The 992,941-nt window shown below is 38.7% G+C and overlaps 3 protein-coding genes, 1 long non-coding RNA gene and 1 pseudogene across 19 annotated transcripts; 3 read left to right on the top strand and 2 right to left on the bottom strand.

Annotated features, from left to right (window-relative positions):
• Positions 1-6,995: 6,995 nt before the first annotated feature.
• Positions 6,996-26,038, bottom strand: LOC108348564 (uncharacterized). Of its 3 annotated transcripts, none has more exons than XR_015641700.1 (5): positions 25,856-26,038; positions 19,703-19,774; positions 11,083-11,178; positions 9,538-9,621; positions 6,996-7,258 (listed from the first exon to the last, which is right to left on the bottom strand). XR_015641700.1 is itself a non-coding variant. In XM_087591862.1 (3 exons), exons 1-3 carry the CDS (start codon positions 12,765-12,767, stop codon positions 7,166-7,168), a joined length of 333 nt encoding a protein of 110 aa, XP_087447988.1. In that variant the 5' UTR covers positions 12,768-12,804; the 3' UTR covers positions 6,996-7,165. The 3 variants fall into 3 exon arrangements, 1 of the variants encoding a protein (XP_087447988.1); XR_015641701.1 differs by lacking the exon at positions 25,856-26,038 and adding an exon at positions 17,149-17,327; XM_087591862.1 differs by lacking the exons at positions 11,083-11,178; positions 19,703-19,774; positions 25,856-26,038 and adding an exon at positions 12,612-12,804.
• Positions 75,635-76,048, top strand: LOC120097885 (uncharacterized; annotated as a pseudogene).
• On the bottom strand, positions 91,551-958,407 carry Sugct (succinylCoA:glutarate-CoA transferase). 13 transcript variants are annotated; one of them, XM_087591067.1, is made up of 15 exons: positions 958,292-958,407; positions 952,772-952,902; positions 920,269-920,320; positions 919,418-919,491; positions 892,165-892,250; positions 891,645-891,695; positions 866,667-866,787; positions 806,142-806,233; positions 771,517-771,660; positions 698,928-699,023; positions 573,232-573,303; positions 550,278-550,375; positions 480,653-480,755; positions 197,238-197,301; positions 91,551-92,102 (listed from the first exon to the last, which is right to left on the bottom strand). In XM_087591067.1, exons 3-15 carry the CDS (start codon positions 920,307-920,309, stop codon positions 91,939-91,941), a joined length of 1,206 nt encoding a protein of 401 aa, XP_087447193.1. In that variant the 5' UTR covers positions 920,310-920,320; positions 952,772-952,902; positions 958,292-958,407; the 3' UTR covers positions 91,551-91,938.
• On the top strand, positions 958,407-961,067 carry Mplkip (M-phase specific PLK1 interacting protein). Of its 2 annotated transcripts, NM_001444229.1 has the most exons (3): positions 958,407-958,900; positions 959,036-959,535; positions 960,574-961,067. In NM_001444229.1, exons 2-3 carry the CDS (start codon positions 959,200-959,202, stop codon positions 960,772-960,774), a joined length of 537 nt encoding a protein of 178 aa, NP_001431158.1. In that variant the 5' UTR covers positions 958,407-958,900; positions 959,036-959,199; the 3' UTR covers positions 960,775-961,067. The 2 variants fall into 2 exon arrangements, with proteins under 2 accessions (NP_001431158.1, NP_001102922.1); NM_001109452.2 differs by having other exon boundaries at positions 958,746-959,535.
• A 2,957-nt stretch (positions 961,068-964,024) lies between these two features.
• Positions 964,025-971,024, top strand: LOC148000194 (uncharacterized). Its single transcript, XR_015641698.1, has 2 exons — positions 964,025-964,111; positions 968,994-971,024. It is a non-coding gene; the product is annotated as an uncharacterized LOC148000194 (long non-coding RNA).
• The last annotated feature ends 21,917 nt before the right edge of the window (positions 971,025-992,941 follow it).

Genomic DNA, 992,941 nt, shown 5'->3' with positions numbered 1-992,941 from the left:
CCACCATACCCAGTTTCCCAGTTTATATTATATTCCTCGTTGTAACACCATAGCAAACATGAGATTCAATTAAAGATACAATTAATTTTTAAAAAAAAATTTATTTTAATTTAATAAAACAAGTCATAAAAGAATACACTGGCTAGCAAAATTTTGCTACTCCTGCCCCACTACTGTTCTCCATAGAAAGAGCTTTATCTGGTCTGGCACTACTGGTATTTCCTAAATTAGAGAAGGAATCATTGTTTGGAAGAAGTGATAGAGGGGAGTAAAAGGAGAAGCATCCTCTGTGCTTTGCTTTTACCATTTTCCAGAGCCAGCTAGTTGAGGGATTTACTCTGCTCTTTCAAGCACTCAGTTGGTCTGTCATATGAATATGAAGCTTACGTCAAACACCTAACCTCTGATGTTGCCTCCATTTTAAGGTGCGTAGAACCCAGAAGAAAAAAAAAATCCCAGCACAGGCATGTTACTCTCATAACTCCAGTGAAATGGGTATTTTTTAAAAGTTGGAAGAGAAATGTTAAATTTTAAGTTGCAGTCACAAAGAATAAGGAATCTTTTAATTGCTTCATGATCATTACTCTTACTTCAGGAATGCTAAGAAAATGCTGTAAATTGGCAGAAACCAAACACACCTGCAATCAATAAGGCTGCCTATGTCAGGCGCCACTCTAACCTAAGTGTTGCCCATGGACTAGATTCCTGCAGGCCGTATCTTTGGGCTTTTCTAAGTCAAAGGTGAAGTTGCAAATGTCATTTCAGCACATGCCAGCATGGTACTGCCCTCTGAGCCTCACTCCACAGACCCATACACATAGCATATGATGTTGGTGTATACAGCAAAGCTTAAAAACAACTGTTACAGATCTGTAAGGAAAATGTCTAATTCTCTCTTCCTAACACATTTCTCTCCTTGTGATTCCCTGAGGGGAAGAGTCACTTGAATCTGTTCTCAAGGAAGATTGCCTCAACATTTGTCAGTTCCTCTGTGACTAATGTAGAATGAAAAATATTTGAGTGGCTGTGAAGCTGGGCCCATAGGTTCATGGAGTCTAGTGGAGGGAAGCTCCTCGCAGACCAATCTGTTAGTGTTCAGGAGAGGAGGCATATACAAAAGCCCACTGTTAGACTGTACCTGGACCATTCCAATGAGAAACTTGACCCACATATTCAGCCAGTCCTCAGAACCACTACACACGTAGTAACAAGTGGGCACTAGGACTACTAGAATTTCTACCTGGAAGGATGGGACATTGGAACCTTAGAAATGCTGCAACATTTGGGTCCTTATCACACAGGTAACCTATGTCTCTCTCTGTCTTCACTCTGTAACACTTTTAAACATTCAATAGTGATCATATAGTTAATTTAACACATCTATCTTCAGTCATTCTGGAATTAAATGTCCTTTGAAAAGGCTTCTCAAAGCTACAGGAAAACCACTGAGTGACTTCAGAACTAGAAGCACCAGGAATGGACTTCAGGACCTTGAGAAACCCATTACATTTACTTGCTAGCATTGGAGGGTTTTTTTTTAAACCATGACATCAGGGGTAGTAGTAGTTCCCAGATAACCAACCCTAAGAATAACACTTATGGGAAAGTTAATTATTTTACATAAAAAAACCCAAGACTTTATAAACAGTAACTATGCAGATACTGCTGACCTGAAACCTGAGGAGGAGATATTAGCCAATCATTCCAAAGTTACCTAGGAAATTTCGAACAGATAGGGGCACCTGCTTTGTGATGAATGTCTTTGTGAAAGAGAAACCATTAAGATTTCTAGGAGGGAAGACTGTACCCCCATTTTGAGAAGCTAATGTTATCTAGGTGAAGCAAGTAAGAAATGTCTGGAAAGAAGACAAACCAAGAACATGAAACAAGGTCATGTTTTGTTATGAGAGGGCAGTAGTATTGCGTGGAGCATAATCTGTCTAATATGATAAAGAAAAATTTACACGATGAGCCCAGAAAGAACAAGGTCAGATGTATTCGGGAATATTGCTGAGTGAATGAGGGCAAAAGGTTGAGAATAGAGCTGGGTGGAGAACTTTATTGAGGGGAGCCTGCAGAGGGACTCAGGGGAACGGCAGGATGCATGTGTACACATGAAGCAAGAAGTCAAATTTGTGTGATTTCAGGGATGATACACATATGACAGGCATGTGAAGGATAGGAAGTGCGAAATGGTTAGTTCTTGCATGATGGTTTTTCTTAAGACATGGAATTTGAAATGGGTGGTGACAAACATTTTCAAACAAAGGCCACTGACCACATGAGGGCCTGAGGTGCCAGCTTTTAATGGAGTGCTAGCTGTGTGGCTCAGAGCTGCCTTGGCCTTGACTTGCTAAGCTCTTCTAGTGTATGCAGAAAACAAAATGGAAAGGACCTCGCCTGCCTCCTGTGTTTCCCTCCCTATCTGACTCATCACGCTGACAATTGGGATTAGTACTTTTCTAATGCAATTGTTTCGGTAAATCCCCACTCATCTAGTGATTGATTACAGGTGTCTATAAACCAGACGTGACAAAGAATAGTTTTCCATCCCTTTGCTGTTCCCCTCAGTAAACCAGAGGCCTGTAAAATGCTGGGGCTTCCTTGGGGAACCATAATGCACTTCAGATTAGAAGTGGAAGGAAGGCGAAGCATTTAAATTAATCGCCAGTGGAAACCCCAACCCGCTTGTTATGGTCATCTGCAGCTTACAAACTCTCTCTCATGTTGGCTGAAACCAAGAAACATAAAGATGCTAAAAACACAGGACAGAAAATTGGACTGAACCTTGTGGCATTCACCTCTGTCCCCACTAATTCCCCACCTAGGAATTCTGTCTAGACTTGGCTCCCAGGCACATTCCTCTGGCTTTCAGTAGGCAGAGGTATCCCACTCTTGCAGTGTGCACACGATTTTAAAAGCACTAAGAACAGGCTTGCAATAAGCCACTGCCTTCTAAGGGTCAAATCTCACTGCTCCAACTGTGACCAGGAAACACAAATATATTCCAGATCACTCAGCCCACAGGTGCTGAATCTGAGAGCTGCAAATCCCATGTGCAGACTGGCAGACCTCTTTCTCCAAGTCTCCAGATGTACAGGAGATGTTTTATGTACAGGAAGACAGAGGCTACACAGTGACAGCTGGGCTTCAGAGAAAAAAGTATGGACACATGCTTAGCTCTACCACAAATACCCCAAACTCAAGCCACCAACATAGGAGGGAGAAGGGGAGAAGCCTGAGGGATTTTGTCTATGCAAGCCTTCCAAAACCATGAGTGTTTCTTAGACGTCAGACTTTTTTTCTAAGGATAACTCCCCTACTTAAGGCAAAATTACGTACATTGAAGAAGCACATTTTCCTCTACTAAGAAGTCAGGAGGTGGCGCAATGATTGAGAGGACCTTTATACCACTTGTCCCTGATGTATGAAAAGCAACTTATGACTTACATTGTCATATTCATCTCATTCAGACCATTTGCAAAAGTAAGCTGGAGAGAAATATATCCTGGGAAGTGGGTTTCACAATGGAAGCAACTTTACCAAAGGAATTTATAGAATGTGCAGCTTAGCCCTTCCTGGTCTTTGAGGACCTGAGCGAATATATCATGAAGATGTCCCCATTTGTAGAAATGCAAACAATGTTATATGAAGATTATGGTGAGGGTATATGATCATGAGGAAACAATGGACTTGGTGATACACTGAATATAGGTGAAGGATTCTGGAAAAAGCAGAAGAATCAAGGATAATGAAGTGAAGGGAAAATTCAGGAATCCTGAACAAGATATGACATTAGACATCCTTCACTCAGAAATACTATTGAGTCTTTAGCCATACTATTACTGAGCAGGATCTCATCTGACATCAAAATCTAGGCAGGATCAGGCCTGGTTAGAACTTAGATGGAAAACTTATTTATTGAGCATATATTATCCCCAGTCCATGCAATGTGCACTGTCATAAACAATTGACATCACTGTTTTCTTACATCTTTCTGTATAGTGGTAGAAGAGATACCAAATCTAAAATTAAAAATATGTCAGATCTTAAGAAAACCAGAGAGGACACATAAATGTGAATTTTCTGAATGTGGGTATTAGTTTGTGTAAAGGGTATCAGAGCAAATTATAATGAGAAAATGGCACCAAATACATGGCTCAGTAAAGAGTCATTAGGCAATCATCCACGGAGCTGAGCTGTTTATTTCAGAGGCTAAAGGAGCTTCCGTCTCTTTTGACCCTCATCTCTGGTTCAATTACATTTTAAGATACAGAATCCTGGGCCTGGATTCTGACCCTTTGAGCAACACTTGCCAAAGAGATATTCTTCACATTCGTACCTACCTGCTACCATGGAGTCATTTTCTTATAGAGGAAACCACAAATGAATCTGTTTCCTGTGTTGTAAGACATGAAGTCCAGTAATGGGAGGACTGGTAACAGTAAAAGCTGTTCAACTCCTACCTTCCTGCCAGAAAAATAACCCAACTTGGGCTTTGACCAGGTTTCTCCCCAATGCTTCCTGACTTGTGAGCTCAGCTCTATTTGTAAAGGACATGTAGGCTAAATCTTATTGATAAGCAGAAGTGACAGGGGCATCCACTGTGCCTCTTGGAATTACACTCTTTTCCACTGTGTAGTTAGAAATATGGGGCATAGAACACTGGATCCATCTGGGGTTGTTCTGAAAAGCTTGCCATTTAAAAGGTAACAAGCCAGGCTTTAAGGCACCAAATCAATGATGATGAGGCTTGTCTCCACATGTGGTCTCCATTATGGCTACCTTACAGTCAAAAGTCCAAAGATAGGAATTACTGGGAGGTGGAGCAAACTTTAAACTGAAAATTGGGCTCATTAAAAAAATTATAATCAGAATCTTCATTTTAATAATACTCTTAGGTAATTGATAAGTACACCCAGCCTTTAGAAGCTGATGCCTGAGTTGATTTCCCCTAAGTCTGCATAGAACTATGTGTACCCTACTTCCTTCTTCCTTCTTACATTCACATCTTACCATGGGTCTGTCTGCCAGTCTCACAGCACTCAGTTCTTATATTGTCTTACATTCCCTTGTACTTGAATCAGGCTTGAATTCTCACAATTTGTAAAGATGATTATTGTTTTTCCTCTACTGTACAGGAAATTGTTGCTAAGCATAAATATGTCAAGGTTCAAAGCCAGGCTGGGGTCACTCAAAAACCAAAATATCTTCCCAATACAGATGAACTGTTCCACACAACCTTCAATGGTTCCTGGATTGAAAACATTTCTATGGATATAACTGAACACCATGAACAAAGCACCTTAAAGAAAGAAGAATTTACTGTGGCAGACTGAGTCCACCATGGTGGGGAAGCACAGCAGCTAAGTGTCCATGCCTAGCTGAGAACAGACTGGAAATAGAAGGCATTTTACCAACAAACAAAAAATTACAGGGTATGCCTACCTCCCCCCCCAAAATCATAATTTTGTAATTTCTGTTCCATATACTGTACTCTTTGGGGACAAAAGTATAAAAGTTTCACAAATGAGCTACCTAGTAAAGAAGGCTTCACGCTATTCCACTTACTCCTGTTTAATTCATGATAGGGGATGGGCAATTGTGGGCTGTGTCAATCAATCTCTCAGTTTATAGAACTGTTTCTTTATGGGCCCCAGATTAACAACAGATTTTATTTCTATTGGATTCTCAATGGGGATCATAAAACGGCTGTTCCTTTCCTAAGAAATGTATTGTTTTTAGTGGAAATGTCTAACAGATACCTAGAGTTCATGCAAGAACACCAAGAAAGACGTGTAAGAGTGTTCCAGGTCACATTTCTAGCAACCATTTGGCTTATGGTGGGTGGCCTGTATCTCCTTTATTTCCTCCTCAAATATTTAATTCTAAAGTCAAACTGTAATGGTATTTCCTCTATGAAGTTCTTCTCACTCCTTTCTGCAAAGTTATAAAGCTGTTTTTCTTCTGAATCACTTGCATATAAAATGTTTCTGTGGAAATCAGTTCAAAGTTCTGTGTGGAGACTATCTATCTTTGCAAAGCAAGCAATGGTGTGTGAACAGTAACAACTTTTCTCCACTGGGACTTCAAAAAAACTGGAACAAATAATGTCTTTTTACAATGTCTCTAATAAGTGCCAATGATATTACTTATTAAAAAAATGTATATGTCACAGTGGAAGGTACCCTATTCAAATCTGCAACTTGTTTTATTCCAAAAGTCCAGTTTGAACAACCAGTGCTTCAGGACCATCCATCTTTAAACTACTCCCACATTCTACTCTTCTAAAACTCCAATGGCATGGAGTCCATATGTCTCCTATGTCCACACATCAATGTCTACCAGTAGTGGTCCCCTTGGGTGGTAGAGAGCTGCAGACCCCTCAGATACCAATGACTATTTATTGAACCTATTAATGTATCATATCTTAATGAGTTATTTAACTATTGTATTAATTTTTCCTGTGAAATTATAAACAAACATCTCTTTATCCCAGATACTACACTAATGACAGACCAAATAATTAATCAATTTAAGATATAGAACCTCGTGAACCAATGGAATTAATTGGGTTTATTTTCAGAAAGAGGAATAAGGGATTGTCTACATGAGAATGAGAAATTTATGGGCAGCTATACCACCAAAATGTCACACAATAACAGCTTCAACGATAGGCCTTGTCACCTTCTGAGGCACCTCAAGAGCAGTCTCAGTTGCTGTCTTTCGACCTTCCCCTTAGTCTCCATAAAGGAATGTTACTGGATCCAATCTCTTGGTGATTTCATGTGGGAAATCTCAGCAATTCTGATTTCAAGTCTCCGACAGGCCAAACTGCAGCATTCCACACCTGTAGCCTTGTGAGGAAGAAACTGCAGCTTCTTTATTTATCTACCCTTTACTCCAGACACCACGATCATAGGACTTTACAATACATGTCCCTAACTCCAGATATCATGACCATGAAACATGAAACAATGAGTAACCTTATCATCTTTCTTTGAGTCTGTAAAAAATGTTTAATTAAAAAGAGAACAGAATGAACTGATAGGTGAAGTTCAAATAATATAAAAGTATTAACATTTTTGGTCAAAAGGATTGACATAGTAAGGGATTCCTGAAGGAGGGGACCTTTCCAATTTTTCTGGGCTGGGAGGAACCCAATTTAGCAAAGAAGAAAATGAAGGCAGCCTGGTCGGCAGAATTGCTTCATTAACTCAGTCCTCGATGATGAGACATGAGGGTGTTGATAGACTTCCTGTGAGCAGAAAACAGATGAGCAAGAAAGTTTAATTCTGGGAATTTTGTGTTTTCCATCGCAAGGATTACTCTTCAGTGATTAGTGCTTCTGCGGATGAAGGTACTTGCTAAAAATAGGTCACGAGTGTTTTCCTTAGAATTGCAGCACACGTCAGAGGAGACTAATGACCAAAAGCTGCACTATTTTCTTTTCATTTCAGTCACCCTCAAACAAATAAACCTGATAAATATTATCAGAGTCGCATATACTCATTAAGGATTAGAGTCAGTGGCTTTGTTTGCTTTGCTCTGTAATAAATGATGAAGCCGTGGTGTTGAGTGGCATGAGCTGGGAAGACTCTTGTATTTTCCCATCTCAGCAGTGAAGAGTTGCTCATTGTGTTTTCACTGGCTTTCAGAGCAGATTACTAAAACACTCATTTTGATGTGACTTCTTAGCACAGTCCACATTCATTTGCACATCTCAGCTAGCCGTGATCCATGCTGCAAGTCATTATTGAATACAACAGTGAACCAAAAATAAGCACTATGGATGGCTTGAGAAAATGTGAAGACTTTCCAGTAAGAATAGTTCTGTTGTTACTAAGCTCCTAGCACACCTGTACCACATCTGCCCTCCAGGACTAGCTATGTTCTGCTCCAGTAAACTGAGCTCCCTAAATGCTAACCTGTCTGTACCTGCCCCAATTTCCAAACCTAGCCCTGGTTGCACGTGTTTTGGGCCAACCATATCTGTGAGTCCTGCCTGGGCAGCTCTCCACCTCTAGGGTTGGCCCTTGTCACAAATTCTATGCTCCAGGCAAGTCTGGTGGGTTGGCCTGATCTCAGCTGTTTCATATACAACTTCCAGGCCTAGCCTGGGATGAACACTTGTATGCAGGCCCAGCCTAATGAGTTCCTGGAATCTTCACTGTGCTTGACCCTCGAGCCTAGCTTTGGTCTCACAATCTGTGTGCCAGCCCAATATGGAAAGTGTCCAAGACTCAGGCCCACACATGCTATCCTTCTGCCTCCAGACATTGTTCCAGACCACCTAATTTCTTACAATCATACTACAAGGCTTAACATCATAGATTAATTCTAACTCACTAACAGTGAATGGTTTCAACTCCACTTTCCCCCATAAACAAGTCATCTGGACAACCCCCAAAAAAAACCCCAACAAAATAATGCAACAAAATCCAGAAGAACATTGTAATTAAACAACCCATACATCAAATGGTCCTAACAGATATCCCCAAATACCAAATAGTACACTTTCTACTCAGCAACCAATTTTAGCTTCTCTAAAAAGAAATCACACCCTATTACTTAAAACAAATCTTACAAATAAAAGGCAGGTAGCTACCACCCCTCACCAAAGTAGCCTCTCTTTATTGCGAATGGAGGCCATCACAGAAAACAGGACACAATGCAGAGATCAACAGATTGTGGGGAGCCCACCCTCAACAGATACATCTACATCATAGCTCCTGCATTTAGCACCCAAGGAACATTGCAGAAAAGGGGACATAAAGCTTCTAATAAAATACCAGGAAGTTTGGGGACCTGTGAAGTAGAAAGAATATATTTATTTGTATATAATAAGGACATAGATTCGAGTGTCTACCTTCAGTTTTATATGTTAAACATGTATCCCTCAATGTAATATCATCTGCAGATTAGGGTTTTGGGAGCTAGTTGGGGTTAAATTAAGTCCTGAAGGTAGGGCTGAGCTTCTCTCACTGTCTTAGGTGACGACACAGTAAAAGATAAGCTATCTGTGAGGCAGGAAGAAGCTCTGACTGGAGAAGCAAACTGGACAGCACCTTGACTTGGCTTCTCAGTGAAATAAGTTTCTGTTGTTGAAATGAGTTGTGAAATTTGTTATGAGAAATAGAGTTTCTGTGGTTGAAGCCACTCTCCATATGACATTTTGTGATGGCACAAACTATAGCTGAGGATTTCTTTGTACAACACTACACACTTTTTTTTTCTGTTCTAGAGGAAGTTAATGTCTGCTCCTTAGGTATATGTTACTTTCCAAATTCCCTTTATAGCAATGATTTGACCAAAATTTATGTTTTCTTCTTAAAATGTTACTGAATAGTGTGGTAGAAATTCCCAACTGCTCCTTTCATGAAATTACATAGATATACTATAAAGGAGTGGAGCAACTAAATCTCTCATTTCTATATGACCTGGCCATGTAACCAGCATGTGTGTGGGAATAGAGTTTCACCAGATGAACTATGCCCCACAAGGATGGTTTCACCAAGAGTCTCCTGGAAAACCTACCAATGATGATGGATACACACCAGCCAGCTCATCATGGTGGCCATCAGACCACTGAACTTCAAAGGACTGGTAAAAGCCAGAGACCTGGGAGAAAAAAACATTTAATATTTATACTTTGGTAAACATTTTGAATCAGCATTTCTTGTCTTTAAATTAGTGATCACAATATGTCAAGGTTAGTTTGGGTTAAGTTTGAGTCTTGGATAAGAGTAGACTGAAAGACCCATTTTTTTCAGATGTCTGGGAAAAGGGTCTCAAGAGTATTTTCAAGTGGCTGTTCCAGTTCTTGCAAAGTCCAAAATCCCAAAGGAAAGCCAAGTCAAGAAAGGTCCTCTCACAGGTGTGGGAGTCAACATTTTGTTGGGGACACATGGAAAGCAAATGCCTACAAATGGCAGAGGGTGTCAACTTTGCACTGCACTTACTAAGCAGATGGCACCCCTTGGGACCCCCCCTATCCTGGCACTTCAAGTCAGTGCATGACTAGGCTAGCCACTCCTTCTCCCACTGAGGCCAGACAAAGCAGCCCAGCTTGTAGAACATATCCCAAGTCTAGGCAACAGCTTTGGGGCTAGCCCTCATTCCAGTTATTCAGGACCTGCATGAAGGCCAAGCTACACATCTGCTACATATGAGAAGGGAGGTCCAGCACATGCATGTTCTTTAGTTGGCAGTTCAGACTCTGAGAGCCCCCAAGGGTCTAGGTTAGTTTACTCTTTTGGTCTTCCTGTAGAATTCCTATACTTTTAATCCTTCCTCCTATTCTTCCATAAGAGTCCCTAAACTCCATTCACTGTTTGGCTGTGGGTGTCTGTATCTGTCTGCACAAGCTGCTGGGTGGAATCCTTCAGAGGACAGCATGAGCAGCACTATTGAAGCATCTAGCCCTGTCAAGCTAAGTGAGCCTTACAGATCTCAAGCAAAAAATATGGTATTACTTCGCTTAATGCATCCCAATGCTATCTTCTGCATACAGAACAGCACCAAAAATCAACAGTGCACAATACAAGGACTTGTTTTGTGCTCATTTTGGCAACCTCATCCTGGGCATTCTCTTTTCTTACACCACTCCACACGAAATTCTTTCTTCTGTCTCTATAGAGCATCTTTCCCTTTGTGCCCCATGGCCTTGGCATATCCTGGTTTTATTCCACAGATCAGAATATACATATTTCTGATATTGGCTTCCTCTCTTTCTTTGGGTTTTATCACAATTACCCTATTGCAAACTCTATTTCCTGCTTCAGCGTTCTTTTCTTTTACAGAACCCTGGCCATGACTTCTTTAGCACTGATAACTTGTCTGTTGACATAATTTTATATCTTTCAAAGTTGGAAGCATGTCTGTCATGATGTCTTGTCATTATATGCATATATGAATATGATGTCCAAGCAACTCATGTTTGCTTGACACCTGAGAGGTATCAAATTAGTATTTGAATGGATGAATGAATAAATAAATAAATAAATGAGTGAAACGAATGAATTAGATATTAATTAGTTATTAATATCTAATTATTAGGCAACAAGAGTTAAACTGCCCAACCTGTTCTGGTTCCCTACAGTCACTTGACTCAGGTGTCAAAGGAGTTCAGAAAAGAAGTACATTGTTCTGACAGCCAAATTCTCGGGGAACATTTATCTAGAGGCACAGAAAGATAAATTTCACCATCAGTTCAGCTGTCTTAGTCTATTTTCTGTTGATAATAACACAATAACATAGGCTGGATAAGTTATAAAGAAAGGTTTGTTTTGGCTCATCACTCTGGCTCAGAGCAGAGGGGATCTGGTGATATCCTTCTTACTAACAGCATTTTAAAGTAGTACAGGACATCACACGGCAAGAAAGCAGGAGGGACCAAGACAAAAGGATTTTTGTAACAGATTCACCTATAAGACCATCTAGTAAACATTGATCCATTAATCACATGACTAGATTAATCCTGTTATTGGGAGAGAACATTATTTCTTTAATGTTTTTCTTCGCTATACTTAAATTATCATAGTTAGCATTAAACTTAATTTAGCATTAAATTTAATTAATTAAAATTTTGATTTGAATTTATGAGGAGACAATCCACTGTCAAAACATAACACAGGCCCAACAGCAAGAGCCCACGTACTAAGTGATAAGTGTAAGTGTGAGCCTACGATCAGCCTATGCTACACTAGTCAGCAGGGTATCTTGGTTCAAGCCATTTTAATCGACATGTAAATGCTCACTTAGTCTGCCAAGGGCAACAAGTTTTTGATAATTCACACAAGGAAAAGATATCTGGAATCCTACTAAAGGCAAGAGAAGAACATCTCAGCCAGCCAATAGTGACCAGAAAAAGAAATCAAGGCTTGGATCTCAGACATGGCAAGTTTAAAAGACAAGCACCATCAGGCCACATCGAAGAGTCGCCAATCACAGCTCCACCACACATTCAGTCTTGGCAAATACATAATGGGGATTTCTTTGTTGAGTGAAAGGCAAGAGTACGACATGGCAGTATTTCCATAAATTCTGCCAAGTAGAAATTGACTTGATCACTCTAAATGTAGCTTGGTCCTAATTAATTTGGAGAGAAAGCAAAGATCAGACAAACCAATTTGTCAAAACCAAGAACAATCTTGTCCTGTTTCTGTATATCTTCTCACTGTTTCATAAAGGTCATTATCAGAATAGCATCACCATGGGATGGAGTTAGTGGCTGCTAGGTAAGCTTGGGTTACCTTCTTCCCTAGAAGGCCACATAACCTGCTACGCTAGAATATTTCGATAAATACTGAAATCCTAATTCTTTCATGCGTCTTCTGCATGGGACACAAAGAGGACCTAGATTAAGTGGTAGAGCATTGCAACTTGCCTTATTAATTTACAGAGAGTCAGGACAGTTTAAATAATGAATCCTGTAGGGAAAATGAGAAAGACAAAGACATTCAAACTGGTGTTCCTAATTGTTCTTACAAGAGAAACACTGCTCCCTGCCTTTAACCTTGTAGTCTCCTCTCTTAGTAAGGTTTCTGTTGCTGTGATAAACCACCACAACCAAGACAACTTGAGAGTAAAGGTATTAACTCATCTCATACTTGCAAGTAACAGTCCACCAACAAGGCAAAACATGGCAGGAACTTAGGCAGGAACCTGGAGGCTGGAACTGAAGCAGAGGCCATGCTTGCTCTCCGTGGCTTGCTCAGCTTGTTCTCGTTAACCAGCCAGGACAATCTGCTCCTGGATGCCATCATCCCCAGTTGTCTACCACATCAAACATTAACCAAGTAAATGTTGTATAAACTCACCAACAGGCCAATCTGATGGAGGAAGCATTCTTTTTCTAGTTGACCCAAGGTAGTGTCAAGTAACAAAACAAAACAAAAGCAGAAACACAAACCAAACAAACACAAAAAACAACACCACCTAACCAGATTATCAACATACGCTGGAAGTCAAATGACAGTTTTCTTTTTCAGATGGTCTGTTGTATTTGCTATTATTATTAACATTGCATCCTGTTCTTTTTTGCTCTTTTGTAAAGCAGCAACCAGGGTGTCAGCCAAGCACTGGTGGCCGATTAGAGGCTAATTTTCTTTAGTTGTGTGTATTCAGCTCTCCACCTCACACTCGATCTTGCCAAATACATAATGGGAAAATATTGGGAGACAAGTTTTTTTTTTCCTGTGGGCAAAAAGTCAACTTGTTTCTGAAAGATTTTTTACTGACTTGCAAAGTAGGGGAAGGCCTCTGTTCAAACCAAAACCTGTCATTCAGAGTTCATTTAGTATGCTCATCATTTATTTATAATGTGTTCACCACCTACAAGGAGATGGAGTTACTTGTGGTTCTATTACCTCATTTCGAGTAGTACAGTCAAGTGACTGTCTCTCTACATAGCCCATTAGAGACTTTGGTATGTAGCTCATTTGAATGCTGGTTTAACTCTTTGGGTTTGAAAGAAGGTGGAATCTTTACTATTTGTATTCATTTCAAATCAGTGTTTTGACGTAGTTTCTGGTCACAGAGGACATACTTCTTCCTTTCTCCTCCCAACCATTCCTGAAACAAAACATGGCTGGCAAAAAGCACAGAAAGCTTGGAAAATCAAAAAAGGGGCTATCCTGATCTGATCAATTTTAGTGGCACCAGCCTCAGGTGGCCAGTAAAGGCCTAGAACAAAAGTAACCCAGATTCTTCTATTTACATCAGCGTGTAGGCCTGTGAGGGCATGCTTTACCCCACATGATCATTTTAAACCACAAGTATTTACATTTTACTCTGGAGATGGGGAAGTGGAGATATAAGAGATGGTTTGTTTCCCATTTTAACCCAGGGGAAAGGTTCTTGCCTGTCTTAAGATTCTCAAAGCTGAGTACTCTGGCAAGGTCTCTTAAGCCACATCTGAATGTTAATTAGGGCAGAAGTACACAGTATTAAAAGTCTCCGTTCTCTCTTCTCCTACCTTCTTGGAGTTAGGTAACCTTACCTCAAGGTTCTGAGGCTAACAATGACTCCCTTTCTTTTAAAATTTTGATTTTTTTTGTTTTTTATTAGTTTTCTTTTTGTTGTTTCTGTTTAGTTGTTTTTCAAGACAGGGCTTCTCTGTGTATCCCTGGCTGGCTTGGTAGTTGTTTTGTAGACCAGGCTGTCCTTAGAGATCTGCCTCCTCTAAAATTTTGATTGCTATGTTGGCATTGCTACCCCATTGGTGAACTACCAAACATTGACATTCAACTAGCACACCTTCTGCCCACCACTGATCTGCAAACCAGTAGACAGACCATAGATCCTGATGCATTCATTCAAATTTAAATTGATATCACATATTAGGCCTCCATAGATCTTAAGGCTGTGTAAAGAAAACTTTCCACAAGGCTCCCCAAGCTCCATCTAATATTTGGCTGTAGGTCTCTGCATCTGTTTCCATTAGCTATTGAGTGGAGCATCTCAGAGAACAGTTATGCTAGGAGCCAGTTTGCAAACAGAGTATCATTAATAGTGTCAGGGATTGGTTCTTGCCCATGGCATGGGTCTCAACTTGGGCCAGTCATTGGGTGGCCATTCCCTCCATCTCTGCTCTATCTTTGTCCCTGCACATATTGTAAGGCAGCACACATTTTGGGTGGAAAATTTTGTGGGTGGGTTGTTGTTCTTATCTCTCTACTGGAAGTCTTGACTGGCTACAGGAAGTGCCCACTTCAGGATCCATATTCCCCAACTGCCAGGAGTTTCAGCTAGAGTCAATCACATAGACAACTGCCCATAGCTTCTAGGGCCCCCACTTCTAATGATTTCTGTTCTCTCTCTCTTCCCTACTATTCACATACATGGTGATCTTGCCCATACACCCAGCTCTCCTCCATCTCCTCCTCTTCAATCCAGTTCCCTTCCTCCATCCTCCTCCAATTCCTATTTTATGTCCCCTTCTGAGACAGATTCAACTATCCTCACTTGAACCCTCATTGTTATTTGGATGGAGCTCAAAGAGGTCATTTTTTGTTTTTTTGTTTTTGTTTTTGTTTTTGTTTTTGAAAGAGTTGGGAGAAGGTGAGGGACCTGAAGAGGATAGGGACTCCACAGAAAGACCAACAGAGTCAAATAACCTGGACCCTCGGGGGCTTCCAGAGACTGAACTGCCAACCATAAGCATAGGGTAAACCTAGCCAACCCCCCTTATATGTAGCAGACATGTAGCTTGATCTTATATAGGTCCTCCAAAAACTAGAGAGAGGAGGCTGTCTCTGAATCTGTTGCCTAACTACAGGGATTCTTTTCCTCTAATTGGGTCCAAATTGTCTGGGCTGAGTGAGAGAGGATGAGTCCAGAGCTGTAGTGTGTGTGTGTGTGTGTGTGTGTGTGTGTGTGTGTGTGTGTGTGTGTGTTTATGTGATACCCAGGGGGATCAGCCTTTTCAGAGGAGAAGGAGGGGGCAGCTATGAGATGAGGGTGCCTGGGAGAAGATATTGAAATGTAAAGTGAATAAATAAATTAATTAATGAAAAATAAACTATACTACCAAGGTCACCAAAAATAGAAAGAAAAATTAAAGAAAGAAAGATAAAAGAATATAAAAGGAGAGCCTTCAAAAATCTTAGTGAATTCCAGAAGCCATGTTTTTTGTCAAGTAGCTTTGACTTTCTCTGAAATCATAACATAAGTTCTCTTTTACCTTCCTATCTCACTCGCTTTCCAAGATGGCTTTCTAGTGTAACTTTGGCAGAGAAACTACAAGAAAGGGTCAGGTGTAACTTTCAAAGTAAAAAGCAGCGATTTACATTTATCAATTTTTTTTGACAGGAAAGTGGATGTTTCATCTGAGGGGAAAATATAATCTGAAGAGCACTTGTAGTACTCTTTTTAGAAGCCCATGGATCATGGATAGGGCATCATTCATCATGCAACAACCATTTGTTTGCAACTTCTTCTGCTAGGTGCACAGATGCCATGGGAAACAAAATGCATAGATATTTTAGTGTTGTTAATAACAGTCTCAGGGCAGATTATTCAGCAAATACTTCCATGAAGTTTAAGGGATATATGTATGGTTGAGAGAAATCTGATGTAAGTTTCAGAAAAATAAAAAATAATTTTCCCCTTAATTATCTCATGTTTGTATAATGTTATTTCCTCTAAGAAAATATGAGAAGAATAGTTTAGAATGAAGACAGGAGAAATGCTGCTACTCTCAAGTTCTTTCCACAGTCCACCATTCAAAGGTGAGTGTATTCATTTCTGACCACAAGTGGCTGTTTGTGAAGGGAGGAAGGGAGGAAAATGTAAGTGTATATCCATGTTATTTAGATCAGGCTTCTATACGAAAATATGACAGAGTATTGTTTCCACAGTTGAGTTCTGAGAGCTAGAATTTCTAGGTGATTTGGCAGGATTTTAGTTAAAGGCCTTTTCCCAGCTTGCAGACAGCTCTCTTTTTAGTGTGTATTTATGTTATAGGGTAAGAGACAATTCCAGTGTTTCTCCTTTAAAGCAGAGCACCAGCCACATCAGTTCATGCCTCATCCTGTAGTCTGAACTTTATCTTTATGACTTCTTTATAATCTCTTTGCTCAAATAGAGTCATATTGTGAGATGATGCTTCAACTCATGAATTTAGGACGTAGCACATCCATTCTACAATTGTGGATGCTTTTCCTGTTTATATGATAGAATGGATGTCTGTCACCTGGAACACATTGCCACAAGACTAGGAATTCTTTTCCTTCGAAGGCATCTCTTTAGTTACAAAGACTTCCTCCTCCAGTCTCCTTAGTACATAGACAAAGCTAAACCATCTTTATGATGGGTGGTTATATTTTCCTTTTGTTTTCATTCACTTCAAGGAAATATCATGTCTGGCTAATACATAAGCCATTCCCCCAAGTTGTGCTGATTCCAAGAAATGCTAAGACAATAGAGAAAAGATGGTAAGGAGAAGGATACCAGTGGAGAGAGATAGAGAAACACAGCACTAGCTAAAAATGTGTAGCTGAATCACTCATATATTTTTAATGACTACAAGAGAATACCTTCTATTGAGTTGGGGTGAAACATTTGCAGTCTTGGTGAACAGAATAAAATGAAAACAACTGAACGTGCCCAAGCCATGGGAGCTCTCTGTGACAAAAGCAGTCTCACCTACAAACCATGGCTCCAGCCACTGATGTGTTGAAGCTCTAGCAAATGGCAGGCTGGCTCAAGTACAAAGCTTTCCTGATTAATTAGCAGTGTGATGGTTGAATCTTTCTGGTAACAGGTTTAGTTAAAGCTCAGAGTTCCTTGCCACAAAGTTTTCCGGTATATTAAAGGCAACACACCTGGAAAAAAAAAGGATGCTGAAACTTTCTACTTCAGATTTCAGGTTGGCATGAGTCAAAAGGACCCCAGGGAAGGATATTTAAAATTGTAAGAATTGCATATTCCACATCTGTTTTCAATAAGACTTATGTCAAATAATTTTATTATTTGACAAAAGCAATCCATGAAATTACTTGGATTTTTATATAGAATGCCTTGAAATACCATTAAAATTCACCTATGACCACATACACATAACACCTGTTCAGAGTGTTAGATCAAATGAGAAAACAGGACCAAGGGCTCTTGAGTAGAAAGAAATTTGTCATACAGCAAGAGGGAGATGCAATGCTAACGCTTATCTCAGCATTCCTGTTTCCAACAGCCAGGAGAGAAGCCGTCTGCTTCCCTCTTTACACGAAGCAGGAAACCAGTCTGCTAAAATACCCTTCCTGTTAATACAAGTTAAACACATCCCCAGAAAATCAGAAATTCAAAAACAAAAGCACTGGTGTGCTCAGATGAGAGCCATCCACAGAGTAGTAAGGAATAGTAGCAAAGGGCACAGCTAAGAAAGCAAAATTTCAGACAAAACAGGCACTAAAGCAGTGTAAATTTTTGGTCTGTTTCACTCCTTTCAAATCATTAAAGATACAGTTTTTAAAATATTCAGGTCAGGATGTGTATTATTTGGAGATAGTCCTACTTGGATATCCAGTTTTCTGGACAGCTCGCTAGGTCTGTTAAGTATAACATAAATTACCTCTCGTTTATAATGACCATTTTCCAGGGTTATACTTAAAGTGAGCAGCTATGAAGAACAAGTTTGTTACTGTCTAGACAGCCGTCCTACATGCCCCCTGAGGATCTTCCCGTTGTGCTGCAAGTTCTCTCCCTATGTGCACAAAATCTATATAGGTTCCTAGAACCTCTTTCTTGAGACTCATGAGGAACAGAGATGGTGAGTATGTGGCTGTTCATATTTCCTGTTTGGTATAAAAATATACAAAAGGAAGGAAGGGAGGGACAGAAGGAGGGAGAGAGAAGGAATGAATGAAGGAAGGAAGGAAGGAAGGAAGGAAGGAAGGAAGGAAGGAAAAGAAAGAAAATATATAGCAATCATCCTACACAAAATTAGATCCAACTGTATCAAAGGTCTCAATTTGAATATTGAAATGCAAAACTGATTGAAAGAAAATATTGACTGTACCCTACAAGATTTAGGTGTAGGAAACTAATTTCTAAACAGGACTCCATTTTCCAGGAATTAAGGCAAACAATTGACAACTAGAATCTCATTAACAAAATCATTATGAAGAAACAATCAGTGTAGTGAAGAGGGAACCCATAGAGTGGAAGAGAATTTTTCCATATATTCATCTGACAGAGGATTAAAATCCAGAATATAAGAAACAAAAAAAAACAAAACAAAAAACAAAACAAAACAAAAAAACAAAACAAAAAAAAAGAGAGAGAGTCAAGGTAACAAATGACTCAATTAAAACAAATGGTGTGGGTCAAAATGGAGAGTTTTTTTTCAGTAGAAGAAATAAAATTATTAAGGAATACCTCAAAAGTGTTCATCATCTTAGCAATTAGGGAAATGCAAATGACAACAACATCTTTTTTTTCTTTTCTTTTTTTTTAGGAGCTGGGGACCGAACCCAGGGCCTTGCGCTTGCTAGGCAAGCACTCTACCACTGAGCTAAATCCCCAACCCCAACAACATCTAATTTTATCTTTCCTCAGTAATAATGGCTAGGATCAACAAAACAACTGACAGCAAATGCTGGCAAAATGATGGAGAAAGAGGAACACAGACATAGGATACCTCTTTCCTTAAAATCTCTCAGTGCTTCCTAGTACTTATAAAAGGGTCATATATATAAATCCTGCACACTGGCCCCACTTAAGTTTGTGTCTAGATGTCCTCCTTGAGTTTCTTTCCAGACTCATTTCCTACTGTTTCTTTATGGCATAAATTCATCTCAACTCTTCAAGCAAATGTTTCCTTTAAGAATCATATTCTGTAGGATATATATGCATAACTGCTTCTTTAAGTTTAATTTCTTTCTTGGAGTCTATATTAGACCATAGACATATCATCAGAACATGTGATACTTAAAATGTTTTATAGCTTTTCTGTTTGATTGAGAATACTCCAAAGACATAAACCATATTACTTACATTCATATTATCAACAGCAAAACCTATAGCCACACACAGAGAAACTACAGTTTACACATGAGCAACAATACTAAATACAATTCAAAAATTACAAACTCTGTGTTTGGAACATTTCCAAGTTCAAAGCATCTCACGATAGATTCTGAGTTATCATTAACATTTGTTATTCAAAAGGAAAATAAAACTAGGGGTAGTGATTTCTACTTGCAAAGAATGAAGCTTTAGAAGTGCTCCTCTTCATATCAGTTCAGAGTCCCTCTCTTGCACCTATGAGAAAACACTGTGGGAAAGTCAGTATAACTGGGATACAAGTCAACAGGATAATTTCATACTTCTTCAACATAATATTTACCATAAGCATATACTGTGATGCTGTGCATACTAAGAGTTGCTACAAACCTTTTCTAAATCTAAATAAAAATGTATGAGGACTTCTGGATGAGCCTTCATTCTGGAAGCCATGTTGGAAGGAGTGACTGATTAGTTAGGGAAACAAAGGGAACAGAAGCATTACCTCACTCCATTAGCTGTTCCAGTTGCCAGAGTCCACATGCTCAATACCCCAACACACTTCTTTTACCATTTGTATTAATGACTTTTCTATTGCTGTGATAAAAACATCATGTGAGACTTACAGGTTCAGATCGCTAAAGTCCATATTGACAGAGTAGGGTACGATGGCAAGGACAGCTAAGTGATCATAGGTGAAACACAAATAGGGAAATAAAGAGTTCACTGCCGATGCTGGGAGGCTTTTGAAGCCTCAAAGCTGGCCACTGTGACTGCTCTTCCTTCAGAAAGAGCATACCTCCTAATCCCATTCCCTCAAATATCCACCAACTGCAGCCCAAATATTCCAACAAGGGAATTTGTTGAGGCCATTCTCATTTAAACCACCACACTGTCTAACTCAGACATGTTGCTGTGTCTATGTCCAATGCAGATGGCTACATTAGCTGAAGAATTCAGAAGACCTTGGCAGTCAGCTTCAAGTGACATTAAAAGACTTCTAGGGTATCTGTCAAAACTGTGCTGGTAAGGATTCTAGAGAAGAGGTCTACAGTGACTGCCACCATGACCATTATCATCACCCCAAAGGGAATGATGCAACTGTGTGAATCATTTGGGCACCCATGCTGCCTGTCCTCTGGGTTCACAGCAACTGCAGCTGGGCAGAGTGTTCCTGAGTATAATCAGTACACAGCATGCCGTCAAGCACTGCCACAAGGAAACCTCACACAGAAGTAGAAGTTGAAAATCCAAAAGAGAACAAAACTGGTTAAAAAAAATCAGCAGGATACTGCAGTGGATAGCAACAGGAGACCAAAACAGTATTCAGGCTACTATCTTCACTATTGTGTATCTCCACTTAGAACTTATTTTCCTGCTGACTGCTAAATCTTCGTGCTAGAATACTATGGGTAGCATCTTGCCCTCTCTTTTACTCTCTTTTACTGGGCACATATTTTATCTTCTCTTCTTTTCTCTCTCTCTCTCTCTCTCTCTCTCTCTCTCTCTCTCTCATTCTGTCTTTATTTTTACTGTTTTTCTCTCCTTTTTTACTCTTTCCACACCCTTTTCTCTTACATTTATGTGCTACAAGACCACTTCTTTATCCTCCTCCTTAAAAAAAATCATTAGCTAAAACTCTTACTCACCTCCATCTTTCTTTTGCCACTTGTTTATACCCACTTTTTTGGGGTCCCATCTAGTAACCTAATACTAATCACGATTCGTGATGTGCTTGTTTATCTCTGACTTTCCTTTTCTTTCAACTCATATGCATAATTGTGTAAATAAAATACATAAGAACTTTTGGACATTATACAGAGGAAAAATGTAACATGAATTATAGTCAGAAAAGAAAAAATAAATTAGTGTTAAATCTGTATAAATCTCTCTAATAAAGACAAAAGAAATATTTCTAAATATCAGCAAAGAGATGTTCTTAAAGATAAAAGAGCTATTGCCAAAAAATCATGGAAGGGCCAGGAAATAAACACATCATACTATATAATTACTAAGAAAAACTAAACATACAGAACAAAAAATATGATGAATACATCAAGAGATAAAAGTTATGTAAAATTTAAGGTAAGATCCTCAGAATAACTATTGTTCCTTCAATCAAAATCATCAAATCAAATTCCCTGCCTGCCCAGTCTACCTGGGGTATAACCAGCAGAGATGAGCAGAAGTATGTTGTTTCCTGAGATCTTTTGCCTGCCTCCATGAGATGTCCTGCTGGCATCAGGAACATCCAGATGGCTAAAGGACAGTGTAAGAACACAATCAACAAGAGACAGGGCAATATGAGGCACCAGAGCACAGCTATCCTGCTACAGCCACCCTTGGATATCCTAACAAAGCAGAAGCACAAGAAGACAAGCTTAATCCAATCTTACAAAGATGATAGAGGCCTTTAAAGAGGAAATGAATGAAGAACTGCAGGAAAACACAATCAAACAGGTGAAGGAAAGGAAGAAAACTGTTCAAGAACTGAAAATGGAAATAAAAACAATAATGAAAACACAAACTGAGGACATACTGGAGACTGAAAACCTAGAGAAGAGAACAGGAACTGCAGACGCAAGCATCATGAACAGAAGACAAGAGATGGAAGAGAGAGTCTCAGGCATAGAAGTTACAATTGAAGAAATTGATATAACAAAGAAAATCCTAAATTTAAACAGTTCACAGCACAAGACACCCAAGAAATCTGGGACACTGTAAAAAGACCAACTCTATGAACAATAAGAATAGAAGAACTAGAAGAGTCCCAGCTACAAGCCCCAGACTCAAGAAAATCATAGAAGAAAATTTTCCCAACCTAAGAAAGACAAACACACAAGTTTACAGAACATCAGAAAGATTGGACATGAAAAGAAATTCTTCCAGCCATATAATAATATAAGTACCAAATGTACAGAATAAAGAAAAAAATATTAAAGGGTTCAGGGAAAAAGACCAAGTAGCACATAAATGCAGACCTATCAGAATTACATTCAACTTCTCAGCAGAGTCTCTGAGAGTCAGAAGGGCCAGGACAGATGCCTTGTAGACTCTAAGAGACCACAAATTTCAGCTCAGACTACCATACCTAGCAAATTTGAATCACAATAGTTGGAGAAAACCAGATATACCATGACAAAACCAAATTTAAACAATATCTACTCATAAATTCTACCCTATAGAAAATACTAAAAGGAAACTCCAAGGCAAGCAGGCTACTTTTTGTTTCTGTTTTTGTTTTGTTTTGTTTTGTTTTGTTTGAAAAAATCAACAAGGTAGACAAAACATAATCCAACCAAAATAAAAGGTAGAGAGACAGTATTCAAATAAACAAAACCAGAAATAAAAAGGGAGACACAAAAGAAACTGAGGAAATTTAAAAATGATTAGATCTTACTTCCAAAGCCTGTACTCCACAAAATTAGAAATTTTAAATGAAATAGATGATTTTCTTGATAGATATCACTTACAAAATGTTAACTCAAGATCAGATAGACAATTTAAATAGATTTATAACTCCTAGGGAAATAGAAGCAGTCATTTAGAATCTCCCAACATCAGTAACAAAAAGCCCAGGGCCAGATAGTTTTAATGCAGAATTCTTTCAGACTTTCTTTTTTTATTGGATTTTTATATTTACATTTCAAATGTTATCCCCTTTCTTGGTTTCCCCTCCATAATCCCCCTATCCTATCCCCCTCCCCCTGCTTCTATGAGGGTGTTCCCTCACCCACCCATTCCTTCTTGCCTCACTGCCTTGGTCATCATTTAGAATCTCTCAACAACAGCAACAAAAAGCCCAGGGCCAGATAGCTTTAGTGCAGAATTCTTTCAGACTTGCAAAGAAGAGCTAATAACATGACTCCTAAAATTTCCCACAAAATAGAAACAGAAGTAATATTGCCAAATCATAAGGCCCCCAACACCATGATACATAAACTACACTCAATACTCAGCAAGAAAATAAAATTTCAGACCAATTTCTCTTGAGAGCATTGATACAAAAATTCTCAGCAAAATACTGGCAAACTGAATCCAAGAAGATACACTTTATCATGATCAAGTAGGCTTCTTCCTAGGGATTCGGGATGGTTCAATATACCAAAACACATCAATGTAATCCAACATGTAAATTAAATGAAAAAAATTACATGGTCATCTTATTAGATGCTGAAATATTCTTTGCCAAAATCCAGCATCTTTATGTTAAAAGTCTTAGAGCAATCAGGGATATATAGTGCATACTTAAAGATAACAGAGGCAATATACAGCAAGACAACATCCAACATGAAATTAAATGGGGAGAAAGATAAAGCAACTCCTCTAAAATTAGGAAAAAGACAAGGCTTACCACTTTCTCAGTATCTATCCAACATACTACTTGAATTTCCAGCTAGAGCAATAAGACAATGAAAGGAAACCAAAAGGATACAAGTTAGAAGGGAAGAAGTCAAAGTATCACTATTTTCAGATTATGTTGTAGTATACATCATATAATAGGTGGAAGTACAAATTTATACAATCTCTTTCTAAATGAATTTGGTGGTTTTTCGAATAATTGGGAATACTTATACCCAAGATCAAGCTATAACACTTCTGGACGCCAAAAATTCTACTAGCAAACTCCTACAGCTGATAAACACCTTCAGAAAGTTGGCTGGCTATAAAATTAACTTTCAAAATTCAGTAACCCTTCTTTACACAAATGATATGTAGGCTGAAAAAGAAATTAGTGAAACAACATCCTTCACAATATATACAAATAACATAAAATATCTTGGTGTGACTCTAACCAAGCAAGTGAAAGATCTATATAAAAACTTCCAATCTCTAAAGAAATAAATTAAAGAAGATGGAGAGATCTCCCATGTTCAAGGATCCATAGGATTAACATAGTAAAACTGGTCATCTTACCAAAACAATCTGCAGATTCAATGTACTTTTCATCAAAATTTTAACAATGTTTTACAAACCTTAAAAGTATAATTCTCAACTTCATATGGAAAAACAAAAAACCTGGGATAGCTAAAACAATCCTAAAAGATCCTGAAAATAAAAAGGGACTTCTGGAGGAATCACCACTGATTTTAAGCTGTACTACAGAGTAATAGTAATAAAAACCACATGGTATTGGGATAAAATAAAACAGGTTGTTCAATGGAGTAGAATCGAAGACTCGGAAATAAACCCACCCATCTACAGATACTTGATTTTTGACAAAGAAAACAAAACCATAAGGTGGAGAAAAAGAAAGCATATTCAGCAAGTGGTGCTAGTCTAATTGTATTGAAATAGATTCATATTAATCACCGTGCACAAAACTCAAGGAAAGTGGACAACAGGCCTTAACATAAAGCAGGATACACTACATCTAATAGAAGAGAATTTTGGTCACTGCCTTGAACAAATTGGCACAGGAGTTAACTTCCTGAACAGATCAACAGTTAATAAACGAAACTGGAAAGCTTCTGTAAGGCCAAGAGCACCATCAATAGGACAAAACAGCAGTCCACAGAATGGACTGTTTACCAACTCTGCATCCAACAGAGGCTAATATCCAGAAAGATAATGAACTAAGAAATTAAACACCAAGAACCTAAGTAACTCAATTAAAAAGTGGGATATAGAGCTAAACAGAGAATTCTTAACCAAGGAATTTCTAATGTCCCAAAAGCAATTAACAAAATATCCAAGATCCTTAATCATCAGGGAAATACATATTAAAATGACTGAAATTCCATGTTATATGAATCAGATAAAAAATTCAAGTGTCAGCACATGCTGGTGAGCGTGTGTAGGAAGGGGGAACATTCCTCTATTGCACGTAGAAGTACAAACTTATACAACCTCTTTGGGACTCAAGTTTGTAGTTTCTCAGAAAATTGGGAATACTTCTGCCTCAGGACCCAGCTATATAATACTTCTGGACACATAACCAAAAGATATTTCATCATACCACAAGGACACTTGCCCAGCTGTGTTCATAACAACTTTATTCATAATAGCCAGAAACTAGAAAAATTTAGCTATCCTTCAACCAAAGAATAGAGAATAAACATAGTGCTCTCTAGTCTATCTGACAATATTGAATGAAGCTAGAAATTAACAAGAGAAATTGTAGAAAATAAAGGCAGTCATTGAGATTAAATCACATACTGTTGAATGATGACTGAATCAGTGAAAAAAGATTTAAAAAGTTAAAAATTCCTAGAGTGAAATGGAAATGAAAATGACATACTCAAGCATACAATGGCAGCATTCATTCTTAAGAGGGAAGATTGTCGCTCCAAGTGTCTAGTTTTTAAAAAATAAACAAATAAATAAGATCTTAAAAGGCCTGATGACTCACCATAACTCATTGGTGACAAAAAAATGAGTATCAAAAGCTAGAGACAAGAAGAAGTAACACAGATAACAGGAGAAGTTAATGAAACACAAGCTAAAATAAACAGAAAAACAATTAAAACTAAATCAATGAAAGCAAAAGATCTTTCACTGAAAAGAGATGCCATTGACCAAATTAATAAAAAAAAAAAAAAAAAGTTGCTCACGAGAATTCCTGGAAGCCTTTAACATTCTGAGCTATTGTTACTGCATTTGGTTGTCTATCAGAACCCGATGGTAGGACCCCATTTCTGAAGATAACACAGACTTTGGTCATGAGGAATAGAAACTGTCAAGCTGATACTGACTACAAGTTTCCTCCCTGCCGGCTACAATTCATGTATCTGAAAGTGTTGTCTTTGTAGGTTGCTTCAGAGAGAAAAGTCAACAGCCTTATCCAGGTCTAAATCCTGCAAGCATTAATAACTATTGATCTGGCAAAATAAGGCTTAATAGTAGCGTAATGTTATGTGGATAACTATTTCGTGATTGGATTTAAGGTCCACTCCAAGGAAGGGATTTCATACCTGGTTCTATAAACTTGACAACAATCTCGTAGGTGAAATTATCAGCATTATATGAGAAATTTCTAGCATTACTTTGCTAAGTGGACATGGACTCAAATTGCTTTCTAAATACTTTGCTTTATACTTATTAAAGTTTAATCCAGCTCGCAGCTCTTTTTGAAGAAGCCCTCTCCCCATGGCCACATTAATGCATAGAGAGAGCCACAACTAGTTAACAAGCAAAGAGTAAATGAGTCTGAGGTGCTCAGCCCTAACACAGGGCATATACTCATCCAGAAAGCTAAGAGAATAGCACAAAGATTCTGGGGAACATGGGGTTAAGAGAAATGCTTCAGAGACTTCTGTGACACTATTTTATGGGCACCAACACAGATTGTATCCCTCATAAGACCTGCACAGGATCAAACCAATCAATACCCCAGTATAGGGGTGGGCTGGGGCCTCACAAGGCACAGCCATAACTGAGACATTATTTATAACATTTCCTTCCTAGGGGAAGAAGAGTCATTTTTCTTCAAGAGTGTAGCCCCCAGTACAGTGTTGCCCATGCTACACAGACAGCACTAGTTGCACAGGTTATTTAAAATAAAGTAAGTCAAAAAATTGGTAGGTGGATGTAGATTTGGTCAATCTGGGAAGAACTGGAGGAGAATAAGGGGTTGATTTCTCAAACTACATTGTATATCTGTATGTATTGCATATGTATTACATATCAAAGAGTAAATAGAAAATAATTTAAAGAAAAGTGAATTAGGCCAACTGAACCCATTCAGGTGAAGAAAATACAAAATTTTAATTCAGATACAAGTATTGACCCAAAAGGATATGACTTAAAACTGCACATCAGGTTTTAACTTTTATTTCAACCATGTTGGAACAGATCTATAAAGTATAGCCCATGTAAATGTTGGAAATTGTCTTTATTTCTTTGAAATGGTTGTTTTGTTTTGTTTTGTTTTGTTTTGTTTTCTTTATGTACCACATGACTTACACTTAGCCTGGTCAAAAAGTCCAGGTGACATATTAGCATTTGAAGATCAGAAAGACAGGAACAAGACAATTCGTAGAGCTACCTTGGAAATCAGGAACAATCTTGTCATTAAAGTCCTTTTATCTCTGTGGAAGTGTACTGACACCCACAGAAGCCTGAGCTGCGCTCACTTGGCCAGGTAAGGGAGGAGTTGGGAGAAAATCATACTGTACTTGAACATCTCCTTGGAAGTGCTGCTGGTGTCTGGAGGCTGCTTGGATCACCATGGCTGTAGCAACTGTAGCAATGAATAGCCTAGTAAGAGCACCAGTGGAAAGGGAAGCCTTGGTCCTGCCAAGACTGAACCTCCAGTGAAAGTGATTGTTGCGGGGAGGGCGGTAATGGGAGGAGGCTGGGGAGGGGAACACCCGTAGAGAAGGGGAGGGGGAGGGTTAGGGGGATGTTGACCTGGAAACCGGGAAAGGGAATAACAATCGAAATGTAAATAAGAAATACTCAAGTTAATAAAGGAAAAAAAATTTATTATTTAAGGGATAATGGGAAGATATGTAAGTTTTTTCTGGTCTGTCATGTCTGGGAAACTCTTGAAGTAAGGGTCAGCTGTTTCCTACAAGTATACCATGGCTCTTTATGAGTGGGACCTGTTGCTTGAGGCTTTACTGCCAGGAACCCATCTGCTGCTCCTCTGTGCTAAACATTGTCCTGCCCTCATCCTTATATGTGTTTACCCAAAGCAGTAACCAGTTGACCAGTAGCACTTCCTTCCTGTAGGCCACGGGGAATTCTCTGTTCAGTTTCAATGTCTTTTCCGTCTTTGAAGGTGACTCTCAATGCCTAGAGGACATATAAAGGTTTTCTCTAAAGATGTATGAACTCCACAGTGCACTTTCTCAGATGCCAGAAGCTAGGAAAAGCCACTAATTTATAGACAGAAAGTCTATAAATTGCATCTACTTTTCAGATATTATAGTGATCATGTCAACTTCAAGTTTATTTGACAACAAAATGAAGCTGAGATTAAGTTTCCCAGTTGACTTGGTATGAAAGGTCCAGTCAGCTTAGCCCAGTGGGCATAAGCAGCAGTCTAGCCAGTTTATAGGCTATTCCATATGAGTTGTAGATTTTTAAAAGGTGGGAATTTTTCTATAAACGTTTCAGGTATAGCAAGATTGTCTCATCACATTTCATTGTTTCTATTCACACAGAATTTTGTGCATCCTGCTCTTTGAAGCTGTGGGTTTCCTAGTCACAGATCCACCCTGATTCGGATCACAGGCCTTGTAGTTTTACCTTACACTGGTTGCTTCCATGATGAAAGTGCATAGGCTTCCCTTCCTTGCCATTATTCCTTCTATAATACATAGCAAAAATTATGTGTATCCTATTTCCATTTTGTAGGTAATTTAGAAACGCCTTACAGCATATGGGAGATCTGGGCATCTTTAAATATTGACCTGTTGAGTCAAACTCCTGTAGATACTGACCTAACTCTGTAAAACCTCAAAGATACAGACAAAAAAAGAACATATCCCAATCTTCATTAAGTCAATTATTTCATTTAGAAATTTTCTTAGGTTCCTAAAGCAAACAAACTAAACAATTGAGTATGGTAGATTGCATGCAAATTCACTAAATATAAATTATTAAAAGTATGCTTTCTTCTTACAATTTCTCTGTGCTTGCTTATTTACCTCATAGACTCCACATTAGAGAAGAAGGAATTGGGGTGCAAGCTTTGTATTTCTTATGTTCCTATGTTTCTTATGTTTTATTTCCCTGATTTATCACAATAGGAAGAGGACAGAGCCAAGGCTTATAAGATGGCTCAGCGGCACGATTGCCCACGGTCAAGCCTGATGATCACTTGAATTTGAACAAATTCAAATTTCTAACAGAACCATATGGTAGAGAAAGAGAACTGACTTCCACACATTGTCTGACATTCATACATACACATAGTCATATGTGTGTACATACACAAACAGATACACATACAATTAATAAAGGTAATACATTCTCTAAAAACTACATAGCCTTAATTTATCCCAGTGCTTCTTCAGCTTTAGATTTGATTAAGGGTGGGATAGCCAAGATGGGGAAGCAGGGCGGATGCTTTATTTAACTGTGAGGACATTTGGTTATCAGTTTCCTAGGAAATGCATTGTGTTCGGAGGAATTAGCAGCCTGTCCTTTTCGTCATTAAGTAGAGATTCTGTGGTTCCCTCATTACTTAACACATGAATTTAGTGAGCTGTAATAACACCCCATGATCCAATCTCAACTTTCCTTTATCCAGCTATGAAAGGATAACATCCCCACCTTGGGATCTTGGCAGCACCCTTTGTACATGAGTAAGAGTCATTCCTTACCTTTGCATAAAATGGCTATCAGGCAGCGAAAGATTCTACAGTCATGGAAGAATAACAGGGAAGTCTTTTCTCACCTACTTGGACAACTGATAAATCACGCAAGTCACACCCAAGTTGTGCTTTATGGATCTCGAACTCAGAAAAGGCTGTGATGGGAAATGTTCAAGATCTTATTATGCAAAGCATCATATCCTACGAAATATGGTAAAATGAAAAAGATACGTTCTGGCAGAACCAGAAGCCTTATTGTCTGAGAATAGACAGAGTTCAGGATTTCTTGGCAGGTTGGAACAACACTTGGAACAATCACAAACTCCTCTCCAGGTTCCTTTCAGAATCTTTGCAAGCAAACCATGAAGCTTTGTGCAAACTGTATAGGTAATTCTGTTGAGCCAGGATTTTAGTCACCCATTTATAGCCATTAGCTTCTAAAGAAGCAAAGGGATAAAATGTTACCAGAATGGTAAAATTGCTGTTTTATCCAGAGAATGATGCAAACATAGTTTAGTCAGTTCATTTGCCAGACACAGTCCATCCTCCAAATCCTTTCCTGGTCTTTCTAAATAGTGTTATGTTGGAAAAAGAAGAAATTTACTAGGTTGTATTATTCCAAATGTACTCAGAGTCCTCGAAACAAAGATAATTTTTCCTTTGAAAGTAAAGGCACTTATTGGAACACAATGCAGTTTAGGTAATTTGTAAGGCCACATATGAAGCTTTCTGTCTGTTTAGCATGATTGGAGATATGATAGGAGTTTAGATGAGTCTGTTGTTAAGGCTGATCTAATATTGCCTTAACAGTGGGGACATGGAAGGCTAATGAGATACTTCAAGTCAGATCCATTGGCCTATACCATATTATTTCAAATGTGAATGAGGGAACAAAAATATTACCCTCTTTCCATTTCTTAGTGGGAGGGCCCTGAGAGGGAATGCAGACACAACTCATCAGAAGAAATATCAGCCTATTTAAAAAATTACCTGTACAGCTTAGATCCTGTGGTAGAGTGGTGACTTGAAATCACAGAGAATGAGATTAGCAGAACAGGGTAAACAAAGCATTCTCACTGAGTGCTACATAAAACATCCTGTTTCACAATGTTATTGTTTTTTATTAAGTTCTAGCCATAAGGTTTAGTTCATGAATCTATGATATCTGATGCACTAACGTGCTGCTGTAAAAGTATTTAAAAAAGCTGACTTTTACCCCACCCTAGATTAGGCACCACAGTGCCCCAAGATATCTGGTAGATACCTTCATCTCAGTCAGCAAAGTGTCTCAGCCACTTTGCTCTAGCCCATATCACCCTGTCAGGGCTACTCTCTGAGTCTGGCAACAATCTCTCTACCTGTCTAATTCCCAAGGCAGGTCACCACCATGCCAGACATATGCATCCCAATTTCATGGCAGAACAACATGTCTAGCCACCACACACTCTCTTGAACCTAAGTTAAAAGAACAAACAACACGATAACCTCTGATCCAACTGATAATACATAGTTTGCTCATCTAGACATACAAAGGCCTGGACACATCAATCCCTTAAGAATATTCATAACAACCTGTAAATGTGCAGAGAGGAATCTTAACATCTATCTCCATGTTCTCTGTGCTTCTCTCTCTCCTTGTTCCAGTCTCCTCCTCTCTCTAAAACTTTTCTCCAGCCCATTTTTCCTTCTCGTCCAATGACAGGCCTCATTCTATCTTGTACCTGCCTTCACCTGCATAATGACATTATCCTACATTTCACCTATTTTTTTTTTTTACCAAAATCCCCTTTAGAAGCCAAGACTGAGAGCCTACCTTCTTTTTTTTTTCTTTTCTTTTTTTCGAGCTGGGGACCGAACCCAGGGCCTTGCGCTTGCTAGGCAAGCACTCTACCACTGAGCTAAATCCCCAACCCGAGAGCCTACCTTCTTATTGATAGTCAACCTGTTAAGCAAGTGAAGATTACATCACCTGATTTTAAGATGGACATAAACATTTTATAAGGTTAAGTGATGGGGATATAGCTGTGTAGAGTACTTGCCCAGCATAAGTAAGGATCTCGGTTGATTTTTCAGCACTGAGAAAAGCTAAGTATACATTTTTGCAAGTTCTCTTATGCGTAATAAGGCTTTTTTTCTATTCAGGAAAAAAAAAACTTCCAAGCAAAAAGTAGATATAAATGTATTCAGAAATAGCAATACAAATGTGTTTTGATCTATAAATGGCTTATTGTCAGGAAATGGATATCAACGTCTTCAGAAGAGATAGTAAGATGCTTCAGTATCTCCATAACAACCAAAATCACTCTCTAGTATATGGAAGGCTTTCTGCAGCATGCTGTGCCATTTGTTCAATATGGCATCTGGTGACTCCAGAAGGATCACCTCTAGGGTTACAGTGAAGGACAGAGAATCACATGACTAAGATATCTATTCTGAGGAATGACCCTATCAAGACTGACGTCAGCCTCTTGCAAATGACCAGAATAAACTGGTATTTGACATCTTTTCAAAGGGTCAAATACAACAGTAGATACCACAGACTGCATCACCCAGAAGGCAAGGCTAGGATACTGATACTCCATATGTGGGAATTCTACTTTTACTTACTCATCTCACAGAATGCCACTTCACGTGACTAAAATTTGTTGGCAAATTAATTTGTGTAGTATTATTCTGTTTCATTTAACTCAGCATTCCTCAGAGAAATGTGAAAACAGCCTTGCAGTAGAAACTGGCTGCAGGTAAGTCATAGAAGCATACATCCCTGTTTACGTGACAGAGAACATTAGTCCCATCCTAAAAGCAGAGAATAAACAGATTGGTGAAAGACAAATTAAATTCTAATATCCAAGAAGGCAATGCATTAGTTGGATTACAAAATGTCAAAATTGAGCAAAATAAATAAATAAATAAATAAATAAATAAATAAATAAATAAATCATGAAGAATACCGATCTCAATCTCATAAAGTTAAATAACACATAGTTTTGGTGATTGGGTCAAAGAGCTTATCGACAATCCCCAGGCAGCCAACAATATTTTTACACGACCCAAAATGTCTTTTATTCTTAGGCACAAAAACAAAATTCTTGTAAACAAAATGAGCCAGTATGTACATGTAAAAATAACTTAATAGCTATGTAAATTTGAACTGGGTATAACACACAAGAGAGAGTTTATAAAATCACCAGACTAACACAGGGTAATTGTGCTTCTGTGACATGTCAAATTTCCAGAAAACCTATAGCTGATACATCAGTGCAACGCCTCTGATTTGTCTGCTTCTTCTTGGCCACTACTATAAGGAAGGGAACTAGAAATAAACTGCCCTCCAGATGATCCTCCTGGAAACCTGCCTGAAACAGTGGCATGTGGATGTGAAAAGAAACATACCGTCCAGATAGGGCAGAACAGTTTCCAGGAGCTGACCTGTGACACACCTATCTAATAAGAACACAGATTTCAGTCAGACTCCTTATCAAACGTCAACCTGGAGCCATTGTGTGATCATCCCAGGAAAGGCCAAATCATCCACCCTTTTCCCATTGGATCGCATACTGTTTTTATGACATTGATTGCTTTATTTTTCTGCCTAGAACTTCCCAGTGGCAATGCAAGTGTACTGTCTTTTCAGGTAGAGCTCACTATGTTTGTACATTACTGCTATGTGGAAAGAGAGGGTAGGGGAGTTCTTTGAGGGAATCTATGGGAAGCAGCTGTGATTATCAATGAACAAGACCTGTTGATCTAGCAATTATTAGATGTAAAGGTTCTAGAGACACCAAGTATCCACTTGAAGTCCAGAGAGTAGCAAGCACCTTATGTCCCTTCTATTTTGGGCCTTGAGTGTACTTGGTAAGTTGAGTTTTCATGACCCTCTTTGGTAATATAATGTATTTATATTCTAATGGATACCACATAATGGGTTATTGACTTCAAAAATGAAAACAAGAAAGAGATGACAGCTCTGAAAGATGCACCAGGTTAAGCAAAGGCCTACATCTCACCTTTGGTAAATAAAATGTGACCTGCTCTTGAGCCATGCTCTCCCTGCCTGTTTGTATGCCTTCCCTGCTTGGCCTATTGCCACTCTTTCTTGGCTGTGATAGATTCCAGATCCCTGGAACTGTGAGCCTGAGCAAACCCTTTTTTCCTGATGTTTTTTTTTTCTGTTAGTGTGTTCTATCACAGCAAAAGAGACTTAACTAATACATTAAACTCTCATTGTAACATACTGAGAGTGGGTAAGGGTGGGTCACCAAGCAGAATTCAAAGCCAAATCGTAGTAAAAATACAATAATGATTAAAAACCAAATAAGTGAAGTAGATAATATAAAAAATAATAACAGATAAGAACCCAACCAAAGCATAAGTTGGCTCTTTGAGAAGTTAGGTTCTTTTGACTAACAAGTTTAATAGAAATTTAACTAATAAGTCAACCAGTTAAGAGTCTACATGGTCTAATCCTTGGCCCCTCCTACATATGAAGAGGAGGACTGCTTTGTCTGACCTCTGTGGGAGGGTCCTGTGAAGGCTTGATGTCTAAGAGAAAGGGGATGCTAGAGTTTTTAAAAGAAAACTCAAATTACTCAATTTGGAGGTAAAAGTGGGTATATTCTTACTTATATTAGATAGAAGACCACTGTTCACAATCAAATTATGTAACTTGGTAGTTTGAATAAGAATGGCCCCCATAGCATCATAGATCTGAATGCCTAGTCACCAGGGAGTGGCTCTATTTGGGAATGTGGCCGTGTAGGAGGGAGTGTGTCACTGAAGGTGGGCTTTGAGGTTTTCAATACTCTAATCAGGTCCAATGTCCCTGTCTCTCCCCACTGCCTTTGAATCTGGATGTAAATTCTCAATTACCTCTTCAGCACCATATCTGCCTGTGTGCTGCCTTGTTTCCCATAATGATGGCAATGGACCAAACCTCTGAACTGTAAGTCAGCCACAATTTACAGGTGTCCTTTATAAGAGTTGCGGTAGTCATGGTGTCTCTTCACAGCATAGGACACTGACTAAGACGGCAGCCATAATGGAAAAAACCCCAAGAAAATTCAAACTTAAAACAACCGAGAAGAAATAGAAAATACTTATATATCTATAAATTCTAAAAATACTAATAGGTAATTTAATTGGATATATTTATAACAATCTAGGCTGGGGAAATGCCATGCAAGGAAGAGAACTTAAATTCAGTTCCCATGTAAACACACACACAGTAGTGTATCTGTAATCCTAGTATACTTATATTAAAACAAAAGGGGAAGGTCAGAGACTGGAAGCTACAGGACAGCTTGTCTAGCATATGCAGCAGTAAATGACCAGAGAACATGTCGCAAACAAGGTGGAGGATAAGGATGAACATCACAGATTGCCCTTTGACCTCCTCTCCTCCTTTCCTCCCCATCCTACTCTTTCTCTTTTTTGAGAGAGAGAGGGAGAGAGTGAGAGAGAGAGAGAGAGAGAGAGAGAGAGAGAGAGAGAGAGAGACATACCACCACCACCACCACACACCTACACACAAAGATAGGACAAAATCCATAGATAAGCCCTAGACACAAAGGGATAGAGGGATTAGAGGGATCAATTCTACTAAACATTAAACAAGGGCGATGATTTACAGTAATTTAGAAAATATACTATATCTGTAATGTTAGCAATTCCTTTAGGCTCCACCCAACAGCTACCTGCAACAGCTTGCTTGTTTCTCTGCCTGCCAGGTACTAACCAGAACCAGGTTTATAAGAAGACTGCTCCCCTCCCCTCCCCTCCCCTCCCCTCCCCTCCCCTCCCCTCCCCTCCCCTCCCCTCCCCTTCCTTCCCCTCCCTTTTCCTCCCTTCTCCTTCCCTCCTCTGCCCTCCCCTCTCCCTCTCTCTTCCCCACATGTCCAAGCTTTCTGTTTCTTCTATTTTTCCCATCATTCCTCTGCCTCTACCACTTTCCCACGTTTTCTTCCTTTTCCCAATAAACTTTTTTTTCTTTTTTTAAAATTAATTATTTTATTTATTTACATTTCAAAAGCTGTCTCCCTGTCTGATACCCCTCCACAAGGCCCCCCACCCCATCCCCCTCCCTTTGCCTCTTCCCACCTACCCACCCACACACCTCACCCCTCTAGCATCCCCCTTCTCTGGGGCATCCAGCTTCCACAAGACCAAGCATATCCCCTCCCACTGAGGCCAGACAAAGCAGTCCTCTGCTACATAGGTAGCAGGGGTGGGATTGGGTGTGGGGGACACAGGACAGACCAGCCCATGCATTCCCTGTTGTTGGTGGCTTAGTCCCTGGTAGTTTTGAGTGGGTCTGGGTTAGTTGATACTGTTGTTCTACCTACGGTGTTGCAATCCCCTTCAGCTCCTTCAGTCCTTCCCCTAACTCTTCCATGGGGTCCTCGGGCTCTGTCTAATGGTTGGCTGTGAGTATCTGCATCTGTCTCAGTTAGGTGGTGGTAGAGCGTCTCAGAGGACAGCCATGCCAGGCTTCTGTCTGCAAGCATATCATGGCATCAGCAATAGTGTCGGGTTTTGGCGCCTGCTTATGAGATGGATCCCAAGTTGGGACAGTCTCTGGATGGCCTTTCCTTCAGTCTCTGCTTCATTTTTGGCCCTACCAACAATTCTGAGTCAAAAATTTTGAGCTGCATGGGTGGCTCCATCCCTCAACTGGGATCCATGTCTATTTACTGGAGGTAGTCTCTTCAGCTTCCTTTTCTAGTAGACCTGTTGCATAGTAGTATAATATGGCTGAGATACTCCCTCACACTACATTATACCACCACTTTATAAAACAAGACATGTAATGTGTAAATACCCTTTAAAACTTAAAAATAAAAAGATCCTTAAAATAAAAGATCAAATAGCATAATTTGAAACCTCGAAAAAGATTTGAGTAGTAATTTCTCCAAAAGACCCACATATGGCTAATATACAAATGAAAAATGGCTAATATACAAATGAAAGATGGCTAATATACAAATGAAAGTTGCTTGTCACATTTATTAGTCATTGATAAAATAAAAAGAATCACAAAAGATTCCGCTTAGTTTCACAAAGATGTCTCTACTCAAGGAAACTGCAAATGTGTGTAACGTTCTCCAAACAGTGCACCCAACATACACTGCTGAGGGGCATATAGATGATTTTGGAACTTTGGAAATAGTTTCACAGTTCAAAATGGTAAGCAGAGAGTTACCATGCAGCATAGCAATTCAACTTCCTGTAAGCACATGTATTTCTCAGTTTTGCTGGGTCCTTTTTGTTCTTCCCCGTTAGTAAGGCATAAGGAGCTGTCATCCCATAAACCCCACTAGATTCCTGAGGCATGAGCTCTGGGATAGGTTGAATGAACTACAAAATGGAGAAAGAAAGTGTTTTGTTGTTTTGCATTGCTTTCTACTGGACAGAAGCAAAGGGTTAAAGAATTGCCTGAGATTCAAGCTGAGATGCTGGTGCCTCCACCTCCAAACACAGCAGGTGAGATGTCATCCCCTGTACCCACCCTGGCCAATTCTTTACCAACTGCTGGACATGGGGCAACATCTCATTAATGTCAAAAGCCAAAAAGATACATAATCTGATTGAGAGAATACTAACATCAGACACCCAAGAGACCCTTACTCTTCTAATCCCTCCTGTAAAGTTCAAGTGCCTCCCTTATAGATATATTTATAAATAACAATCTACATGGTGACAAGAGTGCAAAGTTTTTTTGCATTTAGTTGTTGTTTGTTTGTTTGTTTGTTTTAATAAACACATTCTTGGTTAATGCAGGATGTCTTAGGTCTCTTTTAAACTTGGAGCACTTAACTGACCCTATTATAATGGATTTCAGAAGCATGAGTCTGTCTGGTTTTTTTGCAAGATGTAGTAAAAACACAAGTAATGTTGACTTTTAATATCGCAGGGAAATGAATGCAGCTACAACAACCTCCTTGTTATGGGATAACATTTTATCTAGTCTAGAGCTTCCTTTTGCTATATTCCACTCAACCTACCCATAATTCCACCTGGAACATTTGAGATAAAACCAATACCCTGAGAAGTTTGTAGCTTTGAAACCAGACCTCAGCCTTGCAGCAAGCAACAGTAGAAGACTGAGAGCTCCCTGCATATGGAGACTGCATCTATTCATCCCATGTCCCTGCATGTGGTGACTGCATCTCTTCTACTGGACAAACACTTACATCCCCTTTCTTGGCATTGCAAGTGCTGGAGAAGAACACATCCTGATCATGCTGGGCTTAGTCTCAGCCTGCTGATTCTCCACTCATTGATTAGTCAGAGTCTCTTCCTTTGCATCAGAACTAGTGCTCAAAGTCACCCCCGACTCTCTCCGATGCCATGGAGATGCTATCTCAGAGACTTTGTAGTTCCCTTCTGTGAGGATCTTTGCATTTTCAGAGACAATAGCAGCCATAAGCCCTGAAAACACAGAGTTCGTAAGACTAAATACATCCGTTTTTAGGATACCTATAATCTGTGTATAAGATGACATAGCATTTTAGTGGATTCTCTTTTGGAGAAAATGAAAGTTAGAAATCAAAATTTTCCCCTGCTAGGATTGCTGGAGTGATTCATATACCAATATGGGGGATTTGGAGTTTTTATTTGTTTGATTGTTTTGTTTTTGTTTATTTGTTTTACATTTATGTTAATAAATTTCTGTTGTTGTTGTTTTTATGTTAACAAATCATTATCTACATTCCTGAAGTGCTGCCAAAGGCAGAAATATACCAAGAATGATTATCCTGTAATGGGAGATATCCTCTATGATAATGGTCAAATGTCAGTCATCCCATTTCTTCCATTGGAAAGTATGGAGACATCTTGAAACCAAAGAGACTCACAAATCAATAAACCATGTTAATAAATTTGAAGCCAATATGTCTTTTTTTTTGTGGTCAGGCAATGAAAAATAGAAGGGGAGGAAAAAATAAAACAGTCTTCGAACCACCAACAAAAGCAGAGCTGGATTGTGTGAGGATCTGACCCTCATATCAGTACAGGACTGAGTTAGATGGCCTGGCTTAAGGTAAGCCGAGTCAGAGGCCATCCTTCAAACCTTCCTTGAAAGCCCCACCTTCTTCTTTGGCTCTTTCAGCCATCAATACCTTCATGTAGAGCTCAAGTGATAGACTCTGGTGAGCTTCCCAAGACTTCTGGTGGTATTCCGCTTAGCTTCACTCACATTTACCATTTTGCCCGATTAAAGGACTAAATATTTGTCACTGGCATCATATATAGTCAGCTAGACACTTTGGATTCAACAGGAACTAAGACTTCTGAGAACACAAGTCTAGCCGGTGACCTAGACATGCAGATAATCTCAATACCACATAAACAGGTGAGTTAATAATATACAGGTGAGTATGGAAACACATAAGGATCCTTAGCAGGGAATACACCAAAAAGAATGGATTACCCTTCTCTGGCCTTATATAGCAAGATAATACCAATTCAAATTACTAAGAAGGTGATAACAGAAGGCGCGCGCGCGCGCGCACACACACACACACACACACACACACACACACACACACACACACACACAAATTCTTGGAGATGATGCTTCCAGACTGAGCAAGAGTGAGGCAGGACTATGAGGAAATCTTAGAGGTAGTATGAAGCATGAGCAAAACTTTGCCTTAACAAGTCAGTTGAGGAACCCAAGTTGACACTAAAAGAGAGTTGCTGAAGTGTGGGTTATTTAAACAAGGAAGAGGAGAAGGAGCAGGAGGAAGAAAAAGAGCAGGAAGAGAAGGAGCAGAAGCAGGGAGAGGAGCAGGAAGAGGAGGAGCAGGTGGCACAAGATCAGGAGGAGGAGCAGAAGGAATAGGAGGAGCAGGAGGAGCAGGAGAAGCAGGAGAAGGAGCAGGAAGAGCAGAAGTAGACATACAGGCTGTAGGAGCGAGAATCTACCTTGGAAAAACTTTGCTTTGTTTGTCATCCAGTGATTACTTAAGGGTTTTACCTGGGGAGTCAGATGGTCTGGTTGACTCTTCCTTTGTATCTAGAAAAACATTAATATAGACAGCAGAGGAAAGAGCAAATGAAAACAAGGAAACTTGTCAATCAGTTCAATTTCAATAAATAATATTGAAGAGTCAATATTATTTATCACCAAAGAGTCATGAAATTATATTTTGTACCTCTAGATATAAGGTTATTTAGAAGATTAGTAGGACTTTCTTGGTATTTCAATGGAAAGAGAGAAGGGAGTTCAAAGGGAAATCACAGGTGGCTGGCTTGGCTGATGTGGATTGGAGCATTAAGAGAACAACCTCAGGATGGAAAATCTCAGAAGAAGCTGAATTTGTAGGAAAGATAGAGAAAATATTAGGTGGGCTCTGTTTGAGGTAGTACGAAATATTCAGATAGAGATGACCGACAGGCATAACACAGACATGAAACACAAAAGAACATCAAACTGATGAAATTATTGTGTGTTATCTACACTAAATGGCTAGGGAAGAATGTTTAGTGAGCCCAATCAGAGAGAGCCTTCTTGTGAGAAGCAGGGGTTGGGGGAAGAGCAGTGTGTAGAGACCTCGTCATGACTCTGACCCAAACCAAAGCATCTGGGTAGCTTCTCTCTCATTGCTAATTCTTAAAGGATTAAAAAAATCTTTTCATGGCCTTTCAGACAATAGTCTTTCAGGAAAATCACATAAAATAAATGTACTTGCATCATGCATAATCTAGTCCTTCAAAATCAAAGTTTAAGGTATTCTGGCAATTTGGGTGTTATCATCAAGCAGATCCGACAACATACACAGTGAGGATGGGTAGCAAATGCATCCACTCCCATCTGCTTGGGTTGTCCTGAAGTTTAATTGTATCCTTCCAGACTCTCACTCTCATTCACTGGCCTCTGTTTTCCCCAGGAAAAAAACAGACAGATAAAAGCAAATATCAATAAAACAGAAAACAATATTCTTGAACTTATTGGAATCTTTTTTAAAAGAAATCATAGCCCAATGTTCTAATAAACTAATAGTCTCTCTTTTCTGTCCACCATAAGAAGACCCTTCACAGTAGCTACAGCGACTACTGAACACTGCATTTCCCCTCTCATTTTTATTCTGTCTCTAACTGAAAAAGAGAAGATAAAACCTATGCAGCCACCCAAATTCACATTTCTTTTTACAATTTGGTGTACTCTCATCAGTTGAAAAGGTCTTGTATTTCTGTATGATGATCTTCAGTGAAGGGGACAGATATTAGCAGAATAATATTTGTCTAGCCAAAACTCATGCAGTGAAATCCTGGGTTTCAACTTAATGGTATTAAGGGATGGGTGGGGGCTGAGATTAATGACATATCTTGAACATGAGTCTCTCTTAGTATGAAGAAATATGAGGAAGAAAGAAATGTAAGAGGTTCATCTTCCTCCCACTAGAGGATATATCATGAAGGTAGCCATCTGCAATAAGGATGATGCCCTTTTAACCTCTGGTACTATCTGAAATGCATATTTTTTATTATCTTGCATCCCACAATGAAGTTTTATTAAAGTACTTGATCTGATCAAGGTGACAGATTTCTTCTTTCCAGTGCCATGTAATCTGGGTAGCAGTGTAACTCAGACAACTATGCAGATGACAGCAAAGACCTATAGAATGACAAGCTCATAATGTTAAAGGAATTTTGGTGGCTGCTTGGATAACCACCACTTCTCATTTGGTATTTTTAACTTTTCTTAATCTTTGAACTTCTAAATTTGTGCAGAATAACTTTGTAAGGACAACCAGTGGGTTGCAAGGGAAATGTAGAAAATATTGGAGAGTTTTCTTAGAGGGCTATTTTTATAGTAATTGTCAGATTGAATAATGTGAAGGAAGTGTATAGTATAATTAACAACAATGGTTTCCCAACTAGTGTTCACCAAATTTGTATTGTATTACTGAGGAACTACTAATGTTGCATATTGGATCTTTTGTTGTGCTGGGAATGAAACCTGAGGGCAGGCATTTGAATTCTAAATAATGCTGTTGCACTGTGTTACAGCCCAGCACTCTCTCTGTCTCTCTCTGTCTCTCTCTGTCTCTCTCTGTCTCTGTCTCTCTGTCTGTCTGTCTCTCTGTCTCTGTCTTTGTCTCTGTCTCTCTGTCTCTGTCTCTGTCTCTCTGTCTCTGTCTCTGTCTCTGTCTCTCTCTGTCTCTCTCTGTCTCTCTGTCTCTCTGTCTCTCTGTCTCTCTGTCTCTCTGTCTTTCTCTCTCTCTCTCTCTCTCTCTCTCTCTCTCTCTCTCTCTCTCTCTCTCTCTCTCTCTCAGGCAGGGATATTCTATGTTGCCCAGATTGGCCTTGATCTCATTATCTTCCTATCATCATGTGAGAAGATTACAGGAGTATATTAACATGCCTGAGTCATCAATTCATCTGAATTCTGAATAGTAGGTTATTATTGTGTTGGATATCTCTAGGCTACTTTCCCAGTGTAGAAGATTACTTAACAAATTCAATCTCCTTTTAAATTTTCTTATGACTTCATATTTATTTCAACCAACTGTCTCTGCATTTTTAAAATCTTAATTGCGGTCAATTAATCATATGCCTTAAGTTCTATAACTATTTTGGGGCTCCTTATGGATGTTGTAACTTTATATAAGGATATTGTAAAGAGAGTAATATCTGTGTGATATAAAGAAATAAATGAGCAGAGTGTGGCAGTGTATGCAATTAATCCAAGCACTCAGGAGGCAAAGTGAAGCATGATGGAAAACTTCTGTGAGTTCCAGGCCAACCAGGGGTACATCGTGAGACCTTCTCTCAAAAACTAAAAGAAAAGCACTGGGTAAAAACATTAAAACAGCTGTATTTCAGCACTCAGAAATGTGCTGGTAACATTTCTTCATCCTATCTGTGTATATAGAGACAAACACGCATACATGTAAAGTTGAATTATTTCCCTTCATATGTGTGAGTATGTGTGTGTGAGTATGTGTGTGTGAGTGTGTATGTGTATGTGTATGTGTATGTGTGTGTGTTTGTGCATTTACATGTGCACAGATTCCCACCGAAGTCAGAAGTAGACATCAGATGCCTTGGAGCTAGAATTATGAGCAATTGTTAATTGTTCACTCTGTATGCTGGATCAAGACTCAAGTCCTCATAATGGAGAGGCAAATACTCTTCACTACTCAGTCATCTCTGTGTTATTAAAACAACAAATACTAGAATACAATAAAAATGTCAACTTATTGATGCACAAACTCAATAGTTTAAGGATCAACTTCACCAAAAACTTCTGGTAGGCAACCCAGGGCAATGACAACAGGCTGTGTTGGTATTGGGGTCTTCAAGGCAGACCTGACAAGAAAGGTGTGACACAAGTGCCCCTGGAATCTTTAGATATTTTATGTATTTACATTTCAAATGTTATCCCTTTCCTGGTTCCCCCTCTTCCATTCTCCTTCCCCTGCTTCTATGAGGATGCTCCCCCTCCCACCCACTGACTTCCACCTCAACACATTGGTATTCCCCTTCACTGGGAAGGCAAGACTTCACAGGACCAAGGGCTTCTCCTCTTATTGATGCCAGACAGTGCTATCCTCTGCTACATATGTGGCTTGATCTGGAAGTTTTATTGTTGAGACTAGTTTTAGCTATCCTGTTTTTGTTTTTGGAGTTTTTTTGTTATACAAAATGAATTTGTAAACTGCTCTTTCTATCTCTATGAAGTTGGGATTTTGATAGGGATTGCATTGAACCTATAGATTGCTTTCTGCAAAATGAAACAAAAAGAACTATGCAAAGAATCAACAAAACCAGGAGTTGGTTCTTTGAGAAAATCAACAAGATAGATAAATCCTTAGCCAAACTAACCAGAGGGCACAGAGACAGTATCCAAATTAACAAAATCGGAAATGATAAGGAAGACATGACAACAAAAACTGAAGAAATTAAAAGAATGATCAGATCCTACTACAAAAATCTATACTCAACAAAACTGGAAAATCTGAATGAAATGGACAGTTTTCTAGACAGATACCAAGGAGTGAAGATAAATCAGGATTAGATAAGCCATCTTAAGAGTCCCATAACAACTAAAGAAATAGAAGCAGTCATTAAAAGTCTCTCAACCAAAAATAGCCCAGAACCAGTTTGATTTAATGCAGAATTCTATCAGAATTTCAAAGAAGACCTAATACCAATACTTTTCAAACTCTTCCTCAAAATAGAAACAGAAGGAACACCACCCTATTCGTTCTTTGAAGCTACAATTATGCTTATACCTAAACCACATGAAGACCCTACAAAGAAAGAGAACTTCAGACCAATTTCCCTTATGTATATCGATGCAACAATACCCAAATTCACAAACTGAATCCAAAAACACATCAAAATGATCATTCACCATGATCAAGTAGGCTTCATCCCAGGGGTGAAGGAATGGTTCAGTATATAGAACTCCATCAGCAGCACATGAATATTTCATTAGATGCTGAGAAAGCACTTGACAAAATTCCATACCTCTTCGTGATAAAAGTCTTGGAAATGTCAGGAATTCAAGGCCCATGCCCAGGGATTTTTATTTACCAATGTATTAGCTACCAAGAGGATTATTGCCCATTGTAGGTAAACTCCAATTAAACTCTTTTATATGCATGTTACGACGAATCTTAAATGGATATTCATGGAGCCGATAACCTAATCAGTTTCCATATGACTTCTCAAACATCCTTAGTACTAACTCCTCCTTCCACTCTCTCTGCCCAATTTTACCATCACTATCCTTTTCAAATGCTATATTTTGTGACACTTGGAATTATTGTTCAGCAAATATTATTTATTCCCCTTTCTTGTGCAAGAACAGTTTGTCTATTTGACCATTGTTACTAGATTTAGCCATATGATTTTTTTCACCTATGCAGCATCATATTAGTATGCTTCCTAAATGCAATAGAATGTCAGTGGATATGACAGTGACAGGTCTCAAATGAGCATGTGAGTTTGACTTGGCTCTTTGGCTCTGGTTATCTGCTGTGAAGAGGCCTATAAGCAGATGTCTCTTTTTCAGCCTAGGCTCCTAACTCAATGTGTATCAAACCTGAGTCTAGCCCAAGGGCAAAAACCAGGCCAGAAAAGTGAGCCCACTGTAGCATTGTTGAACTCCAAGTGAGTCTGCAGAATTATAAAAGAAAATATGAACAATTCTTTTGTTTTTCTCCATCTTTATTAAATTGGGTATTTCTTATTTACATTTCAAATGCTATTCCCTTTCCTGGTTTCCAGGCCAACATCCCCCTAACCTCTCCACCTCCCCTTCTATGTGGGTGTTCCCCTCCCCATCCTCCTCCCATTACCGCCCTCCCCCCAACAGTCCTGTTCACTGGGGGGCCCAGACTTGGCCAGGCCAAGTGCTTCCCATTCCATTGCTGTCCCTACTAGGCTATTCATTGCTACCTATGAATTTGGAGCCCAGAGTCAGTCCATGTAAAGTCTTTGGGTAGTGGCTTAGTCCCTGGAAGCTCTGGTTGTTGGCATTGTGGTTCATATGGTGTCTCAATCCCCTTCAACTCTTTCAGTCCTTTCTCTGATTTCTTCAACAGGAGTCATGTTCATAGTTCAGTGGTTTGCTGCTGGCATTCGCCTATGCATTTGCCATATTCTGGCTGTATCTCTCAGGAGAGATAAACATCTGGTTCCTGTCAGCTTGCACCTCTTTGCTTCATCCACCTTATCTAGTTTGGTGGCTGTACATGTATGGGCCACATGTGGGGCAGGCTCTGAATAGGTGTTCCTTCAGTCTCTGCTCTAAATTTTGCCTCCCTATCCCATCCAAAGGGTATTTAAAAGGTGTTCCCCTTTTATAGAAGGAGTGAAGCATTTGCATTTTGGTCATCCTTCTTGAGTTTCATGTGTTCTGTGTATCTTGGGTAATTCGAGCATTTTGGCTAATATCCACTTATCAATGAGTGCATACCATGTGTGTTTTTCTGTGATTGGGTTACCTCACTCAGGATGATATTTTGTAGTTCCCTCCATTTGCCTATGAATTTCATAAAGTCATTGTTTTTGATAGCTGAGTAATATTCCATTGTGCAGATGTACCACATTTTCTGTATCCATTTCTCTGTTGAAGGGCATCTGGGTTCTTTCCAGCTTCTGGCTATTATAAATAAGGCTGCTATGAACATAGTGGAGCATGTATCTTTGTTGTATGTTCAGGCATCTTTTGGGTATATGACCAAGAGAGGTATAGCTGGGTCCTCAGATAGTGTAATGTCCAATTTTCTGAGGAACCTCCAGACTGATTTCCAGAATGGTTGTACCAGTCTGCAATCCCACCAACAATGGAGGAGTGTTCTATATATGTTAATGAACGTTGAAACCTTTGCCATTGTGAGACATATGCCATTATGGCATTTTGTCATAGATTCTCTGGAATTCCCTTCTTAATACAAAACTATGATTATAATAATGGAAAATGGAGATTATCTTGGAGTTATATTTAAATAGCAAGTATACAATTCTAATTTAGATATTTTTTCACTTTGGGTGTACTAATGGAAGTTTGGAGGATGATACAATAGTGTTAGTTTTTAAAGGTATACTTTGTTCCATTTTACTATTTCTGAAAACAAAACATTTTATAAAAATCAATGTAGTATACATGATGTATAGCAGCAACTTTGTCTCCAGGTGCTCAACCCCTAACTTGATTGCTCCAAGTCCCAGTAACTGTGAAGTAAGGAGAGAGGTAGAAATTGACAAGGTTGGAACAGTGATATAAAGAGTATGTTCCCTGACAAGTGTGACAAATATCTAAGCAGTATAATTAGATACTTAGAGGACAAATTATTGGAAATCACAATAGCATTCTGTTGTAAAACTAAATAGGAACTCCTGTACTGCATTATGATAAAGCCAGATGTTTGGATAGACTTAGTGTCTGAATGTGTAGTCCTCAAGAACAAAGGTTAGTGTATTCTGCCATAACAAAGTAATTATTTTTAATTGGGATGTTGTTCAGAACAGTTTTTACAATTGAGCATCATGATTTTGAAAAAGCTATAAGATGACCCCATCCAGCATGGGTACAAGTAGACAATTAATCAAGGCTAGATGGCTTTACTTAGAACTTTCCTTGCAAACACTGGAAGATGTCAACCACAGCAGAATTCAGTTATAATGTATCTGCTATTGGGCTGCAACTATCACACTAGTCAACACTTTCAGCTGCTACAGCTTTCCCATGAAATCATGTTATAATTGGTGAGATAATTGTAAGTTGTGTTCCTGACCAAGGACTCAGCAGCATATAAATCACAGATATAACCAACACTATGTCACACAAGCAAGATACAACAACCATAACCTTCTAGGAACCATTTCAATTAGTATAATTATCATTCTTATACTATAAAATGACCAAAGATTTATAAACAGCACCTAAAACACAGGCCAAATGTGTCATAAATTTGGCTTATTTAAAACTAATAGAAAGCTAGATATTGAGCATTAAGTTCAGACTTTTCTAGAATAATGTACAAGGCCTAGGTCATCAAGCAAAACACAGCAAGCTAGGAGAGAGCATTTTATCCAATACATTCTTTTTTGCTTATAAAGTCTATTGCTGCAAATTTATCAAATAAAAGCCAATATGATTTCTTGAAATTCAAGACTTTGGGAAAGAGTACTCAAGACATGACATCAGCATTTAGCCCATCTACCTGCATTCACACCTAGCCTACAGCTGCATGTGTATGCTCACACAGATCTTATTTCCTTGTCTTAATCCTGCAGAAGTGCACTGCTAGGATAATTCCACCATAAGTTACATGGAGATAAACCTGTCTTCCTTTGATACCATACATCCTAAAAGGAACAGGGGTTTGCATATCCTTTGGTAATGTCTGGTGACATTTGTGTTGCCTCATCTGGGAAGTGAGTGCTGCTAAAGTCTAGTAGAAAGAGGCCAGATAAGCCTTGAAAACTTCTACCATCTACTCCTTTGCACTGTCCCCGACATAGTATCCTAGTTGTGAATAGTGCCAATGGTACATTTTTCACAAAGTCTATATTGAAAATGATATAGATTCAGCAATCCAGTTTGATAATTCTTGGTAAGTTGGTCTTTTGGGTTTTTTTTGTTGTTTTGTTTTGTTTTTCTTAACAAAAAGTATCATTCTAACCTTAGCTGTGTGCCTGGCACATTAAGAGATGGGTTAGGAAATATTTATTAAATAAATGAATAGAAATGAAGAGGGAAGTATGAGGGAATAAACGGACTGAATTGTGCTAGGCTCAGAGTTTGCTGTTTTCATTATTAATTGTCCTTGTCTACTTGAGTTAGTAGCAATTAAAGAACTTGCTGGAATAATAACCACTGCTGCCCAGTTGCTTGTCTGAAGGAGGTCATATATAGAATACATTAAAATAATGTAATCAAATTTCAACTACACTCAAAGCTTAGTTATTTCATAAAATCAATTAAATAATCTAAGTCAGCCGGATGCCACTTAACTTCTGGATGGGTTGTTTGGTTTATGTACTTGTTTATTTGTTGATTTGTCTTCTCATTTCTTTTGTTCTTCTGATCTTTTCAAACTGCTAAGAAACATCCAGGTGCAAAGAACCACTTATTGTGGAGGCAAAATACTTAGCAGAAGTGAAAGGATTATATTTAGTGGACAATGGTGAAACAGAAGGATGTGTAGACTAGGGAGGGAATTGGGTATAATTTTAAGACATACTGTAGCCTGTGTTGTGGGTTCTTTTTCCTTCTACCCTTCTCTACCCCCTTTCCACCCTTTCAACCTACTAACACATGATAGGAAAGAAAAAAGGATAGAGGTGAAGTGGGGGTGACGTTACTATTAGACTCCTTCCAACTAATTAGGGGTATTGAGTTCTTGGGGCAAGTTTGTTCTTCCCTGTCAGGATATCTAATTTCTTGTCCTTGTTTTTTTCTATTTTGTACAGGACCATGTCACAAACCATAGTCATTCAACAACAACCAGTAACAAGCAACGAACCCACCAACAGCCTCCCCAACTCTAAGAGTTCTGTCACTTAAATACCCTCTGAAAAGTCCCCAGAATTCCAAACATTACACTATTGCAGAACATATCTGAAGCTATCAAAATCATGTCCCTCTTAGAGCATGAGGTAAATCATAATTAGGTGCTGTGTACAATCTGAAGAAGTCTAATATCTACACACCTGGAATTAGAATGCAAACACCTTCTTATTTCTGTGCTTTCTTTTTTAAAGAAACAAAAATTCTCACTATAGCCAACAATTACTTTTAGTACTTAGTATCAAGATGTTAGTCTTCAAGTGTCTGGCTCAATCCTTAAGGAACAATATAATAATATTTAATATCACAATCAAATACTAAACATAAATATACATTCTTGCCATCATGGTCCCTTCAAGCATCATCATATTTGTATTCCAACATACTTCCCAAACTTAATCAATATTCAACTTTCTCTCGTGTTACAACATAAATACACATATATTAGGATTGTTAATAACATAGTATATCCTAATATACATGCATATTGATGCAAACACCTTAATATCTCTTAAATATAGTTTACAATAAGTTAACTGTTTCCTCTAGATAGCAAATACCAACCTAGACTTATGATTCTTGATATCACATAGAAAGTGAATCTTCTCAGATTGGTCATTTTGCTCTTATTCCGTCTCTAACCCAGTACCTGTTATCCTTGTTCATAATCTCCCAGAACCAAGTTGATACTGCTTTCTGTTTAAGTTTTTGATTGCCTCCCATCTCAATCTCATCATATGTATCCAATGAACCTTTTAAAGATTTGTGGGCTGGCAGGTCTCGGGAAAACATTTTCATCTTGAAAATGAAACGGAGGGGAGTGGGTGGCAAATTCACATCCAGGTTCATGTAGTAACAGCTGGACTGAATTTCAGTTCTCCATTTCTGGATGTCATCCTTGCTTTAGCACTGGTTCCAGGAAGGAAAATGAAAAGCGAGTTAGTGAATTAGACTGTCAAGTACAAGTCAGTGATCTAACTAGTGATGCAAGCATGTCCTAGAAGGAGCCCTTCAATAGGAGCAGGCTAACAAAGCTGCCTAATTATTCACCCACAATTATATCAAAAGACAAAGCTCTATAGGCATTTCCCACAGATGTATTCACTTGTCATAAAACCCGATAAAGCTACTAGGTGAATCCCACTTTATAACCTTAGAGCCAGCATGTGTGGAAGATGTTAGACATATAGCCCAATTGAAATCTATCTGGAGGCAGATAACAAAAACACTGGGTCCCAGATGAAGTTTCACAGAAGCAAGTAGAAAGGGCCACATCGACACATATGTGATGTGTGGACAGGCATCCCAATGCTCACTGACCCTGGGATGCTCACAAAGACTGTAAGTAGCACATTCCTCACCTGCTTTCAGGTTGTCTTGCATCTCTTGTCAGCTCTAAAAAATGACAGCCTTCAGAAGGAACCACCAGCCAATGGCTCACAAGAAAGAACTGAGTGAACCCTGGGTGACTTGAAGCCACACTTCACAGACATAATTTATAAAAGAGGTGGAGGCTCTCATCTTGTAGCCAAGTTTTACTCAGAACCATATGCTCCATGTCCAGCAGCTGTGTACAACCCCACCAGTGCTCTAAATTCACTAGGTGATCTGCTGTCAGCCTGTTTCTGGACAAACTCAGGTTGAGGTGACCCAAGAACTGTTGATTTTGGAAATGTTTTGAGCTATAATGCAGGCACAATAGAGTGGACATACTTAAAAATAAAATACAGAAAAGTAAAAAGGAAACTACTCTGAGATAAGCAGCCTTGAGGATGTGCAGGTATTTCGTTCTGAGAAGCTTCTTCAGAGAGCATGCATATTGCAGATAGAACAATAGAAAGGACAAGTAGAGAGAAAACTTAAATACAGCATTACACAAAACTGCACATTGAGGCACACAAACCTAGCCAAGTAAGATTGCTTGCTAAGTATCTTCTTTCTTGTCCTTTAGTTCTGCTTTCTTCTGTCTTGGTGCAGGGTTTTGCTTTGTTATGAAGGCTCCTGTTGAACTTACAGGCTCAAAGGACTCTCCAGCTTCAGCCCCCTCATCCTCGGGACCTCACCTTTGTATATTAAGGATGATTAAGGATGACTTCTCTTGCTTTACTAATTCTTGGTGCTCCACAGCTACATGTGTTCCCTGGAGTTTTAATAGGCACTTGCAATTGGATTAAAATATTAAGACCACAGTGTTAAACTTGGATCTATCAAATTTTAATATAATTATATAAATTGAAACTTCCTGAGATTAATCCTTGACCGATTTGAAGCATATTTAATCAGCCCCATTATTAGTAATTTCTCTGATAATTCTGGTGGCATGCTAATCGTTCAGTTAGTATGCAGAGTCTCAGGCTTTTGCTTTAATTGACCAAATTGCTTTCTATATTACTCTTGAAAATGATATTTTTTTTCATACCTTGTCACCATTTTATGCTAATTGTTTTAAAACCAGGATTGGTTAAAATAGAGTGGAAATAGATGCATAGATAGATAGATAGATAGATAGATAGATAGATAGATAGATAGATAGATAACCTTCCTGGTAATGTCCTTACTCATTTACTATTAGGTTGAGGATTGTTGTGACTCTTGCCATATTGATTTGCATAGTATATGTCACACAAAACTAAATCAAATTATTCTAAAAAATTGAAACCATAGGTTAAAGAACATAGACATCTCTTAGTGCAAAGAATTAAAGAGGATGAGTATTGACTCTCTCATAAGATAAATAAATTAATAAACTGTTCAGTATCACAGTACTGCTGAACAGTGTTACATGTTCTCCACCATAACCATAAAACCCAGCAGCCACAAGCTTTGTCAAAGTAGTCTGTGCATTTATCTAATTCTGATTACAGAGAATTCTTGGACTCAGCATAATGGATGAATAAGTAAGCTGTGACTTAAAAGGATCTGAATTAGGGTGCTTTCTATGTTTTATTTGCCAGGGAACATTAGCAATATACTTAATTTCAGTTTCCAAGTTTTAGCTGTGGATTGGGGAGAGCAATGATACTACTCCACCATGTTTTGCGAGCACTAGATTTAGCAATACATATAAAACTAGCAATAGGTACATGCTAACTCTATTATATGCTTTACAAGAATAGCACATGACACACACAGTGATAACTCAGTGTTGACTAAATGAAACTAATGTTATTATGCCTGTTACTCACAAGCACCAATAGCAAATAAAGTCAGGAGTTCAGAGCCCAAGAAGGTAAATCCTAGGTTAGGCAACATCCTTTGTATAATTTTGTCTAGAACTAAAATATATAACAAAAAATGGTGGTACTGTCAGGACAGTGATATGCTTCTAAATTAAGAAAGCACTGTGTTACTCCTGTTTTGATCCTTATTCCATCATTCCATGTCTAAACCCCAGAAGGATGGTTAGGTGTTTCTCCAAGTCATGTGTCACCCATCTCAACACAGACATAGAAGCACTCCTGGTTCCTTAAAATAGCACCTCTGATTTAAAAGGATAACAGGCTGGAATCTCCACAGGCAAGTACTACTGGGAAGGATTTGCTCACTCTCCAGTGCTATGATTTGTCAACTCAAAATTATACAGAGCTTTGGGGGGTGAAGGATGTAACTGAGTGATGAAAATTTGCTTAGTATGAGCCAGCTGCTGGTTGATGCAAAACCCTTTAATCTATCTATCTATCTATCTATCTATCTATCTATCTATCTATCTATATCTTTATATCTTTATATCTCTACCTACTTATGTATCATCTATCTGTCTTTGTGTAACATGTGATATCTATCTATGTCTATTAATATATGTCTGTCTACTGTTTATGTGTGGCATATCATATATGACATGGCTTTTTAAAAATATTTAATCCTCTATGTTTTTTATGAAGTATTAGGTTTATTCTATGTCTCATTTGGGGTTTTTCCTCTAGAACTTTTAGTTGTTACTATACTGTGTTAGAACAGTTGTCCCTATATTTAGTTTATTCTGAGAATCACAGTTATATTCAATGTGGGTCAGCAGACTCTCTCTCTCTCTCTCTCTCTCTCTCTCTCTCTCTCTCTCTCTCTCTGTCTCTCTGTCTCTCTCTCTATCTCGTGTGTGTGTGTGTGTGTGTGTGTGTGTGTGTGTGTGTGTGTGTGTGTAGTATATGTATTTGTGTGTGCTGGTATGTGTACCCACATATGTTCATGTAGAATAGATCTAAGTTAGATGCTCTTTTCTTTCACTGTCCTTGTTTGTAAATGCAGGAGCTCTCAGGGCAGCTGAAGACTGTTGTGTGTGAGAATAACCAGCCAGACAGTAAAGCCCCAGGATCCAAGAGACCCTCAGTAATAGTAATTTAGCTTGTATGTAGGACTAGAGATGCAAACTCAGGTATTTATCCTTGCACAGTAGGCACTGTGTCAAGAAGAGCTATTTCCTTGTTAGATTTAAATACTTTCAGACACTGATTATAACCTGAATTTTTCCCTCAAGATGGCAGAACAAACAACTATTTATGAGAAAAACTGGCAAAAAAGATAAAAACAAGCTTGCCATACGGATTCTACATTTACATTTTTTGTGCCCAACCATAGACAGGGAGAACCTCTCTCCCAGGTCAAGTTCTTATTGATTTCTGTTGTTAGTACAAATCCCTTGAGTGTTTACATAACTTTAAATTCTAAGATAGCCAACCATCTGATTTTCTTGTCTCCAAGAGACCACATACTTTCTGGTATCAAACAGGTTATTTGAGACAAAATTTATGTGGCAAAGTGTGAGTGACACAATGTACTTGCCATTTTTTTCTTTTGTTGTGCATGTAGGACAAAACGTGTGACACACATGCATTGTGCATTCCTATCACTTTAATATGAAACCGCTCAGCAGTAAAGCAAGAGCACAGTGGGAGACACTTTCAGGAGATCTGAAGATAGAGTATTTTACCAGACTTGAAGATGTAATCTTGTGTGATTCTCTACTCTTGCACCGAAGGACAGAAGAAATAAGTAGGTTAAGGCAGATCAGGAAAAAAAAATGGAAAAAATTCTGTCAAAAATGCTATAATAGAATTGGATGTGAGATTCTGAGGGCAGCCTGCTCATCTACTGTGCAGAATACCCCAAGTTCATAGTGCCTGGGATTATCTTTTGACAACGCAGGTATCTTTGGTTTTAGGAATAGAAAGTGAGTCACTTTCATGAAAAGAGTAAAATGTTTATCTAATCCTAAGAATGTATTTTGAGTGGGCATACTTATCAGAGTTTTTTAATGTCCACAGTGATTAATTACATTATACAAAATAATAATTGATACCCTACCATAAGATCTACTATAACTAAACTTCTCAGTTTGTAGATAATCTGAGGGAAATTTAATTTAGGATGATAAAAATATTTACCACACTAAAAATACCTTTACCAGTGTTGCTAAAGTGAAACTAGAGACCCCAACAAGTTTGAATATCTTATACTAAACATAAATAGTGACATCATCAAGCTGAATAAGACATTATTAAATACTATTTCAAGATAGTATTTTTAAACTATTTATAACTGTATAGATGTTTCCTCCCCTTATCCTTTGCCTAAAGTATATGCCCTCATCTTCCGTCTAACTGTCTTAAGAGAAGATTTCAGTGCATTAAGTGCATTCAGAGTATTGTGTATCACAGTCTGTCTGCAGAACATTTTATCTCCCCAAATTCAAACTCTGTACCATTAAAGAATAACTTTCCATTTCCTTTTCCCAGTAATCTCTGCCAACAACCATTTTACTTCCTGTCTCTATGAATTTGAGTGTTTTATTATTTGACAATAGCAAATCATTTTAACTGCAACATAATTATCTTAATTGTAATACCCTAAATCTTGTAGATGATGTTCCTAGCATTGGCATATACACAAAACACTCATAGTTTAGTGATCCAGTCTAAGCTCTGGCCTGATGGAGACCTGCCTCTGGCAAATAAAACAAAGCCTCTTTATTTCCCTGTTTTGATCAGCCCTAAAACATCTCACTGGGGTTCTGGTACTGCTTACAGACGCTGAATGTTTCTGATGGTGCAAACGCAAGTCATAAAACTATCTACAGTACTCACTTTAATAGTACTCACTGCCACTTAACTGTAAACAGACTTGTAATATGGCTGTAAAACTCATAAGTTGCTGAAAGAGGCTATAATAAAGTCATAATAATTGCTAGTGCAAACATTGCCAGAGAGGCCAATGATGGCTGACTGGCTATGGAGGATGGTATGTATGATATAAACAGGAAAGAAACCTGCGTTATGACCATTTAGTATTGTTTCTCGTGATGGTCATCTTTTCTGTGATCTTCAGTGTCCAAATATATTAATATTACTGGGGTGTTGGTCGATATAAAAATATTACGCCAAACTTGCCTTACTGAAGATAGAGCTCTCCTCAAGACTCCCCAGTCTTCTAGAATAGGATCATCCACTTGACAGGAAGATAAAGGCCAATATTTGAAATAGAGGTTGTCAATTACAATTGTTCCATAGTAAAATCAATTCCTACTGGTGAAGTGTGCCAATCCTTGTGTTGATAATAAAAGAACTCTTCTTTACAGCAATAAGAGACTAAACTTTTCATCTACATTGTTCTAGCTTGAATTATATTGGGCCTATGCAGTCACAGGATACTTCTTAGAGACTTTAGACTTTCTTAATTCAAATGGTGCCAGAAAAGAATTGGATAAATGCATATATGTACTTCAACCAGGGTCTTGATTTATAATTACAGAAATACAGAGCAGCTGAAAGTCAACTTGAAAATCTCCTTTATGTGATATTTTTCATATGTATAAAGTTTATTGAGATTGCCATCAAAGTTGACAGTGAACTGTGGCAGAGACAGGGACCAGAGCATTGGAAACTGCCTCCATTTTGGTGGAAAAGACGTCTTGCTGCTGACAGCATGAAGCAAGCTTCCCACTACCTGTTGCAGGTGAGTGGAGGACTTTTAGCTCCAAAGGTAGTAAGTTTGCAATTGCGTGTTCGAAACCTATTAACAAACTTCCAGGGAGAAGGAGATGAGAGGCTGTGTCTAAAGCAGAGACCATTTTGCTGCATTGAACTCTGTGATCAGTGCTTGTGTATTCATTCCACTGATGTCTGTTTAAAAATCTATGATATAGTTGCATCATTAAGCAGTCACAGTTTATAGTTATAGGTTTTCTGCTTTAATTAAATGTCATTTACATGACCTATATGTTACCAATCACTATGTCCCTATAACTATCTGCTAAACCACCAATTCCAAACCATATCAATCTAGACACTAGAGGAAATCTGATAATAAATTGTTAAGTCAGCCTCTCCCAGCTGAGTTGCTTGCAGGTTTGTGTCACTCAATCAATCCCTGAGGGAAGTTGTACTGTAGTTCTCTTCCATACTTGTATGAATAGGACATAGACTACAACTGCCACCCTTCTCACCAAATTCTCCAATAAATGAGTTTTTAAATTTTTCATCAATATTAAATTGTTTGAAAAGAAACTTAAGAAGACGACTTTATGGACTGACAGTGTACTTTTAAGTGATGCTTCATGCTTTTAGCTTTTATGCAGGATGGGAGTCATTATATGAACACATTCTGACCTCAGAATGTTTTTACCCATAGTGATAACTGCCACTATGATACTGAAATTTACCAAAAATTAAAACTGAACCCCATCTCCTTCCTGGATTCTGTTCCTCAGAAGAAATAAATGATTGGTTTTCTTTCCAGAGCATCTTGAATTCATCCTCCTACCTCACATTACTGTATACAATTACCAGTGAAATCCTACTATATCATAACAGTGGGTCTGAAATTCAAAAAACTCAAAAATAATTGCCAGTAACTTTTCATGTTTAGCATTTTTGTGCTATTTTGAGGAATTTTAAAGGTTATAATCATTTCACCATCACATGACACTATAATCACATCAGCACCAGGCATGACATATTCTGAATTTTCCTTCAACTTTTTGTGTTTCTTTTTCAATTTTGTTCTTAATTTACTTCCTGGCATCCTCTCTGGGTACCTACATCACAGTAGACTTAAAGTTTTTTGAAGACAGTTCTAGTATCACCCATCTAGTATCACCCACAGTATAAAAACTCCTAGAAAAGTAGCTTGAAGTTGGGAAGCCCTCTGTTATACCCACAAACCTACCCTCTAAAATATTGTGCTCACTAACCCAAATGTATTTTCATTTACACTTGGTATATCAAAGGCAATCACACACACACACACACACACACACACACACACACACACACACACACACACACACAGACACACACACCACATGCACACACCACATGCACACAAACACACACACTTCACTCATTTTCATATTCCTAATTTAATAAGATTTTGAAAATCATGAAGTAATTTGGGGAAAATTATGTATAACCCAATCACTTCAACACTGAAGACAGAGCAAGATGGTATTTTTCCTGTTAGGGCTTTATCCTTAGACTAATACTATAGCTCTCCCAGTCCCACCCTGAATCCAATTTTGCCAGCCTCTTTATTGAAATTCTATGGAAATGGGGTTTCTTGAACACAGAGAGTATCCTAAATGTGCTATATATGAGGATCCAGAGACTGTCCTGAATATGCTATATATCAGGATCCCAATATTTTTCAGTAGTCTGCTTACAACTTATTGACATTCATTATTTCCGGTTTGGGCATAGTATGCATCTTCTGTTTCTGTGGTATGCGTGTGTGTGTGTGTGTGTGTGTGTGTGTGTGTGTGTGTGTGTGTGTGTGAGAGAGAGAGAGAGAGAGAGAGAGAGAGAGGAGAGAGTCCATATGGCGCTATGCTAAGTAGAGTTTTCTTTCACATATATCATACCCATAGTAGTAACTTAAACAACTCTTGTTGATTGACTGCCTTAGAGGCACATATTCCCTTAATCTGCATTGTGGATTCATCTTATAAAGAAGGAAACAAATAAAGCAGGGAAGTCTGTCTAAAGTGGCTGGATATGGGTGGCAACTGAATGAATTCAATCCTCAAAGCCTTAGCTACACATCTTCATGTAGAGAAAAAAGAGCAGGAAAATAAAGGCTGAATGGAGGATAACTAGACAGGTTCAGGACAAACCTAAGTTCACTTGTTCTTTAATAGACATCAGAGCTTGAAGCAAACAGAGATGAGGAGAAGTTTAAACAGATGCCTAGGTAAATCTCCATAGGTGTTTGATGTCCACGTCAGGCTTTCTCCATAGCCTGGTTAGCACTTCACTGAGAAGGTCTATGGCAGTTTACCAGGACAAAGGTCTTGATACAAGTGTGACCTCTAAATGAGAGCTGGGCAGGCAGGGCCCTGAACCTAGAGATAGTCATTGTCTCTATCAGTGATCTAAATCTGTACCCCATCTTTATCATTCTAGTCAAGATCAGTTCCTCTTCGGAGCTGGGTGCTGCACCATGGTGTGCATGAGCTAGAGCTAGGAAGGGGAAGCTATCTAAAGGCTGCTTTCTGGCCTCTATGATATCACGTTCCAGAAGGATACTACAACATTCAGAAATTTTGGGTTTTTTCCAACTTGGAATTAATTATACAATAGGGTTTTTTGTATTAATTTTTAAGTAAGTTGTGTTAAGTGGGAGAGGGAGTAGGAAGGAGACCTGGAAGTTTATAAAAACCATATTGTATGCTCCAGAGGCAGGACTCGCTGTTTTGGAGCCTTTTTTACTCTCCTGGGAAGACTCATAATGCAGTCTTATGAGTTTTTGTTTGTTGTTATATTTCCCCCTTTATCCTTTCTCTCCCTTTACCTCCTGAGTCGCTTGTCTTTTTATATGCTTTGCAGAGGTATATTGCTGACACAATAGCCTGGAGGAAGGAGACTCTGGAGCCACTTCTGTTCCAGGGTGTAATTACACACACAGGGTGTATTTATAGCATTAGAGGTGCCAAAGTGGAGGTGGAGGAGAAGAGAAGGGGTTCTGCCTTAGGCGGGTGGCTCCTTGAGTCAGCAATGCAAACTCTGCAAGGGCTACTGCGCGGTGGTCAGAAGTGCTCTAAGGATGCCAGCTGTTGCTCAGAAAGACTCCCCAGCTGCTAACTGCGCTTGTCAGTGCAGGAGAGAACAGGGAAAACATCTACATATGTGCTGGGACCCTTCTTCCTTGCCTATCAGAGGTTGTCTTACTAAGGGCTTGTGAGACGACTCAGTGATAAAGTGACCTATAGACCTCAGTTTTATCCCTGGAGCCCACTCGATGAAGGAAAGAACAAACTCTCTCAAGTTGTGCTCTGACCTCTACATTTGCACCCCCGCAAACACACGTGCACATGAATGCAAAAACTAAAATGGATGAACGTATAAACAGAAAACTTTGTCATTCCATGATCTGGCAGTCCCAGTGGTTCGGCAAGCCAAGCTCGCAGACTGTTGTTAAGGAGCAGAGGTATGGATGATTTCATGGATGAGAGTGGGGCTACACTCTGGGCTCCTGCCCACGCCCCCGAAAGGTTCACTTTACTGTGACATGCGTGTGGACGTTTTGAATTTCATTTGTAGAAAAGAGTTCATTTAGCTAAAAGTTCAGCTTCTCTCTACAAGTATTCTCTAATTCCATGAAAATCCGGAAGCCTCCTTCGATGATGTTCCACAAACCCTGCTGCACACAGGTAACTCACAGAGTTCCTGGCTTTGGGCTCCTGGCAATGCACTGGGACCTCTCTGCTTCTAGTGACAAACTCCACTTTTCTAAACCATCATCAGTCATTTAGTTTTACAGTGTAAATTTGATAGGACCTAAGCGCGAAATTGTTAGGACTCTTTTGCATTACCTTTTGGAAGGTAAACCGAAATGTATGTTAACATTGATCTACTATCAGGAAATTTCAGTTGTCTAATGCAATATTATAATCTATAATCACTATGTTCTCAGCAGATGACTAGAACTTATTCATCTCACATCAGTTAAACATGGTTCCTTCTTACCAAAACCACGATATCCCTAACACAAACATGTCTATGGCTACCACCTTCTGCTCTCTGTTTCTATGAGATGCAGTGTTTTTATTTTATGTATAAGAGAGATTATTATTGGCTTTTCTATTCTGGCTTATTTCACTTAGCAATATCTTCCATATATTTTATTCCTTTGTGTCACACTACAAAATTCCTTTAGAAGGAATGAATATTGCATTGCATATGAGTGTGTGTTCTTATTTTTTTAACTTAGAGTTAAAAAACATGAATATACATTTTCCAAGGAAGATATGCAATGAATCAACCAGTATTGGGGGGGGGTCTCATTAGAACTAATTTCCAGGAGAATGTACCTCAGGCTAGAGAGATAACTAGATGATTTGAGAGCACTAACTGCTCTTCCAGAGGACTCAGCTATTATTCTTAGCACACTCATGTTTGCTCACACCATCTATAACTTCGGTCTCAGGGGAACAGACATTCTCTCATGGTCTTCAAGGGCACTGCTCATTTAAGGTATACAGACATACTCACAGGTAAAATGCTTATACATGTAAAACAAAAATAAATACATCCTGACATATATAAAGACATTGTGTGCTATCATTTAAACCTACAATGCCTACTACCAAAAAAGCATGATGATGAGAGTCAGTTATATGTAGAAAAAAATCTTTCCCACTGTTGATAAGAACATAATGAACTCAAAGCCATCATGGGCCAACTGTATGGATTTTTCTCAAAAAATGAAGAGAACTGGTTGGGGATTTAGCTCAGTGGTAGAGCGCTTGCCTTGCAAGCACAAGGCCCTGGGTTCAGTCCTCAGCTCCGAAAAAAAAAAAAAAAAAGAAAGAAAAGAAAATGAAGAGAACTATTTTATACCACAGTTTCACTGTGTAAAAAGGGAGTGTAAAGCACATGAAATTACAATGCCAAAGAAAAGGTGTACCCCATGTTTATTGCAGCATTTTTTACAACAGCACAAAATATACATTGACAGAAAGTGAATTTAAGGCAGAGGAGAAGGTCCATAAGATGGATATGTTGGTAAAAGCATTTGCTGTCCAGCATAGTAATCTGAGTTTGATCCCTGGGACCTACATGGTGGAAACAGAACTGACTCCTGAAATATGTTCTTTGAAACACACACCAGTGCTGGCACATACACACCCATGCACACAAAATAAATAAATGCAAACAATTATAAGATACTTTTCTTTAAAAACTGTAAGAAATAAAAATACAATATATGAGTGTGTGTGTACGTATGTACTCTATTCTGTTAGTCTTTATGTTTTTATGTAGAACTAATTGCTTATAACAGGCTTAAAGTATGTCTTGAAATCAGATTGTGCGATGCCTTCTGTTCATTTTTTTACTTGATTATTTTGACTATTTGAGGACTTTTGGCTATTTTTTCATTTCTATAAAAAAGTAATCACTGAAGTTTTGATAGAGATGACACAGAATTTATTGATTACTTTTTATAGCATGAACTTATTAACAATATTAATTTTTTCTAACTTATCGCCAGTTGTACACTCATTCTTCAACTTCTTTCTTCAATGTTTTGTACTTTCAGTATGCAGATCCAGCACCTAATTGGTTAATCTTATTTTTTAGATTTACAAATCAGTGTGTGTGTGTGTGTGTGTGTGTGTGTGTGTGTGTGTGTGTGTCCTATGAACCATTCATGGAGTACAAAGGACAGCTGTTGAGAGTTGGTTCTCTCCTGCCACCTTGTGGGATCCTAGGATTGAACTCAGGTCATCAGGTTAGTGCACAGGAAAGTCACCTGATGAAGCACCTCAGAGGCCAACGGTTTGTAAGTGTTTGACGCTCTTGTGACTGAGGGGATTTTGTTGTACTTCATGGTTTCATCTTCCAATCAAAATGTTCAGTAGAAATTTGCAGATTACAAAGATAATGGAATCATATATTCAAAGAAATGGAATAAAATATGCTGCCTAAAAGTACAAGACCTAACAAAAATTGTCCTTCAGAACTGAAGGATAGGTTAAACACCTTTCACAGATGGGAGTTTTCTCTAGTACGCAAATAGTCACATTCAGAAGACTCTCCTACTGGAAAGTTGGTGAAAAGTCTCTTTGTCTTTAGTATGAAAGTTGAAGGGGAAAGTATTAACAATAACTATACTTATGATAATTGGCTAATGGATATATAATATGGACAAGATGTGAGTGGTAACATTAATAACTAAATATGGAGTAGGAGAATTTGAAGCATTCAGAGATTCTGAGGTAGGCCAGCGGGCAGAGATTAGCAGTAAAATCCCTGCTGGAGTTCTTTGGCTGGCCCACTGCCAGCTCTACAGTTAGGCACAAAGCTTTGGAGCTTGAATCCACAAGGCTTGGCTTCCTGCCAGGATTGAGAGAGGCAAGGACAGTACATACATCCTCGAGGGCATACTTAAGGGGCCTCTGAGCAGTAGTCTAGAGCTGGGCCCAAGGGTCGGGCATGTAGACGTGAACACACTGGAATCTAAATAGAATGGATGTGAAATAAGTTAACACAGAATTTAACAGTGTACATCCTCTCTTTTCTACTCATTTCCCTGGCTGCATCCATGCCTCTTCATTACACCTGTCATACCTGAATTTGGGTCTGTTATTCACACACTAGTTAGACAATAATGTATGGCTCAAGCATGCTATCTCAGGCATTCTGTTTATTCTGAATAGGGCTGTCCTCATGGAGCTTGTGTTCTCCATGAGAAAGGAAGCAGTAAATATGTATCTGGATCTAGAAACTGGATGTAGAAAGATCAAGCCTGAGCAATGAGACTATTTTGTGAAGTAGTCTGTGAGAAGGTAAGCAGGTTCCTGAGAGGTGAGGATGGAGAAAAGGATCTGAAGTAACCAGCATTGTAAGAAGGAAAGACAAGTAGGATGTCAGGTTAAGGATATAGGACGAGTCAGGACCAAGGTAAATGGCTTAAGACTGAGCCCAATTCAGTGGGGAACTATGAGACGATTAGAGGGAAGTATCTAATTTGGTCTAAATTGTACTTTTTATAGATTTCCTTAAATTCTTTGTGCAGTGTAGACCAGAGAGTGCTGGGGAAAGAGATATACCTCCATAGATATCAAACTATTTCCACAGAGTGGAATTACCACTGCCCTATAGGAAGGAAGACTTCTCCACAGCACTCTTTCTCAAGTCTGTCCACAGGTGATTTCAGAAAATAGGAGTGTGGGTTTAAGGATGGAGTGGAAATGAGAGAGGGGGAAGGACCTTCCTCATGGTTTTGTCTTCAGTTTGCTAACATAGGGGGTGTGGACAGTAAGCAATTATATACTTCAAAAACAGCATGTTATATTTTATTAGAAAAGATACTGGTAATAGTAAAATTATCATGTGCCAACCTGAGATTCCAAAGATAAGGTCTTAATCTATGAAAAAAAAGAATTTGCTGGTGACCTATAGAGTGGACCTAGCCATGTGTACTGTTGCATATTCTGAAAACATCTAAGACTCATAGTTTGATAGTCAAATGGTCCCTAGACTCATTTTTCATGGGATTTGGGTATCCAAAGAAAAGGAGGAATATCAGTAGTAGACTACAATACCCTTTTATGGACTTTCTTCCTATTAAAATGGTTCTACAGAGTCTGCAAGAGAAAGTTCTGGGGATATTTCAAAGTGACTTCTAGACAGAAACCACACACTGAAGTCCGCTACTTTTCAAGTGCCTCCCACATGAGTCAATGGCCAGCTGGCCAGCCTGCCTACCAGGACCCATTCTCCTACTGCTTCGGATGCATCACTGCCTGGCTGGAAAATCAAGCTGCCCCAGGGCACAGCCTAATTCCTGGATCTTCTGCTTCATCTGTCAAGCTCAAGCTCCAGTGCGTCTGTATTTTCCCGATGTTTTTGTGCCAAAATAAAATCAATCAAATAAAACACAATCATGCAGTATCAGGCCACAGGCTGTTTGTCTCAGCCTAAGTGACTTTGACAATGCAGGGAGCAGAAGAGCCAAGCCAGCCCGGCTGAGAAGCAGCGATGGCCAAGGCTCCAGAAACACAAGGTGACACTGCTCTATCCAGCTGCATCTGGAGTCCAGCTGCTGCGCATACAGAAGGGTAACTGGGATCTTCTTAAACTATCTCCTTTGCACCTCCCTTGTTCCTGGATCCCTGTGTCTCCACCCGAATCAATGAGACATCCCTATCTTTCTCATGGAAGTGTGCTCAGTACACCTAACTTTTGCCTGCTTGGATACTCTTGGCTACCACCCACCCAGTATACCTTGCAGTGTTCTATAATACAGGTATAAGAAAGCCTGTGCATATGTTTTAGAGCATAAAGTTGAGAATATCATTCAGTATTGTTTCACTGTGATTCTCCTAAATGGTACTGGAAATAGGATTCATTTTGTAGCAGGGGCTTCATGATGACCATTTTGTGTGTTCTCAGAGTCTGTCAAGCACATGTTTGAGGCTGGTTGATTAGCCAGAAAGGCAGTAATACAACAGAATCAGCAGAATCATGGTTCTTGGCAGGTAGGCTGGACCGGCCAATGTCCAAAGCTGCTAAGACTTGAGAGGGAGCACCTGAAAAGGAGGAAGTAGCAGTGCGTGCTTCTTACCTGACTAGATGATCTTGAAATGCCACAGAGGATCTGACAGTTCTGACAAGAAAACAAGTGTGGCATTATGTATGGTATGCACCAGTCTAGTCTGACTCATTTTTGAATGCTCCCACATTCTCCTCTGAAGCTCATTTCTTTATTAGGTAGGCATGTGTGAAAGAGCATCAGTACAAGGAAAGCCATTTGGCTTTGGATATCCCATTCCTTTTTTCCACCCTAGCTATCCCACTGAAGCCACATGTGAACTTCTTAGTGCTGCACCTGCCATCACAAGTTCTTCAGTGATCCCGACCCTGGGCACCCTCACTCACTGGGATAATCTTCACTCCCACTTACAGAAAGCACACTTCCCCTTTTCCATTTAAATTCACGGCTGCCTATTTCTTTCAGTGCCTTTTGGTGATTCTGCTTCAAATGCAAACTCTTAGATTTTCTTGGAGTTAATCCCAGAGCTTGTTCCCTCTCCTTCAGAAAGCCCTTACATTTATTTCTCTAATCTAGACAACTCCCTGAAGAACCAAAAGACCTTGTAAGAACAGATACACACTTGAAGCCCCGTTTGCATTTCTCAGTATGAACCCTTCCATCTCATAAACCAGCTCCCTTTCCCTGTGTAATCCACCTCAGTCAATAAAGCCACACTCAGTCATCTACGAAGTCAAAGACATCACAGGAATTCTTGACTCTGCTCTCTCTTCACCACTTCCCTAACACATTAAAACATTATTGAGCACTTCAGTTCTATCTAGTTCAAAATTATACTTGGAAAACTTACTTGTCTTCAAGACCTTCACTATTATCATTTTAGAAACAATGTTCACCATCACCTCTCGCTCTACTACTACAGTAATTTCCTGAATGGTTCCAGCCTCTAGGCTGGCAGCTAACCACAAACTCCTCAAAACTCTGTGGTCTCTGCAATTCATAAGTCACATAAGACCACATAGATGCTATATTTGCCCTGATAACTTCCCACTTTATTTAGACAACAATTCAAACAATTATAGTCTAATTAGAGTTTTCTCTATTATTGAGCATTTTGGGGGCCTCTCGAGTTCACCCCATGCCACTGGTTACTTTTGACTTTCCTAATTTCTTCTCAACTCTCAAGGTACTTCCCAATGACTTAGAACTTTCTACCTTTTTTTTCTTAAAAATAAATTTTATTAGTGCAATTTAATACTACTTATATAATGACTCTCATTGGGATGTGTATATGATATAATTTTATCTTAATTACCTCCCTTACTCTCTCCTGTTATCCTTCCACTCCTGCTTATCCAATTTCTCTGCCCAAATAGTTCCATTTTCATGTTTTTAAACATCTAGTATGAGACTCATGCAAGAGTTAAAATTTAGGCGATGCCATGGGTTTAGAATAGAATTTAGAAATCCTGATTGACTTGACTACTTTGACCATGAATCCTATTTTGAGAATGAATACTTATTTCTCTGGTTGGCATCCAAATTTTCCATGGAGTGGCTCAAAAGTGTCAATAAATCTGAAATTCTCTGGTGAAACAAGCCTAGGCCCATGATGGGATGCCCTCTGTACACCAGTATGGTACAGAGCCCTAAATAAGCCTTGTCTAAAACAGTATCTAAGAATTTACTGTGGCTATGCTCCACTATGAGGTTCAGAAATTTAAATGTTCACCTATCTGTAATTTAATACATTGGCTTTATGTTCATATTACATTGCCTCTGGATGAGCTTATACGTTTGTACATGTGTATAACTGTGTGGGACCAAGAGGTCAATATCAGATGGCTTCATCAGTCTTGCTTCTTCCTTTTGAGATAGTCTCTGAACTCTGAGCTCAGTCAGTTCTATTGGCAAGTCAGTGAACAGCAAGGATTTCTCTCTTCTGTGAACCCAGTGCTGCTGTTACACAGTTGAACCTAGTTTTCATGTAGCTGCTGGGGAAGCTAAAGCCAGGTTTTCATGCCCATATGCCAGTTGTTTTCCAACCAAGCCATTTCTCTAGTTCTGCTTTTCACTCTGTAAAAGACATGACTATCATGTTCTCTGAAAATCATCTTCATGACTTAGGCCTCCACAGCAAAGGAAAAACCTGACACATTTCAGATCATACACTGTTAAGAGTGCTTTCTTCTTCTACTTCTGTAAAACATTTTATAAAGAAAAATTAAAAAGATTTTTTTTAGAAGAGCACTAAGATTCCGATACAGCAAGGAAAAAGTGAGAAACTGATATTTAAATGTTCCTAATAACAGCACTTGCCTAAATCCTCACCCACACCCTTGGTCTAGGAAGACCACACCAAGACAAGTCGCCCTGGCCTTGGGAGCCCAGTCGTTAATGAAGGGAAGTGTTTATGTGGCCTCAGCATAGGAATGATATAATGATTGCCGTTCCTTCCAGCAGGTCTCACCCCTTCTCAGGAAGACATCAGGGGTCAGCAGAAGTACAAACTCCCATTTGATGAGTCACTTTGGGAGAAAGCCAATCACAGCATAAAGACTGTCCATGGGGAACTGGTAAGAGGAAATGGTACCTATTCTTTTGAGAACTGAGATCTAATCTAAGCCTGATCCGATGCCATAGAAACCACCTGGTCTCTCTGGCATGGGATCCAGGGAAAGGCAGAAGTTTCCACAAAGGAAGTTGCCTATGCTCACCTCTCAGTGGGGTTCATGGGTAATTGTCATTGCTAGATTTCTGAACTCGGGTGAAACCAGGCTTTTATTGGGGCACATATGTGTTTTTCTTATTTTTATTCTTTTAATGGCATCCACATATAATAAAAACAAAATGTACCTTTGAAGAGTTAGTAGAGAGATGATGCTCACAAGTGTTTGCACCAGTGGTTAGCCAAAGCCTCCTATAGAACTCTTAGCTGTCATTGCTGCCATCCTCAACACTATCAAGACATTTCAACTGCCACCCGGTTACCATAGTTAAGAGTAGTCCCACTACAAGTGTCTTACCATGAACAAGGCATTTGATGTTCAATTTTCATTTAATTTATATGCCAAATAACTATTTTATTTAATAATGAGAAATACTCATTATTTATTTAATAATGAGGTTCAGAGAGGCAAGACAACCTGTCTTCTAAGTGGCCTGAGCCTGTGTTCTCATTACAGAAGATGGAAGTTTTCTTCTGGGCAGAAAAAAATAAAAGAGTTAATATCATCAAACAAACAACCTCAAGCAAAAAGAGTTGTCTGCTCTTTCCTGGCTCTCAGCCTTTTTGCCTATCACTCACTCAGTGATGCAAGAACATTCTTTTACCTCCGTCCTTCCTTCCCTCAGAAAGCTCTTACTCTCCTACGTACTTCCACCAAGCAAGAGGTAGTCATCATTGTTCACTGTGTTCCAAATTGCTATAGTCTTTTGTAGTCTCAACAGGTCACCTAACATGACCTCTGCTTGAAAAAGGAAAACAAAATTAAAGGAAAATTCTTTTCACAAAGTCCCAACCTTCAACATCACTGCAGGGAAGGATGCTAAGTCTTAACATATGAGGATTCAGCCCAACCAAATAGTATTTTCCAACCTCGTGATAACACAAAAGCAAGTTCATGGAGCACAGTCACAAGCCAAACCCTCATTCTTCTCTCCAGACACCCAGAGTATATTTTTCCTTGTCTAAGAAGGTCATGAAAAAAAAAATAAAAAATACAAACCGCATTGATGAGTTTAAAAGCCTAGAAAGTAATTTTAAATTATAAATAACAAAGAGTTAATAACGTTAATGCAAACTCTGAAAGGGAGACAGTCAGACAGACAGAATTAGCGATTCTTAAGTCATTTTACTGACATACCAGCAACTAACAAGCACCAGGCAGGTAAAAGTCTCCTGTTGCTGGCTTGGAAATTTTTCCAATGGGTTTGTCAAGTATAAACACCTTGCAATGAGTCTGATCCAAGTAAAAGTAACAAATGTCGGGAAAGCTGAATATAAATCTTACACGGGGTGGGGATTCCTTTACAGTCGGGTTTCTTTTTCACTTGGATTATAATAGAGAATGTGAAAGTCCAGTTTGATTTTATGAGCAACAATCATAAAATTCCTCTTTCTAGAACAAACTTGACATTGCAGACCATGTCTGTTATTTAAATTGATGGCAAGTGACTTTGAGGACTATATCTTGGTGCCAGTTTAGTGGAATACTTTCTGAAGAGTGTAGACAAACTCTGTCTGTTCTCTCTCTCTCTCTCTCTCTCTCTCTCTCTCTCTCTCTCTCTCTCTCTCTCTCTCTCTCACTGTGTGTGTGAGTGTGTTTGTGTTTGTGTGTGTGTGTGTGTGAAAAAAAAGAATAAGCTGCATTTATTGGAAAATGAAGTGTGTATCCTTTGAAATGGTTTGCAGCTTCAACATTAAAATAGGAAAAATTAATCCTACAAAAAACTCACTTAAATTTGGAAGCCCAGTTTCAATGATGGCACAGCTAACATTGAATAGGCCCACACTTTGTATTAAACATGTAGCATGTCTTGTCTCACTAAACTGTAACCACATTACTTTGTCATTGACAGTTATCTTTATATTGCAAAACATCTGAAGAGAGTTTAAGAAACATTTATAACTTTGCACAAAATATGTATGAAAATGAAAATCTGACTACTAAACTCCAGAGACCATATTATCAGCTTCTATGTAGTGCTACTGATGGGCAAATTGAGACTCTGAAAGTCCGTAGTAAATCCTGCTACCATTAACTGCAAACCAGAGATCCTTGAATGCTTAGCAGTAAACAGCATCTGGGTTTCTGTGACTCTTCTTATTCCAAACACACCCTAGACGGGTTTTCCTCTTGTGCTACTCCTCAGCTGGACAGACCCCTAATTAACAAGCCTGTGCCATTTAGAAGAAATACAAAGTCCTGTCAGGAACACTGAGTTCTTCCTGTCTTGCGGTTTGTTCTTCCTTTAGTCAAGAAGGATATTTGAAGAAGAAAATGAGAGAAGGAATTATGGCAATGGTTCTCTCTCACACCCTCAGTACTCTGCTGTCGGAGCCAAAGACAAGGCAGCATGAAGTCTTTAGAAGAAGAAAAATGAATGAACATGGGAACATGCCTTTTCTTTTTGTTCGCCTGGGGGTAACCGATTTTGGTTTTTCTGGGGCTTAAAACTGTTCTACTGAACGCTAAGCTAAGCCTGGAACTTACCTGGCTAGCCATAACCATGTGGCAATCCTTCTGCCTCAGCATCCTAACTGCTGTTATTATAGATGTGAACCACTGTACTCAGCCATCAAAAGACTTTCTTCACTAGATTAACACATAGTTATAGACACAGTTACCTAAAATCTTAAACCACTGGTACCTGATTACTCTAAGAAATATTTCAGGATAATAATTTTGAGTCCACTAAACCATCTTTCGGCATCTGGTGTGTGCAAGGAACTGTGTCTCTTTGAAGAAGATCTAGTGTAGTGTATTTCCTTGTCTACAACATAGGCATTTTCTAATATTGTCTAAAAGGAAACTAGGAGGCAAGCCAAGGTGTAAAAAAGGCAATTTGGGGCAGTTTGGAAAACAGTTAGGAGGACTATTGATTTACTCACAAACGCAAGCACTCATCGTTTTGCTGTGATTGTATATGTGCATCTCCACCATTATAGTTCTGAATGTTACCTTAGATTATGTCACGTTGCAGGTCCTATCACTAGGTTTGTTATACTGCTTCTTCTGTAGTCTACATTCCCTGAAAAGGAAGTGACAAATTCACTATCCTTCTATCAATGGAGCTCCATCTGGACTCTTCCTAGTGCCACCCAGTACTGTAGAGGCCAGTGTCAACTTCACACAAGGAAGAGTTCTACTGTACTCAATACCTAGAAGTGAGAGCCAGGATTATCTTGCAGTTTGCTGCTTTACTTGGCCTGCAACTACCACATTAAGAAGGGATCCCACGATTGTCTTTTTATATCAGGGACTCCTATAGCACCCAACCAAAGCAACACTAGAGGAGCTACATGTAATGGAATTGCTTTCCTTCAAACATTCTATTATTCCACATCTCATAAATGAATCATGAAAGGATGCAATGAGTTCAGCGTGAGTTATTTCTCTAAAATCTCTATAAACCAGTGAACTTTTATTTATGACAAAATAAACGAGAGAGAGAGGGAGAGGGAGAGGGAGAGGGAGAGAGAGAGAGAGAGAGAGAGAGAGAGAGAGAGAGAGAGAGAGAGAGAGAGAGAGATTCTTATGTTCCATATTGGAATGTAAGTGGCTATAGCAATTAAAGAATTGTAGAGAATATAACAGAGCTATAGGCCACAGACCACAGCAGTATTAGGTATTAGATTATAGCTCAAAGCAGCCAATTCTTTGGATGAAGACTCAAGAGGACTAAATTATGGGTTCTCCACTTTCCTGGGAACAGGGGAGGTCATGCCATTGTCTTTAATAAAGTGGGAACACTAGCAGGAAGGATATTTACAGGAAGTTAAAAGTCTCATACTGTAGGATGAAGTGTAGAAGAAACAAAAAAGAAATTATTTTATTATTCTTTGGGATCTTGTTTTTATATCCGTCATTGATGCAATATTAATCTGTGCAACTTGGATCAGTAGTAATTCTTCATACCTTCCAAGGAAAAAAGAATTGAGGGAAATTCATTATGAACGAAATTCTGCTGCAGCCACTGGTCATTGGAAGTCATTTATTACCCATACAAAGCATGCAATTATAACACAGATGAGAAATGTACATAATAGATAATTACTAGAAAAATTTAAAGGACGTGGCCATTTCATGAACCAAAAGTGGACTTGAATTCAAACACCTCAATCTGAACAATGTCATGTTTGAGAAAACTGAAACAATTTTCATAATGTTCTTGTGAAATATCAAAAAGCTTATTTTTCTGGAATGTAATCATGTCTGAGTTAATCAAAGCATACTAAAGTATTTGTAGAATCAATGAAATCATTTCTGGATTAGTTTATGTATGATATAAGAAAAAAAGAAGACCAAAATGCCCACAAATAATTTAATAATTATTAAATTAGATTTAATAATTAGTTAGCACACAAAACTAATTATACTATTCTAAGTTCATACATCTTTAAGAATTCTATTTATCTTATAAATTATTTTAAAGTTATATCAATTAAATTTAAAAACAATAAGGATAAACAGGATAAAATTAGAGTCATCAACATGTGGGGAACATTCAGTAGTGGTAATGTTGTAACAGAGTACAGTTCCTGTTAATCTAAAAGTGTTAAAGCTTCATTCTAAACTATTTCTGTAAAGTGGTGGTTTGTATGACCTTGAGAATGGTATTGAACTGCTCTGGAGAGCACAGCAGTCTGTAAATTCTGTAGTAACAGTTGACCACTACATTTTTCACACACATCTGTGTGGAATGAGTTCCAGATGTTGTCTACCTTCTGTTCATTCTTTTCTCTTTAAACAAATAAACTAGAATATCACAGGAAAAAATAGGGCATCTAAGGAAGACACTGGTGTCCAAGAACAAGTTTCCCCAGGATATATAAACTAAAGCCTTCTATAATAAATAATTTCTACCATGTACTCTCTAAAGTGAGGTACACAGAACAATCATCCTTGCATATAATGGAGTACTACACAGGTCACCACTGCTACACTACCAGGGATTATAGTACACTTGGAGAAAATCTACAGTATGGTGAAAATTAACACAACAGAAATGACAGCAGAAGACAGAGAAATCATTAGAAAGAAAATAATTTAAAAGAATAAAAAGAGGTACTTAAAAATGACAACGTGTGTAAAACAAAAATAGAATTCCATAAGAAAGGGTAAGTAAAAGTTAAAATAAAGGGTATAAGAAGTTGACATCCCACCCTGATCCTTATCTTGTACCAATAGAATGGAAAAAGAGGAGAATAAAAAAGAGGAAAATGTGGAAAAGAAAGGAGGAGACAGGGGAAAAGAGAATAGAAAACAGAAAGAAACAAAGAGAAGAAAGAAAGGAGAGAAAGAAAGAGAAATAGAGTTCATCTGAAATGAAAGGAAATGAGGTAGTTTTTTCAAGATTGGATGTTGAAAGAGACTGGAAGCACATAGAACATGGCTATTGAGTGATTTTATTGGTTGTCTACTTGACAGGATATAGAGTTACCTTGGAGACAAGGTTTCTGAAAGGAAATTTTAGATTAGATTAGTTGAGATGGAGCTACAGCAGAAATCCAATGGATACCATCCAGTGGCTGGAATCCTGGGCTTTATATGAAGGTAATTGTGAGCTGGCACCAGTATTCACTGCTGTCTGACTCCTATTAAGTGTAATGTGACCAGACCAGCTGCCTTTCTGCTCCTCTTGTCATGCCTTTCCAGCCAGGATAGAAGATCCCCTTGAAATGGAGCCAAAATAAACCCTTCCCTAAGTTACTTTTGTCAGATCAGGGTGTAAGTTCTTATGTCATGTTCATTCCTTAAACCATTTGGAGTTGTACTTTGCTGGGGTGGGCGATAAGGATCCAGTTTCATTCTTTTATGTGTAGCTAACCCAGTTTGACCAAGAAATTATGTTGAGGATGCTATCTTTTCACTAATGTATGTCATTGTTCTCTGTCCAAAGACAGGTCATTGATTCTATTTATTTGATAAATGGTCTGCTTTTATGTCAGTGTTGTTCTGGTTTTATTACTATTGTATTTTATTACTGTTGTAAAATCTGAACTCTAGGATGGTGATACCTAGTGTTTGGTGAAATCTAGCATTTTGAGTTTTGGGGTTTTCTGTTTTTTTTTTTTTTTTATTGTTCAGGATTCTTTTGCCTATCTTGGATCTTTTTTGTTTCCATATAAAATTTATTCGGTTTTCCTGAAGAACTGTTTTAAACTAGATTTCCAGATTGCTTTTAGTAGGACAGTCATTTTCACAGTTTGAATACTACCAATCCATGACCACGGGAAATCTTTTCATTTTCCAATGTCTTTATTTCTTTGTTCACTGTCTTAAAGTTCTCACTGTATGCATCTCATTGGGTGAATTTAGTTCAAGATACTATAATTTTCAACAATATTTGAACAATTCTTTGAGAAATCCATGTAACTTTTTAAACTCATTTACCCTCTTTCCGAACTTCTTTCATAAACATCCTTTCACTCTCTTACCCCTCACCAAAAAATTTGAGTTTCCTTCTTCTTTTCCTCTCAAATTCAGTTTGTGATGTTCAACTAATCTTGAGAATGGAGTCTGCCCTAGCAGATGGTCAATATCCCAACGATCTCATCACTAGATAAAACTGACTCTCTCTATTTTAGGACCTATAACATGCAAATTAACTCCTCAGATAGTGGTGGAGAGTTATGTCTATACCTCCCCTCAGCCCCATGCAGATTTTGTCTTTTTTAAACTCTTGCATGTTGCCATAGTCTCTGTGAGTTCATGTATATTGACAATGTTGCATTTGGAACATAGCGTTTACCTGGACTTGTGGACCACCTGTGGTTTTTATAATCTACTCACCTCCTCTTCCACATGGGATCCTGAGTCTTGTGGAAAGAGATAGAGTAAAGATATCACATTTATGGCTGAATGTTCCAAAGGTTTTTTACTCTCTACACATTGTTCAGTAGTCAGTCTTTGTGCTAATTACTGTTCTACTGCAAGAAATTACTAATTCTACTGCCAGAAAAACCTTCTCTGATGATGGTCAAGTGATGAAACAGTCTGTGGTAGAGCAATACATCTTAGAAGTCTTTATTGCTATGTTCACTTAGCAGAAAACCAGTACTGGGCTTTCTCCTAAGGCCCACGACCTCATTCATAGAATCAGATAATTCCATCTCACAGAGCTGGTCTACAACCTAAAATAGTCCTGAACATCAAGAAGACAGTCCAATTACAAATAGGATATAAAACTAAACAATTCTCAAAAGATGAAGCAAACTGGCCGAGAAACAGTTTTTATTTTTAATTTCACCATTCTTAAATGTCAGTGAAATAAAAATTAAAGTGACTTTGAGGTTTTATTTGACCTCAGTCAGAATGACCACAATCAGCAAAACAAATCACAGTACAAACTATAAGAGAAACTATATAAGAGAATAGGGAACATTTTTCATTGCTAGTGCGAGTGCAAACTGGTACACTCAATGTGGATGTTCCAAGAAGCTAAAATAGATCTGCTATGAGATCCAGCAATACCATTCTTGGGCATATACCCAAAGGATTCTAAAGTTTACTACAATGACATCTGCTCTAATCATAATAGCCAGACAATAAAAACAGTCTAGATGTCCATCAAATGATGAATGGATAATGAACATGTACATTTACATGAAGGAACATTCAGCTGTTATGAAAAATAAAATTATGAAATGCATAGGTAAATGGATGAAGCAAGAAAAAAACACTCTGAGTGAGGTAATCTGTACCTGGAAAGATAAACCTTGAATGTTTTCTTTTATATGTAGATGTTAGCTTTTAGGAATATATGTGTGTATTGTGTGTCTCTCTGTGTGTGATATATGTATAAGTATGTGTATATATGTCTATATTCACACATATTTTTATGTATATGTAATATATATAACATATATTATAACAAAAAGGAGAAGGGCATCTTCCATGCAACGGGAAATAGAACACAGTGTTCTAAAGGGATAAATGTTAAATTAGGAAAGAAAGATTAAATGAGGAGGAAAACTGGAAGGTATGTTAGAAGTAGGAATGTTTGGGGAGAGAAATAATAATAAAGAGATTTGAAAAAACATGTCAAAATCTACTATTGTAAATCTTACTAAAATATATACATATCATAATATAATGGGGAAGACAATGGCTCAGCTAAACTTCAAACTAAAACTTTCAATAGCAGAAATGAAATAGTTTTGAGTCATCGCAAAAGGACAGCCATAGCCCAGCCATCACAGGCACATTCAATGTGCACTTAAAATCGAACAGTTGGTAATTATTTGTGGGAAATATTGAAGCATGAATTCACATATAAATTTCAGTAAACAAATAGACACAGACATTAGGGTGTAACGCAGAACTCTACCTCCATTATTCATTGTACTGAGTGGAAAAGGTCACTTGATGTTTTCACCTCACACATTTCAAGAGAAGCTGTTCATCTGAAGAGTACCTTCGAAGGCAGCAGCCATGTTTCAGTAAGGTTAGAATTATTATGCAAAAGATCCTTCAAGGGACCTATATAAATCACAATTTCCATTTTATTTTGATATTTGCCTGGCCGCTAAGGAAAAAGGAAGTCAAAGTAGAGGGTCCATGTATACATTGAAGGAGAGAAAGGCTTTTACAAAATCTGGCAAAATATATTGTTAAGAAAAGAAATGGCTCGCAGTCTCTCCACCCCCATGCCTATGTTCATCATGAACACCAATGTTCCGCGCGCCTCCGTGCCGTGCCATAGGGGTTTCTCCTCGAGTTCACCCAGCAGCTGGCACAGGCCACCCGCAAGTTGGCACAGTATATCTCAGTGCACATGGTTCTGGACCAGCTCATGACTAAGATCTGTGGCGCCCATAACCGCAACTACAGCTTTCCGATTGCCTGCACACCAGCCTAGACAGGGTCTATGTCAACTATTATGACATGAACGTAGCCAACGTGGGCTGGAACGGTTCCACCTTCGATTGAGTTCTGGACTCATTTACCTGCACCGTTGTTCTTTGAGTTTTGCTACACGCAGTGTTCTGTGTTTATCCACCTGTGATGCCCACCTTCCGGTTGGGAGGTATAAATAATTTAAAAGACAAAAAAAGACAGACAGACAGAGAGACAGACAGACAGGAAGGAAAAGAAGGGAAAGGAAGGGAGGGGAGGGGATGGGGAGAGGGAAGGGAAAGGAAAGGAAAAAGGAAAAAGGAAAGGAAAAAGGAAAGAAAAGAAAAGAAAGAAAAGAAAAGAAAAGAAAAGAAAAGGCTCATCCTAGGATCCTGTCATCACTGTGTTTTATGCAGACCCATCCAAGATAGCAGGTACATAGGCAGAGACTATTAGAGACACACAGAGACATATTTACACAGCCACATTAGCCCATGCCAATGAAGTTTACTATCTACCTACCAATTGTATTTCCCCGATTCCACCCTTCCATCTAAAATATACCCTCATTCTAGAAGGAAAGGAATAGACTTCTAAAAGTCATGGCTGGCCATGGCATTTTAGTTGTTTCTTTAACTTGGTGAAAACACATGATCACCTTTTCTTTAATGTGTTACAAATGACTTCTTATAAACTTCAAAATATCTAGTCTCATGCATTTCTAATATGGCCCCTCTTTTCTTTTCATAGGCTAAGTTGACCGAGTATGAGCTTCAGAGTCATCCTCCAAGGGGATGTGGAGATGGCTCAGTGTGTAAAAGCTCTTGATACGGAAGGCTGAGTAAGTAAGTTTATATTCCAAGAACCCATATAAAAGTTGGGCCAAGTAGCACCAGCATCAGTCACTTCAACATCCTCCCAGGAAATGGGACACCATTAGGAGAAGCACTGGATGAGATGCTCTTGAGCCTAGCAGTCAGGCTTGGACAGGGGTGAAGATACCTCTAAGAAAGAGTGGGATTTGAGGATCGACACGTAATGACTGTTCTCTGACCTCCACACTCTTGCTGTGGCCTGTATGTGCCCACAGTCACACATGAGAACATGCAAATACATTTAAATACATACACATTTATAAGTTGTGTATTGTGTTTAAAATTTGGGGTCTGGAGTCAGACTTCTCTAGAACAACTGACAACTTCGAAACATTTGTGTAAAGTTACCTAAACAATCTAACTCTCAACAAGGCTACCTAAGAAGTGAAAAATGATGGCCAGGTAGGGCATACAGAGTTCTTATGATTGGCTGAGACAATCTGGAAAAGCAGGAAACTGTTTTGCCCTGTACTATGGCTTGGAGCAGCAATAGCAACAAGACTAATCAAAACTCAAAGTGGTTGAAACACCTGAGCGCATGCTTATTATTAGATTAAACTGAGAAAAATAAGATTCCAGCATGAAAGGATTTGCAAAAACCTGTCAAAAGTCAAATTCTCCCCATTTTTTGTATATTGTACTCAGCTGGTTTTATCCCGAAGATTTTGTGTCTCTTGGTCACATTATAGTCAACAACAGACAAAGGCATAGCTACACGTAGCCTAGCTTTTTGATCACTTCCAGTAAGAAAAGCAAGACAGATTGTTTTAGAAGCTGCCCAGGTCTCCCTCCTTGGAAGACAGGATCAGCATGAATGGCATAGATGTATCATCCAGCGGCTGTAAAGATTGTTTAAGTAGTCAGTAAACTTTACTGACTCTTCTTCTTGCCCCACCTCCATTCATTTATTCATTAATTTGTTCATTCATTCTCTCTCTCTCTCTCTCTCTCTCTCTCTGTGTGTGTGTGTGTGTGTGTGTGTGTGAGGCACATTGGTATGTGTGTGTGTGTGTGCACACAAATATACAGAGATCAATATTGGATATCTTCCTCAACCATTTTTCACTTTGAATTCTGAGACACAGTCTCCCCTTGTAATGAATCTCACTGATTGGCTAGAGGAGCTGGACAATGAGCTCCTGAGATTGCCAGTGATTGCTTCTCACTGCACCTCTGGGGTTACAGATGCACACACAATCTTACAGGGATGCTGGTCAGTTAAACAGAGGCACTGTACTTCTGGAGCCATATCTCTAGCCCAGGGTGCTCTTTTACTAGCACTTTTGTCCATATTGAAGCCTTTCTAGTCTTACAGGAAGATTTTCCCCAAGATGCAATTGATTACCACTTCCAAGTTCTCAAAATGGAAAATGAATTGTATCCTTTTTTCCTGTGTTGGTTTGTATTTCTTTCTAGTGAATGTGGAAAGGTGGAAAGTGCTGTTTCAAAACAAAACAAAACAAAACAAAACAAAACTTGTTTTATTCACATTGGGGAGAAGAATACAAAAAGGGAAAAGAATTGGCTTGATATAGGAGTTATAGCCATATCAGTATCTGGGTGGAACTGACCAACAGAATTCTCTTCCTTTTCACATTCTTTCTTCCTGTGACTTGAAAAAGTTTAGGCCTATAGAGCCAACTGTCCCCAAGATCTTCGGACTGAAACCAGAAATATGTCTTCATCACTGAAGATTTTTTTTTATCTGAGAGATAAATTGGCCTTCCCTACTTCTGAGAAAGGTAGGATTCAAAAACTACATTGAAGAAATTTCCAAAAGAATCTCTGAAAACAAACACATGAAGAGTAAAATTTTAAGTAGTCTAGAACTCTGAGCTCAAGAGACTCATTCCAGCCATTTTAGTAGTTTGAACTGACTGGGGCAGGGGTCCCATAATTACTGCAGTGTATTTTCCAGATTGGTATGTCAGCATAGCTCAAGTCTGTAATAGACACTGACACTTTCAATGCAATGGGAAGGCAGATGGCATCAAAGGCTTTCACATTTAATGTCACTTTATCCCATGACTAACTGGAAACACGACCATGACCTTGTATAAACACATATGCTTCCAGATAAGGCTGAATCTTCAACCCTGATGAGCCAGTAAGTTTCTAGACATTTGAAAGCATAGTAACAACTTCTTAGGCTCCTCTGGCATTTTCTGATATGACTCAGGAATCACAGCGAGAACACGACTGACAGACTCTATGTGGCACTGTACTCAAACAAAACAAAATCTTTGTTCATGCTATTGATATCAATAAACCGTAGTTATTAGGCAGAGCAAGGGGATAATCAAGTATAATTAGAATGGTCTGGAATGAATGTTTTTAAAAGATAGTTGACTTTTAGAACTGGGTTTGAAAGAAAGGACAGAGAAAACAGAAGCCAGGATGGAGGGGAAATAAGAAAGGGCATGGGTTAAAATGGTGTCTGTGGATGTGGAAAAGTTTACAGGCAAGGGTGGGTGGACCTGGGAGTCTGGCCATGACCTGATAATGGAGAAAAATCAACAAACCTATGCTGAAATCGGGCTCCCAGATGCCCTTCCTGCTGCCTATCTTGTACGTGTAATTGGCTTAGTTCTATAGAGTTGACAGTTAAAGCCAAGAAAAAGTCATCATCTGAGCAAAAATTCTGTCTTATGTTCTTTAAGTGTTTTATTTTCCATTCAATTCTTTGAAATATAATTTCCTTTGGCAGGGCAGTTTTTTTCCAATAGGAAACTAGTTGGTGTAGTTTTTTGGGGGACTCCCTTGAACCTTGTCAGAACAACTAGGTGGAATTACAGATGTTGATTAATGTTTTGCACATATATTGATATTGGTCCTCTTTTCCAGGTCCTCAGCTTTCTCTTAGTCATACTCTTTTTAGAGAAGACCCCATCATTTTCAGATTTGTAGATTTTTGGGACAATGGCTGACATGCCTGTGGATGTGTTGGTCCATGGGTGACTGTAGCTGTGATCTGATCAGTGACCCTTAACCTGAGACATTTTCATAATCATCCTTTCAGACTCGATATATGCAAGATTTTCTCCAAAACCTACACAGAGTCCATCAAAGAGGTGGGCAGCACTGAGAAATGTGCAGTATATATCACTTTGTTAGCTTTGGAAACATTTTACTTCCTTATATTCCTGGAATGCTAAATATTCATAAAAAGTACTGCTAACTTCTTATTTATAGTGTCTTTGTACATCCATATTCTGATCCTGAATGAAAGAAACAGAAAAGAAGAAATCAAAATAATGGTCTTAGAATGGATCTCATCAAAGGAGTACCTTAGCCTGCAGAATGTTCTGAAGCTAAGAGAGATTTTTTTCCCCATCCAGTGACACTTGGGCAAGTTAAAGATCTCTGTTTAGACTAACCTTAATAAATATATGATTTACATCCTTATGTATCAGTAAATATAGTGAACAGTGGGAGGATAATCAAGCCTTGAGTCAACGTGTCAAGAGCAGATGAACTGCTGAGTGAACGTATGTTGCTGATAAGAACACAGTCATAGCAAATACCTGAAGTTTCCCACATACAAACCCAGTGGGCTCAGACAGATAGCTAAACTTTCCTCTGGTCTGAGTGCAAAAAAAAATGAAAATGTGTGTAATTACAAGTGTTCATAAACAACTGACCTATGCATGAGAAAACTAGCTAACTGCAGCTTCCTGTTTCCTACATGTTTATAACACAAGATTTCTCAAATACATGGGCCTCGTACTGAGACTCTGCAAATCCTCCTGCTGTGCTGTACATAATGAATAGGCTGAAGTCTTAGGATGCTGTTTCACCAGAGCACACACAGCCATGTTAGCTCAATGTCTTCCACATATGTGTGTGTGTATCTGTCTTTTCTTCATTCCCTCACCACCTCTAATCAGGTTTCCAGAAACACAGGGCTTAACAATGATCAAAGCATAGCAACTCCATTAACTATAATGTTTTGTCTTCTACCTTAGAAACAGTGCATGAAATCAAAAACGAGAATTTCCACATTGTAAGCTTTTTCTGTGGTTTACACAAGACTGTAATAAATCTACCTCTCTACTACTACCTTAAACATATATATATATATATATATATATATATAAATCTATCACACACACACACACACACACACACACACACACACACACACACACACACACACACACACACACAGAGCAATCAACAAACAAATTCAAAAGTAGCCAGTCAGGGACTGAATCTCCCATGCCAGGTCTTGGCTTACTTTAAAACAGTATTCTGCATAGCCTATCAGCACTCATGACACGTTGGTGAGTAATTTCTTGCTGTGAGGGCTGTACTGTGCCTTCTGGAATGCTTATCAGTCTTACTGGCTTCCACTGACTAGATGCCAGTAGCAAACCCACTTCCTTTCTACTCACTGTCATGCTACTGCACTTAGGCAAATAAAAAAATTACTGCAGATGTCGTCAAATGTCCCATAAGGGAAAAATTTGCACCCTTCCCTCTAGAGAACCACTTGCCAAAAATATAAAATAAATGGGGAAGTTATGCTGAGAGAGCCTTCCAAGACCTTCTCAAAAACCATTGTGTTACATACACTCTACCATCAAGTTCTGCTATTACTACTGTCAATTTTATCCTGAGATCTACCAAAGGGGATAATACAGAGTGTCTTTTTCATGTCTTGCCAAATAGGCAGAGGAGATGGCTGAAGTATGAAGGTGGAGGTCTTCCATTAGTAAATGCCATTAAGGTTGCCTAACAGAAGCTGCTGGTTACACTGAACTCTTTCTAAGCTACAATTTTCTCAACGTAGCAAGCAAACTAGTTCTGGTCACTTTGACCTGTTTCACCTCGGGTTGATAACTACCTATATATTAAGTATTCAATGTTCCCAACTGTTATAAGTAATTGAATAATAAGCAAATGAAATATAATATAATAATTCTGAGTCACAGCAGAATTCACTTGAACAAGCAGGAAATTAATACAGAAATACTGTGGGGAGCGGGTGTGGCGGCAATCCCAAGATGGCGCCCTGGACTGCAGCTAAGTCTCATGACTAGCACCTGACTTCCTCACACACCTGAAACTAGCCACGTCCATTGTGAGAGCTGTGCAGGCGCACCACGACGCAAGATCAGGCCATGTGACGTGGACCTATGAACTGAGATTACTCAGTCTGGACTAAGGAGGCAGAGTTCAGGGAGGATATAAGGGAGTGTGCTCCAGGGCTGGGGGAGAGGGAAGAAAAGAAAAGAAAAGAAAAGAAAAGAAAAGAAAAGAAAAGAAAAGAAAAGAAAAGAAAAGAAAAGGGAGATTGCTGCTTGCATGCAGAAAGAAAGGTTCCTGAATAAACTGCTTGGAGAAGAACGCTGTGTCGTCGCTCTTTTCTGCGGGACAGAGACAGAAGCGACAAAATACAACACAGGTGTTCTAGGTCAGGACCATGGGCAGATATAAAGCTTGGGCACAGTATAATGAAAAATACAATGTTTGCAACTTCTGTAGTATGCTGGGAAATATGTTCTAATCCCTGGGACACATAAATGCTATCTTATACAGTGTGTAGATGTATTTTAGTTGGAATTGTACTTAGTTGGAGATAAAGAGAGTCTTCTGAACATAAGTGGGCCTGAAATGGTATTACAGAGTCCTTTTGGGAAGCAAGGAGATGTGAAAGCTCATAAAAGATTCTTAAGTAGAACACAGAGAAAGCAGAGTCAGGGAACTACTTTATGTTAGAGAGAGAGAGAGAGCAATGAGTCAGAGGATGGATAAAAGTGCATTGGACAAGCTGGAAAGTGTGTGTCAGGGCTCCACCTTGAAGCCTGCACAGGGGACATAGCACTGTTGATTTCAGCTAACTGCTACTTATCTGGGCTTCTTGTCTCTCGAACAAAAAGGGAATGAAGCTCTACATTTTAAGGTTTTGGTTTGCTTTGGCTTGGTTTTTTAAATATTTCCCATTTTTAAATTATATTTTTGAAATTATAATAAAATTATAAATTTTTCCCTTCCCTTCCCTCCCTCCAAACCCTCCAAAATGCCTCCCCCTTGATTCCATTAAACTCATAGCTTCATTTTTCACCAGTTGTTACTGTATGCATATATGTATATTCATATATATCCATACATATTTATAAACTTGTGATAGTGTCTAACATAATACATTCTCAAAATATCTTCTGATAATATATTATTACTTAAAAATCAGAAAGTTTACATGAAAGAAAGGGGGATCTTGGAAGATAAAGTCCTAAACAAATGATCAAAGTTAAGATCATTGGTAATAAAATATGCTGGAACATTACACACTTCTTGCTAGGAAATACTAAAAGACACGAAATCATCTCTCAAATTATGAACCACAAAAAGTAGGTAAGCTCTAATAGTGATAGCAGTGCTTATCAAATAATGAAGAACATTCAATGAAATAATTGCATAGTGTCCTTCAAAATGTCGAAGTTTATAAAACATTGAAAGATTGGAAAACTAACCCAGGTTCTAAACTGAAAAAAAGAATAGCCACAACTCTTCTCTCTTAGCCTCCTAAGTACTAGAATTATATCATACTTGGCTCAAATTTTTTTTATATTAATCTTATCTTGAACATCTAGTAACAGCAGCAGTTAAATTAGTGTCCTACTGCTTGACTGAGTGAGCATGCATGTTCAGAGGGGCTGATCTGAGGGAATCTCTTAAAATTCTACCACCAAAGTGAGGCAACTGGTAATATTTGAACAATGTTGATAACTTTATTAATAGTACATTAATTGAAACTTTGTGTTTATACTGCAGGATCCTAGTCTGACTGGGAATGAGTGCTTGGGGTGTGGTCTTCTCCAAGGAAGGCCTTCTATAAGGATCTTAGTGGTGCACCTCTTTTAGGGGTTATTCAGTGAAACACCTGAGGTGCATATACTTTATTCAGGGTGACCAAGGGCTACATACAAACCTTGGAGACTGAGAAGGAATTTTCAGGATGAATGTAAAGTCATTGTCTTGAGTTTTAAGCACTGTGAATGTCTCATTTGTATGGAGAGGCATCTGGCAATCCCAGGTACTTGTTGAGCAGATCCTTTTTTTAATGATGTATTTCTTTTATGTATATGAGTACATTGTAGTTGTCCTCAGACACACAAAAAAAGGGCATCAGATCCCATTACAGATGGCTGTGAGCCATATGTAGTTACTGGGAATTGAACTCAGGACCTCTGGAAGAATAGTTGGTGCTCTTAACCACTGAGCCATCTCTCCAGCCACACTGGGAAAATTCTTACAAGGAAAGAGGAAGTCGAATTTGTAGGTTTTGCAAGGGCTACATAACCTTCCTCATGTAAAGGGTGAGGGGTCAGCCCCCCCCCTTCCAGACAAAAGTCAGAGAAGAAAAGCCCTGCTGAAAAAAAAAAGTCTCCATTTTGTGCTGAGCTCAGAAGAGCTATCTGAACATGGCTGAACCTGCAGGGTTTCCCCACAGATAGAATATATTTTGATTTTTGGAAATAATAAGGAGCAGATGAAATGTTATGCTTTGCATTATAGTTGTAATTTATACTAATACAAATTGCTTTAAAGTGTTTTATCCAAAGCATATATGATGATTAGTTTTAACTCTGAACTTGAAAGTCTAGAGAAGTCAGTAAATAAAGCACTGGCTGGTTCCAGGGAACCTAGATTCAATTCACAGCACCCATGTGGTAGCTTACAACTTTCTGTAACTTTCTAATTTATGGGATTTGATATATCATCTGGTCTCTGGGAGCACCAGACCCACATGCAGTATTTATAGGCAAAATACCTATACACATAAAGTAAAACTTTGAAAGAATAAATTAAAATTTCAACTTGAAACAATCTAGAATGACGTAGAACTGGAATTTTAATGAGGAACTGTCTAGATCAGGTTGGTCTGTGAGCTTGTCCATGGAGGTGATAGTCTTGCTTTTCTTAGTAGATGTGGAAGTGTCTGGACTGGATGTGGAGAGTACCATTCTTGGGGTTTAGATTCTGAATTCTGGGAAAGTGAGCTGAGTGGTGAATATGTGTTCGTTTATTCTCTCTCTGCTCCTGACTGTAGAAGTGACTAGATACTTCAAGTTCCTGCCACCTTGGTTTCCTTACAGTGAAGGACTGTAATCTAAAATAAACTTTTTCTCCCTTAAGTTTCTCTCTCCTCTCTCTCTCTCTCTCTCTCTCTCTCTCTCTCTCTCTCTCTCATTAAAACAAGGAAAAATAAGTTAGTGTAGTATATATCTCAAGACCAGCTTATATTCCAAAGGAGAAAATGAGAAAATTAATACATGTCTCAAAATGGGTAAGAATGGAGTGCATATATAGAGAACGAAGAATTTTTCGTGGTCTAGTTTAAAGACTATCATAGTTGTTATGAATAATAACAAGTCGATTATAATGTTTTACCCCAGGGCTTGCAGTTCACTTGGTGAAAGAGTGGCTATCAAACAGATATTTCTCATCTCCTACAGAGTAGACATGTTTAGTAGTAACCACTGAAGAAATTATGATGACTAAGACACCCATGAAGATAGTAGAGTGAAGAGAGGAGAGCCACTAGTTTCCTGCTTACTTTATCTCAGTGTATAATTAGTGGCATCCTGAGGTAAATAGAAGAGAATGAGATAGCAAAAAAAAAAAAAAAAAAAAGGTCGACTGAGAAACTCACAAAATTTTCCTTCATGTTTTCCCAGGAAGACTGCGCCTTCTTCACTATAAGTCCTAACCTTCTGATAATGTCACAAGCAAACTAACACCAGAAGACTGGATTTCTGCAGTTAATTTGATGATGGATTGTTTTTATACAAATGCCTGCTTTACGGATGATAGAGAATTTCACTCTTATTGGACTCATGAATCACCATGGATACCTCTCATCCTTTTTTTTTCTTTTGTTCAGGGTTCTAAGGTTTTGTCAGTCATAGGTCTCATTTCTGGCATTTTTTAGGCTTTCTGATATTCATAATTTATTTGTACTGATAAGGAAGGTCTCTTCATGTCCTCTGGTCTCAACAGTGTGTCACCTGTTTTCTGTCACACTAGATTCTCTCTCTCTCTCTCTCTCTCTCTCTCTCTCTCTCTCTCTCTCTGTCCCTCTCTCTCTATCTATCTATCTATCTCTCTCTCCACACACACACATGCACATGTGCACATGCGCACACATGCATACACACACACACACACACACACACACACGATGAAATCTAGGTGCATGGCACTTTCTAGCTCTTTATGTGGTCTTTGGGGGAGTTATTCCTCGTTTGTCACTCATGAGCACTTCCATATTAACATTTTCAAAGAACCAAAGAGAAAAATGTCTTCTGAGTGGGAAGAAATTTAAACATTTTAAAGTTATGCCTCCTCCCCTTTAGAAGGCAGTTTTATCTGAAGAGACCACCGAAGGATGCATTCACAGTAATCCATTTACTTGCAAGCTTTCGGGAATGCTTTTATTTTAGAACACTTATGAAAGTCAAAGTGACTATGTTAGGGCCTTGCTTGCTTCCATGATGTGCCTTGCCCATTCAAAGGCAAGGACATTCAAAGCTGCAGAGTCTAAGCGCTGATGTAGTGTGTAGTTAAAAAGAACCCATACTAAATCCAGCTATGGGCCAGCATTGGTGGTTTTGCCTGCCCCCCTTGACTAGCTCTGGGTCCTGCTGCTAGCATGCTAAGGTAATCAAACCAGCTTAGCCTGAAATGCCTGGAGCTGCTGCTTGCATTTCTCAGGCCATCCACTCCCTCTGGCTGGCCTGCAGAAAGCCAGCTACCACTCACTCAGGTCTCCTTAGCCCCATGAAATGCAAACACTAGAGACATTTAGTATACCAGTCAGATATATAATGATGAATCTCCAACCCCAAAATGCCTGTGCAAAGAACACATAATTCAATAATATAATTATAAGCCGCACGCTTAGATTAGACACATATACCACTTCGCTACTCTATTGCCCAGCTCTGAAATCCCTAGCTACTGCAGCTCCTCCAGGCCACATAATTCTGCTCCATTTTCTTCCTCCATCTTCCTCCTTGCCTGACCCTGCTTTTCTGCCTGGCCTGTTCTGCTTGAAGGATCCCACCTCCATATCTTTGCCCAGTGATTGGCTTCTTGTCTTTATCAGCCAATCAAATAACTAGGGGAAATACTTGCAGTTAAGAATGTCAAGGGAACACCTAGTCCCACTGAGCATGCCATACCACAGCACACATGAGCTCTCAATGTGATGGGATTGTCTCCTCGTTGATAATGCTCACCAGGCCTTCCCAGACAGCTCTCATACAGCACTTACTATGTGTCATTCACTCCTACGAATTTTAATTATCTTATTCACATAGAATATAACATCAGAACTGTACTTTACATGTAAAAATATAACATTTAGTTATCAACATTGTGTAGAATCAAATTTAACATTAGTCCTTGAACCCAAACAACCTTCGAAAGTTACTGAATTTCATCTATTATATGTTCTGACAAGTAACTCACATACACATTTAAGATTCAATAATTTTAAATATTTATGTGGACAAGTCTTAGAAGTATTCATCCATTTTTGTGCAGGAAACTGAAGCTCTGACTACTGTCAGAGTCCTCTACCTCCCTTACATCTACAAGCTCTTTTTCCCAAGTTAATAAACCTCCCCCAGAATGCACCCACTCAGGGACCCACCAAGGTCCTCATTTCACCTTGCATCACCTAAGCAGTATGAGAGTAGTTGCATAAAATACCTGGGTTGATCACTGTGACCTTGGATGGTTTGTCAAGTTCACCTAACTGGTTTGCCTCCTGAGGCATAGGCTCTCCAGGTCTCCCAGGCATAAGTACTGGATCCACGTTCTTGACCCTGGATTCTGCAGAAAGTAAAGCTGGAGAATCATGCAAAACGATGGGATTCAAGAGAGAGAAATGTGGGCTCTAGGCTGGAAGTTCAAGTTGCTGGATATTTCCAGCTCTGGTGTGATCTTAAGAATAGGACATGTGAGTTTGCTGTTGACTCAGACTTTCCCATCACACAGTTCAGAAAAACAGGCCGAGAAGACTCTCAGGGTAGCAGGTACTGTTTCCAGAGTTGGGTTCATGAGTTAGAGAATTGGAGACCAGTGCCAGTGTCATTGTAAGCATCCTCAGCTTATGTAGGGCACCCTATTCAGGCAAGGACCAGAGTGCTCTCTCTCTCTCTCTCTCTCTCTCTCTCTCTCTCTCTCTCTCTCTCTCTCTCTCTCTCTCTCTCTTTCTCTTCTGTTTCCATAAAATGTAGTTAAAGGTCTCCCTCAAAGAGAAGATACCAGTTCTCTGAAGGAAGACGTACAATGTCTATCTGCTGTTCATAGTATGAAATATCTATCATGTACAGTCAGGAATTTCTTCTTGAATTCTACAAATATATATCCAAGATTGTTGGGATGAATGTGTTACAAATGTTGCCAAATCTCTCCTAACAAGGGACAATTCTGAAATCTAATTTCTCTCTTTAGGGTTCACGGGAGGTACAGAGGTAGAAATAACATTTATCAGAGGCAGTTTTACTTTCTTTCTTCTCAACCTTTCTGCTGCATGTGTTGCGGTTGAATTTACTATTGAGGAAGCTTGATGCTGCTGAGGAAGCATTCCTCTAATCTATGTGTTAAGGAGCCAAAGTAACCAACAGATAGTCACCATCATGGGGTTGGTTTGCAAAGGAAAAGAAAGGGAGATAGGGCAGGGGTGTGATATGTGGGAGCGTTTTGTGTCTTGTTGGAAGATTGGGAGGATCCCTTCATCCTGTCTTACAGAGAGTAAAGCCAGGTAGACGGCAAAGCATCCATCCTCCTGGAGGCCACTTGACTAAAGTGATTACTTGTGACCTGAAACTTAAGAACAGGAAAAAAACTGAGGTGAAGGCCAAGGCTAGAACTGAACAGAGCAGTCTGACACCCACCAATTATAACTGTTGACTGTAGCAGCAGAGACTGTTTCATTCATAAATCAACAACAGGAGAAAAGCATGAGAAATAATAGGCAAAAATCGGGGATGGAGTGTAGAGAATATTCTCTTCCCCACCTACCTCCTCTTTTCCTACTGAGGACCAGCAGGTCCAAGATGCCAAAGGTGTTAACAGTCTCATGAGCCCCGCGACTGTCATTCCTTCTCAGATTCTTCAGGACACTTGATTAGAGACGTGGTCCGAATATGGAGGTAGTAGCTCCAAGCCAAATAAGAAGACGGTCGGCAAGACTCACATCTGCGCAGCTTTTAAGAATTTGTTTTTGCAGAATAGAAAATTAAGCCTGGGGCCTCACATACACTATACTAGTGTTCTACCACCAAGTTAGATCCTCAGCCCACACAGATTTTAAAATAGGCAACTTGCCAAAGGTAAGACACAAGTCAAAAGTATAATGTCAAATTGAAGTGGTATATGAATGGGTACAAATTTCTGGAAGAAGATTTAAAAGTAGAACTTGTGAAATCTTCACATAAAAGAACTCTCACAGCAATATCTGAGGATACTGGTATAAGGTCACAATCTCAGACAGCCAATGTGATACCTCCTTCATTTCTTTCAGTCATGATTTTATTTCTAATATCCTTAACTGTCTCAGACACAAGACTGAATGAAGAAATAATTATAGTATTCACACAAAACTCATCAATGTTCATTTTCATTTCTACTAAAAGAACATTCAGCAGTTCAAGCTATTTACCAGAAAAAAATTATGTTGATTAATGAGAAAATTATGGTAGAAAATTTCAGGAAAAAATAAGTCCATTTGCTTATGGCCATGCTTTCAATTTCATAACAATTAACTCACGAGTTTTCAAGGAGTCTTTGAGGCCAACCACAGATATAACCTTCCAGAAGGCAGGCCTTGACACAAATTGAACCTGAGCATATGGTATCTTAGTAGTGTGTTATTTTGGGGACTGTGTAAGATAACCAACTCTGATAATTAAAACAGCACATTTGTTTATAAGCATAATTTGATCTGGGGCATATTGCTAAAAATTTTAGTAAGCACAATGTTTCTTTCAGGACTGATAATCAGTGTGAACTTGAAGCACAGCCTGATTTTTTTTAACTCAGTGGAGTAATTTTTTATGCTGGGTAGGTAACTAGAAATCCAAAATTCTCCTGGATCATTCTGAGCTGTGCAGGTGGGAATCTGGAAACATAGTCATACTCTAGTGGTGGCCCTACTGTATTTGAAGACTTAAGTTTTTATTGACCTGAAAGTTTCAGAGGTATGTTCTGGCCCTATGCATGACAGAATCCTCCTAAATATGGGTATTCACATATGTACAATTATTGCTCAATAAGGAATATTTGCATTTTAAGATTTTATGTTTCAGTGGGGGAAAATGATGCATCTGGCTTTTAAAGATGTGATTTTATCAATTCTGTCACCCAACCTCTTTCTGATTTCCATATGAGTCATATGATTATACAGACATTTTCTTTAAATGTCTGGCTTGTGGCTAGAACAATGGTTTAGAGGTTAGGAGTACTTATTGATCTTGTGGAGGATCTAATTTCAGTTTCAAAACCACATGGTAGTCCACAATGATTCTCCACTTCCTAGGGATCCAATGTTATCTTCTGACCTCTGCAGGCATTGGTATACACATGATATGCATACATATATGCAGGCAATACATTCCTATTTCCTATATTCATATAAAAACCTGGTTTGATTACACACACACACACACACACACACACACACACACACACACACACACATATATATATATATATATATATATATATATATATATATATGGAATTGAGGCAAAGGACCTGCAGAAGGACCTACTCTTTTATGAGAAAATTGAACCACTGGAGTAATAATGGAGTTTGTCAGAGTACAACATAACGAACAGCAAAGCTGAGGCTGGGACAGGTCTCAAAAATTAGAATATGTTCCTCTGAAAAGTGTCCTAGAGACACTTTTTATTTGGTATCCTTGGTTCTAGAGACACATCATGCTTTACAACTTGTGTGATTCAAACCATCCTAAATTAAAAGAAAACTACTTCTGAATCAGTTTGAAAGGTGAATGCTTGCAGTTTGGCTTTCAATTACTACCAGTATACAATGGCCTTGCTTCCTAGTATGTCTGCCTATGGGCCATAAGTGGAGAACACTGACCAAGTGGTACCCGACGCCCTGACCTATGCAGTCCTTTGTGATAATTCATTCTAAAATAGATAACCTGATTGCTTTTTATCTTTGAGAAAGTTTTTTTGTATCCTTAGTCACTTGGATTTCTCACTGACAAGTCAAACTACAAAGACTTAATACTGTCTCCTATAATCTTCAAGTTACAAAGAAATATTTCCTATTATTTCCCCATTTGGTATTCTTTACACTTTACACATGAGCAATTACCTCACATGTATTTAAAGTGTGTTGCATTTGGCTATGTCTCAAGATAAGGTAGCAAGAGAAGAACCACTATACCTTTTCATATACACAAACGCTCATGTCTCGAATGAATAGGTAGAAGCTGCTATTCCACAATACAGCACAGTATCACCAGGGAAAACAACGCAAAGCAAATATTTACTCTTTATGGACAGACTGAGCTCAGCTTTACTGCAGACATCAGCAAAGTCGATGGTTTAAATTACAGACTAACAAAGGTTCCATGGACATGAAATTAAGTTATACTGTTTAAAATCAATCACAGAGACTGTCATTCTGCTTGTTGCTTTTACTTCCTAACAAAGATTTAAATGGGAACTTTATGTACAAGGAGAAAATGTCAAGAGTTCTGCTCTTTTTCAGGCTTGTGTGGCAAACATTTTAGACATTAAGGCAATTAGAATAAAGAGGGCTTTTTCCAGAAAAAAAGTATTTTTATGTTTTGTTTTATTTTTCAACTGACTAATCAAAACTACAATTTATAATTTGATGTTTCCATACATGTATACATTGTGGAGGAATTAAATCAGAACAACATACCATCACCAAACAGTTATCACTTCTTTTGGATGAAAAAATTAGAATTAATCAAAGTCCACAAATAAACAAATTATATTCTGGGGCAGGGGGAATTCAAAACAGTAAGTTTCTAAATGGGCATTAGACTTTAATTCTAAAGTTACCCCAGAGATGCCAGGCAAGTAATCTTCAGTTCTCCTCACCATGCTTTGTAGTGGGATCAAGACTGGGGAAAGGCACGCACAGAGCACTCACTGTCTGGGCTGGCCAAGTGAAGTTTTCTGACGCATTCTTCTCTGTCACTCGGTTTCATGTTGCTCTATTACACCAGAGCAGAGTAGCTCTCCAATGACCCCCTCATCATATCTAAGGACCTCCTTCAGGATGTGCCTTGTGTGTTGTCCCAGCAGGGGGGGTGGCTTTGCCTCTGACATCTTGAACTTGCTGTATCTCACAGCTGGACCTGTCCAAGGAATAGAATGACAAAACCCGTTAATGACTGACCCTGGGGAGTTAATTACTCAAATAATGGAATGTTTCCATTGGACTCCAAGATTTTCTGTGCTACTTATGCCCTTGCCTATACACCATGACATTGTTTTGTTTGTTTGGAGTAGGGAGGGGAGGGTGCTTTCTTGATGTTTTGCTTGTGAGTCTAGCCTTTATTGTCCGTACCATCTCTCCAGCCCATATGTAGCTCATGCCAATGTGTAGAGAATTTCCAGCCTGTCCATAAGCATGCAATGGGCTGCATATCTGTGCCTCCTGTGTTTGCAAGCTGACAACTTCAGGGGTAGAGCCTTTACTCAGGAGGATTATAGGTTCAAGAGCACAATGACCACAGAGTTGAAGTGTATTTGTAAAGCCAGCAACCTGGCCCTACTGAAGGTAACTCAGGATTCTGTCATTGTCTACTGTATGGTTCTAAATTGTAGTTCAGCATATACTAAACCCTGATTCAGACTCTTTTCCTTGGACTTTAGTGGTACAAGAGGCTACATGACCAAGTATTTTTGTCAAGGAGACTTGTTTTGGGACCCTGGGATTTATACTTTTTAATAGAACCATCTTGGACAAATTACTTACCCTCTAAAAACTTCATATGCCACAACTGTAATATAATAATGTCTACCACACAGACTTGAGGTAAGGATTTAATTGAGACAACAGACGAAAACACTAAGAATTCCATAGTACATAATAATACACAAAACTTGCTGGCTATTATGTTTATGAAAGGCACTACATCTCTCTGGCCTCTTGAAGTTTGAGAGGATGAAGATATTTACTGTCAGCTATTTGACAGAACTGAGTCACTGTAAACAGAGGAATTCTAGCGATAATTTAAAAAATGATTACAAGTGAGTTTATTGTTCTCATTTTTCACATAACTGCAATAAAAAATGCAAAGGTTTGGCATGAGCCACATGGCTAATGATGGCATGAGGGTGCACTATAGCCACAAAAATGGTCTCATTTCCAAAAATGATGCTTCCTACTCCTCCATTGTAAAGCTTCAACAAAATTTACCTCTGCTTCTTCACTCTATATTGACTGTATTTTATATCTCAGGTGATTAGGCTTCAGGATTGCAAATTAAATAGTAGTCACGGGGAGAATTTATAAAGCAGCACATATCTATCTCTTGAGAACCTATTTGAAGATTCTAGCAAAAAAAAAAAAAAAAAAACACAACAATCCATGTTCCCTTGACTTGAAAACCGCTCTTCATCCTTTGAAGAAAGTCATCTTTCTCTAACAAAAGTTTACAGCTTCGGGAAGGACACACATGAAATCGTAAAGGAAAAAGGGTCAGATCTACCTAGTTAATCAGATCAACCAAATCAACCATGATAGTCTTAGGGTAATAGATCAAAGCCAGAATACTCACATCCTACATCTTTATTGCTGTTTTAATCTCTCTCTCTCTCTCTCTCTCTCTCTCTCTCTCTCTCTCTTTCTCTTCTCTCCCTCCCTCCCTCTGTCCCTCCCCCTCTCTCTTTCTTCCTCCTTCTCTCCCTCTGTCTCTCTCCCCCTGCCTACCTCCCTCTCTCTCTCCTACCCTCTCTCTGAGTTGTAACTGAACCTAGGGTTCTGGCCATGCTCTATCACTGAGCTCCATCCTTGTTCCTCTCTAGTCTAGTCTTGATTTGAGAACTTGACAAGAAAAATTCAACCACACCACCCATAGTTAACAGAAGTTCATTAGTACAACAGAAATATCTATTAGAAAATTATATTAATTAGAATACTTATTTGCATACCATTTGACAGAGACAGCATCCTGACATGGTCTAACACTGTCGCATTCGGTATTTTCCTACCACATGCCTTCCTCTATAGACCAAGGGTAACTTATAGTACTTTAAGTTTTCCTTTCTCTGAAACTTAGCAGAGTTTTTCTACTCATATTTTCCTGGAATGCATCATCCAGGAGGGTTTTGTCGGGGCTGGTTCTTGCCCAGTAAGGGAGGACACAAACACATTACACATTGAGAGACTGAGAAGGGATGAATGGCAATTATTCTGCTTGACTATGTCAGAGGCTTTGATCTTAAAATCAGTGGTTATGAAGGAGACAGTCTGGGACTAGAAACAGGATGGAAAGCAGAGGGTTGGATGTCTCAGTGTCAAATGGCTGACCTCATTCAGATCTGCTCTGCAAGCTTTGTAAAAAAAAGTAGAGGCTGCCGGTATTTAACTACAAACAAAATATCCTCCAGTTATTTAAAAAAAATAGTTCAGAAAGGATTCTCCAGGAACACTAGAAACCCTCAGATGGATGTTGGTCCTATAGTAAAATCCAACTCAGTACTAGATTTAAAGATCTTTATGGTCTTTGCTGTTTTCCAACTGCCCTTAAATTTAAATATCTACAGATAAACTGCCCTGACTCAAAAATCATTGATCACGTTCAGTTCAATTAAGAATGAAAAATACCACACCAAGTAAAAAGGCTAATGCTAGACATCTATACCTTCATTCAGTCAAAGATCACCAGAAGTATGAAGACTGTATGGAACAGAAAAGGAAAAACACTAAAACAATCAGCTATGGCTTAAAACAAATCAAGAAGAGAATGCTGTGCAAGAGATAAAATTGAAATTTGATGCTTTTTGATTTTTAGTGTTACATTCCAAATTAGAAATTTAGAAAAATAAGTAAAATCTATTTCTAAGCACTTAAAGAGAAAAGTATAAATAGACTAAAAATAAATGTGATAAAGAGGCCAAGAGTTCATAGAAAACAGAGAAGAATCCCAGAAAGAAGAGAAGAGAAGCTTTTGCACAAAATGCTGCAGTGAATGGAAAGAAGGAAAGTTATCAGATTCAGTCAACAGAGAATCCAGCATAACAAATGAAGGAAAGGTTGTCATCTTGGCGTTTCACATGAAATATTACAAGGCAGCATTAAAAATGGCAGAGGATCTTCCTGGGATATAGAGAGGGTAAACAAGCTCAGGGTAACAGAGAACACCACATGTGGACTTGCTGCCATGACCATCCATTTAGGTAGCCCCATTGCCTTTTACACCTTATGACACAGATTGATTTTAGACTCATACATTAAGTTGTTCGGTTAGTTGCCCGAGTCCACTATGGAACAATATGTTTGCTAGTGGGCCTTCATCGCTTTCCATGTTTCCCACAGAATAAACGGCAATCATGTCAACCCTCTTTTCTTTGCTATTGATTACTGTGGACTGTGCTTTTGACTTCTTATGTCTGTTTATAGAGTACAGACTATTGTGGCCTATATTTTACAGTTGAGAAAACTGAAGCTTTTTATAAAGTAAGTTGATTTTATAGGGTTACCCAGTTTTATAATCAGTGACAAATTTAGGATAAGAACTCTAGCTTTTTTTTATAATTATTATTACATTATTTTATTTATTTAGATGCAAAATGTTGTTCCCCTTCCTGGTTCAACCTCCCTGAGTTCTTCACCCTATCCCCACTCTACTTTGCTTCTGAAAGGGTGTTTCCCCACCAACTCATTCACCCCCACCTCACCCCTGCAAGCATCCCCCTTTCTTGGGGCATCAAGTTTCTACAGGATTAAGCACATCCTCTCCCACTGAGGTCATACAATGCTCTGCAAGGTATGTGCTGGGAGCCACAGACAAGTCCATGAATTCCCTTTGGTTGGTGGCTTAGTCTTTTGGCGCTCTGAGGGCTCTGGGTTAGTTGATACTGTTGTTCTTCCTATGGGGTTACAATCCCCTTTAGCTCCTTCAATCTTTCCCCTAACTCATCAATAGGGGTCCCCGGGCTTGGTCCAATGGTTGACTGTATCTGTATCTATCTCAGTCAGGTGCTGGTGGAGCCTCTCAGAGGACAGCCATTCTAGGCTCTTGTCTGTAAGCACAACATGGCAACATTAATAGTGTCAAGGTTTTGTGCCTGCACATGGGATGAATCCCAATTTGGGCTGGTCACACTAGTCTTAACAGATAAAATCCCAGTCCAGAGAAGAGGTAGTAGGTTCAAAGTCTGATGTCTAATCAAGAAGCTATTTATAACTGGTACCTGATGGCAAAGGAAAACAGTCTTCTCAGTGGAGGAAGACTACAGCTACATTCCATGTCCAAGAGGAATTGGCCAATATTAAATGCTGCCCATGTTGTTAGTTTGTTTGAATTTTATTGTGGTTTGTTTAACTTATGAATTTGTTTTTCTAGTTTTATTTTGAGAGAGAGGAAGAGAACATTTGTTGAGGAAAGAGAACATGAGTTGGGGAAGACCTGGGAGGCATTGGAAATGAGAAATAGTATAATCAAAATATATTGTATAAAATTTTAATAATCATAGTAAGTATAATCTAAACATCTCCAGTTTTTAGATTTCATTGACTATGCTCTCTCATACAAACTATTATCTACTTATTTACTGCTAGCAATTAGATATTTTTGAGGAAATATTATTCTTATACTGATAAATTTATCCATTATTTCATTGTACTTATACGTCTGAGTATTCATCTCTCTGTCAATATTTGACGCAGACTGTTTCATTACAAATTACTCTAAAATATATACTTGGTCTGCTGTCATGGAGGGATTATAATTTGAGACATCAAAAAAGAGTAACTAAGTTGCTACAGTCTGTTAAAATCATAAACTAATTATAAACCAAGATTACAAGAGAATAATACCATGAGCATAGTAGGCAAGGAGGTGAAAAATTGATAAAACGAATGGTCATCAAAGGCCAAATTGAAGTCCGGAGGACAGGCTTTGAGAGTTTAAAAAACATGCCATTCCTAGTTCCGACTCTGCTTGTTGCTTAGGGGTCAAGATGGTAGCCCTCAGCTTTCTGCTCTGTTGCCACGTCTTTGTTCCACCCTCCTGGATTATTCTAACCCTCTAGAACTCTAGACTCAGTGAACTCATCTTTCGTAGGCTGCCAAGGTTGTGGTGTTTTATAACAATAGAAAAATGACCAGTACAGAAGTTGGCAGCAGAGAGAGGTCTATTGTCAGAATGGAATTGACAATTTATTTTGTTTTGTTTTTTGGGTTTTTCGTTGTTGTTGTTTTTTGGTTTTGTTTTATTTTTATTTTTTGAACAGTGCAGACTTTGTAACTTGACTCTTTGAGAGGTCCGTCCGCAGTGGAGTTTAGAAGGCAGTTCTCACTGAGGAAAACTATTAGTAGCTAGCCTACAGATTGCTCCTATGATATTTTGGCAGAACAAGTAAACAAAAACAACAACAAATCTTGCTGCTTTCAGATCATGTCCTAAGAAACTGTCTGAGAATAAAGTTTAAAGTACCTTAGTGGAGGCAATGTCAAGGAAACCTAATATTGATTGGATTGCTCATCTACACTGGAATAAAGGGAAGAGTGCCCTCGGGGCATGTGCCCACTCAACTATCTTCCAACTTGTGAAAGAAAGGTTAAGGCATTTCTGCTCCTGTAAAGCAACTACAATCAAATGTGGTAGTAATGTGGCTCAGGAGGAGGAAGTATGAATAGCAAGAATCCCTGAATAAAAGCCCCTAGAAAGCAAGAGGTACTGAGAGTCCATTGCAAAATGCTGTAAAGGTACAGGCTGCATTGCATTGAGAGCCCAAGATGTTGAACATGACAGAACCAAAATATATCTATCCAGAAAACCTTCATTCAGGAGCAGAACCAGCCCAAGGAGGTACTATGTATTGCGGGTAGCAAAGCTCGAGCAAACTGAGCTCTTTGACATGAGACAAGAAGCTATGGTACTTGATGTTCATCCTGCTGAAATTCAGTCTTGTTTTTGTCAAGGATTTCTTCACTATGACCCCCATTCCTCCCTTTTGGAATATAATGCATCCTATCATTATGTGTTTAAAGTATATAATTTGCTTTTAGATTTTATAGGGGGCTAAAATTAAGACATTGCCTGAAGTCTGAGAAGAGATAATGATCTTGGGACTTCTAAAAAGTGTTGTGGTTGTGAAAGACTATAGAGATTTTTGAAGTAAAACTAAAAGCAATTTGAATTATTATACACAGTACACACACAGGTGCACACGCACACATGCACACACAAACACAGGTGCACACACACAGGCATTGGAATATGGATTGCACTAGAAAATATCAGTGAGGTAACCCAATCACAGGAAAACACACATGGTATGCACTCACTGATAAGTGTATATTAGCCCAAAAGCTTGAATTATCCAAGATACAATCCACAGACCACATGAAGCTCAAGAAGAAGGATGACCAAAGTACAGATGCTTCACTCCTTCTCAAAAGGGAAAACAAAAATATTCATGGGAGGGGATATGGAGGCAAAGTTTGGAGCAGAGACTAAAGGAACAGCCATTCAGAGCCTGCCCCACATGTGGCCCATTTATATACAGCCACCAGAACTAGATAAGATTGATGAAGCTAAGAACGGCATGCTGACAGAAATTGGATATAGATCTCTCCTGAGAGACACATCCAGAGCATGTCAAATACAGAGGTGAATGCTAGCAGCAAACAACTGAACTGAGAATGGGACACCCATTGGAGGAACTTAGAGAAAGGACGGAAAGAGTTGAAGAGGCTTGCAACCCCATAAGAACAACAAGGCCAACCAACCAGAGCTCCCAGGCTACTACCCAGAGTACACATGGACAGACCTATGGTTCCAGCTGCATATATAGCAGAGGATGGCCTTGTTGGACACCAAAGGAAGGAGAAACCCTTGGTCCTGCCAATGTTGGTCCCCCCAAGTGTAAGGGAATGTCAGGGGGAAGGGGGTGGATGGGGAGGGGAACACCCTTATAGAAGAAGGGGAGACAGAGGGGATAGGGGGCTTATGGACAGGAAACTGAGAAAGGAATAACATTTGAAATGTAAATAAAAATTATCCAATAAAAAGAAAAAGAAAAACAAGAGAGCCAAGAGAGAGAGAGAGAGAGAGAGAGAGAGAGAGAGAGAGAGAGAGGCAGACAGAGACAGAGACAGAGACAGAGACACAGAGAGACAGAGAGAGATCCCTCATACTCTCAGACATTTAAATACTTGGACACCACTTGATGGTGTTGTTTGGGTAAGTTTAGGAAATATGGCCATGCTGGAGACAGTGTGTTATTGGGCCAGGTTAAGGGGGTTTAAAGCCTATGCCAGTTCTAGTTTTCTGTCTCTGCTGGATGCTCACAGGTGAAAATGTAAGCCCTCATCTTCCTACTTCTACTGACAACCTGCACTCCACTATCATGGACTCTTAACTTGCAGGAACCATAACACTAAGTAAATTCTTTTTCTATATGTAGACTTGGTCATGGTATTAAATTATAGCAATAGGAAAGTAACCAATACACACAGTTAGAAGGAAAGAACTGAAACGGAATCCTGAGCATATAAAAAGAATTGTTATAGCCATTTTCCAGAGGGAGACTAAATGAACACATGGTATATTTATACAAATAAGAAGAAGTCATAGTTTCTTTTAGACATACCAAGTTTGGATACCTTTGAGACAACCAAGCCTTAAGTTGTTACATCTTTAGCTTTTAAAATATCAAACTCAAGGATGAGTTGGCCAGTATACATAGAAATTACATATCATTAACATGTCATCATTCCATAGCAATATAAGAAATTGTATTTATTCAATGTCTGTGATGCTATGCTTTCTATAATGGGTCAAAATCCAGAGAACAACTGATTGTGCAGTCGCCGAGCTGAGCCCCGGCGCCCCAAATGATGCATCAACAACACAACTCCAACTTAAGACTTGGGGAACATAATAAAAGAATGACTGTAAGTCACAGCATACTAGGAAGTCTGTAGCAAGACTGTGTCTCCAAAGAATGACAGGGAACCTACACCCATGAAACCTCAACAATATGTCTGCTTAAACAAGAACTGAACAACATTAACATCAATAGACTTACCAGTGTGGAAGAGAGAAAGCTCGTGGTTCCTACTCATAGACACAGAGCTACAAGTAAGTAGCAATTGCTAAGGGAAGAAGAATGCTTGCCCAGTGATGAACCCCGTAACTGATTATCCAATACCCGTGAAAACATGGACACTCAAGAAATGTGAAGAGAACTCAGCAGAATGTATGTGCATATACATTGCTAAAAATAAAGAGGCCATAGATCTTGAGGGAACAAAGGGAGGCAGTGCATGGGAAGAGTGGGAGAGGACACATTTAAACCATAAATATAGTTATTTTTAATTTTAAAAACTTAAAAAAACACTCTCCAGAACTTATGTTGTATGTATAGCCTTTTCTCTACTAACAAGGCTATTTTTGGTTTTTGAAAAGAGTATATGAAGTTTTTCTCATGATGGTTTTACGCATACTTCACTTTGGATAATCTCTTCTCTATCCCACTTACCTCCTTGCCCTCTTCCCAGTTCGCTATACTATCCCTGGTCTTCCACTTTCCAGTCTCATATACCATGCAAACTATTACCCCATCATCTACCCTCCTCGCCTTTGTGTTTGTGTCTTTTTGTTTTGCTTCGATTTTGTTCATTTTTTTTTTTGAGGTATGGTTTCTCTGTGTAGCCCTGGCTGTACTGGAACTCACTGTGTAGATCAGACTGGCCTTGAACTCAGATTCAGCTGCCTCTGCCTTCTGAGTGATGGGATTAAAGGCATGTGCCACTTTGTTCAGCCACACTCCCCTTAAAGTCTATTCTTCATTTCTTTTGGGCCCAAATACAATTTTATGATCAATATCCACAGGACCACACAAATAAATATACGTACATGCAAAATGAGAGAAAATGACGACATATTTGTCTTTCTGAGACTAGGTTACCTCACTGAATATACTCATTTTCAGTTCCATCCACATCCTACAAATTTCATGATTCATATTTCTTTTTTTTTTTCTTTTTCGAGCTGGGGACTGAACCCAGGGCCTTGCGCTTGCTAGGCAAGCGCTCTACCACTGAGCTAAATCCCCAACCCCGATTTCATATTTCTTAATAGCAGAATAAACGTCCATTGTAAATATGTTCTGCACTTTCTTTTTCATTCATCTTTGAGGGACATCTAGCTCCGAGCCAATATCTGCTGTATCAAGAAAATTTTGTGTCCATAAGAAGAAAATTAAATGACTAAAAAGGGGTCCTCTGATGCTCAGTATTTTAGAGGTAAGTTTAATCATTTGTAAAAGGCTTCTGTTCTGTGTCTTTAATAACATATTTCTCTAAGTTTACATTTATGGGTGGATTGCCTCCATGTTATGTCTGTGCATGCAGTACCTGCAAAGCCCAGAAGATGGCGATGTATCTTCTGGGAGCGCATTTGCAGATCGCTGCTAGTAGCCACATGGCTTCTGTGAAGCTGGGAACCTGAACCAGGTCCTCTGCAGAAATACCAAGTGCTTTTCACTGCCGAGCAGTCTCTCCAGCCCCTGGTATTTATCTTTAGCACCTACATGTCTACTTGCTTTATGGTAGAAACAAGAAGACTTTTACTTCTGAAGAAATGTTGACTCTTTTACTCACAGAAAAATACAAAGAAAGCAACTCACAGTTCTGTTCTATGTAGAGGCGAACTAAATGGGATGTTTTATGCTTTTCCTCTGTGCTACTAAAGGCCATCACAATAAAGTGCACAAAGGAAATCCATGCTATACTCTCTTCTTTTAAGGTAGATGGTGCTTTGGAAACCTGCCACTTCTTTTAGCTCGTTAACAAATATTAGGTGTATGCCAGACACCATTCTACGTGCTGAATACATTTGATCATGTGGTCCTAAGGACAAAGCCAGAACTCACTTTCACTTTCTCCAGTTAGCAAATGGAGGAAGGGAGTATGAGACACGCAGAGGAAGTCACTGCTCAGGGTTGCAGGCATAGGAAGGTACAGAGCTCAGAAAGACCTTGCTTCTGAATCCCAGCTCATTTCTACCCAACCACATCATTTTGTATTATTCAGCACAAAAGAAGGAAAAAATATTTCATTTGGACAATGAACTGAATTTAGGGTTCCTAAATCAGAAACTGGCAAGGAAAGCTTCAGACTTCACCATCCCATCAGTCTATCTTCTGTCTTTCCCTCGATCAGTGTCTTATGATGTCTGCATTCATTAATTCCTCATCCTTCCAAATTAACTCATTAATTGTTAATGCTTCCCATGTAGAATACTATAGAATCACAATACCCCCAATACACAACAGTTTCTCCTATTTCTGCAAGGCAATGGGTTCCAATGCCCTTCTTTTTACTCACTTCCAAAGAAATGAAGCTTTAACTATGCTCACTGGAAATCTGTCTGGTCCAAAGCACATGGATGGCTATTGCCTGGCACACTGGAGAATTCCTCAGACTAGCCGTGTAGTCTTTTCCATCTGCGGTTTGAGGCCCTTTAGTAACAAAACCCTGGCTGTTTTGTGTCACCTCCCTTTAGAAGACATCCATAATTCTTAAGCTGAAAGGAGATCTACCCAATCTACGTGAGCGTCCCAAGCTACCATTTATCCAAGTTCAACCCACTTATCTATAAGCCAGATCAGCTTAATAATACAAACAGTTGCAGGAAACAGAGGTAGCCAAAAACATGTGGGAAACCATAATGAATATTCAAGTAACGGGAACATAATACCACATCATCCTGAGGAGAGGGCTTGTTTGAACAGTCCCTTTTTCCAGAACTGCATGCACCTCCTTTCTTAATAATGCATTCCCACAGCACTGAGACAGCCTCTTGCTCAACCCCACACAAAATGGCGACTGATCAGTAGAAAGGGTTAAGTTATTTACATAGCAGGCAAGTGTGAACTCAGTGGCAGTGAGAAGAAGACTAGAATCTAAAGCAAATAGGTCCAATTTTGTTTACTATATTTTTTCCTTTTAATTTCTTATATTGTATTAAATTTCCAAGAATACTTAAAAGCAAATAGCTGTCATATAATGTATGAAATATTATCTCAAAATGTTTTTATTTTGATGTCTTTGGCCCTCTGCTAAGATCCATGCTGTGGATAGCAACCATTTAATCTTCAGGGCTTGCTAGTGTAGAAAGAAGCCAAACTTCATTTTGCTAAAAATAATGATAGCTTAGTATCAAACGATTTCACAACTTCCCCTTCAGTTCTTGAGTTCATCATTATAACAATAACAATATTTTTTATATGGCGCCTTTTAGCCATAGCGTCCAACTTGCCAAATGGGACCATACAGTTAGAACTCATTAAACCCATTAGATATGAGATAAAAACAGATAAGACCATTTAAAGAGCATGTAATCATGGAAGAAGTCTAAAAATATGGCTTGGGACATCTTTAACCAAAGAACTCAAACTATGGCACCACTATGGGTCAGACATTTCAGAAACTCAAGACAACAGGTGGTAAGCACCACCAACGTGGGTAGGTCATCTGTGTCTCACTTGCAGTTCAGAGGTCCTTAAGATCACTTCTCTTTTAATAAATTTTCACTGTGTGCTTTTAAACTACTTTAAATTTAAAATATGTGCACTTGTGGGAATCTGTGTGGAAGAGTGTACATTCGAGTGCAAAGGCCTATGTGCAGAACAGAAACAACAGATGTCCTCAAAGCTGTGGTTATGAACTGTCCTTATGTGGACACTGGAAACGGAACTCAGGTCCTCTGGAAGAAGAGTCAGTGTTCTTAGCTACTGAGCCACTCTCCAGCACTTGACTATATTTTTAACTTGATGCTACCACTACAGTCTCATTTTCAGTTATGTCAATGGTTCTATGATCGTCATCAGTTTTGTTCAACACATGTCCAGCTTTTACCTTTCAGGAATATAACTGTATTACATGTAACCCTTGTTCAGTTGAGCCAGGCCATACAAGTTGTAGTGAATTGTGATGGAGGAGATTACTCAACTCCCTCCAGAGCTTGACTGACATTGTGTGAGATAGTAAGTCCTTCAGAAACCTGAGACTATGTGAACTCACGGTGGATGTCGCCTGCAGCATGAGCATGAACCACATCACCTTTAAAACACTGTATGCTCCATCCTGATTATAATCTGTGCCTCAGTTTAGTCCAGAGACCTCTTTGCTGCAAATCATAGAGACCTTCACTGAGCAACCTTTAAAAAAATAATTCAGTCCAGACATTCTAAATACTTTGAAGCTGCATGATAATAGTTATTATTTATCAAATACTTACATATGTTAGGCATTTGGCAAGACGTTCTCTGTATATTACTGTGTCAGATGAACTAAATGACTTTAAAAGGTATGATTACAATGAAACCATTTCATCAAAGGGGAAAGTAATGTTAAGTAACGTTATCAAAATTGCATAGCTTCTCAGCTAAAAAATTTCATTAGAACTTAGGCTGGCTAAATACAATGTGTATGCTTATTAGTACAAGGATGTACTTCCCCTCTGCATAATGTAGAAGAAAATCTGTTCTCATATGAGTGGTTGAATAAATACCACTCTTCAGCAGATGGTGTTAAAAGCAGTACTGTTTTATAAATACTTATATATTTCGTGATTGCTAATCTATTAAGGCATTTATCTTTCATTTGCAAAATGGGATAAAAAACTTGACAAATAAGGAAAGATAGATAAATCTTATTCCAATCCACTGAAATGTCATAGCAGATTATCCATTTCCCTCTGGCAAAATATATGTCCCATAAGGAAATGCTATTCATGTTCATTAGTGAACTGCTTCACCTCCAAGGACACGACCCAAACTCTCTACCGAGGCTTCTGAAAAACGTCCTGATGGAAGGAGGTCTGTCTTGGAAGCCTCCTCCAAACACTCATAGCTGTTCTTAATCATTTTTCACACCTCTGAAGATGTTGAGAATGGTTAAGAAACACCTTACTGGCAATTTGTTCTTTGCCAAAACGATCAGTTCTTTTCTTTCTCTGCCTTCTAAAATTCAAGTGGTTGATACAAGCTCTCTGGGTACATTCCCAAGAGTTTGTTTGGTTAGATTTCACCATGGAAAACAAAATTGGTTCAGCTGAAGTCTGTAGCCAGAACATTTTAAGCTTCATAGACCTTCAAAGTAGTGACCTTCTCCTCACCTCCTCTGCCTCTGTGCTCCATTAAGGAAAATACCGGAAGATGTTTCCAGTCAGAGAAGCCAGATTGCATTTCGATTCTGTTTGAGAAAAGGAACTGAGGAGAGCTGGAGCAGGTGGCTATTTGTGAATCGTACCTCAAATGAGCTTTGGAAAGTTCTGTAAATCTCTGAAAGTCTTTTGCAATGTAATAAATTTCTGGATGCCTTGGTACCTTATTAAAAGAATGAGCTTTATGTCTACATCCTTTTCACTTCTCTCCCAAGACTCTACAATCATACAAATCACAATTATGTTCAAAGACGATTGGATGCAATGAGGCCCCTGGCTCTGCTGTTGAGAAAATGAGGCTGTGTTCACTATAGGCCAGAAGAGCTGATCTTTGTATTTCTGCCTTCTTTAACTGTACAGTGCAGGTGGGAAGGTTTTAAGAGATCCTTGCTCGCCAAACTCCCATCTCAGCTGTTGCAAAACCACCCTCATGGCAAAGGCCCTGATGTTTCTTTGAAATATGGCAACTGCCAGCAGTCCCACCCATGAAATAACTCCCCCACACATGTCTAATCTTTCCTGCAACCCCTTTCTTCAGAGTATCTCATGATGTTCACTCTTCTTCCTCAATCACTCCATCTGCTAAACAGCACTGACTATCCCCCTGGACTTGGTCTGTGGGCCAACCTGGAATGCATCTCATCCGAGCAATTCCCAAGTCTACGTTGTCTTCAGAGATGCACTCAGCATGGGTGGCATGGCAACGGAGCTTTCTTTTTCTACAGCCCAGAGGAACGTTTCTTCCCTGACTCCCCATAATCTTTGATCCACTTCTTCATGGTGCATCATTATTTCTAATTTTATTATCTCTAGTCATCATTGCTAGGATCAAAGTGATGTTCCCCATTTTATATACTACATAATATTTATCATATGGTGCCATTTAAAATTATAGTTCTCAAAAGAATGTCAACAAAGCAAACAACCAACCAGAAATCTCCCATGTTCCCAGATTTGGAAACAAAGCCACTTGAAATGTTTTTAAGAAATAAAAGTACAGAGAAATATCAAAGCTTGACGACTGCTACAATTTGCACATATTTCTAAGTCAAATAATCTTGATTCTCTTCTTTAAAAAAAATATGTCATGTCCAATTCATTACCTAATTCTATTAACTACCTTTAAAATATAGAGAGAATCCAACCAACTTTTAAAACCAACCTGGAAAAGTCACCACTGCCTTCTTGCTTGAATCTGTGTGTGATGGCATCATGATAGCTTTGTCTAGGTGCTTCTCCTCACTTGATTTCCAGCGAGGACTGTGGAACCATCTTTCAAATAATTAGGTCCAATAATCTTACTCTTCAACTCAAAGTCCTGTGAAGCCTTTCCTATTTTATTCTTTAACAATGGGCTACATGCACTACCTCACCCATGCAGCTTCCCAGAGAGCCACTGTGATCATCTGCTTACCCTCCTTATTTTGTGCAGCTACATAGACCCCCTCCCTTTTACAGCATGCCTTCTCAGTGCCTCTGCCTCACTGTTGGCTCTGCATTCAACACTGTCCTTCCTGAATCCGTCTCGAATCACTCACTACCATTCTTCAGGTTTGAGCAGATCTTTCATAGCTGCATCATGTCTGTCTTTTTAGAACAGAAATTTAGGGGAGATGGGGTTTCTTGTAGCTAACAATTCCATATTACATGTCATCATGGTAGAGAAATCATAGCAGCAAGGACTTCAGGCAGATAGTCACATCACATTCATAGCCAAGAACTGAGAACTGATTCACCCATACTCGTTTTCTTGTTCTTACTGTTTCTCTAATATTTCCCATTTCAGTATGTCCTGATGGTGCCACACAGTAGATTTGGTCCTGTCTCAACAATTAAAGACAAGAAATAACTAACACTGTGACATACACTGTGGGCCAATTCTCTTCCACCATATCTTAGCCCTCTTTTGGTTCTTTCTTTTATTGTACTTTTTAAAAATCTACCATTTCTTATCTGCATCGTTTGGCTGGATGTACATGTCAAAATGGTGGGGAATCTTTACTTGTTTTCCTTAGAAACATTTTCTGAAAGACAAAGAATGAATGATTCAGCTGAGGCTTTGAATATGCTTCGGCGGTGTCTAAAACGATGAAACTTAGGATGCTGATAATTTCACACCTCTAAATTCTAGGGAAACAGTCCCGCTAAACAGACTCGAAAGCAAAATGAACTATTTTATCAATATGAATTCAAATAGATCATGCAAACTGTGTTTTTTCTTATTTCATTTGATTTATACAACTGTATAGCTTGTGTTTCTGCTACCCATCATTGGAAATATATTTCAGTACTCAAAAGATCGAACATTTCAACAGTTGTACGGAATGTTTGAGTGTGACATTCATTTTATACATTCCATAATGGAAAGGCCCTATTTTCTTTTTCTTTTTCTTTCATCTTTATTAACTTGGATATTTCTTATTTACATTTCAAATGTAATTCCCTTTCCCGATTTCTAGGCCAACATCGCCCAACACCTCCCCCTCCCCTTCTCTATGGGTGTTTCCGTCCCCATCTTCCCCCATTAATGCCCTCCTCCAACAATCACTCTAACTGGTGGTTCAGTCTTGACAGGACCAAAGGCTTCCCCTTCCACTGGTGATCTTACCAGGCATTCATTGCTACCTATGTGGTTGGAGCCCAGGGTAAGTCCATGTATAGTCTTTGGTAGTGGCTTAGTCCCTGGAAACTATGATTGGTTGGCATTGTTGTTCATATGGGGTCTCAAGCCCCTTCAAGCTCTTTCAGTCCTTTTTAAGATTCCTTCAACAGGGGTCCCGTTCGCAGTTCAGTGGTTTAATGATGGCATTCGCCTATGTATTTGCTGTATTTTGGCTGTGTCTCTCAGGAGAGATCTACATCCGGTTCCTGTCGGCCTGCACTTCTTTGCTTCATCCATCTTATCTAGTTTGGTGGCTGTATATGTATGGGACACATGTGGGGCAGGCTCTGAATGGGTGTTCCTTCTACCTCTTTTCTAAATTTTGCCTCCCTATTCCCTCCCAAGGGTATTCTTGTTTCCCTTTTAAAGAAGGAATGAAACATTCGCATTTTGGCCATCCTTCTTGAGTTTCATGTGTTCTGTGCATCTAGGGTAATTCAAGCATTTGGGCTAATATCCACTTATCAATGAGTGTATACCATGTGTGTTTTTCTGTGATTGGGTTACCTCACTCAGGATGATATTTTCCAGTTCCATCTATTTGCCTATGAATTTCATAAAGTCATTGTTTTTGATAGCTGAGTAATATTCCATTGTGTAGATGTACCACATTTTCTGTATCCATTCCTCTGTTGAAGGGCATCTGGGTTCTTTCCAGCTTCTGGCTACTATAAATAAGGCTGCTATGAACATAGTAGAGCATGTGTCTTTTTTATATGTTGGGGCATCTTTTGGTTATATGCCCAAGAGTTGGGCATATCCTGGGTCCTCAGGTAGTTCAATGTCCAATTTTCTGGGGGACCTCAAGACTGATTTCCAGAATGGTTGTAACAGTCTGCAATCCCATCAACAATGAAGGAGTGTTCCTCTTTCTCCACATCCTCGCCAGCATTTGCTGTCACCTGAGTTTTGATCTTAGCCATTCTCACTGGTGTGAGGTGAAATGTCAGGGTTGTTTTGATTTGCATTTCCCTTATGACTAAAGATGTTGAAGATTTCTTTAGGTGTTTCTCAGCCATTCGACATTCCTCATCTGTGAATTCTTTGTTTAGCTCTGAACCCCATTTTTTAATAGGGCTATTTGTCTCCCTGAGGTCTAAATTCTTGAGTTCTTTGTATATTTTGGATATAAGCCCCCTATCAGTTGTAGGATTGGTAAAGATCTTCTCCCAATCTGTTGGTTGTCGTTTTGTCCTAACAACAGTGTCCTTTGCCTTACAGAAGCTTTGCAGTTTTATGAGATCCCATTTGTCAATTCTTGATCTTAGAGCATAAGCCATTGGTGTTTTGTTCAGGAAATTTTCTCCAGTGCCCATGTGTTCGAGATTCTTCCCCACTTTTTCTTCTATTAGTTTGAGTGTATCTGGTTTGATGTGGAAGTCCTTGATCCACTTGGACTTAAGCTTTGTACAGGGTGATAAGCATGGATCGATCTGCATTCTTCTACATGCTGACCTCCAGTTGAACCAGCAAAATTTGCTCAAAATGCTATCTTTTTTCCATCGGATGGTTTGGGCTCCTTTGTCAAAAATCAAGTGAACATAGGTGTGTGGGTTCATTTCTGGGTCTTCAATTCTATTCCACTGGTCTATCAATCTATCTCTGTACCAACACCATGCAGTTTTTATCACTATTGCTCTGTAATACTGCTTGAGTTCAGGGATAGTTTTTCCCCCGTAAGTTCTTTTATTGTTGAGGATAGTTTTAGCTATCCTGGGTTTTTTGTTATACCAGATGAATTTGCAAATTGTTCTGTCTAACTCTCTGAAGAATTGGATTGGTAATTTGATGGGGATTGCATTGAATCTGTAGATTGCTTTTGGTAAAATGACCATTTTTACTATATTAATCCTGCCAATACATGAGCATGGGAGATCTTTCCATCTTCTGAGGTCTTCTTCAATTTCTTTCTTCAGAGGCTTGAAGTTCTTATCGTACAGATCTTTTACTTGCTTGGTTAAAGTCACACTGAGGTATTTTATATTATTTGGGACTATTATGAAGGGTGTCGTTTCCCTAATTTCTTTCTCGGCTTGATTCTCTTTTGTGTAGAGGAAGGCTACTGATTTATTTGAGTTAATTTTATACCCAGCCAATTTGCTGAAGGTGTTAATCAGGTTTAGTAGTTCTCTGGTCGAACTTTTGGGATCACTTAAATATAGTATCATATCCTCTGCAAACAGTGATATTTTGACTTCTTCTTTTCCAATCTGTATCCCCTTGATCTCCTTTTGTTGTCTGATTGCTCTGGTTAGAATTTCAAGAACTATATTGAATAAGTAGGGAGAGAGTGGGCAGCCTTGTCTAGTCCCTGATTTTAGTGGGATTGCTTCAAGTTTCTCTCCATTTAGTTTAATGTTAGCTTCTGGTTTGCTCTATATGGCTTTTACTATGTTTAGGTATTGGCCTTGAATTCCTATTCTTTCCAGGACTTTTATCATGAAGGGGTGTTGAATTTTGTCAAAAGCTTTCTCAGCACGTAATGAAATGATCATGTGGTTTTGTTCTTTCAGTTTGTTTATATAACTGATTACATTGATGGTTTTCCATATATTAAACCATCCCTGCATGCTTGGGATGAAGCCTACTTGATCATGGTGGATGATTGTTTTGATGTGCTCTTCGATTCATTTTGCCAGAATTTTATTGAGTATTTTTGTGTCGATATTCATAAGGGAAATTGGTCTGAAGTTCTCTTTCTTTGTTGGGTCTTTGTGTGGTTTAAGTATAAGAGAAATTGTGGCTTCATAGAAGGAAATCGGTAGTGCTCCATCTGTTTCAATTTTGTGGAATAGTTTGGATAGTATCGGTATGAGGTCTTCTATGAAGGTTTGATAGAATTCTTCACTGAATCCATTGGACCTGGGCTCTTTTTGGTTGGGAGAACATTAATGACTGCTTCTATTTCGTTAGGAGTTATGGAGTTGTTTAAATGGTTTATCTGTTCCTAATTTAATTTCGGTACCTCGTAACTGTCTAGGAAATTGTCCATTTCCTGCAGATTTTCAAGTTTTTTCTTTGAATATGGGCTTTTGTAGTAGGATCTGATGATTTTTTGAATTTTCTCTGTTTCTGTAGTTATGTCTCCCTTTTCATTTCTGATTTTGATAATTTAGACACACTCTCTGTATCCTCTCATTAATCTGCCTATGGGTTTATCTATCTTGTTGATTTTTTCAAGAAACCAACTTTTGGTTGTGTTGATTCTTTGTATAGTACTTTTTGTTTCTACTTGGTTGATTTAAGCTCTGAGTTTGATTATTCCCTGCCTTCTACTCCTCCTGGGTGTATTTGCTTTTTGTTCTAGAGCTTTTAGGTGTGCTGTCAAGCTGGTGATATATGCTCTCTCCTGTTTCTTTCTGCAGGCACACAGAGCTATGAGTTTTCCTCTTAGCACAGCTTTCATTGTGTCCCATAAGTTTGGGTATGTTGTACCTTCGTTTCCATTAAATTCTAAGAAGTCTTTAATTTCTTACTTCTTTCTTCCTTGACCAGGTTATCATTGAGCAGTGTTCAACTTCCATGTATATGTCGGTGTTCTTTCCTTATTGTTATTGAAGACCAGCCTGTGGTTGTCTGATAGGATGCATGGGGTTATATCTATCTTTCTGCATCTGTTGAGGCCTTTTTTATGACCCATTATATGGTCAATTTTGGAGAAAGTACCATGAGGTGGTGAGAAGAAGGTGTATCCTTTTGTTTTAGGATAGAATGTTCTATAAATATCTGTTAAGTCCATTTGGTTCATGACTTCTCTTAGTCTGGCTATGTCTCTGTTTAATTTCTGTTTCCATGATCTGTCCATTGATGAGAGTGGAGTGTTGAAATCTCCTACTATTATTGTGTGAGGTGCAATGTGTGTTTCGAGCTTTAGTAAGGTTTCTTTTATGTACGTAGGTGCCCTTGTATTTGGAGCAAAGATATTTAGGATTGAGAGTTCATCTTGGTGGATTTTTCGTTTGATGAATATGATGTGTCCTTCCTTATCTTTTTTGATGACTTTTGGTTGAAAATCGATTTTATTCGATATTAGAATGGCTACTCCAGCTTGCTTCTTCAAACCATTTGCTTGGAAAGTTGTTTTCCAGCCTTTCACTCTAAGGTAGTGTCTGTCTTTGTCTCTGAGGTGTGTTTCTTGTAGGCAGCAGAATGCAGGGTCCCCATTGCGTATCCAGTTTGTTAATCTATGTCTTCTTATTGGGAAATTGAGTCCATTGATGTTGAGAGATATTAAGGAATAGTGATTGTTGCTTCCTGTTATATTCCTATTTGGCTGTGAGATTATGTTTGTGTCTTTTCTTCTCTTTGTTTTGTTGCCAAGACAATTAGTTTCTTGCTTTTTCTAGGGTGTAGCTTGCCTCCTTATGTTGGGCTTTACCATTTATTATCCTTTGTAGGGCTGGATTTGTAGAAAGATAATTGTGTAAATTTGATCTTGTCATGGAATATCTTGGTTTCTCCATCTATGTTAATTGAGAGTTTTGCTGGATACAGTAACCTGGGCTGGCATTTGTGTTCTCTTAGGGTCTGTATGACAACTGTCCAGGATCTTCTGGCTTTCGTAGCCTCTGGAGAGAAGCCTGGTGTCATTCTAATAGGTATGCCATTATATGTTACTTGACCTTTTTCCCTTACTGCTTTTAATATTCTTTCTTTGTTTTGTGCATTTGGTGTTTTGACTATTATCGGAAGGGAGGAGTTTCTTTTCTTGTCCAATCTATTTGGAGTTCTGTAGGCTTCTTGTATGTTTATGGGCAGCTCTTTCTTTAGGTTAGGGAAGTTTTCTTCTATGATTTTGTTGAAGATAGTTACTGTTCCTTTGAGCTGGGAGTCTTCACTCTCTTTTATACCTATTATCCTTAGGTTTGATCTTCTCAATGAGTCCTGGATTTCCTGTATGTTTTGGACCAGTAGCTTTTTCTGTTTTACATTATCTTTGATAGTTGTGTTGATGATTTCTATGGAATCTTCTGCTCCTGAGATTCTCTCTTCTATCTCTTATATTCTGTTGATGATGCTTTTATCTACAGTTACTTGTCTCTTCCTTTGGTTTTCTATATCCAGGGTTGTCTCCCTTTGTGCTTTCTTTATTGCTTCTATTTCCATTTTTAATTCCTTCACCTGTTTGATTCTGTCTTCCTGTAATTCTTTCAGGGATTTTTGTGATTCCTCTCTATAGGCTTTTACTTGTTTATTTATGTTTTCCTGAGTTTCTCTAAACTCTTTCTTGAAGTCCTCCATCATCATGATCAAATGTGATTTTAAATCTAGATCTTGCTTTTCTGGTGTGTTTGGATATTCAGTGTTTGCTTTGGTGAGAGAATTGGGCTCTGATGATGCCATGTAGTCTTGTTTCTTTTGCTTGGGTCCCTGTGCTTGCCTCTTGCCATCAGGTTGTCCCTGGTGTTACCTTATTCTGCTATTTCTGACAGTGGCTAGATCGTCCTATAGGCCTCTGTGTCAGGAGTGCTGTAAACCTGTTTTCCTGTTTTCTTTCAGCCAGTTATCGGAACAGGGTGTTCTGCTTTCAGGTGTGTAGTCTTTCCTGTCTACTTGTTTTCATCTGTTCCTGTGGGCGTGTGTCCTGAGTCCACCAGGCAGGTCGCTTGGAGCAGAAAAGTTGGTCTTACCTGTGGTCCCGCAGCTGAAGTTGCTCTTGGGGGGGGCTGCTTTTGAGCTCTCCGTGAGGGTGGCAACCAGGAGGGCCTGTGTCATCTTTTCCTGGGGCCCCCATGCACCCGGGTCCCAGGTGACTTTAGGTGTTTTCCTCTGGAGTCAGAAATGTGAGCAGAATATAGTCTCTTCTGGCTTCCCAGGTATGTCTGCCCCTCTGAAGATTTAGCTCTCCCTCCCATGGGATTTGGGTGCAGGGAAGTATTGACTGGGTCCCTTAAGATCCAGGTGGTGTCTTGGCCCTATTTTCTTTACACTTTTTGTTTAGGTAGTTAGAATGCTCAGTGTTTGCTGAGTAGATGAATAAAAGGAAAGAACTCCTTATTTTCAGAAGTAAGTAAGAGATTAAAATGTGATACCTCTATTCATGCAAAGAAGCTTTTTTTTAAAATCCAAATGTTGTATAATAACAAATTTTACATTGAGTTACATTTTACCTAAGCATTTACTTTTATTGTAAAGATAATATGTAGGTCTCCTAAAACCTTTGAATGTAGTTCAGGAAAACATTGTGAGATGTCTATTTTTAAGGGCTACTCTTCTTTTTTTTAAGTACTGACTATTAAAGTGGGGTGCTTATACACTCTAGGAAAGTGTTACTACTTAACTATATACATAGCTATATGCTTTTTGCCTGAAGGTTCATTATGTTGTCAGAAGGACATTAATTATTTTTAACTAAGTTGCTTGTATTTATTTAGTGATATGTGCTTATAAGTGTAGCCTTGTGTATGTCAGGGTATATGTATGTGTGTGAAAGTCAGAGAATGACTTGTAAGAGCCTATTTTATCCTTCCACTGTGTATCCTAGGGATCTAATTGTGTTGGTGACAAGTGCCTTTACTCACTGAACCATTCCAGCAGCCCATTTAAATTTTTAAATGACTATCCTTTTTTATATTAAAAACAATAATCGTGATTTTAATTTGTATGAGAAATGATTTTTATAATTACTCATCATTCTTCCAAGGTTTGTCTTTGCTAGTGACTGTTATGACTCCCATATAATAATGATAATAATACATATTTATTGTATATACAAGCATTTGTTTTGCTTTCCTTTTTAATAGTATCATAATTAACGACTTTGATTGATGCTTTCAAAGTAACCTGCCAACTGACTTTCATATTAATTCTGCTGTTATTCTTTCTTGTTATCTTTTAACTTATTTAGAAATCATTTAACACAGGTGAAAAGGCCTAATTAGCATTAAAAATATGAAATGTTGATTTTATTTTCATAATTTCACAATAAGGAACAAGTCATACACTTTCTCTCTAGTGTGACTCTTCCTACTTTCTAAGAATACAACCTCAGTTTCTCAGAGTAGGCTAACTTTAACCCATGCTAACTGGGAAGGCATCCTTTGAGCACTGAATTTCACTACTTTTGCCTGGCTGAGTAACTGGTAAATGAAAATAAGTAAGTAAAAAAAGAAACAAACAAAAAAGAACAAAAGGAAGAAAGAAAGTGAATGTCATGAAAAGAAATGAAACTCAGTCAAAGGTATATTGTTTAAGTAAAAGAAAATTTACTTTACCAGTATTTGATAATGGATTATAAGCAGTAAGTAAATTATTTGCCTCCACAGGGTCCTTTATTTGGGTTTGAGTTTGCTGATTTTTAAGAGTAATTAAAACACTTTCTAGGTAATCATAATTCAAATGACAGTTTGTTAAAGAATTTTTAAAAAGATAGCACAAAGTTAAACCTCAGGTAAGTAGGCTCACATATTCTGAATGGCAAGTCCTAAATATAAAGTGTTACAATTCTCGAATCAAACAACAGAGCATTTCCTACAGAGTACAGAAAGATCGCCATCTGTAGAATGTTAAATTGCTTACTATACAACATAAGAACTTTAATCTAATCAGAAGCACCCATGTACAAAAGCGTGGTATGCTGCTGTGTGCTTGTAATCCTACTACTGGGAGGCTGGAGACACCCAGGGTGCTAGGACTCACTGGCCAACCAGCCTGGCCTGATCAGTGGGTCCCAAGTCCTAGAAATATGATCTTCATAAACAAGGAAGGCTCCTGAGAATAATATCTGAGGTTGATCACTGAACTCCACATATATGTGCAAATAGACCCAATAAATATGTAAATAAATAGTTAAATAAGACTTGTTCGACCCAACAATGCATAGTTTATCAAAAGGAAGGTGGTTCTTAAAAAGAATAAGTCAGAGAAAATTTGTCAAATAAGTCAACAGAAACTATTTGCCAACACAATTTACTTTTTAATTAACAAAGTAATAATTAAATAAGAAATATTCAAATTAGGTTTCCCAGATGAGACTTCACTTCTCACAAAAGAAAAATATCTACGCATTATAACAGAAATGGGATATAAATTTAAGAGTTCTCTTTGGACTCTTAAATACTTTCTCTGAATGTTTTTGTAGCTTATAATGAAAGGACGTGCTACAAAATAGTTTCTGTAAGCATCTATAAGAAGAGTTTGTTTTATAACTAAATGTTAACGTTAGTAAAGTCTAAATAGAAAGCTTACCAGAGTAGCTCCATTCTTCCCAGAGCCCCCTTCTTACGGTTAAATACATTGGACAGTAAGAGTGCTTGTTAGAATCCAGAATGGCATATTTTTTACAAATAACCACAATTTTGTTGCCTATGAGGCAAACACACAAGCACACACAGGAGGCCACTCTGCAGTGACTGACTGTTCAGATGAATGGTATGACAAGGAAGGAATACTCAAGCCCATGGAGTATGGTCCAGAATGTTCTGGGTATCCTCTTGGGCAAATTGTGGAAGACAAAACTTACCATTTTTTAAAAAGGAAATTTGGTGGTTGTCTTAGTTTGCTTACTGCTGTTGTAACAGTGTTCTTAGGGTTACTATTGCTGGGGGGAAACACCATGCCCAAAGCAACTTGGGGAGGACAGGGTTTATTTGGATGACATTTCCATAGCACTACTCATCACTGAAGGAAGCAATCAGGAACTCAAACAGAGCAGGAACCTAGAGGCAGGAGCAGATGCAGAGACCATGCAGAGGTGGTGGTTGCTTACTGGCTTGTTCCTCATTGCTTGTTTAGTATACTTTCTTCTAGAATCCAGAACCACCAGCCCAGGGGTGACACCATTCACAATGAGCTGGTGTCATCAATCACAATTAAGAAAATGCTGTTCAGGCTTGACTACAGCTCAGTCTGAGGGAGACATTTTTTTAAATCGAGGTTCTCTCATCTCAGATGATTTTAACTTGCACCACCTGTCAAGTTGATATAACTATGCAGCACACACCATGATCAAAAATAACTTGGGGAGGAAAGGGCTTCTTTGGCTTAGTGGTAATGGTCATGAAAAGAAATCAGGGTAGAAACTCAGTGCTGAAACCTGGAGGCAGGAATTAAAGCAGAAGCCATGGAAAGACATTGTTTATGGGCTTGCTTTCTGTGGTTTGCTCAGTCTGTTTCCTTATACTCACAACCACCTGACTAGAGAGGCATTACCCACAGTGGGCTGAGCTCTTCCGCATCAATCACTGGCCTGTATACAGGCCAAAATGATGGATAAACTTTCTCAACTAAAGTTCCCTGTTCCCCGATAATTCTAGCATATATCAAGCTGACGTAAAACTAAGCACACACAATGGATTCCTTTATTCTTTATTGCTGAAAAGAGCTTACCCAAAGAAAGGTAGATGCCTCATTGCCTTCAGCAGTTATTAAAGTCTAAATAGAAAGCCTCTTACTCAGCTTGCCCAGGCCTAAAAAAAATGTATATTCCAGAGCTTTCCAAATCGCAACAAAATCAAAAGTTTTGGCAAATGGACGTATCTGATTTTGTGCAAGAATTAAAAAATATATATATTATTGAGCTAGAAAACTAAATGTAAACAAAATATTAAATGAAGCACAATATATTAGACTTCCAGGTTTGGCAAAACCAGAGTAACTCTGTTCTTTCCAGAGCCTCCTTCTTACAGTTAAATACACTGGACAGTAACAGTGCTTGTCAGAATCCTTAGATGGAGAAAGGAAATGTTACACTGCCAAGGGACGTTGGGTCTTGAGAAACATCACTGTGCAGGCTTCTTGTGGGTTTTGTTGTTGTTTCCAGGAGAACATAAAAACCTGTGAGCCAGGAGCATCTGCAGGCATTGACAACAAATGCCAAGAAAGGCCTGTTCCTCTTATCCAGAATGCAGGAAACAAAAAACCACACAAATCTCTTTTGACAATACCTGATATACTTGAGCCAAACACCAGTGGGAAAAATTCTTCTTTCATGGCCAAGTAATTCTAGTTGGGTCAAGAAGTCTGAATAATGTCTAGAGTTTCATAATATTCAAATATATCACAATATTCTGAATACAATTAAAACTCCTCATCCTGGAAAATCACATCTTAAGTCAGAAAAGACAGCCAATGGATAGCAATGCCAAAACCAATATAATACTGGAACTATGTGACAAAGATTTTCAATCAGCCATCATAAAAATGCTTTGTAAGCAATTATAAATTAATTCCCTTGAGACAAATGGAAAAATTAGACATTATTAGCCAAAACTAATTAAAATAACCAAGTGATAACCATCAAACCAGAAATACAACAACCAGCAAACCACCCTAACCTCCACAAACACACTGAGAGGCTCAGCAAAAGAGTTGAAAAATGATACAGCTTGAAATCGGGAATGATAATTGCTCAAGTATCCTTGTTTTGTCTCAGGATTGCATTCACTATCAAGAGTCTTTCTTGGTTTTATAGGAATATTTTATTTTTTCTATTTCTTTGAAAAATGTCAGAGAAATTTTGAATAGCATTGCATTGACTCTATAAATTGTGTTTGGTAGGATGGTCATCTTTAAAGTATTTTTTCTATTAATCCATGAACATGGAATATCTTCCCATCTTCTAGTGTCTTTTTTCAATCTCTTCAGAAGTTTATGGTTTTCCTTTTTGATGTTAAATTTTAATGGTAAGAGAGGGAAGAGGGATCAAGAACAATAAAGATTATTAAAAATCCACTGAAATATAATATAATGTGGATTATATCCACTGTAATATAATGTTTACTTTGAATTTATAGAATATATATTGCATAAGTCATATGAAGTTATGCCATTTGAGGGTGAAATACACAAAACCCATGAGAGTTCTCTCCTCAAGTTATTGGTGAGGGGCCTCCAGGGGACTTCCAAAAATCTATATAGGCTATTGCCATTGCCATTGGTTGCCTCTCAGAAATAGAAGACAAGACTTTATTGTTGAAAACTCTATACATTTTGTAAAAATGACTTCAAAGACTTGAGCTGGATCAATGAAGAAAAATAATCAAAAGTTCTATTCAACTGTAAAGCCTATGAACTAAGCAGTGACCAGCCTGGCAAGATATCCCAAAGGGTGCAATACTGGCAAGTATCTTGGCAGTAACCAACAGCCATCTAATTGTACTCATGGTCCACCTAAAAAGAGGAAATTCACACCTGATACTATAAATCTAGCCAACTACGATTGTGGACCTTAGAAGAGAATATATAGATATACAACTGGTAATTCTCTAGACCAATATAATTCCCAAATACATTCTAAATTCCTACCCTTACATTCATAGTAAGCATTGCTTTCTCTTCAAAGGAGCTTCTTTTTACAGTGGATGGAGACTATAACAAAAATCCACAACTGCTTGGAATGAAGAAAACAATTAACAGTAGGGTGCCCATCGCCAATTGGCACATCTAAAAAAAATTCCTACACATATGTCTCAGAGAACATCATGGAAGATGGGGCAAATGATCAGAATGTCTGTTATGTGATAGTGCCTTCTATGTATGACAAAGAGTGGCATCCATGAAATCTTAACAATATTGTCAGCTAAACAAGACCTGCCCTAGGACATTACAACATTGATGGGGGGATGGGGGAAATCTCACAAAGCCCCACCCCTAAGTGCAGAGCTATAGGCAATTAACGGATAATTGAGGAAGAATCAGTTTTCTCCAGCAACAAGCCCCCGATAGAAAAATCTAAACCCAAATGGTCAGCCATGAACACTGCAGCAATTCTAAGTATACTCAGCAGGCTTTATTTAGACATGCATATGTGTTTATGCATATAGCCTTTTGATTGTTTTTTTTTTAATAAAAAAGAGAGATTCTGAATTTGAGAGCAAATAAATGGGGGACACAGGGAAAGTTGGAAAGGGGAGAAAGTACAGATGACAATGATGTAAATATAGTATTCATATTTATTTTAAATATGTGTAAATTTAGTACAATAGATATATTTTTCATATATACATAATATAATACAAATGTAAATGCAATGGACAAGCCAAAGGTAAAGATTAATGAAGATAGAAAAATCTAGGAGATAGCAATCAAATCTATTAATATAATGATAGAGAGAAACTGCTGGAAAAAGTCTAGAGGAGAAATAAATTTGCTTATAGTTTTTATCAATTACTGTTCTTAACAGTTTCATGCAAACATGAAATGCATTCTGATTATTTTCATACGGCCTTGTTTTCTTTCCCTTCCCACTATGTCAACTCTGTTCCCTCTCTACAAACACCTTTCCACATTTTTGTCTTCTTCTATTTTATGGCCCACTTTGTTTCTCCAGGGCCAACTGTGTGCTCATGGGTTTGAAAGTATCCATTAGAACCCAACACGTTCATCAATGTGTACACACTAAAGACTTTGAATCCTTCTCCCGGAATCTATCATCTCCTACTGGGTCAGCATGTCCCTCTCCCTGATCCACAGCTGGTGGTTTGCAGTCAGGCCTGTGTAGGTAGATCCATCACAGGGACCACAGCTGGTTTCAAACCCTCACTACAGTGGTTGTGTCTTGCCGAGATGGTAGCATTTGCAGCCCTTTTTTCTATCTTTGAGCTCTTCCATTCCTCCACCTCATTTGCATGCTGTTCCTTCAGTTTTAGGAGAAGGGAAAATTGTCTTGTTCAGGAATAAGCATTCAACTGTCACCTTTTGTCAGCATTTAGAAAAACCATGAATTTCTGCACTTACCACTGTCCACTTCAAAGACAGCCTTCTCCAATTACAGCTAGAGTAGCATTTGTCTACTCTAGCTGTCAATTATAGTCATATAGATATTTTAAATAAGTTTGACACCATGACAACTTAGGCAAACACGATAATTTCCCATTTATATTATTTTCTTAGTCATGTCATTTTTACTTGTTTGTTTTGTTCATTAAAAAAAGAAACAGATTTACAGTATTAAACATATATTTCCTCCTGTGAAGTTGCAGACAAAACTAGTATATCATATCATTGGAATATCAGAGGATGAAGAGAGGGAGAATGGGTATGTTATGGTTAAAAGTTATGGTTAAAAGTTCCTGGGGTTGGGGATTTAGCTCAGTGGTAGAGCGCTTGCCTAGCAAGCGCAAGGCCCTGAGTTCGGTCCCCAGCTCCGAAAAAAAAAAAAAGAAAAAAGAAAAAAAAAAGTTCCTGAAATTTGGTGAAAAATACAAGTGTACTGTCATAACAAGTAAATAAACTTCAAATGTGAACAATCTAAAGAAACTAATGACTCATAATTAACATTAAAATCAAAGTAAGTCTTTGAAGGCAGTGGAGTAAAAAGCAGCATTTATCTGGTGAGGAGTAAACAATTTGAATAGTGTCAGTTCTTATCAGAAACATTGGAAAGCAGGAGAAGAAGAATGTTTTAAAAGTACCAAAACAGGAAAGTGAGATGGTCCCAGGAGATAAAGGTACTTGCCTTCAAGGCTAACAGACCTGATCTGGATGTCAGGAACCCACAAAATACAAGACAATTCACCCTTAAGAGGTCCTATGAACTCTAAAACTGAGAGGTTATCACAAAGGGAAGAAATGCTGCTTGGAAAATAACCATATTTTGAATTTAATAAGTAACATAAAATGAAAGGCCAAAATATGTTATATCATGTAAAAACTAATTGATACAAATAAAGTGGCTATAAAACGTATTTGTGAGAATAAAATAACAAGAGATAATTTATAATGATAAAATGATAGATATGGGGATAATAACACAATAATCCTAAACGTGCACATACCCGACAAGAGGGTTTCAAACAACAAAAAGAAAAAGCCATGAGAATAAATCGAGGACTGCCAAACTAGAGTTACAGTCTTCAACAATTTACTTTGCAAAATGATAGAATAACTAGTTGGAACCCCGCATGGTATAAAGAAAATGACCAGCACAATGTACCAGAAAGAGCAGAAGAGATGGGAATGTTTTCTTATAAAATTCACCAAGTCTAACCACATCCTAGATCACAAAACAAACTCCCACAAGTATGAATGAACTTAAATCTGCACAAGAGTTCGATGCCATTGTTGTTTCCTGACTCCTTCTGCATTTGTTCACTTTTCATCTCCTCCTTTGTTGTCCTGGAACTCACTCTGTACACCAAACTAACCTCGAAACTCACCAAGATCCTCCTTCCTCTGCCTGGTATTAAAGGCATATACCACCACTGACTGGCATCCTTCTCAATTTTTTACACTGGCTTCATAAAGCTTCCTTGCAGGATATCAAAACCTATCACATAATGATTTATCTCAGTTGTCATATAGAACCGTGGTACTTAATCTTGTAGCTCTTCAGTTCTGCATGTTTACAAAACAACATCAACAATCTACCAAACTCGTGTCAGCTTGAAAAGTCATTGATCTCTCTTCTATCACAGCTGTGGTGGGCGGGGGTTCTATATAGCTTAGTGGCTAAATCTGGGAACAAACTTCCCTGGGTGAATATTTTTAGAAGATTATCCTTTTGATGGTGCTCAAAGTTGAGGCTTTAATCTCTCAAGTTTGAATTGTTAGAAGCTAGAGCACCAGAGGGGAATTTTATATTTGTGCTGTGCAAGGTTTGAGGTTTTTATTTTATTTTTTTATTGGATATTTTTATTTACATTTCAAATGTTATCCCCTTTCCTAGTTTCCCATCTATAAACCCCTATCCCTTTTCCCTTCCCCCTTCTTCTATGAGAGTGTTCCCCCACTCAACCACTCACCCCTTTCTGGCTCCCCGCCCTGACATTCCACTACACTTGGTGGCAGGGAATCCAGCCTTGGCCAAATCAAGGGCTTCTCCTTCCATTGGTGCCCAACTAGGCCATCCTCTGCTACATATGCATCTGGGGCCATGGGTCTGTCTATGTGTACTCTTTGGGTAGTGGTTTAGTTTGTGGAGCTCTGATTGGTTGGTACTGTTCTTATGGGGTTGCAAACCCCTTCAGTTTCTTCAATCCTTTCTCTGACTCCTCTGATGGGGACCCCATTCTCAGTTCAATGGTTGACTGCTAGCATTCTGCTATGTATTTGTCATGCTCTGACAAAGCATGTCGGGAGATAGCTATATCAGGCTGCTGTCAGTATGCACTTCTTGGCATCAGAAATATTGTCTGGGTTTCGAAGCTGTATGTATATGGGCTGGATCCCCACGTAGGGTAGACCCTGAATTCCTTAGTCTCTGCTCCTAACTTTATCTCCATATCTCCTCCTATGTATATTTTTGTTCCCCCTTTTAAGAAGGACTGAAGCATCCACTCTTTGGTTATCCTTCTTCTTGAGCTTAATGTGGTCTGTGGATTGTATCTTGGATAATCTTGGCTTTTGGGCTAATGTCCACTTATCAGTGAGTGCATACCATGTGTGATATTTTTGTGACTGGGTTACCTCCCTCAGGTATGATAGTTTCTAGATCCATCCATTTGACTATGAGTTTCATGAAGCCATTGCTTTTACTAGCTGAGTAGTACTCTATTGTGTAAATGTACCATATTTTCTGTATCCATTCCTCTGTTGAAGGACATCTGTGTTCTTTTTTAATGGTGCTAATCTCTAAAAATTTCAGCCTCTATCTCCACACCTACCTTGTATACAAGGACTTCATAATGAATCTGTGAAGACTAACATCAGTCTAGGTTCTAATATTTAGGACTAGACTTTGCTCCATATTTTTATTTATATTTTTACATATTTACATTTTTTAATTTTTGAGGTTAAATAAAAATATATAGGACAATATAAGTATTTCCCTTAACATAGCATACATATCTATGGTAGGCATCAAAGGTATCTTCTATATTGAAATGTATTCTGGAAAACTGGAAAGAGAAATAGGTGTTATTGGAAGGAGGCAAAAGGTAATTAATCAACAATTAAATGTGTAATATATGTGGATAGGACTTTTAACAGATGCCATTTGATGAGAAATTTGAGCACATTAGGAGCTGAATTAATTATGTGAGCAGGAAGAATCTAAAACAAATTAAGAGTGTCTATTCTGTAATGTGGACATGAGGGTTTCATTCTATCACCCATTTGCTTTCACAGTTTGGATAAATCTAGAATAAATAGGTAAGAGACGAAAGTCTAGAGCTGCCCACAAGATTAAGGAGCAGTCTGCATTTTCAACCATGCTGTCTTTTGGTTGTGTATGAGTTTTTAGATTAACACCAAATTAAGTTAAATTGGATTTAATTCCTTAGATAGACTACCACAATCCTAGGTCTGGAAAGCCACATGTGGCTAGTGGCTATCATTCTAGGCAGTGTAAAATAAATTCCACCATCTCATCTCAGCACTAGACAACTCAGAGCACTTGCCACATGCTCACTCTGCCTGGGTATGATCTATGCCTGGATATCCTTTCCTGTAATAAATAACTCAATTTCTTTGATCTTTCCATCTTAAGACAATTAATGCTCTTTAGAGCTATTTCATGACTTCAAAGTCTTGGTTATTCTTGTGCTTGCTCACTGGTGGAATCCATTCTGGATTCCAATGTGTCTCTAAAGCTAATGGTTTAATCTTGGTGCCAAAATTAAGATCCATGAACTGTGTGCTCTTATCACATATGATTTATCTTCTTCCTTGTGCCAGGAATTAAATTTCTTTTTTTAATAGAAAAAAATTCCAAGATGTCCGTAATAAACATACCACTTTATTTGTAATAATCTTTTAACCAACATCTTTTAATCTGGCTAATATGGCCCACTGTACCATCTAATTGAAGCATTTCTTATACTAACTATGATAAAGTCTATGAAATGACCCATTAACATGCTTTTGAACATTTCTGGTGGCAAAGCCACCAATCCTGTTGATTTTGTATTAGATGTAAAAATGTAGCCTTATATTCTTTTTCCACATATCTGATAAAATTCTAGCAAAGATGGCCAACCATATTGTGGTGGTTTCAATATGCTTAGACCAGGAAGTTGCACTATTAGGAGGTGTGGCCTCGATGGAGGAAGGGTGTCACTTTAAGGCTGGACATTGAGATCCTTCTCATAGTTGTCTGAAGATGCCAGCCTTTTCCTGTTTGCCTTCAGAACAAGATGTACAACTCTTAGCTCCTTTACTGCCATGTCTGCCTGGATGCTGTTGTGCTTGCCACCACAATAGACTGAACTTCTGAACCTGTAAGCCAGTCTCAATTAAATATTATCCTTGTTTTTAAGATTTATTTATTTAATGTATGTGAGTACACTGTTGATCCCTTCAGACACACCAGAAGAGGGTACTGTACCCCATTACAGATGGTTGGGGTTGGGGATTTAGCTCAGTGGTAGAGTGCTTGCCTAGCAGGCACAAGGCCCTGGGTTCGGTCCTCAGCTCCGAAAAAACAAACAAACAAACAAACAAACAAACAAACAAAAACCAGATGGTTGTGAGCCACTATGTGGTTGCTGGGAATTGAACTCAGGACCTCAGGAAGAGCAATCAGTGCTCTTAACCACTTAGCCATCTCTCCAGTCCCAAATATTATCCTTTTAAGAGTTGCCTTGGTCATGGTCTCTTCACAGCAATAAAATCCTTAACTAAGATTCATATGTCCTTTAAAATTTCTTACCCATACCAACCCTTAGTTTAAAACCAGCAAGGTATAGATCCAACCATTCATATGCCAGCCCAAGATTACTATGGTGAATTCCTCCCTTCTCTGTTTTAGAGACATACCTATGAATCTCAATTTTATTGACTTTCCTAAATTACACTTCATCTTTCCCAAAAATTTAAAAAGCAATGTTTAAAATAAAAAAAATCAAATCAAAACAAGACAAACAACAAAAACTCCAAAAGACTTTTACAGCAGAAAAGAGAATTCATGCACAGAGAAGACATTAGGCAATGAAAGTCTTACTCCCCCACAGTGGGCAATTTTAAATCTCATAGTGAAACAACACTAAGAAACATGTACAGTGGTTCTATTGCCAAATATTAGGAAAGGGTGGAGTCTGGCCTAACTGAACTATGAGTGTCGTTTGCCACAGTCCTTCACCTAATGGAAAACTCTTTGCAATATTTGTGAGAGAAGAGAATTCAGAACTCCAGATGCTGTCTTCACTACTGTCCAGATGGGATGCTTCAGACCCAGGTCTCATATGGACTCTTTCAGGCCAGAAACAAATGAAAGTTTGTAGCACCTGACCTCAGATCAGGTGACTATTCATTAATGAGGACCATGAGCAACTTCCTGGAAAGGAAATGTTCTAGAGAAATATTCATAATTATTCTTAATGTTTCTCCCAACTTGAAAATGTTTTGTAAGGAGAATTTCAGTTTTAAAAATACAATGCAATGTAGTCTAGCAGTATAAAACATGGGATCTGGGAAATTAAGTAATTCATGTCCCAGTACAAGTTAAAATGACAAAGCAAAAAACCAGCTGTCTTCTCCTCCAAGGAAGAGTTATAGAAGTACGTTAAGTCAGCATTTACTTTCCATGTAAGAAACTTTACACCATAGAGGAACTGTCTCTGGGTTGTTAGTACTTCTCTTGGTGTTTTAAGTCTTATTTAAAAGAAAATCTCAATATGGGACTCTTTCATTTTGAGTTCAGATAAAGATTATCTTCTCTTTCTAAAAATTTGCAACTAAAATAAAATGTATTAGATTATTAGGAGAGTTTCCTTTGTAAACTTTTACTACTACTACTACTACTACTACTACTACTACTACTGTTGTTGTTGTTATTATTATTATATTGGTTTGTGTACAATACATTCAATTGTGTACATCACAGTATGTGTGTGTAGGTCAGGGGACAACATTGTGGAATATAAAATTCCATATTTTCATGGGTTCTGGGGAGCAAACTCAGGTTTCTAGGCTTGTATACAAGTTCTTCTATATAACAAACTATCTCAGCAGCCTTATAATAAAAACTTCCAAAGTATTTATTGTATTTCTTTCCAATGGGACAACAAAAAAAGAAAAGTAAATTCTGCTAATAGGAGACACTATACCAAGGTCAGGGGTGATGGGTAATGAGGAACTGAATGTCTGACTAGTTACCAAACATGGAGGACCAGAGATGGAAGTGGCCAGAAGTAAGTCCTGGATTAGTGGAATCTATTTTAGGTAGTTCTTTGTTACTAGAAGTAGTTTTTGTCTTTGAGTGAAGATAGAGAATTTGTAATTTTCGTTTTCTTAGCTGTTGGTTTTTAGAGAGCATGTGATCAATTGTGTAGATCTAACATAACTCACTTGGGTCTCACTTCAGTGAGAGACAGAACATTTTGGCCACTATATCACATTTGATGTGTACACTGCTCCATGAAACAGTAAATATTAATATCACTATTTACCTAATAACATTTCTTGATACTTCTCTTAAGTTCGTTTTGCCATAGATAATGGGATATAGAGACACCCACACCTCTGCATGTGGAGATATTTTTAAGACATTATAAATAACTTCTTATCGCTCATATTGCTTAACTTTTCTGACTTCTCATTACAAAGTGCTCAGTGCAATATTTGTTGTTCCCCTGAAGCCAGAGTGACTTCTATATGTACCTTGACCATAGTCCTACCAGAGTACCCACATGACCGGTCCTAGGAATCCCACTATCTCCCTGCTTGACAACATAAGAGTCATGCATGATTCGTTTCTTCACTGACCCCATTACTCTGGAAATATACAATTAGCTATATTGACACTGGGTTGAATTAAGAGTAAACAGTAGGGAGACTCATATACAGAGAAGTAGAAGCTGGAGGTAGAGAATATGTTCTTGATTTCAGCATTTTGAAACAGAAATGGCTTTTCCCCAGGATCCATGTGAATTCTAAGAATTTGATGATTATCTAGTGGACATCTGCATTGTACAAGGTTTCTCCTTGCCCCCAAGACCTTATCTATCACTAATAATATTGTTTCTATGGGGAATTACATTTAATGTTTCACATGACAACCTTCCAAAAAAATTCTGAGAAACAAGCATATCTGTGAGTGGAGCATCAACTGTCTTCCAGCACAAATTGTTCCCATGCTTGCTCTCTCTGACCTAACCTGCTCTTCTATATCCAACTTCTGGGTGGCCCAGGAAGGCTATCATTCCTCTGAGACTACAGCAACCATAAGCAATGAAGAAAGGGGAACATGCCTAGATCAGAAAGAGGGAATAGGAGAGGAAAGAATTATTCACCAAATATTGAAAACTGTGTAAGTCACTGCTGTTGACGGGTTATAGGCTATCTGTCAAAATTGAATATGCAACTTTTAGAGAGGAGAGATATATGTAGATAAGAAAGTAAAGACTGACGTGAGGTAGGCCTGGGCATATTGTAGAGTTTATTTAAAGCTGTGACTTAGACATATTTAACCTTTAGGAAGGTCACATCTCATCTGTAAACTTCAGACAATGTTGACATCTCTGAGTATTTGTGAAGATCAGATTACTATGCAAATGTGACCAGCAGAGTGTCTGGTAAAGGAAAGTAGAAAAGAATTCTACATTCTCTGGGTCCCTCAGTCACCTTGGACATGACTAAGGGACAGTTAAATAGATCCCCAGAAAGATGTTGGAACTAGTACACAGATAATACAGAACTTGGAGTAAAGTAAGACCTGCCGACGAGCATTCCACAGACTGCTGATGGGACTTCCTGGGTTCTTAGTACAGAGAAGTCCTTGAAAGTTCTTGAGTAGTGGAATTTGTGTTTTAAAGTAATCCTTTCCAAAAGAGATGGTGTGGTGGCCTGGGGGAGAAAAGTTAAGTTACTGTTGGGAATGACTGTTATTAAAGGAGGGGCTTTGAAAAATGCTTGCTTATGGAAAATGAGAAAAAGAAGGGAACTGAGGAAGATTGAAAATGGTGCAGTCGTAAGTTTTATGGGATGGGTGACATTGCAGAAACCACTGTTAGGGAAGTCAGAGCTCTATTTTAAACAGTTAAGCTCAATACATGTTCTTTGTGGCTATATAGAGACATGAACTGGTCAAGGAAGAGTGAAGGCCTGGACATAGCAAAGGTCAGAAGTCAAGAACAAGATGTGGTGACCCAGTAGTCAAGAGCTGAGGGGAGCCATTTACAGTCTCATAGCATTTAAATGTCTGTAGGCTGGAGACTTTCAGAATTGGAAACTTTAGTTTTGATTTAGAAGAAGCAGTTTGTTGTAGTTCTTCTTCTTATTGTTCTATATTTTCTGTTCTTGATTTTGATTTTTCTAACTAAAATTTTACAAATGTTTTCAATATTGAAAACACTCAAAATAAGATAACTAATACTCTAACCCAAATTTTGAACTTGAGAACATTCTGCCATTCTGTTGAGGTTATTTCAAATACAAATAACCTTCCTTCCCCTTCCTTCTCCATAGACCTTAGAGAGTGTCATCCAGTGAACAATAGAAAAGCTTCAACCCAATGATTATCACAGTACTCCACACAGTAATTACAACAGTCATAGATGGATAAATGGATAAGGAAAGTATTGTATGTCTGGACTAGAGGAACATGAGCGGCACTGGTAGATTGGGGAGTCAGGAGTGGGAGCATGTAGGCTCAGAGGGGTGGTGAAGGTGGCATTGAGGGGCCCAAGATAAATATTGGAGATCCAACGTGGGTGACTGCAAACAGAGCTGTACTGGTGGCCACTGAAACTGAGACAGACAGGGACCATTTCACAAGAATTGTGACTGAATTTGTGAACTGCATCCTCAGTAAACCTCAGAGCATGTGATATGAGACAGTAGGATTCTGCAACTCAAGGTGGAATCTTGCAAACTGACAACCTCTAGCATTTCTGTGTTCAGACTCAGGGAGGACTGCATATGTGGCTGTCGAGATGTCTCAATGTTTAAGAGCCTCCGCTGCTTTTACAGAGGACCCAGTTTCAGTTCCCTGCTCCCACAAGCTGGCTTTCAACCATGCATAACTCCAGTTTCAGGGGAAATTATGCCTTCTTCTAAGTTGTACAGGTTGCATCACACATGTGGTACACATCCACATATGCCAGCAAAACATGTATACACATAAAGTTAAAAATTAATAAATCTTTTTAAAAGTTGTAGGGAACACAGTCATGAAGACAGTTGTTGAGATCAGCCTGTGCCCTGAACTGTCACTCCATATTCTATAAATTCTTGCTTTTTCATAGTGGCTTTTCCTGAGAAGCTATAGTTTACAAGCAATTTTTACTCTTTTTTGAAAATGGAGGATTACTGTACACTTGGTTGGATCCACAAACAACACTTTCCATCCAGCAATATCCCTGCAGTCAGATAGATAATAACTTACTGCATGGAGTAGAAAAAGGTGGGGCCGCATAAATTTATCAGGGTGAATTAAGACTGTAGGCATATCAAAGTCATTCCAGAGAAACAGAATCCAAGAACATCAGGCACATCAGATCCAGGAAAGAGGACAGTTCCTTCATCTGTACCTTAAGAGGTAGGTAGACACCCACTACTACCATGGCAGTGGCCTCTACTGACCTGTTACCTTACACTTGCTGTGTGTGCCACAGGCTCAGCTCCTGCCCTCCCCTGTTGGCATGGCCTATTTAATTGTCATTTGCCTATCCTCCTGTTCATCTCTGTGGATCTGCTGTCCATCTGCCCACTCAGTACTGCTCTGAACCTGCCCTTTCATCTGGTCCTTAGGCTTAGCTCTGCATGGCTGTTCTCTACAGTGACACCAACCATGGCAGTCTGTAGACAATGGGAGCTTCTTCTCTGAAGCTGACCTTGATTCTTTATCTTATCAATAGAGAATCTATCTGCATTTCTAAAATCCTACTTCTGAAACCTACTAAAATTCTTATGCAGCCTCTTTCACCCCTGGTATCCATTCAACACGCACATACACACATATAGAGATATATTTACTGTGTGATGTGGGATGCAAAGCTTACTATTACTAAAAAAAAAAGACTGAAATAACATAATTCATGTTTGCTTTGGTCAGACTGCCAAGAAAAGTAGAATTGTCAGAAAAATTGCCTTTGAACCCATACTACCTAGTGAATTAATCATCTTAATAGATTTTGACACTATTTAATAATAGTGTCACTATCAGGTCTATAGTAATAGATTTCACAGCTATCTAATAGATTAGAACACAAGCATGCTTTAATTTTCAGTCATAGTCTTATAAAGAGATTCTGCCCCTACTGCTAACTTTGTGCTGTTTATCATACCTATTATTGTAGTTACCTTTCTTCCTAAACATAAATACAAACAAAGAAAATGCAAAACCCACCAGTAAAACTAACATAAACCAAAACAAACAAAAAGTGTTGCAAAGGGTGGAAAAGTCTCAAATCAGGAGTTGGATAGATTCCATCAGAAAACATAACCACACACACACACACACACACACACACACACACACACACACACACCATGCCACCATTATTACATCATCACAATTTGACAGACAGTCTCACAAAATTGGCAAAGAAAGATTATGAGATAGCTAAGCTTCTTGAAACAGAGTTCAAAGGACTGTTGAAAAGGTTCAAAGACCAACTAGCTGAATCAAATAAACAGAAAAAAAACTGATACAAGAATGGAAAAGTTGCTAAGTTAATTCAAGATATAGACTAGAAAATTATCAAAGGAGGTAAAAGAATCAGAACCTTTGAGAAAAATTAAAAAATATTTAAGAACCTTCCACCTATAAATAAGTATAGCTCTCACCCACCATCAAAGAAGCTTTTTGTTTTTATAGCAGAATGTATTACAGCATTTCTCAACCTGTGGGTCTTGACCTCTTTGGTCAAGATAGCCTGAATATGGATATTTACATTATGATTCATAACAGTAGCAAAATTATATTTATGAAATAGCAACAAAATAATGTTATGGCTAAGTGCATACAGTTGTATTAAACGGCTGCAGCATTAGAAAGGTTGAGAACCACTGGGCTATTACATAGCCCTGCAAATGATTGAAATCCAATGACTATGTTGGACCTAGTTGATACACATCCAACACAACTCTTACATCTAAGGCTCAAGGAACATCATAGAAGAGGTGGTGGACCTATTGTAAAGGGTCAGAAGACCTGCTGCAAGGTTTTGCCTTCTGGATTTTAATGAAGAACAGGAAAGCTGCCCAAATAAGACCTACATAATGACAAACTCTTTAACATGTCAATGTAGATGGGGAAAAGTTCACAATATCCAACCCCTAGATAAAGAGCTACAGGCAAGCAATGGCTACTGAGACAGGGAGAATAAGTTTCCTCCAGGGATAAGACCCCTGGTAATTTTCCCTGATCAACTCTGAATGCTCTCTCTCTCTCTCTCTCTCTCTCTCTCTCTCTCTCTCTCTCTCTCTCTCTCTCTCTCTCTCTCTGTGTGTGTGTGTGTATGCATAATACATTCATTCATACACACATGCATATGCATATGTATATTAATTAGAGAAGAAGAGGTCATGAATTTGAGAGGGAGGGAAACACAAGAGGAGCTGGAAGCTAAAGGAGTTGTGGAAATGGGTAATTACAGTATTTATGTAAAGATTTTCAAAAACAATTTAAAATTAGAAATATGAAAGAAAAAATCTGCTAGAAAATAGAGAAACAGAAAATAATCACATATTCTGGAAATTAATCAATAAAATAAATGGTGGAGAAAGAAGTGTCAATGTATGTGATCAAACTACCCAATATCTGGGATGGTCAAAACAGTATTATTCACAGAAATATGTAAGGAAAAAAAAAACTTTTCAAGGACAAGATACATGTAAGAGACCAAATCTAAGAATCCATGGAAGAGTACTAAGATAAAAACTAAGGGCATAGACAAGCTCTCAATCAAATTTTATTGCCACTGTTCTCCTCTCTCCTAGTCCATTTTTACTCTATAGTCCTCCCAGAACAGGCAATGTTTGGATTTAAACTCCGAAGAGTTGAGAGTAGACGTAGTGCACATTCAACATCAGAAACCGGGTGAACATTGCTTAGGGTAGAAGACAAGATTGGTTTTCAAGCTGCTGGTGCCTGACAGACCGGGCCACTTCTGTGCTGGTAATATCAGTAGAATACCTGACAAGTGCCAGCCCTTCTGAGGTGGAATAGTTTCGATTGCTGGGGGCAGTTTTGTTGTTGCTCTTGTGAAGTTCAAGTCCTTGTGACTTTTGTTTTTCTTTTCTAGCTTTCCTTCTGACCAGAGGAAATTTAACAGGAACAGTTAAAAAGAGGGCAGACAGAATATTTACAGTTCAAGTCTCTGAGTCACAGACAAGAGAAAGATAAGGCCCAAGCTCAGAGTAAGATCAGAAACTGATCCAAGCCTCTGCTGTCTAACCTCTCCAAGAAACTAAGAGCTTTTCACTCACAGTTGATAATAAACGGGATGAACATCCCAGATAAGAATCAGACTGAAGGTAAAGACACTTGGGCATCTAAAGGTCAGAGTCACTGTGCCTTGGCTTTATACAGCATCTTTACCATCTCCATCTTCCTGCACCACTTAAGCCTTCTCTTCCTTAGTGGAGGCTCTGATCCTCCAACAGGTTCCTGGCCTCAGCAGTGTCCCCCCCTTCCCCCACCCAAGGGTGTTTCCAGCAAGGCCTGTACCTTCTGCTAACTCCCACTTGACCCTTCCCCATTTGCACTGGTGGGTTTTTCTTTGGCCCAGGCTGAGTCTGCTCCAGGCTCACTCTGTGTTTCCCTTCCCAGGGCTCTTTCCCTGCTCATCCCTCCTTTCTGCCTGTGGTCTCAGCTCATTAGATTCTGTTGGACAAGTAACTCCTTTAGTTCAACTTGAAAAATCAAAATGGTAAAAAAGCAATATACAGAACATACACAAATGCACACACCTCAAAAAGAAAATACAGTAGATTTGAATGCAGTCGTACAAACTCACATCCCAATTCTACAATCTAGAATCATGTTTCTTTTGGGTCCATGTGGATTTCCACCACAGTAGCAGTCTTGAATTGTTTTGTGAGTAGGTGAATTTCTTTCCTGCCTTTCCTGCTAAGGGATTAATATTTTAAGATACATCTCTCATATCCCTAGTGATGCCCTGTTTCCAGAAAAGATGTAGATCATCCAAGGAGTTATCTCAGCAAAGACCAGGGGCAAGTTTCATGAAGAAAGGTGATTCAGAAGTAACAGTTTGCATGTGAAGTTTAAATGACAGATCTTTATTAAGCTGTATGGTTTCAGAGACCATCTCTTTAGCCTGAAATCAGCCTCAGCTTCTTACACGGCTCAGAGTTCTAACTTTTTCACCTAAGGCTTGCAAAATGTTTATAGTGAATTCAAATACCTTCCACGGATTGCTCTCATTTCCAGTCTGATTTCTCCACCAGCTGTTCTCTGCCTGACTCATTGTCCAGATTTCTTTCTAGTGGCGTGTTCAGTTCCCTAGGCACCTACTATAACGCGAGGTTTACAGGTGTACATCATACATGTGCTGCTTGTTCTTCTGCTCCCAGGGAAAAAAAGATAAAATACTATCTTATGTGTAATTTTTCTGAATGTTAAATGTTTTGCCCTAAACTGGAAGATAGGGTATCAGTTGAAAGTGCCAGGAATTACTTCACTTCTTGCATATGTACCTGGTATAGATTATATTCATTTTCAAATTAATTTAAAAGTCAGCTGTTATTTTTAGTGTAAGTACTCTATGAAGGCATGGCTTAGTAACAGCATTTAAAACTTAAAGACGAAGAGCCACGCAACTGGAAGATTTACAAATACAGAGCTCTGTGTTTATTATGATTTCACATTTTGAACCTAAATCTTTCTTGTAATTACATTGTCTGTAAGCACTTAATAAAACAGATGACATGGGGAAATAATCTGCATGATCTATATACTACAAAATAAATTTATATGTGTACATATATGAGACTTTGGTGATTTAGTTTTCCTATTTAAAGCAGTACTAGAGTCATATAGATCTCTTTAAAAACACTAAAATTGGAAGAAGAGTTATTATGTGTGTCTAGAATTTGTTGGATGTTCTAGCCAGGAATACAAGTGCCTGTGTGAATCACAGCCCTGGAAGACTGTTTGTAAAGCAGCACCTGGCCGACCTATACAAACTACATACGGAGCTACGTGAAATCTGCAGTCATAGCCGGAGGAATATACACCACAAACACACACAGATTCTGCTTGCATTTTCCTTGTTTATGTGAATTTTTATGATTTTAAAGGAGTCCAATTCATGTTTTCTTCCTCTCTGTCTCTTTTTCTTATGGAATTGATATAGTAAATATTTGGTCAGGGAGGGGCATTTCTAGACTCTACCATGTACTCCAAATTAAGTTTTAAGTTGCCACAGAAAGCCTGAAACCCTAAAAATTTTCTTCACTTAAGCCACAGACAATCACAAACAGTGAGTATGCAAATTCGAAGTTTTCTAAAGAATGTTGAGCACAGGCAACAAGGTTGCCAACAGGAAAAGAAGGGACCTCATGCGTTTAAGCACTCCTCAGTGTTGACTGCCCAATAACCAGAGTACTGCAGTGGATCAGACTTGTTAAAGCTATGTCTACCTTAAACAGTTTATGTTCCTTCCAGGCAGAAAGAAAGACCACATTTTCCGGGTTGTGTCATGAGTACAAATTCTACCCAAAGGAAGTCAAACAGAAGTTTTATACACCACTTGCAGGCTTCCTTCCTTGCAGATTTGGTCCCAACCCTCAGGCCTCATATGCAACTTTTAACATCTGCTCCTTCCTTTAAAGTAACCTTGAGAGCACATATTAGAGATCTGGGTATCACAAGAGATTTTGATCCTGGGTTCCTGCAAAACAATATAAAGTGATGCCATCTCCCCTATGACTATCCTAGCCTCTGAGAGGTCAGTGGTGTGAGTCATGCACATTTTACCCTGAAGCATAACTGAATGTGTGGCAGGATGGATAAGTGACGTTTCTGAGAGGTGGGATGATCTTCCCTTTCTTGTTCCTCCTTTGCCCCCTTTCTCACCCAGTGACCACTTTATAAGTAAGGCCTTATAGCACCTTGGCATCGAATCACCCAGCCCCTAAGATTGTGAGCCAAATGCTCGTTTTAGATTGCAATCAGCAGAATGTTCTTATGTAGCACAAACTGAACCAAGACATAGGGTTAAGCAAGGAATTAGAGATTTATTCCAACTAATCATGCCATGTGTCATCCAATATGGTGTCTCAGTGGCCTGTTTCCTACAGTGTTCAGAAACAACACTGTAAGATTAAAAATTAAGAAATCTACCCCTTTTCCCTCTTTTTTTCCATACCTGATGTTTCTCTTCTCCTTTTCTTTCTTCTTGCCACAAACATCACATGCACACACACACACACACACACACACACACACACACACACACACACACTCACATATACATTCACACAAAGAAGGGGGGAAGAGAGAGAGAGAGTTGATACACTCTTTACACTCTTTTCTATTTTGATTCTAATGATATCTAATAGCCTTTTTACTATGGACAAATTTCTTTTAGTTAACTTTCTTTTTAATATGAAATATATTTCCTCTCTCTGGTTACATAATAAATTTAAGCATATCTACTTGTAATAAGCATGAAAGAAAAAACTTTTACCTGCTGCTTAGGGTTTTTGTGTATTTCTTATCTGTTTCCCATAAGTCTTTCCATTAATCTATCCATTATCCAATGCGTAATCTGATAGTCGGGGTTCTTTTAGAAAAGGGGCCAATGAATATTCATTGTTTACGTTCAATATATGGAGTCAACTAAGTAACTGGTGTATTTTGGTTATTATTTAGAAATAAGATTATAAACCAGGAAACAAATTTGTTTTAACACCACAGAATGTACCACGGTCATGGTGAGGAACTAGCACTACACACCTGGCGGTCCTTCTCTTAGTCCATATGTGTTTGACACACATACCTAAAATTGAAAGAAAGTGATGTCATAAAATAAAATACAATGCTGTAGCTGCTCTTCAAAAATAAGAATGAGAACGAGGAGGAAGAAAGGAAAATTTGTAAGAAGCCCTATTTCTTCTTAAAGAAAACAAGGCCTTACATCCACCCCGTCCACCTGATATGCATCAGCATTCATAGCAGTAGGATGGAAGAAAGAGAACAGAAGGCAATGCTTCACTCACTGATCATGAGTGGGAAATGACAGCTTCTGCTTTTATTCCCCAGGGGGAGTCTTCCCTGTAGTAGGAAATCTACTTGAAATAGTTTGCCTGTGGATCTAAGTTTAAATGAAGGAAAAAGTCTTCAGTGCTTCTGGCTTATGTATGTATTAGAGAGTCTTAACCTAGGATGTTAAGAGAGGCCTGGGAAAATTTATCAGTGACAGAGCCAAATGCCAGAAGAACAATTACAATGAATTTTTTAAATAAAGTTGTAGTTAAGATCTAATTGATTCTTCACAAAGATTATTTCTATCATTAAATTTTTAAGGAAATGTTCCAAAAGATTCAAACAGACTGGTAAAAGTCATGATGATGACAATAACAACAGACAATGATTATGGAGATAATGATGACAACAATGATGATGATGATACAATAGCAGCAAATATTGCTGACAAATAAGAACCTCTAGAAAAGTCTAAAGGTGTCTTGATCTAAAGGTGTGTTAAACAAATACCACCACCAAAGTTTGATTTTAGATATTTTACTTGCAACAAAAGAAATAAATAAAACTCTGAAGATCCAAAAGACTTTCTAATGTCTCAAGGACCTCTAGCTAAGCTCTTACCTACTGATCTGTCTGCATTTCCCCTTTCTTACTTCCTGTTCCTGTCTTGCTGATGGCCTAGTCCCATGATACCATGTTGCTTCACTAACCTCTCTTTCATTTTCAGCCTCCTGCTTACCTCTCTTAGAACTTCTTTTCTACAATGGCCAGATTCCCTCAGATCAGTATGTGTGCTTACTTCCAAGTGGTAGAATTCAATCAGGCCCTTCAGGCTGCTTAAAAACTCTTCCAGTTACCACATTCCCCACACAAAAATACCATTTCTGTTCCTTTATCTTCGTAGCCTATCAGCTGTTGCCTATGGCACCATCTATTGTATTTTCTCTCTTTCCCATCAACTTACACGTATACTCTCCGTTGAAACACTTCAACTGGTCCACATATAAAATCTAGACTTTATCTGCGCCACTGAAAATATTATCATAAACAAAGCACTGCCTCATAACCAGTGTCCATAATATTAAAGAAAGGTGAGAAAAGGAAGAGACACACACTTGTGAAACACCCTTCAAATTGATGAGAAGCTAAGCAATTATCTTGTATTTGTGAGTCCCACCTCTGTTGATGAACATGGTCTCATTCCTTGTTCCTGTGATACAGCTCTGAAAAGTCCTCTTATTTATATGAATGTTTCCTCTTTTTCTTTTCCCTTTTCTGTTACTTCTAGTTTCTTATTTTAACCTTTGAAAATAGAATCTTGGCTGATGTCCCATCATCTACATTTCTTTTTATGTTCTTTCCTTTTTAATTCATTCTCTTGGCCTCTTTCTCCTCTCTCTCTCTCTCTCTCTCTCTCTCTCTCTCTCTCTCTCTCTCTCTCTTTCTTTCTTTCCTTACCAAAAAAAAAGATTCTTGCTGTAATGGGGGATTGAACCAATGTGCCATGCATGGTTGTAGGCAGGGCTTTAATCATTGAGCTAACTCACTATCCTCTTCTAATCTTTTATTTTGAAACATTAAGTTGTTTCCAAGATGAACTTAAATTCATATTTCAAATTCCTAGGGAGCTGATATTAACAGCCCAAAGTACTACTACCAAACCCAGCTTTCTACTTTTCTTCAATACACATTCATTGTCTACAGTAGGGCATACTGACAAATTAATCAGCCTTTGTTTAAATTGTCCTGATGGTGGTTTACCAGTAACTTGATTCATGATTTTATCTTTTTGATGACCACAAGAGCCTCAAAGGCTACTTGTGAAAATCAGTCATCATTATTTTCCATGGAACAGCATTCTGCCATGCATTATTTTAAACAACTCAGAGACTGACCAGCTAGTGCTTTTATTTTCACCTATTCAATGCTTAACTTTTCTTCCGCTCCACCATGGTGACCCAGTTTAGGTGCTCCATAGTACCTGCTTGGCATATTCTTCTACAAATCAATCCATTTTATTGAGGACACTGAGTCCCTCATTTGTCTCTATGAAAACTTCACATTTGTTATATTCAGAGAACCAGCTTAGTCACATCTGTGTTTTTATCAACTAATACACTGTTGACAGAATAAGCATCTATCTCAATAGGTTTTAGGGTTAGATAATAAATGACTGAGGTTTTTTTAAAGTAGTTCCCTGAACTATCCACAAAAAGAAGGAAGTCGCAACCACCTCATTCTACCAAAATCTATAAGTTAAGAACAGAAAATGAAACATTGGGTTACAGTTTATAAACTCCACAACTCTTCTTCAAGACAGTGAAGATAATCTCTCTCTCTCTCTCTCTCTCTCTCTCTCTCTCTCTCTCTCTCTCTCTCTCCCCCTCTCCCTCTCCCTCTCCCTCTCTCACTCCAACCCCTGTTTTAGATTTCTTTACAACATCCTCATACAACTCTTATTTCACTTTATATTTTCAACAACTCAGTTCCTGAATTTGGAGTCAATATCTATAACTAATACTTCATAGTTATGACCCCACCTACTAAGGTCCTGTTATTCCATATGTAAAACGGACCTTCACATCTAGATGCAGCAAGCATCTTCTTCTTGGGCCCCAAGAAGAAGAATTATGAAGAACCCAATGAGCTAAATCCCACTGCCAAGATTTCCCTAAATTATTACTGAACTTTTTGGATGATAAAAATGTAATCATCATAATTATCTATGGTATTTAATATTTGCAACTATTTACTTAAGAGAGACAGACAGAGAGAGAGAGAGGCAGACAGACAGACAGACAGACAAAGAGTAAGAAAGGCAATGTAGCATATACAAGTACATAACTAAATGTCACAGTTGCCTATTCTGATTTACACATACTAGTGGAAAGTAACTTTTCATTATATCTATATTTATCTATATCTATATAATATTATATGTGTGTATGCGTGTTCTTAATATTTTATTCCTGAAAGAAAAATTATATTAAGAAAAGCAAAACTAGACTTTGATGCAGTCGACTAGTCTGTAGGTACAACATAACTGGAATTAAAATCAGGTACACTCCACAAATCTAGATTTTCAAGAACAAACTGCCAAACTGATTGAAAAATTCAGTTTGTTAAGATTTTAATTCATTCAGATCTGAGTAAGAAATGGGCATGAATTACCCAGAGGCACTTAGCCATGCCACTGAGACATGTAGAAGAATAACTAAAATGACCAGAATGAGAAGCAAGCAAGATATCATTGCATGGTTTCTTCTCTGCCTGGCTTAGGAATGGCCTACACTCTGTTTCTTATAAAATCTGCAAGGGACAACAATTGCATTCATAAGAAGGAAAACAGTCTGTTGGAATGACAAACACAAGAGAAATTTCTGCATAAAAGAAGGGAACTGGGCCACTTACAGCCTCTTAAAGATCAAAAGGCCCTTGGAGGAATGTTCTTCCTCACCCCCAGTTCCTTATCCATACACACAGCTGACTGGCATCCTTATTAGGCTTGAGCAATTGAAAGACAAAAATTTAAATCAACTGCGCTTTGTGAAGCTGCAGAAGAGTAAGGCTTTTGGAATGGAAGCAATGTCCCCTAGGAGCATGGCTGGATGTAGACCAGTTGGGCAGTAAGGGAGCAAACAGTGCCCAAGCATATGACTACTTCTCTTCAGATAATCGAAACTTGGCTGAACATAGTTACTGCAGTTCTAAAACATCTCAGTTCTCCAGAAAGCTGTTCCCACTTATTTCTCCTGCCCAGACTTCCTTTTCTAGGTGTCCCCAGAACTCCATTTTCTGGTGGGCCCAAGGGCCAGAGGCCAGTCTGATAGACAAATTCTGAAGAGTTCTTGGAATGCAGCAGCTGTCAGGTCTGGAATCAACCATGAAGTTCATGTGCTTTCCTTGTTGCCAAATAGTAAGAGTGGGAGGTGGATTAGTGCCTTGTCTCATGGCCAGATGACACTTATATGGTACATCAAACTACTTTGAGTTAACCTTGTATGATTCTGAGCTTCTGTGTCATTGTGCAGCTACTGCCCTGGAACCTTGTCAATGGTTACAGCTTTCCTTTGCATCTCAGTTGGATAACCAACTTTTCTTGCTCAGCCTAGGCCATGGGCAATTTGCTTATATTTGCCTTGGGGTCCTTCATCCTATGAATCTTTCCGCCCTACCTGCCCTACTTTATTGAAGATGCATCATGTGATGCTTCATATCAAATGTTCTTATTCTACAATATCAGGCATCAAGCTATGTCTTGATGTTCAAAAATGACCATAGAATCAGTCTACAACTTATCAATGATTCTCAGCAACTTCCCAATTACAAGAAAATACTCTACTACAACTGCTTCTGTTTGACAACCATAATCACCTCACTGGTTGATTTATCTCAAGAGAAGGACCTCGTGCTGAATGCTTTACATATATGGAAGAATTTAAACCCTACAAGTTTAAAAGGTAGGTAATGGATATACCCCTTAAGTCCATTTTGTAGACTATTAGTTTGATAGCTAAAGAGTTGAAGCAGGAGACAACCAATGCAGTGCTATGGAAGAGAATGGGAAATGGTTTGGAAATCTCTGGAGCATATATCCATCTCAGCTCAGAGCAGGCAGACAGACTTCCTGTTCTCTGCTTCAAGCAGCCTTGTATATTCAATCCAAGCTTCAAATTCCAGCATATATATAGCTACTGTCTTTTAGAATATATTTCATTATAACTAAAATCAATTTATGTGGTGGGTACATGGTTACATATTTATTATTAAACTATTTTAGAAGTATTTAAATAGTTCTTCTCTGCTTGGTATAACACCATAGTTGATTGGTTGGTTTTGTCCATGTAAATTGTCATTTAAGGAACCTTAGAAATGTAAAGCATAGGGAAGGAAAACTCCCTGGATTAGAGTTTGCATCATCAAAAGCCATTTTGGAAGTCTTCCAAGAAGCATGGCTAGATAAACTTCCAAATCCTCAAACATCAAACACCCAAGGGAAAATCATTGTGTTCAATGAGATCTTCTTTGTATGAAATAAATCCAGGAGTATTGACAGAAGTTTGTTCTCACATATGTCCAGGTGGTCCTGACCAGCTATTTCAGGGTTTCATCAAACTCCTGGTGAGGAGTTGAAAATGGTCAGATTCCATTTTCTACTTCATTTAAAAGATGTTTCGTAGTATGCATGCTTCTCTGAATATCAAAAATAATTTCTTCCTCAGGAATTCTTTTAAAATTGAGCTTCTACTTCAGGTGGCCTTAGCTATCTCTGCTCAACTACCATCATTAAGTATTTTTATATTAAAAACTATCCTAAAGAAGTACGCTCCTTTCACAAGGACATGAAACAGATGACTGCCGTTAAATCAACTACACAGAAGAATTATTCATCCCTGACAGTGGAGGTAGTAACAGTTCACTAGGCTGGATTTCTGTCTGCATGATACCTGAGTGTTTCTTCTCACTTGGCTCAGAGGAGCACGAGGTTTGAAAGAAGGCTGTACGAGGGTTCACAACTGTGTACATGGGCTTGGAAGCAAGTTGTCTTACTCTCTGTTGTTGTCTTCTGGGTGGATGTCAGCTTGTGTTGATGAGACGACCTCCAACATATTTTGATTTCCAGACAGAAAAACAGCAAACAGTGCTTTCCTCACCAAACCCAAGGAATAAACTTTTCATGTCTGTTTTGATGAATGAGCTATTCAGATGCACTGAGTTCATGGTTTTTGGCATTCAGAAATTGGTAAAGACTCATATAAATAGTAAATAATGCTCTTTGGCTTCATGCCTCAGCCCAAATAGTATGTTGCATGCAGCTAGCCTCATTCTATCCTTGGACACACCCATGAGTCTCACTTAAGTAAATAAAAGTTGCACAAAGATTTCTGGGGAATTGAATTAGGCTAGGGGTATGCTCTGCATGAGGAACTAAAGGCATGGCTCAAGCCTTCTTCTGTCTATGGTTTGGGCTTGTGATTCTCTAAGAACAATAACTTTTTTATTTGCTGTATATTTATTAGCATGCCTCAGTCAGGCACAAAAAATCCTGACCCAAAAGCCAGGGAGTCCTAAAACTAGCCAAGTGTCTGAAGTCATAGTGTAAAAAGACAGAGTCCTTTTCATTTCTGAAGGGTGCTTTCGTGTAGACACAGTAAAGCTGACCACAAACAAAAGTGAAAACAGATCCACAATGAACATATCAAGCAATGAGAAACAAATGGATTCTGGAGTTCAGATGCAACAACACAGGTTTCTGTATGCCCCACATTCTGCTCTTTGCCTCAAGTGGTTTTTTTTATTTCTAGCATTATTAATGGAATTAAATCATTCCATATGAATGCAGAATTGGTCCCATGGTGCCAACATTTTGTTTCTGTACTCAAGCTTGGAGAAAAATGGGAAAATACCTTGGCAATGCCACTTTCTTTTAGTGTAACAATTTGGGATTGGTGTTAGCCATAGGCACCTAGACATCTTTCAGAACATAGAAATGACAAGAATATTGAAGTTGAGTACCTGATCATCTTTTCTAACATATGTTTTCATTTAGGTTGGTCAGTATTTGAACTACCACAACACAACAACAATTATGGCTAAAGACATTAATCTGTGTCTTTCTCTGTGTCTCTGTTTCTCATCTATCTGTCTTTTTGTCTATCTATGTCTATCTGTCTCCTCTTTCTGTATCTTTGTCTCTGTCTCCTCTCCCTCAATTTGAGAAGAGCCCGGGCAGTTACAGTATTAAGAAATGGAAGATGAATAATCCCACAATTTCGAAGCTTACATACAAAAATTGATGCAAGAGGTATGACATCTTGTATTCTTTTTCTCAAAGCTCATATCATATATGAAATGTGAATTAAAAATTTATTGTAATGATGAGTGCTGGCTTTTAATTTAGTTCAACTGTTGTTTTTATTGTTATGTAGCACAAGGCATGGAGTCAAGGCATGATCTTCAAGCAACAAAAGAAAGGGAATGACATATAGCAGAACATTTTCATTTTAATGTTATAGTTAAAAATAAGTCTATGTTCTTCTTTAATCCTGCTATTACCGACTATTTCAAGTAGAAATTTTTTTAATTATTTAGTTATTTATTTTATGAATATGAGTACACTGTCACTGTTTTCAGACATACCAGAAGAGGACATCAGATCCCATTAGAGATGGTTGTGAGGTACCATGTGGTTGCTGGGACTTGAACTCAGGACCTCTGGAAGAACAGTCTTAACTGCTGAGCCATCATTCCATCCCCAGAAAAATATTTCCTAAAGAAACATACCAATCCCAGTTTCTTACAATCAAAGAATCAAAAGTTGTGTGCTTAAATCACTAGCTATGGAAACTTTTAAGATATAGTGAAGTTTACTATAAGAAAATATAAAATGTAAATAAAATATAATGGTTTGTTTTCTGGTGGAAAATGGTAAACTGTACAAAAAGAAAGATCAAGAGTGATAGTAAAATCCTCTCTTTTAGCTCCATATCAGCAAGATGTCAGCTATCCGGTACTAGACCCTCAGCTATGAAAAGAAACAAAGGAGGACTAGGTGGTTTCCATATTTGGGAAAAGAACCCTTGGTGGTGTGTAGCTTTCTGTAAATAGCCATTGGGTTGAAGCTAGATGGTCCTTCTTACTTTCCATAGCTTCTTAAGAAGCTCTACTGATCATGACGTGTAAGCAGGAGGACTCACAGGGAAAGGTGTTTACAAGGCTTTAAAGATGACATCTTGGAAACTATAAAGGTTTTATAGTCTTAACAGAAAATGTTGTCCATCATGAAAGCCAACAAGGATCCAAAGAAATAGTAAATGTAAACCCAGAAATAGAAAGAGGCTTTAGGGATTTCTAAAATGACATTTTGGTGATGATTAAGTTGTGAAGTCAGAAAGAAATCAGTTGAAAAAGACTGGTTTTGTGTACATGTGTGTCCTTATGTTTATGTGTGCCAAACATTTTGTGGTGTGTGTGTGTGTGTGTGTGTGTGTGTGTGTGTGTGTGTGTGTTGACAACACTTGGGGAATTTCTATTAGGAATAGAGAAAACATTCATTCATTTATTCTCTGCAACTTTGCCACTCGCTGCAGCATATCTCCAAGCCATTTGCCTGGTCTAGTTTGAAGTGACTAAGTGATGGGACTTCCAAAATGTTCCCAGTGAGACCATTCCACAGTCTACAAAATTTCACTGTTTCCTCTAATTTAGTTTACTTTTTCCCTGTTTCAAATTACTGTTTCATTTTAAGGAAAAAATGGCCCTTTAGTTCTAGTTTTTGGGGAAATTTTTACTTTCATTCTGGATATAGAGACCATTTTTCTCTGTGACCAGATTAGTATTAGATAAGGATTGATGTATATAACCACATCAATGTTCTATCTTACTCAAAAGAGATAATATAGGAAGGCCTTAGTGATAAATATTCATCCGATGTAACTATAGTGGTCATTTTGATTCTATATATTATGGTCTATAATAGCCTGTGCATAAAGTATAAATTATACCTTCAGGGCTATTAAATTTCAATACCCCACATACCCTGTATATGGTGCACAGGTGAAAGCTCAAAGTTCAGCCCAATTTGAACTATCCTATGGGTTTTCATTTTCCAAGTTTATCTATTTAAAAATTTTTATTTTATTTTATATGTACTGGTATTGTGTGTGTGTGTGTGTGTGTGTGTGTGTGTGTGTGTGTATGTATATATATCATATGATTCCTTGTGGCCATGGGGGTTAAAAATGGGTGTTGGACCCTCTGATTCAGAAGTCATGGACAGTTGCCATGTGAATGCTTGGCTTTGACCCCAGGCCCATTGCAAGGGCAGACAGTACTTTTGATTGCTGAATCATCTTTCCACCCACCCCTTTCCAAGTGTACTTCTAAGAGGCATGCATTGTTATTTTCTCCAATTTCTAGAAGTTTTACCCACAATACAGTGTTCCTTGCCCATGAAAATGAGTCTAAGTGACAGACTTCTGTACCAAATCACCTCCACAAGGAAGACAGAGAAAGAAAATGTTTAAGATCAAGGTTCAAGGTTTAGTTTCTCTAAACATTCCAACTATTCTGTGGGTTTAAGTCCTAAGTCTTCACGATGCTCTGAATTGTTGGAGAATGCTTACATCAATGTAGAATATAATCTCACCAAGGCTTGTTGAAAGCTCCTCAGAGGGAAGGAGATCAAACAGTCTACTGGGGACTTGGGTGCATATTAAAGTAGAAGCTTCCTTTTAGCCCCATACATTAGAGTATCACAAATTCAATCTCTCTCCTCTTCCTGTCATGAGTCTTCTTTTGTGATTATCTGAATTCATAAAAAAATCCTTACTCCATACAATCAAGTTGATCTGTTTGCTATGAACATTGTTATTGTGTGAGACCATTCATAGGAAGACTAAAATAAATGTCTACTAACTCCAGGTAGAAAATGGATGACAGACTATAAGTAACATCAAAGTCCAACTTGCTAAACCAATGAGTTTTATTGAGGTTACTCTTATAGGTATACACATGATTAAGACAGGTACACCACACCAGTGAAGTCTACCCAGCATGTGTGATTGCTCATGGTAATTAGAAACCTGAAGATTACAGTACAGCCTACAGGCAGCTCAACAAGCTAGAGTCCTTTCTAGGTAGCTTGGTTCTTCTTAGCCTCTTGCAGGAAATTCAGTAGTTTGTTTCTTCCAAGTTGCTTGGTTGGCTTGAGTCTATTCTAGGCAGCTCAAATTGTCTAAGCGTGACTCTGAAGGTCTTTACTGCTTACATAGTCTTAAGGAGGGAGGGGCCTAGTGAATCTAGTCAGTTTCAGAAACTTCCTGAGCTTATTTTCAGTTGTCTACTTAACAAACTTCCCTGTATGATGTACTACTTCATCTTCCATTTGGATTGCAAAGTTTAGACCATCCTTTCCTTTCATCTTCACGTAAGCATCATATGTTTTAATGAGAGTCCCTCCAAGAAGGCAGGTAGTTTTAATTTCATAGGAAACTGTCATGCAACAAGTATCTGCCATCACTGATAATTCTTGGGACAAGTGTCAGGTCATTAAGAACATAAACTCTGGGCCCACTTGTAAATTTCTGACCTTGTAATCTTAACCGAGAGGTTTATCTGTCTCCACCTATGTGTCCTTATCTTTAAAGTGGTTAAAGTAGAAATAATGTCACATAGCTAAGGCAATGACCATATTAGCATGTGTAAACTGCTTAACACCATGTCTGAAACAAAGTGTTTTATAATTGTTATTAAATCAAAACTAAAACAGACTTTCTGAAAATAAAATTTTCCACATACCCTGAACGTCTTCCTTTGAAGGAAACAAAGAAATAGAACAATAATACTATTGAGCTGTGACAAGAAATGACAGGAACCCTGTTTTCTACTCTATGTATATTCAACAGCAAAACCTTTAAGGCCTTCTCAAGATCATGCTACCCTCAGGCAAAACACACCCAAACTATAGGGCAGGGAAGAACAACAAGAACAAGGCTAGGAAAACACCATCATGACTTAGAAAAAGAAGAAACTCCCCCCTTCTTTAGGTTAGGAAGCAGGAAGGACTGTAAGAACACTCAAGGCAAAGAGAAGTTAGAAAAGGCACAAATGTTTGTTTGGAGCACAGCGCCCTCTGCAGGACACAAGGATCTCAGTTGTAGCAGAGAGGAGAGAGAGGGAGAGGGAGAGAGAGAGAGAGAGAGAGAGAGAGAGAGAGAGAGAGAGAGAGAGAGAGAGAGAGAGAGAGAGAGAATTCTTTCCTTTAAAAACCTGCTAGTTTTTGGGATACCGGCCCTTCTAAAATCCAGTGTCTGACTTGGGATAGGTTTGCCACAATAATGTTCTTATTGGATTTTTGTTGGAGCCTATCATTTACTTGTTTAAGAAGCTTGTTCTCTGTATTTTCCAGACTAGCCGAAAGAGTAAGCTTTCTTCCCCATGCCAGGTTTGCTGCAAAGATAATAAATATACTGCCATAACCCCGGCAGCCTTGAGTGAAAGTTTAATAAACGACAAGAAGACATGAGTCAAAGCCTGAGTTTCCTAATGGGATTCTCTCTGTCTCCCTCCTCCTCCTCCTCCTCCTCCTCCTCCTCCTCCTCCTCCTCCTCCTCCTCCTTCCTCTCTCTCTCTCTCTCTCTCTCTCTCTGTTGTCTTTACCTTTTGTTCTCTTCTCTATATGACAAATTTTTCAGATCAGCATTTCTGAGATATGGACACATGTTATAAGCGTAATTCTTAACTCAAGTAACCTCAGTATTTTGTGAATGGGAAAGGCTTCCCATGTCAGCTACCACTGTTTTCACTTTCATAGTCTGCCCTATTTTTTTTTGCTAGTTGTTTATGTAATTCCCTTTAAGAAAATATCCTCCCATGAGCTTTCATACAGAATGCAAAGAATTTGTAATATTTACTTCAAAAGCTTTCAAAAGAAATGTAATTCCCAAGGAAAAAATCTATTAAATGAAAAATACTCTTAAGAGTTTTATGTAGCCTTGACACTAGGCTTTTTGTTTTTAAATTTTTGGTTTGTTTGTTTTGTTATTTTTTTTAGGTTTGTTTTGAGTTTTTAGATAAATAAACAATTCCAGTTTTACGGAAATAAATGCTTTCATGGTATACAAAATAGTGTGGCTGCTCCCAAACTCTCATCACGGGAAACAAAGATCAACACTTGACAGCATTACAGGTACACTAGATCTTACTGGATTTTGTTGAAGCCTATCAATTGTCCTTCCTAGTAGAAGTTCCTTTCCTCAAAAGTGGTTATAAAGCTTTTTTAAATTCTGTTAGCCTCATAGAATCTATTTAATACTTTTGAGCTTAAAGCAATACTCTTGATCAACAGGTATTCCTAATATCATTTGAATAGTTTAGTTTTTAACTAAAAATCAAAACATTATATTTGTGAAGTTAACAATTTGAAGTATAGTTTGCATCACAAAGTAATTCTAAAAGAACAAATATTTGAAATTCATTGATATGTCAGCTACTAAAATAGTATGTTAACAAGTAAATCCTGATTTAACTTTATTACTAAGAACAGAGAATTCTTACATATTCTTGTAGCGTAATCTAAACAAGAAACTAAAAATAATGCTTGATAGATAGATAGATAGATAAATAGATAGATAGATAGATATAGATATAGATATATAGTTATCAGAGACACAAAAAAACTACAATGGGAGAACAGAATCTATATCAAAGGGATCAGAGTTATTTGTTGCTATAAGTAAGGATTTTATCACAATCTTTCACTCAGCATAGGTATTTATTGACCTGGGATTTATACAAGGGCTCACCTCAGCACAAAAGAGAGTTAAAATATGAGTCTATAATCAAGAAACCAAATGAGGAGAGTGAAAAGATAATAGCAAATATCATACATATTGGTAAATGATAGAAAATGTAGTTATAAAAAAGAACAGGGCAGGTCAGAGAATTAATGTAGCTCTGATGATCTCATCAGAAGGACACATGCCTGAACTCTATGTGAAGGAGAAAGGATCTCGTGATGCAAGTTGGCAGAGGAAATAACACAAAATCCCAGCACTGCAAAAAGATGGAGCTATGTCAGAGGAGTTGGTATGTGCAATGTGAATCTATGAGTCAGGAAAGACATATAGGGAGGGTAGGCCAACTCCTAATTATCAAGTCCTTACATTCTATATATACATTTTGACCCATAAGAAAAGATTGTATGGGAGCAGTTAAGCATTAAAAGGCCTAAAATTCTACAGGAAATTCCCACTTGCATACCAATTCCAAGCACTCGTCTGAAGAAGAAAAAGCAGCTGCAGAAATGTTCACAGTGACTGTGAGGACCAATGGTCCAGAAAATGAATGTAGGAGGAGGAAAGAGTTTCAGAGAGGAGTTAACTGGGGCAGATTAAGAGATCTTGAGAGTAAAATATAAATAAATTTTACAATGGAGAAACTGGTCACACATGGAGGCAATCATGACTCCAGCCACATATGTGGCAGAGGATGGCACTGTCCAGCATCAGTGGGAGGAAAAGCCCTTGGTCCTGTGAAGGCCCATTTCCCCAAAGTAGGGTAATGCCAGGGCTTTGAGGGTGGAGTGGGTGGGTGGGAATGGGAACATCCTCATAGAAGCAGGGGAGGGGATGGGGTATCAGAGAGGGGAGAAAGGGGATAACATCTGAAATGTAAATATATAAAAATCCAAGAAAAATAAAATTATATTTAAAAAAAGAAAAAAATAGGGTACAGGTCTAAACAAAGAATTCTAAATTAAGAAATATTGAATTGCCTAGAAGCACCTAAAGAAATGTTCCACATCCTTAGTCATCAGAAAAATGCAAATCAAAATAACCCTGAGATTCTAGCTCACACCAGTCAGAATGGCTAATGAAAAAAAAAACAAAAAACAAAAAACAAAAATCTCAGGTGACAGCAGATCATGGCAAGGATGTGGAGAAAGAGGAACACTCCTCCATTGTTGGTAGGATTGCAGACTGGTACAACCATTCTGGAAATCATTCTGGTGGTTCCTCAGAAAACTGGACATAGTACTACCTAAGGACACAGCTACACTACTCCTGGGCATAAGCCCAAAAGATGCTCCAACATATAACAAGGACACATGTTTGACTATGTTCACAGCAGCCTTATTTATAATAGCCAGAAGCTGGAAAGAACTCAGATATCCTTCAACAGTTGAATGAATACAGAAAATGTGGTACATTTACACAATGGAGTACTACTCAGCTATTAAAAACAATGACTTCATGAAATTCTTAGGCAAATGGATGGAACTAGAAAATACCATTCTAAGTGAGGTAACACAATCACACACACACACACACACACACAAACACACACACACACACAATACATAGTATGCACCCACTGATAAGTGGATATCAGCCCAAAAGCTCAGAATACCCAAGATACATTTCACAGATCACATGAAGCTCAAGAAGAAGACCAAGGTGTGGATGTTTCAGTCCTTTTTAGAAGGGGAAACAAAATAGTCACAAGAGGAAATATGAAGGCAAAATATGGAGCAGAGACCATCCACAAAATGCCTCACCTGGGGAATCTATCCCATATACAGACACCAAACCCAGATACTATTGAGGCTGCCAAGAAGCCCATGCTGACAGGAACCTGGTACAATTGTCCCCTGAGAGGTTTTTCCAGAGCCTGACAAATACTGAGACTGATGCTCAAAGCCAACCATTGGTCTGAGCACAGGGTCCACAATGGAGAAAGGACTGAAGTAGTCAAAAGGGTTTGCAACCCCATAAAAAGACCAACAATATCAACCAACCAGACCCGCTCCCCAGGGACTAAAACACCTAAAGAGTACACATGGAGTGACCAATTGCTCCAGCTGCATATGTAGCAGAGGATGGCCTTGTTGGACATCAATGGAAAAAGAGGCCATTAGTCCTAGGAAGGCCAGATGCCCAGTGTAGGGGAATGCCAGGGCGGGGAGGTGGGAAGGAGTGGGTGAGTGCGTGGGGGAGTAGGGCAGGGCAAGGGAGGATGGAATAGGGTGTTTCTGGAGGGGAAATCAAGGAAGGGGATAACATTTGAAATATAAATAAATATAATATCCAATAAGAAGAACGAAATTGAGAAGGAAGAAAGAAAAGGAAGGAAGGAGGAAGGAAGGAAGGAGGAAGGAAGGAAGGAAGAAAAAAAGGAAGGAAGAAAAAAAGAAAGAAAGAAAGAAAGAAAGAAAGAAAGGAAGGAAGGAAGGAAGGAAGAAAGACTGACACAGGAGGAAGACCCAAGCATTGTAGTCTGGCCTTTCTGAATTAGAACAGTTCTATAAGGCCCTTCATTACTCTGCAGAATATAAGTTGGAGAAAACACTTTTTCAGAAATTCTGTGGTTCTCTCTTAATACCTTGTTCATATGCCTGTCAACGCAGTCCTTCTGCATTGGTCTCTGAACACTAGGTTTCTGGCTCACCATCAGAGACCAAGTCACCAGCTACTGCTCACCTCAGAACACTCCTGTCCTCTCTCAGCACTTGCTTCATGCCATGACCCTCAGAACTTTTGACCTCCTTGTTTTGTGAACTTAGAATTGTAGCACAAAACCAAACTTCTCCAAAAGATCCATGATATTAAAAACATGCAATCTATGGTCACATCTTCCCTAGAAGCAATATAGTTTGTGGATTAAAACTAAGGGTGTGGTGTCAAAAAAGTTGGACTTGAATTAATGATCTATTCTCAATGATGCAATTTTTGGTGGAAAAGGAGTTCTTTTTCTTTATTCTTCACTTGTAAAACAGAAATGACTAATAAAGCTGCCACCCAACAATTGGGGTACAAATGTTAGAATAAGGTCTTATATGTCTAGTACTCAGCCTGGTGTCTGACATTGACTCAATGCTATTTTTCACCCATTTTTTCTCCCTTTATTTTCAATTCTTCATAATATACTTCTTATTAGTACAAAGACTACCAAGTTTCTCTCTGTGGTGGTTGATGGATAATTTTATGAACCTGACATGAGCTAACAGGCCTCTAGACCCATGTGTAGGAAGAGATTGTGTAGGTTAGCCTGTGGCATGCCTGAGTGGCATTAGACTACATTTTAAGCAGATTAATTGATATGGGAGAAGCTGCCTGAGTGGCTCACTCCAGGGGTCAAGATACATCTCAGCTTCCAAATTGTGATGCACTGCAGCAGGCTGTTTCAGGCTCCTGCCATTTGGGCTACCAAATGTAATGGGCTGGACCCTGAAATTGTAAGTAAAATGAACCCTTTCTATCTTAAGCTGCCTTTACCCAGTATTTTATCACAGAAACAAGAAAAAAAACCTAAAGCATCTTCCCATAAAGCATTTTCCCAGAAATTCCTGAATTTCTCCTTAGCCTCCAGTTGGGAGTTCTTGTTAAGTTCTCAAGCTCTATGAGTGTCTTTACACATACCTTTTCCCTTTAGCTGACTGATGACCAAATGAAACACCAACACTAGAATTCCAAACTCAATGCTCACCCTGGTGCCCTATCTCAGAAGCTATTAGACATCCTTACTAACTGACTTAATGGGCTCGAGGCACTGTACTTTTTTCCATGAAAGGTATTTGTTGTACACAGACAAACAGAAAGAATGAAATTCTAAAAGGAAAGAATTTTTAGACCTAAGATCCAAAGAGGTTATTATAAACAACATAGAGTGTTAAGAAAAGAAGAAGAAACATTTAAAAGAGGTCAAGAAAGCCCTTCAACAGAACTCTTTTCATTTATATTGTTTCAAGTAAAAGATCACATATTCAAAATGTTCCTATTAATTTTCATATGCTGCACTGGCTCAGCATGTTTGATTATTTCACTTCATAATGTTTTGGCACAAAAATGTAAATAACATTGCACTTCATCTTCCCAGGCTCCCACAGCCCACTTTCTGTAATAGAAGGAAGACTACACCAATAGTCAGGAACTGTGCACATTCTGCTGGGGGCAATCCAAAAATGGTTTTTAATAAAAGGTTTCTGTCACAGCTTGTTCTTGAAAGTTTGTTCCCTGTCAACCACATCTGAGATTACAGGAGAGTGCATACACTCTTAAAAATCAGACATGGGTGCCATAGGTGGGTGTTGCTTTAAGTTGAAGTCCCATTGCTGAGGCATGCTGTTAGGTTGCTTGAGAGAGAGAGAGAGAGAGAGAGAGAGAGAGAGCTACATGCACTTTCGTTTGGTGGATGGGTTTCTACTGAAAATGGATTCACAAGCAACTGTTTACAGATGGTGCCATTGTGATCACAATGGGAACTGGATTTCAGTCTTGGCTCTGTTACTGATTTCCGTCATAGCTTTGAGAATTCAAATCTCTATGTTTGACCTCCTTGATGTGGATCTCAAGAATACTGGGCTTCTGATGAGTGCTCAATGATGTTCAAAGATGCTCAGGCTCTGTGGCATATTACAGACCCTGCCATATTTCCATGAAGAGATCTGATATTCTGTTTAAGCCAGTAGTTCTCAGTTTATGTTACTACATAGCTGCAAATGTGTGGTTAAGGGAACAGTCATTTGGAAACACTTCTCTAGGTTTAAGTTTCCAAATTAGGAATAATAAGTGAAGATACAGAAGAGATTTACTTTAAGATTTTTACTTATTCTTGTTTTGTTTGACTGTTCCAAATGTCTATGACATGAAATAAGAATAGAAAAGACAAATTTTTTAACTATAAAGTGAACATGTAATCACTGTTTATAGAAATATTTATCCAAGACATTTAAAATTCTTAGACTATACTTCAAATGTATGTTAAATGTATGGATGAATGCTTGAAGAAACACTCTGGAAGAACAGTGATTTAAAGAGAAAGACTCAATAAACAGGGAAAATCATAAGCTGTTAATTGAGTTCTGCAGCCAGCAGCCTTCCCAAGATCATTTGCTGCTGATTTATAGCGGTAGAATAAGTGTCCGCATAGAGAACCAAAGATACATCTCAGGGACTATGCTAGGCGAGAAGTCATGTTTAAGCTACTTTCATAAAACTAGGCACCATAAATTTCTTTTTAAAAAGTAGAATCCATTTCTGGAACAATAACATGAAAAACAGAGTCTCAGTCTAAGCCTATATGATGAATGATAAAAATCAATTCCTTGAGAACCACAGACCAGTCTTCATGTAAACTTGGATCATGAGTTAATATGCAGACTGGTACAACCATGCTGGAAATCAGTCTGGAGGTTCCTCAGAAAATTGGACATTGAACTACCTGAGGACCCAGCTATACCTCTCTTGGGCATATACCCAAAAGATGCCCCAACATATAACAAAGACACGTAGCAGCAAACAAATATCATAGCAGCCTTATTTATAATAGCCAGAAGCTGGAAAGAACCCACATGCCCTTCAACAGAGGAATGGATACAGAAAATGTGGTACATCTACACAATGGAATATTATTCAGCTATCAAAAACAATGACTTTATGAAATTCATAGGCAAATGGATGGAATTGGAAAATATCATCCTGAGTGAGGTAACCCAATCACAGAAAAACACACATGGTATGCACTCATTGATAAGTGGCTATTAGCCCAAATGCTTGAATTACCCTAGATACACAGAACACATGAAAGTCAAGGCGGATTACCAAAATGCGAATGCTTCACTCCTTCTTTAAAAGGAGAACAAGAATACCCTTGGGAGGGAATAGGGAGGCAAAGTTTAGAACAGAGGCAGAAGGAACACCCATTCAGAGCCTGCCCCATTTGTGGCTCATACATATACAGCCACCAAACTAGATAAGATGGATGAAGCAAAGAAGTGCAGGCTGACAGGAACTGGATGTAGATCTCTCCTGAGAGACACAGCCAGAATACAGCAAATTACAGAGGCGAATGCCAGCAGCAAACCACTGAACTAAGAATGAGACCCCCATTGAAGGAATCAGAGAAAGGACTGGAAGAGCTTGAAGGGGCTCGAGACCCCATATGAACAACAACGCCAACCAGCCAGAGCTTCCAGGACTAAGCCACTACCCAAAGACTATACATGGACTGACCCTGGGCTCCAACCTCATAGGTAGCAATAAATAGCCTAGTAAGGGCACCAGTGGAAGGGGAAGCCATTGGTCCTGCCAAGACTGAACCCCCAGTGAATGTGATTGTTGGGGGGAGGGTGGTAATGGGGGGAGGATGGGGAGGGGAACACCCAGATAGAAGGGGAGGGGGAGGAGTTACGGGGATGTTGGCCCAGAAATCAGGAAAGGGAATAACAATCGAAATGTAAATAAGAAATACTCAGGTTAATAAAGATGGAAAAAATCATACTAAAGATACTAACATTAACATCCTATTTAGTAGTGAGAAGTGAGAAATTTCAAATTAAGTCAGAATGAAGACAGCAATGTCCACTCTTTTCATGCAATTTCAAGCTTGGACTTGAAGTCCCAGCTAATGAAGTAAGATCAGTTAAGTGAATGTTTACCTATTCAGAACGAAGATGTACAACTATCATTGTTTGCTTATTGATGAGTTTCCGTGTAAAATTCTAAATGATTTTGTAAATTAACTTTTTTGATTTAAGCAGAGATTATTTTTCCAAAAAAAATCACCTTGGTAGCTACATAACTCTACAAGAGAATAGTCTAAGGAATTGTCAGTCTCATGGTGTCCTCAGTGTCTAAGTGTGAGATGCAAATACAAAATTGTGTACTAGAATTTAAGCCCCAAAGACATACAATGTTCCAATAGACCTAACACACACACACACACACACACACACACACACACACACACACAGAGAGAGAGAGAGAGAGAAAGAGACAGAGAGAGAGACAGAGACAGACAGACAGAGACAGACAGAGAGAGACAGACAGAGAGACAGAGAGAGATTCACTCACTTAAACACACACGGACAAGTACACAGAAATACATATACACATAAATATACAGATACACAAAACTGTACAGAAGTACACAGAGACAAATACATGTAGAATCACACATATACACATGCATGTAGACATACACATACACAAGCATATATAAATATCTAGAAATATGTCACTATAAACTAGAGATAGAACCCCAGCAATCATAAAGAATCAAATCTTGAAACACATGACCTATATGATTATTAGACTCTTTATATAAAATTATTTTGAAATAAGAGGGAGTCAAAGTTACACAAATTATATAATAATAAAATAAATAGTTGAAGTAATTATAATTCATAATTTCTGGAAGTGGCATAGCCTTAGCATTAAAACAATAATGGACAGGTTGAATAGCAGATACATGTGACTGAAAAGATGGTGATTTGCAAGCTTGAACTAAGAATCCCAAAAATAAGGACTTAAAATATAAAGACAAAAAAGAACACATGAAACTTAAGGTGATACAGTTAAGTACACGTATTGTTTAGGATCTGGGGAGAAAATAGAGGGTCAGCATTTCAAAACATTTCTAGAATTGATCAAAGGCAAGATACCTCAGACTCATGTAGTCAAACCTGTAAGTAAAATAGGAAGAAAAATAACTTAGGCGCAGCTCAGCAAAAAATAACAAAACCAATGCCCCCCAAAAGGTTCAATCCAACCCTGGAGAAACAGAAAATACTATCTGTGAAATAAAACAGAAAGTTGACCTTTTAACAGTGCAAATGAACTTAAATTGTGTGTGTCACTCGCCCATCAGTGAGAATAGCTTCACATAGTATTCTCTAATTTTGAGAACAGAGCCCAAACAACAAAGGGTCTTAGTGGAGAAGAATGATGGTAAGCTGAGAATGCAGCCATCACTCATCATTATCGAGATGGCTGGGGAGCCTGGCTGCCTGTTACCACATCAAAGATGTACAACCACCTTTCATTTCTTGTCACCATCTCTCTCTTTCTACAAAGCAGAGAGGCACATAATGTGTATGAAACAGAAATTCCAACAAGGGCCAATATACACAAAACGCAGGACAAAAACACTAGAGCAATTTAAACCTTTTATATTTTTAAGTCAGAATAAGAAGCATTTGTGAATGTTATGTGGAGTTAGAGTTATAGATACTATCAAATATGGACATCTTTTAGAACCTTCTAAGTGTTCTTAAAATTACAAATACACAGACCATATTTTATCTCCTGAGTTAGAAACTCCAGCAAAGTCATCTTCAATTTAAAAAGTTCCCTAGGTGATGTGATGGAATTCCAGTTTGATTTTCCGTATGTCCTTTGCTGTGTGATTACCATCAGTCCTAGGAAAGATGTTTTTCAAAACCAAACTGCCTTGAAAACTGATGGAGGCTGGAGTACAATACATTCCCACCGGGATCATCTAAGAGTTCTCTTTGTCTACCCAATATAGAGGTCTGGGGGAAAAAAACTGCACAGAAAATAGAAGTAAATCTTTCATGTAACTGAGCTATACTACTAATGAATACTTACCTGAATGACTCCAAGTCAAGTCAACATATCAGAGAGTCATTTATGCATTGATGCTTATAGCACTTTTCACAATAGCTGAATTATGGATGCAATTTAGATGTCCATCAACAGAAGAAAGAATGAGGAAAATGTGATTCATATATATATATATATATACATATGTGTATATATATATATATATATATATATATATATATATATGAATGCTTTTATTCTTTCATGAAGATGGATATAGTAATGTCATTTTGGGGAAAACAAATACAACTTTTGACAACCATATTAAGTGAATTAAAGCAGTCACTGAAAAACTAATGTATGTTTTCTATGATTTATGCTTCTTGGATTTTTATATAGTCACATAAAATCACATAGAGATATATTATATTATATGTTAATAGAAATGAAATAGTCTAGGGGAACAAAGATGTTAGAGGAAGAGGGGGGCCACAAAATAGGAGAGCAGTGGGGTCAGGCACTGGGGCGAGTATGTTCAACATACAATATGTACCTGTATGAGAGTTGGCTAATAGAGTTAATAAAAGAACACAAAGTTTTAAAAACATAACTGTTAGAGATGTCAGATATGTAGCTATCATGTGATTCACAAATACACATGTTTTCACGACTGGGTGATTCTCCAGCTACAGTTAGTTATATGGCCACATAATTATAGGGGAAGACATTATTAGTTTTATCAGAATCCACTCTTATGGGTGAAGTGGCCACATAGTCCATCCATGTATTTTCTTAATTTAAATTTATAGACCATTAGTGACTGTGGAATCAGAGCAAGAGGTGAAAGTTAAATTAAAAACACTAAAATTTCCTCTTCTTGAAAGGAATGATACGAGGCAGACTCTGTTAGTCTTGTGACATCCTCCTATAACAGAATCCAAGAATGTAGATGGCATTAGGATGCCTGTAGACAGTACTGGTCACATCTAATGCCGTAGCCGACTTCCACATCGTCTATTCTTTTCGTTCTATGCCATGGTGACACCTGTTCCTACGCAAAGGCTGCGATGTGTATTAAGATGAGTGAATTAGGTCCATTGGTTTCACTAACATAATGGCAAGTTTTCTATTATAGAAATTATCTATCTTATGTCAGCTCCGGGCCAAGCATGTCTGGTCAAAAGCACAGGATCCAAAATTGTGCTCATGATCGCTGAGGGAAGAGTTATGCTGCGGGGAAAACCAGAGCAATGTAAGCATATGTGTAAGGCCAATTAGTTACTATATTCACAGGTTTTTTTTTTTGATTAATTCCAAAGGAACCTTCTCTTAGAAACGAACTGATTCATTTCAGTAAAATGTTTACAGCAGTAGAGTGGCAGCACAGGTAAGTCCTTAAGTATATTTTTGGATTGCTTTAGCAATAAGAATTTGGACTGAGGCAAGACAAAATGTAAATTTGAAATAATATTTTCATTTTTTATTCCCTCCTGTCTCTATTAAACATTGGCTGTGACAGTAGAATCTTTCCAACATTCTACTGTTTGTTTGCATGGGACCTATGGAAACAGTGTTAGGCAATTTATTCTTCAAACTATGCCCTGCTCTCAAAATCCAAACGTGCACCATTATAGGTTCTTTCAAGAATAACAGGTCAACCTAGTTCTCATCTTAGATCTCAAGTCATTAAGCTACATCCATGGCCATGAACTGGTTAAGACCCCAGCGTTCAGTTTCTGGAAATGTAGATTTAGTGGGACACTGGGTGAGCAAGACCAGTAAGTGGAAACATTTTTCAAGTTTGAATGAATTTACTTCTCTCTTTAAATAAACTTATTTGTTCACTCCACAGAGTCATGCTTTCAGTGATAGTTACTGGATGAAGACAAATCAAGTGGTCTTAACCTTTATCATAATAGCCTTTGTGTTTTTAATTTTAAAGGAAAAAGATACATTTAGTGTGAACACCATATTCACTTTAAGTTATATATGATAAATATTTGATAAATAAACTCTAAATTTTATAAAGGAAGTTTTTAAATAACTTATAAGAATAGGTTTTATGTTTTCCTTGACATCTGTAAGGGCCTCTGTACCCTGACCATTAGGCAGATTCTGCTTTCAACTACAAGCGAATTAGAAAAAGTTCGACCACCTCAAATCCTCAAGTAAGTCCTCTCCATCATTTGTAATATTCTGACTGACAAATTGAAGGACCACATCAAACACTGTTTGAACTAATTGCTTACAGATAAAAATAATACACAGAAGTTGTCTAAAGAAAGGTAGCAGGACTCTACCACATATGGTCACTCGGTATTTATACTAATACTATACTTATACTAATAAGCCAAGCTGAGTTTCTGAAACAACTATTAAAAACAACACCAGCTTCTTCTAGGTCATATTACAATGGTCAGAATTTAAACTAGTTTACAGACATAAGAAAACGTAGGATAATAGTATTCATGCATTGGAGTACTATGCCCTTAAATTTAATTTTCTTTAGCTGAAAATAATTTCTGTCACCTACCCTACCATTATTCTATCATATGTTAATTCTGTTCTTCAAATCTGTGTTAAGGATATTTTAGGAAAATTGTCCTCTTTACATATTTGCTCACTTCTAAGAAATAGGATTTTAAAGTTAGTACACAGTTAAAAACTGTGTTTCAGCTCTGAAAATTTGACAAAAGAATTATGATTTGTGACATATTATGTTGTTACACACACATACACACACACACACACACACACATTTTGAAGATAGGTCTTGAGAGGAGATACCCCTCGTGTGGCATTTACTAATCAAGAGAACCTACATGAACTTCCTGGCATTTCTGAGCTTCCTTACTTATCAAAAGTGAAAATCACAGTCATAGCATTTTACATACCATACGTTTTATATGCTCTGGATGAGGCGATTACTATAAATGCAATTCAGTGCTGTACAAATATTAGGTTTTGTTATGTATAATGTCCCTCAGGGGCTCATGAGTTTCATACTTTCTCATAGTTTCTCAGTCTGTCTGCTTCGTAACCCACTAACACATGAACAACATTCCCTGCCAAACCGCCTAGCTTCCCAGGTACTGGGTCTTCCCAGAAGTGAGAGACTATACCTTCATGAGCCAAAGTAAAACATCTCCCTTCCTTAGGTTATTTTCTGTCAGGTATTTGGTCACTGAGAAGGAGTAACTAATTCAGGTATACAAAAGTCTGGTCCCAGTGACTCGGGTGTATAAAAGTCAGGCCGTTTCAAAATTTAATAGACTTGTAAGATAAATTAGTCATTTTTTAATTACATGGCCTAATTTAAAGATGTAACTCAAAATTCTGCCTTAGAGTGAAGTAAACCTACCTTTGTGTGTATGAAGGAATTGAGCTCTAGACCTTAAAGAGATTTTAGCCAGATGGTGTTCATTACAGTACTATTTACAATAGCTAAGATACGAAAACCAAGTGCCATTGATGAACTGATGGATATAGAAATGTGTGGGAAATTACTATAGAAAAGTCTGTGATATCATTTGAATAGATTTGGAAATCCATGCCATCTAGATGAATCAATGTTAAGCAAAATAAACCAATCACAGAAGGCTGTTCTCCATGACCATCTACCTGGGGTATCAAACAGAAGAATGATGATTGTTAAGTGCTCAGGGGGAGGAGGGACTTGTTAAACACTGGACATAAAGTTTCTCTTATCTTATAAAAAGTTGCAATGATGTTTCCACTGTTAGCAAGAGTGAATCACCCACACAGATCTTAAGAGAATTTCCTGGACTGTAGAGACTACTCAGTGGATAAAAGCATTGGCTGCTTTGCCAGAGAACCCCAGTTTGATTTCCAGCACCCCCTGGGCAGCTCACAACCATGTGGTTATCTTTAATCAATTTCCATTGGTAAAACTAGTTCCAAGGAATTCAATGCTTTCTTCAGACCCTTGAGGATATTGTATATATGCGGTTCACAGACAAAGTTGCAGACAATATACCCATACATATAAATTAAAATAAACCTTTAAAAGAGTCTTCTGTTAACTGCTTTTCAACGCAATAAGACCAATTCTATGTTTCTTAGCCTGTCCACAGTGCTGTGCTTATCCTGTGATTATAAATTAATTAATAGGGGTGAATTTGTATATGGACAGATGGAATAAATTCTAATGTTCATAAGCGGACAAGTGTATGTCTAACAATATTCAAGGAATTCAATGTTTTCTTCAAAATAGCTTTAAATAAAATTTGAATTTTCTTATAGCAAAACCTGTTTGAGGTGATAGATTTACCAAAGAAGCTGACCAAATTATTATGTGTCATAGTCATATATTGAGATATTACATTGTATTCCAGAAATATGTACAATATATATCAAAGAAACTTTAAAACAGGTAAAACAGGATAAAATTAGAAAGTAAACCTAAGTAAAAGGACAGTATCAATCCAGATCCTAATTCTCACCAAATCTTTATTCCTGTCTCTGGACTCCCTTCAATCAAGCTCCTGTCATACTGTGAACTAACATTCTAACAACTGAGCAAACCCAGCTGAATGTGGGGATTGGTTTTTCATTATTTCCAGAACTAAGAACTAAGAACTAAGGAGTTTTCTCCAGTTATTGAAATCTGGCCATGTGTATATACTATGTAGCAGTTGCTTGTAAGATTGAAACATTTCATCTTGCAGGGAAGTTCCTTAAAACAGAAAGAAAGGGGCTCAAAATAATTTTAGGAAGTCCCTGAAACTAACAAGATTCATTAGGTCACTCCCCCCTCCAAGAGTAAATGGGAAAGACAGCTGAGAGCCATTCTCAAGCACCAAAGAAGGCTAAGAGTAGCTAAGTAGTTATACAAAGTCCCCTGCAAAACTGCTTACAAGGATATGAGGGTAATCTGGCTGCGACATCTGTCATCCCATCGATTACCAGGGTTAATCCCCCTGATCTGGCTGGCTAGGGGGATATCTCCTTCCTCCCTCACTGGTCCATGTGCATCCCACCAGAAGTTGCATGTTCTGTTGAGGAGGAATGATGACCTTCCCTGAATAGAGGAGGACCCCCGGTCAAGAAAGAAAAATGACAAACTGAACTACCTAGAAAGGACACTTTGCAGCATGCTGTGCTGCGTGGAGGCCACTCAGAATGCTTCAGGTTCCCAGGTTTCTTGAGCTTTCACTTTTGTTGGGGTGGGCTTTAGAGAGGCAACGGAGAGTCATTTCTGCTCCTTTAAATAATCTCTTACCCATATCAATGTAAGTAACCCCAATGAAATTAATGGATTCACCAAGGGATATCCATATTTTGGGATGTGTTGGGCTACTATATCTGGGGTAAGTCAATGAGGAGTGCACTGCAGCCTACAACAGCATGGCCCACCCTTGACTTGAAGATTGAAGCCAATTCCTGTGCCTCTCTAGAACAAGAAAGATTACAGCCGCCCTGTCTGGTCCACGGTGAAGGCATAGAAACATTTGGGGATAGATGCTTCAACACAAGCAGAGATCCACCTAAAGGAAACAGAAACATAGGTTCACGTGTTTCTGTTTTACATTTTTTTCTCTTTCTTTATAAGGCTTCCTTTTTCCATATGAGTTTGTAACTGCTTGCTGGTTCTTGCTGTTCTTGTCCTGTTTTGTTGGGTTTTTCCTTACTCTTTTGAAAAAAGAACAACTGTTCTTAACACCTTTGTTAGAGAACATTGGTATCTATACATTCCCTATAGTGGCATTCATCAGCTGTCTTCTGTGTTTCAAACTTGAGATCCCCTGCTCAACTAGCATGAGAGTGATTTTTCAATTATAGCCCAGAAGCCTGCTTGTCAAGCTAACCCTTGTCTTTGGGTAAATAAGACAAGAAAAGAAAAAAAAAACATTAGAGCACACACTGACAGGCTGACTCTAGGATACAAAGATCTTTGCTGATCTGTTTTCTCTCAGTCTTTGTTTTCTCCTAATACTCACTTTTATATGAAACCCTAGCCCCTAATATTCTTGCTATTCAGAGTCTCTGAACTCAAAATTGCTTCAAATGTCAAACTACTGTTTTCCAGCAGTTACCAAAGAATGGTAAGGGCCCAGGTTAGGATCCCATTGACATTCATAATGATGCAGTGTTATGCATAAAAGGGCTAACTTCCATTGTAAGAGGCGTCTTCAGAGACCACTCCAGTGTTGTCACCAGCAGCCTGTATTTTTAATGACGGCTCACAATTAACTGTTTAAACCTACTTTTGTACTACTATTTTACACCAGGCCATATGCACTCAATTTTGAGTTTCAATTATTATAGGGATTTATTTTTCTCGGTTATATTCACCTCAGTTGGACTTGAACCAGCAAGCAAATGCCTCTCAGTATGAACAAGGCCATTTCTGGAAAGGTTAAGCTAAGGAAAGAAGATCCACCCTGAACGTGCTCACACTATCCATGAGATGTAGTCCTGGAGTGAATTGAAGTGAGGAGGTGACCTGAGCATCCCAGTCCTTCTGTGTGAGGAGCCCTCACTTTTCTACTCACACCATTCCCCCTTGTGATAGACTGCACCCCACGTATGTGAGGCAAAAGCAAACTCCTCCGGCTGCTTTTGTCAGGTACTTGATCACAATAATGAGAGGAACAGTCACAAATACAATTGTTTCCACACACAACCGCTTCTGAAGGCCCTTTCAATTATTTTTATGGTAAACAGCAATACAATTAGCAAAATAATTCAGGATTGCTTCTGCTAAGGCACCCCCATTTGAGTTCTAGTCCATGAATATCTTTGCCTATCATTCCCGTAATTAAAGTCAGAAATGATTGCCAGGCTGATGATTGCCAAATAACATATAATAAGGCCGTACTCAGAGCTTAGAGAATCGTTTCTCTTTGTTAATCAGACATGATGTTGAGCACGTGCCAGAAAGAACTTGCTATAGTGCACATTGCACAGAAGTCAACCATCCCCACCTTCACTAACAGTGATCTCTCTTCTGTCACTAGCGAGGTCATTCCTGTGGAGCGAGGCCTCTACATATTATTGTCCTCATTCCTGTCTGGGATCCCTTTGTTCTCCAGTTTCCTCAGCCCTTAATTCATACTTCACTTATTGTCTTTCTGTGAGGAAACTCAAGATATTATGTAAACTCAGATTTTTAAAAACAAAATTACCATCAGGGGCCTAGTGGTTTTGCTAAATTGTAACACAATAATTTTTCACTCATGAAGCCCACTGATTTAGAAGTTGTTACATCTGGGGTTTTGTTGCTGTTTGTTTGTTTTTGTTTTTGTTTTTTCACTCCTATAACCATTTTCATTTGTGTTACTACATTATTTTGGTAATAGTGATAATTTATTCCACAAATAAAAAGAAAAGAGTTTATAAGTGTGTGAATGTTTCCAGCCATCACAAGCAAGCCTTGGAGGACTTTTCTGGATTGATCATAAATTATCATTACTATTTAGTCTAAAGAAATTGCAACAAGATATTCCTATTCTCTAGCTGGAACTAAGATTCTTCTAGTAGGACTTAGAAGATTTAATTATACTAAAAATAATGTAATAACTGGGCTGTGAGATAAAGGAAGACAGCCTAACTGTCAGAATTGTTTTATTATCATAGTACCGTTTTGGCTGGTTCACTCAAAATAAATTAAAGAGAAAATGGAGATAGTCCTACCCAATCCATCAACACACAAGCTTTTGTTTTTCAAGAGAACTCTATGTAGTTCTACACTACATAGTAGTGTAAGTCCTTCCTCTGGGTTAAAGAGTTATAGCATTTATCTAGGGCAGAACTGGTAAGAGCAGAGATTATTAGATATTTGATTTACTACATCTATATGCCTACTGACCATACTCAGAATGTATCCTTATAATTGGTTTTTACAAAAATATTTTGTTACCCAGATATTTGCATAAAGAATTATCTCTGTTGGCTCCCTTGGGCATAAATGTTAGTTCTGTTTATTTTTTACAATACACAAACCATAATTTCTATGACAGTGAAGAAACAAACTTTACATGTGATTAAATGACTGGTTTCAGGTAACAAAACTCACAAGCTCTGGGTGAGTTTTTAGGTTCTGAGACTTCATTCAGTGTTGATTTTTCTAGCTACCCGAGTCTACATACTACCTATGTATACACTAATCGTGTCTGGTAGTGCAGTGCAAGCTATTATCAAGGACAGTATGTCATTTTAGTACTATAATTGTTTTAAAAGGATTCTCTTCCCCAGTTCCTCTTACAGAAAAGATGAGCTATACAGGGGTCAAAGAAAGGACACATGCTAACTCTGGAGATGAAGAATTCAGAGTATTAACAGGGATTAGTCTACAAGAGTCCCTTCCAGGAGTTAAGTGACTTAGTCCTCTGAATGTAATCCCAAGTCATGTAGGATGTGAATGATGTAAAAGTGTTCAGAATAACTACCAAAAGCGGGTGACCTCCGCAGTTCTGAATGGTCCACTTGAAGCACTAAAAGGGAAAATGAGAAGAATGCAATTAGCCCCATTCAAGGGGAACTCCAGTGGAAGAACTTAAGCCTTCCCAGACTACAAAGGTATGCTGATGAGGGGAACAGAACTAAGTTCTGACAATGTTCTGACACCACTCTTCCCTCACACTTGTTCCAAAATACCTGCTGTGTTTGCTCTGCAGCCAGGTTCCAACTGTCCCATGGAGACCAACCAACCAACCAACCAGCATGCTATACTAGGTAGGCTTTTGAGGAAAGTACAAAGGCAAGGATAGAAATACACAGATATTTCATAAAACGTTCCTCACATCCTAACTCAATGTATAATCAGTAAATAAGCATTTTAATGAATCATGTGTCCAGGCTCTATACTGAGAGATAAAATATGATGATTCTTCCATTTCTACCCTTTGATAGCTCAGAATGCAGTTGGTTTGGAGAACAAAGTTGTTTTATGTGTGCTTCCTGAGCCTGGGGGTCATATTAAGGGCATGAAACTATTAGAAACTTTACTTCCCGTGAAAGTACATCACAGTTTGCCAAATAACTAAAAGGTCTCTTCATTTCAGAGATGAGTAGAAGCTGGAGGTGTAGGTCAGTTGTAGAATGCTGGCCTGATGTGTATGAAGTCCTGAGTTCATTCCTCAGTAAGACCATAGCGAAATATCAATAACAAAAATAATTACCTCATGTTAATAAAAGAAAGGTAACACTCTAGCCTAAATGCATGGCTCTCACCCGTACACTGAGTTGGTATATTTACTTAGTAATTTACTATGAAGGCTATTTTCTTTAAGAAGACATTCTTAGGAATTTTCAAAGTTCAGCACTAAAATAAGAGTGTATGGTCAGAAAAAGGGTGTGAAGAAATCTGCTGGCCCTGTACCTACATTTTATCATCCTTATCTCTGATTCTTATGCAGTCTCTTGGGAACTCCTCCAATCTCTGTGCTTGTGTCTCAATAGAAGTATAACAAATATTTCATTTGTTTTGTGTGGTGTGTGTGTGTGTGTGTGTGTGTGTGTGTGTGTGTGTGTGTCTGTGTGTGTGTGTTTGTGTGTACGTAGGTAGGTAGGTAGGTAGGTAGGTAGGTAGGTAGGTAGGTAGGTAGGTAATAGAGGACAACTTTCAGGAGTCAGTTCTCTCCGTTCATGATATCAAACTAAGTTCCTCAGGCCTGCACAGCAAAACCATCTTCCCAGCCCCCAGTATGTGCTTTCTGCCACAGATTAGCAGAAATGGACTAAAGTATTGAGAAGTCTCTGCTATGCAGTGAAGCAGAATCAAAGGGAAATGAGCAGAATACAATACACTGATTTCCTGCATACATGAAAAAACAAAATAAATGGAAAGACATTTATTAACACTTAAAAATAAGGCATCCACCCTTTTTCTCTTGAAAAATCCTTTGTAGAATATTAAGGTAATACTGTAATTTTAGGGAAATATTAATGAAAATATAAAGGGCAAAAAATTATCCACACATTTATCACCACCAAATAATTATCATTATTAGTACAATAGCATTATTATTAACTAATATATTTATTCCTTCTTAAATTTTGGGCTGAAGTCATAAACTTCAAAATATAACTCTCAGAAAAATAATTGTCTACTGTAAAGATGAGTTTTCCAAAATAACAAGCTCTAAGGTACTTGTTTAAAAAAAGATATAAAGAGACGAGAGCTGCCACTTGTTATTCAATAGCCCGCTAAGCAAGTCATCTGAGCAACAGTTCAGACACTAACCCAAGGGGAGAAAAAGCCCTGCCTCCAGCCCACCTAGCACGTGGCACCCCTTTTAGTGTCATCGATCAGCACACATCTGTATGGTAAAAAATGTCATTTATCCTCAGACAGTGATGTGCATCATCTCTATGTGATCTGAAGTTTCAACACAAAATGTGGCCCTTATAGCTGTTACCTAAAAGCGTATCCTATATGTTGAGACTCAACTATAACTTAAATTTTATTGTGAGTTCCACAGCTATATATTTGTTTGGGAGAAAAAAGGTGATCAATTCTACTAATGTCCCTTAATTCCAAGGGAGTATGAGATTGAAATTTAGTATCAGAAGCCCAAGGCTAAGAATACAGAAATAAGAAAGCCTTGAGAAGATTTATCTTGGCTGTATAGAAACAGCACATCGTGTGCGTAACTAAGAGAAGCAGCTAGCTGATATAGTCTTCAAGGAGGGGAGTAAACACCACATGGAGAAGTGAGCTAGCTTTCGTCAAAAGCTCATGTGGTGCCAAAAATAGAAAACATGTGTATCCACAAGAGGAGTCCCATGCCTGCAGAGTGGGAAAGGACAAAGTCGGCGACAGTGGACTTATTGTGGACTTTGGTAAGCATCTTTGAAAATATTTCCTCGTTACCATTTTCAAGATTTATACAGCCATTGTTTCTGCTTTAATGAACTCCACACCGATCTCTGAAAATTGTTATCTCAAAATATTTCAAACTCCTCAATGTTGGTGTTTGAATTTTTTTAAGGCAACACAATTTTAAAAAGGGAGGGCACACTAGGAACTCCAAGTCCTGCCAACATTTTCTTGCTGCCAAGTCCTATTAGTATAAATGAACGGTTTATTTTAAGAAATGCCTGATAAATGAGTCCACACAATCAGTAATGAGGGGACTGTCAGCACAGGAGAATCATTTCCAAAATTTACTTGGCATCAACGAGCTAACGCCTTGTAAGCCCACACCGGGTTATGTGGCCCTAGCCCCTGTGGATGCCATAAATCTCCCCTTCTCGGAGAACAGAGGAGTCGCTGATAAGTACTGCCCCTAAGTTTCTCTGTGTCCACTTACAGCTCTTGAACACTGAAACCAAACAAAGCATGGCCATCTTCAAACTTACATCATCTGGAGTTTCTACTGTAATCCAAGGAGTTTGTTTGTTAGTTTTTTAACTTTTGCCAGGGAAAACTATTAGGGACTTTGGGGAATCCTGGTGAAACTTTTCAGAAATTAAAAACAAAGTAAAATATTCTTAGACAAAATAGAAGATAGCATGATATACCAAAGGCAAGTTTATAGAGCTTCACATTCTACAGGACCTGCACATTCGCCCAGCTTCTGTCCACATCCTACTAGACCTACACCATCATCCAGTTTCTTTACACAGTCCATAAAAACTACACACTCACCCAGAACCTGTCCATATCCCATAGGACTAATGTGTCCACTCAGTTCTTATCCACATCTAACAGGGCCATCCCAATCCTGCTCACAGCTCGTGGGACCTATAAACACACCCAATTCCTATCCTCATCTCCATGTGGCTTCTGTTTATCTCAAAAATCACTGTTGGTCTGCAATGGAAAGATGTGGGATAAAGAAAACCAATAGATGCCAGTGAGCAGCCTCCACAGGTCCTCTGTGGCTCTGTGTGGTAGAGTAACCTTCAGGAGGCACTCATATTCTTACAGCAAAAAACAATATGTAAACCATAATCTTGGGAGTTAAAGAACAGTGTCCTCCCTCCCATAGCTCAAATGGAGAACTGGCCTGTCTTAGAACTGTGTGTGATAGGAGGGACAGCGAAGTTCTTTTATGTTAACAAATGGCATCAAAGCTATTGTGGGTATGAAAAGTTTCAAAATTGAAGTATCTTATCAGTGACGCCTCTCTGTGTTCTGTAGAATTATAAAAGTTAATGTGCAAAGAAAATAAACAACTCTTTTTTGTCCTTGCCCACCCTCAATCTTCCTTGGCCCACTAATAAATACTCTATGATGGGTTTCTACTGCTTCTGCTGTACTACCATTTGCCAATCACTGTCCAAAAGGCTTCCACTTACTTTTAGCAGCATCTGTGTAATGTTTCTGGTTACCCTGCACTGCTGAGACTCCAAGTGGGAGACAAAAGTGTTTCATACAATTTACACTACTCATATTTTGTTTTAATATGTTTAAACACGAGGATCAGAGTTCAGCGTTTAATGCAATGCAGTATGTACACAAGCTGACTAAATTACAGATGAGCAGAAGAGATGCTGCACAGTTCCTCCAATCTTATAGCAAGAGGAAAGATACCAGCTCTTCTTAGGAAATATTTATACATTCCATGCATTCTTCACATTATTAATAAGCAAGCCTTTCAGGGATCCTTGGGGACTAAGGAAGAATTTGATTCCTATTTTGCAGATGAGGAAACTGAGTCCGAAAAAGAAGCTAGGTGAATTTCTCACAGACCAGTTTGTTAACACAGCCAGAACAAACTCCACTCGGTGCAGGATCCTGTCATTCCCTTGCCAATCTGCCTGATTTTTTCCCTCATAGCTCTGCTCACAATGGCACTGCCCACTCTATACTAGGAAGTTTGGTTAGTCTACATACTAACAGTCCTAAGATGCCTGCATCAAAACTGAAAAGGCTGGATAAATGGACTACAATATGGTCTTGATCTGTGCTCAGTAAAAATTTATAGGAGTCTGGTGACATGGCTTAGGGGATAGAGTACTTGCTCTGCAAACATGAAGACCTGAGTTCAGATCCTCATACACATACAAGATTACACACAAGACAGGCTTAGAGCCATGTGTCTGGAACCCCAGCACCAGTGCATGCAGTGACACATGTGTCCTAGGGGCTTGTTAGCCAGTAAGAAAATATCTGTCCACATCTCAAAGGAAGATAGTGTTCTGCCCCCTCCCCCACATAACACATGTCAACCAGTCAGACAAAAAGTAGCAACAGATTTTGAAAGTACTGTCCTATCCCAAATACTTTAACCTTTAGCATACTATCTCACAAAATATTTCCAAAAAAATTTATAATTTTATGCCAAGTATAGGTCTGTCCCCAAGGGACTGTTCACAGTGCATTTCATGAGCTGGAAAGGTGGAGGAACAGGGAGGGCAGAGTTTATATCAAGCAGCCCTGTAATGCGTACCAAGTCTCTCAGCCTTGAAACCTGTAATCCACTGTGATATTGTCTAATAGTTTTTAGAGTGCAAAGCAGAATAGGAATGGTCCTCTCTTTTTAATCTCATCTCATCTTGGGGTGACAGAACAATCCAGTTCATTCAATCATGAAATAGCAAATAGTAATAACTATCAAAAATTTCAGTGCTTCTGAAATGATTCTATTTCTGCCTAAAGAAGCTACATGAAGATAGATGTAAATCTTAAAGGTCATAGACAAAACAGTAATTTTTGTCTTTAGCCTTTTGGAGCCAGCTTTAGCAATGGCCATTGTATTGTCTTCATACCCTCAAGAGACTCTGATCATGTTCTCAAACCCCCATGGGTAACAGGAGCCCCAGAAAACAAAAAGACCATGAAAGGCAACTATGATTTCTACAGTGGATGTGGCAACATCTGGTTAAAATGACAGCATCCTGACTCCAGGACAGTAGAACTCTGGACTTGTGTACGTGTGATGTTCTGGTCAGTCTTTGCACAATGAGTCGTTCCCCAGGTCTTCTCTAGGGAACTGCGGACTGGAGTAACCAGGCACTGAACTAGTTAACTGAGCTACTTTAGCAGGTACGTGGTAGTTGGGTAGCCATTAAGGATAGAGACTATGCTATATTTATGAAGAGGCAGTGACTCCAATGCACAAAGGAAGCCAGAGAGTAAAGGAAGGGAAGAACAAGGCTAGAGTGCCCGATTCAGAGACAACTATACCAAGGCCATGCTGCAGTTCAGCACTGTTCTCGGTGAAGCTGGTCATTCAACTTCTCCCACACGAAAACTTTAAATAAATCTTCCTTCACGTGAAGCAATTTAAGTCCATGTCTGTTTCTTGTAACCAAGAGAGCCTCCAGAAGAACAAAGGCCCCCAAGGAAATGATTAAAGACCTTCTGGCATAGTCCAACCCTTGTGTTTTCCAGTCGTAGGCAGTCCCTGCTTTCTTAAAACCATCAACAATAGTCAGGCCTCTCAGAAGAGAGAATTTCCTAGTAAGGCTCCAGGTACATTACAGAACTTAAGCTATTTGGTCATTCCTCCGCAAACATTACCATGAAGGATCACTGTAAGTGCAAAGAATCATGGTTAGTACCACTCATACTTGGAGTAAGGATAGCAAAAATGAACTGATGAAAAGCACTATCTTAGGAACTTAACAGCAATGTGGTCACTCTGAGGGATTTAACACCTATTTGCTTTAACACAATGGGAATGTGCTTTTGCCATCCTGATGTTCATGGAAAAGACGAGTGCTCCCATCTGACCTGGCCTCCCATCCTGCACCTTTCAGTTTCTGCTAACAAGGTAGTAGGAGTAAGTGGCTGTCCCCATAAGGTCATATCTGGACCAGGCTGATGATATACCTCTTTGTATAAAGTTCAATGAGAACCTGTGTACAAGGAAAGGTACATTACCTATTATCCTTGGCTGTTTTTTCTCCCTTTTTTTAAATTCAAAACTGCATTTCTTCCAAAAATATTTTATAGATAAAATTATATTGATCAGTCATAGAGCATGGGAGAATGTCAGAACCTTTCATTGCAATGGACCTTGTCACTAAAACTTCAAGGTGTTCCCCAAGGAGAAAAAGAATCAATATATTTTCTGTTTATTACATGATCCATTATTCTATGCGTGACAAATTGACTTTTTTCCTGTCTGCCATCTCCATATGATTGTAAGAACCTTGTGTCAACCAGAGATCTCTAAAGTCAATGGCATACAGGCCTGAAGGGATCTGTCTGCCATAGATAGGGCAAGGAAATCAGCTAGAATTCTTTATTTACCACCTTTAAATCTATATGCAAGTGCTCAATTTAGATAACTGCATGTTTAAATTGAGGACAAAGTGAACTGACTTCAAATATGCCTTTCAAATAGAGGAGATTAAATTTAAAATAAAATAATATAGAAAAATAAATCCAATTTGAAACCTGTGACCTATAAGTTCCAAAGGGTCTGGTAATTCATTCCAGAAAAAAGAATCTGAAAGAATTTTAAAAAGTAACCCAAAGATGGCATGTTTTTCCTGTGCTGTGAAGGGACTATATTTGGGGCACAAAAAAGCAACCAGTAAGTTATATGATATAATCAATAAAGCTTGGTTTCTTAAAGGACAAACCACACTATTTCAGTGTAAATAAACAGGCTTTTTCCTGCTGAGCAAATATGCAGACTGCTTTATTTTCTTCCATAACTTGACAGCTGAGAAACAGACAGATTATAAAGGAAACACTGATTCAAAGACTCAGTAGGACTGAGTTGATGGTGGGCTTGTCCAATAGGAGTTGATGGATATAGTAATTCCCCTGGTTCAATCATTACAGAACACAGACATTTGTATCATCCCTTTGTGTTCCAGGGCTATGTACTCTATCGTGTGTTCATTAAAATAAAGTAACACTTTAAAATTGAAAGTCTTTGAAGGGCTGTCTTGTTGCCTCCATCCGACTTCCACGGACTTCGCAGTGGTAGAACAGGGTAAGATACTAGAAATCTCACTGTAAATCGAAACTGCGTTACCAGGAATAAGCAAAACATCATGATAGGGACAACCTGGAGTAAGAGGCCCAGAGATTATTCGTCAGGGGAGACAATATGCTTACGACTCAATAGAACAGATAAGGCAGGAAACAAATTTTGGAAATAGGTATGGAAATAAAGTAAGAGTTGTGGAAGTGGAATTATTTCCCTGTATTCCAAATATGTATGGACTGCCTCCCTCTAATGCATGCTGACTTGGTTTTATATTGCAGCTTCTTTAGATGAATTTAGAAGACTACACCTATAGTGACTATTTGTACTTCCATGGAAAAATAAGTTAATTCACTCTCATTGTATTTAAGCCAGAGACGGTATAATATGCCACGATTGCCTTCTAAAAGGTATAAGGGATGGCCAGTTAAACCAGACCAGATTTTTTTTCTCCTAGAAAACCACACTAGGTGTTTTAAATTATTTTAAATTCAGACTCTCATCAGTTACCAGAGCTGTTCTGTCAGAGTAGTCTTATGACCGCAGCCATGCCCTTTATCAATTTAAATCTTAACTCTTAAATCTATAAATTATAGGGCTAATACTTACCAAGCAAGGTAGAGGAAATTAAGCACCGTATGCAGAGTGTGACCCAGAACATAGGAGTGTGTTAACTCATGATTACTGATATACCTATAGAACTATACATATATAGTTATACAAATATACATATATGGTATGTAGTTGTATATGATATAATATATAACCCTAAATACAGATAGAGTGTTGTCAACTGGATATGCTTGTAGAAATGTGCAAAACACATTTTCCAGTCAAAAATCAAACTGTGATTTTACCTACTACCAAAAATTCCTATATAAGCCTTGAGCAAGGACAAATAAAACACAGTGGTTTTTTTTTTGTACTTTCTGTCATATGGATAGATCAGAACAATTTAACTTATTTTGAGCACAGTTCATTTCTATACACTAACCCTTGAAGATAGTCTCCTCTGAGAGCAGCCATTGTGGTGTACTGGCAAATGTTTTCATTGCAGAATGTTCAGGCATGTCTTTTACTGGTACTATCTAATGCTTTTTTCCCCCTTCCACAAATCTGTAGTAGTACCAGAGATGATACGTCCAAAAATGCCAAATGTTACTATAAGGTATATATTACAGATTGGTTCTAATGTTTTGATTCAGCCAGGAATCTGCGTGTCCAGATGCTGAAGTCCTTGTCTCCAAATGGGTTTTGATCGATCAATAAAGATGCCAATGGCCAATGGCTGAGCGTAGGGTGGGAAACTTACAGTTGTATAGGTAAGACACAGAGGGGAACACAGAATTGTCCGAAATAGGGTAAGAAGGATGGGCTGCTATGTGGGAAATAAGGCCAACCAACCAGTCATGTGAGATTTCAGGTAAGTGGCCACTAGCCACTTCCTTGATTGGACCTTGAGATAACGAGGAAGGCTGAGGAGTGCTCAGCATTTGAGAAAGCCAAGGCATTTAAAAGTAAGCTTGTGTGTGTGTGTGTGTGTGTGTGTGTGTGTGTGTGTGTGTGTGTCTTTCATTTATAGATCCACCAGGAGCACAAAGTGTTGTAGCCACAACTCACTGCTACAGCCATATGCTGACTCCTTCCAGAGACCGTGATAGGGAAAAATGAATTCTAGTCCAGCTGGGCACCATGGCACAATGTCTCTGTGGCTCTGGATCCAACACACTACCAAGGTAGGGTGTAGATGGGTGAGGTTCTTTAATATACAATTCCCAGGAACAAGCATTTGATTCCATGAGTGGGTTTTTAGTCATCATTTTGTTTTATTTAATTAGAAGTTGTGAACCATTTGAACTCTGTTCCCTTTAAATTAAACATTACTTACGGAAAATAACAATTGTCACAAAACTCAACATTGGCCAAGACTCATCATTTCTTTATATTAAAAGTAAATCTTTATTTTTTCTGTTTTTTCCTTTATCAAAAATGTCTCAGTTGTTATATAATACAGGCGTGGCATTTTAGGTAGTTTGAAAGTGTAAGAATGTGATAAAAGCCAATATATTATGAAAGTCCTAACTCCTCTCAAAGTCTTGTAACTTGTACATAAATGGCATTGCCAAAATGTATTCACAGTCCTAAAAGACTCAATTCCTTTGCCGTACAGGTTCCTATAGAGCATCTAAGAATCAAATAGAAGGAAACTCTACACAAGCCATGATCATCCCAGCCCTCAACTGAAGACTGAGAAAATAACAAATTAGTTTACTGCTATACAAACATCTGGGAACTTGACAGGACTGATCAATAATTACAAAGGTAAAATAGCAGGAGAATATACACTATTCTACTGATTGCCCTCTTCTACATAAATCAGAACATTATACTTGCTACAACGTTTCCTGCCAGGGTCAAAATGAGTCTTCAGGCAATAAATTTTGGAGTAGCAATAGATATACTACTTTTCAAAAATGTTTATTGTCCATTGGCCTGTTAGAGAGATTGTGGTTTAACCTTTTTTAAAATGGAAAAAAAAGACTGACTTTCAAAATGCTGATATGATCACACAAGCTTACACAGTTGTTGGTGAACCTTAAGCTAGGGAAAGAAGTGATGTAACAACCAAAAGATGTAGGTTCCCAGAGATCTGTGCAGCATTGTGCAATGCTTACATCTGATGAAGAAGTGCCTTTCACCCTCACGCCAGTTGTTTAAGACATTTCTGTATAAAACAGATTTATACCATCCATTTTCATTAATTTCCTGTTTCTCTGTCTATTCACTAAGCAAGCATTTGGAGGTCTCAGCCATCAATGGTGAGTGTTACGAATTGACCTAGGAAGTGAGGACTCCTCTGGGAGCAATTTGATTAGTTAATACTGGTTTCCAGCCCCCTGTGTGAGTCCTTATAACTGTTCACATTCAGGAATGAATTACTTGACCTTAACTTTCTCCATAGGGGTGCATGTCTAATTTTCCACACAAATTTTCAAATGGAATTACAGAAACACTTCACTATTTAAAGCTCAACTATTTACAAACTGTTGGAACACAAAGTATCTTTACAGGCAAAGTAATGCCATAAAATTCCATGAGCTGTCCCTATCGGTGAGCTGCTAACTATATAAAGCAATTGCTCCTTGCTTTAAAAACAGTCCTTGTCACTATACCAATACTGTTTGAGCCAAGTGGGCAATAAGTGAAATGTATCACAAATTAGAAAGAGATATTAAAAGAGAAAATGCACAGAGAAAAGTGTGAAAATTACCAATTAAAAATATTTTATTTGGTTGGAGATTTAGCTCATTGGTAGAGCGCTTGCCTAGCAAGCGCAAGGCCCTGGGTTCGGTCCCCAGTTCTGAAAAAAAGAAAAAAGAAAAAAATATTTTATTTGCAGGATAAATGATCCTTAGTCCTCTGGTCCATATGGGCATCACATAAAAGTGTAAAACAAATAGTAATAGCCACAGTAATTGTATTAAATTTTCATCAGTTAATAAGCAGCAAACATATTTTAGGAAGAAGATTTGCAAAATCACCTTAGACTAAAAATATTTCAATAAGATTAACACTTGTCTAAATTGTGGCGATCTGTCCATCACCTACCATGTTGGGGGGGACAATGGCCACAGAGTTATTTAATGAAATGCTTACTAACTCAAACTTGTACATCTTCATGAAAGGAAGACAAAAGATCTGAAGGAGAAGAGGATAACTGGATAACTGGAGGAGGAGGAGAGGAAGAGGAGAAGGAAGAGGAGGAGGAGAAGGAGGAGGATGGGGGGAGGGGGAGGAGGAAAACACCAGAAAGCTAATGTCTTCGGGAGAAGACAAACTTTGATGTGTAAACCACAGGAACTTCAACACAGTTGTAAAGCTGAGTAACTGGCTGAATCTCATGGGGTAGCCAGAAGAGATTTGGAAACCCAGTTTCAGGAAAATGTTACTCTTTTCCCTCCCCAATTTGCTCTGGAGAGTGAGGAAGGGAGATACTCAGAAAAGTGCATGTTGTTGTTAGAATTGCTTGCTGGTGCTGACTTTGACAAATTCTTTGGGAACTAAAGGGTTAACTATGAAGACTTGTGCTTGCACAGACAGATCAGGACAATCACAGGCAAGCTGAATGGTCACCCTTGTTTTCAGAAGCAAGTTGAAAGTTTCTTTAGTTGGTATCAGGAACAGCTTTAGCCTCCAGAAGTGATATCACCAGTTCACCCGCTCATCTGTTGCCATGGCAACGGCCATACATTCTCATCACACATTTGGTTCAGCTCCCACCTTCACCTTGGAGCAGTTATATCACAGTTCAAATAAAAGGCAGGCCCTTTCTGCCCCCTTCCTCTTTTTCTCTCTCCTCTTTTTTCTCTCCTCTTTCTCTCTCTCTCTCTCTCTCTCTCTCTCTCTCTCTCTCTCTCTCTCTCTCTCTCTCTCGCCCCTCCCCCTTGTCTCCTTCATGCCAATAAACCTCTTCCACATGGGATTGTGTTGGCCTGGTATGGTTTGTCTGGACAGGAGTCCCGATTTCTATCCCAACATTGGTGACCCAAATGGGATAGACCTCCTTGCGACTGTGCCTTGTGACTGGCTGGGCGCCATGCACCCACAGTGGCCAGCTGATAAGCATGGCAGCTTCCAGCATCCCTTCAGGTCACAGCCACCATGTACCTCTGCTGCTGTGTGCCACCTGCACTGCCACCACGTCTTCCTGGCACTGAAGGGACTGCATTTATGCCATGCAGCGCACCACCTGAATTCAATCACTGTCGCCACATCTTTTCAGCTGCAGCACCTCGCTCAACCACCACCACCCGCTGATCGACTCAGCTTTACCATGTGAGTGAGTTGCTGCTGCAGGCACGCAGGACACACAGATTCTACATGAGCTACTGCTCGCTGTGGTCCACCACGTGGTGCTAGCTCTTGCCATGTGGGTCACTTAGTCAGACAGGCCGTAAACCGTACAGTTTTGCATTTCCTGCTATCAGACCGCTAAAATTCTTACACAAACAGTCGTAGATTGGTAGGTTTTTCCTCTGGTTGGCAAGAAGGCCCCTAATTTTCCAGATAGGGCCTGGCCAGCCTTTGTGAGATAAAAGGGTTGGTCCTCCACAGCCAAAGTCCAAGATAAGACTTTGACTGTTGGGCACATATTCCCTCAAAAGCTGTTTCTCACTCTCCTCTTTGGGCTCTTGCGGCCAATTAGAAATTCCCAGGCCTGGGTAGGGATGCTTTCTGGTAGGTCTGGCAACTCAGACACCTGGCCTGGCAGAGTGCTGTTAATGAATTACTCACTAGGAAGCCAGTATGAATAATTCAATAACTTCCCAGTGCGTAATTCCTTGTCTCTGAATGTACCTTCAGGATCCCCACTGCGATGTCTCCTGGAAAATTTCAAATCGCTGAAATTAGCGCCCCACTTCAGGACATCAAAACTCAAAACTCTGAAAACTCAAGCCGCTGCCTCAGTTTCTCCTTCTTACCAGGCTACCCCAGAGCCTCCTTGCCTGAGCTTTCCAGAGCCTTCTCCTGTGACAGCTGTAGGACGTTCCAATCACCCTGCATTGGCACCTTCCTTCACTCCTCCAGTCACACACACCAGGGCCACAGCCAAACCCCAAGTGTTTCACCAACAGGGACACCTGACCCAGACTAGCCCTTACTTTAAGAGACATTTCTGGGGTAGGTGGACTTCTCAGGGTACATATTCCTTTAAATGAACTTTCTCAGATAGAAAGCAGACTGAGCTCCTATACTTCTAACTCCTCCACCTTTATTAAAGAGTTTTAGTACATTTCTCAATCTTATAGCTTGACTTTCCTTGATGTACATATGATCCTTACTAATAATTTACTTCCTGAGGAATGCTGGCACATTTGGGAGCAGGCAAAAATACATGCAGACTAACATACCCAATTGAATCTGAGGCAGTACCTGAACAAGATCCCCAATGGAATTATAATTCCACAGGTGGTATTTTAGCCAGAGGTAGATTCATAACCTGCCTCCTTGCCGGTCTTCGCACAGCAACCTTAAAACCAATAAATTTTGAAAGACTCCAAGAGGTCATCCAGGAAACCAGGAAAACCCATCTCAATTTTTAGAGTGCCTCACAAAGCTTTATTGTGATACATTAATCTGGACCTTGAAAACCCAGAAGGTAAGCAACTTATGATGACCTATGTCTTTTCCCAGAACCACCCTGACATGAGACAAACTTAAAAAGCTAGAAAGGGGACCCCTAACTCCATAGGCAGAAGTTTTTGTGCTGACCTTCAAAGCATACCATGGAAGGGATGAGAAGGCTCGCAGACAAAAGTACCATATACTGGCAAAGGCTGTCCAACCAGCCCCAACCACTGCCCTGGACTCCTGGTCTTCTAAGGCTAAGAGACCACCAGGCTCCTATAAAAGTGGTCAACAAGGTCATTGAATGAGGGCTTGCCCTGGTATCCAAAAGCCAAAGGGGCCATGTCCCAGGTGCTATCACGAGGGACATTGGGTTGTCGATTGCCCTCATGTTGTGCAAGACAGAGGGATATTGCTCCCAGATAACCCTCCAGCCATCTCCTTGGCTTGCCTATGGACAACTGAAGGGGCCTAAGCTCTGTTGATTCCTCGACCACCATCATAACTAGCAAGGAGCCTCGGGTAACCATCATGATATGTGGACGACCCATCTCCTTCCTCTTGGACACTGGGGCCAATTACTCAGTCCAGACAGAGTTTTGGGGACCCATTTTCCCCTCCCGTTTTCCTAATGTTGGGGTAGGAGAACACCTTACCTTTCTCAACAGACTCCATCACTTCCTTGCATTTTAGGGGTGTACCTCTCACCCATTCCTTTTTGGTAGGGCCAACATGTCCTGCCCCCTTATTGGGAAGGGATGTTCTAGCTAAGTTGGGAGCCTCTATTTCCTTTGCTCCACCCATTCGCCTAAACCTAAGCTTGACAACAGTCCCCCTGCTCCTTCTTCTGGCCAGTCGACGTACTAACACCACATGTTGCTTCCTTTATGAGCTTCTCAGGTAGACTCTAGAATCTGTGAGGTCCAGAACTCCTCTGTTGCTAAACAGTCTTTCCAAATAGGGTCCAGAAACTGCTCCACGGCTGGGTGCCTGAAACTGATCCAAATTGCTGTCATCCCTGTATCAGTTATATCATCTAAATATTATGATCCTTTTAGTTGCTTTCTCTTTGACCAGACAAAAGATGATGGTAAAAAAAATGCCAGACGAATATGGCCGCTGCCCATATTGGTCTTGTCAGATACATATGCTAGGGTCCCAACCAATCACTTCTTCTATCAACAGCACAAGACATTCTTTTTCTACATACAAGATTCATGGAATCTCAGTTGGGAGAAAGGAGGTTTTGGTAACCCTACCATAAAAATCAAGCCAGGTCCTCATTAAATACTATCCGTATTCATAGAAAATATGTCTCAATTGCCCAATTTCTAGATATCAGAAAAGTAGAAGTAATCCAACACTCCTAGGTCCTTACCTCTCTGACAACTCTCCTCATAAATGGCACCAACTAGTCATTTCATCTTTTGCTTCAGATCCTGACCTTGGCATACCAATTCCTTAATGTTACCCCAACCTGGTCACTTTAAAGATTGCTGGCTATGTGTACCTCCTAGAACTAGCTCACAGCTTCCACTTACAGCCTCTCCAGTGATACTGCCAAGTAACCTTACCTCACATTTTGTCAGCTGCCCTGACTCTGATGTCACCATGGCTCCATACCTTTTCTCTATCCCTCTTTTTGGTGTAGCAAACTGTTTTGGTTTTTTTTTTATTTCTAAGGGTTACCTTTATTAAGACTTGTTTACAACATGGCAAATTAATACAAAGCAGCTGCTTATTTATTTATTATTGCAAGATAAAATGAAGCAATTTTACACAAGCAGAAAAATCTTGAAAAACTTCAAAAATAATAATTTTATACTTTAACAATTTTATATGTATGCCTAAGTATTAACTGCAAATCATATATTATTTTTGAGTTGGCAAGAATTGAGTAGTCTAGGAATCGTATGCTTTTTCCCCAAGAGGTCCTAACTATCACTATTATGCATTTGGCCTAAATAAACACTGCTTTAGCATGTACATGAAGCCAATTAGAAGATGTATAATATTGGAAAGCAGAGTTCCCCAAAGGTGTTATTGCATTTAGGATGGGGGAACTATATGTCATGAACATTGAAGCAGAGATAAAATTTCATAGTAACTAACCTTTATTATATAGCTATTTATGGCTAGGTACTGCAGTCTTCCAGCATCATAAAGGACTTACTTAGCATATCAGTGAAGAATCAATCTATGGACAGAATTTGAGATTTTTGGTCAAGATTTGGTGGGAGTGGATCATTATTTACTACATTTTCACACCTTAACATATTTAGGCTTGAAAAAAAATTATATATATATAAAAACTTGTTTCACACTGATGCTGAAATTATCTAATGCTTTTGTAGGTGTGGAAATAAGTTTAAATTACTATTGTAGGGTGATGTTATCAGCATGAATTTGACCATAATTCTATTTGAAGTAAAGGCAGTTAGTGTTGAGAGTTTTAAAATATTACCCTAACAACCTAATTCTTTTTTTTTATTAACTTGAGTATTTCTTATTTACATTTTGAATGTATTCCCTTTCCCGGTTTCTGGGCAAACATCCCCCTAATCCCTCCCCTTCCCCTTCTTTATAGGTGTTCCCCTCCCCATCCCCCCCATTGCCGCCCTCCCCCCAACAATCACATTCACTGGGGGTTCAGTCTTAGCAGGACCAAGGGCTTCCCCTTCCACTGGTGCTCTTACTAGGATATTCATTGCTACCTATGAGGTCAGAGTCCAGGGTCAGTCCATGTATAGGCTTTAGGTAGTGGCTTAGTCCCTGGAAGCTCCGGATGGTTGGCATTGTTGTTCATATGGGGTCTCGAGCCCCTTCAAGCTCTTCCAATCCTTTCTCTGATTCCTTCAATGGGGGTCCCGTTCTCAGTTCAGTGGTTTGCTGCTGGCATTCTCCTATGTATTTGCTGTATTCTGGCTGTGTCTCTCAGGAGAGATCTACATCCGGCTCCTGTCTACCTGCACTTCTTTGCTTCATCCATCTTGTCTAATTGGGTGGCTGTATATGTATGGGCCACATGTGGGGCAGGCTCTGAATGGGTGTTCCTTCAGTCTCTGTTTTAATCTTTGCCTCTCTCTTCCCTGCCAAGGGTATTCTTGTTCCCCTTTTAAAGAAGGAGTGAAGCATTCACATTTTGATCATCCATCTTGAGTTTCATTTGTTCTATGCATCTAGGGTAATTCGAGCATTTGGGCTAATATCCACTTATCAATGAGTGCATACCATGTGTGTTTTTCTGTGATTGGGTTACCTCACTCAGGATGATATTTTCCAGTTCCAACCATTTGCCTATGAATTTCATAAAGGCATTGTTTTTGATAGCTGAGTAATATTCCATTCACCTTATGTCTTTGGGCACTTCCCAGTACTCCTCCCCCGCCCTAAGCTTCAGTCCCTGCTTCAGTTCCTGCTTCAGAGCTTTAAATGCTGTACATTGCTCTCAATAAACAGACCTTGACAAGGACACTGCTTGGTCTCACTCCTCTTTCTCGCCCGTTCTCCCGCAGGTATGGGTCCCCTTCGACCCCCACAAATAACTGGGTCCCCAGAGGCGGAGGCAAGTGGTGCCCAACGTGAGGCTCGAGGTTTGGACCCTCACCGGACAGAAAAAGAAGTTGAGGACCCCGGGTATTTGTCCAGAAACCGACGCAGATAAAGTGAAAGTAGCTGTGCCGATCTGGTGTTCATAGCTGCGTGCTCTCACCGCTCATGAGAGAAAGACGTAGCAGGTAAAAGTTTTCTGTCTAATTGAGAATGGGCAAAAAATGTCTAAGGAAGCGGTCTTTATCAAAGACCTTACAGCTGCTCTCAGGGAAAGGGGAGTAAGAGTTAAGAAAAAGGATCTCGTTAAATTTTTTTGTCTTTGTGTCAGAAACTTGTCCTTGGTTTATTATTGAAGGACCAGAAATTAGCTCCTATAGTTGAGACAAGATTGGAAAGTGTTGAAATGACTTATTGTAAGAAAAAGGATCCGCGGCAGTTCCGATTCAGGAGATAGTGTCTGTGCCTTTGTGTCTTTGTGTTTTGTGCTGGCTAAACTCTGGGTCTGTGTTTGCTACTCTGGGTCTGTATTTGCTCGCGAGTTGTGGAGTTCTGGTTTTGCAGTTGCTCCCATCTCAGGCTGAGAGGGAGGCTTGTGTCTCAGGAGAGACACAAATGTGAGCGGTAGATGTGCCAGGGGCTCACCGATTGCGCTGTCACTTGGGTTTTTATCTTAGCCATTCTGATTGGTATAAGATGAATTCTCAGTGTTGTTTTGATTTGCATTTCTCTGGGGGCTAAGGAATTTGAATATTTCTTTGTTTCTCAACTATTCAAGATTCCTTTGTTGAGAATTCTGCTTAGTTCCCCAGTTTTGGATTGGGATATTTGGGGTGTTGGTATCCTTATAAATTTTGGATATTAGCCCTTTGTCAGATGTAGGGTTGGTATGAAGATCCTTTCCCTATCTGTAAGCTGCTGTTTTATCCTAATATTGTGTCCTTTACCTTACAGAAGCTTCTCAGTTTCATGAGGTCTCATTTGTTAATACTTGATCTTAGGGCTTGAGGCGCCGGTGTTCTGTTCAAGATGTTGTCTTTTCTCCCAATGAGTTCAAGGCTATTTCTCACTTTCTATTCTATTAGATTCAGTGTTTCTGGTTTTATATTGAGGTCTTTGATCCACTTGCAGTTGACTTTTGTGCAGGGTGATATCAAGCTATACTACTGGGCAATAGCAATAAAAACTGCATAGTATTGGTATTGGATCAAACATGTGGATCAATAGAATTGAATCAAAGATCTGAAATAAACCCACATATATGTGAACATTTTATTTTTCACAATGGGAAGACATTCTTAATAAGACTCATTTGCCAAGGAATTAAGGTCAACAACTGGAAAGTAGGGCCTCCAAATAACTACTGCATATGTAAAAAAATTGAGTGAAGAAGAAATCGACAGAATGGTAGAGAATCATTGCCAGCTATTTATCTAATAGAGGATTAACATCCAAACTACATAAATAATTCAAAAAACAAATATTAAAAAATCCTACAAATGACAGAATCAATTTACAAAAGATCTTTAAAAAGAGATTGGAGATGAAAGGGGAGTTGTTATAACAGAAAAATAAATGGATTGGAGATACCACAGAACTAAACGGAGAATCCTCAAAGAAAGAAAGAAAAGTGGCTAGGAAATACCTTTTTAAAAGATGTTCCTTGTCCCTAGAAATTATGAAAAAACAAATCAAAACAACTTTAAAATTTCATTTTACACCAGTCAGAATGGCTAAGATCAACAAAATAACTGACAATAAATGCTAGAGAGGATGTGGGAAAAAGGGAACTCTCATTCACTCTTGATAGGATTGTGAACTTCTTTAGCCACTCTGTAAATAAGTGTGGAGTACCCTCCAAAAGCTAAAACAAATCTATCCTAGGATGCATCTATGGCATCCCTCGTCAATGACAAATGACGTGATATCCTACTACACAGACACTTGCTCAGCCATGTTCACTCAGTACAACAGCTGAGAGATGGAAACACCTTACATATCCAACAACATGGGATAGTATTCATCAATAAATAAAAATAGAATCACGAATAAGAGCTAGAAAAGGTTATTTTGAGGGAGGAGACCCAGATCCCAAAATATCACATTTTCTCACTCATATGAAGTTTCTAGCTCCATGTCTTCATAGATAAGCATGTACCTACAGAGGCCTAAAATGTGAAAATGGATGATTTGAAGGGAAAAGTGGGAAAAACGCAATGGGCTCTAATTATGGAGGTGGGGGAAGATGAAGGAGGAGGTTAAATAACAAAGGATATCTGAAAACATCATAAGGATCTTATTATTATCTACCTAAAATTACATATAATTCATATATCACTATATAAACATTTATAACTTATTTTTCTCATCTGGGATGATAATATTCCCTTTAACAAGTATAGGATATCTAACAAATCTTTGGACCTGATAAATCTATTTTGATTTGATGGTATGGAATGTTCAAGTCTCCCAAAACATTATAAGCTATTGCTATTGCCCTAGGTCTTCCAGCAGCTATTGAAAACAACATGTACATTAATCACAGAAACTAGAAGGTCTCCTCTCTAAAGAATAGCTTAAGTGGTACCAGAAGGATAAAAAAATATCTTAAAAGCTTCCAAAGGAGGAAAGCAACTGCTAGTGCTACCCAGAGATGAACTACAACAACAATCATAACAGGATAATCCCATGCATACAGTAGTAGCGGATGTACACTGATGGTAGCCAATAGCTCTCCAATTAGACTTGAGACCCTTTTACTCAAAAGGAGAGAAAACCATGCCTACTATGAGAAATCTAGCCAATTACCTGGGGATAGTGAAGTCATGAATCTTGGAGAAAGATAGCTCTTCTGCGTGTCTTGTACAACTTGTGAATAGGGTGACACTTTGGAAGGTGGAAATTAATTTTCCTATTTTTCACAGGGACTTCTAGAATTATAACCTGTTGCTGTATTAACTGGTGCAAAGTTGGAGAGAGGCTTGCTGTTGGAACAGCTAGTGGCTTTGGCTTATCCATATAAATATGTAGAGCAATGTGGAATTTTTTTTCTTTAAAATTGGCCCTACTTCTCCTCTTTCTGGGACATTCCACAATGTCCTCCAATGAACTGCTCATAAAGGAAGGATTACATCTGTTTACATGATCATAGACCTGAAGTCCATGAGGCAACAAACGATAACAAAATCATTAAAGTCCACAAAGAGAAATTATAATCAAATCTGGATACAGTATTTGAGATCTGTGTTCCTCTATATCTCAGCTTTGAAGGCTCAGGGGCTCAAAGTTAATGGGCCCTAGCCTTGCCCAACTCACTCATGTGCAACTTGGTACAAGCTGCCAGCTGAAGCCAAGTCTTATATTAATCTGAAGTAACTGTGAGTAACTCAGTTAGTGGTTACCCATGGTCAAACAAAAGGCAACCATTGCACTCTCAGGAGTGTTTTGTATATGTACTAAGTCTTTGTCCTCCTGCCTACATAAATGAATATGCAAATGCTTTCAGGAGGCAGCAGAGTGTCATAATCAATGGGTATGGATCCCTTTCTGAAGCCAAAATTGGCTGCAGAGTCTAGCTGTGTGACTGACCTCAGTCATGTTATTGCATCTCTTAGTTTATTCGTTTATAACTCAAGACAGTGAGTGCCTCTCTCAGAGTGTCGTCTGTCTGACAGCTTGATGTAAGGCAGGTTGGTAAATTACCGACAGCATGGCTGTGCTCACTTAATAGTTTTATTAAGCATCCTGGATGGTATTGCTCTTATTTTGACGTGTGTTACAAGGCATATTTTCCTATCGATATTTCCACATTTAACATATATTTCCAAGATTATTACCAAAGCTTATGCTATATAGTTCAGTTTATGGGAAAACATATCCCAGGTCCTGAAGCAAGACTGCCCTGTTACCAGCGCATAAGATTTTGCAGCATATTAAGTACTTCTCTCAGGTCTTCAAATTTTGCTCCAAACCATCTAAAAAATATGCATCTTTTTTAGGAAAAATACTTTGTTGACATCAGAACATAGAAAAAGTATGATCCTGAGTCCTATTCAAATAACTCACCTGGTTTTCCCACACAATGACAGTCAAATCATCCTTACTATTAAATGTCATTTTCCTAATATACTTCAGGTTTCCTTCTTGGAGGTTAAAGTCTGCTTCTTCTCATTTGCCACATTAGGGAATTAACTGGGGATTTATAGGCATCCATCATATACCACACTGTCACCACTACTCAGTCATGCATCTTAATTTCTCCACATATTGCCACTTAAATCCTACCCTGTAATCACCTCATCATCTTTGTCACATTTAAAAAGTTGCTTTCCACTTAATCAACTCCATTTTCAGAGCCAGAGCATGAACAACGGTGCAAAATCCTCTTAGTTTGGTGTTAGTGAGGCTCAGCGGAAAGGACATGTTTTCTCTTCAAGTGATTTCTTTAAATTCCAGGAGAATGTTTGCTTCTAGTGCAAGAGCATCACCGTGTGAGCTGTTTCTGCTCTGCACTCCAGTACTGCCCTACTCCACTACTAAAGCTTTTCCTTGTTAAATATGGCTCTGGGTGGTAGGAGATGACCTCACCCATCAGCAGTATGATCTCTAGGACACACATGTCCCTGAGGTGAGCCACCGATTGACTAATGTAGATGACTGTCCACCCCTCCTGGAAGAAAAAAAATTCCTTTTTGAACAGTCTTCAGAATCCTTGGTCCCTTGAGCTACAAAGTAAGAGGAAATTTAAGTAACCAGTTTGATGTGCTTTTTTCTCCTTGTTAGCACACACTAGCCATTTAAAAAAATAAATACCAATTATAGATTGTCTCACATGGCTCCAAGGTATGCATGTTCCCAGTGGCTGACCTACAAATCACTTCTCAGGCTCCTCAGAAGAGCTCAAAGGTCTCCATTGTCTTTTATCTTAACTCTTTCATTTCCTTCACTTAAGGATTTAAGGAAATGACACTCATTATTCCCACCTAAAAGTTTCCCAACATATAAAAAGGGACTGCATTTCTGAGAAAAGGTAAGGAAATGAAAACCTACAGACCTTTTTTAAATGTAGATTTCCCAGAGATGTTTGCCAACATGGTTACCTTTTGCTAAGATAAATATTGCTGATTATTGCAAGAAACTGAAGACTTCTCCAGGGGACATTTTGAAAATACAGGTATCATGGTCCTCCTCTAATGTCTTTGGGATCTCTTCTACTCTGTGGTAACATCTCTGAAGTAACATTTTATCGCATGATCTATTCAGAATAAACTTTATGTACACAGTGTCCACTACATACATTATACACAAGACAGTGGGAAACCATTAAGCGTCAAGTTGGACCTTATAGACCTGGTGGTGAGTCTCAGGCTCTCTTTGGTCCTATGGCAGGTCACCTGCTTAATCACTGTCACATGCACCTTTATACTGGGCTGCTCGTCAATGAGCTCTTGGCACTTAGCAAATACTGGATTAATATTTCTTAAACAAAGAAATTATGTGTTTTCCATAGTTCTTAGAAAAAATACATGCTTATTTTAATGATTGAAAAATTAATAATGTATCTGTTTCATTTTTAAGACTCTGTGCTATGGTAGATATTGTTTAGAGTTTATGAATATTCAATGATGTACTTCTACTTCTTATATGTTGCCATTTATACCTTTATTTAACTATTATGAGTGTCAAATGTTATTAAGAATGATGCCACAGAGATGAATTAAGTAGTCTTGATTATTTTCAACTGTATATTATAAAGCAAAGTTTTCTTTCAAGATTTTCTGAGCACTGACATTCTCTAGTGTGCTCTGTATTAATTTTATACCCTACATATATCCCATATGCAGTCTACCCTGTCTTAATGTTATACCATACATATGTAGTAATGAAGCCTATATAGTCTTAAATGCACACTATACATGTATAGCACATGCAGTCTACTCTGTCTTAAATGTCTTAAATTTATACCATGCATGTATTACACATGCATATATAAAAGTAGAATCTAGCCAATAATTTCTTGTGATATTTGAAATTTTCATTTTAATCATACACTCTTGTAGGTATATGTATATGACATGACATTTAATGAGTTCTTCAGAGTCACCATCCTGATTACACTAAGGCATTGCGCAATGTTAGCTGTAGCCATTTTCAGTGCCTTTCACCTTCCCAAGCTCAAGGTCAGCGCTCACCACACACTGATTCTGCTCATTCCTCCCCACTCTTTGATGGACACCATTCTGCTTCCTATGGGTTTTACTTTGAGAATGTAGAATCCTTCAGTAATCGTCACTAATTTATCTGTAATCTTATTCTGGTTATACTATCAAACATATGTTTGGAGGGAAAATCATCTTTAACTTTCTTATACTGATAAAGTATTGTGTGCCATTTAATTAATGTTTCCCAAAGGACATCAAGACTATGTGTAAAGCAAACCAGCCCCATGGAAGGAAGTGTAAACTTGCCCACACAGCCCTAGCTCACTGAAAAGACACAAATGTTTGGGTAAGGCTAGATAATGGTGCTAACATGGTAGGTCTTTTGATGACTGAAATCCATATTGAAATCACCCACATTTTTTGTCTTTCTCCTTTACAAACAGCATTTCTGTTAATGTGTGAAAACGAGGCAACCAGAGAGAATGTAAGCCACATGTTTTGGTGCATTTACACTTCTGTGCTCTTGAGAATATCAAACTTGCCTAACAGTACATTTTCTTGTACAACAACAACAAAAAAAGTAAGACAATTACAGACCCAATAAAACACAAACAATCCCCAAAGGAGAAGTGCTCAATGTATGTAAACTTCAATTCATGAAATCTAAACAATATTAATTCTCTATGCTGAATCTAAATAAAAAAAGATAAAATTAAAACATTTTAATATACATTTAGTTACCATTTTGTTACTTTTAAATGGAGGCTAAACTCCAAAAGCCAAAATCTATATATTAGGCTCAACTTTCCTTTCTGAAAAGAGAGAATATGTTTAGAGACAGGTGTGGGGTCAAATTACCCAACTGACATCTGCTCAATGCAGCAATGCTCAGCAAGTCTCACTTTCTCCATCCGCAAAATGGACATGAAAAGCACAAGGTATTGAATTATCTCAGAGATATAATAGATCATAGCTATAAAGTGCTCAGACACCATATAAAGAGAGCAACCTAGCAAATGTTTTCTTACATGTATATATCTTCATATTTGAATACTACACATCAACAATGGCACTAAACTTACTCAGAAAATGGAATTTTATGAAATAGAGTGAAATGGATTTTCCTTTTATAATGAAAGAATGAAAAGTACTGATGATATTAAAATCAATAAAAGGTAAAATGGCATTAACCCAAAGAGCCAGCAACTAAGAGAATGCAGATTCAACCTGGTAGAGTTTCTCTGGTGGCTCTTCTCTGATTTTCTACAGATGCAGACAGCATAAAGGATTATGTCTTCATATTTCAAAATGTTTGTATTAACTGACATTATTTCCTAATTTTTAGTTTTATTAAAATTAGGATATTGCTTATCTGTTCCTGAAGTTCACAGCCCTTAAAAATAATTAGGGGCTTACCTTAGGATAACTTTTTAGAGGGTAAGATTAGTAGGCTTCCCACTATGCCAGTAACACAGCCCCTGTCACTTATGTAACGTCCAGGTGAAGGGAAAACTGGGGGAATATTCTAAGGCCTCCTTGTCCTCCCTCTATGTGATGTCTTAATCATACTCAAAACCTGAGCCCAGAAACACATTGGCTGCTAGTTCTACTGCCAGATAAAGTCATGACAATGTGCAGACATGATTTCATTAAAAGACACAAAAGACAGCAATAGCTCAAGCTGAGTAGATAAGCGTGGAGGCCCACAGACCCAGCTCAATGCCAAAACTTCCTTAAGGTTTTGGGTGATGTGGCAAGTGGGATACTGCCTATGACTCATTGATTAGTTCCTGGGGTTTTAATTTAACCCCTTTACGCCTACTTCTACCTCTACCAACATCTTTTTGATATTAACACAATGTTGTCTGCTCAATCAACATTCAACTTTGATCTTTTATTTTTTAAATTAGTTTTAAACTGTATTCATCTGTTTTTTGGAAGACAGAGTTTTGCTTTTTCTAGCTGGTCCAGAACTTAGTATATAGCCCAGGCTGGACTTATACTCATAACTCTACCCCAGCCTGCTGACAGCTGGCTTTACAGATGTTTGCCACCTATCTAGCTTACATGATACTTTTTAAATGAAAAGCAGGCTTTCTCCAATAACATTTTCTTTGGCTAAGTCTTCTTTACAGGAATACATCTTAACCTACTAAATATTTATGAAAGAGAAATAATTTTGCTTTGGAATTCAGGCAAATAGTCATCTCTTTGTGCACCAGTACCTCTTCTTGGAGAGATAGCAGTAAATAGAGCCACTCTTCTTTAATGAGCACTAAACTTGTATCACCATCCCTACCCATCCAGGAACATATATAGTGATGAAATCCAACAGCTCACCCTATGGGGACGTCACCTAGAAGCCAAGATGATGTAAGTTCTTGATTATCTACCTAAAGTCATTAACATGGAAATAGGAACTAGAAGACAGATTTAAAATTTTCTATTTACTTTTTAAATTATATATTTTATTGTTTCTCCAATAAATTTGAATGCTCAATTTTATTTAATTTATAACAAATAAGCCACTAGAAAATACATATATCTAATCCAAAATGACTAGGTAGTAATTGAAAATTGGTTCTAGCATACATGCCAAGAATTGAAGAGCCAATACCAAAACATGTTTTATGGACCCTGTGAGGCAAAAGTGAATACTTTCCAGTCACTATGGCCTCCAACGTTCCTGTGTCATTATTTCAATTTTGTTTTGATTTCTGTGTTGAGTTAGGCATATAGGAATTTGATCAGGTTACTTCTGACCTTCTCCTGACATAGGGAGAGCTGAAGAAATACCAAAGAATCTATATGTCCAATTAAAGGTTCACCCAAGAAAATTACATTACTTTTACTTTGCCTTTGAAAGAGTCCACTGAGAGGCTTTTTTGTTGGGAAGGAACAATGTATCTCACCTCATCTTGCATCAGATTGGATTCCTTGTGAAGACAAACATATTGCACTTCATGGAGGAGCAATAATAGAAACCCCGGTTCCTCCTCCTCTTTCTTTTGCCAGGTAAGCTCTGCAACAACTTTTCCAATTGCTGCCATTTAGTCTAGAAATATAACTATAGTTCAATCTAGAAACATCTACTTTCACATCTAAAGGGAAGGAAAAAGATGAAAGTGACAGGACTAGGTGTAGGAGTCCATAGTGCAGAAATGTCTACCAACAGGTGGGCCAGGCGCTCACTGTGTTTACTGTGGAGTCCATAGTGCAGAAATGTCTACCAACAGGTGGGACTAGGCAGGCGCTCCCTGTGTTTACTGTTCATGCCTCAGCCTGCAAACAATCTAACTGGCAAAACTTCCAAAATGGTTCCAAAGGCTGTTTACTTTAAAAGTTACATGGAATAAACTTGGTATACATCATCTTTAAAAGTTTTTTTAACATAATAAGTTTTAATATTAAGTTGCTTCAGGCAGTGCTGATGCCATTTTTTCTCTCCTATATTGACAGTGAGACATTCTGTGTCAAGGCCAGAAGGGTCTTTTAGAACATTTCTTATGCAAAGTTTAGCAAGTAATTCAAATTTTAAAAATTCACTAAAGTTTAAAATGTTTTCAATAATTTGGTTCAAGCTACACTTATTCAAACTGGTGACTCTTCCTCCTTTATCCAATATCCTCTGTTAAAATTGGTTAAGTCCTAAGGATGAATATTAAAATGCTATGGAGGAAAATTTATGGAAAGTTTTATTTAAAACAATTTGGAGCTCTTTTTGGAAAACACAGATCAGAGACAATCATGCAGGGTAATTCGCTTTAGAATCCTTTCACAAACATAGAAGACTATGTCCTCTCAGAGCACTACCACAATCATCAGTGAACACTTCCCAGAAGTTTCTGGAGTCAAATAAGCACAGTGCATTTTCATGCATAAGAATTTAAAAGGTTACAGTGAGCAACTTTAGAACTACACAGCAACGTCTATTGCAGTGACAGACTTTGAAGTTCAGGGCACAGCACAAGGCCATTTTGGCACTTTCACAGAATATGGAAGGACAGCAGGATCTGCTCTGGCTAATAGGCCAATGGCCAGTGGCACTGCAAGATGCAGTGAGCGGTTCAGTGAGAACTGACAGACTTTGCGATAATTTATGCAAGCTCTTTCCATTACTGTGACAGTCAGTTGGTGTTTATATCATCTGTCTCATTGTAGAACTTCTGCTGGGACTTGAATATGTATTTATTTTCTATATTTAATAAGCACATATTTTTATCAATTTCACAGTTTAAAACTCAAGACAGCTGGACTGAGACAGATGCAGATACTTACAGCCAACCATTAGACTGAGGTCAGCAACCCTATAGAAGACTTAGGGGAAGGATTGAAGAAATTGAAGGGGATGGCAACCTCATAGGAAGACCAACAGTGTCAACTAACCTGGACTCTAGGACCGTCCATAGACTAAGCCACCAACCAAAGAGCATGCATGGGCTTGTCTAAGGTCTCCAGCACATATATAGCAGAGAACTGCCCTGTCTGGCTTCAGTGGGAAAGGATGTGCCTGAACCTATACAGATTTGATGCCCCAGGGAAGGGGTGTGTGGGGAACGGTGGGTAGCACCCTCTGAGAGACAAAGGGGGAATTGGAAGGGTGCAATATTTGGAATGTAAATAATGAAATAATTAATTTAAATGCTGAAAAAACAAACACCTCAGGACACTATAGGTTTAACAGAAGTTTGGTGGAAACAGAAATCTTTTCTAAAATCAATACATGAAATCATCTGCTCTGGTGGGGCTAAGGTTTCTGTCCAAGACCTAGTTCCAAGCCCAGCTCAAATACCATGCAGAAGAGAAGGAGAGACACTGCCAGAGATGACAATGAAACCTCTGATGTGGTTTTAACTCCTTTAGTTCTGTTTAAAACCTCATTCGTCTGACCACTCTCCAGAGTATATTAGCCTATTCTTCCTATTTTCTCAATTCTACAATATTCTCATAGCCTCCAGTGTGCCGTGCTACAGTCTCTAAGTATCCATTTACACCACACCTCTCAGAGGAACTGTCTTCAGTCTACAGACTATGCATGGTCTCTCTGCTCCAGTAACTGAGGGCATCAGCTTCAGCCTCTAGTTTTCCATGGAAACACTCATCCTCCTTTTCCACAAGTATTGTCCCCTGCCTGCTTTTCCCACAAACTAGAAGCTCTGTGAGCAACTGATTCCACCTAGCATTGTTAAATAATGAAGAAAATGCAAATTTTAGTTAATCTCTGTGTAGAGGATTCAGTATTTCACATTGGCAAAGTAGTACTTTGAGGTGTAGTTTGTTGGTACATAGGTAGGAGCTATGTTACTAATAATGGTACGAGGTAAGTTACTAATAATGATATAAGACCTCAAATATGCAACATATGGAAATGCAGCACATTTCCATTATCATTTGTTATCATTATTCATTAATAACAAAGAAGATATAGATGTGTTTATTAACATTTTGTATCAAGTTAACTATAAATACAAATATGAATATACCTAGATACAAAACTACAGAACTAAATTTAGAATAATCAAATATGTCTCTATTAGATAATAAAAAATTAATGAGCCTGAAGTTGGATAACTTTCATATTGATAAATTTACAGAATTAAAAGCTGTTAGTAAGATAGACATACCAAAAGGATACATGAACTCTACAGGAACTAAGAAGAAATAATCTACAAGGGGTAAAACCAGAAATTAAATATTACAGGAGGGCTGAAACCATCGTTGTAAACAGGATTTTTGCTCCCAGTTATTTTTTAGCTCCCCCTTTCATCATGAAGTCTTCTCAAAGGCATGGGTTTCTTGCTCTATGGAAACAGCTTAAAATGATAAACAGTCACGTGTGTAGGTTCTATGTTAATACTTTAAGTGACAATATAGATTCTGTGTGTCTTCTTATTCTTCAGCCATTTGTCATGAGGCCATAAAAGACACACAAAGCAGAAATGAGACAAGCATGCTAAGAGGAATCAAGCCAGCCATCATGTGTACTTAGAAATAAGGCACCCACTGGACTCCAGCCTATGGCTGTTTCTCCCAGCCAATCACACACATGCAATAAAGGAACACAGAAAGAGATTAAGGTTTTGTGTTCTTTGTTTCACACATTATTGTGACCATAGCTACTTGATATATTGACAGGTTAAACTGAGCAATGGGGATAGTCTTCCCTTCAAGAAATTAAAAGAGCAAAATCTCTTTCTTAAGATTGAGTCTTTCTTCTTTTTACACAAAAATCAGTAAATTTCCCATCTAATGGGGAAAAGTGTCCTCTCCAATGAGATTCTCCTATAACGTCCACTGGGTTCTGTTTTCCTTCATGGTCCAGCTAACTTACTCCAGCTAACCTGTCTTTAAAATGACGACTGTTTCTTCTAATTTATGGGGTCCTCATCTGTAAAATATGGAGTCAACTTAGATCAGTAGTTTAGAACTCTTTGTCCTGTGAGCATGGTGTGGCTCTGCTTGTTTGAACTGCCAGCAACTGTGAACATTCATTCCCCTAATACCCACATAAAACTGGGTCCGTTGATTTTCAGTTATGGAGAAGAGAAACTCAAATGCCATGTCAAGGATTTATAACCATTGCTAAGGGAAAGGGGCACATGAACTGCTCCCTTTCCCAAATACATTTGTGGTTAACAGTTGCCGGAGGAGACATGTTTTTCCTCAGTGGTATAACTGCCTCTAAGTAGCCATTTTTCCATAAGGAATCCATTACCATGTTCCTGTAAATAACCTGATTAGACTGACTAATTTTCAACATTATACTTGAGCAGATAATTTCTTTGCTTCTGTTATTTGTGCCTTGTCTGGGGCAAGAAGACAACCTACCAAATAGTGTTCCTCAGTCCCCCAAACCACAGAAGGGTCTGTGCCCTTCTCATCCTCTAGGGCAGCGTGGTTTATTTACACTTTCACAAGCATCTACTAATAGTTCATAGTATTTGACATACTAATAAGTACAAGGTCTGTGTGTGGACTCCAAGTTGTCTCATTTATGTTTTTATGAATACACTCCGAGTAATGCCTGACATGCACCCTATGTTCATTATATGGGTGAATGAATACAAAACCTCTTAAGACTTCATCAACATTTTCTTCATGATCTTTCTAAACAACAGGTAACATGTGTAGACTATGATTGTGTGACTCCCTCCATTACCTTCATAACCTACACAGAGCCCTCCTTACATCCTTACACATACACATTTGCTTGATTTGCTTCTATTCATAATTTCTCCCTCTGGTTATGTTTCTAGTTATCAATAGTCATTATGTGAACAGCTTCAGGAAATCATTATCAAGTTGTTCTTGAAACTTAAAAATAGAGTATGCTTCTGGCTCCCACAAAGATGGCTCCCTCTGGAAATGAAAATGGCCTTTTTGCCTAAGCAATAGACTTCAGTTAGTCTATCTGGCATGAGTCAACATTTGAAAATCTCACTTTATTAACACTTAGTTCTTTGACTTGGAAAGTCAAGATCTGTACACTTGACCACAGTTCTAAGAGTTGCCCCCTCCCATGATCCTGCTCTTCTGTCTTCACAGCAACCACAAAATATTTCTGGTCTATAGCATATCTATTATTATTTATCTATTGATAATTACATAATTTACTTTCATGTGTCCATAATTACTCAATGTGGAATGAGGATACGTGAACACTTTTGTCACTGAGACATTTCGACATTCTTTAATGAAAAGACACATAGTCTGTAGTCTCAACATACATTCTTACAGGTACACATGGTCATAGGAGACCCCTTTTATATAAATTATACACTTGAATTGTTTTTCAATAAGTTCTTTAGGGAGTTTTCAGCTCCCCACAGTAGGGAACATATGCACAGTTGATGAATGAAGATGCTAAGAAAAATAGCAAAAAATTTCAAACCTGGGACCGAAATCTTCCCCACAGTGGGATGATTCATCTCCATAACGAGGCCATTGTGCAATACCTGAAGACGGAAAACCAGAAACATAGTTCATAGAAGTAAACTATATGCAATCTCAAGATATGGAGACAACCATCTATTTAGTCAACATTGAAGATGCTTTAAAACAGAGATCTCTAAACTTCCCCTTGAAAATTGTTTCTTCTTGTCACATACACTATTGAAACCAAAAGTGGCTAGGAGACTCATGAACTGTAAAAGCACAATGGTACAAAATCTTCTCATACTTAAAACATTAACCTACTTTAAATATAGCTTCTTGTTTTCCTCCTTTCATCTAAGTATGCTGCTCTAAAGTCAGAGATCACCTTATTGTTTGTGTTAAATAATGGCAGGATCTGAACAAAGTCAATTGCAGGAGGGGAGCAAGGACCTGCACCAGAGGGGGCAATGGGAGATACAAAAGCACTCCTGGCCATCTGTTCAGTGGAATTAGGAGGTCTGATATGAAAGGTGAATCTGTGTCTAGGGGCAAGTCACAGCTGGAGGTGTAGGATACAAGACTTTTAAGATAAATCACTTGAGCACAGTCAATTGAGAAAGGCTCTAGGGAAGGCCCAGGTTGGGGAATTGAGCAGGGAAGTTTACCTAGTGATGTCTTCTATGATGAAAACAAGTTCTCAAGAATAGGTTTCTGATGAGAGAACAGACCAAACACCTTATGCTTTAAGACTGAGTAGGGGGGGTTGGGGATTTAGCTCAGTGGTAGAGCACTTGCCTAGCAAGCACAAGGCCCTGGGTTCGGTCCCCAGCTCCGAAAAAAAGAAAAGAAAAAAAAAAGACTGAGTAGGGTCTTCTGTGCTGTGACCAAGATCCTCTATTCAGTGTTCCCTTAGGAACAAAAGAAAACATAGCTTGGGATATGACCTAAGGCCATAGGTCAGTTACTACTACAGTATCTCACTAGGGATATGTGCCTGGTGTACCTGAGTGCTTTGGCATTTGACTACAAAGTCTGGGAATGGAAGCTAAATTTTTGTTATTGTTCAAGAATCCAAAATATATATAATCAAAATGCTTTACTTATTAATAGAGAAGGCCATAATGGCTTGAGGTCAGACTCTGCAATTCAAAAGTTGAGTTTCTATAGGAAATGTAAAATTTATTTTAAACAACTAAGGGAATCCGAATGGGTAGTTGGATCTTCAGTTGGATCTAAATTGTAAACATATTTTCTTAACTGAAGGTAGTCTTCTCTTTCTGTCCTGTACATGATAGAAACATTTCAGTGGCACAGCACACTTAAGGACTTTGAATTCACACCAGAACAACAGTGGTAATGGTTGTATAGCATTTTGAGATTCAGATTTAGGGAACCCCATTTTTACCATAATAAAAGGTGAGTGTGCGTGGAATAAAGAAGCCGATAAAAACATATTCTTCCTTAAAAAAGAACTCAGGAGAAAAATGAGAACGATTCAGAAAAATGAGAGGGGTGGTATCTATTTCTAATAAGCATTTGGGTCACACTATGACCTAAGTTATCATGGGTATCCTTGTAAGGTTGGATGCCTGAATCTGCTATCCTCAAATATTCTGGTATCCAACAAGGTTGTGTAAGGAATAACCACTGTTTCAGAGAGTAATGCTCTATTCAACCCCCATCACTCAGGCCATATGGAACGCCTTGCTAGCAATGCCTTGCTTTTCTTTTGGCATTACCAGGTTTGTACACACGAGCTGGCCAGAGAAAACCCTTGCCAGTGTTAGAACTGTGCTATAATTTAATTCTGGTGTGGCTCATTCTCAGCATCCACACAGCACAGCCTCCTTCTCTGTGGGGGTGGGGGCTAAATGCCAGCCGGAGGTGCTAAATCTCAGTTCTGCTGAGGACAGGAACAAAAATACCAAGCTAAATTTCACTTGAAACAATTATCCGCACACTGAATCATTCTTCTCTTCTCGTATCTCTGTTGCCCTCCTGACTACCTCTTTGTAATAGCACTGCAGTGCTACTCACAAAAGACAAAAGTGAGTGTTCTTAGCTAAATATAACTTAACTGATAGCATTGAAATTAATTAACGTTGAATTTTAATCATGTAGCAAATGTTAAGTGTCAAACGTGAAAGGGTAGTTGGTAAAGGTCAAGGGACATGTATTAAAGTTTTGTGAAGGGAAAGCTAGAGGCAGTTGATTGAAATTTTTCACAGAAAAATTTCTGCTAGCATCAGAGATCATACTTCCTTAACCTCTAACTTGACTGTGATCTGCATGTAGTATTTCCTGGTTGAGACCTTTACCGGATCAATACTTAGCTTTAAGAAAAAATAAAAAATTGTCTGATGTTTGACACAAGAAACTAAATGCCATTTCTCATTGTCATTTGCTGTGACATCTGGACAATGAAGCAAATGGGCAAACCTGAGCTCCCATCCATACAAAAGGCTGACTGTATTCCATCGCTTGGCAGACGCTCACCTTTTGGAGCTAATAAGATTCCATAGTCTTTTTTTTTTTTCTTGGTTCAGGTCTTCTCGTCCCAGAGACAATATTGTCCCTGGAAAAATTGCCCAATGACCTGGAATCCTTGGTAATTCTCCAGCATTGTTTGTGGAGCTTTGCCCAATATCGTTTTCACAGTTCTGAAGCCAAAAGACTATCTTAACATACATCTCACCTACTACCCCCAGTGTACTGAATCATCAGGGCTTCACTGGAAACTGAGGCATGCCTCCTGCTACCTCTTCTCAAACATTTCTTTGGAAAGGGTTAGTTAATGGCTCACCATACTTCTCTCATCTAGCCAAGATTTCTATGTCTAGAATTTTAATACAAAAAGTTAAATAAAAATCTTCTTTACTATGGTCACTAAAATGGACCAGAGAGCATTCAAAGACTTAATACAAAATTTTTAAAAATTATATGTATATTGTGGCAGGGGGTACACATGAGTGTTGATGCCCATGAAGGCCAGAAGAAATAGAATCAGATTCCTTGGAACTGGAATAACAAGCAGGTATCAGCAGCCTGATTGGGGGGGCGGGTGTTAGGAAACAAACTTGGGACCTACAAAAGAGCAGTTTACTTTTAACCAGAGTTTCCTTGTCAGCCCCTTCAGGGACTTTAAACTATAATTTTTCTGTATGTGGATTTCTTGACTTTAATTTCAATCTTATCATTCAGGTTCTTCTTATTTCGTATCAAGTTATTTCAAAATAAATAACTTTCCTGGAACTCTTAGGTGAGTTTTATCCTTTGGTAGTTCTTTAGATCTGACTGTTTTCTCCCCCATTTTACTACTTTGTTCTTCCTAGACCTTTCATTGTTTGGGAGCACCTCTAAATTTCATTTCTTCTTGATGTTTCAAAAGCCTATTCTTGCCAAGAATAGAATTTTAGATAGTGCACTCACCTCTTTAGCAAAGTATCAGGCCTATTTAAAATAAGGACTCTTTCTCAGGGGTTTTACAGAGTGACAGCCTAATGATAGGCAAATGGTAATGTATTAATGATGGGGTGATAAACGTATATCTTCGAGTGATGTGAGCAATACAAGTCTGAAGAAAAGTAAGTCTTTTTATAAAGTCTTATGGAAGAAAAAGGGAAAAGGTCTGTAATGGAGCACTAGAAAAACAAACAAACAAACAAACAAAAGGCACAAAAATAAAAAACTCATGTCCTCAGCGGTCCCTGTGGGCACAGGCCTGGAAGCCAAGCTGCTTGAGATACTGAGGCAGGAGAATTCCAAATGCAAGTCCTGTCTGGGCTATAAATTGAGTTAAGGCCAACCTGACAAATTAGTAAGACCTTGTCTAAGAGTCAAAATGGGGGTTAGTGGAGCTTAGGATACAGCTAAGTAATAAAGTGCTATGTGCAAGACTCTAGGTTCATCCCAGAGACACCCCCACACTCACACACATGGATGCCCTCTATCCAACGCAAAATTTTTGTGGAAAGTAAGAAAACCAGCTGAATGCTACACTTTCTTTGCACATATCAAAACTGAGATGGTACCAAGAGTGACATTAGTGACATGGCGAGAAGAAGATGAATCTATGCAATTTACAACAAATCCCCACTTGACAAATTCACTTAATTCAACAAACACCACAAAACTCTGATATGTTAAGCACAAAGAAGGGGCAGGCAGTAATAATGAATGAGTTTGTACCAGAATTGTAATTATAGAGAGGAGATAGAAAATAAGAGCCCCAGGCCAATCTGGAACATAACAAAAGCTCCATAAGGAAGGAGCAATATCAATGAGAAGCAAATATTTAACTCTTCCTGTTTTAAAACAACATGACTCAGCTCAAAGAGCTTAGTGAAGGTCATTCAACAGAGATAACACTGAAATTAAATATTACAGCTAACAACAGCTATAATTCATGCAATGTCAGCAGTTATAGCAAAACTCATTAAAGACCACTCATTATATTATGAACCAAATATATTTATTAAATCTTCTGATTGACAAGACCAGGCCCAAAGTAGTACCTTCTCTTCAATGATAAAATAATGGTGGCTTAAAGAAGGTGAACACTGACCCAAGATTTCACAAACAATTGGCAGCTGATCTTGGTCTAACATTATGCATGTCTAACACTAGTCACTTAGGAAGCTTCTGGCATTTGGCTAGTGAGTCAAAGGGCGGGGGGGACTGGAGCATAATTTGATTGACCATTAAAATAACTGTCCAGTGTGGTCAATTCTGTAAAATCAAGTCAGCTAAGTGGAGCGATGATGCTAAAGCAATTGCTTGGTACCAGGAGGCACACTAAATAAATTAACCTGCCCTCTCAGAGGAAGCCAAGACCACCCTGGCACAGCTCAAACTGTGCAGTGGAAGAAATTGATGAGGACAGATCCCCAGTCATTGATCTGGGGGAGAGCACTGAAGAACTCCAAAGGCCAGAAGCCTCACTATATGAAAGATCATTAATGTATCTATTGCATCTGTAGGGATTAGTTGACATGATAGTTATGGCCCTGGCACCAAAAATTGGCTATGCTTCCAACACATACTCTGACTCCACCAACAGTGTGTAGATTTAGGCACATGCATTTGTCTCGGCAACACACATGTGTTAAATGCATAATCAGGAATACTTATTAATTGCTAATGAGTACAAAACTAATGTAGACTTTGAGACAGGACATCATTATGTAGCTCTGGCTGTTCTGAAACTTACTAAGTTGGCCAGGATGGCCTCAAAGGGACAAAGGCATACCTACCTCTGCCTCTAAAGTACTGGGATTAGTGACGAGCCGCTATGCTGGCATGAAATACCAATGTGCCAGATGCAAAGAGCCAAGGAAAATTGAGGCCAGGGAGGGAGGAGGAGACTAGTTCCTCACCTTCCAAAAGCTTACAGCTCTGCACAGGAAATTCCAGTTAAATGTACCTACTTGTCTCTTCCAGTTATTTAATAGTATCAATTTGGTCTTCTGTATATATCTGATAGATGTTCAACAAATATGTATTGAATTTTTAAAATAGATTGAATTAACTGGATAGTATCAGGAGCTATTCTTTTGTTTTATTATTTGGTAGGGTTGTTGTTTAACTATTTTACCAAACTCTAGATTTCCCTAGATACAAAGTTCTTCCACAATATGTGTGTCGAGGGTCGCAGTCAATATATGAGATGCTTATGACAAAAGGGATTTTTCCAATGCTGGAATAGTTACACATAAATAATAAGATCTTGGAAAAGATACACACTCAAGTATATCAAATAACTTATGTTCCATATATACTTTATATTCTAGTCTGAAGCTAATTTTATGGGATGTTTTCCTAGCGAACTTATATTATGATCCAACCCATAATATAAGATGAAAATTTCCATTTGTGGTATCAAAATACTCAGTTTTTCTCAAAATCCTCCAAAATGCTCAGTTTTGGAGCATTTTGAATTTCATATTGAGGACATTCAACATATAATATCAACACTCACAATTTAATCATTCTTAGTGTAACAGAAGAATTTTGAAATAGCATTTGAGAAATTCCATAAACAAAGGCAAAATGTATGACAGATACAGCCAAAAAGTTAGTTCAATTGTTATTAAAACTTGCCACAGAAAATACAGAAATAACATGAAGCCATGAAATGAAAAGCAGGTAAGTCCCTAGCTCTACCTAGATAATGGAGATCAGTTTTAAAAGTTGGTGTTCCACCCATTCAGAGCCTGCCCATACATATACAGCCACCAAACTAGATAAGATGGATGAAGCAAAGAAGTGCAGGCCGACAGGAACCGGATATAGATCTCTCCTGAGAGACACAGCCAGAGTATGACAAATACGTAGGCGAATGCCATTATTAAACCACTGAACTGAGAACGGGACCCCCGTTGAAGGAATCAGAGAAAGGCCTGGAAGAGCTTGAAGGGGATTGAGACCCCATATGAACAACAATGTCAACCAGCCAGAGTTTCCAGGGACTAAGCCACTACCTAAAGACTATACATGGACTGACCCTGGACTCTGACCCCATAGGTAGCAATGAATATCCTAGTAAGATCACCAGTGGAAGGGGAAGCCCTTGGTCCTGCCAAGACTGAACACCCAGTGAACGTGATTGTTGGGGGTAGGTGGTACTGGGGGGAAGATGGGGAGAGGAACACCCATATAGAAGGGAAGGGGTAGGGGTTAGGGGGATGTTGGCCAGGAAACCGGGAAGGGGAATAACAATTGAAATGTAAATAAGGAATACTCAAGTTAATAAAGATGAAAAAAAAGTTGGTGTTCAGAGTGTTCTTATTTCTTTGACTCAATTTCTTTTTCTTTATTTCTTTTCTTTTCTTTCCTTAGTTTCCCTACTAGTTTAATTTTTTATTAGTTCACTAAGAGTTTAACAAAGCATGTATTGATCACATTCAACTTCCCCCTTGGCTCAATCTCTATAACTGAATCTTATTTTCAAGCTAATACACACAAGCCTCTCACTCTTTAATGTCAAAATCTCATAATTCTGGGGTTGGAGAGTTGGCTCATCGTATATGAGTTCATGCTGTTCCTTGAGAGTCCAAGTCCCAAAGTCTCAAATTTCTATAATTCAGTTCCAGGTAATCTGATGCCTTCTTCTGGCCTCCACAGGCACCAGAAACATGTGGTGCACATGCATACATGTAGGTAGAAAACACACACACACACACACACACACACACACACACACACACCATACTTTAAGTCATGAAAAGGAGCATTTTAATATATATGCATAGTTCAAGAAAATGGCCACACATGTACCTAATACCAGCATAAGAAAGTAACATTTTCAATAGAATTAATGTTCCAAGTCTGCTTGTCTTAGGGTTTTACTGCTATGAATAAACACTGTGACCAAGGGAGATCTTATAAAGAACAACATATATTTCGGGCTGACTTATAGGTTCAGAGGTTCAGTCTATTATCATCAAACTGGGAGCATGGGAAGCATCTAGGCAGGCATGCAGAGCTGAGAATTCTACATCTTTACCTGAAGGCTACAAGCAGAATACTGGATGAAGGTTTTAAAGTCTACATCCACAGTGATACACCTACTCCAACAGGGCCCCACCTACTCCAATAGGGACACACCTACTCCAACAAGGCCACACCTTCTAATACTGCCACTCCCTGGGCAAAGCATATACAAATCATCACAGTGCTCAAACCCAGATAAAATCCCAAATAATCAACTTTTACACTGTGTCACATTATCTATATACTTCTAAAAAGGAAATATTTAATTAACTTACTACATTTTTGCATATGTATTCTCTGACTCTCTTTTTCTCTTGATGCTATTTCTATGATTTAATTATTTTTTAGTATACAGCTGAGGGCTAATTGTGGCCATCATTGTAAAGTATGGTGCTATATAATTATACCATAATTTTGTACATTTTATTGTATATATTGTACATGTGTTTCACTGTGACAGTCATTATATTTATTGTATAAAATGAATTTTTATTTATTTACTCTGTGACTGTTTGTTTTCCTCTTCCCATTCCTGTTGATCTTTTTCTTTTCCCAGTTAGGACCACTGCTGTTTTCATGCTTTTTAGACTATTTTTCTTTATTGAGAGCCCAATGAGTTGACTTAGGTTGTATGTAGAGATATCTGCACAATATTGAACCTGTCAGCATCCAGTACTGAAGGTGTGGCAAAGCTCAATTTAGGATGTATACAAAGTTAACTATTGTTGGCTTAATAATCATTTAAATCATCTTTATGATTAAATACTCATCCAATTCATTTGCACCCTTTCTCAGTGCCTGAATTCATTTTTGTATTGAATTTTCAAAGTTCACATATTTGGGATATGAATGTCTTACTGTAACATAAAAATAGTAGAAATGAAAATATAGCTTTATTTCTTATTCACTTTATGATGTTTTGGAGTAAACAAAATTCCCTGCTCCATCATTCTCAATTTATTGACCTTTGCAATATGCTCTGCAGTTTTTATTTAGTTTGAAATTCTTTCCTATGCTTATATGACAAAGATATTCTAAATTTCCTTAGAAATGTTTAAAAGCTGATGGGCTTCATAACACCTGAGAGAAAAGTTAGTGATGGAAGGAAATTGGTTCAACTTGATAAACAACATGTCTACAAGTGAATGGTCGTGGTGCATCCTAGAACCCAGCACATGAAAATCTGAGGCAGAGAGGCAAAAGGGCTGGCCTCTTAGGGTCACAATGCCCAATTTACAGAAAAGAAAAGAAGATACAAAGTAAAGAAGATAGAAAAGAGAATGAACAAAAGTACTAAAGTTAATATCACTACAGGAAAAATGTACTGAAATTTAACCATAACAAGGCACAGATTGAGCAAGCTAGAATCTAAAAAGTACTGGCAAAATAAATCAAGGATTACTTCAACACATAGAGAAACACAGCCTGTCAATGGCCAGGATACTCTACACAGCATAGATATCCCAAGATGTAAAGTAGATGTTTGATGAGGGTTTTGTAGAGACTTACATTTTTGTAGTTAAAAAAATTGGTTGTATTCAAAAATTTATATGGAAAATGCAAGACTGGTTTTACAATTTTGAAATTAATAATAAAATGAGACTGAATGTATCCCTATTGAGATGATAGGTCGATGTGCTACACTTACATAGATGTGCTACTGTGGGGATTACGAGAAAATGGCATTAGCAGAGCAAACTGCTGATGGAAACAAAGGGAACAGAGTAGAGAACTCAGAAAGAAATCCATAAAACCATCTCTAAACACTTCTTACAATTCTTGCCAAAGACACAAACCAGACACAACGTTTTCTAACAGTGGAACCAAGCATTTAGCAAAACAAACAAACAACGAACAAAACAAAAACAAGAAACCTCAACCTAAAGCTCTTTTGTCTCTTAAAATGTTGTTAATATCACATTCACACCACCTATTTCAGGATCAACACCAACCTCCTACCCTACAACTTGTGTCCAGTTTTATCATTACTTCATCAACTCCTATTTGTACTGTTCTTATGTCCCTGGTGTGAGCCCATCCACTAGATTATGGTCAACCTACCAGGAGTTACTCTGTTAAAGAAAATTGACCCTCACTCCTCCACAAGACATCAACTTGCCCATAGTGCCTCAGAACAGAAGTGGGGCTCATAACTCCCTTTTCCATACCAAAACATTGGCTGGCTTGACTAGGTGCAGATCTTATGTGTCATTATTTCTGGGAGATATAAACAAATGTCTGTGGACCCCAGAAGGTAACTAACAATAGAAAAATATAAAGATATTGTGCAAATCCAACATTATGAACCAATAAAAGCATCAAGGTTACCTATAAGAATATGCATGAGGGGCCAGAGTGTTATGTATGGAACAAAAGTAACTGGAAAAGAGTTACTCCACAAAATCCAACCCTACATGGATGACAAGTCACAAAACTTAGAAATCAGGAACATACTACACAACCAGTAGGCAGTTCATCAGTTTAGAAAGTGTCTTTCGTAGAGAGTTCAGCTAGTTTCTGTTCCTTTTATGCAGTCCAACTTGTCTCTGCTTCTTTCTTGCAGCCATTTGTCTGAGATTATCTTCCGTGGTCCTTATCATTTCTATGTTTGGAGAGGAAGGAATCTAGTGAATTTGCTCAGCTTCAGAGACTTCCTGAAGCCATTCAGTTAAGTTTACGTCCCCAGAGGAAGGAGCTTCTTTGCAAGATGGAGTGCTTTATTACACCTTATTCCTCAGATCATTCTTTCATTTTACCTCACCATAAACATTCTGTCTTAACAAGCATATTCCTAAGTATATTCTTGTCTCTCTACCCTTTAGAATTTTATCTTAAAACATTTTGTTGATCTACCTCTCTTTTACTATCCTGTGCTCCTTCCAATGTGTAGTAAGGTCTTAATCTTGGAGGAAACTGCTCTACAACAGGCAGCAACCATCGAGGTTATGAGTTCCTGAGTTCTGCAGTCCTGGTTTTTGAGACAATACTGTTGCTTTCCAGTTCTTCTGGATCTCACCGTCCTGGCATCCATCCATGATGGTCCTTGTGTCTTGGGGAGAGCTGTCATACAGCAATGTCATTTATGGCTGAGCACTTTGTTGACACTCTAATCTTCCACGAGGTATGTGTTTCTGTTTTAACCAATATCCGCTGCACAAAGAAATTTCTCTGATAAGCTCTGAGAGCTGCACTAATCTTTGAGTGTGGAGGGATAGAATTACAGAGCACTTTAAATATGACATCAAGTTACAGAATCACAGTTCTGGGTTTCTCCCTGGGGCCTTTGAGCTTACCAATCATAGATTCATAACCAGAATTATAGTTTATGCATGTATTTCCTCCTGTGGAGTAGGCCACAAAGCCAATCCCAAACCAGAAGGTTACATGCACAGTATCCTGCCTCTATTGCACACATGGGGCATTATGCCATGCAAGTCATTATTAGAATCAAAGGGTTCAAACCTGGGTAATACTATTGACAACTCACCCCAAATCCTCATCCCTAAACAGCCTATATAGCACCTTTTATTACTGCAAAAGTGAGAGATCTGGGAAAAGGCTCTAAGCAGTGTCAGGTTGAGTTTTCCATATCACGTGACCAATGATTATGCTATTTTCAGCAATAGAGTCTTTCCATCAAGTTCTGGTAGGAAGACTAGAGTGATAACAATTATCTCTATTGTTTTGAGGGTCTCTAAATATCTATGAGCAACAATTCAAGGGGAAATATCCCACACCTGGCACAAACTATTATTTGATAATCTGTGGTTTCTGGATGTACATAATTACATGTGTAGGAAACTATATCTCCTATCTCAATGGGTCATGGACTTGAAATTAAAAAATAAATATACAATAATTTTTAATTATTTCCTTTATCTGGGATTGTAATTACATCATTTTACCTCTCGTCCTTCCCTCCAAATTCTTCCATATACCCTTTCTTGCTCTTCTTTAAATTCATTGCTTCTTTTTTCATTAATTGTTGTTACATATATACACCTGTATGTATGTATGTGTATAAATAAATGTAAACAACTCATTATAGTGAAAAAAATTAGAGTCTAAGTAGATAATAGTCCTAGGTCATAAAGAAGGAATTACAAGGGATGGGAAAGAAAGGACATGAGGAGATACTATCAGTGTCATTAATTATTAGAAAGTATGGATTAAACTGAGAATGTGATCTCTACAATGACAAACCCAAAAATAGATCTAAAATTTTAAATAATGACATTCATTTTTGGAAAGGAGACATCCCTAGTGAAAATGTAAAATGATATGGCTGCTCGAGAAAACAGATAGCTTCTAAAAATAGATAGTGAATGACATATAGATAGATAGATAGATAGATAGATAGATAGATAGATAGATAGATAGATAGATAGATGATTAGGTACATGATAGATTATTAGATAGGTCAATAGGTGGATAAATATAGATAGATGCCTAGATAGATTAAACACACACACACACACACACACACAAACACACACACACACACACACGCACATGCACACATACACACACACAGAACCAGTAGAGTAGAAATTTTTGGTTTCTTTGGAGACTCAGGTCTGTCATGTAATGTTTTTCTAAAAACTGTTTTGTAAGAGGATGTTTGGCTGAAGGAGTCTCATAAGAGAATGTTTTGTTGAAGCAGATAACATTAACAGAGAAGGCATGTGATGCTTTGATGGAGCTGACATTTGAGAGCACGTGATGTTTAGAATGAATATAAACATAACCCTGAAGACAATAAGAAGATGTTCTTCCATTGGTTCATTTTGCAATTCTTTGCTGGTCTTTGCTGTTTTTGGCTAATTATGACTCCTTAGAGAGAAAAGCACCAAAGAACTTCATGTGGTATTCTGGATATTTCTTGCCACTTCCTTGGACTCATGCCAAATCAGTGGTCAAGATTTCTTCTGGATCATATAGCTGCTACTGATTCATGTTTGGTGTTTGCCAATTAGACTGGACTACAGATATTGATTGTGTTTGATATTTTGGACTGGACTGATGATAAACTGACAATTTAGATTGCAATCTCCCCAACGATCTACTTCTAAACAGGGCCACATTGACCTTGTTCTATTGACCATGTTTTTCTGCTACTTCTGGTCAATGGACTCAAGTGGAGGTTGAAAAATTTAAGAACTCAAAGTAGGTTTTGAAAATTCTAAGCCTACAAATGAGAATCTATATTATTGAACATTTATGAAGAGTTATGTTCATAAATATCTACACATGAATATTTATAGGAGTTTTGTTTGTAATAGTCAAAATTAGGAATATAGAGATGTCTTTAGCCAATATTCATAATATGGAATATTCCTTAGCAGTAAAAAGGAACAAGCAACAACTTTATACAAAAATCTAAAGGACTGTTCAGAGAGTCAAAGAAGAGAGAAAAACCAGTTTAAGGTGGTTTTATAGTTAGGGTCCCATTTCTATAGCCTTCCTGATGACAGATCTAAATGTGGAGAAGTTAAGAGAGAGATGAGAGTGCCAGGGAGTGTGTGTGTGTGGGGGGGGCAGGTTCTACAGCTATTAAAAAAGCAACAAGGAAATCTTACAAGTGGTGAAATCGTCTTTGTCTTGACTAATATGCTGGTCCCGATGTTACAGTATGGTTTCACATGATATTGTCATTGGAAAAACGGCATTAATGATATGTTGAACCCTCTGTATTATGTCTTAACAGCTACTCATCAATTTACATTTAATGTTGTGTGAGAGGGAGTTAGATTTTCCTTTCCTCTGTGTGATTCCTGAGAAGCCTTTCCTCATAGTGACTCTGTAGCACTAATCCTGAAATCAGTCATTAAAGGCTGTGCTTGTTTCTGGCTTGTTGGTCTATGATTCCCCTGCCAACTCCACGCTGACTAAATCACTGTGGCTTTGCATTGAGTCTCAGTGCTACATTTGGCAAGACGTATGACCCACCCAAGCCTTATCCTTTGTCCTGAGGGGTTCTTGGCCCTTAACACTTCTCTATAAATCTCAAAGTTTGCTTATCCAAATCCAGGAAATCCCTATCGGGCAGAAAGAATATTCTTACCATATTATCTTACGCCTGTTAAACATTTACTTTAGTAATTTCCATTTATTTAAGTGATCCTTAATATTTTATAAAGTGTTCGCATTTTTAATAAAAGCTTTGTATATTTTTCTATTAAATGCCTTAGAAATACACTGTAGTTGCTTGGGAAAAAATTAAACTTTTTTGTTTCAATTTTTCAGAGCATTGCTGATGAAATTAATCTTAATATAATATATTAATCATAATATATATATGTCTTCGAGGTTATGTGAGGGTATGTGGGATTCCAGAGTGTGCAAACAAATGTTTCTTTGATTCTTGTGTCTTTTCTTAGGCTCTTTTCCTTCTCTTGGTTTGTCTTGTCCCACTTCGATATGATATTTTCTACTTTATTATATTTTATTTTGTTATATTTTAAAAAATGAATGAGAAAAAACCAACCACTAGGGTAAAGGTTAACAAGTGAGCTACCAGATCTGCTAGAAGAGGAAAGACCCATTTTGTCCAGTAGAGTGACACTAGATATATCAACCACTCCAGGATAGGCCTCATGTTCAAAAGTAGCTAACCAATGTAAAATGAACTTCATAGTTCAGTGCTTTTTGGCTTTTATGGTGTGTGTGTTTGTGTGAGTGTGTGTGTGTGTGTGTGTGCAGCTTTAACATGTTTTCTTGGTTTTAGGGGTTTTTGTTGTTGTATTGGCTTTTCTCTGTTTTTTGAGAAAAAACTTAAAGGTGGGTGAGTAGGGATGAAGAAAGGATCTGGAAAAACTTAGGAGACGGGAAGTACATGATCAAAATATATTTACATATAAAATTTTTAAATAATAAAATATATTTAAAACATTATATCAAAATATACTTATAACTGACTTTATGAAACCTAGTACTCTGTAAAATAAACATGGACCAATAAAATGATTAAAACTAATTTGAGCATTCATTGTTTGATATGCTGTTATTTCACTGTCATTGAGAAACTGTGAAAAAAATACACTATTGCGGTAGGTTTTAAATCACTTTGAGTAACTGAACTAAGGGTTAACCGCAGGTCATAGTAAATGCCATTTTGTTCCTGAAAATGTCCCTTTCAGTAGACTGGGCTGTTCGGTGGCCTAAGTTGGTTCCCTGCATCCTGCATGGCAAAAGGAAAGCCACCAAAATTTGTGAGTTAACCTGTGACTTCCACATATGCAGGGCGTGCTCCATGCCTCACACACACACCATGCATATATAACAGTTTTAAATTTTTAACGTTATTAAGTTTCAAAACACAAATGTCACAGAATTTTACCAGCCCATGAAGTTGTCAAATACATTATCTTAAAAGTATTGTCCATTACTCACCAGTTTCCATGTTCTAATTAATTAAAATTTTATTGTTAAAGTGTAACTTGCATAGTAATTCAGGTACTTAATCATATCTGTATCCTTTAATTGGAGTATTTTATAGACTTTGCATGAATTGGCACTATTGATAAGTTTTAACTCCTTTTAATATTGTATTTAATGACATTTTTGGTCTGACTAAAAAGTATTCATGCTTGACATTGGTTTCCAACCTTTTCTACTTTGGAAGATATGGATTTTTGCCTTTTATTAATCTTTTCCTTGAGAAATTCTAAGTTGAGTTAGTGTCTCTTCCTGTTGCCAGAATAATACTCCTTGGCAAAAGCACCTTAAGGAACAATCAAATTACAGGGTGAGAACTGCAGGTTATAGTCCATCATGGAGGGGAGAATTACAATAGCTTGAACTTGAAGCAGTCAGTCACATTGCATCATGGAGAGAAGAATCACAAGAGCTTGAACTTCAAGTCACATTGCATTCATAGTCAAAAGCAGAATGTGGTCAAGAAATGCACAGTGCTCTTAATGTTACTCATGGTTCTTTCCTCAGGGACCGGTGACATTCAGTGGTCTGGTTTTCCCACCTCAATTAGCATAATCAAGACAACCCCCCCAAGGCATGCCAATACACCAGCTTAATTTAAATAACTCCTCTTTGGAGTTTCCTCCTTCCATCTTGTGCCAAGCTGAGAACTAACATGAAGTCTCACACAGACTTAGCAAAATAGAAACTGACCGGTGCATATCTTGTCATTCCCTGCTAACTTACATGACAGATGCCTGGAGAAAATTTTGATTCCTAGTATTCTTATTGTCTTGTAAAAATGTTTTTACAATATCCTTAGGCAAAAAGGAAAATGTTAGCTTTATTTTGTTTTTTAAGTAATTTTGTTTTATTTATTAAGTAATAAAGTGAAAATGCATTTATTAATGTGCATTAATGTCCTAATAACTTCATAATTGTTAGAAAAAAGTAATAGACATAAATTACAAGACAAACAGTATTTTTATTTCCTTCACAAATGATCACAATTGCTTTCTAATAGTGGAGTCACGTTGAACACAGTTTAACCTCTTGAATCTTAGAACAAAAACAGATTCCCATCATTTCTTGTTTTTTTATTTAATTGACTGCATCTTGGGATTTGCTTTTTGTGCATAATGATATTTATCCAAAATCCACTTTGGTAGGCATTGGGGATTATGTAAAGGACAGAGTAAAACAGTTGGTAAAAGATTTGACTCTCAATGTGATGAGCCCTGGGTTTAATTCCAGTAAAATACTTACAGACACAGACACACAGACACAGACATAGACACAGACACAGACACACAGACACACAGACACACAGACACACAGACACACAGACACACACACACACACACACACACACACACACACACCAGAAAGAGAGAGAGGGAGAGAAAGAGGGAGAGGAAGAGGGAGAGGGAGGGGATAGGGAAAGGAGGGGGAGAAGGGGAGGGGAAGAGATAAGGTGAGGCTAGGAAGAACGGAAAGGGGTTGGGGGTTGTCAGTCAAAGTTTCATAGTGCTCTGAGCTGTAGCCAAGAGATACTTGTGTTTTCTGAGAAGACTGAGGCAGCTGTACTAACCTCATCCCCTTTGGCCACAGGGACCTCACTCAAAAACAAAACGGTGGCACCACAGTAATGCATTCTCACGTTTACTGATTTGTTTCCTTTCACTTAAAAATTACTCCTTATCTCCTATCTTCAGAATTGATGTCCTTTGACCTGCTATATTTTACAAATTTTTTGTTAAACTCCAGTTTTGTTTTAAATTCTAGGCATCCAGTGGTAGTTTCCCCTTTTCATGAAGAATATTCTCCAGAATCTCCTTAATAATTTTTTCATAGTAAAACTAGCTATGTTCCTCAAAGTCCTTGGTTTACTGGGAGAGCGCTACGCTGGCTACACCTTTCTGGGCCGACAATTACTTTGTCACGTTCTGTTGCTGTGTGGATGTTGTTTCAGTGTTGCTTTCAGAAACTCAGGTCCTACGAGTTACCATTGCCTTCTGGGTAGGCGTCATTCATTTCTATGTCGATTTAAAAATCTTTATGGCTTGGGTTTACTACAGTTCAATCACCATCAGCCTACATCTTAACTGATTTTTCTTTAATATATTGAAACTTTATTTCACCTCTTAAGTCTCCATGATTCTGAAATATGAATTAAGTTTCTTTTAAAAGCTCACGACTTCATAACCATGTTCAAATGTTTTCATTTTCATCTCTAGATTCTCCAGCAATTTCACATTAGATGTGTGTTAGACATGCATATATTGGACTGCTCTACATGGCTCTACATCTCTGTGTCTGAATTCAAATGAATTTATGGAGGATCCTTTCTCACTGTGCTTAATATGCTTAAATTTGCACAGGATGCTTTATACTATTTTTTCTCCAAGGACTTGGGAACCATCAAAATAGGATCACAGTATATTTAAATTTCTATTTGGCTATTTTTGAATCCCAAATTGTGTTGATTCCTATATGTAGAACAATTGGGTTAGAGCAAGACCATCTCGTGTGAGATTTTCTGTTTATATCTTTCCTACAAGAGAAAAAGGCCAGATTCCCTATTGTTTTCTTCTTTAGTTTTCAGTGTAGTTTTTAAAATCTGCTTTCTCTCTGACTTTCACTTACCAGTGCTGGCTTTGCTGTGTGCACACTTCAACTGTTTACTTGATCTCTCATCTAATATGGGCTTCCAGATTTTTGTTCTGTTTCCTTAATTGACTGGTTGACTGCTCTTCTGGGATTGAAGCTTTGAGTCTTCTATAGGTGTTTCTTCTAACCACTGAGCTACATCAACAGCATCTGTCTCTGTGTTATTTGTCCCTTCAAGATCAAACTCTAATGCAACAGTTAGAGCCAATGCTGCTGTCAGAGAATACTGTTTGCAAAGTCTTCCTAAATGAACAGATTCTCTAATGCAATCCTCAATACTGTCAGATCCAGAGAATTTTCAGATACTTCTCTCTAACCTACATTTTTGAGGCCTAATTTGGTGCTTCAATCTTTCCCAAGATTAATTAACCCAGGAAGTAAGAAGAATAACAACTATTAAATAAAATAGGAAATACAATAGAATCCAGTGATTATAAACGTGATTTATGAACTTTAAAGTCAGGATATTAAAAGTCCAGATTTGTAACCTTAATTCAATTTTCTTTAGCAGTGGGACCTTCAATTAAATTATCCCAGAGCCAGTTGCTACAAATTATGGTGAAAGTTGAGAAACTCTTCTTTCACCCCAGAACAGGGGCCTGCAAAACCCTCTAAGAGGAAACTTGCCAAAAGGTGGCCCATGGGGTGACCGCCTGTGCTGTCTTCACTTTGAAAGAACCATAGGATTCCTTCATTCTTAAGCTTCTCCAGTTGCCCTTTGGGAATGTCAAGTTTTATTCATTCTAAGAACAGGTCAGGAGGTTGTGAATGTATCATCTTTCTCATTGGACTTAGCCCTCTTCCCCACAGCAAGGTTCCAGCCAAGAATCTAGGCTTAGAGGTAGAAGTCATCTAATTTTTTTAAAACAAAATAGCCATTTTTAGAAACCATAAAAGTTAATTTTTTCACCAATATTCATTTATTGGTCAATAAACCACCACTCTAATGTAGATGGCTGAAAAGTATATCATCTCCCAAGGACTTTAGTGATGACCGTGACAGTGCATGAGAAGGAGAAAGGATGGTGACTAGAACTAAAACATACATGACAAAAACTACATTTTAAGTATGTGAACTCTAAGTGAGCAGAGCTAACTGACATCTCAAGAGTCCGCACTTTTGCCAGCATGTATGAGAGAGTAAAGCGTATGGAAGGAATGCACAAAGAACATGCTTGTCTGCTCTTTCAGAGGTCCTGAGTTCAATTCCCGGTGACCATATTTTATCTCATAACCATCAGTAATATGACTTGATGTACTCTTCTGGCATGCAGGTATACATGGAGATAGAGCACTCATACATAATAATAACTAAATCTTTAAATGCTTGTCATGAAGGGACACTGTATGCTCTGCTCAGGTCTTCGGCCCTCTGGCCCTGTTTGCACCTTTGTTTTTCTTTTTCATCGATGAAGACCCATATAGAGGTAAAGTGACTTGTGCAATAACAATAGGAGTCTGCCGGATGACATAGCCTACAGTTTAGTTATCACACTGTGCTGTCTCTAAAGCATTCAGTATGCCTTTCCACTATCATAAATTATCAGTGTTCCTGACCTGGGTAAAATGCAGACATGAGGAGAAAGAGTCCGTGGGGATTTTGAATATTCCAGCTGATTGCTATTATCAAATTGTTGTTCCTTTTGTTGGAACAAATACAGCCTTAGAAGGTCAGACATGGGAAGACGTAAGTAGTTTTATGGACAGTGTGCTATCTGTCCTCCTGATGACACTGTGATGAAAACTATGGAAATGAAATCTCTGTTGGGATCTCACTGCAGCATAGCATCTCCTTATTTGGAACAGGAAGGTTTTCTTTAGTGAGTCCATGGGAATATGGAGAGCAGGATGAAACAAGCATCCATATCTGCTTCCATAACAATTTCTTTTAGTAAAGGCATGCATGCCAAATATGTTTAAGTCTCATTGTGAATAATTCTTCACACAGGGCAATATAAGTTTAACCTGGAAAAATAATTTAACGTTAGTCACAGAGGAAATGTTCTCGGGCACACAAGTTACTAGACCAGCCTCAAATCACAGTGGTGCCTACACCATCTTCTACTGGAAGGAAGATGCATTTATTTTCATAAGCCATTCTAGAAAACTATAGGTGAGAAAGAGGCAATGAGAAGGCAGTCTAACAGCTACAGAAAGATCATAAATACTGCAGAATCTATCCTCTGTACACATAACTAATTATTCAAAAATATTACTCAGGTTCAAAGGAAGAATAGCAATAGTGTGATTAACTAAAATGTTTCTAAGCCTTAAAAGCACTGAGGCAGTTGTTCTAAAATTCAATAAATCTGTCCTTTCATCTTACATGTTGGTTTGGTTTTCCTGGGCATTTATGCTAGTGGAGAAATGCTTTGTTCTCTGCAGGCAAATGCATGTTTGCTCTAGGGAAAGCGATAAGAAAAACTATTTTAGGAAGGAGCCACATGACTCAGTGTGGGAGAGATAATATTGATAAGCACGAGCCAGGCCACTGATAACTCTATGTCCAAGTGATCCTTTGGATACAACCACAGATTTTTATCAGCAAGAAATGTCTGAGTTATGCATCTATATTTTTGGATTGAATTAGTTGTGCTGTGGGATAACTGTGGATGGTAGGACATGGAAACAGAAACGGAGAGGCATGAACCTAGCCAAAAGTTAGGCCTGGGCTCCTCTCAAACACATATGATTTCCCAGCTGACTTTTTGTATCCAGAGGCTCATAATTTTAATCACGTGTCATCAACCTGCCTTACAGGCACATTTTCAGTGTGGATATTCATAGCAGTATCACGTCTCAACTAAGGAGCCAGAACAGTGGCTGCTACCTCAGCCTCCTTCCAGTATCTGAGAATCTGACATAACTGCCTTCCAATTGCATGATGTATCGTCACATTACAAGCAAGCTTTTTCACTTGGGAATGACACTTGACACTGTCCTTACTCACGTTATAGACATACCCTTTTGGTCATTATGAAGACTTTCCATAGAGCTGAGCCCTATCATCTTAGATATCCTTGTTTTTTTATAATGATTTTTATTTATTTATTGAAATTTCATCCATGTATAAAATGTATCTTGAAGATAGCCAATCCCATTCCCCTCTTCTCCCAAGCACATTTTCTTCCCAACTTAATGTCTTCGTTAATATTGTCACTGCTGCTGCTGCTGTTGTTCAGCTGTTATTATTATTCTATAACCCATTGAGTCTAATTAGTGTTTCTTGCAAATGTGTGGCTGTAAATCAAACGTTAGATTGGATACAGTATGTTTAATAATGACAATCTATACATATCAAATTACAATACCTGGAATTCATATATTTTACTGTATCTTGAAATTGAAGCTTTGCAGGTGGGATTGAATTTTGAGATTGCAAGGCTTCTCTGTGCTACGGGTGAGATCTTCAGTCTTGCAACTTAACAAACAGGCAAAAAAAGGTATAAGGTATAGAGAAGAAGGAACAGAAATGTGGTCAACAAAGCACAACAGAGAAATGCTGGCACAAAGCAAAGAATTTGCTTTCTATTGTCCTGGAAGACCCTGACCAAAATCCACTTGGGGAGAAAAGTGTTTATTTGGCTTACATTTATTACAGCTTATCATGAAGGGAAGTCAGAACCAGAATTCAAGATAGGAACCTGGAGGCAAGAAATGAAGCAGAGGCCAGGAAGGAAGGCTACTTACTGGCTTTCTCTGCATAGCTTGATCAGCCTGCTTTATTATACAATTCAGGACCATCTGCCCAAGTGACGCATCACTCATAATGTTCTGGACCCTTTCTCATCAATCTCTAAACAAGAAAATGTCAGAATAGACATGCCTAAAGTCAACTTAATGGAGGTATATCCTCAACTGTGGTTCCTCTTTGCTGAGGACTCTGAGACTCCAGAACTAGGTATCTGTTACTTTTAGCCACTTAATTTGCAGTAACTTGTTACACCAACCGGAAGACATCTAGCATCCCATTTTTTCCTCCAAGAATGAAAGCATAATTTGCAGATGCTACATTTTCTCCATAACATAGGAGCACTGAGAAACAAGATTAAAAGATGAAGAACATTTAGTAAGCACTTCAGAAGATGCTATTCTTTTCTGAAGGCAGAGCTCAGTAGGATAGGAAAATTTAATCATTCAGGTCTACCACTAACTACATGAGATGGTGCTGGCATATTTGAAACCTTTGTTGTCTTAATTGAGGGATTACCCAGATCGGATTGGTTTGCAGCCATAGTCATGTAGAACAGTCATGGATGATTGTTGACTGTCATAGAGATGTCTAGTCCACTGTGAGTGATGCCACCCTGGGCCAGTGATCCTGGGTTATATAAGAATGTGAGCTGAGTGGGAGCCACAGTGAGAAAGTAGGTAAGCAGTATTTTTCTATTGTCTACATTTAAGTTCTTAACTCCAGGTTATTGCCTTGAGTTTCTGCCCTGAATTCCCTTCATGATAAACTGTAAGGTAGAAGTAACCTTTCTTGGCCAATGTTATTTTTCCCCTTTTCTTTCATTAGATACTTTCTTTATTTTTGTTTCAAATGTTATCCCCTCTCCCTGTTTTCCTTCTGGAAACACTCTGTCCCATCCCCTTCCTGCTGCTTCTATCAGGGTGCTCTCCAACCCACTCACCCAGTCTTGCCTTCCCACCCTGACATTCCTCTACGCTGTAGCTGTAGCATCTGGCCTTCAAAGGACCAAGAGCCTTTCCTCCCATTGATGTCCAACAAGGCCATCCTATGCTACATATACAGTTGGAGCCATGGGTTGCTCAATGTATATTCTTTGGTTGTTAGTTTAGTCCCTGGGAGCTGGGGAAGGGGTTGTGGGGTCTGGTTGGTTGATATTGTTGTTCTCTCTATGGGGTTGCAAACCCCTTCAACTCCTTCAGTCCTTTCTCTAATTCCTCCATTGGGGACCCTATGTTCAGAACAATGGTTGGCTGAGAGTATCCTCCTCTGTATTTGTCATGCTCTGGTAGAGCCTCTCAGGGGACAACTATATCAGGCTCCTGTCAGCATGTATTTCTTGGCATCCACAATAGTGTCTGGGTTTGGTGATTGCATATGGGATGGATCCCCAGGTGGGAAAGTCTCTGGATAGCCTTTCCTTCAGTCTGTGCTCCACACTTTGTCTCCATATTTCTTCCTGTGAGTATTTTGTTCTCCCTTGTAAGAAGGACTGAAACAGCCACACTATGGTCTTTCTTCTTCTTGAGCTTCATATGGTCTATGGATTATATCTTGGATATTCTGAGCTTTTGGGCTAATATCCACTTATCAGTGAGTATATACCATGCGTGTTCTTTGCAATTGGGCTACCTCACTCAGGATGATACTGTCTAGTTCCATCCATTTGCTTAGGAATTCAAGAAGTCATTGTATTTATTTTTTCACTTTTATGGAAACATAATGGTTTAATTGAAGAAAACAAAGGCCTTAAGTATTTTCTACTAATAGTCCTTAGTATATCAGAATCAAATTGGTTATCTATGGATTATATTAGGTTAGTACATTTGATTTTTTATTGGATTGTTTTTATTCACATTTCAAATGTTATTCCTTTCCCGATTTCCCAGACATTAGCCCCTTATCCCATCCCTCTCCCCTTCTTCTATAAGGAGGTTCCCCTCAGCAAACACCCTCTCTTCCACTCCACCACCCGACATTCGCCTACACTGTGGGGTCCAGCCTTGGCAGGACCAAGGGCTTCTCCTCCCATTGGTGCCCAACAAGTCCATCTTCTGCTGCTGGAGCCATGGGTCAGTCGATGTGTAGTCTTTGGGTAGTGGTTTAGTCCCTGGGAACTCTGATTGGTTGGCATTGTTGTTCTTATGGGGTTGTAAGCTCCTTCAGCTCTTTTGATTCTTTCTATAATTCCTCCAACAGGGATCCTGTTCCCAGTTCAATGGTTTACTGCTAGCATTTGCCTCTATATTGGACTTGCTCTGGCTGTGCCTCTCAGGAGACAGCTATATCAGACTCCTGGGAGCATACCCTTCTTAGCTTCACAAAAATATTACTAGTTTTGGTGGATGTATTTATATGGGCTGCTCTCAATGACCTTTGATTCAGTGTCTGCTCCAAACTTTGCCTCCATATCCCCTCCAATGAATATTTTTGTTCCCCTTTTCAAGAAAGACTGAAGCATCCACACTTTGGTCATCCTTCTTCTTGAATTTCAGGTAGTCTGTGGATTGTATCTTGAGTAATTTGAGCTTTTGGGCTAATATCCACTTATCAGTGAGTGCATACCATGTGTGTTTTCCTGTGATTAATTTACCTCACACAGAATGATATTTTCTAGTTAAGTCCATTTGCCTATGAATTTCATGAAGTCATTGTTTTTGATAGCCAAGTAGAACTCCATTGTGTAAATGTACCACATTTTCTGTATCCATTCCTCTGTTGAAGGGCATCTGGGTGTGTTCTAGCTTCTGACTACTGTAAGTAATAATGCTATTAACATAGTGGAGCATGTATCTTTGTTGGAAGTTGGGGCATCTTTTGGGTATACGTCCAGGAAAGGTACAGTTGGGTCCTCAGGTAGTGCAATATCCAATTTTCTGAGGAATCTCCAGACTGATTCCCATAGTAGTTGCACTAGTTTGCAATCCCACAAACAAAAAAGGAGTGTTCCTCTTTCTCCACATCCTCGCCAGCATCTGCTGTCACCTGAGTTTTTGATCTTAGCCATTCTGACTGGTGTGAGGTAGAATCTCAGGGTTGTTTTGATTTGAATTTACCTGATGACTAAAGATGTTGAACATTTCTTTAGATACTTCTCAGCCATTTGATATTCCTCAAATTCTTTCTTTAGCTCTATACACCATTTTTAATACAGTTATCTGGCACTCTGGAGTCTAATTTCTTGAGTTCTTTGTATATTTTGTGTGTTATTCCTTTACCAGTTGTAGGATTGGTAAAGATCTTTTCCCATCTTGTTGGTTGCCTACAGAAGCTTTGAAGTTTTATGAGGTTCCATTTGTTGATTCTTGATCTTATAGCATAAGCCATTGATGTTTTGTTCAGGAAATTTTCCCCAGTGCCCACGTGATTGAGACTCTTCCCCACTTTTTGTTCTATTAATTTGTGTGAATCTGGTTTGATGTGGAGGCCCGGGATCCACCTGGACTTAAGCTTTGCACAGGGTGATAAGAATGACTCAATTTGCATTTTTCTATATTCGGACTTCTAGTTGAACCAGCACCATTTGTTGAAAATGCTATCTTTTTTTAAGCAACTTTGTCAAAGATTAAGTGACCATAAGTGTGTGGGTTCATTTCTGGGTCATTAATTCTATTCCTATATGCCTGTCGCTGTAATAATGCCATACAGTTTTTTTTTATCACTATTGCTATGTAATACTGCTTGATGTCAGGGATGATGATTCCCCCATAAGTTCTTTTATTGTTGAGGATAGTTTTTCCTCTCCTGGACTTTTTGTTATTCCAAATGAATTTTCAAATTGTTCTTTCTAACTCTACGAGGAATTGAGTTAGCATTTTCATTGGGGATTGCATTGAATCTGTACATTGCTTTTGGCAAAATGGACATTTTTACAATATTAATCCTTCCAATCCATGAGCATGAAAGGTCTTTCCATCTTCTGAGATCTTCAATTTTTCTTCAGAGACTTAAAGATCTTGTCATACAGATTTTTCACTTGCTTGGTCAGAGTCACATCGAGCTATTTTAAAATATTTGTGACTATTGTAAAGGGCATCATTTCCCTAATTTCTTTCTCAGCCTGCTTGTCCTTTGAGTAGAGCAAGGCTACTGATTTCTTTGAGTTAATTTTATATCCAGCCACTTTGCTGAAATTGTTTATCAGGCTTAGTAGTTCTCTGGTAGAACTTTTGGAGTCACTTAAGTATATTATCATATCATCATATCATATTTTGCCTTCTTCCTTTCCCATTTGTATCCCTTTGACCTCCTTTTGTTGTCTTATTGCTCAGGCTAGGACTTTGAGGACTCTATTGATTAAGTAGGGAGAGAGTGGGTAGCCTTGTCCAGTTCCTGTTTTTAGTGGGATTGCTTCACCTTTCTCTCCCTTTAGTTTAATGCTGACTACTGGTTTGCTTTATTTTGCTTTTACTATGTTTAGGTGTGGGCCTTGAATTCCTGATCTTTCCATGACTTTATCATGAAGGGGTGTTGAATTTTGTCAAATGCTTTCTCAGGATTTAATCATGTGGCTTTTTTTCTTTGAGTTTGTTTTTTATAATGTATTACTTTGATGGATTTTCAAATATTGAACCACCCCTGCATCCCTGGGATGAAGCCTACTTGATCATGATGTATAATTGTTTTGATGTGTTCTTGGTTTCAGTTTGTGAGAATTTTATTGAGTATTTTGCGTCCATATTAGTAAGAGAAATAGCTCTGAAATACTCTTTTGTTCACTCTTTTCGTGGTTTAGGTATAAGTGTAATTGTGGCTTCATAGAAGGAATTGGGTAGTGCTCCATCCCTTTCTATTTTGTGGAATAGTTTGGACAGTATTGGTTTGATGTCTTCTATGAAGGTCTGATAGAATTCTCCATTAAACTCATCTGGTCCTGGGCTTTTTTTGGTTGGGAGACTTTTAATAACTGCTTCTTTTTCTTTAGGAGTTATGGGATTCTTTGGATGGTTTATCTGATTCTGATTTAACTTTGGTACCTGGTAGTTGTCTAGAAAACTATAAACTTCCTCCAGATTTTTCAGTTTTGTTGAATACAGGCTTTTGAAGTAGGATCTTGCGATTTTTTAATTTCCTCAGACTTTTTTATGTCTCCCTTTTCATTTGTGATTTTGCTAACTTGGATACACTCTCTGTGCCCTCTGGTTAGTCTGGCTAATGGTTTAATCTATCTTATTTTCTCAATGAACCAGATCCTAGTTTGTTGATTCTTTGCATAGTCCTTTTTGTTTCTATTTGGTTGATTTCAGCCCTGGGATTTTTTCAATCCTCTTGTATAGGTTGAGGCCTATTATGTGAATGATTATATGGTCAATTTTGGAGAAGGTATGATGAGGTGCTGAGAAGAAGGTATATTCTCTTGTCTTAAGATGAAATGTTCTATAAATATCTGTTAAATCCATTTGGTTCATAACTTCTGTTAGTTTCCCTATGACTCTGTTTAATTTCTGTTTCCGTGATCTGTCCATTGATGAAAGTGGGTGTTGAAATCTCCCACTATTATTGTGTGAGGTGCAATGTGTGCTTTGAGCTTTAGTAAGGTTTCTTTTATGAATGTAAGTGAACTTGCATTTGGAGCATAGATATTGATTCATCTTGGTTAATTTTTCCTTTGATGAATATGAAGTGTCCTTCCTTATCCTTTATAATAACTTTTGGTTGAAATTAGATTTTATTCGATATTAGAATGGCTACTCCAGCTTGCTTCTTCAGACCATTTGCTTGAAAAGTTGTTTTACAGCCTTTTACTCTGAGGTGGTGTCTGTCTTTTTCTCTGAGGTGTGTTTTCTGTATGCAGCAAAATGCTGGGTCCACTTTATATATCCAGTCTGTTAATCTATTTCTTTTTATTGGTGATTGAGTTCATCTATATTAAGAGATATTAAGAATAATGATTGTTGTTTTATGTTCTTTTTATTGTTAGAGGTGGAATTATGTTTGCGTGTCTCTCTTCTTTTTGTTTCTTGCAAGTAGATTACTCTCTTGATTTTTCTAGAGTGTAGTTTCCCTTCTCGTGTTGGAGTTTTCCATCTATTATCCTTTATAGGGCTGGAATTGTAGAAAGGTATTGTGTGAATTCGGTTTTGTCATGGGATATCTTGGTTTCTCCATCTATGTTAATTGATAGTTTTCCTCGATATAGTAGCCTGGGCTGGAATTTGTGTTCTCTTAGGGTTTGTATGACATCTGCCCATGACCTTCTGGCTTTTATAGTCTCTGGTGAGAAGTCTGGTGTAATTCTGATAGGTCTGCCTTTATAAGTTACTTGACCTTTTTCCTTTTCTTTTAATATTCTTTCTTTGTTTTGTGCATTTGGTGTTTTGACTATTATGTGATGGGAGGACTTTCTTTTTTGGTCCAGTCGATTTGGAGTTCTGTAGGCTTCTTGTGTGTTTATGGGCATCTCTTTTTTTTTAGGTTAGGGAAGTTTTCTTCTATAATTTTGGTGAAGATATTTACTGGCCCTTTAAGTTGGGAGTTTTCACTCTCTTCTATATCTGTTATCCTTAGGATTGATCTTCTCATTGTGTCCTGGATTTCCTGGATGTTTGGGCTAGGAACTTTTTGCATTTTACATTATATTTGATGGTTGTGTAGATGTTTTCTATGGTATCTTCTGCCCCTGAGATTCTCTCTTCTATTTCTTGTATTCTGTTGGAGATGCTTGCATCTATACCTCCTGATCTCTTTCCTATGTTTTCCTTCTCTGGGTTGTCTCCCTTTGTGATTTCTTTATTGTTTCTATTTCCATTTTTGGATCCTGGATGGTTTTGTTCAATCCTTCCACCTGTTTGGTTGTGTTTTCCTGTAATTCTTTAAGGGATTTTTGTGTTTCCTCTTCAAGGGCTTCTATTTGTTTACCTATGTTGTCCTGTATTTCTTTAAGGGAGTTATTTATGTCCTTCTTAAAGTCCTCTATCATCATCATGACATGTGATTTTACATCCAAATCTTGCTTTTCCAGTATGGTGGGATATCCAGTATTTGCTTTCGTGGGAGATGTGGGCTCTGATGATGCCAAGTAGTCTTGGTTTTTGTTGCTTAGGTTCCTGCGTATGCCTCTTGCCATCTGGTTTTCTCTGGTGTTAGCTGGTCTTGCTGTCTCTGACAGTAGCTTGACCCTGTAGCCCTGTATGTCAGCATTCCTGGAGACAAGCTTTCTTCTTGCAGGATAAGTGATAATCATGTCTGTTTTTTCTTTGAGTTTGTTTATATAATGGATTATGTTGATGTATTTTCTTATATTACACCATCCGTGTATCCCTGGGATGAAGCCTACATGATCATGATGGATGAAGGCACAACATAGCTAAACTTATGTAACACTTATGTGTTAAGAGGAAAACTGAATGCTCTGAGTGCCTAAAACAAACAAACAACAACAACAACAACAACAACAACAACAACAACAAAAAGCCTGGAGCGATCTCTAGAACAAAAACAGCAAATACACCCATAAGGAGTAGATGTCAGGAAATAATCAAACTCAGACTGAAATCAACCAAGTAGAAACAAAAAGAACTATACAAAGAATCAACAAAACCAGGAGCTGGTTCTTTGAAAAAAAATCAACAAGATAGATACACCCTTAGCTAGACTAACCCTGGGGCACAGAGTATCCAAATTAACAAAATCAGAAATGAAAAGGGAGACATAAAAACAGAAACTAAGGGAATTCAAAAATATCTTCAGATCCTACTACAAAAGTCTATACTCCACAAAACTAGAAAATCTGAATGAAATGGGCAATTTTCTAGACAGAAACCAGGTACCAAAGTTAAATCAGGATCAGATAAACCATCTAAACAGTTCCATAACTTCTAAAGGAACAGATCATTAAAAGTCTACAACCAAAAATGCCCAGGACCAGATGGGTTTAATGGAGAATTCTATCAGACCTTCAATAAAGACCTAACACCAATACTCTTTAAGCTACTCCACAAAACAGAAACAAAAGGAACACTACTTAATTTTTCTGTGAAGCTACAATTATGCTTATAAATAAACCACACAAAGACCCAACTAAAAAGGAGTACTTCAGACCAATTTCCCATACAAATATCGATGAAAAAACAATCCATAAAATGCTCCCAAACCGAATCCAAAAACACGATCATCCAAGGTTACTTTTTATCATATTGTTAATCATAGCAATAGAAAGCACATTAGGGCATCTTGTCAGGGATTCAAATGCAGTAGTAAGGGAAAGTCCTCATCATGCATGAGTGGTTATGCCCCATAGCCCCACAGGTGGAGTAGCCCTTATCCTTCTTCACTTACCATTGGTTAATTTACAAACTCTTGCAACTCCAGAGGCCCTGAGGGCACACACAATGAGAGCAGAATTCCAAACAAATGGTAAGGGGATGCAGGAGGAAGCAGCTGTTGTCTCAGGTGAAGAGTCTAATAAACCTGCCCACCCTCACCTTTTCTAAGTGAATGACAACAGTCAATAAGCCTGTTTGTGATCCTCCCTTGCAAACTGCCATAACTGACTTGATCAAAATGGCATCTGTTTTGTTCAGTGAACGGTGTTCTACAATAAATGAAAAACATACTTGGCACAAATCATTAAAAATTTTGCTGAAATTATTTTCTTATTATTATCAACCATTCTGTATTATAGCACCTTCAGTACAAATTAATCTCCCTTGTGCATAATTCCTGCAAAATAGACCTGTAGACCAGCACTCAAGTGAAATGGTTCTATGGTATGGTCTCAGGCTTAATATTACAGTGATTACATGTATTCAGATAAGTTTGAAAATTTCTTCCCCATAGGGAAGTGTATCAGGGAATATCTCTTTCTTTAGCTTAAACTAAATATATAAAGTTAAATTAATAGAAAAAAGGCTACTCTGTGGGCAAAAATGATGGCTCAGTGGCACACGGTACATGTTGCTGTTCCAGAGGACATGAGTTTGGTTCTCAGTTCCCATAGCAGCTTATACAATCTGTCTGCTCTTTAGGCATTTATGGGTCTCAAATATGCAAGTAGTAAAAAGACATAAATGAAGGCAAAACACCTATATACATAAAATAAAATTTAAAACATAAGTTAAAAGGAGAAAAATACTGTTCTAGGTAAATCATGAGAGACTGTCTAAAGCAGATGAAATGGTATTCATGTATAAACATTCACATTCTTAAATAACCTTCAAGGACATTACATATATATGTAAAACCTTCCCATGTGACCCCAACCTCTTTCATATATAAGTATATATATATATATATATATATATTAATATTACACACAAATTGTTGAGTCCATCTAGTATTGCATATGTGTATGCATTTAGTAGATATTATTGATAGGCATGGGTTGATTGCAATCATTTTGTCTAATTTTAATTAATTCATTTATATTGCTTTTCTGTGTTCCTAAGCATTCTTTGTGTTTCAGTAATTATAGCTTCATTTATTTTTCTTTTACAGTATTTTGGCAAAGTTTAGTTCTTTTGCCAGTTTGAAATGTTGCTTCTAGTAGTCTGTGTATGGCTTATTTGAAGGACGTAAAAACTTTTATTTATTCATTCATTCATTCATTCACTTCACAGCCTGATTGAAGGCCCTTCCCTCCTCTTTTCCAGTCCCATGCTCACACTCCCCTCTCCCTGTTCTCCCTTCCCCTTCTTTTCAGAGAAAGGGAAGGCTCCATAGGTACCAACCTCTGGCCCTGGCAGGAGGTATAAGCAAATCCTCTCCCACTAAGGCCAGACAAGTCAGACTGGCTAGGAGAAAAGGATCCAAAGACAGTTAACAGAGTCATAGACAGCCCCCTTCCATGAAAACAAACCATGCATTTGCTACATATGTGTAGGGGGTTTTGGTCTAGCCCATAAATACTCTTTGGTTGGTGATTCAGTTTCTGTGAGCCTAACAGGCCCAGGTTAGCTTACTCTGTAGGTCTTCTTATGGTGTCCTTGACCCCTCCAGCTCCCTCAATCCTTCCATGAGACTCCTTGAGCTCTGCCTATTGTTTGTCTATGGGTCTCTACGTGCCCAACTGTGCTCATAGTAATAGCTAATAATAGTAATAGCTAGAAACTGTAAACAATCTAGATGTATCTCAACTGAAGAATGGATTTAAAATGTTGTACATCTACATATGGTTATTAAAAACAAGGACACCATGAAATTCACAAACAAATGGATGGAACTAGAAAATCTTATCCTGAGTGAGATAACGCAGACCCAGCATGGCCCACATGATATATACTTACTGATAAGTGAACATTAGCCATTAAAGTACAGGACAACTATGTTACAATCCAGAAACCCAAAGAAGCTAATAATAAGGACCTAAGGGAGCATGTGAATCTTACTCAGAAGGCAAAATAAGATAGACATAGGAAATGGAGTGAGGGAGAAACTGGGTGGTAGAAGAAGTGGGAAGGGGAACAATAGGAGTAAGAATCAGATGTGGGGATAAAGGAGAGGGCTTAGAGAGAATGGAAATCAGTGACAGGCTACATTTCTGGGATGGAGGAGGCTCTGAAGAGTCCAAGAGGATGACTCTGGTTGGGACTCCTAGTAGCAGGGGATATGGAGCCTGAAAGGCCAACTCCTGTAGCCAAGGCAGGACTTCCAATGGAGAGAGGGGGACACCCACCCACTCACAAAACCCTTGACCCAAAATTTGTCCTGCTACAAGATACACAGGGATAAAGATGGAGCAGAGATTGACAAAATGGCCAAACAATGACTGCTCCAACTTGAGATGCACCCATGGGAGAGATCCAACCCTGGACACAATGGTACTCTGCTATGTTTGCTGACAGGAGCTGAGCAACTGGCTTTTGGTAGATTTTTGTCAGCAGCTGATGAACATGAATTCTTTTTATGAAAGTTTTTCTTCTCCTTCCACTGTGGCATTTTGGGGTGGGGATGAGGTGGGGGTGGAGGGTGGGGAATAGCAGTTTAAATTAGCAGTCATGGTCTTTTAGAATCTGAACTTAAGTACAATTCTTGCCTCTTCTGGCTTTTAGAGTTTCCATTGAAAAATAACCTGTCACTCTGATGGGCTTTCATTTATATGTCATGTTTGTTATTTCTTTGTTGCCTCCCTGCTCTTTGTTCTATTTATTTAGTGTTTTAACTATGATTTGTATGAGGAGTTTGCTTTCTGGCCTTATCTTTTTGGTGTTCTGTGTACTTCTTGTATCTGTACAGGTTTTCCTGTACGTTTTCTTATACAATCTTATTGATGAGCTAATTTATGCTATTACTCTGGAATTTCCCTCCCTGTTTTTGAAATTTTATTTTTTACTAGACATATTTCTTTACTTACATTTCAAATGTTATTCCCTTTCCCTGCTTCCTGTCCATAAGCCCCGACCCCCTCCTCCTCGCCCATATGGGTGTTTCCCCCCATTTCCCTTCCTTACAGACCCCTCTGATATTCCCCTACACTGAGGGTCCAATCTTGGCAGGACCAACGGCTTCCCCTTCCACTGGTGCCCCAACAAGACTATTCTCTGTTACATATGCAGTTGTAGCCCTGGGTCAGTCCATGTATATATATATATATATATATATATATATATATATATATATATATATATATATATATATATAGTCTTTGGGTAGTGGTTTAGTCCCTGGAAGCTCTGGTTGGTTGGCACTGTTGTTTTTATGGGGTTGCAAGCCCCTTCAGCTCTTTCAATCCTTCCTCTAATTCCCCCAAAGGGGGTCCTATTCTCAGTTCAGTGGTTTGCTGCTAGAATTCACCTCTGTATTTGATGTGCTTTGGATGTGTCTCTCAGGAGAGATCTATGCCCAGTCCCTTTCAGCATGCACTTTTTAGCTTCATCAACCTTATCTAGTTTTGGTGACTCTATATATGGGCCACATGTGGGGCAGGCTCTGAATAGCCATTCCTTCAGTCTCTGCTCTAAACTTTGCCTCCATATCCCCTCCTATGAATATTTTTGTTCCCCCTTTTAAGAAGGAGTAGGAGCATCTGCATTTTGGTCATCCTTCTTCTTGAGCTTCCCGTCTGCGGATTGCATCTTGGGTAATTTGAGCTTTTGGGCTAATATCCACTTATCAATGAGTGCATACCAAGTGTGTTTTTCAGTGATTGGGTTACCTCACTCAGGATGATATTTTCTAGTTCCATCCATTTGCCTGCAAATTTCATAAAGTAGTTGTTTTTAATCACTAAGTAGTATATTCCATTGTGTATATGTACCACATTTTCTGTATCCAGTCTTCTGTTGAGGGACATCTGGGTTGTTTCCAGCTTCAGGCTATTATAAATAAGGCAGCTATGAACATAATGGAGCAGGTGTTCTTGTTATATGTTGGAGCATCTTTTGGGTATATGCCCAGGAATAATATAGCTGGTCCTCCAGTCCATGCTGTCTTTCATGAGCACGCTAGTCTGGGAAACACACAACACTTTTGTATAGAGCTTGGGAATGCATACCATGCAAGACAAAACAAATCCCTTAAGCCTTCTATAGAGAAAAAGTTACTGACTTAATAAATACTTAACAAATGAAACACTAAAATTTTCAGGATTCTGTTTATACTAATTGAGTATTCACCATTTTACATCATAGAGGCCTTCAGCTGCCCTTCCAAACAGCACATATCCACAATAAAGGCTTTTCCTGATACCAATACTTTCCAAACTATTCCACAAAATAGAAACAGAAGAACCCAATTCCTTCTGTGAAGCCACAATTATGCTTATACCTAAAGCACACCAACACCCAACAAAGAAAAAGAACTTCAGAACAATTTCCCTTATAAATATCATTGCAAAAATACTCAATAAAATTCTCCTAAACTATCCAAGAACACATCAAAATGATTATCCTTCATGATCAAGTAGGTTTCATTCCAGGAATGCAGGGATGGTTCAATATACAGAAATCCATCAATGCAATCCACTATGTAAACAAACTCAAAGAAAAAAAAAACACATGATCATCTCATTAGATGCTGAGAAAGCATTTGACAAAATTGAAGACCAGTTCATGTTAAAAAGTCTTGGAAAGATCAAGAATTCAAGGCCCATACCTAAACATAGTAAAAGCAATATACAGCAAACCAGTAGCTAACATCAAACTAAATGGAGAAAAACTTGAAACAATCCCACTAAAATCAGGGGCTAGACAAGGCTACCCACTTTGTCCCTACTTGTTCAATATAGTACTCCAAGTCCTAGCCAAAGCAATCAGAAAGCAAAAGGGAGGACAAAGGGATACAAATGAGAAGGGAAGAAGTCTAAATATCATTATTCGCAGATGATATGATAGTATACTTAAGTGGCCTCAGAAGTTCTACCAGAGAACTACTATGCCTGATAAACAACTTCGGCAAAGTGGCTAGGTATAAAATTAACTCAAACAAATCAGTAGCTTTCCTCTACTCAAAGGATAAGGAGGTTGATAAAGAAATGAGGGAAATGACACCCTTCACAATAGTCACAAATAATAGAAAATACCTCAGTGTGAATCTGACCAAGTAAGTGAAAGATTTGTTTGACAAGAACTTCACATCTCTGAAGAAGGAAACTGAAGAAAATCTCAGACGATGGAAAGACCTCCCATGTTCATGGATTGGCAGGATTAATATAGTAAAAATGGACATTTTGTCAAAAGCAATCTATAGATTCAATGCAATATCCATCAAAATTCCAACTCAATTCTTCATAGAGTTAGAAGCTGCAATGAACCCAGATGCCCTTCAACAGAGGAATGGATAAAGAAAATGTGGTACATCTACACAATGGTACTCAGTTTTCAAAAACAACGACTTCATGAAATTCATAGACAAATGTATGGAACTAGAAAATACCATCCTGAGTGAGGTTACCCAATCTCACACACACACACACACACACACACACACACACACACACACACACACACACACGATATTCACTTATTGATAAGTGGATATTTCCCCAAAAATTCAACTTACCCAACAATCCAAAGACCACATGAAGCTCACAAGAGGTAGTATGGCCAAAGAGTGGATGATTCAGTCCTCCTTAAAAGGGGGAAGAAAAGTACTCAGAAGAGGAATATGGAGACAAAGTTTGGAGCAGAGACTGAAGGAATGGCCATTCAGAGCCTGCCCCACCTGGGGATCCAGGATATCTATATCCTATATCTATATCTATATCTATATCTATATCTATATCTATATCTATATCTATATCTATATCTATATCTATATCTATATCTATATCTATATCTATATCTATATCTATATCATCTATATCTATATCACACAGCCACCAAAGTAGATAATATTGATGAAGCCAAGAAGTGCATGCTGACAGGAGCCTGATATAACTGTCTCCTCAGAGGCTCAGCCAGAGCATGACAAATACAGAGGTGCATGCTAGCCACAAACTATTGAACTGAGAATGGGGTCCCTGTTGGAGGAATTAGAGAAAGGATTGAAGAAGCTTATGGGTCTTCTAACCCCAAAAGAACAATACCAGAGCTCCCAGAGACTAAACCACTACCCAAAGAGTACACATGGACAGACCCATGGCTCCAGCTGCATGTGTAGCAGAGGATTGGCCTTGTTGGGCACCAGTGAGAGGAGAAGCCCTTGGTCCTGCCAAGGGTGCTACCCCAGGGAAGGGGAATGTCTGGGAGGGGAAGCAGGAGGGGGGCTGGTTGGGTAGGAGGAACACCCTTGTAGAAGAAGGAGAGGGGATGGGATAGGGGAATTGTGGATGGGAAACCAGGAAAGAGGAACATTTGAAATGTAAATAAAAATATCTAATAAAAGCAAAGCAAAACAAAACAAAACAAGAGCTCCACCAATTTTCAGAGACATTCTTTGTATATTTTTACTACAGACAGTTTCACTGACAAATTGCTTACCCTCACATAGTTTTATTTAAACTAATGTGTTTTTTCAGTAATGTAACTCTCTAAAATAAAGTTTAATTTTCAATACAAAAAGGGGCGGGAGGCTTTTCAGCCTCTCACAGTGCTTTGTCACTAGTCCAACTTATAAACCTCATTTGTCATTCTTCTGCCATGACACTATTGCATCATGTTTACGTTTCATGCTTTGCTTTCCTAGAGAATGTCCTTTAGGCACTTCCTCTCCCTTGGCAATGGAATTCTGCTTCCTGCTCGGAGTCTATTCCAAACAATGCCTGAGAGGTCAGTTACGCCATCCTCCCCGGAGCTGTCAGACCAGGGTTGATAACACCCTTGAGAAATGAACCTGTTGAGTCTACTGTGGTGCTGCAGATGCCATTTAGGTTATTCCAAATGTCACAGATCCCAGTGAATTATACTGGAATGTAAGATGTTATCTTTATAGACCGGTAAGAAAGGATTAAGTGTTCATGGTATGTAAATTATTACAGATTAGTTGAAATCTTCCAATATTTAATGTGCTTTTATAGTATTGCATCCAATATAGATCTTTTTTCCATCTTTCTATGGGTACTAACGTACCAAAGCTGAAACCCAGAAAATTTATGTAATTTGCCAAAGTCACCCAATCATTTTAAATGATTGGTGCCAAATGTCTCAACCTCAATTCTATTCTATCTTCTTCCAGCTGCCTTCTTAGTCACAAAATTCTCTATTTTGTCAACAGTTTGCTGTCTGTCTACATGAAGTTCAATACCATATGTTGGTACCTTGTTTTGTTGTTGTTATTGTTGTTTTGTTTTGTTTTGTTTTGTTTTAAGTTATCATCATTAATCAAAGCTATAAGAGACATGAAGAAAAAGGGAAATTTTGGCATCTTCATGAAAATATTCTGAAATGTTCATCAAAGTCACAGCAATTCTTGGAAATACAGAATGACAGCTAGTTTGCTAAGGAGCAAGATTTGAAGGTGGCTCAAAGAGTTAATTACAGGGTTTGAAGAGAATATCTCTAGGAGGTTGTGGGTGTATGAGCTAATGACTGAAAGTTCTTAGCGATTCGTTTGACAGAGAAAGAGGGGGTCTCTTAACAAAGCTAATAAGAATGAAAATAAGAGCTCAAAACCACTTGTCCTTATGTTTGCTACTGGCTACAGTATGTGGGGCATCATCATGAGAGTTAGAATTCTATTTAAAAGGAGAGATGTGAGGGTCACAACCCAGAAGGTTAAAAAATGAATAGGGAGTTTTAAGCTAGTCCCACAGGAAGGGAAAGTGCAGGGTAGCATTTGGGTACCAGGATTCAAAGAGGATAGTTTCAGGCAATATATATTTAAAAGTAGGCAAAAAAGAAGGCCCCACATTTTCTATTCATTCACTCAAAATTAAGAGTCTTTTAACATCCAAGATAATGCTAGAAGTTTCCATTTCTAAGGAGAGTCCAGGTGGTCCTGATACTGCTGGCACACTCCAAGCAGTGAGAGCTTCTGTACAAAGCTGCATGAGTAGAAGACCAGCTGCTTAAGTCCTAGAAAGGATGAGCAGGCCCAGGATGCATGGAGAAGTAGGCCACAGACAATGAAAGAAATCCACTGCTAAAATCTAGCATTTCCATTAAGCATTATGAGCATGTCTGGGATTTTACTTGGCTATGAAAGTGAGTAATTGGCTAGTACTGACAACGTTCACTTACATGGCAACAGACTAGATAGCTATTTTTTCTAACTTTAAATACAAATGCATTTTAATTCCCTATCAATTTCTAAATTGTTATTTTGTTTAAATGAATTTTATTTTTTGGGCCTTGAACACATGGGCACAGGAGAAAATTTCCTGAGCAGAACACCAATGGCTCAGGCTCTAAGATTAACAATTGGCAAATGGGATCTCATAAAACTTAAAAGCTTCTAAAAGGCATAATAGAACACTCACTGTCAATCGGACAAAATGGCAACCTACAGATTGGAAAAAGATCTTTACCAACCCTACATCCAATAGATGGCTAATATCCAAAAGATATAAATAACTCAAGAAGTTAGGATCCAGAGAGTCAAATAACCCTATTAAAAATGGGGTACAGAGCTAAACAAAGAATTCTCAGCTGAGGAATATTGAATGGTCAAGAGGCACCTAAAGAAATATTCAACATCATTACTGATCAGGGAAATGCAAAATTAAATGACTCTGAGATTCTACCTCACACCAATTAGAATGGTTAGATTAAAAACTCAGGCAACAGCAGATGCTGGCAAAGATGTAGAGAAAGAAGAACACTCCTCCATTGCTGGTGGGATTGCAAGCTGGTAAAACCACTTTGGAAAAGAATCTTGCACTTACTCAGAAAATCAGAAGTAGCTCTAACTGAAGACCCAGCCACACCACTCCTGGGCATATACCCAAAAGATGCTCCAACATATAACAAGGACACGTGCTCCACTATGTTCATAACAGCCTTATTTATAATAGCCAGAAGCTGGAAACAACCAAGATGTTTAAATGAATTTGATTCCAACAGAAGCCTAGGTTTCATCCATGATATAAACATATAAAATTTTATGCACATGTTTTTAATATATATTATTTATTTAACCTTTTTAAATTGCAACATAGACTTCAGATGAGAAGTCGGTAATCATATCCTGCACTTGGACTGTGATCCTAAGCCATTGGATGCAGCCCTAGCTGTCTTAGCAAGAGAGAGAAATGACTAAGAACAATGTCCTTCCATTCGCCAGCACTTCACTCCATGTGAAGACATCACTTAGATATTTTAAAATTGTTTTGTCATATAGTTATGTCTAGTACTTGAGTAATCTCAACCCAGCCTGGACTTGGTCATAAATATATTTTCATTTTCCTCATATATTTTCTGGTCTTAGTTTTTTCTTTCCTCAGTTTAAACATTCTGTTTCACATATGTTTACTATAAATTCTTTTGAAACTTTTGGAGAAGCAGACAAGAAATATATAATTACTCTGTTCATTTAGCCACCAGTTTCTGAATGTCTATTCGGTGTTAAAACACTAAGGACAGAGGCAAATGTGATCCTATGTCCTGAAGATGCAAACAAAACAAGGGCCCAATCATGGTGCTGTCCTCATCTTTATCCTCATCTTCTTTTATTCACAGTATAAGCAACTCTAGACTCTTATATAAAGTGATGCTTTATTAATTTCACCAAATGTTACCAAACTGGAAACATATGTTTTTGTGACCTAACTGAAAGTCAGAATCAGACCGAAAGCCCATTGTAGGAACTTGTATCAGACCATGGAGAGAGAGAGAGAGAGAGAGAGAGAGAGAGAGAGAGAGAGAGAGAGAGAGAGAGAGAGAGTGTGTGTTTGTGCGCATGCACATGCGTGTGCATTCTCTTTCAATTAACAGGGACTTCAAGGAGATAGCTTTCAAAAATGCTGTTCCCTCCCAGTGATCAGTCCAGGGAACTGTGGATGCTGTTCCCTTTGGTGCAAATAGAAGCAAAAATGGAAAAGCATCAACCCCTGTACCTGCTGAGCAGGGAGGTGACACACTGCTGTAGAAGTGCACTGATCTACCTTCTCCTGCAGTCACTCCATCCTTTAGGAGCTGTCTCAACTGGTCAACTCAGAGTCAAGCCCACTTCAGAAGTCACAGGCACGCTGCGGCAAGGCTTACAGCCCAGTTCGTATGAAGGACTTGTGATGCCCAGTTTCTATAGAGAACTTCACAGGCCAGTTATCATTTTAGTGAACTAGAACTTTCAATTGCTTTATAGTTTTCATAGAAAACTCTGTCTAGATTTTTTTCTAGATTTTTACCTCATTCTAGCTGATTTCAGAGGCAGGTCACTGACACTGTGTTCTTAGAACATTCATCTCCAGGTGACAAATATTACCTGAGAATACAGATGTTGTTATAATGTATATGATTTACGAATGAGCCCTTCAGAGTGAATAAAAAGGCTTAAATTTTTTAAAAAAGCAACAACAAAAAATAAAATGGAGATGAAAAGAATACCTGCAAAGTAAATTTGAAAAGAAGTTGATTGAAAAAGAGAAAAATTAACAGGATAATTCTTTTGAGAGAAGAAACACTTAAGTATTGACCATTATTATATAGAAATGTATTATGTAACTATAAGCAGGCTAGCAGAAATGAAGATACTCTAGATACACTTAGGACTTCCAATTTGACTATCAGAGTGTTGAAACATGGATCCCCCCAAAGAAATGCATATTTTCCAAGAAATCTCATGCTGTGCAAAAGAAAAGGCACCATCCATATGGGGACCTTACCTCCTGGAAAGTGATGTCTCACACGTCTACCAATGCGTCAAACCACCTTGCAGGTATAGACTGAAGCCCAGACAATGATGGATCAGTGATGGACAGGGTGGCACTTTGGCCAGGACTACTTAGATGTACATATCCTTGGCCTACTATTTAATTGTTGATCTCCCTTCAGAACTGAATATGAGAGGTTTACTGGATCTCTTGTCCTCTTTCCTCCAGTGTAGTCATATTGAACAAATCTTCTCTTCCTGCTTTCCACTTTTAATTTGGCTCTTTTAATTGGCTGTTTGAGGAGAGGTGGCTGGATCTGACTTAAGGCACTTGTGAGCCAGGAATCCAGTAATGGATATCAAAAATGTTGGACATGAAGGATTGAAGATGCATTTGGGAGGATCTATTGTTTCCATCGGCCGACTCCTGGTATAGGAAAAAAAATGATGGGCATTCCCAGCACCGCTGCAGTCACGGTAGGGACACATTTCTCTTTCCATTCAAGGCATCACTGCTTTTTATTTCTATACACTGAAGCAGATAAATGAGTTTGTAGTTTGTTTTGGATTCTTGAAAAAATCTGAGCCTTGGTAAGACTCTTTGTGATATTGACCTAAAGCTTTGCCTTTCTATTTGCCTCTGGACTTGAGCAAATTTTGCTTCTCTTGAACTTTTGAGAGTGGTTGTTATTTGGTGACTGGCTTTGTCACTCAATGCTTTCTGTTGAATGGTGTTGGGATATCATTGTAAAATACAGAAATCCAAGCAAGAATCTCATGAAGCCAGGAAGCCTGTCCATAACTCAAAATCACTAACAGCAGGGATAGGAAGAGGCTTTGCTATTCTAGCAGTTAGAGGCTTCAAGGAGACATGTTGAGGTCTCCTGTGCTTTTTGTATGCTGTGACACATGCAGGACCTTTCAGCTCTAGGAAGAATCGTGGCTTGACTTCCTAGAGAGAAGACTGTCTAAAAGTGACAACCTCATAATTTAACAATAGTGTCACTTATAGCATTGGCCTTGTTGATGTTAAGTTCTTTGGGGTGTAAATAGAAAGTCCTGATAAACTATACAGGACATCCACCATGTAACAGAAGTTTGGTGTTCTAGGTTTTGTTGAACCATTTGGAACAGAGGAACATGGTTTCTGAAAAGATCTACCATGATTTATGTAACCATTAAAATATAAAATCTTTACTAGCTTGATATTTAAATAACTCAACTTCCTTTGTTAAACAAATTTAGAATGTGAAATTAAAAGATTGGTTTCAGGGCTGACCTATATCTGTTACAAAGCACTTCCTGTTTCATTCATTTCCTGCTTATTTTCACTTCAAATTAAGAGAAAATATCTTTTGCACATGAACCATTCATTACATACAATATTCATGTTCCTGAAATTCATTTGCCAATACCATTTCCCTAGTCCATGTTTATAAGATCACTGATTTATTTCGACACTTACACTCTTCTAATACAAAAATGTGAAGTCTCAATAGCACAATTTCTAAGATTGAACATACCACTTCAAAACCTACCCATGAGTAAGATTCATATTGTACTTAAATTTTGTGAATAAATTTTCACATATTCAGGATACCCTAAAACACAGGGGACTCAGAAGACTAGACTTTTGCTAAAATAATCATCTTCAATATAAGCTTAGACTATTTATTAACTATTATCTAAATAGATACAGCCAAAGGTAGATTCTCCATGTGAATTTTTGAAAACTGGAATCCAGCAGCTTCTGGGCATATTGATACCTTTCCCATACCTCCGCTAGCATGATAGATTGTGCAGAAATACTTTTGTAAAAATGAACAAGACCATGACAGTTCATATTGTTCATCTCAAAGCAGAAAGTTTCCAAATGTTCTCTTTTCTTGTTTGATATACTTCCCAAATGAGAGATGCAAAGCAGGACTCCACAGAGTTTGTGACTTTCTTTTGAAGTCATCCCAAGGAGCCCTTAGAAATACAAGAAAGATCCTGGCTCTTTTGCTAAGCTTTGCAGTTTGAGTTCCAACATGATCACCATTGATTTAAGCAAGGCTAACCTCAGACCCTTAGAGATGCTGGCACCCAACTTTGCACCCATCAGTACAAATCTTACGTTTCAGAGTAGCACTTTCATCTTGCTATTGTGTTCTTGTGCCTACAGGTTGAAAATGCCAGAAATCTTTAGATCACACTTTTTAAAAAATTATACACTTTGGTCATTTGGTTAAGTAATCAATGGATAAATAAGGAGGCCTTGTACAGACTACCTGCCATTATAGGGAGAGATGCTAACAAGAGCAATCTCCTGGAGACAGTTGATAACAATAGCATAACTTGCTGAATTGTAACTGTCAATAAAATTTACATAAACTGTGACTGACTTCCACCTTGAAAACGTTTTCTTATATGAAACAATTTGCCCTTATGTTCCAAATTCATTTGTTGCACAAGGAGAACTAACTTAAAAGGACCTGGTAGAGACACTCACTAGACTTCTACTCCAGCCCAGTTGTTGCAACATCTTTTTTCTGCTTTGGCCAGATCTAGAGAGCACGTTCTCTCTTACACCTCTAGAAGTTCCTGTTCAGAGAACCACATACATCCCAAGAGAACAAAATTCATTCTTCAAGGCCAATGCATCAGTTAAACCATATGGCTTTAGGTAGAATATTCATTCCTTTGTCTTCTGTGCCACAATGATTCTAAAGTAACTAGCAAAGAATTTTCAAAGTTCATTTTCAGGAAATTGGTGTGATTACTTATTAGAAGTAATTATATTCTGTGTAAACGGACTGGTTTTCTATTGAATGAGCACACAGTTCCATGAAACAAATCAGATGCGGCAGGGTAATGGCTGAGCACTGCACCAGACCTGCCTCTTATCTCTGCAACTCTTGTAGGCAGGAAGAATTGTGGGTTGAATGCTTTATGGCTTGTGGCTGGATTAGTGTTCCCATCCCTCCATTGGAAGTCTTGCCTGGTTACAAGAGGTAGTCATTTTCAGATTCCATATCCCTTCTGATAGGAGTTTTACCTAGGGCCACCCTCATAGATTTCTTGGAGTTTCCATTGCTCTTGGTTTCTAGCTCATCCTAGAGATGCTCCCCTACTGATTCAAGTTCTCCCAGTTCTCCAAGTTCTCCCAGTTCTCCCTCCCTCTGTCCTCCCCACACTGGATTATGTGGATTTATGATATAAATGTAGAACAAAATTATGCTTTTCCTGAGCCCCCTAAGGTGAAGTGTTGAGTGTCTGCCTTGTTTTCGTCGCTGTCACTCTTTGATATATTTAACGTTTTCTCCACATTGTCATCATCTACTATGATTGTTTAGAGGAATTTATTGGTAGCCAAACACATGTTTACCAGAACCCATGAATGGGAAGTTCTCTCCTTTGTCAAGTTTTGATGGGTGAAATTATTCAACACAAAAAAGAAAAAAAGAAAAAAGAAAAGAAAACAACAACAACAAAATCCAAACAAAAACAAACAAACAAACAAAAATTAAAACCTAAGGCCACTGAAAGAATCCAAGTCAGAGTTCCTCACATGTAAATGAAGAAGGTTTCCCTCCTCCAGTCAGAGCTTTCTGCAGAAATTCTTTCATTGGAAACCAGAATATATGTATACACTAAAATCTTCATGAAAGGACATTCTTGAGATGCTCCCAACCCTACAAATCTCATTGGGAACCATATTTTCAACTTCAAACTATGAATAAAAACTCATCCCCCAGCTCCTTTCCAGATTGCACACATGTGCACAAATGGAGTTGGAATATACTTTACCAGTACTGTAGCAACTGCAAGCTAGAAGCCATGCTGCTCAGAGAGAAAGAATATCCACGTTACAGGAACAGAGCGAGGCACTTAAGAAAATGGTCAGCTATGAGATTTTCTGTGCATAAGTAGGTTCATTAATTAAGAAGTGAACTGGAATTACTAATGAATTTCATAATGGCTACCAACCAGCTGCCAGTTGGCTGCGGCCTGGTGACAGATGGCTGTGACTGATGTGCACTGGATCTGACCTAGAGATGGTCCCACATTTATTAAATGCAATCCCAAATAAAATTCCTTGCATTGCAGCATTCACCATGATGCTTCACAGGGAGGTACTCTGAGGGCACTCTGATTTGCCGCCTCAGCTGCAAACAACAAATTACCCAAAGGGCACAGATATGTGTCTCTTAAGGCCTCTCCAGAGATCAAAGAGAAGAGAAACCAAGGAAAGGAACCCACTAACTTGAATAAGTGTTCTTCATATGGTAAAAGATATCACAGGGTTCGGCTTTGTATTAATCTGCCTTTCCTCCACATTCTTCTGAGGTCCTCCTCTTTTAAGTCGGGGGTTTTCATTTAGATGACACCTGAGAAAGTGGCTGTCCAGGTTCTGCTTTCTCTGTCAACACATTCTCAGAATGAAGAAGGCTACTGCACACTGGCTCCAGAAACTGGGTACAGAGAGTCCTGGGCATCAACCTGTTTCTTCATTGTCTGTGTATCAGAAAACATTCCCCATGAGCTCTGCACGTGGGTGATAATGTTCATGAAGACAAAGTTTGGACCAAGTAATTCAAGGGGGAAAATAAAGCTCCCAGTGTTACGGGTTTATTCACCTCTTGCTACAAAAGCTTGTTTGTCAGAACATGTAGTTTTGTTCCCCACAACATATTAGTTTTGCATTTTCTTACAAAATATGTATTCAAAAGAGTAACAGGTATCATTTTTATTATTAAAATTATCATTTTCTCATGTCTAACAATACTGTTATTAGTTAAATTCATATATTACACTGTTAGCTTGGAAATACATTGCTTTGCTGGAATGAACCTGAGTGATACAGCAGTCAGTGCCCCAGAGGTTTACTGAAGACCACGACTGGTAGAGGAGAGTGAGTGAACAGAGATTTGGGAAGAAATTCCAAAGAGCCATACTATAGATGAAGCTCCTTTGTGTTCTCATGTTTCTTATTAGAACCATATTCACACTCTGCTTGTAATCCACAGCCTATTGATTTCTATGGATTATAAATATGATGCTAACTTTGTCCCATTATGAACAATTTGTCCCCATCCAAGAAGCTGTGATGCCTTTATCCTGTAGCTTTATAAAACTTTGCCACGTCAGCCTGAGTATTTGTGACTACTTTGATAAGTAATAGAAACAACCTGTCTTCAACTGAAGAGCATGTAAGTCTATAGATAATGACTTAAGAAGGTCATTTATATCTCAAATATCAATAGCTTAAGTGACTTACCTAAGATCATATATGGAAATATGGGGTCTAGAAGCCAAGGCCGAATCTGCCACACAGGATTGCTGTGTGTGCTGCTAAAGAGCATCAGACGATTTCCGTAAGCTTGCCGTGGGCTTTCTAGTCTTGTATGTCTTTTCCTTTCATTCTCCTTTACTGTGTCATATCTAATCTTGCTTGGGACTTTATCTTTATCTCAATTCAATCTTTATTTTGCCACACTTCTTGACTTCATTCTGCTTTTGAATTTTCTGTTATGAGCTATAACAGCCCCTTGTCTAAAATTTGTTTTCAATTCTGTTCTTCTTCAGTCTGTGACTTGTAGATATCCTACATTTTGAGAATTCCCAGCATTTGTGCATAGTAGGATGAATTTCCAAGAAACCAAACTGAAAGTCCTTAGGGCCACTCATAGCAAAGAGTAGAGGAATTTAGCTTGGGAAGGCACTGACAGTAAGAACATTATGAAATTTAGAACCCTATTATCTGCTATGTGTGCAGTGGCTGTTTCTAATAAGTGACTGACAGGCAGGTAGTGGATAGAGCATGGGAATACGAGACAAAAGACAGATTCACATCCAAGATAGGATGCAGGAAAATTGCATGAGATTTCATATAAAGTTCATGAAATTAGCACACATTATCAAGCTAATGAATTACTACTTTCTGAAAATTTCCATTCGATATTTTAAGACTGGGGTTGACAATGAATATCTGAAACTATAGGGTGAGGTCTAGGAAGTGGAGCACTACTGTGGTAATAAACTAGAGACACCACAAAGATCCTGGAAGAGAATGGAATAGACCAGGCTACAGAGTAACAAGGGAAGGACATAGGGCAAAGCTACTCTATCTCAGAAATAAATCTATAAAATTCCTGTGAGCCAGGAGGTAGCAGAGATGATGTTCTGAAGAACAGAAAGGGAGCATATAGCTGGACCATGTGGAAGAAATACTTTTAACCTTTTTTTTGAGAATTTCCCACACTATTTTCCATAGTGAATACACCATTTTGGAATTTTGTTAATAGTTAATAAGGGCTCTCCTTCCCTACATTCTGGCCAGAATTTTATATTAGTCACTTTCTTCATCTTAGCCATTCTTACTGGGACAATATGAAATCTCAAAGTAGTCTGAGGTATACTTGCTATAATTGTTAAAATCTTTTAGTTATTTCTTAAGTAGTTTTATTTCTTTTTTAAGAACTCTGTTCAGATCTGTAATCCAATGTTTACTTGGGTCTTTGAGTTCTTGAACCTCTGCTTATTGAGTTCTTTGTATAGTCTAGATATTAATCCTTTATCAGATAGATAGCTAGAAAAGTATCTCCTACTCCATGGGCTTTCTCTTCATTGCACTGATTGTTCCAGAAGGTTTTTAGTTTTATGTATTGGTACATTTGGCAATTGTTGACTTAATTTCTAAGCAAATGGAGTCTTCTTCCGAATGTCTTTCCTACACTTACACCTCACAGGACACTGCCTATGTTTTCCTTTAGCAGATTTAAAGCTTCAGATTTTACACTGGGAATAACCAACAGCTATCTAACTGGGTTTAAAGCCTGTTCAGTAAGAGGGCTTTCATGGCTAGTTCCTTAACCTTGTCAATTACCTGTAGCTAGTAGACGTCATGAACTCTTCAGGGAACCCACTACTGCCACATCCCCAAAACAGTATAATTCCTAACTGTGCTCTAAATGACAATCATTAAATTCACAAGTAAGAGTAGTTCTCACCACATGAAATAAGCTTGTTTTTGAAGAAGACAGAGACCATCAGAGAAATCTACAACTTGGCACAATGCAGAGAAAAACAGACAGTGGGATATATTGCCTCCATGTTGGGTGATATGGCTACAACAAAAAACTACATGTAATGAATGAGGAGGAGAAGGAGGAAAGATTGTAAAAGCCAGAGGACCAAGATGTCTGCTACCAGTTGGTGTATTCCAAATATAAAATGAAATCTCAATAATTTATTTACTTTAAAAAGTCCTGTCCCTAGGTGAGGAGCTTCAGGGAAGTAATGACTTCTAAGACAGTGAGAGGAAGATGTCCCAAAATAATTCCAAATAGTCATCCCTAAACAATTATCCAGATGAGCACACAAAAGACTCATAGGTACATGCATATGCATATATGGACAGTAATAATGACTAAAGAAGAAGAGGTTCTGAATTTAAGATAGAGCTGGGAGGACATGGGAGGTGTTGGAGGGGTAGAGATGGGTGGGAATGATTAACTACAGTAACACATATATGAAGTTCACAAAAAATGTAGAGAGCAACTGAGAAAGATGTGTAGCATTGACCTCTGGCATCTAAACACATATGTACATGAGGACATGAAAAAATACCTATACATACAAACATACTACATACATGCATAAATACTCACTAAAACGAAATACTCATATTATTTTCTTGAAAAGAAGTGACACTGGGATCACCTATGGATGTACACTACTGTACCCAAATCCCTAACTGCAGACATCAATTTTAAACAAAAGGTCAAAATCTGCTTTTCTTACTTTTTGTTGGACTATTGTTAGTTCAGAAGGGAAGCTAGCAGTTTACTTATCAGACCAAAAAAAGTATGATTGCTTGACAGATGAAAGCTATAGCCAAAACGTTATGACTTTGTTTGAATTATATTATAGAGACAAAGCATGCTAATTCATCAGCCTCGAATTATTGCCCTGTTACCCATGGTAACAGATACTTTCCTCATTTTTTAATAATACCAAATCTCAAGTAAATATCACAACATGGAAAACAGATGTTAAAAGGTAACACCCAAGGTTACTGCCTGTCTGTTCACTATTGAGTGACTGCTAACATGGGCTTGGTTGTAGGGATTAAAATATTACTATGTACATGACACAAACAGAAATCTGCCTTGAAACTAAAATAGTTTAGGAGAAAGAAACTAGTTTCCATGTATAAGGCTCATATTTTTACATGAAATTTGACTGAATACCAATAACCAAGATCAAACACATATTCTATTTTTATTTTAAATATTTTATTCATAATATTCCCCTTATTGTTTCACATAATGTTTACATTTATTAAAGGAACACATTTATCTTAGGTTGAGAATATTATTTTGTAACGTGCAATTATAAATTGTAATTTTTACAAGCCCAAAGTATCTAAGTAAATAGAAAAAATACAATCCTCACTATAATACTGCTCTCTAAAGTGCCTTTAATATAAATTTAGTTCCAGCTCTCTTTTCATATCTACATCAATGTCTATATTTACTTGAGAAAAATTAGGGGATGGAAGCTTGAAGTGTTTCCAGTTACTCTTCATCTTCCGGATCACTTTTAAATCCCGTGGATAATGCCTGATATGGATATGCTATAATTTATTCAACTAATCATTGATTTCTGTGCATTTAAATTGCCTCCAATGCCTTGGTTTTATAAATATTATGGCAATGAACAAATATGTAGCTTAATCTTCTACAAATTCTTGATTATTTCCTCATCATAAATTCCAAGAAGTGAAACTTCGGGGTCAAAAGGATGCATGTTAAAGCTGGAGTACATAACTGCTAAATTGCATCCAGAAAGAGTCTACCAATTCCGTTCCCACTAGAGGTGAGTAGATGACACTTCTCTGACAACATGCTTTTCCAGTTTGCTACTGAACTTTCTTAATTCTAAGAGGCAAGTTTCTCCTTCACATTTTAACATCTTTAAAATCAGGTCACATTTTATCACTGATTCAATAACAAAACTCAGTAGTATTTTTTTTCCTTTTGAATGAGGCTTATAAAATAGGATTGCACAATGCCATTGGTGTTGGAAATTTTAAATAAATCTAAACTTGCCTCACTATACAATAAATAACTGGTTGTTAGATAAACACATAGAAGCTTTTAAGTTTTATAGAAACAGTTTCATCATTGGCTGCCATGCTCATGATTCCTGTGTTTTGATATGGAAAATACCTATATTTTATTCTATTATATTACATTGAAACATTTAATAAAATTAATATTCAAAAACTTTTCAAATGATTAATCATTTACTGTAAGAATATTTGTGCTCATATACTGATATAAAGCTTATTTTACTATACTAGTTATCTCTGCCATGCCACTGTCTTAAACACAAGGATTTACTAAATATCCATTCACTGAGTAAATTCATGGCAACAAAGGCAGATTTAGGATGAGGTAAGCTTTGAAGGTCATGATCTAATGTGTCCAAAGAGATTACAGACTTAGGGGGTAACTATCAATTTATGATTTATTTGGGATCCCTGGATCATCATTGCTCAGTTGCAATATATACAAGAGAATCCAGCAACCCAGAAGCTAGAATTATTCTTTCTGATGAGCATTCTTCTGGCCCTCTGTAATCTGAGAGAAGGAATGATTGTGGTGTGAGAAAGTCTATCTGCCGCCGATCAAATAAAACTCCACTGAGTTTACTGAGCTAAGGCACTCATGCAATATGATAAAGTGGAGGACAATGTCAACACCATCAACTGAGTCTACAGGTCTATCTTTTACAATGTCCAAGTCCAATTAATGCCTTCAAACAATGCTCTAATGAGCTACTTTAATAAACAACCATTTTCTGTTCAACATTAATGACAAGTAGATGAATAAAAAAGTCATGCTTCAGGAAACCATCAAGTCGGGGGTATGGCTAAGTCATACCGAGTGCTATAGAATATAGCTTTTTTTCTACTGATGCATACTAGATACTGGACATGTACAAGAAGAACACTGGAGAAAACAAGAAGTTGGAAAAGGCAGAAAACCACAAGAGGAGACTGATTGGTTGGCTGATGCACGGTACAGGAATGGGGACTGGGAACGCCTAATTAGCATGTGATGGAAGATGAGAGTGAAGTAGTCCAAGGGCACATCTGGACAAACAGAAGGAATCAGCTGGAAGATATCACAAGGAGGTAGAATGGGGACGTGACCTCTGAACACAGAGGAAAGTACAAGGTGAATTCTGGGCTGCTTAACTTTTTGTAGCCTATGTGTTTGTCAGAATCTCATGGCTAGTCACTGACCAAAGAAAGGTACAAGATATTCTGGCTTGGATTTTGAGTCCGTAGTAGGTAGCGATATCCTGGGACTTATGTTCAAAATGCCCTTAGATAGGGGTAAATCTGTTATTTGTGGATAACTCTGATATACAATAATACATTATTTTAGTTCATTTTTTTAGTAAGTACACTCTGGCTGAGGAATAGGCATTGCATTTTTTAAAGAAAATAAGAGTCCATCGAAGGAATATGCTTATGGTGACATTCACTCCCAATAAACAGAGTTGGTTCTCTGTAAACCATCCCTAGAGAAGGCATTCCCTCTGCACTCAATGTGGACCAAGATCATGCCTAAGGCACTCATTCCCCAACTAAGCTGCATCCCTTCCAGTCCAGTGCCCAGTACCTAGACTTCCTTTCAGCAAGGACACCAGGATGCTGAAAGGAAGGAGAGGTTCAGTAGAAATAGGGGAGGGAGATTTTTGAAGGCTGTAGAGCTTTGGTAGGTGTTCTGTAATTGTCCAAGTGAGGGCAATGGAGAAGGCTCCAGTCCACCTGGATCTGTAAACTGCTCATCCTTTCTTGCATAACTAAAATAGATGGGAGTAAAGCATGACTTATCCATACTGATTGATTGGCTGATTTGAAAAATAAATGATGGATTTAAAAACTATGTGCCTCAGTAGAACCAAAAGTATAATCTTTCAAAGAGGGTTATTCTTGTTTATAACTGTGTGTATGTTGTGGATCTGTTTGTGGATATGTACATGTGAGTGCAGTGTCCACAAAGGTCACTTCAGTTCCACTGGAGCTGGAGTTTCAAGCAGTTGTGAACTGCCCCAGGTAGGTGCTTGGAAAGAAACTCATGATCTCCAAGAGAGCAATATGCACCCTTGTCCACTGAACCATCTTTCTAGCCACAAAGTGTAATTTTATAACCCAAATCACACCCCTGTGCGGCCTTATTCTCAACGACACTCGGTAGCTGGTACATGGGAGCAGCCGTAGACCAAGATGCTCAGCGTTAACTTCTGATTTGCATCTGGAATTTTGGAATATGACACAACTTCAGCAAAGTAGATATTTCAACCTTTAGTTAAACCAGGGTTAGAAAGAACAGTACAAACTGGGAGTTCAGTCTTATCAATTGGCTGCATGAGAGAATGCAGGAAACGATGAATGGGAGCTGTACAGGCATCAAATAGGTATCAATGTCCTATTTTCATTTGTTTCAATTCAGCTCGACTTGCAAACATTCAGACTTTTAGCTTCTCTAGGGTGTCACAATCAGCTTTCAGCAAGTCCATCGTGCTTAAATGAATTTGCTTCTGAGACTAAGTGGTTGTATTAATCTGATTTAATTGATAACAGTCAATGAGAAAGCAGTCACTGAAGGTCTATGCATTAGTAAATGGTTATATTAAATAATGTGGAATAACTTTTAAAAGAAAAGAAAAGCCAGCTCACACTAGCACATGGTTTTCATTTGGAGAGGAGGAGCTGGAAAGAAGCTCTGCTGTGAGGTTCACTTCATAGCTTCAGGCAAAACTGAGAGCTTAACAGAAACTGTAGTAGAAGCATGGCAGTCTGCATGTAAGGCAGTTAGTTCAGTGTAGGACAAATCTCAAAAAATCTTTTGATTTTTGGAAAGAATAAGTCATTGGGAATACTGTTTCTTTTCCTCACTTTTAGTTTTCAATAATCAGAGTTACTTAAATAATGTTACCACGCAGTGACACAGAATTTTCGATTTTTCTCACTTATTAACTTTAGTGTTCTACATGGCAAATGAGAAATGCATCTCATATGATGTCTCACCATGTAGTCAAATGACTTCTTTCCAAAATGGGGAGAGAATATGAAGACAATAATCACAAAGCACAATGATATAGTTATTGGTCGTGAAACAAGCAAATAAAATAACTGAAGCAGTTTTCTAGACAGATGGCACTTCCCAGAGGAATATTCAAGTTGGCCACTGGTAGATGCTTTGTGCAGAGCAGGATTTTCATGTACTCTAAGACATTGAGGTAGGATTATTTTTGTCTCAGTTTGGTTTAAGGGCCAGAAGTTAAACATGAAGTGGCTGTGTTTCCAGACAACTTTTGCAAGTCTTGCAGGCCAAATTTAAGATCCTTAACAGCTACTTCATGGGTATGAGGTCAGAATGGGGTGGCATTTAGAAATAGTGTACAGAATAGTACCCCTGGATGTGGAGGTGGGAATAAGCCTATTTCTTTTCTGTCTTCCAGCTTTATAACTGAAACTTAAGGAAGGTAACTAACATGGTATGGTATGGTGTGGTATTGTGTGGTATGGCATGGTATGGTATTATAAGTAGATACCTATTGTATGGTAGATATGGTATGGGGTAAGTATGGTATGGTACATATAGTACAGTATTGTAAATATGGCACTTAGAATGGCTGAGGAAATGCTGATGCTCCAGGTACAGGAACCTGAGGTACAGTGGCCTGAGCCAAGGCTGCAAGTGATCTGTGGAAGCAGAGAGAGAGGAGTTCCGGCAATACCATGAGCAGCAACAGTCCTTACCCAGGCCTTCAGTGCCTTCCCATCAAGTAGGGCTCTCCTTGCCCTTCCAGTCTACTTTGCCTGCTCATGCTCATCTCCTGGTGACTAACTAGGGAAATAAATTGTGGTGAACAGGTAAGGAAGTGGAAAAGAAACTAATAATGCCCTGCCTCCCCGACTATCCTTCAACTGCAGACTTCTGCACTTAAAATTGGCCGTTGCTGAAGGATAAAATAAAAGTTCTAATTTTAAAACAAATTCAGAGTTTTGTCACTTTATTGCAGTTGATATCTAAATTACATTTTATATAAATTTACTTTGGCTCACAAATTACAGTTGTTTCAACCCACAATCTACCAGCTGTTTGCTTTTCAGCCTATGACAAGGCAGAACATCACAGAGGAAGTGTTTGCAACAAAGCTGCCAATATCATCATAGCAAAGCGGTGAGACAGAAAGGAAGAGGAGGAGCCAAGTTCCCAATGTTCCCTTCTAGGGCACACTACCAACAACCCAGCTTCCTCCCACAGACTCCCTCTTTAAAGCTTTCACTGCCTCCCAATAGTACCGCCCGCTGGAAACCAACTTTAATACCAAGGGCTTGTGAAGCCATCCTGTCAGCATTTTCTGAATTCAGTTTCATAAATCAGCTCTAGGCAAATGTAAGCCCTGAATATGTGTGCCAAGGACACCCATTCTGGGTTAGAAAGCTGCCACACCAGGGAAGAGGATTCTCTGAGATACCTTCAAAGGCTGAATGTTGAAATGTTTTCTCTAACACTGAATTAAAGTTGGTAGCTCTAATAAATTTAAGAAAAGAAACCAGTATTCTCTCATGTTGTATGGGCAGCATTTCTTACAAGTAAGAGTTTAATCTCAAGCTAGCTTTTATACTGTTGTAAACTCTACTTTTCTCTACAGGGATGATGAGCAGTGGTCATCCCATGCTGCATTGTACTCTGGGAGGTTTCTGAAGCACCCAACAACAAATTAAAGGACAAAGCCAGCATATGTGTCATACACAGTGTGATCTAGGTACTGAGGTTGGCATGATGAGCTGTAACAAACTTTAATTGACCTTTAAAAATCACGTGTGGCTAAGAGAAGATAGGTTAGTTTTTAATCAGACCTTTCCTATGAGATTCTTAATTGGTGTTGTTCCTTTAACAAATAGTACATCCTAAAATGACTGTGTCTAACAATCATATATTATCAACCAAAGAAGTACTAAAATTGCACAAGGTCAAAGCTAGTCCTTAGTGACTTCATAGCTGAGCTATTTGCTCAGTCAACAGGCCTGTTGAACTTGGTTTCTCTGTGTTGAAGGCAATCCTTGGATTACTGAAATGACTGAGGACTAAACTGTGAAGTCTTCTACCTTAGAGCTAGTTATCTTTCAAAAGAAAACAGACATGTGTAAGCTACTCCCAGGACCCTTTCTGACTTTGGATACTTTGTTCAAAACCCTCCAGAACTCTGATCACTTTGGACATAGAGAAAAAGTTTAATCATAAATTCAAGGTGTAAATTCAATAAGCTATCTACCAACCTACTGGCAAGTTCTATTAGTGCAATAGTGACGTGACGATCATGGAAGTAAGCAAGTGATCCCTGACTGGAATAAGGCTTACTCCACAAGAGGAATGCATGCTTGGTATTGTAAATCCAATGAGAACTATGGCCTGGCTGAGGAGAATGTAGGTCCCAAGAAAAGACTTTTTTATTCTGTTTAGCTAAATTGGTGTGGCATCTTTCTTCCTTTCTACATACTTACATTAACACCCATAGACAAATGCTAGGCTCAGATTTAATCAGAAAAGCTTCTCTTTGCAGTGAACATCAGTGAGTGCAAGACTTCATAGCTGGGGATGGTGCTGAGCATAAGTGGCAACTGAGTGCCTAGCCTTAAATGGGACAATTATACAACTCCCTCTCAGACTCAAAGAACACTGGAGAGGGGGTAGAAAGAATATAAAAGATAGGTTGAAGGGCACCAAAATGCTATAGTCTGGGCATGAAAAAGGCAGTATAATCATAATTGGATAGTAACTACTACCATCTACAATGGGCCTGCACAAGCCTGAACCTGTGAATAGTGAATAGGGATCAAGAAAGGGAAGAGAGGGTCCTACTCCTCCTGCTTGAGTAGTTGACTATATTTTTCATTTTTTAGAAGAAGCAGTCATTGTCTTCAGTTGCACACCCTCTGATGAGCCCACAAAACTACAATTTACAGGTCCAATACACTATGGCCTTGGTTAAAAATCAATGGGACACACACACACACACACACACACACACACTCATACACACACATGCATGCACAGACACACACACACACACACACACAGAGAGAGAGAGAGAGAGAGAGAGAGAGAGAGAGAGAGAGTGAATCATGAATATGGGAAGGGAACTTGTAAGGAGTTAGGGATGGGGCTTACCAAAGCTGGAGAGAAATAAGGATGCATGGAAAACATACAGAAGACAATGAGACGGTAAAAACAAATTTAATAAAAGTTCTGTTGAAAAGCGTTTTCACATAACACTATCAATTGAGAGGTTGCAAAAAATACTATCTCTGTGACAAACTATCCCAACAGAAGCTGTTATTTCCAACTTGTCTTTGAACTTCAGGGTGCAAGTCTGAGTTGCCCCTCAGTAAAGAACTTTAGTGCACCAGAGAAGACTTCACACAGAATTTCTCATGCTTCTTAGCCTTGGCTTACTGGTGCTCCCTGCCTAGCCCTGGAGTGAATCTGGGACTGATATTCTCCAATTTAGACACTTCATTGACCTCATTAAGCAGGGATGAGAACCTAAGTGGGCACCAAGCCTCTCAGTCAAGCACCCCACGCTTCTTCCTTTTTCCTTGTCTCATTCTGCTGGCAACACTCCCTCTTAGAACACTATGAGACCGCAGTCCAAACTAACCACAGACAAGCTGCACATGAAACTTCAGTTTATTTTAGATGGCATCTTTTTGAATAAAACTTCCTGAGGGAGACTTTGTTAAATTAAGTTCCCTGGGGAGAAAAATCAAATAATCAAAACTCTGGTGAGTCCCGGGGATGGTCTTTCAATAAGCCTGTCATTATCCACTAGGCTTCTCCACTCAAATCATCTACATTCAGCATCTGGTTTATGTCTTTCCTCCTGGGTTGGTTTTTGAGTAATTGGAATTTTTTCTCTTGTTTTTCCTTTAGGCATGATTTTCAAAATCTACCCTTCCCCCATAAGCTCTAAACATTAAAACCATCCCTTTTTTATCAAGATCTTTAAGAGTGGAAGTGCAGGAGGAAATAGACTCAAACTTTGGATTTTCAGATAAGGTCTTGGTTAAAAATGAAAGCCTTCTATAACTCAGAGTCCTATAATCATATAAAACAAGGGCTAAAAGTGCCACATCTCTACCATTTCTATACATGAGTGGATCCACTATTGTGGATCACAAATAGTTTCCTCCTAATACCTGAAGAACAGAAGTCCACAATCCTTTGTTTCTTTCCTTTTTAATGAAAGGAAAATTCAAGGTCACATCTGTAGAAATATGTCTTTGTTTGGCATTCTGCCCTTCTGGATGGGAGGGTAATGGGGAATAACATGAATGTTTGATGTCCTGTGAAGATCTGTGGCTCTCTCGGTGAGGAATGGGACTCTGAAGAAAAGAAGAGCATCCAAGAATTGTTTCCCAGAAAGTCAGCACAGTGTGGTATTGGGCTCATATGTCCTGCCCCCTTCTGAAATGTCTCAGTGGAGGCCTGTATGATGTCTTGAGACTGTTAGAGTACAATTCGTGTCTTTTGTTGGAGACTGTCTTCAAATAGCCTCCAGTTATAATCCAGTCACTCTCAAGGTAGTTCCCCAATGTTTTACTTGCATCAACAACACTTGAAACTTGTTAAGATAACCTGTTAACTCTGGGAGTGAGGCACAGAAAGAATATGTATTTAAAGTTAACTCTGAGTGATTTGCACACTCAAGTTGGATAACAACTGTTGTAATCTGGATATAGCACTCAGTACTGGAAACTGCATGTAGGACTGCCACATAGGCCACCACAAGTGCTTCTTCTCTAGGAGAATTGAGGGATTATGGCCTTAACCTCCAATGGACTGGAAGAATGAGGAGAGATGCTTATAAAGTCTCCCACAAACCAATGACCATTCTTGAGGCAGTCATTGATTGTCAGTAGAAACCTTAAGACTAGTTCTCTTGAAGAACAGAAAACCTCTGGCCTGTGATTCACATGGATCAGTGCAAGGCTTAGACTTCATTTAATATTTATTGATTGTATGCATATGTATGTATGTGAGAAGGTAAATATATCTCACAGTGCATATGGAGGTCAGAGGACAACTTCTCAGGAGCTGGTCTTCACTCTGATGTTTGCTGCCTACTCCAACCTGAGTTATTTGCAATCTTCAGTCAATATCGGTTCTCTTGTTTCTATCTCTCATCTTGCCAGAAAAGTGCTGGGATTGCAGCTGTGCACTATGATGACTTTTTACAGGTGTTCAGGGGATCCAAATCTGGTTGTCTTTTTTTTTTCCCCTGCTAGAGATCCTTTACCCACTCTGGAGTCATCTTTGTAGCTCTGGACTCCACTGAAGACTATATTCTATTTATTCTTCTTCCCACATGGACCTTCTTACTTTCTTATAAAATTTTCAGTAATGACTACTCCCTCATTAGGTCTTGTGCATCCATAATTTTTTCTCAGTTTTCCTTTGACGGACCAGACTAAGACATTATTATGAGTTTTACTGAGAGATGACTACAGTGCTCTTTTAAGAGCAACAATAGGTGGGGATGATTACTGTTTGGTGAAAAAGAATTCCCAAATATTGGCAAGAGTGTGATGGAGACTAACAGCTTCCAGAAGGTTCACTGATTAGCCCATGTGTCACTTTAACCCATGAAAGTTCTGAATGGACCTAAAGGCTACACATACACCATACACTCCATAGGACTCACTGATCCTATTTCTTGTATTAAAACCTAAATGGCAGAGGCAATGAGTCTCAGGCATTCAAAGAAAGGCATATGTAGAACATCATTGAAACTGAGTACCTAGCAAGTGTTCAGCACTGGTATCTGATATTAATATTAGCACAAGACTGTTTCATGAAGCGTCTCTCTGCTTCCTGTTACTTCATGTGGTACTTTGGAGGGCTGACAAGCAGTGCTGAGTCTACACTTTTGCTCTTTGAAGACAATCTGAAAGAAATAATGACCATATCACTGTATTCAGAGTATGAATTTAGTCGGTAACTGTTAGGTCAATAAGTAGAGTGTTAACTTTTGTTTATTTGTTTCCAATAGAGTTTCCTATTTGTTCCTAAAATTATATTGTCAGTATGTTTTTCAATGTGTAAGGCACAGAGCTCTATTATGATTTCTAATACAAGCAATTCTTAGGAAAGAAAGTCAATTCTTTGGGAAGGGATGAAACCCTGCCAGCACTTACATAGAAACAATATTTAAGGCTGAATTCCATGGAGATCTCAAACACTACTTTTGTAAGTGGCATTCAATTTTCTTATTTGCAAGTTTCCTGATGACGGTGGTTGTGGTCAGGTGGTTTAGGAAAAGTAAGTTATAATAATGAAGGTGCTGGTTTTTAAATTAAGCCTGAATCTTTCACATACCTTAAGGGTTATGTCCAAAAGAAATTGCTTTCCCTGGGACCAAAGGCACTATCTTACCATTCCAACACAAAAAGCCAGAATCCTATTTAAACATTCTCCATGATTTGTTTCACAGACTGGGATTTCTATGAGCACTTCCTTCAGGGAAATGCACTTTTCCTTCTTTGCAGCCCATTTCCTGTAGGAATGTGTCTCTAGGAAATTATAATCACAGTATACTTCTTGGGTTTATAGTGACATCTCAGAGGAAAGCTTGTAGATACACACACACACACACACACACACACACACACACACACACACACATCACCTTCAAACATTGTGGGTATGATGTAAAGCAAGGGAAAGAATGTTCTCTTTCCCAAGTGACATTCCAATTTATTTACTTAATTCATCAGTTTTATATAGCAACTTTTACAGCATTTTCTTAGCTTACTCTGGGATTCCAAATTTACACCACTCATCTTGAGGCTGGGATATGGGCCCAGCATGTGCATAACTCCATGTTTTACTCTAAGTGCTATAAAGCAAAAATCAAGGTCATTTTTCAGCCTTGTACATTGATTTGCACAATCTCATTCACTATCAGGATTTAGTTCAGTTCCAAGCACAGGACAGCCAAGAGAGCTGCCAGAACATGCTAATGAAGAGCTCCCTCTTACATTCTGAAGGAGAGGGTAGATGAACAGGGTATGTAGCAGAGCTGTACTATGAACACAACCATTGTGAATATTCCCCTAAAGGGAAAGACAGATCACCCGAAGCTAAAGAAAAGGGTAGGGGCAGGGGATGGCAAGAGAGAACAAAGAAGGGCTGATGAACTATAGAGCCTCATCTCCTAACATAAACCTAGCACCATACAACAACGCTGTCCTTTCTCTAGGGACAAATGCAGAGATCTAATTGGTGTTCTGTGGAGTGGTGCTAGGAATACAGTTGGCTGCTCCTATGCCAGAGCTGCTTCCAGAAAGTGATTAAGAGGATGTCAATCACTGCGGCTGAAGTATTCACAGCCATTAGAAATTCAGTCCAGAGAACAGAGGGTACATTACCACTTAATAACCAGTAGCAGTACTTAACCCTTACGACAACCATTTTTTCTTTTTCTTTTCTTTCTTCTTCTTCTTTTTTTTCTTGAGTGGCTTGAATTATCATACTTCAAGCAAGTATCAGATTTTAATCAATTTGAAATCTATTCCTACAAAAGTCATTGGGAGTGTAGTTAAATATTGACATACAAATGATGTGATTGTTTTCTTAATTAGATTGTACCGTAGTTATTTTATTGGATATTTTAATTTACATTTCAAATGTTATCCCCTTTCCTGGTTTTCTGTCAATAAGCTCCCTATCCCATTCCCTTTCCCCCTTCTTGTATGGGGGTGTTCCCCTACCCAATCACCCACCCCTTCCCACCTACCTGCCATGACATTTCTCTACACTAGGGGGTCTCCAGGCTTGGCAGGACCAAGGGCTTTTCCTCTCTTTGGTGCCGAAAAAGGCCATCCTCTGCTACATATGAAGCCTGAGTCATGAATCTATCCATGTGTACTCTTTGGGTGGTTTTCATCCTTGGGAGCTCTGGTTGGTTGGTATTGTTGTTCTTATGGGGTTGCAAGCCCCTTAAGCAGCTTCAATCTTTTCACAAACTCCTCCAATGGGGGCCCCGTTCTCAGTTCAATGGCTGGCTGCTAGCATTTGCCTCTGTATTTGTATTGCTCTGGCAGAGCTACTCAGAAAAAAGCTATATCAGGTTTTTGTCAGCATGTACTTCTTAGCATCAGAAATATTGTCTGGGTTTGGTGGCTGTATGTATATGGGTTGGATTCCCCAGGTGAGGCAGGCTCTGAACGGCCATTCCTTCAGTCTCTGCTCCAAACTCTGTCTCCATATCTCCTCCTATGAATATTTTTGTTGCCCCTTTTAAGAAAGACTGAAACATCTGCACTTTAATCCTCCTTCTTCTTGAGCTTCATGTGGTCTGTGGATTGTATATTTGGTAATTTGAGCATTTGGGCTAATATTTACTTATCAGTGAGTGCATACCATCTTTGTTTTGTTTTGTTTTGTTTTGTGATTGGGTTATCTCACTCATGATATTTTTTAGTTCCATCCATTTGCCTATGAATTTCATGAAGTCATTGTTTTTGATAGCTGAGTAGTACTCCATTGTGTAGATGTACCACATTTTCTGTATCCATTCCTCTGTTGAAGGACATCTGGATTCTTTCCAGCTTCTGGATATTATAAATTAGCCTGCTATGAACATAGTGAAGGATGTTTCCTTGTTAAATTTTGAGCATCTTTTGGGTATATGCCCAGGAATGCTATAGCTGGCTCCTCAGGTAGTACTATGTCCAATTTTCTGAGGAACCTCCAGACTGATTTCCAGAGTGGTTGTACCAGCTTGCAACCCCACCAACAATGGAGGTGTTTTCCTCTTTCTCCACATCCTCACAAGCATATGTTGTCACCTGAGTTTTTGATCATAGACATTCTGACTGGTGTGAGGTAGAATCCCAGGGTTGTTTTGATTTGCATTTCCCTGATGTCTAAGAATGTTTAACATTTGTTTCTTTAGGTGCTTATCAGCCATTCGATATACCTCAGTTGAGAAACCTTTGTTTAGCTCTGTGCACCTTTTCTAATAGGGTTATTTGGTTCTCTGGAATCTAACTTCTTTAGTTCTTGTACATATTGGATATTAGCCCTCTACAGGGTGTAGGATTGGTGAAGATCTTTTCCCATTTTGTTGGTTGATGTTTTGTCCTAATGAAAGTATCCTTTGCCTTGCAGAAGCTTTGCAATTTTATGAAGGCCCATTTGTCAATTCTTGATCTTAGAGCATAAGCCATTGGTGTTCTATTGAGAAAATTATCTCCAGTGCCTATGTGTTCGAGGCTCTCCCACTTTTTCTTCTATTAGTTTGACTGTATATGGTTTGATGTGGAGGTTCTTAATCCACTTGGACTTGAGCTTTGTACAGGGTGATACAAGTAGATCGATCTTCATTCTTCTACATGCTGACCTGCAGTTGAAGCAGCACCATTTGTTGAAATTGCTATCTTTTTCCCAAGGAATGGTTTTAGTTCCTTTGTCAAAGATCAAGTGACCATAGGTTTCTGGGTTCACCTCTGGGTCTTCAATTCTATTCCACTAATCTACCTGCCTGTCTCTGTATCAATACCATATACAGTTTTTGTCACTATTGTTCTGTAATACATCTTCAGGACATGGATGATGATTCCACCAGAAGTTTTTATTGTTGAGAATATTGCGTACTATCTTGGGTTTTTTTGTTATTCCAAATGAATTTGCAAATTGCTCTTTATAACTCTATGAAGAATAGAGTTGTAATTTTGATTGGAATTGCATTGAATTTATGAATTGCTTTTGGCAAAGTGACTATTTGTACTATATTAATCCTGACAATCCATGAGCATGGGAGATCTTTGCATCTTCAGAGATCTACAATTTCTTTCTTCAGAGACTTGTAGTTCCTGTCATACAGATCTTTCACTTGCTTGGTTAGAGTACATCAGGTGTTTTATATTATTTGTGACTAATATGAAGGGTATCATTTCCCTAATTTCTTTCTCAGCCTGTTTATTCTTTGAGTAGGGGAAGGCTATGATTTTTTGAGTTAATATTACATACAGCCACCTTGCTGAAGTTGTTTGTCATGTTTGGGACTTCTCTGGTGGAATTTTTGGGGCCAATTATATATATTATCATATCATCACCAAATAGTGATATTTTGCCTTCTTCCTTTCCAATTTCTATCCCTTTGACCTCTTTTTCTTACTAATTGCTCTGGCTATGACTTCAAGAACTATATTGAATAAGTAGGGAGAGAGTGGGCAGCCTTGTTTAGTCCCTGATTTTAGTGAGATTGCTTCAAGTTTCTCTCTCTTTAATTTGATGTTAATATACATTGCTTTTGCTGTATATTGCTTTTACTGTGTTTAGGTATGGGTCTTGAATTCCTGATCTTTCCAGAACTTTTATCATGAAGGGGTGTTGAATTTTGTTAAAGGCTTTCTCAGCATCTAATGATTACATGTGGTTTTTATCTTTGAGTTTGTTTATATAGTGGATTACATTGATGGATTTCTGTATATTGAACCATCCCTGCATCCCTGGGATGAAGCCTACTTGATCATGATGGATGATCTTTTGATATGTTTTTGTATTTGGTTTGGGAAATTTTTTTTGAGTATTTTTGGGTCAATATTCATAAGGGAAATTGGTCTGAAGTTCTCTTTCTTTGTTGGGTCTTTATATGGTTTAGGTATAAGTGTAATTGTGGCTTCATACAAGGAATTGGCTAGTGTTCCTTCTTTGTCTATTTTGTGGAATATTTTGGACAGTATTGGTATATTGGCATTTGGTTTTCTAAGAAGATCTGATAGAATTCTCCACTAAACCCATCTGGTCCTGGGCTTTTTTTGGGGGGGGGGGTTGGGAGACTTTTAATAACTGCTTCTGTTTCTTTAGGAGTTATGTGAGTCTTTTGATGATTTATCTGATCCTGATTTAACTTTGGTACCTCGTATCTGTCTAGAAAATTGTTCAGTTCATCGAGATTTTCCAGTTTTGTTGAATATAGGCTTTTGTAATAAGATCTGATTATTTTTTTGAATTTCCTCAGATTCTGTTGTTATGTCTCCCTTTTCATTTCTGATTTTGTTAATTTGTATACTCTTTCAGTGCCCTCCAGTTAGTCTGGCTAAGGGTTTATCTTATTGATTTTCTCAAAGAACCAGCTCCTGGTTTTGTTGATTCTTTGTATAGTTCTTTTTGTTTCTACTTGGTTGATCTCACCCCTGAGTTTGATTATTTCCTGCCATCTGCTCCTCTTGGGTGTGTTTTCTTCTTTTTGTTCTAGAGCTTTCACGTGTGCTGTCAAGCTGCTAATGTATGCTATCTCCTGTTTAGTTTTGGAAGCACTCAGTTATGTGTTTTCCTGTTTTGTCCCATAAGGTTGGGTATGTTGTGCCTTGATTCTCATTAAATTCTTGAAGTTTTTAATTTCTTTCTTTATTTCTTGAACAAGTTATCATTAAGCAGAGCATTTTTCAGCTTCCCTGTGTAAGTGGCCTTTCTGTCATTTTTGTTGTTATTGAAGACCAGCCTTAGTCTGTGGTGATTTGATAGGCTGTATAGGATTATTTCAATTTCTTGCATCTGTTGAGGCCTGTTTTGTGCCCAATTATATGGTCAGTTTTGGAGAAAGTACCATGAGTTGCTGAGGAGAAGGTATATTCTTTTGTTTTAGGATAAAATGCTCTATAGATATTTGTTAAATCCATTTGGTTCATAACTTCTGTGTCTCTATTTAGATTCTGTCTTCATGATCTGTCCATTGATGAGACTGGGGTGTTGAAGTCTCTCACTATTATTGTGTTAGGTGCAATGTGTGCTTTGAGCTTTAGTAAGATTTCTTTTATGAGTATAGGTACTCTTGCATTTGAAGCATAGATATTCATGATTGAGAGTTTATCTTGTTGGATTTTTCTTTTGATGAATATAAAATGTCCTTCCTTATATTTTTTGATAGGTTTTGGTAGAAAATCAATTTTATTCAATATTAGAATGGCTACTTCAGCTTGTTTCTTGGGACCAATTGCTTGGAAAACTGGTTTCCGGTCTTTTACTCTGAGGTAGTGTCTGTATTTGTCACTGAGGTATGTTTCCTGTATGCAGCAAAATGCTGGGTCCTCTTTCCATATCCAGTCTGTTAGTCTATGTCTTTTTATTGTGGAATTGAGTCCATTGATGTTAAAAGATATTAAGGAATAGTCATTGTTGTTTCCTGTTATTTTTGTTGTTAGAAGTGGAATTATGTTTGTTTGGCCCGCTTCTTTTGGGTTTGTTGCAAGAAGATTACTCTCTTGCTTTTTCTAGGGTGTAGTTTCCCTCCTTGTGTTGGAGTTGTCCATCTATTATCCTTTGTAGGGTTGGATTTGTGGAAAGATAGTGTGTAAATTTGGTTTTGTACTGGCACATCCTGGTTTTTCCATCTATATTAATTGAGAGTTTTCCTGGATATAGTACCCTGGGCTGGCATTTGTGCTCCCTTAGGGTCTGTATGACATTTGTCCATGATCTTCTGGCTTTCATAGTCTCTGGTGAGAAATTCTGATGGGTGTATCTTTATATGTTACTTGACCTTTTTTCCCTTACTGCTTTTAGTATTCTTTCTTTGTTTTGTGCATTTGGTGTTTTAACTGTTATATGACAGGAGGAATTTCTTTACTGGTCCAGTCTATTCGGAGTTCTGTAGGCTTCTAGTGTGTTTATGGGCATCTCCTTTTTTAGGTTAGGGAAGTTGTATTCTATAATTTTGTTGAAGATATTTACTGGCCCTTTGAGTTGGGAATCTTTAGTCTCTTCTATACTTATTATCCTTAGGTTTGATCTTCTCATTGTGTCCTGGATTTCCTGTATGTTTGGGCTAGGAGCTTTTCGCATTTTACATTATCTTGGATGGTTGTATAGATATTTTCTATGGTATCTTCTGCCCGTGAGATTCTCTCTCCTATTTCTTGTATTCTGTTAGAGATGTTTGCATCTAAACATCCTGATCTCTTTCCTATGTTATCTATGTCTAGTCTCCCTTTGTGATGGTTGTCTCTGGTGTTAGCTCATCCTGCTGTCTCTAACAGTGGCTTGACCCTCCTCGTGGAGACTGGCTTTCTCCTAGTGGGATCTGGGTACAAAGAGCTGTGGGCCAGTCAGCTCAGGTTGCAGGAAGAAATCAGAAGACTCAGACTGCTCCTTTGTTTGTGTATGCTGAGGGTTCCAGGCAGGTCCCTCAGAGCAGAAGTTGTGGTCTTACTTTTGCTCTCAGTTGTGTCGGTTCTCCTGGTTACTGGCTTTCAGTTCTGAGCACAAGCAGAGGCTGGAAGGATCCTTTTTCTAGCTGCTTCTATGTTCCTGTGTCCTGAGACGGCTCTTTCCCTGACTTGATTTGGGTACAGAGAACTGTGGGAGTGGACCGGGTCCCCATATTTTCTTAATCACAAGGCTTTCATGCTGATTGTACAGGTGTAAGAATCTCTGTCATGCATTTTCAGCAAATGGTGCTGGTTCAACTGGAGGTCAGCATGTAGAAGAATGCAGATCGATCCATGCTTATCACCCTGTACAAAGCTTAAGTCCAAGTGGATCAAGGACCTCCACATCAAACCAGATACACTCAAACTAATAGAAGAAAAACCAGGGAAGCATCTGGAACACATGGGCACTGGAAAAAATTTCCTGAACAAAACACCAATGGCTTATGCTCTAAGATCAAGAATCGACAAATGGGATCTCATAAAACTGCAAAGCTTCTGTAAGCCAAAGGACACTGTGGTTAGGACAAAACGGCAACCAACAGATTGGGAAAAGATCTTTACCAATCCTACAACAGATAGAGGCCTTATATCCAAAATATACAAAGAACTCAAGAAGTTAGACTGCAGGGAGACAAATAACCCTATTAAAAAATGGGGTTCAAAGCTAAACAAAGAATTCACAGCTGAGGAATGCCGAATGGCTGAGAAACACCTAAAGAAATGTTCAACATCTTTAGTCATAAGGGAAATGCAAATCAAAACAACCCTGAGATTTCACCTCACACCAGTGAGAATGGCTAAGATCAAAAACTCAGGTGACAGCAAATGCTGGCGAGGATGCGGAGAAAGAGGAACACTCCTCCATTGTTGGTGGGATTGCAGACTGGTACAACCATTCTGGAAATCAGTCTGGAGAATCCTCAGAAAATTGGACATTGAACTGCCTGAGGATCCAGCTATACCTCTCTTGGGCATATACCTAAAAGATGCCCCAACATATAAAAAAGACACGTGCTCCACTATGTTCATCGCAGCCTTATTTATAATAGCCAGAAGCTGGAAAGAACCCAGATGCCCTTCAACAGAGGAATGGATACAGAAAATGTGATACATCTACACAATGGAATATTACTCAGCTATCAAAAACAATGACTTTATGAAATTCGTAGGCAAATGGTTGGAACTGGAAAATATCATCCTAAGTGAGGTAACCCAATCACAGGAAAACACACATGGTATGCACTCATTTATAAGTGGATATTAGCCCAAATGCTTGAATTACCCTAGATGCCTAGAACACATGAAACTCAAGACGGATGATCAAAATGTGAATGCTTCACTCCTTCTTTAAAAGGGGAATAAGAATACCTGTGGCAGGGAATAGAGAGGCAAAGATTAAAACAGAGACTGAAGGAACACCCATTCAGAGCCTGCCCCACATGTGGTCCATACATATACAGCCATCCAATTAAACAAGATAGATGAAGCAAAGAAGTGCAGGCCGACAGGAGCCGGATGTAGATTGCTCCTGAGAGACACAGCCAGAATACAGCAAATACAGAGGTGAATGCCAGCAGCAAACCACTGAACTGAGAATAGGACCCCCGTTGAAGGAATCAGAGAAAGAACTGGAAGAGCTTGAAGGGACTGGAGACCCCATATGTACAACAATGCCAAGCAACCAGAGCTTCCAGGGACTAAGCCACTACCTAAAGACTATACATGGACTGACCCTGGACTCTGACCTCATAGGTAGCAATGAATATCCTAGTAAGAGCACCAGTGGAAGGGGAAGCCCTTGGTCCTGCTAAGACTGAACCCCCAGTGAACGTGATTGTTGGGGGGAGGGCGGCAATGGGGGGAGGATGGGGAGGGGAACACCCATACAGAAGGGGAGGGGGAGGGATTAGGGGGATATTTGCCCGGAAACCTGGAAAGGGAATAACACTCGAAATGTATATAAGAAACACTCGGGGGTTGGGGATTTAGCTCAGTGGTAGAGCGCTTGCCTAGCAAGCATAAGGCCCTGGGTTCGGTCCCCAGCTCCGAAAAAAAAAAAAAAAAAGAAAAGAGAAAAAAAAAGAAACACTCATGTTAATAATAATAATAATTAAAAAAAAAGAAAGAAAAAAGATGCAACTAGAAATGTGTCGAACGCACAAGCCTGGAACTGCGGTGGTGCATAAAGACACTGAGGTACCAGGTTGTTACCCAGAACCCACCGAGTGTTCACTGCAGCGGCTGCATTCAGGATGTTCCTGGAGCAAATTTATATGTTTTCATTATAAGCAGAACTGCAATATTCCGCAAATAAAGAACCAAATACCGAAATAATTACTGCCCGGGGAAGACAAAGCACAAATAATTGGAAAGAAAAGTTTGGGGCTAGAGATGTAGAGAGTAAAGCGATAGGAGAAAGTCAAAGTCAGATTTGTGTTCAATTAGGGAAATTTAAGGAAAGCATTCAAAGGAACATCTGAAATGAATAAGTGATCCAAAATATTAAGGATTAATTACAAGAACAACCAAGGAATTGCAACGATAGTATAAAGTAATAGAGGCCAGAGAAAAACAAACTCTTTTGAAATTCTTTTAATCATGAACGTTAAAATATATATTGCACGTCAGGGTGTATACTTAGATCTTAAGGACACAATTGTATAAGTCAGTTTATTGTTCTCCTGACATCCTCATATGGAAAATAGATAATAAATAAACATGTGTTCTCTCTTGAACATGAGTACACACAGACACACACACACTCACACACACACACTCACACACACACACACACACACACACACACACACACACACACACACACACACATATATATATATATATATATATATATATATATATATAAAATGCTTGGTTTAATACCTACAATAAAGGATAAACCAGTCTATGAGCATCTAGGGATTGGCAGAAGGAGTCATTGCCATCTTTTAAAATAGGCAGTCTTGGAAACTCTCTCTTCAAAGGTCACATTGGATAGAGCTTTTGAAACAAGATGGCTACCTAGAGGAAGACCATTCTAGAAAGATAGTGCCCCTGAGTGCAGAGGCCATAAGGCAAGGATGAATTTGTTTTCTTCTTGGAATTTAACAATCAGATAAAAGGAAGAGTGTGATGATTTTGAGACTAGAATATTGCAAAGGAATAGATCTAGGATCCCTGCCTCTGTCTCCCAGATCCTGCGTGCTGGTCTAATGAGCAGAGAGGACCAGTGCTCTTAGATGTGTTGCCACTGTCACCATAGGAAAGGGATTCCAAGTTTATCAAACCCCTGGAAAACAATAGCTGAAGGCTGAAAGGAGTTTCACATTAAAATAAGCTTCCAACCCTCTCTGGTAACCCCTCCCAGTGACAGGAAATTGTGTTCTATCCTTGAATCAGTAGGGTGCAGAAGCCAGTGAAGTAATAACGATTCACACGTGGGACACAGGTCACCCATCCTTTAGAGAAAGACAGTCCCTTGCTTGTTATTTGAAGAATAGGAAAAACTACTAATCTGAAAAATGGAGCAATAGAATAGAGGGAGAGGAATGGCAAGGGATGAGCTATGTAAACCATAATTTATTAAGTTGATTCTAATAAAAAAATGTATTTGGGGTTTGCTAAAAAAAATAAAAAATAAAAAGAATCTCTGTCATAACTGAAGGAAAATGCTAAGATTTGCCAAAGAAAGCAAAAATATATTTATCACAGAATTAAGGAAATCTACTACTAGGAATACTAAAAATCCTCAAATACTTCCTAGACTCAACACTTAAAGGTATTACATGATTTTATTGCCATAAACATGACACCCCTTCAATGAAGACATGTCTTTTTATTAAATGATAAATCTAAAGTTGAAAGAAAGTCAAGAAAAAGAACATAAATGCAATCTGGAGCTTTGTGGCTCAGAGCTCAGATCCTCAAGCTTTGGGCTATACCAGTCCCCTCTGAGTATCTAACATGTATTGCCATGAGGGTCAGTACCTACTATCCTTCCAGTGAAAGCAATGGATAAACATCAATAAACTGGCAATGATTTTACACCATCAGTGGTACAAAATTGAACTGAAATGGCTCAAAACCTAGGTTTAAGCACCTTTTATATATTAAATGTTGTGGAAGTCGAAAGGCAACTCTTCTGCAATGTTGAGGGGTATGGGCATAGAACTCAGGATGTCAGAAGTCAACACAAGTGCTTTTACCAGCTGAGACATCTTGTCTGCCTACAATTTTCTCTAATGACATAAAAATTATATCCCACTTGTGCTGTGTCCCAAAATTTAGGCCCAATGTAATGCATGGGAAGGAGCAATAGCTCCAAGATCTGAAATAACAGAACTTCTAATTAGCAACACACACGGTACTTTATAAATGCTGCTGAGAAAATGAGAAATTAGATGTTATATTTTCTATTTCTTAGTAACATCTGAATGAATTCCAGATGAGACAAATTTTAAGTGAAAATAAAAGCATGCACATCTATTGGTGGTGTAGTATGTTCTTAGTGCACTTCAAGTGGTCACTCACAAATTTGCATGTGACAAAATGTCAGAACACACACACACACACACACACACACACACACACACACACACACACACAGCTTGAACTGCTTGTCAGTCTCCTAACTGTAACACAGTGCTATGGCTATACAGTATAATGGTTAGAGAAACTTGGTAAAGGATACACAGAACTTCTCTGAATGAATTTTGGAATTTGCTGTGGCCCTATAATTATCACAAAAATAGAAAGGAAAATAAAATGTAATAAAATAAAGGAAATATATAATCAAATGAATGAATGGTAGTTGAAATCAGTTTGGAGCAAGGAAGAATCCTTTTCTTAATGTTCTGAGTGGACAGAGTTCTGAATTTTCAAAAGCAAAAAAAGTAAAAACCAAGGTATTAACATATTCAGCATGTCTGACAAATGAGGCTTGGAGGTTTTAACTAATATCACTTACATTGCAGCTGAGGATGTGGACTCAGGGATCTAGGCTGAGATGTAATGTGGTATCCTTTGCTGAATCAGGCTGCCCATGTCCATGGCCAATCAGGTAACCTGTATGTCTGTGGTCACTTGTTAGCAATATTTCCTACTCTCTTCCTTCCTGCAGACCTTCACTATTGTATCTCTGTTCCATCATGATCAGACCGTGGGGCAGTCATAGAATCCTCTTGTACTGTCAACTGGGTATTCCACACATGACCCGCACTACCCTCCGTAACCTCCAACTGCAGGAGAATTTAGTTAGATTCAGTTAGAGGGACTCAGAGAAGTTGGTGACTTGCTCAAGATCACTCAGCCAGTAAACGTAGCATCTAATTCTCAAATTATTTTTTATCACTTGAATTAAAAGCCTGGTATAGAAGTTTCTAGAATGTTTGGAAAACATTCATGCTGCATTATGAGCATTCTGTCTAAATGAAGATTCCCAATAAAGATCTGTGGTGCTTTACTTTTAGTGCAAGCACCTCTGTTGAAGTTTTCTCTGTTATTTGTCCTGATTCTCATCATGGCCCAAGAGTAGAACACTCAGATAGAAGTTTCCTCTGGGAAAGGAGCTTCCCCTGGGTCACACTTGTTGTATGAGCACAGACTGCTTCCTGTTATGAATGTAGTTGTTCCTTAGCCCTCTCCTGAGGAAGACTAGTCTCATACTATAGAAAGACCACATATTTATGAAGTCTGATATCCACTCAAAAATTAGGACAATGATCACTAACTTCTGTCTTTGGTCCCCACATTTGGAGCAATAAATGTATAGGATAAGAGCTTTTGATTTTGTTTGAGAAACTTTTGCTATATGACCATCTTTAGCCATCTTGGGTTATAAAATGAGCACAGATACAGAGTATAAGTATCAGATACAGAGGTACTAAGAAGGCTGATGCATTATAATCATGCTATTCTTAGAAACAAGAATATAAGTTTTTAACACCACTATTCAGTATGGCCTTGGATAAGTGATTGAATTTGCTAAGTCTCTTCAACATTGTGAAGGAATTCAGTACTCTGTGGAAATTCTGCTTCACAACACAGTACTACCAATATTCCCACTCTTCAAAGAACTTAGAGCACATATATAAAGGAGAAGGTAACTGAAGAAGAGGACTCACAAAACACATCTGGAGAATGTTAATGGGTCAGTTTACAGCCTCATCTGTGTTGAGTTTTCAAGAGAAAGGTGTTCAAAAAATCATGGTCACCTGGGCCCTGGCAATGACCACTCTTCAAAAAAGAAAAATACACACACACACACACACACACACACAAACACACACACACACACACACACACACACACACATCCATCCATTATATCTGTGTGCGTCTCTCTGTGTCTCTCTTCCTGTTTCTCTTTGTAACACACACGCACATGGACACACACATGCACACACACACACACATACACACGGGGGGGGGCTGCAGATTCTCCTATGAAATATTCTGTGGTTATCACTAGATCCTTTCTATAACAAAGATGGGACAGTGGGATACAAAGCCTCTATTAGATGTAGGCATAAGATACAGGCTGGTTTGAATGTAACATAGTCTTTGACTGGAAAAGAGTGTCAAATTCAGCTCTGGTTTATAAGCGAGGACCCTGTGGAATAAGAAACTAGCCCAGGAAATACATTCCAGTGACCTGTTTCTGAACTGGAAGTCCCGTACTGGTGCTTGTATGGTGTTAACAAGATGTTTTTGTTATATAGTTCCCTTAGTTCTGAAAACATGGAAGAGAACTGTGTTGTTGGGTCACTATGAAACTGAAAGTCCTTTTACTGTAGGTTGACCTCTAAGCAGAGAGACTTAAAATGATGTGGATTCAGTGTCTTTAAAATACACATAAATCTAGCATATCGACACCATATGTTCACAATGTCGTTGCCAAAAGTAGGAAAGAAGAAGAAGCAGATTCATAGTCTAAGACACTGAGAAGGTAACTTCTGGCTGGCAAAGTCAATGGATAATGATTTTAATAGGTTTTCTTGACTTTGATGTTTTTACTAAAAAAATCACAGGAAAATGTACATTTTTCACTCTATTATTTTCTTCATTGATACAGTGCCAAGGTTCTTTCACATTAGGAGAAATATCTCAGCAGAGCACAATACCTCTATCCTCAGAATGTTTAGAATGTAGACTTCACATTTCTTGGTAAGCTTGCTTTGGCTGCCAGCCTGCACATCCAGTACAAAGACAAAGATGCAGAAGACATCTGATCACTGGGAACCATTTCTCCATCACCAGCCAGATAATCTGCTAGCAGGACCCTTTAGGTTAAGGATAATATTTGTAAACTAGGCTTTGACTAAGTTTCCATAGTCAATAACAAAGTGATAAGTACATATTTAGTGATTTAACGCAGGTAAGTTACATTACACTAACCTGTGAGTTTCTTATACATTGCTGCAGTTTCTTCTTATCTTGCACATATGCATCAGCCAAGAATCGCATCCATGTTCCAGTAGGATGCCAGGGGCTTGGACCCTGAGGCTAAGTATTCACAAGATATTATCTCCTTAGCTCACTATTCCAGGGTGTACACTATCTTTGATGTCTCAGATTCTTAGCTGAAAAAGGGTGGAAAAGCCCCACATATATACCTCACAGATTTTTTTTGTGAAATTTCAAATATATCATGAGAGGAGATGATGCTACCATTTTATAAATGTCTTACAGAGCCACCCTATCAAAACTCCTTTAGTTAATAAGAAAATGTTTGGTAGCATGAAGATAGGATTTACACCCTGTTCCTACCCAGATGGCTCAAGAAAACATACTTTAAACAATTCATTTCATCATAATATATCTCTCTTCGGTAAAAATATTTTATCACTTCCAAGATGACCATCTGGAGTATATTGTGCATATGTTCAGCATACAATCACTTTGTCCGAATACCTGCAATTCCAATGGCAGGTAGTAGATAACACTAAAAACCACGTGGTCTTCAAAATTACAGTTGTCCTTTGGATCCAGCTTTGCCGTATCAGGCCCTGTGGTACTGGGAACAGTTTGCCATCCATGGCTTGAGAACACTGGTGTGGCACTGGAGATGAGCTTACCCCTCTGAAGCGGCCACAGTGCTTCTTGAGATAGAGGTGAGCTGCTACACCACTCCTTGGAACAAATTGAACCAAAGCAACATAAAAGACATTTGCATGATGGTGGCAGAGCTCTTTGGGAGGTAGCAAACCTGGGTGTTCAGGAGGAGGAGTGGGTGCCAGTGTCATAAAATGACAGGGCTAAGGAAGTATTTCCTGTCCTAAAAGTTATAACTGGAATGGAGGAGGAAATGACTTACAGGCCTGAGGGTATTCTGGGGAAGCTACAAAAGGAAGGGATGATAAAATGTGCCAGTTTCAAAAGGTCTTCTAACTAAAACAAAGAAGGAGGCCAGGCATATGTTCCATTCAATCACCATCCTTGTTTTCATTTTACAAACTGGATTTCTACAGGAAGGCATTTTGAAGAGAGTTTGGGTTTTTGGTGGCTCTTCTGTCCTCAGTAAGGCACTGCAGACTGTGTCTGGTCTTCTCATGTTCTCATAATTGATACATTTAAGCAGCCAAGCAAGAAGCAGTTGCTTCTTTTTGCACGCACACCTCCTAGTGGCTCAAAGAGAATGTGCTACCTGCTCAAAAAGTATTCTTGCTCCCTGAATTCTCGATGTCTGAACTGAGCATTTCCACAGTGTCCAGTACCTGTATGTACAAGTATCAGCACGGCCTAGAATACATCTTCATAGATTTCAGGACACAGAGAAGTCATAGAGCATTTCCTCAGGTGTTTGTCACTTTTAAGTCATGACAAAATATGAGTAGTTAGTTTGAAGCAGGACAAAACTGGAAAGATTCCAAATCCTTGGCACTTTTGGCCTGTTCCACTTAGTGCTCTAAGTTACCAGGACAGTAGTAGAAGCAGATTGTTTCCCATCATGATTTCCTGAGTGGACCTAATACTTAGGTCTCTTATTTTATGATCATTCACTTCCTACAATGTGCAATTTGATCTACGCAAAGCCTGACTAGTAAAGTAAAGTTTTCAGCACTGTGCAGGACTGTAGATTTGAGGCCAGACCACTGAAATAACATGGCCAACATTGCAGTAGGAAGTGCGAGATATACAGTTTCCCAGAGGCCTCAGGCAGTGCCAGGTCCTTAGGAATTGTATTTGACGCATGAACCTTAGAATTTTCTCACCCACACAAATCAATGTCATCTTTTTTCCCTATCCTTGTTCCACCTGCTTCTATAAATTAAGAGATGCATGGAGCTGCCTACAGCAGTCATAGAAATGTCTCCAGTGAGACATGCTCTAGTGCAGAGAACAAAAATTTTCAGAAAATCTCTGAGTTTAGTTCAGACATAAAATCAAATGTCTACATCTCCGATTTCAGTTCTGATGATAATTAAACAGCATTTAAATGCCTTTTTTAAATTTTAATATTTTTATGTTAAGTAACTTCATGGTCTGTATAATTCAGCAAAAGCCACATCTTGCATCTACCCGTGGTCAGCTACAGGCTTCCCAGTAGCCTGAGGCCCATTGGCACACAAGCCCTGCACACCCTCTGTGCCCTTTGCAGCTCCTTGTATCATGTTTATGTGTATAATTATCCCAGTGCTCATAAAGAACCAAAAGGTGAGGAGAACAAGAGTTGAGGAATCCCATCTCCAAAACCAAAGACATTTTGCACATGGTATATGCTCTGTACATGTGTAGCAAATTAAACCAAACTGAATTAACCCAATAAAATATTGCCAACTGAGTAAATTATGTGCCTCACCCACCTGACAACCTCTTTCTCTCAGCCCAACTCCCACCAGTCAAAATCATTTAAACACAGAAAAAGCTCCATGATTGATAGAAATTTAAATGTTACTCATCTCTGTGGGTAGGTAATAACCTTGAATCTAAATGAATGTGGCTCTAATTTCATAGAGCATAGCATGAACATCTGGAATGACTTGGGAGTGGCAGGTTTATTTTTTCCCCCAGAAGGCCAGAGAACACATTTGAAACTTGGTGGCACCTAAGTTTGTACTAACATCACGGGGACTCAATCACCCACCTTGCCACTCTAATCTACAAGTTGCAATTAGGACTCATCAACAGTTGGGAGTATTCTAACTTATTAATTACTTGGATAAGAAAATGTAAGCCTCTGACACTAACCCAGCAACCAATTAGCCAAAGCTAACTTTAAAATCAACCTAAAAGCCCATGAGAGAAAGAGAAAGCTGTTGAAACTGCTTCTGTCCTCACAGGTGCAATACAAAGCACCTATGAACTTTGCAAAGAAAATGATAGAACTACAGATTCCATGTCTTGGATACTGAATACACTGGATTCTTTCCTCTGATGGGGCAGTATCCTGAATGTCCTCTCAGCCAGATCTGGCACTGGCTTTACAGACACATCCAAGGGCATCTGTATCCCACTCTTGAAGATTTCTGCAACTTAGGTTTAAGGTCCTGTCCTCACCAGCCTCTACTTTCTTCTTCCTAAGGGTCTAGATTTGCCAAAACCTAGACCTGAGCTATTCATTAACTTGTATTTTAAAGATTACATAGATCCTATCTTCACTTGCCAAGTTGCTCTTAAACTAATGCCATCCTTACCCCAGGAATATCATACAGTCCTTGGCTTCTAGTCCACAAATTCCCTTAAGCTGTTCCCTTACTTACAATGTTTGCATTGCATAATTTTCACTCATCATTCAGGACTCAATTGATATAACCTAGGACATCCTCACTGCCTGTAGCAGGCAGGGTCAAGATCTCTTTAACTCTGTTCTACAAAACCTTTGGCTCTACACCAAGTACAGCATGCGTAGCAGCATGTAATCGTACTTAGCATCTCTGCCTTGTGGTACCAGAGATCCACCAAGGGAGTGGTACACTGTGACTACTGGGGAACAACAACATTAGCTGAAGTGGAATGAATGGGTATTGGGTATGGTGATGGCTATCACCTCAGAGAATTCAGAAGAGAAGCTAAAGGCCTTTGAGATGTGCTTATCCTCTAGCCCAACAAAAAGCTGCTTCATCAAATGAAGCCAAACCATATGATTTCTATCCTGAGGTCAAGGACGACGACTGACTTCACTCATTCAGTTCTTGTTAACTGACCATTTAGTAATATGTGCCATTTACTAGACAGTGTGTAAGTTCAACCAGATAAGCCATAGTCTAGAGATGATCTAGAGAGCCTAAAGGGACAACAACTTTATAGTTACAGAAGTCTCAGATAAAGCTCAAGCATTCTTTGTGGGGAGATGGAAAACTTAACCATCTGGGCTGAGAAGATGGCTCAGTAGATAAACTGCTTGTACAACCATGAAAAATTATACCCACATTTAAAAAAAAAGAAAGCTAAGTACAGCAGGGTGCATCTGTAGTCCTAACTCTGGGTTTGGGATGTACAGAAAGACTTGCTCCCCTGCCAATCTCATCAAAAGGATTGGCTCCAAGAGGAACTAGAAGCCAAATTCTCCAAGGTAAGAAAGCAACTCAGTTCAATACTAAGTGGCCAGTATTGATTCAAACTTCAGTAGTCTGAACATGAGTCATTTATTTTAGGACAGCACAAGTTGTAGAAAACTTCCCTGGTAATAATTAACTCAATTCCTTGTGCACAATAACCATACATAAATCGCCTTGAGAACCAATGTAAGCTAAATAAAGATCAGACATGACTCCAGTGAAACTATATTATGCCTTAGCTTCCATAAAGTTGGGTTGAAAAATTGACTACATGTGATGCCTTCCATAATGATAGGTTCTATAGATTGACTGAGAAAAGCTCTCAACAAGGCTCTGGGAGATGATTCAATGTGGTCTTGGCCACATAACACAAAGGTCACCAGGCTATTAACCACTCTCAGGCTTCTCTGTTGGTAACAGATAATACATCCCTTCCTTTGAAGGAATAACTTGGTGTATTTAACATTCTAGGTTCCCCTAGTGCTGATCTGTGATCCCAAAGACCTCTTGCTTCCTACATAGCCACCTTTTTGACCTTTTGTGAATACGTGAATGTGTGTGTGTGTGTGTGTGTGTGTGTGTGTGTGTGCTCTATATTCATGGCTACTCTATCCAAAATATTCTGGTATGAATATTTATGCAAATGTTAAGTACACAGCAATTACACACAATAATCTAAAACTTCCCTTGGCTATTTTATGCCAGCTAATATTTTCTTGTATGTATGAACACTCTCATTCCTCTTTGGATGACAGCTTTAACATTCCACAGGCTTGAGTTTGCTGTCCCTAAACTGCTTACTCTCTTGAGTCCTGTTAATCTCTCATGTTTATTATCATTTTTTCAGCTGCAGTTACTGTGAACAGTAGTATGTTTTCCTTCATGGTAATAAATATTCATGTATTTATGAAGTAATGAAGAAAGTGTTGCTTAGCATGAAAAAGTAGATGTCAACAGTCAGGAGAATGAAACAGCATTAAAATCTATTAACATTCTCACACCTTCCTAGCAGTTCAGTTGCTCCACATGGAAAATCCTGAGACTTAGAGTTTAGGAGTTTGATAATGACTCCAGGATGCGCAAGAAAACAAAGACACATCTGGCTCATGATGGCTCTGAATGTTATTCATATTTCACAATAGCACATGGGTGAGAAGCACTTGGGGGCTTTTTTACATTGTTTATTTATTCCTTGGAGACTTGGATGGTCTTCACAGTCCAAACACAAGACATAGCCTGGGCAGTGATGACTTGCGATGTAGACTGCCCAGTCTTGTCAGGAAACAGTCTGTTCAGCATGGAGCTCATTAGTCAGAACCCATATCTGTATTCTGAACTCAGGCCTCCTCTCAAATACACCTTCTGGCTCAGACTGGAGCTACTGTGAGGACAAAGCTGTCCATTTCTCCCCGAGAGTCCTGTTTGGTGAGTTTATGAGAAATAATGCAAGGCTACTTCTAGAATGCTTTCAAATATGAATAGAGAACTTGCTAAACACTAGTGTTGTGCCAGCATACACACACAATATATACAGAAAACACTTGAAATAACACTAGCAGAAGAGCACTGTAGTCAGAAAAATTTTGTAGTTCTCAGCATGCCAATAGAACCTTAGAAAAAAGATTTAACCACTCTGCTATATAAATTTCAGCATCTCCTTAATGAGTCCATCCTTAACTAGAGTTAAGTACCACCCACAATTCCACAGGGTAATTTGACAACTTTGGAGACAGTTTTAATTTTCACCAATGGACTAGGTGTTCCTTATGCCTTGTGGTGAGTTAGATGATGGGGATAGTTAAAAAAAAGGGGGGGGGCAAGGAAACAAAACCCCTAGTGAGTTCCTATGACAGTTCCATAACAAAGAATGATCTTTAATCCTAAATTTCAAAACATCAAAGTCAAAAATCTGTCTTATTGGATTAGTGATGATTGTTCCTTAGAGGAAAAGTTTTTAAGAGGTTTGGAGTTAACGTTTTGAAAGTAACTATTGTTGCTATAATAGTACAAATCCAGTATTATTCTGAAAAGCCTTTGAAAATGCTTTGCGTAATTAACAAGAAAAAGGAAACTAACCCTTGTTGAGAGCCTATACTATGCCAGGGATTGTGTGCTAAGTACTTTATGTAATTTTCTACAGGGAACAACACAATAATTTCCCTAAATAATGACTATCTCAAGTCATGAGGTTAATCCCAAACTCTTGTATATCAAAGTATGTCAGTTCTATCATCTTTGTATAAAAAAAGAAAAAAAAACTTTGAATGAAAATTACTACCAGGTGTGTTTAACCCTCTGCCCTTGTGTGAAGACATCTGTCCAACACAAAATTATAAACATCCTTAAGGTGATAGAAGAGTTATGAGTTTGCTCTTGGAAGTAGATTGTGCATTTCTCAAGCATGAGCTTTGTAGATGAACAAATGATCCTATATTGTCGAAAGACTGGCTACCCCTTAAGGTCTGTGAGGAAAGTGAGGTTTTGTTTTTAGTCAAAGAATTTTCCTCCCCTCTTCTCACTTAAGAAGTCCTCCTCTTCATCAAATTGACCCCACTGCTCCTCAAACTCAACACCCTGTCATTCAGCTACCTCCCTAGGATCTCTTCCTTTCTTAGTAGTAACAACAAAATCCTAACACATTCCTCACAATAAAATGCTAAATGTCCCAAGAAGCATATGAAAATATTTAGGGACAAAACACACCCACACACACAGGAAAAATGTAAAATTCTTAAGGATTTCAAATACAGATGGAAATTTCACCCCTGTAGCAATATCAGGTCCATATTCCTCTTGCAACCAAGAATTACATTATAGAACGAAGGCACACTCAGCACAACTGTTTATGTCTTTTAAGCCAAAGCCACCAGAGTTGACTTGAGACCATGTGGTGTTGCTATAGAATCTTCCAAAATATCTTTAGGTATGTGGTTCACATTCATCCTACTAATTTCTTGGGGCAAAGTGGCAATTTGATGTCAGAAAATGAAGAGCTCCTTCCTAGGGGGAAATATCTTCTCAAAGGACTTGTCTAGTCACTGATGCTGATAGAGGATTTTTCCTTCTTCATTGACTTATTTAAATCATAGGATTGAAAATGCACAAATTCTGAACATTCTTAACCAAAGGGAAGAAGAATGTAGATATTGACCACTAACAATGTGGATCACTTTCAGATAAGTCCCAGAAAATCTGGGATAAGTTAGGTGAAAGAGAGATAGATGACAGTATGTGGAAAACTTTATTTATGGATGTTAATAAAAGTTTGTATTGCAAAGGAAATACTAGAGACAAAACTGAAAAACCCTCCAACAAGAATAAAGAGTATTCCAGGCTGACACTGAGATGCAAAGAGCCTCAGGACCAACTCCTTAAATGCCAAATCCATGAGATGGATGGCAGGCTGGGGCTCAGCTGGAGGAGTTCCCTTCTTAAGGCTTTGCCAAGAGCCTGATTCCACATCTGAAGACCACGGTGGATATGTCAGGGCAGACCTGACACTCTGGCTAGGTTGGCTCCTACAGCTTTGTTGCAGGATGGAAAAGCGTAGGTAGGTTCTGAATTGAAAACAATCATCTTCAATCACACTTTGGGCCTTTGACAGAAACTTTTAAATTGAAAAAGGGAAAATGGAAGCCAGTCAAACATCAAAAATTTAAGTTTTACAACACCCGGAGGCCTCTTTGAGTGAGAGTAATTGATAAAGCAAAATGGAGTTGAACTTACGTGCAAATTCACTCCAATAAACATCCGCATTCATATTAGTTTTTAATGGTGGATACTGGCATATTTAACTTGTTTAAGTAGCAGAAACTCTGCCATAAGAATGGTGAGGACTACAGGACACTGTGTTGCAGTAAATATTAATAGAAGAATCCCACCATCCCTCACTAGCACTGGCATTGATGAGCCACATGGCATCTGCAGGGTAATTTCATCCCGGTCAGCAACATGTCTCACTGGCTTAGCTCCCAAACTCCATCTCATGCAGTGCTGGCTACTATCTGAGCATAGCAGTAGCTGCCAGCTTGCAACTCTATCATCTACTTCCCAAGACAATTCACTATCACACCAGTTCATACAGAATCCACCTATCTAATGGCTGTCTTACTGCAAACTCTGCTCAGATTTGCAGCATCTGCACCCTAATGGTTACAATCACAACTCCCAGTAACCTGTTACAATCAAAAGTCATTAAGCTTGTAATTTAGCAATCAGATTTATATCAGTAAACTTAAACTCTTCAAAATGTCTACATAATAAACTCACAAGCAATTGATAATGACATAAACAGCCCACCTAAGTAAGGCAAATTGTCCTTATAAAAATCCATATTCATAATTACCTGTGGACATTTAAGGCCACACAGATCTGGGTCATCCTTCTCTGCCTCTCCTCTTGGTTCTTCTCCTCTTTTCCTCTTTTCCTGCCTTACAAAAACACTGTCCCTGCCTTACCTTTTCACTGCCTAATCACAGGCCTTGCCTTATCTTGTGCCAGTCCTCACCTGCATATAGACATGAACTACAACACTATGTTTGGGAGATCAGGGAACTTGTGAGTTTAGAATGAAACCATTTGGAAGTAGTGGTCCAAAGGACTAACCTTCCTTAGAACTCACGCAGGTCATGAAAACAATAAGCATTTTAACTGCATTCATGTAAGTGGAGGAAAGGGAATATCAGCATGTCATGTAGATTGGGTGTTAAAAATCTAACATGGAATAGTATGCTATCAATTTCAAATAAATGGCCAAATTTCTTCACTGCTAGGTGTTTTCCATGATTCTATCTGCCAGCTCGTATGTCTGCGCACATCACACTCATTGCAGAGGAAGTACAGTAGGGAAGCCAAATGGTGAGAACCAAAAATCTGGTTCCAAGTACCAGCTCTGATGCTACATATATGACTTCAGCAAACATGTTTACCCTCTCTGGCCATTTGCTTCCTCATCTAGTAGATGGAGATAGTCGTATCACCAAAATACTGCTTCAGAATTCACTGACTGCACCACTTACAGTGTTCTCTCAATCAGCAGTCTCGTCTTAAAAAAAGAAGGAATTGGCCTCTGCCAGGAACATTATCTTGTCTAAATTAACATAGCTCCTATGTATTGGAGCCACTTGAATTACCTTTTATCATAGGCCAAAGCCAATGATGGTACATTCCATAGGATGTGTCTGGCAAAGGGTTGTGAAAACTCAGATTGACTCACTAGTGCAGCCTCTTTTAGTCTAATATATAAATCTGAATGATCCTCCAGGCACATATACAATATTTCGTCTCTCTCTGCATCTTTATGGGAGCAAGGAGTAAAGATATAGGATTTCAGGAATCACACAAATACAACTATGAATGCACACACACACACACACACACACACCATACACACACACCATACACACACACCATACACACATACACACACACCATACACACACATCATACACACACACCATACACACACACACACACACACACACCACACCATATACATACACATCATATATACATCATACACACACACACATTACACACACACACCACAAACACCATACACATGCACACCACACACACACACACACACACACACCACACCATATACATACACATCATATATACATCATACACACACACACATTACACACACACACCACAAACACCATACACATGCACACCACACACACACACACACACACACACACACACACACACACACACTGTCCCAGTGGAAAATCTCTTGCTTCTTTAATTGGATTGTTTTCCTGATACTATGCACAATGTGTGAATACCTGAAAGCCAGCCTCTTTGCCTGTACACAAAAACTCCTCTCAGGAACATGCTGGTCTTGTTCCAACTGTTTCATTGTTGGGTTAGTAAGTTCACGCCAGCTCACATCTGTGTGAGATGACAGTGGCAGCAGGTTCTTGCAGGGGGTTAGAATAAAGCTGGGGTTGGTGCCTGAGGCTTTCTGTTCTTAGTTTATCTTCTCTAATGTCATCCCCACCTTGCAGTAAATCGTGCTTTATGAGTTGTTCTTGTAGCTAGCAAAGTCATTACCATCATGGGGCAGATGAATGGACATTGCAGGCTTTCATAGTTTGACTCCATTAAGTTTGGATAAAATTAACACTATGATGCTGATTCCATGCTCTCATGAAAAAAAAATAAAAGACTGAGGCTGCCTTCTGGGGAGAATTACTGACACTGTGGGTTTTGATTCTTCACAGATACCAGTGGCTATGATATCTGATCAGAAGATAGCATGCTCTGAGCATGGTCTGGCTCCAAAGAGGAAAACCTCTGCCCTCCTTTTAATCCTAGAGTCTAACACAACAACAACAACTGATCTCAATGTGAATTAACCATTAGTTGCCTGGTACTTGGCACACTCTATAAATTTTAGCTTAGAGGGTGGCAACTGTCATTGTCCTTGAACACAAAAACCATTTCCTACTAACAGAGGTAGAAGCCTAAGCGTGCTAGGATTCATCTGGCTTAGTTTTGTTCCTGCTTCCACAGAGTCCAGCTTCATTTTTAAGATTTCTCAGTTGTCAAATCATTTTCCCTAAGTCCTTCTTTTCAGTTATTAGGGGGAATACAGAATGTAAAGCTCAAGTACATTTGGTTCTTATGGTTTTAACCAGTGACGAAGGAGTAGATAATTTGGGGCCTGTCAAAATCTTTCTATCATGTTTGAAGTAGTTAGAAGATTCAGTTAGTTTATTCACACCAGGGAATCTTAAAAAGGCTCTCTCTCTCTTACTTGTTCTCTCTCATTTACATGATTTATAACAAGGCTTATGTGATTATTGTTTTTTAAATAATTAAACATTAGACATAATGTCTATATATTAATCTAACTGTCCTCTTTAGATTTAGGGAAATAATAGTTACTAATGATGACTATATGGAAAATCAACTAAAGGCTCTAAAATATTTTCTGGTTCTAAAATGCCTTTCAAGCCAAAATCAGCTACACACACACACACACACACACACACAGAGAGAGAGAGAGAGAGAGAGAGAGAGAGAGAGTTCTTATTCATATTCATAAAGACACAGCAAATGAAAGTTTGTGAAGAGCCTTAAATCCACAGTCTGAGCACCAAATCAGAACCATCATGCTCACCATCTTGGCTCCTGCCCCAAGTACCATATGTTTTTAGCCTCCTCCTGACTCAACAATGATGCTCAAATGCAGAGTCCTTTTGTTGCTACTCCAAGCACAAGAGAACAAAACCATTTATCTGAACATGAATTTGAAATTAATTCTGGTATGGTGACCATATGCATTCATCCTTAAAAAGTAAAAGCAAAATATTAATTTCTCTTTCTACTAGAGCACTGTATGTTTCTGACACAAGGAACTGATCCTATTAAGTGGAAATTTACAGTGTGACTCCTTATTATTTAAATATGGAAGTCTAAATAGTAAGTCACGAGGATAAGGAATAGTGTACGCTGGATAAAATACTACACACGATTCATACAATACTACTCAGAACTCTTTCTATAGCCTGCCTCACCTGACTCCTATCCTCTAAACTCATCTACCCCATCCTCTGACACCCAGTGAAATGAAAAATGTCCAAAAACTTTGTCACAAAGTTTCTACAAGAATGAGAGCTATATAAAAACTAGTTCCTGTTTGTAAGAAATGAGATACTGCCATGGTTATCCACCTTTTGAAGCAGAATGCCATTGGAAGGTTTTCCATTTCTGCTATGTGACAGCTATTACTTGGTATGAAGGAAGAAACTGTAAGTTCAGGGAGGAATTGTTATCCTAGAAGTTTAGTGGTGACACAGAAGTATCTGTGAACTGTTCTTCCATTAAACATGTGTGTGTGTGTGTGTGTGTGTGTGTGTGTGTGTGTGCAAATTTATGCCAAATGCATTGCTTGATGTGGGTACTGGGAATGAAACACAGGTTCTTTACAAGGACCTTTTAACCACTGAGCCATATCTGCAGCTCCAAGATTAATGGAAAACTATCCACTGTAATCTAGTATCCTTTGCCTTTAAGAGTGACATTCTAAATAAACTGTATTCTTATTTTTGCTTGTAGATTTAATTTAGAATAAAAATAAAAAAAAATCTACTTTAAAAACCAGTTTACTTCTCATAAGTATGAACTCATCCTTTCCCATCAACTGAATACCTAAGCTTCCTCTAGAACAATGAGAATTTAGTCTGGTAAGTCTGCTTTTTCAATTACTTGGCAAGCTGTAGCCAACAAACAACAAATCCCTTCAGACCATGTCTCTTAGTTATGGCTACCATTGTTATGATAAAATGCCATAACCCAAAACAACTTAGAACAATGAGTTTATTTGGCTTACACTTCCACATCATAGTTTATCATCAAAGAACTTGTCAGGGCAGAAACTGAACACAGGAACTGAAACAGAAGCCATAGAGGTGTGCTTCTTACTCAGTAGCTCCTGTTGTCTTGCTCAGTTTTCCTTCTTATACTATCTAGAACCACCTAGTGGTGTAGCACTGGCCCCAATGAGCTGGGCCCTCCCATATCAATCATCAAGCAAGAAAATGCCCTTTAGACTTGCCTACAGGCTAATCTTACAGAAGTGGTTTGTTTGTTTGCTTTTTGGTTTCTTTCATTTCAGTTAAGATTTGTTTTTCCCAGGTATGTGTAGGTTTGTATTAAGTTGACAAAATGTTACCAGGAAAGTATATAAACTGACCATGCACTGACAGCCATGTAAGTTCCTATTCCTGTTGTTCTGTAAGTAACCTCTCATAGAAAGTTCCCGTTGAGTCTTGCTGGTAGAATTAATTAATATTCTTCTTTTCTTTGTCACATTGATAAACTATAGTAAGAAGAGTAAGTGAAACAATCTCTAACTCTATTCTCACATCTCAGAATATTGGTTCCTCGGAATTATCTTCTAATATATCAATCAGAATTTTATTTTATTTCTATATATAAATATAATGATCTGATTTTCATTTAGTAATTTTTAAGACACTGTATCTCTCCTTAGTTCAGTCTGGTCACAAACTATCTTCCTGACTCCAAACTTCTGGTGATCAAGAGACTTTCTTTTGAGACTTCAGGTCCAAGAACCTCAAAGAGGAGAACTGGCTCAAGCAGGAGACACTGGGGTTTAGAACAGAGACCAAGGGACCAACTTGATGGGAAATTAACCAACTGACCTCTGACAGGGGCTTAATGAGAAGCTTGAGTATTTTCACCAAATCAGAACACAAGTCAGCAGAATCAATCTGTGTCAAAGAGAAATAGATAAAACCAGAAACAAGAATATCTATTGGTGGCTCTCTGCTCCTCCCTATTCCAGAGACAGCCACTATTCTCCTGCAGTGCCAGTCTCATCCAGTAGACACAGTGGTAAAGGTTGGTATTATCAGATTTGGTTACCAGGGCTACCTTCTCATCTGCATCTGTCAAAGTGGAGATTGTTGCCATCAATGACCCCTTCATTGGCCTTAATTACATCGTCTACATGTTCCAATATGACTCTATTTAATGACTCTAATTCATCAGCATGGTCATTGAAAATGGGAAGTTTGTTATCAATAGGAAACCCATCACCATCTTCCAGGAGCAAAGTCCTGCTAACATCAAACTGGGTGATGCTGGTGCTGAGAATGTTGTGTAGTAGGCCAGGGCCCACTAATAGGCCAAAAGTGTCATCATCTCTGCCCCTCTGCCAATGACCCCATGTTGGTGATGGGTGTGAACCATGAAAAGTATGACAATTTCATTCAAGGTTGTCAGCAAAACTTCCTGTACTACCACCTGCTTAGCCCTCCTGACCAAGCTCATCCATGACAACTTTGGCATCAAGGAAAGACTTAGGATCACAGTCCATGTTTTTACTGCCACTCAGAAGACTGTGGATGGCCCCTCTGGAAAACTGTGGAGTGATGGCTGTGGGCTGCCCAGAACAACAAAGCTTACCTCCACTGGTGCTGCCAAGGTCATCTCAGAGCTTAATGGGAAAGTCACTGGCATGGCCTTCAGTTTTCCTACCCCTAATATACCCATCATGGATTTGACATGCTGCCTAGAGAAACCTGTAAGTATGATGGCATCAAGAAAATGGTGAAGCAGGTATCCAAGGACCCACCAAAGGGCATCCTGGGTTACACTGAGGACCAAACTGTCTCCTGCAACTTCAACAGCAACTCTCACTCCTCCACCTTTGATGCTGAGGCTGACATTGCTCTCAATGACAATTTCATAAAGCTCATTTCCCGGTATGACAATGAATATGGCTACAGCAACAGGGTGGTGTACCTCATGGTCTACATGACTTCCAAGGAGTAAGAAGCCCTGGACCACCCACCTCAGCCATCACATGAGAGCAAGGGAGAGGCCTCTAGTTGCTGAGGAGTCCCTGTCCCAACTCAGCATGTACCTGACAGTTTCCATCACAGACCTCTATAATAATGGAGGGGCCTAAAGAGCCCTACTTTCTCTAATGCAATCAATAAAGTTCACACACACACACACACACACACACACCCCATGCTCCGCCAACACACACACAAAGAAGTATCTGTTGGCAGTGGACAGGTGCCCCTCTGAGGAAAGAAGGATGGATTTGAACTGAAAAAAAATAAAGAAGGGAAATAGAATAAAGGAAAACAAAATAAGAAAGAAAACATTATAACTAACACAAAAAGTTTATTTGGGCTCTGGTTTCAGAATTCATCATGTTGGATAAGCATAACTTCAAGCAGAAGACCTGGAGGCAGAAGCAGGAAGCTAAGAACTCACATCTTGAAAATCTGGCAGGAAGACTGGAGACCAAATTGGAAGTTGCCCAAAACACCAAATCTTCCCAAACAGCACCACAGAGTATTTAAATGCCAGAGACTGTGGGAGTATTTCTTACTCAAACCACAGTAACATTTCCCCTTCTGTCTCCATCTCTGTCTTTTTCTCTGTTTCCATTTGTATGTTTCTCTCTTTTTTTATTTATTTATTTTACATGGTTGTGTGTTTACCTGGGTGCATGCATGCGTACTATGTGCCTATATGGTGCCAATAAATGTCAGAAGATTGCATCAGTCTCCCAGAATTGGAGGTGCAGCTGGCTGTAAGCCACCTTACATGTGTTGGGAATCTAACCCAGGTCCTCCCAAGAATAAGTACAGCACACACAACATGTCACAAATCAAACATTCTTAAATGATTAGACAAGAAGAAGAAGAAGAAATGGTGGGTTGGAAGATTCCATGAATAGGAACTAGTTAAAACTTAGAAAAGAGAAATTTGAGGATATAGGGTAAGGGCTAGTAAAAATGTTAGCATTGACTCAATGTTCAGGGAATGTTAGATGCTCTTCATGCAGCTTTCGAGAAATGTTGAAATCAAAGCTATGGATTTTAGAGCAAAACTCATAGCTGAGGGCAAAAGTGATATTTCATTCAGAAAAAGAGACATTAATACTCACATATCATAACAGAGGGCAAAGTTACATGCTTTATGCAGAAAAGAAGAAAATTAGATGGAGATATGCATGTCAAACATGAGATCCTACAGCCCCAGTTTCTCATGTGGCTCATGGACCATAATGGTTATTGATATTTTAAAATATGGTCCTCAGAAATTAAGAAGCTGACTGGAACCATTGTGTGAGCAGCAGTTGTTGCTCGGTACCTTTTAAAAGTGGGCAGGTAGGGGTTAGCCTAGCAACTGAGGCCTCTAACAGTTCCTATACTTTCTTCCTAGTATGCATACAGATACAGATACAGAGACAGACACAGACACAGACACAGACACAGACACAGACACAGACACAGACACAGATATACAGATACAGATCTACAGATACAGATATACAGATACAGAGAGAGAATAACAGAAAATATACAGACTAGATGGACCCATGAATACTAAACTAGCCTGGGAAAAGAGAAAGATCCACAGAAAGACACCTCTGGGAAAGATTCAGTCCTCAGACAGTTTCAATAGAAGAAATGATTACAGATGAAGAAGTAGAATAGCAGCATAGTAGGAACTCTAAGGGAGAGGTCAGACATGGAGCACATGACAGTCCAGCTGAAAACCAACCTGGGGCATGATTTGTGCACCTATAATGCCAACACTCTAGAGGCAGACATAGGACGATGGGCCAAACCTAGACCAGACTAATCTATATAGGAAGGCAAAACTATGAGACCTTCCTCTAGAAAATAAAAGAAAACAAATATTGGAAAATAAAGATTTTTTTTATCATACCAAGTCTTGAAATTGTGTATAACAGAAAAACAGAACAGGAAGACAGAACATTACGTTTGCATGATCTTGTAACCACAATGGGTTTAACCTGCCACCAACCTAAATTAGCAAGCAAAGGAGTCTGGCATACTTAACTTTTAATTTACTGGGACCCATGTTAATCGTTTCACTTCGAAAGCTGTTTGGTAACGCACTTGTGCAGTTTTAAGCCACTATACTCATGGTGTTTTGTTTTTCCAAAATAGTGGAAAGCTTTTAATAATATAAACTGCCTTATCCTCAGCCTGCTTATGCAGTTTCTTCTTAAGTAGCTAGGTCTGAAAATGTCAGTTGTTAGGCTCAATAAATGAACCTAAATACAACTGAGAACATTTTACAATGGAATTTAAATAACTGCAAAGACCTAGATCAGAGCACAGGCTCAGACTTAGCCAATGAGCCCTGGAAAAATAAGAGGCAGTCCTGAGCAGTGCTGGTAGTATCAAAGCATCCCACACTCTAATTGCTAGCTCTGTAGCAACAGGAGTAGAGTTTTCAGACCTAAATATGCTTTCACTGACTAAGAAAATAACTCTTCATCCCCACTGGCAAGCAACAGATAAGGAAAATAGCCTAGATAACTCAAAACAAAACAAAACAAACAAACCTAGAACATAAAAGCTCCTTGGGATTCAATCATATGAATAAAAGCAAACAATCATATGAAATTTTTATTTACTGAAGAAACCTCTAACACTTTCTCCAGCAGAAAGGTCATCTAAAGTAAAATCTAAATTTAAAGCATGAAGAGTAAGTCGACAAATTTCAAATTCAAAGATTTTTATTTAAAAGACTAACACGATGTAGGGTCAGCCTACTGAAAGAATAGAGATAGAATTGACCCTTTTCTGTGTTCAGAGTACACATTTCCCCTCCAAAGTTCACATAAATCCTTTTCTTCTCATGATACCAAATGACTAGAATGAAACTAAACAAATATAGTTCAGAGCCATATACATGAAAAAATATGAATCAAATTATTTTCACGGTAGGGAAAGGCAAACATTAACTTACACCTATCCTCCTATAAAGAGTAAGTAACTTGGCTTCTTCTGTCATTTTCTAAGTAATCTACGGAGATAAGAAATGGAACATTTCTGTGCTCTCATACAAAAATCAATCTAGTATTTCTGATGCCAGATGCTTTACAGACAGTGGTTGTTTGAATAGGAATGGCCCCTATAAGTTCATGTGTTTGAATTCTTGGCCCATAGGGAATGTGGCACTATTAAGAGATGTAGCCTTGTTTGAATGGGTGAGGCCTTGTTGGAGTAGGTGTGGCCTTGTTGGAGGAAGTCTGACAATGTGGGAGCAGGCTTTGAAGTGTCAGATGCTCAAGGTAGGCCTATTGTCATGTTCGTTTCTGCTTCCTGTGGATCCAAGTGTAGAACTCTTCAGCTGCCCCTACAGCACCATGTTTGCCTGAGTGTCTCCATGCTTCCCACAATGACAATAATGGACTAAACTGAAACCATGAAAACTGTAAGCCACCACCAATTAAACATTTTCATGTATAGAGTTTCTGTGATCACAGTGTCTCTTCACAGCATTAGAAACCCTAACTAAGACAGGGACATCGCTCCGCACACTAAATATCAATCATCCAAGAACCATCAAAGAGATGTCTTGCCACACATTCACTTTAATTTGGTTCTGATACTAGCTACCTGAAAACATTACCAAATCCCAAAGGTTAAAGACCTAGACCCACAAGATGATTCCCCAATTTAAATGGAAGTCATACGCTGTAGTTTGGTACTGCCCTTTGGCTAACTGGTTATAAATCAGTCACCTTGATGAGTTCCATTTATTTGCTTGAGTAGTTCTGATATTTAGAGTTTACAGTTAAAGGAAAGTACAGCAAATATAAGTGAAGAGCCTCATGGGAAAGATACAGACAAGATTTGAATGAGGAAGCAATACTTCCCTGTCTCCCTGAGCATATTGTGCTCCATGTGCCCTGTATGTTCAGTAATTCGAAAATTCAAAGGAACCAGCTCCTTATTAGGAAATCTCACTGCATAGGTTTTACTGTCTAAATTATTGGCCAATGGTGATTAGCTGAATGTTTGGCCTCTCTTCTTTCCTCAGAACTTGGAGAGAGAGGGTTGACAGTCTCTACTCTCTGTCTGTACTTTGTGCTTTGGTATTTCTGGTTACCAGGTCACATTCTGAAGTTTTCTAGGGAAAACTAGCCATATTAGCACAAAACACACTCTTTTCACCCCACCAATTCTAATTCCCCAGTTCTAAGAACTGACTCTAGAAAACAGGAACAAATAATAGATAGATACTGCTGCACTCCTGGGTCCTTGGTGGAATCATTAGCATCCTGCTCTTAACCAGCCAAAAATCACAGACGAGACATATTTCGATGAAAAATTACATTGAGTCAAACTTATAAATGTTTTTCTTGTTATCATTCTTTGGAACAATTATGTTTATAGCATTTACATCATATTATGTACATAAGTAATCTGGGAGATTTAAAGTATTGAGAGAATGTGTATAAGTTAGTTGTAAATACTACTCTTGTTTTATATAAAAGTACTGCCTCAGAGAATGGACTGAAAGAGCTGAAGGGGCTTGAGACCCCATATGAACAACAATGCCAACCAACCAGAGCTTCCAGGGACTAAGTCACTACCCAAAGACTATACATGGACTGACCCTGGGCTCCAACTGCATAGGTAGCAATGAATAGCCTAGTAAGGGCACCAATGGAAGGGGAAGCCCTTGGTCCTGCCAAGACTGAACCCCCAGTGAACATGATTGTTGTGGGGAGGGTGGTAATGGGGGGAGGATGGGGAGGGGAACAGCCATATAGAAGGGGAAGGGTAGGGGCTAGGGGGATGTTGGCCTGGAAACTGGGAAAGGGAATAACATTTGAAATGTAAATAAGAAATACCCAATTTGATAAAGATGGGGAAAAAATAAGTACTGCCAATATTCATGAATGACTGTAGAGCCAGTCTTCCTGGGATAGTGAAGATCAAGTCGTCATTTCACATTACAAACCTCCTCCAGGTTCTCAATATCTACAGCTCATTTAGAAGAGCATCTGGATGTTTTGAAGTTAGCATCTCACAGTTGTCCTTTGCTAGTAGAAATATGCTTGCATCTATTTTTCTTTTTGCTCCAATTTAGACAAAGTATATGAAGTCCTATATGGTAAGCATGGATGATTTCAATGGTAAAGGAGACAAGATAACAAACTGGACAAGGAGCTTCATCTCGTTACTTATTATTGTCTCACATGGCTAACACTCCAATAGATCATTAGTGCTGATTATATAGAATGACCATAGCTACATTGGCCTTGTATGCCAGACTTGGATTGCACAATCATAGTCACATAATCAAAGGAGGAATAGAAAATTTAAAAAGGAAGTCATGTGGCTCTCAATTACAAATTACATTAAAATTTTCTTAAGATGGGAATTACACCAGTGTATGATATGGATTTTTTCTATAAAAGCTTAAGAGCAGAAGGCAGAGTGTAGTAATTACGTTTTAACAATAGAATGGACCCTGAAGCTTTCAAGGCAAAGCTGTGAGGCATTTTATTTTTCTTGAACTTCTTTTGTGGGCATGCAACCTTTTCTTAAACATTTGGTCTACATATGGATAGACCTGTGATTTGTAAATGGCCTAATGAACCTCAAACAGACTTTTAAGTAACACTCATGAATATGCCAAAGAGAGATTCTCACATGCTAACATTTACTGTTCTGAAGGTTTTTTGTCTGTTTCTGAAATTTTCTCTTTTAAAAAAGTTAACACTTATTGGATGTAATTAATATATCCTGCGTCTTTTGCAAGTGTTATACAGCTGACTTTAATTTTTTTAAAAATCCATTTTTAACCAAACTTTTTAAGAATTCCTATTTATTTAGGTGATTCTGACAATAAATTCTTTCTATTATGTCTTAGTAAAAGGACTGCATCTCTTCATAAAAATATACTTTGGTGAAGATTAATAAGATATGATCTCACATGGACTTTTTCCTTAAAAATCTACAGTCTAAAATGTGACATTACATTTTCTTTATTCTAATCCTTTAATTTAAGATAATGGGGCACATCTTTTTTTTATTTTATTAACTTGAGTATTTCTTATATACATTTCGAGTGTTATTCCCTTTCCCGGTTTCCGGGCAAACATCCCCCTCCCCCCTCCCCTTCCTTATGGGTGCTCCCCTCCCAACCCTCCCCCCATTGCCGCCCTCCCCCCCACAGTCTAGTTCACTGGGGGTTTAGTCTTGGCAGGACCCAGGGCTTCCCCTTCCACTGGTGCTCTTACTAGGATATTCATTGCTACCTATGAGGTCAGAGTCTAGGGTCAGTCCATGTATAGTCTTTAGGTAGTGGCTTAGTCCCTGGAAGCTCTGGTTGCTTGGCATTGTTGTACATATGGGGTCTCGAGCCAATGGGGCACATCTTAGTAACACTTCCTTTTAAAAAAAATAGCACATCTCTTCATGATCACACAAAATGCCGTAAGAGGCAAGTGTTCTCTAGCTAAGTCAATATCTACATGAAATTCCCATCATGGGAGAATACTGAACCAGCTAAGGGGTTCAAAAACAAGATGGCAAATGAAAGGTGAAAGGTTAGCCATCCTTAATTTCAAGTGTGGCCTTAGACTCAACCCTCTGCCAACATCTGGACTTTTCCATCAAACAGTTCCCAGTAGCAATGGATTATTACTGCCAGAGGAGGAGTGGCTTGCTTCCAGCAGCTAAGGGGGACTAGGCCATTAACTGAGGATCACAGTGGGCTGAGCTGAACAGAATACTACTCATTGCTCGTAAGGACTCACTTCATTGGAAAGGCTGACAAAATGAAGGATAATTTTGTGTGGCAGGATGTAGCCTTGCCCTACTACACAATGAACGGTGGTTCTAAGATTATTGACTTCTTTGTAAATTCCATTATGGAAGACATGATGTCTTAGTTTTAATCCTCAGTTTGGGCTGGTCATCTCTGCCACTAGATCACAAAAAAAATCTTAATCAAAAAGCCAATTCTAGGTACAGTTTTTTCAAAACAGACTTCACATGTCTTTAGGTCTGATAAAGAAGACAGCAGGGTGGATGCTAGAAATGTTCTTTAATGCAGAGTCAAGATATGTGCAGTGGTTACATATATTGTGGAGATATGTCTACCTTCACAAGATGAGGTATAAGAATATGGCAATCCCACAAGCCTGAATCCTGCGGTATAGGCATGGGTCACTGAAATCCTCTTTAATTGCAGTCCTTGCCTGGAATACTGTAGGGCAACTTAGGCAGCTACCAAAGTCATTCAGTTGACTACATTGTATTTACTGACTTTTGCGATAGATGTTTCATCTATCACATTTACAAAAGTGGCCAACATCCTGTTTAAAGGTCTTGGAAGAAAATCAATGTGATTACAGTTGTGGGTAACTGAATCAAACATGTTTTGTTCATGAAAAACAAAACTAGCAGAAATTACAAGGTATCCATTCTAAAGTGAGGAATGGCAAGCAGCCCCCTGTTTCATATAGCTACAATATCTGGACAGCTCATTCCTGGAAAATCAACTTATACTGCTTGTCTCTGTAATGGGACTTTTTTCTTATGGTTTTATAAAGAAGCACTCAGTGATCTCTCTCTCTCTCTCTCTCTCTCTCTCTCTCTCTCTCTCTCTCTCTCTCACACACACACACACACACACACACACACACACACACACACACACACCACCACCACCATCACCACCACCACCACCACCAACAACAACAACAACAATATTACCACCACCCACTTGTTTAGAAAATGGAAGCTGGAATTGCTGTTCATGACTTTCTCTTTGGATAGGGACTGGCTTGTGTGATCAATGCAGTGCAGCAGTTGTCATGGTGCACCCTCTGGATCATTATAGGTACTATAGCTTCAGCTTTGATGATTGAATCATGTGCTCTGGGCGAAGACAGTCACCATTCCCTATAGAGAGGGGTATCAGAGAAAACTGAACACTAACACAGTGTCAGCTGCCATTTTAGAAGCAGATCCTGAAGCCCTCACTGGACTTCTCGACACTGTAGACCAGACCCACGCCCAACATTAAACTCACAAGAAATCTCAAGATCAAATTATCTGGTGAAGTTGATTCTGAATTTGAGACCCATAGAACTGTAAAACATAGTGGATATATTTTGTTTTAAGCCACTAAATTATATTAATACTGTGAAATTAACCTACATTTCATGTTTATATCCCATGTGTTCATTATGTCACTAAAAGTGCTTCTTTGTGATTTACAAGTATATCAGCCAAGTCAGTCTTTCAGTGAGCAAATTTTTACAGATCAAAAGAAAAACTATGTCCTATCCATTGGCTATAATACAAGCACAGTGTTTCTCAACCTTCCCAATGCTGTGACCGTTTAATACAGTTCCTCATGCTGTGTGGACACTCAACAACAAAATTATTTTCATTGCTACAGTTATGATTTCCCATTTCATGACTGTTATTTTGTTATTGTTATGAATTGCTATGTAAACATTTTTCCAATAGTCTTTGGGGGCTATGCCCCACAGGCTTAGAACCACTGCTATAGTACACCATGTGCTTACTTGTTCATATAGCACTCTGGTGAGTTCCTAGGTATAGAGTCAAACCAAACATTCAGATTTAAAGATTCATTCTACACTATAATTACACTGGGCTTTGCACATGTGAACATATATGCACATCAGCAATATGTATTTTATCCATGCATTAGAAAATTTATTTAGCTCTCTTAGAAGATTCTGTAGAAACATTTAATACTCTTATTTAACAGGAAACCAGTTTTCCTTTCAACTTTATTGTCCAAAAAGCCTGGTTCTAGTGTCCAAGCACCATTCTCACCTTTCAAATGGACTAGATTTCTTAAAAAAATGCTTTCCCAGGCTGGGGAAATAACTCAATGTTATACCATGTGCCTAGGATTCATCTGAAACATGGCAAAAGAAAGCTTCTGAATATTCACACTTCATCTTCTGTCCTTTATATTACTAATTGGATTTTTCTATACTCTTTAAAATCACCAATAGAGATTTTCATATAATGCCAGGTACATTTTAAAATCTATCCCTGTATCAATTACTCCTTCTTCTTTTCATGTTATGTTTCCATGTGTGTAGTGTGTGCATGAATATATCCCTATTTGCAAGTGTGTGGGTATATGTCTGTCTACATGCCTGTGTTATCTCAAGGTTGATATCAGAAATCTCTTTTGGTCATTCTTTTACTTTATTCTTTGAAGCAGGGTCTCCCAATTAACCAAAAAACTTACCTATATTTCTTGTCTATCTATCTTGTTCCCAGTATCCCAACTCTGTCTTTCAAGTTACAGGTAGACCACTGTGCCCACCCAGTGTTTACATAGGTTCTGGTGATCTGAACTCCACATCCCTTACTTGAATTAACTGCTAAATCATCCACCCAGACTCCACGTTCTTCTTTTAAAAACAGTAAGCCTGTGGGAATTCTGCTTATCTAATCTTAATTAGCATTTTTTCAATTTCCTAATTTTAAAACTTAATTTTGTTTTTCCCATAGACCAGACAGACTAATCTCTTTCAGAAGCACAAGTGTTCATTCTGAGGACACTATATGGTTCTTCATTCAGGGCATTCCCGCTTAGATGCTGAGAATCTCCATAGGGACCAAATAGCTCACAACTGCCTTGAGTTTTCATGAGTTTTCTGTACTTACCAGGGTACTTCTACAGGAAGAAAGGGAAGGGGAGGGGAAAGAAGGGAAGGGGAGGAACTGGGGTAAGTGGGACTTGGGGGAGGGGAAAGAAGGGAAGGGCAGGAATTGGGGTAGAGGGGACTTGGAGGGAGAGGAGGAGGGGGAGGGAGAGGGAGAGAACATAGGATAACTAAAATATAGCCAATATGCTGTTCTCATATGAAAGGTCTTGTCTATCTTTAAACAACTTCTTCCTTAAGATGATCAGCTATGCTTCTTGAAAGTAAAGGGTTAGATTGGATTGAACAGATTTGATTAGATTAGATTAGATTAGATTAGATTAGATTAGATTAGATTAGATTAGACAGTAGACTAACTAGGCAATTTCTTTTCAACGTAATGGATTTTTCTGCAGATTATGTGTTATGGCCAAATGTCCCTATTTTATGTCGTCATTCCTTAAACAACACTCTGTCTTTTCTTTCTTCCTTTTTTTAAAAATGGGTTATTTTTTATTACATGACAGAAAATGCTTTTTCGTCTCCCTGTTTTCCATCCATAAGCCCCCGATTCCATTCCCCCACCCCCTTCTCCTATAAGGTTGTTCCCTCTCCCCAACGACCCCTCTTCCAGTTTCACTACCCTGAGACCTGACATTCTCCTACACTGGCGGGTTCCAGCTTTGGCAGGACCAAGGGCTTCTCCTCCCATTGGTGCCCAGCAAGGCCATCCTCTGTTACATAACAACACTCACTCTTGTAAAGTAGAAATAGCATCAAGTACTTTCAGAATGACAAAATTTTAAAAAATAGAGTGTTGTAATATATTCAGCTTTTTGACCGCTTCTTAAAAATACGGTTTTATCTTTAATTTCTGCCTCCTCCTTACTGCAGTAGAAAGTTCAAATGTTCAAAAGACATGATTGGTTCTTATTGTTTGTATTATTGAGGTGGTTCACTGTCATCACTTTGTGTAACTTTCACAGGAAGTGAGTCTAACAACTAGGAGAGATTTCTGCATAGCTGTATTATGCCTTACAGTAGCATAAACTCTTTAAAGGAAAACAACATCTCCCTCTAAAGAGTAAATTGATACCACATACAACTTGAGGCTCGAAAACACAACTCTAAAGCATATGCATTTTCATCTGAGAGACTGGTTTTGTACTCACAAAAAGGAAGAAATGTAATATAGTCATGAATTTCATAGTTATTAAGTGATATATTTCTATAAAGGAAGTTTATGAATTGTGTGTCCTCTATATATATATGTTATACTTCAGCCACAGACATTTTACGATTATATAATTTTTTTTCAGCTTTACATGGTTCCCTTAAAGAGAAACACAAAATTCTACACAGAGTTTCCTTCATAAATAAAAAAGGAAAGGGGGCTTTGAGGCAAAGTTTCAGTACAGGAAGTGACTTAGTGGCTGGAGGAAAAATGCAAATGGAGCATTGTGGCAAACTGGGCCTAAGGTCATCTTCTGGGAGAACTGGACACAAGACAGCATTAGAATCTAAGTTGGTGACGGTAAGAAGCACACTGAATTTGTGATTTATATGGGAAAGGTGCAATTTTTTTGTTGTTACACAAGAAAGAGTGAAATGAATTATTTGAGAAAGAACAAATATGCAGGACATAGTGCAAAATTTTAATCTGAAAACTTTCAAGTTAAAAAAAAAGATAAACAGAAGAAAACCAGTGGCTTCTAATGAAAGAACCTGGGTAAAGAGCTATGCACGCATACAACTGAAAAGTGAGCAGTGAGACTGTGGAAAGAGGGATTAATTTTCATGACAGAAGGCAGGTTCTACAATCTAGGATAGGAGAGCAAAGTCAAAGTACAAAGGAGAATGGAGAAACTTTGTTCAGGGATGGAATGTTTTATGTCTTAAATGTAGTAGTGTTTTCAGAGCTGTGTATATTTATCAAAACTTATTTATATTGCCCATATAAAGAGGTGCATTTTATTGCATATAATGCACAGCTCAAATTACAGGTTTTTCTAGGGTCTTGTTTTTGTTTTTGTTTTTGTTCTTTAAATCAGTTACTTCATGGTGGACATTGATTCTTATGTAGTTGTACAAAACAAGGCAGATAAAACTTATGGTATTTTCTTTACTTCCCCATTGGGAACCTCTCACAAAACTACAATTGAGTGTCGCCCTTGGAGTACTGTGTGATATAGCCAAGATACAACCCGTTACCACATTGCACAATGACAAGCTCCTTCAAGTTGTCTTTATTTATATATCCTTTCTTACTGCTCCTACCTTCTTAAACTCTGGCCATCAATAATCTAGCCTCCGTTATATGGTCCTAGTGTTTCAAAACTATACATATTAGAGGGACCTTACATTGTATGGCCCATTCAAATAGTTTTTCTATTAGTATAATTCCCCCAATAAAGACTTCCTGGATAAAAAGGGCAAAGACTACACCACTACCACTGACACCATAAAGGATGATCTTGTTCTTTCTGAGTAGATAACTAGATGCTACAGACGGGAGTATATAAAGAAAGAGTGTATTGCTTCATAACTCTGGAGGCTGGAAAATCTTAAGACGTCGTATCCGTATATGCTAGGTATCTTGTGAGAGCCTTCTTGCTGCATTCCCCCACATGACAAAGCAGACACAAGAGGAATATCCCACCAATCATGCTAGAGGGTTGGAGTTACCTCATTGTATGTAAAAAGAACAGAAATCTTGGGTAGCATTGAGTAGCTCAGTGAGATTCCAACCTTTTCAGTGACATGGCTACCATGTAGCAGTTATCTTCGAGGGTCTTTTGCCTTCCTAGACTCTATCTTCCCGAAGTTTTGCTTTCTGTAAGTTCTTAGTATTTATTGGCTGCTACCTTCCTCAGTTCCAAGTCTGGGATACATGAGTTAATGCTAATATGAGAGCAACATCACTATGTGCTTAGTTTGGTCTCCTCTTGCCTGTGTATTTCCCAACAGCTTGCGCTCCCATCCCTGCCCTACATTGCCACGTAAAGAAAGATTTCTCCAATTCAGGCTGCTGGGAATTGGATTCTCAAGGAATCAGTTCTTATTCCTTTCCAAGGTTAATTAGTCTTTGGTATTTGATTACACAACACCCAGGGACTGTGGTAGTTTGCATAAGAATGCCCCCCATAGGCTCATAAAATTGAATGAGACACTATGTAGAGGTGTGGTGTCTCTGGAGTAGGTGTGGTCTTGGAGGAAGTCTGATACTAGGGGTGGGCTTTGAGGTTTCTAATGTTCAAGCTAGGCGAGTGTATCTCTTTTCCTGTTGCCTGCAGGGTCCATATGTAGAACTCTCAGCTACCTCTGTAGCACCATGTCTGCCTAAATGCCACCATACTTTGCACCATAAGGGACTAAATCTCTGAACTGTAAGCAAGCCCAGTTAAAGGCCTTTTAAATAAGAGTTGTCATGATCATGGTGTCCCTTCACAGTAACAGAACACTGGCTGACAAAGGGACCAGGACATACTGTTTGTATTCTATAAAATAAAAATTAGGTCAAGAATGGTATAGTCTCAACTTTGTGATAACTAAGAAATATTAGAAATGATACTAAATAAGTTGCTATTATAGGGTATATTGATTTTATAGTTATCAAGTTTATTGATATTCAAAACAATATTCTTCCTACTTTCTCAACTCATTGCTACTGTAAACAATATATTCTATATTGTCAGCATTATTTTAGATGCTCATTTTTTCTATAATCAAAGACTTTGTGGATGATATCATTTGACCTCATAATTAGATGCTGTTCAATTTTTTCTTGCTGTGTTAAGAAAAATGAAATCAGTCTGACAGCCAGTTATCTGCATGCTAGTTCTAGCTAACTTGAACACTCCACAGAGAGAAAAGAAGCCCTGACCAGAGCTGGCAATGTGGACAGTCAGGAGAACAACAGAGGTAGTGAACCTATAATAGCAGGGATAGCAGCATTTAGTCAGGCTAAGCTGCAAACTCAGTGAGGCAAGTGAGGAAAGGGGAGAAAGTCTCAGGCAGTGGCCATCCTGGCAATACATACTTGGCTCTGGCCTGACTCCATAAAGGTTCACTTCTATGGTCTCAATTACCACATGTTCAGCTCATGTCTAGCTCCTCACTTTCATGCATTGGTCCAGCACACTGCCAGTGAAAGTTCCTAGTAGCCATCTCCCAAATGGCCTTGCTCATGCATGGCACAGGGTATTTGAGGTTGCTGACTTCTGAGCAGCTCTCGATCCCATCTGCAGTATGCTGTGCAGTGGAGGCTGCAACTCTAAGTAGCTATGAAAGGAGTCACACACCCCACTGTCTAACAGCTGAAGAAGCAGCAGGAGTACCCAACGGGGAAGTGGGGGGAAAATGCCTAGGTTCACACTCTATTAAAAGGTGTTTCTTTCATTCCAGAAACTTCATTGTGTATTAATTATTAGGACCTATTGATCATATACAAAAAAGGGATTCCCTGTGACATCATCATGAATGTTACTTCACACACTTTGATTCCTTCCAACCCTTGAGAATCTCACTGCCCCCTCCCCTGCCTCCTTCCCTGCCTCTCTGCCATCCAGAAGCTCCATTACTTTTCTCCATGTCTTTTACTTGACTGCTCTGTATGTGCCACAGTTCTTGAAAAATTCTTCCTTCTTGAAGCATTACTTTTGCCTGGTTTATCCATTCTTGGGGTTTGTGGTTTTAATTGTTACTCTTCTCTTCTGTCTGGCCAGTAATTGTTAATTTCCTTTATTAAGGTCACTTTTTGGACACATGTTCCCCAGAGAGTTCACTAGTAGACCACTGACTAAAACTACATGTAGACATTCCTCTTATTGGTTAAATATTATATGTACATAATGACGAAATAGAAATTTACAATGATACTTGTGAACTGACATAGAATGTCTTTCCATCAAATTATAATCGTTATAAAAGTCAAACACAAAGTTAAGTCATAAATGTATGTTCCACTTCTCTGGTTGAGAAAGGAAGCCAGCAGTCGTACAGATCATCTCCATACAGGATTTGAAACAGCCTGCTTTCCTTTGTGTTTACTATAGCCTCACCTCAACAAACTACCTTCTTTCCAACACTATCATGTATTCTGTTAATTGTTCTCTGTTTCCAGTCATTCTTCATCTTATTTATTTCTTAACTATCCATCACTCAGTTTTCTCTCTCCTCTCTCTCTCTTCTGTATCTTTCTCCTTCCTCTCTATCTCTCTATCCCTTACTCATCCCCCTGCCGTGTGTGTGTGTGTGTGTGTGAGAGAGAGAGAGAGAGAGAGAGAGAGAGAGCAGTATGTGTACTTTAGATTTTTTGAGACAAGATCCAGCATTAGCTTACTGCTCACCTTAGCAGCACTGCCTCATCAGCAGGAATCTCCCTGTGTTTAGCTCCTCGGTGAGGAAACTGAAAGCACCCAGCACCACTGGTAGGTTTCCTAAGTGAATAAGTGAAGACTGAACTTAGGCTTTTAGGGTTATGCTAGAAGTACTATATGGACTAAACTAGTGCCCCAGACCTTAGAACTTGCCTTATAAAAAGACAAACCTGACAGCTTAGAAGCTAAGAGTACTGGTTGTTTTTACAGAAGACCTGGCTTTAAATCTAAGCAACCACATGGCAGCTCAAAGCACTTGTAACTAGTCCCAAAGGATCCAATAGCCTCTTCTGGCCTCATCAGATGATACATGCTACAGGCTAAACACTCATACCCATAATTTTTTAAAAAATTAAAAACCATGAATATACTGCTTATAGAAATTTCTATTCGTTTTCAGCCTACAGTACCACGCTAATTCGCCTTTCCATTTTCTGAGGCATCTGTCCTTTTAGGCATGATGGGCTTCCTACAACATGAAATGCTACATTTATCCACATAAATTCTTTGAACTTGTCATTCATATACATAAGCGTTCCCCAGAAAAGTTCCCGTCTTCCACTTCTGCTCAGTTAAGAGGTCATGCCTTGGGCTCTTCCTTGCCAGTATAATCCAATGTGGTATCCCTCCACACATGGTTTCTCCTTCTTTCTTCACTCATTTCCTTCTTTCCCTTCTTCCTTCCTTCATTTTTTCCTTCTCTCCATTGTTTTCTTTCTCAGTAGCTTATTTTCTACATAGAGTTTTAAGATATTCTGAGTTAGAAATCAAGAGAGTAAATAAATAACCCATTTTTATTTGCCCAGCAGTATTGTTTCAGAAGTAGGACTCAATTGATCTGAGAGCATTAAAGGAAGCCTGACTTTCCTGATTTATGAGTGAGTATTTAAACCAGAAACAAACTTCTCAACATTTAGTGGTGCACAGGCCTAGGTCAGGGGTAAGAAGTGTGTTAAGTAAATACTAGCCTACTAAAAGAAAGCTCCTTCCTTTTCCCCTGGAGGTGACTGAGGGAGCAGATAGTCATGCTTGTTCCTAATGACAGTTTTGTGATCTTGAAGGAAACTATCTAAGGACAGGAACAAACATATGGAGAACAGGAAGTCAAGGTTAAAGCTCAGACTCACAACAGGCAGAGCCAACATAACACAGAGCATTTCAATTACATAAGGCAGTAGTTTTCATCCGTGGCTGCCTAGTTAGTCTTTATGGTAAGTCTGCTGACACCAGGGCTCATTTCCAAACATTTCTATTTCAGATGTACCAGCTGCACCTCTCAGGTTCATATTATTTGAAAGTGTTGCATAGTAATTGCAACAGGTAACCAGGTTGAGGGGTAACACAGTAAATCCTGGTTATTACCGGTGACTAACTGAGCAAAACTTTCTTACTTTTGAAAATATTTTACCTCCAAGTTTTCAAACTTCAAGAAACATGAAACAAATCTGGAGTTGTTCTTCAAATGAAGACTAAGGCCCATAGCCCTCTGGAGCTCTATGAGTTTGCCACAGCTTCTATAGCAAAGTGTCGTAAAAGATAAAAGTGGCTTAAAAGAAAGAAACTATAACAACACCTTTGGAGACTAAAGATTCAAAAGATGTTTCTGAATTTCATTTGACGGCTTATAGACAGCTGCTCTCCTTCTATGTGTGTCTCTGCTGAAACTTTCCCTTTAATAATGAATTGGGTCCAACCTAATGAACTAATGTTCCCAGATTACCTCTGAAAGGATTATCTCCAAATAAAGTTGCATTATGTAGCACTTCTAGGCTTCAACATATAAATTTTGGCAAACACAATTGAAACCACATTTAAGAATGAAGGTTTTGCATTTCTAGCAAACTCATAGAAGATGCCAATATTCTTGGACTTTGGTTTACACTTTGAAAAATAAGGTTCCATCCATTACATTTCTTCCACATGGAACTTGGTGAAATTCAGATCCCCTATTCCAAAAGACTCTTAAGACTGTCTAAGGGACAGCGAGTTGGTGGGAAGAGCACAGAAAGAGGATATTGCTCGTGGGCACAGTATGTATAAATATATATATATACACAGGAGAAAGATCTATTTCTAGAACTCTGAGAAAGACTAAAGGGTCAGAAGAATAATTACATATAAATACACACAAGTACACAGACACAGAAACACAGAAACACACAAGCAAACACATACACCCAAATGCATACATGCACACCACAAACACACAAACATACACAAACACACACATAAACACATGTTCACACACACAGGCATAAACACACCATTTGTTATGCATAGTCAGAAAAGAAGCTAATTGACAATTGACGCAAGTATGTGGGCTGACAACAGAAAGAGAATTTCAATCAAACCTCAGAAATAATTTGTCTGGATGATTTTAAAAGTGAATAAAACATTTATAAATCTTTATTTTTCCCTTAGAATTTCCATTTTTCCAAAATATGTAAATTCTACAATAAAAAAGGATAAGTGATTTTTTTAAATTACCCTTAATAAGCAATTCATCAAAGTAGTATTACCGGTTAGCTTTTCATTTATCTTTCAGAAGGAGAGCAATCATTATTTACAGAATAGAGTTACACTGGTATACTAGTATGTTGCCACTGGATGCTCTTCCTAATGTCACTCAAAGCCCTAACATTTACCAGTTTTCAATGTATCAAAAGCAAAATGACTGCTTTAATGGTACCATTCCCCCTTGAATTGTGAGTTATTGTTGCAAACTCTCAAATTGTCATTCATTGTTGAATGCTCAGCCCTATCGATGCATCTATGTCACACCAGCTCCTGCCAAAAATCAGGGAATGTCAGTAGCATAGCAGACAAAAGGAATGTAAGAGCTAGAGCATGGAGAGAAGAACTGTCAAACAGTGTCTTCTGGACATGACAGCTTTTGCACGCAGGAACTCACTGTAGCTATGAGAACTGGCACAACACTGAGTTGAGCAACATTCTATCATGCATGGGAGAGGTACTCATGAGGCCCCACCTCTCACTGAGCTACTGTGGTTGGTAAATGACTGCTGGGGAAGGAGGTATCATATTCTCCACTGGTACACCCACTGGTAAGTTTCCTGTGCTTTGTTCACTGAGCCTGCACCCCCTCCCTCCCCTTACCATGCCAAATTCAGAGGGAGCTTTAGTTGGAGAGAGAAGTTTCATTGGGTAAATGAGGGAGATGAGAGAGGGTAACAGGGAATGAAGCCACCCAACATTCATTAATACAGGTATGGCATTGTTAAAGAATAACAATAAAGATTATAATAAAGAGAAAAGAAATTCAAGCACAGAGCTTTAGTCCTGGCAACTAGTGAGAGGCTGTGTCCCAGAAAGTATAACTACATATTGAAAGGATACATGCCAGTAGTGATTTAATAAAAGTGGTTAGAATGGAGTTTGGTAGGTCAAACCTTACTTTCTGTGGGCTGAGGAAAATAAAGAAAGGAGAGAAATAAGGAGGTTGATAATTTTTTCAAGGAATTTGTCTTTAAAAAAGAGACAGGAAGTGCAGTAGGATGTGTCAGTGAGACTTTGGATTTGTTTGTTTGTTTGAAGATAGATGGGTAATATTAAAGCACGTTTGCCAGTGGTACAAAGGATAACATGGCGGATACTATAAAGACAGAGAAAATGACAAGAAGCAAATCCTCAGGAAATGGAGTCTAAAGAAACGGTGAAGAGGTGGAACATAATAATCTGTAATGGAACGTAATACGTACACAATGTAGCTTTTCCCACCTTGAATGCTCAGCTTCAAAATAAAGGTATGGCATAGCCACACGGGCAGTTCTCATCAGACCTAGAAGTGTGCAAGACAAGTGATAAAAGGAGAACGGAGAAAGGGCATGAAGTGTGAAAATGGTCCCGTGATTGACAGTCAGTCCAGACTTGTAGGCTGGGAAGTAAGCAACCCAGGAGAATAATGCACAGTTGAAACTGGTGCAGATGGTGAGGGATGAGAGCACTGTCAGAGGTATAACCAAGGCGGGTGGAGCAGACACAGAGGAAGGGATAGCAAGAGTAGGCTGTCTTCATCACGTAGGGATTTGTGAAGAGGAATAATAATGATGGTTAGCAATATCTAAGATCTTTCTGCCAGTGGCCAACATATGGCAGGAGAGATGATTCTCAACACCAAAGAGGGTAGACATGGCAGAGATTAGGTATTGTTTGAATTATCTGCTTTGATGGTGAAATCCTAAAAAAGTAAAGAAAAGGCAGTGAAGAATGAGACAAAGGCTGAAATGCTGGCATCTTCAAAAGGTAAGAGAGGCCAGGAGGCCAACAGATGGCAACATGGAATGCTAAGGTTAGTAAACATTGATGTCATGCACATAAAAGATAGAAAAAAAACAATTTGGCAGAAGAAAACAGAACAAGAATTTCTATCTGGTCTTCTTTTCCTGAGATCAGCAGGGTGGGACAAATAGGGTTATTATCTGGCAGGCCTGTAGGAGAGGAAATATTATGAGAGTACAACCAGGTTGTACTTATAGGAAGAAGAGGTTGATATTAGAGGAAAGTTGGGATACTGAGAAGAAAGGTTAGCAAGCAGTGGAATGGACAGCTTCAAGTGGGCTAGGGGTAAGGTAAGAGCAGTGATGGAGTATAGTAACTAGAGGGCTCAGAAGGTAAACGGCAGGGTTAGTTCTAAGTTTGTGCACCTAGTGACCAACAATCTCATGGAATTCTTTCTGATGAGCATTAAGGTCTAGCACATGTCACTTAACCACTAAAGAGACTCCAGTCCAAAGCACTGTGTTGTGAATCTGTGAATCATGTCCCTCCTTGTGTGTGTGTGTGTGTGTGTGTGTGTGTGTGTGTGTGTTGTTGTTGTTGTTGTTGTTGTTCTTACATTTGTGATCTCATTCAAGAAAAATGTAACTGGTTGTTTACAAAATGTTCTTCCTTACTCACAAACTACATAATCATGGACTACATTCCTCACCCCAAGAAATTAGGTGGAGACACATGACTAAATTCGAGTCAATGAGAAGAGAACAGGAATGATGAATGTCATTTCAGGACTAATAGATACACACTTCTTCAAGGGAAATTGCCTTTACTATTACCTTGCACCATTACAATACCTTCCTAATTTATATAAGGAAATGTCTAAGAAGAGGAAAAGGTGACTATTTAGCTCCATAAATGGTACAATTAAGCCAAAGAGTCCATGGAATCAGAGCCAAGTGATTTAGGGTGCTCTCTGCCACTTGTAGGGATTATGGCTAGATACAAGCAGGATAGATGGACTATTAGTGTTTAATTCAAGTATATTTCAGAAACATGAAGTCTCACTTTGGTGATAGGCCTCTATGATTACCTAATACTTGGCATCTTTTGCCGTTCTTGTATCTTTCATAGATGCCCACATTTGTACTGAGTTGGAACTATTGGTTTAGTCTGAGGGAAGAGTCCAGAAGTGACAGTAGGCAACTTTGAGCTGAGGTTTAGTTTCTTAGATACCTCCCTCCTCCGGGGAGATAAACAATATTATGTCAGGATGGCATTCAAGCAGCCATGGTCACAGGAACACATGCAGAGTAGCTGAGACCTTCCTTTTGTAGCCAGGACCTACACGTCAACAATGTAAATGAGAGTCTTACCTTGGAAGTCAAATCTCTAATAAGGACATTCCTCAAATGACTAAAGCCTAGGCAAAATATAACTGTAACATAATGAAAACAAGACTCTAGCAAAGGCTATCCAAAATTCCTTATCCAGAACGACTACATAATAGATAACTGCTTTTACCCTAATCACTATTTTTGAACTGTTCTCTGATGGTATAATTAACTTTAACATCAAAGAACTACTGCCTTGTATGTTTCCTGTTGTGTCAGTATATTCACAAAGACACCTAGAAACATCCAGACTTGACTAAGTCCTGAACTACACTATGCCAAGAAGGAGATCCACAACTAAAATAGCCATGCAAACAGAACTTGAAAAACAAATACAGTAGTCTTTCTAGGAATGAGATATGAGCCAAAGTAGATATCTCCTCAGTTCTTAGGGCCCTCACTGGGAGAGAACACATTTTCTGCTGTTTTCTTGTCTTAAATGAGGAAGGAAAGATAAAACCCAGGCAAAACCCACAAAACTATGCCAAAGTCAACAGACCAAGCATTAAGTTACTTTACACAGTGTAGAATATGGACATTTCTAGTGGGAGTTGACAACACAAGGCCAAACAGCTTCCCTGTGGGGGGGGGCTTCATACAAAGGAGAATAAAATGATTTAAAATGTGCCCCAATAAAAGTAATTCTCCTCCTAAAGCCACAAGAATCATTAAGACTACAGTGTCTCATGCAAGGGCCTCTTTCATCAGGGGCATGCAACCAAGGTAACAGGAGAAGAGCACTGTCAGTATCACACATCCATGATATCACAGAAAAAAGTCCCAAGGGGGATGAAAAGAAGGCAAACCAGGATGCCTATATATCCACTCTAAGGAACGAGTTCTAGTGGATCTATCATTAAAGTTTATGAAGTCATTCGATGTCATATTAGATGGGAAAAAGAGGAGAAGATTCAACACAACAGATGGCAAAATAGTAATTACCAAAAAAATGACTGTCATATTTTTTCCCAGTAACATACAGATATAGTTCACAGGTACATGCCACCATATAAATTCTGGAGATAAGCAAAAGAAATGCCATCTACATGGATATATAGAGGCCATAGGTAGGCAGGTATCATTACAATGAGGACTTGACTCTTGCTGTTAATGGGACCATTATTTGGCTATGATTTTGACACATTAATATTTTTATTAGGGATGCCATTGCTCAGTATATAACTGGATTTGGTGTCCAAAGACTGAGCTTTTCACCTTAGCTCTTTCATGGAAAAGCAATAAGTACTTCAGTGAAAGATTTATCTTTAAGATCTTCATTGGATTATCAAAACTGTTTGCTTCTTGGCACATTTAATTAAATGTAACAGGTCCTAGTTAAATAGCCCTCTGGTGTTTAAAACAGAATCTAATAACTGAATTTATTTATTTATTTATGTGAAATACTTTTTACTCTGACATCATTGTCAATAACAAATAGCACAGACATAATGACATACTAATAGGAAGACAAATTATGCCTAGACCAGCAACAACAGAGAAAATTTTTTCCTTACTTAAAAAAGGCAACAAAATATTATATGTACATATATGCTTCCACAAAACTGTAACAGTTATATGTATGTAATTGTTTCTATAAAAATTTGATTTATGGCTTTAAGGAAAAATATAGCATTAAAACCATGTAACCCCTAATGTATTCTTTCCCCGAAACTATAAACACACCTCTAGTTTTTCTGTCCAACAAAAATATACCATGGCAGGTGGATCCCAAAAATGTAAATAGTTTCAATCTCTTTGTTCACTTCAGTCTATTCCCTCAACAAAATCTTCAAACTGCAGGTGCATGAAGCATACTTCTGCTATGACAAGAGCAGTGCATCTCTGTAACCAAGGCTTCACTTAATGATGTGTGAATGAAATGTTAACTGCAGCAAAGCAATTCCGAGCCAAGAAAACCCCAGCTGAGCACCTCTCCTGGAAGGGGGTTGAGCCACAGTAACACACCAAGCAGCAGGATGAGAGCCATGGTGCTTGGGGTGGTATCATTACTTCCTTCCTTTAGACTTCTATCCTTTGAGAATGGTGTAAAGGAAACTGGACTTTCAGTGTGCATACATGCCTCATTTCAGCAGCCAAATCTGATTTCAGTCTAGAAGCTAACATCTAACTTACTTTGAGATAGGAGTAGTTTGCAAGGAAGGTCAACGCAGTGCAAAAAGAAAAAAAGCAACTATTGCAGGGAAGTAGTTTCACAGCTGGAATTGGTTACACAGGCGGCAGTCGGAAGGTCTTAGGATAGTTGATTTAATTACATTCTTAAAAGAAGGGAAACTAACATAGAAAAGGCAGCTAATCTCAAATGCAAATGGGCTACCTCTAGCTAGTAAGTGTATTTATTTCTTGTTTCCACACAAATCATTACTACTATATTCCTAAATAGTTTCAAACACTTGTTCACCAACTGCTGAAGACACTGGAATGTCCCCTTGAGGATGCACAGTTTTTCTGGAAGTTTCTGTGCGTTAGCATCTGATCTAGATACTCAGACATCTTGTATCCGAAAAAGAGGAGGGAGACAGAGGAGAGAGACAGGAAGGATGGAAAAAAAATAAAATGTGCTGAGAAAGTAAGCATTATTTTGGCATGTGACATAAGGTTGGCATGGCTACTGAAGAAGTCTAAGGTCTTCAACAAAAGTTAGCTAACTCTCTTGTCCCGCTTATGTCTCTCCTTTCTCTTTCTCCTCTAATATCTGTTAACCACTTGTTTTTATAAAGGCAATATATCGTTGGCAAATATAATGAAACAGGAAGCCGCTGTAGCCTACCACATAAAATATCAGTAGTATGGCACTTGAGAATAGACGAAATCAAATATATACGTGGATATAAAACTATTCTCTGGACATCTCAAAAATTTTATTGTTGTCATTAAACACAGTTGATGAAATCCATCTCATGACATATATTTTTATGAATGTATCAAATTAAACCCTTATGGTTTCATCACTGTTGTCCATTCTCCACAGAATCTCACCTAAAAGAGTCAGACATATATTTTGATCATTTTGATCCTCCAAAGCAAGGCTAATCACCTGCCCTGGGGTTGGAGGACATATTGGACTGAAAGTTTTATCGTCTTGTAAGACCCTAACTTCAGGTCCAACACAAAAGTCTGCATACTAATACTTCACCCAGAGTATAAGACAGAACCCGGCTTTGCAGTGGAAGGCAGAAGAGTTAATGATGATGTACTCTGCAGGAGCTGGCCATGACCTTTCACAGGAAACCTAACCAGAACACTTGTATTGCACCGACAAGAATGAACAGAGGCTGGGGTTTTGGGGTGGGGTTATCTTTGCAAATGTGTTATGGCATTGATTGTTTTAATTACATTTGTCTTATGTTCTGCTTACATTGGCACAATATCACAACTTTGATAGCAATATCCAATGCCTCCTAATTTAAGAAACTTTCTCTACTTGAGTCTGGGTACAGGAGTCAATCTGGGAACATAAGTTAGAGGGAAGAGGGAATAGTTCAAAGAGATCAGCTGACATCTAAGAAAGATGAACCACAGGCTATGGAAGCAAAGTGTTAAAACTAGTCATCACAATTGACAGAAAAAAAAAGAGAGAGTCGTTAGCCATAGTTTGACACTCCCCAGGGACAGTCAAGTTTACAGTCTTTTTGCACAGGAAGCTGAAAACTAGAAGCCACATCTGAATAGCATGTAACACTTGGGAAGTTTGATGTCTCTGAGCCCTTGCCCTCCGTACAGTCAGATGTTTATAAACAATCCAGCTATGGAAATTAGACCAAGCCAGATGCAGTCCTTTGTTATCCATTGGGTCCTAGAATGCCAGGGGCTTAGGGGAAGGTGTTGAGTTTTGTATGCTACAGCTTGCTAAGGACACATCAAAATGTAATGATGAAATCAACTGCCAGGCAGATTGAATAGCAGATTTTGGCAGCTAAGAAGGAGCGTTCTCATTATAGGATGTGTAAGCTTGTGGGCTGCACTGCAATTAGAAACACTTTTTTTTGCTTGAATTCTTTGACTTTTTCTTTTCACGAATGACAACAGTCAAAAACTGCTGCGCACTGTCTAATTTGCATTATCCATCTTCCTGATGCTGAAGTTATTAGTGTCTTAATTGAACCCCAGACTGGGTCAATATTGTTCAGTGCTGGTATAACATAGATACCTCATTGCAAAAAAAATATTCTATACAAAATGTATATTCTATAAAACAAATTCTTTAAACTTTTTCTGCCTGTTCAATTTGTTTTTTAAAATAGGGTTGTTTTTATTGCAGTAAGTAATCTCTTTACTTGGACAGTAGCTACACTCTTGCTACTGGGTGCACTGTGAGTCTACAGTCCTGTTAGCAACAACTAAGTCATTTCTATAGAAACTAACTTTAGCAATCAAGGAAGGGTAAACACTACTTTTTTTCTACATAGTGAATAGATTTCATAAGAAACAACCTAGTTTACCAGGTCAATGTGTTTTTCACACACTTACAAAGTGAGACACCCACAGAAGTAAGCAGTTTCCTTTGAATTTTACTGCTTGCCTGAGCCGGTAGTAAGGCTCCATGAAACACAAAAGTAACTTTAACAATTCTGAAAAGAATGGATTAAAAACTGAGAAAAAGAAAAAAGAAAATAGGGCTTTCAGGAATTCAGCTTTTTAAGTACATACAGGAAAATGCATACAAGAGCAAGCTGAGTCCTAAATCATTGATCTCAAAAGAATGCCTAACAGATCTTTAATGCAGGATGGAGCCAATGAACAATGAAGTTAAACAGAAATTTATCATTTTCCATAAGATCAGAGCCATTTTGGGGGGAAATAAACAAAGGGGCTGGAAAGACATCCCAAAAGTTAAGACGGCAGAAGAATCTTGCAGAATATCCAAGTTGCGTTCCCAGCATCCAAATCTAGCATCGCAGAAGCACCCATAACTCCAATTCTGGGAGAATCCTACAACCTTAGCCCATGTAGGCACCTGACTTCACATGTATACACCCATACACAACTAAAACTAAAATAAATATTTTTTAAAAAGCAGATGACTTAGCTTATAAATCCTTGAGATAAGAGGAACTAGAGAGAAGAGATAAATTTACAATTATGCTTTTGATTTTACTAGGAACAAAAGGAAATATATATATATATATATATATATATATATATATATATTTAGGTTTCCTTTATATCATTGACTATTTTTAAATCCACTAATTTGTACCAGTCATTGTGCCTGGGACAGAACTTCCTTCTGATAGCCATGACCAAGTAAAAGTGATACGGACATTATGAGAAGCCCTGTTGGGTATAGTACCTAGCAAAAGTTTGAGGGTAGAATGATTAAGTTTGCTGTTCCTGGAATAATATGAAGCCACAGTTGATTCTAAAGAGCTGAAAGGGAGTTTTCAGGACAAGTTGGGAAAAGAAGACTGGCGAGTAGAGAGAAAGTCACCAGTCACAGCGCAGAACATTGGAACTGTGTGAGGAATGAATCTGCAGGCTTCTCCAGATGCAAGATGAAATTATTGTTGAACTGTTGAATTTTCCTTTGTGTGTGAATTTTGTTTTGGGTATTGAATCAGACATGAAATTTTGAGGATCAAATATTCCACAGTAAGTTGATATAAAGAACACTGAGGGGTTTTAAAGGCAGAAGTAAAGTAATCAAAGCTGTTTACAGAGATCCTGTGTAGCTCTGCAGAATACAGTTCTTTCTAAAGAACTTCGTGAAAAAAGAGAAATGTGACTTAAAGCCAATACAAAAATTTTAAGAAGATGGACCAAACCATAATTCAAAATTGGAGCTGATACACCGAGATAAACCATTCCCTAACACCTCCATATATTCTATTTGAATCTACAGACCAAAAACGGAAACCACTGGGTAGAAAATATAGGGTGTAGGAGAGAGTTGATATTAGAAGTAACCAGAGTACTTTGGAAAGTGGGTATAGGCACAGCCATAGTATTGATGGTGTATCTTTTCATGTATTTAATAAATAAACTTAGTTCTTAGAGAACTAAGAAGTCTGAATAGAAGCAAGTTGTTCTTTCTGTGAGAGAGATCTTCTAACATCAGTAGGCTAGAAAACTGAAGACAAATGCACAAGCCTGTCCTGCATGTAACAGCTGCGATGGTCACACACCCCCAGGGTGTTAAAAATTATATGTGATATAGTTTTTGATTATTGAAAAATACTGATGAACTACAAATCTAAATGGAGAAAATGGATGCAGAAAATCAAGAAGAAATAGTATACAGAAAACAAGGAAGAATAAAACACTGAACACTATCTACTTCCAGACTGAGATTTCAAGGAAGCATTTGGTTTCCTCAATACACGGCAAGGTGGGGCATCTATAGGTAGGAAGAGAAATCTTAAACAAAGAACAGAATGAAGTATAAGGAAGGATGTTTGTAAACTGTTACAAACAGAAGACTACAACCAACATATGGTTAGTCTACACACTAGCTTCGAGTTATTCTCATCTCTATCTGGATTCAATTTGGGTAGCCTCTTTTAATAAACACAAATGACACAGAGAAGTGTTCTACCCAAGAATATCTTACTGAAGATGGGCTCCTGTCTTCTGTCATGCTCTTTCCGATACCCTGAGAATTCTTACTGCTGCAGTGTTATAGTCAAGCTCACTGAGATGTCTGCAAGGCAAGGTTTTGAGAGCTGCCTCTATCCTAGTGTTTTTGAGGAACTGACACCCTCCATTCAAAATGTTTTGAGAAAGGGAACCTTTATTAACATGGACCCCATCCCTACACTGCAGTCTTCAGAGGCAAATACTCTTCTATCCAATGGCATTCTTCCTAAAGACTCTGAGTTAGAAGCACCCAACTGAGCTAGATTCAGATATCTAAGCTCTAAGGTATCAGCAGCTAAGACAATGAGTATCTGTCATTAAAAGCTGCTGCATTTTGGAACACTTTGCTGTGCAACAATAAATTATCAATAATAGCACATTTATTCTGAATAAAGAATAAGGGAATAGCAACAGAGTCTTGGTATTTGCTTTCAGTGTTCTAAAGTCATTACTACATGACTTCTTTTAAATAACTGAAAATTTTTGTAGAAGAATCCAGCAAAATGGCTTTTCTGGCCAATGAGCACATCCAAAGATATTATCTGGCTGGAATGCAGACATGTCCTTAGTACATGTCTTTAACCACTATTATTGAAGGCAAGATTAGTTCATAGAAGAAAGTGGCATGTTTGAAAGTGACATCTAATTGAAGGGCAGACAAAGTAAGGAATCAGAGAAAAATCTGACAGAATATGTCAGAAATAGGAACCACCCAACTTACTCAAGAAAAACACAGGGAAGGGAGGCTACTGAAGAACTGGGGGGTAAGAAGGAGAGAAAAGGAAGGAGGGAGGGGAGGGAGAGAGAGAAAGACAGAGAGAAAGATAGAGACAGGGAGACAGAGAGAAAGAGGCAGAGACAGAGGCGCAGGGAGACAGAGAGACAAAGAGAATGTAGTGTGTGCTGGATATGTGGCAATTTTAGTGGGACAGATTTCCAGACACTGGTTACAGAAAGAACAAGCTAGACACAGGTGAAGACAGAATGAAGCAGAGAATAAAAAGGAGCAAGATTAGAACATACTCCAAAGTTAGTGTGAGGCAAAGCAGAGCATTTCAGTCAGAATCCAAGAGAAGCTGGATTGAATCAGTCATCTTGGAAAATTAGACTATTAGACATTAGAAGCTCCCAGGCCTAGGCCCAGTGATACAACAGAGAAAACAATGTGGGCTCAGCACAAGTCGTGCTATTCACAGTCTGGGCTATACATATAGCTTGGGTAAATCATCTTCTCACTTCATCTGAGGAAATAAAGGCAACATTTACAATAGGTCTTGACCCCAGATTTAAGCAACAGCACCACCATACATGCACTAGTTGTGTCATGTTGCTGCAGTTTAGAAATCAGGAATCAATCAAATCCCCTACCTAAAACCACAAGAAGATAGGATTGATGTAATACACATTGGATATTTTTCATGTACATTTCAAATGCTATCCACTTTCCCGGATCCCCCTCCATAAGACCCCTATCCTATATCCCACCTAACCACCCATTCCTGCCTTAGTGCCCTGACATTCCCTACACCGGGGCACCAAGCCTTGGCAGAACCAAAGGCTTCTCCCCTCATTGATGCCCAACAAGGCCACCCTCTGCTACATATGAGGCTGGAGACATGGGTCTGTCCATGTGAACCCTTTGGATGGTGGTTTAGTCCCTGGGAGCTCTGGTTAGTTGCTATTGCTCTAATGGGGTTACAACCCCTTCAGCTCCTTCAATCATTTCTCTAACTCCTCCATTGGGGATGCTATTCTCAGTTCAGTGGTTAACTCTGAGCATCCAATTCTGTATTTGTCAGGCTCTGGCAGAGCCTCTCAGGAGACAGCTATATCAGGCTCCTGTCAGCATGCATTTCTTGGCATCAGCAATATTATCTGTGTTTGGTGGCTGTATGTATATAGGTTGGATTCCCAGGTGTGGCAGTCACTGGATAGCCTTTCCTTCAATCTCTACTCAAAATGTTGACTCTATCTCCTCCTATGAATATTTTTGTTCCACCTTCTAAGAAGGACTGAGTCATTTGTCATTCTTCTTCTTGAGTTTCATGTGGTCTGTGAATGTATCTTGGGTATTCTGAGCTTTTGGGTTAATATCTACTTATCAGTGAGTGCATACTATGTGTGTTCTCTTGTGAATGGATTACTTCACTCAGAATATTTTCTAGTTCCATACATTTGCCTATGAATTTCATGAAGTCATTGTATTTAATAGCTTAGTAGTACTCAATTATGTAAATGTACCACATTTTTTGTAACCATTCCTCTATTGAATAGCCAGATTCAGGCTATTATAAATAGTGCTGCTATGAACATAGTGGAGCATATGTCCTTGTTATATGTTGAAGTGTCTTTGGGGAATATATCCATTTCATCCAGATTTTCCAATTTTGTTGAGTATAGGCTTTTGTAATAGGATCTGAAGATTTTTTTTTAATTTCCTAAGATGCTGTTGTTATGTCTTCCTTTTCATTTCTGATTTTGTTAATTTAGATACTCTCTGTGTGCCTTCTGGTTAATCTGGCTAAGGGTTGATCTATATTCTTGAGTTCCTCAAAGAACCAGCTCTTGGTTTTACTGATTCCTTATTATATTCTTTTTGTTTCTACTTGGTTGATTTTAACCCTGAGTTTGATTATTTCCTGCTGTCTACTCCTCTTGGGTGTATTTGCTTCTTTTTGTTCTAGAGCTTTTTGGTATGCTGTGAAGCTACTAGTGTATGCTCTCTTCAGTTTCTTTTGGAAGGCACTCAGAGTTATGAGTTTTCCTCTTAGCACTGCTTTCATTGCATCTCATAAGTTTGGGAATGTTCTACCTTCATTTTCATGAAATTCTAAGTCTTTAATTTTTTTCTTTATTTCTTTTTTAACCAAGTTGTCATTGAGTAGAGAATTGTTCAACTTCCATGTATATGTGGGCTTTCTGTCATTATTATTGTTATTGAAGACCAGTCTTAGTGCCTGGTGATCTTATAGAATTCATGGGATTATTTCCATCTTCTTGTATCTGTCTAGGCCTGTTTTGTGGACAATTATATGGTCAGTTTTGGAGAAGGTACCAGGAGGTTCTGAGAAGCAGGTATATTCTTTTGTTTTAGGATGAAATGTTCTATAGATATCTGTTAAATCCATTTGGTTCATATCTTCAGTTAGTTTTTCTGTGTCTCTGTTTAGTTTCTGTTTCCGTGACCTGTCCATTGATAAGATTGGGGTGCTTATGTCTCCCACTATTATTGTGTGAGGTGCAATGTATGCTTTGAGCTTTAGTAAGGTTTCTTTTTATGAATGCAAGTGTCCTTGCAGTTTGAGCATAGATATTCAGAATTGAGAGTTCATCTTGGTGGCTTTTTCCATTGATGAATATGAAGTGTTGCTCCTTATTTTTTCTGATAACTTGTGGTAGAAAATCAATTTTATTCAGTATTGGAATGGCTATTTCAGCTTGTTTCTTGGAACTATGTGCTTGGAATATTGTTTTCCAGTCTTTTACTCTGAGGTAGCGTCTGTCTTAGTCACTGAGTTGTGTTTTCTGTATGCAGCAAAATGCTGGATCCTCTATATGTATCCAGTGTGTTAGTCTATGTCATTTCACTAAAGAATTGAGTCCATTAATCTTGAGAGATGTTAAGGAATAGTGATTGTTGTTTCCTGTTATTTGTTGTTAAAGGTGGAATTATGTTTGTGTGGCTCTCTTCTTTTGGGTCATTGAAATTTGAATACTTTCTCAGTTTTTCCAGGGTGTAGTTTCCCTTCTTGTGTTGGAGTTTTGCATGTATTATCCTTTGCAGGGCTGGATTTCAGAAAAGATATCATGTAAATTTGGTATTGACATGGAATACCTTGGTTTCTCCATCTATAGCAATTGAGAGTTTTGCTGGATATAGTAGCCTGGGTTGGCAATTGTTTTCTCTTAGGGTATATCTTAGGGTGTATTTCCTTCCTTTTGTTCTAGAGCTTTTAGGTGTGCTGTCAAGCTGCTGTCAAGGATCTGACATCTGCCCAGGATCTTCTGCTTTCATAGTCCCTGGTGAGAAGCCTGGTGTAATTCTGATAGTTCTGCCTTTATATGTTACTTGACATTTTTCCCTTACTGTTTTTAATATTCTTTCTTTGTTTTGTGCATTTAGTGTTTTGACTATTATGTGACAAAAGGAACTTTTTTTCTGGTCCAATTTATTTGGAGTTCTCTAGGCTTCTTGTAGGTGTATGGGCATCTCTTTCTTTAGGTTAGGGAAGTTTTCTTCTATAATTTTGTTGAAGATATTTACTGGCCCTTTAATTTGAGAATCTTCTATCTCTTCTATGCCTATTATCTTTAGGTTTGATCTACTCATTGTGTCCTAAATTTCCTGGATATCTTGGGTTCACAACTTTTTGCATATTGCATTTTTCCCACTGTTTGTCAATCTTATCTATGTTATTTTCTGCCCTGAGATTGTCTCTTCTATCTATTGTATTCTGTTGGCGATGCTTGCATCTATGATGCCTGATCTCTTTCCTAGGTTTTCTATCTCCAGGGTTGTCTCCCTTTGTGATTTCTTTATTGTTTCTATTTCCATTTTTAGATCGTAGATGGTTTTGTTCAATTCCTTCGCCTTTTTGGATGATTTTTGTGTTCTCTCTTTAAGGACTTCTACCTGTTTACTTGTGTTGTCTTGTATCTCTTAAAAGGAGTTATTTATGTCCTTCCTTAAAGTCCTCTAACATCTTCATGAGTTGTTATTTTAAATCAGAATCTTGCTTTTCTGGTGTTTGTGGGTATTCAGGGCTTGATGTGGTGGGGGAACTGGATTCTGATTATGTGAAGTGGCCTTGGTTTCTGTTGCTTAGGTTCTTGCCGTTGCCTCTAGCCATGTGCTTATCACTGGTGTTATCTGGTCTTGCTTTCACTGACAGGGTCTTGACCCTCTGAGTCAGCTCTCTCCCCATGGGATCTGGGTACAGATAGCTGTGGCACAGGGTCAGCTCTAAGTGCAGGCAGAAACTGTAAGCTTCCAGTCCCAGACTGCTCTTCGTTTCCTGTGTCCTGAGGGCTCTCAGCTGGTCTCTCAAAGCAGAAGTGGTGGTCTTACCTGTGCTCCTAGGTGTGCCAGCACATCTGAGAATTCAGCTGTCTCCCAGGGTCATCGGGGTGCAGAGAGTTGTGGCCCAGAATCAGCTTCAGGCTCAGGCAGAAACCAGAAGGTGATGTAATACATATAACTTGATTCTGATTAGACCACAAAACCCCAGGATTGATCTGGAAAGCTTGCTGATGAATCAGTAAGGACCAGACCTGTAGGACAGAGGTCCCTTATTTAAGATATAGCTCTGTCAAAAACTTTGAATACTGCAGTCTCATCCTTGGGCAAGGAAGTTACACAATATATAAAGCTTTAGCACATGACATTGCACATGTAAATATGTGGTATTATTGCTATACCTTAGAGCTAACATGGAAAAGAGGGGGAACTCTGTTTCCTCAAGTCCCAATCTCATGATAGGCAACTCAAATAGGCTATTCCAGTCTTAACTCTGTTACCTCGAAAATATACTTCAAAGAATGGTTCTAAAAAATGTAATGGTAATCTGTTTCAAAGCCCTAAAGAAAAGTAAAAAAAAATAAGTGAATTAAATTATCAAAAATGTTATTAGCACCTCTCTTAGCAACAGTAGCAGATTATAGTGATTAATATATCAATATCTATATCTATATCTATCTATCTATCTATCTATCTATCTATCTATCTATCTATCTGAGTTTCTCAAATTTGTTCAAAGAAAAACTATTACTCTTAAATTGATTTTCCAGGCCAGTGTAACAAATTTCTGTAAATCCAGTGGCTTAAAAGCAACAGAATTGTGTCCACCATAGTTATGGAGTTCAGAAATTATCGACTTAGGAAGAAACAGTTTCTAGAATCTGAAGGCTCTGGGAAGAAACTTTTCTGTGCCTGTTTCTAGCATCTGGTGGTCTCCTGCCTCACCCTGATTCCAAGTTCCACCGTCACATAGACTTCTTACTTCTGTGCATGACTATTTTCTTATATATTTTTATCATACTATCCAGGGGTGGTTTGTTGCTTTTTATTCTTTTTCCTTTTTCTTTTATTGGATATTTTTTATTTGCATTTCAAACGTTATCACATTTCCCAGTTTCTCCTCTAGAAACCCTATTGCTTTCCCCCTCCCCCTGCTTCTAGGAGGGTGCTCCCCCACCCACCCACCCACCATTCTCTCCCACCTCCCCACCATTGACAGGACCAAGGACCTTTCCTCCCATTGATGACTGACAAGGCCATCCTCTGCTACATATAGGGTTGGAGCCATAGGTCCATCCTTGTGTACTTTTTGGATGGTAGTTTATTTAGTCCCTGGGAGCTCTAGGGGTTCTGGTTGGTTGATATTGTTGTTCTTCTTATGGGGGTGCAAAACCCTTCAGCTCCTTCAGTTCTTTTTCTAACTCCTCCATTGGGGACACGTTCTCAGTTCAATGAGTAGCTGCCAGCATCTGCTTCTGTATTTGTCAGGCTCTGGCAGAGCCTCTCAGAAGATAGCTATATCAGGTTCCTGTCATCATGTACTTTGTAACATCTGCAATATTGTCTGGGTTTGGTGGCTGTATGTATATGGCATGGAATTCCAGGTGGGGCAGGCTCTTTATGGCCTTTCCTTCAGCCTCTGCTCCATACTTTGTCTCTGTACTTCCTCCTATGAAAACTTTTGTTCCTCCTTTTAAAAAATACTGAAGTGTCCACATTTTGGATTTCCTTCTTCTTGAGCTTCATGTGGTCTGTGAACTGTATCTTGGGTATTCTGAACTTTTGGGTTAATATCCATTTATCAGTGAGTGCATACCATGTGGGTTCTTTTGTGATTGGGTTACCTCATTCAGGATGGTATTTTCTCATTCCATTTATTTGCCTAAGGATTTCATGAAGTCATTGTATTTAATAGCTTAGTAGTACTCTATTGTGTAAATGTACCACATTTTCTGTATCCATTCCTCTGATGAAGGGCATCTGGGTTCTTTCCAGCTTCTGGTTATTATAAATAAGGCTGCTATGAACATGGTGGCTCATGTGTCCTTGTTATATGTTGGGTATATACACAGGAGTGGTGTAGCTGATTCTTCAGGTAGTAATATGTTCAATTTTCTGAGGAACCTGCAGACTGATTTACAGAGTGGTGTTTTACCAGCTTGCAATCCCATCACCAATGGAGGAGTGTTCCTTTTTCTCCAAATCCTCTCCAGCGTCTGCTGTCACCTGAGCTTTTTTTTTTTTCTTAGCCATTTCTGACTGGTGTGAGGAGGAATCTTAGGATTGGTTTGATTTGCATTTCATGACTAAGGATGTTGAACATTGCTTTTAGGTGTTTCATGGCTATTCACTATTCCTCAGTTGAGAATTCTTTGTTTAGCTCTGTACCCCATTTTTAATAGGGTTATTTGAATCTCTAAACTCTAACTTCCCATGTTCTTTATATATATTAAATATTAGTCCTGTATCAGATGTAGGTAGGACTGGTAAAGATCTTTTCCCAATCTGTTGGGTACCATTTCATCCTAATGAAAGTGTCCTTGGCCTTACAGCCTTACAGAAGCTTTGTAATTTTATGAGGTCCCATTTGTTGGTTCTTGATCTTAAAGCATAAGCCACTGGTGTTCTGTTCAGAAAAATTTCCCCTGTGCCTATCTGTTCGAGGCCCTTCTTCTTCTTCTTCTTCTTCTTCTTCTTCTTCTTCTTCTTCTTCTTCTTCTTCTTCTTCTTCTTCTTCTTCTTCTTCCTCTCTCTCTCTCTCTCTCTCTCTCTCTCTCTCTCTCTCTCTCTCTCTCTCTTCTTTTAGTTTGAGTGTAGTATCTGGTTTTATGTGGAGTCCCATGATCCACTTGGACTTGACCTTTGTATAAGCAATAAGAGTGGTTCCCATAAGTGTACTATCATATCATTTGCAAACAGTAATATTTTGACTTCTTCCTTTCCAATTCGTATCCCTTTGACCTCCTTTTGTTGTCTGATTGCTCTGGCTAGTACCTCAAGCACTATATAAGTAGGGAGAGAGTGGGCAGACTTGTCTAGTTCCTGATTTTAGTGGGATTGCCTCAAATTTCTCTCCCTTCAGTTTGGCCTTGGCTACTGGTTTGCTGTATATAACTTTCACTATGTTTAGTTATGGGCCTTGAATTCCTGATCTTTCCAAGACTTTTACTGTTAAGGGGTGTTGAATTTTATGAAATGCTTTCTAAGCATCTAATGAAATGATCATGTAGTTTTTTTTTCTTTTAGTTTGTTCATATGATGGATTACAGCATGACTATTTTCTTTTTTTTTTATTAACTTGAGTATTTCTTATATACATTTCGAGTGTTATTCCCTTTCCCGGTATCCGGGCAAACATCCCCCTCCCCCCTCTCCTTCCTTATGGGTGTTCCCCTCCCAACCCTCCCCCCCATTGCCGCCCTCCCCCCACCAGTCTAGTTCACTGGGGGTTCAGTCTTAGCAGGACCCAGGGCTTCCCCTTCCACTGGTGCTCTTACTAGGATATTCATTGCTACCTATGAGGTCAGAGTCCAGGGTCAGTCCATGTATAGTCTTTAGGTAGGGGCTTAGTCCCTGGAAGCTCTGGTTGCTTGGCATTGTTGTACATATGGGGTCTCGAGCCCCTTCAAGCTCTTCCAGTTCTTTCTCTGATTCCTTCAACGGGGGTCCTATTCTCAGTTCAGTGGTTTGCTGTTGGCATTCGCCTCTGTATTTGCTGTATTCTGGCTGTGAGCATGACTATTTTCTAATGTCTCTTTATTTACTGGATTTAGGGCCAGCCTCAGTTCAGCATGATCTCTGCTTCACTCAGCTCTATCTATGAGATTATTTCCAAATGAAATCCTGTTCATAAATATCAATGGTGAGAACTTAAACACACCTTTTCACGGGACATGTTCAGCTCACAAGCATGTACCATTTACAAAAGGCACAATAAAATTTATTTTAAAATAATTTAAATACCACAATATGTTATATTTTTAACAATAGTATAAACAGTCAAATCAGCATATATGTGTATAATAAATAAATATTAAATTTCTACAAACCTTGTAAATGAGTAATTGATATGTGAGGAAAATATTATGATATAAAGTTTAAGATGATATACTAGAAAGAAGGATGTTGTTTTAAAAGAACACGTGGAGTGGGAAACAGTTGCAAGTTTATACATAGTATACTGAGATCTTATGCCAACATGTAAGCTGGAAACACAATAGAGCCTGATTCACCAGGGTGTTTTAGTGGGGGTTTTACTTACTGTTGAAAACAACTGCTTTCTGTCCATGGTTAGAGCAGATCTATTATAGTCTACAGGAGGAGAAGCAGTGGAGGCAGCGATGTGATGTGCTGCCTGCAGTTACATACAAGTTACATTCTTGAAGACATTAAAAGTGATCGCTGCAGCTCACCACCCTGCCAGATACATAGGACGTCTGCTCTACTTCCCCATACCATGTACTCTCCTAGTCTACGTCCCACAAGGATCTACCTCATACATCTTTAGTTACTTTTTCAGCTACCAATGGGACAAAGAACAGGGATGGGCCTACTTACATGCCATGCTCTGTGTGGGTGATAAAAGTCTAAGATTCTCAGTTGCATCCAGTTCTGCCCTGCTAAAGCCTGGAAGTATGTTCTTGAGCATTTCCCCAAGAAATGGGGGATTTGTGATTTGTAATTTGCCCTGTGTTTGCTGCTAAGAATGTCTTATTTCTAAGCACTGTTCAGTTTGCCTTCCTCTAGTCTGGGTTAAATGGTGCATTCAAGCTACAGATACTATGGAATACAAGACCTTTTACTTGCTGCAAAACACACACACACACACACACACACACACACACACACACACACACACTTGTGTGGGACTGAATGACGTAAAGCCTTAAACAATATCGAACTATAGATGCATATCACCATAAAGGAAATGACCAAAGTGCAAAGATGGAAGAAAAACAACTGAAAGAGTTAGATGTTAATAAAATCATAAAATCAACAGTGATAAGAGGACTAGGCTATGCAAAGACGTGGAGAAGAGCTGCCCCCAGCAAACGTACTGAAAAGCATTAGACAAATATAATAACAGAAATGACCTCACTCACATCTTGATACAAGGAAGAAGGAAAGGTATAAGACAATGCCACCCAGCTAAATCCAAGCCAGATCCCAGCCTGCCTTGCTTCACAGGACAAGAAAGAAGGGTATTTGTTTGTTCCAATGATGTAGGCTCAGTATTAACAGGGTTAAAGCACAGGAGGAACAGGCTCTCCTATTACTTTTCTATAAGTTTGTCTGCTTTCTAGAAGTAGACAGGAATGAACCAAGGAGGCTAGGAAAAGCTTCAGATGGTGGCAAAGAATTAGAATTTTGTGTTAGCAAGGAAATGCTAACACTTGCTACTGTATTGTATATGAGAAAGAGGAAAACAAGAAAGATTATAAACTGTTAGACTCTTCCTGGAAGACATGTCTGACTAGGGGAGCACAAAGAAGAAAAAAAATGACTTGGCAAGCATCTCATTGTGGTTGATAGGAGTAAGGCTGGAAATGGAAAGCAGGGCTCAGTTTCAAACACCAGAAAATGTAGTGCTCAAAAGAAGATGAAAGGCGGCAGCTGGGTGTCCATGTCTGGAACTTACATGCAGGATCTGAGCCCCATATGGGAATATGAAAGTTCTCAGGTTAACTGACTGAAAGATTGGCTTGCAACTCTGCTCCATGGTGCTGGCAGGCTTCAGAGTCTGTAGTGACTGAGGTCTACCTCTGGATGTGGGCAGGTGAACTGAAATGGCAGAGAATCTCTACCAGGCTACTGTATCAGGGACCTACCTTTCCTCATCTTAATCCATTCAATATGTACTCTGTGAGGCATCTGTACTGAACTAAGTATCTGTGGAAAGGCAATGTCTCTCCGCAGGAAGAAAATGCCCAGTTCTTTAGGGAAATGAAGATTCTCAGGTGACAGGTAGGAATCAATGGAGATCAATTGGTCAACTCTATTACCAGTAAAGTTGGATCAGGATATATTTATAGTACCAGAAGTCACAGTCAGCCTTCCAATCTCTCTATGCCATTCCAAACTGTAGGTGTTCCCATGGCAGAAGGACAAAGCGAACATGCCTGGCCTGCAGCCTGCCAGCAAGCTGGTTGAAAAGAGCCAACCAGAGGTGTGGGAGTAGGTGGGGGTGGGAAACAGGCCACTTACTTTTTCTAATCAGGCAATCAGATATGGTGTCTTTCCTGTGGGAGGGGCCTGGCAGGAAGGGTGAAAGTTGCCTTGCTTCCCAGTGTTTCCAGAAAGACAGATGTTTCTGTTTTAAAACCTTACTAAGGATGCTGGCATAGACTGTCAGATTTGACATTTTGATACGAAGAAAGAAAAAAAATCTAATTTCTCAGTGGACTAGAAGAAGGCTTGGGCATCTTTTGAGCTGTTTCACTCTTCTTTAAATGCGAAACACAAAAGACAAACTAGTTCTGTTGAAAGGAGCCTAAGATAAGAGGTGAAATAGCCCAGGTGGGACTTTCTCTTCACTAGCACATACCAAAAGCCACACCACTCAGAAGCCTGGGATTCACACTGCCATTCCTGGTGTCCATCAATGCTCCTACTTCCTGAGGAGAATATTAGTCAGGGAAATTATGTAACTGTGAAAAGGGGCAGCTGAGCCAATGGCAGAGAGATAGCGTTTAATAGAACCTATTGTGGAAAACCTCATCTTGACAATGGTGTGAAATCAACCCAATTTTAACTCCCTTGGAAACAAGTTATATTAAAATGGAAGTCATACCCATGTTATATCCAGAAGTGTTAGAAAAGCTCACATCCATTACTGCCTTTGCTGGTGATGTAAATGTCTATAGAATGGAGTTTGGTGAGGACACAAGTACCAACCAGAATGGAGGAAGCTGTAAGGAGGAACTTCTGTGGTCATCAAGAACCTTAGAATTTAGGTCTTGGGTTCCCTTTTATCATTGGTTTCTCATTTTCTAAAGAGACCAGCACCCAAAGACATCAGGAGATTATGACAGCATGCAACTGCTGGTTAGAACCTAAGCAAAGCCTTCGTTTTAACCCTAACTGTCTCTGAGCACAGGGACAGAGAGGAGTATTTCAAAACAAGGAGAGAAGTCAATTTAGCCAGTGAAACCAGATCAATCGTTTCCCATGAATGAAAGCACTGCATCATATATCTTTGAAAGGCACCAGTGCACCGAATTGCACTTTCATTCATTCTTATTCAGTGACCCAATATGCAGACAACTTTGGCCTTTTCATTACCCTAACAACAGGCTTTCGTTCCAGTGCAGCCCTAATTTAGGACAAACAAAACTCACAGGCCTTTTATTTCATTTTATGTTCTCTATCAAGGATCCTGAAACAGGTTATAGGCATTGTCCCACATCGTGGTCTCATACATTTCTCTCTTTACCCTCAGTTTGTGCCCACCCAGTCATAATGTGGCAACCATACTGGTCTCAAACCAACTGCCGAACATGCAGTTGCAGAGAGCCAGGAAACAGGCTTTACCCTCTCAGTATTAGACTGCTTATTCCTATACAGAGCATTATCCAAAGACCTTGATAGAAAGCATATTTACTTCTATTACCATCTTCATAATTATAGCTTCAGTAAAATATTCACAAAACCAAGAACAATATTCTAAAACGCTAGTTGATGAATGTCAAGAGAATTCATATCATCACAAATTGGAACTCAGACAGAATATCACTATTACCAAACTCACTTTACAAAACAAAGTGGAGGTAAAAACCAGGGGAAGGGACAGGAACATCAAACAGGATTGATGGGCTTCCCATCATTGCTCTAGTTATGGGATGACCTCTGCAAACTGGAAACTGGGTTACATCAACAAACTGCACTTTAAAGTGTGAGATGAAAGGGGGCCTCCCCTAACGTTTCTCAGTATTACTGGCTCAAGTTTAAAGAAAGTATGCAGCCAGGTACCAGTGTCACATTTCAACCTGTGATATTGACATGGATGTGAAAACCTCAGCCTTTGAAACTGAGCCTTTCATATGCTGAACAAAAACCTGAAATGCACTCTCCTGTGAAGAGCTGAGGGGGAGAGACTGAAGGGGAACCCATCACAAGTGAACTTTCCTTCCACAGCTGTAATTTAAGTCTGTTAAACTAGGGCTTACCTCACATCTTGACATTGGTTTGTTTGGCTTTCCTCAATACCAGGGCTTACCCGCCTTGCAGAGGTTCTAAAATACCAGTGGGGGATGGGGTTAAAGGTTCTCCAAAGGTGGTGATACGTCACGGAAGTGTGGAGATTATTTTACCAGAGTCAGTCTCACTTAAGTTGGAATCAGTTATAACCATCCACCCAACCACTGCTCTGCCAATATATCATCCTCTTATTTTAACTAAGCTTCCTATTGGCTCAATAAGTTCCTAAGCAAACAACAAATAACACATCATTCAGGCAAATTCCATCAGACCACTGCAAATAAGCTTTGCTCCTTCCACAATGTTCAAAAAGGAAAGCCTCTCTGCCCCATGACTTCCAGTTTGAGCTTTGTGGTTCTGACCTAGGAATTATCAAGTCAAGCCTGTCAGGTAGCACATACCTGTAATCCCAGCACTCCTGACATGGTGGCAGAAAGATGGCAAGTTTTAGGCCAACTTTGGCTACCTAATGAGTCCACATCTCAAGAAACAGACAAAGCAAATTAAAGAGCTAAGTATATACCAGGTGCTATGATCCATGGGGGCATCTATAAAAAATGCAGAGACTGAGCACGCAGGCTTCTTCAACGTCATGCAATCGCTTTACACATAAGTCTCAAATTCTATCTTCCTGTGACTTTCAGATATGGAGAAACACATATTTCAAAGGTATTTGAAGTGCCTACAGATGGGGAATAAAAGGATATTTGTTAAAAATCGGACGGTGCAAACCAAGTTTCCAATGCTAGAACACAAAAAGTGCCCTAGTACTGTAAATCCTTGAAAACCTCTCTAGCCCCAGGTCCTCCCTTGGCTGCCAGCCAGACACTAGGCCTCCTTACCAGGAACAGACCCCAGGATGCATTACACTTCCTAATTCTTCATAGTCTGCTTCATTTGGCAAAGGACCTAAACCTAACCACAACAGTTAGAAGAAAGCCTTACATTCTACTATAAAATATACAAATCATGAAATATATACAACTAACAAAAACAGTCTCAGTACCACTTGATGAGAAGAATTTGGGAGGGGGTTTTATTCAGCATTCCAGTAATGTGAAACCACTGTTTAAGGGAGAAAATCATTTTTCAATCTCAGGAAACATCGTTACTAGCTGCCAAAAGTTGATCCATAGAATAAGTACTGTTTGCTAATGCTGAACACCTGCACTTTTATAGATGACCTCTCAGGACAGCTGTAGCTGAGTCTTCAAGTCCACTGATACAGCAGCCAAGAAAAAGACCATGGCACTGAGATAAGAATGCTTGCTGAACTACCCACAACTACACTGGTGTGGTATGTGTGCGTGTGTGAGTGCACGGGTGTGTGCCTGTGTGTGTGTGAGTGAGTGAGTGTGTGTGTGTGTGTGTGTGTGTGTGTGTGTGTGTGTGTGTTAACTTTTCATAGTCATTAAGTACATAAAGTACAATAGCAAGTATTTCCCAGATAAGGAAGGCTCCCAGCTGCTAGAAGCTTACATCTTGAGGTGGTAAGATACACAAATCAAAACATACTAAAAATATAAACATATATCATGCTTATGGAAGCCATTCACAAATATTTACTTCACTTCCCATGGCTAGTTTTAGCTTTTGGGTTTCATTGTTTGATTTTTCTGACTTGCTGAGTTTATTGGGAAAAGTCAGACATCAGAGGTTTGAAAGAAATGTTCATTAAGAAGTTGCAAGTGTTTCATAGGCTTCTGAAATGAAGCTTCTAGCAAGCTTTTGGCTAATTCACGATTTGTGCATATGTATTCCAACATCAGCTCTTTAGCTTTCTCACTGTACTTGTCTCTCCTAACCAATCAAGCCAGAGCCAGACAAAGATATATTTCTTATGCATTCTTGACTACTGCATAACTGGAGTTCAAAGAGGACTGCATTCATGTGGAGATGGTGTGGTCTTTTCTATGTCTTGTGTCTTTTCTTTTTCTTTTTCTTTTTTTCGGAGCTGGGGACCAAACCCAGGGCTTTGCGTTTGCTAGGCAAGCGCTCTACCACTGAGCTAAATCCCCAACCTATGTATTGCGTCTTTTAATTTTAACATACTCCATATATTTGTTAACACTCAACCTGTGTTATGCACTATATTGAGAGAAAAGTGACTGAGAGAGCAGATGTTGTCATCCTCAGTTTATAGTCTGGTCAGAAATACAGATATACAATGAGTAGTGGTGAACTTTGGCCTACTAGTAGGTAGCATACCTCAGTGAGTATAAGCAGGAGCTGGCTAGATATGAAAACAGCCATAGAACATTAACTACTTAGTGATCAGTTGTCCTTCAAACATTAAGCCATCAAAACCATCACACAACTCAAGCTTGATATTCTAGCTTGCCATTAGCTACTTTACAGGTTCTTTCTCCACCCTTCTCTACCCTTTTCCATACTTTCAACCCCCTAATGCTAGATAGGAGGGAACGAAGAATAGAAAGAAATGGGATAACAATATTTTAGACTACTTCCTGCTGATTAGGGATGTTGAGTTCGTTGGGGCAAGTTTGATCTTTGCTGTCAAGCTATCTAAAGTTTTCTTTCTTTTTGTACATGACTACTTAACAAACTGTGACTGACAGCAGCCAAGAACAACCAACAACCCCCTGCCCCAGTTGCCACTGCTACCTCTCAGGGCTCTAGCATTTATATACCTTCTGAAGAGTACCCAAATCCCCAATGTCACACAGCCACAGAAACTATCTGTCGATGACAAAATCATGCCTCTGCACAAGGCAAATCATAGTCAGCTGCTGTGAACAATGGGAAACAGCCCCACACCCCACACCTAGGATTAAAACAAAAACACACTCCTATTTCTGTGTTTTTTTTTAAAGAAATCAACATTCTCACTACATGATATTTTATTTTAATATTTAATGGAGCACAATCCAGTGAGTTTTCTTTGTTTGGCTGTAAAAATAACTTTTATCCGCCTGATGTAATTTTTGTCTCAGGCTTACTCTAGAACGAGTTCACCATTTCTAGTGCTTTCTGAACTCTGCCTGGTTTGTTCAACTCGGCTGTTCTGGCCCAAACTCCTCTCCAAGCTGACTGATTAAATCTGGCTTCTCTGAGCTTCTCACTGAATTGCTCCTGTTTGACCTCAAACTAATTCTGTCAATTTGTTCTAATCTGGCTTCTTCTTATTCTCTGCCTTCAATTGTCTCTACTGCACAAACAAAACTGAACTCAATTCTGCTGTACTCCCTCCTACACGACTGACTGAACTGAATTCAACTGACAACTGACTGACTCTTCCTGGACTGCTCTTAAATAGTCTCTTTCCTATCTGTTCCAGTGAGAGTTGAGCATATCTGTGAAATCTTTTTCTGATTCATCACTTTCAAACATGGCTGCTTCCTTTTACAAACTAACCTTACCTGTGGGTAAAGCTTGGGATTGAAAGTGTGAACTAAATATGTGCCTGTATTCCAGCTAAAGCAGTTACATTGATGTTGCTGGATTAAAATTCCTCTACTTTGGCCATAGTTTCAACAGGAGAGAAAGACTAAGAAGATGAAACTTGCCAGACCCGGTGAGAGAGAAACCCAACCGCCTGGTCAGGTGGGCACTCCTGAGGCTGCAGAGCGGAAGAGACCACCAACACTGCTCACCCCTGCCCACATCCCTGGCCCAAGAGGAAACTGTATAAGGCCTCTGGGCTCCCGTGGGGGAGGACCCAGGAGCGGCAGGACCCCGACGGACCCTGAAGGAAACAGACCGGATAAACAGTTCTCTGCACCCAAATCCCGTGGGAGGGAGAGCGAAACCTTCAGAGAGGCGGACAAGCCTGGGAAACCAGAAGAGACTGCTCCCTGCACACACATCTCGGACGCCAGAGGAAAAAGCCAAAGACCATCTGGAACCCTGGTGCACTGAAGCTCCCGGAAGGGGCGGCACAGGTCTTCCTGGTTGCTGCCGCTGCAGAGAGCCCGTGGGCAGCACCCCACGAGCGAACTTGAGCCTCGGGACCACAGGTAAGACCAACTTTTCTGCTGCAAGAAAGCTGCCTGGTGAACTCAAGACACAGGCCCACAGGAACAGCTGAAGACCTGTAGAGAGGAAAAACCACACGCCCGAAAGCAGAACACTCTGTCCCCATAACTGACTGAAAGAGAGGAAAACAGGTCTACAGCACTCCTGACACACAGGCTTATAGGACAGTCTAGCCACTGTCAGAAACAGCAGAACAAAGTAACACTAGAGATAATCTGATGGCGAGAGGCAAGCGCAGGAACCCAAGCAACAGAAACCAAGACTACATGCCATCATCGGAGCCCAATTCTCCCACCAAAACAAACATGGAATATCCAAACACACCAGAAAAGCAAGATCTAGTTTCAAAATCATATTTGATCATGATGCTGGAGGACTTCAAGAAAGACCTGAACACACTTAGGGAAGCACAGGAAAACATTAATAAACAAGTAAAAGCCTACAGAGAGGAATCGCAAAAATCCCTGAAAGAATTCCAGGAAAACACAATCAAACAGTTGAAGGAATTAAAAATGGAAATAGAAGCAATCAAGAAAGAACACATGGAAACAACCCTGGATATAGAAAACCAAAAGAAGAGACAAGGAGCTGTAGATACAAGCTTCACCAACAGAATACAAGAGATGGAAGAGAGAATCTCAGGAGCAGAAGATTCCATAGAAATCATTGACTCAACTGTCAAAGATAATGTAAAGCGGAAAAAGCTACTGGTCCAAAACATACAGGAAATCCAGGACTCAATGAGAAGATCAAACCTAAGGATAATAGGTATAGAAGAGAGTGAAGACTCCCAGCTCAAAGGACCAGTAAATATCTTCAACCAAATCATAGAAGAAAACTTCCCTAACCTAAAAAAAGAGATACCCATAGACATACAAGAAGCCTACAGAACTCCAAATAGATTGGACCAGAAAAGAAACACCTCCCGTCACATAATTGTCAAAACACCAAACGCACAAAATAAAGAAAGAATATTAAAAGCAGTAAGGGAAAAAGGTCAAGTAACATATAAAGGGAGACCTATCAGAATCACACCAGACTTCTCGCCAGAAACTATGAAGGCCAGAAGATCCTGGACTGATGTTATACAGACCCTAAGAGAACACAAATGCCAGCCCAGGTTACTGTATCCAGCAAAACTCTCAATTAACATTGATGGAGAAACCAAGATATTCCATGACAAAACCAAATTTACACAATATCTTTCTACAAATCCAGCACTACAAAGGATAATAAATGGTAAAGCCCAACATAAGGAGGCAAGATATACCCTAGAAGAAGCAAGAAACTAATCGTCTTGGCAACAAAACAAAGAGAATGAAAGCACACAAACATAACCTCACATCCAAATATGAATATAACGGGAAGCAATAATCACTATTCCTTAATATCTCTCAATATCAATGGCCTCAACTCCCCAATAAAAAGACATAGATTAACAAACTGGATACGCAACGAGGACCCTGCATTCTGCTGCCTACAGGAAACACACCTCAGAGACAAAGACAGACACTACCTCAGAGTGAAAGGCTGGAAAACAACTTTCCAAGCAAATGGTCAGAAGAAGCAAGCTGGAGTAGCCATTCTAATATCAAATAAAATCAATTTCCAACTAAAAGTCATCAAAAAAGATAAGGAAGGACACTTCATATTCATCAAAGGAAAAATCAACCAAGATGAACTCTCAATCCTAAATATCTATGCCCCAAATACAAGGGCACCTACATACGTAAAAGAAACCTTACTAAAGCTCAAAACACACATTGCACCTCACACAATAATAGTGGGAGATTTCAACACCCCACTCTCATCAATGGACAGATCATGGAAACAGAAATTAAACAGTGATGTAGACAGACTAAGAGAAGTCATGAGCCAAATGGACTTAACGGATATTTATAGAACATTCTATCCTAAAGCAAAAGGATATACCTTCTTCTCAGCTCCTCATGGTACTTTCTCCAAAATTGACCATATAATTGGTCAAAAAACGGGCCTCAACAGGTACAGAAAGATAGAAATAATCCCATGCGTGCTATCGGACCACCACGGCCTAAAACTGGTCTTCAATAACAATAAGGGAAGAATGCCCACATATACGTGGAAATTGAACAATGCTCTACTCAATGATAACCTGGTCAAGGAAGAAATAAAGAAAGAAATTAAAAACTTTTTAGAATTTAATGAAAATGAAGATACAACATACTCAAACTTATGGGACACAATGAAAGCTGTGCTAAGAGGAAAACTCATAGCGCTGAGTGCCTGCAGAAAGAAACAGGAAAGAGCATATGTCAGCAGCTTGACAGCACACCTAAAAGCTCTAGAACAAAAAGAAGCAAATACACCCAGGAGGAGTAGAAGGCAGGAAATAATCAAACTCAGAGCTGAAATCAACCAAGTAGAAACAAAAAGGACCATAGAAAGAATCAACAGAACCAAAAGTTGGTTCTTTGAGAAAATCAACAAGATAGATAAACCCTTAGCCAGACTAACGAGAGGACACAGAGAGTGTGTCCAAATTAACAAAATCAGAAATGAAAAGTGAGACATAACTACAGATTCGGAGGAAATTCAAAAAATCATCAGATCTTACTATAAAAACCTATATTCAACAAAATTTGAAAATCTTCAGGAAATGGACAATTTCCTAGACAGATACCAGGTATCGAAGTTAAATCAGGAACAGATAAACCAGTTAAACAACCCCATAACTCCTAAGGAAATAGAAGCAGTCATTAAAGGTCTCCCAACCAAAAAGAGCCCAGGTCCAGACGGGTTTAGTGCAGAATTCTATCAAACCTTCATAGAAGACCTCATACCAATATTATCCAAACTATTCCACAAAATTGAAACAGATGGAGCCCTACCAAATTCCTTCTACGAAGCCACAATTACTCTTATACCTAAACCACACAAAGACACAACAAAGAAAGAGAACTTCAGACCAATTTCCCTTATGAATATCGACGCAAAAATACTCAATAAAATTCTGGCAAACCGAATTCAAGAGCACATCAAAACAATCATCCACCATGATCAAGTAGGCTTCATCCCAGGCATGCAGGGATGGTTTAATATACGGAAAACCATCAACGTGATCCATTATATAAACAAACTGAAAGAACAGAACCACATGATCATTTCATTAGATGCTGAGAAAGCATTTGACAAAATTCAACACCCCTTCATGATAAAAGTCCTGGAAAGAATAGGAATTCAAGGCCCATACCTAAACATAGTAAAAGCCATATACAGCAAACCAGTTGCTAACATTAAACTAAATGGAGAGAAACTTGAAGCAATCCCACTAAAATCAGGGACTAGACAAGGCTGCCCACTCTCTCCCTACTTATTTAATATAGTTCTTGAAGTTCTAGCCAGAGCAATCAGACAACAAAAGGAGATCAAAGGGATACAGATCGGAAAAGAAGAGGTCAAAATATCACTATTTGCAGATGACATGATAGTATATTTAAGTGATCCCAAAAGTTCCACCAGAGAACTACTAAAGCTGGTAAACAACTTCAGCAAAGTGGCTGGGTATAAAATTAACTCAAATAAATCAGTTGCCTTCCTCTATACAAAAGAGAAACAAGCCGAGAAAGAAATTAGGGAAACGACACCCTTCATAATAGACCCAAATAATATAAAGTACCTCGGTGTGACTTTAACCAAGCAAGTAAAAGATCTGTACAATAAGAACTTCAAGACACTGAGGAAAGAAATTGAAGAAGACCTCAGAAGATGGAAAGATCTCCCATGCTCATGGATTGGCAGGATTAATATAGTAAAAATGGCCATTTTACCAAAAGCAATCTACAGATTCAATGCAATCCCCATCAAAATACCAATCCAATTCTTCAAAGAGTTAGACAGAACAATTTGCAAATTCATCTGGAATAACAAAAAACCCAGGATAGCTAAAGCTATCCTCAACAATAAAAGGACTTCAGGGGGAATCACTATCCCTGAACTCAAGCAGTATTACAGAGCAATAGTGATAAAAACTGCATGGTATTGGTACAGAGACAGACAGATAGACGAATGGAATAGAATTGAAGACCCAGAAATGAACCCACACACCTATGGTCACTTGATTTTTGACAAAGGAGCCAAAACCATCAAATGGAAAAAAGATAGCATTTTCAGCAAATGGTGCTGGTTCAACTGGAGGGCAACATGTAGAAGAATGCAGATCGATCCATGCTTATCACCCTGTACAAAGCTTAAGTCCAAGTGGATCAAGGACCTCCACATCAAACCAGACACACTCAAACTAATAGAAGAAAAACTAGGGAAGCATCTGGAACACATGGGAACTGGAAAAAATTTCCTGAACAAAACACCAATGGCTTATGCTCTAAGATCAAGAATCGACAAATGGGATCTCATAAAACTGCAAAGCTTCTGTAAGGCAAAGGACACTGTGGTTAGGACAAAACGGCAACCAACAGATTGGGAAAAGATCTTTACCAATCCTACAACAGATAGAGGCCTTATATCCAAAATATACAAAGAACTCAAGAAGTTAGACCGCAGGGAAACAAATAACCCTATTAAAAAATGGGGTTCAGAGCTAAACAAAGAATTCACAGCTGAGGAATGCCGAATGGCTGAGAAACACCTAAAGAAATGTTCAACATCTTTAGTCATAAGGGAAATGCAAATCAAAACAACCCTGAGATTTCACCTCACACCAGTGCGATTGGCTAAGATCAAAAACTCAGGTGACAGCAGATGCTGGCGAGGATGTGGAGAAAGAGGAACACTCCTCCATTGTTGGTGGGATTGCAGACTGGTAAAACCATTCTGGAAATCAGTCTGGAGTTTCCTCAGAAAATTGGACATTGAACTGCCTGAGGATCCAGCTATACCTCTCTTGGGCATATACCCAAAAGATGCCTCAACATATAAAAGAGACACGTGCTCCACTATGTTCATCGCAGCCTTATTTATAATAGCCAGAAAATGGAAAGAACCCAGATGCCCTTCAACAGAGGAATGGATACAGAAAATGTGGTACATCTACACAATGGAATATTACTCAGCTATCAAAAACAACGAGTTTATGAAATTCGTAGGCAAATGGTTGGAACTGGAAAATATCATCCTGAGTGAGCTAACCCAATCACAGAAAGACATACATGGTATGCACTCATTGATAAGTGGCTATTAGCCCAAATGCTTGAATTACCCTAGATCCCTAGAACAAACGAAACTCAAGACGGATGATCAAAATGTGAATGCTTCACTCCTTCTTTAAATGAGGAAAAAGAATACCCTTGGCAGGGAAGGGAGAGGCAAAGATTAAAACAGAGACTGAACGAACACCCATTCAGAGCCTGCCCCACATGTGGCCCATACATATACAGCCACCCAATTAGACAAGATGGATGAAGCAAAGAAGTGCAGACCGACAGGAGCCGGATGTAGATCGCTCCTGAGAGACACAGCCAAAATACAGCAAATACAGAGGCGAATGCCAGCAGCAAACCACTGAACTGAGAATAGGTCCCCTATTGAAGGAATCAGAGAAAGAACTGGAAGAGCTTGAAGGGACTCGAGACCCCAAAAGTACAACAATGCCAAGCAACCAGAGCTTCCAGGGACTAAGCCACTACCTAAAGACTATACATGGACTGACCCTGGACTCTGACCCCATAGGTAGCAATGAATATCCTAGTAAGAGCACCAGTGGAAGGGGAAGCCCTGGGTCCTGCTAAGACTGAACCCCCAGTGAACTAGTCTATGGGGGGAGGGCGGCAATGGGGGGAGGGTTGGGAGGGGAACACCCATAAGGAAGGGGAGGGGGGAGGGGGATGTTTGCCCGGAAACCGGGAAAGGGAATAACACTCGAAATGTATATAAGAAATACTCAAGTTAATAAAAAAAAAAAAAAAAAAAAAAAAAAAAAAAAAAAAAAAAAAAAAAAAAAAAGAAGATGAAACTTAGAAGGGCTCTGAAGTGATTTTCTTTCTTTCAATTAAGCCTTTCTGTCACTCAGTTTCTGTGACTTGTGATGTGGGAACTCTGAGGACATTTTAGAATGTAAATAAATATTAGGTCCCCAAGAAGTATGTGTGTGTGTGGGGGTTGTTGGTTATTGGTTGTTTTCTGTTCATCATGGTTTATTATATAGTTATGCACAAAGAAGAAAGAGAAAGAAAAATTACACACAGTCTGACAGCAAAGATCAAAAGTGCCCTCAATGAGCACAATGCCCCTAATCGGCAGGAAGTAGCCTAAAGGTAATGTTGCCCCCTTTCCTTTCTAACCCTTTTCTCTCTATCTCTTATTAAAGTCTAGCACTTCTTCTACTTGTAAATCTCTGAAGAAATCCATTGCTGCCTTCCCTTTTAGTCTTTGACCTCTTACCATTATGATAAATGATTTAAGTTTTTACATTGAGTATCACAGTCCTATCAGCTTCCTTTGCTTCCCTGTTAACACCCTTGAACACAGAAGCTGAACACTTCCCTGATGTCAGAAAAGGAATTTCCCATCATTTCTGGGGATTGGGCTCTCTCTTAACCCAAGGAGAAAAAGAGTACTTCTTGAGCACTGGATCTTCCCCTTTATCACTCCAGATACAAGATTTCATAAGACTAGACAGATCAAGTGCTCATATTGACTTGTGGTGCTGAAATTTACCAAAGATGTGTACCCAAAGCATTGTCCATCCTCTCTCTTCCAAGCTCCTGTTCATTACTACTTGACAGTGGCTGATTCTTTTTCTTCAAGAAAGTTCATATATAGTGCCTACAGTGTTTATATGTTCTAGGATTTCCCACTTTTTGAATCCCCATTTTAGGGATTCACTTAACTATGGCTGACTGTTTTTATTCTACATAGTTCATATATAGTGGCCACAGTGCTTATATGTTCTAGGATTTCCCAGTCTTTGAATTCCCATTCCAGGGATTCACTTATAGTAAATAGAATGAGAAAAAGTGGTTTTGAGAGACTTAGGCTGATACAAAAAGACAACAGAGCCAGCCTCCCTTCCCCCTGCCCATGCCTTGGAACCTTGCTATCATACTTTGAAGAACCTGGACAGATACATAGAAAATCTAACTGTAGGGTTATAGTGATACCCCGGCCAAGAATCCTGACCAGTAGCAGCATGGTTCCTCCATGTAACTAAACCTTCAATGACACCCAAGCTGTGCGTGTAATCTTTGCCAGTTTGGTATGACCCTGGCTTTTGAGTCATCCCATGATGCTAAGCAGATCAAGAGGCCAATCTCTTCAAGGCCTCCTTGAATGTCCAACTAATGAGTAAGATATATTAGAGTTTAATGTAATTCTGCAATAGATAATTACAATTTTAACCTACTATGGTGCAAGCATACTAGTGCATAGCTAGTGCATCACACGATGTACCTGTTAATCATCATTCTTTGATTGTAGCAAAAACCTTCAGCAGCCAATTCCAGAGAATTTGAAGAAAAAAATTTTTGTTATACTCATTCAAATTAGCTTCATAATTCCTTAGGCAAAGAGAACATGGCAAAGTTTCAGTGGTCTTGGGCTGACTGCTCAATTTGACTACCTACACAGTGGCAATTACTAAGCACGACTTGAGGGAACATTGGAAATCACTGAGTTGGGTATTAGATAGATATATTAATAATATTGATGCATATATAAAAATAACTGTTTAAAATATATTTCTAACCCAATCGGTAAAATACATTAATTGTGATTAATAGAGAAGTGAAATAAATTATAAAAGAAAATGTTTTTAGTTACTGGTTTAAAAGTGTATTTCTCTCCTGTCTCAAAAAATCAGACTGACTATTTTGATCACTTGGCACTTTAAGTTATTGAATATCAGGCACAAAAATCATTCATAAGAAATCAGAGAGCAGGAAGAGACCATATTACAGGCACTGTTATGAAGAAATATTGGTTGAAGAAGTACTGAATGTTGTAAAATATTATCATAACAGAAACTTCAATAAATATTTGTATATACATATTTGCATTGGCTTTTGTTCATCTAATTTGATTGAGGTTCCATTATTTTTCCTGGCTAAAAACACACAACTTCCCTCAGTTCTAGAAAATTCTTACCAGTTATCACCTGTTAGAGTTTGGCTCTTCTTCGTCCTCTTCTTCTGGGATTCCTATTAGCTATTTATTTCAGATCCCAATTCTATATTTTACATTATCCTTTCCTTTCTACACCATCTCATGTGACTTTCCATTTCATTAACTTTAACCATAAACCACCTATTATTCACATTTTATTAGAATTTCTTTGAAAACTTAATCTGTATGAAAATTTCATTTGGCAAGATTTCAAATGGTTCTTGGCCATATTTATCTCTTAATTCTATTTTCTCGTTTTGTTCAAAATCTCTTATTACTATTTAACTTGAATAATATCCACTTGATACTTTTTAAGTGATCTCTCAAATAATTATATTCAAATCATGTTTAGTGATAGATTATTTATAATAGTTCATGCATAATTCCTCACATTTGTTAGGTATAGTGTCTATCTTGGACTGGAAAGTGATTTTCAAATCTGAGCTTGTGAACTCTTTTCTATTGGAAATTTAGTTTGTTTTATTTTAACTGTTTTACATATTACTGTGTGTGCATGTATAACATGAATTGGTGCATGTATGTCATGGTTCCTGTGCCATCTTTCTGCTGAGTCATCTTTCTGGCCCTCTTTCTGTGTTTTTACCCTTTCTTAAAACTCACCCCCAGGAAATGAGTGTGTCACAATCATGTGAGCCTGACATAGCTTAGAGCAAATTTTATACAAATGTCTGGGGCTTTTCCCAGTCATAAAATGAAGTTCAAGGGCCTGTGGTAGACATGGCAGCATTATCAAGAAAATACACTGGAATAAATGAGTAGCTATGACTCCTCTCCCTGCCAGGCAGCTGTGTCCATAGTCCTCCTCTACATATAGTGGGGAGTCTGTGACACTAACCACATATGGCTCATTATCGCCAAGTGGGTATTTATTGAGTTTTATCTCTCTTTTAAACCACACAATGCTGGGTGAATTCCTCCATTCCTCCAATCTTTACTACAGTTCCCTATAGTTTCCCATCCTGGTCTGTATGCTGATGTTCTAACCATATATATGAGTTCACATTCTCTATACAGCAAAGTGTTTATATCACAGCTCTGGATTTTCAAGACTTTGGTCCCAGCACCTGTTTGGATTCTGGTAAGTAAAGGACTCAAGCGGAGAGAACAATATGGCGAGAAAGAAAGCAAAAGGGACAAAGTGTTGCATGTGGAAGAGCAGAGCATGTGAGCAAGGCAGACTGAAGGAAATGCCAGCCTAAGGTCATAATGTCCACTAGCATAATCATATCAGTGCTCAAGAGAAAGTACTGGCTCCCAGACCCACTCAGTACGCTTACCTGAGACCAAACTTCAACAGAAATGTCAATAGGGACAAGTCATATTCAATCCATACCACATTCATAATTCTTGGTAAATGTCATATTTACTGTGGTTATGAGAAGAGGGGGTTCTATTTATCTTATATAGTTAAGAAAAACTGAGAAAGAGCTGCAAAAAAACAAAATTGCTGATAATGAGAAGAAACCACATGAAGATTTCATTCCATGCTAGCAAGGTGAGAGCACAAATCCTGGTATTGTAAATGTGTGTCTAATTTTGAAAAACCAAACAATACACACACACAGAAAAATAATGTTTTATGTCTCACCTAAAAAGTAAGCTTTATGCCGATATCCTCAGTTATGTGTTTAGAAGCCTCTGGATGCTCTGAATGGCTGCCATTTGATTCTGATTTACAGTACAGAAAACTCTGGAGCTCCTCTAATTTGCAAAGACAAGTGTTGACTGCCTGATTTCATACGGACACCTACTAAAAGTATCATTTTTCTGGCAGATGACTTGAGATATGTGCTGACAACTGACTTCATTAAAATCCTTGTCTGCATGTCAGTTCATTGTGAGCAATCCTTATTATATTCAGAATTCTAAACCACTTAGTCCATTTCAGTGTAGATCCATCTCTCTGGAGAGAGGTCAACTTTTGTATAAGAAATGTCTCCAAAATGATCACTGTGTTAAAAAAGACAACAGTATATTCTTTCGAGCCTTATTGCAGCTTGAATAAGATGTTCCTAACAACAAGAAGAAATTAAGTGAACTAACTTAGAGGACGAAAATAGGACCTTGTCTCCAGGATATCACATAGACCTGGCTAACCAAGACATCAGTCTATTCTCAATATCATTTCCCTGGCAGAATTGGTCCCAAAGCCATAATATTCTAAGTTGTATGGGAAATAAAGAGTGACTGATTCTGAATGAGAGAAAAAGACACAGAGAAGGAAGGAGGGGGAGGGGTGGGATCTAGTGCTTGCCATTGCCCTTGTCCTACTTAAACATTTGTCCTCCTTATTACCAAAGTTACACATTAGAAATTATTTAGAATTATCAAGTCTCCCACTGGATCCCCAAATTGCCCCCAAAACTACAAATAAAATCTAAAATGATTGTAAATCCCCTCCACACAAATGCTTTTAGATAATGTAGCACAGAACAAGAACTCCTAAAAACAGAAGATAAGCAAGCACAAAATCTGTTCTCCGTCAGAATGTATCTATGTATCTGCATTCCAGCACAGACTGAAGCACTGAGTATAATAGCTACCAGAAATCTATGGAGCTAATCTAGTTACTTCCCAAGCTACAACAAAACTCACCCAGAAAGAAGGGGACCAAATAACAAGGTCTTGACCTTTGGCCTCCAATGATGAAGTCTAAGGTGTTCTAGACTTTATGTGCTATGAACCTACACATTTCCCTTCATTTACCATTTGGATAAATGTAGGAAAGTATTTTGCATTTATATAAAAATTATTTTAAACAAAGATGAAGCAATGAAAGGGTCCCCATAGACTTGCAAAGCCAGCATGCACATATTCATCTATGTTTCTGTCCCTCCCCCTTCCTCTCACTCTGCCTCTCTTCCCCTGAATCTCTTCTCCTCTCTCTGTTTCTAACACGTGCACATGTGTGCGTACACACACACACACACACACACACACACACACACACACACACACACTTATACATACCTATGCATCAGCAATGAGATGGAAAATTTTAAAAGTCTGATATTAAAATCTAATAATATTTATATGGTAAGATGACATGAGACCTAGAATCATATCCTGGATGTACCACTTCTTAGTTTTAGGTCTTGTCAAGACCTTTTTAAACCTATCTTTCATGACTGATGCAATCATTAATCTTCATTGTAAACAAATCCCTGGATATGTAAGTGTGGATGATTCCAGAATGACTTAACCACAGAGAAAATACTTACCCTAGCTTATAAACACTGTGCTGTGGGCTATTGCCAAGGACTGAATCAAAAGAGAAAGCTGGTAGAATACTCAAATTCATCTCTGCTTCCTGACTGCAAAGACCATGTGACCAGCTGTCACATGTCCCTGCCACCCTACAATGACTATATTTCTCCTAAACAAGCAGCTGAAAAAAAAACAAAAAACAAAACAAAAACCTTTCTTTCTTAACTTTATCTAATGTAGAGGATGACAGGAAAGAGGAAAAAAAATCAAACATTGTGCTAGAGTAATGGTTACAGTAGCTGCTCCTAAACTCTAAATTTGCATGTGAATACAAAAAAGTAGTATGGCTGTCGATGCAAAATGACTTGAAGAATTATAGTTATCACCATGCTTCAGAATCTGTCACATCTTCAAGCCAATTATTATGAAGCCCCAAATAATTATAGAATGCATCAGTCACAATTCTTTGCATTTATAGAATATAAACATATATCTACACACACACACACACAGCTTCTTCAAAAAGGCATTCTTCATATGATTCAAATTTTCTACTTAAAATACAATAATAACAAATAAAAGATGTTATTTGGTCTTAGAAACACTTTTCCCTCAAAAAATGATTACAAAAATTATTCCCATAATTCTATAATCCACATGGACTTATAAATGATAACACCTCAGAAAAACATAATGAAGTTTTTTGAGTGCTAACTTAATTAGTAAATCTGAAGAATGCACTTTCTTAATAGGACTTCTTATATGAGTTTGTGACAATAAAAATTGGTATAAAATTTATGAGTAAGTTGTATTTGGAGCAAGGGCTAGATTGATGAAATTATCTTTTATAGTGGAGTGCCATAGAAAGGCGTGAGGTCATTGAAGCAGAGAGGAGCACCGCATGTTCTGCAAGAGATTGTGAGCTTCTCATTGAGGCATTCCCAGCAACTTTCAGAGGAAGCAAACCTCTGCTGCTCCAGTCACCACAGGGAGCAATAGCTCCCCTTAGGAGAGACTCCCATGTCAGACTGTTTTTCTTTTTTCTCTTTTTCTTTGTTTTCTTGTTTCTTTGGTTTTTCTTCCTGTTTCTGTTGTTGTTTTGTTTTGTTTTGTCAAACAAGTCACCAGGCTGGTCACAAATTCGTGATTGTGACTATTGACTTCAGGTATGTGCCACCCTGCTGTGTCCTCCCTGGCTCAGCAGCATTCTTGAGCACAGCAGAGGCAGAAGGGTAATGGTAGCTCATAGATGCCTCTGAGAGGTTAGCTGTGTGTTCTAGTTCTTCCAGTGAAGCCTTTCATTTTATTGAATTAAATCTTTTGTTCATACTACCTATGGTGGATTTTGACCAAAGGAGACAAGGAAACTAAATACAGCTTTGGACAAGGACCCATTGATTGCTTAAGCACAAGCAACTTGACTCAGGGCCTTAGGAGAGTGGCCTTAGTAGGAGTGGTAGTAACTGGTTACTTCTCTCCTCAGGGCCCATAGACACCCTGACAGTTATGATAAAATGACTTCCCTTGAATGGTATTCTCCTGTGTATGTACAAGGTTGTGGTAGTGGGGAAGAAGAGAAAGTGGAAGGGTAGGGTTTTTCCAGATGTCAAGAAGGAAGGGGAGGAACTCTTACCTCTTCTGGTTAGCTGCAGCGTAGCTTTTTGGGGAAATAGCTACAGTCTTTAGTGATATAGTCAAGGCAATGATTTGAAATGCTAAGATTCTTTATCATATTCCATGTTGGCTCAATCAGAATGTGGACTTGTGATAGCAATTCTTTGTTGTCAACTTGACTATATCTGAAATTAACTAAAGCACCTGCAGCTGGGCACACTCATGAGGATTTGCTTTTCTTAATGAAATTATCTGAAGTGGGCAGACTCACTCTTAATCTAAAAATTTTGAGGTGGGATGATTCACTTTTAATCTTGGCTACACCTTCTCCTGGCAACCTATACAAAGTATATTAAAGAAGGAAGCTCTTTCTCTTTGCCTGTTTTCTCTCACTCTTGTTGGTAAGTCCATTACTGCACTGGCATTAGAAATACTGCTTTGAGGAGAGAATTAACACATCAAGAAGTCCTTTTGTGAAGAAAGCACTTCCTTTTCTTTTTTCTTTTTCTTTTTCTTGGATATTTTTTATTTACATTTCAAATGTTATTCTCTTTCCTGGTTTCCTGTCCATAAGCCTCCTATACCTTCTTCTATAAGGGTGTTCTCCCTCCTCAAGCACGTCCCCTCCTCCCTCCCCCACTCTGACATTCTCCTACACTGGGGGGTCCAACCTTGGCCGGACCAAGGATTTGTCCTCCCATTGATGCCCAACAAAGCCATCCTCTGCTACATATGCAGCTGGAGCCATGGGTCCGTTCATGTGTAGTCTTGGGTAGTGGTTTAGTCCCTGGGAGCTCTGGTTGGTTGGTATTGTTGTTCTTATGGGGCTGCAAACCCCTTCAGCTCCTTCAATCCTTTTTTTTAACTCCTCCAACAGGGATCTTCCTTAGGCTTCATCTAAAGCAACAGAACTGCTGAGACAGGAGGGGGAAGCCAGAGAGACAGGGACAACAAAAGTCCTAAACCTGTATGCCACATGGCAAAATACTTGCTGGGCTCTTTCTTCAGATCAGTGGCCACTTTCTTTCTTGACATTGCTTTTTCTTCCTTCACATATAGTCTCTATTTCTGTTATCAGTTCTTGGTGCAATCCTTTTTCCTGGGACACATGAGCATGAGATGGAATGGCCTTAGGATTCAGACTCTTGGCTGGACATTCTCAAGTGTATTTCCCCTAACACTCTGGGCTTTCTCACTGTTCCTCTGAGTTCTGTATTTATTTGAAAAGGCGAGACTTTTTCTCCATCTTTTACTCTTGGGGCTGTCAGAACCTTCAGCTCATCTCTAGTGTTATATTCTTCTCAGAGTCATTCAAGTTGTCCCTGAGTTTTCTTCCAAGTCAATTATTTTTATAATATTTAATTATTTTTATTAATGAGGCTAAGAACCCTAAAGGGGTACTCACTTTATAATAATAAAGATGATGCAAGAAAGAGAGAGATTTAACATCTATTCATTTCAAAAATAATTCAAAGGAAGGAACTAGGAGGACATTTCTTTTCAGCTTGCAGCTATTAAGTGGAGAGGAGCAGGGTTTGCTGTCAGGCAAAGCATCTCTCTCTTCAGGATGCAGGATCTTTAAGTAAGTTCTGACCTGCATGGTCTGAGGTAGGTAGCCCATCTGACAGGAGCTCTGACTTAAGGAGAACCAAATGACACACTCTGATGTCTGAATCCTATCTGCCCAGCCTCTGGTTCTTGACAAGCACAGTATGGATGGTCTGTGCCTGGAGATATTGATAGGAGGTATTTGTTAGATCAGTGGACTGATGATAAATGATTTAAGTCTCCAGGCTGCCTCTGGAGAGCATACTGCATGTGCAGTAAATTTGGATAAAAATCACTCAAAATAGTAAATGCTGATAACAGAAAAGTCCAAAGTCTATACTCTGTAAACAGCTATGAACAAGACCACATGTCTCCACATGTGGCTGTAATAGCATATGCAGCTCTTTCCAGACATATGTACAGAGCCTTCTTGTCTTCTGTCCCTGGCAGAGGAGTTTTAGCCCCAGGGATAAGAATCTACCTATGTTTCTTAATCTATACATCTTTCAGTCTTCAGCAAAACTGGATAAAAGGCAGGTATTAAACAATAAGACTTTTCTGTTAGCACTTTGAAATGTATCTTTTTTACATTTCTTTATAAGTTCATGCCATATAAAATAAGAATATAAATACAGGACATATTTTCAGTAAATTTCCTTTTTTCAGAGGTCATTATCAGAACCACTGAATATTTTATGCAAATAGTAAATAAATATATTAATATGAAACATTCAACTAAATAAATATAGAGAACCAACTCCTAAATATTTCTTACATGTATCAAGCACCACACTAAAGAAGGTACTTGTATGCACATTGCATAAAAATGGAGGATCAAATGTCACTTGCTATAGGACATACATTAAGAAGCCTGACTACTGTTAGGAAAAGAAAAAGAATGAAAGAATGTATGCTTAAAATGTTTCATTTTTTTCTCATATACTGGGGAAAAGGCATGTTTTCAGAAGACAAATGGAAATTGTGACATTCCATACATTCTTAGTATCCCTTAGGGAAGTTGTAGCAAATCACAGAGTCTGGGAAACTAAGGATCAAGGGATGCCACAAGATGAAGTGGACCATTACTGGTAAAAGAAGCATCATTATCCACTTGTATTGAAAGAGCCTTGCATAGAATATGAGAACATGGAGGGCCCAGCAGGCAGGGTTCCTTCATGCTGAACTACTTCTAAATTCCTTGACTCCTAGACAAGCTACTGAATCAGAAGGTTAACTAGAACAAAATACAAATAAATGCTTTCTATGTTATATTCAATTATATAAAAAAGGTAAAGTGCTTAACCCAGTGTCTAACACCAAGTTAACTGTTCAGAAATCATCACTCAATATTAATTGTTCAAAGTAGAAAAACTTGCTTATATAGTCTCCACCTTATACTTTTGTTCCCCAAAATGGTTTAAGTGCCTCCAGAACATCTCTGTCACAAGCCCATTTCCATCCAGTGGATCATCCTGTGTTATCAGATCTAGAAAAGCTCATTTTAATCACTTGCACCAGGACATCTAGGGAGATGAAATCATCTTTGCCTAGAAAATATGCTGATAAATTTACTGGGGTAGAAATGTAAGCATCAGAAAGGTGTGAGTGGGAAAGGAGGTACAGATGTAGAGAAAGAAGAGCATTTTAAATGAGCAATTGAAGAAGGAGAAATACAAGAAGGAAGATGTGAACAGTCAGATGACATAGAACAGACAACAATCACCATCCCAGACACTTGCTGGTGAGAAAGTGAGAATTCCTTTGAAGAAAAGGAATTCTTAACATGTATTAAACTGTTTTACTGGAAAGTAAACCTTTTCTCATCACCTATAGATAGGTAGTATTTCAACCAAAGGAGAAAGAATTGTTTCACACTTAGATCAGCTTAAACTGCAAAGGAAAGGGCAGTCAGGAGGGGAGAGGCAGCTGGCATGAAGGTTAGGAACGTACCAGAGAATATTGTCCAGGAGGACGGTAAGTCTTAGTGCACAGATATGAGGGTGGTATCAAAACATTCAAGGAGAGATAAAATGGAGTCTGAGGCAACTTAAATCTGAAAGGACAAGATAACCTTAGCAATAAAACAACCCAAGTTAACACGAAGTTACGTTAGCATTTTTAGACCAGGGGGCAAAGATAAGTAAGATTGCACTGTGATAAGTAAGATTGTAGAAGGCAGCATTTTCCAAAGCATGTTTGTATTTATAGAGAGACTTCAAACAAAACAGTATTTGGAAATCTAGTTAGAAACAAATGCTTATCTACTTAGCTTATCGGCAAGTGTGTGTGCATGCATGTATGTGTACATGCATGTGTGTGCATATGACAGATGGAAAGGAGTTATTTTTTTTCTCTACCTCCTGTCCTTTCAACCTTTTTTCTGCAATGGAGTCTATGATAGTCTTAATGAAATATACAATCAACCCACCAATGAGTGTATCTGGCTATTTTTCAGAGTACATTAATTAAACATACAGGTTATTAGATGAGTAAGCCTTTCTTCACTCTATATCTCTAGGTACATTTCCTTAACAGCCTTATTCCTTATTCATATGGTGGATCTATAAGAGTAAACAGCTTCAAAGGGTTACTGTGATTAACTATAAAATTATATGTTACACATCACTTAAAAATACTAAATCAGAGTAAATAATGAATATGAAATATCACTGCTACTTTAACAGGTTTCATCCATGCAATGAAACAATATAGAGATATACCATTAAGGCATTTCTAGTCTGTCAGTCGCCAATAGGAGTTCAAAGTAAAAACAGCAGGATGATTGAGCTGGAGCTAAAGGAGCCCCTGGGGACACAGATATTAGGGGGCTGACAGGAGATTCAGGGGATGGTCGCCCCCAAGAAAGACTTCCTGTCAGAGGGTTTCCGATTAGACAGTTACCCTACTGTGTAACTCATGTCTATTTGATTGGCATATATGCATTATGTGCATGGTGTATGTGTTACTAGTATAGTTACATACTATGAACGACATGCTGGCTATTGTTTTTGTTTGGGCTCAAGAACCCATAATTATCATTAACAGAAATTAATGATAGGCTTTATGGATGAATGTATTAAAACCAAGGATCCCAGAGGGACATACAGTCTTGATGCATTAAGCAAAAATGTTAGAAATATTTTCAACTACTGCTTCAGAAGAGGCAATACTAATGATAAATCTTGAAAACTCACTACAAAATATTATTTTGTTCCTATGTCAGTCCATGAAATCCCTGTGTGTGTTTGTGTGTGTGTGTGTGTATGTGTGTGTGTGTGTTTTCCCCAACCTTAAAAGACATCTATTATCAAAATAAATACCCAAGACCAAAAGAAAGAATAGTGTATATTTTCTCTAAAGAAAATCTTGGAGTTGTACTGCTTCCAATAAAATTTATTAACTGAATCATTTTCTAGAAAAGGAGATACTTCTTTAAAAAAGAAGAAAAGGTAAAAGGAAAACAAAGACTATAAGGGCAATTTTGTGGATGCTCATAAAACAATAAATTGTACTTTAAAGAATGCAGTAAAGTGAGAGAGATTTAGCTATCCTGCTTACAGTAATGATAGAGAGGCGGCAGAATTTATTTCTACACAATTCACTCCTCCAAAAAAGTAACTTAGTATTGTAAGACAAACATTTAGAAACAAAGGAGAGAACTGAAATACAGAACTATTGCTGATTGAATTTTGGAAGAAAAAAATGTGTGTCTAAGGCTTGGGAGAACAGCCACCATTAGACAATAGAGCCCCCTGGATTGGGGAGATGGGCAAACAAAAAGTTAAAAGACTGAAGGATAATGAAGTGTAGCCTTCCCCTGTGGAACAAGGAGTAGTTCCATATGCTTCTATTGGCAGCGAGATGTCTAGAAAATCCTGTTATCAAGCATCAGAGAATTTGGACAGAGATCAAATGAATTGCCCAAGGTCACATGCTGTGTTAGGGCAGACCCAGAGTTAGAACTCATAGCCCTGAAGTTTCCAATCAATTGCTTGGCTCCCTAAACCACATATGCTTGTCAGGAAAAAGTCTCCCTAGAGCTGAGACAACACAGCTGGAGAATATTAAGTCCAAGGTAAACCAGGCTGGATTTTACTGGATCACAGATCCAAAACTAGTTTTGGTGTACACACATATATAGCAGGAGAACAGAAGGAAGACAAGACTGTGAAAAGCACTGGAAGGCTGAATACACACACAGACACACACCATACATATCTTATGTACATCATGCACACACACAGCTGTGCACATACAACATACACACATATGTGCATTCACACTATTTCTGGAACACATAAGCACACATACACAAATGCACAGATATCAAACACACTGTATATATACATATATATATTATATACATATCATATATGCCATACACACATATACACACACATATGCTATACACACACATATATCATAATACACCACACTCATATATATACACATTTACCATACACATACGCCACACACATGTATACATGTATGCACACACGACATATGTATCATGCATACATAAACACATACACCATGCACATAATGCATGCTGTATACACAAGTACATGTATATATTCACAGAATACACTTATATATACACAAGAAAGACATCACATATACATTGTATATAGCACACATATACCATACACACACACATACACACACACACAGTATTAGGCACCCACCATACGCATGACCCTCATTCATACACCTACATACCTTCATCCCCACACAAACCATACATACATTGTGAAATGTTAATTGACAAGGTGATACTTACCTGACAAAAAGGTCATATTTTAAAAGGGATGTGGGTTGATTGTGTGTGTGTGTGTGTGTGTGTGTGTGTGTGTGTGTGTGTGTGTGTAACCTGCAAAGGAAACTCTTATTGTATCTACAATTAGTAGATGAAAGGAGAGGAAAGGGTAAGGAAGGAAAGGAGGAAGAAAGAGGTGAAAACAGGAGGGCAGTTAAGTCTAAGATCATGGCTTTTCCTTTCTGGAATTCTTTTGAATCCCAGGCCTGTGTGCTTTGACCTGTAAACTTTTTTAGTATTTCTTAGGTTGAGAAGTTGATGAAATTTATGATCCTTTCAAAGAGAACTGTTTATAGATTCAAACTTGCAATCTTTTTTTTTCTTTTTTTTTCCTTTTTTTTTCGGAGCTAGGGTCAAACTTGCAATCTTAATATTAAAGTGTTAAGAGTTTAAATATCCCTAAAAGTCAGAACTCACAGTGTAAGATAGGCTCTTCCAAGAGGCTGTGAATGTGTACATTTGAACAGTCCTAACTGGTCCACTGTCTTCCATTGTCTCAAGATTACATGGGTCCCTTGCTTAGTAGTCATTCAGGATTTTTCTACATCAAAATGAATCTGAATTTATGAAGTGAGTAGGCTAAAACAGATACCTCAGAAATCATCATGGAAGCAGAGTCCTGTACTGTTCTTCAACAGATTCAGGAAGCACTGCCATGTACTTGAAGACTTCTCTATACTTTCCTTGGTTGCACACCATGAGGCTATCATAAGTTGAGGGAGGGGTTGAAGAAGAATAATCATATTTTCCCATTCTTATTTACAACAAATAGCCTAATAATTGCAGAAAATGTTAAATCTGCCCTATCCCACGCAGTCTGGAACACATGGCCACTGTAAAGTTAAGTTGAAGAGAGACTGAGAAATTACAAAGGATAAGATAGCCAGATGCATTATCCAGATATTCCATCATTTGACTGCACTTTCTGAATCTCTGAGTTTCTCACCATTTACCAAGCTCCAGTTTATCCTCCATCTACCTTATCACCCTTTCTTTCTAACACAGAATTCTCCAAATGATGCATCTTTTAGAAAAATAATTCCCACAGCCTCTTATCTCAGCCAATCTCAGCCTTCCTGGTTCCTTTGCTCTGCAAACCAGAACAGCTGAAAGCAAACCTGAAATGTCTCCTTAGGCAGCTACTCTCGCGAGAGTATCCCTTTGAGCATGAAGCCAGGTTGAAAATGCAATTGTGCATGTACTGTTGGGTTGGTTCTGTGAGCATTCACTCGGGATCATTTTCATCACTGGTCACAAGCAGATAAAGGCACGTGAGGCCAAAGAAACAGGAGGAAGGCCCACAGTGTTTACTGTAGCAGGCTTATTTCTGTTGGAGTCATTGTATGTAGTTCTTGGGTTTCTTTTTTTAAGTCTCTGCAATTTCTTGCCTTTTCCTCAATCAGATACTATAGTACAACAATGTTACCAAATGTCTATAGATATGTTGACAGATGTATCAATAAATATATCAGATTATTAAGATGAGTAAAATATATACCAATAAATTGTTGCAATTCATTTCTAGTCCTGATTAAAGTCGCTGTTCCAGAAGTAACAAAGAGAAAGAGGTTATAAGATGCAAAACATACACCCCATTCCACTGGAGTAGGTTGGCTACGTGATGTTTACACCCAGATAATGATCCACTAAGTAAAAAAACAGAAGTTAAAATTCGATAAGCAATAAAACAAGGCAAATGTGTTCACACAAAAATAACATTTTTCATAGTGTATTGGCACTAAAATGTGTATGTTACATTTTAGATTAGGGATTTTATAAGCCATCAAGTAGTATTATTAAGTACAATTCTATGAAAATATGAAGAAATCACCAGAAAAGACACTAATGATATATAACAGAGAAACCCACTGAAGAGACAATATTTTACCTTATGTTGGCTTTGTAACTGACCTTGAAAGATCAAGTGAGGTAATAATGCTTTCATAAGAGCTATAGAGTAGCAGAAACTCCATCGGTGGGGAGAGAAGGAATGCCTTGAATGAATGAGTGTGAAAGAGAAGATGAAGTCTTGAGTGGCTGTGTACTGTTTGACATGGGCACAGTCATGGTAAGGATTCTGATGCTTCAGACCCATGAGAGTGGCAAAGTCCTCCTCTGGGCAAGGCTCAGAGTGAAAGGGTAAAGCCTTCCTCCAGTACAAGTCTGAGAGATTTCAAAGGACTGTTCAATGTGTCCAAATACAACTGTCCAAATCCTCCTTGCTGAGGGCTTCAATCTGAAACTTGTCCCCACAACAACCTCCTACAGAAACTAGTTAACCTCTCCTCTTGTAATGTTCATAAGAAGCCTGTTAAGGCTTCACATTGCTGCTGCCTAGTTGGTACTACTCCATCGGACGGTGGGCATCCTGCCTGATCTCAGCTTTTCAGTATGTCTGTCTGTTCTTAAGTCTCAGCCATTTTGGAAATAGCACACAATGCCAAATAGGAAAAGCCTCACTCTGAGTGGTTGATCAGAACCTTCTGAGTAACTCCCAAAACAATACAGAATACCCAGAATTAGAAGTAAGACCTTATTGTTGAAAACATTATGCACTCAGACAAAGCACTCGGAGGAATCAAGCTAGAACTGACCTGGAAGTCAGTCCTTCATAAGAACTAGCTCTTATAGTATCTGAGGGGTTTGTATAAGTTGTCAAGGGAAGAAAGCAATTAAAAGTCCTACCCAGCTGTAAATACTACAAACCATAATGACTACCATGGCAAGATATTCCCAAGGGTGCAATAATGGCACTTACATTTTGGGGGTAACCAACAGCCATTCTTAAGACTTAAGGTCCCCCACTAAGTGTGAAATCATACTTAGATGATTACCAATGGTCATGGACCCTAGAGATGCCATGAGTGCCATCTCCCAAGCAAGTATAATCATTCTCTTAGTTAGAATTTTACTGCTGTGAACGGATAACATGACCAAGGCAAGTATTATAAAGGACAACATTTAATTGGGGCTGGCTTACAGGTTCAGAGGTTCAGTCCATTATCATCAAGGCAGGAATATGGCAACATCCAGGGAGGTATGGTATAGGAGCTGAGAGTTCTCCATCTTCATCTGAAGGATTCTAGCAAAACACTCACTCCTAAACAGCTAGGACAAGAGTATTAAAGGCCACACCCACTGTGCCACACCTACTTCAACAAGGCCACACCTCCCAAGAGTGCTATCCCCTGGGCCAAGCATATACAAACCATGACAATCACCAACTACTTCTAAATATGTACATACATATTTAGAAGTTCCCCCATCAAAGAGGTTTCTTTTGGCAACAGATAGGGACCATCAGAAACATTCATAAAAGGTTAAAATGGAAAAAAAACTGAAAACTGATAGTAGAGTGTCCATTTCTAAATGACATATCTATCATATAAACTCTACTACACATCACAGAAGAAGGGACTAAAAAGATTCTAAGACCTGAGGATTAGGATGTCCACTACATGATAGAATTGGTCCCATGAAATCTTAACAATTTGGTGGTCTAAACAAGACCTGTACCAGTTGATGTTTCAAGATTGCTAAGGGAGGCTGGAGAGATGGCTCAGTGGTTAAGGGGTCTGTCTTCTCTTCCCAAGGATCCAGTTTCAATGCTTAATATCCACATGGTAGCCCACAACTGTCTGTAATTCCATTCAGTTCCAGAGGATCTAATGCCCTCATACAGACATACTTACAGGCAAAATAAAAAAGCACATAAAAAAATTAAAAAATCATGATAGATGAGAAAAACGTCCCAAGGCCCCACCCCTACATGAATAGCTATAGACAATTAATGGCTGTTAAGAGAAATAGTATCAGTCATTTCCAATGGTAAGCCCTCTGTTAGATTATCCAGTTAGTGTCCAATCTTAAGTACAGACACATATGAACAACACTAACTGGACTCTGCAGGCTGGCTGAAAGGATACAGGAGGAATTCAAAGTGGGAAAGGCAGGGGAAGAAAGGATGTAAATGCAGTTCTCACTACAAAATTCTCAAAAATACTTAACAACAACAACACAGCCAAAATAAAACCAAAATAAAAGAGGAAATCAATGAGCTACAGAGGGAATTGTGGACATGTGACTAAGGAGCAGACCGATAGAAGAGTAGAATTAGGTGGAGTCAGTTGGAAAATTCAAAAACAATTTTAACAACCAGTACAACATAAGAAACAAGAATGTATCTGGCTTTTTAATAGCACAAAAGTACTAAAATTGAAAGAATATAGAAAAATAGAATTCATAGCTCATACTGAAACATATGTCCTTTCAGGTTTTCAATCTTTAAACATACAGTAAAGTTCTGGAATTTCTGGGATGTTTTCATTTACACTTTTGGCTCTTTTGTCTAAAACTTCTTAAATATAACATCAGTAGTGACTTGTTTTCAGTAGTTTTTGCTTTGTTGTGTTTTTCTTTTTTTCTAGAAGAGTAGGCTAGTTAAGAAGAAAAAATACACTTATTAATCTAACCAGTTGGTTTATTGTCAAAATTTACTGAGCAGTTGAGCTCTTATATTATGAAAGCTAAATCTCTCCTTCAAAAACATGTCAAAAGCAGACATTTCATGAGTACTTCATAGAACATGAAAGTATAATGTTTCAAGCATGGTAGGTATATGGGAGGTGACTGCATGGGTGACCTGTCAGAGCTTTCATGTAATCTTGATAATTTCAGGGTATTCATTAAGCCCAGCTATAACTGAGGAGCCTACTGGACATTAAAGATGACTCCACATAACTGTTCAAGACATACTTCCAGTGTGTAGGACCAATTTGTTTAAAGTGGAAAGGAATAGGGGTGAATGACTTTGCACTTTAGTTCAAATATTAAATAAGAAGGAAAATGGTTAAACCATAAAGTATAGGTTTTAAAAACAAGATACAACAGTCATTTGCTTTATAGTGCATCCTGAGAAACATTAAAACATTGGCTGACCTTTAATCCATTAAATATGTTCTTTTTATACTTGAAGTGAAATCATTTATTGACTATCTTGGTTTGGTTATATGTGAATGAGAAAAATGGATATTCTCAGAAAAATCAATATTGACAAAATAAAAATATCTCATTAAATGTCTTGAGCACAAGTCCCTAAAAGGAAGAAACAAATGGGTCTTGAGACTGTCAACAGCCCTTAGAGGGAAAAAATGGGGAAGGGTCACATTCCTGTCGACATCCCTTTCTGCACACGTCCATAAGGCACAGTGAAGCCTAGCTCCCATCTCGTCTCATTCACTCCACAGTTATAGTCCAGCATTTTCGTGAATGACTTATTTCCTGAAACAGATCTTTTTGCTTTGGGGATAACTGGATTTGTTTTGTTATGTCATCATTGCATAGCTCTTGGATCTGGGCAAATCACTTCAACTTTATTCATCCTATATTTTTCATGCATAAAATTAACATATAGTTTATAAATTAGAAATGTTATGGTTTATAAATGATAATAGCTAGTACTTAATTTTTTAAGAATGAAGATATGTAAATATATTGCTTAGTGTCTGGCCCATAGTTGGCATTCAGTAATTATTAACTTGTAGTTTTATACTCATTCTAATTTTTGACCTTTTAGGTAACAATCTTAGAACCAAAATCATATAGATGTTTAAAGGACAATCATACAGCCTTAATGGTGCGAAGAGAACATGGAACAAGTGATTTTCAAACTAGAATTCAAATTTTTCTATACCACCAGCAATGAGTTCTACTTTGCTTTACTTTCTGTCCAGGGAAAGGGGCATGTTCTTTATATTCAAAATCATTTTTTCATATAGCCAAGAGAATAAAAATGAACAAAGAAGGAAAACTCAATTTTTAAAATTAGTTATAACTGGCTTTTAACTAATGCTCTGTGCAACAAGCTGAGAGATTTATCTGCTTCTTACATGTTTCCTGTAAAATTTAAGAACTAGTGGACCAGAGACTCATCACTTCCAAGTGGTTAGAATTTCTCTGAGAACCATAAGGTTTCACCGAGTCATTCATATCCCCACGTCTTAGATCTGGTACAAACTACTGAACTTTATCTTTTGTTTTTGTTGTTGTTTTGTTTTGTTTTTTACTTATAAAACTAGTTTCCCATACCTTTTTTTTTTAATAAAGACAAGAAGACGAATGAACAACTTGCCTTGCATATGGTCACTTACCCAAACAGTTGATGTAAATTACAGTACTGCTAGGGAAAATTTATTTCATGTAAGGATGTTGGTTTTGTTCTGGACCAGGCACTGGACCCACTGAGGTCTAAATTTAATAAAGTAGCAAACACTTCTAATCTGCTTGCTGACCTAGAATTACCATAATCTCATAGCATATGTTGGACTTAAGGATCACTAATTAGGCAGACCAGACTAAGCCCGGATCTGAAGGGACCTGGTCAAACAGCTCCCTGCACCCAAATCACGTGGGAGGGAGAGCTAGACCTTCAGAGGGGTAGACATGCCTGAGAAACCAGAAGAGACTACTCTCTGCCCATATTTCTGACTCTAGAAAAATGCTTAGCGCCATCTGGTCCCCAGTGCACAGGGACCCTGGAGAAGGTGGGGCAGGCCCTTTTGGTTGCTGCCCTCACAGAGAGTTGAAACCCAGACCCTAGGAGCAACTTTAGGCCCAAGACCAGAGGTAAGACCAACTTTTCTGCTCCAAGTGACCTGCCTGGTAGACTCAGAAAACACGCCCACAGGAACAGCTGAAGACCAGTAGACAGGAAAGACTACACGCCTGAAAACAGAACACTCTGTTCCCATAACTGGCTAAAAGAGAACAGGAAAACAGATCTACAGCACTCCTGACACACGGGCCTATAGGATGGTCTAGCCACTGTCAGAAATAGCAGAACAAGGTAACACCAGAGACAACCTGAAGGCAAGAGGCAAGTGCAGGAACACAAGCAACAAAAACCAAGACTACAAGCCATTATTGGAGCCCAATTCTCCCAACAAAGCAAACACTGAATATCCAAAAACACCAGAAAAGCAAGATCTAGATTTAAAATCACATTTGATCATGATGATGGAGGACTTCAAGAAAGACATAAAGAACTCCCTTAGAGAAATGCAGGAAAACACAAATAAACAAGCAGAAGCCTATAGAGAGGAAACACAAAACTCCCTGAAAGAATTACAGGAAAACATAAACAGGTGAAGGAATTAAATATGGAAATAGAAGCAATAATGAAAGCACAAAGGGAGACAACCCTGGATATAGAAAACCAAAAGAAGAGACAAGGAGCCATAGATACAAGCATCACCAACAAAATACAAGGGATAGAAGAGAGAATCTCAGGAGCAGAAGATTCCATAGAAATCATCGACACAACTGTTAAAGATAATGGAAAATGGAAAAAGCTGCTAGCCCAAAACATACAGTAAATCCAGGACACAATGAGAAGATCAAACATAAGGATAATAGGTATAGAAGACAGTGAAGACTCCAAACTCAAAGGACCAGTAAATAACTTCAACAAAATCATAGAAGAAAACTTTCCTAACCTAAAGAAAGAGATGGCCATAAGCATACAAGAAGCCTACAGAACTCCAAATAGACTGGACCAGAAAGAAACTCCTCCCGTCACATAATAGTCAAAACACCAAATGCACAAAACAAAGAAAGAATATTAAAAGCAATAAGGGAAAAAGGTCAAGTAACATATAAAGGCAGACCTATCAGAAACACACCAGACTTCTCACCAGAGACTATGAAAGCCAGATGTCATACAGACCCTAAGAGAATACAAATGCTAGGCCAGATTACTGGCTCCAGCAAAACTCTCAATTAACATAGATGGAGAAACCAAGATATTATATGACATAACCAAATTTACACAATATCTTTCTACAAATCCAGCCCTACAAAGGATAATAAATGGTAAAGCCCGACACAAGGAGGCAAGCTACACCCTAGAAAAAGGAAGAAACTAATCACTTTGAAACAAAACAAAGAGAAGACAAGCACACAATCATAATCTCACATTCAAATACAAATATAACAGGAAGCAACAATCACTATTCCTTAATATCTCTCAACATCAATGGCCTCTATTCTGGAATAAAATGACGCAAATTAACAAACTGCATACCCAGCATATGCTGCCTACTGGAAACACACCTCAGAGACAAAGACAGACACTACCTCAGAGTAAAAGGCTGGAAAACAACTTTCCAAGCAATGGTCTGAAGATGCAAGTTGGTGTAGCCATTCTAATATCGAATGAAATAGATTTTCAACCAAAAGTCATCAAAAAATGTAAGGAAGACACTTCACATTCATCAAATGAAAAATCCACCACGATGAACTCTCAATCCTACATATCTATGCTCCAAATACAGGGCAACCTACATACATAAAAGAAACCTTACTAAAGGTCAAAGCACACATTGCACCTCACACAATAGTAGTAGGAGATTTCAACACCCAACTCTCATCAATGGACAGATCATGGAAACAGAAGTTAAACAGAGACCTAGACAGACTAAGAGAAGTCATGAACCAAATGGACTTAAAAGATATATATAGAACATTCTATCCTGAAACAAAAGAATTTACCTTCTGCTCACTACCTCATGGGACTTTCTCCAAAACTGACCATACAATCGGTCATAAAAAAGGCATCACAGGTAGAGAAAGATTGAAATAGTCCCATGCGTCCTATCAGACCACCACGGGCTAAAGATGGTCTTCAATAACAATAAGGAAAGAACGCCCACATATACATGGAAATTGAACAATGTTCGACTCAAGATTACCTGGTCAAGGAAGAAATAAAGAAGAAATTAAAGGCTTAGAATTTAATGAAAATGAAGGTACAACCTATCTAAACTTATGGGACACAATGAAAGCTGTGCTAAGAGGAAAACTCATAGCTCTGAGTGCTTGCAGAAAGAAACAGGACAGAGAATATATCAACAGCTTGACAGCAAAGCTAAAAGCTCTAGAACAAAAGGAAGTAAATACACCCAGGAGGAGTAGAAGGCAGGAAATAATCAAACTCAGAGCTGAAATCAACCAAGTAGAAACAAAAAGGACTATACAAAGAATAAACAGAACCAAAATCTGGTTCTTTGAGAAAATCAACAAGATAAACCCTTAGCCAGAATAATCAAAGTACATAGAGAGTGTGTCCAAATTAACAAAATCAAAAATGAAAAGGGAGACATGACAACAGAATCAGAGGAAATTGAAAAATTCATCAGATATTACTACAAAAGCCTATATTCAACAAAACTTGAAAATCTGGAGGAAATGAACAATTTCCTAGACAGATACCATGTACCGAAGTTAAATACGGAATAAACCATTTAAACAACCCCATAGTTCCTAAAAAAAATAGAAGCAATCATTAAAAGTCTCCAGACCAAAAGCTGCCCAAGTTCACATTGGTTCAGTGCAGAATTCTATCAGACCTTCATAGAAGACCTCATACCAACACTATCCAAACTATTTAACAAAATTGAAACACATGGAGTGCTACCGAATTCCTTCTATGAAGCCATAATTACTCCTATACCTAAACCACACAAAGACCCAACAAAGAAAGAGAACTTCAGACCAATTTCCCTTATGAATATCCATGCAAAAATATTCAATAAAATTCTGGCAAACTGAATTTAAGAGCACGTCAAAACAATCATTCATCATGATCAAGTAGGCTTCATCTCAGGTATGCAGGGATGGTTTAATATATGGAAAACCATCAATGTAACCCACTATATAAACAAATTGAAAGATAAAAACCACATGATCATTTCAATAGATGCTTGGAAAGCATTTGACAACATACAACACCCCGTCATAATAGAATCCCAGAAAGAACAGGAATTCAAGGCCCATACATAAACAAAGTAAAAGCCATATACAGCAAACCAGTAGCTAATATTAAACTAAATGGAGAGAAACTTGAAGCAATCCCACTAAAATCAGGGACTAGACAAGGCTGCCCACTCTCTCCCTACTTATTCAATATAGTTCTTGAAGTTCAAGCCAGAGCAATCAGACAACAAAAGGAGATCAAAGGGATACAGAGTGGAAAGGAAGAAGTCAAAATATCACTATTTGCAGATGACATGATAGTATATTTAAGTGATCCCAAAAGTTCCACCAGAGAACTACTAAACCTGATAAACACCTTCAGCAAAGTAGCTGGGTATAAAATTAACTCAAATAAACCAGTAGCCTTCCTCTACACAAAAGAGAAACAAGCTGAGAGAGAAATTAGGCAAATGACACCCTTCATAATAGTCCCAAATAATATGAAATATCTCAGTGTGACTTTAACCAAGCAAGTGAAAGATCTCTATGATAAGAACTTCAAGTCTCTGAAGAAAGAAATTGAAGATCTCAGAAGATGAAACAATCTCCCATGCTCATGGATTGGCAGGATTAACATAGTAAAAATGGCCATTTTACCAAAAGCAATCTACACATTCAATGCAATCTCCATCAAAATTCCAATCCAATTCTTCATAGAGTTATACAGAATAATTTGCAAAATCATGTGTAATAACAAAAAACCCAGGATAGCTAAAACTATCTTCAACGATAAAAGGACTTCTGGGGGAATCACTATCCCTGAACTCAAACAGTATTACAGAGCAATAGTGATAAAAACTGTATGGTTTTGTTGTAGAGACAGGCAGATAGACCAGTGGAATAGAATTGAAGACCCAGAAATGAACCCACACACCTATGATCACTTGATTTTTGACAAAGGAGCCAAAACCATCCAATGGAAAAAAGATAGCAGTTTCAGCAAATGGTGCTGGTTCAACTGGAGGTCATCTTGTAGAAGAATGTAGATCAATCCATTCTTTTTTTTTTCCTCCATCTTTATTAACTTGGGGATTTCTTATTTACATTTCAATTGTTATTCCCTTTCCAGGTTTCCAGGCCCACATCCCCCTAACCCCCCCTCCCCTTCTAAATGGGTGTTTCCCCCCCATCCTCCCCCCATTACCGCCCTCCCCCCAACAATCACGTTCACTGGGGGTTCAGTCTTGGCAGGACCCAGGGCTTCTCCTTCCACTGGTGCTCCTTCTAGGCTATATATTGCTACCTATGCAGTTGGAACCCAGAGTTAGTCCATGTATAGTCTTTGGGTAGTGGCTTAGTCCCTGGAAGCTCTGGGTGGTTGGCATTTTTGTTCATATGGGGTCTCGAGCCCCTTCAAGCTCTTCCAGTCCTTTCTCTGATTCCTTCAAAGGGGGTCCTATTCTCAGTTCAGTGGTTTGCTGCTGGCATTCGCCTATGTATTTGCTGTATTCTGGCTGTGTCTCTCAGGAGAGATCTACATCTGGTTCCTGTCAGCCTGCACGTCTTTGCTTCATCCATCTTATCTAGTTTGGTGGCTGTATATGTATGGGTCACATGTGGGGCAGACTCTGAATGGGTGTTCCTTTTGCCTTTGTTCTAAACATTGGCTCCCAATTCCCTCCCAAGGGTATTCTTGTTCCCCTTTTAAAGAAGGAGTGAAGCATTTGCATTTTGATCATCCTTCTTGAGTTTCATGTGTTCTGTGCATCTAGAGTATTTCAAGCATTTGGGCTAATATCCACTTATCAATGAGTGTATACCATGTGTGTTTTTCTGTGATTGGGTTACATCACTCAGGATAACATTTTCCAGTTCCATCCATTTGCCTATGAATTTCATAAAGTCATTGTTTTTGATAGCTGAGTAATATTCCATTGTGTAGATGTACCACATTTTCTGTGTCCATTCCTCTGTTGAAGGGCATCTGGGTTCTTTCCAGCTTCTGGCTATTATAAATGGAAAGGGAAGACCTGGGTCCTGCCAAGACTGAACCCCCAGTGAACATGATTGTTGGGGGGAGGGTGGTATTGGGGGGAGGATGGGGAAGGGAACACCCATATAGAAGGGGAGGGGAAGGGGTTAGGGGGATGTTGGCCTGGAAACCAGGAAAGGGAATAACAATTGAAATGTAAATAAGAAATGCCCAATTTAATAAATATGGAGAAGAAAAAGAGTAATAAGCAGAATAAAAAGATCAGATCACTAATTAATATATGTTCACAACAAATGCCATTTAGTTCACCAATCTCTTAGGAAATGATTCTTGTACGTAGTTGGGGATATCTAGGAAACCTTTTGAATTGCTATTTTAAAATCTTACCAGTAATGAGTCAGCTTGCTTTATGTGTGTTTTTATTTATCTTTGTCTACAGAATGATCCTATAACAGGGGAGCTCTTTAAGTCTGTCTCTTGCAGACAATTTGATTTAGTTAGATGAAACATCTGGTGGGTTAAAGATTCACTATGGAATTAATTAAAAGTGTGATTTAAAAGTATTTTTTATTTTATACTATTTTTCTTAATTTTAATATAGGAAAAATACTCCTGTAAATTTGAGTAAGGTATGGTATTGACTTATCTAATTCTTCAAAAAGTAATAATAGTGCCATAACCTTTAGGCTGGAGCACCTGTCCTTATTTCCATCCATAACAGGGAGAATTATATAAACTCTCAGATCTTAAAGCATGGCTTTCAGACACTAATTCTGTGGAATGTGAAAAGCTAAACAAAAACAAAGATGCTACAGCTAAGTAACATGACATGATAGTTTCCTCTGGGAGATGATATAATAGCATTAACTAACCCTCATAGAAACAAGGGGGAGGAGAAAGGGGGAAGGGGGAGGACTGCAGAGGGGAAATGGGGAAGGGGGATTACATTTGAAATGTAAATAAAATAATCAATGAAAAAAGAAAGAAAAAATGAAGAGAGAGAGAGAGAGAGGGGAGAGAGAGAGAGAGAGAGAGAGAGAGAGAGAGAGAGAGAGAGAGAGAGAGAGAGAGAGACCACAGAACCTGCAGGCGGCAGCAGCACAGAACCATAGATGGACTGCATAGCGAATGTCATTCCTAAGTTGCTGCTCTATCTAATACAGTAGGGTATGAGATGAGAGGCTCATTTTCTATGTGAGGAAACAAAAGCTCCAGAAGGCCAACCTGGCTCTTTATTGCATCCCAGCACCAGAACATCTCCAAGGTCTCCACCACACAGCATTTCTTTTGTCTGAACGAGAATATGTAATATGTAATGCTGACCTCATTGTTAGAGTCGTGTGGTATCCTGAAGACAGAGAACAAGCGAATAGATACCCACACTGTGCTTTCTTCAGTTCAGTTTTACTCTTTTGTTGCTCATGGCTAATATAGTGTAAGTTTATTTGTAAATTTGACTACTGTACTAAAAGTACAAAAATATAATTAAGACAAAATGAAAACACAATAAATAGACGAAAATACACCGTTTTCACAAGAGAGAACCACAGTTTTCTAAGCTGCATTCCCTTAAGCTAGAAAATATATTTCTAATGAGTTTCCAGTAATCACATGAATTGAAAAACCTAACCTTGTAATGCCTGATAGTGATCTAAACTGCTTAGCTATGTTTTGTGTTATACTACAAAACAGTGGTTTGTTCGTGACATGTAACAAAATATCATGTGTTACTCATATGTGGCCTTAGGCTTACATGTGTTGAAATCATAATGCTCAGCTATTTTCAGTGTATTTGGAAAACCCAACTTACTCTGTAAAAATGAACCAAAAGGAAAACCCTGTTCCATTAAAAACATAAATTGCTAAGAGTCAAATATTTAAGTGTTGCCTAGAGTGTACAAAGGCGACTGAAAATAGAGTACTGGTTTTCCCACCTAAGAAATGAAAATGGAGCATTGAGAAACCGCACAGGGAAGCTGTAAATTAGCCACATCCTGATCTACTTCCTACGTGCTGCATTATGTAATGTGGAAGAAACAGGATCCTAGACCCCAACAAAGAGTTGCTTGATACTAAGAGTTCCAGGGAGGCAGACAGGCTGCCTGGTGTGATAAATTAGGGATATTTTTAGGGGACATAGAACTTTAGTCACTCATATTTAAAAAAAAATAAAAAACATGGGTTGAATATCCTCAATTCAAAATACTAAATCCATGTGAGCATTTAGGACAAAAGCTCTCCAAAGACAGCTCTGTGATATAAAGAGTGGGAGGGGACAAGGTAGAACCTATACTTGAGCCCCAGATCTGTAAATGACCAGACTTAGAACCTGATACCTCCCTAAGCCTTTGTTACTCAACAAATAGAAGTAACATATCAACCACAGAGGCTGTTACTCAATTAAATGAGACTTCTATCAAATATTTAGAAAATTCACTATACCTAGTCAGCACTCACCACATGTTAGCTACTGCTATTATTATTATTATTATTATTATTATTATTATTATTATTCACACAAAACAGTCGTTAATCCCCTGAAGAACTTCCCAGAGCTTTTAAGCAGCACTGTGAATGAGGAAGAGAGTCTTTTAGAGTTTCTCAACCTCATTGTAGTTTTCTCATCTATGAGAAATAAGATTTTTCAAAATGATATCTATAATGCTTTCCCTGCTTTGAAAGGTTAAGATTCTAGGCATTTTTCAGAAATAGTTATGAATATTTACATAAATAAAAATCAATGTTTATTCATACTTGAATCAAAATAAATTAAATCCTTTTCCATTTTCCCATTCTCAAGCCCACCCAAAAAGAACTCAATCTTTGATATTTCATCATGCATATTACTTGATACTTTAAAGCAGTTTAAATTCATCTTGAGTTTATTTTAAGTCATTTCTAATTTAATAAGATTTCTTATAAACATACCTTGGCTGATACTCAGTATAAAATGCTAAAGTTTGTAGACTCAATAATAAAAATTTGAACATAGAAAGTTAAAGAGTAAATGTTTTGAAATTCTTACATTTAAGTAATGTTCTCGCTAATGTAAAATGTTACCCAAACTTCACCATCAATAATGTTTCTTATCCCTCTAAGTGAAAAAGAAATACGTGGTTCTCTGCTGCTGCCTCCTTTACACCTCTCTCTGTAAATCATTCCCTGAGGCTGAGGATCCCCACCAGAGACCTCAGCAAGTCTTATTGAGTATGTTTATATCTCAAACTCAACATAGTCAAAGTCCAAGTTGTAATCGTGACAGCAAACCTTGATTTTCCTATCCTTGTATCTGGGCGATCTCTGCTTCACGTCTTCCTTCACTTTTCTTTCTTCTTCATCCTATACAATCAGTCTCTACCTCCTGAAGTTTTCCTGCTAGCTTTCTTTTTAGGGTGATATAACTTTTAATCCTTCTCTTTTCTTCTCTGCCCTATTAGAAACCAAAGAGCTGCCTGTTGTAGTTTTATCTATGGACCTATTTTCTCTCTGTCTTTCTGAGACAGATTTCTTAACTGCAAAACATGGTGACAACCACCCTTCTATTTTGCTTCCTGTCCTTCATGGCTTCCTTTCTCTGAATAAGTATCGTCCAATCTCCCTAGTACAAGGCTGTTCACACCATGATTTGAATGCCAATATCAGTTTCATCTTTCATTGCTATCCATTTCCTGGATTTCAGGCTCTCAGAGGACCATACTAGTCCTGGGCTATACAGCAAGTTCAAAGGCAGCCCATACGACATGATGAAAACTCAGTGTGAGATTTAGATCAGTAGTAGAGTACTTCCCTGGTATGTACAGGCAAATCAACCAACCAATAATAATAAAAAGAGAAAAAAATATTAAACACACACACACACACACACACACACACACACACACACGATCCTATGAGACACATATCTACATCTACTGTCTACCATGTCACCCAGTCTCAGGCAAACACACAAACATCATATCCCATACCAGCTCACAAATTATGACCAAATTCTCTTTTGGTATGGTTCCTCCGTCTTGGTTTATCGACCTCTAAAATGTAACGCTTCCTTTTAATGAGTCCTTTATAAGCTGCAAGTCCCCTGGAAAAAGCTCATTACCATTGTAGATGATCACTTTTCTTCTCCAAGCCCTAGTATTTATATGTAAAATACAATGTTGGTATAAAGTAGGTATCTACTAATGTTTGTTGAATGATTAATAAATGATAATAATGTTGATAGAACTCCTGTGTATCTTGCCTGACATGCACTGAGCTATAGGTATGATTTTCAGCACTGAAACAAACAAACTGAGGAAATTTTGATCTTTCAGCTCTGAAATTAGAATACTAATTGTAGAAAGGTCTATGTGAATCATAAGTAAAAACACACAAATATGCCAAATCTAATTGTATAATACATGGAAAGGTAAGTCTATTCTTTTGATTTTATGTGTTTACCCTGAACACGCGTATCAATACTGTTCTATACCCTTAACTCAGAAGCAGTGGAGTTTTCTTAACCATCAGAATAAAATTCCATGCAGACATTTCATTTATTTTTCTATATAGTTTGAAGGGACAATCTGATGTCACTAGAACATTCCACGCAGTGAGGAAGTGATTGTTATGAAGATGAATGGGTAGACAACAAAATTACTTCCTTTCCTTTGCTCCTTTAGACTTGGTTTAAATATCTTGATCAGGAAAGGCTGTGTTTTTTAGTCATCACCTTAAAGGGGCAGGACCACACCTCCCCTCTCAGTCCCAATCATGAGAAAATCTTCACTTTTGTTGCTGGTGGGTGGCATTATCTTTAGTTCTGCCTAGCAGAGGGCTCACAGACCTTAATCCCTTGCCTTTTGGTAAATAAACCCAGTGTGTGAGGGAAGTGGTCCAACAAACCCAACACCTGAATCTGGGTCACCTCACTAAACTGTTCTCACCTGCTCCCTGCACTTAGTTCCGTTCTCACCAGCCACAGCTAAGTATCAGTGAACGTCTCGGGTTTGCCAGTCCTGCAGCAGAGAGGGCACAGGTGAGGAGCATGGCAATTTCTTGGAAATTACCAGCCCTACTTGATATTCCAGCCACAGAGATACACCCTAAACTGACTAATTCCTCTGGGTGATAAAGGAACACAGAAGCAGGAAAGTTCCCAAGCCCTCCCCTCAACCTGAATGAAGACAATTCTCCACAATGAATGGCTTAGTTTAGGTTAAGGTAAGTTCCCTGGTAATGTAAGTTACTTTCTGTGAAAACTTTCCACCAGAAGAACAGAAAACATTACATCCTGTCTCATTACAAAACATCCTAAAGGCAGATCTGTGACCCAGCTGAAGAGGTCATTTATCTAAAATGACAAACTGAACAATAGACTAAAGGTGTTCATATAAGGCTCAGGGTACATTATGGGTTCCTAAAGAATATCCCAGTATTACCAGCAGAGAGAGAGAGAGAGAGAGAGAGAGAGAGAGAGAGAGAGAGAGAGAGAGAGAGAGAGAGAGAGTGTTTGGTTTATTTTCTTCAATGAAGCCTAAAGCAGCAGAGCAGGAAGCACAACAAAGCACTCTGGTTAACACTGAGAAAGACAGCATATACAGTTACTGCCTTTTCCCTTCAAACTACATAGAAAAATAAATGAAATGTCTGCATGGAATTTTATTCTGATGGTTAAGAACTCCACTGCTTCTGAGTTAAGGGTATAGAACAGGACAGAGAATGGTTCCTGGAGAGCTTGGTGCTCCATGATGGATAGATTACAAATCAGGAACTGACTCTAGTACTAAAGCAAGTGGTCTGAATCTTGGACCATTGCAAAAATCTAAACAGAACAGTATCAGAATTGTATGCTGACAAAACCACACTGAAAAAGGGATATATTGAGGCACATTTTCAAAACAGGCCAAATTCCAGCATGGAGATGAGAGGTAGGCTAAAATCCCCACTCCCAGTCATGGAACTATTGGCAAATGTTACCTACTGTGATACGGACAGACAGAATTTTCTAAGTGTAGAGTCCCTAGTTAGTCAAGCAAACCCCCGTGGAAGGCCATGCATTCAAAAACTTTGGGTAGCACAAATTAGACTTTATCAGTTATGAATGCAAAAGCAACACAAACAAACAAAAAAGACACAAAGGCAGATGGGTAGGAAAAGGGGATTGGATCTGGAAAGAGTTGGGACAAGCAAAAAATATATATGAAAATCTCAAAGAAATAATAAAAACACAAACATTTTAAAATGAAAGAGCATACAAAGTCCGGACTGAGGCCCCCAGCACGTGTGTACCAGATGTGCAGCCCCCTCTCCGTGTGGGTCCCCCAACAACTAAAGCAGGGGCTGTCCCTAAAGCTGTTGCTGTCTGTGGAATCTGTTCCCCAACTGGGATGCCTTGTCTGGCCTCAAGGACATAGTATGCACCTAACCCTAAAGAGATTTGATACCCAGGGACCCACAGCCTCTCAGAGGAGAAAGGAAGGGAGTGGGGTGAGACACTATGAAGTGGGGACCAAGAGGGTCAGCAATCAGAATATAAAATGAATAAATTAATTAATTCAAAAGAAAACACACCCCTTCTTCATGACTGAATTGTTCTACTCTTCACTTGTGATGGTGAAAAAAACCTGTGCATAGTTCCATAAACTAGAACTCTACTGCACATGGAAGCCCATTTTGAGTAGTTTTAAAGTTCTGAACTGTTCCACAGCAGACAAAAGAGTCAGACATAGCCCTTGCTCCCACTACTAGGAATCACACAAGAACACCAAGGTACTTAGTCATAGCATGTATGCAGAGGACCTGGGTCAGACTCCTACAGGCTTTCTGATCTCTGCAAACTTCCATAAGTCCCAGTCAGTTGATTCCATGGGCTGTGTTCTTGTGGTGCTCCAGAAGCCTCTGCTCCATCCAATCCTTCATCCCCATACTCTATAGGACTCCCCATGAAGCCTTGGGTTTGATTCCTAGCACTTCATCTGGTGGCATAGTGTTCCCATCAAATTACACACCTGTAATTCCAGCACTCCAGAAGTGGGCACAGAGAATCAGAAGTTCAGAGTTATCCTCCTGTTACTAGAGGATGTTTAGTAGAGTCTGGTACACAGTGACAGAGATGAACCACAGCACACATCAGGGTATTTTGTGGTTCACATAACTATTCATAAAATAATCCAAACCTTAAAAGTGCTTCTGTGAAGAATTCTTTTGTCACTCATAAATCCATTACGCCAGTTTCGTATGGATGTGTGGCCAAGGCTCACGTGCTTAGTGGCTATAATCCAGTGGGATATTGGTGCCTGACTTTCTCTCTTATGGCTGATAAAGCAAAAATGAAATGCCCAAGTCAGCTAAACATGGTGTTAGTTGTATAGCTTGTAGAATGTATCTTGAGGTGTACAGTTACTATGATAATACACTAAGATTGCTCAGAAAGCAATTCGGTAAGAAAATTCTTCCATTCCTCTCTATGAAGGACCTTTCAAATAGTTTGGATGCACCAATTTCCTTCTAATATAAGTGGTGTTGAATTTCATGTTAATAACATGAAACATATCTTTCTTTTTTTCTTTCTAGAATTCATATTATATCCATATAACCCAATTTATGTTGCTATATTACAATGATGCATTTGGAAAAGAAGGTCCAGCGATAGGGCCAAAGTGGGATCCAGCACAAGGGGAGCCCCCAAGACCTGACACCATTACTGAGGTTATGGGGTACTCACAAAAAGGGACCTATAATGACTGCCCTCCATAATACCCAACAAGCAGCTGAGAGAATCAGATGCAAATATATGCACCCAACCAATGAACAGAAGCTACTGACTCCTGAGGTTGAATTAGGGAAAAGCTGGAGGAAGCTGAGGAGGGTGACCCTGTAGGAGGACCAGCAGTCTCAATTAACGTGTACCCCCCCAAGATCTCTTAGCCACTGGATCACCAACCAGGAAGCATACACCAGCTGAGATGAGGCCCCCAACACAAATACAGCAGAGGACTCCTGGGTCTGGGTTCAATCAGAGAAGATGTTCCTAACCCTCAAGAGATTGGAGGCCCCAGGAAGTTTAGAGGTTTGGTGGGATGGCTGAGGTGGGGACAGCCTCATGGAGACCGGGGGCTGGGAGGTGGGGAGAAGGTATGAGATGTGGAACAGTTGGAGGGTAAACCAGGAGGGGAATAAAATCTGGAGTGTAAGAATAAATAAATAAATAAATAAATAAATAAATAAATAAATAAATAATCAATCAACCAATCAAAATGAAAACAATATTAAACATGGGCATCTAGCTAGGGGGCAGCACATGAACAGGACATAACTGTCTCTTCAGTTGGACTACAGAGAATTACATAGGGTGTGTAGACCCTTTACCGCCCCCGCCCATGATAGCTGAAAACATTATCAATAGAGATGACCTTAGTGTCTGTGTAGTTTCTGCTGCTGTTCTATTAAACCATTAGATCAAAGTCAACAGCTTTGACTGTTTAGAAAATCTGCCTTTCTACCTTTCTTTTTTTTTTTTTTTTGGTTCTTTTTTTTTTTTTTTTTTTTTCGGAGCTGGGGACCGAACCCAGGGCCTTGCGCTTCCTAGGTAAGCGCTCTACCACTGAGGTAAATCCCCAGCCCCTGCCTTTCTACCTTTCAATTTCCCTTAATTTGCTACTTTTTTCCACAATTTTTTACATTTCAATAATAATACTTATTAAAGTTTGTTTTCACTTAGATCACTCCTAAGAAAATCCCCAAAATCGATTCTCATTTGGCACAAGACAATGAACTTTGAGCCACTGTCTCAAGTTATGATACTTGGAGTAATAATTTTCTCTCCAAGACCTGCAGACAATCTGACAAAAAATTTACTGCTAGGCATGGAAAATCTCTTTTTGAGTTTTTGGTAGAGGGGGGCAAAGAAGGACCCCTCAAACAGAGGCAGGCTCTTGCTCTTTCCCTCGATTGCCTTCCAGGACTTGAAGGTAAATCCTGAGTAAGAGTGAATGTCTAGCATCTTGGCATATTAAGTCCTTGCATCATTCAAACCTGGGCCACAAAAGTTCTCTCACTCTTAAAACTCTGTATCATCTTGCCCAAACCAAAATAAAATGGTTAATTTTTACTTTTGTGATTTACAGGTTGAGTTGGGTCCTTAGTCTCCTATGTCTCCCACTCTGCCCATCACTCCCCCTCAAAACGAAAGGGCTTATTAAAATTTTATTCCCCAAACTGATGTGAATGCCTTGGAAATAAATAATCAAAGTCTCAGTGGCTCTCTCATAAAACTCAGATAGTCACAAAATTAGTTGCTTTCGTGACATATGAGAATATGTTAGCCACCAACCCTGATTATCCACTCATCCAGAACCAAAATCAGTAGCATTCTGATGGAGAAATGGCCATACATTTTGCAAAAAGTAAGGTTTCTTAGACATGCACAAATCCAGACTGATTTTAAATTGGAATTTACTCATTGCTAATGAGAGAGTGGATATGAGTTCTGGCTCTATTATTTGGTTACTGGAATTTTTTGCCCTTGTCTGTCTGTCTGTCTGTCTGTCTGTCTGGAAAAATAACAATAAGATTGTTCTTTGCACACATTCATGAGAAAATTGACACCCAGAACACACTACTTTCTACCTTAGGAGTAGATAATGGTACCACTCCTTAGACTAGTCCTGGAGCTTCAAGCAAAGCCATCAGTATAAGGAATGTTGCTCTGTGTTCCATAACTACAGTTTGTCAGCACTAGAGACAATCTGAAAAATTCCCATTGTTCTTTACAGTTGAATAGTATTCCACTGCTTGTATGTACCATTGTTTTTTCATTATCCATTCATCAGACAAGAGGCATTTAGGATGTTGGCCTTACTATTGTAAATAGAATGGCAATGAGCATGGCTGAAAAAGTACCTGTGAAGTAGGATGTTAAGTCTTTTGGGCATGTGAAAGGAGTGGTATAGATGATATACATTAGCTTTTATGGAATTTCCCTCCCTGATTTCTATAGTGGTTCGACATTTTGCTATCTCCTGAACATTAAATAGATGTTTCCATTTTCCCACATCTTCACTACATTTGTTATCCTTTTTTTCTTCTTGATTTTTGCTATTCTGACAGGGATAAGATGAAATTTCAAAATAGTTTTAATTTTCATTTCCCTAATTGCTAAAAATGTCAAATACACTTTAAAATGCTTCTTAGTCATATTTATTTCTTCTTTTGAGACCTCGATTTAGATTCATAGCCCATTCATGAAATCAGAAAATTGTAAGTAAATGACTGAAACTAGGAAGTATTATATTGAGTGAAGTACCCCAGACCCAGAAAGCAGACAGACACCAGTGTTCTCTCTTATTTGTTGACCCTGTTTCTAAGTCTTTAGGGGAGGGCAGCAGCTAGACAGACCCAAGAAATCCTAAAAATAAAAAGGGCTCATGGGGAGAGGGAGGAGAGAATTAGGACACAGGTGATTTGAAGTGAGAAATACAAAAAATGAGATAAGGACCTTAATTGGGAAGAGGAGAGAGGAAGAATACAGAGGAAGAGAATGGGAGGAGAGGTAAATAATACTAAGGATGTTTGAAAAGGTCATAAGGTCATTTATGTTTATTTAAAATAATATATAATAATACATATATACAGACATAAACACATACACAAATATGCACACAAAAACACATAATATAAGATTATAGAACTTGTTTTGAGAGTATCCCTCCTGCAAGAGCCATTATAATATCTACCAAAAAAAACCCAAATGCTAGCCATGGAAAACCTGCTTTCAAGCTATTGGTCAGAGAGGGCCAAGAGACTCTCAAAACAATATAGATTACTGCCTTTGACCTTGGTTGCCTTCTGAACTTTAAGGTACTTCCCTATTGCTAAAGATTCCAACCTGCTGCACATAAGACTTGGAGGAACTGAGCTGGTACTGACCTGGAAGCTCCGCTTTAAGGGCTAATTCTTATAGTATCGGAAACTATGAAGGTTTGTACTGGCTGGTTTTGTGTGTCAACTTGACACAATCTGGAAATATGAAAGCCTCAATTGAGGAAATGCCTCCATGAGATCCAGCAGTTAGGCATTTTCCCAACTAGTGATCAAGGGGTTAGAGGGCAGCCCATTGTGGGTGGTGCCGTCCCTGGGCTGGTAGTCTTGGGTTCTATAAGAGAGCAAGCTGACCAAGCTAGAGGAAGCAAGCCAGTAAATAACATCGCTCCTTGGCCTCTGCAGCAGCTCCTGCTTCCTGACCTGCTTGAGTTCCAGTCCTGACTTCCTTTGGTGATGAACAGCAATGTGGAAGTGTAAGCTGAATAAACTCTTTCCTTTCCAACTTGCTTCTTGGTCATGATGTTTTGTGCAGGAAACAGAAACTCTGACTAAGACAAAGTAGAAAAGCAATCACTACTCCCACCCAGGTAGGTACAAAGCCTATAACCCAACACAATAAGCTATCCCTAAGGGCACAATAGTCATGCTTACATGTTGGAGTCACCAATGAGCTGTTTAATTTGACTGAAGAGCAGGTTAATAGGAGAGAAATCTTGTATGGTAGGGTGAACATAACCTACCACAGGCACTTCAGTAAGACAGTATAATTCCCAATAGCATTCTAAATCATTATTCTTACTAGTGATCGCAGCTCTCAGTCATCTAAAATGTTCTATTTGTAATATATGGAGACAATTATAGAAATCTAAAACTGGCAAAAATGAAAAGCAACTGACCTCCCACCTTTAGTTGGTATAATAAGATCCTTCCCCCATGCATAAAACTCAGAAAACTTTGCAGAAGATTGGAAGAAAAATTGTAAAATATCACATGACCAGGATGTCATAAGATAACGTCTTATACACATGCAGGAAAGGTACAACTATGGTATCGCAACAATATGGTTGCCTCAATAAGACCCATACAATGACAATACCAGTCAACAGGCTAATGTGGATGGTAGAAATCTCACGAGGTGAGGCTCAGCCTACCATAGATGAACAAATACAATCAATTAATGGCTGCTGAGAGAGTAAAATTCAGTCTTTTACAAACACAAGTCCCTTGCTAAGTCATTCAATCCTAGCGAACAGCCTTAAGCGCACATACATATGAGTAACACTCAATGGACTCAACAATTTCTCAAATATACTCATGTAGGAAGTTCTCAGTAAACAACAACAACAACAACCTTCAACTGCAAGTAAGGGCAGGTTTCTAGGCTCAGACATCAGTATCTATATCCTAGGCCCTGTAGGCCACATAAGGACCACATAAGGTGCCCCCCCTTTTTTTCCTTTTGTAACGTGTAGTTGTTCTTTTTTTCTTTTTCTTTTTCTTATTGGATATTTTTAATTTATATTTCAAATGTTATTCCTTTTCAAGATTTCCCATCCATAAGCCCCCTATCCCATCTTCCTCCCCTTCTTTATAAGGGTGTTCCCCCTCCCCAACCACCTACCCCTTCCTGCCTCTCTGCCCTGACATTACCCTACACTGGGGGGGTCCAGTCTTGGCAGGACCAAGGGCTTCTCCTCCCACTGGTGCCCAGCAAGGCCATCTTCTGCTACATATGCAGCTGGAGCCATGGATCTGTCCATGTGTACTCTTTGAGTAGTGGCTTAGTCCCTGAGAGCTCTGGTTGGTTGGTATTGTTGTTCTTATGGGGCTGTGAACAGCAAACCATTGAACTGAGAACGGGTCCCCGTTGGAGAAATTAGAGAAAGGACTGAAGGAGATGAAGGGGCTTGCAACCCCATAAGGTGTCCTCCTCATCTGACAGCTTGATTCTGGACTCATGCAAGGCAAGCAAGAGTAGGCAAGGTAGTAGGTAGTTGCTTCAAAGGGAAACTTGAAGTCTGGATTACTCTAACGAACACAGATATGTTCAGTATTCATCATGCATTAGCCAAAAGCTCATAAGCCCACGGATATTGGTTTAGAGATCAAAAGCAATCACATTTTAAATTTGAATTTTAAACAAGAAAATCTGATGGGCAATTTAGGAGAAGAAGAAAAAAAGACTTACAATGAGTAGGTTACTTATATTACTCAGAACCATGGTTATGTAAGAAATCTTACAATGTGAACCCCTCCTCAGGACTAACCAGCCTGCCCAGGGACCAGCTATGGTGCTGAAGTGAATGTGACCCCCAAAGCCATGGCAAGCAAACCACTACAGTTTGTTGAGAAAAGCCTGGCTCTCATCTCCCCTCCCACGCTTCATTTCCTCAATGTCAAATACAGATATTCCTTACCTTTCAATTTCTAGCCACCAATCTAATTTCCTAATTAATGAGAATGCTGCAGCTACCCACAAATTTCTCAGAAGATGTCTTTAAGCCTGTGTTTCCTGCCACATGGATAACAATGGGCAGCAGAAAATCACAAGGATTGGGTTCTGAGGGTTTCCTTAGGATGTCGGTTCCCACCTCCCTCTCATCTGACCACAAATCAGAGCTGCTTCCTGTAGCATTTGCAGTAGGCACAGAAGCAAGAGGCAACAGTTCATTCAGAGCAAAGTGCAGAAAAAGGAGACCCTCCCTCATATTTTCCTATGTATTCCATTCTGTTTAGACTTATAGATGGAAAAGACAGCCTTCGAGACGATAGAGATGATTACTTTCAGTCTCATTGCTCCTTTGTTTAAATTCTGCATGTACGTCAGAGTGAAAAGAACCCTCTCTGTCAGGGACTCTCAACCTATGGGTCACAGCCCCTTGGTGGAGGTCAAACAACCCCTTTATAGGGTTGCCAAAGACCATCAGAAAACACAGATATTTATATTATGATTCACAACAGTAGCAAAATTACAGTTATAAAGAAGCAATGAAAATAATCTTATGGCTGACAGTCACTACAATGCATTGGGGAAGTTGAGGATCACTGCTCTAAGTACTGAGCCATATAACACACTTGGACCTTTTTTAGTGCAATGTCTGAAGATGGTCCTTTTCCATCACTCCCTGGTCAAGGCCACAATAACATATCACATTTTTTGAAGCAACACCTTAGTTATATTTCATGTGTACTTATACTAATAATATGAATATATTGATATATGCATGTTTATCTGTCACCTACTCAGCTTTTCCTCTCCTTTAATCAATATAGCATCTACAAAGTTAGTCCTCCTTGCAGCTCCTTTCTACAGTCTGCTACTAAGAAAATTCTCTTGGAGACCTAAATAATGATCACTCTGTGAATCTTTTTTTCATTCATAGAGATGAACTCTGTCTCTACAATATACAAGGTTAATATATTTTAATTCCTGTGCAAGAGTATGTCTATCTCCCGCCCACAGTTCAAGCCATTGATTTCTTTCCTTTTGGTGACCAAGGAAATTAGACTCCCTCTGATAAACAATGACACTCCTGAGAGGAGAAGACAAAAAATAGCAGAGTGGCCCATTCCTTGGGAGACAGAGCACTTGTAGAGCTTTGTTGCACCAGGTACCTGCCCCCACTGCTGCAGTTAGGGTGACAACTAAGAATGTAACTCTAAATTGCAGTACTTTTTATCATGGCATGTGGCATTACTTAGAGATTTACATTGGCCAGACATCATCATGCTAGTTACTGACAAGAAACCTCCCTTCTCTGAGAAATCACATGTATATATGGTATAAAAATGAGAAAGGGAACAGTAATGGAAATGATAAATCTTTTATACGGTCTTTCTATTTATTGTAAAATTAGATATTTGGAAGTCATAGCTTATGAGGTGGCTCAATAGGTTAAAGAACCCAGACTATTTCCATCTAATTATTCCGAGGCCTAGGCCTGGAAGTTTCTGGCCTCTGTACGATCTAATCTTCTGCAAGTCCAGGCTTCAGCTTCCAGTCTCTGAGCTGCTAACCTAGGCCTAGAATGCTTCATCCTCCAAGATTTATGACTGAAAAAACTCACTCTTTCCAGCTCTCTCTAAACTGGCTGGCTGGTTCAATTCAGATGTTCTGGCCCAAACTCCTCTTCAAGCTGACTGGTTCAAATTGGCTTCCCTCAGTTTCTGACTGAATTGTTATGCTTGAAAAAAATGCCTCTGCAGAGGGAGGGAGAGATCTGGGTAAGAGAGGGAAAAGGGGAACATGGTCAGGTGTGGGGAGAGGGGTAGACAGGAGAGAAGCCCTGAAGGCCAGCAGAATGAATGGAAATAAGCGAACTGGGGTAGTGGGGGGGGGCACTCTAGAAAGTACCAGAGACCTGGGAGGTGAGAGACTCTTAGGAATCATGGGGAGAGAGACCTTAAATGAAATACCCAATGGTGGGGAGAGGGAATTCGTAGAGTCTACCTCCAGTAGAAAAACAGAGCATCAAGTGGAGGGTTGGGGTTATTATCCCACAGTCAAAAATTCTGACCAAGAATTGTTTCTGTCTAAAAGAACTACAGGGACAAAAAATGGAGACTGAGGGAAAGAAGTTCAGTGAATGACCCAAATTGGGATCCATCTCAAGGGGAGATTCTAATTCTGACACTATTACTAATGCTATGGTGTGCTTACAGTCAGGAGCCTAACATGGCTGTCCTCTGAGAGACCCAACAAGCAGCTGACTGAGACAGATGCAGATACTTACACCCAACTAATGGTCTGAAGTCAGGGACCCCTGAGGTTGAATTAGGGAAAGGCTGGAAGAAGCTGAGGAGGAGAGCAACCCCATAGGAAGACCAGCAGTCTCAACTTTCCTGGACCCCTGAGATCTCTCAGACATTGAGCCATCAACCAGACAGTATACATGAGTTTGAGGCTCCTGACACATATATAGCAGAGGACTGTTTGATATGGTCTCAGTGGGAGAAGATGCACCTAACCCTCAGGAGACTTGAGGCCCCAGGGAGTGGAGAGGCCTGGTGTGTGTGTGTGTGTGTGTGTGTGTGTGTGTGTGTGTGTGTGTGTGTGTGTTGCATCATATTGGAGATAGGAAAGAGGAGGAATGAGATGAGGAAATGTGGGAGAGTGGACCCCAAGGGGTGGGCAATGACTGGACTGTAAAAGAATAAAAGTAGTAGTAGTAGTAGTAGTAGTAATAATAATAATAATAATAATAATAATAATAATAATAATAATAATAATAATAATAAAAGATGCTGACAGTCAATAGTTGGGCAGAAGAGACACAGGCAGGTTTTAAGGATACTGAGTACTGAGTACCGGGCCTGGAGGATCAGAGGAAAAACATGAGGGAGAGAAGGTGAAAGGAGGAGAAGCCACCATGTGTTAGGTGAGTCATGATAGCCCCGAGGGCTGGCCAACTGCAGTGAAGAGCAACTCAGATGAAACCTAACTCTGGCTTTCCTGCTACCATTTCCCAAGCACTGAGATTACAGACCTTTGCTTTCAGGCCCACAAGATATATTTACTAAAATTTACTTTATTTAAGTCAAGCATGGTGGCTCACACTTTTAATCTCAGTGCTTAGGAAGCAGAGGCATCCATGAGTTCCAGGCTAGTCAGGGGTATATAGTGAGACCTTGCTTAGAAAAACAAACTAACAAAGACACGAAAACCAGTATGTGCACTTGTAAAAACCAAATGATTTGGAATTTGTGAGAGAATCTTTGCCTCTTCTCATTCTTTCCTAATCAGGTGCTTTAACATGTGCCTCCTCCAAACATGCTGATGTAGCTTCCTGGCTTTTCAGATATGAATGTCCTGTCACCTATTGACTTCACACTGTGCAGAGAAATGACTTAGTGCCCTCCTGATCTCTCCCCAACATACACTAGAATGTTCTTTCCCAGCCCCCTAGACAGTAACACCATGATTTTGTGTAATAAATATTTACTGATTAAAAAAGAAAAGAAAAACCTGCCTCTGAACTCCAGGAAATGAATTCTCTCTCCCTGCACTACTCCTAAGTAGCCTCTCTTTCCTGTGCTGTTCTCGTGTGAGTTGGGCATATCCTATCTCTAAATCATTCTGTCAAATATTACTCTAATTCATCACTTTTTTCTACCTCTCAACTAGATATCACTTTCAAACCTGGCTGCTTCCTTCTACAAAGCTTACCTTCATTGTTTGAGATTAAGAGTCTGTGTCTGAATTCCAGCCAGATCATATCATAGCCCAGGGCATGTCTGCATTCTTTGGATGTGATTCCTTGGCAGAGCAATAATGTTGCTGGATTAGAATTCCTCTACAACCTGCAACCCTGATGACCTGAGTCTGATCCACAGATCTCACTTGATGGGAAAAGAGAACCAACTCACAAAAGCTGCCTTTTGATTGGCACATGTACACCATAGCAAACGCTCCCCATACACATATACAAATAATGATAAGTAATTAATTGTAATTACAAACACCGGGACTTTTGAAAAATTGATATAGAAAGCAAATGATAACATCTGAAGAATCCCAGGATTATCTACAATAATAAGAATATATGAGTAAGAATAGGCTCAACTTTGCTTCAGTAACAAAAAGCATTAAATTATACAATCATACTGACAACCCCAAATCTTGGTGACTTAAAACAAGAAAGGTTCTCTTTCATGAAAATATTAGTAATGGACTCTGCTTCCATTCACCGTTCAAGAACCAAGGGAAATGGAGAAGCCAGCATCTCAGGAATTTACCAGTTGTCACGCCAAAGAGAATGAGAGCAGTCTTGGGTCAAACAGCACAGCCTGGAGGTGACAGAAACTCACTGTTCCCAGGAGTTTGTCCAAATCTAGTCACATAGTCCCATTCCACAGTAAGAAAGCTGAGAAGTAGAATCCCTTCATGTTGCCAGTAGTCAAGAGCTGGAAATATTTGGTAAACAGTACTGATGACTGCCACATGAGCCTGATTGTACCCTAAACTTAAAAAGACCATCACACTTGCTACAGTCAGTTGAATTGGATGGTACTTAAACATGTTTCTCTGTTTTTTTGATTCAAATGAATAAAAAAAAACCTGTTTACAGATGTTGTAAGAGTCTGTATGGAGTATCGCAGAGGGGGATCTTCCCTGAACCTGAATCTAGACAACCATGCCATTATTATAGCCCTAGATCTTTTAAGGAGATACAGACCAGTTTCTTTTTCTAATGAAGTATATTGGGGAAAATATTCTAGAATTATGAATCAGAGGGTTTTTCTTGTTTGCTTGTTTTTCTTTTCTTTTGTTTTCCTTTTTTCTCTTTTTTTCTTTTTCTTAGTTAAGCATTTTCATTGAAGAATGCAGTATGAGGGAAAATTAGTTTAAAAAGTTAGGAATTATGATATCTAGGTTAATGATCAACCTGCCTACCTGTTATGTAACTCTGAGGAGTCCTAATAAGAGAGTTAACTGCTTCTAAATAGAAAATATATTAATAAAAATATGGGATGACATGATACAAAAATTCCCCAAACTTCATTAATCCAGTAAGTACCCTGTTATATGCAATGTAAAGGGGGTTAATGTTAAGTTGAGCAGAAGGAAATGTAGGAAACATGAAAAGTAGAGAAACTAACAACTCTATATTAGACAAAGAGGACTCCTAACCACCCCTGCATCTGGAATGACCATTGTATAGGTAAATACATGCACAAACATTAGCATAGGCCATTCAAATCTGTCACTTATGACTCATTGATATGGAGTTGAAGAGTCATATTTGCTTCGATAGCTTGCATGATCTTAGAATTGGCTTCCTAGCTATACAACTTAAAATATTTGGTATACATTCAAATAATCAAAGTGTTCAGATAACAAAACTTAGATTTCAACATCAATATATAGCCCTGGCAATGTTTTCTATATGTTCAGACTGAGAATGATCTCTTTGGTACTTTTAATTTCAGGAAAACCACTGATATCCACATACATGGTATATCCCCAGTTCTTCCTTTGAGCTATTTTTATTGGAATCAATGAATAAACTTTTAAAATACAAAGGGCACTTTTAAAGATACAAAGGAAATGTGCAAGAAGCTATGATGAGGAGAAGAAATTGTATTTTTAACAAGAACAATAAAGTAAGTCACATAGTTCATAAGTCCTCCCAGAAGAGACATCTGCGTGGTTCTCTGCTTTGAAAAGAAACTTATCTTATAAACATGTCAGCCATGTTCTGAATAAAAAGAAGGTTTCACACTACATGGGAATGTGATTATTTGTTCTCCAAGATGTCCAGATTTCAGTGCTATTTAGGCTAACCGGACAAAACGTTTTCCTTCAGCTGTAGAGGGAACAAAGTTCCACACAGCTGCTCTTCATGATCGTAATTGCTTAAGCTACTAAATTCAAAATTAGACTCTCAGACACGAGTATGGAATCTAAATCTTATCCTCCCATGGGCATAATCTATTACACTGTAATCTTTGTTACCACAGACCAACTCCATATTCTTATCATATTAGATCTTTAATGAGCTGTGATACCTATGCAATTTTAAAGAGATAATAGGGGCTTAGCTCTGACTAGTTCTTAACCTTACACTAAAAATGAAGTACATTCTCTTTTTGTGGCAAAATTAAAAAGAGGAAACAGAAAGGAGGAGGGTAGATTCAGTAGCCCTGGAAACTAGATGCCAACAGAGAATTGGTGAAAGTTTCTTTTTCCATGCTTCTCTCCAAGAACAATGTGAGGGCTTTCATTCCATTCCAGTGTTGTCAGATCTATCAACTTCAGTTTATCCTCTAAACACTCCTGACTTTGTATGAAGACTTTTGCAAAGTTCTACTCCACTCTTAGTTCTGCTCATGGTGGTAATGGGTCGGAACTGCACAGTACACCACAGAACAGTATAAACACAATCCATGTCTTCACAGCTCAGCAGATAGAAATGGACAAATAGAAAGAATGTGGCCTTTAGTGTCACACAGATCCATCACTTAGCACCATTATGACTAAGACCAAATAGTGTTAGATTTTTTGAGAATCTCATTGTACTCAACTATAGCCTAAACAACAACAGCAGTAACTAGAAGCTCCTGCTATACTAATTAGTATAATCATGTTTTATAATTATGGAAAAGGTGACCTGATAAAGCTGATAGTATATTGAAGTTTTACATGACATTTTATTTTAAAAATCATGTTGACTTAAATATCTCACCCTTGAAGACTGTTACCATTTCAGATTGGAGTTTCAAGTTTTCATATGAACTACTCAGACAGGTCATTCCTTGAGGCAGCAACCCAGCTTAGTGTCTTTTGCCAATGTTCATTTTCTGTGAGTCAATAAAATGTCTATCCACTGGCCTAAAACCCACACCTAAAGCTAACTATACTTTGGCCATCCCTACCTCTTATACTTGTTTGCTAGAAACTGAATTAGTCAGAGTTCTCTGGAGTAGCATAATTTATTATTCTAATAAATCATATGTATATATATATGATATATGCATGTATATATACATATGATTTATTAGAACCACTTACTGGCTGTGGTCCAACTAATTCAACAGGGGCAGGCTATGAATAGAAAGTCCAAACACCCAAAAGTTGTTCACTCCACAAATCTAGATATCTCACATGATCTGTGGTAGATGATAGAATCCCAAAGAAATACATTCTAATGCCAGTGAAGGAATGGACTCATTAACAAGGCAAGAGCAAGCCAGCAAAGAGCAAAAGCTCCTTTCATCTATGTCCTTATATAGGCTTCCAACAGAAGGCATAACCTGGATTCAAAGTGTGTTTTCTAACTCAAGATCAAAGATCTATGTCTTTCTACCTCAAAGATCAGGACTAGAATCAGATTCATCCACTTTAAACCAAGAAAAAATATCTCACAGGTATGTCTTCCATTTCTGGACCTTAGTTTATTTCAGATGCAGTCAAGTTGACAACCAAGAACAGCCTCCACTGTTATATAGACATGAAAAATAGCAATGAGATGAAGAGTTTCTCTACCTACCTTTATTATAAGGAATAAAAATATGCAAAAACATAAGCTTGGGATAGCAGAGAAGAGAATAGCTAATCCAAGAGCAAAAAGAAATAGACTGTGATGTTATCACCAGCTTTCTCCAGTCTGTACTCCCAGGCTATTTCTGCCTCAGTAGAACTGGATTCTTAACAATCCATTGGCCATCTGTCTTCTTCGTTGGACACATCATTAAAAGTCATTGTCTCTTTGTCCTACCAGCCACTCAGCCTAGCCAAGGACTATGGTTACCTCAGAGACCCTTATCTAGATTGATCTTATTTATGACATGAATTCCAAGCAGGATATTCCCTTAGCTGTTTATGGAGTCTATTGACATAAATGTGTCTAAATGTTAAAAATAAATGTGTGCAACAGATACTTGCACTTTATGTACTGTTCCAAAGATCTAGACATGAAAAACGGCCATGAGCTAAATAGTTTCTCTACCCACCTTTATTATAGGAAATAAAAATATGATACATTATTAACACCCTACTTTTTTGGAGAACAAATCAAAGTATCAGTCAAAACCGCATTCAAAACATGGCCTGACTTCTCAACAGAATCCAAACACAGAATCTAAACATAAGTTGGAAATCCCTTGATATTTTTCTAAGTTTATTATACATTTTTCTCAAATATCACCAGATCCACTTGATATATATATATCTCTGTGTCAGCAATCTTTCCTTTCATAGTTCAGAGAGGTATCTTTTTCCTTACTAAGTTATTTCTTTTAGCCATCTGCTGCTTACTTCCTGTCTATGCAACTCTCCCTTGCTCTTTCTCCTCCTCTCTCTCCCGCTCCTGACTCTGCCTCTGCCTCTTCTGTTTCTGGTCAAAGAGTCAGACTTCCACCCAAGAAGATGTATTTACCATTGCTTCCAGATCGCTAAAGACTGCTCATTCTCCAAATCTAGAAACAGCAACTACCATTATTTTGCCTGAAATTTTACCACTAAGAAATATGGGAGATGGAGAAAATTCATCCCTGTCCTAAGGATCATCAGTAATTGTCACCTAACTAATAACTGTGAGTATTAGCAATTCATAAAAGTGAAAATAGCCATTAAAATCAATTCCACTTGTATTTAGTAACATTAAATGCATACAGTATTTATATAGTTTGACATTAAAGTAAATATGGATCAATAATACTTAAATAAAAAGAGGCCATGATTTCAATATGTATGGGCCACACGTGGAGCAGGCTCTGAATGGATGTTCCTTCTGCCTATGTTCTAAACTTTGCCTCCCTATCCCCTCCTAAGGGTATTCTTGTTCCCCTTTTAAAGAAGGAGTGAAGCAGTCACATTTTGATCATCCTTCTTGAGTTTCATGTGTTCTCTGCATCTAGGGTAATTCAAGCATTTGGGCTAAAGCCACTTATCAATGAGTGCATACCATGTGGGTTTTTCTGTGATTGGGTTAGCTCACTCAGGATGATACTTTCCAGTTCCATCCATTTGCCTATGAATTTCATAAAATCATTGTTTTTGATAGCTGAGTAGTATTCCATTGTGTAGATGACCACATTCTCTGTATTCATTCCTCTGTTGAAGGGCATCTGTGTTCTTTCCAGCTTCTGGCTATTATAAATAAGGCTGCTATGAACATAGTGGAGCATGTGTCTTTATTATATTTTTGGGTATCTTTTGAGTATATGCCCAGGAGAGGTATAGCTGGGTCCTCAGGTAGAGCAATGTTCAATTTTCTGAGGAACCTCCAGACTGATTTCCAGAATGGTTGTACCAGTCTGCAATCCCACCAACAATGGAGGAGGTTTCTCTTTCTCCACATCCTTGCCAGCATCATCTGTCACCAGAGTTTTTGATCTTAGCCATTCTCACTAGTGTGAGGTGGGATCTCAGGGTTGTTTTGATTTGCATTTCCCTTATGACTAAAGATGTTGAACATTTTTTTAGGTGCTTCTCAGTCATTCGATATTGCTCAGCTGTGAATTCTTTGTTTAGCTCTGAATTCCATTTTTAATAGGGTTATTTGACTCCCTGCAGTCTAACTTTGTAGGTTCTTTGTATATTTTGGATATAAGCCCTCTATCAGTTGTAGGATTGGTAAAGATCTTTTCCCAATCTGTTGGTTGCCATTTTGTCCTAACAACAGCGTCTTTTTCCTTACAGAAGCTTTGTAGCTTCATGAGATCCCATTTGTCGATTCGTGATCTTAGAGCATAAGCCATTGGTGTTTTGTTCAGGAAATTTTCTCCAGTGCCCATGTGTTTGAGATTCTTCCCCACTTTTTCTTCTATTAGTTTGAGTGTATCTGGTTTGATGTGAAGGTCCTTGATCCACTTGGACTTAAGCTTTGTACAGGGTGGTAAGAATGGATCGATCTGCATTCTTCTACACGCTGATCTCCAGTTGAACCAGTACCATTTGCTGAAAATGCTATCTTTTTTCCATTGGATGGTTTTGGTTCCTTTGTCAAAAATCAAGTGACCATAGGTGTGTGGGTTCATTTCTGTGTCTTCAATTCCATTCCACTGGTCTATCTGCATGTCTCTATACCAAAACCATACAGTTTTTGTCACTATTGCTCTGTAATACTGTTTGAGTTCAGGGATAGTGATTCCCCCAGAAGTCCTTTTATTGTTGAGGAAAGTTTTAGCTATCCTGGATTTTTTGTTATTACAGATGAATTTGAAAATTGTTCTGTCTAAATCTATGAAGAATTGAGTTGGAATTTTGATGGGGATTGCATTGAATTTATAGATTGCTTTTGGTAAAATGGCCATTTTTACTATATTAATCCTGCCAACCCATGAGCATGGGAGATCTTTCCATCTTCTGAGATCTTCTTCAATTTCTTTCTTCAGAGGCTTGAAGTTCTTGTCATACAGATCATTCACTTGCTTGGTTAAAGTCACACCAAGGTATTTTATAATATTTGGGACTATTATGAAGGGTGTCGTTTCCTTAATTTCTTTCTCGGCTTGTTTCTCTTTTGTGTAGAGGAAGGCTACTGATTTATTTGAATTAATTTTATACCCAGCCACTTTGCTGAAGGTATTTATCAGGTTTAGTAAGAACTAAACATTTTTGAGGGGGAAAAAAGCTCTTGACTCAACCACATGTAGATATGTCACTTCTGTCATCTGCAGGATGTGATATACCAAGTTCCAAGTCAGAACAAGAGAAACATGGCAATAATCTGACAAATTCTTAACTTTGGACTTGGGTAGACTCAAGAATTTTAAAAGAACAAACGTGTCCTTCATACTTTACTATGTCTTAGGCAACCCATTATAGAAACACAGAGATCACTAAGATAATCTCTGAAATTACACAAATGCATATTTATATTTAAATAAAGATTTAATAATGAATACAATAATATTACATTAATTATTGGTTTTCCATTCAGAAAAAACAATTTCAGGAAATAGATAGATGGGGCAGTCTGTTAAATAAGTGCTGTGCAAACATGAGAAAATGAGTTTGGATCCTCAGCACCAATGTAAGTTGGGCTCTCTCTCTCTCTCTCTCTCTCTCTCTCTCTCTCTCTCTTTCTCTCTCTCTCTCTCTCTTTCTCTCTCTCTCTCTCTCTCTCTCTCTCTGTGTGTGTGTGTGTGTGTGTGTATGAGTGTATGTGGTATGTTCCTTCTGAAACTTCCCCATGACATGAGAGATGATAACTTTCCTCTTGCCCTGCCACTAGGAGCCAAATTCTATCCTCCAAAACAAACAAAACCGTTAAGGAGGCAGGAAAGACTCCTTTTGAGTTGTTCAGCAAGAGAGCCTAAGAACTCCCCAAATAATATAGGCTATTGCCCTTGGTTAACCAACTCCATAAATCGAAGGTAAGAAAACACTAATGTACTTTAGACATAGGACTTGGAGAAACTGAGCTGTAACTGACCTGCAAGTTTTCATCCTGGAGACTAGATTTCAGGGCTTTCAAGCTGCCAAGGAAGAATTGCAATCAATAATCATAGTCAAGCTATCTTAACTATGAACCACAAAGGCTAGCTCTGTGAAATATCCCTAAAGTTCCAACGGTAGCACTTATATAATGCTGTAACTAACAGATGTCTTATTGAATTTAAGGTTCACTCAATAATAAGGAATTCATGCATAGTACTGTATACCTAGCCCACTACCCACGGTTAGTAAGCAATGGATCTTCTCAATTCCACCGTCCTAAACCAATATAATTCACAGCGATCTCCTAGATATCCATCCTTTATTCAGACAAAGTAGAACTCACCGCTCACTAAATAAGCTTTTCTTTGAAGTAGATGGAGACTATTATAAAAATACAAACCTGACAAAGTACAGTGAACAACTGATTATGTGATGCCTATTCCCAATTGATACATCTACAATGCAACCTCTACACCTGGCTTAAAAAGCATCTGAGAGGAATGAAGTATTGTAAGAGCAACAGAACCGGGAAGTCTCCTACAAGATTGTATCGATCTGACATGATAGGGAAGCTATAACCATAAAATATCAATAATGTGGCTGCATAAATAAGACCTGAACAGTCACAATACCAGTAGTTCACATTCTAGCATGGATAGGGGAAATTTCATGGAGCCATAAAGACAAGTAACATCCATTGTAAAATTGTGTGTGTGTGTGTGTGTGTGTTTCGTTTATATGGATAAATATGTGTATATATGTGACAATAATTAAAGAAATTATGGTCATATATTTGAGAAGAATAAGGGTGTTTAGACTTTGGAGGGAGGAGAGGAAGAAAAGAAGGATGCAATTATAATTTTATAATAGTTGGATATGGTGATATACATCTTATTTCTGGGAAAGGGACATGGGTAAGGACCTAAAGGTTGTTGAAGCTGACTGGTCAGCTTAAAATGGTAAAGTAGAGGAGAGATTGAGAAAGACAGCCAATGTCATCTTCTGAGTTCCACACATATGCTGATACATGCACATGTATGTACATTACATTCATATTCAAAACAACACACACACACACACACACACACAAAGTTAAATCAGATTTTTAAAATTACATCCTAAAAAGACAATTTATATATTTAATCGCACAAACCAATACTATTTTCTAGCCAGCAAAGAGATCAGATTCCATTTTTCTCTGTAATGCCAGATCCTGAGAATATAGAGAATGACAAGCAGATGACTAAAAGATAAAATCAGAGGAAGAAAAGACACTTGTTCAATGACACACCTTTTAAAGTGTTTTCACATTTATCACATCAAATTACATTTTAATAAATGCACCTCATTTAAGCATACAAGTTTTTCCAATTTTCCTATTCACTTACAAGATTTATTCCAAGATTAAATAAAGTTATTGGTGTATTATTACATATGATATTAATAAATCTTGAACTTGAGAAATATTTGAAGCTGAGAACCAAGTAAAATGCTTAAACCATAATCTTTGATTAATCTTGTTTACAATTACTATTTAAATAAATAGCTTCAATCATGAAACTCTAATCTTTACAACTGTGACTGCTAACATCTATTAATTTGCTTAAAAACAACAGACTAGGCCAGTTAACCCAGTTAACTGTTTAAGGTCCCGTCTATCTAAAAATTGTATCAACCACGGCTGTATGAACATATAGTGAAGTGGGTAACAGTGAGACCAGACAAGACTAGATGACTGAGTCTATATAACAAAGATTCTTGGCAATAAAAAGAAGCCAAAATGTGCTAAAAGGACAGCCACTGTAGAAAATGAAAAGTCCTTTATATATTGAGGAATCTTAAAGCCACTTTCAAAGATTGTATTGTCTCATATGGGAGCTCTTTTTCACTTAAGCAAAAGGAAAAATGGAATAAGTCATGTAATATATTATCATTCAGATTTAAAGTATCTCCTCCCCACCCACATGGACCCTGTTTGTCATGCCAATGGAAAACAAACACCAAGGTGAATAAACTTTTAATGTGTTAACTCTGCAAAAACTCCCTCTGTAAAATATCCTTCTCTATGACCAAAGTCCATCATCCTCCATGAAGACCTCCCTTACTCATCGTCCATATTTATAGATACATTTTAATCTTCCATTCAATTCAATCCAGAAGTTACTACCCACAAAAGTTTTTTCAAATGTTATCTATGTTTAAACAAAATTAAAGCAAAAGTCCCCAGTCACATAAGACACATCTCAAGTGCTCAATAACCATGTGGTTAGTGGCTAACATGTTAGACAACAAAGAGTAAGCATTTCAGTCATAATCAACATAGAAATTTCAGTCAGGCAACACATCGTGCCATGTAACATGTGCACACATTCCATTTAGAAACTGATTAAATGATAAGGTCTACATTTAGCTTTTCTCTTCTCACAGTTTTATGGTCTATATGAAATGGTTAGCAGACTTTGCCTGAGCATCTATCCTGGAGATGGCATCTGCAGAGGACAAAGTGTGAGTGATGATATTGTTTTCTCTAGCAAATCCCTGGCTACCTGGAAAATTAATATGACAGAAATTGGAAAAATAAATTTTTACTCTGGTTTAGCTGTTAAAATGGAGATCATTGAAAGTTTGGAATATATGAACAGGAGTATTGTAACCATGCAGCTAAACAGGCAGAGACTGACCTCATGGTGATCTCAGTCTTCTGGAGCATCTCTACATGCTATTAAGAAACCAAGAGCTGGGCAGTGGTGATGTACACCTTTAATCCCAGCACTTGGGTGGCAGATCTCTGACTTCCACACAGAGAAATGCTGTCTTGAGAAAACAACAGCAACAACAAACAAACAGATAAGGAAACCAAAAACCAAAATGATCAAGAATAGGATTTTATATAACTTGAGATAGACAGTAATCTGCTAAAGATTAGAAAACCTGATAATTAAACTAAATTCACACTGTCAAGGGTAGATATAAAGCAAATACAGACATAGAGGTTTGGTCAAACTAAGCCAAGCTGGGGGAAATGAAGAAATAGTGACCAAAGTGATATTGGGATAAACATGGGTTCAAAGAGGAAGGCAGTATCCAGAGGTTAGGACAAAGAGCCAGAAACATCTCAACACCAGAGAGATTGAAGGACAAGAGATTGTTCACCCATACAGGAGGCCAGAATAGGGAAGGAAGCCAGTGTGGGGACACTGCTTTGGCTAACTTTTATCCTTGATATTTCCACATACAGTGATTTATCTTCCTCGTTGAATGCTTAAATGACATGTGGAAGTCATATAAATCTTTTGGATAGGTTGTGGTCAATTGGGTAATGCAAGATAGCAGAAGTATTGATATTAATATTTTTCAATCAAGCATAAACGCAAAATCTGCAAAAAGCATTCAAATATAGGGTAAAAAAGTAACATCCTTATGTTTATTGGCTTTCTGCCTGACACTTCCTGCCCTTATGGTGTCCTTTCATTTTTCCATTTCCTGGCTTGGGCTTCTTTTTAGCTTGAGTGACCTGCTCCAGAAGCTACTTACAAAGACTTGGTTTCCATTGCTTATTCCTGTATTCGACCCTGTGTACTTAGCCAACAATTCAAGAATCACAAAACTGCTCTTCCCAGATTTGTCTGAATATAATAACATTATCAAGGAGAAAGTAAACATTTTAAAGTCCAAACCTCAGAGAAGTGAAATCTGTTGTTAGCAGAAAAGTCAAGACAATATCAACACAACTTGAGTACAGTCATATCTGAATGTACCTTATAAAGCTAATACTATAAATTTCAACCATGAATCAACCCAAATTGTATTCCACAGTGCTAGCACTCTATGCCCTTATGCACTGCCTAAAACAATAGAGTTCCTAAAATCTTTAGACATTCAAGGATAATTGTACTTAATCCGATTTAGTGCTAGCATTTAGATCTGTGGTATCGTCTAAAGTTCTATGTGCTAGAGGCTTAGTTCTTACCTTCGCATTGTTGGGAATCCTTAAGAGGGGGAATATTGGAAGAAGGTAAGTGAGTGGAACCATACTCTTGAGAAAGATATTGAGACCTCTATTTCTTTCCCTAATTCTCACTAACAAGATATAAACAGCTTTGTTCCACCATGTACTCATTACTATTATCATATTTGTTCTTCTGGAAGAATCAAAACATGGACCAGTCAAGTCACTAAAACATTGAGCTAACATATATCTTCATCACATAATGAATGTCAATATGTCAATATTTTTCATAGCAACGTACAACTGACTAACACAATGAGTAATCAGAAGAAAGCTCATTAAGAATTCCTCATGTTTGTTTCTCCGACTTTGGGTACTTACTGGGTGAAGCTACTTTAATCACAGAAGTTGAGGGTCTGGTAACTCAGTTTACATTTTACAAAGGAGATGGTAAGGAACATTGGAGGATGACCTGAGTGGAAGACCATCAAGGCTGTTTTAAATGTAAAAGGATTAAGTCATGAAATTGTAATTGGCAACGCACTTACCAGAGAAGACTCTGGCTTTGTAATTTTCCTCCTGAGAATTAGCAGAATGCCAGTATGTTTTGGGAGGCTTGGATGTTTATATTTACCTCAGAAACAGTTCAGTATTGAATCAAAATGATTTACCACCATGGGAAGTCCCAGTGCTATACAGGAAGTACAGGAGTAAAACCAAGATCTGTATTCCCATCCAAATACTCAGAGACCTCACTTTAATCTCCTAATTTACTTACCATCAGTCTATTCATCTGTAAAATGGAAACATTCATTTTTTTTAGCTATTTTGGTAGTGTCTTGTGACATCAAAGAATAGTGATTGAAAAATGTTTTGAAGTCTGTATATTCCTATGCATATGGGAACTATTATCTTGCCTTTTCCCCTGAAACACTGGTCCTTGGAGTTCACTTAGCCCAAAGTTTTCCAAGTGACTTCCGAAAGAACATTTTTGAGCTATTCAAATGAAGATGTAGACAAAATATGAGTATTTTTTTCTGATCCAAGGAACTTGCTTCCTTTCACAGATTTCACTCTTTATGTCATTAACTAAATTTAAATCATGCCTAAAGACTTACTTGTTTGGCAGCACAGTTTCATATCCTGTTTGGTTTAATTTTTCAAATTCTTTTGAAAAGCAGTCCAAGATGTTGCCTCTCTTGACTGCACATACAAAGACACACCCACATCAATGGGAAGAAAAATGATTCAGACTTTTGTTAAGGAGGTAAAACATGTCAACTAAAAACATTTCCTCCAACCACATTGTTTTTTGCCACACCATAGGGCCATGTCTTGGATCCTAGACCTTCTTGGAGTAACTTGAGAAGCTAATGAGATCTTATAGAATGCAAGGCTACCAACTGAGAGAGATGTTAAGGATGTGGTTCAAAACAGACACAGTACTTTCCATGAAGCCAGTATCTTGGCAAGAGAAAATTCCCTAGTGTTTCAACATTATCAAGAGCCTAACCATCAGATCCTGCACTGTGTTATATAAACACAATAGCTTCATTGTTAGCAGCTGCTCACTGGTAAGCATTGCCCAACTGACCAGGTGCACAGCAGAACAGGGTTCTGTCTTTATTCAAAGATGAAAGACAGGTGGGCTAAGGATTCAATCTAGTGTGGAAATGTATTGATTTCAAGCCACCACAATTATTATAACCATAAATTAATTGATCAAGTAATTAGAAATTAAAGCATGCTACAGCTATATAGACCTTTAATTTGTTACTTCTAACCTTTGATCTTATAGAAGAACTGACTTTAAACTCAGTAATTGGATGTATAAGAATAATAAGTGCCACACTGTAACTAAATATCATCAGATAATTCCATAGAAGTGTTTATAAATTACTAATTGCAAGAACAGTTTACTTTCAATGACCACATTAAGATAACTGAACAGGTTTCAAGATATTCACTACAATATACAAGAATATCCACTATATAAATGAAGGAAAGACTAATTTAAATGGGATAGAAATGCTTCTAGAGTTAACATTTAAAGAAAAAGTAGTCATGTAGTTGAGGAAAAATTCTTTCACTAAAATAATATTAAAGCTCAGATTTTAAATTCCCATGATGGTGTTTCAAAGGATATTGAAGGATTTATTTATTTGGTCTCAGACCTTTAAAGGTATATTTAGAATAGTATAAAGGTCTTGACATCAAAATCTTGGTTACAAAAATTGGAAAACTACTGCCTTAAAAGAAGATTATCCTTCTGGCCTGTGCCTTCTGCAGGGGCAGATCACTAGCTTGTTTGCTCCTCTGAAGTTACCACAATTGGAAGGCCTCCCAGGAGTTCTGTTCCACATAGGTCAATAGACAAGAGCCTACCATGGCTGCCCTTCAAGAATCCTGACCCATGGCTAAGTCAGCCAGGGATCCCTATGGCTGAATTAGGGGAAAGCTGGAGGAAGCTGAGAAGCAGGTCCTATAGGAAGACCAGCAGTTTCAACTAACCTGAACCGGGGAGATCTCTCAGACACTGTGCCGCCAACAAGGCAGCATACACTAGCTAATATGAGGCCCCTGACACATATACAGCAGAGGACTGCCAGGTCTGGCCTCAGTGAGAGAAGAAGCACCTAACCTTTGAGAGACTTGAGGCCCCAGGGAGTGAGGAGATTTGGTGGGGTCGGGGAGGGGGGTGAGGACATCCTCCTGGAGACAGGGGGAAGGAGGTGTGGGATGAGGAACAGTCAGAGGGCTGAATTGAGTGGGAAAAATTCTTGACTATAATAAAGGGTTTAAAAAAAAAGATTATCATGCCCAAGTTCAGGTTCGTGTTTACAGTATTTTTTATTGACAAAAACTCTGCTTAATGGCAAAATATTGACTAGTGTTCATTATGATAATGAAATACAATCTCAAGATGACTCTAGTGAAAAGCATGTGCCCATTCAAAAGCAGCTACAACTGTCCTTTACTTGATCATCTCTTCCATAATGCCAGTGTTTAAATTTATTTTAAATTTTTTTCTTAATACTTTCCAATTTTGCTTCACAATGAAATAGTGGAGTTCTGGAATTGCTAAGACATGTGAAGCCAACATCATTTGCCAAGTTGTCTTCAGTCTGGAAAGAAGCTATAGATCCCATCAGTGGAAAGCACGCGTCATAAGCCTGAAGGTGCCCCAGTAAAGGCAGTAAACGTGTGTGCTCATACAACGTTATGGTTCTACTGTTTTATAGGAATAAATTGGGATACTGTTTTGTACTTATTTATTATTTCTGATAGCAACACCAACCCTGACTTCCCTCACCTGTCATTATGGAGGTCGTGTTCATTTACCTGAGTACTGGAGATTATCACAAACTCTTGAAGAGATAGGATACCTTACTGTTCAACACTTTCGGTAAAAATTATAAAGAAAGGAGACTACAGTTTTGGTTGTTTTATTTCCCTAGACACATTAATCATGAGGTTGGACATTTGCTCCTATTCACAATGGTCTCTAGTTTTTCATTTCATAAACCAATTTTTATTAATACAGGGGTGATTTGAGCTTTTTGAAATTCCAAGCATGTTCCATCCATGTTCTAAATACCCTTTGAAATATGTAACATGTATAGCACATATACATTCAAAATTATATTCATATGCATTTTAAATAATGGAAAACCATGTCTTACTTACATTTCTATTCCTTTCCCTGATGCAAATGACAGGTCTGGCAGAATCTCTAAACCAGGTCCAGCTTGAATTACATCTTGTAGAAATTATTTAAAAAGTACTAGCCTGTGGGTCTTCCTCTATCTTATTTCCTGAGAAAACAGCATTTTACCTGATATATATCATCAAAAAGATAGTGTTAAATATGTATGATAAAACAAAAATAGTCCTTTTTAAAACTTCCCACATGATTTTCCTATAAAAAAAAAACAAAAACCAATCTTTATATCTTTCACAAGAATACAATAAAACCTTGAATACTGTCCCTCTTTAGTTTTAAAAACAAAATAAGAGAATTACGGGTATATATTTTCTGGGTACTGTGAAGTGTAAGGTACTGTTCTTTGACTGGTAAACTTACTCTAGACCTAAAAAATCTCCTAGTCAGAGCATCTTTGCTCAAAAACATTCTCCTCACAACAGTCCTTCCATCCACCATTTCCAATCATATTTCACTGAATCTAATACTTATTTTTATTTTTTTCTCTAACTGATCTATTTATTAGCAAGAGCAGGGAATTGGAGTCACATACACTACCACCATGTTGGAATTAATCAAAGTGTCTTTATTTGCTGATTATATGATTCTATACATAGAACCCTAAAGAATCCACCAGAAATTTCTTAAAGATGATAAACACATTTAGAAAAGTAGCAGTACTAACACACAAAAATCAGTAACTCCCTATGTACCAATAAAAACACATACTAAGAAAGAAATAGGAGAAACAATTCCACTCACAATAGCTTAAAATATCTTGGAGTTAATATAACCTAAGAAGTGGAAATAAAAATTGTCTATGGCACTATAGAATGAAATAAAAGAAGGTACCAAAAGCTTGAGAGACCTCTCTATCTCACGGACTAGTTGTACTGGTATTGTGAAAAATGGCCTCCTACTGAGCGTAATCCATAGATTCACTGCCCCCCTCCATCACAATTCCCAGATTTTATTTGGAAAACTTGTACCTGAACCTATATCATAAAGTGTCCTTCCTCCCTCTACTTTCTTTTTTTAATATTTATTTATTTATTTATTTATTTATTTATTTATATGAGTACACTGTTGCCATCTTCAGACACACCAGAAGAGGGCACCAGATCCCTGTTGCAGATGGTTGTGAGCCACCATGTGGTTGCTGGGATTTGAACTCAGAACCTCTGTTAGAGCAGTCAGTGCTCTTAACCACTGAGCCATCTGTCCAGCCCCTGTCTCTACTTTCTTATAGGAGCTTCAGAGTTTCATGTCCAACCTGTAGGCAACCTAACCAAAAGAAGAAAGCAGACTTAACATAATAAAATTGGAAATAAAAAGGGAGAAATTACAAGACATCAAAGAAATTCATTGAATCAAGAGGAAATATGTTAACATTTTATATTCCACTAAACTGGAAAAGTTAAAAGAAATGGCTAATTTCTAGATACACATGATCTGCCAATGAAAAACCAAGATGAGGTTAATTTACAAGACCAGTAACAATCAATAAGATAGAAACAACAAAAGTCTCCCAACTAAGAAAGACCGAAGAAACTGAAGGGATGGCAGCCCCATAGGAAGACTTACAATCTCAACTAACCTGGACCCCTGGAAGCTTCCAGAGACTGAGCCAAAAACCAAAAAGCATACGTGGGCTGGCCTGAGGGTCTGGGCACCTATGTAGCAGAGGCCTTCCTTGTCTGGCCTCAGTTGGAGAAGATATACTGAACCCTTTAGAGATTTGATGCCTTGGCGTTGGGAGATACCCTGGCGTAGGGCATCCACTCATAGGTGAAGGGGAGAGGGCTGGGGGAAGATCTGTGTGATGGGGGTCTGGGAGAAGGGCAAAATTTTGGATGTAAATAAATAAAATAATTAATTAACACAAGTAAAAAACCCTTGTTGCTAAAATAAATAAATAATCATTTAGTTAAAAAAAATACCCTCTCCCACTTAAAAAGATTCCAGATCTAGATGGATTCAGTATAGAATAATACTAACCCTTCACAGAGGAAGTAACACCAATATGCCTCAAATTATTGCAAAAATATAAATGAAATATCTCTTGTAAATTCTATTTACAAAACCCATATTAGCATGCTACCAAAACCAGACCAACTGAGCAAAAACAAGAATCATAGGCCGTGCCGAAATGAACACAGGTGTAAAACTACTAGCAAATCAAATACAAGACCACATTAAAATGATCATCCACCATGATCAAGTCAACTTCATTCCAGAGATGCACTGATGCTTAAACATATGTAACTCAGTAAGTGTAATCAGCACAGAAATAGTCAAAGAAAGCAAGCCATTATTATCTTATTATAAGCAGAAATGCCCTTTGATAAGACTGATAATAAAATCCTGAACAGTCTAGAGATACATGTAACAGACTTCAGCCCATTAAAAGTGATACACAAACCACAGCCAACCTTATGCAACGAAAGAGACTTAAATGCATTGCCACTAAAATGGGGAACAAGACGAATGCTCATCGTCTTCACTCCTGCTCAATACAGTGCCTCAACTCTTATCTAGAGTAGTAATATAAGAAATGAAGAAACAAATAAGACTCTTCGTTTTACACTTTAAAGATTAATTCTTATAAAACTTTGGCTTTCATTGTGTTGTCTTCACACATATGTCATTTTACTTAGTGTTTTACCCTCCTAGTGTTCTTTCTCTCCCAAAATCTTCTTATTTGACAGTTAAAGACAGAGTTAGTAGCCACGGCTGCTAGGTTCGGTTTACATTCACTCTCTCGGATGCTGCCTTTTTATCTCCAGAAAGAAAGGTTACATCACATTCAACACTTGCAAACAAACATGGCTCTGTTACTGGAGTGATGTAAGCTTTCTCGGGTGTATTTTTTTACTTTATGTACAGAATGAGGCCATTCCTTTAGTATTTGCGAAAAAACTGATAAATGCCAATAAGCAATAATGAAACAAATAAACAACAAAAAAATTGTTGCAGCTCTGAAATATAGCCAGCTTTTATAAGAAGGGAAAGCCTCACACTTGACCTACCACTCTTTAGGGAAAGGTGACTCAATTGAAGAAGCCTAAGAGACTTTTTAACTTCTGATCCTCTTTTACCGTTCTATACATGGCTAGTCAATAAACAAACAAACGTTCTGGAATTAAACACAGGAGAAATTAATATAGTCTACCTATACCATTGACAGGAGGGAAGAAATTAGTTGAACTCTTCATCTGAATCAATTCAAATATGACATTACCTCTTTTCTATTTCCCATCTACTTGTGAATAGTTTTCTAAAAATGGTGACACATATTTAAAACAGTTATTTTATCAAATTATACATAGAAAAAAAGCCAGCCAAAACAAAGAGTTGAGGGAGGCCAAGCTCTGTTCTATGAAAAAATACACCAACTTATTGTTAGAATAATATAAATAAAATGATCAATGTAAAATGATATGGGGAATCTAGAACATTGCTTCAAAGGGTTGGATTTGGATCTCAGGTTCAGCCACTTAGCCTAGAAAAGATGAATCAATCCTCTTTCTACTGCTCAATATCCTTATCTCCATGTCTTCTATACACACTTAACTCCTCAGAGCTATGCTGGTAATTTAACCATCTATTTTAGCAACTCACTTACTCATCTGCAGTGGTTCATGCGAAATACATCGTGTATGTGAAGGTAGAAAGTCAAATCACAGATGAGGTATTAAGTTATTGGACAATATGCCCCACTTCACAGTAGCAGACATATTTACACATAAAATTAGAATTAAAACCCAATGTGATTTTGTCATTTAGCATTCTATCTATAAAGAATTATATCAATTGCATTGCAGAATTAATAAATAATAAATAATTATGTTTACAAATAAAGTGTACAATACATTATAAAATTGTTTGTTAATATAAAATAAATTTACAAAGGACTCTTGAAGCCAGTATACACAGGTTTGATTCACATGGAGACCCGCTGACCTCTGAATCCTTGTCTATAAATGGTGTCTGGTCATACAGAAGTATGAGAAGGGGAACAATGTTTACAACAGATTAAAAAATGTGTGTGGTCATGTAACAGACTTTTGAAATAGTGAATTTCATAAATATATTTTTAAAAGGAAACACTATAGGTAAATAAAGTTAGTATATTTATTCTAATAGTTTTAGCTAGGAAAATGGGATAAGTCAGACTGGGAAAATGGTTCAGTGAGTTTGTTATTCAAGCAGGAGGAGCTTAAAGTCTATCTCTAGCACCCACATTTAAAAAAGGTGTGATAGCTCTGCTACTTCAGTGCTGGGGGAGTAGAGACAGCTGGATCCTGGGCTCACTGGAGAGCCAGTGTAGCCAACCTGTGATCATGAAGTTCAGTAATTGACCCTTTACCAATACATAAGATAAAGACCAATAACATAAGATAAAGACAAATTGAGGAGAACAGCCCAATGTGAACCTTGGGCTTGCTTCCACGGGTGCTCCCATGGGCAACTGCGTCGACACACAGACACACCCAGATGCACAGATTCACACAGACATATAGACAGACAGACACACAGACACACACACAGAGACACACAGACACACACACAGACACACACACAGACACACAGACACACACACACACACACACACACACCAAAACAAAAAAGAAAATGGGGGGTTCTCCAATCGTAGTCTCCAAAGAAAAGGGCATGGGAGTTTTAAAAGCCTGGCTTTAGGACAGTGGGATTAAACGCTACATTGGACATTCTGGGTAAATCTCACCTTCTAGACATCTCATCTCCCAAAACTACAAGTTGCTTCAGGAGACTTTAAGAAATCCGGCATCTGAAACCAAGCTGAATCTTTTTACATATTTATTAATGAATAGGAAGTATTTATTGTTTATTTAAAATGATCAGTTTTAAAAACTCACATTGCCACACAAAATACTTTTAACATATGAATACTTTTGACGTGTGTGTGTGTGTGTGTGTGTGTGTGTGTGTGTGTGTGTGTGTGAAGTTGACTGGAGAGAATGTTTATTATTACTTAGGGAAAAACAGAGTGGATTAGAGCACACCTGGACCTGGTAACTAAGGATGAGGAGGAAAGGGGAAAGAAAAGGAGTTTGAAATGTCTGCAGAGCTCATTAGTGCCCTGTTACCAAATGAGTCATGGACGTCATTGGCTGTGATTCAAACAGTTGTTCTGTTCTGAGTACCATGGTGGCAATCTAGAGATCCACAGCTGGACTCCGGAAAGTCCCGTCAGATTCTTTTGTAATAAAAATAACAAATTTGCTACGTTGTGTTTGACACTGGCCTATCTCAAAATGAATCTTATCAAAACCAGGGACCCATAAGAGCTGCTTTCTGCAGTAGAGTAAAAAATGGCATTTATTTTTATGGTACTCTGGTATTAGCAAATGCTGGGTGAGTAGTTTTGAGAAGCTCCAACTAGAGCCTAAAATAGTGAAAATCTAAATTCAGACAACTTCAGACATTTCTGTTTCTAACCTCTCTCCTGTGACTGAGTTTCTCAGACCACTTTCCAACCATGTGGACACTGGCTTTAGCATGCATCATCATCTACCATATCCAATGTCATTTCTTGTTCTGCAGAACTTAGGTGCCAGTGTGGATGCTACCAGTAACACCGCTTGATTCCTCTGCTCTTCCTCAGATGCAGTCTGAATTTGTTCTTTATCATGGCACCACGAAAATCTAAACCCAGTAGGGAGCTGAAACATTATCAATTTTAGCTTCCATTCATAAGGAAAGTCAATACTTTAAAGACCACAGTAATAGGAATTGGTTAAAATAAAGATTTTCTTCCAAAAGTATTACCCATGCTTTCTCCACCCTTAGTCTTTAAAGACTAAAAACTATGCTGCCAAGTATGGGTGGGCACGTTTTAAATCAGCAGGTAATGCAATGTCTTCCTTAGACCCTTCAAAATGTTTGTCTTGCAACTGTCCCTATCACCTTTATGGGGCTCCATCCAATTCATTATCTTTCCTTCTCTTGACTTCCAGAGTTATGTGACTGCTGGGAATGAAACCCAGACATGTACTGCCAGCGTCCCCAAATACTTCCAGGAGTGAATAGTATCTCTTTCCAACACACACTATAAGCGCTGGTGAATAGTTTCCTATTCCATTAGGGAAAGAAAAGTAATATTTTCCTTGCTGACAGACCAATCATCTCTTCCCTGCAAAACTTTTTTAAGTGATTTTGCATGCTAAAATTTGCATGTGAGGTGTATACATTTTCAGTCACGTTCCTCCTGGAGAGGTAGTCTAATACACCTTCCAGTGCATGTTGACCACATCCTGGCCAAGACTGTGCACTGGTAATGCTAACCAGGTCTGGACTACAGGAAGCAAGGTGCCACACGGGACAGCCGTCAGCACTCTCTCAACACCAGGCTTCAATTCGGCCCTTCCCAGCAATTAGCAAGGAGCTAGGTTTGGAATGGAACAGATGCCTTGTTATCCCAGAAGCAAAGGAGAGAAATCCCTCAGTTGCTACTTGACCACGATGTGAAGCCAATCCACAGCTATGAGACCGATGCTTCCTAGCCCTGTCCTCCTCAGACCTGTGATGGACATCAGCTTATTTAGCCTTCCACAATCCCAGACAATTTTAGAATACTGCATATTCACACTTTATTTTCTGAGGACAGAAGAGTGACTGACTGATAACTCTAGATGCATTTACCTATAATATGCAAGTCAGATTCCAGCTAAGGGATTTTATCGTTATATCCCTTTATTCATAAGCATGTTACAGTATCGATGGTTGAAAATTGTGTGGCAAACGCTGCCTTTGATGTGAAGAAGGAGGCAACAGCTTCCCCTCACATACCTATTCATATACAAACATATATTTACGTATACAGAAAGTTTAGAATCTAGAATTTTAGATTAGTAAAATAATTACAAGCAATTACCACATTGAAAAATCATTTGACAGAGGGAACAAAACAATATTTTTCACTTGAATTTATATATTTTCATAATGTGTTCTATAGTTATATAACAGAATAGATAATTTGTCATTAAGATAATTTATGCAATGATTCTCAATAACATTTTATTTTGCTTTTGTACCATCTATATTAGTGGACTAGGAGTCCTATTAACTCCTTGGCTTTTATACCACTGGAGATCAAACCCAGAAACTCAAGTATGCCTGACTTGTATTCTACCACTGAGCGAAATTTCCAACCCTTGAGCTAGTGTTATTAAAGAAACAATAGTTAACACTTGCACATAATTAAGATATGTCTACCTCAGGTATTCAGAGCATAATACATTTAATAATTATTTTAAGGGTTTATTTTAGAGAGAGAGAGAGAGAGAGAGAGAGAGTGTGTGTGTGTGTGTGTGTGTGTGTGTGTGTGTGTGTGTATGTGCACTTGTGTGTGAGTACCCAGGAAAACCAGAAGAAGTAACTGAAGTTGCAGGTGGCTCTTAGTCACCCTGTATGGATGCTGGGAACCTAACTCAGGTCCTCTGATGGAGGAATAAGTGATTATTTTTAAAGATCTTAAAAAAGGCAAAAAAAAATCCAAAATATTTTAAAAATCAGATTATTCCATGTACTGGTTGGTTTTACATCGATTTGACACACGCTAGTGCCATCAGAGAGGAGGACGCCTCAGTTGAGAAGATACCTCCAGAAGTTCCTGCTGTAGCTCATTCTCTGAATTACAAATCCATAGGGGAAGGTCCAGCCCATGGTTGGCGGTCCCATCCCTGGGCTGGTGGTCCTGTGTGCCATAAGAAAACAGTCTGAACAAACCAGTAGGCAGAACCTCACCATGGTGTCTGCCTCAGCTACTGCCTCCAGGTCCCTACCTGTCGAGTTCCTGTCTTTCTGGAGTGATGAATAGCATATGAAAGTGTAGTCTGAATAAAACCTTTCCTCTGCAACTTGCTTTTTGGTGGTCGTGGTGTTTCATTGCTGCAATAGAAACCCTAAGACAGTCCATGGGAAAAAATGTTTGTTTCATATTTTTCTCACTATTATTTACACAGGAAAAAACTGTAGCACATAAAATATGGAAAAAACTGTTGTCCATAAAATCGTGCATTTATAAAAGTACATTGCCATCTCCAGAGCAGAGTCTATGATCTCACAGCTTCTTCATTCTCACCATACTCATAATTCCAATGAGTTAGAAGAAATTTAAATATAAAAAAACCTGAATAGAAAATATTAATAGTAAATAAAGGATCTGAAGGAAAAACTCTTAAGCAATATCCTAAGGTAAATTCATCACACAGTTCTCAAAATGACAGCAGTTTGTGACATTGGACTTAAACATAAGACTGCTACAAACACAAGAAATCCCTCTCAGCTGCAACTCAGTCATTCTGGGTGTCTCATTACTTTCTGCTCCCCCCACTAACCTCTCACCACAACTGTTCAGTTCTGCAAAGCTCTTCGAGTATTTCAGCACCCCAAAACATTTTCTCCTCATCTGAAACCCCTTTCTTCTACTCTTCATACCTAAGACTGTTTTATTCAGCAATTTATTCTTTATGGGCACTCAGCAAATACTTGTGGAATACACAGATGAAAATCTGTGTATCTATCATGTTAACTATGTGATCCTAAGGAAAATAGTTAACTTTATGTCCTCTAAGGAAAAAAAAATGCTATAATATGTGTAGTATGTCCACCAAGTATTTGAAGCAAGTCAAGAATTAAAAGCAGAAGCAAGCTCAAATTCGTATTTTCTAGAATGCAATAAAAAATCTAAGTAAGCTACTACTATACTTTATTTCTTTTCTGAATCCACTTTTTACCTGCTTCAAAAGCAAGGTTATATGACAAGGTAACTATGCAATCTTCGTTTTTAAGACTGTAAGCTATATATCAGCTAGTGGAGAAAATACACCCTACAGTTTTAATACATAATTACAAATTTCATTCTGCTATTAAATATTGAAAATTAATAGTTAACATTTAAGTCAAAATTAGAGGTTATGTAAGATTAAAGCTTTTTCATGCAATATGATTGCAGTTAAAATACATAGCAGGACAAAAGGACTAGAGGGCCTGACAGTTTCATGTAAGTCTGAAAATCAATAAATCAATTCAAGTTTCCTGTTTGGTGTCGTGTCCATGTTTCAGATAACTAGGATTTATTTCAGAAGAAACTGAACTGCACATTTCCATCATCTCAGTGATTTCTCAGTCCAAGTTGCTCACTTCACACGTCTAAATGCTTCCTCTATGCCCCAGCTGTGCCAATTCAACCTGGAGTGGGAAACATTGAGTTCTGACAACCTTAGAAGCTACCATGATTGCATGATGGAAATAAAACTGACAGTTCTGTCAGGGATGTGAGAAGCAGAACCAGATCCGTCTTGTTCCTGTGGAGACGTGCTAGCTGTACACAGCTGAAGATAATAAGACCAAGTTTGCTGGGTAGGCTGTACAAATATAGTCCAAACACACAGAGAGGAGAGAGGTTCGGACATATCCTGTGTTACTAACCCATTTAGTGGTGAGTCCTTGTCTTACCAAAGGCTTGCGGATCCCATGGAGAAGATTCCCCACTGAGAAGATTTCCCTTACAAACTGCCCTGCACTTAACACTTAGGTTGAATCTCTTTACAGCTAAAATCACTGTACCACAGTCTCTTCTCCCTAGTTTGGTATTTTAGGTAATGGGCTTAAGATGATTGCCACTATTAAGTCTTATGATGAGGGTCTTACTGACCCAAGTTCCCATTGATCATGTAAACTAAGTGCATGATCATTTTTAAATTAAATTGCCTGTAATCTTCACAGTAGGTTTTATTGTTTATGGTTTAGTGATTAAAAAAAAATTCAGTGGGGAAAATTAGGTTGCCCATAGTCACACAGCTAGTGAATAGCAAACCCAGCATTCAGACATTTCTTTTTCTTCTCCCCACCACCTCTCTCTCCTTTCTCTCCTCTCTTTCTTCTCTCTCCTATTCTTTTTTCTTTCTCAGTCCCCGTCTTTCCCTCTTACTTGCTATCTGTTGCTGATAGACCCTCTTCTACATACTTGATAGTTTCTGAGAAACTATTCAGTGTTGTCTGTAAAGGAAGGCATTTAAGGTGGCATGGTGATGTCTGCATTTAATTCCAGCACTCAGGAGACAGAGGCAGGCAGATCTATGGAACTTTGAGGCTAATCGCAGAGTGAGTTCTAGCCCTGACAAACAACAATAATAGCAAAAGAGGAAGATATGTTCTTCTCATAAAATATAAATCACTTAAAATCTGCACAAACCTGCCAGAAACATGTCTCGAACCTATAAAGCTGAGTGCAAGCTGGCTTTCCCAAGAGCTGTAAAACTGTACAGTGCCATTTTTTCAGCCAGATTCCTGGACAAGGGATATAGTATGCTCCTTATCCGAGCATGTGACGCTGTAATACCGCTGGCCACTTGCCAGCCCTCTGTGACTCTAGCTGGTGTGTTCTAATGGAGCTACTTCAGGTAGCTGAGGAAGAAATCTTCCATAAGGTAGGTCTTCTACCTATCACTGAAAATGACTTTTATTTTCAATACATGTGGTTAAATAAATTCCTTCAAATAAGAAAGGAATCTTTTCACAGGCAGAGTTTGGCTGAGGAAATAGCTCCATAGGTTACATACCTACTTCATAAGATGAGGACCGCTGTCCCCCATGATGGTGCCGCAGCATGTTCTATCTAATTGGTTAGCTCCTGAATAAACCCTATCTCAGAGGAGGCAAGAGTGGTTTGTTTGTGAAAGACCCTCAAGGCTGTCCTCTATCACCCACATGTGTGAACACACAGGTTTACCCCCTTACTGTACGCATATACCTATGAGGATAAATTAATGGATTTCTAGTCTGAGATTTTGCATTGCTTTTGTCCTGTGTTGTGTGATGTGTGTGTGTTTGTGTGTGTGTGTGTGTGTGTGTGTGTGTGTCTGTGTCTGTGTCTGTGTCTGTGTCTGTGAGAAAGGGATGGATAAATTATAATAATAATTAGTATTCATTTGAATTTAAAATTATAGAGTATAATATAACATTTAAAAAACTCCATCTGACTAACTTTCCACTGGATAATGTGCTTGTTTGTCCATTATATACAGATCTTGATGGTACAATAAAAGAAATTCAGAATTGATAATCTTGCCTCTCATATTTTTCTAGTCAGATAGAAGATCATCACTTTGTGAAGTGGAGATACTGAAATTACACAATATATATGTATATATATGTGTATATATATATATATATATATATATATATATAGTAATCTACATGAAGACCTTTAATAAATGACAAGGTCCAACTGTCCTCACTGTTGGTCTATATCTTGTCTAACTTTGAATGTGACTTTTTATAATAAAAGAATCCATCTAACTTCCTGGAGCTTCAAACAATTATGCTGTTGGTTAACTGAAAATGATTGTTTTGGTGTTTTAAACTTGAACATCTCAGCACACCCACCCCCCATGCTGTGTCTGTTGTAATTCTGCTTTGGAGAAATTCCCTTGCTGTGCTCCCAACACATAAGATGGGACATGACCCCTGCACTGTTAGAACACTGGCAGACCTGGAAGAGCATGAGGAACATCCTGGAAAACAAAGGAGACTTACACTGAATTTATTCCGCATAAGGCACTCCCTTGTTAATATTCACTTTAAAGCCAGTTAAAACCAAAGATGTGACTGGAGGAAGTCACATGTCCATATTTAGAAGTCCAGAGTACAAGAAGAAACTGCTATTCATGTTGCATTCATATTTGTAGTAACTTTTCAGATAGTATCTGGGTATACAATGATTGTCATGTGGTTAGGAAATGAGTAGTAATGAGCAGTATTGAATCATTTCATCATCTAAGAGAAAATGTCAAGAACAAAGTCTTATGATTATCCCCAACAAACGAAATAGTGCAGACCACAAATGGCTTGCCATTCTAATCCATTTCAAGTATAAACCAGCACATACTTGCATGCACACATAGACCTCACAGACCCTATAGACAGCCACTGAAAGAGTTAATTTAGGACTTGGAGCACTGGCACTTTAGGCTCTGCTTCAAAAGCTCGTAAATGGCAGAAAAATCAATACACTTTTTATCAGACCTTAGTGTTTATAGAAGCAATACAAAACAGGATTTTGTTAAATGTATATATTACGCTAGATCAAACTAAGTTAAAACATCTGTGTCCAAGTTAATCTCAGACACAGCATGGAGATTATTTGAGTTGTGTGTTTCCTTTTGTGGCCATTTTAGATGTGGCTTTCAGAGGGGTGGGTGGGGAATCATTGTCTTAAACGTTTTAGTTGTCTGCAGCAGTGCCAACAGTTGAACATACAGCAATGCTTTTAAGTCACCCAGATGAACAACCAAAAGGAAAGAAAACCCCTTTAGTAATTCCAAAATAGTGTTGTACAGGCAATCTGTAGAAAAACACATTATAGGCATATAAATATAGACATGCACATCTAAGATTGCTATAGGCTATCCATGACATAAAAATTTCAATTAAAACCTTTTTTATAAGCAATTATCACATTCTGAAAAAGCATACACAACTTGCGGGTGGATTCTACCTCCTCCCTAATGAAATAAAACTTAAAACATAAGTGAGTATAATATACATATCCTAGCATACATGAATCATTTTTAGTACAATAAAGGTCTTGTAGAGAGTTCTTGGTTCTTGTTTGTAAGAGACAAGAAATTAAGTTGATGGAGGCTTTCTTTTTTTAGATCTGTTTTTAAAGGATCAGACATCTGTAATTCAAATCCATTTTGATTGAAACAGTAAATTTGATTCAGTTCTGAAATTTCATTTCAAAAGTGTAAGAGAGAAATTCATGGGACCCCTCAAAGTAAATGACAAGCCTGGTCTCTGAAATATGTCAGGAAAACATTAACACTGTGTAAAAATAACAGCAGAAACAAAACCAAAGTCACAACGGCCAAATGTCCTGAAAACAAGAAGCAAAGAAGGGAACTCGCAAATTTAATATTAATTGTACATTCGTTAAGTGACTGTGCTGAACCTACTCAATTTTTAGTGAAGCAATGTTATTCATTCTTTGTTTACTTCAAGTGCTAAGCAAAAACATTTACCCAATATTAAGAAGACTATATTGTAGCAGTGAAGCAGAATCATTTCATCAGTACACAAAAATACTTTAAAATATCTTATAGTGAAACTTTATTCCATATGCTAGATACACACATATGCGCAATGTTCTCTAGGAGAACCACACACACAAAAAAGCAAGAAACAAGAACTGAGAATATCTGAGTTGTTATTTATATAGGGTAGTCAGAGAAAGCCCTTCTGTTAAGGTAACATGTGAGTAGACTCATAAATGAAATTAGTGTAAGACCCATGAATGTTTGTAGAAAGACTATCCATTCAGGAAGCACAAGAACACCAAAGCATGACCTTGCCTAGGGTACCTAGAAGGGTCAAAAGGACTTGAAGCAGTGTGAGAAAGAGGTTGGAAGTAGGTAAGAAAGAGATCTAGGGCCAGGTTAACAGGATTCCAGATAACTTAAGCATGAGAGGTTCTGGGACAAAACAAATGAATAGGATTTTTACCTAAAGTATAACCATGAATCCTTAGCACAAAACAATACTCAGCATGTAATAGCTAGTCAATAAAGGTGCAGTGAGTGCTAACAAGGATGGGTGGCTAGCAAGGATTGATGGGAATGTCTGTTCCTGACCACAAATCACATTATCAAAAATATTAGACTTCTATTTCCCTACTCAAAATTGTGTTCCTAAATTTGGTCTAGTGGTACTTGTCTATAATCTCAGCACTCAAGATGCCTAGGCAAAAAGATTGATGCAAGTTGAAGCCCAGATTGAACTACATAAATACGTGTCTCAAAGAAGAAACACCTGGGGATATTATGCTTGCCTGGTGATAAGAAAAGTCTGAACAAATGCTACTAAAAGAATACAATGACAATAGTAAGTTCTGATTTTTTATTTTGGTGTGTGTGTGTGTGTGTGTTAGTGTCTGTGTGTGTGTGTGTGGTATATGGTGTGTGTTATATAATGGGTGTGTACAATATGTGTTTGCAAGCATGCATGTATGTGAACCTATGTGCATGTGCGATGGTCAGATAACAATCCTGAGTGCTCATCCCTGCCTTTCACTTGATTAAGACAGGCCCTTCCTGTTCACCACTCTGAATCCCAGGGTTGCTGACCCACAAGACTTGGGAATTTTGTGTCTCAGCCTCCAAATTTGCTACATGGACACTGAGATTATAAGTACATGCTACCATGCCTGGCTTTCATATGGGTTGAAACTTGGTTCTACACACTTACACCACAAATATTTTACCCATGAAGCCACCTCTCCAGCCTAGTTTTGTTCACTTATTTAACCTTTCAAAAGTTAACTCTAGTAAGACTGTCTTTCCTTATTTGCTGCGTATGTTCGCTATTCATGTGACTTCTTTAGAATATAAATTTTCTAACTGAAGGGTTTGTCTATGAGCCCTGGATTATCACTCTTTTTGGAGTACAGGAAAATGGATCTGGTAGTACTTATACAAGAACATAGCAGCTGCTTTGTCCCTAGAGCAGAATATACTAGAACTTGTGGTAAATGAAAAATTATCTTCATTCTTAGTATATAAAAAGGTCCTTCAAAGTAATAAGTATGGTTTTTGGAGTGCTCAATTCACTAACAGAGAGGAAAATTATCCCTTCTTGGTAAAAGAAGTTAGGTTCAACCCCTCCTATTTTTAGGAACATATTTAGAAGTACTATTAACCTAGAACTCAGTAATGGTGAGTATTTTCTACATTATATAATTCTCTTAATCTTCAATATAATAAGTGGTCCTCTAAAAGATGTGCATATCTCACTTAGGAAAGGAACGTGGGGTTATGATTCATGGCATAAGCAAAGAAAGAAGAAACTGAATTTTAAGTTTTATATAGAACAATCTCAAGTTATGTTTTCCCCTACCTTAAATACACATATTCTTTTAAAGCAAAATAATGTTTCTTTGATCATAAATGCTGCAGAGGCCGATTGTTTGGGATTCTGAATATCTTTATTAAAAAAAGAAAAGTCACTTCCAAAAACATCATTAGCATTTTGGTTTCACTCTTTCCTTCTTTAAGTATATGTATGCATTCATATCATCTATGTATTCAATGCCTTGTCTTGAACACTTAGGGAACTTATGCAGGGGAAGTTATGTACATTTGATTGTACAATATAAGATTTGTGTCTCTGAAACAAATATATCCATTAACCACATCAGTTCAGGCCTCTGTTCAGTGTGTGCTTTGCAAAGTCTGCACTGTAGGTTTCCATGTGACCACAATGGATGTTTCATTTTGCTTTCCTTCTGCATCTCTACATCCAGCTCAGGATCAAATATAGCACCTGTCTTGTTTGTTTGTTTGTTTATGATACTAGGGATTCAAACCTAGGGCCTTTCACGTTGTAGGCAAATGCTCTCCACTGGAGCTATATTTCAACACTTTTACTCTTTACTTTTAGTTAGCCCGCTCCATATAAACCGAAGCACCACGTTCCATGAAATATTCAGACTAACGGCATTATTCGTGTCCATCTGTCCCCTCCTCTACTTGTATCAGGGCTTGGTTCTTTAACCAGAGAGACTGAATGTCCTTTATATGACATTTTGATTTACAAAATGATTGAGATTGAGATTGAGATTTAGGAGTTTGCAATATTTACAGATACATAATTTATCTAAGGAACAGAACACAATTTTAAATATTGAATTGATATTTGTATAATGTATACCACACACAGTAGCATAAAGATAATTATGGGCAATATTTCTAATACCTTTGTATCTGAAGCAGAGTATGATTTTCGAGTTGCTATATTTCGTTAGTACTCAAAAGGTTCCAGATTTTATAGCTTATCAAATTTTGAACTTTTGGATGAAGGATCTGTACTTTAGAGTTCTAATGAGGATTTCTGAATTATTAGGGACGTTTTTAGGAACAGCCCAGCTTTACTTTGTTTCGCATTGGCCTCAGCTGCAAGGGGCACATTTAAGGTGCTGTGAAGAAAGGCACAGTGGGTATGGCTGCCCTCAGGGAAACGAACTCTGACTAAGGCTTCCCACTGGGAAGTTTTAAGTACCAAGAACTCCAGGCTTGGTTTTCAACAGCCCTCAAGGTTCACTTTATATTTCTTCCACTTGTTGGCATAACACTGTTTTTCCAAGCATGTTCTAAAACAACTATTTTTTATCTATCACATTTTATTCTATAGAGGGGAAAACTTCCTCCACTTGAAGCATAGAAAGCCACGCAGGCTCTCATGCTAGCATATAATGACTTTTCCTGAGCACTCCTAGACTTAGTGGATCAAGCAAGTAGAAGGACTAAATTCTAAAAACTTGACAAGACCTTCTGAGAACAAGGAAACATAAGCTACTGCATCTCTGGCAAAGCAGGAGAAGAAGAGGTGGGGGAAAAAGACGGGGTGAGATCAAAATAGCTAGACATAAATAAATGAATAGGTAATAAACCTTAAAACTCAGAATAAGGAAAACCATGCCAAAACCCCTGGAAATAGCAGAGTGAAGGGATGCCTATAGGTATCCACCAGTTCTCCTGAGAAACATGAGAACACAACAAGCAAGTAGAGAGCATTCCTTTGATGGTGCATACCAAGTCAGTCACCTACCACTAGATGATTAGACTTAAGCACCACTAACTTGCTTAGACTGTAAGCTACTGAGAGTGGAATGAGAACAGCTTCAGATATCAAGCCAAGAAGAGATACTTCTAGCTTGTCCAACTTCAACATTCACTAAGTAGAACTCATTACACGTCCCTGCAACCTCTGTTATATTCCTTAACAAAGATGGGAAGTGTCAACCACTTAAATGTACCAACCCCAGACTCCAGGGTTCATTGAACCTCTTTATCCAATGCCTTATTCTTAGATTGAAATTGTTGCTTTTAAATATAGTATTGGTCAAGTCTAAGACCATTTTGTCTGTCACTATTATGACTAAGTTCAGGCCCTCACCAATATGTCTCTGACTATTATGTCAGCTTCTTAGTACCTATGTGTTCAGCTCCCCTTTTCATGTCAATTAATTTCAGTTCCTTCTTAAAATGCTTCAAAGTCTTACTATATTCTATAAGATGTAGTTCAGTTTCTTAGCATATCAGAAAAAAAACTGACTTCCTTCCCAAAAACTTTCCAATCACACCACCACCACATAGCCCACCTTGAAGCTGTACTTCAGTCAGCAAACTCTTTATAAAGACAGTCACTCAGCCTGAAATCTTACTCCTGTGTTTTCTTTACTGACACTCACCTATAAGACATAGCTTGAGAATCTCCACCTGTCATGTCACCCTAAACCCTCTATCCAGTCTTGGATTTTCTCATTTTCTCTCTCTGTCCATTGTAACCTCAAAGAAGAGCTGCTGAAGCTACTATGTCTGCCTCATTCCTACTAGAAACCTTGAGCCCTTAGCTTAATGTTCAGCTCTATAGAGATCTTTAATATCTTTATTGACTAAATTTTAAATGTAAATCATGTAAAGATATGATAACTTTTTCTACACCTCAACATCTTAGTTTCAAAAGTACCTAACATGAATATTGCTACTAGTAGGGTAGATGATAGATCCCTTGGTTTCTATTAAGATTTTTATTGGATATTTTTATTTATATTTCAAATGTTATACTCTTTTCTGGTTTCCCATCCATAAGCCTCCAATCCCATATCCCTTCCCCCTGCTTCTATGAGGGTGTTCCCACACCCACCCCTTCCCAACTCCCTCCCTGACATTTCCCCACACTGGGGAATCTAGCCCTGGCAGGACCAAGGACTTCTCCTCCCTTTGGTGCCCAACAAGGCCATCCTCTGCTACATATGCAGCGGGAGCCATGGGTCTGTCCATGTGTACTCTTTGGATAGTGGTTTAGTCCCTGGGAGCTCCGGTTGGTTGATATTGTTGTACTTATGGGGTTGCAAACCTCTTCCGCTCCTTCAATCCTTTTTCTAACTCCTTCATTGGGGACCTCATTCTTAGTTCAGTGGTTGACTGCAAGCATGTGCCTCTGTATTTGTCATACTCTAACAGAGCTTCTCAGGAGATAGCTATATCAAGCTCCTGTCAGCATGCACTTCTTGGCATCAGCAATATTGTCTGGGCTTGGTGGCTGTATGTATATGGGCTGGATCCCCAGGTGGGGCAGTCTCTGGATGGTTTGTCCTTCAGTCTCCGCTCCAGACTTTGTCTCTGTATTTCCTCCTATGAATATTTTTGTTCCCCTTTCTAAGAAGGACTGAAGCACCTGCACTTAGGTTGTCCTTTTTCTTGAGCTTCATGTGGTCTATGGATTATATCTTGAGTAATTTGAGCTTTTGGGCTAATATCCACTTATCAGTGAGTGCATACCACGCGGGCTTTTTCTGTGATTGAATTATCTCACTCAGGATGATATTTTCTAATTCTATCCATTTGCCTATGAATTTCACAAAGTCATTGTTTTTAATAGCTCAGTAGTACTCCATTGTGTAAATGTACCACATTTTCTGTATCCATTCCTCTGTTGAGGGACATCTGGATTCTTTCCAGCTTCTGGCTATTGTAAATAAGGCTGCTATGAACATAGTGGAGCATGTGTCCTTGTTATATGTTGGAACTTCTTTTGGGTATATTCCCAAGAGTGGTGTAGCTGGGTCCTGTGTCCATACACAGGTACATACATTGGTAGTACTATGTCCAATTTTCTGAGGAATCCTTAGATTGATTTCCAGAGTTGTCCCAGCTTGCAATCCCACCAACAATGGACATTCTTCACATCCTTGCCAGCATCTGTTGTCACCTGAGTTTTTGATCTTAGCCATTCTGTCTGGTATGAAGTGGAATCTCAGGGCTGTTTTGATTTGCATTTCCCTGATGACTAAGGATGTTGAACATTTCTTTATTATGTTATGTTATGTGTATAAATGATTAGGCTGCATGTGGTTCTGTGCACCACATGCATACTTGGTGCCCAAAGAGTTCAAAAAAGGGCAGCGGATTCCCTAGGACTGGAGTTATAGATGAGTATGAACTGCCATGTTGGTGCTGGGAATGCAACCTTGATGCTTTGGAAGAACATGCAGTTCTCTTGAACCTTCTTTCCAGTTGTCTGTATCACAAGTTCTAAAGGGTATGTTAGCCTGAGGTAGGGTTTTTCCTTCCACGTATAGAAGCAAGTACATCAGTGAGAGCTTCCATTTTTTCTTCACCATCCAGCCATTAGTACTGGGACACACACCCCCATAGCATCATTACTTTCTTTGAATTTTGTAACAAAAAATTTTCACTAGTCTTCATGGAAGGTTGTCCCACATGTAATAATTTTAGACTGCCTGTATTCAGCTTTAGCATTTCTCCTCGGTTCAGACACAGTGTGTTAAAGAAATAACAATGTGGCGATTATCATCATTTATTTTCAAGCATTGCATATTTGTTTCAACAAATTTCACAATATTTCCCAAGGGATTTTCAAGAAAGCTACCAAGTATGTTTAGCAGAACAACATATGGAATGCTAATTTTGTTATGATGCTACACTCTAATACAGCAAGAAACAGATTCTTCACAAAAAATCAGCAGATTTGCAAACACTAATTAAGAAACACTGAAAACTATCAAGGTCAATTTAAGAATCCATTTGAAAACAAATATTCCCAGTCATGTTAGTTCTAGTAATTTCTCAGCAGGGATTTGCTGAACATCAACAGTTTCACTGTGCAGTGATTTCAGTGGAGGTAAATAAACAAAGGTATATTTTGGATTTTGAACACGCAGTTAAACATAGAGCTTTGTGCAACTGATTGGAAATAACTAATTTTCTCTGCTGGTACAATCAATCACTCCTTGGAAACCAAAATATCCCTCCAGTATCACATTCCTATTTAGCCTAAGATACATGCCTCTGAGACTCCTTGCAGGAGTACGGTGCCCATGCAAGGACTGTCTGTTTGGATGCTATTAACTGCTTCTCTACATTTTATGATAAGAATAAGTGGACAGCAAGATTTCAGTTTCACCTGTATAGGGCCTCTGGGAAAAGGAATATAGGGGCAGTCAAGCTGCAGGAGTCCTGTGGTCCAGACTCTCCCCAGATCTGAACAGACCCGGTCAAACAGCTCCCTGCACCCAAATACCGAGGGAGGGAGAGCTAGACCTTCAGAGGGGCAGACACGCCTGGGAAACCAGAGGAGACTAGTCTCTAACCACATTTCTGACTCTAGAGGAAAACATCTAGAGTCATCAGGGCCCCCTGCACACAGGGACACAGAAGTAGGGGCAGGCCCTTCTGGTTGCTGCCCTCACAGAGAGCTGAAACCCAGCCCCAAGGAGTGACTTCAGGCCCGATAGCAGAGGTAAGACCAACTTTTCTGCTCCAAGCGACTTGCCTGGTGGACTTAGGACACAGGCCCACAGGAGCAGCTGAAAGCCAGTAGACAGGAAAGACTACACAGCTGAAAGCAGAACACTCTGTTCCTATAACTGGCAGGAAAGCAGGAAAACAGGTCTACAGCACTCATGACACACGGGCTTATAGGACGGTCTAGCCTCTGTCAGAAATGGCAGAACAAGGTAACACCAGAGACAACCTGATGGCGAGAGGAAAGCACTGGAACCCAAGCAACAGAAACCAAGACTACATAGCATCATCAGAGACCAATTCTCCCACCAAAACAAACTGAATATCCAAACACACCAGAAAAGCAAGATCTAGATTTAAAATTACATTTGATCATGATGATGGCGGACTTTAAGAAAGACATGAAGAACTCCCTTAGAGAAACTCAAAGGACCAGTAAATATCTTCAACAAAATCATAGAAGAAAACTTCCCTAACCTAAAGAAAGAGATGCCCATAAACATACAAGAAGCCTACAGAACTCCAAATAGACTGGACCAGAAAAGAAACTCTTCCTGTCACATAATAGTCAAAACACCAAATGCACAAAACAAAGAAAGAATATTAAAAGCAGTAAGGGGAAAATGTCAAGTAACATATAAAGGCAGACCTGTCAGAATTACACCAGACTTCTCACCAGAGACTATGAAAGCCAAAAGATCCTGGACAGATGTCATACAGACCCTAAGAGAACACAAATGCCAGTCCAGGTTACTGTATCCTGCAAAACTCTCAATTAACATAGATGGAGAAACCAAGATATTCCATGACAAAACCAAATTTACACAATGTCTTTCTACAAATCCAGCCCCCAAATGATAATAACTGGTAAAGCCCAACACAAGGAGGCAAGCTACACCCTAGAAAAATCAAGAAGCTAGTCGTCTTGCAACAAAACAAAGAGAAGACAATCACACAATCATAATCTCATCTCCAAATACGAAGATAACAGGAAGCAACAATCACTATTCCTTAATATCTCTCAAGAGCAATGGACTCAATTCCCCAATAAAAAGACACAGATTAACAAACTGGATAGGCAATGAGGACCCAGCATTTTGCTGCCTACAGGAAATACACCTCAGAGACAAAGACACTACCTCAGATAACAGGTACTGAAGTTAAATCAGGAACATATAAACCATTTAAACAACCCCGTAACTCCTAAAGAAATAGAAGCAGTCATTAAAAGTCTCCCAACCAAAAAGAGCCCAGGTCCACATGGGTACAGTGTAGAATTCTATCAGACCGTCATAGAAGACTTCATACCAATACTATCCAAACTATTCCACAAAATTGAAATAGATGGAGCACTACATTAGGAAAAAGAGCTGGGGTACAAATAAGTGGCACAGTGCTTGCTGAGCATGTGCAGGACTCTAGGGTCAGTCCCTTATACTGAGAAAAAAATACAGGGCCACTCATGACATCAAACTGTTTAAAATAATATAATTGTAAATACTTGATTCTTAACTCTTTCAACTAAGAACTGTAAGCCAACAACACAATTAGTCTAAATCACAAAGGTAGAATAAACACCTAGGGTGCAAAGTGTTCTATCTTAAAGTCATGTGTTATTGTTTTATCTCTATGTATTGTTCTATTCCAGAAGGCACATAGAATATCTTTCTTTCCAATAAGTATGAGACAGTATAATATTGGAAAATGTGAAATGGAATTTGCCTTTTGTTGCTACTGTGTTTCTTTCAATGGAACTTAAGGCAAACAAAGCTTGAATGAAGAAGCCTTCTCCCCCAGAAACCCACAGTACTGGATTGCCCAGATGAGAACCAAACAGAGTTTAAGATAATGTTGTAAAAGTACATGTTGCAGAAACCAGAGTGAATTTTCCAGAGATTAATAGACTTGTCGATGACACTGTCAGGAAAACACATCTACCCCCTAACTTTTCCTTCTTCCTTCTCATTTCTTAGCTTACAATAAAAATATGGAAACTCCAAGCCTGTAGAACGGGAAAGACAGCTTGGCCAGTGTGGGTCTACCAAGTTGAATGTATAGACACAGGCATGCTGTTTTTAGCCTGGAGACACAGAAAACCAAAGAACTAATGTTACACATTTAAATCATTATTTACATTTACTGCTTACACCAAAACATTTGGACACCACATACAGTGACTGTCATGTCTGAATTAGAGTTCTAGACTTTTAGTGAGTTTCTCCTAGGGGCACATTTCTCTCCTTCAGAGAGATGTGAGACATAAGAGCATGGAGTACCTGCTTCACACCACTGTGCTATCACCAAGCTCACCCATATGCACAGCTTTTGGAGAACCATAAATAGAAATGCCAAAGAAAACCCTGAATGTACGCTGCTCTAGTGTCCATAAATAAGCCGGATTCACTGTACTCATAGGATGCAAATTCTGAACAGACCTATAGGACTGGCTAGCCATCAATGTGTTCCCATATTCATCAATGCTTATACACTCTGCTATTTTTCCCTCTCTTTTAAATGATGCTTAAATTTTATAGCTATCTAGGTATTGTTTATATGGCCACAATAAGCCACATGTACTTCCTATAGGTAAGAGACAAAGGTTAGTGACGTAATACTGAAGTGTGGAGGCACAGCAGAAAGAGCAAATGTCAGGTTTGATCTAATGTCCCAACTGTGCTAAAATACACAAAACACAAAATTACAATTTTACCACCTTTAGATAGACGATGAAATTGCTTTCAGTACATTTACCACAGTGTATAAACATCACTATATTCTTTTGTGTGGCTGAATCCTATTCCGTTGTATACTACATATTACTTCCCTCTGGATGCAGCTTGTTTCCATCCTTTGGCTATAGATAATGTCACTATAGTCACTGGTTCACAGACCCTTACTGCACTCCTGTTTCTAGTGCCCCTGGACATTTTGCTCAGAGGGAAACTGATGCGCTATTTGGTAGCTCTCTTTCACTTCATCAGGAACCGCTCAGCTTTCCCTAGCAGTTCGAGAATTTCACAGTCTTACACTGCAAAGAGGTTGCAGTTTCTCGGTGTTAGCACCCAAACTTTCCAAACTCACCATTTCAAAGTTATTAGAGTAGCCATCTGTGGGAATGTACAGCACTTCCAGATGATCCTGAAAGTCAGTGTTGAATGCCAAAACCCCATATGTTAAAATCCTAAAAGATTGGACAGTCTAAAATCCCTAAAGTTTAAAACTCCAGAGTAACTAAATTGTGAAGTAAAACCTCAAAATGTTGAAACTCTAAGAGCTTAAATGGTCAAAGCCACAATTCTCACAGAAGAGAAGTAAATGTTCAAAGTATAGGAAAAAATTACAGGGAAGGGTTTCCTGGGCAGCTTCATACTGCTGCACCCTTCAGAGTTTCCATACCTGTTGCTGGAGATGCAGACTTTAGACAATCTCAGAGTTCCCTATGTGTGAGAGAAATGGGTCCAAAAGTTCAAATTTGACCTCTTGAAATAAGCTATAAGCTCAAGGTGGTAGGAAGAAAGTGTGAAGAAGTTGGAAGGTGGATATATGAAGAAGCACTAAATGAAAAAGCACCAGGGAAGTGGGCAGGACACCAATAGGCTGGATGGTGACTATGGCGCCCACACTAGAAGTGAGATGAATAAAATCTACTCACTAACTCCCTAAGAGTTCATACATCAGTAGCAAAGGTCAACAGACAAAAACTATAGGGGAAGAAAAAAATGCTAAGAAACTGGCACGTGGCAACTACCACCTGCTATGTGCCATATTAAAAAAAAATCACTGAGAACAGAGCTCACCACCTGTTGAGCGCTGGAATTAACAAGACATTAAAACAGCATGTAAGGAGGGAGAAACTGTGGGAGCTTCCATGCAGGTGAGAAGCCACGGCACTTTTCCTTACAACCCCAAACAACACTGTGCTTCCACATACATGAATTCCGTAAGGAGTATTTTTAACATATGCTCTTCTTCCTCTCCATTTTACAAAGTCAGATGCTCTGGGATGGGATATGTGTGTTTATTGAGCTCGGAAGGTGATAGTGATGACCACTCAAGCTGAAAGAGGGTTGTTCTACTATATGCAGGGCTGTGGTCCAGGAAACTCAGCTACACCTCAATTATACACTCAGCTGCCAAGTATAGACCAAGTATATTATCTTATTGCCTGCCTGACACATGATCCCCCTTCCATATCTTCAGTGAAGACCAGGAATGGGAAGAAAGTTTGGACCATATAAAGTAATATACTCCAGAGAGCAGGCTGCTGTTTACAAATCTGAGGCTCGGAATTCTAGGAGGTCCTTTCAAAATGGTAAAACCATAGACTGGAATTTCCTTTTTGATCATCAACTGAGGGCTGGGTCATCCAAGGTTGACCCTAATCCCTATAGACTTCCTGATAGTTGTGAGATTTCTTTGTTGGCCTCCTTTATTGGAAAGGGGCCTGGCTTATAGTATTTACCTTGCTTCATAAGAAGACTGGCTAGTTGTCTATGGCAACAGACAAGAAGGGAAGATTAAGAGCTACTATAGTTTGAAATAATATATGAAATAATATTTCCCCACAGAGAAATTGTTGGGAATGAAGAGACAAGGAGCATCCAATGGCATGACTTATAAAATAGTGCTGCTTGGCAGGGCAGTTCATGTGGAAGAGTTACAAACATGCAATCCAGGGGATAGACACATTAAGTCAAGTTGATAAGCCCTCACTCCTGGGAATAAAGTAGAACTTGCAATTTGGGTAAATTGCCCTGCTGAGGATCGCAGAGTGAGGAGGAGAGACAGAGTTTTAGATGAGGAAATTGTAGTAGAATGTTTAAATAAAGAACTATGTTATAAGCAGAACATACAAGAGAAAACCTAGAGGTACATGAAAAAGAAAAACGGAAACATTTAAGTGCAAGCAATAGATACCAGTAAGTTCAACAAACCTGGAAATATTCATTAATAACCTCAGAACCACAGTCTTTAAAATTATCCACACACTAAAAGCTGTGACAAAGCAGCTGCCAGGACACAGATGCTGGGTGGCGCTCACACTTACCACAGAGTTCTGAAATGAACAAACCAACAATTCCAGGTGTTTCTAAGACATTCTTTCCCACTTTTCAGAATGGCTAGAACCATTTCAAAGCCGGAATACTGACTAAATGAGATGAGGTCAGAAAGGTACAAAGTCAGCAATCACAACCATAGCTTCACATAAACAGAAATCAAGATTTCCCAAATCCTGTGATTAGGTCAGGAAATCTCAAATCCCTGAACCAATTGATTAATACAACTCTGATGGGTTCAGGAAACATATCGAAGGCGAGTTAGTTAAGAAGAGGCCACGTAAGAAAAGCTATACTTAAGCATAATTTGCCCCTTCCTTCCTTGCCTTTGGGGGAAGTGTGATGGAAGATGTTGCCCAGATCAGAGCCTCTGTTTGGGCAAAGTTCTAGGTTATCATCTCTGTATCCTTCGTGCACTTTGATCTTAGTCATGCTGACAAAGGAAGCAAGTGGAGCAAGCTAGACAAGCCCCTAAAGCGAGGTAATCATGACAGATGAGCACGGGCTGAGCTGTTCCAGATGGCCTCCCAGGCCATCAGCAGCCCCTGTGTGATGTATTAGCTGAAGGAGCCCAGGTGCAGGGACCTTGCTCGCAGGCTCACAGTGCAGTCAGGCCATTAACTGATGGGAGCATTGAGTAACTGGTGGAAAAAAAAGCAACAGAACGCCAGCCAGGAAATGGTTACAAATTAGAAAAAGAAAGCTATCAAGGGCAGAGGGGCCTCCTATGCCACAGCCATAAAAGCACTTCCTCTTTTCCCTGACTTCAGAACCAGGGAGTGGAATTCTCTCCAAATGAAATCCGTCCCAAGTTACGGGCTGCACTAAATCCCAACCTGTCCTTATCGATGTGTTCGCACCACAGTCACACAGAAACAGATGTTACTGTTTTGCTGTCACGCTGTTAAGGGAAAGTGTCGTAGGACTTGGGGAGTATCAGCCTATGACATTTCAAGTGAAATTCTCCAGCACTCCATAGATTATTAGGTTCTCTAAAAAAAATCTGGATCCTTCAAGTTAGAGAAAGTTCACCAGCATAGTGATCCTGATAGGCTCTGTAATTGAGCAAGACTTTCCTCGGCTTGCAAATTTGGTGTAATTCTGACCCCTAAAAGTTCATTTATCTCACTATTCTTGTTGCACTGCTCTTGCTAACTGAGAATCACAGCCTCAGGCCAGTCTCCTGAACTGCAGTCAGAATCTGCATTCTCAACACCTCTCCCCCTCCCCCTACCCTCCCCTCCCTCTCTCCTTCTCCCTCCACCTTTCCCTTTCTCCACGAAAATTACAGCATAATAACACTTCTTCAAATCACAGCTCCAGTCTCATAGAAACAGAAAGCAACTTCAGCCACCACATTTCTCTTTGTCTAACAGGAAAGTTACTTTTTGAACTAAGCCTAAGGGTGGCATCCTCCCTCCAACAAACCAAACACATATGGTGTCCACTGGAGTTCCCAGAATGAATGGATCAGCCTGGTCTCTCCATATGTATTATGACCAAACACAACAGATATTTATTTCTCTTTCTATTTTAGATAGTATGCTGTTTTGTGATTTAACTAAACCACTTCTTAAATATGTTTTCTAGTTTTATATGGGTGCAGTTTGAAATGTTTATAAAAACAATGTTGTTTCTAGTATAGTCAGCCGGAAGTCAGTTCTCTCCCCCCAAAGAGACAGGTTGTTCCCAAATGAAGATAAATAAAACTTTATTTCCAACAAAAAAATATCATTAACTCCTCTATACTAAAAAGCAGAATTTTAACCCAAAGCTGAAACCCTTACTAAGAATGTAGTCAAAATACAAATTTCCCAAAAGAGCAATAAGGAAAGGATCTGAAGAGAAGCTGGTAGGCAAGAACATTCCTACCTTGAATGTAGAGGCCTGAGAGGTACTGAGGGAGATCACAGATAGTGTATACACAGAGATGTGGGCCACAGACAGACAGGCCATGAGCAAATGGGCCAGAAAAAACTAGACACTGGAAAGAGTGAAGGAAGGAGAGGGCAATAAGACGACTGTGGAACCCTATAAGATATCAAGTGAGACAGTCAGCAGTTTCTCACATCAAGAACTGTGAGAAAATCTACTGAACAGCCTGGGCAGGATCCCACAGCTTTAGCCTCCTGAGTACTCCTGGAAAGGGTCAAAGAAATGTTTGCATTTCTAAAATGCTTGTTCTAATTTCATATTCAAATTAAATTTAGTCATCATTTTTATTCTTGTTAATGTTTATTCTTATCACAAGAATCCTATTTTTAAAATTGTCTATTCATAACTTATTCATCAATCATACAGAAAGTCCAGCTCATCAGATCAAGCAAAATAAAGTAAAAGTCCAAATAACAAATTAACAGTAAATGTCATAGTCCAAGTGTTAAATTCATGTTATCACTTAAAGAAAGTAATGTCCTCCCAGAACATCACACATGAACAAACACAAATTTATTTGATCTGAAGTACATTATAGACTGTTTATATGAATTATTCAAATACGATTACTGTAATAATCTATAATAATAATTTAATTAATATAATTAATATAATTAATTAATTTAATTAATAATTTAATATAATAATAATTTACATGAAATGTACAACAATGTGTATCAGTTGGTATAATGTTGATAACTTTTACTCAATTTATGCAATTTCTTATGCACAATTTTTCAAAAGTGGAAACTCCCTAGTGATTTCTTCTGGTTCCAGACTATTTCAATGAAAATATTCTTGCAACCTACAGTAAGTTTTAGTAACAACTTGAATTAATTATCTCATATTTTCTCATAATTAGATACAAAAATATGTTTTCCCCCTCATGAAATAAAGATAAGACAAGGTGGGACGCGGGTAAAGAAGGAATAAATAGCATATTAAGCATTTTATAAGGGTAAAGCTATTTTATTTAAAACTACAATGGTACGCACCTATCACTATTCACCAGTGAAACACATGGAATCACAGCACAAAATACAAATGGTAATATAAACTATGGATGCAGAGATGGGTCAGTGCAGACTCCCTGATGGCAACACAGGCACCACGCCAGCGGGGCTACTGAGAATAGAGAAGTAGATGTGTGGGTACAGGTTAACACGATAAATTCAGGACAAACATGAAAGAAACTAGAAAAATGGGTAGCTTGTTTGGGGACTAAAATTAACACATGAAAGTATACAAGATGATGTAAAACTGAGGTCTGTACGTAGAATGTCTGCATTTGAATATTATAGAAAATATTTCTATATATAGTATTACATACCCATAATCCTAGCACTCAAAAGGACAAAGATTTTTAGACCCAATCTCTGCACAGAAAGTTGGAAAAGATTTGGTAATAGTTATAAGTAAAGAAATTGGGCAAAATAGTTAAGAGTTGTAACGATAAGGAAATAGCTTTTATAAGGTTAACTTCTCTAAAAGAATAATCACATATGTATATTATGTTCCATACACAAAGCTATAGAAATAATCCTGTCAGTCAATGGCAGGTTACTTAACTAAATTACATACATATATTACTCCCTTGAAGTCACTTCTAATTAAGAAAAATATTTTATTTTCTTCTTTTGCTTATTTCAATTGCCAGAATTTTAAGATAAATATGGATATGTTCACAATGGTGATATTAGATGATATTAATATCAAATTTGAGTATTTCTGATTATCTACCATACTGAAATTGAACTACATCAAACCATTTGGAAACCCAATGGGAACAAAAGGCCAGTGTGAGCACTTTCCCGCCCACTTGAGCTGGACCATTAGCTGTCTGCCTTCAGACTAGAGTGACACTGCCACCTCTCCTGGCTCTCAAGCTTGTCAACTGAAGATCCTGGGATTTATCAGCCTTCACAACCATTCCATTCAATATTAGAATAAAAGATTTATAGATACAAAGACTTAATATTATTTCTTTAAAAAGATATATTGATAAAATTATTGGCCTAAGTTATATGTAAATGTGGTTAATCTTACATTGGCACTCAGGGCAGGCTGTGGTCGGGGTGACCAGAGGTTAGGGATCTGGGCATAAAGACATTGCTGACTGTGGACAAACACACCAAATAGAAGTCTGGCACATATGCTTGGGAAAAAGCAGGTTGTGTTCAGAAAACCAAGTGACCTGGGATAAGTCTAAATCTTCTTCTCTTCTTTGGGCTTATTAGATTATAAATCCCTAGGATTCTTTTTCTGTTCTATAAACCACTATTGATAGGAGACAATATTTTGAAGCTCTTATCCAAACCCTGAATCCATCGTCCTGGCTTTGTTGTTGTATACTAAACTGAAATTCCATCACTACTCAATAAATAATACATTAAGCAAACTGTTTCAGACATCTTGGTTTAATTGTGAGGCCTGGAAAAGCACTGCCTTTTGGCAAAGTCTACACAATATCAATTACTTTATTAACTTTGCAAACATATAATGGAAAAATAGGCACATTACTTTGAAACAGGCTTGTTTAATCTAATTTCTCTTTCTTAATCATGGAAAAAGCCAATTTATGAGAATAACACATTTCATATCAGGTAATTTATTTATGATGAAAATTATGTAACTTCACAGTACTTGATGCAATTTAAGGATATTGTTCATGGGGTAGAATGAGGTTCCAGCTGTTCAAAGAGCCCTTACTATGCCCCTACTATACAGACTGCTGATCCATATCTGGGTCTGGGCTAGCCTGGAAAGCCTTGTTAAATTTATTCCAAAATGGCTCAATGAATCACTGTCAAAGTTGAAACATTTGAATATTGTAATGGAATATTAACTTCTTGAATACTGGAACTCATGTTATATATGTTTTATAAAATTTTGGCTTGAGAGATACATATAGCTGAATTTCTTTGGTCACTCATTAAAGCAATCTCACAAACATTTTACTAAGTCACAGAATATGCATCAAGCTTTCAGTGAGCCACACAGGGTGTTTCCTGAGGCAGAAGCTTAAATGAACAAAGTCACGATTCTTTTGGAATTTATACACTTAGCGATTCTCTGTATTACTGCAAAATTTAAGAAAAAAAGGTGGGGGGCGGGGAGGACCCAGCACAGCAAATCCCTTTCCAGTATGTTGTCTGACTCCTTACACCTGGACATGCGGACCAGTGCTTACTTTAATGGGATTTTTTTTCCTTCCTTTGTCTCAGGTTCTTTTTACAACTAAACCTGGACCTTACAGCATTTAATGTCCTGAAACTTTCAGGTAAGGCCATATTTTACATCATATTTTATTTCTGGTCTTGGCAGTAAACTCAGAATTAGCCACTAAGTCAGGATTTCTCATCGAGTCAACTCCAGGAAAAGTCACAATTGAAAAAGGAAGACGAGCCAAAGACCTTGACCAACGGGAATTAAGCTAAGCTCGGAGAAAAGCATTCTTTCCACTTGGGCTCCAATGGGAAGAGAGGAAGGCTTGCTTCCACATCAAATGAGGGCTTCTAGCAGCAGAGCTCCATGGAAATCCTTTACTGGCCTTCATCCAGTAAAACCGAATGTCAGGACGCTTCAACTCCACCTCCTAGCTCCACGCAATCAAGTGAGATTCTGAGATCCAAGCTATTATTTCTAAAAAGGGAGGAAAAAGAATTTGTTCCCAAAATATCTGGTTCTCCACCCCCACCTTCCTTCACTTATGAAGCAAGCCATCTAAATCTCTCAGGCTATTTTTCCACAGGCTTGTTTATAATGTGGTAATGATTATGCTAATACCAGCTGGGAATACATCTATGTAGACATGTTGTATGAGTGTGTCACAGACTGGAGGAGGGCTGTATGAGCACATGAGGAGAACTATTCAATAAAATTATAATACATATGTAGCCCTCTTTCTGTATTTACTAGTTTTTGTAAGCCCCTTCTCAAATGGGAAATAGACCATGTTTCCTTTGCAGAAGGATAGTTATTGAATAACAAAGACCATGTGTTCTGCTATATCTTATTTGTCTGAACACTGCAGCTATTTTCTAAAGCAAATTAATAACAGTACACTAAACTTATTTCCCCAGCGAAAACTTTGGTCTACTGACAGTTTCAGTATTGCACCCCACTGTGGCCAACAACATAGGTAATCACTATATAAGCAAAGACTATGATGGCACCCAAATGAGGAGAATGAAGTTTTTTCATGGCATCCCCAGAAAACTGATATCCCCTAATTAAATGATTCTGGTTACACAAGCAAACAATATTATATCATTGTCCCTACAAAGAGGAGAGAATGTACATTTCAGGAAAGACAGACAGCTCTTTAATGTAGAACTTGTCACCACCATATCAGCTTCAGCATAATAAAATGCATGTGGAAAATCCCTTGCAAGCAAGCCCTCATGGAGGTTCTTCCTTGTGTAGCTCAGAAGGTGTATGCTAGTGTCTGAAGGAGCGCTAGCTTTCACACACCCACTTGCTGTTTAAGGAGTTTCCAAATGCATTTTTGTGAGGTGTTCAAAATACCCTAGGGGCACAAAGATAAGATACTGGGACCAAGTCCTCTAGGGGGTTGAAGATAAAAGAAATGTTGCTTCCCTACAGATTCAAAGATTAAAAACAATAACAAAAACACATCCACATCACAGCCAAACAGAAGAGAAGCAATAGTGTAGAGAAACTGCCTTCTTTTTTTGACCCTTCCCACAGTCAGGTAACACACAAGCTTACATGAAACACCATCGGTATTATTGCAGATTCTGACCTTTGCCACATCAGCATAAAGGCAGTTTTTCTATAGTTACAATTGTAGTTTTTAAAATTAAAACATAGTACCTCATTTCTGTCTTCTATTTCCTCCTTTCAGTCCCTTCCCAGTACATGCTCTTTGCAACCTTTCAAGTTCAGGTCCTTCTTTCCTTTGTTATCACTGTGTACGTGCACGAATGAACGAGTACAGAAGCCATTCAGTCCATTCCATGTTGCTGTGTGTATATGACTTCAGAGCTGGTTACTGCTATTGAATGACCACATAGGGCGCTCATCCCTGGGGAAGACAAATCCTTCTCTCAACAAATCTTAGTTGCCTATAGTTCTTTGCCTAGGAGTAGGACCCTATGAGATCCCCAGATCACAGTAGAGTAGCAGTTGCTATTGTCATGATTTAAGTCCTGGTTAGGCAGGTACATTGGTGAAGTGTCATGGGTGTAGTTTCCCTGTCAATGCTAAAAGACACACTCTCACAACAGACTTCCTGGTCTTTTGATTCCAATCCAGTGCATATAGTCATATGCCACACTCTCTATGCTCTCTATAACACCACATAGGGATGGTTTTACTTCCTGTCAAACATTGTGACTAAAACATCCCATTCATTCCTCAGCTTGTTCATTCTCTCCTAAGGAAAAATACTTTCTGGTGTTTTCTAATGAAACGTTAAAAGTTCACTACATTTTTCATACAAGAAAACTTCTTAACAGAATCAAAAGTTGTAAGAGCTAATGATGCAAGCCAGCAGATAAACCTTTGCAGGTTTCCATCTAAAAGTCATAACATAACCTTTGATTCTGTGTGTCACTGGTGCAGAAGGTCTTTCAAGGCAGAGTTCTTCAAACTGCAAGATGTTAACCAGATGTACGGCCTAGTCTTCCAGTTCTAAGCTAGGAGGAGTCTGCTTTCATTCTCTGTATTATAGTCTTCATTTAAAAAGTTCTTTTATCAAGACCTTCGGGTTTGGAAATTTGTTTCGTTGTTGTTAGTTTTCAAACTGTATATTTGTTTAGAATCTGATTTTAAAACGCATTATTTTTGAGCTAAGTAAGTGTTCATTTAGATCTCGCCATTTAAAAGTTTATTTTCAGCAGTACAGTCTCCACTTCCTACGGCAGGTGCTGGAAGCCCAATCCCAGATGTTTTGATGTGTAAATAGCAAGTGAAGTATTTGAGAAATGGACAGAGATGCAAGAAAAAGGAAGGCATAAATAAAAACAGACTTGTGGGAACTGTAGTCCATATGCATCTGTCACTAAAAGCCCTTTCTAAACATCTTGGCTTTGTTTTCCACTGGTGGCTTTTATGTTTAACTCTTTTCTCATGTTACAAAGTCCCTCTCTAAACCATGAACTAGCCATAGTGATCGGTCTAAATATTCACCCAGTTATTCATTTCCAGTGAACCACATTCTATTCTGATTTTTACTGGAATAAGTCCTGCATTCAACCTCACTGTGCTGAGATTGAGAATCCTATCCTGTGGATGTAGCAATTATCCCTCATGTTCAACTGCCTTTTAGTTTGGTGTGTGCTTGTGCTGTCAGCACGATGAATGGGGTTCAAGCCCCTGTGTGCAGGTTTAAGACCAGATTCACTTTCTTTGTTCTTACTCACATGTTACTTGAAAGAATTTCAAAATGTATGGCTGTAATGGATATGAAATGTTGTTTGTGTTCTTTCTTATTTGTCTTGATGCTGAAAAATAATTTGCATCACTTCAATGACATATTCAAGACCAGAAGAGCTTTTACAATATAGCAATGACTTTATAACTCCTTTAGCTGTCTTCTCAAATACCTTTTGCTAATCAGACTAATTAGTATGTAGATGAAATTAAAGCCATAACTAGTGTAGGGCTGAGTTTTGACTTGACTACTTGACCACTAGGTCCTCATGCATAACACTGACAGAAACGGACAGCACCCTTTACTTGTGAAAAGCACCAGTGTCTGTAGAGAAAGGAAGTCATACAAGGTAGAGTCAGATATACCAAACTCTCAGTCATGAATTTAGCACCTGTACAATCTGTGACTGGAGGATTACTTTGCTCAGAGAAGCACGGTTTCCTCATCTATAAAGTGATGATTATGGCACTTCATTACTTAACGTTGTAGTCTACTGTCTGGACAGCTATCCTAAGCTCCATGGAAAATGAAGACTCCATTTTCTTAGCGGAGCTTCCTCTTTTTCACCTGATCTGGGGACCCCAATCCAAATCTTCTACCTGAGGAATGTCATGTAATCCTTGGCAAAATTACAGGTTCAACTTCTTGGAATGCTTGAAATGTTCTTCATGCAAATGAGGTATCCCCAGAACTTTATGCCTCAGGCAATGAAACTTCACCCTAAGAACTGCACCTTTCCACTATCCAAGATATATATATATATATATATATATATATATATATATATATATATATATATATATATATAATTTGATTCAATACAAATAAAGCATATGTCCATAAGTTGTTTGGTTGACTATAGTCGAAGAGAACTGTTTTCTAAAAGAGCTGTAACACTGAAATCTTTGTAAGAAACCTCCTCCCCTTGGAAAGCAGACGGGGATCCTGTTGACCCACGTGATCCAGACTTTGTTTCATCCTTTCTTGCCAGTGTACATTGGGGTCTGGGCAGCCCAAGAGAAGAAACCAACTGGAACCGGGCTCTGCTGCATTCTTGCCTGTTAGGTCAGCAGCAGTACCTGCATACCCCAAGCAAAGAAGCAAAACAAACAAACAAACAACAAAACAAACAAACAAACAAAAACCCAGAACCACAGATGATGGTGAACAGTGTGGGTTATACTTAGATTTTCCACATCCTATAAGGAAGGACTGGACATAGCTCCTAAATGACACAAGGTAAGCCTGAAAGTCGGGGCCGCGTACCTTTTGGTAATTACTATTTGTCTCCGTCCATCTCAGCTCCAACCAAAGAGTGCCTCTTTGTCCTTTGGAAATGAACCAGCCTTTGCCCCCTGCCAATGTCAGCCAAGGGTTTGCTGAACTCTAGTCCTTTCAAAGCTTTTTATACATATAACACCAAAGCTACCTCTTTCATGAGGCATTTCCTGAACTCTTCACATGATAACTCCTTAACTCCATTGATGTCAGGAGTTTTGCTTTTTTTAGTAGAGAAGGCTGAATCAAACACCCTCTCCACTTGATCACATATTATAATCACTGGCTCTCAGTTTGGGTGTCTGTGTGTGTGTGTGTGCACTCCCATGCACGTGTGCCTCTCTAATATTCGTCTGTTTCTAACAGGCTCTTACAAAACATAAATTATTTCTACACCTTTATTATATTAACAGGAGCCCATGGCAGAGCTATTTATACGTCCTTTTCTTCTTTCCTATTTTAACGGTTTACCAAGTTGCTGCAGATATTTCTAATTATTGCCTGGGATATCTTTCTGTACATGCCTACCTTCTCCTGTTCTTAGAATGATACATTTCGAGCAACAAAAAGAAATGAATAGCTTTAAACATGACCCCTAAATATTTTCTGGAAAATATTATTGGGAATTATTCCCAAGAACAGAGTTGCAGTTGATAAAATCCATTTACTGACTGCATAGCTTCCAGAGCTCTAAAGCTTCCATAGAACAACAGCAACAGAGCAGGGCAGCCTACAGGTCCTCACAGCTAGGCTCCACATTGCTGCACCTAGTTTTTGAACACTTGACACTTTTCTTGGTGTTACTTTAATGACTTCTTATTCTTGTTTTCATTCATGCCTGCTCACCAGTACATCTAAGTTTCAGCATTCTTTTTTTTTTGTCATTCAGCTTCTCTAGCTTCAAGAATCTTTTAATTAAACACTTATCTCTCATCTTTACTATCACCAAGAGTATAAATTCCTTTAACATAGGAGCTACATTTTTTTGCTTACTTCTGTGCTTACTGTAGCAACTACATTTTAAAAAAATATGCAAAATGTGGACCCCAAAACAAATGGAAGTCACAAGGACTACAAATGGCCAGTAACAGAACAGAAAAAAATTGAAAGCTTTGAATTCTGAAATAAACTGGGTTAATTCTTTCCTTGCTAATGACCTCTTGCCAGCTGAACTCAAAATGTCAGTAACTACTTGTTGTCATTTGAGCCAAACATTGCTTAAACTCTCAGGCATCTGAATGCTTGTTCCAAAGGTGATGGCACTGTTTGTGTAGGTTTAGGAGGTGTGGTCTTGTTGGAGGAAGCCCATCACTGGAGGCAGGCCCTGGGGTTTCAAAGGCCATGTGGATGTCCATTATCTCTATTTGCTCCTTGATTACCTTTCAAGATAAGCTCCCAGCTTTACCTGCCACCATACCAGGGTGCTGTTTGCTTCACTTCCCCACCCTGGTGGTGGACTTTTATCCCTCTGAAACTGTAAACCCAAAATAAACACTTCCTTATCTAAGTTGCATTGGTCATAGTGCTGTATTACAAGCATAGAAAAGTAACTAAGATATCACTCATTATCAAAAACACGCTATCAGTAACTACACACAGAAGAATGAAACTCAATCTTCTTCTCTTATCCTGCACAAAATTTAACTACAAATAGATGAGAGACCCTGAATCTAATAGAGAATAAAATAATAAATATGTTGGTATAGAGAAGACTTTCTGAACAAGACTCCAATAGTACAGGCACTGGGTAGTAATTTTAACAATTAGTACATGGGACATGATGAAATGAATGTTTCTGTACAGCAAAATACATCAGCATTTGAGTGAAGGAGTGTCTAGACTACATAAAGAATTCAAAAAATTAAATGCTGCAAGAACAACCAAATTACACACTGGAGCATAGAATTAAACAGGGTTCCCAGAAGATGAAAAACAGATGGCCAAGAAATACTTTGAAAATGTTGCAGTTCTCTTTGACTAGGGATGCTGAACCTTTCTCAGGAGACATGGAATCCACAGTCAGAACGATACTCAAAACACAAATGATGGAAAATTCTAGCATGGCTGTAGGAGAGGGGAACACGTAATCACCGCTGGTGGAAACGCAAACTGGTGGAGCCACTGTGGAAATCAGTGCAACAGTACCGCAAATGTTAAGACAATTAAACCATACATCTTCTACATCTTCTACCTATTCCACTCTTGGATACATACACAAAGGACTCTACAACCTACACTAGAGATACGGGCTCAGCCATGTTCATGCTCTATTCAGAATATCCAGGAAATTAAAGTGACCTGGATATCAACCAACTGATAATGAAATTTGTTATCTTCTTACAATGGAATATTATCCAACAATTAACAATAATAAAATTATGAAACTTTCAGGTAAGTGGATGGAACTGAAGAAAACATTCTGACTGAGGTAACCCAGACCCAAAAGATAAATATCACATTTTTTTATCTCATCTGTGGATGTTAGCTTTGAATCTTCAAACATTGTGTTTACTTTGGAATACCAATAGCATTCAGGAAATTTCTAAGGTGACAAAGGGAGAAGAGATAGAATGCATTAATGTAATGGGTTACAAGGGAAGGGTAATGGTTTACAGGAAGGGGAAGTAGACATTAGGGTACAGAGATTAATAACACTAAAGACCTTGGATGGGATAGATGGACTAATACTGTAGAAATTTCACATGTGTGTGTGCACGTGCATGCGTGCACACACACACACACACACACACACACACACACACACACGAGTTTAAAGGGTGTTACACTATAAAATGGCAACACCACTCCTGCCAGACACTAGAGCAGTAGTTCTCAGCCTATTCATCATGATCCCTTTGGGTGTCAAATGGCCCTTTCATAGGGGTTATATATCAGGTATCCTGCATATCAGCTATTTATATAATAATTAGTAACATTAACAAAATTACAGTTATGCAGTGTCAGTGAAAATAATTTTATGATTGGGGTAACCACAACATAAGTAACTTATTAAAAGCATTAGGAAAATTGAGAAACAATGCACAAGAAGTCCACAGATAAAAATCTCAATACCAGGAATGAATTATTTGTTCGGGAGGTGTTGGTCAGTGAGGTCCCAAAGATTCCCAAACATTACAGATTCTTGACTTTGCTCTAGATTGCTCATGACAACTTGACACTAAAACTCTATTGCTGATAACGCTACATTCTTGAGTAACAGAACATTTTTTAAAGATTTATTCATTTATTATATATAAGTACACTGTAGCTGTCTTCAGACACACCAGAAGAGGGCATCGGATCTCTTTACAGATGGTTGTGAGCCACTATGTGATTGCTGGGATTTGAACTCAGGACCTCTGGAAGAGCAGTCGGAGCTCTTAACCGCTGAGCCATCTCTCCAGCCCCGTAACAGAACATCTTAAATTCAAGAAGGTACTGTCCTGGAAGCTTCATCCTTAGTAGCTAACTCCCATAGTACTGGCAGGTACTATGCAAACTACTGATAGAGAAGAGTGACCACCAATAATACCCAGTTGAAAATTCTATGGCTACACCTACGAGTAGTCTAGCAAGACCTATGTACACATAAGAACAAAGTTATGGGAAGAACCAACCACTTCATACTTTGAACCATTATTGGGACAAGAACCTATGACTACACCGGTTACAGGGCCTAAAGGATAACATAATGGGGAGGATTGGTGCATGGGGAGGAGGGAGGAAACGTATGATCAAAACACATCATATGAAACTTGGTACTCTTGAAAAAACTAATTTCTTAAAAGCATTTTTGAGACATAAGTGTGCTAAATTCTGACACAGAGATTCTCTCTTGATATATGTCATCAGTCTCCCTTGGGCACACACAGAAGGGCACTTGCTTTGGTATTCACTTTTAGGACCTGCTAGAAATAAAACTAGTTACTTAACCTTCGTAACTCTCAAAGAACTGATCCACTTTGTTTGATAATATTAATGTTCCCAAGGGAATGAATAAACATTTACCCAGTAGCCAAAGCTGGAATTGTACTGTGTATAATTAGGCAGAGGAATGGTGGTCTCACAAACAATTGTATCATCCTGGGTATTTGCTCGTCATTCTGTCCTCAAAACTGCCAAACCACACAATGATTAGGTAGGATGATGGCTCACTATATGACTGCTGTGTCTATTTCATTGATCTGTTTATCAGTGAACATGAAGGCTGATACTTACAGACATTACAGCTATTAGCCTTAACAGCAATAGTATTCAGTAACTGCCAGTTATTCTATCATGGCTCTTATTCTCTATCCTGTTCCACATGGTCAAGACTGCAGTGATATAACAAACACACTATTTAAAAAGAAACAAAATTTATGCTTATATTTATATTAACTATGTATGCGAAATGATTAGGATATTTTTCTACCATAATGAAATTGTTTTTGCCTTATTGGAAAAAAATTACTCATTTAAATATTTTGTATAGCTTTGAGTTGTAGTTATTACCTTTCCTTTGCTCTGTGAGTTTGAGCACTTCTCCTGAAGAGGCAGACCTATATAAATAGGGACAATATTACCTATTCCACTCCAAAGACACTGTAAGAATTTACTGCTATCCATGTGAATGACTTTGTAAAACCACATGAACTATGTTCATTTTCACATTCCAAAAGTGTCTTGGTTATTAATATTTAGTTAGTGTTGAAAACAACAGCTCTATCATGATTTAAAATACCAATAGTGTTTTTTCGTGGGATAAAAATAAGGCTAGTAAACGTCTTACTTTTTTGATTTGTTGTTAAGAAATGGACAACTTTATTTAGTGTTCTTTAGCATTCTCCCACCAAGCCAGTAGAATAGGAGGCACCACCCCCTCCCTACCTAGAGATAGACTGAAAAAGTGTACCCCTTCAGTTCCTATGAAGTATCTTACTACTTGAACAACTCTTATGTTAATTCCCGCATAATGGTGATGTTTCCTTTCTTGGGCTAGTCTCACAGCTAAAACTTCTCAGGTGCTTGGTACACAGTGTGAATTCCACATTCCCACCTCATCCCCAGATGTGGTTTTGTATTCCTATGTTCTCATTGCCCATTGTTCATGTATCTTCTTGAGTAAGGAGGTTAAAAAAATAGATGAGGGCCTCAGAATCTATACATATTTCCTGTTTAGACTTCATTCAGAAAACATCTTGGCTATGATAGCAATACTTGCTCCTTATTGTCATTCTGTACTGTAAATGCCATCAATATTTCATTAATTTAGAAATATTTCTTGACAAAGGTGCCCAGACTCAGTGTTTTCTTATTCTAATGTTTAGTATCCTATAGACAATATATAAAATTAAACACATAAACCTGGTCTGCATGCAATACTTGTGTAGCAATAATGCTGATTTTGTATTATATAGATTTAGACTCAGCAGGAGCTTACAGGACAGAACACTTTGCCCTAATAAAAATTTTCAATCATACAACTATTTCCATATCTGGTGAAAAAAGGAAAGACAGGAGAAGATATTAAATATTTTGACTACAAAAATATCTAATCATAAGCCTTGGTTTTCTATTTGTAAACTTTACTCTTCAGTAATCTCAAAAATGAATACAATATATTTAGGTCATATCCATATTGTTTCATAACACATATCTAAGGATTTTTATTAATTAGTAACAGTAGTCCTGATGGTTGTGATCTTAAAGAAACTCTCAAAGATTTTTAATTAATTAATTAATTTATTTTTGCCCTCCAGATTTTATTCCCCTCCAACTTAGTAGATGTGTTCATTACCTTGATTGTAGTAATTATTTTGTCAAAAATTAGCCATGCCAATTGATGTAAAAATAATAAGGTATCATTTCTACCAATCTTAATATTCTCTCAAATCAAAGATTTATGGAGCGCCTCTCCCTGCATTATCTGGCTTTCACCAGTAATGATACTAAATTGGCCATATACTGATGGATTCCAGTTAGGTTATACAGACCGAAAGGACGTAGGATAAAGAAATAATATTTTATAGATAACCAGGCATGGCAGTTCAACAAAAAATACTCTATAAATTCCATTGCATACGTTAGGCATAACAAAATGTTTCAAAATGATTAATTATATGAACACATAAACATTATTTTATCTACTTGCCTCAAATAAAAATTCCTTTCTATGTACTATAGTTAAATATTATAAAATTAGCATTATGCTTTTCTGTTTGGACTAAAAAGAAATCTCTTAAAGGTTACTGAGTTGGTACTATTTAGAAATGCCCCTACAGTCTCTTAAAACACAAAATGTTAAAAAAATTCTTTAACCAACCAATTAGGTTACTAAACAAAGTTAAATTTGAAATCAATAATGAAAACATCTTTATACTTTAGAGACAATAAATATATCATGAACTAGTATTTTATTCATGATATAAATGGTTTCCTTATTTAATCTTAAATGATAAATATTAATAAATTATTTATGGTTATATCACCTTTATTTAGTTAATGAAACTCAAAATGTTTCATTCACTTTGATGACTGTAGGGTATCTTTCTACAAATTTTACAGTTGCTGTAGCAACTCACATTCTACTCAACATCCTCTGGAAACATCTGAGAAGTAGAAGAGAAAACTCCAAGATTTAGTAGTCAGACAACTTTAAAAGTAGAAATATTTAAGCAACAATTGAACTTAAAGACCACAGTTCTTTATTTTTTGTATCTATCCTCTCTCTCTCTCTCTCTCTCTCTCTCTCTCTCTCTCTCTCTCTCTCTCCCTCCCTTCCTCCCTCCCTCCCTCCCTGTCTCTGTCTCTCTGTCTCCCTCTCTGTCCTTACTTTGTTTGAGCAGGATTTCTGACTATTTACTGTTATATGCAAGGCTAGCTGGCCCGTGAGCTTATGAGGTTTCTTCTGTTATTTCCTCCCATTTTGCTGTAGCAACTTTGGGATTAGAGTATGTGCTACCCACCCCTGTCTATAATGGGGATCTGAGCTCAAATCCTCACATTTGAGTGGTGGGCATTTTCTAGTCCTAAAGACAGAGACAGGAGTGCTACTAAATTTCATGAGGTAAGATAATAAAATGGTGTTAATTTGAATATAATTAAAGTATAATATTTACAATTACATATGAAACAATGATTTATAGTTTCTAATACTGTACTGTAAAACATAATGTGAATGCTTGTGATATGAAATGTGATATGAAATGAACGTTACGTTTTGAAAATGCTTTGTGAATAATAATGAAAATTCTTTTCTAAAATGTTAACCTAAAATGTCTTCTGATGATTCTCAAATGCTTATTTAGGATCAATTTTGGAGACTCTAATATTTCAGAATAAAAGATATATACGTACAGATATTGGGGCTCAGTTCAGATTTGCATACATTAAATACTTTATCTTTCCTAATGTATTAGGCTCTTTCAATAATATCAAAAGCTCTATAGGTCTTTCCATTAAAAAAAAAAGTCCTACTTAAGTTAACAGTCAATCCCTTCTAAACAGAATGGACTCCAGATTAACAATCTTCTTCTTTGAGTGATTGTTTTCCCTTGATGTCCCGCAGGGAAATATAACACATGGCATAAAGTTGGTGTGATCTGACATTTTCTAAAGTAAATTTCCTTAATTTCTGTAATTGTATGTCACTCTAAGATGTGAAAGTATTTGGACATATTAGATAGATGTTGTAGAAGGTGAAATGTGACATGCTTTGACAGCCTATTTACAATGGCTTCCTCTGGTCTACCCCACCCCTTAGGCCTATTCCCTTGGGAATTTTATCTCATCTCCTAGCAATCTAGACAGGTCAGAAGGATTGAACCTCAATTTCCTATATATGTGATGGAAATATGTCTTCAATACCATGTTACTGTGTGGTGGGCAAGAACTTCTCATCTACTTTAAGGACAAGAATGATTTTTAACTTTCCTAATAAAGTTTTAGTAAGTTAATCGTTCAAAGTTCCTTACCATTAAATAAATATAATTTCTCACCCTTACGTCAATAAAAAATTAAAAAGCCCTCAAAATTCAATAAGCCTTCTGTTTGTGGGAATGAGACAGACATTGAATTTTATGTCAGAATGAGTACTCTACTTCTTCTGGGTTGCCATGGCAAGCCGTTTCAGCAAGGTGTTTATTTGTAAACATGCAAAACCTTACCTCCCCACAGAGTTCTTATAAGGTCAACTCAACCCAACTTTTCCCCTTTTATATAATGTTTGCTTTTTCAACCCATATCTGTTCCACTCATACCAGCCCCTGGAGATTCTCTCATAGTGGTACTTTTATTCTTCCCCTTTGCTTTGAATTATCCATTTCTGCCTATTTGGAAGGCAGCGTTAAAACCCCACTATTCAGCCAGTTCTCCTCCTGACCATCTCCAAGTTGAATCAACCTATAGAAATTTGCATCAGAATATTGCTTGTGAGCACAACTCTCCCCATAACTCTACACTCTCTGAGTCACAAAACTATGCTTCCACCTTGCTCCCACCTCTCACGTCCATCCTAAGGGGGAACCTGAGTGACTAACTAAACGCATGGCATTTAGAAGCACAGTCTGTGATGACGTAGGGGTTTAATCTTAGACGAGTTGAATCAGAAATGCACATCCTTAGAGATAGTGGATCAAGTGCTTACCATGATATCAGTCAGTGTGTTTTAAACCTCTGAACAACAACTGTTAGTGATCCTGAGATACATTTTATAAAAGAAAATGCAAATCATCATTGGATAAATCCAGCATATGGTCAGCACATACCCATAACAATATTTTTTAACTTGTTTGTATTAAGTTAGTATCAAGGACTTTCAGATTACAAACTCAATGAAATGGGCAAACTGACATCCCAAATCTCAGTATAGCACAGACTAGACTGCAGGCATACTCCTCTCAACTTTCCTCATGGTCACTGGATTCAACTGCTTAGTAGTGGTATTTGAAAGGCTAAATGCATTTCCTACACTTGGCAACATTGATTCATTATTAAAATAACTAAACTGTCACGGACAGAGAGAATGTTGTGTTTAAAAAGAAACTGTAAAGGCATAGAAGAAAAATCAGTCCTTAGTAGGCATTTGCGGTAGCTAAGAATTATAAAACAAACAACTCCCAACTTGTTATAAGGTGCAACTAAAAGCATTCAAAAGGAATGAAAAATAGAAGTAAAACAAGAAACGAAAGTCCTTAAGGGTGAATCACAGGCCTTCCATAAACAAATATATCACTGAGATTGATGGTTTGGGAAGTACTTGGCAAGAGAGGCTATAGACAAATGATTATGTGAGCAACAATGCACGGCAAATTGGAAGCAATGAAACTGGATTCAAGAGAACCAGTAGGGGAAAATTCTTCAGGCAGTAGGCTGGGTTGACCCACACTGGACTCAGACCCACAGCCCACCCTGGAGTTGATCATGCAGCTTCTCCTGCCTTGTTTCTACCCTCAGAAAACAGCTTAACCTGTATTGGAGGCACAGAATGACTATGTTGACTTACACTTTCAGCAGAGGGGGCAAATTCTATATTCTACAGTTCATTTACTTTTGAGCTCCTGGCATGTCCTTTACAAGATTTTTTACTAGTGGAAAATAAGCAAACAAACCCTTTAATATCACAATGTATGGAAAAGTACTATCCTGTTCTTCAGTTCAGGGTGCTGTTTGGTAACTGGAGATGAGCAAATGACTGCTCTACCTTTTGGGATCCCTGTGGCTTCTGCTTGGATGTCTTGAAACTGGTTAAGTACATTGGAAATTCTCCCCTCCCACACACAAATCACTGATTTCTCTGAACTGCAGTTAATGTGTCAGGCTAGTATCTACTGATGATCATTATAGATTTTTGTGTTCTGTATCCTCCAGTACTTAGCTCTTGCTTCAAGCCCTCTCAGAATGGGACAGTGAACAGAGTGCTCCATTCTGCTAATGCTTCTTATCCTCTCACCCAAATTCTGTGCGATAAGGAAATCACAGCATACACTAACTTTCCTCATTTCTATTTTGAAGATAATTTCACCCCAAACAGTAGATACTTCAAGGCTATGGTGTGTGTGTGTGTGTGTGTGTGTGTGTGTGTGTGTGTGTGAGAGAGAGAGAGAGAGAGAGAGGGGGGGGGAGGGAGGGAGGGAGGGAGAGAGAGAGAGAGAGAGAGAGAGAGAGAGAGAGAGAGAGAGAACAGTACCAGGGTCAAGCTTGCTTGCAGTCATGGATGCTATTGGCTTAATGAATTGGTAAAACTGAGGAACAAAGAAGAAATCAAGATTACCAAAAATCTACATACTTTATTTTAATGTGTAAAAAATATTATTGCAAAAATATACCTAAATCCAGTTTGGAAGAATTAATTTTCATGCAGTTAACTTTCATGTGAGATCTTTTTTGGTGTTTCTGTGTGGTTAATACATAATTCTGCTGTGACCTATTCATTGCTTCAGAAAAATAGAACAAAGTACAGATCATATTGCTTTTCTCACTAAATGAAGGATTCTAAAATTTGGGTATGGAGAGATGGGTTTATGGTTAAGATTACTTCTCTGGCTGGGACAGACGGCTAGCTAGTTTGCTCTTGGAAGATGTCATATTTTTGGGCCTTCCAGAAGATCCACTGCACTCACAGCATTTGATAAGAACCCTCCCAAAGTCCCACAGCTGCCATTGGGAGCCCAGTGGACTCAGGAACCTTCCATCCCACAAAACACCACCTACCTATTAACAACCCCCCTTCTACTTTCCAAGGTAGTCTGCTTCCAGATTCTGAGGCATTCCAGAAGATCCACTGCACTCAGAGCATTTGGTCTTTCAACACCACAGTCTGAGACATCCCAGGAGATCCACTGCACTCAGACATCACAACTTGAAGGCATCCCCGGAGTTCCTCTGTATACAGGGCAATTGGGCAACTGACACCACAGTCTGAAGACTTCCCAGGGACTTGTGTCATGTAGGGCAACTGACACAAAAGGCTGAAAGCCTCCTTGGAGTTCTACTGCACACAGGGAAACAGAAACCACAATCCATAGCCTCCCCTGGAAAATAGCTGCACACAGGACTACAGCTTGACTGCTCCTCTGAAGACTCAATAGTAAGAAGGCCTCCTAGGAAGTCTACTGCAGCTAGGGCAACAGATCAGCAACTTCTCTGCCCCTCTGAAGACCATCCAGGTGGAAGGTCCCACAGGAGGTCTGCTACAGTCAGGGCCACAGGCCTACTAGGAGACCTGAAGCAACCAAGGGGCAAAAAGGCAAACTCCAGACAGAGTTACCCATACCAGCAAACACTAGGAATAACCAGATGATGAGAGGCAAGTGCATGGCCATAAGCAACAGAAGTCAATATACAAGGGCATCATCATAACCCAGTTCTCTGACCACAGCAAGCCCTTAAAAAAACAACACACCTGAAAATCATGAAGCTGACCTATAATCCTGTCTCATGAAGATAATAGAGTCCTAAAGGAGGATATAAATAACTCACTGAAAGAAATACAGGAAAACACAGGTAAACAGGTTGAAGCCCTTAAAAAGGAAACAAATAAATTGCTTAAAGAAATACAAGAAAACACAAAGAGGTGAAAGAATTGCATGAATCGATCCAAGACCTAAAAGTGGTATTAGAAACAATAAAGAAAACACAAATGGAGGCAAACCTGAAAATAGAAAACCTAGGAAAGAGGTCAGGAATTACAGATGTAAACATCACCAACAGAATAAAAAAATTTCAGGTGTAGTAGAGATTGACACAACTGTCAAAGAAAATTCAAAACATAAAAATCTTCTAACCCAAAACACCCAGGAAATTGAGGACACAATGTAAAGATCAAATCTAAGAACAATTGGAATAGAGGAGAATGAAGATTCCCAGCTCAAAGGACCTGAAAATGTCCTCCAAAAAAATCAAATAAGAAAATTTACCCAACCTAAAGAAGCTACAAGAAGCCTACAGAACAACAAACAAATGGCACCAAAAAGAGAAAATTCTCTCATCTAATAATAATAAAACACTAAATGCACAGAACAAAGAAAGAATATTAAAAGCTGCAAGAGAAAAGAGCCAAGTAACATACAAAGGTAGACCCATCATAATTATACCAGACTTCTCAGCAGAGACACTAAAAGCCAGAAAAGCCTGGTCAGAGGTCATGCAGACTCTCAGAGAATACAAGTGCCAGCCCAGGCTACTATACCTAGGAAAACTCTCAAACAACATAGATTAAAAAAAACAAATATTCCAGTACAAAACCAAATTCAAACAGTATCTATGTACCAATCCAGCCCTACAGAGGATCCTAGAAGGAAAAACACAAACACAAGGTCGGTAACTATAGCAAAGAAAAGATAAAATATTAAGAATCTCACAACAAAGTCAAAAGGAAAGAACCGCAAGCACATAAAGCTACCTACAAAAACAAATAACACAGGAACAACATTCAACTGTCTTTAATGTCTCTCAATATTAATGAACTCAGCTCAGCTATAAAAAGACATGAGCTAACAGACTGGATGTGCAAACAAGATCCACATTTTGCTGCATACAAGAAACATACCTCATTAACAAAGACAAATACTAAAAGGATGGAAAAGGGTCTACCAAGCAAATGGTAAAAAGAAACAAGCTGGAGTTGCCATCCTAATATCCAATAAAATAGACTTTCAGCCAAAAGTTATCAAACATGATGAGGAAGGACACTTCATATTCATCAAAGGGAAAATCCACCAAGAGAAAGTCCCAATTCTGAACATCTACGCCCAAAATGCGTAAAAGAAACTTTACTAATGCTCAAAACACACATTGAATCCCACGCAATAGTAGTAGCAGAGTTCAACACTCCACTCTCACCAATGAAAGGACAGGTCATTGGAACAGAAATTAAGCAGAGACATAGTGAAGCTAATAGAGGTTATGAACCAAATGGACTTAACAGATATCTACAAAACATTTCAACCTAAAATAAAAGAATATAACTTCTTCTCAACATAGCATGGTACCATCTCCAAAATCAACCTTATAATTTGTCACAAAACAACCCTCAACCAATACAAGAAGATTGAAATAATGCCATACATTCTACCAGACCACCATGTCCTAAGGCTGGTCTTCAATAACAGCAAAAACAATAGACAGCCTACATAACTGTGGAAACTGAAAAACTCTCTACTTAATGATAATTTGGTCAGGGAGGAAATAAAGAAATTAAAGACTTTCTGGAATTTAATAAAAATATTGACACATCATACCCAAACATATGGGACACAATGAAAGCAGTGCTAAAAAAATTCATAGCACAAAGTACCTGCTAAAAGACTAGAGAAATCTTACACTGGCAAGTTAACAGTGCACCAGAGAGAACAGGAACAGAAAAAAAGCAAACCCAAGAGGAGAAGAAGGCAGGAAATAGCCAAACTAGGGACTGAAATCAACCAAATAGAAAAAAAGAGAAAAATACAAAGAATCAACAAAACCAAAACCTGGTTCTTTTAGAGAATCAACAAGGTAGACAAACCCCTAGCCATACTAACTAAAGGGCCCAGAGGCGGTATTCAAATTAACAAAATCAGAAATGGAAAGGGAGACATAACAACAGAAACAGAGAAACAGAGAAAATTCAAAAAATCATCAGATCCTACTATAAAAGCCTATACTCAACAAAGCTGGAAAATCTACATGAAAGGGATGGTTTTCTAGACAGATACCACATACCAAAGTTAAATCAAGAGCAGGTAAATTTTCTAAACAGGCCCATATCCCATAAGGAAATGGAAGTCATTAAACACCTCCCAACCAAAAGAATCCCAGGGTTAGATGGATTTAGTGCAGAATTCTACTAGACCTTCAAAGAAGACATGATACCAATATTCCTCAAACTATTCCATACAACAGAAACAGAAGGAACACTATCTAACTCAATCTATGAAGCCACACGAGGATCCAACCAAAAAAGAGAACTTCAGACCAATCTCCCTTATGAATATAGATGCAAAAATACTCAATAAAATTCTTGCAAACTGAATCTAAGAACACATCAAAACTGTCATTCACCACAATCAACTAGGCTTTATCCCAGGGATGGAAGGTTGGATCAATATATGAAAATCAATTAACATAATCCACTATATAAACAAACTCAAAGGAAAAAAACACATGAACATATCAGAAGATGCTAAGAAATCATTTGAAAAAATGCAATATGCCTTCATGTTAAAAGTTTTGGAAAGATCAGGAATTCAATGTCCATCCATACCTTAACATAGTAAAGGCAATATACAGGAAACCAGTTGCCAACATGAAACTAAATGGAGAGAAACTTGAAACAATCCCACTAAAATCAGGGACTAGACAAGGCTGCCCACTTACTCCCTACTTATTCAGTATAGTACTCGAAATCCTAGCAAGAGCAATCAGAAAAGAAAAGAAGGTCAAAGACATACAAATTTGAAAGGAAGAAACCAAAATATTACTATTTACAGATGATATGAGAGTATACATAAGTGACCACAAAAGTTCCACCAGAGAACTACTAAGCCTGATAAACAATGTCAGCAAAGTGGCTGGGTATAAAATTAACTCAAACAAATCAGTACCCTTCTTCTACTCAAAGAACAAACAGGCTGAGAAAGACAGTAGGGAAATGACAGACCTTACAATAGTCCCAAATAACATAAAATACCTCGGTATGACTATAACCAAACAAAGAAAGATCTGTTTGACAAGAACTTCAAGTCTCTAAAGAAAGAAATTGAAGAAGATCTCAGAAGATGGAAAGACCTGCTATGCTCATGGATTGGCAGGATTAATATAGTAAAAATGGTCATTTTGACAAAAGCAATCTACAGACTCAATGCAATCCCCATCAAAATTCCAAGTCAATTCTTCATAGAGTTAGTTAGAAAGAGCAGTTTGCAAATTCATTTGGAATAACAAAAAACACAGGATAGCGAAAAAGATCATCAAAAATAAAAGACCGTCTGGGGGAATGACCATCCCTGACCTCCAGCAGTATTTCAGAGTACTGGTGATAAAAACTGTATGGTATTGGTACAGAGACAGGCAGGTAGATCAATGGAATAGAATTGAAGACTCAGAAATGAATCCACACACCTATGATCACCTGATCTTTGACAAAGGTGCTAAATCCATCCAGTGGAAGATAGCCTTTTCAACAAATGGTCCCGCATTTGGAGGTCAGCATGTAGAAGAATGCAATTTGATCCATTCTTATTGCCCTGTACAAAGCTTAGGTCCAAGTAAATCAAAGACCTCCACATAAAACCAGATACACTCAAATCAATAGAACAAAAAGTGGGGAAGAGCCTCGAACACATGAGCACTGGGGAAAATTTTGTGAACTAAATACAAATGGCTTATGCTCTAAGGTAAAGAATCAACAAATGGGAACTCATAAAATTGCACAGCTTCTATAAGGCAAAGGATGCTGTCGTAGGACAAAACAGCAACCAACAGTTTGGGAAAAGATCTTTACCAATCCTACATGTAATAGAGGGCTCATATCCAATATACACAAAGTACTCAAGAAGTTAGGCTCCAGAGAGCCAAATAACCCTATTTCAAAATGGGGTACAGAGTTAAACAAAGAATTATCAGCTGAGGCTTATCAAATGACTGAGAAGTACCTAAAGAAATGTTCAACATCCTTAGTCAGCAGGGAAATGCAAATCAAAACAACCCTGAGATTCCACCTCACACCAGTCAGAATGGCTAGAGTCAAAAACTCAGGTGACAACAGATGCTGGTGAGGATTTGGAGAAAGAGGAGCACTCCTTCATTGTTGGTGGGATTGCAGACTGGTACAACCACTTTGGAAATTAGTCTGGAGGTTCCTCAGAAAATTGGGCATTGTACTACATGAGGACCCACCTATACCACTCCTAGGCATATAACCAACTGATGCTCCAACATACAATAAAGACACATGCTCCATTATGTTCATAGCAGCCTTATTAATAATAGCCAGAAACTGGAAAGAACCCAGATGTCCTTCAACAGAGGAATGGATACAGAAAATGTGGTACATCTACATAATCAAGTACTACTCAGCTATCAAAAACAATGACATCATGAAATTCTTAGGCAAATGGATGGAACTAGAAAATATTATCCTGAATGAGATAGCCTGATCACAAAAATACATACAAGGTATGCACTCACTGTTAAGTGAATATTAGCCCAAAAGCTCGAATTACCCATGATATAATCCACAGACCACATGAACCTCAAGAAGGACAACCAAAGTGTGGGTGCTTCGGTCCTTCTTAAATGGGGGAACAAAAATATTCATGGGAGGGGATATGGAGACCAAGTGTGGAGCAGAGAGTGAAGGAATGGCCATTCAGAGCCTGGGTCATCTGAGGATACAGCCCATATGTACACAGCCACCAAAACTAGACAATTTTGATGAAGCCAAGAAGTGCATGCTGACAGGAGCCTGATAAAGCTGTCTCCTGAGAGACTCAGCCAGAACTTGACAAATACAGAGGCAGATGCTAGCAGCAAACCATTGAACTGAGAATGGGGAACCCATTGGAGGAATTAGAGAAAGGATTGAAGGAGATGAAGGAGCTTGCAATCCCATAAGAACAGTACCAACCAATCAGAGCTCCCAGGGACTAAACCACTACCTAAAGACTATGCATGCACAGACCCATGGCTCCAGCTGTATATGTAGCTGAGGATGGCCTTGTTGGGCACCAATGCGAGGAGAAGCCCTTGGTCCTGCCAAGGCTGGACCCCCCAGTGAAAGGGGAATGTCAGGGTGTGGAGGCAGGATGAGGGAGAGGTTGGGGAGGGGGAACACCCTTATAGAAGAAGTAGAGGGGAATTTGATAGGGGGTTTGCATACAGTAAACTGGGAAAGGGAATAAAATTTGAAATGTAAATAAAAAATATCCAATAAAAAAGTATTGGAGAGATTAGGAATTCAAAGCCCATACCTGAATATAATAAACACAATTTCCTGCAAACCACCAGCCAATATCAAATTAAATGGAGAGAAACTTGAAGCGATCCCACTAAAATCGGGACAAGACAAGGATGCCCACTTTCCCCATATCTATTCAAGTGCTAGCTAGAACAATAAGACAACAAAAAGAGATCAAGGGGATAAAAACTGGCAAAGAATAAATAAAGATATCACTATTTGCAAATGGTATGATAGTATACATAAGCAACCGCAAAAATTCTACCAGAGAACTTCTCCAGCTGATAAACAACTTCAGCTAAGAGGCCAGATATAAAGTCAGCCTTCCTTTATACAAACTATAAACAAGCCAAGAAAGAAATTAGGGAAATAACTCCCTTCCCAATAGCCACTAATAATATAAAAGATCTTGGGTAACTCTAACCAAACAAGTGAAAGATCTGTATGACAAGAACTTCAAGTCTCTCAAGAAAGAAGATCTCAGAAGATGGAAAGATCTCTCATGCTCATGGATTGGCAGAATTAACACAGTAAAAATGGCCATGCTACCAAAGGCAATCTACAGATTCAATGCAATCCCCATCAAAATCCCAATATAATTCTTCAAAGACATGGAAAAAGCAATTCTCAAATTCATTTTGAATTGGAGAAAAACAGAATAGTGAAAACAATTCTTAACAAAAGAACGGCTGGGAGAATCACCATCCTTGACCTCAAGCTCTACTACAGAACAATAGTGATAGAATCTGCATGATATCGGTACAGAGAGAGACAGGTTGATCAATGGAATAGAATTGAAGACCCAGAAATAAAACCACACACTCACAAACACACTTGATCTTTGACCAACAAGCTGAAAATATACAATGGGGAACAAAACATCTTCAATAAATGGTGCTGGTCTAATTGGTTGTGTGTATGTCAAAAAGAAAAATAGACCCATATTTGTCACCTTGCACAAAGCTCAAATCCAAGTGGATCAAAAACCTCAACATAAAACTTATACACTCAATCTAATAGAAGAGACTGTGGGAAAGAGCCTTGAACTCACTGGTAGAGGGGTAAATTTCCTAAACAGAACTCCAATGGCTCAAGCTCTAAGATCAAGAATCGATAAATGGGACTTCATGAAACTGGAAAGCTTCTGTAAGGAAAGGGACATAGACAAAAAAAAAAGGGATAAGTCAAACTGGCAACCTACAGTCTGGGAAAAAGTCTTCACTAATCCCACATCCAATAGAGGGCTAATATCCAAAATATAAAAAGAACTCAAGGAGCTAACCACCAAAAAGTCAAACAATACAATCAGAAAATGAGATATAGAACTAAACCGAAATTCACAACAAAAAAATCTTGAATGGCTGAGAAGCACCTAAAGAAATGTTCAAAGTCCTTAGTGATCAAGAAAATGTAAATCAAAATGACCCTGAGATTCCACCTCATACCAGTCAGAATGGCTAAGATCAAAGTGACAACACATGTTGGTGATGACATGGAAAAAGAGGAACACTCCTCCATGGCTGATGGGATTTCAAGCTGGTACAACTTTGGAAATCAATTTGGAGGTTCCTTAGAAAATTGGAAATAGATCTACCTGAAGATCCAGAAATAACACTCTTGGGAATATACCCAAAAGATGCCCCACCATGCCACAAGAGCATATGTTGCAATATGGTCATGGCGGCCTTATTTGTGATAGCCAGAAGCTGGAAACAACCCAGATGTCTCACAACATAAAAATGGATACCAAAAATGTGGTACATTTACACAATAGAATACTGCTCAGCTATTCAGAATGAGGACATTGTGAGTCTTGCAGGCAAATAGATGGAACTAGAACATATCATCCTGAGTGAGGTAACTCAGACCCACAAAAAATGCATGGTATGTACTCACTAATAAGTGGATATTAACCATACAAAAAAGAACAGATTATCCAAGATACAGTCCACAGAACTCAAAAGGTCAACAAGCTGAAGGGCCCCAATGAGGATGCCTCAGTCCCACAGTCCCACTTGGGAGACAGAGAAGAAAGCAACCACAAAGCGGAGGTTGGGAGTGTCCTGAAGGAAATGGGGATTGGGGGGAGAGGAACATGATTTGATATCCGCTGGGGGAAAAGAACTGAAGCCCTGAGGGCCAGCAGAAAGAATGGAAAACAGGCAACCCCAGGATGTAAGAGGTTGGGAGGACCTTTCAGAATGTACCAGAGACCTGAGAGATGAGAGACTCTCAGGACTCAAAGATGAAATTCCCTACAATGGGGAGAGGGAACTTGTAGAATCCACCTCCAGCATAAAGACAGGGCATCAAGTGAGGGATGGGGTTGCAATCCCACAGTCAAAATTTTGACCCACAATTGTTCTTGCCCGAAAGAACTGTAGGGATGGAAATGGAGAAGAGCCTTAGGAAAAGAAGGTGCAGGGACAGGCCCAAAGTGGGATCCAGGTCAAGAGGAGGCCCCAAGGCCTGACACCATTATTGAAGGTATGGCGTGCTTACAAAATGACCTGTCATGACTGCCCTCTGAAAGACCCAACAAGCAGCTGAAAAAATCAGATGCAGATATGTGCACCCAACCAATGAAAAGAAGCTGCTGACCCCGTGGTTGAATTAGGTAAAAGCTGGAAGAAGCTGAGGAGGGTGACCCTGTGGGAGGACCAGCAGTCTCAAATAACCCGGACTCTTGAGATCTCTCAGACACTGCATCATTAACCAGACAGCATACACCAGGTTATATGAGGCCCCCAACACATATACAGCAGATGACTGCCAGGTCTGGGCTCAGTCACAGAAGATGCACCTAACCCTCAAGAGACTGGAGGCCCTAAGGAGTTTAGAGGTCTGGTGGGATGGGAGGATGGGGACATCTTAGTAGAGACACGGGGGCAGGGATTAGGTATGGGATGTGGAAGAGTCGGAGGGTGTACCAGGAGGGGAATAAAATCTTGAGTCTAAAATAAGTAAGTAAGTAAGTAAGTAAGTAAGTAAGTAAGTAAGTAAGTAAGTAAATAAATAAATAAATAAGATCACTTGCTCCCCTTGTAGAGAATCAGGGTTCAGGTCCCAGCACACAAAAGGTAGCACATAACCATTTTTAATTCCAGTTCCTGGGCTTCTTTTGCCCTCCTCTGTCCTATATATGAACTGTATATGTGCAAAACAAATCTTTTAAAAAGAGAATCAAGAATCAGGTGGGGAGGTGAAAGGATCTTTGAGAAGAGGTTGAGAAAACCATGACCAAAATATACTATATAAAAATATTTCAATTTAAAAATAAAGTGGAGATATACTGGGGTCTGAAACAGAATTTTACTTTATTAATGTTGGAAAGGATTAAAATTAACTATTTGGGGCAATGTGTACTTATTTCTTTAAATATCTACCAAAATAACAAATAATCATTTTTTATAAAAAACAATCTATGCCTATAATATTAAAGCCATGTAAAGTCTTAATCATTCCTAAGCAATATTCTAAATAAAAATTTGTACTGAGTCTGTTTTACTCTTCTTGTCCTGGGAGAAACTATAAATCAAATGAGAAATTTTAGTCAAAATAAACGAACAAAACCCAATATTGATAGAGGAACAGTATGTGGCCAGAATCTTGTATACATTGTCTTCTTCACTGACCTTTCGAGGTAAAAGTGCATCTTCACTTCACACATTAGAAGATGGGAGCCCAGAGAAGCTAAGGAGCTTTTTCAAGTCTCCATGAGTAAGTAATAGAGTTAGAATATTAACGCAAGCCCTGGGTGCTCCCCTCGCCCCTATCTACTGTATTGGACTGCCTCACATGGAAAAGAAGTGCACAGCACTGAAGTTAGGATGAAAAGAAAGAAAAAAACCTAGGCATACAAGTCTGTGCCATCTTTTAAGGACAAAGGAAGGGACTGAGATTCCATATTTAGAGTTGGCAGCATCGTGATCCCCAGAACCATATGTTTCTAATGACCCGATCGCTGGCCCTTTCGCTTCTGATCATTTGACATTTTAAGCATGAATCATCTAATGAAAAAATTACAAGGCTTTCTTTTGAACACACTGTTTACTTGTCACCAGAAGATCTCAGATATACTTTAAACAAATTCCTTCTATAAAGAAAAGGCTGCATACCCTCATGAATGGCATAACCTAAAAATAGAAGTTATTTAAAACAGCTCTAACACCTTTTCTAAATTTCCTACATTGTGAAATGACAGCAACGTCTCCTTTTCAACACTGCCTTCTAGTCAATGCAAAAAGAAACAAACCATGCCCACATGCTCATATTAGCTGTTTACTTTTCCCTCAGTCATCTGAAATAGGACACAAAAAAGGGATGTGTCTGTCTCTGTCAGAAGAAAAACTGAGGGACGGAAATCTAATGCAAGAAGAGAGTTGCCAAATTTGGAACTGATTGAAAGAGTTTTGTGTCACCAAACATTTTTCAAAGACCTATCAATCTGCAGCTCTTTTTATAAACCAACCTGTAATGAGTGGTGTTTCCACACATTTTCTTCACACAGTTGCTTCTGAGTTTGGCAGTGTCTTTGATTTGAGAAAGAATTTCAAACTTTAGATGATCACACAAATCCTTTTTGGCATCACAGAAAAGAATATTTAGATCATAGAGACTTAAAGGAATGTCAGTTAGAGTTCCAAGTGGTTTGAACTTTCATTTCTGAGGTGCCCAAAGTCACACTGCTGTATTTACAAGATGTTTATAAGTGATGCCATTCATGTCTGTAATTAATCAAGAATTGGAAAGGAAGACATAAGAAAGAAGAACAGAGATAAAATATTCATATTAAAAGTGTAAATTGGACAATATTCAAATAACAAGACATACCAAACATCATCAGAATGTTGCTATTCACATCCAAGGGAGAACCACCTTGGAAAAACCATCAAATCCTTGAAATAACAGAAGAGTGCCAGCACTAACAGCGGTAAACTTAGCACTCCCTGGGAAAATTCAAAGAAAGTACAGTAATGCAACTTGTCACCTGCTGACTGGTTTCTGCTGCTTTAGAAAACAGAGCACAGCTGACTGGGGTTCAGAATGTATGGCCAGAAGGAGCAGAATTCCTAACTACAGAGCAGCAGACTGCATTATAAACATGACCCTCTCTACCCTTCCTACACCATCGAACTAGCCACACCACTGTCATCTGGGAACACAGATACACGTTCTCAGACCGCCCAAGAGCAGTCGCATCTCACATCTTTCTAGGGTGCAGCCTGTACTATCTACGAATGTGATGTCTGTGTACACAATGCTGAGACGCTGCTGTAAATCTGTAAGATGCCCAGGGGAGTAGCCCATCATCTGGAAATCCGATGAGATGGCTCCTACCAGATAACAGAGCTTTCACTAGTACCAGAGCACTTCTCATGGCCCAGTGTTTGTACTCAAGTATTCCTTATAAATCAAACCCTTAGCTGCCATGTCGAAGTGACGTTTTATCTAGGCAGGGCATGGAGGAAATTATTTCTAGAGAAAAATTAGTGAGAACAGTGAGTGGCCTAAAGGCTCATCTACTGATGCCAGTACACGCAGAAACCCTGGGAGGCCTTGAAAAGGAATTGCTGTATGCATTCAAAGCAAATCAGACTCAAAAGTTTAAAATTTCACTTTAAAGGTCAAAAGAACAGGATCTATTTCATTTTGCTCTCCTTCATTTGGGTCCCAGGTGGGAACTGGTGGAAGTCCAGATGGGCAGATGTACTGAATAGCCATGGTGACAAGTAAGGTAGGAAGGAATCGGCCAGATGGCCTGCAAGTCTGCCCAGCTCTGATTTCAACCCCGACTTTTCCACCTCTGCTCCCTCATCTAATTAGTTTGTGTCCTTAGTATCAATGGGCACAAACTATAGAAGAATTCAAGAAGCAAAAATGTGTCTGAGAGTAAATGATAGAAAAATAAGAAAATAAGTAGTTCTCTTTGATTAATTAGCTTTGTAACTCTATTGTTTATTTTCTAACAGCCAGGCTTAAAAACTCAATATTCTTGAATTATCCTCTTTCTTCACTCTTACTCAATAAGTCACTAAATCCTTGCACCTCTTTGCCTGGACTCTTCTATATACTGCTTATGTTTTCTACTCAAACCTCCTCCCCCTCCTTTCTTCCCCTGACTTCCTCCCTCTCTCCCTTCCTCAGCTTATCCTACATTATTACAAGACTCTCTTTTAAAAATAAAATTTGTTACAGAAAATCTTGCAAACAAATAAACAAGGTTACACACCAAAATTAGCCAGATCTAAAGTCTATGAAATTTAATGAACTTAAATTGTTAGAATTGAGAAGTCTCTTACTTTGCTCCTTTTACAGTGTTCATCATGGACAAGAAGGGCAAAGCCACTTTCACTATTAAGCTTCCTTTCTTCAAACCCCTCTTGCTCCAAGACTGGTGGCCCCTACTTCCTGGACATGCAATATCTTTCCACCTTGATTCCACGTTCATCATCCCTACATGTGAATCCTAAACACAGATCACTATTGCATTCACGGTCTCCAAAACTGGTCATGAATATTCCAGCCACTTTGCTTTATCCTTCTCCATAGCTGAAGATAATTAGCAATTGGTATAAAAAGCTAAAGTAAAAATAGTTGCAAAGCAAAAAGCAAATTAAAGCCTCCTTGCTCCTTAAGACTGTGATTCAATGAGAACTTCTGATTCCATTACTCTGCATACTAAACTCCAACTGTTGGAGGAAATTATGAATGTTTAAATTATTAACCCAGATTCTTGCTTTATCTATATGATAGCATATAAATTAAAGTACTACTGCCAAATGTAAACATATTGATAAAGGGAAAAAGCTCCTGCTCCAGCTTTGCATTTTGGGGTGAGGTAAGCCCCACAAAGACAATGTAGAGAGCTGAGGTCTACTTGTGTCTAGGAAACAAAGCTGGCTCTAAGGAATCCAGTTGAGTCTTTCATCACTATGAAGCCCATCCTCTAGATCCTCTGAAAAGTCTATAAATTAACCTAATACAGGAGGCAGAAGACATCTATAATCATTTTTAATAAGCTTAAGAAAAAATTTAACAAAATGAGTAGCAGAAGGAGCATGGTGGTGAAAATGTGTGTGTTGCTAAAAGCAATGTATGGATTCATTGAACCCCAGCGTTCCAGTGCCAGAGGTCAGTGTACATGTCAGTAACCCAACATGATGAAAGACTGAGGACATCCCAACTACAAACTGACACTGTCTGAAAGACAAAGGGGGGACAGAGAAATACAGCCTCAAGGATATTTTCACATAAAAATTAAAAAGCAAAGCTAAATCCCTTTCCTCTTTGTTCTATTTTTGAGGATTTTTGTTTTATTATATTTGTATATAGAATATGTATATGGAAAAGATCTCCAGCTCAATATTTTTTAGGGAAAGGCAAATTCCAAAGCATCATAAATTATAAGTGTCTATGCTCATTGGTAACCCTGGCATTTACTCACTCTCTAGAACAAAGGAGTCCCTGAAATGGAATTCTTCATGGAGTTGGAGTTCATCAGATATTTCTAAATTATCTAATTTTCTTTCTCAAGTATTGTAACTGCATAGAGTTTCACACTGAATCTATATAAATAGGATCCTCCAACTACTAGAAAAAATTATATTGATTTTTAAACAAAAATAATTTATTTGACATTATGAGCTAATAAAGTTCAAACACAGCTCACCTTTTCCTTTATGAATTTGTCAATTACAATTTTCATTACAACTATTTATAAAAATGTATTTCAGATCTCATTCAGACATACGCTACTGAAATATTCTCAGCGTTTTGTTCTTCGGCAAAGAGCATGCTGTAAGCGCTGTACTAGCAGCACTGTGCAATTTAGTTCCACTGTAACTTAGTTTACTTACTAAGATTATTTATTTTGTAACAATTTTAGAGATAAAAAATCATCAAAAAGAATTCCTGTATTCTCCTCACCCAGCTTTTCCTAATGTTAGCATCTCACATACCTGGATATAGCTGCCAGAGCTATGAAGCTAATACTGACAAAAGAAAGACGTTATTCAGATCTCATCAATTTTTCCAGTGTCCTTTTCCTTACACAATGGAAGATAAGGAGAGACTGAGAAGTTCTAGAGACTTGATGACTAAATCCTGTATGAGTTCTGTCTATCCAGAAATTTCAAGAACTCATGCTTAATAACAATGGCTATTATTAAAGAAAGCAAATAACAAATGTTGGCAAAGATGTGAAAAAAGGAAATCCTTTTCCTGGCACTGGGAATGGAAACTGATGTATACATTATGGAATTCAATATGGAGGTCCTCCAAAACACTAACAATATCAGTGCCATGTGTTCCAGTCTACCACCTTGTAAAATATATTTGTTTTAAGTAGAAGAAGGAGGAGGCAGGTGAATAAGTAATGTAAGGGTTGTTGAGACTATAGGGGAACTGGACCCATCACATCTCCAGAGACAACATGAAAAGGTGTGGCCACGTTGGAGAACAACTTAGACACCAGAAACATTAACCACAGTTAGACAAGCCAGTAGTTTCTCGCCTAAGAAATACATGATCATGGCTACGCAAGAGCCTGCACATGACACACTAGGACACTAGCCCAAATATGGATACAACCCTTTGACTTAAAAATGAAGAATCAAATGTTAGCTGTCCATACAAGGAAATAAAGCCATATACAGACCATGTATTAATTGTGTGTGAATAACAAATTAATCTTAAAAACACTACTTTGTGAGAATAAAAATAATAAAAATTGATACATTTTAAATTATTTCATTCATATAGATGAACAAAATGGAAATCAGTAGAAATAGAGAAGAGACTAGTGGTTTCTCAGAAGATAGGAGAAGTGATTTCTAATAGGGCTGTAGATGATATGATATGACATGATATGATATATGATATGATATGATATGATATGATAATCCTGCAAACAGAGTGGTGATGGGAGGGCAAGTCTTATAACATACATTACATGTGTTAAAAGTTAGATAAAAACATTTTTAAATGTCTAAATAAAGCTGCTGTAATAGGCCATGTGCAGTGAGGCTCCTTTTGCATCTAGCACTCTTTAGGAAACTATAGAGAATGAATACAACTAAGAGTTGGCAATCCTAGAATAAGGCTGTGTGATGGTGGCCAAAGTAGAGCCTAGGGGAGATATTTATGGTTATTAAATGTCTGCATCTTGACTGTGCTTGTGGTTACACAAATTTACACATGTAATAAAATGATACAAACCCTAGGCCAAAGTATCAACAAGAAGTATTCTTGCCATGCCAATGCCAGATTCCTGGTTTTACTATTATCCTGTAATTAAGATACCTCATCAACCAAGAGAGGGTCCATTGGACTACTCTATACTGACATGGAGATTTCCTAAAAACTTAATTGCTTATGATTTTAAAATAAAAGCAAGGCATCGTCTTTGTTATTTTAAGTCCTATTCTCACCAACTGATATTAATTTGGCTCTACATAGGCTTTAAAACAGATACCGCTTCCATGGCAATAAGTAACTTGGCATTCCTATTTATTACTTAATTTCATACTTGTTTTGTAAATAAAATTGAGTGTGGTGATTCTTTCTCCACTGAATGTTTCATGTTGCTTTGACCCTTGGTATTCATGAAATACTTGATAAAAATGACTCTGAACCTTCAGTCTCAGATGGTAAATTGAACTGCAAGTGGTTTACATCATACTATGAGGTTTATGTATGTATATCAGAGAATAGCACCTTTAATGTAAGGAATCATTTTTTTCTATATAGGAGTTTCTGAAATGATAATCTTTATTTAATTTCAAATCTAATAAAAATTTTAATAATGTGTTTCTCTAATGCTAAAGCTCATACACTCGAAAGTGCCTCTCCACAAGTCCTCTAATGATTTCTGGTAACAATGTCTAAACTTTTTCAAAGCTGTCATGTCATTGTGTGCCTTTAAACACTCAAGAAAATATATTCAATTTAACTAAATGAAGGCAATAGCATTAGAGCATGATTTGCTCATAAATCATTGGTTCTCAAACAGTGAGTCAGGACCCATTTGGGGGTAGGGGGTCAAAGGACCATTTCATGGAGGCCATACCTCAGATATCAGATATTTATATTACAATTCATAACCATTGAAAAATTATCGTTATGATCTAGCAAAGAAAATAATTGTATGGCTAGGGGTCAACACAACATGTAGAACTCCATTAAAGGGTCACAGCATTAGGAAGGTTGGGAGTCATTCTAACAGAAACAGGTTTTTCATTCTTGCCCTACTGAGTGCCTAACTAGCATGGCAAGTCAGTGTTGAAGCATGCAAGGTCCAACACTGGAATAACACACACACACACACACACACACACACACACACACACACACACGTCTTGTCTCCCCAAGCAAAACTGTGAAAATGAGATAGCATGAAACATTTCCTGGTTAGTGAAAGATTGATTTCTTTGCGTCCTAAAACCAAAGAATGTGGCATTTCACATGATATAGTTTTACTCTTAGTTATGAATGGTAATGAAGAGAAACAGCAGCAGCCCTTATTGTTTTGGTACCTCTAGGGCCTCCCTGACCAGTAATTTGTGAAGAGGTAATTCATGCTTGGTCCTGAGCTTTTTGACTTAGTAACACATGTGAGATTCTAACTAGTAGGTTTTCATAAGGCTTTTTCATGTATCTTTGGTTTGGAATAATGTCTCTTGCTCCCTGTTCCCCTCCTCTTGTCCCCATTTAAACCTTAAGCCCTTACTATTTCCCCACAATTCCTGCAGATCATGTACATTGTACCACTCTTCTTGTCTTATATATTTTACTTGAATTTCAAGATTATAAATTCCCAAGTAACTTAATCCACACTTCATTTTAGCTGACCTTCCTCATGCCCCATGATATCTTTATCCCCATCATTCTACCGTTGTCTTGAAGTTCTCTGCCCCATCCCCAGGATTCACCCTCACTAATTTCATTTTACCTATATTCTACTCCCTTTCCAAAGTGTGTCTCCCATTGTGGTCCATTTCTAATTTCACAGCTCCTAAATGTATTCCAGGTTAAACACATAGAACAAGATTTGAACCTAGGACTGACATATGAGAAAGAATATGTGGCATTTGTCTTTCTGTGTCTGTATTTCCTCTTGTAGCATAATTTTTCCAGTTCCATCATTAAACTACAATTATCATGATACTGTTTTTCTTCACCACCAGGTAATCAAGACCCATCTTCTTGTGATGGACATCTGTCAATATTGGGTTCATTTCCTAGCTACTATGAATCAATAAACAAAGATGTACAAGTATACCAGTATAAGAAATAAAGTCTTTGGGTACTTAGCTGGGCCACACAGCAGATTTAGTTACAATATTTTGAAAAATGTCCTGAGTAATTTACAAATTAGGTACACCAATTTACACTGTAATTGCACTTTGTAGTGGTTAATGCATAGACTCCTAACTGTTCCGGGTACTGAGAGTAAGTGACTGAGAGTGCTCAGCCATAGGTGGGACATCTATATCAACCTGCCTCTTGCTGCCCACTAAGACTGAAGAAACATTGCAAAATAGAGGTGAGAAAGAATGAAAGAATTGAATATTGGAGAAAGAAGTTATGAAATATTGCCTTCTGAATACAATTTGGCTGTTGCACACATGAACACATATCAGCTGTGGTTACTTGTACATGATCAAGGCAGTTAAAAACTGACTTCTTTAAAATATTGCCTACTGAGGCCTCACTGATAGCTGAGATGCTACTGACAGTTTTTGATGGCTAAGGGAGGTAGACTAATTTTTCTTTTGGAAGAGCATCCACTGCCAGGTTGCTCATATCCCAGTAGATAAGACCATACCTATGTACACATGAATTTAATGGATTAAAACACATATTAGAAAACATCGAATTGGGATGGAATTTTGTTAGGCTATATCAGGGGAGAGTTGAAAAGAAAGTAGGAACAGTGTGGATATAATCAAGATACACTATAGATGTGTATAATTCAAATAATTAAAAGATATCATTTAACAAGTAGTTTTGTTGGATATCAATTAAAGAGAAAGCTGGAAGCTTTGAGATAAAAGTCAAGGCACAAAGTCAGTCTAACAAAGAGAACCAAGGAAAGAGACAGTCAAAGAGAACTGTCATTCTGTGTTTCTCCCTTACTGCGGGGGTGTCAGGATGCCACCAATATGCTCAGGGGAGGCTAAACACAGTGTAATATAGGGGTCCCATCCCATGCTTCTTCAGATGAGAAACCACAGGGGCTGGAATGGAGGTTGTGGTTCTGACACTCCTGTGCAACCAGACTCCACTGGGAACCATGAGAAGTAGAAAAGGATGTTTCATGTCTGCTGTGCACCCAGAATCTGCTGGGGACTTTGAGGAGTTGGGAATGAGAGCCTGTGGGCCTATGATGAGCCTGGGATGGGGCAGAATCTGGCTTTGCTCCACGTCATTGATGCCCTTGATGAAGGAGATGGTCCTTGCTTGGCCAAACTGTTTTATTCACGGAGGACACATCTTACTCAGGGTAAACCAAAGAATATATCCTTCTGCAAGAAGGGATGCCCTGTAAAGGAAGTTCATTAGCTAAACACTCAGGGACTATCTAGATAGGTCCTTAGCACAGAGAATTCTAGGTGTTTATGCTTCGTTGTTATGATCATCATAGTGGGGTATCATGGTCACATGCTCCAGGACAGGAACCTGGTGGGGAGCTAGTTTGAATTCCTGCCATCCTCAATTATGAGATTTATCAGGATTATGAACTTGGTACAGCCTTACCAGTTCTGTCTGGATGCACGGTCCACTGCCATACAGAGAGCCCTTTAGGATCCCAGTCCATCCCATATGCAAACATGAGTGTTCACATGTGCTTGGCTGCCTCCAAAGGGGCAATCAGATCATAATGTGGGGAAAATATGAAACCATAACTAAGCTATACCATCATCCATCAGAGGCTTACATAACCTTTAACCAGATACCGACAGGAAAAGCTAGATGACTAAAATCCAAGGCAAAATAATTTATACACTCAGAGTTGGAACATGACTACTTTTGCATTGCAGGAAAAACAGATATCTTAGCTTCATCCAAGTAACTATCACTGGCAAAGAAAAAAAAAAAAACAAAAAACAAAAATGGCTTCTGTAACAGGGAGTGGATCAGCAAAACCCCAAGAGCATGTAAAGAGAGAGTAAAGTGTGGGAAATAAATAAGAACAAAGTTAGCAATAGAAACTGCCTCGCAGAGATACAGATGGTGGATTTAGAACAGAAAGGAGTAGAGTAGCTGTTATAAACATGTTCAAAGAGCAGGAAGAAAATGTGGTTAAATGAAGATATGGTAATGATGTCTCATCAGAGAAAGAATATCAACACAGATCATCATTAGAATAGATCAAGTGGACACATGAGTCAGAAAGTACAATAATGAAAACAATTCCCTAGAGGATCCTAACCATGGATCTGACATGGCAGAAAACAGAACTGGTTAGCCAAAAGATCAGTGAAAACCATAAAATCAAAAGAAGAGAGAAAGAATGAAGAAAAATGAGACAGATTCAGAGAAAGATGCAGCATATCAAAAGATACCATTGAATAAAGGAGAAAGGTATAATGAAAAGGTATACAATTCAAGTAAACTAAAGCTAAAAGCTTTCCAAATGTCAGAAAAAAACCATTAGTTTTCATAACGAAGAAGATCAATGAACTCCAAATAGAATAAGCAGTAGAACAGTTTAACAGAGAGACAGTTTAACAAAAATATGCAAAGATAAAAGGGGAACACCTGAAAAGAGGAAATGAGAAATACATCATACACAGGGAGATGCATTATTTCTCATCAGATACAATAGAAGTCAGTTGTCAGTGGAACAACATATTCCATATTCTACGTACAGAAAAATCTGTCAACCAAGAGTCCAGCAAAACTCTTTATAAAACAAAAAGCTACATAAATGTTGGACATATAAAATTATGATACTCATTGCTAACAGTCTCATATTACAAGGATACCACAGTAAAGTTCTTCAGGCTAAAAGTAAGTCATATCATATAGCACTACACACACACACACACACACACACATACACACACACACACACAGAGAGAGAGAGAGAGAGAGAGAGAGAGAGAGAGAGAGAGAGAGAGAGAGGGAGAGAGAGATAGGGAGACAGAGAGACACAGAGAGACACAGAGAGACACAGAGACAGAGACAGACTGAGACAGAGAGAGATTGAATAAAATAATATTCAATTACAAAAATAATGTAATTGTATATTCCTACTCTTTTCTTATTACTTTGAAAATTGATTAAAATATAAACTATACAGAAAGATGTACTGGCAGAGATAGCTAGCATTAGCTACTTTGTGGTTTCTTCTTTCTTTCACTCATCTCCATCCTTTTACTATCCTTTCAACCTAGTAACACTAGATAGGAGAGAAAAAATAATAGAAAGGAATGCAAACAACGTTATCCTTAGACTACTTCCTGTTGATTAGGGGCATTGAGTTCCTTGGGGCAAGTTTAATCTTTGCAATCAGGATATCTAATTCCTTCCTCTCCTTTCTTCTTTGCACATGACTATTTAACAAACTGTGACCAACAACAACCAACAACACAGCAACAACTAACTTCTTGGGGCTCTAGCATTCATGTACCCTCTGAAACGTCTCAAGAATTCCAAACATCACATAAAAGCAAAAACTATATGCAGCTGTTAAAACCACACTCCTGCTAGAACACAAGGCAAATTATAGTCAGCTGCTGTGGACAATCTAAAGCAGTCCCACATCCCCTCACCTGGGATTAAAACAAAAGCACATTCCTACTTCTGTGGTTTTCAAGAAAACAAAATTCTCACTACAGACAGACCTTTACCATATAGAAATGTAGATACAACAATAACTGACACAAATGTAAAATAAAAAAGCTATAGCAGAATTAAGCAAACATCAATACTCAAATTGAAGGAAAGGTTAGATTAGCAGATCGAATAATACAATCTATTAAAAAAACAATTTGCTTTATTTCTTTTATCAATGTGATGGTTTGTATATTCATGGCCGAGGAAGAAAGTAGCAATATTAGGAGGTATGGCCTTGTTGCAGTAGGTGTGTCACTGTGGGTCTGGACTTTAATACCCTCATCCTAGCTGCCTGGAAGTTAGTCCTCTCCCAGTGGCCTTCAGATGAAGATGTAGACCTCAGCTCCTCCTGCACCATGCCTGCCTGGATGCTGCAATGCTTCCACATTGATGATAATGGACTGAACCACTGAACATGTTAGCCAGCCCTAATTAAATGTTATTCTTATAAGAATTGTCTTGGTCACAGTGTCTGCTCACAGCAGTAAAACCCTAAGACAATCTATCCATTAATAAACAGGTAGTTATCAAACATGAAACAAATGATCAAAACCAGGAAAAATATATGACACCCTTCACTATCAGGGAAATGGAAATGAAAATGATTCCAGCTAGAATGGCTATTATAAAACAAAACAAATAAGTATTTGCAAAGATATGAAGAAAAAGAAACAATGTACATAGCAAATGCAAATTGATTAATGCAGAAGTTCCTCAAAACACTAAAAATAGAAGAACCATGTGATCCATCTCTGCCACTTCCGGGCAGACACCAAAGGACCCCAGAGTAATGTACCTCAGAGACATCTACATGTCTCTTTAGTGCAGTTTCACTCACATTGGTAAAGGAGATCTGGTACATAAGCATCATGACGTCTCATTCAGTGAAGAATGAATGAAATCATGTCTTTTTCTGAGAAAAAGAAAATGGGTACAAGTAGGGAACATCTCATTAAACAAAGTAAGTCCAATACAGAAAGTTAAATATTATGTGTTTCTATCATTTAGAAGACCTAAATTTGGGACTGGAGAAATAGCTCAGTGGTTAAGAGCACTGAGTGCTCTTCCAGGAGTCCTGAGTTCAAATCCCGGTAATCACATGATGAATTACAACCATCTGTAATGAGATCTGATGTCCTCTTCTGGTGCGTCTGAAGACAGTAAGAGTGTACTCACATGCATTAAATAAATCTTAAACAACAAGACCTAAATTTTATAGGTTTGTAAAATCTCATATATATATATATATATATATATATATATATATATATATATTATATATATCAGCGGGGATAGTAGGACAAGAAAAGGATATAAGTCAGGAATAGAAAGAGGAGACAAGACTAAAAGAGAGCATGGCTAAGGTACATGATGCACTCAAAAGATACTGTCTGTAAGAAAACCAGGATATGGGGCTGGAGAGATGGCTCAGCAGTTAAGAGCACTGACTGCTCTTCCAGAAGTCCTGAGCTCAAATCCCAACAACCACATGGTGGCTTACAACCATCTGTAATGAGATCTGATGGCCTCTTCTGGTGTGTCTGAAGACAGCTACAGTGTACTTATATATAATAAATAAATCTTTAAAAAAAACCAGGGTATTATATATGATAAATACATATCAATAAACATGTTTTAAAATAGTTCACACTAGGAGAAATAACATTAAATTATTGACTTTAGGAGTATACATTTGAGATTTTAATATACTGAGATGTATTACACAAAAATATGGCATGCACATATGTATCAACACGATAAAAGGGAAAATTCATAAGGAATATATGACAATGATATAACAATATATGTAAACAAAGGAGTCCAAAAATGTGGAAGAGAAACATTCTAAAGTAATAGTTGAAGTCTTTAACATCTAATTATTAATTATTTTAACAAATTTGCAGAAGATACCAAAGGAAATAGAGTTTAGCAATGGTATAAAAATGAGACCTAAGAGACACATAGAATATATCAACAGAATATACATTTTCTCAAGAACACATAGAATAGCTCAGTAAGGACATAAATATTAATACATCTGAGAAAACCAAAACCATACAACACAATGAAGAAAATTAAAAATTAATGTAACTGAACAGATATAAAAATCTATAACTTAAATAGGACATGTCTAAATAATGATTGGTTTGGACTACATGGCTCATGTTTACCTGGTTTTGAGCCAGAATGCCAAGAAAATGCAATGGAAAGAACAATCAGAATGGCAAAGACCAAAACTCCAGGTGACAGCAGATGCGGTGAGGATGAAGAGAAAGAGGAACACTCCTTTTTTGCCGGTGGGATTTCAAACAGGTACAATCACTTTGGAAATCAATCTGGGAATTCCTCAGAAAATTGGAAATAGATCTACCCAAAGTCCCAACTATACCACTCTTGGGCATATACCCAAAAGATGCTCCACCATGCCACAGGGACACGTATTACACTATGTTCCACTAGAGGCCTTATTTGTGATAAGCAGAGATGGAAACAACCCAGATGTCCCATGACAGAAGAATGGATACAGAAAAAGTGGTTCATTTACACAATGGAACACTACTCAGCAATTAAGAATGAGGAAATCATCAGTTTTGCAGGCAGATAGATGGAACTAGAAAATATCATCCTGAGTGAAGTAACTCAGACCCAAAAGGACATGCATGGTATGTCCTCACTAATAAGTGGATATTAGCCAACAGAGTTCAGAATACCCAGAATACAATCCACAGAACTCTAGAAGGCTAACAAGCAGAAGTGCCCAAGTGAGGATGCCTCAATCCCACTTGGGAAGGAGAAGAGAACAAATACAGGAGGAGGGAGGGAAGAAGGGACCTGTGGGGGCAAGAGTGGACAGGGAGGGAAAGAGGGAAACATGATCAGGTACTGGATGGAGGGAACAGGACTGAGGGCAAGCAGAAAGAATGGAAACAGGCAACCTCAGAAGGTAGGAGGTGGTGGACCCTCTAGAATATGCCAGAGACCTGGGAGTTGAGAGACTCTCAGGTCTCCGAGGGAAGGACCTTAGATGAAATTCCCTATATTGGGAAGAGGGAACATGTAGAGCCCATCTCCAGTAGAAAGACAGGGCATCAAGTGGAGGGATATGGTTGTCATCCCACAGTCAAAACTCTGACCCAGAATTCTTCCTTTCTGACAGAACTGCAGGGATGGAAATGGAAGGTGGCCTGAAGAAAAGAAGGTGCAGTGACAGGCCCAAAGTAGAATCCAAGTAGAAGGGAGGTCCCAAGGCCTGACACTTACTGATGTTATGGTGTGCTCACAAAAATAGGCCTATCATGACTGCCCTCTAAAAGACACAACAAGGAGATGAAAGTCATATGCAGATATTTACACCCAACCAAAGGACAGAAGCTGGTGAACCCTGTGTTTGAATAAGGGAACAACTGGAAGACTCTGAGGAAGAAGGTGACCCTGTAAGAGGAACAGCAGTCTCAGTTTTACATGGAACACCAAGATCTCTCACACACTCAGTCACTAAGCAGCACACACCAGCTGATATGAGGCTTCCAACACAGATACAGCAGAGGACTGCAGGGTCCGAGTTCAGTCAGAGAAGGCGCACCTGACCCTCAAGAGACTGGAGGCCGCAGGGAGTGGGAAAGTCTGTTGAATGGGAGTGGGGGGCATACTTATGGAGAAGTGTGGAGGAGGTATGAGATATGGAACAGTCAGAAGGTGGACATGGGTGAGGATAAAGTCTGGACTATAATAAAAGATTAGATGAAAGACACATTTTTTAAAAAAGAATAATCTCTTCAACAAACAGTAGTGGAACTTTTTCCACATGCAAAATAAGGAAGCTACACCCCGTGCTTTCTCTCAAAATAGAAAATAGGTCTAAACATAAGGCTTAAGGTTATATAATATTTAGAAGAAAATTCAAGAGTAAATATTTCTGTTCTTTGAAGTGGTGATGGTTTCTTCATGCAGAATGAAAAACACGAGAGGGGAGGGGGAGAAAAAGAGGGAGAGAGAGAAAGAGGGCGTGAGGGAGAGGGAGGGGCTAGAATATAACAAGATTAAAACTTTTATGCTACAAGAAATAAAACAAATAAGCTGAAATCTCTTTCCAAACAGGACAAGTCAAGCGGCTCACTGCTCTACACAATGGTGTGAGCTCCTCAGATGAACAAACTTCACACCAATACAGCGAAGTTCAAAGGGAAGTGAAATCAGTGAGGACATGAAGGTACGAAAGAGCTCCACACTGGTGTTCCAACCAGATAAGATTTCTTTTCCTTTGTGATTTATCATCTTAGAAAACTTTTTTAATTTAATTTAATTTTTTTATACTCCGGATTTTATTCCCCTCCCGATCTACCCTCCTACTATTCCACATCACATCCCTACTCCCCACCCCACCCCCCTAAACTTCCTGAGACCTCCAGTCTCTGGTGCATCTTCTCTGACTGAGCCCAGACCCAGCTGCCCGGTTAGTGATCCAGTGTCTGGGAGATCTCGGGGGTCCATTGGTTGGGTGTAACTATCTGCATATGAATCTTTCATTCCCTTGTTGTGTCTTATGGAGGGCAGTCATGATTCATTTGTTGGAAGCAAATATCTGCATCTGACTCTTTCAACGGCTTGTTGGGTCTTTCAGAGGGCAGTCATGATAGGTCCCATTTGTGAGTGACTATAGCCTCAGTAATGGTGTTAGACCTTGGGGCCTCTCCTTGAACTGGATCCCTCTTTGGGCCTGTCACTGGACCTTCTTTTCCTCAGGCTATTCTCTAGTTCCATCCCTGCAATTCTTTCAGACAGGAACAATTCTGGGTCAGAGTATTTGACTGTGAGATAGCAACCTCATCCCTCTCTTGATGCCTTTCTACTGGAAGTGGGCTCTAGAAGTTCCCTCTCCTCACTGTAGGACATTTCATCTAGGGTTCCTCCCTTTGAGTCCTTAGAGTCTCTTACCTCCCAGATCTTTGGTTCATTCTGGAGGGTTCTCCCAACCTCCTTCCTCTTGAGGTAGCCTGTTTCCATTCTCTCTGTTGGCCCTCAAGGCTTCAGTCCTTTCCCTCAACCTAATACCAGATCATGTCCCTTCCCCTCCATCTCCTTTCCCTCCCAGGTCCCTCCTTCTCCCTCCCCTGCCGCCTGTGGTTGCTCTCTTCTCCCTCCCAAATGGGACTGAAGTGTACTCACTTGGAATTGTCATTGTCTCTCAATCATGGGCAGTGATCAATATGTTGCCAGCAATATAACTAGGATGAAATGTGAATAAGTCTCTCTGGTCAAATCAAAATACAAAGTATTTTCTTCCCCTAGGAAATGTAATGGCCAGCATCAGAACTGGAATTAACAATGCAGAAATGACCACAGTTCATTTCAAGCTTCCAGTTAGATAGCTACATAAGACTCTGAAGGTTCATTAATTCTTCATGATTATTAAACTGATATGATTATAATATACAGAATACTTCTAACAGTTGAGAAATATATATGAGCAATTTTGTACCTTGCTTTTTAATCTTTATAAAGAACACATTTTTCATGTCATTCTTTAAAATATATCTCAAAGGCAGTGTGCCAGGTATTGCATTATTTCATATTATTTAATCAATGTATCTATAGCTCTACATGTATATCAATTTTACCTTACAATAGTATACCTAAAATGCATTTTACAGAATGCATTTTTCTACATTTGAGATTAGTTTTGAACAGTCCAGGAAGAGAGAGAGTGAAGACCCCACACTATGTTGATATGTACTTGATATGTATTTGATATGTATTCTCAAAACTGTTTCCATAAAGTGTGTACCACAAAACAGTTCTCATTTGTTCTCTCCTCCCCATTTCCAGGTTTAAGTGAGATCTGTATCCATATGTATGCATGTAAACATACATGGGCATGAAATACACACAGTTTTATCAGTGTTGGAAAGACAAAAGGTAAATTTGACATTTGATAGTGAATCTCTGTTCTTCATTCTGAACAATGAGTTATATTTGTATGTTTCTCACTTATGTGGATTTTCTGAGTTTTCTAATCAGATCTCTATTCTTTTGTCTATTTTTTGAGGTCTTATTATTTTATATCATCATTAAAGTCATGCTGTTTCTGAACAACACCTTTCCAAGATCTTTTTTGCAAGAACATAATCCTGCTCTGTTATCTCCCCTCCGAGCATCCCCACTACCACAGTACATGTCCTTATTTCTATTTGTTGAGTTTGTCAAATTAATTTTGTACCACATTTTATTGCTTTGTGTACAATTTTTTGTGTTCTATATATTCTAGCCAATCCCAATTACTGTAATTCTTACAGGGAACCCGTGTGAACATTTCTTTTTCTTTCTTTTTTTTATCTTTATTAACTTGAGTATTTCTTATTTACATTTCGATTGTTATTCCCCTTCCCGGTTTGCAGGCCAGCATCCCCCTAACCCCTCCCCCTCCCCTTCTCTATGGGGGGCTCCTATTCTGCCCCCCATTACCTTGCAACCCCCAACAATAGCGTTAACTGGGGATTCAGTCTTGGCAGGACCAAGGGCTTCCCCTTCCACTGGTGCTCTTACTAGGCTATTCATTGCTACGTTTGCAGTTGAAGCCCAGGGTCAGTCCATGTATAGTCTTTGGGTAGTGACTTAGTCCCTGGAAGCTCTGGTTGGTTGGGATTGTTCATATGGGGTCTCAAGCCCCTTCAAGCTCTTCCAGTCCTTTCTCTGATTCCTTCAAAGGGGGTCCTGTCCTCAGTTCAGTAGTTTAATGATGGCATTCGCCTATGTCTTTGCTGTATTCTGGCTGTGTCTCTCAGGAGAGATCTACTTCCGGTTCCTGTCAGCCTGCTTCAGGCTTCTTTGCTTCATCCATTTTATCGAGTTTGGTGGCTGTATATGTATGGGCCATATGTGGGGCAGGCTCTGAATGGGTGTTCCTTCTGCCTCTGTTCTAAACCTTGCCTCCCTATTCCCTCCCAAGTGTACTCTTTTTCCCCTTTCAAATAAGGAGTGAAGCATTCACATTTTGGTCATCCTTCTTGAGTTTCATGTGCTCTGTGCATCTAGGGTAATTCAAGCATTTGGGCTAATAACCACTTATCAATGAGTGCATACCATGTGTGATTGGGTTACCTCACTCAGGATGATATTTTCCAGTTCCATCCATTTGCCTATGAATTTCATAAAATCATTGTCTTTGATAGCTGAGTAGTATTCCATTGTGTAGATGTACCACACTTTCTGAATCCATTCCTCTGTTGAAGGGCATCTGGGTTCTTTCCTGCTTCTGGCTATTGTAAATAAGGCTGTTATGAACATAGTGGAGCATGTGTCTTTGTTATATGTTGGAGCATCTTTTGGGTATATGCCCAAGAGAGGTATAGCTGGGTCCTCAGGTAATTCAATGTCCAATTTTCTGAGGCACCTCCAGAATGATTTCCAGAACGGTTGTACCAGTCTGCAATCCCACCAGCAATGGAGGAGTGTTCCTCTTTCTCCACATCCTCGCCAGCATCTGCTGTCACCTGAGTTTTTGATCTTAGCCATTCTCACTGGTGTGAGGTGAAATCTCAGGATTGTTTTGATTTGCATTTCCCTTATGACTAAAGATGTTGAACATTTCTTTAGGTGTTTCTCAGCCACTTGGCATTCCTCAGCTGTGAATTCTTTGTTTAGCTCTGAACCCCATTTTTAATAGGGTTATTTGTCTCCCTGCAGTCTAACTTCTTGAGTTCTTTGTATATTTTGGATATAAGCCCTCTATCTATTGTAGGATTGGTAAAGATCTTTTCCCAATCTGTTGGTTGCCGTTTTGTCCTAACCACAGTGTCCTTTGCCTTACAGAAGCTTTGCAGTTTTATGAGATCCCATTTGTCGATTCTTGATCTTAGAGCATAAGTCGTTGGTGTTTTGTTCAGGACATTTTCTCCAATGCCCATGTGTTCGAGATGCTTCCCCAGTTTTTCTTCTATTAGTTTGAGTGTATCTGGTTTGATGTGGAGGTCCTTGATCCACTTGGACTTAAGCTTTGTACAGGGTGATAAGCACGGATCAATCTGCATTCGTCTACATGCTGACCTCCAGTTGAACCAGCACCATTTGCTGAAAATGCTATCTTTTTTCCATTGGATGGTTTTGGTTCCTTTGTCAAAAATCAAGTGACCATAGGTGTCAGGGTTCATTTCTGGGTCTTCAATTCTATTCCACTGTCTGTCTGTCTCTGTACCAATACCATGCAGTTTTTATCACTATTGCTCTGTAATACTGCTTGAGTTCAGGGATAGTGATTCCCCCAGAAGTCCTTTTATTGTTGAGGATAGTTTTAGCTATCCTGAGTTTTTTGTTATTCCAGATGAATTTGCAAATTGTTCTGTCTAACTCTCTGAAGAATTGGATTGGAATTTTGATGGGTATGGCATTGAAACTGTAGATCGCTTTTGGTAAAATGGCCATTTTTACTATATTAATTCTGCCAATCCATGAGCATGGGAGATCTCTCCATCTTCTGAGATCTTCAATTTCTTTCTTCAGAGGCTTGAAGTTCTTATCATACAGATTTTTCACTTGCTTGGTTAAAGTCACACCAAGGTATTTTATATTATTTGGGACTATTATGAAGGGTGTCGTTTCCCTAATTTCTTTCTTGGCTTGTTCCTCTTTTGTGTAGAACAAGGCTACTGATGTATTTGAGTTAATTTGATACACAGCCACTTTGCTGAAGGTGTTTACCAGGTTTAGTAGTTCTCTGGTCAAACTTTTGGGATCACTTAAATATACTATCATATAATCTGCAAATAGTGATGTTTTGACTTCTTCTTTTTCAATCTGTATTCCTTTGATCTCCATTTTTTGTCTGATTGCTCTGTCTAAAACTTCAAGAACTATATTGAATAAGTAGGGAGAGAGTGGGCAGCCTTGTCTAGTCCCTGATTTTAGTGGGATTGCTTCAAGTTTCTCTCCACTTAGTTTAATGCTAGCTACTGGTTTGCTGTATATGGCTTTTAATATGTTTAGGTACGGACCTTGAATTCCTATTCTTTCCAGGACTTTTATCATGAACGGGTGTTGAATTTTGTCAAATGCTTTCTCAGAATCTAATGAAATGATTATGTGTTTTTTATCTTTCAGTTTGTTTATATAATGAATTACGTTGATGGTTTTCCATATATTAAACCATCCCTGCATGCCTGGGACGAAGCCTACTTGATCATGGAGGATGATTGTTTTGATGTGCTCTTAGATTCGGTTTGCCAGAATTTTATTGAATATTTTTGCCTCAATATTCATAAGGAAAATTGGTCTCAAGTTCTCTTTCTTTGTTGGGTCTTTGTGCGGTTTAGGTATAAGAATAATTGTGGCTTCATAGAAGGAATTCGGTACCACTCCATTTGTTTCAATTTTGTGGAATTGTTTGGATAGTGTTGGTATGAAGTCTTCTATGAAGGTCTGATAGTATTCTGCACTGAACCCATCTGGACCTGGGCTCTTTTTGGTTGGGAGACCTTTAATGACTGCTTCTATTTCCTTAGGGGTTATGGGGTTGTTTAAATGGTTTATCTGTTCCTGATTTAACTTCGGTACCTGGTATCTGTCTAGGAAATTGTCCATTTCCTGAAGATTTTCAAATATTGTTGAATATATGCTTTTGTAGTAGGATCTGATGACTTTTTGAATTTCCTCTGATTCTGTAGTTATGTTTCCCTTTTCATTTCTGATTTTGTTAATTTGGACAGTCTCTGTGTCCTCTCATTAGTCTGGCTAAGGGTTTATCTATCTTGTTGATTTTCTCAAAGAACCAACTTTTGGTTCTGTTGATTCTTTGTATGGTCCTTTTTGTTTCTACTTGGTTGTTTCAGCTCTGAGTTTGATTATTTCCTGCCTTCTACTCCTCCTGGGTGTATTTGCTTCTTTTTGTTCTAGAGACTTTAGGTGTGCTGTCAAGCTGCTGATATATGCTCTCTCCTGTTTCTTTCTGCAGGCACTCAGAGCTATGAGTTTTCCTCTTAGCACAGGTTTCATTGTGTCCCATAAGTTTAGGTATGTTGTACCTTCATTTTCATTAAATTCTAAGAAGTCTTTAATTTCTTTCTTTACTTATTCCTTGACCAGGTTTTCATTGAGTAGAGTATTGTTCAACTTCCATGTATATGTGGGCGTTCTTCCCTTATTGTTGATGAAGACCAGCTTTAGCCCATGGTGGTCTGATAGGACGCATGGGATTATTTCTGTCTTTCTGTATCTGTTGAGGCCTGTTTTATGACCAATTATTTGGTCAATTTTGGAGAAAGTACCATGAGGTGGTGAGAAGAAGGTATATCCTTTTGTTTTAGGATAGAATGTTCTATAAATATCTGTTAAGTCCATTTCGTTCATGACTTCTCTTAGTCTGTCTACGTCTCTGTTTAATTTCTGTTTCCATGATCTGTCCATTGATGAGAGTGGGATGTTGAAATATTCTAGTATTATTGAGTGAGGTGCGATGTGTGCTTTGAGCTTTAGTAAGGTTTCTTTTACGTATGTAGGTGCCCTTGTATTTGGAGCATAGATATTTAGGATTGAGAGTTCTTCTTGGAGGATTTTTCCTTTGATGAATATGAAGTGTCCTTCCTTATCTTTTTCGATGACTTTTAGTTGAAGGTTTTAGTTTTAGCTCTCTCTCCCATAGGATTTGGGTGCAGGGAGTTTTGATCGGGTCTCTTCAGAACTGGGCTGTGCCTGGACCGCAGGGGACCTGCAGCTTGAGTGCCCCTATCTTCCAGTTCCCATAGGCCCTATCCAGTTTCCTCTTGGGCCAGAGATGTGGTCAGGGGTGGGCAGTATTGGTGGTCTCTCCAGCTCTGCAGTCTCAGGAGGGCCTACCTGTCCGGGGGGTGAGCTCTCTCTCCCAAGGGGTTTGGGAGAAGGGCCGTGTACCATTTCTTTTTGCATAATCTGCTTCTCATTAATAACTTCAACTTAAAATAATTTTACAATTCTTCTAACTGTTCTTTACCTGATGGATAGATAATGAAACTGTGGTACCTTACCTCATAGAATAAGTTCCAGCTGTCTCGAAAAATAAAACCATGAGCTCAGAATGTAAACAGACAGAACTAGGAAAGATCGTATTGACTCAGACTCAGAAAGACAAACACCACATCTCTCTCATCTCTAGCACCTAACTCAAAATGTTCAAGCAAGAGCCTATAACCTGGAGCAACTACAGAGAACAAAAAAGAGAAAAGAGACTGTGGTAGTGGGAGGAGCACTGGGGTGAGTAATGCATGTATAATGAAATTTCAGGGGTGGCCTGGTAATGCTCCTCCCAGGAGCCGCAGAATAGCTAACAAAACTCCAACAAGGGATGAGAAACTCCTTTTTGAGCTGTCAGTCAGAAAAATCCAAGATATCAAAACACTCATGAAGTCTCAACAACGTCTCCCTACATAAGACCTGCGCAGATGACAGCAATCGGTGACCTAACATGAAAGGGTAGAGGAAGGGGAAATCTCATGGAGCCTCAAGCCTACATAAAAGACTTGAGGCAATTAAGAATGCTGAAAGTACAAGTAACACTCTCCCCAGGGAAGAGACCAGCTATTGATATTTCAACACCAGGTGGCCAATCCTGAAATAATACTCATATGGGTTGCAGATAGACTAAATTTTTATTAATATATTTAATAATATGTATTTTAGTATCATATGTTACTATAGTACTTTTTAAAACAGGCCATGAATCTGAGAAACAGTAAGGAGGAACATAGTAGGGGCTGAAGGGAGGAAAGGGAAGGAGGCAATTACATAATTATATTTTAATTTCAAAATAGAAGAGTAAAAAGTTTTATTTCAATTTAAAGCAAATCCAAAGGCTTTTATTACTTATTAGGCATAATAACTAATGTGACTAATGAAAATACTGCTCATTTCTTTGAGTAAAATCAATCCCTCTTTGTCTCCTTGCTATTTTACTTCTATTCTGTAACAAATCTGTGAAATATATTTTTCAGTTTCCTTTCCTTCATGTTCCATCAATTTATTCCTCCATTGTCTCCTAGGGCCAGGCTGTTTTAATTATTGCAGTGTCACTATACAAATATGCATATGTACACATATGTACATATACACAAGCACATATGTACATTTGAACATATGAACATATTTACAGATATGCAGCAATAAAGTCAATATTGCTACATTGAAATACCATGCTAAAAGCAAATATTGGGGAGGAAAGGGTTTATTTGTATTACATTTTCACATCTTAGTCCACACTGAAAAACTCAGGAAAGGAACTCAAACTGGGCAGGAACCTGGAGGCAAAGATGGGTGCAGAGGTCATGGAGGGATGCTGCTTAGTATCTTGCTCATAATAGTTTGTTCAGCCCACCTTTTTATAGAACCCAGGACAATCAGCCAAAGGATGGCACCACCCATAATGGACTGAACCCTCCCTCATAAATCACTAATTAAGAAAATAATCTACAGACTGTTCTATAGGCAAATCTTGAGACATTTTCTTGATGTTTCCTCCTCTCAGATGACATTAGCTTGTGTCAAGTTGACATAACACTATCCAGCACAGTATGATAATACATGTGTCCTTCTAGTGCCTTGCATATTTTACACACCACTTTTAGACCTATATATTTGTTATTCCTCTTAATGTTATTACATTTGCTTGTTTGTTATAAGTGTATAAATGGGCTAATGCAAGCCCTAGCACATGTGAAAACATCAGAGAAAAACTTGAGGGAGTCAATTTTTTGATCCACCATATGGGTCATAGGGATTTAATTTCATCATCAGATTTGATAACAAGAACGTCTTATTTAATGAACTATTTCACCAACCAAATGTTTGCTATTGTCCATATACTTTCCATATAGCCCAGAAAAATAGCTTTATAAACAAGTTGAAAGACAACCCACTGAGGTTTTCATTGCAATTATAGTAGCGTTATAACTAATTCAGGAATACTGTCTCCTCAGCTATGAATAACCATGTCTTTAGAATATTTGCAAGCTCTCGTCTGACTTTCAAGAAAGTGTTACAGCTTCCGATACAAGTTTTCCATTTTACTTTTCCTCTCCCTGAAAGCAGGAGTAGGAAGGAAGGCCTCAAGTCTAACAGTGTATCAGAAAACAGAGTTGATCAGGTTGCAACAGAAGTCAATTAAGGAAAAGCCTTTCCTTTTGAACTATAAAAGAGTTGAAGGTCACATGAAAATAAAAACCCCAAAAAGAAGTGAGGAAATACAGATACAGTGTTATTAAATAGAGCTCTCACAGAAGGAAATGCTTAAGACTTAAAATTTTAATTGAGTTGGGAGTTCCTAATGAAATCTAAGATAATTACAATCTACAAACCATGCAAAACTGGGAATAATTCCTAGATAGTTCTTCAATCATCTAGATCAACGTCACCCACATTACAGTCACTTGTGGCTTCTAGGCACTTAAAGTGAGAATGGCATGGCTTCTCATCCCTGCAAGGATAAAATGCACAATGGGATCCAAAGATTGTATGAATACTTAAATACCTCATCAAAAATATTTCCATGTTATTTATACTTATTAGTGTGCTCCATTAGAATTCATTCTGTGTCTCAAATTATCCACAGAAAACATTAATTAATCTTTCCTGATTTTCAGCATGTACGAACCAAAAAACGGACTGCGTCCTGGATGGGAAGATAAAGATCTGCAAAAGTCAATGAGAATGCAGTGAGTGAAAGGGTACTCTGAAATAGTGTGAGAATACTCACAAAATGTAGCTTTTATATTTGGAGTGCAGAAATTAGATGCATGTTGTGCAGAGTCACCAGGAAGAGACACGGTGTTAAAGCCGGACAGAGGAAATCACTTTACAAGATACCTAGAAACTTCCAGGTCCTCAGTTCTTGGATATGTCAAATTCACTAAATAGTAAAGGCTGGAGCCCTACATTGTTATCTTCCTAATCGTTGAGGGAAAATATTAGCGATAATGTGATTAACAATTATATGAAGGATTAAAAGGGATATAAAATTCTCTGGCAAGTTTCATGATGGAGACATTTTGCACCTCTTTGTTATAGTTTAAACTTTTGATAAATCATTACATTGGAAATCTCACAGTGGCTTCTGTGCACTGTCTCTGGCTATTCAACTGCTCAATATTTCATTACAATGCTTCTGTAGCACCGAATACTTTCTACATGAAACAATCTGCAAGCTCCTGCTTGACACTATATCCTTTTTATTTACTGTCCTCCACCATCCCTTACTCTTGCCAGACACCTAATAGGAGACCATACATACAGCTGGCCACCCATTCCTATTTGCCTAGATGAATGATGAGTCTCTGTGGTTTCCTGTGGGCCTAAAGCATGTGTTTTAGACTTGCTTAAGAGACCAGCCACTTGCCATCCAAGTAACTCCAGTGGGCTATCTAGGCACAAATCAGGATGATGAGTCAAAGCAGTTAATGTTCCTTTAGAATGAATCCAAACTTCTTTGCTATGAAAATAATATTACTCTAACATTTAATTAATTTTTTCTCAATTATAACACAAAATATTACCTTGAGATTCTTCTACTCAAAAAAATACAATTAGATGTTACTGTCTTACACTTAATATATTTGAAGAAAACAAATTCTAATTTTTGTTATTTGCTTAATTTGAAATGCATCATTTATTCAGAAGTTGGACATACTATGCCTAGATACCATAAATTGAATAACATATAAAATACTTACAAATCAAAAAATGAATAATAATGCCATTTTAATTTTTCATATCACCCTTGTCTGTTTGGAACTGTTTCTAGGCAAACTATTTTCCTCAGACCTTCATCAACAGTTTTCTTGTTATAAAAATTACAGTTTATAGAGGCCATGCATTTCCCTACAGTATTAGACAAGGATATAAGCTTTAAGTGACTCCTGGAAGCCCAAGCAACTCCTCCACTAAAGAATTCTATCACTCATACATAATATGTAGTATCAAGTGTGAGTGAGTGAGTGAGTGAGTGAGTGAGTGAGTGTGTCTGCAGAAGATAGCCATGGACTTTTCAGTTCTTCTGACGCTTACTATATGACTATCAAAGGCCTTTTTCCACAGATGCTCAGAAATGTTGCCAAAATGTGCTAAAACAAAATCACTTAGAGAATATGAGCGAGACTCGAGATTAATAAAACACTAACTTCACAGACTTTCACAAGTGGCGGGATGGAAACAACAGCCATCAAGTATTTCAATACTCCACTTTGTTTCTATGATACATTTGTCCCATACGGAATATTTACAAAAGGAGTTATAATGGCCTCTGGGGACAAGAATAAGATTCCTGTAGAAATGTTAAAACTAAATTTGATGGGATGCAAAGTTAGAGACGATTGTTAAGAGATGGCATGCCGCCATAGGGTGGGGTTTTGTTTTGGTTCCTGTTAGACCTGCAGGTGTTTGGCTCCAGTTAAAATCAGGGCCAGCTGTGATATTTCAAAAATTCTGATGTTTCCCTCACAATATTTCTTAGAAGTGATGCTTCCTGGTGATGTCTTACACCTGACATATTCAACTTGTGTGGTACAAATGGAAAATTATGGTAAATAACACCCATTTGTTGACAGGCTTTGCCCTTCTTCCCCTCCCTTGGATTATAACATCAAGGACAAAGAAAAACATGAAACATGGGTGCTCTCATCATTAACAGTTGAGAATAAGATGATGATATTCAAGAATGACTGAATACAGTCTTCAGGGAAGCTCTGGGGCAGCCTGGAGTGCCTCTTGATGTTCAGTGTAGATAATGGTGCTTGTAAATGCTCTCTGTGGTAGGATCCATACCTAGTTTTGCAGGCATTTGAATAGTTTCTATTAAAAGCTCATTTTCTTTTAAGTTTGTTTGAATTGGAAACCCTCAAACCACAGTGCTCAAATTCCCAAGGGTATATTCATAGGACCGCGCTGAGGTCATCTAGTAAGCTGTTGAAATGTTTTAAGAATTCCTTTAATGTACTGCACAATCTTGGCCTGATTAATCAAAAAGATATTTTAAGAAAGCACTTGGGAAAGAAGCTAACTATTAAAATCTACATGTAGATAATCTATATTACACTCTAACACATTGAACTTCCCTCACATAATCTGTCATTGGGGGAGGAGAACAATAAAACTATCACTTCCAGAGTTCTGAGTCAAAACATCTCAGAAGTATTGGTACATTCAGGCAAAACCCCAGTAGTGTTTGTGATTAACAACAGATAATCACAGGGTCCACTTGAATCATTCAAAGATCAGATCATTTAATTAGAGGATTAAAAGGTCAACAGTCTTCTATCTACACAATAAAAGCATAGAATATGTTGCTTTTCAGTTGAGATGAAAACTCAAAATTTCTTTCTTAAAAGAGAATAATGAAATTGTTGGGTTAGAAATATGTTTTTTAACCATCAAGTAAATTTTGATTTTCAACCAAGTATTTCCAACCACAGGTGGAAGTTAAGTGGTACACAAAATTCTCTTTTATTCTTTGAATTTCCAGCCCTTCTTTCCCACTTCCATAGTTGGACATACCCTTTTCACCTCATCAGGAACTTCCTTCCTGTGCCTGGTTCCAGGCCTTGTACTTCACGCAAAGTGATTTCTGATTGAGCAAGCAGCTGTGCTGGCACAGAGCACACGGGACACGGGGCCACAGAATGAGTGGCCATTCCCACATCTCAACGAAAGTGGCCAGTTTCTTGTACCTAGGGCCAAGAAACTCTAATTCATATAGGAGGATACTTCAAACAGAAATCATACTTCAGAAAATAATTTCTATGGAAAATTAAAAGCAGAGGACTGTCAATCAGAAATGAGGGAGGCCTGAGTACTTTTAGCAGAATTTGTGAACCCATTTTTATAAAAAGGTAGCAGAGTGTGATTTTAGTGAATTATCTTCATGTATAAAATGGATGTGACTCTGTTCATAAGCATAGGTAAAGCCATTGTATTGTGTTGCAGAACAATAAAACCTAACGGGCACGATCTTAAATACTTTTCAGGTCCTGTGGTAAGGCATTGTGACCAACACAACTTGTAGAATAAAGCGTTTACTTGGGGCTTACAGTTTCAAAGAATGGGGAGCATGGCGGTAGGCAGGCAGTCATGGCTCTGAGTAATAGGTAAGAGCTTACATCTTGATCTATAAGCATGAAGCAGAGAGACCCAGTCTAAGTCTTTTGAAATCGCAAAGCCCACTCCCAGGAACAGACCTGCTCCAAAAAGGCCCCACCCATAATCTTTCCCCAACAGTTTCACCAACTGGGAACAAGCTTTCAAGCACATGAGTCTATAGCCCATTCAAACCACACAGGCACCATCATAATGAAAGCTGCCATTGCACTGAGTTACTGTCTAGCCTTCCCTGTGCTCCTATTCTCTGGTAACATCTGATTTGATACTGCCAACAGAGAGATAAAACTCGACTCTAACCTTTGACATTTAGAAAACTATTTTAGAATGTTCATAAATGTAGTAATTCTGATACTTGTCCACTATTTTATACTCAGTCCCTTGAAGTCACCAAAATCAATTCTACTAATCCTAACAATAAGTTTGTCAGTCCATTTTCAGAGGCACAAAGGAACCACTTTAAACTTTAGGAAATCTATACTCCCCCGGTTAACTAAATTTTCATTTGATGATTCATGAATCTACAAATATTATTACATACCTGCTTTTCCATTCAACTTTAATTTATTTTTCAGAAATACAAAGAATACTAAAATTGTACTAAGTCCCTAGTATTTGGAACTTAGCATATAAAATAAGGCAACTGAATAAGTGAAAAACGCTTTTAAATGGTAATTTATGTTTTTATTTCTTTAGCTTTGAGATACCCTAGCAGTACTGAAACTTGCTATGTAGCCTAAGGAAGGCTTGAGCTCATAGCACTCTACCTCAACCTCCAGAGTGCTAGTATTCCAGGAATGAGCTAACAGGGTGGTTGATTGGACAATTTTACATGTCACATTAATGTGTTTTTAAAGTATTGCACACATTTTTAACTCTGATTTTCCCCACATTATATAAGATTTCCCAAATTTAAAATTTGGAGAGGACAAATACTTCAAGTATAAGGAGAAGGAGGCAGTCCATCTCCGAATAGAACAAACAAGAACACTTGCAAACTTCACAGTCTTCTTTGATTATTTCTCTAATGTATAGAGCACATTTCTCTAATGTATAGAGCACATTGCTCCAAGTGTTTACAAAAGTCCTGAGAAGTTGCACATATACATTTCATAATTAAATTCCAAAGAAAGATTTGACTGTGAATAAAGAAGACAACTTTTTTCTTTCTAGAGTACATTTATCATTAGTAACCAGATTATAATTAAATATTTATGATGATAAAATTACAATTAGATTCTACTTTTGGTGGGTAAAAGTAAAGTCTTTGAAGGTGATATGGGATGATATCTGACAAATAATATCATTTTTCTTCATTGATAAATAGCATAATGACTAAAAAATGCCATAACTAAAAACAAAAATGTTTGCATTCCAAAACAATTACTTTACAATGAAAATTATTAGATTTCATATATAAAAGTCACTAAATTTCACTTGTCATGATTAAATGAGACTACAAGTTTCAATTAGTTATGTAAATATGAAAGAACTTATATTCACTCATGAGACTACCAGTTGACCAACTGTATGATAGTGGGTAGAATTTTAAAACCTAAAAATAAAACAAAACCTAAAACTAGACAATATTGCAAAATTAATGTTCCAGAAGTTTACTTTTGCTTTGGCAACTTTGTTCCTAGTAAGATATTCATGGAATAACAAAAATGTTGATGAATAAACTCTCTAGGAAAATATACCCTAAGTTGATAGAGTCTGCAAGTCCTACACATCTCACGACAATACATAAAGTGATAATTGAAGACCAGCACTATTCTTCACGGGCAGATGTGCACATGACAACCTCCTCTTCCCAGGAGTCAGCAGGCGTGACTCTCTGATGTTCGGTGTTCCTTCCTGATTACTCACAAAAGACACACCACACTCACTCAATATCAAACACATACTCCCCATTATTTTTATTATAAAAACACCTTATTGTCTTCATATGAAAATAAAACACAAAAGAATTCCTAAATATATTTTATTTTATCCAGTAAGAACTGTAGTTTCTAAATTAACACACTCACATTTGCTTTTTAAGTGAACATTTATATTAAATAAAGACACTGGTGTTAAAGAGACTGATTTTCCAACAACATTTTTCCCCTTTAGAATGGTATGTGTTATTTGCAATAATTTATTTAAATTTAAAAACTTCTACTGTATATGGATAAGTAACAAGATATTTAGAAAGAAATACGTATCTTTATCTTTATGAAAAGATATTATATAATTTTGCAAATGTTAGAAACTGTCAAGACACCTGTGTCATGATAAAATCTTTAGAGAAAAAAATGAAGTTTCCTTATATATTGAAATTTTACACGGCTCTGAGATACAATAATTTGTTTCTATCTGCTCGAGTAAGTAAAGTAATGAAATAAAAATAGTGTGGAGAGCATCTAAATTTGAAGACTATTTTAGAAGAACATTCTCAGGTGCCCCTTCTTGCTCAGCACACATCCTAACCAGGCTATTTTATTCTTTGTAAATAGCACAGTTAACCCAACACATAAAGGCCTGAACTTTATAGAACTAAATATGACTTGCTTTAATATGATCAGGGTGGATAGAAACTATGAAACTTTACCATATTTCTTTCTATCAATGGTGATCTCTGAGGCCTGGCCCCTGGCTATATTTCTCTTTTTCAGGATAAAAAGCGTCCATGACTCTGAAATTTTATGTATCTTAAGTACATTTGATTTTGCAGAATTGTAAGTATGACTATTGACAGGTAGTTGGTTCTAAATTGTGATTCTTCTATGTTAGATACAAACAATTTTAATCAAATAATAAAATATTGTATTATGTGATGGAGGCCTAAGGTTAATGCTTATTGTTCCTGTATGTAAGTCAATAAGGATTTTAAAAAAAAGGTGACAGCAGATGCTGGTGAGAATGTGGAAAAAGAGGAACACTCCTCCATTGCTGGTTGGACTGAAAGCTGGTACAACTACTTTGGAAATCAATCTGGTGGTTCTTAGAAATCAGGAAATAGTACAAACTGAAGACTCGGCTATACCATTCATGAGCATATAGCAAAAAGATGCCCCAACATATAACAAGGACACATGCTCCACTATGTTCATAGCAGCCTTATTTATAATAGCCAGAAGCTGGAAAGAACCCAGATGTCACTCAACAGAAGAATAGATACCAAAAATGAGGTTCCCAGGACCAATCACAGAGGACATTAGCCAAAATACCCAACAAAGGTGAGATAGAGACCATATCTAGTGGATAGGCATGGCCCCAGTTGAGGAATGGCGTCACCCATACACCTTAAAAATAATAATCCAGAATACAACCTGTCAAAAAGAAATGAAGGGACAAAGAGTGGAGTAGAGACTGACGGAAAGGCCATCCAGAGACTCCCCCACCTGAGGATCCATCCCATCTGCAGACGCCAAACCCAGACACTATTGCTGATGCCAAGAAGAGCTTACTGACAGGAGCCCTGTATAGCTGTCTCCCCTGAGAGTTTCTGCCAGACCCTGACCAATACAGATGCAGATGCATGCAGTCAAATATCAGACTGAGCATGGAGACCCCAATGGAGGATTTAGGGCAAGGATTGAAGGAGATGAAGGGGTTTATAACCCCATAGGAAAAACAACAATACCAACCAACCTTATCCCCCAAAGCTCCCAGAGACTAACCCACCAACCAAAGAGTGCACATGAAGGTACCCATGACTCCAGGGGGATATGTAGCAGAGGATGGCCTTATTTGGCATCAATAGGAAGGGAAACCGTTGGTCCAGTGGAGGCTCCAGGACCCAGCATAGGGGAATGCTAGGGCACTGAGGCAGAAGTAGATGGGCCAGGTGGTGGAGCACCCTCATAAAGGCAGGGAGAGGCAGGAGAGGATAGGGGGTTTGTGGAAGGGAAACTGGGCAGGGGGATCACATTTGAATTGTAGATAGAAACAATTGACAGAGGTAACTGCTGTGCATTTCCATTGTTCTGTTCCGATGGCACTGCTTTTGGCCAATTTGAAATGAAAGAACCAAGAAGCTCACTATCTTTGAAAAGATATTCATAAAACAAAACCTCCTTTATCTTTTACTCATTGTCACCGAAAATAAATAAATGACACAAAAAAGAAATGTAAATAAATAAAATATCCAAGTTTTTAAAAAGCAGCTAGAAAATTCAAAAGTACAAACCTGGGCTTCGGAAAACACATCCTTCAGACTGTTGATTGGGCCATATGGGATCCCACTTCCTTCAAAGAGACAAAGCCACTTGGCAGTCACTTCTTCTGCAAACCTAGGTTCAGACAAACAGATGTTTTAAGATCTAAAGAAGGTGACACATGCTCTTCTCTTCTGTGGCATCTTTCAAAGTAACTAATGATAATTAAAACTATGTTTCCTTGGTTTTCTTCACTGTGAGAATTTAGAGACAAGCATCCACGGAATGTGACTTGAGTGGTCCTGCTGTGGACAGAGCGGACACCCAGGCCAGCAGAGTGTTTTTTCCTAGCTCTAGTCTAATCCTTGACAAAGCAACCCTGGAAAGGAAACATTTGGGGAACATGAACTGAATTCTAAGTGCTTTTGAGTGATCTACATATATGATCATCATAATTGTAATGTGAGCATGAAATTTTGCACTAGATAACCCCTCAAACCTAAAAACAAACTAATGTGTTAAAAGTAAGCTACTGTGGAGGGAGATATAAACTAAAGTTACAGTCGTTGGTCTTGACTACTTGCACTGTGCACTGTAATGTAAAAATTTGAAAACCAAACATGGGGTTGGGGATTTAGCTCAGTGGTAGAGCGCTTACCTAGCAAGTACAAGGCCCTGGGTTCAGTCCCCCAGAAAAAGAAGAAAAAAAAAAAAAAAGAAAAACCAAACATGTACAGATACCTGTATATGTATTCAATACCCAACTTCTACATACAAAGCATTATTTCTTACCAATAAGCACAATGGCGCTTCTTTTCTCTTGAATTGTAACAAATACAGATTTTTTTTTCCTAACTGGGTGCCCCACATCTGTGGTACCAGCACTTGGAAAATGGAAACAGGAGGATCAGTTTAAGGTTACTATATGCTACATAACTTGAGGAGCCTGAACTACAAGAAATATACATTCTAATTTCAGCTCCATAATTTTCACTTAGAAGTATTTCAAGTCTCTTTCCCTTGAAAACACTATAACATAAAGCGAAATATCTTGCTTCTGGTTGGTTCTTGACAAGTGTATTTTCTTTTCAATGATTTCTACAATCATCTCCTGGCCAAGATGTCCAGATAGATAGATAGATAGATAGATAGATAGATAGATAGATAGATAGATAGATAGATAGATAGATAGATAGATAGATAGATGGATGGACGGACGGACAGACAGAGATGTATATCCTCAAAATGATACAAGTTGAAATAATCAAAAAATACTTTATACCTGGGACCTTTTTCATAGAGTGTCAGTTATTTATATTTCCTAAGATATGTGTTACAATAGTTGGTCTGGAAAATTTTTAAGATGATTTTAGCTGAAATAAGCAGTGAAAGGGAAATAAAACCTGTAGAAACCACCTTCAGTAGATAGGTAGTGGCCCCAGTTGAGGGATAGGGCCACTCACCCATATCAAACTTTTTAACCCAGAAATCTTTCTGTTCCAAGGAAAGATAGGGGCAAAGGGTGGAGTAGAGACTGAAGGATGGGCCATCTGGGGACTGCCCCACCTGGGGGTCCATCCTGTCTGCAGACACCATACTCCAACACTGTTGCTGTTGCCAAGAGGTGCTTACTGACAGGAATCTGGCGTGGCTGTTCCCTGGAAGGTACTGCCAGCACCTGACCAGTGTAGATGTGGATGCTTGGAGCCAACCATCAGACTGAGTTCAGGGACTCCAGTGGGGGAGCTGGCAGAAGGACTGGAGGAGCAGAGGGAGATTGCAACCCCATAGTAAAACAATGTCAGCTGGCCAGACCACTCAGTGTACCCAGGGACTAGACCACCAACCAAAGAGTGTACAGGGAGGGATCCATGGCTCCAGATACATAGATAGCAGAGGATGGCCTTGTCTGACATCAATAGGAGGAGAAGCCCTCGGTCTTGTGGAGGTTGATGTCTCAGCTTAGGGGAATGCTGGAGCGGTGGGGCAGAAGTGATTGGGTGAGGGAGCACTCTCATAGAGGAAAAGGGGAGGATGAAGAGGGGCCATGGGATATGGGAGTCTATGGAGGGGTAACTTGGAAGGGGGATATCATTTGAGATGTACAGAACAGGAATGATTAATTTAAAATTTTTTTTCAAGCAGTTTATCACCAGTGGATCACGAAAATGATTCAAAAGATCTACTCAGAAAATGTGTGTTGATAGCCCAAGGGGTGATGTTAGGTACAGAAAAGTTGGGGAATATGGGAAGTTTTAATACTTATATAAGCTTTTAATTAGGAGGGTTTACTTCATATTTTGTGCAAAGTGGGGCTCTATTCCATGTCATGGAAGACTGCATATCACTCTGGATAGGAGAATGGAAACATAGGCAGTATCAGGGACGAAAGCTGTGTGAGTATGGGTGGGTCTTAGTGTCCAGATGCCACAAAATTAATCAGGAGAGATGGAAGTGCTGCATTCCATCTATCCCAGAAGACTAGACACCATCATCTTCCCCTAAAAAGCTGCCTTGATCTAAGACTGATGTCAAACTTTTTCTTTATGCATAAAAGTTTTGCAGTCAAAGCACATGTTTCCATTAACCACAAAACTCTCAAAAAATAAGTAAGTAAAAATAGAAAAAATGCTGATCTAAAATACTCAGAGCAAAAGAATCCTGAAGAGAAGAAAGAGGAAAGTGGAAAGTCCATCTACCAAGCTCAGCTCTGCCAGGACTTATGTGGAGCGTCACTAACACTGCAAACTTATCTAAAAATTCATTTGTCTCAAATATTGGATTCTTGAATTGTGTTAAAACCAGGAAGTAGTATTCTGAATCAGGGAATACCATATATTTTATAGATAGGTTATCTTTTCTAGTCTACCACTACCTAGGAGTAGCCATGAAATCTGATGTAGTCACTAACGACCTGTCTTACAGTCTCCAACTGTCTATACCCTTCACGCATCAAACTAAGTGTTCTTTTCAGAGTCCTCTCATGATGTTAACTTCTCGTGATACTTGTTGTTCTGTCGTTACTAATCTTTGGTTAGTTCTTTTTCTTGTATTATTTTGCTAATCCAAATGTTCCTTGCTGTCACTTACTCAGATGTATTACTTAGAGAAATGGTCTCCAAAGGCCTATGTGCTGAAACTTCGTTTGTAGCCTGTGTCATTTATTGGGGGCAGTGAAGCATTAAATGGGTGTGTCTACTCGGAGGGAGAGCATTAGTACCCCAGATCTGTTCTGTCCACTCGGAGGGAGAGCATTAGTATCCCAGATCAGTTCTGTCCACTCGGAGGGAGAGCATTAGTACCCCAGATCAGTTCTGTCCACTCGGAGGGAGAGCATTAGTATCCCAGATCTGTTCTGTCCACTCGGAGGGAGAGCATTCATAACCCAGATCAGTTCTGCCTCTCTCTGGTTCCCAGCATCCATGAACTGAACTTGTTTCTCCACCACACCCCAACTACAGTATATCGTCTTGCTGCTGGCCTAAATGTGACATGACCAATCAACCATGCACCAAAAGGTCTGACATTTTGAAAGAAGGTCCAAAAATCTTTTGGACATTTTAAGATAGATACACTGAGTTGGCCAACAAGTTCATGTTGGTGAGTTTGATATCTCTTCAGGAAACATCAGACTCTCATTTTGAGCCTGAACCTTTCTCATACCCATTTCCACTTCTAGTTCCTACAGAATTTCCCAACACAGAAGCGCTGTCATCCTAGTAAGAATTTCCAGTTGCCATCCCCATGCTAAAGCACACCATTTAGATCTGGCACTTCTTCCTTCTGCTCACTTACTGCAGCGTGTATAATTGTTCTGGGGAAGCATCCTCCCAGGAGAACTCTTTAGTTGTACATTACCATTATATCACAGCCCTGGTCTTTGTGGCTTCACATAAGACAGTGGTAACATTTGGTTTAAAACCTATTGCCTCAGGGCTGGAGAGACAGCTCTTGGGTTAAGAGTGTTTATTGCTCTTTCAGAGAACCCAGGGTGGACAATTCATAGCCTCCTGTAACTCAAGTGCCAGAAAATCCCACAGCCTGTTCCAGCCTCCTCCAATGCCTGCACTCATGTACATAAAATCACATGTGCATATATGCACAAACACAATATACATATACATAATTAAAAGTAAAATAAAGTTTAAAAACTCATATTGCCTCTGCTACTCTCTTAATCCATTCGGGAGACTATCAACATATTAATAGACAAAGAAAATATGATAAATATATCATGTAAAACTCACATGTATTTATATTTTTTCATAAATCTCATATATATATACAAGTTTTATCCTATTATAAAAATAAAATCATACTATTTGCATGCAAATAGATGCTATTGGAAGTCATCATACTAAGCAAAAAAAGCTAAATTGAAAGAGAGAAATATTGCCATTTTTTTCTCATATGGAGATCCACACTATCTTAAATCTTCTTTCTCTTTCTAATACATCAGTAAAATTACATCAATTTTTTTAACTCTGTTCTTCCCTAGGCCTACACAGAAAAGCTACACATTCCTTACTGGTATATCCTCAAAACTATTCTGGAACTTTGCAGGCTCTCAGAGACTGAACTACTAACCAGAGAGCATACATATGCTGGACCTAGACCTCCCCCACATATGTAGCAAATGTGCAGCTTGGCTTTATATGTTCCCCCAACAACAGGAACCAGGGCTGTCCCTGACTCTGCTGCCTGCCTGTGGGTCCTGGTCCTCCAATGGGGCTGCCTTATCTGGCCACAGTGGGAGAGAGTGCCTAGTCCTGAAGTGACTTGATATGCCAGAGTGAGTTGGTATGGGGAAGGGGGTTTCCCCTTATCAGAGGAGATGAGGAAGGTGCAATATGAGGTGAGGAGTGGGAGGAGGGGTTGCAATCAGGATGTAAATGAATAAATTATTAAAGGAGAAAAAAGAATAACTGGTTAGAGATACTCTGAAACTTTAAGTGACAATTGAAATGATCAAATGTAGAGATGAAATACAGAATGCATGTATCCTATTTATAAGAATGTTTAACAATCAATATGTAAGAGAACATAAATAAACTCTTGTGAATTAAAAATATAATACATATATAGTTGGCAAACATATCCAGGATTTTTGCATGCTCAGTAAAAATGGAGAGACAGAAGAATGGAAGAAAATGGAAAGATGTAAAGAAGCTAAGAAAGAAAAAATAAGTGTTTGAACACTTAAATATTGAACAACAACATCAAAAAGTCAGCTCTACATCCAAAGGCCATGCATTAGCTATCACTTGTCCCCTGCGTGGTTCCTAGCAGCCCAGCTCCAATCTTAGAGGCTGGATGAGACAGCTGGAGACCAGCACCTCAACACTGCGTTCATGTTTGTATACCTGGCACCACAGAAAATACTCAGCCTCTAACATTTCTAGTCCTCAAAACAGCATGAAGATATTATAGTCCTCACAGTTGAGGAAACTAGGGTATAGAAAGTTCATCTAGAGCATGGTTTAGAACACTAGTATGAAAGCCCTGAACTTGTGGGTTTTAAACGGTTTGTGCTTGGAATTTTTGAGTGTTTGATTTTTGGTTTTCTGACTTCAATTTGTAGGGTGAAATTTAGTGATAGCCCAAACTCTAGCATATGGCTCCACCCTTAAGCCAATAACAATGAAACTACTATATAGTCTTAAGGTTTCAAAGGAAAATGGAGGCCCTCTGTACAGAACTGAACTGGAGGTGTTCTGAATTGCCTGGACCTTGCCACTCCTGTTTTTTTTCCAGATGACTGATTATGAACCCTGGAGCTGTGGAATATCATGTCTCTGTAGCAACAAACCTAAAATGATTCATTTGCTTGCATTTTGAAGATTAAAACATGGATGCTTTACTAGGATTCAAATTCAAGTTGCAATCTAGGTCAGAGTTCATCTTGCAGCACAGTGCTGCCACATCTGGAAGATAACAGCAATCACCGATCACTAGCATTTCCTGCGACAAGACTGATTTTTAACCCTAACATCATCCAGGTCTGAGTTCCAGAGTTAGCTATTTATCCTCTCTGCATTCCAACTTGTCCATGTTTTAAGAAAAGTATAATAGTTATACATTACTTATGATAGGACATGATAAGTTGCCAATATTTGTTTGGCATCAATTCCATTTCTAATAAAAATATTCATAACAAATACTCCCATGATTGCAGATCGCTATTGGAATGCTAGTGATCTCTACAGTAGTTTAATCTGTTACTACTTATCTCTCAGGATTTTATGGTCACAAAACTTTAAGTTTCTAGGACTTCTAAAATATATTTTTAACTTTATTTTTGTTGTTATCATTTGTCTGTGCCTTTTCTATAAGGCATCTTTGTACTGAGGTCTCTAGGGATTTAGTGATGATTGGATTCAGGAATTGCACTTGGTCCTCATTATGCTTGGAGCTCCACCATAGGGAAGGGTGACGCAGAGAGTCAAGCTGAGCGGGAAACAATAAATCAGGCTTTTACCAGGCCAACAACTGGGACACTTAGAAACTATTTAAAGAGGTACCAAGAAACACTGTTCATGGATAGGCTAAAGAAGTTGAAGGTTTCTCTTTCATCAAGAGCTGAGCGTAAGAACAAAGCCTCAGCTCTTAATGGCAATGAGAGTATGCGTGCTGGCCTTACGCAGTCACAGTTGGATGAAGCTTGCATATCTCTACCCAGAACCTTATAAGTGATCAGTGTGTGGGGAGCTTATGTTGAACCTATAGCTAGATGAGATCCAAGCACCTCTACCCACAGAAACGTTGTGTCTTCCCTTAGTGCCTGACAGGATTTTTAAGGTACTCAAAGAGAATCTTTCCATTTTTATTTCAGATTGTTCCTAATAAAGGGCAAAGTTTCTGTGAACCCATAAGTGCATCAGCCCTGCTATACATGGAAAACTGTTTCCTTGAAACAGTTGTGCACCATTTCTGCCTCTTAGACTCTTTCTGCCTTCTCTGCTGCATAGATCCCTGAGCCTAAAAGGAAAGGGTTTGATAAGGACACCCAGTTTAGTGTTGAGTTTTCCAAAATCTCTCATTCTTTGTACACTGCCCAATTGTGAGTCTCTGTGCTAATTGCCATCCGCAGCAAGAGGAAGTTTCTCTGATGAGGGCTGAGTGATAGCAATATGTTATTGGGAGTTAGATAACTCTATAAGATCTACACAAGTTAAAGTCAGACAAACATTCCAGCATAAAAGAGTAATGGTGGCACAAATTCCCAAGCCTAGCCAAGAAACTGTTTACAGTTGGTATTTGTTGAGAGGGGAAAATCAGTTTTCTTCAATGGAGTGAATACTTGGCCAACAAAAATCTTACTTTATACCTCTGCCCATTTTATTTTGTTTTGTTTTAATTTTAGTTTTAGTTTTGGAGTTGCTGTTGTTGTTGTTGTGTTGTTGTGTTGTTGTTGTTGTTGTTCTTGTTGTTGTTGTTACTGTTGTTTGAAAAGGGGAGAATGGACATGAAGTTTGATAAGGAGGATTAGTGTTATATGTAGGAGTATTTGAAGGAGAAGAGAATATGATCAAAGTATACTATGTGAAAATGCCTTAAATATTTTTGAAAAAAGTAGAATCTGTGGCACAAATATAAAATTATAAACCTCTTGTTTTTTTAACATTGTCATCATCCTTGTAGTAGTAGTAGTAGTAGTAGTAGTAGTAGTAGTAGTAGTAGTAAGTGTGTATGAAGTTCTGAAGAAGTTCATTCTTACTTCTCACATCCTTTGAGAATCACAGTACCTCAGCTCTGCTTCCTACAAGGAACTTATAGCAACTGCATGAGGTAGAACTAGCTATGTTGTCATTCCTCTTGTGTCCAGTTGTCCACACTCTAGCCAACTTTCAGTTCACGACTGAATCCCACACCCTGTGCCTAGCTCCAATCAAGTAAACTCCCTGAGCCACTGGTTTCCTGCATGCTGCCTCCAAAATCAATATGCAGCACTAGTTGTACATTGTCTACACAATTCTGTCTGCTTGGTCTTGCTGCACTTTGCTTCAGGCTCCAGCCTTGGCTTTTATCCTAAAACCTGTAAAGCAGCCCTGCTGAATCAGCCCTCCTGACACTCACTACTCAAAGATCCAGGCCTACCCTTGAGGGTGCAACATATGCTGAGGTGTAGTCTAGTAAGTTTGCTGAACTCTAGCTCACGTGTGCCCTCTGAGTGTCCAGCCTTATCTCATCTATGTGGTTCATGCCTCATAATTCCCTAAAACCACATCTTCCCTCAGCATCCCCAAAGGTCAAGCCTCGCTCATTGTGACTTTATATTCTGTTCTATGCCAAGGCAGTCTAGAAATTCATATAGGAAACACAGTACCAACTAAAGAAGTCTACATGCCTAGGTCACATAAAAAACACACACTATGAAAAGCCAAGACAGTATACTTCCCACAAAGTCCACCACTCATTATAAATGTTCTCCAATGAGAATTACTCAGATCAATCCCAAGACACAAAAAATTTAAAAGAAAAAACATAAATTCATCAAGGAATTCAAGCACTTTGAAGAAGATACAAATAACTTAATATACTTAAATGAACTTAAAGAGAATAAACATCTGAGCAATACCTAAGAAAACAAAATCATAAAGCTGAATACGATGACAAAGATAATGTAAAATTATAAAATTAAATTCAGTATATATGATATTGAACAGAACCCAAGCTGAAATGAAAATGAAAATGAAAACCTCAATATCACCATCTTAAAAGTCAGCTGTAGTGGGTGGGGGGCTTGCCAGGAGAATAAATCAAGCAGAAGATGAAATGGCAGGACTCAAAGATGAAATAGAGGTTTTATACCACACAAAAATCAGTGGTTATAAAAAATTAAAAATACACACAGGAAATGAATGTTCAGGAACCATGGGATATCATAAAAAGACCAGTCTTCAAATTATAGGTACACATAAAGGAGAAGGATGCCAGGACAATGGCATAAATCATATCAACAGCAAACTCATAGAAAACTAAGGAAAGGTACCCATGCAAATATAGGAAACTCAGGAACCCCAAACCAGAAAAGAATGCCCCCATGTCATGTTACAGTTAAAACAGTAAATATACAGAAAAAGAAAGGGTATTGAAAGTTGTAAGAAAACACACACACACACACACAACGCATACACACACACACACACACACACACACACACACACAAACACACACAACATATAAAGGAAAACCCATCAGAATAACAGCTGGTTTCTCACAGGGAATTTAAAAGCTTGAAGAGCATGAAGCAATGTTCCTATAGTTCTAAAAGATCTATAGTAACTTAGATTAGTGTACCCAGCAAAAGCATCCACCACAGATGACAGAGAAGGAAGAACTGTGCATAGTACAAACAGGCTAAAAGAAATATGTACGTCCAAAGAGGCCCTGCAGAAGTAACATTTCAGACTGAAGAGAAGAGTAAGTATAGACATGAGACTGCAGAAAGAAAACAAGTGATAATACAAGAACTAAAACACAAAATACACCAGGAACACAAACGGCAAACAGAAAAAATAACAAAATGACTATTATCAACATACACTTTTGATAATACAGTCAAACAAAAGACACAGGCTAACTTAATGGATTAAGAATCAAAACCTACAATTTTGTTGTCTACAAAAAACTCAGCTTTAAATATACTCAACCTTAAAGTGAAAAAAAGGCCTTCAAACAAGTAAGAACTTAAAGCAAACATACTATCCCAACATTAAAAAAAATAGACTTTAAACCAAAACTAATGAAACCAGAGTTGAAAAAACATTTCATTCTAATTAAGAGAATAATTAATCAAAGACATTACAATCTTAAGCACATACACACCAAACTTTGTGATACTCTATTTCTTATAAAAAGCAAACTTCTAGATTTTTTCCTTCCATCTTTCAAACTTCTAGATTTAAAGACACAGATTAACACCAAATACATTAAGAGTAAGTGATTTCAGTTCAAGATTCAATCTTGTAATTCAATCAAGATTAAATTATGTCATAGAGCAAATGGACCTGATATATATCTACAGAATATTCCACCCAAATCTCAGGAGAAAAAAATGTACATTTTACTCAGAAGCCCATAGAAGCTTCTTTAAAATAGACCACATCCTTAAAACACACACACACACACACACACACACACACACACACACACACACACACACACACACACAATTAACAAATGTAATAAAATTTAAAAATCAAGAGCAAACAAAGTTCTACTAAGTATACAAACTCATGAAGATTGAACAACTTATCCCTGAATGACAAATGGGTGGAAGAAAAAATCAAGACAGAAATTAAAAAGAAAAAAAAAACCCTTGGAACTAAATAAAAATGAAGACACAAGAAAGCAGAACATCCAGACACATGAAAAGCATTCCTATGAAGGAAATTTATAGCTTTAAGTGCCTACATTAAAAAATCAAAAACAGCACAAATAAATGACTTAATGATGTAACTCAAGAATTTGGAAAAACAAGAATGAAACAAACCTAGATCTAGCAGATGGCAAGAAATAATAAAAATCAGCACAAAAACTTAATGAAATAGAAACAAAGATGATATTGACAATTAAAGAATCTAATAAGCCTATTGTTGGAGGGGGAAAAAAAACCAAGATCCTCAGACTCTTGACCCATCTACTGAGAAAAAGCAAATAAACAAACAAAAAAAAAAAAAAGAACCTGGCCCAGTTTAATAGATTCAAAGGAGCAGGGAAACATTTCAATAAACACCAAAGAAAATTAGAATGTTATAGTGAAATACATTAAAAAGCCTGCACTCCATTATGTTGAAAATTTTAAATACGTGGCCAAGTATCGAGATTCACCCAAACCATCAAAAGTAAACCAGAGAAAGATCAACAACCAACAACCTAAACATGCCAATAAAAATGGAATGAAACACTAATAAAAAAAATCCCCCAAACACAGCCCATGACCAGAGGCATTCATGCCAGAATTCTCCAAGACACTGAAAGAACTGTAGCCAATACATTCAGAGGGAGAAACTGGTGGGGGGGAGGGAGGGAAAGGGAGAGGGAGAGAGAGAGAGAGAGAGAGAGAGAGAGAGAGAGAGAGAGAGATCAAAACTGCTTCTTTGAAGCCAGTGTTATTTTTATACTGAAACAAAGTAAAGACAACAGAAAAAAAGACCAATATCCTATGAACATAGATATAAAAACATTCAGTAAAATATCTGAAATCCAAATACAGACATATATAAAGGAAATCATCCACCATGATCAAATTGGCTTTATTCCAGTGATGTAAGGATAGCTCAACATATGTAGGGCAATCAATATAGTAAATCAGATAAGTAAATGTAAAGAGAAAAATCACATGATCATCTCAGTAGATTCAGAAAAGACCCTTGACAAAATCCAACATGTCTGTGCAATAAAAGTCTTGGAAACAAGAAAACTGAAGAGAACCTACCTCAGCATAATAAAAGCTGTGAGAAAAATATTAATATTAAAAGTGTGAGAAACCCACACAAAGCATCATCCTAAATCCATTTAGAACCACAAAAGACCCCATATAGCCATATAGCCTGAGTGGAAGAAAATAAAATGATGAATCTGAGGTGTTACTACCTCAGATTTCTAGATACAATATAAAGTTATGTTATAAGAACAGTGTGGTACTGTCAGAAAAATAAGAAGGCCAGCAGAATGAAACAGTAGACCCAAACACTTGAACATGTAGCTACAACCATTTGATATTTGACAAATATGTCAACAACCCATTTGCTGGAGAAAAGATAACATAGTCAACAAATGGTGCTGGAAAACAGCATTCTATATGTAGAAAAACAAAATTAATATCAACCATTTGCATGAACATTAATTCCAGATGGGTTAAAAAAGACAGAAAACATATCGGTGTAGAAAAGGGTTTCAGAATAAGATGGCTAGGAAATGAAACAATCCTAATACCTTTCAGTTAATGAACGGATAATGAAAATGTGTTGAATATACACACTTGAATAGTACTTGGCTGTATAAAAAAACTAAAATCATGACATTTTCAGGTAAAGGAATAAACTAGAGAAGGCCGTATTGAGTGAAAGAACCCAAACCCTGAATGAAAAATACACATCTCATTTATCTGTAGTTCCTAACTACAAATCTTCAGATATGAGGATATAACCTGAAGAAACCAAAGAACCAGGACAGTAAAATGTAATCACATGGTTATGGGAGCACTAAACATGGAAATACCAGGCTAGAAGAGATTTGAAAGTATAAACAGGAAAACGGAGGGCTTTAACTGGAGAGGTGAGATGGAAGTCAATGCACAAGGAGAAGGAGGGAGAAATAAATAACAGTAAGGATGATTGAGAAGTCATAAGGGATCATATAAATTTATATTTACCTACAACTAACTATAATACATATATGTACAAATATATATAGCTGAAATGAAGTTATGCCATAACGAAAATTCTAGTATCGGGTATAAGAAATCCCCCTTTGAATTATCACCAAGGGAGTCCAAGAGGCTCTTAAAATATTACAGGCATTGCTGGTGTCCCTTGACTGCCTCTTAGAAATTGAAGATAAGGCCCTATTGCTGAAGACACCATATAATTCAGACATAGGACTTAAGTGAATCAAGGTAGACTTGGCCCCAAAATCTTCTCCTTGGGAACTATCTTCATAATACCAGAAGATGCTTTGCAAAGTGCCAAAGGAGGAGATGTAATTAAAGCTCAACCAAGTTGTGATGCCTATGAACCACAATGCTCAGCATGGCAAGATATCCCTAAAGATGAAATAGTGATACATATATCTTGATGATAACCAACATATTTATTTGGATGTAAGACACACTTAAGTATTTCTATTGATGCTGTAATATTTATATTTTATTTATGTCTCATAATTTATACAACAGTATTTATATTATATCTGTGTACCTTTATGATATAATATTTTGACTGTATGTCATATTATTCTATTCATATTATATTTTTATATCACATCTGTGTATCTCTATGCATGTTGTTATTTAAATCACATCAGTTTATCTCTCTATTAATAATAGAGTATTTATGTTACATCTGTTTACCTATGTATTCATGCTGGAGTTTTATATTATATTTGTGCATCTTTATAATCATACAATAGTATTTATATTTCATCTGTGCATCTTTTCATTTTACTGAATTTATAATAAACATAATTTTGTTGAATTACTAAATAACCTAAGTAATATATTTTGTATTTGTACATTTTATACAACAACTTCTTTTCCTATTTTTGATGTTAATTTGTCTATCCAACCATGTCATACATGGATATGTCCACATTTATTTTATCCAGTAAACATATTCTTATTTAAATGTACTACAGTAGTTTTTTGGTTTGGTGTTGTGGTTTGAACATGATGTACTCGAAGTTTCTGGTATCTGAATACTTGGCCTCAGACACTGGGCACGAAGCTAGACCATTTGGCACTTCCCCTGCTGGCTTTTGATCTTGTTCCCTCACTATGTCCCATTACTCCATTTGGAGCAGTAAAGTATAATATGTTAAAAGTATGTTATTTGCTTCTTTATTTTATGGGAGTTTACAATTAATAGACTGCTTAGAGTCTCAGAAGACCCTTGAGTCTGTATTTTAAACAGGGCTCTGACTGTGAATGACTATGTGGCATCTCAAAGTTAGACTAAATGCATTTTGCGTTATGAGATGACCACAGGACTATGGGGTCCAGAAAGTAGAAAGTTGTGGTTTAACACCATAGTCTCAGGCCTTTGAATACTCAATCCCCATTGGTGGCACTGTTTGGAGAGGTTTAGGAGATAAGGTTGTACTGGAGACAGTATACCCCTGGAGGCAGGCTTTGAGAGTTTAAAGACTCGCACCGTTCCCAGTTTTTCCTCTCTGCTTCTTGGTTACAGTTCATGGTGTGAACCATTGCCCACCATGCTTGTTGCTTGCTGCCAAGCTTCCCAACCACGAAACACTTTTATTTTTCTGGAACCATAACCCAAAATAACTCTTTGTCCTATAAGTTGCTTTGGTCATAATGTTTTACCACAACAATATAAAATGAACCAATATAATTGGCATGTCTGGGAGATGAAGTCTCACAAGCCTGGGCTACCAGGAACTTAACAATTATCCTACCTCATCCTCTCAAAATCACAGGTATGTACTACTGCACTTTACTAATACCATTCATTTTCCTTCTGCCAATGATACCTTCTCTCCAGTGTTTTCAATATACATACTGTTTCTGTGTATATTATCCATTTCTTTGTAACATGTCTTTACTTCCCTAGGAAACATAGAGAGAGGTAGAAGTGCCAAGTTGCAGACACATTTTACCATGCTATCTAAGAGATTCGACACTCGCTGGTACTTCTACCACAGCCCATATTCTTACCTCTGTTGCTACCAGAGTTCAAGTTCTGTCAGTCTAATGTATATGGAGTGATATATTATGGCTATATAAACTGCATTTCAAACAGAAAGAGAAATCACTATTGTATCTTAATAGCCACAAGATGTTGGATATTATAGTTTCTTTTTCTTTGCATAGTATTAGCTTACCAGAACTACTGAATAGTCAAAGAAAAGATCCCTTGCCAAATATATGCTTTCCCATTTTCCAATTTACTTCTACACTACAACTTGCTTTTTCCCTCTTATGTAACTTTTCATATAGAAAAAATTCACATTACATGTGGTGTTGTGATGTTGAGAAATACAGGGATATGAGTTAGATGGTAATGTGTGTGCATGCATGGTATGCCTGTGTGTGTGTGTGTGTGTGTGTGTGTGTGTGTGTGTGTGTGTGTGTTTGTATAGAAAGAACAGGGGAGGACATTAAATATCTTTTTCACTTGCCATTTTAATTTGTTACTGAGTATGAAGCTCAGTTACTTTTTTAATCATTTCATTCATTTATATTTCAAATGATATCCTGCCTCACTGCTCAAGCATCCCTCTATGCTGGGGCATCAAGCCTCCACAGGACCAAGGGCCTCCTCTCTCATTGATGACAGATAAGGCCATCCTCTGCTACATATGTATCTGGAACCATGGGTCCCTGCTTGTATAATTTTTGGTTGGTGCATTAGTCCCTGGGAGCTCAGTAGTCCAGTTAGTTGATACTGTTCTTTCTATGGGGCTGCAATCCTCTTCATCTCCTTCCGTTCTTCCCCTAGCTCTTCCACTAGGGTTCCTGGGCTCAGTCCAATGGTTAACTGTGAGTATCTGCGTCCGTATTGCTTGGGTGCTGGTAGAACCTCTCTGGGAACAGCCATATCAGGCTCCTATCAGCAAGTGCTTCTTAGCATCAGCAGTCCTGTCATGGTTTGGTATCTGCAGATGAGAATGATCCCTAGGTGGAGTCATCTCTAGATGGCCTTTTTTCAGTCTCTGCTCCATTTTTTGTTCTTGTCTTTCCTTTGGACAGGAACATTTCTAGGCTAACAATTTTGAGATGGGTGGCTCGCCCCATCCCTCAACTGGAGGCCATGCCTATGTACTGGAGGTGTTCTCTACAAGTTCTATCTCCCCTTTGTTAGGTATTTCTGCGAAATTCACTGCCTTGGGGTCCTGTGAGTCCTTCCTGGGACTTTCTAGAGGCTATCCCAGTTCCCCATCCCCTACTGCTATATATTTCTATTCAATTTCCTGGCCTTCTGTACTTCTCCCCTGTCCTGTCCCATACTTGATCTGGCCCCTCCCCCCTTTTTCCGTCCCCTTCCTCTCTTCCTCCAAGGTCCCTCATGTGATTATTTTGTTCCCCCTTCCTTATAGGATTGAAACACCTACACTTTGGTCCTCCTCCTTCTAAAGCACCATATGGTTTGTTTTGAATTGTGAATATTCTGAGCTTTTGGACTAATATCCACTTATCGGTGAGTATATACCATGCCTATATTTTTGTGTTTGGATTACCTCACTCAGGATGATAGTTCCTAGTTCCATCCATTTGCCTGTGTATTTTATGAAGTCATTGTTTTTAATAGCTGAGTAGTACTCCATAGTGTAAGTGTACCATATTTTCTGTATTTATTCCCCTGTTGAAGGACATCTGGGCTGTTTCCAGCTTCTGGCTAATAAGGCTGATATGCACATAATGTGATCTTGTTGTTGGAGCATCTTTTGGGTATTTGCCTAGTAGTGATATAGCTGAGTCTTCAGGTAAAACTATTTCCAATTTTCTAAGGAACCACCAGATGGATTTCCAAAGTGGTTGTACCATCTTGCAGTCCTGCCAATAACAGAGAAGTGTTCCTCTTTTTCCACATCCTTGCCAGCATCTGCTGTCAATTGCATTTTTGATCTTAGTCATTCTGATTGGTGTGAAGTATGGAATCTCAGGGTCATTTTGATTTGCATTTCCCTGATTACTAAGGATATTAAACATTTCTTTAAGTGCTTCTCGGCCATTCAAGATTCCTCAGTTGAAAATTCTTTGTACTGCATTTTTTCTTTTATTGGATATTTTTTATTTACATTTCAAATGTTATTCCCTTTCCCAGTTTCCCCACTAGAAAACCCTTACGGGATTATTTGGTTCTATAGAATCTAATTCTTGAGTTCTTTGTATATTTTGGATATTAGCCTTCTATCAAATGTAGGGTTGGTAAAGACCTTTTCCCAAACTGTAGGACATTACCATTTTGTCCTATTGACAGTGTCCTTTACCTTACAGAAGCATTTCAACTTTATGAGGTCCCATTTGTCAATTGTTGATCTTACAGCAAGTCTCTGAAGAAAAAAATTAAAGAAGACCTCAGAAATAAGAGAGATCTTCCATCTGCTCGTGAATGGGCAAGATTAACATAGTAAAAATGGCCATATTACCAAAAGCAATCTACAAACTCAATGCAATCCCCATCAAAATTCCAACTGAATTCTTCACAGAAATAGAAAGATCAATTCTCAAGTTTATCTGGAATAACGAAAAATCCAAGATAGTGAAAACCATTCTTAACAATAAAAGAACTTCTGGGGGAATCACGATCCCTGACCTCAAGCTGTACTACACTACATCACTGTAGTGATGATTTAAAAAAAAAAAGACGAACAAAAAAACAAACAAACAAAAGACAAGCAACAACAACAAAAACCTCATGGTATTATTGGTTTAAAGATAGGCAGGTAGATCAATAAAATAGAATTGATGGCACAAAAATAAAGCCATAAACCTCTGGTCACTTGATCTTTGACAAAGAAACCAAACCATAGAGTGGAAGAATGATCAATTCTCAACAATTTTCAACAATTAGTGTTGGCCCAACTGACAATAGGCATGTAGAAGAATGCAAATTGGTAACTCTTTGTAAAAAGAGGTAAGTCTAAGTGGATCAAGCTCACTGGTTCAAATCAGTTGTGCTAACTAGTGACCTCCCAGGACCTACTTTATCCCAACCCCTGATGGTATGGTTATAGGCTCATTTGGCCATGCCTGGTTTTTACATATGTATCAGAGATTTGGCCCTGATGCTTGTGCAGCAATCATTCATCCAGTGAGCATCTCCTGCTAAAACTTTTACTTTTAATTATTATTCTTGTGTTGAAGAATTCTAGCTTTTATACTGCAATCAGAAGTAGCAGTACCTAGTTCATACAACTGTTATGAGAAATTAAATGGACATACTGTAGGCATTTAGAATAGTATGAAGTTCTAGCTATGTGTTCTGTTAGTATTAGACATATACAACTAAGCTAACATTATGGGGAGAAAATTATTGGCAGGGAAGTGGCAGTTATTGGAATGGGAATTTTAGAAGGAAAATGTTGATAGAGGGCTGCATTCCTACAGGAAATGATCTTTAGATAAATCTGAATAAACCCAGACCAAACCAGTGAGTCTCTACAAGATCCAGGCCAGAGTCTCCAGCTCAGTAACTATAAACAGGCTTGTGACACTTCTATAACCCACAGAGAAACAGCTGGAATTTGTTGGTCGGTATTCTACCATAAACAGAATCTCTGGTTTAATGTTTCCTGCAATTTCTTCAGACCTTATTTCCTCTTGGGGATTTTTCCCTCCCTATTACAATGAATTATGTTAAAGTTATCTTCTTTTCCCTCAACATTCACTAGCTCTCCCCATTATCTGCATGGTAATTTGCAGGCCACACAAAAAAGGAACATATATCCAGGGAATTCAGTCAAAGGCTGCTTTCCCAGTGTCCCTCAGAACGGCCCATGCAATTTTCTCTTAAACACACGAAGACAAGAGCTTGAGTAGCCAACATGTCTTATGACTCACGTTTGTTGTCAGTATATGAACAATTCTGATTCACAAGTATTATTCATTATGCTGCTATAGAGATGTTTTAAATGCAATATAGATTACTGTGTATCACTGGCCTGTCTAGCAGTGCTGCATATGCTTATGAACTCCAACAGCATTGTGCAAATCTGATAGCAAAAATTTGTTCACATTGTCTTTGTTCTGTGACCTAAGAAGTTGCATATCCATGCTAGAAAATGACACACCCTTACATAGAGCTACTAATAAGGCAGTATAAAATTATTAGAGAAAAGTTATTTAGTTATATAAAACTAAAAGAAACTATAGCTGTTATGAGGAAATAATTTTGATGAAGAATATTCTTTTGCATTTTGGAGTAAACATATTTTAAAAATTAAAAATAGTTTACAATATTTTGTAAACACTTAACCTTAGCAATCCTATACATATATTTTTTAAAAGTTATATACCGAATCATTTGAATTGCTTCAAGAACATCCACTGGAGAAGATATAAAGAGGAATTAAAAAAATACTAAAGACCTTTCGAAAATGTTACATGGAAAGCTACTACAGTAGTCTTCCCAACACATACACACATTTTATTTTTTAAAAAGAAAATGAGGCTACCCTATAGGAGAGAAACAATGCTTCTCCTAGACACTAGAGACTAAGAAATAAAAATCCAGTTAGAAATGGTTAGAGGTGTTTCGTTTTGTTTTGTTTTGTTTTGTTTTGTTTCATTTGGAGTGCTGACCAGCAAGTTTTCATAGGCTTGCAAGAGACAGGCTATTGTTAATGTTCTTGGTTGTCCCCTAGAATTTGATAGTAAGGCTCTATAACTAATCAGACCACATACTTGAATTGTATAACATGAAGAAATTGAACTGATACCGAAAAGGTTGTTCATCTTTAATGAATAGCTATCATACTGATAGAAAATGCTATGCAATCTGCTGGAAAAGAAAAATAAACATCAACTACACTCGGCTGTGAGCCCAGTAAGCTATAACAATAAATGGTCTAGGAACCATGCCTTTGGGTATAATGGTTATATGAATGTCATCTAGTAACCAACCACTTTCTTATTGGGTTTAGGTTCAAATCCACAAGATGGAACCTGGACTCCACACCATTGTCAGGCTAGAAAATTATGGCTACACAGGTATTAAGCCTTGGAGGAGAACCTACTACTAATATTTTTGCTAAATGGACATATTATTAAACTGATTCCTAGTGCTTTATTATTATAGCTGTAGACTAATACATTTCTCAGGCCCCATCAGAGAAGCTTCCATTTGCAGCAAGGTGACTAACACAAGGACTCACAATTATCTACTGCACAAAAAAATCAATTTCAGATTACTCAGCTCTAAATAGAATACACACTGCATTCCCACTTACAGGGACCATTGCAGAAGAGGAGGTACAGAAAAAAGAGCCAGCAGCAGTGAATGACTTCAAGGGAATGTCTTCTGGATGTAGCCAGAAAGCTACACATGTAAACTCACCGCAGTCATAAGAGCATGCACAGGACCGTGTGAGCTCGAGCCAAACCACATCTCAATACAGATAGGGGATCTGGCTTTAAATTCTATACCTATCTTTAGGACTAAAAGAAATAAAAAGGACAACGTTGAGTGGATGGAGAAGGTGAGTTAGATCTGGGGGAATTGGAGGAGGGAGCGAATAGAACCAAAAACATTGTACAAAATTCTCAAAGAACTAATAATTTTTAAAGAACATCCATCATAAAGAACAAGCCTCACATACTTAAACAAACTCCTGTTTTTAGATGTGTAGATTTTATTTTCCTAATGTTTGCAAATATAATCACAATAAACATATTTATAACAAAATCTCATTTTAAGAAAATGAAATTATTTAACTTAATGGGTGCATTAAGACATCTTTTTTTAAATTCACATTTCAAACCCTTTCCCAGTTTCCTGCCCATAAACTCCTTACCCCATTACCCCTCCCCCTTCTTCTATGAGGGTGTTCCCCCACCCACCCACCCCTTCCCACCTTGACTTTCCCCTACACTGGGTCATTGAGTCTTGGCAGGACCAAGGGCTTCTTCCTCTGGTGCCCAACAAGGCCATCCTCTGCTGCATATGCAGCTGGAGCCATGGGTCTGTCCATGTGTACCCTTTAGATGGTGGTTTAGTCCCTGGAAGTGCTGGTTGGTTGGTGTTGTTGTACTTATGGGGTTGCAAACCCCTTCAGCTCCTTCAATTCTTTCTCTAACTCCTCCAGTGATGACCCCATTCTCAGTTCAATGGTTGGTTGCTAGCCTCGGCCTCTGTATTTGTCATGCTCTGGCAGAGCCTTTCAGGAGACAGCTCTATCAGGCTTCTGTCAGCACACACTTCTTGGCATCAGCAATATTGTCTAGGTTTGGTGGCTGCATATGAGATGGATCCCCAGGTGGGGCAGTGTCTAGCTGGCCTTTCCTTCAGTCTCTGCTCCAAACATCGTCTCTGTATTTCCTCCTATGAATACTTTTGTTCTTCCTTCTAAGAAGGACTGAGGACATCTTTATATTAGTATATTTGACAGTATTTCCTGAATCAGTCAAGAGACACTATCAAAAAGTTGAAATAGTGAACAAAGCAAGTGAAAATGCAAATCTTCAAACAACTTACCTAGGGCAAAAGAGAAAGGAGTAAATACATGTCATTTCCAGAATGTCTATAGAGAAAAGTTAAGCTGAAGAGCATGGCCCCTCTGTCCGCTGATGTGTTATTTAATAGGTAACAAAAGAAGAGCTCAAAAAGGAGACGAAGTTTCAAATGAAGTGTAAGCAGGTCCTTGAAGTGGAAACTTCTGCTTTCTTTGGAAATTAGTTGTATCACCTGATGTTTTCCTGAAGCTCCCACAGGTGAAAGGATGTTTTGATATAGCGGACATGTGGAAGGACCTGTGATGAAGGAGTATAAATATGACCCCAAAGTGGGAGTTGAGCACTGAGCATTGGTTTGGTTTTTCTGCCTCACGCCTCACTATTCCTTGCTAATAACATGCATGTAATGGTTTGCCTTACACAGCATTGAGCTCAACTTATGGTAACACAGTCATTGAGCGAAACTTGGTTTAAAAAAAAAAACACTGCTTGTGAGGTCCCTGCAGCAACTTGCTGCATCCACAGCCTCCCTCATGACAGTGGCTAGCCCTACAGTTTCTTCAGGATTGAACTACAGCTGCTGGTTCATTCCTAGTGTCTGCCTGCTAAGGGGACTGGTCTGTAGCTGTTGGTTTGTGCCTGGTGTCTGTCTGTCTAGAGTCTGAAGCTTCTGAGTCATATTTGATGTCTGCTACAGAACTGAGTGAACAAGGAGAGAAGATCAAGTTCACCACAAAGAATAGGTCCACTTGCCTCATATTCTAGTACCTTTTCCCTTCCACTGCCTCTGCTGGGTGCTGGGCTAGAGGAGAGGTTGAACCCTTATTAAAACTATGTTGCATAAAATTTGTGCCTACACATCCTCTTATCAAACCTTGGTATAAATTTTATCATTTGATTTGATTTTTTCCAAGTTTTGTAAATGAGAAAGAGACTTCTCACCAATTCCTAATCCTTAAGGCAATTTACATATCTTATTTGTTAAAATTCCTGATTCCAGAATTTCAAAAAGTTTCTATGTATTTTTCTTTCTAATATGTGAAAGCTAATTTTATATTAAGTTTTTTACTTACCTTAAAATTTTACTTATGGTATACTTTAATGTATAAATGTTTAGAATAATTATTTTTTCTTGTGTATACAGGTAATAATAAAATTAGACTAACCAATAATTAGTTTATTGCTTTGTTTTATATCACTTATACAATTTATCAGAAAATACCTTAAAATACAAGTAGTTTTGATTTTGTAAGGTTTTGGCTATGCTGTCCTAATCCCAACCCTGTGTTTGACAGTGGTGTTATAGCTATGAACTATAACTGCACTGTTCCTACCTGTTCACCTAGACACTTGTCCCCTCTCTATTTACATTCACAGTCAAAGTTCATTCTGCGACAGACTTAGTTCCAATTCACAACAGCAACAATCAACGTAATGAGGAAAAATCCTGAGAAGTGAAAGATTCATACAGTAGCATATGCAGACACCCTATTATCATTATTAAATTTTCGGGGCTCATTTACCAAGGTATACATGTCATTACTGCCTTTTTAAGGTTGTCATGCAATGCTGGTCATTGTTGCAGTTCTTAAGCAACGTAGCTTGGTAAGACTGACTGTCACTTCCCTCCTATGGGAACTTTCATGGTACCTTCTGGTACCATGATAGCTAGTCTACAAGGAGGAGGCTTTCACAAATCAGTTCCATTTCTTCATGCTCTGTGTCTAAAGTATTTGGTTTCTCCATCAATAAGGATGAAACTTCTACCTTTGGTGGGCAACAAAGAGAAGCAGCAACAGCCTATAATGTTTGGGGAGTTTATTGGACTACCCTGACCAACAACTCTAAAGAGAGCTTCTTATACCCAGTGTTGAGGGTTTTAGTTGGTCTATGGCTCTCATGGGGAGCATTGCCAGACCAATGGGAAACTATATGTTTTGGTTATGAATCTAGTCTTTAATTGCCGAAGCATCTCTCTATCCCCTTTAAACTATGTATATAAACACAGACTCAGATATATTACAGATATTTTCATAGTATCCTTTCACCCATTTTATTTTGTGATTCCTTATGTCTATTTAGATACACCATTACTTCTCCTTCTTCCTCCACCTTCCATATTTATATTCCCTACACTTTCCTAAATCATCAACATTTTTCATTTCCCCCTTCAGAAAGGAGGAAAACTGCATATTTCCTGATTTCAAAATATATTACAAAGCTACAGGACACAAAATAGCAGATCAATGGAATAAAAGAGACATAGATCAGGAAAAAGAGCCCAGAAACAAATTCACACCTCTGCAGTGAACTTGCCTAAACAAGAGTGTTATGGACACAAATGGAGAAGAGTTTCTTCATTAAATGTTTATGTGGACACTATGTATCTATATACAAAAGAAAAAGTAACTTAATTCATACTAAATATAAAAATCAATTAGCTCATAATGTATCCAGGGTAAAACATAAAACTTTATAGTTGCAAAGAAACTATAAAATACTGTAACTAAAGATTCAGTTTTAATTGATGATGGTCTGGGCACTAATAGTATAACTTCAAAATCAAACGCAATAGAAACAAAGACAAATGAGGTGACACCCAATGAAAGCAGCTCTGCTGCTGAAATGAGTGAATATACACCCACAAAACAGGACAAAATGTATATAAAACATGAATATAAAATATCCTAAATGTGTAAGGAATGATACCACTCAATACCAAAATCAATATATGGGCCAACTAAAAATGTGATTAGGCACACAGTATTAACATTTATCACAGCATTGTTATATTAGATTAACCATATATGTGACATCTAATTGTGAAAGAGTAAAATAGGAAAATACTGGTCAAGGCAAAAACGTTTTGGTTCTATAAATCTAACTTATAGTTCAAACAACAATAGAACTATAATTAATAGTATCACACTGTAAAAAATTTTTTAAAGTGGATACTTTTGTAATCTCTCCTCAAGAAGTAGATGTTGTGGTTTGTCCTGAAGTTACTGTAGTTTGATGCTAATTCCACTGCCCCAAAGACAGGTGCCTAGTCAAGGACTCAGAACTCAGGTGACTTCATCAGAACCACCTCTCCATTGAATTTGTAAAGTACTGGTGAGGGACAGGTACAGGATAGAAGGAGGCCTGTCATTGGAGGAGAAGAAAGGGTGGGCAGGAGAGAAGTTTGAAGGAAGAGGAGGAGTCTAGGGGAGAGAGGAAGAGACAGGGCGGAGGAGAGGGGCTGAGAAGCTGTGGCAGGACAAGATGGCAGGTGATGTTAAGATTCTGCTCTGTGTATTTACAGGTTGTTACTAATGTTCTCAAGGGATGGATGGTACCGGGCTTTGTATGTTTAAGTGGGAGATTATATCTTACCAATTGGGTCAAAGATTATTGTGTTGTGTGTTATTTTATGTGAGGGTTTGAGTGTAGGAAAGTGTGTGGCTGGGATGTGTTTTCGCCAAGATATCTAACAGATATCTTGGGACACCGAGGTGTGGACCAAGCGGGGTAAAAGACCAACAATACGTTTTTATTTTTATATTTTTACAACAAGTAGAAATTATATGAAGTGGGTGTGTCTTTTATAATTAAATTTTGCATTAAATATATGTACCTTGGGTCAAATATTCTTCAATTTTTTATGCGTCAAAGTTGAAAAAATCTGGGAATTTACCCCTACACCATGCTTGTCTCCCCTTTCTTTGCACAGAAATTGCTGGACACATGGTGCCTGAGAAGCAATTTAGCCGGATTGAAATCATTTTTCCCTTCATCCTACTGAGGATGGATCCAGGGGTTTGTGCTTATGAGGAAAGCACCCGATCACTGAGCAGCACCCTATCCTGGAAATACTCAAATGAGGACTCCGTCTTCTGATTTTTCCTGCGTTGTCTCCATCCTCCCTTACCATGCCTTAAGGTTTTCTAAGAACCACTCAGGTGAGAAATTACACTGTATGTGTGCGACAACAACTGCTGACATTCATCTAGGAACCAGTGCATGTGAACTTCCTGATTGCTCTTAAGTCTGGAGGGGCTTGTTGGTTTGCTTGCCCATAGCTGTTTTTCAAACTTGTTTAAAATACAGCCAAACCCTCCCATCAAATCCTCTCTCCCATAAGCGAAACATCCTTTATTTATTTTCCAGTATGACATCTACAAAAATTTAAATAATCTATGATCAATTTATCAGCCAAAAATATTTTATTTAAAAACAAAAGATAAAAAGAAATCTTCGGTCTTCCTGGTTGCTGCCGCTGCAGAGAGCCCGTGGGCAGCACCCCACGAGCGAACTTGAGCCTCGGGACCACAGGTAAGACCAACTTTTCTGCTGCAAGAAAGCTGCCTGGTGAGCTTGGGACACATGGAAGCAGAATTCCTCTAGGACCAGGCACTTTCTGTGTTTACCGGAAGTCCCACACCCTCGGATCCCGGCCCGCAGCAGCTCTCTGCTCCCAGACCCTGTGAGAGAGAGACCCAACCGCCTGGTCAGGTGGGCACTCCTGAGGCTGCAGAGCGGAAGAGACCACCAACACTGCTCACCCCTGCCCACATCCCTGGCCCAAGAGGAAACCGTATAAGGCCTCTGGGCTCCCGTGGGGGAGGGCCCAGGAGCGGCAGGACCCCTGCCAGAGACACCACCGGACCCTGAAGGAAACAGACCGGATAAATAGTTCTCTGCACCCAAATCCCGTGGGAGGGAGAGCTAAACCTTCAGAGAGGCAGACAAGCCTGGGAAACCAGAAGAGACTGATCTCTGTACATATATCTCGGACGCCAGAGGAAAACACCAAAGGCCATCTGGAACCCTGGTGCACTGAAGCTCCCGGAAGAGGCAGCACAGGTATTCCTGGTTGCTGCCGCCTCAGAGAGCCCTTGGGCAGCACCCCACGAGCGAACTTGAGCCTCGGGACCACAGGTAAGACCAACTTTTCTGCTGCAAGAAAGCTGCCTGGTGAACTCAAGACACAGGTCCACAGGAACAGCTGAAGACCTGTAGAGAGGAAAAACTACACGCCCGAAAGCAGAACACTCTGTTCCCATAACTGGCTGAAAGAAAACAGGAAAACAGGTCTACAGCACTCCTGACACACAGGCTTATAGGACAGTCTAGCCACTGTCAGAAATAGCAGAACAAAGTAAAACTAGAGATAATCTGATGGCGAGAGGCAAGCGCAGGAACCCAAGCAACAGAAACCAAGACTACTTGGCATCATCGGAGCCCAATTCTCCCACCAAAACAAACATGGAATATCCAAACACACCAGAAAAGCAAGATCTAGTTTCAAAATCATATTTGATCATGATGCTGGAGGACTTCAAGAAAGATGTGAAGAACTCCCTTAGGGAAACACAGGAAAACATTAATAAACAAGTAGAAGCCTACAGAGAGGAATCGCAAAAATCCCTGAAAGAATTCCAGGAAAACACAATCAAACAGTTGAAGGAATTAAAAATGGAAATAGAAGCAATCAAGAAAGAACACATGGAAACAACCCTGGATATAGAAAACCAAAAGAAGAGACAAGGAGCTGTAGATACAAGCTTCACCAACAGAATACAAGAGATGGAAGAGAGTATATCAGGAGCAGAAGATTCCATACAAATCATTGACTCAACTGTCAAAGATAATGTAAAGCGGAAAAAGCTACTGGTCCAAAACATACATGAAATCCAGGACTCAATGAGAAGATCAAACCTAAGGATAATAGGTATAGAAGAGAGTGAAGACTCCCAGCTCAAAGGACCAGTAAATATCTTCAACAAAATCATAGAAGAAAACTTCCCTAATCTAAAAAAAGAGATACCCATAGGCATACAAGAAGCCTACAGAACTCCAAATAGATTGGACCAGAAAAGAAACACCTCCCGTCACATAATAGTCAAAACACCAAACGCACAAAATAAAGAAAGAATATTAAAGGCAGTAAGGGAAAAAGGTCAAGTAACATATAAAGGCAGACCTATCAGAATCACACCAGACTTCTCGCCAGAAACTATGAAGGCCAGAAGATCCTGGACTGATGTCATACAGACCCTAAGAGAACACAAATGCCAGCCCAGGTTACTGTATCCTGCAAAACTCTCAATTAACATAGATGGAGAAACCAAGATATTCCATGACAAAACCAAATTTACACAATATCTTTCTACAAATCCAGCACTACAAAGGATAATAAATGGTAAAGCCCAACATAAGGAGGCAAGCTATAACCTAGAAGAAGCAAGAAACTAATCGTCTTGGCAACAAAACAAAGAGAATGAAAGCACACAAACATAACCTCACATCCAAATATGAATATAACGGGAAGCAATAATCACTATTCCTTAATATCTCTCAACATCAATGGCCTCAACTCCCCAATAAAAAGACATAGATTAACAAACTGGATATGCAACGAGGACCCTGCATTCTGCTGCCTACAGGAAACACACCTCAGAGACAAAGACAGACATTACCTCAGAGTGAAAGGCTGGAAAACAATTTTCCAAGCAAATGGTCAGAAGAAGCAAGCTGGAGTAGCCATTCTAATATCAAATAAAATCAATTTTCAATTAAAAGTCATCAAAAAAGATAAGGAAGGACACTTCATATTCATCAAAGGAAAAATCCACCAAGATGAACACTCAATCCTAAATAACTATGCCCCAAATACAAGGGCACCTACATACATAAAAGAAACCTTACTAAAGCTCAAAACACACATTGCACCTCACACAATGATAGTGGGAGATTTCAACACCCCACTCTCATCAATGGACAGATCATGGAAACAGAAATTGAACAGAGATGTAGACAGACTAAGAGAAGTCATGAGCCAAATGGACTTAACGGATATTGATAGAACATTCTATCCTAAAGCAAAAGGATATACCTTCTTCTCAGCTCCTCATGGTACTTTCTCCAAAATTGACCATATAATTGGTCAAAAAACGGGCCTCAACAGGTACAGAAAGATAGAAATAATCCCAAGCGTGCTATCGGACCACCACGGCCTAAAACTGGTCTTCAATAACAATCAAGGAAGAATGCCCACATACACTTGGAAATTGAACAATGCTCTACTCAATGATAACCTGCTCAAGGAAGAAATAAAGGAAGAAATTAAAAACTTTTTAGAATTTAATGAAAATGAAGGTACAACATACCCAAACTTATGGGACACAATGAAAGCTGTGCTAAGAGGAAAACTCATAGCGCTGAGTGCCTGCAGAAAGAAACAGGAAAGAGGATACGTCAGCAGCTTGACAGCACACCTAAAAGCTCTAGAACAAAAAGAAGCACATACACCCAGGAGGAGTAGAAGGCAGGAAATAATCAAACTCAGAGCGGAAATCAACCAAGTAGAAACAAAAAGGACCATAGAAAGAATCAACAGAACCAAAAGTTGGTTCTTTGAGAAAATCAACAAGATAGATAAACCCTTAGCCAGACTAACGAGAGGACACAGAGAGTGCGTCCAAATTAACAAAATCAGAAATGAAAAGGGAGACATAACAACAGATTCAGAGGAAATTCAAAAAATCATCAGATCTTACTATAAAAACCTATATTCAACAAAACTTGAAAATCTTCAGGAAATGGATAATTTCCTAGACAGATACCAGGTACCGAAGTTAAATCAGGAACAGATAAACCAGTTAAACAACCCCATAACTCCTAAGGAAATAGAAGCAGTCATTAAAGGTTTCCCAACCAAAAAGAGCCCAGGTCCAGACGGGTTTAGTGCAGAATTCTACCAAACCTTCATAGAAGACCTCATACCAATATTATCCAAACTATTCCACAAAATTGAAACAGATGGATCACTACCGAATACCTTCTACGAAGCCACAATTACTCTTATACCTAAACCACACAAAGACACAACAAAGAAAGAGAACTTCAGACCAATTTCCCTTATGAATATCGATGCAAAAATACTCAACAAAATTCTGGCAAACCGAATCCAAGAGCACATCAAAACAATCATCCACCATGACCAAGTAGGCTTCATCCCAGGCATGCAGGGATGGTTTAATATACGGAAAACCATCAACGTGATCCATTATATAAACAAACTGAAAGAACAAAACCACATGATCATTTCATTAGACGCTGAGAAAGCATTTGACAAAATTCAACACCCCTTCATGATAAAAGTCCTGGAGAGAATAGGAATTCAAGGCCCATACCTGAACATAGTAAAAGCCATATACAGCAAACCAGTTGCTAACATTTAACTAAATGGAGAGAAACTCGAAGCAATCCCACTAAAACCAGGGACTAGACAAGGCTGCCCACTCTCTCCCTACTTATTCAATATAGTTCTTGAAGTTCTAGCCAGAGCAATCAGACAACAAAAGGAGGTCAAGGGGATACAGATCGGAAAAGAAGAAGTCAAAATATCACTGTTTGCAGATGATATGATAGTGTATTTAAGTGATCCCAAAAGTTCCACCAGAGAACTACTAAAGCTGATAAACAACTTCAGCAAAGTGGCTGGGTATAAAATTAACTCAAATAAATCAGTAGCCTTCCTCTACACAAAAGAGAAACAAGCCGAGAAAGAAATTAGGGAAACGACACCCTTCATAATAGACCCAAATAATATAAAGTACCTCGGTGTGATTTTAACCAAGCAAGTAAAAGATCTGTACAATAAGAACTACAAGACACTGAAGAAGGAAATTGAAGAAGACCTCAGAAGATGGAAAGATCTCCCATGCTCATGGATTGGCAGGATTAATATAGTAAAAATGGCCATTTTACCAAAAGCAATCTACAGATTCAATGCAATCCCCATCAAAATACCAATCCAATTCTTCAAAGAGTTAGACAGAACAATTTGCATATTCATCTGGAATAACAAAAAACCCAGGATAGCTAAAGCTATCCTCAACAATAAAAGGACTTCAGGGGGAATCACTATCCCTGAACTCAAGCAGTATTACAGAGCAATAGTGATAAAAACTGCATGGTATTGGTACAGAGACAGACAGATAGACCAATGGAATAGAATTGAAGACCCAGAAATGAACCCACACACCTATGGTCACTTGATTTTTGACAAAGGAGCCAAAACCATCAAATGGAAAAAAGATAGCATTTTCAGCAAATGGTGCTGGTTCAACTGGAGGTCAACATGTAGAAGAATGCAGATCGATCCATGCTTATCACCCTGTACAAAGCTTAAGTCCAAGTGGATCAAGGACCTCCACATCAAACCAGACACACTCAAACTAATAGACGAAAAACTAGGGAAGCATCTGGAACACATGGGCACTGGAAAAAAATTTCCTAAACAAAACACCAATGGCTTACGCTCTAAGATCAAGAATCGACAAATGGGATCTCATAAAACTACAAAGCTTCTGTAAGGCAAAGGACACGGTGGTTAGGACAAAACGGCAACCAACAGATTGGGAAAAGATCTTTACCAATCCTACAACAGATAGAGGCCTTATATCCAAAATAAACAAAGAAATCAAGAAGTTAGACCGCAGGGAAACAAATAACCCTATTAAAAAATGGGGTTCAGAGCTAAACAAAGAATTCACAGCTGAGGAATGCCGAATGGCTGAGAAACACCTAAAGAAATGTTCAACATCTTTAGTCATAAGGGAAATGCAAATCAAAACCACCCTGAGATTTCACCTCACACCAGTGAGAATGGCTAAGATCAAAAACTCAGGAGACAACAGATGCTGGCGAGGATGTGGAGGAAGAGGAACACTCCTCCATTGTTGGTGGGATTGCAAACTGGTACAACCATTCTGGAAATCAGTCTGGAGAATCCTCAGAAAATTGGACATTGAACTGTCTGAGGATCCAGCTATACCTCTCTTGGGCATATACCCAAAAGATGCCCCAACATATAAAAAAGACACGTGCTCCACTATGTTCATTGCAGCCTTATTTATAATAGCCAGAAGCTGGAAAGAACCCAGATGCCCTTCAACAGAGGAATGGATACAGAAAATGTGGTACATCTACACAATGGAATATTACTCAGCTATCAAAAACAACGACTTTATGAAATTCGTAGGCAAATGGTTGGAACTGGAAAACATCATCCTGAGTGAGCTAACCCAATCACAGAAAGACATACATGGTATGCACTCATTGACAAGTGGCTATTAGCCCAAATGATTGAATTACCCTAGATGCCTTGAGCAAATGAAACTCAAGACGAATGATCAAAATGTGAATGCTTCACTCCTTCTTTAAAAGGGGAACAAGAATACCCTTGGCAGGGAAGAGAGCTGCAAAGATTAAAACAGAGACTGAAGGAACACCCATTCAGAGTCTGCCCCACATGTGGCCCATACATATATAGCCACCCAATTAGACAAGATGGATGAAGCAAAGAAGTGCAGACCGACAGGAGCCGGATGTAGATCGCTCCTGAGAGACACAGCCAGAATACAGCAAATACAGAGGCGAATGCCAGCAGCAAACCACTGAACTGAGAATAGGACCCCCGTTGAAGGAATCAGAGAAAGAACTGGAAGAGCTTGAAGGGGCTCGAGACTCCATATGTACAACAATGCCAAGCAACCAGAGCTTCCAGGGACTAAGCCCCTACCCAAAGACTATACATGGACTGACCCTGGACTCTGACCTCATAGGTAGCAATGCATATCCTAGTAAGAGCACCAGTGGAAGGGGAAGCCCTGGGTCCTGCTAAGACTGAACCCCCAGTGAACTAGACTGGTGGGGGGAGGGCGGCAATGGGGGGAGGGTTGGGAGGGGAACACCCATAAGGAAGGGGAGGGGGGAGGGGGATGTTTGCCCGGATACCTGGAAAGGGAATAACACTTGAAATGTATATAAGAAATACTCAAGTTAATAAAAAAAATATAAAAAAAAAAGAAATCTTCACTGAACAGCACACTCAACCTAATTTGTCCTTTAAAAGGTGCAAATTCAATGACTTTGAGACCTTGCCTCAAGCAAGCAACAACAGAAATTGTTGAAAACAATCTATTAATAAGTAGCAAGAAATAGATTTGTCAATTTTGTTATAGTGAAAGACTCCATTTGCCTAATGATATACAAAACAGATAATTTTAATAATCATAATATTTTCATAAAACAATTCTAACCCCACCACTCAGGAGGCAGAGGCAGGTAGAATTTATGTTATGTGTATGTACATAACTATATGAGTATCTCAACAAACTTCTAAAAGAGTTTAAAAATATAAGCTAGTTTATAATACTCCTTTATCATCAATGCTTTTCAAATCCTTCTTTGAAAGAGAGGGAGAGAGAGGAAGGGAGAGAGAGGGGGTATGAATAAAGCAGTCTTGTGGTTTAAAGGAGCATCCGGGGATCCCCACTGGTTGCTAGCACTATAAGGCAGGAAGCGCTATGATTGCTAGCACTGTAAGGCAGGAAGCGCTATGATTGCTAGCACTGTAAGGCAGGACGCGCTATGACTGCTAGCACTATAAGGCGGGAAGAGCTATGACTGCTAGCACTGTAAGGCAGGAAGCGCTATGATTGCTAGCACTGTAAGGCAGGAAGCGCTATGATTGCTAGCACTGTAAGGCAGGAAGCGCTATGATTGCTAGCACTGTAAGGCAGGAAGCGCTATGATTGCTAGCACTGTAAGGCAGGAAGCGCTATGATTGCTAGCACTGTAAGGCAGGAAGCACTATGATTGCTAGCACTGTAAGGCAGGAAGCGCTATGAGACAAGTTGGACTCTTTCCTATTGCAAGCCAGCCTAGCATTTGATAGCTGACACTTTTATGGAATAGACTACGTGCAAGGAACTTTTTTAAGTGCTTTCCATAGAATCACATTCAATCCTCACAATAATCTTATGGAATAAATCCTATTAGCATCCCATTTTATACTAAAATATATGGAGATTTGAGTGATTTCCCAAGGTCATAAATATACGAGAACGGAATAAGCAACCAGACAGTGCAAGCTCCAGAACGCACACTCTTCCCATCACCTACAAGGAGGCACACCAAAAGAGGAAGCCAGTGAATATGCTTATGGATGGGTTTAGCTGATGATCAACTGGTCAGTCTATGGACATAGAAGTGTATGTCTTCACTAATGCTGGAATCTGGGAAAGGAAAGGAAATTGAGCACTCTTCTGCTCTGCTGGTCTGTAATCGCAATGGCAGCCTGGTATGAAGCCATTATTTCTGGCCTTTTGTGAAAACAAGGAATTCATTATGGATGCTTGGGAAACTAATGCTAATACTAAAAAAATACTTGACAGAGTAGAAACTTAATACATATTTGTTGAATGACTGTTTAAGTACTCTTTTCATCCTTACACAAGGGAATAGTAAGAATTAGTAACCAATACTGTTTTCTTAGAGGCAACTAATCTTAATCAGATTTTATTGCTTTAATTGGATTTTAAATAGAAATCTAAGATTAATCCCATGGGTAACATGCCCTGGATTTGATAGAAGCTACTGACAAGGCCATCCAAGGTCCCTTGTGTATCAAATAAACATGTGACACCCTTCCCCATCAAGTGGTTCACACATGCAAGAGAGCTCAGTTTTCCTCTTTGGTAGCAAAGATGGTTTCTTAGTATAAAACTTGAATGGAGACTTGCGGATTTCATGTTGGTGAATATTGTAAGAAACAGAAGCAAATAGAAAAAAGCTTTCTTGTTAGTTTAAACAGAGCTGGTGTCGTTTTTAAATGGAATAATAAAAATGTATTTAAGGTCTCAAATAATAAATGCATAAGAGAAAAACAAGGCTCAGCTTAAGAAGCAAATAGAAAAAACAGTATTTTGTGGTTAAACTTTTATACAAGTCAACAGAACACAGAGCTTGAGTGACAGTAACAAAATTATTTTACACAAAGCAATTGAGCTACCACCACACTGCTTGACCCTGCCAGACCCTAATAGAACTACACAATAGTGCTTACTGTATGGCAGTCACTTTATAGTGTTCCTTTAATTCTCTCACATTTTTATAGCTGGGGATTATTATTATGATGCCCAATTTATAGAGAGAATAAAATCCAAAACACCTATAACTTAACTATTATAATGTCTTAATAGGACAGAACAACTGTTGAAACTTCAGCAGCTTTATTCAAGCTTCGTCTTACATTAACCACAACTCTTTCTACTCTCTTGTCCTCAGACACCAACAGCTGTAAAGGCTAAGAATGCCTCATTCCATGTCCTCTGGTCAACCTGGATTTCACTCGAAGTTCATGTCGCGCCTCCTCCCATTTCAAAGCCCCGTGTTTCTTTGCTTGTGGCTTGGATTACACTTTAGAGGCAACCCTTAGGCTCTGGGAGGTGGGGTGTCATCATTTATATAAACGCTCCAGGTTCCCATGCTCTGGGGCCATGAATCTGGAGTATATTGTATACCATGTTCAATGTTCACAGCATGGCTGAGTTACACTACAGAAATGACAACCAACACATATTCCTGATCTTTAGAATCAATTCCCTGATAAAACATTTTATCAATGACCATGAGTTGGTTGGGATTTTAGGCAAAGTCAAATTATGATAATGCCTTCTGTTGCTTCTGGATTATCCTGACATATTTAACTAAGTAATTGAAGTAACTACCTGAATTCTTTTAATAACTTAAGTATTTTACATTCTTCAGCATGACACAAGTAGCTCTGGCATTGGTTGAAGTCTCTATTTTAATGAGTTAAATTGGAACTGGGCTTAGTGAATGGGGAGAATCCAGCATGATTCTCTCCAGGCCACCTACCAAGATTGCCAGTAACTGAAAAAGACAGTGAGTATCTAAAGGCAAATTGATGGGAAAGAAATGTGAGACACAGATTCTAAGTTTAATCACTGCTGCTCAAATAAAACTTGGACCCTGACCACCCCAGCAGCCACCCATGGACTCCTAGCACTGAATTATAAAACTGTCTCTTCTCAGGAATACTGAGGCTGAGTTTCTGAAGTCATTTTCTCCCTGGATATACTCAGAGGAGGCCAATGGCACTTAGAAACAAATCAAACTGGACAGCAAACTTGGAAGCTATTTTTTTGCTCTCGGATAAGTGGTTAAATATGTCTGATTCTTGTTATTGCATTTGTAGCTCATTGTGCTGCTACGCCATCATCAGGAGTGCTCCAAGCTGCCGATGTGCAGGTGGAGTGGGTGTACTGCTATCTTGTAGAAAGAACAAGCTTCTTGGGGTGGGGGGGCGAGGCATGAAAGCTACTTGAAAGAAAAATGAAGTCTTTATTTATATTTTGTTGTAGTAAAAATAGTTTTAACCAAATATCATATTCAGCTGCTGCTGCTGTGTAGGTAAAGTGATAGGTTGAGTAAAAATAAGGTAGCCGGTAGCACAGAATTATTGACACTTCTCGAATATACAGCTTTTGCTAGTGAGCATTGCTTGAAAATCTTCATATGGTTGCGGTTAAAATGAGTATGTATGCTTTATTAAATAATACCATAAGCAACCACAAGAGGAATGCATAATTGTTAGTAGATTCTGCTACTTAATGACAGAAGTCCTTGGTGGACTGTCTTTCATCTTAACATTCCCCCTTTTACACTGTAGAACAAAAAGTTTTGTAGCATCCAAATAAAAAATAGAATCCTTTGCATCTTACTAAGTTGGGTTTCCCGTCCCATTTATACGTGTGTGTGTGTGTGTGTGTGTGTGTGTGTGTGTGTGTGTGTGTGTGTGTGTATTGGATAAAACTATACCTGAAGTCAAAAATTTTGGTATTATATAATTTTAGCCATTTTTAGAGTAACATAGAAGTTAGTCACTGATTATTTCATACGAAGTCAAAGAACATGAATTAGTGACAAAGGGCATCTCCATAAATAGTATTAATTTCTGACCTGAAACCTCTGTGTTCTGTGCTTTTCTTTCTTTTTCCCCTTTCTTAAGTATAAGTTGAGAATAGAATTGCTTTGTGCTTGCTAGAGAGAGTAGAGCCCAAAAGCTTTCAGTTTGTTTTTGTTGCTGCTTCTGTTACCTTGGTTACTTCCAACATAATGTTATTTGATCTTTTTTAAAAAAAGACTTCTTATGGGTCAGTGATAGAGCTCAGCAGGTAAAGGTGCTAGATGACCTGAGTACAATACCCAGAACCAAAATCTCCTGCAATTTGTCCTCTGACCTCCACAGATACAACATGGCACATGTGAAGCCTTGTCCCTCAAATATATACAATAGAAAAATTAATGGGTTATTTTATGCCAACAGATGCACTCTCATGCTTTTTGCTCATTTTAATCAATTAAAATAATGAGGAATAGGGAATCTAAGAATATAAAATCAAAAACTACTCATTAGTATCCAGGTACAGTCAAGTTAAAATTTGGCATCTCTCTTTTGTGCTTTTGCTTTCTATTGTCTCAGGTAGTTTTCAGGATCCCTGATGCACAGTCTTTTCTGACACTCCTGGGAAGCTAGCTTCAGGACCCTGATGATACCAGACGCCTTCAATGCTCAAATCCCTTATGCAAATGCAATTATTAAGCACAGCCTCTTGTGCATTTCAAGTCCTTGGCAATTCCTTCTGACATGTATGCAGTGTAAATAATAGTGGTAGCATATTGGGGACAGCCATGACAAAAGGGAGAATAGTTAATGTGGATAAGATAATTTCTAATGTTTCTGATTGGAGTTTACTGCATGAGCATGCATAAATCACACAACTATATCATGGAGCTAGGTAGAGTTAATTGTAACCTGTAAATTTGCTTTTAACAGCTAATATTATATAATGAGCATTTCCCACACAGTTATACATTCTTACAAATCTCCTAGTCAGTGGGAGTGTAAGTATCATATCACGTGGTTTATTTCCAGCATTGTGGAGAACTTTTAGGTGTTTTGCTTCCTTCTATCATTATGAATGTCCTTACCTTTAGTTTTCTAGAGAGTTTCAGTATGGTGTCAAAAGCAAAAATCTGAACTGGAATGATCAGGTCATTAAGAATGACACCTTGGACTCTACGAACCTTTTGCACAGTTATTTTCTCTCTACAGGACATGAACCAATACATTATATATGCATGTGGTGATATTATTTTTAATTGTTAAGTATTTGAGTGGTTAAAAGAAAAACTTATTTCAGTCATTTTAATGGCTATATTTCATTTTCAGTGACACTGAAGGCCTATTCCATATAAGCTTGAAATTAGAATCCCAGCTTTTTTGAGTCATTTCTTTGGTTAATCGCTGGAGTTTCTATTGAGATTTTTTTTTCTTCAGATATGTCAATCACCTACTTGAAACCAGCTACATTTTCTGTAATTCTTACCCAAACTACATCTGCAAGCTAAAACTTCATTTGGGGTTTAACGTTAGTATATAGTATAGTTGGGATTGTCAGCTTCAGTGTTTTAGCAAAAACTGGCTATTCTTAAAACTCTCTTAAGAATGATTTTGATTTAGGAAATAGACACACTGAGGTGTTTGGAGTCCCTGTGGGTAGTAAGTCTAGCTATCTCAGTTCTGACGCTATTGCTGCTAAACATGCCGGAATCACTTCATTCCAATTTTGTCTCTGTACCTTGATTTTGGATTTAGTAACATGCTAAGAAGTGTCTTAACATTGTGTTAATAGCTTAGTACATTTTTACTCTAACATACATATCCACTTTAATAACATCCTGCATTTCTAGTAAATTTCTAAAAGCTACTTCATCCTCTCTACCCTCTTCTACTGTAGATAACAGCATATTAAATCATTAAATAACGATCACATTTCTTACAATTTCTCTCTCATCATTTTAATCTTTTCTACTTTAGACCATTCTGCTATATGTTGATATGCTTGAAAACAGCTTGAAACCATCGCTTGAACTTATTTTCCAAAACTAATTTATCTAAATGGCCACCAAAAAAGCCAATCCCAGAGCCACAAAGATCCAGGCCAGAATTTTTATTTGCCTTTTTTGTTTCCATTCATTAAATTGAACAGAGTACTGAGACTTAAATAAACTCAGACATTCCAATGTCTGGAATTTTCTTTTTCTAAAGTTAGCAAATGAGAAAAGAAAAACAATTCACAAAAGAAGGGGAACGGGGGTCATTAGAAGAGAAAATATAAATTTTTAAATTACAATATTAAAATTTTATTCCTATATGGATATAAGAGGAAGTTAAAGGTGGGAAAAGGGGGAAAGAGACAGAAAAATAAGAAAACGAATGCAGGGAAGGAGGCGAAGGAAGGAGAGAGAAGCAAAAAAAGAAGTGATAGGAAGGGAGGAAACAGAGAGAGGGTAGGGGGATGATTCCAGTCAGAAGTATTCTAAACATAAAGTTTATGGATAGGAAAAAATGGGAGAAGTGTAATCATTCTGTGAGTGCTCTGAAAGAGGAATTGGCCATCAAGAGATTCCAATTTGGGCCTCACCAGTAAACTGTGTAATAGTAAGAAAACACAGTAAACTAGAACTAAGGTAGACCCAGGCCTATCATAGAAACATCGAGAAACCTGACAAACTTTAAAGGACAGTCTAGCTGACAAGTGCTAGATTAGTAATAACTAGTGAATATCCTGGAATAATTAACACAAATAAGGACTCTACTGAGGTAGTAGCTGTCATCACAGAAAGAGAAGTAAAGCCTGCTTTTACCAACAACATTACTGCATGGAGACCAAAGGGTAAGGGATGCCTATACTGTGAAGCCAGGGCTAAGAGAATAAAATCCAAGAGGACAGGATTCAGGCCTAGAGAAGGCAGACAAACAGGTTGGGCAGGAATAAGCTGGGCAGTAAGAAGCAAACCTGTGCATGGGGAGACTGACCTTCTCTATTCAGTGCAGAAGTCAACAATGAAGCAAGAGTGGCCAGAGAAGTCTGGAGAGCTTTATCACTTCAAGGAATGAGATTAAAGCTGGCCCACACATCTCCCACAGGTTTCCAAGGATCCATGACCCATCCTGATACAGTTAAATTAGGTTTTTACACTAGGGAAAGAGTTAAATTTGATGTCTTTCCAAGATCTATCCAATCCACAAAGTGTTTCATACTCCAACGTTCTATAAATTGAAAATTGTACACTAAGTTCCAGTGTTTTATCTAGGGAAGCAAAATTTACTGGACTCTTGCCCACTACCATCATCCCCTCCCTCCCTATACACACATATAAATATTCCACAAACCACCATCCAGCTCTTTCTTCTAAAAGGCAGTATGGAATGGTTTATAGCAGGCTGGAAAACAATGGAGAAGGCTGTAGAGAGTGGCTTACATTCTGTTCTATTAAAGACATCATTTGACTCTCTGCCACAAAGACCTCTCTTACAGGGTAAAAAGTGCCCTGGTCACAGGAGCTTCTCTGGAGTGGCAGTGGCCCATGGCTTTCTGAAAGCCAACAGGATGATTCTCAGAGCTTTATTTCACCCTCTGGGCTGGTTTTACAATAACAACATGGTCTTAAATCTTTCTCTAAATAATCAACATTTAGAAAATGTACTACATCATATATAGACATTTTACAAGGGACCATCTATTAGCTGATAATGGCAGAGCTGCCAAGGAATGCATAAGAAAACAAATGTGACGCTCACCAAACATCAGCTCCATTTATCCAAATTAGCCCCTGTTGCAGTGGATACAAGATAAACTGACAATGCTATGATTCAGAGCAGTAGGCGAGGTTGGGGAGAGGTTACAATAAGCTAAATGTCTAGGGCGAGGATGTATATAAATCACATGAAGTGCATCCTCATGAGATGCTAATGGAATTCAAGAGGGGGGCTGGCAGAAGAGGTCCTAAAATGTGATCATATGGAAAGTTACACCAACACAACTGTTCAGAGGGAGAAAACAATGAGCTTCTCTGTGGATATTAAAAACATGTAGACATAGGAGAGTTGATGGTTGCCAGGTTTCAGAAGCAGTGGAATTCACCAAAGTTAAGAGGCAGCCACTGCCTCCTGGCCCTTTGTGTTTCAGAAGAAAGGCATGGACCTCTGACTGCTTGCAGCTTTTCATGACATTCTTCTCCACCCACCATGGGCAGCTGGTACTTGGTGATCTCTCCACCAGCTCTATATTTTAACCCAATCTGATGGAAATTCCTTCACCCTCCTGAAACTATCTCGAACTCAAGGAAAAAAAGTAAACTAATTTTAGAATGTCAGATCATCTGAATCGGCGAACTATGTATGAGGAAGGACTATACTTTACACAGAATACAAGCTTTTTCCAGCCCTTCAACATGATTTCTCTTTCTCTTCAACATGATTTCTCTTTCTCTTCTAAAACCAGGTAGTTAATGAAGTTTCCATGCAATTAAATAGACTCCAGCGAGGAGACTGATGCTTAGCATCTACTCATTGCTTTAACGTGGAACAGGGTAAACTGGGAAAGGTGGGAAACAGCATAAATGGAGGAAAAAGACTGAAAAGTAACACAGGATAATGTTAAAAAAAAGAGTTTGAACACCCTGGCTGAAGCTGTTTACAGAGAGTGCTCTAACTGTTAAATCATTTGATATGGCCTTGTTCGTCTCTTTTGGACTAAGGCTGGCTACTTGGAACCTTAATATATTGTTGGTATGTTATTTTTAATAGAAGTTTATACTTCAGAAAAACATTGCAATGAAGGCTTGGCTTGTGAAATCTCAGAAGGAGAAAAATCTCTATTAATGCTGTTCATAGCATATATACTGTGAGAGTGAAATATGCTGTAGTGGGCAATCAATGCTGTTTAGCTAAGATTGAAAAGTCAAAGAATAGCCTATTTGAGAAGAAATCTTTTAGAAAATATTTCTTCATGCTCAGGACATAAAAGCTGCAGTCCAAAGAACACCAAGGCTGCATCTTAAACTGGTAGCTGAATTTGGAAATGTTTAAGGGTCTCACACAGTACTGGCTTAAGTAGCACAAATGCTAGAGGATTGAACCATGCAGAGAAGGGTGTGGGGGAGCTTGTGGCTGCGATTTCAGGAGAGCAGATCTCTTCTCTAAGTGCCAGTGTTACAGCTCTTATGACAGAAGCTCTCAGACAACAGAGTAATTCTTGCACACCTTTAATCCTTCTGAATAGGATTCTTAAATACAATTTCAGAATGGGCCAGTGTTTGACAGCAGGTACTTCCTACTGGTTTGGCCTGAGAGCTTGGGAATACCTACCTCATCTACACATTTGGGGGTATGGTACTTCTTCTACATGACTGATCTGACTTGAGCCTATGTGACCGATAGTCCCGTTCTATGAAGGAAGGGCTTGGGGCATTACCCTACATGATTGATCTAACTTAAACCTCTCTACAGGGGGCTGTGGGTGACTGTAACGAAGTGAGAGGAGCCTGATCTCTTGAAACACTGAAAATGCCCTGCCTTCCCTTAGGGTCTCCCAGGGATCAGGCCTATCTCAACCAGGCATCAGGGTACCTTTCATCTACACACAGACTAGCAGACTTGATACATAAAGAAGACCCAGCATTTTGCTGCATGCAGGAAATGTACCTCAGTGACAAAGACAGACACTTCCTCAAAGTAAAGGCCTGGAAAAACATTTTCCAATCAAATGTCCCAAGAAACAAGCTGGAATAGCCATTCTAATATCAAATAAAATTGACTTTCAACCAAAAGTTTTCAAAAAAAGATAATGAAGGACACTTCATGTTCATCAAAGGAAAATCCCACCAAGATGAACTCTTAATCCAGAATAACTGTGCTCCAAATGCAAGGACAACTTCATTCATAAAAGAAACTTTACTAAAGCTAAAAGCACACATTGCTCCTCACGCAATAATCGTGAGAGACTTCAACACCCCACTCTCATCAATGGGCAGATCATGGAAACAGAAACTAAACAGTGACACAGAGAAACTAAAAGAAGTTATGATCCAAATGGAGTTAACAGATATCTGTAGAACATTTCATCCTAAAACAAAAGAATATAACTTCTCTGCACCTCATGGTACCTTCTCCAAAATTGACCATATAATTGCTCAAAAAACAGGCCTCAACAGATACAAGACTGAAATAATCCAATGCATCCTATAAGATCACCACAGACCAAGGCTGGTCTTCAATAACAATAAAAATCAACAGAAAGCCCACATACAATGGAACATGAACAAAGTTCTGTTCAAGGAAGAAATAAAGAAAGAAATTAAAGACTTTAAGAATTTAATGAAAATGAAGTCACAACATACAGAAAATTATGAAACACAATGAAAGCAGTGGAGAGAGGAAAACTCATATCTCTGAGTGTCTCCAAAAGGAAACTGGAAAGAGCATACATTGGAGACTTGACAGCACATCTAAAAGCTCTAGAACAAAAAGAAGCAAATACACCCAAGAGGAGTGACAGCAGGATATAATCACATTTGAATCAAACAGGGAGAAACAAACAGAACTATGTAAAGAATCAACAAAACCAGTAGCTGGTTCTTTGATAAAATCAACAAGATAATTAAACCCTTATCCAAACTAACCAGAGAGCATAGAGACAGCATCCAAATTAACAAAATCAGAAATGAAAAAGGAGATATAACAACAGGCTCTGAGGAAATAAAAAAAAAAACATCAGATCCTACTACAAAAGCCTATACTCAACAAAACTGAAAAGTCTGGATGAAATGCACAGTTTTCTAGACAGATATGAGATACCAAAGTTAAATCAGGATCAGATAAACCATCTAAACAGTCCCAAAACCCCTAAAGGAATAAAAGCAGTCACAGAAAGTCTCCCAACCAAGAAAACCCAGTGAAGAATTCTTTCAGAACATCATAGAAGTCCTAATACCAATACTGTCCAAACTATTTTAAAAAATAGACATGGAGGGAATATTACCCAATTCATTCTTTGAAGCCACAATTAGGCTTATACCTAAACCGCACAAAGACCCAACAAAGAAAGAGAAATTCAGACAATTTCACTCATGAATATCGATGCAAAAATACTCAATAAAATTCTCACAAACTAAATCAAAGATCACATCAAAAAGATCATCCAACATGATCAAGTAGGCTTCATGCCAGGGATACAGGGATGGTTCAATATATGGAAATCCATCAACTTAATCCACTATATAAACAAACTCAAAGAAAAAAACCACATGATCATCTCATTAGATGCTGATTAAGCATTTGATAAAATTCAAAACCCCTTTATGTTAAAAGTCTTGGGAAGATCAGGAATTCAAGGCCCATACCTAAACATAGTAAAGGCAATATACAACAAACCAGTTGCCAACATTATACTAATGGAGAGAAACTTAAAGCAATTCCACTAATCTCAGGGACTTGACAAAAATGCCCACTCTCTCACTACTTATTCAATATAGTACTCGAAGTCCTAGCCAGAACAATCAGACAACAAAAGGCAGCCAACAGAATACAGATTTGAAAAGAAGAAGTCAAAATACCACTATTTGAAGATGATATGATAGTACACTTAAGTGACCCAAAAATTCCAACAGAGAACTCCTAAACCTGATAAACAACTTCAGCAATGTGGCTGGGTATAAAATTAACTCAAATAAATCAGGGGCCTTTCTCTACTCAAAGGATAAACAGGCTGAGAAAGAAATTAGGGAAGTGACACCATTCACAATAAACACAAATAACATAAAATACCTCAGTGTGACTAACCAAGCAAGTGAAAGATCTGTATGACAAGAACTTCAAGTCTCTGAAGAAAGAAATTGAAGAAGATCTCAGAAGATGGACAAACCTCCCATGCTCATGGATTGGCAGGATTAATATAGTAAAAATGGACATTTTGCCAAAAGCAATCTACAGATTCAATGTAATCCCCATCAAAATTCCAACTCAATTCTTCATAAAATTAGAAAAAGCAATTTGTAAATTCATCTGGAATAGCAAAAAACTCAGGATAGCGAAAACTATCCTCAACAATAAAAGAACTTCTAGGGGAATCACCATCTCTGACCACAAGCTGTATTACAGAGCACTAGTGATAAAAATGTGCATGATATTGGTACAGAGACAGACAGGTAGATCAATGGAATAGAAGTGAAGACCCAGAAATGAACCCACATGCCTATGGTCATTTGGTCTTTCACAGAGGAGCTAAAACCATCCAATGGAAAAAAAAGATAGCATTTTCAACAAATGGTGCTAGTTTAACTGGAGGTTAGGATGTAGAATGATGCAAATAAACCCATTCTTGTTGCCCTGTACAAAGCTCAACCAAGTGGATCAAAGACCTCCACATAAAACCAGGTACACTGAAACTAATAGCAGAGAAAGGGAGGAAGAGTCTCAAACACATGGGCACTAGGGAAAATTTCCTGAACAGAAAACCAATGGCTTATGCTCTAAGATCAAGAAGGACAAATGGAACCTCATAAAATTGTGAAGCTTGTGTAAGGCAAAGGACACTATCATTAGGACAAAAGGGCAACCAACATATTGGGAAAAGACTTTTACTATCCTACATTTGATAGAGTGCTAGTATCCAATGCTTACGAAGAACTCAAGAAGTTAAGACTCCAGAGAATCAAATAACCCTATTTAAAAATGAGGGAAACAGCTAAAGAAGGAATTCTCATCTGAGGGACATCAAATGGCTGAGAAGCACCTAAAGAAATGTTCAACACCCTTAGTCATCAGGGAAATGCTAATCAAAACAACCCTGAGATTCCACCTAACACCAGTCAAAATGGCTAAAATAAAAATCTCAGGTGACAACAGATGTTGACAAGGATGTCGAGAAAAAGGAACATTCTTCCATTTTGGGGATTGTAAACTGGTACAACCACTCTGGAAATCAGTTTGGAGGTTCCTCAGAAAATTGGACATAGTACTACCTGTGTATCCAGCTATACCTCTCCTATGCATATACCCAAAATAAGCTCCAACATATTACAAGGATTCCTCCACTATGGTCACAGCAGTCTTATTTCAAAAAGAGCCAGAAGCTGGAAAGAGCCCAGGTGTCCCTCAACAGAGGAATGGATACAGAAATGTGGTACATCTACAAAATGAAGTACTATTCAGCCATTTGAAAACAATAATTACATGAAATTCATAGGCAGATGAATGGATCTAGAAAATATCATCCTGAGTGTGGTAACGCAGACACAAAAATATCACACATTGTATGCACTCACTAATAAGTGGACATTAGTTCAAAATCCCAAATTACCCAAGATACATTCCACAGACAATATGATGCTCAAGAAGGACAACTAAAGTGCACATGCTTCAGTCCTTCTTGAACGGGGGAACAAATATTCATAGGAGGAGATATTGACACAAAGTTTAAAGCAGAGACTGAAGGAATAGCCATTCAGAGCCTGCCCCACCTGGCTCAAACCAAACCCGGACAATATTGCCTATATCAAGAAATGCATACTGACAGAAGCTTGTTATAGCTGTCTCCTGAGAGGTTCTTCCAGTGCATGACAAACACAGAGGCTGATGCTAGCAGCCAACCATTGAACCAAGAATGGGGCCCCCATTGGAGGAGTTAGAGAAAGGATTGAAGGAGCTGAAGGGGTTTGCAATCCCATAAGAACAATACTAACCAACCAGAGCTCCCAGAGACTAAACCACTCTCCAAAGAGTACACATGGACAGACCCATGGCTCCAGCTGCATATGTAGCAGAAGACGGACTTGTTGGGCACCAAAGGTTTTGGTCATGTTAAGGCTTGAACACCCCAGTGTAGGGTAATGACAGGTCGGGGAGGAGCGAAGGAATGGGTAGATTGGTGTAGAAGAAGGGGAAGGAGGGATGGTATAGGGTGTTTATTGAAGAGAAACCAGTAAACAGGATAACATCCAAAATGTAAATAAATAAAAAAGAATATCCAATAAAAAAGGAATTTCATGAAGTCATTGTTTTAATAGTTCAGTAGTACTCCATTGTGTAGATGTACCACATTTTCTGTATCCATTCTTCTGTTGGAGAACATCTGGGTTCTTTCCAGCTTCTGGCTATTATAAATAAGGCTGCTATGAACATCATAGAGCATGTGTCCTTGTTATATGTTGGTGTATCACCAGACTGATTTCCAGAGTGATTGAACCAGCTTGCAAACCCAGCAACAATGGAGGAGTCTTCCTGTTCCTCCATGTGTTCACCAGCATCTATTGTCATCTGAGTTTTTGATCTTAGCTATTCTGACTGGTGTGAAGTGGAATCTCAGGGTTGCTTTGATTTGCATGCCCCTGATGACTAAGGATGTTGAACATTTCTTTAGGTTCTTCTCAACCATTCAATATTCCTCAGTTAAGCATTCTTTGTTTAGCTCTGTCCCCCTTTTTCAAATAGATTTATTTGATTCTGGAGGCTAACTTCTTGATTTCTTTGTATATATTGGATATTAGCCCTCTATTGGATTAAGATTGGTAAAGATTTTTTCCCAATCTGTTGGTTGCTGTTTTGTCCTAATGACAGTGTCCTTTGTCCATCACATGTCTTTTCTCTTAAGTGTGATTTTTCTATGCCTTGCTTTTTCCCTCTTGGAGTAAGAAAGTGGTTTAATTCTTGGTTTTATAAGGAAAACAAAGTTAAGAGAGTTTGGATAATTTAAAGAGAGTCGTTTGAACTTTTAAGCCATCTCAATTTTTATAGACTGAGAGACTTTTAAAGTAGCATTGGATTTTATATTATATTGTTAAAATATGATTGTGATGACAAGCAGGACAGGAAAAGTCATGGTTAAACAGTGATGTGCCTGCATGTTAACGTTGGCAAGGGGCGCCATGCTAGTTTATTTGCCAACCTGACACACCCAAGAAGAGGAACCTCACCGAAAGGTTTCTCCCATATATTGATTGACCTTCAAGCATGTCTGTGGGAGATTTTCTTGATTGCTAGTTGGTATAGGAGAAGCCAGCCCACTGTAGACAGTACCATCTCTGTAGGTCCAGGCAATTCACGGTAGATAACTGAGTGGGAAATCTACAACCATGCCAGTAAGTAACATTCACTGTGGTCTCTGCTTCAGTTCTAAGGAGGGTTCAGGTTTCCACATGAGATTCTAACTCAGTTTCTATAATTTGTAAGGCAAATAAACTCTATCCGCTCTAGTTGCTTTTGGTCAGAATGTTCTATCACAGCAACAGGAAAACAAAGATAGACACTTAACAGCCCAGCAACTAAAGGACACACTGCAGTGTTTCATTCCTAAGCTAAGATAGCTGCAAATGTATGGAGCAATTCAAGAAAAGTATTTAAATTTCCAAATTCATTGCCCACACTGAGGAACAACTGTCCCTTAAAAGGGTATGGACCAGGGGCGACGAAGACGGGCTTCAAGGGGTTTCTAAAAAACTCTGAGTCCTATGAATAGTCTCATTAGTAAAATAGTATGAAGCTAAATGTATTTCTAAGTCCTTTAAGCTACTTTAATTTTTTGACATTATCCAGAAGTAAATTTTCTAGTTACAGGCCCAGGCCTACTGAACCAAATTAGATCACACAATAATACTATATATAATTCCAATCACATTTTCTGATTGACAGCAAAACAGTATTTTATTAAATAAGATTTTCAAAATTAATTATTTAATGACTATAGCTTAGCAGAAAAAATCTCTCAAATACATGAATTTTATGACAATAAAATGATTATATAAGGAATTGTTAAAAACAAATTATCAGAATTGTCAAGGTGGCAGTGGCTCTAACTGTAGTACTCAAGAGGCCTAGATAAGATTTTCCTGCGTTCAAGGCGATCCTGAGCTACATGGTAAAATCCTACCTATCTCTAAGACACAAAACAAACAAACAAAAAACAGTTAAAAACAGTTATGCCATAAATGATGATTCTTGAGGATTGAGGTATTTATGTGTGATGGTCTTTCAGAGGCTCCTGTTTTAAATGTGTGTGTCGCAGACAGAAGTGCTGTTTGGGTAGGCTCTGAACTCTTTGGGAAATATGGCTTCCTTAGTTAAAAAGAACACTAAGTCTGCAATTTGTAAGGTATCCCTGGCTCTGCTTCCTGTTTTTCTGCTTTCTGGTCCATAGAGATTTGAGTGGCCTCTACCCCATTCTCCTATCACCGTGAACAGAACTATTCTACCATACTTTTTCTACTATGGTAGACTGAAACACTTCGAAAATTTAAAACAAAAATTTAAATAATTCCTTTCTTATTGTCTGTTGAGAATGTCTATTTGTTCATAATATGTCATCTTTCAAGTATGTCATAGTAACACAAAAGTAGTGCTATATCTATCCTCCAATAGCCTGGACATGTAGCTTATAGTATGTCTTCACTGTTTGTTCCCTGGCTGTTGCCTGTGCCTGGACAGTTCTCAGCCTGACCCTACCTGCCCTTGGGGGTTGGGGTGAGTTGGAGCAGAGTCAATGACACAGACTCCAGAAGCAGGTGAGAAAAGCAGCAGCAAGCTCATCTGAGCACTGCTGCAAGCTCCTTTAATACCCTCCACCCATTCCCCCATTGGTTCCAAGAAAGTATCTATTCTAAACACAGTTCCTGACTGGCTGGCACTGTTTGCACCAGCAATCCTTTTTTTTTTTTTTCTTTCTTTTTTTTTTTTTATTAACTTGAGTATTTCTTATATACATTTCGAGTGTTATTCCCTTTCCCGGTATCCGGGCAAACATCCCCCTCCCCCCTCCCCTTCCTTATGGGTGTTCCCCTCCCAACCCTCCCACAATTGCCGCCCTACACCCACCAGTCTAGTTCACTGGGGGTTCAGTCTTAGCAGGACCCAGGGCTTCCCCTTCCACTGTGCACCAGCAATCCTTGCTCGCTCAGGAAGTCCTCAATTAGGTCCTCCTCCAGGCAGTGCTTTGCAGCCCCCAAGCATTTACAAAGAGGCAGCCTGGCCTTTCCTGCTACACCTGGTGATAGAGAACCTGAGACTCAGGAGGGTTCAAGATGAGCTTTAGAAAACTGTGGCCTCTGTTCTCTGCACCCAAATCCCGTGGGAGGGAGAGCTAAACCTTAAGAGAGGCAGACAAGCCTAGGAAACCAGAAGAGACTGCTCTCTGCACACACATCTCGGACGCCAGAGGAAAAAGCCAAAGACCATCTGGAACCCTGGTGCACTGAAGCTCCCGGAAACGGCGGCACAAGTCTTCCTGGTTGCTGCCGCTGCAGAGAGCCCGTGGGCAGCACCCCACGAGCGAACTTGAGCCTCGGGACCACAGGTAAGACCAACTTTTCTGCTGCAAGAAAACTGCCTGGTGAGCTTGGGACACACGGAAGCAGAATTCCTCTAGGACCGGGCACTTTCTGTGTTTACCAGAAGTCCCACACCCGCGGATCCCGGCCCGCAGCAGCTCTCTGCTCCCAGACCCGGTGAGAGAGAGACCCAACCTCCTGGTCAGGTGGGCACTCCTGAGGCTGCAGAGCGGAAGAGACCACCAACACTGCTCACCCCTGCCCACATCCCTGGCCCAAGAGGAAACTGTATAAGGCCTCTGGGCTCCCGTGGGGGAGGGCCCAGGAGCAGCAGGACCCCTGCCAGAGACACCGCCGGAACCTGAAGGAAACAGACCGGATAAACAGTTCTCTGCACCCAAATCCCGTGGGAGGGAGAGCTAAACCTTCAGAGAGGCAGACAAGCCTGGGAAACCAGAAGAGACTGCTCTCTGCACACACATCTCGGACGCCAGAGGAAAAAGCCAAAGACCATCTGGAACCCTGGTGCACTGAAGCTCCCGGAAACGGCGGCACAGGTCTTCCTGGTTGCTGCCTCTGCAGAGAGCCCGTGGGCAGCACCCCATGAGCGAACTTGAGCCTCGGGACCACAGGTAAGACCAAATTTTCTGCTGCAAGAAAGCTGCCTGGTGAACTCAAGACACAGGTCCACAGGAACAGCTGAAGACCTGTAGAGAGGAAAAACTGCACGCCCGAAAGCAGAACACTCTATCCCCATAACTGACTGAAAGAGAGGAAAACAGGTCTACAGCACTCCTGACACACAGGCTTATAGGACAGTCTAGCCACTGTCAGAAATAGCAGAACAAAGTAACACTAGAGATAATCTGATGGCAAGAGGCAAGCGCAGGAACCCAAGCAACAGAAACCAAGACTACATGGCACCATCGGAGCCCAATTCTCCCATCAAAACAAACATGGAATATCCAAACACACCAGAAAAGCAAGATCTAGTTTCAAAATCATTTTTGATCATGATGCTGGAGGACTTCAAGAAAGACGTGAAGAACTCCCTTAGAGAACAAGTAGAAGCCTACAGAGAGGAATCGCAAAAATGCCTGAAAGAATTCCAGGAAAACATAAATAAACAAGTAGAAGCCCATAGAGAGGAGACACAAAAATCCCTGAAAGAATTCCAGGAAAACATAAATAAACAAGTAGAAGCCCATAGAGAGGAGACACAAAAATCCCTGAAAGAATTCCAGGAAAACATAAATAAACAAGTAGAAGCCCATAGAGAGAAGACACAAAAATCCCTGAAAGAATTCCAGGAAAACACAATCAAACAGTTGAAGGAATTAAAAATGGAAATAGAAGCAATCAAGAAAGAACACATGGAAACAACCCTGGATATAGAAAACCAAAAGAAGAGACAAGGAGCTGTAGATACAAGCTTCACCAACAGAATACAAGAGATGGAAGAGAGGATCTCAGGAGCAGAAGATTCCATAGAAATCATTGACTCAACTGTCAAAGATAATGTAAAGCGGAAAAAGCTACTGGTCCAAAACATACAGGAAATCCAGGACTCAATGAGAAGATCAAACCTAAGGATAATAGGTATAGAAGAGAGCGAAGACTCCCAGCTCAAAGGACCAGTAAATATCTTCAACAAAATCATAGAAGAAAACTTCCCTAACCTAAAAAAAGAGATACCCATAGGCATACAAGAAGCCTACAGAACTCCAAATGGATTGGACCAGAAAAGAAACACCTCCCGTCACATAATTGTCAAAACACCAAACGCACAAAATAAAGAAAGAATATTAAAAGCAGTAAGGGAAAAAGGTCAAGTAACATATAAAGGCAGACCTATCAGAATCACACCAGACTTCTCGCCAGAAACTATGAAGGCCAGAAGATCCTGGACTGATGTCATACAGACCCTAAGAGAACACAAATGCCAGCCCAGGTTACTGTATCCAGCAAAACTCTCAATTAACATTGATGGAGAAACCAAGATATTCCATGACAAAACCAAATTTACACAATATCTTTCTACAAATCCAGCACTACAAAGGATAATAAATGGTAAAGCCCAACATAAGGAGGCAAGCTATACCCTAGAAGAAGCAAGAAACTAATCGTCTTGGCAACAAAACAAAGAGAATGAAAGCACACAAACATAACCTCACATCCAAATATGAATATAACGGGAAGCAATAATCACTATTCCTTAATATCTCTCAATATCAATGGCCTCAACTCCCCAATAAAAAGACATAGATTAACAAACTGGATACACAACGAGGACCCTGCTTTCTGCTGCCTACAGGAAACACATCTCAGAGACAAAGACAGACACTACCTCAGAGTGAAAGGCTGGAAAACAACTTTCCAAGCAAATGGTCAGAAGAAGCAAGCTGGAGTAGCCATTCTAATATCAAATAAAATCAATTTCCAACTAAAAGTCATCGAAAAAGATAAGGAAGGACACTACATATTCATCAAAGGAAAAATCCACCAAGATGAACTCTCAATCCTAAATATCTATGCCCCAAATACAAGGGCACCTACATACATAAAAGAAACCTTACTAAAGCTCAAAACACACATTGCACCTCACACAATAATAGTGGGAGATTTCAACACCCCACTCTCATCAATGGACAGATCATGTAAACAGAAATTAAACAGTGATGTCGACAGACTAAGAGAAATCATGAGCCAAATGGACTTAACGGATATTTATAGAACATTCTATCCTAAAGCAAAAGGATATACCTTCTTCTCAGCTCCTCATGGTACTTTCTCCAAAATTGACCATATAATTGGTCAAAAAACAGGCCTCAACAGGTGCAGAAAGATAGAACTAATCCCATGCGTGCTATCGGACTACCACGGCCTAAAACTGGTTTTCAATAACAATAAGGGAAGAATGCCCACATATACGTGGAAATTGAACAATGCTCTACTCAATGATAACCTGCTCAAGGAAGAAATAAAGAAAGAAATTAAAAACTTTTTAGAATCTAATGAAAATGAAGGTACAACATACCCAAACTTATGGGACACAATGAAAGCTGTGCTAAGAGGAAAACTCATAGCGCTGAGTGCCTGCAGAAAGAAACAGGAAAGAGCATATGTCAGCAGCTTGACAGCACACCTAAAAGCTCTAGAACAAAAAGAAGCAAATACACCCAGGAGGAGTAGAAGGCAGGAAATAATCAAACTCAGAGCTGAAATCAACCAAGTAGAAACAAAAAGGACCATAGAAAGAATCAACAGAACCAAAAGTTGGTTCTTTGAGAAAATCAACAAGATAGATAAACCCTTAGCCAGACTAACGAGAGGACACAGAGAGTGCGTCCAAATTAACAAAATCAGAAACGAAAAGGGAGACATAACTACAGATTCAGAGGAAATTCAAAAAATCATCAGATCTTACTATAAAAACCAATATTCAACAAAACTTGAAAATCTTCAGGAAATGGACAATTTCCTAGACAGATACCAGGTACCGAAGTTAAATCAGGAACAGATAAACCAGTTAAACAACCCCATAACTCCTAAGGAAATAGAAGCAGTCATTAAAGGTCTCCCAACCAAAAAGAGCCCAGGTCCAGACGGGTTTAGTGCAGAATTCTATCAAACCTTCATAGAAGACCTCATACCAATATTATCCAAACTATTCCACAAAATTGAAACAGATGGAACACTACCGAATTCCTTCTACGAAGCCACAATTACTCTTATACCTAAACCACACAAAGACACAACAAAGAAAGAGAACTTCAGAGCAATTTCCCTTATGAATATCGACGCAAAAATACTCAATAAAATTCTGGCAAACCGAATTCAAGAGCACATCAAAACAATCATCCACCATAATCAAGTAGGCTTCATCCCAGGCATGCAGGGATGGTTTAATATACGGAAAACCATCAATGTGATCCATTATATAAACAAACTGAAAGAATAGAACCACATGATCATTTCATTAGATGCTGAGAAAGCATTTGACAAAATTCAACACCCCTTCATGATAAAAGTCCTGGAAAGAATAGGAATTCAAGGCCCATACCTCACCATAGTAAAAGCCATATACAGCAAACCAGTTGCTAACATTAAACTAAATAGAGAGAAACTTGAAGCAATCCCACTAAAATCAGGGACTAGACAAGGCTGCCCACTCTCTCCCTACTTATTCAATATAGTTCTTGAAGTTCTAGCCAGAGCAATCAGACAACAAAAGGAGATCAAGGGGATACAGATCGGAAAAGTAGAGGTCAAAATATCACTATTTGCAGATGACATGATAGTATATTTAAGTGATCCCAAAAGTTCCACCAGAGAACTACTAAATCTGATAAACAACTTCAGCAAAGTGGCTGGGTATAAAATTAACTCAAATAAATCAGTTGCCTTCCTCTATACAAAAGAGAAACAAGCCGAGATAGAAATTAGGGAAACGACACCCTTCATAATAGACCCAAAGAATATAAAGTACCTCAGTGTGACTTTAACCAAGCAAGTAAAAGATCTGTACAATAAGAACTTCAAGACACTGAGGAAAGAAATTGAAGAAGACCTCAGAAGATGGAAAGATCTCCCATGCTCATGGATTGGCAGGATTATTATAGTAAAAATGGCCATTTTACCAAAAGCAATCTACAGATTCAATGCAATCCCCATCAAAATACCAATCCAATTCTTCAAAGAGTTAGACAGAACAATTTGCAAATTCTTCTGGAATAACAAAAAACCCAGGATAGCTAAACCTATCCTCAACAATAAAAGGACTTCAGGGGGAATCACTATCCCTGAACTCAAGCAGTATTACAGAGCAATAGTGACAAAAACTGCATGGTATTGGTACAGAGACAGACAGATAGACCAATGGAATAGAATTGAAGACCCAGAAATGAACCCACACACCTATGGGCACTTGATTTTTGACAAAGGAGCCAAAACCATCCAATGGAAAAAAGATAGCATTTTCAGCAAATGGTGCTGGTTCAACTGGAGGTCAACATGTAGAAGAATGCAGATCGATCCATGCTTATCACCCTGTACAAAGCTTAAGTCCAAGTGGATCAAGGACCTCCACATCAAACCAGACACACTCAAACTAATAGAAGAAAAACTAGGGAAGCATCTGGAACACATGGGCACTGGAAAAAATTTCCTGAACAAAACACCAGTGGCTTATGCTCTGAGATCAAGAATCGAGAATGGGATCTCATAAAACTGCAAAGCTTCTGTAAGGCAAAGGACACTGTGGTTAGGACAAAACGGCAACCAACAGATTGGGAATAGATCTTTACCAATCATACAACAGATAGAGGCCTTATATCCAAAATATACAAAGAACTCAAGAAGTTAGATCGCAGGGAGACAAATAACCGTATTAAAAAATGGGGTTCAGAGCTAAACCAAAATTCACAGCTGAGGAATGCCGAATGGCTGAGAAACACCTAAAGAAATGTTCAACATCTTTAGTCATAAGGGAAATGCAAATCAAAACAACCCTGAGATTTCACCTCACACCAGTGAGATTGGCTAAGATCAAAAACTCAGGTGAGAGCAGATGCTGGCGAGGATGCGGAGAAAGAGGAACACTCCTCCATTGTTGGTGGGATTGCAGACTGGTAAAACCATTCTGGAAATCAGTCTGGAGGTCCCTCAGAAAATTGGACATTGAACTGCCTGAGGATCCAGCTATACCTCTCTTGGGCATATACCCAAAAGATGCCTCAACATATAAAAGAGACACGTGCTCCACTATGTTCATCGCAGCCTTATTTATAATAGCCAGAAACTGGAAAGAACCCAGATGCCCTTCAACAGAGGAATGGATACAGAAAATGTGGTACATCTACACAATGGAATATTACTCAGCTATCAAAAACAATGAGTTTATGAAATTCGTAGGCAAATGGTTGGAACTGGAAAATATCATCCTGAGTGAGCTAACCCAATCACAGAAAGGCATACATGGTATGCACTCATTGATAAGTGGCTATTAGCCCAAATGCTTGAATTACCCTAGATCCCTAGAACAAACGAAACTCAAGACGGATGATCAAAATGTGAATGCTTCACTCCTTCTTTAAATGAGGAAAAAGAATACCCTTGGCAGTGAAGGGAGAGGCAAAGATTAAAACAGAGACTGAAGGAACATCCATTCAGAGCCTGCCCCACATGTGGCCCATACATATAGAGCCACCCAATTAGACAAGATGGATGAAGCAAAGAAGTGCAGACCGACAGGAGCCGGATGTAGATTGCTCCTGAGAGACACAGCCAGAATACAGCAAATACAGAGGCGAATGCCAGCAGCAAACCACTGAACTGAGAATAGGACCCCCGTTGAAGGAATCAGAGAAAGAACTGGAAGAGCTTGAAGGGGCTCGAGACCCCATATGTACAACAATGTCAAGCAACCAGAGCTTCCAGGGACTAAGCCACTACCTAAAGACTATACATGGACTGACCCTGGACTCTGACCCCATAGGTAGCAATGAATATTCTAGTAAGAGCACCAGTGGAAGGGGAAGCCCTGGGTCCTGCTAAGACTGAACCCCAAGTGAACTAGTCTATGGGGGGAGGGCGGCAATGGGGGGAGGGTTGGGAGGGGAACACCCATAAGGAAGGGGAGGGTGGAGGGGGATGTTTGCCCGGAAACCGTGAAATGGAATAACACTTGAAATGTATATAAGAAATACTCAAGTTAATAAAAAAATAAAAAAATAAAAATAAAAAAAAGAGGTGAAGAAAACAAAAAAAAAGAAATACTCAAGTTAATAAAAAAAAAAAAAAAGAAAGAAAACTGTGGCCTCCAATTTAGGTCCTCTGACTGTGTGAGCACGAGTCTCCATGGTTTTTCCTTGGCTTTGTTGTCCCTAACACTGCAATCCTGCCTATTTAGCCCATTCAACTCTGCTCAGATAACTCTATTCAACATCGACTCTTATATTCACTGACAGATCATTTATTGAATTTCAAAGACCCAAACGAGTATGTGAAACAGAAATCAAAACAATATATATTTAAGAGTCAGCATAAAATGGCTGATCCTGTTCCCAGAGCACCCCAAAAGTAACAGTGTTGTAATCTGCTATACAACTACTTTTGACAGAGCACCCGTTTGTGTGACCTTAGGTGTGGCAGCATATGTTTGAGTCCTGCCTGCCTTGTAGCCTCTGCTGAGAGTAAGAGAGATGTCCTAACTACCTATGTGTCCTTCAAAATCTCTTCAATCACCTGGCCTCGGGGTTGCTTTCTTTGTTTATTCTTTTTAATTAATATTAAATCAGGTACCATAGAGCTTATAATCCCTCTTTTAACACTGAATTTATATCCCAGGTTCAAGTCTCAAAACTTTTGTACATATCTATTAGAAAAATCATGGTGACGGATTAGAGGAATTTTTTAAAAAATAAAATCTTAATTCAATTTCAAAAACATTTAAACCTCTCTTTAGAAATCCCTAAACTGGAACATTTAGTTTCACAGTGATTCACTATAGCAAACTGTAAAATTAAGTAAACTCACAACGCTATACCTAAGACTTCATTTAGGGGATTGAATGAGCCAGCGATGGCGGGAGCGTTGTACAGACTGGCTTTGGTTCACGAGAAAGCAGCACAGCACTTTTAACACTGACTTTCTGGACTGAATCCAAGAGACACTGGCTTTACATTAGTAACAGTTTCCCAAAGTGTAAAAGTTGATATCCATGTCATTCCAAACTGCTTTTTTTTCTTCCTTTGGGATTTTTGTGGTCTTTAAAATTAGCTCACGTACTTATTTCTGTTTTTTAAAATAACTTTTCCTTCCCCCTACTCAATTCCATGTGCCCTTCAAAATCTCTTCAATCTCCTGGCTCACACAAAAAGTCGGGGTTGCTTGGTTTTTGTTTTTATTCTGTCTAATTAATATTAAAATATTAAATATTAAGTCTTCCCTGGCTTCCCTTCTCTAGGCCCCACAGCTCACGATGCTGGTGTGGTCATGCAGTGCTTTATGAATTTGCTTTCCTAACCAGAAACCATGGAAGCCAAGGTTTAACATTTTACCCCAGTGTCTTCTGAACCAGGATATCTAGGCAAAGGCCAAAGAATGTCAGTAAAGCAGGAGGGAGGTGGGGAATGCTCTGAATTTTATTTCTACTTTGTCCATTGTTCTCTTTTCCTTCTTCAGTCTCATTTCAGGGCTTCCTGATATTTCTCCCCAAACTACAACACGTCATCTCCATGCTCCTTCTCTTAGACTGAACACACATGAGGACTGTCATGACTGTGGTCCGAGCTATTATAAGTCACGCAAGTTGATGAGTCTCTTGCTCCTCAGCATCACAAAAATGGGTTGTTCCGTGTTTGCCAGAACCTGAACAAATCTCTAACTTGTCCTCTTCGGGCTTTAGCTAAAGTTTAATATTTTTTAGCTTTACCTGGTGTTCAACACTAGCAGCTGGATAAACAGAGTTTCTGTAACACTCAGGATACAATGGCAAGCTCAAGGGGAAAGTCTTCCACATTACAAAAGAAAGAAAAGATTTGCTGGCAGGCACAAGTGAGGACTAGGAACACCTGAGAGCCCTGGAGGGAACTGTGTGTGCTGGCTACAGAAACAGTTGATGACCAAAGCAGGCAGCTGAGTCTCAGAGAAAGCCTCCAACTACACTCCAAGAGAATAGTTAAAGTAAACCCTTGCACAAGCCCTTCAAGCAGTCTAAGAATTCCACAGTGTACAAAGGGGATTCCTGATTCTGCAGACTTAGCATGCATCCTACTGTGGCGAAGATGGAAATGGCCAATGCTGAGGAAAAGCCTTGGAAGATTATGAACCACAGTAGGAAATCCTTATGTTTGCTAAGGACCATTCGCTCGTAAAAATCTGGTAATGCCTCAGTTCTCAGTTTGGGATGTCAAATTGAATGCAAGAACTGAGTTTCTTATGAGTCCATCATGCCTAGCATTTATTTTTAAAGTTATCTGTACTGTTAATTCATTGTCAGATATCCAGCCCCAGCTTTACATATTCTAAAGATGAGAGTATATATGAGCACAGAAGAAAAGTATGTATTTTAATAACAAACATCAGGCAAACCCCTGCTGTATTCACATGACAATGTAACTATTGATCTGCTCCCACCTCAAAAGGGATTGGCAAATACTAGAAAAATTATAGCATTTATAGCAATACATTTAAAAAAGACAATAAATGGTTAATTCACTCCAGTTGTAATACATTTTTGAAGCAGAAAAATGTTTTTAAAGAAAATGTTATGTGAAAAACATGCTCAAAACAACCACAAGAACTGACATCTAGAAAATCGGCAAGGGTCCAGGGAGCTGGGTATTTTGTCTATAATTTATGCTATTTTCCCAACCTTCAGAACAGTCCTTGGTATGCCACAGATAGTCTATATCTGTAAAAATAAGTGAGTGAGTGAGTGAGTGAGTGAGTGAGTGAGTGAGTGAGTAAGTAGATTTGGGTGAATCTAGTATTGAGTACTAGATGTTACTAATGAAATTGGGGTTGCTCCCAGGGTTCTTAGTCTTCTTAATAAAAAATCTTAAGAACAATTCAGATGAAAGGTTAGGAACAATTTTATTAGCATTTAATAGAAAAACCACAGACAGTCTAACTGCAAACTTCAGTAGCTGCCTAGAGTGGGGGTCAGGGTGGGAATGGAAAGAGAAAGCACGAAAGCAATGTCCTGGGGGTTAGGTATGGAGGTTCAGGAAGATGAGGCAATAGTGAGGTACCTTAACAGAAACACTGAAGAAGTCCAAGGTTCTAGAGAAAGTTAACTTGAGTCCTGGCCCATATCCAAAAGACAAAAAAGAGAAAGGAAAAGTTGCACCTTTCTGAATCAGAGTGGCTCCATGGCAACTATATAGAGAACAAGGATTCTTGGTAGACAAAGTACATGATCTTATTAAGAGTGTAATTATCCTTCCTGTCTCTTTAGCATGGAATTAACTGAAACTACTTCTTGTGGGGCGGTTCTTTAACTAGGAGATTTACTGGCTCTACTGAATTAAGTCTAATGTTTTGGGTATGTCGGAATACTAGGTGCTCCCTCCCATAATGGGCCTCTAAAGAGCCTAAATAAGGTTCCTATAATAGAAGCACTCGCTATGGAAACTCCTGAGTTTCCATGGCCTCTCCACTAAAATAAAAGGAAGTTTAACTGGCTCGGTGTTACTGGAATACTTTGAACTTCCTAACAAGATTTGCTGCACAGCAAACTCATTTTTAACCCCCTACCAAAAAAAAAACTCACAATTCGTTTATTTCACAATTTAAGCATTAGCCTGATTATAAAGCCAGTCTTTATTTTCATGATTTAATGTACTTTTCACCTCTCTCAATGTCTGTGCCCCAACCTTAGTCTTCCCCTTGCTCCCCTGGCCTACGACACAGCATCTTGAGCTGTTCCTTGATCTTCATCACATGCCCTCAGCCTTAGAAACTTCTTCTGCAGGTCTGCTGACTCCCTTTTCTCAGTTCCTACAGGACTCTGTTTACACTTCATTTTATCAACCAGGCCCCTTGACTCATGGGTAAGGATGAAGCCATTATCATTCTCAACTTTTGATACTGGTCCTTTCCCTTTCCTAGTTGTCGTTCAGTAATGTGCTTTCCTGGTTTGTTTATCTCCAATCCTTATTACTCACTTATTAAGCAAGAGCCTCCAGACAGTACATGTTGAACTAATAAACAGGTACAAAGTTACTATGTGTTACTGCAAGAGAGAAATATGGTATATGAAGAGGGCACAGTCCTTAAAATACCTTTACTATCCATTCATGGTGTAACCTGTGGTGGTTTGAATGAGACTGACCATCATAGGCTCATATTCGAATGCTCAGTCCCCTTTGGTAGAACTGTTTGTTAAGGTTTAGGAGATGTCTCTTTATTGTAGGTTGTGTCACTGAGGTGGGCTTTGGGGTTTCAAAAACCCACACCTTTCACAGTTAGCTCTCTCCCTCTCCCTCTCCCTCTCCCTCTCCCTCTCCCTCTCCCTCTCCCTCTCCCTCTCCCTCTCCCTCTCCCTCTCCCTCTCCCTCTCCCTCTCCCTCTCCCTCTCCCTCTCCTTTCTTGTGGAAAGGAATAAAAGATCACAGCTGTTGCTCTAGCCCCATGTCTGCATGTTCGCTGCCATGATGATCATGCACTAACCCTCCGAACCTTGGTCATAGGATCACTTCACAGAAATTGAAATGTAAAACATTTCCTAAACTTCAGGACTGACCTCTGTGAAGAGGAAAAAGAATTGAGCTGGAGCCCCAACCTTGCTGATCCCGGCCCACAGCTCACTGCACCCAAAGTCCTTGGGAGTGAGAGCTCACCGCCTGGACAGCTGGGCACTCCTGAGACTGCAGAGCAGGAGAGACCACAAATACTGCCCACCCCTGCCCACATCCCTAGCTCAAGAGTAAATTGTATAGGGCCTCTGGGAACAGGAAGATGGGGGCACTTCAAGCAGCAGGAACCCTGTGGTCCAGACACAACCCGGTCTGAAAGGACCCAATCAAGAGCTTGCTCCACCCAAATCCCATGGGAAGGAGAGTTAAACCATCAGAGGGGCAGACACGCCTGGGAAGCCACAGGAGACTACACTCTGCCAACATTTCTGACTCCAGAAGAAAACATCTAATGCCATCTGGGACCCTGGTACACGGGGGCCCCAGGAAAAACTGTGCAGGCCCTCCTGGTTACCACCCTCATGGAGAGCTCAAAAGCAGCCCCCCATGAGCAACTTCAGCAGTAAGACCAAATTTTCTGCTCCAAGCGACCTGCCTGGTGGACTTAGGACACAGGCCCACAGGAACAGCTGAAGACCAGCAGACAGGAAAGACTACATGCCCGAAAGCAGAAGACTCTGTTCCCATAACTGGCTGAAAGAAAACAGGAAAGCAAGTCTACAGCACTCCTGACACACAGGCCTATAGGATGGTCGAGCCACTGTCAGAAATAGCAGAACAAGGTAACACCAGAGACAACCTGATGGCGAGAGGCAAGCACAGGAACCCAAGCAACAGAAACCAAGACTACATGGCATCATCAGAACCCAATTCTCCCACCAAAGAGAACACTGAATATCCAAACACACCAGAAAAGCAAGATCTAGATTTAAAGTCACATTTGATCATGATGATGGAGGACTTCAAGAAAGACATGAAGAACTCCATTAGAGAAACAGAGGGAAACATAAATAGCCAGTAGATGCCTATAGAGGGGAATCACAGAAATCCCTGAAAGAATTCCAGGAAAACACAATCAAACAGGAGAAGGAATTAAAAATGGAAATAGAAACAATAAAGAAAGCACACAGGGAGACAACCCTGGATATAGAAAACCAAAAGAAGAGACAAGGAGCTGTAGATACAAACATCATCAACAGAATGCAAGAGATAGAAGAGAGAATCTCAGGAGCAGAAGATTCCATAGAAATAATCGACACAATGGTCAAAGATAATGGAAAATGGTAAAAGCTAGTGGTCCAAAACATACAGGAAATTCAGGACTCAAAGAGAAGATTGTACCTAAGGGTAATAGGTATAGAAGAGAGTGAAGACTCCCAACTCAAAGGACCAGTAAATATCTTCAACAAAATCATAGAAGAAAACTTCCCTAACCAAAGAAAGACATACCCATAAACATACAAGAAGCCTACAGAACTCCAAATAGATTGGACCACAAAAGAAACTCCTCCCATCACATAATAGTCAAAACACCTAATGCACACAAAAAAAAAGAAAGAATATTAAAAGCAGTAAGGGAAAAAGGTCAAGTAACATATAAAGGCAGACCTATCAGAATCACACCAGACTTCTCACCAGAGACTATGAAAGCCAGAAGATCCTGAACAGATGTCATACAGACCATAAGAGAACACAAATGCCACCCAGGGTTACTGTATCCAGCAAAACTCTCAATTAACATAGATGGAGAAACCAAGATATTCCATGACAAAACCAAATTTACACAATATCTTTCTCCAAATCCAACACTACAAAGGATAATAAATAGAAAAGCACAACATAAGGAGGCAAGCTACACCCTAGAAATAGCAAGAAACTAATCGTCTTGGCAACAAAACAAAGAGACGAAAAGCACATAAACATAATCTCACATCCAAATATGAATATAACAGGAAGCAATAATCACTATTCCTTCATATCTCTCAACATCAATGGCCTCAACCCCAATAAAAAGACATAGATTAACAAACTGGATATGCAATGAGGACCCTGCATTCTGCTGCCTACAGGAAACAAACCTCAAAGACAAAGACAGACACTACCTCAGAGTGAAAGGCTGGAAAACAACTTTCCAAGCAAATGGTCTGAAGAAGCAAGCTGGAGTAGCCATTCTAATATCAAATAAAATCGATTTTCAACTAAAATTGATCAAAAAAGATAAGGAAGGACACTACATATTCATCAAAGGAAAAAATCCACCAAGATGAACTCTCAATCCTAAATATCTATGCTCCAAATACAAGGGCACCTACGTACATAAAAGAAACCTTACTAAAGCTCAAAGCACACATTGCACCTCACACAATAATAGTAGAATATTTCAACACCTCACGCCCATCAATGGACAGTTCATGGAAACAGAAATTAAACAGAGACATAGACAGACTAAGAGAAGTCATGAACTGAATGGACTTAACAGATATTTATAGAACATTCTATCCTAAATCAAAAGGATATGCCTTCTTCTCACCACCTCATGGTACTTTCTCCAAAATTGACCATATAATTGGTCATAAAACAGGCCTCAACATGTTCAGAAAGATAGAAATAATCCCATGACTCCTATCAGACCACCATGAGCTAAAGCTGGTCTTCAAAAACAATAAGGGAAGAATGCCCACATATACATGGAAGTTGAACAATGCTCTACTAAAAGATAACCTGGTCAAGGAAGAAATAAAGAAAGAAATTAAAGACTTCTTAGAATTTAATGAAAATGAAGGTACAACTTACCCAAACTTATGGGACACAATGAAATCTGTGCTAAAAGGAAAACACATAGCTCTGAGTACCTTCAGAAAGAAACAGGAGAGAGCATATATGAGCAGCTTGACAGCACACTTAAAAACTCTAGAACAAAAAGAAGCAAATACACCCAGGAGGAGTAGAAGGCAGGAAATAATCAAACTCAGAGCTAAAATCAACCAAGTAGAAACAAAAAGGACCATACAAAGAATCAACAGAACCGAAAGTTGGTTCTTTGATAAAATCAAGAAGATAGAGAAACCCTTAGCCACACTAACGAGAGGATACAGAGAGTGTGTCCAAATTAACAAAATCAGAAATGAAAGGAGAGACATAACTACAGAATCAGAGGAAATTAAAAAAAATCATCAGATCCTACTACAAAATCCTATATTCAACAAAACTTGAAAATCTGGAGGAAATGGACAATTTCCTAGACAGATACCAGGTACCAAAGTTAAATCAGGAACAGATAAACCATTTAAACAACCCGATAACACGTAAAGAAATAGAAGCAGTTATTAAAGGTCTCCCAACCAAAAAGAGCCCAGGTCCATATGGCTTCAGTGCAGAATCCGATCAGACCTTCATAGAAGACCTCATACCAATACTATCGAAACAGTTCCACAAAATTGAAACAGATGGAGCACTACCAAATTCCTTCTATGAAGCCACAATTACTCTTGTACCTAAACCACACAAAGACCCAACAAAGAAAGAGAACTTCAGACCAATTCCTCTGATGAATATCGATGCAAAAATACTCAATAAAATTCTGGCAAACTGAATCCAAGAGCACATCAAAACAATCATCCACCATGATCAAGTAGGCTTCATCCCCATCATGCAGGGATGGTTTAATATACGGAAAACCATCAACGTAATCCATTATATAAACAAACTGAAAGAACAAAACCACGTGATCATTTCATGAGATGCTGAGAAAGCATTTGAAAAAATTCAACACCCCTTCATTATAAAAGTCCTGGAAAGAATAGGAATTCAAGGCCCATACCTAACCATAGTAAAAGCCATATACAGCAAACCAGTCACTAACATTAAACTAAATGGAGAGAAACTTGAAGCAATCCCACTAAAATCAGGGACTAGACAAGGCTGCCCACTCTCTCCCTACTTACTCAATATAGTTCTTGAAATTCTACCCAGAGCAATCAGAAAAAAATAGGAGATCAAGGGGATACAGATTAGAAAAGAAGTCAAAATATCACTATTTGCAGATGATATGATAGTATATTTAAGTGATCCCTAAAGTTCCACTAGAGAACTACTAAACCTGATAAACACCTTCAGCAAAGTGGCTGGGTATAAAATTAACTTAAATAAATCAGTAGGCTTCCTCGACACAGAAGAGAAACAAGCCAAGAAAGAAATTAGGGAAAAGACACCCTTCTTAATAGTCCCAAATAATATAAAGTACCTCGTTGTGACTTTAACCAAGCAAGTGAAAGATCTGTACGATAAGAACTTCAAGCCTCTGAAGAAAGAAATTGAAGAAGACCTCAGAAGATGGAAAGATCTCCCATGCTCATGGATTGGCAGGATTAATATAGTAAAATGGCCATTTTACCAAGATTGATCTACAGATTCAATGCAATCCCCATCAAAATACCAATCCAATTCTTCAGAGAGTTAGACAGAACAATTTGCAAATTCATCTGGAATAACAAAAACCCCAGGACACTAAAACTATCCTCAACAATAAAAAGACTTCTGGGGAAATCACTATTCCTGAACTCAAGCAGTATTACAGAGCAATAGTGATAAAAACTGCATGGTATTGGTACAGAGACAAACAGATAGACCAGTGGAATAGAATTGAAGACCCAGAAATGAACCAATACACCTATGCTCGCTTGATTTGTGACAAAGGAGCCAAAACCATCCACTGGAAAACAGATAGCATTTTCAGGAAATGGCGCTTGTTCAACTGGAGGTCAACATGTAGAAGAATGCAGATCGATCCATTCTTATCACCCTGTACAAAGCTTAATTCGAAGTGAATCAAGGACCTCCACATCAAACTAGATACACTCAAACTAATAGAAGAAAAACTAGGGAAGCATCTTGAACACGTGGGCACTGGAGAAAATTTCCTGAACAAAACACCAATGGCTTATGCTCTAAGATCAAGAATCGACAAATGGGATCTCATAAAACTGCAAAGCTTCTGTAATCCAAAGGACACTGTTGTTAGGACAAAACGGCAACCAACAGATTGGGAAAAGATCTTTACCAATCATACAACAGATAGAGGGCTTATATCCAAAATATACAAAGAACTCAAGAAGTTAGACTGCAGGGAGACAAATAACCCTATTAAAAGATGGGGTTCAGAACTAAACAAAAAATTCACAGCTGAGGAATGCTGAATGGCTGAGAAACACCTAAAGAAATGTTCAACATCTTTAGTCATAAGGGAAATGCAAATCAAAACAACCCTGAGATTTTACCTCACACCAGTGAGAATGGCTAAAATAAAAAACTTACGTGACAGCAAATGCTGGTGAGGATGTGGAGAAAGAGGAACACTCCTACATTGTTGGTGGGATTGCAGACTGGTAAAACCATTCTGGAAATCAGTCTGGAGGTTCCTCAGAAAATTGGACATTGAACTGCCTGAGGATCCAGCTATACCTCTCTTGGGCATATACCCAAAAGATGCCTCAACATACAAAAGAGACACGTGCTCCACTATGTTCCTTGCAGCCTTATTTATAATAGCCAGAAACTGGAAAGAACCCAGATCCCCTTCAACAGAGGAATGGATACAGAAAATGTGGTACATCTACACAATGGAATATTATTCAGCTATCAAAAACAACAACTTTATGAAATTCGTAGGCAAATGGTTGGAACTGGAAAATATCATTCTGAGTGAGCTAACCCAATCACAGAAAGACATACATGGTATGCACTCATTGATAAGTGGCTATTAGCCCAAATGCTTGAATTACCCTAGATGCCTAGAACAAATGAAACTCAAGACGGATGATCAAAATGTGAATGTTTCATGCCTTCTTTAAAAGGGGAACAAGAATACCCTTGGCAGGGAAGAGAGAGGCAAAGATTAAAACAGAGACTGAAGTAACACCCATTCAGAGCCTGCCCCACATGTGGCCCATACATATCCAGCCACCCAATTAGACAAGATGGATGAAGCAAAGAAGTGCAGGCCGACAGGAACCAGCTGTAGATCTCTCCTGAGAGACACAGCCAGAATACAGCAAATACAGAGGCGAATGCCAACAGCAAACCACTGAACTAAGAATGGGACCCTCGTTGATGGATTCAGAGAAAGTACTGGAAGAGCTTGAAGGGGCTCGAAACCCCATATGAACAACAATGCCAAGCATCCAGAGCTTCCAGGGACTAAGCCACTACCCAAAGACTATACATGGACTGACCCTGGGCTCCAGCCTCATAGGTAGCAATGAATAGCCTAGTAAAAGCACCAGTGGAAGGGGAAGCCCTTGGCCCTGCCAAGACTGAACCCCCAGTGTATGTGATTGTTGGGGGAGGGGGGTAATGTGGGGAGGATGGGGAGGGGAACACCCACAGAGAAGGGGAGGGAGGATTAGGGGGATGTTGGCCTGGAAACCTGGAAGGGGAATAACAATTGAAATGTAAATAAGAAATACTCAAGTTAATAAAGATGGGGGGAAAAAAGAATCACCTATATTGGTCCTGAACTTGACAGGAATCTAGCAAACAATGTCCTTGCCCTTCCCTTGTCTCTGCATACTAATGTGTCTCTATTTCCATGGAACATTCAGAAATGTTTTGCAATTTTGGAAATGATTGAAAGGAATCCCCTAGGGTCAAGATCAGAATACTGAACAATGCAGACCCCTGAGAAATACCATTCCTAGAACTAATGCACATTTTGCTTGTGTTTGATGACAGGCTAGATATGAGCTACAGACTAGATACTTTCTCTTGTAAAGGTACCATTATCTGTTTGAGAACCTAGGAAGAAATATAAGAGTGTGGCTTCATAGCAATGTAGAAATGCCCATTCAGCTACAACTGTTTGGGGACATGCTAAGTTTGGGAAAGAAGACAGAACACCTAAAATACATATGTGGCCAGAGTCGGGGCCTCCAATTGTAAAGAGTTAGATTCCTGCAGACAAGAAACTTCCATAGCATCAGATTATGAAGGACCCTAGATTTCAAACTGAATTAACTGGACTTAGTCCTGTAATTTGTGGAAAGCCAGTAAATGTTCTCAATCTGGAAAATAATGTAGATCATCTATGGGAATGACAAGCCTCAAGGCATTGGTAAAGACTGTTGAAAGCTGACATCTAAATAGTATTAATTCACTGGTAGTGAGACTTCAGAGAGACAGAGGATGCTTGTAGGTGAGAATGAATAGACGTGCTAATCTTGCCTCCTCCCCTCTATTATGGGAAAGTATTGGGAGAATTCAAAATCTTAAAAATCTTAACGTAACACCAAAAAAGTCAACACACAAACAGAAGGGACCCTACAAACTGGACCTGCAAAAAACCAAAACAACAACAAAAGAGCACCCTAAGGGAAGAATTCCCAATGTTGCTTTCTGTGACTATCACTAGATTCTTTCTTCCAGTATACTTTCTTATTCTTTCTTGAATCTGAATAGAAAAATAATGAGCCTATGAGTTCAAAAATGTTTAAATGCTATGGTGTGTGTGTGTGTGTGTGTGTGTGTGTGTGTGTGTGTGTGTGTGTATGTATGTATGTTTATTTCAAAACTAAGTCATTGCACAGTACAATTCTACAACTGAATTTATCAAAGTTTTAGGGCACAAGAAACTGTAATTTTGTATGTCCAGGTGCTAATGACTTAATCAGATGATACTTGCAACTGCCTGGGTTTATATCTTTCTTGGGACTTACTCTTCTCACAGCATGGACATGATTTATTTAGTCTATCAAAGAGCTTTTGATAAGGTTCTCACAAGTGCCTATTCTTGAGATCTGGTAACCATGGTGTGAAAGGAAAAGTCCTATCAATGAATTAAATGAATTTAAAATGCTTTAGAGACAAAGAGGCAAAAAGTAGAAATGAATGGGTAATTCTCCTGTGGAGAAAGGTTAATCATTAAGGGCTATGAGGCTTTGCAGTAGAATCAGAATTATATTTAACTAATGAACAGGAAAGGGGCACCCAATTCTCATTCCCATACTCTGTGCATTAACACTCCCCCCACACACACACAAACACACACTCACAAACACACAGACAGCCTCCATTGACATAAACAGCATTTGACACATGGAAGAGATACAGTATAAAGACATGTTTAAAATGTAGAAAGGCAGACCTGGGTAAAGAAATAGCAAAAATTTCACGGAAAGGTCTCAAAATGTAAGACAAAAATAATAAAAGTTTTGTTAGTATGATTTTACTTTCTAAGGACTTCAATTCATATTACATGGAACCACATGGGCACTTGATCAGAACCCTGAGTCACTATTGCAACAAAAGCAAATCTTACCACTGAATGACACCACCTATGAGCGTTTGGAGTGAGAAAACCCACAGAGCCTATTTCTACACACAGAAGTTTAGAAGCAAACAAAGTGAAACTAATAGGAAAGAGTGGAAATTATTACTCTTTTATACAAAATTCAAAATTTGATATGTCTTCCAAAAGTATAGCCTGACATAAATGGAAATTTAGAAACCAAACACTCAATCAATAAGGCTCTTTTATAACTTGTTACTTATTAAGGCATTTCCCATCACAACAACTCATTCTCACCAAGGGCTCAGAAAATCTAATAAACTCTTAGTTTCACCTCCATATATTTGGTTTCCTTATCTGTACCAATAGGAACAATAGGACCTACGCAGTAGGAAAATCACAAAGGTTAAATGAAATGAGGTACAGAGCATTCAACACAGTGAAAACTTAAATAATATTAAATTCCTGTTGTGCTCGTCGCTAACTGAAGCGGGCGGTTCTGATCCTAACATCCTGTTACACAATTGGTTCTTGATTTGTCAGTAAAGAAGGCAAGGGGCCAATTGCTGGACAGAAGGTACGAACTGTACTTCCAGGTCCAAGGGGGAAAAGGCAGATGTAAGGAAGGAGAGTGGAGTCTCTACCACGCTTTAGAGGAAGAAAAACACAGCAACCATGTGAGGTCTGGAATGGGGAGGGGGAGCTGGGGCCTGTGGCCACTACTGCAGGCAGGTGGCTAGGGTTGTTTCGCAAGGGCTAGGTGGGACTAGCCCCTGAAGTTATGGGCAGGTGGAGAGACAGATAATAAATTGGTAAGAGCATGCTTTTCCAGGATGGAGATAGCAGCACCTAGCAATTGTGCCTAGAAGGCAGGTTGTAAAGGATCAAACTATGTATGTGTCTTGTCAGAGGATTCGAGGAAAGCCAGGTGGGGACTGGGAGCTCAGCCCACTTCCTGGAGCAAAGGCAAGCAGAGCATAAAAGAAGCTGGTTAGGGACTCAAGAGCAAGGTCACCTTTGGGAGCTAAAGGCGGTAACATAAAACTACTGCAGCAGCTAACAATTTATGATATGCTAAATCCAGTTACACACTACAGAGAAACAACCTAAGTGAACTTACTGCGGCTTTGTTTACACCATTGTTAGCAGTTGATATTCCATAAGTTATTTAAATGCTTTCAAATGTTGTTTAACAACAACAATTTTAAGACGTCTTTTCATTGATCAGTTAGGGATATGGAAGAGAGTTACAATGTGATATAAAGGGGGTTTTTAGGTATCAGGTTGAAGCTTACCGTGCCGATAGGATTTTCACAAGCTCTTTTCTATTCTGTACCCGAAGGTGGTTCGTTCTATACTTGCTGTCATCAATCAATTCAGGCAAATTCAAGATCTAAAAGGTAAAAAATAATGTATACTTCACAAGTTCTTCTTGTACCCTTAGGTTCTGCTTTACAACAGCAGTCAAGATCTTCCCTGCCCCCTCTTTCCTTGTCTCCACATCTCTGTACAAGGAGATAGAAGCAGCAATATACACCTGAGGGAATCGTATTGGTGAATTGCTCTTCTCAGTTATATGAGCGTGCCTATATTCATTTATATAAAACCTACAGTCAGTATATATATATATATATATATATATATATATATATATATATATATATATCTTAGGGGCACAGACTTAATTGTTTTACCTGTTAATAAAAGTATATTATCTATCCCAAGAGTCCTATTCAGGATATTGTATGAAGTACTAACATAAAGGGAAAGCTCATGTATTTGTCCAAATTCTAGCTGTTCAAACAACATCAAATTAAAATATCTTCTTTCTGCAGGAGTATCACTATTTTTCTTTAGTGTGTCTCCCTGAAGGCAACTGACTAGAAATGCTGTCATGTACTTCCTCTTTGGCTGCTTCTTGCTAAAGGGAAAATCTATCTTGCAAACCCCAATGGACAGTCCATAGTTTTAACTAGACCATAATGAAAGTACCAAGTAGATTTGGAAGGGACAAGACATTTTGAAAGAATGTGTGGAGACAGTTTGGCAGTTGTGTTGGAAAGTCAAAAGGAGCATTTATGGGCTGGGGGCAAGCCAGGTGCCCTACAGAAAGCCTTACTTCACTTCCTTCAATAATGTGTTTGCTTTCAATATAAACACTTAATCGTTTCACTTATTTCTCATAGTTTAAGTACAATCAATCTATTAATCATCTCACAAAGGAGAGAAAGAGGAAGAGAAGATTCCCCAGGGTCAAGAGACTATTCCAGCAGGGCAATTCCTCTTGCCTATCTGCCATGTACTCTCTCTAAAAGCAGTAATACTCTACAGGATTTTGAAAAGTGACACTGTATACAGTGTTCTCTCTAGAAACCTCCCAGTCACTGCACCTGATCCAAGTATTGGTCTCAAAACCTGACTTAGTCACAAACCTCCTTCTGAAGAGTAAGTCTTGAAGAATAAGCACGTTCCTCCGTAGAGAACTGGCCAAATTTGTAAGTCAGGCTGCATATAAAGCATACTACTGCCATCATTTCACAAAGGAGAAAGAGAAGTAGAGATACCCAGGGTCAAGAGGAGCTTGGATGCCCATGTGTCCTCTGCATTTCATTACTTGATATTTTTTGTCTTTTAAACATCAGCCACTGCCCTGAAAGCTCACTTCAGCTTCGGTTATGACGCCTCTGTTTTAGTTTTGTGCCTTTGGCCATTCTCGGATTTCCCTTGTCAGTCTCATTATCCCTAAAGTGAGTTTCCTGATAAGAGCACAGGAATGAATCATGAATTATCTTTTAAAATAAATGATGCCCACTAAAATACCTTAAAAAGAAGTCAGTCATGAAATAACACAAAAATTCACTATTTTGTAAGAAATTAAAAATGAGCAGAACCAATGTGTGGAGCTTTGAGGGAATTTATATTCCTAACAACAGTAAATAAATTATTTTTAATCTCATCATCACCAACAATTTGTTTTTAATACTCATTGAAAATAGTGCAGATCTATACAATGCATTTTAAATATATAAACTCACCTGTGCCTCCTTCCAATATCCCCTTCAATCTTGTCTGCTATATATCTATAAACTCTCATTTTTCTTTTTCAAAAATTTTTATTGGTTATTTTATTTATTTATATTTAAATGGTATCCCCCTTCCAAGTTTCCCCTCCACAAACCCCCTCTCCCACTGCCCTCCTCCCATCTTCTATGACGATGCTCCTCCACTGACCTACCCACTACTGCTTCACTACCCTGGCATTCCCCTACACTGGGGCCTTCAATTCTATTCCACTGATATGTACCTGTCTCTGTACTAACACCACACAGTTTTTTATCACTATTGCTCTGTGAAGAGTGTCATTTCTCTAATTTCTTTCTCAGCCTGTTTATTCTTTCACTAGAGGAAGGCTACTGATTTGTTTGAGTTAACTTTATACCCAGCCACTTTGCTGAAGTTGTTTATCAGGTTTAGGAGTTCTCTGGTGGAGCTTTTAGGGTCACTTAAGTATATTATCATATCATCTCCAAATACTGATATTTTGACTTCTTCCTTTCCTATTTGTACCCCTTTGACCTCCATTTGCTCTCTTATTGATCGGGCTAGGACATCGAGTACTATATTGAATAAGTAGGGAGAGAGTGGGCAGTCTTGTCTAGTCCCTGATCTTAGTAAGATTGCTTCAAGTTTCTCTCCATCTAGTTCAATGTTGGTTACTGGTTTGCTGTATATGGCTTTTACTATGTTTAGGTATGGGCCTTGAATTCCTGTTCTTTCCAGGACTTTTTTGTAAAGGGGTGTTAAATTTTGTCAAATGGTTTCTCAGCATCTAATGAGATGCTCATGTGGTTTTTTTTCTTTAAGTTTGTTTATAAAGTAGATTAAGTTGATGGATTTCCATATATTGAATCATCCCTGCATCCCTGGGATGAAGCTTACTTGATCATGATGTCTGTTTTGATGTGTCCTTGGATTCAGTTTGCAAGAATTTATTGAGTATTTTTGCATCAATATTCATAAAGGAAATTGGTCTGAAATTCTCTTTCTTTGTTGGGTCTTCGTGTGGTTTAGGTATAAGAGTAATTGTGGGGTTGGGGATTTAGCTCAGTGGTAGAGTGCTTGCCTAGCAAGCGCAAGGCCCTGGGTTCGGTCCCCAGCTCCGAAAAAAAAATAAAAGAGTAATTGTGGCTTCATAGAAGGAATTCAGTAGCGCTCTGTCTGTTTCTATTTTGTGGAATAGTTTGGATAATGTTGGTATGAGGTCTTCTATGAATGTCTGATAGAATTCTACACTAAACCCATCTGGTCCTGGACTCATTTTGGTTGGGAGACTTTAATGACTGCATCTATTTCTTTAGGAGTTATGGGATTGTTTAGATGGTTCCGATTAAACAAGCTGGAGGAACCATTCTAATATCAAATAAAATCCACTTTCAACCAGAAGTTATCAAAAAAGATAAGGAAGGACACTTCATATCATCAAAGGAAAAATTCACCAAGATGAACTCTCAATCCTAAATATCTGTGCTCCAAATACAAGGGCACCTACGTACATAAAAGAAGTCTTACTAAAGCTCAAAGCACACATTGCACCTCACACAATAATAGTAGGAGATTTCAACACCCCACTCTCATCAATGGACAGATCATGGAAAGAGACATTAAAGAGACATAGAGAAACTAACAGAAGTTATGAACCAAATGGATTTAATAGACATTTATAGAACCTTTCATCCTAAAAGAAAATAATATACCTTCTTCTCCGCACCTCATGGTACCTTCTCCAAAATTGACCATATAATCGGTCACAAAGCAGGCCTCAACAGATACAGGAAGATTAAAATAATCCCATGCACCCTATCAGATCACACAGAATAAGTCTGGTCTTCAATAACAACAAAAAAAAACACAGAAAGACCACATATACATGGAAGTTAAACAATGCTCTACTCAATAACTTGGTCTAGGAAGAAATAAAGAAAGAAATTAAAGGCTTTTTAGAAATTAATGAAAATGAAAGTGCAACATACCCAAACTTATGGGACACAATGAAAATTGTGCTAAGAGGAAAACTCATAGCTCTGAGTGCCTTCAGAAAGAAACAGGAGAGAACATATGTCACCAGCTTGACAGCACACCTAAAAGCTCTAGAACAAAAAGAAGCAAATACACCCAAGAGGAGTAGAAGGCAGGAAATAATCAAACTCAAGGCTGAAATCAGCAATGTAGAGGCAAAAAGGACGATACAGAGCATCAACAAAACCAGGAGCTGGTTCTTTGAGAAAATCAACAAGATAGATAAACCTTTAGCCAGACTAACAAGCGTGCACAGAGAGTGTATCCAAATTAACAAAATCAGAAATGAAAAGGGAGACATAACTACAGAATCTGAGGAAATTAAAAAAATCACCAGATCCTACTACAAAAGCCTATATTCAACAAAACTGGAAAAAACTGGGGGAAATGGACAATTTTCTAGACAATACCAGGTACTAAAGTTAAATCAAGATCAGATAAACTATATAAACAATCCGTAGCTCCTAAACAAATAGATGCTTTTCTAAATCTATCAGAAAAATCAAAGGCTGTAATTATATATACATTTTAAGAAGAATAGTGTGATTGTAGCATGTTATATAGGTGAAGGCAGGTACAAGATAGAATGAGGCCTGTCATCGGACAAGAAGGAAGGATGTGTGGGAAAAAAGTTTGAAGGAAGAGGAGGAGACCGGAACAGGAAGAAACTGGCAGGAGAAGCGACTGAGAGAACATGGAGGCAGAAGTTAAGATTCTACTCTATACCTTAAAGGTTGTTATGAATGTTCTTAAGGGATGGATGTGTACAGGACTTTGTATGTTTAGGTGGGCAATTATATGTTATCAATTGGATCAGAGGTTATTGTGTTGTGTGTTCTTTCTTGTGGCAAATTAAGTTTAAGAGAGTATGTAGCAGCTGGGACACTAAGCCGCCATGGAATTGAGATGTATATTTCTGGCATGGTGGCCACTTGTCTTGGAAACTGGATGGGTACAGAGATTGTTTCCAGGCTCAGAGCAAGGCCATTGGCAGTGTTATATGGGATGGAGCAAAGCGGGTGAGAGGCTTTGCTGACTGAGACTAAGATATCTATCAGATTACTTGGGGCACTGCGGGGCCGGACCTAGTGGGGGTAAAAGACACCACTATAATTTTAAAACAACATATGATCCCTGAGGGTCTACTGTCATCTATTTCAAATGCCTCATGGTCCTAACTAAGCAAATAAATAAAAGAAACATTAGAAAAGAATCTCCGTGGGGAAACAAACTACTTGTTAGGCTTGGCTACATGCTTAGCACGAGATAACCAACAAAAACTGAACTCAGTGGTGTCTTTGGAGGTTCCTTGTCTCAGAATGTTGTATCAGGGATCTTCCTTCCTACATTTATCACATACACTCTTCATTTTTTTATCCTATGGGTCCCTTGCATTATATATCATGGCCTCTAGTTTAGTGTTTCTATAAGATCCCTGAGTGTGTAAATGAGTAGGTCTCTGTTTCTTGTGCCTTCTCTTGGGCTCATTTTTCTCTAGTTATTTGTTTTATACAATTCCAATGTGTTGGTTTTTATTTTAGCTTTTTATATCATATTTTATTATTATTCCAAAGGAGCCTGTTTGTTTTGTAATGAGGGACAGAAAGAGGGATGAAATGGGAGGTAGAGAAGAGCTGGGAGGGATTGGGGGGAACTATAATCAGGATATATTATGTAAGAAAAAGATCAATCTTCAATAAAAAGAAAACATTAAATAGAAGAGAAATAAACAATGCTTATAGGAAAAACTAGTAAATTTATTGTTTTTTTTAAAGTTCAGTATAACCCACAAATAGATAATTTTCAGAGTGAGAGATTTTGGAATACTCAGTCTTAAATGGAACATCTTCATAAAATCCCTTCTCTCAGGACTCTGGGAACTGTGCTGAAGAGGAGGTAGAAAGATTATAAGAGCCAGAGGGGGTGGATGAATCCAAGAAAACTGTGTCCTCCAGATACCACAGGACTGATGCACATATGAACCACAGAGACTGTGGCAGCATGTACAGAACCTGCACAGGTTCAAGCCAGACAGGATACCAGTGCTGAGAGGAGAAGTAGACCCACACTATCATCTCTAACCAAGATGCTATATCCAATTACATCTGCTTGCAAAGGAAAAATTAGTTTTCTCCAATGAAGTATATGAAACACACATACGGGTAGGCCTAGCAATAGTGACCAAAAAAAAAAAATGAACTCAATGGTACTTATTTTAGCTTTTTGGGCTTATATTGCTTTGTGTGGGGAAGTTTTATCTTACTTGCCTTTTGCTTGCTTGTATAGTATGGTTTTTGATTTTGTAGTTTTATGGAGTGTGTGTGTGTGTGTGTGTATTGTTTCTAATGTTGTTTTTTCTCTTTTTATTATTATGGTTTGCTTTGGTTGATTTGCCTGTTTGTTTTCTAAAGAGAGAAAGGACATAGAGTTGGTTGGGTGGGTAGGTAGGCAGGGAGGATCTAGGAGGAATTCGGGGAAAGAAGATAGTGACCAGATTATATGGCATGAAAAAAATTTCCAATAAAAAAGTCTAATATAAAACAAAAAGATATCATCACTTGTTACAGAGGTTTCATAAAAGATTAATGTTGGATACAGCTGCCATAGGGGAAAAATACTACTCTATCTAGCTGTCTATAACCCGCAGTCCTTTTAATAAACTATGCTGCCTTCTCATCCTAGAGTGTTGTTGCTGCTACTACAGGACTATTGCATATCTCCCCTCCCCTGATGTTCTTGGGATGGGGAGAGAGCTTGAGATGCTCAGCCTACCTCAGGCTGGTAGAGTCATGGTCATATTTTAGCACATCATGCTGGCAATTAGAAGTGGCTTCTCAGCAATGACAGGCTCTGGACCCACACTGTCTCTTGCCTTGCCATTGATCACACTTGAAATGGTATAGGCTCGGTGAACAATCTCCACATATAACATACTCAAAACCAATTCTTCAGCTCTTGATCAAACTTAATCTTTTTGACCTGGGCTATTTTACCATTTATGTCTTCTGTGAACTGTTGCTTAGATCTTAAAACTTTCTAGAACCTAACTGGTATAACATTTGCTTTTCTGTCAATTTTTTTCTTTAGAAGTCACTGCTAGACACAAACCTTGCCACACTTACCTTAAAGTGATGATTCTTCTGCCTTTAATTATCCCCTCTTGATTGTTTTATGGCTTTGGAAATCAGTTTAAATGCTTGTCTAAATCAGTTAAATCTACCAAAGCCTCTCCAAATTCATAAAAGTCACATCTCAACATGGAGTTTGGTCATGTCACTAAAAGCCCCATGCTAGCTTTGAGGTCCTGACCAAATCAACCTCTTAGCTCTCCTGTGTACACGATCTGACACAGATGAATGCACTGGACATCAATCATGATCTCTCACATGCTCCAGTCTCATGGTAATGTACCTGTCTTTTCTCCAATGCATTCTAGTCCTTGATCTCCATGGAGGACTTAACTAGAAATAGTCAAATACTCCTAAATCCACTTGTGAGCCAGCCCATCAAGAATTCATAGAAGCCTTATCTATAACAGCCAGAAGCTGGAAAGAACCCTGATATCTTTCAACAGAGGAATTGATACAAAAGAAATGTGGTACATTTACACAATGGAGTACTATTCAGTGATTAAAAACAATGACTTCATGAAATTCTTAGGCAAATAGATGGAACTAGAAAATATCATCCTGAATGAGGTAACCCTGTCACAAGAGAACACACATGGTATGCATTTACTGAATAGCAGATATTAGCCCAAAAGCTCAGAATACCCAAGATACAATTCGCAAACCCTATGAAGCTCAAGAAGAAGGAAGAAAAAAGGATGGATGCTTCAGACCTTCTTAGAAAGGGGAACAAAAATACTCACAGGAGAAAATATGGAGACAAAGTGTGGAGCAGAGAATGAAGGAAAGACCATCAGGAGAATGCCCCACCTAGAGGATCCATCCCATATACAGATACCAAACCCCGTCACTATTGGGGATGCCAAGAAGTACATGCTGACAGGAGCGTTAATAGCTGTCTCTTGAGAGGCTCTGAATTTGACAAAATTCAATATTCCTTTATGTTAAAAGTCTTGGAAAGATCAGGAATTCAAGTCCCATACCTAATCATAGTAAAAGCAATACAGAGCAAACCAGTAGCCAATATCATTGGAGAGAATCTTGAAGCAATCCCAATAAAATCAGGGACTAGACAAGGCTACCCACTCTCTCCCTACTTATTCAATATAGTACTCAAAGTCCTAGTCAGAGCAATCAGACAACAAAAGGACGTCAAAGGGAAACAAATTGGAAAGGAAAAAGTCAAAATATCATTATTTGCAGATGATATCATAGTATACTTAAGTGACCCCAAAAGTTCCACCAGAGAACTACTAAACCTGATAAACAACTTCAGCAAAGTGACTGGGTATAAAATAAACTCAAACAAATCAGTAATCTTCCTCTACTCAAAGAATAAACAGGCTGAAAAAGAAATTAGGGAAAGAACAGCCTTCACAATAGTCACAAATAATATAAGATACCTTGGTTTGACTTTAACCAAGCAAGTTAAAGATCTATATGACAAGAACTTCAAGTCACTGAATAAAGAAATTAAGGATCTCAAAAGATGTAAAGGTCTCCCATGCTCATGGATGGGCAGGATTAATACAGCAAAAACGACCATTTTGCCAAAAGCAACCTACAGATTCAATGCAATCCCCATCAAAATTCCAATTCAAGTCTTCACAGAGTTAGAAAGAGTAATTTGCAAATTCATTTGGTTCAATTGGAGGTCAGCAAGTAGAAGGATGTAAATTGATCCAGTCTTATCTACTTGTACAAAGCTCAAGTCCAAATGGATCAAGGACCTCCACATAAAACCAGGTACACTCAAACTAATAGAACAGAAAGTTGAGATTGAAAATGGGGTCCCAAAACGAGGAGTTAGAGAAAGAACTGAAGGAGCTGAAGGTGTTGTAACCCATAAGAAGAAAAACAATATCAACCAACTAGACCCCCCTTCCCACAGAACTTCCAGAAACTAAATCTCCAACCAAAGTGTTCAAATGGAGGGACTCATGGTTCCAGCAGCATATGTAGCAGAGGATGGCCTTGTCAGATCAGTGGGAGGGTAGGCCCTTGGTCCTGGGAAGGCTTGATGCCCCATTGTATGGGAATTCCAGGGTGAGGAGGAAGTAGTGGGTAGGTGAGTAGGGGACACCCTTAAAGAAGCAGGGTGAGAGAGGACGGGATATGTAGTTTCCAGAGGAGAAATCAGGAAAGGGGATAACATTTGAAATGTAAATAAAAAAAGAAAGTAACTTGTGCATTTTCATCATTAATGATTGATGTTCATCATCCCAATTTACTGTGGACAGTGCCACCCATAGCCATATGGTCCTGGGTAGTATTAAAAAGCTGTCTGGACAGGCCAGAAGGAGCAAGCCAATAAGCTGTCTGCCTCAAGCTTTCTACCCTTAACTCCTTTGATGATAGACTATAATGCGAACTGTAAGCTGAAATAAACATTTCCTCACACACACACACACACACACACACACACACACACACACACACACATACACAAATACTATCTTGCAAAAGGCCTGGGTTTTGTTCCTGGTACTAGCATCAAAGGGCTCACAACCACACTTAAAGTCCAATTCAAGGAGATTTGATGCCCTCTTCTAGCATCTTCAGGCATCTTCATACACATGGTGCACTTATAAGAAACTACATGTAAATAAAAATAATAAAAGTAGAACTTCTGGATCAGACCTGCAGATCCAGAAGCATGTATTCCAATACCTATCTTCCAAGTCCACAGAGTCCTCCAAAGCATTTCCAGCTGCCCTCAGTAACCAGCTGTTCTCACTGGACCTCTTCATTCTCCCCCACCACTCAGCCCCTCTTCATCAGACCTGCTGATCTTGAACCATACAACCTAAGAACATCTGTAAAAGACCTGCTACATCAGAATCACTGAGGTCAGCCCTCCTTTCCTAATGTCTACTACAACAGGAACTTCAAAGAACTAAAGCTATCCAAATGGCTGAAGACCCTCAAACAAACACAATCAACAAAAACCAGGCCATAGGACACCTTCAGATCACAGCTACCCTACTACAGCAAGCTCTAGATTTCTTAACACAATTGGATCACAAGAAAATGATCTTAAATCCAATCTTATAAAGATGACAGAGGCCTTTAAAGAGGTAATAAATAAATCCCTTAAAGAACTACAGGAAAATACAAATAAGTGAAGGAAATAAATAAAACTGCTCAAGACCTGAAAGTAGAAACAGAAGCAGTAAAAAAAAAATTCCCACAAACTGAGAGATGGTTTTCCTGGAGATGAAAAACCTAGGGAAAAGAACAGGAACATCAGAATCAAGGCAATGGAAGAGAAAATTTTTGGTGTAGAAAATACAGTAGAATAAGTTGATACAGCTGTAAAGAAAATGTTAAATCTAAAAAATTATTGATACAAAACATCCGGGAAGTCTGGGATACCATTTAAAACCTAACCTAAGAATAATAGGAATGAAAGAAGGTGAAGTATCCCAGGTCCAAAGACCAGAAAATATTTTCAACAAAATCATAGAAGAAAACTTTCCTAACGTAAAGAAAGAGATGTCTATAAACATACAAGATATAGAGAACCAATTAGAGTGGACCTGAAAAAATTCTCCTGGGACATAATAAACAAAACACAAAATCTACAGAGCAATGAAAGAATATTGAAAGCAGTGAGGGAAAAAAAAGCCAGGTAACATGTAAAGGTAGACCTATCAGAAATACACCAGATTTCTCACCAGAGACTACAAAAGCCAGAATATCCTTGGCACATGTCATATAGACCCTAAGAGAACACAAGTGCCAGCTCAGGTTACTAAATCCAGGAAAATTCTCAATTAACATAGATGGAAGAAATAAGATATTTCAAGGCAAATTGAAATTTAAACAATATCTATCCACAAATCCAGTCCTATATCAAATACTATAAGGAAAACTCCACCCAAAGAAAGATAACAAAATTCAGGAAAGAACAGGAAATAAGTAATTCCATACCAGCAAAAACAAGGGAAACACACACACATACATACACACACACACACCCCACCACCACCACCAACATCAAAATAACAGAAAGTAACAATCAGTTGTCATTAATCTGTCAACACCAATGCACTCAATTCTACCAATAAAAAGACACAGGCTAACAGAATAGATGCAAAAGCAGGATCCATAATTCTGCTGCATACAAGTAACACACCTTAGCAATAAAAATAGATATTATCTCAGAGTAAAGGGCTGGAAAGAAGCCTTTCAAGCAAACAGACCCAAAAAGCAAGGTGAAGTGGCCATTCTAATAGAAAAGAAAGTAGGGAATATCCTTGAATACATTGGAACAGGTGACAATTGGAACAAAACACTAATGGCTCGGGCTCTGAGGTCAACAATTGATAATTGGGACCTCATGAAACTGCAGAGTTTCTGTAAGGCACAGGAAGCTGCCATTAGGACAAAAGAGCAGCCGACAGATTGTGGAAGGATCTTTACCAACCCTCCATCTGACAGAAAGCTAAGTCCAAAATTTTATAAAGAACTCAAGAAGTTAGACAGCAACAACCCAAATAACCCAACTGAAAAGCAAAATTCTCAACATCCATTGACTGGAGAGAAACACTTTTGAAATGTTCAGTCCTTAACTCCTCAGGGAAATGTAAATCAAAACGACTCTGAGGTTCCACTTTACGCCTATCAAAATAGCTAAGATCAAAAACTCAAGTAATAGCACATGCCGGCAAGGATGTGGACTAGGGGAACACTTCTCCATTACTGCCAGGAGTGCAAACTTGTACAACCACTTTGGAAACCATGGTTTCTCAGAAAATGGGGAATAGTTCTACCTTAAGGCCCAACAATACCATATATGCAAACAATGCCCCACTATATCACAGGGCATTTGCTAAATTATGTTCATAGCAGCTTATTCATAATAGCCAGAAACTGAAAACAACCTAGAAGTCCCTCAACTGAAGAATGGATAAAGAAAATGTGGTACATCTACACAATGGAATACTATTCAGCTATTAAAACAAAGACATCATGAATTTGTAGGCAAATGGATAGAAATTGAGAATATCATCATGAGTTAGATAACCCAGACCCAAAAACACATCTATGGTATATACTTACTTATAAATGAATATTAGCTATAAAATACAGGACGCACATGTTACGCTCCACAATCCAAAGAAGCTAAGGGCATCTGGGGTATGTGCCAGAGATCTGGGATAAGGGAGCCTCCCATGAATCAATGGAGGTAATCTTAGGTGAGACTAATAGCAGTGGGTATATAGAACCTGAGGAGGCCACTTCTGAAGGTAGGAACACCAATGGAACAATAGAGATACCAACTCAATCACTAAATCTGTGGTCACAAATTTATCCTGCCTACAAAAATTCAGGGACAGAGGATGGAACAGAGACTGATGGAGCAATAACTAAGCCTACCAGAGACACATGCCATGGACAAGCACCAATCCCTGACACTATTAATGATACTCTGTTATGCTTGTAGACAGAAGCCTAACATGGATGTCTTTGAGAGGCTCTACCCAGCAGCTGACTCAGGCAAATGCAGGGACACACAGCCAAAGATTGGATGGAGCATGGGGACTCCTATGGAAGAGTTGGAAGAAAGGATTAAGGACTTCAATGAGGATAGGAACCCTACAAGAAGACCAACAGAGTCAACTAACCTGGACCTTTGGAGGTTCTCAGAACCTGAACCACCAACCAAAGAGCTGGACCTAGATACCCCTCACAAACGTGTCTGTGTTGTGTGGTGTGTGTGTGTGTGTGTGTGTGTGTGTGTTTGTGTGTGTGTGTGTGTGTTTGTGTGTGTGTGTGTGTGTGTTTGAAGCTCCTTTCTGTGGGTCCAGGACAACTGGAGCAGGGGCTATTCCTAAACCTGTTTGCCATGAAGAGCCATGTGTTGGGGTGGGTGGATACCTAGGTGGAGGCTTCACTCTCTCAGAGGAGAAGGGGAGAGGGTATAGAGGGAGGGACTGTGAGAGGGAGGGCAGTGATTGGAATGTAATTGAAACTTTTTAAGAAAAAAAAAAACCCGGAGGAGACAGGAGAGAGGGGAGGGTGAGAAACCATGGCACAGACTAGGGAAGGGAAGCGATAACACTGAATGTGTCGACTTCTTCAGTATAAAAATAGACTACCTACGAAGAGACTAAACTACAAAACTTCGTGTCAAAAGTAATTTCATGTTCCTGGTTGCTGCCTCCGCGGAGAGCTCTTGGGCAGCACCCCGCGAGCAAACTTGAGTTTCTGGACCACAGGTAAGACCAACTTTTCTGCTGCAAGAAAACTGCCTGGTGATCTCGGGACACACAGAGGCAGAATTCCTCTAGGACCGGGCACCTCCTGTGTTTACCGGGAGTCCCACACCCGTGGATCCCGACCCGCAGCAGCTCTCTGCTCCCAGACACCGTGGGAGAGAGACCCCACCGCCTGCTCAGGTGGGCACTCCGGAGACTGCAAAGCAGAAGAGACCACAAACACTGCCCACCCTTGCCCACATCCCTGGCCCAAGAAGAAAATGTATACGGCCTCTGGATTCCCTTGGATAAGGGCACAACAGCAGCAGGTCCCCTGCGTCTGAGACACCTCCGGAACCGGAAGGGACCGACCAGATAAACAGTTCTCTGCACCCAAATCCCGTGGGAGGGAGAGCTAAACCTTCAAAGAGGCAGACACGCCAGGGGAAACCAGAAGAGACTGCACTCTGCACACACATCTCAGACGCCAGAGGAAAACACCAAACGCCATCTGGAACCCTGGTGCACTGAAGCTCCCTGAAACAGCGGCGCAGATGTTCCTGGTTGCTGCCACCGCAGAGAGCTCGAGGGCAGCACCCTGCAAGCGAACTTGAGCCTCGGGAACACAGGTAAGACCAACTTTTCTGCTGCAAGTGACCTGTCTGGTGAACTCAAGATACAGGCCCACAGGAACAGCTGAAGACCTGTAGAGAGGAAAAACTACACGCCCGAAAGCAGAACACTCTGTCGCCATAACAGGCTGAAAGAAAACAGGAAAACAGGTCTACAGCACTCCTGACACACAGGCTTATAGGGCAGTCTAGCCACTGTCAGAAATAGAACAAAGTAACACTAGAGATAATCTGATGGCCAGAGGCAAGCGCAGGACCCCAAGCAACAGAAACCAAGACTACATGGCACCATCGGAGCCCAATTCTCCCACCAAAGCAAACATGGAATATCCAAAAACACCAGAAAAGCAAGATCTAGTTTCAAAATCATATTTGATCATGATGCTGGAGGACTTCAAGAAAGACGTGAAGAACTCCCTTAGAGAACAAGTAGAAGCCTACAGAGAGGAATCGCAAAAATGCCTGAAAGAATTCCAGGAAAACATAATTAAACAAGTAGAAGCCCATAGAGAGGAGTCACAAAAATCCCTGAAAGAATTCCAGGAAATAATAAATAAAAAAGTAGAAGCCCATAGAGAGGAGTCACAAAAATCCCTGAAAGAATTCCAGGAAAACACAATCAAACAGTTGAAGGAATTAAAAATGGAAATAGAAGCAATCAAGAAAGAACACATGGAAACAACCCTGGATATAGAAAACCAAAAGAAGAGAAACGGAGCTGTAGATACAAGCTTCACCAACAGAATACAGGAGATGGAAGAGAGAATCTCAGGAGCAGAAGATTCCATAGAAATGATTGACTCAACTGTCAAAGATAATGTAAAGCAGAAAAAGCTACTGGTCCAAAACATACAGGAAATCCAGGACTCAATGAGAAGATCAAACCTAAGGATAATAGGTATAGAAGAGAGCGAAGACTCCCAGCTCAAAGGACCAGTAAATATCTTCAACAAAATCATAGAAGAAAACTTCCCTAACCTAAAAAAAGAGATACCCATAGGCATACAAGAAGCCTACAGAACTCCAAATAGATTGGACCAGAAAAGAAACACCTCCTGTCACATAATAGTCAAAACACCAAACGCACAAAATAAAGAAAGAATATTAAAAGCAGTAAGGGGAAAAGGTCAAGTAACATATAAAGGCAGACCTATCAGAATCACACCAGACTTCTCGCCAGAAACTATGAAGGCCAGAAGATCCTGGACTGATGTCATACAGACCCTAAGAGAACACAAATGCCAGCCCAGATTACTGTATCCTGCAAAACTCTCAATTAACATTGATGGAGAAACCAAGATATTCCATGACAAAACCAAATTTACACAATATCTTTCTACAAATCCAGCACTAGAAAGGATAATAAATGGTAAAGCCCAACATAAGGAGGCAAGCTATACCCTAGAAGAAGCAAGAAACTAATCGTCTTGGCAACAAAACAAAGAGAAGAAAAGAACACAAACATAACCTCACATCCAAATATGAATACAACAGGAAGCAATAATCACTATTCCTTAATATCTCTCAACACAAATGGCCTCAACTCCTCAATAAAAAGAAATAGATTAACAAACTGGATACGCAACGAGGACCCTGCATTCTGCTGCCTACAGGAAACACACCTCAGACACAAAGACAGACACTACCTCAGAGTGAAAGGCTGGAAAACAACTTTCCAAGCAAATGGTCAGAGAAGCAAGCTGGAGTAGCCATTCTAATATCAGATAAAATCAATTTTCAACTAAAAGTCATCAAAAAAGATAAGGAAGGACACTTCATATTCATCAAAGGAAAAATCCACCAAGATGAACTCTCAATCCTAAATATCTATGCCCCAAATACAAGGGCACCTACATACGTAAAAGAAACCTTACTAAAGCTCAAAACACACATTGCACCTCACACAATAATAGTGGGAGGTTTCAACACCCCACTCTCATCAATGGACAGATCATGGAAACAGAAATTAAACAGAGACGTAGACAGACTAAGAGAAGTCATGAGCCAAATGGACTTAACGGATATTTATAGAACATTCTATCCTAAAGCAAAAGGATATACCTTCTTCTCAGCTCCTCATGGTACTTTCTCCAAAATTGACGATATAATTGGTCAAAAAACGGGCCTCAACAGGTACAGAAAGATAGAAATAATCCCATGCGTGCTATCGGACCACCACGGCCTAAAACTGGTCTTCAATAACAATAAGGGAAGAATGCCCACATATACGTGGAAATTGAACAATGCTCTACTAAATGATAACCTGGTCAAGGAAGAAATAAAGAAAGAAATTAAAGACTTTTTAGGATTTAATGAAAATGAAGGTACAACATACCCAAACTTATGGGACACAATGAAAGCTGTGCTAAGAGGAAAACTCATAGCGCTGAGTGCCTGCAGAAAGAAACAGGAAAGAGCATATGTCAGCAGCTTGACAGCACACCTAAAAGCTCTAGAACAAAAAGAAGCAAATACGCCCAGGAGGAGTAGAAGGCAGGAAATAATCAAACTCAGAGCTGAAATCAACCAAGTAGAAACAAAAAGGACCATAGAAAGAATCAACAGAACCAAAAGTTGGTTCTTTGAGAAAAACAACAAGATAGATAAACCCTTAGCCAGACTAACGAGAGGACACAGAGAGTGTGTCCAAATTAACAAAATCAGAAATGAAAAGGGAGACTTAACTACAGATTCAGAGGAAATTCAAAAAATCATCAGATCTTACTATAAAGCCTATATTCAACAAAACTTGAAAATCTGCAGGAAATGGACAATTTCCTAGACAGATACCAGGTACCGATGTTAAATCAGGAACAGATAAACCAGTTAAACAACCCCATAACTCCTAAGGAAATAGAAGCAGTCATTAAAGGTCTCCCAACCAAAAAGAGCCCAGGTCCAGACGGGTTTAGTGCAGAATTCTATCAGACCTTCATAGAAGACCTCATACCAATATTATCCAAAATATTCCACAAAATTGAAACAGATGGAGCACTACCGAATTCATTCTATGAAGCCACAATTACTCTTATACCTAAACCACACAAAGACACAACAAAGAAAGAGAACTTCAGACCAATTTCCCTTATGAATATCGACGCAAAAATATTCAATAAAATTCTGGCAAACCGAATCCAAGAGCACATCAAAACAATCATCCACCATGATCAAGTAGGCTTCATCCCAGGCATGCAGGGATGGTTTAATGTACGGAAAACCATCAACGTGATCCATTATATAAACAAACTGAAAGAACAGAACCACATGATCATTTCATTAGATGCTGAGAAAGCATTTGACAAAATTCAACACCCCTTCATGATAAAAGTCCTGGAAAGAATAGGAATTCAAGGCCCATACCTAAACATAGTAAAAGCCATATACAGCAAACCAGTTGCTAACATTAAACTAAATTGAGAGAAACTTGAAGCAATCCCACTAAAATCAGGGACTAGACAAGGCTGCCCACTCTCTCCCTACTTATTCAATATAGTTCTTGAAGTTCTAGCCAGAGCAATCAGACAACAAAAGGAGGTCAAGGGGATACAGATCAGAAAAGAAGAAGTCAAAATATCACTATTTGCAGACGATATGATAGTATATTTAAGTGATCCCAAAAGTTCCACCAGAGAACTACTAAAGCTGATAAACAACTTCAGCAAAGTGGCTGGGTATAAAATTAACTCAAATAAATCAGTAGCTTTCCTCTACACAAAAGAGAAACAAGCCAAGAAAGAAATTAGGGAAACGACAACCTTCATAATAGACCCAAATAATATAAAGTACCTCGGTGTGACTTTAACCAAGCAAGTAAAAGATCTGTACAATAAGAACTTCAAGACACTGAAAAAAGAAATTGAAGAAGACCTCAGAAGATGGAAAGATCTCCCATGCTCATGGATTGTCAGGATTAATATAGTAAAAATGGCCATTTTACCAAAAGCGATCTACAGATTCAATGCAATCCCCATCAAAATACCAATCCAATTCTTCAAAGAGTTAGACAGAACAATTTGCAAATTCATCTGGAATAACAAAAAAACGCAGGATAGCTAAAACTATCCTCAACAATAAAAGGACTTCAGGAGGAATCACTATCCCTGAACTCAAGCAGTATTACAGAGCAATAGTGATAAAAACTGCATGGTATTGGTACAGAGACAGACAGATAGACCAATGGAATAGAATTGAAGACCCAGAAATGAACCCACACACCTATGGGCCCTTGATTTTTGACAAAGGAGCCAAAACCATCCAATGGAAAAAAGATAGCATTTTCAGCAAATGGTGCTGGTTCAACTTGAGGTCAATATGTAGAAGAATGCAGATCGATCCATGCTTATCACCCTGTACAAAGCTTAAGTCCAAGTGGATCAAGGACCTCCACATCAAAGCAGACACACTCAAACTAATAGAAGAAAAACTAGGGAAGCATCTGGAACCCATGGGCACTGGAAAAATTTCCTGAACAAAACACCAATGGCTTATGCTCTAAGATCAAGAATCAACAAATGGGATATCATAAAACTGCAAAGCTTCTGTAAGGCAAAGGACACTGTGGTTAGGACAAAACGACAACCAACAGATTGGGAAAAGATCTTTACCAATCCTACAACAGATAGAGGGCTTATATCTAAAATATACAAAGAACTCAAGAAGTTAGACCACAGGGAGACAAATAACCCTATTAAAAATGGGGTTCAGAGCTAAACAATCAATTCACAGCTGAGGAATGCCGAATGGCTGAGAAACACCTAAAGAAATGTTCAATATCTTTAGTCATAAGGGAAATGCAAATCAAAACAACCCTGAGATTTCACCTCACACCAGGGAGAATGGTTAAGATCAAAAACTCAGGTGACAGCAGATGCTGGGGAGGATGCGGAGAAAGAGGAACACTCCTCCATTGTTGGTGGGATTGCAGACTGGTACAACCATTCTGGAAATCAGTCTGGAGGTTCCTCAGAAAATTGGACATTGAACTGCCTGAGGATCCAGCTATACCTCTCTTGGGCATATACCCAAAAGATGCCCCAACATATAAAAAAGACACGTGCTCCACTATGTTCAGCACAGCCTTATTTATAATAGCCATAAGCTGGAAAGAACCCAAATGTCCTTCAACAGAGGAATGGATACAGAAAATGTGGTACATCTACACAATGGAATATTACTCAGCTATCAAAAACAACGACTTTATGAAATTCGTAGGCAAATGGTTGGAACTGGAAAATATCATTCTGAGTGAGCTAACCCAATCACAGAAAGACATACATGGTATGCACTCATTGATAAGTGGCTATTAGCCCAAATGCTTGAATTACCCTAGATGCCTAGAACAAATGAAACTCAAGACGGATGATCAAAATGTGAATGTTTCACGCCTTCTTTAAAAGGGGAACAAGAATACCCTTGGCAGTGAAGGGAGAGGCAAAGATTAAAACAGAGACTGAAGGAACACCCATTCAGAGCCTGCCCCACATGTGGCCCATACATATACAGCCACCCAATTAGACAAGATGGATGAAGCAAAGAAGTGCAGACCGACAGGAGCTGGATGTAGATCGCTCCTGAGAGACACAGCCAGAATACAGCAAATACAGAGGTGAATGCCAGCAGCAAACCACTGAACTGAGAATAGAACCCCCGTTGAAGGAATCAGAGAAAGAACTGGAAGAGCTTGAAGGGGCTCGAGACCCCATATGTACAACAATGCCAAGCAACCAGAGCTTCCAGGGACTAAGCCACTACCTAAAGACTATACATGGACTGACCCTGGACTCTGACCTCATAGGTAGCAATGAATATTCTAGTAAGAGCACCAGTGGAAGGGGAAGGCCTGGGTCCTGCTAAGACTGAACCCCCAGTGAACTAGACTGTTGGGGGGAGGGCGGCAATGGGGGGAGGGTTGGGAGGGGAATACCCATAAGGAAGGGGAGGGGGAGGGGGATGTTTGCCCGGAAACCGTGAAAGGGAATAACACTCGAAATGTATATAAGAAATACTCAAGTTAATAAAAAAAAGAAAAAAGAAAAAAGAAAAAAAAAAAAACCAAGCCACCTGGGTCTTCGCTAGAACCAGAATTATCCTAACCAAGTTTTTAGTGGACATTTAATGAATGCCTCCTGTGAGCCCAGGGCATGCTGTTTTTCTTATGTAACTAACCCTTATAATCTATACATTGGTATTTTAATATATAACCTATACATTGGTATAACTATATATTATAGTCTACATTTTAGAAGAAGGACACAAATGCTTAAAAAAGATTAAGTACTTTACCAGTGGTTACCTGACTAGAAGCAAGACCCATATAAGCCCTAGGAATCATGCTGTGATGTCCACAGACCACCTGCACCTGAATCAAGTACAACATTTATTAAAGTTGAAATTTCCTATGCCCTACCTCAAACACACCAAAGTCAAATCTTTGAGAAAGTGACTATCAGAGATTCTAAATATATTGAAGTTGAAAACCAACGCATTCGGTACCCAGTGAAGGAAACCATCAGTCCAAATGACTTTAAAGGGGATGTCAATATACTTCAAATAGAAATAGCCATAAATGTTGGCACCAATCAGCTTAAAATAGCTTACATATGCTCACTTTCCCTGTTCTTCTGCATCACGTTAAGGGACATAAAATAGAAATTGTCATAAACCAAAATTCACTTTATATATAGCACTATATTTCTGACCCCCAGCCCTTGAATTTGTGCGCTGACTCTGGCCCCTGAACACAAGCACTTCTTTATACAGTCCTCCTATTAATCAACCAGTATATCAAAGTCTATTTTGGAAAGAGAGGACTTAAGTAAATTCCATCCAGTCGTCCCTGACAGCTGCCCCTGCCCTTCCTAGGAGACAGAGTTGTTCTGACTCTTCCAAAGAATCTGACTTGGGCTCACTTTTGTGAAACCAGTTTGCATGAGTCCATCCCTAACAGGTAAGTATGGATAAAATATATATAATAAGAAATGTATTACATATGTATTGCTGGTAAGAAAAGAGAACTTTGTATCCAAGTAGAAATACAAACTATTTTTTTATAACTTGGATGAAAAAAATGTAGTAAAAGTTTACATGTGAAGACATAGTGACAAAGATTGAGAAAGTCAAAGTGCAGTGCTCACTCAGCAAACCCACAAATGAACTAAATACCATGAAAACTCTCAATTCAGAACACTTCCTCTGAGGTCTGGGAGTTTTCATAGGCACTGCCTTGATCGCTCATAGCAAGGATTATCATTCCTAACTCACATGTGGGAAAAGCAAAGTCAAGTATGCCATTTTGTCAGGGTCCTATGACAGATTCCCTTTTGAAGCAATGTGCAAGCATATTATAGTGGTAAGTCATATTTTAGTACTAAAATGTGCAGCAAACATTCTTTAAAATAAATTTTTTTCCAAAAAGTGTTCTTACAGATACTTATGAAAAAGTTTAAACATTTCAAAGCGATTAGCAGTAATGAATCAAAAAACTTGAAGGATGTGTCAACTTGAGAAAGAGGTGGGGGAGAGGGAGAGGAGAAGGGGGGGACTGTAAACATATGGCACAGGAGGCAAACCTGCACTTGTTTAGAGTACAGAGCCGAAGTTCCCATCTCTGAAGTTGAGCACAGGAATGACTTCACCATCAACAGTTTCCGTATGTTTCATATTTTTTAAGCTGACCATTCATAATAAAGATTCTTTGATCCAAGATCAAATGTTTGAATCAATTCTCTCTACACTCCCTGAGTCACCGTTATAAAGGCTTCCCAGCTCAGCCTCACCAGCCCTTCCTGCAGTCAGAGCTGTCCCCACTTGTCTTCTCTACAGTCTTTCCCACCTATTTGCTGTGGTTTTTAGCTCTGCCCGTTAATCTCTAGCACAAAAAGAAGCAGCCTAATAAATAATCCATACATAATAGGTTAACCACTATAATGAAAACAATTCCCCTGAGGAGTTCATGAATCCTTAATAAGACAGAAAGCTTACAGTCACACAGTTGGTAAAAACTTAATCTCTCAGTCAGGAAAAAAACTTTCCAATAGATGAAACCCTTCTTTTTATGCAAAAAAATAAAATAAAAGTAAAACAAACATATGTCAATTAGCTCATATTTCTTAGATGTAAACTAGTGAAAGTGAAGTGAAAAAATTAAAATTCAGTATTTTATTTTTAAAAGGGCCTTAAAGCAGATGTAAAGTTGAGATAAAAAGTGAAAACATTAAAAACTGTCAAGGCAATGCTTAAAATTAGCATATTTCTATCCTAAATTGGTCCAAGTATTTTAAGGCTTTCTTGGGCCTTACTGAGAAGAAACACTTCTTTTCCCGCCCAAGAAGAAACATTTTTAATATAACTCTAAATTCTAAAATATTTAAGCATGAATTCCACAGAGAGCTATTCATTGAAGATGAAGATAACTGAAAAAAATCTTAACGTTTTTACCAGAACATAAAATTAATTTGCAAATACTTCAATTATATTTGGGCCCAATTAAATATGATATAAAGGAAAGAGAGGGAGGGAGATAGGGAAGAAAAAAAGGAAAGAAACATGACTAAAAATACCCCCAAAATTGAGAAAAGTGTTTGTGTATGGATGTTTGTATGTATGTATATGTGTATGTATGGAGGTAAACATATCTATATATGTAACAATAATCAAAGTAGGAGACGCCGTCAATTTAAGGACTGAGAAAGGGACATGAAAAGGGTAAAGAAGGAGGAAAGAGAAGGGGACAATGATAAAATTATACATTAACTAAAATTTTTAAAATTTAATTGAGAAAATTGTAAGTTATAATTTTTTTCATTTCAACCTATATACTATACTAAAAACAACAACAGAAAACAAATAAGCAAGCAACAAAATAATCTAGAACCCACAGGGTGAAAAGATACCTTCAAATACATACTTCAGGGTACACACATACACAAGTACACAAAAGACAAGAAAGAATGAAAAGAAGAAAGAAAAATAAGAAGAAAGGAAGTAATAGACAACAAAAGAAAGAAAAGGGAGGAAGGAAAGAAAGGGGAGTGTTTAAAGACCCATGTCTCACTATCTGTGAGTATCAAGTGGTGTGATTTCAGGTGCTAACATAGGCACTCAACTAGTTATGACTGAGCAGCACCGTCAGGCGAAGTTGAACGTTCCCACACTTTGTACAAAATGGACAGCAGAGCCTGCCAGCTACCAATCCGGGCGGTTATGGATTACCTTGCATAAAACAGCAAACTGCTGGTTATTTCCTGCTCCAATGACAAGATAGCCGTCCTTGGTCTTAAAGGCCTTAAAAAGAAACAAGAAATAGTTATGTAAGCATATGTCTGTACATGGGCAAGACCAAAGAAAGGTCCAATTTCTAATAATTCTATATTGAATGTTTAAAATGTTTAAATGATGATATTCATCAATTTAAAACGAACCCAGTGCATATCTTTTCTCTTATAACTGCATTTTTTTCCTTTAAGATTTTCAAGCTGCTTCAAATAATTTCTAAAGCATTGCAAAAGTGTGACGATTTAAGGAAATGCTAGGCTTATGTTTCATAACACAAAATTCTACATTCATTGTACTATAGAATGATTTTTGACATTTCAAAGCTTTGTGTTTTCTTAGTTTTCATTTTTCCTTGTAGATCTTGGTATAGCAAATAGTACAGTTATTTACAAAGAGTAAGAAGAATAGGTGATGCTGACACTATTACGGATGCCATATTATGCTTGCAGACAGGAGGCAGGTCTGTCCTCCCAGAGGCCCTACCAGCAGCTGACTGTGACGAATGCAGATACTCAAGCCAACCATTAGATTGAGGTCTGCAACCCCTTTGGAAGAGTTTTTGGAAGGACTGAAGGAGCTGATGAGGATTACCACCCCAGAGGAACAACCTGGACCCCTCAGAACTCCCAAAGACTAGGACACCAGCCAAGGAGCATAGGCTATCCATGCCCATGGGTAGAAGAGGACTTTTTATCTGGTCTCAATGGGAGAGGAAGAGTTTTATCCTGTTGAAACTAGATGCCCCACGGAAGAGTGTAGGTGAATGTGAGGTGCACTGAGTGGACTAGTGGGCTAGCACCTTCTCAGGGTGGGGGAGGGTGCAGGGAGGGTGAGATGATGAACTCAAGGAGCGGAGACTAGGCAGGAGAGGAATGGATGGAAATAAATAAATAAGGTAATTAAAAGAATACATGGAGGAAAATAAGTAGCGAGACTCTTGAGTATGTATGCTTTCTCCCAAAGTGTCTTCCTTTCTCTTAACTCATGTGCATAAAATCCATTTTAAAGTATTTTTAATAAACACCAACTCAGCTTCAGACTTGACCCTTTCCGCATCAAAGCCAAAGTCTTCCAGTTTTACCTGAGTCAAGACCCCTAGAGACTAAGGGCCTTTTCAGGCCACCAAGGGGCAGGAGCATCTCCCAACTGCTTGAAAAGAAAGATGTAGCAAAAAGGAAGACAAAGGAAGAAAAGGGACAGAGAGGTGGAGAAGCTGCATTGCTCTTTGAGGGTATCAGGTGTAAATTTCTGGGCGATTTTCAAGTTTTAGTAAAAACTGATTTGTCAAGGTCACTTCTGATCTCATGTGACTTTAGGCACAAAAATTGCCAACTCATCTTTAGGGATAGGATCAGATGGACGGAAACAGAACCTCATTGTCACCTTCACCAGTGAACAGCCGGCTCAGTGGAGATCTTCCTACCTTGACTCTTCCACACATGTGACCTTAGTGTGATTGGAGAACCAAGCTTGTCCTCCAACTGCCCAATCAGCTCTTTCTCAGCAAGCTCCTTGAGTTCCCTTTCTTCCTGGGCAAGCTTCGTTCTGCAACCTCCCTGCTTTTCCTTCACTAGGGACACTCTTGACAGGGACTGCATCTCTCGAATCTGGTAACGTTTGCCTCCTCTCTGATGGCCTTTGTACTACCATAAAGCACTTCCTTACGCTCTTCTATTCCATTAATCAGTCTCTTCTGCCTCCACTGAAAATATCATAAACACAACAAAACACAAAATGAATTTTGCATCCTTCCCTCCATTTCTTTTTTTTAATTTTATTTAATCTTTTTTTACACTTCACATTTTATCCTCCTCCAAGTTCACCCTCTGGCTGTTTCACATCTCATACCTCCTACCCCAGTCTCCATGAGGATGTCTTGACCAAACTCCCATACCACCAGTCTACTCAAGTCCATAGGGCCTGCAGTCTCTTGAGGGTTAGGTGCATCTTCTCTAACTGAGTCTAGTCCTCTGTTGTATATGTGTTGGGGGCCTCATATCAGCTGGTATATACTGCCTGGTTGGCAGCCCAGTATCTGAGAGATCTCAGGTCCAGGTTAGTTGAGAATACTGGTCTTCATACAAGGCAGCCCTATTCTCAGCTTCTTTCAGCTTTTCCCTAATTCAACCACAGGGCTCAGCAGCTTTTGTCCATTGGTTGGGTGTAAATACATCTCTTTCAGCTGCTTGTTGTGTCTTATGGAAGGCAGTCATGATAGGCCCATTTCTGTGACCACACCATAGTTATCAGTAATATTGTCAGGCTTTGGAGCCTCCCCTTGAGATAGATCCCACTTTGGGCCAGTCGCTGAACCTCTTTTTCCTCAGGCACTACTCCATTTTTGTCTCTGCAGTTGTTTCAAACAGGAACAATTCTGGGTTAGAGCTCTGACTGTTGGATGGCAGCACCATCCATTCTCTTGATGCCCCATCTTTCTACTGGAGGTGAGCTCTACATGTCCCTCTCTCCACTGTAGGGCATTTCATCTAAGGTCCCTCCATTTGAGTCCTGAGAATTTCTTACCTCTCAGGTTTTTGGTACATTCTAGAGGGTCCCCACCCCCTACCTCCTGAGGTTGCCTGTTTTCATTCTTTCTGCTGGCTCTTAGGGGTCTTCAGTTCTGTTCCTCCCACCTAATACCTGATCATGTTTCCCTCTTCCCTTTCCTGTCCCCTTTCCCACCCAGGTCCCTCCCTCCATTCCTTCTTCTGTGGTTTCTTTCTTCTCCCTCCCAAGTGGGATTGAGGCATCCTCACATAGGTTCTTTGACTTGTTAACCTTAAGTTCTGAGGATTGTACCCTGGGTATTCTTACTATTTTGGGCTAATATCCACTTTTTGGTGAGTACAACCATGCATGTCCTTCTGGATTTGAGTTACTTCACTCAAGATGGTATTTTCTAGTTTCATCCATTTGCCTGCAACACTCAGGGAATCCTCATTCTTAATTGCTGAGTAATATTTCATTGTGTAAATGAACCACATTTTCTGTAACCACTCTTCTGTTGTGGGACATCTAGGTTGTTTCCAGCTTCTGGCTGTCACACACAAGGCCATTATGAACAAAATGGAACATGTCCCCCTGGCATGGTGGGGCATCTTTTCGGTATATGGCCAACAGTGGTAGAGTTGGCCTTAGGTAAATCTATTTCCAATTTTCTGAGGAATCTTCAGATTGATTGCCAGAGTGGTTGAACCAGTTTGCTATCCCACTAAGAATGGAAGAGTATTCTTTTTCTCCACATCCTTGCCAACATGTGCTGTCACCGGAGGTTTTAATCTTAGACATTCTGATTGTTGTAAGGTGGAATATCAGAATTGTTTTGATTTCCATTTGCCTGATCACTAAGGACTATGAACATTTTCTTAAGTGCTTCTCAGACCTCTGAGATTCCTCTGTTGTAAATTCTGTTTAATTTTGTACCCTGTTTTTTGTTTGGTTGTTTGTTTGTTTTTATTGTTTGTTTGGGTTTTTTGGTGGTTAGTTTCTTGAGTTCTTTATATATTCTGGATATTAGCCTTCAGTAGTATGTGGGGTTAGTGAAGTTTTTCCCAATCTATAGGTACTGATTTGTTCTATCAATTATGTCCTTTGCCTTACAGAAGCTTTCCAGTTTAATGAGGTACCATTTATCAATTCTTGATCTTAGAGCATGAGACATAGGAGTTCTGTTTAGGAAAATTTCCTCGTTTGCGCATGAGTTCAAGGCTCTTTCCCACTTTCTCTTCTATTAGATTCAGTGTATCTAGTTTTATGTTGAGGTCCTTGATACTTTGTGCAAGGTGACAAATATGGATCTGTTTTCATTTTTCTACATACAGACTGCCAGTTAGACCAGCACCATTTATTGAAGATGCTTTCTTTTCCCCATTGTATATTTTTGGTTTCCGTGTTAAAGACCAAGTGTGTGTAAGCCCATGGTTTTATTTCTGGGTCTTCAACTATATTCCATTGATCAATGTGTTTGTCTCTATACCAATGTCATGCATTTTTTTATCACTATTGCTCTGTAACATAGCTTAAGGTCAGGGATGGTGATTCCCCCAGAAGTTCTTCTACTGTTAAGAATTGTTTTTGCTTCAGAGAGGCAGACAAGCCTGGGAAACCAGAAGAGACTGCTCTCTGTACATACATCTCGGACGCCAGAGGAAAACACCAAAGGCCATCTGGAACCCTGGTGCACTGAAGCTCCCGGAAGGGGCGGCACAGGTCTTCCTGGTTGCTGCCGCTGCAGAGAGCCCCTGGACAGCACCCCGCGAGCAAACCTGAGCCTCGGGACCACAGGTAAGACCAAATTTTCTGCTGCAAGAAAGCTGCCTGGTGAACTCAAGACACAGGCCCACAGGAACAGCTGAAGACCTGTAGAGAGGAAAAACTACACGCCCGAAAGCAGAACACTCTGTCCCCATAACTGACTGAAAGAGAGGAAAACAGGTCTACAGCACTCCTGACACACAGGCTTATAGGACAGTCTAGCCACTGTCAGAAATAGCAGAACAAATTAACACTAGAGATAATCTGATGGCGAGAGGCAAGCGCAGGAACCCAAGCAACAGAAACCAAGACTACATGCCATCATCGGAGCCCAATTCTCCCACCAAAACAAACTTGGAATATCCAAACACACGAGAAAAGCAAGATCTAGTTTCAAAATCATATTTGATCATGATGCTGGAGGACTTCAAGAAAGACATGAACACACTTAGGGAAACACAGGAAAACATTAATAAACAAGTAGAAGCCTACAGAGAGGAATCGCAAAAGTCCCTGAAAGAATTCCAGGAAAACACAATCAAACAGTTGAAGGAATTAAAAATGGAAATAGAAGCAATCAAGAAAGAACACATGGAAACAACCCTGGATATAGAAAACCAAAAGAAGAGACAAGGAGCTGTAGATACAAGCCTCACTAACAGAATTCAAGAGATGGAAGAGAGAATCTCTGGAGCAGAAGATTCCATAGAAATCATTGACTCAACTGTCAAAGATAATGTAAAGCGGAAAAAGCTACTGGTCCAAAACATACAGGAAATCCAGGACTCAATGAGAAGATCAAACCTAAGGATAATAGGTATAGAAGAGAGTGAAGACTCCCAGCTCAAAGGACCAGTAAATATCTTCAACAAAATCATAGAAGAAAACTTCCCTAACCTAAAAAAAGAGATACCCATAGGCATACAAGATGCCTACAGAACTCCAAATGGATTGGACCAGAAAAGAAACACCTCCCGTCACATAATAGTCAAAACACCAAATGCACAAAATAAAGAAAGAATATTAAAAGCAGTAAGGGAAAAAGGTCAAGTAACATATAAAGGCAGACCTATCAGAATCATACCAGACTTCTCGCCAGAAACTATGAAGGCCAGAAGATCCTGGACTGATGTCATACAGACCCTAAGAGAACACAAATGCCAGCCCAGGTTACTGTATCCTGCAAAACTCTCAATTAACATTGATGGAGAAACCAAGATATTCCATGACAAAACCAAATTTACACAATCACAATATCTTTCTACAAATCCAGCACTAGAAAGGATAATAAATGGTAAAGCCCAACATAAGGAGGCAAGCTATACCCTAGAAGAAGCAAAAAACTTATCGTCTTGGCAACAAAACAAAGAGAATGAAAGCACACAAACATAACCTCACATCCAAATATGAATATAACGGGAAGCAATAACCACTATTCCTTAATATCTCTCAACATCAATGGCCTCAACTCCCCAATAAAAAGAAATAGATTAACAAACTGGATACGCAACGAGGACCCTGCATTCTGCTGCCTACAGGAAACACACCTCAGAGACAAAGACAGACACTACCTCAGAGTGAAAGGCTGGAAAACAACTTTCCAAGCAAATGGTCAGAAGAAGCAAGCTGGAGTAGCCATTCTAATATCAAATAAAATCAATTTTCAACTAAAAGTCATCAAAAAAGATAAGGAAGGACACTACATATTCATCAAAGGAAAAATCCACCAAGATGAACTCTCAATCCTAAATATCTATGCCCCAAATACAAGGGCACCTACATATGTAAAAGAAACCTTACTAAAGCTCAAAACACACATTGCACCTCACACAATAATAGTGGGAGATTTCAACACCCCACTCTCATCAATGGACAGATCATGGAAACAGAAATTAAACAGAGACGTAGACAGACTAAGAGAAGTCATGAGCCAAATGGACCTAACGGATATTTATAGAACATTCTATCCTAAAGCAAAAGGATATACCTTCTTCTCAGCTCCTCATGGTACTTTCTCCAAAATTGACCATATAATTGGTCAAAAAACGGGCCTCAACAGGTACAGAAAGATAGAAATAATCCCATGCGTGCTATCGGACCACCAAGGCCTAAAACTGGTCTTCAATAACAATCAAGGAAGAATGTCCACATATACTTGGAAATTGAACAATGCTCTACTCAATGATAACCTGGTCAAGGAAGAAATAAAGAAAGAAATTAAAGACTTTTTAGAATTTAATGAAAATGAAGGTACAACATACCAAAACTTATGGGACACAATGAAAGCTGTGCTAAGAGGAAAACTCATAGCGCTGAGTGCCTGCAGAAAGAAACAGGAAAGAGCATATGTCAGCAGCTTGACAGCACACCTAAAAGCTCTAGAACAAAAAGAAGCAAATACACCCAGGAGGAGTAGAAGGCAGGAAATAATCAAACTCAGAGCTGAAATCAACCAAGTAGAAACAAAAAGGACCATAGAAAGAATCAACAGAACCAAAAGTTGGTTCTTTGAGAAAATCAACAAGATAGATAAACCCTTAGCCAGACTAACGAGAGGACACAGAGAGTGCGTCCAAATTAACAAAATCAGAAATGAAAAGGGAGACATAACAACAGATTCAGAGGAAATTCAAAAAATCATCAGATCTTACTAAAAAAACCTATATTCAACAAAACTTGAAAATCTTCAGGAAATGGACAATTTCCTAGACAGATACCAGGTACCGAAGTTAAATCAGGAACAGATAAACCAGTTAAACAACCCCATAACTCCTAAGGAAATAGAAGCAGTCATTAAAGGTCTCCCAACCAAAAAGAGCCCAGGTCCAGACGGGTTTAGTGCAGAATTCTATCAAACCTTCATAGAAGACCTCATAATAATATTATCCAAACTATTCCACAAAATTGAAACAGATGGATGACTACCGAATACCTTCTACGAAGCCACAATTACTCTTATACCTAAACCACACAAAGACACAACAAAGAAAGAGAACTTCAGACCAATTTCCCTTATGAATATCGACGCAAAAATATTCAATAAAATTCTGGCAAACCGAATCCAAGAGCACATCAAAACAATCATCCACCATGATCAAGTAGGCTTCATCCCAGGCATGCAGGGATGGTTTAATATACGGGAAACCATCAATGTGATCCATTATATAAACAAACTGAAAGAACAAAACCACATGATCATTTCATTAGATGCTGAGAAAGCATTTGACAAAATTCAACACCCCTTCATGATAAAAGTCCTGGAAAGAGTAGGAATTCAAGGCCCATACCTGAACATGGTAAAAGCCATATACAGCAAACCAGTTGCTAACATTAAACTAAATGGAGAGAAACCTGAAGCAATCCCATGAAAATCAGGGACTAGACAAGGCTGTCCACTCTCTCCCTACTTATTCAATATAGTTCTTGAAGTTCTAGCCAGAGCAATCAGACAACAAAAGGATGTCAAGGTGATACAGATCAGAAAAGAAGAAGTCAAAATATCACTATTTGCAGATGATATGATAGTCTATTTAAGTGATCCCAAAAGTTCCACCAGAGAACTACTAAAGCTGATAAACAACTTCAGCAAAGTGGCTGGGTATAAAATTAACTCAAATAAATCAGTTGCCTTCCTCTATACAAAAGAGAAACAAGCCGAGAAAGAAATTAGGGAAGCGACACCCTTCATAATAGACCCAAATAATATAAAGTACCTCAGTGTGACTTTAACCAAGCAAGTAAAAGATCTGTACAATAAAAACTTCAAGCCTCTGAAGAAGGAAATTGAAGAAGACCTCAGAAGATGGAAAGATCTCCCATGCTCATGGATTGGCAGGATTAATATAGTAAAAATGGCCATTTTACCAAAAGCAATCTACAGATTCAATGCAATCCCCATCAAAATACCAATCCAATTCTTCAAAGAGTTAGACAGAACAATTTGCAAATTCATCTGGAATAACAAAAAACCCAGGATAGCTAAAGCTATCCTCAACAATGAAAGGACTTCAGGGGGAATCACTATCCCTGAACTCAAGCAGTATTGCAGAGCAATAGTGATAAATACTGCATGGTATTGGTACAGAGACAGACAGATAGACCAATGGAATAGAATTGAAGACCCAGAAATGAACCCACACACATATGGTCACTTGATTTTTGACAAAGGAGCCAAAACCATCCAATGGAAAAAAGATAGCATTTTCAGCAAATGGTGCTGGTTCAACTGGAGGTCAACATGTAGAAGAATGCAGATCGATCCATGCTTATCACCCTGTACAAAGCTTAAGTCCAAGTGGATCAAGGACCTCCACATCAAAGCAGACACACTCAAACTAATAGAAGAAAAACTAGGGAAGCATCTGGAACACATGGGCACTGGAAAAAATTTCCTGAACAAAACACCAATGGCTTATGCTCTAAGATCAAGAATTGACAAATGGGATCTCATAAAACTGCAAAGCTTCTGTAAGGCAAAGGACACTGTGGTTAGGACAAAACGGCAACCAACAGATTGGGAAAAGATCTTTACCAATCCTACAACAGATAGAGGCCTTATATCCAAAATATACAAAGAACTCAAGAAGTTAGACCACAGGGAAACAAATAACCCTATTAAAAAATGGGGCTCAGAGCTAAACAAAGAATTTACAGCTGAGGAATGCCGAATGGCGGAGAAACACCTAAAGAAATGTTCAACATCTTTAGTCATAAGGGAAATGCAAATCAAAACAACCCTGAGATTTCACCTCACACCAGTGAGAATGGCTAAGATCAAAAACTCAGGGGACAACAGATGCTGGCGAGGATGTGGAGAAAGAGTAACACTCCTCCATTGTTGGTGGGATTGCAAACTGGTACAACCATTCTGGAAATCAGTCTGGAGGATCCTCAGAATATTGGACATTGAACTGCCTGAGGATCCAGCTATACCTCTCTTGGGCATATACCCAAAAGATGCCCCAACATATAAAAAAGACACGTGCTCCACTATGTTCATTGCAGCCTTATTTATAATAGCCAGAAGCTGGAAAGAACCCAGATGCCCTTCAACAGAGGAATGGATACAGAAAATGTGGTACATCTACACAATGGAATATTACTCAGCTATCAAAAACAACGACTTTATGAAATTCGTAGGCAAATGGCTGGAACTGGAAAATATCATCCTGAGTGAGCTAACCCAAACACAGAAAGACATACATGGTATGCACTCACTGATAAGTGGCTATTAGCCCAAATGCTTGAATTACCCTAAATGCCTAGAACAAATGAAACTCAAAACAGATGATCAAAATGTGAATGGTTCACTCCTTCTTTAAAAGGGGAACAAGAATACCCTTGGCAGGGAATAGAGAGGCAAAGATTAAAACAGAGACTGAAGGAACACCCATTCAGAGTCTGCCCCACATGTGGCCCATGCATATACAGCCATCCAATTAGACAAGATGGATGAAGCAAAGAAGTGCAGACCGACAGGAGCCGGATGTAGATCGCTCCTGAGAGACACAGCCAGAATACAGCAAATACAGGGGCGAATACCAGCAGCAAACCACTGAACTGAGAATAGGACCCCCGTTGAAGGAATCAGAGAAAGAACTGGAAGAGCTTGAAGGGGCTCGAGACCCCATATGTACAACAATGCCAAGCAACCAGAGCTTCCAGGGACTAAGCCACTACCTAAAGACTATACATGGACTGACCCTGGACTCTGACCTCATAGGTAGCAATGAATATCCTAGTAAGAGCACCAGTGGAAGGGGAAGCCCTGGGTCCTGCTAAGACTGAACCCCCAGTGAACTAGACTGTTGGGGGGAGGGGGACTATTGGGGGAGGGTGGGGAGGGGAACACCGATAAGAAAGGGGAGGGGGGAGGGGGATGTTTGCCCGGAAACTGGGAAAGGGAATAACACTCGAAATGTATATAAGAAATACTCAAGTTAATAATAAAAAAAAAGAATTGTTTTTGCTATTCTGGGTTTTTTGCTTTTCCAGATGAATTTGAGAATTGCTCTTTCCATGTCTCTGAAGAATTGTGTTGTGATTTTGACGGGAATTGCCTTGAATCTGTAGACTGCCTTTGATAGGATGGCCATTTTTACTATGTTAATTCTGCCAATCCATGAGCATGGGAAATCTCTCCATTTTCTGATATCTTCTTTGATTTCTTTCTTGAAAGACTTGACATTCTTGTCATACAGATCTTTCACTTGTTTGGTTAGAGTTACCCCCATGATATTTTATATTATTTGTGTCTATCGTAATGGGGGTTGTTTCCCTAATTTCTTTCTTGGCCTGTTTATCATTTGTATAGAGGAAGGCTACTGATTTATCTGAATTAATTTTATATCTAGCCCAGATGAAAATAGAAACTCTATAGGAAGATCCACAGAGTAAACTAACCTGAACCCTTGGGGCTTTCAGAGTCTGAACCACCAACCAAAAAACATTCACAGGCTAGAATTAGGCCTCCATGCTCATATGCAGCAGATGTGCAGCTTGACCAGCATGAGGGTCCTGAGCAGCTGGAACAGGGACTATCCCAAAAGCTGTGGACTGTCCATGCAATACATTCTACTAGCTGGGCTGCCTTGTCTGGCCTCAGTGGGAGAGGAAACACCTAGCCTGCCTTGAGGAAACTTGAAGTAGCAGGATTGGAGAGAATACCCAGGGAGGTCCCCCGACCTGCTTAGAGGAGAAGGGGAGGAGGGGAGGGAAAAGGATTGTGAGAAAGGGTTGTGAGGGGGGGAGTGTATGGGATGTAAAGTAAATAAGTTTAAAAAATTAAATTAAATTAAAAACCATCACATGAATTATTTTAACCACTTTTCCTTGCTCACAAGGGCAAAGCAAAGTGTGTAATATTTATTGGTGTTTCTCAAATGGCAACTACAGAGTCTGCAATTGACCTGTGGGTCAGCTGCAAAGGATTTTGAGATCAGGTTTCTTGTGAACCATGGCTAACTATGAAGGTATACCAATTCTCTACTATTTTATATATTTTGTTTTAGCTGAGGTAGCAAATTTACTATCAAGTATAATACAAAGAATCACTTTCAAAATTTGGATCTGTTCAGTAAGTTTGGGTGGGGTTAATAAACTTACTTTCTAATGAATGAAGAACTACCTTTTATTTCCTTCAATCTCCATCGTGTAATGAAACATTGCCAATATAAGAATAAGAAATCTTAAGAAAATGTAGGAACTTTGTTATCAGTTACAAGAAAGTGGGCATTTAGGGGCCTTTGAGCCAACAGAACATGATCAGAACACAAATTATAAGACAGAGGTAAAACATTAGTTATCATAATAACTATTCCCTATTAATACTTAAAGTGTTCATGAAGTAAATACATCTTAAATAAGAACATTTCTAAAAAGTGAAATACCACCACAGAAAACTGGGCAGGGAGAGAATATAACAAACATAAATGTATTACCTACAATACTATACCCCAAAGAAATATGCTCACAGAACTCTTTCTTCTCTCATATATACCTTTATATAATTAATATTCTATTATACTGCTAGTCTTCTTTTAAATACCTCTCCAAAGAATAATGAAATAACCAAAATATATACTCAAAGTTTAATTAAACATTTTCAGTTTGTTCAAACTGTAGGGCATTTTTATTTTATTCTGTTAGTTTTCAAGTAAGCATTAATATAATTGATATAAATTTTTAAATTTGATTTACAATAAAGCTATAACAAAGTGCCTAATATAAAGTCTTTAATATCTATAGCAACTTGTATTACAGATTCTAATTATGTTCCTCCAAAACAGCTGCTCACAGAAGAGTGCCTATACATCTCTTCTAAGAACCTGAGCCCAGTTGGTTTTTTTCTTTTCTTTTTTTTTTCTTTCTTTTTTTTTTTTTTTTTTTTTGTTTTTGGAGCTGGGGACCGAACCCAGGGCCTTGTGCTTGCTAGGCAAGCGCTCTGCCACTGAGCTAAATCCCCAACCCCTCCAGTTGGTTTTGATTGGTAAATAAAGATGCCCACAGCCAATAGCTGGGGAGAACAGACAGAGATGGCACTTTAGGATTTCCTGGGTTTGGAAACAGGAAGGGTGAGAGAAGGAGGAGATCCATATTGGTGGGAGAGCGTGGAAGAGAGGAGGGATGCTATACCAAAGAAAAGTGCAAGATAGAGAAGCACAGACACCATGTGAGGGAGCCAGGAGAGCATGGCCCAAAGGGCCGTCCAACTGGGTCCAGAGCAGCAAGGACAGAACATAAGAATTAGTAAGAAGTAACTCAAAATTATTGGTAGGAGATAGATTCTAACAGCAGTGGAAGTTAGGCAGTGGCTCAGCTATTGTGCTGCTTAAGACACATTAAAATATAAAGGTTGAGGGCATCTCTCATTTGGAAACATAAACCACTGAGGCAAGTACCAAACCCACTGCCAGGATTTATTAATAATTATTTCTACAAAAGTCTAATCTTATCTCTACAAACCAATATATTAAACTAGATAATTAAACTCTAGGTCTATGTTACTTAACCTGTGCAGTCTGAGGCACGTTACATAATTTTGAAGGTTTGGCTTTTACTTCTATAAAATAGAAATTTTTAGCACTTACCTTTAAAATTTTTTTTTACCTTTAAAATTTTTATGATTAAGTTTGTTAGGGTACATTTACTCACCCATCTAACAAATGCTTACTGGCATAATATACTATGTTTCACAGACACTGGGTATGATGGGTAAAAATCTTAACAAATTATCCATCACATAAAAGTTACATTCTGATATAGTGGCACATATCAACCAATAATTGATAATAAAAATAATGGCAGACAGTGACAGGCTCTAGAATGGAAGAATGCAGACCAAAATGAGATCTTACAATACATAATTGTTTGGGTTGAGGGAAGCGAAGGCAGGAAAGTGCTCTGTAACCTAAGAACTAAGAATTCATATGTATGTACTGAATAGAATTGAGGGCAATAGGTTGCTAATAGAAGACAGAGTGGCATGTGCACATGGGCCTAAGGTGGGGAGAAGCAATGAACCACAAGAAGAGAGAGAGAGAGGGTAGCATCAGTGAGGCTAAAGAAATGGAAAAAGAGCCAGATGAAGTCAAAGGCCACAGGAAATGCATTATTTACCATAAAGCTAATGGGAAGTCACTAAAAGGACTTGACTGCTCATGCCTGCATGAGAAAGACCTCTCTGTCTGCAGTATAACCGCTGGCTAGAGGATAATATTAGAACCGAGAAACCTGAAGAAGAAGCTGATGATCACGAGGAATGAAGTGTAGTCTTAAACTAAGGGCCAAGTGAGTAGAGACAGAAGGAAATGGGGTTAATAAATAATTAAGAGAGGGAAGCTAATAGAATTGATAACAGACTGGGTATGGTGGTTGTAAGCAGCAAACTAACCAAAAGAAAGATGCCACGGGTGACACTGATATTTATCAGAAACTTGTGAGATTTCCCAGAGCAAATTTCATAAGTAGAAACCAGATTATAGATAAAACTATAGATAAAAATCTTGGCAATCATTTGCTTATAGTATATAACTGAAGACATCACATAAATGCAACTGTTTAGCAAGGAGAGTAGGGTAAAGATCAACAAATTCCTAAGGGGTGAAATTTTATACTGTCAGAAAAAATGGATCATGGAGTCAGTCAAGGATGAAATGGCACTGAGAGATGTAGGGTAAACCTATGGAAACCTCTTCATCGAAGTCTGGTAAAGACATGGTGTAGGCATGCTTCCCATGTGGGTTGGATGGGAGGCATCAACCAATTAGGTTCCCAGATGCTCCTACTTTCTTACAAAATAGGGATGATTTGGAGTTTGTTTTGAGGAGCATGACACAAGAAGATGAGAGAGATTACCAATTTGTTATGCACAATGAAAGACCAGAGCACTGGAAGAAACACAATTGAAATTGGATGTCTTGAGATACAAGATAAGTGCTTCCTTGTCAAGTTTCAGTGTTGTGTGTAATTTTAGGCTATTGCCTTTGCCCATGATTGCAGCCCATGCTCTGGTCCTCCTGGCGTAACTCTGTGATCAGCTGCTGACAGCCCCACTCTGCACTCTACCAGTTCACTCTGAGCTTCTCTTTTGTTCTACCTGGCTTTGCTCCACCAAGCCACCATACCTACCCTCTTTCTCTCTCGACCCACCTTTGCTCCACATATGAAAAACACTCAGACAGCTTTATTACTTTAGAATTTGCCTACTAGCACAATTGATGGGCACAGAATCCCCCACCCTAAACTTATGACCTCCTCTGTATCAGCTAGCCTCCACCAATCTCCTTGGTCATCCACTTGTGGCAGAGGCTGGCTGCCTCTAGCTTCCCGAGATCTTGCATGATAGCTGTGTGCTCCTCAATCCAAAGCCTGGCCAAAATAGCCCTTCTCTTTCCCTGTATCTCCTTTTCCTCCTGGGACCCAGAAGTCCCACTTTTCCCTTCTGCCCAGCAATTAGCTCCCGGCCACTTTTATTGACCAAATTAAGACCCAATTAGGAAACCAGACCTTAGTATCAGCAACTTCCCCTATATTTCAGCTACCTAGCCTTAGAATAAGCACACACTTGTACATATTCGGTTTCAGGTTTCCCTAGACAGATTGAAAGGGAGATAAAACAAAGTGTAGGAAAGTTAGGAACAGGACTGAAGCCTGGGGGGCCAACAGAAAAAATGGAAACAGGCAACTTCAGGAGGTAGGAGGTGGAGGGACCCTCTAGAATGTATTAGAAACCTAGGAGGTGAGAGACTCTTAGGACTCAGAGGGAGGGACCTTGGATTAAATGCCCTACAGTGGGGAGAAGGAACATGTAGAGCTCACCTCCAGTAGAAAGACAGGGTCAAGTGGGGGGATATGGTTGCCATCCCACAGTCAAAAACTCTAACCCAGAATTGTTCCTATTTGAAAGAACTGCAGGGACAAAAATGAAGAAGAGCCTGAGGAAAAGGAGTACCAGTGACAGGCCCAAAGTGGGGTCTATATCAAGCAGGGGTCCCAAGGCCTGACACTGTTACTGATTCTATAGCATGCTCATAAAAATGGGCATGACTGCCCTCCACAAGACACAACAAGGAGATGAAAGAGTCAGATGCAGATATTCACCAGGTCCAGACTCAGAGAAGATGCACCTAACCCTCAAGAAACTTGAGGCCTCAGGGTAGGTCTGGTGGAGTGAGAGTGGGGGTGGGGACATCCTCTTGGAGATGGTGTGGGCAGGAGGTATGAGATGTGGAATAGTCAGAGAGAAGACCAGGAGGGGGATAAAGTCTGGACTGTACCACATCTGGGCATATACCCAAAAGATGTTCCAACATATAACAAGGGCACATGCTCCACTATGTTCATAGCAGGCTTATTTATAATAGCCAGAAGCTGGAAACAATCCAGATGCCCTTCAACAGAGGAATGGATACAGAAAATGTGGTACATTTACACAATGGAGTACTCTTCAGCTATTAAAAACAGTGACTTCATAGGCAAATGGATGGAACTAGAAAATATCATCATGAGTGAGGTAACAGAGTCACAAAAGAACACACAAAGTATGTACTCACTGATAAGTGTATATTAGCCCAAAAGCTCAGAATACCCAAGATATAATCCACAGACCACATGAAGCTCAAGAAGAAAGATGACCAATATGTATATTACCAATATATGTCAGTCCTTCTTAGAAGGAGGAACAAAATATTCATAGGAGGAAATACAGGAACAAAGAGTGGAGTGGGGACTGAAGGATAGATAGGTCATCTAGAGACTGCCCCACCTGGGGATCCTTCCCATATGCAGTCATCAAACCCAGTCACTATTGCTGATGCTAAGAAATGCTTGTTGACAGGAACCTGATATGGATGTCTCCTGAGAGGCTCTGCCAGAGCCCTACTGATACAGATGAGGATGCTTGCAGCTAACCATCAGACTTAGCACAGGGACCCCAATGGAGAAGTTAGAAAAAGGACTGAAATAGCTGAAGGGGTTTGCAACCCCATAGGAAGAACAATATTAACCAACCCAGACTCCCTCCTAAAGCTTCCAGGAACTAAACCACCAAGTACACATGGAGGGGTCCATGGCTCCAGCCGCATGTATAGCAGAGGTTGGCATTGTCTGGCATAAATAGGATAAGAAGTCCTTGGTCCTGTGAAGGTTAGTTCCCCAGTTTAGGGGAATGCCAGGGTGTTGAGATGGTAGTGTGTGGGTGGGATGGGAACATCTTCATAGAAGCAGAGAGAGGGGGAAAGGGGATAACATTTGAAATGCAAATACATAAAATATCCAATAAATAAATAAATAAATAAATAAATAAATAAATAAATATAAAAAACTTAAAAAAAGAATTCAAAAAGGAAAGTTAGAAAATATGATTGAGTAGTAAAGCCTAAACCATGATCCTAAGAAAGAAGGGAGTAAAGAAAACAAATGAATCAAGCTGTGTACATGTGGCAAGTCAATGCAAAGTCCATCCTGAACAGTTATGATACAGGTAAAAGAACAAGGCCCAACAAACACTCTAAATAGAAAAGCTACATTCACCAACTGTAGAAGGGAATCTGTTCCAGGTTCTAACTAGAGAACAATATACACTGAATAAAGAAGCTGCTGATATCAGACAGGGACTCAATTAGGCCACTCAATCAAATAATTACTATCATACATACACACAGAAAATCCTAGTGCACTCAAATCCCTTGTGACCTAATGCAAGCCTTTTCCAGCTTTGTAATTCACTTGATTGATTGCACACTTCAGATTCTACAACACACAATGCATTGTATACTGGGCCTTTCATCAGGTGGCTTAGCTGCAAACACCCATGACTGACAGGTTCTTCCTTCAAGGAATTCAAATCCCAGGGAAAAAATCAACTCCTGTTTCTGCATAAATTAATGGGGAAACAGCCAGGAAGGGCATGAATCTACAGTTTCCCAAGAACAAGCTCAGAGCGAAGCTTTTCCTCACAGGATACCAGAATATATCCTTCCCGGAGAAAGAAATTCTTTCTAGCAAGTGTGTTTCATCCAAGGTGGCAAGATTCCGAAATAGAAAATGTAAGGTGAACTATATTGTTGGCAATTTGATGTCTCAAGCATTCAAGCAGACTTCCTGAGTAAGAGTACATGTGAGTTCAGGATGTTAAAGAACTTTCAGAAGTAATGGGTGACCACAGCTGAGGCTTTGGAGTAGATGTTGGGATATGGGTAGCAAGTAGATTCATTCTAGAATTTATGTTGCACATGTAAGTTTTCAGTCCTTCACAAAGATTATGGTTACTGGGATTCCAGTGGTGTCTTAGTTGGTAATCTCACCAATGATAACAACACAGATGGACTTCTAGACACACCTTAGCAACTGAATATACTCAAGGGGGAAGTATAGCTATGCCTTTCTGTGTTGTCTTTGTAAACTGCCTTGTCTGGATATCTATACTTCTCTTTCTCCCTTAAGTATATGCATTTGCTAGGATTATCAACTTCAAAAAAAAAGAAAGAAAGAGAGAAAGAAAGAAAGAAAGAAAGAAAGAAAGAAAGAAAGAAAGAAAAGGAAAGAAAAGAAAAGAAAAGAAAAGAAAAGAAAAGAAAAGAAAAGAAAAGAAAAGAAAAGAAAAGGAAAAAGAACACATGTGCTAAGCCTTCCTGGGGCTACATACTTTTAACAACATTTTCTTCCAGAAAAGGGAACCACTGCAGATGTCTTTCATCATCCACAGGAAAAAGACCTTCCATGAAGTTTGCCTCACTATCTTTATGGATTCTGTAACATCGGGCAACTGACTTCTGGATCTATACTGGCACAACATGACCAATATAGAGCACTATTTTCCACTGCTAACAGTTCAGTGCACCGTATGTGCTGAAAACAGCTGCCAGATGGCAACAGGGTATGGACATGATCAAGAACAGTATCATTGATGGAATGAAACAACGCAGAGAAGGTTAAGCAAGTCCCAGCCTCTCAAGCTTCCCTACTACCATTTTGGCACTGAGTACAAATTTTTCATGTGGAATAACACATTTTGAAAACTCATTACAGAATGCAAGCCCTATCTTGAATTACATAATCCTATAGTGCCCTTGGAAGCAATGTTATATGAGGATTTCTGGCTAGAATTCACCAAAACCATAGGAAGTTTGAATGGCTAGAGATATTTTTGAGGCTCTTTTAAAGTATCTAGGATTTTCAATCACTCAGTTTTTGGCAGCACTCATAGAGGAAATTGCAAGGAAGAACATGGGGAAAGGCCGTCCATCATTTGTGTCCTTCACAAGTTATAAAAGAATATCATTTTCCTTATAGTGCTTTTTGAGGAAAGTCTGGTTTTCGTCGAAAGAAAAGCTGCAGCAGAAAATAGTGAGTCAAATAATTTTTCCTGAGACATGAGCTAGAAACACTTCTGATAGTCCTGAACTTACTGTGTTGGAGTGAGCCTTAAGCTAGACTACATGGAAAGTTTGTCAATAACACCCACTTTTAATGGAAAGGGAGAAGCAACCTGAAGCAGAGGTCTGATTTCTCCCAAACACTGCAAAGTAAAACTTCTCTAACAGTAACAATCTTCCCTTAACTTCCCTCTTATATCCCAAACATGGTGTAACACTCACGACTTTATACTAGTTACATGCCATACAGAAAACTATCACATGAAACAAGAGGTCCACACCTTCCTCAGGCTCGTAGGAAGGGTGCACAGAGCAGAAATGTATTCAAGCAGGTGCGGCATTTCACTACCACCAGCTCAGGACTCAACGGTGAGAATAAGAACATCTTAAAGATGCTTGTAGAATTGATTGGCAACATTTTTCAAGTATAACTCAACTCCATATTTATTAGTAAAAAAAACAATGTTAGACCTACATAGGCCCAGATGACAGGTAACTTTCATCCCAGGGTAATTTGCATGATTATGGAAAGCAATGATTGGTATAGGGTATGAGGGTGTGGAAAGGAATTGGCACTAAACCTGCCAGAATAGTATATGAAATCCCTATAGTTGTAGATTAGCCTATAAGAGATACAGTGACTATAGGGGCCCAGTTATGAGGATAAGTCTCAGAGCATTGCTCCAGACATTACATAGGGGATTGCGATCACTGGGGTAAAATGGCTTGGCAGGAATCTGGAAGTTAGTCCAGACAAACAAAAACAAGAAAACAGAGAAAATATGAAAAGCAAAAAAGCCAAGCAGCCACAAAAGAGATTATGAAGCAAGGAGATTGATCTTTGATGCAAGTAGGTTTGTAGACGGCCACCAAGAGCAACACCAGGTCCCACATGATAGCCAGCTATTGTTGCGCCAGTATTTGTGCAAAAGATAGAACTGGTTTTGTTACATCAACATCAGTGTGTGACTACAAACTCAGAAACTGAAGAAATACTAAATATCTCAGTACTGTGAATGAAAGATGTCCTTAGAGTCATTGGGCAGGGTAGTCCAAGAAATGAACAAAATAATATAGGTGACAGCCAGTTCCTTGGATGCCTCCCAGAAATTGAAGTTTAGTGCCTATTGCTGAAGACATGATACCTTGGACAATGGACAGGAAGAAACAAGCTGAAACTGATCTCAAAGTTTCCTCAGCAAACACTAGTCCTCTAGAATCTGAAGATGCTCAATAGGGAAAGATTCATGCCTAGTTCTTTAAACCTAGCCAACTGTTCACAGCTGATGAGGTCATCGACCCTAGAGAAGAATATACCACCACCACTTTTCCATGCCCGGGATAATTTCTAAGTGCATTCTAAATATGTATCACTATAACCACAGATAAATAGCTTTCACACATGAAGTTTTGGAGCAAATGGAGTTACACAAATCCACAACTGGTCCAAACCCTGAGAACAATTGATTGGGAGGTAGACATCACTAGTTGATACATCTGCAAGGTAGTCTTTACACTTTAAGGAACTTTATCATAGAAGTACAATTAGTATTTTGTTTCAAAGAAACTTAATTACATTTTCTTTTGAGAATTACAGATGAGTACTATATTTACATCGTTTCTATCCCTTCTCTCCTTTCTACAACTCCTCCTCTTCCCCCATTTCCACTCAAATTCATGATGCCTTCCTCTTTACTTATTGTTACATATATGGAAATACCACATGTATATATTCACATGTGAAAAAACAGCCAGAGGACCAAGAAAACTATCATAAGACATTGTCTTCTAGATATGATAAGGAAGCTGCACTCATGAAATCTCAACAACATGTTTCTCAAACATGACCAGAAAAATAGTATCACCAGATAACTTGACAACATGGAGGAGGGGCATGAATCTTACAGGGCTCTAATCCTGGATGAAGAAATACAGCAATTAAGTCTTCTCCAGGAACGGGCTGTAGCCAGGTTTTTCCAATGCCAAGTCGTCTGCCCTAAACAATACACATACGCATAAACACAGCACTAAATGGACTCTGAAAGCTCTTTTTTACATATGAATATATACACGTGGTATTTCCATATATGTAACAATAAGAGGAAGGCATCATGAATTTGAGTGGAAATGGGGGGAAGAGGAGGAGTTGTAGAAAGGAGAGAAGGGATAGAAACGATGTAAATATAGTACTCATATGTAATTCTCAAAAGAAAATGTAATTAAGTTTCTTTTAAAACAAAATACTAAACATAGAAAAGGCTTAATTGCAACTGTTGGAAGCAGAAAATAGGGTAGAGGGGCAACTCTCAGGGATTCAAAGATAAAAGATCAGGGCCCTCTGAGGAGATCAATGTACCAAAAACGATCAACACAGTCAACATCCTTCCCCAAAGATGATCATTGAAGCTTGAAGATGAAGTTTGGTTAAAGACAGATGGTGGCTATGGTCTCCTTATACTTCCAAGTGTTCTGACTAGACACTGACAGTCTACCTCTTTTTTTTCCATCTTTATTAATTTGGGTATTTCTTATTTACATTTCGATTGTTATTCACTTTCCCAGTTTCCTGACCAACATCCCCCTAACCCCTCTTCCTCCCCTTCTATATGGGTGTTCCCCTCCCCATCCTTCCCCCATTGCCGTCCTCCCCCAAACAGTCACGTTCACTAGGGGTCCAGTCTTGGCAGGACCAAGGGCTTCCACTCGTGCTCTTACTAGACTATTCATTGCTACCTAGGAGGTTGGAGTCCAGGGTCAGTCCATGTATATTCTTTGGGTAGTGGCTTAGTCCCTGGAAGCTCTGGTTGGTTGGTATTGTTGTTGTTGTTCATGTGGGTTCTCAAGCCCCTTCAAGCTCTTTCAGTCCTTTCTCTGATTCCTTCAACAAGGGACTCGTTCTCAGTTCAGTGGTTTGCTGCTGGCATTCGCCTCTGTATTTGCTGTATTCTGGCTTTGTCTCTCAGGAGAGATCTACATCCGGGTCCTGTCAGCCTGTACTTCTTTGCTTCATCCATCTTATCTAGGTTGGTGGCTGTATATGTATGGGACACGTGTGGGGCAGGCTCTGAATGGGTGTTCCTTCTGCCTCTGTTCTAAACTTTGCCTCCCTATTCCCTCCCAAGGGTATTCTTGTTCCCCTTTTAAAGAAGGAGTGAAGCATTTGTATTTTGGTCATCCTTCTTGAGTTTCATGTGTTCTGTGCATCTAGGGTAATTCAAGCATTTGGGCTAATATCCACTTATCAATGAGTGCATACATGTGTGTTTTTCTGTGATTGGGTTACCGCTCTCAGGATGGTAATTTCCAGTTTCATCCATTTGCCTACGAATTTCATAGAGTCATTGTTTTTGATAGCTGAGTAGTATTCCATTGTGTAGATGTATCACATTTTCTCTATCCAATCCTCTATTGAAGGGCATCTGGGTTCTTTCCAGCTTCTAGCTATTATAAATAAGGCTGCTATGAACATAGTGGAGCACGTGTCTTTTTTATATGTTGGGGCATCTTTTGGGTATATGCCCAAGAGAGGTATAGCTGGATCCTCAGGTAGTTCAATATCCAATTTTCTGAGGAAGCTCTAGACTGATTTTCAGAATGGTTGTACCAGTCTGCAATCCCACCAACAATGGAGAAGTGTTCCTCTTTCTCCACATTCTCGCCAGCATCTGCTGTCACCTGAGTTTTTGATCTTGGCCATTCTGACAGGAGTGAGGTGGGTTCAAAACAATCTCAGGGTTGTTCTGATTTGCATTTCCCTTATGACTAAAGATGTTGAACATTTCTTTAGATGCTTGTCAGCCATCTGGCATTCCTCAGCTGTGAGATCCTTGTTTAGGTCTGGACCCCATTTTTAATAGGGTTATTTGGCTCCCTACAGTCTAACTTCTTGAGTACTTTGTATATTTTGGATATAAGCCCTCTATCAGTTCGAGGATTGGTAAAGATCTTTTCCCAATCTGTTGGTTGCCATTTTGTTCTAACAACAGTGTCCTTTGGCTTACAGAAGCTTTGCAGTTTTATGAGATCCCATTTGTCAATTCTTGATCTTAGAGCATAAGCCATTGGTGTTTTGTTCAGGAAGTTTTCTCCAGTGCCCATGTGTTTGAGATTCTTCCCCCCTTTTCCTCTATTAGTTTGAGTGTATCTGGTTTGATGTGGAGGTCCTTGATCTACTTGGACTTAAGCTTTGTACAGGGTGATAAGCATGGATCGATCTGCATTCTTCTACATGCTGACCTCCAGTTGAACCAGCACCATTTTCTGAAAATGCTATCTTTTTTCCATTGGATGGTTTTGGCTCCTTTGTCAAAAATCAAGTGACCATAGGTGCATGGGTTCATTTCTGGGTCTTCAATTCTATTCCACTGGTCTATCTGTCTGTCTCTGTATCAATACCATGCAGTTTTTATCACTATTGCTCTGTAATACTGCTTGAGTTCAGGAATAGTGATTTCCCAAAAGTCCTTTTATTGTTGAGTATAGTTTTAGCTATCCTGGGTTTTTTGTTATTCCAGATGAATTTCAAATTGTTCTGTCTAACTCTCTCAAGAATTGGATTGGTATTTTGATGGGGATTGCATTGAATCTGTAGATAGCTTTTGGTAAAATGGCCATTTTTACTATATTAATCCTGCCAATCCATGAGCACGGGAGATCTTTCAATCTTCTGAGATCTTCTTCAATTTCTTTCTTCGGAGGCTTGGAAGTTCTTATCATACAGATCTTTCACTAGCTTGGTTAGAGTCACACCAAGGTATTTTATATTATTTGGTACTATTATGAAGAGTGTCCTTTTCCTAATTTCTTTCTCAGCTTCTTTCTCTTTTGTGTAGAGGAAGGTTACTGATTTATTTGAGTTAATTTTATACCCAGCCACTTTGCTGAAGGTGTTTATCAGGTTTAGTAGTTCTCTGGTGGAACTTTGGGGATCACTTAAATATACTATCATGTCATCTGCAAATAGTGATATTTTGACTTCTTCCTTTCCACTCTGTATCCCTTTGATCTCCTTTTGTTGTCTGATTGCTCTGGCTAGAACTTCAAGAACTATATTGAATACGTAGGGAGAGAGTCGGTAGCCTTGTCTAGTCCCTGATTTTAGTGGGATTACTTCAAGTTTCTCTCCATTTAGTTTAATATTAGCTACTGATTTGCTGTATATGTCTTTTACTATGTTTAGGTATGGGCCTTGAATTCCTGTTCTTTCCAGGACTTTTATCATGAAGGGGTGTTGAATTTTGTCAAATGCTTTCTCAGCATCTAATGAAATGATCATGTGGTTTTGTTCTTTCAGTTTGTTTATATAGTGGATTATGTTGATTGTTTTCCATATATTAAATCATCCCTGCATGCCTGGGATGAAGCCTACTTGATCATGGTGGATGATTGTTTTGATGTGCTCTTGGATTCGGTTTGCAAGAATTTAATTGAGTATTTTTGCATCTCTGTTCATAAGAAAAATTGGTCTGAAGTTCTCTTTCTTTGTTGGGTCTTTGTGTGGTTTAGGTATAAGAGTAATTGTGGCTTCATAGAAGGAATTCAGTAGTGCTCCATCTGTTTCAATTTTGTGGAATAGTTTGGATAGTATTGGTATGAAGTGTTCTATTACCTATTTCTATTTCTTTAGGAGTTGTGGGATTGTTTAGGTGGTTTATCTGATCCTGATTTAACTTGAGTACCTGGTATCTGTCTAGACAATTGTCCAATTCATCCAGATTTTCCTGTTTGGTTGAGTATAGGCTTTATTGTAAGATCTGATAAATTTTTAATTTCCTCAGTTTCTGTTGATATGTCTCCCTTTTCCTTTCTGATTTTGTTAATGTGGATACTGTCTTTGTGCCCTGTGGTTAGCCTGGCTAAGGGTTTATCTACCTTGTTGATTTTCTCAAAGAAACACTTCCTAGTTTTGTTGATTCTCTGTATAGTTCTTCTTGTTTCTACTTGGTTGATTTCAGCTCTGATTTTGATTATTTTCTACCATCTACTCCTTTTTGGTGTATTTGCTTCTTTTTGTTCTAGATCTTTCAGGTGTACTGTCAAGCTTTTTGTGTATGTTTTCTCCAGTTTCTTTTTGGAGGCACTCAGAGCTATGAGTTTTTTTCTTAGCACTGCTTTCCTTGTATCCCATAAGTTTGGGTGTTTTGTGCCTTCATTTTCAGTAAATTCTAAAAAATCTTTAATTTCTTTCTTTATTTCTTCCTTGACCAAGTTATCATTGAGTAGAACGTTGTTCAGCTTCCACATGTATGTGGGTTTTCTCTTGTATGTTTTTTTGTTGTTATTAAAGACAAGACTTAGTCTGTGGTGACCAGATTGAATGCATGGGCTCATTTTACCTTTTTGTATCTGTTGAGGCCTGTTTTGTGACCAATTATATGGTCGATTTTAGAGAAGGTACCATGAGGTGCTGAGAAGAAGGTATATTCTTTTGTTTTAGGATGAAATGTTCTATAAATATCTATTAAATCCATTTGGTTCATAACTTCTGTTGGTTTCACTGTGTCTCTGTTCAGTTTCTGTTTCCATGTTCTGTCCACTGATGAAAGTGAGGTAGTGTTGAAGTTTCCTACTATAATTGTGTGTGGAGCAATGTATGCTTTGAACTTTAGTAAAGATTCTTTTATGAATGTGGGTGCCCTTGCATTTGTTCCAAATTGGGAGGTCATCTTGGTAGATTTTTTTCTTTGATGAGCATGAAGTGTCCTTCCTTATCTTTTTTGACAACTTTTAAATGAAAGTCAGTTTTATTAGATATTTGAATGGCTACTTCAGCTTGTTCCTTGAGACCATTTGCTTGGAAAATTGTTTTCCAACCTTTTACTCTGAAGTAGTGTCTGTCTTTGTCATTGAGCTGAATTTCTTGTATGCAGAAAAATGCTGGGCCCTGTTTATGTATCCAGTCAGTTACTCTATGTCTTTATATTGGGAATTGAGTACATTGATGTTAAGAGCTATTAAGAATAGTGATTGTTGGGCTGGAGAGATGGCTCAGCGGTTAAGAGAACTGACTGCTCTTCCAGAGGTCCTGAGTTCAAATCCCAGCAACCACATGGTGGCTCACAACCATCTGTAATGGGATCCGATGCCCTCTTCTGGTGTGTCTGCAGACAGCTACAGTGTACTCATATATAATAAGTGAATAAATCTTTAAAGGAAAAAAAAAGGATAGTGATTGCTGTTTCCTGTTAGTTTTCTTGTTAGAGGTAGAATTATGTTTCTGATCTTCTTTTGGGTTTGTTGAAAGAAGATTAATTTCTTGCCTTATTTAGGGTGTAGTCTCAATTCTTATGTTGGAGTTTTCCATCTATTATCCTTTGTAGGGCAAGATTTGTGGAAAGATATTGTGTAAATTTGGTTTTATCATGGAATGTCTTGGTTTCTCCATCTATGGTAATGGAGAGTTTTGCTGGATACAGTACCCTGGGCTGGCATTTGTGTTCTCTTGGGGTCTGTGTGACATCTGTCCAGCATCTTCTACCTTTCATAATCTATGCTGAGAAGTTGCGAGTAATTCTGATATGTCTGCTTCTATATGTTACTTGACCTTTTCCCCTTACTGCTTTTAATATTCTTTCCTTGGTTTGTACATTTGGTGTTCTGACTATTATGTGACAGGAAAAATTTCTTTTCTGGTCCTGTCTATTTTGAGTTCTGTAGGCTTCTTGTATACTTATGGGCATCTCTTTCTTTAGGTTAGGGAAGTTTTCTTCTATAACTTTGTTGAAGATATTTACTGGCCCTTTAGGTTGGGAATCTTTGCTCTCTTCTATACCTATTATATTTGATTGTCTCATTGTGTCCTGGATTTCCTGGATGTTTTGGGTTAGGAGCTTTTTGCATTTTACATCTTCTTTGATGGTTGTGTCAATGTTTTCTATGGTATCTTCTGCCCCTGAGATTCCCTCTTCTATTTCTTGAATTCCAATGGTGATGCCTGCATCTATGACTCCTGATCTCTTCCCTATGTTTTCTATCTCCTGGGTCACCTCTCATTGTCATTTCTTTATTGTTCCTATTTCCATTTTTAGATTCTGGATTGCTTTGTTGATTCTTTCACTCGTTTGTGTTTTCCTGTAACTCTTTAAGGGATTTTTGTGTTTCCTCTTTAAGGGCTTCTACTTGTTCACCTGTGTTCTCCTGTATTTCTTTAAGGGAGTTATTTATTTCCTTCTTAGTTCTCCATCATTATTATGAGATATGATTTTAAATCCAAATCTCATTTTTCCTATGTGTTGGGGTATCCAGTACATGCTGTGGTGGGAAAACTGGGTTCCAATGATGCCAAGTAGTCTTGTTTTCTGTTGCTTAGCTTCTTGTCCTTGCCTTTTGACATCTGATTGTCTTTGATGTCTTGCTGTCTCTGACTGGAGCTTGTCCTTCCTATTAACCTGTGAGCTTGTGATCTTAGGAGTAAGAGCGCTCCTGGGAGACCAAATTTCTCTTGGCAGGCTTTGGGTCTGGATGGCTGTGAGAGAGCCTTAGCTCTGGGTGCAGATGGAGACCAAAGGATCCTGTCCCAGGTTGCTCCTCAGTTCCTGTGCCCTGTCTGTTCCTGGCAGGTCCCCTTTGGACAGTTAGTGTACCAAAAGTGGGGTCTTACCTGTGGGCTTAGGATTGAGAACTCTCTTGGGAGACCAGCTCTCTTTGGGCACATTTTGGGTCCAGAGGACTGTGGGACAGCTTTAGCTGTGGGTGCAAATGGAGACCAGAAGGGTCCTGTTCCAGGCTCACATGCACACTTCTTATTTAACTGCTTCAAATACATTGTTTTACTTCTGAGATTCTTATCTCTCAACTACCATGCCTGTGTAAGTCATTTATTACTTTCCTCTTCACTCTAAATAATACGTAATTTAGATAAAACTCTGAAAACCTAGTAAATCTTCTGGCTCCTTTCTGAAAGAGAAGGGTTCATCTCCCCTTAACAGATCTTTTACTGTAAAGAGACTGATCAGCTGGAATATCAAGAGGAGCTATTAGTTAAGTGGTTATGCTGTGTTCCAGACACAATGCTAAAGTCTTATGAGTCACCTTGTTTATCAGCACAATAATATAACATCTGGACTGTCATACATTTACTATATTCAGGAAGTGGACACTCCAAAAGAGATGCAGCCTTCTGACATCTTCACTGGCAGCACCTTTGCAGAACTCAGGTTCTTTCCTACTGTGAGGCTGGAAAACACGCTGTGCTTGCCTTTCTGGATCCACCTAACATTTCTGCATAACTAATAATGCAATATTCTTTATAGGAGTTTATGGCCCTGTCCAGATAACTTCACAAAAGCCAATCTTTGCCTCAGCTAAGTGTCCTCAAACTAGCCAACTAATCCCTCTCTAGGCCGGTGCTGTAGGTCACGTTTTAGAGCTGCAAAATCACCTCTCCTAAGCTTAAAAGTTTCAATTTTGCCTGGATCCAACTTTTATTTCTTTTTCCTAAACATTCTGGACTTGGCAGCACGAAGCCAAGAATCTGCCACAAATTTATTATATGGCCTTGGGAGAAATCACTTAGCTCGTCAGGTCAGTTTCCTTGGTATAAATTTGGGGTATTAGACCAGTTCCTTTCAGCTGTAAACCTCTATGATTTTAAAGGCAAGTATGAAATCTTGAGAGGAGGATTGTTTTGGGGGAAGAAATGAAAAGAAAGAATATGACCTAGCCATTTTATTCCAAAACCTTGAGCTATTTCCTACATGTCCAAATTTACTTAACGACATTGAAAATGATGCTATTTCAAAATGGCATGATAGTGTATGTCTGCAATCCCAGTTGTCAGAAAGTTGAGGTAGGAAAATCGCTGCAAGTATGAGGACTGCTTGGGCTACATAACAAGATCTTGTTATAGATACTGTAATAATAATAATAATAATAATAATAATAATAATAATAATAATAGTAATAACAACAACACACAACTGTGGACATTTTACAAGATAAAAAAGAAGAAAGCCCTCATTTAAACATGACTCCATGGTTCACAACACCTTCCTCATGTATAAACAGAGCATAACATTTACAACCACTTACTCTGTAATGTATTTCTTTTGGCTGGGAGTTAACTATGTGAGACTCTGTAGAACACTGACGTTTTCTTTATTTTACTGAACAAAGCCATGCTATTATGTAATGACAAGGGTCCTTGAGCACTCGATCTAATTATTATTGAGGGATTTTGTTTGTTTGTTTTTGCAAATAATTATGACTCATATTCACTGACCACCTACTATCAGGTCTGACTCCATGATTGAGCATATACATACGTAATCTCTTTCTTTCAAAAAGCCTACAGGGTATGTATAATTACCCCACTTACCTCATAATAAAAGTCCTTAGGGAGTACACTAACTTTGCTGAACAACCTTTCAATAAGAAACTAGGATGAGAAGCCAGGCTTGCAAACCTGCTCTGACATTCTGCCTTGAACCAGCATAACATGACTCTATTCACTATTTGAAAGAGTCCTAAAACCTATTGAATCCATAATATACAATAATGCTTCTAAGTGTCAGGACCATCTTATTGGCTAGATTCTATCATTATCTCCATTGGGTAGGCACGAAAACTGAAGCATACAGAAATATAACTTGTCCAGAGTTGAGTAAAAAAGATTCAAGCTCACCTCCCCTTACCTGCAAACCACTTAAAATCTGGCAGAAGTTTTCAAATAACTAGTGAAATCCTTCCATTTTTACAACTTTTGACACACTTACACTCATTTCATAAATGTACGAAAAAAGTGACCTCTCTGGATGGAGCATACTTCAATACTCCTGGCCCATCTCAATTGAGTCAGTTCCCCTCGGCTTCTTCTTTTTTTCTTTTTAATGGGAACTGTGAATGAAAACAATGATCATCGACCATTGTGATGACAAAGACTGACAACGATGATAACGAGATGATGATGACGACGACGACTATTACGATGACAAGGATGACAACAACAATGACAACAACAAACAACAATGATGACAGCAGGAAGCAGATCCTAGACAACCATTGCTACTGTTAGGTACCATCTAACCATGCACAGCATACTTTAAAATTTAAATACCAAAAGTTCATTTTTAAAGATAAGTGCCACTGATCCCTTTAAGATTCTAAGACTTTGTGCTTTCTTATTGACAATGACTATACATAATGTTGTTAAAATAAACAGAGACTCTTAACAAGTATTTTGTCATATAAATGAAAAAACTTAAAAATGGAGTGGAAGTAATGTATTGCCAATTGTAAATGTCTTTAAATACCATAAAGTTCATGATAAACTTTAATTCCAAATAAACTCATTGATATTGTAAACATTCACTGTGTTGGAGTGTTTAAAATTTTATGCATAGGATCAAGTTCTCCATTGCAACATTAATTTTCCAGTGCCTTTTCAATAGCATCTTAAGAAAATGGTCTAGGAGATGGATGCCTTACAATAGCCGTGCATTGGAGCCAGGGTAATGAGCCCTGTGTCAATGTTTCCATCTAAGACACTTTTTTTTTCAGCAGTTTAATGACTGGACTATAAAAAATGTGACTAAGTGGAACCTGGCAACCACATTCTTAGTAACATTAAAAAAAAACCTGCAAGTAAACTAAAAGTAATAGCTTTCCATTGGGCACTTTTTAAATATAATTTGTAGGAACATACGCTGTTAAGGAAAGTTATATAAATCATTTTTCAACTTGATTCATAAGTTTATTTTGGAAGTTTGTTGCCAAACACATTTAGTCAAGTCTTTTTCTATAAAATGATCTGTTATCTGGGATAGGCAGCCATGTCTTTTCTTACTGCATATAGAATGTATCAAGAAGATTAGAATTCTTCCACCATTATTCATCACAGCATTTGGGAGTTCAGATATGTCTACAAGGGTGATATACCAAGAAACAAGAGTAAAATCACATCAATGAGACTTCATTGAAAAGATCTTGATAACAGTTTGTAGAGTTGTGGATTTCAGTCAGGAGTCAGAGACACTGAATTCAGCTTGTGCCAGCTCTTGAAGCTGTTAGTCTGTGTGACCCAAGCAAGCAAGCTATTTAACCACACTGAAGTTTAGTCATCTCATTTTATTAAAGATATTATTTTATTAAACATGTATGTTTGTTTTGGCTCTATATATCTCTGTGTAAAATCTGTGTGCCAGGTACCCACAGAGGCCAAAGGAGGTTGTTGAACCCACTGGAACTGAAGTTCTTGACAGTTTTGAGCTGTTATGTGGGGGATAGAACATGAGCCTAGGGCTCTCTGTAAGAGTAAACACTGCTCGTTACTGCTGAGCCATCTCTCTAGTCCCAGCCATCTTATTTTAAAATTGAAAATAAATTGATCCAGCGTCTATCTCATGGGTCAGTTTATTTAGCAAAGAGCAAAATCTAGTCATTTTAAAACTTGCTTTATTTAAATATAAAATAAAGTACTTAAAAATAATGACAATTTCTCTAAATGAAGTATGATTAATTAGTAGTGACTGTATGTTTTGAAAAAATGCTTATATTTGATTCATTAATTCTCTAAGAATGAAGATATCAAGTCACTTACAGTCATATCAACTTCTGTGTCACTACCAAACATCTTCTTAAGATGTCTAATTGGCAAAAAACAACCAATGTTTCCAGTGTTAACATTCAACAATGATGCGCTACGGTGGTACGCGGCATAAACTCACTGGTAAAAATATTTACCTAGCATGCAGGAGACCCTGCATTCAATCATCAGGACAACAGGGAAAAAAGAGTATGGGGTGGAGTTGCCAAAGATCACATTAAGTGTAGACTGGTCAGAACACACTAGAAGGGGTCAAACACATGTTTTTGGTTTAAATTTGAAATGAAAATAGTGCATATCTCATAAAGTGCCTAAGTTAGTGCAAACAAGCTTCAATGGATCCAATGGAAATAGAGATACGATTCTTGTCAGCATAAAACAAGAGGCAGTAAGACAGCCCCCTACACACACACACACACACACACACACACACACACACACACACACACACTAACTTAAAATCTTTAAATTTTATAGTAGTTTTCATTTTTAAAACAATTTTCAAATTCAGCTATATCTTTATCCTTTTCTTTCCTTCTCCAAGTTCCACCAGATCCTCTCCCCTTGCACAGCCACCCAACTTTAAGTTCTTTCTCGAAAAAGAAACAAAAATTCAGTTCAACAACCCCCCCCCAAGAAAAACCCAAAACCAATAAAACCACATCCAAAAAGAAAAGAAAAAAATACTGTAACCAAAGGAAACCATATAAAAAGATCTGTGAAGACTAATTATATGTTATTCAACTATTCCAGAACTTGAGGCCTATCCTAGAGTGATTGAAATACCCAATGCCACTCTAACGAAAGAAACTGCTGGTCCCTCTCCCAGCAAGTATAATGGACAGCTTAGTTGTTAACCTTTACCATAATGGTTAAGTTTTCATTCATTCATTCTTTCTTTCTTTTTTAATATAGTAAAATAAAATAAGAACTCTCACATCAAATTTGAACAAGACAAACCAACAGAAGACAAGGTGCTCTTGCAGTGCGAGGTGTACACACACTTCCTTTGTGGTATACTGTGCACACTCTCTTCCTTTAGAATACAATGTGCACATATTCTTATGTGCACACACTCTTCCTTTATAGCGATGTCTATGATTGACTCCTGCTTACTTCTTTATCACTGTTCCCATCAATCGTCTTAAGAACTTTGCCCTATAGCAAGGAAGAATACAAGGCCCAAATAACTACCCAGGCACATACCTTTGCAGAATGCTGTCTTCATGCACCTTAATATCCTTTGCCTACTATCTTCATTTGGGAACCACCACACACACACACACACACACACACACACACACACACACACACACACACACACATACAGTTTAAAGTTAGCCTTGTCCTTGAGGAATCCCCTCTACACTGAACACTCTTAGTGGCAATTAATAACTTACCCTCAGCACTTCACACATAATAAGTAATGATTCAGATTGTTGCTTTCTCCTCCCAAACTTCTAACCAGGCACAGGGAGAGAAAGCAAAGCACAAATGTGAGGAACATGGGTTCCTTTTCTGCAGCTTGCCAATACCTATCATCCTAGCTCCTACCTTCCTTTGAACACAGATAATACCTACCTCAAAGGATATCTGCAAGGAGACAATAAATGCAAAGTACTTAGCACAGTGCCTGGAGCAGTGGAAGGAACACATGTATGACACGACTTTTCAATTAACCATACTTAAAACACTTCAGACAAAACAATGTAGAAACTTAGATTCCTTGCCAGTGGTGACCACCAAAGTTAATGATTAGAGCCAAGTTTTCCACAAGAGTCTCAAGCCCACCATGCTCCCTATACTGCTTCTTGGCAGTGGGTCTCCTTAATATTGGGCCTGGACTGTAAACACACAGAGGATCAAGACTCTGAAAAAGTCTCTGAATTCCTCTTACAGGTACCGGGTACTCGAACAAGTGAAGTTGGAGGATGTGAAACACAAACCTATCTTACACACAGCTTTGTGGCTTAAAAAGAAAACCTAAGAAAATAGCTTTTTAATGAATACATTTTTTAATTTAGGTCAAAATTATTTTTTCCTGTTTAGTAATGAATCAAGTAATTCATGAGTAAACTGGGGATTCAGCCTAAACTCAGAGTTGGCTAATAATACAGAAAAAGTATATGTGGTTAAGTTTTGGAAAACAAAATGACCTCCTGATATCGAGTATATCATTACACTACTGTCAGTACATTTGCTATCTGCCAAGAAGAAAAGAACCAACTAATAAAACCCATGAAGAGTTATCATTTTCAACATTCACTTACAACATGTAAGTATAAAAGTTGCTTTTGTTCCCTGCAACAGCAATTTGCATAATCCAACCTCATAAGCCAACATTTTCCTTATGGTTCTGCTGTATCTCATGACCAAAAGAAAAAAAACTTGTAATTTATAGTGATTTTCTTCTATAAAGTAATATTCATGCCAATATAACGTCTAAGTATATGTATAATATTGAACTGTAGGGAATGAGCAAGGGAGAGAAGGAAGCATCACTTCACAACGTAGACAAATATTAAAACCTTCTGATTGGAAACTCAACAGATAATGGATTCTGCTTTTTATTTCTTAATTTCTTTAAATTATTCTTTAATCTTTTTTACAGTCCAGTCTTTATCCCCCTCCTGGTCCACCCTCTGTTCCTCATCCCAAACCTCCTCCTCACCTCTGTCTTCAGGAGGATGTCCCCACGCCCCCACCCCTACCCCACCAGACCTCCCTACTTCCTGGGGCCTCAAGTCTCTTGAGGGTTAGGCACATCTTCTCTGACTGAGTCCAGACCAGGCAGTCCTCTTCTGTATATGTGTTGGGGGCCTCCTATCTGCTGACATATGCTGCCTGGTTGGTGCCTCAGTGTCTGAGAGATCTCAGGGGTCCAGGATAATTGAGACTGCTGGTCCTCCTGTAGGGTCGTGGTCCTCCTGTAGGGTCGTGGTCCTCCTCAGCTTCTTCCAGGTTTTCCCTAATTCAGCCACAGGAGTCACCAGCTTCTGTCCATTGGTTGGGTGTAAATATCTGCACCTGACTCTTTAAGCTGCTTGTTGGGTCTTTCAGAGGGCAATCATGCTAGGCTCCTGTTTGTAAGCACACCATAGTATCAGTAGTAGTTAGTATCAGGCCTTGGGGGCTCCCCTTGAGCTGGATCCCAATTTGGGCCTGTCACTAGACCTCCTTGGGCTAGAGAGATTGCTTATCCATTAATGTCTAGGCTCACAACCAAAAATGGATTCTGCTTCTTAACAGGGCATTTTTTATTTCTTCTCACTACTTTATTTTGGAGTAATCAAGCAAAAAAGCAAACTAAAAATACAGTGTTTCGCAGGCAAAGACATTCTTGGTAACTAACTAATAGATGATTGAAAAAAGCACACTTCCCACATTCTACCTGCATACAGCCTGCAGAAAGATGACCTTGGCCATCTCCCTCCCTCTTATCATGGTTGATAATGTAACCAAAGGCACTTGATCCCATGTTTGGTGCTCCAAAGGCATTCAGTGGCTGCCATCATTAAAACTGTGAACTGGTGGTAATACTCTCTAAAATACTTGTTATAGAAAAGGGGGAAAGAAAACCATGTACATGTGAAACTGATATTGAAGGTGGGCTGTGAACATGAGTCCAACATGACAGCAACACATGCTACTCAAGTCCCGGTTTAAAAAAAAAAAAAAACAGCTATTGCAGATTCCAGGCAAGGACAGGCAGAGCCAGGAAGAAACATTATTTCCAAGGGAAGACACATTTCTGAGAGTTTCCACCTGAAGAATTAGTAACAAACCTTTTGCCAGGAGATCCTTAGTTCCCTTCTCACAGAAACACAATGACATCTAATCTAGTATTTAATAGGTAATTAGTACAGTTCTTTCAGGACTAAAAAAAAAAAAAAAAAAACTTCACAGGAAGGCAGATAACAAACAAAAATAATTTATTACACTGCTTAAATATAAAAAAGTGAATAAAAACTTAGGACTAGGGGTTGGGGATTTAGCTCAGTGGTAGAGTGCTTGCCTAGCAAGCGCAAGACCCTGGGTTCGGTCCCCAGCTCCGAAAAAAAGAAAAGAAAAAAAAAACCTTAGGACTAGAGTAACAAAAAGATATTCATTTGTTTTAAGCCAGCTAGTACAATATACAGTTTCTTATGATTTGTGTGTGTGTGTGTGTATTTACTATTTTGCACAATAAACTACCATGAAATTGGAAACATAAACAAACTAACTTATGAAACATTTATCCTCAAAAAATTTCTTTCTCTCTCTCTATCTCTATGTCTTTTTCTCTCTCTGTCTCTGTCTCTCTCTCACACACACATATACACATGGATAGACACACACACACACACACACACACACACACACACACACACACACTTCAGTGTCTCCCAGGGATAAAATCCAGGTATCAGCTGGGCTGAGATCCTATCTGGACATACCTTCCCAGACTCCTTGGCTAGTTGACTAATTTACCTGCTGTATTGGACTAACACTGTCATCTCAATCTCATCTCTGGAGCCTGCCCATCTTGGAACAGTATCAGATTGCAGCTGTTTGCATTTTTAAAGACATCTAATTGAGTAGAGATACCCATAATGCAATAAAAAGAAAATGAGGCTGACCCACAACCATAGCTACCTAACTTTTGGCATTGCGTAAAAGCAAGTCCCAATCTCTACCAGCCTTCACAGAAAGGAAATCATACAGAAGATGGGTACTGAAGGGTCATCTAGGCACATCGTTGCAAGCCACACCTGTATTTTCTGTTGCAAAATAAGCTAACCATATCCTTCTGGCTTGGAAACTTCATTACAAATATTTTTCAACAGAAACTGCAGAAACAGCTGCAGGGCTAGTAGAATGTCAGTGTCTGTGTTTACCTCCCCACTGCCCTTATACATCACAGTTAAGATACCAGCCTCCTACTAGCATTAAATCTGCTGTTTATCATTAACATAAATACTTCCGGGGATTCTTTTTCAAAAGTGTGCATTACGAGCCAAACTGTATAACTCATTTGCTTCCTAAAAGGCATTGCCACAATTTTCCAAGAGCAGATTGCCTACTTAGATAGACTGGGGTTTATGTAAATGTAAGGCACAAAATTACAACTGTTGTAAGCTATATTACTTTAATTACAGTAAGGCAAAAATATTCTGTCTGTGTGTGTTTGTGTGTGGACTTAGATATAAAATATGTTACAGTCATAGAACTCTTGTTCTTTATTTTTGTAGCACGGCTTTACTTTACAATTTACTGATGCTCACTGTACAGTATAGGCTGTGCATCCCCAGCACTGTGGAAAGAACCTGGTAGAATGATAGAAGAACACATGGCCTCAGACCTTCCCAGCAATGGTCAGCAAGCTCTGCTGTCTTTGGACTGAGGTAAAGCAAATAATCGTGGCGGGGAAAGTAAAACAGTCAACCTGGTCCCCTATGTTTTCAGGAAGCAGAGAAAAAATGATGGCTTTTTCCTTCTTTGGCCTTAAAGAATGTGAAATCATATTCCAAACTTGTTCCTGGTAAGTATGTAGTGACCTAAATAAGCAATACAAGTGTGCTTTCTTCCCTTTCTACACAATTAATTTTCCAGAGAAACTCAGAACACAGGTCAGATCAGGGGATTAGTTGAGATTCAAGGTTTATAAATGTGAAATTAGACCTAGAACATCATTTTCTTCTAGAAACTGGCAGAAGGTATCTCTTTAACACCCTTGAGATCCTGTTGCCCAGAAGATGGCTCAAGAGACCTGGGAATCATCTCTAAAGTAAGCATGCTACCCCAGAAGAGATTACCTAATCTTCTTAGTCACACAAAAACCTAATGAGAACCACAGGGAAAAACTACCAAACTCTCGGCCTTGTGTGTAAGAAGAGCAGAACAAGGGCAGCCAAGGGATATGAGAGCAAAGCAGGATGTCTTCTCCAAATGGAAGGCAGCTTGAATTCAGTGCCATGCTGTCCCCTTCCCTAGAAGGAAGGGGAGACAATAACATGGCTTGGAGAGCTGAACAAAGTAAAAATGAGAAACAGCAGGTGTGACTATGTCAAATGAAACATAGACTGATGCAAAACTATCTCCATTCCTGCAGTAGACAGTAGTTATAAAGCACTTTTTGGGACCAGGTTAGATCTCTACAAGGAAGAAGGTGAGAACAGTCCTGTGTCCAGATGCAGCAAAATGGCTCTGGTGAGGTAACTGGAAACTACCAGATGTGCTTCCCGTCATGCATTCCAGCCCTTCAAGTACAGTTACCTAGACTGCCAAAGGTCTGGGTATATGACTGGCAGTAAAGCTTAGCAGTTGCAGGGTTTGAAAAGAGGACAGGGTTCAGTCAAAGTCAGAAGAAACCACCATAACAGTTCACAATTTTCTCTCCTACATGCACTGGCACCAAAAAGCACCCCAGGGGAAGATCTGAGGCAGAAGACAGAGCCAAAGAACTAGTGCCCTCTATAAACTTGTAGGGACAAAGCAAAGGGGGTAAACTGCAATGTTTAGATGCAGATGTAAGTCCCTTTTAAGGGTGCTTGCTACTGAGATCAATAGGAGACAATAGCAATGGTTACCACCTTCCCTTCCTCAAAACAACATTGCAAAACATGACAGAGCATCAAGAAGTAAACTATTAACTATAAACCAATCTTAGCCCCTTTATGCCAGAAATTTTATTGCAAAAGTGTTGCTCTAAACCTTACTTAGATGGTAACTCACTGAGATGATACCCCACTGAGAGGATACATCACTATGATAGTACCTCACTGAGATAATACCTCACTGAGATGAAACTGATCTCAAATCTCCTTTGACAATAAGGGAAGACAATCACTTCACTAAGGGAACAATCCATCAAGAAGGAATGAAAATTCTAAACACATAGCCCCCGAACACTAGTACACATAATTTCATGAAAGAAACACTATTGAATTTAGACACAGGTTAAGCCAAAGAGAATAACAATAGTTCAATACCACATTCTTGCCAATATAGAGATATTCCCAGGAAAAACAATAATTAAGGGAAACATTTGAAATAAATGATATTATAAATTAAATGACCCTAACAGACATCTACAGCATATTCCAAAAAAAGCACTGCAGAATATTACTCTTGGCCGGAAATAATAGATTCCGTAGAACAAGTAGTATGAAGGGACACAAAATAAGTCTTAAGAGAAAAGGAAAATTGAAGGACATCTGGCTATTATAAATAAGGCTGTTATGAACATAGTGGAGCATGTGTCCTTCTTATATGTCGGTGTATCTTTAGAGTATATGACTAAGAAAGGTATAACTGGTTCCTCAGGTAGTACTATGACCAGTTTTCTGAGGAACTTTCAGACTGATTTCAAGACTGGTTGTACCAGCTTGCAATCCTGCCAACAATTGAGGAGTGGTCCTCTTTCCCCACATCCTTGCCAGCATCTGTTGTTACCTGAGTTTTTGATCTTAGCCATTCTGACTGGGGTGAGGTGGAATCTCAGGGTTGTTTTTATTTGCATTTCCTTGATGACTATGGATGCTGAACATTTCTTTAGGTATTTCTCAGCCATTCGATATTCTTCAGCTGAGAATTCTTTGTTTAGCTCTGTAGGGTTATTCTCTAGAATCTAACTTCTGAGTCTTTCGTATATAGTGGAAATTAGCCCTATATCAGATGTAGGATTGATAAAGATCTTTTCCCAATCTGTTGATTGCTGTTTTGTCCAAATGACAGTATGACAGTATCCTTTACCTTATAGAAGCTTTGCAGTATTAGGAGGTCCCATTTGTCAATTTTTGATCTTAGAACATAAGCCATTGGATTTCTGTTCAGGAAATTTTCCCAGATGTCATCAACAGGGGAATGGATACAGAAAGTGTGGTACATCTACACAATGGAATACTAGTCAGCTATTAAAACCAATGACTTCAGGAAATTCATAGGCAAATGGATGGAACTAGAAAATATCATCCTGAGTAAGATAACACAATCACAAAAAAATGCACATGATATGCATTCACTGATAAGTGGATTTTAGCCCAAAAGCTCAGATTACTCAAGATACAAAGCATAGACCACATGAAGTTCAAGAAGAAAGATGACCAAAGTGTGTATGCTTCAGTCCTTCTTAGAAGGCAGAACAAACATATTCATAGGAAGAGATATGTAGACAAAGTTTGGAGCAAAGACTGAAGGAACGGTCATTCAGTGCCTGTCCCACCTGGTAATCCAGGCCATATACATACAGTCACCAAATCAGGACATTATTGGGGCTGCCAAGAAGGGCATGCTGACAGGAGTCTGATATAACTGTCTCCTGAGAGGCTCTGCCAGAGCATGACAAATACAGAGCTGAATGCTAGCAGCAAAACACTGAACTGAGAACAGGGTCCCCACTGGAGGAGTTAGAGAAATCATTGAAGGAGCTGAAAGGGTTTGTAACCCTATAAGAACAACAATACTAACCAACCAGATCTCCCAGGGACTAAACCACCATCCAAAGAGTACACATGGACAGACCTATGGCTCCAGCAGCATATGTAGCAGAGGATGGCCTTGTTGGGCACCAAAGGGAGGAGAAGCCCTTGGTCCTGCCAAGACTGGACCCCCCAGTGTAGGGGAATGTCAGGGTAGGAAGGTGAGAATGTGTGGGTAGTTAGGGGGGGAAAGAGGATAACATTTGAAATGTAAATTTAAAAATTATCCAATTAAAAGAAAGAAATATGGGTAAATTGAAATGATTTCTTGTTTTCTCTTTGACCAAAATGAAATAAAGCTAGTAATCAACATCAAGATAATATATCTAATACATACAAACATGTCAAGACTTAACATCACAGAGCTCAACAATGAATCCACCACAAAAATAGAAAATCTGAAAATACTTAAAACTGAAAGAAAAATATAACATACAAAAATGCAGGGGATATAAGAAAATTAACACTAAAACAGAAGTTAATTTAAATATTGAAAAATCACAGTGTTTTCACATAAATAACTTAATGTTACACCTCAGGATATTGGAAAAATAACAAAAAAATAAAGCACAAATCAGTAAAAGGAAATAATCAGTGTCAAGGCAGAAATTAATGAAATAGCAATTAAAATAACAATACAAACAATCAATGAAATAAGATTTATTTCTTTGACAAGATAAGTAAGATTAAAAAACCTTAGCCAAAGAAAGAGAAAAACCTAATTAACATTATGACAAAAATGAGACATAATAACACATAGGATCACAGGTGAGACCCTAAACCCCACCCCAATACCTGGGACCCCCGGACCTGAAGATGCAGATAACCCACCCAGCCAGAGACCCCTGCTCCTTTGGGTTTGCATCTGTGCTGGGAGCAGGGCCTCTCCTCTGGATCCCAAACCACTCAGCCAACACCCCATTAGTAGCTCAACCCCCAGGTATTCTGACACACCCAGAATCACAGGTAATACCCCAACCCCACTCTAATACCTGGCTTAACTGGGACCTGCAGGACCCTGGGACACAGATATACCACCCAGCCAGAAACGGGTTCTCCTTCCAGTTTGAACCTGTACCAACAGCAGAGCATCTACTCTGGATCTCAAACCACTCAGCCAACACCCCACTGCAGTTCAACCCCCAGGGGTTCTGACAGGTCCAGGATCAAAGGTTACAGGAGGGAAGGGCTGCAGTCAGAGCAGGCAAGGCCAGTAAACACCAGAGATAACTAGATGGCTAGATACAAGCACAAGAACATAAGCAACAGAAACCAATACTACTTGGCAACACCATAGTCCAGTTCTCCCACCAAAGAAAACCCTGGACACCCCAACACACCTATAAAGCAAGATTCAGATCTAAATTCCCATCTCATAAAGATGATAGAGAACTTTAAGAAGGACATAAATAACTCCCTTAAAAAAATACTCAAATACCCCCCAAAACATTCACAGGTTAACAAGTCAAAGCCCTTAAAGAGAAAACATATAAAATATCCAAGAAAAATAAAATTATTTTTTATTTTATTTATTATTATTTTATTTTAATTATTTTATTTTATTTTATTATTTTATTTTATTTATTTATTATTTATTTATTTATTAAAATAATTTTATTTTTCTTGGATATTTTATGTATTTACATTTCAAATATTATCCCTTCCCCCCTCTCCCATGCCCTCTCCCTACTTCCCCTGCTTCTATGAGGATGCTCCCATCACCACCCACCCACTCCTACCTCAAAACCCTGGCATTGCCCTACATTGGGGAAATGAGCCATCACAGGACCAAGGACTTTTTCTCCCATTGCTGCTGAACAATGCCATCCTCTGCCACATATGTGGGTGGAGTCATGTGTCCCTCCATGTGCACTCATTGGTTGGTGGTTTAGTACTCATTTGGTTGGTTGATATTGTTGTTTTTCCTATGGTCTTGCAAACCCCTTCCATTCCTTCAGTCTTTTCTCTAACTCCTCTATTGGGGGTCCCCTTGTTCAGTCCAATGGTTAGCTGCAACCATCCTCATCTTTATCAGTAGGGCTCTTAAAGAGCTTCTCAGGAAACATTCATATCTTGCTCCTGTCAGCAAGCACTTCTTTGCATCAGAAATAGTGACTGGGTTTGGTTGTTAGGTTGGAAAAAAATTTTTCAAGCAAATGGTTCCATGAGACAACCTGGAATAGCCATACTAATATCAAAAAAAAAATAGACTTTCAACCAAAAGTTATCAAAAAAGTTGGAGAAGGACACTATGTACTCATCAAAGGAAAAATCTACCAAGATGAACTCTCAGTTCTTAATATTTATGCCCCAAATACAAAGGCACCAACATTTGTAAAGGAAACTCTACTGAAGCTCAAAGCACATATTGAAACTCAAACAATAATAGCAGGCTATATCAACACTCTATTTTCATCAATGGACAGATCATGGAAAAATCTTCAAAATCTTAAAAGAAGAACATTAATGTTTCAAAAACTATTCCATCGGCTGAAGTACACATTTGTTTTGATTGTTTTATTTATTTGTCTTTGGATTGGGGGTCTTTGTTTATGTTGTTTGTTTTTGTTTGACTTTTATTTTGTTTGTGTATTTGCAGATTACCTGGTTCAATTCCCAGCAATGACATTTAGCAGATACCTTATTCTGGCCTCGGTGGCTACCAGGTATAAATGTGGTACACATACTTATATCCAGGTAAAATTCAATATACATAAATAAAATTAAAATGTTCTATTAAAATAAAAAATAATACTACTAAATTCCTTCAATAGAGTGAATACTATCCTGCAAACAAAGCCAGATGAAAACACTAAAGCAAGCTGCAGACCAATCTCCCTGATGAAGCCTGAGATTCCACCTCACACCACTCAGAATAGCTAAGATCAAAAACTCAGGTGACAGCAGATGCTGACTAAACAGAATAATGGTTATAAATTATATTTCAGTGATATAATCTATAGTTGCTCTGATAAAACACTCTGAAAAAAACTGATGAGAGCAAGTGTTTATTTAGCTCATAGTTTTATGTTCACAGTCCATAAGTGCAAAGGAAATCAGCAGAATTCTGTGGCAGCTAGTTATATTGTATGCACAGTAAAGAAACAAAACAGTCAGGATTCTGCCTAGACAATGATACCACGGACAGTGGATGGGGCTTCCTTAATGTGATCAAGATAACCCCCAATAGACATACCAAGAAGCCTATAGCCCAGATCATTCTAATTCTGTCAAGTTAACAATCAACATTAACTACCACTAATAACTCTAAAAGCAATTCTTTAGTAGATGGAAAAAAGGAGGCACAAGACAATGGTGTTGACTACAGTTGCATTATAGTGCTGCAAAGTCTTAGCTAAAATAATTAGACGAGAAGTAAATTAAAAGTATATAAAAGGGGGAAATTCAAAATAGCAATCTCATTCGTAATTGTCTTTAAAAATACCTAGATGTAAATCTAAGAATGGATGTGAAAGATATTAATATATTAATAATTAAAATTTTTAAATTCTTGGGGGAGGAAGGAAGGGGAGGTGGGAAGGAGAAAAATAAGTATTTTGAAATACACTTAGAAACAATTTAATAGCAGAAGAAAAACATTTTAAAAGATGTGTATTACTTAAAAATAATATTAGAACATAAATCCTTGACCCTGAAAACCTCTAGGGACAGCCCACCCTGAACTTAAAAAGGTAGAATTTGTGATGTTTTGTTAGAAAACTAAAATTTTGTTCATGAGAATTTGGGAAGGACAGTTTGTCCCTTCTCACAAATGGTAAGTGGATTCCTGGACTTTTCCCACTCTGCTGTAGTGCCTTCTTTCCCCATGTCCCTTCTCTGTGGTATCCCAGTCTCCTTTGGCCAGAGGGCTTGTGGAGAAAGTAAACTAGAAACCTCCTTGACCTATTTGGATTTATCATAATCTATTTATTTATTTTTAACTTAAAAAAAGTACCATTTCCAAAGTGAAAGAAAGAAAAAAAGAATCAAAGAGAGGAAGAAAGGAAGGAAAACAGAAGGAAGGAAAGAAGGAAGGAAGAAAGAAAGAAAGAAAGAAAGAAAGGAAGGAAGAAAGAGAGAGAGAAGCCTCAAATGTACAGAGATCTTGATGTAAGACCTAAGACTTTAAAGGTGATGGAGAAAAAAGTAAAGGAAAAAAAAGCACTGCAAAATATTAAAGCAGGCAACTTTGTGAATATATCACTAGTCACAAAACAGTACCAATTGACTGATGAAATCTCACTTTCTCTCTCTCTCTCTCTCTCTCTCTCTCTCTCTCTCTCTCTCTTTGATGAAATCTCTTAAATTTAAAAATCTGCTGCAGAGGAAAGAAAACAATTAGGAGAAGAGATAGTATTAAAAAATGGAAGGCATTTTCATGATTCATTGGTACCCATGTTTCTGAAAGAAGTATAGCATCTAAAAAATGCAAAAAGAAAAATAAAATTCATACCGAATAAAGCAATATCTGAATTAATAAATGGGTTCTTTATATGAGCAAGTTAGTTCAATAATTTAGCTATAATAAATTGTCCTAGAATAAATGCTAATTTAAAGTATCTCTGTGATACATTGATTTAAAGTCCTTAGAGCAAATGGCCAAGAAAACAAAATGGCTGAACTGAGCAAATTATGTGGTACACATAGCCAATAAACAGAATAAGATTGTCAATATCATCAGTCATCAGAAAGTTTATATGAATTCTCTCTAATTCTGGTCAGAATGGCAGTCATCAAGAAAGCAAAGGAGAACAAATGGTGGCTACTATGCAGACAAAAGGCAACAGTCATACTGCGGGTAGGAACATAAATCATCCTCCCACTGTGGAAATCAACACAATGCTCCTCACAATATCTTCTCTGCGACCCAGCACTACTGAGACACTAATCACAACAGTTAAGTTATAGAACCAACCTAGATGTCCATCCCCTAGAAGATAAAGAAACCATAAATGAACAAAGGACATGAAAGCATAGGCTAAGCCGTCTGGGGAACCAAGACAAATGAGAGGGAAAGAAAGAAGAAAAGAAGGTAGTAGGATACTGGGGGAAATATTCTCTAAGTTATTATATAATATAGTGTAAATTTGCATAGAATGGCCTTAGGTATAATAATAGCCTCTATATAATAAAGTATAAACAAAATGAAATAGCAACTTGCCTGACCACTGAAAATGAAGTTACTCTTGACAAAAGAAAACACTAACCTTTAAGAGGACTCACAAACTAGGAAAACAATGTAGAGAACACTGTACCCCCGGTCCTTCTAACTGCTGATTTCACCAGAAATCATCTGTTCCTGTGTTCTTTGTGTCCTCTTCTGACCTCTTCAGGCACCAGGCACACATGTGACGCACATATATGCAGGCAAAGCACTCATATGTATAAAATGAATAGATATAAACAAATGATTTGAAAGAAAGAAATACTACTAAATTTATTCTATGAATTCAGTCTTAGCCTGATACCCAAACTAGAAAAGATATGTTAAAAGTAGTATAGACAAGTTTTCCTCTTGAACACATATTTAAAATTTTTCAATAAACTTCATGCAAAATTATATTTAAGAACACATGATTTCTATGAAGGTTTGACGCCACCCTAATCCAGGCGAACCAAAGCTAAAATATGAAATCCTGTCATATATATATATATGTAATATATACAAAATATATGTTATAAAATATAATACACTAAGAGCACACACTATGATCAAGTTGATTGAAGTCCAGGGAGGCAAAGTTGGTTCAACATATACAAATCAATAAATGTAGTTCAGTATATGTAGACTTGAGGATAGAATTCACATGATCATTTCAACACGAAACAGAAAAGGCTTATCATAAAGATAAGTGTAAGTTCCTGATAAAGTCTCTGAAAAACTAAAATATAAGGAATATACATTTACATATTAAGTGCTATATATGAAAAACTATGGACAACAATATACCTAATGGGGACAAACTGAAAACATGAGCATAAAGTGAAGAATCAAGTAAAGGTAGGAGCTCTCCCTCACGTTACATAGGTATTACTAAACTCTCAGCTAAGGCAGAGCATAGAAGACAGGAGAGGGGATGGAGGCAGGAGAGAAACTGCAGTAACCTTACTTGCAGGTGATATGACTCTAATGACTGGGCTAGAAATCTTTTAGAACTAATAAACACTTTCAGAAGAGTATTTGTTGGATGCAACTTTTTTTCTTTTCCTTTTTTCCCATCCCACTCTTCCCCCTCGACCTAGTTCTATGAAGATGGGACTTCATAGAACTCCCACTCCAAGCCACCCACACCTGCCTCAACATCCTGGCATTCCCAAATCTGGAGAAATGAGCTTTCACAGGACCAAGGACTTCTCCTCCTATGTATAGACGGCAGATAATGCCATCCTCTGCTACATATGCGGCTGGAGCCATAGGTCCCGCCTGTGTACTCTGGTTGGTGGTTTAGACCCACGGAGCTCTTGGGTGGGGCAGGGGGAGTCTGATTGGTTGTCGTTCTTCCTATGGGGTTGCAAATCCCTTCAGCTCAACAGACTTTTCTCTAACTCCTCCATGGGGGTCCCTGTGCTCAATCCAAGTATCCTCATCTCCATCAGTAAGGTTCTGGCAGAGCCTCTCAGGACACATCTACATCAGGCTCCTGTCAAGAAGCACTACTGGGCATCGCAATAATAACTGCATTTGGTGACTGCATATGGGAAGGATCGCCAGGTGGGGCAGGCTCTGGAGGATGTTTTCTTTAGTCCCTGCTCCACTCTTTGTCCCTGTATTTCCTGAGAGTATTTTGTTCTTTCTTCTAAGAAGGACTAAAATATCCACATTTCCATATCCATATCTTCTTTCTTCTTGACGTTCATATGTTCTGGGAATTGGTTCTTGGGTATTCCGAGCTTGTGGGCTAACATTAACATATCAGCGAGCACATACCATGTATGGTTTTTGTAATTTTTTTGTTTTGTTTTGTATTGTTTTGTTTTTTGTGATTGGGTTACTTCACTCAGGATGATATTTTCCAGTTCCATCCATTTGACTATGAATTTCGTAAAGTCATTGTTTTTGATAGCTGAGTAATATTCCATTGTGTAGATGTACCACATTTTCTGTATCCATTCCTCTGTTGAAGGGCATCTGGGTTCTTTCCAGCCTCTGGCTATTATAAATAAGGCTGCGATGAACATAGTGGAGCACGTGTCTTTGTGGTATGTTGGAGCATCTTTTGGGTTTATCCCCAGGAGTGGAATAGCTCGGTTCTCAGGTAGTACTATGTCCAATCTTCTGAGGAACCACCAGACTGATTTCCACAGTGGTTGCACAAGTTTCCAATCCCATCAACAGTGTAGAAGAGCTCGTCTGTCTCCACAGCCTCACCAGCATCTGCTGTCACCAGAGATTGATCCTAGCCATTCTGACTGGAGTGAAGTGGAATCTCAGGGCTGTTTTGACTTGCATTTTCCTGTTAAATAAGGATGTTGAACATTTCTTTGGGGATGCTTCTCAGCCATTCTATATTCTTCACTAGAGAATTCTTTGTTTAGCTCTGTGCCCCTTTTTCAACAGCATTACTTGATTCTCTGGAGACTCACTTTTTTTTTCTCCATCTTTATTAACTTGGGTATTTCTTATTTACATTTCAATTGTTATTCCCTTTCCTGGTTTCAAGGTCAACATCCCCCTAACCCCTACCCCTACCCTTCTATATGGGTGTTTCCCTCCCCATCCTCCCCTCAATACCACCCTCCCCCCAACAATCACATTCATTGGGGGCTCAGTCGTGGCACACCAAGGGCTTCCCCTTCCACTGGTGCTCTTACTAGGTTATTCATTGCTACCTATGAGGTTGGAGCCCAGAGTCAGTCCATGTATAGTCTTTAGGTAGTGGCTTAGTCCCTGGAAGCTCCGGATGGTTGGCATTATTGTTCATATGGGGTCTTGAGCCCCTTCAAGCTCTTCCAGTCCTTTCTCTGATTCCTTCAACGGGGGTCCCGTTCTCAGTTCAGTGGTTTGCTGCTGGCATTCGCCTCTGTATTTGCTGTATTCTGGCTGTGTCTCTCAGGAGCGATCTACATCCGGCTCCTGTCAGCCTGCACTTCTTTGCTTCATCCATCTTATCTAGTTTGGTGGCTGTATATGTATGGGACGTGTGTGGGGCAGGCTCTGAATGGGTGTTCCTTCTGCCTTTGTTCTATACTTTGCCTCCTTATTCCCTCCCAAGGGTATTCTTGTTCCCCTTTTAAAGAAGGAGTGAAGCATTCGCATTTTGGTCACCTTCTTGAGTTTCCTGTGTTCTGAGCATCTTGGATAATTTGAGCATTTGGGCTAATATCCACTTATCAATGAGTGCATGCCATCTGTATTTTTCTGTGATTGGGTTACCTCACTCAGGATGATATTTTCCAGTTCTATGCATTTGACTATGAATTTCATAAAGTCATTGTTTTTGATAGCTGAGGAGTACTCCATTGTGTTGATATACCACATTTTCTGTATCCATTCCTCTGTTGAAGGGCATCTGGGTTCTTTGCAGCTTCTGACTATTATAAATAAGGCTGTTATGAACATAGAGGAACATGTGTCTTTGTTATATGTTGGGTCATCATTTGGGTATATGCCCAAGAGAGTTATGGCTGGGTCCTCAGGTAGTTCAATGTCCAATTTTCTGAGGAACCTCCAGATTGATTTTCAGAATGGTTGTATAAGTCTGCAATCCCACCAACAATGGAGACGTGTTCCTCTTTCTCCACATCCTCACCAGCATCTGCTGTCACCTGAGTTTTTGATCTTAGCCATTCTCACTGGTGTGAGGTAAAATCTCAGGGTTGTTTTGATTTGCATTTCCCTTATGACTAAAGATGTTGAACGTTTCTTCGGCATTCCTCAGCTGTGAATACCTTGCTTAGCTCTGAACCCCATATTTAATAGAGTTATTTGTCTCCCTGCAGTCTAACCTCTTGAGTTCTTTGTATATTTTGGATATATGCCCTCTATCAGTTGTACGATTGTTAAAAATCTTTTCCCAATCTGTTGGTTGCCATTTTGTCCTAACAACAGTGTCCTTCGCCTTACAGAAGCTTTGCAGTTTTATGAGATCCCATTTGTCGATTCGTGATCTTAGAGCATAGGCCATTGGTGTTTTCTTCAGGAAATTTTCTCCAGTGCCCATGTGTTTGAGATTCTTCCCCCACTTTTTCTTCGATTAGTTTGAGTGTATCTGGTTTGATGTGGAAGTCCTTGATCCACTTCGACTTAAGATTTGTACAGGGTGATAAACATGGATCAATCTGCATTCTTCTACATGCTGACCTCCAGTTGAACCAGCACTGTTTGTTGAAAATGCTATCTTTTTTCCATTGGATGGTTTTGGCTCCTTTGTCAAAGTGTGCATAGATGTGTGGGTTCATTTCTGGGTCTTCAATTCTATTCCACTGGTCTATCTGTCTGTCTCTGTACCAATACCATGCAGTTTTTATCACTATTGCTCAGTAATACTGCTTGAGTTCAGGGACAGTGAATCCACCAGAAATCCTTTTATTGTTGAAGATAATTTTAGCTATCCTGGATTTTTTGTTATTCCAGATAAATTTGCAAATTGTTCTGTCTAACTCTATGAAGAATTGGGTTGGAATTTTGATGGGGATTGCATTGAATCTGTAGATCACTTTTGGTAAAATGTCTATTTTTACTATACTAATTTCTACCAACCCATAAGCATGGGAGATCTTTCCATATTTTGAGATCTTCTTCAACTTCTTTCTTCAGAGGCTTGACGTTCTTATCATACAGATCTTGCACTTGCTTGGTTAAAGTCACACCGAGGTATTTTATATTATTTGGGACTATTATGAAGGGTGTTGTTTCCCTAATTTCTTTCTCGGCTTCTTTCTCTTTTGTGTAGAGGAAGGCTACCGATTTATTTGATTTAATTTTATACCCAGCCACTTTGCTGAAGGTGTTTATCAGGTTTAGTAGTTCTCTGGTGGAACTTTTGGGATCACTTAAGTATACAATCATATTGTCTGCAAATAGTGACATTTTGACTTCTTCCTTTCCAATCTGTATCCCTTTGATCTCCTTTTGTTGTCTGATTGCTCTGGCTAGGACTTTGAGAACTATATGGAATAAGTAAGGAGAGAGTGGGTAGCCTTGTGTAGTCCCCGATTTTAGTGGCTTTGCTTCAAGTTTCTCTCCATTTACTTTAATATTAGCTACTTGTTTTCCATACATGGCTTTTACTATGTTAGGTATGGGCCTTGAATTCCTGTTCTTTCTAGGACTTTTATCATGAAGGGGTGTTGAATTTTGTCAAATGCTTTCTCAGCATCTGATGAAATATTCATGTGGTTTTTATCTTTCAGTTTGTTTATATAGTGGATTATGTTGACAGTTTTCCATATATTAAACCATCCCTGCATGTGTAGGATGAAGCCTACTTGACAATGTTGGATGATTGTTTTGGTGTGCTCTTGGACTCGGTTTGCAAGAATTTTATTGAATATCTTTGCATCGATATTCATAAGGGAAATTTGTCTGAAGTTCTCTTTCTTTGTTGGGTCTTTGTGTGGTTTAGGTATAAGAGTAATTGTGGCTTCATAGAAGGAATTCGGTACCGCTCCATCAGTTTCAATTTTGTGGAATAGTTTGGATAGTATTGGTATGAGGTCTTCTATGAAGGTCTGATAGAATTCTGCACTGAACCCATCTGGGCTCTTTTTGGTTGGGATACTTTTAATGACTGCCTCTATTTCTTTAGGAGTTATGGGGTTGTTTAAATGGTTTATTTCTTCCTGATTTAACTTCGGTACCTGGTATCTGTCTAGGAAATTGTCCATTTCCTACAGATTTTCAAGTTCTGTTGAATATAGGCTTTTGTAGTAGGATATGATGATTTTTTGAATTTCCTCTGGCTCTGTTGTTATGTCTCCCTTTTCATTTCTGATTTTGTTAATTTGGACACACTCTCTGTTTCCTCTGGTTAGTTTGGCTAAGGGTTTATCTATCTTGTTGATTTTCTCCAAGAACCAGCTTTTGATTCTGTTGATTCTTTGTATAGTCCTTTTTGTTTCTACTTGGTTGATTTCAGCTCTGAGTTTGATTATTACCTGCCTTCTACTCCTCCTGGGTGTGTTTGCTTCTTTTTGTTCTAGAGCTTTTAGGTGTGCTGTCAGGCTGCTGATATATGCTCTCTCCTGTTTCTTTCTGCAGGCACTCAGAGCTCTGAGTCTCACTTCCTGACTTCTTTGTATACATTGAATATTAGCCCTCTGTCAGATGTACGATTGGTAAGATCTTTACCCAATCTGTTGGTTGCTGTTTTGTCCTACTGACAGTGTCCATTGTCTTGTATAATCATTGCAATTTTACCAGGTCCCATTTGTCAATTCTTCATCTTAGAGCATAGCCATTGGTGTTCTGTTCAGGAAAATTACCCAGTGCCTATGTATTTGAGGCTCTTCCCTACCTTCTCTTCTACTAGTTCCAGTGTATCTGGTTTTATGTGCAGGTCTTTGATCCACTGGACGATAGTGTTGTACAAGGAGATAAGAATGGATCGATTTGCATTCTTCTGCATGCTAACCTTCAGTTGAACCACCACCATTTGTTGAAAATGCTGTCTTTTTTCCACTGAATCATTTTAACTCCTTTACCAATGATCAAGTGAACATAGGTGTGTGGATTCATTTCTGGGTCTTCAATTCTGTTGTGTTGATCTGCCTGCCTATATCTGTACCAATCCCAGGATATTTATCACTAATTCTCTGTAATACAGCTTTAAGTCAGAGATGGTGAATCCCCCCAGAAGTTCTTTTATTGTTGCATGTTGTTTTTGATACACTGGGTTCTTTTGTTATTCCAAATGAATTTGCAAATTGCTCTTTCTAATTCTGTGAAGAATTGAGTTGGAATTTTGATGGGGATTGCATTAAATCTGTAGATTGCTTTTGGCAAAATGGCAATTTTTCCCTATATTAATTCAATTAATCATGCCGATCCATGAGCATGGGAGATCTATCCATCTTCTGAGATCTTCTTTAATTTCTTTCTTTGGAGACATGAAGTTCTTGTCATACAGATCTTTCATTTGTTTGGTTAGAGTCATGTGGAGGTATTTTATTTTATTTGTGACTATTGTGAATGGTGTCATTTCCCTAGTTACTTTCTCAAACTGTTTATCCTTTGAGTAGAGGAAGGCTAATGATTTAAATTAATTTTATACCCAGCCACATTGCTGAAGTTGTTTACAAGGCTTAGTAGTTCTCTGATGGAACTTTTGGGGTAACTTAAATATACTATCATATCATCTGCAAATAGTGATATTTTGACTTCTTCCTTTCCAATCTGTATTCCTTTGACCTCATTTTGTTGTCCTATTGCTCTGTCTAGGACTTCAAGTCCTATGTTTAATAAGTAGGGAGAGAGTGGGTAGCCTTGTCTAGTTCCTGATTTTAATGGGATTGCTTCAAGTTTCTCTCCATTTAATTTGATTTTCACTATTGGTTTGCTGTATATTGCTTTTACTGTGTTTAGGTATGGGCCTTGAATTCCTGATCTTTCCAAGACTTTTATCAGAAAAAGGTGTTAAATATTGTTAAATGCTTTCTCAGCATCTAATGAGATGATCATGTGGGTTTTTTGTCCCCTTTGAGACTGTTTACATAGTGGATTAAGTTGATGGGTTTCCACATATTGAACCATTCCTGCATCCCTGGGATGAAGCCTACTTGATCCTCATAGATGATTTCAATGTGTTCTTGGATTCAGTTTCTGAGAATTTTATTGAGTATATTTGCGTCAATATTCTACTTGGTTGATTTTAGCCTGGAGTTTGATTATGTCTTGCTGTCTACTCCTCTTGGGTGTATTTGCTTCCTTTTGTTCTAGAGCTTTTAGGTGTGCTGTCAATCCACTAGTATGCACTCTCCAATTTCTTTTTGTAGGCACTCAGAGCTAGGAGTTTTTCTCTTAGCACTGCTTTCATTGTGTCCCATGAGTTTGGGTATGTTGTGCCTTCATTTTCATTGAGTTCTAAAAAGTCTTTAATTTCTTTCTTTATTTCTTTCTTGACCAAGTTATCATTGAGTAAAGTGTTGTTCAGCTTTCATGTATATGTGGGCTTTCTGTTGTTCTTGTTATTATTGATCATCAGCCTTAGGCGGTGGTGTTCTGATAGGATGCATAGAATAATTTCAATCTCCTTGGGCTATAGCTTCTACATATAAAAATTAGTAGCCTTAATGTAACAATCATAAGCTTGCTAAAAAAATAAATCATGTATAAATCCCATTTATAACAGTTTTTAAATAAAATATCTAGAAATCAATCTTTCTAGAGAAGTAAAATCTGTCTATAATAAATCTAAGTACCAAAGAAAGTAAAGATGATCCTAAACAATAAAAGACCACCCATGCTAATGGACTGACAAAAATCAATCTCTTGCAAATGGCAATATTCCAAAAATCTACGGCTATGATGTATTCCTTATCCAAATTCCAATTACATGCATCAAAGTAGAACAAAATAAAAAAATAAACAAAATTAAAAAAACAAAAAAATAAACTCACCTAAAATTCATATTAAATCACTAAAGATCACAATTAGACTAAACAATCCTAAGGAGAATGTTTATCAAAGAGGCCTTACAATGTTTAATCACAAATTATACCACAGAAACATGATTTGTTGCTTTCTGTTTCTGTTTTTTTTTTTTGATTCTAGGTAAGAATCAAATACCACTAGTACAAATCAGAAATGTAGACCACTGAAATATAGAGGAACCAGAAAAAAATGTACAGTCACCAATGGTCCTACTTCTGGTTCTATTGTGGTAAATTTTTCTAATCAATGTAAATGGAGAAGAAAAGAGTTATATCCTTATACAGTCTAATCCATTACTGAGGAAAGCCATGGCAGGAACTAAAAGCAATAACCTGGAAACAGGAACTGAAGTGGAAACTAGAGGCATATGCAGCTTACTGGCTTGGTTACTCTGGCTTTCTCTGATACTTTTTAAATATAGTTCAGGCCCACTTGCCTAGGAATAGCCCTTCCTACAGTGAATCAGGCCATCCTATATCAATAAATAATAATAAAATTTCCTTGCAGGCATGCCTACTGACCACTTTAAAATAGGCAATTTCACAGTTGGGAATTGTCTCTTCCTAAAATAATATTTTTTGAAAGTTGACAGAATACATGATATTTTCAACAAAGTGTCAAAAAAACATATATTGGGGGAAAACAATACTTCTCCAATATATGGCCCTGGATTTATGGCTATACAAGAATTAAACTAGATCATTATTTCTCACCCTGAACAAAATAAATTCAAAATGTATTGAAGACCTCATTATAAGACTTGAAACTTTGAAACTGCTAAAGAAACCACAGTACACAATGTAATATCTTAAATAGCTAAACCTATATACTCAATTCCTTCTGCACTGAATTTAAAGTACACCCTTCTCCAAATAGTATATAAGTGATTTTCCATATTTTAAGACCTACGAACTTTTTTAATATGTAAATCTTTAATACATCTGGTGTTTGTTCTGGTGGATGAAGTGAGTTAGAAATTTGACTTTCCCAAATGAAGTAGAAGGAAAGCCTGAAACAGCTGGGAGAAGCTCCAGGAAGAAGTCCAGACATAGGCAAGCAATATTCTGGATGAGAAAAAGAAACCGTCTATGGAAAGCTGGAGCCGCTTCTCTACAGACAGACTGTAAACCAAGCTGAGAGAAGTTGCCTCTATGTGTCTTGCTATGTCTATAACTTCTTCCAAATGACTGAGTCACTATATAAATGTATGCTCCCTACTTACTCAATTTTAAATCTTAAGGAACAACTCATATGTCATACAGGAAAATGTTAACAAAACTCCAAAGGAACCTAACCATGGTGGATATTTTTATGAGATAAATACTAAGTGAGAAGAACTCTTTATTACCTAAGAATGAACAAACATAAAAAAATAATATTCATGAAGAGATATAACCTACAAAAGAATACAAATCCAATGTGTAAAGAGCACATAGCAGAAAAACAAGTGAATTTTAGGAATTATTCATTATTCTTTCTCAGAAAATAAACACTGTAAAATCTCTACAATGAGAAACCAAAAGTAAGCTAGAGAAAAAATTAACAATTTCATTAAAAGAAAGAATAAGAAGCAAACCTCTCACTAATATCTAAAACAATCCTAAGATCTGTGTAGTTCAGACTGTGTCGCAGGAAATATAGTGCCATATGAAGTATAAAAATGTACCCAGGCAAAACTGAAAAGAAACAGGGCATAAAGATAAGCATGACACTTCTCCAAATAATAAAAACTATAGAAAATACTTGCTGGAAATTCAACCTACAAATAATGGCAGAGAAAAGAAATCTAAATAAATAATGTAAAACATCTGAATTACGTGAGAGACTTCAGAAGAGTAGGACTGTATTGTCTGTTGTTACAGCAGTTCGCCTTATCTAACAAAGATGAAAAGACTGGAAATCAACTAGTTTATAATGTGTATTTAAGAGAGAATAGGAAACGCTCTTAAACAATGCATTTTGGTCACTACAAACTTAAGTTTATCCCCCAATTCTGTCTTACTAAGAAGTTATGTAGCTGCATCAATAAAAATTAAGTAGTCTGTGTCTAAATCAAATGCAGTAGGAAATAAGCCAGGATTGAGGTCATGGCTTCCGATGGGATAACCATTAGGGTTCAGGTCTCTGACCTGAGTGACACTATTTGTGGGGTGGGAAAACCTCACAGGAAATACAGCATATGCAGCCTTCCTGGTACCCTGTACTTCTGCCTGAGAAGAAAAAACTATACATTTGTTATCATTATGACCCAAGCACAAAAAAAGACAAATGAACATTGGGCATGAATGGCAAAAATGGATGATACTTCAGTCAAAAGACAGGAAAAAAGCAGTGCCCCTTTTTTGGCCAATATAATCAATAACATAGCCTCTTTTTCTTTTTCACAGTACACAGCCCATTGCCTATGTCAAGAGATTAATAAGAAGTGAGAGGTGATATTTAGCATGTCTATATTCATTTAAATTGATCAAAGATCTTAAGTGAAAGTAATGAGCTAAATAAAAATACAAATCTGTTCACCAAAATGTTTACCTAATATAGGGTGAAATTAATGAAATCTATACAAATATTGACAATCACCTTTCAATAATATGAAACCTCCACTCTGCAAATGTTTAAAGCAAGTTGGCCTAGATTACTCACTCATCATGGAACACATGGGACGGAGGAAAACATCTAGTTTTTCATTGGTGGAGAATAGTTCTCATGAATTCTATATGCTCATTTCCTTGCATTTGTTTAGACCACAGAAAGGTAGCATAAAATTATGTAAGATGCATAAAACACATCATTCATGCATACTGGAGAATACCCCCGCACAGACATGCACCTAAAGGACTGTAAATCCTAGAGTTGTTAATTACAGCTTTGTTCACAATAGCTAGGAAATAGGATCAACCAAACACCCATAAACTGGAGAATGGATAATGAAAATGTGACAAATATATGCGATGAAATTTTATAAGGAAAATAAAACTTATTAAATTTTCAAGTTACTTGCAATATGTAATGTGAATGACACTTTGTGATGTAACCAGGCTAAAAATGACAAATGCCTTATAGTCTCTCACATGTGGATCCTAGCCTCAACCCAGGAGTTTTGTGACTTTAACTTGGAACACCTATGGAAGTAAGGAAACCACAAAGGAGACATTGGGAGAGGATAGTAAAAGGTAGTAAAAAGCAATGGGTTAAAGGAAAGTATATAGGAGAATACAGTGGGGCAAAGGGTCATGTATGGAGCAAACTGGTACTAATGAAGACACAAAGATGACTGAGAGGGGAATAATCAAAAAATAGATGCCAAGAAAAATCTCATATGGAAGTGTACTTTCTAAGCCAATTACATGATAAGTGTTTAAAAAATTAGAGAGTGAATACATCCAGTTTCCATCTGTGCTGGATCTGACCCTGTGCCACAGATCTCTGTGCCAACATCACACAAGTAGAGAGCTGACACACCTGAGAGCACGGGTAAGACTATCACTTCTGCTCCAAGGGACCCACTTGGAGTCCACAGGACCCAGGAACCTAGGGAAAGTCTGGCACAGGATCCTTCTGGTTTCCCTCTGCACCCAGAACTGACCCTGTGACACAGTTCTCTATACCAAAATCCCACTGGGGGAAAGCTAGTATCCCAGGAATGCTGACCCACAGGCTTACAGGAGGGACAAGCCATTATCAGAGACAGCAAGAGCAGCTAACACCAGAAATAACCAGATGGTGAGAGGCAAGCATAAGAACCTAAGCAACAGAAACCAAGGCCACTTGGCATCATTGGAACCCAGTTCTCCCACCACAGCAAGTACTGGATATCCGAACATTTAGAAAAAGCAAGATTCTGATTTAAAATCACATCCCATGATTGTGATAGAGGACTTTGAGAAGGACATAAATAACTCCCTTAAAGAAATATAGGACAACACAGGTAAACAGGTAGAAGCACTTAAAGAGGAAAAACAAAATTTCATTAAAGAATTACAATAAAAGGCAAACAACCATGTGAAGGAATTGAGCAAAACCATCCAGGATCTAAAAATGGAAATAGAAACAAATAAAGAAATCACAAAGGGAGGCAACCCTGGAGATAGAAAATCTAGGAAAGAGATCAGGACACAAGCATCACGGACAAAATACAAGAGATAGAGGGGAGAAGCTCAGGGCCAGAAGATACCATAGGAAACACTGACAAAATGGTTAAAGAAAATGTAAAACATAAAAAGATCCTAACACAAAACATCCAGGAAATTCAGGACACAATGAGAAGATCAAACCTAAGAATAATAAGTATAGAAGACAGCAAAGATTCCCAACTTAAAGGGCCAGTAAATATCTTAAACAACATTACAGAAGAAAACTTCCCTAACCTAAAGAAAGAGATGCCCATAAACATAAAAGAAGCCTGCGGAACTCCAAATAGATTGGACCAGAAATTCCTCCTATCACATAATAGTCAAAACAACAAATGCACAAAACAAAGAAAGAATATTGAAAGCAGTAAGAGAAAAAGGTCAAGTAACATATAAAGACAGACCTATTGGAATTATACGAGACATCTCAACAAAGACTATGAAAGCAAGAAGATCTTGGGTAAATGTCATACAGATGCTAAGAGAACACAAATGCCAGTCCAGACTACTATATCCAGCAAAACTCTCAATTAACATAAATGGAGAAACAAAGATATTCCATGACAAAACCAAATTTACACAATGTCCTTTATTAAATCCAGCACTACAAAGGATAGTATATGGAAAACTCCAACACATGGAAGGAAACTACACCCTAAAAAAGCAAGAAAATAATATCCCTTCAACTAACCCAAAAGAAGATAGCCACACAAACATAATTTCAGGTCTAACAACAAAAATAATAGGAAACAACAATCATTGGTCACTAATATATCTCAACATCAATGGAGTCAATTCCCTAATAAAAAGACAGAGATTAAGAGACTGGATACTGACACAGGACCCAGCATTTTTTCAGGATAAAGGAAACACACCTCACTGACAAAAACAGACACTACCTCAGAGGAAAGGCTGGAAAACAATTTTCCAAGAAAAGGGTCCCAAGAAACAATCTGGAATAGACATATTCTAATATCAAATAAAATCGACTTTCAACACAAAATTATCAAATAAGATAAGAAAGGACACTTCATATTTCTTAAAGAAAAAAATCCAACAAAATCAACTCTCAATTCTGAATATCTATTCTCTAAATGCAAGGGCACCCAAATTCATAAAAGAAACTTTATTAAATTTCAAATTGTACATTGCACCACACAATAATAGGGGGAGACTTCAACACTGCACTCTCAGAAATGGACAGACCGTGGGGAAAAAAAACTAAATAAAGACACAGTGAAACTAAGAGAAGTTATGAACTAAATGGATTTAACAGATGGCTATAGAACATTTCATCCTACATAAAAGAATATACCTACTTCTCAGCACCTCATATACCTTCTTCAAAATTGACCATAAATTCGGTCACAAAACTGGCCTCAACAAATAAAAAAAATAAAAAGATAGAAATAATCCCATGCATCTTATCAGATCACCAGAGAATAAGACTGGTCTTCAATAAAAAGAAAAACTCACATATACCTGGTACGTGAACAGTGCTCTACTCAATGATAACTTAGTAAAGGAAGAAAGAAATTAAAGACCTTCTAGAATTTAATGAAAATGAAGGCACAACATACCCAAACTCATGGGACACAATGAAAGCAGTGCTAAGAGAAAAACCCCTAACTCTCAGTGCCTACAAAAAGAAACTGGAGAGAGCATACACTAGCAGCTTGACAGCAAATCTAAAAGCTCTACAAGAAAAGGAAACAAATACACCCAAGAGGAGTAGACAGCAAGACATAATCAAACTCAGGGCTAAAATCAACCAAGTAGAAACAAAAATAACTATACAAAAAAACCAACAGAATCAGGTGCTGGTTCTTTGAGAAAATCATCAAGATAAATAAAACCTTAGCCAGACTAACAAGAAGGCACAGAGACAGTATTCAAATTGACAAAATCAGAAAGGAAAAGGGTGACATAACAACAGAAACAGGAAATTCAAAATATCTTCAGATCCTACTATAAAGGCCTATACTCAACAAAACTGGAAAATCTGGAAGAAATGGACAGTTTTCTAGATAGATACCAAGTATTAAAGTTTAGTCAGGATCAGATAAACCATCTAAAAAGTCCCATACTCCTAAGGAAATAGAAGCAGTCATTAAAAGTCTCCCAACCAAAAAAAAGGGCAGGACCAGATGGGTTTGGTACAGAATTCTATCAGACTTTCATAGAAAACCTGATACCAATGCTGTCCAAACTATTCCACAAAATAGAAACAGAAGGAACACTACCCAATTCCTTCTATGAAGCCACAATTACACTTATACCTAAGCCACACAAAGACCCACCAAAGAAAGAGAACTTCAGACCAATTTCCCTTATGAATATCAGTGCAAAAATACTCAATAAACCAAATTCAAGGACACATCAAAATGATCATCCATCATGATCAAGTAGGCTTCATCCCAGGGATGTAGGGATGGTTCAATATATGAAAATTCATTGACATAATCCACTATGTAAGCAAACTCAAAGAAAAAAAACACATGATCATCACATTAGACGCTGAAAAAGCATTTGACAAAAGTTAACACTTTTTCCTGATATAAGTCTTGGAAAGATCAGGAATTCGAGGCTGTGATGGTTTGCATTTGCTTGGCCCAGGGAGTAGCACTATTAGAAGGTGTGACCTTGTTGGAGGAAGTGTGTCGCTGTGCAGGGTGGGCTTGGAGAACCTCCTCCGAGCTGCCTGAGTATGCTCAGTCTGTTCCTGGCTTTCCTTTGGGTGAAGATGTAGAACTCAGCTCCTTCTGCACCATGCCTGCCTGGAGGCTGCTATGCTGCCATGCTCCTGCCTTGATGATAATGGACTGAACCTCTGAACCTGTAAGCCAGCCCCAATTAAATGTTGTCCTTCATAAAACTTACATTGGTCATGGTGTCTGTTCACAGCAATAAGACCCTAACTAAGACAGAAGTCCAAACCAAAACACAGTAAAAAAAAAAAAACAATATATAGCAACTCAGTAGTGAAAATCAAACTAAATGGACAAAACTAGAAGCAATCCCAAAATCAGGGACTGGACAAGGATGTCCCCTCTCTCCCTATCTATTCATTATAGTACTGGAGGTCCTAGCTGGAGCAATTAGACAATAATAGTAGGTCATAAGGATACAAATTGGAAAGGAAGAAACCAAAATATCACTATTTGCAGATGATACAATAGTATACTTATGTGACTCCAAAAATTCAACCAGAGAACTACTAAACCTGACAAACAACTGCAGCAAAGTGGCTGGATATAAAATTAACTCAAACAAATCAGTAGCCTCCTCTACCCAGAAGATAAGCAGACTGAGAAAAAAATTAAGGAAATGAAACCCTTCACAATAGTCACAAATAATATAAAATACCTTGGTGTGACTTTAACCAAGCAAGTGAAAGATCTGTACAACAAGAACTTCCAGGCTTTGAAGAAAGAAATTCAAGAAGATCTCAGAAGATAGAAAGACCTCCTATGCTCATGGATTGGCAAGATTAATATAGTAAAAATGCCCATCTTGTTGAAAGCAATCTACAGATTCAATGCAATTCTCATTGAAATCCCAATTCAATTCATCACAGAGATAAAATGAATAATTTGCAAATTCATTTGGAATAATAAAAAACCCAGGATAGCGAAAACTATTCTCAACAATAAAAAACTTCTGGGGGAATCACCATCCCTGACCTAAAGCTGTATTACAGAGCAAAAGTGATGAAAAATGCATGGTACAGAGACAGGCAGGTAGATCAATGCAAAACAACTGAAGACCCAGAAATGAACCCACACACCTATGTTCACTTGATCTTTGACAAAGGGGCTAAAATGGTTAAGGTTCAACTGGAGGTCAGCGTGCAAAAGAATGCAAATTGATAAATCCTATTGTCCAGTGTATCAAAGACCTCCACTGAAACTAGTAGAAGAGAAAGTGGGGAGAGCCTAGAATACAAACATAGAAAGAATCCCAAGCATCCCATCAGATCACACGGATTAAGGCTGGTCTTCAATAACAACAAAACAACAGGAAACTCCCATGCACAAGGAAGCTGAACAATGCTCTATTCAATGACAACTTGGTCAACAAAGAAATAAAGAAATTAAAGACTGTTTAGAATTTAATGAAAATGAATTCACACCATACCCAAACTTATCGTCCTGTACAAAGCTCAAGCCAAGTGGATCAAGGACTTTCACATAAAACCAGATACACTCAAACTAATGGAAGAAAAAGTGGGGAAGAGCCTCGAACACATGGGCACTGGGAAATTTTCCTGAACAGAACACTAATGGCTTATGCTCTAAGACCAAGAATCAACAAATGGGACTTCATAAAATTGCAAAGCTTCTGCAAGATAAAGGTCACTGTTATTAGGACACAATGCCAACCAACAGATTGAGAAAATAACTTTACCAATCTGGCATCTGATAGAGGGCTAATATCCAATATATACAAAGAACACAAGAAATTAGACTCCTATGAAAAATGGGGCACAGAGCTAAACAAAGAATTCTCAGCTGAGGAATATTGAATGGCTGAGAAGCACCTAAAGAAATGTACAACATCCTTAGTTATCAGGAAATCCAAATCAAAACAACCCTGTGATTCTACCTCACAACAGAATGGCTAAGATCAAAAACTCAGGTGACAGCAGATGCTGGTGAGGATGTGGAGAAATAGGAACACTCCTCCATTGTTGGTGGGATTACAGACTGGTACAACCATTCTGGAAATCAGTCTGGAGGTTCCTCAGAAAATTGGACATTGCACTACCTGAGGACCCAGCTATACCTCTCCTGGGCATATACCCAAAAGATGCCCCAACATATAACAAGGGTATATGCTCCACTATGCTCATAGCAGCCTTATTTATAATAGCCAGAAGCTGGAAATAATCCAGATGTCCCTCAACAGAGGAATTGATACAGAAAATATGGTACATTTACACAATGGAGTACTACTCAGCTATCAAAAACAATGACTTCATGAAATTCATAGGCAAATGTATAGAAATAGAAAATATCATCCTAAGTGATGCAACCTGTTCAGAAAACAAACAAACAAACAAACAAACAAAAAACCCATGGTATATACTCATTGATAAGTGGATATTAGCCCAAAAGCTCAGATTACCCAAGATACAATTCACAGACCACATAAAGCTCAAGAAGGATGAGCAAAGTGTGGATGCTTCAGTCCTTCTTAAAAGGGAGAACAAAAATACTCATAGGAGGAGATATGGAGACAAAATTTGGAGTAGAGACTGAAGGACAGGCCATTCAGAGCCTGCCCCACCTGGGGAACCAGCCCATATACATACAGCCACCAAACCCAGACAATGTTGCTGATGCTAAGAAGTGCATGCTGACAGGAGCCTGATATAGCTGTCTCCTGATAGGTACAGCCAGAGCATGACAAATATAGAGGCAAATGCTAGCAGCAAACCATTGAACTGAGAATGGGATCCCAGTTGGAAGAATTAGAAAAAGGATTGAAGGAACTGAAGGGGCTTGCAACCCCATAAGAACAATAATAATAACCAAACAGAACTCCTAGGGAGTAATCCACTATCGAAAGGGTACACCTGGGCAGACCCATCCTCCAGTTAATGGCCTTGTTGGGCACCAATGAAAGGAGAAGCCCCTGGGCCTGCCAAGGCTGAAACCCACCCACCCACACCCCAGTTTTGGGGAATGTCAGAGCAAGGAGGCAGAAAGGGATGGGTGGTTCAGGAGGAACACCCTCATACATGAAGGGGTATGGGGGATAGGATAGGGAGTTTATGGATGAGAACTGGAAAAGGATATAACATTTGAAATGTAAATAAAATATCCAATTTAAATTTTTTTGATTTTTTTACATTTATCTTTCACTTTGCAGTGTAGACATTGTTTTTGCATTTTTGTATGCGATGCACCACTTCTCTCCATATACACCATTTAAAGCGCAACAAAAAGAGCTGAAGAATCTGTTTCTATTGCCAATTCAAACAATTCTCAGTTGCCATTGCATATGAAGAAGCATCGAAAGCTAGTATATCTTGAAGTTGTATTTATTCTTCTACAACTTTCAAAAGAACGAAACCACTCTAGGGCAGGTTTTTGGCATCCTGATCCCCCAGCTATATTTTTATAACTAAATTAGAAGTTTCTGAATAAAAGAGGTTAGGATAAATTAGCTCATGATTGCACAAACTCTAATCAGGTTAGCTCTCTAGTTAGCCTAAATAAACCACTTTACCTTCTTAATGGCATCATAATTAAAATCTGCTGTGGCAGCACAATTACAGGAGTTCACAAATTAAAAAGGACATTTCCTGGTTCTTAAAAACGTTAATTTTCTAAAGTATGTCCTATATTAAGTAACACTGATACATTAAGCAGGAAAATATGCTTCTTATAAAAATTAAAATATTACATATTCAACTGTAAGGCAGGAAACATGTTAACTTAATGGTAATAGGAAAAGACACACTTATTACAGATGATACTTGGTACAAAAAGTGATAAACTGATTTCCATATTCATATAAGCCATCTCTTCTATCACCTAAGTATCCTGTGACTTTAGAGCAGAGTAGAATACCAAGACTGTCATCCTTAGGACAAGCTCACTGTGAACTTGTTTTATTTTTATTCTTATCTTTTGTTTATTTACATTTTAAATGTGATTCCCCTTCCTGATTTCTTCTCCATAAACCACTAGACCGTTGCTCCTCCCTCCTGCTTCTATGAGGGTGCTCCTCCACCCACCCACTCCAGTCTCACTGCCCTAGCATTCACCTATGCTGGAGCATTGAGCCTTCACAGGACCAAGGGCCTCCCCTCCCATTGCTGTCCAACAAGGCCATCTTCTGCTACATATGCAGCTGGAGCCATGGGTCCCTACATATGTACTCTTTGTTAGTGGTTTAGTCCCTGGGAGCTCTGGGGGATGGGGGGTCTGGTTAGTTGATATTGCTGTTCTTCCTATGGGGTTACAAACCCCTTCACTTCCTTGAGTCCTTCCTCTAACCTGCTCCATTGGGGTCCCTGTGCTCAGTCCAATGGTTGGCTGCAAGCATTCACATCTGTATTGGTCAGGCTCTGGCAGAGCCTCTCACAAGACAGCTATACCAGGCTCCTGTCAACAAACACTTCTTGGCATCAGCAATAGTGTCTGGATTTGGTATCTGCAGATGGGATGGATCCCTAGGTGGGGCAATCTCTGGATGACTGTTCTTTCAGTGTCTGCTCCACTCTTTGTCCCTATATTTCCTTTAGACAAGAGGAATTCTGGGTTAAAATTTTTGAGATGGGTAGGTGGCCCCTTCCTTTCTTTCAGCCCATGGGAAGCTGATATCTTGGCCTTATCAATATAGCCTAAGAGAAGGCCCAGCTATGTTGGTTCTACTGTTCTGGGGGCTCTGATAGGAGATTTCCATCACATATTTCCCATGGAGCTCTCAGAAAGGTAAAGAAGACTGCGTGTGCATGTTAGGTGAGGAAAGGCCTAAAATTTGAAATTGAACCCTGTACACCCACCCATTTCAGTAGAAAGTCTTACCTTCATGAACAGGCTAAGTGTGGGTAATTCCAGGAAAATATGAGGGCCCTCACTTCCATAACTGCTGAAGCACTTATCTTTATAAGCGCTGAGAACCTGGCAGAACAGGTGACCCTACTAAAGAGTCTCTGATGCCCTAAAAAGCATGTTTTGTCAGCAAATGTCTATCAATATTTCCTCTATGTGCAAAGACAGAACAAACAGAACAACTGCAACTAGAGAGTGCTTTGAAGGAATATCTTTCCATGTCTGAGAGGCCTCTTCCATGGCCCTTTGCCTTCCATGCCTGGCAGAAGCCACTACAGTTCCATCAAACACACCCTGTCCTTAACTTCTTGTCATGTGATGCTTAAACCTGGAAAATGAAATCCACAGAAACAAAGGAAGAAGTGGCCCAGGAAGTAAGGCATAACTCTATCAAGGTTAAATACTTTCTTTGGTCAGCAAGCCAGTCAAAAGAAATCCCCAGGAGCAGACACTGCTTGCAAAAGCAATCTTCAGACAGATGAAAGGGACATGTTGTAAACTCAGTCTGTTTGCCAAGTAGCCACCAAAACAAAACAAAACAAAACAAACATAAGAAACTCACTTGCTCTTCAACTGTGTCAACAGCCCTACTCTCCTATGAAGAAATGAGGAAAAGTTGAAAAGCATGTGAATGAAACACATCAAAACAGAGCATGACCCTCCATTGCCTCAGGCAGAAATGTAAACATTAAAGACTCTGTCCTGTTTGCAGGTCACAGTAGCTTGTTTGGTCCATGCAAACATTCTTCATGGATTTTTAAATGACTCCTCCAGTTTTACATATGTTGCAACTTTTCTCAACACACTGACAGCTGAAAATGCCATTGTTTTCCCATTTGAAATACTATATCTTCTTGTCCCTTCAGAATTGCAGTCCCACTAGCAGAGCTCAGTGTTCTGGAAAATGGCAGTACTGATTTTAGTAAGATAAACTCAATTGTAAGTTCTTGAGGGATGTGGTGTTCATCTTCATATGGCATGCAAGTCTTTGTTTTCATGGAAAAATCTTTGAGGTGCTTTATTAAGAGAAGATTTTAATACTGCTAAGCTTATTAATCCCTTCATATTTGTGCCAGAGTAGCATCAAAGGTGTACGTATTTTTGTATAAAGCAGAAGAAAATTGTAGAAAATTATATCAAAAAGGAAACCATTGCACTTAACATATAGTTTATAGTCATCTAAATCCTAAGTGAAAAAAATCAAGGAAATAAATACATGAAAGAGGGAGCATAGGCTCTGAGAGCAAGATGACAGCCCATATGTAATAAGCAGGGCAGCTGTCAACAGCAGGCTGCTCCTGTGCTCACAGTCACATCCGAGCTGCGTCTAGTCTGCCAGAAAATAAAGAAGTGCAACAAGTAAATTCCTCTGTCATACTCACAGAAAACCATGACAACAGCAGTCCTCAACACTCGGTCCACACATAAATCAAAGGGGTGATGACTCAAGAGAGTCCAGAACTTAAGCTTAGAGACAGAACTTCCTCCCAGCACAAAGAAGGTAAAGCCTACACAATCAGGATAAAGCAATGTGAGAGGTCCGCTGGATGGAGGAAGGAAAAAGGGAAGGAAGGAAGGAAGGAAGGAAGGAAGGAAGGAAGGAAGGAAGGAAGGAAGGAAGGGAGGGAGGGAGGGAGGGAGGGAGGGAGGGAGGGAGGGAGGGAGGGAAGAAGGAAGGAAGGAAGGAAGGAAGGAAGGAAGGAAGGAAGGAAAGAAGGAAAGGGGAAAAGGAAGGGAAGAGGGAGGAGGAAGAAAAAGAAACATATGGAGAAGGGTTTTATTTATGAAACTTATAATGTAGTCTTACTAAAATGTATTTATGCATTCTTAGCCCAACACATTCAAGTCAAGAGTGAATTTTTTTCCAAAGTGAATTTCTAGAAAAGAATGAGAAGAAAAGCAGACACAAATCAACATCTGAAAAGCATGACATGTGCCACTGTCTCTGAACTGGCATATTGTTCTAGGGTTGTTTCTCTGTCTTAGTCTTAATTTTACTGCCATAGTAGACCACCTTCTTAATTAAAACTACTGATTTCTAGGCCACAGGATGTCGGAAAGAGCTGGCATCCCCTGCCATGCACACACAAAGCTCACACAACCTTCTCTATTCACCTCTCAAAAATGAAAACAGATGAGACAGAGCAGAATCATCAAATGTCTTCGAACATGGAATCTACACCCGCCCTCTATAAATGTGTGACACAACATAATATTTAAACTCTATATCATTTCTCTATTGAAAGGGGGCATATCTATTACATAGAGTAAATAAGAAGGACAAAGGAAATAATCCATAAAGCATTGAGATCAGTGTTCAACACACACACACACACACACACACACACACACACACACACACACACACATTAATAACTATTACTGATACAAGTGCTCACTGAACATCTATGAAAAAATTTGTAATAATTGAGAAGAGAGAGAAGGAGGGGAGACATAGGAAGGAGAAGGAAGGAAGAAAGGAAGGAAGGAAGGAAGGAAGGAAGGAAGGAAGGAAAGAAGGAAGGAAGGAAAGAAGGAAGGAAGGAAAAAAGGCAGGAAATCTTTAAAATCAGAATTTGAAGCATTTTGAAAGACCGTAGATAAAAAAGAATCCAGACTGTTGTTGTTAAGGGAAAGAAGTACTATCAGGCCCAAACAGTTGGGATAAGTTTTTCCTTAGGGTTCCCTTTTTCTTCTGATTTTATATACTCAACAAGTTGCTTTCTGGTCTTGATTTGTGGTTTTTATTATTTCTGATCCTATGTAAACTTCCCTTCTAGGAAGAAGGATTTCCTATTTTAAGTTATTAGTTTCCAGCTAAAATCAGAACTTGGTCATTGTGAGTCTATTTTCTCTAAGGCTTAATCATTCCTTAGATTAATTGAACGGGTAACTCCCAGATGGCAACATTGAAAGTCCAAGCCTGGAAAATAATTAGTCCTTAACCTACCTTTCCAGAATTCTTCAGTTTAATTGATCATTCTCTGCTCAGACCCAGGAGTATGCTAAGTAAGTTAATAAATCAGTAGCCTCTATTCTATTTGGCTTCCTTGTCTTCTTGTCTGGTATTTCGTATTCAGTATTTCCACTCCCTCCCTGATATTACAGAGCACACAGGGACCAGAGTGCTTGTCGATTCATCTGAAGTCTATCTCTATTGTCAACTAGTATAATAATACAGACCATCCTATTTTTTATTTTCATTACCATAAAATTGGACCATGTATCTTCTTTCTAATCATTCTATTTTAAAATTAAAATACATTCTCCTTTCCCTTTCTTCCCTCCAATCCATCACATACCCCACACCATGTACTCTCTTAAATTCATGGCCTCTTTTAATTTTAATTATTGTTACACACACACACACACACACACACACACACACACACACAGCATTGTGTCCCCCATTATATGGTGCTCCATTTAAATGTATATATTTCAGGAAGTATCTACAGTAAAAAGTATCCATATGGCTTTTAAATTGCCTGCTCTCCCATCTTCCTTCTGATTTAATCCTCCCATTCTAGTTGCTCCTCTATCTTTTTATAACATTATACTTTATTTCATAAGAGAGAATGTTAATAGCAAAAATATCTCCATAAGTTTGCCCTAAAGGCAAGTCTGTGAGATACTGTCCTTATTAATGATTGATGTGGGAGGATCAAGTCTATTTCGGTGGTGCCCTCCCTGGTTCGTAGTCCTGGGTGCTATTGTAAAGAAGCCTGAGAAAACCATAAAGAAGAAACCATTATAAGCCACATTCCTCCATGGATTCTGCTTCAAATCCTGCGTCCAGATTCTTGTCTTGAGTCCCTTCCTTGAATTTCTTTGATGATGGGGAAGTGTAAGCAAAACAAACCTTTTTCTCCATAAATTGGCATTTTAGCACAGCAATGGAAGCTGTTAAAGGACATGAACTGAAAACATGGGACAGTGGGGGAGAATTTGGGCTGCTGTTAGTGAGAACTTCTACTATCATCCAATCTATGTCAAACATACCTAAGCACAGGTACAAGAAGCTTTTCCCTCCTACAGCCTACATCCTTATCCATCCTCTAGGCTACATCATAGCCAATTTCTGGAGATTGGGTTGAGGTGGGATAAGTAACAAAGGGTCCTGAGAGTTAAACTGGAGGTTACCCATGAAGGCAGTAACATAGAAAGATAACACAATAGCAAAAGTTACTGTTTTAACCAAGTCATAATATAAAGAAATCTTAGTGCCAAGCATAGTAGTATGCACTTGTAATCCTAGTACTCAGGGATATTGACAAGCCTGAGCTACATAACTGAGGGCTGCGTTTGTGTCTCAGTGGTTATAGTACTTGCTTGACATGTTCAAGACTCTAGGTTGAATTCTCAGAACTTACTGCAAGTATGTAAATAAATAAACGAATGAATAAATATATAAATAAATAAATGGACTGCTTCATCATGATAGAAAAGAAATCTATGAAAAAAACCTACCAGCTTTCCAGTGAAACACTGTCATTCCTATTTAATATCCGTAATAAAGTAAAAATGTCTTTTCTGATCCTTTAAGTTCAACTAATGCAATAAGGCAAGAAAAAGAAATTAATTCTCTACAGTTTGAAAAGTAAAAAAAAAAAATTGATGCGCTAATTTTATTATTCTGGCCTCTAGAGAAAAGCACATGGAACAAATGACGATGAATGAGAAAGCCCCTGAGTTTGCATTAAATATTCTTTTCTTCTGTGCTATCTGTTCTGGTGCTGATGTGCGTTTCTATTAACTCTATCCTCAGCCTAAGAACAAAACCTCCTCAATTCAGTTCCTTACCAGAAAAGTGGTTATGTTAACATGGAGTCAAACTTTGTGTACAGCTCCCTTCCTGGGCCTTTCAGGTTTTGACATAGGAAGGGTCCTGGCCCAACATGGATGAGATTTTGTTACTCATCACTTCTAAATTCTAACCCCTTCCTTACACCTACTTTTTTACCTTACCTTTCCTCAAAAGTTAGACTTCTGGGTGTTTTTGTTTTGTTTACTTTCCCCTTTCTTTAGATATAGGTCTACCTAGGATAGCTATAACAAAATATAGATGAACATAACGAGGATTAAGCCACTGCACATTTGACAGATAAGTGGAATACTGTGAGGTTTTTAATACCTGACTAGTGAATCACAACCAGTTATTTACAAGCTTCCCCGTTATTCTGAATAACAATTGGGAGCTGTGCATTATTCTATTTCTGCATGTGCTGATCTTGCTGTAATGGCATTGGACTGGTAGTCAAAAGTAAACATATATCATATTTGACTCATTTATACAATTTTACCAAGGCAGTCTGAAAGGATAAGAAGCATTAGTGCACTCATGTTTTCAAAGGGGGATATAATGCAATCACATTCATCTACTTGCCAAAAGCATCCATCCCTTCATCATTTCATTCTTCATTCATTGCACAGACCTCTCTGAGACTCTTCAAAAATTCCATCTCTAGAAGGAAGCTAATTTTAAACTTCCCTCCATTCTATCACAATTTTTTTCATCAGTAGAAGTTCTCATTATAACATCATTTAAATGAAATCTTACAGTTGAAGAAATTTATTTGTTGCTAAGACTTCATCTCTAATTTCTCGGAATGACTAAGGATGACTAGATCCAAAAGAAGATCTTATTCATTAAGCTATCTGGAAATAAAATTTGAGGATACACTTTTTAAAGACAGGAAACGAGAAAATCCACTGAAGAATGTGTTGACCATCATGTAATTGTTCTAGTTAACTCATGTTCATCTTTAGCAATGACATTCTGATATGTCATCTATCAAAGCAGAATATTTGGCAACTAATTTTTGTAACCCATTGGTTGTTCATTAAGACATGGAATCTATAATATTTCTGAACAGCCCTGTATGGGACAAAAACCTGTGATATAAAATAAAATCAGAAAATACCAAACAAAATGATGTAAAGTGGGACGCTGCCCATGAGCACAAAGGCTGTATCATATCTACATGACTACTCTACAGGGTGAATAAAATAAATATCAAATGGGTCACCAACAGTAGCAGTTGCACTGTCCAACTTAGCACACAAATCATCCCAGCCTCAAGAACACAAGCACTGCAACATTCTTCTTTCTCTTCCTCATTGATACGGAAGCTTCTTTATAATCTATACATGCATCTTCAGTCATGTGCTTAACATATAATTCTACTTATATGTAAAATTTGCTTATTAAGTATAATTGTCCTTGATTTTTATTAGCTGAAAGCTGAAATATAGAACTTTACTGACCAATCTATTTTTAGTCTCTCTGAGAAAAAATATTCTAGAGGAAATAAGAGAATTCTCTTCCAACAGTTTCAAGAATAAAAAGACACAATACTGCTCTACAGCTGTCTACGAGGAAAAATATCAAGGTCACAAATAACAAAAACATAAGGCAAAATGAGTTAAGTGCCATTAGAGAGGTATATACACAGTGCTTTGGGGACTCAGAGGAGATAAATATCACATCCACTTGGCAAGATCAGGATGAATATGTAAATAAAGAAATGTTCAAGCCAAACTTTTAGGGATGGGTGGGATTTTGTCTGCAAATTGTGGCTTGGAGGACTTTCTAAATATAAAGACAATTAGAATTAAAGTTCCCACCCATGGAAAAAAGTCTTTCAGTGAAAAGGACAAGGTCCTTAGCTAACACCTAGTATACATATTATAGTAATCTAATAAAAGCTACCACTGGAAAGAACCACTCTACATGCATTTTGATAATCTGTTGTAAGCTTTCCACTTGATGTTTCTAGAGATGAGATCTGTCAACTGTGTAATTTTAACATTTGTTTTAAATTTCCATAACATCAATTTTGTTAAAAGGGAATGTAGGAGTCAGGAGTTTGTTTCTTTCTGGTTATATTAAGACAAGCACTCAAGCCAATTGTCCATATTGTCTTTGTCCAATAATAAAAGAAAGAAATGATGGTTTGCATTTTCTAAAAGTGGTAGAATAAAGTAATAAAAATGATGAAAAGCAAATTAAGTCACTACTTAATACTCTCTCATACAGGTGCTTGAATCCACATCTATACAAGAGTTTACAGAATTGGCCAAAATAAATACTGTGGAGATCAGTGTTAAACACATTTGTATGCATGTGGTTTTTCTCCAATCCCAGGAGAATTCACATTTTAGTCTTGCTGAAATCCTATTATTAATCTTACTGTTACCAGAATCAAATGGAAAGTAAATCCACTGAAGTGTAATAACCAAAGCTACAGGAAAAACATTTCTTCCTTACAGAACAAATGGTTCCATTCAAGTTGAGGACCATTTCAGATAGTCTTAAAGTTAACTGTGAGTACAATCTCAGGGAAGCATTTATGAGTACAAAATAATCACGGGTTAATTTACCTCTAAAGATTAGAATTTTGCAAAACAAATCCCCACATTTTTAGTATTTAAAAAGTCCTGTTAAAAAAGTTCCAAAAACATCATCATTTTATAGATTAAAACACCAAGTCTCAAAAAGTTAACTGACACTCAAGTGTTGGCATTGAAATATGGCACTTCACGTCCCCCTTTTTGCCAGTATGCCTGAAATGAGTACTGGGAAAAAGTATAATTTCTTAAACAGTTCTTTATTTTTTTCATGATTCCATAGTGTTTCCTTTAATAACAGTCTCACTATGAGGGTATGCTCTACTTTTCAGGTGTTCAATAGGCTGCTATGGGTTCTTCTCACAAAGCAATAATAAAATTATCTCTTATAGGGTCTGGACTTTCACAATTCTTGTAAAGGCTATTGAACAGATGAAGTGTTTATTCAAGCCTGGCTCTATCTGGAATATGTGTGGTATGCCTGTACTAAAAAGATACCTTCTGTATATGTGCTAAAATATGATATAAATTTCTCATTTTCATAGCAGAATATCAACTTCCTACTTGTATTTTGGGGACTTCAGCTCATACTATTCCTTCTTTAAAAAATTCAGAACTAGGCCAGATCCTCTACCATGGACACTCTTCCTTATACACTTTAGACTGTTCTAAGTCACTGATAAAAGCAGGAAGATGAGGGGTTGGGGATTTAGCTCAGTGGTAGAGTGCTTGCCTAGCATGCGCAAAGCCCTGGGTTCGGTCCCCAGCTCCGAAAAAAAAGAGAAAAAAAAAAGAAGAAAAAAGCAGGAAGATGAGTAAGGAGGGAATGGCACAGCCTGGAGTGGGTAAATAATTTTCAAATTCCAATCTGCATATAAACCATGTAGACATCGTGTGGAAGACTCTGACTCAGCAGGAGCAAAGGTAGGACTCAAAATTGAATCCCTTAGGCTGGAGAGATGGCTCAGCAGTGAAAAGCGCAGTTGCTCTTGCACAGGACGTGGGTTTGGTTCACAGCACCCACAGAGTGGACAGCAAGCACTCATATCTCCAGATTCAGGGCATCTGATGACCTCTTCTGACCTCCTCTGGCATCAAAACGCAGGTAGTGTGCACACATACATGCAAGCTATGTTCTCAAACACTTAAAAAAATTAAAAATCTATAGGAAAATCAAATTTAACTTCTCATTAGTTACCATAGATTCACATGTGTGCTGCTAGCTCAGTCACCTTTGAGTATCAAAGACTTGACTCCTAACTCTGTAATAAACTTAAATGACTGACAATAGAGCATCTTAAGAATATTTTCCCTATATTTCCAAATGGTTCTGGTGGACAAACACACACACACACACACACACACACACACACACACACATATTAAAGTTATACAAAATTCAACTGTATCCATAAATTAAAATTTGTTACATCATTCATAGTAAGCAACAAATAGAATTAAACTAAGTGTTTATTAGTGGATAACTGAACAAAGAATGTGGTAGATACACATGATGGGCCACTCCAGTCAAACAGAATAATAAAATCCATCATTTGCCACAGGGATGAGCAGGCATTGTTAGGGGAAATACCCAGAAGGAGAATGATAAAAATAACATGATTTCACATGTATTATGAATCTTAGAAAATCTGAATCATGCAAACAAAGAAAATAATGATCGTTACCAGGAGCTGCTACAGGTAGGGGAATATATTGGAAGGATGTTCATCAAGGAACACACAACTTCAGTTAGACAGGAAAAATATGTACAAGAGATTTATAAAACTAGGATTTTCATGTGATAAAAAATATTGAGGTCCCGACTGGGCCAGGCCAGCAGCTGGTCACTACTCTGCATCCTGCATGCTTCACAGGAGGTTCTCAGTGACCAAGCACAGAGGTGAGAATTTTCTTCTAATACTCATGCCAGCTGGGACACCTACAAAGCCCAGGTGATGCAGAACTCATAACTCCCCAGCTCCACCTCATTTCTGTCCCACTTCCCCACCCAAGTCAGAGCAGTGGCCCAATACCCACCCAACTACTAAAGTCTGCGAGCCTCCCAAGAGGTTCCAAGTAACTAGGGAACCAGGGGCCTGCTCTAACCAGAGACACAAGAGGCTGACACTAACCAGAGACAACACTGCCAGTCTCCAAGGAGACCAGAACCAACTCAGGTCACAGGGCTATAACTACTTCCAAGGAGGCCAGTTTCAGTCAAAGGCACTCAGGTCAGTTAACACCAGAGGTAACCAGATGGCCAGAAGCAAGTGCAATATCACAAGTGACAGAACCCAGTGCAATTTGGCACCATCAGAACCCAGTTCTTCCAGCAAAACAGGTCCTGGATAATGACCTAAAATCCCATCTCATGAAGATTATACACACCTTTAAGGAGGATTAAAGAATTGCCTCTTTTTTATTGGATATTTTTTATTCACATTTCAAATGTTATTCCCTTTCCCAGTGTCCTGTTCATAAGCTCTCTATCCCATCCCCTTCACCTACTTCTATAAAGGTGTTCCCCCTCCCCAAGGACCGTCCTTTCTGCCTGCTCACACTGACATTCTCCTATTCTTGGGGGTCCAGCCTTGGCAGGACCAAGGGCTTCTCCTCCCATTGGTGACCAACAAAGGCATCCTCTGCTACATATGCAGCTGGAGCCATGAGTCTGTCCATGTACTCTTTGGATGGTGGTTTAGTCCTTGGGAGCTCTGGTTGGTTGGTATTGTTTTTCTTATGGGGTTGCAAGCTCATTCAGCTCCTTCAATCCTTTCTCTAATTCCTCCAACTGGGACCCCATTCTCAGTTCATTGGTTTGCTGCTAGCATTCGCCTCTGTATTTGTCGCTCTCTGGCTGAACCTCTCAGGAGAGAGCTATATCAGGCTCCTGTCAGCATGTACTTCTTGGCTTCATTAATAGTCTTCTTTTGGTAGATATATATATATATATATATATATATATATATATATATATGTGTGTGTGTGTGTGTGTGTGTGTGTGTGCTGGATCCCCAGGTGGGACAAGCTCTGAATGGCCATTCCTTCAGTCTCTGCTCCAAACTTTGCCTCCACATCCCCTCCTATGAATATTTTTGTTCCCCCTTTTAAGAACTGAAGTATCTGCACTTTGGTCCTCCCTCCTCTTGACCTTCATGTAGTCTGCGGATTGTATCTTGGGAAATCCAAGCTTTTGGGCCATGTGTGTTTTTCTGTGATTGGGTTACCTCACTCAGGATGATGTTTTCTAGTTCAATCCATTTGCCTATGATTTTCATATGATGTGTCTTCATTTTCATTGAGTTCTATAGTCTTTAATTTCTTTCTTAATTTCTTTCCTGACCCAGGTATCATTGAGCACTGAGTTATTCGGTTTCCTTGAGTATGTGTGCTTTCTGGTGTTATCTTTTTTTATTATTGAAGTCTAACAATTAGTTATTATTTGTCCATGGTGATCTGGTAGAATGCATGGGATTATTTCCATCTTATTATATGTGTTGAGATTTGTTTTATGTCTGATTATTTGGTCAATTTTAGAGAAGGTTCCATGAGGTGCTGATAAGAAGGTATATTCTTTTATTTTAGGGTGAAATGTTCTATAAATATCTGCTAAATTCATTTGGTTCATAAAGTCTTTTAGTTTCACTGTGCCTTTGTTGAATTTGTTTCAATGAACTGTCCATTGGTGAGAGTGGGGTATTGAAGTCTTACACTCTTTTTGTGTGAGGTTCAGATTTAGTACCTATATGAATGTGGGTGTCCTTGCATTTCTTCTTCCTCCCACATGGAATTGGGGTGTCCTTCAGCTTGTAAACCTTCTTGAGTTCTCTGGATTGTAACCTGAGTATTCTGTACATTTTTTGGCTTATCCACTTATCAGTGAGTACACACCATTCATGTCCTTTTAGGTCTGGGTTACCTCACTTAAGATAATATTTTCTAGTTCCATCCATTTACCAGCAAAACTCAGGATATCCTCATTCTTAATAGCTGAGTAGTATACCAACCATTGTGTAAATAAACCATATTTTCTGTATCCACTCTTCCATGTGGGACATCTGGGCTACTTCCAGCTTCTGGCTATCACAGATAAGGCCACTATGAACATAGTGGAACACATGCTCCAGTGACATGGTGGAGCATCTTTTGGGTATATGCACAAGAGTGGTATAGCTGGGTCTTCAGATAGATGTATGTCCAATTTTCTGAGGAACCTCCAGACTGATTTCCAGAGTGGTTGTACCCATTTGCAATCCCACCAGCAATGGAGGAGTGTTCCTCTTTCTCCACATCCTTGCCAACATGTGCTGTCACCTGAGGTTTTGATCTTAGCCATTCTGATTGGTGTGAGGTGAACTCTCAGGGTTGTTTTGATTTGTATTTCCCTGATCACTAAGGACTTTGAATTTTTTTAAGCGCTTCTCAGCCCTTTGAGATTCCTCTGTTTAGAATTCTCTGTTTAGTTCTATACCCCATTTTTTGATTGGGTTGTTTGGTTTTTCTGATGGTAACCTTCTTGAGTTCTTTATATATTTTGGATATTAGCTCTCTGTCAGATATAGGGTTAGTGAAGACGTTTTACCAATCTGTATGTAGCCAATTTGCCCTATTGATTATGTCCTTTGCCTTCCAGAAGCTTTCCAGTTTCATGAGGTCCCATTTATCATTCTTGATCTTAAATCATGAGCCATTGGAGATTGGTTTAGGATATTTTCTCCTGAGTCAATGAGTTTGAGGCTGTTTCCCAATTTCTCTGTTAGATTCAGTGTATCTGGTTTTATGTTGAGGTCCTTGATCCACTTGCACTTGAGCTTTGTGCAAGGCGATAAATATGGATCTATCTCCATTTTTCTATCTACAGACCGCCAGTTAGACCTACACCATTTATTGAAGATTCTCCCTTTTTTCCATTGTATATTTTTGGCTTGGGGTCTCAGGGAAGGAGGATACCTAGTTGGGAGCACTCTCTTGGAGGCAAGAGGGATGGAAACTGGGATGAGTAACTGTGGGAGGGAAGGAGGAACAGAAGAGAGGCAACAGCTGGAATGTAAATAAATATAATATTTTTAATCTCTGTTTTGGGAAGGTATAAAGAAATATCAAATCATAAGGTACAAAGATGTTAATGTGTCTTAAAACATTAACATATCCTTTTCATGGTATTCCTAAGTGTCAGGAACTCTCTAAGCACTATTTCTTTTAATCCATTAACAGTCCTGAGCAGTATATTATGATCATACTCTTCTAGAGAAGATGACTTTAAACCACAGCGCTAATTGTTTCACAGGCCAACTTTAGCAGACAAATAATAACAGATCACTGGATATTGCTAACCAACTAACCATTGGTTAGTTGCAACATTGCAACAACTAGTTGTAACATTGCAACAAACTAACCAATGAACATTCAACAAGGGAAATAATCCCCAGTGACCTGAGATATCCATGGTATACCATAAGCTAATTTCTCAAATTGGAAAAGAATATTCACAAGAGATCATGGAGAGTAGTCATGCAAGTGATTTTCTGTATTCTGATAGTGTTCATCAAGCCAACAAATGGCAGTCAGTATAGCCCTGCACCGGTCTCAATCACTCCCTAACTTTATAGCTATGTATCTTGTTTGCCAAATTATCAACCTCAGGTTCCTCATGGTAAACAGTTTATACAGAAGTAAGCAGAGTCATTCATTCACTTATTAATAACATTGATGTGACCTATGTTTGAGTGCTGTGGTAATTTAATAAGATACAAGTCAGCCTTTTTTTTTCTTTTTTGGTCTCCCTGGCATTGAATAACTCAGAAGAGTAAGGTATGTTTAGTGGCTAACATTTCTTATTTCACCTTCTTGCATCATCACATTCTTTCTTTTGAGAAAACAACCCTTCTACATTAATTCACCACACTGTACTGTGGCTTCTAGGATCAATGCAGAAGTGGCTACCAGGGAATGTCCCTTCTTTACTAAAGCCTTGTGTTATAGAGTTACAAAGAAACCACTACACTTGGTATGACTGTAGAGGATAGAGGTGATAAAGCTTCAGATAAAGCTTGCAGCAAATGGAAGATAAATTTAAAGAAGGTCTGGCCGCGACCTACAGGTAAAGAGACACACTAGCTGCCCTGGTGCAGACCTCCAAGAAAGAGGCCAAGTCTCAGTGGGATGTTTAAACTGAATGTCTACACAAGACTCCAGCTAAAGCACAGAAATCTCCTGTGTCTTGGATCTCCCCAACCTGGCACAACAGCCCCTCTACCACCAGATTCAAAAGTCCCTAAGGATTGGTTAGGAGGATGGGATTACCTATGTTCAGGAGCTCAACTAAAGAACTCAGGCAAGGGTTTTTAGTTTATGTTTTTATTTCCTTCTTTGCTTGCTGCAGATGCTGAAAAGTATCCTTAAATTTATAATAGTTTTTTTTTTTTTTTGGGTTCAAGCCTGAGCTTTTTTTTTTTTTTTTTTTTTTTTTTTTTTATTAACTTGAGTATTTCTTATATACATTTCGAGTGTTATTCCCTTTCCCGGTTTCCGGGCAAACATCCCCCTCCCCCCTCCCCTTCCTTATGGGTGTTCCCCTCCCAACCCTCCCCCCATTGCCGCCCTCCCCCCATAGACTAGTTCACTGGGGGTTCAGTCTTAGCAGGACCCAGAGCTTCCCCTTCCACTGGTGCTCTTACTAGGATATTCATTGCTACCTATGGGGTCAGAGTCCAGGGTCAGTCCATGTATAGTCTTTAGGTAGTGGCTTAGTCCCTGGAAGCTCTGGTTGCTTGGCATTGTTGTACTTTTGGGGTCTCGATTCCCTTCAAGCTCTTCCAGTTCTTTCTCTGATTCCTTCAATAGGGGACCTATTCTCAGTTCAGTGGTTTGCTGCTGGCATTCGCCTCTATATTTGCTGTATTCTGGCTGTGTCTCTCAGGAGCGATCTACATCCGGCTCCTGTCGGTCTGCACTTCTTTGCTTCATCCATCTTGTCTAATTGGGTGGCTGTATATGTATGGGCCACATGTGGGGCAGGCTCTGAATGGGTGTTCCTTCAGTCTCTGTTTTAATCTTTGCCTCTCCCTTCCCTGCCAAGGGTATTCTTTTTCCTCATTTAAAGAAGGAGTGAAGCATTCACATTTTGATCATCCGTCTTGAGTTTCGTTTGTTCTAGGGATCTAGGGTAATTCAAGCATTTGGGCTAATAGCCACTTATCAATGAGTGCATACCATGTATGTCTTTCTGTGATTGGGTTAGCTCACTCAGGATGATATTTTCCAGTTCCAACCATTTGCCTACGAATTTCATAAACTCGTTTTTGATAGCTGAGTAATATTCCATTGTGTAGATGTACCACATTTTCTGTATCCATTCCTCTGTTGAAGGGCATCTGGGTTCTTTCCATTTTCTGGCTATTATAAATAAGGCTGCGATGAACATAGTGGAGCACGTGTCTCTTTTATATGTTGAGGCATCTTTTGGGTATATGCCCAAGAGAGGTATAGCTGGATCCTCAGGCAGTTCAATGTCCAATTTTCTGAGGAACCTCCAGACTGATTTCCAGAATGGTTTTACCAGTCTGCAATCCCACCAACAATGGAGGAGTGTTCCTCTTTCTCCACATCCTCGCCAGCATCTGCTGTCACCTGAGTTTTTGAACTTAGCCAATCGCACTGGTGTGAGGTGAAATCTCAGGGTTGTTTTGATTTGCATTTCCCTTATGACTAAAGATGTTGAACATTTCTTTAGGTGTTTCTCCGCCATTCGGCATTCCTCAGCTGTGAATTCTTTGTTTAGCTCTGAACCCCATTTTTTAATAGGGTTATTTGTTTCCCTTGCGGTCTAACTTCTTGAGTTCTTTGTATATTTTGGATATAAGGCCTCTATCTGTTGTAGGATTGGTAAAGATCTTTTCCCAATCTGTTGGTTGCCGTTTTGTCCTAACCACAGTGTCCTTTGCCTTACTATAATAGTTTTTAACCGCAAGAATTTCCCGTGCAAAATGACAGCATAATTGACATCTCAGAAGGCACTAATTTGAACCTAATGACTACAGACAGCAGTAAATATTTTTCTCTGAGCACAAATCATAGGAACTTTGTCCTATAGGAGGAACCCCCACTATAATTGAGATTAAATGCCCCCTGAAAGTGGGGAAACAGGGAACAGAGGCTCAGAGTAGGTTTTGGAATGATTTAAAATAAGTTTGTAATTACACATTGCATACACACTCAAGCTAATTGAGAATACTAATGCCCCTACTGCTCTCTTATTCAGGAGTTTAGTACTGGGGCTTTGGACTGTTGATCACTCTACCCAATTCTCTGTCCTCTTCCAAAAATGCAACTGCAATGGTTCTGAAGTTGGCTTTCCAGATTACATCAGTGACCCAGTGCAATGAAGATGGAACCAAGCCTTTATCCTCTTCCCCAAAAAATATCCAATTATTTCATTATTTCCACTTGTTCATGTGACAATGGAATCTGATTGTATTTCTTAAGCATTATTAACCTAGTTTATTTATAAACAATAAAATATGCTTAAACATAAGCATCTGAATGTGCATCCATGTAAGAAGAGTATGCTATCACAAAATAATTGGCAAGAAAGCTTCCTCAATGCTACAAAAAGTGTTGATTTCAAGAGAAATGTCTCTGTATCACCTTATCAGAACATGCACTTTGGAGAAATGGGATTAGAAAGTTTTAAAACACTGAATCATTTTCAATTTTACCATAAAACTAGATTTGAGAAAAACAATAAAATATCATTCATGTTTCATCTTTCTCTAAGAGTAAAAGGAAAACTTTCTTGAGAGACTAAGTCTTGCTATGTTGAACATGGCTGACTTCAAACTCACTATGTTGTCTATAACATTAAGATCTTTGGGTTGCAGCTTCCCAAATGCTGGAATGACAAATATGTACCATTGGGATGTTATTAATGTCTATACTTCTTTGCTACAAACAAGGAAGTATGATTCCTTTTAATTATGGGAGATGCAATACAAGATTTGTTGCCTAAGAATAATTGCTTAAAAATGTATCCAAATATTTTAGTTAGGAAACTAAATATCATTCTTTAAGGAGTACTGGCTTTGAAAAGCATCCATTGATAAAGCATTTAACTATGCTATCAGGCCCTCCACAATAACTACTAATTTCATTAAAATCTTACTGTTATCCTAAGAGATCAATATACTTTTCTTCATTTTAGAGTTGAAGATGCTAAGAGTGCTGCCATTCACTTGTTTATACAAGACCCAACCAATAAGTATGACAGAAATTCAACCAATACTGCCCATACTATGAAATGACAAACTCCGAATCCAGTGAATCCTGGCAATGAATGCTGTTTCTCTCTTCAACTCTTATGCACTGAAAAGAACACACATCCTGATATTAACAGGGATTATTCCTAATGATGCATAAACAGAATCTATCATTCTGTTGTATACAAGAAACACATCTCAAGAACAAAGATAAACATTATCTCAGAATAAAGTGCTGGGAAAAGTTTTTTTAAGCAAACAGACCTAAGAAACAAGCTAATTATTCTAATATTTAATAAAAATACTTTCAACTGACAGTAATTAAAAGAGATGGGGAAGGACACTTCATACTCATCAAAGGAAAAATACACCATGAGGACTCTCAATTCTGAACATCTATGCCCCAAATGCAAGGGTACCCACATTCGTAAAAGAAACATTAGTAAAGCTTAAATCACACTCCAAACTCCACACATTAACAGTGGCAGACTTCAGCACTCCGTTCCCACTAATAGACAGGTCATTGAGACAGAAACTAAACAAAGAAACAATAAAACTAACAAAGCTAATGATTCACATGGACCTAACACATGTCTATAGAACATTTCACCCAAACACAAAATAATATACCTTCTTCTCATCATCTCATTGAATCTTCTCCAAAAAAAATGACAAGATAATTGGTCACAAAGCAAGACTCAACACATGCAAGAAGAGTGAAATAACCCCATAAACCTTATCAGATCACCGTGGATTAAAGCTGGACTTCTACAGCAACAGAAAGCCTACATACTCATAGAAGCCGAACAACTCTCTATTCAGTGATCACTGGGTCGGGTAAGAATTATAAAAAATATTAAAGACTTTCTAGAAGTCAACAAAAATGAGAACATAACATACTCGAACATTTTGGACACTATGAAACAGTGCTACAAGGAAACTTCATACTACTAAGTGCCCTCATAAAGAACTGGGGAGTTCTCACACTGCAGAATTGAAAGTAGGGCCATAGGCCCTCAGATGGGAGAAACACCAAGCAAGAGGAACAGATGGCACGAAATGATCGTACTCAGAGCTAAAGTCTATCAACTAGAAACAAAGAGAGCAACACAAAGAACCAACAAAGAGAAGAACTGGTTCTTTGAAAGTCAGCAACAGACAAACCTTTAGACTAACTAAAAGGCAGAGAGACAGTATACCTATTAACAAAATCAGAAATGGGAGACAGAGCAACAGACACTGAGGAAATTCAAGTAATCTTACTTCAAAAGCCTGTACTCCACAAAAATTGGAAAATCTAAATGAAATGGATGATTTTCTAAACAGGTACTACTTACTAAAGTGAAGTCAGGTAAATTATTGGAAAAGTCCTAAAACTCCTAAGGAAATAGAAGCAGTCATTAAAAAAATCTCCCAACCAAAAAAAAAAATCTGGACCAGGATTTTAGTGCAGAATTCTACCAGACTTTCAAAGAAGAGCTAATGCAAATAATCCTCAACTAGTCCACAAATAAAAACAGAAGAAACATTGCCAAACTCATTCTAAACCTAATAAACTAAAGACTCAACAGAGAAGGGAAATTTCAGACCAATTTCCCTTAAGAACACTGATGCAAATATACTTTATACTCAATAAGATACTTACACTCTGGATCCAGGAACACATGAAAGGCACCATCCACCATGATCAAGTAGGCTTCATCCCAGGGATGCAGCGATGGTTCGATATACAAAAATCCATCAACATTAACCACATGATCATCTCAATTAGATGCCAAAAAAGTCTTTAACAAAATCCAACACCCCTTCATGTTAAAAGACTTAGAAATCAGGGATACAAGGTGGATACCTAAACACAATAAAGGCAATTTACACTGCAGCCAATAGCCAACATCAAATGGAGAGATACTTGAAGAAGTTCTACTAAAATCTGGGACAAGACAAGGCTTTCCACTCTCTCCCTATGTACTCAATATAGTACTTGAAGATCTAGCTAGGGCAATAAGGCAACTAAAGTAGATCAAGGAAATACAAATTAGAAAGGAAGAAGTCAAAATACTGCTCTTCATGGGTGATATGATAGTATATATTAGTGAACCCAAAATTCTACCAGAAAGCTCCTTCAGCTGATAAACACCTTCAGCAAAGTGACTGGATACAAAATTAACTCAAAGAAATCACTAGCCCTCCTTTATACAAGCAATAAATGGGCTGGGAAAGAAGTTATGCCACTTCAGTGATGGGGGCATGATATGTAGAGGGAGGCTCTCCCTTCTCAAAGGAGAAGGGGAGAGGGGAACTGAGGGAGGCTCTGTGTGAGGAGGTACTGGAAGGAGAGGTGGAGATGATATTGGGATGTAAAGTTAGTAAATAAATAAACAAAAAGGAAAAGACCTAGTTTCTATTTCCTTGAAAAGCCATGCTCATTGACAAAAATCCTGGGTTCATTTTCACTTGATTATCAGTGCTTTAATTACTTATTTAACGTGTTTTCCTTGCCTGATTACAAGACTGTTGGGAACAAGAACGCTTACCTTTACTTGGTGCTTACTCTCAGCACTAAGTCCAAATGCTAACCCCTAAAACATTGTCGTAAGTGTAACTGGTGGACACAGCAGCCTTGTGAGTGACCAGTCCACATTCCAAGTCCCTTACCTGCCATCCTTCCTTTCATGTTTTAGTGGCATCTGAGCAGAAGTGCTTGCTGATTTCCTCACAAGCTTCCCATCACTCACCTTTGAACCTTCCATAATAAGTACCACAGGGATGGCCTTTGACGCTATAGATGCTTTATAAATATAAGTGAGCAAATTAATGAATAAAAATATTTGCAACTTTGTTCTAATGTCTTACATTAGAACCTGGCCTCCAGAGATGGCATTAATAATAAAGCCTAAGTATTCTTTCAGTTTTTCTCACAAGCTAAACAAGCTAGCTAAGAAGCTTAAGAAAAAATTTTTAAGCTTTATAAGTTCTAGTTTCCTCATTGAAAATGGTAAGTGAGACAGCAATGATTCCTTGAACATATTAACATGCTGTTACGTGCAGAAAGTAAAGGAAACACCATTCACATGCCCCTTGTCTAGACATTATGGTCATCTTTCAGACACGTCCATCAGGACATTTCCCTAAGTAAGGAATTGTCATCAACACTCTTATGACGCCATAAATCTTCACTCCAAATAACTCATCATGTTTTTAATTTCAATTTTCATCTTAATTACTATGTTTTCATGTTACTTTTTATGCATTCAGCTAAATTAAATAAACGAGTGTAATCTGCCTTGCGTATGAGACTTTACAATATACTCTTTTGTTAGTCCCTGTGTAACTGCATCACCTATCACAGCACTGAGTTTACAAAGATGAAGTTCAAGTTCAAAGAGTTAATATGATTTCCAAAGCATTTAAACAGCCATTTAATCACTGTTCACATTCAAAGAATATGGACTCTGATAAAGTTAGTCTTAAGAGTAGAATTTAAGTTAAATTTGATCTATGTAAAATTTTAGCTCTTCACCCTTTAATAGGGATTTATTGGTTTAAGCAGATATTATGTTTGTTCCTAACTTCCTTCTAATATTTGAAGGCCACCTGATGTATCTATGCACGGGTGCCTACCTTTTTATCTTTCCTTGAATGCTGGTTTCCTTCCTCTATGAGACTGATGTTCTTGTGCTCTGCTGGTATTCTGAAGGATTGATTACCCTGATTGATGAAATTGAACTTGCCATAGTATTTCACCTAAATCATACACATTTAAAGTAATCCTGTTTCTCTAAATAATCCTTCATTTCTCTAAATACAACTTGCCTTATGTCTCATGTCACCCATCTCAGCAAATGGAACGAGTGACATCTACCTTGAAGGCTGAAGTAAAATGTGAGGAATTTTTGATTAACACCTCCTTCATTCACATCCTCACTAAGAAGTGTAGGGCATGTGACCTCCAACCTCTCCATGAGTACTGAGCTCACCAGCACTTCATCTCAAGTGACTGTACTGAGCCTCCTAAGGCCTTCCCCACTGCCTTTCCTTGTACCACACTATAGCCCTTCATTTCTTTTTTTTTCTCCATCTTTATTAACTTGGGTATTTCTTATTTACATTTCAATTGTTATTCCCTTTCCCAGTCTCCAGGCCAACATCCCCCTAAATTCTTCCCCCTCCCCTTCCCCTTCTATATGGGTGTTCCCCTCTCCATCCTCCCCCCATTACCTCCCTCTCCCCAACAATCACGTTCACTGGGGGTTCAGTCTTGGCAGGACCAAGGGTTTCCCCTTCCACTGGTGCCCTCACTAGGCTATTCATTGCTACCTATGAGGTAAGAGTCCAGGGTCAGTCCATGTATAGTCTTTGGGTAGTGGCTTAGTACCTGGAAGCTCTGGTTGGTTGGTATTGTTGTTCATATAGGGTCTCAAGGCCCTTCATGCTCTTTCAGTCCTTTCTCTGAATCCTTCAACTGGGGTCCCATTCTCAGTTCAGTGGTTTGCTGTTGGCATTCGCCTATGTATTTGCTGTATTCTGGCTGTGTCTCTCAGGAGAGATCTAGATCCGGATCCTGTCAGCCTGCACTTCTTTGCTTCATCCATCTTGTCTAATTGGGTGGCTGTATGTGTATGGGCCACATGTGGGGCAGGCTCTGAATGGGCATTCCTTCAGCCTCTGTTCTAAACTTTGCCTCCCTATTCCCTGCCAAGGGTATTCTTGTTCCCCTTTTAAAGAAGGAATGAAGCATGTGCATTTTGTTCATCCTTCTTGAGTTTCATGTGTTCTGTGCATCTAGGGTAATTCAAGCATTTGGGCTAATAGCCACTTATCAATGAGTGCATACCATGTGTGTTTTTCTGTGATTGGGTTACCTCACTCAGGATGATATTTTCCAGTTCCATCCATCTGCCTATGAGTTTCATAAAGTCATTATTTTTGATAGCTGAGTAATATTCCATTGTGTAGATGTACCACATTTTCTGTATCCATCCCTCTGTTGAAGGGCATCTGGGTTCTTTCCAGCTTCTGGCTATTATAAATAAGGCTGCTCAAACCACTGAACTGAGAATAGGATCCCCGTTGAAGGAATCAGAGAAAGAACTGGAAGAGCTTGAAGGGGCTCGAGACCCCATATGAACAACAATACCAAGCAACCAGAGCTTCCAGGGACTAAGCCACTACCTAAAGACTATACATGGACTGACCCTGGACTCTGACCTCATAGGTAGCAATGAATATCCTAGTAAGATCACCAGTGGAAGGGGAAGCCCTTGGTCCTGCTAAGACTGAACCCCCAGTGAACGTGATTGTTGGGGGGAGGGCGGCAATGGGGGGAGGATGGGGACGGGAACACCCATAAAGAAAGGGAGAGGGAGGGGTTAGGGGGATGTTGGCCCAGAAACCAGGAAAGGGAATAACACTCGAAATGTAAATAAGAAATACTTAAGTTAATAGAAAAAAAGAAAAAAAAGAATAAATAAAGAAAAATAAATAAATAAATAAATAAATAAATAAATAAATAAATAAGGCTGCTATGAACATAGTGGAGCATGTGTCTTTGTTATATGTTGGGGCATCTTTTGGGTATATGCCCAGGAGTGGTATAACTGGGTCCTTAGGTAGTTCAATGTCCAAATTTCTGAGGTACCTCCAGACTGATTTCCAGAATGGTTGTACCAGTCTGCAATCCCACCAACAATGGAGGAGTGTTCCTCTTTCTCCACATCCTCACCAGCATCTGCTGTCACCTGAGTTTCTGTTTGTGAACCTAAAACTTTCAGAGAGGGGTAAGGAAGCAGCTCAGTTACAGCCTACACAAGAAAGGCAGCAGAGCAGCACAAGCTTGTAATCCTAACACTGGGAGTCAGATAAGAGGATGCCTGGTACTCACTCAGCAGCTAGCGCAGCCAATGCTAGCTGCTAGCTTAGTTGAGCACCAAGACCCAGTGAGCGACCTTGTCTGGAAAAGATGAATAGCACCTAGATCTGTGTGCTACACACAGACACACACACACACACACACACACACACACACACACACACGAGAGAGAGAGAGAGAGAGAGAGAGGGAGGGAGAGACAGAGAGAGAGACAGAGAGATAGAGAGACAGAGAGAGACAGACAGATGGACAGAGGCAGAGACAGGAGTTCCTTTAGGATAGTGTGTGTACTCCATGTAGTATATGACAAAGGGCCTGAAGAGCCTCATCTGTTATTGGAATAGCTCCCCTCATGTTGCTCCAATTCCTCACACTTCACTGACCTTCAGGTTTTAATTCATCTAGAAAATTTTCTCAAGTCTTCCAGAGCCAGAAGAGGTTCCCCTGGCCTGCATGCCTGTAGCATGGCAGACTTGCTCTTAATGCATCAGTCGCTAGCTAATTCTCTCCCAGCTTAAAGTAAGCTGATACAAAACGTGAAACTAGTTCTTCTCATTGATTCTGTGCTTTCTGAGGATAGGTGTATAGAACTTGTAAAAATTAAGAATTCCTGAATAAATAAAAGAAGAAATAATAACTCTTAAATGTTTTCTCCAAAGTGTCAATGAAAATTTCACTACAACTCTTCAGGCAGAACTAGACTACAATGAAACAGTAGCTTTAAAAATCTTGCACACACATGCACAGCAGACACACAGGCTTCCCTGTGACTAGTGAAATGCACATGTGTAAGTAGTTACCATTAGCTCTGTCCATAATGAGATTGTATTATGCAGTGACAACAGTCACCTAGTCATCTTAAATTAAGAAATGTTATGGTAAAATGTGTCGTTTAATGTAAATAATAGCTACCATCACCATTCTCTACGCAGTATGCTAAACATGTGCTGTCTCTTTCAAACCCCACAAGCAAGCTCGACAGATCAGGTGAACTTCCCAGAGAAAGAAACCAAGGCCTGACATGGGAAGTAAGCATCTGTCTACTGCAGCGAAGTCAGCTAGGCAACCCCTCCTCAATCCAGCCTCCCCGAGTGGTTGTATTTCTATAGTTGTACTTGCAAAGGAAGAAATTTAATTGGGATCGTATTGAGCCATTAGCATCTCCGGTAGATTCTTACTCTAGTAAACAAGAGAACATGGGTTATAGCTGCTACACAGAAATGCCTCTGGGCAATAGACTAATACTAACCTTGCAAATGCAACTTCAAGCTTATTTGAGCTCCAAGCTCAAAGCATATTGAAGTCTTCGAATTTAACCTAAGACTGTGTAAAATGGGCCTATAAGTAATTCAGTAAGCCCCACAATTGCTCCTATCATGAAGATAAGCAAGAAATTTGGAAGTACACATCATCCCGAATATATTTAAATAGGGTATTTATTAATCAATTAAGATATCCTAACACAAAATTGACTATTGGAAAAATTCTATTGCAAATCGTTTCTTTGGCTTAAAGTTCTTCCCTTGGTGAAAAGTCTTTCATTGTTTTTGAACAATTTAATGATTTTTTCCATAGACTCTAACAGTAAATAACACTGTAGAAAAATCTAGCATAGTTTATTTTAATACTTTCCTCATGTCAGAATTATCAAAAATAATATGATTCAAGTTACAGCTAGTTTCCTAGTCAAAATGATTACCAACTATTGACAATTCTTCATTCTACTCAGGGGGTGAAAATATCCCATAGAGTCAGAAAGAGGAGGAGAGCTGTGTAGGGAAGCGAGGGTGAATATCATCACAATACATTCCATACATGTACATGTGTACATAATTATAAAAAATGAACTAGGAAAAACAAGTCCCGTTAGCTGTGTCATAGGCACATAGCGTGCTACCATGTACTTCCTTCACACAGAGGATTGTCCCAGCTTTCCCATGTCAGAAAGCATCCTTTGGTCACTTACTCAGAAAAGACTTATTGACACATGTGAAACTTCAAAAGACGCAAGAAAGTCAAGGCTACCTATTCCTTCCTAAGTCCAGTCTCAGAGTAAGGTCTAGTTCTTAGAACTTTTGTGTTTCTGAGAATCTACTCGATCTACTGTCCAAATCAAGCCTGTTATTTTTGTCTGACCCATAAGCTAAGAATAAGTCTAACATTTCTAAATATTTAAAAATAATCCAAAGTAAAATAGGACATGAAAAGTGTAATTCATGACACGTGAAGATGGCATGAAAGTCGATCTTGGAGCTATAAATAAACTTTCACTCAAGCTCCACCAAGCTCATCTCTTTACACCAACAGCTGCGCTTGCACCATGTCAGCAGAGGCAAGCAGTTGTGACAGAGACCATGGGGCACCTCCAAGCATGTTGCTCTGCACACCTGCCAATGCACTGTTTACAATCCATCAGCATTTCCACTGCCACAGAAATTGTCATGCACATTTTTATATTATTATAGAGTACACCGGAAATGGCCAAACAAGAGGAAAAGAGTAAACTTAACATGCTCTATTTTTAGCATGTGCTGGAAGGTACACTGTTGTTATTAAACCAGAGATGGATCATTGTATTTGCTATGTGATGACACCAGAACTGTAGGAAAGGAGATGATAAGTGTCAGGCTATATGATATCCCAGGACTTCTAACTCAAAGGGAAGGAACGTCACAAAAATTACAAAGTCCAAAACAGTATCTAACCACAGCAAAAAAATCATAATTTATTAAAATTAAAACAATCCCACAGCCAAACTAAATTTCTACATGGATCATTTTTGTTTAATCTAAGAAAATAAAGCCATCTAGCAATAGTGAGTTAGCAAAAATCATGTATTACTTCAGCAACATAAACAAAACATATGTGTCAAGAGAAACAAGCACTGTTAACATCCTCGTAAGGGCAGTGTTCAGAGCTAAAGGCAGGAACTTAATAACCAAGTGAACTTAAGGTTGGATTAGGGATGAAGGTCACAGGTACACACTTGGCCTAACATTCCCCATGGATTCATTTCTCAGCACTTAGAGAGGAACAGGGAAAGAGCAGAGGGCCTGATACAGCCCAGACTGGCCTTAAACTCACTATTCCTGATCTCTCTGCCTCCACTTGTCACATGCTGTTGTTATAGGCATTCACACACCATCAGGTCTGCCTTATGTAGGTGCTCTTTACATAAGAAAGCAGTGCCAATTTGGAAGTGACTAAAGAATTAGTCTCTACAAAACAACCTACAGATGACAATATATTTAATATCAAATGAAGAGTGGATAAAGAAAATGTGGTACATTTACAAAATGGAGTATTAATCAGCTATAAAAAATGAAGAAATCATGAAATGTGTAGGCAAATGGATGGAACTAGAAAATACCATCCTGAGTGAGGTAACCCAGACCCAAAGACAAACATGCAATGTACTCATTTATAAGTACATATTATTCATAAAGTACAGGTGAACCATACTACAGTCCACAGGCCCAGAGAAGGTAAGTGAAAAGGAGGGTACAAGGGAGGATGCTTGAATCTCACCATGAAAGAGAAATATAACAGAAACATAGATGGATGTGGGGATAAGGGAACACTGGACAAGAGTGGGAGTGGGACATGGAAACAAGAGGAATCAGCTGTGGAGAGGACTGAGGGAGAGAGTACTGGGAGACACAAAGGGAATGGAGGGAGACATCTCTAGGATAAGTTAGAAACCTAGGACAATGGAAACTCACGGGAATATATAATGGTGAAACTAGCTAAGACTCCTAGCAATGAGGAATATGGAGCCTGAACCAGCCATCTTCTATAACCATGCAAGATTTCCAATGGAAAGATTGGGACACCAACCCAGACTTATGGTTTGTTGTGCCTATCAGATGTACAAAAGTAAAGATAAAACACAAATTGAGGAAGTGTCCAAAAAAATGACTGACAGAGCTTGAGACTTGGTTCAAGAGAGGGTGTCCATCTCTGACATTGTTAATGATACTCTGCTATACTTGCATACAGAAGACTAGCATAACTGTCATCAGAGAGGTTTTACCCAAATACTGATAGAAGCAGATACAGAGACCCACAGCCAAACATTAGGCAGAGATTGGAGAATCCTGCAAAGATGGGGAGGAAAGATTCAAGGAGTTAGAGTGCATCACAGAAAACCTATAGAAGCAACTAACCTGGCCCATAGATGCTCACAGAGACTGAACAGCAAACTAGGGAGCATACATGGGACTGACCTTGGCCATCTACATAAATGTTAACACTTGTGTAGCTTGGTTTTCATGTGGAACTTTTAACAGTGTGAACAGGGGCTGTCACTGACTCTGTTGCCTGCCTTTAGACCCTTTTTCCCCTACTGGATTGCATTTTTTAGACTCATTTTCTAGATGCACCTAGTCTCAGTGTAATTGGATAGGCCAAGGTTGGTTAATATCTGTGGTGGTTGGAATATGCTTTGCCCATGGGACATGGAACTATTATGAGGTGTGGCCTTGTTGGAATAGGTTGGAATAAATGTGTCACTGTGTAGGTGGGTTTAATTTCTCTATGCTCAAGCTCCACCCAGTGTGTAATTAGAGCCACTTCCTGACTCCCTTTGAATCAAGATGTCGAACTCTCAGTTCCTCCAGAATAGAGTCTGCCTGTACACTGCCATGCTTCCCACTATGATGAAAAGGGACTAAACTTCTGAAACTATAAGCCAGTCCCAAATAAATGTTTGCCTTCATAAGAGTTTGCCCTAGTCATGGTATCTCATCACAATGGAAACCCTAACTATAAACAATATCCATGGGAAGCCTCTCCTCTTCAGAAGAGAAAGGGAGGAGGTGTGGATGGGAGAGGGGCAAGATGGCTAGCTAGGCTACATGAATCAGAGAGGTTTGGGTCAGGGAAGGGACCCTGTCACCATGATATATAGGGTGGAGAACAACCAAAAATAAATAATCTAACCTCCTAATTTAAACAAGTGCACAAGCATAAGTATGCACAAAAATACACGTGAATACACATACACACACACACACACACACACACACACACGCACAGGAATCCCTTTGAAGTGTTTAGGAAATCATTAAATTCAACTTAAATAGAATATACTTTACATATTATGGTGTGTTACATTTTTAAACCAATTTATTGAGTTAGTCAGTTAGTTTGCTAGTGTGCTTGTTTGTTTGTTTGTTTGTTTGTTTGTTTGTTTGAAAGAATGGGAGGAAGCACAGGCCATAGTGCATACATGTCAGACAAATAGACAACAAGCAACAATGTCACAAGACAAGGAGCTTTAGGGGAAAGGAATAGATGCCCAAAGTATCAGAAAAGGCAGCTTAGGTCCTGGCAAGCATCCAAAACAGAGACAGGAGAACAATCACAAGAAAGAGTTGTCTTCTGACTCAGGCTTCTGAAAGTTGGGCAGACTTAGCTAAATTTCATGGAGGCTCCTATGAACATGGCTATTAGGAACTCTGAGAATTCCGGGAAGGAAAAGTCCACATCTCATTAAGGAAAAGGGTGCTCTGCCTGTATGTATGTAGCTAAGGTGAACCTTCCTAGAGATACTCCATGCTCAGGTGATTGAGTAGTCTCAAGTATGATGTTGGATCTGCATCCAAGCCAGAGATCCACTGACCTGACCAGGAGTACATTTTCTACACTAACACAGTGAATACTACAAAGGTGGAAAAGCCTCCTGAATTGTAATCAGTTCTAGGAGGACCTAGCTACTTGTAGGATGTGGTACTGCACTGAGGCAGAGCAATGAAAGACCCCTCCGCAAGTTTCATTCTCTGCCCATTCCATAAGTCTAATAGCTAGCAAGAGAGTTTTAGAATCCAGAGGGTCAATCAAGAGCACTCCAGAGGACTGAGAAAGAGTCAAAAGCAGGTAGAGTCAGGGAGTAAAATAATCATAGGGGAACAGCAATTTCATGGGGAAGGAGCACATGAGAGAATGAGAGATACAGGGTGCCAAGGAAAAGAGAAGCAGTAGCACAGGCTGGACAACTAACAATGGAAAGAAATTCTTTTGTGTAGCAGGAACGGTAGGGCCACCTTTCTGTAAATGCTGGGGGCTGTGCAGCCACAAAAGCATCTCCTGCAGGAGGGCCTAACTGAGGACTGCCTGAGAAAATGGAAACGTTAATCCCTCATAGATATCCAGTTTTAGGTTCTGGTACAATGAGAGAAATGATGAAAAAGCCTAAGAATGAGAATTCATGAATAAAGTTTATTAGAAATAAAGTTAATTAAAATAATGTACTTGGGCACTGTTATACTTGTGCTCAAAGCACTAGTCTATCCCATTGTAAACATTTCAATGAAAACTGCTGATTATAGCCAAATTTAAAGGGCCTACACCTACAAGGAGTAATTGAGAATGACAATAGGTTGTACAATGTGTATAAAGCAGAAGATTTTCAAAAGGAAAATCATTGAAAACTGAGGAGATCATGCCACTTGAGGATTGACAAGATGGATTTATTCATCAGGTTTTTGAAATGGAGAAACCTTTTCAAAGTGGTTCACTCACATGGGAAAGACAACAAAACTGGTTAAGATTAAGAGACCCAATTCTTGACTCTGGCTACCAACTTTCATCTAAAATAACAACGGATCAGCTTTCATTTCAAAATCAAAAGAATAAATAGCTAAATTTTAAAGAGCTTGTAGAATAAGACTCTACTGTTGTCTAAGTAAGGAAGGCTCACTGTGGTCTGAAATTAAACCCACTTGAAATCTTGGTCAATATACATTCTTGGACAGTTATAGTTCATATTTCCACTCGGTGAATCTCCATATCTATCACCTCTGTGAACCAATTGCTGTTCTGAATCTAGAGAAAGAAAGGTCCCACCCTTGCAACCGCTCTATTTTAAAAAGGGTAACTTGAACCTTTGACCACCCCCCACACACACACACATATCAGTATGGTCTTTGTTTGCTTTATTTATGTATTCTGATGAGGGGAAATAATGTTTTCATCCAGAGTTAAAACAGTCTAATAATATAAGAGATGATATGAGGAATTATTCTTCTAAAATACCCACAGACAAGCATAAAAATATTAAAAAATGTAATGAGCTGTTACAAGAAGTTTTATATTTACCTGCAATACAATTTAGGCAACCTAAGTCTAAACCTTTCACCAACTACAAGTTGGAATCTGATGATATAAACTGTAGTCTTCTTAGTTAGGTTACTATTCTGTGAAGACTGTGTAGAAAGAAACTTCAGCCTTAGAGAGCAAAATGAGGTTAAAAAAACATGGACAATCTTCAAGATTTACGATATATCAGAGAAACAAATGGTTAAATTTTGAAAATTAAAGGAACCAACAATAGTCAAAGGAAAAACATGAGAAACAAAACTTCGCTATAGGATAATAAATTGAAGTATGTGGAAACCACAAAGAAATAATGCCAATAAATAGTGTCAGAGAATTAAATAAAATTAAAGATAATAGGTGATTACATATATTTTTCAACATAGTATTTTTATTGATTCTTTGGGAATTTCACACCATATACCCTATCACATTTATTTCCATTTACACAGTAAAGTACTACTCAGCTATTAAAAACAATGACTTCATGAGATTCATAGGCAAATGGATAGAACTAGAAAATATCCTCAGTGAGGTAGCACAAACACACACAAAAAAAAAAACTACAGATGGTATGCACTCACTGATAAGTGGATATTAGCCCCAAAGCTCAGATTACCCAAGATATAATCCATAGACCACATGAAGCTCAAGAAGAAGGATAACCAAAGTGTGAATGCTTCAGTACTTCTTGGAAGGGGGAACAAAAATATTCATAGAAGGAGATACAGAGAAAAAGTTTGGAGCAGAGACTGAAGGAATGGTCATCCAGAGACTGCCCCACCTGGGGATCCAGTCCATATCCATACAGCCACCAAACCCCGTCAATATTGGGGATGCCGAGAGGTGCATGCTGACAGGTGTCCGATATAGCTATCTCCTGAGAGGCCCTGCCCAAGTATGACAAATACAGAGACGAATGCTAGCAGCAAACCATTGAACTGAGTCCCCATCAGAGGAGTTAGAGAAAGGACTGAAGGAGTTAGCAATCCCATAAGAACAACAATACCAACCAACCAGAGCTCCCAGGGACTAAACCACCACCCAAAAAGTACACGTGGACAGACCCATAGCTCCAGCTGCATATGTAGCAGAGGATGGCCTTGTTGGGCATCAATGGGAGAAGTCCTTGGTCGTGCCAAGGCTGGAATCCCCAGTATAGGGGAATGTCAGGACAGGTAGATTGGAATGGGTAGGTGGATGGGTGGGGGGACACCCTCATAGAAAAAGGGGGAAGGAGGATGTGATGGGGGGTTTATGGCCAGCAAACTGAGAAAGGAGATTACTCTTGAAATGTAAATAAATAAAAAATATCTAATAAGGCATTAAAAGAACAAAAAAAAAATGAGTGAACTTAGATCACATACTGCAAACCTTTAACCAAGTTAATCAAAAGAGAGAGAAGACCAAAATGACAAAATTAGAGATGAAAAGGGAGACATCGCAACACATAATGATAAATTTTTTAAAAATTGAGGATGTACACTTTAAAAATCCTATATTCCATTAAGTTTAAAAGTCTAAAAGAAATGGTTCAATTTCTATATGCTATACTAATTAAAGAAAAATGATAAAAATGATTCAAGTAGGACTGTTGTAGTGTAAGAAAAAAGTTCAGCAATGAAGTGAATCTCATCAAAGTGAAAAGTTCTGTCCAACAATGGAAATAGCAAGTGAAGAGGCTACCCACAGAATAGGAGAAAAATCCTTTCCTGTTATATGTCTGACGAAAGATTAGTGTCTAACATACACCAAGAACTCAAAGTACCAAAACAGAAAACAACTCTTTTTAAAAACAACAGGCTGCAGAACTAAAGAGAATGCTCAAATATACAAATAAATAGGAATGGCTCAGAAACACTTTAAAGCTGAATAGATCAAGGATCTTGTCACCGAGCATGACAACCTGAGGTCAATTTTCTGGAACTGACGTGGTAGAAGAAGAGAAATAACTCCCAACCCCCACAGTTGTCCTCTGACCTCTATACATGTGCCGTGGTGATTGTGTGTGTGCATGCACACACATGCACAAATAATAAAATGTAATGAAATAGTTACATTTTAAAAAGTTCTCAGTCCTGCCTAGCTTCTAAAATAAATTCCTCATTCAAATAAAAAGAAAAGAAAAGAAAGGAAGGAAGGAAGTTTTCAACATCCTTAGCCAGCTAAGAAATGCAAATTAGAACTGCTTGAAGAATCCATCTCTCCCAAGTTAGAATGGCCATCCTCAAAGTACCAGGGACAACAACACTGGCATGCATGTGGGAGAAGGGGAACCCTTATGCTCTGCTAGTGTGAGTGTGAACTAATGTAACCATCTTGGAAATCTAAATATTTCTCAATAAACTAGGAGTGAAACTACCAACAGCACCATTTCTAGACATATATGCAAAGGACTCGAAAAATATCCCAGAGATACCTGATTGCCTGTGTTCACTTATTATTTACAATAGCTGGAAATGAATCGACGTACGTGTGCATAAGCAGACTAACAGGTAAGTGAAAATATGGTGCATATATACAATGGAATTTTATTCACCTGCTAAAAGAAGCAAGACTGTGAAATGTTCAGGTAATGGATGGGAAATGGAAAAAGAATTCTACCCACGAATGAGGTTGCCCATGCACATAAAAGCAAATGTTAAGAGTTTTCTCTCTCTCTCTCTCTCTCTCTCTCTCTCTCACACACACACACACACACACACACACACACACACACGGAGATCCTAACTTGGGCACATCAGTCTCATGAATTTACCTTGGAACTGAGGTTAGATGAGGATGCTATAAGCATGAGGAATAAGAGTAGTATAAAGAAAATAGATCTAGGGTATACTGTGGTGAGAAGGGCTGTCTTGTCTTATCTTTCTTCTTTTTGAAAAAAGAAAATATTTATTTTCAATTTTATTTCATGATATGAGTCTTGATGTACTTTGTTGATTGAACTTGAGGGGACCGTATCATATATAGCACTCTTCTTTTATGTGAATTATGACCCAATTAACGAAAAGGGGGGGCACCTGTAGGAAAAACGGCATTCTGAACATCAGCATGCTGAAGATTGTTTTATTCAGTTCTTTGTAGATAATTTTTGGTAGCACATAAAAATTTAGCTGACTTTAATTTGATAGTTCTGAATTTTAGAAAATTTTGAATTTGTCTATTCTTTTCAACCATTTGGATAGTTTTTAAGAGTTTTCTACACACGCCATTTTGCCGCCCCCAGCAGAGGTAATGCTGCTTTTGAGATTCTTTGTGGATGCCCTTTGACTTCCTTGCCCAGCTAAGATTTCTAGTTTCTGTTGAATTTAAGCCTGGAGTGAAGGTGTCCTGCTTGCTCCTGAGGGTTTTCAAAGGTGAACAGGCTGTTTGATTTTTCTTTATCCATAGATCTCTGGTCTATCTAGTACTGTGTATTTCAAATATGAACACTTCCTAGAGCACATCTATTTTTACAATTACACTCTTAATCCTTCATTCTGTAATTGTGGTATGTCACATTTATAGTCTACATACATAAAGCTTTCCTTGGGCAACAGAGATAATTCCTGCTGATCACAACTCATGATTCTTCCCATGTTTTACTGAGTTCACTTTACTAAGAAGCCAGGGATTTGGGCATCTGATAACTAGAGATGTTGGCCTAAAACATTTTCTTCTCGTCTACCTTTATACTGTGTTAATGATGGCCTCACAAAATATTATTTGGAAGTGTCCCTTGCTCTTCAAGTTTTTGAAAAGTTTGAGCAAGATTAATATTAATTTTCAGTTTTTCGATCACTGCCAGAACCCTATCATGGAAACATCTGTTACTTGTCTTTTCTTAGGTGCGATAGAGAAAGACATGTGCTCCTCTATGTTCATAGCAGCCTTATTCATAACAGCCTGAAACCAGAAGCAGCCCACATGTGCTTCAACCAAAGAAGGAATACAGAAAATGTGATTCATTTAACACAGTGGAATACTATTCAGCTATTAAAAACAAGGACATCATGAATTTTGCAGACAAATGGATAGAACTAGAAAATATCATCCTGAGTGAGGTAACTCAGACCCAAAGGACATTCATGGTATGTACTCACTACTAAGTGGATAGTAGCAAAAAAAATGCACACAAAATACCTAGGTTACAATCCCCAGAACTCAAGAAGGTTAACAAACAGAAGATACCTCAATCCCATTTCGGGGGGAGAAGAAAGAAAGCTGCTCTTCCCCATGAGAAGCCTCTGTCAGAGCTATTCACCAAGAGGAATCTAGAATACCCTGATGGATAGGGCATGTACTGGGAAACAGATTTCTGGTGTTCTGCCCCACAGCAGATGGGAATGAATCTCCGAACATTCCCAGCAATGACAAAGGATAAGTTCCCTACTGCCAGCAATGAGCTAATCTGGTGGATAAGCCTTGCTTATCATGGTTGAGGCATAGAATAGAGATGACTGAATAGAAATAAAACTCACATCATGAATCCATTCATCAACAGGTTACATGTAGAAATGCTTAAGTAGACTTCAACTTTTACCATAAACTTACATAGATATGAATACTGCCAGACAACCACAGTGGCTAATTAACTCTGGAATGGCATGAGAAATGGGCACAGTTGTGAACTGAATATCCAATGAATGGTGCATATGACAAAACAAAAAGTTGGACACCAAAAATTTTGGGTTATCACCATTGCAGGTTAATCTATATGTGTACTCGTTATATCAACTTTACAGGTGATTTTTTTAAAGGCTAATAGAAAAGTAGAAACTGGCAATTCTTTTTACATGTTTCCCCAGTCCCCAAATGAAGCCCTGTTAATATGTGGCAACCAAATGAAGATGAGGTTGTAAATTTCTCTATATAAATTCTTTGGGTTCTGGAAAGGATGGATCACCTAGACTCCTACCCCTGATCCTTGCTCCCCTTCCCTCTCCTAATGATGAGACTGAACGTAGAAGCACCAAGCCTAAGGGTTAAGCCACGACATTCAAGTGGCAACAGTGTTTCCCATGCTCTGCTGAAGAGAGAAAGGAACATCTTTCTGCATCTCAAATTTGGAGTCCATGGAACCTTATGTATAGGGGGTGGGATTCCATGTTTCGTAAAAAGCCATGAAACAAAACTAAAGGGAAACAGTAAAATCAAACAAATGATCCTTTCCCTTTGTTGCTTAAAGAAACTAAATCGATTACCTTTGTACAGATCAATAACCCTATAAGTATTTTAGCCAGCAAAGGAAGGCAATGAACTGAGACATAAAGGTGTGAGAATCCTCATCTTTGGTATTGTAGCCATTGGGGTTTCTGTTGCAGTGTTTCCACGTTCTTTTGAAAAACTGCATAGGCACAGACTAAAGGCAATCTTTAAGATTTAAGATTACCGAGTGAGTCGTCATATGAAGCAGCAGCCATTGAGGCTCTTCTGTACTTTGACTTGTGTCTCAACCCTTTCTTTCAAAATCTGCTTCCAAAAATAAAAAATAATAAATGCTAAAACTAAAAAATAAAAGGATGGAGAAGGATAGATAAGGGATAAATAACAAGGCTGTTTGCTCAGTCTCAAAGAATCATATTAGTTTATATTTACATTGTACAACACATACATGCAAACACACACAAAACAAATTAAAGAAAAAGGCTATCAATTTGAGAGTATAGTAGGGTTATGGGAAGGGCTATGTTGAGGGTATTTGGGAGACATGGAGGGGAAAGGGAGAGGGAGAAAGTGATGTAACTCTAGTTTAATCAAAAATAATTTAAAATTAAGTATTTTCTCAGTAAATTTTTATATGACTTCAACTAAGCAAGCAGCAGGAAAAACTCAGTGAGATCATATCAAAAGTTAGACATTGTTCACAGTTAATGAGATAAAAGTCAGCCTATGGATAGGGAAAATATTTCAGATCATCAAATTATAATATATAGGGAAGTGTGCATAGCTGTGTTTAAACAAAAGAACACAAATTGAAAATAAACACCTTCAAAACAGTTTTACAAAGAAGATATCAACATGGGCAACATATATATTAAGCGCATGCTATCACAATTCACCAGGGAAACACCTATATCTAAACAGTAATGGAATATCACAGCATACCATTTAGAATTGCTAACATCAAAAAATAAGATAAGAAGTATTAGCTGAAGAAAGGGTGCATTATGAAATCATATTAATGAAGACTTGTGATGAGCTCTGTGTCTTCTCTCTCACCTGTTCTGCAATGCTCCGGGGACTGACCTATCTGGAGCTACAAAGGAGTGAAGAAAGGATGGATTCATATATAGGAAAGGTAGGGCCAGGTGCTCTGTGCTCCCTGGAAGCTTAGCACGTTTATTAGATACAACTGAACAAGTAGGTGGGGCTTTTGCTTGCAGTGGACTAAGGATGCAGATTTAGCTAACTTTAGTAGCATAGTCTCTGTATCCTACAACTTCAGGCTATAAACGTGGTAGGGATTTCTGCACATACAACATTCACACTCAAACAAGAGGAAGGCTGAGTGGTCCTTCTGAGAGGGAGAGGTTTAAGATGGGTGAGAGGATTAGGAAAATAAAGGTATATCATAAAGGAGTAACCAAATGAAAAGAAGCAAAGCCATATGGAAATCTGCTTTCTTATAATCAATATTATTTTTTAAAAACAAAATAAACCAAAACTGGGTGCTTGGCATGGAATACCTCTCTTTGAATAATTGGTCAGGGAAGCCCCAGAGGTCTCCCCCAAACAATACAGCCTATTGCCATTTGTGGTGGTTTGAATAGGAATGACCTCCATAGGCTCATATATTTGAATACTTAGTCATCAGGGAGTGGCACTATTTGAGCAGGATAAGAACAGTGGCTCTCAACCTGTGGGTAACGACCCCTTTATGGATTGAGCAACCCTTTCACAGGAGTCACCTAAAACCATGGAAAACACAGAATTTACCTTACTATTCATAACAGTAGCAAATGTATAGTTATAGCAATAAAAATAATTATATAGTCTGAAGTCACCAAAACATGAGAAGCTGTATTAAAGAGTCACAGTGTTAGGAAAGGTGAGAACCACTGGATTAGAATGATTAGATGGCATGGCCTTGGAGCAATTGTTGAAGCCTTGTTAAAAGTGAGTAAGTGCAGGGTTGGGCTTTGATGTTTGAGGCCAGTCTGTGGCTGGCCCACATTCTCTTCTATCCTCTACCCATGGATCAGGATGTGACTTTGGGCTACTGCTCTAGCACCTTGAGTGCCACCATGTTCTCACCATGCTCCCACCATAATGACAATGGACTAACACTCTGAAACTGTAAGCAACCACATGCTTTCTCTTGTAAGAGGTTCCTTGGTCTTTGTGTCTCTTCACAGCAGAGTGACTAAGGCACCATTGCTCTAGGTTGCAAAAGCCACCACACATTGTGATTCCAGGACAGAGAAACTGATCAGAAACTCCGTTCTGCTGATTAGCTTTCCCAGTCCTATATGGACCACTACACAGTTCTACACAGACCACTGGGCTTGTAAATCATCAATGGTCTCATCCTTGCATCCGGAAACACCAACCTGCATGGCTGTGTTTGCTCACTGTTGCAAGAATAGCATAGCTGCTATAAATGTAACCAGATGTTTTCTGATTAGATTTAGGGCCTGATCTGCGCAGGAAGGAACTCAAGCGTGGCACTGAAAACCTGGTCAAAAGTCCATGGTTGGAGAGGTTATAAACCTTAGGGGAAATGTTACTACTATTATTTTGCTAAATTGTCATGCTGTCAAAGTTCCATATAAATATTTATGTTTATATGTAACTTTAATTTTTTTCATACCTTACTTCTTTTTTTTTCTTTATTAACTTGAGTATTTCTTATTTACATTTCGATTGTTATTCCCTTTCCCGGTTTCCGGGCCAACATCCACCTAACCCCTCCCCCTCCCCTTCTGTATGGGTGTTCCCCTCCCCATTCGTCCCCCCATTACCGCCCTCCCCCCAACAATCACGTTCACTGGGGGTTCAGTCTTAGCAGGACCAAGGGCTTCCCCTTCCACTGGTGCTCTTACTAGGATATTCATTGCTACCTATGAGGTCAGAGTCCAGGGTCAGTCCATGTATAGTCTTTAGGTAGTGGCTTAGTCCCTGGAAGCTCCGGATGGTTGGCATTATTGTTCATATGGGGTCTCGAGCCCCTTCAAGCTCTTCCAGTCCTTTCTCTGATTCCTTCAATGGGGGTCCCGTTCTCAGTTCAGTGGTTTGCTGCTGGCATTCGCCTATGTATTTGCTGTATTCTGGCTGTGTCTCTCAGGAAAGATCTACATCCCGGTCCTATCAGCCTGCACTTCTTTGCTTCATCCATCTTATCTAGTTTGCTAGCTGTATATGTATGGGCCACATGTGGGGCAGGCTCTGAATGGGTGTACCTTCTGCCTCTGTTTTAATCTTTGCCTCCCTATTCCCTGCCAAGGGTATTCTTGTTCCCCTTTTAAGGAAGGAGTGAAGCATTCGCATTTTGATCATCCGTCTTGAGTTTCATGTGTTCTGTGCATCTAGGGCAATTCAAGCATTTGGGCTAATAGTCACTTATCAATGAGTGCATACCACTTGTGTTTTTCTGTGATTGGGTTACCTCACTCAGGATGATATTTTCCAGTTCCATCCATTTGCCTATGAATTTCATAAAGACATTGTTTTTGATAGCTGAGTAATATTCCATTGTGTAGATGTACCACATTTTCTGTATCCATTCCTCTGTTGAAGGGTATCTGAGTTCTTTCCAGCTTCTGGCTATTATAAATAAGGCTGCGATGAACATAGTGGAGCATGTGTCTTTGTTATATGTTGTGGCATCTTTTGGGTATATGCCCAAGGGAGGTATAGCTGATAGTTCAATGTCCAATTTTCTGAGGAACCTCCTGACTGATTTCCAGAATGGTTGTACCAGTCTGCAATCCCACTAACAATGGAGGAGTGTTCCTCTTTCTCCAAATCCTCGCCAGCATTTGCTGTCACCTGAGTTTTTGATCTTAGCCATTCTCCCTAGTGTGAGGTGAAATCTCAGGGTTGTTTTGATTTGCATTTCCCTTATGACTAAAGATGTTGAACATTTCTTTAGGTGTTTCTCAGCCATTCGGCATTCCTCAGCTGTGAATTCTTTGTTTAGCTCTGAACCCCATTTTTTAATAGGGTTATTTGTCTCCCTGAGGTCTAACTTCTTGAGTTCTTTGTATATTTTGGATATAAACCCTCTATCAGTTCGAGGATTGGTAAAGATCTTTTCCCAATCTGTTGGTTGCCATTTTGTCCTAACCACAGTGTCCTTTGCCTTACAGAAGCTTTGCAGTTTTATGAGATCCCATTTGTCGATTCTTGATCTTAGAGCATAAGCCATTGGTGTTTTGTTCAGGAAATTTTCTCCAGTGCCCATGTGTTCGAGATCAAAGCCTACTTCTAATGATGGTTCTTAAACATTTTAACCTCCCTTCTAGCCCAACACCCATCAGAGGTAGTAAAAAAGAAAGGGTATTATGGTACAGGGAATTGGACCTGTTTAGAAAGGTTCTTTGGAGCAAATCCCATCTGTGTTGTCAGGGAATCAGCAGTTCAATTCACAGGTTCGCAGCAGCAGCTCAATTCACTCACAAACACTTCCCAGATATATTAGTAGTCCAGTTCATTAGCGTCTGGATAGCAGCAGCAGTGGCACAACCTAACGGGAACAGCCAGGCCTCACCAGAACCGGCAGGAGTCAGCAGGATTCACATGTTCTCCATGGGTCTAGCCTTGTCATGTGTCTTGCCTCAGCATGTCAGTCTGACTTAGCAAAACTTCACTTGATTCTGTATCAGCCTATTGGCCTGAGTCCATGGAAGTGGTAAGAAGGCACAGAAGTTTTCTGACGTGTTTCTCTATGGATCCTGACAACTATGCAATGTAAGGCAGACCAATACATGCATGTCATTAGAAAAGAATCCTTCATCATGTGTCCTTTCATGTGCTTACCTTAGGAAAACATCCTTTCACCTGTGTCTGCTTCAGAGAAACATTCCTTCATGAGTCTGCCCTAGCAAAACACCATCCAACACAACTCACTATTCAAAGAAGCCTTAAGTTTCCTCTTCATTTCTATCCATAGGTCTTCTACTCTACTCTCAACCTTGGCCATCAAATCTTCCTTTACTGTGGACAGTGCTTAACAGAGATTTATAGTAGATCAAACTTCTGAGAATAAGTGGCTGCAAATGCTTATCCTTAAATTGGGATTTATGTCAAACCACACACACACACACACACACACACACACACACACACACACACACACCTCTGAATGCTCAAGGAAGAGTGGACAGGCAAAAAGAATCTAAGTGACAGAATGGGGAGGTGATCTGTAAAACGCTATCGTCTTCTGGATATCACATGTTCATCATTGCGCCCACTGAAGTCCCAGTCAGTGTGATCCCTGCACATATCAATCCATTCAAAATTCCAATATGGATAGGTATGGTTCATTAGATCTAATTCCCTGTTGAGGACATAACTGCTAAGGAAGGGAGAATCTTTTCTATTTGGGGTATGGCCACTGGTAGATTTCCCATGCACCAGTGCCTAGTCCCACACTTACTTTCATGTAGGCTTTTCTATTTGGACACAGTGGTTTATAAAACAATAAAAGGAAATGAAATAAAAGGAATATGTGTTGGGATTGTCCAGAAAGGATTAAAAAGAGAGAACAGGGGTAGATATGATCATAATCCATAATACATGTAAAACATAAAAATTTAAAGATATCCGTCCGTAAATTGGTAATCTATCTCTTGTTCACTTTCCCGAGATTTTATCTCATCTATGTAATCCTGGTCTACATCATGCGAGAGTTGCTTGCTTCAAGAGCCTCTAGAGTTCTCTTTCTTCTCTGTCACTGTGCTTATCTACATATTACCAAAAAAAAAAAGCAGCTTCCTATGACATAAATTGCTAAGATAATGACAGCTGCTAAAACTAATTTATTCCCTTTTCAAAAGTGATTTCTAAGTGAGCTAAGTGAAAGAGAATTTGAATGAGTATCTAGTGCAAAAATTCACAGGATTTCCACAGCCAGGGAGAATTAGAACGGTTCTAACTCTGCAGCCAAAGTCTAATGTAATCAGCTCCCTTCAAAACGTCTCTACAAGCCATAGAAACAGGTTCCACGATCTTCACAACAGCCCTGAAGACTGAGTCAAGATTTGAAACCAGATCCTAATGCTGCATTTTCACTTTTGGCACATGACCACCAAAACCAAAAGCATGGGCAGACACATTGGCTTTACTTAGAAGACATCTACAGTGAGTCTAATGCCTTTGCTCACTCCTGGATAAAACCAGGTTTCTAACTAATTCTGAATTCATATTTTTACAAGTTTAGTCTGATTTCTTTTATTCCTAAATGAAGAGCATTTCTCTGCTACTTTCCTGTTTCCTTATATAAACTTCTAATGGCTTATTCTTGTTGATTTAGAAGATCTCTAGCAAGAAGAGCTTAGTCCTGTGACCTTGGAAACTTCTCCATGCACTTGCTCTTCCAGGGCACCTATAAATGTGTTTAATTAATTAAGAAGACCAGCTGAATCCCTGTTTGAAGGCTCCATTTGCACATCTGTAGCAGCAGCAGGCTGACTTGGTCTTCCTTGCCCCTCTATAATACCTATATGTGGCAAAATATTCTTAAACCATAGCTTTTTTGTAAAACTCTCTAACTAGCTCTTTAAAAGTCTAAACAAATGATATTTGGGTTTTCTTCCTGGTTCTTATTTAGTTATCCTTTCAAACAGCTCCAACATATTATAGAAAACAGAATGCTTTTCTTCATTCATTATACCGAGTGCCTTGTGATCCTACAGCTTATGAATACATCAGTATGAATCAGATTCAACAGTCCATAAACTGTAGGACTTCCTCAGAAGGCTTCAAGAGAATGCAAGCAAGAGTAAACAGAATTCACCAACAGTGAACAACAGTACAACAGTGTGTTTACACATTTAAGGCCCCTCTTGAGTTTCTTCAGACACGTGTGATAAATGTCATAAAGTTTCAGCAATTTACACATCCATAGTTTCAACGAGGCAGAACATCCTGTTCTCTCACACCCATTTGATCTGATACTACGTGTCTCACCTCTTTGCTTCAAAAGACATGATGACAGTGGATTTCTGCATTTCAACAAAGACCAAAGCGAAGCATTCATTCAGTCTCCAGATCCTCTTTCTTCCCGTGAGCACCCTGATCAAGCAGGTCCATTGATTTTCCCGTTGACCTTCTACCTTTCATGGATAAAACAGCTTTTATTTCTGGATTCCAGGCCTTTTGTGCTGTTTCTTGAATTCCTTTATAGCCAGAGTGGCTTCTTATTTACACCTGACCTGTCACACTTGGGGGCCTTCCCTTTCTCACTTGAACACTCTTTTGCCCACTTTTCCCACTACTTTAGCTTCTTTTACTTTATAAAATGGATGCAAAGTTTTCCTGTGAGCCCCTCATCTTTGATATGTGACATATTTTTCTGACCTTCCATGAATATATTCAAAGCATTTCCAGGTATCCTACAAGGTACAGACTTTGTTAAATGTTACTTTCAATTTTAACTTAAAGCACACATTAAGTGGATCATGGTCCCATTCTCTAAGATAAAATGGTAATCTGATGGGACCTTTTTCAGTTTTGTCCCTGTCCAGCAGGTTGAACGTAACTGAGTTGTGTTATTATAAGGGTCACAGGTTATTCTGTGTATCAGTCTTGGATCAAATCAAAATAATTCTATTATATTCCTAATTTGATAACTACTTGCTTTATGAAACAGATACTTGTGAGCAATCTTTTGGTTGCAGGCTATGACTTCCCTCACAACATGGATTTTCTAATTTTCCAATGTTACTGTAATTTCATTATTGTTATCCTACTCCAATGGACCAAGAGCCCAAAATCCAAGAGATCTTACAATCTTCTGAATATCACAGGAAAAATAGTGCACACATATGGACAGATGTATATACTTTCCAGAGAAAGAATTCCATGACGTGACTCAGCTGCTCAAATAAGGTATAGTTAAAAGAAAACAGCTAAAATGTCCCTTGTCTACACTGTCACTAAGTAAGACAGTATTCCTGAACATGATGTCTCATCACAGAGAAACTCTTCGACCATCACTGTTCTCTGCACTCTTATCTCAGTTTGTATTGTACAATGTGTTTCCATCACTTCTCCATGCAAAATGTTTTAATCCCATCCTTTCTCACATCGCGGAAGTTCCTTCAGAGTCCCAAAGCCAATAAGTACCAGTTTTCATTGGTTTCTATTAGCTTTTTACTCACATTGCAAAGCTTATGAAAGGGAGGTAGAATGAGGAGGCTTGCTTGCTGTTCTTTTTAAGATTCTATAGTTTCTCTCCCCAGTCTGAAGGTAAACTGGAGACATCACTATTTTACAGAACTGTGGGTTTCCTGTCTCGGTGAGTAGCTTAGCTGTCATCATCATGGCATCTTCATACCAGTGAATTCCTTCCTTTCCCTTCTCCTTCCACAGCCTGCCACCATAGCTCTAGAGAAGTCTGGATCAAACTGAGTCCCATGCTTCCTCTGCACTTATCAACTTTCTCCCAATTTTTAGGTTAACTCTAAGCTGCCACTTAACAGACTCACTAAACAGTGAACTCATTTTCCGCCCCCCCCACATTAACACTACACCTCAATGCACCATTATATTTGCTGAACAAACCTCAGATTCTTTCGCAATCTACACAGTAACACCATTATAAGTTTTGTTCCCTAATCCTCCCCCCATTTCTTTGAACTAGGACTGAACTTAACTAATTTGATTCCTACAATGGAAACAATAATGACATATTGCGGGGAGGAGAGTGACTTTCCCCTCTTTTAAGATTTTATGAGTTGCATTTTAACCAATTGCCAAATGTACACATTAATATTAACCACATTTTAAAAACAAGAAGAAATACAATGTGTTGTTCAAAACTCTAGCAAGAGCAAAAACGAGTTTATTTTTCTAGTTCATAGTGCTCGTGTTTTAAACCCTCTGTACCCTCGTCTATCTGAAACAGCACATGAACACAGCTGATGCTGGTTTCAGTCTCCATCATGAATAATCAGAAGATATTGTCCAGGAAATGCACAGTGCTGTTCATGATAGAAACCCAAAAAGGTTTTTAGGCTGTATTTCAGACAGCTTTTCTAAGAGTGGAAAGCTGCTACCCAAGTAATATTCCAATGATGTCAAGGTATGAGTAATTACTACTAAAAGCCTGAAGTCCTTCCTGAAGTCCAACTTACAAGGATTTGGGCATATCCCAACATATTAAAAAACAATAAAGAATGGGCAATCAGGAATTTATTGTGCAAAAATTCAAGCAGGATTTCCAATTTGCATTTCACATTGTATTTCTCCTTAAAGCCAACTTTAAAAATAGTTATTCAGAACATGGGTTAGCCTTGATATACTACTGACAATCCTATAAACTAGCCTATGCTATGCTGTGCTGTGCTGTTATACTGAGATGGATCACCATTTTAAACACAGAAGTGAATTTTCACTAGGATTTCAATGTAGGTTTTAAGGAGAAATTCTCTCCCTGATTTTGTTCTAGGATTGATTAGCTCCCTGCCACTCTTCAATTTGGCTACTCTGTTCGTACTGACACCCTTTCTCCTCTTGGATACATTTCCCAGACTGAGGAAAAAGGAAGACTTTTGCATAATTTGGAGCTCTTTCGGTAAAGGTACACTATTAGGACAGGGGCTTCTGTCACACTTGTTGGGCTGTTGTAATAGCTGAAAAATGCAAGTAAGCATAGGTCTATGGCTGGAGTGGGTACAGAAATGGCCTTAACAGCTACTGTTAAGTACATTTGTACATAATATTTATACTAAGCACACAATACCCACCAGACACTATGCCACAGACATTCAACACACTGATACGCCAATTCATCGCTACAACCCTTGAGTCAGGACATATTTTCAGCTATTTAGATGAATGCAGATCTGCAAAATCAAGCAGTGTTTCAAGGACGTAATTCCCAAGACCTTGCTGCAAGCCAAACAGCATGTCAATGTATGATGCTGTTCCTGGCAGCTCTGTGCCTCAGGAATGACAATTAAAAGGGAAGGATGTGGAGAAAAGTACTGCTTTGAAAATATAAATATGTATTTTCGGCAAAATAATGTAAAATTAATTCTTTTCCCAGCAATCAAGACCAAGTCCTAATAAACAACCTGGTAAGGACTCTAACTTTGAAGAAAACATCCCAACTGCCTTTCCAACAAAAGGCAATCGCATTTAAGCTAAAGTTATTCTACTGTTATGTTGGTATTTTTTCTTTGTTGAAATTAATTAGAATAAACATTTTCATTCATTTAGCAATGCATGTTACAAATCGGGTGCCCCTCCCTCCAGAAGAACAAATACACATGCTCAGGAAACACAGTCAGATATACACACACCTGTTACTTTACTCCATTTTCTGCTACATTTGTTGCAACAGATGAAAACCCACATCAGACTAAGAGGAAGAACTGTGCAAGTAATTGATTTATTTCAAGAAACTAACTTTCTCAGGCTGGGCTTTTCCAAAGCATGGTCTTTAATCTGTCCAACTGTCTTTTCTAACATGCAGACCTAACCAGCTGTTAACAGGTCCTTTCATAAGCACCTGATACATCTCTCAAAGTATATAATCTCCCTCAGGATGTTACTGTACCTGCAAATGTGCTTACATTCATTCCATGGCTGAAGCTAACTCCCTACAAGATTACAGTTAGACTTCTTTCTGTAGGCCTACTTAGTCTTCTTTATAAAACTACCCTAGAGACACTCCAAGATCGCAGAAAAGCTGGCACTTCCTCCAGCAAACACATCCCAGGTTGAAGCTAATTCCACAATCCAGCCTTCATTCCTTTCTGCTCTCAATAATTTCCACAGAGATCTAGCTTGTGTGTTAGTGTGTGCAGCCCAGAGTGGTACTCTCTCAGTGAGCTAGTCAAAGAATTGGCAGCATACCCCATGTTAACATTATATAATGACAGACTAACTCCTGCAAAAAGGGGGGTGGGAGGCAGTGAACAGCAGTGCTAATTCAACAAAATGAAAATCGTTTCCAGGAATCCCTGTGAATACTTTGAACCAAAGAAGAAAGGTAATTTTACCTTAAATAATCAGTGTGTATATCAGTAGCCCTGGGGGTGGGATGGAAATCATCTAATAATAAGATCTTGGTCAGAAATTCTTGCAAGGCCCAGCTGAAAATTAGAATCCCCATTACCAGGTTACAAGAGTGACATCTAGTGGACTCTTTCTGGGATGACAAAAGGGAAAATTCAAATTATAGCAAAGATTCCCAAAGCCTAATGTGAAAATGAATCGCCTCTGCTCACTGAGTGAACCAGACAGAGCCTGCCAGATCTGAAAAACATGCAGCTGATACCCATGCTGCCACTCCTAGACTTCTCATGGAAGCCAGGTCCCAAGAGATCTCACATCTGTTCCTACCCTCAGACGACAAACGGGTCAAAGGAATCCTTAACATGACTTTGGTCAGTGCTCAGACCTCATGGCCCCACTCCCCAACATATTTACTGCTCCCTCTGCTCAGGTCTCCAATACATATTCACTTCAGCACTGAATACAATGTGTGTTCCCTTTCATTGTAAACACCCCTCATGGGCTTTTGGTTTGCAATGCTGGGATGCAATTCAAGCCATGAACATAGAGAGAAACATTCTGCCACTGAACTATATATACATCTAGACCCTAACTAAATTATAGTAGTAATTTATACGTGTTTCAGAGCTCATTTTTTTTCCCACTACTCAAGTTAATTTGTTCTTGAACAGGGATCTACCAGGGTAAGGAACCAAACCTATTCAGAATCTTAATACAAGTTTCTGGGGTTACTTCTAAGAACAGAGCAAAACTACAGCAACCCCAATTGCTGCCTGAATCCAGACTTATATGGCTTATTCTAAAGAACCTTGACCTCTACATAGAATTACCAGTCTACTCTCCTTATTTTATTATTTTGAAGTTAGTAAAAATGATTTTTCATTTATTTGCTCATTTTTTTCACTTTACATTCCAATTGCAGCCTCCTTGTCACACTCTCACAAATTCCATTATTCTAGTCGTTAGGGCATGCTCATGAAGACCAAGCTGCACAATCTGCTACAAATGCGTAGGAGGCCTAAGTGGAGCCCCTGCATGCTCTTTGGTTGGTGGTTCAGTCTCTGCGAGCTCTCATGGGCCCAGGTTAATTTACTGTGTAGGTATTTTTGTAGTAATAGCCAGAAACTGGAACCAACCTAAATGTCCCTCAACTGAACAATGGATAAAGAAAACGTGCATCTACACAATGGAATACTATTCAGCTATTAAAAACAGACATCATGAAACTTATAGGCAAATAGATGGAACTAGAAGATATCATCCTGAGTGAGGTGACCCAAACCCAGAAAGATACACATGGAATGTACTCAATTATAAGTGGATATTAGCCATAAAAGAAACCATGATACAATCTACAGACCCAAGAGAAACTAAGTAGTAAGAAGGGCCCAAGGGAAGATGCTTGCATAGATGCAGAAGGGGAAATAAAATAGACATCGGAGGTGGATGGAGAGGGGGGAACTGGGTGGTAGAGGGGGTGAGGAAGAGAATGGGAATGGGATCAGGTGTGAGCAGGGGTGTGGGAAAGAGAACAAAAATCTGTGGGAGGGCATCTCTGGGACTAGGAGGAGACATGGAATTGGGGAGGCTCCCAGAATTCTCTAGGGTTGACCCTAGCTGAGACTCCTAGCAGTTGGGGATATGGAGACTGAAGTGGCCAACTCCTGTAGCCACGCCCAAAATCTGTCCTGCCTACAAGATGCACAGGGATAAAGATGGAGGAGAGATTGAGGGAATGGACAGCCAATGACTGCCCCAACTTGAGACACATCCCATTGGAGAAAACCAGCCTCTGACACTGCTATGCCTGGGAGAGATGCAGAGACCCACACCCAAACATAGGACAGAGCTTGGAAAGTCTGTAGAAGAGTGAAGGATGGATGTAGTGAGCCTGAGGGTCACGACACCACAGCCTAGTGTCTTAACAGCGAATTGATCTCTCCTCCACAGATGAGCCCTGCAGGCCACACATGACTCCCTTAGCACAGCCTCCCTCTGCTCTAGAGTAGACTTAGTTTCTAGTTCTAGAAGCCTATGACCCACAAGAATTTCCAACAAGGAAGGAGACCAATCTGTCATCCCTAAAACATACAAACATGCAAAAAACCACTTTCCAGTCCTGTCTGATCCTTTCATACAAAATTACTAACTTGGGACAAACGAGCTCTTTCAAGCAGTGGAACCTTTATTTCAAACTAATAAAAGCAGAAAGATAGAATTTCTTCCTTTGACATGGAGTTAAAATTTTTAGAAATGTCTCTACTTGGTTTCTCTCAAGATTTATTCCCTCATGTCCCACATATACCTTCTGTCTCCAACTCCTGCCCTAGCCTACGACCTCATGGAAATACCATTTGAAAATCTCAAGAATAACTAAAACCACCCCAAACTTGTGTATTGCTCAAAGATTGTATTTTCATTAAAATGATGGAAAGAAAGATAGAACGGTTTCACTACAAGCTGACCTAATTACTATTCTAATACAATTTTAGCATATGTAATCAAAAGATATATTCTGAAGATGTAAAACCTGACTTCCTGGAGGAAATTTGCTTTTAAGTCATAATTAAGGATCTCTGTAATGAATAAGCAACTGAAATGTTTGCGCCTCTTCAACTGTTCTTGGCAGCCTTGAGGGAGAAATTATGAAGAGAAAAATGCCACATAATTCTTTCTCCAAGGTAACATTAAGACAGAAAATCATCTGCCAGAGCCTTTCATAGACCCAGGTCCTCCTGCCTAAGTTAGAGGCCCAGTTATAACATATAATTGTGACTGTGACCAAATTACCTAAACTCTCATTTCCTCTGTTTCTTTGTTGGAAAGAGAGAAATATATTGTAATATAAGTATTAATATAAATTTCATGATTATTTAAAGGACTGTTGTGTGACTAAATTAATATGTATGAAGCATTTAATAACTGGTACATAGTAATCCCTCATTAACATCACCTCCCAGTTGTAATGCCTCTTACTAACGTGTTACTAATCACGATGGCTATTTATCGTGCTTCCGTATTCAAAATGACACTCGTTCTTTTTGATAATTTTTAGCATTTGTTAGCATAGGAAATATACAATCATATCAATTCTTCATGTAACTTGAGAATGCAAGAGAAGCAGATGAAATTCCAAAACACCTCCAAATGTTTACTAATTCATTGCCTTTCCTTGTGCCTCTCAGTACTTAGCCCTGCAGTGACGAGTGTTTAAAATTCTGCAGTTGTTAACTGAAGGCCATTGTGATTTTCAAAAATCAAAAATAGTTTTTAAGCATCACAGTATACTGTCCTTGAGCATCGAAATTATCTGAAGTTCAGGAATTTTGTTTTAAATCAAAGAAAGCTAAGCCTTTACAAGGAAAAGCAGAGTGGGAACTACTATGCCAAGAGCTGGCACATATCCCCTAATTTTATCTGCCTCTTAGACTGCCAAATGACCTATTTTCTTAGAGTTGTGGCAAAGTCCATGCCAGTTTATTTCAAAGTAACCAGGACCTTTAAAGAAGGCTTCATTTTGTTTTAACAAGAATCTGAAATTGATGAGAATCGAGGCACTCAAAAGCTTTGAAGTACATACATGATACCTGGCCCAACCTTAGAAAGAAAGGGGAAGAGATCACAAAATTAGCACTTCGATTTACCAGAAAATGAACTTTAATGCCACTGCTAATTAATTTAAAATTTGCAGAACTTTCTGAAATGCACTCTGAGTACCAGGGCTATGGCTACGTGGTATAGCCCACACACTACAACCCACCTCAGTGCTATAGTACACATTCCACAACCCAATGAGGCCCTTGAGTCAACTATTAACAGTACAAAACCCAAAATAAAGTAAAAAGAAATATAATCTAATGTTTTTGCTATAACTCAGTAACTCATACTTCCTTTTTTAAGTAAAAAGTGCTTTATTTCGGCTTATATTTCCATCACAGACACGGTAGCTGGAAACCGCACCAGGGACAAGAAATTAGCTGTTCACAATTCATTCGCTCACTGGAAGCAAAGTGGGAGCAGGAAGCAGGTGAGGCTATAAACCACGAAAGCCACTCACAGTGACTTACTTCCTCCACCAAGGATTCACTAAGGTTCCTCAGTCTCCTCAAACAGTACCACAGACGACCAAGGTTTCAAATACACGAGTCTATGGGAGGCGTAACTCATTCAAACCAGAACAGGGTTATGTTAGAATTTATGTGGGAGTTTATATCAAATAAATAAGTAAAATGAATTTTTACTTTCAGCATTGAGGAAAAAATTGCAAGAAAAATTATTGATACAAAGAAATAAATTAACAGAAGTGTGAACTCAGTGGTCATCAGAGACTTTAAAGGTTATCAGTGGCAGATGCCGTTAGATTTTTCAGAACTTTGGGATGCTGAATGACTGTCATGGAAGACCGGAAGTCTAACCTATTTTAAAATGATCCTATCAGGAGCAATGCTGACATAAAAGTTTCACTACTTTCATCAATTAATGTCTTTAATTTATTGTTTGTCGATTTGCAGTTTCTTTGCCTTCATTTTAATAATAAAATAGTTAATGGATAATTATTAGAGAAGACTATGTAACATAGTTCGTATTTCTCCCATCCTTTAAAGGATTCTTATGTGTTTGTTTGAGTGTATGTTAAATGTGTGTGACTGCCTGAGGATGCCAGAAGAGGACATCAGATTCGATAGAACTGGAGTTACGTCTGCTTGTCATGAATGCTGGGAACCGAACTCCAGTTCTAGGAGAGCAGTAAGCACTCTTAACCATTGAGCCATCCCCAGTCCTTTCTCTTGCTTTCTTAAAACTGAAAGCAAACTTCTCTTCTTACTGTTTTGAAGAACATATATATACATTTATAAAGATGGACCCCCATTCTTGTTAGAGAATACTTCATATAGTAATCAAAGTGTTCTTTTTCATTTGGTTGACTGTGAGTTTTACTGCATCTTTATTAACATTATTAAACTAAATTCTCATTGCCTTTAGTGACTAAGTCACTCTATATTATCTTCCTCATCTCAAAAAATTCTTTTAATATTGCTACAGTTGGGCAATATCTCAGTAATATTGAAATAAAAATGCATCATGTTGCCCTCATTCTTTAAATAATGTAAAACGAATTAAACTAAAAATTTCACATACTTATTTTGCTCCTAAGTTTTCATAGATATGATTTTAGATACTATTTCAGACTTTTACAGAAAATAGTCACAAAGTTATAATGACAATTCACCTATAGCACTAAGAGTTTACTTGGGACTTAATTGGAGTCAGGCAAGATACCCAGCTCACACTGTCTCATTTCATTCTTCCAGGTTGAATGCCAAACCTCAAGCCCTCTGAGTTGTTCCTGCTATACTATTTCTGAGTTCCTGTTGTTTGCAAGACTAACATACTGTCTCCTTCACAGTGGGCTCAAGACACAGAAGCAGTGGTCTGAAGCTCATTGGGAACTTGTAACATTTCATACTTCAGAGTTCAGAGAGACTTCTATGGCGGGGACCCACGCTATGATTTTTGCCTTGTAGAATCATAACAAATACGCTTCCTTTCATTTCAAACACATGATGAAAAAGGAAGAATTCCCTATCTAATAAAGAAACAAACACCTATCTTGTATTGTGCATTGTACTGGAACTTCTAATTTGGATATAGTGGTAAAATAAATCTTAGAATCTAAATCCATGATTCTAGGCTAGAACATAGGAAATTTGCTTAATTTCTCTAGGTCTCCTACTTTTGTTGCTGTTGTTGTTGTTGTTGTTGTTGTTGTTGTTGTTGTTGTTGTCTGGTTTTCTGAACATAGCCCTGGCTGTCCTGGAACTCACTCTGTGAACCAGGATAGCCTCAAATTCACAGAGATCCACCTGCCTCTGCCTCAAAAATGGTGCAATTAAAATGGAGCACCACCCCTGCCCAGTTCTAGATATCCTTTTAATCAGTATAAAATGAAAATGAAGTTTGATATGTAATAAACATACATAAATATGTGTCCCAATTATCTGCCATGTGTTCGGTGGTATTCGGAATGGTCATTACTGATTATTACCATCTCATCAACTAAGTTAGGTATGCAGGGCAGGCACACGGTTGTTCAATCTGTATCTTCACACTTTACTGAGTGCCTTTGTGTGACTATGATTTAAAAACAAAACCACACATAAAAAGAGACAGATGTGTATTGTTTAAATTCTGACATTTAAAAGGGTTTCTTAATGTGAGCTAAAAAATATAAAAATATTCTCGATGTTACCTAATCTGCATGATTTAACAGCACTTGGACATTGTCTGAGGAACGATAACAAAGTGCTGTCTCTCCTCACTTGGAATTTACTGCCTGTCTGAGTCTCTTCTCTGGCCAAATTAAATACACAGCACAATGTCCCGCCCAGAAATAACAAAGCCCAGCTTCCTGCTCTACTCCTTGGTTGAATAAACCCAAAGTGAGGTAAAGAGGACAGTATTTTATTTAATCATCTTAGCAACTCTTTTCTTCCACCTCTTGAATTAGAAACTATTCAGAAAAAAAGTCTAGAAAAGAATCGTTGTGTGATTAATCAGGTCATTTAGGAGAAAAAAAAAGCTCTTTGAAGAGTCTTTATTTGAAAGGCTCAAGGAGTGTAGATGAAGCATGAAAGTCCATGGCCCTCCTGACACCTGTGCCTGCCCAAGGTCCATGTGATATTCAAGCTTTTCATCTGTGAAGGATAAAAGCTATCCTAGAAGAGATGGTGAGTGCACCACTTCCTTTCAGAAAACACTAGCCAAATTCTTTGGAAAGATTTTGTAACACAGTGGTACAAAGAAAGGGAATCTTATATAGAAAGAGACATGCCTTGGAGCCCAGGTGAGTAGGTAGGCTGGCTTTGGTTTGGTTCACTTTAGTTCGTTTTGCTTTTAGTTGGTAAATGTGTCAGTTTTTTCTTTCATTTCTTGCAATAGTATAGGATGCTCTACCACATGAATGCCATTTGCAGTCCTGCTTTCTTTGCAGGATTGTGGGTGTTTGGTGTTGTTGTTTAGGTGGTGGTGGTGTTCTGGGATTTGGGGGGTTGTTTTTGTTTTTGTTTTTTGGGACAGAGCCTCACTACATTGCTCAGGCTTTATACATATTCACCACAGCCTGATAGATGGTAGATCTTAAAGAGGTAAACTAAGTCCACATGTTTATGTGGGCAAGATATAAAAAAGACAGTGTTTTAGATAAGCAGGTATAGAATGGATAGAATTTTAAGCTTAATCAGCATGAAAAATGATGTCATTTAAGTCTAAATATGGAACCTTAATGCTCATAACATAGCACCAGCCTGAATTCATACCAGATATTTTGATGACCCATATACACTCTTGCATTTGAGAAATATTTGAGTGAAAAGATAATATGACGAGGAAATTATCATTAAGTGAGAAGGGATGTTTAAGAAATTAGATCTAAGTACTTGATAAGTTCTCTATGTGGTAGAATGTATAGTCACCAAGAAACATCGCACGAAAGTGTCTGGATCAAAGACAGAACTGAACAGATACCAATGGCTGACAATAAATAGCCTGGGAGAGTTAGAATTCCAGAAGTGATGAAGGCTAATGGGTATAAGAATTAGAGAATAGCCAAGAGTTGTAGTATATGCATATAGTAACAGCTATTTAAGAGAGATGGAGCCCGGGAATTTGAGAACACACTGAGTAACACACTGAGACCTCTGGATATAAAAAAAGGAAAGAAAGAAAGGGAAAGGGGATAAGAAAAAGAAGGAAAGAAAAATGGATGAGAGGAAGAAAGGGGCAAGAAGAGAGACATGATAGAATGAACATTCATAGTCCTTCAAAGGGCAGGAGATGGTTGTGATTTCAATTTCATTTACCTGACTGAACTTAGGAAAATTAATCACGAAATTGAGGTTCAGTGGTATGACCCCAATTCCTACATATTAGTGAACCTCCTTGTTAGCAGACAAAGAACATAGAAACCTCTGTTCTGAAGTTGGCTAAACCTTGACAATTAAAAAGAAAAAAGGCTCTGTGTTGTTCTTCCGTGTACTCACTACAGTTCTCTATCCTCATGAGTATACTTGTGAATAGGTTTTTAATGATTTGGAAGAGAGTTAGATATCAGAATCCCAAAGCACTGGGCATACAAATATAGGCTTTTAAGAACTAAAATCTGGAAGGGAATTTTGAATAAACTCAGGTTACAATATTAAAATTAAAGGGATGAGAAACCTAAATGTCCATCAAATGATGGATAGATAAGAAAATGTGGTACAAATACACAATGAAATTCTATTCAGCTCTAAAAAAAATTAAATCATAGAATTTGCAAGTAAATTTATAGAACTGGAAAATATTATACTGAATGAATTATTCCAGACTCAGAAAAACAAACACTGCCTGATCTTTTATTTGTGTATTCTAGATTCAAATCTTTAGATTTCAGTGTGTAACCTGAAGTAACTATTGAAGCCAGGAAAGTAGAAAGGGACCACTAGAGGAGTTGAGAGGAAAGAGTTCTGGAGAGAGAATAGCAATGTTATCAAAGGGTAAGAAGAAAAATGTGGGGACTTCAGTAGAGATGGGAAAGGAAAATTTATACAGAGTGTGCAAAAGGAAGAATAAAATTCCATGCTTAGATTTTATCAGGCTTATAGGCCTTTTGTTTGCTGTCATCATCATTGTGAGTTCATCTGAGTATCTGCCTATTGTGTCTTGAAAACAGTCTCCTTGATATTATCTCTCTGACTCTTATAATCTCCCCAAGCCTTTTAGGGCTAAAGATGTTCTTTTAGTGCTAAACGTTTCAATATCTCTTATTCTTTACATAATGACCAGGATTAATTACCACCCACTTCAAGAAGTTCCTTTGATAAGGGTTGAGCAATGTACAAACATACAAACATAGCAATAAGATTTCAGAAATTATTTTATTGCCATGTCCACGTAGAATACTAGTAATATGTTTTCCCCTGGGGCATATGACCTATCTAGTTACAGGTTCTTGGCCATATTGATGATGTCATGTATGGGTTGTATCTCATTCAACAGTACTTAAATCTAATCAAAAAGTGTTTGGTTACTCCCATAGCACAGTGCCACTACTGCACCACATGGCATATATTGAAATGGTATGTCATTATTATGGCTCACATGATACAGAGCTGGGTAAGACTGAAGTTTACTTTTCATTTTGGCAGCATTTATAGCACTTTCCAAGAGTATGAATGCTAGCCAGTAGGACTGAAGCTTCTAGTTGAGTATCAATTAGATATTTCCATGTTCTTATATTCAAATATGTAGTGTCTTCTGCAATAGGATCCTAAAGCTAAATTGTTGATGGTAGACAATATCAATGGCATTACTCTGTCATGTTGAAGGGGATCTATATGATTCCCCTGGACCAACAACTCAGAAAAGGTAACCCATATGGGGTTTCGGGAGGCACATATGTTGTATATTTGGGGCCTTGCCCTCTTTAGCAGGTAACTCTAAATATACTGTGCGTGTATGAGTGTATGTTAGGGTGTGTGTATATGTATGTATGCATGTATGTATGTATGTATGTATGTATGTATGTGTATGCGGGTGTATGTGGGTGTGTGTTTGTGTTAGAAAACTTCTATAGTATTAGGTTACATATGACTTTTTCAAAAGACGCTTAATTTTTGATGTTTCTCCCAGTATTCCTTCCTCTATCCTGCTCTCCCAACTTCTAATCCATCTAATCTTTCCTTTTCTTTTCTTTTTTCCCACATACACATATATACACACATGTAAAGCTTAATTACTAACACCCACATACAAGAAAAACATCATATAATGTTTGCCTCTCTGAGACTGGGTTATACAAGCCTGGATGATTATTGGTAGTTCTACAGTTTACCTGTAAATTTCATAAGCTCATTTTTCCTAACATGTTAAGTTTTAAAAATTTACCAGCACATGATGGCACATACCTGATTCCTACTATGCAGAAGGTTAGTTAAGAATATCAAAAGTTCAAGTCCTGACTATGCTACATATCAAGACCATGTCACAAAAATACGCAAAATATAAAAATTTAGCCAAAGAATTTAGAAGGAAAATGTACCAGTGGATCATATAATGAGGGACCACTGTTTCTCAGAAGTATACATTCAGTGTATTCTAAATCTATGGTTAGCTGAAGGAGATCAACAACTAAATAAAGCAAAAGAGAATATTACCTAACTCTCAAAATTATCTGAATCTTTATTATAGATACTGGGTTTAAAACTCAGACAATAAGAAGTAAATTAGAAGCAAAACTATAGTTATCATGGGGACTAAATAATAATTATCTTGGAATCACTCATGAAACTATTCCTCAGGTTTATTTAAAAATTGTGGACAAGACTCTCGAAGCATATCTAAGACCAATCTTATCATATTAGTTTTCATTCAAGTTAAATTTGCATTCCATCTTTAATCATTGTTTTCAACCGGTTCTGTATTAAGAGGAAACATTGATCCTATGCTCCTGATGAAAAACCAGGTATCTCGTTTTTACAATCACCTGTGATCACATAGGCCCAGTACCCATTAATATAAATGAGATTACTCAACCATGGAGTACATCTCTATTCTTGAATAAAATACATAAGTCTATTATAAACTTAACCTTCTAAAATTAATGTCAAAGTCTCTGAATCCCTTTATCTGTCACAATAGAATAATTAAGTTATTTTTTGGGATGCCAGAATTCTCTAGGAAAGATACTAAGATCTAAGATCTACAACAAGCTTTTAAATAGATATTCTATTTTTACCAAAACAAAGAATAACAAAAATAAATTTCATATTTTATCATATAACTTAGAATTATCCTACAAAGCTAGCCAGCTCAAAAATGCTGCTTTTTCCATATACATAAAAGACTATAGCCTGAATTTAGATTATTTGAGATGAATTCACATAGATTCTAACATTGTCCATGTTCTAAAATTCTCTTGAGAATAATTTCCAACATTAACCATACCCCTGGGCTAGGAGCAGACTGGATAGGAAGAAAGAATGATAGAGCACACTGTCATTGGCAAAAGAAGATAAAATGTCTACACATAGAGCTAAGAGATTCTGTGTTTGACTGTGTTAGAATGAAAACTCTCCATCCAATTTAGGGGTGAGATTTTTAATCTGGAAAGTAATAAGACCCAGTCTGATGCATTAAAAAATACAATGATTTCTATGAACCAAGGAAAGGATGTTCTAACTAGAAGTCTAGAGGCAGACCCATACACATACATACACACATACACAACACACACACACACACACACACACACACACACACACACACACACTCACACAAAGAGTAAAAAAAAACTTAGTTAGACAAGCAAACATCAATAAAGTGGCCTGAAATCTTCCAAAGTTGTAATTATCCTAGAAGGTAAATCAACATGAGAAAAGCAGCTATAGCAGGAAATCATAGCAAAGTCTCAGATATAAAATAGCCATAAATCTTCTTCTATCGGAGTTTTCCTTCTAGTATCCTCTGTAGGGATGATTAGTAAGAACGATGTTGTTTAAATTTGGTTTGTCATGGAATATCTTGCTTTCTCCATCCGTGGTGATTGAGAGTTTTGCTGGGTATAGTTGCCTGGGCTGGCATCTATACTCTCTTAGGGTCTGCATGGTACCTGTCCAAGATCTTCTGGCTTTTAGAGCCTCTCTTGAGAAGTCTGGTGTAATTCTGATAGTCTGCCTTTATATATTGCTTGGCCTTTTCCCCTTACAGTTTTTAGTATTCTTTCTTTGTTCTGTACATTTAGTGTTTTGATTATTATATGGCAAGAGAATGTTTCTTTTCTAGTTCAATCTATTTCATGTTCTATGGGTTTCTTATATGTTTGTGTGTATCTCTTACTTTAGGTTAGGGAAGTTTTCTTCTATGATTTTATGGAAGATGTCTTCTGGCCCTCTGGAGTGAGAATATTCACCTTCTTCTATTCTTACTATTCTTAGGTTTGGTCTTTTCATTGCGTTCCAAATTTCCTAGATGTTTTGGGTTAGGAACTTTTTACACCTTATATTTTCTTTGACCCATGTGCCAATATCTTCTATGGTAGCTTCTACACCTGAGATTCTCGTTTCCATCTCTTGTATTCTATTGGTGATGCTTGTATTTGTACCTCCTGATCTCTTTCCTAAGCTGTCCTTCTCCAGGGTTGCCTCCATGTGTGATTCATTTACTGTTTCTATTTTCATTTTTAGGTCTTGGACATTTTTGTTCAACTATTTCACCTATTTTATTGTATTTTCCTGTATTTCTTTATGGGATTTATTTGTTTCCTCTTTAAGGGCTTCTACCTATTGCCTGTGTTCATTTTACACAATGGAATAGTATTAAGCTATTAAAAATGAAGACATCGGGGCTGGAGAGATGGCTCAGCGGTTAAGAGCACCCGACTGCTCTTCCAGAGGTCATGAGTTCAATTCCCAGCAACCACATGGTGGCTCACAACCATCTGTAAAGAGATCCGATGCCCTCTTCTGGTGTATCTGAAGACAGCTATAGTGTACTTATATATAATAAATAAATAAATCTTTAAAAAAATGAAGACATCATAAATTTTGCACGCAAATGGATGAAACTAGAAAATATTCTGAGTGAGTTTACCCAGACACAAAAGGACATGCATAGTATGTACTCACTGATAAGTGGATATTAGCCCAAAAATACACAATACCCATGATACAACCCACAGACCATAAGAAGTTTAACAGGAAAGAAAGCCCAAGGGAGGATCACTTGGTCAATCCCACTTAGAAAGGGGAACAAAATAATCACGGGAGGCAGAGGAAGGGAGAGACCTGGGTAAGAGAGAAGGGAGAAGGGAAAGGGGGTAAGATCATGTTTGGTGGGGAGACAGGATAGACGCTCAGAGGGCCAAGAGAATGAATAAAAATATGCTGTTCCAGAGGATGGGGACAGAGGGAACTTCTAGAAAGTCCCCGAGACCTGGGATGTGAGAGGCTCCCAAGACTCAATGGGGACCTTAGCCAAAATGCCCAACGGTGAGGAGATAGAACCTGAAGAGATCAACTCTAGCAGATAGACAGGGCCCCAGTGGAGGGATGGGGTCACCAACCTACCTTCAAAATGTTTGACCCAGAATTGTTCCTGTCTAAAAGAAATGCAGGCACAAAAATGGAGCAAGGAACAAAGGAAAGGCCATCCGGTGACTGGCACAACTTGGAATTCACCCAATGGGTGAAGACAAAACCCTGACACTGTTACTGATGCTATATTGTACTTGCTGACAAGAGCCTAGCATAACTGTCCTCTGAGAGGCTCTACCATCAGCTGACTGTGACAGATGCAGATACTTAAAATTAAGCATTGGATTGACGTCAGTGCCCTGTATGGAAGAGTTAGGAGAATTGAAGGAGCTAAAGGGCATGGCGACCCCGAAGAAAAACCAACAGTATCAACTCATCTGGACCGCTGGGAGCTCCCAGAGACTAAGCCACCAACCAAAAAGCGTACATGGCTTGTTCTGTGGCGCCGAGCACATATGTTTCAGAGGACTACCTTTTCTGGCATCAGTAGCAAAGGATGTGCCTAATCCTCAAAAGACTTGATGCCTCAGGGAAAAGGGATACAGGGAGTGAGGTGAGGTGAGGGTGAGTCAGTGTGGGGGAGCACCCTCCAGAAGCAAGGGGAGAATGATAGAGTGAAGAACTCTTGGAGGAGGGAACCAGGAAGCGGGCAACAATTTTTTAAAAAACACCATAAACAGAATGAGAGGAAAATATGCTTACCTTACACTGAATTATGCATTCCTCAAATTTGGATTAAAGTAGAAAAAAATGAAACTAGCTCTGCCCAAAGAAATAATCTCTCAACATTGAACTGATGACTGAAACACTGATGGATTTCCTAGCAAATGAAAAATCCCAAGTTTATGTTTCCTGTCAAGAATACACATATTGAGGGCTGGAGAAATGGCTCAGAGGTCAAGAGCACAGTCTGCTCTTCCAGAGGTCCTGAGTTCAATTCCCAGCAACCACATGGTGGCTCACAACCATCTATAATGAGATCTAGTGCCCTCTTCTGGCCTACAGGTGTACATGACAGTAGAATGCTGTATATCTAACAAATAAATCTTAACACACACACACACACACACACACACACACACACACACACACACACACACACACTGAACTAGCTGGAATAAGATCCACTCCTTTATTCAGAAGATAATTCCAGAGTATTTCTAGTCTGCATTTCTCTGGACGTAATAAAAGATGAGAAAGGCCCTGCTACTCTTAAACTCATGATGAAGTATGGAAGTTAGACAAATATATGCAGAAATGCAAAGAAGTAAGCAACCAGGCCAAGCTAAAGCTAGTGGCTTGGAAAAAGCAGTAGTTTTTGTTATTTTTAAAGGATCACAGTTTCTTCACATATTCATTTGCACTAGCCAAAGTCCAGAATTTCTGAGGATAAGTTTAGACACTTAATAAAGAACAGCAGCTCTTAAACCATCTGTTTTTCTCCCAGGATGAAGATCCATCACACGCGAATTTTCACTTCAGTCTAACCCTGTGAGGATATTATTGTCAGATGGAGAAGGTAACATTTGTTTTATAGCCAGGATAATGGAGTAGCTATAGTCAATGGCTTGACAAAGGTTTTTAGAGGAAAGAAGAAAAAAGAAAGTGAGAGAGAGGCAGGGAAAAGAAGGAAGGGAGAGAGAGACAGAAAGACAGAGAAAGAGAGAGAGAAAATAAGAGAAAAAAACTGTCATTATTAGCCCCAATATAACTCCCTTTCTGTAAGTACCTTCAACCCACATAAGTATCTTGTTACAAACCTTCTGAAGAAATATGGCATAAAAAATTAAAGAGAAAAATAGAACCTTGCTGTAACAAGCAGAGCTGCATTATAGAACAGTCACGAAGGGTTTGTAAAAGCTTGTTTGTTTGTACAGATCTGGAGGTTATGTAAACAGGAGGCCAACTGGTACCTGATACGGAACAATACTGCCATGAGCTGTGCCCCAGCGTTTGGCTTCCTTTTGTCCAATAAGATAATTGGCAGCTACTTGGGTCAAACATGCCACCTGCCAGAATGAAAATAGGAAGAAAGTGAATCATTTACCTGTATTTGTAAGCAAAATGTTATAATATAAAGCCACTTCCCCTTCATGTCATCCCATATGGAAAAAGACTCCAATCCAGGGATAACATACACGTGTTGTATTGTCTTCGCACAAAGAGAGAACAGGATTACATTATTGCATGACTAAGTAATGATCAGTTTAAAAATATAAACACACAAAAATTCATCTCCTGAAAAAGCCATCTGAAGGCAGATGTCAGCCAAGCCAAGGTCACCTTGGTCTAGCTTGCAACAAAGTGCAACTAGGAGATGAACTCCCTTCTCAGCTCTGCTCTTATTTCCTTTCACCACGACACCCAAAAGCATGCATCATGCACCATCACAAAGGCCAGTAAACCAAAGTAAGGTGCTACAATCTTGTAAGCTTTTCAACAAACAAAGAGAAATAATGCCAAATTTCTAGTAAGCCAGTTTAGTTGAGTTTTGAAAAATGCCCAAGCATCTTTTTACATAAAAAAAATAAAACAAGATTCTTTAACTCATTTATAAACTTTCCTCATTTAAGCAAAAATACTGTGTCTCTCTCGACTTAATCTGATTCTGTGTCCTCATTATTAGGTTCCTTTTGTGTTTGAGCACCATAGGCCTGTTTAAGCATATCTGAAACCTTGCTTTAGCCTTCTTCCATGGACAGATCTTGAAAACCTTCTTACTTTGATTTTCATTGGTTTGTTGGTTATTTTAAGACTTGACGTACAACCTCAATCTATAAATCAGGCTGTCCTGGAACAAACTTTATAACCCAGGCTAGCGTCAAGCTTGCAGCAATTCTCCTGCCTTGTCCTACTGTGTGCTGGGAGTATAGGCACAAGCTATAAACTTGCAAGTCTACAAGGAAAACATGAGAATAATGTAAAGATTTCTATAACCATCCATAGGGATCTTAGGATCCCTGGATACTTAAGCCTCCAGGAATTGGAATTTTAAAAAGTTAATAAATGATATTTCATAATTCACAAGGAAAACCCCCTGAATTCATAACACAGCTGTTACACTGCATTGGCTATACCATTCTTATTCCTCTTCCAGATCATCAGATGTGACTGGGAACTAATTCGGCCTATAATCTAAGTATACCCCAAACTGACAGTAGCTCTGGAACAACTTGGATGTTGATTTTTTTCAGGGCAAGGGGCCATAAGCATTTCTTGCATTATGCCAGGCATGGGAATGGTACCTCCTATAAGAGATATCAATAGGAATCATGCTGAGTGAATCTTGCTGCTGTATCAGCCATTTTCCTTTCATATGAAGACTGACTCTCATTTTTTTATCCATTTACTGCTTTGCTGAAATTGGAACTGCCTTGTGGCAGCTGGTTCGGCTGTACTACCCAGGTGGCAAAACTAATAAATTCTGAGTCATCCACTTCTGGACTTCCATCTGGTCTTGGGCATTTGAACCATAAAGCACTCCAGGGCTGCTTGGGCTGCCTAGCGCTAATCACCATTTCACAGATCACTTCTGTGTCTTTCAAAATGCAAAATCAAAAGAACATTTTGTAGTAAAAATACCCTGGAATGGAAGGCCAGAGTCAGAGTTTCTAAGTTTCGCCAACACCCAAAGAGGTAGCTGATGGTTGGGATCTCATTTAACTCCTTTGACCCTCAAGTACTTTCTCTATAAACTTATGATCATTTTAGCTAAATTTGTGGGTTTTAAAGTATTTGAAAATCAAATAAAAAAGCTTTTGAAATCCTAATGTATAGAATGATAATAGCCCAAGTCCTTTGGATGAAACATATGTTGTAACCACAGACAGTTTTGAACACAGAACACACATTTGCAAAATAGTAAATGATCTCAAATTTTACAATTAGCATCTGCACATCTAACAATACTATTCCTTTAGCTATCAAATACTAATATAGAAGAGACGCAATAGTGGACATTTTCTTGTGATTCCTATTCCTGAATTTGGGGACATTTTCTAAAGTCTGAAGTTGATAAGACAGATTTCTCTTTCATATATCTCTTTTGAGGTCTTTTTATTTTCTCTTTCAAAGAAACACCAATGGAAGGAAAAAAGTCACTCTCTTAAGACACCCTGAAAATACTAGAGGCCAAGAATTTAAATTCATAAAGGTAACTACTGCAGGAAATTACTAAAGTCTATTTTTCATTTCAAAGTCAACAAATGCTTGCTACACTTTTATAAGCAAAGAAACATGAAACAGTAGATTAGGTGATGATCACAAGAAGATCAGCAAATCCTAAAATGAGCTGAGTAATGTGTAGACTCAGGGGTAGGTATTAACCTGGCTACCTTACTTCTTATATACCTTATCTTTTTCCTTTTCATGTGTGTTTGTGTGAGTGTGTGGAGGGGGTGGCGATAAGGGAAAGACAGGAGAGGGAGGAGAATGGAGAAGGAAAGGGGGAGGAAGAGGGAGGGGGAGAGGGAGAGGGAGTCTCTACATAGGCCTGGATATCTTGGAACTTAGTTTGAAGACCAGGTTGGCCTGAAGCACAAGAGATAACCCTACTGGTCCTCTCAATTTTTGATTTCTTTTTGCCTGACCCTGCCTCATTTAGGGTGAAATTGAATTAAAGACCAGAACTTATCTCTCAAAGAGCTTCAAAACGAAAGATAATATCCATTTCCTCCACAAATCAGTAATTAAGCTTCAAAATGTTTCAAAATTAACAGGTTCTCAATGGGTAGAAAGGTTAAATAAGATTTTGAACCAGTTGTCATTAAAATAAAACTGTGATTTGTTGGTAGCTTCTCAAAAACAAAGCTGGAAGGAGAAAGAATTCTATTTTTGAAAAACAGCAATGGGGCTAAACTTAGCAGTTCAATATTTAGAGGGGGCACACAAATCTAAGAGTAATCCACTGTTTATAGGGCTATATTTTAAGGCAGGAGAAGGGGGAGAAAGTCAACAGCTATGAGGTGATTTTGTATGAAAAATCAGAGGTTTCTTGGGCAATTAGTGACAAATTTTTCACAAATTAAAAGAATGCAGGATGTGACTTTTAGGTTAATAACTACATACTAAACACTCATTCTAAATATTGCATTAGATCATTACTTTCATCCCCTAAACTTAGGCTCATTATTTCATCAAATGGATGCTATATAATTTACTCAGAATGTTGCCTTTATATGGTTTCATCTAAACAAAAAAGTCAACTTTGCCTTAATAATAATAATTCTGAAATAAATCTATTATTTTAAATAACATAGTGGTCCTGATTGTCTTTATATCAAGCCAGAAGTCCAATTGGGACTAGCTTAAGTGGATCACAAAGGGTACAACCCCTAGAGCTTGAGGAAAGTTGTGCTCTTTTATTTCATGAAGAAATCTTGTGGTGCCTGACCTGACCACATGCTGCAATTCCAGAAAGCAATCTGATGCCATAAAATATTTCATCTACAAAAGAAAAACAATTATGAGAGCAAAAAAGAAATTCAGAACCATGGTCCATTGTATCAAACAGGTGCTGCCATATATATATATATATATATATATAATATATATATATATATATAATATATATATATATGTAACTAAGTTACACTAAATACCAAGGAAATCTGCACTTACCCTTATCTCTACTGAGTCTTTTTTTTCTTCCATCTTTATGAAATTGGGTATTTCTTATTTACATTTCAAATGTTATTCCCTTTCCCGGTTTCCAGGCCAACATCCCCTTAACCCTCCCCCTCCCCCTCTATATGGGTTCCCCTCCCCATCCTCCCCCCATTGCCGCCCTCCCCCCATAGACTAGTTCACTGGGGGTTCAGTCTTAGCAGGACCCAGGGCTTCCCCTTCCACTGGTGCTCTTACTAGGATATACATTGCTACCTATGGGGTCAGAGTCCAGGGTCAGTCCATGTATAGTCTTTGGGTAGTGACTTAGTCCCTGGAAGCTCTGGTTGCTGGCATTGTTGTTCATATGGGGTCTCGAGCCCCTTCAAGCTCTTTCAGTCCTTTCTCTGATTCCTTCAATGGGGGTCCTATTCTCAGTTCAGTGGTTTGCTTCTGCAACATTCGCCTATGTATTTTCCATATTCTGGCTATGTCTCTCAGGAAAGATCTACATCCGGTTCCTGTCAGCCTGCACTTCTATGCTTCATCCATCTTATCTACTTTGCTGGCTGGGGCAGGCTCTGAATAGCATTCCTTCAGACCCTGTTCTAAATTATGCCTCCCTATCCCCGCCTATGAATATTTTTGCTCCTGTTTTAAAGAAGGAGTGAAGCATTTGCATTTTGGTCATCCTTCTTGAACTTCATGTGGTCTGTGCATCTAGGGTAATTCGAGCATTTGGGCTAATATCCACTTATCAATGACTACATACCATGTGATTTTTTCTGTGATTGGGTTTCCTCACTCAGGATAATATTTTCTAGTTTCATCCATTTACCTATGAATTTCATGAAGTCATTGTTTTTGATAGCTGAGTAATATTCCATTGTGTAGATATGCCACGTTTTCTGTATCCATTCCTCTGTTGAAGGGCATCTGGGTTCTTTCCAGCTTCCGGCTGCTATAAATAAGGCTGCTATGAACATAGTAGAGCATGTGTCTTTATTGTATGTTGGAGCATCTTTTGGGTATATGCCCAGGAGAGGTATAGCTGGGTCCTCAGGTAGTGCAATGTCCAATTTTCTGAGGAACCTCCAGACTGATTTCCAGAATGGTTGTACCAGTCTGCAATCCCACCAACAATGGAGGAGTGTTCCTCTTTCTTCACATCCTCGCCAGCATCTGCTGTCACCAGAGTTTTTGATCTTAGCCATTCTGACTGGTGTGAGGTGGAATCTCAGGGTTGTTTTGATTTGCATTTCCCTTATGACTAAAGATGCTGAACATTTCTTTAGGTGCTTCTCAGCCATTCGATATTCCTCAGCTGTGAATTCTTTGTTTAGCTCTGAACCCCATTTTTAATAGGGTTATTTGTCTCCCTGCAGTCTAACTCCATGAGTTCTTTGTATATTTTGGATATTAGCCCTCTATCAGTAGTAGGATTGGTAAAGATCTTTTCCCAATCTGTTGGTTGCCATTTTGTCCTAACCACAGTGTCCTTTGCCTTACAGAAACTTTGTAGCTTTATGAGATCCCATTTGTCGATTCTTGATCTTAGAGCATAAGCCATTGGTGTTTTGTTCAGGAAATTTTCTCTAATGCCCTTGTGTTTGAGATTCTTCACCACTTTTTCTTTGATTAGTTTGAGTGTATCTGGTTTGATGTGGAGGTCCTTGATCCACTTGGACTTAAGCTTTGTACAGGGTGATAAGCATGGATCGATATTCAATCTTCCACACGCTGACCTCCAGTTGAACCAGCACCATTTGCTGAAAATGCTATCTTTTTTCCATTGGATGGTTTTGGCTCCTTTATCAAAAATCACATGACCATAGGTGTGTGGGTTCATTTCTGGGTCTTCAATTCTATTCCACTGGTCTATCAGCCTGTCTCTGTACCAATACCATACAGTTTTTATCACTATTGCTCTGTAATACTGCTTGAGTTCAGGGATAGTGATTTCCCCAGAAGTCCTTTTATTGTTGACAATAGTTTTAGCTATCCTGGGTTTTTTTTTTATTCCAGATGAATTTGGAAATTGTTCTGTCTAACTCTATGAAGAATTGGGTTGGAATTTTGATGGGGATTACATTGAGTCTGTAGATTGCTTTTGGTAAAATGGCCATTTTTACTATAGTAATCCTGCCAATCCATGAGCATGGGCGATCTTTCCATCTTCTGAGATCTTCTTCAAATTCTTTCTTCAAAGACTTGAAGTTCTTATCATACAGATCTTTCAGTTTGTTGGTTAAAGTCACACTGAAGTATTTTATATTATTTGGGACTATTATGAAGGGTGTCGTTTCCCTAATTTCTTTCTCAGCTTGTTTCTCTTTTGTGTAGAGAAAGGCTATTGATTTATTTGAGTTAATTTTATAGCCAGCCACTTTGCTGCAGGTGTTTATCAGGTTTAGTAGTTCTCTGGTGGACCTTTGGAACCTTTAGTTCTCTTTGGGATCACTTAAATATTCTATCATATCATCTGCAAATAGTGATATTTTGACTTCTTCCTTTCCAATCTGTATCCCTTTGATCTCCTTTTGTTTTCTGATTGCTCTGGCTATGACTTTGAGAACTATATTGTATAAGTAGGGAGAAAGTGGGCAGCCTTGTCTCTACCAAGTCGTAAAGGCCAATTTTAACATCATCTTTTCTATCAAGCCTCTTCTTGGTCACAAAAGAGATAAAATGTTTCCTGACTTCAAATGAATAGAGTGCCTTTATAAAACTACTATCTTCCTAAGGTGACCTTGTTCTACAATTTCAAGGCAATGAGATCTCAAAACTACATGCTACTAGATTAGTTGTTCTCAAACATAGCTGTGCACCACAGTTACATTGTAAAGGCTCAGAGGAATTTTTGTAACCCATCCCTAAGCTTCTGACTCACATTTCCCATTGGAAAAAAATCATTTGGTTAGTGTACTTTTTTAGTTGCACATCAGATTTGAAAACCAAAGCTTTAAGAATGCCCAACCAAATAGCTTAGCATTATTATACATGGGTAAGTAAAAGAATGGGGAAGCAAAATAACTTGTCTGAGATCACACAGCTTGTCCACAACTCCAACTCCTCTGTTTCCCAATGTTATAGCAACATTTGTGTCTTCTCTTGTTCTTTTTAAATTAGAGACTGTTTTAGGATAAATACCATTTTGTATAAACCTGTTTTATATTCTCACGCACATAACACTGAATTTCAGTACTGAAATTTTTAATAACTTAAATAGTAATCAATAGTTGTTTATTGAACAAGTGCTGAGAGTGCCAGATGTAGATAATAATCAATTAATTAATTAATTAGTTAAATGCTATATGATCGGCTTCCTTTGTTCTTATGAGTAGATGAGAAAATAAATCAGAAATAAGGCACCTAATGGAGTGAGGAGAAAGCTCTAAGACAAAAGAGGAGAGTGACAACAAAGCAGAGGAGCCTCAGAGGAGCCTCAGTCAGTCGTGGGTCTCAGATACCATCTGACAGCATTTTTAGCCTTTGGCTTGGAGAAGCTAGGAGTCTGTACATTCCAAAGACTTACCTAGTAGCCACAAGAATGTTAAATGACACACAGAACTTACTCATAAATGGCTAATAAGGAGCCAAAACAACACAAGATAATCTGTACTTAGGCCCAGGAATTGCAACATTTCAAGAGCTCTATAATCTCTGAAACTCTGACCAGCATGTGGTTAAGCTAGTGTGTCTTCTTTCCAGGATTTAACCACAGAGACTTACTTTCCTGATAACCATACTATCTTCTATTAATCACTTTCTGTTCTGACATTTCCATGAAATATCATGTTCTTTTTCAATAGTTTGGATTAATTACTTATTCTCTACTGTTCCAGTATGCACCTACTCCTTTAAAACAATGGTTTACTCTAAGCAGTCATAATCTACAGCCTGAAGAAATCAGGCTATGCCCTGCTTTATCTCTATCTAGTGGATTTAAAAGGCTATGTTGTGCTCCAAATTTATGGACCTTCCCAGTAACCAGGCCAATGGTTTAGACAAGATCATCAACAAGATCATAGAAGAAAACTTCTCTAAACTAAGGATACACGTATCTATACAGATTCAAGGAACACATAGAAAACCAAAGGAAAATATCAGACAAGAAACTGCACACAAAAAATAATGCATAAACACTAAATATACAGAACAAAGAAAGAATAATGAAATCTGCAAAAGAAAAAATTTAAGTCATAGATCTCTGCTCGTCCCTGTTCCAGAGACAGTGGCATCTTTTTGTGCAGTACCAGCCTTGTCCCTTAGACACAATGATGAAGGTTGGAGGGAACAGATTTAGCTATATTAGGTGCCTGGTTACCAGGGCTACCTCCTCATCTGTATCTGGCAGTAGAAATTATTGCCATTCAAGGACCCCTTCATTGACCTCAACTACATGGTTTACGTGTTCCCGTATAATTCTACCCATAGCAAGTTCAACTTCATAGTAAAGGCTGAGAATGGGACGCTTGTTAGCAATGGGAAGTCCATCACCATCTTCCAGGAGCAAGATCCTGCTAACATCAAATGGGGTGATGCTCATGCTGAGTATGTTGTGCAGTCTACTGGCAACTTCACCACCATGAAAAAGTCCAGGGCCCACTTGAAGGGTGGGGCCAAAAGGGTTATCATCTCTGCTTCTTCAACCTATGCCCCAATGTTTGTGATGGATGTGAACCATGAGAAGTATGATAACTCACTCAAGATTGTCAACCATGCTTCCTACACCACCAACTGCTTAGACCCCCCGACCTAGGTCATCCATGACAACTTTGGCATCGTGGAAGGACTCATAGCTGTGGCCACAACATGACATCACTGTCACTCAGAAGACTGTGGATAGCCCCTCTGGAAAGCTGTGGCATGATTGTCATGGGACTGCCCAAAATATCATCCCTGCATCCATTGGTGCTGCAAAGGCTGTGGACAAGGTCATCCCAGAGCTGAACAGGAACATCACTGGCATGGCCTTCCATGTTCCTTCCTCCCCCACCCCTGGTGTATCTGTCATGCATCTGACATGCTGCCTGGAAAAACCTGCCAAGTATGATGACATCAAGAAGGTAGGGAAGCAGGCATCTGAGGACCCACTAAAGGGCATCCTGGGTTACACCAATGACCAGATTGTCTCCTGTGACTTCAACAGTAACTCCCACTCCTCCACCTTTGATGCTGGGGCTGGCATTGCTCTCAATTACAACTTTGTTAAGCTCATTTCCTGGTATGACAATGAATATGGCTATAGCAACAGGGTGGCACACCTCATGGTCTACAGAGGTTCTAAGAAGTAAGATGCCTAGACTGTCCACCCCAGCCATCATATGAGAGCAAGAGAGAGGCCCTAAGGTACTGAGGAGTCCCAGTCTCAACTCAGCCCCCAACACTGATCATCTCCCTCACAGTTTCCATTCCAGATGCCCATAATAACAGGAGGGGTTTAGGGAGCCCTCCCTACTCTCTTGAATACCATCAATAAAGTTTGGTATACCCACAAAAGACAAAAAAAAAAGTAAGTCACATAAAAAGAAAAATCCAACACAGTAACACTTGTGTTCTCCCCCAAAATATCTATGAAAGCTAGAACTGTACGGAGAAATGTACTCGCTTCCTGGTTGCTGCCGCAGCAGAGAGCCCGTGGGCAGCACCCCGCGAGCAAACTTGAGCCTCGGGACCACAGGTAAGACAAACTTCTCTGTTGCAAGAAGGCTGCCTGGTGAAATCGGGACACACAGAGGCAGAATTCCTCTAGAACTGGGCACGCCCTGTGTTTACCGGAAGTCCAACACTCGCGGATCCCGGCCCGCAGCAGCTCTCTGGTCCCAGACCCCGAGGGAAAGAGACCTCTCCGCCTGCTCAGGTGGGCACTCCTGAGGCTGCATAAGCTCCCGGAAGGGGCGGCACAGGTCTTCTTGGTTGCTGCCGCCCCAAAGAGCCCGTGGGCAGCACCCCGCGAGCGAACTTGAGCCTCGGGACCACAGGTAAGACCAACTTTTCTGCTGCAAGAAAGCTGCCTGGTGAACTCAAGACACAGGCCCACAGAAACAGCTGAAGACCTGTAGAGAGGAAAAACTACACTCCCGAAAGCAGAACACTCTGTCCCCATAACTGACTGAAAGAGAGAAAAACAGGTCTACAGCACTCCTGACACACAGGCTTATAGGACAGTCTAGCCACTGTCAGAAATAGCAGAACAAAGTAACACTAGAGATAATCTGATGGCGAGGGGCAAGCGCAGGAACCCAAGCAACAGAAACCAAGACTATATGCCATCATCGGAGCCCAATTCTCCCACCAAAACAAACATGGAATATCCAAACACACCAGAAAAGCAAGATCTAGTTTCAAAATCATATTTGATCATGATGCTGGAGGACTTCAAGAAAGACATGAACACACTTAGGGAAACACAGGAAAACATTAATAAACAAGTAGAAGCCTACAGAGAGGAATCGCAAAAATCCCTGAAAGAATTCCAGGAAAACACAATCAAACAGTTGAAGGAATTAAAAATGGAAATAGAAGCAATCAAGAAAGAACACATGGAAACAACCCTGGATATAGAAAACCAAAAGAAGAGACAAGGAGCTGTAGATACAAGCCTCACTAACAGAATTCAAGAGATGGAAGAGAGAATCTCTGGAGCAGAAGATTCCATAGAAATCATTGACTCAACTGTCAAAGATAATGTAAAGCGGAAAAAGCTACTGGTCCAAAACATACAGGAAATCCAGGACTCAAAGAGAAGTTCAAACCTAAGGATAATAGGTATAGAAGAGAGTGAAGACTCCCAGCTCAAAGGACCAGTAAATATCTTCAACAAAATCATACAAGAAAACTTCCCTAACCTAAAAAAAGAGATACCCATAGGCATACAAGATGCCTACAGAACTCCAAATGGATTGGACCAGAAAAGAAACACCTCCCGTCACATAATAGACAAAACACCAAATGCACAAAATAAAGAAAGAATATTAAAAGCAGTAAGGGAAAAAGGTCAAGTAACATATAAAGGCAGACCTATCAGAATCACACCAGACTTCTCGCCAGAAACTATGAAGGCCAGAAGATCCTGGACTGATGTCATACAGACCCTAAGAGAACACAAATGCCAGCCCAGGTTACTGTATCCTGCAAAACTCTCAATTAACATAGATGGAGAAACCAAGATATTCCATGACAAAACCAAATTTACACAATATCTTTCTACAAATCCAGCACTACAAAGGATAATAAATGGTAAAGCCCAACATAAGGAGGCAAGCTATACCCTAGAAGAAGCAAAAAACTAATCGTCTTGGCAACAAAACAAAGAGAATGAAAGCACACAAACATAACCTCACATCCAAATATGAATATAACGGGAAGCAATAACCACTATTCCTTAATATCTCTCAACATCAATGGCCTCAACTCCCCAATAAAAAGAAATAGATTAACAAACTGGATACGCAACGAGGACGCTGCATTCTGCTGCCTACAGGAAACACACCTCAGAGACAAAGACAGACACTACCTCAGAGTGAAAGGCTGGAAAACAAATTTCCAAGCAAATGGTCAGAAGAAGCAAGCTGGAGTAGCCATTCTAATATCAAATAAAATCAATTTTCAAATAAAAGTCATCAAAAAAGATAAGGAAGGACACTACATATTCATCAAAGGAAAAATCCACCAAGATGAACTCTCAATCCTAAATATCTATGCCCCAAATACAAGGGCACCTACATATGTAAAAGAAACCTTACTAAAGCTCAAAACATACATTGCACCTCACACAATAATAGTGGGAGATTTCAACACCCACTCTCATCAATGGACAGATCATGGAAACAGAAATTAAACAGAGATGTAGACAGACTAAGAGAAGTCATGAGCCAAATGGACCTAACGGATATTTATAGAACATTCTATCCTAAAGCAAAAGGATATACCTTCTTCTCAGCTCCTCATGGTACTTTCTCCAAAATTGACCATATAATTGGTCAAAAAACGGGCCTCAACAGGTACAGAAAGATAGAAATAATCCCATGCGTGCTATCGGACCACCACGGCCTAAAACTGGTCTTCAATAACAATCAAGGAAGAATGCCCACATACACTTGGAAATTGAAAAATGCTCTACTCAATGATAACCTGGTCAAGGAAGAAATAAAGAAAGAAATTAAAAACTTTTTAGAATTTAATGAAAATGAAAGTACAACATACCCAAACTTATGGGACACAATGAAAGCTGTGCTAAGAGGAAAACTCATAGCGCTGAGTGCCTGCAGAAAGAAACAGGAAAGAGCATATGTCAGCAGCTTGACAGCACACCTAAAAGATCTAGAACAAAAAGAAGCAAATACACCCAGGAGGAGTGGAAGGCAGGAAATAATCAAACTCAGAGCTGAAATCAACCAAGTAGAAACAAAAAGGACCATAGAAAGAATTAACAGAACCAAAAGTTGGTTCTTTGAGAAAATCAACAAGATAGATAAACCCTTAGCCAGACTAATGAGAGGACACAGAGAGTGCGTCCAAATTAACAAAATCAGAAATGAAAAGGGAGACATAACAACAGATTCAGAGGAAATTCAAAAAATCATCAGATCTTACTACAAAAACCTATATTCAACAAAACTTGAAAATCTTCAGGAAATGGACAATTTCCTAGACAGATACCAGGTACCGAAGTTAAATCAGGAACAGATTAAACCAGTTAAACAACCCCATAACTCCTAAGGAAATAGAAGCAGTCATTAAAGGTCTCCAAACCAAAAAGAGCCCAGGTCCAGACGGGTTTAGTGCAGAATTCTATCAAACCTTCATAGAAGACCTCATACCAATATTATCCAAACTATTCCACAAAATTGAAACAGATGGATCACTACCGAATACCTTCTACGAAGCCACAATTACTCTTATACCTAAACCACACAAAGACACAACAAAGAAAGAGAACTTCAGACATTGGACATTTCCCTTATGAATATCGACGCAAAAATACTCAACAAAATTCTGGCAAACCGAATCCAAGAGCACATCAAAACAATCATCCACCATGATCAAGTAGGCTTCATCCCAGGCATGCAGGGATGGTTTAATATACGGAAAACCATCAACGTGATCCATTATATAAACAAACGAAAGAACAAAACCACATGATCATTTCATTAGATACTGAGAAAGCATTTGACAAAATTCAACACCCCTTCATGATAAAAGTCCTGGAAAGAATAGGAATTCAAGGCCCATACCTGAACATGGTAAAAGCCATATACAGCAAACCAGTTGCTAACATTAAACTAAATGGAGAGAAACTTGAAGCAATCCCACTAAAATCAGGGACTAGACAAGGCTGCCCACTCTCTCCCTACTTATTCAATATAGTTCTTGAAGTTCTAGCCAGAGCAATCAGACAACAAAAGGATGTCAAGGGGATACAGATCGGAAAAGAAGAAGTCAAAATATCACTATTTGCAGATGATATGATAGTATATTTAAGTGATCCCAAAAGTTCCACCAGAGAACTACTAAAGCTGATAAACAACTTCAGCAAAGTGGCTGGGTATAAAATTAACTCAAATAAATCAGTTGCCTTCCTCTATACAAAAGAGAAACAAGCCGAGAAAGAAATTAGGGAAATGACACCCTTCATAATAGACCCAAATAATATAAAGTACCTCGGTGTGACTTTAACCAAGCAAGTAAAAGATCTGTACAATAAGAACTTCAAGACACTGAAGAAGGAAATTGAAGAAGACCTCAGAAGATGGAAAGATCTCCCATGCTCATGGATTGGCAGGATTAATATAGTAAAAATGGCCATTTTACCAAAAGCAATCTACAGATTCAATGCAATCCCCATCAAAATACCAATCCAATTCTTCAAAGAGTTAGACAGAACAATTTGAAAATTCATCTGGAATAACAAAAAACCCAGGATAGCTAAAGCTATCCTCAACAATAAAAGGACTTCAGGGGGAATCACTATCCCTGAACTCAAGCAGTATTACAGAGCAATAGTGATAAAAACTGCATGGTATTGGTACAGAGACAGACAGATAGACCAATGGAATAGAATTGAAGACCCAGATATGAACCCACACACATATGGTCACTTGATTTGTGACAAAGGAACCAAAACCATCCAATGGAAAAAAGATAGCATTTTCAGCAAATGGTGCTGGTTCAACTGGAGGTCAACATGTAGAAGAATGCAGATAGATCCATACTTATCACCCTGTACAAAGCTTAAGTCCAAGTGGATCAAGGACCTCCACATCAAAGCAGACACACTCAAACTAATAGAAGAAAAACTAGGGAAGCATCTGGAACACATGGGCACTGGAAAAAATTTCCTGAACAAAACACCAATGGCTTACGCTCTAAGATCAAGAATTGACAAATGGGATCTCATAAAACTGCAAAGCTTCTGTAAGGCAAAGGACACTGTGGTTAGGACAAAACGGCAACCAACAGATTGGGAAAAGATCTTTACCAATCCTACAACAGATAGAGGCCTTATATCCAAAATATACAAAGAACTCAAGAAGTTAGACCACAGGGAAACAAATAACCCTATTAAAAAATGGGGCTCAGAGCTAAACAAAGAATTCACAGCTGAGGAATGCCGAATGGCGGAGAAACACCTAAAGAAATGTTCAACATCTTTAGTCATAAGGGAAATGCAAATCAAAACAACCCTGAGATTTCACCTCACACCAGTGAGAATGGCTAAGATCAAAAACTCAGGGGACAACAGATGCTGGCGAGGATGTGGAGAAAGAGTAACACTCCTCCATTGTTGGTGGGATTGCAAACTGGTACAACCATTCTGGAAATCAGTCTGGAGGATCCTCAGAAAATTGGACATTGAACTGCCTGAGGATCCAGCTATACCTCTCTTGGGCATATACCCAAAAGATGCCCCAACATATAAAAAAGACACGTGCTCCACTATGTTCATTGCAGCCTTATTTATAATAGCCAGAAGCTGGAAAGAACCCAGATGCCCTTCAACAGAGGAATGGATACAGAAAATGTGGTACATCTACACAATGGAATATTACTCAGCTATCAAAAACAACGACTTTATGAAATTCGTAGGCAAATGGCTGGAACTGGAAAATATCATCCTGAGTGAGCTAACCCAAACACAGAAAGACATACATGGTATGCACTCACTGATAAGTGGCTATTAGCCCAAATGCTTGAATTACCCTAAATGCCTAGAACAAATGAAACTCAAGACAGATGATCAAAATGTGAATGGTTCACTCCTTCTTTAAAAGGGGAACAAGAATACCCTTGGCAGGGAATAGAGAGGCAAAGATTAAAACAGAGACTGAAGGAACACCCATTCAGAGTCTGCCCCACATGTGGCCCATACATATACAGCCATCCAATTAGACAAGATGGATGAAGCAAAGAAGTGCAGACCGACAGGAGCCGGATGTAGATCGCTCCTGAGAGACACAGCCAGAATACAGCAAATACAGAGGCGAATACCAGCAGCAAACCACTGAACTGAGAATAGGACCCCCGTTGAAGGAATCAGAGAAAGAACTGGAAGAGCTTGAAGGGGCTCGAGACCCCATATGTACAACAATGCCAAGCAACCAGAGCTTCCATGGACTAAGCCACTACCTAAAGACTATACATGGACTGACCCTGGACTCTGACCTCATAGGTAGCAATGAATATCCTAGTAAGAGCACCAGTGGAAGGGGAAGCCCTGGGTCCTGCTAAGACTGAACCCCCAGTGAACTAGACTGTTGGGGGGAGGGGGACAATGGGGGGAGGGTTGGGAGGGGAACACCGATAAGAAAGGGGAGGGGGGAAGGGGATGTTTGCCCGGAAACTGGGAAAGGGAATAACACTTGAAATGTATATAAGAAATACTCAAGTTAATAAAAAAAAAAAAAAGAAATGTACTCCAACTTCACAAATACTATGGGTAACACAAACAACTTTACCCAGCAAAATTATCATCCACAGTTAGAAGGAAAAGAAAACTTTTCATGATAGAAACATGAATTCATGTCAACTAAAGCAATCATATAACGGAGTATTCTAGAATGAAGAGAGGAATAAGCACACCAAGAGACTCTACAAAGAAAAGCTGTAGTTACTGAAATGCAAATATGACCAGAAACATGAAAAGCAAAAAAGCAACAAAACTACTCCAGTCAATACACACATTCACTAATAACCCTAAATATTACTTACCTCAATCTTCCAATCTAAAAAAACGTGATAGACGAACACATTAAAGAAATAAGAATCTATCTTTGTGAAATTAAGAAATTAAGCTTTAAACAAGGGATCATCTTAAAGAGAACAGATGAAAAAAACCCATCCAAGAAAATGCGAGCTGAGAAATAGACTTTAAAGTAAAATTAAGCAGAATCAATAAAGAAGAAACTTCATTCTAATCAAGGGAACAATTAACCAAGGAAACATAATCCTAAACATATATGAACCAAATGTGGGTGAGCCAAATTTCATAAAAAGCATATTACTGGAATTAATGACAAATATTAATATCAACACAATACTAACTACTAGGGAATTTCATTATCCCACTTCCTGAAGGAGAAAGTTTAATTGAACAAAAAATTTTAATTGAACATGAAATTTTACAATTAAATGATATCATATATCGAGTGGACTTAACCAATTTTTGCAAGATAATCCACTAAAACATCAAGGAATATACATTCTGATCAGCAAGCCACTGAATTTTCTCTAAAACAGACCAAATCCTGGGACATAAAGCAAAACTTTAACAAAATCAAAAAGTGGAAAAACATCAAAAAAAGTTCTGTGTATACTAGCTAACTATAATTTTTAAAAACATAAAATTCATCTCAAACAACTTCTAGTAAGTACACAAACTTGTGGACTTTAAATAACTCACTGTTGAATGGTAAATAGGTCACAGAAAAATGTTAGTTCTTGGAACTAAATGAAAATGAAAATCATAATACAACAAGACCTCTGGGGCACATTAGGAGCAGTCATAGGAGGGAAAGTTTTAGCTCTAAGTGCCTACATTAAAACCTCAGAAGGAGCACAAGTAAACAACTTAATGATGCAACTCAAGACTTTGGACAAACACAAACAAAACAAAATCCAGTAAATGTCAAGATATAATAAAACTCAAGAGCAGAAATGAGTGAGATCAAAACAAGAATCAAGGAATGTAAGAGCTGTCTCAGGGAGGTGTTCCATTTTGTTTGAGGGGAGATGTTTTGTTTTGTTTTGATGAGATAATATTGACAGACTCTTGGCCCAACTAACTAAAGGAAAGAAAGAACACAAATTTACAGAATCAGAAATGAATAATGGAAGATTACAACAGACCTCAAAGAATTGCAGGATATCATAAGAAAATACTTTAAAAATCTGCACTCCATTAAATTGGAATATCTGAAAGAAATGGTTGAATTTCTAGATTCGGCCAAACCACTAAAGTTAAACCAAGAAGAGATAAACAATCTAAACAGACCCATAACAAAGGGGGAGGTTGAAACAGCAATAAAAACCCTTCTAATGGGAAGAAGCTAAGGCACAGATGGATTTGCAGCTGAATTATGCCAAACTTTCAAGAATTTCTACAACCAATACATCCTAAATTGTTTTTTCAAGAACAGAAAGAGGAGTACTTTCACACTCTTCTATAAATCCAGTATCATTCTAATACCAAAAGATAACACACACGTACACATAAAACTGCAATTCAACAACCCTGATGTAAAATACATGTAAGCCAAATAACAATATGCATAAAAAAGAAGAGCCACCACGTTAAACTTGCCTCTATCCTGGAGAATCAACATATACAAGCTATTAAATGTTAAGTAACCATACAATTGTTATAAAGACAAAAATCACATGATTATCTCAATAGAAGAAGAAAAATCTTTGACAAAATATAATTAATAATAAAAGACCTACACCTTTACATAATAAAGTTATGAAAAACTCATAACTAAAATCACCCTAAGTAGAGAAAGAAACTGAAGTAATTCCATTGAAATTGGAAAGGACACAACACTATCCACTGTCCCCATTCCTCTTTAATATGCTTCTTGGAGCAATAACTGGAGCACTAAGGAAAGAGAAGCAATACAAATAGAAAGAAGATAAATCAAATTATCCCTATTTGCTAATGATATTATTGTACATGAGAGATCATGACATCCTACCAGAAAACTTTAAAAAATAATCAATGATTTCAGTAAAATGGCAGGATAACAAGTTACATTACAAAAATCAGTAGATTTTATAAATACTAACAATGAATAGGCTGAGAAAGAGATTATGGATATACTGGTTTTTACAAGAATCTCAAAGAAATAAGACAACTAGGAGTAAACCTAATCAGGGACATTAAAAATCTCTACAATGAAAACTTCAAATTTCTGAAAAAAAAGAAATTGAGGAAGAAAATGGAAAAATGTCATATGTTCATGAATAGGTAGAATTGATATTGTGAAAATGACCATTCTACCAAAAGTAATTTATAGACTAAGTGAAGTCCTAAACTAAATGCTCATAATATTCTTAACAGAAAGAGGGAAAACATTCTAAGACTCATGTGGAATCATAAAAGAACCCAGAGAGCTACTCACGGGAAAAGAAAGAAAACTGGTGGAGGGATTTCCAGTGAAGACTTCGAAAGATATTACAGAGCTATAGTAACTAAAACAATAAGGTGCTGACACAAAAACCAACATGTAGATGAACAGAACAAAACAGAAGACCCAAACAGGAATACGTGGATCTACAGCCAAATGACATTTGAGGATGCCCAATGCACACGCTAAAGAAAATATAGAATCTTCAAAAATAGTGCTGGAGAAACTGGTTGTACATGGGTAGAAGAATACATCAGAACCATATCTATCACTCTGCACAAAAATTGATTTCAAATGGATCAAAGACCTCAATGTGATATCTGAAATGCTGAAAATCCTAGGATGGAGATAGATGGTACCCTACAAAAGTTGTATGAAAGGACTTTCAGAATAGAAATCTATTTGCCCAGGAATTAAGGCCAACGAACAAATCAGTATGATCATAAAATTAAAAAATCTTCTCTACAGTCAAAAAAGCAATCAAGTAGAGAGGAAGGTCACATAAAGGGAGAAAATGTTTGCCAGTTACACATCTGAAAAGGGATTAATAGCCAAAATATAAAAAGAATACAATTAACAATATACTATAAACCTAAATAGAGAGTTCTCAGAAAAGAAAATTATAAAGGCTAAGAAATATCTTTATTATTATTATTATTATTATTATTATTATTATTATTATTATTATTATATTCACATTGGCATTCTGCCTACTGGCATCCTGAAACTGGAGTTACAGACAGTTGTGAGCTGTCATGTGGTTGCTGGGAATTGAACCTGGGTCCTTTAGGAAGTTCAGTGTTCTTAACCACTGAGCCATCTCTCCAGCCCCCAAGAAATATCTTAAAACATGTTCGACTAAGGAAATTCAAATGAAAACAACTTTAAGATTTCATGTTACCTCAGTCAGAATGTTTAAGAGCAAAACAACAAATACAGAAGAGGATATGAACAGGGGAACCATAATTCACCACTGAAATAAATGTAAATGAAAACAATCACTCTGGAAATCAGTATACAGAATTCTCAAAAATCTAAAAAAAAAAAAATCTACCGCATGATCAAACTATACAACTCCTTGGTCTATGCTCAAAGGACTTTACTTCCTGTTCCACAGACATTCACTCAGTCATGTTGCTCCCAGCTCTGTTCATAATAGCTAAAAAAAATAGAGACAGTTCACTAGTAAAAGGGGACTCAAAACGAGACTGAAAATCAGCTTTTAAACAGTGTGGCGGCACATGCTTGCAAATCCCACTGCTGGAAAATCAGAGACAGGAAGAAACCTGGGGCACACTGGTCAGCCAGCCAAGACAGAGTTATGAGCGCGCGCACACACACACACACACACACACACACACACACACACACACACACTTGCATGTGCACACTCATAAACACACAAACACATCTTAGACAGACAAAAAGCCTCTTAAAGAGGCCTACATCTAATACATCTGGAACAAGATAATATTGAACACTTGGAAGACCCAGTTGGCCACATGAAAAGATTCATTTTGGGAGAAGGTGACACTATTTCATCCAGGAACAAAGTTCAAAAGCCTTGAGAGTAACCCACCAAAGGCATAAGACACATAACTGAAAAGACATTTGATATTTAAAGGCCAAACTGTAGATACTTTCCACACCAGGAGGGACGCACACAGTGCATATAATAGCAAGGTACCCAGGATTTGGCTGATTCTGAGGGAACCCAGAGTTCTACAGAGAAGCCTAATTCCTAACACAGCTCCTAGCAAGAACCCCATCACCTACAAGAGATTCAAAAGCCTCATCATGCTCCTGACTATACTTGAAGCCATGTGAAGAAGGACAAATTTAATAGTAGGCCCAGACAATCCAACAGTCAACATCAAGAAGTCAGTTGTCTGCATAAACCTCTGACATCATGCTCAAGGACATCCTGTCAGATAAATGAATGTTCGTGTGAACAAGGCTGCCTGGATGGCTACAGCAAGAGGAAGCAATGGCTACAGCAGGAGGAAGCGAGTGGCAGCAGCTTTTGATTAGACAACCAGTGAAAGCATGCTACTAGCCAGTTGATCTAAGTTCAGCTAAGTTTTTGTTCAAAACTATCAATTAGACCTTCCCTTAGACAAATGTGTGCAGCATTTTTCAAGCACACTGTGCTCTGTCTCACAAACTCCACATTAGTGGTCTTCATAAATAGGCACAAGCCTTCAGCTTGATGCTGGTGGAACCCACTACAGAACTCCACAAAACTCACGATTTTGAACACTGCTGGATTAGGGAACTGAAAAGAAACTCAGGGTGTCTACACAATGAGGGGCAGGCTCAGATTCACATTCACTGATGTTGGCTGAGCTCTGGGAGTCCACCATGGTCATCTCCCCCAAAGCCATATCACAAAGACAACAAATTAGAACTGCTACAGTAGCCTCATAAAACAGCTCTGAGTCCAGAAAGAATGTTAATTAGCTCAAAGTAAGAGATACATGCCTTGGACAAAGAAAAGAATTCTTAAATTAAAAAAAAAAAGAAAGGAAAAATCTATTCTGATCAGATATTTTGGGCAATGTAGGGAACAAAATGATTATGGAGTTCTGAAGAAAAAGAACATATTTGGAAGGAAAAGCAAATGACTAATAAATTCCACAGGGCAGACCATCGTTTTTAATGCAAGCACAGAAAAAGCAGACGTTAAGGGTTTTTGTTTCTTGGGGTTTTTGTTTCGTTTTGCTTTGTGGATTTTTGTTGTTGCTGTTGTTGCTGTTGTTGCTGTTGTTGTTGTTGTTGTTGTTGTTGTTGTTGTTGTTGTTGTTGACAGTAAGGACCACTTAGTTAGCTATAGGTAGTGCTAGCTCTTAAGAGGACAACAGACTAACCAGAGCACACAACAACAAGGTTTGAGCTCAATGCCATTACATTAGTAGAACTAAAAAGAAAAAGAGACTTTAATCCCAGCACTCTGAAGGCATAGACAGGCTCATCTCTATGAGTTTGAGGCGAGCTTGAACTTCAGAGTGAGTTTCAGGGATAGCCAGGGCTACACAGAGAACCCAGATCGCAAAAAACAAAAGAAAAGCAATCAAGTAAACAAACAAGCAAAACACAAACAGACACACACAGAGAGAGAGAGAGAGAGAGAGAGAGAGAGAGAGAGAGAGAGAGAGAGAGAGAGAGAAAACCAAAATGATTAATATATTTTTGCTAAAAATTTCAGTACAATATGTTTTAGACTTTTTTCCTCAGGAAATATGTATTATCACATAAAGAGTTTTTCAATTCTATTAAATGCCTCATCTAAAACCAAATACATATTTTTCTAGCATTAGCTTCTTAGATACCTTTGTTTTCTGAGAGGAGAACCTTTCCTAAAGATGCAATTTTTATTACAAACGATTACTACTTTTTCAAGAATTATGTGCTTATAGAGTAAAATTTTAAAAGGTTAACTAGCTTTAGCTTTATGACTCAGAAATTCTTTAATTATTAGGCAGAATACACTCACCTTTCTCCTTTTATAGTTGCCCCTAAGTTAGAGAGAGGGAAAGAGAGAGAAAGAGACGGAGGGAGAGAGAGGGGGGGAGAGAGAGAGAGAGAGAGAGAGAGAGAGAGCGCAACTGGTTCAGGTTCAGCTTGAACATTTACTACCACCCCCCCAAAAAGTAACATATTTAACAATAGTGTGTTTTTATATAAACTTTATATTCGTTTTAAATATTTTTATGCATAGTATTCAGCTTTAGGCACATATGTTGCTTCAAGATGACAGTGGTACAGACTGCTAAGAAGCCTTCCTCAAATGATCCTCTAAATTTCGCTTCTTGTGGTCAGATTATTTTCTTTCTTTTTTCATTTTATACCTTTCTACATTTTTTATAGCATTTCTCATACTTTCCCCCCTAGATTTTCTCATTTTAATATCAAAATCATCAATAAATATTAATTAAAGGATCTAATTATACAGTTGTATCGCCACCTGCTCTCCTGATGATCTCCAAAGAGAGGATCAATTTCTTTCTCTTTTTACAAGATTTAGAAATTTGACAATTGCATTTATCTTTTTAGCAGGTGCTTCTCCTAGGCCATAGTTTGAATTCTCCAATATTCAATGCTGGGGATTAAATTTTTATTCAAATATAAAAATAAAGAAAATAGAGACAACCTGAATACCACTTAATTTATAAATGGATAACAAAAACATGGAACATCTACGCAGTGCGATTCTATTCAGCTATAAAGAAAATGGAAAGCATAAAAATGTTGGATCAGGTGACAGAACTAAGAAAATATTATATTGAGTGAGGCGACACAGAACTTAAAAAACAAATACCACATAATCTTACTCATCAGTGGTTCCCATCTCCAAATCTTCTGATCAGAGTATATAACCTACAGGAATCACAGAAATCAGAAAAGTAAAATGGGACCAAAGGGACGGCTCTGGAGTTGGATATCAGGATACCTATGTTATGAAAGGAGAAAGTGGGAAAATGGGGTCAAAGCTTAAATTGGGGAAATGAGAGGGAGTAAAATACAGAATGAGAAGTGGAAACTAACATGAAAAGTGCTTTAAGAGACATAGAGAATTTTTCTCTATTTACCAAAAATTATATTTTATATTAATCAATAGTAATATATTATATATTAATCACATATATAATTACATATATTTACATATATAATTTATTATATATTACATGTGTTTATATTACATAAATTTATATTATGAACCTCGACCACTGGAGTGATTTTGATGCCCCCAAGTGCCATAAAGTACCTAAAAAGCAAACCTTAGTACTAGGCATAAGAAACTTCATTTCAGGTCAGAGTCCAAGAGACTGCCCCCCAAACAATACAGACCACTATTATTGATCTTGCTACTTCCCAGAAATTGAAAGTAAAACCCTTTTGCTGAGATGCCATGCACTCAAGACTAGGACTTAAGAGCATTTAAGCTGGGACTGACCCAAAAGCCTCTTTCCTGAGGACCAGATTTCATATTAGTAGAATATGATAAACAAGCTGCTCAGGGAGGAAAACAATGAACACTCCTACCCAGCTGTGACACTTATGAACCACAATGATGATCATGGCGAGATATTCTTAGATGTGTTCTATTGGCAATTCGTCTTGGAGGTAACCCACAACTTTCTTCTTTTTTTATCTTTATTAACTTGAGTATTTCTAATTTACATTTCGATTATTATTCCCCTTCCCAGTTTCCAGGCCAACATCCACCTAACCTCTCCCCCTCCCCTTCTTTTTGGGCTTCCCCTCCCATTCTCCCCCCATTACCAACCTTCCCCCCAACAATCAAGCTCACTGGGGGTTCAGTCTTCACAAGACCAAGGGCTTCCCCTTCCACCGGTGCCCTTACTAGGCTATTCATTGCTACCTATGAGGTTGGAGCCCATGGTCAGTCCATGTATAGTCTTTGGGTAGTGGCTTAGTCCCTGGAAGCTCTGGTTGGTTAGCATTGTTGTTCATATGAGGTATTGAGCCCCTTCAAGCTCTTCCAGACCTTTTTCTGATTCCTTCAACAGGGGTGCCAATCTCAGTTCAGTGGATTGCTGCTGGCATTCACCTATGTATTTGCTGTATTCTGGCTGTGTCTCTCAGGAAAGATCTACATCCGACTCCTGTCAGCCTGCTCTTCTTTGCTTCATCCATCTTATCTAATTAGGGGGGGGCTGTATATGTATGGGCCACATGTGGGGCAGGCTCTGAATGGGTGTTCCTTATACCTCTGTTCTAAACTTTGCCTCCCTATTCCCTGCCAAGGGTTTTCTTGTTCCGCTTTTAAAGAAGGGGTGAAGCATTTGCATTCTGGTCATCCTTCTTGAGTTTCATGTGTTCTGTGCATCTAGGGTAATTCAAGCATTTGGGCTAAGAGCCACTAATCAATGAATGCATACCATGTGTGTTTTCCTGTGACTGGGTTACCTCACTCAGGATGATATTTGCCAGTTCCATCCACTTGCCTATGAATTTCATAAAGTCATAGTTTTTGGTAGCTGAATAATAGTCCATTGTGTAGATGTACCACATTTTCTGTATCCATTCCTCTGTTGAAGGGCATTTGGGTTCTTCCCAGCTTCTGGCTATTATAAATAAGGCTGCTATGAACATAGTGGAGCATGTGTCTTTGTTATATGTTGGGGCATCTTTTGGGTATATTCCCAAGAGAGGTATAGCTGGGTCCTCAGGCAGTCCAATGTCCAATTTTCTGAGGAACCTCCAGACTGATTTCCAGAATGGTTGTACCAGTCTGCAGTCCCACCAACAATGGAGGAGTGTTGGTCTTTCTCCAAATCCTTGCCAGCATTTGCTGTCACCTGAGTTTTTTATCTTAGCCATTCTCACTGGTGTGAGGTGAAATCTCAGGGTTGTTTTGATTTGCATTTCCCTTATGACTAAAGATGTTGAACATTTCTTTAAGTATTTCTCAGCCATTCGGCATTCCTCAGCTGTGAATTCTTTGTTTAGCTCTGAACCCCATTTTTAATAGGGTTATTTGTCTCCCTGCAGTCTAACTTCTTGAGTTCTTTGTATATTTTAGATATAAGCCCTCTATCAGTTCAAGGATTGGTAAAGATCTTTTCCTAATCTGTTGTCATTTTGTCCTAACAACAGTGTCCTTTGCCTTACAGAAGCTTTGCAGTTTTATGAGATCCCATTTGTCGATTCTTGATCTTAGAGCATAGGCCATTGGTGTTTTGTTCAGGAAATTTTCTCCAGTGACCATGTGTTAGAGATGCTTCCCCACCTTTTCTTCTATTAGTTTGAGTGTATCTGGTTCGCCCACAACTTTCTAATCAGACTTAAGTTCCACTCAACCGGGGGAAATCGGCCTGGTACTGTAATCTTAACGAACCACCATGGGTAGTGAGGTCAAGGAGAATGTAATACAGGTTTAAAAAGTATAATTCATGTCTGCAATCTAAATACTTATCCTTATATCCAGAGATAACATACATGTCATGCTTCATCTAAAAAGTTCTCTTTTGCACATTAAAAAGGGCAACAACTGGAAAAATTCTAGGGGCAACTATAGTACAAATGCTGAACCTAAGATTCAGGAAACGTCTTTGAAGAATGGGAGGAAAGAACGTAAAGGCTGGAAAACCACAAAGTCTTCAGGAGATTGTGCTTTCTAGCAATGATAGGGAAACTATACTCATGAAATGTCAACTGCATGGCTGTCATTTCAAGGTGATGCAAATGCTCCCCTACCAGGTGGCATTCCAGTATAGATAATGGACATTTCATGAACCCTACCTTAGATGAGGAACAACAAATAACAAAAAACTGAGAGAATTAGTGATCCTTAATGATGAGTCACTAAAAATTTAACCAATATCAAGTGGTTGACTCTATGAACACATACATGAAGGTATCACTAAACAGCTTCAGTAGGTTCTATTTAAATGTTTATTTATTAATAGGGACATATAATAATGACAGGTTAAAAAAAAGATGCTATGAATTTGGGGAATTGGAGGCAGGGGTCAAGAAACCAGAGAGGTGGGAGAAAGAAGAGTGAAGGGGAAATAATGGAATCATATTAGAATTAAGTTTTTCAAATTATATTATAGTAGATGGATATATAATCAATATGTCCTAAAAAAGTCAAAGAACAAAAAAGACTATAAAACAATGTAAAAGGGCTAGCACTTGTAGAGAATACAACTCTTAAAAGGAAATTTGTCTTCTAACAGAGAGTTGAGTGCCTGGCATCTTTTATATCTTATCAACATAATATTGCATGTCAAATTCTAGCCCGTATATTTTTTATTGGATTTTTTTATTTTTTCATCTTTATTTAATTGGATATTTCTTATTTACATTTCAAATGTTATTCCCTTTCCCGGTTTCCAGGCCAACATCCCCTTAACCCCTCCCCATCCCCTTCTATGTGAGTGTTCCGCTCCCCATCCTCCCCCCATCACCCCCCTCTCCCCAACAATCCCGTTCACTGGGGGTTCAGTCTTGGAAGGACCAAGGGCTTCCCCTTCCACTGGTGCTCTTACTAGGCTATTCATTTCTATGAGGTTGGAGCCCAGGGTCAGTTCATGTATAGTCTTTGGGTAGTGGCTTAGTCCGTGGAAGCTCTGGTTGGTTGGCATTGTTGTTCACATGGGGTCTCGAGACCCTTCAAGCACTTCCAGTCCTTTCTCTGATTCCTCCAACTAGGGAACCCATTCTCAGTTCAGTGGTTTGCTGCTGGCATTTGCCGACATATTTGACATATTCCGGCTATGTCTCTCAGGAGAGACATACAACCAGTTCCTGTCGGCCTGCACTTCTTTGCTTCATCCATCTTATCTAGATTGGTGACTGTATATGTATGGGCCACATGTGGGGCAGGCTCTGAATGGTCTTTCTTTCAGTCTCTGTTCTAAACTTTTCCTCCCTATCCCTTCACATGAGTATTCTTGTTCCCTTTTTAAAGAAGGAGTGAAGCATCCGCATTTTGGTCATCCTTCTTCAGTTTCATGTGTTCTGTGCATCTTGGGTAATTCGAGCATTTGGGCTAATATCCACTGATCAATGACTACATACCATGTGTGTTTTTCTGTGATTGGGTTACCTCATTCAGGATGATATTTTCTAGATCCATCTATTTGCCTAAGAATTTCATAAAGTCATTGTTTTTGATAGCTGAGTAGTATTCCATTGTGTAGATGTACCACATTTTCTGTATCCATTCCTCTGTTGAAGGACATCTGGGTCCTTTCCAGCTTCTGGCTATTATAAATAAGGCTGCTATGAACATAGTGGACCATGTGTCTTTGTTGTATGTTGGAGCATTTTTTGGGTATATGCCCAAGAAAAGTATAGCTGGGTCCTCAGGTAGTGCAATATCCAATTTTCTGAGGAACCTCCAGACTGATTTCCAGAATGGTTGTACCAGTCTGCAATCCCACCAACAATGGAGGAGTGTTCCTCTTTCTCCGCATCCTCGCCAGCATCTGCTGTCACCTGAGTTTTTGACCTTAGCCATTCTCACTGGTGTGAGGTGAAATATCAGGGTTGTTTTGATTTGCATTTCCCTTATGACTAAAGATGTTGAACATTTCTTTAGGTTCTTGTCAGCCATTCGATACTCCTCAGTTGTAAATTCTTTCTTTAGCTCTGAATCCCATTTTTAATAGGGTTATTTGTCTCCCTGCAGTCTAACTTCATGAGTTCTTTGTATATTTTGGATATAAGCACTCTATCAGTTGTAGGATTAGTAAAGATGTTTTCCCAATCTGTTGGTTGCCATTTTGTCCTAACCACAGTGTCCTTTGCCTTACAGAAGTTTTGTAGCTTTATGAGATCCCATTTGTCGATTCTTGATCTTAGAGCAAAAGCCATTGGTGTTTTGTTCAGGAAATTTTCTCTAGGCCCCATGTGTTTGATATTTTTTCCCACTTTTTCTTCTGTTTGAGTGTATCTGGTTTGATGTGGAGGTCCTTGTCCACTTGGACTTAAGCTTTGTACATGGTGATAAGAATGGATCGATCTGCAATCTTCTACATGCTGACCTCCAGTTGAACCAGCACCATTTCCTGAAAAGGATATCTTTTTTCCATAGGATGGTTTTGGCTTCTCTATCAAAAATCAAGTGCCCATAGGTGTGTGGGTTCATTTCTGGGTCTTCAATTCTATTCCACTGGTCTATCTGTCTGTCTCTGTACCAATACCATGCAGTTTTTTTATCACTATTGCTCTGTAATACTGCTTGAGTTCAGGAATAGTGATTCCCTGGGAAGTCCTTTTATTGTTGACAATAGTTTTAGCTATCCTGAGTTTTTGTTATTCCAGATGAATTTGAAAATTGTTCTCTCTAACTCTATGAAGAATTAGATTGGAATTTTGATGGAGATTGTACTGAATCTGTAGATCGCTTTTGGTAATATGGCCATTTTTACTATATTAATCCTGCCAATCCATGAGCATGGGAGATCTTTCCATCTTCTGAGATCTTCAACTTCTTTCTTCAGAGGCTTGAAGTTTTTATCATACAGATCTTTCACTTGCTTGGTTAAAGTCCCACCGAGGTATTTTATATTATTTGGGACTATTATGAAGGATGTCATTTGCCTAATTTCTTTCTCAGCTTGTTTCTCTTTTGTGTAGAGGAAGGTTACTGATTTATTTGAGTTAAATTTATACCAAGCTAATTTATTGAAGGTGTTTATCAGGTTTATTATTTCTCTGGTGGGACTTTTGGGATCACTTAAATATACTAGCATATCATCTGCATATAGTGATATTTTGACTTCCTCTTTTCCGATCTGTATCCCCTTGACCTCCTTTTGTTGTCTGATTGCTCTGGCTAGAACTTCAAGAACTATATTGAATAAGTAAGGAGAGAGTGGGCAGCCTTGTCTAGTCCCTGATTTTAGTGGGATTGCTTCAAGTTTCTCTCCATTTACTTTAGTGTTAGCTACTGGTTTGCTGTATATGGCTTTTACTACGTTTAGGTATGGGCCTTGAATTCCTGTTCTTTCCAGGACTTTTATCATGAAGGGGTGTTGATTTTGTCCACTGCTTTCTTAGCATCTAGTAAAATGATCGTGTGTTTTTAATCTTTCAGTTTGTTTATATAGTGGATTACGTTGATGGTTTTCCGTATATTAAACCATCCCTGCATACCTGGAATGAAGCCTACTTGATCATGATGGATGATTGTTTTGATGTGCTCTTGGATTCAGTTGGCAAGAATTTTATTGAGTATTTTTGCGTCGATATTCCTAAGGGAGATTGGTCTGAAGTTCTCTTTCTTTCTTGGGTCTTTGTGTGGTTTAGGTATAAGAGTAATTGTGGCTTCGTAGAAGGAATTCGGTAGTGCTCCATCTGTTTCAATTTTGTGGAACTGTTTGGATAGTATTGGTATGAGGTCTTCTATGAAGGTCTGATAGAATTCTGCAGAGAACCTATCTGGACTGGGCTCTTTTTGGTTAAGAGACTTTCAATGACTGCTTCTAATTATTTAGGAGTTATGGGGTTGATTAAATGGTTTATCTGTTTCTGATTTAACTTCAGTACCTGGTATCTGTCTAGGAAATTCTCCATTTCCTGCAGATTTTCAAGTTTTGTTGAATGTAGGCTTTTTGAATAAGATCTGATGATTTTTTTAATTTCCTCTGACTCTGTTGTTATTTCCCCCTTTTCATTTCTGATTTTGTTAATCTGGACACATTCTCTGTGTCCTCTGGTTAGTCTGGCTAAGGGTTTATCTATCTTGTTTATTTTCTCAAAGAACCGGCTTTTGATTCTGTTGATTCTTTGTATAGTCCTTTTTGTTTCTACTTGGTTAATTTCTACTCTGATTTTGATTATTTCCTGCCTTCTACTCCTCCTGAGTGTATTTGTTTCTTTTTGTTCTAGAGCCTTAGATGTGCTGTCAAGCTGCTGATATATGCTCTCTCCTGTTTCTTTCTGCAGGCACTCAAAGCTATGAGTTTTCCTCTTAGCACAGGTTTCATTGTGTCCCATAAGTTTGGGTATGTTGTACCTTCATTTTCATTAAGTTCTACTAAGTCTAATTTCTTTCTTTATTTCGTCCTTGACCAAGTTATCATTGAGTAGAGCATTGTTCAACTTCCATGAATATGTGGGCGTTCTTTCCTCATTGTTGTTGATGACCAGCTTTAGTCCGTGGTGGTCTGATAGAACGCATGGGATTATTTCAATCTTTCTGTATCTACTGAGGCCTGCTTTGTGCCCAATTATATGGTCAATTTTGGAGAAAGTACCATGAGGTGGTGAGAAGAAGGTATATCCTTTGGTTTTAGAATAGAATGTTCTATAAATATCTGTTAAGTCCATTTGGTTCATGACTTCTCCTAGTCTGTCTATGTCTCTGTTTAATTCCTATTTCCATGATCTCTACATTGATAAGAGTGGGGTGTTGAAATCTCCTAATATTATTGTGTGAGGTGCAATGTGTGCTTTGAGCTATAGTAAGGTTTCTTTTATGTATGTAAGTGCCCTTGTATTTGGAGCATAGATATTTAGGATTGAGAGTTCATCTTGTTGGATTTTTTCCTTTGATGAATATGAAGTGTCCTTCCTTATCTTTTTTGATGACTTTTGGTTGAAAATCAATATTATTCGATATTAGAATGGCTACTCCAGCTTGCTTCTTCAGACCATTTGCTTGGAAAGTTTTTTCCAGCCTTTTACTCCTAGGTAGTATCTGTCTTTTTCTCTGGTGTGTTTCCTGTAGGCAGGAAAATGCTGTGTCCTCACCACATATCCAATTTGTTAATCTGTGTCTTTTTATTGGTGAATTGAGTCCATTGATGTTCAGAGATATTAAGGAATAGTGATTGTTGCTTCCTGTTTTCTTCCTGTTTGGAGGTGAGATTTTGTTTGTGTACTTATCTTCTCTCTGTTTTGTTGACAAGACGATTAGTTTCTTGATTTTTCTAGGGTGTAACTTGCCTCCTGTGTTGGGCTTTACCACTTATTATCCTTTGTAGGGCTGGATTTGCAGAAAGATATGTGTAAATTTGGTTTTCTCATGGAATATCTTGGTTTCTCCATCTATGTTAATTGAGGGTTTTGCTAGATACAGTAACCTGGGCTGGCATTTGTGTTCTCTTAGAGTCTGTATGATATCTGTCCAGGATTCTGGCTTTCATAGTCTCTGGTGAGAAGTCTGGTGTGATTCTGATAGGTCTGCCTTTATATGTTACTTGACCTTTTTCCCTTACTACTTTTAATATTTTTTCTTTGTTTTGTGCATTTGCTGTTTTGACTATTATGTGACAGGAGGAGTTTCTTTTCTGGTCCAATCTATTTGGAGTTCTGTAGACTTCTTGTAAGTTTATGGGCATCTCTTTCTTTAGGTTAGGGAAGTTTTCTTCTATGATTTTGTTGAAAATATTTACTGGTCCTTTGAGTTGGGAGTCTTCACTCTCTTCTATACCTATTATCCTTAGGTTTGATCTTGTCATTGTGTCCTGGATTTCCTGTATGTTTTGAGCCAGTATCTTTTTCCGTTTTACATTATCTTTGACTGTTGTGTCGATGATTTCTATGGAATCTTCTGCTCCTGAAATTCTGTCTTCTATTTCTAGCTTTCTGCTGGTGATACTTGTATCTGAGGCTCCTTGTCTCTTCCTTTGGTTTTCTATATCCAGGGTTGTCTCCCCTTATGCTTTGTTTATTGCTTCTTTTTCCATTTTTAATTCCTTCACCTGTTTGATTGTGTTTTCCTGTCATTCTTTCTGGGATTTTTGTGTTTCCTCTCTATAGGCTTCTGATTGTTTATTTTTGTTTTCCTGCATTTCTCTAAGGGAGTTCTTTATGTCTTTCTTGAAGTCCTCCATCATCATGATCAAATGTGATTTTAAATCTAGATCTTGCTTTTCTGGTGTGTTTGGATAGTCAGTGTTTGCTTTGGTGGGAGAATTGGTCTCTGATGATGCCATGTAGTCTTGGTTTCTGTTGCTTGGGTTGCTGTGCTTGCCTCTCGCCATCAGGTTGTCTGTGGTGTTACTTGTTTTGCTATTTCTGACAGTGGCTTGACTTTCCTATATCCCTGTGTGTCAGGAGTGCTGTAAACCTGTTTTCCTGTTTTCTTTCATCCAGTTATGGGAACAGAGTCTTCTGCTGTCAGAAGTGTAGTCTTTCCTGTCCACTGGCTTTCGGCTGTCTCTGTGGGCGGGAACCAGAAGGGCCTGCCCCTACTTCTCCTAGGTCCCTGTGCGCAGGGGGCCCAGACAGCACCAGGTGTTTTCCTCTAGAGTCAGAAATGTGGGCAGAGAGTAGTTTCCTCTGGTTTCCCAGGCGTGTCTGCACCTCTGAAGGTCTAGCTCTACCTCCCACGGGATTTGGATGCAGGGAGCTGTTTGCACGGGTCCTTTCAGATCCAGGCACAGTCTGGACTGCCTGGCTTCTGCAGCTTGACTGCCACAATCTTCCTGCACCCAGAGGCACTATACAGTTTCCTCTTGGACCAAGGATGTGGGCAAAGGTGGGCAGAAGTGGCAGTCTCTCCTGCCCTGCAGTCTCAGTATTGCCCACACATCTGGGTAATCGATCGCTCTCTCTCACACAGGGATGGGAGCAGGGAGCAGTGGGCTGGGATCAGAGAGCGAATGTTTTTTTTTTTATTTACACTTCAAATTTTATCACCTTTGCCCCACCCACCCATCTACCCATTCTGGCCTACTGGCCAGACATTCCCCCCAATGGGGGAAGTGGGGGGGTTCCAGCCTTGGCAGGATCAAGGGCTTCTCCTCCCATTGGTGCCCAATTAGGCCATCCTCTGCTACATATACAGCTGGAGCCACGGATCTGTCCATGTGTACTCTTTGCATGGTGGTTTATTCCCTGGGAGCTCTGGTTGGTTGGCATTGTTGTTCTTTTGGGGTTGAAAACCCTTTCAGCTCCTTTAATCCTTTCTCTAACTCCTTCAAAGAACACCCTGTTCTCAATTCAATGGTTGACTACTAGTATTCGCCTCTGTACTGCCAAGCCCTGGCACAGCATCTCAGGAGGCATCCATATCAGCTCCTGACAGCATGCACTTTTGGCATCCACAATATTGTCTGGGTTTGGTGGCTGTATGTATATGGGCTGCATACCCAGGTGGGACGGGCTCTGAATGGCCATTCCTTCAGTTTCTGCTCCAAACTTTGCCTCCATAGCTCCCCCTGTGAATATTTTTGTTCCCCCTTTTAAGAAGGGCTGAAGAAACCACACTTTGGTCATCCTTCTTGAGCTTTATGTGGTCTATGGATTATATCTTGGGTAATTTGAGCTTTTGGGCAAATATCCACTTATCAATGAGTACATACCAAGTGTGCATTTCTGTGATTGAACCACCTCACTCAGGATGATATTTTCTAGTTCCATCCATTTGCCTATGAATTTAATGAATTCATTGTTTTTTTATTGGATATATTTTTATTTTCAAATGTTACCCTTTTCCCAGTTTCCCATCCATAACTCTCCTACCACATCCTTCCTCCCCCTTCTTCTATGATGGTGTTCCTACCAACCACCCTCCCCTTCCTGCCTCCCTGCCCTGAAATTCCTGTACATTGGGGGTTCCACCCTTTCTAGGACCAAAGATGAATATAACGGGAAGCAATAATCACTATTCCTTAATATCTCTCAATATCAATGGCCTCAACTCCCCAATAAAAAGACATAGATTAACAAACTGGATATGCAACGAGGACCCTGCATTCTGCTGCTTACAGGAAACACACCTCAGAGACAAAGACAGACACTACCTCAGAGTGAAAGGCTGGAAAACAACTTTCCAAGCAAATGGTCAGAAGAAGCAAGATGGAGTAGCCATTCTAATATCAAATAAAATCAATTTTCAACTAAAAGTCATCAAAAAAGATAAGGAAGGACACTTCATATTCATCAAAGGAAAAATCCACCAAGATGAACTCTCAATCCTAAATATCTATGCCCCAAATACAAGGGCACCTACATATGTAAAAGAAACCTTACTAAAGCTCAAAACACACATTGCACCTCACACAATAATAGTGGGAGATTTCAACACCCCACTCTCATCAATGGACAGATCATGGAAACAGAAATTAAACAGAGATGTAGACAGACTAAGAGAAGTCATGAGCCAAATGGACTTAACGGATATTTATAGAACATTCTATCCTAAAGCAAAAGGATATACCTTCTTCTCAGCTCCTCATGGTACCTTCTCCAAAATTGACCATATAATTGGTCAAAAAACGGGCCTCAACAGGGACAGAAAGATAGAAAGAATCCCATGCGTGCTATCGGACCACCACGGCCTAAAACTGGTCTTCAATAACAATAAGGGAAGAATGCCCACATATACGTGGAAATTGAACAATGCTCTACTCAATGATAACCTGGTCAAGGAAGAAATAAAGAAAGAAATTAAAAACTTTTTAGAATTTAATGAAAATGAAGGTACAACATACCCAAACTTATGGGACACAATGAAAGCTGTGCTAAGAGGAAAACTCATAGCGCTGAGTGCCTGCAGAAAGAAACCGGAAAGAGCATATGTCAGCAGCTTGACAGCACACCTAAAAGCTCTAGAACAAAAAGAAGCAAATACACCCAGGAGGAGTAGAAGGCAGGAAATAATCAAACTCAGAGCTGAAATCAACCAAGTAGAAACAAAAAGGACCATAGAAAGAATCAACAGAACCAAAAGTTGGTTCTTTGAGAAAATCAACAAGATAGATAAACCCTTAGCCAGACTAACGAGAGGACCCAGAGAGGGCATCCAAATTAACAAAATCAGAAATGAAAAGGGAGACATAACTACAGATTCAGAGGAAATTCAAAAAATCATCAGATCTTACTATAAAAACCTATATTCAACAAAACTTGAAAATCTTCAGGAAATGGACAATTTCCTAGACAGATACCAGGTATCGAAGTTAAATCAGGAACAGATAAACCAGTTAAACAACCCCATAACTCCTAAGGAAATAGAAGCAGTCATTAAAGGTCTCCCAACCAAAAAGAGCCCAAGTCCAGATGGGTTTAGTGCAGAATTCTACCAAACCTTCATAGAAGACCTCATACCAATATTATCCAAACTATTCCACAAAATTGAAACAGATGGAGCCCTACCGAATTCCTTCTACGAAGCCACAATTACTCTTATACCTAAACCACACAAAGACCCAACAAAGAAAGAGAACTTCAGACCAATTTCCCTTATGAATATCGACGCAAAAATACTCAATAAAATTCTGGCAATCGAATTCAAGAGCACATCAAAACAATCATCCACCATGATCAAGTAGGCTTCATCCCAGGCATGCAGGGATGGTTTAATATATGGAAAACCATAAACGTGATCCATCATATAAACAAACTGAAAGAACAGAACCACATGATCATTTCATTAGATGCTGAGAAAGCATTTGACAAAATTCAACACCCCTTCATGATAAAAGTCCTGGAAAGAATAGGAATTCAAGGCCCATACCTAAACATAGTAAAAGCCATATACAGCAAACCAGTTGCTAACATTAAACTACATGGAGAGAAACTTGAAGCAATCCCACTAAAATCAGGGACTAGACAAGGCTGCCCACTCTCTCCCTACTTATTCAATATAGTTCTTGAAGTTCTAGCCAGAGCAATCAGACAACAAAAGGAGATCAAGGGGATACAGATCGGAAAAGAAGAGGTCAAAATATCACTATTTGCAGACGACATGATAGTATATTTAAGTGATCCCAAAAGTTCCACCAGAGAACTACTAAAGCTGATAAACAACTTCAGCAAAGTGGCTGGGTATAAAATTAACTCAAATAAATCAGTTGCCTTCCTCTATACAAAAGAGAAACAAGCCGAGAAAGAAATTAGGAAAACGACACCCTTCATAATAGACCCAAATAATATAAAGTACCTCGGTGTGACTTTAACCAAGCAAGTAAAAGATCTGTACAATAAGAACTTCAAGACACTGAGGAAAGAAATTGAAGAAGACCTCAGAAGATGGAAAGATCTCCCATGCTCTTGGATTGGCAGGATTAATATAGTAAAAATGGCCATTTTACCAAAAGCAATCTACAGATTCAATGCAATCCCCATCAAAATACCAATCCAATTCTTCAAAGAGTTAGACAGAACAATTTGCAAAATCATCTGGAATAACAAAAAACCCAGGATAGCTAAAGCTATCCTCAACAATAAAAGGACTTCAGGGGGAATCACTATCCCTGAACTCAAGCAGTATTACAGAGCAATAGTGATGAAAACTGCATGGTATTGGTACAGAGACAGACAGATAGACGAATGGAATAGAATTGAAGACCCAGAAATGAACCCACACACCTATAGTCACTTGATTTTTGACAAAGGAGCCAAAACCATCCAATGGAAAAAAGATAGCATTTTCAGCAAATGGTGCTGGTTCAACTGGAGGGCAACATGTAGAAGAATGCAGATAGATCCCTTCTTATCACCCTGTACAAAGCTTAAGTCCAAGTGGATCAAGGACCTCCACATCAAACCAGACACACTCAAACTAATAGAAGAAAAACTAGGGAAGCATCTGGAACACATGGGCACTGGAAAAAATTTCCTGAACAAAACACCAATGGCTTATGCTCTGAGATCAAGAATCGACAAATGGATCTCATAAAACTGCAAAGCTTCTGTAAGGCAAAGGACACTGTGGTTAGGACAAAAAGGCAACCAACAGATTGGGAAAAGATCTTTACCAATCCTACAACAGATAGAGGCCTTATATCCAAAATATACAAAGAACTCAAGAAGTTAGACCGCAGGGAAACAAATAACCCTATTAAAAAATGGGGTTCAGAGCTAAACAAAGAATTCACAGCTGAAGAATGCCGAATGGCTGAGAAACACCTAAAGAAATGTTCAACATCTTTAGTCATAAGGGAAATACAAATCAAAACAACCCTGAGATTTCACCTCACACCAGTGAGAATGGCTAAGATCAAAAACTCAGGTGACAGCAGATGCTGGTGAGAATGTGGAGAAAGAGTAACACTCCTCCATTGTTGGTGGGATTGCAGACTGGTACAACCATTCTGGAAATCAGTCTGGAGGTTCCTCAGAAAATTGGACATTGAACTGCCTGAGGATCCAGCTATACCTCTCTTGGGCCCAAAAGATGCCTCAACATATAAAAGAGACACGTGCTCCACTCTGTTCATCGCAGCCTTATTTATAATAGCCAGAAAATGGAAAGAACCCAGATCCCCTTCAACAGAGGAATGGATACAGAAAATGTGGTACATCTACACAATGGAATATTACTCAGCTATCAAAAACGAGTTTATGAAATTCGTAGGCAAATGGTTGGAACTGGAAAATATCATCCTGAGTGAGCTAACCCAATCACAGAAAGACATACATGGTATGCACTCATTGATAAGTGGCTATTAGCCCAAATGCTTGAATTACCCTAGATCCCTAGAACAAACGAAACTCAAGACGGATGATCAAAATGTGAATGCTTCACTCCTTCTTTAAATGAGGAAAAAGAATACCCTTGGCAGGGAAGGGAGAGGCAAAGATTAAAACAGAGACTGAAGGAACACCCATTCAGAGCCTGCCCCACATGTGGCCCATACATATACAGCCACCCAATTAGACAAGATGGATGAAGCAAAGAAGTGCAGACCGACAGGAGCCGGATGTAGATCGCTCCTGAGAGACACAGCCAGAATACAGCAAATACAGAGGCGAATGCCAGCAGCAAACCACTGAACTGAGAATAGGTCCCCCGTTGAAGGAATCAGAGAAAGAACTGAAAGAGCTTGAAGGTGCTTGAAACCCCAAAAGTACAACAATGTCAAGCAACCAGAGCTTCCAGGGACTAAGCCACTACCCAAAGACTATACATGGACTGACCCTGGACTCTGACCTCATAGGTAGCAATGAATATCCTAGTAAGAGCACCAGTGGAAGGGGAAGCCCTGGGTCCTGCTAAGACTGAACCCCCAGTGAACTAGACTATGGGGGGAGGGCGGCAATGGGGGGAGGGTTGGGAGGGGAACACCCATAGAGAAGGGGAGGGGGGAGGGGGATGTTTGTCCGGAAACCGGGAAAGGGAATAACACTTGAAATGTATATAAGAAATACTCAAGTTAATAAAAAAAAAAAAAAGAACAAATACCACGTAGAGACCGGCTTTGAGAGGAGGAAAGGGACAAAAAGTTACATGTAATAATGTGGAGCTGAGTCACCAAAGGCACGGTAACAAGTAAATTTACCCATGAAGCCACCCTTTAAGACCCAAAACCATCCTTACAACTAAAGGAATCAATCCCTTTTAGTGGAATTTACAGCAAGTCCCCAAATTCATGAAGAAAGATTTTGTAATCTAGGCATTGTCTAAAAACCCTTAAACCAGGTGCATGTCTTTAATCCCAGTGCTCACAGGGCAGAGGCAGGCAGATCGCTGAGTTCCAGGCAAACCTGGTCTGCACAGTGAATTCCAGAACTACACAGAGAAACCTTGTCTCAAAAAGAACAAAAAACAAAAAACAAAACAAACAACAAAAAAACAAAAAAAAAACTTAAATAGCAGAACAGTATAAAATAACCCTGAGGGTAACAACAGCTTTCCAATCAAGCCACTGAAGATAGACAGTTGGTGCAGTCACTTCCTGTCCACTGCACACTACTCTGAGAGTTGTGGAATAGCTCCCAGACGAGAGAGAAGACTTGCTGGACTACGTACATATTTATGTTCCTTAGTAATGAGTCCTTAAAGTGATCTCATGGGAGTTTTCAGGGAAAGTACACCACCAGGTGTAGATTAAAACAGGAAATCATGATGTCAGTGATGAAATGATTCAGCATATCATATAGGTGTTAGGTCATTACACCTCAATCAAAAATTCATGCAAGGAGTACAGGAACATAATGCCAAGATTTGAATTAATTAGTATAAACAAATGGTAATAAAGAGTTTACATATGCAAGAGAGAGAAATGTGTTTTATACCCTAAGTTATTGAACTCTGTTTTCTTTGAACGCTTTTTAATGTGGCATCTTACTTTCCTTTAGCAACTGCTAACTGGATGGCTACTTCGTTTAGGAACTGTGCTGGGTGCTGGGCTACAGTGGTCAAAGGCACTGGATTATTATTGCCCAGTGAGAAGATATACACAAAACACTCTATTACCTAATGACATGGAAAGTTTACAGGTAGCAATATGCTTGGGAGCAGCTGCTTATCCCAAAGTTTAGTTTTCACAACAAGTATATTCTTTTCACACCTCCACCCTCACTGTCCCACACACACACAAGGTCTTTAACAAATGTAATTGCTATATATGGGCATATTTACAAATCAGGGAGGTACTTCACAGGGACAGAAACCACGAGACTATTTTACTCACTACATATACTGACTGACCATAAACACACACCTCACAGAGAAAACCCCTCACTTCAGAAATTGCAGTCAGAATTAATTAACAACAGACCATATGACAGAGCCGGGGGTTTCTAAAATCTAAGCTGCAATTGTGGACACGTTTGAACTTAACAGCATCACCTCTAAGAAACCTCAAAGGTTCACCAAAGTAGTCAGTCTTTGATGACATGCTGTATCCTATACCCATATTCTCATACACCCCTATGTCAGCACATTTGAATATGATGTGAATTCTCACATAGACACAAGTTTTCATATTTAGAGGACTGTAATATGATGTTTTAAAAGCTCTAAGGAATGGGTCTGTTTTGTTGTGTCAATTCCCATAGTCATCAGACAATCGTTCTTGCAGCCATATCTTCCACTTACATTGTAACCGCACTTGGAGGCTGTGACAGTTGGAAAGCACACTATCTTTGACTAGACAGTTTGGTGGAAAGAAATTTAGGTCATGACTCATGAGTCTCAGCTTAGCTCCTCCACTACACCATAATACACACAAAGTTCTGACCCCTAAATTCATAAAGTACCCCTGGCCTTAATCTTTGCCTGTAAGTATGGCTTCAGAATAGCATTAAAAAGCACACTTCCAAAATACTCAAAGAAAAAGTCATGAAAGTTTATCATTTAGAGATTAATGGGATATACACTCAAACTGCCTGATTAAGGTTTTTACTATAAATTATTTCATGATGTCAGTGAAACAGAGTTATGTTTTATATTTCTCTCTGACATAATCCATCTAATAGAAGCAAATGCCAAACCAGGTACCAACTTTGGAATTTACAAATGCAGTGACTTTTACAAAGAATGGTTTGTGGACCTTTGATTTTTACCTTTTTAGAAAAATTATATGCACACAAGTAAAGCACTATAATTTGAAGGGGGAATAGTACTTAATCCATTGATTAAACATCTGAAGTTTGATGTAAAGTAGCAAAACTGATTTCTAATTAGGTTTCTAAGACAAACATTGCCAATTAACTCCAGAAGTTTGAAAATGGTTCATAAGCATGACTTCAGTTGTCAGTATTTTCTCTGGGCTAAGCAGTATTTCAAAAGCTATCTTACTATGCTGGGCTAGTGTGCCAGAGACGGCTGGCACTTGGTTCCAGTGCCAACGACTAATCTCTTCCTACTGTTCTGAGTAAAAACTAAAGGTAAAGGCTTAAAGTTGGCTACATGTTCATTACACAAGAAAAAACTGGGAAATGCTGTGATTTACAGCCTTCTTCCTAAATGAATTCAGTTGTCAAGTGTTTGCTTGCATTCTACAATATAGGCACCTCAGTCCCTCAGACAAGCTAGATGCATCCTTCTGAGATAGGCCATGTAGTCCCATATCCATCCTATTCCTACACATCTTTAGCTGGCACGGTTTACTCATTTTAACTACCTGCCTGGCATATGTAAATATTTTAAATTGCGACTCCTGGATTGCAGTCATACACCTCCCGAATAAGCATTTAGTGATGAAATTTGGAGCAGGAACCCCTATGCTTCTTGAAAATGAAAGGTCTGGAAAAGCAGTCCCAAATTCAATACTGGGGACAAATGGAACATCCATCTTTCCTTGTTGTTCCTCTTTTAACCACTCTGTCATATCAGCACTCAAAGCATTGTAATATAGATTTCTAGACATAAAGTGGAAAGTTAGTCCAGACTGAATTCTCATGTATGTAGAGACATGACCTCAGAATAGACGTGAGACTGTAACAAAGGAACTAAGGGCAGGAGAGACAAAGATACAGATAAGGCAGAAATGCTCAAACTACACTAAACACTTGCATGAGAAGGACCTCAGGAAACTCAGTATCATATACAATGAATGTGCTTCAGCTGGGGGGTGGGGGTAAGACAAAACACAGGTTTTATTGAGGAAAACTACATTTTTAATTGTATACACATAGTGTGAAAACTAAGCATCTGTATTTCCAGGAGAAAGTCATTTCTTACCAAAACTATGAAGACTTTTGAGTTTACCTAAAATCTTATATAGAGATAGATAGCTTGAACCACATGAGTCCCTGTCTCAAATAAAAAATTAAAGTAAAATGAAAAGATTATAGAGAGAGTTGATGAAAACCTTGAAAACCTACACATGCACAAACATGTGAATGTTCTCTCTCTCTCCCTCTCCCTCTCCCTCTCCATCCCCCCCTTACACACACACACACACACACACACACACACACGCACACACACACACACACATCCTTCCCCCCAAACAAACCTCTGGCTAAATGACTCTGTCTATAAGAATGTCTGAACATGAAACTAGATTCAATCTGGTCAGGATAATCCCCTTTCATGTTACATCAAGTGGGTTCTACAGATGACTACTGCTCATCCTGCACTAATATGTAGCTCTGTGTTTCCAAAGACAATAGTGCTTTCATTACTGTTTTCTTCCCTTGAGGCATGAATGCAAACTTCTACCCACTACAAGGAAAACAGTGTAAGAAACCACTTCCAAAGTCCCAAGAACAAACATGCAGGATGTAATTTGGGAAAGAAAACCCAACAAAACCTCCTAAAATTTTTCCCATCAATGGGGTTCCTTTTAGAGTGTAAAATGAGAAAATATCAGAGTCTCTATTACTACTGCTGCTGCTGTGTTTTATGTCTTCTTCTATTTTTTGGGAGAGTCTTCCAAGTAGGCAAGGTTAATCTTAAGCTCATGGCCCTGCTTTCTTACCATCATATTTTAAACTAGACTGCCCCTCTACTGCATCTCATTAAGCTTGTATCTAGTATCAGGAGTATTGATGTAATTTTTATTAAGATTATTATAAATAACAAATACTTAAAATTTTACCATAACTTAAAAATATAATGTCAATTTTACTATAGCAAAAAAGCAAAGAGATTAAAGGAACAGAAAGAAAGGGAAATATGGAGGAAGGGTGAATACGAGAGAGGAAGAGACAAATGGAGGGAAGAAGGGATAGTAAGCCAAGAAAGAGAAAGAACTAATGAAGGATGAGAGGGAAAGGCTGTGTTTTGTAAGAAAGAAAGAAAGTAACTCTCATGCATTTTTTATATTATTCTTGATATACATTTGGAATAGCAGTAGAAATCAAATATTGCTGTATTAATCACTTTTTAAAAAACTTGCCTCTGCATAAATATTCAGAAGAAGGCAGGTAAGTCTCCCTCGGGAGACACCTGGGTACAAAACTTCTATTTAGAGCTTGGAAAAGAGGACATCCAAGTATGTTCTCTGCAATTTAGCCAAGACCTTACTGTGTGGGACAGTGGAAAGGAAGAACAGAAGTCAACATCTAAATTCCTGATACAGTAACTAGACTTTGGCTCTTTTACTGGGTTCTTATGTCTACCACCCTTCTCCACTCTTATCTGCCCCCAACAAGAGAAAGGAGGCTAAAAGGGAAAGGAGGTGTTGGTCTCTTTAGACTACTTTCTGCTAATCAGGGTCAAGTTCTTTGGGGCAAATCCAATCTTCATAATTAGGATATCTCAAACCAGCAGTCCAGCAAACAGCAAGAGAAGCAGCAGCTGCTGCCACAGCCACTCTGGGTTCTGCCATTCTTATACCCTCTGAAGAGTCCCCAGAATTCCAAACATAAAGAATCTTCAGCTGACAGAATTTTGCCTCTTCCAAAGTATAAGATAAATCATAGTCAGCTGTTTGGAAAATCTGAAGCAGCCCCATAGTCCACACCTGAGACTAAAACAAAAACATTCACAGAACATAAGTGGGATTTTTAAGAACCCCAAATTCTCACTACACTACAGCATAGGAAATCCAGGAGTGTCACATGGAGACAATGCTCCTAATGAAGATGAGGGAAAGAAAGGAAGTCAAGGAATGTATTCTTTTATCTTCCTCTCTCTGCCCCATTTCCTCTCTCAAGGAAGGAGAGCCAGGAACTGGCTTATAATAAATGAAGCAGACAGCATCTAAGTAACAGTGCCAAGCAGCCTGTGAGATAGGCTGGGTACCTCTTAGGCATGAATGTAAGCACCAACATTGCCAAGTTGCTGTAAGCACATGGGCAGACTGTGTTATCAGTCTAGATCACCCTAGAATGTAAAACCTCTATAACTGCTAACAGCTATGCTCCGTTGTAAATTCCTCCCTGACCACTCAACCCCTTGTATTTTTCCTTGGACCACCAGCTCTTAAATGTTACTCTCTAATGTCCACCAGTAGAATAGTGTGGTCCAAGCACTCTGTCAGATTATACAAGTAATTTAAAACAAGGTATGATGAGTTTAAAACAAGGTATAAGGAGTTTAAGGACTCCTGGGGGAGTCACTTAGCTTTTGATTGCGGTTAATGTTGCTTTGGGTGTTGTTGGTGTGGTGGTGGTGGTGGTGGTGGTGGTGGTTGTGGTTGCTTATTTTTTAGCATTTCATATGAAGAGCTATAGACAATCCAATAATCAATGATTGCTGAGAGAGGCAGAATCATTTTCTCCAGGGACACTCCCACTCATTAGTTAGTGGTCATCCCTAAACATGTGCACAGAGAGAGAGAGAGAGAGAGAGAGAGAGAGAGAGAGAGAGAGAGAGAGAATGTCACTTAAGTTCTAAATAACAACAACAAAAAAACCTTTCTTACTCAGTTTTCTTAGCATGTGGTTAAGGTGACAAAGAAGTCCTACAGGAGATAGGGCCTTTCATAAATACAGAGTAGTCCAGTGGGTACATTGGGACAGAAGAAAGGACAACCTGCAGTTGCTATAGCAAATCTAATGAGCAAGACAAGCCTGCACCTACAGAATGCAATTACAGATGAGCTAACTAGGTAGAGGACATGCCCTCCCCAGCGCCCTCCTCCCCAGACTAAAGAGATTTCACATTAGCATCACCTACCATCTGTGCTTTCCCCATCTTAATACTCGGCCCTCTATTTACCCACTAAAACAGTGCGTCACCAAGTGTATACTGGATCAACATGTGTAAGGTGGGGAGCAGTGGAAGGCTGAGGGCTCCTATCTCAGCACTGGATGCCATGACTGTGATTATATGCCTATAGATCTGACAGTTCCAAAAACATACTAATTGAAAGTTAGAGCTTACTCGTTGGCAAATTTAATTAAATTGCCATCATTGTCTTCTTCAAGAGTGAGTACCGATCCATTTTATTGTTGAGGATGTACACAGACGACATTTGCCCAATGATCTTTATGTTGACTGAGAAGGAAGTGTTTGACAACCTGAACTGTTTTTCTTATTAAAAAATTGCCGTAGTTCTCATTTCTTTAAATACAGCAGCATGTTTCTCTGTCTGTAAATAAACAGAATTAGAGAGCATGTACCCTTTGACTGCTTGTTGCTCCAAGGTGTTTGCACATTGATTTGTGTCATATACCCTTAAAACACATATAGGTTTACATTTGGAATGCAGTTTTCCTTCAAGAACCAAGAAAAAGGAAGCTGTTCTCCAGTGTTTCTAGCTGTCTGGGACTATGCCCTGTGATAGCCTAAGTCCTGTGCCTTTTATGTATCATTATTTTAGGCTGTGTTTCTTGAACATATTAAAATCTCTCATAATCAGATGTCTCTGATTATTTGTTTGAATATGTGAGAAAGGTTATGCACTTTGGAGTTGAGAATGACCCTGCATGATTTAATCTAATAAAGTAGAAGTTAAACACTTTACTTCAGTCCACACAACCCATGAGTTCAGAGCAGCATTCCATCTGGTTTCCTAGCAAAATTCATTGAGGAAGGTTTTCTGATAGGTGCTTTTATCCCCATGAAAATCCTCAATCACGCCTTTAAATGCTTAAGTGCATGGAAGTTCCTCTATTTTTTCAATAATTATATTTAATTTTTAATTATTATGCATATTGCTAACATACAAAACCCAATTCATTATATATAATCTTGTGTCCAAGTTATGAGTCCTTTCTCGTGTGGGTTCTTTCCTATGCTCACCTAGACTGCTTCTCACCCATCCCTAAATGAAGAATCAAAACAGTCATGCACTTCCAACTTCATTTGGAATCCTTACTTGTATTTTAGAGTCTAAGTATGTAAAAGTCACAGTCTACACAGGATCTAAGTATGTAAAAGTCACAGTCTACACAGGATCTACATAAATGTGGATCATGGCCAGTTATCAAAGAATATGAAATCACTCACATAATTAGTACAGAGACAAAGAATTAAACATTATCTATTTCGGGGTGGAGTTGAAAATTTTAAAGTATTCTGTGATACTTACAATGCTCATAACAAAGAGAAACCTGAAGGGAAGTCCTGTGTATATGTGTGTCACTACGTGTAGACACACAAACACACACACAGAGAGAGAGAGAGAGAGAGAGAGAGAGAGAGAGAGAGAAAGAGAGGGAGGGAGGGAGAGAGAGAAGATGTGCACAATGTTTTGATAAAAACCTACTCTTCGGAGAGCACTGATAAATCCATTGAGAAAATGGTCAGAATGTTTCTGTGTGCCATCTGAATAACTTCCAGGATTAATCATTCTTATTTAACTTGATAAGTAATTCTCTAAGGACACACATGCATAGAATTTAGTCACTTCTAAAGAACATTTTTTGTAGCAGTGCACTTTCTTTACATGCAAAGAATAAAAATAAAAAAGCAATGGTCTTTAAAAAAACTTGGCTGTAAGGAATTCATGGAAGATTCATCAGTTAGTTCTGTTAATTCAACTATTTAAACACTCATCGTTTTTAGTATTGAGCATTACAAAGCCATCATCATACAAGTATATAACTACTTTCAGCCTATGCCCCACCCACCCCTTTTTCACCATCCACTGTTACACTGCAGTCACACTTTACTTTCATGTCATCAGTATACAGATGATAGAATTAATAATCTCTCTTAACTACTCTGTGTGTTTTATGATCCCCATTTTAAAAAGATCCCTTGGTGGTTTATAAAGCAAAGATACAGAGTATGGTGTCCATGACTAACCCACAGACTAAGCAGGAATGTTTGGTAAGAATGACTCAGGTGTGAGTCAACAGTTAGTGGGACTAATAACGTCAATGGCATTTGATTTTAAGAGTATCAACACCCTAGTACAAAAAGCACATGAAGTGAAGAGACACGATTGACAGGTTACTTTAAAAAAAACTGTGCCTTTCGAGTTTGCTGTATGAAGTCACCTGGGATGCCATCTCAAAATGCAGATTCCTGAATCCTACCTAACACTGCGGTGTCCAGATCATACAATTCTACTTTCTTGACACATTCCCAGCAGATTCTCAAGCAGCACAGAGTGTAAATCACTGTGTGGAAAGCCATTCTCAAGCTATGCTGTCCATCACTATCATCTGGGAAGAGTCCAACCTCAGTGCCCAGGCCATGCACCACACTAAAACACAATCTCTGAGCATGGGAAACAGGTATCTATAGTGCCAGAAATGTCCCAAATGCCTCCAAAGTGCACCAGAATTTAAGCACTGGGATTGAAAAGTATCAAGTTTTAACACTGATCTTGAATTCAGTCCCCCTGGTATCACAGCACATGCAACTTGAGACCTTTAACACTAACAACAAAGAAAACAGTCGATACCCAGTTAGTCACTGTGGACACAAAAAGACTAACACACTAATATAAAAGACGCTAAGCAGAGTTCAAATGCAGAAAATAAAAGATTGAATTAAAGTAAACATAATAAGACATCAGCAAATGTGACTACATAGAAAAAAGAAAACAATCTAAGAAATTCTGTACAGAGAGGGAGGTTGCTAAATAAATCCATCATTTATAAAAAAAGAATTCTCATGATATTGTTCTGAATGTGTGTCTGAAGTACTGCCACTAGATAACAAGATGAAATAATGATGTGTGCTGGAGAATTTTTTTTGTAGCATTACAACAATAAAACATTTTGGGAATATTTACATGTTAAAGCAAAATGTCTATCAGAACAACATTTCCCATAAGGTGCTGACATTAGAGAAACAGATTACATAAACTGAAAATTTGACTTCAGTAATCTCTAAAGTTAACAGGTCATTTGATTTGCAGCAAGTGGCTTACAAAAGATCTGTCCTGACACACACACTCAGAATACAGCAAATACAGAGGCGTATGCCAGCAGCAAACCACTGAAGTGAGAATAGGACCCCCGTTGAAGGAATCAGAGAAAGAACTGGAAGAGCTTGAAGGGGCTCGAGACCCCATATGTACAACAATGCCAAGCAACCAGAGCTTCCATGGACTAAGCCACTACCTAAAGACTATACATGGACTGACCCTGGACTCTGACCTCATAGGTAGCAATGAATATCCTAGTAAGATCACCAGTGGAAGGGGAAGCCCTGGGTCCAGCTAAGACTGAACCCCCAGTGAACGTGATTGTTGGGGGGAGGGTGGCAATGGGGGGAGGATGGGGAGGGGAACACCCATCAAGAAGGGGAGGGGGAGGGATTAGGGGGATGTTTGCCCGGAAACCGGGAAAGGGAATAACACTCGAAATGTATATAAGAAATACTCAAGTTAATAAAAAAAAAAAAAAAGAAAACAAAACAAAACAAAAACATATTTGCCTCTCTGAAGCTGGTTTATTTCTTAGTATGATTTGCTCAAGCTGCACCTATTTTAATGCAAATGAAATGTAATGTGTAGCTGAAAAGACGATTGTGTATACATTTACTACTTAATTCCTCTAAGTCTAGGCTCCTAGGTTGGTTCTATAACATAGCTACTGTGAATGGTGTGGAGTTAACATTGATGTACAAGTATCTGTGTGATATACTGACTGGAGTTGCGACAAGAATAATAAAAGATAGTTCATTTGGTGAATTGATTTTTAATTGTATTTTTTATATTTTTATTTTTATTGTATTTTTATTTACATTTCAAATGTTATCCCACTTCCCAGTTTCTCCTCCAGAAACCCCTATCCCATCTCTCCTACCCTGCTTCTATGAGGGTGCTCCCCCACCCAGCCATCCACCCTCTCACTCCTAACTCCCCACCCTGACATTACCCTACATTGGGACATCAAGGCTTGACAGGACCAGGGCCTCCCTCTCCTTCATTGATTCCCAACAAGGTCATCCTCTACTACATATACAGCTGGAACCATAAGTCCATGCCTGTGTAGTCTTGTGATGATAGTTTACTTCCTGGGAGCTCTGAAAGGTCTGGTTAGTTAATATTGTTGTTCTTCCTATGGGGGTGCAAAACCCTTCAACTGCTTCAGTTCTTTCTTTAACTGCTCCATTGAGAATCCCGTGCTCAGTCCAATGGTTGGCAGCAAGCATCCATTTCAGTTTTTGTCAGGCTCTGTCAAAGCCTTTCAGGAGACAGCTATATCAGGCTCCTGTCAGCATGGACTTCTTGGCAACCGCAATATTTTCAAGGTATGTGGGCAGTATATGGTATGAATCTCCAGGTGGGGCAGTCTCTGGATGGCTTTTCCTTCAGTTTCTGCTCTAGAGTTTGTCCTCATATTTTCTCCTGTGGGTATTTTTGTTCCCTCTTCTAATAAGGACTGAAGCATTCACACTTTGGTCTTCCTTCTTCTTCAGTTCACGTGGTCTGTGAATTGTATCTTGGGTATTCCAAGCTTTCGGGCTAATATCCACTTATCACTGGATGCATATAATGTGTGTTCTTTTGTGATTGTGATGCCTCACTCAGGATGATATTTTCAAGTACCATCCATTAGCCTAAAATCATTGATTTTAACAGCTGAGTAATATTCCATTGTATAAATGTACCACATTTTCTATATACAGTCCTCTGTTGAAGGACATTTGGGTTCTTTCCTTCTGGCTATTATATATAAGGCTGCTATGAACATAGTGGAGCATGCGTCTTTGTTGTAGGTTGGAGCATCTTTTGGGTATATGCCCAGGAGTCATACAGCTGGGTTCAATTTTCTGAGAAACATCCATACTGATTTCCAGAGTGGTTGTAGCAGCTTGCAATCCCACCAACAAAGGAGGAGTGTTCCTCTTTCCCCACATCCTCACAAGCATCTGCTGTCACCTGAGTTTTTTGATCTTAGCCATTCTGACTGGTGTGAGGTGGAATCTCTGGGTTATTTTGATTTGCATTTCCCTGATGACTAACAGGGAACATTTCTTTAGGTGCTTCTTGGCCATTCGACATTCCTCAGCTGAAAATTCTCTGTTTAGCTCTGTACACCATTTTTAATAGGGTTATTTGATTCCCTGGAGTCTAACTTCTTGAGTTCTCTGTAAATATTGAATATTAGCATTCTATCAGATATAGGATTGGTAAAGATCTTTTTCCAAACTGTTGGTTGCTGTTTTGTCCTAATGACAGTGTCCTTTGTGTTACAGAAGCTTTGTAATTTTATGAGGTCCCTTTTTTTTTGGTTACTTGATCTTAGAGCATAAGCCACTGGTATTCTGTTCAGGAAATTTTCCCCTGTGCCTATGTATTCAAGACTCTTGCCCACTTTCTCTTCTATTAGTTTCTGGATTTCTGTGGATGTCCTTGACCCACTAGGACAAGAGCTTTGTACAATATGGATAGGAGATAAGAATAGATGAATTGCACTCTTTTATACGCAGACTGTCAGTTGAACCAACAGCATTTGTTGAAAATGGTCACTCTTTTCCAGTGAATAGTTTTAGCTCCTTTATCAAAGATCAAGTGACCATAGGTATGTGGGTTCATTTCTGGTTCTTCAATTCTGTTCCATTGATCTACCTGCCTATCTTTGTAATAATACCATGAAGTTTTTATCACTATTGCTCTGTAATACAGCTTGAGATTAGGTATGGTGATTCCCCAGAAGTTCTTTTTTTGTTGAGAATAGTTTTTGATATCCTGGGTTTTTTTGCTATTCCAAATGAATTTGCACATTGCTCTTTCTAACTCTTTGAAGAATTGAGTAGGAATTTTGATTGGGATTGCATTGAATCTGTACATTTCTTTCCAGAACATGGCCATTTTTACTATATTAGTCCTGCCAATCCATGAGCAGGGAAAGTCTTTCCACCTACTGAGAAATTCAATTTCTTTCTCCAGAGACTTGAATTTCTTGTTGTAAAGATATTTCACTTTAGAGTCACACCAAGGTATTTTATGTTATTTGTGACTATTGTGAAGGGTATCATTTCCCTAATTTCTTTCTCAGCCTGATTATCCTTTGAATAGAGGAAGGCTACTGATTTGTTTGAGTTAATTTCATATCCAGCCACTTTTCTGAAGTTGTTTATCAGACTTAGTAGTTCTCTGGTAGAACATTTGGAGTCACTTAAGTATACTATCATACCATCTGCAAATAGTATATTTTGATTTCTTCCTTTCCGATTTGTATCCTTTGACCTCTGTTTGTTGTCTGTTTGCTCTGGCTAGGATTTTGAATACCATATTGAATAAGTAGGGAGAGGATGGGCAGCCTTGTCTAGTTCCTGATTTTAGTGGGATTGCTTCAAGTTTCTCTCCATTTAGTTTGATATTGGCTACTGGTTTGCTGTATATTGCTTTTACTATGATTAGGTAGGGTCCTTCATTTCTTAAAGAAATTTATTTTGCCCTTCTTAAAATCTTCATCATGAGATGTGATTTTTAAATCCAAATCTTGCTTTTCCAGTATGATGGTGTATCTAGGAATTGCTGTGGTGGAAGAACTGGGCTCTGATTTTGTCAAGTGGCCTTGGTTTCTGTTGCTTATGTTCTTGTGCTTGCCTCTCTCCATCTGATTATCTCTAGTGCTACCTGCCCTCGCTGTCTTTGATTGGAGCCTATCTGTCCTGTGGTCCTGATTGTGTCAAAACTCCTCAGAGTCCAGCTGTCTCTGTGGTCCCATGATTCTGACATCCTGTGATCCTGAGATCTTGGATGTATCAGAGCTCCTGGAAGTCTAGCTGCCCCTGGGATCCTGAATCCTGGTGTGTCCAGGATCCTGAGATCCTGTTGTGTCAGAGATCCTGGGAGTCAAGCTTTCTCAGAGTGTTGCAAGAGTGGGTGAGTAGCTAGAGCCCTGGGTTTGATCTGGGCACAGGGGCAAGCTTGAACAAACCCATGACTCTGGCTGGGGTGGCAGTGTATTTCCCTGGTTCCTGTAGGGGTCCCAGTTATGCTCGTTGTTGAGAAAGATGTTATGGCATCAGCTGTGGTCTCAAAGCTCCAATGCTCCTGGTTATGTCCAATCTTCTGGGTATCGAGGTTCCTCTGTGATCCTGTGACCCTGGGCATTTCAAAGGACCAGGGAGTCGTGCTCTCTCTGGGTATTGTACGTGTGGGTCCAGAGCCAGCACCCCAGGTCTGCTCAGAGTACTGCATTACCTCTTCTTATCACTGTTACTCCACTTCAATTCTCTGGAGACACACTATACCTGTGTGTCATCTGCCATTTTCCAGAAACTGATGAGGTGGTTTTCTTATGATTTTTTTATTGGAATGTTTGGTTTGATGGGGTTTGTTTAGTTATTTGTTGCCACACTTTGGCTGTCAAATCTAGAGCCTCCTAGAAATGTGTTAAGTGCTTTAACCTCTAAGCTATTTTTAAACACATTGGACTAAAATCTGAAGTCAGAGTTTTTAAAGTTTGTCTTTAGTCAATGCAGTGCAAATTTCAGATGAAGTCTATAACTTAAGCAAAGGAAAAGGTGAATAAACTGGTTTTACCATGTGACCTGGGTTGACTTCTGTAGAATCAAAGATATAAAAAAAAATAGAGGCCTATTTATTGAACAGAAAGTAATCTTTTCAGAGTAAATGTCATGATTTACATGATTCCAAATCTTTATGTTGCTGCAGATTTCTTAAAAGAAAATGTTGGAATGTATCTGAATCCTCATCTATCCTCATAGTGTGCTTCAGTTTCAGAAACAAATGATTAAACTAAAACTAAACTGTGCTGCCAAGAATATACAATGTTATTTGAATTTCAGAATCAAATGTACAGATTCTTAAGATGTACAGATTCTGATGCTGAAATTACCAGCAATTGTCTAAATAATGTTCTAATTTACTATGCCTAATAAAACCTATTTAAAATATAAGATTGATCCTTCTGGTCTGAACCTTCTGAGCCGACCTTGGGCACTGGCTCCGCACCCATTCCCACAATACCGAGAGGAAGCTCAACTCCCAGGTTTTCTAACAATCCAGCATCTCAGGTGAGGAGGCCACAACTGCCCCAGCACCCGAAGTAACTGGGTCCCCTAGGATCCAGGGACCTGGAACCCCCACCCAGCCAGTGACACGGGTTCCTTCCAGTTTGAACCCGCACCCTGAGCACACCTCGGGTGCTGGCTCTGCACCCACCTATAACATCCAGAGGGAACCCGCCTCCCAGATGCTCTGAAACGCCCAGGATCACATGATCACAGAGGAAGTTTGACTCCCAGAAGATCGGACACAACCAGGAGCACTAGAGTTCTGACATATTCAAGATCACAGTTGAGGCCACAACATCTTTTTCAACACCCAGAGTAACTGGGAACCTCACAAGAACCAGGCAAACACAAAACCACCCCAGTCAAAGGCACGGGTTTGTTCCAGCTTGCCCCTGGAGCCCTGGGCTCTGGCTCCCCACCCACTCCTGTAACACCTTGAAAGCTTGACTCCCAGAAGCTCTGACACACCCAGGGTCTCAGGATCACAGGATCCTAATTGTTTATCCAACACGATGTGATCAGTTACACGTGCGTGCGTGCGTGCGTGCATGCGTGCGTGCGTGCGTGCGTGTGTGTGGTGATATTAAAGGAAAAAAGGACCATGAATTTGAGAGGAAGTGGGAGTTGAAGATATGGGAGGGTTGAGAGGAGAACTAGGGAGAAATTAAGTAAATATAATACATACATATATAAATTTTTTAAATAAAATTAATTATAAAAACTGACGATATGCAAAAATTGTTGGGGTCTTCAAAGCAAGAATGCAATGTGCCTCCAAAGAGATATTAAAATCCCAAAGCACTGTGGGTAACTTCTGAACTCTTTGATGTTACGGCTCTTTCCCTACTGCACGATCTCAGCTTCCTTCACCTCACCCCTGCTTCTGAACCTCCAGTGCCCCACCTATACCTCAACAGAACTTCCATTTTTAGCTCTAATTCCTTCCTGAATGCACAAGGTTTGGTTTTTTCACCTCATTTATTTGTCATGTTTACAATTAAGTAATTACAAAACAAATTTCTTATCATGAGTCTTCCAGAACCAGTTTATTAGGTACAATAGACATAATGTCTTATGCCCACATTATTTTAGGGGCATAAAAAAATGTTTAATTTTAATTTCTTTCTTAAAAAAAAGAATGTAATAACACCAAACAAAATAATGAATTTTATTCATCTTTATATCAATGCAGTTACAGATTTTTAAAGTATTTTATAGAAACAAATCCATAAATGTCAATTTCCTAGGGTAACAAACATTTAAATAAGCCCTTAATTCTGAATCAGCCTAGCTCTGGATCCCTCCCCAACTCAAAATAAGTCTTCTCTGCCCCCTCCCATGAAACCAGAGATTACTATATATTCACTTCAAAACCTAGTTTGTAGTGGTAGAGTTGTAATTTTGTAAATTTATTAAAATCCATTAAATTGACTTTTAAAGTGAATTTTATGGTATAAATTATATACATCAATAAAATTAACTTCTGTAAAAAGTTACAAATTTTACAAAACTTACTGAACATAACAAACACAAATGTAGAACAAAATGATAAATTTCACAGGAGTGTACTTGTTTGTAATTTGGAAAGTTACTACGAAAATTCTACTACAATGAATTAAACTTTTATGAATCCTAACGTGTTTATGAACATATACTATGAACAACCTTCAAACATGTGGAAAGATTATGGCATCACAAGTGACAAAATTCTCTATCTATGTAAATAACTGTGGAACTAAAACACTAACTCACTATATAACAATTAAGGAAGCCTGGTTACAATTACGCACAGGAAGGATATTAAACTTACAAAAGATATTTCTGAAAGCCACAACAGAAGAGCAAGAGCAGCAGAGTAATTGGAACCACATCCACACCCACTTCCTTGCCCTTTACCAATATCATCTAAGAACACAGTATTTAGATGCTGACATTAGACAATCTAGAGTGAACAACTTTAAATCATATTAAGACTAAAAGAAAATCAAAAGAATTTTATAACAAGGGTTAAAAGTTTATAGCTTTGAAACTACAAAATATTTGGTGCCCACTACAAACCACATCCCGGGCACCATCGTGTCTCCACAGTGAACTTGCTGAAATGGTTTTGTTGTGGTTGAGGCAATCATCTCTGAGTTAATAATTAGCTACTATTCAAATCAAGCATAATTTGTCTATTGTACAGCAGATCACTTTTAAGAGGGTTCAAAATCACATTATCAGTGGCTGACATTGAATGTCATTCATCATTCTGTATAATGTGATCAAAACAAGTAGTAGTCTTTGACCACTGTATGAAAAAAGTTGTTTTCCAGGCAGCTAAAACTAAAAACAAGTGCTATGTGAACAGTCTAGTTCACTGGGGGTTCAGTCTTAGCAGGAATACTTCTTTTAAAAAGAGAAGTTTCCTATAATGATACTTTGAAAAGGACCTAAAAATAATTTTCTTATATACATTTTGGTAGTTTGTTTTTGGATCTAGACTCTGGATGTTTTTAAAATTGAAAGATAAAGTAAACTTCTTTATTGTGAAAAGCATAAATATAATAAAATATTTACTTTAATATATAACTTTTCAATCTAAGCATATCTAACCCTGTGAAATATATTACACTAACCAAATAAATCTAATACTTATATCAATAGAATTCTTTACAACTTACAATGTGTTCATACTCTCTATTGCATGGCATCTTCAAATAACCCTGTATGCCAGTGCAGTAAATAGTTATGGATTATCTACTCAGCACCCATAGGCCCCTCAAAGAAAATCCCATGTTATACGTTGAGGTACCACCTCATACCCAACCCTAATATGAGATGAATAGAGTTAACTCAATAGCTGTGCTATGCATGGCTTAGCCCATTCATAAAGTTCTGATCTTCAGGACTCAATCCAATTGACAATAGTCAGTCAACCTAAGACTTTCCTGATATTAGCATATAAGGCCTTCAATGGAATAAAAATAAAAGACCCAAATATTAAGTGTAATAAGACCCAGCTGGGGACTGGAGAGATGGCTCAGTGGTTAGGAGCACTGACTCCTCTTCCAGTGGTCCTGAGTTCAATTCCCAGCAACCACATGGTGGCTCACAACCATCTGTAATTGGATCCAATGACCCCTTCTGGTGTGTCTGAAGGTCTGAAGGCAGCTTAAATAAATCTTTAAAAACAAAATGACAACAACAACAACAACAACAAAAAGAGCCAGCTGACATTTGACAATGATCCCTAAAATACACACTGGCAAGACAATATCATCAACATATGTTGCTAGGAAAAATGGCTGTTCACATGTAAAATAATGAAACTAGACCCACATCTACTACCCTGCACAAAAATCAACCTCAAATGGATCAAAGACCTCTAGGTGAAACCCAAAATGCTGAAAGTGTGAAAATAAAATATATACAGCACCTTACAAGATACGGGTGTAGGAAAAGACATTCTAAATGGAATTCCCTTCACTCTGGTTCTAAGGCTAACAGTTTACTAATGGAACTCAAAATAGAAAAAGAAATCCAACTTATGTGGAGCAAGGGAAACAGTCAAGTGAGGAGGAAGCCTACAGAGTGGGAGAGAAGCTTTCATGGCACCAAAGTTGATAAAGAATTAATATTTATACTATACAATGAAGTCAAATACAAGGAATCAAGGAAACAAATGACTCAAAAATGGGGGTACAAATATGAACAGAGACTTCTCAGAAGAAATAAAGGAGTTAAAAAATGTTTGGAAAGTTTCAACAGCCATAGCAATAAGGAAAATGCAACTTAAACCACTTTCAGACTTAATATTCTACTCCATAGGTATTTGCTCAGATGTATTCATTGTTGCTATATTTAGAATAGCTAGGAAATGAACAAAAACTAAGTATCTGTCAACTGGTAAATGAAAAATAAAAGCATAGTACACATATAATGTAATATTATTCAGATGTAAAGAAAAATGAAATCATTAAATTTGCATATAAATAGATGGAACTAGAAAATTATACAGAGAGATAGTTTAAATAAAGTTATGCTACTTAGGACAAGTGCCTCCAAGAGACATGGACTAACAAAATTCCAGAACCTGATAAAAGAACCCCCTGTAGTTAGAAATTTGGTTTTTTAAAAAAAACCCAATTTTGTTATGTTAATTTGCTTTTGTTGTAATCCCAGCTGTGTGATAAGAAGCTGCTTCATAGCAAGTGACAATGATTTGCCTCATGCACTAGCAGGGGAGTGATCTTTGCCAGCTGCGGATAGTATAATTCTGGGAACTCTGGAGAAAGTATAAAAGCCAGAGCCACAAAAGAGTCAGGAGTGCTCAGGGAGGCAGCTCCTGCTCACTGATATTGACATTTGATAAGAAGTTATTTGATGAGAAGATATCCTAACAAAGAATATTGGACTTGCTGCAAGGAAATCAATGCCCCTATTCAACAGGATGTAGTCTTTTTTGTTGACTGAAAGAAGTCAGTGCCCCCTTTTTCCTCTAACCTTCTTTCTCTCCTACCTAGTGTTAGGGGGTTGAAAGGGATTTAGGTGGAATTCAGGGTTAGAAGGAAGGTGGAGATATAAGAACCCAATATAGTAGACCAAAAAAATAGTGCCAACAAACCTCATTTGAGTTGTGGGTCAGAGGAATATAAGAGACTCTTAAAACAATTTAAGCTATTGCTGTTTCCCCTGGTTGCCTCCCAGAAGTTGGAGGTAAATAATCTCTTGCTGAAGACACTGTATACTTTGGACATAGGATTGAGAGCATTTAAGCTGGATCAGACCCAAAAGCCTCCTATCCAAGGATTAGCTTTCATAGTAATGGGAGATGATATGCAATCTGCTAGATGCAAAGTAATCCATAGTTGTACCCAACATTGATTACTGTAAACCACAGCAATGATGAGGATGGCAAGGTGCAATAGATTCACATATATCCTGATAGTAAACAACAGTTCTCCAATAGGACTTAAACAAGAGGTTAGTCATACTTGATAAAAGAAAACTAGTGAACTCCCTATGACTAATAAGTTCATGGCTCACAAGGAGGATAGAAAAAAATAACTACTATGACTTTCGTAAACCATTTGTCTTAGGTTTCTATGATAAAGCACCATGTCCAAAAAAAAGGATTTATCCCAGCTTATGACTCTCAGGTCATACTCCATTACTGAGGAAAGTAAGGAAATGAATTCAAGGTAAGAACCATGGGGCAGAAACTGAAACAAAAGCCTCAGAGAAATGCTGCCTACTGACTTGCTCTTTGTGACTTGCTCAGCTGCTTTCTTATATAACTCAGGACCATCTGCCCTGGGGAAGCACCACCAACAATGGGCACTCCACATCAATCATTAATTTGAAAAAAAAAAGCTTACAGGTCAATCTATGTGTAGAAGTCTTTCAACTGAGGCCCCCTTGTCCTAACTGACTGTAGCTTATGTCAAATTGACCAAAAACTAGTCTAGATGCCAATATAATTCCTAATGATTTAAACACTTATTCTTATACCCACAGATAAGTGTAGATCTTATCCCTCATCAAAGAAGTTTCTTTTTTCAACAGGAGACCATTACAGAAGGCAAAAATTCATCAAACTACAACGAACAACCGATTATGGGGTATCCAACCTCAACTGAAACACAACACTACCTACATTGGAAACCCCCCTTTAAGTTACTGGTCAAAGTGTCCAAGACAAATGCAAAACAATGTAGCCTATTGTCATTGCTCTAGGTTGACTCCCAGAACTTGAAGTTGACACCCTAATGCTGAAGACATTACACACTTCAAATGGGGAACATGGGAGTATCAAGCTGATACTGACTTGGAAGCCTCCTCCCAGAGGACTAGATTTTATAATATTGGAAGACACTGCGCAAGCTGTTAAAGAAGATGTGCTGCCTAGGGGTTTTTGTGGTGATGGTGGTGGTTATCGTTATTGTCAACATATGACATAAGCTAGGAAAATTGGGGAAGAAAGAACATCAATTGAGAAAATACCTCTGTAAGATTGGATGGGAGGCAAGTCTGTGAGGCACTTTCTTGATTAATGATTAATGTGAGAGGGTCTAGTACTGTAAGTGGTGCCGCACACTAATAGGTAATTCTAGGTTGTATAAGCAGGAAGAGCAATCCATTCAGAGCAAGCCAATAGGTAGCATCCCTCCATGGTCTGTTTCATTCCTGCCTTCAGATTCCTGCTCTGTGTGAGTCCTGTCTTTGCATCCCTCATTAATGGACTGTTATCAAGAAATGCAAGTGAAATTAGTTCCTGCTTGGTACTGTAAACCTACATAACTTCCCATTGCTGGAGATAACATGGGACCCTAGAGGAAAACTTACTACTACCAGTTTCAGAAATCAAAATAATGTCTAACTGGATTCTAAATATTTGTCCTCATACCCACATTAAGTGTAGCTCTCAGTCCTCATCAAAGAAGATTTCTTTATCAGTATATGAAGGATATAACAAAAAGTTGCAACTTGTCAAAATGCAGAAAATAAGGGGCCATTGGGTGCTCATCTCCAATAAGTATTATCCAGAATAAACCCTAGAACATGAGGCTCTTATTATGGATGAATAAGAAATGTTTAAAAAAAATGAGGACCAGGATACCTGCTACTAGATAGTGTCTTCAAGAAATAACAGGAATCGGGGTTGGGGATTTAGCTCAGTGGTAGAGCGCTTGCCTAGGAAGCACAAGGCCCTGGGTTCGGTCCCCAGCTCCGAAAAAAAGAACCAAAAAAAAAAAAAAAAAAAAAACAGGAATCACCCAAAACCCATGGAGGAGAGAGCTAGACTCTCAGAAGTGCAAACAATCCTGAGAGCTCAGAGGAGACAACTACTTCTGCCCACATTCCTGACCCAAGAGGAACCTGCCAACTTCCTCTGTGCCCTCTGGACACAGGAACCTAGGAGCAGTCAGGAGCAAGACCCTTCAGGTTTCTGCCTGCGCTGAAAGCTGAAAGTCAGTCGCTAGGAGCACACATGTAAGAGCAGAGGTAAGATCAACTATTCTGTGCCAAACCACCCACCTGGAGGCTTTAGGTCACACAAACCCAGGAGCAGCTCTCTATTCCCAGATCTGGCTGAAAGAAAATGGATCTACAGAAATACTGACACACAGGATTACAGGAGGGTCAAACCACTGTCAGAGACAGCAAAATAAGCCAACACTAGTGCAAGCTCAGGAACTTAAGCAACAGAAACCAAGACTACTTGGCATCATCAGAGCCCAGTTCTCCCACCAAAGCAAATAATAGATATACAAACACACTGAAAAACCAAGATTTGAATTTAAAAACACATCTTATGATGATGAGAGAGGACTTTAAGAAGGACATAAATAACTCCCTTAAAGAAATATGGGACAACATAGGTAAACAAGCAGAAGCCTTTAAAGAGGAAGCACAAAAATCCCTTAAAGAAATACAGGAAAACAAAACCAAACAGGTGAAGGAATTGAACACAATCATCAAAGATTTGAAAATGGAAAAAGAAACAATAAAGAAATCACAAAGGGAGACAACCCTGGAGATAGAAAATCTAGGAAAGAGATCAGGAGTCACAGATGCAAGCATCAAAAACAGAATACAAGACATAGAAGAGAGAATCTCAAGGTCAGAAGATACCACAGAAAACATCAACACAGCCAACAAAGATAATGTAAAATGCAAAAAGCTCCTAACCAAAACATCCAGAAAATCCAGGACACAATAAGAAGGTCAAACCTAAGAATAATAGGTGTAGAAAAGAGTGAAAATTCCCAACTTAAAGGGCCAGTAAATGTCTTCAACAAAATTATAGAAGAAAACTTCCCTAACCTAAAGAAAGAGATAACCATAAATGTACAAGAATCCTACAGAACCCTAAATATATTGGACCAGAAACAAAATTCCTCCTATCATATAATAGTCAAAAAACCAAACACACAAAACAAAGATAGAATATTAAAAGCAGTAAGGGAAAAAAGGTCAAGGAACACATAAAGGCAGACCTATAAGAATTACAGTGAATGGGATTCTTGGGGGGAGTGCTGTAATGGGAGGAGGATGGGGAGGGGTACAGCCATATAGAAGGGGAGGGGAGGGGTAAGGGGGATGTTGGCCTGGAAACCGGGAAAGGGAATAACATTTGAAATGTAAATAAGAAATACCCAATTTAATAAAGATGGAAAAATGAATAAATAAACTTATTTAAAAATTAAAAAAGAAAAGAATTACACCAGACCTCTCACCAGAGACTATGAAAGACAGAAGATCGTCGGTAGATGTCATACAGACATTAAGGGAACACAAATGCCAGCCCAGACTTCTATATCCAGCAAAACTCTCAATTAACATAGATGGAGAAACCAAGATAGTCCATGACAACACCAAATTTACACAACGTCTTTCTAACATATAAAGGTAGACCTGTCAGAATCACACCAGGCTTCTCACCAGAGACTATGAAAGCCAGAAGATCCTGGACAGATGTCATACAGACCCTAAGAGAACACAAATGACAGCCCAGGTTACTGTATCCAGCAAAATTCTCAATTAACATAGATGGAGAAACCAAGATATTCCATGACAAAACCAAATTTACACAATATCTTTCTACAAATCCAGCCCTACAAAGGATAATAAATGGTAAAGCCCAACATAAGGAGGCAAACTACACCATAGAAAAAGCAAGAAACTAATTGTCTTGGCAACAAAACAAAGAGAAGAAAAGCACACAAACATAACCTCACATCCAAATACTAATATAACAGGAAGCAATAATCACTATTCCTTAATATCTCTCAACATCAATGGACTCAACTCCCCAATAAAAATAAATAGATTAACAAACTGATTACGCAATGAGGACCCTGCATTTTGCTGCCTACAGGAAACACACCTCAGAGACAAAGACAGACACTACCTCAGGGTGAAAGGCTGGAAAAGAAATTACCAAGCAAATGGTCTGAAGAAGAAAGCTGGAGTAGCCATTCTAATATCGAATAAAATCGATTTTCAACCAAAAGTCATCAAAAAAGATAAGGAAGGACACTTCATATTCATCAAAGGAAAAATCCACCAAGATGAACTCTCAATCCTAAATATCTATGCTCCAAATGCAAGGGCACTTACATACATAAAAGAAACCTTACTAAGGCTCAAAGCACACATTGCACCTCACACGATAATATTAGGAGATTTCAACACCCCACTCTCATCAATGGACAGATCATGGAAATAGAAATTAAACAGAGACAGACAGAGAAGTCTAAATAGACAGACTAAGAGAAGTCATGAAACAAATGGACTTAGCAGATATTTATAGAACATTCTATCCTAAAACAAAAGGATATACCTTCTTCTCACCACCTCATGGTACTTTCTCCAAAATTGACCATATAATTGGTCATAAAAAAGGCCTCAATAGATACAAAAAGATAGAAATAATCCCATGTGTCCTATCAGACCACCATGGGCTAAAGCTGGTCTTCAACAACAGTAAGGGAAGAACGCCACATATACATGGAAGTTGAACAATGCTCTACTCAATGATAACCTGGTCAAGGAAGAAATAAAGATAGAAATTAGAGACTTCTTAGAATTTAATGAAAATGAAGGTGCAACATACCCAAACTTATGGGACACAATGAAACCTGTGCTAAGAGGAAAACTCATAGCTCTGAGTGCCTGCAAAAAGAAACAGGAGAAAGCATGTATCAGCAGCTTGACATCACACCTAAAAGCTCTAGAACAAAAAGAACCAAATAAACCCAGGAGGAGTAGAAGGCAGGAAATAATCAAACTCAGAGCTGAAATCAACCAAGTAGAAACAAAAATGACTATACAAAGAATCAACAGAACCAAAAGTTGGTTCTTTGAGAAAATCAACAAGATAGATAAACCCTTAGCCAGACTAACAAGAGGACACAGAGAGTGTGTCCAAATTAACAAAATCAGAAATGAAAAGGGAGACATAACTACAGAATCAGAGGAAATTCAAAAAGTCATCAGATCCTACTACAAAAGACTATATTGAACAAAACTTGAAAATCTGCAGGAAATGGATTTCCTAGACAGATTCCAGGTACCAAAGTTAAATCAGGAACAGATAAAAAATTTAAAGAGCCCCATAACTCCTAAAGAAATAGAAGCAGTCATTAAAGGTCTCTGAAACAAAAAAGAGCCCAGGTCCAGATGGGCTCAGTGCAGAATTTTATCGGACCTTCATAGAAGACCTCATACCAATATTATCCAAACTATTCCACAAAATTGAAATAGATGGATCACTATGGAATTCCTTCTATGAAGCCACAATTACTCTTATACCTAAACCACACAAAGACCCAACACAGAAAGAGAACTTCAGACCAATTTCCCTTATGAATATTGATGCAAAAATACTCAATAAAATTCTGGCAAACTGAATCCAAGAGCACATCAAAACAATCATCTATCATGACCACGTAGGCTTCATCCCAGGCATGCAGGGATGGTTTAATATATGGAAATCCATCAATGTAATCCACTATATAAACAAACTGAAAGATAAAAACCACATGATCATTTCATTAGATGCTGAGAAAGCATTTGACAAAATTCAACACCCCTTCATGATAAAAGTCCTGGAAAGAATAGAAATTCAAGGCCCATACCTAAACATAGTAAAAGCCATATACAGCAAACCAGTAGCTAACATTAAACTAAATGGAGAGAAACTTGAAGCAATCCCACTAAAATCAGGGACTAGATAAGTGTGCCCTCTCTCCCCCTACTTATTCAATATAGTACTCCAAGTTCTAGCCAGAGCAATCAGACAACAAAAGGCCATCAAAGGCATAGAAATTGGTAAGGAAGAAGTCAAAATATCACTATTTGCAGATGATATGATAGTATACTTAAGTGACCCCCAAGGTCCCACCAGCGAACTACTTAACCTGATAAACAACTTCAGCATATTGGTTGGGTATAAAATTAACTCAGACAAATCAGCAGACTTTCTCTACTCAAAGGATAAACAGTCTGAGAAAGAAATTAGGGAAATGACACCCTTCATAATAGTCACAAATAACATAAAATACCTCAGTGTGACTCTAACCAAACAAGGGAAAGATCTGGATGACAAGAACTGCAAGTCTCTGAAGAAAGAAATTAAAGGAGTTCTCAGAAGATGGAAAGATTACCCCTGCTCATGGATTGGCAGGATTAATATAGTAAAAGTGGCCATTTTCCAAAAGAAATCTATAGATTCAATGCAATTCCCCTCAAAAAGAGCACTGTGTAAATTTATTCAGAATAACAAAAATCCCTGGATAGCAAAAATTATCCTCAACAGTAAAAGAACTTCTGGGGGAATCACCATCGCTGACCTCAATTAGTATTGCAGAGCAATAGTGATAAAAAACTGTATGGTATTGGTATAGAGACAGGCAGGTAGATCAGTGGAATAGAATTGAAGACCCGTAAATGAACCCACACATCTATGGTCACTTGATCTTTGACAAAGAAGCTAAAACCATCCAATGGAAAATAGTGAGCATTTCAACAAATGGTGCTTGTTCAACTGGAGGTCAGCATGTAGAAGAATTGACCCATTATTATCTCCTTGTACAATGCTCAAGCCCAAGTGGATCAAAGACCTCCACATAAAACCAGACTAATACAAGAGAATGTGGGGAAGAGCCTCAAACACAGAGACACATTGGGAAATTTCCTGAACAGACACCAATGGCATATGTTATGAGATCAAGAATAGACAAATGAGACCTCAAAATTTCAAAGCTTCTGTAAGGCAAAGGACAAAATGGCAACCAACAGATTGGGAAAAGATCTTTACCAATCCTACATCCCATAGAGGGCTAATAAATAATAAACAAAGAACTCAAGAAGTTAGACTCCAGAGAATCAAATAACCCTATTAAAAAATGGGGTACAGAGATAAACAAAAATTTCTCAGCTGAGAAATATTGAAAGGCTGAAAAGTACCTAAAGAAATGTTCAACATCTTTAGTCATCAGGGAAATACAAATGAAAATAACCATGATATTCTACCTCACACCATTCAGAATGGCTAAGATCAAAACTCAGGTGTCAGCAGATGCTGGTGAGGATATGGGAAAGAGGACGCTCCTCCATTGTTGGTGGGATTGCAAACTGGCACAACTACTCTGAAAATCAGTCTGGAGGTTCCTCAGAAAATTGGACATTGCACTACCTGAGGACCCAGCTAGACCTCTCTTGGGCATATACCCAAAAGATGCTCCAACATACAACAAAGACACATCTTCCACTATGTTCATAGCAGCCTTATTTATAATAGCCAGAAGCTGGAAAGAACCCAGATGCCCTTCAACAGAGGAATGGAAACAAAAAATGAGGTACATCTATACAATGGAGTACTACTCAGGTATCAAAAACAATGACTTCATGAAATTCATAGGCAAATGGATGGAACTAGAAAATATCAACCTGAGTAAGGTAACCCAATCACAGAAAAACATACATGGTATGCACTCACTGCTAAGTGGATATTAGCTCAAAAGTTTGAATTACCCAAGATACAAACCACAGACCACATGAAGCTCAAGAAGAAGGATGGTCAAAGTGCAGATGCTTCAGTCTTTCTTAAAAGGGGGAACAAAAATATTCATAGGAAGGGATACGGAGACAAAGTTTGAAGCAGAGACTGAAGGAGTGGCCATTCAGAGCCTGCCCCACCTGGGGATCCAGCCAATATACATACAGCCACCAAAACTAGATAATATTGGTGAAGCTAATAAGTGCATGCTGACAGGAGCCTGATATAGCTGTCTTCTGGGAGGCTGAGCTAGAGCGTGTCAAATACAGAGGTGAATGCTAGCAACAAGTCATTGAACAGAGAACGTGGTCCCTATTTGAGGAGTTATTGAACGGATTGAAGAAGCTGAAGGGGTTTGCAACCCCATGAACTTAGTAGGATGTGTGTGTAGACACACACACCTTAATTATACAAGAAGGGATCATGTATTTGGAGTCTAGAAGGAGTTAAATGAAAGGAGGGGGGAGGAATAGAAAGGATGTAAATATTGTATTCACATATGAAATTATTAAAAGGTATTTTAAAATGTTGCATTAAAAAATAGGAAGATAAATGCCACATATTATCTCTCAGCTATGATTTCTAGCTCCAAATCTTCATGTGCGAGTACATAACATGGAAGAACTGTAGAAACCAGGAAGGTATAAATGGACCGTGGGGGAGTAGTAGAAGGGAATAGCAGGATACAGGTAATATAAAAATCAAAACAGAAGAAATGGAATGGGGCTCCAACTGGAAGAGGGAGGTCAATACAGAAGGAAAAGAAGAGACGAAGGACAAATAACACTAAGATTGTTTGATAAAGCCTCAAGCAATCACATTATTTTATATTTACCTAAAATTTTATATGTAATGATTTTAAGTGTATGTGTATATAAGCATACACAGAGAGAATGAGAGAGAGAGAGAGAGAGAGAGAGAGAGAGAGAGAGAGAGAGAGACATAGATCCTTCCTGCAGTCAAACTCCCACAGCACCAGAAAGTACTAGCAAGCTGCCAAGGGAGTGAAACAATTAGTGTCTTTCCCAACTATTAAACCTGTGAATCAAAAAATGACCAGCACAAAAAAATTACCATAACCGTGTATGTGGTAGTTTGACTAAAGGAAGAATCCATCATAAGTCATCAGTGGCTCTTTGGGGAGGATTGGAGGCTGCAGCATTGCTGGAGGAACACGTACTTTGAGGTTTCAAAAGACTCATGCCATTGTGAGTTAGCCCTCTCTGTTTCCTGTTTTAGTTGGAGATGGGAGGTTTTAGATGCTACACCAGTCACCCAACACCTGCTCCCTCCCTTCCTATATCATGTCCTCTAACCTCTGACTCTGTTAACCTAAAATAAACTCCTCCTTCTATGAGTTGCCTTGTTCATGGTGTTTTATCACAGCAGTAGAAAAGTGATTAAGACAATACAATAAGTGGCACTCATATTTTGGTGATAATAAACAGCTGTTCAAATTAATTTAAGGCTCACTCAACAGAAAGAAAATCAAGTCTGTTCATAGAAACCTGGTTAAATTTCCTGGGGCTTAGTTGAATGCATGGATCTTAGAAGAGAATCTACTCCCACCAAACGGCTAGCCCATATAATTCTTAACTGTATTCTAAATCTCACCCTTATAATACCATGCCTCATCAAAGAAGCTTCTCCTTACAGGGAAGGCATGAGTAACAGAAGACTGGTAGGTCACATTTCAATAGCAATGATGAAACAGATTTAAAAAGTGGGATTGACTATAAAACTTCAAGGTCTACCCATAGAGACCTACTTCCTCTGATAAGATTCTACCTCCTCAAGGCTCCACAACCACCCCAAACAGTGTCACCTGCTTGGGAACCAAACACTCAAATGTGTAAATCTAGAAGGGACATTTTGTATTCAAACCACATTTCATCTCTGACCCCATACTATGCTAATGGCTAACTCAATAATGCAAAATGTATTCAATCGACTTCAAAAGTTACCATGGACATTAACAGTCTCAACACTGTTCAAAAGTCCAAATTGTCTTTTGAAACACAATCTCTAAACTGTGGGTTAAATTGCATAGGTAAACAAGATACATACTTCCAATATACAATGGCAAAGAGTAGACATTCCCACTGCAAAAGGGAGCAATAGAAACATCAGGAAAAAATGGACCAAAGGAAGAACAAAACCCATCATGGTAAAAAAAAAATCCTGAAGCACCAAATCAGACATCTTGGAGTCCCAATGGATTCTTCTGCTCTCCAGAGGGTTTGGCTGGCCTGGTACCTCCGTCTGTTAAGAAAAACAATTATAACCTCTCTCTTGCACAGGTTGGCTCTTTCTTTGGCAGATACCTGATAGCCTTGGCATCTCCAGAATTCTGGGCCCTCCATTACAACTGAGATTGATAAAATCTCAGCTCCATGAAATGGCCTTTCAGGGTCTCTTACAAAGGCTCTGACATTGCCACACATTGCCTGACCTCCACAGCTCCCTGTAACTTTGGAGTAAGACTTTATGATCCCTCAGTCATGAATCTTTCATGATAGAGTTAATCCCACCAGTCAAGTATAAGACTATGGGGGCTGGAGAGAAGCTCAGTGGTTAAGAGCACTGACTGACTTCCAGAGGTCCCAAGTTCAATTCCCAGCACCAACATAGTGGCTCACAACTGTCTGTAACTGTAGCTCCATAGGATCCAGTGCCCTCTTCTAGTGTGTAGATGTGCATGCAGACAAAGCACCAATATGCATAAATAAATCTTTTTAAAAAACAAAAGAGAGTAAGACTACTACCACAATTTAATAATTTAAAACAAGTGTTTAATTAAATACTGGATAAGTAAATGGACTCTGGCCAGGTCCATCTCTGAAATCCCAGAAAAAATGGCTGAGTCTTGCTTTGCAGGAGCTTAAGAATGTAAAATCGACAATTCACCACATTTCTAATCAGGTCCAATCACAAGCAAGCATACACTCTTAGTATTTCCTGCCCACCTATCTCCTGCCCACATGTGATTAAACATATCTAGTACAGTGGGTCGAACAAACAAAGGACAAACAGGAATTTATTCTTAAGTAAAAACAGAGCTCTTAACCTGACAGGTATATTTATCCTGTTTTGGCCTCACACTGGCAACCATTAGTACCACTGAGACCATGCTGCAAGTTCTTCTGCCAGCCTGATTTAGTGGGCTGTTTAGAAACACAGCTGTCATTCATTTCCTGGGCACGCCCTATGGGTGAGTTTGTAGTGTCACTCTCCTGGGAAATTGCTTCTAGCAAACAACCCATTTTATACCATTCTCAGTCAAACTGCTTTCTCCTGTCAAAGCTCAGAATACCCAATATACAATTCACAGACCATATGAAGCTCAAGAAGAAGGAAGACCAAAGAGCATGGATACTTCAGTCCTTCTTAGAAAGGGGAACAAAATACTAAAGGGAAGAAATACGGCAACAAAGTGTGGAGCAGACTGAAGGAAAGGCCATCCAGAGAATGCCCTGACTGGGAGGTCCATCCCATATACAGACACCAAACCCAGACACTATCAAGGATGCCAAGAAGTGCTTGCTGATAAGAACCTGATATAGCTGTCTCCTGATATACTCTGACAGAGTCTGTCAAATATAGAGGTGGATGCTTACATCCAACGATTGGACTCAGCATGGGGTCCCCAATGGAGGAGTTAGAGGAAGGACTGAGGAGCTGAAGGTGTTTGCAACCCATAGGAAGAACAACAATATCAACCAACCAGACCCCCCAGAGCTTTCAGGGACTAAATCACCAACCAAAGAGTGCACATGGAGTGCCTGAAAGCTCAAGTCACATATGTAGCAGAGAATGGCCTTGTCAGGCACCAATGGAAGGAGAAGCCCTTGGTCCTGCCAAGGCTGGACCCCTGAGTATAGGGGAATGTCAGGTCAGGGAGGTGGGAAGGGGTGGGTGGTTGGAAGGGGGGCAACACCCTCATAGAAGAAGGGGAGGGAGGATGGGATAAGGGATTAGCATTTGAAATGCAAATAAATAAAATAGCCAATTAAAAAATTTTTTCACTTTACAAGTTAGGGCCTTTGATGGTTAGGATGTTATCTTCAGGCACCTTTCTTAGGGAAGACACTGAGGTTACTCTTTAACAATTATGAATGCATTTTCCTCTGAATGTTCTGTTCCAGGTCCACAATTTTAAACTTGCTCACACAACTTTCCTTGCTAAACTTCATATATTTCATCTTTTTGCTCTCACTGTCAATCTGAATAAGAACACTGAGAAGTAACCGTGTAATGAACCGAATGCCATGCTACCTTGAAATTTCTGCTACCAATGAAACTAGTCTATTACTCTTTAACTGAGCCTCACACAAGTTCGCACCCCATAGACAAAATACTGCCAAGTTTCTTCATTCAGATGTGTTTACAGCAAGCCCAGTTCTAGCTCTCACCAGCCCAGGCCTCCACGTTTGCATATCACTCATCATTCTGGTCTTGTGAATTCCCACCTGAAGGGCCCATTAAGCTCCTCTCACAGCATTCTCAGGATTTTCTACCCCAATGTTCATTTTCTTCCTTGTGTAAACCAGTTCTACAAAACTACATGATTAGGTTTATAAAAGCATCAACCCTACTTGTCAGTATCAGTTTTCTGAGTTGGTTGCTTTTCTCACTGCTATAACCAAATATCTGAAATGAAACTATTTAGGAGAAGATGTGTTTATTCTGAGCTAACAGTTTCAGGATATCATTCCAGCAAAGGAGACATGTCACCAGGAAGAGAGGCACAGCAGAAGTAGTAGAGCAGGTCACATTGTGTTAACAGTAAGGAAACAGAGAAAGAACAGGAAATAGAGCCAAACTATAAATACACCAGGCCTGCCCCCAAAAGAGACACTTCCTCTGGCAAGTTTCCACTTCCCAGAGGCTTCATACCCTTCCCAAACAATGCTAGCAACTGGGAACTACATTTTCAAATGTATGAAAATATATCCTCATTCTTTTGATGAGGATGTTCCTCATTGAAAGAACAATACCACTGATAGCTTGATATTTGATAAATACTGGACTGAGCACTGAAGATGCTGTGAAAAGCACAAAACAGACATTTTTGTTAGACTGTGGAAGCACACAGTCTCAATAATCAATATGGACACCATGCCTACACACACACACACACACTCACAGAGAGAGAGAGACAGAGAGAGAGAGACAGAGACAGAGACAGAGACAGAGAGAGACAGAGAGACAGAGAGGCAAAGAGAGAGAAACAGAGAGAGATGTGCACGCGCATGCACACACACACACACACACACACACACACACGCACGCACGCACACACAAATACATGCCACTGTTGTCCAGCTTAAGATGTTTACAGGATTCCTAATAGTGGGAGTAGGGGCGTCTATTAATCTTTTACTTGTTCTTAGGACCCTTTTCCTCCCAAGGGATTGCCTCATCCAGCCTTGATATGAGGGTTTGTGCCCAATCTTATTGCATCTTGTTATGTAGTCTTCGGTTGATATCACTAAGAAACCTATTCTTTTCTGAAAGGAAATAGATCTGGTGGAGAAGTGGTAGGGGATGGCTGACAGGAGTAGAAGGTAGGGAGGATGTAATTATGATAGGACAGAAGAATAAACAAGAAGAAAAGAAGGAATAGAGAGAAAGAAAGAAAGAAAGAAAGAAAGAAAGAAAGAAAGAAAGAAAGAAGGAAGGAAGGAAGGGAAGGAAGGAAGGAAGGAAGGAAGGAGAAGAAAGAAAGAAAGAAAGAAAGAAAGAAAGAAAGAAAGAAAGAAAGAAAGAAAGGAAGGAAGGAAGGAAGGAAGGAAGGAGAAGAAAGAAAGAAAGGAAGAAAGAAAGAAAGGAAGAAAGAGAAAGACAGAAAGACAGAGAGACAGACAGACATCTGTGTGTATGCGTCCATGAGTTTACCCATTTGGAAGCAGTCTTGCGTGTGAGAACATATTCTACATGGGGAATCACCAATATAGTGCTAGAAGACTTTTTTAACTTCTACTATGTTATAATAAATGACTGTTTTGAAAATTAATATATTAATTAATAATTGAAGTATAAAGTAAGTATAAAGTAAAGAGTTTGTATAGACAAAACTCTGTACATAATTTAGGAGGCTTGGTGAAAAATGAAAAAAATCTGTTCAGAAATGTTAAGCATTTCAAGACAAAAAGAGTAGGATCTACAAGGCCCAGAAACACATAGAATTACGTATCTCACACACGTATGAAACTTTCACGTCTTGCACACTTATTGGATATGTAAGTTTTATTTGGTTACTTAACTTCCCTCAAGTTCGTTACAGCTATTAACACAGAAAAAGAAAAGACTCTTAGTTCCTTCCCATAACTATCATCTGTGGATTTCTGTAGAGAAGCAAGATAACTCATCTGAAGAGAGTTCTTTTATCCTTTTATAAAAACCAATAAAATTCTAACAGTGATTCAAAGTTGCTGTTAAAATCTCATACACAGTATTTCAACATCGACCATACTGACTTTTTTATTTCTATACACCTCCTTAATCTTGCCTAAGAGGAAAAAAATCTCCAATATAGTGTTCCAAGTTTACTATTTTCCCATGTATGCCACTTAAATCTGAAATTCCCAACTGAGATCTCTATGTCTAGAAAGTAATTTTCCCACAGTAAAATGTCTCCTTGCACAAATTAGATATTTTCTTTTTCCTATCCCTGAAAAATTATCTATTCAGAATCAGCTTCCACATATGGTACAGCATCTGGGTCCGATCCAGTAAAGGAGGCAAAATATCTGTTAGAAGTGAATTAACCCTTCCCTTCCACCAGTCTTGTGCCTACTACACTGTAACTGTAGCTGTCTAAATGGGGAGGTTAGTCTAGAGTCTCTCGACAGAGTTTCAGGAGTTAACATAAGTGAAGATTAAAAAAGAAATCTTCATTTTCACAACATCTGACCTAAACAATTATGAACCACCAGGCAATGAAACCACCAGAGTATAAGCAATATCTATGACTTGATCACTGATAATGTTTACATCCTTTCATATCATATTATCTCCTGCATACTTCTTGAAATATGATTTCTTTTCAAAATTACATCAGATTGTTAATGGTGTTGCAATCACTATTATGTAACCAGAGGCTAAAGCAGAGAGATGTCAAGTTCAAAGTCTCCCTGGGCTATAATTTGAGTTCAAGGTCAGTCAACTTAATAAGACAGTCTTAAAATGAAGAGTAAAAAGAGGGCTGGGAATACAGCATAGGAGCAGACCACTTACCTAGCATAGTTCGATTTCCATAAATTTTCATAAGTTAGTAAAGACCATATATAATAATACAAAAATGATTTTTAAATTGAGATAAATATATTTCCATATAACTTACTTTTTGTAATTCAATTGCCTCATCTTATAAAGTTAAACATACAATCCCCAGATAAGGTCTATATATTTCACCAGACTTACAAGAGAGTCCATGGCACATAAAATGTAAAGAAATGGCACCAATTGGTTACAAAGCTCATATATCAGTGAAACACAGGAACCCTACTGTGTTCTCAACAGGAGTATAGAAACCATTCTAGTACAATGAGACCCTGGGATTCTAATTAAACAACAGTGTTTAAAATGTAATAAAAATCATCATTATTTTCATATTATACTATGAAAGAAAATACTTTCAAAACAAAGCAGTACATAGGGGGTGTTCACTTTTTTAAATTTTAATGTGTTTTACACATGTGACCACTGGATTCTATCAAAAAAAGTATAACCCAAATACATTGTTATATCAACTAAAATGTTACACGTATTGATACCTGGGATGACAGTAGATTACAATCGATAAACAATCCTTTTCCAGTTCTGTAACGTTGTATGAGGCCAGCCATAATCGCCCCATAGGCAAAAAGGCCAGTGGCAAGATCAGTCATGGCCACTCCTGGGCGAACAGGATCTCCATCCTGATTTGAGGATCGAACGGGAAAAACAGAAATTGAATATTGATTGATCTTATATTTGTCAGACATTCTACAGCTAAATAAAAGAATTATATTTAGAGCATGCATATCTACACATGAGCACAATAGGGTTAGGGTTAGGGTTAGGGTTAGGGTTAGGGTTAGGGTTAGGGTTAGGGTTAGGGTTAGGGTAAGGGTTAGGATTAATGCAACAAATTAGTATTGAGAATGTCAGCTATGTAAATTTACTACTGTATTTCTCAAGAGGCATACAAGCCAACCTAAACCAAGTCACACAAAACAAAAACAAAAACAACAACAAAAAATATTGCAAACACATTTGAAGTTCCTTTTTTTTTTCCTTTCTTTTCTTTTTTTCGGAGCTGGGTACTGAACCCAGGGCCTTGCGCTTGCTAGGCAAGCACTCTACCACTGAGCTAAATCCCCAACCCTTGAAGTTCCTTTTTAATGTATTTTACTTAAATAAAAAATAATAAATTGCTGGATTTGAACTTAAATATGTTAATCTTCCAGGAAAGAGTTAAAACAGTTTTTTCTCCTGTTGGATGAACTGCTATTTTAGAAAAGAAACAGCAGAAGGAGGAGGAGGAAGAGGAGGGAAAAAACCTGGTTTAATTTTCTTATAATCATGCTAATAGCTGGCAAATACCCTAATGGCATATGCTTTTTAAAAAGACACATAGTGACACATATGTGTGAAAATATCATAATGAAACCCATGCTTTAAATATTAACTTGAAAAATTAATTTTAAAATTTGATTTTGAAAGAGATTAAGCAAGCCACTTAATGCTTACATGTATTTCTGCAGAAACTTATAAATAGTAATACCACATGAGAAACCTTAGTGACAACCTAAGACTTATAATTCCCAAAAGTGGATACACAATATTTTAATGTTAAAAAATACAATTTTATCATTAAAATTTTACCGTAACTTATAATAAGAGTTTAAACAAACTTCAAAAGGTTGTTCCTATGCTATGTTGGACATGCCCTTTTCAGGAATGGAGGCCCAACTTAAGCAGTCAACAATTCCATTGACCCTTGACAACATCCGTACCCAGGAAGCCTATATTAACCACTCCCAACTCAACTCTAACCACTCTGACCAACACTCATCCCTACAGGGCACATCTGCTCCCTTCTTTAGAAAGACACAAGCTAGGTGCTACCTACTACACATTCTCTCCACCTAAGAATTGCCCCCTCTTCAGAGAAGGGGGCTAGACCCAAACCAGCAACAACACCCATTACCTGAGGAAAGTCCAAAGCACTTCCACCACGGTCTAGATGATTAAATGTAAAAATTCTCTAACTCTGCAGAAGATTTTCTGCTGAACTTAAAATATTCATTTACCTTGAGCAGAACCAGGACTATTTCTGATATTCCATTTTAATATTTAAACTTAATTGCCTTAAGACTGAACCCTAAACAAGCCCCATATAATAGACTGTGGAAATAGAGTTTAAAGCACTTGTTCAACACTACATAGGTGACCTGAACCCAGTCCCACAACAACCAGAGGAAGCCTGACTCCCAGGTGCTCTAACACTCCCAGGATCAGAGGTGAGAAGGCCACAACATCTAACCCAGCACTGGGAGTAACTGGGACCCCCAGGATGCAGGGAAACAGGAACCCCCACCCAGTCAGTGGCACAGGTTCCCTTCCAGTCTGAACCAGAGCCCTGAACAGACCTTGGGTGTGGTCTCTGCACTGACTCACAACACCAAGAGGGAGCCCAACTCCGACTCCCAGATGCTCTAAAATACCCAGGATCAAAGGTGAGAGCACAACATCAGCCCCAACATGGTCACCCAGGACCCAGGGATGCAGGAATCCCGACTTTGCCAGGGGAACCTGTTCCTTCCAGTCTGAACCACTATCCTCAGTAGACCTTGGACACTGGCTCCACACCAAGTACTACAACACCCAAAGGAAGCCTGACACACAGATGTTCTATATGCCCAGGATCAGAGGTGCTCTGAAATGCCCAGGATCACAAGATCACAGGATCACAGGATCACAGGGGAAGCTCCACTCCCAGGAGGCAAAAATCTCAGGATCACAGAATCATACAATCAGAGATAGCTGGAATCTGACAAGTTCTGACACAACCAGGATCATAGGAGGAACAGGCAACAGTCAGAGACAGCAAGAGCAGGTAACACTAGAGACAAGCAGATGGCAAGTGGCAAGCTCAAGAACATAAGCAACAAAACCAAGGCTTCATGGCATCAACAGAACCCAGTTCTCCAACTACAGCAAGTCCTGGATATCCCATAATACCAGAAAAGCAAAATTTGGATTTAAAAATCACATCTCATGATGACAATAGGGGACTTTAGGAAGGACATAAATAGCTCCCTTAAAGAAATACAGGACACCACAGGAAAACAGGAAGAAGCCCTTAAAGAGGAAACATTCTTTCTTTCCTAAACGAATTATAGGAAAATACAACCAAACAGGTGAAGGAATTGAACAAAACTGTCCAGGATCTAAAAATGGAAATAGAAACAATGAAGAAATCACAAAGAGAGACAACCCTGGAGATAGAAAACCTAAGAAATAGATGAGGAGTGATAGATGCAAGCATCACCAACAGAATACAAGAGATAGAAGAGAGAATCTCAGGGGCAAAAGATACCATAGAAAACATTACAAAAAAGTCAAAGAAAATGAAAATGCAAAAAACTCCTAACCCAAAACATCCAGGAAATCCAGGAGAGGATGAGAAAACCAAACCTAAAGATAACAGGTATAGAAGAAAGCTAAGATTCCCAACTTAAAGGGCCAGTAAAAGTCTTCAAAAAATTGTAAAAGAAAATTTCCCAAACCTAAAAAAAGAGATGCCAATGAACATACAATAAGCCTACAGAACTCCAAATAGATTGGAACAGAAAAGAAACTCCTGTCACATAACCAACACAGAATACCAAATGAACAAAACAAAGAAAGAATATTAAAAGCAGTAAAAGGAAAAGGTCAAGTAACACATAAAGGCAGACCTATCAGAATTACACCAGACTTCTCACCAGAAGCTACAAAAGTCATCAGAACCTGGGCAGATGTCATACAAACCCTAAGAGAACAGAAATGCAAAGCCAGGCTACGATACACAGGAACACTCACAATTACCATAGATGGAGAAACCAAGATATTCCATGACAAAACCAAATTTACACAATATCTTCACACAAATCCAGCCCTACAAAGGATAATAGGCAGAAAACACCAACACAAGTAAGGAAAAAGCAAGAAAATAGTATTCTTACAAGCCCAAAAGAAGATACCCACATAAAAGTAATTCCACCTTTAACAACATAAATAACAGAAAGAAACAGTCACTGTTTCTTAATATCTCTGAACACCAATGAACTCAGTTCCCCAATAAAAAGACATAGACTAAATGATTGAATATGCAAACAGGACCAGGTATGCATATCCAATGCATACAGGAAACCCCTCAGTGACAAAGACATACACTTCCTCAGAGTAAAAGGCTGGAAAACAATTTTGGAAAGCAAAGGGTCCCAAGAAAAAAGCTGGAGTAGTCATTCTAATATCGAATAAAATCGACTTTCAACCAAAACTTATTAAAAAAAAAAAAAGACAAGGAAGGACACTTTACACACATCAAAAACAATCTATTGAGATGGACTTTCAATTCTGAACATCTATGCTATAAATGCAAGGGCATCTACATTCATAAAAGAAACTTGGGGGGCTGGAGAGATGGCTCAGTAGTTAAGAGCACTGACTGCTCTTCCAGAGGTCATGAGTTCAGTTCCCAGCAACCACATGGTGGCTCACAACCATCTGTAATGAGATCTGATGCCCTCTTCTGGCCTGTAGTCAGATATTCAGGCAGAATGCTGTACATAAAATAAATAAATAGATCAAAAGAAAAAAGAAAAAAGAAAAGAAAAGAAAAAAGAAACTTTACTAAAGTTCAAAACACACATTGCACCTCACACAATAATAGTGGGATATTTCAACACCCCACTCTCATCAACGGACAGATCATGGAAACAGAAACTAAACAGAGACACGGTGAAACTAACAGAAGTTATGCAGCAAATGGATTTAACGGATATCTATAGAACATTTTACCCTAAAAGAAATGAATATACCTTCTTCTCAGCACCTCATGATACCATATCCAAAATTGGCCATATAATTGGTCACAAAATGGCCTCAACAAATACAAGAAGATAGAAAGAATTCCTTGCATCCTATCAGATAACCATGGACAAAGGCTGGCCTTCAATAACAACAGAAACCTCTCATACACATGAAAGGTGAACAACGCTCTACTTAATGATAACTTAGTGAAGAAAGAAATGAAGAAAGAAAGTATGACTTTTTAGAGTTTAATGAAAATGAAGTCCCAACATACCCAATTTATGAAACACAATGAAAGTAATGCTAAGAGGAAATCTCATTGCTCTGAGTGCCTCCAAAAAGAAACTAGAAAGAACATATGGTAGCATCTTGACAGCACACCTGAAAGCTCTAGAACAAAAAGAAGGTGACACACCCAAGAGGAGTAGACAGCAGGAAATAATCAAACTCAGAGCTGAAATCAACCAAGTAGAAACAAAAAGGACTATACAAAGAATCAACAAAACCAGAAGCTGGTTCTTTGAGAAAATCAACAAGATAGATAAACCCTTAGCCAGACTAAACAGAGGGCAGAGAGAACATATCCAAATTAACAAAATCAAAAATGAAAAGGGAGACATAACACCAGATACTGAGAAAATTCAAAAAATTATCAAATCCTACTACAAAAGCCTATACTCAACAAAACTGGAAAATCTGAGTAAATGGACAATATTCTAGACAGATCCTAGGTAGCAAAGCGAAGTCAGGATCATATAAACCATATAAATAGTCTCATAACCGCTAAAGTAATAGAAATGGTCATTAAAAGTTCTCCAACCAAAAGTAAAGCCCAGGACAATATGGATTTAGTGCAGACTTGTATCACACCTTCAAACAAGACACAATACCAATACTCTTCACACTATAACACAAAATAGAAACAAAGGGAACACTACCAAATTTGTTCGATGAAGCCACAATTATCCTTGTACCTAAACAAAACAAAGACTCAACAATGAAAGAGAACTTCAGACCTATTTTCCTTATGAATACTGATGCCAAAATACTCAATAAAATTCTCACAAACTGAATCCACATCGAAACCACCGCCCAGCATGATCAAGTAAGCTTCATCCCAGGGATGCAGGGATGGTTCAATATACAGAAATCCATCAGTGTAATCCACTATATAAACAAACTCAATGAAAAAAAAAAACATACGATCATCTCATTAGATGCCGAGAAAGCATTTGACAAAATTCAACATCCCTTCAATGATAAAAGTCTTGAAAAAATCAGGAATTCAAGGCCATACCTAAAAGTAGTAGTAATAATATATAGCAAACCACTAGACAACATGAATCTAAGCGGAGAGAAACTTGAAGCAATCCCACTAAAATCAGGGACTGGACAAGGCTGCCCACTCTCTCCCTACTATTCAAGATAGTAGGAGACATTCTAGCCTGAGCAATTAGACAACAAAAGGAGGTCAAAGGGATACAAACTGGAAAGAAAGAAGTCAAAATATCACTAATTGCAGATGGTATGATAGTATACTTAAGTGACCCCAAAAATTCCACCAGAGAACTCCTACACCTGATAAACAACTTCAGCAAAGAGGCAGGATATAAAGTTAATTCAAACAAATGAGTAGCCTTCATCAAAGGATAATCAGGCTGAGTAAGAAATTAGAAAAACAACACCCTTCACTATACTCACAAATAATACAAAACACAGAGGTGTACCTCTAAGCAAGGAAGTAAAAAAACTGTATGATAAGAACTTCAAGCCTCTGAAGAAAGAAATCAAAGAATATCTAAGAAGATGGAAAGACCTCCCAGGCTCGTGGATTGGCAGAATAAATATAGTAAAAAATGGCCATTTGGCTGAAAGCAAGCCACAGATTCAATTCAATCTCCATCAAAATTCCAACTCAATTCTTCATAGACTTACAAAGAGCAATTTGCAAATTCATTTGGAATAACAAAAAAAAAGGGTAGCAAAAACAATTCTCAACAATAAAAGAACTTCTAGGTGAATCACCATCCCTGACCTCAAGCTGTATTACAGAGCAATGGTGACAAAAACTCTATGTGATGGTACAGAGACAGGCAGGTAGATCAGGGGAATAGAATTGAAGTCCCAGAAATGAACCCACACAGCTATGGTCACTTGATATTTGACAAAGGAGTTAAAAACCATCCAGTGGAAAACAGACAGAATTTTCAAAAAACGGTGCTGGATCAAATGGCAATCAGCATGTAGAAGAATGCAAATTGAACCATTCTTATCTCCTTGTACAAACCTCAAGTCCAAGTAGATCAAGGACTTTCACATAAATCCAGATACACTGAAACGAATAGAAGAGAAAGTAGCAAAGAGCCTTGAACACATGGGCAAACGGGAAACTTTTCTGAACAGAACATCAATGGCTTATGCTCTAGGACCAAGAATTGACAAATGGCACCTCACAAAATTGCAAAGCTTTGGTAAGGCAAAGGACACTGTCATTAGGGCACAAAGACAACCATTAGATTGGGAAAAGTTCTTTACCAATCCTACATCCCATAGAGGGCTAATATCTAATATATACAAAGAAGTCAAGAAGTTAAAATCCGAAGAACCAAATAATTCTATCAAAAAATAGGGTACAGAGCTAAATAATGATTCTCAACTGAGGAATATACAATGGCCATGAAGCACTTAAAGGAACGTTCAACATCCTTAGTCATCAAGGAAATGCAAATCAAAACAACCCTGAGATTCCAACTCATACTAGTCACAATGGCTAAGATCAAAAACTCAGGTGACAACAGATGCTGGCAAGGATGTGGAAAAAGAGGAACACTCCTCCATTGTTGGTGGGATTGCAAGCCGGTCCAACCACTCTGGAAATCAGTCTGGTGGTCCTTCAGAAAACTGGACATAGTGCTACCTGAGGAGCCAGCTATACCACTCCTGGACATATACCCAAATGATGCTCCAACATGTAACAAGGACACCCCAGAGTTCCCAGGGACTAAACCACCAACCAAACAGTACACACGGAGTGCCAGTTGACTCCAGCCGCATATATAGCAGAGGATGGCCTTGTTGGGCATCAATGGAAGGAGAGGGTTTTGGTCCTGTGAAGATTCGATGCTCCAGTGTAGGAGAATACTAGGGTGGGGAGGCAAGTGAGAGTGGGAAGGTGGGTGGATTTGGGGGGAGAGTATCCTCATGAAGGCAGGGGGTGGGGGGATGTGATGGGGTTTTCTAGAGGGGAAACTGGGAAAGGATATAACATTTCAAATGTAAATAAATAAAATATCCAATAAAATAAAATAAAATAAAATAAACAGTACACAGGTGAGGTTTCCATAATAAGAAACTAGGTATCTAGGTTCCACTGCAAATAAACAAACATGAATAACCAAAACAATAAGTCTTTATCAAAAGGTATTTCTCCCACCCTAATGTCCCTGAGAAAAGTGTCAAAATAGCAATAATAAACACTATCAAAGAACTCAAAGAGGATTTTAATAAATGCCATAATGAACATCAGAAAACCACAAAAATTAAATGAAATTATGAAAAAACTGAAGATATAAAAACAGAATTTTATCAAAAGATAGAATATCTGGAGGGAGCCAAAATGAAATAAAACTTAAAATTAAAAATTCAATCCCGGCCCGCAGCAGCTCTCTGCTCCCAGACCCGGTGAGAGAGAGACCCAACCGCCTGGTCAGGTGGGCACTCCTGAGGCTGCAGAGCGGAAGAGACCACCAACACTGCTCACCCCTGCCCACATCCCTGGCCCAAGAGGAAACTGTATAAGGCCTCTGGGCTCCCGTGGGGGAGGGCCCAGGAGCGGCAGGACCCCTGCCACAGACACCGCCGGACCCTGAAGGAAACAGACCGGATAAACAGTTCTCTGCACCCAAATCCCGTGGGAGGGAGAGCTAAACCTTCAGAGAGGCAGACAGGCCTGGGAAACCAGAAGAGACTGCTCCCTGCACACACATCTCGGACGCCAGAGGAAAAAGCCAAAGACCATCTGGAACCCTGGTGCACTGAAGCTCCCGGAAGGGGCGGCACAGGTCTTCCTGGTTGCTGCCGCTGCAGAGAGCCCCTGGACAGCACCCCACGAGCAAACCTGAGCCTCGGGACCACAGGTAAGACCAAATTTTCTGCTGCAAGAAAGCTGCCTGGTGAACTCAAGACACAGGCCCACAGGAACAGCTGAAGACCTGTAGAGAGGAAAAACTACACGCCCGAAAGCAGAACACTCTGTCCCCATAACTGACTGAAAGAGAGGAAAACAGGTCTACAGCACTCCTGACACACAGGCTTATAGGACAGTCTAGCCACTGTCAGAAATAGCAGAACAAAGTAACACTAGAGATAATCTGATGGCGAGAGGCAAGCACAGGAACCCAAGCAACAGAAACCAAGACTACATGCCATCATCGGAGCCCAATTCTCCCACCAAAACAAACATGGAATATCCAAACACACCAGAAAAGCAAGATCTAGTTTCAAAATCATATTTGATCATGATGCTGGAGGACTTCAGGAAAGACCTGAACACACTTAGGGAAGCACAGGAAAACATTAATAAACAAGTAAAAGCCTACAGAGAGGAATCGCAAAAATCCCTGAAAGAATTCCAGGAAAACACAATCAAACAGTTGAAGGAATTAAAAATGGAAATAGAAGCAATCAAGAAAGAACACATGGAAACAACCCTGGATATAGAAAACCAAAAGAAGAGACAAGGAGCTGTAGATACAAGCTTCACCAACAGAATACAAGAGATGGAAGAGAGAATCTCAGGAGCAGAAGATTCCATAGAAATCATTGACTCAACTGTCAAAGATAATGTAAAGCGGAAAAAGCTACTGGTCCAAAACATACAGGAAATCCAGGACTCAATGAGAAGATCAAACCTAAGGATAATAGGTATAGAAGAGAGTGAAGACTCCCAGCTCAAAGGACCAGTAAATATCTTCAACAAAATCATAGAAGAAAACTTCCCTAACCTAAAAAAAGAGATACCCATAGACATACAGGAAGCCTACAGAACTCCAAATAGATTGGACCAGAAAAGAAACACCTCCCGTCACATAATTGTCAAAACACCAAACGCACAAAATAAAGAAAGAATATTAAAAGCAGTAAGGGAAAAAGGTCAAGTAACATATAAAGGGAGACCTATCAGAATCACACCAGACTTCTCGCCAGAAACTATGAAGGCCAGAAGATCCTGGACTGATGTTATACAGACCCTAAGAGAACACAAATGCCAGCCCAGATTACTGTATCCAGCAAAACTCTCAATTAACATTGATGGAGAAACCAAGATATTCCATGACAAAACCAAATTTACACAATATCTTTCTACAAATCCAGCACTACAAAGGATAATAAATGGTAAAGCCCAACATAAGGAGGCAAGCTATACCCTAGAAGAAGCAAGAAACTAATCGTCTTGGCAACAAAACAAAGAGAATGAAAGCACACAAACATAACCTCACATCAAACATGAATATAACGGGAAGCAATAATCACTATTCCTTAATATCTCTCAATATCAATGGCCTCAACTCCCCAATAAAAAGACATAGATTAACAAACTGGATACACAACGAGGACCCTGCATTCTGCTGCCTACAGGAAACACACCTCAGAGACAAAGACAGACACTATCTCAGAGTGAAAGGCTGGAAAACAACTTTCCAAGCAAATGGTCAGAAGAAGCAAGCTGGAGTAGCCATTCTAATATCAAATAAAATCAATTTCCAACTAAAAGTCATCAAAAAAGATAAGGAAGGACACTTCATATTCATCAAAGGAAAAATCAACCAAGATGAACTCTCAATCCTAAATATCTATGCCCCAAATACAAGGGCACCTACATATGTAAAAGAAACCTTACTAAAGCTCAAAACACACATTGCACCTCACACAATAATAGTGGGAGATTTCAACACCCCACTCTCATCAATGGACAGATCATGGAAACAGAAATTAAACAGTGATGTAGACAGACTAAGAGAAGTCATGAGCCAAATGGACTTAACGGATATTTATAGAACATTCTATCCTAAAGCAAAAGGATATACCTTCTTCTCAGCTCCTCATGGTACTTTCTCCAAAATTGACCATATAATTGGTCAAAAAACGGGCCTCAACAGGTACAGAAAGATAGAAATAATCCCATGCGTGCTATCGGACCACCACGGCCTAAAACTGGTCTTCAATAACAATAAGGGAAGAATGCCCACATATACGTGGAAATTGAACAATGCTCTACTCAATGATAACCTGGTCAAGGAAGAAATAAAGAAAGAAATTAAAAACTTTTTAGAATTTAATGAAAATGAAGATACAACATACTCAAACTTATGGGACACAATGAAAGCTGTGCTAAGAGGAAAACTCATAGCGCTGAGTGCCTGCAGAAAGAAACAGGAAAGAGCATTATGTCAGCAGCTTGACAGCACACCTAAAAGCTCTAGAACAAAAAGAAGCAAATACACCCAGGAGGAGTAGAAGGCAGGAAATAATCAAACTCAGAGCTGAAATCAACCAAGTAGAAACAAAAAGGACCATAGAAAGAATCAACAGAACCAAAAGTTGGTTCTTTGAGAAAATCAACAAGATACATAAACCCTTAGCCAGACTAACGAGAGGACACAGAGAGTGTGTCCAAATTAACAAAATCAGAAATGAAAAGGGAGACATAACTACAGATTCGGAGGAAATTCAAAAAATCATCAGATCTTACTATAAAAACCTATATTCAACAAAATTTGAAAATCTTCAGGAAATGGACAATTTCCTAGACAGATACCAGGTATCGAAGTTAAATCAGGAACAGATAAACCAGTTAAACAACCCCATAACTCCTAAGGAAATAGAAGCAGTCATTAAAGGTCTCCCAACCAAAAAGAGCCCAGGTCCAGATGTGTTTAGTGCAGAATTCTATCAAACCTTCATAGAAGACCTCATACCAATATTATCCAAACTATTCCACAAAATTGAAACAGATGGAGCCCTACCGAATTCCTTCTATGAAGCCACAATTACTCTTATACCTAAACCACACAAAGACACAACAAAGAAAGAGAACTTCAGACCAATTTCCCTTATGAATATCGACGCAAAAATACTCAATAAAATTCTGGCAAACCGAATTCAAGAGCACATCAAAACAATCATCCACCATGATCAAGTAGGCTTCATCCCAGGCATGCAGGGATGGTTTAATATACGGAAAACCATCAACGTGATCCATCATATAAACAAACTGAAAGAACAGAACCACATGATCATTTCATTAGATGCTGAGAAAGCATTTGACAAAATTCAACACCCCTTCATGATAAAAGTCCTGGAAAGAATAGGAATTCAAGGCCCATACCTAAACATAGTAAAAGCCATATACAGCAAACCAGTTGCTAACATTAAACTAAATGGAGAGAAACTTGAAGCAATCCCACTAAAATCAGGGACTAGACAAGGCTGCCCACTCTCTCCCTACTTATTCAATATAGTTCTTGAAGTTCTAGCCAGAGCAATCAGACAACAAAAGGAGATCAAAGGGATACAGATCGGAAAAGAAGAGGTAAAAATATCACTATTTGCAGATGACATGATAGTATATTTAAGTGATCCCAAAAGTTCCACCAGAGAACTACTAAAGCTGATAAACAACTTCAGCAAAGTGGCTGGGTATAAAATTAACTCAAATAAATCAGTTGCCTTCCTCTATACAAAAGAGAAACAAGCCGAGAAAGAAATTAGGGAAACGACACCCTTCATAATAGACCCAAATAATATAAAGTACCTCGGTGTGACTTTAACCAAGCAAGTAAAAGATCTGTACAATAAGAACTTCAAGACACTGAGGAAAGAAATTGAAGAAGACCTCAGAAGATGGAAAGATCTCCCATGCTCATGGATTGGCAGGATTAATATGGTAAAAATGGCCATTTTACCAAAAGCAATCTACAGATTCAATGCAATCCCCATCAAAATACCAATCCAATTCTTCAAAGAGTTAGACAGAACAATTTGCAAATTCATCTGGAATAACAAAAAACCCAGGATAGCTAAAGCTATCCTCAACAATAAAAGGACTTCATGGGGAATCACTATCCCTGAACTCAAGCAGTATTACAGAGCAATAGTGATAAAAACTGCATGGTATTGGTACAGAGACAGACAGATAGACCAATGGAATAGAATTGAAGACCCAGAAATGAACCCACACACCTATGGTCACTTGATTTTTGACAAAGGAGCCAAAACCATCCAATGGAAAAAAGATAGCATTTTCAGCAAATGGTGCTGGTTCAACTGGAGGGCAACATGTAGAAGAATGCAGATCGATCCATCCTTATCACCCTGTACAAAGCTTAAGTCCAAGTGGATCAAGGACCTCCACATCAAACCAGACACACTCAAACTAATAGAAGAAAAACTAGGGAAGCATCTGGAACACATGGGCACTGGAAAAAATTTCCTGAACAAAACACCAATGGCTTATGCTCTAAGATCAAGAATCGACAAATGGGATCTCATAAAACTGCAAAGCTTCTGTAAGGCAAAGGACACTGTGGTTAGGACAAAACGGCAACCAACAGATTGGGAAAAGATCTTTACCAATCCTACAACAGATAGAGGCCTTATTTCCAAAATATACAAAGAACTCAAGAAGTTAGACCGCAGGGAAACAAATAACCCTATTAAAAAATGGGGTTCAGAGCTAAACAAAGAATTCACAGCTGAGGAATGCCGAATGGCTGAGAAACACCTAAAGAAATGTTCAACATCTTTAGTCATAAGGGAAATGCAAATCAAAACAACCCTGAGATTTCACCTCACACCACTGCGATTGGCTAAGATCAAAAACTCAGGTGACAGCAGATGCTGGCGAGGATGTGGAGAAAGAGGAACACTCCTCCATTGTTGGTGGGATTGCAGACTGGTAAAACCATTCTGGAAATCAGTCTGGAGGTTCCTCAGAAAATTGGACATTGAACTGCCTGAGGATCCAGCTATACCTCTCTTGGGCATATACCCAAAAGATGCCTCAACATATAAAAGAGACACGTGCTCCACTATGTTCATCGCAGCCTTATTTATAATAGCCAGAAAATGGAAAGAACCCAGATGCCCTTCAACAGAGGAATGGATACAGAAAATGTGGTACATCTACACAATGGAATATTACTCAGCTATCAAAAACAACGAGTTTATGAAATTCGTAGGCAAATGGTTGGAACTGGAAAATATCATCCTGAGTGAGCTAACCCAATCACAGAAAGACATACATGGTATGCACTCATTGATAAGTGGCTATTAGCCCAAATGCTTGAATTACCCTAGATCCCTAGAACAAACGAAACTCAAGACGGATGATCAAAATGTGAATGCTTCACTCCTTCTTTAAATGAGGAAAAAGAATACCCTTGGCAGGGAAGGGAGAGGCAAAGATTAAAACAGAGACTGAAGGAACACCCATTCAGAGCCTGCCCCACATGTGGCCCATACATATACAGCCACCCAATTAGACAAGATGGATGAAGCAAAGAAGTGCAGACCGACAGGAGCCGGATGTAGATCGCTCCTGAGAGACACAGCCAGAATACAGCAAATATAGTGGCGAATGCCAGCAGCAAACCACTGAACTGAGAATAGGTCCCCTATTGAAGGAATCAGAGAAAGAACTGGAAGAGCTTGAAGGGGCTCGAGACCCCAAAAGTACAACAATGCCAAGCAACCAGAGCTTCCAGGGACTAAGCCACTACCTAAAGACTATACATGGACTGACCCTGGACTCTGACCCCATAGGTAGCAATGAATATCCTAGTAAGAGCACCAGTGGAAGGGGAAGCCCTGGGTCCTGCTAAGACTGAACCCCCAGTGAACTAGTCTATGGGGGGAGGGCGGCAATGGGGGGAGGGTTGGGAGGGGAACACCCATAAGGAAGGGGATGGGGGAGGGGGATGTTTGCCCGGAAACCGGGAAAGGGAATAACACTCGAAATGTATATAAGAAATACTCAAGTTAATAAAAAAAAAAAAAAGAAATGTATATAAGAAATACTCAAGTTAATAATAAAAAAAAAATTCAAGAATTCAAATAAAAAGTTCAAGAATTCAGACAAAAAAATCAGAAAAAAGCCATAGCAATAGATGACACCAAGTTGAAGAGATAGTATCAGGTCTTGAAGGCAAGGTAGAATAATTTATCAAACAATCAAAGAAAATGTCAAATCAAATGAAAAAGAAAATAAGAATAGAACACACACACCTTTAGGACCCTATAGAAAGAAGAGACCCAGGTCAAAAGCACAGGAAATATTTTCAACAAAACCATACAAATGACTTCCCTAATATATAAAAGGAAATGCCTATCAAGATCCTACTGGCATAGTGAGCAACAGAGGGAAGCAGAAAAGCAACTACCCACAGCAAACTATATTCAAAATATTAAACATATATAGCAAAGAAAGGATGTTGAAACTGTAAAGAGAAAAAGATCAACTCACAGAGCAAACCCATCAGAATTATAGCAGATTTTGCAACAGAGAAAAGAAGACCAAGAAGGGATTGGGTTAATGTTTTATGACTTATGAAATATCAAGGATATCGACCCAAACTACTATATCCACAAAGATATAGGTCATACTTAAATGGAAAAGGAAATTTTTCAAAGCAAAAGAACCATTAATCTAGTTTTACATAAGGTATTTGGAGAAATACTTAGTTGTGAAGAGAAGGTTAAACACACCGAAGAAGGCATAAGGAATGATTAAACAATTTCAGAACATTGCATCAAAAGAGATTGAATAGTCAGTCACAACAGCAACAAAATGACAGAAATTAATACACATTTCAATAATAATTCTTCATATTTATGTTCTCAATTCATCAATAAAGAAAGATATACAGACTAACAGATTGGACTGGAAAACAAGATTCATCCTATTGCTGTTTTCAAGAAACACCCCTCATGACCATAATACAAAGCACCATAGGATGAAAAAAAGAAAAATGTATCTCAATCAACTGAACTAGGAAATAAGCAAATGTAATATTCTAATATCTGACAAGACAGACAAAAGCAAGGCAAATCAGATGAGAAAAGATGAACACTATCCTCATTGATAGAAAAGTCCAAGAATAGGATATAACAATGCTAAACATATATGTACCAAAAATAGTGACAATTTCATAAAAGAAACTCTATTAGTCGTAAAACCACAGAAAAATATCCCAGAACACTAACAAATGGTAATTCAAGACCCAATTTTAATCAATAAATAGGTTGTCTTAGTTAGGGTTTTACTGCTGTGATCAGACACCATGATCAAGGCAACTCTTATAAGGTCAAGATTTAATTAGGGCTGGCTTACAGGTTCAGAGATTCAGTCCATTAACATCAAGGTGGGAGCATGGCAGGTCCATGCGGGCATGGCACTGGAGGAGCTGAGAGTTCTACATCTTCATTTGATGGCTGCTAGGAAAATAACTGACATCCAGGCATTTAGGACAAGTATATTAAAGCCCACATGTACAGTAACACACCAGCTGTAACAAGGCTACACTTCCTAATGGTGGTATTCCCTGGGCCAAATATATACAAACCATCACACAGGTTATCTTTTTAAAAAAAAAGAACTACTAAACTAAAGAGATTCTGAAAATTAATGACATCATAAAATCATATGGAATATATATTTAATTTTACCCAAACACTAAAGAATACAAGCTCTTCTCAGCAGCCCTTGGGATGTCCCACAAAATAAGACACAAAACAAGTCTCAGCAAACGCAGGGAAATTGAAATTATATGCTTCATTCTGTCTGAACACCACACAAGACAGAAAGGACACTAATCCATGGACGTACTGAGCCAAAATTGGTTGAAGCAAGAGGGTATTAACTTTTTTCTATACATGAATAAAAATGAAAACACAACATACTAAAATCTATTGAGATACAATAAAGCAGTCATAAGAGGGAATTTTATAGCACTATGTTTCAACATAAAAAGATTTGGGAGATCTCAAAAAAAATAACTTAACGACGTAACTAAAGACCATAGAAAAGGAAGAACTGATAGCAACGGCCAGGGCTGAAATTAATGAACTAGAAATGAAAAAAGGAATCAATCAAATAAGGAATTGGTACTCTGGAAATATAACAAGATTGACAAGTACTAGCCAAAAGAAATGATGCAAATTAATAAAATTAGAGATGAAAAATAATACACCTTAGCAGACGCCAAGAAAATTCAGAGGACATACAAACATACTTTAAATTTTTTTATATTCCAAATAACTAGAAAGACTAAAGAAAAAGATAAATTTATTTAAAAAAAAAAAACATGGCCCTTGCCTGCAGCTGGACCACAGACATCAACATGGCCTAAAGTGACTGCGTATCAATTCATATCAACATGCATTCAAATCAACATGACCGTCGGTGGCTGTAGTTAAGTGCTTCCTTGGTTGAGAATTCTCTGTTTAGCTCTGTATCCCATTTTTAATATGGTTGTTTGATGCTCTGGAGTCTGATTTCTTGGATTCTTTGTATATATTAGCCCTCTATCAGATGTAGGATTGGTAAAGACCTTTTCCCAATATGTTGGTTGCCATTTTGTCCTATTGTCAGTATTCTTTGCCTTAGAGAATCTTTACTGATAGATGAGGTGCCATTTGTCAATTTTTTTTTCGGAGCTGGGGACCGAATCCAGGGCCTTGCGTTTGCTAGGCAAGTGCTCTACCACTGAGCTAAATCCCCAACCCCACCATTTGTCAATTCTTGATCTGAGAGCACAAGCCATCAGTGTTCTGTTCAGGAAGTTTTCCCCTGTGTCCAAGTACTCAAGGGTTTTCCCCCACATTCTCTTCTATTTGATTCAGTGTATCCGATTTTATATGAAGGTACTTGATCCACTTGGACTTGAGCTTTGTAAAAAAAGATAAGAATGGATCAATTTACATTATTCTACATGCATACCACCAGTTGAAGAATCACCATTTGTGTAAAATGCTGTCTTTTCCACTGAATGGTTTTAGCTTCTTTGTCAAAGATTAAGTGACCATACGTTATAGGTTCATTTCTGGGTCTCTGATTCTATTCTACTGATATACTTGCCTGTCTCTAACAACCAATACCATGCAGTTTTTGTCACTATTGCTATGTAGTATAGCTTGAGGTCAGAGATGATGATTCCCATCTTTTATTATTGAAAACTCTTTCTAACTCTATGAAGAATTGAGTTGAAGTTTTGATGGGGATTGCATTGAATTTATAGACTGCTTTCAGTAAGATGGCCATTTTTACTATATTAATCTTGTCCATCCATGAGCATGGGAGATCTTTCCATCTTCTGAAGTCTTCTTTGATTTCTTTGTTCAGAAATTTGAAATTCTTGTCATACAGATATTTTACTTGCCTGGTTAGAATAACAACATGATATTTATATTATTTGTGACTATTGTGAAGGGTGTTGTTTCCATAATTTCTTTCTCAGTCAGTTTATCCTTTGAGTAGAAGAAGGATATTAATTTGTTAGAGTTATTTTTATTCCAGCCACTTTGCTGATGTTGTTTATCAGCTATAGGAGCTCTCTGGTAGAATTTTGAAGGCCACTTATGTGTACTATCTTACCATCTGCAAACAGTTATATCTTGACTTCCTTTCTCCAAATTTTATCCCTTTGATCTCCTTTTGTTGTCTAATTGCTCTGGCTAGAACTTCAAGTACTATATTAAATAGGTACAGAGAGTGGCCAGCCTTGTCTTGTCCCTGATTTTAATGGGATTGCTTTGAGTTATTCTCCATTTAGTTTGATGTTGGCTACAAGTCTGCTGTATATTGCTTTTATTATACTTAGGTATGAAACTTGAATTCCTGATCTCTCCAATACTTTTGGCAAGAATGGGTATAGTACTTTGTCAAAGGCTTTTTCAGCATCTAGTGAGATGGTCATATGGTTTTGTTTTTTGAGCTTGTTTATATAGTTGATTACATTGATTGATTTCTATACATTTAAGCATCCCTACATCACTGGGATGAAGTCTACTTGATTATGAATGATGATTATTTTGAAATGTTGGATTCGGTTTGTGAGATTGTTACTGAGAATGTTTGCATCAATATTCATAAAGGAAACTGGTCTGTACTTCTCTTTCTTTGTTGGGTCTTTTTGTGGTTTAGGTATTGGTGTAACCACGGCTTTACAGAAAGAACTGAGGAGTGTTCCTTCTGCTTCTATTTTATGGAGGAGTTTGAGAAGTATTAGAATTAGATCTTCTTTGAAGGGCTGATAGAATTCTGCACCAAAACCATCTGGCCCTGAGCCTTTCTTGGTTGGGAGACTCTAATGACTGCTTCTGTTTCCTTGGGGGTGATGGGGTCGTTTAGATGGTTTATTTGATCCTGATTTAACTTTGGAACCTGGTATCTGTCTAGAAAATCTTCCACTTCATCCAGGTTTTCCAGGTTTTTTTTTTTGAGTATAGACTTTTACAGTAGGATATGATTTTTTTTAATTTCCTCAGTTTCTGTTGTTATATCTCCTTTTCATTCCTGATTTTGTTAATTTGGATAGTGTCACTGTACCCTCTGGTTAGTCTGGCTAAGGGTTTATCTATCTTGTTGATTTTCTCAAAGAACCAGCTCATAGTTTTGTTGATTCTTTTTTTTTATTAACTTGAGTGTTTCTTATTTACATTTCGAGTGTTATTCCCTTTCCCGGATTCCGGGCAAACATCCCCCTAATCCCTCCCCCTCCCCTTCTTTATGGGTGTTCCCCTCCCCATCATCCCCCCATTGCCGCCCTCCCCCCAACAATCTAGTTCACTGGGGGTTCAGACTTAGCAGGACCAAGGGCTTCCCCTTCCACTGGTGATCTTACTAGAATATTCATTGCTACCTATGAGGTCAGAGTCCAGGGTCAGCCCATGTATAGTATTTAGGTAGTGGCTTAGTCCCTGGAAGCTCTGGTTGATTGGCATTGTTGTTCATAAGCTGTTGTCTCGAGCTCCTTCAAGCTCTTCCAGTTATTTCTCTGATTCCTTCAATTGGGGTCCCGTTCTCAGTTCAGTGGTTTGTTGCTGGCATTCGCCTCTGTATTTGCTGCATTCTGGCTGTGGATCCACATCTGGCTCCCGTCAGCCTGCACTTCTTTGCTTCATCCATCTTGTCTAATTGGATGGCTGTATATGTATGGGCCACATGTGGGGCAGGCTCTGAATGGGTGTTCCTTCAGTCTCTGTTTTAATCTTTGCCTCTCTATTCCCTGCCAAGGGTATTCTTGTTCCCCTTTTAAAGAAGGAGTGAAGCATTCACATTTTGATCATCTGTCTTGAGTTTCATGTGTTCTAGGCATCTAGGGTAATTCAAGCATTTGGGCTAATAGCCACTTATCAATGAGTGCATACCATGTGTGTTTTTCTGTGATTGGGTTACCTCACTCAGGATGATATTTTCCAGTTCCAACCATTTGCCTACAAATTTCATAAAGTCATTGTTTTTGATAGCTGAGTAATATTCCATTGTATAGATGTACCACATTTTCTGTATCCATTCCTCTGTTGAAGGGCATCTGGGTTCTTTCCAGCTTCTGGTTATTATAAATAAGGCTGCTATGAACATAGTGGAGCAAGTGTCTTTGTTTTATGTTGGGGCATCTTTTGGGTATATGCCCAAGAGAGGTATAGCTGGATCCTCAGGCAGTTCAATGTCCAATTTTCTGAGGAACCTTCAGACTGATTTGCAGAATGGTTGTATCAGTCTGCAATCCCACCAACAATGGAAGAGGAGTGTTCCTCTTTCTCCACATCCTCGCCTGAGTGTCCCCTCCCCCCCCCCCAGAGCTGAGGACCGAACCCAGGGCCTTGAGCTTTTTAGGCAAGTGCTCTACCACTGAGCTAAATCCCCAACCCCTGTTGCCGGAATTTTTTATCTTAGCCATTCTCACAGGGTGTGAGGTGGAATCTCAGGGTTGTTTTGATTTGCATTTCCCTTATGACTAAAGATGTTGAAATTTCCATCTGGGTTGTTTATATAATGGATCACGTTGATGGTTTTCCGTATATTAAACCATCCCTGCATGCCTGGGATGAAGCCTACTTGATCATGGTGGATGATTGTTTTGATGTGCTCTTGGATTCGGTTTGCCAGAATTTTATTGAGTATTTTTGCATCGATATTCATAAGGGAAATTGGTCTGAAGTTCTCTTTCTTTGTTGGGTCTTTGTGTGGTTTAGGTATAAGAGTAATTGTGGCTTCATAGAAGGAATTCGTTAGGGCTTCATCTGTTTCAATTTTGTGGAATAGTTTGGATAATATTGGTATGAGGTCTTCTATGAAGGTCTGATAGAATTCTGCACTAAACCTGTCTGGGCCTGGGCTCTTTTTGGTTGGGAGACCTTTAATGACTGCTTCTATTTCCTTAGGAGTTATGGGGTTGTTTAACTGGTTTATCTGTTCCTGATTTAACTTTGGTACCTGGTGTCTGTCTAGGAAATTGTCCATTTCCTGCAGATTTTCAATTTTTGTTGAATATAGGCTTTTATAGTAAGATCTGATGATTTTTTTGAATTTCCTCTGAATCTGTAGTTATGTCTCCCTTTTCATTTCTGATTTTGTTAATTTGGACACACTCTCTGTGTCCTCTCGTTAGTCTGGCTAAGGGTTTATGTATCTTGTTGATTTTCTCAAAGAACCAACTTTTGGTTCTATTGATTCTTTCTATGGTCCTTTTTGTTTCTACTTGGTTGATTTCAGCTCTGAGTTTGATTATTTCCTGCCTTCTACTCCTCCTGGGTGTATTTGCTTCTTTTTGTTCTAGAGCTTTTAGGTGTGCTGTCAAGCTGCTGACATAATGCTCTTTCCTGTTTCTTTCTGCAGGCACTCAGCGCTATGAGTTTTCCTCTTAGCACAGCTTTCATTGTGTCCCATAAGTTTGGGTATGTTATACCTTCATTTTCATTAAATTCTAAGAAGTCTTTAATTTCTTTCTTTATTTCTTTCTTGACCAGGTTATCATTGAGTAGAGCATTGTTCAATTTCCACGTATATGTGGGCGTTCTTCCCTTATTGTTATTGAAGACCAGCTTTAGGCCATGGTGGTCTGATAGCACGCATGGGATTATTTCTATCTTTCTGTACCTGTTGAGGCCCGTTTTTTGACCAATTATATGGTCAATTTTGGAGAAAGTACCATGAGGAGCTGAGAAGAAGGTATAGCCTTTTGCTTTAGGATAGAATGTTCTATAAATATCTGTTAAGTCCATTTGGCTCATGACTTCTCTTAGTCTGTCTACATCTCTGTTTAATTTCTGTTTCCATGATCTGTCCATTGATGAGAGTGGGGTGTTGAAATCTCCTACTATTATTGTGTGAAGTGCAATGTGTGTTTTGAGCTTTAGTAAGATTTCTTTTACGTATGTAGATGCCCTTGTATTTGGGGCATAGATATTTAGGATTGAGAGTTCATCTTGGTGGATTTTTCCTTTGATGAATATGAAGTGTCCTTCCTTATCTTTTTTGATGAATTTTAGTTGAAAATTGATTTTATTTGATATTAGAATGGCTACTCCAGCTTGCTTCTTCTGACCATTTGCTTGGAAAGTTGTTTTCCAGCCTTTCACTCTGAGGTAGTGTCTGTCTTTGTCTCTGTGGTGTGTTTCCTGTAGGCAGCAGAATGCAGGGTCCTCATTGCGTATCCAGTTTGCTATGGATCTATGTCTTTTTATTGGGGAGTTGAGGCCATTGATGTTGAGAGATATTAAGGAATACTGATTATTGCTTCCTGTTATATTCATACTTGGATATGAGGTTATGTTTGTGTGCTTTTCTTCTCTTTGTTTTGTTGCCAAGACGATTAGTTTCTTGCTTCTTCTAGGGTATAGCTTGCCTCCTTATGTTGGGCTTTACCATTTATTATCCTTTGTAGTGCTGGATTTGTAGAAAGATATTGTATAAATTTGGTTTTGTCATGGAATATCTTGGTTTCTCCATCTATGTTAATTGAGAGTTTTGCAGGATTCAGTAACCTGGGCTGGCATTTGTGTTCTCTTAGGGTCTGTATGACATCTGTCCAGGATCTTCTGGCCTTCATAGTCCCTGGCAAAAAGTCTGGTGTGATTCTGATAGGTCTGCCTTTATATCTTACTTGACCTTTTTCCCTTACTGCTTTTAATATTCTTTCTTTTTTGTGATTCCTCTCTGTAGGCTTCTACTTGTTTGTTTATGTTTTCCTGTGTTTCTCTAAGGGAGTTCTTCACGTCTTTCTTGAAGTCCTTCAGCATCATGATCAAATATGATTTTGAAACTAGATCTTGCTTTTCTGGTGTGTTTGGATATTCCGTGTTTGATTTGATGGGAGAATTGTATTCAGTCTGTTAGCCTATGTCTTTTTATTGAGGAATTGAGTCCATTGGTGTTGAGAGATATTAGGGACCAATGATTGTTTGTCCTTGTTATTTTTGTTGTTAGAGATGAAATTTTGTTTGTGTATTTCTCTTCTTTTGGGTTTATTGTGAAAAGATTAATTTCTTCCTTTTTCTTGGGTGCAGTTTCCCACCTTGTATTGGACTTTTACTTCTATTATTCTCTGTAGGGCTGAATTAGTGGAAAAATATGGTTTAAATTTGGTTTAGTCTTGGAATACCTTGGTTTCTCCATGTATGGTTTTGCTGGGTATACAAGCCTGGGCTAGCACTTTTGTTCTCTTGGGGTCTGTATGAAATCAGCCCAGGATCCTCTGGCTTTTAGAGTCTCTGTTGAAAAGTCTGGTGTAATTCTGATAGGTCTGCCTTTATGTTACTTGACATTTTTTCCTTCTGCTTTCAATATTATCTTTGTTCTATGCCTTTGGTGTTTTAATTATTATTTAATGAGAAAAATTTCTTTTCTGGTCCCATCTGTTTAGTGTTCTATAGGTTTCTTTACTCTTCTATCACTATTAGTCTCTGATTTGATCTTTTCATTATGTCCTGGATTTCTTGAATATTTTGAGATAGGAACTTTTGACTTTTTGTATTTTCCTTGATATTGTGTGGATGCCTTCTATGGTATCTTCTACCACTGAGACCCTGTCTTCTATCTCTTGCAATCTGTTGGTGATGCTTGCATTTCTGACTCCTATTCTCTTTTCTAGGTTTTCCATCTCCAGAGCTATCTCCCTTTGTGTCTTCATTTTTGTTTCTATTTCCATTTTTAGATTTTGGATGGTTTTGTTCAATTCCTTCACCTGTTTGTGTTCTTCCATATTTCTTTGAGAGATTTATGTGCTTCCTCATTAAGGGCTTCTGCTTGTTTATTTGTGTTCTCCTGTATTCTTTAAGGGAGTTATTTATGTCCTTCCTAAAGTCCTCCATCATCATCATGAAATGTTATTTTAGATATGAATCTTGCTTCTCAGGTATCCAAGACTTGCTGTGGTGGGAGAACTGGGTTCTGATGTTGCCAAGTCAAATTGGTTTCTGTTGCTTATGTTCTTATGCTTGCCTCTAGCCATCTGGTTATCTCTGGTGTTATCTGGACTCCCTGTCTCTGACCAGAGCCTGTCCTTCCTATGATCCTGTGATCCCGTGACCCTGTGATCCTGTGACCCTGGATGTTTCAAAGTATCTGAGGAGGCAGTCTACAACTGGGGTGTGGGCTATGTGGGGACAGATCCAGAGCCTAGGCTCTACTCCCAGCAGAAGTGGAAACGAGAAGGCATGAGGGTCTCTGGCTGGATGGGGTGTCTTGAGTCCAGGGGTCACAAGTCGCAGGGGTTCCAAAACTCCAGGTATTGGGGCGGGATTTGGGGGTCTCACCTGTGCTGTAGGATATGTCAGAATACCTAGGGAGTCAAACTGTAGTGTGGGCTATGTGGGTACAGATCCAGAGCCTAGGCTCTGCTCGTGGCAGAAGTGAAAACCAGAAGGTGCACCAGTGTCTGTCTGGGCACTTATATTTCAATTTTTAAAACGTTTGAACTTTTTGAGTAGAACTTCACTAGTGAAAAGATTACAGGCAACAATCAACTTGAAGGGACTCATAAAGCTAAAATGTTTCTTCAGAACTGATGAAATAATTAGGTGAAGAGCAAGCCCATAGAGAAGAAAAGAATATTTGACAGCTATATATCTGACAGAAGAATAATATTCAGAATATTATAAAGAACTCAAAAGAGAAAAAAAGAAAAAGACCAAATCCAAATAAAAATCCAAATCCAGAATTCTCAAAGGAGGAATATAAATTGCTAAGAAATATTTCAAAAGATATTCATCATCCTTAACAATTAAAGAAATACAAATCAAAACAAACTTGAGAAGTCATATAGTTGCAATTAGAATTGGCAAAGATCAAGAAACAATCAATAGTAAATGCTAGGGAGAATGTAGGAAAAGTAGAACACTCATTAACTGTTCGTAGAATTGCAAACTGGTACATCCACTCTGGAAATTAATACAAAGAATCCTCAGACAGCAAAAAGGGAATCTACCTCATGGCCCACTTGTACGACTCCTTGACACACACTCAAAGGGTTCAACAGGTGCTTACTCCTTCAGCCAGGTTCATCACTGTTTTAATTACAGTAGCCAGGAACCAGAAACAGCCCACAGTCCTTCAACTAATGAACGAGTAATGAAAAGGTGGTATGTAGACACTATAAAGTATTATTCAGCCATAAGGAAAAATGAAATCATGAAATTGGTAAGTAAAGAGCTACAACTTAAAAACATTACATTGACAGAGGTAACACAAATAACACAAATGGCACATGTCCTCCCTATATGTGTTTCCTAGCTCCCAATCTTCAGATGTGAGTATATAACCCGGAGTAACCACAGAAATCAAGAAAGTAAACTGCTACCATGCCAGCGAGGACACTAGAGAGAATATAGTATAGGGGTGGTATAAAAGTGGAAATGTGTTAAGAAAAAAAGGCCTGGTTTTTCTCAATACACCTTTAATGGTTTTTAAATTGTTTCATATCTGGTCAAGTTGAGATTTTTAAGAACTTCATTTTTAATTTGTAATAAAGTTTACAACTTGATTTTTTCAAAAAAGTCAACAAACTGCAAGCACCTGTTAATAAAGCTCTTAAATAATAAAAATAAAAAGTGGAAATCTGGAATTAGTTGGGGAAGCTGGTAAGGAGGTCAAGAGGAGAGAGACAAAGGACTAAAAACATAAATAAGAATGTTGAAAAAGCCATAGGGCTCATATTTTTATTTACCTAAAATCACATTAAATATGTATAAGTGTGTGTGTGTGTTGCGTGTGTGTACTTATGGGAAAGAAGGTATGAAGGAGAAAAGCAAATGAGAAAGTCAATGAAAATAAAGTATTATGAAAATGACGATGAAATGCATTGCTTTGTAAGCTAATTAGAAAATAATCTTTAAACATGACAAGGCAGAGCACACACTATGTAGCTATGCTGTCAGAACACAGTACAGATTACCAAAGGAACCACAGACATCTTCATCTCCATAGTTTTCACTCATAGTTTTAACAGTTTGGTAAAAACTGGTAGGTCCCAAATGTTTTCACTTCTTTCCAACTGAGTTCAGTGCTTTTAAATAAAAGCACTCACAACAATGACATCTTTACCAAATAAGAGCCCAGGAATGAACAACAAAAAAGTCAATCCCTTCATTACTCGAAGGAAGGGCTCTCTATACATTTTTTTTCTGTGACTAAAAATGAAACATCAGAAGACAGAAGTACAAAGGTCCTTGTATCTTAAGACATTAAAACCTCATAGTTGCTTTGGATTAAATATAAGATTTAAAGGAGGTCACTCTGCCTCAGTTTGTCTGAACCCTGCTGTGATCTCTCTCAGATTAATTAAAGAAGAGTAGCTGAGAGGAGGAACACTTGCTGTAAGCACGGCCAGCTTGTTTGTTTTTAAATGGGTGTCTTTTACCTTTATCCACTAGGCATTCACACTATGCTTTTTTGTTATGTCAGTAACATTCATATTTCCCCCACAAGTCTTTGCTCTGATCTAACCCAACATATTTTGGACACCTATAATCATTTAGAAATCCAGCAACACACTATCAATGGAGAGGAACCATAGTATTAAATAATTCAGACATATGACAAGTGTGACAAAACTATATCTGTCATTTTAAGTAATAAATTTTCAAATACATGAATACTTAAAATATTCCAGATGAAATAGGTCTTCAAACTATATTTACTAAACGCAGGCAGAAATGGACATCTGTCATCTAATCAGCCACTCTTTCATGAAAGAAAATGTCTAAGTTACACAAAGCTGACTTGGAATAGTAGTCTGAATAATAAAAAAAATCACAACAAACTTATCACATTATATTAATAAAATGATTGTTCTTTTTCATAAAGTCATATTGGCATTTAATTTCAGCTCATTTATACTAACCACACTTACATTGTATTTTAAAAAGTCATTCTTGGCCAGATCAGTAGGCCAATACGGCCCACACACTACAGCCTGCTTGCCTCCCAGAAGACCTGCAATAACCAAACTTACAGAGACCAGCTGATGTGGGGACCCCACCTCCACCCCACACCAACTCCACTTTCCTTCTGGTCTACTTCCTTCTGGTCTGCTTTCCCAACTAGACCTGATCAGCAGCCTGATACCCTCCCACACTCTACACCCTACAGCCTGTCTGCCTTCCAGGAGGTCCGCAGCAACCAGGGAAACAGGAGGCCTGCTCTAATCAAAGACACAAGAGGCCCACCCTAACTAGAGACAGCACTGCCTGCCTCCAAGGAGACCATCTCTAACCCATGTCACAGAGCTCTACTGCCTCCAAGGACACCAGCTCCAGTCAGAGACACCCAGATCAGTTAACATCAGAGATAACCAGATGGCCAGAAGCAAGTTCAAGGTCATAAGCAAGTGAACCCAGTGCAACTCGGAACCACTAGAACCCAGTTCTTCCACTGCAGCAAGCCCTGGATGCCCTAACACATCTGAAAAGCAAGATAATGACCTAAAATCCCATTTTATGAAGATGATAGAGACTTTTAAAGAGGATATAAAGAACTTAAGAAATAAAGGAAAATACAATCAAGTAAAGAAATTGAAGAAAACGGTCCAAGAACTTAGGAAAGAGAGCTACAGCACCTGTTAATAAAGCTCTTAAATAATAAAAATAAAAAGTGGAAATCTGGAATTAGTTGGGGAAGCTGGTAAGGAGGTCAAGAGGAGAGAGACAAAGGACTAAAAACATAAATAAGAATGTTGAAAAAGCCATAGGGCTCATATTTTTATTTACCTAAAATCACATTAAATATGTATAAGTGTGTGTGTGTGTTGCGTGTGTGTACTTATGGGAAAGAAGGTATGAAGGAGAAAAGCAAATGAGAAAGTCAATGAAAATAAAGTATTATGAAAATGACGATGAAATGCATTGCTTTGTAAGCTAATTAGAAAATAATCTTTAAACATGACAAGGCAGAGCACACACTATGTAGCTATGCTGTCAGAACACAGTACAGATTACCAAAGGAACCACAGACATCTTCATCTCCATAGTTTTCACTCATAGTTTTAACAGTTTGGTAAAAACTGGTAGGTCCCAAATGTTTTCACTTCTTTCCAACTGAGTTCAGTGCTTTTAAATAAAAGCACTCACAACAATGACATCTTTACCAAATAAGAGCCCAGGAATGAACAACAAAAAAGTCAATCCCTTCATTACTCGAAGGAAGGGCTCTCTATACATTTTTTTTCTGTGACTAAAAATGAAACATCAGAAGACAGAAGTACAAAGGTCCTTGTATCTTAAGACATTAAAACCTCATAGTTGCTTTGGATTAAATATAAGATTTAAAGGAGGTCACTCTGCCTCAGTTTGTCTGAACCCTGCTGTGATCTCTCTCAGATTAATTAAAGAAGAGTAGCTGAGAGGAGGAACACTTGCTGTAAGCACGGCCAGCTTGTTTGTTTTTAAATGGGTGTCTTTTACCTTTATCCACTAGGCATTCACACTATGCTTTTTTGTTATGTCAGTAACATTCATATTTCCCCCACAAGTCTTTGCTCTGATCTAACCCAACATATTTTGGACACCTATAATCATTTAGAAATCCAGCAACACACTATCAATGGAGAGGAACCATAGTATTAAATAATTCAGACATATGACAAGTGTGACAAAACTATATCTGTCATTTTAAGTAATAAATTTTCAAATACATGAATACTTAAAATATTCCAGATGAAATAGGTCTTCAAACTATATTTACTAAACGCAGGCAGAAATGGACATCTGTCATCTAATCAGCCACTCTTTCATGAAAGAAAATGTCTAAGTTACACAAAGCTGACTTGGAATAGTAGTCTGAATAATAAAAAAAATCACAACAAACTTATCACATTATATTAATAAAATGATTGTTCTTTTTCATAAAGTCATATTGGCATTTAATTTCAGCTCATTTATACTAACCACACTTACATTGTATTTTAAAAAGTCATTCTTGGCCAGATCAGTAGGCCAATACGGCCCACACACTACAGCCTGCTTGCCTCCCAGAAGACCTGCAATAACCAAACTTACAGAGACCAGCTGATGTGGGGACCCCACCTCCACCCCACACCAACTCCACTTTCCTTCTGGTCTACTTCCTTCTGGTCTGCTTTCCCAACTAGACCTGATCAGCAGCCTGATACCCTCCCACACTCTACACCCTACAGCCTGTCTGCCTTCCAGGAGGTCCGCAGCAACCAGGGAAACAGGAGGCCTGCTCTAATCAAAGACACAAGAGGCCCACCCTAACTAGAGACAGCACTGCCTGCCTCCAAGGAGACCATCTCTAACCCATGTCACAGAGCTCTACTGCCTCCAAGGACACCAGCTCCAGTCAGAGACACCCAGATCAGTTAACATCAGAGATAACCAGATGGCCAGAAGCAAGTTCAAGGTCATAAGCAAGTGAACCCAGTGCAACTCGGAACCACTAGAACCCAGTTCTTCCACTGCAGCAAGCCCTGGATGCCCTAACACATCTGAAAAGCAAGATAATGACCTAAAATCCCATTTTATGAAGATGATAGAGACTTTTAAAGAGGATATAAAGAACTTAAGAAATAAAGGAAAATACAATCAAGTAAAGAAATTGAAGAAAACGGTCCAAGAACTTAGGAAAGAGAGCTACAGATGCAGGCATCACCAACAGAATACAAGAAATAGAAGAGAGAATCTCGCGCTTAGAAGATGCCATAGGAAATATTGACACATGGGTCAAAGAAAATACAGAATGTAAAAAGCTCCTAACTCAAAATATCCAGGAAACTTGGGACACAGTGAAAAGATCAAATCTAAGAATAATAGGAATAGAAGACGATGAGGAATCTCAGGTCAAAGGGCCAGAAAACATCAACAAAGTCACAGAAGAAAACTGCAGTAACCTAAAGAAAGAGATGGCCATAAATGTACAAGAAGCCTACAGAACACCAAATAGATTAGACCAGAAAAGAAAATGCTCTTGACACATAAAATAATAGTCAAAACACTAAATGCACAGAACAAAAGAAGAATTTTACAAGCTATAAGTGAAAAAGGCCAAGTAACACATAAAGGCAGATCTGTCAGAAACTACACCCACTTCTCAATGCAGCTCTAAAATCCAGAAGATCCAGGACAGATGTCATCCAGACCCTAAGAAAAAGCAAATGCCAGCCCAGAATAATATACCCAGAAAAATTCTCATTCACCATAGATGGAGAAACATAGATATCCCATGACGAAACCAAATTTAAACAATAGTTTCCTACTAGTCCAGCCAAAAGATGATACTGTAATGAAATCTCCAACACAAGGAGGGGTAACCTTACCCAAGAAAACACAAGAAATTAAACATTTCACAACAAACCCAAAAGAAGAAAAATCATACACACATAATACCACCTCCAGCAACAACAACAAAAATAAAAATAAAAACAAGAAGGTAACAATCATCTGTCTTTAACATCTCTCAACATCAATGGACTCAATTCCTCAATTAAAAAAAAGTGCAGCTAAGAGACTGGATATTTAGCCAGGATCCAGCATACACATCTGCATACACATCTCAGTGACAAGGACAGATACTACCACAGAGTAAAAGGCTGAAAACGTTTTCCAAGCAACAAGTCCCAAGAAACAAGCTGTAGTTGCCATTCTAATATCCAATAAAATGGACTTTCAACCAAAAGTTATTAAATGAGATGGGGAAGGATATTTCATATTCATCAAAAGAAAAATCCATCAAGAGGAAGTCTCAATTCTCAACATTTGTGGACCAAATGCAAGGGCATCCACATTCGTAAAAGAAACTTTGTGAAGCTCAAAACACACATTGAACCTCAGGCAATAATAGTGGGAGCCAACAACATCCCATTCTCACCAATGGACAGGTCATTAAAAGAGAAACTAAACAGAGAAACACTGAAACTAAAAGAAGTTATGAACCAAATGGACTTAATAAATGTCTATAGAACATTTTACCCCATAACAAGAGCATATACCTTCTTCTCAGCACCTCATGGAACACTCTCCAAAGTTGACCAGACATACAATCAGACATAAAACACGTCTCCACAGATACAAGAAGATTGGAATAACCCCATGCATTCTATCAGGCTACCTCAGTTAAGGCTGGAATTCAAAAACAACAAAAACGACGCAAAGCCCATTATCTCATGGAAACTGAGCAACTCTCTGTTCAATGATAAACTTGGTCAGGGAAGAAAGAAAGAAAGAAATCAAAGAATTTATAGAGTTTAATGACAATGAAGACACAGCATACTCTAACTTGTGGAACACAATGAAGGCAGTGATAAGAGGAGATTCAACAGCACTAAGTGCCTTCATAAAGAAATCGGTGAGATCCCATACAAGCAACTTAACTTCACTCCTGAAAACTCTAGAACAGAACGAAACAAATGCAAACAAGAGGAATAGAAGGCAGGAAATAGTCAAACTCCGGGCTGAAATCAGTTAGAAACAAAGAGATTTATACAAAGAATGATTCTCTCTTTTTTTTTTTTTTTTTTTGAGAAAATCAACAAGATAGACAAACCCCTAGCCAAACTTACTAAACGGCATATGAGTAGTATCCAAATTAACAAAATCAGAAATGAAAAGGCAGACAACAGAACCTGAGGACATTCAAAATGTCATCAGAACCTACTATAAAAGTCTATACAAAAATGGGAAATCTAGAAGAAATGGAAGATTCTCTAGACAGATAACCATGTACGAAAGTTAAATCAAGATCAGGTAAACTATTTCAACAGCCCATAACTCCTAAGGAAATAGAAATACTCATCAAAAACCTCCCATTCAAAATAAGTCCAGGGCCAGTTTTAGTATAGAATTCTACAAGATTCAAAGAAGTGCTAATCCTACTCAAACTGTTCCACAAAATGGAAACAGCAGGAACGCTACCTAATTAATTCTATGAAGTCACAGTTACTCTGATACCTAGACCACACTAAGACTCAACAAAGAAAGAGAACTTCAGACCAATCTCGCTTATGAATATAGATGCAAAATTACTCAATAAAAGTCTCACAAGCCAAATCCAAGAACACATCAAAACCATCATTCACCATGATTAAGTAGTTTTCATCCCACGGATACAGGGATGGTTCAATATACAAAACTCCAACAACGTAATAATCTATATAAACAAACTCAAAGAAAAAAAAGACACGATCATCAACACCCCTTCATGTTAAAAGTCCTGAAGAGGTCAGTAATTCATGGCACATAACTAAACATAATAAAAGCAATATATAGCCAACATCAAATTAAGTGGAGAGAAACTAGAAGCAATCCCACTAAAATCTGGGACAAGATAAGGTTGCCCACTTTGTCCCCATCTCTTCAATACAGTACTCAAAGTCCTAGCTAGAGTAATTAGACAACAAACAGACATCAAGGGGACAAAAATTGTAAAGGAAGAAGTCAAAGTATCACTATTTGCAGATGATACGATAGAATATAAGGGACCCCCAAAATTTTGCCAGAGAACTACTAGAGCTGATAAATATCTTCAGCAAAGTGGCAGGACAAAAAGTTATCTGAAACAAATCAGTAGCCTTCCTTTATATAAATGATACACAGGCTGAAAAAGAAATTAGAAAAGGAACAACACCCTTCACAATAGCCACAAATACTACAAAATATCTTAGTGTAATCCTTACCACGCAAGTGAAAGATCTGTGCAACAAGACCTTCAAATCCCTCAAAACAGAAATCAGAAAACACCTAAGAAGATGGAAAGATCTCCCATGCTCATGGATTGGCAGAATCGTGAAAATGGCCATCCTACCAAAGGCAATCTACAGATTCATAGCAATGCCTGTCAAAATTCCAACACAATTCTTTACAGACATGGAAAGAGCAATTCTCAACTTCATCTGGAATAACAAAAACTCAGGATAGCCAAAACAATTTTCCACAATAAAAGGACTTCTGGGGGAATCATCATTCCTGACCTCAAGCTATATTACCAAGCAATAGTGATAAAAACTGCATGGTATTGGTACAGAGACAGGCAGGTTAATCGATGGAATATAATTGAAGACCTAGAAATAAACCCACACACTTATGGATAAAATATACAAAGAACTCAAATAGTTAACCTCCAAAAAACCAAATAACCAAATTAAAAATGGGGTACAGAGCTAAACAAAGAATTCTCAACTGAGGACTCTCAAATGGCTAAGAAGCACTTAAAGAAATGTCCAAAGTTCTTAGTGATCAAAGAAATGCAAAATCAAAATGAGCCTGAGATTCCACCAGTCCGAATGGCTAAGATCAAACACTCCAGTGACAGCACATGCTGGCGAGGATGTGGAGAAAGAGGACCATTTCTCCATTGCTGGTGGGATTGCAAGCTGGTACAAAGTCTCTGGAAGTCAATCGGTGGTTCCTCCAAAAACTGGAAATAGCTCTACCTGAGGACCCAGCTATACTACTACTGGGCATACACTGAAAAGATGCCCCACCATACCACAAGGACATACGTTCTACCATGTTCATAGCAGCCTTATTTGTAATAACCAGAAACTAGAAACAACCCAGATGTCCCTCAATCGAAGAATGGATACAGAGAATGTGGTTCATTTACACAATAGGATATTACACAGCTAATCAAAATGAGAGCATCATGAATTTTGCAGGCAAATGATTGGAACTAGAAAACATCATCCTGAGTGAGGTAACTCAGATCCAAAACAACATGCATGGTATGTACTCAGTGATAAGTGGACATTAACCAAAAACTACAGAACACCTAGGATATAACCTACAGACCTTAACAAGTGTAATAAGCAGAAAGGTCCAAGTGAGAAGGGACTGACCTGGATTTGAGCAGGGAACGGAAGGGGAAAAGGGAAACAGGATCAGATATGGGGGCACAGGAGAGAAACCCAGAGGGCCAAGAGAATGAAACAGAAACAAGCAGCCTTATTTTTGTGGGGCGATAGGTGGGGTGACCCTCTAGAAAGTGCCAGAGACCTAAGAGTAAGGACTCTCAGGATTCAGTGGGGGTGACCTTAGCCAAAATGCTCAACACTGGGGAAAGGGAGCTCAAAGAGACCACCTCCAGTAGATAGACAGGGCCTCAAGTGGAGGGACTGGATTACTAACTCTTAGTCAAAATTCCTGACCCACAATTGTTCCTGCCTAAAAAGAACTGCAGGGACAAAAATGGAGAATCAACTGACAGGTGCAACTTGGGATCAACCTCAGGGTGGGTTTGGGGGGGGGGGGGTGGGGAACAGGCCTGCCACTATTACTGATGCTATGATGTGCTTACAGACAGAAGCCTGCCATGGCTGTCCTCTGAGAGGCCCTACCAGCAGCTGACTGAGTATCACAGATACTTAAACCCAACCAGTAGGCTGAAGTCAGGGACCCCTATGGTTGAATTTGGGGAAGGATTGAAGAAGCTGAAGTGGAAGACCAGCTGTCTCAACTAACCCAGACACCAGGGAGCTCCCAGAGACTGAGTCACCAATCAGGAACATACACAGGTCGGTCCAAAGCAGCTGGCACATATATAACAGAGGTCTGCCTGGTCTGGCCTCCATGGGAGAAGATGTGCTTAAATCTCAAGAGACTTGAAGTCTGTGCAGGGGAAGCATCCTCTCAAAGGCAAGCGGAGGAGGAATGGAATGAGGAACTGTAGGAGGGGGACCGAAAGAGGGGGCAATGACTGGAATAAAATAATTTATTTTTAAAAAATCATTCTCTTTCCCTAGTTTCTTTCTAAAATTAATTCTATCTTAACTTGATGAGATAAATTATGGAAAATATGAGAAATAAATAGGAAAAATCTAAGAATACTTACCTCAGGTCCTGTGATGTGCATTAGACCAGACATAGCAGAGGCAATAGCATCATAGCCTGCTCTGTGAGACATGGGCCCTGTCTGGCCATATCCTGCAACAACAAGAACAAGCATCAGTGCCACATGGGGTTTGACAGTGTGCTAAAACCATTCACCTCCAAACACCGCAGCACTGTTCCCATCATATCTGTGCTACCCTTGATGGAAGCTGTTAAGAATTAACTACATATTATGGAATGCAAAAGCCGTCTGAGTTGCTGGCCTCAGTCTGGAGTTTCATCTAGCCTTTAAAATAGTTTGAAATGATTTTATTTAGTTGACAACAATTTTAAAAAAAATAAAAAGAATAGCACATAAGACGTAATTTCTGGATTTTCCTTAAAGGTGAGAAAATAAGACAGGCATGGTAGTGTGCCCCTTTAATCCCAATATGTGGGAGGCAAAGGCAGGTGGATCTGAGTTCAAGGCCAGCATGGTCTACACAGTGAGTTCCAGAACAGCCAGGGCTACACAAAGGAGGGGTCAGAAATATATTCAATGTTAGCCTATATACTCCCACGGCAGCAAACCAAGTTGAGTAACGGCTCAACCCCTTTACATGGGATTCACTCTCTCTCCTTAGGCCTCAACCAGTATCACTTCTTCAACTTACTCCAAGCCCTCATTAGACACTACCTACTCTTCTGTTTGACAGTACAAAAGTGAAGCAAAATGTATTTACTCAGATTAGGCTTGTGTATTTTTCAACTAATCAAAAAGGTTTTAAGTGATGAATTTTAAAGCTGGATATATCTTAGGAATGGTGGTGCAGTGTGTACCTGCAATCCTAGCACTCAGGAGGCTGAGGAAGGAGGACCCAGAGATTGGAGCTAGCCTGAACTACATTGCTAGACCCTGTCTTAAAAACAAATAAACAAAAAACCTCTTAATGGAAATTTTTAAAAAAGAAGAACAACTTACTGACAGGTGGGAATAAAGTGGTCACTTTGTTTGGGGGGAAAACCAATAGCCATATATAAAACACTTTCATAAATTGTAAAAGCCAAAAGTGATGGATGACTTAAAGGAAATGTTGTTTTCCAGATATAGCAGGGTTGGTGAGTATGTGAATTTACAGAGACTACAATAGCATGCACAAGACCTGCACAAGTTCAAACCAGACAAAAGCCTAATGTGTAAAAGGAAAAATGGACACAAAGTCCCACACCAACCCCAAGAGCATACATGTGTTCTTTAGTGTGTATGCATGCACGTGTGTGTGTGTGTGTGTGTGTGTGTGTGTGTGTGTAATTTTTGTTTTGGTTTGTATTTGTTTGATTACTTTTAAGAGAGAGTGAATGTTAAGTTGAGTCAGTAGAGAATAGGATGATCTTGGAACGATTGGTGGAGGAGAAAGAATGTGACCAAAATATATTGTATGAAACATTTAAAACAAATAAAATAAAATAAAATACAGATTAGCAGTACCACACATGGCAAATTAAAAAATAAAAAAATAAAAATAAAACACTTTCATGACCTACCTAACAGTGTCATTTTAGGTGCTACCTTTTTTTTTTCTTTTCTGACTTTTTTGTTAACAAAAAGCAAGTAAATATGAAGAATCTTTTCTTCTCCTTTTTTCTGTCTTAGTGCTTATTGTTTGATCCTAAAGTTTCTATCAGCTGTGGGATTCCAACTTCAAATCCCATTTATTACCCAGATAATGAAGACATGAAGAGCTTTGCTGACCTATCTATTGAAATATTGTGCTTTATAAGTATGTAGAAAAGGGCTCCTGGGGGACTTGCTTCACCAGAAATGGGGAGCACCTCATTTCAGTCCCTCCTTCCCTCCAGTCCACTGATTGGACTTCTCTTAATGGCCATTTATAGAAAGCAGCCTGTAACACATTTTCCTTTCCCATTCTGTGATTTGTGTTAATAGTGTTTATCCTCAAAGTGTAGTATGCTGGTTTATTGATTAGTTGTCCCCTCCATGCTGAAATGTGACCTGTAAAGGTATTTTCACTCGGATTGACTATGTTATCCTCAGACTCTAGTATAATGTTTGATGACATGTTGTGGAAGAATAAATAATTATTACTCAAATGATAATCATTTTTATCATGATCAATCTATAAACTGAACAAAGAAGCAAAAATGTGTTTTCTTTATATGGCCTAATCAACAATTAATCTACCCAGACATGTTTGCTACCAAAATGGTCTCTATTAGAAATAAAACTCTCGGAAATGGACAATTTCCTAGACAGATACCAGGTATCGAAGTTAAATCAGGAACAGATAAACCAGTTAAACAACCCCATAACTCCTAAGGAAATAGAAGCAGTCATTAAAGGTCTCCCAACCAAAAACAGCCCAGGTCCAGACGGGTTTAGTGCAGAATTCTATCAAACCTTCATAGAAGACCTCATACCAATATTATCCAAACTATTCCACAAAATTGAAACAGATGGAGCCCTACCGAATTCCTTCTACGAAGCCACAATTACTCTTATACCTAAACCACACAAAGACACAACAAAGAAAGAGAACTTCAGACCAATTTCCCTTATGAATATCGACGCAAAAATACTCAATAAAATTCTGGCAAACCGAATTCAAGAGCACATCAAAACAATCATCCACCATGATCAAGTAGGCTTCATCCCAGGCATGCAGGGATGGTTTAATATACGGAAAACCATCAACGTGATCCATTATATAAACAAACTGAAAGAACAGAACCACATGATCATTTCATTAGATGCTGAGAAAGCATTTGACAAAATTCAACACCCCTTCATGATAAAAGTCCTGGAAAGAATAGGAATTCAAGGCCCATACCTAAACATAGTAAAAGCCATATACAGCAAACCAGTTGCTAACATTAAACTAAATGGAGAGAAACTTGAAGCAATCCCACTAAAATCAGGGACTAGACAAAGCTGCCCACTCTCTCCCTACTTATTCAATATAGTTCTTGAAGTTCTAGCCAGAGCAATCAGACAACAAAATGAGATCAAGGGGATACAGATCGGAAAAGAAGAGGTCAAAATATCACTATTTGCAGATGACATGATAGTATATTTAAGTGATCCCAAAAGTTCCACCAGAGAACTACTAAAGCTGATAAACAACTTCAGCAAAGTGGCTGGGTATAAAATTAACTCAAATAAATCAGTTGCCTTCCTCTATACAAAAGAGAAACAAGCCGAGAGAGAAATTAGGGAAACGACACCCTTCATAATAGACCCAAATAATATAAAGTACCTCGGTGTGACTTTAACCAAGCAAGTAAAAGATCTGTACAATAAGAACTTCAAGACACTGAGGAAAGAAATTGAAGAAGACCTCAGAAGATGGAAAGATCTCCCATGCTCATGGATTGGCAGGATTAATATAGTAAAAATGGCCATTTTACCAAAAGCAATCTACAGATTCAATGCAATCCCCATCAAAATACCAATCCAATTCTTCAAAAAGTTAGACAGAACAATTTGCAAATTCATCCGGAATAACAAAAAACCCAGGATAGCTAAAGCTATCCTCAACAATAAAAGGACTTCAGGGGGAATCACTATCCCTGAACTCAAGCAGTATTACAGAGCAATAGTGATAAAAACTGCATGGTATTGGTATTGGACAGACAGATAGACCAATGGAATAGAATTGAAGACCCAGAAATGAACCCACACACCTATGGTCACTTGATTTTTGACAAAGGAGCCAAAACCATCCAATGGAAAAAAGATAGCATTTTCAGCAAATGGTGCTGGTTCAACTGGAGGGCAACATGTAGAAGAATGCAGGTCGATCCATGCTTATCACCCTGTACAAAGCTTAAGTCCAAGTGGATCAAGGACCTCCACATCAAACCAGACACACTCAAACTAATAGAAGAAAAACTAGGGAAGCATCTGGAACACATAGGCACTGGAAAAAATTTCCTGAACAAAACACCAATGGCTTATGCTCTAAGATCAAGAATCGACAAATGGGATCTCATAAAACTGCAAAGCTTCTGTAAGGCAAAGGACACTGTGGTTAGGACAAACGGCAACCAACAGATTGGGAAAAGATCTTTACCAATCCTACAACAGATAGAGGCCTTATATCCAAAATATACAAAGAACTCAAGAAGTTAGACCGCAGGGAGACAAATAACCCTATTAAAAATGGGGTTCAGAGCTAAACAAAGAATTCACAGCTGAGGAATGCCGAATGGCTGAGAAACACCTAAAGAAATGTTCAACATCTTTAGTCATAAGGGAAATGCAAATCAAAACAACCCTGAGATTTCACCTCACACCAGTGAGAATGGCTAAGATCAAAAACTCAGGTGACAGCAGATGCTGGCGAGGATGTGGAGAAAGAGGAACACTCCTCCATTGTTGGTGGGATTGCAGACTGGTAAAACCATTCTGGAAATCAGTCTGGAGGTTCCTCAGAAAATTGGACATTGAACTGCCTGAGGATCCAGCTATACCTCTCTTGGGCATATACCCAAAAGATGCCTCAACATATAAAAGAGACACGTGCTCCACTATGTTCATCGCAGCCTTATTTATAATAGCCAGAAAATGGAAAGAACCCAGATGCCCTTCAACAGAGGAATGGATACAGAAAATGTGGTACATCTACACAATGGAATATTACTCAGCTATCAAAAACAACGAGTTTATGAAATTCGTAGGCAAATGGTTGGAACTGGAAAATATCATCCTGAGTGAGCTAACCCAATCACAGAAAGACATACATGGTATGCACTCATTGATAAGTGGCTATTAGCCCAAATGCTTGAATTACCCTAGATCCCTAGAACAAACGAAACTCAAGACGGATGATCAAAATGTGAATGCTTCACTCCTTCTTTAAATGAGGAAAAAGAATACCCTTGGCAGGGAAGGGAGAGGCAAAGATTAAAACAGAGACTGAAGGAACACCCATTCAGAGCCTGCCCCACATGTGGCCCATACATATACAGCCACCCAATTAGACAAGATGGATGAAGCAAAGAAGTGCAGACCGACAGGAGCTGGATGTAGATCGCTCCTGAGAGACACAGCCAGAATACAGCAAATACAGAGGCGAATGCCAGCAGCAAACCACTGAACTGAGAATAGGTCCCCTGTTGAAGGAATCAGAGAAAGGACTGGAAGAGCTTGAAGGGGCTCGAGACCCCAAAAGTACAACAATGCCAAGCAACCAGAGCTTCCAGGGACTAAGCCACTACCTAAAGACTATACATGGACTGACCCTGGACTCTGACCCCATATGTAGCAATGAATATCCTAGTAAGAGCACCAGTGGAAGGGGAAGCCCTGGGTCCTGCTAAGACTGAACCTCCAGTGAACTAGTCAATGGGGGGAGGGCAGCAATGGGGGGAGGGTTGGGAGGGGAACACCCATAAGGAAGGGGAGAGGGGAGGGGGATGTTTGCCCGGATACCAGGAAAGGGAATAACATTCGAAATGTATATAAGAAATACTCAAGTTAATAAAAAAAAAAGAAATAAAACTCTCATATGAATAAAAATATAAAAATTTTCACATGAAACATGAAGTAATATTAAAATATTATTAAAATAATTAAAGACTTAAAGACATTTTTTCTCTTTGCTTGCTTGTTTCTCTGGGTCTTGAGATAAGAACTTCCTCTATAGCCCCACCTCGAACTCTGAGCCTTCCAGAGCACTCCCAACTGCTAGGATTACAAGTGTGTGTGCTCCAAAAGGCTTGGCTGATATCCCTTATCAGTGATGACAGAGAATGTGCCAGATGTCTCCCTGTGTTTTATTATTCAAACTTTGAAACTAAAAGAGAGCAAATTTGTAATAATCCTGTCATCTAATTTCAATTATCATTTATTTATAGACAATCTTTCCAGTGTGTTATCTTACAGTTACTACTGCTATCTTCCAAGTACTACTGCTATTACTACTAATATTATGAAAACATATAAAGCAATTTAAAAGAAAAGCTTGAATACCCCAGTTCAGATAAAAAGTTGTTTTCAAAGAAAAGTTGTTTTCCCTTAATTTAAAAAACAAAGCTTATAATTTCTAAACAACTACTCTTTAAACTTTTTTTAAAAGATAAAAAGGGACTATGAAGAGATCATAAGAATAAAAGAAGTAAAGTTAGAAGTCACCATGCAGGAATCTGGAAAGTTCCTCCAAGCTTTAGCAAATGGATATCAGTGGAGCTAGTCTGTATCGGTAAGTGGTACACTAGAACTGTCTTACAGTCTTCACTGCAATGTTTTCCAAGCCACAGGTAATTCCCAGCATGGAACTGTATCCTGAAGCAGAGCTAAGCTACTGGCACACAGAAGGAACACTCTGCTTGGTAAACCACCTTAAGCTCAACAGGAGTCACAAGAAGGATAGGGTTTCCATGAGCTCAGTATGTGCATCTAGCCAGGAGCCCACAAAGTGAGACAAACTAAGGCCTCTCACCATCAGCATGGCTCTAAATGGACTCTTCCAAATAAGCTTGCAGGGAGATGTGCTCAGGAGAAAATCAGTTACTAATAAAAGCACATCGTGACGGTTGCCTTGTGATATAAATTCTTTTTGTTTGGCTCATGACATGAGTGAAGCACAAATACCCTGAACTTTCAATTGCAACTTCCAAGCATTTCTAAGTAAAGAAATATGTAAATGCTCTCACCGAAGACAGTAGCCACAATGAAAAAGAGAGTAAACTTCAGAGCTGGAAAAAACCCGTATTCAAATTATGATTCTGCCAACTATTAAATCTTCAACAGTTCATTTAATTCCTGTGATCCTCAAAGACGATACTAACATTTATCTCACATTTACTTCAAAACTCAACTTGACTGCACAGCAAAAGCAAAGTGAATTTTATATTGAGCACTAAATATACATGGATCAATAAATACATACTAGTCAGCACACCAAGAATACATTAGCTTATATTCTTCCATATAATATTTATAATATCATAAGAAAAGGTATGTTGAGGTATGGCTAAGTATTGAGAGTAGAAATCTCAAGTTATCTAGGGCTGAGGAGATGGCTCAGTGGTTAAGAGCACTGAACTGTTCTTCCTGAGGTCCTGAGTTCAATTCCCAGCAACTACATGGTGGCTCACAACCATCTGTAATGAGATCTGATGCCCTGTACTGTGTGTCTGAAGACAGCTACAGTGTACTTATATATAATAAATAAGTAAATATTTTTTTAAAAAATATTTTGTTTAACATCCATTAAAAATGGAAAACTTTTTATAGCTGGAACATAAGACATTAGACAGAAGAATGTAGTAATAATATTATATAGTAAAGCTGGGTATGGTGGTGCACATCTTTAATACCAGCATTTGGGAGACAAAGAGGTAAGCCAATCTCTGTAAGTTTGAGGATATCCCGATCTACAAGTGAGTTCCTGAACAGCTAAAGCTACATAGTGAGACCCTGTGTCAAAAAATATTAACATGCATGTGTGTGTACATGTGTTTATAAGGAAAAAATATTCTGTCTTCTCACTTAATACTTAACTATTTAAATGCTATTAATAATACCAACAGTTTTGAGAACTGTATTAACAATTAGATTTATCTGTTAGTAATGTAAAAACTAGAATTATCTGTTGAAAAATTCAATAGCTATCTGAATCTGAAAATGAAATACAAATGGTTGGGGTTGTTTGTTTCATTTTTATCTTTACCATTTCAAAAACTTATGATCCAAAGTTAACAAACAAACAAACAAAAACTATCAGTTCTTTCTGTTGAAAATTGGAGTAAACGAAATTTAAAGAGGGTGTAGAAAAGCAGATGAAAGCAGATGGACACTGTTCTCTCTCTCTCTCTCTCTCTCTCTCTCTCTCTCTCTCTCTCTCTCTCTCTCTCTCTCTCTCTCTCTCTCTCTCTCTCTCCTCTCTTCTCCCCCCCCTTACTCTTTCTCACTCTCTTTCCCCCTCCTTCCCTCCCTTTCTCTCTCTCTCCCCTGCCTTTTCACTTACTTTCTCTGTGAGGGACAAGCTCGCCATCTTGTGGCTTCTATAAACACTGACTACACAGCAAAACTTGCAGTTGAGACACTAAGAGTATGCTCCTGGGTTCCTTTACTTTTCCTCTGAATAGTGCTTGCCATGTCTTCCTTTCCCCTTCACCAGCAATCTTAAAAACCAGCAGTAACAGGCACTCATTCTCTCTGTAACTCTGTGACGCCTTACAGTATTCAATACTCTACCAATCCTTATCATTTGAGGAAACACAAATCCCTTTGACGAACTGAGAGGTTCCGCACACACCCCGGAAGAATGGAACTGAATGGATGCTGCTCATAGAACCCATTTCCGTACTGTGTTGGGTCAGACTCAGCACCTTAGTGGCACCCAATGCTTAGATACACCTGCTCCAGACCCAGAGAGCCTCAGTTCTCAGGACAGCTCTCCTGACAGAAATCAGCCTAAAGGAAGCTTGAGGGTTCTAAGCAACCAAAAGCTTCAGGATGGGGCTTTAGCCTGATGATAATAAAAGGAAAGAGAACAAAAGAAGGCATGGGAAGTATTATAGCAGCGCTGAGAGTTTACTCAAATCTGTGTTCTTAAATCCAATGATGTTTGCTGTACCTCTGTTTTCATAGGCAGCTCCATCCAAAAGCCCAAAATCCTACCAGCTGTTGATGCCCTAAACAGAAATGATATCCCAGTTCAGTCAACTCACACACCATTAACCAACACTGTTTCCTTTCCTATAGTCACTATCTCATTAATAGAAAACACATCTCAGCATATGCACAATCAAAACCCTAAGTTACCCTAAACTCTTGTCTTTCACTTTGTGTTCATGTCCAACTGATCAATAATTCCTGGTTGATTATTTGATCTGCCAGGTATCTTCCACATCTATCTAAGCTCTTATGCTCTTTATTACTGACCTCAGTTTACTCTTCATGTGATACAAAGAACTTCCAAAAATCTGATCAAGATTTTTTTCATACTAAAATTCTTAAAATAATAATATTTCTTGACATGACACATTGCACTCTTTATGATGGAGTTCTTTCTGTTGAAATTGATAAAATCACTCACCACTCCATATATCTTTTGCCACACCCCAAAACAATTTACATTCAGTATAGTTCTTCTCTAAACATGGACGGCTCTTTAGTTCCTCTGGCCCTCTATTGCTGCTACTTCACACATATTCCCATCTTCACTATCTGCAATCTGACTCCCTCCAGGACACAGACACTGGCAGGCACTTAAGAACAATGAAGAAAGACATTTCAAAGATGACTACGCCTGTGCCAGTAGTGAATATATATATATATATATATATATATATATATGCTTGATTGTGTATATGATATGTATATTCAACATAACATATATATGTGTTGATACAATTAGATAGCTAACACTAATATTCTAAAAGCTGCAGAAATTCTAACAATAGACCATTACCTGGAAGAACCAAAGGTAATAAAATATTTTGAGATGTTCTAGTCTTAGAACCCACGCCTGCTATGGTGGTATGCATTTGTAATCCCAGCATTCCTCCCGTGATGTGGGAGGCAGAGAGAGGGGGCAGAGAGCAGGCAGAAAGCTCATAGGTCAGCTAGTCTGGAATAGGCTGTACACAGAAAACATAAGAGAAACTAAATAGGTAAGAGACCAGAACTGACTCTCCAAAATTGCCCTCTGTCCTCCACAAGCTTGTCATAATATGTAGTCCTAAACACCTCTCCACATACACACACACACACACACACTTTTGAAATTAAAATTAAAATATGAATAAAGACTTGGTATTTTTACGTCTTATTTAACTCAATTGTTTGTTTTCTTCTCAATGAAAATGTCCAAGAATAGAGAATACAAGTATTCCTGCTATCTGATTGAAACAAATTAAGTGTATTAAATTTTGTGGGTTCATAATGAATTTTTAATCACCTATAACCACTGGTATATAGTAGGGAATAAATTCATATTGTGAAGATTCATAAGGGAAAAATTTTACATCTACCTAACCTTCAATAAGTAAACGATACCCAGAATAACCAAGTAGTTAAAGATGTAACTTATGTTTGCGTGTGTGTGTGTGTATGTGTATGTGTGTGTATGTATGTGATGTGTGTGTATGTGTGTGTGCATGTGTGTGTGCATGTGTGTGTGTGTGTGTGTGTGTTATAAATACATCTGGAGGCCAGAGATGAAGACAGATGCCTTACTAAATCACTTAAACCGTATTTAACAAAACACAGGTTCTCTAGCTGTACATGGAACTCACTGATCGGCTAGGATCGGTGTTTTCAGAGCACCAGGGATCCATCTAGCTCTCTGCACCCTGATCACCCAGCATTGGAGTTGCCAACACAAGCTGCCTTGCCAAGAGCTTTAGGTGAGCTCTGACAATTCAAATTTAGGTTTTCGTTTTTGCATGGCAAGCATTTTGCCAACTTATACATCTCCCCAGCATCCAGAAAGCTTTTTTTTATAAAATTTTACCAACCATGAAGAAAACCCAAAGCCATGCAATTCCTACTAAATTAATAGATGTGGGCAAACATTATTGATAATAAAACATAACTTCCAACTTTACAAAAAGATCTTATGTGATACCGAGGAAAACAATCATAATTTCCTATTAAATATTCTTAAGGAAAGGAAAACTCTAATAAAAACTCAAATAATCTTACAGATTTGTCTATGTACTGTTAAAAATTGAGACACCACAGAAACACAATTTCCATAACAGGACAAAAGAAAAAATTATGGAAATCATAACGAAAATGAAAGATTCGAGAGGCACTGTGAGGTAAAGAAGGAATTGCGGCCTGCTTTTGGATTTCAAATTTGAGGCACAGAAATTTGAATGGCACTCGCATGCTTAATTACATTAATTACTATTTTTATTCAAGTGTAATAATGGTCTGCATATTTAGGCTTTAAATGTGTGTGAATGTGTGTGTGTGAGAGAGAGAGACAGAGACAGAGACAGAGAGACAGAGATAGAACTGGCATTCATGCTTGCCACAGTCTCTGTGGAAACCCGATGTCTTGGCTCTCTCCTGCCACCATGTGGATCCCGGGGATAGAACTCAGGTAGTCAAGCTGAGCCACTCTGCCAGCTTTATTGAGGATTTAACAAGGTCATTTCCCATTCAATATATTCTGAGATAATTAAAAAGGAAGTTATGTGAGTTCTAAACTTTACTTGTACACATTCTTTGGAAGATCCATCATAAGCAGGATTATGAATAAAGCATGGTAAGTTATAATTTATTAAACTGGGTACTGAAAATTTGTTACACTATACTGCTTATCATGTTTTCAGAGTAATATTTAAAACAATAAAATAATAAATTCTAAAATGCTATGCTAATTCCATTTTGAATATATAAAAATACATCAAAAAACAAAACGAAAGAACACCAAGTAATATTATTTATGAAAAGACTTTAGGCCAAAGTTCTCAGCATACAGATAAGAAAGTGGCTTTCAGAGACAGGAAGTAGCACTAAGGTCAGAGGCCTTCAGCAGAAAACTGAGCAGAAGTCACTCTCTATTCTTAGGCACTTTCTGCTTTACATGGATTGATTCAAAAGTGAACTCGGGAGATAGCTTTCTAAAGTCTTTTTTCCTGGTGTTTGCTCTTCGCTTTGTGAGTACTTCCTTTGTCATGACTCTTTCTTGAAACATGAAGAGCCAAAAGGACCAGAATTTCACAATCTTGTGGCTTTTTTGCTCAACTTTCTTATGAACATGTGGAAAGCCTCCTGTTTGAAACTTTTCCCTCAGTCATAATTTACTTTAATGTTTTTTTTTTCTTTCTACAGTCATATCCATATGTTTCTTTCTCTTTTCCTCCCTCCTGTCACAAACACTAAAACAAATTCCAATGAAACAAAACTACAAGCCAATTTAAGAGTTCTAAATTCAAGGACTTCATAGGTCAAATAACAGAGACAAGTTAGAGTTATAAAAACAGCATGGCCAAACCAAAAACCAGCCTAACGAGAAACCCACCCCATGGACAATCTCCAACGCCTGACATTATAAACGATGTTCTGTTATGCTTGAAGAACAGAGCCTGGCATAACTGTCCTCTGAGGGGTTATACCCAGCAGTAGACAGAAAGAGAAGCAGATACCCAGAGCCAAACACGAGATGGAGATCAGGGACACCTAAGGAAGACCTGGGAGAAGGACTGATGGGAACTCCACAGGAAGACTAACAGTGTCAACAAACCTGGACCCTGGGAGCTGTCCGAATCTGAGTCACCAACCAAAGAACATATATGGGCTGGAACAAGGCCCACAGGCACATATGTAGCAGACAGGAAGCTCAGTCTTCACGGCTGACCTCTCTGATCTCAGTGGGAGAAGAAGCACCTAATCTGGTAGAGACTTGACATACCAGGGAGGGACGAGGGTCTTGTCTTCTCAGACACTGGGGGGTGGGGCTATAAAGGGTCTTAGTGAGGGAGGGATCGGGAGGGGGGCAGTGATTGGGACATAAACAAATAAATAAATATTTGAAAATATTATGGCCACAGACTGAGCATGGAAACCCCAACGGAGGTGTTAGGGGAAGACTGAAGGAGACGAAGGGATTTGCAACCCCTTGAAAAGAACAACAATATCAACCAACCAGATGCCCCAGGGCTCCCAGGGACTAAACCACCATCCAAAGAGTTCACATGGACGGACCCATGACTCCAGATGCATATACAGCAGAGGTTTGCCTTATCTGGCATCAGTTGGAGGAGAGGCCCATGGTCCAGGGGAAACTTGGTGCCCCAACCTATGGGAATGCTAAGGAAGTGAGGCTGGAATGGGTAGGTAAGTGGAGGGATCACCCTCATAGAAGCAGGGGGAAGGAGATGGTATAGGGGGTTCGTGGAGGGAAACCCAGGAAAGGGGATAACATTTTAAATGTAAATAAATAAAATGACCAATAAAAATATAGTATGGCCAAAGTATTTAAAGGAAGTATACTCATGCTTCATATATCATCTCATTTATGCTTCACAGCAACTAAAAGGAATAAGTTTTATTGCCCCATTTTAATTACTATGAGAAAAATGGTGCTGTGAATAGCCAAGTATTCACACCCAAAGTCATACCACCACTTACCATGATCCTATAAGCAGCTATTAAACTGTTGACAATCATTGACTATGAATAATATTTTACAAAGTATTTCCATGAGCACCAACAATTTATAAACTATTTGGAACAAAACTTTGCTTAGGAATGCCAACAATTTAGACCTAGTTTAAGACTAAAAGTGTGATTAGTGTGCTTTGCTCTCCCAACAACGTATGAAATTAGATCACCAATTTCTATCAGAAGCAGCAGCAAAACTGATTCGTTAATTGCAAAGAACTTAAAACATGGAAAACATCATGCTAACAGATATACGCTCCCAATTCAAACAAAGAGATGAACTGAATGATATAACAAAAGCATCCTGCCTTTATCACAGAATCACCATCGTTTTAAACTATATCTAATTGGTAATGCTAAAAGTACTGTTTATTTTACAGTTGTTTTATGCACATGTATTTTCCAACAATATATAATCATACTAGGTAGACAGTAGAAATTTACTGCTTATCAACTAACTGTGCATATTTTGTGCTTTATGCTATTCCTTTCATGGCTGTGATATTCTTCACATAAAGTTTCAAAAGCTGCTTTGATGCAATTTATGGGAGTCAGGATGATTGGGTATCTAGAAAATTATCTTAACTGTGGTATGCAATATATTTTTATGAAAAGAAAAACAAAAAGTCATTAAAACACTCATCATCTAAATGGAGTCTGTCACTACTAAGTTCTGATGCCTGGCCAGTGCATCTATTGTTACAAGCACAGATTGTTTTAAATCCCAAAATACTTATTCAACAATGGAGGAAAAGGCTATTAGAAACCATAGTGATATAATGAAAAGAAATAAAATTTGACCTCCAACTATGGATTTTTATATATTTCAATGTTTAAAAACTATGAGTAGTTAGTTTCATATTGTAAGCTTTATTATTTTCTAAAAGAACTCATCTTATAGTTTGATAGATATACCATAAAAATGACTAAAAACAAACCAACAAAAAATCGAGGCCAGTTAGCATTGTTATACATTTTTATCTTCAAGAGAAAAATCAAATCTTAAATGACAGAAATGTAAAACAAGCTTTGAATAGAAAAGAAAATTTTGAAAACCCAGCCAGACTCCCACATAAACTAACTCCTATAGCTGGATTCCCACACTCCAAATAACAGCACTACGTCAGCCTTTGAAAGGACATTCTAGGCAATGAACACAAAAAAAGTATTCAGTACAGACCTCTTTACAAAGCAAGACTAAACATCATCTCAAATTAAGTCCAGATAAACGGATAATATAAATGAATAACAACTTAATAAGAATCACCTTTACCCTCGTTCCATTGTCAAGAGGAAAATTCTCAATTAAGGGTAAATATACATCTTTATTTAATAAATAAGTAAAAAACAAAAAGAACAAAAGTTAAGAAAGCAGCACATAGAGAAAAATCCTTGAAGCCATGGTTGAGAGCAATTAAAACTTTTTCACAGTGCAAACTTAAATAAACATGGCTGCTAAATATTCTCAGTGACATTAAATCTCAGGGCTGAGAAATAACATAAAACTAAGGGACAACGATGGCATGTAACAGTCCTGGTAAAACTCATTATGTAAAGACTAGCTGATCTGAGGGTTAAAAGCTTGTAGTTACATATAAACACGTCGAGTTTGGGAATCTTAGTTTCTCCACTCAATAAAACCAAGGATCATTGGGAAAACTGTCCAGGAGCATTAGCAGGGTGGCAAACCTAGAAATAATGTACAGAAAAAATGTTAAAGTGTTCAATGAATAAAGATAGGGGGAAAGTATACAAGAGCCATCTTTAAGACATTCATATCGGGGGAAGGAATGAAGAGGCAGCTCAGCGTTTAAGAGTACTTATTACTCTTCGAGATGACCCAGGTTCAAGTCCCAGAATCCACATGGCAGATCACAACTAGCTTTAACTAAAGCGTTGGGTATCTGACACTTTCATCTGACCTCCAAAGGCATGAGACTTGCATGTAGTACATATGCAGACTGAACACCCACATACATAAAATAATTTAAGAGAGAGGGAGAGAGTGTCCAGTAGCCAAACCTGTAGATATGAGAAAATAACAGCTACAGAATATAACCTATTGACTAAATGTGATTTTAAGAGTCCATATTTTTATACATTTTTCATAATTGAAAAAAAGTCTCTTCCTAGTAGCAAGAAGTCAGCTGATAAAAACGATAACATGATAAACATAGTAGTAAACATTTCTTTAATCCTAGTACTTGGGAGGTAGAGGCAAGTGGATGTCTGTAAGCTTAAGGTCAGCCTGCTCATAGATAGATAGATAGATAGATAGATAGATAGATAGATAGATAGATAGATAGATAGATAGATAGATAGATTAGTTAGTTTTAGTTTTAACTGTCAACTTGAGATAGATGTAGAACGCTATAGTTCGTTTTAACTTGAGACAGCCCAGAGTCATCTGACATAGGAACCTTGATTAAGAGATGTCCCAGATCAAATTGGTCTATGAGTATATCTGCAGGAGATTCTCTCCTTGGTTGTTAATTGATGTGAGAGGGCCTGGCACCCTGAAAGCAGCACCATCCCTGGGCAGGTAGACCCAGCTGAAATGTTAAGGAAGCATGAGCCTCCAAGTGAGCCAACAAGCAGTGTTCCTCCATGGCTTCTGCCTTGGCTTTCCTCACTGATGCACTGTGACCTGGAACTGTAAGTCAAACAAACCCTTTCTGCCCCTATGTTGTTTTCAGGCCGAGTGTTTTCTCACAACAGAAAGCAAACTAGCGGGGTGGGAAGGATAATAAAAAAATACCTGCATATCCAAATGTGGAGTTTAAAAACAACTCTGTAAGCAATGCTAACAGGCATCTAAAATGCCCTTAATTTATTTCTCTGAGGAAAACGAAGAGGACAAAGAGGAAGGAAGGTGATAGTGGCACAAAAGAGAAAGACCTGCCATTTCCTAAACATGCTTCTCCATGCTAAGCACTTCACATACATTAATTCATTTAATCCATACAAGTCTAGAGCTTTCAGAGGAGAAATTTACAGCTTGGAAAAGTTGTATAACTTCCTCAAGGTTACATTAAGAACAAAGCCATTGTGTTTTGTTATTATTATTTGATTTTTGTTGTTTGTTTGAGGGAGTTGTTTGTATTATATGCCACTAAATGTATTATAAGCAAGCACTCTACCATGAGCCACATCACCAACTATTGGTCCCACTTTAACCTGAGAACGTGAATTTTATCTCATAAGACTGAAGAGAGACTGTATTAAAACAGTACAGAAGGCAAAGCAGCTCAGAAGGCAAAGGGCTTGATACACACCTTGAGTCCCAGGATTCACAAGATGGAAGGTGGGAACCAAGTCCTGCAAGTTGTTCTCTGGTCTCTACAATCATGATGTGGCACTAGCATACCCAAAACTACATGATACATACATACATACATACATACATACATACATACATACATACATACATACATACAAAGTGGAAACTTCTGGTTTCTTTGGAAAGTCGGTTGTGTCAAATGATGTTTTGCGGGGGCACACAGGTGAAATGATGTTTTGCTACAGCAGACACATGAAAGGACCTGTGATGAAGAAGTATAAATATGACCCCAAAGACAGTGGAGGAGTAGCATGGGTTTGCTTTGGTCAATCTCACTATTTTCGCTAATGACACTCAGGTATTGCTTTGCCTTACAATGTGCTGCTGAGCTCTGCTTGTGGTGACTCCAGAGAGAAACTCACCAAAGAAGTTCTTGTGAGGTTCCTATGGCTTCTTGCCTCCAGGTGGTTTGTGAACCTTGTGGTTTCTTCAGGACTGAACTAGAGCTGCTGGTTCATGAATGGTGTCTACCTGCCAAGAGGATTGGGCTGCAACTGTTGATTCATATTAGGTGTTTGCTACAGGACTGAACTGCTGATATGCTGACAACAAAGTTTGGACTTGCCCCCAAAGAACTACCTCTAAACAGGTCTATTTCCCCCATGTTCTAATAGCAGTTCTTTTCCACTACCTCTAGTAGGTTGTCTGGTAGAGGAGAAGTTGGACATTTATTAAAACAGGCTGCAAAAATTTGTGCCAACATACATACATACATACATACATACATACATACATACATACATACATACTTACATACTTACATACATACATACAAGCATGATTTTTAAAATATAATAAGGTAATATTAGGCCTCTCAACATTTCCAAACTTTATAGCAACAACAGAAGTATCATTTGATGAGAATCTAAGAATAAAGCTATGAAGAGAGTAGAACATGACCAAACTTGCTCCTAAAGTCTAGTTCCTAAAGAAAACTTCAGGAAGAAAATGAACATTCAACATGGGAACCAGGAGAGAGTTGTTTCATTTCTAGTAAATTAGCCACATAATTTTATTCCACTAATGCAGATTTAACAACTACCAAGAAAATCAGTGGCACTTTGGAAAAACCATTAGTGACCAATGGTAACAGGCCTCAACTCCACATGACACACAGTTTTGCTAAGCAGATTCTAGCATTTCCTTGATCGAGCAGGAACAAACAAATGTTTTTACCTCGGTGATCAGTTGTTGTTTCCCTGACTCCACTGACAGAGATTTTTATGGCAAATGTCTCTACACTGGTGAATTTGTCACTTTTCCAGCTGTTCATTTATGACCCTTCATAAGCCCTGGGCATCTTCAGCATATCAGCTCCCTTCTGCTCTGTTATCTAGGACAGATCAAAGGCACAGAATGATATGTTTCTACAGGAAATATTAGCAAGACTGTGGTGCCTTCCCAAGCCACAGCCCTCCAGACAGCCTCTAACCTCTAAATATCCTGAGCATGAATCACATATCAATCCGCTTATTCACTAACTCCAGGAAACAAACTCCAAATCCTCCAGATGTACCAATACGGTCTTTTCCTTTCACTTTAAATAATACATTCTATCGAACTATTTCTTTGCATATGATAACATATTTGAATAAAAGAATAAAAAGGTAGAAATTATAAATATTTGATTGAAAAGGTTTTAAGTTAAAAATGATTATGGTTGTTTGCACCAAATCTAACAATAACAATTACACCGCTGCTATACAAATGAAAACTGACTTTTGTATTTTTTAATTATTTGTACTAAGTACATGATAAATACTAAAAGCAAATCTAATATGTATTTGGTATCCCTGCTGACCCCAAGACTCTAGAATAAAAACTGGTTCCTATACCACCAGTATAAGAACTGTGATTCTATTTCAATACCTTCTTCATGGTTTCAACTAAGTGAGCACTAAGAAGAATTTGTTTTAACTTTCAACGATCCTTCGTGGTAAAATCAGATGATGTCAAAATATTTTGTATTGGGAGACTCAGCTCAGGCTCAAAGTTCTTCTGTGCGTACTTCGGAAATAAATAATTGGTAAGTTACTACACTGGAGTGAACGACTAAGAGGTGAATGGCACTGTTTCCTCTAAATGAATACTTATATGCACTTGTAACATGGTGCCAAGGACAAGCAATTCCTGGGTTGCTTTGTGAAAATGACACATAGAGCAGCTAAGTGGGCAATGAAGTGATGAGAGACTCAGAAGTTTTTCTCTCTGCATGCAGCTTGAATTAACCCATGCTTCCTCCACTCTTATTCAGGGCCTCTCGCTCAACCTGATGTTTGATGGCCTCAGAATATGCAGTAACAGACTCATGAACCAGATTTCCTCCTGATGAAGTCAAGTTAAACTTACAATGCCAGATTCATGCCAAATGAATATTGGCTTTGTAGCTAGACACAAAAAAAATTTCTACAACACTAGGGGAATATTATTATAGTCAGAAAGGATACCAGAGTATCAGAAGTAATTGTAATGGCTGGGCATGGTGGTACATGCCCTTCATAATAGCATTCAGGAGGCAGAGATAGGCAGATCTCTGTGAGGCCACTCTGATCAACAGAGTGAGTTCCAGGAAACTCAAGGCTCCCTAGTGAGATCCTGTCCCAAAAAGAATATATATATATATATATATATATACATATATATGATAGATATAGATGTAGATATATATATAAATATATAATATATATATATATATATATTCCATCTGCCAATATGTGAGTAATTTCACTCTGTGTAGGTTCCCACTGCTATGATCCTCTGCCTCATGATGGGCTCAGAATCACCGGAGGCAAAGATGGTGATTGGTCTGGAACCCTGAGTAAAATAAAGCCTTCCACATTATACCCCAAAAGAGACAAAAACCACTTGAATTTTATAGCAATCATCATGATAACCAAGTATTGTCCCATCTTAATTGTTCAATGTAAAGGATAGGGAATTGTGACTCTTATATTCTTTCATAGAAATAGGAGGTAAGCCGGTTGTGGTAGCGCACGCCGGTAGCATTTGCTGAAGAAATAGGTGAGTATATTTCTCCAAAGAGGAAGTTTACTTTTCATGTCATCTCTTGGCATTATTCCTTTAATATTAAATTGTGTGATTATTTTTATACATGGAACTCCCTAAATATGCAAAACCAACTCAAGGCACAAGGACACTAGTGACGGTTTCCCAAGTTCATTAATTTTTGAAAGAACTGTCACATGACAAAATATCTCATCCCACATATACAAGATTGTCCTATTAACTTAGCACCTATGAACTGTATATCTCAAAAGAGGGGGTGGTTTTTCTAAACAGAATTTGGACCTTCCACCAATGAGATCCATTTTCTGTTTCTACAGCTAAGTTCTCAGTATTCAACAAAGGGCAAACTGGATGAAAATCTGTAGATGTCTACAGCATGTTAGTATTCTTTGTTACCTAAGGTAGAGGATACAAGCTGCAGCCTTTTATCTCTACCTGCTAATGGAGAAATGTCTATTCCAAAAATCCTAATTGTTCATACTACAGGGATTGCAAAACCTCAAATACCTCAAAACTTTATTTTTATTTGACACCTCCCCCCAGAAAAAAATGAAGCCTGGGACTCATTCACTTATCCCCACTTGCTGGTATCCTAAGATTTCTGCATTAAATGAACATTCAGTGATGAACAAAACAGAAAAAAAAAAAGATGGGAGAAGGGAAGTTAAAAAGATGTGGAAATCAACCTAAATTAGCAATCACTGACCAAAGATGAAGGAATTTTAACAATAAAATTAATAACAGTCATATTAGATCAAAGGTCATCATTTAGAGCTGCTGCAGAGCTGGAGTAGGCGGTGAATACTGGTTGCTAATCCATCACAGGGTCATAGGACCACAGGGCATAATATTTAAAAGGCACTTTAGAGAAGTGGTTGTTGCCAGACACTCTAGATCAGAAAATGACAACATAGCGAAAGACCTTCCATAGTGGGAGACAGACATAGATTTCATGCATAATGGTTGATGTCTTTGAGACACAGCCTTTGGAGTTTACTGGACTGTAACCGAGAGGATACCAACTGTACAAAAGACTAACCAGGTGGAAGCTAAAAACACAGGGTAGCATTAAAACAGCAAGAAAGAGGAGTCTGCTTAGCATAAATACCAGCTGGTTTTGTTGACTGGAAGATCTAAAAGAGTATTTTGTTTGATCCAATGTTCAGTATGATGCTCTTGGTATGCGGTCTGGAAAAAATGGACTATGTCTCTGTTGTATAACCATCTGAAGCTTAATCTGTTTAATTTTGGAAGAAACAAACCAGATTAACCATTAAAAGAGGCAAGGACTAAAAATGCCAAGGACCTAAGAAAGCTTATTAGACGGATAAGAAGAGCCAACATGGCCGCACCTACCTAATGTTTATAAGGCATACACTCACCAGAGGGGACAAGCAAATGGTCCAGAACAAAAGGAAAATCTTACCCATTTGTAGGGAATACAGGAGGCCATTGTATCATACAAGAGACATTAGTTACGTTCCCACTGTCAGGACAAATATCTGACAATAGCAATCTAAGAAGGGAGGGTTTGTTACTGTTGCCAGTTCCTGCATACAGGACCTCAGGCAGGAAAGTCATGGAGAGTTCATAAAGGCACAGTGTGTGGTTGAAACACTATTATCTCTACCCCGCAAGAAACAAAGAAAGGAGAATGCCAATGCTCGTCTTCTCTTTTTCCTTTTTATTCAATATAGGACCCTAGTCCTTATGAATGGGGCTACCTAAAGTCAGGATAAGTCTTCCCTCCTCAGTTACATTTCTGGATATACCCTCGAAGACATACCCTATCTCCTAAGTAATCCAAAAGTCCATAAAATTGGCAATAAGAAATAATTATTTAAAGTCTATTCCGTACCAATGTGATATCCAAACATATCACTTTTAAAGCATAGAGTTCCATCCCTGACCCTCAAAGACCCAAGGTCATCTTGTGATGCAAAATGCTTTAGATCATCTATAAGAGTCCCCAAAGTACTAACCCTTCTAACACTGTTTCAAGGCCAGTTCTTAACTGTGAATCCCTGTAAAATAAAAAACAAATTATGTACTTCTAACATTGTATACATTCTATACAGTAGCTTAGAATATAAATTACCATTCCAAAATGAATAAATGAGGGCATAGTAAGAGAAGGGCAGACCCAAACTAAGCAGGGCACACACCAGAGCCTGCCATTTGCATGTGCAACAGCTAGAGCTTGTGATAGAATCACCAGGGTCCAACAGGCCTAGGAAGCCGAACCTTTTAGGTCGTTTTGCCAAGAGCAATTGTGTGTTCTCTCTTGGGCCAAATCCTAGTTGCCTGCAGCTTTCTTCAACAAATGTCCTGACTTCTGGCATCTCCAATATTCTGAGGTATCCATTGCAAATTTTGCCTTTTATTTTTTTAGATTCAAGCATAATGACTCAAAACCTATATACAAAAGCAGAGAACTAGATATCCATTTTACGCCAGTTTACTGATTTTTCCTGTTTTATTTGTTTTGTTATTATTGGACTTTTATTTACATTTCAAATGTCATCCCCTTTCCCAATTTCCCATCCATACACTCCCTATCCAACCCCCTCCTTCATCTTGTATGAGGGTGTCCCCCGCCCCCAACTAACCATGCCTTCCTGCCTCCCGCCCTGACCAAGGGCTTCTCCTCTTATTAGTGCTCAACAAGGCCTTCCTCTGCTACATGTGCAGATGGAGTGTGTACTCTTTGGGTGGTGGTTTAGTCCCTGGGAACGCTGGTTGGTTGGTATTGTTGTTCTTATGGGGTTAAAAACCCCTTCAGCTCCTTCAATCCTCTCTCTAACTCCTCCGATGGAACCCTGTTCTGATTTCAATGGTTGGCTGCTAGCACTCACCTCTGTATTTGTCATGCTCTGGCAGAGCCTTTCAGGAGACAACTATACCAGGCTCCTGTCAACATGCACTTCTTGGCATCAGCAATATTGTCTGGGTTTGGTAGCTGTATGTATATGGGCTGGATCCCCAGGTGGGCAGGCTCTGAACGGCCATTTCTTCAGTCTCAGCACCAAACTTTGTCTCCATATTTCCTCCTATGAACATTTTTGTTCCCCCTTTTAAGAAGGTCTGAAGAATCTGCACAGTGGTCATCCTTCTTGAGCTCCATGTGGCCTATGGATTATATCTCGCATAATACGGACTATTGGGCTAATATCCACTTATCAGTGAGTGCATACTATGTGTGGTTTTTATTTTTTGTTTGTTTGTTTTTTGTTTTTTTTTGGTTGAGTTACCTCACTCAGGATGATACACTAATTCCATCCATTTGCCCATGAATTTCATGAAGTCATTGTTTTTGACAGCTGAGTAGTACTCCATTGTGTAGATGTACCACATTTTCTGTATTCATTACTCTGTTGAAGGGCATCTGAGTTCTTTCCAGCTTCTGGCTATTATAAATAAGGCTGCTATGAACATAGTGGAGTATGTGTTTTTGTTGTATGTTGGAAAGTCTTTTGGTTATATGCCCAGGAGTGATATAGCTGGGTCCTCAGGTGGTGCAATGTCCAGTTTTCTAAGGAACCTCTAGACTGATTTCCAGAGTGGCTGAACCAGCTTGCAATTCCACCGAAAATGGAGGATTGTTTCTCTTTCTCCACATTCACACTAGTATCTACTGTAACCTGAATTTTTTATCTTAGCCATTCTGACTGGCGTGAGGTAGAATCTCAGGGATGTTTTGATTTGCATTTCCCTGATGACTAAGGATGTTGAACATTTCTTCAGATACTTCTCAGACATTCAAAAGTCCTCGGTTGAGAATTCTTTGTATCCCATTTTTAATAAGGTTATTTGATTCTCTGAACTATAACTTCTTGAGTTCTTTTTATGTATTGGTTATTAGCCCTCTATCAGATGTAGGATAGGTAAAGATCTTTTTCCAATCTATAGGATGCCGATTTGTCTTATTGACTATGTCCTTTGCCTTACAGAAGCTTTCCAGTTTCATGAGATCCCATTTATCAATTCTTGATCTTAAAGAATGAACCATTGGAGTTCTGTTTAGGAAATTTCCCACTGTGCTAACCAGTACAAGGCTCTTTCCCACTTTCTCTTCTATTAAATTCAGTGTATCTGGTTTTATGTTGAGGTTCCTTTTTTTTTAAAGATGTGTTTATTTTATGTATATGAATATGCTGTAGCTGTCTCCAAATACACCAGAAGACGGTATCATATCCCATTATAGATGGTTGAGAGCTACCAATTGGTTGCTGGGAATTGAAACCAGGACCTCTAGAAGACCAGTCAGTGCTCTTAACTGCTTCCAGCACCCATGTTGAAGTTCTTGATCCACTTGGACTTGAGCTTTGTGCGTGGTGAGAAATTTGAGTATATTTTAATTTTTCTACATACTGAAAGCCAGTTAGACCAGCACCATTTGTTGAAAATGTTGTCTTTTCAGCCTCAGAGCCCACACATGGGCTCCAGTTGTCCCTCCAGCAGGTACAGCTGATTTTATTTACTCTTGTTCAAGCAGAACAAAGGGGGTACCATGAAGACAGGGTTCGATTTCGCTTTATTTCTTTTCATTTCATGGATCCTCAGGCTCCGGTGCTGACTCCCTGTACATCGAAGGCTGCATTCGATTCTGCTGCTGTGCTCCAAAGACCCTAGTTTCCAATGGGTGCTCAATTGACAGTGGAATGAAAAAAATTTACTATTAAAATTAAAAGTTGATTATGTGGTGTTAAACCTCATCACCTTGCACTGAACACCCACTGCATACCCAACTTGGGGTGACGACCTGACATACGTTTGTTGCATTGATTCTTCCTGACAACTCCGAGAAGCAAAGAGCCACCGAGCAAGCTCACCTGACAATTAAGGAAACTTGGAGTTCAGAGAAGCCAAGAGAGGGGCAAAGAATTGCACAGCACATTAAATGATTTATGATTTATAGCTGGAGACAGCGGCTTTCAAAGTCCGGGAGAGTTTTGGAATGTAACTTTCTAATTCAGTGTGGTATTTTTTTTTTTTGTAAAACTGTAGTCTATATGATATTCCGCATTTATAATTATAAATATTGTATTTAAAAAAAAAAGAAAATGTTGTCTTTTTCCCACTGGATGGTTTGAGCTGCTTTGTCAAAGATCAAGTGACCATAGGTGTGTGGGTTCATTTCTTGGTCTTCAATTCTCTTCCATTGATCTACCTACCAGTCTCTGTATAAATACTATGGAGTTTTTATCACTATTGCTCTGTAATACTGTTTGAAGTCAGGGATGGTGATTTCCTCAGAAATTCTTTTATTGTTGAGCATAGTTTTCCCTATCCTGGTTTTTTGCTATTCCAAATGAATTTACAAATTGCTCTTTCTAACTCTATGAAGAATTGAGTTGGAATTTTGATGGGGATTGCATTGAATTGGTAGATTGCTTTTGGCAAAATGGCCATTTTTACTATATTAATCCTGTCAATCCATGACCATAGGAGAACTTTCCATCTTCTGAAATCTTTTGCAATTTCTTTCTTCAGAGACCTGAAGTTCTTGTCATATAGATCTGTCACTGGCTTGCTTAGAGTCACACAGAGTTATTTAATGTTATTTGTGACTATTGTAAAGGGTGTCATTCCCCTAATTTCTTTCTCAGCCTGAGTATCCTTTGAGTAGAGGAAGGCTACTGATTTGTTTGAGATAATTTTACATCCAGTCACTTTGCTGAAGTAGTTCTCTGGTGGAACTTTTGGGGTCACTTAAGAATACTATCACAGTATAATGATGTTTTGACTTCTTCCTTTCCAATCTGTATCCCTTCGATCTCCTTTTGTTGTCCTATTGCTCTGGCTAAGACTTCAAGTACTATAATGAATAAGTAGGGAGAGAGGGGGCAGCCTTTTCTAGTCCCTGATTTTAGTGGGATTGCTTCAAGTTTCTCTCCATTAAGTTTAAGCTTAGCTACTGGTTTGCTGTATATTGCTTTTACTATGTTGAGTTGTGGGCCTTGAATTGATGATCTTTCCAAGTCTTTTAACATGAAGGGGTGTTGAGTTTTGTAAAATTCTTGTTCAGCATCTAATGAAATGATCATGTGATTTTTTTATTTGTGTTTGTTTACATAGTGGATCACCTTGATGGCTTTCTGTTTATTGAACAATCCCTGCATCCCTGGGATGAAGCCTACTTGATCATGATGGATGATCATTTAGATGTGTACTTGGATTCTGTATGCAAGAATTTTATTGAGTATTTTTGCATCTATATTCATAAAGAAAATTGATCTGAAGTTCTCTTTCTTTGTTGTGTCTTTGTGTGGTTTAAGTATAAGAATAATTGTTGCTTCATAGAAGGAACTGGGTAGTGTTCCTTCTGTTTCTATTTTGTGGAATAGTTTGGACAGTATTGGTATTAGGTCTTCTAAGAAGGTCTGATAGAATTCTGCACTAAACTCATCTGGTCCTGGGCTCTTTTTGGTTGGCAGAGTTTTAATAACTGCTTCTATTTCTTTAGGAGTTATGGGGTTGTTTAGATGGTTTATCGGTTCCTGATTTAACTTTGGTACCTGGTATCTGTCTAGAAAATTGTCCATTTCCACCAAATTTTTCAGTTTTGTTGAATATAGGCTTTTGTAGTAGGATCTGATAATTTTTTTTTAATTTCCTCAGATTCTGTTGTTATGTCTCCCTTTTCAATTCTGATTTTATTAATTTGTATACTCTCTCTGTGCCCTCTGGTTAGTCAGGCTAAGGGTTTATCTATCTTGTTGATTTTCTCAAAGAACCATCTCCTGGTTTTGTTGATTCTTTGTATAATTCTTTTTGTTTCTACTTGCTTGATTTCAGCTCTGAATTTGATTATTTCTGGCCTTATACTCCTCTTGTGTGTGTTTGCTTCTTTTTGTTCTAGAGCTTTAAGTGTGCTGTCAAGCTGCTACTATATACTCTCTCCAGTTTCTTTTTGGAGGCACTAGAGTTATGAGTATTGTCCAACTTCCATTTATATGTGGGCTTTCTGTCATTATTGTTGTTATTCAAGACCAGCCTTAGTCCATGGTGATCTGATAGGATGTGTGGGATCATTTCAGTCTTCCTGTATCTCTTGAGATCAGTTTTGTGACCAATTATATGGTCGATTTTGGCGAAGGAACCATGAGGTGCTAAGAAAAAGGTATATTCTTTCGTTTTTCAGGGTGAAATGTTCTATAAATATCTGTTAAAATTATTTGCTTCATAACTTCTGCTAGTTTCCCTATGTCTCTGTTTAGTTTCTATATCCAGGATCTCTCCATTGAAGAGAGCAGGGTGTTGAAGTCTCCCACTATTATTGTGTAAGGAACAATGTGTAAGGAACAGCCAGAATACAGCAAATACAGAGGCGAATGCCAGCAGCAAACCACTGAAATGAGAACAGGATCCCCGTTGAAGGAATCAAAGAAAGGACTGGAAGAGCTTGAAGGGACTCAATACCCCATATGAACAACAATGCCAACCAACCAGAGCTTCCAGGGACTAAGCCACTACCCAAACACTATACATGGACTGACCCTGGGCTCCAACCTCATAGGTAGCAATGAATATCCTAGTAAGAGCACCAGTGGAAGGGGAAGCCCTTGGTCCTGCCAAGACTGAACCCCCAGTGAATGTGATTGTTGGGGGAAAGGCGGTAATAGAGGGAGGATGGGGAGGGGAACACCCATATAGAAGGGTAAGGGGAGGGTTTAGGGGGATGCTGGCCCGGAAACCGGAAAAGGGAATAACATTCGAAATGTAAATAAGAAATACTCAAGTTAACAAAAAAGATAAATAAAAAAAATAGAAAGAACACCAGACATATGCCTTTAATCCTAGTACCCAAGAGGGAGAGACAAGTGGATCTCTAAATTTGAGGCCACTCAGGTATACAGAGTAAGTTTTAGAACAGTCAAAACTACACAGAGAAACCCTACCTCGAAAGAAAGAGAAACACACATACATAGGGAAACAGAACAGAGAGACAGACAGACACACACACACACAAAGAGAGAGAGAGAGAGAGAGAGAGAGAGAGAGAGAGAGAGGGAGGGAGGGAGAGAGGGAGAGGGAGAGAGAGAGAGAGAGAGAGAGAGAGAGAGAGAGAGAGAGAGAGAGAGAGAGAAAGATCAAAGACTTTTTGGAGTTATGTGACCAAAAGCAAGGTCAAGTTTAAATTCCCCACTCCTCCATCTTCTGTCTCTCCAGCTTAAGGTTTGTGGCCTATGTGTGCCCCATCATAAGTCACTGGGTTTTCAATTTATCATGGCCTGGACTTGTTCCTTAGAATGTGAAATTCTCCAAACAATATCACAATAGCCTAAGATTGCAGCGAGGACTTGTTATGGTTAATTCCTTCTCATAAAATAGACCATGATCTTAGCCAACCTCAACACATCCTTGTTCTGAGCTTAGCCTACTGTGAGGCAAAAACATCCTTGCTCTATGGCTAGAAATATTCAGTGCAGCCATGGATTCCAGAACAGTACTCACAGCTTCCTTTCAACTTTACCCAAGTAGACTCAGAAATTAACTCCACCAACATTTCTTGAGTAACACTTACATTATGGTTTGATGGTACAATGAAAAACAAAAAAAGGGGGCAAAATATTACTATTAAGGTGACTACAATTCACATTTGAAAGGGAAGAAATGGCAACAAAATCATTGCATTACAGGTAGGGATGTAACTTAGTGGCACAATGTAAAATGTAGCTTTTATTCACATGATGTAGTTGTCTCTCACGCTTGTTGCCTCTGCTAACCTTGGCCTAGTCCTGGAAGCTTCTAGCCTCTGTACAATCTTATCTAGGCCTAGGATGTTTTCGGCCCTGAGACTTACTGCTGAATAAGCTCACCCTGTTTTGTTCTTTCTGAACTCTAGCTGGCTGGTTCAACTCAGATGTTCTGGTTCAAACTCCCCTTTCAGATGATTTATTCAATCTGGCTTCTCCTGAGTTTCTCTGCTTGTCCTCATACTAACTTTGGCAATATGTTCTAACCTTTTGGCTTCTAAAGCTGCCTCTTTCCCCTTCCTTTATGCTGCTCTCTTATGTAGCCTCTCTTTTTCTCTCTGTTGGGCATATCTTATGCTGCCAAATCTTTCTCTGATTTGTCACTTTATCTACCACTCAATTAGACATTGCTTTCAAACATAGGAGCTTCTTTCTACAAACCAACTTTACCTTCATGGTTTGGGATAAGGTGAATGCTAAGGACGTTTCTGTATTCCAGCCAGAGGGACTAAAGGTGTATGAAAAAGACTGAGCCACTCCACAACTAGAATGGGTTTCTTAGTAAATAACACAATCTCAGGATTCACAATGTGATCAAATATCCTGCAACAGCAGAGAGAGGGTTGGGGTTCAGAGATTCAGTCCATTATCAAGGCAGGAACATGGCAGTGTCGAGGCAGGAGTGGTTCAGGAGAGGCTGAGAGTTCTACATCTTCATCTGAAGGCAGCTAGGAGAAGACTGACTCTCACATGGTTAAGAGGAGGGTCTCATTGCCCATCCCCACAGTGACAAACTTCCTCCAACAAGTCCACACCTCTGAATAGTGCCACTCCCTGTACCACAGTATGTACCTCTGTGTGTGTGTACCTCTGTGTGTGTGTGTGTGTGTGTGTGTGTGTGTGTGTGTCACTGTTCTGAATATTCTCTTGTCAAATATTTTCCTGTGCAGTTCACTATCTTCCTAAAATGGGCCTGGCTATATATCCTTTCTTAAAACCTTTGATGGCTTTCTATTAATGACGTGATGAAGATCAAGCTCATAATTGGCCATATAAAACCCTGTGTGGCTTCATTTTTTTCATTTTTCAAGGAAAAAATGTAAGTTGGCTGGCTACTCTCAGAGATTTGCCTGCCTCTGACTCAGTCCCAAGTGCTGGGATTAAAGGTTTACACCCCCACCACATATGCTCAATTTACTTTTCAAACTTCAGCCTCCAAATCTACTTAAGGCTTTTCCTAAATAGGACTCTGCATTGGTCTTTGAACACAACTTAATTTGAGCTTCAGTTCCTATTTCTAACACATTCTCTTGAACTCTCTCTTTCCACCCTTTCTGAGGAGACAAAAAAAGTCATTTCTTAAAAACTAACATAATGGTTATTTCCTTTGTTAATATTTCTTAGTAGCATGCCACCACCCTCAGTATGGGATTAGTCAGTTCCTACCCTGTGTTCCCATGACTCTGCCTGTTCCTGAAATGGTTTTGTAATTGTTTGCTCCCATGTAAACTGTCTCCTCCCAAGAGTTGTTAGCTGTGCATATGTGCTGCTTTTATGCTTTCAGTGCCTGTCTGAGTATCCACTCAGAAACGTTTCTTGAATGGATAAATGATATTCTATGACTGTCATACGTATTTCACAAATGCTTCTTCCTAACTGAGAAAAAAGTGACCACATGATGGCTGGTTGCTGCCGCTGCACAGAGCTCGTGGGCAGCACCCCGCGAGCAAACTTGAGCCTCGGGACCACAGGTAAGACCAACTTTTCTGCTGCAAGAGACCTGCCTGGTGAACTCGGGACACACAGAGGCAGAATTCCTCTAGGACCAGGCACCTCCTGTGTTTACCAGGAGTCCCACACCCTCGGATCCCGGCACACAGCAGCTCTCTGCTCCCAGACCCCGTGGGAGAGAGACCCCACCACCTGGTCAGGTGGGCACTCCTGAGACTGCAGAGCGAAGAGACCACCAACATTGCCCACCCCTGCCCACATCCCTGGCCCAAGAGGAAACTGTATAAGGCATCTGGGTTCCTGTGGGGGAGGGCCCAGGAGCAGCAGGACCCCTGCACCTGAGACACCGCAGGAACCTGAAGGAAACAGACCGGATAAACAGTTCTCTGCACCCAAATCCCGTGGGAGGGAGAGCTAAAACTTCAGAGAGGCAGACACGCCTGGAAAACCAGAAGAGACTGCACTCTGCACACATCTCTGACGCCAGAGGAAAACACCAAACGCCATCTGGAACCCTGGTGCAAGGAGGCTCCCGGAAAGGGCGGCGCAGATCTTCCTGGTTGCTGCCACTGCAGAGAGCCTGTGGGCAGCACCCCACGAGCAAACTTGAGCCTCGGGACCACAGGTAAGACCAACTTTTCTGCTGCAAGTGACCTGCCTGGTGAACACCAGACACAGGCCCACAGGAACAGCTGAAGGCCTGTAGATAGGAAAAACTACACGCCCGAAAGCAAAACACTCTGTCCCCATAACTGGCTGAAAGAAAACAGGAAAACAGATCTACAGCACTCCTGACACACAGGCTTATGGGACAGTCTAGCCACTGTCAGAAATAGCAGAACAAAGTAACACTAGAGATAATCTGATGGAGAGAGGCAAGCACAGGAACCCAAGCAACAGAAACCAAGACTACATGGCATCATCGGAGCCCAATTCTCCCACCAAAACAAACACGGAATAGCCAAACACACCAGAAAAGCAAGATCTAGTTTCAAAATCATATTTGATCATGATGCTGGAGGACTTCAAGAAAGACGTGAAGAACTCCCTTAGAGAACAAGTAGAAGCCTACAGAGAGGAATCGCAAAAATCCCTGAAAGAATTCCAGGAAATCATAAATAAACAAGTAGAAGCCCATAGAGAGGAGTCACAAAAATCCCTGAAAGAATTCCAGGAATTCATAAATAAACAAGTAGAAGCCCATAGAGAGGAGTCACAAAAATCCCTGAAAGAATTCCAGGAAAACACAATCAAACAGTTGAAGGAATTAAAAATGGAAATAGAAGCAATCAAGGAAGAACACATGGAAACAACCCTGGATATAGAAAACCAAAAGAAGAGACAAGGAGCTGTAGATACAAGCTTCACCAACAGAATACAAGAAATGGAATAGAGAATCTCAGGAGCAGAAGATTCCATAGAAATCATCGACTCAACTGTCAAAGATAATGTAAAGCGGAAAAAGCTACTGGTCCAAAACATACAGGAAATCCAGTCCTCAATGAGGAGATCAAACCTAAGGATAATAGGTATAGAAGAGAGTGAAGACTCCCAGCTCAAAGAACCAGTAAATATCTTCAACAAAATCATAGAAGAAAACTTCCCTAATCTAAAAGAAGAGATACCCATAGGCATACAAGAAGCCTACAGAACTCCAAATAGATTGGACCAGAAAAGAAACACTTCCCGTCACATAATAGTCAAAACACAAGACGCACAAAATAAAGAAAGAATATTAAAAGCAGTAAGGGAAAAATGTCAAGTAACATATAAAGGCAGACCTATCAGAATCACACCAGACTTTTCGCCAGAAACTATGAAGGCCAGAAGATCCAGGACTGATGTCATACAGACCCTAAGAGAACACAAATGCCAGCCCAGATTACTGTATCCTACAAAACTCTCAATTACCATAGATGGAGAAACCAAGATATTCCATGACAAAACCAAATTTACCCAATATCTTTCTACAAATCCAGCACTAAAAACAATAATAAATGGTAAAGCCCAACATAAGGAGGCAAGCTATACCCTAGAAGAAGAAAGAAACTAATCATCTTGGCAACAAAACAAAGAGAAGAAAAGCACACGAACATACCCTCACATCCAAATATGAATATAACAGGAAGCAATAATAACTATTCCTTAATATCTCTAAACATCAATGGCCTCAACTCCCCAATAAAAAGACATAGATTAACAAACTGGATACGCAACAAGGACCCTGCATTCTGCTGCCTACAGGAAACACACCTCAGAGACAAAGACAGACACTACCTCAGAGTGAAAGGCTGGAAAACAACTTTCCAAGCAAATGGTCAGAAGAAGCAAGATGGAGTAGCCATTCTAATATCAAATAAAATCAATTTTCAACTAAAATTCATCAAAAAAGATAAGGAAGGACACTTCATATTCATCAAAGGAAAAATCCACCAAGATGAACTCTCAATCCTAAATATCTATGCCCCAAATACAAGGGCACCTACATACGTAAAAGAATTCTTACGAAAGCTCAAAACACACATTGCACTTCACACAATAATAGTAGGAGATTTCAACACCCCACTCTCATCAATGGACAGATCATGGAAACAGAAATTAAACAGAGACGTAGACAGACTAAGAGAAGTCATGAGCCAAATGGTCTTAACAGATATTTATAGAACACTCTATCCTAAAACAAAAGGATATACCTTCTTCTCAGCTCCTCATGGTACTTTCTCCAAAATTGACCATATAATTGGTCAAAAAACGGGCCTCAACAGGTACAGAAAGATAGAAATAATCCCAAGCGTGCTATCAGACCACCATGGCCCAAAACGGGTCTTCAATAACAATAAGGGAAGAATGCCCACGTACACGTGGAAATTGAACAATGCTCTACTCAATGATAACCTGGTCAAGGAAGAAATAAAGAAAGAAATTACAAACTTTTTAGAATTTAATGAAAATGAAGGTACAACATACCCAAATTTATGGGACACAATGAAAGCTGTGCTAAGAGGAAAACTCATAGCTCTGAGTGCCTGCAGAAAGAAACAGGAAAGAGCATATGTCAGCAGCTTGACAGCACACCTAAAAGCTCTAGAACAAAAAGCAGCAAATACACCCAGGAGGAGTAGAAGGCAGGAAATAATCAAACTCAGAGCTGAAATCAACCAAGTAAAAACAAAAAGGACCATAGAAAGAATCAACATAACCAAAAGTTGGTTCTTTGAGAAAATCAACAAGATAGATAAACCCTTAGCCAGACTAACGAGAGGACACAGAGAGTGTGTCCAAATTAACAAAATCAGAAATGAAAAGGGAGACATAACTACAGATTCAGAGGAAATTCAAAAATCATCAGATCTTACTATAAAAGCCTATATTCAACAAAACTTGAAAATCTCCAGGAAATGGACAATTTCATAGAAAGATACCAGGTACAGAAGTTAAATCAGGAACAGATAAACCAGTTAAACAACCCCATAACTCCTAAGGAAATAGAAGCAGTCATTAAAGGTCTCCCAACCAAAAAGAGCCCAGATCCAGATGGGTTTAGTGCAGAATTCTATCAAACCTTCATAGAAGACCTCATACCAATATTATCCAAAATATTCCACAAAACTGAAACAGATGGAGCCCTACCGAATTCCTTCTATGAAGCCACAATTACTCTTATACCTAAACCTCACAAAGACCCAACAAAGAAAGAGAACTTCAGACCAATTTCCCTTATGAATATCGACGCAAAAATACTCAACAAAATTCTGGCAAACTGAATCCAAGAGCACATCAAAACAATCATCCACCATGATCAAGTAGGCTTCATCCCAGACATGCAGGGATGGTTTAATATACGGAAAACTATCAATGTGATCCATTATATAAACAAACTGAAAGAACAAAACCACATGATCATTTCATTAGATGCTGAGAAAGCATTTGACAAAATTCAACACCCCTTCATGATAAAAGTCCTGGAAAGAATAGGAATTCAAGGCCCATAACTAAACATAGTAAAAGCCATATACAGCAAACCAGTTGCTAACATTAAACTAAATGGAGAGAAACTTGAAGCAATCCCACTAAAATCAGGGACTAGACAAAGCTGCCCACTCTCTCCCTACTTATTCAATATAGTTCTTGAAGTTCTAGCCAGAGCAATCAGACAACAAAAGGAGATCAAGGGGATACAGATCAGGAAAGAAGAGGTCAAAATATCACTATTTGCAGATGATGTGATAGTATATTTAAGTGATCCCAAAAGTTCCACCAGAGAACTACTAAAGCTGATAAACAACTTCAGCAAAGTAGCTGGGTATAAAATTAATTCAAATAAATCAGTAGCCTTCCTCTACACAAAAGAGAAACAAGCTGAGAAAGAAATTTGGGAAACGACACCCTTCATAATAGACACAAGTAATATAAAGTACCTCGGTGTGACTTTAATCAAGCAAGTAAAAGATTTGTACAATAAGAACTTCAAGACTCTGAAGAAAGAAATTGAAGAAGACCTCAGAAGATGGAAAGATTTCCCATGCTCATGGATTGGCAGGATTAATATAGTAAAAATGGCCATTTTACCAAAAGCAATCTATAGATTCAATGCAATCCCCATCAAAATACCAATCCAATTCTTCAAAGAGTTAGACAGAACAATTTGCAAATTCATCTGGAATAACAAAAAACCCAGGATAGCTAAAACTATCCTCAACAATAAAAGGACTTCAGGGGGAATCACTATCCCTGAACTCAAGCAGTATTACAGAGCAATAGTGATAAAAACTGCATGGTATTGGTACAGAGACAGACAGATAGACCAATGGAATAGAATTGAAGACTCAGAAATGAAGCCACACACCTATGGGCAATTGATTTTTGACAAAGGAGCCAAAACCATCCAATGGAAAAAAGATATCCTTTTCAGCAAAGGGTGCTGGTTCAACTGGAGGTCAACATGTAGAAGAATGCAGATCGATCCATGCTTATCACCCTGTACAAAGCTTAAGTCCAAGTGGATCAAGGACCTCCACATCAAACCAGATACACTCAAACTAATAGAAGAAAAACTAGGGCAGCATCTCGAACACATAGGCACTGGAAAAAATTTCCTGAACAAAACATCAATGGCTTATGCTCTAAGATCAAGAATCGACAAATGGGATCTCATAAAACTGCAAAGCTTCTGTAATACAAAGGACACTGTGTTTAGGACAAACGGCAACCAACAGATTGGGAAAAGATCTTTACCAATCCTACAACAGATAGAGGCCTTATATCTAAAATATACAAAGAACTCAAGAAGTTAGACCGCAGGGAGACAAATAACCCTATTAAAAAATGGGGTTCAGAGCTAAACAAAGAATTCACAGCTGAGGAATGCCGAATGGCTGAGAAACACCTAAAGAAATGTTCAACATCTTTAGTCATAAGGGAAATGCAAATCAAAACAACCCTGAGATTTCACCTCACACCAGTGAGAATGGCTAAGATCAAAAACTCAGGTGACAGCAGATGCTGGCGAGGATGCGGGAAAGAGGAACACTCCTCCATTGTTGGTGGGATTGCAGACTGGTACAACCATTCTGGAAATCAGTCTGGAGGTTCCTCAGAAAATTGGACATTGAACTGCCTGAGGATCCAGCTATACCTCTCTTGGGCATATACCCAAAAGATGCCCCAACATATAAAAAAGACACGTGCTCCACTATGTTCATCGCAGCCTTATTTATAATAGCCAGAAGCTGGAAAGAACCCAGATGCCCTTCAACAGAGGAATGGATACAGAAAATGTGGTATATCTACACAATGGAATATTACTCAGCTATCAAAAACAACGACTTTATGAAATTCGTAGGCAAATGGTTGGAACTGGAAAATATCATCCTGAGTGAGCTAACCCAATCACAGAAAGACATACATGGTATGCACTCATTGATAAGTGGCTATTAGTCCAAATGCTTGAATTACCCTAGATGCCTAGAACAAATGAAACTCAAGACGGATGATCAAAATGTGAATGCTTCACTCCTTCTTTAAAAGGGGAACAAGAATACCCTTGGCAGGGAAAAGAGAGGCAAAGATAAAAACAGAGACTGAAGGAACACCCATTCAGAGCCTGCCCCACATGTGGCCCATACATATACAGCCACCCAATTAGACAAGATGGATGAAGCAAAGAAGTGCAGACCGACAGGAGCCGGATGTAGATCGCTCCTGAGAGACACAGCCAGAATACAGCAAATACAGAGGCGAATGCCAGCAGCAAACCACTGAACTGAGAATAGGACCCCCGTTGAAGGAATCAGAGAAAGAACTGGAAGAGCTTGAAGGGGCTCCAGACCCCATATGTACAACAATGCCAAGCAACCAGAGCTTCCAGGGACTAAGCCAATACCTAAAGACTATACATGGACTGACCCTGGACTCTGACCTCATTGATAGCAATTAATATCCTAGTAAGAGCACCAGTGGAAGGGGAAGCCCTGGGTCCTGCTAAGACTGAACCCCCAGTGAACTAGACTTGGGGGAAGGGCGGCAATGGGGGGAGGGTTGGGAGGGGAACACCCATAAGGAAGGGGAGGGGGGGTGTTTGCCGGGAAACCGGGAAAGGGAATAACACTCGAAATGTATATAAGAAATACTCAAGTTAATAAAAAAAAAAGTGACCACATACTTATGCATAACATAAAACAGTATGAGCACACAAGCAAGACTGAGCCAGAGAGTGTGGACCAATACATTTAGTTTACAGAACTCCCTCTGAGAAAGGGTAGCTCTCGATGTGAACTGTGCACATGCTGGCTCAGAGAGTAGGTGGGAGGCAAACATCTGAACACTGTGAGGATGGAGTAGGGCAGTGAAGCTTTGAGTAATAGTGAGTGTTAAGGCTGTGCTGTTTTACATGTTCATTCCCCATACACATTTATTTATTTATTTATTTATTTATTTATTTATTTATTTATGTATTTATTTATGATTACAATATTGCAGGAGAGGGACCAGCTTCACTGCTCCCATTTTATATCTAGGAAACAGGTGACGAGAGAATAAATAACTTTAACAGAGTTACACAAACAATACAAATCAAGCCAGAACCTGAGGCTTCACTTTCAATTATATAATTTCAGAAAAGACATGTCCCAGATATGAGTAAGAGTTTACAATATCCCAAATTTACATGAAAATATTTAATGCTATAATATACTTCAATATCTATAAATTAATCTACAGTTTTTAAATTTTATTAATTCTATCTCAGACTCACTAGAAAGCTATAAAAAAGCAAAGCAGACCAATTCCCATATGAGAGTATCGCACACTCAGACTCAAAAGTAGTTAGTGATTGCTCAAAATCACAAGTTTGGCTACATAATCTGAGTCTTTGCATTCAACCTGAGCAACCTCAATTATGTTCTATATTCTCCACAATTTAACTTAAAAATTAATACTGACATCAAAAGTTGTCTTCTATGGAATTGGCATACCCACAAATTGGCCAATATGTAAATTGTCAGTTTTATATTATTCATGAGATAATATCAGAACAAATATTAAGTATGATACTCATCCACATAGTAACCACTCAAAAAACACTATGTTATATCGTGAAAGTAAATGTGAATTCTCTTCTACTTCTTACTACTTCTGTAATCATTTTCTGTAATCATTTTACCTAGGGAAAATTATTTCTGTACTTGGGAATATGTGCAAAGAATTCAAAGTCCTATTTTTTCATCATAAAACACTTTCGATCCTAAAAATCCTCAGGGCCTGGACTGTGGAAACTCAAATGGGTACCAATAAAATACCACTTTTCTCTCCATCGTGCAGATTCACCTTGTTATTCTTCAAGCCACAAAGCAAATGCTGTAGATCTCAGGCCTGGTTTCCTGTTTTGTTAGGTTTGGGTGTCTGATGTAATTCCTCAATTCCTCTGTTCTAAACCAAAAGCATCGAAAGTCCTTTATAAACAAATAGGCAGGGCGGAGGTTACATAAAACTTAGTTTTAAAAACAGAAGGTTAGTCAGATGTGGCCTGCCCACCCTTCCCTGGCCCTGCTCTAAACAATTGAGTTGGAGAGTGGAGAATGGCAAGAAATCCAGGAAACAAAAATCTGGGTAATGGGCATCATGTGGGCACAGTAGGGGGTGGCATTTTGTGACTGCTGTTCTACTCCTGTATCTCATAACCTGACATTTTCTGTGTTTTATTCTCTTCTTAGTATTTTCACCTAAGAGCTGTCTAAATATGTTGTGAATTGCTTCATGCTTTCCATCCAAGTGAAATGTGATGAATTATGGACCAAAAGGTGTGTGCCCAGTCATCTCCTTTATTCTAGTATTTAATAAGTAATATGTCAGACCAAAGCCACTGTGGTAATTAGAGGGCACATGAATACTGTATTGCACTTGAGAAAATAAATGTCCCACAGAAACCTGAAATTTTTGATACTTTTGGTTACTAATTGATCTTTTGTGCCTTCAACTGTAAACACTGATGGGTATAAGCAAGAATATTTTGAACACTAAAGATGTTTAGTACACATGTGTGTATGTATAGAATAAAAACATATATACATACATATATGCATATACTTGTATACACATTTATGCATATACATACATACACATATATATACATACACACATGTGTGTAGTATCAAGAAAAAAACAGTACCAGAAATTTTATTTTGAGTAGTTATCTGAATCCAAGATTACCCCCCAAAAAAGATACATAGTATTGCTATTGCCAAAGGTTGTCTTTCAAAACTTGGAGGTAAATGCTTACTGCCAAAGACAATATACACCTTGGATACAGGACCTGGAGAAATTGAGTGGACATCTCAATTTCTGGAAGCCTCATTGCTGGGAGCTCTCAGTACCTGAAAGACTTATGCAAGCTGCCAAGGAAGAAAAACAATGAAAAGACCAATCCTGCTGTAACGCATGAATGAACCACAACACTGACCAGGATGGCAAGATATCGGCAAAGATGTAATGGTGGCACTTATAACCTGGAGACACTAAACAGCTATCAAACTTGACTTGAAGTTATGCATTAGAGAGAATTCAGGCCTGTGCCATCAACTTAGCTAGTTAATTACGGTTCTCCTTAACCTAAGGAGAACCTACTGTTGCCACTTCCCTATTGCAGTATAATCTCCAGCTGCATTCTAAATACTTAGTCTTATACCCACACATATGTATAGTTCTCACCCCTCACCACAGAAGCTTCTCTTTTTAGCAAACAGAAACCATTACAAAGGCCACAACTGATCAAAATGCAAAGAACAATTAACCATGGGGTACTCAATTCCAGTTGATGCATGCAGAGCCGCCTGCACCTCACCCTTAGGGAACACTGCAGAAGAGGCGCGGACAGATTCTAAGTGCAAGAGCACCAGGACATCTGCTGCAAGGCTATGTCATGAACAAAGGACAAAAAGCTACTCCTGTGAAACCCCATAGATATGATAACCTACAAAAAGCCTGAAAAAAGGAGACTGCAGGTAGATCTCAGCAATTAAGAGTGCTTCCTGCTCTTGCAGAGGACTGGCTTCCCAGGACCCATGTAGCAGTTTACAGTAACTGACTATAATTCTAGTTCCAGGCACCTGGCACTCTTCTTCTCCACTGGTATTAGGAATGCATGCAGTATACTTACATGTAGTATAACTTTGCCGTCAAAACACTCATGCAAATAAAATAAATAAACTTTTTTAAAACAAAAATGTTTTTTAAAATGAGCACTGACATCACTAGTTGACAAACGAACATAAATGAGGGAATTCTCCCATGGTCTTTTGCCTAGATGAAGAGCTACATGAAATTACCTTCCCAAGGGATGAACCTCCTGATTATTCAATACTAGGTGGTCTTCCCTAAGAACATATACATATGATCAAGAATAAATGGACTCAGTATGTAATATTTACATATTCATAGGTATGCATGCACATAACACTAACAAAGAGAAAAGATGGGATGGGTAGGTGGGGCAAATCTGGGAAGAGTTGGGGTTAGGACTGGGAAGAATATGGCCAAACTACATTGTATGGAATTTTCAAAGAATTACTAAAATTACATTCAAATATTTCTGTGATAAATAAACGATACATACAGCTTGAAGAGTCATGATTTGAATATGTTGAGCTTCATATGGACCTGAGGAATATGTGGAAGGCAACCACAGTCTGAGGCATTATAGGCTAAGAATAGGAAGCTCGGGTGATCGCATAAGACAGTGAGAGAGTGAGATTCTGATGTACCTTAACTGAGGTAGAGTCTATGTACATTGCCCAGTTATGAGTCTCTGTTAGATATTATCTACCTCAAGAAAAAGCATTTCTGTGATATAATTTAGGTGTTTTATTGCTATGTTCATTTATCAAAATAGCAGTAGTGGGGTTTCTCCTCGGGCCCATGACCTATCTAGCCTCAGACTCTTGGCCTCATTAACAGTGTCGCGTATAGGACCCACTTATGTACAGGCCTTAAATCCTTTTTTAAAAAGTGGTCAGTTACTTCTATGACATTCGTGTCACTATTGTATTAGTGGATATGTATTTCAGGCATGTTGCTGCTGCTGTTTGAAAGGTTCATAGCTGTGTCAGATTGGTGGTTATCCTACTTCTATGGCAGCATATACATCACCTGTCAGCAATATGAATCCATATTCTATAAGGGTAAAGCTCATAGTTGGGCAACAGGTCAACTTCTTCATGTTTGGTGAAGAAGTTATGTGGTGTCTTCAGTAATAGGGTCTTATCACGAGGTTGGGGGTGGAGGCAGTAAATAATAGAATCTACAACAGGCTGTAATGTTTGCTGTGGGGTCTATGGAACTTCTTTAGCTGATAACTCAAAATGTTTCTATCCATTCTTGGTACTGGAGGTTTTATTAGGTAGCCCATGGTATCTAGTTGGAGCACTCTGTCTGCCATCATATGGTAACTGCACTTGATTTTATTTTATATATGCAAATATTTAGAAAGCTTCTACAGAAGTAATTTTCTGTATAGCTTTTCAAAAGTCCTTTAGCATTAGTGTTTTATCACATATTCACTAGCTTATACTGTCCTCCCAATGCCCTTTATTTCTTTAGAGCACCATATTCCTTTTTTTTTACATTTTTTTCATTTATTCTTATTTACATTTTAAATGTTATCCCCTTCCTGGTTTCCCCTCCAGAAAACCACTATGCCACCCTCCCTCCCCCTGTTTCTATGAGGGTGCTCCTACACCCAACCACCTACTCCCTCCCACCTGCCTGCCCTACATTCACCTACAATGGGGCATCAAACCTTGACAGGTTTGATCTCCTACCACTGATGCCCAACAAGGCCATGCTCTGCTACATATGCAGCTGTAGCCATAGATCCATCCCTGCATACTCTTGGTGGTTTAGCATCTGGGAACTCTGGGGTGGGGGGGGGTGGTTCTGGTTGGTTGATATTGTTGTTCTTCTTACGGGGTTGCAAACCCCTTCAGCTCCTTTGCTCCTTTAACTCCTCCATTGGGAACCCCATTCTCAGTTCTGTGGTTGGCTCAAACATCTGCCTCTGTATTTGTCAGGCTCTAGCAGAGCTTCTCAGGAGACAGCTATATCAGGCTCCTATCAGCATGCACTTCTTGGCATCAGCAATAGTGTCTGGGTTCGGTGTCAGTATATAGGATGGAACCCCAGGTAGGGCAGACTCTGGATGGCCTTTCCTTCAGTCTCTGCTCCACACTTTGTCTCCATATTTCCTCCTGTGAGTATTTTTGTTTCCCCTTCTAAGAAGGACTGAAGCATCCACACTTTGGTCTTCCTTCCTCTTGAGCTTCATGTGGTCTGTGAATTGTATCTTGGGTATTGCATACCAATATTATTGGTGAGTGCATACCAAGTGTATTCTTTTGTGATTTCATTACCTCACTCAGGATGATATTTTCTAGTTCCATCCATTTGCCTAAGAATCTCATGAAGTCATTGATTTAATAGCTGAGTAGTATTCCATTGTATAAATGTACCATATTTTCTGTATTCATTCCTGGTTGAAGGACAGCTGGGTTCTTTCCAGCTTCTGACTAGTATAAATAAGGCTGCTATGAACATAGTGGAGCATGTGTCCTTGTTATATGTTAGAACATATTTTGGTTATATGCCCAGGAGTGGCATAGCTGGGTCCTCAGGTAGTACTATGTCCAATTTTCTGAGGAGCCACCAGATTGATTTCCAGAGAGGTTGTACTAGCCTGCATTCTCACCACCAATGGAGGAGTGTTCCTTTCTCCATATCCTTACGAGCATCTGCTGTCACCTGAATTTTTGATCTTAGCCATTCTAACTGGTGTGAGGTGGAATCTCAGGGTTGTTTTGATTTGCATTTCCCTGATGACTAAGGATATTGAACATTTCTTTAGGTGCTTCTCAACCATTCAATATTCCTTGGTTGAGAATTATCTGTACCCCATTTTAATAGGGTTATTTGATTCTCTGGAGTCTAACTTCTTGAGTTCTTTGTATATATTGGATATTAGCCCTCTATGAGATGTAGGATTGATAAAGATCTTTTCTCAATCTGTTGGTTGCCATTTTGTCCTAATGACAGTGTCCTTTGCCTTACAGAAGCTTTGCAATTTTATGAGATCCCATTTGCCAATTCTTGAACTTAGAGCATAAACCACTGGTGTTCTGTTCAGGAAATTTTCCCCTGTGCCCATGTGTTCGAGGCCTACTCTCTCTTCTATTAGTTTCAGTGTACCTGGTTTTATGTGGAGGTCCTTAATCCACCTGGACTTGAGCTTTGTACCCAGCGATAAGAATGGATCAATTTGCATTCTTCAACAACTGACCGCCAGTTGAACCAACACCATTTGCTGAAAATGCTTGTTGCCACTAGATAGTTTTAGCTCCTTTTTCAAAGATCAAGTGACTATAGGTATGTGGGTTCATTTCTGGGTCTTCAATTCTATTCCCTTGATCTACCTGCCTGTCTCTGTAGCAATACCATACAGTTTTTAATCGCTATTGCTCTGTAGAGATGGTGATTCCACCAGAAATTCTTTTATTGTTGAGAATAGTTTTTGCTATCCTGGGTTTTTTGTTATTCCAAATGAATTTGCAAATTAGAGCATCATATTCTGTTTCCCCTTCTTTAAAGGATCCCCTCCTCAGCCCTGATCCCTTACAAGCTACCTAATTTCTGTGGTTATTCTAATTGAAGCACATATATCTAAATCTTAAAAGCTAACCCCTACATATAAGAGAAGCCATGTGATGTTTGTCTTTCTTGGTCTGGGTTCCCTCATTCAGGAAGACTGTTTCTAGCTTCATCCATTTACCTGTAAATTTTGCAATGTCAGTTTTCTTAACATACGAATAATCTTCTACTGTATAAATGTATCATGCTTTTACTATCCTTTCATCTGTTGAAGGACATCAAGGTTGTTTCCAATTTCTGGCTATTACAAATACAGAATGTGTGCTGATCTAGTCCTCAAGAGAGGTACAGCTGCAGCTGATGGTAGATCTACTTTGAGCTTCGTGGGGAGCCTCCACACGGATTTCCATCACATCTATTTCAGTTAAACTCCTCCCGGTAATGAATCCTTTCCATGAATCCTCACAATGTACAAGTAAACCTTTGTTTCATTGATCTTAGCCATTCTGATTGTGGCAAGATTAAATTTCAAAGAAGTTTTAAGTTGCATTTCACTGATGGCTAAGGATGTTGAACATTTTTAAATATCCCTCAGCTCTTTGCATTTTATCTTTTAAGAACTATGTTTAGTGCTATACTTCATATTTAATGTTTATTTGAGGGGTTTTGATGTTCAGTTTGGTTTTTTTTATAGTTCTTTGTATATTCTAGATACTGCTTCCCTATCAGGTGTAAAACTGGTAAAAAGAAAAAAGAATTCCTATTCTGTAGGCCTCCTCTTTTTTTTCAAATGATAATGTTCCTTGCTGTACATAAAGATTTTCAATTCATTTGTGTATCATTTATTAATATTGGGACTTTTGTAGTCCTGTTCAGAAAATCTTTCCTGTGCCAATGAATTCAAGTCTACACCCATCCAGATTGATCAAAATCATTGGTTGAAAATGCTCTTTTCTTTAGTGTGTTTATTTTGCATCTTTACTAGAAATCAGATGCCATCTGGGAGTGTGTGGTTTTATGTCTGGGTCTTCAATCCCATTGATCACCATCTATGTTTTTATGCAAATACCATGCTGGTTTTATTATTATGGCTCTGTAAAACAACTTGAAATCTGCAGTTGTGGTATCACAATCCCGCAGTTTTTTTCATTATTCAGGATGGTTTTACCTATCCAGGGTTGTCTACGTTTCTGAATGAAACTTATGATTATTTTCTCAACACCTGTGATTTTTTTCTTAATGGTATTGCATTGAATCTATAGGTTGATTTAGTAAAATGGTCATTTTCACATTATTAATTCTACCAACCCATAAATATGGTGTTTCTTTCCATCTTCTGATGTCTTCTCTAATTTCTTTCTTCGGTTACTAAAGCTTTTATTATACAAGCCTTTCACATGCTGGGTTAACATATTCTAAGATATATTCTGAGGCTATTGTGAAAGGTAGTGTTTTCCTGATTCCTTTCTCAGAATATTTGTCACTTATGTGTAGAAAGACTATTTGATGTTATGTGTTCATTTTGAACCCTGTGCTATTATTTGTGAAAGTATTTATCAGGCATAGAGGATCCCTGGGAAGATCTTTAGGGTCTTTTTATGCACAAAATAATATCATCTACAAATAAGAATGCTTTAAATTCTTCCATTCCTATTTGTATCTCCTTAATCATATTCCATTGTTTTACAGCTCTAGGTAAGACTTTAAACTCTGTAGTAAACAGGTATGGGGAAGTGAACACCTTTGTCTTTTTCATGATTATAGTACAAAGGCTTTGAGTTTCTCTACATTTAGAATGATGTTGTCGTTGGACTTGGTGTAAATTGCCTGTTTTAGTTGAGCGATTTTAATTAATCCTTTGATTTATTATAGAGTTAGGGGTCTGTTTGTTTATTTCATATTAATTTAACATTGGCAGGCCTTTTATATGAAGAAATCCATCTACTTTTTAGGTTTTTCCAGTTTGGTAGCATGCAGATTTTTATAACATATCACATCATTCTCTGAATTTCTTTGGTGTTAGATGTAGTGTCTCCCTTTCATCTCTAATTTTATTAATTTGGATCCTCTCTTTCCTCTGGTTAGTTTGGCTAAATAAATCCTGTTTATTTTTTTTCAAAGTACCAACTATTCATTTCATTGTTTTTTGCTGTTGTTGCTCTATTTGCTTCTATTTCGTTCATTTCAACTGTATTATTAGATTTCCATTCACTATTTTGGAGTGTTGTTTCTTGTTTTCCTAAAGCTTTCAACTGTATCATTAAGTAGGAGATCTCTCCAGGTTTTTGATGTAAACCCTCAGTGCTATGAGTGTTCCTCTTAAAACTGCCTTCATTTTATACCATAAGTTTGGGTATGCTGTGTTTTCATTTTCATTCAATTCTAGTAAGTTTTTAATTTCCTTCTTGATTCATGTCTTGACCCAATTTTCATTCAACAGTGATTTGTTTATCTTCCATGAGTTTGTGTACTTTTGGTTCAAGCTTGCTTTGTGTCCTAATAAGCTGTCAGTTTGAAAGAGAGTGCCATTAGTTGCCAAAAAGAAGTGCATTCTTCTGTTTGCATGATACATATTATAGGTGTGTTTTACATCCCGATGGTTTACGATGTTAACTCCAGAGGTTTTTTGGGAGGGAGGGGAATATTTGAGGGTTTGGTTGGAGTTTTGTTTGTTGGGTTGGCTGGCTGGTCAGTTGGTTGATTGGTTGATTGCTTAGTTGTTTTCTGTCTGTATAACCTGCTTAGTAGTGAGACTAGGATAGTGAAATTACCCACCATTATTGTGTGAGGGTCAATATGTGATTTTAAATGTAATTGTGTTTATTTTATAAAACTGGGTGCCCTTGTATTTGAAGCACAAATGTTAATATACTTTTGTATAATATACTTTTGACAGATTTTTTTGTATAATGTATATGTATAATATACTTTTGACAGATTTTTTTTCTTTAATGTGTATGCAGTGTCCTTCTCTATCTCTTCTGATTAGTCTTGGTTTTAAGTCTACTTTGTCAGATATTAAAACATCTCTGTCCATTTGTTTCCTGACTTTATTTGCTTCAAATACCTTTTCTATCCTTTTGTCCATCCACAGGTGGTGTCTGTCCTTGATGGAGTATTTCTTAGATGCAAGAGCAAAATGGAAACTGTTTTCTAATCCAATCTCTGAATCCATGCCTTCTAATTGGGCATTCAAGCAATGGATATGGAAAATAACTGCTGAACAGTATTTACTACTTCATATTATTTTGTTGTTGTGATATTGTTATTGTTTTTTAGATCTTCTTTGGTTAATTGTTCTGGGTTATTTATATAGCAGAGTGTATATAAATACACTCTTGAGTGTAGCTAACGCTCTCTTCAGACTGACAACTGCCTTCTAGTGTCATCTGTAGAAATACATTAGTAGATAGAAGTTGCTTAAATTTGTTTTTATCCTGAAATATTTTTCTTTCTCCTTCTATTACAATTGATGAGATTGTCACTCCTCTACTCTCTCTATTCCTCTTTCTGGGTATTCTGGGGTGGCATCTGTGCTCATTCAGAGCTCACACAATATCAACCTATGGTTAGGCCTTTCTGACTTTTGGAATCTCCATTGGAAAGTCAGGAGTTATTCTAATAGGCCTGCCTTTATATATTATTTGATCTGTCCCTTGCAACTTTTATGACTCATTTTTGCTGTTGTTCTATATATTTAATGGTTGGTGGACTAGCTGAAAGGCAACAGAGGCAAGAAAAAGAACGCTGGGAATTGCTAATTACATCTTTGATTAGAACTGTTTGATCAGATGACAAACAGTCCCAGAGTTACCACTAGTGAAAGGCTAGGCAGGATGACATCTATTTCCATTTTAAAGTAAAACCAGCAATCATGGTATCGATTTATCATATCAGGCAATTCTCATCAGAAAGTGTTACTACAAATTCTTTTTCCTCAATAATTACTAATTTTGTAGACAATATTAGAAATGATAAATTATTACATAGAGTGTTAAATAAGATCAACAGTGACAAGAATCTATCTGAAAACATCAGTGTATAAATAAAATTTTTACCCCAAACTTGAAATATTGGACATTATTTAGCAACAAACAAGTGTCAGCTGCATGACTAATACTGTTCTTAACCTTAAAGTTGAAAAAAAGAAAAGACAAGAAAGACTCTTGAGGTAAAGTACATTTGCTCTGCACACATAAGTAGCAATTTGTTCTTGGGAAAACAAACCTGTTTATCTATCCTTAGGTTAGGCAAGCACTCTGTCACTGAGCTCCAGCCTCAGCCCTTGAATCTTGGTATGAAACACAGACTTTCAAGTGCTGGGATTACAAATATGTACTACCATATCCAGCTCCAGACCAGTAGAGCTTCTTAATCTCACAGTTTATAGAAAAACTATCACAAAATCACAGTAGTCTTAATATTTCTCATGACAGTTCTAATACACAGAAGTAACTCAGTATCATCTTTACTGTTGGAGAAAAATATTTATTTTGGAATCTGGTATAAGTTATCTTCCACTTGGGTTTAAATAGTTGAAATTTATGTTCATTATTGAAATTTTTATCATATTAAATATCTTTTCACACTTAAAAATCTTGAAAATAGAAAACTCATGTTCACTCTACTTTGTTCTGAAAATGTTCCCATTTTCTCTCCATGTGATTACAAGCTTCTATCTACACTGCTAGACAACTGTCCACTCTTTATCAAACATAAATATACAGTTTTCTGAGTCTCTGTCTCTTCACCTGTGAGGAATTTCATATCTCATAAAGCTTCGTTAAGCAATCTTACCAAGCTTTTTCCTCGATGACCTGTGTTTTGTTAACGCAGGTGTCAATTACGACTTAGGTGATAAATGATGAAAGTATGTTAATTATTTTATAGTAATTATTTTATCCTTATAAACACTCAAAAGAAAACAGAGGTAAGTGGGAAAAAGGTAGCAAAATCTTGTGTAAACCTCGGGTAAATGCTATACTGGAGAATAGCTACTGTTTACTCCCTGAAAAGCATGTATTTCTTAAACAAGACATGAGCTAAGGAATGTTCAAACAGGACTACTTGTCTTTTTCAACTGAAGCTTCAGACCCACAGAGAATACCACACATGCTGCAAGATCAAAGTAGGAAATACTAAAAGATTATAAAAGGTGGTTCATTATCCTTAGGTTTTCATCCACTGAAGAATACTCAAGAAAAGGTGGGAGGGTATGAAGTATTTACGAGGCACTTTTTTATAAAGAGTTGAAGGTAGTCCATACCTACATAGAGGAAGGACAGTCCACTCAATCCATTGTAGGAATATATATATATGTGTGTGTGTGTGTGTGTGTGTGTGTGTGTGTGTGTGTTTTCTTTATTGTGTACCCTTTGAAAGATTAAAGTGTTCCAGTCAATTCCTACCTACATAAAGCATATAGGCAGCACTAACTGATCTAAATGAGTTTAAATAAAGATTGAGAACACAGTGTTGAGTGGGTATGAAATTAGAGGTGATCTGGGAGGGGTTAGGGGAAGGAGTGAATATGGTCAAAATTTTTAAATACATATTTCTCAAGAAGTTAATAAAATATTTGCAAAAGAAGAAAAAACTGGCTATGCTTTTTTAAGTCTGTATCCCTCTGTTCTTTCCTTCTTTCCTTTCTTCAAATTTCCAACACAGCAGACCAGTCTAGAGAAAAGGGAAAGTTATAAATTGAATTACAGTCTGAAGATTGTTAACTTGTTTACATTTCTTTTAAAGAGAGGGTTCCCTACAATACAGACTAGCCTCAAACTAGCTATATAAGAGAGGCCAGCCTTGAACTCTTTGCCATTCTACATCTTCCTTTCCCAAGTGCTTGGACTGCATATAGCATCATGCGCTGATCTTAAGCTTTAATATTAAGTTGGACTAGGCTTTTTTTAATACTTTTAGTTAAATGATAACAAAGAATATATAGAGAACTTGCCTGGTATTTCATCCACCAGGAGGTAAAATAAGCAAACACTACAGTACAGGTTTACAGAGGGTGGGAACAAAGCATTTGTTTACAGCGCATCTGTTGTATGTGTTTGGAGAAAAGTAAGATTAAAGCTTGTGTGTTAGCACAAAGGCACTTTCTGGAATCAACCCACAGCTGCAGACATGTATCTCAGTGCTTACTTGAGGGATGTTTTGAAATCTTGTGATTATTCGGTAAGTTTCTCTTCTCATGGAGATGGCATCATCATGTTTAAATAATGTGTTTAGTATGAAATGTAAATATATTAAACTCCCTTTGAGGTAAGGCAGATGGCTACAACATTCTGAAATTCTGGGAAAAATATATTTCCTGACTGAATAGGGGGCAACACAAAGCTCCTGGTTTATACCAGTAGTTTTCTGTTAGATAACTAAGGGGTTCTTTTAGTTTCAAAAACCTCTCAGATCCAAATTAATTATGTATTCAAATAGTGTAGAAATGATTTTCAATGTTTTGTGAACATCTGAGGATTGAGTAGCTTCTTTTCATTTTATCATTTTATTACTACGTATTAAGTATACATAATAATGTGTTTCATTGATATTTTCATACATGATTATGATATATTTTGATCATATTCACCTCCATCCCCCCTCTCTTGCCCACACTTTGTTCCTGCTCCTACAACTTGCTATTCAACTCTTATTTCTGAACTCTAGAAAGTTCAGAAAAGTTTCATTTTCTACATGCACATACACACAAACAAAACTGTAGGTTATATGTACACCTGCACAAGAGCTTTTAAGTGGCTTCCCATCAGAAATACCCTATGTCCAATCAATAGGTAGAGGTATCATTGCTGTGATAAAACTGCATGACCAAAAGAGAGATGAGGAAGAAAGGGTTCATTTGCTTACACTTCCACAGCACCACTGGTGAAGGAAGTCAGGACAGGAATTCAAACAGGTCAGGGACCTGGAGTCTGGGTCTGATGCAGAGGTCATGGAGGAATGATGTTTATGCGTTGCTCCTCGTGGCTTGCTTAACCAGCTCAGGCTTCATGGGGCTGATCATGTTTTGTAATATCAGACGTAAATGTTTCCCTTTTTAGAGCTTGTTCTTTTTTTTTCTGTTGAACTGGGCCACTTTTTCCTATTTAATTTGAAAGATTTGTTTTTTATTCTGGATTTTTCTTCCGGGATTCTACAACTTAACTTATAACTTTTTAATGGTACCTTTTGATGCACAAAAGTTTTCAATTTTAAAAAGTAGTCAAGTTGATCGACGTTTGTGTGGTTTTATTCTGTGTTGTCTACAAAACTTTTCCCTGTGCTTCAGTCATAGAGGTATTCTCCTATAATATTTTCAAAATCTTTAAAATTTGAATTTTCATACTTATGTCTTGAAACATTCTTGCACAGTATAGAACAAACTAGAGGCCCGTTGCCTTTATTCTTACTCCTAGCAAATGGTTCCACAATAACTTTCTGAAAAATGCATTTGCTGCGATCAAGGTGCACAGTACTCTCACTTGCTTTACACGTATGGACTGGTACTTCTTAGACTGTGCATTGCCTCGTGTAGACTCCGCCCATGAGCAGCACTTCACTCCATGTTTAGTGCAAATGTAAGAGCTAAATGATCGTACTCTGGTGGGCCTGTGCACAACACTGTCTGTCCAGTCCTACCCACAGAGCACAAGCTGATGAACAGCTCATTCCTAAAACAGAAATGGTGCTTCCCTATAAATTAGTTAAAGTAAATGGGAACTGTAGGAATATATAGATTAATAAAATCACACCCAGAAAAAGCAGGCTCAAGAACCTATCAGACATATAGGACTGGTGAAAGAATATAAGATCTTGGCCATTCTTGTCATTTGATTCCAATATATGCTCACCTTGTGTTTCAGAGGCATGCATGCTCCAAGGTCTTTTCTACTTAGAGCAAGTCTAAATCCTTGGGCATATTCTCTGACTTGAGCCCTTAGCACCCCTTGTCCAGTACTTTCCTCCAGAGGAATCCTGTACCCTATCCATATACGGTGTTGATTGAGAAGACATTAATGATGGAGTCACCAAAACCAAAATTACATTCCAAGTCACCTCCTTCCCCAAATCCCCTACTCGGAAGGCAGTTTTACTAAAGGATGTTCACTGATCCTGCCAAAGTCTTAATTTAATTAAATAATGGAAAGTTTGCCTTGCCAGAAGGAAAGAGCAAAGGAGTGGACAAATAGAAAAAAAAGACATATTTTTAAGTGTGGAAAGGATTCATGCTGCTAGTTTAAAAAAAAGAAAAGAAAACATGTTCCAGAGACACAACTTTACATTGTTAAAAGAGGTACCTTTGTAGGTCTAAAAGTACAAAGAGGTATGGACTAATCATTTTTAAATGATTTTAATAATTTTAAATTATTTTAAATAGTTTTAATTTTAAAAATTGGGGGGGGGGGTCTCTGTATAGCCCTGGCTGTCCTGAAACTTGCTCTGTAGCCTGGCCTCAAACTCAGAGATCCCTCTGTCTGTGCCTCTGCCTCTGCCTCTGCCTCTGCCTCTGCCTCTGCCTCTGCCTCTGCCTCTGCCTCTGCCTCTGCCTCTGCCTCTGCCTCTGCCTCTGCCTCTGCCTCTGCCTCTGCCTCTGCCTCTGCCTCTGCCTCTTGAAATTAAATTTAGATTTAATCCTGAGATTTAAATCATGATCTACCACCACCCAGGTAATTTTTAATATAGTAAGAATGCAACTGCTTAAGTCTTCGATTTAAAAAAATAAATATAAACCTTCATAGATTTGCCCTCTCCAATGGTTCACAGAGAACACTGCAGTTTTTGCAAAAAGTAGTTGCTAGTGAACAATAGGTTTTTAAACACTGCCCCCTACTGTTCACATTCAGCTTCTTTGAAAATGATAAGACAAAAAATAAAGATAAATCAGACCTTCCACCTTTGAACTGAGTTTAGCATTTTTGGTCAGCACACTAGACTTCATAGACTAGGGCAATTTCAACTACACAACTATGGAGTTTCAATAAAGTAAATCCCAGACATTTGCACATTACTCTCATTACTAATACAGCCACCCAAAGACAGCAGAATTGGACTGACAATACAATAACAACACTGGAAACATCAGGAAGGACAAGAATCCCCATGGTGACATTATAGACTATTATACTCAGTTCCATTTTTAAAAATTAAAAGAAAAAATGCTAGGAAGAATGACAAACTTCTACAAAAGAGATAAACCTTGCTTTCCACCCACACAACCACACAACTCACAGATGATGACTTTTGCTTCCAAAACATCTGTTGACTAGACTTTCTGACTAGCTGCTCTGCTCCTCACTTCTACTGCTGCAAATATGGTTAACAGCAAATGAAAGACAGCAGCCAAAACAAATCTCAGATGTGCTCGGTGTCCTTTAGTCACAAAGTATGCGTCAGCACTTCTGGTGGCCAGTTTTCTACCAACGTGACACCAGCTGAGTCATGCGGGAACTGGGAAACCCAGTTGAGAAAATATCCTCACCACATTGGCCTGTGGACAAGCCCCTGTGCATTTTCTTGATGATTGAGGTGGGAGGCCCATCTGGATGAGGAACTACAAGAATAAGATGAAATAAACCCTTTATTCCCCAAAATGTTCATGGTGTTTCATTACAGCAATCAGAAGCCTAAGGCAGCTCTTCAGAATGACTGGCTTAAAAATAGAAGGGGATGCCTTCCTGGTTTCTGCCGCCGCAGAGAGCCCGTGGGCAGCACCCCGCGAGCAAACTTGAGCCTCGGGACCACAGGTAAGACCAACTTGTCTGTTGCAAGAAGGCTGCCTGGTGAAATCGGGACACACAGAGGCAGAATTCCTCTAGGACCGGGCACGTCCTGTGTTTACCGGAAGTCCCACACCCGCGGATCCCGGCCCGCAGCAGCTCTCTGTTCCCAGACCCCGTGGGAAAGAGACCTCACTGCCTGGTCAGGTGGGCACTCCTGAGGCTGCATAAGCTCCCGGAAGGGGCGGCACAGGTCTTCATGGTTGCTGCCGCCGCAAAGAGCCCGTGGGCAGCACCCCGCGAGCGAACTTGAGCCTCGGGACCACAGGTAAGACCAACTTTTCTGCTGCAAGAAAGCTGCCTGGTGAACTCAAGACACAGGCCCACAGGAACAGCTGAAGACCTGTAGAGAGGAAAAACTACACGCCCGAAAGCAGAACACTCTGTCCCCATAACTGACTGAAAGAGAGGAAAACAGGTCTACAGCATTCCTGACACACAGGCTTATAGGACACTCTAGCCACTGTCAGAAATAGCAGAACAAAGAAACACTAGAGATAATCTGATGGCGAGAGGCAAGCGCAGGAACCCGAGTAACAGAAACCAAGACTACATGGCATCATCAGAGCCAAATTCTCCCACCAAAACAAACATGGAATATCCAAACACACCAGAAAAGCAAGATCTAGTTTCAAAATCATATTTGATCATGATGCTGGAGGACTTCAAGAAAGACGTGAAGAACTCCCTTAGGGAAACACAGGAAAACATTAATAAACAAGTAGGAGCCTACAGAGAGGAATCTCAAAAATCCCTGAAAGAATCGCAAAAATCCCTGAAAGAATTCCAGGAAAACACAATTAAACAGTTGAAGGAATTAAAAATGGAAATAGAAGCAATCAGGAAAGAACACATGGAAACAACCCTAGATATAGAAAACCAAAAGAAGAGACAAGGGGCTGTAGATACAAGCTTCACCAACAGAATACAAGAGATGGAAGAGAGAATCTCAGGAGCAGAAGTTTCCATAGAAATCATTGACTCAACTGTCAAAGATAATATAAAGCGGAAAAAGCTACTGGTCCAAAACATACAGGAAATCCAGGACTCAATGAGAAGATCAAACCTAAGGATAATAGGTATAGAAGAGAGTGAAGACTCCCAGCTCAAAGGACCAGTAAATATCTTCAACAAAATCATACAAGACAACTTCCCTAACCTAAAAAAAGAGGTACCCATAGACATACAAGAAGCCTACAGAACTCCAAATAGATTGGACCAGAAAAGAAACACCTCCCGTCACATAATTGTCAAAACACCAAACGCACAAAATAAAGAAAGAATATTAAAAGCAGTAAGGGAAAACGGTCAAGTAACACATAAAGGCAGACCTATCAGAATCACACCAGACTTCTCGCCAGAAACTATGAAGGCCAGAAGATCCTGGACTGATGTCATACAGACCCTAAGAGAACACAAATGCCAGCCCAGGTTACTGTATCCTGCAAAACTCTCAATTAACATAGATGGAGAAACCAAGATATTCCATGACAAAACCAAATTTACACAATATCTTTCTACAAATCCAGCACTACAAAGGATAATAAATGGTAAAGCCCAACATAAGGAGGCAAGCTATACCCTAGAAGAAGCAAGAAACTAATCGTCTTGGCAACAAAACAAAGAGAGTGAAAGCACACAAACATAACCTCACATCCAAATATGAATATAACGGGAAGCAATAATCACTATTCCTTAATATCTCTCAACATCAATGGCCTCAACTCCCCAATAAAAAGACATAGATTAACAAACTGGATACGCAACGAGGACCCTGCATTCTGCTGCCTACAGGAAACACACCTCAGAGACAAAGACAGACACTACCTCAGAGTGAAAGACTGGAAAACAACTTTCCAAGCAAATGGTCAGAAGAAGCAAGCTGGAGTAGCCATTCTAATATCAAATAAAATCAATTTTCAACTAACAGTCATCAAAAAGATAAGGAAGGACACTTCATATTCATCAAAGGAAAAGTCCACCAAGATGAACTCTCAATCCTAAATATCTATGCCCCAAATACAAGGGCACCTACATAGGTAAAAGAAACCTTACTAAAGCTCAAAACACACATTGCACCTCACACAATAATAGTGGGAGATCTCAACACCCCACTCTCATCAATGGACAGATCATGGAAACAGAAATTAAACAGTGATGTCGACAGACTAAGAGAAGTCATGAGCCAAATGGACCTAACGGATATTTATAGAACATTCTATCCTAAAGCAAAAGGATATACCTTCTTCTCAGCTCCTCATGGTACTTTCTCCAAAATTGACCATATAATTGGTCAAAAAACCAGCCTCAACAGGTACAGAAAGATAGAAATAATCCCATGCGTGCTATCGGACCACCATGGCCTAAAACTGGTCTTCAATAACAATAAGGGAAGAATGCCCTCATATACGTGGAAATTGAACAATGCTCTACTCAATGATAACCTGGTCAAGGAAGAAATAAAGAAAGAAATTAAAAACTTTTTAGAATTTAATGAAAATGAAGGTACAACATACCCAAACTTATGAGACACAATGAAAGCTGTGCTAAGAGGAATACTCATAGCGCTGAGTGCCTGCAGAAAGAAACAGGAAAGAGCATATGTCAGCAGCTTGACAGCACACCTAAAAGCTCTAAACAAAAAGAAGCAAATACACCCAGGAGGAGTAGAAGGCAGGAAATAATCAAACTCAGAGCTGAAATCAACCAAGTAGAAACAAAAAGGACCATAGAAAGAATCAACAGAACCAAAAGTTGGTTCTTTGAGAAAATCAACAAGATAGATAAACCCATAGCCAGACTAACGAGAGGACACAGAGAGTGCGTCCAAATTAACAAAATCAGAAATGAAAAGGGAGACATAACTACAGATTCAGAGGAAATTCAAAAAATCATCAGATCTTACTATAAAAACCTATACTCAACAAAACTTGAAAATCTTCAGGAAATGGACAATTTCCTAGACAGATACCAGGTATCGAAGTTAAATCAGGAACAGATAAACCAGTTAAACAACCCCATAACTCCTAAGGAAATAGAAGCAGTCATTAAAGGTCTCCCAACCAAAAAGAGCCCAGGTCCAGACGGGTTTACTGCAGAATTCTATCAAACCTTCATAGAAGACCTCATACAAATATTATCCAAACTATTCCACAAAATTGAAACAGATGGATCACTACCGAATAGCTTCTACGAACCCACAATTACTCTTATACCTAAACCACACAAAGACACAACAAAGAAAGAGAACTTCAGACCAATTTCCCTTAAGAATATCAATGCAAAAATACTCAACAAATATCTGGCAAACCGAATTCAAGAGCACATCAAAACAATCATCCACCATGATCAAGTAGGCTTCATCCCAGGCATGCAGGGATGGTTTAATATACGGAAAACCATCAACGTGATCCATTATATAAACAAACTGAAAGAACAGAACCACATGATCATTTCATTAGATGCTGAGAAAGCATTTGACAAAATTCAACACCCCTTCATGATAAAAGTCCTGGGAAGAATAGGAATTCAAGGCCCATAACTAAACATAGTAAAAGCCATATACAGCAAACCAGTTGCTAACATTAAACTAAATGGAGAGACACTTGAAGCAATCCCACTAAAATCAGGGACTAGACAAGGCTGCCCACTCTCTCCCTACTTATTCAATATAGTTCTTGAAGTTCTAGCCAGAGCAATCAGACAACAAAAGGAGATCAAGGGGATACAGACCGGAAAAGAAGAGGTCAAAATATCACTATTTGCAGATGATGTGATAGTATATTTAAGTGATCCCAAAAGTTCCACCAGAGAACTACTAAAGCTGATAAACAACTTCAGCAAAGTGGCTGGGTATAAAATTAACTCAAAGAAATCAGTTGCCTTTTCTATACAAAAGAGAAACAAGCCGAGAAAGAAATTAGGGACACGACACCTTTCATAATAGACCCAAATAATATAAAGTACCTCGGTGTGACTTTAACCAAGCAAGTAAAAGATCTGTACAAAAAGAACTTCAAGACACTGAGGAAAGAAATTGAAGAAGACCTCAGAACATGGAAAGATCTCCCATGCTCATGGATTGGCAGGATTAATATAGTAAAAATGGCCATTTTACCAAAAGCAATCTACAGATTCAATGCAATCCCCATCAAAATACCAATCCAATTCTTCAAAGAGTTAGACAGAACAATTTGCAAATTCATCTGGAATAACAAAAAACCCAGGATAGCTAAAGCTATCCTCAAAAATAAGAGGACTTCAGGGGGAATCACTATCCCTGAACTTAAGCAATATTACAGAGCAATAGTGATAAAAACTGCATGGTATTGGTACAGAGACAGACAGATAGACCAATGGAATAGAATTGAAGACCCAGAAATGAACCCACACACCTATGGTCACTTGATTTTTGACAAAGGAGCCAAAACCATCCAATGGAAAAAAGATAGCATTTTCAGCAAATGGTGCTGGTTCAACTGGAGGTCAACATGTAGAAGAATGCAGATCGATCCATGCCTATCACCCTGTACAAAGCTTAAGTCCAAGTGGATCAAGGACCTCCACATCAAACCAGACACACTCAAACTAATAGAAGAAAAACTAGGGAAGCATCTGGAACACATGGGCACTGGAAAAATTTTCCTGAACAAAACACCAATGGCTTATGCTCTACGATCAAGAATCGACAAATGGGATCTCATAAAACTGCAAAACTTCTGTAAGGCAAAGGACACTGTGGTTAGGACAAAACGGCAACCAACAGATTGGGAAAAGATCTTTACCAATCCTACAACAGATAGAGGCCTTATATCCAAAATATACAAAGAACTCAAGAAGTTAGACCGCAGGGAAACAAATAACCCTATTAAAAAATGGGGTTCAGAGCTAAACAAAGAATTCACAGCTGAGGAATGCCGAATGGGTGAGAAACACCTAAAGAAATGTTCAACATCTTTAGTCATAAGGGAAATGCAAATCAAAACAACCCTGAGATTTCACCTCACACCAGTGAGAATGGCTAAGATCAAAAACTCAGGTGACAGCAGATGCTGGCGAGGATGTGGAGAAAGAGGAACACTCCTCCATTGTTGGTGGGATTGCAAACTGGTACAACCATTCTGGAAATCAGTCTGGAGGTTCCTCAGAAAATTGGACATTGAACTGCCTGAGGATCCAGCTATACCTCTCTTGGGCATATACCCAAAAGATGCCTCAACATATAAAAGAGACACGTGCTCCACTATGTTCATTGCAGCCTTATTTATAATAGCCAGAAACTGGAAAGAACCCAGATGCCCTTCAACAGAGGAATGGATACAGAAAATGTGGTACATCTACACAATGGAATATTACTCAGCTATCAAAAACAAAGAGTTTATGAAATTCGTAGGCAAATGGTTGGAACTGGAAAATATCATCCTGAGTGAGCTAACCCAATCACAGAAAGACATACATGGTATGCACTCATTGATAAGTGGCTATTAGCCCAAATGCTTGAATTACCCTAGATCCCTAGAACAAACGAAACTCAAGACGGATGATCAAAATGTGAATGCTTCACTCCTTCTTTAAATGAGGAAAAAGAATACCCTTGGCAGGGAAGGGAGAGGCAAAGATTAAAACAGAGACTGAAGGAACACCCATTCAGAGCCTGCCCCACATGTGGCCCATACATATACAGCCACCCAATTAGACAAGATGGATGAAGCAAAGAAGTGCAGACCAACAGGAGCCGGATGTAGATCGCTCCTGAGAGACACAGCCAGAATACAGCAAATACAGAGGCGAATGCCAGCAGCAAACCACTGAACTGAGAATAGGTCCCCCGCTGAAGGAATCAGAGAAAGAACTGGAAGAGCTTGAAGGGGCTCGAGACCCCATATGTACAACAATGTCAAGCAACCAGAGCTTCCAGGGACTAAGCCACTACCTAAAGACTATACATGGACTGACCCTGGACTCTGACCCCATAGGTAGCAATGAATAGCCTAGTAAGAGCACCAGTGGAAGGGGAAGCCCTGGGTCCTGCTAAGACTGAACCCCCAGTGAATTAGACTATGTGGGGGAGGGCGGCAATGGGGGGAGGGTTGGGAGGGGAACACCCATAAGGAAGGGGAGGGAGGAGAGGGATGTTTGCCCGGAAACCGGGAAAGGGAATAACACTCGAAATGTATATAAGAAATACTCAAGTTAATAATAAAAAAAAAAGAATAGAAGGGGATGAATTGCATAATATTGCATCAAGAAACCTAGGAGGCTTATCATACAGTAAATAACAAAATAATGAGTTTTGTGATGTAATTTTCAAATATTTATAAATTTTTATCATATTTACCTACAATAGCAAATAAAGACAGAGAAGATGCAGGTGTGCAACTGAAATATCCTACCCCTTCCTGACAATACCATTCTTCTTTCCAAATAGCCTCTCTTCTGCTTTCATATTGTTGTTAAAACTCTAGATCATACACATGGCAGAAAACATGCAATATTTGTTTTTCTGAGTCTTATTTTGTTTAACATAATGATCTCTACTTTCCTCCATTTTCCCCTAATTGACACGATTTCTTCCTTCTTTACTGTTAACTAAAACTTAATTTTGTCTCTCACTGCATTTTCTTTATCTGTCCATGTGTCCCTGTGCATAGTCAGCCTGTGCTGATCTCAGAACACCGCTACTGTGAATGGCACAATCATAAGTACTGAGATGTCTCTAACTTATGCTGACTTTGATCTGTTTTGGCATATACCCAGGAGTGGTATAGCTGGATCATATGTTAGTCCTGATTTAAATTTTTGAGATACCATCCTTAGTGATTTCCATAGTAGCCACAAAAATTCCCCTAATCAAAAGTTTGTGTTTCTCTCCCCACCTCATCCCCACCAAATATCTTGCTTGTTTTCTTAACAATAGCCATTCTGACTGGGGGACCCAGAATCTCAATGTAAGTTTGATTTTCATTTCTGTGTTGCCTAAGAATATTTAACATTTTTAATGTAAGAATCTTGGGTTTTAAAGCTATTCACTATTAAATAGTTGTATAACCTCATGTTCCTACACCATTATTGAGGACACTGTACACATATCATTCTAAAGACTGTCAGAAGGTAGTGATGAAGGAAAAGATAGAATGATGAGAGAGTTGTGGGTTTTTTCCATATTGCCTTTCCCCGTTCCTCCTGAGTCCCCTATCCCTACCTCTAAAACCATACAATCCACACATACCTCTTAGCTGACAACTATAAGGTCTACGGTTTTTCTCCTCAGACTTTCCTTCACTAAGTCACACGGTTTGAAGTCATCATGGTGGCACACACACTAGCCTAGCACTCAGGAAATGGAAACAAGTGGGTCAGGAATTCAGGATCATCTTTGGCTACAGCATAGAAGTTTCAGGGCCAGCATGGACTACGTAAAACTCTGGATCAAAAAACAGAATTTGAGAAGGGAGGTGGGGGAGCATAAATTCATAGATTCCACAATAATAACTGAAGGCCTAGAAAAGTCTTTGATATTAACTACAGTTAAGTATGAATGTGGATTTGCTAACTCATAAAAGAAATACAAATATCCAATAAATCTATAAAAATGTTCAATTTAGGTCAAAGGTCCTTCGTAGTTTTGTTCAGCAGTCTCTGAGGCTTGGGGAGAAGTAATGGGGCTTTATGGAAGGATAGTATGGGGCTTAAATACCTGTGATGGAGCAGTAGACGATGTGAGGCGCAATCTTATCTATATCTGCATATCCTAGGCCCATCTCAGAAAGCTTCCCAGGGACATAGTTTTCCACAAACACATCACAAATGGCTGCAAGCTGAAGAAAGAGGTAAAAGTTAATCAGATTTTTGAGGAACTTCCAAACCTCTAACAATTCTTTCCACATAATAGAATTTCAATTTCAATTTCAATTATTACATTGCAAGAATTCAGAAAAAATTCAAGATAAATTAAGTATGTTTATGCTTTTATGTATATAAAAGATCTGATCAATTACTTGAACTGATACTGTCAAGAAAACGATGGTTATGTATTGTAAATGTGTACTAATAAATAGATTTTGTACCCTGCAAATGTAAGAAACGTTTACTGAACATGGTCTATCCAAAGATATTCTCAGAAGAATAAATAAAAATAAAATGTAAGTATATAAAATTCATACAAAAATCTTGAAATTGTCACCCCAAAACTCTAAATACAATATTACAGTTGATTTTTATTCTGTAATGTTTCTAACTACAATCCAGTTTAATACGTTAGAACATGATTCTGAAATGACTTCTACTTCCAAGTGCTTTTTCAAAAGAATTTTATGCTTTTATGTATATAAAAGATCTGATCAATTACTTGAACTGATACTGTCAAGAAAACGATGGTTATGTATTGTAAATAGGTATAAGAGTAATTGTGGCTTCATAGAAGGAATTCGGCAGTGATCCATCTGTTTCAATTTTGTGGAATAGTTTGGATAATATTGGTATGAGGTCTTCTATGAAGGTCTGATAGAATTCTGCACTAAACCCATTTGGACCTGGGCTCTTTTTGGTTGGGAGACCTTTTAATGACTGCTTCTATTTCCTTAGGAGTTATGGGGTTATTTAACTGGTTTATCTGTTCCTGATTTAACTTTGGTACCTGGTATCTGTCTAGGAAATTGTCCATTTCCTGCAGATTTTCAATTTTTGTTGAATATAGGCTTTTATAGTAAGATCTGATGATTTTTTAATTTCCTCTGAATCTGTAGTTATATCTCCCTTTTCATTTCTGATTTTGTTAATTTGGACACACTCTCTGTGTCCTCTCATTAGTCTGGCTAAGGGTTTATCTATCTTGTTGATTTTTCTCAAAGAACCAACTTTTGGTTCTGTTGATTCTTTCTATGGTCCTTTTTGTTTCTACTTGGTTGATTTCAGCTCTGAATTTGATTATTTCCTGCCTTCTACTCCTCCTGGGTGTATTTGCTTCTTTTTGTTCTAGAGCTTTTAGGTGTGCTGTCAAGCTGGTGACATATGCTCTTTCCTGCTTCTTTCTGCAGGCACTCAGCACTATGAGTTTTCCTCTTAGCACAGCTTTCATCGTGTCCCATAAGTTTGGGTATGTTGTACCTTCATTTTCATTAAATTCTAAAAAGTTTTTAATTTCTTTCTTTATTTCTTCCTTGACCAGGTTATCGTTGAGTAGAGCATTGTTCAACTTCCACATATATGTGGGCATTCTTCCCTTATTGTTATTGAAGACCAGCTTTAGGCCGTGGTGGTCTGATAGCACGCATGGGATTATTTCTATCTTTCTGTACCTGTTGAGGCCTGTTTTTTGACCAATTGTATGGTCAATTTTGGAGAAAGTACCATGAGGAGCTGAGAAGAAGGTATATCCTTTTGCTTTAGGATAGAATGTTCTATAAATATCTGTTAAGTCCATCTGTTAGTCTGTCTACGTCTCTGTTTAATTTCTGTTTCCATGATCTGTCTATTGATGAGAGTGGGGTGTTGAAATCTCCTACTATTATTGTGTGAGGTGCAATGTGTGTTTTGAGCTTTAGTAAGGTTTCTTTTACATATGTACGTGCCCTTGTATTTGGGGCATAGATATTTAGGATTGAGAGTTCATCTTGGTGGATTTTTCCTTTGATAAATATGAAGTGTCCTTCCTTATCTTTTTTGATGACCTTTAGTTGAAAATTTATTTTATTCGATATTAGAATGGCTACTCCAGCTTGCTTGGAAAGTTGTTTTCCAGCCTTTCACTCTGAGGTAGTGTCTGTCTTTGTCTCTGAGGTGTGTTTCCTGTCGGCAGCAGAATGCAGGGTCCTCGTTGCGTATCCAGTTTGTTAATCTATGTCTTTTTATTGGGGAGTTGAGGCCATTGATGTTGAGAGATATTAAGGAATAGTGATTATTGCTTCCTGTTTTATTCATATTTGGATATGAGGTTATGTTTGTGTGCTTTTCTTCTCTTTGTTTTGTTGCCAAGATGATTAGTTTCTTGCTTCTTCTAGGGTGTAGCTCGCCTCCCTATGTTGGGCTTTACCATTTATTATCCTTTGTAGTGCTGGATTTGTAGAAAGATATTGTGTAAATTTGGTTTTGTCATGGAATATCTTGGTTTCTCCATCTATGTTAATTGAGAGTTTTGCAGGATACAGTAATCTGGGCTGGCATTTGTGTTCTCTTAGGGTCTGTATGACATCTGTCCAGGATCTTCTGGCTTTCATAGTCTCTGGCGAAAAGTATGGTGTGTTTCTGATAGGTGTGCCTTTATATGTTACTTGACCTTTTTCCCTTACTGCTTTTAATATTCTTTCTTTATTTTGTGCATTTGGTGTTTTGACTATTATGTGACAGGAGGAGTTTCTTTTCTGGTCCAATCTATTTGGAGTTCTGTAGGCTTCTTGTATGCTTATGGGTATCTCTTTCTTTAGGTTAGGGAAGTTTTCTTCTATGATTTTGTTGAAGATATTTACTGGTCCTTTGAGCTGGGAGTCTTCACTCTCTTCTATACCTATTATCCTTAGGTTTGATCTTGTCATTGTGTCCTGGATTTCCTGTATGTTTTGGACCAGTAGCTTTTTCCGCTTTACATTATCTTTGACAGTTGAGTCAATGATTTCTATGGAATCTTCTGCTCCAGAGATTCTCTCTTCCATCTCTTGTATTCTGTTGGTGAAGCTTGTATCTACGGCTCCTTGTCTCTTCTTTTGGTTTTCTATATCCAGGGTTGTTTCCCAGGTGTGTTCTTTCTTGATTGCTTCTATTTCCATTTTTAATTCCTTCAACTGTTTCATTGTGTTTTCCTGGAATTCTTTCAGGGATTTTTGTGATTCCTCTCTGTAGGCTTCTACTTGTTTGTTTATGTTTTCCTGTGTTTATCTAAGGGAGTTCTTCATGTCTTTCTTGAAGTCCTCCAGCATCATGATCAAATATGATTTTGAAACTAGATCTTGCTTTTCTGGTGTGTTTGGATGTTCAGTGTTTGCTTTGGTGGGAGAATTGGGCTCCGATGATGCCATATAGTCTTGGTTTCTGTTGCTTGGATTCCTGCATTTGCCTCTCGCCATCAGATTATCTCTAGTGTTACTTTGTTCTGCTATTTCTGACAGTGGCTAGACTGTCCTATAAGCCTGTGTGTCAGGAGTGCTGTAGACCTGTTTTCCTGTTTTCTTTCAGCCAGTTATGGGGACAGAGTGTTCTGCTTTCGGGCGTGTAGTTTTCCTATATATAGGTCTTCAGCTGTTCCTGTGGGCCTGTGTCCTGAGTTCACTAGGCAGGTCGCTTGGAGTAGGAAGGTTAGTCTTACCTGTGGTCCCGAGGCTCAAGTTTGCTTGTGGGGTGTTGCTTACGAGCTCTCCACAGCGGCAGCAACCAGGAAGATCTGTGCCGCCCTTTCAAGGAGCTTCCGTGCACCAGGGTTCCAGATGGCGTTTGGTGTTTTCCTCTGGCCTCAGAGACGTGGGCGGAGTGCAGTCTCTTCTGGTTTCCCAGGCGTGTCTATCTCTCTGAAGGTTTAGCTCTCCCTCCCACAGGATTTGGGTGCAGAGAACTGTTTATCCGGTCGGTCCCTTCAAGTGTCTCAGACGCAGCGCACCTGCTGCTCCTGGGTCCTCCTCTACAGGAACCCAGAGGCCGTATACAGTTTCCTCTTGGGCCAGGGATGTGGGCAGGGGTGGGCAGTGTTGGTGGTCTCTTCCACTCTGCAGTCTCAGGAGTGCCCACCTGTCCAGGCGGTGAGGGCTCTCTCCCACGGGGTTTGGGAGCAGCGAGCTGCTGCGGGCAGGGATCCGTGGGTTTGGGACTCCCGCTAAACACCGGAAGTGCCCTGTCCTAGAGGAATTTTGCCTCTGTGTGTCCTGAGTTCACCAGGCAGGTCTCTTGGAGCAGGAAGGTTTGTCTTACCTGTGGTCCCGATGGCCATGTTTTTTTGAAAGGATTTTTCGCTCATATACATCCTGACACACACAATACATCCTGACCACAGTTTTCCCTCACTCAAAGCTCCCCAGCTCCTCCCCACATCTCTTCTTCAGATCCAATCCCCTTCTCTTTTCCTTCAGAAAAGAGCATGCCTCTAAGACACAACAACCAAACAGAACAAAACAAGATATAATGAAACAAGGCAAAAAGACCTCAAATAGAGGCTAACAAGGCAACCTAACAATAGGAAAACTGTCCCAAGAACAGGAAAAAAAGGCCAGAGACACACTCACTCCCTTGTGGTTCTGCATTCTGCTTTCTCTCTTGGGTTGTCCTGGCACTGTATATTGGGCAAGAAAGGACGAAGTGGAGCCCAGAATATGTGGGTCAGCAGGATGGGGAAAGGAGCTAGCATACAGCTCGTTTAGATGGTATTCAGTGAAACACCTTGTGTGCAGATACATTATTTGGAGTGAACAAAGGCTATGTAAATCTTGGAGAGTAGGAAAGGTTTTTTCTTTGTTGAATGAACACTGACTGGAGCTTAAGGAACTGAGAATGCCTCATTCATGGGAAGGCATTACAGGTGCCTTCTGGGTATGTCCTTATCTGGAGAAAGTTAGTTGAACCTGTAATTTCACCAAAGACTGTGTGACATTCTTCAGGTAGAAGATGTGGGGGTTAGGCTCCCCAGATAAGGTTAGGCAGAGAAGAAGTTCCACTGGAAAAGGGAGTACTCTACTTTGCTTCAGGTTCAGGGATCTGTCCATAGCAGGGTTTCCCAACACTCACACTGCTAGGAGTCCCAGAAAAATACCAACCCAACATCCATGACATATATCACATTATCTGGTGCAGACCCATGCAGGTCCCTTGCTTGTCACTTTAATCTCAATGAGCCCATGTGAGTACTGCTTAGTTCATCCAGTGGGCTGTGTTCTCCCAGTGTTCTCCATTCCCTCCGATTCCTATTGTCTTTACTCCCACTCTTCGATGTGCTTCTCTGAAATCCAAGGGGAGGGACCCAAAGGAAACTTTCAATTTAGACTCCTCTTTACATAATGTCTGACTGTGGGTCTCTATACCTATTCCCATCTGCTGCTGGAAAAGCCTCTCTGATGATAACTGGACAAGGTGCTAATTTGTGAATATAGTATAACATCATTAGAAATAATTTTATTGATTTTTTCACCAGTCCTGTTTGGTTCTATCCTAAGTCTCTGGGCTATGTCTCTGGTTTGTGGCCATCTAGGCTGTATATAGGGCATGGGTTCCCTCTCCTGGCGTGGGCCTTAAATTAAACCAGACATTTGTTGGCCACTTCCACAAGTTCTGTGCTACCATTGCCCCCACAGCATATCTTTAAGCAGGACAGATTATAGGTCAAGAGTTTTGTGACTGAGTTGGTGTCCAGGATTCTCTTTCCATAGCCTACAAAGTAAGATCATAGAGGTAAAGGGTGTATGCAGGAACTAGCTAGACACATTCAGTGAACTGTGTGAATGTTGTCCTCAGCAACGGGGCTCCACTGTCAGTTTTCTGGAGAGCAGCTCTGTCCAAGTATCAGCCTGGATTGTTTAGGGATTGTCTTAGGGTTTCCATTGCTATGAAGAGACACCATGACAACAGTTACTCTTAAAAAAGGAGAACATTTAGTTGGAGCTGACTTATAGGCTCAGAGGTTCACTCCATTATCATCAAGGTAGGAGCATGGCAGATTCTAGGTAGGAATAGTGCAAAAGGAGTTGAAAGTCCTACATCTTGTTCTGAAAACAAACAGAAGATCGACTCCTCAGGCAGCTAAGAGGAGAGTCTCAAAGCCAACAAGGCCATTCCTAATAGTGTCACTCCCTGGGTCAAGCATATTCAAACCACCACAGGGATCTCCATGGATACTCTTGGCCAACAACTCACTGAATACAACATAGTCCCACCACTTAGAAGCCTTGCTTGGCTACTAAAAATACCCAGTTCAGAATCTATATCCTTGCTAGGATCACTCTCATATATTTCAGGAAGTATCAACTGCAATGTTTCCACACTAGACCCCAAACACTCTCCAATTTTATCTCTCTCTCCCTGAGTTCTCCTCCTCCATCCACTACCCATCCCTACATGATCCCCCCCAACTCCTCCACCCTGTCCCCATATGTCCCCAGTCTGCCCACAGTATTTTTATTTCCATTTACCAGAGACAATCATGCATCCTCTCTAGAGCTCTCCTCTTTACCTACCTCCCTGGGTCTGTGGATTTTAGCTTATCATTTACTTAACAGATAATATTCACTCATAAGTGAATACATAGTGCATTTGTCTATCTGGGTCTGTGTTACCTCACTTGAGATATGTGCAGGTTTGAATATGCTTCACCCAGGAAGTGACACTATCAGGAGGTGTAGCCTTGTTGGGTGAAGTACGTCACTCTGGGGGCGGGCTTTGAGACCCTCCTGTCAGCTGCTTGAGGATTCGGTCTTCTGTTTGCCTTTGGAATAAGAGATAGAACTCTGAGCTCCTCCAGCACCATGCCTGCCTAAATGCTGCCATGCTTCCCACCACAATGATAATGGACTGAACCCCTGAACCTGTAAGCAGGTGCCAATTAAATGTTATTCTTTATTAGAGTTGTTGTGGTCATGGTTTCTCTTCACACCAATGAAACCCTAACTAAGACAGGCTAATTTTTCCTAGTTGCATCCTTTTGCCTTCAAATTCCATGATGTCACTTTTTAAAATAACTGAGTAATGTTCCATTGAGTAAATGTACCACATTTTCTTTATTTATTTTTGGCTGAGGGGCATCAAGGTTCTTTCCAGTTCTTGTTATTATGAATAAAGTTTCTATAAATATAGCTGACCAAGTGTCCTTGTGGTAGGATGAAGCATCCTTTCGGTATATACCAAAGAGTAGTATAGCTAGGTCTTGAGGTAGATCAATTCCCAAATTTCTGTGGAACTACCATATTGATTTCCATAGTGGCTATACAAGTTTGCACTTCCACCAGCAATGGAGGAGTTTTCCCCTTGTTCTACACCCTTGTCAGCATGAGCCATCACTTGTGTTATTGATCTTAGCCATTCTAACGTTGTAAGATGAAATCTCAAAGTAGTTTTGATTTGCATTTCCCTGAGGGCTAAGAATGTTGAACATTTCTTTAGATTTTTCTCACCTGTGATGGCTATTCTTGGTTGTCAACTTGACTATTTCTGGAATGAACTACAATCCAGAAATGGAAGCATACACATGATCCAGATCTTAAGGCATTAAGACACATGCCTTTAATCTAGATGTTGAGGTGGGAAGTCACACCTTTCATCTGGGCCACACTATATAATGACAGTGGAAGAAGGAAGGTTTCATTCTCCTTTGCCTGCTTACCTTCACCTTGCTAGTATTTTGTTAGCATAGCAGCCTACCTCTTTGGGATTCCAGCATGTACAGAAGACAAACTGAGACACCCAGCCTTGTGGGACTGAGCAACTACTAGATTCTTGATCTTTCCATTCAGAGCTAGCCATTTGTAATTAGTTGTACTGCAGCCTGTTAGTCATTCCAACAAATGCCCTTTATAGATATAGAAATATTGTATACATATATTTATTTATATATACATATGTGGTATATAGATATTCATTTCATAAGTTCTGTGATTCTAGAGAATGCTGACTAAAATATCAACTGAGAGATTGAGTTTTAAACTAGCTCAAAACTCAGCAAGAGGATCTGACTCAGGAAGACAGATGGTTAAAAATGCAGGAGGACTGGTGCAGACTCACTGACCCTCTGGATGTCACCGGAGTAAATGAGTAACAGGTTCTGTTCTGCCCCTGTGATGTTTGTTCAAGCCCCCATTGTGCCCTACAGATAATGTTCCAGCCATTGTGTCCTGCAGATAGTATTCCAGGAAACCGGCCAAAGCCTAACCAGATGTGTTTCAGATGCAGTTGCCTCGTCAACTCTGACAAACATTTACCCTAAAGGACAAGAATTAAGATCTGTTCTCAGAAGAATGAGGACTTGACCTTTCCCCTGATTTAAACCCTAGAGTCTTAAGAACAATCCTGTGATTTTGAGAGTTTCCCCTTGTGACATTTTTGGTATTTCCTTTTGACATCCCCTCATCTGCTGGGGCTTGTGACTTCTTCCTTTAAATAGCCCTTCTCCCAGCCACTCAGGGTCGACACCTCTATCTCCTGCATGGGATACGTGTTGACCCGGAGCTCTCCGCATTAAACCTCACCTCTGCTTATTGCATCAAGATTGGTCTCTCAGGGTTGGGGATTTGGCTCAGTGGTAGAGCGCTTGCCTAGCAAGCACAAGGTCCTAGTTCGGTCCCCAGCTCTGAAAAAAAAAAAAAAAGATCGGTCTCTCGTGTGTCTGGGGTCCGCAACTTCCTGAGACTTGAGTGAGGGTCTCCCTTTGGGGATCTTTCACAACCATTTGAGACTCTTCTATTGAGAATTCTCCATTTTTAATTGGATTATTTGGGTTTTTTATATCTAGTTTCTTGATTTATTTATACATTTTGGAGATTAGAGCTCTGTCAGATGTAGAATTGGTAAAAAAAAAAAAACTTTTCCAATTCTGTAGGCTTCCCTTTTGGTTTTATAAGATCTCATCTGTCAACATTGCCTTTAATTCCTGGATAAATGCAGTCCTATTCAGAAAGTTCTGTAGGGAAATAAATTTTAAAAAAACTAATTTTAAAAAACACAGCTAGACACAATAGTACACATCTGCAATGCCAATATTCAGGAAGCTGAGGCAGGGGGATAACATATTTGAGCCAGCATGTGCTTTACAGTAAAAACATTATCTCAAAAAATTGAAAATAATTTTTTAGATATGTATATGCAAAAATTCAAAGCAGCATTATTCAAATGGGCCAAAAGTGTCCATCCATAAACTAAGGTCCTCAGTTCTCAATTACAATGGAATTCTGATGATATATGCAATGTCACACACACACAAAAAAAACTTGAAAATATTTGCTAAGTTAAACCATCAGACACAAAAATATACAAATATTACATATCCTCACTTGCATTGACTTAACTAGACAAATTCATGGGTGTATGTGTGAGTAGAAAGTAGACTAGAAATTATGGAGGGTTAAAGAAAAGAATTGAAGAGCCGCTGCTTAGTAAGCTCAGCTTTCTCCTTAAACTGACAAAGCATTTTAGAAATAAGCAATAGTGATTGTTGTGCAACCTCATAAAAATGTAACTCATGCCACTGAGTTAAATAGGAATAAATGATTTACATTAAAATTTTTAATACTTATAGTTCACCAAATTTTAAAACTTAATGCTGGCTTTTAAAAAGGTATGGTGGCACAGACCTTTGATCCAAGCACACAGAAGGCAGGGGCAGTCAGCCTATTCTACATAGAGAGCTCCAGGCCAGCCAGAGCAATTTGCCTGAACCCTGTCAACAAAACAAAACATTAAGCCATATGGATACCTATATGTTTATATTTCTGAAGATTCTAATAAAACCTCAATTCACATGACAGATTCGAATACAAATACACCATAAGATCACTGTTTTAATAAGATAAGAAAAAAATGCGAGCGAAACACCCGTATGCATAAAAAATAAAAATAAATCTTTATATAAAATACTCTGAGATAGAAACAGGATAATGAACACTGACAATGAACTAAGTTGGAAGCATAATACCAAAAAAAAAAAAAGTAGGGAAAACCAATCTTGTAGTTTAAAAAGTAATAATTTCTGGTGCTGAGGAGCTTGCTCAGTCACTAAAGTGTAAAGTTTTACCTTTCATGCCTGAAAACCTTAGTTAATCTTCAGAACCCAAGAGGACTGAAAGCGATGGTAACATGTGCTTGGAATCCCAATATGGGGAACAGAGACATGGCTCCTGAAGCTTGCTGGCCAGCTGGTCAGTCAAGCCTACTGGGCAATATCCAACCCACTAAAAGACACTATCCAAAAAAGATGGTGGACAGTGACTGATGAACAATACCTAAGGTTGTCGTCTGACCTCCAAACACATATATATGCACATGTATGTGCACCCACACACATGTGCATCCACATACATGAACACATTCACATGCACATCCACACAACACAAATAATAACCACTGAAGAGAAGACTTAAAAGACGCATAAACATATCAAGCAATAATGAACAATTTAGAAAAAACAAAACTGGTATCAACTGAAAGAAAAACTTTTCAAAGAAATGAAGTCCAGTTTATCCTGGGTGAATTGGTTTGGTTTGAAGAGTTACACAGCCAGAGAGCAGGAAGACAAAGAACAGACAGCAGGAGACACAGGAAATCTTCAGACATGTTCAGTCGCATGCTATGATGCAACGAAGAACTGAAAAGTAGGGGAAACAGAATAGGCACATGTGGTGACTAGAACAGGTAAGGGCAGCACCAGTGAGCTCTCCTCATCCCAGAAATGACTGGGGCAGGTACCATTTTAAAAAGACCCTGTATTAAAATGTTTAAAAATTAAAAATGGATAAATAAACTTTAAATGACCCTTGTAGAACCTGATATTGTTATTTTGCTAAATGCTTATTTTGCAAAACTGCCTTCTAGATATTTGTTTATATCCATAGACCTGGACTGCTCTCAATCTTGGTCAGAGATGCTTCATTTGCAGTGGATAGCAGTCAATGGAGAGATATGTAATTAGTCACCGTATCAAGGATAAAAGACTAGGTGTTCAGCTCTAAATGAAATACCTATATCAATTCCAACATTACCAAGGCTCTAGGAACATGGCAGAGAAGAGGGCAGAAAGAAAGTAAGAGCCTGAGAATGGAGATGAAATTAAGCTTTTTCAATTTAAAACAAAACAGCAAAAACTCTTGCTGAGCCTCCAGTTTGGTGGCCCCAGACTTCTGTGAACCCAACAATCTGAAACCTCAGAGCCAAAGTCACTAGAGTATACGTGGCCAGCAGAATACCTCTAAACTACAGGGAAGTAAAACCATACAGAATTCAATGATGTGGAAATTGTTGATAGCCAACATCTAAGGGGAACAAAGACTATGATTTGAGAGGGAGAGAAGGGAAGTTGTAGTGATGGTTACAATGGATTGTGCTTTGTTTTGTTTTGGTTTTCTTGAGACAAGGCCTCACAATGTTATACTGTGTGGCCTGAACTCTCTCTATACATAGCAAACATGCTCCAATCTCAGAAATCTATCCCTGCCTCCCGGATGCTAGCATTAAAAGCATCACCAACACACACAGCCTAAGACTAGAGTTTTAAGTGGCACAGGATACATAAGGAAAGACTTCTCTGAGGGAACTATCAGGAAAGAATTTACAATCTGATTTCCACATGCAAGAGAGCCCCAGGAACCCTGAGGCTACAGTGACCAATGGCTCCCACTCTCATTATCATATGCTGTATTGCATGCAGCCAGCTAGAGACAGGGGGTTTTAAAACCAAAGCTTTTCAACTTAGACACCTGTGCCAACAATTCACTCCATAAGTATTCTTCTTTATTTTATTATTTTACTTATTGGCTTATTTATTTATTTATTTATTTATCCTTTTATGTAACTTCCATTGCCACATATATGCCTCAGGACAGGGTGTTAGTTGATGGGTTGGCTAGCTGATTGGTTCATTGGTTTGGTGGTTGTTTGGTTGGCTGGTTTATTGCTCAGATACGACTTAGAACTATTATTTGCGTTTTTACACCCTGGTTACTAGAAGGCATTCTTTACTGTGTTATGTAGCCACATCTTATATACTTATATACTCCTCCCCAACTTATGCTTGCATCTTTTCTTCTTTCTTTCAACCTTACCCACCTATCTTTCTACATCTTGATTATAACTTTCACGGCTTTAACAATTTTGAAAATCTGTGGATCTTAACATTATCCCAATTATCCCCTACTGACTACTTTACCACAGCATTTTTTTCCAGGTGAATCTAACATTTAATCACTATTCTTACTCACTCTACTTCCTTTCTACTCCTAATCTTTTTACTAAATTGGAAGTATCCCCCCATGCTGCCTTCTGTCATTTAGCTACAGCAGTATTGAAGTCAAAAGAGTCACGGTTGTGAATTGGCTAAAATGACAAATGGGTGTGGTCACATCGAACATTTTGAGTAACTCTCCCAATTATATCCTATTCATGCAAAAACATAGAACTTACACTAGGCACCTTGAGCTCCTGGACTAAGAAATTATTTTCTGAGCTACACATGCATCTTTACCATGTCCAAGTCCCATGAGAACATTGCTAACACTTCATCTTAAAGACTATAGCTAAAAGTAATAAACCAATGCAAAGAAACCCCAACACAGTATCAGGAAACCCATAACAATGTAACTGCACCAAAAATTAGTGTCTTAGCACTGTATAATGTGACCCACTGAGAGAACTAGATGCAATCACTAACAGAAAAAAGAATAATTATAAGTATGTTCGATGGCATGAAAAGATAAAAGAAATACAGATAGTGATACAGGATATAGAAGAGGAATCCAAGGAAAAGATAGAAATCCTGAAGAAAAACAAACCTAAAATACTGGAATTTAAAAATAGTAGGTCAAATACAAAACAATCCACAGAAAGTCTGAGCAATAGAGTGCATTTGGAAAAGACAGCCTGAAGAGAAGGTGGAGGAACTCACAACCCAACAAGGATGAAGGGAAAACAGCAAGAAAGCATGAGAGGTATTCCGAGATATACACAACACCAAAGACCAAGTTCATGCATAGAAAAAGAAGAATCTGGTTCTAAAGAAAAAGGAAAAATTAAGAACCACATTAAAATTTTTCCAATCTCCTATCTCTTTAGCAAAAGAGATGCCAATCCAGATATACAATAGGTAGTTAAAACAGCAGGCAAACAAAAGCAAGGAACTTCCACTAGTCATAATATAATCAAAACACTAAACATATAGAAGAAAGGGAGTATACTAAAAGCAGCAACACAGATGGACTGAGTCACAAATAAAGGCAGGCTCATAAGAATAATACTAGACTAGTCACAGACAACTATTGAACTGAGAATGAGGTCCCCAATGGAGGAGTTAGAGAAAGGACTAAAGGAGCTGAAGGGGATTGCAACCCCATAAGAAGAACACAATATCAACCAACCAGACCCCCCCCCCAGAGCTCCCAGGGACTAAACCACCATCCCAAGAGCACACAGGGATGGACCTATGGCTCCATCCACATATGTAGCAAAGGATCGCCTTGTCCGGCCTCGATGGCAGAAGCCCTTAATTCTGTCAAAGCTCATGCCCCATTGGAGGGGAATGTCAGGTCAGGGAGGTAGATGGGTAGGGGAGCACCTTCATAGAAGCAGAGGGAGATAGTAGGTTTCTAGAGGGAAAACCGGGAAAGGGGATAACATTTGAAATTTAAATTTAAAAAATCCAAGAAATATATATATATATATATATATATATTTTACTTCTGAAAAAAAAAAACCCACTGACCCAACTACCATACCCAGAAACTCTCTCTGCCATAAATGAAGGAAAAATTAAACCTTTTCTGTAATGAGATTAGACTATAGGAATTTATGACCATTAAGCCAGCACTATAGGAGATGGAATTCTTCAAACTGAAGGGAAAAGTAAAGGCCACGGGAAATAATCAACTATGCTAGGATAATAGCTAAGCAAGAGAGGAAGAGAACATAAAAAACAAAGCCAGCTGCTGCTGCAGAGAGCCCCTGGGCAGCACCCCACGAGCAAACCTGAGCCTCGGGACCACAGGTAAGACCAAATTTTCTGCTGCAAGAAAGCTGCCTGGTGAGCTTGGGACACACGGAAGCAGAATTTCTCTAGGCCGGGCACATTCTGTGTTTACCGGAAGTCCCACACCCGCGGATCCCGGCCCGCAGCAGCTCTCTGCTCCCAGACCCGGTGAGAGAGAGACCCAACCGCCTGGTCAGGTGGGCACTCCTGAGGCTGCAGAGAGGAAGAGACCACCAACACTGCCCACCCCTGCCCACATCCCTGGCCCAAGAGGAAACTGTATAAGGCCTCTGGGCTCCCGTGGGGGAGGGCCCAGGAGCGGCAGGACCCCTGCCAGAGACACCGCCGGAACCTGAAAGAAACAGACCGGATAAACAGTTCTCTGCACCCAAATCCCGTGGGAGGGAGAGCTAAACCTTCAGAGAGGCAGACAAGCCTGGGAAACCAGAAGAGACTGCTCCCTGCAGACACATCTCGGACGCCAGAGGAAAAAGCCAAAGACCATCTGGAACCCTGGTGCACTGAAGCTCCCGGAAGGGGCGGCACAGGTCTTCCTGGTTGCTGCCGCTGCAGAGAGCCCCTGGGCAGCACCCCACGAGCAAACCTGAGCCTCGGGACCACAGGTAAGACCAAATTTTCTGCTGCAAGAAAGCTGCCTGGTGAACTCAAGACACAGGCCAACAGGAACAGCTGAAGACCTGTAGAGAGGAAAAACTACACACCCGAAAGCAGAACACTCTGTCCCCATAACTGACTGAAAGAGAGGAAAACAGGTCTACAGCACTCCTGACACACAGGCTTATAGGACAGTCTAGCCACTGTCAGAAATAGCAGAACAAAGTAACACTAGAGATAATCTGATGGCGAGAGGCAAGCGCAGGAACCCAAGCAACAGAAACCAAGACTACATGCCATCATCGGAGCCCAATTCTCCCACCAAAACAAACATGGAATAGCCAAACACACCAGAAAAGCAAGATCTAGTTTCAAAATCATATTTGATCATGATGCTGGAGGACTTCAAGAAAGACATGAACACACTTAGGGAAGCACAGGAAAACATTAATAAACAAGTAAAAGCCTACAGAGAGGAATCGCAAAAATCCCTGAAAGAATTCCAGGAAAACACAATGAAACAGTTGAAGGAATTAAAAATGGAAATAGAAGCAATCAAGAAAGAACACATGGAAACAACCCTGGATATAGAAAACCAAAAGAAGAGACAAGGAGCTGTAGATACAAGCTTCACCAACAGAATACAAGAGATGGAAGAGAGAATCTCAGGAGCAGAAGATTCCATAGAAATCATTGACTCAACTGTCAAAGATAATGTAAAGCGGAAAAAGCTACTGGTCCAAAACATACAGGAAATCCAGGACTCAATGAGAAGATCAAACCTAAGGATAATAGGTATAGAAGAGAGTGAAGACTCCCAGCTCAAAGGACCAGTAAATATCTTCAACAAAATCATACAAGAAAACTTCCCTAACCTAAAAAAAGAGATACCCATAGACATACAAGAAGCCTACAGAACTCCAAATAGATTGGACCAGAAAAGAAACACCTCCCGTCACATAATTGTCAAAACACCAAACGCACAAAATAAAGAAAGAATATTAAAAGCAGTAAGGGAAAAAGGTCAAGTAACATATAAAGGGAGACCTATCAGAATCACACCAGACTTCTCGCCAGAAACTATGAAGGCCAGAAGATCCTGGACTGATGTTATACAGACCCTAAGAGAACACAAATGCCAGCCCAGGTTACTGTATCCAGCAAAACTCTCAATTAACATTGATGGAGAAACCAAGATATTCCATGACAAAACCAAATTTACACAATATCTTTCTACAAATCCAGCACTACAAAGGATAATAAATGGTAAAGCCCAACATAAGGAGGCAAGCTATACCCTAGAAGAGGCAAGAAACTAATCGTCTTGGCAACAAAACAAAGAGAATGAAAGCACACAAACATAACCTCACATCCAAATATGAATATAACGGGAAGCAATAATCACTATTCCTTAATATCTCTCAATATCAATGGCCTCAACTCCCGAAAAAAAGACATAGATTAACAAACTGGATACGCAACGAGGACCCTGCTTTCTGCTGCCTACAGGAAACACACCTCAGAGACAAAGACAGACACTACCTCAGAGTGAAAGGCTGGAAAACAACTTTCCAAGCAAATGGTCAGAAGAAGCAAGCTGGAGTAGCCATTCTAATATCAAATAAAATCAATTTTCAACTAAAAGTCATCAAAAAAGATAAGGAAGGACACTTCATATTCATCAAAGGAAAAATCAACCAAGATGAACTCTCAATCCTAAATATCTATGCCCCAAATACAAGGGCACCTACATACGTAAAAGAAACCTTACTAAAGCTCAAAACACACATTGCACATCACACAATAATAGTGGGAGATTTCAACACCCCACTCTCATCAATGGACAGATCATGGAAACAGAAATTAAACAGTGATGTAGACAGACTAAGAGAAGTCATGAGCCAAATGGACTTAACGGATATTTATAGAACATTCTATCCTAAAGCAAAAGGATATACCTTCTTCTCAGCTCCTCATGGTACTTTCTCCAAAATTGACCATATAATTGGTCAAAAAACCAGCCTCAACAGGTACAGAAAGATAGAAATAATCCCATGCGTGCTATCGGACCACCACGGCCTAAAACTGGTCTTCAATAACAATAAGGGAAGAATGCCCACATATATGTGGAAATTGAACAATGCTCTACTCAATGATAACCTGGTCAAGGAAGAAATAAAGAAAGAAATTAAAAACTTTTTAGAATTTAATGAAAATGAAGGTACAACATACCCAAACTTATGGGACACGATGAAAGCTGTGCTAAGAGGAAAACTCATAGCGCTGAGTACCTGCAGAAAGAAGCAGGAAAGAGCATATGTCACCAGCTTGACAGCACACCTAAAAGCTCTAGAACAAAAAGAAGCAAATACACCCAGGAGGAGTAGAAGGCAGGAAATAATCAAATTCAGAGCTGAAATCAACCAAGTAGAAACAAAAAGGACCATAGAAAGAATCAACAGAACCAAAAGTTGGTTCTTTGAGAAAAATCAACAAGATAGATAAACCCTTAGCCAGACTAACGAGAGGACACAGAGAGTGTGTCCAAATTAACAAAATCAGAAATGAAAAGGGAGACATAACTACAGATTCGGAGGAAATTCAAAAAATCATCAGATCTTACTATAAAAACCTATATTCAACAAAATTTGAAAATCTTCAGGAAATGGACAATTTCCTAGACAGATACCAGGTATCGAAGTTAAATCAGGAACAGATAAACCAGTTAAACAACCCCATAACTCCTAAGGAAATAGAAGCAGTCATTAAAGGTCTCCCAACCAAAAAGAGCCCAGGTCCAGACGGGTTTAGTGCAGAATTCTATCAAACCTTCATAGAAGACCTCATACCAATATTATCCAAACTATTCCACAAAATTGAAACAGATGGAGCACTACCGAATTCCTTCTACGAAGCCACAATTACTCTTATACCTAAACCACACAAAGACACAACAACGAAAGAGAACTTCAGACCAATTTCCCTTATGAATATCGACGCAAAAATACTCAATAAAATTCTGGCAAACCGAATCCAAGAGCACATCAAAACAATCATCCACCATGATCAAGTAGGCTTCATCCCAGGCATGCAGGGATGGTTTAATATACGGAAAACCATCAACGTGATCCATTATATAAACAAACTGAAAGAACAGAACCACATGATCATTTCATTAGATGCTGAGAAAGCATTTGACAAAATTCAACACCCCTTCATGATAAAAGTCCTGGAAAGAATAGGAATTCAAGGCCCATACCTAAACATAGTAAAAGCCATATACAGCAAACCAGTTGCTAACATTAAACTAAATGGAGAGAAACTTGAAGCAATCCCACTAAAATCAGGGACTAGACAAGGCTGCCCACTCTCTCCCTACTTATTCAATATAGTTCTTGAAGTTCTAGCCAGAGCAATCAGACAACAAAAGGAGATCAAAGGGATACAGATTGGAAAGGAAGAGGTCAAAATATCACTATTTGCAGATGACATGATAGTATATTTAAGTGATCCTAAAAGTTCCACCAGAGAACTACTAAAGCTGATAAACAACTTCAGCAAAGTGGCTAGGTATAAAATTAACTCAAATAAATCAGTTGCCTTCCTCTATACAAAAGAGAAACAAGCCGAGAAAGAAATTAGGGAAACGACACCCTTCATAATAGACCCAAATAATATAAAGTGCCTCGGTGTGACTTTAACCAAGCAAGTAAAAGATCTGTACAATAAGAACTTCAAGACACTGAGGAAAGAAATTGAAGAAGACCTCAGAAGATGGAAAGATCTCCCATGCTCATGGATTGGCAGGATTAATATAGTAAAAATGGCCATTTTACCAAAAGCAATCTACAGATTCAATGCAATCCCCATCAAAATACCAATCCAATTCTTCAAAGAGTTAGACAGAACAATTTGCAAATTCATCTGGAATAACAAAAAACCCAGGATAGCTAAAGCTATCCTCAACAATAAAAGGACTTCAGGGGGAATCACTATCCCTGAACTCAAGCAGTATTACAGAGCAATAGTGATAAAAACTGCATGGTATTGGTACAGAGACAGACAGATAGACCAATGGAATAGAATTGAAGACCCAGAAATGAACCCACACACCTATGGTCACTTGATTTTTGACAAAGGAGCCAAAACCATCCAATGGAAAAAAGATAGCATTTTCAGCAAATGGTGCTGGTTCAACTGGAGGGCAACATGTAGAAGAATGCAGATCGATCCATGCCTATCACCCTGTACAAAGCTTACGTCCAAGTGGATCAAGGACCTCCACATCAAACCAGACACACTCAAACTAATAGAAGAAAAACTAGGGAAGCATCTGGAACACATGGGCACTGGAAAAAATTTCCTGAACAAAACACCAATGGCTTATGCTCTAAGATCAAGAATCGACAAATGGGGATCTCATAAAACTGCAAAGCTTCTGTAAGGCAAAGGACACTGTGGTTAGGACAAAACGGCAACCAACAGATTGGGAAAAGATCTTTACCAATCCTACAACAGATAGAGGCCTTATATCCAAAATATACAAAGAACTCAAGAAGTTAGACCGCAGGGAAACAAATAACCCTATTAAAAAATGGGGTTCAGAGCTAAACAAAGAATTCACAGCCTTGGAATGCCGAATGGCTGAGAAACACCTAAAGAAATGTTCAACATCTTTAGTCATAAGGGAAATGCAAATCAAAACAACCCTAAGATTTCACCTCACACCAGTGCGATTGGCTAAGATCAAAAACTCAGGTGACAGCAGATGCTGGCGAGGATGTGGAGAAAGAGGAACACTCCTCCATTGTTGGTGGGATTGCAGACTGGTAAAACAATTCTGGAAATCAGTCTGGAGGTTCCTCAGAAAATTGGACATTGAACTGCCTGAGGATCCAGCTATACCTATCTTGGGCATATACCCAAAAGATGCCTCAACATATAAAAGAGACACGTGCTCCACTATGTTCATCGCAGCCTTATTTATAATAGCCAGAAAATGGAAAGAACCCAGATGCCCTTCAACAGAGGAATGGATACAGAAAATGTGGTACATCTACACAATGGAATATTACTCAGCTATCAAAAACAACGAGTTTATGAAATTCGTAGGCAAATGGTTGGAACTGGAAAATATCATCCTGAGTGAGCTAACCCAATCACAGAAAGACATACATGGTATGCACTCATTGATAAGTGGCTATTAGCCCAAATGCTTGAATTACCCTAGATCCCTAGAACAAACGAAACTCAAGACGGATGATCAAAATGTGAATGCTTCACTCCTTCTTTAAATGAGGAAAAAGAATACCCTTGGCAGGGAAGGGAGAGGCAAAGATTAAAACAGAGACTGAAGGAACACCCATTCAGAGCCTGCCCCACATGTGGCCCATACATATACAGCCACCCAATTAGACAAGATGGATGAAGCAAAGAAGTGCAGACCGACAGGAGCCGGATGTAGATCGCTCCTGAGAGACACAGCCAGAATACAGCAAATACAGAGGCGAATGCCAGCAGCAAACCACTGAACTGAGAATAGGTCCCCTATTGAAGGAATCAGAGAAAGAACTGGAAGAGCTTGAAGGGGCTCGAGACCCCAAAAGTACAACAATGCCAAGCAACCAGAGCTTCCAGGGACTAAGCCACTACCTAAAGACTATACATGGACTGACCCTGGACTCTGACCCCATAGGTAGCAATGAATATCCTAGTAAGAGCACCAGTGGAAGGGGAAGCCCTGGGTCCTGCTAAGACTGAACCCCCAGTGAACTAGTCTATGGGGGGAGGGCGGCAATGGGGGGAGGGTTGGGAAGGGAACACCCATAAGGAAGGGGAGGGGGAGGGGGATGTTTGCCCGGAAACCGGGAAAGGGAATAACACTCGAAATGTATATAAGAAATACTCAAGTTAATAAAAAAAAATAAATAAAAAAAAATAAAAAAAAAAAACAAAGCCAAAAAAATTAACAAAATGGCAGTAAGCAATGCACAACTTTCAGCAACTATGAATATTAGTTGTCTTAATTTATCAATTAAAAAACACAGACAAGTAAATTGAATTTAAAAAGCAGAGATCAGCTTATTGCCTCTAAGGCATGCACCTCATAACAAAAGACACATACTGCCTTAGGCTAGAAGGATATAAATAGGTATTCTAAGCAACTGGACCCAGGAAACGATTGGGTGTCATTGTTATGATATCTGACAAAGCTATTAGAATAGCTTTTAGGAAAAGATAAAGAAAGTTCACTTCATACTGATCAACAGACCACTCCATCAAAAGGATATTGCAATTCTAAAGATATACACCCCCAAAGTTAACCCTATTTCATAAAATTATTATTAGTGGATGTAAAGTCACAGACTAACCCTAACACAGTAGATCAGAGTGACTTCAACATCCTACTCTCACCAACTGGACAGAACATCCTGACATAAAACCCAAGCAGCTGAATACACCTGAAAAGGAAGTTTCTTGACTAGATCCTTGGAGATGGAAAGGCCCACCTTAAACCCAAATTATTTCAGTTCAGAAGACGTGCCCTAAATCTAGGCAAAACCTTCTACTGGCATCTTTAAAAAAGGACATGAAAGAAGGAAGCTTTTGGTTTTGTCTGCTTCCCCTCACTTTTGCTGGAAATTCAGTCCTTCACTAATATCACATCCTACTAATATCAGCTAAGACTTTTAGCCTCAAGTATTGAATTCTTAGACTGTCAGAAGACACCCACTGTTAGACTAGCAAGACCACAACCTATAAGATACTCTAATAAATATGATTGATAGATAGATAGATAGATAGATAGATAGATAGATAGATAGATAGATAGATAGATAGATAGATAGATAGATTGATAGATTGATAGATGGCTAGACAGACAGGTAGATGATAGTTATTCTATGAATTCTGTTCCTCTAGAGAACCCTGACTAATTTGCCATGCACCAAGTGACTTAACAGACATCTATAAATCCTGATCCAAACACTGCAGAATGCACATTTTGTTTTTCTCCGCAGTCAATAGAATTTTCTCTAAAATAGGACACATGTTAAGACACAAATAAAATCTTGGCAAATACAGTAAAATAACTACTTGTAGTTATCTAATACAATGAAATAAGACTATGGATGAGTGGTTCTCAACCTACCTAATGTGGTGACCCTTTAATGTTACTCATGTTACAGTGACCCCCAGTCATAAAATAATTTCATTTCTACTTCATAACTGTAATTTTGATACTATTACAAATCATAATGTAAGTATCTAATACGCAGGATATCTGATATGTGACCTCCAAGGGGGCCATGATCCACAAGTTGAAAACTGCTGCTAGAGATCAACAGCAAAAGAAACTCTAGTGCATATACAAACTAGTGTAATTTAAACAACACAAGAAATCAAGAAGGAAGATGAAAATACAACCTATCCAAGTCTTAGAACAGAAGCTTGTAGCTCTAGAGGATCCAGAAGATATGTCCTCCCTAACACCATAAGTGGAATACCAGCAAGCGTGAAGCACTTTATGACTCTGGATGTCCAACCTTACAGTGGGATCCTCAGTTGTTCAACTGCAAAACTTAAATGAAATGGGGCTTATTAGACCCTCAAATAGCAAAGGTCAATGACAACCCTGAGTCAACAAAAGCAAGGTAAACATTTTTAGTGTAGTGAGTCTTACAAGCAAAGTAATGTTCATAATGGCCTCACTTGTATAGTTCTTCAGCACTAGCTAATTAATTGTTAATACTCATGGTGCTCCTAGAGGTGAAGTAAAATAAAGCCTACATTCTTGTTCAATTTCTAAAAGCAGAAAAAGTCAGAGCAAAAGAACCAACACTACCTGGGATCACAGAAACAAAGACCATGGCACTTCAAGCAACTTCCAGACTTGAATCAGCTGAGAGACAAAACTCAAACTAGAGGCTGATTCTACTTGATGAAGGATCTGGCTTACAACTTTGAAAAGAAAAAATTACTAATGACTCTCCCATTCTTCCCCCAAAGGAATGTATGGCTTTCTGCTAGGGTAACCATACAGTGGAGAAAATTAAATAATCAGGCCATTCAGGGACTACTAGAAACTAGCTCTTAATTAGTGCTTGGAAACCCCCAACACTGTTGTAGTCCTCCAGTTAAAGTGGTGGATTTTATGAAGGTCAGATGATCAATGAAGTTATAACCAAAGTCTCAAACACAGGAGATCAGTGGGTTCCTGAATTCCCCACCTTCAAGGTCTTAAAAGGTGCAAGGGTGGTAGTTACCACTACATATCCCTCTACCTCTCCTATTAGTCCTGTGAAGAAGATGGATATATCAGGGAGAATGGCAATTGATTACTGCAAATTTAATAAGTACTGACTCTAAACAGCTGCTAGATATTGAATGATGTTGGTTGTAGGTGATGCAGTAGAGGAGCTCACCATGATGCTAAGCCTTCATTTTCTGAAGGAGCAGAAGGGTTCATTCATCTTGGAAAAGACTTGCCCTCAGCTAGATCAGTCCAACTATTTTTATTCAGTCACTACATAAGGTTAACTGGGGCTGGTAATGGTTTTGAAGGACCAGGAAAAATTCAGACCTCCTTGCAAACAGAGTAGAGTCAAAAATGTAGGTTAGCCAGCTCAGTGACTCTGTTCAAGGAACTTGACTGACCATAGAACTGATGATCACACCAGCCAGTTCAGCAACTCTGTTCACTGACCATAAAAGTTAGATTACAATCTTGAAAACAATCTTGAGAAACAGGAAGCTTCTCCTTGTGATTTTTCACTGGTATTCTCGACATTTTCCAATGACGCCATCCCTACCCCCTTGGGTTGTGGGAACTGAGAGAAATCCAAGGGGCTTCTATAGCAATGTGGATAGACAACACTTATAAACAACAAGAAGAAATTATGTGCAGAAAATAACTGTCTGACCAACTGGTAGCCTAAGATTGGTCTAAGTTTTCTTGTTATGATCAAAAGTTCATTATTTATCACAGGAATGTAGCCCCCAAATAGTCCAGCATGAGCTATGTGATCTTATAAGTATCATATATATTCCAGGGCACTCAACCACCTTCCATCCCAATAAAGATTCTTTTTTTAATACAAACAAACAAAATCACATTTACTTATTTATTTACAAATAGTGAACACCTTTAATGCCAGCACTCAGGAGACAGAGGCAGGGTATCTCTGAATTCAAGGCCTGCTTAGTCTGCAGAATGAGTTCGAGGACAGGCAGGCTACACAGAGAAATCCTGTCTGTAAAACTCAAACCAAACCAAAAACTATTTATTTGTTTGTTTGTCTATTTACTTATTTGTTTGTGTATGGTCATTCTGATTGTGGAAGTCAGAATACAATTTATGGGTATTGGTTCTTTCTTTCCATCATGTGGGTGGGAAGATTGAACTCAGATCCTCTTGGCAGAAAGCACCTTTATTGCTTGAGCCATTTCACTGGCCCAAAAATTAAGATTCTATTATTTCATTTACACAGAAATTTGGAGGGTTTGAGGAGAAACTATAAGTACTGAAGATGTAGGACCCAATCAGCCCTACGTCCGGGAGGTCCCACTTGCAAAAACAGAGACAGAGGGTGATGCAATAAACAAGAGATTTAATGATCCAGTGAACTGGGGTGGCCCTGTAATCAGGACAGAGGCGACCCCGAATGACAAAAGCACACAATTTTTATACACTTGTGGAGGACAGCCTTGACCCTTACATTCATCGATGGTGAGATATTTTTGGCACGCGGATGGGGGACTGCTAAGGGCCCTTCCCTCTTCGATGTTAGCCCTTTCCTTTTCAAGGTTAGCTCATTCACCCAGATGGGGGACTGCTAAGGGTGGTTAGCTCATTTCCTGGAACAGGGTGTTATCCTAAATTCTTTGGACGTATGTTAAAGTCCCAGCCACCTGGTATTTGCCTAAGGCAGTCTTTGTCCTTAAAGTTTGAATCTTAGAAAGACTAGAATCTGATGTCGAAAGAACTCAATTCATAACCTTAGGGTTTTAATTGCATGCAATATATAAGAAATTATTGAGAGCACTTTGCTTATTTAAACAATTTCACATCAGATACACACACAAGCCACACTTCCTGGATCCAGTGGATTATCTTTTATATTTACTGACATATGTATGCACATATCAGTAGTGATTTTTTAAAAAAGACCTTTAATTTGAGACAAAGTAGGGAGGGGACATGGAAAAGGTTGAAAAATGGAGCTGGAATACATATTTTTGTTTTAATTGGATTTTTAATCCAAAACACCAGTGAGAATCAAGCCACCCAAAACAAAGATGAATCAAATTACTAAATAGGATTCATAGCCATCACTTACAGAGTGGCAATAAAGCAATGTTTAAGACCCTTTCCCAGGTAACCAAGTCCCTCATAAGAACCTAAGCACTAAAGTGCCTTTTCACATACTGTACCTCTTTGACGATTCTCACTCCTCTTGGATCCTTGATATTAACAGCTATACTCTAAAATTCAAAATGTGGACATTAGAACGCTTTCATAAATGTTTTCATCATTACTGTAGGTTCAACAACAGAGCCATTCACATCATACAAATACTCATTGTAAAGCAAGCTTAGTTCCATTATGAATAAATACTTAGATCACTTTTATTGACTTAGTTAAAATCAAATGTATCCAATACCAAGAACCATACATAGTACATACTTTTCAGTAGTAATGCTGTGTAATACCAACACAGGAACAATAAATGTACAGTACCAAATTATTTGTTTTTCATAGAATATTTCCACTACAAATTCTCATAATTTCTTGAGTTATTTAGTATAGGAGGAATGGTAATTATTTTATTGCTTGGATGTGATCATGAAACTTGAAATATTAGTTACAGCTCAAAAAGCAGGCCATGATAGCAAATATTTTGTAACTGCCACAGAATTACACAATTAAAGCAAAAACAGGAAATAGTCTTACTTTTTTATTTCGATTAACACTAAGAAAATATGTACTTTCTGTGTTCACAAAAGGAGGTCCCCAAGATCGTGTGTCATCACCAGCTCCTGTAAATGATAATATGAGCTATTAATTGTGTTGAGATCTTTTGGGGCTGCTTCTAGAAACTTGGTGGGAATTCGACAGACTAGGACAAAGTATGCTCAAGGCAGGAATCTGACTTTGGGCCAGGACTCAGAAAATAGGCTGAAATTAAAAACATTTACATTTGAGTTAATGCAAAGCTTAGAGCATGCTCAGCAAAGGCATGCCTGGCAATCCTCTTTTCTTGGTCTTCCTGACTAGCCCCTAGAAAGGTGTGTGCAGGATTTTGTCTATTGCCTTGCTTATTCCTTGACTCTGAACTGATCTTATTATTTTTTCCTGTGCTTAATGTGGTATAAAAATAGACCTGCTTCAACCTCAGAACTGGCTGGACTTATGTTATAATGTCTGTCTTTTTCTTTTTAATCCTCACTTCTTCCCTGGAGAACCTGTTGACTGAGCTGGTTTGGTCAAATGGTGCCTCAACATTGGTCTCCAGTAAGTGAGATACAGTGAAAGACACCACAGGAATTGAAAGTTTATGAAAAGGAAAGAAGATTTGGGCCAGCAGTGAATAAACCTTGTAAAAAGGGACAAGGTAATGGTAAAATGTTTTTTGTGTATGTGTTTAGAGATATGCTAAAAAGTGAAGACAATTCTCATAGATGCTTTAAGTCTTTATACCCTGATTAGAGATAGTTTAGTCCCTAGACTTGAGAGAATCGGTTTGAGAAAAGCAGTCCTCCCTGGCTATCCTGAAATGCTTTGGTGAAAGAGAATGAAAATGAACTTAAGCTGTTTCAGAGCTCTCCTAGGGACAGGAGAAGGTCTAGAGAAGTTCTGCCTCCTCTCTGGCTCCAACTGGAGGAATGCTTAGTCTGATTCTGGGACCCTTAGGTAGAATATCTGGGTCCCTTTAACACACCTAGTTCTCTTTTTTCTCTATTGTCTGTCCTTGGTGCACCAATCTGCCCATGTCTGAAAGTTTATGTCTGTGGTTTTGATTCATTGCTTAAATGTTGTTCTGTTTCATGATCATAATGAAAAAAAATGCTTAAAACTTTATCTGCTGGTCATTCACCCCTTGATTTAGTTTTAATTCATTTCAAAAAAAAAAGCAGTCTCAATTGGCCTTTGGAGCCCTGAACCTGTAGCTAAGTGTCTATTGCAGCTGGAGAAGCCTGCTAGGGGCTGGCTGACTGTCTGTATAAGCCGCTCTTAAAGGGGCTAGCAGCATCTAGGCTTCTATGGTAAGGAAGCTGAAGGCTATCTTTTCTAGAAAAATCTTTGTGATTGTGTTTATTGACTTCACAGGTACAAGGTGCTCCTCTCTTAAAATTTCAGCTAAAAAAAAGTAAGAAAATTGTTTGGTCTAAATATGTAAGATGTGTGTAGCCACTTTATTTTTGTTTCTGACTGGTTTTAAATGTATAAATATGCTCTATATGTCTTGGTTATAGATTACTGGCTTTGAAGTTATTGGGTATGTAACGTTGGTAACAGAAAGTTGGCTTAAAACTGGTAACTTGGTTGAAGTTATTCTAGACGACACATGGCATAAGTGAACCCAGGGAAACAGATCTCTAAAGATACCTCTAAATTGGGTACTATTTTATGTAATTCATATCCTAGAAAACAGACTTATAAAAGATAGGAATTAGGGCAGTATCTCTTTGGTGAGATATTGAAGGCTGCACCATCATGCATTCACATGCAGGAATTGACAGTCAAACTTTATAGCATGAGGGTGATGTACTTTGTGTTGATTTTGGAGAGGCTGGGTTGTTTGTTGGAGTTTGAATTTACTTTCCAAAATTCTGGTTGTGCTCTGGTGTTGAAGGGAAACTTGAAGATTCTGGTTAAATGGCCAGTGTTCCATTGGCTGCAGTTTGCAGTTCAATTACAGACTCAGGATTTTAATTCACATGCAGTTCAAGATTGTTGCAGGGTTTGCGATGGGTTGATGAGGCTATGGAACTTGTAAGAGCATTACTCCAACTGCCATTTTAGGAAATGTATATGAAATTATTAAGGATTTAGAGGATTGTTTTTATACTGTTCCTTTGCATCCTGGTAACTGTGGGAGGTATGCATTTAGTGAGCTTGCTTGTAATTTTGGAGAACCCATGAAGTAATATTATAGGAAAGTTTAGGCTCAAGGAATGGCTAATAGCCCTACATTACATCAAAAATTTGTCGCTGCTTCAATACAAAAAGTTAGGACTTTGAATCTTTCAGTGTATATTATTCATTATATGGTTGGTATTCTATTAGCTGATCCCGCTAAAGGAGTTTTACTACAAGCCTTTGCTCTTATACAATGAGCTTTAAATTTTGGAGTAGTTGTTGCTCCAGAAAAGAAGCAAAGGCAATATCTTTTTCAGTATTTGGAACATCAGTTATATCCTAAACAAGTTGTGGCACAAAAAATTCAAGTAAGAAAAGATAGTTTACTTCAAATTATTTTCAAAAGCTGTTAGGAGATGTTAATTGGCTGAAACTTCACCTTAAGCTTACCACAGGAGAACTTAAGCCTCTGATATTCTTAAGGGAGATGCAAATCCTAATTCCCCTGGACAATTAACTGATGAAGGAAGAATAGTTTTGCAAAAAGTAGAGAAAGCTATTAGTCAACAACAGATACATTATATAGAGAGAGACTATTATCAATTGTTGGTGGTTTGCACCCACAGCAGTTCTTTGGCAAAAGAAAACATTGATACGGATTCATGTCCAAGTAAAGTTTTAATACCCTATTATGAAGCTGTTGCTGTGTTAATACAGAATTGTAGGGTAGAATCACAAAAATATTTTGGGAAAGAACCTGATGAAATATATGTTCATTCTTCCAAACAGCAATTAAATTGGTTGTTGAAAAATACAGATATTTGGCCTATTACATGTACAAACTTTTCAGGCAAAATTGATAATCATTATCCAAAAGACAAGTTGTTAAAACTTGCCTGTATGCATGCTTTTGTATTTCCTGTAAATTTTGCAGGCCAAGGAGAATTCACTTACTGTATTTACAGAAGGCTCATCTAATGGGAAGGCAGCATATGTCATTGGAACACATGTTTATTCCCTTGAGTTTCCCTCTGCTTTAGCACAGATTATTGAATTATGTGCTGTAGTCACTGTTTTTGATATATTGAAAATTTATATACAGACATCCAATATATAGGTGATGGTTTGCAATTGCTTGAAAGATCCTTTTTTAGGTACTTCTAATTCTCAAATTTTGCAATTATTTATACAAATACAACTCAGACTAAGAGAATATACTGTTCCTACCTTTATAGAATATTTAAGAGCTCATACTGGATTGTCTGGACCCATTAATGAGGGCAATGTGACAGCAGACTTGTAATCTCATTCTTTACGTCATCAAAATAATAATAGCTTGAGACAACATTTGGTATTTCTAGGGAATGCGCACATCAAATTGTAAAGACTTGTCCTCAATGCCCTCAATTTCTTCCTATACCACGTAATAGTATTAATACTTAAGAATTTATATCTAATCAATTATAACAAATGGATGTTGCTCATATTTTGATTTTGTAATTTAAAATATGTACATGTGACTACTGATACCTTCTCAGACTTTCTAGTTGCAACTGCTTTAACAGGAAAGGAAACTAAAAATGTAATTACTCATTGACTACATTGCTTTTCTATGCTTGGTGTTCCAAATCAGTTAAAGATAGATAATGGAACTGGCTATTACAGTCAAGCATTTGAGACCTTTTGTCAACAACTTAATATTGGGACAACTTATAATCCTCAAGGACAAGGTATTGTGGAACTTTAAAACACTATCTTCATAAAATAAAAAAGGGGGAGTTATATCCACAAATACCACACAGTTATTTAAATCATGCTCTTTTTACATTTTAAATTTTGTATGCCAAGGAACTCTGCTGAGTGTCTATGGCACCCTACAACTAGGTAAACTTATGCCTAGGTGAAATGGAAGGATCCACTTATTGGCATATGGCATGATCCAAATCCGGTATTAATATGGAGAAAAGGGCATGTTTATGTTTTTTCTGCGGGATGCTGCAGGAGTATGCTAGCTGCCAGAGTGACTGGTGAGAAATGCTGATGCTGGGACAAAGAATGATGCTGACCATGAGCTTGCTGAGTTCCCTGACAAAGGAGACAGGAAAGGTATTTTGGGCATATGTTCCTGACCCACCTTTGCTTGCCTATATCCCAGACTGGAAAAACTGCCCTGCCTCTAGCCTTTAGACCTCGTGGAACAGAGAACATAGAGACTGGAACCGACCTTCAAACATTTAATCAAAAAGAGAAGTTATAATGACTCTTCTCTTTCCTTTAATGTGACCAGTTATTCTGACTCATTCATTGGCTGGTCTAGAAATCAATCCAATATTGGAAATATCTGGAAATAATTGAATAAATTTGGAAGACTGGTTCTGGACATTTTCAGAGACATTTAAAATTTCACAATTGGCTTGAATGAAGTTATATTTGCAGTGGATAAAATTGGGAAGAATCTGGATTTCTAGCAAAAGTTAGTGCATGTAATAAGGCTCCTAATCTTTTATTAATTGGTAATGTTAAAGTTACTTTTGTTTCTTCCACAGCATTAATGTAAGTTGTTTTGATTGTACACTTTCTAATTTTGTTAATATATTGAAATATGACATATCTGTTATGGTGGTTTATCAACCATCATTTGTTCTATTGCCTGTTAGTATTATAGGACCCTCGTATTCTGAAAAAGGTTTGCAAACACTGGAAGGAGTAAGTCAGGCTTTAAGCAGAAGCAAGAGAATAGTGGGCTTGATTATTGTGGTATACCAGCTCTCATTGAATTAATAGCTAGCACTACTGATTCTGCAATTGCTTTGACTCAAGAAGCTAAGACAGCTATTTTTGATAACCATTTAACAAAAATGTTTACTAATGTTCTGAGTATTCAAGAGTATTTAGATAGGCATTTGGAACAATGGGTTGATGCTCTTTATGATACTATTCAAATTATTGAAGAGGAGGGTCAGAGTTTAGGAGTAAAAACCATGTTGAGTGTCATGCTAAACACCAATAAATTTCTGTTACTTCTAATTTTTACACTGATAGTCACTATAATTAGAAAAGGGTTCAAAGACACGTGCAGGGTATCAGGCATAATTCTAACACTCTCTGAATGTTTTAACTTTGCACAGTGAGATTATGAATTTATATAATGCTGCTCAACTGAGCTTTGATACTGATACTGCTGATAAGATTATTTGTGGCCTGAGGTCAGTATTTCCACCTTGGTCAAGCTTCAAGAATGGCATAGCTAGCTTGATCATGCTAGCCCTTCTTGCCCTGGAAATACTTTTCTTCCTGCCCATTATGATAAAACTTGTCTTTAACAACATCAACATGTTGGTGCCCAAAATACATGGCTTGAGATTGAAAATGGATCCCTAGAAAGAATAATTAATTTAACAGGCTGGCAGCCAAGGATGGGTAAGATTCTTCAAAGAGCCTTACCAACCAAAGACAGAGTAGCATTGCTTTTGATAATGCATATTCCATGATGGGTAAGGAAGGCATTCTTGTCAGAATGACCTAAGACAGGTGCAGTCTTGTATATGAAATTTAAAAGGGGGTAATGTGGAGAGTTTCAAGGGACTCTTTTAGAAACTTGGTGGGAATTTAACAAGTCAGTACAAAGAACTAAGCTTAAGGCAGGAATCTAACTTTGGGCCAGGAATCAGGAAATAGGCTCAGATTAAGAACATTTACATTTGAGTTAATGCAAAGCTCAGAGTGGGCTCAGCAAAGGTATGTGTGGCATTCCTCTTGGTCACCCCGACTAGCACCTAGAAAGGTATTTACAGGACTTTGTTTATTGCTTTGCTTGTTTCTTGACCCAGAACTGATCTTATTATTTTGCCTATGCTTAAAGTGGTATAAAAACAGACTAGAAAGGGATAAACCTGCTTCAGGCTCAAAACTGGCTGGACTCATGTTATAATGTTATCTAATGGTCTTTTTCTTTTTAATTATCACTTCTGCCCTGGAAAACCTGTTGACTGACTGAGCTGGCTTGGTCATAATTGCAAACCGACAGGCTCACTTCTGTGTACACTCCCAGGTGCCTAGAGAAGATAAACTCAATCTTGTGGATCCTCACACTCTTGATGTTTTGTATAGCTCAATAAAACTTACCAGATCTCCACTTTTTAATGCCAACTGCTAAATCATTCGATGATTTCACTTCCACTAACTTGCAGTATTCAAGGTCAAAATAAAGAAAGAAATTAAAGACTTTTTAGAATTGAAAGGAAATGAAGGAACAACATATCCAAACTTACAGAACACAAGGAAAGCAGTGCCAAGAGAAAAACTTATAACTCTGAGTGCCTCCATGAAAAGAAAAATGGAGAGAAGCTTAAGAGGACATCTGAAAGTTTTAGAATAAAAAGAAGAAAATACACCCAAGAGGATTAAATGGCAGGAAATAATGAAACTCAGGGCTGAAATCAACAAAATAGAAACAAAGAACTATACAAAGAATCAACAAAACTAGGAACTGGTTCTTGAGAAAATCAATAAGATAGACAAAGCCTTAGGCAGACTAAACAGAGGGCACAGAAACAGTATCCAAATTAACAAAGTTAGAAATGAAAATGGAGACATAACAACAGAAACTGAAGAAATTAAAAAAAAATTATCACATCCTACTACAAAAGCCTATACTCAACAAAACTAGAAAATCTGGATGAAATGGACAATTTTCTAGACAGATACCAGGCACCAAAGTTAAATCAGGACCAGACCAAGACCATCTAAACAGTCCCATAATCCATAAAGAAATAGAAGCATTCATTAAAAGTCTCACAACAAAAAATAGCCCAGGAATAGATGGTTTTAGTGCAGAATTCTATAAAACCTTCAAAGAAGACCTAATACCAATACTTCTCAAACTACTCCAAAAAATAGAAACAGAAGAAACACTACCCAATTTGTTCTATGAAGCCTAGGTTATGCTGCTACCTAAACCACACAAACACCCAAGAAAGAAAGAGAACTTCAAACCAATTTCCCTTATGAATACCAATGCAAAAATACCCAATAAAATTCCCACAAAACAAATCCAAGAATACATCAAAACCATCATTCACTATGATCAAGTAGGTTCCATGTTCAAAGTATTAGAGACATTAGGAATTCAAGGTCCACAAATAAACAAAATAAAAGCAATATATACCAAACCAATAGGGAACATAAAACTAAACGGAAAGAAACTTGAAGTAATCCCACTGAAATCAGGAACAAGGCAAGGCTGTCCACTTTCCCCCTACCTATTCAACATAGGACACAAAATTCTAGCCAGAGCAAATAGACACAAAAGGAGATCAAAGGAATACAAATTAGGAAGGAGGAAGTCAAGATATCACTATTTGTGGATGATATGATAATATAAAAAAGCAAGCCCAAAAATTCTACCAGTAACTCCTAGATAGAAAATCATCACCAAAGTATCGATATATTGTTTTCATATAAAATTAACTCTAACTACTTAGTAGCTGTTCTTTACTCAGAAGATAAATGAGTTGAGAAAGAAATTAGGGAAAAGACACCTTTCACAATAGTCACAAAAAAAATCTTACTTTTATTGGATATTTTTTATTTACATTTCAAGTGTGATCCCCTTCCACGGTTTCCTGTCCATAAAGCCCATCCTCCCTCCACCTTCTTGTATGAGGGTATTCCCTTTCCACCCCTTTCCACCTCCCCACCCTGACATTTCCCTACACTGGGGGGGGGGGGGTCCAGCCTCGGCAGGACAAGGGTTTCTCCTCCCATTGGTGTCCAACAAGGCCATCCTCTGCTACATGTAAAGCTGGAGCCATGTGTGTGTCCATGTGTACACTTTAGGTGGCAGTTTAGACCCTGGGAGCTCTAGTCAGTTGGTATTGTTCTTATGGGGTTGAAAGCCCCTTCAACGCCTCTTCAACCCCTTCAATTCTTTCTCTAACTCCTCCAATGGCGAGCCCATTCACAGTTTAATGGCTGGCTACAAGCATTCGCCTCTGTATTTGTCATATTCTGGCAGAGTCTCTCAGGAAACAGGTATATCAGGCTCCTGTCAGCATACACTTCTTGGCATCAGCAATATTGTCCAGGTTTGGTGGATGTATGTATATGGGCTGGATCCCCAGGTGAGGCAGTCTCTGATGGCAATGCCTTCAGTCTATACTTCAAACTTTGTTTCCATATCTCCTCCTGCTTCTTTTAAGAAGGACTGAGCAGTGCTGGAGAGATGGCTCAGCGGTTAAGAGCACTGATTGTGCTTCCAGGGGTCCTGAGTTCAATTCCCAGCAACCACATGGTGGCTCAGAGCCATCTGTAATAGAGTCCTCTTCTGGTGTGTCTGAGGAGAGCAGCAGTATACTCATATTAATAAAATAAATCTTAAAAAAAAAAAACAAGGACTGAAGCATTCGCACTTTGTCCATCCTTCTTGAGCTTCATGTGGTATGTGGATTGTATCTTGGATAATTTGAGCTTTTGGGCTAATATCCACTTATCATTGAGTGCATACTATGTATGTGTTTTTGCTTTTTTTTTATTAACTTGAGTATTTCTTATATACATTATGAGTGTTATTCCCTTTCCCGGTTTCCAGCCAACATCCCCCTCCCCCCTCCCCTTCTTTATGGGTGTTCCCCTCCCAACCTTCCCCCCATTGCCGCCCTCCCCCCAACAGTCTAGTTCACTGGGGGTTCAGTCTTAGCAGGACCCAGGGCTTCCCCTTCCACTGGTGCTCTTACTAGGATATTCATTGCTACCTATGAGGTCAGAGTCCAGGGTCAGTCCATGTATAGTCTTTAGGTAGTGGCTTAGTCCCTGGAAGCTCTGGTTGCTTGGCATTGTTGTACATAGGGGGTCTCGAGCCCCTTCAAGCGCTTCCAGTTCTTTCTCTGATTCCTTCAACAGGGGTCCTATTCTCAGTTCAGTGGTTTGCTGCTGGCATACACCTCTGTGTTTGCTGTATTCTGGCTGTGTCTCTCGAGAGAGAGATCTACATCCGGCTCCTGTCGATCTGCACTTCTTTGCTTCATCCATCTTGTCTAATTGGGTGGCTGTATATGTGTGGGCCACATGTGGGGCGGGCTCTGAATGGGTGTTCCTTCAGTCTCTTTTAATCTTTGCTTCTCTATTCCCTGCCAAGGGTATTCTTGTTCCCCTTTTAAAGAAGGAGTGAAGAATTCACATTTTGATCATCCATCTTGAGTTTCATTTGTTCTAGGCATCTAGGGTGATTCAAGGATTTGGGCTAATAAGCCACTTAACAATGACTGCATACCATGTGTGTTTATCTGTGCTTGGGTTACCTCACTCAGGATGATATTTTCCAGTTCCAACCATTTGCCTACGAATTTCATAGAGTCATTAGATTTGATAGCTGAGTAATATTCCATTGTGTAGATGTACCACATTTTCTGTATCCATTCCTCTGTTGAAGGGCATCTGGGTTCTTTCCAGCGTCTGGCTATTATAAATAAGGCTGCGGTGAACATAGTGGAGCACGTGTCTTTTTTATATGGTGGGGCACCTTGTGGGTATATGCCCAAGAGAGGTATAGCTGGATCCTCAGGCAGTTCAATGTCCAATTTTCTGAGGAACCTCCAGACTGATTTCCAGAATGGTTTTACCAGTCTACAATTCCACCAACAATGAAGGAGTGTTCCTCTTTCTCCGCATCCTCCCCAGCATCTGCTGTCACCTGAGTTTTTGATCTTAGCCATTCTCACTGGTGTGAGGTGAAATCTCAGAGTTGTTTTGATTTGCATTTCCCTTATGACTAAAGATGTTGAACATTTCTTTAGGTGTTTCTCAGCCATTCGGCATTCCTCAGCTGTGAATTCTTTGTTTAGCTCCGAACCCCAATTTTTAATAGGGTTATTTGTCTCCCTGAGGTCTAACTTCTTGAGTTCTTTGTATATTTTGGATATGAGGCCTCTATCTGTTGTAGGATTGGTAAAGATCTTTTCCCAATCTGTTGGTTGCCGTTTTGTCCTAACCACAGTGTCCTTTGCCTTACAGAAGCTTTGCAGTTTTATGAGATCCCATTTGTCGATTCTTGATCTTAGAGCATAAGCCATTGGTGTTTTGTTCAGGAAATTTTTTCCAGTGCCCATGTGTTCCAGATGCTTCCCTAGTTTTTTTTTTTTTTTTTTTTATTAACTTGAGTATTTCTTATATACATTTCGAATGTTATTCCCTTTCCCGGTTTCCGGGCAAACATCCCCCTTCCCCCTCCCCTTCCTTATGGGTGTTCCCCTCCAAACCCTCCCCCCATTGCCGCCCTCCCCCCATAGACTAGTTCACTGGGGGTTCAGTCTTAGCAGGACCCAGGGCTTCCCCTTCCACTGGTGCTCTTACTAGGATATTCATTGCTACATATGGGGTCAGAGTCCAGGGTCAGTCGATGTATACTCTTTAGGTAGTGGCTTAGTCCCTGGAAGCTCTGGTTGCTTGGCATTGTTGTACTTTTGGGGTCTCGAGCCCCTTCAAGCTCTTCCAGTTCTTTCTCTGATTCCTTCAACAGGGGACCTATTCTCAGTTCAGTGGTTTGCTGCTGGCATTCGCCTCTGTATTTGCTGTATTCTGGCTGTGTCTCTCAGGAGCGATCTACATCCGGCTCCTGTCGGTCTGCACTTCTTTGCTTCATCCATCTTGTCTAATTGGGTGGCTGTATATGTATGGGCCACATGTGGGGCAGGCTCTGAATGGGTGTTCCTTCAGTCTCTGTTTTAATCTTTGCCTCTCCCTTCCCTGCCAAGGGTATTCTTTTTCCTCATTTAAAGAAGGAGTGAAGCATTCACATTTTGATCATCCATCTTGAGTTTCGTTTGTTCTAGGGATCTAGGGTAATTCAAGCATTTGGGCTAATAGCCACTTATCAATGAGTGCATACCATGTATGTCTTTCTGTGATTGGGTTAGCTCACTCAGGATGATATTTTCCAGTTCCAACCATTTGCCTACGAATTTCATAAACTCTTTGTTTTTGATAGCTGAGTAATATTCCATTGTGTAGATGTACCACATTTTCTGTATCCATTCCTCTGTTGAAGGGCATCTGGGTTCTTTCCATTTTCTGGCTATTATAAATAAGGCTGCGATGAACATAGTGGAGCATGTGTCTCTTTTATATGTTGAGGCATCTTTTGGGTATATGCCCAAGAGAGGTATAGCTGGATCCTCAGGCAGTTCAATGTCCAATTTTCTGAGGAACCTCCAGACTGATTTCCAGAATGTTTTACCAGTCTGCAATCCCATCAACAATGAAGGACTGTTCCTCTTTCTCCACATCCTCGCCAGCATCTGCTGTCACCTGAGTTTTTGATCTTAGCCATTCTCACTGGTGTGAGGTGAAATCTCAGGGTTGTTTTGATTTGCATTTCCCTTATGACTAAAGATGTTGAACATTTCTTTAGGTGTTTCTCAGCCATTCGGCATTCCTCAGCTGTGAATTCTTTGTTTAGCTCCGAACCCCATTTTTTAATAGGGTTATTTGTTTCCCTGCGGTCTAACTTCTTGAGTTCTTTGTATATTTTGGATATAAGGCCTCTATCTGTTGTAGGATTGGTAAAGATCTTTTCCCAATCTGTTGGTTGCCGTTTTGTCCTAACCACAGTGTCCTTTGCCTTACATAAGCTTTGCAGTTTTATGAGATCCCATTTGTCGATTCTTGATCTTAGAGCATAAGCCATTGGTGTTTTGTTCAGGAAATTTTTTCGAGTGCCTATGTGTTCCAGATGCTTCCCTAGTTTTTCTTCTATTAGTTTGAGTGTGTCTGGTTTGATGTGGAGGTCCTTGATCCACTTGGACTTAAGCTTTGTACAGGGTGATAAGGATGGATCGATCTGCATTCTTCTACATGTTGCCCTCAAGTTGAACCAGCACCATTTGCTGAAAATGCTATCTTTTTTCCATTGGATGGTTTTGGCTCCTTTGTCAAAAATCAAGTGACCATAGGTGTGTGGGTTCATTTCTGGGTCTTCAATTCTATTCCATTGCTCTATCTGTCTGTCTCTGTACCAATACCATGCAGTTTTTATCACTATTGCTCTGTAATACTGCTTGAGTTCAGGGATAGTGATTCCCCCTGAAGTCCTTTTATTGTTGAGGATAGCTTTAGCTATCCTGGGTTTTTTGTTATTCCAGATGAATTTGCAAATTGTTCTGTCTAACTCTTTGAAGAATTGGATTGGTATTTTGATGGGGATTGCATTGAATCTGTAGATTGCTTTTGGTAAAATGGCCATTTTTACTATATTAATCCTGCCAATCCATGAGCATGGGAGATCTTTCCATCTTCTGAGGTCTTCTTCAATTTCTTTCCTCAGTGTCTTGAAGTTCTTATTGTACAGATCTTTTACTTGCTTGGTTAAAGTCACACCGAGGTACTTTATATTATTTGGGTCTATTATGAAGGGTGTCGTTTCCCTAATTTCTTTCTCGGCTTGTTTCTCTTTTGTATAGAGGAAGGCAACTGATTTATTTGAGTTAATTTTATACCCAGCCACTTTGCTGAAGTTGTTTATCAGCTTTAGTAGTTCTCTGGTGGAACTTTTGGGATCACTTAAATATACTATCATGTCATCTGCAAATAGTGATATTTTGACCTCTTCTTTTCCGATCTGTATCCCCTTGATCTCCTTTTGTTGTCTGATTGCTCTGGCTAGAAATTCAAGAACTATATTGAATAAGTAGGGAGAGAGTGGGCAGCCTTGTCTAGTCCCTGATTTTAGTGGGATTGCTTCAAGTTTCTCTCCATTTAGTTTAATGTTAGCAAGTGGTTTGCTGTATATGGCTTTTACTATGTTTAGGTATGGGCTTTGAATTCCTATTCTTTCCAGGACTTTTATCATGAAGGGGTGTTGAATTTTGTCAAATGCTTTCTCAGCATCTAATGAAATGATCATGTGGTTCTGTTCTTTCAGTTTGTTTATAAATGGATCACGTTGATGGTTTTCCGTATATTAAACCATCCCTGCATGCCTGGGATGAAGCCTACTTGATCATGGTGGATGATTGTTTTGATGTGCTCTTGAATTCGGTTTGCCAGAATTTTATTGAGTATTTTTTGCGTCGATATTCATAAGGGAAATTGGTCTGAAGTTCTCTTTCTTTGTTGTGTCTTTGTGTGGTTTAGGTATAAGAGTAATTGTGGCTTCGTAGAAGGAATTCGGTAGGGCTCCATCTGTTTCAATTTTGTGGAATAGTTTGGATAATATTGGTATGAGGTCTTCTATGAAGGTTTGATAAAATTCTGCACTAAACCCGTCTGGACCTGGGCTCTTTTTGGTTGGGAGACCTTTAATGACTGCTTCTATTTCCTTAGGAGTTATGGGGTTGTTTAACTGTTTTATCTGTTCCTGATTTAACTTCGGTACCTGGTATCTGTCTTGGAAATTGTCCATTTCCTGAACATTTTCAACTTTTGTTGAATATAGGCTTTTATAGTAAGATCTGATGATTTCTTTAATTTCCTCTGAATCTGTAGTTATGTCTCCCTTTTCATTTCTGATTTTGTTAATTTGGATACACTCTCTGTGTCCTCTCGTTAGTCTGGCTATGGGTTTATCTATCTTGTTGATTTTCTCAAAGAACCAACTTTTGGTTCTGTTGATTCTTTCTAAGGTCCTTTTTGTTTCTACTTGGTTGATTTCAGCTCTGAGTTTGATTATTTCCTGCCTTCTACTTCTCCTGGGTGTATTTGCTTCTTTTTGTTCTAGAGCTTTTAGGTGTGCTGTCAAGCTGCTGACATATGCTCTTTCCTGTTTCTTTCTGCAGGCACTCAGCACTATGAGTTTTCCTCTTAGCACAGCTTTCATTGTGTCCCATAAGTTTGGGTATGTTGTACCTTCATTTTCATTAAATTCTAAGAAGTCTTTAATTTCTTTCTTTATTTCTTTCTTGACCAGGTTATCATTGAGTAGAGCATTGTTCAATTTCCACGTATATGTGGGCATTCTTCCCTTATTGTTATTGAAGACCAGTTTTAGGCCATGGTGGTCCGATAGCACGCATGGGATTATTTCTATCTTTCTGTACCTGTTGAGGCCGGTTTTTTGACCAATTATATGGTCAATTTTGGAGAAAGTACCATGAGGAGCTGAGAAGAAGGTATATCCTTTTGCTTTAGGGTAGAATGTTCTATAAATATCTGTTAAGACCATTTGGCTCATGACTTCTCTTAGTCTATCTACGTCTCTGTTTAATTTCTGTTTCCATGATCTGTCCATTGATGAGAGTGGGGTGTTGAAGTCTCCTACTATTATTGTGTGAGGTGCAATGTGTGTTTTGAGCTTTAGTAAGGTTTCTTTTACGTATGTAGGTGCCCTTGTATTTGGGGCATAGATATTTAGGATTGAGAGTTCATCTTGGTGGATTTTTCCTTTGATGAATATGAAGTGTCCTTCCTTATCTTTTTCGATGACTTTTAGTTGGAAATTGATTTTATTTGATATTAGAATGGCTACTCCAGCTTGCTTCTTCTGACCATTTGCTTGGAAAGTTGTTTTCCAGCCTTTCACTCTGAGGTAGTGTCTGTCTTTGTCTCTGAGGTGTGTTTCCTGTAGGCAGCAGAATGCAGGGTGCTCGTTGCGTATCCAGTTTGTTAATCTATGTCTTTTTATTGGGGAGTTGAGGCCATTGATGTTGAGAGATATTAAGGAATAGTGATTATTGCTTTCTGTTATATTCATATTTGGATGTGAGGTTATGTTTGTGTGCTTTTCTTCTCTTTGTTTTGTTGCCAAGACGATTAGTTTCTTGCTTCTTCTAGGGTATAGCTTGCCTCCTTATGTTGGGCTTTACCATTTATTATCCTTTGTAGTGCTGGATTTGTAGAAAGATATTGTGTAAATTTGGTTTTGTCATGGAATATCTTGGTTTCTCCATCTATGTTAATTGAGAGTTTTGCAGGATACAGTAACCTGGGCTGGCATTTGTGTTCTCTTAGGGTCTGTATGACATCTGTCCAGAATCTTCTGGCTTTTATAGTTTCTGGCGAAAAGTCTGGTGTGATTCTGATAGGTCTGCCTTTATATGTTACTTGACATTTTTCCCTTACTGCTTTTAATATTCTTTCTTTATTTTGTGCGTCTTGTGTTTTGACTAATATGTGACAGGAGGTGTTTCTTTTCTGGTCCAATCTATTTGGAGTTCTGTAGGCTTCTTGTATGCCTATGGGTATCTCTTTATTTAGGTTAGGGAAGTTTTCTTCTATGATTTTGTTGAAGATATTTACTGGTCCTTTGACCTGGGAGTCTTCACTCTCTTCTATACCTATTATCCTTAGGTTTGTTCTCCTCATTGAGTCCTGGATTTCCTGTATGTTTTGGACCAGTAGCTTTTTCCGCTTTATATTATCTTTGACAGTTGAGTCAATGATTTCTATGGAATCTTCTGCTCCTGAGATTCTCTCTTCCATCTCTTGTATTCTGTTGGTGAAGCTTGTATCTACAGCTCCTTGTCTCTTCTTTTGGTTTTCTATATCCAGGGTTGTTTCCATGTGTTCTTTCTTGATTGCTTCTATTTCCATTTTTAATTCCTTCAACTGTTTCATTGTGTTTTCCTGGAATTCTTTCAGGGATTTTTGTGACTCCACTCTATGGGCTTCTACTTGTTTATTTATGAATTCCTGGAATTCTTTCAGGGATTTTTGTGACTCCTCTCTATGGGCTTCTACTTGTTTATTTATGATTTCCTGGAATTCTTTCAGGGATTTTTGCGATTCCTCTCTGTAGGCTTCTACTTGTTCTCTAAGGGAGTTCTTCACATCTTTCTTGAAGTCCTCCAGCATCATGATCAAATATGATTTTGAAACTAGATCTTGCTTTTCTGGTGTGTTTGGATATTCCGTGTTTGCTTTGGTGGGAGAATTTGGCTCCAATGATGCCATGTAGTCTTGGTTTCTGTTGCTTGGGTTCCTGCGCTTGCCTCTCGCCATCAGATTATCTCTAGTGTTACTTTGTTCTGCTATTTCTGACAGTGGCTAGACTGTCCTATAAGCCTGTGTGTCAGGAGTGCTGTAGACCTGTTTTCCTGTTTTCTTTCAGCCAGTTATGGGGACAGAGTGTTTTGTTTTCGGGCGTGTAGTTTTTCCTATCTACAGGCCTTCAGCTGTTCCTGTGGGCCTGTGTCTGGTGTTCACCAGGCAGGTCACTTGCAACAGAAAAGTTGGTCTTACCTGTGGTCCTGAAGCTCAAGTTTGCTTGTGGGGTGCTGCCTACGAGCTCTCCACGGCGGCAGCAACCAGGAAGATCTGCGCCGCCCTTTCCAGGAGCCTCCGTGCACCAGGGTTCTAGATGGCGTTTGGTGTTTTCCTCTGGCGTCAGAGATGTGTGCAGAGTGCAGTCTCTTCTGGTTTCCCAGGCGTGTCTGCTTCTCTGAAGGTTTAGCTCTCCCTCCCACGGGATTTGGTGCAGAGAACTGTTTATCCGGTAGATCCCTTCAGGTTCCAGCGGTGTCTCAGGCGCAGGGGTCCTGCCGTTCCTGGGCCCTCCTCTATGGGAACCCAGAGGCCGTATACAGTTTCCTCTTGGGCCAGGGATGTGGGCAGGGGTGGGCAGTGTTGGTGGTCTCTTCCACTCTGTAGCCTCAGGAGTGCCCACCTGACCAGGTGGTGAGGTCTCTCTCCCACGGGGTTTGGGAGCAGAGAGCTGCTGCGGGCCGGGATCCACGGGTTTGGGACTCCCGGTAAACACAGGAAGTGCCCAGTCCTAGAGGCATTTTGCCTCTGTCCATGTATGTGTTTTTTGTGATTGTCTTATCTCATTCAGGATGAGATTTTTCTAGTTGCATCCATTTGCCTATGAATTTCAAGAAGTCATTGTTTTTAATAGTTGAGTAGTATTCCATTGTATAAATATGCCACATTTTTTTATCCATTCCTCTTTTGAAGGACATCTGGGTCCTTTCCAGCTTCTGGTTATTATAAATAAGGCTGCTATGAACATAGTGGAGCACGTGTCCTTGTTATGTGTTGGAGCATCTTTTGCGTATATGCCCAGGAGTGGTAAAGCTGGGTCCTCGGGTAGTACTATATCCAATTTTGTAAGGAATCTCCACACTGATTCCCAGAGTAGTTGTACCAGCTTACAATCCCACCAACAATGGAGGAGTTTTCCTATTTCTCCACATCCTTGCCAGCATTTGTTGTCACCTGAGTTTTTGATCTTAGACATTCTGACCGGTGTGAGGTGGAATCTTGGGGTTCTTCTGATTTTCCCTGATGACTAGGGATGTTCTTTAGGAACTTCTCAGCCACTCAATATTTCTCATCTGAGAATCATTGTTTATCCCTGTACCCCATTTTTAATAGGGTTATTTGATTCTCTGTGGTCTAACTTCTTGAGTTATTTGTATATTTTGGATATTAGCCTTCTATCTTATATAGGATTGCTAAAGATCATTTCCTAATTTGTTGGTTGCCATTTTGTCCTAATGAGAGTGTGCTTTGCCACAGAACCTTTGTAATTTTATGAGGTCTCCTTTGTTGATTTTTGATTTTAGAGCATAAGCTATTGGTGTTCAGTTCAGGAAATTTTCCCCTATGCCCATGTCTCTGAGACTCTTGCAGACTTTCTCTTCTATTAGTTTTAGTGTACTTAATTTTATGTGGAGATCTTTGATCCACTTGGACTTGAGCTTTGTACAGGGTGAAAAGAATGGTTTTAGTTGCATTTTTCTACATGCTGACCTCCAGCAGAAACAACACCATTGTTGAAAATGCTATCTTTTTTCCACTGGATGGTTTTAACTCCTTTGTCAAAGATCAAGTGACCATAGGTGTGTAGGTTCATTTCTAGGTCTTCAATTCTATTTCATTGATCTACCTGCCTGTCTCTGTATCAATACCATACAGTTTTATCACTATTGCTCTGTAATACAGCTTGAGAACAGGGATGGTGATTCTCCCAGAAGTTCTTTTATTGTTGAGAATAGTTTTCACTATCCTAGGTTTTTTGTTTTTCTAGATGAAATTGGGACTTGCTCTTTCTATTTTTGTGAAGAATTGAGTTAGAATTTTCATGGGGAGTGCATTGACTCTATAGATTGCTTTGGGTAACGTAGCCAATTTTACTATGTTAACCCAGCCCATTCATGTGCATAAGAGAACGTTCCATCTTCCGAGGTTTTCTTTGATTTTTTTCTTCAGAGATTTGAAATTTTTGTCATACAGATCCTTCACTTGTTTGGTTAGAGTCACATCAGGATATTTTAGGGAGCTGACCCAGTCCCACACCTCTCTGTACCCAAATGCCCTGAGGGAGAGAGCTGGATTATCAGAAGTGCTGACAATCCTGAGAGCTCAGGGGAGACCACCATTTCTGCTCACATTCCTGGCCAAGAAGAACCCAACTAGAGCCCTCTAAACACAGGAACATAAGATCAGTCAGGGAGAGGAGCCAGGAGCACTAACATACCTGAGAGGAGACATAAGACCACCACTTCTGCTCTCATAGACTGGCCTGGAATCCTCGAGACACAGAAACCCAGGAACAGTTTGGGATAGGACCCTTCCTGTTCCTGCCTGTGCCTGGAGCTGAACCTACAGCTCTCTGTACCCAGATCCTGCTGTAAGAAAGCCTGTCTCCAGGAATGCTGACACACAGGGTTACAGGAGGGTCAAGCCACTGTCTGAGACAGCAAAACCAGTTCACACCAGAGACAACCACATTGTGAAAAGCAAGTGCAGGAACCTAAGCAACAGAAACCAAGACTACTTGGCATCATCAGAGCCCAGTTTTCCCACCAAAGCAAATACTGGATGTCCCAACACAACAGAAAAGCAAGATTTGGATGTAAAATCACATCTCCTGATGATGATAGAGGGCTTTAAGAAGGACCTAAATAACTCTCTTAAAGAAAGACAGGACAATGCAGGTGAACAAGTGGAAGCCCTTAAAGAGGAAACAACAAAATCCCTTAAGAATTACAGGAAAGCACAACCAAACAGGTGAAGGAATTGAACAAAACCACCCAGGATCTGAGAATGGAAATAGAAACAATAACGAAATCACAAAAGGAGACAACCCTGGAGATAGAAAACCTAGGAAAGAGATCAGGAGTCATGGACACAAGCACCACCAAGAGAACACAAGAGACAAAAGAGAGAATCTGAGGCAGAAGAGACCATAGAAAATATTGACACAACTATCAAAGAAAATATAAAATGTAAAAAGCTTCTAGCCCAAAATATCTAGGAAATCCAGTACACAATGAGAAGATCAAACCTAAGCATAATAAGTATAGAAGAGAGCAGAGATTCTGAAATTATGGGGCCAGTAAATATCCTCAACAAAATTATAGAAGAAAACTTCCCTAACTGAAAGAAAGAGATGCCCATAAGCATACAAGAAGCCTACAGAACTCCAAAGAGATTGGACCAGATAAGTAATTGTCCCCATCACATAATAATGAAAACACCAAATGCACAAAACAAAGAAAGAATGTTAAAAGCAGTAAGGAAAAAAAGTCAAATAATATATAAAGGCAGACCTATCATAAATACACCAGACTTCTCACCAGAGACTATGAAATCCAGAAGATGTTGGGCAGAAGTCATACAGACCCAACGAGAACACAAATGTGAGCCCAGGCTACTATATCCAGCAAAACTCTCAATCACCATAGATGGAGAAACCAAGATATTCCATGACAAAACCAAATTTGCACAATATCTTTCCACAAATCCAGCCCTACAAAGGATAATAGATGGAAAACTCTAACACAAGGACGGAAACTACACCCTACAAAAAGCAAGAAAGTAATCTTTTTTACAAGAAACCCAAGAGAGCCACACAAATGTAATTCCACCTCTAACAACAAAAATAATAGGAAACAACAATCACTATTCCTTAATATCTCTTTGCAGCAATAAAATCAATTTCCCAATAAAAAGACATAGACTAGAGGACTGGATACGGAAAGAGGACCCAGCATTTTGCTGCATACAGGAAACATACCTCAGTGATAAATACAGACACATCCTCAGAGTAAAAGGCTGAAAAACAATTTTCCAATCAAATGGTCCTAAGAAACAAGCTGGCATAGTCATTCTAATATCAAATAAAATCGAATTTCAACCAAAAGATATCAAAAAAGAGAAGGAAGAACACTTCATATTCATGAAAGGAAAAATCCACCAAGATGAACTCTTAATCGTGAATATCTATGTTCCAAATGCAAGGGCACCTACATTCAAAAAAGAAACCTTACTAAAGCTCAAAGCAGACATTGCACCTCACACAATAATAGTGGGAGACATTAACACCCCACTCTCATCAATGGACAGAGCATGGATACAGAAACTAAACAGAGATATAGAGAAACTAAGAGAAGTTATGAACCAAAGAGATTTAACATTTATCTATAAAACATTTCACCTAAAAGAAAAGAATATACCTTCTTCTCAGCAACTCATGGTACCTTCTCCAAAACTGACCATATAGTTGGTCACAAAACAGGCTTTGAGAGATAGAAGATTGAGATAATCCTGTACATCCTATCAGATCACCACAGACTAAGGCTAGTCTTCAATAACAATAAAAAGGACAGAAAACCCACATACACATGGAAGTTGAAAATGCTCTACTCAATGACAACTTGGTCGAGGAAGAAAAAAAGAAAGAAATTAAAGAATGTTTAGAATTTAATGAAAATGAAGGTACAACATACCCAGATTTATGGGACATGATGAAAGCAGTGCTGAGAGGAAAACTCATAGGTCTGAGTGCCTTCAAAAAGAAACTGGAGAGAGCATGCACTAGCTCTCTCCATATTGATGTATGCATATTGACAGCACACCAGAAAACTCTAGAACAAAATGAAGGAAAGTCACAGAAGAGGAATAGATGGCAGGAAATAATCAAACACAGCACTGAAATCAACCAAGTAGAAACAAAAAGAACTATATGAAGAATCAACAAAACCAGGAGCTGGTTCTTTGAGAAAATCAAAAGATAGATAAACTCTTAGCAGATTAACCAGAGGGCACAGAGACAGTATCCAAATTAACAAAATCAGAAATGAAATGGGAGACATAACAACAGAATCTGAGGAAATTAAAACTATCATCAGATCCTATTACAAAAGCCTATATTCAACAAAACTGGAAAATTTGAATGAAATGGACATTTTCTAGACAGATACCAGGTACCAAAGTTAAATCAGGATCAGATAAACTATCTAAACAGTTCCATAACTCCCAAAAAAATAGAAGCACTTATTAAAAGTCTCCCAACCAAAAAAAAAAATAAAATAAAATCCCAGGACCAGATGGGTGTAGTGGAGAATTCTATCAGACCTTCATAGAAGACCTAATACCGATTCTGTTCAACCTATTCCACAAAATAGAAACAGAAGGAACAAAAAAGGACCCAACAAAGAAAGAGATCTTCAGACCAATTTCCCTTATGAATATTGACACAAAAATACTCACATGATCATCTCCTTAGATACTTAAAACACAATGGTCAAAATTCAACACCCTTTGATGTTAAATGTCTTGGATAGATCAGAAATTCAAAGCCCATTCATAGACACAGTAAAAGCCATACACAGCAAACCAGTAGCCAACATCAAACTAAATGGAGAGAAACTTGAAGCAATCCCACTAAAATCAGGGACTAGACAAGGCTGCCCACTCTCCCTACTTATTCAATATAGTACTTGAAGTCCTAGCCAGAGCAATCCGACAACAAAAAGAGGTCAAAGGAATAGAAATTGGTAAGGAAGAAATCAAAATATCACTATTTGCAGAAGATATAATAGTATACTTTAATGACCCCCAAAATTTCTACCAGAGAACTACTAATCCTAATAAACAACTTCACCAAAGTGTTGGGGTATAAAATTAATTCAAATAATTCAGTAGCCTTCCTCTACTCAAAGGATGAACAGGCTGAGAAGAAATTAGGGAAATGACACCCTTCACAATAGTCACAAATAACATAAAGTACCTCAGTGTGACTCTAACCAAGCAAGTGAAAGATCTGTATGACAAGAACTTCAAGTCTTTGAAGAAATTGAAGAAGATCTCAGAAGATGGAAAGATCTCCCATGTTCATGGATTGGCAGGATTAATATTGTAAAAATGGACATCTTGCCCAAAGTAATCTACCTATGCAATGCAATCCGCATCAAAATTCCAACTCAATTCTTCATAGAGTTAGAAAGAACAATTTGCAAATTCATTTGGAATAACAAAAAATTCAGAATAGCGAAAACTATCTTTAACAACAAAAGAACTTCTGCATGGTATTGGTACAGAGACAAGCAAGTATATGAATGGAATAGAAATTGAAGACCCAGAAATGAACCTACACACCTATGGTCCCTTGATCTTTGACAAAGAAGCCATCCAGTGGTTAAAAAAAAAGACTGCATTTTCAACAAATGGTGCTGGCTCAACTGGCAATCAGCATGTAGAAGAATGCAAATTGATCCATTCTCATGGCCTTGAACAAAGCTCAAGTCCAAGAGGATCAAGGACCTCCACATAAAACAAGATATGCTGAATCTAATAGAAGAAATATTGTGGAAGAGCCTTGAATATATTAGCATAGAGGAAAAATTTCCTGAACAGAACACCAATAACTCATGCTCTAAGACCAACAATGAACAGATGAGACCTCATAAATTGCAAAGCTTCTGTAAGGCAAAGGACACCGTCAATAGAACAAAATAGCAACCTACAGATTGGGAAAGATCTTTACCAACCCTACATCTGAGAGAGAACTAATATCCAAAATATACAAAGAACTCAAGAAGTTAGACTCCAGAGAATTAAATCATTCTATTGAGAAATTGGGTATAGAGCTAAACAAAGAACTCTCAACTGAGGGATATTAAATGGCTGAGAAGCACCTAAAGAAATTCTCAACATCCTTAGTCATTGGGGAAATGCAAATCAAAACAACTCTGAGATTCCACCTCACACCAGTCAGAATGGCTAAGGTCCAAAACTCAGGTGACAACAGATGCTGGCGAGGATATGGAGAAAGAAAAACACTCTTCTATTGCTGGTGGGACTGCAAGCTGGTACAACCACTTTGGAAATAAATCTGGTGGTTCCTCAGAAAATTGGAAATAGTTCTACATGAAGACTCAGTTATACCACTTCCGGGCACATATCCAAAAGGTGCTCCAACATATAAGGACACATGCTCCACCATGTTTATAGCATCCTTGTTTTTAATATCCAGAACAACCCAGATGCCCTTCAACAGAAGAATTGATATAGAAAATGTAGTACATTTACACAATAGAGTACGACACAGCTATTAAAAACAACAATTTCATGAAATTCTCAGGCAAATGGATAGAACTAGAAAATATCCTGTGCGAGGTATCCCAAACACAAAAAGAATAGTGGTATATACTCACTGATAAGTGGTTATTAACCTGAAAGCTCACAATGCCCATGATACAACCCATGTACCTAGGAGGAAGGAAGACCAGGGTGTAGATGCTTCAATTCTACATAATAGGGGGAACAAAATAATCACAGGAGGCAGAGGGATGGAGGGAGAGAAGAAGATGAGGGAAAAGGAGGGGCAGGATCAGGTATTAGAAGAAACAGGAAAGAAGTACGCTGAGTCAGGAAATCGAATAGAAATATGTAGCAGTGGAGGATGGGAAAATGGTGATATCCACAAGCGAGTCTCAGAGGCTAGGGAAACAAGAGGCTCCCAAGATCCAAAGAGGATGAGTTTAATCAAAATATGCAACAAAGGCGACCTTCAGTAGATAGTCATATCCCCCAGTTGCGGGATGGGACCACATACCCATCCCAGAAATATTTTTGTCCAAAGAAAAGACATGGATAAAAAATGGAGCAGAAACTGAAAGAAAGGCCATCCAGAAACTTTATCACCTAGGGATCCATTCTGTTCACAGTCACCAAACCCTGACATTACTGCTGATGCCAAGAAGAGCTTGCTGACGGGAGCCTGGTAGGCCTGTCCCTTGAGAGGTTTTGCAAGTACCTGATTAATACAGATCCAGATATTCACAGCCAATCATCGGACTGAGTCCAGTGGACCCTGATAGAAGAGTGAGAAGAAGGACTGAAGGAGGTGAAGAGGATTGCAACCTCATAGGAAAAACAATAATATCAACTAACCAGACCATGCAAGAGCTCCCAGGGACTAAACCACCAACCAAAGAGTACATATGGAGGGACCCATAGCTCCAGCTACATATGTAGCAGAGGATGGCATTGTCTGGCATCAATGAAAGGGGAGCCCTTGGTCCTGTGGAGGCTTGATGCCCCAGCATAGGGGGCATGCTAGAGTAGTGAGAAGGGATTGAGTGAGTAGGTAGAGGAGCACCCTCATAGAGGCAAAGGAGACAGGGAGAGGGAGGATGGGATGGGAGTTTTGTGGAGGGTAACTGGGAACGGGGATATCATTTGAAATGCAAACAAATAACATGATTAATAAAAAAACATGATGGAGATTGATAGAGGTTTAAAAGTAAAAACTGACAAATAATTTATCTAAATTTAGCTTTTTTATTATTTTTACTCTACATCCCAATCCCAGTTTTCCCTCCCTCCTCTCCTCCCAGTCTCTGCCTTTCACCTCTTCTCACTTCCAACAGACACCCCTCCTCTCCCCATGAAAGGGTAGGCTTCCCATGCATATCAACCAGCCATATCAAGTTGCAGTAAGACATCTTCTTCTACTGAGGCTATGCAAGGCAGCCCAGTTAGGTGAAAGAGATACAATGGCAGACAACAGAGTCAGATACAGCCCTGCTCCTACTATTAGGAGTCCCACATGAAGAACCAGCTAAGGAACTGCTATGTATGTGCAGAGGGCCTAGGTCCTTCTTATACATGTTCTCTGATTGGCAGTTTAGTCTCTGCGGGCCCCTATAGGCACAGGTTAGTTGATTCTGTAAGTTTTCTTGTGGTGTCCTTGAACCCTCTGGATCCCTCAATCCTTCCTCCCCATTTGCCACAGGACTGCCAACGCACCACTTAATGTTTGTCTATGGGTCTTTCATCTGTTTCCATCAGTTTCTGGGTGAAGTCTCTCAGATGACAGTTAAGCTCTAGTCTAGGCTCCAGTCTACAAGTATAGCAGAATATCATTAATTGTGTCAGGGTGGGCTCCCTCTCATGGCATGGATCTCAAGTTGTGCCAGTCATTGGTTGGCCCTTCCCTCACTTCTTATCCATCTTTATCCCTGTACATCATGTGTATAGGACAAATAGTAGTTTGAATATTTTGTGACTGGGTTAGTGTCCCAGTCTCTCCACTGGAAGTCTTGCCTGGTTACAGGAGCTGGCCAGTTCAGGCTCCATATCTCCCACTGTTAGGAGTCTCAGCTAGGGTCACCTTATAGATTACCAGGAGTTTCCATTGCCCTCGGTTTGTAGTTCATCCCAGAGATGCCCTCCCCCATTCCAGTTGTCTTTCCTAGTACCTTTTCCCTATGTCCTTCCCCAACCTGATCCTTCCTGTTCTCATCCCACTTCACCCCCTCCCCATCCAGTCCCTTCCCTCCATCTGCATCATCCATGTCTACTCTAGTTACCATTCTCTGTGAGATTCAAGCAATAACCCCTTGTTCCCTCCTTGTTACTTAGCTTCTTTGAGTCTGTGGATTGTAGAATGGTTATCCTGTGCTTTATGACTAATGTCCACTGGCAAGTACATACGTTTGTCTTTCTGGGTCTGGGTTACCTCGTTCAGGATGATCTTTTCTACTTCCATTCATTTGCCTGCAAAGTGCGTGATGTCATTGCTTTTAATAGCTAAGTAATACTTCATTTTGTAAATGAAGTATCCATTCTTCAGTTGAGGGACATCTAAGTTGCTTCTAGTTTCTGGCCATTATAAATAAGACGGCTATGAACATAGAGGAGCATGTGTCCTTGTGGTATGGTGGAGCATCTTTTGGGTATATGCCCAGGAGTGGTATACCTCGGTGTTGAGGTAGAACTATTCCCAATCTTCTGAGTAAGCCCCAAATTGATTTCCAATGTGGTTGCAAACTTTGCACTCCCATCAGCAATGAGGAATGTTCCTCTTACTCCACATACTTGCCAGCATGAGCTATCACTTATGGTTTTGACCTTGGCCATTCGACAGGAGTAAGATGGAAACTCAGAGTCCTTATGATTTGCATTTCCCGGATAACTAAGGATGCTGAAATTTTCTTTAACTTCTCAATCATTAGAGATTTCTTTGTCAAGAATCCATGTTTTAGGCTGGAGATGTCTCAGCAGTTAACAGCACTGACTGCTCTTCCAGAGGTCCTGAGTTCAATTCCATCAACCACATAGTGGTTCACAACCATCTGTAAAGAGATCTGATGCACTGTTCTGGTGTGTGTCTGAAGACAGTTCCAGTGTACTCATATAAATAAAAAAAATAAATAAAATCTGAGTTAAGATCTGAACCCCACTTTTAATTGGGTTCTTCGGTTTGTTGATGTCTAGTTTCTTGAGTTCTTTAAACATTTTCAATATCAGCCCTCTGTTGGATGCCAAAGAACTTATCTAAATTTAACTTTTATAAAGTCAAGCTTTTATGGTATGAAATTAAATGTTTGTTTTATTAGTATATAATGACTTGGGTTGGGGTATTTGAATGTCTTGTTAAAGAACTTTGATTCTTTTTCCTTCCCTCTCTGTACCCTATGTCCTTCTTTTTCTGCTCCTTTGCCCTTCAGCCCAAAGTCATGGAGCATAATCTCACTGACTCATGGGACCACTCATACAGACTTAGGAGAACCATGATCATAACTGAGTACTCATATTTCCTTTTACATTAGGACTAGTTGATCAGCACAGAGTTGCTGCAACAATTACACTAAAATCAGTGTAAGGCTTAGAATTTCATCTAGGACTGTGGCGTAGCTATCAGCACTGTAATTATGTATAGTAATAGAATTTTTCAGTATATGAGAAGGAACTGGCTCCAGTCTTAGTCCTTGATACATATAAATAAAAGATAATTAATATAGACACATGGAAAAACTGCAAATTCAGAAAAATAACTCATTTCCATCATTCCCTCACTTAATTTATAGATATGCTAATTCTGGATTACTCATGAATTCCCAAAAATACTTATTAGCCTCTACTTTTTTATTAGATCTACTTTTTAAATAAATAGATTTACCTGGTCTTTCCACTTTTATAACTTCTGCTCCCAGATCTCCTAAATTCATCGTGGCAAAAGGTCCAGCCAGAACTCTACAATGTTAAACAGTGATAGATAAATGACATCTCAAAATCTTACTATTAACTATTTTCTTAAGCCAATTAACACAGAGACGCTCATATAATGCTAGCAATGATTGAACTTGTTAGAATTGCACTTTTCCATAATTATCAAGAGCTTTAAAAAACTACAACCTCTTTCATGCAGGAACTTTATTTGTAGAATTCTATCCTGAGGAAAAAAATTGAAACTAAAGCAAAGATTTGCATATAAAAAGGCCTTATTTATAGAAGTAAAAACTGAGGAATAATTTGGACACTTATAAATGTTATCTTTAACTTTAAATGATCATATGAAGTTATTCAAAATATACTGGTATATTTAAACTATAGGTAAAAACTTCAGAGCAGTGGTAGTACATGCCTTTAAACCCAGCACTAAGGTGGCAGAGGCAGGCAGATCTCTGAGTCTGAAGACAAACTGGTCTACAAAGCAAGTTCCAGGACAGTCAGGGGTACACAGAGAAACCCTGTCTGGAAAAAAACAATAGAAAAAAGGGGGGAACATAATTTCAATATAGTTATGGTTTGAGGATAGTTAATATATGCAAATATGAATATTGGGAAAATTCACAAATGTTACATTAATTGTCTTTGAAATTATAGTCCAGAATCTCTTTTCTGTTCATTTATCAAAATTTCAACATAAACATGTAAATATCTTCGGATAATAACTAATAAAAACTAATAAAAACCTTTTCAAAAAAGGAGGAAACTCAATCACTAAAGTGCAAATAACCCAACACAAACCTTGTTAGATCCAGAATTCTCACACCCTCCAGTGGCTTCATACTGTCACAATCTGCCAGGACAAATAACATTGAAGAGTATAGATTACAAAATTTTACAAAGTAAACAATACATAATTCTTCACATTCTAAGTAATCTGTTGTTATCAAAAATAATTTTCCTTCTCAATAATTCTGTTTGATATGTAACTAGAAACCTTGGTTGGTCTCTCCAAAGAGACCATCTCTACAAGGTTCTGCAGGAACCATAACTCTCTTCTCTGCAGGCCTGAAACATAGAGACCAAGATGAGGGGGGCTTTTCAGCCTCCCTCACCGAGCCCTGAGTGGAGATGCTGGAGGTAAATGGATGTGATACCTACATCTTTCCAAATCAACATAGCTGGGCCAGAAATGTGCTCCACAGAGCATTCTTTACATTTTCTTACTTCCTGTTGCTTAATTCTCACTCTTGCCTCTATGTCTCCTGATGGATGGTTTTGATTTTGTTACTGCTCCGTCAGGTTTCCAGACCGTTGTGTGAAATTCTCTACCCACTATTTTATTGTGCATTCTCTACCATCCTTTCTCTCCCAGACTTATATTCACTTTTTACTTCTTGATTTCACAATCCATCGTTTTCACAATTACTAAAATCTGTGAATCCTAAGAGTATTTCAGCTTTCTCTTTCCAGTTTGTCACCCACCCATCAACTGTTTTTTTTTAAGTTATCTCAATCTAATACTTATCCCTGTCTTTGCTTACCTACTTTCTTCCCACACTTAATCTTAGTTACTAAAATTAATATGCATTGTATTACTTACCCATGACTCTTTATCCTCTAATATTTACTAAAGACAAAAGGACCACAACCAGCTAATACAACATTTTTTTTTATCTTTATTAACTTGAGTATTTCTTATTTACATTTCGATTGTTATTCCCCTTCCCAGTTTCCCGGCCAACATCCCCCTAACCCCTCTCCTTCCCCTTCTATATACATGTTCCCCTCTCCATCCTCCTCCCCATTACCGCCCTTCCCCCAACAATCACGTTCACTGGGGGTTCAGTCTTGGCAGGACCAAGGGCTTCCCCTTCCACTGGTGCTCTTACTAGGATATTCATTGCTACCTATGAGGTCAGAGTCCAGGGTCAGTCCATGTAAAGTCTTTGGGTAGTGGCTTAGTACCTGGAAGCTCTGGTTGCTTGGCATTGTTGTACATATGGGGTCTCGAGCCCTTTCAAGCTCTTTCAGTCCTTTCTCTGATTCCTTCAACGGGTGTCCCGTTCTCAGTTCAGTGGTTTGCTGCTGGCATTAGCCTATGTATTTGCTGTATTCTGGGTGCTAACACAATATTTAAATAGGCCAACTGGGTATAGAGAAATCCCTCACTGAAACTCCCTTCCAAAGTTATTACAGATTGTAATTGTAAGTCGACAGTTAAAACTAACCATTAGGAGTGGTAACATAGCTCAGCTGCTAAACGCAATTACTTCCAACCCTGACACCCAGTGTTCCATGCCAGAAACACACAAAGTAGAAAAAAAAACAAACACCTACTCCTACAAGTTGTCCACTGATCTACAAACATTCACTGAGGACATGCACATCTTTTTGCATACGCACATGTAAATAAAATAACCAGCCCTGAGAAGAGCTGGTGAAGGGTAAAAACATGTTCAAAATACATTATACGGAAAGGTTAAATAAAAAGAGAAGAAAAGCACATGTACCCCAGCATATCACTGTGAAAATCTGAAGAACAAACTTTTTCTAATAAAAGAAGATAGGAATTTTACAGGGCAGACTGCTGATCAGGACAGTTTCAGATTTCTTAAACTTGGAGATGGAGTTACAGGAATTTGTGAACTTCCCAATGTGTGTGATGGGAACTAAACCCTGGTCATTGCAACATCTACAGTCTTAACCACTGAACCATCCCTCCATCCCCCCATTATCAGATTTCTCAATGATATTACCAGAAAGCTAAAATGAAGCAAAACCTTTAAAAATTAAAGGAACACAAACTTTTTCCTAACGCTACAAATCCAATCAAGATACAAAGGATGTGAGAAAGTGAACATAGGAAAAATAACATTGAAAGCTTTATTTCCATGTATACTTTCTCAAAAGGGGGGGGGACCTCTAGGGCTCATCATTCAACAAAAAGATAAGCAACACAAAATAGACACTGGATCACCCAAAGAAGGAGAGCATTAGAGAGGATCTGAGGATCAAAATGGGGTACAAATGATTCAGGATATTTTAAAATGGAGCAGGACAGCGAGCTGAGACACATGGACAGACGAACTGGGCTGCAGATACAACACAACACCCTTGTGTGAACTGACCTTTCAAATACTAAGTCTGTTGACCTGAAAAATGGACACTGTCTTAGGATTTCTTTCTTTTGGAGGGAGGGGTGGAAGAGGGGAGGAAAGGGTTTAGTCAGCTTACACTTCCACACTGCTGTTCATCAACAAAGGAAGTCAGGATTAGAACTCAAACAGATCAGGAGGCAGGAGCTAATACAGAGGCCATGGGGGGATGTTATTTGCTGGCTTGCTTCCCCTGGCTTATTCAGCTTTCTTTCTTATTTTTTAATTTTATTTTTCTTGAATTTTTTATGTACTTACGTTTGAAATGTTATCCCTCCCCGCCTCCAATCCTCCTGCTTCTATGAGGACACTTCCACTCCCACCTCAACACACTGGTGTTACCCTACATTGGGGAAACAAGCCTTAACTGGACCCAGGGCTCTTCCTCCTACTGATGCTGGATAATGCCATCCTCTGCTACATATGTGGCTGGAGTCATGGGTCCCTCCAAGTATACTCATTGGTTGTTAGTTTAGTCCCTGGAGCTCTGGTGGGGTCTGGTTGTTCTTCCTATGGTGTTGCAAACCTCATCAGTTCCTTCAGTCTTTTCTCTACCTCCTCCATTGGGGTCCCTTTATTCAATCCACAGGTTAGCTGCAAGCATCCTCATCTGTGTCACTAAGGCTCTGTCAGTGCCTCTCAGGAGACACCCATATATCTGGCTCCTGTCAGAAAGCACTTCTTGGCATCAGCGACAGTGCCTGGATTTCGTAGCTGCATATGGGATGGATCCACAGGTGGGGCAGTCTCTGGATGACCTTTCGATCTCCTGGGATTTTTCCTTTTCCAAATGAATTTCCAAATTGTTCTCTTTAATTCTATGAAGACGAGTTTAGAATTTTGATGGGGATTGCACTGAATCTGTAGATTGCTTTCAACAAGATGGGCATCATTTTTACTATATTAATCCTGACAATCCATGAGCATGGGGGGTCTTTCCATCTTCTGAGATCTTCAATTTCTTTCTTCAGAGACTTGAAGTTCTTGTCATACAGGTCTTTCACTTGCTTGGTGAGAGTCACAGCAGGGTATTTTATATTATTTGTGACTATTGTGAAGGGTGTTGTTTTCCTAATTTCTTTCTCAGTCTATTTCTCCTTTGAGTAAAGGAAGACTACTGATTTGTTTGAGTTAATTTTGTATCTAGCCACCTTGCTGAAGTTGTTTAACAGCTGTAGGAGAACTCTAGTGGAATTTTTGGGGTCACTTAAGCATACTATCATATCTTCTCAAAATAGTGATATTTTGACTTCTTCCTTTCCAATTGTATCCCTTTGACCTCTTCTTGTTGTCTGATTGCTCTGGCTAGAACTTCAAGAACTATATTGAATAGGTAGGAGACAGTGGGCAGCCTTGTCTAGTCCCTGATTTTAGTGGGATTGCTTCAAGTTTCTCTCCATTTAGTTTGATGATGGCTACTGGTTTGCCATATATTGCTTTTACCATGTTTAGGTATGGACCTTGAATTCCTAATCATCCCAAGACTTTTATTATGAAGGGGCATTGAATTTTATCAAATGCTTTCTCTGCATCTAATGAGATGACCATGTGGGCTTTTTTCCTTGAGTTTGTTTATATAATGGATTATGTTGATGTATTTCTGTATATTGAACCATCCCTGCATCCCTAAGATGAAGACTACTTGATCATAGCAAATGATCATTTTGATGTATTCTTGGATTCTGTTTGCAAGATTTTTATTGAGTCATTTTGCATCCATACTCATAATGGATATTGGTCTCAAGTTCTTTTTCTTTGTAGACTCTTTGTGTAGTTTAGGTATAAGCATAAGTGTGGCTTCAAAGAATGAATTGGGTACTGATCTTTCTGTTTCTATTTTGTGCAACAGTTTGGAGATTATTGGTATTTGGCCTTCTTTGAAGGTCTGATAGAATTCTGCATGTAACCCATCTGGTCCTGGGATTTTTTTGGTTGGGAGACTTTAAATGACTGCTTCTACTTCTTTAGGAGTTATGGTACTATTTAGATGTTTTATCTGGTCCTTATTTAACGTTGGCACCTGGTATCTGTCTAGAAAACTGTCCATTTCCTCCAGATTTTCCAGTTTTGTTGAATATACGTTTTTGTAGTAGGATCTGATAATTTTCTGAATTTCCTCAGATTCTGTTGTTATGTCTCCCTTTTCAGTTCTGCTTTTGTTAATTTGGATACATTCTCTGTACTCTCTGGTTAGTCTGACTAAGTGTTTATCTATCTTGTTGATTTTCTTAAAGAACCAGTTCCTGGTTTTGATGATTTTTTGTACAGTTCTTTCTGTTTCTACTTGGTTGATTACAGCTCTGAGTTTGATTATTTCCTACCATCTACTCCTCGTGGATGTATTTGCTTCTTTTTGTTCTAGAGCTTTTAGGTGTGCTGTCAAGATGCTAGTTAGTGTATGCTCACTCCAGTTTCTTTTTGGAGGCACTCAGAGCTATGAGTTTTGTTCTTAGCACTGCTTCCATTGTATCCCACAAGTTTGAGAATGTTGTGCCTTCATTTTAATTAAATTCTAAAATACTCTTCAATTTCTTTCTTTATTTCTTCCTTGACCAAGTTGTCATTGAGTGGAGCATTGCTCAGCTTCTATGTGTGTGGGGGCTTTCTGTTGTTTTGTTGTTATTGAAGATTTACCTTAGTCCATGGTGATCTGATAGGATGCATGGGATTATTTCAATATCCTTGTATCTACTGAGGCCTGTTTTGTGACCGACTGTATGGTCAATTTTGGAGAAGGTACCATGAGGTGCTGAGAAGAAGGTATATTCTTTTGTTTTAGGATGAAATTTTATATACATATCTGCTAAATTCATTTGGCTCATAACTTCTGTTAGTTTCACTGTGTCTCTGTTTAGTTTCTGTTTCCATGATCTGTCCATTTATGAGAGTTGTGTATTGAAGGCTCCTACCATTATTTTATGTAGTGCTATGTGTGTTTTGAGCCATAGTAAAGTTTCTTTTGTGAATGTGGGTGCCCTTGCATATGGAGCATAGATATTCAGAATAATTCAGTTCATCTTGGTGGCTTTTCCTTTGATGTGTATAAAGTGTTTTTCCTTGTCCTTCTTGATAACATTTGGTTGAAAGTTGATTTTATTTGATATTAGAATGGCTACTCCAGTTTCTTTCTTGGGACCATTTGCTTGAAAATTTTGTCCCAGCCTTTTACTCTGAGGATGTGTCTGTATTTATCACTGAGGTGTGATTTCTCTATGCAATAAAATGTTGGGTTCTCTTTATGTATCCAGTCTGTTTGTACAGTTTTTTTGTTTTTTGTTTTTTTGTCTATGGTTTTTTTAAGTGGGGGATTGAGTCCAGTGATGTTGAGAGATATTCACAACCAATGATTGTTGTTTCCTATTATTTTTGTTGTTAAAGGTGGAATCATGTTTGTGTGACTATCTTCTTTTGCGTTAGTTGAAAGACAACTTTTCTTTTTGTAGGTATAGTTTCCCTCCTTGTGTTTGAGTTTTTCAACTATTATCATTTGTAAGGATGGATTTGTGGAAAGATATTGTGCAAATTTGGTTTTGTCATGGAATATCTTGGTTTCCCCATTTATAGTAATTGAGAATTTTATTGGATATAGTAGCCTGGGCTGGCATTTGTGTTCTCTTAGGGGCTGTAGGACATCTGCCCACAGTCTTCTAGCTTTCATAGTCTCTGGTGAGAAGGCTGGTGTAATTCTGATAGGTCTGCCTTTATATGTTACTTAATCTTTTTCACTTACTGCTTTTAATATTCTTTCTTTGTTTTGTACATTTAGTGTTTTGACTATTATGTAATGGGGGCAATTTCTTTTCTGGCCCAATCTATTTGGAGTTCTGTAGGCTTCTTGTATGCTTATGGGCATCTCTTTCTTTCGGTTAGGGAAGCTTTCTTTTTTTTTTTTTTAGGATTTATACTTTTTTATTTTTTTTAATTTATTTAATACTTAATAATAATTCTTTGGTTTCCGGGCAAACATCCCCCTCCCCCTCCCCCCTCCCCTTCCTTATGGGTGTTCCCCTCCCAACCCTCCCCCCATTGCCGCCCTCCCCCCAACAGTCTAGTTCACTGGGGGTTCAGTCTTAGCAGGACCCAGGGCTTCCCCTTCCACTGGTGCTCTTACTAGGATATTCATTGCTACCTATGAGGTTGGAGCCCAGGGTCAGTCCATGTATAGTCTTTGGATAGTGGCTTAGTCCCTGGAAGCTCTGGTTGCTTGGCATTGTTGTACATATGGGGTCTTGAGCCCCTTCAAGCTCCTCCAGTTCTTTCTCTGATTCCTTCAACGGGGGTCCTATTCTCAGTTCAGTGGTTTGCTGCTGGCATACACCTCTGTGTTTGCTGTATTCTGGCTGTGTCTCTCAGGAGCGATCTACATCCGGCTCCTGTCGATCTGCACTTCTTTGCTTCATCCATCTTGTCTAATTGGGTGGCTGTATATGTATGGGCCACATGTGGGGCAGGCTCTGAATGGGTGTTCCTTCAGTCTCTGTTTTAATCTTTGCCTCTCTCTTCCCTGCCAAGTGTATTCTTGTTCCCCTTTTAGAGAAGGAGTGAAGCATTCACATTTTGATCATCCGTCTTGAGTTTCATTTGTTCTAGGCATCTAGGGTAATTCAAGAATTTGGGCTAATAGCCACTTATCAATGAGTGCATACCATGTGTGTCTTTCTGTGATTGGGTTAGCTCACTCAGGATGATATTTTCCAGTTCCAACCATTTGCCTACGAATTTCATAAACTCTTTGTTTTTGATAGCTGAGTAATATTCCATTGTGTAGATGTACCACATTTTCTGTATCCATTCCTCTGTTGAAGGGCATCTGGGTTCTTTCCAGCTTCTGGCTATTATAAATAAGGCTGCGGTGAACATAGTGGAGCACGTGACTTTTTTATATGTTGGGGCATCTTTTGGGTATATGCCCAAGAGAGGTATAGCTGGATCCTCAGGCAGTTCAATGTCCAATTTTCTGAGGAACCTCCAGACTGATTTCCAGAATGGTTGTACCAGTTTGCAATTCCACCAACAATGGAGGAGTGTTCCTCTTTCTCCGCATCCTCCCCAGCATCTGCTGTCACCTGAGTTTTTGATCTTAGCCATTCTCACTGGTGTGAGGTGAAATCTCAGGGTTGTTTTGATTTGCATTTCCCTTATGACTAAAGATGTTGAACATTTCTTTAGGTGTTTCTCAGCCATTCGGCATTCCTCAGCTGTGAATTCTTTGTTTAACTCTGAACCCCATTTTTAATAGGGTTATTTGTCTCCCTGCGGTCTAACTTCTTGAGTTCTTTGTATATTTTGGATATAAGGCCTCTATCTGTTGTAGGATTGGTAAAGATCTTTTCCCAATCTGTTGGTTGCCGATTTGTCCTAACCACAGTGTCCTTTGCCTTACAGAAGCTTTGTAGTTTTATGAGATCCCATTTGTCGATTCTTGATCTTAGAGCATAAGCCATTGGTGTTTTGTTCAGGAAATTTTTTCCAGTGCCCATGTGTTCCAGATGCTTCCCTAGTTTTTCTTCTATTAGTTTGAGTGTATCAGGTTTGATGTGGAGGTCTTTAATCCTCTATGAAGGGTGTCGTTTCCCTAATTTCTTTCTCGGCTTGTTTCTCAATCTATTTGGAGTTCTGTAGGCTTCTTGTATGCTTATGGGCATCTCTTTCTTTCGGTTAGGGAAGCTTTCTTCTATAATTTTATTGAAGATATTTACTGGCCCTTTAATTTGGGAATCTCTGCTCTCTACTATACCTATTATGCTTAGGTTTAATCTTCTCATTGTGTCCTGGATTTCCTGAATGTTTTGGGTTAGGAGCTTTTTGCGTTTTACATTTTTTTTGACAGTTGTGTCAAAGTTTTCTATGGTCTCTTCTGCCCCTAAGATTCTCTCTGTTATCTCTTGTATTCTGTTGGTGATGCTTGTATCTATGACTCCTGATGTCTTTCTTAGGTTTTCTATCTCCAGGGTTGTCTCCCTTTGTGATTTCTTTATTGTTTCTATTTCTATTTTTGATCCTGGATGGTTTTGTTCAATTCCTTCACCTGTTCGTGTTTTCCTGTAATTCTTTAAGGGCTTCCACTTGTTTACCTGTGTTGTCCTGCATTTCTTTAAGGGAGTTATTTATGTCCTTCTTAAAGTCTTCTAACATCATCATGAGATGTGATTTTAAAGCAGAATCTTGCTTTTCAGGTGTGTTGGGGTATCCAGGACTTGCTATAGTGGGTGAACTGGGTTCTGAAAATGCCAAGTTGCCTTAGTTTTTGCTGCTTAGGTTCTTGTACTTGCCTCTCACCATCTGGTTATCTCTAGTGTTAGCTGGTCTTGCTGACTCTGACAGTGGCTTGACCCTACTGAAAATCTGTGTGTCAGTATTCCTGGGAGAGCAGCTCTCGGATCCAGGCATAGAAAGCTGAGGCACAGGATCAGCTCTGGGCACAGAGGGAAACTAGAAGGATCCTGCCCCTGACTTGGTTCTTGTGTTCTAAGGACTCCATGTGGTCCCTCTGAGCAGAAGTGGTAGTCTCACATGTGCTCTCAGTTGTGTCAGCACTCCTGGGAGACCAGGTCTCTCCTCACAGGATCTAAGTACAGAGAGCTGTGGCACAGGTTCAGCACCAGGCACAGATGGAAAGTGGAAGGATCCATTTGTTTGTGATTTAAACTTGGCTGTCCTGGAGCTAGCTCTGTTGTCCAGAATAGCCTTGAACTCACAGAGATCCCCCTGCCTCTGCCTCCAGAGTGCTGGGATTAAAGGCATATGAGACTTTCTACAGTGGTTCTTCTTCTTTTTTTAATTTGATGTGTTAAGTTCTTCATTTCTAGCTAACTATTTTATTTTAAATAGTTTTTCCCAGTATTTCTATTTGTTGAACTCATATTTTGTTTTTTTCAATCTCTTTATTTCCGCTTTTGTTCAGGGTCTTAGTTTTTTTCTTTGCTTTTTTTTCAGCATATTTATAATCATTCTTTTAAGTTCTCTGTCAAAAGTTTCATCTACCTTATTATTACTAAATGTCATTGCTGTGAGGTTAGTCATTTTTGGAGGGATTGTTGTATTTTGGTTTTATATTTCTTTGTTACTTCATTACTCTTTACACATATGTTATTTCTTCGTTAAATTTGGAAAAAATTTTAGCTATTATTTCTGTTGGGAGTGTTTATAATATTCAAATCAGACTTGAATGTAGTAGAGTTGAGTGTATATAGTTCAGAAAATAATCCCTCAGGCCAGGAGCTCAGGATACTTAATGTAAACTTTGTATTGTTCCCTGAGTAGTGTTTTAACTAGGACAGCAACACTAGTTGCTTGATATTATCATTATGTAGAAGCTCCTTTGACTTCAATAAGCCTTGAAAGATAAACAACCAAGGATAAGATGGAGTATATTTAAATTTTACGTAAATTTAGGAGTATGAGAAAAGTACAGTGGGTAGAATGATAAGTAAATATTAGATCTACGTTGAAAAGAAAACAATGAAGTGGGTAAAGTAGCTGTGAGGAAAAGATTTGGATAGTTTTGTGGCCCAAAGATTTTATTTATTTTTCATATTTTATTTATTTATTATTTAGATTGGTGTGTGTGTGTGTGTGTGGTACATGAGCACATGCATACATACATGTAAGTGCATGACTCTAAGCACTTTGTGTGTGTGTGTGCAAGTGCTCACAGTGTTACAGGCAGTTGTGAGTCATCTGATACAGGTGCCGGGTATTGTACCTGATCTCTTACAAAAGCTATTAGCACTTTTATCCACTGAGCCATCTCTCCAGCTCCAGGCCCACAGATTTTAGTGATTGTTAAATCTATAGAAGGTCACAATCAAAAAGAAAAAGGAGACTGGGATAAGAATGAGGGAAAGAGGAGTTGGGGATTTAGCTCAGTGGTAGAGCACTTGCCTAGCAAGCACAAGGCCCTGGGTTTGGTCCTCAGCTTCGGGGGGAAAAAAGACAAAATAAGAATGAGAGAAAGAAGAAATTCATAGGGATAAGAAAAGGAGTATGAGATGGGGTTGAGAAGTATAGGAAAGAATGTTTAATGGTATCCAGGTGGGGAAACATAAACAACAGTCCTGCAACCTAATTGAGCAACATACAAGGACAATCAAACCTTCATGAGGCATACGTGCAAGAGTGGAAATTAAATACATGAAAGTAAGAAATTAAAAAACCAAAAAGAATATGTGTGGAATGAGTTGCTGGTACAGCTCTGATGCATTGAAGGGTAAAGTTCTCAGACTATCTAGATCTAGCTACCTTCACTTGATGCCGGGTGTGGGAGGGTTGAGTTGGATCCATTTTATTTGTAGCATCAGTGTTATCATATATGGTAGAGCTGAGGTGATACTTCCTTCCTGATAGTTGTCTTGGGTCCCTGCATGGCACTGAGATCCCTTGAGAAGCAGCAGTTCCCTTCTAGTGTCTGCTATCTTTCCCTGGGCAGTTCTCCTGTATTTGTAATTTTAAATAATAGGGCTGTTGGACAGGAATACTACCAGTCATTAGTCAGAAATTATGACAGGTGATGTTAAAAAGTCATCTTGTAAAAAAGGGGCTGGATATGATATATCAGAGTAGTTTAAGTGATGGCAACTGTACTGGCTGGTTTTATATGTCAACTAGAAACAAGCCAGAATCATTAGTCAGTTGAGGAAATGTCTCCATGAATTCTAGTTTTAAGGCATTTCCTCAATGTGATCAATGGGGGAGGGACCTGCCTGTGGTGGATGGTGCCATCCCTGGGCTGGTATTCCTGAATTCTATAAGAAGGCAGGCTGAAGAAAACCATGTGAAGCAAGCCAGTGAGCAGAGTCTCTCAATGGTTTCTGCGTTAATTCCTGCCTCCAGGTTTCAGCCATGTTTGAGTTCTTGTCCTGACTTCTCTCAATAATGAACAGCAATAGAAGTATAAACTAAATAAACATTTATTTTCAACTTGCTTGTTGGCCATGGTGTTTCATTGCAGCAGTAGAAATCCTAACTAATCTGTGCCCAGAGCTGGAGCTGTCCAGACGCAAAACCTGCAAGCAGAGAGCTAGTCTGCCAGGAGCGCTCTCTCTCCTAAGCCCACAGCCCAGAAGTGGGATCCCACTTTCTTTCCATTGACTATCCAAGGAGAGGCCTGCCAGGAGTGCACAGGACTTGGAAGCCACAGGGTGGCCTGGGACTGGACTCTTCTGGTCTCAATCTGCACTCAGAGCCAGTGCTGCCCCACAGCTCTTGGACCCAAAACCTACCCTGAGAGAGATGGTCTCCCAGGGGCCCTCTCACTCCTACAATCAGGCTCATGGGCCCACAGGAGGGACAAGCTCCAGTCAGAGACATCAAGACCAACTAACAACAAAGATAACCAGATGGAGAGAGGCAAGGACAAGAACCTAAGCAACAGAAACCAAGACTACAGTTCTCCCATCACGGCAAATACTGAATATTCCATACACCTGAAAAGCAAGATTTGGATTTAAAATCGAATCTCATGATGATGATAGAGGACTTTAAGAAGAACATAAGTAACTCCCTTAAAGAAATACAGGACAACACAGGTAAACAAGTGGAAGCCCTTAAAGAGGAAACACAAAAATCCCTTAAAGAATTACAGGAAAACACAAACAAACAGGTGAAGGAATTGAACAAAACCATCCAGGATCAAAAATAGAAATAGAAACAATAAAAAAAATCACAAAGGGAGACAACACTGGAGATAGAAAACCTAGGAAAGACATCAGGAGTCATAGATGCAAGCATCACCAACAGAATACAAGAGACAGAAGAGAGAATCTCAGGGGCAAAAGAAACCATAGAAAACATTGACACAATAGTCAAAGAAAATGCAAAATACAAAAAGATCCTAACACGAAACACCCAGAAAATCTAGGGCACAATGAGAAGATTAAACCTAAGCATAATAGGTGTAGAAGAGGGCAAAGATTCCCAAATTAAAGGGCCAGTAAATACCTTCAAAAAATTATACAAGAAAACTTCCCTAACCTAAAGAAGCAATGAACATACAAGAAGCCTACAGAACTCCAAATAGTTTGGACCAGAAAACAAATCACATAATAATCAAAACACCAAATGTACAAAACAAAGAAAGAATATTAAAAGTAGTAAGAGAAAACGGTCAAGTAACATATAAAGGCAGATGTATCAGAATCACACCAGCCTTCTCACCAGAGACTATGAAAGCTAGAAGACCCTGAGCAGATGTCATACACACCTAAGAGAATACAAATGCCAGCCCAGGCTACTATATCCAGCAAAATTCTCAATTATTATAGATGGAGAAACCAAGATATTCCATGACAAAACCAAATTTACACAATATCTTTCTACAAATCCATCGATGGAAAACTCCAACACAAGGAGGAAAACTATACCTTAGAAAAAGCAAGAAAGTATCTTTCAACTAACGCAAAAGAAGATAGCCACAAAAACATGATTCTACCTCTAACAACAAAAATAACAGGAAACAACAATCATTGGTTGTGAATATCTCTCATCATCAACGGACTCAATCCCCCAATAAAAAAAATAGGCTAAAAAATAGACTAATAGACTGGATACGTAAAGAGAACCCAGAATTTTGCTGCATACAGGAACTGCACCTTAGTGACAAATACAGACATTTCCTCAGAGTAAAAGGCTGGGAAAATTTTCCAAGCAAATGGTCCCAAGGAAGAAACTGGAGTAGCCATCCTAATATCAAATAAAATCAACTTTCAATCAAATGTTATCAAAAAACACAAGGAAAAACACTTTATACACGTCAAAGGAAAAAAGTCACCAAGATGAACTCTCAATTCTGAACATCTATGCTCCAAATGCAAAGGCACCCACATTCATAAAAGAAATTTTACTAAAGCTCAAAACACATATAGCACCTCATATAATAATAGTGGGAGACTTCAACAACCTGCTCTCGTCAATGGACAGATTATAGAAATAGAAATTAAACTAACAGAATTTATGAACCAAATGGATTTAACAGATATTTATAGAACACTTCATCCTAAAACAAAAGAATATACATTTTTCTCAGCACCTCACGGTACCTTCTCCAAAACTGACCATATAATCAGTCAGAAAACAGGCTGCAACAGATATAAGAAGTTAGGAAGAATCCCATACATGCTATCAGATCACCATGGACTAAGGAAATTCTTCAATACAAAAATAACAACAGAAGCCCACATACACATGGAAGCTGAACAATGCTCTACTCAATGACAACTTGGTCAAGGAAGAAATAAAGAAAGAAAGTAAAGATTTTTAGAATTTAGTGGAAATGAAGGCACAACATATCCAAACTTGTGGGACACAATGAAAGCAGTGCTAAGAGGAAAACTCATGGCTATGAGTACCTCCAAAAAGAAACTGGAGAGAGCATACACTAACAACACACCGAAAAGCTCTAGAACAAAATGAAGCAAATACACCCAGGAGGAGTAGAAGGCAGGAAATAATCAAACTCAGGGCTGAAATCAACCAAATAGAAACAAGAAGGACTATACAAAGAATCAACAGAACCAGAAGCTGGTTCTTTGAGAAAATCAACAAGATAGATAAACCCTTAGCCAGACTAACCAGAGGGCAGAGAGACTGTATCAAATTAATAAAATCAGAACTGAAAAGGGAGAGATAACAACAGAATCTGAGGAAATTCAGAAAATTATCAGATTCTACTACAAAAGGTGGTATTCAATAAAACTGGAAAATCTGGAGGAAGTGGACAATTTTCTGGACAGATACCAGGTACCAAAGTTAAATCAGGATCAAACATCTAAACAGTCCAATAACTCCTAAAGAAGTAGAAGCAGTCATTAAAAGTCTCCCAACAAAAAAAGCCCTGGACCAGATGGTTAAATACACATAAATCTATCAACATAATCCACATATAAACAAATTCAAAGAGCCTCATCTCATTAGATGCTGAGAAAGCCTTTGAAGAAATTCAACACCCCTTCATTGTAGGTTGTTGTCTTTTGCAGGTGAGGGCTGGCATAGGATGGGTCAAGGACGGTGATTGGACAGTAAAAAGTAAGGCGGGGACAAAATTTTTGTAAGGTGGGAAAGAAGAGGAAAAAACAGAACAACCAAGAAGGAGGCACAGAAGAACGGCCCAGATCTGTGTGGCCTTAAATGGCCATAGGTGGTTAAGAATATTTCTTAAGGGATGGATTTTGATGGATCAATTTAACATATCTAGGTGGGCGAATTATATCTTTATCAATTGGTTGTGAGTTTATTTTGTGAACTGATTATAGATTGAGAATTTAACATATAAATCTGATTGTTAAATTACTGCCTATTGAGTCTTGGTTTTCATGGTTTGCTGGAGTTTATACTATAACTACCAGGGAGCAGTTGCTGAGAGTGCGGGCAGAGTCCACAACAGGGAGCTGCAAAAGGCCAGCCACTGCTGGACCTCTAGTGTCCTGATTTGACTGGGTAGCTGGGACCAGAGAGTTCCCAGTTGGCCAGCTGGGAGAGGGTGACTAGCAATGGAGGCAGAGAGATCTCTGGGGCTTGAGGATAGCTAGAGGTAATGTGGCATGGTGCCACACTAGAACTGGCTGCTGCTGAGATGAATGTACGCCACAGATGCCACCACCCCACCCCACCCCCGCCAGCCCCCGGCATGAGCTTGGGATAAAAGATGCTTTTATTTAATAATTACCTCAACAGGTGGCGAACCAAAAGTGTTAGGGAAGAATCTACTAAAAACTTAAGCGTATCCGCCTAAAAGTTAAGAGGTGAGTTTTATTTTCTAAGTGAGAAGGGGCTGGGGCCATGATGAGTCATATGATGGTCCAAGGGCGGGAACCTTAAATAGAGGAACAGAGGGGAGTCGCTCACAGACTCTAGGTCCCCCTGCTGTGAAAAGTGCTGGCTGCTCCTAGCCGCAGCCAGCTGCCTGCTTCCTAAGCAGATGTTGAGTAGAGTATGATTTATTTAAAAGGCTGGTTTATTTGCTTTTAGAACAGACTTATATCAGAGTTTGTCTGAATCACATGGGGAATTTTGCCCAAGACTCAGAACTAAGGAACAAAAAATTAATTAGAAAAGTTTGTAGCACCAGGCAGAAGACATACAGACATATTTTATTGAAGATATAAAAAATTAAAGTCTGACGCTCCAGGTAGAGAGCATAACAGATACATTTTGGTCTAAGGGACGTTCATATGGTTTAACATGGGCTCTGCGGAAATCTTGGGCTAAATCCTGGTTTGACAAGTTGCTTACTTCTTATTGATATTGGTATTAATAGAAGTGTGATTAAATTATTTTTATGAATTATCCTGCTAATGTCATATGGTTCGACGATGCTGGCTAGCGAGGGTTTGTGGTTATTTTTAATATTTACCACAGCAGGAGGCTCATATTCTCTTAACGTGGGCTCCATGGGAATTTTGGGATGATTTCCTGGCATGGCAGATTACAGGAGCCTAAACAGGCTCATAAAAGTTTGTTTAGCAAATCATACTGTAGCGCTCACCACTGATATTACCATGGTGACTGTGGGCAATGCAGAGAATACTGCTGTTAGACAATGGGTCTTGTGCTGCTCTAGATGCTTGCAATATCCATGACTCTGAAATAAGCTAGAGCCATCTCCAAGTCATGACTAAATGGACTCCTCCATTTCTTTGGAGCACAAGATCTGGCATCCAGTTGATTGACTATGATTTGTATTTGGGACCTAGCCTCTGTAGTAAGGCTAAGGCTTCTGACTGAAAATCTTGCACCAAAACACTGGATGGTCAATGGTGGTGCCAGCCAATAACCATGCCCTGAGTCTACCCTGCAGCCTCCAAAAGAGGTTTCAAAAATTCAAACTTACTAACATTTCATTTGTGGCTTTGGCTTGTTGTCCCTTTGTATTTTAAATACAGTATAATTTCTAGCATAAAAAAAGTTTGTTTACTTTATTTCATTTTTAAAAATTGTTTTAATTTTCATAATGGGTGTGAGCTTGAGTCTTGTGGTTATATTATTTCTCTGAGAGAGTGAGTGCAAGATACAAACTTTTCTGGTTTCCAACTAAACAAAATATTTTGGGAGAAAGTTTTTGTCTTTGTGTTTTTAAAGAGGGTGATTAGGCTCTGGACACCTTCCAGAGCTATGTGGATCAGATTTGATAGAGGTTGACCTCCTGAAAACTAGATTCAAGAGGATCAAACAAAAAGTTATCTTGATACTACAATTGTGTCTTGAGATTTATACATTACAGGAGAGCTAGAGGGAGTGTGGCACGGTGGCACAGTAGAACCGGCCGATGCCGAGATGACCATACCATGCAGATGGTATGTGGCTCTGCAGTGCTGGCACTAGCGAGGCTTAATTTTTACTTAATAATTACTGCAACTCGGAAAGATAAGGAATTCAAGGCCATACCTAAACATAGTAAGCACTATATAGAGCAAACCAGTAGCCAATATCAAACTAAATGGAGAGAAATTTGAAGCAATCCCACTAAAATCAGGGACTAGACAAGTCTGCCTACTCTCTTCCTACTTATTCAGTAGAGTACTTTAAGTCCTAGCCAGAGCAATTAGACAACAAAAAGAGGTCAAAGGGATACAAACTGGAAAAGAAGTCAAAATATCACTATTTTGAGAAGATATGATAGTATACTTAAGTGACCCCAAAAATTCCACCAGAGAACTCCTACACCTGATAAACAACTTCAGCAAAGTGGCTGGGTATAGAATTAACTTAAACGAATCAGTAGCCTTCCTCTACACAAAGGATAAACAGTCTGAGAAAGAAATTAGGGAAATGTCACCCTTCACAATAGTCACAAACAATATAAAATACCTCAGTGTGACTCTAACCAAGCAAGAGAAAGATCTGGATGACAAGAACTTCACGTCTCTGAAGAAAGAAATCAAAGAAGATCTCAGAAGAAGGAAAGATTTCCCATGCTCATGGATTGGCAGAATTAATATAGTAAAAATGGCCATCTTGCCAAAAGCAATCTACAGGTTCACTGCAATCCCCATCAAAATCCCAAGTCAACTCTTCACAGAGTTAGAGCAATTTGCAAATTAATTTAAATTAACAAAAAACTAGGACAGCAAAAATTGATCCATTCTTATCTCCTTGTACAAAGCTCAAGTTCACATAAACCCAGATACACTGAATCAAATAGACAAGAAAGTGGGGAAGAACCTTGAGTACTTGGGCAAAGGGGAAAACTACCTGAACAGAACACCAATGGTTTATGCTCCAAGATCAAAAAATCAACAAATAGGACCTCATATAATTGAAAAGATTTTCTAAGACAAAGGATACTGAATAGGACAAAATAGCAACCCACAAATTGGGAAACGATCTTTATCAATCCTACATCCAATAGAGGACTAATATCCAAAATATAAAAGAACTCAAGAAATCAGACTCCAGGAAATCAAACAGCCCTATCAAAAAATGAGGTACAGAGCTAAACATTGAATTCTTGACTGGGGAACACCAAATGTCTGAGAAGTACCTAAAGAAAAGTTCAACATCCTTAGTCATTGGGGAAATGCAAATCAAAACAACCCTGAGATTCCACCTCACACCAGTCAGAATGGCTAAGATAAAAAAACTCAGGTGACAACGGATGCTGACAAGGATGTGAGAAAGAGGAACACTCCTCCATTGTTGGTGGGATTGCAAGCTGGTACAACCACTCTGGAAATAAGTCTGACAGTTCCTCAGAAAACTGGACATAGTACTACCTGAGGACCCAGCTGTACCACTCCTGACACATGCTGCAACATATAACAAGGACACATGCTCCACTTTGCTGACAGGAGCCTGATATAGCTGTGTCATGAGAGGCTTTGCCAGAGCCTGACAAATACAGAGGCGAATGCTAACAGCCAACCACTGAACTGAGAACAGGGTTCCCATTGGAGGAGTTAAAGAAAGAATTGAAGGAGATGAAAGGGCTTGCAAGTCCATAAGATCAAGAATACCAACCAACCAGAGTTCCCAGGGACTAAACCACCATCCAAAGAGTACACATGGATAGACCCATAGCTCTGGTTGCATATATAGCAGAGGATGGCCTTGTTGGACACCAGTGGGAAGAGAAGCCTTTGTTCCTGCCAAGGCTGGACTCCCCTAGTATAGGAGAATGTCAGGGCAGGGATGTGGGAAGAAGTGGGTGGTTGGCTGGGGAACACCCTCATACAAGAAGGAGGTGGGGGGTTGGGATAGGGGGTTTATGGAAGAGAAACCAAGAAAGGGGATAACATTTGAAATGTAAATTTAAAAAAAATCTCAAAGAAAAGAAAGGAAATATCATTCTGAATGAGATAACCTAATCACAAAAGAACAGACATTGTATGCACTCACTTATAAGTGGCTATTAGCCCAAAAGCTTGGAATACAATTGACAAACCACATGAAGCTCAAGAAAAGGAAGACCAAGGTGTGGATGCTTCAATCCTTCTTAGAAAGGGGAACAAAAATACTCACAGGAGGAAATATGGAGACAAAGTGTGGAGCAGAGACTGGAGGAAAGGCCATCCAGAGTCTGCCCTACCTGGGGGATCCATCCCATATTCAGATACCAAACCCAGACAAGAAGTGCATGCTGGCAGCATTCTGATTGAGCTGTCTCCTAAGAGGCTTTGCCAGAGCCTGACAAATACAGAGGCAGATGCTTGTAGCCAACCACTGAACTGAGAATGGGGTTTCCAATGGAGGAATTAGAGAAAGGACTGAAGGAGCTTGCAACCCCAGAACAACAATGTCAATCAACCAGACCTCCCAGAGCTCCCAGGGACTAAACTACCATCCGAAGAGTACACAGGGATTGACCTATGACTGCATCTGCATATGTAGCAGAGGATGGCCTTGTTGGGCATCAATGGGAGGAGAGGCCCTTGGTCCTGTCAAGACTATATGCCCCAACATAGGGGACTGTAAGGGTGGGGAGGTGGGAGGGAGTGGGTGGGCGTGTGAGAGAGTACACTCATAAAAGCAGGGGGAGGGGAGAAGGGATAGATGGTTTCTGGAGGGGAAACTGGGAAAAAGGATAACATTTTAAATGTAAACCAAAAAAATATCCAATAAAAGAAATGAATTAAAAAAATAAAACACAAATGTATACCCTGTCTAAAAAAACAGAAGAAGAAGAAAGGAAAGAAGGAAAAAGAGACATCCTCCTCATCATATAATAGTTAGAAAACTAAATATAAAGAACAAAGAAAGATGTTAAAAGTAGAAAAAGTAAAGAAAGTGAGATGTCAAGTCTCAAAAAGGGGAGGGGGGGCCTGTGGAATAACACACTGTTCAGTTGAACTCTCAGAACTCAGGAAGGTCTGCATGCATATGTTTCAAGTTCCGAAACACAACAATCTATAATCCAGACTAACATCCCCAGGAAATAGTTCTGTGAAAAATTTTCAGATAGAATTTGCTAAAGAAATTTATAACCACAAGCTAGCCCTGAAGAAGATACTTGAAGAAGTCATTGAGACAATAGAAAAGGAAAATCCATTCATGAGGCCACGGAAATAATTTTATTATTTTTATAATAGATTAATAGTTAAACATTTCTCTTCAATATAGTAGTAGAAGTCTAATCCCAGTACTCAGGAGGCAAGTGCAGGTGGATCTCTGAGTTCAAGACCAGCCTGATCTACAGATTGAGTTCCAGGACAGGAAGGGATACACAGAGAACCCTGTCTTATGAAACAAACAAACAAAAAAAAAAAGAGAGAGAGAGAGAGAGAAGCCAATAAAATAAATGCAAATAATCAAGAAAGAAATACAAATATTTCTATTTGCAGGTAATATAATTCTATATATGAGAACAAAAAAGTCTTAAGCTGATAAACACTTTCTACAAAGTTGGCAGGATAGACAATCAACCCACAGAAAGTCAGTAGCCTTCCTATACACCAACGAAAAACTGAAAAAAAGTCAAGGCAATAATCATAATCGCCTCAAAAACTAATTGCTTTCAAATAAGTCTAGGCAAGGAAAACACTATAAGATGGGAATCTGTCTATGCCTATGGGCTGGAAGACTCAATACTGTCAAAATGGCTGTCCAACCAAAAGAAATCTGGAGCCAATGCAATCCCCTTCGAATTCCAATTACATTCCTCACAAAACTATTTTAAAAATGGTGAAATGCACATGGAAGTATAAGAGACCCCAGTCAGCCAAATCAATACTCAGCACAAAGGAACTCTGAGGGAGGAATCAATATAATTGATATCAAACTATACTACAGAGCTATGTTACACATTGGAGAAAAGAAGCATTTTTAACAAATCCTGCTGACTGGATACTCATATGTAGAGGAATGAAATGAAATCCTTATTCTCACCCTGCTCTGAAAACATTTCTAAATGAGTCAGGGGCCACAGCATAAGAATGGAAACTGAAGCTATTCAAGGAGTACAGGTAAGACACAGGTAAGGCCTTTCTACAACAGGTAAGAAGTGAGGTCAATAATTACAAATAGAACTTCATGAAATTAAAAGGCTTCTGCACAGCAAAGAAAAGGGTCAACTGAGTGAAGAAACCTAAATGAGATCAAACTTTTGACAGCAAAACATTTAGTAGAGGATTATTACCTAGAATATGAGGAACAGGCAATCCAATCAAAAGAGCGGGCTAGGGAACTCAACTGAGCTCTCAAAAGAAGATGTGCAAGTGGCTAGTAAACATTTTACATATCTCAAAATCAGTGTTCCTTAAGGAAATACAAATTAAACTAATTTCGGATTCTGTCTCAGCCAAGTTACATTGGACACCACCAAGAAAAAAAAAAAAGAAAGTTCAGGCATAGTGGCACAAGCCTTTAACCCTAGCACATAGCAAGAAGAGGCAGATGGATCTCTGTGAGTTCAAAGTCAGCCTGGTCTACATAAGAGTTCAAGACCAGTCAGTGCTACCCTGAGCCCCTGTTTCAAATAACAACAACAACAACGAAAAGAAATACAGAAAACAAGTGGCAACAAGTGCTGGTATGGAAGTAAGGACACGAGAGCCTTTCTCTGCCTCTGCTGTTGGTGGGGATGGAAATTGGTGCATCCACTGTGGAAATCAGTATGAAATTTTCTCAAAAAGCTAAAAGTAGGACCATCATATGATCCATCTCTACCACTCCTGGGCATATACCCAAGACTCCATATCCTCTGAAGAGATATTTGTGAATTCATGTTAACTGCTGTTCTGAGTCCATCCAGTTCAACGTAGCTGAGACCCTATGCATGTTGTCACAACTTCAGTGAGTTCACATGTGCACCTGCCCAGCTGTGTCCAAGAAGACACTGCACCGTTAAAGTCAGCCACTGTCCGTCTCTTACAAGTTCTCTGTCTCCTCTGCCGATGTTCAGCCTAGATGTTGCTATAGGTTTGTAGGTTCAATTTCTAAACTCTAAATGAAGCTTTGTCTGCAACTCCAATTTTAAAAAATCTTATGACCTCCGTTACAGCTCTGAGGGGGAAAGCTCCTGGTAGTCAAGACCCAAGGAATACCAAGACGTCACACAGCATGGCAAACCTCACAGAAGAGATTTACTGGAAGAAACACAGAAGAGTTGCTGCTTCTGCTCCAGAGAGAAGCAGCAAAGAACTGGGCAGGAGGCAAACTTTATATAGGTTTTTGGGGTGGGGGATGGGGTGGGGGGGAGGGTCCAGAGTGGCCTAGGATTAGTGGGATTTTATGGCCTGATCTTGGGGGTAAGTTCAGGGATTGGTGGGATTTTGTGACTTAATTATGGGAAAAGGTCAAGGATTGGTGAGATTTTGCAGCTTGGACTTTTTTCTTGGTCAGGTGGAGTTTAGCCATCTTTGTCTCAGGAGCTGAAAATGGCCTTTAGGACCCTTAGAGAAGTCTAGGAGATGGGGCCTGGCCACTCTCATACCTCAAGGGGGCTTACATTTCTGGCCCCTTGGGCATCAGACATGGCACACATACATACATGCAGGCACTCAAACATATAAAACAAAAATAAATAACTCTAAAACAATTTCCAAGCCAGCAAGATATATTCAATAATGTAATACTAGCACAGATATTATTGGAGTAATCAAACATTTTTCTGATAGAATTTAAGACCTACTCCCCAAGACAGAGCCCATACCTGGCACTGTAATCAGGACCAAGACTGTGCCTAGATATGCCATAGGCCATGGGAAAGAACCTACTTCTATTATCTTACTAAAAGGGTATCATAGAAAGAATCTCTTGTACACTGTGCAAAAGCATTACCTGTCAATAAAAAGCTGACTGGCCAATGAGCCGATGCAGGAGTAATAGAGAGATTGGAATTCTGGGATAAAGTCATGCATGGGAAAGATTCACCCTGAACTCTCAGAAATACAGAAACGGAAGGAGAGGGAACTAGCCACATGACATACCAGACAACTTTAAACAGGATAATTGGTTTATGGGCTATCAGAAATGAGCCAAAGCTATTGGCCTTGGTATTTGTTCATATATAAGATGTCTCAGAGTTATTGTTTTGGGGAACTTGGCTGAAGGTGAAAAAGCCTACGATTACAAAAGTCATTCACTGTCATGCATAGAATCCAAACTTAGAAAGAACCAAGCTTAGGGCTTGAGAAGTTCTGGGTGGCAGGCATGAACAAGTACTCTCCCAAAGCAGAGCAGGTTCTGAGATAGATACTGAGACCTGAAACGGAGTGTACTTCACAGGTACAGAGGCCCACGTCCTAACTCAATGGTAAGGCTGTTCATCTGTCTCCTTGGACAGGAGCCTGAGGATACCGTAGCTGCCGCTTTCCCCAAGCACAGCATGGTTCCAGAGCAAGACTGAAAAGCCCAATAGAGAGTGTTAGATGGCCCAATTCAGGTCCATGCAGGAAAAGTCTACTACTGTCTAGAGAAAGTGACACACCCGAGTGAGGTGTGGTAAAGTCAGAAGCCAACAGCCTGCTTGATGTGCTAGCTGAGTGGCAGAAAGATGCCAGTTACTGTTATGCGGAAACAGTGGGGGAAAGTTGAAAAGTCAACAGACTTAGTAAAATTTTTGGGAAGTACTGAAGGAAAGAATTAGTGATTAAAGAGAAAATAATTTCTATGTTTAAAATAGAGAAAAATGCAATGACAGAGAGCACTTGGACTCCGTATGATTTTTTTTCTGTTTATCAGCATGCAGATAATTGTATGTTCAGTAATGATTGTAATGTTATATATCCTCTATAAGAGAGATCAAAATAAAGCAGACCTAGAGAAAGAGAACATTGAAAGATGGAATGCTAGATTGGAAGCCATAGAACAGAGGATTCTTTAAGTCAAGTGAAGAATCTTCCAATCTGCAACCTACAGTGACAGCAGAAAAGGTCGTCCCAGATAAGAGAATCCATGAAAGCTTGAGAGATTAGAGTGGCAGCCCATAGAGGTACAAAATTCTGAGTTAAAAAAAAATCCTTATTCTGCTTAATGATACTACCTTAGAGCAGTGTCATACAATGTATGTCTCATTTTATAGAGTCTGGAGCATTAAGGTATGTACATGTGTTGATATATCATACTATTAATATGCATTCAGAATTACAAGGGGCCTATCTTAAGTACTGAAAAGGATGATTCTGTGGTTACACATGTTAGAAGTGACAGCCATCTTGCAAATGCCTTTACAGACTGAAGTTTATGAATCTACTCAAACTAGAGAGCTACTACTAGCCAAAACTCTTATATTGGTACAGATCTTTGTATACTGACACAAAATTAGGGTTATATTTGCTTATGACATACTATGTATCAACCCTTTTTAAGGTAGTGTACCGATGTAATTTTTAAATGAATGTTAAATTCTATTTCTTTTTAAAAACTGCTATTACAAATTGTTTAGGATAATTAAAAATGTAAGTTAATAGTCAGACAATCGAACTCATGGTCATGTTAGACAGTACTTTACAGAAATTACATGAACATGTTTCCAAGGCTGAACAGCTAGTAAACAGCTAGAAAGAAGCAATGGTTGTCTATTCAGATATACTATAAATAGATGGTCTTCAAGACCCTCAGAGAGCTACAGAATACGGCATTAAAGGACATTTTATTAATAAAAAGCCTTTTTGACAATGAGTCAGGTTCCTCGCTCCACTTCAACTAAGATGACGAGCATCAAAGAACCTTCAAAAATGGAAACCCAGCCACTGGGCAAGCAACTACCCTTGCTTCAACTGCTGAGAGCATGCTGTCCAAACTGGGCAAACAGAATGCAGGGAAGTCAACTGCTGAGCTTTGCCAAGACAGGATAATCTGTCCTTTTATATATCCTGCTTCACAAAAATTCTGTCAGATATTCTGAGCCAGAAGGCTGAAGATGGATCCTCCAATGTTACAGAGAAATTTGGCGAAACTGTCCAGGCAGCCAGCTTTCTATATCATTTCTATAGTTATAGAAGCTGCTTGCCTCACTTCCTGCAGACTCAGGAAATATTTATTCCTTTTCAAGTCTCTGATGGGATTAAAGACTAAATAGTTATAGTCTTACAATTAAGCTTAAATTGTTTAGGATTTTAAAAATGCTCTTAAGTCTAAGAAAATGTTTTATATTGGTAATATAATTTATGATAGAAATTGATTTAGGTGTAGAACTCTGAACTCACCAGAACAGGATAGTTACTTTCTCCAGGGTTGCCACATACATATGGACTGGACATTATGAATGTAATCTTACCTGAGAGTTTTCATAATTGTTATTGTATATAGTTTATTATTCTAAGATCCTTTTATTGGACTAAAGGAGGAAAATGTATCGAAAAATCTCTTGTACACTGTGTGGAAGCTTCATCTGCCAATAAAAAGCTGATAGGCCAGTAAGGCAATCCAGGATTAGGTGTGACATCTGGTAGAGATACTGGACCTGGGATAGAGTCAGGCACAGGAAATATTTTCCCGAAACTCTGAGGAAGACTATTGGTCACATGAAACTGAAAGAGCAGTAACTAGCCACGTGGCATGACTTAGACTAGCTTTACTGGGATAATTAAGTTACAAGCTACTAGGGGAATGAGCCAAAGCTATTACCAGGCATTTATTCATATCTAAGAAGTCTCACAGTTACTTCACGGGATTTGGGTGGAAAAGCCTGTGCTCACAAGTATTAACTAACGTCTAACAACGTTTTGTGATCCCATAGGTTACTATATCTCTCAACCTTCTCTTGGACACGTCTTTCTTCAGTAAATGCCCATTAACACAGAGACATATTCTGGTCAAACAGACTGGGGAGGCACCAGTGATAAATGGGGCATCTGCATCACATTCCTCCTCCCAGGACTCAGGGATCACGTTGGAAAAGGGAGCAGAGAGATTTTTAAGAGCCAGATGAAGTGAATAGCTATAATAAAAAGTGTTTGCCAGACTATGAACTAACCTTAGTTATGACAGCATATGTAAGTTCTGGGCAAGTCCAAGAAAGACCAAACCCAGTATGGATTAAGGAGGTGGTCACGAAGTCCCACCCATAGCTAAGAAGCTATGGGTAATTGACAGCTCTGGGAAAGAGAAGGTCAGTTTTTTCATGGATTTGGGACACAAGAGGCTACAACTGTAACTTTTAATTTCTTTACAAAGTAGTGGATTTCCAGAAGGGTGTTTCATAAATTGTATCATTTATAACTTATCCCACACACATAAATACTCCCCTGACCCCTTCTAATGGACCTTTTCTAGCTTCCTGACTTACATAAACTTCAAATTAAACACAGAGATCTATGAACTGGAAAGTAGAATGCACATATGAGAGAAACATATAATAAATAAATGACCCTAAACCCATGCACAGACAGACAACATTAAATAGACTCAATGGGTTTTCAAAAACAAAAGTACAAAACAAGCAAACAAACAAAAAATAAAGCACATGAAGTTAGGAAGGATAGAAAAGCAAAATTAACCTTTTTGTGTCTTTGGTTTTGAGACAGTGAGACTAGGTAGCCCTGGCTAGCTTGGATCAATCTCTGTAAATCAGGCTGGCCTCAAATTCATAAAGATCTAACTCTGCCTCCCAGGTGCTAGGATTAATTGCATGTGCAACCACACCTAGCCTTTTAACAGCTAATTTTAAAGGTGGTGCATGCCTTTAATTCCGGCACTTGGGGGTCAGAGGCAGGCAGTTCAAGAACAATCTGATCTACAGAGTAAGTTTCAGGACAGCCAACGCTACACGAAGAAACCCCTTCTCGAAAAACAAAACAAAAAGTTAACTTTACTGTAAAATTAACCACATAGTATTTCTGATACTTAGATAAAACTTTGAATTAAAAAAAAAATCAAAGGGCCCAGAAAAGTGCTGCATACCTGTAACCTTAAAAGTTGGAAGACGTAAGCAAAAGTAGTTGGAGTTCAAGTTTCTGCTTCAGAAAACAAAATAAGGATGCCACGTGGTGGTACAAGATTGGAACACCAGCACTTGGTTAACTGTGGCAGGAAGACTGCTCTGATGCTTGAATGGCCTTGTCTACAGTGAGCTCTAGGCCCATGGGACTACACAGTGGGACCCATCTTCATGAATAATATGAAGTATTATCTCAGGTGTCTCCTGCTGTGCAGCCTCTGCAATATTTTTATAAATATTGTCACTTTGAAGATCTTAGCAACCAATAGCTTTGCACACATAAGTATCATCAAACGGGATTGAAAATGTTACAGTAGACCATTTTATTCAAGATTTGACTAGCCATTAAGGTTTATTTGTGACCCAAAATTAACAGGTCCTTTACAATCATTTTGAAACATACACAGTACAATGCACTGGAAAACTGAACCACCAAAGAACATATTCCCATCTGATATCAAACAAGGTAATCTTCATCTCTCTTGTTTCAACTGTTATACCAGAAATAAGTGTCCATTTGGCAATATTCTTTTGCTTTTTATTGTTGATTTCACTGATTAAAAAAACAAATATAGTGGCAAAGTGGTATCGAATATTGCGGACCACATGAAGGATATGATATGATTTAAGGAGAAAATGCATAGTAGCTGATCTTAATGTTGTTATGAATTTAAAACTGATGAATTAACAGTATTACATATGGTACCTTCAAACAGGAACATTTATAAACCAAGGTTACCTATTAATATGCTGATGAAATATGTGAGTTGTCTTGAAGGAGCCTAATCGTGTGTTTGCCCTAGGAGTTCATAATTCAGTATACACTACTAAATGACCCATAGGCCTTAGAGAGCATGACTACTATGGAAACACAGTTAGTTAGCTTACCAGCAAACCTGAGACAAGCTTTAGGAAGCGTACAAACGAAACTAAATGTATTATTAAAATTCAACTTGGAAACCAAGAGTTTGGTGCTAAGCTCCCACACCAATGGCTTACAACAGCCTATACCACTAGCTCCAGGGAACTCACAGACATGGTATCTCATGCCTGAATTCTCAGCACTTGAGGGGCTGGGGCAGGAGGATTGCCATGAGTTCAAGGTCAGCCTGATCTATAGCGAATTCCATTCCAACCTGGATACAGAGGGAAACCCTGTCACTAAATCACACCAAAAATGCATAAACATCTTACTACCAAGAAAAGAAACAAAAAGTATAATTAATACATTTATTTTAAAATTCATTTTGATGAGTACATGATCAAGGACAGTCAGTAAAATTATGAGGTTAGAGAAGAATAATTAGGCTAAGAGATCATATGATATACTGTATCAATAACAGACAATTGAAGCCAAGCCTTTTAATCACAGCACTCAGGAGGCACAGCCAGGGGACTTACTGCATTTGAAGCCAGTCTGGTCTATAGATCGAGTTCTAGGACAGCCAGGGCTTCACAGAGAAACCCTGTCTTGAAAACAAACAAATACTGCAGACAAGGGAATAAATCAATGAATAGGGAAGCAAGTATAACAGAAAAATGAAATATTACACAATGGAGAAATTTCAGTTGACTGAGGAATGTTAAATCATTGAAGATATAGTTGGGGAAACTGATTATACACATAGGAAAATGAGACTGTGCCTGTTATTATTAATTTATTAAATTCTAAGTAGATTCAAGAACTAAATATGAATACAATTTCAATAGGTAAGGTCCTAGAAAATGAAAGAAAATATTTACACTTTTATTTGAGGAAAGTTTTTATTTATCAAAAACAAAAAAGAAAAACAAAGAAGATAAAAAGATTGAAATTCAAACAACCATAAAGAGAACAGTTCATAGTTGCAATACATAACCTTGGTAGATAGAGATAGTGTGGTACAGGGAAAAAAATGAGAAGATAGATGATACAGTCACACATAAAAGCATCCTCAAGAATTAAATATAAATGAGTCCTACACTAAAACTTAGGGATCAGTAAGAAGAAACAAATCCCAAGGGAAATGAACAGTTCAAGTAAAAATTTCCAGTAGTGTAACAAAAACATCTTGAGCAATTTCCTCTATAATCAAAAAGATGAATATTATAACATTATTTTACCTCACTTGTTTGGAGCCCTTAAAAGGTTGACAAGGTTATGGATAAAGGGACACTTTCATATCATTTGGAAGGACAGTCAATAAATCAGTAACCTTTTATGAAAACAACCTAGAAGTTTCTATAAAACTTTAAAATACTAATTTTCTCCTGTTAGTGTTTTCCTGTATACAGAATTTAATCTACCCTCAATAAAACCTCTACAGCCAGGTGTGGTGGCACACACCTTTAATTCTGCACTTGGGAGCCAGAGGCAGGTGAATCTCTGTGAGGTCAAGGCCAGTCAGAGAGACACAGGAGACTCTGTCTCAAAAAGAAGCAAACAAAAACCAAAACAAATCATTTTACAAGTATGCTAAGACACAGGTGTAACTGTGTCCACTGTGGAGGGCCTGGTGAGAGGGCTCAGTTGGTGAAGTGTTTGCTTTATAAACACAAAGACCCGAGTTTAATAACTAGAAGCCACATTAAGCTTAATATGGTACCATGTATTTATAATCCCAACACTAGATTGCAAGTGGAGACAGGAAAATCCTTGGAGATCACTCACAAGCCAGCTAAGCCTACTTGGAAATTCCAGGCCAGGGCATTGAGAGACCTTGTCTAAACAAAACAAAACAAAACAAAACAAAACAAAACAAAACAAAACAAAAATGAAATCAAGAACAGCACCTGACTCACCTGACTACATTTCAGGTTGTCTTCAGTTCTCCACACCCACTTACATATACCTGAAGAAGTGCGCGCGTGCGTGCGTGCGCGCGCGCACGCACACACACACACACACACACACAAATACTTTGCAGAAATTTTTGTTTTAATATTTTTTGCCATGCTTTGCATATTTTTAAATCAATTTTGCTAAACAAAAAGCCTTACTTGTAGAAAATTAAATGAGACATAATTTATCCTTGGAAATCCCATTAAAGAGGTGGGAGGAAGGATTGAAGGAGCTAGAGAAGTCGAGGACACCACAAAAAAACCTACAGAATCAACTAATCTGGGCCCATAAGGCCCCACGAGAGACTGAACCGCCAACCAGAGAGCATGCATGGAATAGACCTAGGCCCTCTGCACATATGTAACAGTTGAGCAGTTCAGTATTCATGTGGGACTCCTGACAAGAGAGGGGCCATATCTGACTTTGTTGACTGCCTTTGGATCCCTCTCCTCTAACTGGGCTGCCTTGCCTAGTCACAATAGGGGAAGTTGCACCTAGTCCTTCTGTAACTTGATATGCCAAGGTTAGTTGACATCCAGGGTTGGGGGGAGCTTCTTCCCTTTTTTGAGGAGAAAGAGCAGAGGGGGGGTGTCAGGGTAGGGGCAGGATGTAACGTAAATTAAAAAAAATATATTCTATGCTGCAAGGAAAAAAGAAAGGAAGGAAAGGAAGAAAGAAAAGAAAGGGAAAGGAAAGAATGAAGGCAGAAAAGAAAAGAAAGTGTGAGGTAGGATAATGGGATATTCCAGTCCAACAAAATGCAAGAAACTCCTTTAAATAGGAGTATTTAGCCTACTAGTATTAGTTTACTAAATCCATATAGTATCACATTACTCTGTAAATTCGTATGTCTATGCCCATACATAAGTGCAGCTCTTGGAACTATGGAGCTCACAGCTGATCAAGTAAAGAGAGTGTCAGTGGAGAACAGTAAGTATCCTCAGTCACAAGTGGGGCATCTATACTATACAAACACAGAGACCCACAGAGAGAAGGTGGGGAGCACAAGTACACACACACAGAGGCATGGTCACAGGAACCACCACAGAAGGGGACATGGAAAGACTGTAAGAGTCAGAGGTCAGCAAAGGCCAGAGCAAAACTATCTTTGGGGTGACAGCACTCATGAGCATACAGCAGATGTGGGTGTCTGCACAAGAGCAAGCCAGACATTTTAGTATGGAGAGGGGAAGACTTCATGAGCACACACACTTAGCTGAGGAATTATTGACAGTTCATGGCTTCTGGGGGGAAGGAAGGTCGGGCTTTTGTTTTTTGTTTAAGGATATGGGCCCCACTATATTGACCATGCACCAGTGCCACACAATATGTGCAAGGCAGCACAATCTGGACTCACGGGGTTATAGAAGAAGGGGAAGAGGAGAGGGAAGGAGGAAGAGAAGAGGTAAGAGGAAGGACAGCAAGAAGAATAAGGGAAGAGAAGAGGAAGAGAGGGAGGAGAAAAGTTGAGGAGAGGAGAGATGTAGAAGAAAAGGAGGAGGAAGAAGAAGACCAACAAAGCTGGAAGGGTGTGGAAGACACAGAGATGAAGCTCCCAGTCAGAGTCAGTAAGGACTCGTGACAGGGGCAAGTAGGGGCCGGAATGCCTTAAACTACGTTCTGCTGTGTCCCGTTTCTGTGGAAGTGGTTCTCACGCTCTCTTGGTTATGGCGAGTGTATTTTGATAAGAAGAAGAGGGGTGATTTGTTATGTGAATATTTTGAGAAGAAACCTTTGTTTAGTCATATTTCTTTTTTTAAATGTATTTATTATATATGACACTGTAGCTGTCTTCAGACACATCAGAAGAGGGCATCAAATCTCATTACAGATGGCTGTGAGCCACCATGTGTTGCTAGAATTTGAACTCAGGACCTCTGGAAGAGCAGTCAGTGCTCTCAACCACTGAGCCATCTCTCCAGCCCTAGTCGTATTTCTTTTATTCTTGCCTCAGTTGTTCCTGGTATCGTGGGAATAATGATCTTATGGTATCTGGTCAAAAGGGAAATTGAGGTAATTCATATTCATTTCTACATAAGGATTAATAAAGCTTGCCTTTGCTCTGCATCCCCTGTGTCCTGGTAGTGTGCGACCGTACCCAGGGCCCCCAACGCACTAGACGTTGACATAAGGGGTTGGAGATAGGAGATCAATCTGGAAAAAGTTAAGGGGCAGGGAGGGGGAGCAAATATATAAAAACAATTAATGAAAAAAAACTCATAAATTAGAAAGAAAACAAGGAGGGCTATATGGGAGGGCTTGGAAGAAGAAAGGAGGCATAATAGAAGTGTCATAATTTCAAAGATAAATAATTTAAAAATATGTTATATGAAACCCTCAAAACTAAAAAAAAGTCCTTATTTCACATATTGCACATGTGTAGCTCAGAAGCATATATATAAAGGAAAGGAACAGCATTGACAATTGTGGGGATGAATGTCTGTAACATAGAGGGTTTCATTTATTTGATTCAGTGGGTAACTCTGAAGACAAGAGAGATGGTGGAAATACTTTGTGTATAAGGGGTTATGGCTCTTCCCAGAGTCTTCAGATGGTAAAGGTAAAAGTTAACGTATCACAAGGCCTTTGGAGTTTGGGGGAATGGAGAAGCAGCAAGGAGTTTGTTTCTAAGGCAAAAGATTGGTATTGAAGTAGCCTAACCATGTTCACATGGTAAATGCTTTAGAACTTTTAATAGATATTATCAAATTATCCACCAGAAAGGTTTCATTTTTACGTGCTGACACCAGCAGTGTACAAAGTAGTGTTTCCATCCTCTACCATAATCCAGAATAACATCTTAATTTGGGGGGGGTGTTTTTGCTATAAAATTGACAAAATTGACAGTTAAAATTTTGACTGTTACTGTCATTAGTTTATACATGGAACATATTTTCATATCTTTTCTTATAAATTACTCTTGGCTATTTTCTCATATTTCAAGAAGTACCTTAATCTTTTTAATTGGTTTATATAAATGTAAGATATAAACATACTAATAGCAAAACTATTAACCTTTAGCTAGTAATGGTGATGTATGCCTTTAACCCCGACATGGAGGATGCAGAGGCAGCCACATAACAGTAAGTCTGAGACCAGCCTACTAATGGAGAGTTCCAGATCACCCAGGGCTCCACAGCAAGATCCTGTTTCAAAAAAATAACAACAACCTTTTTAATCAGTCACTATTCAGTAGAAGTACATAATACAAAAGTGTAGTTTTCCCAGACCCAGATTATACCATTTATAATTTGTTTGCCCATTTAAAACTCGCTGTTTCCTATTTTAAAAAGAACTGATGTTTGGTTTTCCTATTAAAACATCAAGTAGGGGGCTGGGGATTTAGCTCAGTGGTAGAGCGCTTACCTAGGAAGCGCAAGGCCCTGGGTTCGGTCCCCAGCTCCGAAAAAAAAGAACCAAAAAAAAAAAAAAAAATCAAGTAGTTGCTTCTTGGATGAAAGTATTTCAGTATTTCTCTTGCTATGTAATTTTTACATTTATGTAAAAACTGTTGTATTTGCTTGTTTCTGCTGCAATAACAGAAAACTATAGACTGGGTGATGTATTTACAAGGGGATTTATTTCTCATAATTTAGGAGCTAGGACTTCCAAACAGAGCACATGTAGTCTCTGTGCTCCATTCCCCGTGGCAGAAAACAAAAGGACAAAGGGCAACAATAACAGGGGACAAGGAAGGTGAGTTTGCTTTTATATCAAACCACTCTATCAATAACTAACTTAGAACCATGCAAACCATCATGAGGGCTGAGTCCTCAAGTTCTAAACATCTTTTAAAGGCCAATATTTTTATAGTTGTAATTAAACTTTAACTTGTATTTTGGAGGGGACACTCAAATTATGGAATCACATGTGTATCATTTCATAATAGGAAAACTACAAAGATATAGATTCCAATGCCATCCCAATGCCATCTGCTCATTTAAAGTAATCTTCTAGTGTTAGTTTCTTGAAAACATGATTCACACTTGTTATTCAAGCTCCAGCCCAGACTGATGTTGAGGCCCTTACCTGCAGCAGCCTATGCATCTCACACAATGACAGGCACCCTAACTGTCTGCAAATCTCTAGCTAATAGACTTACACGTTCTCACCCAGGAAACTGAGCTTTCAAGAGTTGGTAATGGCCATGCACATGCTCTGGTTTTCTGCCTCTTGCTAGGGAGCCAGAGAGCCTGGCTGCAGGCTGGTACTGTGAAGTCCCACACTTCCTCAGAGATCTGTAAGAGACACCCATTCCTGCCCCATGAGGCTGATTCTTTTATAGAGTACACATTATGTTTTCTCTCTCTTCAGAACCCCCATTATGCTGATACCTATTCATATTTACAGTCCTTTCTATGATACTTCTTACTCTCAACAATCCATCTCAGTGTTCCTTCAAACCTCACGTCTAGACCTTTCAACTCTTATTTCTTCATATAGAACTACTTTTGTGGGGATTTTTATAAACTTTAACTTCTGTTGGTGTAAGCATATTAATCTGGAAAGAAGTAAATAATGTATAACATGTTTATCTTGTGCTTAATCACATGCTTAGAAATGAAAAGGGGAGAACAAGAAAGATGGCTCACTGGTTAGAGCACTGGCTACTCTTCCATAGGACCGGGATTCAATTCCCAGCACCCACATGGCAGTTCACAACTGTCTGTAACTCCAGCTGCAGAAGATCCGACACTCTCACACAGACATACATACAAGCAAAACACCGACCCACATAAAATAAATAAATCTTTAAAAAGAAAAAGAGAAAAGGGAATAAACTTTAACAAAGCAATGTTTTTTAAAAGTTCCTTTAAATCTCTCTTACTTTGTCAGTGGAAATACTATTAAAGTGATTTACTGTGCTTGAAACAGATTCCCTCCTTCTTATTAAGGAATGAGCTAATCTCATATTCATTCACTTCTCTGTAATCTACTGTCCTTAACATGAGACAGCTAACAAAAGGCAGCACTCCAAAGAAAATAATCTGAAAATCTTCAGGAAATATGAAGCTAAAGATTATGCTTTCCAAAGAGGGATTATACCCTAAGTATTCTCTATGTACAGGAATTATTTAGTGTGTTCTCTTAAACAAGGTTTATCTATAATAAACTTTTAACCGCTATATATTCACTTCTGAAAGTAAACATAAGATTTCTATAGCAGATATCAATTTTGATTAAATAACCTCAAGAAATGCACCATATTCTTGTGCCTAATAGTTTGGTTAGACCTACTCATTACAGGGGTTGAACTATAAGAGAAGAACTCCAAAATTATGAATCTAAGAGTTTATGCAAGATGACAGCCCGGCTTCTTTCGACCTTCCTCTGATAAATGGGAGCTAATACTCTTCGGGGAGATCCTACCCCATAGGATAGAAATAGCCTTTGCATGGAGACAGAAGCCTCACTGAGTTTGCAGTTCTGGGAATGAATCCAAGCCTCTTGGTTTATATCCCTTTAAATATAAACTCATACCTCTAACTATCTAATCAATCACTGTTTAACTTCCATGGCTTGTCCTTTAACCTAGTTTCCATTTTGAAAGCCCTAACAACACAGAAACATGAAAATATTTACTTCTTGTAGACAGTAGAGCTAAGCTAAGTATCAATGCATGAAACACTGATTACTGCCATTTGCCTAAAATGGGGATGTTCTGGGAATTCCTCAGGAGAGTCCCAGAATTGCTTTGCAGGATGGGAAAGTAGGGATACAAGGTGACAGAATTCTGGGTCCCCAATCTCCATTTTAAGCATTATTCTTCTGCTTTTATATATTGGGCTCTCAAGTAGATTTTTGTTGCTCTGTTTTGAAGATATGGCAATATGAAAAAAATGAAACTGATAACACACACATACATGCACCATAGGAACACCCCTTAGGTAAATAAGCATTACAACAACCTTATCGAAACAAGCAAACTCCACTCATATTCACACTTGTTTATTCTGTTGCTCTTACTTGCTTTAATTTCTACACTCCAAAATCCATTGTCATCAGAGTTCTCAAGGACACAAAAAATTCTGACATTGCTCATGTCTATGTATATGATAACCAAAGAGCACAGCGAAGCCTGGGCAGCGCTTGTCCTGACAGCACTGTTCTGCGAGCACTGTAGGTGCATAATCCGCCTTCTAATGCTGGTTATCCTTACACTGTGCTGCAGTCTTTTTGCAGGAACCATGTCTGTTTGTTAACAAAAATGGAATATTCCCTTTTCCCTCCAGGAGAAAGCTACTATATTCTCACACCCATCCTTACAGTTCACTAATTTTTATATAGCTCCAGGAAGCACAACTAAATTTTTCTTTCCCCTCAGGCTTTCATTAAAGTCACTACACAAATTTTCAATATAGGGTTCTTGGGCCCACCACCTCAGCCAGTCAGATTGTAAATCCCAGGTAAACCTTAGGAATACCCTAGCTACAGCTATGATTCACCACCTAAGTGTATATTTATCATCTGTGAATCCAAAAGGAGCTACACAGTATTTTTTGGAGACACAATCTATTATGAAGCTCTGGCCATCCTAGAACTCAGTTTGAAGATGAGGCTAGGCTTAAACTCACAAAGATCCATTTGCCTCTACCCCCCAAATGCTAGGATTAAAAGTATGTGTCATCATGCCCGTACACTTTCAAGACTTTCATGCTTTTTATTGCATTTTTCAAATGATTGACTATTTGTATTTCTAAAAATAAAAAAATCCGAAGAATTCAGAGTCTGAATTCTGATCTTGCTAGGTGAGTCTAAAAAAAAAAAAGAAAGAAAGAAAAAAAACACTTATTTATTCTTGCCAAATTTCTCATTTGAAAGAAGAAAGTCGGGGTTGGGGATTTAGCTCAGTGGTAGAGCAGTGCAAGGCCTGGGTTCGGTCCTCAGCTCTGGGGAAAAAAAAAAAAAGACAAAATAACGAAAGAAGAAAGTCTCTAAAGAGATTAAAATGGGTCTTGTATTAAAGTTTCAGTTTGGAACAATACTTTCAAATGTGCTGGGAAGTACACTATCTTAATCTCCAGGCAAAGTTTTCTCTCCATTTCTTCTCCCAGACTTCTAGTGTATTATCTGGATAGATTGTGGGGACTAGGGCTACACTGAAGCTCATCAGTAAAGAGTCCACCCTGCATACATAAGGCCCTGGATTCAATTACATTCTAGAAGCAGAATGCAAGTAAAAAGATCATTAATATAGGGTAAACTGTGGCCCAATTCTGCATTATTTTCTGCCAGTTATAAAAAAAAGTAATAAACATAATTTTGGTGCCTATCACCCCACTTCTAAGCTCCCTTCATAAGGCAGATTATTGACTCAGTGACATATATGTGTGTGATATATGAGTGCCCAACTGCCAGATACTAAGCTAAACAAAGGAAAGAGAAAACAGATATATTGGCCAGTATAGAAAATATAAATGTTAGATAAGCTGTAGTATGAAGGCTCTAATTATATCACTGTATCCTGATGGTGACATTACCTCTCCATGATTAACTGTACAATTTATCTTCGGAAGTAAGGAATGTGGCCGAGCCTGAGTTATATATTGAGAACTTGTCTCAAAAACAAACAAATAAAAAACGAAAACAAAAATAAGCTCAACAAAAAAGTTTTACGGAATTATCCAAGAATGACGCAGGGGCATGAAAAAAATTAAACCCTTCCCCCAAAAGCCCTTGTGTTTATATCTCTATTAATAAAGAATAAAGCTGAGAAGATACTCTTTATTTATATCTGAATGTACTCTTTATTTGTGACTGAAGATGTCAGAGACTGAAGGTTGAAATACAAAGGTGCTATGAATGAATGAAAACCATAAAGGCCTGGAACTGAAGAGATGGCTCAGTGGTTAAGAGTACTTAGTGCTCTTGCAAGAGGATTCAGGTTCTGTTCCCAGCACCGACAAGGTAGATCCAATCACACTGTTCTCCAGTTCCAGGAATTCTGATTACTTTTTGATCTCTAAAGGCATCAGGCACGTTAAGTGCTGCATGCACATAAATACAAGTAATACACTCATACACACAAAAAATCTAAACCAATAAAACCCCCACAGATCCATACCACACGCTGGTCTAATGTATTGAGTCCTAAAATTCCCTGAGTTGATTTCAGAATCTGAAGGGAAACTCCACAAAACTCGTAATTTGAAATTCCATCTTCTACAAGATTTCTGAGACAGGTATCTTATGCAAAAGATGACATTTTCGAATTATCCCGTTTCTCTTTTCCTTTAAATTTCTATTTCTACTTCTTAACCTCGTCAACTTCCATTTTACAAGAACAGAAACGCAGGGCTCAAGTCCAACGTTAATTAGTACAGGCATTCTTAAGTTATCAAGGTAGCAATCTGCTTTCTAAAACTCAGCATTCGGCGGGAGGTGCTATTTTCTAAATTACCAAAACTTGGGGGATTAAAGGCAGGGATGGAGAAGAGAAGTAGGGCACGAACGCGGTCGCGAGCCCTGAGACAGGCGCATCCGAGGCGCGAGCACTCTCCTCAGGGAGCCTGAGCGCTCAGTGTCAGTGGGTACCTGACTGTGGGCGGCCGGTCCACAGCCCCCTCCCGCCGGCCTGGCCTCGGCCGGATCTCCGAAAAGCCACCGCCCTGGCCAGCATCCGCAGCATCGCCCCTCAACCCAATGAGAGCGCCCCAGAGCTCCCTTCCTTGACCTTTGGCCCCTCAGCCAGTCCCGTCCCCTCCGCCCGCCCCGCCCCCTTCACCAACCCCGCCTCCTCCGCCCAGACATTCCGCCTGGTCTCCCTCCCAACAGCACACCCTCCGCTTCGGCCCAAGCCTCGGTCTCAGCCTCACTGGCACCGCCCCCTTGAACCAAATGGTTCAACCAAGTCCCTAGCCTCACATCCTTCGGCCCCGCCCTCTTTGTCTCAGGCCCCGCCCCTAACTCGTCACAACCCACCCCGCGCGTCGATGTTGGCTTCCGCCTCCGACTCGCTAAAGTCCAGGACTCTGGCCCCTGACGCTTCACGCCCTGCTTTCCGGAAGCCTCAAAGCTTAATCGCCCTCTCCCTCTGATCCACCCTTTTCGGGACCGCCTCCTCCGACTCGCCCGGCACAGCCTGATGACCGGTTTTGTCTCTTCCGCTTCCGTTTCCGTATACTGGGGGTCTCCCCGAAGGCGGTGGGTGGCATTGTTCACGCTGGGGTCGGGGACGCTGGGGTCGGGAATTTGGTTTCCCCTTTACAATCTTTCCTCCTCTCAGACACACCCACCCTTATCCGATTTGAGTGATCTATTTAATCTGCTCTCTTGCAGAAGCGTGGTGAGGTCGGAACCTTTGTGCAGCCGGAACTAAGGTGCGCTACTCCGCTGGCAGCCGGAGGACTGCATAAACAGGAATACCAGTTTTCTTCTAGCAGTTGATCACTGAGGTTCCGGTGGGGCATTGGCGAGTGAGCTCTTCAGCTTCGTTTCCTGTTATGCACCGACCGAATTTTCGACCACCAACTCCTCCGTACCCCAGCCCGGGGATAGGAGGTTGGGGTGGCGGAAACAACTTCCGGGGTACCCTGGGCGGGGGGCCGCGGCCGCCCTCCCCGCGGGACGGGTACGGGAGTCCGCACCACACTCCGCCCTGCGGGCCCCGGGCTAGGCCGTACGGGAGCAGCCACTCTCCGCGGCAAGGCGGCAGCTTCTCGGGGGCCCGCTTCGGGTCTCCGTCCCCGGGCGGCTACCCAGGCTCCTACTCCAGGTCCCCCGCGGGGTCCCAGCATCAGTTCGGCTACTCCCCAGGGCAGCAGCAGACCTACCCCCAGGTAAAGACAATAGCTAGCGTTTGCCGAACTCTTACTGTTATGGCAGACGTGATACTAAAATTCCCTTTACGTGGATTGTTTAATCCTCTGATATATGTTGGCCCAATTTTGCAGATGAGTAACCTGAGATGTAAAGAAATTATCTAAGACTACAATACGTGGCGGAGCTATATAGTTCTGTTCCACAGAAACTGCACTTAGCCAGCATACCACATTCGTGTACAAACTTCCTTAATCCTCCATTTCTTCCCCCGCCCCCAGAGGTTTTTGTTTTATTTGAGTTTGGATTTTTTGTCATTTATTTCAGTGAATATTCCTGGATTCCTAGGGGAAGACAGTGAATAATTCCCTACTGTTGTGGAGTATGGCTCCTCTAAACTGTAGTCTACGGCCATTTTCATACAGATGTCCCTTCCTTGTTTGTGCATTCTTGCCTTTTTTTTTTTTTTTAATGCTTACCATTGTTTTTCGAGCCATATTTAGATCTACTCAAAGTTCTCTTGAAGGGAAAAATAGAAAATTTGGAATTGTGGAAATTTCCCCTCTTAATGAGTGAATACAAGACAGGAAGTACCTCTCTGGCTAACAACTTGTATCTAGGTAGGGCGTTTTGCAAACTTGAATATGCTCACCCAGCTGAATCCCTTATGAGTTGGAATTAATAAGAATGGAGAAATTTCATGCCATGTAAAAGTTGTAGAAATTTGAAACCTATCAGGTCAAAAAGTAAGTTTCCAGGAAAAATTGAATACAATTAATCTTTGCTTATACTGAATTTATTTGTATTTAATAGCTGCAGAGATATCACATTGGAAATTGAAAGGTTTTTTTAAGATGATAGCAGATATTTTTTAAAGAAAACTACAAATGGTTTTAGTAAGTCTTAAAAGCACTAGATTAAAGAAATTTGCAACTGAATATATTGGGTTTCAATTGGCAACTTTTGATGTGATTCCCCACTAATATTTAACTAGAGGAGAAAGTACCAATTATCTCTTCTTAGATGTTTTTTTTTAACTGATCATTTTTTTCCTAAAGGGTTCTCCAAGGACATCTACACCATTTGGATCAGGGCGTGGTAGAGAAAAAAGAATGTCTAATGAGTTGGAAAGTTATTTTAAGCCTTCAATGCTTGAAGACCCTTGGGCTGGCCTAGAACCAGTATCTGTAGTGGATATAAGCCAACAGTACAGCAATACGCAAACATTCACAGGCAAAAAAGGAAGATACTTTTCTTAACATTTCTGAAATTCAACTGGAAGCCTCATGTGTCAGGAACATCTTGGACAGAACTTTTACTTGTGAAAATGAGTTGAACCCAAAGATGATGACTTTGAATAATGATTAGCAGACCCTTGGTATATCTCTAACTTTATCAAGTGTTGATATTAGAGGAAATGATAGGGTAATTTACAGTATTTAGCTATCTGGGAGTGTGTACCACGGAACACAGTTTTCATATTTAACATTTCCAAGATAACAAACATTTGTTTTTTTCAGTGTTTTACAATAAAACATTTTTGTCTTCCTAATTGTGATTTTGTTGATATGTAGAATTGCTAAAATAATGCTTCATAATCACTTAGAATTTGAGGGTGTTTTACAGACTATTTTTTTAACGAAATAGATAAGCTACCCTAGACAGTTCTCTATATATTTATTAATAGAAAGTTGTTCTACATTCATTTTTTTGCATTTCTGTTAAAATATTGAAACAAAAAAAATCACTGGAAATCACTTAACATTACTTATACTTTTTACTTATTTAACCACAAAAGGCCAGGATAAGAAATAAGAAATGTGTGTGTGTGTGTGTGTATACATATATATATATATATATATATATATATATATATATATATGCAGTTCAGTGTTCTATCAAAGTTTCTCTATATTTTGAGCATTATAGACATACTTTCTCTTGAAGCCAAAGAAGGTGGTATGTTGATTTCTTGTCATTGTGATAAAATGCCAGGGGGCATTTTGGGTCATAGTTTCTAAGGTTCCAGTAGAAGTTCAGCTGAATCCATTAGTTAGTCTTGAGGTGAGCCAAAATATCTGTAGATAAGGCAGAAGCTGCTCACCCTTGGCTACCAAGGTATAGAAAGACAGAAGGGGCCAGAGACAATTGGAGCCTTTTCTAGAGCACCTTCGCCTTTTTCTACTTCCCAATAATAGCATCATGTGAACCATTGAGGTATTAATCCACTTAAGAGGTTAACACCCTGACAATCTAATCACTTCCCAATAATCAGACAAGCCTTTAACATATGACCCATTTGGGAAGACACTTCACATCCATACCACAACAAATGGCTAATAGTAATGGCTCAGATCACTTCCCATGACAGAGACAACAAATATGTATTTGATTCCATCAGTCCCAAAGGAGACATGACAAAGCCAGTTTACTATGACCTACACAGTAAGGCCTAATTACCTTGACTTGTGGGCACATTTTTAATCTGAGAAAGGGTTCTATGAACTTTAGCTTTGCCTGCCTGAAGTAGAAGGAAAGGGATGCTGTGTATATACCTATATTAATAGAGATAAAACTTGGAGGGCTATTCCTCAGTTTTTAAAATTCAAGTCTTGAACAGTACAGTCTGTTGAGAAAATTGTCAGCATTCTCCTAAAGAAAAGTGAAATGACCAGGCCGCCTAGTTGGTCCATACCTATTTTTTTTTACTGGAGTGGGGACCCACTAGAAGGATTTTATGTAAATAAAGGCTGCATTGAAGCCAGAGCTTTAACATTTTATTAGCTAGATTCCCGAGTTTTATCATGTAAAAAGAGGAAATTCATAATACTTGTCTTTACCCCTATATTCTGAGTTTTTAGAATAGTGCCTATAGGGACAAGAGAGATGTCTCAGCAGTTAAGAGCACCGACTGCTCTGTCAGAGGTCCTGAGTTCAATTCTCAGCAACCACATGGTAGCTCACAGCCATCTGTAATGGCATCTGATCCCCTCTTCTGGTGTGTCACAGAGACAGTGTACTCATATACATAAAAGAAGTAAATCTTTAAAAAAAAGAATAATGCCTATAAAATAATAGGCACCAAATAAATGTTTAATAAATACATAAATTCTGTTTGTAACTTACGCTCTGCCTAGTCCCATGTGTATAGGGGTTAATAGTGATGTTATGTGACTATTTGAAAGAAAACATCCCTACTCAACATCTTGGTTTTTTTCATATATTATATGTTTGATGCATATTGTACTTAATAAATAAATAACACTTGAAAACAATTACTAAACAGTCTCTTAGAAAGTATGTTATTGGCAAAGATGAGAAATTAAAGCCAGATACAGTTTTACATGGTTGTAATTCCAGCTACTCCAGAGGCTGAGTTGACTAGATTGTAAGGTTGAAGCCAGTTTGGGCAATTTAGCAAGACTTTGCAAAAATAAATAGGGAAGGTTTTAATGTGTTGCCTTTGTACCATGTTTAGAAGACATTCAAATACAGCTTCAGGTTTCATTTTAAACTCTGTTAATTAACATCTGCCTTCAGAGGTCTAGCTAACCTCTGACTTAAGAGAGAAAACTTTGTCCTCAGCATTTGCATACACTATTAGTCATGAATTCAGAATTAGGTTTTTGATCTGGTTTTGCTTAGTTTTTGCATTGAGATAGTCTTGCTATGTAACTGGTTTACATGAAACTCACTATGTAGATCAGACCAGCTCTGAACTCAGAGATCTGCCTGCCTTTGCCTCCAGAGTGCTGGGATTAAAGGAGTCTTAATTTTTAAAAAGGGTTCTTGAGCTGAGCTTAGTGGTGCACACCGTTGCTCCCAACCCTTGAGGTGTCAGGTAGATCTCTAAATTTGAAGTCAGCGTGGTCTACATAGTGAAGTCCAGGACAGCAAGAGCTACACAGTGAGCCGGTCATGGAAAAACAAGAACAACAAAGAAAAACTGAATAACTTTTTAGAGAAATGTATAGACCTTTACATCTCAGAAATGGGTTTTAAACAAGAGTGTAGCCTTTATTAACATGGTCTCCAAATAAGATTCTGAGTTCTTTTGAGGTACTTCCAAGGGATAGAGGCATGAAACCAAAAATCCAAATTCAGATCCTTAAAATTCCCCAAACTCTATAGTACCGAATTAACTCAAGATGCCTGTGATTAAGGGATCACAGTAATTTCCTTTTTAATCTTTTATCACATTTCACAAAAGAAACAAATAGCAGGATTTGTTTTCCAAAAATGAGCCCAACAATATTTCAAGTCTCATATACTCTTGCAGAATTTAGCCACTTCCAACTAAGAGAGTGTATCTTTTTGAACTTTATCAAAAATTTCTTACTGTCTTGGTTAAAGAGTATGACGGAATTTAATTTTTTTACTCCAAGTAGAATATGGTGTCCATTCAGACTTACACTTGTATATGGAAATGTTCACAATTCAGATGTTTTGTGAAGTAAAGGTGATGGCAGTGTTGGTTTAATGACTTTTGTCCCCTATTTTAAACACTAGTTTTCTGGTGAATCACATGAAAAGGAAACTAAGAATATGGACATAGCATGAAGGAAACCTGCCTGCCTTTTAGGCACTAAACAAATGGTAAGGGTGTTTGCCTCAAATCTCAAGAACAATACTCAAATCAGAAATAAGACTATGGTTGATTTTGGGGAATTGGGTTCTGTGTTTCCACCATGCTGAATAATAATGAGTCCAAAGATGGATCAAACTCAAAATTTCTTTAATTTTAAGGAGAGAGAAGCTAAAAGTCCTGTGTACTTTTCATACACTAATACTGCATTTCATGTTAAAGGAATATGACTTAAGTCAGACAAGTATTAGCCCATAGCCCCAGGACTTAGGATGCTGAGGCAGGAGGATCACAGGCTCAAGGCCAGCTTAGCCTGTGTTTGGTTGTGTGTGTGTGTGTGTGTGTGTGTGTGTGTGTGTGTGTGTGTGTGTGTGTGTGTTCATAAGGCCTATTCCTTCTCTCCAGCCCCCCTACCCCTTACTCTTAACCCCAAATACATTACAGGTAGTATTTTGTATTTTCTTGAGTTTCTTTCAGAGTCTTAAAACCTTTCAGTAAATTTGGCCAGTCCATTAGTTGTTTTCTCTTAGGCTCCTTAGTCTCCTGCATTTGACTCAAACCACTTTTCTAGTGTTGTCATTTTTACCATGAACTTCTGTACCTCTTTCCTTTATAACCAATATTTACCACCTAATGTAAGATATATCATTTTATAATCCACTTAGTGAAAACATGGCCAGTTAACTTATGCAAGGTAGCTCAATTCTCAGTATGATAAAATATGTATTTTACTTTAACAAAATGTCATATACAGTTAATAAAACCTGCACATTAAAATAGGAGTAGCCACGCATGGTAGCATACACTTTTAATCCTAGCACTCTGGAGGCAGAGACAGGTGAACATCCAAGTTAGAGGCCAGCCTGGTGTTCATAGCAAGTTCCAGGCCAGCCAAGGCTGGTGAGACCCTGTATTTATCTTTCAAAAAGAAAGAAAAACCACTATAGAAATAGGAGTAAATTGTCTCCAAAATATAGTCTAAAACTAAATGTATTTAACTAGAGAACCATGTCTATATTCTGTTCTAATGCATTAAAAAGCATAATCAATTACAAAATTTCCACTATGTATAACTATCTTGAAGAAATCTGAGGTTTCTATTTTATGGTGTTTTTTAAAAATTATTTATTTATTTTTGTATGTCACTGTCTTCAGACCCACCAGACTAGGACATCCGATCCCATTACAGATGATTGTGAGCCACCATGTGGTTGCTGGAAATTGAACTCAGGACCTCTGGAAGAGCAGTTCAGTGCTCTTAACTGCTGAGCCATCTCTCCAGCCTAGTCTATGATTTGAACAACTGGATTTTCATTGGAAGAGTTTTTCTCTGTGCTTTTAACAAAATTCAAGATAGCTTAAATTGAATGTGTAGCAAATGCCTATAATCCAGATATACCAAATATAGTAGGCAGAGGGAAGAGAAGTAGGAGTTCAAGGCCATCCACAGCAATAGAGTGCGTTTGAGGTCACCATAGGCCATGAGACCCTGTCTCAAAAAAGTCAGCTTTTGTCTGTTAGCACATAAATAGAAGTCTAAGAATTTTTTTGTACTTAATTTTACATGTTATGTCTGGAGTAAATGTGTGTATACTATGTGCTTGCAAGAACCTGTGAAGGTTAGAAGAGACTGTATTTGCTAGAACAGAAGTTTCAGAAGGTCGTGAGTATGTGGGTGCTAGGAACCAAAACAAGGGGATTTGCAAGAGTAGTGTGTGCCTCGCCATGGGGCCGTCTCTCCAGACCCTTCCATCCCTTTCTCCTTATGCAAAAATAGAATGAGGTTTTTAATATGTCTTTACTTTAAAGTAGAAGTAAAATTGATGCCTTTAGTATTTTCTGTCATAATTAATGTATTTGCTTTTACCAGTTGAATAGGAGTGACACTTTTATTGATTTATTAAGGTTATTGGAAATAGATTTTAAATATCAAAAATATGAATAAAAGTAATCAAGCTTTTGCTTTCTTGAGGCAGTATCGTGTAGTCTAAAGTAACCTCAAACTTACTGTGATAAGAATTCCTGATCCTCTTTGTTTCCACCTCCTAATTTCAGGGCTTGTGAGCATGTGCAGTCATGGCTTTGTGCTTGTAGTATATTTGAAGAAGCAGATTTGTGATAGGGTGTCAAGATAAGATTTAGAATCATAACTTCCTTATATTGAAATTACATGGGTAAGTAAGGGAAATGCAGGTTTAGAATTAAGTAATGTAGTCCTCTCTTAAAGAAAAGCATAAGGTTTTTAAGGAGTGGTGAGAGAAACTAAATTTCTGTTCAAATAAGTTTATAATAAAGGGAATGTATCTTAAAGTGATGAATTTTCCCCAATATATGCAGGCTCTTACTATGTAGCTCTGGCTGTTCTGGAATTCATTTTGTAGACCAGGCTGGCCTCAAACTCAGATCTGCCTGCCTCTGCCTCCCAAGTGCTAAGATTAAAGGTATGTGCCATATAGCTATCCTTTTTCAAAATTAAACCATACAGAACCAAAATTTTTAGTGATCTCAAATCAGTTGAAAGAGGATGGAAGGGTATATAGTAAACGAAGCCCAAGAAAAGTGGCAGAATGGGGTAGAAAAAAGTAAACCTTAAAATCGCAGCCGTAAACTGAGCGTGGGGAATTGCTGTAAATCCAGAGTGCCGGTTTTGTGAAACCCAAAAGACCAAGGAGTCCATTCAGTTGCAGTCGCACTAGGGTCTTTATTACAAGTTTGAGCTTAGTCCACACCGCCATCTCTGACACAGAAGAACTGGAGGGTGAAGCTTCAGGCTCAGAGGGACAAGGTTATGTAGGAAATGACAGCAAGTGAGGGGGTGGGGTGTGCATCCTGGCAAGCCTCTTAATAGGATGACTGTTGTGAGCTGACAGGTAGGTGCTCTGAAGCAAGACCATGAACAATCACAACCAGTCTGACAGTACATCTGACATCTGAAACAATCAAACTATCTTTGATCCACTGCAGCTAGGAGTAACTCGGGTTCTTCCTGGTACTTTTACAGCTTGGGTTCAGCTGCAGGTCAAGTTCTCAGTGTCTTTGTCCGTCCACTCCCCCAATCCCCCGCCCCCATTCTGGTCTTAGGATGGAGTAAGTTTGGTCTTTTAGAGGCATAGTTAGGCAGATCTCTAGGTTCAAAGTCACCCTGGTCTACTTAGAGAGTCCTAGGCCAGCCAGAGCTACATGGTCCAATTGTTTCTGCTGTCAAGTGTAAATGAAGTAATTTTGCACATTTTCTGTTTAAGTTCTTAAGTATCAAATTTTAAATTCCTAACTTAGTTGCAAAACATATATTGTATATGCTTATGAAATATTTCTAACTTCTTACTCAAAGAGGGATCTTCATATGAACTTTAAAAAATGTAGGCATTTGACTCAACTATCAAACTTCCCAGCCATGTTCATATTCATAGCATTTCTATATCCTCATTAATAGTTTTTCCATTCTTGCTCTCAATTAACCTTTATAGTTTCTTTAATGCATAAAACATTGCACTTTCTACAACTTGCATTTTATCTTACTAATAACATTTTCATCTCCATCTTTTGATGTCAAATCTAATTATTTTAAGATTACTCTCATCTTCTTGTCATAAAACTACTGTTTTGAGATTTTCTTTTCATTAAACCTGAAAATGTACCTTATTATTTTTTCATTGCTTAAAATCAGTTATATGTTCTGACCCCAATTCTCCCTGTAAACATTCCTGTCATCGTCAAACTATAGCCAAATGATTCTACAAATACCACTAGGTGATCCTCAATTTCATCAAACTGGACTTTCATCATAAATATACATGCATATGCATACAGAATTTTTTCATATAGTTGTACATAAATATAAAATGTTGATGATAAGGATGATGCTGAGAGAAGCCTGACATAGTTGTCTCCTAAAAGGCTCTGCCAGAGTCTGACAAATACAGAGGTAGATGCTCGCAGTTAGAGAGAGGACTGAAGGAGCTAAATGGGTTTCCAACCCCATAAGAACAACAATACCAACCAACCAGAGCTCCCAGGGACTAAACCACCATCCAAAGAGAACACACGGACAGACCCATGGCTCCAGCTGCATACGTAGCAGAGGATGGCCGTGTTGGGCACCATAGGAAGAGAAGCCCTTGGTCCTGCTGAGGCTCGATCCCCCAATGTAAAGGAATGTCAGGGCAGGGAGGCAGGAAGGGGTAGGTGAAGGGGGGGAACACCCTCATAGAAGAAGGGGGAGGGGGAATGGGATAGGGGATTTATGGACAGGAAAAAGGAGAGAACATTTGAAATGTAAATAAATAATATCCAATAAAAAATCCCCCCCCCAAAAAAAGATTTTAAGCTAGGATTACAAAAATGGAATGTGTTGTCTCTTGGGGTGAGGGGAATCTAAACTAGTTTTTTTAAGGAGCTTCAGGGATGGGCATATGGGACAGTTGGTAGAGTGTTTGCGCAGGATGCACAAAGCCTAAATTTGACCCCCAGCACCTCATAATACCCACACCTGGCAGTGTACCCCTGTAATCCCAGTGCCTGGGAAATGGAGGCAGGAAGATTACAGAATCAAAGTACTCAGTGTCACAATGAGCTTGAATCCAGGCTGGGTTTCATGAGCCCTTGTTTCATAAGACAAGACAGATAGGGGAGGGGGGGAATTAAAATTTAATATCACAGTGGAGATGCACATCTTCCACAAAAACAACTCTTACCAAGAGGTTCAGAATCATAAGAGACATTTATACAAAATGAAGACCACATATAATGTATTTATACCTTTTCACCAAAACAATATGTTTCAAGACAAAGTATCACCTCCCCAAGAAATACAAGTCTATGAGATGAGACAGCCTTTAGAAAAACCTCTACAAATGATTCTTAATTGACAATTATAAATTCTCTTTCGACCAGAGAGAAGACTTCCAAACTATCATGGGATGTGGAAGGATTCAATACATCTTAAACTTATATTAACTTAAAATTTCCAGGAAATAAGTAGAAATAGATCATTTCATTTATAGAGGTTGTTACCAGAAGCCCTAAACATGATTTATAAAGGCCAACTGCAGTGACTACTTGTCACACCAATATGTCTGAAGCAAGAAGAGTGCCTTTAGCAGTCTGAACACCAGCCTGGGATTAAGTACTAGTCTAAGGAGCAAACTTCACGACAGTGAGTGACAGCATACATTTCATTTACCCTCTGGATTGCAGTGACTGTGGTGTGATATACCTTCTTACCCACTACTTACTGAAGAAGGGATCTAGAACTGAGTGGTGGGTACACCCCTTTAAACCTGGCACTTGAGAGGCACTCGTGGGCCTGGTTGCCAAGGCACACAGAGAAAAACTTTTGTTAAAAAACAGAAATAACAGCATCTGCATTGGTAGGTAAGTAAATTTAAGTAAAAACATTCTTAACTAGGTAGTCTTAGAAAGGTGAGAAGAGATCACATCAACAAGAGTCTAAACGGAAAGATGAAGCAGGGCCGATGAAAGGAAAACTTAAATGGTCACTCTCTGTTTAAGAACAATTTTGCAATTACAGCACTCCTGTATACCAGTTGGGGAAAATGCACTAGATCAAATTCTCCACTGTGTAATAGACAAATCTCAGATCAGTAGAGAAAAGGCACAAAGCGTATTTAAAGTAAAACTTTAAAGTATTTAAAAGGAGAAATGGATACTGAAAATTCATTTTCACAAGTGCTATTTCAGTTACAGTCTCAAAATCATTTTTAGATTTTACAGGATTATCGTCTATTTTACATGGAAGAATGGCCAATTATAAAAATCTGTAAGAAGAGTGTAAGCAGACTTTGCTGTACTAGATACAAGAACCTGAAAAAGAAGGATGAGTAAACAAAATAGGAGTGGAGACCTCACAGTTGAGCACACATATACGAGCCATTCTCCACCGACTTGCAGAGCAGTGGAGACAAAGGAAAGGTAAAGTGATGTACTTAAAACTGATTTACATCCCAATAAGGAAATCCCACAAGGGTTGAGTGTTCTACAAGTCTATCTTCCCAGATCTATATTGGTATGAAGATGAGTTCAGGGTCAACCTAGGCTACGAACAAGTCCCAGCATTAAAAACGAAAAAATATAGCCTTATGTGCCACTTTTTACAAAAAGGAAAACTAAGGTACTTGAGAGACATCTTAGTAGTTAAAGAGCACTTGTTCTTGCAAAGCACTCAGGTTTAGTTCTTAGCCCAACACAGTGGCTCACAACACAAGTAACTTGAATTCTAGGTGATCAGGTATTCTCTCCTGTCCTCTGTAGACAGTACATTCACATAGTGCACAAAACATTCAGGTAGAAAACTCATACATAAAACATAAGCAGCACATGAGAAAAAGCCTCATAGGGATGCTAATGAGATTCTGGACTGTTAGTCACTTTAAAAACTATTTGGTGGGGGTTGGGGATTTAGCTCAGTGGTAGAGCGCTTGCTAGGCCCTGGGTTCAGTCCCCAGCTTGTGGGGGGGGGGGGGGAGAGACTATTTGGTGTATGTAGTAAATTTGAAGGTGCTCAGTACTGTGACTCCTGCAGATCTACATGTAGGGATTAGGGGATTGACATAACTACAATCATCTCTTTCTAAATTTGGAACTAAAAATACCAGCCATAGAAGATTGCAATCCCAGCCAAATATTTTTGTAATATTAATTCACATGTAATATACATATTTTTGAAGTACAATGTTATTTCAATATTTGTGTACTGTATAATGATTGGAAGCAGTTGGCAAATCCATCATCTAACTTACCATGTCTTTGTTTTTACCTATTTTGAGACATGGAGTTATTCACAGCCATAGTCACTCTACTGTGCTTTTATACAACACAGAAGTTACTCTTCCCGTCTAGCTGCATTTCTGTCTTGTTAGTCATCATTGCCCCATTTGTCTCCCGGTCATCCTCCCCAGCCGGGAAGACCCTTTTAAAATTCCACATCTAAATGAGAACACAGTATTTATGCTTTCCTTGTTTCACTAGGTAATGCCACTCAAAAGGCTGGGTGTGTTAGTACAGGCCTTTAATCCCAGCACCTGCAATGCATAGACAGTTGGACCTCAGAGTGTGAGGCCAGCCTGATCAACAGAGTTCTAGGACAGCTAGTGAGACTCTGTCTCAAAAACAGAAAGCTACCCAGGCTCATCCATTTTGCCTCAAATACAGGTTTTCGTGGGGGTTTGTGACCTTGTTGGTATGTATATATCACAGTTTCTTTAGCCATTCTTCATTTGTTAGAGACCTAGACCAGCTTCATACTTTTCCTTTCCCTAGCAGTTTTCTTTGTGTATATTGATAAATGGATTCTAACGTAAAACAACGGCTACATGTCTAATCTGTGGTGCGTACATGTGGACAACTCGGAGTGCTTTATTCTCTCCTTTGGGGTTCCAACTTGAAGCATCTGGCTTAGAGGCGGCCTTCTTCATCTGTTCAAGCCACTTTACTGGCCCCATCACCTCTGAAGTTTGATTGTCAAAACAAAAGTCTTAGAATAACCAGTTCAACAGAACATGAGCCTGTAAAAGAGGCTGAGAGAATATGAGAGGCTGGAGAGATGGCTCAGCAGTAAGAGCACTGGCTGCTCTCACAGATGTGGGCTTCATTCCCAGCATGTCTATAGTAACCCACAACCATCTTTACTGTAGAACAGTGGTTCTCAACCTTCCTAATGCTGCAGTCCTTTAATACAGTTCCTCATGTCCATCAAATTATTTCATTGCTGCTTTATAACTCAAGGTTTGCTGCTGTTATGAATTATAATGTAAATATCTGATATGCAGGATGTCTGATATGTAGCCCCTGTGAAAGGCCAGTTGATCCTCTCAAAGTGGTTACAACCCACATGTAGAAAAACACTGCTTTAGTGGATCATACACTCATGTAGGCATAAATACATGAAATTCAACAAATCTTAAAACCAGAGATTGTAAGCATTCTGCCCCAAGTTCTGTTTATTCGCCCAGGTTCTGGTACCAACAGATATGTACTATTCTTAGAGAAGCTTCTTATTACAGAGTAGAGGTTAACGAAGAGATTCATTAGCTGTTCAAATGCTGAGAATAAGGGACTGTGACTACTTATCAGCTATAGATGGATCATGTGAATCAACCAAACCCCCAAGACTTGGGAACACCGAGGAAGATGAAGCAGAAAGAATGTAAAATCAGAAGAAAGGAGAGTGTGAGACACTGGCCTTTGGACATGGCATAGCTGTTTTGAGCCTGAACTCATCACGGTGTGGGTACCACTACGATATCAAGATCTAAAGTCCTGGCACGGAGCTGGAGAGAAGGCCTGCTGGTAGAGCACTGCCTGCCCTAACGTGCCATCACTGGGATATTTTTCCCAGCAGCCATGATATGGTTTATACCCAGATGGCTCTGCAATCCTATGGAACCTGAAGCCCTCTCCTGGCTTCCACCAGCACTGCATGCACATTACATGAATGCAGACAAAACACCCATGCACTTAAAATTCCAACTGGGGTTTGGGGGCTCTCCGTGCTTCACACTTAGCTGAGGGACTAATGGCTGCAGTTGATGACTGCTGAGGGAGTGAAAATGTGAGGCAGGGAAATTATAGATAATAAGGGAGGATACATGTTCATTTTATAAACATATATCCAAACCCATACACAGAATGTTAAAAGTACAAAACATTGAAAAGTAGTTACTTCTTTGAGGGGCAGGGTTTAGTAGGTTCCCCAAACCTCAGAGGAAGACATCACACTAATTGGACTTAGTGAATTAAAAGAAAAACAACTTTTGAAAGATGTGAAAGTAAGGTAAGAGGTGGGGGAAGCTGACAAGAGCTAGTAGAGGATGGATAAAACCAAAATATTGTATACCATGTAGGAGATTGTCAGTAAGTTTTTCTCTCTTCAGTCTACCTGTTACTGTTTACAAGGAGAAGGAAGAAAAGGAGGTAAGAAAATTTGGTTGGTCTTTGGATTGCTGCTGACGCTAAAACACCAAAAGAGAATCCGAAGTTGGACCTCACAGAAACAATCCATTTCAGCTGGACAGTGGTGGCGCATGCCTTTAAACCCAGTACTGAGGAGACAGAGGCAGGTGGATTTCTATGAGTTTAAGGCCAACCTGGTCTACAGAGTGACTTCCAGGACAGCCAAAGCTACATGTAAAACACCGTCTTGAAAAAGAAAAGAGAAGATATTCTGCTCAATGAAAGATGCTTAAGAAAATTAAGGCAGTTGGGGACAGTAACACATGCCTCTAAAGGGAGAGGCAGAAGGGACCATCTTTGTGAGTTTGAGGCCAGTCTGCTCTACATAACGAGTGCCATCTCAAAGAGAACCAGAGGTCAAGCCATGCACTAGGAGAAAACACTTTCAAAACAAAAGTGTACCATCATACACCAGTTACAATGTCAAAAAGAAAACACTAATGACTTGCTGGCCATTGTGCAGTGCCAGTAAAGCCAAAAGAAGAGTATTGGGTCCCCTGGAACTAGAGTTGTGAGCCACTGTTGGTGCTGTCAATTGTCCCCTGGAAGAGTAGCTATTGTTTATAACTGCTGAGCCATCTCTCTAGCCACATATTTGCTGTTTTTGATTATAAAAGTTGTGTTGCTAATAAACAGATCAGAAATGTGGATCAGCAAATTGGCTCAGTGGATAAAGCACTTGCCACCAACCCTGCTGACCTGAGTTCCACCCCTAGAACCCATGTGGTAGAAGAAGAGATCTGACTCTGGCAAGTTGTCCTCTGAAGTCCCCAGGTGCACTGTAGCATGTGTGTGGGTCCTCAGAGTGGCACATAAATGGGAAATGTAAGAAACGTATGTCAATAGCTAAGTCAGATTAAGTCTAAGGATTTTATATGCATAGTTTTACACTGTAGAAATTTGTGTACTGTTCAGAATTTCTTCAGGTTGTAATGTTCAGAAAAATCCAACTTAGTTTTACTTAAATACCAACTATCCACTGTAAGTCCAGGGCCTGGCTAAGTGCAAGAAGCCACATGGTTGTATATACTCCTGCTTTGATCTTGTTTTCCAAGAGACTCTTCCCTCTTGAAGACAAAAAGACTGATAAAATTTCCCTCAGCAACCAAATGGAAAGGAGAGATTTGTGTTCCTTACAAGTTTTGCAAGGGTCTTAGATTTGCACCTTGCTGGCTCTGTTGCATATCCACTCTCTAATCTGAGGTAACAAAATGTGATATTGCTCAGTGAGTCAAACCTTCTATAACCTCCATAGTGGCAGAAGTGCAGGGGCACTATTGTGCACCACAGAGACATACAGTGAGCCGTGTAGTTTCCCAGGAGAAAGCTGAAGAAAGATGGTGCCACAGATGAAAAACTGTTCCATAGGCATCTTTTTCTCTGCATTCTACTTTGTCCCATTTGCAGAGGACTTGCAAAGAGAGTACGGAGATACTTGTCAAAAGCAAGGGTACATATTAGACTACTGTATTAGAGTTTGCAATGGTTCACTGAGTAAATATGCGTATGCACAAGCCTAACAAACTGAGCTTGATCCCAGAACTATCAAAGGTAAAGAAAGAAGCAGTTGTACAAATTGTCTACAAGGTCTTCTGACCTTGACATTTGTGCTGTGGCCCTAATTCTCTCACCTCAACTTCACCTCTGCTTCTCTCCTTCCTGTCTCATACTTAAGTAATAATGAGGTTTATAATCGTTTTCTGTCCCATGATCCAGTCTAGAATTGCACCTAGAAGCCTTAACAATACATAGTGAGATACCTTATGGAGATAAATTGAAACTGGAGTCCAAAAGCCTCTGTATGATTTGGGTTTTGTTTTTTTTTTTTTTTTTTTTGTTTTGTTTTGTTTTGGTCTAAATATACAACTCCCAATGAGCCACTATTATTAATATATATCTAACTAGTTCCACCAGCATCACTATATATTGATAGAAAAGAATCATTAAATTTGAAAGAAAAAAACTTCAATTAGGAAGACTAGAATAGTACTCACTGTTGGAACTGCATACATGCGATTACCCAAGTCAAAACGTGAGTTTTCTGGTCAGCTAGTCTGGTTCTATCAGAAAGAACTCCTTTTGTCTGAGTTTGTCATATGACTAGAACTGAGGTGGGCTCTATGGGATTTCTTTGATTGCTTTTGTGCAGTTTTATTCAGTTTTATTCTGCACAAGATAAGAAGCTTCTCACCCTCGTAGAACTTTCACTAAGGAACAGACAGTGCTACAGGAGAGAGAATTGACCTGGAGGGAGGGTTTTTTTTTTTTTTTTTTTTTTTTTTTTTTTTTTTTTGGACAGGCTGTGATTTTTCTAGGAGTGATTTATCTATGGTAACAGAGAAGAAGTTAGTAAAACAGAGACAGCCAAACATAGGATTTTATTAGTTTCTATATCTGTAAAATAGAGGTGACATCAACAGAAGGCAGGGATGGAGAAAGTAGCAGGCTGAATTGTGCTACATATAAGTTAAAATCATAGATCTAAATACTTCAGTGGTAATGGTGTATACCAGATGGCTGTTTAAAGTATAGAGTCCAAATGTACTTTTACAATATAGACTGTAAAGGGGACCCATAGTCTCCTCTCACAGTTAGACTGGCCTCAGAAGACACCAAGCTTCCTAAATTAGTCTTAGACTTCCAGCCACCAGAACTGTGAGAAAATAATCTGCTGTTAAGTCATTCAAATTATGATTTTTCTACCTAGCAACAAATACGGAAAATGGGCATATTTTAGAATTTATGAACTACTGTACACAGTCACTGGCACCTTTAGGATGCAGGAGCTTAGTGTTTGTGAGGAGAAATGAGTTGGCTTCCTTCAGCATTTCTCCAGCAATGGCCAAGTAAGTGCAGACACAGGAACAGTATTTGGGGATTCTGAATTACGCTCTGACTGGAGGATCCAGGGAGACAGCATCTAACAACAAACTGGAAGTGCTTAGGAACTAGAGGCGTTGGTTAAAAGGCAGTAGACTCTGTTTCCAGAATTTTCAGGGTGAAGCTCAAGCTCCAGAAATTCCAGCATTCTAAGCTCCCCGTCCCAGTATGTCAAATAAAAGGACATGTGATGATAAAGAGTAGATTTATTCACTGGCAACATTGGAAGGATAGTGAAATAAAGGGATCCAGTCATGCCCTGGTCTGTCTTCTGGATACAGACAGGCGCTTTGGGCTTAAACATTGAGTATCTGGGTAGAGAGCAAGGAATATGTAATTATAGCAGCCCTGGTGTAGGTGTGGTCTCCTTAGTCAATCTCAGCTCCAGTCTGTAAGAGTGGGAAAACAGTCTATAAGAAGTCCTTAATGTTTGAAGGGACAAGATCATTCTCTGGACATTATTACTTTTGCTCCAGAGTGTAGAGTCGCTCTCACAAGAATATATCCTCATCTGTAGTAGGGAGATCCTCTGTTCTCCTGCTAGTACTTGGTAGGCCTGAGAGAGGAGTCCATGCTTTTTAGGAAAAAAGCACACAAACACAGCATCTAGTACTTATTTCAAGAATATTAAAGGGAATGGTGCTGCAAACCTAGGAGGCAATTTTTCAGACTCAAAGTTAAGATACTGAAATTGAGATTAATGTTGACATAAGGCCTGGAATGATGGCCATAAAAGTATAACATATGCCTATAAATGCCAAACGAAATATATATCAGACATATACGTAGACAACAGCGATGTAAAGCCTAGATAAAGGTGACAGACTTACCTGAGGGTTAGACAGGGCCTGCACAGGTCTACACCAGGTCCTCTGTATTTATAGCATGGCTTCCAGCTTTGCGGGGTTTTTTGTTGTTGTTGGTGGTGGTGGTGTTGGTGTTGTTGTTGTTTTTCAGAGCTGGAGACCGAACCCAGGGCCTTGCGCTTGCTAAGCAAGCGCTCCTCCACTGAGCTAAATCCCCAACCCCCAGCTTTGCGTTTTTATGGGATTCCTGAATGTGCTAATGATAGCAGATTCTTGTGCCTTCTCTTAGGCTCTTCCTGTTGTTCTGTCTTGTCCAACTGTGATGTGCTGGTTATGATTTATATTTTATATTTTATTATTATCTCTTAGAAGGCCATTCTTTTCTAATGACAGAAGTAGGTCTGAATGGGAGTGAGAAACTGGGAAAAGTAGAGAAAAGGGAAATTTTTATCAGGTTGTATCATGGGAGAAAAAACTATTCTCAATAAAATAAAAAAAAATACAAATTAAAAATGTATTTTATGTGTATGTGTGTTTAGCCTGCATGTGTGTCTGTGTATCACATTGATACCTTGTGCCCTTGGAGGCCAGAATTCATCATATCTCCTGGAATCAAAGAGATGGTTCTGAGCCACTGTGTGGGTAAGGATCAAACCTGACTCTTCTCTAAGAGCCACGTGGACGCTGGGACTCTAACTTGACTCCTCTGGGAGACAGCCAGTGCTCTCAGCTGCTGAACCACCTGCGAGACTCCCCTTTCCTATTAAAATCTTAAAAGACTACATAAAAGGCGACTGAGAAAATTATAGGAGAGAATGAAGGGGAGTCTCTGGGCTGGGGAGCGTAAAAAGAATGATAGTCAGGAAGTGACTGCCACAGGGAGTGAGCTAATACTGTTTCATGAGTCAAGAAGAATGATCTGAAGGTGACAGAGTTCCAAACACATACTAAAAAGACTAAAGGCTCCATGTTTACACAGGTTGGAAAACTGCCCCCACTTGAGAAAGCTAAAAGAAGTTTATATCCTCAGGGGAGATTGGCTAAGTCAAAAGTACAAGGGAACACTTCACGAAAAGATAGCTGATCCCTCAAACCCAAACAACACTTGAACATATTAAGGCAAAAAATAATTTTCTAAGATTTTGCCAAAAAAAAAAAGTTTTAGCTTCCAGTATCAACATACAGTTTGATATTTTTGTAAGCAACCATGGGGTGGGGGTGGGGAGCGACCTTTAAATGTGAAATTCTGGGGCTGGAGATAGCTCAGCAGTTACAAGCACTGGCTGGCATACAGAGGAGTCAAGGTTGATTCCCAGCATCCATGTGGCAGCTAACCCCATCTCTTAAGTTCAGTCCCAGGAGATCCAGTGCCTCTTCTGCACCAGTTGAGCAACATCCATACACATGGTACACATGCATGTAGATAAAACACTCATACATTTAAAAAACCCTGACATTTTGATGCACTGTGATTACATATCTTTGTCATGTATGTGTGTGGACATGTTCACTGAAGGCTCATCTCACTCTAAGAAATTTTCATCAGCTATCTGTCTTCTAGTAGCCTGTTAGATGGACATGGGTATCAGGATCTGCCAACTCTCCATTTGTACTTTGCAGTTGAATTACTGCAGTGAACTGTACAGAGGAATACCCCTCAGACGGACGTTTAGGCTTGTTTTCTCCACAGGTGAGGATAGTGGTTCCAGTCTGCCCACTTTTTTGATTGCAGCTGTTTATAATGTTCCACAGGTCTTGGTTTTTCTAGTCCTTTTTTTCTTTAGTAACAGTTTTAATAATTATTACAGGTAACTTTTCAGTATTCCTTCAGTTCAAGTTGTAGAAATAGCATTTCTGCTTCTATCAGTTGTTTTGGTGATATGAAAATAGCTCCTTTCTGGATAATTCTTGCCCTAAAGGGCTTTGTTCTGATAGAATTGCTACTATACTGGGGTGGTGCATTACAAAACGAACTGAACCAAAATAACTACAAAGCAGCAGGCCTGCTGGGCCGCATCTGAAGCCCGATCTCCAGCAATAGAAGAGATACCTTACTGGCACAACTGTTAACTAGATTTTCTGGTGTTTGCAAACCCAAACATGCTGATCTGATACAGAATTTGATTGGGGTGAAATAGCAAACTCAAATATATGGGGTTTGCAGAAAGAAGGAGGAGAGTTAGATGTAATTTCCACTATCCCAAGCATGAGTGATCCTTGTGTTTGGCCACTTGCTACCTTATACATTAAGCTACTAGCCCTGTTCCTATAGAAAGTTCATATTAAGGGAAGTGAAGGGGGAAAAGTCCAAATGCCAGAATATATTGGATATTTCTTGAAATCCACAGGAAAATTGTGTCCATTTGAAGGTAGCCTAGCTAGAAGCAGAAGTCTTTTCTGGCTGTTACCTACACTCCAAATGAAAAATTTCCATTTTAAAAGGCTAGATTATCTAGCTGGGGAAAGCAGTATCACTCAGTTGGTAAAATACTTGGCCAGAATGAAAAACAAAACAAAACAAAATACCCTTGATCTGAATCTACTTCCTGTACTCAGGAAGTGGAGGCAGGAGAATAAAAAGAATAAAGTTATCCTCGGCTACATCATGAATTCAAGGGCAGCCTGGGCTACATGAGAATGCCTTTAAAAAAACATACGTGAAAATAAAATAAGAACACCTAAGAATTATCCTCAAAGAGTGAGACATAGTTGGCACAACTGGAGTAAAGTTAACATCAGGCTTTTCTTAAAGTTAAAGGGCTGAGAATAATTTGTTCTCGCCCAAGTCTGTTGTTTCCTGTGCCTCAAAGCCAGCTCTTGCTGAAGAAAGATAAGAGTAACAAATAGGTTCCAAAAATGAAATGTGAAGAACTCTTTTGCACTATCATTCTGTTCAGACTTACCACACAGAAAGGCGCAGTGGCATTCAGATTCTGTCCTTCAAACAATCAGCTCCCTTGGACCATTTTGTTCCCCTTAAAGCTTTGGATCCTGTGGTCTTTCTTTCCAATGCACATGTGAGACACTGGCTTGCACAGTTTTGCAAATCCCATGCCTGACTTTTTCAGGAATACAAAAGAAGGTGGGACATGTTTCTTCTTTCTTTAATCTCTAAGAATAAAAAACTAACAGCATTCTCAGCCTGCATTACAAGGATTTGTTTCATATTGTGATATTTTAATAGATAAGACTTCAGATTTTTTCTGAAAGTTTTTACCTGTGAATGTGTATATAAATAGTATATACATATACATACACACACACACACATATATTAGTATATGAGTACTCTGTAGGTGACTCAGACATACCAGAATAATACATCAGGTCCCATTATAGATGGATGTGGGTTCTAGGAATTGAATTGAGGACCTTTGGAACAGCAGTCAGTGCTCTAAACTGCTGAGCCATCTCTCCAGCCCACCTGTGTATATTTTTAATCCAATTTATCAAAGGTATTGAGAAAACATGGTCTAGCTCTATTAATATAAATCAAACAAATGGTGCAACCTAAGGAATTAGAAGTTAGTGGTGCTCATTCCAGGGGAAGTGACAAGGAAGGAACAAGGCCCTCTGCTGGTGAATATAATTACATAGAAATAAAACCAACTTATAATTGGTGCTCTTCAAGGAGAAAAAAAATGCAAACAGCCTGAGAGAACCACTGTAGCGAAAAAGGTTCTAATACTGGAGGAGGTTTTATACCATTTCCTCCCATCAAATACAGAACTAGATAACTAGGGGAAAATTATGGAAAATTAAAGATTAAAAACTAATGTTGAAATGGCAGAGAATACACAGGCTACAATTACTATAGTGTTCTCCACTAATCTCTTTCAGAATAAGATACAATAAGATACAACTTGGAAAGTATTTCAAAAATTTATACTCTAAAGAAAGCCTCAATAATGACTATTGAGAACTCTACATTTTCTAACCTAAAACTGTCTTAATTAAAATAAGAATTATCAACAAGGAAGATACAAGATTCCTTCCCCACACTCATATACAGATCCTTTCTCAAGGGCATCAAAAATGTTGCTTTACACCAGACACTATAACTTAGTCCTCAGAATAAAATAAAAATATTGCAGGCATTTTCCTAATGAAATTTTAAGACATGTGGAGTCTGAATAAACTGCCTAAGGCAGTATGCAGATTATTAAGTGGTAAAGCTAGTTTTTAATCATGGCATTAGTCAATTACTAGTAACACAAATAGTTTTCAGATCTCTTTATGCACTGTGTAAGGCCGTCCTGCACCACTCGGTCTATAGACCAAAGGCATTCTTTTACCTGTGAATGAGTATTTGATGTGTGGTCATGGTTACTCTCAAATGCTAATTTGATGAGCTCTAGAATCACTTGGGGGATAGGCATCTGGGTATTATCTTGATTGAGTTCATTGAGGTGGAGTGTCTTGTCTTCTTCGGTGGCATAGTTTCCCATGCAGAAATCCTCAAAGTATAAAAATGGGGAAGTTATTCGGACACATGAATACATTGCTTTCTTCTCCCATGGATGAAATATGACCAGTCTTTTGAGTCTCTCCTTCCTTGACTTCCCTGTCATGATAGACTGCACCTTAAATTCTAAGACCAAATGAATCTTTTCTGAATTGATTTTTCACTTCATAAATGAATGAATGGTACATGTATCAACACAGGAATGGTCCACAGGAATTGCTCAATCAAAATGCATTTTTTCCCTTAGTATCTTAATTTTTTGCACTACTGAAAGAGGTAATTATTTCAGGTTTTTCCCCATTGGAACAGTAAATTATGCTGAGTTTAAAACCTAGTAGAGCAAACTATGTAAATTAATTTGTGTGCATGTGTGGGAGCACACACACCACAGTACATGTATCAGGGTCAGAGATAACATGTAGGAGTTGGCTTTCCCTCCTGTGTACTTCCAGAAGGAGATCTGAAATTAGGCTTTGTGACAAGTGTTTTTCTGTACTGAGCCACCTTACCAACCCTGGGAAAACAAACTGCTAGTACAGATCACAGTCATTCAAATGGTCACTCGGTCTTTTGCATGTTTCTGGTAACTTACTAAGTTTTCTATAATACTAATATAAAAGTTCTGACTCTCTGACTTCTATATGACTTACAATCCTATCTGGCAGTAAACACCACCTCCTCCTCCTCCTCCTTGCCACTTTCTTCCCTGTGTAACAAATTTGCTACAAAATGTTGGTCGTATAAATAACAAAAAACATTGTTAATCATAAAGAAGCTTATCTAATATTCTACCCCAAATATAGCTGCAGAACTGTTCTGGAAATGACTAAAGGAATATAAGAACAAATTCATGAATTTTACTTCAAAATAAATGGGGAACAAGTATGTAGTTAAATTAGAATGAAAGTGGGTACATATAATTTTTCATATAGATTTTTTCTTTGTTTTTAGCTTCAGTTTCTTTGTGTAGTCATGGTTCTCCTGAAACTTACTCTGTAGACTGTACTCAGAGATCTGCCTGTCTCTGCCTCCAAAATGCTAGGACTAAAGGTCCACCTCATCATTTCCAGGCTCCAGGAATACATTTTTTTAAATTGGATTTTTTTTAAATTTACATTTCAAATGTTATTCCCTTTCCTGGTTTCCTGTCTATAAATCCCTTATCCCATCCTCCTTACCCCTTCTTCTATGAGGGTGTTCCCCGCTCCCCAACCACCCCACTTTGTGCCGACATTCCCCTACACTGGGGGATCCAGAAGGGCTTCTCCCCTCATTGATGCCCAACAAATCCACCCTCTGCTACATATGCAGCTGGAGCCATGGGTCTGTCCATGTGTACTCTTTGGGTGGTGGTTTAGTCCCTCGGAGCAGTGGTTTGTTGGAATTGATGTTTTATGGGGTTTCAAGCCCCTTCAGCTCCTTCAATCCTTTCTCTAACTCCTCCAATGGGGACCCAGTTCTCAGTCCAATGGTTTGCTGCTAGCATTCGCCTCTGTATTTCTCATGCTCTGGCACAGCCTCTCAGGAGATAGTTATATCAGACTCCTGTCAGCGTGCACTTCTTGGCTTCATCAATATTGTCTAGGTTTGGTGGCTGTATATATATGTGGGCAGGATCCCAAAGTGGGACAGGCTTTAAATGGTTATTCCTTCAGTCTCTGAACGGCCATTCCTTCAGTCTCTGCTCCAAACTTTGTCTCCATATCTCTTCCTATGAATATTCTTATTCACCATTTAAGAAGGACTGAAGTATCTGTACTTTGGTCATCCTACTTCTTGAGTTTCGTGTGCTCTGTGGATTTTATCTTGGGCAATTTGAGCTTTTGAGCTAGAATCCACTTATCAGTGAGTGCATACTGTGTGTGTGGGGGGGGGGTTGGTTTTTTTTTTGTTTGTTTTATTTTTTTTTGTGGAGACTGGGGGTTACCTTACACAGGATGACATTCTCCAGTTTCATCCGTTTCCCTATGAATTTCATGAAGTCATTGTTTTTAATAGCTGAGTAGTACTCCACTGTATAGATATACCACATTTTCTGTATCCATTACTCTGCTAAAGGGCATCTGGGTTCTTTCCAGTTCCTGGCTGTTATAAATAAGGCTGCTATGAACATAGTGAAGCATGTGTCCTTGTTATATATTGGAGCATTTTTGGGTATGTGCCAGGAATGGTATAGCTGGGTCCTTAGATAGTACTATATCCAGTTTTGTGAGGAATCTCCAGACTGATTTCCAGAGTGGTTGTACCATTTTGCAATCCCACCAACAATGGAGGAGTGTTCCGCTTTATCCACATCCTCGCCAGCATCTGTTGTCACTTGAGTTTTTTATCTTAGCCATTCTGACTGGTGGAATCTCAGGGATCGGCATTCCCCTGATGACTAAGGATGTTGAACATTTCTTTAAGTACTTCTCGGCAATTCAGTATTCCTCAGCTGAGAATTCACTGTTTCGCTCTGTAGCCCGTTTTTTGATAGGATTATTTGACTCTCTGGAGTCTAACTTCTTGAGTTCTTTGTATATATTGGTTATTAGCCCTCTATCAGATGAAGGATTGGTAAAGCTCTTTTCCTGATGTGCTGGTTGCTGTTTTGTACTAATGACAATGTCCTTTGCCTTACAGAAGCTTTGCAGTTTTATATGATTCCATTTGTCAATTCTTGATCTTAGAGAATAAGCCATTTGTGTTCTGTTCAAGAAATTTTCCTGTGACCATGTGTTCAAGGCTCTTCCCCACTTTTCTGTTTCATTGAGTGTATCTGATTTTATGTGAAAGTCCTTGCTTGATCCACTTGGACTTAAGCTTTGTACAGGGCAATAAGAATGGATCAATTTGCATTCTTCTACATGCTGCCCTCCAGTTGAACCAGCACCACTTGTTGAAAATCCTATCTTTTTTCCACTGGATGGTTTTAGCTTCTTTGTCAAAGATCAAGTGACCATAGGTGTGTGGGTTCATTTATGGGTCTTCAGTTCTATTGCATTGATCTGCCTGCCTGTCTCTGTACCAATACCATACAGTTTTTCTCATTATTGCTTTGTAATACAGCTTGAGGTCAGGGTTGGTGATTCTTCAAGAAGTTCTTTTATTGTTGAGGATAGTTTTCACTATCCTGTTTTTTGTTTTTTGTTTTTTGTTTTTTTTTTTTGGTTTTGTTTTTATTTTTTTGTTATTCCAGATGAATTTGCAAATTGCTCTAAGTCTATGAAGAATTTAGTTGGAATTTTGATGGGGATTGCAGTGAATCTGTAGATTGCTTTTGGCAAAATGACCATTTTTACTATATTAATCTTGCCAATACATGAGCATCGGAGATCTTTCCATCTTCTGTGATCTTCAATTTCCTTCTTTAGAGACTTGAAGTTCCTGTCATACAGATCTTTTACTTGCTTGACCTCTGAGGTATTATATGTTATTGGTGACTATTGTAAAGGGTGTCATTTCCTCATTTCTTTCTCAGCCTGTTTATCCTTTGAGTAGAGGAAGGCTACTGATTTGTTTGAGTTAATTTTATACCCAGCCACTTTGCTGAAGTTGTTTTATCAGGCTTAGTAGTTCTCTGGTGGAACTTTTGGGGTCACTTAAGTATATTATCATATCATCTGCAAACAGTGATATTGTGATTTCTTCCTTTCCAATTTGTATCCCTTTGACCTCCTTTTGTTGTCTGATTGCTCTTGCTAGGACTTGGAGTACTGTATGGAATAAGTAGGCAGAGAGTGGGCAGCCTTGAAACTACACCCTAGACCAAGCAAGAAAGTAATCTTCTTGCAACAAACCCAAAAGAAGAGAGACACACAAACATAATTCCACCTCTAACAACAAAGATAACAGGAAATAACAATTACTATTCCTTAATATATCTTAACATCAATGTTTCAATTCCCTAATAAAAAAACATAGACTAACAGACTGGATATGTAAAGAGGACTCAGCATTTTGCTGCATACAGAAAACACACCTCAGAGACAAAGATAGACACTACCTCAGAGTAAAAGGCTGAAAAACAGCTTCCCAAGCAAATGGTTTGAAGAAACAAGCTGGAGTAGCCATTCTAATACTAAATTAAATCGACTTTCAACCAGAAGTTAGAAAAAAAAGATAAGGGAGGGCACTTCATATTCATGAAAGGAAAAATCCACCAAGATGAACTCTCAATCCTAAATATCTATGCTCCAAATACAAGGGCACCTACATACATAAAAGAAACCTTACTAAAGCTCAAAGCACACATTGCACATCACACAATAATAGTAAGAGATTTCAACACCCCACTCTCATCAATGGATAGACCATGGGAACAGAAACTAAACAGATATAAACTAACAGAAGTTATGAATCAAATGGACTTAACAGGTATTTATAGAACATTTCATCCTAAGAGAAAAGAATATACCTTCTCAACACCTCATATTGACCATATAATCAGTCACAAAACAGGCCTCAACAAATATAAGGTTGAAATAATCCCATGCATCCTCTCAGATCACCACTAAAGGTGGTCTTCAATAACAACAATAATGACAGAAAGCCCATATATGCATGGGAGATGAACAATGCTCTACTCAATGATAATTTGGTCAAGGAAGGAATAAAGAAATTAAAGACTTTTTAGAATTTAATGAAAATGAAGGCACAGCACAGCCAAACTTATCGGACACAATAAAGCAGTGCTAAGACAAGCTCAGACCTCAGAGTGCCTCCAAAAAGAAACTGGAGAGAGCATGCATTGGCAGCTTGACAGCACACCTAAAAGCTCTAGGAAAAAAAAAGCAAATACGCCCAAGAGGAGTAAAAAGCAGGAAATAATCAAACTCAGGGCTGAAATCAACCAAGTGAAACAAAAAGGACTATACAAAGAATCAACAAAACCAGGTGCTGGTTCTTTGAGAAAAATCAACAAGATAGATAAACCCTTAGCCAGACTAATCAGAGGGCACAGACAGTGTACCCAAATTAACAAAAATCAGAAATGAAAAAGGGAGACATAATAACAGAATCTGAGGAAATTCAAAAAATCATCAGATCCTATTACAAAGGCCTATATTCAACGTAACTGGAAAATCTGGAGGAAATGGACAATTTTCTAGACAGATACCAGGTACCAAAGTTAAATCCGGATTAGATAAACCATCTAAACAGGCTCATAACTCCTAAAGAAATAGATGCAGTCATAAAAAAAAAGTCTCCCAACCAAAAAATGCCCAGGACCAGACGGGTTTAAAGGAGAATTCTATCAGACCTTCATAGAAGACCTAGTTAGTATCAATCCTGTCCAAACTCTTCCACAAAATAGAAACAGATGGAGCACTACCAAATTCCTTCTATGAAGCCACAATTATGCTTATACCTAAAGTACACAAAAACCCAACAAAGACAGAGAACTTCAGACCAATTTCCCTTATGAATATCGATGCAAAAATACTCAATAAAATTCTTGCAAACTGAATCCAAGAACACATCAAACAATCATCCATCATGATAAAGTAGGCTTCATCCCAGGGATACAGGCATGGTTCAATATATGGAAATCCATCAATGTAATCCACTCAAAGATAAAAACCACATGATCATCTCATTAGACGCTGAGAAAGCATTTGACAAAATTCAACCCCTTCATGTTAAAAGTCTTGGAAAGATCAGGAATTCAAGGCCCATACCTAAACATAGTAAAAGCAATATACAGTAAACCAATTGCCAACATCAAACTAAATGGAGAGACACTTGAAGTAATCCCAATACAATCAAGCAATACATTTTTTATTCGTTATGTCATTCACTCAGGATAGATGTAGATCAGTAACATCTCAGTGTCAGAGTACTTCATTAGCATTCACAAGGCCAAGTTCAGTTTTTAGCACCAACAAAAAGTTACATTTCAAAAAGGAAAATGTGGCTAGAAAAAACCTATTAAATTTTTAAAATTAGACATCAATAGAAAGTGCCAAAATATAATTTGAATATAAAAATCTCAGAAAAGATTTAAACAAAACAAAAGTGGTAAAGAGAGCACTCAGTATTCTGAGCACTTAGTGCTCTTAGGCTCCAAGCTTGGTTCCCAGCACCTTGTGATTCTAGCTCCAGGGTTTCTGATGCCCTCCTTCTAGACACTGGCACATGCATTCACATGCACATGCCCACAAAGAGACATACAGAGTTAAAAATAAAATATATTTTAAAGCAATAACCCATAATTGTTATACAAAAAAAGTGGTGTGTCAATGCATGATGGCACAAATAATCCCAGCAAATGGCAGGCTTGACACAGGAAGATGGCTGTGTACAAGATCATTCCTCCACATATAGACTAGTTTAAAATGTAAATAGATAGCAGGAACATTTATGTCTTGATAATTTAGTATATATGAATATATAAGGCAAACAAAATAATAATACAGGGGACCTCACCAGTGTTTTAGAAAATAATAAATGAAAATACAGTAATTTTAAACCATAAGATCAAGTTAAAGAAGTAATCAGATATTCTTAAACATTAAAATTCCCCCTTTCAAAGTTGAAGGGAATTATTTTTCAATAAACTAGGAAAATATGAAATTGAATAAACACCAAAACCAAATAGTGGAATATACTAGAAAATAAACTACAGATTAATAGTGAGAAAATAGAAGTAGAATGGGGGAACTTAATGAAGAAAATAACAAGGGAAAAAATGAATGCTGAGTAAAGTGACAAACGGAGTTGCAGCTCACCTAGAGACTTAAGTGAGTGAGCATTACTGGAGCTTATTCATAGTTCAAGACCAGCCTGAGCAAACACAGCTTAAAAGAACCCAGAAGAACAAGACTAGATCTTCCCTTAAAACACTGCAGAGGATATTAATAATATGCTTAAAAACAGATAATAAGTGTACCCTCATGATGCTAACTGTTCATTCAAGCATGTTACAGAATATATAAATTTTCAGAAAAGGAAACTTTCCCCATATTTATGTTAGAAACAGAACACTGGCCAAATAAAGAATACATGTGGAAAGAGGAAAGCTAAAAAAATTATTTTCAAGGAAACAGGACTGTCAAGTTAGAAATAAAACAGCTTTAACTTCTTTAATCAACAGTTAATTTTTGAGACATATTTTAAATAAAACAACTTTCCAATTGTTATTCTGCCAATGAACATGTTAATGCCTGCTTGAGTAAACACGGATACTTATCCTAAGTACTTATTTAGTCAATAGTACACAGCAATATTAAATGTTTAAATAGATGGCTTACTTAGATTCTATTAACTAATATCTATTAGGACACGGTGGTATATATTAAAGGAGAAGATCTATATTTACATTGTTAAGAAATTTAATCTGATCCTATTAAATATGCTTCATGAATAGAAAAAACTAACATGTTAAGTAGCTCATCCCTAATCTGCTTATGCATGGTCTAAAACTCTAAAAGTTAGACATTCATAAAATCAGAAAAATCAACTCTATAAACTATTAAAAGAGATAGCTAGGTAATATGGCTAGATTTTTATTTTTAAATAGTAACTTTCCTATAGAGAGTCAAGCTTAAAATATTACAGTAATTGGGGTGGAGAGATGGTCGGTGGTTGTGAACAGCTCTTGCAGAGGACCCACCTCTATGCCCAGCACTAACTCCAGGAAGCTCACCACTCCCTGTACCTCCAAGGCAATCCAACAGCTGGCTTCCGTGGGCACCTGCACTCGTGCAAATATCCAAAACCTCACAATGCTTACAAGTCCATTTCTAAAAGCAACAAAATACAGTCTGAAAAAATAAAAAAAAATAAAAAGTATATTAAACAACAAGTAAAAAATTGCAATTTATAGGGAACCTAACCAATAGGGAACCTTAGCTCCCCTTAACAAAGCTTGACTAAATATATTTTCAAATAAAATGGCTAATGGGTAAAATGATATGAAAAGACAGGAACAGGAAACAGAAAAGGTGAGAAATATGAAGTTCTCTGTTTTTGTTCTGCTTAAATCCAAGAGTCTTTTTGTAAGCCCAGGATGGCCTCAGGAACTCGTGTTGCTGAATGACAGTGAACTTTTGATTCTCCTGCCTCCACCTCACAAACACTAAGATTATAGTTGTGTAGCACCACGTAACATTTTATGCCAGAGATCGGGACCAAAGCTGGGGCTTTGGGCATGCTCCATCAAATACGTTACATCCCCAGCTAGTAAAGCTTTGAGGTTCTGTCCTAATAGGTTGTAGAGTTTGCTAAGAAGTGGAAATATAATAAAAAACCCAAACATAATATAGCTCCATGGGAAAGCACTTTTCCAATGTGCAGAGCTCTGAATTCAATGCCCAGTTTAAAACAAAACAAAACATGTACATGTACACAGAAAGTCAGGATGGAAAACTCACAGAAACCTCAGGAGAAGACATTAAAAACTAGGGGAGAACTAACTGGTCAACAGATGCTATTGATAAAACTAAGTATAGGCTTCAGAAATAGAAATAAAACTGAATCTTTGCTTCACTATACTTAACAAAGCAAATTCTAGGTATGGTTAGAAACAGAACTTACATGTATACTTAGTTTTGGAGTGCCAAAACGGTCTCTAAAGACAAACCACAAGGAAAAGATTAACTACAGAAGAAAACATTCAAATTTTTATATAACAAGACATCCCAAAGGCAGGTACTTTTGAAGATAAAAGATATATAGGTCACCAAGGGCTACCTTTCGAACAATAGAAATAAAATAGGTCAGAATACCGAATAAAGTAATGAAATTCACTAGTAATTAAAGAAACAAAAAATTAAAAGATTGACAAACATAAAAAACAAAACAAAAAAACCCGTGTTCTTATTCCTAATGACGGTATGAAAGGGGAAAGGGAGAAGTTCTAAGCTTTGTTCAAAAAACACCCCTCCTCACCACCACCACCACCTCGCAAAAAGTAAACAAAACATGGCACAGTAAATTAAGAGTGGTCTTTTCTAAAGAGTTTGCTGTGAATATACACAAAAAAGAAAATACAGCTTTAAAGATGCCTTGGAAGTCTTATAGAAGTTTATTTATTGGCTATCAAATACAACCTTTTTCTTTTCCCTCTTGAAAACAAATAGCCTTTACATTAAACTGAAGCATGAGAACATTTTAAAAACTCTTGAAAAACAATAATACAGAGTGTTCAACAGTGTGGATTGAGAGATGCTTTACGGTATACCCTCACTTTAATAGAATGAGAACTAGAAAATCCTGGTGAGTTGCGAGCTACAGTATGCCCTCAACACTATGATCAAAACTTTGTTTGCTTCCACCGTCCGCTGACCATGAAACAGCTTCTTTTTAGTAACTTCTAGTCATTTAAGGAAGATCACTGGAGAAGTCCTCTGGTAAATGGCAGGCTTATGATTTTTAATAAGAGAACATCAAAACATTGTATAAACAGGAAATGACATTTTAATGACTAGGTCTCCGAATTATTGAAAATACACAGGAGAGGCAGGGGAGTGGGGCAGGGAAAAATACACAGGAGCCTTTTAGAAACTGCAAATAGGTAATGCGTCTGCCACCACCTTCTAGTTTTCTAAGTTACTTCTAGGTTTCTTTCAGTCCAAAAAAAAAAAAAAAAAAAAAGACCACCCCAGGCTTTTCTTGGTTTTGTTTGTTCAAACAGGTTATCACTATAACTCTGGATGGCCTCCAGCCTCAATAAGTAAACAACCTAGCCTCAAAATTCTTGCCTGTGCCTCCCAAGTGTCAGGAATGAAGACAAGTGCCACTACGCCTGGCCATGCAAAATTTTGAGTTTTTGAGTGTGCTAGGGATAAACCTGGGCATTGTACATGCTAGGCAAGCATTCACTAAGCTAGCTCTAGCCCTTAAAAGGTTCCTATTCGTCTAAATTATTATGAATTTACATTATTAATCAAGTCTAATACTGGTCACATTATTAGCAGTTTCCCTAGTCATAAGCTGCTATGGCGTAGGCATGGTAACAGGTCCCTGTAGCCCTTACAACTGGGAGGTATAGGCAGCAGAGTCAGTAGCTAAAAGCCAGCCTTAACTACGTAGTGAGTGCCAGGCCAGCCTGAGGTACATGAAGACCCAAGGAAAAGCAATAAATTTTAAAACTATTTACTGCAGGATTAGATGTGCTGTACAGGGACACATTAGCAATCCAGCTATCAAAAACAAAGCAAGGCAAGCTCTAAGCCCTTCTTCAGCTGTGGAGGTTAGTCATTCCATTTGGGGCGACTAGTAGGCCTGGTTCAGCTTTAAAACAGCAAATCCAGCATTCCAGACAGTTAAGATATTCAAACCTGTATTTAAGTTCCACTTCCAACAACCACCTGGTGCAAAAAATAACCCAAGTCAGAGTGGGCGCATAGCAAATTCACCAAAACCTTGCATGCAAGTGCTAACCATTTCACTGGAGAAGCATGAAACCCACACCATATGCATTTTTCTCAAATCTTGGTAATTCCTATGAACTAGCCAGATTTAAACCAGTTTGTTTTCTTCAGTGAGTATGTGGCTTGGCTTCCTTGTGGAGCCTTATTTTTCCATTCAACTTTCCATTTTATATTCACTTAAGTATAATATATCCAAACACCTACCTTCTCTAAACATTAACAAACAAGAAATTCTGCCAGCCTCAATGTATGGGACTAAATATTCTCGATGATGATAGTCACTGAATATGTACTTGCTAACAAAAGTGATAGCTGTTAAACTATCATATTCCACACACCAGTTTAATCAGTTACCTCGCTAGAATTTTTTTTTAAATATTTCAGTTTAACAACAAGTAAGAATCAAAGACTTGGGACATACTTAAGTTTCCATGCACAAAAAATTCTTTTGAGACATAAAATCTTCACAGGAAGACTGTTTTTCCATAGGTCAATCTTACGTTCATTTTCTTATCTGCAATGTGACTTGATTCTCCCCCCTTAGAATTGTATTACTTTAAATCGTATCCAAAATACAGATTTTAAGTTAAGTAACTAGTTACTTCCCAGCTCTGTTCTTAACCCAAACTCAGCACTGCATTAACACTTCATCAATGTTCCTCAACATGTTGTGAGACATCTTTTCATGAGCCTAGACTGTCCTGCAATCACTGGCCTCTGAGCATTGCATTGTGGTGTAATTGGCATCCTCTTTTCTTATACATAGGATATACTTACGCAGTCTTAGAAAACACACATTATTCAAAGAAATAGTTCCAATTTTCTATTTCAAAGCCAATAATTTCCCTCTCTTCCCAGCCACTCTCCCAACATGGATATATATATCTGAAATGTTTAATTAGAAAAACTATCCAAACACAAGTCAATTTTATATAAAATATTTAATTTTTAAAACACAGGCTATTCATGTCACATAAATAGTTTCAATTTTAGGTTGGCTGCTTATGGCCAGCAAATGTATCAAATGTGACAAATAATAATTTAGATACTGTCACTTATAGGAAAGTCTAAAGCTCTAAGACTCGCCATATTAAATTTTCAGAGATTTGAATACTCTATTTTGCTAAATTTCAAAACATTTCTTCACTTCCTCTACTGTTTTAAGTCAATTAGTAGCCAATATTCAAATAAAAGCAAAATATTTTTTCTTCCATTAATTTTTTTCTTTCACCAACAAAATACCATCAGAAATTAAAATGGTCAACTGAAAATTCATTTAATAGTCATAAACTGGAAAATCATCTTTAAAATATTCTGTCACCAAACAATGTTTCCTGAATATTGGTAAATGCAGGGTCACAGATCG

This window comes from Rattus norvegicus, chromosome 17 (assembly GCF_021556685.1).
Source record: "Rattus norvegicus strain SHRSP/BbbUtx chromosome 17, alternate assembly SHRSP_T2T, whole genome shotgun sequence".
Taxonomy (NCBI): Eukaryota; Metazoa; Chordata; class Mammalia; order Rodentia; family Muridae; genus Rattus; species Rattus norvegicus.
This window is presented reverse-complemented; position numbering and strand designations above follow the sequence as displayed.

Excerpts from the sequence above, each read along its gene's own strand:
- Sugct (XM_087591066.1), bottom strand. The coding sequence starts at position 958,385 with ATGCTGCGGATGCTGGCCAGGGCGGTGGCTTTTCGGAGATCCGGCCGA. Across the intron at positions 919,492-920,268 it reads AGAATTCTGGATCTAACAAG|AGTTCTGGCTGGACCTTTTG; the intron begins GTTTGTGTTGGG and ends TTAACATTGTAG. Across the intron at positions 197,302-480,652 it reads ATGTGTTTTCCGAAGCCCAG|GTATTGCACAATGGCCTCGT; the intron begins GTTTGTACTTTT and ends TTCCGTCTTCAG.
- Mplkip (NM_001444229.1), top strand. The coding sequence starts at position 959,200 with ATGCACCGACCGAATTTTCGACCACCAACTCCTCCGTACCCCAGCCCG. Across the intron at positions 959,536-960,573 it reads AGCAGCAGACCTACCCCCAG|GGTTCTCCAAGGACATCTAC; the intron begins GTAAAGACAATA and ends TTTTTCCTAAAG.
- LOC108348564 (XM_087591862.1), bottom strand. The coding sequence starts at position 12,767 with ATGATGGCATCCAGGAGCAGATTGTCCTGGCTGGTTAACGAGAACAAG. Across the intron at positions 9,622-12,611 it reads TGGTGGACTGTTACTTGCAA|GTCTCTGGCTTTTACCAGTC; the intron begins GTATGAGATGAG and ends TTTTTCTCCCAG. Across the intron at positions 7,259-9,537 it reads GTGTGTATCCATCATCATTG|GAAGTCTATCAACACCCTCA; the intron begins GTAGGTTTTCCA and ends TTCTGCTCACAG.